General features: G+C 47.6%; 3 protein-coding genes and 1 non-coding gene across 16 annotated transcripts; 3 read left to right on the plus strand and 1 right to left on the minus strand.

Moving 5' to 3' along the window:
• Positions 1-37,330: 37,330 nt before the first annotated feature.
• Positions 37,331-594,140, plus strand: myo3a (myosin IIIA). 13 transcript variants are annotated; one of them, XR_005460772.1, is made up of 38 exons: positions 39,547-39,684; positions 57,111-57,294; positions 70,230-70,364; positions 197,623-197,727; positions 197,940-198,039; positions 253,248-253,324; positions 257,315-257,460; positions 264,283-264,348; positions 290,727-290,882; positions 310,854-310,956; positions 311,901-312,017; positions 332,929-333,033; positions 335,116-335,199; positions 338,167-338,369; positions 338,546-338,644; positions 340,389-340,503; positions 343,812-343,938; positions 349,521-349,731; positions 362,970-363,129; positions 372,224-372,377; positions 372,616-372,704; positions 384,743-384,872; positions 399,962-400,041; positions 416,447-416,488; positions 430,931-431,032; positions 433,509-433,586; positions 446,559-446,764; positions 449,449-449,560; positions 451,536-451,698; positions 466,764-466,838; positions 467,219-467,342; positions 471,198-471,783; positions 480,566-480,710; positions 500,433-500,539; positions 527,721-527,761; positions 537,129-537,272; positions 591,924-592,100; positions 593,684-594,140. XR_005460772.1 is itself a non-coding variant. In XM_038798143.1 (37 exons), exons 2-37 carry the CDS (start codon positions 57,127-57,129, stop codon positions 593,787-593,789), a joined length of 4,761 nt encoding a protein of 1,586 aa, XP_038654071.1. In that variant the 5' UTR covers positions 37,331-37,400; positions 57,111-57,126; the 3' UTR covers positions 593,790-594,140. The 13 variants fall into 13 exon arrangements, 12 of the variants coding, with proteins under 12 accessions (XP_038654071.1, XP_038654070.1, XP_038654072.1 ...); XM_038798143.1 differs by lacking the exons at positions 39,547-39,684; positions 591,924-592,100 and adding an exon at positions 37,331-37,400; XM_038798142.1 differs by lacking the exon at positions 591,924-592,100.
• Positions 38,347-38,454, plus strand: LOC119966733. The gene has a single exon (XR_005460827.1). It is a non-coding gene; the product is annotated as a U6 spliceosomal RNA (small nuclear RNA).
• Positions 594,141-598,315: 4,175 nt separating the features above from the next.
• gad2 (glutamate decarboxylase 2) lies at positions 598,316-786,305 on the plus strand. Its single transcript, XM_038798155.1, has 16 exons — positions 598,316-599,350; positions 600,332-600,391; positions 603,565-603,714; positions 669,481-669,714; positions 691,825-691,915; positions 709,502-709,614; positions 723,823-723,938; positions 728,059-728,138; positions 734,567-734,621; positions 738,665-738,781; positions 739,811-739,875; positions 742,690-742,768; positions 750,872-751,021; positions 766,719-766,826; positions 772,675-772,764; positions 783,437-786,305. Exons 1-16 carry the CDS (start codon positions 599,281-599,283, stop codon positions 783,608-783,610), a joined length of 1,752 nt encoding a protein of 583 aa, XP_038654083.1. The 5' UTR covers positions 598,316-599,280; the 3' UTR covers positions 783,611-786,305.
• A 121,564-nt stretch (positions 786,306-907,869) lies between these two features.
• Positions 907,870-950,360, minus strand: si:ch211-37e10.2. Its single transcript, XM_038798156.1, has 4 exons — positions 949,492-950,360; positions 918,335-918,873; positions 910,504-910,570; positions 907,870-909,948 (listed from the first exon to the last, which is right to left on the minus strand). The coding sequence occupies exons 1-4, from the start codon at positions 950,093-950,095 to the stop codon at positions 908,426-908,428; spliced, it is 2,733 nt and encodes a 910-aa protein (XP_038654084.1). The 5' UTR covers positions 950,096-950,360; the 3' UTR covers positions 907,870-908,425.
• Positions 950,361-984,133: the final 33,773 nt, after the last annotated feature.

Raw genomic sequence — 984,133 nt, forward strand, 5'->3', positions numbered from 1 at the left:
GGACATACAGTGCGCTAATCATCCTCTGTGACATGGCACATGTGCCCTTGTGGAGTCACTTGAGAGTTGAGGAGCGTGAGTTGCTCTCACAACTAACAAGGTTAATTCCTCATTTGAAATAGTCTTCAGCTTTGAAGCTAGAGGCTGCTCACAGTCAAAGGGAGGGAAATCAAATTTCAGGATAGAAGCCGCAGCAGGGCTCTGCCCTGGGAGTGTTTGGTAGGACAGACAGGCTTCAGGCCTGTTATGGGTCTCTACAATATTTAAAGATGGCTTGAAGGTTTCACAGATACAAAGCCCCTACCACCCCCCGCGCCCCCTCCCCCCCCCTCCCTAGCCCCCAGCCCAGGGGTTACTCCTGACCTGGAACACTTCAGCCTCCTGACCAAGTCCAACCCTCCCTGAAGGTCCCTCATCCTGAACACTGGGGCAACAGCTCTGGTGCTCTTGAACCGCATTCTGGAAAATGGAAATGGCTACTCACATCCTCCCTTCACCTCAGTATTGTGCCAACTTCACATTTTTGAGAAGGAGAACTAAACGATGCCCGCTGTGGAGTAAGGTAAGTCCTGGGAGGCCACTGCATTTGACTACAATATTGTTACCGAGTTTGAAATTAGTGCAAAAGAGGGTTAATGATAGTCTCATCAATTCTGGGTGTGATCCGGATCACTGGAGCAGGTAGGGTAAATCACAAAATGGTTTGCGCCTGGCGCGAATCTTGATTTTGCCCTCTCCCGCGAATTACCCGCACGCCCTCATCAACGCCGGGCACAACACGATAGCTGAATCGTGCTCCTTGTCTCACAGTGGACAGTAAACTGGAATGCTGCAAATTTCACCTACTCTAGCTTCGTAGTAATCAAACTCAAAAGAGATTCATGCCCATCGTCATCTGCACGGCCACTAGCACCTCATCCTGTTCTGAACAGGTAGCAAATTTTAGTGAAGACCTCCTTCGTAACATAGAGACAACTGACACACAGTTCACAGGTGGGAAAATTGCTCCCTGAACTCTCAAGGCAGATGTGGTATTCTATTGAGAGCCCATTTTCCTCCCTCCCCCCCACCATCTTCCAGCAGTTTGACCTGTTCTACTTCATCTCTTCCCGTCCTCCCTGTCATGCTGCAGTCCTAGGAGGATACAAACCATGCCAAGGAACAGAATGTCCCCTCTGCCAAACCACTTTCTGTAGCCTTGCAACTTTAAACAATTTTGTAAGCCAGCAAACCCTTCTGCAATGTGCAAGAGCCAGTGGAAATAAATTGGCATTGAACTGAAAAGTTTTTATTATTATTATTGTTAGTGTTTGTGTCGAGGGGGGGGGGGGTCCTTCCCATTGTTAAATGCATGTTCATCTGTGCAAGAGAGTGATGGCTGGAGTGTTAAGGTTCAAAATGGGACTGGAAGAATCAAGTTGGTTTTAGATGGTGATCACAATTCTCTATTGTGCATTCTTCTCGTGACATGAGTGCAAACACCTTCACTGAGAATATTTTCGGCATGACTTGTACTAGTAGTACTAGCAAGCACCACGTACGCCGCCGTGGAGACAAAATTTCATCATAAGCGTCAAAACACTGGACGCGACTGAGCAGAATTTTGCAGCCATTCATATTGTTTAACATCATGAAAGACCGGAACATTTTGCCATATTAGATTAATAAGTAAGAAAGCTACTCCTATTTATTTCTGTAAGATGTATGCGCTGAAATCTTAAAAATGATTGATGACCGAGGGAGCATTAAGTTCCTTGGAGCTATCAGCAGTCAAAAGATTAAGATTATTAGCAAGAATTGCCTGGTAATTATTCACTGTTATCATTGTATGCTAGACTGCCACTTACCACTTTTTCACATCCCAATTTACCATCAATGATGAATTAACCCAACTGATCAAATGTCTGATTTCAGAATGTCACCACTTGGAACTGAAGATAGATTAGCCTGTGAATAAAGTTCAAGAAACATTTTACTAAACCAGGAAAGCTTGTCACTGCCCCAGGGGTGGGTTGCACCTTATCATTTGACCAGAAGCCGGTGCCCCTCTTTAGAGGGTAATTGATTAAACAATTAATTCCATAGTTTAGTGGAACTTTCCAGTGAACTCCACTCCCATCCTACATCACCCTGTAACTGTTTCTCATCACATAGATATCTAATTGTCATTTGAAAGTTACCATTGACTCTGCTTCCACCCTCTTTCAGACAGTGCACTCCAGATCACAAAACAAAAAGATTTTTAAAATGTTGACCCATGGTTCTTTTATCAATCCGGAATCTCTGACCACTGGAAACATTTTCCCCTTGTTCACTCTCATCAAACTAATTTTCTGATTTCGACCATGTCTCTCAAATCGCCTTTTCGCCTTCATTGCTCTGAAGAGAACATTCACCATCTTGCTGAAGTACCTCATCCCTGGTACAATTCTCCTTAATCTTCACTGTACCCTGACTAAAGCCTTGTCATTCTTCCAAAAGCGTGGTCGCACAAATTGAATGCAGCACTCCACCTGAGGCCAGGGTTTTATGAAGATTGAGCATAGATTGCATGTTTTTGTACCCTGCCTCCATGGATGAAGCCAGGGATTCTTTTTTGCCTTTTTAACCAACTTCTCAATTTATCCTGTTGGCTTCAAAGATATAGACACCCCAAGTACCTGTTTCTGCACCCACTTCAACACTGGACAATTGAGTTCATATTATCTCTCCTCACTCTTCCTCCCAAAATGTATTACTTCACTCTTCATTAGATTTCATTGTCAAGGGTCTGCCCATTTTACGATCCAGACCATTCATTACTTCTTCTTCCTTTCTGCACCATGCCTTTTGTCTTGATCTCGTATAACTGATGATCTTTTAAATTTTAGAAAAGTAATTCCACTTTCATCTTCATTTCATCATTTCTGGCTAACATATTCAGTCTTTAATAATAGTTCATTCCCATTTTTCATCCTATTATGTTCCAGCAGAGTAAGACTATGGGAGCTAGCTGAAAGAGCATTTTTTTGACATTTTGTAACCCAGTACCATCAGACACTCCTCATTTAGGGAAAAGAGAGAGATCATCACAGCATCTACCCGAAATTGTGAAGGGACATTATAAACAGAAGTTTTATTAATGGCATCTTCAAAGCTTTTCTAACCTTGGAGCATCTGAAAACCAGCTTCTTGGGGGCTCTAGAAAATGAAGTGATTTTTAATCAAAAACAGAAAATTCTGGACATTCTCAGCAGGTCTGACAGCATTTGTGGAGATAGAAAGGAGCTAATGTTTCGAGTTTGGGTTACTCTTTGTCAAAGCCATCCAGAGTCAAGAACAAGAACAAAGAACAAAGAAAATTACAGCACAGGAACAGGCCCTTCGGCCCTCCAAGCCCGTGCCATCCATGCTGCCGTCTAAACTAAAATCTTCTACACTTCCTGGGTCCGTATCCCTCTATTCCCATCCTATTCATGTATTTGTCAAGATGCCCCTTAAATGTCATTATCGTCCCTGCTTCCACCACCTCCTCTGGCAGCGAGTTCCAGGCACCCACTATCCTCTGTGTAAAAAACTTGCCTCGTACATCTCCTCTAAACCTTGCCCCTCGCACCTTAAACCTATGCCCCCTAGTAATTGGCCCCTCTACCCTGGGGAAAAGCCTCTGACTATCCACTCTGTCTATGCCCCTCATAATTTTGTAGACCTCTATCAGGTCACCCCTCAACCTCCGTTGTTCCAGTGAGAACAAACCGAGTTTATTCAACCGTTCCTTCTCCACCTGTGTTGCCCCTTTCAGTGACCTGTGGACTTGTACACTTAGATCTCTCTGACTTTCAATACTCTTGAGGGTTCTACCATTCGCTGTATATTCCCTACCTGCGTTAGACTTTCCAAAATGCATTACCTCACATTTGTCCGGATTAAACTCTATCTGCCATCTCTCTGCCCAAGTCTCCAAACGATCTAAATCCTGCTGTGTCCTCTGACAGTCTTCATCGCTATCCGCAATTCCAACTTGTGGTGAACCACTGTGTGCACCTGTATTAGGGGATGTAAGGTTGGACCTGCAGTACAGGTTCGCTGGTAGCCCCTGCCAGCTAGCTCCGCCCACAAGGAGCCGTATAAATATGTGTGTCCTCCTTCTGATCAGCCATTTCACCAGCTGCAGTAGGAGGCCACGCATCTAGAACATAGAACATAGAACAGTACAGCACAGAACAGGCCCTTCGGCCCTCGATGTTGTGCCGAGCAATGATCACCCTACTCAAACCCACGTATCCACCCTATACCCGTAACCCAACAACCCCCCCCCCCCTTAACCTTACTTTTTAGGACACTACGGGCAATTTAGCATAGCCAATCCACCTAACCCGCACATCTTTGGACTGTGGGAGGAAACCGGAGCACCCGGAGGAAACCCACGCACACACGGGGAGGACGTGCAGACTCCGCACAGACAGTGACCCAGCCGGGAATCGAACCTGGGACCCTGGAGCTGTGAAGCATTTATGCTAACCACCATGCTACTGTGCTGCCCCTTAATCTGACTGTAATAAAGCCACAGTTGTACCAATCTGAGTCTTTCCTGCAATTGATCGTGCATTAATTTATTACAGTCAGATTTACAAAGAGATGGATATCAGAATAAAACCAGATCGCCTGCAGCTGGATCCGCACTCGCCCGACGCCAGAAAGGACTTTAATCACTGGCTAGCTTGTTTTGAGGCCTACATCAACGCTGTGAACCCCACGCCGATGGAAGCTCAGAAGATTCAGGTTTTATACTCCAGGCTGAGCTCCAACGTGTTCCCATTGCTCCAAGACACCCCGAGTTATGCGGAAGCGATGGCACTCCGAAAAGAGAACTACGCACCGAAAACAAATACGCTCTTCGCCAGGCACATACTCGCCACTCACGCTCAACTCCCTGGTGAGTCTATCGAAGACTTCTGGCGTGCTCTAATCCCACTCATACGGGACTGTGACTGTCAGGCCGTTACGGCCACTGATCATTCCAATCTCCTCAGGCGCGACGCATTCGTAACGGGGATTGCGTCGGACCCCATCCGACGACTTCTGCAAGGGGCCACGCTCAACCTAATGGAGACGAAAGCTTTAGCACTCTCCATGACGGTCGCATCTCGAAACATCCAGGCCTATTCCACTCGCCACGCGGCCCACCCGTCCTACCCCTCCTGGATCCCGCAAATGACCTCCCCGGGCTGGGGCCCTGCCGAATCACTATGTCTGCGCCGCCCACCAATCCGCGCACCCCGGGGGTCCCCGCTGCTACTTCTGTGGTCAGCAGAAGCACTCCCGCCAACGCTGCCCGGCCCGCGCTGCCACTTCCATGTCCTGCACTAAAAAGGGCCACTTTGCAGCTGTGTGCCAGGCCCACGCAGTCACCGCTATCGCGCCCGCAATCGCCCCCTCCCCCCTGCCGAACGCACAATGGGTGCTGCCATCTTCTCCTTCCGGAGCCACGTGTGACCAGTGGGTGCCGCCATCTTCTCCCCCCAGGTCCACGTGCGGCCAGTGGGCGCCGCCATCTTCTCCTCCCAGGGCCAGATGCAGCCAGTGGGCGCCACCATCCCCCCCCTCACTCCATGTGCGGCCCATGGGCGCCGCCATCGTGCCCCACCCCACAATGTGAGCTCCATGGGTGCCGCCATTTTGTTCCCTTCAGGAACCCCGGACGCCACCATTTTGTCTCCCCCATGGGGCTGGAACGCCAGATCTGGGTCGCCGATGCTCTACATCTGAAACCTCGGACGACCACCCGCAGCTCGCCTCAATGACACTGGACTAGTCTCGTCCGCACAACCTGGCCACCGCTTCGACGACGGTGAAAATTAACGGCCACGTGACTCTTGCCTGCTGGACTCCAGGAGCACCGAAAGCTTCATACACCCAGACAGGGTAAGGCGCTGCTCCCTCACTGTCCATCCCCCCAACCAACGGATCTCCCTGGCCTCCGGATCCCACGCTGTCTCGATCCGAGGGTTCTGCGTGGTCAATCTCACTGTCCTGGGCGTAGAATTCAGTGGTTTCCGCCTCTACATCCTCCCCAACCTCTGCGCTGCACTATTGCTGGGCCTAAATTTTCAGTGCAACCTCCAGAGCCTCACCCTCAAATTCAGCGGGCCCCTACCTTCACTCACCGTTTGCAGCCTCGCGACCCTCAAGGTTGACCCCCCCTCCCTCTTTGCCAATCTAACTGCGGATTGCAGGCCCGTCACCACCAGGGGAAGACGGTACAGCACCCAGGACAAGACCTTCATCAGGTCCGAAGTCCAGCGGCTGCTTCGGGAGGATATCATCGAGGCCAGCAACAGCCCCTGGAGAGCCCGAGTGGTAGTAGTAAAAACGGGGGAGAAACACAGAATGGTCGTGGACTACAGCCAGACCATCAATCGGTACACGTAGCTCGACGCGTGCCCCCTCCCACACATATCTGAGATGGTCAACCAGATTGCGCAGTACCGGGTCTTCTCAACAATTGACCTGAAATCCGCCTACCACCAGCTCCCCATTAGTAAATCGGACCATCCATACACTGCCTTCGAGGCGGACGGTCTGCTCTATCAATTCCTTAGGGTTCCCTTCGGCGTCACTCACGGGGTTTCGGTCTTCCAAAGGGAGATGGACCAAATGGTCGACCGGTACGGTTTGCGGGCCACGTTTCCATACCTAGACAATGTCACCATCTGTGGCCATGACCAGCACGACCACGACGCCAACCTCGCTAAATTCCTCCGCACCGCCACTCTCCTCAACCTTACGTACAACAAGGAGAAGTGTGTGTTCCGCACGACTCGCCGAGCCATCCTCGGCTATGTGGTCCAAAACGGACTTCTGGGGCCCGATCCCGACCGCATGCGCCCCCTCATAGAGCTTCCCCTCCCCCACTGCCCCAAGGCCCTCAAACGCTGCCTGTGATTCTTCTCCTACTAAGCCCAGTGGGTCCCAAACTAGGCAGAGAAGGCCCGCCCACTCATACCGTCCACTCAATTTCCCCTTGCGGCCGAGGCACAACACGCCTTTGCCCAGATCAGAGCAGACATAGCCAAGGCCGGGATGCATGCAGTAGACGAGGCACTCCCCTTTCAAGTTGAAAGTGATGCTTCAGACGTCGCCCTCGCCTCCACTCTAAACCAGGCAGGCAGACCCGTGGCATTCTTTTCCCGCACCCTTCATGCCTCAGAAATTTGGCACTCGTCCATCGAAAAAGAGGCCCAAGCTATCGTTGAAGCTTTGCGACATTGGAGGCATTACCTGGCCGGCGGGAGATTCACTCTCCTCACTGACCAATGGTCAGTAGCCTTCATGTTCAACAACACGCAGCGGGGCAAGATCAAAAATGATAATCTTTCGGTGGAGAATCGAGCTCTCCACCTATAATTACGAGATTTTGCCCTCCCCACTGTAAATTATTTGCAAAACTGTATATAGTTCCACGCCACCCCCACCAGACTCATGTTTAACAGGGGGTGACTGTGGTGAACCACTATGTGCACCTGTATTAGGGGATGTAAGGTAGGACCTGCACTACAGGTTCGCCGGTAGCCCCTGCCGGCTAGCTCCACCCACAAGGAGCCATATGAATATGTGTGTCCTTCTGATCAGCCATTTCGCCAGCTGCAGTAGGAGGCCATGCATCTGACTGCAATAAAGGCACAGTTGCACCAATCTGAGTCTTTCGTGCAATTGACCGTGCATCACACCTACCTTGAGTCGTGTGCAAATTTACTAATCAAAACATTAGCTCCCTCCTCTCTCTCCACAGATGTTGTCAGACCTGTTGAGATTGTCCAGTATTTTCTGTTTTTGTTTCAGATTCCAGCATCCACGGTAATTTGTTTTTATCAAGATATTTTTAATATTCCACTGCTGTCACTGGACAATGGACAGGTCTGATAGACAGGAAATGAGCAAGAATTTAGGGCTCAGCTGTGGTTGTAAATCGAGGTGCATGGGCCCAAAAATAATAGGTCAACCAGACATACCAATTTCCAGATGGCATTCCTGATGTTGGCCATTTTGTTTGAGACGAGTTTGGAGACAGCAGTGTTACCCACACCAGGAGGTGAACAGCCTATTAGAATTAGATGCATCAACAACTTTGTTAAAGGCAAGTTTGTCAATGTTGACTGGAATTTCTCCCTTCCTGATGCAATGCGGGTGACGATCAAAGTCTGGTGGTCAACACAAAGCAGCAGGCCAGGATTCCAGAACTCCAGGCAGACCTATAGGCTGCCCTGCAGTAGGATTCCACATTGCCGCAGGGCCACCCCCCCTCCTCCCCCCCCCCCCCCCCCCCCCCACCAGCCACAGTGGTAGCCTGGCCGCTTACAGTGCGTGTCGCTCTATTTTTAAAGAAGTGGCTGTGAGTGCACCTTTGTATCGAAGCACTCTCTTGGTTATCTTTAACTGAAGCTGGTTACTCCTATGATCTGCCTCCAGTTTTGAGACTCCACATATCATCCTGCACAGGGCTAAATCATTGGCTTTGAAAGCAGACCAAGACAGGCCAGCAGCATGGTTCAATTCCCGTACCAGCCTCTCTGAACAGGTGCCGGAATGTGGTGACTAGGGGATTTTCACAGTAACTTCATTTGAAGTCTACTTGTGACAATAAGTGATTTTCATTCATCATCCTTAATTAGACAGGGAATGGGCTTCCATGTCAATTGAGAGGGTGATATGCATGTCTTGTGGTGCAACAGGTCATGTCTCTGCCTCTCTGAGCCAGAAGCACTGGGTTCAAGTCCCATCCCAGGACTTGATGGCCAGGGAAGGTGTGCTCATAATGTTAACAAGCAGGTTGAATATAAACCTGCAAAGTCCTCCCAGAACATGTTAAAGGTAGTAAGAGCGGGGGGAGATTCCTGGTCAGCCTTGTAATGGGAATCTGCCATCACTTGCACCTGGAAGTGAACTGCAGCACACCACCATCATTGATACCAGACCAAAAAATCCCAAGGAAACAAAGGTATCAATTAAGGGAATACCCCTGTCAATACTCCAAAGTGTGACTGTTGCCTCCCAGGAGTGAGCTCAGGACCCAGAAACAGTCACAGAATCACCGAATAATACAGTGCAGGAAAGGCCCTTCGGCCCATCGAGTCTGCACTGCCGCATGAAAGGCACCCGATTTGCCAATCCTAATCTCATTTGCAGCACTCGGTGCACAGTCTTGAATGTTTAGGCATGTCAAGTACTCATCCAGGTACGTTTTAAAGGATGTGAGGCAACCTGCCTCAACCACCCTCCCAGGCAGTGCATTCCAGGCTGTCACCACCCTCGAGGTAAAAATGTTTTTCCTCAAATCCCCCCTGAACCTCCTGCCCCTCACCTTGAACTTGAGCCCCCTCATAACCGTCCCTTCAACTAAGGGGAACAACTGTTCCCTATCCACCCTGTCCATGTCCCTCATAATCTTGTACACCTCAATCAGGTCATCCCTCAGTCTTCTCTGCTCCAGAAAAAAACAACCCAAGTTTATCCAATCTCTCTTTATAATTTAAATATTCCATCCCAGGCAACATCCTGGTGAAACGTCTCTGCAACCCCTCCAGTGCAATCACATCCTTCCTATAATGTGGTGACCAGAATTGCACACAGTACTCCAGCTGTGGCCTCAGCCAAGTTCTATATAACTCCAACATGACTTCCTTGCTTTTGTAATCTATGTCACGATTAATAAAGGCAAGTGTCCCATATGCCTTTTTCACCACTCTACTAACCTGCCCTGCTGCCTTCAGAGATCAATTTACAAATACAACAAGGTCTCTTTGTTCCTCAGGACTTCCAATGTTGTGCCATTTATTGAATATTTCCTTGCCAAATTGCTCCTTCCAAAGTGTAACACCTCACACTATTCAGGATTAAATTCCAACTGCCACTTTTCTGCCCGTTTGACAATCCCGCCGATATCTTCCTGTAACCCAAGACTCTCAGCTTTACTGTTAACCACCCAGTCTATCTTTGTGTCCTCCGCAAACATACTGATCCTACCCCCACATAGTAATTTCAGTCATTTATATAAATGACGAACAATAGCGACCCAGCACAGATCCCTGTGGTACGCCACTGGACACTGGCTTCCAGTCACTAAAGCAGCCTTCTGTCATCACCCTCTGTTTCCTGCAGCTCAGCAGCTTTGAATCCACCTTATCAAGTTTTCCTGTTTCCCATGTGCATTGCCTTCTTTATAAATCTGCCATGTGGGACCTAGTCAAAGGCTTTGCTGAAATCCCAGCTCCTATTCACCTCCACCACACGAAAAAAGCTCAGCCCATTTTTTCTGCTGCTTGGGGAATGTGAGACTAGGGGACATTGCCCTAAAATTAGGGGCAAAACTTTTCATGAGTTAAGTTAGACAGCATGGTGGCGCAGTGGTTAAGCACTGCTGCCTCACGGCACCAAGGGCGCTGGTTCGATCCCAGCCCCGAATCACTGTCTGTGTGGTGTTTGCACATTCTCCCTATGTCTGCGTGAGTCTCACCACCACAACCCAAAGATTTGCAGGCTAGGTGGATTGGCCACGCTAAGTTGCCCCTTAACTGGATTTTTTTTAAAAAAATAACTGATTCGCCACTCCTGGATGCTGAATCAGTGAAGGAACTTCATTACAACGTTGCCTGACAAAGTTTTGCTTCAATTCCTTTTTCTCCAAATGAACAGCAGGAGTGAAGTATTTTTAAAAAATGTTAATTGAAGAAACAGCAGGCGGTGGTTAAATTTAGATGTTGCCCTGATGAACCACTGCAGTAATGTCCTGGAATCGAAGTGATTAGCTTGCAACAACCACAAATTTCTTCCTTTTGTCTGCTGTGCCTTCAAACACTGGAGGTTTTTCTCCTTGACCCTCACAAATCTTAGTTTTGTTCAGTCTTCTTGTTCTATGCTCAGTCAAGTACGGCACAGTTATTCCCAAGTCTCTTCTGGTATTCAGCACTTAGCTCCAGCACTGGATCAAATTAGTCATGAGCATGTTCCTTTACTTTGCATTATGCTAATGGCTATATCGAAGACATTTTAAACTTCTGAAGTTAGATTACAATGTTACAATAGGTTTAAAAGAGTGATTTGCGTGAATTCAGCTGGTCAAGTGATTGATTCCTGGCATGATATGATGAAATTTGAATAGTCTAAATAAGGAGAAATATTTTCCAGAACCAGGAGGTTTGGTATTCAGAGAACACTAATTTCAGACGATAGGCAAAAGAGCTGGAGGCAACCTGAGAGTTTTTTTTAATGCAGTGTGTCAGCCTATGGCTGCTGTTTTGTCAAGAGTAAAGATTTCTGCTCCTTTTCACAAACACCTTTATTTTCCTTCAACACACTCTGTACAAAACTCTATCACCACATTACCTGCTCCAAAGGCCAACTGAAGACTCTTTACATATCAGTGTCAATTATTCAACACGTAACATAAATGAGACATCTAATTAGAATGCCTCTTAACCCATTACTTAACAGTCTCCCCTTCCTTGGAGAAAAAAAATAATTTGGTGAAAACAAAATTACAAGAAACTCAAAAACACACGGAAAAGAAAAAAACAGTTACAGAAACAGGCGACCTTCATTAACAAGACCCAAAAGTTACTATGAACTAGCTCCTTTCGTAAAACAATTGGACAATTGATAGCCACTGTCAACCCATTTAATTTTTGATATCTCACCTCTGTCCAACATCTGCTTCAAACTTGCGATGTCTATCCTTAACCTTTTCTCATTGCCACTTTTTGTGGAGTGCACATTTTCCCACAGGGATTTATTGTCAATTTGACACTCAATGGGTATGTTACCCAAATCCCCTAATCCCAAAATGTGTGCCAATATCTGAGATATATAAAAGGCCATATTCACCGCCTCTACAAGGCTTAACGTCTCAATAGCCAAAGTGCTTTTGACCACTCTCCTTAGTTTCTTTGTTTCCCACACAAGAGGGCAACATTTACCATTGTTCCACAAAAGGAAAATTATAAAACCTCCGGCTCTTGAAACCCCATCACATAAATTTGCATAGGATGCATCACTATCACTATAAACTATGAATTTCAAGTGCCTGAAGTCACCTAAAACCGGGAACCTCAAAACACACTCCTGCATGTTTAGTTTGACCAACACTTTATTTGCTCTTATTGTGGCTTCCACTTTAGGTTCATTCATTTTTGTACTCAATTCTAAGACATCAAAACTAACATCTGGTTTAGTCTGTCTACCTTACCAATTCAGTTGCCCAATTAAACTTTACAGTTGCTCTTTTTCCATCTTTGAAACCACTGTGTCTTTTTGTGAAACCCGACCACAACTAATTGCTATTGGGCTGACGCTCTCCAAATAAGACTGCTGACGTAAAGTTGCCCCTAACTTAGTCTGTCCGATTTCTAGTCCAATATATTTAAATGCACTGGACGCCTGACTTCCAACCCTGAATTCTTTCCTCAAACCAAAGATTACAACAGCTTCGATATCACTAGTCCCACACCACAAAAAATCATCGACATGCTTTTTATCAGCTAAAGTCCCATTTCCAACTGCCAATAACACATCCTTAACAACTGCACCTGAAATATTATTTGTAAGTAATGGAGCACAACAGTGTCCCGAATGTGTAAATTGTAAGTCCACTGTCTTTCCAAAAACTGTGTCTTATCCTGTTCCATATCCAGTTTTGTGTGTGCTTTCTGCATCGACGGTCTGCTCAGAAGCAAAGGTATCTTACTTGATACAACATCCATGCTAATGAAATGATTCACTCTGGCAATATTGCAAGGGATCACCACTCTTTTCAGCGACTTCAGAGTATTATCATCCCCAAACCTGAAACTTGTGGAACTTTCAAATTCCTTAATCTTGTTATGATTTTCAGCATTCAAAGAGTTCAGGTAACATTTTAACCAGTCAATTCCACACACAGTAGATGTGCGGCCACTGTCCAATACAGCACAATTGAAGGATTCTACAACCAACACCCTTAGTATCGGAGTAAAACTGCTTGTTAATAGGACAATGCCTTCTTTCTGGTCACTATCTTTTTCCTCTTCCGACTCTTCCGCATCATGTGTAGCTTCAAACACTCTATTATAACGTGTTGGACAGTTGAAAGCATATTATTGAGAGTCACACCGAAAACATTGATTTATCATACCGCGGGCAATTCTGGGGTTCATTTTCCTATTTCCATTCTCCATGTCCCTCCTTCTATTATAGGTGTTAAATGGGATTCTGTCCTCATAATTTCCGGGTCACAATCTCCTTCCATACTCTTGCAACCTGTTCGTAGCCGTACAATTTTGCCATCCTGTCAGTAGTGTATCTTCCATATTCTGCTTTATTGCTGACTGACCCATTTGTGTCATAAGAGCCTTTGGAATTTAATGTTTCCCGAGAAACTTCTTTAAGGCCTCTACCATCTGATCGAATAAGGTATCAATATTCGCAAACTTAACTCCTGTCAAAACAAGGAGCCTATCCATGTTGCTCACTCTAGCACAGTCCAGCAATTTAAATGCCAACACAGAATGTGGAAATTCCAGGTGGTGTTTGTGCAGCCTTTTATATAGTCTGTTAAATTCCATTACATAGTCCTCAATAGAAATATTGTCTGTTTTCTAAAATCTATCAACTTCTGACCAGGCTTCATACGCACTTAACAAGCCATCCTTTTGAGAAATTTTATCCATATAATGTAATAGAGTCTCCAGACTTTCTTCTGAGTCCAATTGTTCCAATTCCAGGTCAGAAAATACTTTAATTTGGATTTTGCTCTCATAAGGTAGAGAAAGAGCCAATGCCATACCTTGTTTCCTCTTTCCCAAGGCAGTTATCTTAGTCCTGATAACAACTGCACTTCTCCATTGGTCGTACGATCCCCTTTCACTAAATAATGGTGGATAATCATATCCCGCCATCTTTATCCGAGGTTCAGCCATATATATTATATACATTTTTTCTCACTCACTCCTTGGTTAAGTCTGGAAAAGTTGTATCTTTCAACCCTTCACATTTGCACAGCAACCATCCTCAGCTACCAATCTTAGTCTCTGGCTGCTGTTGTGTAAAGAGTCAAGATTTCTCCTCCTTTTCACAAACACCTTTATTTTCCTTTACCACACTCTGTACAAAACTCTATCGCTACATCACCTGCTCCAAAGGCCACCTGAAGCCTCTTTACATATCAGTGTCAATTATTGGATACTTAACATAAATGACATCTAATTAGAATCCCTCTTAACCCATTCCTTAACACAGTGAGTTGTGCTCTGGAATGCGTTACGTGAAAGACTAGGCCAGTGACAATACCACTATTGCAAGGAGATTCAATAGTAACTTTCAAAAGGGAATTGGGCACAATGAAGAGCATTTTCTCCCTTGTATTGCAGAGGTGGCTGCCATTTGCCGTTGCAGGAAATTCCCACTGCTGTCAATGCGAAACTCACGGCAGGGGGTCGCCATTGGCTAAACCGGAATTTCCCACCGACGGAAAATCCTTGATGGGAAAGAAAAGTGAAGGCAGTGGTATAGTGGTATTGTCACTGGACTAGTAAACCAGAGGTCCAGAGTAATTCTCTCGGGATCCAGGTTCAAATCCCACCACTCCAGATTGTGACATTTGATTTCAATAAAAATCTGGACTTAAAAATCAAATAAGTTCATAAGTTCGTAAGATATAGGAGCAGTCTTAGGCCACTCAGCTCATCGTGTCCGCTCCGCCATTCTATCATGGCTGACATGTTCCTCATCTGCTACCTACAGTGCTCCAGACCAAGAGCTGGATTGCAAAATCAACCACAGCATCTCCTCCCCAGAACACATGGGCTGGGAACTGGAGGCATTTTTGCCTCCCGAGCCGAAATAGCTTCAATGTGATCATGGCTGATGCCATCCTGTCCTCAACTCTACTGTCCTGCCCGTTCTCCATGACCCTTCAACCCATTTACAATTAAAAATCTGTATAACTCCTCCTTAAAGTTACTCACTGTCCCAGCAGCCACCACACTCTGGGGTAGCAAATTCCACAGATTCCCAATCCTTTGGGAGAAGTAGTTTCTCCTCAAATCTGTTTTACATTTGCTACCTCTTATTCTAAGATGATGACCTCTCATTTTAGAATGCCCCACAAGAGGAAGCATTAGCTCGACGTCTACTTTATCCATATCTTTTAGCATTAGTTAGATCTCGCCTCATTCTTCTAAACTCTAGAGAGTATCGGCCTAAACTGTTCAATCTCTCCTCATATGACAAACGCCTCATCTCTGGAATCAATCTAGTGAATCTCCTCTGATCTGCCTCCAATGCCACTATGCGGGCAGTACGGTAGCATAGTGGTGAGCACTGTTGCTTCACAGCGCCAGGGTCCCAAGTTCGATTCCCGGCTTGGGCCACTGTCTGCGCAAAGTCTGCCTGTTCTCCTTGTGTCTGTGTGGGTTTCCTCTGGGTGCTCCGGTTTCCTCCCACAAGTCACAAAAGATGTGCTGTTAGGTAATTTGGACATTCAGAATTCTCCCTCTGTGTACCCGGACAGGCGCTGGAATGTAACGACTTGGGGCTTTTCACAGTAACTTCATTGCATTGTTAATGTAAGCCTACTTGTGACAATAACGATTATCATTATCTTTCCTCAAATAAGAGGACCAAAACTGTGCGGTCTTTTTATGATAATAATCTTTATTGTCACAAGTAGGCTTACATTAACACTGCAATGAAGTTACTGTGAAAAGTCCCTAGTTGTCATATTCTGGCGCCTGTTCGGGCACACGGTGGGAGAATTCAGAATGTCCAAATTACCTAACAGCATGTCTTTCGGGACTTGTGGGAAGAAACTGGAGCACCCGTAAGAAACCCACGCAGACACAGGGAGAACGTGCAGACTCCGCACAGACAGTGACCCAAGCCGGGAATCAAACCTGGGACCCTGGTGCTGTAAAGCAACAGTGCTAACCACTGTGCTATTGTGCTGCCCACAGTGTCCAAGGTGTTAATATCGATTGTAAATGGCTGGGTCAAGGGCAGCACGGTGGCACAGTGGGTTAGCCCTGCTGCCTCACGGCGCCGAGGTCCCAGTTTCGATCCCGGCTCTGGGTCACTGTTCGTGTGGAGTTTGCACATTCTCCCCGTGTTTGCGTGGGTTTCGCCCCCACAACCCAAAGATGTGCAGGATAGGTGGATTGAACACGTTAAATTGCCCCTTAATTGGAAAAAAAAATTAATTGGGTACACTAAATTTAAAAAGAAAAAAAAAAAGTAAATGGCTGGGTCCCAGGGACCGAACCCTTTGGCACCCCACTAATTACATCTTGCCATTCAGAAAAAGACCCATTTATCCCAGTTCTCTGTCCGTCAGCCAGTCTTCCATCCAAGCTAATACATTACCCTTAATCCCATGTGATGTCACATTATCAAACACCTTCCAGAAGTCCAGATGTACTACATCTACAGGATCACCATCCCCATTATCCACTTTGCTTGTTACATCATTGAAGAACTCATTGTTATTTTTGACTCCTTCAGCCACATGCAGCCAGTCTCCTATTTTGATATTTAAGGACTAACTCTCACTTCTGGCAGGAGCGTAGAACTGATGATTGTGTATCAGTTGTCCCTGTAAAGTCTGCCCAGTTTTCCTTTCCGTTGAAGCCAATGAATTGGACGATTGGTCCGGGTGTATAACTGACTATCAATCTATGACTGCCAATTTTACAAAGCCCTGCTCATCATGGAGATGGGTCTCCTATGGTCAAGGCTTTTTAATGGTATTAATATTGGCGTAACAGTGTCAACATTGTAAACCCGGAGATGCAAGCTATAAATTAAAAATTTCCCACCGTGCTTTCAAAAGCTTTCCGCAAAAGCCTTGACTTTGACTTCGCTTAATTAAAATTAAATTACTTATTAGATTAATTGGAATTTTAATCATTACAAGGAATTCATTAAGCACTATGTTTAACATATTATGGAAAATGGAACCAATTTACTACCAGAAGTAACCAATGAAAAAAAACAGTAAATTCAGGCTAATTATAAAATGATAACTAATTATAATTATTATTATCGTATTGAAAGCATTCAGTGTTAGTTTGGGATTGGCTAAACATGATACTTAAGCATGGATATCATGATGATTTGCATCACTTGTAATCACGTTTCTTATAAAAGTATGTTCTGTTTGGAGTATTGTAATAAACATAGTGACAAAATGAATATTAATTGAATTTAGTCTTGAGCACTGGGGAAAGAATGCCTACAGAGACCACAACTAAATTCAAGTACTTCTGGTATTGTGTTGCTGTACGTTTAAATTATGAAGGAAGAAGACCGAAACGGATCCTTTTGTGGAATCTTTCCAAATCGGAGAATAATACCAACCGTATGTGTGCTTTGTGAATTTTTAATAAAATATAAGTACAGCAGGTTTCGCCAAAGAACTTAGTGCATAAGCACACAGCACAATGTAATACTAAAATGCACAGCCAAGGAAGGTTCAAGGTTCAGCCCAAAAGTTCTGCTGTGGACATGGCAATTGTTTAGCCAGAAACAAAAGTTGTCTTGCCCACTATCCACTACGGCCTTGTTTGAAAGTTTACATGCATGGCTAGGCATGTGCTCAGCAATGATGTTTTCCGCAGTTGAATGGGTTACTTTAGCTCCCAAATAAAGGAAGTCGCTCAGTCAAGGTTTAATTTTGTTGGTCTGGGGCCTAGCGCGAGACATTGCCTTTGGCATAATTATACCTTTCGGGTGGAAGTTTGTTGCCAGTGACGAAGTCCTGACGCCAGAACACAAAATGGGTGGCATGGCTATGTGGTGGGTAACAGAAAATGAAGGGGAGTTTTATTGGGGTCATCTAGCTAGTGGCTGGTAGTCATAGGAACCAGCCAGTTGTGGGGATTGTGTGGGGAAATGTCCCAGCACTCGAGAATCAGGTGCCAAAGTTTAAGGGGGAGTCAGCAGTCTGTTGTAAGGGGGCACAAATGGAGAAGACTGAGAAAGGAGCCAGACAAGGGGAGGTGTGGCTCAATGGAAGCTGTTAGATGACAATAGATCCATTGTAACTGAGAACACATACCTTTAAGGCCTCTCACACCCCTTAATTTGTATACAGCTGTAACTTGAAGAGACCCTTCATTCTTTGGGCTACAGGTGAGTTTGCCAGTTTGTTTGCTCAGCCTTCAGTTTGTCATTCCTTTATTCACTCTAATCCTCATCATACGGCAACACTGTTGCACCTCATGGCTGCCAACTGCAGCCAACACTGACCTGCCACTGAGATACCGCCTTCCAGCCTCTTGCCTGGTTGCAAGCATATACCGGACATTCTGTTAACAGTGGAAATCTAAGGGGAGAAAAATCTCAAAAGAGACATAAAAACATTTACTGCCCTGACAACATAATTTAGGGCATCACGGTAGCATTGTGGATAGCACAATCGCTTCACAGCTCCAGGGTCCCAGGTTCGATTCCGGCTTGGGTCACTGTCTGTGCGGAGTCTGCACATCCTCCCCGTGTGTGCGTGGGTTTCCTCCGGGTGCTCCAGTTTCCTCCCACAGTCCAAAGATGTGCAGGTTAGGTGGATTGGCCATGATAAAATTGCCCTTAGTGTCCAAAATTGCCCTTGGTGTTGGGTGGGGTTACTGGGTTATGGGGATAGGGTGCAGGTGTTAACCTTGGGTAGGGTGCTCTTTCCAAGAGCCGGTGCAGACTCGGTGGGCCGAATGGCCTCCTTCTGCACTGTAAATTCTATGATTCCATGTAGCTGCTGAGGTCCAGGAACTGCATTCTTCATATCTGCCTCTGAATAGTTCTGACAATCTCAGAAGATACGTTATAATTCCCGTACTGGCCTTGCCGAACAGGCAATGTGGCGACTAGTGGCTTTTCACAGTAACTTTATTGAAGCCTACTTGTGACAATAAGTGATTGTTATTATTATTATTAATCGGCTCCTTAACTGGTTCAATTACCTGCCCACTCCCAATAAGCGGGATCTCTACATGGCAGCCATCCAGGAAAAAACAAGCAGCAAGAACATATCGGACCTCTGTCCTGGCGTGTACTCTCTACCATTTTGTCGGACCACCTGCCTTTCAGCCTCTTGCCAGGTTGCAAGCATATTCCGGACATTCTGTTAACAGTGGAAATCTAAGGGGAGAAAAATCTCAAAGGAGACATAAAAGCATTTACTGCCCTGACAACATAATTCAGGTGGCTTATCACAGCCAGCCAGCTGCGCCTGCGCAACACTTATTTTTAACTAATATGCGATTCATGCTCAATCACAAGGTATTTTGCCATCCTGTTTCTCACACACTCACCAGCAGCAGCAACCTAAACCTTTCATTAATTGACAAGCAAAGTTGAAGAGCCAAGATCTGAAGTGCAGGACAGTATGAAAGCTGACGAAGAATAAAAGTTCAATGGACAGATTCTGCCAGGAGCAGCGAGGGTGTCAGTGGCAGGACAGGAAGTCAGCGCGGGATGCAGGATGTCTCACTACGCGCAATCACATAGCATCCAATCAATTAGCAATGCATGTTTGAGGAAGGCAGGGAATCAAGCTGTGGGAGTGGGCAGGACATCAACGCCTCCACCATTGCCTCACACGGTTGAAGATCCGGATGCCATATTTAAAGGGCATTCAGAAAGGAAGTCATTCCCTGCACGCAAGGAACCAGCCTCCCCGGACAGGCGCCGGAATGTGGCGACTAGGGGCTTTTCACAGTAACTTCATTGAAGCCTACTCGTGACAATAAGCGATTTTCATTTCATTTCATTTCACATAGTTCTCGCTGTCTAAGGAGCTTTTGGGAACTGCAACTGCCATCACCTATCCACCTGCTAGTCACAGTTCTGATCTCACTTTGAGGGAATATGCTAATTATTAAGTAGCCAAGATGTAAACCATGTAACCAGCAGTCATTGTCCTGAGTAACTTTGAGTTTGTCTAGCATTCCCTTTTTGTGAAGGATTTGCAGCAATACTTTTGTTAACAGTTGCTGTTGAATCTTTATAGTCAATCTGTTCGCTGAGAAATCCAGCACTCCAATTTCAAATAAACTACATCTATGTTTAGTTTACCAATCCTGTGTGAGATTGTAAATTGGTTTGAAGAAAGCATAGAGATTTGGATGGATTGGTTTATTGTCACGGGTACCGAGGTACAGTAAAAAATATTTTTCTGCGAGCAGCTCAACAGGTCATTAAGTACATGAAAAGAAAAGGAAATGAAATTAAATAATAGGGCAACACAAGGTACACTATGTAACTACATAAACACCAGCATCGGATGAAGTATACAGGGGTGTAGTGTTAATGAGGTCAGTCGGTAAGATGGTCATTTAGGAGTCTGGTAACAGCAGGGAAGAAGCTGTTTTTGATTCTGTTCTTGCGAGTTCTCAGACTTTTGTATCTCCTGCCCGATGGAAGACGTTGGAAGAGAGAGTAAGGAGGGGTCTTTCATTATGCTGCCCGCTTTCCCCAGGCAGTGGGAGATGTAGGTGGAGTTAATGGATGGGAGGCAGGTTCGTGTGATGGACTGAGCTGTGTTCACGATTCTCTGAAGTTTCTTGTGGTCCTGGGCCGAGCAGTTGCCATACCAGGCTGTGATGCAGCCCAATAGGATGCTTTCTATGGTGCATCTGTAAAAGTTGGTAAGGGTTAATGTGGACATGATGAATTTCCTTAGTTTCCTGAGGACGTATAAGCGCTGTTGTGCTTTCTTGGTGGTAGGTCAGATTTTGGAGATGTGCACCCCTAGGAATTTGAAACTGATAACCATCTGCACCTCAGCCCAGTTGATGCTGACAGGGGTGTGTGCAGTACTTTGCTTCATGAAGTTAATGACCAGCTCTTTAGTTTTGCAGGCATTGAGGAATAGATTGTTGTTGCTGCATCACTCCACTAGGTTCTCTATCTCCCTCCTGTATTCTGATTCATCGTTATTCGAGATCCGGCCCACTATGGTCATATCGTCAGCAAACTTGTCGATGGAGTTGGAACCAAATTTTGCCGTGCAGTCGTGTGTGTACAGGGAGTAGAGTATGCAGCTTTATGGGTCCCCGGTATTGAGGACTATTGTGGAGGAGGTGTTGTTGTTTATTCTTACTGATTGTGGCTGTGGGTCAGAAAGTCGAGAGTCCAGTTGCAGAGTGAGGAACCAAATCCAAGGTTTTGGAGTTTGGATATGAGCTTGGCTGGGATTATGGTGTCGAAGGCGGAGCTATAATCAATAAATAGGAGTCTGATGTAGGAGTCCTTGATGTCGAGATGCTCCTGGGATGAGTGTAGGGCCAGGGAGATAGCGTCTGCTGTGGACTGGTTGCGGCGATATGCGAATTGCAGTGGAACAAGGAGTTCTGGGAGTATGCAGGTGATCTAACATGCCGAGGCCCAGTGGTTCTTCTTTAACTAAATAATAAAGATTTGAATATCAGAGTTAAAGCCACAGACACGATATTCCCTGTACGAAGGTGATGGAACCATCAATTCACGAGACACGTGTTTTAAGATATGAACAGTGGTTTTAATCTACTTACTACAGAGCCAGCCTGTTACCCATTGAACTCTCGATGAACTGCAGGCTGGCCCTGGACACGGTTATTTATACAGCAGTCAAGGGGGAGGAGTCATGGGCGGAGCCAAGGGTGGAGCCCTGTACAAACTCCTGAGCATTCCCAGAGCTACTCTCCCTAGTGGTCGGATAACGCTACTGCGCTTACAATGGTATTGGTAAATACAGTGTGAATTACTACGTTACATTCACCACATTCACCCCCTGCAAAAAAAATCAAGTCCGGCGGGGGTGGTGGTCTACAAAGTAAGTCTGTCCGGTGGTCGAACTGTCCGCTGTGATCTGCGGAGCACCAGGGTTTCAGCCTCTTGCGGTGGCTGGATGGGTGTTGTGAGCTGGGGTACAATGGCAGACTCCAGGGAGGGATGTGTCCGAGCTTCATACTCTTCTGGTTCGACCGGGGACTGAGGGCGCTGGGGGCTGGCCGGCACGGGTGCACGGAACTGGTGGAGCAAGCTCGTGGGCTCGGGAGCGCGAGGGGGCGGCAGCATGGGGTGTAGGGTGAGGGGTCCTTCTGTGGGGGTAGAGGGGGCGCTGGATCCAGAGGGTGCCAGATCCCAGAGGGATACTGTGTCCTGGTGGTCATCAGGGAACTCGGCGAAGGCGTACTGGGGGTTGGAGTGGAGCAGGCGCACCTTCTCAACAAGGGGGTCGGTTTTGTGTGCCCTGACGTGTTTCCTCAGGAGTACCAGGCCCGGTGTCCTCAGCCATGCCAGAAGTGAGACCCCCGTGGTAGTGCCCCTGGAAAAAATGAAGAGCCTCTTGTGAGGGGTCTGATTGGCCGCTGTGCATAAGAGGGACCTAATAGCGTGGAGCACGTCTGGGAGGACTTCCTGTCACTGGGAGACTTGGAGCTTTCTAGACCGGAGGGTCAGTAGGAAGGTCTTCCAGACCGTCGAGTTCTCCCTCTCCACCTGCCCGTTCCCCCTGGGGTTGTAGCTGGTAGTCCTGCTCGAGGCGATGCCCTTGTCGAGCAGGTACTGACGCAGCTCGTCGCTCATGAAGGACGAACCCCGGTCGCTGTGCACGTAGCTGGGGAAACCAAACAGGGTGAAGATGCTATGCAGGGCCCTAATGACTGTGTGGGAGGTCATGTCGGGGCACGGGATAGCAAATGGGAAAAGGGAGAACTCGTCTACGACGTTTAGAAAGTAAACGTTCTTGTTAGTTGAGGGGAGTGGCCCTTTGAAATCAATCGCGAGGCTTTCAAAGGGCATAGAAGCCTTGACCAGGTGGGCCCTGTCTAGTCTATAGAAGTGCGGTTTGCACTCCGCACAGATCGGGCAGTCCCAGGTGACCGCTTTTACCTCCTCGTTGGAGAAAGGCAGGTTTCGGGCTCTGATATAGTGGGCGAGCCGGGTGACCCCCGGGTGGCAGAGGTCGTTGTGGATGACTTTCAGTCTGTCAATCTGCGCGCTGAAGCATGTCCCATGGGATAGGGCATCCGGAGGCTCGTTGAGCTTCCCCGGTCGATACTTAATATCATAGCTGTAGGTGGAGAGTTCGATCCTCCACCGAAGAATTTTATCATTTTTTATTTTGCCCCTTTGCGAGTTATCAAACATTAAGGCGACCGATCTTTGGTCGGTGATGAGGGTGAACCTCCTACCTGCGAGATAGTGCCTCCAGTAACGAATAGCCTCCACAATGGCTTGTGCTTCTTTCTCGACTGAGGAGTGTCGGAGTTCTGAAGCGGAGAGGGTACGGGAGAAAAATGCGACTGGTCTCCCTGCCTGATTTAGTGTGGCTGCTAGAGCTACCTCTGAGGCGTCGCTCTCAACCTGGAATGGAGTGGATTCATCCACCGCCCGCATGGCCGCTTTGGCGATGTCCTCCTTGATGCAGTTGAAGGCCTGGCGTGCCTCGGCTGACAGGGGAAATTGTGTGGCCTTAAAGAGTGGGCGGGCTTTGTCCGCATATTGAGGGACCCACTGGGCGTAGCAGGAGAAGAAGCCCAAGCACCGTTTGAGGGCCTTGGGGCAATGGGGGAGGGGGAGTTCTAAGGGGGAGCATACGGTCCGGGTCTGGGCCCAGGACTCCGTTTTCCACGACGTAGCCGAGGATGGCCAGTCTGTTTGTGCGGAAAACGCATTTCTCTTTGTTGTAGGTGATGTTTAATTTCTGTGCTGTCTGGAAAAAACGGTGGAGGTTGGCGTCGTGGTCCTGCCGGTCATAGCCGCAGATGGTGACATTGTCCAAGTACGGAAAAGTGGCCCGCAGCCCGTACTGGTCCACCATTCGGTCCATTGCTCGTTGGAACACCGAGACCCCATTAGTGACGCCGAAGGGGACCCGGAGGAAATGGAAGAGGCGGCCATCGGCCTCGAATGCCGTGTAGTGCCGGTCCTCCGGGCGGATTGGGAGCTGGTGGTATGCAGACTTCAGATCCACTGTGGAAAAGAGCCGATACTGTGCGATCGGATTTATCATTTCTGCAATCCTGGGGAGGGGATACGCGTCGAGGAGCGTAAATCTATTTATGGTCTGACTATAGTCGACAACCATGCGGAATTTTCCCCGGTCTTAACGACCACCACCTGAGTCTCCAGGGACTATTGCTGGCCTCTATAAACCCCTCACTGAGAAGCCTTCGGACCTCTGATCTGATAAATACCCTATCCTTCAGGCTGTATCGCCTGCTACGAGTGGCTACGGTTTACAGTCCTTTGTGAGATTTGCGAAGAGAGGAGGGGGGGAGATTCGCAGTGTAGCAAGGCTGCAGATAGTGAGTGGGGGCAGGGGCCCGCCGAAGCTGAGGGTGAGGCTCTTAAGGTAGCACTGAAAATCTAGGCCTAATAAGAGTGGCGCACAGAGGTCGGGCAAAACGTAGAGCTGAAATTTTGAGTAGCTAGCGCTTTCGATTGTGAGTGTCGCGGTGGTGCGCCCCTGGATCTGTACAGAATGGGAGCCTGAAGCGAGCGAGATAGTTTGCCGCACGGGGAAAACGGGGAGCGAAGAGCGTCTTACCAGGTCTGGGTGTATGAAGCTCTCAGTGCTCCCGGAGTCAAAAAGGCATGAAAGGTGTTGTACCCGTTGATCTGGACCTCTGCCATCGAATTTCGCAGATGCTTCGGGCGTGATTGATCCAGGGTGACTGCGCCGAGTTGCGGGCCGCGAGACGAGCGCCCGGGGAGATTGTACTCTTCCGATGAGTTGTCCGAGCGTGGAGATGCAGGTCGGGCCCGTGGATCCCACGTGGCAGGCGGCGAGGAAGATGGCGTCCAAGATGGCGGCCCCCATGAGTCGCACGTGGCCGACCGCATGGTGGAGGTTTGCCAAGATGGCAGCCCCCATGGATTGCACGTGGCGGGAGGGGGCGGGGTCGGGGCATAGGCCGCAGCGTTTCAGGCCCCGCGGGCCTGCGGGTGTGGGGAGCGATTACTTCGTGCCACTGGGGAGTTGGAAGCTGGGGCCCTTTTTGCGAGGCACACTCTCGCGTAGTGGCCTTTCCACCCGCAGCTGCTGCAGGTCGCGTTGCAGGCCGGGCAGTGCTGCCGCGGGTGCTGATTCTGGCCGCAGAAATGGCAGGCTGGAGCAGCATGGTGGCTGGGCAGCCGCGTGGCACAGGCCTGGGGGAGTCGCTGGTCAGGGGCCCATGATTGGGTCGCAGGGTCCACGGGGAACGAGGTGAGGCTGCGGAAAGAGACCTCCATCGTGGTAGCAATTTCCACAGTTGTTTCTAAGTCTTGGGCCCCCTTTTCCAGCAGTCGTTGGTGCACATAATTAGACCTGAGGCCCGTTACAAAAACATCGCGTACAGCAAGTTCTCTGTGTTCAGCCGCGGTAACCGCTTGATAGTTACAGTCATTAGATTATTGAGCTCTCTTAAAAATTCGGCGAGTGATTCTGTAGGCCGCTAGATGCGAGTCGTGAATACATGGCGTGCGTAAACTTCGTTAATGGGCCTTACATACATCTTATCGAGTATTGCTAGCGCTGCAGTATATGAACCAGCCGAGTTTAGTTGCGTAGAGATTCTGTGGCTCACCCTCACGTGCAGTAGACTTAACTTCTGTTCCTCTGTTGTTTCGGCTGTGCTCGCTTCTGCCAGGTAGGCCTTAAAGCACCGCAGCCAGTGGGAGAAGATTTATTTTGCCCTGCATCCTGTGGGTCGAGTCCAGGCGTCCAGGCTTGAGGGCTGATTCCATGATCGATCCTGACTGTTCTTAAGTAGATTAAATTGATGGAACCATCAATTCACGAGATACGTGTTTTAAGATATGAACAGTGGTTTTAATCTACTTACTACAGAGCCAGCCTGTTACCCGTTGAATTCTCGATGAACTGCAGTCTGGCCCTGGTCACGGTTATTTATACAGCAGTCAAGGGGGAGGAGTCGTGGGCGGAGCCCAGGGTGGAGACCTGTACAAACTCCTGAGCATTCCCAGAGCTACTCCCCCTAGTGGTCGGATAACGCTACTGCGCTTACAATGGTATTGGTAAATACAGTGTGAATTACTACATTACATTCACCACAGAAGGTTATAGGCACGATCTAACCAAAATGAAACAGTGTCTGTTCTGGACGGGATTAGCGGGGTCATACCCGGCACTTAGAGCACCGAGAACGACCCCGCTATCTAACGGCAGGCACTCTGTCTTCTTTTCATGCCCCAACAGGGAATGCCCCCCGAGGCCACACTCAGGGTCATTTCCTGAACTGAAGAACCCCAACGAGCAACCCCTGCACTCCCCCATTGGCCCAGCTCACCTGCTGGGGTCCACGGGTCCCACCGCACCCTACAACAAACTGGCAGGGCATGCTTGGCCCAATCCCCGGCAACAGCACAATGCCACCTTGGCACTATCAGCCTGGCACCCTGGCAATGCCAAGCAGGCACCCAGCTGGTGCTGCAAGGTTGACAAGATGGCACTGCCAGGGTGCCAGGAAGGCGGTGCCAAGGTGCTCGGGTTGCACCAGAAGCGCCAGGGTGCCACACTGCCCAGAGGATGATCACCCTGGGGCCTCTGATTGCTTGGGAGAGCCCCCCAGGTACCGTTCCACCTGGACCACATTTAGAGGGAGCAGTACTGAACAGCACCTGGCTGTGGTCTCCTCAGCAAGGCCGATAAGTGCCTGGTGGCCGATCAAACCAGCTTCAGCATGGGTAAGTAACTTCCTAATCTCACTTAACCATGCGAGACTTGGCCCTGCCCAGATCCCACGAGGCACAACGGCCGGCAGTAATCCAGGTGGAGGCCTCTCCCAGGATTAACTGTCCGTGCCCCAGCCCGATTCTGGCAGGACGCAGCCAGTAGATTGTGCCCTGAATATGCATCAAAGATCATGTGAGGTAGATCCCCTCCACAGGCAGTGACAGTGAGTTCCTGATTGGTGGACTTGCCAGATCATTGGTGAATCAGGCAATCCATTTTAAATCAGGAAGTGTTGATTCTTCAACGTGAATTGAAAGGTCACGCAATCCAAATTTAGGCTTTTTAAACAAAGGACGGAAAAATGCTTTTTAGTTGCATCCATGACAGAGCTGGGTAAATAAACATTGAAAATAAAGATAGCCATTGGAAACAAGGGATTGTGAAGAGACAGCGCAATGACCCTGTCTGAGGAGGATCAGAAGGATCCTGCCAAACTGCGGAACATGCTGGAGGATCAGCTTCATGCAAAGGTGAACTTTAGAATACACCATTTAGAGCTGACGGCCTGGAGCCAACATCCACAAGAATGAATTGATCATTTCATTAGCTGTTGCCAGGATAAGGGCAAGGATTGTAATTTCTCAGAAGCTGACCTGTGCAAACTAATAATGGAGCTGGTTATAGCTTCAACGCAAATTGAAGCTTTCCAAAAAGATCTTTTGAAGAAAAAGAATGGCCACAACATTGTCACACTGCTAAAATGTGACAGAAAATATGAAGCCTTTGTAGTTGAATAACAATGAGGGCAGCACGGGGGCACAGTGGTTAGCACTGCTGCGTCACAGTGCCAGGAACCCAGGCTTGATTCCAGCCTCAGGTGACTGTGTGGAGTTTGCACGTTCTCTACGTGTCTGCGTGGGTTTTCGCCGGGTGCCCCGGTTTTCTCCTACAGTCGAAAGATGTGCAGGTTAGCTGGATTGGCTATCCTAAATTGCCCCTTAGTGTCCAAAGATGTGCAGTTTAGGTGGGGTAATGGGGTAATGGGGTGTGGGACTAGGTATCATGATCTTTAAGAAGGTCAGTGCAAATGGGCCGAATGGCCTTCTGCACTGCACGGATTCTATGGACTTCTATGAACACGTGAAAGCATTTATACTGCCATGCCAGTCAGAATGCAAGCACATTGTGTGGGACATATAGTCTGCTGCACCCATTGTAAAACTGTCCTTTGTTCCAAGATTTTTGGGCTTGCCTGTGCAAGAAATCTGGTTCTGGAGGTGCAACCGGAAGTAAGGTGCAATCAAACAAAAATTGTGACATACTGGTGACAAAAACAGGGAAAGCAACGGGTCCTAACGGAGTCCCTGGTTGTGCACTCAGATCCTGCACGGACAAACTGGTGGGTGTGTTCGCGGACATCTTCAACCTCTCCCTACTCCGTTCTGACTTTGCCACCTTCTTCAAGAAAACCACCATCATACCAGTGCCAAAAAAGAATCAGGCAACGTGCCTCAATGGCTACCATCCAGTGTCCTTGACATCTATCATTATGAAGTGCTTCGAGAGGTTGGTCAACTCCATACTCCCAGAATGCCTTGATCCACTACAATTTGCATATCACCACAATTGATCGACAACAGACACTATCTTCCTGGCCCTATACTCATCCCTGGAGCATCTTGACAACAAGGACTCCTACATCAAATTTTTATTCATTGACTACAGTTCTGCCTTCAACACCATAATCCCAGCCAAGCTCATAGCCAAACTCCAATACCTCAGACTTGGCACCTCCCTCTGCAACTGGATCCTCGACTTCCTGACCCACCGACCACAGTCAGTAAGAATAAACAATGACACCTCTTCCACAATAATCCCCAATACTGGAGCCCTGCAAGGCTGTGGAATTAGCTCCCTACCATACACCCTGTACACACACACCTGTGTGGCAACATTCGTCGCTAACTCCATCTACAAGTTTGCTGATGGCACAACCGTAGTGGCTGGGATTTCAAACAATGATGAGTCAGAGTACAGGAGGGAGATAGAGAACCTACTGGTAGGGTGCAGTGACAAGGACTTCTCCCTCAATGTCAGCAAAACTAAGGAACTCATTATTGACTTCAGGAAGCAAAGTAATGCACACACCCCTGTCTGTGTCAATGGTGCTGAGGTAGAGATGGTTGATAGTTTCAAATTCTGAGGTGTGCACATCACCATCAATCTGTCCTGATCCAACCACGTCGATGCTATGACCAAGAAAACACAACTGTGCACATTGTCCACATTGACTCTTACCAAAAATAAGCTATACCCGATGTCAATGTCTATATATTTACACTATGCATTTATCGTATGTCCTATGTTTTCCATGCATGGATTGATCTATCTGCACTGTACGCAGAAAAATACTTTTCACTGTACCTCTGTACACGTGACAATAAATCTAAAGCTAATATAAACCTACAACACAGGACTACTTGCATACCAAACAGCATAAGCAGCGAATGATGGACAGAACAAAGTGATTTGAAAATGGATCAGATCATAGAATTTACAGTACAAAAGGAGACCACTTGGCCCATCGAGTCTGCACCGGCTCTTGGAAAGAGCACCCTACCCGAGGTCAACACCTCCACCCTATCACCCGGGGCAGCACGGTAGCATTGTGGATAGCACAATCGCTTCACAGCTCCAGGGTCCCAGGTTCGATTCCGGCTTGGGTCACTGTCTGTGCGGAGTCTGCACATCCTCCCCGTGTGTGCGTGGGTTTCCTCCGGGTGCTCCGGTTTCCTCCCACAGTCCAAAGATGTGCAGGTTAGGTGGATTGGCCATGATAAATTGCCCTTAGTGTCCAACATTGCCCTTAGTGTTGGGTGGGGTTACTGGGTTATGGGGATAGGGTGGAGGTGTTGACCTTGGGTAGGGTGCTCTTTCCAGGAGCCGGTGCAGACTCGATGGGCCGAATGGCCTCCTTCTGCACTGTAAAATTCTAAATTCTATGTCTATCCGTAGCCCAGTAACCCCACCCAACACTGACGGCAATTTTGGACCTGTGGTCCTGCCACATCCAGCTGTGAATGATGGTGGAAACTGAAACAACTCGCTGGAGGAGGAGGCTCCACAAATATCTCAATGATGGAGGAACCCAGCACACTAGTGTAAAATATAAGGCTGAGGCATTCGTAACAATCTCATCCAGAAGTGCCGAGAGGATAATCCATCTCGGTCTCCTCCGGAGGCCCCCAGCACCCGAGATGCCAATCTTCAGCCAATCCGATTCACTCCATGTGATATCAAGGAATGGCTGAAGGCACTGGATGCTCCAAAGGCTATTGGCCCTGACAATATTCCGGCAATAGTACTGAAGACCTGTGCTACAGAACTTGTCATGCTGCTGGCCAAGTTGTTTCAGTGCACCTACAACACTGGCATTGACCTTGCAATGTGGAAAATTGCTTAGGTATGTCCTGTACACAAAGAGCAAGACAAATCCAACCCAGCCAATTCAGTCTATTCTCAATCACCAGAAAAGTAATGGAAGAGGTCATCAACAACACCGTCAAGCGGCACTTACTCAGCAATAACCTGCTCACTGACACACAGTCTTGGTTCCACCAGGGTCCCACAGCTCTTGACCTCATTGCAGCTTTGGTTCAAACATGGACAAAAATGCTGAACCCCAGAGGTGAGGTGAGAGTGACTGCCCTTGATATCAAGACTTCATTTGTTTGAGTATGGAATCAAGGAGCCCTAGCAAAATTGGAGTCGATGGGAATCGGGGGGAAAACTCTCCACTAGTTGGACTCATACCTAGTATAAAGAAGGATGGTTGTGGTTGCTGGAGGTCAATCATCTCAATTTCAGGACATCACTGCAAGAGTTCCACCGGGGTCTCTCCTGAACCTCAATGCTTCAGCTGTTTCATCAATGACCATCCTTCCATCATAATATCATGATGGGGATGTTTGGTGATTATTGCACAATGTTCAGCTCCATTCGCGACTCCTCAGATATTGAAACAGTCCATGTCCAAATGCAGCAATACCTGAACAATAACCAAACTTGGACTAGCAACTAAGTAACATTTGTGACAGAATTGCCAGACAATGGTCCTCTCTAACAAGAGAATCTAATCACTGATGCACAGATGCACATATACAAGATGCACATGTACCAACATCATATGAATTGCAGCAGTTCAATAAGGCAGCTCACCACCACCTTCTCAATGACAATTAGGGATGGGCAGTGAATGCTTGCCGAGCCAGCGAACCCCACATCCCTTGAATGAATTTCAAAAAACAAGAAGGATATACAAGATCGGCAATGAGGTTACGCTGAGCTTCACTGCTCGAGCAGGGTAGTGGAAGAAAACATTGGCCTTGAAACTCAACTCTACAGGCCATGGATGTCTGAATTTGATTCGCTTTTTCCAAACTGCTTATTGTTCTGATATTGGAAGTGATCAGGACACTGCTGTTCCCAAAGCTCCCTTCATAATTCAGTTCTATTAATTTAATACTTGTGACATGTATATTTTTCAAGCCTGTATAAAATGTTCCATTTATCAGTGTTAAATTGCATTTGCTGTTTTGACAGTTGCTGAGCTGGTCTCAATCCTATTGCAAACCCTTTTCCGCGCCCTTTGTTTCTGTGTTGTCCTCTCTGGTTTAGTGCTCTCAGTAAATGTGACAAATGACATTTAGTTTCAACAATCTTCAAAAGTGAGTTATTAAATTGACTGAATTAGACATATTAATTTGTATTTTCCAAGGTCAGGAAATGAGTACTAATACACGTTTCTATATACACAAAGTAAAATAGCCTCTCCACAGACTGGGCAGAAACATATTTTTTACAATGGTTCTCAGAGGGCCTGGCATGTACAAGGATCCCTTTTGTGCACTATCATGTGTTGTCTGTGCAGAGGGACATCAAGTGATGGCATCTGAAAGCAATGCTAAATGCCTCTAAGTGCTGTTCTTAATGTGTTTTTTCGAAATTGTCTCCGATTCAAAGATGGAAAAGACAGGTTGCCATGGAAATGCATCAGTATTCCAAGAGTTGGTATGCTCATTCTCAACAGAGGTCAGAAAATAGCACTCCTGGACACGGTGACAATTTGTAGCAATGAACAGGGGGATTTTTTTTGTTTCCTGGAATAACAAACCTGTTTCTGTGCGTGTGTGGATGTGGTAAACAAAGGTCACTATTATAGATATAGGGCGCAATTCAACCATCATGTTGTGTCCGGTGGAGATCTGGCGAGCCGGTTAAATAGCAGGAAAGGGCAAAATCAAGATTTGCGTCGGGCGTGAACCAGTTTGCGATTCACCCGGCCCACTCCCGATGGCAAGTTCCGCATCACACCCAAAAATGGCGAGAATATCATCAGCCGTAATTTGCATTCATTTCAAATTAATGCCATTAACGAGATTGAACTTAAATCCAGCGGTTTCCCAGGAATTACCCGACACCCCCCCCCAGCGAGAAATCATGCCAGCGCCGTTTTGTTCTTCTTTTTAAAAAGGTGAAGCTGGCACAATGGCTGCTATGGGGAAGTGAGGAAGGGAGAAATTCAATTTCACCCCTCTCACCGTGAGCAGCCTCCAGCTGTACAACAAAAGGCTACTGCAAATGAGAAATTAGCCTTGTTTCTTGTAAAAGCACTTCGTACTACTCAACTCTCAAGTGCCTACTCCACTACGGCATGCCTCAGAGGATGATGAGTGCACAGCATCTCAAGAAAAAACTTTGAAGCCTGAACAGTGTGCATGAACTCTGGAAGCGTCAGCACCATGGAAGCAGCTCCAATCAATCAAACACTAAAGAGCTGGGCTTCCACATCTCTGGATCATCTCGTGAGCAAAGAGTAAGTGTGCGGATCAGCGGAGGGCACCTGAACACGGCCTCCCTAATGTAGTCGTCTGGGGTCTTGGGGATCCTGCGGGGCCTGGGGTGGGTGTGCAGAGCAAGGTTTGTCAGCACAACTGGCTCTCTGGACGGCACTCTGAAAAAAGTAGAGTCATTGTGGTAGTATGACTAGAGGTACTACAGTACCTGGGAGTGTGAGCTACTATTGGTGGAGAAGGCTCGCTGCTCATTGGCCCAAGTGTTGCTTTCTCATTGGTCATGACAAAAGTAGCTCCGCCCAATGAGGCGGGGTATAAGAACCCGTGTTTCCCAGCAGCCATCGTTCTTTCTGTACTCAAACTGCTAGGGAAACATCTTGTAGTTTAAAGCCTTCAATTCGGACTACTCCTTCATTTCAGTGGTTATTGATCGCGCATCAGTCAAGGTAAGGGGGGAGAAGGATGCTTGTAGGATTTTATGGTCCCGGGATGGAAGCCCAAACAGATTGTCACTCTCGCCCCTTCTCCAATTCCTTCGGATTAAATAAGTTTGCCAGTGTGGATCCCGCAGATGTTGCCCTCACGTTGCTGGTGGCTGCTGAGACAGGCGGACGCTGGAGAAGGCTGCAGCAATGACAACGCAAGCTGGATACAGCATCCCATATGCAGGAGGCCACCACGCACCCTGAAGACCCAGCTGCCCATCAGGTTGAGGAGGAACCCGGTGGGGGAGGCCAGAAGTGGCCCAAAGTGTACAGGAATCGCAAGTCTTTTGATGAGATGATGCATGCCAGGGTACACGGGTGGCACCGCCTGGCCAACAGGAGCACTGCCACGGTGGCAGGCATGCAGTGCCAAGGTGCCTGGGTGCCAGGGATCGGGCCCAAGGATGCCTTGCCCTTAAGAGCTGAGAGCTGGGGTGAAGGGGGGCTCGAAGACCTCTTGAGAGCTATGTTGGGTGCAGTGGGGGCGGAGAGGTTCGGAGATCACGGTGGGGTTGCTGATGGTGCCATATACAAATACTCAAATACAAGCTCAGCTCATCAGTGCAGCAAATGACATAAGTGAAGCCTGGGCAGGACATCCCCCGCCAAGGCCAAAGGAAATGGCAAAGTGCCGCTAAATGCATCCAAAACAGGACTCTGTCCCATTAAATCACGCCCCAAGGTTAATCCAAGACCAATATTTTATAAGAAATGTTTCATCTGTGTCTTCATGGTCATTACTACAACTGATAAAAATGATCCAATGCAGTTTTAATTACTTTGTTTTAATAGTGTTGTTTCACTGGGAATAATTAAAATAATCAATGTGTAGGACATTCTATAGTTCAGAATAGGCTCTAGTTATTATCACCAATGGTGCTGTGAATTAACAGCTAACATCAATTGTCAATGAACCATGGAATATAATGGAAAAACTATGGGCTCGATTCTCAGGTCGCTGACCCCGAAATCGCATTTGGCGACGGGCCGGAGAATCCAAATTCCTGACAGAATTGGGGGCGGCCTTGATTTCATGACACTCCGCCCCCTCCAAAGCGGCGTACTCAGAATATGGCGGCCTGGGTCTCTCATGGTCTCACCCATCGGGAACTCGGCATGGCGGCTGCGGACTCAGTCCAGAGCCGCTACAGTCGGGGGAGGGCTGATCCGCAGGCAGGGGGGACAGTTTTCGGGGCTGGGTCACTGTGGGGGGGTGGTCCAGGGCACGCAAGCCGGCCAAAGGGGGGTGATGCGACCATCAATTCACTCAAGACAAGAGTAGAAGTAAACCGTGTCTTTAATCAACTAGAACAGTGTCTGCCTGCGACTGATCCAATACTGAGAACCGCCTACAGGTCGACTGCTCTTTATCCCTCCCTTCAAGGGGAGGAGCCGTGGGCAGAGCCCATACATGCCCCAACATGTTCCCCTATGGATAATGCCATACAATGGCCCATATGAGGAGCCCACAAGGGCAACAAAATAGCACAGATACAAATACAATGGTGGATTATTGTCATAATACATTCACCACAGGGGGGTGCTATTTTGCGGACCAGGTCTGCGAGCATCATCCGCTATGAAGCACAGCGTGGCCGCAGCATGCCATTGCCATGCGCATGTGCGGCCATGAACCCGGCAGTCTCCGGGCTGTATCAGCAGCTAGAGCTGGGTGCTCTATGCTGCCAAACTGCTAGCTCATGGCAAAACAGGGAATCGGGCGCCGTTTCCCGCCAGTTTTCCAGGCGTAAAACGCCACTGTTCCCACGACAGCGTGGGGACATCGTCTCCAAATCGGAGAATCCAGCCCCATGCTGATCAGAGGACTGGGGCGGTGCCCAGCCACCGACCGCCATTCCAGCGGCCATTTTCTGACCACCCACCGCGGCCCCTGGCGCTACTCAGTGACACCGGATGTGTGGGTGTGCCCTCGCTGCCCCCGAACAGCGCACCCAACCAGCAGCTACCCACCGGGGGGACCACCCAAGGCCACACCAACGGCAGCTCTGAGTGAGGGCAGTGCCAGCCAACGGTACCTGTGGCAGCAAGGATGGACGTCGGAGCGGGGGCACCAATGGGACCTGAGTACGGGGGTGTGGGGACATATGTGGGCGGGGCCCGCAGTGCCAACTGGGGCCACCATGTAGCCCATAGTACCTGCTTGGGCATGGGAGTATGCGTCATGCTAACATGTTGGCCTTTCACCCCCTGCAGACAATGGCATTCGGACATCAACCCATGATACTGGCTGCTGTGGCGATGGCTGCAGATCTGAATGATTCCCTGTGGCAGTGTGAGCGGAGGTCGCCCAGAGAGCATACACAAACAGAAAGGGCTTCCTTTCGATACCACCAGATGCGCATTATGCACATCTGCGCCCAACACCCAGGCAGTGTACACAACGCATTCATACTGGCACGCTCGGTGATCCGCGACATGTTTGAGAGGCACCCCCCCCCCCACCGCCCGGCTGCGGTGCTGGTTGCTGGGTGACAAGGGTTACCCACTGCGGTCGTGGCTAATGACGCCTATCCGGAGGCCACAGACCAGTGCAGAGACCCACTACAATGATGCCCTTACAACGACCAGGGGTGAGGTCAAGGGGTGCTTCAGGACCCTGAAGATGCGCTTGAGGTGCCTGGACCGCTCTGGAGGGCCCTCCAGTACGAGGCTAGGAGGGTCGCCCGCACGGTGGCGCAGTGGGATAGCCCTGCAGCCCCACGGTGCCAAGGTCCGAGGTTCGATCCCGGGTCTGGGTTACCGTCCGTGTGGAGTTTGCACATTCTCCCCGTGTTTGCGCGGGTTTCGCCCCCACAACACAAAGGTGTGCAGGGTAGGTGGAATGGCCACTCTAAATTGCCCCTTAATTGGAAAAAATGAATTGGGTACTCTAAATTTATTTTTTTTAAAGTTACTGGATGGGATTCTCTGTCCCACCAGACCCATTTTCTGGCACGGCACACTCCCACTGGCAGAGGGATCCTCTGCCCCTGCAGCCGGCCAATGGGGTTTCCCATTCTGCCCACCCTCACAGCATCTGGAAATCCACGGGCGTGAGTGCGCTGCCGGCAGAGCGGAGGATCTGGCCGACGGAGAATCTCGCTGACTGATGCAGATCGAAAATCTGGCCATCAGTACTCATGAGTGGGGATCATGTAATCTTGTGGGATAATCACCCAGGTAAAACCCATTTAGAAAACCATTGTACTGAAGATATTATAAGTGCAAGTCGTTTCTCGTTGGACCTCAAGAAAACATTATGCTTCTAGTCAACACTCCAATTGCTTATTCTTTTCTTACACCCTTTAATACAGGGGTGGGCAAACTACGGCCTGCGGGCCGCATGCGGCCCGACAAAGGTTTTTATGCGGCCCGCCAATGAGGTGTCCGGAATCATAACCGGCATTTTTGAAAAGCCGCCGGGGAAAAGCCGCTGAAGTAAATGCGCTTATTCAATAAGTGCATTTACTTCAGCGGCTTTTCCCCGGCGGCTTTTCAAAAATGCCGGTTATGATTCCGGGCACCTCATTGGCGGCCGCATAAAAACGCGCGTAGTGGGGTGGATGAGTGGGGCTGTCTCATTGGTCGGTTTAGTTGGGTGTGCGACCAATAGGAGTCCAGGTTACAAACAATAATAAGGCTTATTGTTTGTAACCTGGACTCCTATTGGTCGCACACCCAACTAAACCGACCAATAAGACAGCCCCACTCATCCACCCCACTACAGTAGTCCCCCGTTATACCGCGCTCCGCAATACCACGGTTCGCGATATACCGCGGGGGGGCTTATGGACCCCAACTGTCAGTTGTGTCAATTTCAGCGGCCGGCTCACTTTGATCCGGAGAGGGAAGCTGCTCTCTCACTGAAACAATCAGCCGGCCGCTGAAATTGACACTGCCGGCTGCTCTCTCCCTCCAATCAGAAACATTAAAACTTAAAAGTTGGATTGGAGGGAGAGAGCAGCGGGCAGTGTCAATTTCAGCGGCCGGTTGATTGTTTCAGTGAGAGAGCAGCTTCCCTCTCCGGATCAAAGTGAGCCGGCCGCTGAAATTGACACTGTTTTAATTAGATCCACGATGGGGGTTTTAAATTTATTTTAAAATCTATGCTAGCGCTTCCCATTGTGAGTCTACGGGGGTCTGACCTCTCCCCCCGCCCCCCGTAGACTCTCAATGGGAAGCGCTAGCATAGATTTTTAAATAAATTTAAAACCTCCATCGTGGATATCCGCGGCTCGGATGCAACGCGGGTGGCTGTCTTGGACCCCAACACCCGCGTTATAAAGGGGGACTACTGTACGCGCGTTTTTATCGTTGACTCGGCTAGGCTGTGCTTCTGTTGGCTTCCCGCGCGAAATGAGTTGCTCGAGGTTATCGAGGTTACCTGATTTTAACAAGCTGGTAAATGACTGCAGTCAGATGCATCATTCCCATTGACATTGTTCTGTTACTTACTGAGTTACTTTGTTTTTCAAATAAATGTGCTTTTTTTTCTTTAAAGACCTTTTATTTTGGCTATTTAAAATATTAATTATTTTACTTAATATACTATGCGGCCCTTTAAAATTGTGAATTTCTGAATGTGGCCCTTGCACGGAAAAGTTTGCCCACCCCTGCTTTAATACCTTCTGCCGATATAATGCATCAGTTGTGTTTTCGAACCCTCTATTTCTGAGCACTTTTATGAATGTTCTTCTCTTAGCTTCTCATTCTTTAAAGGTGATGATCTTACCCATGCTTCACAGCTTGGGTAAAAGCACTTTTATACAATACTGAGGGTACATTCCACTTTGACATGAACGAGGATAAGAAGCACTCACATCAATGTGCTCAATAAGCTCCTTAGCATTGCTCAAAACACTTTGTGGAGTGGATTAGGATATGCACATTGCTTCTGACATCAATGCCAGAAGGGTACGATTGGTGCTAATTCTGTGACAATATTAGCTTGCATTTGTACAGCACTTTTGACGTTCCACGATTAGTTTTGGGTTATTAACATATGTCTTTTGGGGCTGTATTTTAGATTATTCCTTACTTCTGCTCAGTGCTTTTAGTCCCATAGCAGTTTTAAGACCCATAACACGTGTATCTTAAGACTTTTATAATAGCTAAACATGACTGAGTTACCCAAGTGAATTTGGCTCTCCTCCTAATAATTGACTAATTGACCCTCTGGTAATAAAACAATTGCTGTAATACACATACATTGGTTAATGTTAACATACATTAGTAAATTATATCATTTTTAAAGCCATCCGAATGAACCTTGTCGCACAAACTGTAGCTTTCATCTTTGCACTAATTTAGTGACAAAATGATAGCAATTAAAAATCTTAATTCAATCCCACTTCAACCCCCTCAGTGCATATACTAAAACTGGAATGATACAGAGAAGATTAGCACGGCCCTGTGCAAGGATGACATCAAAATACGTGAAGCGTTTCATATTGTACACTTTCAAAATATTTCACCTTCCGCAAAATATCCACACAGATGACAGATGGTCGAGGGTTAATAGTACGGTATGGGAGGGTGAGGAGGGGTTAAAAAGTAAAATTCATGGAATTCAACCCCAAGCTGGTGTCTCTGTGGCCGCTGCTATTTTTACAACATTGATATTGAAGCATCCGAGAGTGTTATCATGAATGGTAAGTCATTTATTAAGAGAAAACGATAACATATATAAATGGGCTCCGACAGTGCAATCAAACTTCCAATCTGAAGCTAACTGCTGCTCCCTTCCCTCTTCCTTTGTCTTGTGTCCTTTTAGGATAAACCCAGGGAAATAGCCACTGCAGGCACGATGGGCCGAATGGCCTCCTTCTGCACTGTAAATTCTATGAAATAAGGGAGGGCGTGCTAGCATGGTAGTGTTGTTACTGGACTAGTAGTTCAGAGACCAAGGGTACAGTTGAGTGAGAACCAAGGTTCAAATCCCACCATGGCAGCTGATGGAATTCAAATTCAATAAAAGTCTGGAATTAAAATTCTTTTAAAAAAATTTAAAGTACCCAATTCCTTTTTTTTCAATTAAGGGACAATTTAGTGTGGCCGATCCACCTACCCTGCACATCTTTGGGTTGTGGGGGTGAGACCCACGCAGGCACGGGGAGAATGTGACAGTGACCCAGGGTCAGTATCGAACCCGGGTTCACGTGCCGTGAGGCAGCAGTGCTAACCACTGCGCCGCCGTGACGCCCTCTGGAATAAAATTTCTAATGATGACCATGAAACCATTGTTGATTGCCATAAAAATATTTTCTATCTACGAAACCATTTGATCTTGATTTTCCAATTATCTCATCACTTGTAGCCCACTCATTTTCACAGGGTTACCACTCGCATTATAATTTAGACCTAAATCTGAAATCCTGCAGTGAATTTCGCACATCATTTATAGCTGAACCAAATGGTTTGTGTCTTTGGAGATCAGAATCATATTAGGAAGGGATCTGTTTGAAGTCCTCATTAATACCCACTAATCCTCGACACAGTTCCATGTGTTCAGATCTCAGTGCTGCTGCCAGCGTGCTTTGGACATTAGGGATTAGTTAATAGCTCCTCCCCCCCAGAAGCTCATCGGGATTCTTGTACATTAGCTGGTCAATGAACCAGAAAAAGCTGGACAATTTCCTGGGGCTTTGTGTAATTGTTTAGGAAACAGATTTAGCATCCATAATATGTAAGTGATTTCTTCTATTTCTAAAAGTCTGAAAGAAATATATAATTTGCTGTTCTGGAGTAACCATTTGCTAGTCTAAATGTATTGTAAATTATACGTTTACATTGGTATTGAGGTTAATTTTTTATGTGGACAGTCGTAACCACAGGCTTATTCTTGTTATATTTTATGATGGTGCATTCTTTTACTAAAAGTCATCTTAATAAGTAAATAATAATAATTTTTGGCCACAGTTGCAGTTGGAGAAACTTAATACTTTCTTCTGATACATTTCAAATGATATGGCACTCATGTTTTAGCAGTTACAGGTTATTGACTAGCTTTGTATCAATACAGTGCAATGCCATCTCATCAAGATATGTGTATCCATGAAACTGTGTAGAATTTGCAGCACAGAAGCAGGCCACTCAACCCAACTGGCCTAAAGCAGTGTTCAAACTTCTCACAAGCCTCCTCCGATCCTGTCCTATACCCCACTCTGCCCTTCTCCCTCATGTTTCCACCAAGCCCTGTCATCGCCATTGTCGTCAACTACCCCTCGATTCGAGGGTGATGTCTGCTCAGGGTCACAGATTTCTGCCATGGGTTTTCATGTGACCGAGCAGGCCAAGGCTCGACCTGCAGGTGTTTGTGAACGTGAGCAGGGTGTCCCATGGGGTCGTGGTATCCGGGGTGTAGGATTTGCTTCTTTTTCTTTCCTTCTCCGCTCCCACCCTGTCTCATCATTTAGATGTTTGGCCTCAAGGAACGAGGCAGCTTCTTTGCCAACACTTTGAATGATTGGTATGAAGGTTCTTCCAGTCATTAATTTTAATTTTGCTGTACATCTAGAAGAGGTTCAGGCTGTGTCTTCTTTCACCTCACCGGAATACTGGCCATTTTGAGATTTGAAAACACTGGATCTGGTGTGGGAGGTGTTTTCGACCGTTTGAACAATGTCCAGCCCATTATACATTCGTACATGTTAACAAAGGGGGCTGGATTCTCTGATTTTGCGGCTAAGTGCCGACGGCAGCATGGGAACTGTGGTGTTTTACGGTGCCAAAATCGGCGTCAAACCCTCACTGATTCTGGGACCGGTGAAGGGCTAGTAGCCGCACCGAGTGAAACCCCTGGCTCCCGCGCCAAAACTAGACGGAGAATGGCTGGGTCCGTGGTCACGCATGCGCACGGCAGAGACCTGCAGCAGAGTTCCAGGAAGTACTATTTGAAGTGTAGTCATAAAAGAATGTAAGAACATAAGGGCTGAGAGCACGGGTAGGAATTTAGTCCCTCGAGCCCATTCTGCAATTCAATCCACGTGCCTTTTCCTCGAAAGAGATCAGCTGGGACCCGTGATTCATCCCCGCGGATCCCTGCGAACAATTCATAACTTTCTGGCAGTGGGCTGTGATTGACACCTGCGATTGCAATGCATTGAACCCTCTTGATGTGGTCAATGTTTGTAAATGTTGGGGTTTCACCACTTAGCGACACTGAACCATGAAAGGAGATGAATGAATCCAGGCTGCAGCTATATGTGAAAGCTGTCAATCATAGCCCGCGAGTAGAAAGTTATGAATGACTTGCAGCTGTTGGATCTGCGGGGTTGAAACACGGGTCCCAGCTGTTCTCCTTCGAGGACACATGGAGCCTCCAGATAAGTGTTACAGTGATCATTTTTTTTCACTGCTCCTGTCTGGTCTGTTCTCTAGCTTCCAGGCAGGGATCTCTCTTCTGTGTGGGGGAAAGGTCAGTGGAGGTGGTGGGGGCTGTGGGAGGAACCCTTTGGCCAGCGGGTCCCTGTGGGGGGTCCCGTTAGTTAGGTGGCCTTGAGGTGTTCCTGCAGTTAGGGAGATCCGAGGGGTACCTTTAGTTAGGGGATATCTGTGGGTGTGGGTGGTGGGCAAGGTGGCTGCAGTTAGGGGGTCCCTGTTAGGGGTCCCTCTCATTAGGGGTCCCTGTGGGAGTTCCTTCAGTTAGAGAGTCCTGGGGTTCTCCCTATTCATGATGTCCCTGGGGGGAGGTCTCCCTATTCAGGGGCTCCCTGGGGGAGGGGTGGGGGTCCTCCTATTCATGGGATCCTTGGGGCAGTCTCCCTATAACAGGGGTCTCTGGGGGGAGTCTTCCTATTAAAGTGGTCCATGGGGGGGGTCTCCCTCATTAAGGGGTCCCTGAGGTGGGGCAGTTCAGGCTCCCCCATACTTGAGGGGACACACACTCAGGCAATCCAGTGGTGGGGGAGTGCTTCGCGGTGTGGGGGAGGAGTGGCCGGCTGCGGGATTTTGCTATCGGGTCGCCTGCTCAAGGGGCATGCAGGAATTTGAATGACAAGGGATATGGAATTGCATCCCGCTTTGTTCTCCCGGGGTGACGGAAAATGAGTGCAATTCTCCTCCAGTGGGAGAACATCTCACCAAAAAGAGAACCCAGCCTCTCATCTCTGGAATCAATCCCGTGAACTTCCTCTGAACTGTCTCTAATGTAACTACATCCTTCCTCAACTAAGGGGAACAAAACTGTCCACAATATTCCAGGTGCAGTCGCACCAATGCCTTCTACAGTTGCAGCAACACTTCACTACTTTTATACTCTATTACTTTAGCCAAAAATGCCAAAACTTTATTTGCCTTTCTTATTACCTACTGTCCCAACATGCTAGTTTTATGCGATTCATGCATGAGGACCTCCAGATCCCTCTGCACTGAAGCACTCTGAAGTAACTCTCCATTTGAAATGAAATGAAAATCGCTTATTGTCACGAATAGGCTTCAATGAAGTTACTGTGAAAAGCCCCTAGTCGCCACATTCCAGCACCTGTTCGGGGAGGCTGGTACGGGAATTGAACCGTGCTGCTGGCCTGCCTTGGTCTGCTTTAAAAGCCAGTGATTTAGCCCAGTGTGCTAAACCAGCCCCTAAACATCATTTAGATGATGTGTGTCATTATTCCAAAAAGTTTCACAGTGTGGTAGGAAGCAGAAACTGCTGCGAGATTCCCGGTGCTCAGCCTGGCGAGATCATCACCGCAATACAACATTAACTGGTCCAGTTAAGGAGGCCTTACCAGCTTCATGCCACAGATAATAAGAATAATCTTTATTGTCACAAGTCGGCTTACATTAACACTGCAATGTAAGCCCCAGAGACCCCAGAGCACGCCCCCCAGAGGACGACCTCCAGAGGACACCCACCAGGGGCATCAAAGGCCATAGAACATGGTAAACAGCAGGCTGCCTCCACCTCTGATTGCATCCTGGGGACATGACTAGCGGTAGAGCTAGCAAGGTGAAGCACTTTAAAGATCACTGAGGACACTGGGGGAGTGGCAGTAGGTAGGGGTTGTCATAATATCCACTCGTGTATATAATGAGATGCAGACAGGCAGTGATTGATACATAGGATGGCCAGTAAGCATACAACACAGTACAGCCAATCACCAGACAGGACACTACCACTATTAAGCCAGAGGGCACTAGGTTTCCCGCTCTCTCGGGACCCAGCTACTGAGACAGTCAGAGTCCACGAGCTAGCAAGTGCAAACACCATGCGTTAGCTAGTAAGTCTGGTCAGGCTACTACAAGGTCACCAGTCAGATCAGTATAGTGTCGACTCACAGCTGAATATGTATCGCAGTTCTATAGTTGAATAAAACAGTGTTGGATGTTCTCCAGTGTCAGACGTCTGTTTCTAACTTCCCTGCATCGAGTGCAGTCCACATTGAACCAACCTGCCTAACACATCAGGGGTAAGGCAGGGGTGAAGGGATGGTGGGGAGAGTGATGTTACACAATTGGGAGAGTGGTGCATCATTGGATATTTGTAAAACATTAAAAACCCTTCAGCACAACCAGAATGATGTTTCTGTCACTTTCTTCCACAATGCGGACTGACCTCCGAACCTTGGGCCATCTCTCCAGACATCCCCCCCACCCCCTCATGCAGGTAATGGGTGTGAGTGAGCAGTCAGCAGACAGGCAGGGGTCATACTATGGCACAGATTGGGGAGCACCAGTGCCCTCTGTGGGTAAGGGTGACACAGTAGCACACTGTTTAGCACTATTGCTTCATGGCACCAGGGTCTCTGGTTTGATTCTGTCTTGGGTCACTGTCTGTGCAAAGTCTGCACATTCTCCCGTGTTTACATGGGTTTCCTCCGGCTGCTCTCATTTCTTCCCAAAAGTCCCAGAAGGTGAATGGACATTCCGAATTCTCTCTCAGTTTACCCGAACAGGCACCGTAGTTTGGCGACTCAGGGATTTTCACAGTAACTTTATTGCAGTGTTAATATAAGCCTACTTATGACATGAATAAAGATTATTATTATCATCCCCCCCCCCCACCGAATTCGACAGTGACCCGCTCACAGTGCCAACAGTCCCATCACACTGGATTGATGTAACACAGACTCTCGGAGGCTGGGAAATGGGGGTAGGAGGGTGGGAGGGTTACAATTGATGGACCAGGCCACGTCCTATGGGAAGCGGACAAGTATGAAGGCCTCCCTGGCCCTTTGAACTTGTCGAGCCTTCGGAACTGCTCCCTGTCCTGTAGCCTCTGACTGGACCTCCAGTTCCTCCCGGGATCGTCCTCCAGGCCATGCTGTTCTGACGCCTCCTCATTATCCTTGTCCTCTTTCTCCTCGGACGTGGCCACATGTTCCTCATACCCCACCTCCAGTACGCCGCCCTGCTGCTGTACCAGGTTGTAGAGGGCACAGCAGACCACCAGAAAGTGGGCGACTCTCCAGGGGGCGGGAGGTATACTGCAGGGGACTGGAGCGGTCAAGACATTGGAACCGCATTTTGAGTAGTCCGATGCACCGCTCAACAGCGGCCCGCGTGGCCACATGGGCCTCATTGTATCAGGTATCCGCATCTATAGTCACAAGTAGACTTACATTAACACTGCAATGAAGTTACTGTGAAAATCCCCCAGTCGCCACATTCCGGCGGCTGTTGAGGTACACAGAGGACTTGTGGGAGGAAACCGGAGCACCCGAAGGAAACCCACGCAGACTTGGGGAGAACATGCAGACACCTCACAGACAGTGACCCAAGCGGGAATCGAGCCTGGAACTCTGGCGCTGTAAAGCAATAGTGAAAACCACTGTGCTACCATGCTGCCCAAAAGGTATGCAGGCATGGCTGAGAACTGTCTCCAGCCTCCATATTGGAGTCATTTGCCAGGTCCGCAGCGGGTACCCCTTATTCCCAAAGAACCAGCCGCCCATCCAGGGGTGGTCCTCGAAGAGGCCCAGCATGTCTGACTACCCCAGTAGGTAACTGTCGTGCACACTCCCTGGGAAGTATGCACACATCATCATGAGCTTCATGTGGTGGCCGCACACAGGCTGGTTATTCAGGGAGTGAAACCTCTTCCTGTTAATGTAAGGCACTCCCAGATGGCCCGGTCAGTGTAAGGCAACGTGTGTGCAGTCTAATAGTCCCTGGACCTGGGGCATCCCGGTGATGGCAGAGGGTCCTGCTGGCCGGGCATCTTGTTGGGCTTGGTCCATGCCAAAATTTATAGAGTTTTCTGCTGGGGCAAACAGGGCAACTGTGAAATGTCGGATTCACCTATGAGCGGTGGCCTGCACACACGTTGCCTTACACTGACCGGGCCATCTGGGAGTGCCTTACATTAACAGGAAGAGGTTTCACTCCCTGAATAACCAGCCTGTGTGCGGCCACCACATGAAGCTCATGATGATGTGTGCATACTTCCCAGGGAGTGTGCACGACAGTTACCTACTGGGGTAGTCAGACATGCCGGGCCTCTTCGAGGACCACCCCTGGATGGGCGGCTGGTTCTTTGGGAATAAGGGGTACCCGCTGCGGACCTGGCAAATGATTCCACACAAATGCCTTCCTTCGAGCCTTGGAAGGATCCCGAGGCGTAGAAGTTCAGGACTGCGGTGACGGCCACAGAGAGCAGGTATTCTCCTCCTCCTCCACATTGTGCCAAGTCTGCAAGGACATGGTACAGGTGACACACTGCCTCCTTGTTGAGACGGACCAGCCTGCGACACACACTGTCCATCATCTGCTCGAACGACCATTGATGCTTGAACACCTTGGGCCGTGACGGGCTTCCCCCTCTGGGTCACACCTTGGCCTGATGGGCGGCGGGTCCTTAGGCTGTGGGGTGGGGTCCTGCATGGACTGCCTCCTTGAGCCTCTGTAGACGCGTCTGGCTGCCCGGCCTACTAGCGGCACCACTAGGGCCTATTCTGCTGGATTGAAAATATCGTCCATACCGTTCAATATCTGTGAGGAATTGGGAGAGGGTGATAACCAGCTGTGGCTCCCACCTCCGGAGCCTCCATCCCCCCATTGATCTCCCCCCTCCCCCATGCTTGGAACACATTGCCTATGCACTACCCGCCCCAGTGCCCCACTCCCCCCTCCACACCCCGCTCACCAGACCCCAGACCCTGTACCCCTAAAACCTGCACATAATGTTACGTTAACCGGGCGCTGCTCCCCTCCCCATTGCTCTCACCCACCCTCTGGCCATGGACATGTCCAGAGCTGGGGCACATCCCCTGTGTGTCCGGATCTCGGTCGCCGTATATATGGTGTTGCCACCCGAAGTGTTCAGACACAGTGTCCATGCATCATGGTCGGATTGGGATGCTAGGCAATGACTCCCTCGTGCTACATGACCTGTCCACCCACAGGAATTTGCTTTGGATGTGTGAAATGCTCACTCAACTACGATTGCCAATTCAGCCTGCCTTTCAGGTGTTATTCAACAGACTTCTTAGGCGATTTTAATCAAAGAAAACAAGCTTTATTCTAAGAATTTAGTTAACATTTATATAAACACACACAGTAAGGATTTTTTCATCAACTACAAACAGAAAGGACCCCACACAGCTACAGTAATCTATGCACAACCCTTAATGAATTCCCCCTTAATTGTTCCAATTCAATAACAAAATCCAAGTAAAACCAGAAACCCCTTTTCAAAGGCATGGCCCAGAGCACGGCGTTCTCACTTTCCTGGTTATTGATACTCTGGTCCCCTTTTCAGACAGCAGGTTTGAATTCATTCCAGAAAGCAATTATCTCTTTTAAGTTACCAAGTAGTCTGGAAACAGCTTTTAAAATGAAGATAGAGCGGCAGGCCAAAAAAGCTTCTGTTCTCTGTCTGAGTCCACAGCAGGCAAATGTGAAAGCAAAACCAAAAAAACAGCCCAACTCCGTCCACACAATGATATCACTGAAGCCATGTGATAAGACAGAAACCTTTCTTAAAGGGGCATTTGCATGACACTGGCTACTCACCTCCTTGGCTCCCCGCAGATGTACTTCCACCAGGTTCATCTTTTTAAAAAGGAGTACTAATGAGCTCCAATGTGACCACTTGCTGGGCAGGGGATCATGGGAGACCATTGCATATGGGATGGCTCCTGTTATTCACTCGCCTTGAAACGCTCTCGCACGAGCGCAACGAGGCATGAATAGTGCCCTATAAGTTATCTTTCCATTTTTCCGACCAAAATGGATAACTTCACACTTATCCACGTTAAACTCATTCTGCCAAATTTTGGTCCACTCAACTAACCTAGATCTATATCCACTTGTAAGGTTCTTGTTTCCCATCGCAACTTACTATCTCACCTATGTTTGTGTCATCTGCAAATTTGGCTATCGAACCTTCTATCCCTGTATCCAAGTCAATAAATATTATAAATAGTTGGAGCCTGAAGACCAAAACCTGTAACATCCCACTTGTTACACCTTGCCAACCAGAAAAATATTAATTTATCCCGACACTCTGACTTCTGTCGGTCAGCCAGTCTTCAATCCAAGTGAATAAATTACCCCGAATCTGATGTGATCTTATCTTGTGTATTAACATTCTGTGCGGCACCTTATCAAATGCTATCTGGAAATCCAGATATACTAAATCTACAGGATCCCCCTTATCCACTGGGCTTGTTATATCTTTGAAGAACTCTAGCAAATTCGGCAAACATGATTTGCCCTTCATTAAATAATGCTGACTCTGCCGGATTGCGTTTTAACTTTCCAAATGTCCTGTTATTACTTCCTTAATAATGGATTCTAACAATTTCCCAAAATCGGATATTAAACTAACTGGTCTGTAGTTTCCTACTCTCTACCTCCCTCTCCCTCCCTTTTTGAATCAGCAGTTTTCCAATCCATTCAAATCTTTCCCGCATCCAGGGATTTTTGGCATATTATAACCAATGGATCCACTGGGCGCAATTCTCCGCACTCACGACGGTGCGGAGAATAGCGCGTGGCGTAAATTTTTCCGGCCACGCTGGTCTGATGCCCTCCCGCTATTCTCCCCCCCCCCCCCATGCCTGCCTCCTGACACGAATCGCTGCCCGCCGTTTTTTTTACGGCAAGCAGCAATTCTCAGCTGGCCGATGGGCCGAATTCCAAGGCCTTTACGACCGTTTTTAGGAACGTCAAACACACCTGGTCTGACCGTTTGTAAAAACGGCCGTAAAGCCCCGATCTGGGGAACCATGGCACCGATTGGCACGGCAGTACCACGGCCGTGCCAAGGGTGCCATGGGCCCGCGATCAGTGGGCACCGATCGCGGGCAGCGGGTACTTACCCCGTGCACTCTTTATCCTTCCGCCGCCCCACTGTATCCATTTGCAAGGCGGCTGAGGGGCATACCGGCCCGCGCATGTGCGGGTTTCACGCAAATGCGCGATGACGTCATCCGCGCATACGCGAGTTGGAGTCATCCAATCTGCGCATGCGCGGCTGCCGTCATCTGACGCGTCAGCCGTCGCAAACTCTGGTTAGTGGATGCCGGAGTTCACGGCCGCGGGTGCTAGCCCCGACCGGGGACCAGAATCGGTTCCCGGTCGGGGGGGCGGAGGCTGGCGTCAAACCCGCCCATTTTTGACGCCAGCCTCACGATTTCTCCCGGGTGCGGAGAATCACGCCCACTATCTCTCTACCACTTCCTTTAACACCCTAGGATGTAGACCATCAGGCCCTGGGAATTTGGCTGCCTTCAATCCCAAAAGTCTGTTCAGTATTTTTTCCCAATGATGATGATTGTTCTAAGTTCCTCCCTTTCTCTTCCCTCTGAATTACCTGTTCGTATAGTGATGGTACTAGTGTCAACCACCATGAAAACTGAAGAAAAATATTAATTTAACTTGTCCGCCGTTTTTGCTTCTCCCCATCTGATCCTGTAACATTCACTTCAGCGACTTTGTTGCCTTTTATGTACTTATGGAAGCTTTTGCTATCCTTTTTTATATTTTGCGCTGGTTTTCTTTCATAATTTATCTTTGCTGTTTTTATAACTTTTTTAGTAACGCTTTGATGATCTTTTAAAAGTTTCCCAATCTCCCAGTCTGCCATCGGCCTTTGCAATCTGATATGCCTTAGTTTTTGTCTTAATGTTAACCTTAAAATCTTTGCTTAGCCATGGATGTTTTTAACCCTCTTAGAATCTTTCTTCCTCTCTGAAATATACTTTAGTTGCGAGGAATTAAATATCTCCTTAAACAACTGCCACGGCCCATCAGCTGTCCTACCTTTTAGTCTTCTGCCCAGCCCACTAGGGCAGAATCTGTCCTCTTGCCTACAAAATTACCTTTGTTTAACTCCAGAAAATGAGTGTCGGACTCCAGTTTCTTGCCCTCACTGTTGTATTGATGACAATGGTTCTCAAACTGGGGTCCATGCAAGATCCATCAGGACTTTTCAAAGAGTCCATGAAATAATCTCCCTAGCAAGTGTGAAAAAGAGAGAAAAACAGAAGGAAAAGAAAAAGAAAGAAGGAATAAAAGAAAAATCAGCCGCTTCATACAAATTAATAGTAGTGTTGGGATGAAGAAGCATCTGACAAAATGTCCACCCAAAGCTTCCAAATACTTGACTTCTTCACAGTGATGGCCAACTTGCCTGCCATGGTTTTCAATAGGAGTTTTGTTTTGGGGTGGGGGAGGAGGGGTGCGGGTACGTTGGAAGGTCAGCTCTAAGGTACATTCAATTTGGACTCATGCAGTGAACAAGGGCTATGGGGGGGGGGGGGGGCGGGCGGGGGCAGCACGGTAGCATAGTGGTTATCACTATGGCTCCACAGTGCCAGGGTCCCAGGCTCGATTCCCAGCTTGGGTCATTGTCTGTGTGGAGTCTGCCCCGTGTTTGCGTGGGTTTTCTCCGGGTGCTCCGGTTTCCTCCCACAAGTCATGAAAGATGTGTTATTGGGTAATTTGGATATTCTGAATTCTCCCTCCATGTACCTGACCAGGCGTCGGAGTGTGGCGAGAAGGGGCTTTTCAGAGTAACTTCATTGCAGTGTTCATGTAAGCCTACTTGTGACAATAAAAGATTATTATTATTATAACACTGCCTGAACTCTTGAGTATTTCTGGCTATTTCTGTTTGCATTATTTGAATCTTGTAGTCATGGAAAAGCCATTAGTTTTCCCGACAGGTCTGAAAAATAGTTCAGAGAATGTCACGTTCCAGTGAATACTCTGCAAAGGAATTGGAGGCAAAAAATGTGTATTTTTATGGGAAGTTCCAAAAAAATTAAATTAGTAACCTGTTTTGATCCTGGTAGACATCTAAATAATGCTGTTAATAATAATTTGATCATGGTTTTTTTCGATATGATGGATGGACATTGGATATGATCTGTGATCTGATTAGATACCTATGGCATTAACAGCCAATCTTTAACCATATTTGAAGCTGTTTAGTAAGCGAGCGCAAGAATGTAATTCGAGACACACATATCCTTAATCTCTGGTTTGCTTTGTCTGTCTCATTACTGCCTATATCAGTGAAATGGATCTCAAATTGTAACTTTAAGTAATTACCTGTTTTGTTAAGAGCATTATTACAATACTTTTTACTTGCAGCATTTTTGTATTTTGGGTACTCTACAGTGTTATAAATTAGATGGGGGTTGTGTCTGAAAAGGTGCCTTCAGCCAATAATATTTAACTACTGATGTATGAAACGCGACAACCAATTAGCGCACAGCAGTATCCCATAAACAACACTGTAGTAGTGTTTTTAGTGATATTGGTTGAGAAGTTAAAAGTTGATAAGGACAATGGGGAGAAATCCCCAGTTTTCCTTCAAAAAATGCAATGTAATTTTTTCTATCAATTTAAAATCTTATCTGCAAGCGGCCAACAGAGCAGCTAAATGGCCCTGGCGGAACCCAAACTGAGCGTCAGTGAGCTGTTTATTGTTGAGTAAGTGCCACATGATAATACAGTCAATGGCACTCTCCATCACTTTGCTAATTGTGGAGAATAGATTAATGGGGTGGTAATTGGCCGGGTTGAATTTGTCCTGCTTTTTGTGAACAGGACCTGGGAAACTTTTCACATTGCCGGGTCGATGCCAGTGTTACAGCTGTACTGGAAAAGTCTGACTTGGGGGCAGCAAGTTCTGGAGCACAATTCCTCATTACTATTGTCAGAATGCTGCAGGGCCCATAACCTTTGCAGCATCCAGTGTCTTCAGCCATTTCTTGATATCACGTGGAGAGAATCGAATGGAGTGAAGATTGTGATGTTGGGGAACTCAGGAGGAGGCTGAGATGGATCATCCAGTTGGTATCTTTGGCTGAAGATTGTTGCACATGTTTCAGCCTTGTCTTTTGCACTGATGTGCTGGACTACGGATATTTGTGGATCCTCCTCCTCTAATTAGTTGTCCAATTATCCACCACCAATTGAGCATATAACCAGTGAATTACCTCTAGAAAACATGCACTATTCTTAGAATCATAGAATCATAGAACTCACAGTGCAGAAGGAGGCCATTCGGCCCATCAAGTCTGCACTTGCCCTTGGAAAGAGCACCCCACTTAAGCCCACCCTATCCCCATAACCCAGTAACCCCACCTAACCTCTTTTGGACACTAAGGACAATTTAGTATGGCCAATCTACCAACCCTGCACATCTTTGGACTGTGGGAGGAAGCCAGAGGACCCGGAGAAAACCCACGCAGACACGGAGAGAACCTGCAGACTCCGCACAGGCAGTGACCCAAGCCGGGAATCAAACCTGGGACCCCGGAACTGTGAAGCAACAGTGCTAACTACTGTGCTACCGTGCTGCCCTCTCGTTTTTTTTCTTACAGCTTTTCTCCTCGGTTTAGCTAAAAGCAAAAGCTTCTACAGAAGCATTGGGGAAACTATATGTTGTCGCGACACGTTGAAGAAAGGTCTTGCACAAAGCCCTTTTTTTGAAATTGTTTTTTGAAGAATAAAGGGATTAAGGGTTATGGTGTTCGGGCCGCAAAGTGGAGCTGAGTCCACAAAAGATCAGCCATGATCTCATTGAATGGTGGAGCAGGCTCGAGGGGCCAGATGGTCTACTCCTGCTCCTAGTTCTTATATTCTTATGTTCTTAAAGCCAATCCAGTTCCACTCACCGGTGAAACCTAAGGCCAAAGTTTTCTGGCCTTCCTGTCAGGGAAATCTCCGGTCCCACCAATGGCAACCCCCATGGGCGTTCCCCGACAGCAGAGGGTAAGGGGCACATAAAACCCCGTAGACATCTACTCTGGCCATTGGTCCTGCCGCCGGCCATTGGTGAGTCACCTGGGGGATGGAGCAGGGGAGGGGGGGAGTTGCGGGGGGGGGGGGGGGGGGGGGCGTGAAACCCTCCCCTAAGATACAAAACAAAGAATGGAAAAAACGCTGCTGGCCGGCATTCTCCAATCCCGCGGCCAAGTTCTGACACAGGCCCAGTATTCACCCCTTCCCAGGGGGCTAGTATGGCACTGGAGTAGTGTTTGCTGCTCCAAACAGCGCCCCTCGGCCGGCGTGGGACCACGCATGTGCGCCACGGCCGGCGCGAGTTCGAGCATGCATGCCACGGTTGGCACGGGTTCACGCATGCGCATAGGGTCCCGTCTTCGCGCCGGCCCCCGGGTAATATGGTGGAGCCCTACGACCTGGTGGGGCATCGGAGAATCCCGGCCGCTGTTTCCCAAGATGAATCGTGGGCCTTGGAGAACATGCTATCATTATAGGGCGTGCACAATTTTAATTTTGACAATTTCCTGACGAGGAGGTAAATTTCCATTCACAATACTACAAACAACAATTCAGCACTTGCACTGCAAATCTCAGAAATTAGTTGTGATATATTTAAAAATCAATAACAAACAGAATTTTCTATCTGAACAAATTTGATTTGCCAGTTCAGCAGAGATTCTAGAGTGTGATTATTTAGGGAACCTTCAGAAATGTAGAAGAACTGCCAAATTTAAAGTCAGCGAAATACGCAAATATATTGAAATGAGATAAATGACAATCTACTTAGCACAACACTATTAATCTACACAGGAAGAGACGCACCTGAATGCTGTACCCCCAGCCCACCTCAAACATATAGAGTTATAGACCTTCATTTCATTGGTAATTTGGGGACATGTTCTTCCTGCACAATTTCCCACCATTTTGCCTTTTAGAATGTCAGAACTAAATCATAGCAACATGAAGCGATGTCAGGGTTGCTAGGTAGCAGTAGGTTTACACAGGCTCATGGAATGGACACAGTGCATTTCAGCCAATCTGTATTTTCTTCTCCATAAAAATATACACAAGACATATATCAGTGGAATGGGCAGCTTACTTTGTTTTCAATTCTGGGAAGAGATCCGAACAACATTATTCACATAAAACACTGCTTTATTAATGTCGATGAAAGATTGTTTCATCCCCGTGTTCTGAAAATGATCAACCTCAGAAATCCATTTTAAGAAGGATATTTTCACAGTTTATGTGCTGATATTATGTGTGTTCTTAGTTATTTACTGCAATGGGATGAGACCTGCAACTCAGCACCTCAGAGAATACATAAAACGGCACAGCACAGTGGGTGACCATTCGTCCCATCATGTCTGTGCCAACTCTTTTCAAGTGAATCCTCAGCTGGATTCTCCATTCCTGAGACTAAGGGCGGGATTCTCCGTTGCCCAACACCGATACCGTAATCGGCGATCGGGCGGAGAATCCACTCCGATGCCCAAATCAGGATCAGCGCTGGATTGACGCGGCCAGCCATACTCCATCCCCTTCAAAATGCCGTAGTCACGTTGCATGCCACACGTCACAGCAACAGCGTTGGCGTGCCATCGGGAAGCCCTCCATTGTTGCTCCACTCCGGATGGACCAAGTCCCCGACCGCACGGGGCACGTGTGGTCTGAGCGGTCGGGAACGCGGCGTGGTTGCTGCAGACTTGTCCATGCTCTGAAACGGAGAATCCAGCCTGAAGTGTTGACTCCGGGGCAGGATTCGTAGAGTTCTGCAACAGCAATACTGGCACCATACCTGGTCCAATTCACTGACCACTGAGGGCTAGCACCGGCACCACGTGGAACCCAATTGATTCCAATGGAAAGTGGTGTCGGATTCGCTGGATTCGGGATTGGCACTCGAGAGGTTGACAAGCTGCAACCACATATTAGTACCCCACTCCTCACACACACTCATTCCAGCCACAAGATGGCACTGGTTGTCCTGGAACGCACCCAACCTGTTGGATCAGCTGGAGTCAGAGGGTACCTAGGAGGGGTGGCCGATGGGAGCACCCAGACGACCTATGCCGCTAGGCCCACAGTGGACAGTCAGCGGCGTGCACAGCCATACGGCTGCCTGGCAGGCTGCGGCAATGGTGTTCCGTGAACATTCATCCTGACCCCATAGCTCACCTCCTGGCCACCCCCTGCTACTCTCCACATTTCACCTCCTTGGCAGGCAGATGCCCCCTGGTCAGTGGCACAACTGTCAGCACACTATGGAGATGTTGGACACTTTCCTTCCCCCCTCCCTCCCCTCATCAGCCACAGCACCTGTTTCACGATTTTTGAAAGCACAAATGAACCTCACCGTCAGGAATTCCCCCCGGTGGAGGCGGAGAATTGGTTCAGGTCCGGCGTTTAATGTACGTGCAGAGTGGAAATAATTGACGCCACTGTCGAGGCACCAGAGAATTGTGATTAGGCATAAACCTGCCGCCTGTCACGATTTTGGCATTAAAACCGATTCTTTGCCCAATAGCGTTTCACGATAATGATGTCAGCTGACGGAGAATCCTGCCCCCTGTCCTTTTCCCTATATCTCTGAAGATTTTCTTTTCAAAGCATTTCTGTAAAATATAGCGCACATCCTGTCATGTTATCACTGAGAGCCCTTGGGCGGGGTCCTCCGATCCTGTGGCTAAGTGTTGACGCTGTCAAGAGGCCCCTCGGATCAGCGATCTTGCGACGCACAGGGGGCCAGCATGGAACTGGAGCGACTGACGCAGCTCCAGCTGCCAATGCGGGCATCAGGACGGGCACCACGATTCCTTGCATGCGCGCCACGGCTGACGTGAGTTCGCGCATGTGTGTGGATTGCCGTCTCCGCACCGGCCCCGACGCAACATGGCGGAGGGCTACAGGGGCCTGGCGCGGAGGAACATACGCCCCCACTAGGACAAGGCCGCACGCCGATCGGTAGGTCCCAATCACGGGCCAGGCCACGGTGGAGGGACACCCTGGAGTCAGATCCCCCCTCCCCCCCGACAAGGCCACCCCCCCGCAGGATGAACACCGAGGTCCCGCCGGGTAGGACCAGACGAGAACGACGCCAGCAGGACTCGGTCCAACTCAGCGCTCACTAGGCCCATCGTGCGGGGGGATTCGTCAGGGGGACCATGTTGAGCGGCCCCCAACCGGTGCCGTGCCGACCCGGCGCGGGGTCAGAGAATCTCGCCCCCTATCTGGATCGCTAATGTATCTTACTATCTTTCCTTGTTCCTGTCTATTATTACATCGATAAATAAACCTGGATTAATCTAAAAAATGCTTTAAGATGTCAGGAAGTTGTGAATGGCACTATCTATTTGGGCATGGTAGCACAGTGATTAGTCACTGTTGCATCGCAGCTCCAGGGTCCCAGGTTTGATTCCCGGCTTGGGTTACTGTCTCTGCAGAGTCTGCACATTCTCCCCGTGTCTGCGTGGGTTTCCTCCGGGTGCTCCGGTTTCCTCCCACAGTCCAAAAATGTGCAGGTTAGTGGATTGGCTATGCTAAATTGCCCTTAGTGTCCAAAAAGGTTGGGTGGGGTTACTGGGTTACAGGGATAGGGTGGAGGTGTGGGCTTAAGTAGGTGCGCTTTACAAGGGCCAGTGTAGACTCGATGGGCCGAATAGCCTCCTTCTGCACTGTAAATTCTATGATTCAATGATTCTATGATTCTAAACGCAAGTCTTTTATGTCTACCTTTCAAAGGGGACAGAAGAATGTGATGGTCACCCCATGTGATTTCTGGTGTGTGTATACCATAACCAAGATGTTAGGAATTCATAACTAATTAGACTCGTATGAATTTATTAATTGTATTGATAAAAGGGACTAATAAAACTAATATGAATTTTGGACCCCAGCGTAGCACAGTGGTTAGCACAGTTGCATCACAGTGCCAGGGTCCCAGGTTCGATTCCAGGCTTGGGTCACTGTCTATGTGGAGTCTGCACCCCGTGTCTGCGTGGGTTTCCTCCGGGTGCTCCGCTTTCCTCCCACAAGTCCCGAAAGATGTGTTGATAGGTAATTTGGACATTCTGAATTCTCCCTCTGTGTAGCCGAACAGGGTGCCAGAATGTGGTGTCTCGGGGATTTTCACAGTAACTTCATTGCAGTGTTAATGTCAGCCTACTTGTGATAATAAAGATTTTTTTAAAAAATTAAAATAAATTGGGTTAAACCAATATTTATTCACTTGGTGTAAAAGAGGCCACTACCTGCATGGTTATGTAGCACTCAGCTTTCTGCCCTTGAACCTTCACTACACAACAGGTCTTCGCAGTACTGCATTTCTCAGATGAGTCTTGTACCCTTGCAGACCTGAGTTAGCAAAACATTCCTCTGGAAGACCTTGGCTGTTTATCGTAGAAGGAACAGACATTGAGACCGAGATTAGGTGCAACGTCTGGGAGGAATCATGAAGGATAGATAGTGCCTAAACTAAGAGACACCCTGCCTGTGAACCATGTAATCTAAACAATGTTCTTTGTACGTGGCTGACAGTGTTTGAAGGGTGCTTACAATTCTGTAGACTGGCAGAGTGTTGCTCCAGAGGTCCCTCTAATGTAGTTCTCTCCCATCATATGGTGGAAGAATAAACGATTATGCTGTACTATAGTCTTCTGAGATCATTTCATGCAAACTTTGCAACACAGGGATTCCTATCAATTCCATTTCATGATATCCCACTCTCTACACAGATGAGGACATAGTTATCTTATAATAGGAATCTTTGGTGACTGATGATGCTTTAGCCATAAGCAGAAAAATGTTTGGAATATGCCTGGGCTGTAACAAACACTTCTGTAAATTCTGACTGGAAGAGAATAGAATGCTCTGAATGTCAACAAGTGCTCAATGTATTTTATTTATTGTTTCTTTTCCATTGTTTATCAGGGGATCACTGTTAGGGATGTACCCGTTATCCGGAAGAACGATCACCTTTGACAGCTTCCCTGATCCCTCAGATACATGGGAGATTATTGAAACCATTGGTAAAGGAACCTATGGCAAAGTCTTCAAAGTATTAAACAAAAAAAATGACAGTAAGGCTGCAGTTAAGATTCTGGACCCAATCCACGTGAGTAAATGTGCTGATGTTTGCAATGCTCTGTTTCCTTTACATTTCACCCAGGCCTTTCCAAATGTAATTGGGTGAAGCATTATGAGTTGAGTTCATGTGTAATGACCGATCCAACATATTTAAAGTAGCTATAACAAGAAAGGAAGAGCAGAGAGCTGATGATAGCCTGAAAATAAATACCTGTCTCTTGGATTTACAGCCTGCGCTGTGTTTGGCTCTTCACAAGAGAACAAAACCTTCCGATCAACATGTTCACAGGCAGATATCACATCATTACTATTCATTCTATTTCTCTAAAGCCTGTCTTGATTGATGCCATTTTAGCACTTATTTTCATTTGTTTCAGTTATTCTGAAAAATAATGATTTGACATTGATTTATTGTCAATACTGCCTGAAATGAGGCAATAAAAGTCGGGTTCAATGCAATGACTGTAAATGTGTTGGGTTCCTGAATCACCGACAACAAGGACTCATAACAAAGAATAGTTTTTTCACCAGCTCAGCAGCTACTGCGACACTTGAGCTCTGCCCTCGCCCCCGGAGATAACTCCCACACTCACGACACGTGACTTCTTTTGTAGCCATGTCATCATGTTATCATGTGACCACTCGATCTACATCCTCCCTGTTTAGTTCCCGGTGGTATGAGATGTAACAGTATGCGTAATCATACATACAGAACATAGTGTAACATACAAATTAAACTATCTAACAATGCAGAACAATGTACATGCACAGCGAGACAGGGACTAAACTGTTGCAGGTGGTGCATAGCCCATCGCGTCTCCTTTTCCCGCACCACTTTTCATTGTAGAAAAATGAGATTTGGAAGTCAGTTCTAGGCTAGATGGTAATAAAGTTTTGGAACCTCATGTTCAGCTTGCTCAGGCACCCTGAACATATGGTTATGTCAGTTGGTGATGTAGTCTTACTCTGGCCGGTGCCCTTACTGTGGCCAGCCTAAAACATTCCGTCACCTTGTTCTGTAGGTGCAAGGTTCACTGCATGAGTCTTTGAAATAATCTGCATGTCCACTGGTGTGGGGGACATGTACCATAGGCCAGATGACTGAAATGCTGTTTCAGCTGTTGATGGTCGTTCTGATATCTGTAGGAGGAGAAGACAATTGCACCACCGGGTACCATCCGAGGCTGACATATAAGTGTTTACTTGGGGGGAACTGGTTGTGTACCACTGCTAACTGATCATGGCCATATGCAGTCTGGATCTTGACCATTTGACCAGGTATTCGACCGCCATGTCTATGAGCGATTTGCTTCTCAATCTGTGTTGCATGAGGACATCATTCATATTGTTTTCAAGTTTGGGCTGCAGTAGATACTTAGCAGTATGAATTGTGGTTCTAATATATCTCCAAAGAGTCACTGTGCTGGCAAGGGCAGGCCCTGTTGTGACTGAGTGCAGCATAGTAGTCTGTATGATCCCGTGCACATTTTTCTAGTAGATGATTGGCTGAGTGCTGTGAAGCAACAGTGCAACCAATTGCATATATAGCAGGCACCATCTGAGGCTATAATCTTTCCCTCTATTATCATTCCCCCTGCAATCTTTGGTTCCGTAACTCCAAGAGCGAAATCTAACCTCTTCTTGAAAACATGTTTTGACCTCAACTGCTTTCTGTGATAATGAATTCCACAGGCTCACTACTCTCTTGGGTGAAGAAATTTCTCCTCATCTCAGTACTAAATGGTTTATCCCATATCCTTAGACCGAGAACGAGTCCAAAACCTAGTTTTGGACTCCCCTGCCATTGGGCACATCCTTCCTACATCTACCTTGTCCAGTCCTGTTAGAACTTATAGGTTTCAATGAGATCCTCCCTCATTCTTCTGAACTCCAGAGAATATAATTCTAAATGACTCAATCTCTCCTCATACATCAGTCTCACCATCCCAGGAATCAGTCTGGTAAACCTGCACTGCACTCCCTCTATGTCAAGAACATCTTTTTCAGATAAGGAAACCAAAACTGCACACAATATTCCAGGTGTGGCCTCATTAAGGCCCTGTATAATTTCAGCAAGACATTCCTGCTCCTTTACTCGAATCCTCACCCTAGGAAGGCCAACATACCACTTGCCGTCTTTATCACCTGCTGTGCCTGAATGCTTACTTTCAGCGACTGATGTACAAGGGCACCTACATTTAGTTGCACATTACCTTCTCTCAATCTATTACCATTCAGATAATAATCTGTGTTCATGTTTTGCGAGCAAAGTGGATAACTTCTCATTTATCCACATTATACTGCTTCTGCCATTCATTTGCTCTGTCACGCAACTTGTCCAAATCTCACTGAAGCATCTCTTCATCCTCTGTACAGATTACCGTCCTACTCATCTTGGTGTCATCTGCAAATTTGGAGATATTACATTTAGTTCCCTCATCTAAATCTAAATTTTCTGCATCGGGCTTTACACTATTGTTTGTGAGTAAGTGGCCCATTTGAGGGAACCTGGTTGAGTCTGACTGCACCTGGAAGGATTAAACTTCAGCTGTATGGTCCTGATTCTGTAAAGGATAGGGCAAAGATATGAATCATGTTCTTGTAGAGTATGATCAAAACTAGGATGCCATCGACAATGATTTCTCAAGGTTGGCCTGCAAAGAGTTGCTCCATTCACTACTCGAAGACCCTACTGCAAGTGGAGATCCCATAGGGCATACAAAGTAAACGGAGACATGAATGTGGTTAGCTATGAGGATTCTTCATCTAGCGGGATCTGCCAGAACTGACATTTCACATCGAGGATGCCGGGCGCCTTCGCATTTGGCATGTCGACTATCACCTGTTCCACTGCTTTATAGGGTGATGAGGTCCAAACTGTGTCTTGTTCAAGTGCACTGTGTTAATGCATACCCTGGCTGTGCCATCTTTCTTTACTGCAGCCACCATTAGACCTAACATTGGCCTAATATTCTGTTCAACTGTATGAAACTTGAAACTGCGCTGTGCTTAATGGATAGTTTGTCCACCTGAAGCCATGAGGTTTGCCTGGATGCTAGGGTTTTGTGCTTGATATGGGTTTAGTCCCCATAACATTCAGCTGGACGCTTTGCTCCAGTATCAATCTTTACCTTCAGTCGTGCATGACTGCAAATTATGTTGAGGGTGGTGAAGATCACACTCTTTCCTGTGATGGTGTCAACACTCTCACAATAGACCATTGTTGGAGGCTCTGTAGCTTCGCTGCTTTAGCTGAACTCCAGTACATTCACCTTACAGACGATCCTATTCGTGGAGCATCGACCAGCTGTCAAGTTGCTGATAGCAGAGGAGGGCAGCTGTGATATTGATCTGCAGAATCGAGCAAAGTGATTCCATTTCCCACATTTGTTGCACCTTTTACCACATGCAAAACAAGCTGTTCTGTTCTGAGGGCGCTGCCCTCTGTAGTTGAAAAAAGGAAAATCGCTTATTGTCACAAGTCAGCTTCAAATGAAGTTACTGTGAAAAGCCCCTAGTTGCCACATTCCAGCAGCTGTTCGGGGAGGCTGGTACAGGAATTGAACCGTGCTGCTGGCCTGCCTTGGTCTGCTTTAAAAGCCAGCTCTTTAGCCTTGTGCTAAACCAGCCCCTAGTTGGAGCCGTACATTCGCACCCTCTGTACTGCAAATACTTTTGCTTCCCGCCTAAAATCTCTGCTTCTCGTTTCTGATTGCCTGGTTAACATGCAGAAACTAATAGCTGTTTATAACATAGATCTTTCTCTCACAGTAATTACTTGCAGACTAAATTTCTGTTAATTCCACAAACTATTTGATCCCTGATTGGTTCATCAGTGAGAGTTCACATTCACATTTCTTTTTCAGTTTCATCCTATATTAAACTTAGCTTTGCATCAGACACAGGTAACATGTCTGTGACAAATGTGGCATGTGCTTCCACATTGAATACTACTTCTGATGCTTTCTCATCATTGTAGCTCGTAGCTCTTGACAATACATCTGCTACAACTAGTTCTTTGCCCGGGTAAAGGCGAACGTGAAGTTGTATGGTACGTAGTTTCATCATCATACACTGAAGTCTCAGTGACATGTCATTGGGATCTTCCTTCCTTATGTTGACCAGAGAACAATTATCTGTTTCCACAATGAAGTGCGGTAGGCCATATACATAGTAATGAAACTTGTTTATGCCCATTAACAGTCCTGGGCATTCTTTCTCTATCTGTGCATATCTCTGCTCCGTCAGAGTCATAGCACGAGATGCATACACAACTGGTTTCCATAGATTATTTTCTGCTTTCTGTAACAAAACTGCACCAATGCCATTCTGACTGGCATCCGTTGATATTTTTGTTTCCTTCGTGGAACCACTCAGCTGCATCCTGAGGTGTCCACAGAAATTCAGCCTTCTTTTTAATCAGGTTTCTTAAAGCTGTTGTTCTGCTGGACGGATTGGGTATAAACTTGCCCAAAACATTAACCACACCCAGCATCTGTAGAATTGCCTTCTTATCCATCGGTATTGGCATCTGACTAATGACATGAATCTTACCATGATCTGGTCGTACACCTTCTTTTGATATGACATCTCCAAGAAATGTTAGTTTCTGGATGCCAAATTGGCACTTTTCTCTGCTCAGCTTTAAACCATAGGGATTAACTCTTGTGAGGACTTTTAGAAGCCTTTCACAGTGTTCTTCCGGAGTGTTGGACCATATGATCACATCATCTGCATACACACGAACACCTGGTATTCGTTCAATGATAGTTTCCAACGCATGGCGGAAGATCTCGAAAGCTGATATTAGGGTAATCAGTTGAAACAATAGCGACCAAAAGGAGTGTTAAAGGTACACAATTTTCTGCTTCTACTATCCAGACGTTGTTGCCAGAATCCCTTGGAATCGACCAATTTTGTGAAATACTTGGCATGCGCCATTTCTGCTGTTATCTCTTCTCTTTTAGGTTTCGGATAGTGTTCTCTCCTTATGTTATCGTATAAATCTTTCGGGTCAATACATACTTTTAAGTCCCCATTTGGTTTACGCGCACACATCGTAGAGCTTACTCAGTCTGTCGGCTCAGTCACCTTCAATATGCATTGTTGCATTCTATCAAACTCATCCTTGAGACGGTCTCTTAATAGCATGGGCACTCTTCTGGGCGCATACAATCATTGGCCCAGCATCATTTTTGAGTTTAATGTTGTATCCACTAAAGGCATGCTTGAAGTTGCCCAATATTTCCTCAATTCTATCATCGAGTGAGCCATTAAAATTCCTGGCTGTGTGTTTTCTTTGTATCAGATTAAATTTTATGCATGCATCTACTCCAATTAGTGATGAATTTGTGTCATCCACAATTTCAAGTTCCAATGGCATACAGATGTCACTATTCTGTACCGTGAGGCAGCAGGAACCTTTTGTCACTATTGCGTTCCCGTTGTAGTCTGTCAACCTACAGTTTGATTTTTTAATTATTGGGATCTTGTTCACTTGTTTTAGATCTGCCTCTGTGATTAAATTTGCATGTGCATCCGTATCCAGCTTGAATGGAACATCAGGGTTATTTATATCAAGTGTTACAGCCAAATCTTTAATTAAATCGGAGAGTTGAAATACTGTTCTATTATTTGAAGTTGACATTTCTTCTTTGTGTCCTTCAGTTTGTATACTCTGCACCTTTATACATCGATGCAACAATTTTTTTTAGAGTTGTTTGCCGGTATCGCTGAAGTAAAACAGCATTGTGAGGCAAAATACTTGAACTTGCTGTATCGCGAGCATTTTTTACCTTTCGCAGGACAATTTTTTCTACAGTGGGCGTGCACATCATCACGCTGGTGATGTCACTTTCTAAATGGCCACCATCAGTGGTACGCTGCCTCCTGAACTGCGCCACAGAGTTAATGGCTTCAGCCAAGTACCCCGAGTTCGCGCCTTTATCTTTAGCCCTGAACTCTGCATATTCGTTTGTAGCTTGCTCACTGGCCTTGCAAAGTTCAATGGCTTCTTCTAACGGCAAAATTGGTCTTTCTCGCAATCGTTCGTCATATATACCAAACACTATTTGATCCCATAAAATTGAATCCGCAATGGAGGAAAAATTACAGAACTGCGCTCTCAGTCTTAAATCAGTTATAAACAAATCTATCGATTCTCCTTTTAACTGCAGCCATTTTCTAAACATATTGTGCTTGTTTGTTTCATTCACGTGCTCTTTGCAATGAACATCAAATTTGTCCATGACCCGTTCAAATTTTTTCTTCCTCACTGTCTGTGAATTCAAAGGAATTAAACAATTTGAATGCCTGCGGTCCAGCCAAATTGAAGAGGAGTGTGATTTTTCGATGATCAGGAGCTAATTCTAACGTGGAGGCAGATAAAAAACTTCAAATTGCTGTCTGAAATTTTTCAAGTTTAGACTTAGTTTACTGGTCATACTGAATTGTTCTGGCATTTTCAGGCATTCCATCTTACGATCAGTAGCTTGGTGCTGTCTCCGAGATCTTCTTTTCTTCTTCAAAGCTAAACTCACTTTATAAACTCACTGCTTACTTTTTAGGAACACTCCCCTGGTACCATGTAGTGTTATTTATGATTCTGCTATCAGGATGGATGCCGGAGTGTTAACAAAGACTACAGAAGGTAAGTTCATTAACAAAGCTAACTTTTATTTACACTACTTATTAAAACTCGACCACTTACTCCTATAGTAAACAATAATCTAGTAATCTACATTCTACTAACACTAGTCTCTACACTCTATATTTGTACTCTACACCCTCTAGACCTCTCCTCTGCACTCTCGCCAGCCCTCTCCAAACTTCTCCAGCCTTTTCCCAGAAGCCTGTGATACAGTGCTTTATATAGTTCTAAATCTAATTCCATCTAGTGGTTCACATAATGTCACAGCGGGCGGGATTCTCCGATCCTACGACAGAGTCCCCGCACCGTCGTGAACACCGTTGAGTTTCACGATGGCGTGAAACGGCGCCGATCGCGATCGATTCAGGCCCCGGAATTGGGCTAGGAGCGGGGCCTCGAGGAACACGGGGGGTGGGGGCGTGGCATGAAAGCAGCACCATCAGCGCGCGACGCCCGAATGACGCCGCGCAGCGTCTTAAAGGGCTCGATCGGCGCACGGAAGATCCCAGGAGGAGACGAAGGAGGAGAGATGGCTGAGCCCCGAAGAGCTGCCCTGAGGTTCCGGGACACGGACATGGACACCCTCCTCGATGAGGTGGAACTACGAAGGGCCATCCCCTGCCCAAGACGTGGGCATCACCAGCCGTCCAGCACAGTGAGGTGCGGCTGGCGTGAGGTTGGCACCGCTGCCAGGGTAAGTGCCACGAGGGTGCCCCCGGTTCACAACCAACCCCCCGCCATGTCCCTCATCAAACCCCACCCCCCCCCCCAACCGGGCACAAGGGGGAGGGGAGCGAGGGGGAGGGGAGGGGGGTGAACAATGTTGCACTCGACCCACATGAGCACCGCGACCCCCTGGAGAGATGCCATGGTGTGGCTCCAACTGTCCCCCCACCCAGCATTAATGTAGCCTATATCTGAACGCCCTGATGATCCCTGCCTAATTGTGATGCTCTATCACCCCCCCCCCCCGCCCCCCCAAACAGGACAAGACAGCAAGTGAGACGACCCTGCATGTCCTCCCCCACTCTGGCCACTGCACCCCCGATCCCCTCCCCCCTCACACCCTGGCCACTGTACCCCAGATCCCCTCCCCCTCACACTCTTCTCACTGCACCCCTGATCCCCACCCCCCTCACACCCTGGCCACTGTATGCCCGATCCCCTCCCCCCTAACACTCTGGCCACTGCACCCCCCCATCCCCTCTCCCCTCACACTCTGTCCCCACCATCACCGTACACCCAACCCGTGTCTAATGAATCTGATATCATTGTGTTCCCCAGGGCCAGCCGCCGAACGTCCAGGGTCGTCTCGGCCAAAACACAGCCGACCATCTGCAACCTCAACTGCACCCAGGGACGCACGCCAGAGGGTGGCATGAGGTCGGCCAGGAGGGCCATCCTCTCATTCCGGGACTCTGAAGAGGGACGCACAGAGGATGGACAGAGACAATACTGAGGGCCAAAGGACGGACAGTGACGATAGTGATGGCTGTGCATTGCCCAAAGGTAGGGCCATGAGCCACGACAGTGACGGGGACAAGGCGGGGACAGTGGACGTTGACGCACAGAGGACGGCCACACAGTGGACGGAGTCACCCAGAGCGGAACATGACATGGGCTGCGTGCGCCCTGCGCCGGGCCATGAGTAGGACCAGGACACACCGGACTTCTTTACAGACGATGACCTAGAGCTTGCGGCACTGCTGTCTCCCACACCATCTACCATCGCAGAGAAACTCACCTCGGTTGGGCAAATAAGTGATGAGGCTCCCTCGGCCAAATCTGATTAACGTGCTGAAAGCTGGATTCTCCATTCCCCCATTATACTCCACCCTCGCAACCATTCAACATTAAGAGTCACGCGGGTGTGATTTGGTACAAGTATTTACAAGCAAGGCCCGGACACCATGGCCGTTGAGGGGAGCAGGGAGGAAAGCAAACTATTGAAGTTCCTTCGTTTCCTGGAACCTAGCCTCCAGAACGGACAATCCAGGCGAATATTTGGGAAATGAAAATGGGATTAAGGTGGAAGCTGAAACATCGCATTTGTTTTTTAATTAAAAATTTACAGCATTTTTATTATAATAGAAACATTTGGAGTAATATTATATATCTCTATATCTTAGGTTCCAAGGCCAGAGTGGTTGTTTAACTGTAATTATGAACTAGTGAGGCATTCAAAAACTCAGTTACATCCCATTCAACAAGGTGTAACATTTGCCAGTGGTTTTAAAGTGATATTAATTTAAATGATTTCTGAAAAGTGAAGCCTAAAATTTGGAGGAGGAGGGAGTCACTGACAACACCTTCTGGATATTCACATTTAGCTGCGCATGTAGAGTTCCCAAAATTTGCTGTCAGTTTCAATTTGTATTTATGGCAAATGTTGACAGTTGTCATTTTAACTGCAAAATCCAGGCCTTTATTGACACCATTGTTGTGGTTTAGAATCTATTGCCTGCAAGGGTGGTAGAAGCAAATTCAGTTGTAACTTTCAAAAGGAAATAATTGAGAGGGAAATGATTGCAGTTTATGGTGAAAGAACGGGGGTGTGGGGGTGGTACTAATAGGATAGCTGACCAAAAGAGCTGGATGATAGTGACCTCCAGTTCTTCCTATTCCTCCTCTCCTGAAACTGCATCATCTCAAAGGCAGCGGGCAGAACAGGGTGGCACAGTGACGACAGTGGCGGCAGCAAATAGGAGAATATCGCCTATTATTATAGTATCCAACATTAGATGGGAAAGTGGTGGTGTAGCGGTATTATCACTGGAGAACTAATTCAGATGACCTGGGTTCGAATCCCACCATGGCAAATGGTGAAATTTGAATTCAATAGAATTCTGGAGTTAATTGTCTAATGCTGATCATGAAACCATTGTTGATTGCCGTAAAAGCCCCAATGTTCTTTCGGGAAACAAATCTGCCATCCTTACCTTGTCTGGCCTTCAGGTGATTCCATAACCCACAGCACTGTGGTTGACTGACTGTCTTCAGGGATGGGCAATAAATGCTAGCCCAGCCAGCGACGCTCACATCCAATGAACTAAAAAAAAATGTGATTCTGAAATTAGACAGCACTTACTGAACATTCCCAAGTGTGCAAAAAATTACACTAACACTATCAATCAAGCCCACAGGCCGGGATTGCCCGTGCCTCTGCGCCAAAATCATGCTCGGTGCAGGACGGAGAATGGGGCATCAGACCCACGATCGGGTCCTGCGCTGGGACACGAATCTCCGGCGACCGGGGAATCACCGCCAGTCGGGCACGCGCGGTCGACCCGGTGTCAGTCGGGGGCCATTTAAAGAGGCCACCGCGGCGATTCTCCGCAGTCAACCGGCCGAGTTCCCGCCGGTGTAGTTCACGTATGGTTCCACTCGGTGTCGCGGCTGCGGTGACCTTCCTGGTAAGGGGATCAGTCTCTGGGAGAGGCCTCCACGACAGTCAGGCCTGTGATCGGGGGCCACCGGAAATGCGCGATCTTGGGGGGCTTACCTTCTTCCGCGCCGGCCCGCTGTGTGGGTGCGCCATGGCGGAAGCGGATGCCGTGCACATGCGCGGATCCATGGCCAGAGCTGCGTGGAGCACTCCGGCGTCGTGCTGGTCCCCTGTGGGCCACGGAATCGCTGGGCCAAGAGGCCCATTGATGCCGGTGTAAAACACTCCGGTGTTTGCGCCAGCTCAACACTTAGCCGCCGTTTTGAAGAATTCCGGCCACAATGTGGCTCAGTTGCATTTGCTGGAAGCTACATAAGACTCAGGATGCTTCACCTTTGTCGCCTGGCATTTTCCCAGTGCCGTTGTGCACTACATATTTGGCACTGGAGTACCAGGATGCCAAATGCAACTTTGTATTTGTGGATTTCCATAAGACCGGAACTGACTTTCTGAACTATGTGAACCAATCAGTTTAGAGTGTAGCAACATATTGGAGTCAAGGAAACAGATGGAGAGGTACAGGTGGGTGCTGTTGCTGTACAGGTGAAGGCTAATTTTTGCTGCCAAGTGATATGTGAGAAACGGCATATAAATCATGAAGAAAACTTGGAACAGCAGCTGTTATTCATAGATTCTTGGAATTTACAGTGCAGAAGGAGGCCATTTGGCCCATCGAGTCTGCACTGGCCTTTGGAAAGAGCACCCTACCTAAACCCACATCTCTACCCTATCCCGTAACCCCACCCAACCTTTTGGACACTAAGGGCATTTTAGCACGGCCAATCCACCTAACCTGCACATATGGGAGTAAACCGGAGCACCCAGAGGAAACCTACGCAGACACTGGGATAAAGTACAAACTCCACACAGTCACCCGAGGCCAGAATTGAACCTGGGTCGCTGGAGCTGTGAGGCAGCAGTGCTAACTACTGTGCCACCATGCCGTCCCTTGGAGGTGATGTTGAGTGAGACTTACCAGCTGTTCCCACCGGCGAGAAACTCTGACCCATGCAAGTACATGGGTTTCCTGGCAACAAGGGGTGCAGTCAATGGTTGACAACGACGGGACTGGTAGGTCTCGCTGGTGAGCCATCACCCCTGCCGAAAAACACCTGGCGAGGTGGTCGGTAAATCCCGCCCATTATGTTTTTGTTGGGTCGGGTATGAGTGGAACAAGAGACAGCAGGGCTGGAATTCTGGCATCTCAGTTGGCTGTACTCCTGATTTGTGATGCGGAGCAACGCCAACAGCATGGATTCAATTCCTGTACCAGCGGAGGTTATTCATGAAGGCCCCACCTTCTCAATCTTGCCTCTCGCCTCAGCTGTGGTGACCCTCAGGTTAAATCATCACCAGTCAGCTCTCAAAGGGGAAGCAGCCTATGGGACCATGGCAACAGGTTTTTGTTTTTTGCTTTCAATTTTCTTGTCTCTCCTGTGCTGTTGCTCACCCTCCAATCACAGATTCCCTCCCTTCCACTCTTGCTGCACCACCAATCATAGGTTCTTCTCTTAAGGAGCTACAGGAGCAGGAGAGTGGAAACATATGATTGGAGGTGCAAACCTTCACCGATTCTGTCTCTCCCATACTCGATGCTCCTCTAATTAAATCATGTTTTCCAACTCTCAAAAGGATGACTTAGCCTTTGGCTGGGCCTGTAATTGTTCAGACCCAGGCCACGGGGAAGTCATTATGCAAAATAACATTGTACAGGGTGGGTGATGACCTTTTAAATTTTCACCCTGCCTTTGCTTTTTTGTGGGTTTCTTGTATCATATTGAGGACAAATTTGCTCTGCTGCTCCTTTGCACTTTGAACCCAGCCGCGGAACCATGGATGCCAAAAAGACATGTTGGACAAGGATGGAAAGGTCAACAGTCTAAAAGTAATGGAGAGGTCAAGAAGGATGAAGAGCAGCGACAATAAGCCCTGATCAGGGTAGCATAAGATATCATATGTAGTGTAAACAGAACAGTCTCTGGGGGTGAGACAAAGTTTGTAAGATGTTAATCAGGGAAAGATAGGAGAGGTGAAAGTGCAGCTGTGAGTCAACAACTGTGAGTCAGTAATGAGAGGGAAGGTTCAAGGTGAAGAAAGAATCACCCTTCTTGAGCTCAAAGATTTGACATGGGGCTTGAATCCTCAATTTTCTGGTGCAGATGGAAACTAGTGACCACTGTGTCACTGGATTGAAGAGAAAGTAAAACTGAAGATCATTTCTGAAGAGGGGAAGGTAAGAGCATTTGTGATGGTGCCAGATGATGGAAATGTGTTAATAATGTTGGCAAGCAAGGGACTTACAAGAAGGAAGTTTGGGGTCAGCAATTGGGAATGGGAATAAATGTTGCATTTACTCACAAGATAAGTGAGCTCAGAGCTAAGAAAGAGTTGAAGTAGAAAAACTGCAGAGTCTTGGGTAGTTAAAGAATAGCTGAGGAGGCATGCAGGAGGAAGGTCAAGAGCAGGACCAGGAGGAGAACAATTTTGTTAATGGCCTTAACTGTGGACAAAAGTAGTCTATGACATTAAAAAAATCTACCATCGAGGTTTACACATGAAGAATATGAATATAAAGCCGGTACTGTGTAGCTCTAACAACCACAAAATCATTCCTCAGTCAGTTATTTCAACAGGCAAATACAGTGGTTCAAGAAATGTAGTGGGTGTTAAATGCCACAGATTGAATGCACGACTATGAATCTTTTATATATAGTGCACTATCACTTTGAATATGCAAAACTGCCACAACAATTGGATGTATCAGACAAATGCAAAATGAAATCAGACGCTGGAAAATATTATTGTAATTGGCACACCCGACACTGAAGATTTCCAGTTTTACACTAATTTTGTATACTTTTGATGTTAGGACATTGATGAAGAAATCGAGGCTGAGTATAACATCCTTCAAGCTCTCTCTGATCATGAAAATGTGGTCAAGTTCTATGGAATGTACTACAAGAAGGATGCAAAGAATGGAGATCAGCTTTGGCTTGTACTTGAGGTATGAACTTCTTACTCTGCAAACGCTCCTGTCTATTATTGTTTCTCATCTGTAACCCAAGGTTTTATTGTGATAATTATATTTCCACACGATGAGATCATTGTATATTTTTAAATAGGTTAAGATATGAAATGTTGAATTATATACAAGACACATAATAGATGGAGTGACCTTGTAACCCACAAGGCTTTGTCATTCCTGAAGGAAGGTTTAATTACTTTTAGAATGCTGTTACAACAAGAATGACTTATATTTAATGTGTGCCTTTAACATAGTAAAATGTTCTAAGGCTCTTCAAGGAACACTAAAATACAAAGCTGAACATTAGGGCGGAACGGTGGCACAGTGGTTAGCACTGCTGCCAGGGACCTCGCCCCAATTCCGGCCTGGGTGACTGTGTGGAATTTGCATGTTATTCCTGTTTCTGCGCAGATTTCCTCTGGGTACTCCAGTTTCCTCCCACAGTCCAAAGGTGTTCAGGTTGGGAGAATTTGCCATGCTAAAATTGCCCCTTAGTGTTCAAAGCTGTGTTGGTTAGGTGGGGTTACAGGGATAGGAGTGGGCCTAGGTGGGGTGTTCTTTCAGCGGATTGGTGCAGAGTCGATGGGCCGATTGGCCTCCTTCTGCACTGTAGGGATTCTGTGGTTCTATGAGCCACGTATAGAATCATAGAGGGAGGAAAGGTGGCTAAAGGCTTGGTAGATTTTAAGGAATGTCTTAAAGGAAGCAAGAGAGGTAGAGATGCAGAGAGGGTTAGGTAGAGAATTCTAGAATTTAAAGCCTCCAATGGTGAAATGATTAAAATCAGAAATGATGAAGCAGCCAGAACTGGAGGAACACAGATTGGGCCCCGTATCTAAGGAAGGATGTGCTGGCTTTGGAAAGGGTCAAGAGGAGTTCACAAGAATGATCCCTGGAATAAAGAGCTCGTCATATGAGGAACGGTTGAGGACTTTGGATCTGTACTCGTTGGAGTTCAGAAGGATGAGAGGGGGATCCTATTGAAACTTACAGGATACTGCAAGTCCGGATAGAGTGGACGTGGACAGGATGTTTCCACTAGTAAGAAAAACTAGAACCAGAGGGCACAATCTCAGATTAAAGGGACGATCCTTTAAAACAGAGATGAGGAGGAATTTCTTCAGCCAGAGTGTGGTCAATCTGTGGAGCTCTTAGCCGCAGAAGGCTGTGGAGGCCAAATCACTGAGTGTCTTTAAGACAGAGATAGATAGGTTCTTGATTAATAAGGGGATCAGGGGTTTATGGGGAGTAGGCAGGAGAATGGGGATGAGAAAAATATCAGCCATGATTGAATGGCGGAGCAGACTCGATGGGCCGAGTGGCCTAATTCAGCTCCTATGTCTTTCCGTCTTATATCTTGCGACGGGTGTGGGGCTGAGTCTGGGGATAGAGATTACAGAGATAGGGAGGAACAAGACCATGGAGGGATTTGAAAACAAGGACATGAATGCTGAAGTCTATGCATTGCTGAGCTGGGAGCCAATATAGGCTAACAATGGTCCTGCAGGGAACTAAGGGATGTGGGAAGTAGGCAGGGGAGTGGAGTGGAGGCAGAATCGTATTGAATGGCACAGCAGGGTCAGGGGTCCAAATGATCCATTCCTGCTTCTATTTTTTGTGTTCTAATGTTAGGGCATGAGCATCAGAGTTTGAATGACCACGAGTTTACAGTGGATATAAATTGGGAAGCTAGCCAAGAGTGTTTTGGCATAGTCAAGTCTCGAGATAACTAATGTATGGGAGAGGATGGCCGTGGCTGAGCTGAGACAGGGATACAGACAGACAATGTAACAGAAATGGAAACAGATGACTATAGTTATGGCATGGCTATTTGTTTGTAAACCCATCTCGATGTCACCAAGGTTTTGAACATTCCAATTCAGCAGCAGAAAGGTGTCAGGCAAAGAGGGGTAGAGTCTATAGATAGTGAGGTGAATGGCCATTCACTCAGTACTGGATGTCGGAAAAGCAATCTGACAATCTAGAGACATTGGAGAGTCGAAAGAGTTGGTGCTGAAGTAGAGCTGGATGTCAACAGAGTACATGTGGTAACTGATATTATGTCTTTGGATGATGTCTCTCAGGGGGTGCATGATAGATACTTGAGGGACACCAAAGATAATAATGCAGAAGGAAGAAGAATAGTCATTACAGGTAATACGCTGGCTACGACTGAATAGATAAAAATGTAGAATCATAGAATCCCTAAAGTGCAGAATGAGGCCATTTGAACCATCGAGTCAGTACCGACCCTCCAAAAGAGCACCCGACCAGATTTTATGGTATTTGAGTCTTTGCCCCCAAACCATGTACCTGGGTCTCTGGAATACTAGTCCAGTGATATTACCACTCTGTCACTCCCTCCGTTCAACTATACCAACTTCATCCTGTACCTCTCCACTGTCATCCAGGTTGGACTGCACATTTCTGGGATGAACAGAGTCAATGAGCAGCAATGGGAGGCAGTGGCGTTGTGGTATTGTCACTGGACTAGTAAACCAGAGACTCAGACTAATGCTGTGTGGGCCCAGGTTCAAATCCCGCCACTGCAGATGGTGAAATTTGAATTCAATAAAACTCTGGAATTAAAATTCTCATGATGACCATGAAACCATTGTCGATTGTCATAAAAACCCATCTGGTTCGCTTCTGCCCTTTAGGGAAGGAAATCTGTCATCCTTACCTGGTCTGGCCTACATCCAGACCCACAGCAATGTGGTTGACTCTTAAATATCCCCTCAAGAGCAGTTAGGGATGGGCAATAAATGCTTGCACAGCCTGCGATGCCCACATTGCATGAACGAATATAAAAAATGAGTTCATCACATTTGTGACAGAGTCATAGGGTCATACAGCACAGAAAGGCCCTTTGGGCATTCCAGAATTACATTCCAGTAATTCAGTTTTCCAGCACTTGGCCCTGATGCACGATCAATTGTACAAAGACTAAGGTTGGATACAACTGTGGCTTTATTGCAGTAAGATGTGTGGCCTCCCACAGCAGCTGGCGAAATTCATAGAATTTACAGTGCAGAAGGAGGCCATTCGGCCCATTGAGTCTGCACCGGCACTTGGAAAGAGCACCATACCCAAGGTCAACACCTCCACCCTATCCCATAAACCAGTAACCCCACCCAACACTAAGGGCAATTTTAGACACTACGGGCAATTTATCATGGCCAATCCACCTAACCTGCACCTCTTTGGACTGTGGGAGGAAACCGGAGCACCTGGACGAAACCCACGTACACACAGGGAGGATGTGCAGACTCCACACAGACAGTGACCCAAGCCGGAATCGAACCTTGGACCCTGGAACTGTGAAGCTATTGTGCTATGCATAATGCTGTCGTGCTGCCCTAAATAGCTGCTGAATAGAGGTCACGCTCCTCCTACTGGGCCGAGCCAGCAGGTAGGGGCTACCGGCGAACCAGTAGTACAGGTCCTACCTTACATCACCTAATACAGGTGTAACAGTGGTTTACCACATTCACCCCCTGTTAAAAATGAGTCAGGCGGGTGTGGTAGAGAACTATATACAGTAGTGAATTTATGTACAGTGTTTTATCAGGGAAAAGAAAAAAATGTCCTTTGAAAGTCCGGTGCCAGTTAGAGATTCAACCGGTCTGGTGCCTTGATGTTCCGCTAGGAGCGACGTAGCGGTGGCGGTGATGTCGATGCTGGCGATGTCGATGCTGGCCTGATGTTGGATGACACCTGGAGTGTGTCGAAATCCTCTTCATCCTCTGGCGTGGGCAGGGGAAGGAGGGATGGACCTGGTGGGCTTAATGTTGGGAGCGCCAGGGGAAGGGAGTGTGGCGCCGGGCCGGAGAAGTTTGTATGGGTGGAACCTGCTGGTGCCAGGACCCTGAGGGAGACAGTATCTTGGCGGCCGTTGAGGTACGCCACATTGGTATATTGGGGGTTGGCATGGAGCAAGTGCACCCTATCCACCAATGGGTCCTCCTTGTGGAGTCGGACGTGCCTCCGGAGCAGGACCGGTCCAGGAGCTGCGAGCCAAGTGGGGAGTGACACCCCGGATGTGGACTTCCTGGGGAAGGCAAAGAGACGTTCATGGGGTGTGTTATTTGTGGCGGTGCACAGTAGTGACCAGATGGAGTGTAGTGCATCAGGGAGGACCTCCTGCCAGCGAGAGGCTGGGAGGTTCCTGGACCGTAGGGCCAGTTGGACGGCCCTCCATACTGTCATGTTCTCCCTCTCTACCTGTCCGTTTCCTCGGGGATTATAGCTGGTCGTCCTGCTGGAGGCAATACCTTTGCTGAGCAGAAACTGATGCAGCTCATCACTCATGAATGAGGATCCCCTGTCACTGTGGATGTTGGCGGGGAAACCGAACAGAGCGAAGATTGTGTTTAGGGCTTTGATGAAGGAGGCAGACGTCATGTCGGGGCATGGGATGGCGAAGGGGAATCTGGAGTAGTCATCGATCACACTGAGAATATATATGTTTCGGTTGGTGGAGGGGAGGGGCCCTTTGAACTCCACGCTGAGGCGCACTCGGTCCGGCCGGTAAAAGTGCGGCTTGCACTCCACACAGACCTGGTGACTGTCCGTACTTCCTCGACGGAGTAGAGCAGATTGCGAGCCTTGACAAGATGGTACAATCGTGTGATCCCCGGGTGACAAAGGATGTGGTGTAGGGCCCGGAGTCGGTCTACTTGTGCGCTGGCACATGCACCTCGGGGTAGGGCGTCTGGGGGCTCGTTGAGCTTACCGGGGCGATACAAAATCTCGTAATTATAGGTGGAGAGCTCGATTCTCCACCGTAACATTTTATCGTTTTTGATCTTGCGTGTTGTTAAACATGAAGGCTACCGACCGTTGGTTAGTGAGGAGAGTGAATCTCCTGCCGGCCAGGTAATGCCTCCAATGCTGCACAGCTTCAACGATAGCTTGGGCCTCTTTTTCGACGGACGAGTGATGAATTTCTGAGGCATGAAGGGTGCAGGAAAAGAATGCCACGGGTCTGTTTGCCGGATTGAGGGTGGCGGCAAGTGCGACGTCTGATGTGTCGCTTTCTACTTGGAAGGGCAGTGTCTCGTCTACTGCGTGCATCCCGGCCTTGGCTATATCAGCTCTGATATGGTCGAAGGACTGTTGTGCCTCGGCCGTAAAGGTAAAGTGGATGGATTGAATGAGTGGGCGGGCCTTGTCCGCATAGTTTGGGACCCACTGGGCGTAGGAGGAGAAGAACCCCAGGCAGTGTTTGAAGGCCTTGGGGCAGTGGGGGAGGGGAAGCTCCATGAGGGGACGCATGCAGTTGGGATCGGGCCCCAGAACTCCGTTCTGGACCACATAGCCGAGGATGGCCAAGCGGGTTGTGCTGAACACGCACTTCTCCTTGTTGTAGGTGAGGTTGAGGAGAGTGGCGGTTTGGAGGACTTTGGCAAGGTTGGCATCGTGGTCTGCTGATCGTGGCCACAGATGGTGACATTGTCCAGGTATGGGAAGGTGACCCACAAACCGTACCGGTCGACCATTTGGTCCATCTCCCTTTGGAAGACTGAGACCCCGTTAGTGACGCCGAAGGGAACCCTGAGGAAGTGATAGAGATGACCGTCCGCCTCGAAAGCAGTGTATGGACGGTCCGATTTATGAATGGAGAGCTGGTGGTAGGCAGATTTGATGTCTACCGTTGAGAAGATCCGGTGCTGCGCAATCTAATTGACCATATCAGATATGCGTGGGAGGGGGTACGCGTCGAGCTGCGTGTACCGATTAATGGTCTGGGCTGTAGTCCACGACCATTCTGTGTTTCTCCCCAGTTTTAACGACTACCACTTGGGCTCTCCAGGGGATGTTTCTAGCCTCGATGGTGCCTTCCCGAAGCAGCCGCTGGACCTCGGACCTGGTGAAGGTCTTGACCTGGGTGCTGTACCGTCTGCTCCTGGTGGCAACGGGTTTGCAATCCGGAGTTAGATTGGCAAAGAGGGAGGGTGGGTCGACCTTTGGGGTCGCGAGGCCGCACACAGATCAGGACGGAATGGGATCCGGAGGCCAGGGAGATTCTTTGGTTGACGGGGTGGACCGTGAGGGAGCAGCGCCTTACCGTATCCGGGTGGATCATGCTTTCGGTGCTCCCGGAGTCCAGCAGACAAGAGGTCATGTGACTGTTGATTCTCACACTGGTCGAAGCGGTGGCCAGGTTGTGCGGACGAGACTGGTCGATCGTCACAGAGGCGAGCTGCGGTTGGTCATCGCTGGCGTCAGAAGATTGAGAGCGTGGGGGGCCCAGGTTGTGGAATGCTGTCGGCGTCCATGCCCTGTGGGGAAGACAGGATGGCCATGCCTGAAGATCCTGCGGGGAACAAAATGGCGGCGCACATGGGCCGCACATTGCGGGAGCTGGACAAGATGTCGGTGCCCATGGGCCGCACGTTGCGGGGGCTGGACAAGATGGCGGTGCCCATGGGCCGCACGTGGACTGAGGCGGGGAAGATGGCGGCGCCCACTGGCCGCGCGTGGTCCGGGATGAGGATGGCGGCGGCCATTGTGTGTAGGTCAGGGGGGAGGGGGCGATAGCGGCGACTGCATGGGTCTGGCACACCGCGGCAAAGTGCCCCTTTTTGCCGCAAGCCTTGCAAATGGCAGTGCGGGCCGGGCAGCGTTGTCGGGGCTGCTTCTGCTGGCCACAGCAGAAATGGCTGCTGAATAGAGGACACGCTCCTCCTACTGGGCGGAACCAGCAGGCAGGGGCTACCAGCGAAACTGTAGTACAGGTCCTACCTTACATCACCTAATACAAGTGGAACAGTGGTTTACCACAGGCCCATAGTCTTGTATAACCTGAGATCTCAAGTTCACATCTAAATACTTCTTAAATGTTATGAGGGTCTCTGCCTCCACCACCCATTCAGGCGGTGAGTTCCAGACTCCCACCACTCTCTTGGTAAGTTATTTTTCCTCAAAACCCCTCTGAACCTCCTGCCCCTTACCTTAAATCTATGGTCCCTGGTCATTGATCCCTCCACCAAGAGGAAAGGTTTATTTCTGTCGACCCGATCTATGCCCCTCATAATTTGATACATTTCAGTCATATCCCCCCTCAGTGTACTCTGCTCCAAAGAAAACAATCCAAGTCAATCCAATCTCTCTTCATAACTAAAACTCTCCAGCACAGGCCACCTCCTGGTAAATCTCCTCTGCACTCTTTCCAATGCTATCACCCCCCCTCCAATAATGTGGATTCCAGAATTGCACACAATAGTCTAGCTGTGGCCGATGTAATATTTTATACAGTTCCAGCATAACCTCCCTACTCTTAACCTCTATGCCTCGGCTAAAAAAAGGCAAGTAATCACCTGCCTTGCTACCTTAAGGGACCGGTACACATGCACTCCAAGATCGCTGTGATCCTTGGCGCTTCCCAGGGTCCTGCCAATTATCATGTATTCATAAAACATACATCACACAGTGCAGAAGGAGGCTATTCAGCCCATCGAGCCTGCACCGACCCACTTAGGCCCTCACTTCCACTCTATCCTCGTAACCCAATAACCCCTCCTAACCTTTGTCGACACTAAAGGCAATTTAGCATGGCCGATCCACCTAACCTGCACGTCTTTGGACTGTGGGAAGAAACCGGAGCACCCGTAATAAACCCAAGCAGACATGGGGAGAATGTGCAGACTCCGCACAGACAGTAACCCAGGAGGGAATTGAACCTGGGACCCTGGCGCTGTGAAACTACAGTGCTATCCCTTGCTTTGATTGTCCTGTTCAAGTGGATCACCTCACACTTATCTGGATTGAATTCCATTTGCCACTGATCAGCCCATCTGACCAGCCTGTCTATATCCTCCTGCAATCGAAGGTTATCCTCCTCACTATTTACCACCCCAACAATTTTCATATCATCTGGAAAATTACTGATCAACCCCCCCTAGATTCATGTCCAAATAATTTATATAAACCATAGACATCATGGGCCACAACAATGATCCCTGCGGGACCCCACTGGACACAGGCTTCCAGTCAGAATTGTTGGAGGAAAGGCAGTACGGTGGCGCAGTGATTAGCGCCGGGACTGTGGCACTGAGGACCCGGGTTCGAATCCCGGCCCTGGGTCACTGTCCGTGTGGAGTTTGCACATTCTCCTCATGTCTGTTTCACCCCCACAACCCAAAAGATGTGCAGACTAGGTGGATTGGCCAAGTTAAATTGCCCCTTAATTGGGAGAAAAAATAATTGGGTACTCTAAAGTTTAAAAAAAAAATTTAAAAAAAAGAATTGTTGGAGGTGAGGAGGGAGGTGACAGAGAAGGAACAGAGAGGGTGGCTTGCAGGAGAGAAAATGTGCCAAGGGTTATTGTTACATTCCAAGACAATTCTAGAATAGTCTTTTAACAGCTGAGAGGAGGACCCAAGAGTGTTTTATGTAGTCCTGCAGGAACTGATGGTAAGTGGCTAAACAAGTTGTCATTCAGATCCTTTCAGGATCTCCTTTCCTTGAAGTTAAGGCAGTGGAGTTGAGAGCCAGACCAGAGGAAATAGCCAGGTGTACTGGTTTTCATGAAGGTGAGGGAATTATAGGTGCAGGTTGTGGTGAATGAGATTCACACGGCATTATAGTTACCAATGTCACTCTGTTCCAAGTAGATACATGTATCAATATTGTAAGTGCAGTTGCACTACCTGACCACCAGGGGGAGTAGCTCTGGGAGTACTCGCGAGTTTGTACTGGGCTCCTCCCTTGGCTCCGCCCCCTGGAACTGCTGTATAAAGATCCGTGCCACAGAGTCAGCCAGCCAGTTCACCGAAAGTTCAACGGCAACAGGCTGGCTCTGTTGTAAGTATATTAAAACCGCTATTCTAATCCTACCAGCACGTGTCCATAGAATGGTTGGTTCCAACACAGGTAAGGGTATGGTTGAGGGAATAGCTATCTGCAAAAATACCTTGGTAAATAAAGGGCCAAACGATAGACAATTAGGATTTTGAAAGTACCGTTGAAAATAATTGAATTGGGAGAATTTATTCTGGGCTGGATATGAAAGAAAGTAAGGATGGAAGGGTTAGAGAGGATGTGGATGGAGAGAAATACCTTTTTTTGCATTCTTTCATGCCATGTGGGCATCATTGGCAATGTCAACATTTGTTGCCTATCCATAATTTTCCTTGAACTGAGTGGTTTCCAAGGTTAATTCAGAGAACAGTTAAGCCACATTGATGTGGGTCCGGAATCACATGTAGGCCAAACTAGGTAAAGACAACAGATTTCCTGAAAAACATTTGTGAACCAAATGCAGTTTTACAACAATCAATCATAGTTTCATGGTCATCATTACTGAGGCTCGCTCTATAATTCCAGAGTTATTAATTGAATTTAAATGTCACCAACTGCCATGGTGGGGTTCCAACCCATGTTCGCAGAGCTTGTCCCTCTGGATTACAAGTGCAGTAGCACCACAACTACGCCACAATGTTGCTACCACTGATCAATTAATGACTCCTTAAGGGACTCATTCTGCGTCTGACAATTGGGAAGTGTGGCATTTTGATTGTGCAGGCTGCTGTCGGGCAGGAAGGGGTGGTAGCACTTTTGGGGTATCCCCTGTGGCCAAAGAGGTGCCCGACAAGATCGCAACCCCTCCCTTTAACCCACCCTCCTGTCTCACAACCCCCTGACTGGGGTCTGCCAGCCAGGCCCATCCAAAACACCAGACTTAACTTTAAGTTTTGCCGCCAAAGCTTTTCTCCCTGAGGGTTTGCCGATATTCCCAACAGTGGCCACCACGCAATTCTGGCACTGCTGGGGCTAGAGAGCTGCCAGTCAATCAGCTCTCTAGGGCTGAACTTGCTCCCAGACAGGGGTGAAAATCTCACTCTGAAACTACTAAGGTTACTCCAAGCGTAATACCGCTACGGGGAAGCTGGTTGTGGGATTGGTGGGCTGGCAACTGACTTTTCAATCAGGGGTTGGGGGGTGGGGGGAAGGGAATATGATGCCTGGCAAAATCCAATCCATCAGCCTGAGCCTGGATGGTGCCCAGGCCTTTCTAGATAAATGAATGTCTCAAAAACCCTTGTGGTAGAGAAAATGTTCTGAAAGTTGGAACTGCTGATGGCTGAAATTCATCATTTGGAGATAAACTGGGAGCGAAGAGGACTGGGGAAATAGTGAAGGGAAGCTGACACCTTCCTGCAACCATTGTATATTAACAATGGTGGGATCCTTATTGGTTCAGCTGCCCATCAAGCGGCTTAGTGAAATACTGATCTGCCAGACTAAGGGTCACTTCCACACACCCCCCCCCCCCCCCCCCCCCCCCCATTGGCAGTTTACCAACATTGGAAAAGTCCGCTGCCACACGGGGAATTTAACAGGTAAATCCTGGTCAACTCCCAGCAGGGTTGCTCTTCCTCATGGGTTATGGAGGGGCCTCACGATGCCAATAGCCACCACTTGAAGGTGGTCTACCTGCCTTGCCATGGGTCTTTGAAATTAATTTTTCCTCATCTTCGAGGCTGCTTTGTTGTGGGTGTACCCTCTTCCTCGTTTCTGAGTTGGATGATCAGCCATGATCAAAATGAATGGTGGAGCAGGCTTGAAGGACTGAATGGCCTCCCCCTGCTCCTATTTTCTATGTGTGTATGTTCCTCATTCAAGGATTTTTAGGCAAACAATACTTTATGACTCATAGACTCAGTGGTGAGCATTGATTACTATCTGTCACTCTTCGCTCTCTCAACATTTTATTGCTTTTTCGCAAATTCTTCCATTCTGCCCTGTGCAATTTAGTAAAGTATTTTTTATTTTCATAACTGCATTAGGAACTAAAATACCCACTGTAGTTACTGTTGGTGTAAATTGACCTCAGCCAGTGTTGCAGCAGCTAAAAATCCTCCAGCATAAAACAAGTGACGCACCTATTCATTTGTATAGAAGAGGCTTTGTAACACCTACATTCTTACTTAATTGTGGCACAGCAGGAGCGTACTTTGTATTTTCTTTTATTTGAATTATATTTTAACTTTTAAATGGATTAACACCTCCAGTTGAAATGAAAATGAAAATCGCTTATTGTCACAAGTAGGCTTCAAATGAAGTTACTGTGAAAAGCCCCTAGTCGCCACATTCCAGCGCCTGTTTGGGGAGGCTGGTACGGGAATTGAACTGTGCTGCTGGCCTGCCTTGATCTGCTTCAAAAGCCAGCGATTTTTCCTGTGCTAAACCAGCCTTTGAACCAGCTGGGCTGCTAAATGTCAGGAACATTGGGCGGGATTCTCCGATCCCGCGGCAGAGTGTCCACACCATCGTAAACGTCGTCGTGTTTTACAACGGCATGAATGGGTCGCTCCCATGTCTAATTCTGGCCCCTCCAGGGGACCAGCACGGAGCTGGTGCAGTTCGCGCCGCTTCAGCTGCAGATTCCGGCGCGAACAGTGTGCCGTGGGATTCCTGCATGCGCAGTTGCGTCTGTGCCAACGAGGACATGTGCAGTGGTGCTGACGCCAACATGCACATGCGCAGTGACCTCCTTCAACGTGTCGACGCAACATGGCGCAGGGCTACAGGGGCCGGCGCATAGGAAAGGAGGCCCCCAGCCACAGAGGCCGTCCCGCCAATCGATGGGCCCCGATCGTGGACCAGGCCCCATTAGAGGCCCTCCCCTGGGGTTGGAGGCTCCTTCCCCCCCCCACAGGCCACCCCCCGACCCTACGCGCAGAGTTTCCCACACCTGGTTGCAGCCGGCGGGACTCTGCCCTTCTAGAGCAGGCGCTCGGCCCAACCGGGCCGGAGAATCGGCGGGCCCGGCCGCGTAGAATCATAGAATCATAGAATTTACAGTGCAGAAGGAGGCCATTCGGCCCATCGAGTCTGCACCGGCTCTTGGAAAGAGCACCCTACCCAACGTCAACACCTCCACCCTATCCCCATAACCAGTAACCCCACCCAACACTAAGGGCAATTTTGGACACTGAGGGCAATTTATCATGGCCAATCCACCTAACCCGCACATCTTTGGACTGTGGGAGGAAACCGGAGCACCCGGAGGAAACCCACGCACACACGGGGAGGATGTGCAGACTCCGCACAGACAGTGACCCAAGCCGGAATCGAACCTGGGACCCTGGAGCTGTGAAGCATTTGTGCTATCCACAATGCTACCGTGCTGCCCTCAGCAGCCCGCGACCGGTGCCGCGCCAAACGCTCCGCAGAGAATCGTGTGCCGGCATCGGGGCGCCATGGTGCAGTTGCGGGGATTCTCCGACCTGGCACAGGGCTGGGAGAATCCCGCCCTTTAACTCTGGGACAGCAGTTTATAAAAGACAGCTCAGGAAGCTTTGAAAGTTAACAGGAGACAAAAGGGTTTTCGTACAACCACAGTAAGCACTTTGCGTGATATTGTCACACAGAATAGTGTCAAGGCCTACTTTTGTTTTGCAGTTATTCAAGTTTGAGTTGACTGTGTTTATCCAGAGCAACCGTTTCTGTAATCGTAGCCACTTATATGGAACTCCAATGGAAAGCATAGATTTATTTCTATACAGATGGTAAATTGTTTGCATTTATTTTGAATCACTCAGTATTAATTCTTGACCGGCTGCTTTTTAGACATATCCCATAGGCAATTAAATGAATTTTCAGTTAATCATTTCTCTGAGTGAGAATTTATGCTGAATTATGGGCAGTTCTGTTTGGGGCGGGGAGGGCGTTTGCTTATTAGAATCCAGTTCGAGGTTTGGCTAAATTACTGGACCTTTGCATCCAACATTGCCTTAACATGGCTCTGAAGAAACATCACATGGACCCGAACTCTGTTCCGCTCTCCACAGATGCTGCCAGACCCGCTGAGCCTTTCCAGCATTTCCTGTTTCTATTTCAGATTTCCAGCATTCGTAGTTATTGCTTTTATTATTTCCTTCACACGGGATAGATTCAGGTTCAGGTGTTGGAAGGTCCGAACTCATGTGGACCCGTGCCAGTGTCTGATTTGTGGGCCACCTTTTCAGAAGTGATTGATTAGGTCCTTGATTTCTGTTGATCTTCACATATTGTTGTTAATGCTTCATGACATTGTCATAATTGTATTGAATCTGTTGCTGATTTCAGTTATTTATCTTAGTCATTCAGGTGAAATTGGCCTTGGGCAGTAGTACCCTATCTGATTTTCTTTAGCATTTTCACAGCGTTTAAATGGGTGGGCAACATGCCCATTATTTCCCTGTGTGAAAATTCCTGTGGGAAACCTTTTTAAATGAATATTATGCCGGTTATGCACATTCACAAAACACCATTGTTGACTTAAATTTCCCACAACGATATCATCGTTTGTTTAAACTTTCCATAATAAAACAAAAAGCTCTGTAACATTTACTTTATAATCCTCAAAAAAAATTCACATTTTTTTAGCGACAATATTCATTTCTCACCTGTCCCATCTTTTTCCACTTGCAAAGAAAATTGATCATGTAAGAGATGCATAAAAGGACTAAATCGTGAACTTCGAACATTTTTCTTCCCATGTTCCAATGTTCAGACGCAACTCCTCATACAAAATTAAAGGGCGTGATGCAGCAGCCCTATTACACCCGGCTGGGAGCCTGGGACATCGGGCAAAGTGCAGGCGCACCCCAAATCAGGCTCCGCACTGGGCGACCTCGCTGGGCTAACGGCTCATTTAAATACCTGGAAGCTGGATTCACCCGGTGCCTGGTGTGGTGCCTGTGAATAGTATTGTATAGAGTCAGCAATGCAACCTCCAACCAGCTGGTGGCATCGGACATCGGTCACGTGATGTGGGCACTCGCTAGTTGGTAGTAAGGCACACAACAGGACAATTGCACATAAGGTAGTTCCAGGAGATTTCACGGAACTCAAGTAGTAGCCTAGTCTGTATAGTATTCTGTGTGTTATCCTTCCACGTGTTCATCAATAAAGCACCATTCTAGTTAAGTCGCCGGCAGTTCTGTGTGTATCATTGCAATGGCAAGGTCACAGAACACAACATCTGGGACTCAACTACCGCACCTGGGAGACCTCGCCAGAGTGGTGTTTAGTACCGGTCCACACAAACATGGACCACGGCACCCGGGGAGGGCGGGGGGGTTGTCTCCTATGCCATTAGAGACTCCAGGGTGATCAAGGACAGGACAGCGTAGTACTGGCACTTCCAGACTGTCACCCTGAAAGAGGGGGGATAAATCAGGGCTGCCGATCAAAATGGCTGTGGAGGTCGCCCAGCACGGGACCTCAGCTCACCAGCAGGAAATCACTCCAAGAGCTGTCTTGGCAGAGAGAAACTCCCTGAGGCCAAAGAAAATGGCAAAGTGCCATTGGATAGTGGGGTGCTTCTCGGCGTTGCAGCAGACTCTGTTTGAAGACCGCTGAATCGTGCCCAAAATCTTAATTTAAGTTTAACACTTGAAATTATAACAGAACAGGAAGTAAGAAAGGAAACTTGTTAGTCAGGGAAGCTCACTCATGCTTGGCACATTGTGAGGAAAGGTATATATTTAGGCTACAGGTGGCAGAGGTTGAGAGAAAGCATCAAAGTTTCAGAGTACTGAAGGGGTCATTGTCCATAATGTTGTTTCTAGGCTCACTATTCTCCATGACAGATATCCGATGCTACAGGACAGAAGGCCATTCAGTCTGCACAGGTGTGTGCCAGGAATGCAAAACTGAAAAAAATGATCCCTTAAGTTGTTGTTGTTTCTTCGCACTCTTCCCTTGGTTGAGAGTATGAAGTAATATAAGGATTCAAAGACTGATCCTCATTGTGACCTGTGTTCCGACCAGGTGGTAAGGGATGAACTGATTCTCCTCCAGTCAATCTCTTTGGTTGAATACACACGTGCATACATGCACGCATTAACATGCACATGTGCACACACCCACTCCACATCCCATGCTACAGACACACACATACACACACACACCACCCCAAAGATAAAGGGAATTAGAGTCCAATTAAAAATGAGACATTAATATGTACTTAAATGTCCTTAGCTTGTCCTTGAAGTGGGGATTTTAAAATCTGTGGCTGATTTAGATTAGCTGGTTCCTTGAATGCTATTAGGTGTAGAATGTGTTGCAATTATTACGAGATCTCAGTTCGCTAGTAGGTTTCTGTCAGAGTTAGATTCTTGAACCAGGTGACACCTGGTGAGGGGCATGGACAGGATGGATAGGGAACAGCTGTTCCCCTTAGTTGAAGGGTCAGTTACGAGAGGACGCAAGTTCAAGGTGAGGGGCGGAAGGTTCAGGGGGATTTGAGGAAATTGGGCGCGATTCTCCGACCCCCCATCTGGCCGGAGAATCGGTGGGGGGCCGTGCGAATCGCGCCACGCCGCCCCAAAGCCAGGACGCCATTCTCCCACCCGTGAAAAATCGGGCGGGTGCGCATGGTGCCAGACTGCACGGAGAATCGCCGCAAACGGTCGTAGCGGTGATCCTCTGGCGGTGCTGCGATTCTCTGGCCCAAATGGGCCAAGCGGTTGTCCGAAAAAATCTGAATTCGGCCAGCACCGTTCTAACTTGTTCTGGGCCAGCGGGACCTCGTGGTTGATGGGTCCGGGGGCGGCCTGTGGGGGGTAGGGTGTCCAACCCCAGGGAGGGCCGCCGTAGTGACCTGGTCCGCAATCGGGGCTCACCGATCGGCGAGCCGGCCTCTCTGTTGGGGGCCTCCTTTTGTTCGCGCCTGCTCCTGGATCCCTGCGCCATTTGGCGTCGGGGCCAGCGTGGGGAAGAAGGCCACTGCACATGCGCTAGTTGGCGCCGGTCCAACTGTGCATGCATGGACCCCGCGGCGCCGGGTCCAGCGCCATGCTGGCCCCCCCCAGGTCCCGAGAATTGGGTCTCGGAACCGGCGCCGGAGTAAAGTACTCGTGTTTTGGCGCCGGCACTCTGGCGCCGTACCAGAGAACCGCGGCCAATATTTTAACCCAGAGGGTGGTGACAAACTGGAATGCACTGCCTGGGAGGGTGGTAAAGACTGTTTGCCTCACATCCTTTAAAAAGGGCGTGGATGAGCACTTGTCACATCTTAACATTCAAGGCTATGGGCCAAAATTTGGGAAATGGGATTAGGATTGACAGATCAGGTGCTTTTGATGTGGATGTGCAGACTTGATGGGCCGAAGGGCCTTTTCTGCACTGTATTTTTCTGTCATTCTGTGACACATTTATTCCAAAAGAGACAAAGGAAGAAAGAGAGAGCAGCCTTCGGCCTGTCTGCTCTGTTGAATACTTTCTTGATACCCACCTGTATCACTTGCAATCTCTTTCCTGGCTGGGCAGCCTTGCTTTGAAATACTTCAGCCATTTTAAATTTCCAAGAGGTTTTGTGTGTTTCTGTCGATCACAACTTTGGGTTTTTTAATATCTCTTCCTCAGACAACTACAAGTTTTGATGGGTGCCTGGAGTATAGGAAATGCCTCTCTCTTTACATTGTCCTGAGGGTGATTTTTTTTTTGTTTCTCACCTTCACCTTAGAATGTGGCCTTGCATTTTTAAGCTGTTTGCTCTGTCTCAGTTCAACTTGCAAAAGTTCCAGTCAATTGAAAGTCAAAAAACCTTGGGCTGGATTCTCCGATTGTGAGGCTATGTCCTCATGTTGGCGTAGAAAGGGTGGCCTTTTACGCCCGAACATTCGGCGCAAAACGGCCACCAATCCTCCGTGTAGCTGAGGGCTAGCATACCAGCAGCGCAGAGCACCCAGCTATAGCTGTCGATACGGCTGGAGATGCCGGGTCCGTAGCCACACATGCGCACGGCAGTGGCCGGGCCGTGCAACATGGCGCCAGCCGCTCGTGGCCCCGGCCTGCGAAATAGTGTCCCCCGCTTTTGGTCGGTTCGTGTGCCCCGGGCCACACCCCACAGTGCCCCCAGCCCCTGGCAAAGTCCCCCCTGCCGGCAGATCGGCCCTCCCCCGACTGCGGCGGTGCTGCACTGAGTCCGCAGCCAGCACACCGAGTTCCCGACGGGTGAGACCATGAGACCCCCATGCTGCCGGGAACCCGGTTAGTCGAGGGTGGAGCATCGAGAGGCGGGCCTTCGGCAACGTCCTGAGGCTGTTCATACGTCGCACGGTGTACTCTCCGAGTAGGCCGCTTTGGAGGGGGCGGAGCGTCGCAAAAGTGGCACCACCCCCGATTTGTTCATGAATGGGGATTTTCTGGCTGATCGCCGAACGTGATTTCAGTGTCGGCGACCGGAGAATTCTGCCCCTAATTTTCAAACATGAAGGTTCAGAGCTTTGTGACACCTGTCAGATTGCTAATGCACCTTCCACAGTCTTAAACACGTTCATTCCAAGATGGTCAGTCCAATATGGTGGAAGAGTTTTAATGAGTTCCTCCATCTCTTATAGTGGGCTGTCATCTATATCCACGGGACGTGAATATCCCACTGCATCTCAATCCGGATTTCAGAGTCAGACCTCTGGGGTGGGATTCTCCGCAAACCAGCGGGGCTGGCCACACCGGCGCCGAGGGGTGGCATGAACCACTCCGGCGTTGGGCCGCCCTGAAGGTGCGGAATCCTCTGCACCTTCCGGGGCTAGGCCGGTGACGGAGTGGTTTGCGCCACGCTGGCTGGCGCAGAAGGGGCTTGGCGTCACACTAACCGGTGCTGAAGGGCCTCTGCCGGCCGGCGCATGTTGGTGCATGCGCGGGAGCCTCAGCGTGTGCGCAGGGTGTGTTCCTCTCCGCGCCGGCCATCGCACGACTGTTACAGCGGCTGGCACGGAGGAATAGAGTGCCCCCATGGCACAGGCTTGCCCATGGATCGGTGGGCCCCAATCACGTGCCAGGCCACCATGGGGCACCTCCCAGGCCAGAGCCCCCCGCGCCCCCCCGAGGACCCCGGAGGCCGTCCTCAGAGCCAGGTCCCGCCGGTAAGTACCTGTTGTAATTTACCCCTGTGGAACAGGCCGAAAACTAGCGGCCACTTGGCCGATCGCGGGCCGGTGAATCGCCGGGGGGGGGCGCTGCCACCAGCCGCCGGCCGGCACCGCACGATTCCTGCCTCCGCCAAATCCCCGGCGCCAGAGAATTCGGCAGCCGGTGGGGGCGGGATTCACACCGCCCCCGGTGATTCTCCGACCCGGCAAGGGGTTCGGAGAATCCCGCCCCTGATTTCACTCTTTAGGACTATGGCATACGGTTCGAATCTTGGTCTTTTTGATTACAAAATGGGAATACTGCCATTAAGTCAAAGGCTTACTTACTCTTTATGTGTATTAAAATCATAAAACCTTAGAATCACGCAACACAAAAGGTCATCATTCCATGCTGGCACTTTGAAAGTGCTCTTCAATTCATCCCACACCACTACTGTTTTCTAATAGCCTTGTATATTTTTCCTATTCAAGTGTATAGGTCTTTGAGGAGGAAGTTTGAGGATGAAGTTATGAAGTTGAAGGGCAGCACAGTAGCACAAGTGGATAGCACTGTGGCTTCACAGCGCCAGGGTCACTGTTTGCTTGGAGTCTGCACATTCTCACCGTGTCTGCGTGGGTCTCCTCTGGGTGCTCCGGTTTCCTCCCACAGTCCAAAGATGTGCAGGTTAGGTGGATTGGCCATGATAAATTGCCCTTAGTGTCCAAAAAAGGTTAGGAGGGAGTATTGGGTTATGGGGATAGGGTGGAAGTGAGGGCTTAAGTGGATTGGTGCAGACTCGATGGGCCGAATGGCCTCCTTCTGCACTGTATGTTCCATGTTCTATTTCACGAGGCCTAGTATACAGAACATGCCTTCTACATGGGCACAGTGTAAGAATACCACCAGCAGTATTTACTGAAAAGAAGATTTGTATTTCTATCAGGCCTCACAACATTCCAAAGTACTTTACATCCTGATGTGGTAGGCGGGTTGGTTCAATGTGGACTGCACTCGATGCAGGGAAGTTAGAAACAGACGTCTAACACTGGAGAAGATCCAACACTGTTTTATTCAACTATAGAACTGCTGTACATATTCAGCTGTGGGTCAACACTATACTGATCTGACTGGTAACCTTGTAGTAGCCTGACCAGACTTACTAGCTACCGCATAGTGTTTGCACTTGCTAGCTCATGGACTCTGACTGTCTCAGTAGCTGGGTCCCGAGAGAGCAGGAAACCTAGTGCCCTCTGGCTTTATAGTGGTAGTGTCCTGTCTGGTGACTGGCTGTACTGTGTTGTATGCTTACTGGTCATCCTATGTGTCAATCACTGCCTGTCTGCATCTCATTATTTACATGAGTGGATATTATGACATCTCCCCCTTTTTTTTAGTTAAATAAATACTGAGGTATGTATACGTATATGTTTCTGGAACCTACCTCTTCATTCACCTAAGGATTGGATTTGTTTATTGTCACGTGTACCGAGGTACAGTGAAAAGTATTTTTCTGCAAGCAGCTCAACAGATCATTCAGTGCATGGAAGAAAAGGGAATTAAACAAAATTCAAGAAAATACATGAGAATACATGATAGGGCAACACAATATATACAATGTAACTACATAAGCATTGGCATCGGTTGAAGCAGACAGGGTGTAGTGTTAATGAGGTCAGTCAATAAGAGGGTCATTTAGGAGTCTGGTGACAGTGGGGAAGAAGCTGTTTTTGAGTCTGTTCGTGCGTGTTCTCAGACTTCTGAATCTCCTGCCCGATGGAAGAAGTTGGAAAAGTGAGTAAGCCGGGTGGGAGGGATCCTTGATTATGCTGCCCGCTTTCCCCAGGCAACGTGAGGTGTAGATGGAGTCCATGGATGGGAGGCAGGTTCGTGTGATGGACTGGGCAGTATTCATGACTCTCTGAAGTTCCTTGCGGTCCTGGGCCGAGCAGTTGCCATACCAGGCTGTGATGCAGCCCGATAGGATGCTTTCTGTAGTGCAACTGTAAAAGTTGGTAAGGGTTAATGTGGACATGCCGAATTTCCTTAGTTTCCTGAGGAAGTATAGGCGCTGTTGTTCTTTCTTGGTCACAATCTCGTGCTGTTGCAGTGTTTCCTTGGATTGAGCCGATTGAAACTTCTGACAGGTGGGGCAGTTGAGGACCGTGTTGGCAATGTCCTGGTTAATGCCCGGCCAATAAACCGCCTCCCGAGCTCTGCGTCGACATTTCTCGACTCCAAGGTGACCCTCATGGAGTTGACCCAGCACCACAGCCTGCATGCTCTGAGGAATAACGATCCTGTTGAGTTTCAGAAGGATTCCCTCCACAACCGTCAGCTCGTCTTTCACGTTAAAGAATTGGGGACATTGTCCCTTCTGCCAGCCATGGGTAAGGTGCTGCATCCCATGCTGCAGTAGAGGATCCTTGGCCATTTCCTCACAAATTTGGACCACCCGTTCGTCAGAGGCTGGGAGGTTGGTGGCATGCAACTGCACTTGCGCCTCTATGTGGCAGATGAAGTCACCTTGTTCACATGGTGTGGTGATGGACCGGGATAAGGCATCTGCAATGATCAGCTCTTTGCCTGGCATGTAGACAAGTTCAAAGTCATAGCGGCTGAGTCGAAGAAGAATTCGCTGTAACCGAGGTGTCATGTCATTTAAATCCTTCTGGATTATGTGGACTAGAGGCCTGCGGTCCTTTTCTACCGTGAATTTCGGCAGGTCGTAAACGTAGTCATGAAACGCGACTATTCCTGTCAGGAGACCCAGACACTCCTTTTCGATCTGGGCATACCGTTACTCAGTGGATGTCATGGCCCTGGAGGCATATGCCACTGGAGCCCAGGATGAGGAGTCATCTCGCTGGAGGAGCACCGCCCCAATGCCGCCCTGGCTTGCATCAGTTGATACCTTGGTTTTCTTGGTTGGGTCGAAGAATGCTAGAACTGGGGCTGTGGTGAGCTTTGCTTTCAGCTCACGCCATTCCGCTTCATGTGTGGTCAGCCACTGGAATTCCGTTGACTTCTTGACGAGATGGCGGAGGGCCGTGGTATGGGATGCCATATTGGGAATGAATTTCCTGAGAAAGTTGACCATCCCGAGGAAGCGGAGGACCGCCTTCTTGTCCTCTGGCGTCTTCATGACGTTGATCACCAAGACTTTGTCAGCGTCTAGTCGCACATCCTGCTGCGAGATGTGGTCACCTAGAAACTTAATATCCAATTGACCAAATGAGCACTTGGCCCTGTTGAGCTGGAGATCATGTTCATGAATTCGCTGGAAGACCTGCTTGAGGCGAGCGATGTGTTCCTGGGGCATTGTGGACCAGAGAATCATGTCGTCGACGTATACTCGCACCCCCTCGATGCCCTCCATCATCTGCTCCATGATGCGGTGAAACACTGCGGAGGCAGATATGATGCCGAAAGGCATGCGGTTGTAGCAGTAGCGACCGAACGGGGTGTTGAACGTGCACAGCTTCCGACTGGACGCGTCCAGCTGTATTTGTCAAACGCCCCAGGAGGTGTCCGGCTTAGTGAAGAATTTGGCATGAGCCATCTCACTGGTCAACTCTTCACGTTTCGGGATCGGGTAGTGCTCCCGCATGATGTTGCGGTTTAGGTCCTCAGGATCAATGCAAATAGAACATAGAACATAGAACAGTACAGCACAGAACAGGCCCTTCGGCCCTCGATGTTGTGCCGAGCAATGATCACCCCACTTAAACCCACATACCCCTAACCCAACAATCCCCCCATTAACCTTTACACTACGGGCAATTTAGCATGGCCAATCCACCTAACCCGCACATCTTTGGACTGTGGGAGGAAACTGGAGCACCCGGAGGAAACCCACGCACACACGGGGAGGACGTGCAGACTCCACACAGACAGTGACCCAGCCGGGAATCGAACCTGGGACCCTGGAGCTGTGAAGCATTGATGCTAACCACCATGCTACCGTGAGGCCCCAAATGCGGAGCTCCCCTGATGGCTTCTTTACGCAGACCATGGAGTTGACCCAGTCCGTTGGCTCTGTAACCTTCGATATGATGCTCTGGTCTTGGAGGTCCTGTAGTTGCTTTTTCAGACGATCCTTGAGGGGCGCCGGCACCCGGCGTGGTGCATGAATTACAGGGGTGGCATTCGGCTTGAGCAGGATTTTATATCGGTATGGGAGCGTGCCCATTCCATCGAATATTCTGTGGTACTGCGTGATAATGTCGTCTATGTCGGCTTGCAAATTTCAAATCGGGCGAGGCCGTCGCCGGTGACGATGACATGGTGTGGACTCGCTGAACCAGGTTCAGGAGCTTGCAGGCGCGAGCACCGAGCAGGGACGCCCTGTCAGGCCTGATGATTTCAAACTGTAATGTTGCCTTGATCGCCTTGTTAGATACCCCTAGTTGACATGAGCCACTGGCAGCTATGGCATTGCCATTGTAGTCAAGGAGCTGGCAGGCCGGTGGAAGAATGCTTGCTCGGGCCTGGATGGTGTTGAGGTCGGATTGTGAGATGAGGTTCGCAGACGTGTCGGTGTCCAGTTTAAATCGGATGTGAGCCGTGTTAACTGTAAGGACAGCACACCACTCATTGTCTGGATCCACACTGAGGATCAAGAGGCGTTGCGCAGGTGTGGTGGAGGCCAGCTCATGTGTGGTTATGATGCCCACCCGTAATGGAGACTTGAGGCAGTCAGCATCAGGGTCCGTTGGGCTGTTGGGATCAGAATCTGGCATGCCTTGCTGTATTGAGCGGACACTGGCTGCTGAGCAGTGGAGCAGATCTGCAAAGGGCTGCGTAGTGGCCAAGCTTGCCCCACTGGAGAGATCGGCGTCCTTTTGCCGGACATTGCCGCTTTAAGTGGGCGGAGCCACAATTCAGACACGTCATGACTCTGACGTCAGTGCGTTCCGTGCGCCATCGCGCATGCGCAATGCGCACCTGCGCAGTCGGGTTGTCAGTCTCGTCGTCCACTCGGTTGTGGCGGCATGCGCAGGGATCCGGGAAAGCGTGCAAAACGGCCACTCTCCTCGATGCTCAGGCCCTGCATCTGTGTGATGGCCTACACCCTTTCTGCCTCGTGGGAGGCCAGATTTGCAGTTTCTGCCGCCCTGCTGTGGGAGTAACGACTCTTGGCATGCTCATGGACAACGCACGTCTCAATAGCGACAGAGAGGGTCAACTGTGATTTTAAGGAGCTGCTGCTGCAGGGAGTCGGAGTTGACCCCGAAAACGATCTGATCCCAGATCATGGAATCAGCCATTGAGTCATAGTTACATGACTGCGCTAGGATGCGGAGATGGGTCAAGAAAGAGTGAAAAGGTTCAACAGATGTACCATTCAATTCTCTTATTCACCTTAATTTCGCAGTGGCTGTCGAACTTCAGCAGGACTGTTTTGAATTTTGTTTTGTCTTCGCTGTCGGCGAACGTAAGGGAGTTGTAGATATGGGTGGCGTGATCCCCGGCAGTGGAGAGAAATAGCGCAATCTTCCTGGCATCTGATGCTGCCTCGAGGTCAGAGGCCTCGATGTACAAGAGGAACTTTTGCTTGAAGATTTTCCAGTTGGCGCCGAGGTTGCCGGAGATGCGGAGTTGCGGAGCAGGCTGGATGTTTTCCATTTCGCTGGATGGCTGCTTGCTGGTCAATGCTGATTCACTTGAGGTAGGTCCGTCAAGATCAGTACCACTCTGGTACCAGTGTTAGGCTGTGTTGTATGCTGACTGGTCATCCTATGTGTCAATCACTGCCGGTCTGCATCTCATGATATACATGAGTGGATATTATGACACATCCGATGAAGTACTTTTGAAATGTCTTCATTATTATAATGTAGGAAATGCAGCAGCTGATTTGCACAGTAAATTTTAACCACCAGCAACCCAATAATGACCAGAATCTGTTTTAGTGATGTTGGTTGAGGGATAAACACTGGCCAGTGTATCTGGGATAACTCCCCTGCGGCGCAGTGACACAGTGGTAGCACTGCTGGTTCCCAGCGGCAGGGCCCCGCGTTCAATTCCGACTTTGGGTGACTGTCTGTATGGAGTTTGTACGTTTTTCTCGTGTCTGTGTGCATTTCGTCCGGGTGCTCCATTTCCTCTCACAGTGCAAAGATGTGCAGGTTAGGTGGATTGGCCATGCTAAATTGCCCCTTAGTGTCCAGGGCTGTACAGGTTAGGTTGCGGGGTTATGGGGATAGGCAGGGTGGGTTGGGGGAGTGGACCTAGGCAGAGTGTTCTTTCGGAGGGTCAGTGCAGACTCGATGTGCAAAATGGCTTCCTTCTGAACTGTAGGGATTCTATGATTCTTCTTCAGAATAGTGCCATGGCAGTTCCCATGCCCACCGGAGAGGACAGAGGCTTCTGTTAATGTCTCATCCAAAAGGTAGTACATCTTACTGCATTGTACTTCCTCAGTGCTGCCCTGATCATATCAGCCCAGATTTTTGTACTGAAGTCGCTGGAATGAGACTTACCTACAACATTCTAAATCAGAGGGAAGAGTGCTACCGACTGAGCCATGGCTGACATAAAAGAGCCAATTCATTTGACAACAACGGCATTAATAAAGGGAACTGTGTGGAATTGTTGGAATAAGTAAATGATACAGTGGAAATTTCTTTATTAGAGTCATTATGAATCCTCAGGCATGATTCATAAATTCATAGGAGCAGAATTAGGCCATCCGGCCCATCGAGTCTGCTCCACCATTCTATCATGTTTGGGGGAAGGTGTGGGGGTTGGAAATGGAGGGAGGGGTGGGTTAAAGCATGCGGGTGGTGGTGGGGGGGGGGGGGGGGGATTTGGGACGCCTGCCAAAACAGCACTCTGATCTGCAATGATCCTTTCCTGCTGGGCTGACCAACTGGAACGACCGCCTAAGCGGGAGTAACTGTCCAAGGGCACAGTGCTGTTAAATAGCAGGGTATGTCTCGGCATTGCTGTCACTTAGAAACACCCCACTAAATGTGCCCAGAATCAGACATATATAGGCGTGGTGTAACTGGAAAATATCTATGTCCAGATTTGGATGTGTTTACCAGGGTGTTTCTTGATGGCTGCAGCAGCACTAAACATCTTGCTATTTTACAGCACTTTGCTGTTTTTATTGGTCTCTGGTAGTTTCTCTCCATCGAGGCCTCACTTCTGGGCGGCGAGACCAGCAGGACAGGCTCATCGCAGATTGGGGCACCACTTTGTCTGGCTGCCCCTATCTTCACCACCCCTACGCCTTTCACTGCCCTCCCCCCCCCCCCCCCCACCGCTTTTGACCACCCCCATTCACCCCAAATTGGGGATGTCACCGGGACCACCCCCTCACCTCCCATACACCTGGAAAGGCCCCCACACCTGATCCAGAGGAACATGGCAGTGCCACCTAGACACCCTGACAGTTCCCCTTCCAGCCTGGCAATGCTACCCAGACACCCTCTCCAGACGCCCCTCGGGAGATTCAACAACATCATCTCGCCACCAAGTCGGGTGCAACGAGTCCGGTAAATTGTGCCCCTTATTTTTGGTCTTCTCTGAGGTTGTTAGGACTCCAAGGATATGAGTTGTGCCGACAACTAAGAACATAAAATGCCGAATTCCCAATTTGCTCTCAGAACAATTCTATCAGCCAGCCATCCATCTGTAGTGTAAACGGAGAGAGGCAACGAGCCAACTCAACCAGGTCACAATTGCAGGGGCTGAAGCCAGCCCAACAACACCAAGGCAATGTGGTGGATGTTGCAGGAGATGAATAGGACTGAGAAGGAGTGAGGAAGCGGAGATCCAAACTTTCTGCGACTCCTGGTCAATAAAAGATAGTTTTGAATTACTTTGTAAGGCATCCTTTTCTTGAATAATCTTTATTGCCACAAGTAGGCTTACATTAACACTGCAATGAAGTTACTGTGAAAAGTCCTTCGTCGCCACATTCCGTCGCCTGTTCGGATACACAGAGGGAGAATTCAAAATGTCCAAATGACCTAACAGCATGTCTTTCGGGACTCGTGGGAGGAAACCGGAGCACCCAGAGGAAACCCACGCAGACATTGGGAGAATGTGCAGGCTCTGCACAGACAATGACCCAAGCCAGGAATCGAACCTGTGATACGACCATCAATTCACGTGAAACAGAGTGTAGATGTAAACTGTGGCTTTAATCGACTAGAACAGTCCCTGCCTGCGACTGCTCTTCTAGTGAGAGCTGCCTACAGGGCTACTGCTCTTTATACCTCCCCTCAAGGGGTGGAGCCAGGGGCGGAGCCCACAAAGGGACCAATATGATACATCAAAGGTAATACCTTACAATGGTCCATAGGTGGAGCCCTCATGGGCAACAGCGTGGTACAGTTACATACATGGTGAATGGTTACTGCAATACGTTCACCACATTCACCCCCTGTTAAAAAAATGAAGTCCGGCGGGGGTGAAGGGTTCACAAGTTCAGCCTGTCCGACGACCGGATCATGCACTGTGATCGCCGAAGCTCAGGTATCGCAGCTGGCCCGGGTGTCGAACTCGTCCGTGCGGGTATGGGTCGTGAAGTTGCCGGTGCGGGTCCAGACGCGGACTCCGGGAGCGTGTCTTCTGGAGCTTTGTTCCTGTGGGTCAGTGAAGGTGGAATGGGGGCGTGAGGGGGTGCGGGCGCCATGTAGGGACGGGGGCGCTGCTCATCGTAGGTTGGGCGGGGTAAGTTGGGGTGGCGGTGGTAGTGAAACCTGCGGGCGCTAGGTCCCAGAGGGTAACCGTATCCTGTCGGCCGTTGGGGTGTTCTACGTATGCGTACTGGGAGTCGGTGTAAAGGAGCTGGACCCTCTCGACCAGGGGGTTGGACTTATGGCTCCTGACGTGTTTGCGGAGTAGGACGGGCCCCGGTGTCTTCAGCCAGGATGCAAGTGAGGCCCTGGAGGTGGATTCCCTGGGGGAAACAAACAGGCAGTCATGAGGGGTCTCGTTTGTGGCCGTGCAAAAGAGGGACCTAATAGAGTGGAGTGCGTCGGGGAGGACCTCCTGCCAGTGGGAGGTCGGGAGCTTCCTAGACCATAGGGCCAGGAGGACGGCCTTCCAGACCGTCGCGTTCTCCCTCTCCACCTGCCCGTTTCCCTGGGGGTTATAACTGGTAGTCCTGCTCGAGGCGATGCCCTTACCGAGCAGGTACTGACGCAGTTCGTCACTCATGAATGATGAGCCCCGGTCACTGTAAACGTACGTGGGGAAACCAAACAGGGTGAAGACACTATGTAGGGCTTTAATGACGGTGGCCGCAGTCATGTCGGGGCAGGGAATTGCAAAGGGGAAGCGGGAGAACTCGTCAATGATGTTGAAGAAATACGTGTTCCGGTTGTTTGGAGAGGAGGGGCCCTTTGAAATCGATACTGAGGCGCTCAAAGGGCCGGGATGCCTTTACCAGGTGGGCCTTATCTGGTCGATAGAAGTGCGGCTTGCACTCCGCGCAGATCGGGCAGTCCCTGGTCATGGCTCTGACCTCCTCAGTGGAGTAGGGCAGGTTGCGGGCCTTGATGTAGTGGAGAAGCCGGGTGACCCCCTGGTGGCAGAGGTCATCGTGGATAGCCTGGAGTCAGTCATCTTGTGCGCTGGCGCACGTGCCACGGGACAGGGCATCTGGGGCTTCCCAGGACGATATACTATATCGTAATTATAGGTGGAGAGTTCTATCCTCCACCTCAAGATCTTATCATTCTTGATTTTGCCCCGCTGTGTATTATCGAACATGAAGGCTACCAATCGTTGTTCAGTGACGAGGGTAAACCTCCTACCAGCGAGGTAGTGCCTCCAGTGCCGTACGGCTTCCACGATGGCTTGGGATTCTTTTTCGACCGAGGAGTGTCAAATTTCAGAGGGGGTGAGGGTGCGTGAAAAAAATGCTACTGGCCTGCCAGCCTGATTGAGGGTAGCGGCAAGGGCAACCTCTGACGCGTCGCTCTCTACCTGGAAGGGGACGGACTCATCCACCACATGCATTGCGGCTTTGGCGATGTCCGCCTTGATGCAGCTGAAGGCCTGGCGGGCCTTGGCCGCCAGTGGGAAGGTGGTGGCCTTGATTGGTGGGCGAGCTTTGTCCGGGGGTGGAGCTGGCAGGCAAGCTGCTACACTGTGGGATCTGCAGGCCTGTGAGTCTGAGGGTCAGGCCTGCGATTTTGAGTGTTTGGACCTGGCCAGGCAAACCTTAGCAAAATGTCCTTTTTTTCCGCAGTCGCTGCAGTTCGCGTTCCGGGCCTGGCAGCACTGCCTGGGGTGCTGATGCTGACCGCAGAAATAGCAGGGTAGCCCCCCCGTGTTGGGCGGGCAGCCGCGCGGCACAGGCCTGGGGTACACTTTGGTCAGGGGTCCACGAGGGGGGTCACGTGATCCGACGGGAACGCATTGAGGTTTTGGAACGCTACTTCTAGGGAGGAGGCTAGCTTTATGGTCTCTTACAGGTTCAGGGCACGCTTCTCGAGGAGGCGCTGTCTCACGTAGTTGGACCTGACTCCAGCCACGTAGGCGTCCCGAACTGTGAGGTCCATATGCTGAGTGGCCGTAGCGGCCTGGTAGTTGTAACTTCGCACGAGGACTTTGAGGTCGCATCGGTACTCCTCCAGCAATTCCCTGGGGCGTAGGAGGCGAGTTGTGAGGAGATGTCGCGCATACACCTCATTCACGGGTCTTACGTATAGGCGCTTCAGCATTGTGAGGGCGTCTGCGTAAGTGGAGGCTTCCTCGTGTTGTACAGAGATTCGATGGCTCACCCGGGCGTGGAGGGGGCTCAGCTTTTGATCGTCGGAGACGGAAGGCGAGGAGGAGGCGGCGAGGTAGGCCTCGAAACAGCGGAGCCTGCGCGAAAGAATCCCTTTGGCCTCCGCGGCCTTTGGGTCAAGTTCCAGTCGGTCAGGTCTGAGGACAAATTCCATAGTGGTGTTGTAGTCGATTAAATTGATGCGACCATCAATTCACTCTAAACAGAGAGTAGATGTAAACTGTGGGTTTAATCGATTAGAACAGTGCCTGCCTGCGACTGCTCTGCTACTGAGAGCCGCCTACAGGGCAGCTGCTCTTTATACCTCCCCTCAAGGGGAGGAGCCAGGACAGAACCCACAAAGGCACCAATAGGATACATCACAGGTAGTACCTTACATTGGTCCATAGGTGGAGCCCTCATGGGCAACAGCGTGGTACAGTTACATATATGGTGAATGGTTACTGCAATACGTTCACCACAACCTGGAATCCTGGCACTGTGAAGCAACCATGCTAACCACTCTGCTGCCTACCATGCTTGTAAGTCAGCTTTTAGCAATTGGGGCACCTGTCAGAGACCATTAAAATACGATAAGGGTCCTCATTGACATGGACCCAGAGTTGCACAAAATCACGAGAGATCCTTTGCTGCCAGGGTGAGATTGATCGACTCCAATGCGCCCGGCATGGATCTGGGCATAACAGGTGATTGCGTGTGAGCCTCAATTCGGGCTCTGCACCAGGTGCGAAATTGGCATGAGTCAACTGACTCGACCTCACTGGGCGAGATCCAGGATTTAATATTTAAAGTAGCCTTACTGCTTCACCCGGATTCACCCGGTGCCCGTGACTCACCGGCTGCGCCTGGGAGACCTTGCCATGGTGCTGTTTAGTATTACACAAACATGGACCAGGCGTAAAGGCACCTGGGAGGTCTCCCAGGCCATCAAAGACCTCCAGATGGTCGGGGACAAGGCAGGGTGACACCCTGGCATTCCCCGGGACCTGGGCACCTTGGCACTGCCAGCCTGGGACCAGTGCTGCCTTGGCAGAGAAAATCCCCCTGAGGGCAAAAAAATGGCAAAGTGCTGTTGGATAGTGTGGTGTTTCTTGGCGTTGCAGCTGCTGAGAATCACGTCACCAAACACACTGTTCAGCGGACTTTTCCGTGAGTCCAATCAATCACGCCTGTAGGGTTAAAATGTCAGGATGTAGGATTTAAGCATCTTTAGTGGTGTGCATAACCTTTTCCTACCAGCAGAGTGTTTTAAAATTATCCCAGAATGTCAAATTCCATTTTTGCTTTATAACGTCAAATTCTGCTTTATAACGTACTTGATTAACCTTCCCATTGTCAGTCAGTCTGCTGCTTGCTGTTTCCTGCCTCAACTGAAATTGACATTTACCGGCATTGTACCATAAACCTTTGATGGACTGGATTATGTTGTTTATTGTTCACAAAATATAAACCAGAATGGTACTCACTGAGGCAGGAGACATGCAGTGGAAAATTCTACCACATCAGTGACCCACAGTGTGTGTTTAATGTGACTTTCTTTGCAATATGGCTCACAGGGTGGAAATTACATCATTGCAATGAAGGCCATCGATGTGACTGTCATTGTAGCAAAGAAAGTCCTTCATCTCCGCAGATTGCTTGGCACTGTTTGAAATTATGGACCCAAATTGTCAATCTGTGCTTATCACAGTGTCACAGACTCACTGACTCACAGTATTTTTGTTAAGTAGGTCAATTCAGACATATGAATATATGAGAAATGCAGTCAAAGTTCATTCAGATCATAAACAATTGTGATTCCAATAATTTTGCACGGACCAGAATCTTTATATTGTTGAAGTACAAAATCAAGTTTTAATTACTATGAAAGAATAAGAATTGATGGAAGATGTTAGGGTCCTCAGTTTATCCCAGTCAGGCAATTTGCAGGAGATATTCAAGTGGAGGGAAGACTTATTTATCCTGGTCATCACTTTCAATGGGCAAAGATGAATTGTTTTGTTTGGGAATGGCATTTCTTAGGAATAGAGAACAAAATAGCTGAAAGAATATGCAATAGCAAATAAAGGTATGCAGCATTTAACTCCAATTCTTCGCTTAAATGATGATAATCCTTGCTGTCACATGTAGGCTTACATTAGCACGGCAATGAAGTTACTGTGAAAAGCCCCCAGTCACCGCACTCCGGCACCTGCTTGGGTACACAGAGGGAGAATTCAGAATGTCCAAATTACCTAACAGCACGTCTTTCGGTACTTGTGGGAGGAAAACGGAGCACCCGGAGGAAACCTACAGAGGAAACCCATTAAATGCCCAAATGGCTGAGAGTAAACATCCTTTGAAATTCCCCAAAATGACCGCAGGGAATGCAAAACTGGATTAAGGGGTGCCTGTTGCATCTGATGCAAACAGAACACCAACCACATGCTGTCTCCTATTTTACAGGATTGCAGTGTGTCGGCGACATTAACCGTATATCTCAGTGATAGACCCAAAATCATGAGATAATATGAGGAATCGTAGAATCATAGAATCTATGGCAAGGAGACAGGTCCTTCGGCCCAAACTGGTCCGTGCCAACCAAAAGGCCCATCTAAGCTAACCCCATTTGCCTGAATTTGGCCCATGACATTACTGACTTGGTGGTAGATAGTGGATCGGCTTTGGGGAATCAAGAGAGGAGTTCCTTACAACAGAAGTCTTCTTCCTATTTCATAGTAAATAAACCTGATTTTGTACTTCAACAATATAAAGATTCTGGTCAGTGCAAATTTATTGGAACCACAATTGTTTATGATCTGAATGAATTTTGACTGTATTTCTCAAATGTTCTGTTCCTATGTCTGAATTGGATCACAGAGGTCCAAGCATCTGTCCCGCTCTTGTACCCAAGGTATTTCTGTAACAGATGGGAACAGACTGAGCACAATCTGTCTACATTTGTGAATTATGGATTTCATCATGAGATTCATCCATTCAACTAGGTCATTAGATCTAGGGTAATGAGAAGAAGTATTGTGCTCAATATTCTACTTCTCATACACATCCTGAAATGGCTTACCAATAAATTGCATAGCGTTGTCTGTAATGATTTCACCAGGCACATCAAATAAACTGGAAATAGTACTTTGAGTGTGTGCGATAGTCATGCTAGATATTGCCCATTTGTTACATAACGGGGAATTTTGTAAAGTAGTTGATGGTGACGTTTGTGCCATAGACATGAAAGAAGTCAGATGCAATTTTGGACCAAGGATGGGTAGGAACATCATGTAGAATCGATGTGCTGACTGGCATATGCTCTTAAAATGCCTTGCACTTCTTGACAACAATCTCAATGTCACTGCTTATTCCTGGCCAAGTGACTGTCTCTCCAGCGAGTCTTCACATCCAATTTATGCCCATGTGTGAGTGATGAAATTGCTGTGACCTGAAGGAGAAGAATATTCCCATGGTCGGTGGATAGTACGGGGACTGCAGAATTCCCACTGCCACCAACCCCAAAGCAGGCCCAGAGTTCAGGTAAGTAAGTGGTGGGGATCATCAGAGCTGATCAGGCCCTGATGAAGGGGAGGGGTATTGCTTGCAAAACCATATTGTGGTTCTTCTCATGGGAGTAGACATGTTGCTTGCGGCCCCCTGAGGTAAAATGTCAGCAGAGGTGGGAAGGTGGCAAGCATAGCACCCCAAGGCATCCCACCAAATTTTAACAGTCTCCCAATCCCAAAATTCTCCAACCCTCCCATCCTGCCTCCCCCCCCCCCCCCCCCCCCCCCCCTCCCTCAGCCAGGGAGGGCCTAAAATGGGTCAGATTTGCAAACTCGAATAACCTTTCAGAAAATATAACCAGGACATTTGTTTTGATGTGGAAGCATTGTGAGTGAGTAAAGATGAGTTCATTTAAGTAGGACAAATGAATATTTCCAGTTGATGGTGAGGGATTTAAAAAGAACCTCTCAAAATATGACAGAATGAAGGTTCTGAAATACAGCCCCAAAGAAAATTGAGAGGCAATAAGAAATTTTGTAAAACTTCAACATTCACAGTTCCCCTTTGGAAGATTACTTACGCAGGCATCATCAATTCCTGGCAAAATATTATTATTTAATGGGGGAGGTGGCAGTGATCTCTAAATTGAACTTCAGCTAACATCCCCCCTGCCCCCCCCCCCCCACCCCCACCTCCCCCAATCCTACCAGACCCCCACTCCCACTGGCCCACTGCTAATCAATGAAGAGCTGCAGTTTTCCTGTTACACTGCTCAATATTCCTCCGTCAATCAACACCATCAGAAACAGATTAATTGTTTGTTCACTTCACTATTGCTGTGGGCCATTACTGTGCACAAAATGACTGGTGTGCTCACATATATTCACTACACTGAAAGCAGTTCATGTGGAGTACTTAGAGGCAATGCTGAGATGTAATAAGGTGCTTTAACACAGAATCTTTACTGGCATGGGAGGCGGTCAATCTGCCCAATGGGAGCAATTTACCGAGTGCCACTCCCCCACCTTCTCCTCTTAGCCCAGCACCTTCTTCCTTTTCAGGTCCCTCTAGAATGCCTCGATGAAATCTGCCTCCACCACATTCTCAGACAATGTATTCCAGATGCAAATTACTCAAAAAGGTTATTCCTCATAATGCCAATTGTTCCTTTTTGCCAATTATCTTCAATCTGTGTTCTCTGGTGCTCAATCCTTCCACCTTTGGGAAAAAAATTCCCCCTATCTACTCTCTCCAGATCCTTCATGATTTGGAATCCTCTTAACCCTCTTCCACAGGGAAAACAGACCCAACGTCTGCAATCTATGCATGTAGCTGAAATTCCTCATACCTGGAACCATTCTGGTGAATCTTTTCTGCGGTGTGGTAGTCACCACTGTTGTATCGTATTAACCGCATATGAGGTGTAATATGGTAAGGCTGCTGTACTGCAGGTACAGGGGTAGATCCCTGCCTGCTGGCTCCGCCCAGTAGGCGGAGTATAAATGTGTGGGCTCTCCGAGCTGCAGCCATTTCGGCAGCAGCTGTGGGAGGCTCCACATCTCTGCTTAATAAAGCCTCAATTACACTCTACTCTCGTCTTGTCGTAATTGATAGTGCATCATGCGATCTATCTAATGCCTTCACATTCTTACTAAAGTGTGATGCCAAATCAGTGTTTTACACAAGTTTTACTTCACTTTCTTGGTTTGATATTCTGCACCCTATGCTTTATTATGTTGTATACTTTATTAACTGTGCCCCGGATCTGTTCTGTCATCCTCAATGATCAATGTCCATATACACCCAGGGCTCTCTGTTCTGCTCCTGGCCTTTAGAGCTCTACTCTTTATTTTGTACCATCTCTGTATGCCCTTCCGACCTTCATCAATGGAATTCCTTTATTTCTTCAATTCTTACAACGAACGAAATACCGAATGATTATAATGAACCAGCAACACACAGGCTGTCATCTCAATTTTAGCAGAAATGTTCTTCGAGGCCTATAGGGGAATCTGTCAACCTACCACAGCCCTGATTGAGGCCTGAGATCCCACCCATCCATCCCCCACTCGCCCCACAACCCAGCCCAGATCACAGCTTGTTTTAGTCTCCCTAGAACTCCCTCCCAATTGTGGATCTGATCGGTTTGTTCCCTTATCATCTCAGCCCCGATTACTGCCGAGATCTATCAGGTTCTCTTACCATCCCCATGGAGCCTCGACTGCGACCTTCTGATCTTTTAACTGCATTCCCACTCAAGCTGCTGGCTGTCGGTCTAAACTCTGCAGTAGCTTATTTAACCAAGGTGATTAGTTAGGCCCACACATCCCTGATCTTTCCAGGTGTTCCCTATGCCACCATATTTACCCACATTCTCCCAGGCATGTCATGAATATCAAAGCCCTTTGTGTTATTAGATGCAGGGCGCTATTTACCATGTAGAAAACAGAGTCCTGTTTAGGGTGGATGTAGAAGGGTCTTGGCGCCTGAAGCACTGAGAACGACCCCACTATCAAACGAGACTCTGTTGTTTCTTTTGTTTCTTACTCAGTGCAAGAGATTTGTATAATTTTTAAGTGCCGCCCCAATCTCGCGACCCCCCTCCCCCCCCAGACACCCCACCCCAGTCTCCAGACCTAAGAGAACGTATCTCTTAGGGAGTCCTCGAGCCTCCCGTCACCGCAGCTTTAAAGGGCAACCTGGCACCCAGACACATTGGAATTGCTAGCATGGCATCCTGACCGTGCCCCTGCCAGCCGAGCAGTGCCACCTGAGCAACCTGGCAGTGCCAAAGAGTGGCGCTGTCAGGGTGCCCAGGCGGCAGTGCCAAAGAGCGTGCAAAGCCAGTGGGAGTGCCAGGGCTCCACGCTGCCCTGTCCCTGACCAACCAGGTACTTCCGATGGCCTGGGAGACCCCTCAGGTAACTTTACACCTGGTCCATGTTTGTGTGGACCAGTGCTAAATGGCACCATGGCGAGGTCTCCCAGGTGCAGTCGTTAATTCCCGTACCTCAGGAGAATTGGGCGCATTGGTCATAATGGCTCATTTAAATATGTTAGCCTGGATCACACCCAGCGAGGGTGAGATCCAGAGCACAACGTCTCACGAGATCTCGTTAGATTTCGCAAGGCGTTCCGAGCGTTGCAAATCTCGTGAGAGGCCTCACGCGAAATTTAAAGATCCCATCGCATCACCAAGTCGGCATGATGAGCTGTTTGATCATGCCCATAGTCTGCTGATATTTTAATTTCACGACTAATGCTATGATAGTATACCAATTAAATTAGACAGTAATTAAACAAACTAGTTTAGGGTTGTACAGACTCTTTACTCAGCTGCTAGCCCCCAGCCATCATCTTGCAACACTATAATAGTTTACGCCTGATAGAAAATAACGATAAATGACAACAGGAACTTAATTTCTGTTTCAGGATCCCTCGGAAACCCATGGATCACACACTACATTGCAGACTCAGTGTCACAATTTCTCTAATTGAGTTATTAGCACAGGTTAATATGCAGTCAGCCTCTTCCCAAAGGATTGCATGCAAATGATTCCATGGGAAGCACACAATGGTCTGGGACAAAGAATTTGTTCTTTTTAAACAAAAGGGACAAATAGGGAAAAATGTATTTGAATTCTTCAGAAATTTTGTGACAAAATACTGCCACTCTAAAACTGAAAGCTGTGAATCAAAAGACGAAAATAAAAACAGCCTAACACTCTCCAGTTAATTGCAGAATTCCACAAGTTGGAACTATGCTTCCACCAAAGTTTCTGCCAGTTCTTCCTTACCTTTTCTTCTGAGTATCCAGCTTCCTCCTAATCCTCCCGCTTCCTCCTAATGAATCCCTTTCCCGCTCTCAGGGCCTCAGACCTCTCCATATTGAACTCAATTTGTCAGTTTTATTCACTTACTTCATACTCCATGTCCATTCACAACTTTCTGCCATCTACTCTGCATTCTGTGCCACCTAACTTCGCACCATCAGCAAACTTGGATATCTAGTCCTCTGTTCAATCATTACATCATTTGCAACTATAGGGAAAGCTGAGTACACTGTACAGATCCCTAAGGAACACCGTGGGCAGGATTTTTCCCCCAGGGGTGGGAAACAGAGTTCAGGACTACCTGCCTCAGAAGGGGATAAAGTCCCTCATTGGGATTTTCATGGGGGGAAACCCCTTTAATTGGCCCAAAGACAGGTTCACTGTGACAGCCTGTTGAAGCTGGATGCCTTCCATCTTGAAAGGAGCAGCAGGCTGCAATGGTAGCTAAGTGAGAGGGGATGCTTCAAGATCTTCTCCCCAACATTTTAAAATCTTAAATTAAAAGATGGCTTTTCCAGCCAGGCAATCCCTGTGGTGATTGTGTGGTGGTGATCCTCTACAAGATGGTCTGTGGCGGCATCTGCACCTATACCGTCAAGGTGGGCCTCTTGGCCTGCCTAGAGAGATGGACTCTAGCATTCTGCTGGGAGAACACCTCCAGGCACCTAAACCTGCCCCATGTGAGAATCTGGAGGCTGATTGGAAAATTCCTGTCAACATCCTTTAATTAATCTCAAGTGGCTCTCGATGAACCCAGTCAGCTACTCGTCATCATTCTGCCACCTTCCGTAATCTGGCCTGCACAAAAATGGCCCCGATGTGGCATGCTGACTAGGAAGCTATTTTAAGATCACAGCCACCTCCTATCCCAGCCTTGACCTGGTCAGAAAATGCATCCCCATTTGTCAGCGACTGCAGGTTAGAACTGAAACATGGGCGGCACGTTAGTACAGTGCCAGGGTCCCAGGTTCGATTCCCAGCTTGGGTCACTGTCTGTGCTGAGTCTGCATGTTCTTTCTGCGTGGGTTTCCTCCGGGTGCTCCGATTTCCTTCCACAGGTCCCAAAGACATGCTTGTTAGGTGAATTAAACATTCTGAATTCTCCCTCTGTGTACTCGAACAGGTGCAGAAGTGTAAAATTCCATGATTTTATATATTCAAGGAAGTTAAGTCACTGAGAAGGCTGTGAAATAGTAAAGTTGCAAGTTGTAATCACTTCTTTTCCATGCAGTACTTTAGCACACATGAGGGGCGGGCCATGCCGTGGAAAGACTCGGGGCTTTTCACAGTGACTTCATTGCAGTGTTAATGTAAGCCTACATGTGACAATAAAGATTATTATTATTAATGCAAATCCATATAAGAACTAGGAGCAGAAGTAATCTATAAGATTATGGCTGATCTTTTCGTGGTCTCAGAACCACTTACCCGCATTCTCGCCATATCCCGTAATTCCTTTATTTTTCAATAAAACATCTACCCTATCTTTAAATATATTCAATGAAGTAGCTTCTACTACTCCTTTCGGTAGGGAATCCATACTTTAACCACCCTCTGAGTGAAGAAGTTCCTCCTTGATTCAGTCCTAAATCTGCTCCCCCTAATCTTGAGGCTATGCCCTCTTGTCCTACTTTCACCTACCAGTGGAAACATCCTTTCTACTTCTATCTTATCAATTCCCTTCAAAATTTTATATGTTTCTATTAGATCCCCCCTCAACCATCTGAATTCCAGTGAATATAATCCCAATCTACGCAGCCTCTCCTTATACGATAACCCCCTCAACTCCGGAATCAGCCTAGTGAATCTCCTCTGCACCCCCTCTAATGCTAGCACATCCTTTCTCAAGTGTGGAGACCAAAACTGCACACAGTACTCCAGGTGTGGCCTCACCAGCACCTTGTACAACTGCAACATTACCTCTCTGCTTTTAAACTCAATCCCCTTCGCAATGAAGGACAAAATTCCATTTGCCTTCCTAATTACTTGTTGCACCTGCAGACCAACCTTCTGTGACTCATGCACAAGTACACCCAGGTCCCTCTGCATAGCAGCATGCTGCAGCTTTTTACCATTTAAGTAATAATCCGTTCTATTGTTACTCCTACCAAAATGCATGACTTCACACTTATTGACATTATACTCCATCTGCCAGACCTTTGCCCACTCACTCAATGTGTTAATGTTCCTCTGTAAGGTTTTACAGTCCTCAGTAGACTTTGCTCCACCACACACCTTCGTGTCATCTGCAAACTTGGATATCTTACACGTAGTTCCCAACTCCAAATCGTCTATATAAATTGTAAATAATTGTGGTCCCAACACCGATCCCTGAGGCACACCACCCGTCACTGATTGCCAGCCAGAATAGCACTCATTTATTCCCACTCTTTGTTTCCTGTTAGACAACCAATCCTCTATCCATGCTAGTATCGGTCTTCACCATTTCATCATATCCCATGCATCCTTATCTTATGCAGCAGCCTCTTATGCGGTACCTTGTCAAAGGCCTTTTGGAAATCCAGGTACACCACATCCACTGGGTCCCCTTTGTCTACCTTGCTCGAAATGTCTTCATAGAATTCCAAGAGATTCGTCAAGCATGACCTGCCCTTCATGAATCCATGCTGCGTCCGTTCAATGGGACAATTTCTATAGAGGTGCCCTCCTATCTCTTCCTTGATAATAGACTCAAGCATCTTCCCCATGGCAGAGGTTAAGCTAACTGGTCTATAATTCCCCATCTTTTGTCTACTTCCCTTTTTAAACAGTGGCGTCACATTTGCTGTTTTCCAATCCTCTGGGACTGCCCCAGTGTTCAGCGAATTTTGGGAAATTACCGCCAGTGCATCTGCTATTATTCCAGTCATCTCTTTCAGTACCCTGGGATGTATTCCATCAGGGCCAGGAGACTTATCTATCCTGAGCTCCATTAGCTTGCCCAACACTTGCTCTTTCGTGATAGTAATGATTTCCAGGTCCTCACCTACCTCCTTCTCTCGGTCAATTGCTGGCATGTTATTAGTGTCCTCCACTGTGAAGACCGATACAAAATATTTGTTCAATGCCTCCGCCATTTCATCATATCCCATAACTAAATGACCACTCTCATCCTCTAACAGACCAATGTTTACTTTAGCCACTCTTTTTAGTTTTATATAATTATAAAAACTTTTGCTATCTGTCCTTATATTCTGTGCCAGTTGTTTTTCGTGTTCTATCTTACTTTTCTTTATGGCTCTTTTCGTGGCTTTCTGCTGACCTTTAAAGTTTTCCCAATCTTCTAGTTTCCCGCTGATCTTGGCCACTTTGTAAGCCTTCTCTTTCAATTTGACAGCCTCATGTATCTCCTTAGACACCCATGGTAGATTACCTCTTTTCTTACAATTCTTCCTTCTCACTGGAATATACTTTTGTTGAGCACTATGAAAGATTTCTTTGAAAGTACTCCACTGTTCCTCAACTGTCCGACCATAAAATATTTGTTTCCAGTCTACTTTAGCGAGGTCCTTCCTCATTCTATCGTAGTCCCCTTTGTTCAAGCATAGGACCCTGGTATTGGATTCGATCATCACACTCGCCATCTGTATACTAAATTAAACCATGCTGTGATCACTCCTCCCAAGAGGATCCCTAACGATGAGGTCATTAATTATTCCTGCCTCATTACACAGGACCAGATCCAGGATAGCTTGCCCTCTCGTCGGTTCCATTACATATTGTTCCAGAAAACTATCCCGGATACATTCCACGAACTCCTCTTCAAGGCTACCCTGACCGAGCTGATTTGACCAATCTATATGCAGATTAAAATCTCCCATGATAACTGCTGTACCCTTTTCACAGGCATTAGTTATCTCTTCATTTACTGCCCATCCCAGTGTGATGCTATTATTTGGTGGCCTATAGACTACGCCTATCAGTGTCTTTTTCTTCTTAGAATTTCTAATTTCTACCCAAATGGATTCAACCTCATTCTCCATAGAACCTATATCATCCCTCAATGCCACCCTGATGTCGTCCTTGATTATTAGTGCTACTCCACCTCCCTTACATACCTGTCTATCCCTCCGAAACGTCTGGTACCCGTGGATATTTAACTCCCAGTCGTGACCATCCTGCAACCATGTCTCCGTAATGGCTATCAAGTCATATTCATTCGTGATGATTTGTGCCGTTAATCCATCAACTTTGTTACGAATGCTACGAGCATTCAGGTAAAGTGCCTTAATGCTGACTTTCTTATCATTATTAGAGAAATTGGACATCATGAGATGTCCTAAGTTATCCTTCCTTTTTGCTTCATTCCTAGTCTGCCTTGAACTTAAACCCACCTACACACATGCTAACCTGCTGCTTATCCTTCCATTTAACTCCCTACTCCCTGTCGCTTTCCCTTTCCCTTCCCCCCCGACTCAGAAGTTTAAAGTCCTACTGACCACCCTATTTATCCTTTTCGCTAGAACACTGGTTCCAGATCGGTTCAGGTGGAGACCGTCCCAACGGTACAGATCCCCCCGGTTCCAAAACTGGTGCCAATGCCCCATGAAATGGAATCCCTCTTTCCCACACCAATCCCTTAGCCACGTGTTTACTTCCCTAACTTTCTTATCCCTATGCCAATTAGCACACAATATCCACACAATCTGCCTCCTCCTCCCTCATAATCAATTCTAACCTCCAATTCCATACGCTTAAACTTTTGAAAAGGGCTTCTTGCACAGGACCTTAATGAATGCCTCTTGGATATAAAAGCATACATCATACATAGGCATTCTGTTATCTATCAAGTTAATGACAGCACCAATGATTCTTTCTAATCAGTTCATGTTTGTCCTGGTGCTCAGTTGCTCAATCATCTGTGAGAAATTCTGGTACCTTCCCAACAACATACATTATACCAATAGATCTTTAATTTCAGATCATTTTTCTTTGCTGCTGTCATTTCCATTATTGTGTAAAACAGTCCTGCTGTATTCACTTTTTTATATTTATCATGGGATACAACGTCACTGGCAAGGCCAGAATTTACTGTCCATTCCAGCTGCCCTGGAGAAGGTGGTTGTGAGCCACCCTCTGGAGTATTAACTGAGCACATTGCTAGGCCATTTCAGAGCCAAATCCGCTACTTTGTTGTGGGTCTGTAGCCACATGTAGGCCACACTAGGTGAGAACAGCAGATTGCCTTCCCAAAGAACATCAGTGAACCAGATGGGCTTTTCAGACAATCTGGCAGTTTCATAGTCATCACTGCTGATGTTTGTTTTTTTTACCCAAATTTACTTAAATATATTTTGCAACTTAGGTTTGACCTCCTCTAACCAAAAAAAAAAGTTCTCTCCGTTGGATTGCTAAACTAACAAGTTTTTTATTTTTATTTTTCAGTAGTTGGGAAGTTAGTTCAGTGGGAATGGAGGCTAGGGCAGTTGAATGTTCCTCCTGCAGAATGTGGGAGGAAAGGGTCACCTCTAGTGTCCCTGCTGACTACATCTGCGGGAAGTGCACCCAACTCCAGCTCCTCGAGAGCCGCGTTAGGGACCTGGAGCTGGAGCTGGATGAACTTCGGATCATTCAGGAGGTGGAGGAGTTTATTGAGAGGAGTTATAGGGAGGTAGTCACACCTCAGGTAAAAGAAGAAGGTAGATGGGTTACCGTCAGGGGAGGGAGAGGGAACCGGCAGGCAGTGCAGGGATCCCCTGTGGTCGTTCCCCTCTCAAACAAGTATACAGTTTTGGATACTGTTACGGGGGACGACTTACCAGGGGTAAGCAATAGGGCACAGGTCTTTGGCACAGAGTCTGTCCCTGTTGCTCAGAAGGGAAGGGAGAAGAGGAACAGAGCACTTGTCATTGGGGACTCCATAGTTAGAGGAACAGACAGGAGGTTCTGTGGGAACAAAAGAGACTCACGGTTGGTGTGTTGCCTCCCAGGTGCCAGGGTTCATGATGTCTCTGATCGTGTTTTTGAGATCCTTAAGGGGGAGGGGGAGCAGCCCCAAGTCGTGGTCCACATAGGTACCAACTACATAGGTAGGAAGAGAGATGGGGATTTGAGACAGAAATTCAGGGAGCTAGGGTGGAAGCTGAGAGCTAGAACAAACAGAGTTGTTATCTCTGGGTTGTTACCCGTGCCACGTGCTAGCGAAGTGAGAAATAAGGAGAGAGAGGAGTTGAACACGTGGCTACAGGGATGGTGCAGGAGGGAGGGTTTTGGTTTCCTGGATAATTGGGGCTCATTCTGGGGTAGGTGGGACCTCTACAAACAGGATGGTCTTCACCTGAACCAGAGGGGTACCAATATCCTGGGGGGGGAGATTTGCTAGTGCTCTTCGGAGGGGTTTAAACTAATTCAGCAGGGGGATAGGAACCTAAATTGTAGTCCCAGTGTACAGGATGTTGAGAGTAGTGAGGTCAGGGATAGGGTTAAAAGTTCGAAAGAGGGCACCGGCAAGCAAGACGCTGGTTTGAGTGTGTCTACTTCAATGCCAGGAGCATCCGGAATAAGGTGGGTGAGCTTGCAGCATGGGTTGGTACCTGGGATCTCGATGTTGTGCCGATTGTGCCGAGACATGGGTAGAGCAGGGACAGGAATGGTTGTTGCAGGTTCCAGGATTTAGATGTTTCTGTAAGAACAGAGAAGATGGTAAAAGAGGGGGGGGGTGTGGCATTGTTAATCAAGGAAAGTATTACGGCGGTAGAAAGGACGTTTGAGGACTCGTCTACTGAGGTAGTATGGGCCGAGGTTAGGAACAGGAGAGGAGAGGTCACCCTGTTGGGAGTTGTCTATAGACCTCCGAATAGTTCCAGAGATGTAGAGGAAAGGATTGCAAAGATGATTCTCGACAGGAGCGAGAGTAACAGGGTAGTTGTTATGGGGGACTTTAACTTTCCAAATATTGACTGGAAATACTATAGTTCGAGTACTATAGATGGGTCAGTTTTTGTACAGTGTGTGCAGGAGGGTTTTCTGACACAGTATGTAGACAGGCCAACAAGGGGCGAGGCCACATTGGATTTGGTACTGGGTAATGAACCCGGCCAGGTGTTAGATTTAGATGTAGGTGAGCACTTTGGTGATAGTGATCACAACTCGGTTATGTTTACTTTAGCAATGGGCAGGGATAGGTATATACCGCAAGGCAAGAATTATAGCTGGGGGAAAGGCAATTATGATGCTATTCAGCAAGATTTAGGATGTATAGGATGGGGAAGGAAACTGCAGGGGATGGGTACAATCGAAATGTGGAGCTTTTTCAAGGAACAGCTACTGCGTGTCCTTGATAAGTCAGGCAGGGAGGAAGTTGTCGAGCAAGGGAACCGTGGTTTACTAAGGAAGTTGAAGCACTTGTCAAGAGGAAGAAGAAGGCTTATGTTAGGATGAGACATGAAGGCTCAGTTAAGGCACTTGAGAGTTACAAGTTAGCCAGGAAGGACCTAAAGGGAGAGTTAAGAAGAGCGAGGAGAGGACACGAAAAGTCGTTGGCGGATAGGATCAAGGAAAACCCTAAGGCTTTCTATAGGTATATCAGGAACAAAAGAATGACTAGAGTAAGATTAGGGCCAATCAAGGATAGTAGTGGAAAGTTGTGTGTGGAATCAGAGGAGATAGGGGAAGCGTTAAATGGATATTTTTCGTCAGTGTTTACACTGGAGAAAGACAATGTTGTCGAGGAGAACACTCAGGTTCAGTCGAACAGGCTAGATGGAATTGAGGTTCAAAAGGAGGACGTGTTAGCAATTTTGGATAATGTCAAAATAGATAAGTCCCCTGGGCCAGATGGGATTTATCCTAGGATTCTCTGGGAAGCCAGGGAGGAGATTGCAGAGCCTTTGTCCTTGATCTTTATGTCGTCTTTGTCGACAGGAATAGTGCCGGAAGACTGGAGGATAGCAAATGTTGTCCCCTTGTTCAAGAAGGGGAGTAGAGACAACCCTGGTAATTATAGACCTGTGAGCCTTACTTCGGTTGTGGGTAAAATGTTGGAAAAGGTTATAAGAGATATGGTTTATAATCATCTTGAAAAGAACAAGTTGATTAGCGATAGTCAACACGGTTTTGTGAAGGGTAGGTCATGCCTCACAAACCTTATTGAGTTTTTTGAGAAGGTGACCAAATGGGTGGATGAGGGTAAAGTGGTTGATGTGGTGTATATGGATTTCAGTAAGGCGTTTGATAAGGTTCCCCACGGTAGGCTATTGCAGAAAATAAGGAAGTATGGGATTGAAGGTTATTTAGCGGTTTGGATCAGTAATTGGCTAGCTGAAAGAAGACAGAGGGTGGTGGTTGATGGCAAATGTTCATCCTGGAGTTCAGTTACTAGTGGTGTACCGCAAGGATCTGTTTTGGGGCCACTGCTGTTTGTCATTTTTATAAATGACCTGGAAGAGGGTGTAGAAGGATGGGTTAGTAAATTTGCAGATGACACGAAGGTCGGTGGAGTTGTGGATAGTGCTGAAGGATGTTATAGGATACAGAGGGACATAGATAAGCTGCAGAGCTGGGCTGAGAGGTGGCAGATGGAGTTTAATGCGGAAAAGTGTGAGGTGGTTCACTTTGGAAGGAGTAACAGGAATGCAGAGTACTGGGCTAATGGCAAGATTCTTGGTAGTGTAGATGAACAGAGAGATCTCGGCATCCAGGTACATAAATCCCTGAAAGTTGCCACCCAGGTTAATAGGGCTGTTAAGAAGGCATATGGTGTGCTAGCCTTTATCAGCAGGGGGATTGAGTTTCGGAGCCACAAGTTCATGCGGCAGCTGTACATAACTCTGGTGCGGCCGCACCTGGAGTACTGCGTGCAGTTCTGGTCACCACATTATAGGAAGGATGTGGAAGCTTTGGAAAGGGTTCAGAGGAGATTTACTAGGATGTTGCCTGGTATGGAGGGAAGGTCTTACGAGGAAAGGCTCAGGGACTTGAGGTTGTTTTCATTAGAGAGGAGAAGGCTGAGAGGTGACTTAATAGAGACATATAAGATAGTCAGAGGGTTAGATAGGGTGGACAGTGAGAGTCTTTTTCCTCGGATGGTGATGACCAACACGAGGGGACATAGCTTTAAATTGAGGGGTGATAGATATAGGACAGATGGCAGAGGCAGTTTCTTTACTCAGAGAGTAGTAGGGGTGTGGAACGCCCTGCCTGCAACAGTAGTAGACTCGCCAACTTTAAGGGCATTTAAGTGGTCACTGGATAGACATATGGATGAAAATGGAATAGTGTAGGTCAGATAGGCTTCAGATGGTTTCACAGGTCGGCGCAACATCGAGGGCCGAAGGGCCCGTAATGCGCTGTAGTGTTCTATGTTCTATGTTCTATGGATCATTGCTCCAGGCGTACTTGTTCAATGCCCATTGCACTACCCTCTCCAGTTGTATAACACAAGCTGCACTGAGAGCAGTCCATTTAATGGGATGCACTTTGAGACAGTTCTGAGAGGTGCAATAAGTGGCTTTGTTCTTGGAAATTCCTTTGTTCTTCACTTTGAACAAGTTAATACCCAATGACAATGATAAACTGAGCGATTCACTGACTTGGGGAAAGTCCATGTGTTATAAGATCCTCTTGGTGGACATTAAGTTATTTTCAAGGCTAATGAAATGAGAGGACAATTAGCGGATCAGACAGAAACCAAGAAGCCTATTTTATTGTTGGACAGCACCTTTACGCAGCCACTAGACCCCCAGCCATCATTCTCCAACATTATAATGGTTAATGTCTGATGGAGGATAAAGATAAATGACAACAGGAATTTAATTCCTTCAAAATATACTAAGAATACACTGAAACATTCCATCCTGCTATATTTTATAAACATTGTATTTTTAATCTGTCATATGCATGCTTGATTTCAATCTGTCTACACTTTCATTCTATTCATTTGGCTTCACAGGCACATTAATAATTCTGAGACTATTACACACTTGCTCACTTCACTTCTTTTGTGCTTTTGCAGCTATAAACCTACATGTAGGTTTAAACAAAGCATGACTAAAACAGCATCAATTTATCTTTCCACGGCATGACCCGCCCCTCATGTGTGCTAAAGTACTGCGTGGAAAAGAAGTGATTACAACTTGTGACTTTACTATTTCACAGCCTTCTCAGTCACTTAACTTCCTTGAATATATAAAATCATAGAATTTACAGTGCAGAAGGAGGCCGTTCAGCCCATCGGGTCTACACCGGCCCTTGGAAAGAGCACCCTGCCTAAGCCCAGATTTCCACCCTAACCCAGTAACCCCACCTAACATTTGGACACTAAGGGGCAATTTAGAATGGCCAATCCACCTAACCCGCACATATTTGGACTGTGGGAGGAAACCGGAGCACGCGGAGGAAACCCACGCAGACACGGGGAGAACGTGCAGACTCCGCATAGACAGTCACCCGAGGCCGGAATTGAAACCGGGTCCCTGGAGCTGTGAGGTAGCAGTGCTAACTGAAGTGTTGGGTATGCTGGGTCTGCGAGGACTCCGTTTACCAAAGCAGTGAGAGAGACAGGCTTCCAACACTCTGAGAAATGCAACTCTATTTTATTGAACTCTTCACTATTAAACATACTTTAACTGTGGGTTGACACTATGCTGAGCTGACTGGAGACCTGAGGCTAACCTGACCAGACTATCTTATTACCACATGGTGGATGTTCGAGTTGTTGCTCACAGGCTCTGGCTGTCTCAGAGGCTGCATCCCAAGAGAGAGGGAAAACTAGTGCCCTCTGGCTTTATAGTGGCCTTGTCCTGTCTGGTGATTGGCTGCTGTGTTCTGTGTGTTCATTGAAATGAAAAATGAAAATTGCTTATTGTCACGAGTAGGCTTCAATGAAGTTACTGTGAAAAGCCCCTAGTCGCCACATTCCGGCGCGGCTGGTTCGGGAATCGAACCGTGCTGCTCGCCTGCTTGAAAAGCCAGCGATTTAGCTCAGTGAGCTAAACCAGCCCCTGGTCATCCTGTGTGTCAATCAATGTCTGTCTGTACACCATCATATACTTGTGTGTATATTATGACACTAACCACTATGCCACCATGCCGCTCAGAGGTTCTCAACAAAAATCTTTTCAAATCATGAGAAGTAAAACTCCACATCCAAGGAAATTGTGTCAGGTGACCAAGGTTTACAGTAGGTGACATTTCATCTCTGAATCTGTGGCGGCACCGCCCCTTTAGGGGAGTCCTCACAGTCCATGTGACCAGCTTGGGGCTTATCATGCAAGAGCATGTGAACTCCGACCCTTGGGAAAAATGTGGGGCCCTGGGAGCGGGTCTTGATTAGAGTGAACCCTGGAGCCAGAGTGTGAAGATCTGTATAAAGACTCTGTACCTGTGTGTAAGTTACCCTTGCTAGTAGTCAATAAACCTTTGTTCCTTTATGTTGGAAGTCCCCTGATATTGCCTTGAGCCACCACAGAATCTATTTTAACATTCAGAGTCAGAATTCCACAGCTCAGAAGGAAACCTTATTGTACCTGTGAGGCTTCTCTGAATTCTCATTCTCTTAACCGTTCTCCCATGTACAGTTGCATTTTTTTCTTTCTCAAATATTTCTCACTTCTTTTAAAAGCTCTTTTCACTGAAGTTTCCCCAAGTATTCCCCATCCACGCCCCCGCCCCCATCACCCTGTTTTCTCCTGATGGCTCATCCTTCCTCCTGCCTGAGTGACCTCCGCCTGATCCACCCTCCACTCTTCGTCCCTTCGCTCATCCCCAGAATTCACTCTTGTCCAAATTGATCTTCCTGGCCGAGAATTTTCATCTTTGGGCTGGCTAACTTTGTTGGGAAAATTCCAGGCTGGACCCATTCGCCTCAGGCGAAAGTGTTCCCAAAACCGGAATCTTCCTTGCCGGGGTGGGGGGGGGGAGGGGGGGGAGAGAGAGATGGAGATGGGCACAGGCTGGAGTAGTGCCAGCCAATCTGGAAAGAGGTTGGGGAGAGCCACAGAGGCTGCCAGCTGCAGAGGTGTGCTGTTTAAAAGGTCCACCTTGGTCCTGTGGGACTTCATTCCACTTAAAATAAAAATGCAAAGGCCCTCCAGCCCTCACCCCCTCACTCCCATACTCTCCCCATTCCCCATTCATACCACCTCATTTCTCTGATGCACCCTCCGATAGCCCCTCATGCCCCGAATGTCAAACTATGCCCCTCCATCTACCTCTATGCCCCCCATGTCTGCAATGCCAAACTATGCCCGTCCTTCCATTCCCATGGCCCCTCATGCCCCTCATGCTAAACAATGGCAATCCATGCCCATTTACTCACTGTACTCAGTATATAACCAATTAACCCTGTAATGTCAGTACGATGTGCAAATAACGTTATTCATTCTTTACTTTCCGTCATGTTAAAAAAAATTATTTCACTACAAGTCAACAACTGTGTCAATCATCCAGACCCTTTAAAGTATCAATAGCAGAAACCATTAACTAGTTTAGCACAGTGGGCTAAACAGCTGGCTTGTAATGCAGAACAATGCCAGCAGCGCGGGTTCAATTCCCGTACCAGCCTCCCCGATCAGGTGCCGGAATGTGGCGATTCGGGTCCTATTACAGCAACTTCATTGAAGCCTACTTGTAACAATAAGCGATTATTATTATTATTATTATTATTGAAACCTTTTAACTTTGTTGAAATTAACATTGTGAAGTTGACCACAGAGATCATAGAGCCAGAGGTTTCAAGTGGATAGCACAATTGCTTCACAGCTCCAGGGTCCCAGGTTCGATTCCGGATTGGGTCATTGTCTGTGCGGAGTCTGCACATCCTCCCCGTGTGTGCGTGGGTTTCCTCCGGGTGCTCCAGTTTCCTCCCACAGTCTAAATATGTGCAGGTTAGGTGGATTGGCCATGATAAATTGCCCTTAGTGTCCAAAATTTCCCTTAGTGTTGGGTGGGGTTACTGGGTTATGGGGATAGGGTGGAGGTGTTGACCTTGGGTAGGGTGCTCTTTCCAAGAGCCGGTGCAGACTCGATGGGCCGAATGGCCTCCTTCTGCACTGTAAATTCGATATCACCACTCAGCCATCATCACCCCTATACCATTACTCATGTTGAAACAGACGCTACTTTAAAGAGATTGAATGATTGACACTTGTGGCAAAATTATTATTTTTAAAAAGTGGAAAGTAAGAAATGATTTTTTTTAACACATCCTACTCTCAATACAGGTTTTATTGATTCTGTACCATGTTAAGTGGGGTAGCACGGTGGCACAGTGGTTAGCACTGCTGCCTCACAGCTCCAGGGACCCAGGTTCAATTCCTGACTTGGGTCACTGTCTGTGTGGAGTTTGCACTTTCTCCCCGTGTTTGCATGGGTTTCCTCCAGGTGCTCCAGTTTCCACCTACAGTCCAAATATGTGCAGGTTAGGTGCATTGACCATGCTAAATTTCCCTTCAGTGTACAAAAGGTTAGGTGGGGTTACGGGGATAGGGTAGATGTATGGGCTTAAGTAGGATGCTCTTTTCAAGGGCAGACTCAATGGGCCGAATGGCCTCCTTCTGCATTGTAAATTCTGTGATTCTATGAATGGACATGAGAGGCTATGGGCGATTTATGGAGGGATGTAGCTTGTCATAGGGGAACGAGGGGAAAAGGGTACAAGGGCATTGCTTTGCATAAGGGACAGGGGAGCCATGGAGGTGGGTGGGGGGCATTGTTTTGCATTGGGAACATCAGGGGACATAGGAAGGGGATGGGTGGTGGGAGCCTTCCCTTGGCATGGGTGAATGAGGAGGACCTTTTGACCTTTGAAGCATGCAGACGACAATTCACTACTCTTTTTGAGGGAACCTGCACCATGGTCCAACTCCATGGAAATTGTGGATGAGTCGGCCATGCTTATGTCTACAATGGATCTGGCCAGGTTGGGAAACCCAAACTGACCCACACCCTTTAAACACACTCCTCGAAACCATCCAGCCTTTGAATGGGTTCAGCAATCTTGAATTCAGGACCTGCCAGCCATTTTTAAAGAGACACCAAATTATCCTGATTGAGTGAACACGTCCGTTTTAACCACTCACAATATCTTTCACTGTGTCTTTATAACTTTCTGCTGTATCCTTTCATTTAAATAATTACTAAATTCAGGGAAAGGCTGGGTAGCATGGTGATACAATGGTTCACAGCACATTGGATCCAGGTTCGATTCTGGCCTGGGGTCTGCCCATGCGGAGTTTGCACATTCTCCCCGTGTCTGTGTGGATTTTCATCAGGTGCTCCGGTTTCCTCCCTCATCCCAAAGATGCGTAGGTTAGGTGGATTGACAACGTTAAGTTACTCTTTAGTTTGCCTATGTGTGTGGTTATGCTTGTTGTGGTGTAATGCCCGTTAAGCTATAAACTCCTGGCGACAGACTAGCGATCTGTTCCAGAATAATTAATTAGTGACAAAAACAGACGGACGTCTGAGCTACAGAGAGAGAAAGCTGCAGTACTGATCCCTGGGGGACACCTGTAGTCACATACTGTCAATAAGTGTCGTAAATTCAGCGGCAAGTATTTAATTCAGGCGTCATTGGTCACACCACTGGCTGGAGAGCCGGCAAGAACTCTGCCATACTTCCTTTGTAAGAAGTCTGACAACACCAGGTTAAAGTCCACCAGGTTTGTTTCGAATCACTAGCTTTCGGAGCACTGCTCCTTCCTCAGGTGAATGAAGAGGTGGGATCCAGAAACATATATATAGATAAAGTCAAAGATCCAAGACCATACATTGAATGCGAGTCTTTGCAGGTAATTAAGTTTTTACAGGTCCAGACAGAGCAACTGGAGAGAGGGATAATCACAGGTCAAAAAGGTGTGAATTGTCTCAAGCCAGGACAGTTGGTAGGATTTCGCAAGCCCAGGCCAGATGGTGAGGGTGAATGTAATGCAACATGAATCCAAGATCCCGGTTGAGGCTGTACTCATATATGCGGGACTTGGCTGTAAGTTTCTGCTTGCCGATTCTGCATTGTCGCGTGTCCTGAAGGCCGCCTTGGAGACTGCTTACCGGAAGATCAGAGGCTGAATGCCCTTGACTGCTGAAGTGTTCCCCGACTGGAAGGGAACATTCCTGCCTGGCGATTGTCGTGCGATGTCCGTTCATTCGCTGTCGCAGCGTCTGCATGGTCTCACTAATGTACCATGCTTCAGGACATCCTTTCCTGCAGTGTATGAAGTAGAAAATGTTGGCCAAGTCGCACGAGTATGTACCACGTACCTGGTGGGTGGTGTTTTCACGTGGTATGGTGGTCCCCATGTCAATGATCTGGCACGTCTTGCAGAGATTGCCATGGCAGGGTTGTGTGGTGTTGTGGTTGATGTTCTGTAGGCTGGGTAGTTTGCTGCAAACAATGGTTTGTTTAAGGTTGCGCGGTTGTTTGAAGGCAATTAGTGGCGGTGTGGGGATGATCTTGGCAAGATGGTCGTCTTCATCGATGATATGTTGAAGGCTGCGAAGAAGATGTCGTAGTTTCTCCGCTCCGGGAAAGTACTGGACGACGAAGGGTACTCTGTCGGTTGTGTCCTGTGTTTGTCTTCTGAAGAGGTTGGTGCGTTTTTTTGCTGTGGCGCGTTGGAACTTTCGATCGATGAGTCGAGTCCCATATCCCATTCATACGAGGGCATCTTTCTAGCATCTGTAGATGTCTGTTATGCTCCTCCTCGTCTGAGCATATCCTGTGTACAGGGGATGGCTTCTTTAATGTGTTTAGGGTGGAAGCTGGAGAAGTGGAGCATCGTGAGCTTTTCCGTGGGCTTGCGGTAAAGCGAAGTGCTAAGGTGACCGTCCTTGATGGAGATGAGTGTGTCCAAGAATGCAACTGATTTTGGAGAGTAGTCCATGGTGAGTCTGATGGTGGGATGGAACTTATTGATGTCACCGTGTAGTCGTTTCAGTGATTCTTCGCCGTGGGACCAAAGGAAAAAAATGTCATTGAGGTATCTGGTGTATAACATCGGTCCTGTGCGGTGAGGAGGTCCCGTCTGGACATGTAACAACTTAATTACCTGCAAAAATTCACATTCAAAGTATAGACTTGCATCTTGACTTTGTCTATATATATGTTTCTGGATCCCACCTCTTCATTCACCTAAGGTTGGAGAACTGCTCTGAAAGCTCGTGATTCGAAACAAACCTGTTGGACTTTAACCTGCTGTTGTAAGACTTCTTACTGTGCTCTCCCCAGTCCAATGCCGGCATCTCCACATCATTACTTCCTTTGGGAAGAAATGCCAATTAAGTGGCCAGCAATGGGCCTTCCCCAGGAAGGACCCAGTTGACAGAATTTCTGATCCCTGAGAGCTTCCAGCCAATCATTGACCTGCAGCTGTCCAATGCAGGCAACATCAGCAATCTCGATGGCAGTTGCCGAACGTTCGCTCCACCCAGGATCAGTGAGGTAGTCAGACCATAGGTGGGTGAGGCGGGATGGAGGTCAGGAGGAGGGATGGGTGGTGAGCGGGATTGGCAGCAAGTCAGAGGCTGGCTCTCAGCGCCCACCCCTCCCCCATCCCATTCCCGATGCCAAGGCCTCAATAAGGCACTGTGCCTTTAAACGAGAGACCTCACCCCCGACCCCAGGAGCCCACAAACAAACACGCCTAGCTTTGCTTTTTGGGTTTCCAGCACGGCGATTCTCCACCTGCTGCTACTTGGATATGAGCAGCAACCAATGGGCTGCGGCTTATAAGAGAGCATTATCAAACCTCTTAAATGTCTCAATTAGAGGAATAGCATGGCCACCCACAAGCTTTCCCAGCCCAAGATTAATTGAGGCAGAGAGGTGAAGGTGGGGTCCCACGCAGACGTCCCACCAGCCCTCTCCTGCCCAATTAAATGCCATCCCCCGCCTCCACATTTGTCTTGGGAAGGGCATTAAATTCTGCCCATGACCCTATCTACCTCCTTCCTGATAAGCTATTGAGGTCCCTGTCAATGCACTTTCATTTTTATGAAGAGTCTCATTAAAAACATTTCCCACTCCCGTATCTACCTCAGTGGCCTGATCAAACATTTCAACTCAGTTTGTTAGACATGGCTGAGCCTTCACAAATCCATGCCAGCTCCTTCTGATCAGTTCACATTTTTACAAATGTAAGCGTGGTTTCCATTTTTCCAAGGCCATGACCTTGAGGGGGAAAGCAAAACCCCAACAGCCAGCTTGCCAATTGTTGGCACCAGCCCGTGCACCCAACCAACCATTTTCCTAGAGGCAAGCTTGGAGTCAGCACAGCTGCCCACTCTCAGGCAGCAAGTATCCCATTAAGGGGTCTTAATGGTCTATTAAGGTCCTTGTCGCCAGGGGCGTATAGAGACCAAATGGAATTTTCCACTCAGCATTGGGGCTTCTGTGGCACTGGTGACTACACCTGCTGACTGGACACAACCTTCAAGCAACAAACCGGGAGGTCAGCTTTGAGGTCTTTCCCACCTGCCTGGCCACAGCTGCAGGCTGCCCTGTGGAGGGCCACCAATTCCCCAATGATGGCCAGTTGCTCACGGCCATTTTATTTAAAATTTGAAAGATTAAAAAGCTGGAGAGATATGGAGATGCTCTCTCTCTTTCTTTCTGTTATCTGAACTGCAGTCTTCATTAACAACCAAAGTGATGGGCCAGACATTGGTCCTCCAGCTTCAAGAGCCGTCGCTATACTCAATTGAATGGTGTGGTCAATTTCTGGTCATTAATTTGACAATCTGGGGAAATTAAATGGAGGACACTGTTCCTCCACATTTTTGAGGATTGCGGCCTTGAATTAATTCTAATGTCAGGATCCCGACCCAAGGCAACATCCTGCCCTATGTATTTAGTTCCTCTATCCTGAATATTAAATTCTAATAACTTTCCTACAACAGCTATGAAATTAAACAGTCTATAATTTTCTGGTTTTGGTCCAACACTCACCTTAAATATTGCATTTGTAACTCTGGGATGCCATTTCCCGAAAATCACTCCGCCTAATAGCTTCTTAAAATTTTCCAACTTGAGGCTCCAAAGTGCAACTTCATTTTTCTTTTCAGAAAGATGAGGCAAGGAAAATATAGAGCAAAAGGAATCTTTGGAAGACCTCAGTTCCTGCAGTTCCCCATTGAAAGATTTGTTGTCGTCTATACTGCTTCAACTGATGAAGCGGACAAATCAGTCGTAATTTGGATAAGAATCATTCTAAACCTTTATTTAACTCACAAAGACTTCAGCAATGTGCTTATTTGAATAGTTACATAAGTTTCAAGACTCACTACTTGAATTCAATATGCAAACCGTTAGAGAGAACTGCCCAAACCGACTTTGGAGGGTGTGCACTGCCCAGAGTTTCCAAGCTCAGTGGACGCGGTTCTCCGCCCCGCAGCACCGGATTTCTAGTTCAGCTGAATTCCAGCTGAATTCTCTGCCGTCGGGATTCTCCGTCTCACCGGCTAGTCAATGGGGTTTCCCATTGTGAGGCAGCCCCACACCATCGGGAAACCCCCGGGCTGCCGGCAAAACGGAGAATCCCAATGGCGGAGAATTCAGCCCAGGGTCTCTTCTCTGCAAATTTTGATTCCCAGTATTATCATTCTTGAAATATCTGGAGCTGGGTTCTCCAATTTTGCGACTATGTCCGGAGGTAGCATGGACTTACGACCCAAATGTCAGCGTCGCCCCCGCACTAATGCTCTGCCAGGTGGGGGGGCTGGTTTAGCTCACTCGGCTAAATCGCTGGCTTTTAAAGCAGACCAGCAGGACAGCAGCACAGTTTGATTCCCATACCAGCCTCCCCGGACAGGTGCCGGAATGTGGCGACTGGGGCTTTTCACAGTAAATTCATTGAAGCCTTCTCGTGACAATAAGCGATTTTCTTTCTTTTCTTTTCCTCTCCCTGACTGTGGCGCCACTGGACACAGTCCACAGCTGCCATGCCAGGTTCACGAATGTTCAGAGGACACAGGACCGATGCCATCGGGAAGTCGGCCCATTAGGGGCGGAGTTCGGGGGAGGGCCTTAGGTGACGTCTTTTTTTGAGGGGGGTGGAGCCTCCAGTTTCGGCGTAAAACGGATTCTCTGGCCGATCACCAAACACGATTTTGGCATCGGCAATCAGAGATTCCCGCCCCAGAAGCTTTAGTTCTTTCTTATAAACAATCCGTTACCGCGTAGACATCAATGGCGCTTAGAGGGTCTTGTTTTCACTGTTTCAACACAAAATGTTATGAGTGAAGATCCCAAGATGTACAAGTTGTTGTTTTACTTTTCCACAAAACTCATTTTTCTGAGCTGCAGCTTTTCACACAAAAATCTGTTCGCCTCTTGTACCATCATGCCTTATTGTTAACCTCTTTAACCATCATGCCTCATTGTTAGTCACTTGTACCATCGTGACTCGCTGTTACCCTCTTGTACCATCATGTCTCACTGTTAACCGCTTTAATCACCATGCCTCACTGTTAACCTCTTTAACCATCATGCCTCACTGTTAGCCTCTTTTACCATCATACCTCGTGGCACAATGTTAGCCATTTCTCTACCTCAGCAGTTGTTTGTGCAGACATCATCATATCCTTGTAAAGGCACTTCTATTTAATGGGGGGCAGTGGCTGTGCTCTCTACATTTAATTAAACTTGAGATGGTCCCCTCACCCACCACCCACCAGCCCGCCGATCCTTACTGTTGTTTACAAAAAGCTGCAGTCCTGTTATTCTGCTCAACCGTCCTCCATCAATCAACACCGTCAGAAACAAATTAATTGTTCATTCAGTTTACTGTCGTTGCGGGCCATTACTGTGCACAATACAGCTGCTGTATTCACTTATATAACAATGACTCCAATTAAAGCAGCTCACCTTGTGTGAAGTACGTTGGCATAATTCTGAGAGTTTAATAAGGTGTTTTATTAATGGAATTTCTTCTTTTCTTCACATATAACATATCGATTTATTGCCAGTTCAGCTCACACCCATGCATCATTTTAAAAAGGTTTTACACCATAAGAAATAGGAACAGGCATCGGGGTGTTTGGCCCCTCGAGCCTGCTCCATTATTGAATAGGATCATGGCTAATCTGACAGTCAACTCGTGCATTTTCCTGCCCTTTCCCCGTAACCCTTGACTCCCTTACTGATCAAGAATCCATCTATTACAACCTTAAATATACACGAGGACTCTACCCACATAGCTCTCTCTGGCAAGGAGTTCCAAAGACTCACAACCCTCTGAGAGAAGAAATTCCTCCTCATCTCAGTCTTAAATTCCTTTACTCTGAGATTATACCCTCTGGTCCTGGACTCTCCCATGAGGGGAAACATCCTCTCACATTTACCCTGTCAAGCCCTTTAAAAACCCTGTATGTTTCAATGAGATCACCTCTCATTCTTCTAAATTCTAATGCGTAGAGCCCCAACCTTTTTAACCTTTGCTCATAAGATAATCCCTCCAACTTCTCCTGCCAGAGCAGAATTGTTCCTGGTCAGTGCTGGCACTAAGAGCGGTGCCCAGGAGTGATTCACTCTCCCTTCCTGTGCTAATCTATGCATGGCGGGGAGCTAGAGGGATTCTGCTTGTCAGACCGCTATCGGGCTGTCATTTTGAAAGGGCAGCCTGATACCGAGATCTGGGCCGGGATTCTCCCGGTGGGACGGGGGGTCTTGGCGAAGCAGAGTGGCGCCAACCACTCCGGTGCGGGCCTCCCCAAAGGTGCGGAATTCTCAGCACCTTTAGGGGCTTGGCCCGCGCCGGAGTGGTTGTTGCCACGCCGACTGGCGCAAAAACCGGCACCAATGGCTTTTGGCGCCCGCCGTCTGGCGTCGGGGCTGGCCGAAAGGCCTTCGCCAGTTCATGCATGTGCCGGTGCGTCAGCGGCCGCTGACGTCACGACCAGCGCATGCGCGGTAGGGGGGATCTCTTCTGCCTCCGCCATGGTGGAGGCCGTGGCGGCGGCGGAAGAAAAAGAGTGCCCCCACAGCACTGGCCCGCCCGCCGATCGGTGGGCCCTGATTGCGGGCCAGGCCACCGTGGGGGCATCCCTTGGGGTCCAATTGCCCTTCGCCCCACCCAGGACCCTGGGGGCCCGCTTGCGCCGCCAATCCCGTCGGCACCAGAGGTGCCCCAATTCCCGCCGGCTGGAGAGGCCTGTCAGCGGTGGGACTTCGGCCCATCGCGGGCCAGAGAATCGCCGCGGGGGTCACGCCGATCAGTGTAGGCGTGATTCCCGCTCCCGCCGTTTCCCGGGTGGCGGAGAATTTCGGCCACGGCGGGGGGCGGGATTTACGCCGGTCCTGGGCGATTCCCCGACCCTGTGGGGGGTCGGAGAATTCCGCCCCTGGCAGCTGACCCCACTCCCCCCCCACAATGAAAATCCTACCCCCTCACTCTCTGACATATTTGCATCCTCCTGCTGGAGTAGGGCTTGTGGCTCGTTGCTGCAGGCGGGGGACTGGAGCATCAAGCGCTGATCCCACTTTTAGACTTACACTTGATTCTCCGCCACATCGGGAACCGCATTACCAGTGGCAGGGGCGGAGAATCCAGCCCAATATCTTTCCTTAAATAAGGGGATCAAAGCTGCTCACAATACACCAGGTGTGATCTCATCAGTACCTTGTACAGTTGCAGCAAGATTTCCCTACTCTTATACTCCAAACTCCTTGATATAAGGGTCAACATTCCATTAGCATTCCTGATTACCTGCTGTATCTGACTGCCAAAATCCCTTTGTGTTGCAGTTTTCTCCATTTCAATAATTGTTCTTTTTTTTATTTTGTAACTTCTTTTGTTCTCCCTTCCAAAATGAGCAACTTCTCATTTTCCCACAGTATACAACAATAGCCAGTTTTTTCACTTAGTCTATCAATTTTTCTTTGCAAACTATTTGTATCCCTCTTGCAACTTGCCTTTCCACCTATTGTTGTTTCCCTCGATCCACTCTGTTTGAGACTTTCTCAGCCACGATTTCCCTCCAATGAATGACTCTGCTTGATTAGATTAAGATTTTCCAATTATGCTGCTATTACTTCCTTAATAATTCATTCCAACATTTTACCAACATCATATGTTAGGCTAATCGGCCTATAGTTACCCACTTTTTTGCCTCCCTCCCTTTTTGAATAGGGGCCACATGGGCAGTTTTCAAACCTCTGGTGCCTCTCCAGAATCCAAGCATTTTTGGAAAATTACAACCAGTGCATCCACTATCTTTGTAGCTACTTCCTTTAGGATCTTAGGATGCAAACAATCAAAGCCAGGGGACTTATCTGCCTTGAATTCGATTACTTTGTCTAATACTACTTCTCTAGTGATGGTGATAGTATTTAATTCCTCCCCTGCATTCTTTAGTATTAATGGAATGTTTGAAGTATCTTCACCATAAAGACTCATTCAAAATATCTACTTAACTCCTCTGCGATTTCCTTGATCACCATTACTATCTCTCCAGATTAATTTTCTAAGGGGACTGTATTCACTTTGACCTTTCTCTTCCTTTTCATATATTTAAAGAAGCTCTTATTGTCAGTTTATATATTCCTCACTAGCAGATATTTTCTCTCTCTTAGTCCTTTGCTGATTCTGAATTTACCCTAGGCTTTGGGGCTACCTTTGACTTTTGCCTCCCTATCTGCTTTTTCTTTCAACTTAATACCCTCCTTAACTTCCTTGGTTAGCCATGGTTAGTTTATCCCTCTCTTAGCATCGTTCCTCCTTACTGGGATATATTTTTGATGAGAGTCATGAAGTACCTCCTTAAAGGTTTGCCACTGCTTGTTTACTGGGTTAATCTATCTGCCCAGTCCACTTTAGCTAACTCTATTATCATTTAATTTTACTTCTCTTTATTTCAGTAAAAACCCATTGTTTCAACCCAAGTTTCTCACTCTCAAACTGAATATCAAATGTTATCATATATTCACTACTTCCTCGGTGATCTTTTCCTCTGAGGTGATTTATTAAACATGCCGCATTACCCAATACCAGATGCAATATAGTCTGTTCTCTGGTTGGCTGCATGACATATTACCCTAGGAACCTTTCTCTAATACACTGCATGAATTTATTGTTGTAACTACTCATTCCAATTTGATTAACCCAATCAACACGAAGATGAAAGTCATTCATAATTATTGCTCTATTCTGCTTATATGTTTCTATTATTTGTTGATTTATACCCTTTCCGACAGTGTCACTACTGTTTGGGGGTCTATACACTACTCCTGCCAATGTCTTCCTTCCCTTTCAGTTTTTGACTCCACGCAAATGGATTCTATATCATCTGAGTCTCGATCGTCTCTCACAACTGTCCTCATTTCATCTCTTATTAACAGTGCTACCCCACCACATTCTCTTTCCATCTGTCTTTCTGAAGGGTGAAATATCCCTGGATATAAGCTCCCAGTTTGATCTCCTTGTAAACATGTCTCCATATTGGCTATGAGGTCATATCTATTCAGCTCAATTTATGTTGTCAGTTTGTCTACCTTATTCCAAATGCTTTGTGCATTAAGATACAAAGCCTTTAGAATCATAGAATCCCTACAGTACAGAAGGAGGCCAGTTGTCCTATTGAGTATACACCAAACCTCTGAAAGAGCACCCTACCTAGGCCTATCCTCCACCAGATCCCTGAAACCCCACCTAGGGACAATTTTATCATATCCAATCCACTTAACCTGCACATCTTTCGAATGTGGGAGGAAACTGGAGCTCCCGGAGGAAACCCACGCAGACACGGGGAGAACATACAAACTCCACACAGACAGTCATCCAAGGTTGGAATCGAACCCAGGTCTCTGGCACTGTGAGGCAGCAGTGTTTCAGGCTTGCCTTTTTGCCATTTTTAATTATCCTACCTTTTCTTTGTACTGTAGTCCTATTTGCCTCTTGTCCTTGATTATCCTGTCTACTGTTTTTGCATCTTACTGTTCTTTCTTTTATTACTGTCCTTGTTTCTATTTCCCTTGTCACCCGGCTTAGGTTCCTGTCCCCTTGTCATTCGAGTTTAAACCCTCCGCAACGATATTGGCAAACACTTGCCCTGGGACATCAGTCCCGGTCCAGCCCAGGTGTAAACCATCCAGTTTGTACTGGTCCCACCTTCCCCAGAACCGGTCACAATGTCCCAGGAATCTGAAATCCACCCGCTCGCACCATCTCTTAAGCCACAATTACAACCAGTATATCTGCTATTTCTACTGTGACTATAGACAATTCTGGAGTCTCATTTGCCGTCACAGAAATGCCTATCTATTCCCTTACAATTGTGTCCCCTATAACTGTTGGATTCTAATAATTTCTACTCTGTAGAAACAGAATCACCTATGGTGCAATGAAATTGGCTGTTGCTGCTTTTCCTCTGAGGCCATTCCCCTCAACAGAATCCAAGGCAGTATATCTGTTTTGCAAGGGAATAGTCACAGAAGGTTTTTGCACTGCTTGTCTAGTCCCCTTGCTCTGTCTGGTGGTCACCCATTCCTTTCATTCCTTTGTCTCTCAGCCTGTGGTGTGATCAGCTCTCTATACATGCTGTCTACGATACTCTCTGTCTTGAAGTTGCTTAACTGTGTCCCCAGCTGCCTCTCCAGCTCCAAATCCCAGGCTTCCAGGAGCTGCAGCTGGAGACACTTCCTGCACACATGGTGACCCCAGGCATTGGAAATGTTTCCGGCTTCCCACATGGAGCATAAGGAGCCACTACGACTTGGAGCTCTCCTGTCATGGCCTACCCCTTTAAATTAAACCTTTGGAAGATGCTTAATAACAGGTTCTCTCAGGCTTTTTGTCACTTATCTTTGCTCCCTATTGCTCTTTCATTTTATTTAAATTTATTAAAATTTGTTAAGATGTGGTTCCCACATGTTTTGGGTGGGTATTTCATCACGCCATGGATGAAATTGGAAAAAGAGATCCTACCAATCAGAATCCCGTTTTCCAATTCTCGTGAGAGTTTGGGCCCAAGTTACCCTTTTTGACGATGCTCAAAATCACCCCCTGTGTCTTTCTTTGAGCTTTTGCTGATTATTTTTAATTGGTAGCCACCAAGTTACAGACTCATTGACCAATGGAAATAATTCTTTCTGGATTGTCCCATCAGAAACTCTTCAGAATGTTTTTTTTTATAAATTTAGAGTACCCAATTCATTTTTTCCAATTAAGGGGAAAGTTACCATGTTCAATCCACCTACCCTGCACATCTTTGGGTTGTGGGGGCGAAACCCACGCAAACACGGGGAGATTGTGCAAACTCCACACAGACAGTGACCCAGAGCCGGGATCGAACCTGGGCCCCCGGTGCCGTGAGACTGCAGTGCTAACCACTGTGCCACCGTGCTGCCTCAGAATGTTGACAACATCAGTTAGAGCTCCTTTTCTAATCTAACAAAAAAAAACAGCTTTTCTGTTATGGCCTCGTAACCAACTCCCCTTACTACACTATCCTTTTAAGAAAGCCCTCCTGTGCCCATTCCATTGCCTCGTTATCTTTCTTAAGTACAGTATCCACAACTGCACACCAATAGTTTCCGCGTTCCTCTGCTTCTGATAGAGAATGATGTGTGCAGCTATGGAAATTTATTGAAGTATATCATATGATTTACAACCCGGTAAAACTAATGAATGGAAAACCATGTGCTCGGGTCCCTGTAATTTCCTTGATACTTGTGCCATTTGAGTTCCAGTTTCCCGTGGAAGTCTGGGATTGGCCCCTCTATTTTAACTATGATCTAACCATCCATTCACAAAGTTTTGCCATTACCCCTGTGCCTTTGTTGTCCTTGGCTGGATTTTCTGAGGATGCACTGGCAGCAAGTGCACTTTGTAGGGCAGCACGGTGGCAAAGTGGTTAGCACTGCTGCCTCATGGCGCCAAGGACCCCGGGTTCACTTTCTATGTGGAGTTTGCTCATTCTCCCCATGTCTGCATGGATCTCAGCAAAGATGGGCAGGGTAGGTGGATTGGCCATGCTAAATTGCCCCTTAATTGGAAAAGAAAATTAGGTACTCTAAATTTATTTTTAAAGAAGCGCACGTTGTAAAATTGTCGGTGCAGTAATCATGCTTCAATCTGCACTGGTGTTGGTGAAATTGTTTACCATCACTGTGTACTTAGAAATGTTAAGCTTTTGCCACTATTTGTGAAATCTAAGATCCCCCTACAATTTTGATACCAAGCATGGTCACAAATCGCATCTCACAGAGAAGTCCGAGGAGCGTATTACATATTGTGCCCCATTTGGACAATTCTGTTTTCAACAACTTCCTTTCGGGCCATCTCTTAGCCAGGATATCTTTCAGGCCCACATGGACAGCATTACATGCACCTGTCCCAGGGTGCAGCTGTATGGCAGGTGACATAGTCATTGTGGGCAAAACAAAGCAACAACATGGCCATAGTCTTCACTTATTGATTTAAATGGTACACAATGAAGGATTGATGTTCAGCAGTTGGTACACAATGAAGGATTGATGTTCAGCAGTCTGAAATATAACATCAACATGCAGCAGATCCATTTCATCAGCTCTATTTCATCCAGTTCTGACATGTGTCCCAGTCCAAGTGAAATAAAGGATATTATATTGAGGCCGATGTTTCAAGATAAGGACGATCTTCAAAGAAGTCAAGGTCTCTTTCATTCCTTGTCCCCATACATTCCCAGTGTCATACAGAAATCTTCATTACTAGGGGAATTGTTGAGAAATAATGTACCTTTCCTGTGGCACGGAATACCGACACCTCTTCAAAACATTGAATCAGGCATTATCAGAAGCATCGACATTGCAATTTTACATATCGACATACGAAATAGGAAGTAGGCCATTCGGCCCTCAAGTCTGCTCTGCCATTCAATAAGATGACCGTTGATCTGCTTGCATTTCGGGTTCTACATTCCCATCAAACTCTGATAACCTTTGATTCTCTTGCCTGTCAATAATTCATCAGCCTCTGTCTGAAAAACATTCAATGACTCAGTTTCAACCACATTCTGAGGCAGAGTTCCAGAGTAAAATTGTAGGTGCAATAATCATGCTTCAACATGCACTAGTGTTGGTGAAATTGTTTTACCATCAATATGTACTTGGAAAGGTTAAGCTTTTGCCACTATTTGTATTTTGTACAGCTCCATCAAATTGCCTGCTCATAAATGGGAAACTTGTGCATGTTACCTCTTATCCTTTGAGACCAAAAGGAACCTGAATAGAGTTTGGCATTCATTGACAGAATGACAGAAGATCTAGTATTTTGCAAAAAAAAATAAAAATATTTTGCATTTATATAAGGCATCTTGATACTGAAACAGTACAAAACACCTTGCACAATTCATTTTATCACATGATTCATCATCTTGGAGTGCAGTGACTCTCATTATATAAGCAAAATAAATAAAATCAGTGCGATTGTCAGCTCTTGACCACACCAGAAGAAATTGGAGGTGTTATGGATTGTGACTAGATCAACATTTTCTTTTTAAATTACAAAGTATCTCCTCAAATGTTTTTTCCACCTCTAAGAGGTGAGTGGTTGTGCCATCAATTTGTGTAGCATCATCATTGGAGAAATATGTTTCCAGCTATTTGCAATTTGAATGCAGTCTGTGCAGGTTACAGCAGAACACAATTTAACACAAGTTCGTATCGAACTGTCAATCTCACTCGAGGCTGCTGTGGGAAATAAAAGTGTTATACTTATGCAGGAGGGAATATTTTAAATCATATTGTTGGCAGCTTTCGCATGTGCAGAAGCTGTGTTCTATTTGCCCTGAGCGCCATTGATATTGACACATGTGGGGGAAAAAATGTTTTTGTTTTCCTCTCAGCATCTTTCACTTCACTGAGAGTGAAAAGGTTGACCAAAATTACAAAAATAAATGTTTTGACAAAGAATGGGTGAACTTGATACACTAGAAGTTTTTTAAAAAGGCACAATAACACTTGAGGGGACGCTGGACCATGTTTTTACTTTCCTTGAGAACTTTTCAAGAAGCCAGAGAACCATTTCATGTCGGTGATGGATCACAGTTGGCATTTTGTCCAAAGCAAGCTTTCTATCAATGAGGACCTCTGGCAGTATTTGTGTGTCGGCCTTTCTGATGAATGTGACTTTCTGCAGCTATTTTTATCCCAAGATAGCATGTTGCACTTCCCCTTTCTGTCCCCGGGAGTAACCCAGCAATCCTTCTATTCCACCTCAAGTACTTGCGCTGTGACGAAGTGCAAACACCACCTCCCCCCCCCACCCACCCCCAGAGAAAACAAAAACACTCTGGCTCAATTAACTGGATAACCCAAGTTACAATCAAGTGGGATATTTTTAATGCGTTTGAACATATCTGGTCAATTCAGTTAAACTATTAACGGATTTCTGGGAGGTACAATCAACAAATGTTCAGGTATTTTAGATAGTATGATTTATGCAATTAGAATGTCATGTAAAATACAAGCTCAGAGGAAAGAACAATAGCCAAAGGCAGCAGTACCATCCCTAAAGGTCCGAGTTTAAGTTCATCTCCTGGTTGCTGGGGTTTGAAGAGATGCTCAGGGCTAAAAGAAAATTAAGCTTTCCTTTGGTAGTTGTTATGCAGCAATTATAGCTTGAGGTGTCCTTGGAGAACAGTAAAGAGCAAATAGGTTGTCCAGAACCTTTTTTTTCAGTGTATGAGTCAACCATAACTTTCAACTGATTATTAGGAAAATTGCTAAAAACAAGAAGCATCAAGCAGCTGAATGGAATTAATAAATATCCATCTATATTTAGATTGTTTAAGTGGTGGTGATAGCTGTTGCATGATACTGTTTAATAATGAAGTGCATTTTCAACTCTTTATGATAATTAAAGATAATTATCACAAACAGACCCGAAAGGATCCACCAAATAATGTCCTTGCATATAACCACTCAATTTTGCATGAATACACGTTGTGACAATTCAGAATTATAATTGTACTACTTGATTTTTAAAAGCACTCTGTTGGTTTGCAAATACAATCATTTAGATGCCAGCATTTGCCATCAGTTATAATTTTAACATGGCTGCAATGTCAGTGAAATGGATTATATTGAAGACAGTTGAGAACAGCCTCAGTGTAGTACGTTACAAGTTTGTGAAGTGGGCACCAAGGTGACTTGATAACGTGCATTGTTAGATTGGAACTAAAATAAAGTGAAATTTTGATATTTACAATACTGTATACAGAGCTGTTCGGTGCCTGGAAATATGAGCTGCTCCCACTTTTCATAAACAGACGGGGGACTGGATTCTCCGCACCCTGACGCTGAAATCGTGTCCGGCGCCAGGGCGGAAAATCCGTTTCCCCGATTCTCCGGGCCCAGGAAAGCTGCGCCGCGCATCCCCTACCTGTGGCCATTGCTGGAGGCCTGCCTCGCTATTCTCCACCTCCTCCCAGCCGAACTCCTGGCGGCGTGGATCTAATGTGGTCCTGCGGACTCAGTCCACGGCTGCCATGGTCAGGGACGGACGAACCGGAGGGCAGAGGGGCCTCATACGGGACCAGGCTATTTTTGGGTGGGCGGTCTGCGTCGGGGCCGCTGCCGATCGGGAGCACTATTTAGGAGGTCCAGCTCCGCGGTCTGAATCCGCCATGGAGCACAACGTGGCTGCTGGAGGCCGTTGCGCGCATGAGCGGCCTCTGACCCGGAAGTGTGGGGACCCGTATCTGAAGCTAAAGCTGCTAGAGTCACGACGGGTCCCTGCTGGCCCCTTGCAGGGCTATGAATATGGGGCCTTTTGACACAAGTTTTTATGACGACGTGGGGACATAGTCCCAAAAACGAAGAATCCAGCCTGGGTAATTAGCTTTACTTAAAGCATGCAGCCATAAAATCAAAAATTATGGCTGGGATACTCCGTTCATCGTTGCTAAGATTGGGATTCCCAATTGAGTGGAGAATCCCACGTCAGGCCAAAGATGGGGGGGGGGGGGTAGGCCGCCGGCCGTCGCTGAAATCGGGAAATGTGATTGGGCGGAGAATAGCTTCCGACGCCAAATCACGGCAGGTGCCAGTTTTACGGCAAATTACGATTCTCCGACATCCCAAATATAGCGTAAACGTTGAAACACCGTTTGCATGTCATTAGTGGGCCCACTCGCGATTCTCCGGCTGCGATGGCCCGAGTTCCTGTCGGCGCGGTCCACGGGTGTTCTCACAGATCGTGACCTTGGCGTGCTGGCTGCTGAGAGAGAGAGATGAGGTAGGATACGGAGAGGAGCGACTGTGGGCTGCCGGCCCGGACACTTGCTGTGCTGGCTGGGGTGGGGGGGAACAGGCCGGGTGGCCGGGGTGACCCCCCCCAACAGGACAGGGGCGGAGCCCAGGCACCGACTGTCTGTATGGCGGCCATCTTGCGATGCACCCACTGACCACCCACCTCGGCCGTGGTTCGACACAGTGACACAGGCCGTATGGATGCCCCCACCCCCGCAACCCCCCCTCACACTGTCGCTGCCCCCGCCCAAAACTCTTCGCCCAACTCTTCGCCACCCACCGGCAGACCTCCAGGGGAACACCCATGGCAGCCCACAGCAAGGGCACTGCCAGCCAATGGTACCCCTGGCATCTGGGATGGGCGCCAGGGCCAGAGGCCCTCATGGTGCCGGCCACTGATGGGGCACCTGGTTGGGCACGGGTGTATGCACCATACTAAATTGTTGGCCTTTCACCCCCTGCAGACAATGGCTTTCGGAGTTCAACCAGCAATGGTGGCCGCCCAGCTCGGCCGTATAGGTGGGAGCTGGTTGAAGAGGAGGTGGAAGCTGCAGCAGCGGGGCAGGTGACAGACCCCCAGCCTGGAGAATGGCCACCCAACAGGCTGAGGTGGGGGAGGTGCCAAGGAGGCACTGCATGAGGTCTCCTGTGCACCGGCACCGCCTATCATTCGAGGACCTGCCGGACCAGGCATGCCGTTGAAAACTTCGGCTGAGCAAGGGGACAGTGTGACATGTCATTGTGTGACATTGGGGCCTCATGGTAGCATGGTGGTTAGCATCAATGCTTCACAGCTCCAGGGTCCCAGGTTCGATTCCCGGCTGGGTCACTGTCTGTGTGGAGTCTGCACGTCCTCCCCGTGTGTGTGTGGGTTTCCTCCGGGTGCTCCGGTTTCCTCCCACAGTCCAAAGATGTGCGAGTTAGGTGGATTGGCCATGCTAAATTGCCCGTAGTGTAAGGTTAATGGGGGGATTGTTGGGTTACGGGTATACGGGTTACGTGGGTTTAAGTAGGGTGAACATTGCTCGGCACAACATCGAGGGCCGAAGGGCCTGTTCTGTGCTGTACTGTTCTATGTTCTATGTTCTATGTCTGCCAGATGATGGCACACTTGGCACCGTGGGATATGGGGGAGGACATCCATTCCCGGTGACTGTCAAGGTGAAGGTCGCCTTGAACGTTTATGCCAAGGGGACCCTCCTGGAGCCGAGTGGGGACCTGTCCAGGATCTCACAGATGCACAGGTGCATTCGCCATCATGGAGGTCCTATATGCCCAGGCGGATCAATACATCCATTTCGATGTGGACCGAGCCCACCAGGATGCCGAGCAGCGGGGTTCACTGCCATCGCAGGAATCCAGGAGACAATAAGTGGGATGCATGTCACCCTACGGGCATCTGCGGACAACAGGTCGCTCTACACTAACCAAAAGAGGTACTATTCAATGAACGTTCAGCTGGTCTGTAACCATCAGCTGCACATCATGCACGTCTGCGTCTGATACCCGGGCAGTGTGCACAACGCCTTCGTCCTCGCACACTCGACGATTCCTCACATGTTCGAGGGGCACACCCTCCTTCCCCGGCTGAGGGGTTGGCTCCTGGGTGTGAAAGGGGTTACCGGCTGCGGCCGTGGCTGATGACAGCTATCCGGAGGCCACAGACGGATGCGTGAGACCCACTACAGCGACGCCCATACAGCGATCAGCAGTGTGATCAAGCGTTCCTTCGGCCTCCTGAAGATGCGCTTCAGGTGCCTGGGACGCTCCCCAGTCCGACGCTGGGAATGTCGCCTGCATAGTGGGGGCCTGCTGTATCCGTCACATAATTGCACAGCAGAGGGGCGATGTGCTGGAGGATGAGGAGGAAGGACAGGCTTGTTTGACAAGGAGGATGTGTGGGAGTGGGGGGGGGGATAGGCAGGGCATGGGTCCCGGGCAGGCACAGGAGGCCGCACGACGTGTGCGCCAAGGCCAAAGGGCACAACACTCTCATCACTTCAGGTTCACCGACTGGGGGGGGGGGGGGGGGGGGGGGGGGGGGTGGGGGGGGGGAGGAATCACTCTTGGCAAAGTGGTCTCAGGAAACCCTCTGTTGAAAAAAAAATACGCACAACTGATTGGAGCAGAAGAAAATAAGTTAGCATTCACTACAACATGTGACCCAGATTGGGACGTTTGAACATACATGAGTCATGTATACCTTGATCCGCAATGTTAAAACACAGTTTTGAACTGTTGTTGTTACAAAATGTCTACTTTATAAGAATCAAATCCAAGATTTGCAGCTGCAAAACTCTTCTCAAAACTCTGATGCTAAGCATGGTCACGAGCCATAGCTCACAGAGAAGTATCCAGGAGTATATTACATAATGTGCCCCATTTTGGACAATACTGTTTTCACCAACTTCCTTTCATGCTATCCCTTAGCAAGGATATCTTTCAGGTCCACAGCATTTCATGCAGTACGCTTTTTGGGGCCCTCAGAATCAGGGATCCGGCACCGGTCACAATTCCGTGCGGGGAAATGGATTCTCTGCCCCGGTGCCGGCTGCAATTTCAGCGTTCCGGGTGGAGAGAATCCAGCCCAGGATATTATATTGAGGCCAATGTCTCAAGATAAGGACGATATTCAAAGAAGTCTTGGTCTCTTTCATTCCTTGTCCCCATACATTCCCAGTGTCATACAGAAATTGTCATTGCTAAGGGAATTGTTGAGAAGGGATGTACATTTCCCCTGGCGCGAACTGCCGATAGCTCTTCAAAGCACTGAAACAGTCATTATCAGAAACATCGACATAAAAAATAGGAGCAGAAGTAGGCCATTCGGCCCCTCGAGCCTGCTCCACCATTCAAGAAGATCATCGTTTATCTGTTTGCGTTTCGGGTCCTACAATCCCATCAAGTCCTGATAGCCTTTGATTCCCTTGCATGTCAATAATCTGTCGACCTCTGTCTTAAAAATATTCAATGACTCTGCTTCAACCACCTCCTGAGGCAGAGGGTTCCAAAGTTGCACAACCCTCTGAGAGAACAAAATTCTCCTCACCTCTGTCCTCTTAAGGTGACCCCGAATTTTGAAACAGTGCCGCCTTGTTCTGGACTCATCCACAAAGAATCTCTGACTTACAGAAACACAGCAGATTGTGTGCGACCAGATTTTGAAGCTCGAGTGCATTAACTGGACAGGAACAGGGAAGTCCCCTTTGCAGTTGGGGTCAGCAGGCCCTCCAGGCAAGCACTTTGAACAGAATAGGAATAGATAACCACAAAGGTGTTGCCTCAAGGACTTGGTTGTAGTGTCACAAAAGGTGTAATGACCCACACAAGAGTGCTCAAAGTCATTGAACTCATCTTCAAATGCCTTGGCCTTGAATCATTAGGCACACAGATTGTTCAATTCGTCACAGTTTCTCTCACTGACCTTCCACCTTTCACTCGAACAAACAGCTCATGCTTAAAGTCAAAGTTTCACCTCACCCTGACTCCGCACTGCTGCAAGGCTCACACCCACATTTCACAGGCTGCACACACTGCCAGTTATTCATGACAGCTATGTCACCCCAAATCGTTCACCACACTCACTGGCGCACTTCCTTCTCACCTGCACATCAAGGTGGCACAAAATTGTGGAAAACAACAGCCAACCAGCAGGAGACAAGTGCCACTTTATGTCTTCAACTCCTTACAGGAGATGGTCATGTTGGACCAACTGTCACCGAGGTTATGCCCAGCAATGAGGTTGAGACCACAGAAGATGACTATGTTCCCAACTAATCCACCTTGTCACACCCTACTCCCTCCTTACCCCATGGTTTACAACCTGAAGATTGTGTAAACGTGCACCTCATACTTTCCTCCTTCCTCATCACCTCCTCCCCTCATCACAAACCTATCCTTATGCTCTGATCCTTTTCAATTCGTAACAACTGCCTCCTTGCCAGTCGGTAATGTGGGAACATGAAGCCCAAGGTAAGCAGGAGACTGGCAATGAAGAAACACCATCACTTAATATCACACTTGAAGCCACCAGCTCAGATAGTGGCACAATGCATACTTTAGAGGGAGGCATAGAGGCAGGAACTGCTTGTGGTGAGTCACTGGTCATGGCTGTGCAACAGATAGCGTGGATGCAAGGCAAAGAGGCACACAAATTCTACTGCAGACGAATGAGAGGAGGACTTGCTTTTGTGGGCTAGACATAGGCTAATGGTTCAGTAATGCCAACCTCACCACCTTATAAATCAGGAGATACATTCTTAAACTTCAAAAGATTTGGGATAAAAATTGTGAATTGATACTTTTTCATCAAAAATAAGAAGATGCATACTGACAGTTGATTTATAAATCTCATTTGTGGTTTATTTAATCTCTGACAAGTCATATAAAGCTACAATTAGTTCTGCAGTTTATCTCTGGTTAGAAGAGAAGGCCGAAAGTACTCAAAGATCCTCGAGTTCACACAGCCCTTATCTCACCCTGTCAATTAATTTGTGGACTCACATTCTATTGCTGGGATGCTGCCGGAGAGTTTAGATTGTTAACCAAAGGAAGCCAAAATACAGATGCCACTCTCTTATCACAAGACCTGCAAAACTACCAAATATAAAAGTTCATTTAGTCGTAACGAGAAACTGAGGGCAGTATTTTTTCTTTAGGAGTCAGGACTCCGACCCAAGGTAAAATCCCCACCCTGCATCATGTCGGACATAGTCATGATTTTCCCCGAATTGGCCAGTTAATGGCCAGAGGGCACACTCCCTGTTCAATTAAGCACGACAGATGGCTCACAACATTGGCGAGCCCATAGGAGGCCATCCAGCCTGACACAGCTGTAGTCAGCTGCTGCAGGTAAGAGAGAAAGAGGGTACCTCAAAATGGAAGCACCGTCTGAGCATTTGAAAAAGTTTAGAAATAACTGGTTCATCGGCCCGCCTGTTTCTGAAGCGCTGATCTCTGTGTCTGCCACCGGGAGGCATGTCACTGACCATATTTCGGGCATCACAGGGTACCTGCCGATCAAATGGAAATTTTCAGTCGGCATATGAGCCATTTAATTTATTTTGATAACTATACGCTGCTTGCAAGTGGGAAGCCATTTTGCAGCTGACTTGCTTGAAAATGGCCAGAGGTAGGAAGGTGTCGACAACCGGCATATTGCTCTCCCATTGGTTATTATTCTGCTGCCCACTTGCTTCTGGGCATGTTGCTTTGGGTGTTTTGTGTCAGGCATACAAATGACATGTCCTGCCCAGCAGAGCTGGTTTGGAGTGACCAATGCTTCGATACAGGGCATTGTAGACTTGGGGGAAGTTGTTATTGTTGGACTGGGGGGTTTCCTCCCATAGTCCAACGATGTGCATGTTAGGTGGATTGGCAATGCTAAATTGCCCTTAGTGTCCAAAAAAAAAGTTTGGGTGGGGCTACTGGCTTACGGGGATAGGGCGGAGGTGTTGGCTTAGATAAGATGCGCTTTCCAAGGACGGGTGAAGACTCGATGGGGCAAATGGCCTTCTTCTGCACTATAAATTCTATGATTCTTTGATTCTATGACAACTTTTCTTGTCGCCGGATTTGAAGGATCTTGCAAAGATACGACTGGTGGTACTTGTCTGTTTTCTTGAGGTGTCTGTTATAGATTAGAGAGTCATAGAGGCATCATATTTTGAAAGCATGGAAAGAGGCCCAGCGTGTCTGCACCAGCTATCTTGCACCTATCTATTGTAATCTCATTTTCCAGCACTTGGTCCGTAGCCTTGTATACTATGGCATTTCAAGTGCTCATCTAAATACATTTTAAATGTTGTGAGGGTAGTAAGCTTCAGATTCCCACCACCCTCGAGGTGAAAAAGTTCTTCCTCACATCCCCTCTAAACCTTCTGCCCCTTACCGTAAATCTATGCTCCCTGGTTATTGACCCCTCCGCTAAGGGAAAAAAGTTCCTCTTATCCTCGCTATCTATGCCACTTATAATTTTATTTACCTCAATCATCTCCCCCCCCCCCCCCCCCCCCCCCCCCCCCCCCCCCCCGCCCTCAGCCTGCTCTGCTCCTAAGAAAACAACCCCAGATTGCCCCAAGAATTCAAAGCATATAGGAACAAGATGATCACTTCTGTTGGTAAACCATCTTTAGTCACGGGTTTGAGATCCCAGACCTCAAATACTGTAATCTGATGGTTGAGCTGGAACATTGGAGGTGACGATGGATTTTGTCATCTATGTCTGACGGCAAGATATGGAAAATGGTGCTCATTTTCCAGAATCTCAGTGTTGACCTAAATCAAAGGGAGTAGATATTTTGCTGTGGGAGCTGGATGGAAGAGGTCCTTAGTTTTCTGGTGTAATGTGAAAGACCCATCTTCTCATATGCTTCAGAGAAATGTTTGTCAATGACCTGGAGCTCAGTTTCTGAGAGAGCACACACGAGTGTCGCCTGCATACTGAATTTCAGTGACTGGTGTTCGAGTGATTCTGGTTTTGTTCTGAAGACAGCATAAGTTGGATCAGCTTTTCTTCCATTCTGTCACCAATTTCTCCGATTGTGAGTCAGTAACCCAGTCTCAACCCAACTTTCTGAGCATCGAAAGCAAATGCTGGAATGTGTGAAGTAATAGCTCCAAGTTTCCTTTCATCTCAGTTCAAACCTGGTCTAAGTGTGCAGAGATTGCACTGGAGCTAAACACGATTAGCTTAGATCAAGGATTAAACAACTGGTGACAGCTTTAACGTTTACCCACATTTTTAATTTCAAATTGTGCCTGCAGGTATGAGAGATAAATATTCTCCAAGAGGTTTCCTTTCCTTTAATATAAATTTAAAGTGCCCAATTCTTTTTTTCCAATTAAGGGATAATTTAACGTGGCCAATCCGCCAACCCTGCACATCTTTGGGTTGTGGGAGTGAGACCCACGCAGACATGGGGGGAATGTGCAAACTCCACACGGATCGAACCCGGGTCCTCAGTGCCGTGAGGCAGCAGTGCTAACCACTGTGCCACCGTGCCGCCCTCTCCAAGAAGTTTTCTACTTGAAAGTTGTTATTTATCTTTATCAAGTGGAGAACGTGTTCTCCAAGTATGAAAATTCCCAAGATTTCAGAGTCCTCTCTCGAGCCCGCAAGAGTCTTAATTTTACCGAGGAAATTGTGTCTTACGCAAAACAATCTTAAGAGTTGACATGTCTGTTGACAGGCACACTGAAATGCTTGGTACATTGGCAGGTCTTCCCTAGACTCTCCAAGGAGCAGAGAGCTCCCTTATTGGCACAGGATGCTGGATAGAAAATGGGACTATTACTTTCCAGCTTTGAAGTGGTGGTCATCTCCACGAGAACACTTAGAATCATAGAATTATAGAATCCCTATAGTGCAGAAGGAGGACATTCGGCTCATCGGGTCAGCACCAACCCTTCGAATGAACATTCTCTACCCATGCCCACTCTCCCTTATCCCCGGAACCCGTAACCTGACCTGCCCACCCCTGGACACGAAGGGGCAATTTCGTATGGCCAATCCATCTGACTGCAGGAGGAAACCGGAGCACCTGGAGGCAACCCACGCAGACACAAGAAGAATGTAGAAACTCCATTCAGATAGTGACTCAAGGCCAAAATTGAACCCAGGTCCCAGGCCCAGTGATGCAGCAGTGCAAACTATTGTGCCATCCCTAGGTCTTTTAGAGCTCGAACAGTCCCTTATGCCTTGTTTGCAAATGTTGAGGCCAAACTAAGCCAGCTCGAAGGCCTTGGGATCATTACACCAATGCGTTTCACTGACTGGGTGGCGCCGGTAGTCCTGGTGCTCAAACCAGATAAGACGGTCAGGGTGTGTGGGGACTACAAGTTGACGGTCAACAGGATTTACCGCTGGATTGTTACCCAATGCCCTGCATCAAGGATCTATATGCAAAACTGGCCGGTGGACAGTCATTTATGAAGCTCGATATGAGCCATGCATACTTGCAGTTAGACTTGGACCCTGCCTCATGTAAATATGTCACTGTAAACATCCATAGAGGCCTATAGGATAACACCAGACTGCCCTTTGGAGTGTTGTCGGTTTGTGCAATTTTCCAAAGAGTAATGGAAAATATACAGAGAGGATTGGCAGGAGTGGGAGTGTATCTATGACCTGGTAGTCACAGGGGTAACTCAACAGGTACAACGAAGTAACTTGGACGAGGTTCTCCGTCGTTTATCGGAGGCGGACATTCGCCTGCAGAGAGAAAAATGTGCGCTGGGGAGAAAGTACCTGCAATTCAACACGCTCCGACAGCTGAAAACACCACAGAGTTGCGGTCTTTCTTGGGATTGGTGAACTATTACGCAAAGTTCATCCCAGGTCCAGCGACCATGTTAGCTCCCCTACACTTCCTCTTAAAAAAGAACCAGGAATGGCCCTGAGAAAAGCAACAGAAAGAAGCTTTCACACAAGTGAAATAACAATTGACTTCTTCAGGATTGTTAACACATTATTGTCCCGCTGAACAACTAATCATCGCATTTGATGCATCACCGTACGGCAATGCCACCATTTTATCACACCGCCTGGAAGATGGCAGAGTGTGGTCGATCGCTGTCACCTCTCAGACACTGGCTGCGGCCGAGCGCAATTATGTGCAAATTACAAAAGAGGGTCTGGCAATTGTCTTCACTATGAAGAAATTCCACCAATATGTGTACGGTTGATAGTTCACTATCATCACGGACCACACGCCGCTGCTGGGTCTTTCAAAACAGACAAAGCGATTCCGCCCATTGCCTCCGCCAAGATACAGCATTGGGCCCTCCTGCTGGCTGCATACGTATACTCGCTTGAGCATCGTCCAGATATCCAAATCGCGAACACGGATACCTTAAGCCCACTACCTTTGCCATCGCGCCCTCCTTCTCCTCCCAGGACTGATGAGGTAGTGGCCACGCTCAATTTCATGGACTCATTGCCTGTTACAGTGTCCCAAATCCATGAGTGGACACAAACCAACCTGGCCCTTTCAAAAGCACAGGGCTAAATCGCTGGCTTTGAAAGCAGACCAAGGCAGGCCAGCAGCACGGTTCAATTCCCGTACCAGCCTCCCCGAACAGGCGCCGGAATGTGGCGACTAGGGGCTTTTCACAATAACTTCATTGAAGCCTACTCGTGACAATAAGCAATTTTCATTTTCATTTTCATTTCATTTCATTTCATTCATTACATAGTCCTATATGGGGGGGTCAACATAGAAGACTAGCCAACGAGGTACAGGCATTGTGAACAAAAATGTTCAAGCTAAGCATGGAAGACGGCATCCTTATGTGAGGGACGTGCGTTATCATCCCTTAAGGGCCAAGTCTTGCTTTCCCTAATATTGGTGGGAAAGTGCGTCACAGCCAAGAGCAGCAAGGCATTGCCTTGGCAGACGAAAGCCGACCAGACTGTTTATACCAGGTGACACAGTCAATGTTTGCAACTTTGCAGTCGGTGCCCAGTGGATCCCAGGTACAATCGTCTGCCAGACAGGGTCATATCAAGTTCAGGCACAGGGTAGCATCATGAAAAGACACGTCTATCACATAAGATCAGTCTGAGGAATAGATCCTTGGCAGAGGAAAATTACAGTCAAACTGAATCCGATGCCAGTGGAAGCTAGAGCATCAGCCCAAGTGGGTCAAGATACCGAAATGAGAGAGGTCATAGTTATGGATTCCGACCTGGAGACCCAGACGTCGTAACTTTCCGATGGGGAGCAAGCAGCACAGCAGATTCAAACGGTGCATCCACCACGGCGTTCCAAATGGAAGCAGTGTTTGCTGTCCAGATACACATCGCCTGATCCAGCCCCACAAGTGCAGAATGCACAGCTCCAGGCGAAGAGTCCAGCACTCTCCCACTCTGCAGTCAACAGAAGAGTCTTCGGACTTTAGGGGGGAGGGATGTTATGACCCGCATGAGACCGACAGGGTTGGAGCAATCAGTTTCCTGTAAGTCACACATGCTAAGGACATTCGTGATTGAGTCGGGTAGGTATGGAACTGACAGAGCAGACCCGGCTGGAATCTGGGCCAGGATTCTCCGACCCCCCGCAGGGTCGGAGAATCCCCGGGGGAAGGCGCAAATCCCGCCACACCACCCCGACGCCGGCGGCCGCATTCTCCGCTGCCATTTTTCGGGTGTGGGGGGGGGGGGGACTCTCGCCATGCCGGTCGGGGGCCATTGGCAGCACCGCCCCGGCAATTCTCCAGGCCCCGATGGGCCGGCGGCCGGCCGCTTTTGGCCAGTCCCACCAGCGTGGGTTACGCATGGTCCCACACGGCGGGATCTGGCAGGTAGGTCAGCAGGGGCGGTCCTCGGGGGGGGGGGGGGCGCGGGGAGATCCGACCCTGGGGGGTGGGAGCCCCTACGGTGGCCTGGCCCATGATCAGGGCCCATTGATCTGCGGACTGGCTTGTGCCGTGGGGCACTCCTTCCTTCCGTGCTGGCCCCTGTAGGGCTCCGACATGGCCGGCGTGGAGAAGCGAACCCCCCGTGAATGCACCAAAATACACTAGCGATTCCGCGCATCCGCGAGATCACGCTGGCCCTTTGGCGAATGCGCGAACGCGCGCAGTCGCTTCGGCGCTGGCGGGAGCGGCGCCAACCCCTCCGCCGTCCTCCTTGCCCCCCGAGACAGGTGAGAATTCGTCACGTTGGGGGCCCGTTGACGCCGGAGTCGTTGGCGCCGGTTTTCCCACCGGCGTGGGGACTTAGCCCCCGGAAAGGAGAATCCCGCCTCTAATGTTCTTTCACCTACTCGATTCGGACTCATCTGTGGCCTACTGAAGTTACTGTGGAGTCTTTAGGCACCATGCCCTGGGGATGAATCTGATATTGGGGTTTCAGTCATGATGCACGATCAATTGAGCAAAGACTTGAGTTGGATACAACTGAGGCTTTATTGCTCTAAAATGTGTGGCCTCCCACAGCAGCTGGCGAAATGGATGCTGCACGGAGGACAAACATATTTATACTCCGCCTACAGGGCAGAGCCAGCAGGCAGGGACTACCGTCGTACCTGTAGTACAGATCCTACCATACATCACCTAATATAGGTGCAACACTGGTTTACCACATTCAACCCCTGTTAAAATTGAGTCCGGCGGGGGTGGTGGAGAAATATATACAACTGAATTTTACATATACAATTTCTGTGAGAAATAAATTTCTTTTCAAGTCCAGTGGACCAGTTAGAGATTTAACCGGTCCGGGGCCTTGATGTGCCGCTGGGAGCGACGCAGTGGTGGCAGCGATGCCAATGCTGGTCTGGTCTTCGGTGACTCCGGGGGCGTGTCAAAATCCTCTTCATCCTCGGGCGTGGGTAGGACGGATGGTCCAGGGGGGGTTGCTGCTGGGAGCACCGGGGGAGGGGAGGGTGGCGCCGGGCCAGAGGGGTGTCTGTGTGGGGAACCTGCTGGTGCCAGGTCCCTGAGGGAGACAGTATCCTGGCGGCCGTCAGGGTACGCCACATAGGCATACTGGGGGTTTGCATGGAGCAACTGCACCCTCTCCACCAACGGGTCCGCCTTGTGGAGTTGGACATGCCTACGGAGCAGGACGGGTCCTGGAGCTGCAAGCCACGTCGGGATAGACACCCCAGATGTGGACTTTCTGGGGAAGGCAAAGAGATGTTCATGGGGTGCGTTGTTAGCGGCGGTGCACAGTAGTGACCGGATGGAGTGTAGTGCATCAGGGAGGACCCCCTGTCAGCGGGAGGCTGGGAAGTTCCTGGACCGTAGGGCCAGTTGGACAGCCCACCATACCGTCCTGTTCTCCCTCTCTACCTGTCCGTTTCCGCGGGGGTTATAGCTGGTCGTCCTGCTGGAGGCGAAATCCCTGCTGAGCAGGAACTGATGCAGCTCATCACTCATCCTGTCACTGTGGATGTCGGCAGGGAAACCAAACAGAGTGAAGATTGTGTTGAGGGCTTTGATGCTGGTTGCAGACGTCATGTCGGGGCATGGGATGGCGAAGGGGAATCGGGAGTACTCATCGACCACACTGAGAAAATATGTGTTATGGTCAGTGGAGGGGAGGGGCCCTTTGAAATCCACGCTGAGGCACTCAAAGGGGCAGGAGGCCTTCACCAGGCGCGCACGGTCCGGCCGGTAGAAGTGCGGCTTGCACTCCGCACAGACCTGGCAGTCCCTGGTGATTGTCCGTACTTCCTCGACGGAGTAGGGCAGATTGTGGGCCTTTATAAAATGGTACAACCGTGTGACTTCTGGGTGACAAAGGCTGTCGTGCAAGGCCCGGAATCGGTCTACTTGTGCGCTGGCACATGTACCTAGGGATAGGGCATCTGGGGGCTCGATGAGCTTGCCGGGGCGATACAAATTCTCGTAATTGTAGGTGGAGAGCACGATCCTCCACCTCAAGATCTTATCATTCTTGATCTTGCCCCGCTGTGTGTTATTGAACATGAAGGCTACCGACCATTGGTCAGTGAGGAGAGTGAATCTCCTGCCGGCCAGGTAATGCCTCCAATACCGCACAGCTTCAACGATAGCTTGGGCCTCTTTATCAACGGACGAGTGCCGAATTTCTTAGGCATGAAGGGTGTGGGAAAAGAATGCCACGGGTCTGCCTGCCTGATTTAGGGTGGCGGATCGGGCGACGTCTGATGCTGTCGCTTTCCACTTGAAAGGGCAGCGTCTCATCTACTGTGTGCATCCCGGCCTTGGCGACATCGGTTCTGATATTGGCGAAGGCCTATTGAGCCTCAGCCATCAGGGGAAAATAGGTGGACTGTATGAGTGGGCGGGCCTTGTCCGCATTGTTTGGGACCCACTGGGCATAGTATGAAAAGAACCCCAGACAGCATTCGAGGGCCTTGGGGCAGTGGGGGAGGGGGAGCTCCATGAGGGGGCACATGCGGTCGGGATCGGGCACCAATACTCCGTTCTGGACCACATAGCAGAGGATGGCTCAGCGGTTCATGCTGAACACATACTTCTCCATGTTGTAGGTGAGGTTTAGGAGAGTGGCGGTGTGGAGAAATTTGGAAGGTTGACATTGTGGTCCTGCTGACCATGGCCGCAGATGGGGACGTTGTCTAGGTACAGAAAAGTGGCCCGCAAACCGTACCGGCTGACCATTCGGTCCATCTCCCTTTGGAAGACCGAGACCCCGTTGGTGACGCCGAAGGGAACCTTGAGGAAGTGATAGAGGCGACCGTCTGCCTCAAAGGCCGTGTATGGACGGTCCGCTTTACGGATGGGGAGCTGATGGTAGGCGGATTGGAGGTCTACCGTTGAGAAGACCCGGTACTGTGCAATCTGAGTGACCATATCAGATATGCGTGGGAGGGGGTACGCGTCGAGCTGCGTGTACCGATTGATGGTCTGGCTGTAGTCCATGACCATTCTGTGTTTCTCCCCAGTTTTAACTACTACCACTTGGGCTCTCCAGAGGCTGTTGCTGGCCTCGATGATGCCTTCCCGAAGCAGCCGCTGGACCTCGGACCTGATGTACGTCCTGTCCTGGGTGCTATACCGTCTGCTCCTGGTGGTGATGGGTTTGCAATTCGGTGTTAGATTTGCGAAGAGGGGAGGTGGATCGACCTTTAGGGTCACGAGGCCGCACACAGTAAGGGGTGGTAGGGGCCCGCCGAATTTCAGGGTTAGGCTCTGGAGGTTACACTGGAAGTCCAGGCCAAGTAATAGGGCAGCGCAGAGATTAGGGAGGACGTAGAGTCGGAAGCCGCTGAATTCTACGCCCTAGACCGTGAGTGTGACTGTACAGTACCCGCGGATCACCATGGAATGGGATCCGGAGGCCAAGGAGATTCTTTGATTGGCGGGGTGTACGGCGTGGGAGCAGCACCTTACCGTATCCGGGTGGATGAAGCTTTTGGTGCTCCCGGAGTCCAGCAGGCGAGAGGTCACGTGTCTGTCGATCTTAACGCTGGTCGATGCAGTGGTCAAGTTGTGCGGACGAGACTGGTCGATGGTCACTGAGGCGAGTCGTGGTTGGTTGTTGCTGGTGTTGGATGATGGGGTGCCCGGGTGGGCACGGATCCTGGAACGCTGGTGGTGCCCATATGCCGTGGGGGAGACAAGATGGCGGCGCCTGAAAACATGAAAATCTTGGGGAGGACAAAATGGCGGCGCTGATGGGCCGCACGTGGCGGGGGTTGAAAAAGATGGCAGCACCCATGGGCCGCATGTTTTGTGTGGCTGGGAAGATGGCGGCGCCTACTGGCCACGCTTGGTCTGAGGGGGAGAAGATGGCGGCGCCCACTGGCCGCATGTGGTCCGGTGAGGTGAAGATGGCGGTGCCCATTGTCTGTAAACGAGGGGGGTGGGGGAATAGCGCCGACTGCGCGGGCCTGGCACACCGCGGTGAAGTGCCCCTTCTTACCGCAAGCCTTACAAAGGGCAGTGCGGGCCAGGCAGCGTTGGCGGGGGTGTTTCTGCTAGCCGCAAAAGTAACATCAGGGACCCCCGGGGTTCGCTGGCTGGCTAGTGGCGCTGGCATATTGGCTGTGTAAGGCCCCCGCTGGGGCGGCCGTCTGTGGGGTCCACGATGCGTAGGAGAGGTGGGCCGCGCGGCTGGGGGTGTAGGCCTGAACATTGCGCGAGACGACCATCATAGATAGCGCTAGCTTCTTTGTATCTGCGAGATCGAGCGTGGCCCCTTCTAAAAGTTGCTGATGTATGAGGTCCGACCCAATCCCCGTAACAAAAGCGTCCCGCATAAGGAGGTTAGAATGTTCCGTGGCCGTAACGGCCTGACAGTCACAGTCCCGGGCTAGTGGGATCAGTGCCCCCCAGAAGTCTTCTATGGACTCACCAGAAAGTTGAGAGCGGGTGGCGAACAAGTGCCTGGCGAAGAGCATGTTCGTCTTCTGGACGTAATTGTCTTTAAGTAGCGTCACGGCTTTGGCATAGTTTGGCGCGTCCTGGATCAGCAGAAAGACTTTGGAGCTCAACCTCAAGTACAGTATCTGTATTGTCTGAGCCTCTGGGACAGGGATTGGCGGCGAGTTGATGTACACCACGAAACAAGCTAGCTAGTGCTGAAAGTCCTTTTTGGCGTCGCTTGATTGCGGATCCAGCTGCAGGCGATCCGGTTTGATACGGAGGTCGATCTTCTGAAAATCTTAGAGCAATAAATTGATGCACGGTCAATTGCACAAAGACGAGAGTTGAATACAACTGAGGCTTTATTGCTCTAAGATGTGTGGCCTCCCACAGCAGCTGCCGAAATGGCTGCTGCACAGAGGACTCACATATTTATACTCAGCCCACTGGGTGGAGCCAGCAGGCAGTGACTACCGTAGTACAGGTCCTACCATACATCACCTAATATAGATGCAACAGTGGTTTACCACAAGTCACCAATTCTGGAAAGAGCATTCTGCAGGTCCCAGTGCTGTCTAATCCCTAATCCTGTGGTCAATGGCATGAGGGCTGGTTTGATGGAGGGGAGGTTGGAGGACTGTGGAAAAGTGCAGTCTCAATCTTGGTCAAAAAGCAGTGTTGTAAAGGCCCTTATCTTCTTCCTGAAGCTGTCCTTGTCTCTCTTCAGCTGCCAGATTTTGTGAGGTTAAAGCAAATTAAATCAGAAAGTTGTCCTCCTCATCAAAGTATTTAAATTGCGAATCCACCCCTTGGGAATAGATTGGCCGCTACTTCTTGTCCGAGTTGTGTTGAACAAGAGTTGTGAGCTGGCTGAAGCTTGGTTCGCGTGGAGTTTGAGATTTTAAAATGCTATCGTCTGACCCATCCTCAGCTCAGCCATTTTGGGGGGTTCAAAATTCATCCCAGGATCTTTATTCAAAAGTACAGAATAAAATAAGCACTAAATTCAATGCTCATATTGACTTTATCAGATCAATATCAAAATATCATTCAGCGATATACGTCCTGCACGTTTACAAGTTGAGATGTGTTTGAAATCATGTAAAGTGACTCTGGTACTAAAGGTAGTGTTACACAAACCATATAGATTGTCAATGAAGATATCAGTCAAGTAGCAGTTAGTAGCCTATAATGCTGCCTTCCCCTGGGAAATCTAGATGCTCTCTGCAGCATCATTTTGAAGTGGAACTACGTGAATGAATCTTTAACCCCAGGTTCCTAAATCTACTCCATTTTAAATGTCAACTCTTTTCTGCAATTCAAATTAATAATTTCTCACATCACAAAACAATGTTAACAAATTAGAACAAAAGCTCAAACAAATCAGTCTTGTCTGACAGTAAAGTAGCTTTGTGTCCCGAGATACTCTTCAACTTAGGTGAGAATGAAGGAATCAGTGAATGCTCCTGACAATAGCTGTCACCACTGAATTATGTGTAAAGGTTCTCTCCCACACCCTCTGCCTTGCAGCCTAGCACTCCATATCAGACTATTCATGGTCTAACTTCGTATTTCTGATCTTAATCTTCTTATATTTAGGTTTGTTGTCCACCTCACTTTTCCTTTTGCCCGTTAGCAGATGCTCAAAAGTGAACATCTGTCCTAGTTAGACTTTATTATTTTAAAATTCCTATTTTTTGCCACAAATGCCATTGGTTATGCTGGTATGTTTATTGCCTCTGCCAACCTGTTCACTAATATTTCCACATAACATGTCCAAGGGCAGCATGGCAGCATAGTGGTTAGCACTGTTGCTTCACAGCGCCAGGGTCCCAGGTTCGATTCCCGGCTTGGGTCACTGTCTGTGCGGAGTCTGCACATCCTCCCCGTGTCTGCGTGGGTTCCCTCCGGGTGCTCCGGTTTCCTCCCACAGTCCAAAGATGTGCAGGTTAGGTGGATTGGCCATGATAAATTGCCCTTAGTGTTGAAAAAAATGGTGGGGGTGGGCTTGGGTAGGGTGCTCTTTCCAGGGGCCGGTGCATAGATTCTATGAAATAAGTGATTTTAGAAAAATTACATTTGGTATTCGCAGACTCTGAATAAAGGTGTGGACTAGAAGTTCCTAAAGTTTAACAGTGGGATTAATCAACACATATTTAGAATTGCAAATTAAATAAATTGCAGAGACAGAACTTGATCAAACTTTTATTCTTTCAGCTCATCCATTTGGCTTCATCATAGAATCACAGAATTGTTACAGCACAAAAGGAGGCCATTCGGTCCATCATATCTGCACTGGCTGTCCAAATGAGCAGCTCACTTTGTGCCATTCTCCCACTTTCTCCCCATAACCACGCACATTGGGTGGGATTCTCCGGTCTGCGACGCCGAAATCACTTTCGGTGACCGGCCAGAGAATCTCCGTTTACGCCGAAATCGAGGGCGACGCTGCTTTTCCGATGCTCCGCCCCCTCCAAATTGGCGTACTCTAGGTGTACACCGCACCCCATCGGGACGGCCTCAGGATGTTACCTGAGGCCCCCCCCCCCCAATGCTTTGCCCCCGATGGGCCTTGTTCCCAACGGTGTCGTTCACGTGTGGCATTTATTTTCGTACTAAGTCCAGTGCCACCACAGTCGAGGGAGGAGCCGGTCCGCGGGCAGGGGGGGCTTGCGTGGGAGCCGGGGGCACTGGTAGAGGGTGGTCCGTGGGTGGCGAGCCTCGCCAAAGGGGGTCACTATTTGGCAGTCCGGGTCTGCGCGCAGCCGGCACAATGGTGCACGGCGCAGCCGCTGCAGATCACCGCCGTGCGCACGCGCGGCCATGGACCCGGTAGTTATCCGGCCGAATCCATAGCTGGAGCCGGGTGCTCTATGCTGCGTGCCTGCCAGCTCCCCACCAGACGGAGGATAGGTGGAAGTCTTGCACCGTTTCTTTTGGTTGTAAAACGCCACTGTTCCCACGGCGGTATCAGCAATTAGGGCGCGATTCTCCACACTCACGACGGGTCGGAGAATCGCGAGCGGCGCAAATTTTCACGGCGACGCTGGTCCGACGCCCTCCCGCTATTCTCCGAATCCCGCACAAACTCCAAGTCGCGATTCCCGTCAAACGCCTCGAACGCGCCCCCGACACGACCAGAATCGCTAGTTTTTGGTCCCCCGCTATTCTCCGGCCCAGGTGGGCCGAAGTCCCGACGTCATCACGCACTGTTTACACGGCGTCCAACACACCTGCTTTTCAAGTTCGTCAACCAGTCGTGCTGGCCGACGACAGCTTCGAGGAGGTGAGCGCACCGCTCAGCGCACCGCTCAGCGCACTGCTGGAGTCGGCCACAACGGGGAAGGCATCCCCGAGAACGGGAGGGGGGTCCAGAGCGGGGGGGAGTGGGGGAGACGGAGGGGGGAGTGGGGGAGACGGAGGGGGGGAGTGGGGGAGACGGAGGGGGGGAGTGGGGGAGACGGAGGGGGGAGTGGGGGAGACGGAGGGGGGAGTGGGGGAGTCGGAGGGGGGAGTGGGGGAGACGGAGGGGGGAGTGGGGGAGATGGAGGGGGGAGTGGGGGAGATGGAGGGGGGAGATGGAGGGGGGAGTGGGAGTGGGGGGGGGTGTTAGGGAGAGAGTGAGCGAGTGACCCGTCCAACCCCGGTTACAAAATGTCTGCCAGCGTGCCATGGTGTGCCGGTCACAAGGACAAGGCCGCTGTTTGCCCTGTGGCTTATGGCCACAGGCCACTGACGCACCCGTGAGGAGGACATAGTTAACTGCCCGTTGGATGCAGAAAGTGACCAGGGGTTAGGCTGACCGCGTGTCAGCAGCGCGACCAGGCCACCGGGACACACAGGTATCCCGTGGCAGGCGGCTGCCGAGGTGTCGACTAACCTCCGTCTAACATGTCCCGTTTCTCTGCCCCCCACCACCCTTCTGTAGGTTAGCACAATGTCTGTGAACAGAACGGCTATGTTCTGCGCAGTGGTTGGGGCCGCTGCACTGCATTTGGAGATGGAGCAGCATCCACACCCACAACCCGCAGTGGATGCAGGGTCAGCTGCAGCAGCAGAGGGAAGGGCCGAGGAGTTGCCAGTCGTCGAGCAGCATGGGGGGGAGGAGGAGGAGGGGGAGGAGGAGAGAGTGAGGGTGCAGCCACGGCGCCAGAGGTGACGACCAAGGCCGAGGGTGTACCGTGTCCGGGTCTCTTTCCTAACAATGATGGACATCACCTGCAAGAGGAGACTCTGGCTGAGTAGGGGGACGGTGATACATATCTGTCACCTCGTGGCGCACCTCGCCCCACGTGGAACGGGGGGAGGACACGCGATCCCAGTTGCCATCAAGGTGACGGTCGCTCTTAACTTCTATGCGACCGGCTCCTTCCAGTCTCCAAGCGGGGACCTCTCCGGGATCTCCCAGTCATCGGTGCACAGGTGCATCCGGGATGTGACCGACGCCCTCTATGCCATCGCGGACCTCTACATCACCTTTCCCGAGGACCGGTCAACTCAAGACTCACGAGCTCGTGGATTTGCCAGAGTGGCCAGGATACCGATGGTGCAGGGGGCAATCGATTGTGTTCACGTCCCCATGCGCCCGCCTGCAGGGGACAGGGACGTGTTCACAAACAGGAGGGGGACATACTCCATGAATATCCAGGTGGTATGCGACCCCCACATGAGGATCATGAATGTCTGTGCAAGGTTCCCAGGGAGTGTGCATGACTCCTACATACTGGCGCAGTCGTTCATCCCTGCGATGTTTGAGGGACGTCCCCCCCGGCTGAGGGGCTGGTTGCTAGGCGACAGGGGTTATCCGCTGAGGTCTTGGCTGATGACGCCTATACGGAGGCCACAGACCAATGCGGAAACCCGATACAACGTGGCCCATGCAGCAACCAGGGGTGTGGTGGAGCGCTGCCTTGGCCTCCTGAAGATGAGATTCAGGTGCCTGGACCGCTCCGGAGGGGCCCTGCAGTACCAGGCCGACAGGGTCACTCGCATTGTTGTGGTCTGCTGTGCGCTGCACAACATCGCGATGCAGAGGGGAGATGACCTGCTGCAGGAGGCGGAGAGAGAAGCCAGTGGCAGTGGTGCCAGCACAGAGGAGGAGGAGGAGGAGGAGAGGGAGGAGGAGGAGGAGGAGGAGAGGGAGGAGGAGCAGGAGGAGGAGGAGGAGGAGGAGGCTGGCGGAGGGGCGGGCGCAGCACGCAGACACGACACAGGTGCTGGTGATGTCCAGGAGGCGGCACGACGGACCCGGCGAGGACGGCGGGCACGCAACGCCTTGGTGGCAGCACGGTTCACGCGTCGCATGTGACGACCCCGCTGAACACCAGACCACCACCTGCATCGCTAGTCGTGCAGAGGGTCAACACACAACTGCCACCACCACAACCCCCCCCACCCCCTCTCAGTGTACCCTGCTCCACTTCGATATCACCCTTACTACTGGGTCCAGACGGTATGGCACAACATTGATGGCTGTGTCAGCGGGTGTGATCAGTGCCATGTGGAATGATGACAGCCCGCTCTGCGAAGAGCTGTGAGCTCAGAAATGTGAGAGAGAGTCTGACCCATGGCAATAGCTGAACCATCCACCTTGGTGGCCGCTGAGATCGTCACGGACACTCCATCACGTGCCCGCGTGGGCTAGCTGTGGGAGGGGGTGGGGGGGAAGGGACTGCACACCCGGCACCGAAGTTTCACCGCTCGTCAACCCCAGCGACACTCGGTCACCATCACGATTCCTGTGGCTGTGGAACAGTCACACGGTATTACAAGTAAGGTGGAACAGTGCGTTTAATGTTAACAATAATTTACAGGTGCCCTAGCCCCTATAACTAAACTGTGCCCTTCACCCGTGCCAACTTACTCAGTGTCTCTCTTTGTTGCCTTACGGGCCCCACCACTACGTCTACGTGACTCCCCAGATGATACAGCAGGAGTGGAGGAGGATTGCTGCGAATCGCCCCCTTCGACTCGTTTCTCCTTGGCCAAGCGTTTCCTGGGGCGACCCGGCCTTGATGGGCCAGGCTGCTCTGCGGGCGTCTCGGGTGACGTTGTGCCACCCTGCTCTGCCTGCTGCCCACCCGATGCACCAGGGATGGGACGGGGGGAGGCCGAGAATTCCGGGACGTCCCGTGATGGACTTAATGGGACGGGCCCCGAAACCTCCTCCTCCCTCGGGGAGCCCGGTGGCCCCCGGGCCTCACTTTGGGACAGAGGTGCGAGCGGGGAGGTGCCCCGTCGCGCCACCGACACCTGGCGCTGCCAGTCCTGGAGGCCTGCGACGGTATTCACCAGGATTCACCAACGCCTTGCATAACCTGACCCATTGCCTCCACCGCGGATGCCATCCATGCGGTGTCGGACTGGGCCGCTGCCATGAGCGGCACCACTCCCTGTTCGTGGACGCGGTTTGACTCCTCTAACAGCGACTGCAGAGCCAAGAAGACAGCCCTCAACCCGTCATTGTTTCCCTGGGTTTCTTGAGGCATCGGCTGTGCGGGTGGGTTGAGAAACTCCAGGAACTCAGAAAACGTCAGGGAGCCAGCTGCATGCTGGGCCTGGCCTGGCCTCCGCCAGTCTGGGCCCTCGTCTGCTCCGACCTCCACCTGCTGTTTCTGCTCAGCTGTGATGTGTGAACCAGACTGTGACCCAGGAGACTCATCACTAAATAGGCCCACCGGGGTGAGTGTCTCTGGGATGGTGGATGGTGTGGGAGAAGCAGTGCCGCAAGCTCGAGGTCGTCTTGGGTGGACGCCTCCTCTGTGTCATCGTCCAGGTGAGAGGCCGCAGGGCGTTGGCGGGCCATTTCTGTTTCCTGCTGTGTTGCCGCCCTCTGGGCGTCCTGCTCCACAGATTCAGTTGGGGAGGATGGGACTCCCCGCTGATCGGGCACCGAATGATGTGCAGCCCTGGGTGAGGTGGGGCCAGATGCGTGTCTTCGCCTGGAGGCAGACGGCCTTGGTCGTTCGGCATCACGTCCTAGGGAAGAGAATGAAACGGCTTATTTAGTTTCGCTCGGCCGGGCGCTGGACGGTCCCAGTGGGCAGGGTGTGAAGGGACAGAGGATGGGGGAGGTGTCCAAGTGGAAAGGGTGTGTGAAGGGACAGAGGATGGGGAAGGTGTCCAAGTGGGCAGGGTGTGTGAAGGGACAGAGGATGGGGGAGGTGTCCAAGTGGAAAGGGTGTGTGAAGGGACAGAGGATGGGGTAGGTGTCCAAGTGGGCAGGGTGTGTGAAGGGACAGAGGATGTGAGGGGGGGGGTGTTTGTCATGGAGTGTTGTCGTGTTGTCTCACTTGTTGCAGCTCCGCCAACCTCGCATAGCGCGACCTCCCGGGTGCCAGACCCTCAACAAGGTCCAGTGCCCTCTGCTCAAACGTGGTGAGGGGGTGCAGGTTGGGCGAACCCCCTCCAGTCTGGTGCTGCTCACGGGTGTTGTGAGCAGTCTTGGCCTGTTGGGGGAGGGGACATAGTTAGATCATTACAATACGGCAGGTATCAGCAGTCCGTTCAGATACTGGCACAGTTTGGGGGTCAAGTTGTCATAAGACCATTGCAGCTCTCCACGGGGGCCAGAGCGCTGGGTCTGTGACAACTTTGTGAACCACCCTCAACTAACTCTGCCCCAATCCCCCTCCACCCCCCGTGCCGGGGGGGAGGTGGGTGATTAGGTTAAGGGGGCAGGGATGGTTGTGACCAGGGGGCACCCTCTTGGCACTTACCCTGGCAGCCCTGGTGAGTTCGTGCATCTTTTTTCTGCATTGCTCTGCTGAGCGAGGGGTCTGCCCCACAGCACTAACGGCAGCAGCCACCTCACGCCAGGCCTGGCGCACAGCGCTGGCAGGTTGGCGATGCCCTCTACGTGGGCAGGTGATGCCCCTCCTCTGCTCGACGGCATCGAGCAGCGTCTCGACATCGGCCTCAACAAACCGAGGGGCAGCTCTCCTGAGCTCCGACATCATGGCCGACAGATTCTGTGCTCGCCCGAGCCTTTTACGGCGTCGGGCGGCGTCACGTGGGCGTGGTCGTATCGTCGTCACGTTCCGTCGTCATCGCGCACGTGATTGACGCGGCCGCGTTCCTAGCCCATTTCCCGGACGTGAATACGTCGGGAAATGGACCCTTCCCGACCGTCGTAACAGCCAACTTTGCGATTTTTCACGGGTGCGGAGAATCGTGCCCTTAGTCTCAGAATCGGAGAATCCAGCCCATTCTCCGTTTTCAGATAGCTGTCTAATTCCATCTTCAATGATTTGGTGAACCTGCCTCCACTACACTCTCAGGCAGTACATTTCAGATGTTAACCACTCTCTCCACCATTGAATCTTTCTGCATATTGCTTTTGCTTTTTTGACCAATTACGTAAAATTTGTGCCTTATCATTCTCAATCCTTTCACAAGCAAGAATCATTTCTCCCTGTCTATTTTGTCCAGACCCCTCAAGATTTTGAATCCCTCTCTCAGGTCTCCTCTCAACCTTCGTTTCTCCAAGGAAAACTGTCCCAACTTCTCCAATAAGAATAATATAATAATAATCTTTATTGTCACAAGTACAGGGCGGGGGGGAGGCGGGGGGGCGGGGGGAGGAGGCGGGGCAGGGCGGGGCGGGGGGAGGCGGCGGGGGAGGCGGCGGGGGGCGGGGGGAGACGAGGGGGGAGGCGGCGGGGGGGGGCGGAGGCGGGGGAGGAGGCGGAGGCGGGGGGGCGGGGGGGCGGAGGCGGGGGGGCGGAGGCGGGGTGGGGCGGAGGCGGCGGGGCGGAGGCGGAGGCGGGGGGGGTGGAGGCGCGGGGGGGCGGAGGCGGGGGGGGCAGAGGCGGGGGTGGGGGGGGGGGCGGGGGTGGGGGGGGCGGAGGCGGGGCGGAGGCGGGAGGGGGGCGGGGGGGGGCGGAGGCGGGGGGGGGCGGAGGGGGCCGCCCTGGGGGACGGCGGCCACCGCGCATGCGCTGGTTGGCACCGGCCCAACTGCGCATGCGCGGGGCCCGAGTCCCTGGCGCCCCCTAGCACATGGCGCCCCGGGGGACTGCCCGAGTTGCCGGTACCTTGGGCCAGCCCTGACCAGAGCACCCGGAGGAAACCCACGCAGATAAGGGGAGAACATGCAGACTCTGCACAGACAGTGATCCAAGCTGGGAATGGAACCTGGGACCCTGGAGCTGTGAAGCAACAGTGCTACCCACTGTGCTACCATCTCCACACCTGACATTCCTCATCCCGGAACCATTCTCGTGAATCTTTTCTAAACGCCCTCTAATGTCTTCAAGTCCTTCCCAAATTGCGATGTACAGAACTGGATGCAATACTTCAGCTGAGGTCAAACCAGTGTCCTATACAAGTCCAACATAATCTCTTTGTTCTTGAACTCTGGGTGCATTCAACTGGAAGAAAACAGAGTCCGCGTTTGGGCGTGTTGAGCAGAGTGTTTCTTGGTGCCTGCAGTGCCGAGAAAGACCCCGCTATTCAACGGCACTTTTCTTTGGCCTCGGCGGTAAACGTCCCATCAAGACCATACTTACATCAATTCCTGCACTTGCCAAGCTCTGCTTAACAGCGCAGGAAGAAGTCTCACGGATCAGGACACCATTTTTAAAGGTAACTCTGATCTTTTCACCCCCCTCAGTGACGACAGCTGCCTCGGGATCCCCTCACTGCACCCAACCTACCTCTTCCCGGGTCCTTGAGCCTCCTCCTCACCCCACCTCTTATGGGGAAGGCACCCAGGCCTGACCCCTGGCATGGGCAACCTGGCACCCAGACATCTTGGTGCTGCCAGTCTGGTACCCTGGCAGTGACCCTGCCAGCATGAGCGTGCCAGGGTGGAAGTCCAGGGAACCTGGGTGGCAGTGCCAAGGTGCCAGGCTAACAGTGCCAAGGTGCCCAGATGCCAGTGGGAGTGGCAGGATGCCACCCTGCCTACTGTCTGACCAACCAGGTGCCGTTATGACTGGTCCACGTTTGTGTGGACCAGTACGAAACCTCACCCTGGCGAGGTCTCCCAGGCGCAACCATTAGGTTCTGGGCATCAGGAGAATTTGGTGCAGATATATTTAATTGAGCTTAATGATTCAGTTAAATATGCATTTCTTGCATATTTAACATGCATGTCCTGCCCAGTGATGGCGAGATCCAGATCGCGAGATTCAATGGAATCTCGTGAGACATTTCGAGTGTTGCGAATTGTGCGAGATTCAACAGCCTCGTCTACGTCACCAGGTCGGACACGATGAGGCCAGTAAATTGCGCCCTAAGTCACTGTTACTACAGCACAGGATAGAGTGTGCATTATAAACCATTCTCTCAACCTGTCCTGCCAGCTTCAATGACTTATGCCCATATACACCCTGGTCTCTCTGATCCTGCACCCTCTTAAAATTATGCCCTTTATTTTATCTTATCTCTCCACGTTCTTTGTGGAGATGAATCACTTCACATTTCTCCACATTGCACTTCTCGCCCTGTCTGCCCATTGCAGCAACTTGTCTATGTTGTGCACTATCATCCTTACAGTTCACAATACTTTTATGTTTTGTATCATCTGCAAACTTTGAAATTGTGCCCTGTACACCAAGGTGTAGGTGATTTATATCAGGAACAGCAAGGGTCTCAACGCTGACCCCTTGGTACCTCCACTACAAACCTTCCTCCAGCCTGAAATATATCCACTAACCATTTCCCTGAAGAAATCCACATCAGCTTTCATTAACTAACCCACATTTGTTCATGTCATGGAATCAGAGAGCTTTACAGCACAGGATGATGCTCTTCGGCCTGTTGTGGCTACTCCGGCCATCAAACACCTCGCGATTTTAATCCTATTTTCCAGCACTTGCTTCGTAGCCTTGTATGCTGTGGCATTTCAAGTGCTCATCTAAATGCTTCTTAAATGTTGTGAGGGTTCCTGTTTCTACCACCCTTTCAGGCAGTCAGTTCCAAATCCACACTCTGGGTGAAAAAGTTTATCCAAAAATCCTCTTACCTTAAATCCCTGTGATCATTAATTTTGTTCCTAGAGATGTTCTCACCGCTGAAGTTAAACTGACTGGCCTGTAGTCGATGGGTTTATCATAGAATCCCTACAGTGCAGAAGGAAGCCATTCAGCCCATCGAGCCTGCACAGGGCCTTCAAAAGAGCACCCTACCCAAGCCTATGCCTCCACCCTACCCCGTAACCCAGTAACCCCACCTAACCATTTGGACACTAAAGGGCAATTTACAATGTCCATCCACCTAACCTACATATCTTTGGACTGTGGGAGGAAACCGGAGCACCCAGAGGAAACCCACGTAGGCACGGGGAGAATGTTCAAACTCCACACAGACAGTTGCCCAAGGTTGGAATTGAAGCCGGGTCCCTGGAGCTGTGAGGCAGCAGTGGTAACCACTGTGCCAACATGCCGCAAGAGTTTAACATTAGAATTCTCCAATCAGTTATTAAAATTAAATTGGGAATGAAATAGTGGCAATGTTAGATTTCAAACCAGATTAAGTTGGTTGCATTTGGTGTCACTGTGTAGTAAAATGTAAAGCTCCCCCTAAAAAGGAAGACTTGCATCGACATAGCACTTTTCCTGACCACCAGATGTCTCAAACGTGCTTTGGAGACAATGAAGTACTTTTGTGTTGAAGTGTAGTCACTGTAATTAGTCACTAATGCAGGAAACACAGCAGTTCATTTGCGCTCACCAAAGAGATGTGTGATAATGACTGAATAATATGCTTTTTGTGATGTTAATTGAGGAATAAGTATTGGCCAGGACACCAGGGATAACTACCCTGTTCTTCTTATGTGCCATGGAATCTTTTCCATCCGCCCACTCAGGCAGCTGGGGCCTCAATTTAACATCTCATCCACAAGACAGCACCTCCAACTGCACAATGCTTTTGCAGTTCTACACTGGAGACTTGATTGTGTGCACAAGCCCTGGAATGGCACTTAAACCCACAACTTCCTGACCCAGAGGTAAAAGTGTTGTGAACTAAGCCACGGCTAATTCACTACCTTGTGCATGGGCAACCTCCTTCCCTGTGTGCACCAAAGTAATGCATTAAAATTAGTAATAGATTTAATGCGGCAATGCATTTAAAGCAGCATCCACAAGTAGAAGCAGTGGGCACTGGACAGGAAAATTGGAGAAGACCCCAAATAAAGGGCAACTCTCAAAAAGTTCCATAAGTAACAAAGGCCTCAAGGAAGAGGCAACACCAGACCTCAGAAGAGGTAGTGAGGACCTCAGGGCGGAGGGAACGGAAGACCCCAGAATGAGGGCAATTAAAGCCACCTGAAGGAGGGCACCTATAGGCCCCAGAAGGGAGAAACTGAAAGACCACAGAAGGGGAGGCACTGAAAGACCCTAAAATAGGGGCACAGAACATAGAACATAGAACGATACAGCGCAGTACAGGCCCTTCGGCCCTCGATGATGCACCGACATGGAAAAAAACTAAAGGCCATCTAACCTACACTATGCCCTTATCATCCATATGCTTATCCAATAAAATTTTAAATGCCCTCAATGTTGGCGAGTTCACTACTGCTGCAGGTAGGGCATTCCAGGGCCTCACCACTCTTTGCGTAAAAAACCCACCTCTGACCTCTGTCCTATATCTATTACCCCTCAATTTAAGGCTATGTCCCCTCGTGCTAGCCACCTCCATCCGCGGGAGAAGGCTCTCACTGTCCACCCTATCTAACCCTCTGATCATTTTGTATGCCTCTATTAAGTCACCTCTTAACCTTCTTCTCTCTAACGAAAACAACCTCAAGTCCATCAGCCTTTCCTCATAAGATTTTCCCGCCATACCAGGCAACATCCTGGTAAATCTCCTCTGCACCCGTTCCAAAGCTTCCACGTCCTTCCTATAATGAGGCGACCAGAACTGTACGCAATACTCCAAATGTGGCCGTACTAGAGTTTTGTACAACTGCAACATGACCTCATGGCTCCGGAACTCAATCCCTCTACCAATAAAGGCCAACACACCATAGGCCTTCTTCACAACCCTATCAACCTGGGTGGCAACTTTCAGGGATCTATGTACATGGACACCGAGATCCCTCTGCTCATCCACACTACCAAGAATTTTACCATTAGCCAAATATTCCGCATTTCTGTTATTCTTTCCAAAGTGAATCACCTCACACTTCTCCACATTAAACTCCATTTGCCACCTCTCAGCCCAGCTCTGCAGCTTATCTATGTCCCTCTGTAACCTGCAACATCCTTCCGCACTGTCTACAACTCCACCGACTTTAGTGTCGTCTGCAAATTTACTCACCCATCCTTCTGCGCCCTCCTCTAGGTCATTTATAAAAATGACAAACAGCAACGGCCCCAGAACAGATCCTTGTGGTACGCCACTCGTAACTGAACTCCATTCTGAACATTTCCCATCAACTACCACTCTCTGTCTTCTTTCAACTAGCCAATTTCTGATCCACATCTCTAAATCACCCTCAATCCCCAGCCTCCGTATTTTCTGCAATAGCCGACCGTGGGGAACCTTATCAAACGCTTTACTGAAATCCATATACACCACATCAACTGCTCTACCCTCGTCTACCTGTTCAGTCACCTTCTCAAAGAACTCGATAAGGTTTGTGAGGCATGACCTACCCTTCACAAAACCATGCTGACTATCCCTAATCATATTATTCCTATCTAGATGATTATAAATTGTATCTTTTATAATCCTCTCCAAGACTTTACCCACCACAGACGTTAGGCTCACCGGCCTATAGTTACCGGGGTTATCTCTAATTCCCTTCTTGAACAAAGGGACCACATTTGCTATCCTCCAGTCCTCTGGCACTATTCCTGTAGCCAATGATGACCTAAAAATCAAAGCCAAAGGCTCAGCAATCTCTTCCCTGGCTTCCCAGAGAATCCTAGGATAAATCCCATCAGGCCCCGGGGACTTATCTATTTTCACCTTGTCCAGAATTGCCAACACTTCTTCCCTACGCACCTCAATGCCATTTATTCTAATATCCTGGGTCTCAGCATTCTCCTCCACAATATTATCTTTTTCTTGAGTGAATACTGACGAAAAGTATTCATTTAGTATCTCGCTTATCTCCTCAGCCTCCACACACAACTTCCCACCACTGTCCTTGACTGGCCCTACTCTTACCCTAGTCATTCTTTTATTTCTGACATACCTATAGAAAGCTTTTGGGTTTTCCTTGATCCTACCTGCCAAAGACTTCTCATGTCCCCTCCTTGCTCGTCTCAGCTCTCTCTTTAGATCCTTCCTCGCTTCCTTGTAACTATCAAGCGCCCCAACTGAAACTTCACGCCTCATCTTCACATAGGCCTCCTTCTTCCTCTTAACAAGAGATTCCACTTCTTTGGTAAACCACGGTTTCCCTCGCTCGACCCTTTCCTCCCTGCCTGACTGGTACGTACTTATCAAGAACATGCAATAGCTGTTCCTTGAACAAGCTCCACATATCCAGTGTGCCCAACCCTTGCAGCCTACTTCTCCAACCTACACATCCTAAGTCATGTCTAATGGCATCATAATTGCCCTTCCCCCAGCTATAACTCTTGCCCTGCGGGGTATACTTCTCCCTTTCCATCACTAACGTAAAGGTCACTGAATTGTGGTCACTGTTTCCAAAGTGCTCACCTACCTCCAGATCTAACACCTGGCCTGGTTCATTACCCAAAACCAAATCCAATGTGGCCTCGCCTCTTGTTGGCCTGTCAACATATTGTGTCAGGAAACCCTCCTGCACACATTGTACAAAGAACGACCCATCTAATGTACTCGAACTATATCTTTTCCAGTCAATATTTGGAAAGTTAAAGTCTCCCATCACAACTACCCTGTTACTTTCGCTCTTTTCCAGAATCATCTTCGCCATCCTTTCCTCTACATCCCTAGAACTGTTAGGTGGCCTATAGAAAACTCCCAACAGGGTGACCTCTCCTTTTCTGTTTCTAACCTCAGCCCATACTATCTCGGAAGAAGAGTCCCCATCTAGCATCCTTTCCGCCACCGTAATACTGTCCTTGACTAGCAGCGCCACACCTCCCCCTCTTTTGCCCCCTTCTCTGACCTTACTAAAACACCTAAACCCCGGAACCTGCAACAACCATTCCTGTCCCTGCTCTATCCATGTCTCTGAAATGGCCACAACATCGAAGTCCCAGGTACCAACCCATGCTGCCAGTTCCCCTACCTTATTTCGTATACTCCTGGCATTGAAGTAGACACACTTCAAACCACCTACCTGAACACTGGCACCCTCCTGCGAAGTCAAATTTGTGCTCCTGACCTCTATACTCTCAATCTCCCGTACCCCAAAATTACAATCCAGGTTCCCATGCCCCTGCTGAATTAGTTTAAACCCCCCCAAAGAGCACTAACAAATCTCCCCCCCAGGATATTGGTGCCCCTCAGGTTCAGATGTAGACCATCCTGTCTATAGAGGTCCCACCTTCCCCAGAAGGAGCCCCAGTTATCCAGAAATCTGAATCCCTCCCGCCTGCACCATCCCTGTAGCCACGTGTTTAATTGCTCTCTCTCCCTATTCCTCATCTCACTATCACGTGGCACGGGCAACAACCCAGAGATAACAACTCTGTTTGTTCTCGCTCTGAGCTTCCATCCTAGCTCCCTAAAGGCCTGCCTGACATCCTTGTCCCCTTTCCTACCTATGTCGTTAGTGCCAATGTGGACTACGACTTGGGGGTGCTCCCCCTCCCCCTTAAGGACCCGGAAAACACGATCCGAGACATCACGTACCCTTGCACCTGGGAGGCAACATACCAAACGTGAGTCTCTCTCGCTCCCACAAAATCTCCTATCTGTGCCCCTGACTATTGAGTCCCCAATTACTAATGTTCTACTCCTTTCCCCCCTTCCCTTCTGAGCAACAGGGACAGACTCCGTGCCAGAGACCCGTACCCCATGGCTTACCCCTGGTAAGTCGTCCCCCCCACAAGTATCCAAAACGGTATACTTGTTACTCAGGGGAACAACCGCAGGGGGTCCCTGCACTGACTGCTTCTTCCCAGTCCCTCTTACAGTTACCCATCTATCTCCAGTCTTTGGTGTAACTACTTCCCTGAAGCTCCTATCTATGACCCCCTCTGCCTCCCGAATGATCCGAAGTTCATCCAGCTCAAGCTCCAGGTCCCTAACACGGTTTTTGAGGAGCTGGAGTTGGGTGCACTTCCCACAGATGAAATTGGCAGGGACACTGACGGCGTCCCTCACCTCAAACATTCTGCAGGAGGAGCATTGCACTGCCTTCCCTGACATCACCTCTAGATTTAAAAAAACACAAGAAAAAGAAAAAGGAAGAGCTTACCTGATATTACCACAAACCCTGCTCCCGCTGAAAGGTAAGCAAATTTAAAGGCACTCACTCACCTTCACGACAGGACCCTGCTCCCGCTTCCCAACCACCGTGGGGTGGGGGGGTTGGTTAGAGGAGGAGGTAGGGTGGGAAACACTCACAAAGTGTTTCGGGTTTAACTATCTCTTGACAACAGCCCCTCCACAAACCACCTTCAACTTAGGCTGACCGCACTGCACGTATGCAAATTTCCCCAGAACAGCTGATCAGGAGCTCTGCTCTGCTGCCCTCTGCTGGATGCTTGACTTCACTCAAACTCCTTGGGTCTTCTTCGCAGGTTCACCTTCAACTTAGGCTGACCGCACTGCACGTATGCAAATTTCCCCAGAACAGCTGATCAGGAGCTCTGCTCTGCTGCCCTCTGCTGGATGCTTGACTTCACTCAAACTCCTTGGGTCTTCTTCGCAGGTTCACCTTCAACTTAGGCTGACCGCACTGCACGTATGCAAATTTCCCCAGAACAGCTGATCAGGAGCTGATCAGACCCCAAAAGGAGAGCAACTATGAAAGACCCCAGAAGGAGGGCAATGAAATACACTAAATAATCAAATGAAGAGTGAGAGAATTGCAAAATGGGAACAAGACAACATGTCATCGGAGACAGACCTGACCAACAATGAAGCCAGAAAGGCTTTAGCTGAGTTAAGACAAGTAAAAATGTCGGTTGCAGTTGTGAAATGTATATGTTCAATAAGAACATGATGGATTTCTCGCGGAGGAAACACAGAAATTAAAGACTTCAAAAGAAACTAGGACCATTGAACATAAAGAGGAATCAGCAAAAAGGATTAAAGGTTCCTGAGAATGCTTTAAAACAACAAGACAAAATGACTGACAGCAAACTTGGAAAAGCAGTTGCAAAAATTGACAAAATGAATTTAAGAAGAAGGAGAACTCATTGCGAAAATGTAGAATAAGCTGAACTCCATGAAAAAGCAACTAGAAAATAAGCACAAGTCCAGTGAAGAATTGAATCAGGAGAGTAGGAACTTGAAGGAGGGAAACACGACAATGAGAAATTAACTGAAGAGGTAAAAACATTGATATTGACAGCAGAATCAGCAATTCAGACAGAGAAAGGAACTGAGATTGTGTGCCAGAACGGGATTGCTGAAATGGCCATGCAAATGGAAAAGCAGCAAGCTTCTATGGAAGAGTTGAATGCAAGACTATATTTGGAACTGTACTAGTTAAAACTAACCGATAAAAGTGTTTATGTTTAGATGCAAGTGCCTCAAGATCTCATCAATGAGCCATCAAGAAATATTTTTGAAGCTGTAAGCACTGTAAGTACCTCATCGACCTGTATTAGACATAACTGATGTCTCTGTGGAAGCAAGTAGTAATGAACTGCCTTTGCCAGAAGAGGTAACAGTTTCTGTTCATGTTGATCTTGTGGAAGCATCTCAGTCTACAGAATTATGCTGTTCTACAAGACAGAGAAAATCTCCCCAATGGCTCGATTTATAATTGTCCAACTCAACTGTATCATGTGTAATTAGGATTTGGGCGAAGTAACTTGGTTATTGAAGATTGTATAACAGTTAAAGGGGAAGGGATGTCGTGATTGTCCCTTGAGGATGGCACAGTAGAAGAGGGTCATCTGGCTTGAGGTGAAATTGGGACTGAGAGTGGGTAATCAGCCCAGGGGGTGGAGTCCTACCTTAGGTGGAAGACAGCCAGAAGATGTATAGAAGACAAGTTGAGATCTGCTGGCCTCTGAACAGTTTTTCCTTATTTATTAATAATCTTTTGGGCTTCTGATGAAGTCTGATAGCGTACAATCATTACACTCTACTGGAATTTGTGATGGTTGAAAATTTGTGCATCAACCTCCACAAACTCGTCATAGTTTTGTTGGCATTCATGGTGGCGATAATGTACTCTGAAACTCTTTATTCTTCCCCAGTGCACCAGGTTCCCTCAATTAGCAAAACGAGCAACCTTCCTTTGCTTTCAGAACAGTAGGTGCGCATGAACATATGAATAAGGAGCAGGAGTAGGCCATTCAGCCCCTTGAGCCTGCTCCGCCATTCAATACAACCATGGCTTACCTGATAGTAACTTCAAATCAGCTTCCCGCCTACCCTCTTGCTTACCAAGAATCTATCCACCTCTGTCTTAAAAATATTCAAAGTCTCAGCTTTGACTGCCGTTTCAGGAAGGGAACTTCAAAGGCTAACAGCCCTCTGAAAGTAAAGATTTAGCTTCTCTGGGATTTTCTGGTCACACAGATGGGTTGCCAAAGGCTGGCGGTGGGGATCTCCTGGTCTTGCCAAAGGCAGTGCCATTTGTGTTGGTGGCCGGCAGTGCTGCCAGAGAACTCGCCAGCCAATGATGGCCCACTCCCGCCACCAGTAAAGCCACTGCAGGACGGGTTTTGGGGGGTGGGGGGCGCTGGTGTGAAATCTCTGCCTTCATCTTCGCTTTGAATGGGCGACCCTTTTTTTAAAAGCAGTGACCCCCTTAGTTCTAGATTGGCCCAAAAAAGGGAACATCCTCTCCACATCGACCCTGTCAGTACCGCTCAGGATCTTATATGTTTGAATCAAAACTCCTCTTATTGTTCTAAACTCCAGCAGATACAAGCCGAGCCTGTCCAACCTTTCTGCTGCTCTGTATCTGCAGACTGCGTCGTGTTCCCTTGACGTGGCTCAAATACGGCTTGACTTTAATTGTGCAGCAACTTAACGTACACACAAATAAATGATAACTATTCAAATTGCTGCAACTGTGTAAGTAATCCTTGATTAGCAATGAGAAATAATGAGCATACATGATTGGCACTAAAATATCGTGATGATGCATGATGATGGTTGAGAAAAATAACAAAAAGTAATTAGCATATCCTGACACAGGATTCAATAATAGAATTTCAGAGCACATGGGAGATGGAGTGCTCTGTATAACAAGATAGCACAGTTAAACCCCTGATTAATTAAGCACATTCAAAAACGTGTAAATCTATGAGTACTTTCCAACATTACTGAAAGACAAAATTGAATTTTCTGTATCAATTATAGAAATCGGCCATACAGACCAGGATTTGATCTGTGATCTCTGATACGTTCATTGTGCTAAACTGCATTAGTGATGCAGGTGATGCAATTGACCTCCGTGTCTTTGGGCTAAGGAGGAGACAAATTAGAAATTCAGCTTTTACTGTGTTTAGCCTCTCTCAGTGTCAACTAATGCTCAGCTGATCGTGTTCTCACCTCTGAGCACAGGCTGGTGGCTTTACATTTCTCTCCAGGACTTGAGCACAAAGGTTGCTGCTAAATGGGAATAAGGGTGGGCCAAGTGGACCAAGTGTCAGTCAGTAGGGGAACGATTAGGGGCCACTGATCATAAGGTTTAGGTTGGCTTTGGAAAGGACCAATCCAGAGTAAGAATAATTAACTGGAAGTAAGCTAACTTTGATTAAAGATTGGCAGGCAAAACAGTAACTAAACGTTGTAACTGCCTTTAATAAAGAGATTGTTCAGGAACAGTCATGAGGAAAGACATGGCAACCAGATCCGAAGCTCCCTGTATGGTGGAACATAGAATATACAGTGCGGAAGGAGGCCATTCGGCCCATCGAGCCTGGACCGGCACTTGGAAAGAGCACCCCACTTAAGCCCACAACTCCGTCCCATACCCGTAACCCAGTAACCCCATGCAACCCCTTTAGACACTAAGGGCAATTTAGCATGGCCAATCCACCTAACCTGCACGTCTTTGGACTGTGGGAGGAAACCGGAGCTCCCAGAGGAAACCCACGCAGACACGAGGCGAACGTGCAGACTCCGCACAGACAGTGACCCAAGCCAGGAATTGAACTGGGACCCTGGCGCTGTGAAGCGACAATGCTAACCACTGTGCTATCGTGCCGCCCTAAAGGGAAGGCTGATATAAAAAAGGGCAATTGAAAAAGCAAATAGCAGAAGCAAAGAGAGTGTATGAGAAGAGATTGACAGCTAACATCAAAAAGAATCCCAAAGTCTGCTATAGGTAAATAAATAGTAAAAGGGTGGTAATGGGGAAAGTGGCGTCAATTCAGGAGCAAAAAATGGGATTTACACGTGGAGGTGGAGACATGGCTGTTGTTACGATCCCCTCGGGGGCCACAGATTATACTCAATCAGATTCCCCACACTTACCTCTGAGTATAAACTCCTCCGGTAATTGGGGGCGGAGTTTCCCCTTAACAAGGGGGAACCTCTTAGTATATAATCCCCGAACTGGCTGCAGATCAGAGAAGGTGGCCCTTCTGGGAGAGGAGTTGTTTGCTTAGTAATTTTGTGGATACCGAAATAAATCTTAGTTCATTTCTATCCTACAATGCTTGTGTCTCTACCGTTGGCTTCTACACTGGTGATGAGGGTGAAGTGGAGCTGCCGCAGCCATTGTGGATTTCATAGAATTTCATAGAATTTACAGTGCAGAAGGAGGCCATTCGGCCCATCGAGTCTGCACCGGCTCTTGGAAAGAGCACCCTACCCAAGGTCAACACCTCCACCCTATCCCCATAACCCAGTAACCCCACCCAACACTAAGGGCAATTTTGGACACTAAGGGCAATTTTACATGGCCAATCTACCTAACCTGCACATCTTTGGACTGTGGGAGGAAACCGGAGCACCCGGAGGAAACCCACGCACACACGGGGAGTATGTGCAGACTCCGCACAGACAGTGACCCAAGCCGGAATCGAACCTGGGGCCCTGGAGCTGTGAAGCAATTGTGCTATCCACAATGCTACCATGCTGCCACCAACCCACTTTGTCCAGGCCCAGAGAGGCCTCCACCCTGACCGGAGAGATGTCGCACATTGGAAAATGTGAACATTTTGATGCAGGTACCAATGACTGGATCCAGTACATCGAGCGAGTACAGTATTTTTTTTCGGTCTAACATCATTCTAGGGGATGAGCGCCGAACCATTATACTATGGACTGCAGTCAGGGGACCGATCTTTGCACTAATCAAAATTCTCACCCACCTGGACAGGTCGGACTCCAAGTCCTTTGCCTCGTTGGTAGCCCTGGCCGTGGCACATTGAACCCGTAGGCCCCAATAATGGTTTTCTAGGTCCGTTTCCACAGGGCCTCGCAGGACCAAGAAGAATCCAATGGCGACTTGTAAGCATGATGTATCGGGGCCAGTCGGCACGCTTGCCTTTGGTGGTAGACCATGAAGGAGGACCCAGTTTATTATGCCGCGACTGGCTACGCCATTTAAAGTTTGAATTGCAACGTGATTGCCATTTGTGCTCGGAAAGAGGGCTTGCGAACTTTCCAGAAGTTTTTGCTGAAGCCCTCAAAACCATAAAAGGCCCAGTGGCAAAACCAATGCCGGGGATTTGGTGGGGGCAGGAATCGCGCCGCGCCGGTCAGGGGCCGTTGGCAGCGGCCCCCCGGCAATTCTCCGGCCTGCGACAGGCCGAGCGTCCGCCCATTTTCCGCCGGTCCTGCCGGTGTAAATTAGAGTAGGTACTTACCGGCGGGATCTGGCTCTGCGGGCGGCATCCGGGGTCCTCGGGGCGGGTACAGGACAATCTGGCCCCGGAAGATGCCCCCACAATGGTTGGGGCCCACCGATCCGCAGGCGGACCGGTGCCGTGAGGGCACTCTATTCCTCCACACCGGCGGCTGTACCAGTCCGCCATTGCCGGTGCAGAGACGAACCCCTCTGCTCATGCGCCGGGATGATGCCAGCACACGCTGGTGCTTCCGCGCATGCGCCAACTCACACCGGCAGGCGGACGCCCTTCAGCGCCGGTTGGCGTGGCGCCAAGCCCCTTCTGTCCCGGTCAGCGCGGCGGAAATGACTCCGGCACCGGCCTGGCCCCTGAAGGTGCGGAGGATTCTGCACCTTTGGGACGGCCCGACGCTGGAGTGGTTCCCGCCACTGCTTCGCGCCGTTGTTGCCCTCCCCAGAATCCGGTTTCCGCAGAATCCTGCCCAAGGTGTGGGCCATCCGACAGGCTCTCTTCCCTCAATGTCAGACCAAGCTCCCCTCTTTTTTAGGGCTCATCAGTTACTATGGAAAATTCATCCCCAAATTAGCCATGCTGTTCAGCCCGCTCCACCAATTGTTGAAGAAAGGGCACCAGTGGGAATGGGACCACCCGCACCAGAAGGTGTTCCACGAGGCCAAGTGGTAGTTATCCTCCAAGATGCTGCTCACGCACTTCGACCTTGCAATACCACTTCTCCTCACATGCAACGCTTACCTTATGGCATGGAGACCGTTCTCTTACACCGGATGCTTTCACATCTCTCACATTTGCCGACGCCAAGTGTAACTATGCTCTGATCGAGAAGGAGGGCCTGGCTGTCAAGGGCAACTGGGGATGGGCAATAAATGCTGGCCCTCATTCTGTAAATGAATTTAACAAATGCTAAACATTTTCATGCAGCGAGGGGTTAAAATCCGGAGTGCACTGCCTGAGACTGTGGTGGAAGCAGCTTCAACTGAGGTATTCAAGAGGGAATTGAATTCTTCTCTGAAAAGGAAGAATGTGAAAGGTTACGAGAAGAAGGCAGGTGAATGGCACCAAGAGAATAGCTCCTTTAGAGAGCTAGCACAGACACGTTGGGTCGAATGGTTTACTTCAGTGCTGCAACAATTCTGTGATTGTGTGATCTAGGCTGACAGTCTAGTGCAGTATTGAGGGAGTGCTGCATTGTTAGAAGTGCTGGCTTTCAGGTGAGATGTTAAAATTAGGCTCTGTCTGATATCTCGGATACTTCATAAGATCCCATGGCAGGATTTCAACAGGAGTAAAGGAGTCATCTGGTGTACTGACCAATGTTTACCCTTCATTTTACATCACAAAAAATAAATCTCTAGTCATGATCACCTTGCTGTTGTGCACAAATTGGCTTCAATGTTTCCTAAATTGCTGGAGTGACGACACTTCAACAGTGTTTTTTTGGCTGCAAAGCACTTTGCAAAGCTGTGAAAGATGCTATATAAATGCAAGTCCTTGTGTGGGATTCTACCCTACCCGGCGGGGCGGGCTGTACCGGCGTCGAGGAGTGACCTCCGCACCTTCAGGGGCTAGACAGGTGGCGGCGGGGTTGGCACCGTGCCAGCTGACGTCAAAGGGCTTGGCGCCGTGCCAACTGGCACTGAAGGGCCTCCGCCGGCTGGCGCGAGATGGCGCATTTGCGTGAGCGCCAGCGTGTGCTAGCGTTGTCCCAGCGCATGAGCAGGGGGGTTCTTCTCTGCGCCGGCCATGGCAGACTGTTACACTGGATGGCGCGGAGGGAAAGAGTGCCCCCATGGCACAGGCCCGCCCACAGATCGGTGGGCCCAATTCGCGGGCCAGGTCACCTTGGGGGCCCCCCTTGGGGCCAGATCTCCCTACACCCCCCCCTCCCCCCCCCCCCCCCCCCGAGGACTCCGCAGGCCGCCCACAGAGCCAGGTCCCGCCAGTACGGACCAGGTGTATTTTACACTGGCGGGAGCCGCTGAAAACGGGCGGCCACTCAGTCCATCGTGGGCCAGAGAATCACCGGGGGGGGGGGGGCGCTGCCAACAGCCCCCGACTGGCACGGCGCGATTCCCACCCCCGCCGAAGAACCGCCGCCGGAGAATCCAGCAGCCGACATCGGGGCATCGGGGTGGGATTCACGCCGCCTCCCCCCCCCTTGCTGATTCTCCGGCCTGGCAGGGGGGTCGGAGAATCCCACCCCTTCTTTCTCAGCAGTGGCATAAAACAAGCATTGAAGTAGCAAGCCAATTATGAGGAAATTCAGGGCCAGATTTCTCCGGACGTTGGGATTCTCTTTTCCCGCTGGCAGCGCAACCCCGCCCGTGGGTTTCCCGGAGGTATGGGGTGACTTGAATGGGAAGTCTCATTGACAAGCAGCGGGAAAATAGAATCCGACCGCCAGCGACCGGTGCACCGCTGAGAAGCACGCAGCTGGGGACCGGAGAATCCAGCCCCAGATGCGTTGCCAATCCACTACTGCTACCCATGTGCCGTCCCAACTCCCTTCTGCCCGGGTTGCTCTCCTACTGGAAATGGCAACTATCTATGAATGAGTGCTGGGGCCTTAATCAGATTGGCTGTGAGATGCAGGGGATTGAATAGCTTGGTGACAGTCAGTCTTTAGTCTCACTAATGATGACTGATTGGCTGAGTGAGATGCCTGAGGACAGCCAGTGGCAGATTTGTGTAAGCGTGTCCAGATCTCTACTATACACTGGTCCCCATGGAACTATATCACAGCAATAAGAGAAACAGAAAAAGTTGGAAGAAAAGAAAAGTTAATTGGCTTCCCTACTAGCAGTAAGTGGACCAGAAAGATATTGATGATATATTATCTGTGTTCATTCACTGAAGTGATAGAGTCATAAAAATCATGAGTGGAATATGAATGATGACTCTCAGAAGTATCAGAATGAGTGAAATTACTCGATAGGTTACTTCAAGAAAGCAAAAGTCCGAAAATAAATCTTTCACTGTGCAGTTCAGTAAACATTCTAAAGGGCTGTATTTTCTTTCCAGTTTTCCGAAGTTGCTTTTGATTCAGAATGCGGCTTCAGGGCTGTTAGTCGCTTATCCGAGTGCCCATTCTTCAGCTGTGAACTTGGATCTGACCATTTTTACAGCAGGGGTGAGGGGTGAGGATTCACTGGACATGATCAGCCATGAAACGGTACAATATTTTCCTCCAGTGATCAAGGCTACTAAGGCTAATTAAACCATTGCTGCTGCAACCCCATCTGATGCCAGCTAACTGCCACAATTGCCTGCAAATCTAAAGGTCCTATCGCTGATAGGAAGAAAGAGATAACAAAAAAACAAAATAAAACCCAACAACTGGAATACCATAAAAATAAACAAATAACCTTCCAAGGAGAATTTAATGAAGCAGAAAAATAATTATTGGAACATTAGCTTAGATATTCATGGTCACCCTTCAGAATTTAAACAATATACTAGGGCAGCTTCAGTGTGATTTGCCGAAGTAAAATTGTTTAAAAGTATCAATTACAGCCATTCTCCACCCAGTTGCAAGATCCAGGAAGGATTACATTAAAAGTAATAGGCCAACTATCCAGTTGTGGGCCTCACGGTAGCATGGTGGTTAGCATCAATGCTTCACAGCTCCAGGGTCCCAGGTTCGATTCCCGGCTGGGTCACTGTCTGTGTGGAGTCTGCACGTCCTCCCCGTGTGTGCGTGGGTTTCCTCCGGGTGCTCCGGTTTCCTCCCACAGTCCAAAGACGTGCGGGTTAGGTGGATTGGCCATGCTAAAATTGCCCGTAGTGTAAGGTTAATGGGGGGATTGTTGGGTTACGGGTATACGGGTTACGTGGGTTTAAGTGGGGTGATCATTGCTCGGCACAACATCGAGGGCCGAAGGGCCTGTTCTGTGCTGTACTGTTCTATGTTCTATGTTCTATTGTTCAAACAGCTCTTTATCAGCTCCATTCAACTGAGGATACCTGAGCAAATTAGTCACAGCCATGAAATTATGGGCGGGATTCTCCGCGAACCGGCGGGGTGGGCAACTCCGGCGAGAAGGAGTGATGTGAACCACTCCGGCGTCGGGACGCCCCAAAGGTGCGGAACCTTCCGCACCTTCAGGGGCTAGGCCGGCGCCGGAGTGGTTTGCGCTTGCGCCGGTCGGCACAGAAGGGGCTTGGTGCCACGCCAACCAGCGCCGAAAACCCTCCGCTGGCCACCACGAGTTGGCGGGCGCGGGAGCACCAGCGTGTGCTGGTGTCATCCCAGCATATGCGCAGGGGGTTCATCTCCGCGTCGGCCATTGCGGAGGAATACAGTGCCCCCACGGCACAAGCCTGCCCGCGCATCGGTGGGCTCCAATCGTGGGACAGGTCACCGTGGGGGCACCTCCCGGAGCCAGATTCCCCCGCGTCCCCCCGAGGACCCCGGAGGCCACCCACAGAGCCGGGTCCAGCCGGTAATGACCTATTGGAATTTACGCCAGTAGAACCGGCCGTAAACGGGCGGCCACTCGGCCCATCGCGGGCCGGAGAATCGCCAGGGGGGCCGCTGTCAACGGCCCCCGGCTGGCAGCCTGTGGGGGCGGGATCCACGCGGCACCCCCCGCCGATTCTCGACCCGACGGGGGGTCGGAGAATTCCATCCCTGCTTTTTGTAGGACATTGAGGACAGCCCTTACATGACAATCATGTTCTTCCCTCAATGAACCATGTATGAGAACGTAATCCACATGGCATGTTACATTTCCATGTCTTCCGGTGTCTGACTCATCGGCCGGGATTCTCCGTTGCTGGTCTGCCACACTACACCTGCTAGCAAGGACGGAGAATTTGGCACTCGGCTGAATCTCCCATTCACTGCAGCGGAACCGGAGAATCCCACTGTCATGAACGGATATGGAATCCCGCTGCCATGAACGGATATAGAATCCCGCTGCCATGAACGGATGGAGAATCCCGCTGCCATGAACGGATACAGAATCCCGCTGCCATGAACGGATGGAGAATCCCGCTGCCATGAACGGATATAGAATCCCGCTGCCATGAACGGATGGAGAAACCCGCTGCCATGAACGGATGGAGAATCCCGCTGCCATGAACGGATATAGAATCCCGCTGCCATGAATGGATAGAGAATCCCGCTCCCATGAACGGATATAGAATCCCGCTGCCATGAACGGATGGAGAATCCCGCTGCCATGAACGGATGGAGAATCCCGCTGCCATGAACGGATGGAGAATCCCGCTGCCATGAACGGATATAGAATCCCGCTGCCATGAACGGATGGAGAATCCCGCTGCCATGAACGGATATAGAATCCCGCTGCCATGAACGGATATAGAATCCCGCTGCCATGAACGGATATAGAATCCCGCTGCCATGAACGGATATAGAATCCCGCTGCCATGAACGGATGGAGAATCCCGCTGCCATGAACGGATATAGAATCCCGCTGTCATGAACGGATATAGAATCCCGCTGCCATGAACGGATGGAGAATCCCGCTGCCATGAACGGATGGAGAATCCCGCTGCCATGAACGGATATAGAATCCCGCTGTCATGAACGGATATAGAATCCCGCTGCCATGAACGGATGGAGAATCCCGCTGCCATGAACGGATATAGAATCCCGCTGCCGTGAACGGATGGAGAATCCCGCTGCCATGAACGGATATAGAATCCCGCTGCCATGAATGGATGGAGAATCCCGCTGCCATGAACGGATGGAGAATCCCGCTGCCATGAACGGATATAGAATCCCGCTGCCATGAACGGATGGAGAATCCCGCTGCCATGAATGGATGGAGAATCCCGCTGCCGTGAACGGATATAGAATCCCGCTGCCATGAACGGATGGAGAATCCCGCTGCCGTGAACGGATGGAGAATCCCGCTGCCATGAACGGATATAGAATCCCGCTGCCGTGAACGGATGGAGAATCCCGCTGCCATGAACGGATGGAGAATCCCGCTGCCATGAACGGATATAGAATCCCGCTGCCATGAACGGATATAGAATCCCGCTGCCGTGAACGGATGGAGAATCCCGCTGCCATGAACGGATATAGAATCCCGCTGCCATGAACGGATGGAGAATCCAGCTGCCATGAACGGATATAGAATCCCGCTGTCATGAACGGATGGAGAATCCCGCTGCCATGAACGGATATAGAATCCCGCTGTCATGAACGGATATAGAATCCCGCTGCCATGAACGGATATAGAATCCCGCTGCCATGAACGGATGGAGAATCCCGCTGCCATGAACGGATGGAGAATCCCGCTGCCGTGAACGGATATAGAATCCCGCTGCCGTGAACGGATATAGAATCCCGCTGCCGTGAACGGATATAGAATCCCGCTGCCATTAACGGATGGAGAATCCCGCTGCCAAGAACGGATGGAGAATCCCGCTGCCATGAACGGATGGAGAATCCCGCTGCCGTGAACGGATATAGAATCCCACTGCCGTGAACGGATATAGAATCCCGCTGCCGTGAACGGATATAGAATCCCGCTGCCATGAACGGATGGAGAATCCCGCTGCGGTTAACGGATGGAGAATCCCGCTGCCATGAACGGATATAGAATCCCGCTGCCATGAACGGATGGAGAATCCCGCTGCCATGAACGGATATAGAATCCCGCTGCCATGAACGGATGGTGAATCCCGCTGCGGTGAACGGATGGAGAATCTCGCTGCCATGAACGGATATAGAATCCCGCTGCCATGAACGGATGGAGAATCCCGCTGCCATGAACGGATGGAGAATCCCGCTGCCATGAAGGGATGGAGAATCCCGCTGCCATGAACGGATATAGAATCCCGCTGCCATGAACGGATATAGAATCCCGCTGCCATGAACGGATGGCGAATCCCGCTGCCATGAACGGATATAGAATCCCGCTGCCATGAACGGATGGAGAATCCCGCTGCCGTGAACGGATATAGAATCCCGCTGCCATGAACGGATGGAGAATCCCGCTGCCGTGAACGGATATGGAATCCCGCTGCCATGAACGGATGGAGAATCCCGCTGCCATGAACGGATATAGAATCCCGCTGCCGTGAACGGATATGGAATCCCGCTGCCATGAACGGATGGAGAATCCCGCTGCCATGAACGGATATAGAATCCCCGCTGCCATGAACGGATGGCGAACCCTGACCGTTGTAATTTGAAGTATCTCAGGTGAAGAAGCAATTCTGAAAGCTAATCTTCTAAAACAGTAACCATCAAACAAGGTGGTAAATGTGGTTATCAATCCAGATTTTTTGTCCATATGCAACTGACTAAAGCAGCTTTTGTGTGAAGAGGGTGTATTTTTGCTAATTTGTCAAACGTTCATCCACTGATGCTATCAGATGGATCTCATGCTCAACTGACTTGTAGGAGTCGAGTCCACACAGATTCTATGAAACCATTAGACAATGGTGCTGTAATCATTCCAGAAGTCCACTTAGTAGGTATGGTAACTTGAGCGATGACCCTTTGTTATAGAATGTGTTCAGTCTCACTCTTGATTTTGTCTAAGAGTGGGTGAGGAACATTCCTCACCTTACTTCCCACCAGATCTCCGGACTGGATTCTCCGACTCTCAGGCTATGTCCTGACGCTGGCGTGGGAACTGAGGCGTTTTACAACCAAACATCCGGCGCAAAACGGCCACCGATCCACCGTTTGGTGGGGGGCTCACAGGCAGACAGCGTAGAGCACCCAGCTCTAGCTGCCAATATGGCCAGAGAATTGCCGGGTTCATGGCATACCCGGCTGCCAAATAGTGTCCCACCCTTTGGACAGGCTCGCCACACCCAGACCACCCCCCACCAGTGCCCCCAGCCCCTGCCAAAGTCCCCCATGCCTGCGGATCGGACAGGACTGAGTCCGAAGCCGCCCTGCCGAGTTCCTGAAAAATAATAGTGCAAGAGACCCACGTCATCGGGAACACAGCCGTTCGGGGGCGGAGCAACGGGGGGAGGGCCTCAGGTAACGTCCTGAAGCCGTCAATACGGCGTGCGGCATACTCTTCGACCAAGAGTAGGCTACTTTGGAGGGGTAGAGCATCGCAAAAGCAGCGCCAGCGGCGCCACACCCGATTCCGTCGCAAACGAGGATTCTCTGGCCGATTGCCAAACACAGTTTCAGCAACAGAGACCGGAGAATCCCACCCTCAATCTCTGTCAGGTGATGTTACTTCACAATTACGTCAGTAATTACAGCAAGATCCGGTGCTCCTGATGTTAACCTTTTCCTCCACAGTTATCAATTAGAAGGTTAGAGGTAGCCGGAAGTAATTTCATGAAGGTGAAGTGTATGTTAACAACAAGAAAACCTGAGTTTGTAACAAGGAAAAAACTCAAAAGATGCTATATCATAGAATTTACAGTGCAGAAGGAGAACATTCATCCCATCGAGTCCGCACCTAGCCTTGGAAAGAGCACCCTACTTAAGCCCATGCCTCAACCCTATCGGCATAACCCAGTAACCCCACCTAACCTTTTGGACACTAAGGGGCAATTTAGCATGGCCAATCCGCCTAACCTGCAAATCTTTGGACTCTGGGAGGAAACCGAAGTACCCGGAGGAAACCCGTGCAGACACGAGGGAAAGTGCAAATTCCAGTCAGTCTCCCGAGGGTGGAATTGAACCCGGGTTCCTCAAGCTGTGAGGCAGCAGTGCTAACCACTGTGCCACCGTGCCGCCCGTATGTCTCAGAAACCTAGACAATAAGTGGAGATCTGTACAAGGAAATAGTGGCCTTTGAAATGTGAGTGCTAAGACGTATGATCAACATTCAATATCCGGATCGTAAGACAAATGAAGAGGTGCTTGAAATTGCAAGAACTTGATATCCAGAGATGACTCCAACTTTTCGCCCCAGCATCAGAAATCCTCTTCCCTCCAAAAAATCCAATAACACCCGACCATTGTGCGCCAGAGTAAAGATATTGCTGTAAAAAGAGAATACAGTTGAAGCCTTTCATTTTGCACTCATCAGGTCAGATTCACAAGAATCTGCTAATTGGTTGGCAAGTTAACTCTGACTGGTAGAGGTGTTGAATGGAGCATGCACCAGGGAACAGTTAACTGTCAAGCTTTTGTTTGAATTCAAATTAGGCAGGTTGACTCTGATTAGGCTACAGCTGTCCACCAAGCTTCTGTCCAGTTAAAAAAGTCATAATGCATGGAGATGTTCTTTGTTGGCAAAAGACAGGGCCTTGTGCGTGAACGCTTCGAGTGTGTGTAAATGTGCCACACTGTGAGCTCAAATAATATTCTTAAATTGGTGGTTCATTTAATTTTTAGCACAGTCAGGATTGTTTACTAAGTGTTACCCAATCATACAGTCACATCTAAGATTGGACATAATGTTTTGATTTTTGCATGCATGGGCCGGTTGAGCACAATTAGGATTATTGCCTGTTGCGATGAGCCGAAGTGATGTGCTGCTTGACACAATACCAAAGTCCTTGGGATATACGGCCTACCTACCTGGCATCACACCAACACTGAAAATCATATACCACGTCACTTATTTGTGTAATAGGCAGAATGTCTTTTTAGCTTGACGACAGCATCCTGTTAATGGCGAATACCACTTGTATTCTGCATAGTAATAGTGTGAAAAGGCTAGCTTCACCTGTTGCTTAACTTTAAGACAGATTACCCTCACAGGGTAGTCTGGGGTAGACTGGGAACTTTACAGGGCCAAAAGTGGTAGCCTTAGGCCCATTGCTGAGTTTTTACGATATACGGCAATCAACCCAGAAAGAATAAACAGTAAAACGGGAAAATAATAATACTGGTCCGAACTGTTTTTTCCTTCTGGGAATGATCTGATCGGGGTAGCCATTGTCCCACAGGATTACTTTGTTGCATCAAGCTTTGAAGGTGAGCAAATGGCTTGAGCCCTAATTACAAGGTTTCCGTACAGCCAATTTTAAAGCATGTGGAACTGTAGGAATCCCAACGTGTATATTGACCAGGTGGATGTAAGAATGCAAAATACAGAAACGGTCACCAGCAAGATAAGTACAACTGGGGAAACTGGAGCATTCCTTCTGACTCACAGGGAAACTTCATAAAACTTTAAAAGAAAGAACACTGAACCATGTCTCCTGAGGGCTCGATATTCCTGCTGCCAACTTGGAGAGGAGATCATTTGGATCTTAGCTTAGCCCATAGTTAAAATTGTGTATGCCAACCCAGTGACATCACTGGGACATATGATTGCCATTTAAACTAAGCCACTGCAACCCTGGGGAATGCCGCATTTCCCTGTTTTGATTTAGGCAAGTGAAAAGCATGGGGGCAGGAATGAGGCATGGAAACCTTTGCTATTTTAGCCCCCCAACAACCCCTTACTGCCCCAATCACCCCTCCTATCTGTTTTGTTCCTGTCAGGTTAGGGTAGTGTTAAAATTAGACTTTTACATTGTACAAAATACCAAATATTGATTTTCTCTTTAATAGTTTAATCTAACCGCACTTGCATTTTCAGGTAATTGAGCATTTGTGCTCTTATGGTCTCTGTTTAATTGCATTCTTTAGTGTCCTTTCAGAGAGTGCATGCTTCCATTTGTTGCTTTGTTCTTATAAAATGGATTACCTCACACTACTCCATCCTTAATTGCATCAATGCACCATTTTCCACCAAATCTCTCCCTGTCTTCCTGAGGTCTTTTAAAATCCTCTTCCTTCCTTGCCAAAGCCCTGATTTTGGGAGGCGTAGCAACATTTTGAGACTGTTTTCCCTACATTTGAGTCCAAATCATCAAAGAACAAAACTGGATGCAGCACTGACCCTTGAAGGTCAACATACAAAATGCAGATAAATAAATTTGGAGCAGGAGACCCCTTGAGCCAGCTCCGCCTTTCAATAAGATCTTGGCTGATTTGATTGTAACCTCCTGTCTACTCCAAGTAAATTTTCACCCACTTACTTATCAATAATCTATCTACCTCTGCCTTGAAAGACTCTGGGCTGGATTTTTCGATTTTGAGGCGGAGCATGTGTCTGGTCTTACGACCAAAATGTCGGCGGCGCCCCCGCACCAATGCCCCTGCCTGGTGGGGGGCTCGCAGCCGTGCCACGTAAAGCCACCTGCAGATACGGACGGAGAATTTCCGGGCCCGTGGCCGTGCATGCGCATGCCGGCAACCTGCAGTAGCTGTGCCGTACAACATGGCGCCAGCCGCACGCGGACCCGGCCTGCCAGTAGTGCACCCCTGTAAACTCCCTCGCCACCCCCGGACTACCCCTCACCTGTCTCCCTAGCTCCTCTGTCCCCCGCTGAAGCCCCCGGGCCAGCGGAACAGCTCCCCCCCGACAGTTGCAGCCGCCGCGCGAGGTCCCCGGAAACTGTGATCACACATGCCTCAAGCCGTCGGGAAGTCGGCCCATCGGGGCGGAGCATTGGCCGATGGCCTCAGGTGACGTCCTGAGGCCGTCCCAATGCCATGCGTCGAACACCGCGATGATGCCATTTTTGAGGGGGCGGAGCATCCAATTTTGGTGTAAAAACGGATTCTCCGGCCAATCGCCGAACGCGATTTCGCCGTCGGCAATCGGAGAAGCCAGCCCAGTTTCCACTGTCTTTTGAGGAACAAAGTTCCAAAGACTCACAACCATCTGAGAGAAAATATTTCTCCTCGTTCCTTCTTAAATGAGTGGCCCCTTATTTTTAAACAATGATCCTTATTTCTAGCGATCCGCCGTCGATACATAGCGCGGTGTACTTGGAGAATACGCCGCTTTGGAGGGGGCGGAACATCGCGATAGCGGCGCTGCCCCCGATGTGCTCCACTGTCAGCCCTTGTGCTCAACAGTGCCACGGGGGAGGCTATGGCTGCTGCCAGAAGAACTGGCACGGAGTTAGAGGATTGCAGAGTGACCCAGACCACAGATAGGTACTGTGGGGGAGGGAGGGGATGGTGTTTTGTGAGTGGGAGCCGTGGAGAGAGGGATGTTGGTGCCTGGCAGAAAGGACAGGGGAGTAATTGTCAGTGGGACCACTTTCCTGATGTCCAGCATCTCAATGAGGCTCCGAATACCTTTCATTGAGAAAACCTCCACGCAATGGAAGGTGACAACAAGCTCACTGCAGCATTAACTGCCATGCATGCTGCAAAGCGAGAGGCTGTCTTGTTGTTAATACCAGTGGCAGTCGGGTGAGACTCTTAAATGGTCATTAATTGGCCACTGAAGGGCCTCAATAGGCAACAGCGTGGGAAAGTGGACCATGGGCCTTCTCACCCAGAACAGAATTCTGGTAGAGATGGGAAGGTTGTAGAGTTCTGGTATGTCACCATCCCACGTTTGATCCCGCTGGATCAAAACCTGGAACTTCTTCCCCAAAGGCACAGTGGGTGGACCTACACCGCATGGACTTTTCAAGAAGCCAGCTCAACACCAACTTCTCAAGGGCAATTAGGGTTGAGCAACAATTGCTGGCCTGGCCAACGATGCCTCACACCAAAAGGACAAATTTGAAAATTCTGCTGCTTATTTAGTTTACTGTATCGGCATTTGCAGCTTTTTAAAGTCTATTTATTTGTATTTGACATTTTTCATAAGCCGTGCACACACATCTGAAGGCAAAGCAAAATTCTTTCCTTTATCATTGTCTTTTGTTTATTGTGTTTATAGACTCTCTCACAGGATAGAAGGGGTGTCTGAGACTCCATCCAAAGATAATTGGTGTAAATCTCAGGGCTGCTTCATTTCTCTGTAGCTGGGAAGTAAAATTAGTAAACATCGTAAAATTTATGGGTTAGCTATAATGGACTGGTAATGTGAAAGTTGCCATAGTCCCAAGGGACATTAACTTTTACAATTTATATAAATGACTTGGATGAAAGGACTGAAGGTATGGTTTCTAAATTTGCTGACAACACAAATCTAAGTAGGAAAGTAAATTGTGAAGTGGACGTAAGAAGGCTACAAAGGGACATAGTTACATTGAGGGAATGGGCAAAAAATCTGCCAAATGGAGTATAATGTGGGCAAATGTGAGATGTCCATTTGGCAGGAAGAATAAAAAAGAAACTTATTATCTAAATGGTGAGAGATTGCAGAGATCTGAGTTGCAGAGTAATTTGAATATTCTAGTGCATAAATCACAAAAGGCTCGTATATAGGTACAGCAAGTAAAACAAATAGAATGTTATCATTTATTGTGTGGGAAATTAATTACAAAAGTGGGCAGGTTATTCTTCAGTTGTACAGGGGATTGGTGTAGGGAAGGCATAGTGGCACAGTGGTCAACACTGCTGCCTCATAGCGCAAGGGACCCAGGTTCAATTCCAGCCTTGGTGTTTGTCTGAGTGGCGGTTGCATGTTCTCCTCGTGTCTGCGGGATTTCCTCCGGGTGCTCTGAATTCCTTCCACAGTCCAAAGATGTGCTCAATTGCCCCTTAGTGTCCAAAGATGTGTATGTTAGGTGGGATTATGGGATTGTAGGGATAGGGTAGGGGAGGTAGGGTGCTCTCTTAGAGGGTTGGTTGAAACTTGATGGGCTAAATGGCCTCCTTCTGCACTATCAGTATTCTATGGTGAGACAACATCTGGTGTATTGTGTACAGTATTGGTTTTCTTATTTAAGAGAAGATGTTAGAAGCAGTTCAGAGAAGGTTCATTGGACCAGGGACGGATGTGTTGCCTCATGACAAAAGATTGAAGAGGTTTGGTTTGTATCTACGAGACTTCAGAAGAGTAAGAGGCGACATGATTGAAACCTTTAGGACCTTCACAGGGTCGATGTGGAGAGCATGATTCCTCTTGTGGGAGAATTCTCCTGACTGTGTCAGCAGCTAAAACCGGGTGCTCTATGCTGCCGGCATGCTAGCCCCTGGCCAAACAGAGGATTGGTGGTCGTTTTACGCCATTTCTTCTGTGGTAAAACGCCACCGTTCCCACGCCAGCATGGGGACATAACCTGAAAACCGGAGTATCTAGCCCCACATGTTTAAAAGGTGCTGGCGAAGGAAGCTTTATGAATTGCAACGGTGTATCCTGTAGACAGTATACACTGCTACCATTGTGCATTGTTGGTGGAGAGTATTAATGTTTGAGGTGGTGACCAAACTTACAGCTTTGTCCTGGATGGCGTTATCTGTCTTGATTGTTGTTGGAGCTGTACTTATCCAGGTGACTGGAGAGTATTCTGCCACTCCTGACTTGTGCACTTAGATGGTAGACAGGCTTTGGGGAATCAGGAGATAAGATACACACCACAGATTTCCAAGCTTCTGATGTACTCTTGAAACCACAATAGTTATATGGTTGGCCCAGTTCAGTTTCTGGTCAATGGTAACCCCAGGATGTTGATAGTGGGGGATTCACTGATGATAATGTCCTTGAAAGTCACGTGGAGATGGTTAGATTTTCTCTTGTTGAAGATGGTCATCACCTAGAACTTTTGTGCTGCGAATGTTACTTGTCACTTATCAACCCAAGCCTGAATGTAGTCCAAGTCTGTCTGTATGCAGGTACAGGATGCGTCAGTATATGAGCAGCTGTTAATGGTACTGAACAATCTGCAATCATCAGCAAGCATCCCCACTTCTGAGCTTATGTTGGAGGGAAGATCATTGATGAAGCAGCTGAAGATGGTTGGGCCTAGGATTGTTACGATACCCTGTGCGAGTCCACGCTCAATTCCAGCCCCGCAGACCCTGAAGTCCCAACATAAGTGAATTAACCAATAATTCATGTATTTTCCTGACTTCATTGTCCCTTGATTTCTCCAATGAGTTACAGGCACCGATCTGTAAGTAAAACATTAAAAAAACCTGCTTATTTATAACAAGGAAAAAGATGAATAATAAGAATGGAACCATAGTCTGCTAATCTAACCTTCCCCAAACCCCATCCCACCCTCCACTCAAATACACAAAAGGCAAACATATGATGGGGGTAGGGAAATTATTGAAAATAACAGGGACTAAAAGGGCGTGTGATGGTTGTTGGCAGCTGAGGTAGCGGTCTTTGCAGCCGACAATCTTCCACTGACGGGAAGCGTTGCAATCATCGGTTGCTTAGGGCCTTCAAATGTTTGGCTTCAATTAGAACCGGAAGGCTGGAGAATTCTCTCTGAGGAGTCACTTCCACTTGATAGACCTCAGTCTCAGACTGACGGTTCCTTTCAGGTCTGTGCAATTCTAGCATCACCGATTTGAAACTACAGTCCTCAGCGCGAGGATTTTAAATGAACTTTTAAACAGCCTCCCTCTTTGTTCTGAATCCTCAGGAAGAAGCCAACAGGAGAGAGAGAATTTGGAGCACTCACTTCACAGATCTTAATCAGGATAGAAATATTTACTTGCCCACATGCCAAATCATAGGTCACTTTCATAGGCTAGCTAGAAGCATTTCAATCACCAGGCCTTTCAAACAGAGTTTTGCACTTACGCTGACCTGGCTGGAGACATTTGAAGCAGAAGTTATTTTCTCAGGTTGGCTGGAAGCGTTCGCATCGCCAGGCTGAAAGCTGACAGAGAGAGTCTTGCTCTGTGCTGCTTTCCAGGTCTGTACAGAACTGAGAGCCTGGTTGTTTCAGAATCTTCCAGAAAACAATCTCGACCAACCCCAAATGAGAACAGAAGATATCCCACAATTTTCGAGTATCAAGGGGAGTCCGGGGATAGTACAATAGACCAGAGGTCTTTTCAGTTTGAACAGTTTAAAACAAAATCTGCAATGTTGCAGAGCGGAAATTTTAAAAAATATACACGGAACAGACAAGATTTAACAAGTTCCTGACAGGATACTACCCTGAGGAACTCCTGCACTGTTGTCCTGGGGTTGTGATGATTGGCATCCAACATCCACAGCTATAATGCTTTGTGCTAGATATCATAGAATTATACAGTAGAGAAGGGGTCCATCAAGCCTGCACCACCAGAAGAAAACTACTCTAATCTACACTAATCCCCCTTCCAAGCACTTGGCCTATAGCCTTCAATGTTATGACATTTCAAGTGCTCATCCAAGTACTTTTTAAAGATGGAAAGGTTTCCAGCCTCAACTACCCTCCCAGTGCATCCCAGATTCCTACCACCCTCTGGGTGAAAAATGTTTTTCCTCAAATCCCCTCTAAACCTCCTGCCTTTCAACTTAAAACTATGCCCCCTTGTTATTGACCCTCCAACTAAAGGGAACAGCTGCTTTCTACCCACCCTGTCCATGCCCCGCATAATATTATATACCTCAATCAGGTCTCCTTTCAGCCTTCTCTGATACAAAGAAAGCAACCTGAGCCTATCCAACCTCTTTTCAGAGCTAAAATCATCCAATATCCGAGTGAATCCCATTTGCAACCTCTCTAGTACAATCACATCCTTCCTATAGAGTGTGGTGACCAGGGGCAAAATTCTCCAACCCCCAGCAGGGTCGGAGAATTGCCTGGAGCCGCTGAAAATCCCACCCCCGCCGTGGCAGATTCTCCGCCACCCAGGAAGTGGCGGCGGCAGGAATCTCGCCACTCCGATCGGAGAGACCCTCTTCCTGGTCTCAATTCCACTTCTCTACCTGTACTCCATAACTAAATAGGGTGGTCAATAGGACTTTAAACTAGAGATTGGGGGGGGAGGGAAAGTCAGGGAACCAAGAGGTGAAGGAATCAGTGGGAAGCGTAGCTGCTTAGGATTACAAAAAAATCACGAAAAGACAGAGCTCAGGAGAGGTTACGATAGTCCCCATCTCACAAAATATGACACAGTGTATGGAAAGGCTCAGTAAACCAAGGTCCACCACACTAAGAAAACAAAAAGGGACAGTCAATAGGGAATTAAAGGTGCTATATTTAAATGCCCGCAGTGTACGGAACAAGGTAGATGAGCTTGTGGCCCAGATTGTGACTGGAAGGTATGATGTGGTAGGCATCACAGAGACATGGTTGCAGGGGGTTCAGGACTGGCAGTTAAACATCCAGGGATTTACAACCTATCGAAAAGACAGAGAGGTGGGTAGAGGGGGCGGGGTTGCCTTGTTAATTAGAAATGAAATTAAATCAATAGCACTAAACGACATAGGGTCAGACGATGTGGAGTCTGTGTGGGTAGAGTTGAGGAACCACAAAGGCAAAAAAAACCATAATGGGAGTTATGTACAGGCCTCCTGACAGTGGTCAGGACCAGGGGCACAAAATGCACCACGAAATAGAAAGGGCATGTCAGAAAGGCAAGGTCACAGTGATCATGGGGGACTTCAATATGCAGGTGGACTGGGTAAATAATGTTGCCAGTGGACCCAAAGAAAGGGAATTCATTGAATGTTTACAGGATGGCTTTTTGGAACAGCTTGTGATGGAGCCCACGAGGGAACAGGCTATTCTGGACTTAGTGTTATGTAATGAGCCAGAATTGATAAAAGATCTTAAAGTAAGGGAACACTTAGGAAGCAGTGATCATAATAAGGTAGAATTCAGTCTGCAATTTGAAAGAAGGAAGGTAGAATCAGATGTAAAGGTTTTACAGTTAAATAAAGGTAATTACAGGCGCATGAGGGAGGAACTGACGAAAATCGACTGGAAACAGAGCCTAGTGGGAAAGACAGTAGAACAGCAATGGCAGGAGTTTCTGGGAGTAATTGAGGACACAGTGCAGAGGTTCATCCCAAAGAAAAGAAAGGTTATCAGAGGGAGGATTAGGCAGCCATGGCTGACAAAGGAAGTCAGGGAATGCATCAAGGCAAAAGAGAGAGCCTATAATGTGGCAAAGAGTAGTGGGAAGTCAGAAGATTGGGAAGGCTACAAAACCAAACAGAGGATAACAAAGAGAGAAATAAGGAAGGAGAGGATCAAATATGAAGGTAGGCTAGCCAGTAACATTAGGAATGATAGTAAAAGTTTCTTTAAATACATTAAAAACAAACGGGAGGCAAAAGTAGACATTGGGCCGCTCCAAAATGAAGCTGGTAATCTAGTGATGGGAGACAAGGAAATAGCTGAGGAACTTAATAAGTACTTTGCGTCAGTCTTCACAGTAGAAGACATGAGTAATATCCCAACAATTCAGGAAAGTCAGGGGGCAGAGTTGAATATGGTTGCCATCACAAAGGAGAAGGTGCTAGAGAAACTAAAAGGTCTGAAAATTGATAAATCTCCGGGCCCAGATGGGCTACATCCTAGAGTTCTAAAGGAGATAGCTGAAGAAATAGTGGAGGCGTTAGTTATGATCTTTCAAAAGTCACTGGAATCAGGGAAAGTCCCAGAGGATTGGAAAATCGCTGTTGTAACCCCCCTGTTCAAGAAGGGAACAAGAAAAAAGATGGAAAATTATAGGCCAATTAGCCTAACCTCGGTTGTTGGCAAAATTCTAGAATCCATCGTTAAGGATGAGATTTCTAAATTCTTGGAAGTGCAGGGTCGGATTAGGACAAGTCAGCATGGATTTAGTAACGGGAGGTCGTGCCTGACAAACCTGTTAGAGTTCTTTGAAGAGATAACAAATAGGTTAGACCAAGGAGAGCCAATGGATGTTATCTATCTTGACTTCCAAAAGGCCTTTGACAAGGTGCCTCACGGGAGACTGCTGAGTAAAATAAGGGCCCATGGTATTCGAGGCAAGGTACTAACATGGATTGACGATTGGCTGTCAGACAGAAGGCAGAGAGTTGGGATAAAAGGTTCTTTTTCGGAATGGCAACAGGTGACAAGTGGTGTCCCGCAGGGTTCAGTGTTGGGGCCACAGCTGTTCTCTTTATATATTAACGATCTAGATGACGGGACTGGGGGCATTCTGGCCAAGTTTGCCGATGATACAAAGATAGGTGGAGGGGCAGGTAGTATTGAGGAGGTGGGGAGGCTGCAGAAAGATATAGACAGTTTAGGAGAATGGTCCAAGAAGTGGCTGATGAAATTCAACGTGGGCAAGTGCGAGGTCTTGCACTTTGGAAAAAAGAATAGAGGCATGGACTATTTTCTAAACGGTGACAAAATTCATAATGCTAAAGTGCAAAGGGACTTGGGAGTCCTAGTCCAGGATTCTCTAAAGGTAAACTTGCAGGTTGAGTCCGTAATTAAGAAAGCAAATGTAATGTTGTCATTTATCTCAAGAGGCTTGGAATATAAAAGCAAGGATGTACTTCTGAGGCTTTATAAAGCACTAGTTAGGCCCCATTTAGAATACTGTGAGCAATTTTGGGCCCCATACCTCAGGAAGGACATACTGGCACTGGAGCGGGTCCAGCGGAGATTCACACGGATGATCCCAGGAATGGTAGGCTTAACATACGATGAACGTCTGAGGATCGTGGGATTATATTCATTGGAGTTCAGGAGGTTGCGGGGAGATCTAATAGAAACTTACAAGATAATGAATGGCTTGGATAGGATTGACGTAGGGAAGTTGTTTCCATTAGCAGGGGAGACTAGGACGCGGGGGCACAGCCTTAGAATAAAAGGGAGTCATTTTAGAACAGAGATGAGGAGAAATTTCTTCAGCCAGAGAGTGGTAGGTCTGTGGAATTCATTGCCACAGAGGGCGGTGGAGGCCGGGATATTGAGTGTCTTTAAGACAGAAATTGATAAATTCTTGATTTCTCGAGGAATTAAGGGCTATGGGGAGAGAGCGGGTAAATGGAGTTGAAATCAACCATGATTGAATGGTGGAGTGGACTCGATGGGCCGAATGGCCTTACTTCCGCTCCTATGTCTTATGGTCTTATGGTCTTATAACCCTTTAACCCATTTTGCACTCAGAAATATATCTCTCTCCTTCTTGAAACCATTTAATGATTCAGACTTCACCGCAGTATGGGGAAGCGAATCCTGCACGTTCACCATCCTCTGTGAGAAGTAGTTCCTCCTCATCTCAGTTTTAAATCTACCGCCTCTCAACCTATATCCATGACCTCTCATTCTAGATTGCCCCACAAAGGGGAACATTTGGTCTACTTTTACTTTATCAATCCATTTTAGTAGTTTATGTACCTCAATCAGATCCCCTCTCATTTTTCGAAACTCCAGTGAGTATAAGCCAAAACTGTTTAATCTCTCTTCATACGTCAACCCTTTCATCCCTGGAATCAATCTGGTGAACCTCCTCTGAACTGCCTCCAATGTCACCACATCCTTCCACAAATAAGGAGACCTAAACTGGTCACAATACTCCAGATGTGGTCTCACCAACATCTTTTACAATTGTAACAACACTTCTCTACTTTTATACACCAGTCCTTTTGCAATAACGCTAAAATTACATTTGCTTGCTTTATTATATGTTGTACATGCATCCCAACTTTCTGCGATTCAGAGAAAAGACACCCAGATCTCTCTGCCCAGATACATTTTGAATTTGCTTTCCATTTAGATAATAATTTGCCTTTCTATTTTTTCAGGCAAAATGGACAACCTCACACTTATCCACATTAAACTCTGTCTGCGAAATTTTGGCCCAATCTTTAGCCTATCTATATGTAAACTCTTTCAGCGGGATTCTCCCTTCTGGGGACTATGTCCACACACCAGCGGGAGAACCGGCGGCAACCACTCCGGTGTCAACAGTCCCCGAAAGTGCGGAATTCTCCACACTTCCGGGGGCCAGGTGGACGGTGGAGGGATTGGTGCTGCTCCAACCAGCAGCGAAGAGACTGCGTGAATTCACGCATGCGCCGAAGGGACTGCGCAAGTTCACGCATGCGTCGAAGGGCCGGCGTGATCTCGCAGATGCGCAGACCGGCTGGTGTGTTTTGGCGCATGCGCGGGGGGTTCTCCTCTCCGCGCCGGCCATGGCGGAGCCCTACAGGGGCCAGCGCAGAAAGCAGGAGTAGCCCCATGGCATAAGCCCGCCCACAGATCAGTGGGCCCCAATCGTGGGCTAGGCCACCGTGCCCCCCCCCCCACCCTGGTTCTGGATCCCCCTGCACCCCCCCCCCCCCCGGAGGACCACCCCAGCCGACTTACTTGCCAGGTCCCGCCATGTGGGACCATGCCAAACCCACGCCGGCGGGACTGGCCAATAACGAACGGCCGTTCAGCCCATCAGGGTCCGGAGGATTGCCGGGGAGGCCGCTGCCAATGGCCCCCGACTGGCATGGCATAAACCCCGCCACTGCCCGAAACCGGTGCTGGAGAATACGGCAGCCGCCGGCGGTGGCAGGATTCGCGCCGCCCCCCAGGGATTCTCCGACCCAGTCGATCTTCCCTGCCTGCTTTCCCACATGTGGCACCCCACTAGTTACAGTTCACCAACCAGAGAAGGACCCATTTATATTATACTGACACTCTGCTTTCTGTCAGCCAGCCAATCCTAAATCCAATCTAGTACTCTATCCCAATGCCCTGCAATCTAACCTCCTGGATCAGTCTTTTATGTGGCACCTTGTCAAACGCCTTCTGGAAGTCTAATTGAACCACATCCACAGGAGTTTCCCATTATCCACTCTGCTGGTTACATCCTCAAAGAACTGAAGCAAGGTTGTCAAGCATGATGTACCCTTCATAAAACCATGCTGACAATAGTGAATTGAGTGTCTTTCCAATTGTTCAGTCATCGCCTCCTTAATGATTGATTCCAGTAATGTCCCCACCCCAGAGGTCAACCTAACCGGTCTATAATTTCCTATTTTTGCCTTTCTTCCTTTTTGAATAGGGGCATCACATTAGCGTGTTTCCAATCCACTGGAACCCTTCCAGAATCCAGGGAATTTGTAAATTTCATAACGAATGCATCTACTATCTCTGCTGCCACCTCTTTTAGTACCCTAGGGTGCAGGCCACCAGTCCCGGAGATTATCTGTCTTTAATCCCATTAGTTTATTCAATACCGCCTCCCCGCTGATGGTTTTTTCAACAAGTTCCTCTGCGTTAACTGCAGTTTTTGGAAAAAAATGTATTATTCTCTACCATGAAGACAGGGCCAAAATATTGGTTCAGTGCCTCTGCCATCTCTGTGTTCCCCATTATTACGTCACCAGTTGGCCAAAGGGCCAACATTTACTTTAGCTATTCTCTCCTGCTTTATATATTTATAGAAGCTTTTGGTATCAGTGTTTATATATTGTTCTAGTTTCCTTTCGTAGTTCACGTTAGCTCTTTTTATTTTAGTTTTAGTCGTCTTTTGCTGAATCTTAAAGTTCTCCCAATCCTCAAGCCTACCACTAGCTTTTGCAGTATGGTAAGCCCTATTATTTGCCTTCATGTCCTATTTGACGTCCTTGTTTAGCCATGGAATGTTTTTCTGATTTTTATGATTCCTCTTCCTCTCAGGAATATACTTTAATTGAGAGGTACTTAATTTATCCCTGAACATTCGCATTGTTCCTCAACTTGGGGCAGCAGGGTAGCATGGTGGTTAGCATAAATGCTTCACAGCTCCAGGGTCCCAGGTTCAATTCCCGGCTGGGTCACTGTCTGTGTGGAGTCTGCACGTCCTCCCCCTGTGTGCGTGGGTTTCCTCCGGGTGCTCCGGTTTCCTCCCACAGTCCAAAGATGTGCGGGTTAGGTAGATTGGCCATGCTAAATTGCCCGTAGTGTCCTTAAAAGTAAGGTTAAGGGGGGAGGGGTTGTTGGGTTACGGGTATAGGGTGGATATGTGGGTTTGAGTAGGGTGATCATGGCTCGGCACAACATTGAGGGCCGAAGGGCCTGTTCTGTGCTGTACTGTTCTATGTTCTAACTGTCCTACCGTCAATTATTTGTGCCCAGTCTACTTGGGCCAACTATTTCCTCAGGCCTGTATAATTATCTCTGCCCAATGCTAAAACTCTAGAATGCCACTCTGTCTTCCCTCACTCAATCTGAGTTTGATGTTCTAGCATGCTGTGATCACTCCTTCCAAGAGGATCCAAGGGGACACGGGGAGAAAGTGGAAACTCCACACGCAGTCACCCAAGGCCGGAATTGAACCCCAGTCCCGTACCAGCCTCCCCGGACAGGCGCCGGAATGTGGCGACTAGGGGCTTTTCACAGTAACTTCATTGAATCCTGCTCATGACAATAAGTGATTTTCATTTCATTTTCATTTCAAGTCCCAGGTGCTGTGAGGCAGCAGTACTAACCATTGTGTCACCATTGTTACGGATGCCCGATCGGTTCTCAACAGTGGTTAAGAGACTGGACCAGATGCTAGAAAGTCTTTTTAAGTTTTAAAGCAATGTGGAAAGATTGATGCGATCCAGGAATGATAACATAAGAAATAGGGCTTGGTTATTGAATAAACAAACTTTATTACAACAAAAGAAAATAAAACAATACGAAAATTTTTACTTCAGTTCGAACACCAAAGATTACATGCATTTTTTAAAATCTTAACGCACTCGATCCCTGCCACTTTCACAGACAAATAAAGGCAAAATTTGTATTTACAAAGCAATTATTCTTCTGGTAGGGACATTTGTTCTGATCCTTTTCCAAAGTCTGCCTCGGTGGCAACTTTCATGACTTCTCTGGTGGCCTTCCACAGCCTTCTGCCTGTAACTGTTCAGAACAGCACTTTCTTTCTCTCTCTCTCTCTCTCCAAGCTCCACCCAACCCATCAAAACAAAGGTTCACTCGAGTTTGCCTGCTACATCTTGGACCCATTTCTGGACCAAAGTTCCAAATATCTCCCTGCCATGACCCCGTGCCGCCATTCCTTTTAAAAAATCGTTCTTGTTTTCAAAACCTCCGATGGTTTCAACCCTCCCTATTTCAGTAGCTTCCTCTAGCCCGACAACCCTCCAAGATACCTGGGGCTAGATTCTGGGTGGCACGCCATTCGCTGATGGCGGGAATCTCTGTTCACATCGCTGTCAATGGGATTTCCCATTGAAGACACCCCACACCGCCGGGAAATCCATGGGTGGGGGTGCGCTGAAAGCAGGAACAAAGAATCCCAACAGCCAGAGAATTGTGGCCCCGGTCTCCACCAATTCTGGCCTCTTGCGCATCTCATACTTTCATCTCTTCACCATTGGAGGCCATGCCATCAGATCCCTTGCTAAACTTCACAGTCTCTCAAATAGATCTGGAATTCTCAGTGATGGTGACCATGACAACTACTGTCGATTGTTGTAAAATTCATCTGCTTCACTTTGGGGAAGGAAATCTGCCGGCCATGCCTGGCCTGACCTACATGTGACATGCCCATCAATGTGTTTGATTCCTACCTGCTCAGTTCAAGGTTAATGAGGTATGGACAACAATTGCTGGCCTTACCAGTGACACCTTCAACTTATAAAAGAATAAACAAAACAAGACGTCAGCCTCATCCCATCAGATGCTTTTTAAAACCTACATCTTTTGTCTAAGCTTTTGATCAGCTACCCCTAATATCTCCTTACGAATTGCATGAATTTTGCTCCTTTGAAGCATTTTGCCTCGTTTTACAACATTAAACGTGCTCTATGAATTCAAGTTGTTGTTAATACCAAGCTCTCTGACGAATCTGTCGAACATTTCCTCCTTTGGTTCAGCATCCAGTATTCCTTACATCTCCGTGAAGACCTTTGGAATGTTACTCTCCACACTTATGTAAGCTGAAGGCATTGCTGTTGACACCAATCACTCTCTGATCTTTCAGTTATGCAATGGAGGCTCTGTGACCGATCTTGCCAAAGGGTTATTAAAACGAGGTGAAAGAATGAGCGAATCAGTCATCGCCTACATCCTGCAGGAAGCCCTGATGGTAAGATTTCTTTCTTTTGTGTTTTAACATTTAGGTTCCTTCAGTTCAAAATGAAGCATTGCACAGATTTTCAGCCCCAGTTGCAGTCACATGTGAATGCCGCGGAGGTGGCCAGTTAGCCTTAAAAACAGCTCACTTCATTATGTTTATTAGGCATCCAGGTTTCACTTGCTTCAAGAATAATATAACTGTCACCGTTGATTTTTCCTCAGGGCCTAAAACACTTACACAATAACAAGACGATTCATCGTGACATCAAGGGCAATAACATCCTATTAACAACAGAGGGAGGCATCAAACTTGTGGATTTTGGTACGTAGCAATTTGCATGCCGCCGACGGAAGCAGTTATTCTCCTCAGCAGTTTTGCAGAAGCACATCAGGCAGACTGAACAGGAGGTAGTTTAAGCAGAATCGTGCAGCCAGAAGCTGTAAGGATTCAGTCCGTGAAGCAAATTCGTTTGTCAGAATTCATTTGCGCCCAGTGTGTGTGTGTGTGTGCAGCTGTCTGTGTGGAGGCTGAGAGGAACGAGTCATAAGAAATGCAGGAATTAGGAATGTTTGGCAAGCCCCTAATATGCTCCAGGTTTGTCACAGCTGGACAACCTATTCCTGCTTTCTCCCCAATCATATGTTGAATTCATAGCTAATACTGACGCCATATCATTGTAAAATAAACATACGTGGTGGTGAAAGGAAACATGGAGCCAGGAAATTAGATCCTTACATGCAGACATGCTTCAATGATAAAAGGCAGCGTGACCAAATTTTATGGGGCAGCATTGCACAGGGAAGGGGGAGGGAACATCTGTATGGGAGTGATTTGAACTCTGGCGGACCGGCAGAAACCACCTTTAGACCTGAGCCATCAACATGCCTCACTAATCCCGCAAACTACCATTTTAACCTCAAACAGGTAAGAAGGACGCCCACAGGCAACCCACAGCTGATTCTTTAAATGTGCAGATCCAGGTCAGAGGTTGGCTGCCGATTTAACTGGGCAGGAAGTTGTTGTGACTTGGCTTTGGAACAACCCAGCGAGAAGTCATGGTCAGAATGCAAGATGCTGCTTTCTTTATAAATCTTTGAGAATTTGCTAGGCCCTCGAGAAACCACTGAGTGGCAGTGGGTGTTTCTTGCAGCACTACCTGCCAGCCAGCTGCTACTGTCACTGCCCATTGGTTTAGGGCAGGCAACTGACTTGAAGCTCCTGGATTTTACCAGCCTTCTAGAGCACGGGCTAGGAGATGATGGTTGGGGTTAGGGATGGGGAGGCGGCGTGGTGTTGTGTGGGAGTGCCCTGAAGTGGTGAGGGAAGCCCAGGAGTGATGTGTCTTTCTCCCACCATGGCATTTTAACAGACACGGGTAGGCCCTCCACCCCATGGCGAGATATCACTTCTCTGCAGGCTCTCCAAATCAGTCACCCTGTGGCCTATGTATGCTTCTCTTGGCCACCCCATGGCAAAACCATTCCTGCATTGCCAAGCACCCTCACCTCTTCCTTGAGGCCTAAATTTCCCTGAAGTATCCACTTTTCTTGGCAGTGCTGCTGAGGCTGAAGAGCTGCTGGCCCACTGCAGCTCCTGGAGATGATCTCCCATCCTTTAAAGGGACAGGAACCCCCTGCAATCATTAGTTCCCAGATGAGCCTAAAATGCAGCTGGGTGTCCCATAAACAGCCGATGCAGAGTTTCCCCTGGCATTTTGGGCCTGTTGTTGAGGTGCCCAAACTCAATTGAATGCCAAATAAGCCACAGGTTTAAAATGCTTCATGCTTCTGCGGTCAGGTTTTTCCACCTCCTTCAGAGATCACCTGGCTTTGAAGCAAATCCTTCATTTGTGCGCATATTTGGTAGGCGTTGCACAGAGGGATTATCATTAATGTTTCCTCCCCAGTTACCCTGAAGTAATTGAGTACTCTTAAGCTAAAGAAATGATCAGGTCCTGAAGCAGCAGATACGGCTCTCCAGTTTGCCTAAACACTCAAGTCTAAACAGGGAAAAGTCAAATTTAGGAACTATTTTAATAGCATCTGCTTTGACCACTGCCCTATGGTAAGGTGGGCTTTGAACCTGTCTGCAGAAGGACTGTGAGATACCCTCAATTACAACTCGAAAGAGATGATTGGTAATACAAAGGCTTTAATTAGCAGAGAAGCAGACAGCTACCGAGAAGTGTGCTCACTGCACACAGCCCACTGAACATTACCTTATATATGGCTCTCTGAGGGGGTGGAGCTGGAAGCGGAGTCCCTTAGGGTTCCAAACCCGGTCTTAAAGGGATCATTACATTTTGACCACTGCCCTACGGTAAGGTGGGCTTTGAACCTGTCTGCAGAAGGACTGTTACATTCGAGTCAGCTGATATGTGTTGCGTTCTTTAAGCTAAAAGAGGAAAGATGGCCATTTCAGCAAGATACAGTACTAGCAAGGCCACCAGTGCCTGTGGATCAGAGGCAGCACCTTCAACCGAAGGACATTTCTATCCTGTTACTGCCACTGGGCTCTCAGAGGATGCTAATATTATGCTGTCATTACTGACCAACTTGCTCACTGACCTGTTGCCTCACCACGCTGATTGTTTCATTTTTTAGATTTCAGAGCCAACATTGTAATACATTTCTCGCAAATTAATGCTGCAAATTTATTATTTTTATCTACCTTGAGCATTTGGACTTTCTCCCCACCTCTCCCAGTCATTTTTCCATTCACCAACTAATGCCCTTTCCTTGATATGTCCCTAATGACTTTTATAATGAGCATAACATTGATCAGTGACTTCTTCAAAGCACTAATTAATGACAAGTTTAAAAGCTAGTATATTATGTTAGGGGAAAGTAAATTAATGTACCTCTATTAATATCTGTTTTAAACATAAATGTAATGAAGCATCATATTATTGAAAAAAGATGTTTTACTCATTTTTTAAAAAAGGCAACAACTTGATTGTTAATACCAAGAAGGAGATACACATCAGGAAACAACTGGATTCAACATTCATCTCGGCATTAATATGCAGTTTCACCCGGTGGATAAATACCATTTTTTAATGGATCTCCACATGATTTCTTTTCCCAGAATAATAAATGTAACCATGTCTATAAGCAGCTAGTAGCTTAGGGAAAAAAGAATTAAAAGAGAAGCAGACTTGCAGGAACATCATAAAGGCAGGCAGGGCACATTTCCCGTTTGTTATTTGCAGCAAAACCAGAATTGCAAGCTTAAAGAATGCACTTCTACTTTGTTTGCAAATGCTACATGAATGAAATTGTCCCTTTGACATCCTCCCAAAATAGTTAAACGAAGAACAAATTGGTTTTGTCAATACCATGGCTGATGATGAAAGAGCAGTTCCAATTGGTCGGTGCACCAATGGTGGTGTAGCTGTGAATGAGGAGAATGATCACTGTGTTGCTCGGGATTCTCTCCAAAGTATCAGTGAGGAGATGATATTGACTTTACACATGGACTGTGCCCTGTTATGTCCGTAGGATTGTGTTTCAAGTACACATACCTTTGGTCATCTTCACTGCAGTTAAGGACACGATTGAACGGCCTCGTCACTCCCAACTGGGTGACACGACGAGGCCATTAAATCTCGCGAGAGGCCGCTCGCACAATTTACGAAGCTCGAAATGCCTCGCAAGGTCTCATCAGGTCTCGCAAGACGTCACAATCTGGATCTCATTCTTGCTAGGCGAGATCCAGATTTATTTAGTTTCATGTAAATATATCTGTGCCGAATTCTTCTGAGGCCCGGGAACTAACAGCCTCACCTGGCACCGTTTAGCATAGGTCCACACAAACATGGACTAGGTGTAATGTCACTTGTGGGGGGCGGCTCCAAGGCCATCAAAAGCCCCTGGGTGATTGGGCTATGGGCAGGTTGGTACCCTGGCACTTCCACTGGCACCTGGGTACCTTTGCACTGCCAGCTTGACACCCTGGCAATGTAAGGGTGCCAGATTGCCTGTGCCAGGGAGCAGGCCCAGAGGTGACCTGCCCTTAAGAGGGAGGGTGAGGACCCCCTAAGAGGTGAGTTGCGTGCAGCGGGAGGGGATCCTGAGGCTGCGGTCGGGTAGCTAAGGGGGGGTCGAAAGATTGGGGCGGCGTTTAAAAATGGCGCCCCACTCCACGCGTTGTCTTCTTGCATTGGTAAGCTGAGCTAAGTGAGGTAAGTGTGGCCTTGGTGGGGCAATCCTCACTGAGGCCAAAAGAAAGGTAAATTCCCATTAAATAACAGTGTCGTTTTTGGCTCTGAATGCACTGAGAAACACCCCACTAAACACACCCAAAACAGGACTCTTTTTTTGTCCCATTAAATTGCCTCCCAAATCTTTTGTGCTTATGGGTCTAGGTTTGGTTTGAATTCAAAATTGTCCAAGGGACAGCCAATGAAGAGTTCCTAATTGTGGCAGACTTCACTCTGGCAGAGCCATCCAATTAGAAATGGTGGGTGGACTCCATAAACGGGTAAGACAGCCACATTTACCGATGATGTGGGCTGGCAGCAGCATTACCATGAGTACATACTGTCAATATCGGAAGGAGATCTTAATGGTGCTTTAGATGGTGGCAGCCAATGACTGAAGACTTAAAAGAAAAAGTGCGGCCTCACCTGCCAGGGAATCATCGCTCAGCGCAACTCATGGCTCTGGGGGCCCATCCGCCCTCCAAAGCCACCTCTGCTCAGATGATAAAATTCCTTCTTTCCGGTTGTTTTATTTTCACTGTTGATTTTTCTTTGTCCCTTTGCATAATGACTTTAAACCTAATTATAATGGACTGTAGTTTGTGGTAATAACATAATGCCGAGGCTTTCAACACTCACTGCTATTAAAATGTAAGTCAAACAGCAATTTCCAGCAACTACATTTGCAGAAGGTGTGAAGTTGCAATGCTTAGCCACTAGATAACCACTGAACATGGCAGAAAGACTGAGGGCTTCTCTGCTGAAGTGTAAGTGAAATTCTAACAATGTTTTAATAAGTTTTAGTAAGAGTTAAGACTCCATAACATTCTCGGTGCTCCCTTTCTACCATTTGGAAATTCTGACCTCAGTAAGGATTCTTCAGTTTGATTGGTTGAGACACTCAGTTGCTTGCCCTGTTAACACATGTTGCCCGGGATTCTCCATTGCGAGTCCTCCCCGCTACCGCAGTTAGCGAGGATGGGGAATTTGGCACTCAACCAAGTCTCTCATTAACTGCAGCAGAACCAGAGAATCCTGCTGTCATGAACAGACAGAGAATCCTCCCCATTAGATCCTCTGTAGTGGGCACCACACAGTTTTGGGTTTTTATACACTTCAATTCTAGTTGAAAAGCCCATCTCTGGACAAGGTAATAAACAGGTAGTATTGTTCATTTGGTTCCACCGGCAAAATCTGGGCCATTAATAATCAGGATCTGGGATGCACTGGCTGTAAGTGTAGTGTCGGCAGCTTCAATTGAGGCATTGAGGAGGGCATTAGATAATTACTTGAATAGAAACAATGTGCAGGGGTACAGGGAAAAGACACAGAAATGGAAATGAGCCATGATGCTCATTTGGAGAATCGGTGCAGTCACGATGGACCAAATGGCCTTATTTTGCACTGTAACAATTCTGATTTCATTCTGATTCTGTTCACAGATTTGTTTTCCCACTGAAATGCATTCCTTTTTCCCCAATTCATGCCCGAGAATTAGGTGAAGCACTGCTTTCTTCCCTGTTGGGCTAGGAACATACTGATTCAGGAAGCACCGAATTACACAATTTTTGGAATTGACACTATTTTCTCCCCCAGGCTATGATAGGTAATTGATATCCCCCATAGGCGCTGCTCTATTTTTAAAATATTTAGCTGAAATTTGACGACGTATTTTCTCCCGTCTTCTCACGAACCCATCCTCCAACCAATATGTATGATGCAGGGCCAAAGTGTGAACCAGATTTATGCAAGTATCTGTAGAAACCTTTGGCATCCACTGATTTGTTGCTCTAACTAGTTTGGAGGCAAAGTTTGTCTCTCAGCGGCCATGTCTCTTTGCTAATGTCTCTCACACGTGGACTCAGCTTAGGTAGTTAATAGTTTGTGAATGTGGGATGGGGTGATGGACTCAAATGTTTAGAACATCAGGGTGGTTGTCAAAATGCAATTTTCTCTTTGTAGGTCTTTCCACTGGCCTGAAGGTAAATTTTAGTTTTGTTACTGGCCACAAAACTCTGAGTCTTGGGGTGACGGTTGTGGGGAAGCACCACCTGTCATGTAGAGGGCTAGGTGACTACCATAAGAAGCAGGCAGCTGATGGTGAATCTCTGCCCTTCCATTTGGTGAAATCACCATTTAATAGAGTCACAGATACAGGTTGAGAGGCGGTAGATTTAGAACTGAGATGAGGAGGAACTACTTCTCGCAGAGGGTGGTGAATTTGTGGAACTTGTTGCACCATAGCCCAGTGGAGTCTGAGTCATTAAATGGTTTTAAGAAAGAGATAGGTATATTTAGGATTAAAAAATAACAGGTTAAAGAGATATGGGCCACAGATGAGAGGTGGATTTGAGACCAGAAAGAGATCAGCCATGATCTGATTGAATGGCGGAGTAGGCTCAAACGGTTAAATTGCCTACTTCTGCTCCTAATTCCTATGTTCCTATATTCCGATGTGTTTCCGTACAAATGTTAGGATGACAGTGGAAATGCATTGAGATAAATTGTGCTGCTCACCCTATTGCTTGTAAGGATTTGCTGGCACCAGCTGTACACCCAGCAAGGGCTAAATTCTTTAATTATCAGTTGTCTTTTGACCCAGCTAATGTCCTTCAAGGCAGAGTGAGATGGCAACAACACCAGCTTGAATTTATGTTGTGCCTTCAGTGAAATGAAGTGTTGCACAGGAGGATGAGCAAACATTTTAGGAAAAATGAGCAAAAGCTTGGTCATTGAGGTAGGTTTTAAGAAGCATCATAGAGAAGATGGGTGAGAAGGGGATGCTTAGGGAGGGGATTCCAGAGCATAGGACCTTGACAGCTGAAGGCATTCCCATCAGTGGTGGAGTGATTTAAGTTGAGGTTGTCAAGGGACCAGAATTCGAGGTGAACAGATATCTTGGAGGGCTGTTAGGCTGGACAAGATTACAGAGATAAGGAGGGGACAAGGCCAGAACAGGATTTGAAAACCAGGATGAGAATTACAAAATAGAGGGATCGCTCGACCAGTTGTCGATGATAGGTCAAAGGGCATTGGCTTGATAGGGGAACAAGACCTACTGCAAGTTAAGACGCAGGCCGCAGAGTTTCAAATGCCCTCAAGTTTACAATAGACAGAACAAAGGAAGCCAGCTAGGAGTGAATTGAAATAGTCAAGTATAGAGACAAAAAGACCATGAAATTGACTCTTAAGTGCCCTCTGACATTGCCTAGTAAGTCACTTAGTTGGACTAAATTGCTACAGAATGGACTACAGTGGTTGAAGAAGGTGGCTCACCTCAACAAGGGCAATTATGTTTGGGCAATAAATGTTGCCGTGCCAGCATCACTCAAATCTTCGAAAGAATAATAAAAACAAAATGGATCAGGGTTTCAGCAGCTGATGAGGGCTGAGGTGGGGCACAGATGATTGACATTACGGATGTGGAAAATGGCAGATGCATCATCAGAGGCTCAAATTGTGCCAAGTATGACACCAAGGTCATGAACAGTCTCTTCCAGCATCAGACAGTTTCCAGGGAGTGTGATGCTGTCAGTGGCTAGGGAACAGAATTTGGAGTAGGGACAAAAGCTTGATCTTCTCAACGTTTAGTGTAAGGAATTTCTGTTTATCCTGTGCGGGATGTTGGACAAGCAATACGACAATTTGGAGACCATGAAGGGCAGTGGTGGGATGGAGTTGTGTGTCTTCAGTATGGAAACAGATGCTTATGGCTTTCCAATGAGTGGCATTAATATGAGAAATAGGAAGGGGATAAGGATAGATCTTTGGGAGACACCAGAAATAAAGGCATGGGAGTGGGAGGAGAAACCATTGCAAGTGATTCATTGACAGTGACTGACTAAACAAGAATGGAACCGGCTGAGTGCAGTCCCACCCAACTGGATGAGAGAGGTAATGGAGGAAGATGTTGTGGTCAACTGTGTCAAAGGCTGAAGATTGATCAAAAACGATGACAAGTGAAGGTTTACCTTTGTCCCAATCAAAATGGTTGTCAGTTGTGCCTTTGATAAGAACCATTTCAGGACTTTGACAGAAGTAGAAACCTGACCTGTGGAGCATAAGAACACAAGAATTTGTCTTCAGCTGACCTTGGTCAATAGCCTTTGACTCTTTCAACCTATACTGAAGCTCACTGAATAAGATGTATCGATATGGAGAGAGCGAGGGTCCTTGAGATTTCCTCAAGTTAAAAACTGTACAATTAGATGTAGCCTTCCTTCATAGTTTGGTTTGAAGACCCTTAAACATAGTAATAAGTTTCCATATCTGTCTGGTAAGGACTGATTTTTTTTTAAAAGGCTCGTGAATTAAATAAAATAACTGAGTGAACAATTGTACATGTAGTCAGTGATGGCCAAAATATAATCATTTTGGGTTGAATGTCCTTGGAGCTTCTACTGTTCCATTGCCACAACAATTGGCAGAAACTCCATTTATGTAGCACATTGATTTTAAATACCTCATCCCTCTGTCAACAAGTGAAGAGAGTTGCAAGGAGAGGTTTCAATTGAGAAAATGGCAGCATATTATAATGCTGCGTTTTTACAGCAATACATTTCAAGCTGACTGAATGTCCTGCCATGGAAAGGTAGAGTATTTTATTAACATATTTAAATTGGCTCTGACAAAGCAAATGGGAGCCCAACTTATGCCTTATAATTGTATGTGTTTCTCAAGGCTTGGAAAACCTGACAATGAATTGCAGGCAGTAGCTGTTAGCTCCACAGGGCTAATATCTTTTACAGCACTCCTTGTGGTCCAGGAAAAACAGGACTGCTGCCTCTGCACCCTCACTGAAGGCCTTGATCTCACCCACTATTCACAGCCTTTGTCTCCCCACTATGATTGATGGATTCTGCACCTTCCATCCTGCAAGCCCAGATGCTTTTTCTCTGCCCAACTGATTTCACCACCCCTACACTCCTGTGACATACTGCAGCACCCCGCAAACTCTCAATGACCTCACCCTCTTCATCCAGCCAATTTAACCCCCCCATATTCCAATGCTTTTCTTCCCATGTTCTGACCTGGCTCCTGTTGCTGGCCTCACACCTGTCAGACAACCAAGTTGTCCATTTGGCTGGCTGACAGGAGGAGGAAACACAAATTAAAATTGTTTAGGAGATACTGCTGGTACATTTGGCAGGACCCCCTAGTCCCTGGATATATTGGGTTATTTGGATGTTTCCATCCTCCACCAATCCCTTGCCACCCCCCTGTAAATGTGAGGGTCAGGGTTTCTGCAAACGCTCTGCCAGAGTCAAGACAGCCATTGTTTCTACCAACTACTTTCATACTCCATGAAGATAAATCACATGACAGCATCATCATTTCAAGTCTTATTTCCATTGAAAATCTGTTCAATTAACAATAAGCATTGTAAAATTACATCATGCAGCAGCCCTCAGTACTCACAGCTTCTCCAACCACACATAAAGAACAGCAACAATTATGGCAGAGTTCCAAATCCATCCTTTCAATTATCTGAACATCACCAGGTCGGTTAAATACATGACAAGGGGATAAGGTATTGAAATGGAAAATGACAATGACGCTGGCATCCATTTCTTAACAATGTGCTGGTCCTTACGTGGTCTATTTGCATATTCAGACATTACTAGCTCATTTATATTTACAGTTTGCAACCTTTCAAGTAAGCATTACACTAGGAATATAAACATTGAAGACAGTGTGTACCATCAAGATAGATGATTTGAACACAAGCTTCCAAAAGTAATAATGCCTATTACTGAGCGACTGAAATATTCTCAGCGGCCTTTGTATAGATCAGTGAAGCAATTTACTGATATTCCTCAGCTACTGGGTAGTACCAGGCAGTGGCGGACTGGCCAGGGTGTCAGCTTGCCTGATGGCAAGTGGGCCCCTGATGAAGTGGGTCCCCTATATCAAATATAAATGCAATAAAGAAACAAACACAGGCAACTGTTTTAGTAATAAAAAGGAATAAGAAAAAAAAGAGAACAGGACACAAATAAGCAGTGCATGAAAAGGAACAAAGCAGGGGAGGTAGTGGAAGGATGTGGAATAGGGGGGCCTGGGTCGGGCATAATTAAGGAAATTCCATGTTTTCAGCAAGAGTGTGTGAATTTAAAGATAAAGTTACAATTCGCGATTTGAGATGGTCGGCAACTTCAAAGGATATCAAGCAGTAGTCTTGGTTCAGCCGGTACATCGGTCAGGGCTCGTGAATCTCTGAAGGGCCCTTAAAAATTATAATGAATTAGATAAATAAATCTCCAACTTCTTTCCTGAGATTTGTATTCTAACTTAATAAAATATAATTGTTTTTAAAAAGAGCAATACCAAATAAAAATGCAATAAAGAAACAACCAAATAATCACTCAGTGTATGAAGGAACGAAGCAGTGTTAAACAGATGTGAAAGGGAGTGGAGGGGTGGGAGGGGGGCTGGTTCACCCGGGTCGGACATAGTTGGAAATCCACGTTTTCAGCAAGAGTGTGTGAATTTAAAGATAAAGTTATAGTTCGTGATTTGAGATGGTCGGCAACTTGAAAGGATATCAAGCAGTACATAGGGTCGTGAGGTCACCGAAAAGGAGAAGCGGTACCTTTGACCGTGAATCATGAGGTCAAAGATATTGAAGTGATAAGCCATGATCGGTAAACTCAAAGGGTTGCGACTTGTAACACTGCACTGGTATCAAACTGGACATGTTAACTTTGGTCGTGGGACCATTCTTAATGTCTTTCTATAGTCAGACCAAACTTCTAAGTTTCAACAGTTGTCTCAGTTGCTTGCTGGTGTGAACACTGGACAGTGGATTGTCTCCTCTTCTGAAGCTGCATAGGCCACAGTAGTATTGACTAATGAACATAGCCTATTGAAGTGTAAGTAAGTTATTTTATATTTTTTATCAAGTAGGGGTTTATCTGGCATTCCTTCAAGTTATTCTTGCAATCATTAATATTCATTTTTCCCAATGTGGGCTATTTTTAATTAAGTTTTTATTTCAGGAATATTATTCCTACCAGCATGGAAAAGAAAAAGCATAAATCTGGGTCACTAAAACGCAAAGAACAAAAATAAGCAGAAAGGAAGGAATCAGCCAAGTGATGCAGGCCTATTACAGAGTTTATAATACCACAACCATAATCCACATCAATATCCAGTTCTGCAACAAATAATCAAGAAGCAAGAAACAATGCTCATGGTGATGATGCAATGACATGCGAGTTACAAGAACAGAGAAGAGCTACTTTGAATGTAGAGACAAATACAAGTGCACCCATTACTAATCAACCCAGGCCCAATATTTCTTCTGGCTTCCTTGTTCCGGTATCTGTACTGTCTGTAGTTGCAACATCTGAACACATAGCTTCAACTAGTGACAGGGAATAAGATATTCCTTCAAGCATAAATGACTTGGTTTCTGAAGCACATCCTGTAAATGAACCTACGCAAGAAAATGAAAGATCAATTACTGGAATCTTCCAATATCCATCACGAGCAAAGCTAAAACAGTTTTTTGCTGAACATCCACTTCAGCCACTTGATGATCTGCCATTTGATGCTCGTTTGTATGAGAGGAAGATTATGAATGACTCAGTCCCAAGAAAATGGCTAACATATAACTAAGAAAATAGCTGCTTATATTGTTCATACTGCTTAGCCTTTGAGTTTCCCAACACTTGTAATGCATCACCCTTTGTACGTGGCTTTAGTGACTACAGGCGTATTAGCCAGAGCTTGACTTTACATGAATCGACAACACATGTCAGAAATGCTCAGCAATATATCAGTGTGGTTAATGATGGCACCTTAGATAAATTTTTTGCAGCATCACTAATTAAAAGGAAAGAAAAAGTATTGAAGGAGAGAAGTATTGTCATGAGGATTATAGACATCATAAAGATGTTAGGCAAGCAAGCACTTCCTTTTCGAGGTCACAGAAATGAATCGGCCTACTCTCTAGATAATGAGGTTCTGAATCATGGCAATTTTTTAGCTACTGTGCAGTTGATGGCAAGTAATGATGGTACAGGACAGGGACTTTTTGATCTATTGATTGAAACATTACAGCATCTTAAAATTGACCCCCAAAAATGTTTATCTGATAGCACAGATGGCGCTGCAAGCTACCATGGCCAGTATAATGGTTTACAAAGTAAAATTGCTGATGTGGCTGATCAACATGTTCATATATGGTGCTATGCCCATGTCTTGAATTTGGTGATAACTGAAACAACAAAATGTTGTGTGCCTGCAGTTTCTTTTTTCAATTTGCTCCAGAATATAGCAACTTTTGTGAAAGCATCATACAAGAGAATGGCTGTATGGATAGAAGTTGTTGGAAAACATCTAGGACAAGAAAAAATGTATCGATTGGTGAGACCAGATGGTCAGGAAAATCCAATGCAGCAACAACTATATTTGGACGTTTTGATGATGCCGCCGCCACTACTTTCGTAAATCTATTGACATGCTTATCAATGATACAAGATTCAGAAAGGTTTGATGCAAAAACAAAACATGAAGCAAATGTTTTACTTCAAAGTCTTCTAAAGTTTGAAACCATATTGACAGCATTTACTTGTATATATTTGAAACTACAACCCATTACCAAGTTATCTACAGACAAGTGGTTTAGATATGTTTACCGCATGGAGTTTAGTAGATTCAGCTACAACAAAGTTGAAGGAACAGACAAGAACATTTGATAACGTTCACAGCAAGGCTTTGGAATTTGTAAATAAATGTAATGACAGGATTTCACAGATAAATATGGATGAAAATCAAACATTGGAAATTGATGCGTTGGAAACAGCATTGTCAGTTAAGAGGCAGAGGAAGAAGAAAAGAATGGCAGATGAGCTTATTGATGATGAAAGAAATTCCTCAGATTCTCTAGCTGATTTTCGAGTAAATGTTTTTAACCTAATAATGGATCGCATTGTCCAGTCACTAGAATCACGCTTTGTACAACACAAACAGTTGTATAAAGATTTGTCCTGCTTGGACCCAGCAAAGTTTAAAACTATTGCAGAGAAGGGCCTTGAAGATGAAGCATTGGAAGGTATTATTAAGCTGTTTCCACAAATCAGCAAAATCAAGTAATATTGGAATTGTTTTCTTTTGCTTCAAACTTTGATGTATTAAAGCTATTGCTTAATGATGGTGAGAATATGGATTCCAGTTGCAACAATTGTAAAATTTGCAGCACTTGCCCATCGTGTGTACTAAAAATTCTGGCATCCAACAGACTTCATGACAAGGCATATGATAACCTTTATGAACTTTATAAAGTCATCTGCACACTATCAGTTACTCAAGTCCAATGTGAGAGGACATTTTCAAAGCTAAAGATGATAAAGACAAGGTTAAGAAATTCGCTGTCTGAGGAGAATTTGGAATCATACATGTTGCTATCCGTTGAAAAGGAATTGTTAGATGAATTGGATGCAGAAGCAATTATTGGCAGATTCGCACAATCATCTAGCGAACACAAACGATTGCTCTTAATATAGTGGACTGCATGCAATGCTCTATTGTGCTTTTGAACTATCTGTTAATGTGTAAATTGTGAAGTAAACTATTTAAAAATATCAACCAATTACTTAAAATAAAAAATAAAAAATAATTCAATTATAACATTCTGTATTTACATTTGGTGTCTATTGCCAGTTATGTGTACAGTACATGTACACTGTATTTACTAAGAAATACACATTTTTTGCACAAAAATTTTAATTGTACCCTTTTTTCCATATGTATTTTTTGAAAATGTTATTTATTCGTTATGAAAGTTAAATGATAGCATTGTAGTTGTGGGTGGGCCCCCTTTGTCTCCTGGCAACCAATATTTTTAGACCCAGCCTGCCACTGGTACCAGGGTCCAGCGACAGGCCCCCCTCCTCTCCACAACACAGATCCTGACCTCGCCACTCCACTCCCTCCCTCCCCCTCACAAGGAGGGCACTCCCGGCAAACTCATCAAGGAGGGGCATTCTCTCCCCATCACGGGAATAATCGGTCACACCCCCACACCACGCACACTTGATGGATGGACTGAGGGCCGCCCTGCCCCCTGACACCTCCATAAACTACCCTATTAGCCACCCGCATAATACACTCCTTCAGCCACCCCCCATCAGCCCTGCCCCCTGGCATTGCCAATACTGCACTGCCCCCCAGCACCATGACAGCTGCACTCTGGCAGTGACACCAGTACCCGGCTGAATGCTTTCACTCCCTCTTTTCTGACAGCAGAAAGGATTTAGCTGCTTTGATGTGGTGAGGAGCTGTCAATAAAAGCAAGGGTGTTTATAAACATTGTGATTAGCATCAAAGCAAAGTACTTGAGATGCATTCAAGCATGAAGGAAAATAAGAAATAAGCAATCCCCAAAAACATCTGTGCCTGACCCATTAAACTGTCAATCAAAGGTTTGTGAAATATATTGCTCTGCGAAATTGAATGAATGTTTTGCAATTCAAAGGGTGTCAGGGGATTTGAAGTATTTCCAAGTGGTGTGGGCTTTCTAGGAAACGCCTGACACTGGTAACAGCTACTGTTGTAACGGCAGTAGCCTGAGGGAGTAGATATTAGGAAAGGGTAAGTTTTCCTCCATTCATTCTTCTCTGGGCTGCCTGGACTGCTCTTCAGTTGTCAGGCAGAGAAGTTCAGGTTAAGGAGGTCTGATTTAGCCTGCCTGCTTACCACTGGCTGGGGACTAATGGCAATCCCACAATCCTTTGGGAGTATGAGCTTCCCCAATGAGGGCGGCGAAGAAATCATTAGCAGATTCCCTACATGAATAAAGCTGGCCAGTTTGGAACCAGCTACAGAGGAGTTAGCAGCAAGGGAGTTGCTGTTGCTGCTGCTGCTGCTGCTGATGATGATATATATGTTATTGTAAATAAATATTATTTATTTCTATCCTTCAACTCGTGCTGGATTCTTTGTGGCCCTCACAAAACTGGTGACGAGGGTTAAAGTTGATAGCTGTCTATGCTGCTGAAGCCGCCTCCCTGGATTTTTGTTGGACACAGGTTGGAAGTTGTTTTCTGTTACACCATGCCTCTGTATGGACGTTTGGATGTTTTTGATGCTGCGCTGGAAAGCTGGAACCAGTACGCACAATGGGTGCATTACTATTTCCAGGCAAACAACATCACCAAAAACGAGTGCCAACCGGTCAGTTTGCTCACCGCCTGCGGCCTGCATACGTTTGGGGTGATTACGTACCCAGCTGCGCCGGACACCAAGGCGTTTGAAGTACTTGTGAACTTAGTGAGGTAACATTTTTACCCAACCCCATCCACGATAGTCCAATGTTACCGGTTTAATACTGCTGAGAGGACCCCAGGAGAATCCCTTGCCGACTTTCTATCCAGGCTATGCAGGATTGCGGAGTACTGTGACTATGGTGAGACCTTGTCAGAAATGTTATGCGACCATTTGGTTTACGTATTAACAATGCGGCCACCCAGAGAAAGTTGGTAGCTGAGCCAACATTGACTTTTCAACAGGCCATTCAAATAGTATTGTCCCAGGAGAGCACAAAACGGGGAGTGCAGGGGCTACACGGAATGGAGATGCATGCCTTGGGGGGCAGCCCCTTCCATCCAAAAGCGTCTCCCCGCACCCCTGCGGTACCTTGGTTGATGCTACGTCCAGATCGACGCGAGTGGCCATCGGACGTTCCTCCCCGAAGGAGGCTTCTCTAGAACCAATGGTTGAGGAGCAATATCCGTGTCAGACTTGTGGCCGCCGACCCCATCGCGGATGCCAGTCCTGGGGCTGTACCGTCATTCCGACAGAAACTGGGGCCAGCCCAGGGGCTATACCTTCCATTTGGGTGAACCTGCAGCGACTACTCCCAAGGACGTGGAGATGGAGGACGACTGCCTGCAGCTGCATTGTGTGGAAGCTCCCCATGTGGGCCCCATTAAGGTGACAGTACAGGTCAATGGTCATCTGCTTAAGATGGAGTTGGACACTGGCGCAGCGGTCTCCGTGATCGCCCAGAGGACATTCAACCTCATCAAGTAGGGTATACAGACCTTTACATTAACCAACACACAGGCCAGGTTGGCCACCTATACATGGGAACCATTGGACATTGCAGGGACTACAATGTCCCCTATTGTTTATGGACGCCAAGAGGGGTGTTTCCCACTTATCATGGTGCGTGGCCACGGGTCCAGCCTATTGGGTCGGGACTGGTTGTGCCATTTGCGGCTGCAGTGGCAGCATATCGTCCAAACAGGTTCTAGAGGGTTAACTGAGGTGCTAGGACGGTATCCAGATGTATTCCAGCCTGGTTTGGGAAAAATAAAAGCCCGTATCCATGGTGAACCAGGAGTCATGCCGCGCTATTTCCAGGTGTGCCTGGTTCTTTACGCCTTGCTCGAGAAGGTAGAAGAGGAGCTCACTCGTTTGGAGACCTTGGGTATTATCAGGCCCATCCGTTTCGCTGACTGGGCAGCACCAATTGTACCTGTAATTAAGCCAGATGCCACAATTCCCTTGTGCGGCAACTATAAACTTACAGTGAATACGGCTTCCCGGCTCGACCGATATCCAATGCCTCGCATAGAAGATCTCCACTTGCAGGCGGACTCTCATTCACGATATTAGATATGAGTCACGCCTACCTACAGTTGGAGCTGGACCCTGCCTCCCGGCCATATGTAACTATAAATACACACCGGGGCCTGTATAAATATACTCGGTTGCCCTTTGGAGTATCCTCTGCCTGCGTTATTTTTCAATGTGTCATGGAGGGCATCTTGAGAGGTTTACCGCGTGTCGCTGTCTACTTAGACGATTTTTGATTCCAGGGACGTCGGAGTAGGAACATTTGGTAAATTTGGAGGCTGTCCTTAGACGCTTTTCAGAGGCTGGAGTCCATTTACGTTGCACATCTTTCAGGCAAAGGAAGTAGTCTACCTGGGTTACCGGGTGGACCGCAAAGGTTTGCATTTGCACCCCGTTGTAGAGAAGATGCGCGCAATTCAACAGGCCCCCGCCCCGACTGACACTTCGCATCTTTGTTCTTTACTCGGCCTCGTAAACTATTACAGGAAGTTCCTCCCCAATCTGGCAACTACGCTGGCCCCGTTGCACCTTCGGCGAAAGAAGAGTCACACCTGGGTTTGCGGGTCATCTGCAAGAATGGTGGGTAAAACAACAATTGTCGTTGTCTGGGTTACTAACCCACTATGATCCTGGAAAGCCTTTGCTCATCATGTGTGATGCATCCCCGTATGGTATTGGGGCCGTCCTGTCCCACAAGATGGAGAACGGGGCCAAGTGGCTGATAGCTTTCCGCCTCCCACACGTTGACTGCAGCGGGAAAAAAAGTACACGCAGAGCGAGAAGGAGGGCCTGGCGGTGGTCTTTGCGATGAAACGTTTCCACCAATATATGTATGGTCGCCACTTCACTATCGTGACTGATCATAAGCCTCTGCTGGGACTTTTCCGAGACGATAAGCCAATACCGCCCATTGCTTCCGCACGGATCCAGCGCTGGGCTTTGTTGCTCGCTGCATACGAGTATTCTCTGGAGCACAAACAGGAACCCAGATAGTGAATGCCGATGCACTGAGCCGATTGCCCTTATCGACTGGCCCCATGTTGACCCCCACGACCGGTGAGGTGGTTGCAACGTAAATTTTATGGACTCCTTGCCTGTCACGGTATCACAGATCTGTGAAGGGACCCAGACGGAGCCAGTCCTGTCAAAGGTTTGGCACATAGTCCTCTATGGTGGGCAGCATAGACAGCTCCCAGGTGAGTTGTGGGCATTTTTCCTCCAAGCTGTCGGAATTTAGCGTGGAAGACGCTAGTGATTGTTCCGGAAAAAGGACAGGAGCTGATACTAAGGGACTTGCACAATGGGCATCCGGGTGTGACCAAAATTAAAATGTTGGCCCAGAGTTATGTCTGGTGGCCAGACCTCGATACCGACATTGGAGAAGGTGGCCCAAAACTGCTCCATTTGCCAGGAGCACCAGAGGTTTCTGCAGGCCGCGTCCCTACATCACTGGGAATGGCCAGAGCGGACTTGGGCACACTTGCATGCGGATTTCGCCGGCCCATTTCAAGAATCCATGTTCCTTCTATTAATCAATGGCCAGTCTAAATGGTTAAGGTCCATAAGATGGTCGGCACAATGTCCTGTGCAACAATCGAGAAGATGCTTTATCTTTCAGTACGCACGTGCCTCCCCGAGGTGCTGGTCACGGACAACGGCACTCCGTTCACAAGTGAGGAGTTTTGCAAAGGTGAACGGCAGATTCCATATCCACACTGCCCCATACCACGCTGCTTCCATGGGTTGGTAGAGCGCGCAGTGCAGGCGTTCAAACGAGCCCTAAAGAAGTAGTCTTCCGGGTCGATGGACATGAGACTGGCTTGTTTTTGTTTTCAAATAGGACCCTCCACATGCGGTGACTTGGGTAGGCTTCCGCGAAACTCCTAATGGGCTGGAGACTTCGCACCCGCCTTAGCATGGTTTTTTACGGACATTGGCCGCAAAAGTACCCGGGGAGGAGGGGACATTGGAAACACAAACGAGATGGGGAAACATTTCCTCTGCCTAAGAGTGCAAAACAGCGGTGACAGCAAAGCAGCCACCAATTTGCTCTTGCCCCTGATTTTCATTTAATTAAAAGCAATAGATTTAAAATTTTAGAGATATATAAACAGGAGGCTGATTAACTATCAGCAAACTAACATCCTACGAGGTCAAGGCTGCATTTTAGTATCAGAGTCCTGATCCTCATGTTGGGCCGAACTCTGGGTTAGGAGCCAGGAAATGGACATGGCTGGACCATGGAGGAGAACTTTGAGGAGTGGGGCAATTAAGAGGCTGCCTCTGGAAACCTGTCCAATTAAGAAGGGTGGGTGCATGCGAGAGATGGACGCTGCCAGTGTAGAGGTGGGGGACCATGAGGGCACGTCAAGATGAAGCAAAGCATACTGTGGGCATAACAGCCAGGCCATCATAGTGGAGGGGAAACCTATCCACTGGTGATCCTGCAGTCTCAGTCATCGCAGCCCAGCGCGTACATGGTGGGCTACTTCTCAGGGTACATCTCTGTCCCCCACCGCCATCACTAGCTGGGCTGTCACCACCACACACAGGTCTCTCGTCCCAGCAGGGATTCAGTTGGAGTGGTTCACGCCACTCTTTGGCGCCGGTACGGCCTGCCCGCTGGATACCGAACAATCCCGGCCATTATTCCTAATATATGTACTTTCCTGGTTTGAACTGTCATTCACATGATTTCAAATTCAGTTTCTAGAAAAAAAATTTTGTATTCGTATTTTTTTCTGGGATGTGGGCGTCACTGGCCAAGCCAGCAATTATTCCCCATCTCAGAGGGCATTCTGGGTCTGGAATCACATGAAGGCCAAACCAAGTAAGGACGGCAGATTTCCTTCCCTAAATGACATTAGTGAACGAGGTGGGTTTTACGACAATCGACAATGGTTTCATGGTCGGCATTTGACTTTAAATTTCAGATTTTGTATTGAATTCAAATTCCACCATCTGCCCTGGCGAGATTCGAACTCAGGTCCCCAGATTATCCTGGATCTCTGGATTACTAGTCCAGCATCAGCACCACAAAGCCACTGCCTTCCCTGAATTAGTTTTATCAGAACCTAATCATTTATTCAACACTTCCAAACATAGAATTTACAGTGCGGAAGGAGACAATTCAGCCCATTGAGTCTGCACCGGCCTTTACAAAGAGCACCCTTCTCAAGCCCACATATCTACCCTATCCCCGTAACCCAGTGACCCCCACTTAACCTTTTTGGACACTTAAGGGCAATTTAGCATGGCCAATCACCTAACCCACACATCTTTGGGCTGGGGAGGAAACCGGAGCACCGGCAGGAAACCCACGCAGACACGTGGAGAACGTGCAGACTCCGCAGAGACAATGACCCAGCCGGAATCGAACCTGGGATCCTGGAGTTGTGAAACAACTATGCTAACCACTATGCTACCCGTGCTGCCCAATACAGTTGTCTTAACTAATTTTTTATTTAATATTGAAGAAATAAATATTAGAAGTTAGCAATATAGATTCACATATTCACAGGGGTTTAGAACACAGAAGGAGACCATTCGGCCCATCATGTTCACGCCGGTCAACAAAGATCTAATCCCATTTTCCAGTGTTTGGCCCCCAGCCCTGGAGTTTATGGCAGCACAAGTGATATCTAAATACTTCTTAATGTTACGAGAGTTTCTGATTCAACCAACCTTTCCACACTCCAACCATCATATGGTGAAAACCGTTCTTCCGTAAGGCAACAGAGTCAGTTGAGTGAAATAAAGTACTGGTTTATTCACAACAGAAATGTATATACACACCACACAGGACCCGATTAGGCTTCATCGCTCCTTTCTCGCTGCAGACGTTATATACAAGATTCACTGCCCTGAAGTTAACGGGGGAGTGCATACTCCTCGAGCCACATGGGGACTAGAATCAACCCTGTCCCGTGCGCTTTGTGCGTGATATTACACTTTCTCCTACACTTTCCCTAGTTATTCTGTTGTTCATGATACATACTTTTAAAATCCTTTGGTTTTCCTTATTCTACCCATCAAAGCTTTTTCCATGCTCTCTCTTAGCTTTCCTAACTTCTTTTTAAGCTCCACTCTGCAGTTTTGATCCTCCTTTCGGAACTCGGTCATATTGAGCCGTTGTATCTTCCATAACGCTTCTATATTTCTCTTATATCCTGACCTTTATGTCCCCTATCTCCTCATGAAGGCCTCCCACTGTTTTGACACAATTTTTCTGCAAGTACTTTTCACAGAAAATTTGGGGGCCAATCTTATCTTAATAAAATTAGCCTTTCCCCGAACTTTTATTCCCGCCCATTCTTCTCTTCTTCCATAACTATCCTAAATTTAATTGAATTATTGTCACTCTCTCCAAATACAAACCTACAGAGATATACCTTCCACCTGCCCGGGCTCATTTCCAATAGTAGGTCCAGAAATGCCCCCACCCCTTGTAGGGCTCCTCTACATAATGGTTAAAAAGGTTTTCCAGGATGCAATTTAAGAATAGGCAGCATGGTAGCACAGTGGTTAGCACTGTTGCTTCACAGCTCCAGGGTCCCAGTTCCATTCCCGCTTGGGTCACTGTCTGTGTGGAGTCTGCATGTTCTCCCCGTGTCTGTTTGGGTTTCCTCCGGTGCTCCGGTTTCCTCCCACAGGTCCAGAAAGACGTGCTGTTAGGTACTTTGGACATTTGAATTCTCTCTCAGTGTACCCGAGCAGGTGCCGGAATGTGGTGACTAGGGGCTTTTCACAGAACATCAATGCAGTATTAATGCAAGCCTACTTATGACAATAAAGATTATTATTAGAATGTTTCTCCCTTCCTACCTTGTACACTAAAACACCCAGCTAATATGGTGGCACATGACACAGTGGTTAGCAATTCTGCCTCACAGCTCCAGGGATCCAGGTTCAATTCCAGCCTCAGGTGGCTGTGTGGAGTTGCACTTTCTCCCCGTGTCTACGTGTGTTTCCTCTGGGGTGCTCCGGTTCCTCCCATAGTCAAGGATGTGCAGGTTAGGTGAATGGCTAATTGTCTTTGGTGTCCAAAATAAAAGGTAAGTGGGGGTTACTGGGTTACAGAGATAGGTTGGAGGTGTGGGCTTAAGTAGGGTGCCCCTTCTGCACTGTAAATTCTATGAATATTTGAGTAGTTCAAATCACCGACTATTATTGCCTTATTATTCCTGTACATTTATGAAATTTGATTACATATTTGATCCTCTATCTCTTGCTGACTATCGGGGGCCTATAGTACCCACCAAACAGCGTGTTTGGCCCTTTTTATGTTTCTGCTTCTATCCAGATGGCCTCATTTTATGATCCTTCCAGAATGTCAACAGAAAATAAGTTCTTACAATTTTTATTGCCTCTGCCTGGGCTCTTTCTTCTATTAAATCCTGTTATTTTGGCTTCTTTCTTCTTCCTCAAATGTCATTTGTTGCAACTTTTTAAACTAGCGTCATAAGAACATGAAGATGAGTGCACTGAAGCATTGGATTATAAATAGCACGTCACCCTTCTTGATGAAAGCACTAAATGACAGCCTTTCAGTGCATGATTATCTGAATCACGAAGACGCCAACATCTAGTGATTCCACAGCACTGTACAGAGAGATAAAAAACCCCTGCACTGACTCATCACTAAGACAAATTCCTATCACACGCTGTCAATTTCTGGACAATATTCTATTTAATTAAAACCTGAAATGTGTTGTTTAAGCGTTATTGAACATACCCTGAGGTATACGTTGCAACAAATAGGCATCAAAGATTTATCGATAGCAGGGAGTGTAGGGTGAAGCCGACTATTTTATACTAATATTGACCTTTGACTTCCAGTTTTTGGTAATAAAATGTAACCTGACTGTTTGATGTCATTCTTTTACTTTTCTACTTCTGTTCAGGCAGGTATTTAAATATGCCGGAGCTACCTGGATAAAATTCCAAAATGGTTGAGGTTTTTCTTTCAAGAAATCAGGTTGGAAATTATTACCAGCAGCAATTTCCAACAAACACATTATTGCCTTTTTCCATGATTAATATCACCAACAGCAAATTTCAGGCTCTTGGCATTAGAATTCTGTGCCAGTATGTGCTTTGAGCCTGTAATAAAAGTAATAACATCCAAGAGTGCCAGCCACAGGGGTGAAACTTAGTAAAGGGATTTAATTCCATATCTTGCAGATCTGCTTCCAATTGGAGTGTTCTGTAATCTCTGCTGGGTTTGCCCACTGCCCACTGCCTGTCCTGGAATTTTCTGGATTTGGCCAGAGGTAAAGGATAGTCGGCGGCATTAATCTGAGATGCTGCAGACATTTGAATCACCGCCAGTATAACAATCCCTTGTGTCAAGAAGTATTCCTTCCTTGAGGATGGGTGGATAAAAGTGAGATGACAGTGTTGGCTCTGGGTTCATAAATGGGTTTACGAGCCCCAACCTTGACCTTCTGGGCTCTCCCACAGTGAGTACATCAGTTGTTGTCAGTAGCGGTGGTGGTAGTTTGTTGGCTCAAGCAGCCATCCTCCCTTCCTGTCTCCCCATCATCCTTCTCCCTCAGTGACTGCTCTTTGTTGACTGACAGGTCTTGATCCCGTTTTGGATGATGATTACCATTTTGGCCATGATCAACCATCAGGGCAGCACGGTTGTGGCAGTGGTTAGCACTACAGCTTCATGGCGCCGAGGGTCCCAAGTTCGATTCCACCCTGGGTCACTGTCCATGTGGAGTTTGCACATTCTCCCTGTGTTTGCGTGGGTTTCGCCCCCACAACCCAAAGATGTGCAGGGTAGGTGGATTGGCCAGGCTAAATTGTCCCTTAATTGGAAAAAATTAATTGGGTACTCTAAATTTAAAAAGAAAAAAAAATGATTGACCATCAGCTTTCAATGTAATAATAATAATCTTTATTAGTGTCAGACGTAGGCTTACATTAACACTGTAATGAAGTTACTGTGAAAATCCCCCAGTCGCCACACTCCGGTGCCTGTTCGGGTACACAGAGGGAGGATTCAGAATGTCCAATTCACCTAACAAGCACTTCTTTTGGGGCTTGTGGGAGGAAACCGGACCACCCAGAGGAAAACCACACAGACGGGGAGAACGTGCAGACTCCGCACAGACAGCGACCCAAGCGGGAATCGATCCCGGGTCCCTGGCGCTGTGAACTAACAGTGCCAATCATTGTGCTACCGTGCTGCCAAATGTGTTTACCATAATAGAACAGCCTTTCCTGGAGGCTTTGTGATTATCTTTTCGTCTCCCCCTCTGAGCAGACTACCTGAGTCCAGCACCGATTTGGACAATATTAGCTTGGCCTGTCTGAATCCATGTCAGATGATGTGGGACCATCATGCTTCTGTACTTGGCAAGCCTGCATTCTGGGATGGCGCCCTTGTTTGTGCTTTTGTCCTCCGACAAGATTCTTCTACGACAGCATAAATAATGTTGTATTGGGCCCTATGTGACATATACAATTTGTCCAAGTTTCAGCACTGTAGAGAAGTTTAGGAATGAGAAGGGATCGTCCAATAGCCTTTGAACTTGGTGTTGGACCTGATACCATGATTTTCAAAAGCTCAAGCACGTGATTGACCATGAACTAAGCCAGCACATCGGACTGGATTGTGTACCTCTTCATTGATGTCAGCTTTTTTGGGATAAATAGCTTCCAAGATATTGGAATTGGGCAAATTTTCCAAGATTTCATCAGGAATTTCAACTGGAAGGGTTGAATTTGGCGGGGCTAGTAGAGAACTTTGGTCTTCTTGGCGTTCAGGGAAAGTCCCATGCTCTCAAAGGCTTTGGTGAATGCATCAAGCACCACAGATTGTGGCATATGTTACCCGAGTATATGGCATTCCCATTTGTTCAGTGCCAAAATGGAAGTTTAGGCCTATACCCACTTTATAAGTCAGCCTTGGGAGTTGGGTCTCAAGTAATAATTTCAGAGATCCACATTTGGAGTTTTATTCACCTTCAGAGTTAGCGCATGAGATTGAGCAGACAATATGGGTTGTGTCACCAAGAAAATGCGTGGGGCTTTCAGACACGCCCAAACAGCACAGAAAGTGCATGTGTCATGAATCCAAGGTCCTGGTTGAGGCCGTTCTCATGTTTGCGGAACTTGGCCATAAGTTTCTGCTCGGCGATTCTGTGTTGCCGCGCGTCCTGAAGGCCGCCTTGGAGAACACTTACCGGAAGATCAGAGGCTGAATTCCCTTGACTGCTGAAGTGTTCCACGATTGGAAAAGAACATTTCTGCCTGGCGATTGTTGCGTAATGTCGGTTTATCCGTTGTCGCAGCATCTGCATGATCTCGCCAATGTACCACGCTTCAGGCCATCCTTTCCTGCAGCGTATGAGGTAGACAATGCTGGCCACATCATGGCTATCTTTAATTGAAAGTTGTTATTATCATAACATCTCAATGGTCATTTTGACAGAGCTTCACAACTCGGGCATGTATCCAAGGGATCATTGTTGCCTCCCTATTTCAGTACTTTCTGCGGAGACATTGTCAGGATCAAAAGCTTAGTTACCTTTCAACTATCAGTTATTCAGAGTTGGGTGATAGTTGGGTCACTTCTAGCTACATGTTCTGGGACTTTCTGCAGCATGTGGAGAAGGGGAGGCAGTGGTGTAGTGGTATTGTTACTGGTCTCAGAACCCAGAGACCCAAGGTAATGTTTGGGACTTGGGTTCGAATCCTACCAGGGCAGATGGTGAAATTTGAATTCAATAAAATCTGGAATTAAAAGACTTGAAACCATTGTCGATTGTTGTAAAAAAAAAACCCATCTGGTTCCTAATGTCCTTTCGGGAAGGAAATCTGTCAACCTGATCTGGCCTACATGTGACTCCAGATCCACAGCATGTGGTTGATTCTTAGATGCCCTCAGGGATGGGCAACAAAGCTGACCCGGCCAGCGGCGCCCACTTCCCATGAACAACTAAAAGAAAAATGTGGCATGTCCATGCTGGGACTTCTAATTAGTAGGTCTGGAAAGTGCCTGTCCACTGGTGTTGATGTTGGCTGCGTCTTTGACGGTCAGAGAAGGTACAGGAAACTCAATTCCTTCCTGGCACACAATCCTTTTTCATGGCAACTAAAGAGATTTAAGGACCCTCAACACATGAACCAACGTGGGCAGCATGGTGGCGCAGTGGTTAGCGCTGCAGTCTCACGGCGCTGAGGTCCCAGGTTCGATTCCGCCTCGGGTCACTGTCCGTGTGGAGTTTGCACATTCTCCTAGTGTTTGCGCGGGTTTCGCCCCCACAACACAAAGATGTGCAGGCTAGGTGGATTGCCAATCAATTGGAAAAAAATGAATTGTGTGCTCTAAATTTAAAAGAAAAACACCTGAACCCAACACAACTAATTTCTAAAGATGACAAGACTCTCCTCAAACAATGATCAATATCACCATCAATGCCTGACCAATGGCGGGTAGAGATGGTGACCTTCAGCTCTTGTTTATTTGAGCACATTTCGGAAATAGTTAATTGGTTGTAAAGTGGTTTCAATTGTCCTGGGGTGTGACAGAACAATATAAATTCAAAAATATGCAAATACTTTGGATGCTGGTATCTGAAATAAGAACAAAGGAAGCTGAAAAAACTCAGCAGGGTCTTCCAGTATCTATCAAAAGAGAAACAGCATTAACAGTTTGAGTCCATAAACTTTTTGTCAGAACTGAAAGGAAGGACGATATAGAAACTGCAACAAAAAGTAGTAACTTTAAGAACAAAAGAGAGATGACCTGCCGTGAGAGGAGGATAAGGGATGTATGGAATATTAAAAAAAGAAAGAGAAAGATGAAGGAGAAAGGTCAAAATCTAAGTTGTCAACTCAACGTTGAGTCCTGAGAGTTGCAATGTGCCCAACTGGAAGACGAGGTGCTGCTCCTCCAGCTTCACTGGAGCATTGCAGCAGGCCGAGGATGAATATGTGGGCATAGGAAAAAGGTACGGAGTTAAAATAACATGCAACAGAAAGGTTGGGGGTCATGCTTGTAGAATGAGTCGAAGGTGTTCTGCAAAGCGGTCACCCAGTCTGCATTTAATCTCTCCAATGTAGAGGAGACATATTGGGAGCAGCAAATACAATAAACCAAATTGAAGTAAGTGTGAGTGAAATCTGAAAGGAGTGTTTTGGGCCTTAAACAGTGAGGAGGTAAATGGGCACCTTCTGCAATTGTAAGAGAAGGTGCCATGGGAAGGTAATGGGGAGTTGGGCATGATGGAGGAATGGACTAGGGTGTCGTGGAGGGAGTGGTCCTTGTGCAATATTCCCGTACCAGCCTCCCTGAACAGGCGCCGGAATGTGGCGACTAGGGGCTTTTCACAGGAACTTCATTGAAGCCTACTCTTGCCAATAAGCGATTTTCATTTTTTTTTCCCATTTCATGTTCATATTAACAGGAGGGGGGTGAGGGGATAATGTGTTCAGTGGTGGCATTATGCTGGAGTTGGCATATATGGTAGAGGTTGAGCCTTTGAATGTGGAGGCTAGTGAGAGGAATAGTGAGGGCAAGGGGGACCCAATGCTGGTTCTGGGAGGGAGAGGAAGGGGTAAGGCCAGAAGTGTGGGAGATGTGTCGAAACCTGTGCAGTGACCTGTCAGCCACATGAGGGGGGATGCCAGAAACACTATTTTAGAAGGTGACATCATCAGCACAGATATGAGTGAAGAGGAGAAACTGGGAGTCCTTACAGGGTGTGGGATGTGAGGAGTTGTAATTGAGGTAGCTTTGGGAATCGGTGGGTTTGTAATGAACATTGGTGGTCAGTCTATCACGGGAAATGGAGACAGAGAATTCAAGGAAGGGGCAGCATGGTGGCACAATGGTTACACTGCTGCCTCACAGCTCCGGGGACCCGGGTTCAATTCTAGCCTCGTGTGACTGTGTGCAGTTTTCACTTTCTCCCTGTATCTGCATGGGTTTCTTCCGGATGCTCTGGTTTCCTCCCACAGTCCAAAAATGTGCAGGTTAGGTAGTTTGGCCAAGCTAAAATTGGCCCTTAATGTTCAAAAGATTAGGTGGGGTTACTGGGATGGGGTGGAGGCCAGTGAAGACCCGATGGGCCGAATGGCCTCCTTCTAGACTGTAAATTCTATGAAGTGCCAGAGAAGGACCCTGTGAAGGTAAGAGAGGGGTGGAAATTGGAAACTAAATTGATACATTTTTCTTAGTCCAGAGGAGAGCATGAAGGGGCACTGATATGGTCATCAATGCAATGGAAAAAGAGTTGCGGGAGGAGGCCTGAGTAGGATTGGAACAAACACTATTCCACATAACCCACAAAAAGATAGGCATAACTGGGGCCCATGCCTTTTATTTGCAGGAAGTGAGACAAGTTAAAGGAGAAATTATTTAGTGACAGAACAAGTTCTTCCAGACGGAAGAGAGTGATGGTGGACAGGAATTGTTCAGGCCTCTGTTCATAGAAGAAGTGGAGAGCCCTCAGACCATCCTGATGGAGAATGGAGGGGTAGAGGTTGCAGTGTAAATAGTAGAATTAAAATTAACAATTATCTTGTCAATGTAAATTTATATTACAGATTGCTGCTTTTGTAGCTGTTGTGTATCATGTCCTCAGATTATATCTCTTGGTTGACATCAAGGGAAATGCTTTTTCATAGATATCATAGAATTTGCAGTGCAGAAGGAAGCCATTCGGCCCATCGAGTCTGCACCAGCTCTTGGAAAGAGCACCCTACCCAAGGTCAACACCTCCACCTTATCCCCATAACCCAGTAACCCCACCCAACACTAAGGGCAATTTTGGACACCAAGGGCAATTCAGCATGGCCAATCCACCTAACCTGCACATCTTTGGACTGTGGGAGGAAACCGGAGCACCCGGAGGAAACCCACGCACACACGGGGAGGATGTGCAGACTCCACACAGACAGTGACCCAAGATGTAGATAGAGCTGCATTGTCATGACTGAGTATTGATACTAAAACTGCCAGAATTCTGTTGTTGTTCTTCAAATCTACATTTAAAATAATAAATGAGTACATCTCTGACACCAAGTACTGAAATCCATGTGTAAAATAGAACTATTGGCATTAGGTTCAAAGCACCATAAAGCACCGTTCTGATTTGTATTATAAGGGACAATACAACTGCAACAGGATGAGAAAAAGTAATCAACGATGGATAATCAAATTGTTACAAAATAAGCTCTGAACTTGACAAATGTTTGCTCGTGCTTGACTGATGAAATGCATTACATGCCTGAAGGGACTGATTCCATGATAACATTCAGAGACATCATTTTGCTGTATGATAGGAATTCAGTCAGAACCCACGGAAATGCCAGTTAATGGTCCAGAATTTACGCTCGATAATCACAGACCACATTTAAACAGTTGCTCACAGATAGACCCCTGCATGGTTTCCACAGAATATTTTAAATGTCACTCTGTCTTTCGGCATACATTTATATTTGCTGTTAACACCGTGATATGAGAACGAGTACATTTTATGCGCTTTTATTGTGATATTTGACTAACAACCATCTTCAGATTCTGTCTGCTTTGCCTTTACTCATTTTTTCATGCAGGCAGTATCTCTGCTCCGAGGGTCTGATGACGCACAGATGACACGAGTGTCAGTACATTTATATTCCATTTCTGGGATATACAATTGGACTAAGCCAAATATGGAACTGCTGCGTACTTAAGTTACATGCTGTAGAAAATGTGTATTCATATTAACTATAACACATGTCAGTGGTTTCTCATGTCTCGGTTTCAGCTATCAGTTTTCTGAATTTGGTTCTAAATTTTGGATGTACTGTTAAAAAGAAATTTAGATCAGTCCATTGTTTAGTTAATTTATTTTCTTTTTCCTTACAAGAAATAGGCCGTGAATTGATCAAACTAATCCGAACTGAACATTGAAGAATGTACTGTTCACCACCTCTTAGTCAATAATTTCTGTTTCTTACATTGTTTAAAATCAAACCCTTCAGTCTCCTCCTGAAGGAAGCTGACACGTAGAGCAAATGTTCCATTAGTTAATGATGAGTGAGAGATACTAACTAAAGTAGAATCATCCTGACAGTCACCGTAACATCAATTTCAAGTCAAGGATTTATTTATTTTGAAATCAACTTCTATCGTAGCCAAAGGCCAAACTGAGGCAATCTTTAAAATTAAACCCTACAAAATATAAAGTATGAGAGAAAGGACAGAGTCAAATACCATACTGATTGTCAGATTAAGGATTTTATGTCGGTAGGGTTTGAAGCTTATCAGTCATTAGAGTTTGTTCATTATGTGGATGAGATATGGCATTTGACTATTCTTAAAGCTTGTTGTTTTTCATCATAATTCAGTGAATTGTTTTGAATTCCAAAGCTGGTGTGCAGGGTGAGCTCTGCCCACAGGCAACGAGTACAGTTCAGCAGCAATCTGGTGAAAGGACAGCAGAATTGATCATAGAACATAAAACATTACAGCGCAGTACAGGCCCTTCGGCCCTCGATGTTGCGTCGACCTGTGAAACCCCTCTAAAGCCCATCTACACTTATCGTCCATGTGTCTATCCAATGACCATTTGAATGCGTTTAGTGTTGGCGAGTCCACTACTGTTGCAGGCAGGGCATTCCACGCCCTTACTACTCTCTGAGTAAAGAACCTACCTCTGACATCTGTCCTATATCTATCTGGCCTACATGCGATACCAGATCCACAGCAATGTGGGTGACTGTTAAATACCCTCAGGGATGGGCAATAAATGCTGGCCCAGCCAGCGATGGCCAGAACCCATGAATGAATTTTTAAAAAATGATGTGGAAATAATCATGAAATCTTTAACTTGAGCGGGAATGGTATGTAAGCTTTTGAAGCATCGACAGGTGGTTGTTAGCTTGTTTTAGCAGTAGAACTGACATGTGCATCGGATAAATATACCCAACAGCTTGACGGTGTTATGATGTTGGATTAAATGACAAATCGGGAGGGGCCAGTTTGTTTTGAATGAAGCAGATGGGTGGCATGGTAGCACATATGCGGCACGGTAGCACAATGGTTAGCACTGTTGCTTCACAGTGCCAGGATCCCAGGTTTGATTCCTGCTTGGGTCACTACCTGTGTGGAGTTTGCACGTTCTCCCCGTATCTGTGTGGGTTTCCTCAGGGTCCTCCGGTTTCCATCCACAAGTCCGAAAAGACATGCTTGTCAGGTGAATTGGACATTCTGAATTCTCGCTCAGTGTACCTGAACAGGTGCCAGAATGTGGCGACTCGGGGATTTTCACAGTAACTTTATTATTGCAGTGTTAATATAAGCCGATTTGTGACACAAAGATTATTATTATTATGTAAACAATCATTCCCTTTTTAGGGTTAAGGTGAATTCCATTCTACACAGATCAATTGTAAAGCTGTTCAAGAACACTAAAACTAAAGTAATACTTCATTTGGATGAGGACATATTTTCCAGGGCAATCATGACGTACCCATGCACTCGATCACTTTAATTATATTGTGCATATTTTCGGTGCCTGCCACTAAACTCCATTTCCTGGCCAGCAACGTCGTCCCTCTCACTGGCCACCGTCTTGAGACCAAAACAAACCTTGGCATCCTATTTGACCTTTGAACTGAGCTTCTGAACACATATCCCTAATCTCACAAAGCCGTCCTACTTCTACTTCTGTTCTGCAACATCACCCATCTCCATCCCAGCTCAACTGCTGCCCTTATCCATGCCTTTATCACCTCTAAATTCAACTATTCCCGTGCTCTCCTGGCTGGTCTCCTACTTTTCACCCTTTGTAAACTTTTGCATATTTCAATACTCTGCTGCCTTTATCTTAACACAAACCAATTCACCCATCACTTCTGTGCTCATAGACTTACATTGACTCCCAGTCCAGCAATGCTTCAATTTTAAAATTCTCTTCTTTCTTTTCAAATTCCTCTATGACCTTAACCCTCACACTAACTTCAACCTGCGCCCGCCCAACAAATCTTCACAGTTTCTTTGTTCGTCCAATCCTGGTTTCATGTGTACTCTGAATTTTAATCGCTTCACCATTGGCGCCCATGCCTTCAGCTTCTTCGACCCTAAATTCTGGGATTTCCTTCTAAACCTAACTACTTTTCTAGCTCCTTTCTCGCTTTTAAGATGCTCAAAACCTATCTCTTTAATGATGCTTTTCATGAACTATTTCTACCCTGAGCTGATATTTTGTTCAGTGTCAAATTTTGTTTGAAAACATTGCGGACGAATTAAAGGTTGAAAACTGCACTGGGGTGAATTCTTCGCTCCCCGCCGCATGTTTCTCGGCAGCGCACCATCGCTGGCAGCGGGATTCACCATTCCTACCACTGGCCTGTGGGATTTCTCATTATAGGCACCCCTACGCCACTGAGATACCTGCGGATGGGGGTGTGCTGCCGACGAGATGGAGAATCCTGCCGGTGGTGAATTCATCCCACTATATTGAAGTTATGTTGTTGTTGATGTATATCTGCTTATCTTTAGCTCTTAGGGCAGGATTTACCAGCCTCGTCCCGCCTGCCTTGGTGACGTGACGAGGCCGTTGAATCTTGTGAGATTCGCAATGCTTGAGACGTCTCAGGAGATTCACCGAACCTTGTAAGACATCGCAATCTGGATCTCACCCTCACTGCACATGATCCAGATATACATATTTAACTGAGCCATTAGACTCATTTAGGCCTCCCCAGCAAGGCCTCAACTGGGCACCGTTTAGTACAGGTCCATGCAAACGTGGACGAGTCATAACGCCACCTCGTAGAGTCCCCCATGTCATTAGAGACCCCTGGTTGGTTGGGCTTTGGGCAGGGTCCAGGATGGCACTGTCAGGGTGCCCAGGTGGCAGTGCCCGACTGCCAGGGGCACTGCCAGTGAAGGTGCCCGGGTGCCAGGTTGCCCATGCCCGGGGTCGGGCCCGGGGTTCCTTTACCTTCAATGGCGGAAGAGTTAAGTTGGGTGCAGTGTGGGGTCGGGAGGCTGGGCTGGGGATGCTGTGGGGGGCAGCTCGAAGGATCGGGGCTTCCTTTAAAAATGGTGCCATGATCCACAAGTTGTCTTTCTGCACTGGCCAGCTGAGCTCATCAGTGCAGGAAATTATATAAGTGCGACTTTGATGGGCCGTTTTTCACTGAGGCCGTGCTGCAGCCACCACTCAGCTAAACACGTCCAATGCAGACTCTGATTTATTTCCCATTAAATCGTGCCCTTATTTTCTGAAGAATTCTAGATGTTCTGTTGGATAATCCATGATCACACCCCCCTGTTTTCCACACCTGTTTTCCCCCCCCCCCCCCCCCCCCCCCCACCCCATGGCGTGCCCGCCATCAGCCAACTGTTGGAAACTCTTGGTCTGCCACTTTCAATGGGTTTTACCATTGGAACAACCCCATTGCTGTTGGGAAGATCCCGCTGGAGATAATGGCTGGAAAATCTTTCCCATTGTCTTTTATAATGAATATTAATTTATGTTTAAACCCATCGCAAAAACAGAAATGCATTGAGGAAAATTATAAACATTAACCTTTTTTTTTTTTTTTTATCTTTTTTTTAAATAATTTTTATTGAAAGAGTTTTTCCATACAAACATTTACCCCTACTAATTTTTAAATTATTTACAACACAATCCCTCTAGGCAAATGTCCCTCCCTCGCCCGCCCTCTCGCGCGCACCAGTCCTCCCCCCCCCCCCCCCCCCCCCCAGGCAACCTTAACAAACAAGGCAGCCTACAGTTTCAGACATGAGCAGCGAGCAGACCTGCCCGCGTTACAGTCGTGCATGTCCCCCCACGGCCCTTGCTGCCCCCCCCTCCCCTCCCCTCCCCTCCCCTCCCTCCCCCCCCCCCCCCCCCCCCCCCCGGGTTGCTGCTGCCACGACCCCGAACGTCTATCTCTGATCTAAAAAGTCAAGGAAAGGTTGCCACCGCCTGGCGAATCCCTGTACCGACCCTCTCAGGGCAAATTTGATCCTTTCTAGCTGAATATAGCTAGCCATATCATTAATCCAAGTTTCAACGCTTGGAGGCCTCGCGTCCTTCCATTGAATTAATATCCTTCGTCGAGCCACTAGGGACGCAAAGGCCAGTATTCCGGCCTCCCTAGCCTCCTGTACCCCCGGTTCTACCCCGACCCCAAAGATCGCAAGCCCCCATCCTGGTTTGACCCTGGACCCCACCACCTTCGACACCGTCCTTGCCACCCCCTTCCAGAACCCTTCCAGCACTGGACATGCCCAGAACATATGCACATGGTTCGCTGGGCTTCCCAGACATCTGACACACCTGTCCTCACCCCCAAAGAACCGGCTCATCCTTGTCCCCGTCATGTGAGCTCTATGCAGCACCTTAAATTGAATGAGGCTCAGTCTCGCACACGAGGAGGAAGAGTTGACCTTCTCCAGTGCATCCGCCCACGTCCCGTCTTCTATCTGCTCTCCCAGCTCCCCTTCCCACTTGGCTTTCAGTTCCTCCCCTGATGCTGCTTCCGCCTCCTGCATTATCTTGTAGATGTCTGATATCTTCCCCCCTCCGACCCAGACCCCCGAGAGCACCCTATCACTCGCCCCCTTACTGGGGAGCAGGGGAAACCCCTCCACCTGCCGCCTAGCAAATGCCTTCACTTGTAGATATCTGAACATGTTTCCCGGGGGGAGCTCAAACTTCTCCTCCAGCCCTCCCAGGCTCGCAAACCTCCCCTCTATAAACAGGTCCTTCAGCTGCCGTATGCCCACCCTGTACCAGCTCTGAAATCCCCCGTCGATGTTCCCCGGGATGAATCTATGGTTCCCTCTTATTGGCGCCGCCAACAGACCTCCCATTTCCCCCCTATGTCGCCTCCACTGCCCCCATATCTTGAGGGTGGCCGCCACCACCGGGCTCGTGGTGTACCTCGTGGGGGGGAGCGGCCATGGTGCCGTTACTAGGGCCCCCAGGCTTGTGTTGCCACAGGACGCCCTCTCCAATCGTTTCCAAGCTGCCCCCTCCCCTTCCATCATCCACTTGCGCACCATTGACACATTTGCCGCCCAGTAGTACCCCGAGAGATTGGGCAGTGCCAGCCCTCCACTGTCCCTACTCCGCTCCAAAAAGACCCTCCTCACCCTTGGGGTGCCATGCGCCCACACGTAGCTCATGATGCTACTCGTCACCTTTTTGAAGAAGGCCCTAGGGAGGAAGATGGGCAAGCACTGAAATAAAAACAAGAACCTTGGGAGGACCGTCATTTTGATTGACTGCACCCTCCCCGCCAGCGACAACGGTACCATGTCCCACCTCTTAAATTCCTCCTCCATCTGTTCCACCAGCCTGGAAAAGTTCAACTTGTGGAGGGTCCCCCAGTTCCTTGCCACCTGCACCCCTAAGTACCTAAAGCTCTTTCCTGCTCGCTTGAAGGGGAGTCTCCCAATACCCTCTCCCTGGTCCCCCGGGTGTATCACAAAAACCTCGCTTTTGCCCAAATTTAGTTTGTACCCCGAGAAGTCCCCAAACTCTGCTAATAGTTCCATTATCTCCGGCATTCCCCCTTCTGGGTCTGCCACGTACAGCAGTAGATCATCCGCATACAGCGATACTCGATGTTCCTCCCCTCCCCTAGTCAGTCCTCTCCACCCCCCTGAACCCCTCAGTGCCATCGCCAATGGTTCAATCGCCAGTGCGAAAAGTAGGGGGGATAGGGGACATCCCTGCCTGGTCCCTCGGTGGAGCCCGAAATACTCCGACCTCCTCCCGTTTGTCACTACACTCGCCGTCGGGGCCGAGTAGAGCAACTTCACCCACTTAATAAACCCTTCCCCAAACCCAAACCGTTCCAACGTCTCCCACAGGTACTCCCACTCCACCCTATCGAATGCCTTCTCCGCGTCCAGCGCTACCACTATCTCAGCCTCCCCCTCCACTGCCGGCATCATAATTACATTCAGCAATCTCCGCACGTTCGTGTTGAGCTGCCGCCCCTTCACGAACCCCGTCTGGTCCTCATGGATTACCCCTGGCACACAATCCTCTATTCTAGCTGCCAGGATCTTTGCCAGCAACTTGGCATCCACGTTCAGAAGCGAGATAGGCCTGTAGGACCCGCACTGCACGGGGTCTTTATCCCGCTTCAATATCAGGGAGATCAGAGCCTGCGACATTGTCGGGGGCAGAACCCCCCCCTCTCGCGCCTCATTAAAGGCTCGTACCAGTACCGGTCCCACCAAGTCCACATTTTTCTTATAGAATTCCACTGGGAACCCATCTGGCCCCGGCGCCTTCCCCGCTTGCATCTGACCTATTCCCTTGACTAGCTCCTCTAGCCCTATTGGCGCCCCCAGCCCTTCTACCAGCCCCTCCTGGACCCTTGGGAACCTCAATTTGTTTAGGAAGTCCTCCATTCCCCCTCTCCTCGTCGGCGGCTCAGACCGATACAACTCCTTGTAAAAATCCCTGAAGACCCCGTTCACTTCTTGCCCCTTCTGCACTACCTTCCCGCCCCTCTCCTTCACTCCCCCAATCTCCCTAGCCGCATCTCGTTTGCGAAGCTGGTGTGCCAGCATCCTGCTCGCCTTTTCCCCATACTCATAGACCGCGCCCTGTGCCCTTCTCCACTGCGTCTCTGCCTTCCTGGTGGTCAGCAGGTCGAACTTGACCTGCAGGCTGCGTCGTTCTCCCAGCAGCCCCTCCTCTGGTGCCTCCGCATATCTCCTATCCACTTCCAATAGCTCCCCCACCAGCCTCTCCCTCTCCTGCCTCTCCTTTCTTTCTCTGTGCGCCCTTATGGAGATCAGCTCTCCCCTGATCACTGCCTTCAGGGCCTCCCAGACCATCCCCACCTGCACCTCACCCGTGTCATTCAAGTCCAGATAGCTTTCAATGCTCTTCCGGACCCTTTTACACACCTCGTCGTCCGCTAACAGCCCCACATCCAGCCGCCACAGCGGGCGCTGGTCCCGCGCCTCCCCCATTTCCACATCCACCCAATGCGGTGCATGATCAGAGATCGCAATGGCCGAGTACTCAGCTTCCCGTACCCTCGGGATCAGCCCCCTGCTCAACACGAAGAAATCGATTCTGGAGTACACTCTATGGACGTGGGAGAAAAAGGAATACCCCCTCGCCCTCGGCCTACCAAACCTCCATGGGTCTACTCCTCCCATCTGCTCCATGTACCCCCTCAGCACTTCTGCCGCTGCCGGCCTCCTATTGGTCCTTGAGCTCGATCTGTCTAGCCCGGGGTCCAGCACTGTGTTAAAGTCCCCCCCCATGATCAAGCCCCCTGCCTCCAGTCCCGGAATGAGGCCCAATAGGCGCCTCATAAAACCCGCGTCATCCCAGTTCGGGGCATATACGTTGACCATCACCACTTTCTCCCCCTGCAGCTTACCCTTCACCATCACATACCTACCCTCCTTATCCGCCACCACCTCCTCCGCCACGAACGACACCCTCTTTCCCACCAGAATCGCCACCCCCCGGTTCTTTGCGTCCAATCCAGAGTGGAACACCTGTCCCACCCACCCCCTTCTCAGGCGAACCTGGTCCACTACCTTCAAATGGGTCTCCTGTAACATTGCTACATCAGCCTTCAGTCCCTTCAGGTGTGAGAATACCCTTGATCTCTTGACCGGCCCATTCAACCCCCTCACGTTCCAAGTGATCAGCCGGGTCGCGGGACGACCCGCCCCCTTCCCCTGCCGATTAGCCATGTCCTGTTCCCTGCTCGCCCCGGGTCGACCCTTCCCTTCTGACCCGCTCCCCATGGCGATGTCCCCCTCCCCCCACCTCTCCAGCCCTCCACTTCCCGTTTCTGGTCTTTTCAGCAGCAACCCGGTATCCCTCCCTAACCCCCCTCCCCCCCCACCCCCAGGCTAGGACCCCTCCTAGCCGCGATGTACCCTCCATCGTACTCCCGTAAGTCAGCTGGTTCACGCTGACCCGGCTGCTCCTGCCACACTCCGACTCCCCCCGGCTCGGGGGGGGGGGGCCTCCCCCCCCTTGCCACTCCTCCCTGGCCCCGCTCCAGCGCGGGAAAGGTCGCCATTGCTAGCCACGCCCCGCACTCCTCCCCTCCCCCCTCCTCTGCCCCGCGCGCGGGAAAACAGAGGAAAGCCCGCGCTTTCGCCCTGCCACACCCCACCCCGCCATCTTCAGTTCCACCCCCGTCCCCGTCCATGCCTGTAAAAGAACCCCCCCTAGGAACCCATATCCCCGATCTGCTCTCCCCCCCGTCCCACCTCCCCAACTTAACATTATAAATAACAGATAAATAACAAATAACAATGTACTTAACAGTCGCCCTCTACCAAACAGCATAAATAACCATAAATAACCATGAATAATCACAATAACCATAACTAAGGGAAATTGGCAAAGGGGGAAAAAACATCAGAAGAAAAACCACAGCAAGAGTTCAAAATCCAAACAAAGAATTCAGCAGAAAGTACCCGAGCGGCTACGGCCGCCAAGTATCCCCTGGGTCTAATTCGAGTCCAGTTTCTCTTCCTGTACAAAGGCCCAAGCCTCCTCTGGGGACTCAAAATAGTGGTGTTGGTTCCTGTAGGTGACCCACAAGCGCGCTGGCTGCAGCATTCCGAACCTGATCCGTTTTGCATGTAGCACCGCCTTCGTCCGGTTGTACCGGGCCCGCCGCTTTGCCACCTCCGCACTCCAGTCCTGGTAGACCCTCACCGTCGAATTCTCCCACTTGCTGCTCCTTTCCCTCTTGGCCCACTCCAGCACTCTCTCACGGTCGCTGAGTCGCTGGAACCGCACCAGCACCGCCCTCGGGGGCTCATTTGCTCTTGGCCTCCTAGCCATGACCCTGTAGGCCTCTTCCAGCTCCAGGGGCGAAGGGACGGCCCCTGCCCCCATCAGGGAGCTCAGCATTTCTGCTACATATCCCGGGAGGTCTGACCCCTCCAGGCCTTCTGCCAGGCCCAAGATCCTCAGGTTCTTCCGCCTCATTCGGGTATCCAGCTCCTCAAAACGGCTCTGCCATTTCAGGTGGAGTGCCTCGTGCACCTCTACCTTTCCCACGAGGACCGTAGCCTCCTCCTCCCTCACAGTCATCTCCTGTTGCAGCTCCCGAATCGACGCCTCTTGGGTCGCCTGGGCTCCCATCAGCCTGGTGGTCGTCGCATTCATTGACTCCAAGAGCTCCATTTTCAGCTCCGTAAAGAAGCGCAGGAGAGCGGCCTGCTGCTCCTCCGCCCATTTCCTCCATTCCTCGGGTGCGCCACCGGCCGCCATTTTGGTCTTCTTCCCCCGCTTTTTTTGGGAGCTGCTGTTGCTTTCTTTACCACCCCACTCCGGGTACCGACCATAAAGTTGGTCTGGTTCTCTTCAGGGAGCCTTCCCCCACCGGGATTTGTCCTTACAGCGCCGTTGGGGCCCTCCAATCGGCCCGAAAACACCTTTGTAGCAGGAGCAGCCAAACGTGCGACTTAGCTGGTCATAGCCGCAACCGGAAACCAACATTAACCTTTACATCAGTAACTCAGCAAATGATTAAATTTTATATTGGTCATCTCCTCCAAGCCATAGTTCCCAGCGTGCATATTTTCTCTTACTCACGCCCTCTGTTCCACCATCAGAGTCTGTTCTTTCAATCATTGCATTTCAAGCCTTTGCAAATATTTCCCTTCCTTCTCTTTCTTTAGTGATGTTTTTACTTACATCCCATCTCTGTATTTTTCTTTACTGCTCAGTTTTCATTTTGTTCATTCCGTCCTCTGGAATGTTATTCTACTCACGAGGAGCACCAGGAAATGTGTGCAACTTTGTTATTAACTGCTTTAATTGTTGTACCTATTTTGCATGAGGTCCACATTTTGCTGTTGCGTTGTCAGCAAAAACTGTCAACATTCGCTGTCATTATCCTATGAAACTTCTTCTGGCATCTGCACATGCTCAATTAAATCTCGAGGAGATCACTGTCAGTGATTACCTACTCCTCCAGAGAGCACGTTATTAAAATCACAGCAGACAACAGTCTTTAGAATCATTGAACTGATGGGAACATTCCCTTTTAGACTAGAATATTGTTGTAAAATAACCCCGCTAAAGTTTTGCCTTGTTAATGACGTGTAACTGGAGATTTTGTAGGGTACCAAATCATAACCATTGTTGAACAACCTGCCTGTAAGCACATTATATGATTGCAAAATGTCAAATTCTTCCATTGTTTTAAATTTCCATTTTTAAAAAATACAATTATACTTCTATCATCAAATTATTTCCTCAAAGGTTTTTTTGTACGCTCTCAATTTCTGATGCGCATGTCCCAATCTTTATTTAGCTCTCGGTAAAAGGAGGATAACTAATACATTTTACATTTGAGTTTGCTGTGGGTGAAAATTCTGCATTGTGATTGCCTCATTTTTTTAAATGATTTTGTGGTATATGGGTATCACTGGCAAGGTCAGCATTTGTTGCTCATCCTTGCCTATGAGAAGGTAAAACACCTTCTTAGACCTATTGTGGTCCATGTGATGTGGGTACACCCACAGTGCTGTTAGGAAGAGAGCTCTGGGATATTGACCCAGCGACAGTGAAGGAACGGGGATAAAGTTCCAAGTCAGGTGCTTGTGCTCCCATTTATCTGCTGCTCTTGTCCTCCTAGGTGGTCGAGGTGTGGGTTTGGGAGGTGCTGTCAAGGAATCCTTGGTGAGTTGCTGCAGTGCATCTTGTAGCGCCATTATCCAGCTCAATGTCATCATTGTTGTTGGATGCCTGGACATTCCCGTGGTTTGCCACCACATTCAAATTAATGCTGGGAAAGGTGATCCTTGGCACAGAGATCACCAGGGCTGGAATTCTGTGGCCGTTTGCTGGCGGCAGGATTCTTGGGTCCCACCGGCAGCGCACCCCTATCCGTGGGTCCCCACCCCCCATTCCCCAGACAGTCAAAACAACGTGGGTGTGAAGATAGACTAAAAAATGTTTTCTGTGGTTTCTGGCTTTGTGTTCCCCATCTAACTTTCTCTTTCTTATTCACCAGGATGACCACAATGTTCTGGTATAAACATTAGGGATGAAGTATCGAGCTCTTAATTAACAATTTCTCACCCCAATCAGTTATGAAATCCAACTGAAAAAACCCAAATATTTTGGAAATTTCAGGTGTTCTTAGTCGAGGTCCAGCTGGTTGAACGACTCTGATTCAAAGCAGATCAGGTTACCTGCCACATCTACGTAATCGCATAGATGTAGTTGGGAAAGAAAGACTTTGCTGGACGTTAATGTTAGTATGGTTGTGATTACCAGGGATGAAGAAATTTGTTGCCTGGTTCAGGAGAGTGGAGCAAGTGATTTATTCTTTAATGAAAATGAACTGCTTTCTGAAGCTGCTTAACTGAAAGATTGAGAGACCAATGATTTTTGACTTATAGGGCCAGATTTTCACTTACCATTGGTGGCAGTAAAAGGTTCAGGCACAATTTAATAATTGCATTTAGGAAGGGCCTCTGAAATATGATATAATTTTCAACAGGAGGGAATGAAGGGGGGGTGTCTAAACCCACCATGACATAATTCACTGTTGAGATGGTTGTGGAGCCAATTAAAAGATCGCATTGAGTCAGATACAAATTTTAAATTGGCAGACATGGGACATGGAGTGCCTCGGGCTCATCAAAGTGATCTTGGCATGCACACAGCAGGGAGTCATCAGGGTTAATAGAGGCACCAGGAAACTCATATAAGGGATGGATAGTCATGCTCATTGGCACAGAACTCCCATTGTTGGTGTTGAGAGACATATTTTGTTCACTGCGATAATTTGGATTCCTGAGAGCGTCAGCAGGATGCATGCTTCACCAGGGCATCAGAGCCAGCTGGCAAAGGAAGGCCTGCTGAACAAACTCCTGGTAGCTTAGTGATTGGGCACTGCTTACTATGGCATTGGCCAGGGCAGCGGGAAGGAGCATGAGCAGAGGGGCCTCCTGGTCAGGAAGAGGCTTAAGGACCCACAACATTGGGTCTATCGTCCGCTTGGCAGCTACTCCATGACTGACAGAGTACCACTGCCAGAGGAGACAGGTGATGTTGGAGATCTGCTCTATGCTTAACAATTACCTGATGCCTCATGGACCCCGATGGAAGTCACCTACCCCAAACCGTCAAGGTTACTGTCACTCTGCACTTCTACGATCATTCCAGGGGTCAGCTGTAGACATGGGCGCCGTTTTGCAGTCAGCAGTTCATTATGCTATTAGGTGGGCCACAGATTCTGGGTTCAAATGGTGAGAGAAAGATCCAATTTGCCACAAACAGGCTTGCACAGGCACAGAGGGCATTGAGCTTTGATCTCATTAATCGATTCCAGCAGGTCCAGAGCATTATTTTTGTTCTCACTTGATGGACCTGACAGCCGGATTGCTCAACAGAAATGGGTTCCACTCACTGAATATGCAGCTGTTCTGCAACCACCAAGAAGCACAAACTGCAGATCTGCAATCTGTTTCTGGACAGTTGTCATGACTCCTTTATCCTCCAAGTGTCCCATGTGCTATAACTCTTCAGGCCAGATTCCAGGACTGAGGCATAGAGATGGAGAGGCACCATAACCAAAGCTGAGTCTGCATTGAACAGACCAGTGGCATGTTGAAGATGCACTCCTACTGCCTTGACTGGTCGGGTGGTGCTCCCTGCACAAGCCAGCTAGCGTGTCCTGCATTTTTGGCATGTGTTGTCTGCTCCATAATTTGTCTATTCAAAGAAGGTTGGATCTTGACCAGGAGGAGGGAATGACAAACCACACTTCCTCAGAGGCTAATGGGGACACGTGAGTGGAAGGCAGCCTCTCCATTCTGAGGGAGACCATTGACACTGTTGCTGGCCTCATGACAATTAGCACGTTGGCATGGCCACACAGGCCACGCTGATTGGTTAATGCTTCACCTGACTGGGTCCCAGGCATATGGCATGCAATAATAATCTTTATTGTCACAAGTAGGCTTACATTAACACTGCATTGAAGATCCTGTGAAAATCCTCCAGTCGCCATATTCCGATGCCTGTTCGGGTACACTGAGCCCGTGTCTGCGTGGGTTTCCTCCGGGTGCTGCAGTTGTCTTGTTATGCTCTTGGCGTAGCATAAGCTGCTTCCTTGATGTTCACTCTGACAAGGAAGGTTCAGACGTGGAGATAACTTCAACACGTTTATTAAACTATTTACAATTCTCCTACTCGGATTCGCCTCTACTGTTAATCCTTCTATAGCCACTCAGACTGACGAACCAGTCTGCTACAATCCACGTGGTGGGTGTGATGTTGAATCAACCCTGTGTCTGTACTCACTGAGTGTCTCCACTGGAAAGAGGAAGACCGTGTGTGCTGTGTCCTTTATGTATCGGTTGGTGTAATGCCCCCCTGTGGTAGTGTCACCTCTGTGTGTATCGTGAATGCCCATTGGTCGTGTCCTATCTTACTGTCCTATTGGTTGAGTGTCTGTGTGTCATGTCTCTGGTGCTCCCTCTAGTGTCTAGCTAGTCTGCGTGTACTTACATTAACCCATTGTGTATCTACAGTGATGCATATCACCACACCAGTTTCCTCCCACAAGTCCCAAAAGACGTGCTGTTAGGTAATTTGGACATTCTGAATAATAACTTAGGAGAGATAAGTCACCATTGTAACATCGCTCTTGTATTAAACATTGCTTTATTCACCCATATAGATCCTCCATGCTGCCATTTCATGGTGCCATGCTCCACAATCCCCTTACACACACTCAGGGCTTCATCCCTGTGCAGTGTGAGAATGGCAGCACTATGTCTCTCATATCTCCCACACTGATGATGCAGTAAAGATGCACCTCTACTGGTATGGGACCACCAGCCCCCCACAATGCATCCCCCACCCCCTAAAACATCAATGCTCGGACCTCTCATGTCTGCCACTCTTGTGTGATCAGGATGCCAGGGGCTGACAATGTGTTGAGAGCCTGCCCACCTTGTACGTAAGGACTCCTGACTTCAGAGCTGTCCCTAGCTCTGCTGAACATGTCAGCCCTGGCCATTGCCCAAGGTCCTTCCTCTTCTATGTGTTGATCCTGACCGCCCTCCTCGATCTCCTCCTCAGCCGAGGACATGTGGCGCTCCTCCATCTCCTCCTGGTCCAGCTGCTCTTCCCGCTGCTGTGTCAGGGCGTGCAAAGGACAACAGACCCCGATGATGCGGTACACCCTCTGGGGTATCAATTGGATGGTACTCCCTGACTGGCTGATGCACCGGATGCACATCTTGAGCAAGTCAATCAGCTGCTCGACCAGTGCACGAGTTGACACATTGTAGCAAGTCTCAGTAGGTATTTGTGGTCTCCGCACTGAGGCACCTTCTGAGTGAGTATCCTTTGTCCCCAAGGAGACATCTCTCCAGCCGCTGCTCTCCCTCAAAAGTGGCTGGGATCTGGGAATGCCCCAGGATGTAACTATCATGGATTCTCCCTGGGAAACGGACACACATCTGCATGATGCACATCGCGTGGTCACAGACAATCTGAACATTGAGGGATTGGTATCCCTTGCGGTTCATAAATGGCACCCCATGCTGCCATGGAGACCACTGAGCCACTTGGGTGCAGTCAGTGACATTCTGCAACTTGGGCATGCATGCTATAAATGAAAATGAAAATCGCTTATTGTCACGAGTAGGCTTCAATGAAGTTACTGTGAAAAGCCCCTAGTCGCCACATTCCGGCGCCTGTCCGGGGAGGCTGGTACGGGAATCGAACCGTGCTGCTGGCCTGCTTGGTCTGCTTTAAAAGCCAGCGATTTAGCTGAGTGAGCTAAACCAGTACTTGTGAAGACAATGGCCATGGCGTCCTTGCTCGCCAGGGCCGGGATTCTCACTGAATCAGCGATGCATCCCGTACCGGCGCCAGAGAGCGGCGTGAACCAGTCCAGCGCGGGCCACCCGAAAGTTGTGGAATCCTCCGCACTAGGCCGGCGCTGGAGGAGTTGGCGCCGCTACAACCGGCGCAGAAGGGCCTCCGCCGGCCGGCGCGAGTTGGTGCATGCACAGGACTTCCAGCATGTTCTGCCACGGGCGCAGAACCGCTGGCATGTTTCCTGCGCATGCACAGGGGGTTTCTTCTCCGCGCCTGCCATGGCGGAGCCTTACACAGGCCGATGTGGGGGGAAAGAGTGCCCCCACGGCACAGGCCCGCCCACAGATCGGTGTGCCCCGATCGTGGGCCAGGCCACCGTGGGGGTCCTCCTCCCACCCACCGGGCCGGATTCCCCCACGTCCCCCTGAGGGCTCCACTAGCTGCCCTCCAAGCCAGGTCCCGCCAGTATGAACCATGTCTAATCCACGCCGGCGGAACTGGCCAAAAACAGACGGTCGCTCGGCCCATCGTGGCCTGGAGAATTGCCGGGGGGGCCGCTGCCAACTGCCCCCAACAGGTATGGCGCAATCCCCACCCCGTCCGAAAACCGGCCGCGGAGTATTCAGCAGCCGGCGTCAGATCGGGGGGGACGGGATTCTCGGCCCTTGCAAATAGCGCATCTTTGAGCTCCCTAATGCACTTGTGCGCGGCAGACTGGGGTATGTTGTACTGATCACCATGCAGCCCTGAAACGAGCTGCTGACATTGAAATTCAGAGCGGCAGTGACTTTTAAGGGCCACAGGCAATGGGTGACCTCGCGGTCCATGTGGTGCCAACGCCTGTATCACCTGGCACAGGTGGTACACTGTCTCCTGGGACAGACACAATCTTCTTCAGCATTGTAGCTCTGACATCTGGAGCTCGGAGGCTCAACGTTGGAATACCCTTGTACGGTAATGTCACCCCCAAAGCTCCACCATCTGAGGCCCTCCTCCTGGAAGATTAATGGGCCCAGCTGTCCCTCCTCTGCAGGGTGGGCTCTGGTCCTGGCCGCGTGCAGTGGCACGTCGATGTCTCTGCTGCTGGTCAATTGTAATCAATAGAATTGCAATCTCGACTGGCTCCAGAATCAAAACCTGAAAGAAAGAGAATATCAAAGTGAACGACGAGGAGTCCTGAAATTGCCATGACCCTGAGCCCTCTCAGCCTCTGGGACCCATGAGCTTCCCCCGAGGTGAGAGCCTTTCCACTGAGCCTCACTCCCTCCCAGTCACACAATAGCCACTTCCCCACAGTTATCTCTCTAAACTCCAGCTAAATGAAGCTCTTCAACCATTGAGAGTGTCAGGGGTCCAAGTGCCTCCCCACCCCTGCAAGCATGATATGTGAGGGCAGTTGACTGCATTCAATGTACCTCATGGAGGACCTGGACAATGACCACCATTGTTGCCTTAAATGAGCTGAGTGCGGTTTCTGTGGCAGGCGAGGCACACCAGATTTGTGTGAAGCCTGCAATTAGTACTTCAACTCCACCCTGAGAGTTCTGCCAGCAAACCAGCCACCAGACCGCTTTACACCAAGAGGCTCACAGACTTGAAGGGCCCAAAAGGCCTTCGGGAAACTCTAGCCCCTGAGATGCCGATACTGCACCCACCCTAGTTGAATCTATCTGGGTCCTGCGCATCCTCTCCGGTGCCCCCTCTGCAACTGGCACCCTGGATGGTGATGGTGACCTGAGCGCTCACCTCCAATTTCCCGTTCGGAGGGGAGGTCACCAGGTTCTAATTTTTATTCAGCTGTTGTAAATCGCGGCGGTGTGACGTCACGCCAGTGCTCATGAATATTCAGTGAATAGGGAAGTCCCAGAGGGAGGGCTTGCTAATGATTTTGTAATTTATCAAAATGGGGTTCCCGGTCTTCTGCGGCAGGTTCCTCATCCCGCTGCCAACGAGGAGCCTGGAAAATCAGAAATCGTGATCTCGCCAGAGAGAATCACGTTTTCGGATTCTCGCCGAATTCGCCGCAGGCATCACCATTCTCACTGATAGTTCACGCAGGCTCAAACCGCCTCTGATGTTTCTGGAGACCATTCTTGCTCTGAATACATTATGACTGAATAGAAATAGTTACCACTAAAACATTTATATTATCCAAAGAACTCAAGTGAATTTTAATATCCTTCTGTTTTTATCTTATGTTGTGTTGATTGTTTTGAATATCTTTGCTAAAGCAACTTGGGACAATTAGTGAGGAATAGCTACTAAGCCAGCTAATGTAAAGGAATCAATTGCCACAAATTTCAAACAGTAATATCACAGGTGAGATCTGCTGGATTACTGTAAACAGCTATACAAAAAGGTATCAGTGTTTGAATAGCTTCAGTTTTGTAAATATCCTATTAATATTGATGAATCGCCAAATGTACTTGCATTTCATTAAGAACCTTGGCCAAATACATCAAAAGATTTCTGACTTTTATTTAAAATCTGTTACTATAAAAATCATAATTTTCTGGATAATCTGCCTTGTACTTTGGAATGTAATTTTTTTTTCTGGTAAGCTTGTGTTTAATTTTGCCCAGCTTCCACACATTGTACAATGAACTTAGCTCTGCAGGGAATCCATCTGCTATCTGTTTCCCCCATGAGAACTCTGCACTTCTTGCTTGTTCCCTGTTTTGGAAAATCACCACCACCGTGCCGTTACAGCAGTCAGCTGATTATTTGCTTTAAGGAACATGTTGTGGCATAATCTAATGCAGTTTTGCTTTAAGACGTCGTATCGCACTTTAAGACGTATGCATATGCTCAGTACGACTGGGCGGGCATCCAGACTGAGGTTGGAAGCCATTTTACGTTAATCTGCTTTGGATGTTACCGAAGGAAATGGAAACTCTTGCGGCTATACCTTGTTCGTTATGTTATTGAACTTCTCAGATGATAAGGGTGCTCGCTGAAGGAGACATGTTTGCAGGTAGGCAGGAAAATTCCAAGCGGGAAGCATTCCCGATGGGGAAACTTTGAGGAACGTGGAAAGGATCTCCTCTTTCTTATTTTGCAATTGCAGGGAATCCATCTACTTTGTAAATTTGGCCCAAAAGCCATTTCTAATGTCTTAAATTACATCTTTATAGCATTTTTCCATCACATAATATTGGAAAGCATGCGTGAGGAAAAAGATGTCAAAGCTCAACAGTGTTTCACAGCAGATACAATTCAATGTATAAACTGTACAATTGTTTTTGTGAGAATTTGTTTGGCAAACTCTGCTTTGCTTGGGGAGTGAAGAATGGGAGGAGTAAGAAAATGTCTGTTGTTCATCAGAGTGGTATGCTGTATCATGTGTGGGTGACGTGATAGTATGTTTCCAAAGGACTTACCTTAATCCATTGCACACTTGATTAACCTTTCAGCTTGTTTACAAACACTTTTCTTTGCAGAGGCAGTATCTGTCTCACAAAGGCTAGTCACCTGAGAGTTAAAATCCACCCACTGCCGACAAAGTCTTAAGCAACATGCAATTTGATGGAGGGGTAGGTTGTGCAGGTTCAGATGCGTTATCAACATTAAACAAAAATTTGACACTCAAGTGGAAAGGGAATGTTAAGCTAACTCCTCAAAATAGTTCATGATATCCTGATACGATGTTTACTGATGGCATTAACTCTTAAAAGACAAACAATTATTTTCAGTCCTCTAAAGGTTTTATTAATTTATGAGCATCACTGGCATGGCTGACCTTTAATATCCATCCCTTGCTGTCCAGAAGGTGGGGGTGTGGCACCTATATAATATGGCTGGGTGACCTGTTGCACTTTAGAGTACAATTATGGATCAACCACATTGATGGGCGACTGAAGTCATATACAGGGCAAAATAAGGATGGCAGATTACCGTCTCGAAAAGGACTTCAGCGAACCAGTTGGGTTCTTGCAACAATCCAACAGCTTCTTGCTCCTGATTTCTTCAACGGAATTCAAATTCACAAACTTGAAATTTGGGTTTGATTACTCCCAAGATTACAGGTCCAATCTCATAACACCCATGTCATCTGTGGGCACCATCCTTTGACATACCCTCTGAACTGTGTGCAACCTCCTCTTGTAGCCAACTGTAACCTCACCTTTACCCTTCACTCCAAAAACTGTTGCCTTCATACAATGGATCCTTATGCGAAACCAATATGTCATCAAGCTACCAAATATTTTCTGTTTATGCAGTCACTATGAAATGTGCCTTATTATAGATTTTGTATTCAGCTTGAAGCAACGTTTTGGGTGTGATCAAATGGTCTTGTCGCGCCCGACTCGGTGACACAACAAAGCTGTGAAATCGGGCGAGAGGCCTCTCATGAGATTTACGATGCACGGAACGAAATTTAGCGAGACGTCGCAATCTGGATCGCACCCTTGCTGGAAGAGATCCAGATTAGCATATTGAAATGAGCCATTAGACTGGATTCTCCTGAGGCCTGGGAACTAAGGGCCTCGCCCGGCAGACCTCGCCATGGTGGCGTTTCGCACAGGTCCACACAAACATGGATCAGGCGTAATAGCACCTGGGGTGGCCTCCCAGGCCATCTGAGGCCCTCAGTTGGTTGGGCTGCTTGTGGCACTGCCAGGGTGCCAGGTTGCCCATGCCAGGGATCGGGCTGGGGTGTGCCCAGCCCTTAAGAGGTGGAGTGAGGTGGGCTTAAGGACCCCGAAGAGGTAAATTGGGGCAGTGGGGGTGTGGTGGGGCATCCAAGGTGGTCACGGAATTGGGGCAACATTTTAAAATGGTGCCCCGATCTCTTCTTGCACTGTCGAGCTAGGTTCGTCAGTGCAGGGAGTGACGTAAATGCGGCTTCAGGGGGCAGCTCTTTGATGTAAATGGTGCAAAACAAATTACTACAGCTGTATAGTAATTAGCATGTCAAAAATGATTTGCTGTTCTTCATTCTTGGCAGGACCTTAATGTTAGTTGAAAGGAATTGAGGACCGGCTTGTTCCTGTGAGGAAGAAGGATAAATATGGCAAATTTTGGGAACCTTGGATAACAAGAGATATTGTGGGTCTCGTCAAAAAGAAAAAGGAGACATTTGTCAGGACTAGAAGGCTGGGAACAGGCAAAGCCTGTGTGGAATAGAACATAGAACATAGAACATAGAACACTACAGCGCAGTACGGGCCCTTCGGCCCTCGATGTTGCGCCGACCTGTGAAACCATCTGAAGCCTATCTGACCTACACTATTCCATTTTCATCCATATGTCTATCCAGTGACCACTTAAATGCCCTTAAAGTTGGCGAGTCTACTACTGTTGCAGGCAGGGCATTCCACACCCCTACTACTCTCTGAGTAAAGAAACTGCCTCTGACATCTGTCCTATATCTCTCACCCCTCAATTTAAAGCTATGTCCCCTCGTGTTGGTCATCACCATCCGAGGAAAAAGACTCTCACTGTCCACCCTATCTAATCCTCTGACTATCTTATATGTCTCTATTAAGTCACCTCTCAGCCTTCTCCTCTCTAACGAAAACAACCTCAATTCCCTGAGCCTTTCCTCGTAAGACCTTCCCTCCATACCAGGCAACATCCTAGTAAATCTCCTCTGAACCCTTTCCAAAGCTTCCACATCCTTCCTATAATGTGGTGACCAGAACTGCACGCAGTACTCCAGGTGTGGCCGCACCAGAGTTATGTACAGCTGCAGCATGACCCTGTGGTTCCGAAACTCAATCCCCCTGCTTATAAAGGCTAGCACACCATATGCCTTCTTAACAGCCCTATTAACCTGGGTGGCAACTTTCAAGGATTTTGTAAGGAAAGTAGGAAGGAACTTAAGAATGGAGTGAGGAGGACTAAAAGGGGTCACAAAAAGTAATTGGCAAATAGGGTTAAGAAAAATCCCAAGGCTTTTTACACGTACATAAAAAGTAAGAGGGTAGCCAGGGAAAGAGTTCGCCCTCAGAAAGACAGGGGAGGGAATCTATGTGTGAAGCCAGAGGAAATGGGTGAGGTACTAAATGAATACTTTGCATCTGTATTCACCAAAAAGAAGGAATTGGTGGATTTTGAGTCTGGAGAAGGGTGTGTAGATAGCCTGGGTCACATTGAGATCCAAAAAGACAAGGTTTCATAGAATTTACAGTGCAGAAGGAGGCCATTCGGCCCATCGAGTCTGCACCGACTCTTGGAAAGAGCACCCTACCCAAGCCCATACTTCCACCCTATCCCCATAACCCAGTAACCCCACCTAACACCAAGAGCAATTTGGACCCTAAGGGCAATTTATCATGGCCAATCCACCTAATCTGCACATCTTTGGACTGTGGGAGGAAACCGGAGCACCCGGAGGAAACCCACGCACAAACAGGGAGAACGTGCAGACTCCACACAGACAGTGACTCAAGCCGGGATTCGAACCTGGGACCCTGGAGCTGTGAAGCATTTGTGCTATCCACAATGCCACAATGCTACCGTGCTGCCATTGGGCGTCTTGAAAAATATTAAAGTAGATAAGTCCCCAGGGCCTGATTGGATCTATCCAAGAATACTGAAGGAGGCTAGAGAGGAAATTGCTGAGGCCTTAACAGAAATCTTTTGATCCTCACTTATCTTCAGGTGATGCCCCAGAGGACTGGAGAATAGCCAATATTGTTCGTTTTTTAAGAAGAGTAGTAAGGATAATCCAGGGAACTACAGGCCAGTGAGCTTTACGTCAGTGATAGGGAAATTACTGGAGAAAATTCTTTGAGACAGGATCTACTCCCATTTGGAAGCAAGTGGATGTATTAGCGAGAGGCAGCACGGTTTTGTTCAGGGGAGGACGTGGCTCACTAACTTGATAGAGTTTTTCGAGGAGGTCACAGAGATGATTGATGCAGGTTGGGCAGTGGATGTTGTCTGTATGGACTTCAGTAAGGCCTTTGACAAGTCCCTCATGGCAGGCTGGTACAAAAGGTGAAGTTACATGGGATCGGGGTGAGCTGGCAAGATGGATACAGAACTGGCTAGGTCATAGAAGGCAGAGAGTAGCAATGGAAGGGTGCTTTTGTGATTGGAGGGCTGTGACTAGTTCCTCAGGGATCAGTGCTGGGACATTTGCTATTTGTAGTATATATAAATGATTTGGCGTAAAATGTAACTGGCCTGATTAGTAAGTTTGCGGATGACACAAAGGTTGGTGGAATTGCAGACAGCGATGAGGACTGTCAGAGGATACAGCAAGATTTAGATTATTTGGAGACTTGGGCGGAGAGATGGCAGATGGAGTTTAATCCGGACAAATGTGAGGTAATGCATTTTGGAAGGTCTAATACAGGTAGGGAATATACAGTGAATGATAGAACCCTCAAGAGTATTGACAGTCAGAGAGATCTAGGTGTACAGGTCCACAGGTCATTGAAAGGGGCAACACAGGTGGAGAAGGTAGTCAAGAAGGCATACAGCATGCTTGCCTTCATTGGCCAGGGCATTGAGTATAAGAATTGGCAAGTCATGTTGCAGCTGTATAGAACCTTAGTTAGGCCACATTTGGAGTATAGTGTTCAATTCTGGTCACCACACTACCAGAAGGATGTGGAGTCTTTCAAGAGGGTGCAGAAGAGATTTACCAGGATGTTGCCTGGTATGGAGGGCATTAGCTATGAGGAGAGGTTGAATAAATTGGGTTTGTTCTCACCGGAACAAAGGAGGTTGTGGAGCGACCTGATAGAGGTCCATAAAATTATGAGGGGCATAGACAGAGTGGATAGTCAGAGGCTTTTCCCCAGGGTAGAGTGGTCAATTACTAGAGGGCATAGGTTTAAGGTGCAAGGGGCAAGGTTTAGAGGAGATGTACGAGGCAAGTTTTATACACAGAGGGTAGTGGGTGCCTGGAATTCGCTGCCGGAGGAGGTGGTGGAAGCAGGGATGATTGTGATGTTTAAGGGGCATCTTGACAAATACATGAATAGGGTGGAAATATAGGGATACAGACCCCGGAAGTGTGGAAGATTTTAGTTTAGACGGGCAGCATGGTTGGCGCCGGCTTGGAGGGCTGAAAGGCCTGTTTCTGTGCTGTACTTTTCTTTGTTCTTTGTTCTTTGTTAATACTTGATCATGTGCAATTGAATGTTTCGGAAAGAAAAAAGAATGATTTAAAAAATAATAAAACGTTCAGAATAAATATCACCAGTTTTTAAGAAATATACCGAGAGGAACATGATTGAAGTAGATTTGTTGCTGCCACACTGTGAGTTATGGATGGAGAAGGTAAATGTAGTGCGATTGTGCACACTCTTCAAGCTTGACTTTTGCTATGTGCCAAAAGCGGAAGACAAACCAAATAATGTCGTCATTCAAGCTGTACTTTAAAAACAAAAATAGCTTCAGATAGAATGCATGACTTTAGATGTTATTCATGAGCGCCCACCTTCTCAACCTTTCCCCTTGCCTGAGATGTGGTGATCCTCAGGTTAAACCACCACCCGTCAGCTCTCCCCCTCAAAGAGGAAAGAAGCCGATGGTCATCTGGAACTATGGTCACTTTACATTTCGAATATTTTACCAACTGTTACAAATGGTCTTTGTTGCTCTATTTATTTATCTTGGTGAACCACAAGCCTTTCCCCTGTATCGATAAAATGACCACACAACCAGTTAGTTAGTTCAAAAGATAGTTTATTTATATACACAAGAGTTATCTCAACATGCAAACACAATATCCACTATGAGTTAAACTACACCTATCAGCTCTAATAACTTATACTTAACTTCAGGACGACCGGCACTGTGCAAATGGATAAAGGCCTATATCTGGATTTCACTTGGTTGGTTTGAAGAAAGTGGGTCTGTCTCTGCTGGGCTCATCCAGGTAGCGATCGTTGGTCTTGAACTTGGCTGGCTGTTTCTGCTGCAATTGGGTGGCACAGGCCGGATCCAAGAGAGACAGAACATTTTGCGCTCTTTGGGTCGATCCTTAACCTTGGACCCAATAGTTCGACAGGGCTCTGATCACTCTCTTCGATTTCGGCCCATAAAGGGGCGGGTGCCTTGGTAGCTGGGCGGGTCCTTAGTGGTCATTGACTTTGGCAGTTGTGCTTTCTGAGTAACGGAGTGGCGCCGATCAGTCTGTGGCTGTACCGATTGCTTGATTGGAGTTCTATTGTCCTGGGAAAATGGGCCATTAAAATGTAAATGAGCAGGGGTTTCAGTCAGGTCTGGTTGCCTATGTTTTAGATACACATAGGCTGTGTATCTGTCTGAGTCCTGGGTTGGCCATAATTCCCATGGTCCTTTGCAGGTGCCCATTTTAAATGGCTACATCTTGGTGTTAGGTGGATTAGGTCTGATAAAAATCAAGCTGTCAGCATCACCTTTTAGCTTTCATTGGAAGGAATCTGTTGTTGCTGTGGACAATGCCCATCTGAGCATGATTGGTCACAGTGTTTAACCTTGGGGAAGAGGTATGGGGCTGGATTCTCAGTTCACCGACACCGAAATCGAGTTTGCCGATCGGCCAGAGAATCAAAGTTCCCGACCAAATCGGGGCGGCGCCGCTTTCACGATGCTCCACCCCTTCCAAAGCGGCATATTCGGAGAGTATGGCATGCCACGTATCGCCGGCCTCAGGACATTGCCTGAGGCCCGCCCCCGATTATTCGCCCCCGACCGGTCGAGTTCCCGATGGCTCGGGACACGTGTGGTCTCATCCGTCGGGAACCTGGCGTGGCGGCTGCGGACTTGGTCCAGCACTGCCACAGTCGTGGGAGGGCCCACCTGCGGGCCGGGGGGGACGTCATCATGGGCTGGGGCTACTGTGGGGGTATGATCCGCGGTGCGCGAGCTGGCTGAAAGCGGGGACTATTTTGCGGGCCGGGTCTGCAAGCGGCCACCACCATGTTGCACGGGCCGTATCGACAGCTGGAGCTGAGTGCTCTACGCTGCCTTCCTGCTTGTCCCCAGCAAAATGGGGAATTGGTGACCGTTTTTCGCTGGCGTGGGGACATAGCCCCAGAATCGGAGAATCCAGCCCATGATGTTCAGAGGCGGAAGGAAACGGCAGCGATTTTGTTTCCACAGTCGCTGATGTTGCAACTTTTTTCTACAGACTTAACACTAGTGGGGAAAAAACTCCATGGCAGTGCATTTTATTTTAAATCCTGATCCGACCATACTTGTACTCAAACATTTGGCCAACTGGTTGATGTAAATGGTGCAAATTAATTACTACGGCTGTATATGAAGTAGTAGGTCAAATTTGATCTGCTGTCCTTCATTCTTGACAGGCATCTTGATGTTAATACTTGATCATGTGCAAAACCTGAAAGTGTCAGAAAGTAAAAAGGACAACGATAAAATAATAAGTTCAGAATTCCCACCATCCGATATTAAGTTACAGTCCGAAAGGAACATGCAATCCATGGAATGTTTCCTTCGATTTAAATTAAAACAAAATTATTTTTTCTCTATTCCCTAATGGTATCAAAATGTAGTCGGCCTGAATATAAAATATGGGAATTCATTTTAGGCTCACAATTAACGACTCTGCTAATATTACAAAATGGAGAAAACTCTGCCTGCATCTCTACTGATGACAGTTCAGTTCCCTCATATGTTGGTCTTATTGCTATAGAACTGTACAGCACAGAGGAGGCCATGCCTCCTAACCTACCTGTACTGACACTGAGGTCGTGCAACCCCCAAATAATTTCCCCTTGATGCAAATTCCCCCCAATAATATCCCCAACGCCCGAGAGAACCAGACAGGACAATGGAAGGAAGTTAAAATTCATCCAAATTTTTCTTTCACTTTTAGATTTTCTTTTTAATAGTTTGCTGAAACTGTTTCTTAAAACAGTGAGTACAATGTGCAGTTGGTCAGAGGAATGTTTGTCATGCTGTTGGGCTATATGCTAGCTTCATTTCATGATGATTTGGTCTAATTCCTGTACTAGGTGTTTCAGCCCAGTTAACTAGCACTCGACTTCGCTGCAACACATCTGTTGGAACCCCATTCTGGATGGCCCCAGAGGTAAGTAAGAAAACCCAAAAGGCAGCCCCCATGTGCATCAATACCCAACCCTTGAGTGCCGGTTTCCTTGTATTTTCATTGCCCTTTATTACTGCATTCCTGCATTTGTTTTTCACAGTTGTAAACACCTTTATGAGTGCACCAGTTACTTCATTTTTATATTTCAATGTTGAAAAAAATGTGTCAACTGGCAATCTGAAGTGGAGAGAATGATGTATTTCCTCACTAGCGTGAATCAATGTAGGAATTGGACGTGTAGTCAAAGTGTAATCCAAGAGCCCCTTCAGCTCACAAACAGATTTACACAGTCTGACTTTGTGCTGCTATAACCCCTTCTCCCTTCAGTATTGACTTTGGATAGAGTGCTAAAGATTTGTGAGTTAAATAAAAGCACTTTGCTCAGGCACAAAATATCAGGTGAACACACGTTGTCAGCCAGGACACATTTGTAACCATCTGTTGTCAGGGTTTACTTCATCACAAAGAACAAAGAGAATTACAGCACAGGAACAAGCCCTTCGGCCCTCAAAGCCTGCACCGACCATGCTGCCCGTCTGAACTAAAACCCCCTATCTTTCTGGGGACCATATCCCTTTATTCCCATCCTATTCATGTATTTGTCAAGGCGCTCCTTAAAAGTCACTATCGTATCTGCTTCCGCTACCTCCCCCAGCAGCAAGTTCCAGTCTCCCACCACCTCTGTGTAAAAAAAAAATTGCCTCATGCATCTCCTTTAAATCTTGCCCCTTGCATCTTAAACCTTTGCTACCTAGTAATTGACTCTTCCACCCGAGGAAAAAGTTTCTGACGATCTACCCTATCCATGCCCCTCACAATCTTGTAGACTTGTCATTCCAGGGAAAGCAAACCAAGTTTCTCCAACTCTCCTCATAGCTAATGCCCTCCGTACCAGGCAACATCCTTGTAAATCTTTTCTGTACCCTCTATGTCCTCTGGTGGTGTGGCGACCAGAATTAAATACTATATACCAAGTACAGCCGAACATGACTTGCCAATTTTTAAACTCAATGACCTGGCCGATGAAGGCAAACATGCCGTATCCCTTTGCGACTATCTTCTGCACCTGCGTTTCGCGTTCTTGTCTCAGGGTGGAGATGAATTAACTTTACTTCAGTCTGAGTTACATAACGTGAACAGCTATTGCTGGTCCAAACGTACAGCAAATTACTTCACCTACAGTTATTGATGGTTGGCAACATTACATCACAAGTAGTAAATATTAGCACACTGCCTTTGATTTGAGGTGATTTCTATTTTAAATGCTTTGCAAATTGCCTCTCTCTACCTCCTGCACTCAGCATACTGACATTCTGTCACAGCTTAACCATCAATTTGGTTCATTGGCTCAAAATTAAAGACCTGAGTATCAGGAACAAATGAATCATAAAAGAGAGTGGCAAACAAATTCAATGGTTTGATACTCCATTGTGTAATACAATGCAAAGCATATCTTGTATTATACATTTGAGGCCGGCATGCGATGCAGTGGTTAGCATTGGGACTGCAGCGCTGAGGACCCGGGTTTGAATCACGGCCCTGGGTCACTGTCCGTGTGGAGTTTGCACATTCTCCCCATGTCTGCATGGGCTTCACCCCCACCACCCAAAGATGTGCTGGTTAGGTGGATTGGCCATGTTAAATTGGCCCTTAATTGGAAAAGAAAAATAATTGGCTACTCTAATTTTTTTTTAAAAAATAAATACGTCTGAGAATGTAAGAGTGTAAATCTGTCCTTTCAGTATGCCCTTTTTTTACCGACAGAGATAGTCTGGGGATAGTTACACATTTTTTTACCAGAGCAGACATTGGATTGCAGTCCATGGGAGCAATTTTCCAGTTGCACCCACCTTTAAATGGCCCATCAAATTTTCCGTCCCACCCGCGACAATTTCCACCGCGGGTGGAACCAGTCTCACAGTGAGCCCCAGCAGAGTAAAACTATATCCTGGAAAAGTCAAGCACCATAACTGAAAACAAATATTTTCTCCTTAAGCCAATAGTTAATTGATACTCATCCCACCTGCCCCTGTCGCCTCAAGAAAATACATTTGCATTATTCAGTACAATGCTTAACGCTCAAACAAAGAGCACATTTCAGAACTTAGAATTCACCTTTTCTCTGAATCTACGTGAATTCGAACAGAACAGAGAGAATTTGCAGGGCCTCATCCAAGCACCCTTAACATTTTGACCTCCTACACTTCTCATAACGGCTTCATCTATGGGCGTAGCAGTGTCCACCATATGCATCATAAAGTCACAGAGGAAAATGCCTTCTGCATTCCAGACATCTCCAAATCAGGTTGTTGCAGTGTGCCATTCCTCTGTTTAGCATGTTCCAAAAGAGTAATTTGGAATCCATTCACGTGTGCTCTTCCCAAAGGCAGGCCCCGTCTGCTGATGCATCATCTTGAACTATTTTCTTGGCAGTTTATTTTTCAGTGGAGATTTAACATTAGAATAGAATAGAATAGAGAAATACAGCACAGAACAGGCCCTTCGGCCCACGATGTTGCGCCGAACTTTTGTCCTAGGTTAATCATAGAATTTTGGACAATTTATCATGGCCAATCCACCCAACCTGCACATCTTTGGACATTGTTCCCTAATCTCAGGGACAGGGCAAGAAGGCAGCTCCCGTGCCTTCCTGAGCTGAAATCCAATTCAAACCTGTTGGTGTTATTCTGAGCCATACGCTAACCATCTAACCAATTTTCTGTACCCTCTCCAAAGCCTCCACATCCTTCTGGTGGTGTGGCGACCAGAATTAAACACTATATACCAATTAAGCAAACCGCAACTGGCACCCCCCCCCCCCCCCCCCCCCCCCGGGGGGAAAGGGGGGAAAAAAATCAAATGTGTTAAAGTAATTGAATGAAATTCCTCCTTAGTGAATTTAGTAAAAATATTATCCTATTTAAAACTTGAAAATGTTGTTGAAAGTTTATTAAAACACACTAACATGCTGATTATTAATATTACACAGCATAATTTCAACCAGAATCAATTTGACTAGCCTATTTCTATAAGAGTTTACTATGGATGCCGATCCTCTTCGTCCTCTCATTTGGTTACACATTGCCCTATTATGGAAGCAATGTAAAAGTGAGCTTAGAAAGAATATTGCATTCATTGTTTATCATAACCAAATTTAGAGGGCAGCACGGTGGTGCAGTGGTTTGTGCTGCTGCCTCACGGTGCCGAGATCCCAGGTTCGATCGCAGCTCTGGGTCACTGTCCGTGTGGAGTTTGCACATTGTCCCATTGTCCCCGTGTTTGCGTCGGTTTTGCTCCCACAACCCAAAAGATGTGCAGGGTAGATGAATTGGCCAGGCTAAATTGCCCCTTAATTGGAAAAAATGAATTGGGTACTCAAATTTTTTTTTAAAAACTCATAACCAAATTTACGAATGAAATAAAAACAAATTACTGCGGAAGCTGGAATCTGAAACCAAAAGAGAAAATGCTGGAAAATCTCAGCATGTCTGGCAATATCTGTAGGGGGACTAACTAGGGTATTTTGTATGAGTCAATTTTAAACTAACCAGTAACCATCCAAAAGCTTAAGATATAACTCATATTTCGGAGTTATTGCCCCATGAGGTACAATTCAACTGAAGTTACTGAGACCAGAAATCTTCCAGGAGGTTCCTACTCAGCAATCTAGCCCTTAATGACACTCAAAAAGAAGGAAGTCAGGAATTTGCACAGCGAAGTTAATTTAGAGGAACTGAAGTCATACAATTTACAGAAAAGCAAGTCTATAAAACATTGATTAGCTAGCACAATTCAACTTGTTTTGACCATGTATGCTGTAACTCTTGCAAATTTGAGATTTTCTGAAGGTGAACTGTAATAATATAAATATTAAAGATGTACACCATGAATTTAGCATTCCTTTCCTAGCGGTAATGTGCATTACTATCAATACTTGTTAACAGGATGCATGTTTGATTTCCTGGTGTTCAGGTAATAGCATGTGAACAGCAGCTGGATTCCAGTTACGATGTAAGATGTGATGTCTGGTCCTTGGGTATAACAGCCATTGAACTTGCAGACGGTAACCCTCCACTAACAGATCTACATCCAATGAGGGCACTCTTCAAGATACCCAGGTAATTCAGTTGTGTGTGTGATGAGGTTGGCTAAACCTCATAAATTGATTCTCCTGAGAAATAGAAGAATTCTCGGTGCAAGTAGGTGATTCCTCCTTTTGAATTTGAGGTGAAGCATTATCAGGGTCAGAAGCATTCACTCTGATTCTGTTACACATTGTTATTACAATTATACATACACTGTTGCTTATGATAGTAACATTGTATTCCTCACATTTTTGACGTTCATTGACAATTGACTCAATCCCAGACTGTTTAAAATAGTTTCTTCTTCCTTTCACTCCGCCTTTGCTATATATTAAAAGGACTTACTGAAATTTCTACAATCGCTGATGAGTGCTAATTGGATATCTCGCTCAGCAGGAGAATTAGGATTGTTTGCCTGAGAAATGGGTGAATTCTCACAAGTGCAGTTGGTAATTCCTTTCCTGTCTTTGAAAGCATTATTGGATCAAGCCTCAGAAACATTCACTCTGATCAAGTTACACCTGGCTTATAAATGCTCAAAGCACAAAAGTGTTTTTCCCTTCACTGACTATCCCTCATTTTCAATACGAATTGCCTCATCTTTTTAAGTGTGAACATTCAAGCCAGTGTTATGTGACTTAACTTGACATATGGTCTGATGGTGAATTCTGGAGAAAGGGACTACAGTGTGCCTCCTGTTGCTTTACTTAATTCCAATGCTTCAAAGCACAATGAAATCCCCAGTAAATTTGGAATTGCAATAGATACAATGGTGGAAACTATCCAGCAATGTGGAAAATTGCCCAGGTATGTCCTATCCTCAAAAAAGCGGGATAAATCCAACCCATCCAATTACCATTCCATCTGCTCTAAGTCATCACCAAAAAGATGGAAGGTGCCGTCGACAATGCCATCAAGCGGCACTTACTGAACAATAACTTGTAACATGTTTACTGATACTCAGTTTGGTTTTCATCAGAGCCACTCAGCTCCCAGCCTCATTACATTGACACCAAGGCAGCATTTGATCAAGTGTGACATCGATGAGCCCTAACAAAGCTGAGGTCAATGAGAATCGGAGGAAAACTTTCCACTGGGTGGAGTCATAACTTAGCACAATATAAGCTTGTTGTGGTTGTTGGAGGACAATCACGTCTGTCCCAGGCCATCACTTTGGGAGTTCCTCCTTGACCCAACCATCTTCATCAAGGAGCTTTCCACCATCATAAGGTCAGAAGCGAGGATGTTCACTAACACCATCCAAGACAAAGCAATCCACTTAATTGCTCCCACTTCCACAAACATTCAAACCCTCCACAACCAAGGAACAGTGGCAGTCATGTGTATTATCTACAAGATGCACTGCAGTAACTCACCAAGTTCGTCAGACAACAACATCCAAACCCATGACCACCACGATCTAGAAGGACAAGAGCAGATGCCTGGGAACCCCACCACCCTAATCAGGGATGTCAACATCCTGTAAATGATTTTTTTTTTAAATTGCATAATGTTCAGCACCATTCATAACTCTTCAGATACTGAAGCAGTCCATGCCCAGGTGCCACAAGACCTGGACAACATTCAGTCTTGGGCTAATAAGTGGCAAGTAACATTCGCACCACACTTGACCATCTCCAACATTGGAGAATCCAACAAACTCCCATTGCTTTCAGTGGAATTACCATCATTGAATTTCCCATTATCTAAATCCTGTGGGTTACCATTGACCAGAAGCTGAACTGGACTAGCCATGTTAATACTGTGGCTTCAGGAGCAGCTCTGAAACTGGGAATTCTGCAGTGAACAACTCACCTCCTGACTCCCCAAAGCCTGTTCACAATCTACAAGGCACAGGTGTGAAGTGTTAGAAGTGTAATGGAGTACTCTCCCCTTGCCTGGATGGCTGCAGCTCCAACAGCATTCAAGAAGTTGGACATAGTCCAAGACAACCCAGCATGCTTGATTGGCATCCCATTCACCACCTTCAACATTCACTCACTCCACCACTGGCACACAGTGGCAGCAGTATGTGCCCTCTGCAGCAACTCACCAAGGCTCCATTGACAACACCTTCCAAAACCAAGACCTCACAGTCACTAGGTCAGGAACGTCCTCCCGAATAGAACTGCGGGTATACCTACATAACATGGACTACAACAATTCAAGAAGGCAGCTCACCACAACCTTCTCAATGTTACTTAAGGATGAACTATAAAAATGCTGGCCTAGCCAGTGACGTCCACATCCTGTGATAAAGATTTTTTTTAAAACAGAAAATTCCTGTTGGCATCCTGATATGTAACAATTGCACTGCGAGCTTTTCCCGCAGGGGGTCAGTAGCTTGTCTTGTTCCATTTTCACATTATTGTATTCAATGCTTTTCACCCTTTCTGCCAAATATATTCTATGAAGTTCAGTTTTCCAGGCTGTATCCAACACTATGCAAAATCTGGAACTGAAATTTGTACAGTTAAACGGACACGACAGGTGAAGTCTATTTTTGTTAACAATAAAATAAAATTAAGCAAAGGACACATTTTATGCTAGAGATTCTTCATCAAAATGCATGGAAGACATTCATTACAATCCCGACAGAGACTGATAAAAGACAAGAGAAATAGGATCAGGTGTGAGCTATTTGGCCTATTGAGCCAGCTTGGCCATTCAGTAAGATAATGCCTGATCTGAATGTGGCTTTAACATCACTTTCCTGCCTACCGCCATAACCCTTCATTCCCTTGTTGATCAAAAATCTGTCTAATTCAGCGTTGAATATATTCAATAACCCAGCCTTCATTGCTCGCTGTGGGAGAGAATTCCAAAGACCCTCTAAGAGAACAGAGAAAATATAACCATCTGATAAAGCTGAGCATTTTGAACCTATTGAATAGTCCAGTGTTAAGGTGTAAAATAAATGCAAAATAATGGGCTTAGTGTGAATTACCACGCAAATAGGTCACAGAAAATAGATTGAAATGATACTCAATGAATCAGGCATTTTGCAGTTTATAATAATATTGGAGTCACAATGAACTGTACTGTGTAACAGCTCCACTTATTACATTTTTACAACTACCATTGCCAATGTTTGTTATTTAGAAGAACACCCTAGGATTAATTTTGTGATGTTATCACGATGTGATTTCAGAAATGTAAGAGGCACTGTTCTCAAACAGTGCACAGATTAACACATTTTAAGAAGGAAAAGAGGCAAAGATTGATGAATTATTTTTATTAAAATGTTGCACCTGAGCGAGTATTCATCTGTGTTTTGTTGATGCTTCCTATGGAATAAAAATGAGAAATGTTTGTTTTTTTGATCAGTCAGGGAATCTGCAGTAGATTGGTGGGAAGACTGTTAAAGGGAGAGCGCATGTGATCTTCAGTTATGATATTAAACACCTTGCAATCTTCAGCAGATTCCATGCGTCACCAGACCTAATCATAATTGGAGAATTTTGATTCAATTAATGCAATAAATCCAGAATAAAATCGAGGGGGCGATTGTCCAGTCTCATTGTGCACAGCACAAATCCTGCTATGTTGAAAGAATTGCAGGAGAGGTTGAGTAGACTGGGACTGAACTCGTTGGAATTTAGAAGGATGTGGTGGGATCTTATAGAAACGTATAAAATGATGAAGGGAATAGATAGGATCGATGCGGGCAGGTTGTTTCCACTGGCGGGTGAAAGCAGAACTAGGGCGCATAGCCTCAAAATAAGGGGAAGTAGATTTAGGATTGAGTTTAGGAGGAACTTCTTCACCCAAAGGGATGTGAATCTATGGAATTCCTTGCCCAGTGAAGCAGATGAGGCTCCTTCATTAAATGTTTTTAAGATAAAGATAGATAATTGTTTGAAGAATAAAGGGATTAAGGGGTATAGTGTTCGGGCCGGAAAGTGGAGCTGAGTCCAAAAAAAGGTCAGCCATGATCTCATTGAATGGCGGAGCAGGCTCGAGGGGCCAGATGGCCTACTCCTGCTCCTAGTTCTTATGTTCTTATATAAAACAGGATCTGTGCTGGGTATAAGCCTCTTGGAGTGACACGGTGGTGCAGTAGTTAGAATTGTTGCCTCATGGCGCCGAGGACCTGGGTTCAATCCCGGCCCCGGATCACTGACCGTGTGGAGTTTGGCACATTCTTCCCGTGTCTGCGTGGGTCTCATCCCCACAACCCTAAGATGTGCAGGGTAGGTGGATCGGTCTCGCTAAATTGCCCTATAATTTGAAACAAAATAATTGGGTTGATGATGATTTATGAATATCCTTTCGGGAAATAAATATGTCGTCCTTACCCGGTTTGGTTTAGGTGCGACTCCAGGCCCTCAACAATGCGGAGGACTCTTTCTCAAGCGCCCTCTGAAATAGCCTAGCAATCCACTCATTTGTTGCTCCCACCTTCGCAAGGATAATTAGGGAAAGGTATTACATGCTTCATGTATAAAATTAATTCAATTAATTGAACATTTCAAAACTGAGATTGCTAAGATTGTTGTTGGCTAAGGTTGAGGGAAGGTTTAGGCTAGATGGAGTTAAGATACAAATCAGTCATGAGCTAATTGAATTGTGGAACAGGCTTGAGAGATTCAATGACCTATTTCTGTGTTCCTCTGGTCAAACCACACACTGAGTATTACATCTAGTTGCTGAGCCACAAGGGAGACCTTCACATTCTGCAGTCTCAGAGGTTCTGTCTTAAGAGGAAAGACTGAAGAAATTTGGACCTTTTGGTCTTGAAAGGTGGCCCCTGAGAACTGATCAAATGAAAGGATATGATTGTAAATATTGAAAGTTAAACCTGGAAGTTAAAGTAAATGATAAACAGGTCAGGTTTAAAGCACTGTTGTGAAAGTTTAGTGCTGACGTCAGGAATGTCTCTTTCACACAAAGAATCGGCAGTGTACTTCTGATATAACAATGGAATTGGAAACGCTAGAATCATTTAAGAGCCAATTTGATTATGTAATGAGAGGACTATGGGGTTTTCTGGGTACATGAACAAAATAAGCTGAACGGCCTCTTCCACAATTAGATAATGATCTTGCGATGGTAGCATGACAACTAATAGCCCTAGCTTCTTTCCAATCACTCACTATCCCTTCAGCCTTTGCCTCAGTTTCCCCCAATCTACAGCTTTTTCTAAAATTACGAACACGCAAATACCAGGACATCAACTAAGAATTATTCGGGGTAAACGTACTCAGAAGTGTACCTCAAAGGATTTTTGCACAATTGTGTGTTTAACAGTCCTCATAAAATGTTCGAGCTTCCTAATCAGATTTTGATATCCTTGGAATTCTGTAATTGCTTAGTATCTGTTATTTTACATTTTTTATGGACGACAGAACAATTCTTTTAACCCCAAATGTTGTGCTATTTGAATGTAATGATCTCACGGTTTTGAAGGGCATTGTCTTCGTGGAAAAGTATATATTTCCAATGAAGGAAATCATGTTGACTCATTGTCACGCCACATTTCCTGATGTCATGATGACACAAAATTAATGAAGTCTCTTCTGCCTTCTTCTTCTCTAAAGAAATGAAGTATTTGACAAACTCTTTTCCATAACATCACTGCCACAATAAAGTTGTGCGCAATGGGTTAGCGTGTTCGGCTGTGAACCGAATGGTTGGCGGTTTGATCCCACCCAGGGACGCAGTGACTTTTGGGGCAGCACGGGAGAACAGTGGATAGCATTGTTGCTTCACAACTCCAGGGTCCCAGGTTCGATTCCCTGCTTGGGTCACTGTCTGTGTGGAGTCTGCACGTTCTCCCTGTGTCGGCATCGGTTTCCTCTGGGTGCCCCGGTTTCCTCCCACAAGTCCTGAAAGACATGCTGTTAGGTAATTTGGACATTCTGAATTCTCCTTCTGTGTACCCGAACAGGCGCTGAATTGTGGCGACTAGGGGCTTTTCACAGTAACTTCATTGCAGTGTTAATGCAAGCCTACGTGTGACAATAAAGATTAGTATATTATTATATGTTAGGTTGAAATACACTGAAGGATTGGCTCAGGCTGCAGTTTAGCAAAACAGACGTTTGCAGCACCACTGAATGCAGTTTCACAGTTCAATATAAAATCCAAAAGACTAGTAAAAGGGTCATTTTATTTTAAATTTTTACTTAATAATAATAATAATAATAATAATAATAATAATAATAATCGCTTATTGTCACAAGTAGGCTTCAATTAAGTTACTGTGAAAAGCCCCAAGTCGCCACATTCCTTAATTCTTAAAGCTACAATGCCAATGTGCAGAGTAGACAGGGCAAGTCCTTAATCCATCTCATTGCTTGCTCCAAAAACCAATTCAAATTGAATCCAATTCATGGTCTCCACAAGTATCAGAGCAGTAGCAGTAAATCATTGAAGATTAATACCATTACTCACCACCTTAATACCCTATTAAATAGAACAGTTACTGTTGCAATGTCAAATGTCTTTGTATAGTTAAAATGACATCAGAACTACTTAAAATAAAGTAATTCTATGGTAAGAACACATCATTTATTTGTGCTTTCAGAAAACCACTTAACCTGCAGATATAGTTGATTGGAGATTAATAGACCATCAACTGCAGCTACATTTGAAAGACATGCATGAGCAATGGCGGAGGCGCAGAACTATATTTGGCACTCAGTGATTGTGTATCCCTCGGCTTATATATCTGTGTGGGTGGCAAAAAGAATAAGACATAAATGAGGTATAATGGCACTAACGGCTAAGTCCTTCAAGCTGAGGAGTCAATTACTTTGCAATGATCATTTGTAGACATATCCTTCATTATTGCAGTATTCTGGAATTTACCACTTCGAAAACTCTAATATTTCTTTGTTCTTCTTTCCTCAGAAATCCACCTCCAAAACTGCATCAGCCAGAACTATGGTCAGAATTGTTTAATGATTTTATTACCATGTAAGTGATATCATTAGATCTCTGGAATTCTCTTAGGTTAAAGGCTGGTGCCATCAAAATGGTGTTATGGTCCATACAAGACACTGTACATGAGCAAAGTGCAGCAAAAGTGTGTTTCATACCCTCATCTCTGAGATATTACATTATTTGCACTAAGAAAAGACCAAAAACAGCCTTAGATTCATAAAACATTGACAGCCAATCCTAGGCTTCCCTTATGAGATACAATCAATTCACTGTGAGACTGTGAGAACAAGTGAACATAAGGCTTTATTATCCAGGAACTCGCCTGCCAGTGTCTGCTGTACAAATGAGTGCCACCCACAGGTTGCCGGTCTATATATCGCCCTGGGGAGGGCGGAGCCAGAGGTGGAGCCCACCAGGGTTCCAGTACAGTACCTGGAAGTAGACAGTATTATCATTTACTGGTCATAGGTCACAGCACTATACAGACAGTTCATACTTAGGTGAATACATTCAGGGGCTGGTTTGAAATGAAATGAAAATCGCTTATTGTCACGAGTAGGCTTCAATGAAGTTACTATGAAAAGCCCCTAGTCGCCACATTCCGGCGCCTGTCCGGGGAGGCTGGTACGGGTATGGTTTAGCACACTGGGCTAAATCACTGGCTTTGAAAGCAGACCAAGGCAGGCCAGCAGCACGGTCGAATTCCCGTACCAACCTCCCCAAATAGGTGCCGGAATGTGGCGACTAGGGGCTTTTCACAGTAACTTCATTTGAAGCCTACTTGTGACAATAAGCGATTTTGATTTCATTTCACCTTAATAAAGTGCTGGAAAATCTCAGCAGGTCTGGCAGCTCCCAAAGAAGAGACATTTTGGATGCAAAACATTTAACTCTGTTTCCAGCACAGCTGTTGCCAGACCCCTGGGTTTAGTCAACACTTTCTATTTTTAATTTCAGATCTCCAGAATCTGCAGTTTTATGCCTTTATCCAAGGCTGCCTTTAGGTCTCACTTTCTCAGCAATCATACTCTCTACTTCTGTAGCCTTAATAAGCCTGTTTTATACAGATTTACACAAATACTGATTTATACAAGTAGTTCAGGCTCAAACTCATGTATCCGTAAGTTGCTGAAAATTGTGTTCTCATGGTATATGACATCAGCTGTGCTTTTTAACCGTGTTGCATGGTGTTGAGCTTCTTGAGTGTTGTTGGAGCTGCACTCATCCAGGCAAGTGAAGAATATTCCATCAGACTCCTCCTGACTTGTGCCTTGTAGGTGGTGGACAGGCATTGGGGATTCGGGAGATAAGTTACTTACATTAGAATTTCCAGCCTCTGACCTGCTCTTAAACCCACAGTATTTATGAAGCTGGGACAGTTCAGTTTCTAGTCAAAGGTGACTCTCAGGATGTTGATGGAGGGGGATTAAGCAATGGTTCTATCTCTTTTGTTGGAGATGCTCATTGCCTGGCACTTGAGTGGCGTGAACGTTATTGCCATTTATTAGGCCAACCCTGAAGGTTGTCCAAGTCTTGCTGCATGTGGACATGGGCTGCTTCAGTGGCTGACAAGTTCTGAGCATTACTGAGATTGTAATAATCAGCGAACATCCCAACTTCTGAGCTTAATGATGGTGGGAAGGTCATTGATGAAACAATTGAAGATGGTTGGGCCTAGCTCATTGTCCTAAGGAACTCATGCAGTAGTGTGCAGCGGCTCAGAAGATTGGCTCCAACAACTACAAATGTAATAACATCAGGGGCGCGATTTTCCGCTCCAACAGCAGAGTGTCGGCGCCGGAGCCAAAATGTGAGTGTGGCCCTCCGCGGTGGGCACCGGTTCCGGGACCCCATTCTGCGCCGTACAAGGGGGCCAGCAGGGGTGCAGCGGAAAGTGCGTGGGCACGGCCTCAGAACAGCAATGGAGACACGGCGCCACGCACATAAGGCGACGCGAGCGCACAGGCTGCCGATGGAGCAACATGGCGCTACGCTGAGCAGCGCCACAGTTCACAGACCACGACCTGGAGACGCTCCTGGACGCTCTCGAGGAGAGGAGAGGGTGTCTATACCCTGGACCCGGCCAACGTGGCCCGGCATCTGCGGAGGGAGGTGGGCGCGGCCGTCAGTGCCATCGCGTTGACACCCAAGACTGGCGAGCAGTGCCGCAAAAAGCTCAACGACCCACTGAGGGCAGCCAGGGTGAGTACCCAGCAGTGTGCCCATGGCACTAACCGCCCTACCCCTCACATGTGCAACACCCACCTCCTCCCCAGGCGGACGGTACAACCACAGCCATGACCCGCATGGCTGCAGCCACCTATGCGAGCCGCGTTGGCCGTGTGCCCTGTGCACCCATGCCAACATGGATCCAACTACATGCATCTGACCGCCTAACAATGCTGTCATTTCCCCCCCCCCCCCCCGGAGAAGAGCGTCCATAACCAGCCCGAACGAACCTGACTTGCGGCCCCTCTCCGTGCACGAGCAGAGGGCACTGGACATAGCTGGTGCACCCGAGGACCAGGAGATTGCCCATGCCGTGATCGGGGGCCGCCACCAAGTGAGATCCCCCCCCCGCCTGGCCCCTTTCCCCTCAGCACTCTCCCCTCAGCACTCCCCCCTCAGCACTCCCCCCTCACCCCATATCGCTACCCACACCCCCCCACTACCTGCCGAACCATGATGGCGTATTGTGTGTTGCAGGGCCACGCGGTGGCCGACCCGGAGCACCTGGCGGACATCGCCCGCATCCAGCGCCTGGACGGCCAGCCGACGCAGATCAACCGGGCGCATCAGGCTTACACCGCCCCCGGCCACTGCCTGGGGGGCCAGCCAGCAGGGACTCTAGCAGCGATGGGGAGGGCGGCTCCAACAACAGCCCCCGGCCCAGTCCAGTGATGACATGACGACCCAGGACACCAGCACACAGGGGACAGACAGGCACGACACGACGACACAGGACACAAGCACACAGGGCACAGACAGACACGCCACAGGACACAAGCACACAAGGCACAGACAGACACGCCACAGGACACAAGCACACAGAGCACAGACAGGCACGGCACGGTGACACAGGACACAAGCACACAGGGGACAGACAGACATGAAAGAACACAACACGACACAACCATGGAGGGGACGAACATACGGGACATGGCACCCCAGAGTAGCCCTGACCGCAGGTCTGATGAAGACACCGAGGTTGCGTCACAGTGTCCCCTGCACACTCTGCCATAGTTGGCCATGTTAGTTATGAGGCTTCTGGGACATTAACTGGTGCGCACCACACAGCCGATCCGGTACAGTAGGTGGAGGTAGGAGCAGCCGAGGGGCCGGACAGTCGGTGGGCAGCCCAGCCCCGGCAAACACCTGTCGCTCAGATGGGTCCCGGGTTCCTGGAGTTCCCCCGCCCACACATATACCCGATGTATTCAGGGACCCAGGGGCGTGACAGTGTGACAGCCGGTTTGCAGCACCTGCCAACGCAAGTGCAGGAGTGCATCCATGTCCAGGAGCAGGAAATGGTGCCGGTCATGAGTGCCACACAGGCCAACACCGCACGGGTGGCATCCGTGGTGGAGACGGCATGGGACTGAGTTTGCAGGGCCTGGGGCTATCTGTGCATGCGTCCTCCACGGCCCAGGACAGGGCTGCCGTCTTACAGGTAGCCATGAGCCAGGGCCAGCTGACCCACCTGGTACGGTCTCAGCAGTCCATGGCCCAGTCCCAGTAGGCTATCGCTGAGAGCATCAGCACCATTGCCCGGGTGATGGACGGCGTTGTACAGAGCCAGACAGGGGTGACGGCCTCCCTGAGCTCCATGGCTGCGAATGTTCAGACCCTGTTCGATACCAGCACTGGCCTCCAGGACTGGCAGTGCCAGGTGATGGTGGTGCCCTGGGTGCTGGATCCGCTCGCACCCCCATCCCATGGAGAGCCCCGGGGGCCATCGGGCACGCCAAGGGGAGGTGCTGGGGCCCATTCTGGCTCCCCTTGCGGGGGGGGGGGGGGGGGTGCCAGAACTCCGCGCCACCTCTTACTCCTCCCGTACTGTCCCTGGTGCATCTAGTGGGCAGCGGGCAGAACAGGATAGCACCACACGATCCCAATTGCCCGAGGTGCAGCCTGGCCCATACAGGCTGAGCTGCACCAGGAAACGGCCGCCAAAGGGGACCGTAGTCACAGGGCAGGAATCACAGGAGTCCACCTCCAGTTCTGCTGTACGGTCTGGGGGAACACCAAGACATAGTCATAGGGCCCGGAAGGCCAGAAAGGAAGACACTGATGAATATGTTGGCATGGGTGCAGGGCACAGAATAGTTAGATGGGCAGGGGCACATGTACAGGACGTCTGTTATTAAACGAATTCCACACCTATGTCAGCTGCCTCTGTACTCTGTCTGATGTGGGCGGGGACTGTGTGCCAGTGTGTGTGAGGGGCGCTGGGATAGAAGTTGAGCTCTGGTGCGTGTGACCTGAGGCCCCCCCCCCCCCCCCCCCCCCCAATCCCCTCGGTTCTCCCACGCCAACCCGCCCCCAGCCATACGCCAGGGCCATGGGATGCAGTGTCTGGGCCGTGTGCTGCTCCACCCAGCTGGAGGGTCTTGATGTGCCCATGAGTCAGACATTGTCGAACGATGTATGGCTCAGAGCCCATCGCACGGCGGTCTGTCATCATCTTCCATACCTTGTACCAGACCCGCTTACACCATCAACCGTTTGCCCCCATCCCGTTGTGCCGCAGGTGAATATGTCATGGAGGGGTCGTATGCATGTGGGTGATGTGGTGATGTGGGAGGTGAGGGTGGTCGGTGGTGTGGGGGGTGAGGGTGGTCAGTGGTGTGGGAGGTGAGGGTGGTCGGTGGTGTGGGAGGTGAGGGTGGTCGGTGGTGTGGGAGGTGAGGGTGGTCAGTGGTGGGGAGGTGAGGGTGGTCAGTGGTGTGGGAGGTGAGGGTGGTCGGTGGTGTGGGAGGTGAGGGTGATCGGTGGTGGGGGAGGTGAGGGTGGTCAGTGGTGTGGGAGGTGAGGGTGGTCGGTGGTGGGGGAGGTGAGGGTGGTCGGTGGTGTGGGAGGTGAGGGTGGTCGGTGGTGGGGGAGGTGAGGGTGATCGGTGGTGGGGGAGGTGTGGGAGGTGAGGGTGGTCGGTGGTGTGGGAGGTGAGGGTGGTCGGCGGTGTGGGAGGTGAGGGTGGACGGTGGTGGGGGAGGTGAGGGTGGTCGGTGGTGGGGGAGGTGAGGGTGGTCGGTGGTGGGGGAGGTGAGGGTGGTCGGTGGTGGGGGAGGTGAGGGTGGTCGGTGGTGGGGGAGGTGAGGGTGGTCGGTGGTGTGGGGGGTGAGGGTGGTCGGTGGTGGGGGAGGTGAGGGTGGTCGGTGGTGGGGGAGGTGAGGGTGGTCGGTGGTGTGGGAGGTGAGGGTGGTCCGTGGTGTGGGAGGTGAGGGTGGTCGGTGGTGGGGGAGGTGAGGGTGGTCGGTGGTGGGGGAGGTGAGGGTGGTCGGTGGAGGGGGAGGAGAGGGTGGTCGGTGGTGGGGGAGGTGAGGGTGGTCGGTGGTGGGGAGGTGAGGTTGGTCGGTGGTGGGGGAGGTGAGGGTGGTCGGTGGCGGGGGAGGTGAGGGTGGTCGGTGGTGGGGGAGGTGAGGGTGGTCGGTGGTGGGGGAGGTGAGGGTGGTCGGTGGCGGGGGAGGTGAGGGTGGTCGGTGGTGTGGGAGGTGAGGGTGGTCGGTGGTGGGGGAGGTGAGGGTGGTCGGTGGCGGGGGAGGTGAGGGTGGTCGGTGATGGGGGAGGTGAGGGGGTTGGTGTGGGGGGTGAGGGTGGTCGGTGGTGGGGGAGGTGAGGGTGGTCGGTGGTGGGGGAGGTGAGGGTGGTCGGTGGTGTGGGAGGTGAGGGTGGTCGGTGGTGGGGGAGGTGAAGGTGGTCGGTGATGGGGGAGATGCCGAACGCTGCTGTCTGTGCCCATGCCCATCACTGTTGACCCCCATCGTGGTCGCCAGAACGTACAGCTACCAGCGACACCCGTGCCTGCTGGCCCAGCTGGCGGCACTGGGCAGCCTCCTGTTGCCGTCCATCCCCCATGTCCCGTGCATCTGCTTCCCCATTGCCATCCCCCTCATCTGAAGAAGAGTTCCCCTCACCCTGACCATCCTCCTCCTCCGCCTCCAGCACATCACCCCTCTGCTGGGCTATGTTGTGCAGGATGCAGCAGACCACGACGATGTGGCCGACGGGTACTGGAGGGCTCCCCCAGAGTAGCTTGGGCACCTGAAGCGCATCTTCAGCAGCCCAAAGCACCTCTCGACCGCACTCCTGGTCACTGCATGGGCATCATTGTAGCGGCGCTCCGCGTCGGACTGTGGCCTCCGGATAGGCATCATCAGCCACGACCACAACGGGTAACCCCTGTCACCTAGCAACCAGCCCTACAGGTGGGAGAGGGGGTGTCCCTCAGACATGGCGGGGATGAACGATTGGAAGAGTATAAAAGAGTCATGCACACTGCCAGGGTACCTTGACCCTTTCCTCCGACGTGGGCTGCCTGGCCATGTGCACTCCATCGATCAGCCCCTGCACCATGGGTATCTGGGGAATAATGCCGAAACCCACTGCGCGGGCGTCCTGGTGGGCGCGGTCCACAGGAAACTATATGAAATGAAATGAAAATGAAATAAAAATGAAAATCGCTTATTGTCACGAGTAGGCTTCAATGAAGTTACTGTGAAAAGCCCCTAGTCGCCACATTCCGGCAGCAGTCTGGGGAGGCTGGTACGGGAATTGAACCATGCTGCTGGCCCGCTTGGTCTGCTTTAAAAGCCAGCAATTTAGTCAAGTGAGCTAAACCAGCCAGCGCGACTGGCTGACGCTGCTTTATACCATGTTAGAACTGCGCCGGTGTAACATCCGGTCATGCCGGGCGGGATTTCGACCCATCCAGCCCAGAGAATCCCTGCTCCAGCGGAGAATCGCCGCTGCGACTGTTTTCGGCGATTCTCCAAGTGGCCGGTCGCCATGCGCGGGTGCCCGTTTTGCCACGCATCGGAGAATGGCGTGCCGGTGAGAGGTCGGAGAATTCTGTTCTGGTATTGCATCTTATTCACATTCATTATGGGGCAGCACAGTAGCACAATGGTTAGCACTGTGGCTTCACTGCATCGGGGTCTCGGGTTCGATTCCACGCTGGATCACTGTCTGTGCGGAGTCTGCACGTTCTCCCCGTGTCTGCCTGGGTTTCCTCCGGGTGCTCCGGTTTCCTAGCACAGTCCAAAGATGTGCAGGTGAGGTGGATTGGCCATGATAAATTGCCCTTAGTGACCAAAAAGTTTTGGAGGGGTTATTGGGTTACGGGGATAGGGTGGAAGTGAGTGGGTTGGTGCAGACTTGATGGGCCGAATGGCCTCTTTCTGCACTGTATGTTCTATGTTCTATTATTGAGTGTATGCATTTGTGCCTCTACATTCTCATTCTAGATGAAGGGAGGGGGTCTCCATGTGGCCCCGATGTTGGGATTCCCAGAATTGCCATCTATTTCCGGCCCTGCCCCGGGAACGTGACCACGCGGGCCCGCCTGCAGATTTTTTTCCGCACAGAGTGCTGGATTATGTGCTGAGAAAAGGTGGCTGTGCAAGGCCAGCTGCACACTGGTTTTCTCACCTCAGCCAGCTCTCTGTACAGAGAATGGAAAATTCGGCCCACCCTGTCTGCTTTTAATGCAGCCCGACCAGCATAAATAGAGTAACACTGACACTTATGTTTTGTACAGGGACACTGATTGTACTTTTGAGGTACCAAGGGAAGGTCTTCCCTGGAAGTCTTTTAAATAATATTTTGTTTAAATCAATTCAACCTATTTTTCTTTAATTTTTGATATCTGCAAGCGTCTTTCACAGTTTCATTCCCAGCTTCAAGAAATTTATTTTTGTTCATCCATAAACGTATAAGATTTTAACATCATTTATTTGTGTATTATAAAGTGACACTCATGTACCGGCCAGTTATCCTGGGACTCATTCGGAAAGCCAGCCCCAGATCCTTTTGTTGTTTTAATTATTGTGCAACTGACTCCAGAAGAACACCGTGGGCTGCTGCCACACCTGGCTCACCATCAAACCCAATTCACCACTACACCCCACCCCCAACCTTGCAACTAATCTCCCCACCCTGTCATTCTGGATAACTGCCGGCTAAATTTGCTCCACTGATGTAATTCACCAGGCAGCCACCAAAGATCAAGATTCACCCCTTGGGCAGCACAGTGGCCTAGTGGTTAGCACAGCTGCCTCACGGCACTGAGGTCCCAGGTTCGATCTCGGCTCTGGGTCACTGTCCGTGCGGAGTTTGCACATTCCCCCCGTGTTTGCGTGCGTTTCGCCCCCACAACCCAAAAAATGTGCAGAGTAGGTGGATTGGCCACGCTAAAATTGCCCCTTAATTGGAAAAAATAATTGGGTAATCTAAATTTTTAAAAAAAGATTCACCCCTTAATATCTTCGGCTCACCTTCATCACTAAAATTGCCCAGAGGTAATATTTTCACCCTGATTTGTTTGTCTATTTGTCTGCCAATCATATTTCAAAAATTAATGGACAGATTTCAGTGGAAAAACATGGCAATCACATAGTTAGGGCTCAATGAAGAACTTATTAGTTTTTGGTGAAGATCTGGATCTGGATCTTCAAACTTTCTAAAGGATCCAATAACATTGGTCAATAAGATGAATTTACCTTTTAGAATGTAGTGGATTGCTTTATTTAGAATGTTGTTGATTATTTTAGGAGGCTGTGAATTGTCTCAGCTGCTGTGGCGGAATTTGTCACAGCTGTCAGAATGTGAGTAGAGTTTTCAGAGCAAGTTGTTGCACATAGAATGGCTTGAAGCCTCCTCAGTGAGATGGAAGCTCTTCATAAAACGATTTATTTTTCCAGTTGTAATTACTGAGCATCAACCACGGGGGGAATAGCCTCAACAAAGAGCTACATAATGTTAATAACATTGAGTTAACACAGCATGGCGGCAGTATGTGGTCTAGTGATTTTCTCATCTCTTCACGTCTGTACACCTCTAGAAAACAGGGACATTTGCAGTAACTAAAATGATGTCAATTCTAACAACAAGTTAATGTGCGATGGTGAAATTCATAATGCAACTTGTGCTAGTTGCCCTGACTGCGCATCCAAGACATTGATTTTTACCAGTTCAGAACTTACTAAGATTCACAGCTGAAGAGTTGGTTTCCTCCCACAAGTCCCGAGTCCCAAAAGGCGAGCGTGTTAGAGAATGTGGACAATCTGAATTCTCCCTCCGTGTACCCAAACAGATGCCGGTGTGTCGCGATTCGGGGGTTTTCACAGTAACTTTATTGCAGTGTTAATGTAAGCCTACTTGTGACAATAAAAAGATTATTATTATTATATTATTATTCTCTCAGTGTGATTGCTATTACTACTGCTGCCTTTCGTTTTTGAGCTGGTATCACATTCTGGGGGTTCAGTATTGGTTGTATATTGCTGGCAGCAGAGGCACCATTCACATTATATTGGGTTCCTTTTCCAATTAATAATGGCCACTTGAGTGAAGTTCCAAGGAAGATCAGCCAGTTGGGCACCAGATCCAGGAGCTTGCGCCCCAGTGTTTGAATGCTCGTCATGTTCTCTCACCTTATCAGCCTTTGAGTTGGATTGAACAGCACGCTTTCATTTCTCTTCTGGCTTTTTGGCAATACAAACAGGGATCAGCTCTGCAGCCTATTCTATGAAGTAGACTGTTATCTCTTCAAGGAATTCAATGAAGTTGTCAAGCAGGACTTTCACTTTGACTGTCGGCTGCTTGCTATGGATTATTTCTCACCGACTCAAATTACTCACTAGTTTCAACATAACGTGGCTGAGGATCCTTGGAGCCATTGAAATTACCTGTACCACTTGGGACACCTAGTCGAGGAAGACATTTCAAGCACATATCTCCCAAAATTATAGGAATGCTGATTCATGTAATTGCATCCTTGTATTTTGATCTCTATTCTGCGGGATCTACTTACACCGTGTGGAAGATTTATACATCAGATTCATCCTGGAGTCCTGATTGCTGGGCGGTAGCACGATCAGGGCCATGGAAATGTCTGGTGCAGGAAACCGATCTCTCGCCCTATTCACTTTATTATTAAGTGTGTATTTAAGTGTGGGATGGAAAGAAGTTGCCACACTGGGAATTTTGGATTTGGATTTATTGTCACATGTATCGAGGTACAGTGAAAAGTACTGTTCTGCATACAGTTCAGGAAGATCATTCCATACATAAAAAAACATAAGACATACAATAAATAAACAATGTAAATACATAGACATCGGGTGAAGCATTCAGAGTTTACTGCTACTCAGTAGAGAAGATGTGTCGAGAGATCAGTTCAGTCCATAAGAGTGTCAGCAGGGAAGAAGCTGTTTTTGAATCTGTTAGTGCGTGTTCTCGGACTTTTGTATCTCCTACCCAAAGGAAGAGACTGGAAGAGATAATATCCCGGGTGGGAGGGGTCTTTGATTATGCTGCCCACTTTCCCAAGGCAGCGGGAAGTGTGGACAGAGTTAATGGATGCGAAGCGGGTTTGCGTGATGGAATGGGCTGCGTTCACAACTCTCTGTAGTTTCTTGTGGTCTTGAGCTAAGCAGTTGCCACATCAGGCTGTGATGCAGCCTGGGATAGGGTGCTTTCTATGGTGCATCTGTAAAAATTGGTAAGAGTTAATGTGGATATGCTTAATTTCCTGAGAAAGTATAGGCGCTGTTGTGCTTTCTTTGTCGTAGTGATGTGCACATCTGGGAATTTGAAGCTGTCAACATCTCCACCTTGGCAACTTTGATGCAGACAGCGGTGTGTCCGCTGCTTCGCTTCCTGAAGTCAATGACCAACTCCTTAGTTTTACTGACATTGAGGGAGAGATTGTTGTTGTTACACCACACCACTAGGTTCTCTATCTCCCTCCTATACTCTGACTCATTGTTTGAGATCCAACCCACTACAGTCGTGTCATCAGGAAACTTGTAGATGGAGTTGGAGCCACATTTTGCCACACAGTCGTATATGTATAGGGAGTATAGTAGGGGGCCACGAATGCAGTTTTGCGGGGCCCCAGTATTGAGGACTACTGCACACGAGGTGTTATTGTTTATCCTTACTGATTGTGGTCTGTGGGTCAGGAAGTCGAGGATCCTGTTGCAGAGGGAGGTGCCGAAACCTAGCGTTTGGAGTGTTGATAAGAGCTTGGCTGGGATTATGATGTGGAAGGCGAAGCTGTAGTCAATAAATAGGAGTCTGATGTAGGAGTCCTTGTTATCGAGATGTTCCAAGGATGAATGTAGGGCCAGGGGACTGGTGTCTGCTGTGGATCGGTTGTGGCGGTATGCAAATTGGAGTGGATCAAGACATTCTGGGAGTATGGAGCTGATGTGTCCCATGACCAACCTCTCGAACCACTTCATAATGATTGATGTCAAGGCCCAGTGGATGGTAGCCATTGAGGTACGTTGCCTGGTCCTTCGTTGGCACTGGTTTCATGGTGGTCTTCTTGAAGCAGGTGGAAACATTGGAACGGAGTAGGGAGAAGTTGAAGATGTCCACAAACACACCCACCAGTTGTTCCATGTAGGATATGAGTGCACAACCTGTTGCTTTCCGAGGGTTCGCTTTCAAGAAGACCAATCTGACTTTGGAAGTTATGACGGATGGTATGGATGTGTATGAGGCTGCTGGGGCAGTTGACAATGGTTTGCTGGTTTCCTGCTCAAAACGAGCATAGAATGCATTGGTTCATCGGGGCTATTGCTGGAGATTCTACTCAGCTTTGCATTGTAGCCCGTTGTGTTATTTAAGCCTTGCCACAAGCGATGAGAGTCCGTGCCGTTAGTCTGTGACACTAGCTTAGTCTGGTATTGTCTTCCTGATGGCTTTGTGGATCTTTTACCTAGATTCCTTGTATAAGTAAGGGTCTTGAACGCCTCAGACCTGGCCTTCAGTAGGGCGTGAATCTCCCGGTTAAACCATGATTTCCGGTTGGGGAACACAGCTACTACCTTCTTTAGCACGCAATCTTCTACACTTTACGAATTAAGTCTGTGACGGTGGTGGCATACTCGTTTAGGTTGACCACTGAGTTCTTGAATATGGACCAGTCCAATCAGTCACGTAGGATCTCTTCTTTTGCCTTGGACCAGCATTGGAAGACCTCCTTAATTGGATTCTCCTCCTTAAGTTTCTTCTTGTATGCCTTGTGAAGGAGCAACGTCTTGTGGTCTGATTTTCCGAAGTGCGTTCGGGGGATATCTCGGGAGACACCCTTGATGTTTGTGTAGCAGTGATCAAGTATGTTGCCACCCCTGTTGGGATAGGAGATGTTTTGGCGGAGGTTTGGCAGCATATTTTTGAACTTGGCCACAATGAACAAGGCCTCTGGCTGTTCTGTTTCATTGTTATTTATAACGCTTTCTTCACTTCCACCTGGCGTGGGATATAGACTGCCGTGATAATGGCAGAAGTGAACTCACGTGGGAAGTAGTATGTGCGGCACTTCACACTCGGGTATTCCAAATCCGGGGAGCAGTAGTTTGCCAGGATCGCCACATCTGAGCACCAGGAGGAGTTGATGAGGAGGCAAATCCCTCCACCCTTCGCTTTGTCCGATGATGCCGTGCGACCCATTTAGTGTATTGAGAAGCCCTCAAGTTGTATGGCGAGGCAGGGGTGAGCCATGTCTCCGTAAAACAGAGAACACAGCAATCTCTTACTTCCCTCTGAGAGGTATGTCTAGCGTTACGCTTGTTCAGCTTGTTTTTGATTGTTTGACAGTGGGGCACTCCGCTAGCCGGAACTTTCCAGTGTAGCGAGAGATCGGGACGCCATTTCTAAATGTGCTTTTTGCAAGGCTGCCAGCATATTGGTGGCTTCCCCTCACGGAGACTGAACATGTCAGTCATGTCTGTATCTCGTAGGGAATGAGGTCTCCCACAATGTAGAGGGCTAGCATCACTCATTCCAGTCACTGTCCATACGTGCTCTCTGCACTTTCTGAAGTACAAGCCCTCTATCCCATATGTCTCAGCCTCCGGTGATACCGAACCTCAAGGGTACAGCTCATGAGGATGCCATAAGATCAGGAGGTCGAACTTTCCCCACTGCATCGCCATGATATGACAATAATCATTGAGAGCAATCGAGCTGCCATCAGCCAGAGAGGAGTCAGATATTCACAGAAGCCCTTTGAGGCTCTATGCACTGTCCCCACTGCAAGTCATCATCATTCTCCTGCAATGTAGAGACTATGGGCTCCTTCCACATGACAGGAGTCTTACCACAGAGGGTGTAGGCTGCCTTCCGTCAGATGGCAGGTAAATGCTCAGAGAAGCTGTGTGAAGATAATGAGATATCCTCATTGGATCTCTTCATCACCCTTCATGAATCTTGCAGCAATGAGCACGTCACAAGCTCATCTGCTTTGCTTGGACATCACCATTGCCTCATGCTCGATATTGTCTCCCTTGAAGATTTCCTCAGGTTGTGCATGGCGTAACCCCGAGTCAAAGCTGGTCGTCTCCAGCCAGAGCCTGGTCACCCCAAAATAAAGTGCTGGTCACCTCCAGTCAGAGCCTGTATCCCAATGTCAGCCCCATCAATAGGTGGAGCCACTCTGCGAGTGCCGATGTGTCTCCAAAGTTCCCCATAGAGGATGCTTGCCAGGTTCCCACCGTTTACATCACGCAGCTATGGATGGATTTTCTTGATGGGGATGTGTATTGGCCCGATAATGTGATGCAAAGACATTGAATCATGGGAAACACGACCTGCCACTGAAGGGTTAAGGGGACGATCGCAGCAAGCTTTCACGCCGACGGAAACCCGACTTTGGCCTTATATCATGATATTTATTGCTCCTGTCACTGAACCTGCACAATGCTAGCAGGAGTGGAAAATCCTAACCAACATAACCTTAGATTTGACTTCCGGCAAAACCATGCATGACCGGGTTAAGTTGTATTCATTGTGTATTTGGAATTTAATGAAGAAAATGGATGCAATTCAACGTGTAAATAATTAACAAAGACAATTTGTAAGAACGTTTGTTTGATTAGGCTGGACTTTTGAAGAGATGCCACCATTCAGCAATTCTTTATGATATGTTTAATTATTTGTTGTAAATGCAATAGGAATTTACACTGCTTTTGGAGGTGAAACTCAGATATTCTTTCAGGCTTTGCTGGTGTGATTCTGCTCAACTTGTGACAATATTGAGTTTGGCAAATTCTTCTCCGAGTGAATTTCCTTCAGCGTTTTGTGGACTGACCCTTGCACAATTCTAATGCAAAGTGTCATCTGACAGTATGGGAAATTCAGCCAAGCAGCATGCCTTTGATCACCAAATAGCTTCTTGTCTCTGGCGTTGAATCTAAATGTCGACATAGTAATCACCACAACAGTAAATCTGCAAACATATATAATTAAATAGCTGTTCTCAGTGGATCCTCATTCGAAACCCAGTTGTAATAAACCTCTAATAAAAACAATTTGGTTTCCAGGCCTAGACTGAAGTTTCGTTACAGTCAGGACTGAACATCAATAAAATAAGCCTCAAAACAAAAACACTCAAGAGTTTGCAATGGATAAACACAGACTGAACAATTCCTATGCACTTCAAATTAGAATTCTTAACTAGTTTGGTTCTGTATTTTATTTTGTCCTTTTCAATCGAACAATTTGTGGCTCATAGGACACATTGCTCCACTAACCTGGAACTGAACCATGGAGACAAGTTTCCAGTTTTGACCTATTCTGAGCTGGCTAATTTTATTCAGGGAAGTAATAAGCTCCCCTCAACTAGCCCAGACATGCCTAAAATGGAACAGGAATGTAAACAGTCAACATCAGCAGCAGGATTCTCCCTTCTGGGGACTAAGTCCCCACACCAGCGGGAGATCGTCGCCAACCACCGACCAAAATTCCCTGCACTTCTGGGGGCAAGGTGGATGCCGGAGGGGTTGGCGTCACTTCAGCCGGCGGCGAAGGGACAGTGCGAGTTCGCGCATTCCCCAAAGGGCCGGCGTGATCTTGTGCATGCGCAGAACCACTGGCGTGGTTCCGTGCATGCGCAGACCGGCCGGTGTATTCTGGCGCATGGGCGGGGGGTTCTCTTCTCCGCGCAGTCAAGTCCCAATGTGTGGGACCATGCTTAATCCACGCCGGGAGACTGGCCAAAAACGGACGGCCGCTTGGCCCATCGGGGCCTGGTGAATTGCCGGGGGGGCTGCTGCCAACGGCCCCCACCGGCGTGGCGTGAACCCCGCCCCAGCCCGAAAACGGCGCCAGAGAATACGGCAGCCGGCGTCGGGTGGAGCGGGGTGGGATTCGGTCCGCACTCCAGGGATTCTCTGACCTGGCGGGGGGTCAGAGAATCCCGGCCCAGATGTCTGTATATAGTGACTCTTCGCAGATGACGTCCAAATGGTGAAGTCTAACAGCACACACAGAAAGTGGCCACAGATCCCATTGAACTACTCGCCGGTAGGAGTGGCACTTTGAAGAGGGAAACAGAGGCCAGGATTCTCTGCCTCCCATTTTTGGTCGGCGGGAACGTCAGTGGGGTCAGAGAATCCAAAGGGAGTCACCAAACGGCTTTTATGCAGGTGAGAATTTCCATTGATTGTTCCCGTGTCCCCCCACCCTCACCGTCAATGAGGTCATTGCCATACATTATCGTTTCATTAGTGGGCTTCCCCGCAGTATTATCCCCCCACATTAGGAGCCCCCATTTCCACCACCGATGTCACATCGGCGAGGTTTATGACAGGTCCTGATGAAGAGAATCCGTTGTACCTTGGAAGTGCCCACTGGCAGTGTTCTCGCACTGTACCTGTACCAGGAGCACTGCCAGGAGGCACTGCTGGGGGGGGGCATGTTTGATCATTAAAGCATGCCCCGATCAACACTGCTGCCAAACGGCCCCCAGCCTCCACCACGGAGGAATCATTGGCTCCCCCCACTCAACAATCCTTTACGACATTCCGTGTCCATCTCCACCATACTCTCCACCCCCACACCCAGTGATGGCATTGAACCTTCCCACCAACACTGTAGAAGAAATAGTCAATGCTCCCCCTGCACCACATGTCAATCCACCCCCCCCCCCCCCCCCCCCCACCGCCCATGGGGCTACCACAAGGGCCTGCCCCTGGCACAGCCCCCTGGTACAGAGTGTTACTGCCAGGGTGGCATAATGCAAACCTGGCTGTTCCAGCCTGGCAGTGCCAATCTGTACCATGACATGTTCCTCTACCTCCCCCCCCCCCCCCCTCCCCAACACCCAGGGGGTATAAATACCTCTGCATTGTCAACCTCGCTGACATGGTGTTATGTTGGAGAGGTATAAATATTTAGTGAAGGGAGATCATGTGGTTGGGGAGCAGCTAATAATATTTCAATCGATGCAAACATATTAAAATAAGGTGGGGCCTGAATCTTGTGATGTCGCCGCTGAGAGGGTGGGGAAAATTGGGAAACAGGATCTCTCTGGTGAGAAGCACGTTTCCCGATTCTCGAGGGGTTTTCCGCCTTCGCTACCTATCTTGCAGGCGGCGAATGTAGGCCCAAAATCACCCCCTGTGTTTGACACTCTGAACGCGATTCTCCGGCCTCGTTACGCTCCCGCTCAAGCGTAGCAAGGTCGGTGAATAGCGGGACAGGCAGAAAACGAGAACCGTGCCAGGCGCAAAACAGTTTGCGATACAACCGGCCCACTCCCATAGGCAAAACCGGGATCGTGGCGAGAAACCAATTATCACCACTTAAGCCCCATTTCCATCCAATTAAGAAGAGCGACCTCATATCCTACGGCATCCTGTCATTCATCGACCTCCCCAACAAGGGTTCAGAGGAATTTACTAGGATGTTGCCTGGTATGGAGGGAAGGTCTTACGAGGAAAGGCTCAGGGACTTGAGGTAGTTTTCGTTAGAGAGGAGAAGGCTGAGAGGTGACTTAATAGAGACATATAAGATAGTCAGAGGGTTAGATAGGGTGGACAGTGAGAGTCTCTTTCCTCGGATGGTGATGACCAACACGAGGGGACATAGCTTTAAATTGAGGGGTGGTAGATATAGGACAGATGTCAGAGGCAGTTTCTTTACTCAGAGAGTAGTAGGGGTGTGGAACGCCCTGCCTGCAACAGTAGTAGACTCGCCAACTTTAAGGGCATTTAAGTGGTCACTGGATAGACATATGGATGAAAATGGAATAGTGTAGGTCAGATAGGCTTCAGATGGTTTCACAGGTCGGCGCAACATCGAGGGCCGAAGGGCCCGTACTGCGCTGTAATGTTCTAATGTTCTATGTTCTATGGTTATACTGGTGCCAATTAGTGCTCCTTTTGAAAAACGTGAACCTGACGGAAGGGCTTCTGTGGGGAGCCAAGGATGTGAGTAGCCATTTGTCCTCACAGGCAAAGAGCCTGAGGGTGCTGGGCTTGCTACCTCAGTGCTCAACAGGGAGTGGGAGACCCTCGGCTGGGGATGGAGGACCCTTAGCTGGGGATAGAGCACCCTTGGCTGGGGATAGTGGACCCTCAGCTGGGGATAGAGCACCCTTGGCTGGGAATAGTGGACCCTCGGCTGGGGATGGAGGACCCTCGGCTGGGGATGGAGGACCCTCGGCTGGGGATGGAGGACCCTCGGCTGGGGATAGTGGACCCTCGGCTGGGGATAATGGACCCTCGGCTGGGGATAGAGCAGCCTCGGCTGGGGATGGAGGACCCTCGGCTGGGGGTGGAGGACCCTCGGCTGGGGATGGAGGACCCTCGGTTGGGGGTGGGGGACCTTCCACAGGGGTGGGCAGCCATGGGAATGGGGGAAGTCTTTTGTGGGGGAAACTGGGGCGGGGGGGGGGGGAGCAACTGCGCGTGGCACCACCATCCAATTCCTGGATCGTGTTTCCCTGTCCTGGGGCAGCCCTTGTCCCTGCCCTTCGGGCCTCCGACCACCAATAACCCCCATTGACTGCCGAGGTCATTGGCCATGCTGCTGAAGGCTATTGCTAATAGGGAATTGCCAATCATGGTTAAGTGAGCACATCAAACAATCCAAGTGGTTTCCCATGGGTGGACAGGCCATGTAGCATGTGGGAGTCATTGCCTAACATCCCAATCACACTTTGAGTGCACCCGCTCCCGGTGGTCGTCAAGGTCACTGCAGCCCTAAATATTTATGCCTCAGGATCATTCAAGGGCTCGAAGGGGACCAGTGTGGTATCTCACAGGCCACTGCCCAGAGGTGCATCTGACAGGTCACAGATGCCCTGTTTCCCCCGATGTAAAACTACATCATCATTGACATGGACCAAAACCAGCAAGATGCCCGGCTGCAGGTTCTCCGCCATCGCCAGGATGTCCTAGGTCCAGGGGGTGATCCTTGCCCTCTTCGAGGAGCACCCCAGGATGGACGGCTGGGTCCATCTGAGGACCTGGCTAATGGTGCCAGTATGGAGGCTGGTGACCGTAGCGGTGCCCAGCTACAATGAGGCCCATGCAGCCACGTGGACTGTGATTGAGTGGTGTATCGGACTCCTCAATTCGAACAATTCCGATGCCTTGACCGCTCTGGTGGTGCACTCCAGTACATCGCCCGGAGGACCACCCGTTTTGTGGTCGCCCTCCACGACCTTGCACAGCAGCACGGCGACGAGCTGGAGATTGGTGATGATGAACATTTGCTCACCTCGGAGGACGATGGAGGATGATTAGGTGGCACTGGAACAGCAGGGGCTAGAGGACGGGGCAGGGAGGAACCTGAGGACCAGCCGGAGGCTGCAGGGCAGACGGGAGTGGCGAAGGTTCAGCAAGCCCGGAGGGCCAGGGAGGCCCTCATACTCGTCCGGTTCACTTAGGATGTGGCCTGGCCTGTCACCCCCCGACTCCCATTTCCCATCCTCCCACTGCCTCCCTGTCACATAACTCCAGGGTGCTGGGACTGTGTCGGCACCATCAGCGGGTCACTGTCAAGGGCAGGGGGAGTGATGTTAAACCGCAGGGAGTGAGAGCCAGTGCTCCTCAATCTACGCCATAGTCTGACCCTTGCCTGTCTGCTGAGTGCTCGTTTACACCCATCACCTGCACGCAGTGTGCCTGGGGAGAGCTGGGGGGAGATGTCGGGAGAGATAGGCCAAGGGTTCGAAGGTCGGCCCGTATTGCGGACGAAAGTGACGGAGACATCTTACTGGTTGTGCACAAGGGTGTTTATTGTCAAATACAATTCCCCACTCTTCCCATGACGACTATTATGGTGGTCTCCTCAGAGCTCTCCTCCGATATGCACTCCTGGGAGACTGAAAAGAGGGCCACCCGGGATGGGTCGGCGCCATCGGTTGGAGGACCTGCGGGAGAATGGACACGTGGTCAGTGGGAGGGATGGGTCATTCAGTGAGGCAATAACAACTCACATTTGACAGGTCCTCCGGTTGGAGCCTGGTGATTCCTCACATCCGCGACGTCCAGCAGCCTTAACGTTGGTGACGGCCCTATCCTCAGAATCCTCACCTCCAGGGCCCGCTCCTCAAAGGAGGTGAGGATTCTGCGGCGGGATTCTCCTGCAATTGGCGGGATGGCCCAACGCCAGCGGCAAGAACGGCGCGAACCACTCCGGCGTCGGGCCAACCGGAAATTGTGGAATCCTCCGCACTTCCGGGGGCTAGGCCGGCGCTGGAGGGATTGGCGCAGCGCCAACCGGCGTCAAAGGGCCAGCGCTAGTTGGCGCATGCGCAGACCAGCCGGCATGTTCTGCACATGCGCAGGTGGGTATTTCTCCACGCCGGCCATGGCGGAGCCCTACAGAGGCCGGCACGGAAGGAAGACGTGCTCCCACGGTACAGGCCCGCCCGCAGATCGGTGCACCCCGATCGCGGGTTAGGTCACCGTGGGGGCCACACCCGGGACCGGATACCCCTTCCCTCCCCCCCGAGGTCTCCACTGGACGGCCTACCAGCCAGGTCCTGCTGTGTGGGACCATGTCCATTTCACGCCGGCGGCACTGGCCAGGAACTGACGGCCGCTCGGCCCATCAGGCCCGGAGAATTGCCGTCCCCCGGGTATTGTCCGACTTGGCAGTGGGTCGGAGAATCCCGCCCCTGATGTTTGGCAACGCTCCGCCAGTCTGGCCCTCTCCAGGCAATTGTGGGTTAGCTTTTCCTCAGGAGACACAGAGAGGGCATCATTATCCACACGTGTGGTTCACATTGTGGGGGAGGGGTTGAAGAGAAGGCTGGGAGGGTTTGAAGGGGAAGGGAAGTGGAGGGAGGTTGGGGGTCACATGGAGAGTTGGGGAGGATGCTCCCGTGGGGGTGGAAAGGTCTTGGGGGTGCGAGGGGGCGGTGTTTTGGGGGGGGGCCTTGGTACCTACTGACTCGTGCTATCCAGTGTAAGGTCATTGACCTTCTTCCTGCACTGGAGGCCAGTTATCCAGATGACATTCCCTGAGCTCAATGCCGCCGCCACCGCGTTCCAGGCAGTACTGGCTGCCCTATTGCTGACCCTCCTGGACCCTCAGGGGAACAGGACATCCCTCCAGGCCTCCACACCATCTAGCAACCCTGCCAGGTCAGCGTCCCCGCATTTTGTGGCTGGTCTCCTGGGCGCCATTGTTGCGAGCTGGCTGGGGTTGGCTGAGCAAGTGCAGCTTAAGCGCTGCTCGACTTTGTTAGAGGAGGGCTGGCGAGCGCGGTGCCGATGAATCAGCTGGCGAGCCTCCATGTGCGGCGAGAAGCCCGTGAGGCCTCGTTAAGTGGACCAATTAACATTGAATAGCATTGCAGAGACAGTGCACAGTTTTACTCATTGAGAACACAGGTCATGATTTTGGACAAACAACTGACATGAGACCATAAGACATAGGAGCAGAATTAGGCCATTCGGCCCATCGGGTCTTCTCCGCCATTTAATCATGGCTGAAATGTTTCTCATCCCCATTCTCTTGCCTTCTCCCCTGTGATGAACGGTATTAATAACTGCTGTAAACGGTACCTGACCTTTAATACCTTGCCCCTTTAAGATGCTTGGCACCCTGGGGGACTCCGCCTCTGGCTACGCCCCCAGGAAACGGTATATAGGATAAGGCTCCATGTGGTGAGCACACTTCTCTCGGATGCTGTTCAGTTCTCTGTAGATTAAAGCCTTTTGATTACCGACCTCGCTCTCGCGTCGTAATTGAGGGTGCCTCAATTTAATCTCCAGACACATCAAGGTGGACAGCGCTCTAAAACCGGAGAAACTCAACCTGGACGCCAGGTCGCCGGAAGCCCCGGAAATGTTTAAATATTGGCTCGGGTGTTTCGAGGACTATCTGGACTCCTCAACAACTGATGTCGACAGCACTCGCAAGCTGCATTTACTACATGGCCGGGTGGGCCACCGACTCTCCGCCATGATCGAGAACGCTACGACCTATGATGCGGCGGTCGAAATACTGAAGAAACGCTTCATAAAACCTACTAACGAGGTACATGCCAGACATTTGCTCTCAACCTGCAGCCAGCGTTCCGGGGAAACGCTGGACGAGTTCGTAGAAAGACTCACTGCGCTCGCGAGGAACTGCAACCACAAAGCAGTGACGGCAGAAGACCACAGGAACTTGTATATTCGCGAGGCCCTTGTGTCCGGTATCAGGTCCTCGTACATCCGGCAGCGGCTCCTGGAAGATGGGGCAAAGGATCTCCAGGGCACGGTAACGCTCGCCTCTTCTCTCGAAATGGCCCACCGTAACCTCCGTATATACTCCGCGGACCTTGCGAACCCCTCTCGATCCCCTCCAGACTCGGCCACGCTACAGGCCTGTGCCGCGCGGCAATACGTTCACTCCGGAGGTTCCCCATGCTATTTCTGTGGGCAAGGCCAGCACCCACGTCAGCGTTGCCCGGCCCGCTCCGCGATCTGCAAAGACTGCGGGAAGAAAGGGCACTTCGCTAAAGTCTGCCTGGCTGGGCCCAAAGGCCACAAACGAAACCCTCACCAGGCCCAGAAATCAAGCTCCCAGTCTCACAGGCCCCGCAACACGGCCGCGCTGCAGCCGGGCACGCCCACTTCCGACGCACCATCGACCTCGTGCGAGTCATGGGAGCGGCCATCTTGGCGGCGGCCATCTTCGAAACCTGACACGTTCGACCGGTGGCGGCGGCCATCTTGTGACTCCGGGCGGCCATTTTGTGAGTTAGACTCTGACGGCCCGCAACTAAGTGCGATCACACTCGATCAATCGCGGCCAAAGCACCTGCGGAACTCGATGATGCGGGTTTAAGTCAACGGCCACGACACTCCCTGCCTATTCGACTCCGGGAGCACGGAGAGCTTTATCCATCCAGACATGGTAAGGCGCTGCTCCCTGCACACCCACCCCAACTCCCAAACTATCGCCCTCGCTTCGGGGTCCCACTTGGTACAAATCACGGGGTATTGTGTCGCTGACCTCGCAATTCAAGGCACTGAATACACCCGATTTAAACTCTTCATCCTCCCTCGTCTCTGCACCCCCCTGCTGCTCGGTCTGGACTTTCAGTGCAGCCACCGGAGCCTGACACTGAAGTTCGGCAGGCCCCTGCCCCCACTCACGGTCTGCAGCCTTGCGACACTCAAAGTTGCGCCACCCTCCCTCTTCGCGAACCCCACTCCTGACTGTAAGCCCGTCGCCACCAGGAGTCGCCGGTACAGTACCCAAGACAAGACCTTCATCAAGTCAGAGGTTCAGCAGCTAGAGGCCAGCAACAGCCCTTGGAGGGCTCAAGTATTGGTAGTCCGCTCCGGGGAAAAGCAGTGAATGGTCGTGGATTATAGCCAGACCATAAACCGCTTTACGCAACTCGATGCGTATCCACTTCCCCGCATAGCAGAAATGGTGACCCAAATCGCCCAGTATCGTGTATTCTCCACGGTCGACCTTAAATCGGCCAATCATCAACTCCCTATCCGCCCACAGGACCGCCCCTACACGGCTTCCGAAGCAGCGGTCGGCTTTTTCACTTCCTCAGGGTCCCTTTTTGTGTCACAAATGGAGTCTATGTTTTCCAGAGGGCAATGGATGATATGGTGGACCAGTACGGCTTACGGGCCACCTTCCCGTACTTGGACAACGTCACCATCTGCGGCCATGATCAGCAGGACCACGACGCAAACCTGAGGAAGTTCCTCCAGACCGCCCAGGCCCTCAATCTCACGTACAACAAAGAGAAATGCGTGTTCCACACAACCCGGCTAGCCATCCTCGGCTACGTCATGGACATTGGGGTCCCAGGCCCAGACCCCGACCGCATGCGTCCCCTAAGGAACTTCCCCTTCCCCGTAGCCTCAAGGCACTCTAACGGTGCTTGGGGCTTTTCTCCTATTACGCCCTGTGGGTCCCCAGATATGCGAACAAAGCCCGACCACTCATTAAGACCATGTTTTTTCCCCTGACGGCTGAGGCCCAGTCGGCTTTCAGCCGTATCAAGGCCGGCATCATCAAGGCCGCCATGCACGTGGTGGCCGAAGCCATCCCCTTCCAAGTAGAAAGCGACGCATCAGACGTCGCCCTGGCTGCTACCCTCAACCAGGCAGGCAGGCCAGTAGCGTTCCTCTCCCGAACCCTCAACGCCTCGGAAATCCGGCACTCTGCAGTCGAGAAGGAGGCACAAGCCATAGTGGAGGCCGTGCGACACTGGAGGCACTACCTAGCCGGTAGGAGGTTCACCCTCGTCACCGACCAACGGTCGGACGCCTTTATGTTCGATAACGCACAACGGGGCAAAATAAAGAATGACAAAATTCTGAGGTGGAGAATAGAGCTCTCCACTTATACGTACGATATTAAATATCGCCCGGGGAAGCTCAACGAGTCCCCAGATACCCTGTCCCGCAACACGTGAGCCAACGCGCAATTGCACCGCCTGAGATCCATCCATGATGATCTCTGCCACCCGGGGGTCACCCGGCTTGCCCACTTCATCAAGTCCCGCAACCTACCCTACTCCACAGGGGAGGTCAAGGCCATGACTAAGGCATGCCAGATCTGTGCGGAATGCAAACCGCAATTCTATCGACCAGACAAGGCCCGCCTGATAAAGGCCTCTGGGCCCTTTGAGCGACTATGTGTGGACTTCAAAGGGCCCTTCCTGTCCACCAACCGCAACATCTATTTCCTCACCGTCATCGATGAGTTCTCCCGCTTCCCTATTGCTGTCCCCTGCCCCGATATGACCTTGGCCTCCGTGATCAAGGCACTGCGCAGCATCTTCACACTGTTTGGTTTCCCCGCTTATATCCACAGCGACCGGGGTACATCGTTCATGAGCGATGAGCTGCGTCGGTAGCTGCTCAACAAGGGCATCGTCTCGAGCAGAACGACGAGCTATAACCCGCAGGGAAACGGGCAAGTGGAGAGGGAGAACGCGACAGTTTGGAAGGCTGTCCTCCTAGCCCTACGGTCAAGGAGTCTACCGCTGGCAGGAGGTCCTACTCGATGCCCTGCACTCCATTAGGTCGCTCTGTACGGCCACGAATGAGACCCCTCACAATCGTTTGTTTGTCTTTCCCAGGAAGTCCATCTCTGGGGTCTCGCTTCCACCCTGGCTGACGACTCCGGGTCCAGTCCTACTCCGGAGACACGTGAGGAGCCATAAAACGGATCCAATAGTCGAGAGGGTCCACCTGCTGCACGCAAACCCTCAATATGCCTACGTCGAGCACCCCGACGGCAGGCAGGATACTGTCTCTCTGCGAGACCTGGCACCCGCTGGCTCTCCCACCGACCCCGATGTTTCCCCCCCCCCATAGCGCCCCCTGCCACCCAGCCGGCAACAGCACCGATCACCCTAATCACCCCTGATACACCCCCCCCCTCCAAAGCGGGCAAAGGCTCAGTGAACCGTGTATATAGGATAAGGCTCCATGTGGTGAGCACACTTCTCTCGGATTCTGTTCAGTTCTCTGTAGATTAAAGCCTTTTGATTACCGACCTTGCTCTCGCGTCATAATTGAGGGTGCCTCATCCTCATAACCCCTGATCCCCATGAATAACAATCAGAAGTGGTATGGGCTGCACCAGTGTCCGGTTTTTTGACATACCCTCCCCGAATACAAAGCTGTGCACTAGCTGAAAGCTCTGATATGATATTTTGCCTTGTGATAAATTCCCATTGCACAGTTCCTTCTGGCTCTGGAAATTCCTACATTTCTGCATGCTAAAATCATAATGGCGAAAAGACATAGGAACTGGGGCGGGATTTACTGGCCTCCCAACCGTGTGTTTCTTGGAGGTGGCTCGCCATTCCTTGGTAGCAGGATTCTCTGCTTCCGCCACTGTCAATGGAAATTCCCATTGAAGTCACCCCATGCCACCAGGAAACCTGCTGAAGGTAGGACCAAAGAATCCCGCTGCCAGCGAATGACTGAGAAACCAGACGGCCATTTGAGCTTGCTCCCGCATTCAGTACGATCATGGTTGATTTTTGGCTTCAACTCCATTTTTCCAGCTGCCCCCCATACCCATTGACCCTTTGAGACACCAAAAATCTGTCTATCTCAGATATAGGTATATTGATCCTGTTCTGTACAGTTGCAAACAAACACTTAATAATAATAATCTTTATTAGTGTCACCAGTAGGCTTACATTAACACCGCAATGAAGTTAAAATCACCACACTCCGGTGTCTGTTCAGGTACACAGGGGAAGAATTCAAAATGTCCAATTCGAGACTTGTGGGAGGAAACCGGAGCACCCGGAGGAAACCCACGCAGACACTGGGAGGACATGCAGACTCTGCACAAACAGTGACCCAAGTGGGAATCGACTCCGGGACCCTGCCGCTGTAAAGCAACAGTGCTAACCACTGTGCTACCGTGCCACCCATATATTCAAGTTTTTAAACACCCTTGTATAATTTGCCTTCATCAGCTGTGTAAGCAGGTTAAGGAGGAGGGCTGCTGTGTAGAGTGACATTATAAACATACTCAAAAAGAGCATTGCAACATCTTCACCACCAACAGGAAAACACAGTTCAGACAGCATTCTTTTTTCCCAGTTTTTACCATTTTTTTTCCTCTTTCCCATTTGAACAGCAGACCAAGGAATGTAAAACAAACATCCATAACACTTGCATCAATATTTATGCACCATGGTTTTAGCCTTATGTTAATCAACAGTTTGTTGTATTAATTTGTGCTGTCCGAAATTAGCTTGCAACACCAAGTTTGGTTTTTGAAATCTGACCAACAGTATGAAACATTTGAAGTGTTCATGTAGAACCACCACGAAGAAGCTGGACACACTTAATAAAAACAAACACTTGTGAAATCACCCATTTGCTTTCCACAAAATGTTAAGTTGGCTGAAGGGACCATTTTTAACTCTCATCTTGCTGTCCCCGTTATTACAGATGTCTCATTAAAGACTTTGAACATCGCCCAACTGTCTCTAACCTCCTGGAGCATCCCTTTATCAGACAGATTCAAGGAAAAGAGAAGGCCCTGCAGAAACAACTAATGGAGCTCATAGACCTCCATCAACAAATGGGTTCCATTGAAAAGACACGGTATTTTTTCACATTTACAACTTCAAAGAGAAATGATTTTGCTGGTAAAGTTTGATTCAGTATTCTGCTTTATTCATTGAAGGATGTCATTTGTTTTGTCGGCTGGATTAGATGATTGTTTGTGAAGAAAAAGAAAATGGGCCTGTCATTGAGCAGGGTGACTAATCTGATTTGGCTGAGATGAGATTTTTTAAGGCTCTGAATTCCAGCAGAGAGACAGACAAGAAGCCTAAACATTCATGGGGTTGAGATTTTACTCCTGTCACACGTCCACTGGAAGAACCTCGCGTAAAATGGTGGAGACTGACTTCGCTGGATCTCCACCATTTCTGGCTGTTCCCTAAAGCCCTCCTAAGGGGCAGAATCAAAAGCTTCCCTATATAAGGCAAATGCAATCACAATGGTGGAGGGTCCGAGTGATCCTGGAACCAGGAGTTGCGTATCCCTCATCTCCACGTCCACACCTATGGTTTCCAACACGGTTTCATGTGCTGAGTCACTTGAGATGTACCCACTTCCACTGGTGGATTGTGGGTACGGCTGTGGCTTGTATTTGAAAGAAAGTTGACGGGCTGGATTTTCTTCCTAATCGCAGTTAGCGGGAGCCAGGAAATTTCGCCAGTTGATCAATGTTTGTTTACACAAGGTAGAGCTGGTCCAACTCCACAAAAACTGCAGAGGGCTCAGTGATGCCTATCCCCACATTTGAGATTGCCAGTTCAAGAGTTCTGGGTACGGACTTGTGACCTGCAGCAGTCTGCACACCTATCCTGCACTGCACAAAATGTGGGGTGTTGGGAATGAGGCCTGGAATCGAGGAATTGGATCCTGGCTGTCATTTTCATGGGCCCGAATTCCAGCCCAGCGTGTTTTGTTGAAACACATTTTAAATTGGCCATGAAGGACATGGGAATCTGAGAAAATTCTCCTGCACCATGGTAGGCAGGTCCCATGTTCTGGCTACAGAAACAAGTGGGTGCTGGTGAGGTACCTGGACTGGCACAGTGTCCACGTGTACCCAATGCGATTAACAAACTGGTGGGCACCATCTCAGTATAATTGCTGTGGCCACACCCTGATGACCTTCGCAGCTAAATGGTCCTGGAAAGCCTATTTTACAAGATAGGGATACTCACCATTCTTACTCTCCAGTGCATCTCCTTGACTATCTCCCTGGATCCCGCCAATGAATCTAATCTCCTGCTGTGTCCTGCCTCGACTGATTTACTGAATTCCCTCTTATCTCCTCCTGAGACAACGACCAGAATTCTCCCAGCCTGGGACTAAGACCTGTGGTGGGCAGGAATGTGGAGTCCTGCCACTACTGTGGTGTTTCAGAGTCCTGGGTTGCCATCGACCTCCATCCTGAACTCATAGCAGCCCCAGGCATTGTTCGGGGGAGTCCAGACACCTGTTTCGCACCGATATGTTTTCCCCCTGACGTCATGGCGAATCAGACGTGGGCGTTTGGGCCCTTCATCTTCGCCCTATTAGCAGATAATGAGTTTATCACCAACCTCTAGTGGGTATCCTGTTCTGCCATGGGCGGCACCAGCAGAAGATCCTGCACAACCTTTGGACCTCTTGCCAAATATAACCCCCCCATTTCAAAGGAACCAGGGACATGGGAGAATTCATTCCAATGTTTTGACAATGAGGATGAGAAATGATTATTTATAAGCCACAAGGGTGTACTCATACTCGGAACCATTGTCTATCCTCCTACTCTTATGCTGAAATGTGAAATCATCATTAATCTGGTGAGGGTTATGTGTTTTGGACTCTAAAAGACTCTGGCACACATCTCTTTGATATTGGTAACGAATCTGTGAAACATCTCTGCATGCTATTTTAAGAAAGTATGTTAATATGTTTAATTGGGATAACAATTTGGTTCAAGCAGCAAGCAGTAGAGTTTCAAATGTATTTAAATTGAAAATCACAGAAATTTTACACAGATTAGTGAATTCTCCTTTCTAATATCACACAACATTAGCTCGGCTCTTTAGCGCATGCTGAGAGTATTGTCTGCATAAATGTGCCGATTTTAACTTCTAAGTGGTTGCCATCTGACCAAGTAGGCCAGTTGGTTTGATCAGAAGGATCAAAGGTTATGAGGGGCATAGACAGAGTGGATCGTCAGAGACTTTTTTCCAGGGTAGAGGAGTCAATTACTAGGGGGCGTAGGTTTAAGGTGCGAGGGGTAAGGTTTAGAGGAGATGCACAGAGGGTAGTGGATGCCTGGAACTCACTGCCGGAGGAGGTGGTGGAAGCAGGGACGATAGTGACGTTTAAGGGGCATCTTGACAAATACATGAATAGGATGGGAATAGAGGAATACGCACCCCGGAAGCGTAGAAGATTGTAGAAGTGTAGAAGGCTTGGAGGGCCGAAGGGCCTGTTCATGTTCTGTACTTTTCTTTGATGTGGAGATGCCGGCGCTGGACAGGGGTGAGCACAGTAAGAAGTCTTACAACACCAGGTTAAAGTCCAACATGTTTGTTTCAAACACTAGCTTTCAGAGCATTGCTCATTTCACCTGAGGAAGGAGCAGTGCTCTGAAAGCTAGTGTTTGAAACAAACACGTTGTACTTTTCTTTGTTCTTTGTTCTTTGTATCCCGTGGACCAGCTCCACAAAATATCATCAAAAATGTTTCCTAGCTTCTTTTTCGGAGCAGTCAGCAGCAATCCCTTTAAGGACCACTGGTCAGATCACCCAACACAAGGCTCATGGGACAGGGAGTTCTGAGGATCATTCCACACTCTCCCCTGAAATTGCAGCTCAGCATCCAAATTGCCCCATAGGAATGATGGGCGGCATGGTGGCACAGTGGTCAGCACTGCTATATCACAGCTCCAAGGACCGGGGTTCAATTCCGGCCTCGGGTGATTGTGTGGAGTTTGCACTTTCTCCCCATGTCTGCATGGGTTTCCTCCGGATGCTCTGGTTTCCTCCCATAGTCCAAAGATGTGCATGTTAGGTGGATTGGCCTTGCTAAATTGCCCTTTAGCTATCAAAAGATTAGGTGTGTACTGGGTTATGGGGATAGGGTGGAGGTGTGGGCCTAAGTAGGGTGCTCTTTCCAAGGGCTAGTGCAAACTCGATGGGCCAAATGGCCTCCTTTTGCACTGTAAATTCTATGAATAGGTGGATGAACTGGTTCAATTAAATTTGTTGGTTGTAAAAATTTTGCGACTCATCTTGTTTATAATTTTCATGAGTCATTTGCTTCCATTTGGAGGGGTCGAAGGTACATTGCCGGTCACGTAATTGAGGTTATGATAATACATTGTTCCTCTTAGGACACTGATTGAAATAAGTGCCGAGGCTGGCACCTCTCTTGCTCCCTGGTAATGAGCTTTCAAAAGGTTCAGAACCCAGCTGTCTCTACCTAAACATACTTCAATTTATTTTTAATTGGCATCACTAACAGATTGGCTTCTTTGAAATTAAAAGTCAGGAAATAAAATAATTGTAGATACACTGCACCAAACGGGAGCTCAGTTCTTAAATCTGCTTGCTTGTTTTGCCAGTAAGTGGTTAATCATTTTAATAATTGTATTTTAAAGCAGGCCTCACTTTTGAAGTGTTTATTGAGTGGAGCCAGGGAATATTAAATGTGCGAGCGCTGTGGGCGCAAACAAATTAAAATCATAAAGCAAAAAAAAAACAGGAAAGGCTGAGAATGTAGATCTGATTGTTGTCGAGTGAGAAGACAGGTTAATATTTTGAATATATCTGCTTTCACCAGAACTGAAAGGTAAATATAATCCAGCAGGTGGAAGGGTAAAAACAAAAGGAGAGTAAACACGTACTGCAATCACCAAGACGAAGACAATTGGCTGTTTGACTAGTAAACTGTTTAAGGAACCTGATAAATGATACAAAAGACCATCACAGTAAGTTGTTGGGTTGCGTAGTGGTTAGCACTGTGTCTGTGTGGATCTCACACCCGCAACCCAAAGATGTGCAGGGTAGGTGGATTAGCCACGCTAAATTGCCCCTTAATTTAATAAAAACAATCATAATAAGGTGGTGAAAAGACATTAGGAGAACAAAAGAAGGTACTTACATGGTGGAACATCGAAGCAGGTGTAGGCCACGTAGCTCTTCAAAACTGTTCTGCTATTGAATTAGATCTTGGCTGCAGGGTATCCCCATCCATTTGCCAGTCCTGGTTCCATATCCTTGAAAACCATTGTGAAACCAAAATCTAATACTCTCAGTTATCAACCAAATTTGGGGGGGGGGGGGGGGGGGTTGGGGAGGGGGAGGGGGAGGGGGGACAGGGGCGGTGGAGGAGTTCCAGATTCCCCAATGTCTGAAGAAGTGTTTGCTTACATCACCGCTGCACAGCCAAGCTCAAATTTTATGGTTGACTACTGTCCACCACAGAGAATGGATGTTCTGCCGTGGGCAGCAGAGTAGCACAAGTAGCTAGCACTGTGACTTCACAGCGCCAGGGTCCCTAGGTTCGATTCCCCGCTGGGTCACTGTCTGTGCGGAGTCTGCACTTCTCTCCGTGTGTGCGTGGGTTACCTCCAAGTGCTCCGGTTTCCTCCCTCAGTCCAAAGACGTGCAGGTTAGGTGGATTGGCCATGATAAATTGCCCTTAGTGACCAAAAGGTTAGGAGGGATTACGGGGATAGGGAGGAGATGTGAGCTAAGTAGGGTGCTGTTTCCAGTGAGGGCTTAAGTGCATCGGTGCAGACTCGATGGGCTGAATGGCCTCCTTCTGCACTGTATGTTCTATGTTAAACATTTCAATCAGATCACCTCTTAACCTTCTATACTTGGATGAGTAAAAGCTACAACACCCTGGAGTAGTGTGCGGTTAATTCCAGCCACACCTGACCTGGAGTCAGCAACACAGTTCAATTGACCAATAATTCTTAAAAATACCCAAAGTCTTTGGCCCTTGGCTGTCCAATAATTACTGTCACTAGGTTTGTAAGTTTAAATAATTACTGTTCATTTATAACAAGAACTATAATGAAACATGTAGCAATGAAACATGCAGGTTAACCATGATCTAATTCCAATTCCCTACTTTAACTTGCCCTCCCAACCCCTACACACACACACGATAGACAAACACAGATCCAAAGAAAAGGGTAAAAAAATAAGTAAAAGAGTCTTTGTTTCAGATGGGTATCTCTAGCACCCTCCAAATCATGCTTTTAGTTTGAGGTTTTTGCTGTACCTTTTTCCAGGACTGTATAGTTTTAGGAATATAGCACTCACAACCTTTCTGGAAAGAGAGAGTCCTGGGTCAGAATTCTCCGACTATTGCGATTCACCTTTACCGCCGGCAGTGCAACCCCATCCGTGGGTTTCCCAGCGGCATGGAGTGGCTTAATGTGAAATCCCATTGACAAGCGGTGGGCGTATAGAATCCCACCATCAATAAACAGTGCGCAACCAAGAAACCTGCAGCTGGTGGACTGGAGAATCCCACCCTAGTCTTTGCCTGCAGCCTGTAATGGTTTTCCTGTAGATTCATTCATCAGGTTCTCTGCAGTATCAGGAGTACTGCATTCGCAGCCTTTCTAGAGAGGGAGAAAAAAAATAGCAGGTTGTTTCTGTGTCTAATAGTCAAACTGAAACTTCTTGGGACTCTGGAAGCTATTCCACTGGGACAGGATCCAATCACCACCTGCTACTGGGCAGAATATGGCCTTTTGGACCAATTCATTGGCCCCAGCCAATCAATGAAGCCGAGTCCCAGCCCATCCTTCTGATGCCAGCAAGTCTGAAACTCCTCTCTCCTGTAACTTCTCATTTCCTCATTCTCTCTGCTGTTTGACTTAAAGATGTATGTCCATTAATCAGCCATGGATCAAAAATGATAACTGCAAAATAAAAGAAAGGGGAAAGAAGGGAATAAACAGGAAGGACCCTGACACCCGTCTATACATCCAGTCCTCATAATTTTGAACTTTTCTACCCAGTAGCATCCTGGTTAATTCTAAGATAGGACTATTCTCACCCACACCAAGAACTGAATGAATACTCCAGATGCAGACTAAAGCATGACATTTAACATTTTACCTTTGTATTCCAGCCTCCTTTAGATGACGGCGAACACTTAATTATCTTTTTAAAATTATATTTTGTACCTGACCACTAGATGCATGGACCCTAAGTCTCCCTGGAAACCATGGAATCCTTCTTAAGTTCTCTGTCCAAAGGCAGGTCTGATCCACAGCACCACTATCCCCACCAAGGGAGCAAGGAGGCTGCTCCCAAATCCACCCCAGATGGAAAAGGGATTGGCACAAAACCAATCCACACTAGCCACCTCTGATGTTTAATGGTTTCTGTTGGAACTCTACCAGGGTTACAGCAAGATACCCTGCGGAGCTTTGGGGCCTGAATAGTTAACTTCATAATTTCAGAGTCTAGGATGAAAGCACAAGCTGACTGCAGCAACCTGAGATGTAAACATTTCTCCTTTCACAGCCAGCCTCGGGTGACTTGCATGATTGTTAGTCCCTTGACTGCTTTGCCACTAACACTGTTTGTCATTTGAAAATGACACGACTGTCTTGTGATTCACGTTAAAAAATCTAATGCGCAGCATCGCTACATGAAACCTAAACTAGAAAAATAATTACTGGTCTTTGATTCCATTCTCTATTTCACAGCACTCACTCACATTGTGTCAGCATCAGATTTCCTCAGAGGAATTTTAAGTTTCTAATGCTGAGATCTAAAGGTAGGGCAGAATCTTCGCCCGGGTAGTGGGCAGGATTGGAGGTGGGCAGGTGAGCAATTTGTGCTTCCGGACAGCTTGCCAATTTTCCCGCACCATCCCACCACCGAGTCAGTTCCCTGAGGCAGGATCAGGGATAGAAAGTCTACCCACTTGGCAGTGAAGGGTGGCCAATTAAGGTCAATTAAAAGCCAATTAAGACTTCTGTGGTCACAGAAGAGTCAGGTATGAGACTATAATGAAAATGATTTATTGTTGAAGCAAACTGTTTGCAGGTCACAATCCCCAGGTCCCAGCCATGACTTCTCTGCCTCGGCTCCTATCTGGGCCGGCTTTTATGTCCAAAACCAATTATCCCCACCCTTCATCAGGGGATCTTGTGCTCCACAAGGCTTACAGGGATGCTATTTGGTCACATGAGGATTATAACAAAGACCAAATGCCAGAGGCTCTCTGGAACTTTCTGGCCGGCAGACACCCATCGGGTGGAAAGGGTCCAGCTTCCCTGGTGTCAGCCTGTCTCCTAAACGTCAGTCTAGCCATATGGTATTTTTGTGACCAGGTGTTGGGTGCGGGATGGAGCTGTGGCTGTGACCTCCCAAGGTAGGCCTGAGGCAGCAATGGAGGCTCAGAAGTTCCATACCATTTACAGGGACATTGGCCTAGTTCAATTCATGTATGTTAGACATAGAAATATAAAAGATAGGAGCAGGAGGAGGCCATTCGACCATTTGAGCCTGCTCCGGCAATCATTGTGATCATCGTGATCATCCAATTCAAAAGCTCTGACCCTCCCTTCCCCCCCATATTCTTTGATCCCCTTGGGCCTAAGTGTTATATCTAACTGAAAACAAAAAATGTTTTGGCCTCAACTACTTTCTGTGGTAATGAATTCCACAGGCTCACCACTCTCTGGCTGAAGAAATTTCTCCTCATCTCAGTCCTAACTGGTCTATCCTGCATCCTCAATCTGTGACCCTAGTTCGGGACACCCACCATCGGGATCATCCTTCTTGCATCTACCCTGTCCAGTCCTGTTGGAATTTAATAAGACTCTACGAGATCCCCCCCTCATTCTTCTGAACTCCAGCATTTACATTCCTAACCGATTCAATCTCTCCTCATACGTCAGTCCTGCCATCCCAGGAATCAGTCTGGTAAACCTTCACTGCACTCCCTCTATAGCAAGAATTTATTTCCTCAGATAATGAGACCAAAATTGCACATAATATTCCAAGTGTGGCCTCACTAAGGCCCTGTATAATTTCAGCAAAATATCCCTGTCCTTGTACTCGAATGCTCTCACTATGAAGACCAGCATTTACCTTCTTTACCGCCTGCTGCACCTGCATACTTACCTTCAGCAACTGGTGTACGAGGACACCCAGATCTCATTGCATATTCGCTTCTCCTAATTTATGGCTATTCAAATAATAATCGGTCTTGCAGTCTTTGCTACCAAAGTGGATAACCTCACATTTATCCAAATTATACTGCATCTGCCATTTATTTGATCAATCACTCAACTTGTCCAAATCACACTAAAGGATGGATCTCTGCGTCCTCCTCACAGCTCACCCTTCCATCCTGCTTCGTGTCATCTACAAATTTGGTGATATTATATTTTGTTCCCTCATCTAAATCATTAATATATTGTGAATAGCTGAGGTCCCAGCATTGACCCCTGCGAGTATGCCACTAGTCACTGCCTGTCACTTGAAAAAATACCCATTCCTTCCACTTTTTTGTTTCCTGTCTAACAACCAGTTTTCTATCCATCTCAATACACTACCCAAATTCAATGCTTTTAATTTCAAATGCTAATCTCTTATGTGAGACTTTATCGAAAGCCTTCTGAAAGTCCAAATGAACCATGTCCAGTGGTTCCCCTTCATTAACTCTACTAGTTACATCCTCAAAGAATTCCAGTAGATTTGTCAAGCATGATTACCTCTTTATTAATCGATGCTGATTCTATCTAATCCTGCCACTGTTTTCCAAGTGCTCTGCTATGGGGCTGGATTCTCCCCTACCCGGCGTGATGGAGGGTCCCGGAGTAGGGGAGTGGCACCAACCACTTAGGGGTCGGGCCTCCCCAAAGGTGGGGAATTCTCCTCACCTTTGGGGGCCAGCCCCGCGCCGGAGCGGTTGGCACCAGAAGACTGGCGCAACAAAACCGGCGCCCCCGGCAGCGGGGCTGGCCGAAAGGCTTTCGCCGGTCAGCGCATGCGCCGGCAGTGACGTCAGCGGCCAGCTGCCGCTGACGTCACCACCGGCGCATGCGCGATGTGGGTTTCTCTTCCGCTTCCGCAATGGCGGAGGCCGAGGCGGCCGCGGAAGGAGGAAGAGTGCACCCAGGGCACTGGCCCGGAGTCTGAGCTGGGGGCCCCGATCGCGAGCCAGGCCACCGTGGGGGCACCCCCGGTGTTCGATCGCCCCCCACCCCCCCAGGACCCTGGGGCCCGGTCGCGCCGCTGATCCCGCCGTTACAGAGGTGGTTCAAACCTCGGCGGCGGGAGAGGCCTCCCAGCGGCGGGACTTCGGCCCATCCGGGCCGGAGAATCACCACAGGGGCCTCGCCGATCGGAGTGGCGAGATTCCCGCCACCGCCACTTCCCGGGTGGCGGAGAATCTCTGCCACGGCGGGGGCGGGATTTTCGGCGGCCCCAGGCGATTCTCCGACCCTGCTGGGGGTCGGAGAATTTCGCCCATGATCTCTGATAATGAATTCTAGAATTTTCTCCAATACCGATGTCAGGTTTACTGGTCTATAATTCGCTGTTTTCTCCCTATCTCCTTTTTTAAGTAATAGGATTACATTAGTTACCCTCCAAGCTGTAGGAACTGTTCCAGAGTCTAGAAAATCTTGGAAGATGACCACCAACACATCAATTAGTTCTCAGCCCACTTACTGAGGCACTCTGGGATGTAGATTATCAGGCCCTGGGGATTTATCGGCTTTCAATCCCATAAATTTCCCAATATCATTTTTCTACTAATATTGATTTCCTTCAGTTCCTCCCTCTCACTAAACAGTGTATTCCTCAGTATTTCTGTTATGTTATTTGTGTCCTCAATTGTGAAGACAGAACAGAAGTACGGATTTAGTTTGTCAGCCATTTCTTTTTTCCCCATTATAAATTTCCCTCTTTCTGCCTGTAATTTGTCTTCACCAACCTTTTCCTCTTCATGTACCTATAGAAGCTTTTATAGTCAGCTTTTATGTTCCCTGCAAGCTTACTCTCGTACTCTATTTTACCCTTCTTAATTAATTCCTTGGCCCTCCTTTGCTGAATTATAAACAGCTTCCTGACCTCAGGTTTGTTACTTTTCTTGTCCAACTTGTATGCTTCTTTCTTGGATCAAAAACTATCTCTAATTTGCCTTTGGCCACTTTTCCATTTTACTTTTGTGCCAGACAGGAAAAGAAATTGTTGCAGTTCACCCACGTGCTCCATGAATGTTTGCCATTGCCTATCCACTGTTGCCCCTTTAAGTAACATTTTCCAAACCATCATTGCCAACTCATGCCTCATATCATCATAGTTTCCTTTATTTAAATTCAAGACACAAGTCTCAGAATTAACTACGTCATCCTCCATCTTGAAAACTTCTATCACTCTAGCCCTCACATCTCACCCCCTATCCCAACCACCATCCGTGACCTCATATAACTCCCATGTTCCTTCCATGCACCCCATGCACCCTGAATTCATCCCTGCATCCTCTGCACCCACTCACCCAGCATCGTCGATGAATACAGAACCATATGAACCACATAATAATGAATAGCTCATGAAATAATAATAAGTAAAAGGTAATAAAACTGCAAATAAAGTTAGCAGTACCCTTTGTAAATGTATAAATAGACCCCAGCCAGGCTGAGTCCATTAGTAAATTGGTCAATCTTGGAGCCAAACATTCATAATGAGGCCACCTGGCAGAACAGATGCCTGACCATCTGTTAAGTCAGCTTCTCTTGAAACAGTTACCAGCTAGCCTCCTGAAAATGCTTGTGCCAAATTTTCATCTGGATGGAGAAGTGTATTATGGTTTGCAAAGTCCAAATTTAGAATTTTACTCAGAGGAGATCGGATTTTCCTCTGCCTTCCCAAACCCTGCTCCATTTTTGCCGGCATTATCCACCTCCTGTGTGAAATGCATTTGCGTCCCCACTGATGTTGAGTTCCCCAGTATAGAAGGGGAAGGAAAAGTGTATTTCCTGGATCCTGCCAATTCCATTGGGAGCGAATAAATGTGCGTCTCCTCTGTCGAGTTGTGAAGAAATTTGCTAGGCTGGAAAGAAATTGTGAATAAAGTGGGACAACTTTTCTCAGTGTTTTTCTGCAACTTTTATACCACCAAATGCTGCCTGCAAGTGAGTTGCATGTTTAGAGACAGGGGAGTGCAAGGAAGATTTCCTTAAAGCCACAAGCAATACAGCTGAACACTAACACAAAGGAACCCTTTGTCTTCAACCTCAGCCTCCTGAGTATTAAGGGAAGCCTTTTAAAAATCTACCATCTACAATGGGAGCACATGTGGTACATAGAAGCACAGTTGGAGCAGGAGCAACAGCAATAGCCTAAAATGCTTCACTCACCATGTGCACCGCTCCAATGCAGGAAGGCACTCTGAATCCCAGTACCTACAAGAAGGCATAGAATGCTGAGGAACTACCCACCTATAGGCATACAGGAACAGGGTAGGGAGCCTTGTTATCACTGAAAGTCAATGTAGAATGAGGCTGCATCTGCCCCAAGAGATGGTGGCTGAGCTTTGCAACTTCTTGTGAGAAGACCTCCCGCCAAGGGGAAACTAGAGACACGAAGTACCAGTGATCCTGAAGGTGACTGTGACCCTCAATTTCATCATGATCAACTCTTTCCAAAACTCCTCTGTGGGAACTCACAGTCCACAGCACACGGGTGCACCCATCGGGTAACCTGTGCTCTTTTTGCCAAGGTTGGTTATAAATGCTCAGGAGACCTGAGAAGGTGAGTCAAAACAGCAGTTTATTTTCAGCCAAAAGAAAAGGCCGCAACATGGCATGCAGCACATTGGTCCCAACCAAAACTACTGAACATGCCTGTCCCAATCCCTGCTGACTTTTAAGGGATGATTCTGAGTCTCAACTAATGGGTCTCCGGCCATTAGTGGGGAAGCTCATGTTCCATGACTCCCATGGGGAGACCAGTTGGGTCATTCCCATGAATCTCATGAGAGTTATTCCATCCCTCCCCTGCCGCCAAAGTTCGTAGGTCCCTCTGTCGCTGGATGCAGAGGAGGTCTCCTTCACCGCTTTGCCCATGGTTGTGCTTCCAACAGCTGGGCTGGGCCGGGGAGTGTGTACCACGCCAGGGATGATTGTTTTTGCACCAACCGGTGAGGAGTCCTGTGGGAATTCTTTCTCTGACTAAACTGCCCTCTGAAAGTATTGAGGATTGCGTATCCATATCTGATGCTGATTCCTCCATCTCATGCTGACCTGGGCCCTGGTCTCTGTTGAGTTGTGCTCCCTGGTTAATGGATGGCAAGCAAGGGGGATGAGGGATCGATTCAACTGGCGGGGTTACCTCTGGTGCGGGCTCCATGCCTTTGAGATGGTCCACATGCTTACGTACAGTCCATTCTCTAGTTTTAACCATACATGAAACTGGGGCGGAATTCTCTGACCCCCCGCCAGCGTAAATCCCGCCACCGCCATGGCCGGAATTCTCCACCACCCGGGAATCGGAGCAGACGGGAATCGTGCCACGCCGGTCGGTGGACCCCCCCGCGCCGGTCGGTGTGCTCCCCGCGGCGATTTTCCCGCCCGCGATGGGCCGAAGTCCCGCCGCTGTCAGGCCTCTCCCGCCGACGTGGTTTAAACCACCTCTGGTGCCGGCAGGAGCAGGCGGCGCGAGCGGGCCCCGGGGTCCTGGGGGGGGGGGGGGGCGCGGGACGATCTGACCCCGGAGGGTGCCCCCACGGTGGCCTGGCCCGCGATCAGGGCCCACCGATCGGCGGGCGGGCCTGTGCCTTGGGGGCACTCTTTTTCTTCCGCCGCCGCCACGGCCTCCACCATGGCAGAGGCGAAAGAGACCCCTTCCACCGCGCATGTGCCGGGTTGACGTCAGCGGCAGCTGACACTCCGGCACATGCGCGGACTCACGCCGACTGGCAAAATCCGTTCGGCCAGCCGTGGCGCCGATCGGCGTGGCGCCAAAGGCCATTCCCGTCAGTCGGCAGAGCAGGAGCCACTCCGGCGCGGGCCTAGCCCCGAAAGGTGCGGAGAATTCCGCACCTTTGGGAAGGCCCGACACCGGAGTGCTTCTCGCCACTCCGGTACGCCGGGACCCCGCGCCCCACCAGGTAGGGGAGAATCCCGGCCCTGGTCCTCTTTTCTCGTATACACTGGGCACCATACCCAAGATTCCAGATGTATCCTATGTCCCCTGGTTTGAAATTAATACTTTCACACAGGAGGTGGAAATACTAAATGAATACTTTGCATCAGTATTCACCAAAGAGAAGAAATTTGTGGATGTTGAGTCTGGAGAAGGGTGTGCAGATAGCCTGAGTCACATTGAGATCCAAAAAGACGAGGTGTTGGGCGTCTTGAAAAATATTAAGGTAGATAAGTCCCCAGGGCCTGATGGGATCTATCCCAGAATACTGAAGGAGGCTAGAGAGGAAATTGCTGAGGCCTTGACAGAAATCTTTAGATCCTCACTGTCTTCAGGTGATGTCCTAGAGGTCTGAAGAATAGCCAATGTTGTACCTTTGTTTAAGAAGGGTAGCAAGGGTAATCCAGGGAACTACAGGCCGGTGAGCCTTACGTCAGTGGTAGAGAAATTACTGGAGAGAATTCTTCGAGACAGGATCTATTCCCATTTGGAAGCAAGTGGACGTATTAGTGAGAGGCAGCACGGTTTTGTGAAGGGGAGGTTGTGTCTCACTACAATGATAGAGTTTTTCAAGGTGGTCACAAAGATGATTGATGCAGATAGGGTAGTGGATGTTGTCTATATGGACTTCAGTAAGGCCTTTGACAAGGTCCTTCATGGCAGACTGGTACAAAAGGTGAAGTCACACGTGATCATCGGTGAGCTGGCAAGATGGATACAGAACTGGCTCGGTCATAGAAGGCAGAGAGTAGCAATGGAAGGGTGCTTTCCTGATTGGAGGGCTGCGACCAGTGGTGTTCCGCAGGGTTCAGTGCTGGGACCTTTGCTGTTCGTAGTACATATAAATGATTTGGAGGAAAATGTAACCAGTCTGATTAGTAAGTTTGCAGACAACACAAAGGTTGGTGGAATTGCGGATAGCGATGAGGACTGTCAGAGGATACAGCAGGATTTAGATCGTTTGGAGACTTGGGCGGAGAGATGGCTGATGGAGTTTAATGTGAGGTAAAGCATTTTGGAAGGTCTAATGCAGGTAAGGAATATACAGTGAATGGTAGAACCCTCAAGAGTATTGACAGTCAGAGAGATCTAGGTGTACAGGTCCACAGGTCACTGAAAGGGGCAACACAGGTGGAGAAGGTAGTCAAGAAGGCATACGGCATGCTTGCCTTCATTGGCTGGGGCATTGAGTATAAAAATTGGCAAGTCATGTTGCAGCTGTATAGAACCTTAGTTAGGCCACACAATAGTGTTCAATTCTGGTCGCCACACTACCAGAAGGATGTGGAGGCTTTCGAGAGGTTGCAGAAGAGATTTACCAGGATGTTGCCTGGTCTGGAGGGCATTAGCTAGGAGGAGAGGTTGAATCAACTCGGTTTGTTCTCACTGGAGGTTGAGAGGCGATCTGATAGAGGTCTACAAAATTATGAGGGGCATAGATAGAGTGGATAGTCGGAGGCTTTTCCGCAGGGTAGAGGGGTCAATTACTAGGGGGTATAGGTTTAAGGTGCGAGGGGCAAGGTTTAAAGGAGATGTACGAGGCAAGTTTTTTTACACAGAGGGTAGTGGGTGCCTGGAACTCACTGCCGGAGGAGGTTGTGGAAGCATGGACAATAGTGACGTTTAAGGGGCATCTTGACAAATACATGAATAGAATGGGAATAAAGGGATACGGATCCCAGAAGTGCAGAAGATTTTAGTTCAGACGGGCAGCATGGCTGGCACAGGCTTGGAGGGCTGAAGGGCCTGTTCCTGTGCTGTACTTTTCTTTGTTCTTTGAACCCTCTGTCTTGCTTCCCGTGGTCATGATACCTCATCTGGAGGGCTTGTTTGTTTTCCACCTTCCCACCAAGGTTGGGAAATGTCATGCTTAAGAGGGCCCTGAGTCATCAGATCTGTCAGTGGCTCTGCTGTTTGTAACATGCGCCGTGGTCTGATAATTAAATAAGAAACGTGCCAGTTTTGTTTCAACTGACCCCCATAGTTGTTTTTTTTCAAGCCCCTCTTAAAGCTGCACTGCCTGCTCAGCTAAGCCATTCGAAGAAGGGTGACATGGGGCAGCTTGAATGTGCTTCACCCCATTTGTTTGCATAAACACCTGAAATTCCTCACTTGTGAAAGGGGTATCTTTACTGGTGACGACCACCTCTGGGATACCGTGAAAGCTGAATGATTGGCATAGCTTAGCTTAGCATAGCTTAGGGGGCAGCACGGTAGCATGGTGGTTAGCATAAATGCTTCACAGCTCCAGGGCCCCAGGTTCGATTCCCGGCTGGGTCACTGTCTGTGCGGAGTCTGCACGTCCTCCCCGTGTGTGCGTGGGTTTCCTCCGGGTGCTCCGGTTTCCTCCCACAGTCCAAAGACGTGCGGGTTAGGTGGATTGGCCATGCTAAATTGCCCGTAGTGTCCTAAAAAAAAAGGTAAGGTTGGGGGGGGGGGGTGTTGTGTTATGGGTATAGGGTGGATACGTGGGTTTGAGTAGGGTGATCATTGCTCGGCACAACATCGAGGGCCGAAGGGCCTGTTCTGTGCTGTACTGTTCTAAGTTCTAAGTCTAAGCTTCTCTATGGTCGCTCACAAAGTGGCAGAAGTCATCAGATATACCTCCATCCACTCTGAGTGGACATCGGTCAACAGCAAAATTATTGATCCTCGGAAGATCCCAGCAAAGTCAGCACGCAAATGCACCCATTCCCATAGTTGGAACTTTTGATGTTCTTGGCACTCTGCACACTGTTGCACCAACCTTTCAATATCGCCATCAAGCCCTCGCCACCAAACGTAGCTCAGCAGGACCTGGCTCCTGCAAAAATTGATGGAAACTGTGGGTGAAATTAGACCATGTTCACAGGTGCAGCTGGTGAATTGGGAATTGGCCAAACTTACGTTTTGGGTCCAAATGGAGAAAATTCAGGCCCTTAAGTATAAAAGCCAGGAAGCTGTGCTAAACCTACATAAAACAGTAGTTCAGCCAAAGGTGGAGTTTTGTGTCCAAATATGAGCACAACGGTTTAGGACACACTTGAAGGCTTTGGAGAAGGTACTCGAGAGAGTTATTAGAATGGTTCCAGGGATGTGAGATTCCAGTTACATGGTTAGGCTGATGAAGCTGGGATTATTCTCCTTAAAACAGAGAAGGCTAAGAGAAGATATGATAAAAGCATTTACAATCATAACAGGTTTACAGAGAGTAAATAAAGAAAAATTGTTTCCAATGGTGGAAGGACCAATAACGAAAGGGCACATGGATTTAAGGTAAATAATAAAAGAATCAGAGTCGACATGAGGAAAATTTTGATTTGTAAATAAATGTTTAGGATTTTGAATGCTCTACCTGATAGGGTGATGCACACAGACACAGTAGTAATCTTCACAATGGAATTGAATAAATACTTGAAGGAGAATAAGTTGCATGAATATGGGGAAAAAACAGGATAACTGGATTAATTGGGCAGTCTTTTTTTTTCAGTTTAGTGTATCCAATTTATTTTTTCCAATTAAAGGGCAATTTAGCGTGTCCAATCCAACTTGCTTGCACATCTTTGGGTTGTGAGGGCAAAACTCACGCAAACATGGGGAGAATGTGCAAACTCCACACGGATAATGACCAAGAGCTAGGAACGGACCTGGGACCTCGGCGCCGTGAAGCAGCAGGTGATGCCCACTTAATCGGGCAGTCTAATGCCTGATTCTGTGATGTTCTGTTCTATGATTTTCCGATTCAGCCACAATGATCTTCCATACTAGAATTCTCTTCTTCTTAAGAACTTCCACTTTGTTATATCTCTCCTCAGCTTCAAGTATGTCCCCAAAACTTAGGTTCCAAACACAGCTTTGGAAATCTTCATCAGCTCAGAAAATTACAAATGCTTCAATAAAATATTTTCTTAAAAAAAATCTTCATCAACTCAGTTCTCCTTTCCTGATATCCCCCTCACTCCAATTTCTATGTTAAAGTAACAAATGAGTACAAGATTTTCTTTTGTTTCAGCAGCATTGGATAGGATTTTGATTTTTTTTTCCAGCAAAGTTATAAGTGAATGTTGGGCAATGATTTTGGTCAATTGGATTCTCCGACCCCGCCGCCGGGTTGGAGAATCGCCGGGGGGGCGGAGCGAATCCCGCTCTGCCTCCCTGACGCGGCTGCCGTATTCTCCGGCGCCGCTTTTCGGGCGGGGGCGGGATTCACACCACGCCGGTTGGGGGCTGTTGATAGAGGGCCCCCTCGGCGATTCCCGAGCCCTGATGGGCCGAGCGGCCGTCCATTTTTGGCCAGTCCCGCTGGTGTGAATCACTCAACACATGTACTGATGGGACCTGGCAGGTAAGTCGGCGGGGGCGGTCCTCGGGTGGGGGGGGGGGGGGGGGGGGGGGGGGGGGTGCAGGGCGATCCGATCCCGGGGGGGTGCCCATGGTGGCCTGGCCCCCGATCGGGACCCACCGATCTGCAGGTGGGCTTGATCCGTGGGGGCACTCCTTTCTTCCGCATCAGCCCTGAGTAATCTCGCGCATGCGCCAAAATACGCCGGCCGGTCTGCGCATGTGCAGAACCATGCCGGCGGTTCCGTGCATGCGCAAGATCACGCCGGCCCTTTGGTGCATGCGCGAACTCGCCTCGTCCCTTCGGTGCCTGCCAACCCTGCCGGCATCCACCTAGCCCCCGAAAATGCGGAGAATTCCGCACTTTCAGAGGCTGTTGACTCCGGAGTGGTTGGCGTCGGTTCTCCCGCCGGCATTGGGAAATCGTCCCCAGAAGGCAGAATCCCTTTTGCTCTAGATTGCAGTGGATCTGCCCCATTGCACCAGTGGAGAGGGGACAAAATGGTACTTGTTCCCTTTTGTTTTAACAGCATCTTTTGGCTAAGTTCTGCCTTACTTTGTGCAATAAAATCTTTTCCTCCTTTACCATGCCCTGACACCTTTGAGAGCAGAGAGATATTGTACTCCTAAATCTAACAATATCTGCCTGTCTGGCTGAGTCATGTCAAGGTATGATTTCCCCACTATTTCTCTGGAGCAATGCAATAACCTATGCTCTAGAGCAGGAGTTCTCAACCTTTTTTAACCCATGACCCCTTTTCCTCTTAATTTATTTTGTGGACCCCCATAGCCATTCCACAGAAAAAAAAGCTTTTTATATGCGTGGTAAACGAATCCTTATATTTTGTCCGATGACTAAAGTCCATCTACCTTACCATGAGGGTTGGAAACGGATTAGCGGTATTTTCGTACGTTGCCAAACTTATTCTAATATGAAAAGTAATGAAAAAAACTTTTTACTAAATTGAATTAAATTACTCTAAAAATAACCAATTCATATCAAATATACACAGTTTCTAGTGATTACTGTGTTAAATCATTCATTAAACTTGTCAAGGAGAAACGATGGGTGATTTTCACCTCTGTTTGTTCTAAGTAACTTTAAATTTACGACACTGTCAAATGTAAATTTTTTTTCTTCTACTTGATTGCCATAAACAATTCATAGCTACATGAATATTTCTACTTTTAGTATTTTAATATGGCGTAGATTACTGTAAAAATTAAATTCTCAGTAATAACAATTGTTCTGAAGTAGAATTGCTCTATGGACCACTAAAATATCACCGTGGACCCCCAATTCGGTATTTTTTTTGTGTGGATCCCCAGTAATGTTACATGGACCCCCAGGGGTCCATGTGGACCCCGGTTGAGAACCACTGCTCTAGAGGGAAATAAGTCAAACAATAACTCAAACCTGCAGAGCTTCTCATCTTAACCCACCCCCACTGTGTCATAGGAAAAGACCCAAGTCCATCAAATCAGCCTTATATTAGCCTATGGTCACATGATACAACAAAAACAGAGTTGTTGTCTGATCGTAGCAATCAATCTTAATCAGTATCATAGAATCATCGGATTTACAGTGCAGAAGGAGGCCCATCGAGTCTGCACCGGCTCTTGGAAAGAGCACCCTACCAAAGCCCACAACTCCACCCTATCCCCATAACCCAGTTACCCCACTCAACACTAAGAGCAATTTTGGACACTAAGGACATTTAGCATGGCCAATCCACCTAACCTGCACATCTTTGGACTGTGGGAGGAAACCGGAGCACCCGGAGGAAACCCACACATACACGGGGAGAACGTGCAGACTCCGCACAGACAGTGACCCAAGCCGGAATCGAACCTGGGACCCTGGAGCTGTGAAGCAATTGTGCTAACCACTATGCTGCCATGCTACCCTGTATAGCCTGCAACAGATTCAGATGTGACCAAGGAGTACTGAGCTTATAGGTCGAAAGCAACCTTTTGTCTCCAGCATTCTACACATACCACATGGCAACAGCAGGTCAGGTCAAAGGCTGGGAATTCTGCGGCAAGTAACTCACTTCCAGACTCCCCAGTGCCTGTCCATGTTCTACATGGCACAAGCCAATAGTGTGATGGAATATTCTGCACTTGCCTGGCTGGGTGCGGCTCCAAAAAACCTCAAGAACCTCGACACCACTGGGTCAAACTAGCCCACTTGATTGGCACTTATCTTATCCATTCACTCCCTCAGCCCACAGTGCCAGCAGTGTGTATCAGAAACAAGATGCACTGCAGCAACTCACAAGTCTCCTTTGGCAACACCTTCCAATGGACAAGGGCAGCAGGTGCGTGGCAACATGACCACCTCAAGGCCTTGCCATTGGCACTCATATCCCAGGAAAGAATAAAATAAAGTGTTTCAACTTCTTATACTGTATCCCAAAGCAGGTCAGTTGCATACAATGCTCACACATTATCCCAAAATAAATCCTTTAGAATGAGAGGCATAGACTGATTGATGATATTCATCTAGATTTGACAAGACTAATATTTAACATCTTTTTTGTAGGCATGAACGTATTCATACAAAGAAGAGCCAACACATGAAAAGTAACACCACTTCCTTTATGGATAATCGAGATGATCTTGCTACACTCGAAGTGCTTGATGAAGTAAGAGAATGGAAATGAATTTATTGCTGTTTGTTCCAACATGCTAAAACTTCATTTAAAAGTAATTGATTCCAAGTAGTATGGCTTCAGAGATTTCTTGGAATAATGAAGTGCAAAATAAATCAAAATGAAGAAGATACTTTTCATTATACCTTGTTTCATTGACTGACTTTTACAGGCTAATATTAATTCCAAAACAGATGGATTTTATTTAGATGGGAAATTGAAATATAAAAAATCCCAAGCCCAAAACCATCCTCCTCAAACCAGCCCACATTCTGAGGTGAGGCAGGCAGCTCCCTGGAGACATGGTGCACATTTAAATACATTAATGAGACTGTGAATCCCATGTTTATCCCTCTTGCTGCTTCAATGCTGGCAGGCCAGGTTTCCCAGACCCCAGATACCCTGCCAACGAAATGGAGGCAAGGTCAACTGTGCCAAACAGATATATGCTTTCCAACATTTCTTGTGGACCAACTGGAGAAAGAATGCTTTCCCATCCCAAAATCACTAACAGCCCTATCGCCATAACAATCCTCAATGATCACCCACCCTCCCAAATCACCCCACAATTACCAACACTCCCATGATCGCTGGTTCACTGATTCCCCCTCTCTTAGTCCAATCTCACCCCAAACCTCCTGCGATATTCCTTGACCCATTGTACACATGCCCTTCTCACAATTTCTACCACAAACAGCAAAGAACCTACCTGTCCCTGGGCAGCAGCCTCATCTGCAGTCTTCCCCATCAGAAAGGGAGCAAAGTCAATTAATCATACTGGTCTCGGGGCAAGGAACCTATTAAGGAAAAACATGCTCACTGTAGAGTTAAAAACTTCACAGCATTCTTCAGATCATGAAAACCCCACCCCAGTAAATATCAACTCCTTAATTTCATAGCCTAATGATATATTATTATTATTTGTTGTCTCTTGATAGAATACAGTCAACGAGCAGCTGCAAAAGCGATACAATGAGGACCAGATATATACCTACGTCGGAGACATCCTTATTGCTGTTAATCCATTCCAGAAACTGGATATCTATTCCTCAGAGGTTAGCCACTAATTATAGTAACAGCTCATTTTATCAACTCCCTTTGATTATAATTCGGAACAGAACCAAATCTTTAATTTTTCACAAGGATTTAATGTGAAAATATTTTTTGAAAAAGTAACTACTTATCAAAAGAAAAACTATTTTTGGAAGTCATTAATGGAAGTAAAATATTTATGCAGTTTGGAGTTGATTTTTTAAAACTATTTGGTTCATTTAAAAAGCTGTGAACTGCATGATTAAAACAGATGGCATCTTTCCCCTTGATATATATACTCAAAAAGAACAACAAATCTACATTCTGTTTCAGGGGTTTCAAACCCACAACAGAATGTGATGATTCACAGAATTTGACAGCAGCACAATTGATTGGTTTTACTTTATAAGTCAATAAAATATACAACATTGTCGGTGGAAGAGGCATATATGCAATCTCCTTCTGTATTTCCATATTTAAATTGCTGCCATTTGCTACTTGGATATTCCATTAATCATCATTGTGAACGTCTTTTTAAAAATTCGGCTTAATATTACGTTCAGCTCAACTTCTCAGAGTACTTACATTTTTGATTCATTTTACTTAGAATTGATGCAGATGCAAATCCGTTCATGTGTATTAGCTACAGATTTATACATTCCCTCTGTTGACAGGAGAAGTATTATACAGCCAACAAAAGCTGAATTTGGAACTGAGATTGAAAATGATCATGTATCACTTGTGACCAGGGCTAACGTTGCCCTGATAGATCTACCAGTGTACAAAATCATTGAATATTATACTTCTTTCTCAAACTTCAAGCTCTATTTATAAGCCTGACTGGAAAAGCAAAGATAAATTGACCTGGAACTGATGTGGGGTGGATAAGAGAGGAGTGCAATTGTCTGTACGCTACTGAAAAGGGAGTGTTGACAGAATTTGTGGAGATATCTGTCACTTGAGCATGCTGTTCCTCTGGAGATGTGATCAGACAATAATTGGGGGAAAAAGTGATGCTGTAATAAATAATGCCCCAACACCCATAAATATTCAGCTAACCATTTAGCTTACTATCGTCAACGGGCATCTGCAAAAGACATTGGTGAAGGACCAAAAGGAAAACGGCATTGTTTTGATTTTATGAGTTTCTGGTTTTGGTTCATGATGATGTAAAATTACCTTGGGCAGTAAAGAAACACTTGTTGCTTCAGAAACTGGGAACTCAGAACGGGCACAAGTAGCCCAATCATCAGATTCACAGAGTGCAGAATTTTACAAATGTTTTGATCATAATGAATAATTAGCAAATTACTTACAATATAGACAGGTGAAGAGGGCATGCAGTAGATCGCATACCTTGCCACGGTGTGTTAATTCAATGTTATTACACAGCACTTCCTTAAGGCATTCCCCTGCCTGGTTGATGCTCTGGAAATGCAAAGCTGAAAAAAATAAATACTTTTATTAAGAGTTTTCATCTCACTGACGAGTTTTCAGGCCACTGCACATGTAACAACCTGCTCTGAAACTCTGCTCAGATTTTGACAACTGTGACAAATTACACCACGGCAACCGAGACAATGTACAATAATCTAAAACAATTAACAACATTCTAAAGTAAATTATGCATGCCATTCTAAAATAAAGTAAATTTTCCCTATCTCCCGGTGATAATGTTCTTTAAAAAAAAGTGTGTGGCCATCTACAAGATGCACTACAGGAACTCATCAAGGCTCCTCAGACAACACTTTCCTAACACTTGACCCCTGCCATCTAGAAGGGCAAGGCATCACACGTGGGAACGCCACCACCTGGAAGTTCCCTTCCAAGCCACTCACCATCCTGACCTGGAAATATATCGGCGTTCTTCCACTGTCGCTGGGCCAAAATCCTGGAACTCCCTTCCGAGCAGCAACGTAGGTATACCCACACCACATGGACTGCAGTGATTCAAGAAGTCAGTTCACCATCATCTTCTCAAAGACAATTAGGGATGATGTGGAGATGCTGGCGTTGGACTGGGGTAAGCACAGCAAGAAGTCTTACAACACCAGGTTAAAGTCTAACATGTTTGTTTCAAACACGAGCTTTCGGAGCACTCCTCCTTCCTCAGGTGAATGAGGAAGGAGCAGTGCTCTGAAAACTAGTGTTTGAAACAAACATGTTGGACTTTAACCTGGTGTTGTAAGACTTCTCATAATTAGGGATGGGCTGGCCCAGCCAGAGATGCCCACATCCCATGAACGAATAAAAACAATTAGAGGATCTAGATCCAGATCTGAAACTTTGCCAAATTCCAAGCAGTTCTTCCATTGGCCGTCCCCTATCTGTGTACCAATCTTTATTGAAATAAGTCGATTAGTTTTGAGATATATTGTCCAAAGACAAACAGGCCAACAAACTGGGTGAAAACATTACCTTCCCCATTCTGGCCCAGCAGTCCATAACGGACTCATCCGACTGTGACACCAGTAAACACAACCTAACTTTCCATTCACCATCGGCTACACACCTTACCTTTCCTCTGTTGCTAACCATCACAGTGTCGTATTGGCCATAATGCAAAAATAAAAATTACCATTAAATAAACATTCTAAACTAAATTTTAAAATCAAACTATGCTATATTGCATGCAAGCATTAATCACCCTTAAGCATTCCCTTGGTGCTTGCTTTGTGATTTACCTGGCCTAGTTCTCCCACACAGTGCTATGCCAGTGGCTGCAACATCGCTTTGGAAAGCTGCTGACTTACAGCGTGGGAGACTACAGATGGCCTTGCAGCACAATTTTGAGTAGCTCTGGCTTAGAAGGTTTGACCTTGGACTCACTTCTCTGCATGGGTAAAGCAGCCTGGGGTGGTTATTTCACAGGCAACAGCAAGGGCATTGGAGACTGTCAGTTATGGGTGGACAAATGCTGTCAACCTGAAGTAGGACCTTGTGCCACTCCCCCAGGGTAGTGTCTCAGCAATGTTAGTAACATGCTGGAACATAGATTGCAGTGACACGCTGCAAGGCCTTTGAACATTGGTACCATCAGCCATGATGATAGCAGTCTGTATTTGCATGCCTTCAGTTGACCTTTTACTGTGGCAGCCAGACATTGGGTAGCTTCTGCTTGTGCTGCAATAGATGCTGAGATATCAGCCATCGGAAGCTGCATCATGGTAAAGTTGGCACAGTAAGAAGTCTTACAACACCAGGTTAAAGTCCAAGAGGTTTGTTTCAAATCACTAGCTTTCGGAGCGCAGCTCCTTCATCAGGTTCCATAACCACATATATTGACAAAGTCAATGATGCAAGATGATACTTTGAATGCGAGTCTTTGCAGGTAATTAAGTCTTTATGGGTCCAGACAGAGCGACTAGAGAGAGGGGTAATCACAGGTTAAAGAGGTGTGAATTGTCTCAAGTCAGGACAGTGGTAGGATTTCGCAAACCCAGGCCAGATGGTGGGAGGTGAATATAATGAGACATGAATCCAAGGTTGAGGCCCTACTCATGCGTGCGGAACTTGGCTGTCAGTTTCTGCTTGGTTTGAGTGAATCTATGATTAGGTATGAGCTGTGATTGATGGAGATTGGTGGCAGACACATGATGAGGGTGTGGAGCATTGATCGGTGTATGAAGCTACTGGTAAATGTCACGGACGGAATTTATGTGTATTATTATTTTCCATGATCGAATGTCTTCTTTGTGAGGTATGTGTGTTTTTAACTCCCAGAATGATTTGTCCCAATTTCAATAATTCCAGCAGCATGCTTTTTTGTGAGCTTAAAAATAAAATATGTTATTTATCATTGCCCCAGAGATTTAAATATATGGGGCTGGATTCTCCATTTGGGAGATTAAGTCCCCATGCCAGCGTGAAAATGGTGGTCTTTTACGCGAGGAAGACTGGCACAAAATGGCCACCGATTCCCTGTTATGCTGGGGGCGAGCAGGGAGGCAGCATACAGCTCGCATCTCTAGATGCCAATATGGCCCTGAGAATTTCTGGTTCCGTGGTCATATATGCGCACGGTGGCGGCCTGCAGCCGTGCTTCATGGCGGACTCAGCCTGCGGACCCGGACCCCAAATGTAGTGCCCCCCTTCAGCCGCTTGTGCACCCCAAACAGCCTGCCCACAGTGCCCCCAGACCTGAATAAAGCCCCCATGCCCTCCCCCGACTATGGCGGCGCTGGACTGATTGCGCAGCTGCCACGTGAGGTTCCTAAACGGTGTGAGCACACATAACCCACACCGCCGAGAACTCGGCCGGTCGGGGAAGGAACATCGCAGGTCAGGCCTCAGGCACTGGCTAGAGGCCATGGATACTTGGTGCAGCATACTCCTACAGTACGCTGCTTTTCAGGAGGCGGAGAATCCGAAAACCGGCACCGCCTCCGATATTGGCGCCAAAACAGATTCTCCGCCCCGTCGCCAAAACAGATTCTCCGCCCCGTCGCTGAACACGATTTCGGTGTCGGGGAGCGGAGAAACCAGCCCATGATTTTTCACTCACCCGATTCATATACACCAAATGGGTTCATGTGATTAGTTGAAGTAACGTCTTGTGAGCAGAGGTTTCTCAGCTTCCTGTAGTTGAATTGCTAGGGTTGGTTCTCAGGTAAACATGAAGTTGGAACAGGTTGGTTGTGAGAATCCTTCTCCCACTTTCAAGGTACTACTGTTTATTACCTTGGCTACGTAATCAACTTGCAGCTGCTTCAGTAACTTTCCGATGGTCTTTCTGTCTGCAGAGCTGCTTATTTCTGTTTAGAAACTGTGGTAGTATGACTAGATGTACTACGGTACCTGGGAGTGTGAGCTGCTATTTGTGGAGAAGGCTCGCTGCCCATTGGCCCAAGTGTTGTCTTCCCATTGGTCGAGATGAAGGTAGCTCCACCCACGAGGCGGAGTATAAGAACCCGTGTTTCCCAGCAGCCATCGTTCTTTCTGTACTCAAGCTGCTGGGCACACTTCTTGTAGATTAAAGCTTTCGATTCGGACCACTCCATCATTTCTGTGCTTATTGATCGCGCATCACTCACTATGTCATAGATATAGAGTCGTACAACACAGAAGGGCCCTTCAGCCCATCGAGTCTGGCCAAAAACAACCACCTAACTATTGTGATCCCATTTCCCAACATTTGGCCCATAGCCTTTTATGCCTTGGGATCGCAAATGCACATCTAAATACTTCTTAAATGTTAGGAAGCTTTCTGCCTCCACCACCCTTTCAGGTAGCAAGCTCCAAACTCCGTGTGGGTAAAAAAGGTATTTCCTCACATCCCCTCTAAACCTTCTGCCCCTTACCTTAAATCTATGCCCCTTGTTCATTGATCTCTCCACCAAGGAAAGAAAGTTTCTTCCTGTCTATTCTATCTATGCCCCTCATAATTTTACACAACTCAATCCTGTCGCCCCTAAGTCTCCTCTGCTCCAAGGAAAACAATCCAAATCTATCCAATCTCTCTTCATAACGAAAACTCTCCAGCCCTGGTAAATCTCCACTGCACCCTTTCCAGTGCTATCACATCCCTCCTATAATGTGGATTCCAGAACTGCACACAAAACTCTAGCTGTGGCCTAACCAACATTTTATAAAGTTCCAGCAAAGCCTCCCTGCTCTTAAACTCCATAATTCGACTAATAAAGGCAAGTATACCATATGCCTTCTTGACCACTGTATCCACCTGCTCTGCTACCTTAAGGGACCAGTGTGCATGGACACCAAGGTCCCTCTGATCCTCAGAGCTTCGCAGAGTCCTGGCATTTAATATGTATTCCCTTGACTTGTTTGTCCTGCCTAAGTGTATCACCTCACACTTGTCCGGATTGAATTCCATTTGTTACTGATCAGCCCATCTGATCAATCTTGTGAGAAGTTCAAAGTCCTTTTCCAAATAAGGTGGTGTGTTAGGTCAATAAACATTCGATGTTGTGACTTTTCACCCTTGAAAGTTGGGTCAGCCAAGGTCTTTCAATTTGGGCAGGGGGTGGTGGGGTGGCATCACAATACAATGAAAGGTGGATGGGATCCATTTCACATTTGTAAAACACCTATTGAGTTTTCATATCTTTTTTACCCATGATGTTGAAACAGACAAGTCAGCTGGTATATTACAGTTCTTTTTGTTGATGGTTCATGTAACATTCTGCATGGGACTTATGGGGTAGGCAGGATTATTTTCTCCATGGCTCACAGGAGTTTGACTCCCCCCACTGAGGGATGGGAGAACTCAGATTAGCATTGTATAATTGTATGGACGGTACAGTGGTTAGTACTGTTGCTTCACAGCACTAGGGTCCTAGGATCGATTCCTGGCTTGGGTCACTGTCTGTGCTGAGTCTGCACATTCTCCCTGTGTCTGCGTGGGTTTCCTCCGGGTGCTCTGGTTTCCTCCCACAAGTCCTGAAAGACGTGGGGCGCGATTCTCCCAAAACGGGAGAAATCGTAAGGCTGGCGTCAAACCCGGGCGGGTTTGACGCCAGCGCGCCCCTTCCCGACCGGGAACCGATTCTGGTCCCCGGTCGGGGCTAGCAGCCCGACGCCGCAAGCTCCGGCATCACGGGCTTAACGAATTTCGTTAAGCCCGCTTGCCGGAGTTAGCGCCGGCTGACGCGTCATATGACGTCAGCCGCGCATGCGCGGATTGGAAGACTCCAACCCGCGCATGCGCGGATGACGTCATTGCGTATTTGCGTGAAACCCGCGCATGTGCGGGCCGGGATGCCCCTCAGCCGCCCCGCGAATGGATACTGCGGGGCGGCGGAAGGACAAATAGTGCGCGGGCATCGGGCCGTGGTACTGCCGTGCCAATCGGTGCCATGGTTATAAAAAGCGAGTTGTTCCCGCCGTTTTTACGAACTGCCAGACCAGGTGTGTTTGCCGTTCGTAAAAACAGCGTAAAGGGCTGGGACTTCGGCCCATCGAACAGCTGTGAATCGCTGCCGGCCGTAAAAAAACGGCGGCAGCGATTCGTGTCGGGAGTTGGGCGGGGGGGGGGGGGGGGAGAATAGCGGGAGGGCGGGAAAAATGTCGGGAAGGCCCTCCCGCTATTCTCCGACCCGTCGTGGGGGTCGGAGAATTTCGCCCGTGATGTGAGGTGAATTGGACATTCCGAATTCTCCCTCTGTGTAACCGAACAGACGCCGGAAGTGGCGACTCGGGACTTTTCGCAGTAACATCATTGCAGTGTTAATGCAAGCCTACTTGTGACAATAAAAATTATTATTATTAAAAGATTGGCCAATAAGGCACTTACCAAAAAGAGACCCGGTAGGGATCCATTGGGAAGTGTACATACTATATTGTAAATAAATCTAAGTTCTTTATTTTACTCCCCGTGTCCTTATTATAGTTCAGACCTTAAACAAAATGATGTGTGAACTTTCACAAGTTGCTGTGAGGTTCTTTCAATTAGGTCCATATTTTATTAGATATTGGCCGCAGACTACTTTCGACAGTTCAAATGCAAAAAGTTACTTGAAATGCTGCAGCCATTGTAACAGCTTTTTTGTTTGAAGTTTTTTAATATCTTCATGTGTGTACTGGGCATGACATGAAGGTAGTGTAGCATTTGAAGATATATTCACTGACCTTGACCACTCATTAAACTTATTGTGGCATTGCACCCAGGCCCTTGGGGCTAGACTCCTAGCAGTGGCACAGCTATCTGCTCCTATTGTCTTCACACATTTTGTCTGGAGAACCTCCTGGACCACATGAACACTGCAATCATTTAAATTAGCAGGCCGCACAGAGTTTGGATAGTACTGCATCAGGGTGTTTGTAACCCTTTGGAGTCCCGGTCTGATGTTTCCAATTATGGAGACCAAAAATAGGGATTTCAAATGTAAGATTCGCACCAATAAACCTAGTAGGAAATTCAAGATTAAACATCTGTATCCAATGCATCGTTAGAATGTGGAACATAACTAGCATAAGGAGGAGCTGTGCCAACTAGAATAGATACATTTAAGGTGAAGTTTGGTAAAGACATGAAGGAGAAAAGAATAGAAGGATACATTGATGTGCTAAGATGATGTAGGATGGGGGCGATTCGTGTGGGCAAAAACACTGGCATGTTGGGCCAAATGGCCTGTTTGTGTGCTGTAAATATGATGCATTGTTTAATTGCAGCCAGAGCAGTTTGTACATTCCGATTAGCTTGAGACATTTGTGCAGCAATAGAACGTCAAACTTCTCTCACATCAGTGCTCTGGGCTGCAAATTTTTGTAAGGCGCTGCAGTCAATGAGAAAAGGTTTGTCAGATGAGTATGTCACTAAACCCAGCCTCAACCAGATAGTTTGCTCCCTTCATCATCTGCAGGCTACATTGAAAATTGTAGACAAAGTGCTCAGTGTCAAGTCAGACCTTTGTGACGATCAGTAGCTCATTACAGGGACAAAGTAGAACACACGAAAGCACAGACATCACTTGGCACGACTGATTGTTCCTTGTCTCAGTCTCCTAATTTACTGAGCATGCACTGAGTTAGTGAAAGATTAGCCCATGACACCTCGGTTGAAAAGAAATATTACAACATTACAACTTAAGTTATATTCATTTATCAATGAATTCACAGTGAAACAATCAGCTGGCTATAGGCATTCAAGACGCCTGAAATTAAACAAAATGCTGGCATGGGGACAAGACTGTGCATTTGAGATTTTGAAAGTCTGTTAGTATTTTCAGTCCTGCAGCTCTACACATGTTTTAGATGGAAGTTTGACCACCAGGGTTAACATTCACTTGTATGCTAATGTTACAGATGGGAGAGAGATGGTTGAACAGCTTTTCCCCTTGCTCCTCATCTTTCGAACAAGATGTGTGTTTTAGAGAGAGCAATTTAAGATCTTTTTAGTGTTCTGACTTTTAATAATAGATGCAGGACAAACTCTCTGGTAAGTTTATATCAGAAGCAAAGATAAACATTTATTCACACAACACCCTTCCATGTAAACAGAAGAAAACCATTCACTCATTCAAACAAACACACCGGAAATGATGAATTCCACACATGAATCAGGCACTTAGATTATTATGTTGCACCTTTTATCTAAATGACAGTCTGTGTTTAACCCGTATACGGTGGACAAATGATCGCACAAATTGTTTTGTACAATAATTGTTTATTAACGTACACACAGTTAATTACTTAATCAATGACACGTTCATGCACATTGAACTATAAACTAATACGCTTAAAAACTACCTTAACTTAACGTCCAGGTGACTGGCAAGAACAGAGCAGATATGGCCTTATCCGAGGTCTGGTAGTGAGGCAGCGCTGGACTTCTTGGTGCTGGTTGTCTGTGTCCTCTTCTAGTTCCTCCGTGGATGGTTCTCTTCTTGGCTGGTGATGGGTGTTGGAAGTCAAAGAAGCAGTCATGAGCTGCAGTCGAGAGAGAGCTTCTAAGGTGGTGCAGCGCCTTTTAAATTGCTTGGATTTTCATGCCCCTTTTGTGGGCGGTCTCTGGGTCATTGTCAATCAATTGATCATGGCACAATCACTCTGATTGATCACGTCTGAATAGGGGCTACCACTTCAATTTTAGAATGGGCACTCAGAGACCATGCCTGGCAGTGTTGGGGGCAGGGGCTTGGGTGCCGCTGTGTTTGGTAAACAATGTCATTGACAGAATAGTTTTATTGTTCCTGGGATGCCTGGAGATGATCTTTATCCTCTGTTAGTTTCTGCATAGGTCTGAGCTATAGCTTTGAATATTTGCAGGCTGCAGCCTGTCTGCGTTCAGGCTTGGCCAAATTTCCCATCACTCTTTGCAGGAGGCCATTTTAGATGGCACAATTAACAGAATAACAAGAAGCAAACACAAAGCGCGTGTTTGTATCAGTCCCTTTAAGCTACAGCGTTGCAGGCTTGGATGGGTTCCCTCTCATGGTTCTTTGGAGATGAATGAAAGTTAGGCATCTCTGGGTTTCTGGACAATGCTGTGGCCAAGTTGTATGGAGACAAATCCTTGCAGGTGAAGACAAATTAGCCTTTCTCACTATCTGTTGAGTGGTTGTATTTGGCAGGGTCGATTCTTCTTGAATGATCCCTCTTGTGTACTGTTGGTCTCCAGGCTGACTTGTCTCCGACAAGGTCTTGAACTAATAAGATTTGTTATCTGAAGTCAGTTTTGATTGTGTGACCGCATGATCAGTACTTCTATTGTCCATTCGAATGATTCAATATTAGAAGCCATTGTTCACAATGAACGATGTGTTGTTCACACATGCTTGTGGTAAACTAGTTTCTTAGTACATTGCTTTGTGAAGTTTTGAGCTCACAGACACTGAAGCCCAGATTTCTGCTCCAGGTTTGGGTGTGCAGAAACAGAGGAATTTTCAGTTGTGCCACCCTGACCAGCACTGCTTCCTCACAGCGCCAGGGGCCTGAGTTCGATTCTGACCTTAGGTAACTGTCTATATGGAGTTTGCACATACTCAACGTGTCTGCGTGTGATTCCTCCAAATGCTCCGGTTTCCTCTCACAGTCTAAAAAGATGCAGGTTGGGTACATTGACCATGATCAATGTGTAGGAATACAACAGGATAGTGGGCCTAGGTAAAGTGCTCCTTTGGAGGGTCAGTGCAGACTCGAAAGGCTGAATGTAATTAACTGTAATTAATTTGGCATTTCGGTAACTATCTTACAATCTTTCATCAGAGCCAGGCTTCTTTGTTATAGAACAACATGTGTAAAGGCTTCAGCTAAGTGTGATACGAACTTTCCATCATAATTTAGTACTCTTATAAATGACCTTAACTGAGTCACGTTCTGTGGTCGTGGATCCACGACCTCCGACATCTTCTTAGGTTCTTTGTGAAGACTATCTTGGTCGATGATGTGCTCAAGATAGTGAATAAAGATTTTTTTAAATTCGCACTTCTCTTCCTTGAACCTGAGATTATGTACTTACAGCCTTTGCAAGTGTAGCTTCGAGGTTCTTTACATGCTCTACATTGTTTGACCCTTTAATCAAAATGTCATCCAGGTAGCATTGCACATCGGATAGCCCACTCAAAATCTGATCATTGGAAGAGAGCCAGTGCTGGTGTTATCCTGAACAGAAATCTACAATACCAAAACAGACCCTTGTGTGTTACTATGATCAGTGATGGTTGAAACTCAATAGTTACATTCATTTACAGATAGGCTTGGAGAGATCAATTTTGCTAAATGTTTGGCTGACAGAGGCCTGAAAAAAGATCTTTGATAAGTGGTAAAGGGTATTGATCAACTCATAACACAGTGTTGATAGTCGTTTTGAAATCTCTGCATATTCGTACTTTAAGACTGAGATGATTGGGGTTGCCCATTCACTGGCGGTGACATGCTCAATGACCTCTGTCTTCAGTTACCTCTCAACTTCTTCTTCCACTTGAGGTTGAATAGCATAAGGTACGGTATGCTCTTTCAAACTCTTAGGCATACTATCTGCTTTTATTTTACGTTTCACTTTGACCCCAGTCATGGATCCAAGTGACTCCTCAAATACTTTTGCATACTTTCTCAAAAGTGGTTGAAGATCGTTCATATAATCAACAAGTTAGTTCACATTAGTTTAACTTAATCTTCCTTAACCAAGATCTCCCAAACAATGTTGGAAAGTTTCCTTGAACAATGTGAAGAGGCAACTTTCACTTTCTGCTCGTTAACTTCCACAGTCACTTCGGTGAAGCCCTTCAGCGACACAGCCTTCTCAGTATATGTCCTCAAGAATACATCAGAGGTTGCAACGGCAAATACATCAATTTCTGATAGTATATCAATTCAGGTATAAGTGATAATGCAGTGCCCATATCCACTTCCATCTCAATAGTGTTCCCATTTACTTTTGAATGGATCCAAAATCGTTACTGATCACCTTGTACTGTGAAAACGCCGAGTTTAAAATCCTTAAGTTGACTTAACATTTTGGTACTTGATGAGTCTTCAGTTGGATCACTTAACTAGTAAGCTTGCCTGTAAACTTTGCAGCATTTTTCTTGGTACACTTCTTTTGTGCCGATGGAACTAGAAGCAAGGACACAATCTCAGACTGAATCTCAGACTTTAAAACAGAGATGAGGAGGAATTTATTCAGCCAGTGGGTGGTGAATCCGTGGAACTCTTTGCCGCAGAAGCATGTGGAGGACAAATCACTGAATGTCTTTAAGACAGAGATAGATAGGTTATTGATTAATAAGGGGATCAGTTATGGTTATGGGAAGGAGAATGGGGATGAGAAAAATATCAGCCATGATTGAATGGCGGAGCAGACTTGATGGGCCGAGTGGCCAAATTCTGCTTCTCTACCTTATGGTCTTATGGTCAATGTGACCAATTTTACCACAATTTTTACATTTGTTCTCCTTGTTCCAATAGTCTCCAGCCATGTGTCCCACTTGGTTGCAGAAATGACATGTTTGTTCTTGGTGGATCTGCTTCTCACAGACTCCACATTACGGACTTTAGCTCAAACCCCAATCAATGAAGCTTCTCTTGCAGCAAGTTCCATTAACATTGCGATTTCTATCGCAGGTTTTAGGATTAATGCACCTTCAGTTAACAATTTTCATTGGATGTCTTCATTCCTGAGGCCACAAACTAATCAGGCACGAAGTGAATCGGATGTCATTGGTTAACACGTGACATTACACTAGCTAATGGTGTTACTCTGATACATAACGAACGACTACTTGTTTCGATTTTTGTGATTCATTCCTCTGTTTTGTTCGAATGCTATGTGCAATCAGCTACAGAGCCTTTGCTTTCGTCCTTTTCATCATTTTTGTAACCTCTAGCCTTATCTGTTGATTTATCATGGATCTGTAGCCTCTATCCCTCTTGTCATGATCTGTTTATCGTTTTCCATATTAATGTATTTCTCACTTGCCTTGTTGTTCTGTAAATTCTGCCTCTTCAGCGACACAGTAACACGGTGGTTTACATGTTGCTTCACAGCTCCAGGGACCCTGGTTCAATTCCTGGCTTGGGTCACTGTCTGTGTGGAGTCCGCTCATTCTCCCTGTGTTTACCTGGGTTTCCCCTGGATGCCCCAATTTCCTCCCATAAAGTTCTGAAAGATGTGCTCGTTAGGTAATTTGGACATTCTGAATTCTCCCTCTGTGTACTCGACCAGGCAGTGGAATGTAGCGACTAGGGGCTTTTCACAATAACTTCATTGCAGTGTTAATGTGACAGTAATAAAGATTAAATATTAAATTAAGACTGTTGCCTCTGCAATTTTTCAGTGTGGGTGGAAGGTGAAATAAGGTGAATAGCTCAGCAGCTTTCATTGCATGGGCTCCTGTCAGGCAGGAACTGGGGGGGGGGCGCTTTCAACGCCGTTGAGAATCGGCAGCCTGGTTTCAGTGCGGCGTGGCAGGGTTCACGTGCCCCCCCCCCCCCCCCCCCCCCCCCCGGTGATTCTCCGACCCAGCGAAGGCTTGGAGAATCCCGGTCTCTGTCTTCAGTTTAGTTAAATCAGTCACATACAGACGCATGTCCACGAACACAAAACCTGCTTCCCAAAATACCACAACATTCCTAATACCCAAAAATATTTAAAATAATATTTTCCTCACACCTACAGATTCATTCATCCTGTGATATTAGTGTGGAATTCCTTGTGTTTATCCAGTTTAGAGATTTCACAGACTTTGGATGATTTTGATTTGCAGGCACTAACAGAAAGAACAAGGGGGTCAGATCACTGTTTCACGGTTGAAATCATGCCCAATCTATGTACCTGCTGATGTTCCTGCCTGTTCGCGTGTCAGCTATCACTTTCAAAGGAAACTGGTTAAAGATCAAGAAGGGTGCATTAACCATGGAGATTTTGTGAAAGATGATTTTGCTGGCATTTCTGCCTACCTCCACGATATAATAGGACCTGCTACAGTTGCTGTACTGTATCAGATTTGACCGATGGCTCCTGTTTGTCTATGCACGTACACCACACCACATTCAGCATTCTGGAAATGGTTGCAATGACGATGATCTTGGCTGTGTGGCGTGCTCTTTCTCTGTACCTTTGAGAGAAATGAATGAACCTGCCAGCCTTGTAGAACTCTGCATTTGTCATCTGCAGAATGAAACTAGATATGGTGCCTTGATCAATATTAATATAATGTCCTTTTGATGCCTGAAAAGATCCTGTGGCCAAGCATTTATGACTGTTGTAATTATTGAATCGACAGGCATGATAGTTGGCATCTCTGAAACTGCTCTGAAGCCTGATGCTGGCACTTGGCATGGCTCTGAGATTACCACGGTGGCCACTCACCACCTCTGTAACAATTCATCCCCATACTACAAAACGTGGACCTCAAAAGCACCTCCCGCTAGAAGTGATTGTCACCCTCGCTATTCATATCTCCCACTTCTCTTACACATTCTGGGGGGGGGGGGGGGGGGGTGAGGTGAACAGGCAGCTGTCGTGGTGCACATAGGCACCAACAATGTAGGTAAAAAACGGGATGAAGTCCTACAAGCTGAATTCAGGAAGTAAGGTGTTAAACTAAAAAGTAGGACCTCAAAGGTAGAAATCTCAGGATTGCTACCAGTGCCACGAGCTAGTCAGAGTAGGAATGTCAGGATAGATAGGATGAATGCGTGGCTCGAGAGATGGTGCATGAGGGAGGGATTCAAATTCCTGGGGCATTGGAACCGGTTCTGGGGGAGGTGGGACCAGTACAAACTGGATGGTCTGAACCTGGGCAGGACTGGAACCGATATCCTCGGGGGTTGTTTTCTCGAGCTGTTGGGGAGGGTTTAAACTAATGAGGCAGGGAGATGGGATCCAATATAGGAAGTCGGTGGGAAGTAAAACGGGGCCAGAAACAAAAGGCAGTAAGGGAGAAAGTGTAAGGCAGAGAAGCCATAGTCAAAAATCAAAAAGGGCCTCAGTACAGGGTACAGTGACTGAGGTGAGCATGAAAAGGGAGGTGGCCAATACAGGATTGAGGGTGTTGTACCTAACTGCGCGCAGTATACGGAACAAGGTAAATGAGCTTGTTGCGCACATTGAAATTGGCCGGTACAATGTTGTGGGCATCACAGAGACATGGCTGCAGGGGGATCAGGGCTGGGATCTAAATATCCAAGGATAAATATCCTATCAAAAGGACAGGCAGATGGGTAAAGGGGGTGGGTTGCATTATTAGTAAGGAATGAAGTTAAATCAATAGCAAGGAGCAATATAGATCAGAAGACATAGAATCTCTGTGGGTAGATTGAGGAATCGCAAAGATAAAAAGACCCTGATGGGAGTTATGTACAGGCCCCCTAGCAGTGGTCAGGGTGTGGGGCAGAAAATAAATCAGGAGATAGAAAAGGCATATAAGGCAATATTACAATAATCATGGGGGACTTCAATATGCGCGTGGACTGGGAAAATCAGGTTGGTAGTGAATCCCAAGAAATGAAATGAAAAATCATTTGTTGTCACAAGTAGGCCTCAAATGAAGTTACTGTGAAAAGCCCCTAGTCGCCACATTCTGGCACCTGTTTAGGGAGGCAGGTACGGCAATTGAACTGTGCTGCTGGCCTGCCATAGTCCGCTTTTAAAGCCAGCGATTTAGCCCTGTGCTAAACCAGCCCCTGGAATGGAATTTGTGGAATGTCTAAGATTGTTTTTGGAGCAGCTTGTGACAGGGCCTACTAGGGAACAGGCAATTCTGGATTTGGTGGTGTGTAATGAGGCAGACGTGATTACTGAATTTAAGATGAAGGAGCCCTTCGGAAACAGTGACTACAATATGATAGAATTTACCCTGCAGTTTGAGAGGGAGAAGCTGCAATCAGATATAATGGTATTACAATTAAATAAGGGTAACTACAAAGACATGAGGGAGGAGCTGGCCAGAGTGATTGGAGAAGGAGCCTAGCAGGGAAGACAGTGGAATAGCAATGGCAGGAGTTTTGGGAGGTTATTCGGGAGGCACGACAGAAATTCATCCCAAGGAGGTGGAAACATGCTAAGGGGAGGACAAGGCATCCATGGCTGATGAGGGATGTCAAAGACAGCATAAAGGTTAAAGAAAAAGCATACAAAGTGACGAGGATTAGTGGGAAACCAGAGGATTGAGAAGCCTTTAAAAGCAAGCAGAGGACAACCAAAAAAGCATTAAGGGGGGAGAAGATGAAGTACGAGTGCAAGCTAGCTAGTAATGTAAAGGAAGATAGGAAGAGATTTTCTTCAATATATAATAGGTAAGAGAGAGAGGCAAAAATTGACATTGGACCACAGGAAAATGTGGCTGGAGAAGTAATAATAGGAAACAAAGAAATTGCAGACAACCTGAAGAGTTACTTTGCACCAGTCTTCACGGTGGAAGATACCAGTGGGATGCCAGAGCTCCAGGAGAACCAGGGGGCAGAGGTGAGTGCAGTGACCATTACTAACGAGAAAGCTCTGGGGAAACTGAAAGGTCTGAAGGTGGATAAGTCACCTCAACTGGATGGACTACACCCCAGGGTCCTAAAAGAGATTAGCTGAGGAAATTGTGGAGGCATTAGTGATGATCTTTCAGGAATCACAGGAGGCAGGAAGGGTCCCAGAGGACTAGAAGTGTAGTACCACTGTTTAAGAAGGGAGGGAGGCTGAAGACAGGAAATGATAGGCCGGTTAGCCTGACTTCGGTCATTGGTAAGATTTTGGAGTCTGTTATGAAAGATGAGATACCGAAGCACTTGGAACTGCATGGTAAAATAGGACTGAGTCAGCACGGCTTTGTCAAAGGGATGTCGTGTCTGACAAATCAGTTCTTTGAGGAGGTAACAAGCAAGTTAGTGATTTATTTAGATGTACCTCTGAGGCTGTATAAGGCTCTGGTCAGGCTCTATTTGGACTATTGTGAGCGGTTTTGGGCCCCATATCTAAGGAAGGATGTGCTGGCCTTGGAAAGAGTCCAGAGGAGTGATCCCTGGAATGAAGAACTTGTCATATGAGGAACGTTTGAGAACTCTGGGTCTGTACTCGTTGGAGTTTAGAAGGATGAGAAGGGGTCTTATTGAAACGTATAAGATACTGCGAGGCCTGGATAGAGTGGAAGTGGAGAGAATGTTTCCACTTGTAGGAAAAACTAGAACCAGAGGACACCATCTCAGATTAAAGGGACGATCCTTTAAAACAGTAATGAGGAGGAATTTCTTCAACCAGAGGGTGGTGAATCTGTGGAACTCTTTGCCGCAGAAGGCTGTGTCACTGAGTGTGTTTAAGGCAGAGATCGTTAGGTTCTTGATTAATAAGGGGATCAGGGATTAAAGGGAGAAGGCAGGAGAATGAGGATGAGAAAATATCAGCCATGATTGAATGGTGGAGCAGACTTGATGGGCCAAGTGGCCTAATTCTGCTCCCATGTCTTGGTCTTATGGTCTAAGATCAAAATACTGTGGATGCAGGACATCCTAAATAAAAACTGGAAATGCTGGGAACACCCAACAGGCCAGGCAGCATCTGTGGAGTGAGAAACAGGGTTAAAGTTCCTCTTACTGAGACAGAACACCAGCTGGTCTCACAATAAAAGATATTGTGGAAATAGCTCTCTACCCTCCCAAGGTTATTTTAACAGTGCTAATAAGACCTGATCAGAGTTATAATCACCAATGTCACTAAGAATGTGACAAAGGTGCATAGGCTACCATGGCTTAGTTTTAAAATCATTCATAGGATTTAGGAATCGCTGGCAAAGTCAGCATTTATTGCACATCCCTAATTCCCCTTGAGTAGATGGTGGTGATCTGCCTTCTTGAACTGCTATAGTCCACCTGCTTGTAGGTACACCCACAGTGCTGGTGGGAAGGGAGTTTTGCGATTTTCACCCAGCGACAGCAAATAAACAGCGATACATTTCCAAGTCAAGATGATATATGTCTTGGAGGGGAACTTGCAGCCAGTGGGGTTCCCATGCATCTCCTGCCCTTGTTCTTCTAGATGGTAAAAATGACAGGTTTTGGAAGGCGCTGTCAAAGGAAACTTTGTCTTGCTGCACAACATGTTGTAAGTAGTACACATTGCAGCCTGGTGTGTGAATGAATGGTTGAATGTACCATCCAACCAAGCAGCATTGTCCTGAACAGGGTTGAGCTTCTTGGAGTTGCACTCATCCAGGCCAGTGAAAGGAATTCTGTCACAGTCCTAATTGGTGTTTTGATTTAGTGCTGACAAGGTAATTTGTTGCCCACCCCTAATTGCCCTTGAACTGTGTGGCTTGCTAGGCAGTTCAGAATCAATGACATTGTTGGAGGTCTGGAGTCTCCTACAGGTAAGGGGCACTTCACCATGGGGAATGCTGACGATGCCTTGTGAGCTCGATGGTGGGATGGGGTTTTGGGGGAATGATTGAGCCTTGACGCACCCCCCCCCCCCCCCCCCCCCCCCCCCCCCCGAGTCTGTTACTGCCACCACCAGCTGAAACATTACCACCACCCAGACATCTGCTGGACAGCCTGGAACCCAGATTACCCAGCACTTTAGCCAAACAACTCTTGGAATGTGCCACTACACCATCATCTCCTCAACACAAGATAGTCAGCCTCTGATCACCTCTTGTAGACACAACATTGCTTCCATTAAGTTTTTGGTCAATGGTAACACCCAGGAAGTTAATGATGGCATGCTGTCATTGAATGTCAAGCTAAGGTTGATAGCTTCCCTCTTGTTGGAGATGGTCATTGCATGGCACTTGTTTAATGTGAATGGTATTTGCCACGTCTCAACCTTACCCAGAATGGACATGGCATGCTTCGTTATTTGACAAGTCTTGAATTGAACTGAACAGTGCAATCATCTAAATAGCATTGATGTGGAGATGCCGGTGTTGGACTGGGGTGAGCACAGTAAGAAGTCTTACAACTTACAACTTACAAACAGGAGCCATCCGTCAATCTGATACAGTACAGCAGCTGCAGCAGCCCCTATTATATCATTGAGGTAGGCAGTAATGCCAGCAAAATCATCTTTCACAAAATATCCATGGTTAATACACCCTTCTTCATCTTTCACCAGTTTCCTTTGAAAGCGATATCTGACAAGTAAACAGGTGAATCTGAGGAAGGAGCTGCACTCCAAAAGCCAGTGATTCAAAACAAACCTATTGGACTTTAACCTGGTGTTGTACAGCTTCTTATTATCTAAATGGTAGAGGAGAAGGATCACATGAGGGAAGATATAGTAAATAAAAGAATGGAAAAGGCAACAGAACAAGGTAACAATAAGGTTAATTACTACCAGTGTGGCAGGAAAGAACAGAGTGTACAAATATAAGAGTATGTCAGCAGATGAGGCGAGAGTTTGCAAAAATAGTAAAAAGTCAGAACTAAGGCCCTCTATCGGAATGTGCATAGCATTCGTAATAAAACAGATGAATTGGCATCACAAATAGAAATAAGTACATACGACAGAGATCAGGCTGGCTGCAAGGTGATCAAGGCTTGGAATTGAATATCGAAGAGTACTTGGCATTTCAGAAGGACGGAAGCAAGGAAAGGATAGTAGGGTAGCTCTGTTAATTAAGGATGGTATTGGTATAACAGTGAGAGGTGACCTCAGTTCTAAAGATCAAGATGTAAAATCAGTTTGGCTAGAGATAAGAAGTCGCTAATGTAAGAAGTCACTAGTAGGAGTAGTTTATAGGACCCCTAAAAGTAACTAAGCTGGAGGACAGAGTATACCGGAAGAAACAATGGGGGCTTGTAAGAATGGCGTGACAATAATCATGGGTGATTTTAACCTACATATAGATTGTACAAATCAAATTGGCAAAGATAGCCTGGAAGATAAATTTATAGTGTGTATTCAGGACAATTTCTTGCACATTCTAGGGCAAAGCAAGCATCAGGCTATTCTGGACCTGGTGGTGTACAATGAGAAGCAATCAATTAATTAGTAAAGCAGCCTATAGATAATAGTGATCATAATATGATTTCTTTCCTATAGGTTTCAGCCACGTCAGTTTCCCCATGACAACCAAATCACACAGGCTTGTCTCCAGGCAGAGTTTAGTACGATTTCACCATCCCCTATTCAAGCACATTGTGATTTATCTTAAATTAAAGAGACAGTTTAAAACATAATCACCTTATAAAGTGTTGCATTCAATACAATAAAATAAAAGTCCACAAGAGGACTTTACAAAATTAACAGAATTTAAACAGTTGGGTGTGCCTTTATCATCTCCAGAGCTGAGGTTGTTATACCTTGCTCTCATGGTTGATACGACTCAATAGCTTGCTAGGTCAGTCTTCAGAAACATTATAGGAAGTCCTTGATAGTCCACATTGCCCAAGAGTGGCTGCACTTGGACAGGAAAGCATCTAATAAGACCAAATGATGTGTTGGGAATGCGGTGCAACATCCCAGGTCCCTGTCACCTTAACCACACAACACACCCCCTACCCACATTGTGCCTCCTGGATGGTGAGTTTAAAATCAACTTTTCTGTGTTCATATTTCCTAATGAGCGAGTAATCCGATGTCCACGTTTACTAGAATTATGCGGTGATGTTAGCAGAGAGGAATGCCTCTGTATTCCTAGACATCATGAGATCAAGAAGCATGAGTCTGTCTTTCTTCAGTAATGGGAATAAAGAAGCTAGTCTTCAGAAACCACGCAGAACAAACACATTTGAATTATGTACTGAAGGGGTTGCTGGGTATTCACAAGCAGAAAGGAATAGAAAGTTCCGTTAGAAAGTTCAGCATATAAGTAGATCCGTTGAACCAAGTGGCCTCTTTCTTTGCTGTACATTTGATATATTTACTGAAGATATTGGCATCAGTTTTATTTTCAACATATTTGCATCAATACCTTAATTAATAGCCAAATAATCACCTAATCAACTGCATGTTGCAAAGATCATTCAATTTCTAGTATCAGCAGGGTAAACACATTACTAGCAATTATTCTGTCATTATGTCAAAGCTAATTTCTCTTTTGTTGTAAACAGCATTCCAAGCAGTACATTGGTGCGAAGCGTACTGCCAATCCACCCCACATCTTTGCTGTGGCAGACATTGCCTACCAGTCTATGGTCACATACAACTCAGATCAGGTACCTATGGTTCCACAACAAATGCCATGTTGGTGGGTAAGCTTTTAGAAACGAAAATTCAAGACAAAATTACTAATCACTTGGGCAAATGCAGGTTAACGAACGAAAGTCATCATAGATTTGTTATGGAGAAAACATATTTGACTAAGGTGCTTGAGCTTTTTGATGAGGTAACAGAGGGTTGATGACTAATCGGTGGGATAGCTCTCCTAATTTTGGCATAAGCCACCAGATGTTAGTAAGGAGGACTTTATAAGATTGACTGAGCTGGGTTTGCCATTATCATTTCCGGTGCCTGGGTCGATGCTGGGTAACTTGTCCAGTTTCATTCCTTTTGTAAACTTTGTAGTTGTTTGAATTTATTGCCCATCCCTATTTTTCCACGAGGGGGCAGTTAAGAGTCAACTACATTGCTGTCTGGTGTTACATGTAGGCCATATCTTGTGTGGACGGCAGAATTCCTTCTCAAAAGGACATTAGTGAACCAGATGAGTTTTTATGACAATTGACAATGGTTTCATGGCCATCATGAGACTTTTAATTCCTGATTTTTATTGAATTCAAATGTCACCATCTGCAGTGGTGGGATTTGAACCTGGATCACCAGAGCATTACTCTGGGTCGCTGGTTTGCTCATCCAATGACAATATCACTATACCACCACCTGCCCATGAATCTGATTTAACAGCTTGTTAGCCCATTTCAGAGGGTATTTAAGAGTCAACCATTTTGCTGTGTGCCTGGAGTCCATGGAGTCACATGCAGACCAGACCAGATAAGGACAGCAGATTTCCTTCCCTCAAGAGCATTTGTGAACCTGATGAGTTTTCGCCACATTCATTTCATGGTCACTATTGCTGAGATTTTTAACTAGCTTTTAATTCCAAATTTTTATTAATTACCCACTTCCCCAGAGCATTAGCCTGCGTCTCTGTATTACGAGTCTGGTAAGATTACCACTACCCCACCAACTCATTGATGTGCATAGTTTTTGAAGATGGTAGAACAGTTTGAAAGAATGACTCATAAAGCATAAAATATCCTGAGATTTATCAATAGGGGTACAAAAGCAAGGAAGTTATATTGAACCTGGCTCAATACTAGTTCAACCTCAACTGGAGTATTCTGTCCAGTTCTGAGCACCACACTTTAGAAAGTATGTGAAAGTATTCGGGAGAATGCAGAAAATATTGGTTCCAGGGATCGGGAACTTCAGTTGTGTAGAAAATGTGGAAAAGTTTGGGTGGCATGGTGGCACATTGGCACAGTGGTTAGATCTCCTGCCTCAAAGCACCAGGGACCTGGGTTCAATTCTAGCCTTGGGTGAATGTCTCTGAGGAGTTTGCATGTTCTTCCCTTGTCTGCGTGGGTTTCCTTTGGGTGCTCTGGTTTCCTTCCACAGTCCAAAGATGTGCAGGTTAGATAGATTAGCCATGAGCAATTGTCCCACATTGTCCAAACAGTTAGGTGGGGTTACTGGGTTATGGGGAAAGGTGGGGGTGTGGGCCTAGGTAGGGTGACCTTTAAGAGGGTTGGTGGAGAGTCGATGGGCTGAATGGGCTCTTTCTGCCCTGTAAATTTTATGACTCTAAGTTGGGACTGTTTACCTTGGAGAAAAGAAGAATGAGAGTAGGTTTCATAGAGGTATTCAAAATCATTAACAGAGTAAATAGGGAAAACTATTCACATTGATGGAAAGATTGAAAACCAATGGGCAGAAATTTAAGGCAAAAGAAGCGACGTTGAAATGGAGAAACACATGTTCACTCAGCAAGCGGTTAGGCGATCAAACATCTGACAGTGTGGTGGAGGCAGAATCAATGAAGATGTTCAACAGGAAATTGGATCATTATCTAAAAAGTAAACATTTGTAGGGCTTCGGAGAAATGCAGGGGAGTGGCATGAGGCGAATTGCTCCTTCGCAGGGCCAGCACAGACATAATGGGCCAAATGGCCTTCTTCTGAACTGAAATCATTCTATAAAGTAAACCTACACCATTTCACATTTTTAGTTTTCGTCCTGTAGTTTGTGCTGTCAATAGAAGGATATGGTGACTAATATGTGGTTCCTGTCTATGTCAGTGCATTGTGATCAGTGGAGAAAGTGGCGCTGGGAAGACTGAAAGCACCCACTTCTTAGTCGAGCAACTCACCGTCCTTGGAAAGGTACTGTATTCTGGCAACAATACAACAAGCGGATCACTTTAACCTAAGCCTCCCATTGGAGAACTAGTTGGATTGAATGAAAAGCAATGTTGAGGTGGCGCAAAAAGTAGCCATGGGTTTCCTGCCCAGTGAGTTGATTCAAGATAAACATATCTTATGTAAGAACAGAACTTCATCTTGCTCACTCTTCACGCAAATAATTCTTGATCAAGTCCATTGGTTGTGCAGAACTGGAATGTATTTTTATTGCATTCTGATTGTTGCCCGATTTAAGCACATTGATCCTAAACATGCATGGAAGTGCACCAGTCACTCCTGTTTGACAAAATACTTGATTTTAGTACACTTATGTGGAAGAGTAATATTTATTGGCAAGCAGTAATGCTCTTCGCAGGATTTGATGAACATACAGTAAAATTTTAACTATCAATATAAATCTTTAAAATCTTATTGATGACTGGACAGATCACACGATTTCTGTTTTAGTACAATCCCTTGCTGTTTGGCTGTGTTATACTTGGTCGACTCTGCCATGAACTGCTGGGTTGGGCAACAAATACTGTCCTAGCCAGCGATGCTCTCATCCCTTGATTGATTAAAAAAAGTCAAAGATTAAGGCAGATTCTATCACGTAGGACAATGCAGCCAAATCCAACTCTGTCCTTGTGCTAGTGCTCAACTTATTTACTTTCATGCTGAGGTCATTAGATAGCATTAAGATTGGGAGCCCAAATGACTTAAAGTTGCTATGGCTGAGATCAACAAAGTCAACTTGCAACCTTCTCATTGTTTCATGTTGACACTGAGGAATGCATGTCGCCATCAGTGACTTCCAATGTCATTTATTTTTATTGTACCTTTGCAAAACACCATTTAGGAATGAATGTGACTTCTTGTTTAATGTAAGTAGTAGCGACTCCAATTGTTACTTGAATTCCCATACACGCTGCTTTTAAAAGTCAGTTGGATGCCCCACAGAAATACTAAATCCTCTTGTGTAAAAGTCACATTTTTTTGACCAATGTTTTAAGCAAAAGGTTATGGCGTGATGTTTACACAGGCAATATATGTTTTGAGGCGCTTGCTTTCAATTAAAATACACCACCTGACCCATCTAACGTGGCTCTCAAATGAATCCACAAGAATTGGGGAAGTGTGGCCCACACCAGCTGCTTATTGTCTCTCTCATTCTCTGTTTTTATTACAGAGCTTCCCTCCACCATCACACCCCGGGAGAGGAAGGGGCGGTGGCAACTGGACATGTGGTTTGGATGCTCCAGGGGTGGGGGTGGGAGCAGGGGAAGGAAGGGCAGAGAGCCATGGCATTAGAAATGTTGTGCTGACAGCTCCCAGTCCTCAGCCTAGGTCTTGGTGTAGGGGCAACAGAGTGGCATTCGCATGGGCCCAATTGACAAGGCCTGAACTTCCCCTTCCTCGCCCTGGAATGCTGAGGCCACAAGGCCCGGGAGTTAATTCACTTTAAGTTTGCTCTGGAAGTTAAGGATCCTTCCTTCCTGTTTGCATATGTTTATTACTCTTCTCTGATTTATCAGTTTCTGTCTCCTTCAAAATAAAAATTGATCTATTGCTTCCTGACTGTATTTACAAGTAGGAGCTGGAGGAAGTACGGTAAGTGTAACTTTTTAAATGAATAACGAACTGAGGTTTTTGATGATGTTGTAGAGATTATACTTCGGATCTGAAATTTTGGGCTTGGATCCCTGAAAAAGTAGGGCCGACTGTGACATGAGGTTACATGGAAAACTATAGGGCTGGAATTTCCGATTTTGAGGCTATGTCCGGGATCAAGTGACTAGTTTTACGACAAAAAGGCTAGCGCCACTCCCACAATGATGCTACGCCCGGTGGGAGGCGAGCAGCCACGTCGCGTAAAGCCCCCAGAATTCCCGACAGAAACGGCTGGAGAATTGCTAGGTCCGTGGCCGCGCATGTGCATGGCGGCCGCATGCGTACCTGGCCTTCCAGATAGTAGCCCCCAGTAACCCCGCTCGCCACCCCCAGACCACCCCCCACCAGAACCCCAGCCCTCGCCGATGCCTCCCCAGCCAACGGAACTGCTCCCCTCCTCCGACTGTGGCAGCGCTGGACAGAGTCCGCACCCACCACGCGAGGTTGTCGAAACCTCAGACCACAAGTGTTCCACGCCATTGGGAAGTTGGCCTATCGGGGGTCGGGCATCGGGGGAGTGTCTTCACGTGACCTCCTGAGGCCATCCAAACGGCATGCTACGTACTCACCAATGATGCCGTTTTGGAGGGGGCTGAGCATTCGAAAACAGGCGCTGCCCCCGATTTTGGGGTCAAAAGGGATTCTCTGCCCAATCGCCAACTGCGATTTTGGAGTCGACAATCGGAGAATCCCGCCCATAGTTTTTAGTCCAAAAATCATGGGGTCCACTGCTTCATTGGATTGACCTTTTCACAAGTATATACGCATCTTTCCCGGAAGGAGCAATGAGCAGGAATATTTAGACCACCACCAGAATTGTGCCTCCTGTTAATTGAGATGGATCAACATTAATAGCGACTGCAGAATGCAGTTTTATTTATTTATTTATTTTTATAAATTTAGAGTACCCAATTCATTTTTCCAGTTAAGGGGCAATTTAGTGTGGCAATCCACCTAGCCGGCACATCTTTGGGTCGTGGGGGTGAAACACAAGCAAACACGGGGAGAATGTGCAAACTCCACACGGACAGTGACCCAGAGACGGGATTGAACCTGGGACCTCGGCGCCGTGAGGCTGCAGGGCTAACCAACTGCGCCACCACGCTGCCCTAGAAATGCTTATGTTTTAGACCATCCCACTTGAAGGAGGGTGGAGTGGAGTTTGAGGGTTTACAAAAGAGGACAAAAAATAGACGGAAGTTGAAGATAACTCTATTTATTTTCCAAGTCTACCCTCAAGGAACCTTTCCAGCAAGGTAATTCATTTTTATCTTACAGACTAACAACAGGATGCTGCAAGAAAAGATTCTCCAGGTAAACAACTTACTAGAAGCATTTGGAAATGCCTGCACAATAATCAACAACAACTCCAGTAGATTTGGCAAGTTCTTGGAAATGAGATTTACCAGTAGTGGGACAGTCATGGGAGCTCAGATCTCAGAGTACCTGCTTGAGAAGTCAAGAGTCATCCACCAGGCTCCGTAAGTAAAGAAGAAAACTTTTGTTGTGGTTATGAAGCAACTTTAAACATTGCAGACTTCATCCAATGGTATTCACAGAGTAATAAGAAGCAGTGGCAAGTTGTTGGATTCAGATGACAGGGCAAATAGCCATTTTGTTATTTTCACCGAAACTAAATCTTCTTGTTTTCTTACAGAGGAGAGAAAAACTTTCATATTTTCTACTATGTCTATGCTGGCCTGGCACAGATGAACAAGCTAGATCACTATAACTTGTCCAAAGGTCAACCTCCAAGGTAATTTTGCATATATAGAGGCTACAGCACAATAGAGTTTAGCATGAACTGGGTCACGATTAAATGGAAATAAAACAAGAGTCCCGTGTTGAGCACGTTTAGCCAGGAGTTTCCAGGTGATCACAGCCAAGAAAGACCCTGCTATCTAATGGGATTCTGTTTCATTTCGGGACCTCAGTGGGGAAAACCCCGCCGAGTCCACACTCAATCCCATTTCCTGCACTAAGGAGCTGCACTCGCCAGTGCAGGAAAAGATATGGTGCCCCAATCTTGAGACCACCATGCAAACCCCGGATCTCCCCAATGCCCCAACTCACTTATAAGTGGGTCATCGAGCCTCCCACACCCCATCTAATAATGGCAGGGCATCCCAGGGCCCGATACGCAGCATGGGAAAAATGCCACCGGGCATATTGACGCTGCCAGCCTTTCACTGCCTGCCATTTGTGGAGACCAGTATTAACCAGCACTCACATGGGGGGCAAAATTCTCCGACCCCCCGCAGGGTCGGAGAATCGCCCGGGACTGGCAAAAATCCCGCCCCCGCCGTGGCTGGAATTCACCGCCACCTGGGAATTGGCGGGGGTGGGAATCGCGCCGATCGGCGAGCCCCTTCGGCGATTCTCCGGCCCGCGATGGGCCGAAGTCCCGCCGCTGAGAGGCCCCTCCCGCCGCCACCAGAGGTGGTTGAAACCACGGCGGCGGGAGAGGTCTCTCAGCGGTGGGACTTCGGCCAAAGGGGCTCGCCGATCGGCGTTGAAACCACGGCGGCGGGATTGGCGGTGCGAGCGGGCCCCCGGGGTCCTGGGGGGGGGGGGGGGGATGCGAGGCGATAGGACCCCGGGGGTGCCCCCACGGTGGCCAGGCCCGCGATCGGGGCCCACCGATCGGCGGGCGTTCCAGTGCCGTGGGGACACTCTTTTTCTTCCGCTGCCGCCACGTTGGACCCCCCACCGTGCATGTGAGGGGCCTCTCACGGGATGTGCCAGGTGTGCCGCTCTCCGGTTTGGCCGTGGCATAGCCATTAGATTTTGCCCCTGGTCTTCTTGTCGTACTGGGCTCTGACTGACACTGGGAACTTGGTGCTGTTTTTTATTTGTATGATGGTTCTGATGTTTATGAGAGAAGTAAGGTGACTTAATAGAGGCATACAAAATGATCAGAGGGTTAGATAGGGTGGACAGCGAGAGCCTTCTCCCGCGGATGGAGGTGGGTAGCACCAGGGGACATAGCCTTAAATTGAAGGGTAATAGATATAGGACAGAGGTCAGAGGTGGGTTTTTTACGCAAAGAGTGGTGAGGCCGTGGAATGCCCTACCTGCAACAGTAGTGAACATGCCAACATTGAGGGCATTTAAAAATTTATTGGATAAGCATATGGATGATAAGGGCATAGTGTAGGTTAGATGGCCTTTAGATTTTTTCCATGTCGGTGCAACATCGAGGGCCGAAGGGCCTGTACTGCGCTGTATCGTTCTATGTTCTATGTTCTAAAGACCTTAGGATCTACACTAACTTTTCAGTAACTGACTAGCGAAGAAATAATTCAGCTAACTGTTCCAGTGGCGAATGAGAAATAGTTGAGTCACACCATGCTTATTACAAACATTGTGAGACCTAGAGCCATTCTGCAATGTATTTGCACTATTATGTGTGCAGTTTTAGTTTGGACATTTCTGTTTGTGTTCTCCATTGTCTAATTTAGTGTCAGTTTTGGTCATTATCATCTTTTGGAATTTTTTAGGTACCTTCAGGATGAGAAAATTCAAATGATGGAAGAGATTGTAACCAATACTTTCTACAAGGGTCAATTTGAAGCCCTCGAACAGTGCTTCAAAGTCATTGGTTTCACACTTGAGGTAAACCTGCATCACTTACCTTGAAAACATTCGGACACTATCACTGCATCTGCTGAATAAGCTCACACACATTCTAATCTCATTTGTTTACTTTTTTTAATTCATTCATGGGATGTGGGCATTGCTGGCCGGGCCAGCATTTATTGCTCACCTCTAATAACTCAGTGGCTTGCTAGGCCGTTCCAGAGGGCTTTTAAGAGTCAACCACATTGTTGCGGGTCTGGAATCACATGTAGGCCAAACCAGGTAAGGATGGCAGATTTCCTTCCCTAAAGGACATTAGTGAACCAGATGGGCTTTTATGACTATCAACACAGTCCTCACTTCACAGACCTTTAGTTCCAGATTTTTTACTTCAAATTTCACCAACTGCCGTGTTGGGATTTGAACCTGAGTCTGCAGTATTACTCTGGGCCTCTGGATTATTAGTCCAGTGACAATATCACTATGCAACCATCGGCTCTGATGACCAAATGGCTTGCACCCCCAGATAATGTGATAGCAGCAAAAACCCTTTGAGAAATAAATAGATGCCTTTCTGGATTGACAAGGTGAACTCATTGGCCTCCACATTTATCCTCAAATTCTAACCCTATTAAATGCTGCCTGTGGCTGTAGATAACGGCTATGCCTTTTAGCTATAAAATACGTTGCTGAATATTTCAGAATTTTTATTTTCTCGCTTGACATTCTTGTTGACTGTTACACATCATTTATATCCGACACTTCATAGAAATGAAGGATATTTTTATTAATTCTCATAATTTGGACATTGCTGGCAAGGCTGGTATTTATTTTCCATCCCTAGTTGCCCTCAGAAGGTGGTGGTGGTCCTTATTCTTGAATGCCGTGGGTCTGGCTTGCTTGCTAAGTATTGGTTTGAGATATGAAATGAGGATAAGCAGAGAGGGTCTGGCCACATGAAGAATTTTACCGCTGTAATGGAGTAGAAATTGGCCCTTGTTCCTCCCATTTTACAGTCTTGGAATGAACACAGAGGGTTAATTTTGTGCGCTAATGTCCTGTGCCCCATGAATGCCTGAAAAATGTACTATCTGATCAGGTGGCTTTTCAGACATCCAGGGTAGTTGCTCAGAACAGGGATATACTGTACTGCCTTCAATTTAAAAAAAGGTAGAGACTAACAGTTGTTTCAGAGCCCTCAGAGACATTGGGCTGAGGGGCCTGTTCAGCTCGGGCTTTCCAGCTGTATTTGCAGCATCACAAATGGTCGCCACCAAAAAGGGGGCAGGATCCACGAGTCATCATCGAGTCATCGCACCACACAACTCAGGTGGCACGGTAACACATTGGTGAGCACTTTTGCTTCACAGCTCCTGGGTCCCAGGTTCGATTCCCAGCTTGGGTCACTGTCTGTGCGGAGTCTGCACGTTCGCCCTGTGTCTGCGTGGGTTTCCTCCGGTGCTCCGGCTTCTTCCCACAGTTTGAAGTACTCTGTGTAGTCTAACAAGGTTCTTTATAGGTTTAACTGTATAGTAAAGTTGTATAACATCTCTGCTTTTCACGGGGAGACAGGGCGTAGTAATATTGTCACTGGACTATTAATTCAGAGACCATGGGCGGGATTCTCCGAGCCCCACGTCAGGCCGGAGAATCGCCGCAACCACGTCACGCTGCCTCGTCGCCAGAACGTGATTCTCCGAGGAGCGGAGAATCTGCGCCATTTGTGCCAGCGCATTTGTCGCGGCAGCGGTCGCAGGCCGCTGTCCGCGGCCGGGTCGCTGATTCTCTGGCCTTGATGGGCTGAGCGGCCGCGCGGAAACAGCAGAGTACCGCCAGCGCCGTCCACACCTGCTCGCAGCCGGCGGGAACTCTGTGCACAGGGTCAGGGGGCGGCCTGTGGAGCGGGGGCTCCTTCACTGGGGGGGGGGGGGGGGGGGGACGGACCTCCGATGGGGTCTGGCCCGCGATCGGGGCCCACTGATCGGTGGGCCGGCCTCTCCAGCCCCGGCCCTATTTTGTTCTGCGGCCGGCCCCTGAACATCGGCATGTTGCATCGGGGCTGGCGCGTTGAGGAAGTCCCCCGTTGGCGCGGCACCACTGCACTTGTGCGGGTTGGCACAGCACCACTGCGCATGCGCGGGCTGGCGCGATGCCATGTTGGCGCTGGGAAGGGAGGCTGGAGCGGCGTGAACCTGTGGGGGCCAGAATCGGTAGTGACGCACACGTTTCACGCCATCGTGAAACAAGACGCCGTTCACGACGGCGCTGACACTCTGCCTCAATTTCGGAGAATCCCGCCCCCAGGGTCTGGGGTCCTGGGTTCGAATCCCACCATGACAGGCGGGGAAATTTGAAATTGCTAAAAAAATAATCTGGAATTGAAAGTCTAATGATGACGATACCAATTGTTGTAAAAACCCATCTAGTTCACTAATGTCCTTGAGGGAAGGAAATCTTCTGCCCTTACACAGTCTGGCCTACATGTAACTCCAGACCCAGACACTGATGCAGTTGACTCTTAACTGCCCCCCACTGAATTGGTTTAGCAAGCTAGTCAGTTCAAGGGCAATTAGGGACGGGCAACAAATGCTGTCCCAGCTAGCGATGCCCTCTTCGCAGGAACAAATTTTTAAAATTCTATCCTTCTAGAAAAACAACAGTGTTTTTATTTATTTCCTGACCTGTGTTGTTACTTTTAGGAATTTATGTACGGTATCTGTACCTCCACATCCCTCTGCCCCATGTAGATACGCATTTTCCAAGAATATGTGGCCTCCTTATTCTTGCCACCTAAATATATCACCTCATGTTTAATATGGATTGAAATTCATTTCCCAATGACATGCCCATTCTGCAAGTTTATTCATGTATTTCTGTATTCTGTCACAGTCCTTCTCTGTATTAGTTACACCACCAATTTATCATCCCCAAATTTTAAAGTGGCGCTTCACTACCATTTCTTGAGTGCAATTATTTATGTAAATGGTGAACAACAGTGGTGTCAGCACCAATTCTTGTGGAAGAGCACTTCCTACATATTGCCAGCCTGATGTGTAACTACCTTTAACCACAACTCCATGTTTTAGAATTTGTAGCCATGCCATTCTCCATTCAGAGATCTGACTTCACAAGTCAGGACCTTACTCATAAGTCTACTATGTGGTACCTTATCAAATGCCTTCTGAAAATTAAACATGTAGTGGGTGACACACCTCTCCTGGTTTTATTTCCATTGTGTCTTATTTACCACTATTTGATTAGGAAACTAATTAATTTTAATCCAATATATACAAAGATATTGCTTGAATATATTTAAATTCTTTAAATTAATAATCTCCCTACAGGAACTGGGGAACATTTACAGCATTCTGGCAGCCATCTTGAATATTGGGAACATTGAGTTTACCTCAGTTGTAACAGAGCACCAGACTGACAAAAGTAATATTGTTAATCTTGCAATGCTTGAAAATGGTAAGTTATCAATAAAGAATTACATTTCTACCGTAGTCTTCACATGCATCACGTAATGTAAGTTACGCGGGTAAGCAGCAGAGTAAATTAATGTGGAGCCTCATCCAGTAGGAACAGGGGTCACCCACTAGGTGGGGGCAGAGAACAAAGAGTTGGGTGCAGAGGTTAGCATACCTGATTGTGGCCCTCCTGATTTCAGGTGGCTAAAATCAGGAGAACAATTTAAATTTGTCAGAGGGTTTCCATGCTGTAAATGTAGGCTTACTGAATTTACCTCAGCATTCTCTCGGTCTACATAATAGCAGTATATGTGTATCGACAATGGACTTTGAATATTTTCAGAACAATTTATGGCTCTGAATTTCGGGGGATTCTCATTAGTTTCTGTTGTAACTTTGGTAGAAGATCAGTGAAACAGTGTTTTGACCATTTGTGCTATACCTCAGGAGATTCTTCAGTCTGCCTTCAGAGATTCCAGTCTAACAGCTCTCCAACCCTCTACTCTAAATCTCTTAGGTTTAACTTTGTATCAGTGGTCACATTACACATCCATCTGGCAGGGAGATAGTTCAGACAAAATGCATAAGCAAGGTGTAGGCTTTGCTATAAGGAACTTGCTGATAGAACCCACTACGTATGGTTCAGCGTGTTGGCAGCGCGATGGCGCAGTGGTTAGCCCTGCTGTCTCACAGCGCCGAGGTCCCAGGTTCATTCATGGCTCTGGGTCACTGTCCATGTGGAGTTTTCACATTCTCCCCGTGTTTGATTGGGTTTCGCTTCAACAACCCAAAGATGTGCAGGGTAAGTGGATTGGCGATGCTAAATAGCCCCTTAATTGGAAAAAATTAATTGGGTAGTCTAAATTTTAACACGACAGACCATGAGCTTCCTATCTTGGATATCAAAGCCTGGGAAAGATAAAGAGGAATGAACAGGAATCACCTGAGCTTTGCTTCAACCATGTACTTTGTGTAAATAACACCTTCTTCCAGAACAAAGCATGCCCAAGGTGACATCCAGGTTGACACTAGATGAATCTGATCATCACCAGACGTGACTGTCGAAACAGCATTCTCAACATATGCACCCACTACAGCACTGACCGTAATACAGATCACTCGCTGGTGTGCACCATGGCTTAGGATGCAAACCCAAAATGTTTTCATTCAAAGCAGAAATATCACCTTCATTTCAATGTCAGTCATATAACCCACGCAAATAAAAACAGTTCTTCCTTGATTTCATTGAACAACACAATTCCGACACAGAGTGCAGAAGCAAAATTGAATATACTTCAAGGCACCATTGACAGTAATGCTTCTCAGCATTTAGGAAGCAAAGGTGAAAAATGTTGACTGGTTCGAGACTAATCTCACGGTGATGGAATCTATCACAGAAGACATGCCGTCTGCTCTCATTAATTACAGGATAGATCTGAGGGAGAAGACTCTGAATGCACCAAGAGTTGGAAGTCCAACAGACTGCTCGATTGTATTCAATGCCGATTGGTTACAGCTGTGCCAAAATATCCAGCTGTCTTTCGACACAGGGAATGCTAGGGACATGTCTGAAGCGATCAAAAAGGCTAAAGGTCCATCAGAAAAGAAAATGGTTCCATCGAACACAAAGGCTGGGGAAGTCATTACTGACTGCAATTAACAGTTGTAAAGATGAATTGAACACTACTTTGAGTTGTCCTCTTGGGAGAATACTTTCACCAAGGTCACCATAGAAAGCCTGTGTGTCATGGCAGAGCTGGATATCAAACCCACAATGGAGGGGTTTAGCAAAGATGTTGACTAGCTCACCATGAACAAGACTCCAGATAATAATAATAATAATCACTTATTGTCACAAGTAGGCTTCAATGAAGTTACTGTGAAAAGCCCCTAGTTGCCACATTCCGGTGGGAGCTGGTACGGGAATTGAACCCAAGCTGTTGGCATTGTTCTGCATTGCAAGTCAGCTGTTTAGCCCACTGTGCCAGATGTGGATGCCATAAAGCCTGAACTCATCAATGCTGGGAAACAGGCAACATCTGCAAAAACCTCTCTATCTCGTTTGGCAGGAGGAGGCAGTGCCCCAGGATATCCATGATACAAAGATTGTGACCTTGTGGAAGAGCAAGGGAGAACTCAGTGATTGCAACAACTATCAAGGCATCTCCCTGCTGAGCATAGTGGGGAAAACATTTGTCCATGTTACCCTTGTCAGACTACAGATCCTGGCTGAATGTGTCTATCCTGAATCAGAACTGGAAGATCTACAGTTGATAGAACATAGAACACTACAGCGCAGTACAGGCCCTTCGGCCCTCGATGTTGCGCCGACCTGTGAAATCCCTCTAAAGCCCATCTACACTATTCCCTTATCGTCCATATGTCTATCCAATGACCATTTGAATGCTCTTAGTGTTGGCGAGTCCACTACTGTTGCAGGCAGGGCATTCCACGCCCTTACTACTCTCTGAGTAAAGAACCTACCTCTGACATCTGTCCTATATCTATCTCCCCTCAATTTAAAGCTATGTTCCCTCGTGATTTGATATGATGATATGACATTCTCAGTCCAGCAGCTGCAAGAAAAATGTCACAAACAAAGCAGATCTCTATATATTGCTTTCATCAATCTCACCAAGGCATTTGACCGTGTGAGTAAAGGTAGTCTATTTCAGCTCTTGGAGAAATTTGGCTCACTGGAGCTGCTCAATGTGATTTCCTTTTGCTTTGACAATATGATGGGTAAGATTAGATATGACAGGGCTACATCCTTCGAGTCCTACCGGGGGGTTCAAACTGGGTTGTCTTCTTGCACTGACACTCTTTGGCATATTCTTCTCTTTGCTGCTGTCATATACCTCCAGGTCACCTGCAGAGGAAATTGGTTACATACCAGAACTGACAGCTCAGCCTTGTTCATCTGAGGTCCAAATCAAAGATGAGCAAAGTCCTCATCAGAGAGCTGCTGTACTTTGACGATGCCATACCTAGGATTCCATACTAAGGACCGCCTTCAACGGCAAATGGACAGACTCTCTCATGTCTTTAAAAAGTTTGGTTTGGCCATCAGAATCAGGAAGAGAAATGTCATGGTACAGATTGTTTCCCTGACACCAACTATCAGCAGTGACAGTGTGACGCTGGAAGTTGTTGATAGTGTCACTTATCTCATCTCCACAATCAATAGCAATCTGTCACTTGGTGCCAAAATCAGCAGATTCATAGCATAAGCTGCAACTGTTATGCCCAAGCTGTGTAAGAAGATGTGGAACAGCAACCTGACCGAGAACACCAAATTGTGAGTCGCCCAAGCCTACGTCCTCAAAGTGGGAGTAAGGGCTGAACCATTTCCATCTTTGGTAACTCAGATGCATCCTCATGATTTGTTAGCAGGACAAGGTCACCAACACAGATCATGCTAATTCCGTCAGCATGCACTCATTGCTGAGCCAATGACATCTCTGTTGCCTTGACCACATTGAATGGAAGGATAATGGCCCAAAACTGAAGGACACTATATACTGTGAACTGGTCACTGGGTTCCAACCTCCTGGGCGTCCATATCCGTTATAAGACCACCTGCAAGCGACTTATGAAAATGTCAGACTTTGACACTGACAATTGGGAGATAGTCATTGAATACTGTGATCTCTGGGGGCTGACAGTTTGGAAGGGCATTGGAAAAGGCGGGCAGAAAGAAAAAGTTCAGCTTGAGAAGATGACTCAGAGAGAACAGAGGCCAGTGGATTGTGTACCTTCTCAGCTCACTGTCTTCATCTGCAGCAAATGTGGCAGAGTCTGCCATGCCAGAGTGGGACTCCTAAACCATACCAGGCAATGGTGACTACAAAGTTAATCACCGTGGTGCACACCATCATCTTACAAGATGAAAGGCTGCCGCCAGTGACCCTTCATCCCAGACGCCTCAACCATTGGAAACTGACTTCTGCCCACAACACGACCCTACCATTTCTGACAAACACAGACAATAAAAGAACTTTGGATTCTTTTTTAAGTTATCTGTTCCTGCCAAATAACTGTCCAATATTGCTCCCTTATTTTGGTTCTGAGGGAAGGGGGTACTATCTGTCATTCGATGGAAACAGCTCAATAACTACAAAATATATAAAAATTCTTTTTGTAGTTTTGATTTCACATTAACTCACTTAAAAGTATGTAACATATGGTTGACGTTTCTCCCAGTAATTAACACTCAGATTAGATTATCACTCAGTACGTGAGCAGTGATTTCCATCACAACTGTAAATCTTTGAAGGTGGCATTTATGTCTCTGCTAAATGGGCTGTGTCCTCCATTATATCCACCGTTGACAAAATGAAAGCAAAATGGAAGGAAGCACTCAGTACAGACACTTCAGTATCTATTATGGAGACAAAAACAATAGCCATAAGGAAATTAATTCAACAGCGAGTCAGTTTTATAACTAAGGTTTGTTGACAAAGAGTATCATGGCACCAAATTCCTTTAGGCTTACGAACAATTAGCCTAAGCAAATATACTATTAGATTAAATAAAAGCAAAATTCTGTGGATGCTGGAAATCTGAAATTAAAACAGACAATGCTGGGTAAACTCAGCAGGCCTGGTAGCATCTATTGTGAGGGAAACAGAGTTTTGAGTCCATATGATCCTTCTAAAGAACTGTTCTGTAGAAGTGTCATATGGACTTGAGACATTAACTTTGCTTCTCTCTCGACAGATGCTAGCAGGCCTGCTGAGGTAATCAAGCATTTTCAGCTTGAGATGTTATTAGACTGTATTGTGAGGACAATACAATATGAGGCAAACAGCACAAGGAGTTATATAATCCCATCTGCCAGGCAAAAACCATAGAGAACAGTTAAAATTGCCTGAAAGACTCACCCACTAACATTCCACCTTGTTTTCCAAAGGCTGGGATTTTAATCTTCTCTTCTGATCACGTAAAAGGAACATCAGGGCCCTATTGTTATTTTAATCAAAGGCCTAAACTGAGAAGTCCTTGAGGCTTTCCCGTCTGGTCAACCTAGCACTGTGAGAAGCCCGAGCCAGAAGAGATCAAAACAGCCAAGTTTTCAAAACCTTTTTTTAGTTTGCTTGGGGAACCTCAAGGAGGAGAAATGCTTTTCGACTCTCCACAAGGAAAATGTAGACCACTTCTTCCTGGGCTCCTCCTCTCCGACCACGAGGCCCTCCCAAAACCCTCTTCTCGCGATTTAACTGAGTGCTGGTTGCTTTGTACGGGGAACCTCTGAAGACATTTAGTATGATTATAGCTATGCATGAGCTATTTTCCTTAGACAGACTGCAGTATTCCTGTTGTTTTAAATAAAACACAATTGAGAGAGATGTAAAATGAGTTGCTGATTCATTGTCATCTGTTTTACGCTTTTGCACAAAGTCAAGACCTGCGTCTATGCTTTGTTCTTATTTCCAGTGAGCCGGTTAGAAACCACTGTATTCTTCACAGGTTTGTCCTGATAGAATCTATTCAAAACAAACTTTGATGCAGTATATTTTGATTTTCTTTTTGTTCTGCGCCATTTTTCACTCTAATTTTCCAGTAAATTCTTTTAATTTGCAGCCTCTTCATTGCTCTCTATCCAAACTGATGAGCTCCAAGAAGCTCTCACCTCTCATTGTGTAGTGACTCGAGGAGAAACAATTGTGCGTCCCAATACAGTCGAGAAAGCAACGGATGTCAGAGATGCGACAGCCAAGGCTTTGTATGGCCGTCTATTCAGCTGGATAGTCAACCGCGTCAATACCTTACTAAAACCAGAGACGTTTCTGAGGTAATAACATCATCAATCATGTTTGCTCCGTTTAACTGACTTGCCATAAATGGTGAATCGATGAGTAATAATACCACTTTCTAGGAAGCTACCCAGACTTATTCATTTCTGAGGCATGTCCTTCATGGTTGCATGTTTAGGTTAAACCGTCTTTCAATCAAGGGAAGAAAAAAATATTCAGTTAGTCTTCCTCACTGTTTACATGCTCTTCCTGTGAGGGTCAAATATTAAATTATATAAACCATATTAGGCAGGCCAAATGTTGTACATTTAATATACAATTAGTTATAACATTTTTATTAAAAGCATACGCTGCACAATACAAGTATATTATAGGCAACAAACAAATCTGTATACAAATTGTAGCCTTGGTTTGCAATGTTGTAAAACTGAGATGATTTAAAAATAGATGCCATACTTCAGTGTTGGCATATAATGAATAAGATGGTATGCATTGGTATGATCAGGGGAGACGAGTTGAACTGGGCCCTCCTCCATTCAATCCACTCAGTTGATCACAACAAAGGTTTAAGTTCTGTTTTAGCATGAGGATATGTCTTTTCCAAATCAGAATTCACAGAATTTACAGTGCAGAAGGAGGCCATTCAGCCCATCGAGTCTGCACCGGCCCTTGGAGAGAGCACCCTACCTAAGCCCACATCTCCACCCTATTCCCACACTTCCACCCTATCCCTGTAACCCCACTTTACCTGACCTTTTTTGGACAGTAAGGGCAATTTAGCATAGCCAATCGACCTACCCCTGCACATCTTTGGACTGCCAATCAAACAAGGTTTCATGTGTGTCAAAGAAAGAGCAAATTTATTAACCACTAAACTCAAGATAAATAATTTTAAAACGTCAAGCATTCATAGGGCATACACAAACATATACACACATATCAGAAATAAAAGGAGTTGGAATCTGCTAACAGAAAGGTAAAAAAAACCATAAAGTTAAAGTGCCCTTTGATTGTCATTGAAATGTAGATTTTAAACATTATGGCTGATTTAAGTTAGCTGGTGTCTTGGTTGCGATCAGGTGCAGAAGATGTTGCAAGATGGCACGGTGGCACAGTAATTAGCACTGCTGCCTCACAGCTCCAGGGACCCGGGTTCAATTCCAGCCACTGTCTGTGTGAAGTTTGCACTTCCTCCTCATGCCTGTGTGGGTTTCCTCCGGGTGCTCCGGTTTCCTCCCACAGTATAAAGATGTGCAGGTTAAGTGGATTGACCATGCTAAATTGCCCTTTAGTGTGCAAATGGAATAGGGTGAAGGCATGGGCTTAAATAGGGTGCTCTTTCCAAGGGCCGATGCACTGTAAATTCTACGATTCCATGATTATTATGGTTCACTGATATGGGCCGGGATTCTCCGACCCCACGCAAGGTCGGAGAATCGGCGGGAAGCGGCGTTATTTCCGCTCCCGCAGGTTTTGTAATTCTCCCGCCGGTCAAAAACCGGTGTTGTGCAAATCCCGCCGGCAGCCTGTGAAAACAGCTGGCGCCGGCGGGATTTCATTTTTTTTTTAAATTACCTTAAATCTCAGGCCCGGATGGGCCGAAGTCCCGCCGCTGGGAGGCCTTCTCCCGCCGCCGAGGTTTAAACCACCTCTGGAACGGCGGGCTCAGCGGCGCGAGCGGGCCCCTGGGGTCCTGGGGGGGCGGGGGGCGAACGGACCCGGGGGGGTGCCCCCACGGAGGCCTGGCCCGCGATCGGGGCCCCCCGCTCACTCTGCGGGGCAGTGCCGTGGGGGCACTCTTTCTCCTTCCGCGCCGCCACGGCCTCCTCCATTGCGGACGCGGAGGAGAACCCCGCATCGCGCATGCGCCGGCAGTGACGTCAGCGGCCAGCTGCCGCTGACGTCACTGCCGGTGCATGCGCGACCGCCGAAAGCCTTTCGGCCAGCCCCGCTTCCGACGGCACCGGGTGTTTGCGCCAGTCTACCGGTGCAAACTGCTCCGGCGCGGGGCTGGCCCCCAAAGGTGGGGAGAATTCCCCACCTTTGGGGAGGCGCGACCCCTGAGTGGTTGGCGCCACTCCCCTACGCCGGCACCCTCCGTCACGCCGGGTAGGGGAGAATGCCGCCCCTGGTTCTGGTAGAATTGATTTCTTGAACTGAGTGACATGCTTTTTCCATAAAAGAGAGAGGGAGAGGGAGAGAAAGCCCTCAGCTTGCTTCCTCTGCTGAAGGCTTTCTTGACACCACCTGTGTCACCTGCAATCTCTCTCTAGTGGCTAACCGCCTTGCCTTGAAATAATTCACCCATGTGTATTTCCAAGAGGTTTTGGTGGGTCTGCCTGTGGCAGTCATTGTTTCAATGTCCCACACTTTGCATTTTAAATGTTTCTTCCATGGACAGCTATGAGTTTCAATAGGTGTCTGGATTATAGGAAATATTTCTCTCTTCACACTTCTGAGGGTGATTTGTTGGTCTCTCACCTACAACTTGCAATGTGAGCTTGCATTTTTAAGCAGTTTTCTCTGTTCCAGTCAATTGAAAATTGAGAAATTATGGTTGCGATTCTCCAAAATGGAGACAAGGGTCGGGATTCTCCCGTACCCGGCGGGGCGGGGGGATCTCGGTGGGACGGAGTGGCGTGAACCACTCCGGCGTCGGCCCGCCCCAAAGGTGTGGAATCCTCCACACCTTCAGGGGCTAGGCCGGCGCCGGAGTGGTTTGCGCCACGCTGGCTGGCGTGGAAGGCCTTTGGCGTCATGCCAGCCGGCGAGAGGCCGCGCATGCGCGGGAGTGTCAGCGGCTGCTGACTTCATCCCCGTGCATGCGCAGGGGGGGTTCACCTACGCGTAGGCCATTGCGGAGGCTGACACGGCAGACGCGTAGGAAAAGAGTGCCCCCACGGCACAGGCCCGCCCGCGGATTGGTGGGCCCTGATCGCGGGCCAGGCCACCGTGGTGCACCCCCGGGGACAGATCACCCCGGTTCCCCCCCCAGGACCCTGGAGCCCACCCACGCCGCCAGGTCCCGCCGGTAAGGGACCTAGTCTAAGCTACGCCGGAGGAACTGGCAAAGAACCAGCGGGACTTCGGTCCATCGCGGGCCGGAGAATCGCCGGGAGGGGCGCTGCAAGCGGCCGCCGTGGCACAATTCCTGCCCCCGCCGAATCTCTGGTGCCAGAGAATTCGGCGGACGGCGAGGCAGGATTTCCGCCGCCCCACCGGCAATTCTCCGACCCGGCGGGGGGTCGGAGAATCCCGCCCAAGGGGCGCGACTCTCCCAGCCCAGCGCCGAGCTGGAGAATCGGCGCAACCACATCACCCCGCCCCGACGCAGTGCGTGATTCTCCGAGGTGCGGAGAATCGCCACCATTTGCGCGTTTGGCGCGGCGCCGGTCGCAGGCCGCTGTCGGCAGTTGAGCAGCTAATTCTCCAGCCAGGCTGGGCCGGGCGGCCGCGCGGAAACGGCAGAGTCCGGCCGGCACCGTTTACCATTGCCATTGGGAACTCTGCGCGAAGGGTCGGGGGGCGGCCTGTGGGGGGAGGGAGGTGGACTCTGTGCCCGGGAGGGGGCCTCCGATGGGGTCTGGCCCGTGACCGGGGCCCACCGATTGGCGGGCCGTCCTCTCCCCTCCGGGCGTACTTTGTTGCACGGCCGGCCCCTGAACCCCCACGCCATGTTGCGTTGGGGCCGGCGCGCTGAATAAGTCCCCCGCCCATGCGCAGGTTGGCGAGGCCCAACTGCGCATGCATGGGTTGTCGCGGCACCCATTTAGCACCGGGAAGGGAGGTTAGAGCGCCGTTAACCACTCCAGGGCTGTGCTGGCCCCCTGTGGGGGCCAGAATCAGTTGTCCCCGGGCCCGTTTCGCGCCGTCGTGAAACGCAATGGCGTTCACGACGGCGCGAACACTTTGTCTCCGCACCTCGGAGAACCTCGGCGGTGTTAGGGCAGCGTGGCGCGGTTGCGCCAATTCTCCGCCCCGGCGCGGGGCTGAGAGAATCACGCCCCTTATTTTCAAAAGTGATGGGGCGTAACCTCATGACAGCATATCTGGGAGGGGCTATTTGGCATAGCATGGTTAAAAATCCTGAGAAGTGTCAAGCTTTAATTCCTATTCATTTAGTTAATGGGCGGGATTCTCCGATAATCGGCGAGATGGCCGGGACCCGGCGCCACAAACGGCACGGATCTCTCTGGCATTGGGCCCCCCGAACGCCGTGAAGTCTCCGGGCCTGAATGGGCTAGCAGCGGCGTGACGTCATTCGCGACGGTGTCACCCGCTGTGGACGCAGCGCGTCACTTAACGCCGGGTGGCGTAATCAACACCGCTCGCCGTCACAGCACAAAAGACGTCCTCCCCCCCCTTTCCGGAAGATCTGCAAACATGGCCGGCCACCGCGCAGCCCTGAGGTTCCAAGAGCGCGACATCGAGGTGCTCCTGGATGCAGTACAGGACTGGAGGGAGGACCTGTACCCCGGACATGACCGCAGGGTCGCCCCACACCTCAGCCGGCGCCTGTGGAGGGAGGTGGCAGAGGCCGTCAGTGCTGTGGCTGTGAGGACAGGCACACAGTGCCACAAGAAGGTCAACGACCTCGTCAGGGCAGCCAGGGTGAGTCGTGTACCCACCCCCCCCCCCTCCCCCCCACCGCCGATGAGCGGCACACTCCCAGGTGCAACCAGCCCTAATGCTAACCCAATCCTGGCCCTGACCCTAACCTTACCCTAACCATAACCCTGGCCCTCGCCTTGACCCTAACCCTACCCTAACCCTAATGTGCTGCGGCCTCTGCCAATATACGCACAACCGCTGTCATGCAGTCATATACCTGTCTAACACTGTTGCCCTTTACCCCTGCCACCCACCTGCCCGCCCCCCACAGGAGAAGCGTGCACACAACAACAGGGAGTGTCAGAGGACTGGAGGGGGCCCAGCTGATGAGAGACCACTCACTGTTCATGAGGAAAGGGCACTGTAACTGGCAGGCGGACCTGAAGACCAGGAGGTTGCCGCTGCAGAGGTCAGGAGCCCGCCAGCAAGTGAGCCACCCATGGCCCTTCCCCCTCCCCCATATCCCCCCTACCCCATATCCCCCGGGTGCGATTCTCCGCTCCCCACGCGGCGTGGGAGAATCGCGGGAGGGCCCACCGACAAAATTCACACCCCCCTCGCGCCTCTCCCCCCCCCCGGCTCGGAAGAATCGCGCTCGTCGTTTTAACGGCAAGCGCCGATTCTCCAATCCGGATGGGCCGAGCGGCCTGCCGTTCACGGCCGTTTCACGACGGCGGCAAACACACCTGGTTGCTGCCGTTGTGAAACGGGAGTGAGAAGCCCGTTTGGGACTTGTAGGTGGCCTAGAAAGGAAAGAGCACCACGACTGTGCTGGGAGGGGACAGGCCCGCGATCGGTGCCCACCAATCGTCGGGCCGGCGTCCAAATCGGCGTCCCTCAAAATCAAGCCGCCACGTCTTGCAGGGTAGCTGAGGGGAAAGACGGCCACCGCGCATGCGCGGGTTCATGCCGTCAGCGTCATGATGTCAGCCGCGCATGCGTATATTGGAGCCAGCCAACCTGCGCATGCGTGGCTGACGTTATTAGGCGCACCGGCCACGTCATTATCGGCATGACGCCCCCACAGCCGAGATTTACGGAGCGCCGCTCCTAGCCCCGCCGGGAGGGGAGAATAGGGGGCGAGGAGCGGCCTTCGAGGCCGTCGTGAAACTCGGCCGAGTTCACGACGGCCCTCCTGATTTTTCCCGGGAGTGGAGAATTCCTCCTCCCATATCCTCCGATTACTGTCTGCGTGTCTAACCATGCTGCTGTATTGGGTATTGCAGGACCAAACGTCGAGGCACCCGTCCCCGCGGATGCCGACCGCCCCCAGGATGCCCCAGGGCGGCCACGAGTGAGGGAGAGACCCGGCCCCTCTGGCCTGTGACGCCTGCAGGCCCCCCCAGGGCGGCCACGAGAGAGGGAGAGACCTGGAACACCACGGAGACGACGCCCCCATCTCGTGCGGGTGCGGCGACGCAGGCGTGTGACACCCAGCAACGAGGGGAGTAGCCATTGGCCCCTGTCGCAGCCAAGCCAGGACACCCCTACCCAGGACACTCCTACCCAGGAAACCCCTACCCAGGACACCCCCTACCCAGGGCACCCCTACCCAGGGCACCCCCTACCCAGGGCACCCCCTACCCAGGGCACCACCTACCCAGGACACCCCTAACCAGGGCACCCCCTACCCAGGACACCGCTACCCAGGACACCCCTACCCAGGGCACCCCCTACCCAGGACACCCCTACCCAGGACACCCCTACCCAGGACACCCCTAACCAGGGCACCCCCTACCCAGGACACCCCTACCCAGTACACCCCCTACCCAGGACAGCCCTACCCAGGACACCCTTACCCAGGACAGCCCTACCCAGGAAAGCCCTACCCAGGATAGCCCTACCCAGGACAGCCCTACCCAGGACACCCCTACCCAGGACACCCCTACCCAGGACACCCCTACCCAGGGCACCCCCTACCCAGGTCACCCCTCCCCAGGACAGCCCTACCCAGGACAGCCCTACCCAGGACACCCCTACCCAGGACACCCCTACCCAGGACAGCCCTACCCAGGACACCCTTACCCAGGACACCCCTACCCAGGATAGCCCTACCCAGGACACCCCTACCCAGGACAGCCCTACCCAGGACACCCCTACCCAGGACAGCCCTACCCAGGACACCCCTACCCAGGATAGCCCTACCCAGGACACCCCTACCCAGGATAGCCCTACCCAGGACACCCCTACCCAGGACAGCCCTACCCAGGACACCCCTACCCAGGATAGCCCTACCCAGGACACCCCTACCCAGGATAGCCCTACCCAGGACACCCCTACCCAGGACAGCCCTACCCAGGACACCCTTACCCAGGACACCCCTACCCAGGATAGCCCTACCCAGGATAGCCCTACCCAGGATAGCCCTACCCAGGACAGCCATACCCAGGACAGCCATACCCAGGACACTGCCACACATGAGACTGGATGACAGGACAGTGACACACAGCGGACGGGTGGAGACGAGGCGCCACCCCAGGGGACCATGGACTTGGAGTCTGACGATGCGCACGCCACAACGCCACTGCTTTCTCCAACACCCTCCACCATCGCAGAGACACTCACCTCGGTTGGGCACTTTGGTGATGAGGCGTCTGGGACACTCACTGGTGTGCACAACACAGCCGTAACGGTACAGCAGGTGGAGGTAGGAGCAGCAGAGAGGCCGCGTGGTTGGAGGGCATCCTGGCACAAGCGAACATCTGCCGCCCAGACGGGTCAAGGTTCCTGGAGTTACCACACCCACCCACAGACCCGATGCAGCCACCAAACCTGGGACGAAGGAAGAGGATGATGGCTGGCTTGCAGCGGCTACAGACGCAGGTGGAGGAGTCCACCTGCGTCCAGGAGCTGGGATTTGTGCCGGTCATGCGTGCCACCCAGGCTGAAACTGCACAGGTGGTGTCCGCGGTGGAGGCAATGGGTGCGTTCCGTGAAGGTGGCATGTGTGGCCCAGGACATGGCTGCCCTCTCACAGGAAGCCATGAGCCAGAGCCAGCTGCAGATGGCAGAGGCGCTCAACGCCGTGGCCCAGCCTCAGCAGGCCATGGCCCAGTCTCAGCAGGCCATGGTCCAGTCTCTGCAGGCCATGGCGCAGTCCCAGCAGGCCATGGCCCAGTCTCAGCAGGCTATGGCCCAGTCTCAGCAGGCCATGGCGCAGTCCCAGCAGGCAATGGCTGAGGGCATCGGCGCCATTGCCCAGGTGCTGGTCGGCGTCGCCCAGACACAGACAGGGCTGGCCAACTCCCTCAGCTCCATGGCTGCAAACCTGCAGACCCTTGTCAATACCAGCACAGGCCTCCAGGACTGGCAGCGCCAGGTGTCGTGGGGCGTCGGATGGCCGGGTCCGTTCGCACCCCCCGACCCATGTACAGGGCCGGGGGCCATTGGGCACCCCGAGGGAGGAGGAGGTGCTGGGGCCCGTCCCGGGTCCCCCTGCAGGGGAGGTCCCGGAACACCGCAGCACCTCGGATTCCCCCCCCTTCCGTCCCAGGTGCATCTGGTGGGCAGCGGGCAGGACAGGCTGGCAGCTCGCCATGCCAGTTGCCCGAGCCGCAGCCTGGCCCATCTAGGCCGGGCTGCCCCAGGAAACGGCCGCCAAAGGGATCCCGAGTCACAGGGCAGGAATCACAGGAGTCCACCTCCAGTTCTGCTGTACCGTCTGGGGAACCACATAGGCATAGTCAAAGGGCCAAACAATTAGACACTGAGTAAGTTGGCACGGGTGAAGGGCACAGACGAGTCTTAGGGGCTAGGGCACGTGTATGGACAGTTTGTTATTAAAATCACTTTCACACCTACAGAAGCTGCCTTTGTGCTCTGTCCGAAGCGTGCGGTGGCGTCATGTACGTTGAGCGCCAGTGTGTGTCTGTGAGGGGGGGACTGACGTCAGCCCCAGGTGAGTGTGCCCCCCCTCCATCTGGGCTGCCCTCTCCAGCCCCCGGGCAGAGGATGGGACCGTGCGCTGCAGTGTCACGGCCGCATGCAGGGATGGTCCGGGTGGAAGGTGGTACTGTGGCCATGGGTCAGACATTGTCCAACGATGTGGAGCCAGGAGCTCATCGCAGAGTGGGTCGTCATCATCCTCCATGGCCTACAATAGACACGCTTCCACCGGTGACCGGGTGAGCCCGGCCCGTCGTGCCGCAGGTGGATGTGCAATGGAGGGGTGGTGTGCATGCGGGTGGGATAGAGATGGTTGGTGGTGGTTGGGGGGTGTTTAGGGTGCTGGTGCTGGGTGGGTGAGGGGGGGTTAGGGTGTAGGTGCTGGGTGGGTGAGGGGGGTGAGGGTGTTGGTGCCGGGTGGGTGAGGGGGGGTGAGGGTGGTCGGATGTTGCCATGGTGTGCGGTATGTGGCCATACTCGGCGATCCCCACGCCCCCTAGTCAGTGAACCGGGCGGCTATCAGCCTGTCCTATGCCCGCTGGCCCAGTCGGTAACGGTGGGCAGCCACCCGCCCATGTCCAGCCTGTCTGTCCTGACCATTGCCCCCATCTCCCTCATCTGGGAAGGACTGCGCCTCTTCCTGCTGCTCCTCCACTCCCCCCTCCTCTGCCTGCGGCACATCGCCCCTCTGCTGGGCGATGTTGTGCAGGACACAGCACACCACAATGATGTGGCCGACCCTATCTGGCGGGTACTGGAGGTCCCCCCCCCAGAGAGGTCCAGGCACCTGAAATGCATCTTCAGCTGCCCAAAACACCTCTCTATCACACCCCTGGTCGCTGCATGGGCATCATTGTAGCTGCTCTCCCCGTCACTCTGTTCTCCACGTCACTCTGTGGCCTCCGTATAGGCGTCATCAGCCACGACCGCAACGGGTAACCCCTGTCGCCCAGCAACCAGCCCCTCAGCCGGGGGGTGGCGTCCCTCGAACATGCCGGGGATGTAAGACTGCGACAACACGTATAAGTCATGAACACTGCCCGGATACCAGGTGCAGACGTGCAGGATAATCATGCGGTGGTCGCAGACCACCTGGATGTTCATGGAATAGGTCCCCTTCCTATTGGTGAACACGGCCCTGTTATCTGCAGGTGGCCGCACGGCGACGTGCATCCCATCGATCGTGCCCTGGACCATGGGAAAACCAACCACGGCAGAGAAGCCCACGGCCCGGGCATCCTGGCTTGCCCCGGTCCACAGGGAATCCACATGTAGCGTTCCGCAATTGCATGAAGGGCGTCTGTCACTGCCCGAATGCACAGGTGCACAGACGCCTGCGAGATGCCAGACAGGTCCCCACTCGGTGCCTGGAATGACCCCGTGGCATAAAAGTTCAGGGCCACCGTAACCTTGACAGACACGGGGAGAGGGTGTCCTCCCCCAGTGCCACGCGGTGCCAGGTGTGCCAGCAGGTGGCAGATGTGTGCCACGTTTTCCCGGCTCATCCGGAACCTCCTCCTGCATTCCCGGTCCGTGAGGTCCTAGAACGATGAACGGGGCCGGTAGACACGGGACTTCCTCAGGACTCTGTGTCGCCGTGACGCCACAACATCCTCCACCCTCTCCCCATGCAACTCCTCTTTGTGCTCCCCCTCCTCCTCCTCCTGGTCCTGTTGGGCGGGTGGCTCTCCAGCCTGGACGCCTGCCCCTCTCCGTCGTGCTCCTCTGTGGCAGCCTGCACCACCTCTCTGCCACGCTCCTCCTCCAGGGCAACATGTAGAATAGCGGCTGCCGCCATGGCGGCCAACATCACTGGCTGATCAGAAAACATGATGGCCTGTGGTGGGGGGGGGGGACGACGACATGTCATCATTGCCCGTACGCCCCCCCCCCCCCCCCCCGGGCAGCCAGGTGCCATGGGCTGCATGGGCGCAACTGTGGGAGGATGGCACCTGGCCATGTGGACGACCTCCCTTTACCCCCCCCCGGCACTCTCCCCCCCTCCCCGCCACTCTTTCCCCCCCCCCTCCGGTACTCTCCGCCCCCCCCCTCCCCGGCACTCTCCCCCCCCCCTCTCCGGGACTCTCCCCCCCCCCCTCTCCGGCACTCTCCACCCCTCTCCGGCACTCTCCCCCCCCTCCGGCACGCACCCCCCCTCCTCGGCACTCCCCCCCCCCTCTCCGGCACGCACCCCCCCTCCCCTTTCCGGCACTCTCCCCCCCTCTCCGGCACCCCCCCCCCCCTCCGCACTCTCCCCCCCTCTCCGGCACTCTCCCCCCCTCCTCTCCCGCACGCACCCCCCCTCCTCGGCCCTCTCCCCCTCCTCTCTCCGGCACTCTCCCCCCTCTCCGGCACTCTCCCCCCCCTCTACGGCACTCTCTCCCCCCCCCCTCTCCGGCACTCTCCCCCCCCCCCTCTCCGGCACTCTCCCCCCCCTCTCCGGCACTCTCCACCCCCTCTCCGGCACTCTCCCCCCCTCTCCGGCACTCTCCCCCCCTCTCGAACACTCTCCCCCCCCTCTCCAGCACTCTCCCCCCTCTCCGGCCCTCTCCCCCCCCCCCCGGCACTCGCTCACACCACCCCTCCCAACGCCCCCCCCCCCGCAACTCACTCTCACCACCTCTCCCAACCCCCCCCCCCCCCCCCCACTCGGTCTCACTCTCACCACCTCCCCCAAACCCCACCCCCCTCCCCCCCCACCCAACCCCCCCCCCCCCCCCGCACTCGCTCTCACTCTCACCACCTCCCCCAAACCCCCACCCCCCTGCCCCCTCACCCCCCACCCACAGACTGCGGCCACGCCGTTTCTTCTTCTGCGGCCACCCCCCACGCCGGTGACCTACCTCCGCGCCGAACGGCGTCGACCATCAGCACTGGTTGACGCCGTTAAATAGGTGTTGTGATTTACGCCGACGTGACCTGTGGTGGTCACGTCGGCGGGACTTGGGCCCATCCGGCCGGGAGAATACGGGCAGCACCGGGACCCATAGCCTCCCGCCGGCCCCCGCCATTCTCTGAGGCCGGCAGCAGGATTGACGCTTCGCCGACTTTTTGCCGGTCATGAGTGCGGCCTCAACCGGGATCTTGGATTCATGTTGCATTTCCTTCACCCCCCACCATCTGGCCTGGACTTGCAAAATCCTACCAACTGTCCTGGTTTGAGACAATTCACATCTCTTTAACCTTGGATTATCCCCTATCTCTGGATCTGTAATGATTTGATTACCCGCAAATGCTCGCATTCCAAGCATTGTCTGGCATCTCTGACTTTGTCTATATAAATGTTTCTGGAACATACCTCTCCATTCACCTGAGGAAGGAGCAGTGCTCCGAAAGCTCGTGTTTGAAACAAACCTGTTGGACTTTAACTTGATCATTTAAGAGCATCAAAGCCCGAGACCAGTCTCACTGTGGTCTAATGTGAAGTTAGCTTATAACAAGTGTGTTACAATGCAGAATGATTATCATCACCATCTCTGGCAGAAGATCTATGTACATCAACAGAACATTTTAAAACTTGGCCTACTTTGTGTTCACAGCCAATGTTCAGAATTGCTTAAGCATTTGAATAAGGCATATGTATATATAATTAAATTAAAAGAAGTAAAGCTATTTGAAAATGTGCTAAATATCTGAGTTTGCTCGTCTGATGGGACAAACTTAAAGATAAGTACTTGTGATTGTTGAGGATTGTGTAAATCAGATAGGTTGCATATGGGTGTCTGTTGCCCTGCCTGGTCAGCGTCAGTCAGGGTACGATTTTCACACGTTTAACTGTTTTGTAAACAAATAAAACAAACTTTGGCAAGCAGCCTCTGATACAATACCATTCTAATGGCCTCATTGTGCCATATGTCTGGAGTCACAGGTTGATGAATTGTGGACCTGGGGCCATGTCATTAAGCACAACACTGAGTACAGATAAGCTGCCATGTAAAAAGGGCAAGCAGGAAGTCAGAGAGTGCAGCAAAATGTATTAAAGTGAAGTTCAGACTTCCAAGGTCCATTATGGCTAAATGCACCCATGGAAAAGGAGTGAAATCAAAAATGGTACATTGAATTATCAAGGGAATTTTAACTCGTCTTGCCCGCTGAGAGTGGATGAGGCACCTACTAAAAATAGTTTTAAATTTTACTAATTGACCTATCCCTGCATCTGTATTATTATTTATTATTTCTGTTGTCCAACATTTTAACTCTTCCATTAAGTGGCTAAAGTGCCTGTGGGAAGCAGATGGGAGCAGCATAAATTTGTATATCAAGTGCCATTACATCAATGGGAACTTGATTGCATTTTAACACAAGCCTGAGAGGAAGCTCCAAATATTCCTATAGGTCACAAAAGGAATGTTGTGACTTGGCTTGCCCCAGTTCACTGTTCCTTTCCCTCCAACCAGATCATTCCAAACCCCTTCCCAATGACCTGCTTCGGCTAAATACCTGAGTTTACCAGTCTGATGTGACTAACTTAAAGAAGTACTCCACTCTTTATTAAAACTCTGTTCCCACCTTCTGACCAGCTACCTGCTTCTCCCCATTTCAAGTGGACAGTTGCCTCGTGGTATGTAGATGAGGCCTGGCAGTAATTTAGGCCTGTGAGTGCTTTCCGCTCCTTCAGTGCCCTCTCTTCCCCATCCCAAACCACCACCCAACCGCATAATACCAGTGAGGGTTAAAATCAGTTCAAGTGTTTTGTTCTCTTTTCTCAGAAGACCAGCTAAGTGTATTAATCTGCAAGAACAAGTTAATAAGAAGCTAATTAATTGATGTTGCCTTCCAGTGATGCTGCTGATGGTGAGGACAAAGGAATCGATATTGGAATTCTTGATATATTTGGCTTTGAGAACTTTAAGAGAAATTCCTTTGAACAGCTATGTATTAACATTGCCAATGAACAGATTCAATTCTACTTCAATCAGCACATCTTTGCCTGGGAGCAGGTACAGTCAGTCTATTTACTCAGGTCTTTTGTCTAAAGACATTTTAAAGGTACAATCATTGAATTAAAACTTAGAATGAACATCGGTTCACAGGAATTGTGTGAATCAGAAGTCTCAATTAAAGGCAACATGATTCACGCCCTCCCGCTACTCTCCCGACCCACGCCACGAATCGCCGATTCTCCGAGGCCGATGAGCCGAGCGGCCAGACCTTCGCGCCCATTTCAACACGGCAGCAAACACACCTGCTTGCTGCCATCGTGGAACGGGCGCCAGATGCCCGTTTGGGGCATCTGGGGGCCCGATTGGCACGGCAGTACCACGGCCATGCCAAGGGGGGGCATAGGCCCGCCATCGATGCCCACCGATCGCGGGCCGTAATGGACGCACTCTTTTCCCTCCGCCGCCCCGCGAGATCAAGCCGCCACGTCTTGCGGGGCAGCTGAGGGAAAAGACGGCAACTGCGCATGCGTGGGTTGGCGTTGTCCAACCTGCGCATGCGCGGCTGATGTCATCGGCCGTTCAGCCGGCGCGACGCTTGGCGTGCGGCCTTGACGACCGGGGTCACGCTCCTAGCCCTGCCCAGGGGGGAGAATCGGCCCCGGAAGTGGACGTGAAGGCTGCCTTGGGTCACGACCTGTCCCACGGCAGCCTTCGCATTTGCGGAGAATCTCGCCCGATGTGCTTTTTAGGTGAATTGGACATTCTGGGCAGAATTCTCCCAACGGGAGCCTAAGTGCTGACGCAGGAGTAAAAACCGGAGTGTTTTACTCCGGCGTCGGCGGCCGTTCCCAGACCCCTATTCTTCCCCCTCCGTGAGGCGTCGCGCGATTTACAGGGGCGGGGCATCAGCGTGGCATCTGAGACCCAGCGCGGCGTAAAAGATGCGACACCTTGGGTCCCGTGCATGCGCAGTTGGTCCGGCGCCAACTAGCGGATGCGCGGTTACCTCGCGGAGCGCTCTGGCCCCTCACCAACATGCCGCCAGGGTTCTGGGGCCGGCTGCAGAAGGAAGTAGGCCCGGGGCGGGGAGAGGCCGGCCCGCCGATCGGTGAGCCCCGATCACGGGCCACGCCCCATCGGAGGCCACCCTCGGGACCGGAGCCCCCCCTCCCCCCCACACAGGCCGCTCCCCCCAAGCCTTCACGATGAGTACCTGCCGGCAGTGACCAGGTGTGGACGACGCTCGCGGGATTCGGCCGTTTACGCGCGGCCGCCCGGGCCCATGAGGGCTGGAGAATCGCCGCTCGCCGTTTGCAGCGATTCTCCGAGCGTCCCGGTGCGATTTGCGCTCTGCTGGTTTCGGGGGGGTGGGAAAATCACGTGCGGGTGTTGGGGCAGCGTGGCGCGATTCACGCGGCGCCCCAGCGATTCTCCCACCCGGTGGGGGGGGGGGAGAGGGGAGAATACCGCCCTCTGAATTCTCCCTCAGTGTACCTGAACAGGCGCCGGAGTGTGGCGACTAGAAAACTTTACCGTAACCCCATTGCAGTGTTAATGTAAGCCTACTTGTGACAATCAAGATTATTATTGTTATTATTAATATCTTTAATAATGCCTTCTAACATTTCCCTCTGACAGGTGTTCAGCTAACTCTCTTATAGTTTCTTCCATTGTGTCTCCCTCCCTTTTTGAATAAAGGAGTTACATTTGGACAGACAGTGCTGATTGAGTGCGGGGCTCCCTCTTTGCACCTAGAATTGACCTCCTTCCTGCCAAATGATCACTAATTGACTATTGGGTGCTTGATTGGACACACAGAGATGGCAGGGGCAAGAACGAGCAAACCCCTCAGTTTCCATTCCACATCCCTCACCCCGTCGAGAAAAATAAAATCCAACCCATTGAGTCTGGAGATTCTTCAACAATCTGATTGGAGTTGCTGGAAAATATTGCGATTTAATGACACATATAGAAATAAACTGTTCAGTTAATGCTTTTCATTTTTAAAATTATTTTCAACTTACCATAGAAGTTACAACATGAAAGTGGCCCAACCACTCCATATCAGCATTTATCCTCCACACAGGCAAACTGTTTAATTTATATTTATCCATCCTGTCCCCCTGTCCTGCCAAACCTTCTTCCCTCAGCCATCTATCCAATCTCATCTTTAGTGCTGCCATCGTTTCCATCTAAATCACGAAGCTTGGTATCAAATTCCACAGCTTCACACCTCTCTCTGCAAATACATTTCTCCAGCCTCAGCTGTAAATCCCTTCTGCGTAATCCTCATTTCTGACTCTTAATGACTGTCGGAAACAGCCTGCTTTTATCCATCATGCCGTATCCTTTCATAACTTTGAACACTTTATCCCTGGTGGGATAACCACAATGGGAATTTGGAGGATTTAACAAAATTCTTCGAGGTACTAAAGTACCTATGCTTTGCCCTTTGGAATCCAAACTGCAGAAGATCATGTTTACGCAATAGTCTGAGACCTGCAGCAACCATTTCACAGTGACGTTAATGATGGCATGTGACAGCACCCTTAGGAGAGATGACTGAAAGATTATTAGAGATAATTAGAGAAAGTTTAAGGAAACTTAAAGCAAGGAGAGAAGGAGGAATGGAACACAACTGAAATGGTGAAAGGCAAGTTCAGCTTGTTTTGAGGATGGTTTATTTTTGTTTTGTATAGTTATCATTATAATAATAATAATCGCTTTTTGTCACAAGTAGGCTTCAATGAAGTTACTGTGAAAAGCCCCGAGTCGCCACATTCCAGCCCCTGTTCGGGGAGGCTGGTACGGGAATTGAACCCGCGCTGTTCGCCCTGTTCTCCATTACAAACCAGCTGTTTAGCCCACTGTGCTAAATCAGCCCCTAATATTGCAACTTCTGGTACTTCGGTTCCTTTATAACTCAACTATTAAAAGTTAGTTTCAATTGCACAATGTATGTACTGAGAAGATGAGAAATTGGTTAGCCCAGGAAAGCGGTTATTTCCTGGCCATTAGTTGTCCTCAGTATTTTCACTGTCTGACTCACCTTTATGGTGAGTATTAAATCTGTTCACGCATGCTTACATAGATTGATCAATCCCTTCTTTTTCAACACATTAGACCCAACGGTCCAGTTTCACAACTCGTTATTAGTGATGGGTTAATGATTTTATTTTTTTTCCACTTTATTAAAGATGTTTTTCTCTGTGGTATGACGCATGGCTTTATGCGTTACACTGAGCAGCTTGGTAACGTGCCAATTACCTGTCATGTTGACAACAATTTAAATTCATATATATCACAGCAGAGTATCAGCATCAGGCTTACCTGATTCATCCGCTGAGTTTCAATAAATTGAGATGAACATTTTCACACTGAATCAGAAATATTTTCTTTTAATCCACTGTGGCCTTAAAAATGCCAATTTGTAGGATTCCAGGAATGGTTATAACAGAAGTACCTGATTCTATTTCTCCAAAGTATGGTTCTCCTCCTTGCAATGCTACCAATTTCATTAACATCTCTTATTTAGAGGATCAATTATCTGAAACAGTTAGCCATCATTACCTCAACAAGAGGGGAATCTGTTGGGGGAAATCAAAAATTGCAAGGCAGATTTCAGCAAGTATGCTGCATCACACCAGATACTGGGTTACAATCACAGAATTCATCAGGATATAAACCATCAAATCAATCAAGTGGACAAATTTCATAAGCATCAATACATCGGGTAGGAAAATCACATTGGTATGAATGCACCTTCTATAGGCGGAGGGGTCTGGACCAAAGGGCTCTAGGACGGGAGTAAAAGCACACATTTATAACACCATTGCTTTCCTTGCGCTTGTGTTGAGCTTCATTGGACAATATAGCAGGTCAAGGACAGAAATATCAGAGTGAAGGCAAGGTGCCGAATTAAAATAAGAGGCACGATTTTCCCACCGCGTTGCGCCCAGCGCCATTTGAGTGCGCCGGGAACATTGTGCGAAAGACCCAAATTAGGCTTCCCGCCAGGTGTAAACCACACGTGAGTCACCCAACCTGCGGCACCCAGGGGCAATCAGGATCACCCCCTCTCTAGGCGTGATCCAGATAATCATAATTGCGACCCCATAGCAGGGTGCGCTCACTTTGGGGGGTGTAATGCCCATGTCTGTGGGGGTGGCATTGCCTGTGGGTGTGGTTTGTGTGGGATCCTCAAGCTCACTTGGAGATAGGGACATCCTTTCAAAATGGCGCTACAATCTCTGAGGAGCCGGTTTCTCCGGCGAGCTCATCTCCCCACTGATGAAAAGTGTTGGCTAGACTGGGGAGAAACTCCTGAAGGCCCAAAAAAAAACTAACCATGGGTAATTCCAGGTCTGGATCTCAGCCAAAACCCCAGTGGGAAATACCCCACAAACTTGCCCAAAACGTCACTCAGGGCCGGATTCGCCATTTCGAGTCTGCCACGTTACTGCTGCCAGCGAGGATAGAGAATTTGGCACTCAGCCAAATCTCCATTCACTGCAGCGGGAACAGAGAATCCCGCTGGTATGAACAGACAGAGAATCCCACCCTCAGTCATTTTCTGGGAGAATCACACCCGAAAAACAACAGGAGGGGGGCGATTCTCCGAGCCCCGCGACGGGCCAGAGAATCGGCGCAACCGCGCCACGACACCCCGACACCGGCGCATGATTCTCCGAGGTGCAGAGAATTGGCGCCACTTGCGCAGCGCGGTTGGCGCGGCGCTGGCCGCAGGCTGCCGATTCTCCGGCCCGGATGGGTTGAGTGGCCGCGCAGATACGACAGAGTCCCGCCGGCGCCGTTCACCCCTGGTCGCTGCCGGCGGGAACTCTGCGGGAACGTTCAGGGGAGCGCCTGTGGGGTAGGGAGGGGGGGCTCTGTCCCGTGGGCCTCCGATGGGTTCTGGCCCGCGATCGGGGCCCACCGATCGGCAGGCCGGCCTCTCCCCCACCGGGCCTACTTTCCTGTGCGGCCGGCCCCTGAACACTGACGCCATGTTGAGTCGGGGCCGGCGCACGGAAGTAGTCCCCCGCGCATGCGCAGGTTCGCGCAGCCCAACTGCGCATGCGTGGGTTGGCGCGGCGCCCAGTGTTCACCACTCCAGCGCTGTGCTGGCCCCCTGTGGGGGACAGAATCGGTCGTAGACGGCGTTCACGACTGCGCGAACACTTGGGCACCATTTGGTGAATCGCACCCCATTCCAGCGTCATGTTTGCAGACTGATTAAGGTGTTCTGCAATACAGTCACCCATCTGCATTTGGTCTCGCCGGTGTAGAGGAGACCATCTTAATTCTGTATTCGTTTATAAAAGCAGCTTCCATCAGGATCAGCTTAAACTGGCATCAGTTAGAAGAGACCTATGAAGTGGACTGGTTAAAAGCCATGCACATCTGACACTTCGAAATATGTTTAACGGTAATCTAGGCAGAGCTGACTTAATACTGACTGTCATTCCAGAGTCTCCCTGAAGCCAGCAAAAAAATCAAATGTGAAGGAAGCAGTTTAGAAAATGATAAAGAAGCTAATGGAAAACTGGAGCAGTAATCATGCAGCTCCATCTGATGTTCACCTTCACAGATAGGATTAGAAACATTAACTGACCTATTTTAGGAGCTGCAGTTGTCCTTTTTATTGCAGATGGAATACAGATGATGTAAAGGCCATTTTTTTGTGGTGCTAATGTACTTGATTGAAGTTATCTGCTTTACAAGGTCTAAATGTCCCTGAGAGTTTGAAAGGCCATTTGTCCTATAAAATGTTACTCTATCAATTGTTTGCCACAAAGTTGATTTATTAAAAAGTCACCACAAAAATGCTTGGCAAGGTTGCATTCGTTTGTTTAAAAATACACGATACAATTATGCAAATCTTGTTCAAAGGCATTCTTGTCAGATTTGCAAGTAATGTTCCTGTGACAAACCGTGACATTCGGGGTCACTTTAACCATGAAAGCTGGTTGGTGTGGGTCGGGTCAGTTATAAAAAAATGTTAAATCTCAAATTCAACTTATGTTGACAAACCTCTGTTTTTAATAGAGGCTCAAGGGGGGGGGGGAGGGGGGGGGGGGGGGGCAGGGGGCGGGGGGGTTGTGGAGATGGTGTAGGCAACCAACCTTTTCCCAAGAGGCAGGTCGCTCATTTAAGTACTTTGCTGTGCCTTATCTCTCTTCCACTTTCGACACTGGCCACGCAGAGGCAGAGAGTGCTGCGTGGATGAGATGCATTCAAGTGTTTTTCCAGCACTCATTGTGGCCCAGGAGAAGCATTTTCCCCCAAGCAAACCTGCTTCCATAGAACATAGAACATTACAGCGCAGTACAGGCCCTTCGGCCCTCGATGTTGCGCCGACCTGTGAAACCACTCTAAAGCCCATCTACACTATTCCCTTATCATCCATATGTTTATCCAATGACCATTTACTTAATGTTGGCGAGTCCACTACTGTTGCAGGCAGGGCATTCCACGCCCTTACTACTCTCTGAGTAAAGAACCTACCTTTGACATCTGTCCTATATCTATCTCCCCTCAATTTAAAGCTATGCCCCCTCGTGCTAGCCATCACCATCCGAGGAAAAAGGCTCTTCCTGTCCACCCTATCTAATCCTCTGATCATCTTGTATGCCTCAATTAAGTCACCTCTTAACCTTCTTCTCTCTAACAAAAATAGCCTTAAGTCCCTCAGCCTATCCTCATAAGATATTCCCTCCATACCAGGCAACATCCTGGTAAATCTCCTCTGCACCCTTTCCAATGCTTCCACATCCTTCCTATAATGCGGCGACCAGAACTGCACACAATACTCCAAATGTGGCCGCACCAGTTTTGTACAGCTGCAACATGACCTCATGGCTCCGAAACACAATCCCTCTACCAATAAAAGCCAACACACCGTACGCCTTCTTAACAACCCTATCAACCCGGGTGACAACTTTCAGGGATCTATGTACATGGACACCGAGATCTCTCTGCTCATCCACACTACCAAGAATCTTACCAATAGCCGAGTACTCTGTCTTCCTGTTACTCCTTCCAAAATGAATCACCTCACACTTTTCTGCATTAAACTCCATTTGCCACCTCTCAGCCCAGCTTTGCAGCTTATCTATGTCCCTCTGTAACCTGCAACATCCTTCCGCACTGTCCACAACTCCACCGACTTTAGTGTCATCTGTAAATTTACTCACCCATCCTTCTACTCCCTCCTCCAGGTCATTTATAAAATGACAAACAGCAGTGGCCCCAAAACAGATCCTTGTGGTTCACCACTAGTAACTGAACGCCAGGCTGAATATTTCCCTTCAACCACCACCCTCTGTCTTCTTACAGCTAGCCAATTTCTGATCCAAACTGCTAAATCACCCTGAATCCCATGTCTCCGTATTTTCTGCAATAGCCTACCATGAGGAACCTTATTAACTGCTTTACTGAAATCCATGTACACCACGTCAATTGCTTTACCCTCGTCCACCTGTTTGGTCACCTTCTCAAAGAACTCAATAAGGTTTGTGAGGCACGACCTACCCTTCACAAAACCATGTTGACTATCCCTAATCAAATTATTCCTTTCCAGATGATTATACATCCTATCTCTTATAAACCTTTCCGAGACTTTGCCCACAACAGAAGGCTCACTGGTCTATAGTTACCGGGGTTGTCTCTACTCCCCTTCTTGAACAAGGGGACAACATTTGCTATCCTCCAGTCTTCTGGCACTATTCCTGTAGACAATGACAACATAAAGATCAAAGCCAAAGGCTCAGCAATCTCCTCCCTAGCTTGCCAGAGAATCCTAGGATAAATCCCATCCGGCCCAGGGGACTTATCTATTTTCACACTTTCCCTCCCTTTAATTGACCCTTCCCACAATTGCAACTCTGTGGCCCCAAAATCACATGCTCCACAAAAACTCCCGTAAACACTGAACCCCCATCTCTGAGCCTGATCTCTCTCTCTGATCCCCACAATCACCATGCATTCCTGACCCACTGAGCTACAGTTTACACACACCCACCCCTTGCAACCTCTACAAAATATCTACTCCTGAGCGTTGGCCTGCTCTGCAGAGTTCCCCACCTGACAGGAAGGCAAGACTGTCAATCAGGTTTGCTGGCAGCATGTACCAAGTTTAAAATCCACTTTAATTCCTCCCACTGCTTAGGAACAGTTGCGCATTGCAATTCCGCACTGATTCTGTTCCATCAGGTTATGCTCTATTCCCTCCACCACTGATGTCACTGTTGTCCACCTATTATCCGCCTTCCACAAATAGCCCCTCTTCTGATTCCGAGCTCTCCCTGCCTCCCGCTCACCAGTTGTTTCCGGAACTGTCGCTGCCCCTCGCACAAGACCTGGGCTTGTCACTGCTCTCCTACATTTACAGCACCGGTTGTACACAGAAGAAACTGCTCTGTACATTGTCCCATCCTACACTTCCCAGGAAAGATAAATCATGGATATAATAAAGAGTAAAGCAGTACACTGTTCATTAAAGGTGTCAAAATACCTGGCAGTCTCCCATTGGACAGAGAGGTCTGCTTTCTGAAGCGTTACATTTGCATCTTGTAACAGTTATCTCAGGAGCCGTCTCGGTCTCATACAATAATTATCTGACATACAATCTGTTTAAATGTTCCCATTTTTATTTTTGAAAGGCAGGCTTTTCTTTTTAAGAGAAGAGAATGTAGCATTGCTTGTAGATTCCAGCTCAAGATGTAATTCTTTCCCAGCTGAATTTGGTCAGTGCCATCTTTGATACAGGCAACTGAGATGCCACTATAAGTGAAATCACAGGGACTACAACTGTATTTTGTGGTGAATGCACGTTTTGCAGTTGCAACATTACCAAACCCAGTCTTGCAAAGAAAGACACACACTGTGGAGTCAAACCTCGGTGGCATTCAGGATATAGAACTCCAGGCCCAGCTTGGAAATTCATCCCAGTGGAGATCAGTGCCAATTGCTCCTCAGGTCCCTTCTCTCACAAACAAACAAACCTTGCCAAACTTTTTTTTAGTCCATTTGTTGCCCCTTTACTGACTTACGCTAGATTCACAGTGCAAGATTTTATTTGGAATGTCTGCGAGTGAGGAATAGGATGGGTTAGGATTGACATTTATTTGTTTCTTAAATGATACTCCAGAACGAATATCTGAATGAAAATGTGGACGCTCGATCAGTTGAATATGAAGACAATCGGCCACTATTGGACATGTTTCTGCAGAAGCCTGTGGGCCTTCTCTCTCTGCTGGATGAAGAGAGTCGCTTTCCTCAAGCCACTGACCAGACACTTGTAGGCAAGTTCTGAGAACAGTACATTGTAACATATTCTGCAGCTTTCCATAAATATAAAAAAATAACACAACCATATTTCATTTACAGGAGATACCATTCAGGTATCACACTCATGTTGGCATGTTACAAGGTTGTTGAATCACAGTGCCTCAGCCATGTCTCGTAGATTGTAGAAATGTTTTTATTCTCCAGTTACAAAGAATTAGACAACCGCAATAACAAAATGCACTTTGTCAACAGGCAAATTCGAAGACAATCTCAAGTCAAATTACTTCTGGAGGCCAAAAACGGTTGACTTAAGCTTTGGAATTAATCATTATGCAGGAAAGGTGAGTGGCAGTCAGTCATTAAAAAACATTTCAATGATTACTACCGAACACAGGGCTCAATCTCACAAACAGTTCAATTAATCATGCAGTCGTCATGAATGGTTGGCTGTACACAGCGCAGCATCTCACCATGGCACTGTCTCCTGCCAATTCCGACAGCTCTCTGCACGTTCTTCCATCCAAATCTTTTTGCAGAGCCTCAGGCCCACAAATTTTGGCGTAGCCATTTTTTTGAGTCCCTCCATGGTGAGGCCCAGGATTCACCTAGTCTGGGACCTCAAGCCTCATTGCCTCTTAGCCAGCAAGCTGTATAAAGTAGCTGGTAGATTACCAATGAAGCAGGATTAAAGATATTGTGATGGCAATAGTGTCCCTCTGTCAAATGATGAAGCAGAGCAGTGGGGAAGTGAGGCAATGAATACGACACAGGTAGCAATGGCAGTGTGGGGGTTGGGAAGGAAATGGTGCTTATCAGGAGGCAAGGTGGTGATAGTGATCGGGATTCGGGCAAGGGATGGGTTTGGGGAGAAGGTAGTTGTAGTAATGGTGAAGGGGGGGTGAGGGAGATTTGCGGTTGGGATACCATGCTGGCCAACTGAAATTTGAATTTGGGTTTAGGAGCGGGAGCACTCCTGCTCTTCCCAGCTTAACATTCAAGTAAGTCGATTCTAAAAGCTTACTTTGTTGGTTACAGTAGGATTGCCTATTAGGCCGCATTAGGTTTGGTTTTCTTATGTGTAGCCGGCCCCAACTGCCTCTGGGTAAACCAAACTTATAGTGGGGTCCTCAAAAAAGCATTAGGCCCCCTTTTGGGTATTCCCAAGGGGGCGGTATGTAAATGAGGAAGAGGCAAGGACCAAGGATGGATCACTGAAAAACTACCAAGGTGAGTTTGGGAAGGGAGTCAAGTGGTAAAGAAACTCTGCTATAATTGGATAGATAAGAACAGAACAAAGTGTAGGCAGCCTCAAGAATGCTAACTAATGGAGGAGAGGTGCTGGAAGAGGGTAATGCAGTCAATCGTGTGACAGACTGAAGACAGAGTTCAGGGGACATGATCAGTGATAATGCACAATCAGAATCACAGAGAATGTCATTCGTGATTTAGGTTAGGTTAGGATGGCTTTGATCTTGAGAGACAGGCAGAGTGAATTAACTAAGAGGTAGGTTTCCTTAAAAAATCAATTGATTGCTTGTAACATTGTCTGTTTAGTCTATGTACTTGTGCAGTATGTTTCAACAAGCTTTAGGTGTATGATGTTTCAAGGGCCTGGAAAGAGAGACAAATATAACAGTCACGGTTGGTGGATGTTTTCTTAGTGAGAACATTGTTTTTGGAAACAAATGCTCTTCTAACCTGGTTTTTCCATTTGTTTGATCGGTTACATCAATCTGAATGTACATTCCTATCTATCTAGATACGAAAAATTGAGCTTCAGATCCAGACACTGAAAATAACTGTGCAATTTTGAGTGCAGAGGGGCTAGGAAATGATTAAATGCCACAAAGCAACTTGCTTGCATGCACTTGTACGTTTTTTAATTTCTTCACGGGTTGTTAATGGCATCGCCCAGTTGAATGCATTTAAATAACATTACCGGGCTTCCCGCTGTAACGTAACTCCATGTAGAGATCTCCCCAAGGGATTTCCAACAGGTTTCTAAAAATGGGGGACTGGTGAACAGAAGTACCCACTGGGTAGGCACAGGGAAGGAGAGCCCCAGGGGGAAGAGGGTCATGTACTGCCCCCTGGCATTGCCCTGGCATAGCTCCCTGGCATTGTAGACAGATTTCTTTGGGGAGGTTTGAGGTGGGTGAGGTTGGATTTTGTGTTTGTGATGATGAAAGGGGATGTTCCCTTATGGGGGAGGGTTCTTTGGGGGGGGGGGGGGGGGGTTTGGGGGGGGGGGGAGGGGGTCAGTGTCCATGGCGCAGCTTTCACTGTAGAAGGGGGTTCCCTGGGTTGGGGGGGGGGGGGATCTCCGGGTTTGTGGGGGGGGGGGGGGGTCCCTGTCTATGGGGGTCATTCCTTTTATTTTTCATTGGGGAGTCCCGAATAAATCGCACATCTTGGGTCCCACCTCCTGGATTTTTTCTTTTAGAGTGTTCAAACATTTGGTGGAAAAAGTAGGCAGCGGGACAACGGGCTATACACTACTTTACCTGGCCATGATGACTGTTCGGAAAAAAAAAGAGAAAATTCCGTCCCTGGTTTGTATGTCAAGGAACCAAATAGAGAACATACTCTCCTAGATTTGGTATTGTGCAATGAGAAGGGGTTATTAATAATATTGTTAGGGCAGCACGGTGGCCTAGTGGTTAGCACAACCGCCTCACGGCGCTGAGGTCCCAGGTTCGATCCCGGCTCTGGGTCACTGTCCGTGTGGAGTTTGCACGTTCTCCCCGTGTCTGCGTGGGTTTCGCCCCCACAACCCAAAAATGTGCAGAGTAGGTGGATTGGCCACGCTAAATTGCCCCTTAATTGGAAAAAATAATTGGCTAATCTAAATTTAAAAAAAAAAAGAAAAAAAAAAAAAATTAATAATATTGTTACATGGGGTTCCTTTATGGAACTGTGGTCATAACATGACATAAATCTTCATTAGGATGGAAAGTGAAGTAGTCCAATCTGAAACTCAGGTCTGAAAATATAAACAACAGAGACTATGAAGGTATGGGGCATGAGTTGGCTAAGGTAGGCTGAGGAACTTAATTTAAAGCCAGGGGAGTGGATAGGCAATGTCTAAGATTTAAGGAATAAATGTATGCATTGCAACAGTTATACATTCCTTTCTGGTGCAAAGGAACAACAAGAAAAGCAACCGAACCATGGCCAACAAATTTAAATGAGGATAGTATTAGATCCAAAGAGAAGTCATATAAAGTTGCTTGATAAAGTAGCAAACCTAAGGATTGGGAGGAGTTTAGAATTCAACAAAGGACTGCCAAGAGTCTGATTAAGAGGAAAAGAAAGAGTATGAGAATAAACTTGCAAGGAACATAAAAGCAGACTGTAAAGACTATAAGTATGTATAAAAAAAAAGATTAGTGAAGCAAAATGGAGGCCTGTTACAGTCCAAAACAAAATAATTTATAAAAGAGAACAAGGACATGGCAAAGCATTTATACAATTACTTTAGTTCTGGCTTCACGGATGAAGACACAAATAACTTCCCACAAATGCTGGAAACCAACACTTTTGTGAGAAGGAGGAATTCTTTTCAGCAGAAAACACTTAGCTCCTTTTTATGTGGTGAGGAGCTGTTAATCATAGCAAGGGTGTTTATAGGCATTGTGGTTAGCATCAAGGCAGAGTAATTGAGATGCATTCAAGCATGAAGGGAAAGATAAATAAGCAAACTCCCCAAGCAGCTGGGTCTGGACTTCAGCTTTCAGGCAGGGGTGTCTGATGGGGGTCTCAGATGAGGTCTCAGTTGGGGTGGGTTCTAATGGGGGGTTCTGATGGGGGTGTTTGAAAAGGGGGTCGATAGTGGTGAGGTATTGAGTCACCCTCATGCATGCATGCTGTGGGCGAGTGATCCGTTATTCCCGTGATGGGGGGCAGGGTGATGCTCCTACTTGTCAGTGGGGGGGGGGATTGCATTGTGGATGGGAGTGGGACCCTCTGATGGACTTTGAGTGCGCACCTCAGTTATACTCTGACCCCCTTAACCCACCTCGCTGTCCACCGCATCAGAGCCACGCTTGGGCAAACTTGAACCAAAGCCCGCCGGAGGATTTCCCACTGTGGGGGTCGGAACATAATGGGAGGGATGGAGACTCGATAATCAAGCCCATTAATGGCATTAACATTTATTTCAATGCTTTCAAGCATCCTCCTGCTGGTGCAGGGCTGGTAGTATGCTGAGGCTGCCAGCGGGGAATCGGAGCATTGCAATAGGTGGCGCCAAACTCATCTTCCCTTGACATTCCATTCTCCACTGATCATTAATCGCAGACCGGGATTCTCCGAAATCCCAGTCAAATGTTGACGCCAGCGTAAACACCAGATTGGTGTACCCCGGTATCAACGGGCCTCTGGCCCAGTAGTTCTCCCGATTTCAGGGGGCTAGAACGGTGCCGGAGTGATGTGCGCTGCTCCGGCGCCGAAAGCCGGCCCTGAAAGGCCGGCGTGGGTCCACGCATGCGCCGACGGTCATCTCCGCGCCGGCGCCGCATGCGCGTGGATGCCGTCTCCTCGCCAGCCCCTGCGCATGTGAACCACGCCGGCGGGACTCGGAGGGCACTCGGCCCGTCGCGGGCGGAGAATCGCCGCGGGGGCCGTTGAAAGCGGCCCCCAACCTGCGCCGCGGCGACTACAATTGGCGCCAATTCTCCGGTCGCTGGAGAATCGGCGGCCTGCCGTCGGAGCGGCGTGGCGGGAATCTCGCGCCATCCCGGCGATTCTCCGACCCGCCGCGTGCTCAGACTATCCCAGCCCCGATCTTCACAGCATTGAAGGGAGAAACCCAGGCACGGACTCAGAATACATTTCGGACTTTGATGAGAAGAAACTTTGTAATCCAGACAATGGTGAACCTGTGGAATTGTCTACACAGAAAGCTATGGAGGTCAAGACATTGAATATATTTAACAAGGAAATAGATAGACTTCTAGACTCTGAAGATGTGAAGAGATATGGAGGGAGCATGGGAGAATGAGGTCGAGATAGTTGATTAGCCATGATCACATTAAATGGTGAAGCAGGCTCGATGGACCGTATTGCCTATTTCTGCTCCGATTTTTAATGTTTCTATGTTTTTGGTGAGGTGGAACACAAACAAGGCCGTGTGGCGAGCTCACAATCTTCCCACCCAGCCCCAGCGCCAAAATTGGTGGTCTACCCACAATATGTAACAAAATAATTTGAGGTATTGTTTGCTTGTTAGCAAGGATATTAGCCTGGAGAACATACTGCCCATGCCATAATGTGATGGGGTGAGCAGGTGGCTGGGACTGGGTAGGTGTTTTTTGTGACCTCCATGAAAAAAGACTTGAAGTAAGAATCATAGAATTTGTACAGTGCAGAAGGAGGCCATTTGGCCCATCGAGTCTGTACCATTCCTCTGAAAGAGCATTCTACTTAGGTCCACTCCCCACCCTATCCCCATGTCCCCAACTCGGGGCAATTTTAGCATGGCCAATCCACCTCCGCTGCACATCTTTGGATTGTTTGAGGAAAGCGGAGCACCCGGAGGAAACCCACGTAGACACAGGGAGAAAGTGCAAACTCCACACAGTCAACCAAAGCCGGAATCAAACCTGGGTCCCTGATGCTGAGAGGTAGCAGTGCTGACCACAGTGCTAACCAAGAGGGTTCACCTTATTCGGGGGATGTCCTCTGTGCATCAAGGGGAACCCCACAAGATGTCATCCCCTTTTCTCTGCACTGCCTGACCCCCAAATCCCAGCCACCCTACCCCCCCCCGACCCCCTTTCCCGTCATTGGCTCAATGACCCTTCCCTGCCCTGAAACCTGAAGACATATTTTTCAGGTGCAAGCATCCATCATCTTGTAGCTGTACAGCAACAGCCTGGCTCGGGACTTGACTAGTTCTGCAGCACAAGTCTTCAGTACTATTGCTGGAATGGTTGTTAGGGCCCATACCCAGTTAAAGTTTCATAAAAGAAAATCTCACACTGCTTTTCACATTAAACCAACAGGGGTCTTTAACGTTTCTTGTGTGCAACTTAGAAATCAAAATTTGAAGGAGAATTACAATATAGACTGCACAGTTGGGAGCATTTTCCATCTTGTGTAAAGTTAGAGGGTTAAGCATAGAAGTCCTGAAAAGCCTTTGAAGGGGTCTGAATGACCTTGACACTACCTTAACAAAACAAGTGTCCCCATTAAACATCCTGCGCAGTAAAGAATAAACAGAATGAATAAGGAAATAAACATGTTCAACAGTAGATGATGCTGATTTTCACAGCTATGGAATGACTCTCCGGAATCTTCCACTCTAGCCAGTATCGTGATCTTCCTGGTGGGCAGGAAGCCAAAAATCAGTTTCCCATTGGCGGGATGAACTTTACCAATTAAGTTCTTGGGACATTAAAGACGGACTGAGCTTCCAGATGATCAATGTCGGGGAGCTCATTAGCATGTCAAACATGCTTGTTAAACGTCATGGCATTGGAATTAAGTTTAGTTCCAAATTAAATTGCCCGCTAGTCAGAAATTAGAATGTTCACATTCACTACTATTTGCAAGTGGCAGGCTCCCGGTGAGCTTGACTTCTTCCACGACTTTGAGGTGAGTAGATGCTACTTTGGTCTTCTTGTGGATCATTGACAAATCTCAGCCCCTCGCCTTATGGCGGGTGCCAGTCAGATAAACTGCACGAAGGTTGGACACAGGTGGCAGGGTAATGGCAGAAGTGGGGCAGGGTGGAGTGGACACTGGGCACAGGAGGCAGGCTAAGCGGGAGAGAAGTGGGATAATGTGGCAGACTAGAGTGGACACTGGGCACAGGAGGCAGGCTAAGCGGGAGAGAAGTGGGATAATGTGGCAGACTAGAGTGGACACTGGGCACAGGAGGCAGGCTGGGGAGGTGGGAAGTGCGGGACGCTGTCTGGGGAAGGAAAAGAGAATGTATAGGGAGCTGAGGAGGCCAGCAAACAATGTGAGGTGCAGTGACATAGGATGGAGGAAAGAGTCTTGTTTGTTGAGTCTGCGAGTCCAGTGGTTGGATGTGGGAGGGGATTTACTGGTAAGGGTGCTGGTAGATAATAATCTTTATTGGTGTCAAGTAGGCTTACATTAATACTGCGATGAAGTTACTGTGAAAATCCCCTAGTCACCACTTTCTGATGCCTGTTCGGGTACACGGAGGGAGAATTCAGAATGTCCAATTTACCAAATAGCACGTCTTTGTGGGAGGAAACCTGAGCACCCGAAGGAAACCCACGCAGACACGGAGAGAACGTGCAGACTCCACACAGTCAGTGACCCAGCCGGGAATTGAACCTGGGACCCTGGAGCTGTGAAGCAACAGTACTAACCGCAGTGCTACTGTGAGAGATGGTCCTGGGGGTGGCTTCGGGGCTGTCTATGGTGGGGCGATGAGCAGAAATTGCTGGGTGGCAGGAGGAGGGTAAAAGGTGATGGAGTGAGTCTCAAATATCATGTGCACCATTTTGAGATTCTCAGCAATACAATGCTGTCACTCTGAAATTGCAATCTCCTGAAGTGGGAGGAGAGTCTTTTTGGATAACCATAAGATGTAGGAGCGGAAGAAGGCCATTTAGCCCATCGAGTCTGCTCCACCATTCAGTGAGATCATGACTGACCTGATATAATCCTCAACTCCATATTCCCGCCTTATCCCCAGAACTCTTGATTCCCTTACTGATTAAATATCTGTCTATCTCAGCCTTGAACATACCTAATAACTCAACATCAACAGCCCTCTTTCGGTAAAGAATTGCACAGATTCACTAGTCTCTAAGAGAATAAATTCCTCCTTATCTCTGTCTTAAATCAGGGTGGCATGTTGGCACAGTGGTTAGCACCGCTGCCTCATTGCACTGAGGACCCGGGTTTGATCCCAGCCCTGGGTCACTTTCCTTGTGGAGTTTGCACATTCTCCCCGTGTCTATCTGGATATCACCACCACAACCCAAAGATGTGCAGGTAGGTGGATTGGTGCACTAAATTGCCCCTTAATTGGAAAAAAATTATTAGGTACTCTAAATTTATAAAAAAACAAATGTCTGCCTTAAATGGATGACCCCTCACTCTGAGATTATGCCCTCTGGTCCTAGACTCTCCCACAAATGGAAACATCTTCTTAGTATCTACCCTGTCAAGCCCCCTGAGAATCTTATAAATCTCAATAACTTCAATTTTTATTCTTCAAAATGCGTACAGGGCTTCCCTATTTTTATATTCCATTTCCTTTAAAATAAAGGCCAATATTCCATTTGCTTTCCCAATTACCTGCTGAACTTGCATGCTAGCTTTTTGAGATTTATGCCTGATGATTCCCAAATCCCTCTGTGCTATAGTTTTCTGCAATCTTTCTCCATTTATATAATATTCAGCTTATTTATTCTTCCTGCCACAGTGCATCATTTCCCATTTTCCTTCATTACATTCCATCTGCCAAATTTTTGCCCATTCCATTCACATCCATATCCCTCTGAAAGCTCTCTGCACCATCCTTATCACTTGCCTTGCCACCTGGGTGGAGTTCAAGGTGAGCACAAGGAGAAGGTGGTGGTGTAGTGGTATTATCACTGACCCAGTACTAGGCTGATCTTGATGAGATTCTCAGAGCTTGTCCCAGTCGCAGGTGGGCAATACCAAAGCGCGGCAGGACATGTCCTAGTCACTGAAGAGCATTGCCGAGGGCATGGATACCATGTTGCAGACATCAGGGAGCACCAGGGCTGGAATGATGCAGGGGCAGCCGGGCTCGAACCAGCTGCCCCTCTGTCCCGAGTTGAACTCTGAGTCCTATGGGTGTCGAGAAGGAGGAGAGGGTGCTGGACCTGTCCCATGGAGTGGGGATGGTGGCCACCAGCTCCCCAGAGTTCCACCCCTCTCACTAGGCCGCGTCTCAAAGTCAGCACAAGGGACAGGGCTGTTTGGCTGTGTATGTATGTTCCGCCGACAAGTGCACTGGGGCCTTCTGGCCCCAGAACCCCCAGAGGATGCCCGCCAGGGGCATCAAAGGCCATGGGACATAGTAATCAATGGCTGACTCCATCTCCGATGTGCATCTTGGGGACACACCAAGACGTAGTGGTAGAGCATGGAATTCGAAGCACATTGGAGATCATTGAGGGCATTGGGGGAGGGGGCAGGATGGGTAGGTAGGCGATTGGGGGGGGGTGAGGAGGTGGTGGGGAGAGTGGGGCATTGTTGGACACCTGTGACACATTAAAAACACTTGACCACAACCAGTATGACACCTCTGATGCTTTCTTCCACAATACGGGCCGACCTCCGAGCCCTGGACCCATCTCTCCAGGCATTTCCGTCTCCGGGCACACCATATGCAGGTGATGGGTGTGACTGAGCACTTAGCAGACAGGCAGGGGTCAGACTATGGCATAGATTGAGGAGCAGCAGTGCTCAGCTCTCTGTGGGTTATCATCACCCATTGCCCAAGACAGTGACCCGATGACAGTGCCGACACAATCCCAGCACCCTGGATTGATGTTACACAGATCCTGGGGAGGTTGGGAAATGGGGGAGGTGGGGAAGTTAGCGATGGCAGATCAGGCCACGTCCTAAGTGAATCGGACAATGTGTGAGGGCCTCCCTGACCCTCTGGTCTTGCCAGACCCTCGCCATTCTGCAGCCTCTAGCTGGTCCCCCGGTTGACCCCGGGCTCATCCTCCAGCCCCTGCTGGTCTGGTGTCGGCTCATCATCCTCATCTTCCTCCTTGTCCTCCTCATTGGAGGTGGGAATATGTTCCTCATCCCCAACCTCCAGCATGATGCCCCACTGCTGTGCCAGGTTGTGTAGGACACCACAAAGCAGGCGACCCTCCGGTTGGCACCACCAGAACACTCGAGGCATCTGAACCGCATTTTGAGGAGTCTGACGCATTGCTCAATGACAGCCCGGATAGTTGCATGGGCCTCATCAAAAGGGTCTCCGCTTCGGTCTCCGGCCTCCGTACTAGCATCATTTCCCAGCTCCTCAGTGGGTATCCATATCCCTCAAGAGCCAGCCGCCCACCCTGGGCTGGTCCTCAATGAGGCTGGGAATGTCTGACTGCCCCAGGATGTAGTTGTCGTGCACATTCCCTGGGAAGCACGCACACACGTGCATGATCTTCATCTGGTGGTCATACACGAACTGTATGTTCAGGGAGTGGAACCTCTTCCTGTTAACATAGGGCACTTCCAGATGGCCTGGTGTGCGCAAGGTGACATGCGTGCAGTCCATCAGCCACTGGACCTGGGACATTCTGGTGACAGCAGAGAATTCTGCTGCCCAGCATCCTGCTGGGCCTGGTGCATGTCAAAGTTGATATAGTTTTCCGCCCGGGTCAAACAGGGTATCTGTGACCTATCGGATGTATCTGTGGCCTCGGGGTTGTGGCCTGCAAGATTCCACACAGGTTCCCGCTCGAGCTCTGGAAGGATCCCGAGGCGTAAAATATCAGAGTTGCAGTGACCTTGATTGCCACCGGGAGCTGGTGTCCTCCTCCTCCACGTGGTGCCAAGTCCACGAGGATACGGCATAGGTGCCACACCTTCTCCTTGTTGTGGTGGAGCCTCCTGCGGCATGTGCTGTCCGTCATCTGTTCAAATGACCAGCGACATCTGTGGGCCATCATGGGCCTCCCCCTCTAGGTCCCTCCCTGGCCTGATGGGCTGCCGCCTCGAGCATCTGCTGACGCCATCTCTGCCCGGCCTACCAGCAGCACCACTAGGGCAAGTTCTGCAGGGCCTAAAATACCGTCCATACCGTTCAATATCTGTGAGGAATTGGGAGAGGGTGTCATACTGACAAGCAGTGGAAGCTCCCACCCTGGGCCCCTCCATTCCCCCAACAATCCCCCCCCCCCCCAGCATCACCCCCTTTCCCCCTTCCCATTGCAGCCTCCTCTACGGAGGGTGCCCCCTCCAGCTGAGGGTCCCCCACCCCCCTGGAGCACTGTGGTGGCAAGCCCAGCATCCTCAGTCTCTTTGCCTGTGAGCAAAGATAGCTACTCACCTCCTTGGCTCCCCACATAAATCCTTCTGCCAGGTTCACATTTTTCAAAAGGGGTGCTAATCAGCACCGGCGTCAGTGACCACTTGCTGGGAATGACGGGAGGCTGTAGGGTAAGAGGTCACTTCCGTTAATTGTATGGAAATACTGGTGATAATTGGTTGCTCGCCACGCTCCGGCGGAGTCCCGATTTCGCAAACTGTTTGGCGCCTGGCACGATTCTTGTTTTCGGCCTCTCTCGCTATTCACCGGCCTCGTTTCGCTCGAGCTAAAGTGCAACGAGCCGGAGAATTGCGCCCGAAAGAAAACATTTCCAGGGAAATATCTAAAATTAGAAAATTTCCATTGATTATGCTATCATTGCCAGGGCTTAAGCATTCAATTTAAAGCCAAACACATTTTTTCTCCAATGGCATCCCTGCCTCTCACAACCTTGCTGTCATGAGGAATCTTAGAGGGAATAGTTGCTCAGAGAACTTTTAAACAATTGTATTGAAAGTGCAGGTTTGGTTGATTATACATATTTAAGGGACACAGGGAGCAGGAGGAAGCCATTCAACCCTGCAAGCCTGACCCACCATTTAATTAGATCACAGCTGACATGGCCTCAACTCCAGCTGTTAGGTTTTTAATGTAATAAAACAGCATTTCTGTTTATTTGTAAGAGGTTGGTCAATAAAGATCTTAAATTAGGTATGAAGTGTTACAGTGACAGCACTTTCTGCTGTGACAGTTCATTAATGTTGAGTTAGATCAATATTTCCAATCACTTTCTGCTAATAGTCCAATATTTTAACCCGAACCCAAATCTAATTGCAGTCCTAACCATAAATTTAAATTGAAGTCTAGCCCTAGCTCTCACTCTAAGATCACCATCACCAAATCATATTTGTATGATTATTGGGTCACTAATTCCAAAACTGAAAGAAGAGTACAATTGCAGTTTGGGCATTGCATCGTCCGTGTATGTTAGACGGTGCGTCCGACCAATCCTCAGGAACGTTACGATGCACTTACGCAGTTTCAGAATCAATGATCCCCTGATTATGCCATTGTCCCCGAAAGAAACACGTGTAATTATGTGCATTGTGGACGCTTACTTACAACAAGCATCACTGCTTCGTGAGCAGGTTCATCTATAATCTGGCAACAAATGATAGCTATTATCGGCTGGATGCCTTTATCCTCAAGTGAGTCATCATTCACAGAAAGGATGAAGTGTTAATGGTTCTTACAATGAAACTTCTTCAACCAGGTTTCTGAAAGTGCAAAGTTTTGTTAAATTCAAGCCTTCTCTATCAGATTTGTGTTGTTATTTCTGAGAATGATGATCAAATTGTTACTCTGCCTTTAATATTACAGGTTCTTTACAATGCCAGTGGGTTTCTAGCAAAGAATCGAGACACTTTGCCAGCAGATATTGTCCTGCTGTTGAGATCATCTGACAATAAAATCACGAAGCAGGTGGTGACACACCCACTTACAAAATCAGGTACGACTCAGCTTAAAATATGCCGAAGAACAAAATGGTTCCTCAGTAAAGCCTGGAAGTCTTTATGCAAGAGTCATTACAAATCTGCTACACGGAGTATTTTCAGTCAATTAATTTTTTTAAGTTCTTATGATTTTCAAATTCCAATTCCCCATACGACTAATATTTTGGCGAACTAAACTTTGCTCCATGGTTGTGTTCGGCACTATCATTACTCAGCAGCTTTTCCAGAATGGAGCCAGCTAAATTATGAAGAAGGGACCAGTACAAAATGTAGACTTGTATTTCCTCACTGCTGGTGCTAACTGATTCACTGTACTTCGAAAATCTTTGCTTAAATTTCAGTTATCAGGCAATTTTTATCCACGGTTATGTGTTTCCCTGGGGCAATTTGGTCAGTCACATAAGTCACTGACTCCTAACTTGTTTCTGTGTTTTAATAAATGTTTACAAAGAAAATTGTTTTGAATATAATATCACAATTTCATATGAGCGTTGCTTAAAAACAAATGATTTCCGAATTAGTTACTTTGAAATGAATGAAAATGAAAATCACTTATTGTCACGAGTAGGCTTCAAATGAAGTTACTGTGAAAAGCCCCTAGTCGCCACATTCTGCCGCCTGTTCGGGGAGACTGGTACGGGAATTGAACCGTGCTGCTGGCCTGCCTTGGTCTGCTTTCAAAGCCAGCAATTTAGCCCTGTGCTAAACCAGTCCCTTTGCTCCCACAGTCCAAAGATGTGCAGGTTAGATGGACTGGCCAAAAGGTTAGTGAGGGGGGTACTGGATTATGGGGATTAGGTGGGGCTGTGGGCCGAGGTAGGGCGCTCTTTCCAAGGGCCGGCGCAGACTACGATTCCAAAACTCTAAATGCTAGAAATCTGAAATTAAAAAATGGAAGTCATTAAAGATAGGTAGATGGTTATGAAGAGAAGAGAGAGTGATTAGCATGTTGGTGTAGACTCACCATCAGAACTGCAATGTAAATAACACAAGAGCACAACACTAGGAGCAGGCCATTTGGCCCATCGAGCATGCTCTCCTATTCGATAAAATCATGGCTACTCCGATTGCGTCCTCAACTCCACTTTCCTATTTGCTCCCTGTAAACCCTCGACTCACTTGTCTATCAAAAATCTGTCCAACTCAGCCTTGAATACATGTACATCAAATTATGAGTCAGAACAGGTCATTCAGCGCTCAATTCTGCTTTGTCATTCAGCGCTCAATTCTGCTTTGACAATTAATACGATCATGGCCGATTTGATTGTGAATCAATTACACTTTCTTGCCTACTCCCTATATTCTTTGGCTCCTTTGTTCGTCAAGAATCTATCTAACTGTGTCTTAAAAATATTCAATGGCCCTGCCTCCATCACTCTCTGGGGAAGAGAGTTCCAAAGGCTCACAACCTGCTGAGAGACTCAGGGTTGGATTCTCTGATTCTGAGGCTATGACCCCCACGCCGGCGTGGAAACGGTGGCATTTTACCTCAGAAAAAATGGCGTAAAACGGGCACTGATCCTCCATTTGGCTGGGGGCTAGCATGCCGGCAGTGTAGAGCACCCTTCCCTAGCTGCCGAAACGGCCCGGAGAATTGCAGGATCCATGGCCACACTTGTGCACAGCGCCGGCCTGCAGCGGCCTTGCCATGCTACATCGCGGATCTGGCCCACAAAATAATGCCCCCTCTTTCACCGGCTCGCGCGCCCCAGACCACACCCTCGCAGTGCTCCCAGCCCCTGATAAAGTCCTCCCCTGCCCGTGTATCGGCCCTTCCCCCGACCGTGGTGGCGCTGGACTGAGTCCACAGCCACCACGCCGAGTTCCCCGATGGGTGAGACCACACATGGCCGATGCCATCGGGAAATCAGGCCGGTCGGGGGTGGAGCATCTGGCTGCAGGCCTCAGGCAATGTCCTGAGGCCGTCGATACATCGCGCAGTGTACTCTCCGAGTACGCCGCTTTGGAGGGGGCGGAGCAACGCGATAGCGCCGCCGCCCCCGTATCGGGCGGGAACTTTGATTCTCCGGACAATCGCCGAACGCGATTTCGCAGTTGCCAACCGGACAATCCAGCCCCCAACCTTTCTGTTTAAGATAACCTTTTCATGGTAGCAATCAGTCGAGCAAACCTTCTCTGAACTGCTTCTTAAATAAGGTGACCAAAACTGTAAGCAGCACTCTAGGTTTGGTCTCAGCAATGCTGTGTCTAGCTAGAGCAAGACTTCCTTACATTATTATTTAATTCCCTTTGCAATAAACAACAATATTCCATTTCTCCTTCTAATCACTTACTGCACATGCATGCAAACTTTTTCTGATTTATGTACCAGGACATCCAGATTCCTCTCGACCTCAGAGTTGTGCATTGTGCAGTCTTTCTCCATTTAAGCAATATGCTGCTTTTCTGTTCTTCCTGCCAAGGTGGATAAGTTCACATTTTTCCACATTGTACTCCATCTGCTAAATTTTTGCCTGCTAACTTAATCTACAACATCTTCACAACATACCCTCCAATATAACTTTGTTTGAACCCCAAATTTAGCTACCATACATTAAATCCCTTCATCTAAATCATTGATATAGATTGTAAATGATTGAATTACCAGCACCGATCCCATTACATCTTGCCAACCTGAAAATGGCCCTTTTAGGTATACTTTCAGTTTTCGTTTAGCTAACCAAGCTAATATACAGTATTACCCGCCATCCATGAATTTCTATTCTGTGTAGTAACCTTTGATGTGACACCTTGTCAAATGCCTTCTGGAGATCCAAGTACACAACATCTGCAGGTTCCCCTTTATTTAGGTTCTTTGTCACTTCATCAAAGAACTCGAAAGAAAAAAAAGCAAACACTATTTCCTTTTTCATAAAATGATGTTAACACTGCCTGATTGCACTGAGATTTTGTTTGTGTTCTACTATAACCTCCTTTTCTAATAGATTCCATGATCTTCCCTAAGAGAGATGATAGGCCAACTGACCTATAGTTTCCTGGGGCGGGATTCTCCCCTACCCGGCCGGGCGGGGGGTCCCGGCGGGATAGAGTGGCTGCTGACGTCATCCCCACGCATGCACAGGGGGTGTCACCTCCGCGTCGGCCAATGCGGAGGCTGACACGGCCGACGTGGAGGGGAAGAGTGCCCCCACGGCACAGGCCCGCCCGCGGATCGGTGGGCCCCAATCACGGGCCAGGCCATCGTGGGGGCACCCCCCAGGGCCAGATCACCCCGCGACCCCCCCAGGACCCCGGAGCCCGCCCGCGCCGCCTACTCCCGCCGATAAGGGAGGTGGTTTGATTCACGCCGGCGGGACCGGCATTACAGCAGCGGGACTTCGGCCCATCGCGGGCTGGAGAATCGCCGGGGGGGCCCACCAACCGGCTCAGCGCGATTCCTGCCCCCGCCGAATCTCCGGTGCTGGAGAATTCGGCGGCCGGAGGGGGCAGGATTCACACTGCCCCCCCCCGCGATTCTCCGACCCGGCGGAGGGTCGGAGAATCCCGCCCCTGATTTCTGTTTCAGTTTTTTCTTGACTCGGGGAGTTAAATTTGCCTTTGTCCAATTTGGTGGTATCTTTACAGAATCGAGGGAATTTTTGCAAATTAAATCCAACTCATCTACTATCTCAACAGTCACTTCTTTTAAGATCTTATGATGAAGTCCATCAGGACTTGGGGACTTGTCAGTTTTTAGATCTAATAATTTTCTCAGAACCTTTGACTGTAAATTGTTTTAAGCTTCTCCCTCCACTTCACCTCTTGATTTATGATTATTTCTGGTATGATATTTGTGTTTTCTGCAGTGAAATAGACAGAAAGGGTGTGATCTACCCAAATGGGGACAGAGTCCCGTAGTGCGTGATTAGTCGGGTGTTTCTTGGTGCTCAGAAACTCCCCGCTATCTAACGCTCCTCTGGGTGGATCTGGGGCCTCAGTGGGGAACACGCGGCTGAAGCTGCACTTAGCTCCATTCCCTGTACTGAGGAGCTCCACTCGTTCGAACTCCTCAGTGCAGGCAGAGATTGGGACGCCATTTTTAAATGGCCTCCCGATCTCGTGTGCTCCCGACACGACCCCCCGAACCTCCCACCCCCAAGCCCAAGCTCACGATAAGGGGGTCCTCGGACCACCCCCCGCATGTCTTGCGCCCGCATGAGGCACTCCTGGTCCAATCCCTGCCATGACAAAAATGAGAGGTGGCTGGCAGTGCCAAGGTACCCAGGTGGCACCAACAGTGCCAGGGTGCCACATTCCCCAGCGGGCATGCTTGCGAGGGCCTCCGATACTGGAAGTCCTCCTGTTCCATCTGGTCCCTGTTTGTGGAGCCCAGCACTGAACGGCACACGCCTGAAGTCTCCAAGGCATGGGATCTAATCCCCTTAATGTTAGATCGCGGGAATGAATATTAGAGAGAGACTAGCTGTCTCACTTTAATACCCAGATTTGCCAAAAAGTGGCCCATTTGCCAAATGGACAGGATTCACATTGCGATGTCTCACAAGATTGCTCCGAGGTGTGGGGAGCGGGTGGTTCCTGGAAAGGGAATTTTCTGACATCTACCGGCCGAGCCATGCTGCTTTTCGGGTGCAACACAGCCGGTAGATCCCGCCAATATGTCTACTCAATTCTTCTGCCATTTCCTTTTTTTCTACTATTAATTCCCCAGTCCCACCCTCAAAAGGAACCAATATTCACTTTAGTTACTCATTTCCTATTTTAGTATCTATAGAAACTCTTGCTATCTGTTTTTATATTTCTAGCTAGATTTCTCTCATAGAGTAATTACTCCCTCCTGATAACATTTATAGACATTGTTTGCTGTTTTTGATATTCTGTCTAATCTTCCGATCTGCCACTAATTTATATGCACTTTTTCTTTCAACTTGATACCATCTGTAACTTGCTCAGTTCACCATGGATGATGTGTCCTTCTTATTCACCAGGATGGATCTTTGCTGAGTGTCACAAAATGTTTCATTAAAATGTCTGGCACTGTATCCCTACCTACCTAACCCTGAATCTAATTTATTTCTGTACTTTAGCTGGTTTTGTCTTCATGCCCTCATAATTGACCTCATTTAAGGTTAAAATACTGGTCTTAGATTCATTCTTCTCTCCTTCAAACTGCATGTGAAATTCAACCTTGTTCTGATCACTCCTACCCAGGGGTGCCTTTACGATGAGGTCATTAATTAATTCTGCCATGTTGCACATTATCATATCTCCAATAACCTCCTTTTCAGTGACTCTAAAACTTATTTCTCTAAGAGACTGCCCCGACATCTTCCAGGCTATCTTTGCCAATCTGATTCACACAATCTAAATGTAGATTGAACCACCCATGATTATAGTCTTAACTTTCTCACAAGCCCTCATTACTTCTTCCTGAATATGCCATCCTACAGGGTGGTTACTATTAGGAGACCTATCAACAACCCCCACAAATAACTTCTTACTTTTGCTATTTCTCTGCCCAAACTGATTCAACATCTTTGTTTTTAGAACTGGGGTCATCTCTCATGACTGTACTTTCATCCCTAATTAACAGAGCTACCCCACCACCTTTTCCTTTCTTCCAGTGTTTCTGAAACATCATGTACATTTGAATATTCATGTCCCAGCCTTTGCCATAGTGTAGCTATATCTCTGTCATTGGTATCAGGTTAACATTCAGTGACCCAGCTGACTACAATGTCTACACTGCCCGAGTGGTGGTCCCACTCTACTTGGGTCTCCCAACTCACATTTTTGCATTCTTTTGTGCACCCTTAGAAAGTTTCTGTGGACCCCAGTATCACATGCAAATGGCTGTGCTATATATTCTCTGTTACATTGACTGGTCAGAACCCAACACCAAGGAGACCACTTGTTACCACTTGTTGGTGAAGGTCCAAGCCACTCATAATTATCCAGAAATGAGAATTGAGAACATAGTAGTTAAACATAAATCCAGAAATGCATTATCCAATAAAAGAGAAAAGTTACCATTTCATTACAGGTCAATAAACTGTGGATCATTGATTCAAAATGTTATCATCATTTCTCTGTCCAGAAATCCTGCCTGATCTGCCGAGTCCGTCTGCTATTTTTGGTTTTTACAGAATTTACAGTGCAGAAGGAGGCCATTCGGCCCATCGAGTCTTGGAAAGAGCACCCTACCCAAGCCCACACCCGCACCCTACCCCCATAACCCAGTTACCCCACCCAACACTAAGGGCAATTTGGACACGAACGGCAATTTAGCATGGCCAGTCCACCTAACCTGCACATCTTTGGACTGTGGGAGGAAACCGGAGCACCCAGAGGAAACCCACGCACACACGGGGAGGATGTGAAGACTCCATACAGACAGTGACCCAAGCCAGGAATCGAACCTGGGACCCTGGAGCTGTGAAGCAATTGTGCTAACCACTATGCTACCATGCTGCCCCCAATGTTTCTATTTCAGTTTTCCAGCATCCAGAGTAATTTGCTTTTGGGATTATCAGACAACTATACTTGCAAACATTTGCAAGTACAGTCGGCTGCCTGCTAATACTGTGTACTACGCAAAAAATGGGGCAGATCGCACCACACCAACAACCCCCATTATATAACAGAGCTGTTATAGGGAGAAATCATTCCACTGGAGACATCTGTTGTGAAAGGAGAGTGCTGACAATGGTTGGATTAACATTTATAACTCAGGCTGTGTCATGGGCTATAAATCAATTTATACCAGAATTGCATACTTTGTGGTTTGTTGTGCTCTCTTCAACTTCTACGTATTCTGATACTATTCAAAATAGCTTTAAAGTTGTGGACTGTGAGACTATGGATTGCCTGCTTAATAGGCTAAATTCACACCTCATTAGCTGCTCTGCCTATGCAGGTGACTGGGGAAATAAGCAATTATCTCCAGAAACTAATGGGACAATCAATATCTACTCAAAGAGGTTTCTTCAAATGACCTCTTGATCATTTTGGAGCACTTGTTCTTCCTAATTTTTCTGAAGTATACCGCATTATTGTCTTGCTGATACTGTGTAACATTTATAACCCGGTTGATCTGTCACATGGAGCTGAAGTGTATCATTCTATTTGCTAAGGCAATCAATGTAAATTCATTTTCACTTGCTTAACCCTATGATTTGGCAGATTCAAGAATGTTTCCCTCTTCCAGAGCTGGAATTTACAAAAGAGGCAAAAGGGGTGTTTGTGGCCAAAAGCTTCGGCATCAGCCAATTAACTGACTGTCTCCAGGTCTGCTGTCCAAGCTGTCGGCCAATCAAGGAGCTCAGCAGCCAACAGCGGCATCATTGGTGGTGGCCATTGCTGGAATTGTATCTACAGTGATGGCTGTGCACTCTCAAAGTCACTTCACTGGGGTCTCAGGGCACCAGAGGTCAATCAAGCAGGCCTCAGCAATGTGGTGCCTGGGGTGTGGTGGGGGAATGTTTGTTGGGAAGGGCAGATAAGAACATAAGAACTAGGAGCAGGAGTAGGCCATCTGGCCCCTCGAGCCTGCTCCGCCATTCAATGAGATCATGGCTGATCTTTTGTGGACTCAGCTCCACATTCCGGCCTGAACACCATAACCCTTAATCCCTTTATTCTTCAAAAAACTATATCTTTATCTTAAACACATTTTATTAAGGAGCCTCAACTGCTTCACTGGGCAAGGAATTCCATAGATTCACAACTCACATAGATTCCTCCTAAACTCAGTCCTAAATCTACTTCCCTTTATTTTGAGGCTATGCCCCCTAGTTCTGCTTTCCCCCGCCAGTGGAAACAACCTGCCCGTATCTATCCTATCTATTCCCTTCATAATTTTATATGTTTCTATAAGATCCCCCCTCATCCTTCTAAATTCCAACGAGTGCTGTCCCAGTCTACTCAACCTCTCCTCGTAATCCAACCCCTTCAGCTCTGGGATTAATCTAGTGAATCTCCTCTGCACACCCTCCAGCGACAGTACGTCCTTTCTCAGGTAAGGAGACCAAAACTGAACACAATACTCCAGGTGTGGCCTCACTAACACCTTATACAATTGCAGCATAACCTCCCTGGTCTCAAACTCCATCCCTCTAGCAATGAAGGACAAAATTCCATTTGCCTTCTTAATCACCTGTTGCACCTGTAAACCAACTTTTTGCGACTCATGCACACCCAGGTCTCTCTGCACAGCAGCATGTTTTAATATTTTATTATTTAAATAATAATCCCTTTTGCTGTTATTCCTACCAAAATGGATAACCTCACATTTGTCAACATTGTATTCCATCTGCCAGACCCTAGCCCATTCACTTAACCCATCCAAATCCCTCTGCAGACTTCTGGTATCCTCTGCTCTTTTTGCGTACCACTCATATTAGTGTCATCTGCAAACTTGGACACATTGCCCTTGGTCCCCAACTCCAAATCATCTATGTAAATTGTGAACAATTGTGGGCCCAACACTGATCCCTGAGAGACACCAGTAGCTACTGATTGCCAACCAGAGAAACACCCATGAATCGCCACTCTTTGCTTTCTATTAATTAACCTATCCTCTCTCCATGCTACGACTTTACCATTAATGCCATGCATCTTTAGAACATAGAACATGCAGTGCAGAAGGAGGCAATTCAGCAGCAACCTTTTTTGTGGCACCTTGTCAAAGACTTTCTGGAAATCCAGATATACCACATCCATCGGCTCCCCGTTAGCTACCGCTCTGGTAATGTCCTCAAAAAATTCCACTAAATTAGTTAGGCATGACCTGCCCTTTAGGAACACATGCTGCGTCTGCCCAATGGGACAATTTCCATCCTCGCTATTTCTTCCTTGATGATAGATTCCAGCATCTTCCCTACTACTGAAATTAAGCTCACTGGCCTATAATTACCCGCTCTCTACCTACCTCCTTTTTTAAACAGCTGTGTCATGTTTGCTAATTTCCAATTCGCCGGGACCACCCCAGAGTCTAGTGAATTTTGGTAAATTATTTTGGTAGATTATCACCAGTGTATTTGCAATTTCCCTAGCCATCTCTTTTAGCACTCTGGGATGCATTCCATCAGGGTCAGGAGACTTGTCTACCTTTAGCCCCATTAGCTTGCCCATCACTACCTCCTTAGTGATAACAATCCTCTCAAGGTCCTCACCTGTCATAGCTCATTTCTATCAGTCCTGGCATGTTATTTGTGTCTTCCACTGTGAAGACCGACCCAAAAAACCTGTTCAGTTCTTCAGCCATTTCCTCATCTCCCATTATTAAATCTCCCTTCTCATCCTCTAAAGGACCAATACTTACCTTAGCCACTCTTTTTTGTTTTATATATTTGTAGAAACTTTTACTATCTGTTTTTATATTCTGAGCAAGTTTACTCTGATAATCTATCTTACTCTTCTTTATAGCTTTTTTAGTAGCTATCTGTTGCCCCCTAAAGATTTTGCAGTCCTCCAGTCTCCCATTAATCTTTGCCAATTTGTATGCTTTTTCCTTCAATTTGATACTCTCCCTTATTTCCTTAGATATCCACGGTCGATTTTCCCTCTTTCTACCGTCCTTCCTTTTTGTCGGTATAAACCTTTGCTGAGCACTGTGAAAAATCGCTTGGATGGTTCTCCACTGTTCCTCAACTGTTTCACCATAAAGTCTTTGCTCCCAGTCTACCTTAGCTAGCTCTTCTCTCATCCCATTGTAATCTCCTTTGTTTAAGCACAAAACACTAGTGTTTGAGTTCACGTTCTCGCCCTCCATCTGAATTTTAAATTCCACCATATTGTGATCGCTCCTTCCGAGAGGATCCCTAACTAGGGCAGCACGGTAGCATTGTGGATAGCACAATGGCTTCACAGCTCCAGGGTCCCAGGTTCGATTCCGGCTTGGGTCACTGTCTGTGCGGAGTCTGCACATCCTCCCCGTGTGTGCGTGGGTTTCCTCCGGGTGCTCCGGTTTCCTCCCACAGTCCAAAGATGTGCAGGTTAGGTGGATTGGCCATGCTAAATTGCCCTTAGTGTCCAAAATTGCCCTTAGTGTTGGGTGGGGTTACTGGGTTATGGGGATAGGGTGGAGGTGTTGACCTTGGGTAGGGTGCTCTTTCCAGGAGTCGGTGCAGACTCGATGGGCCGAATGGCCTCCTTCTGCACTGTAAATTCTATGATAATTCTATGATGAGATCATTAATCCTGTCTCATTACACAGGACCGCTTGTTCCGTTGTATGTTCCATTACATACTGTTCTAGGAAACTATCGCGGATACATTCTATGAACTCCTCCTCAAGGCTGCCTTGACAGACCTGGTTAAATCAATCGACATGTAGATTAAAATCCCCCATGATAGTTGCTGTACCATTTCTACATGCATCTGTTATTTCTTTGTTTATTGCCTGCCCCTGCATAATGTTACTATTTGGTGGCCTATATACTACTCCTATCAGTGGCTTTTTCGCCTTACTATTCCTGATTTCCACCCAAATGGATTCAACCTTATCCTCCATAGCTCCGGTGTCATCCCTTACTATTTCCTGGATTATATCCTTAAATAACAGAGCCACCTCTCTTACCATCCACTCTGACCTTCCGAATAGTTTGATACCCTCAGATATTTAACTCCCAGTCGTGACCATCCTTTAACCATGTTTCAGTAATGGCCACTAAATCATAGTCATTCACGATGATTTGCGCCATCAACTCATTAACCTTATTCTGAATACTGTGAGCATTCAGGAAAAGTAAACTTATGTTGGCTTTTATACCTCTGTTTTGAATCTTAACACCTCGATCAGTAACCTCTCCTAAGTTATATTTCCTCTTAACTTTTCTCCTAATTTTCCTTGTTGTTGAACCCATATCTTCATGTAACAACCTGCCGCGTCGCTTACCATTTATGTTTTTACTTCCCGTTTTATTCCTTTTAATATTACTGGGCCTATTCACTGAGCTCCCCTCAGTCACTCTACCTTGCACTGTCGCCCTTTTTGATTTTTGACTAGAGCTTCTCTGCCTTATACTTTCCCCCTTACTGCCTTTTGTTTCTGTCCCTGTTTTACTACCTTCCGACTTCCTGCATTGGTTCCCATCCCTCTGCCACATTAGTTTAAACCCTCTCCAACAGCTCTCGCAAATACCCCCAGGACATCGGTTCCAGTCCTGCCCAGATACAGATCGTCCGGTTTGTACTGATCCCATCTCCCCCAGAACCGATTCCAATGGCCCAGGAATTTGAATCTCTCCCTCTTGCACCATCTCTCGAGCCACGCATTCATCCTATCTATCCTGACATTCCTACTCTGACTAGCTCGTGACACTGGAAGCAATCCTGAGATTACTACTTTTGAGGTCCTACTTTTTAGTTTAACTCCTAACTCCCTGAATTCAGCTTGTAGGACCTCGTCCCGTTTTTTTGCCTATATCATTGGTGCCTATGTGCACCCCAGCAGCTGCCTGTTCACCCTCCTCGCCCCCACAATGTCCTGCAGCCGCTCCGAGACATCCTTGACCCTTGCACCAGGGAGGCAACATACCATCCTGGAGTCTTGATTGAGACTGCAGAACCGCCTATCTATTCCCCTTATGAGTGAGCCCCTATCACTATAGGCCTGCCATTTTTCTTCCTGCCCTGCTGCGCAGCAGAGCATGCCACGGTGCCATGAACCTTGCTGCTGCCTTCCCCTGGTGAGCCATCTCCCCCAACAGGCCACCATGATGTGGGAGACCCTCTTAGCGTTATACTGGAAGGTCCCTCAAGAGAGTTCAGGCACCTGAACTACATCTTCAGAATGCCGAAGCACCGCTCAATCACACCCCTGGTTGCTGCAAGGGTGCCATTATAGCAGGTCTCCTCGTCGGTCAGTGGCCTCCAGATAGGTGTCATCAACCATGACCACAGTGGATAACCCCTGTCGTCCAGGTTCCAACCCCTCCGGGGTGCACCTCGAAGGTGTCAGGAGCCGTCGAGTGTGCCGCGATGAAGGTGTCATGCACACTGCCCGGGTATCGGGCGCAGACGTGAATGATGTGAAGCCCATGGTCACACACCAGCTACACATTGATGAGTGGAACGTCTTTCAGTTTGTGAAGACTGGCCTGTAATGGGCTGGTGCTCGTAGGGCGTCATGCATCCTGTCGATCACCCGCTGTACCTGGGCATCCCGGTGAACCCCGCTGCCTGGGCTACACTGAATTTGTTGTATTCTGGTGACCGGGCACATAGAGCCTCAGTATTGCTTCTGTTTACTGAGGTCTGCGAGATCCCAGACAGGTCCACACTCGGCGGTTGGAAGGACCCCGTGGCGTAAAGGTTCAGGGCGACTGTCACCTTGACAGCCACCGGGAGCGGGTATTCTGCCCCATACTGCCCCAGTTCCTAGTGCGCCATGATCCTGCAGATATGCCGTACAGTCCCCCGGCTCAGCCGGAGTCTTCGCATGCATGCCCGGTTCGGCAAGTCCTTGAATGATAGGACGTTCGGTACACATGAGGCCTCTTGCAGTGCCTCCTTCCCACCTCCTCCTCGGCCCATTGGGTAACTGGTTCTCCATCCTCACCAGCTGACCCTGTTCCTCTGGGGCAGGGTCCTCCTCAAGCAGCTCCTGCTCATACAGCCTCATTGCATCCGCCTGGACTGTAGCTGCCAGGTTGAGGACCAGCATGCCTGATTGGATTCCAATAACCATTGCCTGTAATAGCCATTGAAAGGCAGACATGTTAGCATGGTGTGTCCGCCATTCCCAACTGGGTCCAACAAGCTACATGGTAGCCCCGGCCTGCATTGTAGCCCTGGCCCCCACGTACCCCTCCCACCCACGTATCCCTCCCCATCCCCATGCCAACCACCAGCCATTCTCCCTGGTTCTCTACCCTCTGCACCGCACCACTGACCCCATCAGTACCTGGCACCGCGGGGGCCTCTGGCCCAGCATCCATCCCTGCTGGCAACAGTATCGGCGCCTGGTGCTACTCATGCCTGTGCTAGGCTCCGTGGTCCCATCCGTGCCCTCCTGTAGGCTACTGTAGGCATTGGCCTTGGGTGGACCACCTGATGACCCCCTCCGCCAGGTGGAGCCGGTTGTGGGGGAGTTGCTGGGGCAGAAGGGCGAGGATGGTGTGCGGTGGTGGGGGGTTAGAGTGCAAGGGTGGTGGGATGCAGGGTAGGGGGTGGAGTGCGGGGGTGATAGGGTGCAGAGTGGGGGGTTAGAGTGCAAGGGTGGTGGGATGCAGGGTAGGGGGTGGAGTGCGGGGGTGATAGGGTGCAGGGTGTGGGGTGAAGTGCAGGGGTGATAGGGTGCAGGGTGGGGGTGGAGTGCGGGGGTGGTGGGATGCAGGGTAGGGGTGGAGTGCAGGGGTGATAGGGTGCAGGGTGTGGGGTGAAGTGCAGGGGTGAAGGGGTGATGGGTGTGGGGTGAAGTGCAATGGTGGTGGGATGCAGGGGTAGTGGGGTTCAGAAGGTGGGGTGGAGTGTAGGGATAGTGGGATGCAGGGTGGGGGGTGGAGAATGGGGGTGGTTGGATGCAGAGTAGGGGTAGGACTGCGGGGGTGGTGGATTTCAGGGTGGGGGTAGAGTGGGGGGGTTGGAGTGCAGGGGGGGAGGTGTGGACACCCATACGGCCGGTGTCACTCTGCAACCACAGGTCATGGTGGGTGGTCAGTGCGGTGCGCAGCAAGATGGCATCCTTGCAGGCTGGGGCAATGGTGGTCCGTGTCTGGACACCCAGGTCCCGGGGCTTCACCCCGACCCCAGGGTCGGCCCCCTGGTTACCCCCCCCCCCCCCCCCCCCCCCCGCTCCCTCCCGGCCCAGGCAGGCAGCTCCCAGCCAGCCCTGCCAGCAGCAGGTCTTGCAGCCCACAGTCGCGCCTCTGCATGCCCTACCTCCTCTCTCTCCCTCAGCTGTTACGGCGCCTGGTTTCCAAATTTTAAAATCACAAATGATACTTGCCTTTGATAATTCTTCCTGATGGAGACAGAACATTGCAGAGGCCCTGGAGAATACCGGGCTAGGCCCGCTAATAATATGCCAACGGCATTTACTTTACGTGTGGAGTAGAACGCACTGCGCCACTGTTGAGGCACCAGAGCATGGCATACTGTTGGGTGCCTGGCGCCGGCCATGACTTTCGCCTTGCGCGATTCTCCGCCCAATCGCATTTCGCCATTCCGACATCGCTGGACGTAGAATCCTGTCCCAGCTTTGCATAACTAACATAAATATAATTTTTTTAAATTAAGTAAATCTGAAAGTTTACTTCTGTTCACATTGTCATTCCTTTCATCTCCTCTGTTCTCTCTCTATTCTTCTCTCACTTCTATTTTGTTTGCCTAGATATTTGATTTGTTTGGTTGCACAATTTAGTCATTGCCCTTCAAAACAGTCATTGTAAATATATTTCTTTCCTGAGAGATGCAATGCAGCCTATAGTGCAAACATTCCTGCCATATATCTAAATTAATTTCAATTTTATTTCCTATCTGATATGCTCAGCTATATTGGAGGTCTACTTTATTTCATTAATTGATGAAATTGCACCTTATAGATGGTACACACTGCTGCTACTGTTCATCGGAGCTGGGAGAAATGAATGTTTATGGAAGGGGTGCCAATCAAATGGGTTGATTTGTCTTGAGTGTTGGAGCCTCACTCATCCAGGCAAGTGGAGAGTATTCACACACTCCTGACTTGTGCCTTGTGGATGGTGCCCAGCCTTTGGGGAGTCAGGAGGGGGGTTACTCACCGTGGATTCCTGGTCTCTGACCTGCTCTTGTATCTACAGTATGTATATGGTTGATCCATTTGAATTCCTGGTCAATGGTAACCCCCCCGGATGTTGATAGTAGTTGAAATCCAGAGAGGTCAGAGTGAGAGTGCGATGGGGAGAATCAAAATGACTCAGGGCCATGTCTGTGGACTGAACAGAGGGGCTCCGCAAAAGTCGCCACCCAATCTGCATTTGGTTTCCCCAGTGTAGAGAAGACTACGTCCTGAGCAGCTCCCTTTCAGGCTCACTCTTTCATCCTCCCACCACTCTGACCGATGAATTATTTCCAGCGTTTTCTGTTTTTGGCAAAGTTAAATATTATTTTATTATCTTCATGGTTACCCTTTATTTTACCCTAGGAAACCTGTCTCATTCCAGGGGCAAAGGAGCAACAGTTCCCCGAGTTCGAACTCCTCAACGTCCTATGAACCATGGAAAGGTAGACCCGCAGCTTAGCGTACTCTGTGAAATGCTGAATGTGCTTTTCTGCTTTACAGTAATTGTCATTGCCCACAGAGCTACCCACACATACATTTTCTGTTAAACAGTGAATGTCTTTTAAGTACAAATTAACTGTGGTAAACTCGGTTTGTCTGACTGAGGGTAGAAGTGGGGATGAAACGTGTGATTTCGCCAAGCTAGCAGGAAGGGAAACAGGTTTTAAATTCAGGAATGCCAGCATAATCGGTCCAAAGAGTGAGTCGGAAGCGGCATATGCCCACACGCTCACCTGGAGGCTAAGGACGAGTGACTGAGGTTCCTGGGGGATAATAGAAGGGGCCTTTAACGTCATGTTAGCAAACCTCAAATTAACTGGTGCTTCATAACCTCCCTCTGACCCCCTAATAATTCCATTACTGGCGATTATATAAGTGGATGATTTTCATGACAGGAATGGCATGCGGATCTTTTCATGTAGAATTGTTGCAGAAACAGCAATTTCAACCGTTTAGGCTTAACTTTGGTACTGACTTATTGCCATTGGATTTATACAATTTAATAATGTACAAACCCCCTGGTATTTCATCTAATTGCTCCTTCCATCCCACTAATGGTATGACAGAATTTTGGTGAGCTGGTTTGAGAGGTCAAGAAGAGTGTTAATCATTTTCAGAAGTCGTCTGTAAAATCTATTGATATTATGCCGCCTTTGCAGCCTATATACTGACCAATGCAATCATTACCATTACCTCTCAAGGGTGACAGTCTTAATAACATTTTCAGAATAAATAAAATCATTTACATAATGCTGATGGAGGAAGCTTTCCAACAATCACTATGGATCAGCTGTAATGAAACAGCCCTTCATATTTTTAGCATTATCGAGGGCCATTAGCTCAAGCTGCTTAATTGTGATTCTGATGTGCCGGGGCCAGTGCACACTGGATAGAAATGTACAATCCTGGTAATTTAAAGAAAATTGCTAACAAAACATTTTGTTACTCCCTGGTGTGCTGAGATTTACTTTAAGGAATATAGATTGAAAACTGTATTTAGCTGCTTGTATCTCACTGGTTCAATAATTTCTCAAGGGTGGTCAAGCCTTATCAGCAGAGTTATATTTAACAAATCAGTAAAGACTCCATTATTGGTCCCTAAAGGAACTCAAATGTTTATTTTTTGTATTCAGCCTGTAGGGGAGGTTGCCAGACAACAAGTCTCCCTGTGAAGGTTAGTCATGGGTGCAACACCTTCATCTGGTTATAAAGGCCGATAAAAGTCAAACTTAGTGTATGTTGGCATTGTGAAACAACCTTTTTTTTATTCATTTACGGGATGTGGGTATCACTGGTTAGGCCAGCATTTATTGCCCATCCCTTGTTGCCCTTCAGAAAATGGTGGTGAGTTGCCTTCTTGAACCGCTGCAGTCTTGAACTTGCTGGAACTCTACCATGCCAAGGCTTGCCAAGCCATGTCAATCATGGATTACTATTTCCCCACAGGGATGAGTTCCTATCTCAGAATGTTGTCACTGAAGGAACCAAGCAGTCCTTCAGCGTTTCCCCACAGTGACAAGGGGAAGTTGCCTCTTGCCTCCATCATGCATCTAGTTGGTACTTTCTTGCCCTCTCTCTTTAGAGAATATACAGAGGTCATATGTAGAAAATAAGAAAACTGCAAAGTAATTCATAATATTTTAATAAGTTTTCCTCCCCTGAACTATGACAAGAATTCCAATCATTTCTCAATAATACTGTCTGAGATATTACAGGCATAAATATTGAACTTAAATAGTATGCATTTCAGTGCTTTCCCGTTGGCTTTGACATTGGCAGGCCAGCAGCACAAATTGGGAGCAGGGAGGTTCGCTGTGACAGACAGGCTCCAGGCACACCCAATATTTGGCCTCAAAACTCATTTAAATGAGAATGGTGAATTGTGTCACCAGACAATTCACAAGCAGATCACATTGGATTTCAGTGCAGTAACCCTCACGGGAGTTGAATGGTGCAGGTAGAAGCAATCAGAAGGGAGGGGAAGTGAGATAGAAAAAGAGAAGGATGATGAGGAGGAGGAAGTGACTGGAAGGAATGCATAATCGTGAGAGAAGGCCACAATCTGGCGAGGATGGGGAGTGAATGGGAAGGAGCCAAGATGGAGCTGGGAACCATCATCGGCTCTGATCAAGCCCCGAAAAGAAGTCCTGTTCCTTCTGGTTCCATAAACAGGTAAGCGACTTTTAGCAAACTTAGATTATTGGTGACATCCCCCAGCAGCCCCATTTTGGCTATATGTAGACAACATTTTCCTTTTTAAAATTCATTTAAGGGATGTGGGCTTCACTGACATTTATTACCCATCTTAGTTGCCCATGAGAAGGTGTTGGTGAGCTGCCTTTTTGAACCGCTGCAGGTACACCCACAGTGCTGATAGGGAGGAAGTTCCAGGATTTTGACCCAGCGACAGTGAAGGAACAGCGATATATTTCCAAGTCAGGGTGGTGAGAGGCCTGAAGGGAACTTCCAGGTGGTGGTGTTCCCAGGTATCTGCTGTTCTTGTCCTTCTAGATGTTAGTGGTTGTGGGTATGGTAGGTGCTGCTTAAGAAACTTGGTGAGTTACTGCAGTGCATCTTGTAGATGGTACACACGGCTGCCACTGTACGTCAGTGGTGGAGGGGTTGAATGTTTGTGGAAAGGATAGGAATCAAGCAGGCTGCTTTGTCCTGGATGGTGTCAAGCTTCTTGAGTGTTGTTGGAGCTGCACTCATCCAGGCAAATGGAGAGTATTTCATCAGACTCCTGACTTCTGCCTTATAGATGGTGGACAGGCTTTTGGAGAGTCAGGAGGTTAGTTACTCACCACAGGATTCCTAGCCTCTGACCTGCTCTGGTAGCCACAGTGCTAATGTATCTTGTCCAGTTCAGTTTCTGGTCAATGGTAACCCCCAGAATGTTGATTGTGAGGTATTCCGCGATAGTAATGGCACTGGATGGCGAGGAGTGGTGGTTAGATCTTCTCTTGTAGGAGATGGTCATTGCCTGGCACTTGTGCGATGTGAATATAACTTGTCACTTGCCAGCCCAAGCCTGGATAATGTCCAGGTCTTGTGGCATTTGGACATGGACTGCTTCATTGTCTAAGGAGTCGCGAATGGTGCTGAACATTGTGCAATCATCTGCAAATATCCCCACTTCTGACCTTATGATGGGAGGGAGGTCATTGATGAAGCAGCAGAAGATGGTTGAGTCTAGGACACTACCCTGCGTAACTCCTGCAGTGATGTCCTGCAGCTGAGATGATTGACCTCCGACTACCACAGCAATCTTCGTTTGTGCCAGGAATGACGCAGATGGCAGTTTGAGGGCAGGCTAAATTTGCTGGAGGGTCCTCAAACTGCTATTAGGCTCTTTGCTTGCATAGGTCAGGGGCGAATGACCTTCTGCATCCAAGTTCTCAGGCTTCTTTCTCAACCTTCACCAATTTGAAGGGTACTTCCAATGTAAAATGTGAGAGGGTACGCCAACCACCATATTGAATACTTTGGTGTCTGTTCTGTGTATGTAAAATGGACCGGTATCTGTTGATTTCTAGAACAGCTTCTCTGCATTAAACGCCTTTGTCCACTATTTTAACAGAGCTGTAAACACATTTAGGTTAACACATCAGCAGAAGTGTTTGTAATGGCTTGCTCTCAGTCACTGTGAAATTAGCTGGGAGAAGCCCACGATGCAGGTCACTGTGGGAAGCATCTCACGCTCGTGCTGCCAGATTACTTCCTCCTGAGCACATAATCTAAAGAGGAGGCAGGGAACAAAAATATAAATGGCCTGGCAAATACAGCTTTCTGCTTGCCTGGAGGGCAACCTACATTTAGCCACAGCCAAATGGTATTTGCCTCCAGTGAAGCTAAATAGAGGTCAGAAAAGATCACTGCATGCGCAATGCGCCCAAGTGTTTATTTAGGGAAGCTGCCGTGAAAAATAGCTCCACATCAGACAGGTAGAATGAAATCCCATTAAAAATCTACACAGAGCTTTAAAGTTTGAAATTAGAAAGAATCTGATATGTTTGCAGCAGGATATTTTTGTTCCTCAGAACTTTTTTTTTTCTGTAAAGTTATCATGTGGAACGAACGGCAATGATTAAGTGTAGTGCTCTGGTGAAGCTCAAGATTGTAAAGGCTTTTGTTTCTTTTGAGCAACAGAGTTTTTTCTGACTAATATTCTTTGACTGCAAGCTTTTCCGAACATATGAGACAGGAGCAGGAGTCGGCCACTTGGCATTTCCAGCCTGCTCTGCCATTCAATAAGATCATGGCTAATCTGACTGTAACCTCCCGCCTAGCCACGATAACCTTTCACCCCCTTGTTTTTCAAGGCGCGATTCACCAGAAAGATTTCTAAACGTGCTTGCGAGTGTGAATTGCCGCGCGCTTCCCGGCGCTCGGCCCGGCAAGGTCGGCAATGCTATTTAACGTTAATTGGTCCACTTAACGAGGCATCACGGGCTTCACGCCGCAAATGAAGACTCACAGCCATGGTGCCGAGACAACTGGACCCAAGGTTTGGAGATGCAGGCCTGGGGAGGCTCCTCAATGTGGTGGAAGCCAGGAGGGATGTCCTGTTCCCCTGAGAGTCCCGGAGGGAGAGCCACAGAGTAGCCAGTGCCACCTGGGCAAAGTGGCAGCGGCTGTAAGCTCGGGCAGTGTGTCGAGGGCTGGGCTCCAGTGCTGCAAGAAGATCAACGACTTACACCGAGCAGCACGGATGAGTGGACACCACCCTGCCAGCCCCCGGAATCCTCCCACTCCCCAACGCAACCAGCTCCTCCCTCAATCCTCCATCTGCCTCACAACTCACCCTTCACACCCCTCCTCCCTACACCCCAGCCTTCCCATCACCCCAACCTTCCTTTCACAGATGCCCCTCTCCCCCATCAGCACTGTGACCCACCCATGTGGCTAACGGTGCCCTCTCCGTATCTCCGCAGAGGAATCTCTCCCACAATCGTCGGAAGAGGGTTCAGACCAGCGGAGGGGTGCCGGACATAAGAATCCTCATGACATTTGAGGAACGGGCTCTGGAGGGTGCGGGGGTAGCTGAGGACAGAGCGGTCACCAATGTGGAGCTCAGCACATGCCGCAGAGGTGAGGATACACTGGGCCCCACCCGGATGGACTGTCAGACGTGAATTTTTATTGCCACACACACGGACCCATTTCTCCCTCTGACCACATGATTATTCTCCTGCAGGTCCTCCAGCCAACGGTGCCAGCCTATCTGGGATGGCCCACTCCACTGTTTCCCATGAGACTACCTCGGAGGAGAGCTCCGAGGATGCCACACACAATGCATCACAGCTGTCATTCCCATCGATCCACCAGTGCGGATACATGCACTTTGGTGGCCAGGCTTCTGGGGCACAATCTGGCGAGCATCGCACAGTTTCTGATGGACATCAGGTGGAGGCAGGAACCCCCAGGTGAGACAGCAGTCGGAGGTCTGCTACTCCCAGGATCCAGCTGGGTCCGAGTCAGATGCTGAGCCTCTGGATCAGGTTTATCTGGAGCTGATGGGGATGTTAGGGAGTGGCCGGGACAGAGGGAGATGTCTGCAACACTCCTGCAGGTCCATAGCCGATTGGAGGAGTCCCAGAGTCTATGGGAGCAGGAGATAGTGCCAGCAATGCATAACAGCAAGTTTAACACTGCCACAGTGGAGAGCATTGTTTACGATATCGGCACCACGAGTGAAGGTATCCATGGCATCACGCAGTCGGTGACGGCCATGGCTGAGGGTCTCGGCAGAATGTACGACTCGCTTGGAGATGTCACCCAGTACCAGGCCAACCTTGATGAGGCACTGTGGGACATGTTCCGCTCTCAGATGGGAATGGCCGAGACGCTGTGGAGCTTGTCCCAGTTTCAAGTGGGTATTGCCGAGTCACTGCAGAGCATGGCCCAATCACTGAGGAGCATCGCCGAGGGTGTCGACACCATGGTGCAGACATCATTGAGCAGCCAGGGCTGGCAGGGACAGATGATGCAGAGACAACCGGGGCTTAAACCAGCTGCCCCTCCATCCCGAGGTGAACCCCAGGGCCCCAATGGGTACCGATCCTATGGTGAGCCTGCTGAATGATGGGAGGCCGTTGGATATGGGGTGGCTCCTATTAATTGTGTGCGAATAGGGCTTAAGTGGTGATAATTGGTTTCTCGCCTTGCTACGATTCCGGATATGGGAGTGGGCCAGTTGCATCATAAACAGTTTGGCACCTGGCGCAGTTCTCGTTTTCTACCACTCCCACTCCTCACCAGCCTCGTCTCGCTCGGGTTGGAGCACAGCGAGGCTGGAGAATCGCGCCCTCTGCTTCCATTGCTTTTTGATGAAGGGAGGAGTCAACATAGCATGAACTCACTCGCAAATGCAAGACAAATACAATTGAGAGAAGTCACTGAGTCTGAAAGCTTGTACACAGTCTTTCAGGGCATCAAACTGGATCATGAATTAATACTTTTGTCTTCCTCCATTAGCCTGCCCAGGAGGTTAGTTAAAGGGTGATCACATTTTCCAAGAAGCAACTCGCCATGATATCTTTCCTAATTTTATCTTTCAGCATGGACTTGATTCTCCTGCATCCCAGCTGCTGGTTGCCCGGTGGCGGGAGGCTGCACGGCATTCGCTGGCGGGGGGATTCTCTGTTTCCACCGTTATCAATGGAAATTCCCATTGAAGTCACCTCTCGCTGGTGGGAAACCCGTGGGCGGGGGAGTTCTCATGGCGGGACCAGAGAACGCTGCCACCAGCAATGGACGGAGAATTCTGGCCCATTTGTCCTGCCATCATGGCTTAGTTTGAGGCAGTGGTCTGGAGTTACCTTTTCGAGGTAACAATATCATGCACACCTGGATATAAGGTCCTCTCTCACACACCTCTTTTCAAGGCCACCGGGGTTTCTCTCCTCCTGCCTCTGAATTGATCTTCTGACACAAGGGACTCGACTCGTAATTCTCCTCTGCACCTCTTTGATGGTGCTAATCGTTCCTTTTAAATATGGTTCAATTGAACTGTGTAATTTAAAGGACATCAGAATGACAAAATAATTAATAAAAACAATTTTAATTGATTTCCTTGACTGAAAAAATATTCAATAACATCATTATTTTAATTGAATCCAATTGAATATTTACTGCAGAAGTATGAGATGATTTTGAAGTGAAGATTTGAGTTACTTGGGAAGTTTCTGAAACAAAATTGAATTTTACAAGAGATGTATGGCCCCCAACATCTTGTCAAAAAAAGTCAGTGCCAGGCTCGCCCTTGTTGACAATGGGACTTCTTCAGCAATTTTACCACAGGTGGCCCCCCTAATTGCCCATCTATGGACCCACTGTCCAATTAAGGACAGTGGTCAGGCTCCTGATGATGTATGTCCAATTATGGGTGGAACAGTAGCACAGTGGTTAGCACTGTTGCTTCACAGCACCAAGGTCCCAGGTTCGATTCCCCGCTTGGGTCACTGTCTGTGCGGAGTCTGCACGTTCTCCCCGTGTCTGCGTGGGTTTCCTCCGGGTGCTCCGGTTTCCTCCCACAAGTCCTGAAAGACGTGCTTGTCAGGTGAATTGGACGTTCTGAATTTTCCCTCAGTGTACCCGAACAGGCGACAGAATGTGGCATCTAGGGGATTTTCACAGCAACTTCATTGCAGTGTTAATGTAAGCCTACTTGTCACACGAATAAAGATTATTATTAGAAGACGGCCGCCCTCAAGCAACAGCAGGGCACCAGAATTGTTGGTCAAAGTTGAGCAACGCAGGAGACTTACGGGCTAATCCAGTTAATTATAGAAAGTAAAACAAGGGGCAGAGGTCCACAGACTTTTGAGAAATCAAATTCTACATTCTATCCTCTCTGTGAAAAAATACTACACAATTTCATTCTTAAATGGCACGGCAAATTTTAAGATTGTGCCCCCTTGTTTTTGAATTCTCGCTAAATAGAGAACATGGTCTGAAATTTCAAATGGCGAGCACTCAGCGGCCGTTATCCAGAGAGTTGGCGGGGAATGCAACCCTGCCGACTCCAATAGGGCTTGCTGACATTTCACACTCTACTGAACATTGATTGGCAGCAGGCAGGGCTTCTTTTCACTGAAAAGCAGACAGCTCTTCAGACCATCCAGGCACAGTGCTGCAGTGGCTGGAAGAGGTACTGCACACTGTGCCTGAGACTAAGTCCCGGGAGCCACAATGGTGGTAGATACCAGGGCTCCCGTGGAGGGTAGGGGATGCCCTGGCTCATTGTGAGTAGAATGATCTTACAGTTGGGGTCAGGGAGGTGGATGGGAGCGTCGGAAGTCTCTAGACCAGGAGGAGTGGGTGCCCCAAGTCTGAAGGGGCCTCAGATGGAGGAGTCCCCTTTTTCCCACCCGGGATTGAGGGTGAGAATTCTTTCTGTTACCAGCTGCACATCATGCACATCAGCGTCCAGTATCCAGGCAGTGTGCATGATGCATTCATCCTGGCGCACTCGATGGCGCTCGACACCTTTGAGGTGCCCCCTTGGGTGAGGGGTTGGCTCTTGGGTGAGAGAGGTTATCCGCTGCGGTTGTGGCTGATGACGCCTGTCCAGAGGTCCGGGATGGAGGGGGCGTGTGGTTATGGGGGCAGTGATTGGTCATTCACTGGGTACGCCCTACCACATGGCACCCCCACATCTTTGGTCCAGTCTCCAGCCGCCTCCGAGGGTCACTCCGGGGGGCCTTGACATGTGCCTTCCTCCACAACTCACAAACCCTTCCCACCCGGCACACCCACTGCACCCAGCCCATCCCATCCCTCACACCCTTCGGACAGAGAACTATGGCAGTTCTGTACATTGGTGAACAGGTGTTTATTTGTGACAGCGCTATGTATAAAAACTGTGCCTTAGCCCTTAATGCTGTCCTATGTGCTTCATCCATGCCAACTTAATAAGTGTCTATCTTTCTAATCTTACAAGTCCTAATGCGCCATCTGGGTGGGTCCACAGGCGGTACATCAGATGTGGAGGTGGCCTGCATATCCCGCCCTGTGACTTGGGTTACCATTGGCGGCCGTTCTCTAGGGCAACCTAGACGCCTGCAGCCAGGGCCTGTTGTGGCCTGGACATGCCCGGCAATCTTATGTGTGTCACAGGTGGTGTGGTATCACCCTGTTCTGCCCATTGCCCATCGGATGCGCCAGGCACAGGTGGAGAGGATTCAGAGGTGCTGCGGTGTTCCAGTACCTCCCCTGCAGGAGTCACCGGCAGGGGTCCCATCATCTCCTCATCCCTCCGGGTACCCAATAGCCTCCGAGCTACTCCTTGGGATGGGGGTGCAGCCTGAGCAAGCTCTGGGGCTCCTCCTTCAGCTGGCGCTGCCAGTCTGGAGGCCCGCTCTCGTGTCAACCAGTGTTCCAGTGTTTCTGTACTGCGGCCATGGAGCACAGGGACAGAGCTACAACCCTCAGGGACTGTACCAGGTCTCACTGTGACTGGCTCAGGACAGCCAGTGCTAAGCCAATTCTCTTGACGCCTGCAGCCAGGGCCTGTTGTGACTGGGCCACATTCTGGAGCGCCGCAGCAATATCCATCTGGCTCTGGTAAATATCTTCCCGTAACAGGGCTGCCATGTCCTGCACCTCAGCCACCATCCGCACAGTGTGCCCCAGACCTTGGACATCATGACCCATGACTGTGACCCTCACACACAAGGACGCCACCCTTGCGGTTTTGGCCTGGGTGGCATGCATTTCCGGCACCACCTCTTGCTCCTGCAGGTAGTTGGACCTCTCCCACTGCACCTGCAGGTGCTGGATGGTTGCTGACATCCTCCCATGTAATCCCCTGCTCTGTGCCTGCATCGCCAGCATTGATGGCACCACCCTTTCCAGAAACGCAAGACCCATCTGGACGGTAGCTAGTCCCTGGGGTCAGGTCTCCCTCTGACTATTGTGTGTGCAGGGCATTCGACCATGGTGTGGGGTATGGGTGTTGGCATGTGATGCAGGGTGGGGGTGCGGCGGGCTGCCAGTGGGTGGGTTCGATCAGCTCTGTATCTCCGAACTTCGCGTCCGCTCTCCATGGTGCCATCGACTTGGCTACAATAAGAGTGAGTGGGGAGTGGAATGCTAATATGCAGCTCCAGCTTGTCAGGCTCTCCGGTGCCAATCCTGATACCAGCAAATCCAACGCCAGCATCGGTTGAAATTGCACTAGTTCCACGTGGGATTGCGGGCCCGTTAGCATGTCCTGAATGGCTCCGTAAATGGCGCCCCCCCCCCCCCCCCCCCCCCCACTGCGACAAGGGAACACGCCCTATTCAGTCCCAGTGTCAGCATGTAGTCTCTCAAATAGAGAATTCTGCCCTTTAGCCTTTTTTTTGGGCCTTGGGGAGTCTCACCCCGGTCAAGCCCACATTTGGAAATTTTTCATCACTGGGGAGCTGAACTCACTGGCCAGACTGGCTGCTCAGAGATCAGGCCGCCATTTTGAAAGGGTGCCCTGAGCTCTATGTGAGCTTGAGGATACCCAACAACCCCCACCCATGGACAATGTCACTCCGCACACACATGGGTGTCCCCACATCCTCTGAGCGAGGACACCCAACTATGGGGTGGCTGATGGTCAACCGTTTTCAGGCCTCCCCACCTCTGCTTTCGGGCCACCCCTTTCAGGACTCTCACCCTTAACTCCCCAAACCTTTATGATGCCCCTTCATACCCACCCTTCTCCCACACACCCTTCATGACCCCCCTCACCCCCCTTTCAAGCAAATTCCCCCCTGAGACCCCAACCCTGGGCAGTGCCATTCTGGCACCTGGGTATCCTAGCATAATCACTCTAGCACCCTGTCAGTGCCCCATTCAGCCTGGAAGTGCCACCCAGACACCTTGACAGTGCCAAGGTGGCAGTGCCAAGGTGCCCAGGTGTCAGAGGGAGAGGCCGGCTGCCACCCTGCCCGCCCCCGACCACCCAGGGGTTTCCAATGGCCTGGGTGATCTCCCAAGTGCTGCTATGCCTGGTCCACGTTCGTATGGACCAGTACTAAACAGTACCCAGTTCAAGGCCTCACTGGGGAGGCCATTAGTTCCTGGGTGCCGGGAGAATCCAACGCATACTATTCTGGAACTCACCCAGCAAGGGCAAATTAGCTAGTGTGCTCTTCTTGCTGTCTCCAAACATATCATCTTGAAGATGTTCCTGAGCCATCCCTTAGATAAATAGCCATGATGTGGAGATGCCGGCGTTGGACTGGGGTGAGCACAGTAAGAAGTCTTACAACACCAGGTTAAAGTCCAACAGGTTTGTTTCAAACACGAGCTTTCGGAGCACGGCTCCTTCTTCAGGTGAAGGAGTGGGTATGAAGGGGCATTCACCTGAAGAAGGAGCCGTGCTCCGAAAGCTCGTGTTTGAAACAAACCTGTTGGACTTTAACCTGGTGTTGTAAGACTTCTTACTTAGATAAATAGGACTAAGAAGCATTTACAATGTATTGCTGAACAAAGACACATGCTGTCTTGCAGTCATCAGTGTCAATCATACAGTTAAGGTTATTAATATCATGTCAATTACATTTTTATAGTGAAGAGAAACAGGTGACGGTCCTAATTATCTTTCAGAACGCAGAAGTAGAGGTTAGCTGGGACAGTGTGAGTGTCGGAAAGAGTAGAAGAGGGGTACTGATTGTTTGGCAAGTAGGCTGTAATTGGTCAAAACATTGCCATGACAACTGCACAAAGGGAGCAATGTCCCCCATGCTTTTATTTATTCAAAAAAGGTTCGATGCCTGGACATATGCCAAGAAATCAGCACCCTTGTTCTCACGCAGTGTTAATGGTTGTTCCCTATGAAATTTGGCATTCTTACATCTGTCCTGGCGAGTGCAAGACAAAACTCTTTTTCAGTAGTACTCGCAAGTACTGCCAAGTGACTATTTATATTCCTGAGACAGATGTACAACAGAGACCAAATTTGGGATATCAACAACATAGTTAAACCTACAGGTAAATTAACAACAGGTAAATTAGCTACTGAATTGCTCTGAGAGTGGATTAAACCCAAATTTGAGCCAGTGTTCACTTCCTTGCATTTTGATAATGCAGAAATGAGAAACAATCCCACAAACGAGCAAACATTCATGGAGGATGAGATTGAACAAATTGGTTTTCAGATTATTAATCCATGCCACGCTCCATGGCTGCACTTGGTCTGAGTTGCACAAATTTCTTTCATTTTTTGATTTGTTTGTGCCAACATATTGCCTCAACAGATAATAATAATCTTTATTGTCACGTTAACACTACAATTAAGTTACTGTGAAAAGCCCCTAGTCCCCACATTCCAGCACCTGTTCAGGTACACAGAGGGAGAATTCAGAATGTCTAAATTACCTATCAGCACGACTTTTGGGACTTGTGTGAGGAAACTGGAGCACCCGGATGAATCCCACGCAGACACAGGGAGAACATGCAGACTCCACATAGACAGTGACCCAAGCCAGGAAACGAATCTTGGACCCTGGAGCTGTGAAGCAACTGTGCTACCTTGCTGCCCCTGGAAGCCCCTCAATATCCCTAGATGACCGTTAACTCACTCAAGTGGAAACGTTTTGGCAATTAATGACACAACCAAATGCATAGTGAATCTGTCTGATCATGCGCTCTCCGAAAGCAAGAAGTTTCTCCTGATCTGTGGCTTCAGTTTTGGTGTTCCCACATCCACGTCAAACGGGAAGAAGTGTTTGTGGAATTTGAAATCTTGTCTCCTGCCACAAACCAGTGACCAGTGAAAATGCTGACTCCTTGAAAGTGCGCCGAGCTGATCCAGCACATGCATACTGCAGGATGCCCAATAACCTATCGAGTCTAGTGGCAAAACGCAAGCGATTCTTAATGATGGATCCAATTCATATGCATTGGACCAGCTGCCAAACATGACCACAGAAATCTGCTTGACAGCAAGATTTATTAGACTGGCAAAAGAGTAATGAGATGAGCTGTCTTGTGGTATATGTGATAAGGTTCGTCTTTGTGTGCTTGTTCAACAGTAAGAGACTGTTCACTACTATTGCGCAGAAGGAAGGCATCGACATTTACACCATGTCACTATATCATGGCAATCTAGACACATCGCCATTTTCTGAATCTGTATTAATTGAACTAATAAACTTCAGTAATTCGCGCAGTTAGGTTCAGCTTTAATGGCACCATGTATGTCCAGAACGACGGTACTGCTATGGGATCCCCTCTCAGCCCAGCTTGCACCAACATTTTACTTTGTTTCTACAAGAAACATGTTTTTGCTGAAATGACCCCTAACCTTCAACCCCTTGCATGTTTCAATATGAAGAGGAAACATTTGCTATATTTGAATGTGCAGCTGCATGTTAGAATTCCCTTACACACCTTAATGGGCTCCATCCTGTTCAAATTCCCCTTTGAAGTGGAGCAGTTTAATGAGCTCCCTTTCCTCAACATGCTAGTTGACAAATCCACCAATGCATTCTGTATTACTACCCACCACAAGCCTACCTTAATTGGTCGATAGATACATTGGGATTCCTCTAGCTCCACAAACTATAGGATTTGCCTCATCAGCAATCTCGCAAATAGGGCTGGAACTATTGGCTCACAGTACAAGCTAGATGCCGACACAGGGCTCATCAAAGCTATCCCATGGGATAATGGCCATTCAGATCAGATTATTGCTCACTGTGTATTGCACAAACTCACAGATAGACCTGAAGCCGCCAATCTTAGACTCAAAAGTGACCAGTCTACCTCCAATTACCCAGGGAGTGTAAGTATCTCAAACATCTGAGCAACAGGTGAAGCTAGCTGTTTAATACTGCTACTATGCAGCTTTCCACTGACCTGATGCTGCTGTCAAGCCAAAAAAAATGTTCTGTCTGCCACACAAGTAAATAATGTGATAAAGAATTTCAAAGCTGGTGCGATGCCAGGTATGGCGACCATACATCCCAATGACTGGTGGACTGTATCAGGTAGGACTCCCCGCTGGCTGTTCGCCATAGGCAGAATACTGACCATACTCAACCAACCTGTGTTTGAAAAACTCAGCATAATGCCTAATGTTAGGCTTGATTCTGCAATCGGACAATATTTAATGAACAATCCCAAGTGTGCTAAGATTCTCACTCACGGAGCAGCACGTTGGAGCAGTGGCAGCACTGCAGTCTCACAGCGCCGAGGTCCCAGGTAGAATCCCGGCTCTGGGTCATTGTCCGTGTGGAATTTGCACATTCTCCCGGTGTTTGCGTGGGTTTTTCCTCCACAACCCAAAGGTGTGCAGGGTAGGTGGATTGAACACTCTAAATTGCCCCTTAATTGGAAAAAAATCACTTGGGTACTCTAAATTTTAAAAAAAAGATTCACACTGACAACCAATTTCAGATTATCAATCAGGCTCGCAATGTGGCTCACTTACACATGCTAGAAACCAAATATATTTATATGCAGGGAGTTATTCTCTTCAGGCAAAAGGCATGTCTGTTATTGCACCCTTTTTGAATGCCTAAACATATGGGGGAAATAATACCTCTGATGCATTCGCCATGGCCACGTCTCAACTAATCAGAGCTCACATGCCTACCAATCAGTAACCCATTTTTATGCAGTATAAATTGTTGTATCCTTTGAAATGCAGCGTTCTTGAATTTGTCCAGTTGAGTGCAAGCCAAAAAGCTTCAACAGCATGTCTCTTTCCTCAGTAATACTCATGTTTTCAACTACAAAATTATTATTTACAAAGTACTTGGCAGATCGAGAGCAAGAGTCTGTCCAGTTTCTCTTGCACACATTCAGAAAGAAAGTAACAGTGGTTGAATCCATTGAATTCCTTCTGGTGTGTGCAGACATTGGGGTGGTGAGTAAGTGAGTGAGCCGCTAAAGTGAGCACAGAGAGGGTGATAATTGTATTTTTGCTAGAGGTGGGATAGCTCTCCAATTTCTCCATCTTATTTTCTCTCCCTCTCTAATGGAGATAAATACCTTCCGCCCTTTGTGGACTCTGGCATATTACCAAAGGCATTAGAGAGGGAATGCAGAAAAGATTCACGAGAATGGTTACAGGGATTAGGAACTTGAGGCACATAGACATAGCTTGGAGATATCATAGAATAGAATTTGCAGTGCAGAAGGAGGCCATTCGGCCCATCGAGTCTGCACCAGCTCTGGGAAAGAGCACCCTACCCAAGGTCAACACCTCCACCTTATCCCCATAACCCAGTAACCCCACCCAACACTAAAGGCAATTTTGGACACTAAGGGCAATTTATCATGGCCAATCCACCTAACCTGCACATCTTTGGACTGTGGGGGGAAACCGGAGCACCCGGAGGAAACCCACACACACACGGGGAGGATGTGCAGACTCCACACAGACAGTGACCCAAGCTGGAATCAAACCTGGGACCCTGGAGCTGTGAAGCAATTGGAGAAGAGGAGAGGAGATTTGACTGAGGTATTCAAAATCATGAGGGGACTGGAGAGAGTAGAGTTTTCCCACTGGTGGTAAAACAAGAGAGCACAAATTTTTGGTTATGAGCAAAACAAAAACAATGGGGATGTGAGGATAAACCTTTTCACACAGCGAGTGGTTAGGATCTGGAATGCACTGCCAGAGAGTATGGGGGGTAGATTCAATCAAGGCATTCATACAGGATTTGGATTATTTAAGGAAAAAAAGAATGTGCCAAGTTAGGGGGATTGCTCATTTGGAGAGCAAGTGCAGACACTGACGGGCCAAATGGCCTCCCTGTTGTGCTGTAACATTTCTGGAATTCCAGCTCTCACATGTCAATTAACCTACTGTTCTCTTCAAAACTATTGAAGGGGCAGTAATCATGTGGCCCTCTCCTATGTTCTTTGGTTGGTCAGCCTAATGATGCAAGGAGTGAAGTATAGATAAACTTTACTCATGCACTTGTTCAGGCAGGCCATTGTCAAGCAATGGACAATCGTTACACAGTTATGTTGAAGCAGCTACTTTGACTATTATCCAGTTACAGGTCAGTGCTTTAATAGGCTAATTCAATATTGTGAGTGGAGAGACATGATTGCAGGAAACATTAGTTGGTGACTGAGAGTTAAAGGTTTGACTGCAGCTTGGGAGTCTCAGAGTGAGGAATTTGCTCCTATTTTACTTCAGTCATTGTGTGTGGGGAACAAAATACACAAAGTGGGTATAAAATAGAGCAACCCTGTAGTTTTCTGTTGGGGAGAATTTCTCCTGTTCCCCCACCATTTTTAGCTGATTACATCATTTCATCTGAGATTCTGCTGAAGTTATGGCCGTAGATCAGATTGACATGGATATTTCCCATGCCTGTCTTCATCATTTCCTGTTTTCTTTTCTTGTAGGTGGATGAATCTGTATTTCACAGCTATTATTGCCTTTGTGAGGTAAACTCCTCTTTCAATCCTTCTTCATCATTTACTTATTTCCGATTTCTAATTTTAAACGTATACATGTTAACATGGTTTGTGCACCTTTCCTTGGACATAAAAAGAGCTTGATGATGAAATAAAGCAGTTAGGAGCCAAATATTCCCATATTAATTAAGGGGACAATTCTAGAGATGGGGGGTGAGAGGAACAAAAGAGACAGGGCGTACATGCATAAATCTTCAAAGGAGGCAGGAAAAGCTGTTGAATAGCATACGGGCCATTGGCTTTATAAAAGGAGGCATGGGGTACAAAAGCAAGAAGTTATGCTAAACAATCATAAATCAGGTTAAATCCCAGCTGAAGTATTATGTATAATTTTGGACACCACACGTAGTAAGGCCTTAGAGAGCGTGCACAGGGGAATTTACCAGAATGGAACCAGGGACTAGTGAAACTGAGATTCCTCTCCTTAAAGTAGAAAAGGTTAAGGGGAAAATTTAGTGAGGTGTTCAATATCATGAAAGGCTTTGATGGAATAAGTATGGAGAAATGGTTTCGGCGGCAGAAGGGTAGGTATCCCGAGGGCACAGATTTAAGATAATTGGTGAAAAAGAACCAAGGTCAAACTGAGGAGAATTGTTATTCCTCTGAGATACAAACCTATCTGACATTGGGTTTGATCACTGACATTAGTCTGGAAAGTAGTGTTATATTTAGGAGAGCAGCAATAAAATAAACTCCAGATCAAATGGAAATCAAGCTATCTCTGAAAGAATCATAGAATCATCGAATTTACAATGCAGAAGGAGGCCATTCGGCCCATCGAGTCTGCCCGGCCCTTGGAAAGACCATAAGACATAGGAGTGGAAGTAAGGCCATTCGGCCCATCGAGTCCACTCCACAAAGAGCACCCTATCAAAGCCCATACCTCCACCCTACCCCAGTAAAGAGGCAATTTGGCGTGGCCAATCCACCTACCCTGCACATCTTTGGGTTGTGGGGGTGAGACTCACACAGATGCAGAGAGAATGTTCGAACTACATACAGACAGTGATTGGGGGCCGGGATCGACCCGGATCCTGGGTGCCATGAGGTAGCAATGCCAACCACTGCGCCACCGTGCCACCCAGCTAATGGAATTTAGAATTGTTATTTCTTAAATGTGCATCTTCCTCAGGGTTTGAAAATATTTCAAAAATCTTGATGGTTTGATAGGATGCAAACCATAAATCAGTAATTAGCACTACCGCTTCACAGCGCCAATGACCCTAGTTCAATTCCAGCCTTGGGTGACTGCGTGGAGTTTGCAAGTTCTCTCCGTGTCTGCGGGGGTTTTCTCCGGGTGCTCCGGTTTTCTCCCACAGTCCAAAGATGTGCAGCTTAAGTGGATTGGCCATGGTAAATTGTTCCTTAGTGTCCAAAAGGATAGGTGGGTTTACTGGGTTACTGGGATAGGATGGAGGTGTGGGCCTCAGTAGGGTGCTCTTTCAGAGGGTAGGTACAGACTTGATGGGCTGAATGGCCTCCTTCTGCACTGTAAAGATTCTGTGATTCTATGATCCATGTGAGGGAAGAAGTCAAGATTTAGGACTTGGAAGAGAAAGCCTTGGCTACATTCTAAATTCCACTGGAAGTAAGATACTCCTGCCCGAGCTATGGTTAGTCATGGAAATAATGGGTTAGCACAGGATGACACCATGAGGAAAATTTTGACTTTTGCTGCAAGTATAAATTGCTTGATATCAACTCAGTCGCTTGTTAAACTCCTCTCCTAATTTTAACTGGAATTGAAAGCAGCTAGATAAAGCCATAAAAATAGCTAATAATATTTGAGTCTTGTAAACAGGACATAATGTGGAAGATAAATGTGGGGCAGCACGGTAACATTGTGGATAGCACAATTGCTTCACAGCTCCAGGGTCCCAGGTTCGATTCCGGCTTGGGTCACTGTCTGTGCGGAGTCCGCACATCCTCCCCGTGTGTGCGTGGGTTTCTTCCAGGTGCTCCGGTTTCCTCCCACAGTCCAAAGATGTGCAGGTTAGATGGATTGGCCATGATAAATTGCCCTTAGTGTCCAAAATTTCCCTTAGTGTTGGGTGGGGTTAGTGGGTTATGGGGATAGGGTGGAGGTGTTGACCTTGGGTGGGGTGCTCTTTCCAAGAACCGGTGCAGACCTGATGGGCCGAATGGCCTCCTTCTGCACTGTAAATTCTATGATAAAATATAATGAGAATTTTTTGGAAGACATCAGTTAGACCACAGCTCAACTACTCTGCAGGGCCGGGGATATGTAACTGGAGCAGGGTATACCGAATTAAGTGATTAGCAGTCTAAAGTTGTTTTTTCTGTCTTGATGTTTTATTTCCTATTTCCGCATTTATAATGAACTGCTGCAATTACTCTCTCTCACCAGTAATAGTGCTATTGCACCTCTCAATGGGGCTGGGTTTCATCTACCACAAGTTTTCTTCAGCACTCTTAATAGTAAATGTTGACTTAGGATTTTACAATGGAAGCATGTGAGGTAAAACTTATGCTGGAATTGCCAAACAGGGCTATGAGAAATCATGGGCCCTGGTGCTTATACTGTTTCTGGGCCCTTCATTCCCCCCAACTCTCAGGCCCTTCCCCACCATCACTGATTCTGGGAAAATCTCTATCAAATGCAATAAAAATAATAATGGCATGAAAAACAAGGGAACTTATTTTGTGAAAACAAACCTTGCCCCAATACTTTATACTCAGACCAAGCCTTTCCTTCCTCCAATACTCAGGTATTTAATATGATCAGACAAACGCTGAAATACTGGGCGGGATTCTCTCAGCCTAGGCCGGGCCGGAGAATCGGCGGGCTGGGCATGAATCGCGCTACTCCGCCCCGGCAGAAGTGGAGAATCGGCGCCATTGACGCCGGCGCAGTCGGTGCAGCGCCGGTTGGGGCCGCTCTATGCAGCCGCCGCCCCCCCCCCGGCGATTCTCCGCCTGGGAAGGGCCAAGCGGCATAAAAACAATCCGAGTTCCGCTGGCGCCATCCACGTGTGCTCATTACCCGGCGGAACCTCAGCGTGCATCCATCCGGGGGCGGCCTGGTGAGGGGGTCCAACCCCTGGGGAGGCCTTCGCTATGGACTGGCCCACGATTGGGGCTTACCTATCGGCGGGCCGGCCTCTCAGGCTAGGGGCCTCTTTTGCTCTGCACCAGCCCCTGTAGCCCTACGCCATGTTGTGCCGGGGCTGGCGCGGAGAAGGGATTGCGTACACGCAATCGCGCCGGTCGCATTGCGCATGCGCAGGCCCGCGGCGCCCATCTGACACCGGTATCGGCAGCTGGAGCGGCGTGGGTCGCTCCAGTGCCGATTTGGCCCCCTGTAGGGGTCAGAATCGCTGCTCCTGAGGGCATGTTGATGCTGTTGTGAAACGCGACGGCGTTTACGACGGTGTCAACACTTAGATTCAGGATCAGAGAATCCTGCCTGCTGTCTTTCAATTATTTAAAATAAGGTGAGGTAAATAAACCTACAGGTTGCTGTTAAAGGGAGAAGCTCTCTGCATTTGATCCAGATGCATCCACCATATTAACTAACACCAGTTGATGGCACAGAGCCAGATTCAGATGCTCCTTTTCCCTTGCCCTCCAACGTCCCTGCATGCAGAGGCTGGGAAGTGGAGCACTTTAGGCTCGGATCAGTGACGAGCAGAAAGGTTTTCAGCAATGAAGGCTGGTGGTGCAGCTACCTCTGGGGGGAGGTGGAAGCTCACCTGCTCTTCACCTCCTATCACGACCTGACCCCAGCACATGCCAGGGATCGGGTCCAGGGTGCCTTCTCCATAAGAGCTGGGGGGCTCGAGGACCCCAGAGAAGGTACGTTGGGTGCAGTGTGGGTTGGTGGTGGGGGGGAGGGGGAGGGGGGGGGGGAGCAGGGTGTTCAGAGGCCATGGTGGAGTTGCTGAGGTGCGAGCGGGGATCGTCGAAAGGCTGAGAGATCTTTAAAAATGGCACCCTGATCCAGGGGTGCTCTTCCTCTACTGATGTAAATGCGGTAAATGGGGCTTTCCCCACCAAGGCCCAAAAAAAGTGTCGTTAAATAGCGAGACCTAAAAACACCCCGTTAAATGCGCCCAAACCAGGACTTTGATTTGTCCCGTTAAATCGGACCCAATGTATTTCTTATTATGTCCTGATTTACCGTAAGTACTAATTATAGGCTGTAACATTTTTTAATTGAGCTGGTAATAAATCATAGGAACAGGAAGAGGCCATTTAGACGCTTCATCCATTCTACCATTTGGTGAGATCATGGCACATCTATGACCTAACTCCATATGAGAGCCTTTTTCCCCACATCTCTTAATGTCTTCGATAAAAAAATCTATCAACCTCAATTTAAAATTTACTGTTGATCTAGCATTTTCACCATTTGCGGAAGAAAATTACAAATAACCACTGCCCTTCACTTGTAGCAGTAGTTTCTAATTTTCACCCTGAAAAGTCGACTTCAATTTTTAGACTATACACCCCAGTTCATGATTGGCTGACCAGTGGAAATAATTTCTCCCTAACTGTCCTGGCTGGTACCCGTAATCTCTTGATAGCTTTGTTCAAAAAACCCCTTAACCTTATAAATAAAACCTTAGTTTATGCAATCTCTTCTTGTAATTTAACTTTTTGTTTCAGGTTTCATTTTGATAAATCTGTGCTGCACTCCCTTCAAGTCCAGTATACTCTCCAAAGGTGTGATGCCCAGATGTGCCCTAACCAGGGCATTGTGTAACTGATACATGACTTTTACCCTCTTGTACTCTATTCCTCTAGCTGTAAAAACCAACATTGCATTAAACTTCATGGACTGCTGTACCTGTTCAAGACATTTTAATGATTTATGTAACGAAACTCCAAGTCTGTTTAGACCACTGCTGCTTTTAGCTTCACCCATTCAGAAGGTGCCCTGTTCTATTAACATAGAACATACAGTGCAGAAGGAGGCCATTTGGCCCATCGAGTCTGCACCGACCCACTTAAGCCCTCACTTCCACCCTATCCCCATAACCCAATAACCCCTCAAAACCTTTTTTGGTCACTAAGGGCAATTTATCATGGCCAATCCACCTAACCTGCACGTCTTTGGACTGTGGGGGGAAACCAGAGCACCCAGAGGAAACCCAAGCAGACACAGGGAGAAGGTGCAGACTCCGCACAGACAGTGACCCAGTGGGGAATCGAACCTTGGACCCTGGTGCTGTGAAGTCACAGTGCTATCCACTTGTGCTACTGTGCTGCCCTATTCTTTCCAGGTTCAAAGTGGATGACATCACATTTACCTCCGTTGAGATCTGTTTTGCCACAGTTTGGTCCATTTATTTAATCTGTCAATATTTCTTCATAATGTTATGCATCCATCTATATTACTTAAAGAGGGAGAGACACCGTGGTGGCACCATAAAATCCTGGCCTACTTCTCCTGCAGCTCAACCAATTTCCTCACCAGCCAATAATATGCCTTCAATTCCATGGGCTTCAACTTTGGCTGACAGACTCTGAGCAGATATTTCATCAAATGCCTTCTGGAAGCTCATAAAAATAGCATCTGTGGACATTCCCCTGTCTACTAGTTTTGTCATCTCTTCAGTCAAAATCTTCAGTACAGTTCAGCAGGCATGATTGCTGGTTGTCTTTCACGAGCTGAAGTTTTTCAAGGTGTTCAGTCCTCCTATCCTTAATTATGATGCGATCCCCGCTGAGACTGACAACTTTCAAAAAGATATTTGAATTCCCAGTTACCGACTGAAGTTCTAAGGCTTATACTGTAACTAACAAATTAAAAGCAAAATCAACTAAATTAAACATTACCTAGTAGGTAACGAATAATTACAGAAAAGATATCCCTTAAATAATGTTTTAACTCGACTGATAACCCCACACAGCATGCACAGACCATATACACTCTCCTCACATTTATAGTAAATAATCCACAGCCAATCCCAGATGCTTCCAGTGGTTTCATGTTTCCCCGTTTCATTGAGTTGTAACAGCGAGTGACTGTCAAAAGGCATTTCCCTCAGTTTTTGGAGAATTTTCAAACTATCTACCAGCAGTAACGCTTGCTCTTTCTGAGTCTACAGAGTGCAAAGTGTTAATTTCTTCAACCAGAGACCATCCTCCCTCTCACATTCTGCCTGACGCCTCACTTGCCGTCTTCTCTACTTGGCTGCCCATATCTACTGCAGCCTTGGGTCTCTTTAAGACTGCAGTGTCCTCTCACTTTCTGTCTAAAAACTCAGAGACTAAACGTTTGTCGACAGTTAGCCCCGCTACTCCAGCTGTGAACGTTTTGTACCCAGCTTCCAGTTAGTCGCAAACTGGTCTCCTGTGTCCCCATGGCAACCAAACCACCCAGGCTTGACCTCAGGCAGGATAAGCAGATCATGTGAACCTCCTCATTTCTCCATTTTACCTTAAAGGGACAGCAAAATCTTCTTATAAAACCCCACATTCACAAAAATTCTGGACTCTAGCAATTTCCTGACAGGAGATGTCAAGCTAACTGATCAATAGTTGCCTGGTTTAACTCCATCACCTTTCTTAAATAGTGGTGTTACATGCACAATTTTTCAATCTAGGGCTAGGGTTAGGAATCTAAAGGAACGGTTCCCAAACTGAGAGAAATTTGGAAGATTTGAGTTCAGACTTCTGCAATGTTTTCACCTACTTCCTTTGAAACAGTGGAGTGCTGGGTGTTGTCACACTTTTGTATCACTATTTTCTTCATTACTGTTATCCTGTTAATTTTGTTGAATTATGTTAGTTTTAGTCAGTCCTTCGGTATTTTCCTTGAGAATTCCAGCTTGCTGACCTCTTCCTTGACTGTAAATGCTCACACATTCATTATGTCTTTGTTATCCCTAGACTTGACTATTCCAACACACACCTGGCTCACCTCCCACATTCTATCCTCCATAAACTTGAGGTGATCCAAAGCTCTGTTGCCCTTTTCCTAACTCATACAACACCCCATTCGCCCATCACCTCTGTGCTCCTAGGTCCAGATTTTCCTCCCTGGGTCGGGTTTGCCTAATTGGGAAATTTCCCGGATTATCGAACCTGACCTTTAAAATTATCTGTCCACAGGTGGGATTATTGGTGGGGTTGGGGAATGGGAGGTGAGGGAGAGGAGGTGGGAGGTGTGGCGAACTGGCTGAAATAGGAGTCAGGGCAGTCAACCTCTGAATAAATCTGCTGGCTGCCAGGCAGGAAGACGAGCTGGGCACAAGACCCTGGCACTGTATTCAAATTTAAACAAATGAATATTTGTTTTCATTTAAACAAATCAAATTTGAATTAATTCTTTGAGGAGGTAACTAAGTGTGTAGATGAAGGTAGAGCAGTTGATGCCGTATACATGGATTTTAGTAAGGCGTTTGATAAGGTTCCCCATGGTCGGCTCATGAAGAAAGTAAGGAGGTGTGGGATAGAGGGAAATTTGGCCAATTGGATAAGTAACTGGCTATCACATAGAAGACAGAGGGTGGTGGTGGATGGAAAATTTTCAGGCTGGAGACAGTTACCTGAGGTGTATCACAGGGATCAGTGCTGGGTCCTCTGCTATTTGTGATTTTTATAAATGACTTGGAGGAGGGGGCTGAAGGGTGGGTCAGTAAATTTGCTGATGACACCAACATTGGTGGAGTAGTGGATGAGGTGGAGGGCTGTTGTAGGCTGCAAAGAGACATTGATAGGATGCACAGCTGGGCCGAAAAATGGCAGATGAAGTTTAACCTTGATAAGTGCGAAGTGATTTATTTTGGTAGGACAAATTTGAATACGGATTATAGGGTCAATGGCAGTGTTCTGAGGAATGTGGAGGAACAGAGAGATCTTGGGGTTCATTTCCACAGATCTCTGAAGGTTGCCACTCAAGTGGATGGAGCTGTGAAGAAGGCCTATAGTGTGTTAGCGTTTATTAACAGGGGGCTTGAGTTTAAGAGCTGTGGGGATATGCTGTACAGGACCCTGGTGAGACCACATTTGGACTATTGTGTGCAGTTCTGGTCACCTCATTATAGAAGGAATGTGGAAACATTGGAAAGGGTGCAAAGGAGATTTACCAGGATGATGCCTGGTTTGGAGGATAGGTCTTATGAGGAAAGATTGAGGGAGCTAGGGCTTTTCTCTTTGGAACGGAGGAGGATGAGAGGCGACTTGATAGAGGTTTATAAGATGATGAGGGGTATAGATAGAGTGGACGTTCAGAGACTATTTCCTCGGGTTGATGTAGCTGTTACAAGGGCACATAACTATAAGGTTCAGGGTGGGAGATATCGGAGGGATGTCCGAGGTAGGTTCTTTACTCAGAAAGTGGTTAGGGTGTGGAATGGACTGCCTGCTGTGATAGTGGAGTCGGACACTTTAGGAACTGTCAAGCGGTTATTGGATAGACACATGGAGCACACCAGAATGACAGGGAGTGGGATAGCATGATCTTGGTTTCGGGCAAAGCTCGGCACAACATTGAGGGCTGAAGGGCCTGTTCTGTGCTGTACTGTTCTATGTTCTATGAAACAAAGAACATCTCTCCAATCCTCACACCCAGCCTAAATACTCTCTGTGCTCCATCCATGTCAATCTATGCCAATGCATGACCCCACATCCCGTGCCCATAGTTACCCTCTACTTGAACCCCAAAGACATCTCACACCCCGATGCCACCTTAATGCCCCTCTACACACCCCCATTGCCCCTATGAATCGCACATGTGCAAACCCCAGCCCGACTCCAGTCCTGTCCTGCAAAGATGGGAAAAACGAGGGTCGGAAGCAGGACTTAGGATTTTCAACCATTCATGGGCTCTCTGTTGTGACAAAAATCCGGGATCTACATTCGCTCCTGGTAAGCAGTTCCTTGATTTCAAAATTCTCATTCCGGTTTTAAAATCCATCCATGGCCTTGCTGTCCCTCATCCCTTTAAACTCCATAAATATCAGAGATATCTGTACTTATGTAATTCTGTCCTCTTGAGCACCCCGTCTTAATGGCTCCAACATGGCTGACCATGCTTCAAATGCCCAGACTGCAAGTTCTGGCATTCCCTCCCTATGCATCTCCAAGTCTCTTACTTCCATTAAGGTGCTTTATCTCACGTTGATTTCCCCTGCACTGCACTCTCTAGGTCACATCAATCCAGTTCTGAACTGTACCTCTCTACAAGGTGTGATTGAAGCCTGGGGAAAAATATCTAAGAACTTTTCCCTCCCCTTTATGTATCACACTGTTCTTGATTCACTCTGCAGCTCAAGATACATACATAGAAGGTAGGAGCAGGAGGAGGCGTTTGGCCCTTCCAGCCTGCTCTGCAATTCATCACGATCATCGCTGATTATCCAACTCAATAGCCTAATCCTGCTTTCTCCCCATAGCTTTTGATCCTATTCTCCCCAAATGCTATATCCAGCCACCTCTTGAATATATTCAAAGTTTTAGAACCAACTACTTCCTGTGGTAATGAATTCCACAGGCTCCCCACTCTTTGTGTGAAGAAATGTCCCCTTATCTCTGTCTGAAATGATTTACCCTGAATCCTCAGGCTGTGAACCTGGTTCTGGACACACCCATCATTGGTAACATCTTCCCTGCATCTACCCTGTCTAGACCTGTTACAATTTTACAAGTCTCTATGAGATCCCCCTCATTCTTCTGAACTCCAGCGAGAACAATCCCAACCTAGACAATCTCTCCTCATATGACAGTCCCGCCATCCCTGGAATCAGTCTGGTAAACCTTCGCTGCACTCCCTCGAGAGCAAGAACATCCTTCCTCAGAGAAAGAGACCAAAACTGCACTCAATACTCCAAGTGTGACCTCACCAAGGCCCTGTACAATTGCAGCAACACATCCCTGCTTCTATACTCGAAACCTCTTGCAATAAAGGCCAACATACCATTAGCCTTCTTTACTGCCTGCTGCACCTGCATACTTACCTTCAGCGAATGGTGCACAAGGACACCCAGGTCCCACTGCACACTCCTCTCTCCCAATTTATAACCATTCAGGTCGTAATCTGCCTTCCTGTTTTTGCTTCCGAAATGAATAACCTGACACTTATCCAAATTATACTGCATCTGCCATTGGTTTGCCCACTCGCCCAACCTGTCCAGCTCTCGCTGTAGGATCCCTGCATCCTCGTCACAATTCACCCTCCCACCTAATTTGGTATCTTCTGCAACTTTGAGATGTTACATTTTGTTCCCTCATCTAAATCATTAATATATATTGTGAATTAGCTGGGGTCCCAGCACCGATCCCTGTGGTACCCACTGGTTACTGCCTGCCAATCTGAAAATCTAATCCCTACTCTTTGTTTCCTCCCTGCCAACCAGTTTTCTATCCACCTCAATACATTTCCCCCAATCCCATGCGCTTTAATTTTGTACAATAATCTCTTATGCGGGACATTGTCAAACGCCTTCTGAAAGTCCAAATATACCACATCGACTGGCTCCCCCTTGTCAACTGGACTGGTTACCTCTTCAAAAAATTCCGACAGATTTGTCAAGCATGATTTTCCCTTCATAAATCCATGCTGACTCTGACTGATGCTGCCACTGCTTTCTAAATGTTCCACTATAAAGTCCTTGATAATGGATTCAAGCATTTTCCCCACTACCGATGTTAGGCTTACTGGTCTATAATTCCCTGCCTTCTCTCTACCTCCCATTTTGAATATCAGAGTGACGTGAGCTACCCTCAAATCTGCAGGGACAGTTCCAGAGTCTATAGAATCCAGGAAGATGACCACCAATGCATCCACTATTTCCAGAGCCACCTCCTTAAGCATTCTGGGATGCAGATTCTCAGGCCCTGGGGATTATCCACCTTCAATCCCATCAGTTTTCCCAGCACCATTTCTCTACTAATGTTGATCTCCCTCAGTTCTTCTCTCTCACAAAACCTTTCATTCTCCAACATTTCTGGGATCTGATCTGTGTCTTCATTTGTGAAGACAGAATCAAAGTATGTATTCAATTGCTCAGCCATTTCTTTGTCCCTTATTAGGCATTCCCCTGCTTTTGTCTGTAGTGGCCCTACATTTCTCTTTACCAATCTCTTTCTCTTCACATATCTGCAGAAACTCTTAGTGTCAGTCTTTATGTTCCCTGCAAGCTTCTTTCGTACTGTACTTTCCCCTTCTTAATCAATCCCTTTGTCCTTCTTTGCATAATTCTAAACTGCTCCCAATCCTCAGACCTATTATTTTTCTTGGCCAATCTGTATGCTTCCTCCTTGTATTGGATACTATTTCTAATTTCCTTTGAAAGCCATGGATTGGCCCTCTAACCCCCTTTGCTTTTGTGCCAGACAGGAATGAACAGTTGCTGGAGTTCCTCCATGCATTCCTTGAATGTTTGCCATTGTCTATCCACTGTCATCCCTTTAAGTAACTCTCCTCACTCTCCTCACCTATCACATGCCTCATATCCTCATAGTTCCCTTCATTAAGATTCAGCACCCTAGTTTCCGAATCCACTAGTTCAATCTCCTTCTTGAAACAAAATTCCATCATGTTATGGTCGCTCATCCCCAAGGGGTCTTGTACAGCCAGATTGGCAATAATTCCCTTCTCATTACACAGTACCCAGTCTAAGATGGCCTGCTCTCTTGTTGGTTCCTCCACATATTGGTCAAGAAAACCATCCCGTATACACTCCAGGAATTCCTCGTCTACAGCATTGTGGTTACTTTGATTTGCCCAATCTAAGTGAAGATTAAAATCACCAATGATCACCAATATTCCTTTATTACATTCATCTCTAATTTCTTGTTTAACACCATTCCCAACCTCACCAGTGCAGTTTGGGGGTCTATATATGACACCCACTCATGTTTTTTGTCCCTTGGGTATTTCTGAACTCTACCCATACAGATTCCATATTGTCAGAGCTAATATCCTTTCTCACTATTGTGTTAATTTCTTCTTTAACCAGCAGCGCCACGCCACAACCTTTTCTTTTATACCTGTCCTTCCTAAATACTGAGAACCCTGGGACATTCAGTTCCCATCCCTGTTCACCCTGCAGCCATGTCTCCGGAATCCCAATTATATCATACCCATTTATATCTATCTGCGCGATTAGTTCATCCACTTTTTTGCAAATGCTCCACGTATTAAGGCACAGAGCCATTAAGTTGGTCTTTTTCACAATGCTTGTCTTGCTCCCAATATTTTTCTCTACTGCCCTGTTTGAATTTTGTCCTTGGTTTCTCCACCTATCACTTTTCTTATTCACTTTTCTACCTTTTGCTTTTGTCCTTGCTGCCTCTTTCTCTGATTCCTTGCATAGGGTTCCATCCCCCTGGCATATTAGTTTAAACCCTTCCCAACCACTCTAGCAAATAGGACATCAGTTCCAGTCCTGCCCAGGTGTAACCCGTCCAGTTTGTACAGGTCCCACCTCCCCTAGAACCGGTCCCAATGCCCCAGGAATCTGAAACCCTCCCCCTGACACCATCTCTTCAGCCACGTATTCATCCTGTATATACTGTAATTTCTACTCTGACTAGCACGTCACAATGGAGACATCTACTGCACGTGTTCATCCTGAACAGTCTCATTGCTTTCAAACACCAATATACAGCAGTCCAGGCTTGGCCGCATCTTGGTCTGCATTATTTATATCTGCATTTCATGTTTTGTCTTTTCTTTTTTTACAAAATAACGTACATTAAGTTCTAAGACACGGGACAAACAACACCAAAATTCTAATTTGCACCAAATTCTCAACTTTTGCATTCTCTTCTCCAATCATGCTGTACTACATTCGTTCTCTCCTGCAATCGCTTTGATCCACAGTCAATCTGTCCTGCAATCACTCTTTTCTGCAGTCTGTTGTCCAATAGCTCTTTTATGCACTCACTCTTCTTCAATCATTCTTTTCTGATCAGTCTGTTGAAAACTCTGTTCTCTGATCACTCTGTGCCAACCAATTCTGTGTCAGCCGATATCACCTACCTTTTTTGGACTCACACCCAGGTTACAATGTGAACTAAGCACCCATTAGCAGCTATCCCAGCAGCCAGTCGCAGCTGCCACAGGCAAGTGGTTTCGAAATGCTGACAAACTTGCAGCTTCTTTTACAGTTTTAAAGTTCCAAGTTAAATTTAAAAATTAAAGCTAAAACTAAACAGTTAAACTAACTTTCGAGTTAGACACTACCTGCATAACACTACTGACCAGAGACTTCCAGTGGAACGGAAGTCGAAACCTACGCATTGTGTTTATGGTGCATTGTGTTCTGTGATCACTCTGTGCCGACCACTCTCAAACCAAATTAAATCAAGCCACTGAAAAATGAAAGAAAAGAGAAGGCAAAGAAACTTACTCTGAGATGGAATGAATAAGCATCCTGAAGTCTGAACCATAGACTGATTTATAAACAAACTTTTCCTACACTTGTTGGAAATCTATATGGAAAAACTCCAGTGATACCATATTTCCTGGTGGAAGCTAATCATGGCAAGACCTCCATCCAATGAATCAAGCATATGAATTTGTGTCCAAACTTATCGCCTGGCCACAAAATTGTATCTTCATAAGTCAGTATCTGCCCATGATGTGGATGAAGCTTGAGGAATGAGGGAGTCCTGACACAACAGCCTCCTGTGGAGTTAGGAAGAAGGGCGTTATCAACTTTCAAATTAAAATAACTGCTGAATTTTGTAGTTCATCAAATATTAAGCCAAATACAGCGATACAAAAGCAACAGAGGTCCTGATGTGCTTGCAAGAATGTCCACCCTGCTTGCGATTGTGGGACATGCTCCCTTTAGCAAGTTGCCACAAGAATAAACAACGCCCCCAATACGGTGTGGATTCAAAGGAGAAAGAATTTGTCCAACTTGAAGGGAAGACTAAAGGTAAGACAGCCCAGGCACATAGATGGGCTGTGAGCACATATAATGAATGATTTCTCTCAACCTCTTGCACGTGTATGGTTTCTCTGTGCAAAGCATTTGGACAATCTAACAAATCTTTTAATGCATGATCATACAACTATAGGACACCAACTGTAAATTGTCACTCGTGCTGTTGTCACATTCATGTCTTAAAATTACACCAAAAAGCTTTGAAACACACTGGAATCAAGATGGTTACATGAGTGCCATAGTTCAACCTTTCTTTGGTTACAGGCCACAAAAGCTTACAACACTAGAGGATATATTGGCACAAGAGGAGAGTCCACTGGACCTCATTGGCTGCGGGTTCTTAGCGTGAATGGAGCAAGGTGAAACTGGAGCCTTTCCCATCTGAAGACTAATCCTGTGCGTCTTTTATTATGTTCTTTGCACCCTACTCACTTGCTCACTGTCAAGCACAATAGCATGCCATGCAGTACAAAACACCAGTTGAAGGGGCAGATTGCATGAAATAAGCTAACATTTCTTTCTCTTCCCCCTTCTATTTCTCTAGACATGTCACCAGGAAAAGCGACAGCTCCTAATGCCACTCAAGAAGTCAGCAACTCACAGCAACCTTCATCATTCATTCCACCAGTCACAAGCACCTGCGCAGGTACATCCACCCTTGGGGATTCAAACTGCAGGTTTAAGTAGGGCAAACTGTGAATAGAACTGAATGTCACTAAGGAGGAGCAAATTGACGTGGCAGTAAAAGAGCAGAGACCTGGTACTCGGAGACCCAGCTAGTGTCCTGCCTTAACAGGATACCAGAGGGCCTGGTTATAAAAGAAAGTTGCTATCTAAGTCAGGTGGTTTACTGGAATCATTTGCTCTGATCAACTTCAATACGGTGTGACTTCCAGACCTCACTTGCTCATTTCTCACTGGTAGATTCATGTGCCCCAGCATAATTTTTAAATTTATTTTTCAAAAGTCTCCACCAATACATCAAATTTGCATATGTTGAAGAAAAATACAATACAATTCAATATTCTTGTGTGATGCTTCTTCCATAATTATTTTATATACATCCACTTACATTTCTTTGGTGCTTGTTACACAGATTGTGATGTCCCAGCGATGTTACCTTCCTCAAGAGGACATCAAGCAGGAGAAATAAAGGGAAGAGGGTCAAGAGGGAGTAAAGGATGGTCAACAGAAAGGGCCTAAAAGAAGCATTTTAAAGCAGTGAGACGAGTGGCAAAGTGGAGTTCTGGGAGGGAGTTTCAGAAGGTGGGATAGTAAAGGTACAATGGATAAATGAACAGCTGTTCATAGGGTAATGTTGGAGGGATAAGGAACACTAAGTGTTGGAGGAGGAGGGTATGTACAGAGATATATTGGAAGAATTTGCAGAGGTGCAGAGGAGCAAGACTTTGGAGGAATTTGAAGATGAAGACAAGAATCTTCAAGTCAATTCTCTGGACATGAAAAGGAAGGAGAGGAGTAATGAACGTTAGGTGATCGGATTTATTGTGAGTACAGAACCTGTTTCATGGCACTTTGAATGGCTTCCACCTTATGGATCTTGGACGCAAGGATATTTGACCCATTGTTGTGTTTTGGGACTTTATATCTAGTTTTCAAGATTTGCTCAACCTACAATTGTTTTATTAAGCAGTTATTCCTATTCGTGGAAGGATATCTAAAGTCTTTGTTTTCTACATCATTTTGTTTAGTCGCCAGATAATTTCTTCTTGGCATGAAGGATATAAATTTGCATCCTTCATGGATAAGTTACAGTACTTTTTGCAGCTACATCTGTGGTGATGTCATGCTATTTAACCGTATTATCCAGTACACAGAATAACTTGCACAACTTCTCGGAAAAATATTGGTGAACCCCTGTTGAGACAATGGTATCACGGTTAAGGAGATTTCTTGCATTTTTTCTCTGCAAGATTCAGATCAATATGCAGGAGAATCATCATCCATGACTTAATTACATATATATTAATTCCTTGTAATCATCCACGTAGTCTGCTCTCTATCGCAAATACTTTAGTCAGAGCAGATTGAGAAACTACAAGAAATTCATGCCACAAGTGTAAGATTTGAACATTAAAAACTATCAGCATAATTATAGAGTAGATTCCTTCTTTTTAACCAAAGTAAACACAGACATATATATGTGCTCCATATGGAACTAACTACCTTGGAAAGTTATGAATGGCATGGAACTCTTGAGCAGCTCATGCTGTTCTGCTTTTTGGGACCCATCAGCTATTTCTAATATGATGGTATAAACTAGTAGAACCACAGAATCCAAAAAGCCACTAAGATAGAAGTTCACAATGGTGGCAAGCTACAAAGCTACAAGTAAAAGAATAAAAGACATAGGCCAGATCTGAATATTACTTTGTCTCTGTCTGATGAAGCAAAACTGTTTCAGATACTGCAGGTCTAAAAAGCCAAATAACAGGTGGATAGGGGCGTAGGCATATTATTGATGGACTAGATCTGGGTGATTGCACGAGAGATGTGAGTTCAAATCCCACCTTAGCTGCTGGAGGAATTTAAGTTCAATTAATAAAATGGCAGTATCACTAATAATGATCACAAAACTACTAAGTTGTTGCAAAAATAATCATTAATGTCCTTCAGGGAGGAGATCCAATATCCTAACCTGGACTCCATATGATTCCAGACCCACCAGTCTGTTTGACTCTCACCAGCCCAGTGAAATGGTCCAGCCAAACATCTCAACTTGTAGATGACTTTCTGCCACTTGCTCAATGGCAATAGAAGCTGATCTTGCCAACGTTGCTCACACCCCAGGAACAAATTTAAAATATGTTTGTTATTAATGTAATACTTTACCAGTTAGTGTTTGAAGTTGTGTATAAACCATGAGAAGAATGTTCTATCACCAAAATTTGCTTCTTTAGGTGTTACAGTTCACTCAAGGAGTCTTAGTTGCTGTGGCAACATGCAATTCTACATGCCTGTTGTTTTGTTCCACGAGTCATGCCCAAAAAATGTTTTAAAGATAAACTGTTAACTATAATGGAAATGAGTTACCAAAACCTTAATTCCTAAAAGATAACCATGAAACTAGTAAAGTACATCCTGTATTTTCCTTTTAATAGGTTGACAATGGAGATCCTGCACTTCAACCCAGAGAAACCACTAACATGAAGACACAGACCGTTGCCTCTTACTTCAGGGTATGGCACTACTTCACTACTCTTGACACTTTTGTAGGACCAAGCTCACCGTACACACTCTTCTTTGACTGGCTTTTTACCAGTGGTAAACTTGACCTGGGCATTCTCCAGTTTACTGCCGCTTCTCCAATTACACGGGATTATTAGCATCTTCTCCTGAAAAGATAGTCAGAGATACTACACATAGGGAAAGGTGGATACAAATGGTATAGCTTATCAATCCATGGAAAAACGCATGACTAAACCATTTCACAACATTACCAATACCACATTATCTTAAATGGTGTTCTTCTCTCTTCATTTTCCACCATATTTATTTTCATTCAGTGAGATTACTCGCCTGCCTCTTTCAATTATTCTGCTAAGCAGAATTCTATTATGCATTAAATCAGGATAGTTTTTCTTTTTCATTTCCATTGTGTTACAATAATTCCTAAACTCTGTTTCCTTTCATCCCCTGGTGAGAATGAATGTCTGTTGCAGAAATTCTGATGTAGGACGGATAAGTGCTCTTGAGCTATTTATTCACCCCAGTCCATATTGGTTTTCCTTGTTCTCTTCCTTTTGCATCCTCCCTATGCTGAGAGACAGACATTCTCAAAACTCCTCTCAAACCATTATGTGGTTCAAGGGAGTAGCAGGGGCTGGTTCTCTTTTATGTTTTTTCCCTGCCTCTCTCTTAAGAGAAAACCTTGAGGTGACCTGAGTATTAGGACAGCTGTGTGGAAATTTGCCTCGTGCCTGCTTACATCAGAAAACTGGGGGTGTTTTGGTGTCATTTTTTAAACATTGAAATCAATGGGCGTGAAATAGTGATCAAAGCACCATGATGCATGAATGGATGCCATTGACAGCTGTGAATTCCCATAAATATTTACATATATCGGGTTCTCATCAAAACCTGGTGTCTGTCCTACTAGAGATCAAAAAATTAGTTCCATAATTCTGTACTGTCTGATGGTTCCAGATAAACACTTGCCACATGGAAATAATAACCGCACTCAGCTATATTTCAGGTTATACAGAAATATCGGGGTTGATTTTGACCCCACGCTAGCTATCAGTGAGAACGGCGATGCAGGCACAAAATCCAGAGAGGGGCAGCACATGGCGCAGTGGTTAGCACTGCTGCTCATGGTGCCGAGGTTCCGGGTTCAATCTTGGCCCCGGGTCACTGCCTGTGTGGAATTTGCACATTCTCCCCGTGTTTGCAAGGGTCTCTCCCCACAACCCAAAAAGATGTGCAGGGTAGGTGGATTGGCCATATCTTCTTATTAAAACAGTAAAAAATATATACAAGGCCAAACGGTACAAACACTAATTTTGTGTTGGAGGAAAAGGGTCCCCTCCCCTCAGTATTTCCCCTTAGTTGGGAATTGGCTTTTCTATTCAAGGCAATTGAGGAACAGCAGAGACATCGATGTTCCACTGCACACAACCAAGACCAGTGCCCTGTAGAGGAGGGGAGGGGAGGCCCATTGCTCTTCCAGGAGCAACACCACAGATTGTGGAGCCTCGAAAGAGACATTACCAGCAAAAGGTATTCCAACGTTGTACATGCTACCTGCAGATTTCAGAGCATCAGTGCCGGAGAAGATTGGGTCTGTCCCGGGGAATGGTGGACCACCTTTGTCATGTCCTGCAACAGGTGGCACCACATGGAAAGGGAGGACACCCACTGCCCATGGCCCTTAAAGTTTCCGCTGCTCCAAAATTCAATATAAATGGCCCATCTAAGAGCAGCATGGGTGACCTGTCTGGCATTTCCTAGTCAGCCACACAATGTACAAGGGAGGTAACAGATACCCCTTTTGCAAAGGCACGCATGTATATATATCTGGTTACATACAGATGAGCCAGGACGCGAAGGCCATGAGCTATGGTCACTTAGCAGGCATTCCCGGTGCAGGGTGCGATCGACTACACCCACGTGGCTCTGCAGTCTCCGTGGCATCATGCTGAGTGATTCATAAACTAGAAGGGATACCACTCCCTCAATGTCCAACTCGTCAGCGACCACACAATGCGCTTAATACAGGCACGTGCCCGATTCCCGGGAAGCATCCATGGCAACTTTATCTTGGGCCGCTCTCTGATCCCAAATGTTTTTAAGGGAGAGCAGTGATTGGAGGGATGGTTTCCCAGGGACAGGGGGTACCCACTCAGGAGGTTGCAGTAGGGAAGATACAAAGGCCTGTGGAGACTTGCTATAACGAGGCTCATGATTCAACGCATGCACTAGTCGAGCTTGCGAGTGGACTGCCAGCTCCGATGTGGTTCCGATGCCTGGACTGGTCAGATGGTGCCCTCAAATACAGCCTCACAGAGGGTGTCCCTCAAAATTGTGGTCTGCTACGCTCTCCACAACTTGGCGCTGCAGGGGGGAAATCAGCTGGTCCCGGAGGAGATGGGGGAGTGACACATCTCCTCAGATGAGGAGGAGGTCAAGGATGGCTGCAAATGGCAAAACTCAGAGGAGGAGGATGAGGAAGCTTGGGAGATGGCCAGGGCCCATATGGGCCGAAGAGTTAGAGACATCCTCTTGGCCTTTCGGTTCAGGGACAGTTAGAACTCACCCACCATGGGGTCTCACATCAAACTGTTGTGGCACCCATGCTAAGTTCTCCTGATGGTGCCCTAGTACAAGGGAGTGGCACTAAAGCCTTCGAACATGCTCTGCAGGAGAATGGTGATGCCCTATATTGGAGACAGAGCAATTCTCCTCTCATCCTCAGCGATATGTCCGGCTCCTGCCTGACAGAGCTGAACGCTTCCTGCCAATGAATGGGCTGATCAAGTGGTTCAAAGATGCTGGATGATTTATCTCTGTTACTGCAACATCTTCCAAGGTCAGGGGTCCTGGTGTTTTTCTCCAACTTACATCCGAGGTTGGCAGCCTCTCAAGACTTTATCAGCCCATGGCCACCTCATCACTGGAGAAGTGTAGCAGCCCCAAAAGACCTGAGCATTGATGCTGGGATGGGCTGTCACCTTGCATGGATGGAAGCTTGGGGGAGTGAGTCCCTGTGTGGGGGGGCCAGTGGGGCGAATGGTTTTGCATCAGCATGTGTGGGAGGTGGGCGAGATATAGCGCTGCAATTCTCACATTCCACAGGGATGAAACGCCAAATTTGCGCAGGGTTTGTGGAGCATTCCGCGTGACCTCACTATCATTTTGAGCAGGTAGCCTGATAGGGAGGGGGACTCCCTTGGGAGTCTTCCTTAGGGCGGCAGGTGGCACAGTGGTTAGCACTGCTGACTCATAGCTCCAGACTTCAATTCCGGTCTTGGGAGACTGTCTGTGTGGAGTTTGCACTTTATCCCCGTGCCTGCGTGGGTTTCCTCCGAGTGCTCCGGTTTCCTCCCACAGTCCAAAGATGTGCAGGTTAGGTGGATTGGCCATAATAAATTGCCCCTTAGTGTCCAAAAGGTTAGGTCGGGTTATGGGGATAGGGTGGCGGCGTGGGCTTAGCGTGCTCTTTCCAAGGGCTGGTGCAGACTTGATGGGCTGAATGGCCTCCTTCTGCACTGTAAATTCGATACTTCTATGATCCCTTGCAATCCTCGGGATGCATAAATTTGCATGGCAAAGGATCGGGAACTGCTTCCTGACTTCAGTTGCAATTCAGCTTCGGCAGGAGAAGATAGTCGCCCAAACAGAAAATCTCACCCTGGAGGAGGCAGACGTACTCTGGACTGCTGCCCCGTCCTCTTCTGCAAGTGAGCTGGCATTGACGAAGGCTGCCACCGCCTCCCAGGCGGGGGTGGTGACCTTGCTGAAAGGATGTATGTGTGACCGTGGATACAGGACATCCCACCTCTGCTGCACACCATCCAAGATTTTGGTCAGGGCTCCCTTTGTGAATTGTGTTGCTGGTTTCCTAGCAGCCATTCCCCTCAAATGGAGCAGGAACAAGTGCTGGGGAGGGGTTTATATGAAGCTCCTTGCTGATTGCAGAGGTTAAGTTACCCAGGAGTGTGCAAATCAGCCGGAGACTGCCACGGGTTCTGCGTGATTCACGTGGTAAAAATTATCTGTGGGGTTCTCCTCGGCAGGATCCTCGGCTTCGCTGGCAGCACACGCACGCTCGTGGGTTTACCGATGGCAACAATGGGAAACCCCATTGGCCGGCTGCTGAAACGGTGGATCCCACTGCGTGCGGAGGCACGCCACACCTGAAAGCACAGCTGGCGGAGCAGAGAATCACGCCCAATGTTTTTAAAGAGGCTTAAATACCCATGCGATTTCCGGCCGCCAGCAGGATGCGCGGCAATTTTCTCACAGGAACCAACATTCCCAAATTCTGGTAAGATTTCGCCCACTGCTTTCACTCAGAAATATTAAATGGTGGAAATGCATTTCTCCACTTACACAACTACTTTGAGGATGGAAGCTAGCAAAGAGATTTTGGCAGTACAATCTTTCTCATCTTCTGTCTCAAAGATCTTACATCTAAAATATCTATTTCATTGCTGTAACTATTATTTTACACCCAGATGAAAAAAATTGATAGTTAAAGTGAAGTACAAATAGGGCTCAGCTCAACACTCCAGAATATATATATATACTTTTTTCTCTGTCTGGGGTTGTAAACCCAAGGTTCCTTTTGTAAAAACCTGCATCGTTCTGTTTGTCTGAGTTTCAGTTCATCGCCAATTATTCCTTTCAGAGTCACTAACTCTGTGCCTAATTGATGTTAATTGGTATAATCAGGCAGATGTACTGAGAGCTCCCAAACTACCCCACACGCCAGAGCATCTGGTGTTAGAGGGCTCACGATACTGTTCGCCAGACTGTTTGATTCCAACCAGAAACCCATACTCCTTTTCACTCAATGCGGTTGTTCAAAGGTCGGAAAACAACTTTAAAAGCCCAAATATATCAATGGTGAGAGCAGAGTCACAAAATTCAGCGTAGGTCTCAGAGGCCTTCAAACTACCCATATCTGCAACAACAACCTGTATTTATATAACACCTTTAAAGGTGAAGAAAGGAACACCGCCCCCCCCCCCCCTCCCATCCATCCCAAATGGAAATGGAATGAGGAATGGCTGCTCAGACATGGATGAGGAAGTGGAGAGTGAAAGACATGGGGTGGGATTCTCCGACCCCCCGCCGAATCTCTGGTGCCGGAGACTTCGGGAGACGGCGGGGGCGGAAATCGCGCCGCGCCTGACGGATGGCCCCACCCCCCGGCGATTCTCCGGCCCGCGATGGGCCGAAGTCCCGCCGCTGTCCCGCCGGCGTGAATCAAACCACCTACCTTACCGGCAGGACCAGGCGGCACAGGTGGGCTCCGGGGTCCTGGGGGGGGGGGGCGCGGGGCGATCTAGCCCCGGGGGTTGCCCTCACGGTGGCCTGGCCCGCGATCGGGGCCCACCGATTGGCGGGCGGTACTGTGCCGTGGACACACTCTGTTCCTTCCGCGTTGGCCATAGCCTTCACGATGGCGGACGCGGACGTGACCCCCCTCCCCTGCACATGCGCAGGGATGACGTCAGCAGCCGCTGATGCTCCGGCACATGCACGGACGTCCGCCGGCTGGAAAGTCCCTTCGGCCCCGGCTGGCGTGGCGCCAAAGGCCATTCCTTCCGGCCGGCGGGGCGCCAACCACTCCAGCGCGGGTCTAGCCCCTCAAGGTTAGGGCTTGGCCCCTAAAGGTGCGGAGACTTCCTTTGGGGCGGCCGATGCCGGAGTGGTTCACGCCACTCCGTCCCACCGGGACCCCCCGACCCGTCGGGTGGGGGAGAATCCTGCCCATGGTTTTTTAAAATTTGGATGAGAAGATTGGAGGAGGGAGGGATTTGGAGATCCAATGAGCAGGCGATGGTTCTGCCGAATTTACTGAGGAACCTACACTGCAAACGTTGTCTTTTAAAATTGCCATTCAGTTTTTCAAATCACGTATCAACTTGTCAGCATTTTGGACACAAAATGCAATTTTGTCACTGGCATTTTGTGTTGCCATCTCAGCCAATATGATTATAGCAGAAATATGATAGGGAACTAACGTTGCACCAGCTGAATTTGGGATAGGAACTAGCTGATATCAAATGAATGGGGCTGGAACCAAGCAGATGTTATCTCCTCCTATTTGTTGCACATGCACTTGAGGCAGAAAAAGAAGTAACAGCTCGTCTCAGCAGGTTTGTGTTTATTTAATGTTTCTTTCCAAAGGAGCTATGGCAACAAACGAGCTGCTTAAATGCAGCTTCTGAAAGCTTTCCGAAATTTTCTTTGCAAAGAAGTTTGCGAGGCATGCCACATTGTTGCCTTAGACGAACACTTGTTTCATTCCTTTTCATTTGCATTCTTCTTTTTGAGTTCTCTGCCTGACAACAGGTCTGACCCATAGTGCTATAATCTCCACCACAGGTAGGGCAATGAGGCAATTCCAAAGCCCATCCCAAGTGGAACAGGGAATCCTGCCCCATGCTGTTGGCATCAATCTGATCTTCATCAGCTGTCCAGCCAACTGAGCCAACCTGCCCCCACAGAACTCTCCGCTGCACCCTGCACCACCCACACCGCCCCGATCTGAGGGACTGCACGCAAAAATGTAATTTTCACGTGAGGGCCACGAAGAGTCCAACACGAGTTTTCGAGTCAAACAAAACTTAACTTTATTTACACTAATATTTACACAGAACCCGTAGCTCGCTACTGGTCTTCTCTCTAGCTGGTTCCAAACTGGCCGGCTCTATTTAGACAACAGAAAAGGTTAACGATTGCCCCGCCCCCTTATCGGGCTGCTCACATTCGCCAGCAATTGTCGATAGGATCTGTGCAGATTATAATAAGCGCCTTAAGTAATTAGTAAAGCATCGCTGCTGTTAACTATGCTTTGCCGTACTGCAGTTGAAGCAATACTGTATGCTGCAGCCAGGTTGTGCCTCACCCATGTCCCATTATCTCTCAATCTAAATTCTTGTTTTCACATACACTCAAATGAATTAAGGGCAGGTGTATGCCATTCGGCCCTTCTATTCTGCTCTGCCATTCAATGAAACCTTGGCAGATATTTACCTCAGCTCCACATTCCCACCTCCTCCCAATAACATCACACCGCCTTGCTTATCAAGAATCTACCCAGCTCTACCTTAAAAACATCCAACAGACTCTTCCTCCATCGTCAGTTGAGGAAGAGAATTCCAAAGACTGACCAACCACTGAAAGGGAAAGGTTCTCCTTCTCGCTGTCCTAAACAGGTACACCTTCCTTTTAAACAATGGCCCCGAGTACGAGATTCTCCCACTAGAGGAAACATCATCTCCGCATCATTCCTGTCAAGACCCCTTAGGCTCATATATGTTTCCATCAAGTCACCTCTGATTCTTCTAAATCCCAGTGGATACAAGTCTAGCCTGTCCAACCTTTCCTCATTAGATAACATGCCCATGTTAAGTATTAGTCCGGAAAACATTCTCTGATATGCCAGCAATGCATTTACATCCTTTTTAAAATAAAGTGATCAATATTGTACAATATTAATCTCACCAATTCCCTGGGCGGCAGGGTAGCACATTGGTTAGCACTGTTGCTTCACCGCACCAGGGACCAAAGTTCGATTCCCAGCTTTGGTCACTGTCTGTGCGGAGTCTGCACGTTCTCCCCGTATCCTTCCGGTTCTCCAGTTTCCTCCCACAAGTCCCGAAAATGTGCTTGTTCGGTGATGACCTGCCACCCATCTTTGCAGAATTATATACTGTTCTTTAAATTTGATACTATTGTTGTATGTTTAAAATCTCTGATATTTTCGACCAGTTTCCTGACTCAAAAGTTTTACCCAAATGCCCTGACTGGCGAGATGAACAAAGGACAAAACAGGTTCACAGTTTAACGCCATTTTATTCACAATTCTATTACTCAACAAGATATGACTCAAACTCACATCTGAACTTTGGATTTTACCCGCACTTAGTAAAGGAGGCGGACAGGCTTCGATCACTCGATGTGGATGCCATCTCTGGGCTCGAAACCCAGGGTCCTTTTTGCGATGGTTGTGCCTGGCCAACTCCTCGGTTGTCGCTCAAGATCTGTTTGATGCTCCTTTCTTTATACTGGTATGCTAGGATTGAGTCATAGGTATACGCCCACCACTGACCCGGTCCCAGCACCATTCCCAGAAGGTGTCTGGGGTCCGGACTCTGGTGCCCAGTGGATCCTGCTGCGGTCAGGGTGTATTTGTAGTGGATGGCACCCTGAAGGTTGGCAGAGGTTGTGGACATGGGGACATCTGGGGGATCCGAGAGTCCTGTGATGAGTCCTGTGATGAGTCACTCCAGGGTGATGGGCCTGTGTCAGCACTGTCAGCGGGGGTCATTAATCAAGGCAGGAGGGTGATGATAACCTTCTGTGAGCTGAGCGTTCGTGCTCCTCAATCTATGCCAGTCTGACTCCTGTCAGTGTGCTGAGTGCTCGCTCACACCATCACCTGCACGTGGTATGCCTTGGTTAGGGGGGGCAGGAACCGTGGCAGGGGTCCCGTAGCAGGGAGCCCAGGGGCTGGGTCTGGGGCCAGGGGAGGGAGGAGGAGAAACGGGAGTGGGGGGGGTGCGCAGACCTGTCTGCAGTGCGGAGTAATGTGATAGAGACTTCACATGTCTCAGGTGCAATGTATGTTTAATAGTGTAGAAGTACAATAGTGACCCCAACTGTCCCTAGCAATCGATGGTGCCGACCCCCTCACTCCAAGTACCCTCTGAATCATCCTCAATCACCCTTGCCCTTCGAGCTCTTCCTCCATATCTTGATGTTTCCCCAGGATGTACATCAGAGGTAGAGGCAGCTTGTTGCCCATCGCATCCTGTGGCCTTTGATGCCCCTGATGGGCGTCCATTGGAGGGCGTGGAGCCAAAGGGCCCCGACTGAGTTGCCGGTAGCATATGCCTTGCTGTGCCACCCTGTTCCGCCGCTGACCCGAGACGTGCCCTTGTCAGGGTGGGGTGGACTCATGAGGGCTGGTAATCGCAATTGTATATCTGTAGGGAGGTTCTGGGTCAACCTCCGGCACTCCATCCTCCCAATTGGTGCCCGTAGGGCCTTGGGGGTCACCTTGGGATGGAGGGACAGCTGGATTGGGCACTGGCTGTCTATGCGTCATATGACTCTGCCAGTCCTGGAGGCTCCCCAATGTCCGCACCGCGGTGTCAGTGCCCTCAGCGATGCTATTCTATCCGCGGGCAACACTCTGTAGCACCTCGCCAATGTCCACTGCGTCTGGGACACAGTCCTCAGTGATTCGGACACGCTCGGGAGCGCCTCAATGATGCCCACTTGAGACTGGGACATGTCCCCCAGCGAGACTCAGGCACGGTCGTCACTGACTGAGCTTCGCCTTGGACACTGCCACTCATGCTGCTGACGTCATGCACCAGGTTCTCTACTGTGGTCACCACCCATCAGTGTTGGCCTCTGTGCCACATATTGCTGGCACTATCTCCTGCACCCTTAATCTTTGGGACTCCTCCAATCAGCTGTGGAGTCACGGGAGTATCGCTGATGTCTATTTCTGAATCTCACGCCACACCATTATGACTGCATCTGTCCAGGATAGCCTGGTCTAGAGGCTCGACATCTGACTGGGACTCAGCTGGGTCCTGGGATCCACCAGACCTCTGACTGCTGCCTCCCCTGGATGTTTCTGCCTTCACCTGATGTGCATTTGCAACTGTGTGGCGCTCGCCGGATACTGCCCCAGAAGCCTGTCCACAAACTTCACCCACAACGAGTGTGTCTCTGCGCTGGTGGAGGATGGGGATGACGGCCATGATGCGATGATGGTGGTATCCTCGGATCTCTCCTCCGAGGTGTTCTCTTGTGATGCTGGCGGGGGGAACCCACCGCGGTTGGGTCGGCACCACCGGGTTGCAATCCTGCAGGAGAATGGACATGTGGCCAGTGGGAGGGAAGGATCATTGACAACTTACGTGTGACAGGTCATCTGGGTGGGGGCCGGTGGATCCTCGCCTCTGTGATGCAGGCCATCAGGATGCCCAGGAAACAGGATTCTCCACCACCACCGAGATGCCCTCGGACCAGGGGTAATAGATGACACGCATGTCACCTCACTCCTGAAAGGCAGTCCAGGAGTGCCCTTCATTAACAGGAAGGGGTTCCACTTCGTGAACATCCAACATATGTGACCACCACGTGAAGCTCATTCACTTACATGCTCTCTTCAATATTCAGGTCCCAGTCAATCTCATCCCGCAACTATGGGCACGATTCTTCAGCCTCATTGCATCTTGCTCAAGTGTAACGAGGCCGGTGAATAACGGGAGAGGCCAAACACAAGATCCGCGCCGGGCAACCGGCCCGCTCCCATAGACAAAATCAGGATCTCGCCGTAGTGTGGCGAGAAACCAATTATCACCACTTAAGCCCCATTTCCATAGAATTAACGAGAACAAACACATATCCAACGGCCTCCTATCATTCAGCGGCCTCCCCAGCAAGTACTGACACTGGCGCCAATTAGTACTCCTTTCGAAAAACGTGAACCTGGTAGAAGGGCCTCTGTGGGGAGCCGAGGAGGTCAGTAGCCATCTTTCCTCACAGGCAAAGAGACCGGCGGCACTGGGCTTGTCACCCCAGTGCTCACCTGAACCTTGTTGGGATCAGTGACCTTTTGAACTGCATAATTAGATAACGAGAAAGCTGATTGAATGAAATGATGGGAGCGAGGGATCATAATGTGGAAACAAAGAGTAAAGAAAACACAAGAATTAAAGGTATTCATGTGGGAAACGATAAACAGACGATGACAGGAAGAGACAGAATGTAAATCAGCACATAAGGCCAGATGTTACAAAAATGAAAAGGACAAACTATAGGCTCTGCATCTGAATCCATGTAGCGTTTGAAACAAAACAGTTGAACTAATTGCTCAAACAAAAATAAATAAGTATGATCTGATAGACAATACAGAGACACAGGACACGATTCTCCGGAAGGATTTCTCAGTATGGTAGTGAGCGGGAATTGCCGCGAGCTTCTCAGTGCTTGGCCCAGCAAGGCCGGCAATGCAATTCAATGTTAATTAGTTCACGTAACAAAGACTCATGGGCTTTGCACTGCAAATGAAGGCTCACCAGCTGATTCACCGGGACAGCGCGAGCCAGCCCCCCACGAACAAGATCGAGCAACACTTAAGCTGCACTTGCTCAACCAACCCCAGCCAGCTCCCAACAATGGTGGCGACGCGACCAGCCCCAAGATTCGAGGACACTGACCCTGTGAGGCATCTGGAAGTGGTGAAGGCCTGTAGCTATTAGTCAGGTGTCTCCTAGCGATCGGAGCGCCAAAACACACCATGCTATCAAACAGCCATTCGGGTAGATTGGGGACCAAAGCCACACTTTGTCCCGTTTTCTACACTGAGGACCTCCGATCGCCAGAACCCCTCAGTGCAGGGCGAGATCGGTACGCCATGTTTAAATGGCATCCCATTCTCTTGAGCTCCCCCACCCCATGCAGCCCCAACCCCCCAAAGCCCCAACTCATCGATAAGGGGGTCCTCGGGCCCCTTGCACTCCCTTCACCAACACAAGGCACCCCCGGGCCTGATCCTCAGTGTGGGAAAAATCCCAGCCTGGTATCCTGGCAGTGCCCCTACCAGCTGGCAATGCAAACTTGGCACCTGGGATAGTGCCAGGCTGGCACCCAGGTGGCACTGCCAGTGTGCCATGCTGTCTGAGTGTCAGAGTGCCTTGGTGGCACTGGCAGTGCCAGGGTGCCATTCTTCCCAGAGGGCAAGCAGCTAGGGGCCCCAAATCCCCTGGGAGACCCCCACGAGTGCTGTTCCACCTGGTCCCTATTTGTGGAGACCGGCATTGAATTACGCTCATCCGAGGTTCTCCAAGGCAAGTGGTTATAACCCACACCTTAGACAGATCATGAGAATGTATATTAGAGTGAGATTAGCTGGCTCACTCTAATATGCAGATTTGCCAAAAAGTGGTCCTGCCCACAATGGGCAGGATTCAAATCATGCCGTCTCGTAAGATCATGTTAGATCTCGCAAGGCGCGATGTGCCAGTTAGATCCTGTAAGAGGGATCACTCGACATCTACTGGTCACGTTGCGCTGCGCTGCCTTTCAGGCATAATGCTGCCAGTAGATCTCGCCCACTACATTTTAAACAAGATAGAATTTGCATTAACATTAAGTTTAATTAAAATAGCGAGAGAAAAAAGAAGACTCTCAAATTTGATGAAGTTTGATGAACAACTGGCAGCAGTCTTGCCTTTGAAATTTTGGATTCTTTCGATGAACATGAAAGCCCAAAGGCCTCCTTGTGTGCTGTGACAAAGCTATGATTCTATGAGCTGGATTTAGCGGTGGTAAGGGAATCATCGCCAGGGACAATAGCAGTACAAACCAGCTTTAAGAGTTCATGGGACCCAGGACTGCATCTTCAGTGGCAGCCCGTTGCCTGACCCCAATCAGAGAGCTGGCAGCTCAGCCCACTAGGTGTGGTGCCTATTGATGGGGCTGCACACGGATGAGGAGGGCACATCAATGGCCACCCTCCCTTGCAGCCAGATAGTGGGATCTGGTGATTCCAGGGCCAAACAATACCTGGCAAGGGTGGGAGAGGATTGCTGAAGGCTCCCATGCCAAGGGGCGGTCAGTGCACCTGGGAGACCCATCATGGGCGGTGGTAACGAGATGGGAAGGGGACTTTAATTGACCATTTAAGTGGCTCATTTGGCCTCCTGGCTTGAGGGCTGTTTGCCACTTTTCCCACTGCTAACAAGGTGGATTGGCACCAGAGAGAAACCATGGGCTGAATGGCTTCCTTCTGTAACATAATTACTCTATGACCATGTAACTCTAGCTTTGGGATTTTCTGGACCTGCCATGGTGGGATCTCAGTAAATCTCAGTAAAATCTACAATGAAATTTAAAATTTTAGCCTGCTGCTTTTGTAAACCTCTCATTGTGACTGCCGATTGTTTGACTTTCAGTATTCACTCATGGATCTCCTCTCCAAGATGGTGGGTGGTCTGCCTCATTTTGTTCGTTGCATAAAACCAAATAATGACCGCCAAGCCAAGAAATTTGATCAAGAAAAGGTGTTGGTACAGCTTCGTTACACGGGAGTTTTGGAGACAGCCCGCATCCGGAGACAAGGATATTCACACCGCATCCTCTTTGCAAATTTCATTCAAAGGTGAACGATGCAATTCACTTGTTACCTTGTGTTTTAAACTCTCGTCGCAGCTAGCCATTGTGATAATCCTGGCAGAAAGAAGCTGTTGTTTATCACAGGTATGACAGGGATGCCTGGTATATTCATCTGGGGTTCGTAATTTGCAAAGCTTCATTTATTCTCTATCCCTACTTTACATAAAATTCTAAGAGGCTGACTGGACGTTCAGTTGGTTTACTGTCAGGGATCTTGAGGCACAGTGGGTAGCATCCCTACATCTGAGCCGGAACCTCCAGGCTCGAGTCCCAGCCCAGCCCTTGATGGCCATAGAAGCTGTGTTCATGATTTGGCCAGGCAGGTTCATTGTCAACCTATCAATCCTTCTGATGGGTCAGAGTCTGGGAGTGTTTTCTGGTATGCCAAGACCGCATGGTATCTGCAGAGAGAGAGAGAGAGAGAGGGGGGGTGGGGGTGGGTTGATTTACCTAATCCGATTCCCAAAACGATCCAGGTGGAATGTTTGGCAGCTGCCTCAGCCTCACCACGTTCCCAGCCCAATTTTCTAGCTTGAGGATTATCGGGTATTCACAGTGGACTTTGTTTTTTAAAAAATTTTAAACTTACAATTAAGGGGCAATTTAGCGTGGCCAATCCACCTACTCTGCACATCTTTAGGTTGTGGCGGTGAAACCCACGCAGACACATAGAACATAGAACATAGAACATTACAGCGCAGTACAGGCCCTTCGGCCCACGATGTTGCACCGTCCTGTGAAACCCTTCTAAAGTCCCTCTACACTATTCCCTTATCGTCCATATACCTATCCAATGACCATTTGAATGCGTTTAGTGTTGGCGAGTCCACTACTGTTGCAGGCAGGGCATTCCACGCCCTTCCTACTCTCTGAGTAAAGAACCTACCTCTGACATCTGTCCTATATCTATCTCCCCTCAATTTAAAGCTATGTCCCCTCGTGCTGGACATCACCATCCGAGGAAAAAGACTCTCGATGTCCACCCTATCTAATCCTTTGATCATCTTGTATGCCTCAATTAAGTCCCCTCTTAACCTTCTTCTCTAACTAAAACAGCCTCAAGTCCTTCAGCCTTTCCTCATATGATCTTCCCTCCATACCAGGCAACAGGGGAGAATGTACAAACTCCACACGGACAGTGACCCAGGGCCGGGATTGAACCCGGATTCTCAGTGCCGTGAGGCAGCAGTGCTAATCACTGCGCCACCCTGCTGCCCAGAGTGGACCTCTGCTCGAATTCCAGCCACCAAACCCAAGACTGCCAATGGGCCCCCAAGGAAAACCAAAGTGGTGATTGTATCTGTACTGCTGTTACCTGTAGAGATGGCACCCACATGCACAAGATCTTCACAGGATTCCTGCAATTTTTTGATCAATGTCAAACAATTGCCATCACTCACAGGCCCTCTAACACCCCCTGCCCCCCACCCCACCCACCAAGAGTCCAAAGACAATCTTCTCAATATTCAGTTGGAGGAATTTTCTTCTCATCCAAGACTGGATGTCAGATATGCGCGGGTGCGATTCTCTGCAAATCCGGCGTGCCGTGAAGGCTGGCGTGAAACTGGCCGTGTTTCACGCCAGCCTCGGATCTCCGTTCCGGGACACGATTCTCCCCCCCCGGGTGGGGCTAGTATCGGGGCCCGGGGAATCACGGCGACGCGGAGTTAGCGAACGTCGCTAACTCCGCCCGCCAAGAGACACGGCGGCTGACGCGCACGGTGACGTCAGCCGCGCATGCGCGGGTTGGACGGCTCCAACCCGCGCATGCGCGGATGACGTCATCACGCAGACGCGTCAAACCCGCGCATGCGCGGGCCATCATGCCCCTCAGCTGCCCCGTGGACTGATCCTGCGGGGCGGCAGAAGAACAAATAGTGCGCGGGTATCGGACCCACTGCACGCGATCGGTGCCCACCGATCGCTGGCCCATGCCACCCTAGGCACGGCCGTGGTGCGGCCGTGCCATTCGGTGCCATGGTTGTCCGGGACGGGCACTTTGCAGCCTTTTTCACGAACGCTGAAAGCAGGTGTGATCGCGGCCGTGAAAACGGCCATAAACTCCGCGGTATTCGGCCCATCGGCCTGCGGAGAATCGCTGTTCGCCGTAAAGCAGCGATTCGTGTCGGGGGGCGGCCGGAGGGGGTGGGGGAGAATAGCGGGAGGCCGTGAAAATTGTCGGGAAGGCCCTCCCGCTATTCTCCGACCCGTTGTGGGCAGCGGAGAATCGCGCCTGCAGTGTGCTAAATCAGAGAGAGTGGAGGGGTTGAGTGATGGTGAGGTAAAGCTCAGTGTCATCAGAATACGAGTGAACTTGCTGGATTTTTGGATGGTATCACTGAGGGGCAGCATTTGGATGAGAAATAAGAGCGGTCCAAGAATTTATCCTTGATCCAAGAACGGATCATGAGTATCTCAAAGTGATTTCACACACCCATCCTCGGCACTTAAATGACTAGGTATGACAGATAATGTGCAGGAACAAGCAGCCTCACAGCAATTGTAGGAAAATCCTCAAATCCCACATGCTCCCTAAAATAATCCTTCCATTAATTTTCATGGATGGAAAGTTACTAAGAATGCCTATGATTTGGTGAAATTAGTCCTTAACTGGAATATGACATTCTACAAAGTGTGTTTCAGAACACTGATTATTTTGATTCTTTACAGATACTATATTCTTGCATTCAAGTCAACCGAGGAACCACCAGTGAATCCTGATATTTGTGCTGCCATTTTGGAAAAGGTTAAGCTCGAGAATTGGGTTTTGGGGAAGACCAAAGTAGGGTTATTCACTACATTTTTTACTTATCTGTTCATTCAGTTGCATGCTTAGCTTGTCATTAAAATTTTCTATTGTTAAATTATAGACCCAGGTATTTCTTTCATAACAGTCTCTTAAAAGTCTGTAAAGTATTGAACTTTTATCCAAATTTTATCAAAATGAATCATTTCTAAAATTAAATCAGTGACATTTTGTTTTAAAGTTTTGGAAGAAGTTATTCAAGACTTTGTGACATGAAAACACACAAAGATTAAAAGTTCAACCAAGGCAAATAATCTCTTCAGCCATAAAATGAAAAAAACATCCTGTAACATAAATTTAGCCAAATATACATATGCACAAAACCTCTGGTAGATATCTATTATTGAACAAGAAACAGTCAAACATTTGTTAATTGTTTTGTATTGATATCATAATCCTTTGGTGAGGAACTAAATTATTGAGTGCTTCCCAGTTGGGATTAGAGGAAAACTGCACCAAACCCACATGTTTTGGGTAAAATGCACCTTTGTCCTGGTGCTAAGACGTTAGTAATTCTCAAGGTACATGCATAATGTGGCTGAGGTTAGTGCAGGGTTGTACAAGAGCTCTAACAGCTGGCTGGCAAAGGATAGACACAAAGGCCCAAGAGAAATACAGCTTGATAGGTGTAATAAAGTTTGATCACTGAAATCTCTGCTGCTACATTTTCCTAGAAGGCACATTGTGGTCAAGTTCGAGACCTGTAACTCAATGGCTGACATTGATCTGTCAGGAACATATCTGTGCAAAATAAAGTAATTTTCCTCCTCAATTGGGCAGGTTCAGGAGATACCTTTCGGTAGGATCATAATTGTGGCAACAAACATTTAAAGAATACACTATATTGGGGTAATCTTTAATTTCACCAGCCAAAGCCTGGTGGAAAGGCTTACCTGCCTTTATAAAATCTGCTTGATTTTTACTCCCTTGATTTAATTTTACTACCAATTTTCTAGGCTCTATGACAGACAAATGATGTGTTACATGAGGTTACCACCCAGATCGCAAAGTTGAAAGTTGCCTGTATCACACTTAGACTGTTGGGGGTCAAGGAAATTCCAGCCAGGCCAATTTTAGGCACAGTCTGATATTTCCATAATCAAATTACTCAAATGGCAATTAAATTCCACACTTGAAGATCATTTGTCCACCAATTCACTTTCATTCAGGAAATAGTCTGTGATGTAAGACAACATATAAGAGAAATTTTTAAAAAAGGAATTAAAATTTAATGGAACTATTTGAATGGTTTCTAATCATTTCTATGAATCGTAGAATCATAGAATCTCTACAGCAGCAGAAGGAGGCTATTCGGCCCCTTGAACCTGCACCAAGCATCTGAAAGAACACCCTATCTAGGCCATTCCCTCGCCCTAACCCCAAAACTTTGCAACCCCACCGAACCTCTGGGCACTATGTGACAATTCAGCAGGGCCAATACATCTAACTGCACATTTGAACTGTGGGAGGATACCAGGGCACAGGGTGGAAACCCATGCAGACATGTGGAGACTGCAAGCTCCACACAGACAGTCACCCAAGGTGTCAACATGCCACCCAATGGAACCAATATTGCGGAACAGTTAACTGCCCAGCTTTTCTCCATGGCAATAGCCCCACCAATCAATTCCACTCTCCGACCAATCACATTCTCTTCTCAAACAGTAAATATTGTTGTTTTCCTCTGATACTGGTATTCTTGTGAAATATTCTGATGAATGCAAGATGAAAAACTTTGACAGCATATCTCTTTTTCAGCAATGATCAAGTTCTGTTCTGCCAAATGTAACCAATCTTAGTTTTAATTTGAGGAATCCATCCATTTGAGGAATATGTGTTGATGAAGCATTTCAATGTGAGGAGCAATTTTTAGGAATAAAATTATGTTAAAACCTCCTTTCCTCCTGATGTTATTTGACATTTTTGCCTCTGTCCTGCTCTTCACTTCCAGGTGTTTCTTAAATATTATCATGTGGAACAGCTAAACCTCATGAAGAAAGAAATAACAGATCGAATCATGCTGGTACAGGCCTATGTGAAAGGCTGGGTTGGAGCTAAAAAATACAGAAGGTTGCAAGAGAAGAGACAGCAGAGTGCAATCGCCATTCAGTCAGGTAAATCCTCAGCTTTTTGGCCATGCGGTAATCTTTTTAAAATACCATAAGCTTTCCTTGGTTGTGGGCGATCAGATATGCCAAGACTATTAACAGCCAAAACAATGATTATGTCTGTGTCATTGAGCGTGGTAGATTTGAACTTCAGATGTATGGCATCAGCTTGACAGTCATGCTTTTCAAATAGTTGTGCAGTACTTATCAGCTCTTTTTCTTGCACCCATGCATCACGGAAGGGGTCGACTAGTGGACAACCCACCTGTTTCAGGTGGTAGCCCTTTACATAGACAGATCAGCCTCCCATGATGTATTTTGGACCCTCATTGCTGTTTTCAGAGTTAACTGTATGGAGTGTACAGCATATAGGCTTTATCCCAGTTTAGGCATGAATATAGTTGCCCCCCCCCACCTCCCAGCATTGCAAATATCCTTCCATAATCTACCTTGCTGGTGATCAGGTAGTCCTCAGGCAACCTGACACTGCACTGATCTGATTTGGATTCGGCTTGTTTGGCACTCGCAGCTCTTTGGTCTTATGCCTCAAAATGACTCTGACCTCTTCACCACTGATTTCACCAGTCTACTGTAGTGATCTTTGTTGTGTTGACTTGAAGATGGAAAGTGTAGTGTTCACAAAGACACTTAAAGCTATGTTCATCAACAAAGCTAAATTTATTAACACTACTTTAATTAAAGTTTGACACTTATTCCTATAGTAAACAAATAAATTACATTAAACTACACTCACTAACACTATATCCTCTATAATAACTATAACTTTTTTCTATACTCTCTAGCTCTACTATGCACTTCACTCCTGTCTCCTCTCCTCTATTCCACTCTCTCCCAGAAACCTAAGAATCAGTGTCATTTATAGTACTGACCCTAGCTCCATCTAGTGGCTAACTGTAACATGACATTAACTCTTCACATGCTGTACATTTCTATAATGTCACATCTACCATATCTGGTGATATTTGGGGGCAGATCTGGTTTTTGGCATAGTATTAACTCCATTCTCAGTTTAAGAAGTTTCTCTTATTCAGCAAAGGCTCCCGAATTATTCTGTGCTTCCGGATGTTCAAAACTCATTGTATCACAGCATATTAAGCTCATCATAAACAAAGTTGAAACAAGTGTGTAAACTGCCATGTGCATGTTATAATTCAGGCATCATGGGTCTTGATCAAGTATTCAGTTCAAATTAGCAAGGTTGTTGTCAATTGAAGTTTCTCTTCAAATAAATACTCATGATACAAATAGTTCCATGAATTTAAATGTCACTGTTCATTTTTATGAACTTTAAAAATATTTCATAGAAATAACATTACGGTGGCACAGTGGTTAGCACTGCCTCACATCTTCAGGGGCCCTGGTTCAATTCCAGCCTCTGGTGACTGTGTGTGTGGAGTTTCCTCCGGGTGCTCCGGTTTTCTCCCACAGTCCAAAGAAACACAGGTTAGGTGGATTGGCCATGATAAATTGCCCCTTAGTGTCCAGGAAGTTAGGTGGGGTTACTAAGTTATGGGGATAGGGTCAATGCGTGGCCTTAAGTAGGGTTTCCAAGGTCTGGTGCAGACTGAATGGGCCGAATGGTCTCCTTCTGCACTGTAAATTCTATGACTCTATGTGTGGTGTAGGAACACAAGCAAAGGTTAATGCTGGAGAAGGATTCACAACTTGCCTAAAAGATCCATTAGTATTGATCTAAAGGCTGCAGACTGTTGAGTTCATGAAGTATTGATCAGAATAGGTTTTTCCAATTCACTTGAGTAAGATGAAATCCCTATTTAAAACAGTAATCTTTCTTATTATCAGTTCCAGCATGCAGACAATGATAGCTGTGTCTTTCTCCTCTACTAATGTTGAATTTTCAAAAATAACATTAATCCCTCAGATCAGATCCTGAGCTGTTGAAATTGAGGTCCATGACTAGCAATGTACTAATAGAGTCCACACCAACCGGGAGGTCGAAGGCTGTCCCAAAGTTAGTCCCTGTCCCTCATTTGGCCTAATTTGGTTCAGCTGCTGGTGCCTGTCGTGCCTTCAGAGTCGGCTCATCCCTTTTTTCAAAGATAAACATAGGGCCATGTGCCATGCAGCTTAAAGGTAAAGGGTTGGAATGGAGTGGCAATGATTAGGTGGGGATGCCAATCACAAGGATTAGGGAGTCGGAAGAGCACTCCTGCTCCTCCTCGTACCAAAGCAGTGACATCTGGTCAGTGATGGGCAACCTAGGCCAGTGAGTGGGCCGCATGAGTGGCCCTCCTTCATCTTAGTGGGCCGCAAGATTGAAATCAGGCTTGCTCATTAATCATGACCCATTGAATAAAATTAAATACATTTAATACACACCGAATATTTCATAACGAGTTATAAGAAATGCTTTGTCATTTATATATGAACAGAACTGTCATCAACTTCAAATAGTAAAAACAAAACAAATCTTTATACTTTCAATACAAATGGATGCAAGGGAGAGGGCCAGATTCTACCCCAACATATTTCATCTTTTGACGAAATTGTGAAAATCTCTCCCTGTTGTTAGAGTATCTTGACGCCGATTTGCTGTTTTATTTTTAACCCTTTGGGAAGTAATGGCTGAAGGGGTGGAAGGATTTCCGAGCTGATTATCAGCCCATTGAAGTGTGTCGAATGCTCCTTCTGTGGCCAACAAGTAGTGATGTTGTCAGCGCCGGCCCTAGGGTTGCTGGCGCCCCGGGCAAGCTGAACTTCAGCGCCCTTCGGGGGGGGGGGGGGGGGGGGGGCGAGGGGGAGGCGGGGCCGAGGGGGGGCGGGGCCGGGGGGGTGAGGGGGGGGCGGGGCCGGGGGGGGGGCCGAGGGGGGGGCATGGGCACGGGGGGGGGCACGGGCACGGGGGGGCACGGGCACGGGGGGGTCACGGGCACGGGGGGGGCGGGGGCACGGAGGGGGGACGGGGGGGGGCGGACGGAAGAGGGACGGGGGGGCGGACGGGGGGGGCGGACGGAGGGGAGGACGGAGGGGAGGGGGCGGCCGGAGGGGAGGCGGGAGGGGGGGCGGAGGGGGCCGCCCTGGGGGAGGGGGGCCACCGCGCATGCGCTGGTTGGCACCAGCCCAACTGCGCATGCGCGGGACCCGAGTCTCAGGCGCCCCCTAGCACATGGCGCCCCGGGCGACTGCCCGAGTTGCCGGTACCTTGGGCCGGCCCTGGTTGGACTGGAACCCAGAGCTTTTGATCCAGCAGCAGGGATGCCATCACTGTTCCACATGGTCTCCGATATCTCCCCCGACTGTGTATTTCCAAAAAACCTTTATGTTATTTAAACCCTGGTTTCCATTCCTTGATAACGTTTAGCTGCAAAGCGGAGTATAGAAAGAACAAACTTTTTTTAAAAATAAATTTAGAGTACCTATTATTTTTTTCCAATTAAGGGGCAATTTAGCGTGGCCAATCAACCTATCCTGCACATCTTTTGGGTTGTGGGGGTGAAACCCACGCAGACACGGGGAGAATGTGCAAACTCCTCACGGACAGTGACCCAGAGCCGGGATTCGAACCCGGGTCCTCAGCGCCGTAGGCAGCAATGCTAACCACTGTGCCACAGTGCCGCCGTTAGAAAGAACAAACTTGCTACCTTTCATCCTTTGAAAGTATGTCAAACCATTTCCCAGCCAACTAGTGAATGTTGCGGGTAGTCACTGTTGCTATTTAAGCAAATATCGCCGCCATTTTAAACGTAACAAAGTCCAACAAACAGCAAATGTTTTTAGAGATTTTCATTGAGAGATATCACTGCGTCATCTTATCTTCCTTCATTTCTTCACATAGTTTCCTAGGATCTTCTTTTACAACCAACAGGCAGATGATCAGTTTAACACCTTGTCTGAAATATTGCAACTCAAAATTCAGCATTTACATACATCCTCACTCCTACCTGGAGCGTCAATATAAGGAGCAGGCTTCAACTAACCTCTGAGGAAATGTAGCTGTACTTATTTTTACAATATGCTACCCTACTATTTATTGCATATTTCCATGTATTAAACTGCTGAAACCTCCTCCAATATATAACTGGCAGCCATTAAATAGTGTAGCCCTGAATTTCCATGAGGGGTGCCCCGATCTCCCATTGTAACTTCTGCGGAGCAGTATTCAAACTATTACAAAAAAACAAAGAATAATTAATGGTTGCTTTGTACCATGGAGCCATACTTCAGATTGAATTGCAGTCTGGAGACACAAAATTGAGAGAAATTGAGGGAAGAGAAGTATTGATGGTCAAACTATCACATCAAAGCAGTACAATAGCATCTTATTTAAACAAAGACCATAAAATGATGACATACAGGAGAAAAAACAGAAAAGTATGAAAAATACACATCAAAAGCAAAGTCAAATGAATAGCAATGAATGAGTGTACAATGGTTCCTTTAGATTACCTGTCGTCTGACTAACCTTATACTAACAGTGCATACGTGCATTTACTTGTGCCCCATTCATCTACAGAGAAGTATTGATTACACAAAACAAATGGCTCATTGCATGACAATGTTTACAAAAACACAAAACTCTAATTACATTTTTGTCAATGAAAGCTTCATTTCAAGCAAGATCTGGTTCTGTTTGTTTAATAGAAAACATGTTGCTTTTGTTGTTGTACCTCTGATTAGATTTCTATCTTCTTTTTCATTCTGTCTCCTGTAGGTTTAGTAATAACTGCAATTCGATTATTTGGTCCCCTGACAAGTTGTTTTAAAATTTACGTAAATCTTTCCAAATTCCAGCAGCTCACCACATATTTTGTATGCCCTTTTGAGCACTGTAGTCTGATTAGAGTACTATACTCAGATCGATACAAACTGGGGTGAAAAAATGGTCTTATTAGTTTTACGACTTCATTGAATACAGCCCAGGCTCATGGAATTAAAGGACACGATTCTCCGGAAAGATTTCAAAGTGTGGTAGTGAGCGGGAATTGCTGTGAGCTTCCCGGTGCGAGGCCCAGCGAGGCTGGCAACATTATTCAATGTTAATTGGTCCACTTGGTCTCACGGTATCTCGCTGCAAATGAAGGCTCACCAGCTGATTCGCCAGCACCGCGCTCGTCAGTCCCCCTCTAACAAGGTCGAGCAGCGCTTAAGCTGCACTTGCTCAGCCAACCCCAGCCAGCTCACAACAATGGCACCCAGGAGACCGGCCCCAAGATTCGGGGATTCAGACCTGGAAGGCTCCTAGACACGCCGGAGACCAGGAGGAATGTCCTGTTCTCCCAAGTGTCCCAGAGGGTGAGCCACAAGGCAGTCAGTGCTGCCTGGGACAAGGTGGCGGCAATGGTCAGCTCGGGCGATGTGACCAGGAAGACTATCCTCCAGTGCAGGAAAAAGGTCAATGATCTACACGGGCAGCACAAGTGAGTAGAGACCAATACCCCCATCCCCGCCCCCCCCGAGAACTTTCCACCTCCACACGAGCATCCACCTCCACCAACTTCCCATGCGACCCCTAAACCTCCCTTCACCTCACCTTTCCCTTTAATCCCCCAAACCTCCCGTCACCCTCCCTTCTTCCTTCACACCCCCCTCCCACCACTGTGAACCACGCGTGTGGCAAACGATGCCCCATCTGTGTCTCCTCAGGAAAAGCTCTCCCACAATCACCAAGAGATTAGCTGTGAGGTGCAAGACTTAAGAACTCTCACCTCCTTCAAGGAGTGGGCCCTGGAGGTAACTGGTGTGGCCGAGGACAGGACGATCACCCAAGCAGAGGCTGGCGGACGTCGCAGAGGTGAGGAACCACTGGGCTCCACATGGAGGACCTGTCAAATGTGAGTTGTTACTGCCTTTACTCACCCATTCCTCCCACTGACCACATGTCAATTCTCCCCATATCCTCCAGCCGACAGCAATGGCCCATCCCGGGTGACTCTAGCCTCCTAGGAGACTGAAGACACAATCGAGGCGTCACAGCTGTCATCCCCACCCTCCACCCGTACAGATACAAGAACCTCGGTGGCCAACATTAGTGGACAGGCTTCTGGGGCGCAATCTGGTGAGCACCACACTGCTGCTGATGTACATCATGTGGAGGCAGGAACCTCCAGTCGAGACAGCAGTCGGAGGTCTGCTGGATCCCAGGACCCAGCTGGGTCCCAGCCTGATGCTGAGTCTATGGTAGAAGAATTTCTGGAACTGATCGAGACGATAGGGAGAGGTCAGGACATTTAGAGAGAGATGTCAGCAACACTCCAGCAGATCGATAGCCGATTAGAGGAGTCCCAGACCCGACGTTATGGACCCAGGTGATGTCGCCATCAATGCCTGGCACCAAGGCCACCACTGCTAGGGTGGCGACCGCAGTGGAGAGCCTGGTGTTTGACGTCAGCAACATGAGTGAAGGTCTCAAAGGCGTTGCGCAGTCGGTGATGACCATGGCTGAGGGTCTCAGCAGAATGTCCGACTCGCTGGGGGATGTTAACCAGTACCAAGCTGACCTTGATGAGGTTCTGCGGGACATGTCTCACTCTCAGATGGTAATGGCCGAGGCGCCCTCATACCCACCCGATTCACTTAGCAAGTGGCCTGGTCCATCATCGCTACAAGGTGGGTAAGGTAGCGATGATGGACCAGGCCATGTGCTAAGTGAATCAGGTGGAAATGAGGGTCTCCCCTTCCGGGCTTGCTGTACCCTCGCCACTTCCGCCTGTCCTGAAGCCTCCGGTTGGTCTCCAGTTCCTCCATAGGTTCGTCCTCCAGCCCCTGCTGGATCGGAGCCACTTCAACATCCTCCTTCTCCTCCTCCGAGGTGGCCACATGCTCCCCGTCACCATGGGCACCTCATCACCCTCCTGCTGTGCCAGGTTGTAAGGACACAGCAGACCACCACAAAGTGGGCGACCCTCCAGGTGGTGTGCTGCAGGGCACTCCTAGAGTGTCAATATATTGTTTGAAAATAAAACTACCTCTTACTTTTACTTGGTTTGGACTCCCACTTCCTTATTAAACCAGCCCTGCCGACCCTGCAAAGTCCTCTTCATTTGGCTGGTGCCAAAATTGGGAAAGTTGTCCCACAGACTAGCCAACAGCCTGGCAAAGTCATACTCATGGAATCATACCTTATAGATTGTGATGATTGTCCCTTTAAGGGCAACACAGCATAGTGAGAGTCACGTGGCCTGGGTGACCACTCGGAACCCATAGTGGGGCATCACACCAGTAGGAGGAGTTCTCCTCTTGCAGATGTATTTTGGACTAGCTGCAAATATGCAGTCGCTGCTTTGTAAATAAATCCCTTCTTTTCCTACATCTCCAAAAGTGCATCATTACACAAATAATGTCATGGAACCACCAGCACCATACCTAGGTATGTCCTGTCCCACTGGCAGGACAGACCCAACAGAGGTGGTGGCACAGTGATATGCAGTTGTGAGAGAGTTGCCCTGGGAGTCCTCAACATTGGCTTTGGAACTCATGAAGTCTCATGGCAACAGGTCTAACATGGGCAAGGAAAGTATTTTGCTGATTACCACATACCGTCCACCGACAGCTGAGGAATCAGTACCATGTTGAACACCCACTTGGAAAAAGCACTGAGAGTGGCAAGGAGGCAGAATATTCTCTGGAAGGGGGACTTCAATGTCAATAATGGTTCGGCAGTACAACCACAGACTGAGGCAAAGTCCCATTTTCACATCAAGGATAAACTCCATCATGTTGTGTGGCACTACCAGCATCCATGAGGTGCTGTGGGCAATTAGCAGCAGCAAAATTATACTCAACCAAAATCTGTAACCTCATGGCCCAGAATATCTCCCACTGTAACATTATCACCAATCCAGGGGATCAACCCTGGTTCAATGAAAAGTGTAGGAGGGTATGTCAGGAGCAACATCAGGCATACCTAAAAATGAGGTGATAACCTGGTGTTGTATCTGTCCAATTCAGATATTTCAACCAGCTCCTTAATTAAAGTTTACACAGGTGTCTTAATTTATGAGTAGAGCAAAGTACAGACACAGATATAATGCAACACACTTTATTAAATATAGTTAACGCGTAAATTACCCCTACACATACAAGAAACACCCAGGATCTACACCTCCCGCTGCCTGAGAAAAGCGGGCAGCATAATCAAAGACCCCTCCTATCCGGCTTACTCACTCTTCCAACCTCTTCCATCGGGCACGAGATACAGTTTTGAGTCTGCGAACAGGCACGATCAGACTCAAAAACAGCTTCTTCCCCGGCTGTTACCTGACTCCTAAACGACTCTCTTATGGACTGACCTCATTAACATTACACCCCTGTATGCTTCACCCGATGCAGGTTTTTAAGCAGTTACATTGTGTATTTTGCGTTGCGCTATTATGTATTTTTTTAAATTTCCTTTTCTTTTCATGCACTTAATGATCTGTTGAGCTGCTGGCAGAAAATCACTTTTCACTGTACCTCGGAACACGTGACAATAAACAAAACAAAAATCCAAGGATTCGACTATACTACCCGCAAAGATGGTCTGGTTCCTCTTTGCAAAGGCGATTCTCGCTGGCTGTTTCTTCCTTGCTTCCTTCCTTCCTTCCTTCCTTCTGGTCAAGTCAAGGTCACCTCACACACAGAGGATGGGATTCTCCCACAATTGGCGGGATGGCCTGACGCCGGTGCCAAGAACGGGGCGAACCACTCTGGCACCGGGCCAACCGGAAGTTGTGAAATCCTCCGCACTTCCGGGGGCTAGGCCGGCGCTGGAGGGGCTGGCATCGCGCCAACTGCCACCGAAGGGACTACGTGGGTTTCTGTGAATGGGCAGACCGGCCAGCATGTTCCTGCGCATGCACAGGGGGGTTCTTCTCCGTGGCGGCCATGGCGGAGCCCGACAGAGGCCGGCGCGGAAGGAAGGAGTGCCCCCATGGCACAGGCCTGCCCACAGATCGGTGGGCCCCGATTGTGGGCCAGGCCACCGTGGGGCCTCCCTGGGCCAGATTCCGCCCACCCTCTCCCACCCCGAGGACTCCACTGGACGGCCTACCAGTCAGGTCCCGCCGTGTGGGACCATGTCCATTTCACGCTGGCAGGACTGGCCAGGAACTGACGGCCGCTCGGCCCATCAGGGCCTGAGATTTGCCGGAGGGGGCCGCTGCCAATGACCCCTGACCGGCGCAGCGTGATCCCCGCCCCTGCCCGAAAACCGGCGCCGGAGAATACGGCTTCTGGCATCGGAGCGGCGGGGCGGGATTCACGCCACCCCCCGGGGATTCTCCGACCAGGCGGGGTTCGAAGAATCCCGCCCAGAGTCTTTGCTTCGAGTCTTTGCTTCCAGTCTTACTTCCTAGATGTCTGGAATGCCTATTTGTATCCCGCTTTTGCTACCCACCTCCTATTTCACCTACCCTTGGCCTTTGGCCAATGGAGACGCAGGAGGCAGGGTCTCAGTGTCCAATTGTCTGGCTGATGACCTGTTGAAAGGGCACCTGAACCCGCCCTGGGAGGAGTGATGATTGCTTGATGGTTTATCCGGAACTGTGGATAATAGGCCAACGCATCTTAAGTAGGAGTGATAATTGCTTGATGGGGCATCAGGTACTGTGGACAATAGGCCAATGCATCTGAAGTAGGAGTGATAATTACTTGATGGGTTATCAGACATGCCCCTGACAGCAGGTCTGAGTTCTGTATATTTGGACTCTGCAGGCTTCAGCAGTCTGTGGTTTTTAAAGTGCCCAATTCTTTAATTTACGATATCCAATTTAATCGGTCTTAAAACTAGACCCTGATTATATTACAACACCTTAAGACTGGGTATCCATGAGGCACTGTGGGCCATTAGCAACAGCACAATTGTACTCAACCAAAATCTGTAACCCCATGCCCCAGAATATCTCCCACTGTACCATTACCACCAAGCCAGGAGATCAACCTTGGTTCAATGAAGAGTGCAGGACAATGTGCCAGGGGCAACATCAGGCATACCGAAAAATGTGGTGATAACCTGGTGAAGCTGCAACACAGGGCTATTTGTGTGCCAAACAGCACAAGCAGCAAGTGATGGACAGAGCTAAGCGAACCCACAACCAAAGTATCAGATCAAAGCTCTGCAATCCTATCACATCCAATCATGAATAGTGGTGGACAATTAAACAACTCACTGTAGCAGGAGGCTCCACAAATATCCTCATCCTCAATGGGAGAGGATCTCAGCACATCAGTGCAAAACAAATGGCTGAAGGCACTGAATACTGCAAAAGCTATGGGCCCTGACAATATTCCGGCAGTACTACTGAAGACTTGTTCTCCAGAACCTGTCCTCACCCCCGCCACCCCAGCCAAGCTGTTTAGTACAGCTACAACACCGGGGCGGGGACATCAACCCAGCAAGGTGGGATATTGACCAGTTATGACCTCTGCACAAAAAGAAGGACAGTAAGTCACTCACCATCCTGACTGGGAAATATATCACTGTTCCTTCATTGTCACTGTTTCAAAACCCTGGATCACCCCTTCAAACAGCACTGTGGGTGAACCAACACCACAGGAACTGCAGCAGTTCAAGGAAGTAGCTCACCACCACCTTCTCAAGTTCAATTAGGGATGGGGAAAGTGCTGGGCAAGACAGCAATGCCCAAACCCCATAAATGAACTATAAAAATCCAACCCCATACAAACCCTATCAGTCTGCTCTCAATCATCAGTAAGGCAATGGAGGGGTCATGAAGGCCGCCTTCTCAACCTCTCCCCCCTGAGGTGTGGTGATCCTCAGGTTAAATTACCACCAGTCAGCTCTCCCCCTCAAAGGCGAAAGCAGCCTATAGTTATCTGGTCCCATGGCGACTTTACCTGACCTTTACATCAACAGTACTACTAAGTGGCACTTACTCAGCAATAACCTGCTCACTGACATTCAGTTTGGGTTCCACCAGACTCACTCAGCTCCTGATCTCATTACAGTCTGAGATCAAACATGGACAAAGGAACTGAACTCCAGAGTTGAGGTGGGAGTCACTGCCCTTGACATCAAAGCAGCATTTGACTGAGTGTGGCATCACGGAGCTCTGACAAAATTGAAGTCAATGGGAATCAAGGTGAAAATTATCCACTCGTTGGATTGATTCCTGGTACAATGGAAGATGGTTGTGATGGTTGGAGGTCAATCATCTCAGCTCCAGAACATCACTGCAGGAGTTGCTCGGGGCAGTGTCCTCGGCCCAACCATTTTCAGCTGCTTCATCAATGACCTTCCTACCATCATAAGGTCAGAAGTGGGGAGGTTCTCTGATGATTTGCACAGTGTTCAACACCATTCCCGACTCCTCAGGCACTGAAGCTGTCCCTGTCCGAATGCAGTATGACCTCGACAATATCCAGGCTTGGGCTGACAAATTGCAAGTTACATTTGCGCCATACAAATGTTGGGCAATGACCATCTCCAACAAGAGAGGATCTAACCATTGCTCCTTGACATTCGATGGCATTGCTGATCCCTCACAATCAACATCCTGGAGGTTACCATTGACCAGAAACTGAACTGGATGAGCCACATTAATACTGTGGCTACCAGAGCAAGTCAAATGCCAGGAATGCTGTGATGAGTAAGTCACCACCTGACTCCCCAAAGCCTGTCCACCATCTACAAGGCACAAGTCAGGAGTGTGATGGAATTCTCCCCACTTGCCTGGATGAGTGCAGCTCCAATAACACTCAAAATGTTCGATACTATCCAGGACAAAACAGCCCGCTTGATTGGTATCCCTTCCACAAGCATTCACTCCCCCCACTATCGACAGTCATGTGTAACCTCTTTAAAATTCACGGCAGGAACATAGGCAGCACCTTCAAAACCCATAGAACATAGAACATACAGTGCAGAAGGAGGCCATTTGGCCCATCGAGTCTGCACCGACCAACATTAAGCCCTCACTTCCACCCTATCCCCGTAACCCAATAACCCCTCCTAACCTTTTTGGACACTAAATCCAATTTAGCATGGCCAACCTGCACTCTTTGGACTGTGGGAGGAAACCGGAGCACCCAAAGGAAACCCACGCACACACAGGGAGAACGTGCAGACTCCTCATAGACAATGACCCAGTGGGGAATCGAACCTGGGACCCTGGCACTGTGAAGCCACTGTGCTATCCACTTGTGCTACCATAGATAGATAGAGAAATACAGCACAGAACATGCCCTTCGGCCCACGTTGTTGTGTCGAACTTTTGTCCTAGGTTAATCATAGCTCATAGAATTTTGGACTCTAAGGGCAATTCATCATAGCCAATCCACCCAACCTCCACATCTTTGGACTGTGGGAGGAAACCGGAGTACCCGGAAGAAACCCATGCACACACGGGGAGGATGTGCAGACTCCACACAGATAGTGACCCAAGCCAAAATCGAACCTGGGACCCTGGAGCTGTGAAGCAATTATGCTATCCACAATGCTACCGTGCTGCCCTTAAGAACAAATTAATCTACACTCCATTATTCTACCCTAATCCATGTACCTATCCAATAGCCGCTTGAAGGTCCCTAATGTTTCCGACTCAACTACTTCCACAGGCAGTGCATTTCATGTCCCCACTACTCTCTGGGTAAAGAACCTACCTCTGACATCCCCCCTATATCTTCCACCATTTACCTTAAATTTATGTCCACTTGTAATGGTTTGTTCCACCCGGGGAAAAAGTCTCTGACTGTCTACTCTATCTATTCCCATGATCATCTTATAAACCTCTATCAAGTCACTCTTATCCTTCTCCGTTTCAATGAGAAAAGGCCTAGCACCCTCAACCTTTCCTCGTAAGACCTACTCTCCATTCCAGGCAACATCCTGGTAAATCTCCTTTGCACCTTTTCCAAAGCTTCCACATCCTAAAATGACGTGACCAGAACTGCACACAGTACTCCAAATGTGGCCTGACCAAGGTTTTGTACAGCAGCATCATCACCTCACAGCTCTTAAATTCAATCCCTCTGCTAATGAACGCTAGCACACCATAGGCCTTCTTCACAGCTCTATCCACTTGAGTGGCAACTTTCAAAGAACTATGAACATAGACCCCAAGATCTCTCTGCTCCTCTACATTGCCAAGAACTCTACCACTCTACCATTAACCCTGTATTCCGCATTCATATTTGTCCTTCCAAAATGGACAACCTCACACTTGTCAGGGTTAAACGCCATCTGCTACTTCTCAGCCCAGCTCTGCATCCTATCTATGTCTCTTTGCAGCCGACAACAGCCCTCCTCACTATCCACAACTCCACCAATCTTCGTATCATCTGCAAATTTACTGACCCACCCTTCAACTCCCTCATCCAAGTCGTTAATGAAAATCACAAACAGCAGAGGACCCAGAACTGATCCCTGCGGTACGCCACTGGTAACTGGGCTCCAGGCTGAATATTTGCCATCCACCACTACTCTCTGACTTCTATCGGTTAGCCAGTTCATTATCCAACCGGCCAAATTTCCCACTATCCCATGCCTCCTTACTTTCTGCATAAGCCTACCATGGGGAACCTTATCAAATGCCTTACTAAAATCCATGTACACTACATCCACTGTTTTACCTTCATCCACATGCTTGGTCACCTCCTCAAAGAAGTCAATAAGACTTATAATGCAAGACCTACCCCTCACAAATCTGTGCTGACTATCACTAATCAAGCAGTGTCTTTCCAGATGCTCAGAAATCCTATCCCTCAGTACCCTTTCCATTACTTTGCCAACCACCGAAGTAAGACTAACTGGCCTGTAATTCCCAGGGTTATCCCTATTCCCTTTTTTGAACAGGGGCACGACATTCGCCACTCTCCAATCCCCTGGTGCCACCCCTGTTGACAGCGAGGATGAAAAGATCATTGCCAACGGCTCTGCAATTTCATTCTTGCTTCCCATAGAATCCTTGGATATATCCCGTCAGGCCCGGGGGACTTGTCTATCCTCAAGTTTTTCAAAATGCCCAACACATCTTCTTTCCTAACAAGTATCTCCTCGAGCTTAACAGTCTGTTTCACACTGTCCTCTCCAACAATATGGCCCCTCTCGTTTGTTAATAGCGAACAGGTGCCGGAATGTGGCGACTAGGGGCTTTTCACAGTAACTTCATTGAAGCCTACTCGTGACAATAAGCAATTTTCATTTCATTTTTCATTTTCATAATACTGAAGAAAAGTACTTGTTCAAGACCTCTCCTATCTCTTCAGACTCAATACACAATCTCCCACTACTGTCCTTGATCGGACCTACCCTCGCTCTAGTCATTCTCATATTTCTCACATATGTGTAAAAGGCCTTGGGGTTTTCCTTTATCCTACCTGCCAAAGATTTTTCATGCCCTCTCTTAGCTCTCCTAATCCCTTTCTTAAGTTCCCTCCTGGATATCTTGTATCCCTCCAACACCCTGTCTGAACCTTGTTTCCTCAGCCTTACATAAGTCTCCTTCTTCCTCTTAACAAGACATTCAACCTCTCTTGCCAACCATGGTTCCCTCACTCGACCATCTCTTCCCTGCCTGACAGGGACATACATATCAAAGACACGCAGAACCTGTTCCTTGAACAAGTTCCACATTTCACTTGTGTCCTTCCCTGACAGCCTATGTTCCCAACTTATGCTCTTCAATTCTTGTCTGACAGCATTGTATTTACCCTTTCCTCAATTGTAAACCTTGCCCTGTTGCACGCACCTATCCCTCTCCATTACTAAAGTGAAACTAACCATGCTGCCCATTATAATCTAAATGAACAAGGCCGGCAGATAAATGCGAACACCACCACCTGGAAATTCTCCTCCGAATCACATCCCATCCTGACTTTGAAATATATTTACGTTCGTTCACTGTCACTGAGTCAAAATCCTGGAGTTCCTAACAACACTGTGGGTGTACATGTTGGCCTAACCAGCGGTGCCACAACCTGCGAAACATTTTTTTAAACTGTGCCTGTGCAAATGTCAAATGTTACTGTCAATATCTCAGAGAAATTATAGTGGAGGCTGACATTCCATCATCATCACAATCATTAGATTTATCCATTGCATTAACAATAACAAACCTGCAAATGAAAAGATAAACATGTTATCCTTCTTGTAGCTTATAGAGGGCACAAAGTGAGAAAGGACGTTGAAAATCAGAAACTAGAGCAGACAATTATCACACTCCAGGCAGGTAAGTATTTTTTACAGGACTTTTTAACATTTCCAATGTAATTGTAACCAGTGATTTTTTACGGTATAGTTAGTGATGGGCTGGATTCTCCATCGGCAGGATACTCCGGTTTGCCAGCAGCGCACTCACTCGCGCAGATTTCCTGATGGCATAGGGGTGCCCACAGTGGGGAAACCCCTTTGGCTGGCTGCCAGGACGGAGAATCCCGCTGCTGGCAGGGGCACGCCGCACCAGAAAACAGGTACGGCGAGATGGAGGATCCTACCCAAAATGTCTGGTGTAAAACATTTAACACAGCATAAAGTACAAATCAATGACGATGTGCCTTACTTTTATACTATAAGATGATAAAGTGAGCATTTACAATTTGCTTCTCTTAGTTGCAAGAGGATATCTGTGCAGGAAAGAATACAAAGAAATGTTGGAGGAAAAGCGATATGCCGCCATTAAAATCCAGGCTCACTACAGAGGCTATATGGACAGAAAACACCTCAATGTGAAATTGTAAGTCCGGTTATTAAATAGAACCAAAACAAGTCTGCAAGTCGTAGAACTTTGTTCCGTCGTGTTAAACTTTTGTATCTTGTTGAATCTCTCCTGATTGACATCACTGGCAATAATAATCAGGAGAGATGTAAAACACATCTTCCTGTCACCCCTTTTACACAATCCCACAAGGTCAAAATCTATCCCAGCGTGTGTGAGAAAGTTGAAAGAAGCATGTGAGAAGCATGGGGTGAATTCTCCATTTGGGAGACTATGGGACGGATTCTCTGGGACGACTGGATTGTGTTTCCCAATGGGACAAATAATTGGGTGTCGGGGCAAAATCGGGATCGACGCCGGGCGCCGACCCGAACAGGATGCTCCAGCGCCGGAATTCAGGCCCACGACTGCGGGAGCATGTAAATGAATGCAAATGATTCTTAATGACCTATTTGCATCCATTTAGTGGACCTGGCACCCTATGCTCCGGCCCACCGAAATTCTCCAGTCCCCATGGCCAGGAATCACGTGGGCATCGATCACTTGTGGTTCCTACCAGTGTCACCCTGGCACCATGGATCCCACGGTGGGGCAAACCTCCTTGGCCTATTAAGTGGCCTACACACCAGGGCCATGCTGGTAGAGGACATCCGACCCCAACTGAGGGCCACCCCCCCCCCCCCCCCCCCACAATACTTGCCTGCCCACCTCCCCCTGTACCAGACCCCAATCCCACCCCATCCCTCCGGGACTCCCGAAATAGGGGGACCTCCTCCAGAAACCCCTGCAATAGGGAGTTCCCTCCCCCCCCCCCCCCCCCCCCCCGCCCCCAGGGACCCGCTGACCAAAGGGACCCAAACCAGGGAGTCCTGTGATAGGGAGACCCCCAGGAACCCTCTGCCTAAAGGGCCTCCCCCTCCATGGAAACCTCCACATCCTCCCCCACCCCACACACACAGACCAGATGTTAGAACTCGTGAGACATTATAATCTGCATCTTATCCTCGCTGGGAGAGCTCCAGATTAACATATTTAATTCAAATGAGCCATGAGGCTCATTCAAATATGTCGGCGCCTGATTTTTCCGAGTACCGGGAACTAATGCCCACGCCTGGGTGACCTCACCATGGCGCCGTTCAGCACTGGTCTACACATATGTGGACCAGGCATAAATGCTTGGGGGTCTCCTAGGCTATCAGAAGTTCCGGATGGACAGGCATTTGGCAGGGTAGTTTCCTGGCACTCCCGTTGACACCCAGGCACCTTGGCACTTCCATCCTGGCACCTAGGCACTGCCACCTGGGCACCCAGTAATGCCATCCTGCCAGAGTGCTGGAGTGGCACTATCAGGCTGCCAAAATGCCAGTTTGATTTGATTTTGATTTGATTTATTGTCACATGTACCGAAGTACAGTGCCTTCCTGAGGCAGCGGGAGGTGTAGACAGAATCAATATGAGGGTGGCAAGCTTGTGTGATGCGCTTGGCTGAGTTCACCACACTCTGCAGTTTCTTACAGTGCCAAGGTGCCCAGGTGCCAGGTTTCCCTTGGCAGGGATCTGCATTAGAGATCTAGGTGCCAAACATGTGTTGGACGGTGTAGTTGTAGGCCGTGAGCAGCATTGCACCCTGGCAGAGGCACATGGGGGTATTGGTTTGCCCACTTTCAAAAGATCCAATAGCAGCTTGTGGTCGTTATTATGCTGAAGCGCCATCTGTAAACGTATTGGTGGAATGTTTAAGCACCATAGATGACAACTGCTGCCTCCTAACTCATTGTGGAACATGACCTCGTATCTCTGCAGGCCTTCTTGAAAAACGCTGTTTAAAATCTTAAAGATTTCCAGCCAGTTTAGTTTAATTCACTGTAACCAGTCCCTTCCCATCAGGCTTGGTCTGTGTATCTCTGTGACAATCAGGCTCTCTTTTCTTTGCAAGGTACTGGCAGGCTAGTGGTCCCAAGAATATTTAGGGTGTCCCGAGTTTGGTTCACAGCTTGGCCGTCGTGCTACCCAAACTTAGGGTCTGAGTCCTTTCTTGAATATAATCGAACATCTGCTCCCCCACAATCAGACCCGATGCACCAGCATCGACCTTCATTTTCAAAGGTTTTCCATTCACTTTTCAAATGATTTCAACTGGGGCTGTCTTATTTACTTTGACAACATTTAGAGGGTGTGTCTTGAGCTCCTTCTCAGAGCTCTTCGCCACATGGTTCAGTGGTGTCATGGATTGCTGGCGCTGCTGTTATTTTTGCATTGGTGGACTCTGCCTCACGTGGCAACAGGCCTGGATATGGCCTCTTCAGTTGGAAATGAAACAGACAAACTTAGACAATGACAGACTTCCAGCAGGTGATCTCCCCCACATCGATAGCAAAGGCTGACATCCCATTCTTCTCCTGGTTCTCTCACTTTGATCCGGTCCCGAGGACTCTGCCTAGTTCTGTGCCTGTGGATCTCGTGGCATGCCTCGTGGCCAAACCGCCCAACCACTGATTCACTTCCCCTTCCGACACGCTTTGAAGTTCAGATATGTTTTTTCCAGCGCACTCCATCACCTGAGCAACCTCAATCATCTTGTCCAGTGTGATTTTAGTTTCAGCTAGGAATGTTTTCTGGATGCTGTGGTTGTTAATTCGCACATTAGACAGTTGCGCAGCAGATTCATGAGTGCTACACCGAGCTTTTGGTATGCCTGGCTACAAAAGTGGAGATGGACTCTTCTGGGTCCTTAACAGCAGAGTTGAATTTGTACCTCTTCAGGGTGATCGAGGGCCTGGGGTTAAAGTGTTCCTTGACCAATGTGACCAATTAGTCAAATATTTTTCAGCCGGGAGCTTCCGGAGACGTAGGATATTTTAATCAGATTGTAGGTTTGAGGCCCGCCAGCCGTCAAAAGTATTACCTTCTACTTGTCTTGCCCTGCTATCTCATTTACTGTGAAGAAATAGTGGCGCCATTCAATGTACTGGCTCCAGTTTTCAGCCCCCTGGTTGAAAGGTTCTAACTTTCTAATTATTGACATTTTATCATTTTTTTGGTTCCCCAAGTTGATGGTTCACATTGCTCCTCTATTTTTGGACGTTTCTTCCTCCCCCCCCCTCAAATTTTGAACAGCTGAAGATTAACAATCGAACCGTTTACCTCGTCGCCAATATGGTGGCTCGCAACAATATGCTGGAGACTTCCAGTAACAATCAAGAGGGTTTATTAACAGTAGGCAAAGGCAATGACGTACATGCACAAAGCAATGTTGGAAAGGTTTTAACTCTCCAATTCCGGTGTCCACTGCTCCCAGGCTTCTGCTCCCAAGGCCTCATGCTTTCTTTCTATTGGTTGGGGTTCACAAGCTCCCATGCGATTGGTCCCAAGCCGGTAACATGGGTCTGGAATTTCCGCCGGTGGGATGCTCAGTTTTTCCGGCAGCCCGGGGGTTTCCCGATGGCGTGGGGCTGCCCCACAATGGGAAACCCCATTGACCAGCCGGCGTAATGGAGCATCCCGCCGGCGGGGTGAAGCAGAAATGTGGCGCGGCAGGGCGGAGACTCCAGCCCACAGACTGCCTGCCCCCTTATAGAGGACATGCTACCACAGCCTCAATCTTATTGAATGGCAGAGCAATCTTGAGGGCCAAATGGCCTCCTACTTGTTCTTTTTAAAATGTTTTTACATCCTTATAAAACTGAAGAATGTGTTGGGCCATCAATGTAATTCAGTGCTTTTCACGAATTCTCCTCTTAAGCAAGTACCGGTAGACGAGTCCATTACCTCTAATGTCAATTCTTTACTATGACATGACAAATGTGTTTGACAATTGTTTCAATAATTGCCCTTGAAAGACCCATGATAAGGCATACCTTTTTCTTTTTGCAGAGAATATGACATAAATGATCCTTATAAAAAACAAAGAAGTGGTGAAGAAGAGGTGCAAGAAGCAGGGGAAGTGGTGGAGGGTGACAGAAACAAGAAGAACCCCACATCCAACAGCAGCATTAAGGATGGTAAAACCAAGCAGCAAAAGCAAGAAGAGGAAAGGGGAAATGAGGAAGACGATACCAAAGCTGCCGTTGTTATTCAAAGTAATTATCGAGGTCACCGCGAGAGAAAGCAACTGCAAGAGAACAAGGTGCCTGTTAAAACCAAGGAAATAGAAGCTTCGAGGAAAGAATCTCACAAAGGAATTGTGGCTCGTGATGGTCCAAAGGAAGAACCAGCCGGAACAGTTATTCAGAGCAATGACAGAGGAAACAAAGAAAGGGCACAGCCAAAGGAAGAAAAGAAATTAGATGGAAAAGGAGAGGGGGCAACCCATGACAAATCTACAAAATCCAGTTCTCAGGAAGATGAAGACCTGGCAGCAGTGAAAATTCAAAGCAATTACAGAGGCTTTAAGGAACGAAAGCAGATTCAAGATAATGCTCAGAGAGAAGGAGAAATGTTTTCAACCTTTTCAAAGCAGGTAGGTGATATTCAGGATTTGTTCATTTTCATTTGTAGGACAGTAAGTTTCAAAGCCCAGCTTAGACAATGGGAGTATAATAATAATAATCGCTTACTGTCACAAGTAGGCTACAATGAAGTTACTGTGAAAAGCCCTTTGTCGCCACATTCCGGTGCCTGTTCGGGGAGGCCGGTACGGGAATTGAACCCATGCTGCTGGCATTGTTCTGCATTAGAAGCCAACTGTCTTTGCCCACTGTGCTAAACCCGCCCCAGATTGGTCTTACCTGTCTTAGCCCACTGTGCTAAACCAGCCCCAGTACAATACAGCATTGCTATCTGACCAATCAAGTTACAGGCCTTTGTTTTGTAAAAAGCACTATTGAGATCGCTACCCTACCCTGACAAAACACAACTTTAATCCCTTCCGTTTAATTCATTATCAAGGTGTTGCCTCAAGTGTATTCTCTACTGTTGGTCTCTGATTTAATTAGGGCTAAATACACATGCTTAACTGGGTGGCACAGTGGTTAGCACTGTTGCTTTATAGCACCAGGGTCTCTGGTTCGATTCCCGGTTTCGGTCACTGTCCATGCGGAGTCTGCACGTTCTTCCTGTGTCTGCGGGGGTTTCATCCAGACACTCCAAATTCTTCCCAGAAGTCCTGAAAGATGTGCTGTTAGGTAATTTGGACATTCTGAATTCTCCCACAGTATACCCGAACAGGCACCGGAGTGTGGCGACTAGGGGATTTTCACAGTAACTTCATTGCAGTGTTTTTTTTTAAAATAATTTTTATTGAAAACAACGAACCGCAATAAAATACCAACAATAACAATAATGATAGCAATCATAAACATTCGGCCATCCTCAATGAACAGGAGGTCCCCCCGGGTTGCTGCTGCTATTGACCAAGATACCTATCTTTGAGCCAGGAAGTCCAGAAAAGGCTGCCACCGTTTATAGAACCCTTGTATTGATCCTCTCAGGGCAAATTTAACCCTCTCCAATTTTATAAATCCCGCCATGTCACTGATCCAGATCGCCACACTTGGGGGCCTCGCATCTTTCCACTGCATCAAGATCCTCCGCCGGGCTACTAGGGACGCAAAGGCCAGGACACCGGCCTCTTTCACCTCCTGCACTCCCGGCTCCGCCGCAACTCCAAAAATCGCGAGTCCCCACCCTGGTTTGACCCTGGATCCAACCATCCTCGACACCGTCCCCGCCACCCCCTTCCAGAATTCTTCCAGTGCTGGACATGCCCAGAACATATGGGCATGATTCGCTGGACTCCCCGAACACCTGGTGCACCTGTCCTCACCCCCAAAGAACCTACTCATCCTAGTCCCGGACATGTGGGCCCGGTGCATCACCTTAAATTGGATGAGACTAAGCTTCGCACATGAAGAGAAAGAGTTGACTCTCTCCAAGGCATCCGCCCAAGTCCCGTCCTCTATCTGCTCCCCGAGTTCCTCCTCCCATTTAGCCTTCAGCTCCTCCACTGACGACTCCTCCACCTCCTGCATTACCTTATAAATGTCAGACACCTTCTCCTCTCCGACCCACACCCCCGAAAGCACTCTGTCCATCACCCCCCGCGAGGGCAGCAAAGGGAACTCCTCTACCCGTCGCCTAGCAAACGCCTTTACCTGCAAGCATCTGAATATGTTCCCTTGGGGGAGCCCAAATTTATCTTCCAGTTCCCCCAGGCCCGCAAACCTCCCGCCAATAAACAGGTCCCTCAGTTTACTGATGCCCACCCTATGCCACCCCCTGAATCCCCCATCAGTGTTCCCCGGGATGAACCGATGATTTCCACCTAATGGAGCCTCCATTGAGCCCCCTATTTCCCCCCGATGCCGTCTCTACTGTCCCCAGATTCTTAGGGTCGCCGCCACCACCGGGCTCGTGGTAAACCTCTCAGGAGAAAGCGGCAACGGCGCTGTTACCAAGGCACCCAGGCTCGTACCTCTGCAAGACGCCATCTCCATTCTTTTCCACGCTCCCCCCCCATCACCCATTTACGCACCATTGACATATTGGCCACCCAATAGTACCCCAAAAGGTTGGGCAGCGCCAGCCCGCCTCTATCCCTCCCTCGCTCCAGGAAAACCCTCTTCACTCTCGGAGTCCCATGTGCCCACACAAAGCTCAAAATACTGCTAGTCACCCTCCTAAAGAAGGCCCTGGGGATGAAGATGGGCAGGCACTGAAAGAGGAACAAGAACCTCGGAAGCACCGTCATTTTGACGGACTGCACCCTCCCCGCCAACGACAATGGCAGCATGTCCCACCTCTTGAACTCCTCCTCTATCTGATCCACAAGCCTGGTGAAATTATGCTTGAAAAGAGTCCCCCAGTCCCTGGCCACCTGCACCCCCAGGTACTTAAAACTCTCCCCTGCCCTCCTAAGCGGGAGCCTACCAATTCCTTCCTCCTGGTCCCCAGGGTGCACAACAAACACCTCGCTCTTGCCTAGATTTAGTTTATAGCCTGAAAAGGACCCAAACTCAGCTAGCAGCTCCATCACCCCCGGCATCCCTCCCACCGGGTCCGCCACATACAGTAGCAGATCATCGGCATACAACAACCTCCCCACCCCGCACCAAACCCCTCCACCTCCCTGAATCCCTCAACGCCATTGCCAACGGCTCGATTGCCAATGTAAACAACAAGGGGGACACGGGGCAACCCTGCCTGGTCCCTCGGTAAAGCCGGAAGTACACCGACCTCCTCCCATTCGTGGCCACACACGCCATCGGGGCCTCATATAGCAGCCTCACCCATCTAATAAACCCTTCACCAAATCCAAACCTCCCCAACACCTCCCATAAGCAGCCCCACTCCACTCTATCGAAGGCCTTCTCCGCATCCAGCGCCACGACTATCTCTGCCTCCCCCTCAATCGCTGGCATCATGATGACATTCAACAACCTCCGCACATTCGTGTTCAGCTGCCTTCCCTTAACAAAACCTGTCTGGTCCTCGTGTACAACCCCTGGCACACAGTCCTCTATCCTGGTGGCCAGGATTTTTGCCATCACCTTGACATCCACATTAAGGAGAGATATGGGCCTGTATGAACCACACTGCTGGGGGTCCTTGTCCCTCTTTCAGATTAAAGAAATCAGCGACCGCGACATCGTCGGGGGCAAAGTCCCCCCTTTCCACGCCTCATTAAGTGTCCACACCAGCAAGGGGCCCACTAGATCCACAAACTTTTTATAAAACTCCACCGGGAACCCATCCGGCCCCGGCGCCTTCCCTGACTGCATCTGCCCAATCCCCTTAACCAGCTCCTCCAGCTCAATCGGCGCCCCCAACCCCTCCACCTGCTCCTCCTGCACATTCGGGAAAGATAGCCCGTCGAGAAACCTCTCTATTCCCCTCCTCTCCACCGTTGGCTCCGACCGGTACAGTTCCCCGTAAAAGTCCTTGAAGACCTCATTCACCTCTACCCCCTTCCGCACCACATTCCCACTCTTGTCTCTCACTCCAGCAATTTCCCTAGCCGCATCCCGCTTACGGAGCTGATCAGCCAGCATCCTACTCGCCTTTTCACCATGTTCATACACTGCCCCTTGTGCCTTCCTCCACTGTGCCTCCGCCTTTCTAGTGGTCAGCAAATCAAATTTAGCCTGTAGGCTGCGCCTCTCCCCCAACAATCCCTCCTCTGGTGCCTCCGCGTACCTCCTATCTACCTCCAGCATCTTCCCCACCAGTCTATCCCTCTCACTCCTCTCGCTCCTCTCCCTGTGTGCCCAGATGGATATCAGCTCCCCACGAATCACTGCCTTCAGGGCTTCCCAGACCATCCCCACCTGGACCTCCCCCGTATCATTCACCTCAAGGTACCCCTCAATACTTGCCCGGACCCTCCTACACACCTCCTCCTCCGCCAACAACCCCATATCCAACCGCCACAATGGGCGCTGGTCCCACACCTCCCCCATCTCCAACTCCATCCAATGCGGAACGTGGTCAGAGATTGCAATGGCCAAATATTCGGCCTCCACCACTCTCGGAATCAGTCCCCTACTCACCACGAAGAAGTCTATCTGAGTATAAACCCTATGTACGTGGGAGAAGAAAGAGTACTCCCGTGTCCTCGGCCTCACAAACCTCCATGGGTCCACCCCTCCCATCTGGTCCGTAAACCCTCTCAGTACCTTGGCCGCCGCCGGCCTCCTACCCGTCCTTGAACTGGACCGATCCAGTGAAGGATCCAACACCGTATTGAAGTGCCCCCCCCCCAATAATCAGACCTCCCGCCTCTAGATCCGGGACCCGTCCCAGCATACGCCTCATAAAGCCCGCATCATCCCAATTTGGGGCATACACAACAGCAAGTACCACCTTCTCTCCCTGTAGCCTGCCCCTAACCATAACATACCTACCCCCCTTATCCGCCACCACCTAAGATGCCTCAAACAATACATTTTTCCCCACCAGAATCGCCACTCCCCGGTTCTTCACATCCAACCCAGAGTGGAAAACCTGCCCCACCCACCTCTTCCTCAGACGGACCTGGTCCGCCACCTTCAGGTGGGTCTCCTGAAGCATTGCCACATCTGCCTTTAGCCCCCTCAGATGAGCAAGTACCCTAGACCGCTTCACCGGCCCATTCAATCCTCTCGCATTCCAGGTGACCAACTGGATCAGAGGGCGTCCCGCCCCCTCCCCCGTCGACTAGCCATAGCCCGTCGACTGCCCGCCCCAGGCCAGCACCCCCCGCCCGACCCAGTCCCCACAGCGACAACACCTCACCTCTGTCCCCCCGGCCCCCACCAGCTCCTTCTTGACCCTACCAGCAGCAACCCGGCATTCCCCTTTCCCCCCCTCCCTTCCCCCCCAGGCTAGGAACCCTCCCAGCCGCGACCGGTCCTCCATTGTACTTCCGTGGGTCAGCTAACTTCTGCTGACCCCGGAAACTCCCGCCAATAACCCGACCCCTCCCAAAGTGGGATCATCCCCCAATCTATCCCTCTCCAGGCACCGCTCCAGCGCGGGGAAGATCCAGTTAAGGCCCCGCCTCCCCCGTCATCATCTCCACCCCCCAGCCCCGCAATGCGGGAAACCAGAGGAAAGCCCGCGCTTTTGCACTGCCCCACCACACCCTTCTGACGCAGCTCCCAAATACCAGCCCCACTCCATACCCCCAACCCGACATAGAATACAACAAACCCCCCCAACCCTCCCTGCAAGATACAAAACTCAAACAATGCCCCCCAACAAAAAACAGAACAACACCCCAATAAATAACCATAATCAAGTTACAAAAGTACAGAAAAAGAGAACACAGCAACAGCAGAAACCAGCAATAAAGTATTACAACCGACCCCGCAAACCCCAACCCCTAGTTCGAGTCCAGTTTCTCCATCCGCACGAAGGCCCACGCCTCCTCCAGGGAATCAAAATAATAGTGCCGATCCAAATAAGTTACCCACAGGCGCGCAGGCTGCAACATTACAAACTTTATCTTCTTCTTATAGAGCACCTCCTTCGTCCGATTAAACCCGGGCCGCCGCTTAGCCACCTCTGCACTCCAATCCTGGTAGATCCGTACTACCCCATTCTCCCAATTGCTGCTCTTCACTTTCTTGGCCCAGCGCAGCACACACTCCTGATCACTGAACCGGTGGAACCTCACCAGCACCGCACGCGGGGGTTCGTTCTCCTTAGGCCTCCTGGCCAGTACTCTGTGGGCTCCCTCCAGCTCCAGGGGCAGATGGAAAGATCCTGCCCCCACTAGCGAGTTCAGCACCATTGCCACGTAGGTTGTCAGATCCGACCCCTCCAGCCCCTCCGCAAGGCCCAAGATCCTCAGATTCTTCCGCCTCATGCGGTGATCAAGCTCCTCGAAGCGGTCTTGCCACTTCTTGTGGAGTGCCTCGTGCCCCTCCACCTTACTCACGAGGACCACGGCCTCCTCCTCTCGTTCAGTGGCCTGCGCCTGCAACGCCTGGATGGCAGCACCCTGGGTCGTCTGAATCTCCGAGAGCTTTTTATTCGTTTCCTGCAGAGAGCTCAGCACCTCAGCCTTAAAATCTGCAAAACAGCGCAGGAGAGCAACTTGCTGCTCCAGGGTCCACTGCTTCCACTACTCTGGAGCTCCGCCGGCCGCCATCTTGGATTCCTTCCCCCGTTTTTTCTGGGGAGCTGCTGCCATTTTTTCCCCCTTTCCACTCCGAGTTCGAGTCATGAAATGCAGAGAAAGTCGATCAACACACCTTCTCCCACCGGGAGACGTCGAAAAAAATTCCGTTTTGGGCTCTAAAAAGAGCCGAAAAGTCCGTTTGAATCGGGAGCTCCCAAATGTGCGGCTTCCTACGTCATCGCCGCCTCCGGAAGTCTCTTCATTGCAGTGTTAATGTAAGCCTACTTGTGACACTAATAAAGATTATTATTATTATACCGGCAGCACGTTAGCACAAGTGGCTAGCACTGTGACTTCACAGCGCCAGGGTCCCAAGTTCGATTCCCCGCTGGGTCACTGTCTGTGAGGAGTCTGCACGTTCTTCCTGTGTCTGCGTGGGTTTCCTCCGGGTGCTCCGGTTTCCTCCCACAGTCCAAAGACGTGCAGGTTAGGTAGATTGGCCATGCTAAATTGCCCTTAGTGTCCAAAACGATTAGATGGGGTTATTGGGTTACGGGGATAGGGTGGAAGTGAGGGCTTAAGTGCGTCAGTGCAGACTCGATGGGCTGAATGGCCTCCTTCTGCACTGTATGTTCTGTGTATTATAACTGTCATCTATCAATCAATTCAAAGTGTAGTAGCATTTACAAAGCCAACCTCCAATTAAGATTCACACAAGCTGTTTTGTAAATAAATTAACACCTTTCTGGTAAATCGGCAAATAAGAAGACTGACAATAAATTATTAACCATAAAATCATAAATAGCAACACTCAAATTGAAAAGTGAGATATGCGATATTATTAGGCGAAAGCCAATAACATAACGTATGGAATAAACAGACAATTCAGTGATGTCTCAGTAATTTAGTAATAACTGCTCATTATATCTTGATAGTTAGAATCATACAGAATTATACCATCCCTACAATGCAGAAGCGGCCATTCAGGATATTGAGTCTGTGCCGACCCTCTGAATGAGCACACTGTCCCCGTAATTCCACCTAAACTTTTGGACACTATTTAGCATGGCCAATCCAGCTAAACTGCATATCTTTGGACTGTGGGAGGAAACCGGAGCACACCAAGGAAATTCACACAGACACAGGGAGAATTTGCAAACTCCACACAGACAGTCACCCCAGGTCAGAATCAAACCCTGGTCCCTGGCGTTGCGAGGCAGCAGTCCTAACCACTGTGCCACCCTATTGTGGTTAAGATCAGAATCTACAATTGTTATAAATTGGTGAGGTTAAATTAGTTAAGACTTGTTAGAGAGTTACCATCATTAGTCTACACAATAAAGTCATAAGGCGCAATTCTCCGCACCCCACTCTGGGTGGGAGAATTGCGGGTGGGCCGGGCGAATCACGCCACGCCGCCCTGGCACCCCCCGCGATTCTCCCACTCCCCCCAAAATGGCATGTCGCGTTTTACGACAGGCCGCTCGGAGAATCGGCATTCGCCGTTTCTCACGGCGACCGGCGATTCTCCGGCCCGGATGGGCCGAGCGGCCTGCCGAACCCAACCGGTTCACGCCGGTGCCAACCACACCAGGTCGCTGCTGGCGTGAACAGCACGCGACCAGTGAGTGTGGGGCCTGTGGGGACCGGAGGGGAGGAGCGAGCACCACGGATATGCTCAGCAGATGTCTGGCCCGCGATCGGTGCCCACCGATCGTCGGGCCGGCGTCTCTAAAAGACGGACACTTTTCCCTCCACCGCCCCGCAAGATCAAGCCGCCATGTCTTGCGGGGCAGCGGAGGGGAAGACGGCAACCGCACATGCGTGGGTTGGCGCCGGCCATCTTGCGCATGTGCGGCTGATGTCACTTCGGCGGCGCCGGCCGCGTAATTCCCGGCGCGCCACTTTGACGCAAGCATCAAGGCCCGGCACGCGGAATTCATGCGCCGCCGCTCCTAGCCCCCCCCGGGGGAGAATAGGGGTCGAGGAGCGGTGTCCGATGCCGGAGTGTAACACTCCGAGTTTCACTCCGGCGTCGGCTGTTTGTCTCCCGTTGGGAGAATTCTGCCCATAATCATATGGGTCGAAATGTTTTCAGGCAGTTTGCAAGCTTGCCCTCAAGAGCTGATGTAGATGAACTGGTTGCCTCATTTTTGTCATGTTTTACCCTGGGAAGATTAAATTCCTATAATAAAGGTTCTTCGAAGAATCTAATATGTTACAAAAAGTGCTGGAAATTTACAGCAGGTCAGGCAGCATCTGTGGAGAGAAACAGAGTTAACATTTCGTGTCCTGTCATTAGAACTGGTTTCTTCCTGCTTTCTTCAAATTTCTGTCTGGTTTCCCCTCTGGATAAACCCACGTGAAACTCTAAAATATCTCTCAAAACTCACATCCTACATTACGCATCTTTCATTAGTGGCTATTTCGTGGTGTGATACTTTGATGTACTTAGCAGTTCGGGAACTGTGGCATTTTGTAAAGTTACTTCAGTTTGTTAATATCTGTAATTATTCTTCCAAACATTGGCGCTATTTGCAATCAATTAATTATCCAGTTCATTCTTTCATAGTGTAAGTGTTTTATATAATGGGTAAAGATGAAATGTTCACTTCAGGATGACTTGTTTTCCTTTCCAAATGGTACTCTTATTTACGTGGAATGATACACAACCGATAAATGATTCTGTTCTTATTGTTAGATAACAAAACGTTCTGATGAGTTCCTGATGGCCCAGAAGAAGCTGAATGATGTTTTTGCCTCAAAATATCAGCCAGTTAAGAGCCAGAAACCACAGCCTGAGAAAAAACAACCAACTGCGAGACCTTCACCACCGTGTCAACCAGGTTTGTCTGCTGCTGCAATTTACTTTAATGTTCTGCACTTCATGGAAAATCAGCACCAGAAGAAGCAGTGGGTCAAGATTCTCTCTACCAAGATGGGTAATTCGAGTTGGGCCTGCCAACCCCAGGTTTTAGGCGGCCAAGTGACAGGCAAATGCCAAGGCAGGCTAGTTAGAAGGCTCGTGTAGTTACCGGGACTTTGTCTCAGTTCTATTAGAAGCTATTAGGCCTTCACTTCTCACACACAACAGACCCCCTCAAAAAGGCCTACTCTGACGCCCTGCAGCTTTGCAGAGTGGCACACTCAACATGGAAATATACTCTCACCAATTTGAAAAAAAAATAACAGAAGGGAGGGCAGTTATAAGAAACGAATCCTGCAACAGGACAGCCTTTGGTCTTGCAGAGAGCTGGCTATGCCTAGACTCCTGGGCTGATTCTGGATGCCCAGCTCAGGCAGTTAAACCATCGCTACAGGAAACTGACTGGAATATTACAATCGGCTGCCTGTCATGGCTCTGAATGAGCCTTATTGAATAGGGTCAGGATGCTAGCCTGCAAGGCAGCACCAATATTTTCAGGACCCTTTTGCCTCCCATTTCCAAGCCTGGAAATTCTGCCCCAAGCATTTACTTGGCAAATCTTTGGAGGGATTGAGGAAGTACACCTTCTAATAAGATGAATATCCTAACCATGTCACAAGGGTGCATTATTTTGCCAGTTTGTTGCTGCTGTACTATTATCACGACTGGGCACTGTGCAGTTTTGATAGAAGACAGCTGGAAACTATGCCGTTGCAAACTAGTGAATACTTATTCACTATTCACACTATTTACAGAGATGGGCTTTAGCATGACTCCATTCTTCCCTCAGGTTCCAGTCACATGTGATCTAACATCATCTGACATCATTGACGATGCACTCTGGCTTTTAGCATAATAGCTATTAACCTTTCATACCAGTGCTGACACACATGGCTTACATTGTCATGCAAATAAATAAAAGGCAGGTGCATCAACTCCCACTGTACCTTTTAAAGATTTTTTGCTTGTTTTTTCTTCCTTCTCATCTCTCTATTAAACCTAAAGATAGCACAAAATAGGGGCCGACATCAGTTAAGCAATGCCCCAAAGATTAGTATAATCAAACAGTTCTGGTGTAACTTGCACTAATGCGCTGGCACTGAGGCATTCTGAAACAGATAGTTAAAGAGTTGCTATTTTAAGCAACAAAGAACAGAGAAAATGACACTCCATATGGAGCTAATGCACATGCAAGGCAGACTTTGATTTTTAGACAATGCTACCCTATCAACTGGAATAATTTATTGTTGCACATATGTAAAGTAAAAATATATAGCCAAGTATACAATAAGCTAATTCTGGGATAAAGCACCTCATGAATGAAGTGAGTAAAATGAGCAAAAGGATAAATAAGTCTGCATCAAAGCAATCAGGAAAATCTGTAAGATTGTCTATTACAAGTGTCATCTGGGCTTTCAAAGTGGCAGAAGTCGGGCTTTACAAACAAGGCATTAATCATAAGATGCCGGAGCCCAGTCTATCTTTCATCAATAATGTGGGTCACATGAAAATGCTTATAATTACCATTTTAGTCTTAACAATAGTTGTCAAAACAATGTCTTAACTCCCTCTGCGCTTTGTTCATTGAATGCAGTCTGTTGTTTCATTGCTGCCCAGATGATGATGGGGTTCTCCGTCCGTGTACTTCTCACAGTGAGCGTTTTAACTGGCTTCCATATGCCTCCAAGCATTGCATTGCTGCACATGTTGTGCTTTAGGCTTACTGGTCAAATGAACAACCTTTCGTAAGAAAACAGACCATTAATCTAATAGATGTAGTAAAATAATAGTTAAAACTCTTTCATTCAAACCTATAACCTAATTCTGTTTTTATTGCCGTAAATGCCTGGGACAGGATGGTGCAGATTTTGACAAGAGGAAACTAGTGGTGCACACAAATGACTGCAAATACTTGTGTCGATATTTATATAGTTCCATACGCAGCCAGAAAACCCAAGTAGTGCTATTGACGACACAACTTTGTGTATGGATTCTGCTCCTTGTCAGCTTTGAGAAGTGAATGGTAACATTGGCCTGTACAGCATCGTCAAATCTTCCAATGAATCACCAGGGCACTTAAACATTTTAATTTCAATGCAGAATAAAATCATCCGGCATTCAAAGTGAAATGCAATCAGTGAGAAAGCGCTTCATGAGGTGGTCTCACATAAGTGTACTTGGGAGATACTACTATTGACATGTATCAAAATATCGGTCGGTTTTATCAACGGCTAAAATGATAGGTGGATGTGCCTCTCAGGCTGAACTATGCTAATATGCACATTCAGTTGTCATTCCTCAATGTTGAATTCCAAAATAATAAATGTTGCATAAAACTACCTTCAAATGATCTTTTAATTTTCAATGTTCTCCTGTCATCCCCTGTAGGCTCTTGGTGAGAAGTGTGTTAGGAGCGACAACACGCAGATTTACATTGATTCACCTGAGTAGGCTAGATCACTCACAGTGCTATCTGTCTCTGGGGACTTGACCTCCTCCTCTGAATTTTACTGGAGTTGGTTCTCCAGGTTGCAGTACCTCATCCAACTGACTGATTTTAAAAAAAGTCAGACCAGGCAGGGTGTATTGGGAGACAATTTGATTGTGGCAGATATCATTGCTCCTCAATCTGTCCTTCCCCCACTCCTAACATCCATACACTTACATTAACCAGCATTGGACATTGGCTACTAATTGGCTTGAGAAACCCGGGCTGGGTGTTCCTGTCCATATAGATTTACATAGAATTTACAGTGCAGAAGGAGGCCACTCGGCCCATCGAGCCTGCACCGGCCCCTGGAAAGAGCACCCTACCCAAGGCCAACACCTCCACCCTATCCCACAACCCAGTAATCCCACCCAACACAAAGGGCAATTTTGGACACTAAGGGCAATTTATCATGGCCAATCCACCTAACCTGCACATCTTTGGACTGTGGGAGGAAACCGGAGCACCCGGAGGAAACCCACGCACACACGGGGAGGATGTGCAGACTCCGCACAGACAGTGACCCAAGCCGGAATCGAACCTGGGACCCTGGAGCTGTGAAGTGATTGTGCTATCCACAATGCTACCGTGCTGCCCCTAAGGGGTGCTGGACCAGCTTCAGCACAAATCCACTGCTGGCCCAGCTATGATTAGGCAACTGAGCATATTTAAGGAAAAATATTCTTGTATTGGAGGTAGTACAGGAAATATTCACTGGATTGGTCCCTGGAAAGGATTGTCCCATGTCCCATAAGGGGCTGGTTTAGCACACTGGGCTAAATCGCTGGCTTTGAAAGCAGACTAAGGCAGGCCAGCAGCACGGTTCAATTCCCGTACCAGCCTCCCCAAACAGGTGCCGGAATGTGGCGACTAGGGGCTTTTCACAGTAACTTATTTTGAAGCCTACTTGTGACAATAAGCGATTTTCATTTCATTTTTCATGTCAAAAGGCTGCGTACATTGATCCTTTATTCTCTGGAGTTTAGAAAAAAGAGAGATGATCTTATTGAAACAAGGGCCGAGATTCTCCGCTACCCGACGGGGTGGGCCGTACCGGCGCCGAGGAGTGGCGTAAACCACTCCGGCGTTGGGCCGCCTGGAATGTGTGGAATCCTCCACACCATCAGGGGCTAGGCCGCCTTCCGGCGCAAGTTGCCGCATGCGCGGGAGCGCCAGCACGTTCTGACGTGATCCCAGCGCATGCGCAGGGGGGTTCTTCTCCGCTCCGGCCACACAGGCCCGCCCGCAGATCGGTGGGCCCCAATCGCGGGCCAGGCCACCGTGGCCCCCCCCCCCCCCGGGGCCAGATCCACCTGCGCCCTCCCCACCCCGAGGATTCCGCAAGCCTCCCGCAGAGCCAGACCCGCCGGTAAGGACATTGTTTGATTTGCGTTGGTGGGACTGGCCAAAAACAGGCGGCCACTCGGCCCATCGCGGAGCAGAGGATTGCCTGGGGGGGGTCACTGCCAACAGCCCCCGACCAGCGTGACACGATTCCCGCTCATGCCGAAAAACTGCCGCCGGAGAATCTGGCAGCTGGCGGCGGGGCGGGATTCATGCCCCCCCCCCCCCCCCCCCCCCCCCCCGGCTGATTCGCTGGCCCAGCAGGGGGTCGGAGAAACCTGCCCAAGATTCTGCAGGGGCTCAAGAGGATAGACACTGAAAGATTGTTTCCCTTGTTCCCTTGGCTGGAGAATCTAGAATAAGTGGGCAGTCTCAGGATAAAGGGGCTGATCATTTAGGACTGAGATGTGGAGAAATCTCTTCACTCAAAGGATTTTTCGTCTTTGGTATTCTCTATCCCAGTCATATTTTGATGCTTCGTTGTTGAACATATTAAAAGACTGGGGTAGACAGATTTTTGCCGTCCCAGGAAATCAAGGATATGGGGAGCAGGTAAGTAAAGTGGAGTTAAATTCGAAGGTCACTATATGGGCCGGGATTCTCCAAGCTTCTACGCCGCGATCACGCCCGGCACGGGGTGGAGAATGGGGCGTCGGACCCGCGACGCCTTGAAATGAAAATCGTTTATTGTCACACGTAGGCTTCAAATGAAGTTACTGTGAAAAGCCCCGAAGCAGCTGGAGAATCACCGGCAGTCACATGCACGCAGTTGACACAGCACCAGTCAGGGGCCGTTGAAAGAGGCTCCCCCACGGCGATTCTGCGCTGGAAGGTGGCCGAGTTCCCGCTGGCGTGGTTCTAACATGGTTCCACCCAGTGGGAGCTTGGAGTCACTGCTGCAGTGGCCATCCGTCATGGGGGGGCATCCACGCCGGCCAGGCCTGTGATTGGCAGGCGCGGCGCGTTCTGGGGGGGGCCTACTTCTTTGGCACTGGCCCACGGTGTGAGTCCGCCATGTTGCACTGGGCCAGCTCGCGGTGTGGGTCCGCCATGTTGCACGGTCTGCCGAGCGCATGCGCATGCAGGAAGTGCAGGGCTCCCATCGGTAGCTGGAGCTGCATGGAGCACTCCGGGGCCTTGCAAGTCTCCTTGGAAACGGAGAATCACCCTGGACTTTCTAGAAAAAGTCCGGAGGGATTTGCGCCCCTTTTACTCGCAGGCTTGGGGACATAGCCCCATTATTGAAGAATCTTTTGAATGGCAGAGCAGGCTCAACAGGCCAAATGTCCTATTCCTGTTCCAATTTCTTATGTTTTATCGACTAGGGACTGACCTAAAAAAACTCAGTATGTAGGGTTCACTTCCACACAGTAATCTTACCAATAGTTCTTGGATGTGTAATTACGAATCATTTATGATATGGCACAGCGGCTAGCACTGCAGCCTCACAGCACCAGGGACCCGGGATCAATTCCGCCCTCGAGTGATAGTCTGTGTGGAGTTTGCACTTTCTCCCCGTGTCTGCCTGGGTTTCCCCCGGATGCTTTGGTTTCCTCCCACTGTCCAAAGATATGCAGGTGGATTGCCCATGATAAATCGCCCCTTTGTGTCCAAAAGGTTAGGAGAGGTTACTGAGTTACGAGCATATGGTGGGGCCGTGGTTTACGTAGGGTGCTCTTTCCCAGGGCCGGTGCAGAGCCGGTGTGCCAAATGGCTCCTTCTGCACAGCAAATTCTATGATTCAGTGATTTTTATATGTAAAGGGGTTACAAAATGAGCTTAATGCACAAAATATCAAAGCACAAAGTGATTCTTAAATAATAATGACTTCTCTAATTCTGGCCTCCTGTGCTTTACAGCATTTACCATGTGCTGCTTCAGCACAAGCTCTGTCATCCCAAACATTTCTCCCAAGCTACCTCCCTCTCCTTCAGGTGCTCCTTGAAACCTACCTTTTTGTCAAGTTTTTGATCACCTCTCCTAATTATCTCCTGTGCGACAATATCAAGTCTGATAATCATTCCTGTGAATCACTTTGGGATATTTGATTCTATGAAAGGTGCTACGTAACCACAAGTTATTGTTGTTGGGAAGCAGGGTAAGCCCAACGTTTCCTATGAAGAAATCAAACCTATCAGTGGAAAGGCTCTCCAGCCACCGTCATATACAAAGTACCACACTCCCCGAGGAGTTAAGCAAAAATTAAATTCCTTCTGAACCATCTGTTTTCCTTTACAATCTGGGCTTTCAGTGACATGACACAAACCGTTTTGCAAATTGCAGCAGTTTAAATGAACGTTTTGAAATATCCGAAGGTGTGAGATTCAGCATCAGATGCAGAGAGTGTATTAAATGCTGGTTGAAGTTTTTGCAACTTTTTAAAGTAATCACAGGAACACAAAACTTCATTCTGCAACCCCTGGAAGCATACACTAATTCAAAGTCCGCCCAATGAGTTATCTGTCATGAATGAATGGAAAGAACAGAAGGTAGAACCATAGAATCATAGAACAGTTACAGCACAGAGGCCTTTTGGCCCATCTTGTCCATGCCAGCCTGAGGGGAGCCAGGTTCCCTTTCTAACCACCTTCCTGCACCTGCCCCAGAGCCTTGCAGTTTGCAGCCTTTAAGGTGCAGATCCAGGTACATTTTAAAAGAGTTTAGGGTCTCTGCCTCCACCACCAACTTGGGCAGTGAATTTCAGACATCCACTATCTTCTGCATAAAAAAGTTCTTCCTCATGTCCCCTCTACACCCTCTGCCACTTACCTTGAATCTATGGGCGGAATTCTCCGCAACGGCCGACGCCGTCGTGAAACCCGGAGTGTTTCACGACGGCGTCGGAGGCCACTCCTCGCCCCCTATTCTCCCCGTCCCCCCACCCGGGAGCATGTGCGGTTGCCGTCTTCCCCTCTGCTGCCCTGCACGACGAGGCGGCTTGATCTTGCGGGGCGGCGGAGGGGAAAGAGTGCGTCTCTTGGAGACGCCGGCCCGACGATCGGTGGGCACCGATCGCGGGCCAGTCCCTTCCCGAGCACGGCCGTGGTGCTCGATCCCCTCTCCGCCCCCCACAGGCCCCAAACTCACCATTTGCGCTATGTTCACGCTGGCAGCGACCAGGTGTGGTTGCCGCCGGCGTGTACAGGTCGGTAACGGCAGGCTGCTCGGCCCATCAGGACCGGAGAATCGCGGGTCGCCGTGAAAAGCAGCGACCCGCGATTCTCCGAGCGGCGAGTCGCAAAACGCAACACGCCATTTTGGGGGGGTGGGAGAATCGCGAGGGGTGCCAGAGCGGCCCTCCCGCGATTCTCCCACCCGGCCTGGGCAGCGGAGATTTTATTCCAATCTCAAGTGACTGTCTGTGTGGTGATTAAACCCATGTCTGAGTGGATTTCCTCTGGGTGCTCCTGTTTCCTCCCACAGTCCAAAGATGTGCAGGCTTGGTGCACTGGCCATGCTAAATTGCCCCTAGGTGGGGTTATGAGGATAGGAGGTGCAGGATTGGGCTAGGTAGCGTGCTCTTTCAGAGGGCCAGTGCAGACACATTGGGCCAAATGGCCTCCTTCTGCACTGTAGAGATTCTATGATGGTTCTAGAATTCTCCACCAACGAAAACACTTTTATCCTGTCCAATCTATCTCTTTCCCTCATAATTTTGTACACCTCAATCAAGTCACCCCTCAGCCTTCTCTGTTCCAAGGGAAATAACCCCAACCTATCCAATCTCTCCTTGTTGTGCCACGTTTCTGGCCCTGGCAACATCCTTGTAAACCTCCTCTGCACTCTCTCCAGAGCAATTATGTCCTTCCTGTAATGTGGTGACCAGAACTGCACAATACTCCAGTTGAAGCCTCACTAGTATTCTATCCATTTCCAACATTATGGACAGGATCCTCTGTCACGCTGCACCCATTTTCTGGCACAGCACCCCCCCCCCCCCCCCCCCCCCCCTAGCACCGGGATCCTCCGTCCCGCCAGTCTGCCAATGGGGTTTCCCATTGAGGGCACCCCCACGCCGTTGGGAAATCCATGGACGTGAGTACACTGCCGGCGAAATGGAGGATCACATAGACAGAGAAACCAGCCCTATATTTTCACTTCTCTATTCTATATCTCTGCCAATGAAGGAGGGCATTCCACATGCCTTCTTTACAACCTTGTCTACTTGAACTGCTGCCTTTAAGAACCTGTATATTTGTACGTCAAGATCTCTCACTTCATCTACCTCTCTTAGTATATTCCCATTTATTGTGTACTCCCTAAATGCATGACCCCACATTTATCTATGTTAAAATTCATCTGCCACTTAACCGCTCGCTCCACCAATCCATCTATATAATTTTGGAAATTTTAGCTATCCACTACTCAGCCAATCTTTGCGTCAACTACAAATTTCCCAATCATGCCCTCCATGTTTACATGCTGGAGAGCAAAATTTCTGCATGAAGGTCTTCTGAGTGTGGTAAAAGTCAGGGAATCTGAGGAAGTGTTCCCAATGAAGCAGCGTTCTCAACAATGGGCACCAAGAATGTAACAAAAACAGAAAATGCTGGAAAACTCACAGGTCAGCAGTACCTCTGGGAGAAGCAGCGTTTTTCAGGTTGATGAGCTGTAGTGAAGAAAGAAATGTAATAGCTTTTGAACTAATTAAACAAAGGTGGGGGATGGTGGGAGCGGTATGGAAGAATAAAAGGAAAGGTATGTCATAGGGTGGATAGGAGAGAGTCAATGACCAAAGATTTAATGGTACAAAAGTCAAAGAGAGTGATATTGGAAAAAGTAAAGAAACAAAACGTGCCCAGAGGAAGTGTGAATGGCTGGATAGTAACTTCCAGATGCAAAGTGAAGGAATAAAGAAAAAAAAAGGAGAGCCAATCAGCAAAAAATGAGACACATGGAGACAGAGATTATGATCTAAGATTTTTCAACTCAATTTTGAATCCAGATGGCTGACAAATTCCCAGTCGATCAATGAGGTGCTGTTCCTTGAGCTTGCGTTGAATTTCATTTGATCAGTGCAACAGGTCAAGGACAGAGAGGTCAGAGTGAGAGCAAAGTGGATAATTGACATGATGGGCTGTAGGAAGTTCAGATTCATACTTGCTGATTGAATGGAAATATTGCATTTGGTCTTCGCAATGGAGAGGAGACACACCGTAAGAAACAAATAGAGCTTACTAAAGTGAAAGAATTAGAGGTAACTTGGAATGAATGTTTGACACCTTGTCTAGTGAGAAGGAAGGAGGTAAAAGGGCAGGTGTTGCATCTTCTGGCCTTGCCTGGAAAGTTGTTGTGGGAAAAGGAGGGATTATTGGGATGACAGAGGAGTGGATTGGAGTGCTGTGGTGGGAATGGTTTCTTTGATATGCTGAAAGGAGGGAGCTGAGGAAGATATGTTTGGTGTAGCATCATGCTGGGGGGAGCAGAAATGCCAGAGGGCAACAAATTCCACAGGCTCACCACTCTCTGGGTAAATAAATTTCTCCTCATCTCAGTCGTAAATGGTCTACCCCAAGTCGGGCAGCATGGTAGCACAGTGATTAGCACAGTTGCTTTACAGCTCCAGGCTCACAGGTTCGATTCCTGGCTTGGGTCACTGTCTGTACAGAGTCTGCACGTTCCCCCCCGTCTGCGTGGGATTCCTTCGGGTCCTCCGGTTTCCTCCCACAGTCCAAAGATGTGCAGGTTAGGCGGATTGGCCATGATAAATTGCCCTTAGTGTCCAAGAAAAGGTCAGGTGGGGTTACGGGGATAGGGTGGAGCTGTGGACTTAAGTAGGGTGCTCTTTCCAAGGGCACCGCAATTCTGATGGGCTGAATGGCCTTCTTCTGCACTGTAAATTCTATGAAATCCTCAGACTGTGATCCCTGGTTCTGGACACCCCCACCATCGGGAACATTCTCCTTGCATCTACCCAATCTAGTCCAGTTAGAATTTTATAAGTTTCTCTGAGACCCCCCCACCCCCACCCCCGATTCTTCGAAACTCCAAGGAATACAATCCTAACCGACTCAATCTCTCCTTATATGTCAGTCCCGCCGTCCCAGGAATCAGTCCTGTAAACCTTCGCTGCACTCCCTCTATGGCAAGAACATCCTTCCTCAGATAAGGAGACCAAAACTGCACATAATATTCCTGGTGTGGACTCACCAAGGCCCTGTATAATTGCAGCAAGACATCCCTGCTCTTGTACTCAAATCCTTATGCAATGAAGGCCAGCATACCACTTGCCTTCTTTACCACCTGCTGCAGCTGCATGCTTACCTTCAGCGGCTGGTGTACGAGGACACCCAGGTCTCATTGCACATTCCCCTCCTCCTAATTTATGGCCATTCGGATGATAGTCTGCCTTTTCATTTTTGCTACCAAAGTGGATAACCTCGTATTTATCCAAATGATCCTGCATCTGCCATTCATTTGTCCTTAGTGCCTGATTGAGGGAACAGTCATTGAGAAGGTTGATGCCCATTGAGAACTACCCCCATTGCCCTTGCATCTGCCCCCCTCCCCACCCTCATTCCACCCCCTCCCCTCAAACGATACCTCCCCACAACCAATTGAAAACTTGAATAACTCCGTCCCCTGAGCTGATTTATTTTCTGTGAAATGTAAAATGAATTGAATATCAACACTCTGGGACACCTCAGAAATCACATCAAAAAACCCAGATGATACATGAGTCACATGATCGATTTCAGCATTGAAATTTATAAGTAAGTCACATATAGTAAAACATAAAAATGTACGTTAACTAATGCAGAATTTTGCAGCTTTAAGGGATTTGGGATATTTTCATTGTCTGTTTCAGTGCAAAATCATTTAGGCCATCCAGAAATCTGCAGGTTGGATCATACATTCCCTAGGTAGCACAGACTTTGAGTATTGCTGAAAAGAGTGGGCTGTTGCTGAAGCTTTTCACCTTGCACTGATGGAGACAGATACAAGAATGCCAAATTTCAAACGCTCATTACAACTTTTACTTCAGGAGAAAATTGATTGGCCAGGGCTTTTCCATCAAGATTTCAATGGGGAAATAGGCTCCCAATCTCCTGGGTAATTTAACCAAGGCTTGAACATTCTCCTTGAGGTTAATTCTCCACTGGTGAGATTCTCCATTTCACCAGCAGCGCATCCCCACCAGCAGGTTTCCCGGTGGTGCAGGGTGGCTACAATGCCAAATCCCATTGGCCAGCCATGGGAATGGAGGATTGCGCTGCCAGCGATGGCGCACCGCTGAGGAACATGGGGCTAGGGATGTGGAGAATTCACCCACTTCAGTTTGCAGATAACGAGGGCGCGATTCTCCGCACTCACGAGAATAGCGGGCGGCGCAAATTTTTACGGTGATGCTGGTCCGGCGCCCTCCCACTATTCTCCCCCCTCCACGCCCGCCCTCCGACACGAATCGCTGCTCGCCGTTTTTTTACGGCAAGCAGCGATTCTCCCCTGGCCGATGGGCCGATTTCCAAGGCCCTTACGGCCGTTTTCACGATTTTTAATACACCTGCTGTACCAGTTCGTGAAAACGGCCGCAAAGTGCCGTTCTGCACAACCATGCCACCGATTGGCACGGCCGCACCACGGCCGTGCCAAGGGTGGCATGGGCCCGCGATCGGTGGGCAACGATCGCGGGCAGCGGGTCCAATTCCCGCGCACTCTTTCTCCCTCCGCCGCCCCGCAGCATAAGTCCGCGGGGCGGCTGAGGGGCATCACGGACCGCGCATGCGCGGGTCTGACGCATATGCGCGGATGACGTCATCCGCGCATGCGCGGGTTGGGATCGTCCAATCCGCGCATGCGCAGCTGACGTCATCATATGCGTCAGCCGTCGCTAACTTTGGCGCGCGGGCTTAGCGAAATTCGTTAAGCCCGCGATGCCGGAGTTTACGGGGCCGCGATGCTAGCCCCGTCCGGGGAGCAGAATCGGGTCCCAGGAGGGGGCGCGGAGGCTGCCTTGAAACACGGCCGGTTTCATGGCAGCCTTCACGACTCTCCGCCTTTGCGGAGAATCGCGCCCTGAGTGCCTGAGTAGGAATGTATGTCTCTTCTAGCAAACATAAATGAGCCACATTAATGGCTTGACTGGTGATCTTAAATTGGTTGTTAGTGTAGCTATTAGCGCACTCAGGATTGTTCAGCAAGTGCTGCCAATTGTAAAATCACACCTAACAGCAGATGTTTTGTTTTGGGCTTTGCAAGTCGAGGCTGGGTAAGTACGGTGTGTACTGTGCCCATTATGAACAAACCAAAGGAACATGTTGGATTCAGTTAGCCAATTGCTGGGACATACAACCTACCAGACATCACACCGACAACGAAATTCGTATCTGAATTTGTTCAATTGTGTGCTTGGCAGAATAACTATCTGGACTGACAGAAACATCCAGTTAGTGTAAAATGCCATTTTTATAGCCAGCTCAAAACAGCTGGCATAACCTGTGAGTTCCAGGAGCCCGATGCTACTGTCAATCCAAATAGATGTTTTATCCACCACACAATTGAGCAACGCTGTGCATGAATTTCAATGCTGGTACAAAGCTAAATATGTAGGCTGTACATCCCATTTATTGGCTACTCAAATCAAACATCGGTCCAAAACTTACATGGAGTAGCAATTCACTGTTGGATTAATACTCCGCTCCTTTTTACGGGACCTGCACATTTCTCACCTGATCTCAGCCTGGGCCTGGTGTGAAATGGGTAGTGCAGCAATGGGTGAAGGGTTAAGGTGGCTGGTGGGGATGTCAGAGGTGTGGGGGTAGTCTGGGAAATTGGGAGGTAGGCAGGAGATTGAGGGGGGTCAGTCAAGGGGTGGGGTATAATCAGGGACATGGGGAATAGTTGGGGAGTCCAGTTGGGAGGGGAATCAATACGATAGATACCCAAGAGTTAGAAGTGGTTTTAATCCTTCCACTTTTGTCAGGTAACACTTCTGCTAAGAGAGTCAGAACCATCTGAAGTCTCTATTTAAATCAGAATTTGGTTGGTTCCTGGTGCTGGATAATTGCCCATCTGAAGTTTAAACTTCCTGGGCAACTACATTGCAGTCCTTGTATGGGGACTTCCAAGCGTGTATATCGTCTGGGGTACTTCTGGGATATGAACCCCCGAAGGGAATGAAAGCTCTGGACAAAATGTTCATTTGCTCATTCACAGTAGGCAGAGTACAGACCCTACTCAAACAGCCCTTGCTTGCAAAACCTCAAATAACACATGTACTGTTAGTGTGATTCTGTGATTAGGCAGCACTTACTGAACAATCCTGAGTGTGTTAATAGTTACACGAACAAGCAAGTTAAGATAATTGGTTGATCTCAGAACGTGGCCCATTTATGCTTGCAAGAAGCAACATAGATTCATAACGCAAGGAAGCATTCTCTGTAAAATAAAAGGAACATGTTCAAACCTTGTGATTTTTTTGAATTAGCCAGGTGTTTGGAGAGCCTACTGTGGCCCGTTACTTTCTCATGGCAAGGCCTAGCCAATAAGAGTCAACTTGCCAACCAAACAGCAGCCTTTTCTCCTGTAGTGTAAATTGTTGTGATCATTTGAAATGTGGGCTTGAATTCTTCGGCTGTTCGCTGACGGGACGATTCACTGGTCCAGCCACGCCCGCGGTTTACCCGGCAGCATGGGGTGACTTTCATAGGAAATCCCACCGACAAGCGGCAGGAGTTGTGAACCGCGCCACCAGTGAATGGCGCGCAAAACATCTCCATCCTCGCTAGCAGTGATAGCGGGGCGAAACTGCAAAGGAGAATCCCAGACGTGATATTCTTGCATTTGTCTTGCTGAGTGCAAGATGAAAAGTTTTGGCAACATTTCTCTCTTTTCAGAAATGCTATACATTCTGTTTCCTTTCCACAGTACATAAAAAAGCAATACACGTGTTGTAATTATCCTATTGGAGACCAATAACGTGAAAGAACAGAACTTCCCAAACAATCCCAATGGAAAATCTGATGAATTTCACTTTTTAAAACCTTTACTGTAACAATCAAATCCAAAACCAACATATGTTAAACAGGAATTAACAGGCAAATTGTAATTGATTATAAACTATAATTTACACATAAGATGGCAGATGCAATTGAGATAAAGCTTCTGAATTTTCTCAGCAGTCCACTCAGCATGGGTGTCATTAATCTCAGTCCCAGAGTCCTTCAGCACTCTTTCACACAAAGAATTCCACATTCCCTTCTTCCAAGATTTCGCAATATCTTCAGCCAACAGCAGCGCAAAACCAACCTGAGTTCCATGGACATGGTCTTCACCAAACGTACCTCTTCAATTCTGCTTGCAGAACTATCAATTCTTGGTAGTGAGGATTTCACCAACACTTCCCAGAGTTTGGGTTTCCCATCTCAATTGCAGTCTTAGTTTCCCAGAAGGATTCGAGACCTGACCACTATGGCCTTCCCCTAGTAGGTCATCCCCCCCAACACCATCCAAAATGGTATACTTGTTTTGAAGGGGAACGGCCAAAGTTCATCCAGCTCCAGTTCCCTAATGTAGTCTCTGGGGAGCTGCAGTTGGGTGCACTTCCCACAGGTGTAGTCAGCAGGGACACCGGTGGTATCCCTCACCACCCACATCCTATGGGAGGAGCATGCAACTGCCCCAGCCTCCATCCCTTTTGATCTGAATTCACAAAGAGATTTAAATGGGAAAAAAATTAATATTTTGCTTCAGTGTTCACTAGAGAGAGGAACCTTGTTGCTCATGAGAACAGTGTGGACCAGGTTAATAGACTCGAACAGGTCAATATTAAGAAGGAGGATGTGCTGGAAATTTTGAAAAGCATCAGGATAGATAAGTCCCCTGGGCCTGACGTAATGTACCTAAGGTTACTACGGGAGCAAGGGAGGAGATTGCTGCGCCGTTGGCGATGATCTTTGCGTCCTCACTCTCCACTGGAGTAGTACCGGATGATTGGAGGGAGGCGAATGTTGTTCCCCTGTTCAAGAAAGTGAATAGGGAAATCCCTGGGAATTACAGACCCATCAGTCTTACATCTGTGGCGAGCAAAATATTGGAAAGGTTTCTGAGAGATAGGATTTAATGATTATTTAGAAAAATATAGTTTGATTAAAGATAGTCAGCATGGCTTTGTGAGGGGCAGGTCATGCCTCACAAGCCTCATTGAATTCTTTGAAGATGTGACGAGACACATTGATGAAGGTCGGGCAGTGGATGTGGTGTATATGGATTTCAGTAAGGCATTTGATAAGGTTCCCCATGGTGGGCTCATTCAAAAAGTTAGGGGGCATGGGATACAAGGAAATTTGGCTATCTGGATACAGAATTGGTTGGACAAAAGAAGACAGCAAGTGGTAGTGGATGGAAAGTATTCCACCTGGAGGTCGCTGACCAGTGGTGTCCTGCAAGGATCTGTTCTGGGACCTCTGTTCTTTCTGGTTTTTATAAATGACTTGGATGAGGAAGTGGAAGGATGGGTTAGTAAGTTTGCCAATGACACGAAGGTTGGGGGAGTTGTAGATAATGTTGAGGGTTGTTGCAGGTTACAACACGATATTGACAGGATGCAGAGCTGGGTTGAGAAGTGGCAGATGGAGTTCAACCTTGATAAATGTGAAGTGATTAATTTTGAAAGGTTGAATTTGAATGCTGAATACAAGGATAAAGGCAGGATTCTTGGAAGTGTGGAGGAACAGAGGGATCTTGGGGTCCACGTACATAGATCCCTCAAAGTTGCCACCCAGGTTGATAGGGTTGTTAAGAAGGGGTATGGTGTGTTGGCTTTCCTTAACAGGGGGATTGAGTTTAAGAGCTGCAGGTTTTGCTGCAGCTTTATAAAACCCTGGTTAGACCACACTTGGAATATTGTATCCAGTTCTGGTCGCCTCATTATAGGAAGGATGTGGATGCTTTGGAGAGGGTACACAGGAGATTTACCAGAATGCTGCCTGGACTGGAGGGCATGTCTTATGAAGAAACATTGAGGAAGCTAGGGCTTTTCTCGCTGAAGCGAAGAAGGCAGAGAGGTGACTTGATAGAGGTGTACAAGGTCATGAGAGGCATGGATAGAGTAGATAGCCAGAGACTTTTCCCCAGGGTTGAAATGGCTGTCACGAGGGGATATAATTTTAAGGTGATTAGAGGAAGGTATAGGGGAGATGTCAGAGGTAGGTTCTTTACACAGAGAGTGGTGGGTGTGTGGAATGCACTGCCAGCAGAGGTGGTGGAGTCAGAGTCATTAGGGACAATTAAGTGACTCTTCGACAGGCATATGGACAGCAGTAAATTGAAGGTTAGGTTGATCTTAGATTAGGATAAATGGTCGACACAGCATCGTGGGCTGAAGGGCCTGTACTGTGCTGTACTACTCTATGTTCTATGATTCGGTTTTCTTTTTCAGTTTCCCTTTTCAGTTAGGGTCTGTCTCAAAAAACTACAAGCTTTGGAGCCATGGATTATATCAGAATGTCCTGCCATAAGTTTGTAATGGAGGGGGAATTGAGAAAAAAATAAGACTAAATTTAAAATTTTGAAGATGTTTTTTGAATTTCAGGGTCGTTCTACCTTTTTGCTTCCCTTGAACCAAAACGACAAAACCTAGACATTTTAAAGGATGATTCTCCTTTCTCCCCTCCACAAAAATCTCTCCGTTGTTACCCATTATCTGAACAAGATTTCAATGAGGAAAATGACCAAAAGGAAAATTTTCCAGCTGTGCTTAAAAAAATTTGTAATGATTCAGCCTCCCACTTTTTATTAATATTAAACCTTTTTATTCAATGTAATTATACCCTGACTGTTCCACTCAATTAGAAATAATGTAGAAGAGCAATATGTTTTTCCCAATTGGAGATTTATATTTAATCGGATTTGTATGTTATTGCATTTTCCTACAACCCCTATGAAAGGCTGTTAGTTGGTGACAGGAAACCTGATGAAGAAATGTAATAATTTTCCAACAGTGTCGTTTAAATTACCATCATCTGTCATAGCGTTCTTATACCTGTTACAGCGGCAATTATTACAGAAGCAATGATATTTGAATACAGCTAATTTAGTTTGTGCAGACAACGAGTTAGCTCACAGGGAAGGAGGGAAATAGGTGAGTCGGAGTAGGTCTTAAAAATTGAATTAAAACCTGTAACTGGGCAAAATAACTGCAGTTTAAATTCTGCACAAATAATTTTTAAAGTTATCCGCATTCAAAGAATAAATGGGCATTGGCCGGAAATCTCCAGCCATTGGGACTTCCTGTTCCTGCCAGCAGGGCACCCCTGCCCCGTGGGAGGCGTCAACGGGAAATTCCATTCGCAAGCGCAGGAGTCATGAATCCCAGCGCCAGCAACCGGGTGACCGGCGAGGAACGTACGGCTGGAGGACCGGGGAATCCAGTACACTGTGGCAGTGATTCTCCCAATTGAAAACAAAGTCAGTGGGAAAACTGGCACTAGGAACGACATTGACAGACCATTCAATGGCACTTCAAAGTATATTTTCTCAGGATCGGGCTTAGCATTGGCCCAGAAGGGGCGGGGCCTAAACCTGCTGACTGGTCCCACTCCTCAGACATCAATGTGCCATTTTTAAAGGGCACCCCAATCTCAGAATACTGCCATCCCCCTGCCCCCCCCCCCCCCCCCCCCCCCCCCCACATCACTGACAAGGCCCCCTCCCAATGGCTAGCAAGGACACCCCCTCAGTCCCTCCCCACCCCCTCCTCATGCCCCCACCCTCAGACCCCCTCAGACATCCACTTCAGGCCAATCCCCCACACCCTTCAGGCCCTGTCCACGTTCTGGGAAAGACCCCCAAGCTAAGACCCTCCAGCTCAGCCAGAGTCCCCCAACCCTTACCTCCCATGAAGGCCCCCCACCCCTCTGCACCCTGGAGACAAGTAGAAGGAGGAAACCCACTCCCTTGACATACCCCCTTCCAGAGTGCAAGATGCCAGGTCTCCATTTCTCACGATTTGTCCTAATTCACACCAGCGGGAATCCAAGCTGGGGAGCTGGAGCATCCCATAGGTCAGGTGAATCGAATTCTGCCCAAAAATGATATTAAAATAAGGTTAAAATGCGGTGTCCATATGATCCCACTGTGTCTGGGTGGGAACCCCATCGGGGTTGACGGGGCAGGCCGGGTGACTCGCAACAGGATTGGTGCCCGTCGTGAAACCCGTATTTTGTCTCCCTCCAGATCATACAAGATCTGTCTTCAAACGCACTCCACAGGGTCAACATATTTTTAAACTTGTTTTTGTTATTTGTTCTCAACCAAAGGAACATAATAAATAGGAGCAAGAGTAGGTCATGTGACTGCTTGGGCCTGCTGCACCATTCAAAAAATATCATGGCTGATCTGATCCTGGCCTTAACTACATTTTCCTGTGTGTTCCACATAAACCTCATAAGGGGCTGATTTAGCACGGTGGGCTAAATAGCTGGCTTGTAATGCAGAACAAAGCCAGCAGCGTGGGTTCAATTCCCGAATTGGCCTCCCCGAACAAGCGCCGGAATGTAGCAATTCGTGACTTTTCACAGTAACGTCATTGAAGCCTACTTGTGACGATAAACGATTATTATTATTAAATCAAAACTCTGTCTAACTCAGCCTTTAACACATTCAAAGACTCAGGTGCCACTGCCCTCTGGGCTGAAGAATTTCAAAGGTTCACCACCCAGTGATCAAGAGAAGAAATTTCTCCTCATCTCCAACCCAAATGGGCAGCCCCTTGTTCTGAAACTATGTTCCTACTTCTAGGTAACCCCACCTCCAACAGGGGAAACATCCTTTCAGCCTCTACCCTGTCGAGCTCCCTCAGAACCACAGACTTTTCAATAAGATCATGGGTATGATTCAGCCGTGTGTTTCTTGGTAACGGGAGGCGGCACGCCGTTTGATGTTGGCGGGATTCTCTGCTCCCACCGCTGTCAATGGGGATTCCCATTGATGCCACCCCACGCGGACAGCAAACCCGTAGGCAGGGGTGCGCTGCCGGTGGGACCACGTAATCCCGCTGCCAGAGAATGATCAGAGAATTCCGGCCCACTTCTCATTCTTCTAAACTCCAAGAGGTCTGTGATTTCTGAGAGGCTATTTCTTCTGTTATTCATGTGATATGTCCGATAGTAGACAGCCACTTACCTCAAGGGTATAAACATTATGGAAAAACACAAATTTTCTCTGCAGGCCCTAGCAGGTGGCCACAGGATGGCATTGGCAAAATCCGGATGCAATTTGCCAAACCGTCCTCAGATTGGGACTTGATAAATAGCACAGGGAGAACACAGTGTGAAAATAAGAAATGAGTTATGAAGCTATTTATTAAACCTTTTATGATGAATTTCTTTATTTACTGGTAATCCATCATAAAACCAAAGGTGTGTGGGACCACACAACATTTATCTATCAGTTTTAGTATCTTTCCACTATATTTCAGGCAACGTCTATCATACTCAAATCACCATGATGGAACAATTTGAAAAACCAAGTAATATGGAGTCAACCGAATTATCTGTTTGCAAACACCTTTGGTTTCTTTCCCACATTCTCTGCACTTAGAGTGTGCTAAACTCAATCAATAAAAGAGCACTTAGCAAGACAAGACTGAGGTGGGGAATAGGAAGAGAACCAGTCTTTGGTGAGGAGAAAAATGAATGCTCTGCGAACAAGATAATATACAAAATCTAAGACTGATCATTAGTAGGATCATTTGCTACACTGGACTTTAAACGAGTGCTTTTATAAAAATACCTTCATCATCTCTGAAACGTATTGGGATACTTGAGGAGGAAAGTGACGTAGAAAAATTAACACTTTCCATTTCTTTAGGTCTCAATAAAGGAAATGATCAAAAACAGCAAAGAGCACCCAGACGAACCCAACAACCAAAGGCATTAAATACACCCGAGGACAGCACCTACTACAACCTCATTCACGTAAGTCTACAATCAGCTGATCTTGCTGTATTTATGTTATGGACAGGACAGAAGCAGGCAAACAGAACTTATTTCCTCTCACCACCTGCCTGTAAGTAGAAGGTGTTTTGAATGATTTTACGAATATGACGTGTTTCACCAAAACCTCGGTTTGTGTGATCCAAGTTTCGAATAACCCGCAGCTAACTTGTGTTATGATTGACTCAGAAAGTTAGTTTATTTCACATTCAAAACCTGGGACAGGAGTGTTCACAGCATTCTGCACCCTCACTACATACACACATGTGTGTGCACATACACACTAAAAGGGGGATAGAAAAAGGAGTTTTACAACAATGGATAGTAGCAGTGCAAGAACTACAGAAATTAAAACTAATTCACTTGATTTCGAGTTGAGATCAGCTGGTTGAAGGGTGAAGTTGCAGAAGTGAGTACATAGAGACTGGATCAGCTCTACAGGTGATGATAGGAAACCTTTCACAGAGGCAGATTTGAAGAGTAGGCTGTTGTTTTGCCTGGAAGAATTCTTGGTGGTTCACCACTTTGATATCAAACAGCAGTGTGCCTGTGTGGCTAATGTTAAAACTGTCCAAAAAGGCCAGAGGCTTGGGTCAATGTGATATGTCACTTTAATGGTTAACTGCACTTTAACAATAAGTGTCTGTGTTTCTGGCCAGAATTCCATCGTTCCTTGTCAGTAGAGAAACAGATATAATGCGGGGGGGTGGGGGGGGGGGGGGGGGGGGGTGGGTGGGGGGGATTCTGCATCGGATGACAAGAGAATCAGGGAATGCGATTGGGCGGGGAATCGCTTCTGACACTGGAATTGTGGCGGGACCCTGTTTCACACCAGATCACAATTCTCTGATGGCTCGACAGCGGCTTCAATGCATTCCAGAATGCACGTACTGTAAACACCCTTGGCATATCATGAGCCGGTCTGAACCGGTATTCTCTGGGGCCTCCGTGATTCTCCCCCACCGATGGGCCAAGTTCCTGATGGCGCACTTCACTTGTGCTTTTAAAAATCATGAAACTGGCACGGTGGCTGATGAGGGCGAGAGAGGAGATAGGTCACAGAAAAACATGACCGTGGGCTGTCATTCTTGACACTGGCCAGGCTGGCTGTGGTGGAGGCGGGGGCCTGCTGGGGCCAGTGGTGGGAGGGGTGACTGGGGTCGGGCTGTGAGGCTGGGGTGACCCCCCCCCCCCCCCACTGGAATGGGGAGGTGCCCAGGCATGGACCGTCATTGCTGAGGCCTGCAAGCCAGCATCTTGCTGCGCACCCCACTGACCACCCACCACAGCCCTGGTTCTGCAGAGTGGCTGTATGGGTGCCCCCATGCCCGCACTCTAGCGTCTACTCACCCAGCCCACTACTCGCACCGCAGCCCCAACCCTCCAACCCACTACCCCTGGACACCAGACCCATCCTCCACCCCACCAACCCAAGCAACCACCGGCGGGACATCACGCGGACCACCCAAGGGCAACAGCCACAGGAGCCCCTACAGGGGGCCCGCCGGACGGGGGCCATGGAGCATAGCGCTTGCAAAGGCAACTCCAGCCGACAGTAGCCATGACAGCAGGAACAAATGCCAATGGGGTCAGGGGTGTGGAGGGGAAGGGGTGAGGGAGACATGCGGGGTCAGAGTCTGCAGTGCTAACTGGACTCACCATGTAGCCCGGTGGACCTGGTTGGGCATAACGGTACACACCATGCTAACATGTCGGCCTTTCTCCCCCTGCAGACAATGGATATTGGAATTAAACCGGCAATGGTGGCCTTCCTCCTAGTTGCCATAGCCCAGGGAATGGATATGGAGATTATGAGGAGCATGGACAGGGTGGATAGAGAGCAGCTGTTTCCCTTAGTTGAAGGATCAGTTACGAGGGAACACAAGTTCAAAGTGAGAGATGGGAGGTTTCGGCGGGTTTAGAGTGGATTTGAGGAAAAACCTTTTTATCCAGAGAGGTCTGGAATGAATTGCCTGGGAGGGTGGGAGAGGTGGGATGCCTCACATTCTTTAAAAATTACCTGGATGTGTACTCGGCATGTCATAACATTCAAGGCTATGGCCGAAGTGCTGGCAAGTGGGATTAGGTGGACAGGTCAGGTGCCTTTCAAGCATCGGTCCAGACTCAATGGGTCGCAGGGCCTCTTCTGCACTGTAGTATTCCGTGATTCTGTGATTCTGGGATTCACTGAGGTTCAACAGGCCGAGGGAAAGGAGGAGGAGGTGGTGCAAAGGATGCACCGCATGAGGCCTCGTGTGTACCGGCAGCGCCTGTCCTTCGAGGACCTGACAAACCAGACATGCCATCGGAGACTCTGGCTGAGCAAGGGGGCCGTGCAACATATCTGCCTGATGATGGCATACCTGACATCGCAGGGGAATGAGAGAGGGCTCCGGGTGGCCGTAAAGGTGACGGTCGCCCTGAACCTTTGAGCATCTGAAGATGACAGGCTGCTCCACACAAACTGAAAGGGGTTCCACTCGATGAACGTGGAGCTGATAGTGACCATCAGATGCGGATCATGCACATCTGAGCCCAATGTCTGCCAATTCTACCCCTGCGCCCACTCTGCAGCCATCCCAGACCCATCGTAGGTGCTGATTTGTTCTGGCACCTCCCTGCGGGAGTCACCAGCATGGCCCCCATCACTTCCTCCTCCCTCGGGGTGCCCGATGGCCCCTGGGATACTCCATATGATGGGGATGTGAGCTGAGCTAACCCCTGAGGCTCCTCTGCCACCTAGCGCTGCCAGCCCTGGAGGCCTGTTCTCATGTCGACCAGGAAATTACAGGCAAATTAGCTCAACATCTGTCTTGGGAAAATGTTACAAGCAATTATTAAAGAAACTAAGAAGGGCATTTGGCTAAATTCAGGTTAATCAGGCAGAGTCAACATGGTTTTGTGATATAAAACCATGTTCGACCAATTTATTGGAGGTCTTTTGAGAAGTAGCATATGCTCTGGAGAAAGGGAACTGTTTGATGTACTGTACTGGATTTCCACAAGGCATTGGATAAGGGACCACTGAAAGGTTATTGAGGAAAATAAAAGCTTATGTTATAGGGAGCAACATATTTGCATGGTTAGAAGATTCACAAAATATCAAGAAACTGAAAGGAGGCATAAATGAGTTATTTTCTGCTTGGCAAGGTGTAACAAATGGTGTGCTGCAAGGATTAGTCCTGGGGCCACAAAGATGTGTAATTAATAAATTACTTGGATGAGGCGACCAAAGATATGGGGCTGGATTCTCCACTTCACAACTCTGCAATTGTGAATTGCGATTGGGCGGAGAATCGGGCGCCAGCCATAAATTGAGTTCAGCATCTGTGCCTGGCCAGCGGCATCACCGTGTTCCACACTCCGCGCCGACATCGACATGCAAAACCTGCATTTGCATGTGTTAACATAATATTACCAGGTATGGCCCTGAATTGTACGGGTCTCCAAGATCCTCCACCACCACCAAGAAAAAGTGACACCAGCGCAGTTCACTTGTGGTATATAAAAACGGGAATCAGGCGCCGTGGCTGCTGAGCGAGAGAGTGGAGGTAAGAAAAGTTCCCAAACTCGCAATAGAGTGCTGAAAATTGTGCCGCTGGCTGAGGAGTGTCTGCCAGGGCCGGGGTAGGAGTGGGGGGCAACTCGCAGATGGGCTGTGGGTTTGGGGGGTCCCCCTGGGATCGGGGTGGCTGGCCACAAACCGCCATGACTGCAGTGTGCAGGGCAGCCATCTGCCTGTGCACTACGTCAAATGCCCACTGTGGCCTGTAAATGTGCAGAGTGCCACGATCGTATGGGTGTCGTTCCCCCCCCCCCCCCCCCTCCCAGCCACCCCCATGGGAACCGTCAGACCCCAGCTGATCCATTGACAGACAGGCATGGCCATGTGCACCCTGTGGCCCACAAGGTGCTGCCACTGCTCAGTTCACTCATCAGAAGTGCTGCCCCAATGCAAGGCAAGCAGAGCAAGAGCAGAGCACAGCCAGACAGCAGACGCATGCACGATGGCCTATGGCACAATCCCTGGAACACACCCATCTCATGGCAAAAGCCCCACCAGTGACACTATCAGCTGGCCCACACTGCAGGATGTCTCCAAGTCCAGGCTGTCCACAGTGCCCCAGCTCCCATCCACCCTGAGCCCAGTCAGGGTGTCACAACCTGTGTGCCGCACACAGGACCCATAACACACTGCAGCTATGGTCCTAACAGGTGCACACCCCCACTCACCCAACCCCAACTGTGGGCCCTGCCCGCATGCATGCCACCAAGCATGGTGGTGGCTAGCGGAACACGGTGACCCCCCCCCCAACCCAAAGCCCTGTGTCACCCTACTAGTGGAGTATGATACAGCCCACCCAAGGAGGACACCCTCAGTGGACCCCACAGCAGCACAGGGGCCACTAAATGTATCACTGGCATGAGTAGCACCAGCCACTGGTATCCCTGTTGGCAGGGATGGGTGGGGGGGAGGGGTCAGAGGCTCCCCCAGTGCCAAGCACCAAAGGGTCCAAGTGGTGAAAATGAATATTCTGCTAAGGTTCTTGTTTATCTTTCAGGGTCTCACAATCTTTATACCAAAGGCCTTTTTTCGGAAAGTGGACACGATCATTTCTGACTTTGTATGGGTGGGGAAAGTGGCAAGGGTGGGGAGGACCCTGCTACAGAGGCAGAGGCAGCGGTGGGGGGGGGGGGGGGGGGGGGGGGGGGTTAGCATTGCCGAACTTGCTTCATTATTATTGGGCGGCGAATGTGGACCAGGTGCGGCGGTGGTGGGAAGGAGAAGGGGTAGAGTGGGTTAGGATGGAGGAGGAATCTTGTCAGGGGTCTAGTTTGAGGGCTATGGTGACGACAGCGTTGCCAATGGCTACGAGTAGGTATTGAGGGAACCCGGTGGTGCAGTCCACGGTGAAGATATGGAATCAGTTGAGGAGGCATTTTAGGGTGGAAGGGATATCGGTGCTAACGCAGCTGTGCGAGAATCATGGGTTTGAGCCGGGGCGGATGGATAGTGTATACAGGAGGTGGAGGGAAGTGGGGCTGGTCAAGGTGAGGGATCTGTATTTGTAGGAAGCAGTCACCAGTCTGGAGGAGCTAAGGGAAAGGGTAGAGCTGCCGAGGGGGAGTGAATTCAGGTATCTGCAGGTTAGGAACTTTGCACGAAAGGTCTGGAGGGGGTTCCCTAGGTTGCTGGGAAACACCCTGCTGGAGCGACTGCTGCTTCTGGATGTGGAAGGGGAGGGAAGAATTGGAGATACATACAAGTGGCTGGGGGAGCAGAGAGGCGAGCGGGTGGTGAAGATCCAGGAAAAATGGGAAGCGGAGTTGGGAAGGGAGATCAATTGTTGAGTATGGAGTGAGACACTGCGTAGGGTAAACGGGACCTCCTCTGTATCAGGATGAGCCTGATACAGTTTAAGGTGGTGCACAGGATGCATATGACTTGGGTGAGAATGAGTGGGTTCTTTCAGGGGGTAGCAGATGAGTGTGAGAGGTGTGGGCGGGGGCCATTGAATCACACACACATGTTTTGCAGTTGCAAAAAATTGGGAAGAGCCTGTCCCAGAGGAGCTGGGGCCAGCCGGTGAATCTGGAGGGCCAGCGGTCCAATGGGCCGAGTTGGAGGTGCGAAGTAGGCGATACATCAGGCCATGTGTATACCATCGCCACCTGTCCTTCGAGAACCTGTCGGACTGAGTGTGTTGCCCAAGACTATGGCTAACCGAAGAGACCGTGCGACATCTGTGCCAAATGATGGCGTATCTGGAACCGCAGGGGTATGTGAAGAGGATACCTGCTCCCGGTAGCTGGCAAGGTAACGGTCGCCCTGAATTTCTTCCCCACGGGCTCCTTCCAGGTGCCGAGCAGGGACCTTTCTGGTAAATCGCAGGCATCTATTCACCGATGCATCCGCACGGTCACGAATGCTCTATATTACTGGGCCGCAGGCTATATGAACTTCAGTGTGGAGTGAGCCCATCAGGTTGCCCAGGCAGTGCAATTTGCGACCATTGCTGGCATACCCCAGGTCCAGGGGGTGATCGATGGGACACATGTCCCCCTACAGGCACCGGCGCATGAGGGGATGCCCTTCATCAATCGGAAGGGCTTCCAATCCATGAATGTCGTAGAGTTTACAGTGCAGAAGGAGGCCATTCAGCCCATCGAGTCTGCACTGGCCCTTGGAAAGAGGATCCTACTTAAGCCCCATGCCTCCACCCTATCCCCGAAACCCAGTAACCCCACCTAAACTTTTTGGACACTAAGGGCAATTTAGAATGGCCAAACCACCTAAGCTGCACATCGTTTGGACTGTGGGAGGAAACCGGAGCACCCGGAGGACACCCACGCACACACGGGTAGAACGTGCAGACTCCACACAGACAGTGATCCAAGCTGGGAGTTTCTGGACCTTCTGGAGTGGCGGGGTTGAGGATGGGATTTGAGGTGGAAGGGGCGATGGTTATGGGGAGGTGAACGGTAATGGGACACTCACTACTAACTGAGTTGGCTATACCACATGACACCTCCACATCTCTGTCCCGTCCACTGCCAGCTCCGAGCGCCACCCCGGGGGAAACGTCGGACTGTCCGGGAGGCCCTGTCTCTTTCCTTCCTTTAACACCTCCACCACCGGCCTCCCGCAGCAGCCCCCACCCCCCCACCCCCACCCATCCGGCACACTCTGCACCCAGCCCATTCCTCATTCCCTTCAGATAGAGAAATGAGGCAATTCAGAATGTTGGTGAACAGGTGTTCATTTGTAACCAGTGCTCTGGACAATAATTGTGCCCTAGCCCCTAAGACTAGTGTGCTGCACCCCTGCCAATTTAACTGCTGCCTAACTTTCTAATCTTATGTGTCCTAATGCTCCTTCGAGGTGGTTTCTGAGGCGGTACATCAGATGTGGAGGCGGCCTGCTGCATATCCCACCCTGTGACCTGGGCCCCCTTTGGTTCCCGTCCTCTGGAGAGACGGAGCCTAGATGGACCCAGCCGATGTCTGGGTGTCACAGGTGACAAAGTGCCACCCTCTGCTGCCTGCTGCCCATCAGATGCATCAGTGACAAGTGGAGGAGATTCAGAGGTGCTGCTGTGTTCCAGCACCTCCCCTGAGGGAGCCACCAGCATGGGTTCCATCACCTCCTCCTCCCTCGGGTTCTTAATGGCTTCCAGGCTTCTCCTTGAGACTGGGGTGCAGCTGGAGTGAGTTCCGGGGGCTGCGCCCTCACCTGGTGTTGCCAGTCCTGGAGACCCGCTTTTGTCTCGACCAGGGTCTTGATGCTCACAGCCATGGAGCACAGAAACTGGGCCACGTCCCTCAGGGACTGTGCCACGACTGGGCTAGACTGTGGAGCGCCGCAGCAATGTCCGTGTGGCCCTTGGTACATGGCTGTCTGTGACAGGGCTGCCCCGGTCCTGCGCCTTCGCCATCACCCCAACAGAGTGCCTGAGGCCTTGGACATCCTGACCCATGGCCGTGATCCTCAAACCTAAGGCTTCTACCGTGGATGTCATCTGTTTGGTGTTGACCTGGGTAGCTCGCATTGTCAGCACAGCCGCCTGCTTCTGTAGGTGCTTAAACTCTTTCAACTGCACCTGCAGGCACTGCAAGGTTACTGACAATCCATTCAGTAGTCCTCGACTCTAAACCTGCATCTCCAGCATTAATGGGACCGCCCTTTCCAGTATTCACAGTGGACGACACCAGTGGGATGCCAGAGCTCCAGGAGAATCAGGGGGCAGAGGTGAGTGCAGTGACCATTACTAAGGAGAAGGTTCTGGGGAAACTGAAAGGTCTGAAGGTGGATAAATCACCTGGACCAGATGAACTACACCCCAAGGTTCTAAAATATTTAAAATGGAGGCAGGAAGGGTCCCAGAGGACTGAAAAGTGGCTACTGTATCACCACTGTTTAAGACGGCAGGGAGGCAGAAGATGGGCAATTATAGACCCGTTAGCCTGACTTCGGTCACTGGTAAGATTTTAGAGTCTGTTATTAAAGATGAGAATGCAGAGTACTTGGAAGTGCATGATAAAATAGGACTGAGTCAGCACGGCTTCATGAAGGGGAGGTCATGGCTGACAAATCTATTAGAGTTCTTTGAGGAATGAACAAGGAAGTTAGACAAAGGAGAACTCGTGGACGTGATTTATTTAGGTTGCCAGAAGGCCTTTGACAAGGTGCCGCATCGGAGACGGTTAAATAATTTAAGAGCCCATGGTGTTATGGTAAGAGCCTGGCATGGATAGATGATTGGCTGACTGGCAGAAGGCAGAGAGTGGGGATAAAGGGGTCTTTTTCAGGATGGCAGCTGGTGACTAGTGGTGTAACTCAGGGGTCGGCGTTGGGACCACAACTTATCACAATATACATTAATGATCTGGAGGAAGAACTGGAGGCATTGTTGCTAAGTTTGCAGATGATATAAATATTTGTAGAGGGGCAGGTAGTATTGAGGAAGCAGGTGGGCTGCAGAAGGATTTGGACAAGCTAGGAGAGTGGGCAAAGAAGTGGCAGATGGAATACAATGTGGAAAAGTGTGAGGTTATGCACTTTGGAAGGACAAGTGGAGACTTAGACTATTTTCAGAATGGGAAAATGCTTAAGAAATCAGAAGCACAAAGGGACTTGGGAGTCCTTGTTCATGATTCTCTTCAGGTTAACATGCAGGTTCAGTCGGCAGTTAGTTAGTAAAGCAAATACAATTCATGTCGAGAGGACTAGAATACAAGACCAGGGATGTACTTCTGAGGCTGTATAAGGCTCTGGTCAGACCCCATTTGGACTATGAGCAGTTTTGGGCCCCGGATCTAAGGAAGGATGTGCTATCCTTGGAAACAGTCCAGAGGAGGTTCACAAGAATGATCCCTGGAATGAAGAGCTTGTCGTATGAGGAACGATTGAGGACTCTGGGTCTGTACTCGTTGGAGTTTAGAAGGATGAGGGAGGATCTTATTGAAACTTACAGGATACTGCGTGGCCTGGATAGAGTGGACGTGGAGAGAATGTTTCCATTTGTAGGAAAACAAGAACCACAGGACACCATCTCAGACTAAAGGGACGATCCTTTAAGATAGAGATGAGAAGGAATTTCTTTAGCCAGAGGGTGGTGAATCTGTGGAACTCTTTGCTGCAGAAGGCTATGGAGGCCAAATCACTGAGTGTCTTTAAGACAGAAATAGATAGGTTTAAGATCAATAAGGGGATCAGGGGTTATGGGGAGAAGGCAGGAGAATGTGGATGAGAAAAATATCAGCCATGATTGAATGGCTGAGCAGACTCGATGGGCCCAGTGGCCTAATTCTGCTCCTATGTCTTATGGTCTTATGGTGCAGAGTGGGGTGAAAGGGGACTGCCAGCAGCTGCTGTTTGATTGCCCACTGGGAATGGGGGGGTGCGTGCGGGATGCAGGACGGGGCGAAGTCAGGAGATGGTGACTCACCCTAGCTGGCCTGGGACATTACCCATCCTCATGCAGCACTGCCAAACCCATTCACCTGGTGGGAGGCCGCATGGGAATGGAGATGTGGGATGAGGGGGTGGTGGGACCAGCGTGCCTGGGGGGATGCCTATCCTCAGACAACACTGCCTACCTGTCTGCCTGGTGGGCGATGCATGTACAGGGTGTGGGGCAGGTTAGTGGTGCGAGCTGTGAGACGAGGGTGGTACCAGGGGCACTCAGCCACCTTGAGGCGATCGTGCAGCTTCTTTTGGCATTGCTGGCCGGTCCTCACGGTGGAGCCATGGCGCTTACAGCCTGTGCCACCAACAGCCAGGCCGATTGACATTGACTGGTGGCAGCCTCCTTCCCACCCCAGGGAACAGAGTATCATGTCTCTCCGCCACGGTGTCCAGCATGGTCTTGAGTTCTGCATCTGCAAACCTCGGGGCTACTCTTGGTTGGAATGAGAGTGTGTGGGGAGTGTGGTGTCAAGGTCCACAGTGCCAATTCCGCCCCCGGCGAATCCCATGCTGGCGTCATTTGTAGTTTCATGTAGCGAGAATGCTGGCACATGAGCATGTCCTGAATGGCTCCGGCACCGGCGCCCCCATCAGGGCTGGGGAACACTCCCGATTCAGTCCCGGTGTCAATTGGCGATTTTGTAATTGCCGATCGGGCGGAGAATCTATTTTTACGATGGAATTGGGGCAGTGCCTGTTTTGCACAGGTTTTGCATACTCAGCCCACTCCAAAATGGTGTCATTGCGGCGCGCAATGCATGCCGTTGGGTCGGCCTCAGGACGTCACCTGAAGGCCCTGCCCTGATAGACCGCCCCTGATGGGCTGGGTTCACGATGGCACGGGGGACGTGTGGTCCCAGCTGTGCGGCAAACTGGTGTGCCTGTGTCCAGGGCCGCCACAGTGCGGCAAGAGCCATGCTGCTGGCCAGGGTGAGGGGGGGGGGAGGCCTTCCACAATGGCTGGGGGTGGGGGGGGGGGGGGACTGGTGGGTTGTAGCCAGGGGGTGGCGAGTCGGTGTCCAGGGGGCACTATCTGGCAGGTCGGGCCTGTGCCCGGCTGGCATCATGTTGTCCGGTGCGTCCGCTGCATGTCATCATCGTGTACATGCACGGCCATGGACCCGGCAATTCTCCATCCGTTTATTTTGTGGAGGCCAGGCATTTTACGTGGCGCGGCTTGTAACCCCTCACCCATCGCAGCATTGGTGAGGGGGCGTCGCCGATTTTGTTTTGCGTAAAACACCACGGATCCTCCGCACTTAACTTCAGAATTGTAGAATCTGGCCCTAGTCCCTCAAACAGAAAATCCACCCCATGGTTGTGAAGTTTGTTGAAGGAACAAATGTAGGTCGGGAAGTAAGATGTGAAGATGACCCAAGGCTACTAAACGATATTGATAAGTTTGGTGAATGCGAAAAGACCTCAAAAATGGGGCTGGATTCTTCGGCAGCGAAATGCTCTGTTTTGCCAGCAGCCTGAGGTTTCCCGACAGCGTGGGGCTGCCCCACAATGGGAAACCCCATTGACCAGCCGGTGAAACGTTGCAACCTGCCGGTGGGGTGAAACAGAAATGTGGCACGGAGAATACAGCCCATGGGATATAATGTGGGAAAATCTGATGTTACCCATTTCATCAGGAAGGATAAAAAGCAACATATTATTTAAATGGTGAGATATTGCAGAGCTCTTGAGGTGCAGAGGGATCTGGATGTCAAAGTGCATGAATCATAAAAGGTACGGCAAATAATTAGGAAACCTAATAATTAGGAAACCTAGGGCGGGATTCCCCCCCAATAATTAGGAAACCTAGGGCGGGATACCCCACCCCCCCCCGGGTCAGAGAATTGCCGGGGACCGGCGTCGATCCCGCCCCCACTCTGTCCCGAGTTCTCCGGCACCGGAGATTCGGAGGGGGCGGGAATCGCTCTGCGCCGGCGGTGGCGCCCCCCCCCCCCCCCCCCAGTGATTCTCTGGCCCGCGATGGGCTGAAGTCCCACCGTTATCAAGCCTCCCCCACCTGCGTGGATCAAACCACCTACCTTACCGGCGGGAGCAGGCGGCGCGGGCGGGGTCCGGGGTCCTGGGGGGGGGGGGGGGGTGCGGGGCGATCTGGCCCCGGGGGTGCCCCCACAGTGGCCTAGCCCGCGATTGGAGCCCACCGATCGGCGAGCGGGCCTGTGTCGTGGGGGCACTCGTTTCCTTCTGCCTTCGCCATAGTCTTCACCATGGTGGAGGCGCATGCGCGGGGATGACGTCAGCAGCCGCTGACACTCCGGCGCATGCATGGACATCTGCCAGCTGGCGAAGTCCCTTTGGCCCCAGTGGAACGCCAACCACTCCGGCGCGGGTCTAGCACCTCAATGTTAGGGCATGGCCCCTAAAGGTGCGGAGACTTGCCCACCTTTGGGACAGCCCGACTCCGGAGTGGTTCACACCACTCCATCACGCCGAGACCCCCCGTCCTGCCGGGTAGGGGAGAATCCAGGCCCTAATAACCTAGGGAAGAATGATCATAGCATGGTGGAATTTCAAATTCAGCTCGAGGGTGAGAAGTTGGAGTCACACATTAGTGTTCTGGAGTTCAACAAAGCTCAATAGATAGGCATGAGGACAGATTTGGCCCTCATGGACTGGGTAGGACAGGAAGATCCAAGCATAGGACAGTTGGTGAGTAGTGGCAGTTGTTTAAGCAGATATTCAATTCCTCCCAACTGAATATATTCCAGAGATGAAGAAAGATTGAAAGAGGGGTAAAAAAAATCCATGGCTAAGCAAGGAAGTTAAAGATAAAGACCAGATCGAACAATATTACAAAGACCAGGCAGGCTGAAATATTGGGAAACTGTTAAAAATTAGTAAAGGGTTACTAAAAAAAAGTAATAAAAAAGAGCAACAATAAATTACAAAAGAAAACTTGCGCAAAGGAGGGCAAAACACCTCTAAGTATATAAAAGGGAAGAGAGTAGCTAAAGTGAATGTTGGTCCCTTGGAGAATGAAACTGGGGAGTCAATGGTGGGGAACGCAGAAATGGAATGGCAGAGATGCTGAATTAATATTTTGCCTCAGTTTTCACAGTGGAGGACACTATTACCATCTCAATAGGTAATTCAGCGGTAATAGGAAGGGAGGAACTTAGAACAATCATCACCAATAGGGAAAATGTACTGAATAAACTATTGGTATTGAAGGCAGACAAGTCTCCAGGGCCTGATGGCCTACATCCTAGGATCTTAAAGGAAGTGGCAGCAGAGATAGTGGATCCATTGGTTATAATATTTCAAAATTCCCTGAATACGGGAAAGGTTCCAATGGATTGGGAAATTGCTAAAGTAATGCCCTTATTCTAAAAGGGAGGGAGGCAGAAAGCAGGAAACTATAGATCAGTTAGTTTAATATCGGTCATTGGGAAATTGTTAGAATCCATTATTAAGAAAGTAATAACAGTACTTTTGGAAATCAAAACATGATCCATCAGAGCCAGAATGGTATTATGAAGGGTAAATCATGATTGACAAATTTGCTGGAGCTCTTCGAAGATGTAACAAGCCAAGTGGATAATGGGGATCCTGTAGATCTAATATATCTGGACTTACAGAAGGCATTTGATAAGGTATCGCACAAAAGGTTAAACACAAGGTAAGATTACCTGAGATGAGGGTAATTTATTTGCTTGGATAGAAGACTGGCTAAACGATAGAAGGCAGAAATTCAGGAGAAATGTTTTTTTTCTGGTTGACAAGATGTAACTAGTGGGGTGCTACAGAGTTCAGCCTGCGGCCCCCAACTGTTAACAATATATATTGATGGCTTGGATGCAGAAATAGAAAGTAAATTTGCAGATGACACTAAAATAGATGGTGGAGGAAGTTGCAATGAGGAAAAAATACATTTATAAATGGATATAGGTAGGCTAGGTGAATGGGCCAAAATTTGGCAGATGATGATTAACATGGATAAGTATGAGGTTATCCATTTTGGTCGGAACAATGGAAAAGTAGCAGATTATCTAAATGGAGAGAAACATCAGAGTGCTTTGGTGCAGAGGGATCTGGGTGTTCTCTTGCATTAATCACAGAAAACCAGCATGAAGGTATAGTAGGTAATAAGGAAGGCAAATGCATTTTTGGCATCTGTAGCTAAAGGAATTGGGTGTAAAAGTGGGAAAGTGTTGCTGCAACTGTACAAGGCATTGGTGAGACCACACCTGGAGTACTGTGTACCGTGTTGGTCCCCATATTTAAGGAGGGATGTAGTTGCTTTAGAGGCAGTTCAGAAGAGGTTCACTAATTGATTCCAGAGATGAGGGGTTTGTCTTATGAACAGAGATTGAGCAGTTTAGGCCTATATTCTCTCAAGTTTGAAGAATGAGAGAGATCTAATTGAGTTACTGAAGATGATAAAAGGTGTTGATGAACAAATCAAAGAAAAGTACAGCACAGGAACAGGCCCTTCGGCCCTCCAAGCCTGCACCGACCTTGCTGACCGTCTAAACTAAAATCTTCCACACTTCCGGGGTCCGTATCCCTCTATTCCCATCCTATGGTCTATGTCTATGTTCTATGTCTATGTTCTATGTCTATTAAGTATTTGTCAAGATGCCCCCTAAAAGTCACTGTCGTCCCTGCTTCCACCACCTCCTCCGGCAGCGAGTTCCAGGCACCCACTACCCTCTGTGTAAAACACTTGCATCGTACACCTCCTCTAAACCTTGCCCCTCGTACCTTAATTCTATGCCCCCTATGTGAAGAAGTCGCAGAGTGGATGCTTCCTCTTGTGGGGCAATCTGGAACTAGAGGTCATTGTTTTAGGATAACAGATTTTAGGTTAGCAGATTTAAAACAGAGATGAGGAGAAATTACTTCTCAAAGGGTCGTGAATCTGTGGAATTCACTACCCCATAGTGCGGTGGATGCCAGGACATTGAGTAAATTTAAGGAGGAGATAGACAGGCATTTAATTAGTAAAGGGTTGAAGGATTATGGAGAATGGCCAGGAAATTGGAGTGAGGCCAAGATGAGATCGACCTTGGTTGCAACAACACTCAAGACGCTCAACACCATCCAATACAAAGTAGCCTGCTTGATTGGCACACCTTCCAGAAACATTCATTCCCTCTGCCACCAATGAGCAGTAGCAGCCGTGAGTATCTTCTGCAAGATGAACCCCAGGAACTCACCAGTGCTCCTTAATCAGCACCCTCCAAATTCACACCACTGCGCTCACTGGGCTAAATCGCTGGCTTTTAAAGCAGACCAAGCAGGTCAGCAGCACGGTTTGATTCCCGTACCAGCCTCCCCGGACAGGCGCCGGAATGTGGCGACTAGGGGCTTTTCACAGTAACTTCATTGAAGCCTACTCGTGACAATAAGCGATTTTCATTTTCATTTTCATTTTCATTTCATTTCATTTCATTTTCATTTGAATTGCGGAGTGGGCTCAAGGAGCTGAATTGCCCACTCCTGCCCCTATCTCTTATGTTCTTATGTTACGTTACTATATATTGCAAGGGGAATTGAATCCAAAACTAAGGAGGATATGCTTCAGTTATAAATGGTACTGATGAGACCACATCTGGAGTACTGTGTACAGAATCACAGAATCATAGAATAATACAGTGCAGAAGAGGCTCTTTGGCCCATCAAGTCTGCATCGACGCATGAAAAACACCTGCTGCGGGAATCTCCATCGACGGGATCCTCCACTTCACCGGCAGTGCACCCACACCCGTGGGTTTACCAATGCCATGGGGGTGGCCACAATGGGAAACCCCATTGGTCGGCTGCGGGAATGGAGAATCCCACTGCCGGTGGGGGCACGCTGAGTCGGAAAACGGGGCTGGCGGGACAGAGAATCCTGCCCTGACTAGTCTACCTAATCCCATTTGCCAGCACTTGGCCCATAACCTTGAATGTTATGTCATGCCAAGTGCTCATCCAGGTACTTTTTAAAGGATGTGAGGCAACCCGCCTCTACCTTAGACTATTGGTCTCCTTATTTATGGAAAGACGTAAATGCATTGGAAGCAGTTCAGAGAAGGTTTACTGGACTAACACCTGGAATGAGTGGGTTGCCTTATGAGGAAAGGTTGGAGAGGCTAGGCTTGTATTTGCTGAAGGTGAGAATAATAATAAATGATTTGATTGAAACATATCGGGCGAGATTCTCCATTTACCAACGCTGATTTCGTAATCAGCGATCGGGCGGAGAATCTCTTTTTGCCAATTTAGTGAGGGCCATGAAGAATCCAGCACGAGTTTTCAGGAGACAAAGAAATAACATTCATTTACAATAACATATATATACAACGGCAGCAGTAACTTCCCTTGCTGCTCACTCCTCTCTCCCCCTGGTTCCAAACTGGCCAGCTCTATTTATGCAGGGAGTCTGCTATTGATTTCTCCACCCCCCTCATTGGGGAAGATCATACTCCCACAGGATTGTGGGATTGTCATTAGTCCCCAGCCAATGGTAAGCAGGCAGGTTATAACAGCCACCAAATCGGGGGCGGCGCCTGTTTTTGGATGCTCCGCCCACTCCAAAATGGTATCATCGGGGAATACGCCGCACATCCTTGGGACGACCTCAGGACATTACCTGAAGGCCCGCCCCCATGCTCCGCCCACGATGGGCCAAATTCACGACGGCGCGGTTCACTAGTGCTATCGGTTTTCGTGAACCTCGTGTGGCGTCTGCGGACTGCGTCCAGCGCCACCACAGTTAGGGGGGGTGGAGCCATGCCACTGGCTGGGGGGGTGGCTTCGGCAACGGTTGGGGGGACTGTGGGGGATGGTCCGGGGGTGGCAAGGGGGGCTGCAAGAGGGCACTACCTGGCAGGTCGCGACTGCATGCGGCCGGCGCCATGTTGTACGGCGCGATCGCATGCGTGGCGGCCACGGGCCCGGCAATTCTCCGCCCATTTATTTCATGAAGGCCGTGTGTTTTACATGGCACAGTTGCTAGCCCCTCACTGGTCGAAGGATCAGTTTAGGGGTCGCACTGATTTTTCATCGTAAAACTAGACACATTCTCCAGTCATAGCCTCAAAATCGGAGAATCCAGCCCATAAGGTCCTGAGGGCTCTTGACAGGGTGGGTGTGGTGGATGTTTTCTCTTGTGAGCGAATCTGGAACCAGGGCTCACAGTTTACAAATGAGGGGTCGCTCATTTAAGACAGGGTTGAGGAGCATTTTGTTCTCACAGAGGATCGTGAGTCTTTGGAACTCTTCCTCAAAAAACAGAGGAAGCAGAGTCTTTGAATATTGTTAAGGCAGAGGTAGTTTGATTATTGATTAACAAGGGGATGAAAAGTTATTCGGGGCGGCAGGAATGTGGAGTTGACATTACATTCAGATCAACCATGATCCTATTGAATGGCGGGGCAGACTCGAGGGGCCGAGCGGCCTGCTCCTCCTCCTAATTTGTACATTAGCATGTCTCTTTCAGCATTGTATCATTGCATGATGCTGCAAAATTTTAACCCAGAGTCATCATTTCAGGACCTTTGCACATAAACATTCTTAAGTAAATCTCAAGTTTGGTGGTTACCAGAAATAGGATTTTCAATCTGGTCTGAGATTCTATGTTAACCTTCTGTAAGTATGAAATGAAAAAGGTTAAGTAAGCCTTTGACATCAATATTTATCATTTGCTGCCTCTCCAGTGCCCAGGGGATACTTTGCAGAACAATAAACTGTCACAGTGACAAAAGGATGCCTTTACTTTTATCCGTGTGTGTTTTCATTAAATGTAGGGAGAAGAACAATGTCAACCATCTAAACTCTGATAATGTTAGAAATGCAGCCAAGTTTTGACTATCTGAATGCCTGAAGGCTTTGCACAGTGTAATTTTCATTGGATAGAAAATAGATGCTCAAAATGTATAAAGTCAATGTAACTTATCTAAAGTTTACATTTAGACACTTCTAATGTTAGTGATTACAAGAAATCATAACAGAAGGACCTATGTGCTACAAAATATAAGGTGCAATTTAGCGGCCTTGTCATGCCCGACTTGGTGTTAATTCTCGTGAGAGGCCTCTTGTCGGATTTGTGACACTCGAAACGTCTCGGGAGATCGGATCTCAGCTTCATCCAGATCTACATATTGAAATAACCATTAGACTGATTTAAATATGCATTTGCAGGATTCCCATCGCCACGCCTGGGAGATGTTGCCAGGGCCTCGTTTAGTGCGGGTTTCCACAAGCGTGGACCAGTTGGCTCCTGGGCAGGGACAAAGGAAGGTGCCACTCTGACACTCCTTCTGGCACAACGGCACCTTGGCCCTGCCAGCCTGGCACCTTGGCTGGCAATGCCAGGGTGCTCAGGTGTCAGGTTGGCAATGCCAGGGAATGGGTCCAAGGGGCCTTGCCAGGTTGAGGAGCGGTAAGAGGATGTTCCCGGTGGCGTGGAGTTGGCTGAAAGGGGGGGCACGTGTAAAATCAGGGCATCCAGGTAAAATGGCACCCTGATCTGCAAGGAGCTTTTCCTGCTGGTCTCGCCACCAGGAAATGACTCAAGTTCAGCTTCGGTGGAGGGAAATTCCCCGAGGCCACAAAGAAATGGCAAAGTGCTGTTGAATAGTAGGGTATTCCTTGACTCTGCAGCAGCTGAGAAACACTCTGGTAAACTCACTCAAAACCAGGCATAGATTTCTTTCCATTAAATCACACTCAGAAAATCATTTTAATAGTGATGTCCATCCTAATCATCAAGCTCAAAGCAATGCAATATTAACGCCTTGTGCCAGACAAGAAGGCTACAAAATTTTAAACTGCTGCAATCTTGCTCTGTGATCTTTGTAATGAGGTGTATTAGCCGGAATTCTCCAGCCGTTGAGATACCTTGGCGGGATTTTGTGATCCTGAGGCTAAGTGTTGACGCCATCGGAACACGGCCTCAGGATCAGCAATTCAGGCCCCGACAGGGGGCCAGCACGGCACTGGAGCGGTTCACACTGCTCCAGCTGCTGATCCTGGTGTCAACTGGGCGCCGTGGGATCCACACATGCGCAGTGGCTCCCTTCAATGCGCCAGCCCCGACGCAACATGGTGCAGGGCTACAGGGGCTGACGCGGAAGAAAGGAGGCCCCCAGCTAGAGAGGCCTGCCCGCCGATCAGTGGGCTCCAATCGCGGGCCAGGCCACATCGGAGGCCCCCCCCAGGGTCGGCATCCCTCCCCCCCCCCCCCCCCCCCACCCCCCACTGGTTGCATCCCCCCCCCGACCCTTCCACGCCGAGTTCCCGCCGGCTGAGAGCAGGTGTGGACATTGCCGGCGGGACTCGTTTTTTCTCGACGGCTGCTCGGCCCATCGCGGGCCGAGAATCGGTGGGGGGGGCTGTCCCCAACTGGCGCCGCGCCAACCACACCGGCGCCAATGCCACTGAATCTCTGCTCTGTGGAGAATCGCGTGGCGGCGTGGCCTGATTCGCGCCGCTTGCGGGGATTCTCCGGCGCGGCCCCGGGCTTAGAGAATCCTGCCTGCTGTTCCTGCCAGTAGCATACTCCCAACTGGGGGTTTTCCGGCGGCGTGGGGTGGCTTCAATGGGAAATCCCATTGACAAATGTCAGGAGTGTCATAATATACATCCATGTATATGATGGAGTGCAGACAGGCAGTGATTGACACACAGGATAACCAGTAGCACACAGAACACAGCAGCCAATCACCAGACAGGACACGACCACTATAAAGCCAGAGGGCACCAGTTGTACTGGTCTCTCGGGATCCAGCCTCTGAGACAGTCAGAGCTCGTGAGCAGCAGCCAGTGCAAACACCATATGGTAGTCAGTTAGTCTGGTCAAGCTAGCCTCAGGTCTCCAGTCAAGTCAACATAGTGTCAACCCACAGTTAAGCATGTAATATAGTTAGATGTTAAATAAAATCGTGTTGCATCTCATCAAGTGTTGGAAACCTGTCTTTCTCTACACTGCATCAAACGCAGTCCACATAGACCCAGCTTACCCAACACATCATGGTACCAGGTCTGGATGTTGAGAATTGACGGACTCACCTTGAGGTAATTTGTGTTGACCAGCAATCAGCCATCCGGTAACATGGACAGCGTCCGCCCTCCTCCGTAGTTCCGCATCGCCGACAATCCCGGTGCAAACTGGAAGATTTTCAAACAGAAGTTCCAACTCTATCATGAAGCCACCGACCTCGAGGCCGCGTCAGATGCCAGGAAGTTCGCACTATTCCTTTCTACAGCCAGTGACCATGCTATCTACATCTATAACTCTCTTACATTAGCTGAAGGCGAAGACAAGATGAAATTTAAAACAGTCCTGCTGAAGTTTGACAGTCACTGCGACATTGAGGTGAATGAGAGCTTTGAATGGTCCATTTTCCAGCAGAAGCTTCAGGGTAAGGATGAACCTTTTCAGTCCTTTTTGACCCATCTCCGCATCCTCGCGCAGTCATGTAACTATGACTCGACAACTGATTCCATGATGTGGGATCAGATCATTTTTGGGGTCCACTCCGATTCCCTTCGCCAGCAGCTCCTGAAAGTCAAGCAGCTCACCCTCACCATCGCCATCAAAATGTGCGTTCTCCTCGAGCATGCTAACAACTGGTACTCCCACATCAGGGCGGCAGAAACGGCAAAGCTAAACCCCCATGAGGCAGAACGGCTGCAGGCCATCACACAAATGCAGGGCCCGAGTCTTGATGAGAGTGGGCATTTTTCGCGCTTTTCCCGGGCTCTAGCGCATGCGCGCCATGACCGAGGGGACGGCGAGACCAACGACCAGCCTGCGCAGGTGCATACGCCATTCGACCGCACTGCGCATGCGCGTTGGCGCACGGAACGAGCTGACGTCGGCGTCATGACATGTCCGAATTGTGGCTCCACCCATTTAAAGCGGCAATGTCCGGCAAAATTACGATGCTGTCTCCAGTGTGGCAAGCTTGGCCACTACGCAGCCCTTTGCAGATCTGCTCCACTGCCCAGCATCCAGCGATCCGAGCCACGGCGGAGAAGCGTCCGTTCTGTACAGCAGGCCGTGACAGACTCCGACCCCGACAGCCCTCCAGATCCTGATGCCGAGTGCCTCAAATCCCCATTCCAGGTGGGCATCATCACTACGCATGCGCTGCCTCTCTCAAAGATGGTGAAACACCTCCCAATCCTGAGCATTGATCCGGATGACGAGTGGTGTGCTACCCTTACAGTTAACAAGGCTCGCATCCGTTTCAAGCTGGACACCGGCGCTTCAGCAAACCTCATTTTGAAATCTGACCTCGACACCATCCGCGTCAGACCAAGCATTCTTCCACCGGCCAGCCAGCTCCTCGACTACAATGGCAATGCCATTGCTGCCAGTGGCTTATGCCAACTTGGGATATCCAATAGGTCATTGAAAGCGACGCTGCGATTTGAAATCGTAGGACCTGACAGAGCTTCCCTGCTAGCGCTTGCAAACTCCTGAACCTGGAGTCACACCATGTCATCCGCACAGGCCAGGGCCTCACCTGATGAAAGCTTCCAGGCTCAAATTGATGACCTCCTAGCGCAATACGATAGCGTGTTCGAAAGTATGGGGACACGCCCATACCAACACAAAATCTTGCTGAAGCCAAACGCCACCCCTGTGGTTCACGCACCGCGTCGGGTTCCGGCACCCCTCAAGGACCGCCTCAAGCAGAAGTTGCAACACCAGGGTGTCATATCAAAGGTCAAGGAACCCATGGACTGGGTTAGCTCCATGGTTTGCGTCAAGAAGCCATCAGCGGAGCTTCGAATCTGTATCGACCCCAAAGATTTAAACCGCAACATCTTGAGGGAACATTACCCAGTCCCAAAACGAGAAGAGTTAACCAGCGAGATGGCTCATGCCAAATTCTTCACGAAGCTGGACCCCTCCAAGGGGTTCTGGCAAATATAGCTGGACTCATCCAGTCACAAACTGCACATTCAATACCCCGTTCGGTTGCTACTGCTACAACCGAAAGCCCTTTGGCATCATCTCTGCCTCAGAGGTATTTCATCGCATAATGGAACAAATGATTGAGGGCATCGAGCGGGTACGAGTGTTCGTCGACGATGTCATAATCTGGTCCACAACTCCTCAAGAACACATCGATCGCCTCAAGCGGGTGTTCGGTCAATCAGAAATCAAATTCCTTGGCGACCACATCTCGCAGCAAGGTGTGCAGCCAGATGCTGACAAGGTTTCGACGATCAATGCCATGAAGACCCCAGAGGACAAGAAGGCGGTCCTCTGCTTTCTCGGGATGATCAACTTCCTTGAGAAGTTCATCCCCAACATGGCGTCACACACCACAGCCCTCTGCCACCTCGTCAGAAAATCGACGGATTTCCAGTGGCTACCCGCTCATGAGAAAGAATGGCGTGAGCTGAGGGCAAAACTCACCAGGTGCTGGCATTTTTCGACCCTGCCAAGGAGACAAATATATCCACTGACGTGAGCCAGGATGGTATTGTGGCAGTGTTCCTCCAACAGGATGACTCCTCTTCCTGGGCCCCAGTTGCATATGCCTCTAGAGCCATGACGCCCACTGAGCAATGATATGCTCAGATTGAGAAGGAATGCCTGGCCTCCTTACGGGAATTGACAAATTCCACGACTATGTGTATGGCCTCCCCAAATTCACGGTTGAGATGGACCAAAAAGACTTCAATGACATGACGCCACAGTTACAACGCATCCTTCTCAAGCTACGCTGCTACAATTTTGACCTGGTTAACACCCCAGGTAAAGAGTTCATTGCTGCAGATGCACTTTCCAGGTCTATCACCACACGTTGTGAGCAGACTGACGTCGTCTGTCAAATAGACGCGCAAGTGCAATTCTGTGTCTCCAACCTCCCGGCCTCTGATGAGAGGGTCATTCAAATTTGTGAGGAAACGGCCAGGGATCCTCTGCTTCAGCGGGCGATGCAGCACCTCACGAATGGCTGGCAGAAGGGGCAGTGTCCCCATTTTTCAATGTCAAGGACGATCTGACGGTGGTAGACAGCATCTTCACGAAGCTTGACAGAATTGTGACCCCTCAGAGCATGCGAGATATGGTGCTTGGCCAAATCCACGAGGGTCACCTGGGGGTTGAGAAATGTTGCCGTCGAGCTCGAGAGGCAGTTTACTGGCCGGGCATCAGCCAGGACGTCGCCAACACGGTCCTCAATTGCCCGACGTGTCAAAAATTCCAGCCGGCTCAGCCTAAAGAAACTCTACAGCAACATGAGATGGTGACCTCCCCATCGTCCAAAGTCGGTGTTGACCTGTTCCATGCCAAGGGGCGTGACTATGTCCTCCTAGCGGACTACTTTTCCAATTACTCCGAAGTGATCAGACTGTCTGATCACGTCAGCGGCAGTGATCAAGGCATGCATGGAAACTTTTGCCAGACATGGGATACCACTCACGGTGATGAGTGACAACGGCCCCTGTTTTTTCAGCCAGGAGTTGTCAGGTTTTGCCCGGCTATACAACTTTCAGCACGTCACATCCAGCCCCCACTACCCCCAGTCAAATGCGAAGACCGAAAAAGGGGTCCACATCGTCAAAATATTATTATGTAAGGCTGCTGACTCAGGCTCTGATTTCAACCTGGCGCTGTTGGCATACAGAGCGACCCCTCTGTCCACTGGGTTGTCTCCAGTGCAGCTTCTCATGAACCGCACACTGCGAATGACGGTTCCAGCCATCCACATTCCAGACCTTGACAACTTCCCGGTCAAACAGAATATGCAGCAGTCTCGGGCCCAATACAACTCAGCATACAACGCCCATGACACAGATCTCCCTGAGCTGGTCCCTGCTGATCGAGTTCATGGGGGTGAGGGTAGCGTGGTGTAGGGTGAGGGTGGTGTGGGGGTAAGGGTGGTATGGGGGAGCGTGGTGTGGGGTGACGGTGATGTAGGGGTAAGGATGGTGTGGGGGTAACGGTGGGGTGGTGTAGGAGGAGGGTGGGGTGGGGTAAGGGTGGGATGAGGGTGGTGGGGGTGAGGGTGGGGTGGTGTAGGGGATGGGTGGTGCGGGGGTGAATGTTGTGTGGCGGTAAGGGTGGGATGAGGGTGGTGTGGGGGTGAGGGTGTGGTGGTGTAGGGGGTGGGTGGTGCGGGGGTGAATGTGGTGTGGCGGTAAGGGTGGGATGAGGGTGGTGTGGGGGTGAGGGTGGGGTGGGGGTAAGGGTGGGATGAGGGTGGTGTGAGGGTGAGGGTGGGGTGGGGTAAGGGTGGGATGAGGGTGGTGTGGGGGTGAGGGTGGGGTGGTATAGGGGGAGCGTGGTGTGGGGGTGGTGTAGGGGTAAGGGTGCGTTGATGTAGGAGGAGGGTGGTGTGGGGGTGAATGTGGTGTGGCAGTAAGGGTGGGATGAGGGTGGTGTGGGGTGAGGGTGGTGTAGGGGAGGGTGGTGTGGGGGCGAGGGTGGTGTAGGGATAAGGGTGGGGTGGTATAGGGGAGCGTGGTGTGGGGGTGAGGGTGGTGTGGGGGTAAGGGTGGTGTGGGGGTAAGGGTGGAGTGGTGTAGGAGGAGGGTGGTGTGGGGGGTAAGGGTGGGGTGGTGTGGGGGTAAGGGTGGTGTGGGGGTGAGGGTGGGGTGGTGTAGGGGGAGGGTGGTGTGGGGGTGAGGGTGGGGTGGTGTAGGGGGAGGGTGGTGTGGGGGTGAGGGTAGTGTAGGGGTAAGGGTGGTGTGGGGGTAAGGGTGGGGTGGTATAGCGGGAGAGTGGTGTGGGGGTGAGGGTGATGTAGGGGTAAGGGTGGTGTGGGGGTAAGGGTGGAGTGGTGTAGGATGAGGGTGGTGTGGGGGTGAGGGTGGAGTGAGGGTGGTTGGCACACGTGGCATGGGGAACTGCAACTAAGTGCGATCTCACTTCCTCGCACCACAGGGGTTAGTGCCAGGGGTAGAGTGCTGCCTACTCATCCTGGCCATGCGGAGGAGGTCAAACAGTTTTTACTGCACTGCTGGCCGATCCGGACTACGTTGCCCACGGCACTGACCGCCTTTGCCACCTGCACCCAGGAATGACAAATGGTGACGACTAGCATTCTCCTTCCTGGCCGGTGTACTGGGTCATCCTCCTCTTCTCCACAAAGTCCAGGAGAGTCTCCAGCTCTGCGTCTGCGAAACGTGCAACAACGTGGGACGGCGCATCTTATTGCCATGCTGTTGGCTGGGATGGTGTGAATGGGGAGTGAAGTGTGTATATGCAGCTCCAGCTTGTCAGCCTCCTGAGTGTCAATTGCGAAACCGGCGAATCCTGCAGTGTTCCCATTGGAATCTACTGTATTCCATGTGGCACCGGTGCTAGCCCCTCAACAGTAACAGAATTGGACCAGGTGCGGCGCCAGTTTTGCTGTCGTAAAAGTCCACAAATTCTGCCAAAATAGTGCCCTCCTGCAACCCCTCTTGCCACCCCCGGATCACGCCCCACCAGTACCCCCCAGACCCCGCGGAAGCCCCCCCTTCACTGTCAGCGAAATGGCTCAACCCCCACTGTGGCGGCGTTGGACACAGTCCGTTGGATTCAATACTTACGGCAGGATTCTCCGCTCGCCTGCTGAAGTCGTATTCGGCGATCGGGCGGAGAATCCCTTTTGACTCTGAAATCGGGGGCGGTGCCGGTTTTCGAATGCTCCACCCTCTCCAAAACGGTGTCATCGGTGAGTACGCCGCATGCCATTTGGACGGTCTCAGGACGTCACCTGAAGGCCCTTCCCCGATGCTCCGCCCCCGATGGGCCGACTTCCCGATGATCCGGGACACGTGTACTCTGAGTTTTCAACCTCGTGTGGCGGCTGTAGACTGCGTCCAGCGGCGTCAGTCGGGGTGGGGGGTGGGGGGGGGGGGGGGGCAGCCGCCCCACTGGCCAGGGGGGCTTCGGAAAGGGCTGGGGGAACTGGTGGGGGATGGGGGTGGCGAGGGGGTACGGGGGGAACTATCTGTCAGGTCGGATCCGCGCACGGCCGGTGACATGTTATGCAGCACGACCGCTGCGGGTCGTTGCCATGTGTGGCCACGGACTCGGCAAATCTCCAGCCGTTTCTGTTTGGAACGCCGGGACTTTTACATAGAGTGGCCCCCCACTGGGCGGAGCATCGGTACGGTGACTTTTTCATCGTAAAACTAGACACTTCCTCCAGATATAGGATCTAGCCCTGAGTCTCAGGAACGGAGAATCCCGCCCCTTATCTATTATCTATTATCCATCACTAACATACTTAAGATGAATGGGTCAATTGCCAAATAGCTAAGTGCTCACACCAACAGATTGCTAATCAGAACATCTTCTCATAATATTTTGAATAATTAACTTCTGGGTGTACTCTCAACCAAAAACATTCCTTCTTGAATTTCCTGAAATAAGATTCTAAACCAAATTTAGAAGGAACTTTTCCTGGGCTTGAATGATGATAGAGTGGTATTGTCACAGGACCAGTGATCTAGAGACCCATGGAGATGACAGAGTTAGAATCTCACCATGGCATGAACGGACAGCCATGCTGTGCCTGAAACGCAGTGCGCCGCAGTGCAACATGGCCGATAGAAGCCGGGAGTCCCTGCTCCCCGAATCTACCCGTCTCAATGTGATTCTCGCCCACAGCTAGTCTCACTGTAATATGTAGTTTCCTGAGGAACCCCAGGCATTGGGATCTATCCCCTTCTCCTTGTAGACATGAGTGAGCTCCTTTTAGAACTGGTCTCCACAAATGGAGACCAGAAGTAATACACTCGTGGGGGTCTCACAGTGGATCGGAGGCCCCCCCGGTGTATGCCCTTTGGGCAGAGTGGTGCCCTATCACTGCTGGTGCCACCTGGGCACCCTGGCAGTGATACCTTGGTGTCAGCCTGGCATTGCCAAGGTGCCCAGGTGACACTTCCTCTCACTACAATGAAGAGTTCCTGCGAGCGGAGCTCCTCAGTACAGAAAACGGAGCTATGTGTGGCCTCAGCTGTGTGCTCCCTACTCAGCCCCCCCCCCCCCCCCTCCCCCCCCAGTGATGTTTAAAAGCATTGTGTTTCTCGGCACTATGTGCTGGGAAACATACGGCTAAACACGCTTGCTATGAGACTTTGTTCCCATTTAGTTAAATCGTGCCTGAAATTTGCTGTCTTTACCCAGTCTGGCCTACATGTGACTCCAGATCCAACGTGGTTGATTCTGAAAATGTCCTCTGAAATGGCCGAAAGCCACTCAGTTCAGTAAATACTGGCCCAGCCAATGACATCCACATTCAATGAATAAATAAAATCCATGAAGGAACCCACCCAAATAAATAGAGGGAAGATTTTGCAGGTTCCCCAACAGACATGCATTTTGACGCATTTGATTCCATGATAATGGCCAGCCCCAGGCATCCAGCGGACTGCAGTCAGGAATATCTTCTCTTATATCTCACAAAGTAGAATTCATTCGACAGAATAGGTTCGGGCAGATAAAAAGACTGACTGAGGAGCGTCTAATAATTCATTTTTGTAGGTGGAATTGTAAACACATTCTTTATACACACAGTTACAATTCCGGGAGTGATATCAGAGGACATGTCCCAACTAACATGAATACAGACTAAGGTAGAAACAAATTGGAAATTGGCAACAGCTTTGACGTTTTGCGTACTAACTTTGCGGAAATTATACTCAGGCAGTAAAGACAAAACTGGACCTCTATATATTTGCAGAGGTTCAATATTTCTGTAAATGATTCTTAATGGTTCTTTTTTTTAACAGAGATCCGTGCAAGATGGGAAACGGAGACCTCGGAAAGACAGGTATTCCACCAATCTAAGAACACTACACAATTAAACTACTTGGAAGACTGATTTTTATGGGGAATGTTTCTTGTTGGCTATCTGTAGTGAACTGTGGACCTGTTATTTATACATGTATTCAGAAATTTGGTGAAGTAGAAAATGCAGATCCTCAAAAGGTTTCCTTTGTAACATGGTACAGTAGTTTCTCACAAAAATGATATGCGTAACAAGAATACATTTTCTTAAAAGCACAGTGGCTTAGGGTCAGGGTCATACTCCTATAATTCTTCAGAAACAGAACTCATCAATATTGTTCGAGTTAAGCTGTGAAGAGGGCTATGTTTCCCTTTCAGGACAGTAAGAAGTCTTACAACACCAGGTTAAAGTCCAACAGGTTTGTTTCAAACACGAGCTTTCGGAGCACGGCTCCTTCTTCAGGTGAATGGAAAGGCTTGTTCCAGAAATGTTTATATAGACACAGTCAGAGATGCCCCGGAATGCGAGCACCTGCAGGCAATCAAATCATCAAAGATGCAGAGAGAGAGGTAACTCCAGGTTAAAGAGGTGTGAATTGTCCCAAGCCAGTTCAGTCGGTAGGCCTCTGCAAGTCCAGGCTTGTTGGTGGGGGCCGAATGTAATGCGACATGAATCCCAGATCCCGGTTGAGTCCGCATTCATGCGTGCGGAACTTAGCTATAAGTTTTTGCTCAGCAATTTTGCGTTGTCGCGTCTCCTGAAGGCCTCCTTGTAGAATGCTGACCCGGAGATCAGAGGCTGAATGTCCTTGACTGCTGAAGTGTTCCCCAACTGGAAGGGAACAGTCCTGCCTGTTGATAGTCGCACGATGCCCGTTTATTCGTTGTCGCAGTGTCTGCATGGTCTCGCCAATGTACCACGCTTCGGGACATCCTTTCCTGCAGCGTATGAGGTAGACTACATTGGTCGAGTCGCACGAGTATGCGCCGCGTACCTGGTGGGTGGTGTTTCCACGTGTAATGGTGGTGTCCATGTCGATGATCTGGCATGTCTTGCAGAGATTACCCTGGCAGGGTTTTGTGGTGTTGTGGTTGCTGTTCTGAAGGCTGGGTAATTTGCTGCAAACAATGGTTTGTTTGAGGTTGCGCGGTTGTTTGAAGGCCAGTAGTGGGGGTGTGGGGATGACCTTGGCAAGATGTCCATCCTCGCTGATGATGTGTTGGAGGCTGCGAAGAAGATGTCGTAGTTTCTCCGCCCCAGGAAAGTACTGGACGACGAAGGGTACTCTGTCAGTGGTGTCCCGTGTTTGTCTTCTGAGGAGGTCGGTGCGGTTTTTTGCCGTGGCGCGGTGGAACTGTCGATCAATGAGTCGAGCGCCACATCCCGTTCGTACGAGGGCATCTTTCAGCGTCTGTAGGTGTCTGTTGCGCTCCTCCTTGTCTGAGCAGATCCTGTGTATACGGAGGGCTTGTCCATAGGGGATGGCTTCTTTAATGTGTTTCGGGTGAAAGCTGGAGAAGTGGAGCATCGTGAGATTATCTGTGGGCTTGCGGTAAAGCGAGGTGCTGAGGTGACCGTCCTTGATGGAGACGAGTGTGTCCAAGAATGGAACTGAATTTGGAGAATAGTCCATGGTGAGTTTGATGGTGGGATGGAACTTATTGATGTCATCGTGTAGTCGTTTCAGTGATGTCTCGCCGTGGGTCCAAAGGAAAAAAATGTCATCGATGTATCTGGTGTATAGCATTGGTTGAAAGTCCTGTGTGGTGAGGAAGTCCTGTTCAAACTTGTGCATGAAGATGTTGGCATATTGAGGTGCAAATTTGGTCCCCATGGCTGTTCCGTGCGTCTGGATGAAGAATTTGTTGTCGAAGGTGAAGACGTTGTGGTCTAGAATGAAACGGATGAGTTGCAGAATTGCGTCTGGAGATTGGCAGTTGTCGGTGTTGAGGACTGAGGCTGTTGCAGCAATGCCGTCGTCATGGGGGATGCTGGTGTAGAGTGCCGAGACATCCATTGTGACGAGGAATGTTCCTGGTTCAACTGGTCCATGGGTGCTGAGTTTCTGTAGGAAGTCCGTCGTGTCGCGACAGAAGCTGGGTGTACCTTGTACGATGGGTTTCAAGATGCCCTCGATGTGGCCAGAGAGGTTCTCACACAGGGTCCCATTGCCTGAAACGATAGGACGGCCTGGTGTGTTGGCCTTGTGTATTTTCGGGAGGCAGTAGAGATCTCCAATGCGGGGATTACGTGGGATGAGAGCACGTAGGGTGTTCTGAAGGTCTGGATCTAAGGTCTTGATCAGTCTGCTGAGTTGGCGGATGTGTTCCTTGGTTGGATCTGCGGGTAACTGCCTGTAGTGTTCCTGGTTGTCGAGTTGTCGGTATACTTCTTCTTTCAGGAGGGAGAGAATCCTGGGATGATAGCCCCTCCAGGATTCCCCCACACATTTTCTTCCGGTATCAGCACAGCAAAATTAATTGGCGGGAGAGGAATTTATTTTTTGAAAATTCAGTGTGTCTGATGAGTGCGGTGAGTTCACTGAATGAGCCCATGTCGATAGTTCTTTAAGATCTCCAATTTGGATTTAAATTCTGTATTGGTAAAACAACAACATTTTGGAAGATTTTCCCCATTGAAAATACATATTTAACACTTTAAATGGTAAACTTTATATTTTGCAGTGATGTGTAATCATTTCCAAATTTTTTTTTAAATGCAGCCGTTAAAATTTACAACTTCCTCCCCAAAGTAAGAATGATAGATTCTGACTATTTTATTTCTCATTACATGCGTCTGTGCAGCTAATTATAGGTGTAAAATGTTAAACGGTATGTCAAACGCTGCATCTTAACAATAGATTCAAGGAAATAAATCAAGAAAAGGAATGGCAGACACCAAGCAGAAAACTAAATCGAATAGCTTACTCTCCCATCTGAACATCTTCCTGGATTTTAGTTAGTAAATGCTTCTAAAAGTATGATGCTGTTAAATTCGGCAGCTTCCATTTTTAGGCGTCTACCCTCATATTGCCAACAACTCGTACTCAAACAGGGAGATCGGAGGAGTCCGAAATTTTTGGTGCTGTACCTTGTCATTATGAGAAAGTCCTAGCAACAATCCCATGGGCTGGGTTTTATAGATGCCGCAGTCTCTACCCCAACTCTGCCAGAAAATCGGAGTGAGTCCATCCACAATCCTGACAGTAGCCCCACAGAAATTTAATGCTGAGAGGACATTAATTGCTTTAAAACGAGACTTTCGTCCATACCTCAGTCGGTCGGTTTGCCTGAGAGTACTGCTGGCCAATCCGATGAGCAACAGAGCTACAATCCCAGCAGTGCCACCGAGAGAGGTGGCTGCTGCTGGTACTGCAGGTAGGCTCACCACACTCAGCTGCTCAGCTCCATCTGGGCTCAGGAGTCTCACTGAGACCTGCCAACCTGTGGCAGCAATAGGGTGGAGGTGTTGGGTCAAGAGCTAAAAGGGGAGGATTCCAGGGGTAATCAGGGGTCTGAAGGTGGGGTGGGGGAGTAGAGAATGACATTGAGGTGGAGGTGCTCTCAATGGGCTTAGTGGGCTCACATTGGAGGTGCCCTGCTTTCCTGAAACCAGCTGCTCTGGACTTTCAGCATCGCATGGGTCTCCCCCAAGCATGGGTACAATACCAGCCATGGTAGGATAGGCCGTTTAAGTGGCCTCAAAAGGCCCAAGACTGGACAGGTATCGACTCTCTGTAAAGTTTCAGACAGGATTGGGGTGGCCAAGTAGGCAGCGAGAAGTCCACCTACTGGATTTTACATAACTCCCCCCCACCCTCAATCCAGCTGGTAGGGGACCACTAAGTTCAACTCTCTACCTGTATCGAATTGACTGATTTCAGTAAGGGTGACAATAAAGAGCTACAATTCACCTCAGCACACCCAGCTTTAAAAGAGTAAAACAGATCCACATCCCTGCCCCTGATCATAGTTGTAAATCCAAATGCAAATATATATGTATGGATTTCAGATGGAGACACAAGCAGATATGCAAGTGATGTCTCCAAGTGTCACATTACTGCAGACACTCAGTGCCAGATTCTTATCTTGAGATCATAATTGGGCAGCACGGTAGCACAATGGGTAGCACTGTTGCTGCACAGCTCCAGGGTCCCAAGTTTGATTCCCGGCATGGGTCACTGTCTGTGTGGAGTCTGTACGTTCTCCCCTTGTCTGCGTGAGTTTCCTCCGGATGCTCCGGTTTCCTCCCACAAGTCCCGAAAGATGTGCTGTTAGGCAATTTGGACATTCTGAATTCTCCCTCTGTATACCCGAACAGGCGCTTCAATATGGCGACTAGGGGCTTTTCACAGTAACTTCATTGTAACTCTTGAGGACAGACAGGAATCAGATCCACCACTGGAGACATGGCCAACATCTTTTCGCTGAGACATTGGTCCAGATTTAGGGATTAATGTGAGACCCCCTACCCTCAACCCCTTACCCCATCCCCGCCACACCCTCATGACACATAATCCCCATAATCCCCATGCATCACCTTCAACCCCCACTTCTCAGGTTATGATGGAGGAAAGGTCATTGGTGAAGCGGTTCGGTCTGGGGCAAACACTACCCTAAAGAACTCCTGCAGGGATGTCCCAGGACTGAGATGGCTGACCTCCAGCAACCACAAACACCTTCTGTCATGCTAAGTGTGACTCCAACCTGTGGAGAGTTTTCCCATGATTCCCACTAACTTCATTTTTCTTGAAGACTCTGTGATACCAAGCTCAGTCAGATGCTGCCTCGATGCCAAGAGCACTCATTCTCACCTCAACTCTTGAGTTCAGCTCTTTTGTCTAAGTTTGGACCAAGGCTGTAGTGAGATCAGGAGCTGAATGACCCTGGCGGAACCCAAAGTGAGCATCATTCAGCAGGTTATTGCTGAATAAGTGCAGCTCAATAAAACTGTCAACGCCCCCTTCCATCATTTTGGTGATGATGAACATTAGACTGATGGGGAGTAATTGGCCAGTTAAATTTGTCCTAATTTTTGTATACAGGACACAACTGGGCAATATTCATATTGCCGGGTAGATGCCAGTGTTGTAGCTGTACTGGAATAGCTTGGCTAGGGGCACAGCCAGTTTTGGAGCACAAGTATTGCCGGAATGTTGTCAGGGCCTTTGCAGTATTCAGTGCCTTCAGTATTTGTATCCCCCCGCCATTTAAAGCCCACTCGCACACCTTTTCCCATGTCTGTTGATATCTAATAAATTATCAACAATGTGCTAAGCATTCAAATATTGTCAAAATTATCAAAGAGCCCAAAGGGTCAATGCTGACAGATGAATGCCAGTTCAAATGCTTAAGATGAAATGAAATGAAATGAAAATCGCTTATTGTCACGAGTAGCCTTCAAATGAAGTTACTGTGAAAAGTCCCTAGTCGCCACATTCCGGCGCCTGTTCGGGGAGGCTGTTATGGGAATTGATCCGTTCTGCTGGCCTGCTTGGTCTGCTTTAAAAGCCAGCGATTTAGCCCTGTGCTAAACAGCCCCGTGTTCCTCTTAACAAAAGTTTCATTGAAAATTGAGTGCTCTCAGGCTGTTTGATTTAGTTTTTTATTTGTGTTCATCAAATTATGCAACACGAACGTTTTCAGGTCCCTAGGGCTAGATTTTGTCTGAGGAGGCAGGGTTCGGGAATCAGGGCGGGATTCCCCCATCGGGCGGCTAAGTGCCGACGCCAGAGAATAAACTGGAGTGTTTTACTCCGGCGTCGGCGCCCGTTCCGGGACACCATTCTGCGGCCCACAGGGGGCTAGGACAGTGCACCGGCTGCCGATCCCGGCCTGAAGCCGGCATCGCAGGGTCCGCGCATGTACAGTTGGGCCGGCGCCAACTAGCGCATGCGTAGGGCCTTCTTCCCCGCACCGGCCCCGACGCCAAATGGCGCAGGGCTACAGAACTGACGCGGAGGAAAGGAGGACAGGATGCAGAGAGGCCAACCTGCCGATTGATGGGCCCTGATCGCGGGCCAGGCCAGTACGGAGGCCCCCCCCCCAGTGTTGGAACCCCCCTCCCCTCCCCACAGGCCACCCCGGACCGTTCAACACCGAGGTCCCTCCGGCTCAGAAGATGTTAGAATGGCGCCAGCGGGGCTCAGCTTTTTAATGACAGCCGCTCGGCCCATCCGGGCCGAAGAATCGGCGCGCCGACCTGGGGGAGTCGCTGCATACCCCGCCCGGTGCCACGCCGACCATGCCGCCGCTGATGGCGCCGATACTCCGCACTGCGGAGAATTGCGTCCCGGTGTCAGGACGGCGTGGCGCAATTCTCACGGCGCTGCACCGATTCTCCGACCCGGCAGGGGGTCGGAGGATTCCGCCCCAGGTTTGTTTCCATGTCAGGAACCTGCTCCTGACAGGAAGTAGACAAAGCTGTGAATTTGGTGGAGGCGAAGGATTATTTGGTGAGGGAAAGGGAATGGTGTTCGATTAGTGATAGGGCAGAAGGATTGTAATAGACTCAGGGCACCAGTGGAGTGGGCATGTTCTTGCCTCACACTACATCATTTAAAAAAAGGAAAGCATCTGAGTCTTCAAATTGGTTGAGGTGCATGGAGAGGTCGAACCAAAGTTGGATAGCGTAATGTTGGTGTGACTAAAGTCTTATTACTGTGCGATAAATCTTCTTCAAAATCCGTACTTTTTTTCAAACAAATAATGTATTCCCAATGCTACCCATCTTGTTCCCAACAGAGAAGCTCTTCATGTTTACACCACTCCCAACAGCCACTTGTCCTGTGTAAATGTTGTGCTCTTAGAAGACATGTTCTTAAGGAATTCTTAATTATCTAAATGTACCCAATTAACAGTGCAGGAAGCTTCACTTTCCAGCCTTATTGCCATATGCTCTGTTCCCACCCTGGCGAAAATTGGCAAGGTCTGAAACTGAAGTTGGACATCATGCTACATAACATCAGTGCCATTTTATTTGGCCACCCACCTTTGCGGCAACCCGATTCAGCACATGAAAATCCGACCATCTCAGAAGAGCATCCTCTAGTGCACCAGCATGAAATAATTTCCATTTGTCACATTAATCATCCTGTGTGCCTTCTGAGTGAGGATGCTAAATTAGTGATGTGGAGATGAAATTCAACCTCAGCAGGGCAATAAAATGTCCAATTTAAAAACAGAAAATGCTGAAAATACTCGAGCAGCGGGTCTGGCAGCAGCTGTGGAGAGACCAACAGGGGGCTAAATTTTTGTCTCCCAAAGTTGAGCAAACTCACCCAGGGAAAGCAAAACAACAGGTGAGCAGGGCTTAAACTGGTCTTTCAATTCCAACCATCTGCCATTTTTGCCAGGTTGGAAAACATGGCGGTCCTGATCCGATACTGACTTAAAGTGATATTGGGTTTGCTATTTAACTGGCTACTGCAAATTCGAGTTTCCCCATCATTGCTATTTTCACAGAGATGAGTGAGATCCTCAAGGCTGTGGGAACCACACCAGGTAAGTCAGTTCATGAACCCTGGGGGAAGCCTGCTGTGAAGGTGGAGCCTCGCGACAGGAAGTTTAAAAGCTCTGGCCAACTGCAACTGTCAAAATGTATTGGATTATGATGGTTTAAGTATATTTTCAACATAGTTATTGACAATTGGGCTCTGTCCTTAAAATGTAAGCGAACATTAAATTGACTAGCACTGTGTAAGGGTTCATCAGTAGTCCTCTTCTGCATTCTATAGTCTGAAGAATTCGATATGAATAATTTGCACGGGGCGGCACAGTGGCGCAGTGGTTAGCCCTGCTGCCTCACGGCGCCAAGGACCCGGGTTCGATCCCAGCTGCAGGTCACTCTCCGTGTGGAGTTTGCACAATCTCCCCGTGTCTGCATGGGTCGCGCCCCCACAACCCAAAAATGTGTGGGGTAGCCGGATTGGCCACGCTAAATTACCCTTAATTGGAAAACAAAATTTAAAATTAATATTATGTCAGAGTTTCTGTGGTTTCATTTCCATATTGTTTTGATATCCTGGCATCTGCTGAACCTTTGATGCACTCTTCCAGCATCCACTAGGTGCAGAACCAATGAACCATGCAACAATAGAACATGAAAGAGGGAGTTGTTTTTCCCAAAGGGCATGCTGAATGCTTGATTGTTTCTTTTTATTTGAAGAACATTTTATGTCTTGACAGTCATGGATCTGAGTTCTGCATCTGGTGGGTATAGGATGAGTGGGCATGGAGAGCACAAGTACGTTATGAGGAAGCATTAGCATATGGAGGCACTGGGGGATGTGGGGTGAAGGATAGAAAGCCTAACAACCATAAATTGAACTGAGCCAATGTCCCAGTAAAAGAGAAATGGCTCATCCAAACTGTCAGCCTTGCCATGCACCTGCCTCGGGAGGTGGCGGCATCAACTCCAGCCTACACCAAAAACACCGAGACCAAAATACCAGGTAAATGGGCTGAAAGCAGGAGAACACTGTTGGTCAATAGCTAGACTTGCGGTGCCCAAACTGAAAACGAAACGGTCGTGGCCTTCGGCGTTCTGATGAAAGGTCATGACCTGAAACGGGGGGGGGGGATTTTCCAGCCAATCTCGGCAGCGGGATCTTCCAGTCCCACCGTCAGTGAACCCCCGCTGTAGGTTTCCTGGTGGCAGGGGGTGGATTCAATGGGAAATCCCATTGATAGCGGCGGGACTATAAGATCCCGCCACCGACCAACGGCAGGCCGCTTCCCGCCATGAGAAATACGCCGCGGGGTATGCAATATTACCAACATGTCAGCATTGCCCCCAAAACAAATCACAAGCAGCCTGATTCATGGCCACTGATTTTATGATCCCTACAAAGTTTATTTCACTCCCATAGACATTTATGATTCACATTTGGGCAGCACAGTAGCACAAGTGGATAGCACTGTGGCTTCACAGCGCCAAGGTCCCAGGTTCGATTCCCCACTGGGCCACTGTCTGTGTGGAGTCTGCACATTCTCCCCGTGTCTGCTTGGTTCCTCCGGGTGCTCCGCTTTCCTCACACAGTCCAAAGACGTGCGGGTTAGGTGGATTGGCCATGCAAAATAGCCATTAGTGTCCAAAAGGATTCGGAGGGGTTATTGGGTTGCAGGGATAGGGTGGAAGTTAGGGCTTAAGTTGGTCAGTGCTGACACGATGGGCCGAATGGCCTCCTTCTGCACTGTATGTTCTATGTATTTCTATGTATGACTAGCCTTGGGTAAAATCCTGAACTGTTAGTTAATTCTTACGGGGTCCAGTTTTAATCGGTTACTTCACTCACTCAAATATGTGCATTATCATTCCCCCAGAAAGTTGCAAGCTGTAAGGAATGAGTGAAACAAATTGAGTCAGGTGAAATAATTACAGTTAACATACTCATTATTTTTCTCTGTAGCCAAGTAAAGCTGCTGGATGCAGATGATCGTTACTACAGACAAATTACACCTAGTGATTCACTCTCTCAGGATAATCATGTTGCAGCTACAGAGAGAATGACATCTGCAAAACCCAGATCTGCAACACCCAAGAGCTCAAACAGGTAGATTTCCAGCCTAGTGGAATTTCTCACAAGTTTTAAAAATGGCCATTATTGAGAAAGCAAAACTCATGTCAACACCTCCTACCTTAACTCATTCTTCTCCAGATATCAAAACTATGGGCCTCTCGCCGGCTGGCGAAGTCCCTTCAGTCCTGGCTGGCGTGGCGCCAAAGGCCTTCCACGCCGGCCGGGAGGGCGCAAACCACTCCAGCGCTGGCCTAGCCCCTGAAGGTGCGGAGGATTCTGCACCTTTGGGGCGGGCCGACGCCGAAGTGGTTCACGCCACTCCGTCCCGCCGGGACCCCCCGCCCCGCCAGGTACGGGAGAATCCCGCCCCTTATTCCTATATGCAAATGTAAGTGGTGTGACAAACACAGGACCGCAGGGTAATTTAGGTGGCCAACTTTAAGGTGCGGCACAGTGATTAGCACTGCTGCCTCATAGCACCAGGGACCCCTTTGTTCTATTCTGGCCTTGGGGGACTGTCTGTGCGGAGTCTGCACATTCTCTCCATGTCTGCATGGGTTTCCTCTGGGTACTCCAGTTTCCTCCCACAGTCCAAAGATGTGCAGGTTAGGTGGATTGGCCATGCTAAATTTCCCCTTAGTGCCCAAAAGGTTAGGTGGGGTTACTGGCTTACAGGGATAAGGTCGGGGTTTGGGCCTAGGTCTGGTGCTCTTTCCAGACTCGATGGACCAAATGGCCTCCTTCTGTACTGTAGAGATTCTATGGTTCTAACTAGACAATGGTGGAGGAAGCCCCAAAAACCAAAGGAATTCATTGGACAGGATTTACCGACCAATCCGCCACGTGTTTTTCAGCGGTGGGGGCGGCTCACCAGCGGGATTACCCGGTGACTGTGCCGCTTGTCACCGGGAAACTTGTGGGACCGGAAAATCCCGCCGGCATGAACAGTCAGTAGATCGTGGCCATTATTTTAATGTTCCCAAGAAGGAGCAGAAGCACTCCATCAAACTTGGCAAGAATAAGCGCATCTACGGGTTCCTCCCCCTCTGCAATAAACTCCTCAATCCGCCACAGTACCTCCATCCAACCCCCACCACCACTCCTCGTCATTTTTGTCTGTCATCTGAGTTAGCCTCTTGGCCACCAGATGTTCCACCAGCCTAAAGTCAGCAAGCTGCAGCAGGATTCCCACTCAGGATGGACAGTTCACTGTCTGCATGGTAACGAACAAAAGCCCTTGAGGTGGACTGAACCTCATACCAGCAGGAGTGGCTCAGCATTCTGTCCATTGCCTGTCTCTTCATTGCTGGGAGTTAAAATCTACCCTCATTGTTGTCAACCAACCAATATTTCTTCAGTTATTTTGAGTAGGCGAACTTGGTCGGAAAAGAACAGCATTCTGTTTTGTTAAAAAATGTTTAGGATGAACTTCATTAACTCAACCATAAAAAACTACCATTATCAAGTTACCAAAGGTCAACGGTTCTGTTGAATGAATTCATTGTGAAATGTTACTTCTGAGTGATTTTAGTTCAACCTGAAAAATAGATTTTAAAACAATTGACAACTTTGATCATATTTTCACATGTCTGAGCGGCAAGAATTCTTAACATGATGTAGCATTAATTTTGCCTGATATATTTTATGTGACTATAATGGATTTATTTGAATTCATAGACTTGTAAAACTATTTGCTGTAGCAGTGTCAATAATTTATATGATGCCTGACAGTTTGAAATATTCGAAGGATATTCTGGCCAGTTTTGTGAAGATCTTACTGACCCAGACCCTGTTCAAATGACTTTTGCTTGCATCAGTTGACTACAAATTATCTTGCGAAATCATTTCTCTGTCAAGAGGCATTCTAAGACTGCGACACCCGTCTTCTTTAAAATGAGTGATCGAGAGCAACAATACCTTAAATTATGGAAGTTTGTGGTGGGGTCCTAGAATATTCTTACTTGTTTTTAGAATGTTTCCTGTTATTACTTTCTTAAAGATATATTCAGGAACCAAAGCAAATGCACTGGAGGTCATTTTAACTTTTATCATTGGGTGAGGTAGAAAATGAGCTTCTGACCTACTACTTTTTTCACCTGGACATAAAGGTTAAAATTATCCCCCATTGTAGTTTCCTTTTCTATTCTCTTTATCACCATTATAGTTTCATTTATTCGCCTTGACGTTTCTGTTCCCAATACGAGTGGGCAAATGCATAACATATTTTTATACCAGTCCCTGGTCTGCTATTTTAACACGGACATTAACCCATTTACTTGTCCTCACAGAATGTTACAGTGCAGAAAAAGGCCATTCAGCCCATTGAGTCTGCACTGGTTCTCTGAAAGAGCATTCTACTTCGTCCCACTCCCCTGCCTTATCCCTATAACCTTGCACATTCTTTCTTTTCAGGTAGCAATCCAGTTCCCTTTTGAATATCTCGATTGAACCTGTCTCCACCAGCCTCTCAGGAAGTTTGTTCCAGGCTCCAACACCCTCAGGGTGAAAATATATTCCTCACATCACTTTTACTCCTTTTGCCAATTAATTTGAAGCTGTACCCTCTGGTTTGTGATGCTCTCTTGAGTAGAAACAGTGTCTCGCTATTTACACTGTCCATACCCCTCAGGATCTTGAGTACCTCTATGATTCCTCTCAGCATTCTTTTAGAACCAGAGAAAAGTTGAGGCCATTCAGCCTATCATGTCTTTGCCAACAAAAAAAGAGAAATAAAGAAACTAGCCGTTTATTTTCATCCCACTTTCCAGCACGAGTCCATAATCTTTCAGATTACAGCACTTTAGGTACAGATCCAGGCACTTTTTTAATGATTTGAGCATTTCAGTCTCAGGCAGTGAATTCCAGACGCCCACCCTCTGGATGAAAAAGATTTTCCTCATGTTCCCTCTAATCCTTCTACCAATCATCTTCAATCTATGCCCCTGGTAATCGACCCCTCAGCTCAGGGAAACAGGTCTTTCCTGTCCACCCTATCTGGGCTTCATCAATTTGTACACCTCAAATTAGTCACCCCTCAGCCTCCTCTGTTCGAAGGGAAGAAATCCTAGTCCATCCAATCGATTCTCCAAGGAAAACAGTCCCAACCTCTCCAATCTAATCTCATAACTGCAGTTTATTATTCCTGGAGTCATTCTTGTAAATCTCCTCTTTATTCTCTCCAATGCCTTCACATCCTTCCTCAAGAGCCCAGAACTGGACGCAGTACTCCAAATGAGGGGTGCGGTACATTTCAGCGCCGCCGTTTCAGCGCAGCTGTTTCAGCGCAGCTGTTTCAGCGCAGCTGTTTCAGCGCTGCCGTTTCAGCGCCGCCGTTTCAGCGCCGCCGTTTCAGCGCAGCTGTTTCAGCGCTGCCGTTTCAGCGCCGCCGTTTCAGCGCCGCCGTTTCAGCGCAGCTGTTTCAGCGCTGCCGTTTCAGCGCCGCCGTTTCAGCGCAGCTGTTTCAGCGCTGCCGTTTCAGCGCCGCCGTTTCAGCGCAGCTGTTTCAGCGCAGCTGTTTCAGCGCTGCCGTTTCAGCGCAGCTGTTTCAGCGCAGCTGTTTCAGCGCAGCTGTTTCAGCGCTGCCGTTTCAGCGCAGCTGTTTCAGCGCCGCCGTTTCAGCGCAGCTGTTTCAGCGCTGCCGTTTCAGCGCAGCTGTTTCAGCGCTGCCGTTTCAGCGCAGCTGTTTCAGCGCTGCCGTTTCAGCGCCGCCGTTTCAGCGCTGCCGTTTCAGCGCTGCCGTTTCAGCGCAGCTGTTTCAGCGCTGCCGTTTCAGCGCTGCCGTTTCAGCGCCGCCGTTTCAGCGCAGCTGTTTCAGCGCTGCCGTTTCAGCGCCGCCGTTTCAGCGCTGCCGTTTCAGCGCTGCCGTTTCAGCGCCGCCGTTTCAGCGCCGCCGTTTCAGCGCTGCCGTTTCAGCGCTGCCGTTTCAGCGCCGCCGTTTCAGCGCCGCCGTTTCAGCGCCGCCGTTTCAGCGCCGCCGTTTCAGCGCAGCTGTTTCAGCGCCGCCGTTTCAGCGCCGCCGTTTCAGCGCTGCCGTTTCAGCGCTGCCGTTTCAGCGCAGCTGTTTCAGCGCTGCCGTTTCAGCGCTGCCGTTTCAGCGCTGCCGTTTCAGCGCAGCTGTTTCAGCGCTGCCGTTTCAGCGCCGCCGTTTCAGCGCTGCCGTTTCAGCGCAGCTGTTTCAGCGCTGCCGTTTCAGCGCCGCCGTTTCAGCGCAGCTGTTTCAGCGCTGCCGTTTCAGCGCAGCTGTTTCAGCGCTGCCGTTTCAGCGCAGCTGTTTCAGCGCCGCCGTTTCAGCGCAGCTGTTTCAGCGCTGCCGTTTCAGCGCAGCTGTTTCAGCGCTGCCGTTTCAGCGCAGCTGTTTCAGCGCTGCCGTTTCAGCGCCGCCGTTTCAGCGCTGCCGTTTCAGCGCTGCCGTTTCAGCGCTGCCGTTTCAGCGCTGCCGTTTCAGCGCAGCTGTTTCAGCGCTGCCGTTTCAGCGCTGCCGTTTCAGCGCCGCCGTTTCAGCGCAGCTGTTTCAGCGCTGCCGTTTCAGCGCTGCCGTTTCAGCGCCAGGAGTTTTCAGCGCCAGAAAAAAAAAATTCTCCAATGTTGTCATATAGTTATGACAGAATTTTTTTGGCACAAAGCAATTTACAAATCTGTAAGTTCATAAAATGAAATAAAACTCAAGTGTTAACTAAATGTTTTTATTGTAAAAGATCCACTTATAAAGATCCAAAAACAGTACATTAAAACAATTTACAAATCTGTAAGTTCATAAAATCAATCATTAAAAGTATAAAAACTTGTTAACAAAACTCTAACTTTATCTAAACAGTAATCATAATAAAACTCCAACAAAATCTAAAGACAGTTAGAACGATGAAACGACCAAATAACTAAGTGTAAAAGCTGGTATACCTGTGTCATACCTGTGACCATACTCAAGAATGATTTCTGAATGAATGAGCGCTGAAACGTCCTGGCGCTGAAATATTTGGCGCTGAAATATTTGGCGCTGAAACATCCTGGCGCTGAAATGGTGGCGCTGAAACGGCGGCGCTGAAACGTCGGCGCTGAACTGTCCCATTCCCCAAATGAGACCTAACACTTTTACCCCTTTTGTCAATTAATTTGAATCTGTGCCCTCTAGTTCTTGAGGCTCTCTTGAGGCTCTCTTGAGCAGGAATAGTTTCTCACTATTTACACTGTCCATATCCTTCAGGATATTGAATATCGCTATCAAGTCTCTCCTCAGCCTTCTTTTAGAACCATAGGACAATAGAACTAATTGAGGCCCATCAGCCCACCATGTCTGCGCTGATAAAAACAGAGAAAAAGGCCTGACTTATACAAGTTAAACATGACCTCCTTACTCTTGAACGCAATGCTTCCTTCTACTAATGAAGACTAAGATACTATATGTTTTATCAGATACTCTCTTAACGTGCCCTGCCATCTTTAATGACTTATCTACACCTAGAGGTCCCTCTTTTCCTGCACCTTCTTTAGAGTTTCTCCCTTCATTCTGTCCTGATTTCCCACATTCTTTCTGGCAAAATGAATCACTTCACACTTCTCTATGTTGAACTTCATTTGCCACTTATCTGGCCCATCCACCAACATGTCTGTGTCCCTTTGAAGTTCAGAACTATTCCCATCACTATTTACAATGCTTCCAATCTTCATATCATCTGCTAATTTTATAATCATGCCCTGACACCACAGTCTAGGTCATTAATATGTATCAGGAGGGTGGAGAGTCCCAAAACTGACCCCTGCGAAGTTCTACTACAAACCTTCCTCCAATCTGAAAATGACCATTTATTTTCCATTTATTATTACTCTCTGGCTGGAATTCTCCAGTTGTTGAGGTTCTCTGCTCCTGAAAGCCCCCCGCCCACGGGTTTCCCGGCAGTGTGGGGTGGCTTTGATGGGAAATCCCATTGACAAGCGGTGAAAGTAGAGAATCCTGCCACCGGCCAATAGCGTGCCTTTGAGAAACACGCAGCTGGAGCATCGGAGAATCCAGCCCTTCTTGACACTCAGGACAATTTCTTATCTCAGTGCCTATTTTCCTTTTTATTCCATGAGCTAGAATTTTGCTCACAAGTCTATTATGTGATGCTGTGTTAATTTTCTTTGTTTTGAAAATCTATATGGACATCAACAGCCTTTATCAACCTTTTCTGTTATCTCCTCAAAAATTTCCAGCAAGTTAATTAAACATGATTTTTCCTTCATGAATCCATGCAGGCTTTCCTTATTTAGCCTGCACTTGTCTAAGTGACTTTGATTTTGTCCTGAACTATAAGTTTCTGGACACTTCCCTGCTACTGAAGTCAAGCTGATTGGTCTGTAGATGCCGGCTTTATCCTTGCACCCCTTTTTTGAAGAAGGGTGTACCATTCACAATCGTCCAGTCCTCTGGCATCACTCCTGTGTCTAAGAAAGACTGGCAGATTATCACCCATGCCTCTGCAATTTCCACTCTGACTTCCCTCAGTACCGTTGAATGCATGTCTTCTGGTCCTCATCAGTTTTCAGCCTTTCTAACACCTCCCCCCTCTCGGTTATAAATTATTCTCTTGGACCAGTTACCTCCACTCTCAGGTCGGCCTGGATAGCATCCTTTTCCTTTGTAAAGACAGAATCAAAATATTTGTTTAATACCTCCGCAATTTCTCCAGCTTCCAAATGCAAATCTCTTTTTTTTAAATCCCCGTTCGGCCCGACTCTTTCTTTCACCGACCTTTACTATTTAATGTTTATCGGAGTCATTGGGATTCGCTATTCCTGAAAGAGTTAAGGGCTGTATTAAAACAGCAGACTAAGGAGTACTCTAAAAGCACACTCATTTGTCCACTATCATTGCTAACTATCATTTCTGGTTCTGGTGCCTCTGATTTATCTTTGTATCAGCCAGGTGGAAAAATGGGCTGTAACTTTCCGTTTGTTTCCTGAGTGTATGTTTTGTATATTTTGATTCAGAAAAATAATAAAGTGGTTTAATTCCTCGGGTAGAAAAACATGTACTCCACGAGATTCCCTTTCGTTATCAGTAAATTGTATCCTTAAAATCTGTACTGTTTTTGTTCTGTCTGTGGTACCCTGATAATGCTTACATTTTCTCTACTGTGTTTGATTATTTTCTCCATGGACAAGATGGGAATTTTAGAAAATCCAATCTATTTTATTATCGGGGATATAATACATTATTCTGTCCATCAGGGACGCATGTTCTGAGAGAATGTTGAGAACTTCCATTACGATTATCTTGATGTCAATTATAAGAAGTTGATAACCACATCAACACAGCTCAACAGAGGAGGGTCCATTACAGCGTGATATCTCCCTGTAAACATTTAATGCAGGTGTAATTGAACATGTGCCTATATAAATGATGAGCTCAGTCTCTTATCTGTTGTGGGTTTTTACCTGAGCCTGTAGACATAGAACTGTTGGTATCAATAATTGTGAGAGGTGCAGAAAAAAGTAACCTGTAAATGCTTGTGTTCATTTAAAGCATTCCTGTAGATGAGTCAACTGGATTTTTAGCCAAACAGTCGATTAGCAAGTTCCTAATTGCAAATGACCATAATCTCACACAGAAACAAGTTCACACATGACAGCAAAAGGTGCCACAGCTGCAGAAGTAAAGGAGTCACTGGGCTTATTTCTTATGGAGCTACAGTTCTGGAATCTTCTGCATTTTGTGTACTAATTTTCTTGTGCCGCTTCATATCTGAGCATCCCCAGATTTGATGTAAAAATATTAAATGAGCACCTGCCACAACACTCTGTGTGATTAGCCCAAGTTTTGCTCTTTTTGTTTAGCACCCATTTAAAATGGGGCTGGGGAAAGTCCTGTGGTTATTTTTCTTTTAAATTCTTTCATGGGATGTGGGTGACACTGGCAAGGCAAGCATTTATTGCCTGAGTGAACTGAGTGGCTTGCTAGGCCGTTTCAGGGGGCATTTGAGAGACAACCACATTGCTGTGGGCTAGGAGTCACATGTGGGCCAGACCAAGGCCGGAATTCTCCAGAATTCTTCCGCTGAAGTGAATGAAGTTTTGGCTAAACACCAAATTCTCCGTTCTCGCAGGCAGCGGTGGTGGGGCGAACTCAGATCGGAGAATCCCAGCCCAGGTGAGAAAGGAAAATTTATTTCCCTAAAGGACATTAGTGAGCCAGATGTGTTTATACAACAATCGACAATGGTTTCGTTCTGATCATCAGACGCTTAATTCCAAATTTTTCTTCATATCTAATTCAAATTTCATCATTTGCCATGGTGGGATTCAAACCCCATCACAGTGGATGGTGAAATTAGAATTCAGTACAAAAGAAAATCTGGAATTAAGCATCTGATGATCACCATGAAACCATTGTGTTGTTAAAAACCCATCTGGAGCAGCTCCAAAATTGGACCAGGCTTTGTAGCTTTGTTTTCAATCAGCTGTCACGTCCATATTTTTGACACAATTGACATTTTTTTAAAAGGAAATATTTGGTACCTTTTTTACTCCTTCAAAAACAAATATACCATAAAGTTATTTGAATAGTGTATTTCACTAAGATGGTACAAGATGAAAGAATGCATGCCATAGAGATCAGCTGACTCGAGACTTGCTGAGATTTTCCAGCATTTTCCCTTTCGACTCTATTTGCTTAGCTGGGCACAAATGCCAGCTAAAGACCAAGGGTAACTGCCCCAGTCTGCGTTCGGCTAGTTAGGAGTCACGTCGGCTTTTTGCCACTGTAGCGAGAGTGTCTAACGGCTAAAGTGCAACATAGAGACGGCGCTACCATCACTGTTATACTGGCAGCTTATTCACAGCAAGCACTTCAACATCAGCTAATACACTACTCAAATATATGTGAAATATATGACTGATATTAAGCAGAGTCAACATTTCTGTATTTTTTTTTCAACTGTTATAGCTTGATGTGGCTGTCAAAAGGGACTTCCAACATTTAAAGGCCATTGCATTAAACAAAATATAAGGGTTACTGATGTGATGATTACCTTATGCTCAACCTATCAGTACGTGATCAGTGGCTTTGTACTGAAGTCTTTGGAATGTGTGGTGGTTGCAACATCAATGTGTGCCCTGCTGAGGCATGTGTATGTATGAGGGACACTGAAAGAGCTGTAAGGATATGTACAGACATGATGCAGGTGAACAATGCATATGAAACAGGATGGCGGCCAATTGGGCAATATTTTGTGCAATGCACTCTTGAGTCATCTATCTAATTCCGTAAAATACATTGTCCTATCCTGCAACTGTTCCTTGGTGCTGAAGGTCCTTAATGTGGAGCTTGACTGGCACAGCTACCTTGTGGAGAAGATTTTCAGGAGGAAATACAGAGAAGCTCGTCTTCGACCACTTCTCCACAAAACACACTGGAATGGGGTGTTTTGCCCATAGATTCTGTTCCATGCTTTGGGATTGGTTTTCCTCTCTCAGCCTCAGCACCCAGTCGCTACTAATCCTTTGTCATTACAACCGCAATCTCAATTCATCACATTGCTTCTCCTCTAATTTTACTGTCCTCTTTTCCTCCCTTACTCTCACCCTTCATGTAACCCTCTCCCGACCAATCCATCAATCCGCTATCTTACATGACCGCACTACTCCCAATATAACAATCACAGAGCCAGCCATCTCCAAACGAAGAGAGTAAATAGTGGCGGGGGTGGATTTAAATGTGTAAGGCAGGGGAGTGGGTTGACTAATGGGCCTAGTTTAAGAAGTTCCAGTGAGGCAAAAGAAAGACGATGGGAAATAGGGAAAAGGAAGTGAGAGAAGGCTTGAATGTTGACAGTGAACAAAGAAATGATCGCCTTCCAAAGGGCAAGAAAGAGATAAGAGCACGATTCAAAACAGAGGTAAAAAAGCCAACGTACGTGTACTTTACCTGAATGCTCGTAGTATTCGGAATAAGGTAAATGAGTTAATGGCGCAAATCATCGTGAATGACTATGATTTAGTGGCGATTACTGAAACATGGTTAAAGACATGGTCACGACTGGGAGCTAAATATCCGAGGGTATCAAACTATTCGGAAGGACAGAGTGGATGGTAAGGGAGGAGGTGTAGCTCTGTTATTTAAGGATGACATCCGGGCAATAGTAAGGGATGACATCGGTGCTATGGAGGATAAGGTTGAATCCATTTGGGTGGAAATCAGGAATAGTCAGGTGAAAAAGTCACTGATAGGAGTAGTCTATAGGCCACCAAATAGTAACATTATGGTGGGGCAGGCAATAAACAAAGAAATAACTGATGCATGTAGAAATGGTACAGCAGTTATCATGGGGGATTTTAATCTACATGTCGATTGGTTTAACCAGGTCAGTCAAGGCAGCCTTGAGGAGGAGTTTATAGAATGTATCAGCGATAGTTTCCTCGAACAGTATGTAATGGAACCTATGAGGGAACAAGCGGTCCTAGATGTTGTCCTATGTAATGAAACAGGATTGATTCATGATCTCATAGTTAGGGATCCTCTCAGAAGGAGCGATCACAATATGGTGGAATTTAAAATACAGATGGAGGGTGAGAAGGTAAAATCAAATACTCGTGTTTTGTGCTTAAACAAAGGAGATTACAATGGGGTGAGAGAAGAACTAGCTAAGGTAGACTGGGAGCAAAAACTTTATGGTGGAACAGTTGAGGAACAGTGGAGAACCTTCCAAGCGATTTTTCACAGTGCTCAGCAAAGGTTTATACCAACAAAAAGGAAGGACGGTAGAAAGAGGGAAAATCGACCGTGGATATCTAAGGAAATAAGGGAGAGTATCAAATTGAAGGAAAAAGCGTACAAAGGGCCAAAGTGGGAGACTAGAGGACTGGGGAATATTTAGGGGGCAATAGAAAGCTACTAAAAAAGCTATAAAGAAGAGGAAGATAGAGTATGAGAGTAAACTTGCTCAGAATATTAGAACAGATAGTAAAAGTTTCTACAAATATATAAAACAAAAAAGAGTGGCTAAGGTAAATATTGGTCCTTTAGAGGATGAGAAGGGAGTTTTAATAATGGGAGATGAGGAAATGGCTGAGGAACTGAACAGGTTTTTTGGGTCGGTCTTCACAGTGTAAGACACAAATAACATGCCAGTGACTGATAGAAATGAGGCTATGACAGGTGAGGACCTTGAGATGATTGTTATCATTAAGGAGGTAGTGATGGGCAAGCTAATGGGGCTAAAGGTAGACAAGTCTCCTGGCCCTGATGGAATGCATCCCAGAGTGCTAAAAGAGATGGCTCTTGCAAATTGCAAATGCACTCGTGATAATTTACCAAAATTCACTAGACTCTGGAGTGGTCCCGGCGGATTGGAAATTAGCAAACGTGACACCACTGTTTAAAAAAGGAGGTAGGCAGAGAGCGGGTAATTATAGGCAAGTGAGCTTAACTTCAGTAGTAGGGAAGATGCTGGAATCTATCATCAAGGAAGAAATTGCGAGGCATCTGGATAGAAATTGTCCCATTGGGCAGAAGCAGCATGGGTTCGTAAAGGGCAGGTCGAGCCTAACTAATTTAGTGGAATTTTTTGAGGACATTACCAGTGAAGTAGATAACGGGGAGCCAATGGATGTGGTATATCTGGATTTCCAGAAAGCCTTTGACAAGGTGCCACACAAAAGGTTGCTGCATAAGATAAAGATGCATGGCATTAAGGGTAAAGTAATAGCATGGATAGAGGATTGGTTAATTAATAGAAAGCAAATAGTGGGGATTAATGGGTGTTTCACTGGTTGGCAATCAGTAACTAGTGGTGTCCATCAGGGATCAGTATTGGGACCGCAATTGTTCACAATTTACATCAATGATTTGGAGTTGGGGTCCAAGGGCAATGTGTCCACGTTTGCAGACGGCACTAAGGTGAGTGGTAAAGCAAAAAGTGCAGAGGATACTGGAAGTCTGCAGAGGGATTTGGATAGGTTCAGTGAGGTTTTCCATTTTGGTAGGAATAACAGCAGATTATTATTTAAATGATAAAATATTAAAACATGCTGCTGTGCTGAGAGACCTGGGTGTGCTAGTGCATGAGTCGCAAAAAGTCGCAACAGGTGATTAAGACGGCAAATGGAATTTTGTCCTTCATTGCTGGAGGGATGGAGTTTAATACGAGGGAGGTTATGCTGCAATTGTGTAAGGTGTTAGTGAGGCCACACCTGCAGTATTGTGTTCAGTTTTGGTCTCCTTACTTGAGAAAGGACATATTGGCACTGGAGGGTGTGCAGAGGAGATTCACTAGGTTAATCCCAGAGCTGAAGGGGTTGGATTATGAGGAGAGGTTGAGTAGACTGGGACTGTACTCATTGGAATTTAGAAGGATGAGGGGGGATCTTATAGAAACATATAAAATTATGAAGGAAATAGATAGGATAGATGCGGGCAGGTTGTTTCCACTGGCGGGTGAAAGCAGAACTAGAGGGCACTGACGCCAGCGACAAGGCCCCGCGGCCGAGATTTACGGCACGGCCCTCCTAGCCCCCCCTGGGGGGGGGGGAGAGAATAGGGGGCGAGGAGCGGCCTCCAACGCTGTTGTGAACCTCTCCGGGTTTCACGACAGCGTCGGGCCTTGCGGAGAATTCCGCCCATGGTTCAGGCCGGAAAGTGGAGCTGAGTCCACAAAAGATCAGCCATGATCTCATTGAATGGCGGAGCAGGCTCGAGGGACCAGATAGCCTACTCCTGCTCCTAGTTCTTATGTTAAATTGTATGTATGTAAATGCACGCAGTATAGTGAACAAAATTGGGGAACTGGAAGCAGGAATTGTTCTCGTGGCATATGACATCATAGTATTGATAGAAACATAGCTCAAGCCAGAACAGGACTGGATTCTTAACATTCCGCGAAATAAGGTTTCGAGTAGGAACAGCGTGGATAAAAAGTGAGAAGGCGTAGCAGTCTTGGTAAAAGATAGTATCATAGCTCTTGAACGACATGCAATTCCTGAATTAGAATCTATATGGTTGGAAATGAGAAACAGGAAGCGAGTGTGACTTTCCGGCCTGAACACCATAACCTTCAATCCCTTTTTTCTTCAAAAAACTATCTATCTTTATCTTAAAAACATTGAATGAAGGAGCCTCTACAAGGAATTCCTTAGACCTCCAAATAGTGGCGAGGAAGTGGAAGAGAGCATTTGTAGGCAGATTATGGAAACCTGCAGGGCAATTAGGGTTGTGTTATTTGGGATTTCAAGTATCCTAAGGTAGATTGGGAAACAGGTAGAGTGTGGGGCACGGAAGGGGAAAAATCTTTGCGGTGTGTGCAGGAAAACCTACTGGATCACTACATTTCCAGTTCTACCAGGGAGAAAGCTGTGGTGGATCTAGTCCTAGGAAATGAGGCAGGGCAGGTGGAGAATGTCAGAGTGAGGTAGCAGTTGGGAAATAGTAATCATAATATAATACGATTCAATATTAAGTTGGAAAAGGATAAAAATCAGTCATGGACTAAGATCCCAGACTGGAAAAGGGCAAATTTTAGGGGTCTAAAAGTTGAATTGGAGCAGGTTGATTGGAAAGGCATTTTGGTGGATTAAACAGTAGATGAAAAATGGAAGACTTTCAATGGAGAGATTAATAGGGTGCAAGCTACCATGAGAAATACATACGGGGTATCTTTGGATAACTAAGGATATTGATAATAAATTAAGCAAGAAAAAAGAGGCACAGGATGCATGTCGGAATAATAATAGCAAGAGGAATCAGGAAGAATATCTCAAATGCAGAAGAGAGGCTGAAGGCTGGAATAAGGCAGGCTAAGAGGATGCTTTAGGAAAATATTGCTAAAAATGTGCTAAAACAATATCAAAATGTTCTTCAAACATATTAATGGTAAAATATTAGTGAATGATAGAGTGGGGCCCATAAGGGACAAGCAGGGCAAACTGCTCACTGGAGAGGAGGGTATGACAGTGGTACAAATGAGTACTTTGCTTCTGTCTTTACCAAATTAGAAGACGGTGGCAATGGTCCAGTTTAAAATATGGGTGTTGAGCAATTGAACAATACAGTGGTAGATAAAGAAAAGGTGCTGAAAAGGCTGGCAGCACTCCAGGTAGAGAAGTCACCAGGCCCAGATGGGATGCATCCTAGATTGCTAAGAGAGGTAAGGGAGCATATTGCGGAGCCATTGGTGGAAATTCTCCAGGCCTCTCTGAACACAGGATTAGTCTGGGGGAACTGGAGGATTGCAAATGTGATGCCATTGTTTAACAAAGGGATAAAGGATAATCCGGGAAACTACAGACCTGTCAGCTTGATACCAATAGTGTGAAAACTGATGGAGGCCATAATATGGGATGAGATAAATATACACTTCAAGAAAAATAAGTTAATACTAGAGAGTCAGCATGGCCTTGTGAAGGGCAGGTCACAACAAACTTAATTGAGTTCTTTGACGAGGTGAATTAGGCAGTGGATGAAATTAGTGCTGTGGATGTTGTATATTTGGACACTCAGAAAGCATTTGATATAGTGCCTGCCACATAGCTGGTTAGGTAGCAAATTAAAAATGTTTTGGATTGATGGGTCCTTGGCAGCATGGATTACAAGTTGGCTAAGAGATAGGAAACGGAGGATAGGTATAGATGGGCATTTCTCAGACTGGAGACGAGTTAAAAGTCGTGTAACCCTCAGAGCTCAGTGTTGGGACCCTTGCTTTTTCTGATTTATATGAATGATTTGAAGTGTGTGTTGAGGGCAATATTTCTAAATTTGTAGATAATACTAAGCTAGGGAGAGTAGTGAATTGTGAGGATAACACTGAGCGGCTTCAGAGGGGCAATGACAAGTTGGCAAATGGGCAGACACCTGGCAGATGAACATCGATGCAGCAAAATGTGAGGTAATGCATTTTGGTAGAAGAAACATGGGGTGGCAATATAGACTCAATGGTGCAACTTTGAGGGGAGTAGAGGTGGAGAGGGGCCTCGGGGTTCAAGTTCCTAATTCTCTGAAGGTGGCCAGGCAAGTTGAAACAGTTGTTCAGATTTTTAATAGCATCCCTGGGTTTATAAAGAGAGGCATAGATTGGCCAGACCACATTTGGAGTGTTCTGTTCAGTTCTGGGCACCTTATTTAAGGAAGGATGTTAAAGCCCTGGAGGAAGTGCAGAGGAGATTTATTAGAATGATACCAGGAATGAGGAATTTTAGATACAAAGAAAGTCTGGAGAAATTGGGCTTGTCCTCCTTGGAGCAGAGAAGATTAAGAGGCGACCTTATTGAGGTGTTCAAAATTATGAACAATTTTGACAGGGTAAAGAAAGATATTGGGCGCGATTCTCCCAAAATGAAGTTACTGTGAAAAGCCCCTAGTCGCCACATTCCGGCGCCTGTCCGGGGAGGCTGGTACGGGAATCGAACCGTGCTGCTGGCCTGCTTGGTCTGCTTTAAAAGCCAGCGATTTAGCCCAGTGAGCTAAACAACACTACCTGGTAACCACTTTGTAAAAGCTGCAACAAATGTGGCAAATGGAACCATTCTCTGAAATGCTGCGGATTAAAGCCGCAGCAGCCTGCCTATACCACCAGACACATTGCAGCCGGTCACTTCTCCAGGGTTCGGAGCATGAACAGGGTAAATGAATTGGAACTCAATCAGAGTAACCAAGACACTGATCGTCCAAAAGTACTCTCCTGTCAGAGTGGCGAAACCATTAAGGATAAGGATAAGATTTTGACTGCTTTAAACATTGCCTGCAAAACTAAAAGTGTAGATTGACACTGGAGCAAAGCACAACGTCCTGCGCAGGCAGTTGTTGCGGGAAATCAACCCATATAGTGCACCAGATGGTGAACACTCAGCTGGACCTTGTGGTGTACGGCGGACTAACTATCTGCACAGAAGGTCTGGCCACTCTCCATTGAACACAGAGCAGCTTCAAGTTTCAGATTGTTTATAAAAATGTCAGGCCACTGTTGGATCTTCAGGACAGCATCACACTGGGCCTCAGATGCCTTGGTCCAAATGTGCACACTCAGCAACGTCAGGCCCAGAATTATAAATATCTATTCATCTGCGATGTCTTTGGGAAGCTACCTGTCAAATATCATATGAGGTTGAAGACTCAGTACCATCTGTGCTCTGTGCTCTGAGAAGGGTACTTCTAGCTATGAAGCAGAAAGTAGTCAATGGGCTGGACCGAATGGCAACACTGGGTTTCGTAATCCCCATGGACAAGGCCACAGAGTGGGTTTCAGCAATGTGGCTACAGTAAAGAAAGACAGTATGGTGAAAAACTGCATCGTCCCGGTTCACTTGAAAAAGCACTGCTGACCTCATCACCTTGTGGAGACAGTTGAACAGGTTATAGCAGATATGCCAAATACTAAGATTTTCAGCATCTTGGATGTGAAATGTGGGTTCCGGCAGATCACGCTGGATGAAGATTCCTCAACTCACTATATTCATATCTCCAGTAGGCAGATACTATGTTGTCCATATGCCCTATGGGATCTCCTCTGGCAGTGAGGTCTTCCAATGGTGTAAGGAGCAACTATTTTTAGGACAACCCAGCAAAATCATTGTCAATGACATCCTGGTCTGGGTTCGAACAACGCAAGAACATGATGCACATCTTTGTTTAGTCCTCAACAAAATCAGGATCATATAATTAAATATAATTAAAGCTCCACCCTGCTAATACAATAGGGTGGACCCTACATGGGTCACTTGCTCACAGCCAATGGTGTGAAGCCAGATCCAGACAAGGCAACGGCTATACAACAGATGTCCATTCTCGAAGACAAGCATGCCTTGCACCGTTTCCTTGTTATGACAAATTATCTTTCCAAATTCATACTTTGCTGTGGTAAGGTCACCTGACCTTTGCCAGCTCCTCCACCAAGGTGTTGAATTGTCTTGGCAGGCACACCATACTGTTGCATTCATTTAGCTCAAGCAGGCACACTCAGCCACTTTGGTGCTACAATATTTCGACATTTGAGCACTTGTACTAGTATCAGCAGATGCCTCCCAGCACAGACTTGGCACAGTCTGCATCCAGAATGGCAACCTTCGCTTCAAGAGCCCTCACTGACACTGAGACACTTTAAGTTCAAATTTAGATGGAATTCCTTGCCCTGGTACTCACTTGTCAGAAATTTCATAACTTCATTTACGGTTCTACCATAAGTGTTGAACCTGATCATCAGCTATTTATAACTATTCTTAAAAAGCCTCTTCATACTGGATGACTGTAGCACATGATGCTCAAGATGCGGTGCCACAACCTCAAGTGCTGGCTACAAATGTGGTAAAAGGTTGTGCCTTACTGATGCCCTCTTCAGAGCCTTCCTACCCACCACTGACCAGGCAGATTGTGAGGTGGACATAGACATCATGACCATACAAGTGCTTCCGTCTTGTTGAATCAAGGGATGTAAGGATCCCCACAAGCGGATCTCACATGCAGGTCCACAATGTCATTATGAAAGGGTAGCCTGAGTCCTCAAAAGAGCTTCCCCATGAACTCCGCACATTCTTCTCTGTGAAAGAAGAGTTAACCGTACAAGATGGACTTGTACTGTATGGCCAGCAACTTGTCATCCCCACCTCTCTGCAGAAGTACTATACCCAGCAATTCTGCCAAGGGCACCCATGGTTAGAAGCAACCAGATGTAGTGTAAAGGAATGCCTATACTGGCCCTGAATCTTTGCTGACATGGAGAGGGAAATATTCAAATGTGCGCCATGCAACGCACTCAAGCTGCATCAAGCCAATGAACTACTGCACCTTTACAAGGTCCTGGATTTCCCATGTTGTTCATGGTGGCTGATATCTGCAGATGGAACAGTAAACAGCAATTAGTCCTTGTTGACTCTTACTCTAGTTGGTTCAAAATTGACCACATGCCAAGTATGAAGAGCAACACGATCATAGGCAAGCTCAAGAGACTCTTCGCCATACATCTCTCAGAGGATTATGACGGACAACGCTCATCAGTTCATCTCCTGGGAGTTCAGGGACTTTGCACACACATGGGACTTTGAGAACATTGAGGAATTCTCTATACCCACAGTCCAATAGACTGGCACAACGGGTGCTACACTCAGCTAACCACTGATTTGAGAAATATGCTGGGATCACACAGATTACTATGCTGCACTCCTCAGCCTGCGCAATGTACCCTGTCAGGGTCTGTCGTGGTCAGCTTAGCGGATATTCTCCAGGTGTACCAGGACTATAATCCCTGCTGCCAATTTCCTCTTGCAAACATAAGTCACAAACAACCAAAGCCACACTCTCACGAAGCAGCGACAAAGGGGAAAGAGGTATTATAATCAAAATGCTCGCGCACGCTACCCTTTCGAACCTGATCAACCAGTCAGGATTCAGAGCACATGGCCATGACAAACTGGCGGTGGTACACAGTCGTGCCCCACAGCCAAACAGCAATGTGCGTTGCCTCAGATGGTGCTCATAACGTATGAAACCAGAATCACCTATTGCAGTTATCTGAACCAGCACCACGAACAACCACAATACTCCATGCTTCCGGCCTGCAATCCAGGCCCCCTGGAAATGGAAATGGAGGCTCCTCCAGAGACCAGCATATCAAGCCTTGCAGCCACTGGTTTCACTGGAAAGAACCCTGATGCCACCCACACTGAGGACATCAACCCAAGGGCATCTCAAGAACAACTAACTGGCACAATCACACATTTTGGGCGCATATGTAAACCAAATATAAGATTCAAGAACTGTGATGAACTAGTCTGCAAATGGACTTTGATTTTAAAAAGGGGGGAAGGAGATACGATGGGCTATGCACCAGCTGCAGCAGCCCAATCAATGTTTTGCACAATGTAAATAGCTATGTGTTGTTAGCCCTGCTCAACGTTGTATGTTACATATAGGTTTACGACTGTTCTCTTACACTGTTACATCTCAATACTATCGTTTGTCCCAACTTAAATGAAGACAATGTAGATCGGGTGGCCACGTGGAAGCTGGGATGATGCAGGTACAAAAGAGTTCACATGGCAGGACAGCGGGAGTTCTCCATGGGGCGTGGAACATAACATTCTATTTACTTTCTTAATTACTTGCTGTACCTGTATACCAGCCTTTTTCTATTCATGTACTAGGGCACCGAGGTTGCTTTGAATCTCAGAGCTCTGCAACCTCTCCCCACTTAGAAAATATACTTGTTTACTCTTGCTACCAAAATGGACAATTTCCCATTTTCCCATCAACCAGATGTTTGCTCACTCACTTAACCTATCTACACAACCATACTTTATGTCTGTACATCCAAGTTATTTACATAAATTGTAAATGATCCTTGTGGCACATCACTCATTACATCCTGCCAACCAGAAAAGGCCGTATTTATAGCTATCCTCTGTTTCCTGTTAGCTAGCCAATCTTCTATCCATGCCAATTTGTTATCCCTATGAGCAATCATTTTCTGCAATAACTTTTGATGTGACACCCTCTGGAAGTCTATGTGCAGTACATCCAATGGTTCGCCTTTATCCACAGCACTTGTGACTCTTCAAAGAATTCCAGTAAGTTGGATAAACAAAATCTGCCTGATTGCCTTGAATTTTTCCAAGTGCCCTGCCATAACATCTTTAAAAGCAGCTTCCAGCGTTTTCCTATTACAGATGTTATGCTAACTGGCCTGTAATTTCCTGTTTTTTGTCTTCCTCCCTTTTTAAATAAAGAAGTTATATTTGCTGTTTTCCAATCTTATAACACCTTCCCTGAATCCAAAGAATTTTAGAAAATTAAACCAACACCCCAACAATGGAACAAGCCATCTTGGACTGGGTGTTGTGCAATGAGAAAGGATTAGTTGGCAATCTAGTTGTGAAAGAATCCTTGGGGATGAGTGACCATTTGTGGTAGAATTTGTTATCAAGGTGAATAGTTCGGTAGTTGATTCTGAGACCAGAGCCCTGGACGTGAATAAAGGTAACTAAAGTGGTATGAGACATGAGTTGGCTCTGATGGACTGGGAAATGTTTCTGAAAGGAAGGACAGTGGACAGGCAATGGCAAACATTCAAGGAAAGAACTGGTAAACTCCAGAAGTTGTTTATTCCCATTTCATAGAATCATAGAGTTTCCAGTGCAGAAGGAGGCCATTTGGCCCATGGAGTTTGCACCAGCCCATGAAAAGAGCACCCTACTTAACCCCACAATTCCACCCCATCGAACAACCCAGTAACCCTAACCTTTTTGGACATTAAGGGCAATTTAGCATGGCCAATTCACCTAACCTGTGCAGCTTAGGACTGTGGGAGGAAACCGGATCACCTGGAGGAAACCCACGCAGACACGGGGAGAACGTGCAGACTCCGCACAGCAGTGACCCAATCACTATTTATTAAAGGAAAATCATGCTTGACAAATCTATGAAAATTCTTTGAAGATGTAACCAGCAGAATTGACCAGGAAGAACTGGTGTGTGTGGTTTACGTAGACTTTCAGATGGCTTTTGACAAGGTCTCATATCGCAGATTAATATGTAAAGTTAAAGTGCATGGGATTATGGGTAGTGTCTTAAGATGGATGAAAAGCTGGTTTGCAGTCAGGAAGCAAAAATTTGGAATTTTTGGACCTTTTTCTGATGGCAAGCAGCGACTAGTGGGGTACGGCAGGGATCTGTGCGAGGTTCCCAACTGTTCCCATTATATATTAATTCTTTGAACAAGGAAACTAAATGTATTTTCTCCAAATTTGCAGATGATAAAAGTTGGGAGGGAGGGTGAGCTGTGACGAGTATCCAGAGATGCTTCAGCGGGATTTGAACAGGCTGAGTTATTGGGCACATGCATGGCAGAAGCGGTATAATGTGGATAAATGTGAGGTTATCTGCTTCAGCAGCAAAAATAGGAAGGCTGATTATTATTTGAATTGAGGGAGGTGGATACTCAGCGAAACCTTAGTGTTCTCGTGCATCAGTCTCTGAAAGTAAGTGCACAGGTACAGCAGGCAGTAAAGGAAGCAAATGGTACGTTGGGTTTCATAGCGAGAGGATTGGAGTATTGAAATAGAGATGTTTTATTGGAATTGTATAGGGCATTGGTGAGACCACACCTGAAGTAATGTGCGCAGTTTTGGTGTCTTTATTTGAGGAAGAATATTCTTTCTATGGAGGGAGTGCAACAAAGGTTTGCCAGGCTGATCTCAGGACTGGCGGGACTGTCATATGAGGAGTGATTGGCTATTTACAGGGTTACTTTGTGTCAATAATTTTGTTGGGTGGGTGTGGGGGTCTTGTGATGGGTGACCATTGCACGTTGTTCTGACCTCAATCGACTGATGCAACGTAAATAAACCTTGACTTAATAAGGGAATGCCTGCCATCCCTGTCAGCAATGTGAGCAAATGATGCTGCATTTCCCTCAGCCCCTTCATCCTCCACATCTTTCTAATTCTTGTTTGTAGATGATGCACACTCTGCACCTTGTTCCTCCTGCTGATCCAACCTTCCTGCTTCGTAATGTGCAGAGTACAGCGTATCATAACCATTCTACTGTGTACTGAAGGGCATCACCAAGTCAGTCTAGGTACCAAAAACAATATACTCTCTGGTCCTAGACTGTCCCACAAGAGGAAACAACCTCTCAGTATCTACCCTGTCAAGCCCACTGAGAATCATCTATGTATTAATAAGATCACCTCTCATTCTTCTAAAGTCCAATGAGTACAGGCCCAATCTACTCAACCTCCCTTCATAAGAAAATCCCTCCATACTCGGGATCAACCTAGTGAACCTTCTCTGGACTGCCTCCAATGTCAATATATCTTTCCTTAGATAAGGGGACCAAAATTGTTCACAGCATTCCAAGTGTGGTCTAATTAGTGCCTTGTATAGTTTCAACAAACTTAATTATTGTTTATACGCATTTCCTTTGAAATAAAGGCCAAAATTCCATTCACCTTTCCAATTACCTGCTGAACTTGCATACCAGCTTTTTGTGATTTGGACATGAGGATCCCCAAATCCTGTGTGCTGCAGTTTTCTGCAGTCTTTCTCCATTTAATATTTAGCACTGTTATTCTTCCCACCAAAGTGCAAAACTTCACATTGTCCTACATCATATTCCATCTGCAATTTTTTTGCACTCACTTAACCCTCTGTAGACTTTCTGTCATTCTCACCACTTGCCTCCCAATCTATTTTTGTGTCATCCACAAATGTGGCAATAGAACATTCACTTGCCTTGTCCAAGTCATGAATACATATTGTGCATAGCTGTGGCCCCAACACTGATCCCTGTGGTATTCCATTAGTTACAGGTTGCCATCCTGAAAATGCCCCACTTATCCGAACTTAATTAGCCAATTCCCTATCCATGCTAACATACTACCCCCAACACCAGGGCTCTTATCTTATTAAGTAGACTTTTGTGATGTATCTTATTGAAAGCTTTTTGGAAATCCACGGTTTCCCTTTAACTACCTTGCTCTTTACCACCTCAAAGAATTCTAATAAATCTGTCAGGCATGATTTCCCCTTCATGAAACCATGCTGACTCTGCTTGATTATACTATGGATTTCTAAACATTGCTATTAAATCCTTTGTAATGGATGTTAAGCTAACTGGCAGATGTTAATCTAACTGGCCTATAGTTACCTGTTTTTAGTCTCCCTCCTTTTTTGAATAAGGGTAACTTGCGTTCGCAATTTTCCAATGCCCTGGGACTTCTCCAGGATGTCAGGATTCTTGGAAGATTGCTATCCTAAGATGCAACCCATCAGGTCCAGGGGTCTTTAGTCCCCTTAGTTTCCCTAATACCTTTTCCCTAGTGATAGTTATTATATTACCTTCCCCGCTTCTGCCCTTTGATTATTTAGTATTTTTGGAATGTTGTTAGTGTCTTCTGCCATGAAGACTGATGCAAAGTATTTATTTAACTCTTCTGTCACTTCCTTGTTCCCCATTCTTATTTCCCCAGTATCATTCTTCAAGGGGCCAATGTTTACTTTGGCCTCTCAATATATTTGAAGAAGCTCTTACTGTCTATTTGTATATTACTTACAAGTTTACCCTCACAGTTTATCTTCTCCTTCTTTACTATTTTTGGCAATTTTTGTTGTTTTTTAAAACGTTCCCAATCCTCTCGCTTGCCAATAATCTCAGCCACATTGTCTGTTTTTTCTTTCAGATTAATACTAGCCTTCTCTACATTCGATAACCATTATGGATATATCCCCTTCCTAGAATCCTTCTTCCTCACTGGGATATATTTGTGTTGTGAATCATGAATTATTTTCATAAACAGACTGTCTTTTCTGTTAAACCCCTTTCCCAGTCCACTCCAGCCAACGCTGCCCTTATTCCTTTGTATTTAACCTTATTTAAATTTAGCATGGTTATTTGTTTCTGACCCAAGTTTCTCACTCACAAATGGAATGCAAAGTTCTACCATGTTATGGTCACTATTCCCGAGAGGATATTTTACCCTGAGATTGTTTATTAAACCTGCCTCGTTACACATTACCAGATCCAAAATAGCTTGATCCCTGTTTGGATCAACAACATATTGTTCAGGGAAACTGTCCCAAATACACTCAATGAACTCTTCCTCATGGCTACCCATGCCACTTTGATTTTCCCAATCCACATGAAGATCAAAGTCACCAATGATTAATGTACTATCTTTTTTATTTCTCCTCATTATCTCCTGATTTATTCTATGTCCTACAGTATATGTCCCGCCTCTATTTTACATGTGACAGTAGATGACAGGGAAACTGCGGGTAGCCTAATAGCTTTCACTGTGTAGGTTACTGTCTAGCAAGAAGGGAGGCACCTCCTTTATTGACTCTCATGTGCCCATTAATGGCACCCTACCATCACCCCCTAAGATCAGACTATCCCTTCAACCCTCGTCCCTGGCGTCTCTAACCCAGCGCTCTCACCTATCCAGCACACCCTTGCTGGGTCCACCAAGTCAGGCCCGTCCAAAACATTGGGTTTAAACGCTGAGTCTAGGCTCCATGACTTTGCTTCCTCGGAGACTGGCTGCAGTCCCAGCAGTGGCCACCACTCAATTCTGGAATTGCTCGTATTACAGAGCTGCCAGCCAATCAGTTTGACCAGCAGTTCTCTAGGGCAGGACATTGTCCCAGATGGGGGCAGTCATTTCTATTCTGACTCAATTGAGGCTGCTTCCAGCGTAGAAGCCAGCTGACCTGCAACAAGCAGGCTCAAGACCAAGTTTTCCAACACTGGCGGGGGGGAGAGGAAACAGCATGACAGAATGCTGGCCTTTATGACTAGAGGAGTAGAAGGTAAAGGATAAATGACACACTTCACCTATACAAAGCTCTGGTTAGACCACACCTGAAGTATTAGGAGCAGTTCTGGGCATCAAACCTTTGAAGGATATCTTGGCCACGGAGCAAGATTTACCAGAATGATACCTAGGCTCCAAAGTTTAAATTATGAGGACAGATCACATAAACTGGAAATTTATCCCTGGAATCTGGAGGTATTAGGTGTGAGTTATCAAAGTTATTAAGTCATTAAGGGAAACAGACAGAGTAGGTGGGGATTCTAGGCTTCATGTTCTAAAAATTAGAGTCAAACTTTTCAGGAGTGAAATTAGGAAACAATTCTACATGCAAAGAGTGGTAGAAGTTTGAAACTATCTGTGCAAATGGGTAATTGATGCTAGGTCCACTGTTACGTTAAAATCTGAGATTGATAGATTTAAGTGATCTAAGGATATTAAAGAATATGGAGTAATGGAATAAGGTCAATGATCAGTCCTACTCTCAGGAGCTAAACAACTGACTCCTCTTCCTATACTTCTATCAAAGGTACAAAAATCCAAGTTGGATTGATAACTGGATTGACCATGCTGACTGGAACTATAATTGAAATACAACCAAAGTGGAACTCTTGGAATTTCAGGCCCTTAATATCTACAGTAAATATACCGAACACTAGTTTTATTGTTGCGATCTGTAAGGAAAACTGATTGTTCCTTATGTTATGGCAATAATCTAAATTTAAATCTCTTTCTTCTTAGATTATATCACGCTTGCCTCAGCATAATATAATTAGCCCATTTATTACACCTAGTATTTGGAGTACCAGCACATTTGTTTTAGGATCATTACATATATAGTAAACCTTTGGAAAGAAGAAAAAATAGATAACTGTATTAACTCTGGCATGACCCATATACACACACAGAACTCAGTTGCCAAAAACCTATTTGCTATCTCTCTTCCATCAAGAATGTAATCGAAATACTGTGTAGCTGGTCCCTGCAGATGTCCAGTTACAATTCTCGTTTATAATTGTAAACTGAAGATCCATGACCATAATGCAGATCACCACTATAGTTAAAATGAGTACAAAATAAAACGAGGCCAATCTGGATGCAATAATTAGATGACACAGAGCTTAGGCTTTAAAAGCCTGAGGTCTGTAGGAGGGAGGAAAAATTAAGGGAGGTAATGAAGCCTAATGAAAAAATTAGCTTTAATAGGAGTCGATGCAACATCCCTTGATTTCAGCACAATGTAGATCAGGAAAGAGCATTAAGATGGCTTATTGAAGTGTAGGAACAAGAGAATAATGCTTTTCCTTCCACCCTTTCCAATAATGTAAGAGAAGTTAAAGAGCCTACTCAACTATGGAATCATGTTTTAATTTTCACTGCTGGTTTTCGCCCCACCTACTGAAATCAACTTTCCATCCTCCAATGCCTCAACCAAATCGGCATTAAATATGTGTTAAACACAGGGAGGATAGAGCGCCATAGTGAAGTCCAGTCTTTTTCCTTACTTAGAAGCTACTTATCTACTGTTAGCTGGGGCTTGATTGCTATCAAGAGCCAGAAATTTGGCCGATTCTCCCCTCTCAAACCCAATAAAGCTGAGGCTACTTACAGCGTATTTACCATTGTTCCAACTGAAATCCGTTCTCTCAGTAGTGAAGCGTAGACCTTCCTGATTTGTACGTCTCAACTGCTTATTGTGGGGGCAAGATTAAAACAATAGCTCATTTTAATCTTCACAAAGCGTTCAAATTTGCTGAGGGCAATAATTGGGTTTTGCTCAAAGGAGGAAAGGGAGCTTCCTGGAGACGGTGGGTTCAAAATTCATCTCAACTTGTGACGTAAATTGAGCTGTACCATTAACTTCCTTTCTAGCCACAGATTCTTCCCTATCTGATAAGTATTTCCAGAATGTTTTTTGTTTTTATTTCCAGCATTAAAAGGTCAGACTTCTACTGAAATAATTCGAAGACTAAATTTATCATAAATTTAATAATAAGGGCTGGGATTCTCCGTCCCGCCAGTGCCGTGTTCCGGCACCAGGATTCTCCATTCCCGCAGCCGTCCAATGGGATTCCCCATTGTATGCCACCCCGCTAAGCAGGAAAATGTGCAGGTGTGGGTAAAGTGCCGGTGGGGTGGAGGATCCCACTGACAGAGAATCCCATAGAGCTTCAGAGAAAAGGCAAAGCACAGTTACTGCATCATTAGACTGTCATTTATTCCTGGTTTTATAGATTTCACAAATTAAATTTATCACATTCCACAGAAAGATGAGAAGCATCAACAGTAGCTCAGAAAATGGATCTCATGTATATGGAAATTGTATCTGAATTCCTTGGCTTGGACATTCAGTGGCATTACCATCGCTGAATCCCCCACTGGGGTTGCCATTGATAAGAAACTGAGCTGAACAAGCCACATTAATACTGTGGCTATCATGGCAGGTCAAAGGCTAGGAATCCTACGGCAAGTAACCCACCTTATGACCCCCCCAAAGCCTGTCCACCATCGACAAGGCACAAGTCAGCAGTGTGATGGAATACTCTCCACTTGCCTGGATGAGTGCGGCTCTAACAACACTCAAGAAGCTCAACACCATCCAGGACAAAGCAGCAAATAACTGGGTACCCCACCACCTGGAGATTCCCCTCCAAGTCACTCACCACCCTGACTTGCAAATAATCTGCTGTTCCTTCACTGTCACTGGGCTGGATTCACAACGGCACGGTTCACTCATGGTCTCAGCCATGCGGGAACCCAGCGTGGCGGCTGCAGAATGTTTCCAGCGCCATCACAATCGGGCGGGAACCATGCTGCTGGCTGGGGGGGCTTACGCGAGAGCTGGGGGGACTGGTGTGGGTGGTGAGGGGCTAGCAGGTCGGGTCTTCGCACAGCCAGCGCCATGTTTTATGGTGCGACCGCTGTCATCGCCGTGTGCATGCGCGGCCACTGACCCAGCCTTTCTCCAGCCATTTATTTTGTGGAGACCAGGGGCGGGATTCTCCGAACCCCCACCAGGTAGGGGAGAATACCGGCCCAGGTGTTTTACGTGGCGTGGCTGCTAGCCCCTCACTGGTCGCAGAAATCGGTGAGGGGTCATTTTTTCCTACGTAAAACGTGACAGATCCTCTGTACTTACCCTCAGAATCAGAGAATCTGGCCTGAGGAGTCTGGACAGAGTAGATCGGGAGAAACAGTGCCAGAGTGGTATCTTTATGAACCCTTCTTAAAATGTTTGCGAATGCTGTGGCACAATGCGTCCCCAGCATCTGCAGATCATTTTGAGGCAGGCTGCTTCTCTCCATGCCCCAGGGCCTTTGATGACCACAGGAGGTGTCCTCAGGGTGCCACAGGCCTGGATGGGATAAAACAATGGGGGTGTTTTTTGATAGCAACAACACTCAAGACGCTCAACACCATCCAATACAAAGTAGCCTGCTTGATTGGCACATCTTCCAGAAACATCCATTCCCTCTGCCACCAATGAGCAGTAGCAGCCGTGAGTATCTTCTGCAAGATGAACCCCAGGAACTCACCAGTGCTCCTTAATCAGCACCATCCAAAGTCACACCACTGCGCTCACTGGGCTAAATCGCTGGCTTTTAAAGTAGACCAAGCAGGTCAGCAGCACGGTTTGATTCCCGTACCAGCTTCCCCGGACAGGCGCCGGAATGTGGCGACTAGGGGCTTTTCACAGTAACTTCATTGAAGCCTACTCGTGACAATAAGTGATTTTCATTTCATTTTTCATCTATAAAGACAAGGGCAGCAGATATATGGGAACACCACCACCTGGAGGTCCCCTCCAAATCACTCACCACCCTGACTTAGAAGTATATCGACGTTCCTTCACTGTCACTGGGGCAACATCCTGGAACACCCTCCCTAACAGCACTGTAGGTGTACCTGCAGCTCAGGGACATCAGTTCAAGAAGACAGCTCACGACAACTAGGGATGTGCAATTAATGCTAGCCTAGCCAACAATGCCAGCATCCTGTAAATTATTTTTTTTTTAATTGAAGTTTTTCAGAAGGCAGCTCCTCATTCCCATCAGTTTAGGATGGCATCTCACTGCTTTCCAGCAAGGGAGGTGCTCCTGGAAGAATGTCCATTGCAACAGTGTTGTCATAGCACCAAAAGTGGTTTGCAAGTACACACTAACCGAGTGGTCCACTGTGTGGTCTCCTGGGTCTGACACTCTATGACAGATGCCACCTCTGCCATATCTCAGATGAAGGAGCACATTGCTTCCTCCATGCAGAGTTAATGCCTGGCTGGACTCATTAGTCACCTATGTATGCCTGCTCAAACTCAGGAAGCTTCAGCAAATTCTTCTTTCTCTGTCTCGGCACTTCCAGCAGCATGAGCATGATCTTCATTGGAGATCTGCTATCAGCTAGATGTAAAGCCTGCAATGGCCTCCAGTGGTCCTCGATCTGCTCAACAGTGAGATGCTCGCTAGATTGTGACGCGCTGACAATGTGCGCACGTCTAACCTACAGGGTGCTAGTGCTTCATGCAGAAGAATTATGTGACGATGCACATTCTAGGACTGGACCACTCTCCCCATTGGAGAAGAGAGAATAATGCTCACTTGCATTGTTACGACATCCTGGGCTGTTGCGCGGTCAATTTCAGCCCCAATTGCTCCGGAATCACAACACAAGTGAATGATAAAAATGATCAAAGTCTTTGGCCCTTGGCTGCCCAATGATTACAGTCACCAGCTGTGCAGATTGAACCGCAAGCCAAGTCAATCAAACTGAGTTCCAGGCAATCTTTCTCATTGGTGCAGGTCAGTCTACAACTCCAGTATGAACCAGTACAGACGAACACAATGCTCTCTCCTGCTACTAAAATCTTACACTTAAAATAAAGGCACAGGGAGTGGCGCCGATCAGTCTGTGGCTGCACCGGTTTCTTGATTGGAGTCCTATTGTTCTGGGGAATGGGCCATTAAAATGCAAACAAGCGGGGGTTTCGATCAGGTCTAGATACCTGTGTTTCAGATACACATAGGCTCTGTATCTGTCTGAGTCCTGGGTTGGCCATAATTCCCATGGTCCTTTGCAGGTGGCCATCTTAGATGGCTACAGTTACAAGGTAGCCAGGAAAGAACTCAAAAATGAGTTAGGAGAGCTAGAAGGGGGCATGAAAAAGCCCTGGCGGGAAGGATTAGGGAAAACCCCAAGGCATTCTACACTTTTGTGAGAAATAAGAGGATGATCAGAGTGAAAGTAGGGCCGATCAGGTATAGTGGAGCAAACTTGTGCCTAGAGTCTGAGGATGTAGGGGAGGCACTAAATGAATATTTTGCTTCAGTATTCACTAGAGAGAGGGACCTTGTTGCTCATGAGAACAGCGTAAACCAGGTTAATAAGCTCAAACAGGTTGATATTAAGAAGGAGGATATGCTGGAAACTTTGAAAAGCATCAGGATAGATAAGTCCCCTGGGCCAGATGGGATATACCCAAGGTTATTATGGGAAGCAAGGGAGGAGATTTCTGCACCGTTGCCGATGATCTTTGCGTCCTCACTCTCCACTGCAATAGTACCAGATGATTGGAGGGAGGCGAATGTTGTTCCTCTGTTCAAGAAAGGGAATAGGGAAATCGCTGGGAGTTACAGACAGTCTTACATCTGTGGTGAGAAAAATGCTGGAAAGGATTCTGAGAGATAGGATTAATGATTATTTTGAGAAACATAGTTTGATTAAAGATAGTTAGCATGGCTTTGTGAGGGACAGGCCATGCCTCACAAGCCTCATTGAATTCTTTGAGAATGTGATGAGACACATTGATGAAGGTCAGGCAGTGGATGTGGTGTATATGGATTTTAATAAGTCATTTGATAAGGTTTCCTATGGTCGGCTCATTCAGAATGTCAGGGGCATGGGATAGAGGGAAATTTGGCTGTCTGGATACCGAATTGGCTGGCTGAAAGAAGACAGCGAGTGGTGGTGGATGGAAAGTACTCCGCCTGGTGGTCGGTGACCAGTGGTGTCCTGCAGGGATCTGTCTGGGACCTCTGCTCTTTGTAGTTTTTATAAATGACTTGGATGAGGAAGTGGAAAGATGGGTTAGTAAGTTTGCTGATGACACAAAGGTTGGTGAAGTTGTTCATAGTGTCTCGGGCTGTTGCAAGTTGCAACAGGACATTGACAAGATGAAGAGCTGGGCTGAAAGTGGCAGATGGAGTTCAACCTAGATGAATGTGAAGTGATTTATTTTGGAAGGTTGAATTTGAATACTGAAAACAGGGTAAAAGGCAGGATTCTTGGAAGTGTGGAGGAACCGAGGAATCTTGGATCCACATACAGATATCCCTCAAAGTTGCCACCCAGGTTGATAGGGTTGTTAAGAAGGCGTATGGTGTATTGGCTTTCATTAACGGGGGATTGAGTTTAAGAGCCGTGAGGTTTTGCTGCAGCTTTATAAAACCCTAGTTAGACCACACTTGGAATATTGTGTCCAGTTCTGGTCGCCTCATTACAGGAAGGATGTGGATGCTTTGGAGAGGGTACAGAGGAGATTTACCAGGATGCTGCTTGGACTGGAGGGCATGTCTTATGAAGAAAGGTTGAGGGAGCTAGGGCTTTTCTCACTGGAGAGAAAAAGGAAGAGAGGTGACTTGATAGAGGTGTACAAGGTGATGAGAGGCATGGATAGAGTGCATAGCCAGAGACTTTTCCCCAGGGTGGAAATGGCTGTCATGAGGGGACATAATTTTAAGGTGATTGGAGGAGGATATATAGGGGAGATGTCAGAGGTAGGTTCTTTTCACAGAGAGTGGTGGGTGTGTGGAATGCACTGCCAGCAGAGGTGGTGGAGTCAGAGTCATTAGCGACATTTAAGCGATGCTTGGACAGGCACATGGACAGCAGTGAATTGAAGGGGTGCAGGATCGGTTGATCTTTGATTAGAATAATTAGTTGGCACAGCATCATGGGCCGAAGGGCCTGAACTGTGCTTTTATGTTTTATGTGACCCTTAAATGCATGAGAAAGCACCGCAATCACTTTACCCTTTCCAGCAACGTATACAATTTTAATATTGAACTGTTAACCCGAACCCTAACCCTAACCGTAATAAGCTCCAACAGAAAAATCTTGTGTTCCAGGTTTTAAACTTCTCTATAAATGCAAATGGATCATGCTCTGTGTAAATCAAGCTTTGATGATTGTCATACCGGACATTGAATTCAAAGTGCTGAAGGTCGAGCAGCAAGGCGAAGGCTTCCTTTTCAATAGTGGAATACTTTTCTTGGCACAGATTTAGTTTTTCTGAAAAATATCCCACTAGCCTATATTTTCGCATCATTGTCTTGTAGTAACAGGTCACTGGAATCTGTGGCCATTTTAAATGGCTGGAAAAGGTGCGAAGCAGACAGCACCGGTTTGTCCACTAACTTGTTCGTCACACTCTCAAACTCCATTTGGCTTTCTGTGGTCGACACCATTTTTGCTAGTCTCTGCAGCATGTTCAACATGCACTGTATTTCAGTCTCTAACTGAGCCAGTCTCTGTGGTTTTATTCAAGACGGATGTGGCTTGATTGGTTCAGAGTTTCTTATATATAAACCATGAGTAGCTGACATAGTGTCCCCTGGTGTTTTCTGTAAACTCTGTCTATACTCTTTCAGTACCTTTATTATGTCTGTTTCAATCTGTCTCTTATGAACGCAGTCAGTCTTTCCAGTGAGAGAGTTTGAGTAGCACGTGCCCCTTCAGATTGTTATGGGTTTGGCTTCATCTGTTGAGGAAAATAGGCAAAAACCCGGCAGATCTCTCATCTACTTCATTTCTCATACCTGCTCCCACAGCAGTATTTACCATAGGTCTAAGTCCAGTTAAAGTTACAGTCTGCCCTGTAGAATTCTCCACTTTTGTTCCCTTTTCAGAATCCTCCCAATGAACTCCCACAAGTCCCATGGTCTTTCCTTGCAACATCCGAATGCTGAACGATTGTGTCACACCTTGTTACAATGGAACACCTAGGCTTTTGAGTCTCACCTTCACCCTCAGTACCTTCCATCCTGGTCTTGAACAAAGAACAAAGAAAATTACAGCACAGGAACAGGCCCTTCGGCCCTCCCAGCCTGCGCCGATCCAGATCCTTTATCTACTTCCCTCTGTTCCCCGCCCGTTCAGATATCTGTCTAGATGCATCTTAAATTATGCTATCGTGCCCGCCTCTACCACCTCCGCTGACAATGCGTTCCAGGCACCCACCACCCTCTGCGTAAAAAACTTCCCACGTTCATCTCCCTTAAACTTTCCCCCTCTCACCTTGAAGGTCTAAGGTGGAGATGTCAGAGAATTCCCAGTTGCCATCAGCTACCTGCCTACCATTCACTCCCCAACTTCCTGCCCTTTTCAAAATTATGGCGGTGATAGGACAAAGGTTTAAATTTACAGATCAGCTCATAATCACACACTAACCCCGGTATCATCTTATTCACCCTACTAAAAAAAAGACTTGGGCATGAAAATCGGGAGCACCATCATCTTCACCATCTGAACCCTTCCAGCCAACAATAAAGGCAACACATCCCACTCCTAAACTTCTCCTTCATTCCCTCCACTAGCTTTACCAGATTCAACTTGTGCAGCTGGCCCAGCTCTATGCCACCTGTATCCCAATATACCAAAGGCCCACCCTTACCAACCTTCTTAAACTCCCTCCTATCCCCAGGTGTTGATCAGGAATATCTCACTTTTCCCCATATTGAACTTATACCCTGAAAAAAGACTGAACTCCCCCAAGATCCCCATAATCATAGAACATAGAACAGTACAGCACAGAACAGGCCCTTTGGCCCTCAATGTTGTGCCGAGCCATGATCACCCCACTCAAACCCACGTATCCACCCTATACCCGTAACCCAACAACCCCCCCCCCCTTAATCTTACTTTTATTAGGACACTACGGGCAATTTAGCATGGCCAATCCACCTAACCCGCACATCTTTGGACTGTGGGAGGAAACCGGAGCACCTGGAGGAAACCCATGCACACACGGGGAGGACGTGCAGACTCCGCACAGACAGTGACCCAGCCGGGAATCGAACCTGGGACCCTGGAGCTGTGAAGCATTTATGCTAACCACCATGCTACCCTGCTGCCCAAATCCTGTCAAAACTTTCAACTGGGTTCACAATATATATAACAAGAGGTCATCAGCATATAAAGAGACTTGGTGTTCCTCAGCCTCCCTCTCAATGCCTCGCCACTCCCCGGAAGTCCAATGTGCCATTGCTAATGGATCAATTGCTAGGGCAAAGAGCAAAGGGGAGAGTGGGCAACACTGCCTCATTCCTCTGGCGCAATCCAAATACTTTGAATTAATCCTATTGGTCTGCACACTGACCTTAGTAGCTCTGTACAACAATCTCACATAGTCGACAAAACCCTGCACAATCCCAAACTGCCCCAGCATCTTGAATAAGTGCGGCCACTCCACATGGTCAAACGCCTTCTCTGTATCCATAGACACAGCCACCTCAACCTCCCAGCCCATCGAGGGCATCGTTACCACATTCAGTAGCCTCTGAACATTGGTCGAAATCTGCCACCCCTTCACGAACCCCACCTGGTCCTCCCTATAACCCCCAGCGCACAATTCTTTATCTGCATCGCCAGCACCTTAGCCAATAGCTTTGCATCCACATTCAACAATGTCAGGTGGCACGACTCACGTTTCTCCGGGTCTTTGACTTTCTTTAAAATGAGCAGGATAGGTGCCTGACAGTGTGGGGGAAGCTCACCCATCCCCACCAACTCGTTGTAGATCTCCACTAACAGGGGCCGCAGCTCCGACCCAAACCTCTTATAAAACTCCATTGGGAACCCGTCTGGGCCCGGGGCCTTCTCTGACTGCATCAGCCCCACACAATCCATCACCTCCTCCAGTCCAATCGGGACCCCCCCCCCCCCCCCCCCCCCCACCGGCCCCTGTACCTTCACCTCATCCACGCTTGGGACTCCAGCCCATCCAGAAACCGCCTCATGCCCTCATTTCCCGACGGGGCTCCAAACTTTACAATTTCCAATAAAATGCCTCATACGCCCGGTTTTCTTCCTCGGCCCACTTACCAGCTTTCCCTCAACCCCTTATCCGCCCAATCTGCCTTGCCATTGCATGTCTCCTGAGCTGACGCACAAGCATCCTGATTGTCTTCTCCCCGTCCTCATACACTGCCCCTCTAGCCCTGTGCAGCTGTCCCTCCGCCTCCCCCGTTGACACTAGCCCAAACTCCATTTGGAGCTTCTACCTCTCCTTCAGCAGCGCCTCCTCAGGTGTCACAGCGTATCTCCAGTCACCACCAAAATGGCCTCCACCAGCCTCACCTCTCTGCCACCTCCGTCCTCACTTTATGTGCACTGATCAAAATAAACTCCAATTTAACTACTGCCTTCAACGCCTCCCACAGCATAGCTGCCGAAATCTCCCCCATCTTAATATGCTCCACATAGTTCCAGATTGCCCCATCTTCTCACAGACTTCTTTATTGGCCAGTAACCCTCCATCCAACTTAAACTGTGGCCTCTGGGAGCTTGCCCTCTCCACCCGGTGAGTGTACTTACCCAGTGTGTCACGTGGTCAGACACCACGATAGCTGAATACTCATTCCCAACCACCCCCGCCAACAATGCCTTATCCATGATATAAAAATCAATCCGGGAGTACCCCCTGTGGACATGCAATGCCCTGGGCCTCTCAAACCGTCACGGATCTGCCGCCTCCATTTGCTCCATAAATCCCAACAACTCCTTTGCCATTGCCAGCACCTTTTCATAGATCTGGGACATGATCTGTCCAGTCAAGGATCCAGCACCATATTAAAATTCACCCCTCCCTCGCCCATGATCAGCCCGTGTGTGTCCAGGTCCGGGATCTTTTCCAGGACTCGCCTCATAAACTCGACATCATCCCAATTTGGGGCATAAATGTTCAGCAGTACCATGGGTAATCAGCTCCAACCTCCAGCTCATCATCACAAATCTACACCCAGGGCCCACCGCTATGCTCCCCACTGCAAATGACACCCTCTTATTTACCATCACTGCAACCCCCTCATGTTCATATCCAGCCCCAAATTAAACACCTGTCCCACCCAGCACCCCCTCAACCTCTCCACCACCTTCAAATGAGTCTCTTCCAGAAACACAACGGCCGCCATTCTCCGACGCCCACGCCGGGTGGGGGAATCGCGGGAGTGCTGGGTGAATCACGCCACGCCGCCCTGGCACCCCCACGCGATTCTCCCACCCCCCCAAAATGGCGTGTCACGTTTTGCGACAGGCCGCTCGGAAAATTGCCGCTCGCCGTTTCTAACGGCGACCACCGATTCTCCGGCCCGAATGGGCCGAGCGGCCTGCCGAACCCGACCGGTTCACGCCGGCGCCAACCACACCTGGTCGCTGCCGGCGTGAACAGCGCGCGACCGCTGTGTGTGGGGCCTGTGGAGGGTGAAGAGAGGATCGAGCACCAGGGCCGTGTCAGGAGGGGTCTGGCCCGCGATCGGTGCCCACCGATCGTCGGGCCGGCGTCACTGAAAGACACACTCTTTTCCCTCCACCGCCCCGCAAGATCAAGCCGCCATGTCTTGCGGGGCAGCGGAGGGGAAGACGGCAACCGCGCATGCGCGGGTTGGTGCTGGCCAACCTCCGCATGCGCGGGTGACATCACTCAGGCGCCACTGGCCGCGTCATTCCCGGCACGCCGCTTTGACGTAAGCGTCAAGGCCCGGCGCTCGAAATCCACGCGCCGCCGCTCCTAGGGGGAGAAAAGGGAGCGAGGAGCGGCCTCTGACGCCGGAGTGAAATTTCGCTCAACATCCGCCTTCAAACACCTCAAATGTACGAACACGCGCAACCTCTTAACCGGCCCATTTAATCCCCGAACATTCCATGAAATCAGCCAGGTCAGAGGGATCCTAGACCCCCCCTCCCCTCCGGTCAGCCATACCAGCTCCCCCAGGTTCACGGTCTGTACCACACCAACTACGTCCACATCACCAACCCACCCCTCCCCCTACCCCCCATAATCCCTACCAGAGAAAAATAAAAGCCACCCCCCACCCGCTCCCCAAAAGAGATCTATCCCTCACTTCACTCCCGTTAACTAGCCAAATCCCTCACAACCGCTCCTCCACCCTCTCACTTATCACCACAACCCCATTAACCCACATAATATACAAGATGGTACAACATTCAACCCAGCCAAAAAACGCCAAAACTCCCCCACTGGTATCTCCATAGTCCAAAGTTCTGACAAATCTTACAAGCCCCCAAGTCTCTGGTCTCGCAAAAACCTGCTCAAGTCATCCGGCGTGCCCATGTAGAACTCCTGGTCCTGGTATATGACCCACAACCGGTCTTGGTACGGCACCCCAAACTTTACTCCTTCCCTGAACAGGACCACCTCGCCCCTGTTGAATCCAGCCTGGCGTTTAGCCAGCTCCACACTCAGATCCTGGTAGACCCGAATCACATTCCCTTCCCAGGTGCACTTCCACGTCTCCTTCGTTCACCGCAGAAGCTTCTCTTCATCTAGATATCTGTGTATTCATTCCACCATCACCCTCTGTTTCTCCCTCACCTTTAGTTTCCTCCTCAGTGACCTGTGTGTTCAGTTCACCCGTGGGTAGGATGGATTGAAGAATTCCTCCCCCACCAGCTTCCCAAGCATGATCCCTAAATACCTTGTGGCCGGCCTTCCCTCAATGCCTTCGGGCAACCCCACAATACTTGGGAGTGCATGATCAACTAGGACTGAGTCAGCATGGCTTCATCAAGGGGAGATCAGTCCTGACAAAACTGTTAGTATTCTTTGAGGAGGTAACAAGGAAGTTAGACAAAGGAGAACCAGTGGACATGATGTATTTAGAGTTCAAGAAGACCTTTGACAAGGTGCCATATAGGAGGCTGTTAAATAAGTTAAGAGACCCGGTGTTAAGGGTACAAAACTGGCATGGATAGAGGATTGTCCTAAGCCGAGAATGGGGAAAAAAGCGTCTTTTTCAGGATGGCAGTCGATGACTAGTGGTGTGCCTCAGGGGTCGATGTTGGAACCACAACTTTTCACAATATACATCAATGATCGGGAAGAAGGAACTGAAGGCACTGTTGCTAAATTTGCAAATGATAAGATATGCAGAGGGCAGGCAGCGCGGTGGTGCAGTAGTTAGCACTGCTGCCTATGGCACTGAGGACCCAGGTTCGATCCCATCCCCAGGTCATCGTTTGTGTGGAGTTTTGCATATTCTCCCCGTATCTGCGTGGGTTTCACGCCCACAATCCAAAATGTGCAGATTAGTTTGATTGGCTACGCTAAATTGTCCCTTAATTGGAAAAAAAATAATTGGGTACTCTAAATTCATTACAAAAAAAGCAAATCAATTAAATGTTGAAAACTGTCAAGCACAAACGTTGTGTGGCTTTAATAAAAAAAGATATGCAGAGGGACAGGTACTGAGGAAGAGGGGGACTGCAGAAAGACTAAGACAAGCTAGGAGAGTGGGAAAAGTGGCAGATGGAATAAATGTGGAGAAGTGTGAGGTTATGCACTTTGATAGGAAGAATGGAGGAATGGACTATTTGCTACATGGATAAAGGCTTAGGAAATCAAAAGCACAAAGGGACTTAGGAGTCCTGGTTTGAAATTCTCTTAAGGTTAACGTGCAGATTAATTTAACACTTAGGAAGGCAAATGCAATGTTCGCATTCATGTCGAGAGGGCTAGAATACAAGAGCAAGGATGTACATCTGAGGCTGTATTAGGCTCTGGTCAGACCCCATTTGGAGTATTGTGAGAAAATTTGGGCCCCATATCTAAGGAAGGATGTGTTGGCCTTGGAGGGGGTTCAGAGGAGGTTCACAAGAATGATCCCTGGAATGATGAGCTTGTCATATCAGGAGCGGTTGAGGACTTTGGTTCTTCACTCGTTGGAGTTTAAAAGGATGAGGGGGATCTTATTGAAACTTATAGGATTCTGAGAGGCCTAGATGGAGTGGTCGTGGAGAGACTGTTTCCACTAGTAGGAAAAGCTAGAACTCAAGGGCACAGCCTCAGACTGAAGGGATGATCTGTTGAAACAGAGATGAGGAGGAATCTGTGGAGCTCATTGCCACGGAAGGCTGTGGAGGCCAGATCAGTGAGTGTCTTTAGGATAGAGATAATGAAATGAAATGAAAATGAAATGAAAATCGCTTATTGTCACGAGTAGGCTTCAATGAAGTTACTGTGAAAAGCCCCTAGTTGCCACATTCCGGCGCCTCTCCGGGGAGGCTGGTACAGGATAGGTTCTTGATTAATAGGGGGATCAGGGTTACTGGGAGAAGACAAGAGAATGGGGGCGAGAAACAAATCAGCCATGATGAATAGTAGCGCAGACTAGATGGGCCAAATGGCCTAATTCTGCTCCTATGTCTTATGGTCTTATTGGGAGATTCTGACTCCTCGACCGATTCTCAAAATCATCCACTTTCTCCCTCACCTTTCTTTGGCCTTTAGCCACCAACATAATCTCTGCCTTCCAATGAGGCCAGCAGGTCCTCATGGTCCACCACCCACTCTTCCATTTTTTTGAGTGAAGCACTATGTGCCTCCGACCTCTGCTTCACTATCGCAATGGCTGCCCAAATCGGGTCAGCCACCTTGGAGGCCTCCTGCCTTTGCTACCGGAACCTGACTATCAAAAACTGCATCAACTGTTCCATGGAATCCACAGAGCTTTGCACCATCTTTCCTTCTATTGCACTCTGTGAAAGCTTCTGGTCTGACTGTTTCTTGTTACACATCTTGTTTGATAGGGTTGAAATATGCCCATCCGAAGGAGATCTGTCTGTTCCCGTACTTTGTACCAGAAAACACCCTCGTGAACGGTAACATAACCAAACAATTCCACCTCAAGTGAGAGCCACCAAATGTGCGACCACTCACTCCATGGCTGCCACCGGACGTTGCTTCTTTTTTATTTTTGCTGCATTTCCAATTACTTCCTTTGTAACTGGATTTTTGCTAATTCTATTGATTGTTGCCCTGACCCAGGTGGTCTTTCAAATTTAAATGTTGAGCGATTGCTTCAATTATCTTCACCTTCTGAGCTCTAGCTGGCACCTCTATTTTTAATTCAGCTACCAATTCAACTAGCTTGTTTTTTTCGAAGCTCTTTTAAATAAACCAGTGAGAAGTCGTCCACCTGCAAAAAACTCTTAGCAGCTTCCAGAGTCATTCTGTTATATCACTACAAACCTGGTGTCTTTTTCAATTTACACTGCAACCCAAACTCTGACATCTACCATTCCAAAGACCCCGGACGAGCCCCCAAACTATGTCACAAAACCCTGGGCCTGTACATGGTCAATTCCAGCCCCACATGCCCTGGAGTCACAACACAAGTGAATTCATCCATAATTCTTATAAAATAACTGAAATCTTTGGCCTTGGTTGCCCAAGAATTACAGTCACCAGGTTTGCAAGTTTAAACACAATAACTGTTTATTTATAACTACCATAAGATATACAGTACATATACCTGGTTAACGACAAGATAACTACCCACTTTAACTGTCCCACCCTCTACCAACACACACAAGGCAGGAAAACACAGATGGGTGAAACGGGTAAAACAATAAGGGTGAAGATGAAAAGATTTGTCTTTGCTTCAGATGGCGGTTCTTTAGCATACTTTCTTCACTGCAAGCGTGCAGATTAGAATCTCTGGGTTGCAGCTGGTCATGGTCTTCTTTGTACAGTCGTTCATTCTGGTCTTTGTAACTTAGACAAATGCAGTATTCAGAGGCTGCATGTTTTCTGGAGAGACACTTTATTTCTCATCAAAATGCACCATCAGCTCAAGTTCGCATTCAGGTCTCTATCTTTATTTCAGAGACTATTTCACATAAAACCTTGTTTTCAGCTGGTGTTTTGACTTCAGTCCTCTGCAGCCTCAAGAGAATGATGGCCAGACTTCCTAGAGGGAGTGTTAGCCCTCACCATGGACTTCTGGAGAGAATTAGCTGGTTCTTTTTGGAGAGAGTTAGTTAGACCACTTCACAAGGTTGCCAGAATCAAAACTGAAACAAAACTGGAACCCTTGGAGCTCTGCAAATATTTCAGTGGGATCAGATCCAATCACCACCTGTTACCAGGCAGAGCACAGCATTTTGGGCCAGATTATTGCCCCTCCACCCCCCAGCCAAGACTATCAAACTGAGTCCCAACCAATCTCTGTCATTAGTGCGGGTCAGTCTACAACCCCAGATTAGCACAGTGATCTCTCCTGCTGCTGAAATTCTCTGCTTGAATTCAAAGCATGGGCCACTTGCCTTAAAAACACATGTCCATTCATCATAAACGAGTCAAAAACGGCAAAAATAGAAGAAAGGGGAAATAAGGGAAGAAACAGGAAATACCCTTTGCAGCATGTTCATATGGCATATCATCTGCTGTCATTCCTGTCGAGAAAAGAATAATGCAATTAGGTCCTCATGTTATATACACTTTGAAATACCAACTGTGGGTGCATGCTGATCGTACTGTGCAGATGGTTCTCACTCTCCAAGCCAGATACTTCAATCCCTGAATCCGACACCAAACATCCTCCCTACTACACAGCCACCTGCAAGATCTCCTTTACTACAGGGCCGAGAACTGGGATGTCCACTCTGCCAGTTTGGCACTCTCTGCACTTGGGAACACTTTTGTACTACAAACATCAATGAACAGCAGGTCAGGCTCCAGGCAATGCTGAGAAAATGGCCTCAACATTGCACTTACTCCTACTCTGCTGATAGATGAGCAGGAATGCACATTTTTATCCCATGGCCTTTGCTCTCAGGTGCAGGCCATGAGGCAGAGAGGAAGAGGGGCTCACTTGAAATCCACATGCATCCAATAATTATGAGGCAGCTGCTGAAGATGCACAGGGTAAATTCAATGGCAGCACTGACTCCTAAGATATATAATGACCCAACTCTCATCCTCGTAGCCGCACCCCTGCCCCCCTCCCCCCAACAAAGCCACAATTTACTGGTATTTACTCAAACTGAGCAACGTGGTTCAGAGAAGGTAATTCGTCCTTTGCAATGGATGAATCTCATTATTGGGCCCGTTGGCTGCTGACATCCGCCGCCACCTGTGACCATACCTCCTTGGTCCTTTGAGAAGGCCTCTTGTGGCCATCTGCTGCAAAGTATATCTCCCTGTCCCCTGGGAGGAACAGCCTGGAAGAAATCCATCAGCAACGTGTTACTAAATTGTGTGGTAATCCTATGAGCCACTACAGGATCCCCTCTGGATTGAACTTTTAGTCATAATCAGGATTGTAGATTTGTGGCGTGGATTGTTTTCTCATTACGAGTAGCAAAGCTTTCAATATTTCCAAATTAATGAACCAGTTCCTCTCATATCCATAGGAGCACTCACTTTAACTGGAATTTTATACTGACTGATCGTCTGGCTGCCTTTCACAAATGGCACCAGCACTCGTTTCAGGTGCATTGTGGGTCTTCCATCCCTGACACATGATTGCACAGGCCCTCCGCGCCCTTTCTGTTAATTGGCCAGCCGATGCCTAATGATATCCTGCCAGCCACGGAGCACCCAGGCCAAATGGCCACCTCCCTCCCAATCGGGCCTTGGGAGTCACAAGACCACGATTAAATTCTGCTCAGCTTTCCAGCTCAATGATGACCCACCATTATCTTCTCTTAAATGAATTCAACCCACTTCAGAAGTTTAGTGAGTTAAGCATGGAAAAGGGAAGCAGCCAAATCTCTCATTCTGCTAATCCAACTGAGCCAGATCCTGTTCAAAAGGTAACTGAGACAGCACTGAAATAATCTTTGGAGATGTGCAGTGCAGGTGGTTTGGCCACATTAAATTGCCCCTTAATTGGAGAAAAAAAAATTGGGTACTTTAAATTTACATTAAAAAGCATTTTAAATGTCAGTAATCTTTGTGTAGAATTGAATCCTTCAGACAGCTTCTGCATGAGAACCCCCTTTTATCTCTATCTTTATCTCTTATCTAGGCACAGGGGGAGCAATGTGGGCAGATGGGTATAGCTGCATTTCATAGATGACATGAGTGTTCTATTGTCTCTGTTGTGTCAGGTGGATGTACCTTTAAGAAATGGGTGTTTATCAAATACCTGCACTGATCTCAGTGTGTGGGTGGGAGCTGGGCTATCTGTCTGTCTTTTACTTATGTTTTGAGCTGTAAAGCTGTTTTGTGGCTCTGTTTTTGGTTTTGTTTTCAGAGTTGGAGAGCTGTCTTCAAAGCAAGCAGATGTGGAATGATCTCTCTCTACAAGCTAAAGAATGTCTTCAGCTCACTTGATGATTTCAAAGTAATACCTGTTTCTGTAGAGAATTTAAACCTGTTGTCTTTGTTAAAACAGGATGTAATTTATGGATGGGAAAGGTATTAAGGGTTACCTATGGAGTATTGTATCTGTGGGGTTATGTGTGTTGATGGTTGATAAGATGTTTACTGTGTGTTCATAGAATAAACATTGTTTTGTTTTATAAATACTTAAGGTCTCTGTTGCATAACACCTGGAGAGTGGACCCTTGTACTCCCCACAACCAAAATCATTTAAAAGCCGTAGGTCAGGTGAACTCCATGATATACTTTGGGGTTTTCTAAACCCTGGCCCATAACAAATTGGAGGCTCATCCGGGATAAAATTCTATCTTTCGTGATTGAGTTGGTTCAGTGAACTTAACGACTGTGAGGGGTGAGCAGATTTGTGTTTTCTTTTGCAGGTGTGGTCTTCCAGTTTAAGTAGGGAGTGTGTTGTGGACAATGGCTCTTTCAGAGGCTCGGAAGGTTTTGGGGGTGGAGAAGGTCACACGCAGTATCTTATGAACAGAGACTTTTGATTTGGCAAAGACATTGCAGTTAATGTTACCTGACAGCATACGAAAGGACAAGGGGCAGGGTTCTCCGACCCCCTGCCGGGTCGGAGAATCGCCGGGGTGGGGTTGCAGCGTGAATCCCGCCCCGGCGCTCCGACGCTGGCTGTCGAATTCTCCACCGCCGGTTTTCAGGTGGGGATGGGGATCACTCCATGCGGTCAGTGGCCATTGGCAGCGGCACCCACGGACATTCTCCGGGCCACATGTTCAGCCAGTCCCACCACCGCGAAATGGACATGGTTCACCCCGGCGGGACCTGGCTGGAACGACGGCTAGCAGAGTCCTCGGGGGGGGCACGAGGGATCCGGCCCTGCGGGGGGGGGGGGGGGGGGCCCTGGCCCACGATTGGGGCCCACACTCTTTCCCTCCGCACTGGCCTCTGTAAGGCTCCGCCATAGCCGGCGCGGAGAAGAAACCTCCTGCGCATGCGCAGGAAACACGCCAGAAAAAGAGAGAGAAAGAGATAGAGAGGAAAAAGGAAAAGAGAGAGAAAGAGAGAGAGAGCCAGGGGAAAGTGATAGAGAGGAAAGGGAAAAAGAGAGTGTTTGAACTTCGGAAAATGGCCATGAAACATGACAGTCAGTTAAAATTGGCTGATGTAAAGGGAAACATACAGTTTGAGGATAGTGATGAGGATAATGAGCCTGAGCGTCATAGTTGAAGGCTTGGTGAGGATCTATTTAAATATGTCAACGCATTGACAAGGTTTGATGAGAAGGAGGTAGAAGCTTTTTCATTTCATTTGAGAAAGTAGCTGAACAAATCAAATGACCACAGGACATTTGGGTATTACTGATTCAAACAAAGTTGGTAGGTAGAGCTAGTGAAGTGTTTGCATCACTACCAGAGGAGGTATCTGTGACGTATGAGGTGGTGAAAAAATCCATCTTAGGTGCATATGAACTAGTGCCAGAAGCCTACAGACAAAGGCTTAGAAATTTAAGGAAAGAATTTGGTCAAACATACATGGAGTTTGAAAGGATCAAACAGAGTAATTTTGATAGGTGGATAAGGGCTTTGAAAATAGTCCAAACGTATGAAGCTCTCAGAGAAATTATACTTCTGGAGCAGTTTACAAATTCAATTCCTGATGTAGCAAGAACTCATGTGGAAGAGCAGAGGGTTAAAACTGCAAGGTTAGCAGCAGAAATGGCAGATGATGATGAATTAGTTCATGAATCAAAGCTTGGTTTCCGACATCAGTTTCAACTTGTGAGGGATAGAAACTAGGGAAAAGAGAAATATTCAAGTGGTAGAGGTCAAGGTGATCTGATGGAAAATAATAAGGAGGGTGTACCTCAGATTAAAAAAGAAATCCAGGAGGCTGGAAGCGATATGAAAAGTTTCAAATGTTTTCACTGTAATAAACTAGGCCATGTAAAGTTGGTGGTTGAAGAAAAGTACTGGGAAGGCTGATATGGTAAATCAGGATAAGACAGCGGGGTTTGTTAAAGTGGTAAAGGAAAGCCTAAGTGAAGCGAAGGAAGGGCAAAAGATTGTACAGCCTGATTAAGAGGTGATTGATAAGAAAGTGCCACATCTCTTTAAAGAATTTACTTGTGCAGGTAAAGTTTACTCGTGTGTATCAGGAGGAGCAGGTAAAGAAGTCACAATTTTTTTTTTTTATAAATTTAGAGTACCCAATTATTTTTTCTAATTAAGGGGCAATTTAGCGTGGCCAATCCACCTACTCTGCACATTTTTGGGTTGTGGGAGAAGTCACGATTTTAAGAGATACAAGAGCTAGTCAAGCTTTGATGGTAAGAGATGAGGAGTTATGTAGTTTGGGACGAATATTGCCTTAAAATGTGGCAATATGTGGAATTCAGGGTGAGAAGAATAGTGTTCCATTATATAAGGTAAGGTTAGAAAGTCCAGTGAAGAGTGGTGAAGTGGTAGTAGGAGTAATAGAGAAACTATCTTGTCCAGGAATACAGTTTATCTTGGGTAATGATATAGCTGGATCGCAAGTGAGAGTGATGTCTACTGTGGTTGATAAGCCAGTGGAAAATCAGACAACTGAAGTGTTGAAGGACAAATATCCTGGGATTTTTCCAGATTGTGTAGTAACAAGGTCACAAAGTCACAGGTTAAGACAAGAGGAGAAATCAGAGAGTGAAGATAAAGTTGAAGTGCAATTATCAGAAACGATTTTTGATCAGATGGTTGGAAAAGAACAGGTGGAGGATAAGGTGGATATTTTTAGTTCAGGAAAATTGGCGGAATTACAACAGAAAGATATAGAAATAAAATGGATGTATCAGAAAGTAAACACGGAAGAGGAATCTGAGTGTATACCAGAGTGGTATTACCGTAAAAATGGCGTCTTGATGAGGAAATGGAGATCTTTACATATGCAGGTGGATGAAAAGTGGGCAGAAGTTCATCAAGTAGTATTGCCGGTAGGGTACAGAAAGGAGGTGTTGCGAGTGGCACATGAGGTACCAGTGGGAGGTCATTTGGGAATAAGGAAAACTCAAGCTAAAATCCAAAATCATTTTTATTGGCCTGGACTACATAAAGATGCAGTTAGATTTTGTCGATCATGTCACACATGTCAAGTAATAGGGAAACCTCAAGCAGTGATAAAACCAGTGCCCTTAATACCCAGTCCAACTTTTGAGGAACCTTTTACAAGGGTCTTAATTGATTGCGTAGAACGGCTTCCTAAAATGAATCAATATCTTTTGACGATAATGAATGTGTCTACTAGGTTCCCAGAGGCTATTCCAGTGCCCAATATTACAGCTAAAAAGATTGTGGAGGAGTTACTTAAATTCTTTACTAGATATGGACTAACCACAGAAATACAATCGGATCAAGGATCAAATTTTACCTCAAGGTTATTCAAAGAAGTTATGGATAGCTTAGGAATAAAACAATTTAAATCAACTGCATACCATCCAGAATTGCAGGGAGCATTAGAAAGGTGGCATCAGGCATTAAAGACAATGGTGAGGGCGTATTGTCAAGATTATCCAGAGGATTGGGACAAAGGAATTCCATTCGTACTGTTTGCAATTAGGAAGCAAATAATGAGTCAACCAAATTCAGTCCTTTTGAACTAATTTTTGGTCATGAGGAAAGAGGACCACTTAAATTGATTAAGGAAAAATTGGTGAGTGAGCAGTCAGAACTTACATTATTGGATTATGTGTCAAATTTTAGGGAACAATTAAATAGAGCAGGGGAATTGGCTAGACAACATTTAAAGGTTGCACATGTGATGGTAAGTAGTTTTTTTTTCATTGTCTAATTTATTTATTTTTACTTTGAAATCGTAGTTGTATAAGTTTACCTAAGGTTTAAGACATGGCAGGAGATCCCAGACCCGTGTCATGCTCCTCGTGTGCGATGTGGGAGCTCAGGGACACGTCTACTGTCCCTGGCTCTTTCACGTGCAAGAAGTGTGTTCAGTTGCAGCTCCTGTTAGACCGCTTGACGGCACTGGAACTGCGGATGGACTCACTTTGGAGCATCCGCGATGCTGAGGAGGTCGTGGATAGCACGTTTAGCGAGTTGGTCACACCGCAGGTGAAAGTTAATGAGGGAGATAGAAAATGGGTGACCAAAAGAAAGAGCAAGAGTAGGAAGGCAGTGCAGGTGTCCCCTGCAGTCATCTCCCTGCAAAACAGATATACCGCTTTGGATACTGTTGAGGGAGATGGCTCACCAGGGGAAGGCAGCAGCAGCCAGGTTCATGGCACCGTGGCTGGCTCTGCTGCGCAGCAGGGCAGAAAGAAAAATGGCAGGGCTATAGTTTGGGGCAGCAGGGTAGCATGGTGGTTAGCATAAATGCTTCACAGCTCCAGGGTCCCAGGTTCGATTCCCGGCTGGGTCACTGTCTGTGTGGAGTCTGCACGTCCTCCCCCTGTGTGCGTGGGTTTCCTCCGGGTGCTCCGGTTTCCTCCCACAGTCCAAAGATGTGTGGGTTAGGTGGATTGGCCATGCTAAATTGCCCATAGTGTCCTAATAAAAGTAAGGTTAAGGGGGGGTTGTTGGGTTACAGGTGTAGGGTGCATACGTGGGTTTGAGTAGGGTGATCATGGCTCGGCACAACATTGAGGGCCGAAGGGCCTGTTCTGTGCTGTACTGTTCTATGTTCTATGTTCTATAGTGATAGGGGACTCGATCGTCAGGGGAATAGACAGGCGGTTCTGTGGACGCAATCGAGACTCCAGGATGGTATGTTGCCTCCCTGGTGCAAGGGTCAAGGATGTCTCGGAGCGGCTGCAGGACATTCTGGGGGGGGAGGATGAACTGCCAGCTGTCGTGGTGCACATAGGCACCAACGATATAGGTAAAAAACGGGATGAGGTCCTACAAGCTGAATTCAGGGAGTTCGGAGTTAAACTAAAAAGTAGGACCTCAAAGGTAGTAATCTCAGGATTGCTACCAGTGCCACAAGCTAGGCAGAGTAGGAATGTCAGGATAGATAGGATGAATGCGTGGCTCGAGAGATGGTGCAAGAGGGAGGGATTCAAATTCCTGGGGCATTGGGACCGGTTCTGGGGGAGGTGGGACCAGTACAAACCGGACGGTCTGCACCTGGGCAGGACTGGAACTGATGTCCTCGGGGGGGGGGGGGGGGGGGGGGGGGGGTGTTTGCTAGAGCTGTTGGGGAGGGTTGAAACTAATGTGGCAGGAGGATGGAAACCGATGCAGGAAGTTGGAAGGTAGTAAAACAGGGACAGAAGCAAAAGGAAGTAAGGGGGAAAGTGCAAGACAGAGAAGACATAGTCAAAAATCAAAAAGGGCGACAGTACAAGGTACAGTGACTGAGGGGAGCTCAGTGAATAGGCCCAGTAATACTAAAAGGAGTAAAACTGGAGATGTTAAGATTCAAAACAGAGGTAAAAAAACTAACATAAGTGTACTTTACCTGAATGCTCGTAGTATTCGGAATAAAGTAAATGAGTTGATGGCGCAAATCATCGTGAATGACTATGATATAGTGGCCATTACTGAAACATGTTTAAAGGATGGTCACGACTGGGAGTTAAATATCCGAGGGTATCAAACTACTCGGAAGGACAGAGTGGATGGTAAGGGAGGTGGTGTAGCTCTGTTATTTAAGGATGACATCCGGGCAATAGTTAGGGATGATATCGGTGCTATGGAGGATAAGGTTGAATCCATTTGGGTGGAAATCAGGAATAGTAAGGCAAAAAAGTCACTGATAGGAGCAGTCTATCGGCCACCAAATAGTAACGTTATGGTGGGGCAGGCAATAAACAAAGAGATAACTGATGCATGTAGAAATGGTACAGCAGTTATCATGGGGGATTTTAATCTACATATCGATTGGTTTAACCAGGTCAGTCAAGGCAACCTTGAGGAGGAGTTTATAGAATGTATCCGCGATAGTTTCCTAGAACAGTGTGTAATGGAACCTATGAGGGAACAAGCGGTCCTAGATCTTGTCCTGTGTAATGAAACAGGATTGATTCATGATCTCATAGTTAGGGATCCTCTCGGAAGGAGCGATCACAATATGGTGGAATTTAAAATACAGATGGAGGGTGAGAAAGTAAAATCAAATACTAGCGTTACGTGTTTAAACAAAGGAGATTACAATGGGATGAGAGAAGAACTAGCTAAGGTAGACTGGGAGCTAAGACTTTATGGTGGAACAGTTGAGGAACAGTGGAGAACCTTCCAAGCGATTTTTCACAGTGCTCAGCAAAGGTTTATACTCACAAAAAGGAAGGACGGTAGAAAGAGGGAAAATCGACCGTGGATATCTAAGGAAATAAGGGAGAGTATCAAATTGAAGGAAAGAGCATACAAAGTGGCAAAGATTGGTGGGAGGCTAGAGGACTGGGAAATATTTAAGGGGCAACAGAAAGCTACTAAAAAAGCTATAAAGAAGAGTAAGATAGAGTATGAGAGTAAACTTGCTCAGAATATAAAAACAGACAGCAAAAGTTTTTACAAATATATAAAGCAAAAAAGAGTGGCTAAGGTAAATATTGGTCCTTTAGAGGATGAGAAGGGAGTTTTAATAATGGGAGATGAGGAAATGGCTGAGGAACTGAACAGGTTTTTTGGGTCGGTCTTCACAGTAGAAGACACAAATAACATGCCACTGACTGATAGAAATTAGGTTATGACAGGTGATGACCTTGAGAGGATTGTTATCATTAAGGAGGTAGTGATGGGCAAGCTAATGGGGCTAAAGGTAGACAAGTCTCCTGGCCCTGATGGAATGCATCCCAGAGTGCTAAAAGAGATGGCTAGGGAAATTGCAGATGCACTAGTGATGATTTACCAAAATTCACTAGACTCTGGGGTGGTCCCGGTGGATTAGAAATTAGCAAACGTGACACCAATGTTTAAAAAAGGAGGTAGGCAGAGAGCAGGAAATTATAGGCCAGTGAGCTTAACGTCGGTAGTAGCGAAGATGCTGGAATCTATCATCAAGGAAGAAATAGCGAGGCATCTGGATAGAAATTGTCCCATTGGGCAGACGCAGCATGGGTTCATAAAGTGCAGGTCGTACCTAACTAATTTAGTGGAATTTTTTGAGGACATTACCAGTGCAGTAGATAACGGGGAGCCAATGGATGTGATACATCTGGATTTCCAGAAAGCTTTTGACAAGGTGCCACACAAAAGGCTTCTGCATAAGATAAAGATGCATGGCATTAAGGGTAAAGTAGTAGCATGGATAGAGGATTAGTTGACTAATAGAAAGCAAAGAGTGGGGATAAATGGGTGCTTCTCTGGTTGGCGATCAGTATCTAGTGGTGTCCCTCAGGGATCCGTGTTGGGCCCACAATTGTTCACAATCTACATAGATGATTTAGAGTTGGGGACCAAGGGCAATGTGTCCAAGTTTGCAGATGACACTAAGATGAGTGGTAAAGCGAAAAGTGCAGAGGATACTGGAAGTCTGCAGAGGGATTTGGATAGGTTAAGTGAATGGACTAGGGTCTGGGAAATGGAATACAATGTTGATAAATGTGAGGTTATCCATTTTGGTAGGAATAACAGCAAATGGGATTATTATTTAAACAATAAAATATTAAAGCATGCTGCTGTGCAGAGAGACCTGGGTGTGCTAGTGCATGAGTCACAGAAAGTTGGTTTACAGGTGCAACAGGTGATTAAGAAGGCAAATGGAATTTTGTCCTTCATTGCTTGAGGGATGTAGTTTAAGATTAGGGAGGTTATGCTGCAATTGTGTAAGGTGTTAGTGAGGCCACACCTGGAGTATTGTGTTCAGTTTTGGTCTCCTTACTTGAGAAAGGACGTACTGGCACTGGAGGGTGTGCAGAGGAGATTCACGAGGTTAATCACAGAGCTGAAGGGTTGGATTACGAGGAGAGGTTGAGTAGACTGGGACTGTACTCGTTGGAATTTAGAAGGATTAGGGGGGATCTTATAGAAACATTTAAAATTATGAAGGGAATAGATAGAATAGATGCGGGCAGGTTGTTTCCACTGGCGGGTGAAAGCAGAACTAGGGGGCATAACCTCAAAATAAGGGGAAGTATATTTAGGACTGAGTTTAGGAGGAACTTCTTCACCCAAAGGGTTGTGAATCTATGGAATTCCTTGCCCAGTGAAGCAGTTGAGGCTCCTTCATTAAATGTTTTTAAGGTAATGATAGATAGTTTTTTGAAGAAAAAGGGTTGAGGGTTATGGTGTTCGCGCCGGAAAGTGGAGCTGAGTCCACAAAAGATCAGCCATGATCTCATTGAATGGCGGAGCAGGCTCGAGGGCCCAGATGGCCTACTCCTGCTCCTAGTTCTTATGTTCTTATGTGATAAAACGGGGAGTGGACAAGAAAGCCAAAGTTTGCAGTTTTGCCAGTGGAGATAAAGTTTTAGCATTATTACCAGTGGTAGGTGAGCCTTTAAAAGTAAGATTTTGTGGAGCTTGTCAGATTGAGAGGAAATTAAGTAAGGTGAATTATGTGGTAAGAACGTCAGATAGAAGGAAAGCTCACTGAGTGTGTCATGTGAATATGCTTAAAAGGTACTTTGAAAGGGAAGGAGAGCAATAGGAGGAGGTTTTAATGATTCTAACTCAAAGTGAAGAACCAAATCCAGATGACTTTGAATTTGACATTCCTCAAATTAAATTGGAAAACGAGGATGTTCTTAAAAATTGGGATCAATTGTTGAGTTACCTTCCAGAGGAAAAAACAAACTGACCTGAAAGATTTATTGATATCAAATGGGCAAGTTTGTGGAAATAAGTTGGGAAGTACTAAAATGGCTATACATGATCTGGATGTGGGCAATACTGTTCCAATTAAATTATATCCATTTGGACTTTCCTCTTTAAAATTGGCACATGTTAACAACAAAATTGAAAGTATGCTTACAAAATGGCATAATTGAAGTGGGTTGCAGCCAATGGAGCTCCACCATAGTGACGGTACCAAAACCGGATGGTACCCAATGGCTGTGTGTGGACTATAGAAAGGTTAATGCAGTTACAAGAATGGACTCTTATCCTATCCCACGCTTGGAGGATTGCATTGAGAAAGTGGGACAATCAGATTTTATTTCCAAACTGGATTTACTTAAAGGTTACTGGCAAGTACCTTTATCCAAAAGGGCGAAGGAGATTTCAGCTTTTGTGACTCCAGATGGTATATATCAATTCAAAGTTATGCCATTTGGCATGAAAAATGCCCCAGCCACATTTCAACGGTTAACTAACAAAGTTGTTTCAGGATAACCCAATTGTGCGGCATACATCGATGATCTGGTCATTTTTAGCCAGACATGGAAAGAACATTTGAAGCATCTGATGGAGTTAGTGGATCAACTTCAGGTGGCAGGTTTAGTAGTAAACCTAGCCAAAAGTGAATTTGGAAAAGCCAAGGCACTTTCTTTGGCCATACAACGTTGAATGGTCCCACAGGATGTGAAAACAAAAGTTATTGGGAAGTTTCCAATACCCTTGGCACAAAGGGAAATAATGCGATTTCTTGGCATGAGTGAATTTTATCGAAAATTTGTGCCAAGTTTTAGCAGTGTGGTCACTCCACTGACGGACTTGCTAAAGAGGTGTCGCAAATTGCAGTGGACAGCAGAGTGTCAACAGGCCTTTGACGGCCTGATGGCTGTATTAACCACTTATCCTGTATTAGCCATCCCAAATTATACAAAACCGTTCAAAGTGGCTGTTGGTGCGAGTTATTTGGGCGTAGGTGGCCGTGCTTCTACAAGGCAATGACGAAGGACTAGAGCAGCCTATTGGTTATTTTTCTAAGAAATTAAATACGCACCAGAAGAAGTATTCAATGATTGAGAAGGAGACGTTCAGCTAGGTGCTGGCTTTGCAACATTATGTGAAAAGCAATCTGTCTGACACAATTATATATACTGATCATAATCCATTGACGTTTTTGGAACGATTCCGGAATAACAATGCCAGACTGTTTCAATGGAGTTTATTGTTACAGCCATTTCATTTAAAAATAATACATGTGGCAGGATGAGAAAACGTGTTAGCCGATGCTTTGTCACGAATGTGATGAAGAGAAGCAGGTTCGGTGGAGGAAAAAGAACTAAAATTGACTATGTTATTATACCTGTTTGCGTGTTTTGTTTTGTGATACAAAAAAGCATTTTACTGTCAGTATTTCTTAAAGGAAAGTGAAAAGGTGAAAAAGGAAACCATCTTGAAGTTGATGATTCTTTTTTTTTCTTGGGGGAAGGTGTCAGGTGGATGTACCTTTAAGAAATGGGTGTTCATCAAATACCTGCACTGATCTCAGTGTGTGGGTGGGACTGGGCTGTCTGTCTGTCTTTTACTTTCATTTTGAGCTGTAAAGCTGCTTTGTGGCTCTGTTTTTGGTTTCGTTTTCATAGTTGGAGAGTTGTATTCAAAGCAAACAGATGTGTAATTATCTCTCTTTACAAGCTAAAGAATGTCTTCCACTCACTTGATGATTTCAAAGTAATACCTGTTTCTGTAGAGAATGTAAACCTGCTGTCTTTGTTAAAAAAGGGATTAACTTATGGATGTTGCTCAGAAAGGTATTAAGGGTTACCTATAGAGTATTACATTTGTGGGGTTACGTGTGTTGATGGTTGATCAGATGTTTACTGTGTGTTTATAAAATGTTAACTGGGTACATAAAATGAACATTGTTTTGTTTTTAAAATACTTAAGGTCTCTGTTGCATAACACCTGGAGAGTGGACCCTTGTGCTGCTCATAACCAAAATCTATTAAAAGTCATGGATCAGGCGAACTCCATGATATACTTTGGAGTTTTCTAAGCCCTGGCCCTTAACAGTTGCCATGCACAAGATCAAAAGCAGTGAGAAGCAACTCTGGGTTTGTCTAAGCAGAATAGTTTAAGAACAAAATGGTGTGAAAACAAAGTAACGGTAAAACGTAGTTTTCCAACTGTTGAAACCGATAACAAAATTTTCCAGACTCAAACGCTTCATTCCCATCTGCCTCAACTAACCCAGGCAAGAGCTGCACATTATAATTGTCAGTCGACTGTATGCTAAATGCATTACAAGTGCAGAAGCAGGAAACTGATAACTGCACTCATTATGGCATGTGGAAATTGATGCTTTTTGAACTGAGCAAGCAAATCACTGGGAATGCCAAGAGGTACAAAGGAATGATAATTATAGCTGGCAAGACTTCTACCTGATTTCCTTCCACAAATACTAGTTGCCTAGAAATAAGCCAGAACCAATGAGATTTTGCCCCTGCCTATCTTCCTCTACTTTTATTTAACCCAGTGCATCATCCAGATTCAGACTGGTTATAATGTTAGCGATAGACTTCAGCTGTTGCTTTCCAGGCCATGCCACCAGGATACTTGCTCAGGTAGAATGATGGAACTAAATTGGTCCTGATGCTCACTTCTCCGTAGTGTGGTGAGTGATGGTTGTTGATAAAAATAGAAAATAACCCTTTTAAACATATTTTTAAAAATATCTCCATCTTTAAAAAAGACCTTTAAATTTTAAACCCTCTTTCAGCTCTTCAGCAACTCATTTGCAATGCCCGGCAATTTTTTTGAGGTTAATAACAGAAAACATGGCACACAATGTATTATCATAATTAACCCATCATCTGAATATGTCCACCCAAAGTAGGCGGATGTTTTCTGAGTCAGTCGCAGAAGAAATTCTTTGAGAACTCGAGTACTGCTATTTGCCTCCAAAGAAAATGGAACCAAAAAAAAGGAAATCTGGATCAGTCACTTTATGCCATAATTTAATAGATCAGTATATTTATTTTCTTTATTTGTAGTTGCTATCCTTGTATAGATTCAATTTTTAAGAAAAATATAATTTAGTAAATCAGGAATCTAATATCAGCAAATGTTGGTGCCCAGTTTTATGACTAGTGACTGGTGTGCCTTAATGTTTATCATCTAGAATAACCCAGGATGGTGACATGGTAACAAAATATTTGGTTCAGTTGGATGCTGATTCTCAAAAAAAACAGCCATTTAATTATCAACCCGATTATTCTTTCTCTGCCCTTTTTCTTTCAGGTGCTGACTAACACTGCAGTACAAATTTTTACTGACGTAAAGATTTCCAACTTTCACAGATGCCTTTTTGCCTATATTATCTCTGTCTGCCTATGGAGCCGTTGCTCCTGAAAGCAAATTCCCAGTGCAATCTTCATTTTCTGTCCTTTTGAGCCACAAACTCAGCCTTGTGAATAGGTACTGTTGACGTACCTTCTGTCATTTCTATACACTGCTACTACTCTGTGAGATTTGTGAAACAGAGTTGATAATTATATAGGCAAAAATGCCAGCCTGCAAAGTGGCTGATTAAAACTGCTGCTGTTTCCTAACTGAGTGCAGATTTCTAAATAACTTTTGAAATAATCCATGTGCTGAAAAATGCGATAGATTTGTCTGTCTTTGCCTTTGCCGGATCATATTGTTCCGTCTTTCCTTTTGTCCTACGTTTTTATGTATTGAATGTTCCAATTCATAGACACAAAAATTTCCCACAAGACAGACTCTCCGCTCATAACCCAATTTCAGATGGTGCGGAAACAACAACTGTGTACTTATTTGCCAAATTATATCAACTTTTCTTTTGATAGATGTCCTACAAAGGATAGCCTGAATTTCTCCTCCATCGGGCACGCTGACAGGGCAACACTGAAAACAGATGCAAAATGCACTTCCAGCATTTCACGCTGGTTGGCCAATAAACGGGCAGCCAGCATGAAATCCGTGCTGGGAAAGACTCAGCACTGCTGGGGAGGGCGGGCAACCTGAAAAAATAAATTGCGATCAGAAACTTATGCAAGAGTGTCTAGGGCAGCACATTCAAACAAACCTCAGTCCTCAGGCACCTTTAACAATTTTATTTCAGCCCAGACAGTTCATCCTGCCCTGCATTGAGGTTGAGGCTAAAATGTAAAGATGCCTGGCCAATCGGCCCACCTAACAACCAAATGTGTAGACAGGCCACATTAAATTTTGTTAAATTGGCCCCTTAATAGGTTAAATTTCCTGCATGATTCTTGTTGGGCATGCCTCCGGCTCTCATGTGCACCACTGACTGAAGTATGTGTGATTGCGATGGGTGGTAAGGTAGCACAGTAGTTAGCACTGTTGTTTCACAGCACCAGGAACCCAGGTTTGATTCCAGGCTTGGGTCACTGTCTGTGCAAAGTCTGCATGTTCTCCCCATGTCTGCGTGGCTTTGCTTCGGGTGCCCCGGTTTCCTCCCACATGCCCCGAAAGACGTGCTTATCAGGTGAATTGGACTTCTGAATTCAGTAATAATAATAATAGTAATAATAAAATCGCTTATTGTCACAAGTAGGCTTCAATGAAGTTACTGTGAAAAGCCCCTAGTGTATTCAGTGTACCCAAACAGGTGCTGTAGTGTGGTGACTAGGGGATTTTCACAGTAATGTCATTGCAGCGTTAATGTAAGCCTATTTTTGACACTAATAAAGATTATTTATTACGTGCATCTGACGTTTTTTCGCACAATTTCACATGCTTCTGGATAGGGTACATGCCAGTCTGAGCAAAATAAAATTCTGGCCTATCCTTCCAAAGATAACAGACATGCTAGCGAATCTTGGTCCAATTTGTACCATTTTTTCTCCATTATTGATAGACAGATGTTATTTAATTTCTACCATCTGGTTAATGAATAATGCTCTTACAGTTGAGTCACAGAGAATTGGACATGGGGATAAAACGCTTCCAATATGTGGGTATCCTATCCTGTAGTGAATGTATACCTAATTATTATATTTGACTTCAATTCGCAGCCCATCCATTCCAAAAGAAGAAAGTCAAGATGAAGATAATCCATATGACTATAGAAAATTGCTACGTAAAACATCCCAAAGGAATCGTCTTATCGAACAATGTTAATTTATAATCTTGCAGCTTCCTTGTTTATGTACTGTTTAAGTAAATTTCTGGAGCTGTCTCATACGTTTGCTGTTGTAAATAAGTTCATACTGTGCAGTAACAGCACTGCCACATGTATTCGACTTTTGCTTGGATGCAATCAAGACAAATAGTAAAGTACTCTGTGTTCAGTTATAATCTGTATCATTCCATGGTCAAAACTAATGTTCTTTATGAAAACATAAAGCCAAATCATTTTTCAAAATGGAGAATGAACTGAAATCAGCTGACTCAAATTCAGTATTTTAACTACAAAGAAATATGAAATGCTCAGGAAAGAAACAAATAAAATTGTAGATTTTTAACTAAAAAGCTGTTGTGCTCATGTTATACCTTATTAAATAAGATTATCTGTTATCTGATTCAACAGTAAAATATTGTGAGTGCTGGAAATCTGAATTAAAAACAGAAAATGCTGGAAATACTCAGCATGCCAGGCAGTATCTGGATGTTAATGGGTGGAATCTTACCAGCTTTGAAAATATCTACCATCATGGAAAATGCAATTTCCCACTCGCAAGATCAGTGAATCCTGCCTGCCTCACCATCTTCCCTGCGTGACCAATTAAGAGGCCATCTCTGGAAACTCCACCCAAATAAGGATGGTGGGTGAGCCTCACAGGCAGAGAATGAAGGGATGTGCCTGATGCACCCGATGGCCAGCTGCCCCATTGGGAAATGTGTGCACTGCCATTGTAGATGGGGGACTGGCAGTACAGTGGTTAGCACTGTTGCTTCACAGCTCCAGGGTCCCAGGTTCAATTCCCGGCTTGGGTCACTGTCAGTGTGGAGTCTGCACATTCTCCCCGTGTTCGCGTGGGTTTCCTCTGGGAGCTCCAATTTCCTCCCACAGTCCAAAAACGTGCATGTTAGGTGGATTGGCCATGCTAAATAGCCCTTAGTGTCCAAAGGGGTTGGGTGGGGTTGCTGGGTTACTAGTAATAATAATAATCGCTTATTGTCTCAAGTAGGCTTCAACGAAGTTACTGTGAAAAGCCCCTAGTCATCACCTTCCGGCGCCTGCTCGGGGATGCCGGTACGGGAATTGAACCCGCGTTGCTGGCCTTGTTCTGCATTACAAGCCAGCTGTTTAGCCAACTGTTCTAAAACAGCCCCTATGGGGCGGAGGTGTGGGCTTCAGTGGGGTGCTCTTTCCAAGGGCCTATGCAGACTCGATGTGCTGAATGGCCTCCTTCTGCACTGCAAATCCCATGTCTATTACTGCAACAGCACCTCAATGTGGAGGTGCCCTCTGAAAATGGCAAAAAAAGTTTTTTTAGTATGGCCATAGCCGTCAGTCCATCATTGTAGAAGGGGAAAGAGTGGGGAATGAGAGGAGGCCTCACCAGCCCACTGGTCTACCAGTAGAATGCTACCTGCTAGACTTCTGTCACGATAGGGGGCCTGCCTGCCACCAGTAAGATTCTGACAGCATTACCAAATTGCCTGTGCACCTAATTGCTGCTAATCTGTTACTTATATATGTCGGGCAGATTAATGCTGGTCTCACCTGCTCGTGGCAAGATTGCTCAGTTGTGGGAATGTGACAGAATGCCAATCAAACCTGTCTGATTTCCCTCCAGCACCTTTTTCCAACTACCTGCACATGTCTCTTAAGTTTCCATCCAAAGTTTCAGATTGATTACCTTTCATCAGATCTGTTCTAGAGCTGCACAGGAAAAGTGGTTCCATTTTCATCAAGTTGAAAGAAGGTTCATCAAGTTCTCAGCCATCTAACCAGGACACAATGGGAAAAAATGCAACTTCCAAGACTGTTTAATGACTTTGAGGACAAAATCATTTCACCTTTATGTTCTATGCCATTTCCAGCTTTAAAAAAAAATTCAGTTTCTACATGAATAGTTTTGACTTGTGCATAAAAATGTTTTACTTTGGTTTATTTGAGAGGAAATATCTATGCAAATGATGAAAGTTTGCACTTGCATTTTGTCTTTGCAATATGTTATAGACTGGTTCACTTTCTAATTTTGTAACTAGAACTGGGATTTTCAGCTTTACAGTAAAGTGTGAGGAGAGGATTCAAGGCTGTACCAGGAGGCTATTTCTAAAAGAATCAAAGAGGATGGGCTGAGTCTGTGATTGATCACAAATTGCATGAAGACCGCACCTGCTTCCCATTGTGATGGCTTCATTTGGTTATTTAAATATTGGTGGCATTTCTGGCACTTGGCACAATTACAAAGGGGGTGCTGTGGAATCAGCACGTTAGACTTCAATAGCTATTAAAGTCCCACTGTCTTCAAAAAGACCTCTGCTAGCAACATGAGACTAGATAGATGTTGGTTCAGTTTTAAGGAAGAAGTATGGCACAGGGAACAAAGCCACAAAAAATGAGACGCAGAACTAGACTACCTGTTCTACATGAAAAATCAAACAGCCAAAGGAAAAACTTTTGGCTTGATGCCCTTTGCCATACTTCGGCAAAGAGTCATCCTGACTCGAAACGTTTGATCAGTTCTCTCCACAGACTTGCTGAGATTGTCCAGCATTTTCTGTTTTTGTTTCAGATTCCAGCATCAGCAGTAATTTGCTTTTACCTGACAGATCTGCCATCAAACCTATATGGAACTGGTGTCTGGCCGGTACAGATAACTGATTAGCACCAATTAAAAGCACACTTACAGGCAATTTGGTAATGTTGTCAGAACCTTACAAGCTTAAACTAGTAAGCTAGAGGATGGAGTTTGGAAATACAGTACTTGTATTGGCAGTGACAAGAAGATTTTAAAAATTAAATAATATCAGAAAATGCTGAAAATACTCAAATGTGCCAAGAAGTATCTCTCGTGAGAGAGGTAGGATTTCCTTGGTCCCGGGATAGGAGGCGGATCTGGGGGAAGGAGGAAAGGTAGCAAGCAACTTTAGAGCGGCTCCCTTGGGTACACTAATATGTGGATTTGCTGTCTACTCAGTGGAGCCGGGCAGCCACTGAAGTAATTCAGGGTTCCAATTTGGGATAATGTTCTGGCCTAACCATCATATTGGCGGTGACAGAGAGGCCTACCGCCATGTGAGCAGGCCAGCTGCTAAATGGAGGTGGCCTGCCAACAGCAGTGGTGAGGTGGGGTAGGGTTGAGATTAACAGAGCCGGAAGTTCATTTTCCCGAAAGAGTGGGGAGTGGACTGGAAAAACCATCTGCACAGACTCCATGAGCAATCCAGATGGGGTTTCCCCTCTGATCACAAATACTTGCCTGTTTGTCAGCTCTGCATGTTGATTTTAACATCTGTTGGATGGCACCTGTGGAACCCTGACCTGACTCATCAATGCCTACCTTTGCCAGTATGTTTGCGGAAGCTGCAGAGCTGCCAGCCCTCTGCGTGGACAGCACTGGGAGCTTCCCGCCCTCCTTCATTGGACAGTCTGCTCAATGGTGGCCAATCAGGAGACCTCCTCCAGGAAAATGGTTCCCCCAGTCCAATTTCCGGCAATTGAGGGCTCGGAATCCCCACTTTTCAGAGCCCTGAGCTCCGGAGTGAAATTAAATGAAAATGAAAATCGCTTATTGTCACAAATAGGCTTCAAAGTTACTGTGAAAAGCCCCTAGTCGCTACATTCCAGCGCCTATTCGGGGAATTGAACCGTGCTGCTGGCCTGCCTTGGTCTGCCTTAAAAGCCAGCTATTTAGCCCTGTGCTAAACCAGTCCTCGTAAAGTTCCACCCGGCAATTTAGGTCCTTTTACCATCTTTTCCTTCTCTTTGCCACCTGTAAGATTTGAATATTGTGAGTATTCCACTTAGTTACAGATTCAGTGCTTGTGTACAAGAATGTCTCATATAAAAACATTAAGGCACCAACTCAGAGACAAGAATCGCATTTGGAGGAAATGCGGTTCATGCGGTTGGGCGGTTGTTGGATTTGGAATAATTGTTAGTTTTTTATTGCCAAAGTAAAACATGCCGGTTCCTTCCAAAATAAAACAATATTTAAGACTGCTACCCTAAATCACCCAATATACCTTTTGCCGTGCTGGGTCATAAACTGTAATTGGACTAGAAACCACCCACGATAAATAAAAAAATGAAATTCGAATTCAAAAGTGTTGAACTTGGTTTCGGAAAGATGAGTTCTTCGGGAGATCTGAATTACAAATGAGAGAGGAGGGTGGAGCCGTCCGATGGATTTTCTCTCTTTTTAAAAGGAACACCGATTTAAGCATGGATGAAGTCGTGTTTCTATTATCATGTTGGTCCGATGCATAACACCAGATCACGAGTAGGGAGTTCACATTTCCAGAAAGCTAGTAATTACTGACTGAGCAAGTCGCCCACTTGCAGCACGCAGAGTGTGGAAGGCGCTGGCTGTCACTGGGTGCTGGAGTACACGGGCTTTGTGTCTCTCCCTCTCTCCCCGGCAGGGAAAACGGTGACTGATGTGAGCTTGCACAGGAGGAGACAGACATACAGAAAGAGAGGGAGTGAAGCCTCGCCATGGTGTCCCGAGGGGTGGATGTCAGAGCTCGACAACCACGGCACACTCGTGACTCTTGCACACGCTGCATGCTCGGGCGGCCACGTCTCTTCACATTTACTGAAAGGCCGGCTTGACTGACTCATTCGGATTCGCAGCCCATCCTTTTCCCCAGATTACGTCAGAAGGCTGAGCAATCCCCCATCCGCCCCCAAAACCTTTTCAGTAAAATAAAGTTTGTGTTTCAGATCTGGATATATTTCTGAGGCGGTTGTCCCGCCTTTCTCTCCCTCTGCCCTTTTGCGCGCCAAAGTGACGCAGGTGCCAGGTTTCCATGCAAAATAGCTCAGATCGAGATCGACCAGCATTGGGAAAAGAAAAGGAAAACCTGGAGCCTTTTTGCGAGGAATTTCTCAGAGAGAGAGGCGTGTGAGCAAGGTTCCATCAGTGAGCATCAATCCCACCCTTGCCTTGTTAGCTTGTGACTCGGAGAAGGGCCACTATCCCGCGCTGTGTAAACGGGAGAGAATCAGCACCAGGTCCTGGACAGCTCCCTCTCTCCAGGAGCCGGCGTGAGTGGGAGAGGTTCAGCACCAGGTCCTGGACAGCTCCCTGCCTCCAGGAGCCGGTGGAGTGGGTGGGATTCAGCACTAGATCCTGGACAGCTCCTTCCCTCCGGGGAGCCGGGGAGAGTGGGAGAGGTTCAGTGCTCAGTCCTGAACAGCTCTATCCCTTCCCTAGTCAGTGTAAGGTTCATTTACAAGTCTTGGACAGCTCCTTTCTTCCAGGAATTGGTGTATGTGGGAGGAGTTCAGCATCAAGACCTGAATAGCTCCCTCTTCCCCAAAGCCGGTGTAATCCTGGATAGCTCCCTTTTTCCTGGAATCGGTGTGAGTGGGAGAGGTTCAACGCCAGGTCCCGGACAGCTCCCTCTCGCTTGGACGTGGCTCTGAGCTCCGGATGAGAAGCGCCGTCACGTCTCCAGAAGCTCTGTCCTCTCGTATCAACGCAGCGTGGAAATGGCATCTCTCGGCTTCTTCTCAAACGAGTCGGCACAGCAATCCGGCGCCGGAGACAATTCGAATGCAGGTAAATTAAAGGCAACACGTGTAAGAAGATGTTAAAAGAGGCGGGGAGGGAGAGAGGGGAGGGAGGAATGAGTTCAAGGAATGGGAAGTCACAAAGCTGCAATGGGTTTGAAAACTGTTCTCCCCTGGGACAAAGTAGACATTATCGTGAGAATTTGATTTCTCAGTAATTAAATGCATCGAATGTTGGATTTTATTAAGTATTTCTCGCTCTGAAATTGATCCGCTCTATGTTGACAGTTCAATGACCACAAACTTAATGGGTTCTGGTTGTTCAATGGAGAAGTTAGTTGATAGTCTGTGGATAAAATGACCTAAAGGTGAAGGGAGGAAACTGATATTTAGCCAATGAAATCTAAGGCTTCATTTGCATTGCAATAAGAAATTCCTTTCTTTAAATAAAACAGCATGTTTCCTTTTAATTTCCTCCCATTGCTGAACACGGGATATTCATTCCCCTTCTACTAAAACCTATCGCAGGTTTGTTTTAATTCAGCACTATCTCTGAAGATTGACTGAACTATTGACAGGTAATGCCTCATTAAATCCCGTCTGTCGCCATCAAACAATGAGATGTGATTAGGCACTCAGCATCTTTTAAAAAAAAATAACCTGTAGGGGCTGTTGTTTTGATTTATTGCTTTGATAAATGACTATTTTTCAAAGGTCGCCACGATTTCTGTTAATCATAAATCTCAGTTTAACGCGCTAAAAGAAAACATCCGAGACTCGTCCGTCTCGCTGACCACTCGATGAACTCCTGCTGTTGTTCACTAACAGGTTTCAATTTGCAGTGTTTTTTTTTAAAGAGCGATTATGCACACAGCAATGATGCATCTTGTTTATAACGGGCCCCTTCAGATCAGCTTTAGTCCAGGTGGTTCAGATCAAATTGAAGTAACAGGTCTCCTGCTCCGGAATCGAGGTCGAACCAACGCTAAAAGCGGGATTTAATATATTGCTAATACTTTGTGTTTTACAGCCCCTGCCTGGTGTCAGATAGCTCAGAAGTTCACAGGCGGTATTGGAACAAAGCTTTGTGGTGAGTGTCATCTCTGTTCTCGTCGCCTTACGAGAAGCTAGGATCAATTTACCAACCCTGACGTTGATTTTATTTAATGCATTTAATTTTGTTTTGAAAAAAGCATGACAGCGGCTGACATGCCGAAGATACTGGTTTGGCAGAGTTATGGGGGGACTGTCGTCAGAATGATCCGGATTAAAATGGACGGTTGAGGTGACCTGATGGCCGCACCCTCCCTTCCGTGTCTCCACCCCGACATTAATCTACCTATTCATTTAAAAGTCTCAAACTGTCTGTCCGCTGGCCTCTTCTAGTCCAAGGCTAAACTTCCAATTCAGAATATATCGTAGGAATCAGTTGGTATTCTGGTTCGTTGAATGCCAAGATTGTTTAAAGGTTGTAGTCCCCCAAGTGGAACAGATACCTGCATTTCTCCTGTGCTGGTTGCTCCGACGGTGCCTTGTCTTTTAAGACAGAACGGCTTGTGAGCACCGTGATTGCAGCGAATTGGCTGGTTTTACATCACACATTGTGAATGCTAAAGGCTGCTGGGTTGTAAAGTGGTGACTTAACACACAGACAGCTGGGTCCCAGGCAACAGGTAGGCACGTCCAAAAGACCAAAGTGCCATATTCAGTATAAATACCCAAGCAGCCGGGCAGGTTGTGCACTGAAACTAATTGGATTTCCTTGGACTACAGCGTACTATATTCAAATCTGAAAATTATTATATTTTTGAATTTTGTAGCAGTTTACTTATGAAACGTAAATAAAAGCAAATTACTGCGGATGCTGGAATCTGAAAAACCCCCCAGAAAATACTGGACAATTTCAGCAGGTCTGACAGCATCTGTGGAGGGAGAAGGGGGCTAACGTTTCGAGTCTGGGTGACTCTTTGTCAAAGTTGCTGAGACTGCCCAGTATTTGTTTGTTTTTGTTACTTCTGAAACGTTCCACGCCATTCCATTTTAAAGTGACCGCAAGTATCATGGAAGCATTGTCAAACTGGCTGCCCAAAAGCAGAAAACTGAATAAAGTATTGAGCATTTACTAAGTCTTGACTTTAATTGGTGGTTATTTTGTTAATAAAGCAGAACCAGGTTGTTTGTCCTTCTGTAGCAATGGGTTAAAGTGCTAGAAGTCTACTGCACATGTCACCAATATAAAAATAAAAGTTAAAGCGTTGTTACCGTTCCGGCCTCAAAATGTCAGATTCCAGTGGTTGTAAACCTATGAATAAAATTGATCCTGTCCCAACAATACTGGCAAAAATAATTAAAATCGGACTACTCCTTGTATTGTTTTGACATGCTTCATCAAAGAGAGTTATGCATTGGTTTACTTCCTCATTTTTTTTTGTATTCCTGAAAATATCAGTGATGTCTCAGACAGTTTAACTAGCAGTAGACAATTTTAGACGCTAACCATCTCTGTGAGATGTTTTGAGTGCAGTCCAGTGGAAAGCGATTCTGTTCAGCATTGCGATGTCAAGATATGTTGCTTCCAATCTTGATCTGCCTAGACAGGCAAACAATCATTGAGACAAACATTCTTACACTGCCACTGCCCTACCCAGACGCATCATTACACCTCTGCTAATGCATCCAGTCACATCTATATACAGGCACTTCCCTTCCAGACAGTTATACGACCGCACTATACTCAGATACAATGTTATACAATCACAGCTCTATGCATACGCATATCTGTGCACAACTCTTACCCCAGCAAGACACACTAATACACAACCATTACTCTACCCAAACGCATCATTATATTTTTAAATACCCAACAACACAATTTTAGGCAATCACTAACTTACACTCACTCACACTTACAGTATAGCCCAAACTCACACACCAGCATGTCACTACTGCCCAGTCCCAGTAAACAAGGATGCCACTAATATCCTACTCAGACATACCCAGTATACTATTATTCTATGCAATCGCACCACTACACAATCACTGCGATCTCAAGACACGCTTGGCGACCATGATTGACATACATAATCAAATCATTGTACAAGTACTACATCCAGACTGCGAGGTAGTTGAGGCAGACATTAGTATATTTTTTTATGGGGGAAATTAGCAAATATTTGATGCACGGGACTATGAAATTAACAAATGAAAATCGCTTATTGTCACCAGTAGGCTTCAACGAAGTTACTGTGAAAAGCCCCTAGTACATACCTTGGGGAAAAACAGTTAGAGACTGTTCTAGCAAAGCACCAAGCCAGACATAATGGGCGAATAACTTTCTCCTGAGCTTTATTTTTCTATGGTCTAACTCCAGTAATAAATACAAAGCAGTACATTTACAGTTCAGGCGTTCAGTTTGTTTGCAATATATCTTTGAAAAACAAGTCTAAGAAGAAAGCATGCTTGCATTCTTTGGTTGAGTTATAGCAAACTTGATGTCACAATGAACTGCAATGCTTGTTATTTATTCTTGATGTCGACAAATATCCATTGGGACCTCCTATGTTCACGTGCTTCGACTATGGTGTGTATCATTGTGTTTATAATTGTGATCAGCAATAGTATTATTTATTAGAATGTCAGATTTCAAACTCATCACAATCAATATTATGCATAATCATATCATTCGCTTAACAAACATTCACAATTCACTTTCTATCAGCTGTGCAACACTTTGTTTTATGCTGAAATGGGCTTTATTGATATTCTTATAAACTTTGCACCATAATCTGTTTTATTCCAAATATCAGTGGCTTATAAACAAAGATAAGTTAAAATATAGTTGTTCTAACAATTAGGACACTTCCTGGGCCAATTCTGGCTCTCAGCTGAGTTAATTGGCCTCAGCTAGGATGGTGATTGAACAACAGAGTAGCTCAGAGGAAGGAGGAAAAATTAGTCTGGCTCCCCCCTCCTGATTATTATCCAGTGACTCCCACCGGAAAGTGTGTGCATGCAAAGGTCAAGTGATGACAAGATTGAGCTTAACTGGGATGCCTTCCACCATGTCCTTCACTGACATAGTCTGGGCTCAGTCATGATGACTGGCTGAGACACTGTTGAGTTGGACCACAGTGACTCATGTCCCAATCTCATTTGCTGCCTTCAAGTGAAGGGCGAGGAAACTAGCAAAAATGAAGCAGTGGCATAAAATAAATAAACTGTGAATAAATTAATGGACATTCTCTTTTTTGCTATCAATACCAGCATTCTTGTATGGTGATGGACAGAGGCCTACGGAAAGTGCTGTCAAGGAGGAAGCATCATCCTTGGGGACCAATCTGGCCTGTACCTGCAGCAAAACACCATGTGCTTGCCAGAAAGTTCAAATCAACTTTTCCATTTTGCATGCAACCGGTAAGCTAATCTATGAAAATAATGAATTATCTTCCAGTTAAATTCTTTGGCCTTGTTCTTAATTGTACTGCTGGCTACATGGATACATTCACATCATTACAATGATAGATGGTGGCTGCAAATCTGAATTGGCGTAATGTAAAAGCAAGGTAGATCCTGAATTCTGTCAGATAAGGCAAGAAGAAAGAAATGGCTAATAAGAAAGAGGAGCAGGAGTAGGCCATTCCACCGATTGAGCCTGGTCTCCCATTTAATAAGTTGATTGCTGATCTGACTGTGACCTTAACTTCACTTTCATGTCTGTCCCCCATAACCATTGACTCCCTTGTCAATCAAAAATCTATATAACTCAGCCTTCGATAAATTTAATGAGCCAACCTCCACTGTTCTCTCTGGAAGAGAATCCCAAAGCATCTTAAATCGGAGACCCCTTATTTTTAAACCCGTGTTTTAGATTTCCCCACAATAGAAGAGATCCTCCCAGCATCTACCCTATCAAGCTCCCATGAAATTGTATATGTTACAGTAAGATCACCATTCATTCTTCTAAATCCATTGTGTGTAGGCCCAACCTTTCCATGTAAAGCAAAATCCCTCATCACAGATATCAGCTGAATGAACCTTCTCTGAACTATTTCCAATGCAACTATGCCCATCTTTAAGTAAAGAGACCAGAACTGCTCATAGTACTCTAGGTGTGGTTTCACCAATGCAACATGCAGTTGTAGCAAACTTCTCTACTTTCATACACTGCCCCCTTTACAATAAAGACCAACACTGCATTTGTCTTCCCAATTTCCTGCAGGCTAACCTTTTGTGATTCATGTACAAAGACACCCTGACCCTTCTGCGTTGCAGAATTCTGTAGTATTTCTTCATTCAACTAATATTTTGCTTTTTTATTCTTCCTGCCAAAATGGACACCCTCACATTTTCCCACATTATACTCCATCTGCCAAATCCTCTTTGCAGGCACTTTGTATTCTCCTCACAACCTGTTTTCCTACCTCTCATTGTAGCATCAGATAATTGGCTACAATACAATCTGTCTCTTCAACTAATTAATTAACATAGAACATAATAGTTGAAGTCCCAGCACTGTTATTTGATTTGATTTGCTTTATTTATTATCAGGTGTACAGAGGTACAGTGAAAGTATTGTTCTGCTTACAGTCCAGGCAGATTGTTCCACACATATTTTAATAACCGATATATAAAAGATGTAGGAAGAGGATCTGTAGGGGAGAGTTCACAGAGAATCGGCACTCTCCGGCACCATCTTGGAATGTTTTTTAAAAATCCAGCTGCAGGCTGTTGTTTTCCTTTTTTGTTTAATCTTCGTCCTGCATCACCACCTTTGGCTTCTCCTTTCTCTTGTTTCTGCTCTTCTGCTCCTCCAGCTGCTGTTGTTGGACAAATTCGGGGGGGTTTCTCCCTGTTCCTAGATCCTCCATTGCCCCTTGTCTGGCCCCCGTCTCTGTGGCCCTCCATTCCCCGTCTCTGTGGCTCTCCATTAGCTACAATTTGCTTAACTGAAAATTACTCATTTATTCCAATTCTCTGTTTCCTGTTAGAGTGACAATCTTCTGTCTATGTTAATACATCACACAACACCATGGATTTGTATTTTATGTAGTAATCTTTTTACGTGGCAACTTATCAAATGTCTTTTTGGAAATCCAAATACACTACATCTCCTGGTTACCTTTTATCCATGTGGCCTGTTATAAACTCAAAGAACTCTGACAAATTTAAATACATGGGCGTGATTCAGGGGACTGAATTAAAAGTCCGCTGAATGCCACATTTAGCGGGGTGTTTCTTGGTGGCTGCAGGGCCGAGAAGCATCCCACTATGCAACGGCACTTTGCCCTTTTTTGGCCACGGGGAGTTTCTCCCCGCCCAGGTTGCAGATCAGGGCACCATTTTGACTGACAACCTCAATCACACCCTCCACCACCACTTTCAGACCCCCCCCCGCTTTATTTATCCCCATCATCACCCAACCTGCGGAGGCCCCATGTAACCCCCCCATCCCCCTCTCTACTTGGCAAGGCCCCCCGATCCCCCAGGCCAGCCCTTGGAAGTGGCAACCTGGCACGGGAGTATCGCTGGCACGACCAGCCTGGCATCCTGGCAGTGCCCCTGGCACTCAGGCAGTTTCTATTGGCACTGCCAGGGGTACTGCCAGACTAACAGTGCCAGCTGAGAGTCAGAGTGCCACCCTGCCCTGCCCCCGACCACTCAGGGATCTCCGATGGCCTGGGAGACCCCCAGATGCTGTTACTCCTGGTCCTGAATGTAAGGCTCATTGCGATACAGTATTCAGATCTGGTCTCATCCAGCGAGGGCGAGATCCAGATTGCGGCAGGGGGAGCGGGTCAGGTAAGTCACGATCGGCACCAGCACAGAGTCCAATTTATGGCTCACGCGAGATTCACCCGTTGTGCCCAGATCCACTCCAGTGCAATGGGGTCACTGAATTGCATTCATGATTTCCCTTTCACAAAACCATGAAGACTCTGCCTGGTTGTATTATTATTTTCTATATGTCTTATCATTTACATACTTCATAATGGATTCTAAATCATTCCCAATGTATATATATTAGACTAACAGGCCTATGGTTTCCTGATTTGTGTCCTCTTTCTTAGATGAATAAAGGTGCTACATTTGCAGTTTTCCAAAATACTTGAAACTTACCAGAAACTAGAAAATGTAATATTACAACCATTATCTCTGCAGCAACTTCCAATAAGACTAATAATAATCAGGGGGCATAGATTTAAGGTAAGGGGCAAGAGATTTAGAAGGGATGTGGGGGACAAACCTTTTCATCCAGGGGGTGGCGGGGATCTGGAACTCACTTCCTGAAAGGCTGCTAGAGACAGGAACCCTCACAATATTTAAGAGGCATTTAGATGAACACTTGAAATGTCATAACATACAAGGCTACAGAGCAAGTGCTGGTAAATGGAATTAGAATAGATAGGTGCTTGATGGCTGATGCAGATACAATGGGCCAACGGGCCTCTTTCTGTGCTGTAAAACTCAATGACTCTATGATGAGTGATTGTTTCAAATTCCTCCCTTCTTTGTGCCTTTTGATTTTCTACCATACATGGAATGCTTTCAGTGTCTTCTACTTTAAAAAAATACAAAATACTTGTTCAAAGTCTCTATTATTTCCTTCTTTGCCATAATTAATTCCCCAGTCTCATTCTCTAAGTGACCAATGCTCACTTTAGCTATCTTGTCCCTTTTATATACTTTTAAGCTTTTATTCTCTGTTTTTATATTTCTTTCTGATTTTTCCTCATACTCCAATTTCTCCCCCATTACTATTCCTTTATCCTTTCCTGATTTATAAAATGTTTTCAATCTTCTGGCCCACCACTACTCTTCGAAGCATTATACATAGTTTCTTTCAATTTAATACCATCCTTAACTTCTTTAGTTAGTTATAGATGGTGTATTCTTCTCTTCGTGTCTTTCTTTCTGAATTGAATTACATTTTTTTGAGAGTTATGAAATATCTCTTTAAATGTCTGCCACTGCTTCTCTGCTTCTTGCCTTTAGACCTATTTTTTCCATTCGACATCAGCCAACTCAGTCTTTATACCCTTGAAATTGCCTTTATTTACGTTTAAGATCCAAATTTTAGATCCAAATTTCTCACCCTCAAACAGGCTGTGAAATTCTTTTTTTTTTTTTTTTAATAAATTTAGAGTACCCAATTATTTTTTCCAATTAAGGGGCAATTTAGTGTGGCCAATTCACCTAACCTGCACATCTTTTGGGTTGTGGGGGCGAAACCCACGCAGACACGGGGAGAATGTGCAAACTCCACACGAACAGTGACCCAGGGCCGGGATTCGAACCCGGGTCCTCAGCGCCGTAGGCAGCAATGCTAACCATTGTGCCACCGTGCTGCCCAGGCTGTGAAATTCTACCGTGTTATTGTCACTCTTACATGGACTCTTTGCATGTGGTTATCAATTCCTGTCACACCTTGGTTATCATTACCTGTATTACTACCCTGGACTTGCCTTTCTGTTTCCCTTTAACTTTCCAAATTTCTTCTCACATGAACCACCCCTCCTCCCCTACAATTTAGTTTAAAGCCATCCCTACAGCCCATGTTATGTGGATCGCTGAGACACTGGCCCTAGCATGGTTCAGTTGAAGAATATCCCAGTTCAAGGAAATTTGACTCCAAATTGATGAGCTAGAGTCAGAGCTTCAGACACTTGGAGACATCAGGGTCAGGGAAAGTTACCTGGATGCTTTGTTCCAGGAGAAAATCACATCCCTTAGATTGGCTGCTCCCTCCTTCCCCACAACAAAACCACTTCTGCAATGCTAGTCATTGAGCCATGCAATCAACTCTCTGATTTTAATTACCCTATGTCAATTTGATCATCGTTCAGATAATAATCCAGAGATTATTACCTTTATGGTTCTGCTTTTTAACTTAGTCCCTAGTTGCTCATACTGCTGCAGCAGAACATCTTTCTTAGTCTTACCTATGTCGTTGGTACCCACTTGTCAATGAAAACTGGATCCTTCCCACACACTCCAAGTTCCTTTTAGGCCAAGAAGTTGCCAGAACCATATCTGTTGGACAATTGCAAGAGCACAGGCTCCTCCATTGTCAATTCTCAGATCTGCCTTACTCATAGTGACATCCTTCTGTCCCTGACCATAGAACATATCTGAATCACCCAGCCTCAACTTGAAGCCATATTTCCTCGAACTGCAGACATGGTTGCCATGGTTCACATTGGCCTATGTGCTCACCGCCTAGCGGCATTAAGAACTCCACGTTTTAGAGCAATGACATACAATTTCTTTGCAACATTTTACAAACCATAACTCTATCGCTCGCCATACTCCGAACAGAACCTAACCCCAGCCCTAATGAATTTTAACCCTAATCCATAACTCTAATCCTAACCTTAACTCCAACCCTGATCCTAATCCCTAACCATAACCAGAATCCTAACTCTTACACCTAACCCTAACACCTAACCCTTGCACTAACCCCTAACCCAAATAGAACCCTAACCCTAATGAATCACACCCCTAATCCTAACCCCAACCCAAATGAGCCCTAACCCTAATCTGAACCCTAACCCTAACTCTAACCTGAACCCTAACCCGAATGAACTCTAAGCCATAACCCTAACTTTAACCCACTCTCTGGACCAGTAATTTGGAATTCCAAGTCTGAGGCCATGTTTGAAAGCTATCAGTTACTAGATTGAGACTAGCTGAATTCAATTTGTTCAGCAATATTAATTTTTTTTATAAATGTTTTTATTCAGTTTTCATATTTTATATTGAACAAATTACAAATTGTTAGGAGAGAAAAAAAAAACAAAAAAAACAAACAAACACGCAAAAATTAACATACATATTTACAGGTAAGCATCTTCGTAGTAGTAACTGCGCCCGCCCCCCCCCCCCCCCCCCCCTCAACATGTTTATTTAGTTTGGTTTTGGGCCTTAGCCAGCCATCGAACCCCCGTACCGAACCTGTAGCCCCCCCCCCCTCCCGCTACCTTCCCCCGACTATTCTTCCTCCCGTACATTGGCCACAAATAGGTCCCGGAACAGTTGCATGAATGGCTCCCACGTTCTGCGGAAGCCGTCGTCCGACCCTCGGATGGCAAATTTGATTTTCTCCATTTGGAGAGATTCCGAGAGGTCGGACAGCCAGTCCGCAGCTCTGGGCGGTGCTGCTGACCGCCAGCCAAACAGGATTCTACGGCGGGCGATCAGGGAGGCAAAGGCAAGGGCGTCCGCCCTCCTCCCCAGGAATAGGTCTGGCTGTTCTGAAACCCCGAAGACCGCCACTATCGGGCATGGCTCCACCCTCACTCCCACCACTTTGGACATAACCTCGAAGAAGGCTGTCCAGTACTCCACGAGTCTGGGGCAAGACCAGAACATGTGGGCGTGGTTGGCCGGGCCTCTTTGGCACCGTTCACATCTGTCTTCCACCTCCGGGAAGAACCTACTCATACGGGTTCTTGTTAAGTGGGCTCTATGTACCACTTTTAGTTGCGTCAGGCTGAGCCTTGCGCACGTGGAGGTGGAGTTGATTCAGCAATATTAATGACCATCGGCATCTTTCCATCTACATAAGATGATAGACGTGCAGCAAATACATATATGATGGAATAGTTTCATATGGTGAAGGCTGATGAGACCAGTCACTCAGAGACAGGCTCTGCCATGAGTAGCACATATAAAGTTGTTACGAGGTGTCATTGTGAGTTGTATTCGGCGTGGGCCCTTGTTTTCAAGGAATACGCTACAGACAATGGAGATGAAAGTTGTTCACCTTCCTTTCTTGACAGTTGTAAGTCGCCCATGCTTCACTGGTGTACAACAAGGTACAACAGGTCTCGTAAACCAACATCTTGATCCTAATATATTAGTCTATGCACGCTTCATGAGTCGGCCAAAATTGGTAGCTGCTTTCCTGTGTGTGAAATTTTAACAGGTGTTCTATTATCGGGATATTTGGCCGAGACATTTAAACATAGTTAATTAATAATTAAAATATCTGGAATAAAATGCTAATATTCATAATGGTGTCCATGAAACCAGTGGATTACCCTAAAAACTCATCTATTCCATTCATGTACCTTAGGGAAGGTAATCAACCCTTTTTGCTCGGTTTGGCCCATATGTGACTTCAGGTGCACAGCAATGTTGTTGTCTCTTAGCAGCCCATTGAAATGGCCTAGGAATGGATTTGGTTGTACCAAAACTGCGATGACAGACTATAGTGAGAATAAAACTGAGCAACTCACCTGGTATCAATCTAGGCACTGGATTCAATTACAACAAAAACATATACAGCTACAATGACCTTGTGTAGTCCTCCTCACTTGCATCTGGGACTTGTGTCAAAAGTTAAAGACTTGTCCCACAGACTAGCCAATAGGATAGTATCTGAGGCCCAACTATCTTCATCAATTACCTTCCTTCCATCACAGAGTCCAAAGTGGGGATGTTTGGAGATGACTGCACAATGTTCAGCAACATTTGCAACTCTTCATGTACTGAAGCAGTCCATGTCCAAATGCAGCAAGACCTGGACAATGTACAGGCTTGGGCTAAAAAGTGGCAAGTAACATTCGTGCCACACAAGTGCCAGGTAATCTGCAACAAGGGAGAATCTAACTATTGCCCATTAACATTCAATGGAATTACCATCACTGAATCCCCCACTATCACCATCCTGGGGGTTATCAATGACCAGAAACTGAACTGGACTAGACATATAAATACTATGACTAACAGAGCCGGTCAGAGGCTAGAAATCCTGCAGCAAGTAACTCTCCACCTGACCCCCCCCAAAGTCTGTTCACCATCTACAAGTCACAAGTCAGGAGTGTGATGGAATACTCTACACTTGCCTGGATGAGTGCAACTCCAACAACACTCAAGAAGCCCAACACCATCCAATGCAAAGTAGCCTGCTTGATTGTTATCTCTTCCACAAGCGTTCAATCCCTCTACCACCGATGAATAATGACAGCCGTGTGTACCATCTACAAGATGCACTACAGGAAATCATCAAGGTTCCTTATGCAGCACCTTCCAAACCCACAGCCATGAGCATTTAAAAGGACAAGGGCAGCAGATACCTGGAAAATGTCATTACTTGGAAGTTCCCCTCCAAGACACTCACCATCCTGACTTGGAGATATATCACTGTTCCTTAATTGTCACTGGGTTAAAATCCTGGAACTCCCTCCCTAACATCACATTGGGTGTACCTGCACCACAAGGACTGCAGTGGTTCACAAAGGCAGCTCACCAACACCTTCTTGAGTGCAACTAGGGAAGCACAATAAATGCTTGCCGAGCCAGTGATGTCCATATCCTGTAAATTAATTTTGAAAAAAAATCATGCCTTCGAGCCACTGTCCCAGCCTTTTCCATGGCCATCCCTGGATATGTCCTGTCCCTCTGGCAGGACTGATCAAACAGAGGTAGGAGCACAACAGTGTTCAGTTGGAAGAGAGTGGCCCTGGGTATCTTCAACATCGACCTCAGTATGAAGAAAGAACTTTCTCTCCAGAAGGCCTGTGAGATCATCAATACTGTCATGGACAGCGTCTATCACAGTTATTTTAGTGAGAATGAGGCCAAGTAGGTTTAGTCCTATGCTGGAAAGCTCATCACTTGTCACAGATCCCATCCCAGAGGCCTCAACCAGCTCAGTCAATATAGTATTACTCAGCTACACTTGGTAATGGACAATGAAGTCCCCCACTCAGTGGGCATTCTGTACCCTTGCCACTCTCAATGCTTCTTCCAACTGGTTTTCAGCATGGAGTTGCATTAGCTGAGGCTGCAGTGAGTAACATCTGCAACAATTTGCCAAGGTTATTCGACAGCACATCCGAAAACCATAATCGCAGAACGCAATGATTCAAGAAGGCAGCTCACTACCACCTTCTCAAGGCCAATTAGGGTTGAACAATAAATGCTGGGCTCACATCCCATGCCCTGGGCAGAATGTTCTTATATTTTCTCGTGGTGACAGGCCCTGACTGAAAACCGACGTGTAGCTCTCCGGCTGCACAGCCGTGTTTTCAGCCCAGATTTTCAGACACTGAGAAAAAAATGAGTGGGCAGAGTTTACTCCATCAGTCTGGCAGGGCAGGGCCTGATAGAGCCGGCAAAGCTGGCTCCACAGGGCACTATCTGTCCGGTGTGTCCATTATTCTGCAATGGGAGGTGGAATAATGTGGAGGAGGGAGGGCCTTTAAACAGATATGAATGTATTAAAATGTATTTAAATGCGGCTCCCATCGAAAGAGCGTTCCCACCGGAACCTCGTTACATCACCGACGAGGGGCTGGGAGGGGCGGAGAAAGCCATGGAATGCAATCTCGCTGATGATACACACAGGCACAAAATCACCCCCACTGTCTTAACCACCTTGTCACCCAGGATGCGGTGATCTATTCACCATTAGCACCACAGAGCACAGTGGGTAGCACCGTTGCTTCACAGCCCCAGGGTCCCAGGTTCAATTCCAGGCTTGTGGGGAGTCTGCATGTTCTCCCCGTGTCTGCTTGGGTTTCCTCCTGGTGCTCCGGTTTTCTCCCACAAGTCCCGAAAGACGTGTTGTTAGGTAATTTGGACATTCTGAATTCTCCCTCTGTGTACCCGAACAGGAGCCGGAATGTGGTGACTAGGGGCTTTTCCCAGTAACTTCATTGCAGTGTTGAAAGCCTACTTATGAAAATAAAGATTATTATTATCAGAAGTGAAAACAATTAGGAATAAGGTTATTATTTAATTTGCTGAAAATTAATGTTAATTTTGCTGACACACATTCAGTAATTCCAGAACTTTAAGTGAACCAGCTGGGTGTATAGAAAATGTTCAACCAGGAGGCAAAAATATATTTAAATAATATCCTGAAAGAGTCAATGAATAAAAGGGGGAAAAAATTATATTTTGACCCATTAAATGCTCTGTGGTGAAAGTATACCTAGAACAGTGGGAGAAAACAGCAAGTACCTTGAAAATCACTGAACCACTAATTAATTTAAGTCCCTATTTACAGCCCTTATTTAATTCTGAATGAGAATTAATGGACTCTCATAGCTAGTGAATAGCCTTGAGTGTTTCTTGTTTATAGAAGTTCACCACAAATCCTCATTACAATTCATTTATTGATTAATGTCAAGGCACTAACCTCTAACAATATGATTCTGTACTTTGTTTTGAAAATGGAGTGATACTGTCATTAGAGGGATCCCATTTCAATGAACAGATAAGGGAGTCATTGCAATATCAAAGATTTTTGTTTAGTCGACAACGACATAATTTGGTTCCCCCGTAAAATTCCGCAGATAGGCTCTCACCTGCCCCAAACTTTCCACAATTTCATGGGGAGGGAGGTGAGGTTTAGAGTGGCCTTGCCAGCCTTGCTCCTGTCAAGGTCCTTAAGTTGCCACTTGCTGGCAATTTAAGGGCTGTTTCCCACCGCCCGCAGTTTTGCGGGCAGAGGGAGTGGCTCGAGGATGGGGGAGATGCTCAGCAGTCTGACTCCGGCCTCAAGGGTTTTTAGGGGGGGGTGAGTTGGTTGACATGGAGAGGGGAATGAAGGCCAACACCACCATTAGCGTCCTCTCTCTGCTTGATGTTGCCATCGCAACCCCTCAATCCCCCTCCCCACATTATTTTCTCATTTATTAATTAATTTTTCCATTTTAAGCTGTACATTCACAGTGCACAATACAATCTTCATAACAGCTTCTGGAGGAAGGGGAAATTATTCAGTTCTTGAGTGAAGGAAGCACTGAAATTTTGTACCATGTATCATTCTTCAAAATTCAGATCAACAATTCTGTCTAAATATGTCCTCAGATGATGGTAGAAATCTGATTGAAAAATCCTGGGGATAGTGTCAGTAGCGTAAAAGGGGCAGATACAGGATATTTATGGTATTTTCTCGGTTGGCTTCAGAGCGGTCAGAATGATAAGTTGTATTAGCTACAGAGTTGAATTGCTTTGTAAAAGGAGTGCTTTCTTTGTAGTCACTTCCCTGACATCAGTTGATTGCTCTGATTAAGTATCCTGAGGGAATCAGCTTTGGGCTTCCAATTTCACTTATGTTGTCACATTGTCTGCTGTATGCAGTGTAATGAAAGAAAGATTAAACCTATATTTATACAGCACATTCATCATGGCTGAAATTCTCTCACCGTTCGATGTAGGCGGGATTCTCTGGTTCCACTGGCATCGCAGCCCTGCCTGTACGTTTCCCTATGTCGTAGGGTAGTTTCATTGACAAGTGACAGGAATAGAGAATCCTACTCTCAGTGAACAGGGCAGAAAATGTATCCGTCCTCGCAAGCAGTGGCAGCAGGGTGGAGCACGCAATGGAGAATCCAGCCCCATGCATCAAATCACTTTACAGCCAATTAAATACTTTTGAGTTGTAGGCATTGCTCAAATGGGTAGCAGGGTAGCATGGTGGTTAGCATAAATGCTTCACAGCTCCAGGGTCCCAGGTTCAATTCCCGGCTGGGTCACTGTCTGTGTGGAGTCTGCACGTCCTCCCCCTGTGTGCGTGGGTTTCCTCCGGGTGCTCCGGTTTCCTCCCACAGTCCAAAGATGTGCGGGTTAGGTGGATTGGCCGTGCTAAATTGCCCGTAGTGGCCTAATAAAAGTAAGGCTAAGGGGGGGTTGTTGGGTTACGGGTATAGGGTGGATACGTGGGTTTGAGTAGGGTGATCATGGCTCGGCACAACATTGAGGGCCGAAGGGCCTGTTCTGTGCTGTACTGTTCTATGTTCTATGTTCTATGTTCTAAATATAGGCAATGTTATCAAATGGTGGAGCAAACCCGAGAGGCTGGATGGCAGACTCCTGCTTCTAATATGCATGTTCATATGCATTATGGGTGGTTGAGAAGAGGTGGGCTAGATGGCTTTGTCATCCATCATTATCTTTGAACAGAGGGAATCGTGGCTGAAGTTTTGTTGATTTTGTTGTTTCTGAAAATTTACTGTGAACAGACTTTGGGATGAAAGTGCTAGAGCTCAAGTGCATAACCTGGTCATCCTGAATCAGAAAGATAGGTGGGATTCTCTGTTGTCAATCCGTCCTGTTACCGTTGCTAGCGAGGATGGAAAACCTGGCGAAGCGTTCGCTGGTGATGGGACTTTCTTCTCCAGCTGCTGACGATGGAAATTGCATTTGAAGCCACCCCACACCACTGGGAAACCCAGGGGCAGGGGTACATTCCCACGGGATCTGAAAATGCCGCTGCCAGCAAATGGCTAGAGAATTCCGGCCACGGTTCTCAAGAGGAATTTCCAATGACTTCAATGCTGTCCTTTAGTCTACCCAGCTATTATCCTACTGTATCTTGGTGCTTTTCTGTGCTTTTTTTAGGAATGAAATAGTATGGTAAAGTTGTGTTACATAGTAGATATTGAAAATATATTGTAGTGACAAGCAGCAAATAGCCTTCAGATCTGCTGATCAAGAAAACACAGTTAAAATTATGAACAATTCAGCCTTTTTCCTCTGGCCCCTTAAGAGTTGTGTTGCCGTGAGATACCAAAGTATTCCAACGGTTCTCACTGACATTGAAAACCTATATTCTTCAATCATTTCACTTTGGTGCTCAGGACTGATTTGATCTTTCTACCCTGAGATTTTTGATAAAGTAGAATACAATTAAACCCTTTCTGTGAAATAATTATGTTGAATAATATCATGCATCCAGGCAGGAAAAAGTTCTCTAATTCGTCTACAGATTTTGTGCAGTTTATCTGGATTGCAAGTATTTAAAAAAAAAATTTTTTATTGAAATTTTTGAAAAATGTATAACAACAGAACAATAATAATAACATTAATAAACACCCCCCAGACCCGTAACAACACATATAATGAACCCCGCCAAACCCAATAAACAACAAACCCCCCCCCCCCGGGTTGCTGCTGACCTAGTTCCCTCTCGTTGAGCCAGAAAGTCGAGGAAAGGCTGCCACCGCCGAAAGAACCCTTGTACCGACCCCCTCAGGGCGAATTTGACCTTCTCCAGCTTAATGAATCCTGCCATGTCATTGATCCAGGTCTCCACGCTTGGGGGTCTCGCATCTTTCCATTGCAACAAGATCCTCCGCCGGGCTACTAGGAACGCAAAGGCCAAAACACTGGCCTCTTTCACCTCCTGCACTCCTGGCTCCACCCCAACCCCAAATATCGCGAGTCCCCAGCCCGGCTTGACCCTGGACCCTACCACCCTCAACACCGTCCTCGCCACCCCTTGCCAGAATTCCCCCAGTGCCGGGCATGCCCAAAACATATGGGCATGGTTTGCTGGGCTCCGCGCGAACACCTAATGCACCTGTCCTCACCCCCAAAAAACCTGCTCATCCTCGTCCCGGACATATGGGCCCTGTGCAGTACCTTGAACTGGATGAGGCTAAGCCTCGCACATGAAGAGGAGGAGTTCACCCTCTCCAGGGCGTTAGCCCATGTCCCCTCCTCAATCTGCTCCCCCAGCTCCACTTCCCACTTAGCCTTCAGCTCCTCTACCGATGCCTCCTCCACCTCCTGCATTACCTGGTAGATGTCAGACACCTTCCCATCCCCGGCCCACACCCCCGAAAGCACCCTATCCCTTACCCCCCATGGGGGCAGCAAAGGGAACCCCTTCACCTGCCACCTAGCAAACGCCTTGACCTGAAGGTACCTAAACATATTCCCTGGGGGGAGCTCAAACTTCTCCTCCAGCTCACCCAGGCTCACAAACCTCCCGTCAATGAACAGGTCTCCCAACTTCCTTATGCCCGCCCTGTGCCACCCCAGGAACCCGCCATCAATGTTCCCTGAGACAAAGCAGTGGTTCCCCCGCAGCGGGGCCTCCACCGAGCCCCCCACTTCCCCCCTGTGTCGCCTCCACTGCCCCCAAATCTTGAGGGTAGCCGCCACCACCGGGCTCGTAGTGTACCTCGTTGGAGGGAGCGGCAACGGCGCCGTTACCAGTGCCTTCAGGCTCGTGCCTCCACAGGACGCCATCTCCATCCGTTTCCATGCTGCCCCCTCCCCATCCATTACCCACTTGCGTACCATCGAGACATTAGCCACCCAATAGTACCCAGAGAGGTTTGGCAGCGCCAGCCCCCCCTCTATCTCTGCCCCACTCCAAAAAGACCCTCCTCACCCTCAGATTCCGTGCGCCCAAACAAATCCCGTGATGCTGCTGTTCACTCTCCTAAAAAAGGCCCTCGGAATGAAAATGGGGAGGCACTGAAATAAAAGCAAAAACCTCGGGAGCACCGTCATTTTAATGGACTATACTCTACCCGCCAACGACAGCGGCAGCATGTCCCAAATTTTAAACTCCTCCTCCATCTGCTCCGCCAACCTAGTAAAATTAAGCTTATGCAAAGTCCCCCAACTCCTAGCCACCTGAACCCTCAGGTACCTAAAACTCCTCACTGCCCTTTTTAGTGGGAGCCTACCAATCCCCTCCTCCTGATCTCCCGGGTGTACAACAAACAGCTCGCTCTTGCCCAGGTTCAACTTGTAGCCCGAGAAACTCCCAAACTCAGCAAGAATCTCCATCACCTCCGGCATTCCCCCCACCGGGTCTGCTACATACAGCAGCAAGTCATCTGCGTACAGCGACACTCGGTGCTCCTCCCCACCCTGCACAAGACCCCTCCACCTCCCCGACTCCCTGAGCGCCATGGCCAGAGGCTCAATTGCCAACGCAAAAAGCAAGGGGGACAGGGGGCACCCCTGCCTCGTTCCACGGTGGAGCCTGAAGTACTCGGACCTCCTCCCATTTGTCGCTACACTCACCATCGGGGCCTCGTACAGCAACCTCACCCATTTAATAAACCCCACCCCAAACCCGAACCTCTCTAACACCTCCCACAAGTACCCCCACTCAACCCTATCAAAGGCCTTCTCCGCATCCAATGCCACCACAATCTCCGCCTCTCCTTCTGCCGCCGGCTTCATTATCACATTTAGCAGCCTTCGCACGTTAGTGTTCAGCTGCCTCCCCTTCACAAAACCCGTCTGATCTTCATGTATCACCCCCGGCACACAGTCTTCTATTCTAGTGGCTAAGATCTTCGCCAGCAACTTGGCGTCCACATTCAGCAGTGAAATTGGCCTATTTGATCCACACTGCAAGGGGTCCTTATCACGCTTCAGGATCAGGGAAATCAGCCCCCGTGACATCATCGGGGGCAAAACACCCCCCTCCCATGCCTCGTTAAAGGTCCGAACCAGCAGGGGGCCCAACAGGTCCACATATTTTTTATAAAATTCAACCGGAAACCCATCCGGTCCCGGCGCCTTCCCCAACTGCATGTGGCCAATCCCTCTAACCAGCTCCTCCAACTCGATCGGCGCCCCCAGTCCCTCCACCTGCTCTTCCTGCACCCTTGGAAAACGCAGCCTGTTCAAAAAGCTCTCCATTCCTCCCCCCCCCCACCCCCAGCCGCGTCCCGCTTGCGGAGCTGATGCGCCAGCATCCTGCTCGCCTTCTCTCCATATTCGTAGACCGCTCCCTGCGCCTCCCTCCACTGTGTCTCCGCCTTTCTGGTGGTCAATAAATCAAACTTGGCCTGCAGGCTACGCCGCTCCCCCAACAATCCATCCTCCGGGGCCTCCGCATACCTCCTATCTACACTCAGCAGCTCCCCCACCAGTCTCTCCCTCTCCCTCCTCTCCCCCCTCTCCCTATGGGCTCGGATGGAAATCAGCTCCCCCCTAATCACTGCCTTCAGAGCCTCCCACACCACCCCCACCCGGACCTCCCCAGTATCATTGGCCTCGAGGTACCTCTCAATACATCCCCGGACCCTCCTGCACACCTCCTCATCAGCCAACAACCCCACGTCCAGACGCCAAAGCGGGCTATTCGGTATCCTCCACCCTCGGGACCAGCCCCCTACTCAGGACAAAAAAATCAATAGGGGGATAAACCCTGTGCACGTGGGAGAAAAAAGAGTACTCCCAAGCCCTCGGCCTCCCAAACCTCCAGGGATCCACCCCTCCCATCTGGTCCATAAACCCTCTCAACACCTTGGCCGCCGCCGGCCTCCTGCCTGTCCTAGAACTAGACCAATCCAGTGGGGGTCCAGCACCGTATTGAAGTCCCCCCCCATGATCAGGCCCCCCGCCTCCAGGTCAGGAATGCGGCCCAACATACGCCTCATGAAACCAGCATCATCCCAATTTGGGGCATATATATTTAGCAACACCACCCTCTCCCCCTGCAGCTTACTGCTCACCATCACATATCTGCCGCCACTATCAGCCACCACCTCAGACGCCTCAAACGCCATCCTCTTCCCCACCAGGATCGCCACCCCACGGTTCTTCGCGTCGAGCCCTGAATGGAAAACCTGCCCCACCCACCCCTTCTGCAGACGAACCTGGTCCGCCACCTTCAGGTGAGTCTCCTGAAGCATGGCCACGTCCGCCTTCAGCCCCTTCAGATGCAAAAACACCCGGGCCTGCTTAACCGGCCCATTCAGCCCCCTCACGTTCCACGTGATCAGCTGGATCAGGGGGCACCCCGCCCCCCGCCGACTGGCCATAGCCCATCGACTGCTCACCCCTGGCCAGCAGCCCCCACTCGGCCTGTTTCCCATGGCGATAGAACCTCACCCCGACCCCCCCGACCCGCACCAGCTCCTCCCTGGCCAATCCAGCAGCAACCCGGTATCCCCCCCCCCCCCCCCACCCCAGGCTAGGACCCCCTCCTAGCCGCGACGCTCCCTCCATAGTACTCCCATGAGCCAGCTGACTTCTGCTGACCCCGGCAGCTCCCGCCCTAACTCCGACCCCTCCCGATATGGGGGTGTCCCCACCCCCCCCACCCCCCCACCCCCCCCACCCCACCCCACCCCCCCACCCCCCCCACCCCCCCCACCCCACCCCACCCCCACCCCCACAGCAGCTCCTTGGCACCGCTCCAGCGCAGGAAAACAAAACTGATATCCATGCCCCTTGCCTCCATCTCCACCCCCCTCATCCCGCAGCGCGGGAAACCAGAGGAAAGCCCGCGCTTTCCCACTGCCCCACCCCACCCCCTCAACGCAGCTCCCAAATAGCAGTCCCAACCCATCCACCAACCCCATACAATCAAAACAAAATAACCACAGACCCTAACATCCCCCTTAGAACACAAAACCATAACCAACACCATCCGAAAGCAGAAAAACAAAAAAACAGAATAACCAGCAACAGCATAAACAGTGATACAAAAAACTCCCACAGTCCCCAATCCCTAGTTCGAGTCCAACTTTTCAGCCTGCACAAAGGCCCACGCCTCCTCCGGGGACTCAAAATAATGATGCCGGTCCTTGTAGGTGACCCACAAGCGCGCAGGCGGCAGCATGCCGAATTTCACCTGCCTGCTGTGGAGCACTGCCTTCGTCCGGTTGAACCCGGCCCTCCGCTTGGCCACCTCCGCACTCCAGTCCTGGTAGATGCGCACTACCGAATTCTCCCACTTACTACTCCTCACCTTCTTGGCCCATCGCAGCACACACTCCCGGTCACTGAACCGATGGAACCGCACCAGCACCGCCCGCGGGGGTTCATTCGCCTTAGGCCTCCTGGCCAGTACTCTGTGGGCCCCCTCCAGCTCCAGGGACAGATGGAAAGATCCTGCCCCCACCAGCGAGTTAAGCACCACCGCCACATAGGCCGGCAGGTCCGACCCCTCCAGCCCCTCCGCGAGGCCCAGGATCTGCAAGTTCTTCCTCCTTGACCGAAACTCCATCTCCTCAAAACGATCTTGCCACTTTTTGTGGAGCGCCTCGTGCATCTTCACCTTCCCCACAAGGGCCGAGACCTCCTCTTCGCGCTCGGAGGCCTGCTGCTGCAACTCAAGGATCGCTGCACCCTGGGTTGTCTGGGTCTCCAGCAGCTTACTTGTCGTAACCTTCAGAGTCCAGCAACTCCACTTTCAGCTCCGTAAAGTAGCGCAGAAGGGCCGCCTGCTGCTCCTCCGCCCACTGCCTCCACTCCTCGGGGGCTCCACCGGCCGCCATTTTGTCCACCTTCCCCCGCTTTTCCAGGGGAGCTGCTGCCATTTTTTTCCTCGCCCCACTCCTGGTCCGCACCATAAATCCCGGTGGGTATTGCTCCAGACCCCTTTACACACCGGGAATCGTCGAATCAGCGCCGTGTGGGGCCCTTAAAAGAGCCCACAAGTCCTACGAAAGCGGGAGCTGCCAAACGTGTGGCTTAGCTCCGCATTGCCGCCACCGGAAGTCCTGGATTGCAAGTATTGAGGGTGTGATTCCCCCAATACATCACCAGGAGCGTCATCGTCTGGCCTCGTTACACTCGCGCTCGAGCGTAACGAAACGGGTGAAAAGAGGGAGAGGCCAAAAAGAGGAACCATGCCAGGCGGCAAACAGTTTGCAATGCAACTGGCCTGCTCCCATAGGCGAATTTGGAATCTCGCCAAAGCATGGCAAGAAACTGATTATCACCACTTAAGCCCTATTTGCATACAATTAACGAGAGCGACCCATCATCCAACGGCCTCCTGTCATTCACCGACCTCTCCAGCAATTGCTCACGCTGATGCCGATTTGTACTCCTTTTTAAAAACTGGAACCTAACGGAAGGGCTTCCATGGGGAGCCAAGGAGAGGAGTAGCAATCTTTGCTCACAGGCAAAGAGACTGGGAGCACTGGGCTTGCTACCCCAGTGCTCGGTGGGGGATGGGGGACCCTCCGCAGGGGTGGGCCACCATGGGAGAGTGGGCGGTGGGGAGGTGCTGGGGGAGCATTTACTCACGGCACCACCTTGATAAACCTTGGCTACCAACCACATTCCGGGGCAATCCCTGTCCCTGCCCGCCTGCCCCACCGACCACCCATAGTCCCCACCGACTGCTGAGGCCTCTGGCTGCGCGGCTGAAGGCAATCACTAATAGGGATTTGCAAATTGTGGTAAAGTGAGCACTTGACACATGCCCAGTGGGTTCTGTGGGTGGGAGGGCCATGTAGCATGTGGGAGTCATTGCCTAGCATTCCGATCGCACCTTGATGCTTGGACACTGTGTGTGGGAGTCAACACCACACATGCAGCAGATGACATCCGAACACCAAGGAGTTGGGACACACCTCCTCGGACATAACCATGGCCGGAGAGTGGGTGGGTGCCACGGGGAGGAGCAGTTGCCTGGAGAGGGTCCGGGGGTTAGCCCGCATTGCGGAAGAAAGTGACAGAGGCATCGTGATGTTTGTGCAAAAAGTTGTTTAATGTGCTGTACAATACCCCATTTCTGATAGTGCCACCCCCCAACTCCCCCGGCCTCCAATCCCACCCACTCGCCACCCCCGACCAATCCCTCCCCCTACCCCGGTGTCCTCAGTGATGATCAATGTGCCTGGACCTCCTGGCTCTACCATTACCTCTCGGTGTTCCCACAGAATACACACCTGGGGTGGAGGCAGACAGCTCCTTACCTCGTCCCTTGGCCTTCGATGCCCCTGGCAGGCATCCTCTGGGGGTTCTGGGGCCGGAGGGCTTCGACTCACTTATCAATGGCACATGCACAGCCATGCTGCCATGTGCTGACCACGAGATGCTGCCTCATCAGAGGGTGGAACGCGGGAGAGCTGGTGGTCATCCTCGCCACCCAATGCGACAGGCCCGGGTTGGCACTCATGCGCCCTCCTCCCAGTCGGTGCCCATACGGCCTTGGGGTTCACCTTGGGATGGAGGAGCAGCATATTTGGGCCCCGGTTGCTCCTGCAATATCTGACTCAGCCAGCCCTGGTGGTTCCCCATAGTCCGCACCATTGTGTCGACGTCATCGGCGATGCTTCTCAGTGACTGGGACACATCCCTCAGTGACCAGGACATGCTCTGCAGTGCCTCAGCCATGCCATCCTGCGACTTGGACACGTTCCGTAGCGTCTTGGTCATTCCCAACTGAGAGCAGGACATGTCCCACAGGACCTCATCAAGGTCAGCCTGGTATTCGGTGACATCCCCCAGTGAGGCAGACACACTGCTGGGACCCTCAGCCAGACGCAGCGCCTTAGACATTCATGGTGCCGACGTCGTGCACCAGGCTCTCCACTGCGGTCACCACCCTGGCAGTGTTGGCCTCAGTGCCACTCATTGCCCGTGCGTTGGGGGGTGGGACATTGGTGTCCACTCACCCGTGCTGCCCAGTGTATGTCATTGACCTTCTTCCGACACTGGAGGCCAGTCCACCTGGTCACACTGCTTGAGCTGACTGCTGCTGCCACCTCGTCCCAGGCAGCACTGGCTACCTTGTGGCTCACCCTCCGGGACCCTCGTGAGGAACAAAACATCGCTCCTGGCCTCCACCGCGTCAAGGAGCCTCCCTAGGTCAGCATCCCCAAATCTTGGAGCTGGTCTCCTCGGCACCATTGTTGTGAGCCGGCTGGGATTGGCTGAGCAAGTGCAGCCTAAGTGCAGTGTGACGTTGTCATCGGGGGCTGGTGAGCGCGGTCACGGCGAATCAGCTGGCGAGCCGGCATTCGGGACGAGAAGCCCATGAGACCTCGTTAAGGGGACCAATTAACGTTGAATAGTGTTGCCGACCTCGCTGGGCCTAGCACCGGGAAACTCGCAGCATTTCTCGCTCGCTACAGAACTTGGACATTTCTCCAGAGAATCACTCCCCAGGTGTCATTTTGGGCAAGTTTGGCAGTGCTTCCATCCTGCTTTTTCGGTGAGATCCAGACTGGCTGCGAGATTCTCCATCATCGGGATTGTAAGTTTTGCTGGCAGCGCACGCCGCCTGCGGATTTCCCGACAGCACAGGGGTGGCCACAATGGGAAGCCTCATTGGCCGGCTGTGGGAACGGATAATCCTGCTGCTGGCGGTGCACGCCCTACTGGAAAATGGTGCCAGTGGGATGGAGAATCCCTCCCCTGGATTCACTCACACTCAATCATTTTTTTGGGTCTTGGGGACTTTCTCACCGGTGAAGCCCACACTTAGAAACTTTTTCTGCAGTGGGCAACTAAGCCTGTCAGCCAGACCGGCTCCTCAGAAATCGAGTACCCTCAGAGGACAGCGGATCTGTGGAATTCTTTACCGCAGAGGGCTATAGAGGGTGGGCTGTTAAGTATGTTCAAGACTGAGATAGACAGATTTTTAGTCAGGAAAGGAATCAATGGTAATGGGGGTAAAGTGGGAAAGTGGAGTTGATGATTATCATATGAGATCAGTCATTTGGCCCATCGAGTCTGCTCTGCCATTCAATGAGATCAGTCATGATCCCATTGAATGGCAGAGCAGACTCGATGGGCCAAATGACCTACTTCTGATCCTGCATCTTGTGGTCTTACAGATTTTGCCAATCTTTTGTGCAATCTGCTAAAGTCCATTGTTATAACCCTCACCAGGACCACGGGACTTGCTGATTGATTTTCCCGTGGCCTTCGTGGAATGTGAGTTTCCACGTTGAGTGGGTGGAGAGGCCCACCCAATAGGGACTCACTGGCGGGGCCTTAAATATCGATTCCCAGACCCGGATCGGCAATTCCCAATAGTCCAGGGCTGGAACATTTGTTTTGTATGCCGTAGCTGTGGACTTATTTATGTTTGAGAATAAACCTGCTTTGCCTTTTACCTTGCGCCTCCTGGAATTATTACCTCCATGATATATTCTTTTTTGAAATGATCCACTATTTTCTCAAATTCTGCCTCTTGGGAATTGGGGAATCTTGCAGGTTTCACACAAGAACTAGTGGAGGATCCAAACCTTTATCAGTGTCCAATTGACTTGTATCCACCACACAAAATACTTGGGAAGCATTAATCATAGAATCATAGAATTTACAGTGCAGAAGGAGATAATTCGGCCCATCAAGTCTGCACCGGCCCTTGGAAAGAGCATACCTACTTAAGCCCACACCTCCACCCTATTCCCGTAACCCAGTAATCCCACCTAACCATTTGGGACATTAAGGGCAATTTAGCATGGCCAATCCACCTAACCTGCACATCTTTGGACTGTGGGATGAAACCGGAGGACCTGGAGGGAACCCATGCAGATACGGGGAGAACGTGCAGACTCCGCACGGACAATGACTTCAGCCGGGAATTGAACCCAGGTCACTTGTGCTGCGAAGCAACAGTGCTAACCACTGTGCTACCGTGCCGCCCTAATGCAAAGGCCATACCTTGGTTTCTCCTGGATAGGGACGTAAACCGTGCCCAAATGTCCACTTCACTCTTACACTGGTCATACAATTCAGACTCCCAACAGCAGAGAACCAAACATTTATACTTGCGTTATGCCATTTTTCACAATGGTCACGAGGATTCCAGTTAACTGTCTCAAAATGTTTGCCTTAGTTTTCAAACTTCACCTTTGGGCACCCATCCTCAGCGACCATGTTTACCTCCAGAAGGCCAGATGATGAAGGATATAGCTGGAGCCAATTTTCACACACATTGATAAATTCAATTTACAGATAAACACATTATAAATATGAACCTCCGAACACAGCAATCACAGTTTCAATCTGTTCCTATTTATAGGAACACAAGTGAATTCCCAATTAATGCCCAATGCACTGAAACCATTAATATACATTCAATAGAAAGGGCAACATCTCCTCACTAAACTTCTGAAATTCTTTGAGGAGTTAATTAAAGCGATGAACAAAATCAATCAAAGGCTATAATTGAATCATGACTTTTGAAAGGCATTTGATAAAAGACTGAGCCATATGGAATTAATTGTAAATTTAATTGAGACTGACAGCAGTATAAAGCAGAAAATGGTGACAAATTGAAAAAGCAGTTACTTGGCCAATAGCTGGGAAAATTCCAAACGGAACTGTTTTGGGTCCCCTACTATTGGCTAGGCTCATTAATTGTTGTTTAAAAATGCTGATAAGAGGTTGAGATAGTTAAGCTATTTGATCCTGCGATGTCTAGAAGAGAGATGGATGGCACTATAATGGGCCAGGAAATTAGCCTGGGATGATGGATGAAAGTTAATGTATTAAAAGGAATAGTATGCACAGTATCAGTTAACAACTTTCAGAAAGTGCTGGATAAGTATCCGATTAAGGATCATTTTGATGTCTAATAGGAACATAGAACATGAAATTTAGGATCAGAAGTAGACCATTCAGCCATCCGAGCCTGCTCCACCATCCAGTACGATCATGGCTGATGTGGTTGTGGTCAAATCAATTTTGCTGTCTGCTCCCATATAACCCTTGCCTCTCTTGTCTAACAAAAATCTGTCCAACTCTGCCTTGAACAAATTCAATGTCCCAGCCTCCACTGTTTTCAGGGGAAGAGAATTCCAAATACTAACTATCTTTGAAGAGAAAAATATTCTCCTCGTCTATCGCAAACCGCTGAAACTGTGACCCCTGGTTCTAGTCTCTCCCACCAGCGAAAACATCCTCCCAGTGTCTATCCTGTCAATCCCCCATTAGTATCTTATATGTTGCAATAAGATCATCTCTCATTCTCCTAAACCCCAGTGGGTAGAGGATGAACATGTTCAACTTTTCTTCATTGAATAAACCCTTCATTCCAGGAATGAGTCAAGTGAACTTGCTCTCAATGGCTTGTAAAGCAATTCTGGCTGGAATTCTCTGGCCGCTCACTGGCGACGGGATTCTCTGGTCCCGTAGGCAGCGGCCCCTGGCTGTGGGTTTCCCAACAGTGTGGGGTGGCTTCAAGGGAATTCCCATATGCAGCGGCGGGAGCAGAGGATCATGCTGTCGGCAAACGGCGCCCTGCCTCCTGCCACTAAGAAACATGCAGTTGGGAGGCCAGAGAATCCCACTTGTATCCTTTTTCAAATCTGTATAAAGCGTTCCAGATCTGGTCTCACCATGTCCTATACACCTGCAGTAGGATCATAGGATTTACAGTGCAGAAGGAGGCAATTCAGCCCATCGAGTCTGCACCGACCCTTGGAAAGCTCACAGCTCCACCCTACCCCGTAAATTCACCGAACCTTTTTGGACACTAAGGGCAATTTAGCATGGTCAATCTACCTAAACTGCACGGGCGGAATTCTCCGCTCCCGGGAAAAATCGGGAGGGCCGTCGTGAACTCGGCCGAGTTTCACGACGGCCTCGGAGGCTGCTCCTCGCCCCCTATTCTCCCCTCCCGGCAGGCCTCTGTAACTCTCGGCCGCCGGGCGGCGCGCCGAGAGTGACTTGATGGTGGCGCCTATATGGCATCAGCCGCGCATGCGCAGGTTGGCCGGCTCCAACCCGCGCATGCGCGGCTGACGTCACGACGGCTGACAGCTCGAACCCGTGCAAGCACAGTGGCCGTCTTTCCCCTCAGCCTCCCCGCAAGACGTGGCGGCTTGATCTTGCGGGGCGGCGGAGGGGAAATAGTATGTCCGATTGAGACGCCGGCCCGACGATCGGTGGGCACCGATCGCGGGCCTGTCCCCTCCCGAGCACAGTCGTGGTGCTCATTCCCCACCAGGCCCCCTACAAGCCCCAAAACCGGCATCTCACGGCGATTTCACGATGGCAGCGACCAGGTGTGGTTGCCACCATCGTGAAACGGTTGCGAACGGCAGGCCGCTCGGCCCATCTGGGTCGGAGAATCGTCGGTCGCCATGAAAAACGGCGAGCGGTGATTCTTCCAAGCGGGGGGTGGGAGAATCGCGGGGGGCGCCAGGGGGTTGTGAAATTAGTTGGGGGGCCCTCCCATGATTCTCCCACCCGGGGTGGGGTGCGGAGAATCGCGCCCCACATCTTTGGACTCTGGGAGGAAACCGGAGCACCCGGAGGAAATCCACGCAGACACGGGGAGAACGTGTAGACTCCGCACAGACTGTGACCCAAGCCGGGGATTGTACCCAGGTCCCTGGTGAAGTAAAACTCCCCTACCTTTATATTCCATTTCCCTTGCAATGAATGCAAGATTCAATCTTGCAAGTCTTCCTCATCATTTTCTGTACCAGCTTACATTTATTTTGAGGTTCGTATATCAGGACACCCAGATCCCTCTGTACCACCAAGTTCTGCAATCTCTCTCCATTTAAATAGTGCACTGCTTTTCTATTCTTCCTGTCAAAGTCGACAAGTTCACATTTTTCCACATTATACTCCATCTTCCAATTTATTTTTGCCCACTCGCTTAATCTATCTATATCCCTTTACAGGCTCTCTACCTCCTCTTGACACCTTACTTTCCTACCTAACTTGCTATCTGAATATCAACAGAAAATTTGGCTGCCATATATTCATGACCTTCTTCCATGTCATTGATGCAAATTATAAATAGCTGAGGTGCCAGCACCGATCCCTGTGACACTATTATTGTTACACCTTGTCAACCAAAAAAAAACCATTCATCCCTGCTTTTTGCTCCTTGTTACCTTACCAAATCTTCAGAGCATAGAACATACAGTGCAGAAGGAGGCCATTCAGCCTGCACCGACCCACTTAAGCCCTCAATTCCACCCTATCCCTGTAACCCAATAACCCTTCCTAAACTTTTTGGTCACTAAGGGCAATTTATCATGGCCAATCCACCTAATGTGCACGTCTTTGGACTGTGGGAGGAAACCGGAGCACCCGGAGGAAACCCACACAGACATGGGGAGAACGTGCAGACTCCGCACAGACAGTGACCCAGCGGGGAATCGAACCTGGACCCTGGCGCTGTGAAGCCACAGTGCTATCCACTTGTGCTACCTTACTGCCCATGCTAATCCATGCTAATATGTTACCCACTACACCATGTGGTCTTACCTTGTGTAGTACTTATTGATATGGTATCTTACCTGATGCTGCCTTCGGAAAATCCAAGGACACCACATCCACAGGTTCCCCCTTTATTCACCTTGCTTGCTATTTACTCAAAAAAACACAAATTAATTAAACACAATTTTCTTTTCACAAATCCGTACTGACTCTGCCTGATTAAAATGTAATTTTCTCCGTATTCTGCTGTAACCTCCTTAATGATGGATTCCAGCAATTTTCCTATGACAGATGTTCGGCTTTCTGTCCCCTTTCTTTCTTGAATACAGGTGTTACATTAGCTGTTTTCCAATCCTCTGGGACTCTTCCAGAATCTAAGGATTTTGGGGAGCTTATAACCAATGCATCTGCTATCTCTGTAGCTGCTTACCTTAAAATCTTAACATGCAGGCCATCTGGTACTGAGAACATGTCAACATTTAGGTTTAATAATTTTCCCGGTGCTTTTTTCCTAGTGATGGCGATAGTTTTAAGTTCCTCCCTCCCACTCACCTCTTGATTTTCAAGTGGATTTGGGACATTTTTTAAGGGAAGAATTTTATGTTGTTTGGATGGGCATGCACCCGACCCAGAAGCAGGTGAAATCGCTCAGGAAGACATTGGACATGCGTCCCAACGTCATAGTGCATACGTGCAATATTTCAGTCCGCAGACCCCCAAAAGAGTTGGAAGCGTGCCTGTCAATAATCAAGCGGACAATTTAACCCATTAAGAGGCCAATTGAATGCAATTTTACATGACCTGTCTGCTTTTACGATTGGCCTGTGGGCCGGTTGGCTAGGCTGCCTTTACATTTTATCTTCAACCTCGATCCAGGGCAGGATGGCTGAAATAAAATTATCAATGTGTCTGGGGACTAAGGTTTGTTTTTGAATGTGCTGCCTAGAGGATTGTTGCAGCATTTTCCCAACGCAATTTTTTTTTTTGAGGTCAGCAGCTCCCTGCACCAGCTCCTCGGTGGCCGTCCGCCTCAGGGAGTCCATTAGAAATACCAGCCCTCACGCTCCCTTTTCTCCATGCCCACCCTTCCTAGAGCACTGAGCCTCTGCCAGTGTGCATTTCATGCTGGCTGTCCATTATTTGGCCAGTCAGTGTGAAATCTCATTCTGGGCCATTTGCGGCTGAAAGCGCTTTTCGCGTCCGCTTCGAGTGCCTGTGCCTGACGGGGGGAAAACTCAGGTCTAAGTCGACTAGAGTGAAGACAGACACAAACAATACCTGTTCAATGCTCTGGCATATCCTTGTATTCCATTACCAATTTCCAGACAACCAACACTAGTTTTAGTTGCTCTTTTCTTATTTAAATGTTTGTAGAAACACTTACTACCTGTTCCAGTTAGCTTTCTCTTACACTCTTCTTTCACCCTCTTTATTGTTGCTTTAGTCACACTTTGCTGGTTCATTAAATTTGGTCAATCTTCTGACCTATCACTAATATTTGCAGATGTGTTTCTTTCAATTCGAAACTATCCGTAACTTGCTTGTTTAGCCATGGATGATTCATCCTTCTTGAAGAGTCGTTCTTCCTCACTGGGATAGATCTTTTCTGAGAGTTATTAGATATCTCCTTGAATGTCTGCCACTGCCTCGCTACTCCCTGACATTTTCACCCACTTTGCCAATTAACCGTGGCCAGATCTGCTTCCATGCCCTTATTCAGGTTTAAAACATTAGTTCTAGACTCAATTCTTCCCTTCAGTCTAAACATGAAATTCTAACATGTGATGCTCATCATCACTCAGAAGCTCCTTTCCCATGCAGTTATTGATTAATCCTGTTTCATTGTACACAACCAGGACTAGAATAACCTGCTCTCTGGTTGGCTCTCAAATGCGCCGTTCTAAATAATTGTCCGTAATTCACTCTGTGAACTCATGTTCCAGGCTACATTTGCCAATCTGATTCACCCAATTTACATGTAGATTAAAGTCATCTATGATTATTGTGGTACCTTTCTTACACACCCCTTTTATTTCTTCCTGTATGCCCAATCCTCTCTAATTGCAGTAAGAAGTCTTACAACACCAGGTTAAATTCCAACCGGTTTGTTTCGAATCACTAGCTTTCGGAGCACAGCTCCTTCCTCAGGAGTGCAGCTGCTTCACCTGAGGAAGGAGCTGCACTCCGAAAGCTAGTGATTTCTTCAGGTGAAGGAGCCACCTGTTCATACACCTGAGGAAGGAGCTGTGCTCCGAAAGCTAGTGATTCAAAACAAACCTGTTGGACTTTAACCTGGTCTTGTAAGACTTTTTACTGGACTTTAACCTGGTATTGCAAAACTTCTTACTGTGCCCACCGCAGTCCAACGCCGGCATCTCGACATCGTGGCTGCTATATATTTACTGTTTGGGGGGCCTATAAATTATTCCCACAAATGACCTCTTACCTTGGATATTTCTTATCTCTACTCAAACTCATACATTAATGTTGATTTTGTCCAATTATAACATGATATTCTAAGTGTCCTGTTCTCACCTCACGAATAGATTAATTCATTTTCCCACTATTGATATCAGTCTAATTGACCTACTGTTCCTTGTTTTCTCTCCTCCAATCTTAAATAGCTGTGTTTAAAGCAAATTACTGTGGATGCTGGAATCTGAAGCAAAAACAGAAAATACTGGACAGTCTCAGCAGGTCTGACATCATCTGTCGAGAGAAAAATGAGCTAATGCTTCAAGTCTGGATGACTCTGTCAAAGATAGAGAGAACTGGAAATGGAGTCAGATTTATACTGTAGCGGAGGGCCATGGAGTGGTGGGGCTGGATAGGGGGCCAGCGAAAGGTGGAGATAGACAACAATGTGGAGGACAGGAGACAAAAGGGGTTTAAATGGGGGTCATTAAGGCCCCCATCCAGCTGTGATTGCACTGGAGCAGGTACAGAGGAGATTCACCAGGATGTTGCATGGAATGGAACATGAAAGCAAAGTGGGTTGGGCTTGGCTTGTTTTCGCTGGAGCAAAGAATACTGAAGGGCGACCTGATCGGGATGTACAAGATTATGAGGGGCATGGACAGGTTGGATAGGGTACAACTGTTCCCTTAGTTGAAGAGTCAGTTACAAGGGGTCACAAGGTCAAGGTGAGGGCAGGAGGTTTAGGGGCGATTTGAGGAAAAACTTTGTTACCCAGAGGGTGGTGATGGTCTGGAATGCACTGGGAGGGTGGCAGAGGCGGGTTGCCTCACGTCCTTTAAAAAATACCTGGATGAGTACTTGGCACGTCATAACATTCAAGGCTATGGACCGAGTGCTAGTACATGGGATTAGATAGGCAGATCAGGAGTCTTTCATACGTTGGTGCACTGTATTATTCTGTGATTCTGTGATCTTGTTGGCGCCCTATAAACTACTACTCCTATCAATGTTTTCTGCCCCTTGTTTTCTCTTAGTTCCACTCAAATTGATTCTACATCTTGATTTTCTGAGCTAACAACCTTTCATCTCTACTTTTGCACATTTGATAGTATTGTGCTCCTCCAATGTCTTTCTGCAGTCATCCAGCTAGGTAATTCATAGAATCCCTACAGTGCAGAGGGAGGCCATTCGGCCTATCGAGTCTGCACCGACCCTCTGAAATGCACCCTGCTGATTAAAACCATTCAGTTACCTCAGCCTTAACCTCTGAAATACCCTCCTTATCCCTTCTCCACTTCTCTACCTTGCTTTGTTCCATTAAGACACTCGTTAAGATGCTGGCAATCAATAAAAACAGAAAATGCTAGAAAAACTCAGCAGACCTGACAGCATCTGTGGAGAGAGAAACAGAGTTAATGTTTCAAGTCTATACAAGTTCATCAGAGCTGAGAGCCCAAAGCTATTTATTTCTATCTGTACTATTAATTCATCTATTTTATTGTGAATGGTTCACAGGGACAATAATGTCAAATGACCTTTTTTCATTCCACATATTCCTATGCTCCTGGCCAAAAAGCATTTCAAAAATACCTTTATTTACGCACAAGATACAATGTCAAGTTTATACCATTTGTGTCATTATGACAAAAGAAATACATTCTGGCTCTTGCAATACAGATGTGATTCAAATATCCATTGGCAGTTTTAGCAACCTGTTTCGCATATTACTGAACTGAAAATGTACTGATAAATCCTGAGATCACTTGAATCTGCATATAAATTGAAAAGGGAAAATAAAAGCACGATGAGATTAAGACGTTAATTCGAAAGATCTGAGGCAACACACCAGTGATGTCCATGGATGAGAGGTGCAACCAGCCAAGTGTGGAAGATTTGTTAATAGACAAAAATGTTCGAGCCTGTGATATGCTACATGCAGAGGCTGCTTGATGTATTCCCAGTATGGACCGATTAAAGTTTTCAATTCAACCCAAATTCCCCCACATGGAGCAAATGAGCTTCAATTTTTTATTTACTAAATGAATCAGTTTTTTAAAGCACCATTGAATGTATAATGTAATGGAAGCTATTTTTAGCACCATCAATGTTATGTATTACAGAGCTCACAATCCTGTGTTGTGATGAAGTGATGAGGAGTGAATGAGAACTAAAGGGTAGTTACTGAAGAATCTCTTGTGTGGTTTCCAATGCTGGCATTCGATTTAGATTTAGATTTACCGAGGTGCAGTGAAAAGTATTGTTCTGCGTACACTCCTGGAGATTGGTCCATACATGAAAAACATTGGATATATGATAGATACACAATGTAAATACACAGACATGGACATCGGGTGAAGCATATGGAGTGACAAGATGCATGGAGAGATCAGTTCAGTCCATAAGCGGGTCATTCAGGAGTCTGGTAACAGCAGGGAAGAGCTGTTTTTCAATCTGTTAGTGCGTGTTCTCAGACTTTTGTATATTCTGCCCGATGGAAGAGGTTGGAAGAGAGAATACCCCGAATGGGAGGGGTCTTTGATTGTGCTGCCCGCTTTCCCAAGGCATCATTGTTTAACACAGAACACAGAACTGTACAGCACAGAACAGGCCCTTCGGCCCTCGATGTTGTGCCGAGCAATGATCACCCTACTTAAACCCACGTAACCCGTATACCCGTAACCCAACAATCCCCCCATTAACCTTACACTACGGGCAATTTATCATGGCCAATCCACCTAACCCGCACATCTTTGGACTGTGGGAGGAAACCGGAGCACCCGGGGGAAACCCACGCACACACGGGGAGGACGTGCAGACTCCACACAGACAGTGACCCAGCCGGGAATCGAACCAGGGACCCTGGAGCTGTGAAGCATTGATGCTAACCACCATGCTACCGTGAGGCCCTGTTCATTGGCACAATTATGGAATTTCCATGTATGTCGAACCAAAGTGCTTGATGTCAAACATGATTATTAAAACATATTTTATAAAGCAAATCGGCGATGGTAGAAGTGAAGAATATGGTTGAATTTGTCCTCAGCCTATCTGATACAAAGAAGCGGCCGGGCGATTGATCAGAAACTATGGTAATTCCAACATGTCAAAGGTTTTTGGTCCAAATTATGGGAAGTACTGATCCATTGACCTTTGCAGCAGCCAGGATTTTGAAAAATATTGCAAGGAAATGTTTTAAATGACTTTTGCTCCTTGGCAAGGTTGTGAAAGGTTTATCATATTGATCATATCATTGCAAATGTAACACAATTAGTGGATAAATATGTTTGGCATGCTGGTCTGGATTTTGCAATCAGCAGAAATCCCATCTGACTGAGAAAAGCTGTCTGTAAGAAACTAGCTGATATTATACAGAATTACATAGTTTTACAGCACAGACAAAGGCCAGCTGGCTTGTACTCATGTATATTCTTCACACAAGCCACTTGCTGCTCTACTTCAACTAACCCGAACAGCATATCCTTCTTTTCCTTTCTCCCTCATGCACTTCTTTAACTTCCAAAGCCATCTGTACTTTTCACCTCAACTAGTCTGTGTGGTAGTTAGTTCCATGTTCTGGACAATCATTGGTAAATAAATTATTCCTGAAGTCTTTACTGGATTTATTGGTGATTTATTGGATTTATTCAGACATCCTCGACTTAGATGGTCCCTCCTCAGGACAAATAGAATTTTTGGGCTGGATTTTAGCGACCTAAATGAGCAGCTTGAGTCTGAAAATTTCCCAACTTAGTAGGACCTAGCTTGGTACAAATTGCCCCGGTATACTAAACCTTTACTTTGGTGAGCAAGTGAAGGATGCAGTTCGACACGTCAACCCCAGAAGCAGAATGTCAGCAGCCATGAGGTTTGGAGAATGCCGAGATAGGATGGTTAGAAGGTTCTTGATTCTCTGCAGCGTTTGACTAGTTGTGATAGAAGATATTAAGCTGTCGAGCTCTCACCCCTAACACCTCCTCACAGACCTACCCATCCTCACGGCCTCTTAGACCTTCTATGCCAACTCATGTAAACTCAGTGCCAACTCATGATCCCAGCACTCCATGCCATACCCCACACCCATGGTCCCTTATGCTCTCCATGCCTACTCAGTGGAACTCAAACCCCAGCATGTCCATTCACCCAATGCACATAACTAATCAGCTATCCATTAACAATGGCAAATGTAGAATAGCTGTGAGAAAAAACACCTAGACCAATAAAAGCATTAGCTCAGTAGGGGAGCTGTTTTGACACCTGACGCAAATTGTTGACTTTGCTTTATGGGTATCTTCAACTAATTATAATAAGTGTTTCTTTCTGTGATTTCTTTTGTCAATGTCTCAATGTTTATTTGGACAAGATTAAGAGATGTGGAGTGTTTTAAGCCTTTGTTGTTGATCCTTGAATGGTCTGTCATTTCTAAAGGGTAGGAACAGCAGTTTTTTCAAATGAAGATTTGTGAATGGGTGTTTATTTTTTCTCTCAGTAGTTGCACACTTGCCATTGTTACCATATGGCTCATTGGCTATGTACATAGTGCATACTGGGAAATTGGTCATGGAAAGGGCATGAATTGATATTGAGTTGACATGGAGAGTGGAAGGGCCCGTGGGAGTGCGTACAAGGCATGGAGTTTGCACTGTGTTGGAATGAGTGGCATGGGGCATATGTAAAGGGCATTGGGGGAATGGGTAAGACCTTTTTAACTTACCCTTCAAAAGGTTTGCGAATCCAGAATATGGTTCACAATTGCTCTGCGGTGCTATAAACCAGGAGCTATGGAGAAGCTAGAGCCCACTCCACTAAAATTGTGGTGCTGCTAGGAGATGCCTAACCACCACAATAACTAAATATGACACAGCTGGGAAACCCTCATTCCAGGTCCATTGTTTGGGTGTTAATTGCTTCCTACACTAAATTGTCTGTCCATTGTCTAAAGTGATTAGATGAATTGGTTAGTGGAGCCCCTTCTCAGGTGGGTTACACTGTCCAGAGCGATGAGTTTAACTGATCAGTCCCCATCCACCTAAATAAACAGATTATGTCTAGTTGTCTGTAAGTAGTTAAGGGGACGGGCAATTCACACTAGTTTAAGGTGATTGCTCTGATGGTCCACTTATGGACAACATGTCTGGATTTTTGCAGCCCCTCATACCGGCGAGATACTCTGGTCCTGCTGAAGTGAATGGGGTTTTGAATGGCTCGCTGCATCTGCCGTGACAGAACCCATAAATCCCGACCCTAAAGCCTTGTAAATTGCAGAAAGAAATCGTGGAAATGTTTCGCTATTTTAAGAACCTCTGTTTAGGCCATGTAAATAATACTGTGGTCAGTCTTCTTGAAACCTATCTTGTGGTTTCAGTCCATTCAAGAAATAAAGTTGTATTGATACAAGCATGGTTTATATCCCCCCCCCCCCCCCCCCCCGAGGTATGCGGGCATTTCATTCCAATTCTTTCTTTCCGGAGAGGAAAAAAAATGGACACAAATTAATTCTCAAATATTCAATCGTGCACACATCAGACACAGTGGCTTTATTCTGTAATCTAGAAATGGTCTCCCACTGTTTCGGGATGATTTTGAGCTGATTTAAACCCTCGGCAGGGCAACGCTATCCCAGTATTTTGTCCTGAAATGTGCATAATCTTCAATCTAAATGTTTGAAATAGCAGGGTCCATTGAAATATCTTTGCATTGGGTGTTTTGAATTTCTCCATAAAAGCTGAAGGGTTGTGATCTATGCAAACTAAGGTTTCTCTGTATCCATTGCTAATTTATATTTCAAAATGTTTGAGGGTGATGAGTACCCCTAGACCTTTCTCATGGACAGTGGAGTATCTCTTTTGGTTTCTCAGTATTCTTCCAACAGATCTATTTTGGTGATGTAAATGGAGTTTCTTACTCTATCGATACTGCCAGCCAGGCGAGGATTGGGTATGAGTCAGCTGTGGTCACTGCTTGAGGTTTTCAGTAATCAGCGCAAAGCCCTGTTGGGCCTTCAGGCTTGGGTACTAGTACAACAGGAACACTTTGGCTGCTTGGCTGTGCAGCAGAGTGGTGCAGTGGAATTGTGCTGGGTCCACAACGCAAAGGTTGATGGATCAAAACCACCCTCTGCTATTTACATCCTGGCTTCCTCCTGTGGTAGAGGTCACTGAACTGGCAAACCACAAACCTGGGGCAATGCTCTAGGGTTCCAGGTTCAAATCTCACCATGGTGAATGGTTACATTTGAATTCTGAAATAAACCAACTGCTTCGCTGGCTCAATCAAGTGGTGCTCCAGTACTCGCTTCAATTTCTTCTTGAACCTTGACTGATTTCATGGGACTTGGGTGATTGGGTTATTTTATAGGAGGTGTCTTTCCTACATTTACATTATGTAGGGAAAGGGTGTTCCATAAGGCTTGTCCCTACTTATCTCTAAATGCTGTTAACAGCTTTAAGTCTCTCCTCAGCTCGGTGTCTAAATAAGAGAACATGTATCTAACTTCCTTAACATTTCAGTGTCGGCTAATGGGCAGCACGGAGCATAGTGGTTAGCACTGTGGCTTCACAGCTCCAGGGTCCCAGGTTCGATTCCCGGCTTGGGTCACTGTCTGTGTGGAGTTTGCACATTCTCCCCAAGTATGCGTGGGTTTCCTCCGGGTGCTCCGGTTTCCTCCCACAAGTCTCGAAAGACGTGCAGTTAGGTAACTTGGACATGCTGAATTCTCCCTCTGTGTACCCGAACAGGCGCTGGAATGTGGTGACATGGTGCTTTTCACAGTAACTTCATTGCAGTGCTAATGTATGCCTAATTGTGACAATAAAGATTATTATAATTATTGGTGGGGAGTTCAATTTGGGTATCGTACAGGGCTTCATGACCCAGTATGGTCATCTTTACCCTTCTCTTTGTTCACTACTTGGCATATCTGTGATTGTTCATCCCTTTCCTGGCTGCAATACTGCTTTAGTATGTTGATACAGCCTTTGTTTTTTCCTGCAATCTGACGTGTCAATGAAATAATTCATTTCACCGATCCTCTTTCCTGCTCTGTATGACCCACTGAACCTGCCTTTCAGTGGTTCACCTTGTATTGGCAACAATACTAAAACTTGAATGTTCGAGCCTTACAATGTTTGTCTTTACACAGTTTGCTGTGGATTTTTAGTTGGCTTGAGCCACAGCACAAGCTGTTCATTGATAGGGCAGAACATTCTGTTCTGGCACTAAATCCCATGGCTGAGGCTGGAACCGGGAAAATTTCCCACCATGGTGGCCAGTGGGAATTTGCACTACATCACGAGACACTGGCCTAATTAATTATAGAATTGGGATTTTTCCAAATGTTTTGCATGGCAAGGCAAGCTGGATGGCTTCATACTTAAAAGGGCATCAATTTACACATTGTTGAAGGAGAAGATTTATTTTTTAAATGCACTCAAAAGATGTGGATATCCTTGAGCCCATCTGGGAATCAGCCACATTGCCATGGGTCTGGTGTCTCATATAGGGCCAGATCAGTAAGGGTGGCAGATTTTCTTCTCTGAAGGACATTAGTGAACCAGATGGTTTTTAACGACAATGGTTTCATGGTCGTCACTAGACTTTTAATTCCAGATTTTTATTGAATTCAAATTCCACCAACTCCCATGGTTGGATTCGAACCTGGGTTCCCAGAGCATTACCCTGGGTCCCTGGATTACTAGTCCAGTGACAATACCACCACCTCCCCTGTAGCCATTTCCTTAAAGATCTTGAAGTTAGAAGATGCACAGTGTGGATACTCCACTGACCCACTACAACATGTGGTGTTCCAGAGTTCGGTCACTGGAGGCTTTCTTCTTTTGATCTCTGTGGGCTGCCCCAGACCTTAATGCAGGCAAACCCCACATTTGCTAGCCACATTGATCCAGATGTGTTTGGAGCACTGGGAAAATCCTCTGGCAGACGATGATTGGGAAGGAAGTAGACGATTTCGGCCAAGCCTTCATCTGCGCCCCATTAACTGGATGTAAAACGATTTCACCCCAGCCTCTGGCGGGAATGGTGACCCAGCATGATGGGTGGAGGAAGACCTTCCCACCACCAATATACCACACTCGAAAAATGACGTTTCAGCTCCCACTGCATTGTCCCTCCAATTTGTCATTAAATCTGCTGCACAGGGAACATCTGGAAAATTACACCCACAGTCTAACAAAGAAATGTCTTCCCTTAGTTTAAAGGACTTCTCACCTCGTATCCATAAATAATTCAAAGAGACTGAAATTGATGGATTCATTTGGTAATTTCCTCGCAGCAAAAGGAATTCCAACCCTTTATTTCCAGTCATGGGTGCATTCAGAGAGATATGCCCTGATCATTATCTTTCGTGACCAGACCCTGGTCGGGGCAAATCCTGCCCCGATGCCTCGACGGCGACTGCCCTATTCTCCTCCGCCATTTTTCGGGGGCCGGTGGGATTTCCGCCAAGCCAGTTGGGGGCAATTGACAGCGGCCCCAGTTCAGTTCTGGCCAGTCCCGCCGGCGTGAATTACTCACCTCACGCATGGCAGGACCTGGCAGATAGGTGTGCGGGGACGGTCCTGGAGGGGCGCGAGGGGATCCGACCCCGGGGGGGGGCCACACAGTGGCCTGGCCCACGATTGGGGCCTACTGATCCTGCAGGCGGGCTGTTTCTGTGGGGGCCTTCTTTCCTCCGTGCTGGGCCCCTGTCGGGCTCCGCCATATTGTCCGGGGGCCGGCCTGGAGAAGAGAACCTCCGCGCATGCGTGGAAATAGGCCGGTCGGTCTTCACATGCGCGGAAATAGGCCGGTCGGTCTTCGCATGCGCGGAAATAGGCTGGCTGGTCTGCGCATGCGCGGAAATAGGCCAGCTGGTCCGCGCATGCACGAACACGTGCCGGCCCTTCGGTGCCGGCTGCAGCAGCGGGGACGACGCCAGCAGCAACCTAGCCCCCTAGAAAGTTGAGAATTCCTCACCTTGGGGGACCGTTGATGCCAGAGTCATTGGCGCCGATTTTCCCATCGTCGTGGGGACATAGTGCCATTTTCAGAGAATCCCGCCCCACATGTTTGGTGGTAGCATTCCAAAGCCCCTTGTGATTGTGGGTGATAAGCTGTGGATTTTAGTTGGGTTATGTCAAGGTTAGTCATGACCTTTTTAAAAATACAAGGGACATAAAAAAGTGCCCTGATTCGATAGGATCCCAATAAACAGTCCAGATCATGTAATGAATTGATACAACTCGTCAACTACTACTTGGCTGAGATTTTTCTCAGGGAAATGGCTGCTGGGAATTGGGTAATCACATCCAGTATGGTCAGAAGGTATCGGTAACCACACAGTCCACCAACACGCTGCTGAATGATTCCACAAAAGCTGGTATGGGGATAAGCGGACCATGTTTTATTGCAGATTACGGACTCTCCATCCAAATTTCTGAAGAAAGCTTCAGGCAGCAGAGTCACCACTCTACAATACTGATTCAGCCACCTGAGACAGACTTTGTTTGGTCATGAACCAGGATATGACTCAATCCGGGAACTGCCAGGAGCTTTCTCCTGTAACTTTCCACCTCTCTATCCTCATTCGGAATCTCAAAGACAACTGAGGAACCTACCACCTTAGATCCTGCAAGGTCATTACCCAGGAGTAGGTAGATCCCCTTCACAGATAAACTATAGATAATTCTTTCTGTTAAAAACCTTGAAATAAGGTCACATTTCAGAGCCACCTGATATAAATGTGTGAGCATATATTTCTTTTGAATAGCTTTCACTAAAACCTTTGAATTCAGTGAGCTCTCGGATGGGAAGGTCATGCCTTTTCCCAGCAGGAGAGATTGGATGGCCCCTCTATCTCTAAATAGGACCCCACCTGTCTCTTTTGAGGGGTATCATAGATAAATCATAGAGAAATACAGCACAGAACAGGCCCTTCGGCCCACGATGTTGTGCTGAACTTTTGTCCTAAGGTAATCATAGATCATAGAATTTTGGACACGAAGGGCAATTTATCATGGCCAATCCACCCAACCTGCACATCTTTGGACTGTGGGAGGAAACCGGAGTACCCGGAAGAAACCCACGCACACACGGGGAGGATGTGCAGACTCCACACACACAGTGACCCAAGCCGAAATCGAACCTGGGACCCTGGAGCTGTGAAGCAATTGTGCTATCCACAATGCTACCGTACTGCCTTAAGAACAAATTCATCGACACTCCATTATTCTACCCTAATCCATGTACCTATCCAATAGCCGCTTGAAGGTCCCTAACGTTTCCGACTCAACTACTTCCACAGGCAGTGCATTCCATGCCCCCACTACTCTCTGGGTAAAGAACCTACCTCTGACATCCCCCCTATATCTTCCACCATTTATCTTAAATTTATGTCCCCTTGCAATGGTTTGTTCCACCCGGGGAAAAAGTCTCTGACTGTCTACTCTATCTATTTCCCTGATCATCTTATAAACCTCAATCAAGTCGCCCCTCATCCTTCTCCGTTCTAATGAGAAAAGGCCTAGCACCCTCAACCTTTCCTCATAAGACCTACTCTCCATTCCAGGCAACATCCTGGTAAATCTCCTTTGCACCTTTTCCAAAGCTTCCACATCCTTCCTAAAATGAGGCGACCAGAACTGCACACAGTACTCCAAATGTGGCCTGACCAAGGTTTTGTACAGCTGCATCATCACCTCACGGCTCTTAAATTCAATCCCTCTGCTAATGAACGCTAGCACACCATAGGCCTTCTTCACAGCTCTATCCACTTGAGTGGCAACTTTCAAAGATCTATGAACATAGACCCCAAGATCTCTCTGCTCCTCTACATTGCCAAGAACCCTACCGTTAACCCTGTATTCCGCATTCATATTTGTCCTTCCAAAATGGACAACCTCACACTTGTCAGGGTTAAACTCCATCTGCCACTTCTCAGCCCAGCTCTGCATCCTGTCTATGTCTCTTTGAAGCCGACAACAGCCCTCCTCACTATCCATAACTCCACCAATCTTCGTATCATCTGCAAATCTACTGACCCACCCTTCAACCCCCTCATCCAAGTCGTTAATGAAAATCACAAACAGCAGAGGACCCAGAACTGATCCCTGCGGTACGCCACTGGTAACTGTGCTCCAGGCTGAATATTTGCCATCCACCACCACTCTCTGTCTTCTATCGGTTAGCCAGTTGGTTATCCAACTGGCCAAATTTCTCACTATCCCATGCATCCTTACTTTCTGCATAAGCCTACCATGGGGAACCTTATCAAATGCCTTACTAAAATCCATGTACACTACATCCACTGCTTTATCTTCATCCACATGCTTGGTCACCTCCTCAAAGAAGTCAATAAGACTTGTAAGGCAAGGCCTACCCCTCACAAATCCGTGCTGACTATCCCTAATCAAGCAGTGTCTTTCCAGATGCTCAGAAATCCTATCCCTTTCCATTACTTTGCCTACCACTGAAGTAAGACTAACTGGCCTGTAATTCCCAGGGTTATCCCTATTCCCTTTTTTGAACAGGGGCACGACATTCGCCACTCTCCAATCCCCTGGTACCACCCATGTTGACAGCGAGGATGAAAAGATCATTGCCAACGGCTCTGCAATTTCATTTTTTGCTTCCCATAGAATCCTTGGATATATCCCGTCAGGCCCGGGGGACTTGTCTATTCTCAAGTTTTTCAAATCGCCCAACACATCTTCCTTCCTAACAAGTATCTCCTCAAGCTTACCAGTCTGTTTCACACTGTCCTCTCCAACAATATGGCCACTCTCGTTTGTAAATACTGAAGAAAAGTACTTGTTCAAGACCTCTCCTATCTCTTCAGACTCAATACACAATCTCCCGCTACTGTCCTTGATCGGACCTACCCTCGCTCTAGTCATTCTCATATTTCTCACATATGTGTAAAAGGCCTTGGGGTTTTCCTTGATCCTACCCGCCAAAGATTTTTCATGCCCTCTCTTAGCTCTCCTAATCCCTTTCTTCAGTTCCCTCCTGGCTATCTTGTATCCCTCCAGCGCCCTGTCTGAACCTTGTTTCCTCAGCCTTACATAAGTCTCCTTCTTCCTCTTAACAAGATATTCAACCTCTCTTGTCAACCATGGTTCCCTCACTCGACCATCTCTTCCCTGCCTGACAGGGACATACATATCAAAAACACGCAGTACCTGTTCCTTGAACAAGTTCCACATTTCACTTGTGTCCTTCCCTGACAGCCTATGTTCCCAACTTATACACTTCAATTCTTGTCTGACAGCATTGTATTTACCCATCCCCCAATTGTAAACCTTGCCCTGTTGCACGCACCTGTCCCTCTCCATTACTAAAGTGAAAGTCACAGAGTTGTCGTCACTACTTCCAAAATGCTCCCCCACTAACAAATCTATCACCTGCCCTGGTTCATTACCAAGTACCAATCCAATGTGGCCTCCCCTCTGGTCGGACAATCTACATACTGTGTCGGAAAAGCTTCCTGGACACACTGCACAAACACTACCCCATCCAAAATATTTGATCTAAAGAGTTTCCACTCAATATTTGGGAAGTTGAAGTCACCCATGACTACTACCCTGTGACTTCTGCACCTTTCCAAAATCTGTTTCCCAATCTGTTCCTCCACATCTCTGCTGCTATTGGGGGGCCTATAGAAAACTCCCAACCAGATGACTGCTCCTTTCCTATTTCTGACTTCAACCCATATTACCTCAGTAGGCAGATCCCCCTCGAACTGCCTTTCTGCAGCTGTTATACTATCTCTAATTAACAATGCCACACCCCCACCTCTTTTACCACCCTCCCTAATCTTGTTGAAACACCTATAACCAGGGACCTCCAACAACCATTTCTGCCCCTCTTCTGTCCAAGTTTCCGTGATGGCCACCACATCGTAGTCCCAAGTACCGATCCATGCCTTAAGTTCACCCACCTTATTCTAGATGCTTCTTGCGTTGAAGTATACACACTTCAACCCATCTCCGTGCCTGCAAGTACTCTCCTTTGTCAGTGTTACCTTCCCCACTGCCTCACTACATGCTTTGGCGTCCTGAATATCGGCTTCCTTAGTTGCTGGACTACAAATCCGGTTCCCATTCCCCTGCCAAATTAGTTTAAACCCTCCCGAAGAGTACTAGAAAACCTCCCTCCCAGGATATTGGTGCCCCTCTGGTTCAGATGCAACCCGTCCTGCTTGTACAGGTCCCACCTTCCCCAGAATGCGCTCCAAATACCTGAAACTCTCCCTCCTACACCATTCTTGCAGTCACGTGTTCAACTGCACTCTCTCCCTATTCCTAACCTTGCTATCACGTGGCACCGGCAACAAACCAGAGATGACAACTCTGTCTGTCCCAACCTTTAATGTCCAGTCTAACTCCCTAAACTTGTTTATTACCTCCACACCCCTTTTCCTACCTACGTCGATGGTACCAATGTGCACCACAACCTCTGGCTGCTCACCCTCCCCCTTCAGGATCCTGAAGACACGATCCGAGACATCCCTGGCCCTGGCACCCGGGAGGCAACATACCTTCCGGGAGTCTCGCTCGTGACCACAGAATCTCCTATCTATTCCCCTAACCATTGAATCTCCTATTACTATTGCTTTTCTATTCTCCCCCCTTCTCTTCTGAGCCCCAGAGCCAGACTCAGTGCCAGAGACCTGGCCGCTAGGGCCTTCCCCCGGTAGGTCATCCCCCCCAACAGCATCCAAAATGGTATACTTGTTTTGAAGGGGGACGGCCATGAGGGATCCCTGCACTGTCTGCCTGTTAGTTTTCTTCCCCTGACTGTAACCCATCTACTCTTGTCCAGTACCTTGGGTGTGGCTACCTCCCTGTAACTCTTCTCGATAACCCCCTCTGCCTCCCGGATGATCCAAAGTTCATCCAGCTCCAGCTCCAGTTCCCTAACACGGTCTCCGAGGAGCTGGAGATGGGTGTACTTCCCGCTGGTATAGTCAGCGGGGACACCAGTGGTATCCCTCACCACCCATATCCTACAGGAGGAGCATGCAACTGCCCTAGCCTCCACCCCCTCTTACTTTACAGAATTAGCTGCCCCATAGACCAACTGAACCTCCGCCCTCCGACTCTACTTCCAGTCAGCTGTACTCTCTGTAAACTCCTGGCTCCCTTCACGCTCTTTGAGGAAATGTAGGAAATGAAATGTAAGGAGCGCCTTACTCCCTCCTCACCTAACTCCCTCAGTCACCAAACTCTCACTGCAGCACTCAAAAGCACCAAGTTCAGCACTCAGAATCTGCACTGTAGCTGGATCCTTTTTATACTGTGAATCTAGCCTCTGAAAACTGGCGAAATACAATTAACTCATTAACAAGCTCCAGCTGCAAGTACCTACATGGGGTATGGGGTCACTTCCCCTTTAAACATATAATCATGGTAGCCCTCAATAATTCTGTTAGATTCTACCACACTCAGAGTGGTACATTTACGTTGGTTAATTGTCATAATTAGAGCTTGTTTGCTGTGCTTTCAGACAAGGGCTCTTGGCCTGCACTGGTCTAGTGTACCCCCAAAAAAGTTATCGGTTTACTCTTTAGTTTCCAGTGGCCACGTCTCAGGGGTGACCTACTATGGAAACAGAGGCTTTTGGGCATCATTCCTGTTCTCAACACCTTCCATTTTAGTCATGTGAGGGCTCCCTGTGTTTCCATTTTTACTTTCCTGCCCATTACTGCTTTTCTATCACTCTCCCATCTTCCATGCTTTCTGGAAGTTTGGAGGTGACTAGGGAAGGATTTTCCTTGGGAAAAGTGTCCTTACGCATAATTGCTGGAGGCTCGATGGTCTTCAACATAGGTTTACATGGAAAGATAAAGTGAGTTTTTAAATTCCTCAAGGAGACTAACATCCCTGAGGGTTTTGTATGTGGGTTCTATTTCCGGCACCCATAACCATTGGATGAAAGCAAATTGCTTAACTCTTTTGAACTCAATGAAAGTTTGAATGGGTCTTTTCTGAGAATGTTTAGAATACTTAACAATATACCACCGATACAAGTTCACACACACTCAAGATAGCATTTTTGCTCATCTTGTAGTCTGAAAAACATTCTTTGGACAATATGCAGTAAAATCCATGGGCTAATCCATTAATTTGCAGTGGAAATGTCCAAGCCTTCACTGGCCACTTCAACCATGTTGCAGGTTTTTCAAATGACATAACAAATACTTCAACATCCTCCTCATTAAGCTTTGGCATCAATTGTGAGTACTGTAAGAGCTCAAAGCTCAGTCCTGCGTTTGGGCCATTTACCCTGCTGCTGGTCTCTGCTGGTCTCTGCACTGTGACCAACATTGTTTCCCTACTCATGTCAAGCTGTCTAATTTGCCTGTCACTCCCTTTCTTTTTCCCTCTTAAACACCCTTTCTCTTTCACATTCCTGGAATTCACTTTCCTTTGCTTTTTCTTGAAATTCTAGCAGCAGCCTCCACTGCTCAAGCTGTATCCTTGCTAATGCTAACCTGCCAGTTTTGGATTCCATGACTGCCTCCTATTCTTCAGGCTAAGTTGAAAAGTAGGTTGCTGGTGCTTGGTCTGATAATCGCTTCTATGTGCCTCACTACAGTATATAACTTTTCAACAGATAAGGATTTTCAGATGTCACTCTGGTCCATGAAGATAGGGTGGCACTATAACACAGTGGTTGGGACTGTGCCAGGGACACTTGATTGATTCCCAGCTCGGGTTACTGTCTGTACAGAGTCTGCACTTTCTCCCTGTGTTTGGGGGGATTCCTCTAGATGCTCCGGTTTCCTGCTACAAGTCCTGAAAGACGTGCTGTTAGGTGAATTGGACATTCTGAATTCTCCCTTTGTGTACCCAGACAAGCTCCTTAGTGTGGTGACTAGGGAATTTTTGCAGTAACTTAATTGCAGTGTTAATGTCAGTCTAGTTGTGGCACTAATGAAGATTATTAGAATAAAGATTAGTAGCCTTGGGCGAAATTCTCCGACCCCCCGCAAGGTCGGAGAATCGCCCGGGGCCACCAAAAATCCCGCCCCCGCCGTGGCAGAAATTCTCCGCCACCCGGGAATTGGCGGGGGCGGGAAACACCACCCGCCGATCGGCGAGCCCCCTGCAGCGATTCTCCGGCCCGCGAATTTGCTTGTCAATTTAATGGGTGTTTAACTGTTTAAATCCTGTGACTGTAAAAGACACAGACAGGCACGTTTGCTTGTAAGCTCAAAAGGAAAAGCAAATATCTTTTTTTGTTCTTAATACCTGATAAATAAAAAATAATAAAAATGATCCAACTCACACACAAACGCACATACATGTACACGGAAGGAAAAGTAGTTTCAATTTTTAAAAAGTGTCCAAAATAAGGTCACACATATCCGGATCCTATACATTGATGTGTTGGTGTTAGGCCTTGTTTGGTGTTTTTTCCCAGATTCTGCACAGAAACAATTTAACGTCTTGACAGACGATCTCTATCTTTTTCTCTGAAGTCATCAGCTTTTTGATTTACATCGAAGAAGCTGTCTGTGGTGTTTGGCTGGTCATACACACACAGGACACATGCTTGCTGAACAGCCACTGTCTGTGACTGAATCACTCTGGAAGAGCAGTTTGTTCTTTACACAGAGGGCGAGTTTGCTACCACATGGCCTCTATTCACAATAGAACATAGAACATAGAACAGTACAGCACAGAACAGGCCCTTCGGCCCTCGATGTTGTGCCGAGCAATGATCACCCTACTTAAACCCACGTAACCCGTATACCCGTAACCCAACAATCCCCCCATTAACCTTACACTACGGGCAATTTAGCATGGCCAATCCACCTAACCCGCACATCTTTGGACTGTGGGAGGAAACCGGAGCACCCGGAGGAAACCCACGCACACACGGGGAGGACTTGCAGACTCCACACAGACAGTGACCCAGCCGGGAATCGAACCTGGGACCCTGGAGCTGTGAAGCATTGATGCTAACCACCATGCTACCGTGAGGCCCTCAGAAAGGATAGGGAAGGAAAGAAAATAATCTCGGTGTTGTGTTATGTAATTTGGAATAACACAAGCTGCCACTTGATGCAGTTTTGAGTAAAAGATGCTCCAGACTTTGAAGTGAGTTCAATGTGTTGTATTGAACTAATAGCACAGTTCTCATTGAGTTCGATTCTCTGCTGTTCTAAATGTAGTAACTCAGTCTAACTGAACCAGCCTTGCTCTAAGCCACGTGCTGGGGTGTGATGCTGAGGATACACCCTGTCTCACTCCGTAGATGTTGGTCTGTGGAAAGAGGCGGGGTGTGAGTGCCTCATCCCTTTTATAGTGAGATACCACCCCTGAGTGTCCTGACTGCTCATTGGTCGTGTCCTATTCTATGTGTTTATTAGCTGTATGTTTACATATCATGACATCGCCTCTGTTTTTTATGTTTTGTTGGTGCATGTGAATGTATTTACATGTGAATGAGTCTGTCTAACGTGACTGACAGAGTAACAACAGAACAGAGCAAACAAAACAAATGTTCACAAGTCCAGTCTCTGAGGCTTGCGTCTGATCCTGGTCGACCGCCGGAGAGGTGGCGGAGGGGATAACAGCGCCTTGACAGGCGGGATGGAAGCCTGACTGGTGGCCTCGTGGTGCGAGGTATCAGGAGGTGGCAATTCAACATATGGAAATAGAGGAGAAAGTGGTTGCGAGCAGGCAACATTGCACTGTGCCCGTCGATTCCTTTGCACGATGGAGCCATCAGCCATATGTACAACATAAGAGCGAGGCGCAGCCTGTCGAACAATGATACCCGGGCAGACCACCCACCATCTGGTATCTGGATCCTGACAGTGTCTGCCGGGGATAGCACAGACAGATCAGTGGCATGGGCATCATAGCCCTGCTTTTGACAGTCTCTGAGCTGCTGCATCTTCTGCAGCAGTGGGAGGTGATCCAGGTTGGGCAAGTGTATGGCTGGAAGTGTCATCCGCAGGTCCCTGGTCATCAGGAGTTGAGCCGGCGACATGCCAGTGGACAATGGAGTTGCCCTGTATGCGAGCAGTGCAAGGTGTATGTCGGAAGCAGAGTCCGCGGCCTTGCAGGTGAGCTGTTTCACAATGTGTACCCCTCTCTCGACTCTTCCATTGGACTGCGGAAAGTGCAGACTGGAGGTGACATGCTGGAAATTGCTGGCAAACGTGGACCATTCTCGACTGTTAAAGCACGGGCCATTGTCGCTCATGGTGGTGATTGGGATGCCATGCCTTGAGAACCTCTCCTTACAGGCTTTGATGATAGTCTGAGAGGTGAACTCCGGGAGCTTCAGCACCTCAGAGTAATTCAAGAAATAGTCGATGATCACTACATAGTTGCAACCATTCGCATGAAAGAGGTCGATGCCAACCTTGGACCATGGAGAGGTCACTGTCATGCTGTTGGAGCGTCTCCTTGCTCTGCGCTGGCTGGAACCACTGACAGGTAGCACAGTTCAGGACCATGCTTGTGATGTCCGGGATGATGCTGGGCCAGTGGACAGGTTGCCGGACTCTGCGTCTGCACTTTTCGACGCCCAGGTGTCCCTCATGAATCTGGTGCAGCACCAAGCTCTGGGGACTGAGTGGAATGACAATCCTGTCCAGCTTGAGGAGGATACCATCAATCTCTGTCAGATCATCCTTCACATTGTAAAATTGTGGGCACTGCCCTTTCTGCCAACCATTGGTGAGGTTGTGGACGACGTGCTGCAAAGGGGGTCTTTGGCTGTCTCATCACGGATGAGAACTACCTTCTCATCTGTCGCCGGAAGAGTGCTAGTACACAGCTGCACTTGCGATTCGATGTGCTGGATGATCTCAGGCGGCTCACTGGGCGAGGTGACAGAGCGGGACAATGTATCAGCGATGATGAGCTCCTTGCCAGGTGTGTACACCAAGTTGAAGTCATACCTCTTAAGTTTAAGCAGGATTCTCTGCAATCGAGGCATCATGTCACTCAGGTCCTTGTGGATGATGTGGACCAGAGGACTATGATCCGTCTCAACAGTGAATGTCGGCAGGCCGTAGACATAATCATGAAATTTTAGGATGCCGGCGAGAAGACCCAAGCACTCCTTCTCAATCTGTGCATATCTGGTTTCAGTGGGCGCCATCGCCCTTGAAATGAAATGAAATGAAAATCACTTATTGTCACAATGCATAGGCTACTGGTGCCCAGGATGATGTGTCAACTCGTTGAAGCAACACCGCACCGATGCCATCCTGACTCGCATCTGTGAATATCTTTGTCTCCCGGTCAGGGTCGAAGAATGCCAGGACTGGTGCAGTGGTGAGCTTGGCTTTTAGCTCGAGCCACACTGTCTGGTGTGCCACCTTCCACCCAAAGGCAGTTGACTTTTTCACTAGTTTGCATGGGGCCATGGTGTGTGTGGCCATGTTTGGAATGAACTTGCCCAGAAAATTGACCATACCCAAGAAGTCCAGCACCGCCTTTTTGTCCTCAGGAACTTTCATCGCCTTGATGGCCTTGATTTTGTCTGTGTCCGGGCGCACACCATGCTGTGAGATATGGTCGCCTAGGAACTTGAGCGTCGATGTGCCAAAACAACATTTGGACCTATTTAACTTTAGGCCGTTGGCATGTACACGGCGGAATACCTCCTGGAGACGGGACACATGTTCTTCAGGGGTCGTGGATCATATGATGATGTCGTCCACGTACACACAAACCCCTTCAATGCCTTCCATCATCTGCTCCATGATGCGATGGAATATCTCCGATGCCAAGATGATGCCCTATGGCATGCGATTGTAGCAGTATCTGCCACAAGGCATGTTGAAGGTGCAGAGCCTTCTGCTGGGCTCTTCCGGCTGGATTTGCCAAAATCCCTGTGATGCATCCAATTTCGTGAAGAAGCCTGTGTGTGCCATCTCACTCTTGAGTTCCTCCCGCTTCGGGATGGGGTAGTGTTCCCACACGATATTCTTATTGAGATCCTTGGGATCAATGCAGATGCGCAGGGTACCCAAAGGCTTCTTTACACACACCATCGAGCTGACCCAGTCAGTCGGTTCAGTGACCTTGGATACGATGCCTTTTTGCTGAAGATCCTTGAGCTGTGCCTTCAGACGCTCTCTCAGTGGAGCAGGGACTCATCGTGGTGCGTGGACCACTGGCTTGGCATCAGGCCGTAGCAGAATCTTGTATCGATACGGCAGCGTGCCCATCCTGTTGAACACATCTGGAGACTGGCCGAGGATGTCGTCGATGCCGGCCTGAAGATCCACATGGGAGGATGTTGTGGTGTAAACCCTTTGAATAAGGTTCAGCTACTTGCAGGCATGCGCACCTCGTAGGGATGCCCTGTCCGGTTTCACAATTTCAAAGCGTAACCATGCTTGTGTGTACAGTCGGTTGGATATGTGCAGATGGCAGGATCCCAGTGCCGTGATGGCATTCCCGTTGTAATCCAGGAGCTTTCAGGCAGCTGGAAGGACTGTGGGGTACTTCTTAATGCGTCTGAAGTCTGCCTGTGAGGGGAGGTTGGCAGAGGCACCTGTGTCCAGCTTGAACTGGCAGTGGTTGACCTTCATCACTGCTCACCATTCGTCCTCAGAATCCACAGCTAGGATCAATTGGACTTGCGATGTGTCTGGTGTGGCATAGTCACACATTGTAATAACACCCACACGGTAGGCATTGTCCAGGCATTCATCATCTGGATCCGTTGCACTGCCGGGATCAGAATCCTGTAGGCGTTGTTGCATACTCCGGATGCACCGTCATCGGAATTGGGAGCGCTGGCTCCTGACTGGTCATGCAGATCTGCAAAGGGCTGCATAGTGGCCTGGCTTCCTGCAGTTTAAACAGCGTCTGCCTCTTGCAGGGCAGTGCCACAGTTCGAACACATCATGACATCAGTGTCCTGACGCTCCGTGCGTCGTTGCACATACGCAGTGCGGTTCTCAGATGTCTGCACCTGCTCAGTGCGGGTTTTGGCTGCTTCGTTATCCTGTTTGCATTGCGCATGCGCCGGACCCCGGGAAGAGCACGCTTTCGTCAATATTGAGGCGCTGCATCCAGGAGATGGCCCGCACACTCTCCACCTCGCGGGAGGCTAGTTTATTATTTTCTGCTGTTTTGTACTGGGAATAGCGATTTTTAGCGTGCTCATGCAATGTGCATGTTTCAGTCGCGACTGGCAGGGTCATATGCTTGATCTTCAGTAACTGCCCTCTCAGAGAATCAGAGTGAACTCCAAAAACAATTTGTCTCTGATCATGGAGTCAGTGATATCACCGAAGTTGAAGGATTGAGCTAGCAGTCTAAGGTTAGTTAAATATGAGTTGAAGGATTACCTTGCAATATGTAGCGCTCGAAAATTTTGTTGGTGTCCACCTCACAGTGGCTGTCAAACCTGTCCAGGATGGTCTGAAACTTTGTCTTGTCCTGGGCTTCGGCGAAGTGAAAGGAGTTGAATATTTCCAAAGCGTGATCACCCGCTGTGGTGAGGAGAAGAACTATCTTCCGTGCATCAGACGCACCATTGAGGTCTGATGCTTCGATGTAAAGCTGAAATTTCTGTTTGAATGTCCGCCAGTTGACACTGAGATTGCCGGAGGTCCTGAGCTGGTGAGGAGCCTGAATCTTTTCCATTGTGCCGGTTTACATTTGCTGGTCGTCAAGAATCTTGCTGAGTTGAACTAACTAGGTTGAATAGACTCCTGGGGCGCGATTCTCCCAAAACGGGAGAAATCGTAAGGCTGGCGTCAAACCCGGGCGGGTTTGACGCCAGCGCCCCCCTTCCCGACCGGGAACCGATTCTGGTCCCCAGTCGGGGCTAGCAGCCCGACGCCGTAAGCTCCGGCATCGCGGGCTTAACGAATTTCGTTAAGCCCGCTTGCCGGAGTTAGCGCCGGCTGACGCGTCATATGACGTCAGCCGCGCATGCGCGGAGTGGAAGACTCCAACCCGCGCATGCGCGGATGACGTCATCGCGTATTTGCGCGAAACCCGCGCATGCGCGGGCCGGGATGCCCCTCAGCCGCCCCGCGAATGGATATTGCGGGGCGGCGGAAGGACAAATAGTGCACGGGCATCGGGCCCGCTGCCCGCGATCGGTGCCCACCGATCGCGGGCCCATGGCACCCTTGGCACAGCCGTGGTACTGCCGTGCCAATCGGTGCCATGGTTATAAAAAGCGAGTTTGTGACGCCGTTTTTACGAACGGCCAGACCAGGTCTGTTTGCCGTTCGTAAAAACAGCGTAAAGGGCTGGGACTTCGGCCCATCGAACAGCTGTGAATCGCTGCCGGCCGCAAAAAACCGGCGGCAGCGATTCGTGTCGGGAGTTGGGGGGGGGGGGGGGAGAATAGCGGGAGGGCGGGAAAAATGTCGGGAAGGCCCTCCCGCTATTCTCCGACCCGTCGTGGGGGTCGGAGAATTTCGCCCCGGTGTCATGTTGTGTTATGTGTTGTGTTAGCAGAGAGATCTTGGGGTCTATGTTCATAGATCTTTGAAAGTTGCCACTCAAGTGGATAGAGCTGTGAAGAAGGCCTATGGTGTGCTAGCGTTCATTACAGAGGGATTGAATTTAAGAGCCGTGAGGTGATGATGCAGCTGTACAAAACCTTGGTCAGGCCACATTTGGAGTACTGTGTGCAGGTCTGGCCGCCTCATTTTAGGAAGGATGTGGAAGCTTTGGAAAAGGTGCAAAGGAGATTTACCAGGATGTTGCCTGGAATGGAGAGTAGGTCTTACGAGGAAAGGTTGAGGGTGCTCGGCCTTTTCTCATTAGAACGGAGAAGGATGAGGGGCGACTTGACAGAGGTTTATAAGATGATCAGGGGAATAGATAGAGTAGATAGTCAGAGACCTTTTCCCCGGGTGGAACAAGCCATTACAAGGGGACATACATTTAAGGTGAATGGTGGAAGGTATAGGGGGGATGTCAGAGGTAGGTTCTTTACCCAGAGAGTAGTGGAGCAAAAAAGGTTTGGCACAACATTGTGGGCCGAAGGGCCTGTTCTGTGCTGTATTTTTCTGTGTTCTATGTTCTATGTAATTTGGAATAACACAAGCTGCCACTTGATGCAGTTTTGAGTAAAAGATGCTCCAGACTTTGAAATGAGTTCAATGTGTTGTATTGAACTATTAGCACAGTTCTCATTGAGTTCGACTCTCTGCTGATCTAAATGTAGTAACTCAGTTTAACTGAACCAGCCTTGCTCTGAGCCACGTGCTGGGGTGTGATGCTGAGGATACACCCTGTCTCACTCGGTAGATGTTGGTCTGTGGAAAGAGGTGGGGTGTGAGTGGCTGATCCCTTTTATAGTGAGATACCACTCCTGAGTGTCCTGACTGCTCCTTGGTTGCGTGCTATTCTATGTGTTTATTAGCTGCATGTTTGCATGTCATCACACTCAGCAGTTAGTAAATATGGTTACAACAAGCTGGGAACCCCTTATTTGTCTGAGTGACCTGGGATGGAAACACTCCTCATCCGGGGTCCAGATAAAATGGTCAGTGGAGCCCCCGCTCAGCTGCAGTCCATTGTCTGGTCAGTCTGCACATACCTGAATAAACAGTTTGACTGTGAGTATTTCAGGGAATGGACCATTCACACTTATTTGAGCTGATAGATTGTCCACTTCCAGGTAAGTTTCCTTTCCAATAGCTTTGTAATTTGCAGAAAGAAGCATGGAAATGCTTGGTGATTTTAAGAACTGCTATTTAGGCCACTTGTCGGTCTTTTAAATGTATCCTGTGGTTTCAGTCAACTGAATAAATAAAGTTATTTTGGATTGAAAAAAAACATGGAGCAGGATGCTCCATCGGCCGATGCCGAAATCGTGAAATGCGATTGGGTGGAGAATCGGTCGGTTTTGATGCCAAAATCATGGCCGCCGCCAGGTTCACAGCAAATCGCAATTCTCCGGTGCCCCGATAGCGGTGTCAATACGTTCCACTCCGCACGTACAGTAAACGGCATTGGAACATCATTAGCGGACCTGACCCGGTATTCGCCGGGGCCTCCGCGTTCCTCCACATCCACCAGGGGGAATTTCCAATGGCAAGGTAAACTTGTGCTTTCAAAAATCGTGAAACAGGCATCGCAGTTGATTAGGGGGAGAGTGGGGGTACGCAAAGTGTCCACATTGCCATAGTTGTGCCACTTGTCTTATGCCAGGACCAGCGGAAGTAGTTGGGGTGGGGGGGTGGGGGTGGGGGGAGGTGGCCAGGAGGTGGGCCATGGAGACAGGATGGATAGACACGAGACACCATTGCCGCATCCTGCCAGGCAGTCCTGAGGCTGCGCGCGCCACACTGACTGCCCACTGTGAACATAGCACCACAGGTAATATGGGTGCTTCTCCAGGCCACTCCTCCTAGGTACCCTCTGACCCCAGCGCAACCAGTGCCATCTTGTTGGCTGGGATGAGTGTATGTGGAGAGTCGAGGGCTAATATGTGGCTGCAGCCTGTCAGCCTCTCGAGTGTCAATCCCGACCTTGGCGATCGTGTTCCACATGGCGCCAGTACTAGCCCCTCAATAGTCACTGAATCGGTCCAGGAGCGGCGCCAGTTTTGCTGTCGTGAAATTGTACAAATCCTGCATGAGTGTCAACATTTAGGGCTGGGTTCTTCCACCCTGCCTCCCACAAGAACGCCACAGGTTAGATGCCGACAATGGAATAATCCATTGACCTCGGGCGGGATTCTCCGCTTGGTAGGCGGACGCACCGGAGAATCCCATCATTAGTCTCAAGAATGGAGAATCCGGCCGTGGTTTCATGAAACTGACTTAATCCTTAATGCCAAAGTCATCAAAACACTTCCTTCATAAACACAAAGGAAGATCAGTTAGTTCTCCCACTATTTGTGAGGAGAAGTCGAGGAGGAAGTGCAAGCACTGTGACTAGAGAGGAAAAGATGTTACTGTGCATGGGGTAGAGTGGAAGGAGTTTGGGGTAGACATAGGGCAAACAAGAAGGATGCAGGGTTAAACCTGATGAGAGAGTAAAGTTGAATTTGACATGCATTGGGCAAACAATTAGGTTAGATTAATTGAAAAGTATTATAAATTAGTAGAAGTTCACAGACCTATCATGCATATGACAAGTATTCAGCTAAAATGGCACAAAATCCTGGCTATAAATTACTGAATACCAGTCTTCCTCATTGATGCTCCAATCTTTTTAGCTTGAATATATATTGGAAGGTAATAAACTGCGCCATTTAAAGAGCCAGATGTGGATGCAAAATTCTCCATATGGTTCCCAGTAATTTGGTATTCAATGAAACATTTTATTAACATTAAAATTTTAAGATTGCATGTTGTATCAGGGTGGCAGGTTCTGTAAGCACCTATTGCATACAACAAACAAATGATTGTACTAAATTATTGCCTGAATTTCATTGCTGCCTTGATGCATATTTTTCATTAAAAATGTCCAGCCAAGTGCAACAATGAACGATCAACTCCTTTGGCAGTATCCAATTTAGCCAAAGGGCAAGTGGTTTGTCAATAAGCAATCTGTTCCATTTATCAATTTCATGGCTGAACATACTGTTGGAGCATAGGAGCACATATAGGCCATTAAGCTCCGCAAGCCTGTTCTGCCATTCTGTGAGATCAGGGCTGACTGCAACCTGCCTTTGCCCCATATCCCTAATATCATTGGTTCTCAAAATTCTATTAATTTCTGTTTTAAGGTTAACAATTGATCTAGCATCTGTTACCATTTGTGGAAGACAGCTCCAAACCTCTACCCACTTTGAATACAAAAGTGTTTCCTAATTTGACTCCCGAAAGATCTGGCTCTAATTTTTAGATTATGCCGCCTTGTTCTAGACGCACCAACCATTGGAAATATTGGTGAGAATTCTCCGGCCGTTGGGACTCTCTGTTTCCGCCAGCAGCGAACCCTTACCAGCGGGTTTCCAGGTGGTGTGGCTTCAATGGGAAATGCCATTGACATGTGGCAAGAGTAGAGAATCACTCCGTCTGCGAACGGTGTGCCACCGAGAAACACGCGGCTAGGGGAACAGAGAATCCTGTCCATTTTCTTTCTCTCTACCCTGTTTGTTCCCCTTAATATTTTGAAATTTTCAGTCAAATTACCCATTAACCTTCTATATTCCAATGGAGTCAACCGTAGTTTGGATGATCTTTCCTTGTAATTTAACCCCCGGGGAACAGGTAACTCAATGCTGCACTCCCCTCAAGGCCAGTATATTCTCCGAAGAGGTGCGCCCAGAAATACTTACAGTACAACAGCTATGGTCTAGCCAGGGCTTTGTGGAAGTCAAGCTTAATCTCTATCTTCTTGCATTATAGACCTCTAGATATCAACGCCAATGTTGCAATAGTCTTTTTGGAGTGTCTTTTGCACCTGTTCATGACATTTTAAATATCTGTGCACCAGGACCTCCAAATCTCTTTATTTCTAGATTTTCACTGTTTAAAAGTACCCTGGGTGGGATTCTCTGATCCTGAGGCTAAGTGTTGATGCCATCGGAAACGCCGTTGCGTTTCTCGACGGCGTCAACACGGCCTCAGGATCAGCAATTCTGGCCCCTACAGGGGGCCAGAACGGCACTGGGGCAGCCGACGCCATTCCAGCTGGTGATCCTGGCGTACAATGGGCACCGTGGGGTCCGCGCATGCACAGTGGAGCCGGCGCCAAGCCGCATATGCGCGGTATCTCCCTTCTCCGCGCTGGCCCCAACGCAACATGGCGCAGGGCTACAGGGGCCGGCGCAGAAGAAAGGAGCCCCCCAGCCAGAGAGGCCAGCCGGCCAATCGGTGGGCTCCGATCGCGGGCCAGGGCACATCAGAGGCACATCCCCCGGGGTTGGACACCCCCTCCCCACAGGCCGCCCCCCCCCGACCCTTCCACGCCGAGTTCCCGCCGGCTGAGAGCAGGTGTGAACGGCGCCGGTGGGACTCAGGTTTTTTGACACGGCCGTTCAGCCCATCACAGGCCGAGAATTATCGTGGGGGCCCCGTAGAGCACCCCCCCCGGCCAACGGCGCGCTGACCCGCCGGTACCAATGACACCGATTTTCCGTTCTGCATCTTGGCGTCGGGGCGGCATGGCGCGATTCGCGCCAGTCGCGGAGATTCTCCGGCCCGGGCTGAGAGAATCCCACCCCCTGTTCTGTGCAGTACATTTTCCCACATTGAAATCCACTCGCCATGGTTTTACCCATTCACTTAAATGTTATACTTCCATCTCCACTGCTTACAATGCCACGTATCTTTTTGTTACCAACAATTTGGATGCAAGGTTTCTATCTATCATTGAAATCATTAATAAATATGATGATTAATTGAGACTCCAGCATAGAGCTTTTTGAAACACCACTCATAACACTGTACCAATTAGTTATACCTCCTGGAACTCAGCAAATTTTCCAAGGAGTTCAATAATTTGTCTTCATTTCATGAACTTCAAGTTCAGCCAATAATCTCTTATGAGTGATCTAATGCCGTCTAGAAGTTCATATAAATAATATCCATAGACATTCCCCTGTCCTATACATTAATCATTCCTTCAAAAAATCCTTTACAAATCCATGCTGGCCCTCTGATGAGCTAAAAATATTATCATAGAGCCTACAGTGCAGAAGGAGGCCACTCGGCCCATTGGGTCTGCACTGACCTTTTGAGAAACCACCCTACCTAGGTCCAATTCCCGTCCAATTCCTGCAACCCCACCCTAAGGGACAATTTAGCATGGCCAATCCACCTGACCTGCACATCTTTGGTCTGTGGGAGGAAATTAAGGTGTTCAGCCACTCTAATCTTAATTATAAACTCTATTGATTTGCCAACAACATAACTTAGGCTAACTGGTCCCTGGTTATCTCTTCTCATCTTTTTTAAATAGCGGCGTAACATGCACAATTTTCCAATCTAAATGAATGTTTCCTTAACAAAGAGAACTTTGTAAGATTATATTTAGGACTTATCTACCTCCTCAAATCGCTGGGATCGAAACCGTTTGGTCTGCTTTTGTGCTTTATTTTCATTATTATTGTTAGATTGCTTACATTAATTGTGGCGACTCCCCAAACTTGATATAACACAGGCAGGACTCGGACTTATAACACAATACATTCCTGAAAACTGCATCGAAAGTCGAAAAGTCGTAAGTTGGAACTGATTTTCCCATTGGAACAATGGTACAAATGGAGTTTGGTTCTTGAACCCAGGCCATAAATCAGTCATGGGGCACGCGGCGGTGTTAAATACTCTTAACTCTTGTCCTTTCCAGTTGCTGAGGAGACTGTTGTCACAAGTTCCTCAGATGGTGAGGAATATAATGAAGCCATTGAACCCTGTCAGTTGCCTGTTTAGCCTTGCGAGTCTGAGTGCATATTAGGCGGTCCTACACCACAGGGACTACAAGAAGGTGGTTCACCACCATATTCCCAAGGGCAATTAGGAGTGGGCAATAGATGCTGGCCTAGCCAGCAATGCCCAAATCGCGTAAAATTATTCTTTTTTAAACTGCGTGCTGACACAATGATTATTCTCAAAAATACCTGACATTGGCTTACTGATGGATTCACAGTAAAGCATTTATTTCCAAACTCATGAAAACAGTTCAACCAAATAAAGACAGTCCAGGGGTTGACGTGCGAATGTCCAACTGCAGGAAGAAAGGATGTAATACTGAAGGAAATTAGCCCTTTTGTTGATTGATCGGTCTTATCCCATTGCTCAGTACACTCCCAGTACTTCTTGAGTAATACAGTACACTCTCAGTAAACCTTGAATAATACTCCACACTCTCAGTACACCTTCAATAATACAGTACACATTCAGTACGCCGTGAGTAATACAGTACACTCAGTAAACCTTGAATAATACAGTACACTCAGTACACCTTGAATAATACAGTACACTCAGTACACCTTGAATAATACAGTACACTCAGTACACCTTGAATAATACAGTACACTCAGTACACCTTGAATAATACAGTACACTCTCAGTACACCTTGAATAATACAGTACACTCAGTACACCTTGAATAATACAGTACACTCTCAGTACACCTTGAATAATACAGTACACTCTCAGTATACCTTGAATAATACAGTACACTCAGTACACCTTGAATAATACAGTACACTCAGTACACCTTGAATAATACAGTACACTCAGTACACCTTGAATAATACAGTACACTCTCAGTACACCTTGAATAATACAGTACACTCAGTACACCTTGAATAATACAGTACACTCTCAGTATACCTTGAATAATACAGTACACTCAGTACACCTTGAATAATACAGTACACTCAGTACACCTTGAATAATACAGTACACTCAGTACACCTTGAATAATACAGTACACTCTCAGTACACCTTGAATAATACAGTACACTCTCAGTACACCTTGAATAATACAGTACACTCAGTACACCTTGAATAATACAGTACACTCTCAGTACACCTTGAATAATACAGTACACTCAGTACACCTTGAATAATACAGTACACTCAGTACACCTTGAATAATACAGTACACTCTCAGTACACCTTGAATAATACAGTACACTCTCAGTACACCTTGAATAATACAGTACACTCAGTACACCTTGAATAATACAGTACACTCAGTACACCTTGAATAATACAGTACACTCTCAGTACACCTTGAATAATACAGTACACTCTCAGTACACCTTGAATAATACAGTACACTCAGTACACCTTGAATAATACAGTACACTCAGTACACCTTGAATAATACAGTACACTCTCAGTACACCTTGAATAATACAGTACACTCTCAGTACACCTTGAATAATACAGTACACTCTCAGTATACCTTGAATAATACAGTACACTCAGTACACCTTGAATAATTCAGTACACCTTGAATAATACAGTACACTCTCAGTACACCTTGAATAATACAGTACACTCTCAGTACACCTTGAATAATACAGTACACTCAGTACACCTTGAATAATACAGTACACTCTCAGTACACCTTGAATAATACAGTACACTCAGTACACCTTGAATAATACAGTACACTCAGTACACCTTGAATAATACAGTACACTCTCAGTACACCTTGAATAATACAGTACACTCTCAGTACACCTTGAATAATACAGTACACTCAGTACACCTTGAATAATACAGTACACTCTCACTATACCTTGAACAATACTCTACACTCTCAGTACACCTCAAATAGTACTCTACACTCTCAGTAAATATTGAATAATACGGTACACTCTCAGTGAAATGAATGAAATGAAAATCGCTTATTGTCACAAGTAGGCTTCAAATGAAGTTACTGTGAAAAGTCCCTAGTCGCCACATTCCGGCACCTGTTCGGGGAGGCTGGTACGGGAATCAAACCGTGCTGCTGACCTGCTTGGTCTGCTTTAAAAGCCAGCGATTTAGCCCAGCGTGCTAAACCAGCCCCTTGAATAATACAGTGCAGCAGTGCACCTTGAATAATATAGTACACTCTCAGTACACCTTGAATAATACAGTACACTCCCAGTACACCTTGAATAATACAGTACACTCCCAGTACACCTTAAAAAATACTCTAAACTCTCAGTACACCTTGAATAATACTCTACATTCTCTGTTAACGTTGAATATTATGGTACACTCTCAGTACATCTTGAATAATACAATAAGAAGTCATACAACAGCAGGTTAAAGTCCAACAGGTTTGTTTCGAATCACTAGCTTTCAGAGCACAGCTCCTTCCTCAGGTGAATGAAGAGGTATGTTCCAGAAACATATATTTAGACAAAATCAAAAATGGAACACAATACTTTGAATGTGAGTCTTTGCAGGTAATTATGTCTTAACAGGTCCAGATGGAGCAGGTTAAGGAGGTATGAATTGTCTCAAGCCAGGACAGTTGATAGGATTTCACATGCCCAGGCCTAGGGGGGGGGGGTGGGGGGGGGGGGGGGGGGGGGGGGGGGGGTGAATGTGTCTGCATGAAGAACACATGGAACAGCCATGGGGACCAGATTCGCACCTCAATATGCCAACATCTTCATGCACAAGTTTGAACAAGACCTCCTCACCGCACAGGACCTTCAACCGATGTTATACACTAGATACATCGATTACATTTTTTTCCTTTGGACCCACGGCGAAGAATCACTAAAACGACTACACGATGACATCAATAAGTTCCATCCCACCATCAGACTCACCATGGACTACTCTCCAGAATCGGTTGCATTCTTGGACACACTCATCTCCATCAAGGACAGTCACCTCAGCACTTCACTTTACCGCAAGCCCACGGATAACCTCACGATGCTCCACTTCTCCAGCTTCCACCCTAAATGCATTAAAGAAGCCATCCCCTATGGACAAGCCCTCCGTATACACAGGATCTTCTCAGACGAGAAGGAGTGTAACAGATATCTACAGACGTTGAAAGATGCCCTCGTACGAACAGGATATGGCGCTAGACTCATCGATCGACGGTTCCAACCCGCCACAGCAAAAAACCGCGCCGACCTCCTCAGAAAACAAACACAGGACACAAACGACAGAGTACCCTTTGTCATCCAGTACTTCCCCGGAGAGGAGAAACTATGACATCTTCTTCGCAGCCTTCAACATGTCATCGGTGAAGACAAACATCTTGCTAAAGTCATCCCCACACTCCCACTACTTGCCATTAAGCAACTGCGCAACCTCAAACAAATTATAGTTTGCAGCAAACTACCCAGCCTTCAGAACAGTGACCACAACACCACACAACCCTGTCATAGCAATCTCTGCAAGACATGCCAGATCATCGACTTGGGCACCGCCATTACACGTGTGAACAGCACCCTCCAGGTACGTGGTACATGCTTGTGCGACTCGGCCAACGTGTCTACCTCATATGCGGCCGAAAAGGATGTCCCGAAGCGTGGTACATTGGCGAGACCATGCAGACGTTGCGACAACAGATGAATGGACATCGCCAGGCAGGAATGTTCCCTTCCAGTCGGGGAACACATCAGCAGTCAAGGGCATTCAGCCTCTGATCTTCGGGTAAGCGTTCTCCAAAAGGCTGCCTTCAGGACGCGTGACAACGTAGAATCGCCAAGCAGAAACTTATAGCCAAGTTCCGTATACTTGAGTACGACCTCAACCAGGGCCTTGGATTCATGTTGCATTATATTCACCCCCCCCCCCCCCCCCGACCTCAACCAGGGCCTTGGATTCATGTTGCATTATATTCACCCCCCCCCCCCCCCCGACCTCAACCAGGGCCTTGGATTCATGTTGCATTATATCCCCCCCCCCCCCCCCCCCCCCCCCGACCTCAACCAGGGCCTTGGATTCATGTTGCATTATATTCACCCCCCCCCCCCCCCCCCCCCCCCCCCCCCCCCCCCCGGCCTGGCCTGGGCTTGCAAAATCCTACCAACTGTCCTGGCATGAGACAATTCACACCTCTTTAACCTGCTCCATCTGGATCTGTAAGGACTCAATTACCTGCAAAGACTCGCATTCAAAGTATTGTGTTGCATTTTTGACTTTGTCTAAATATATGTTTCGGGAATCGACCTCATCATTCACCTGAGGAAGGAGTAGTGCTCTGAAAGCTAGTGTTTCGAAACAAACCTGTTGGACTTTAACCTGGTGTTGTAAGACTTCTTACTGTGCTCACCCTAGTCCAACGCCGGCATCTCCACATCGTGAATAATACAGTACTCTCAGTAAACTTTGGCATGAATCTTTAAGGGGCTACAGAAAGCTACTAAAAAAGCTATAAAGAAGAGTAAGATAGAGTATGAGAGTAAACTTGCTCAGAATATAAAAACAGACAGTAAAAGTTTTTACAAATATATAAGACAAAAAGAGTGGCTAAGGTAAATATTGGTCCTTTAGAGGATGAGAAGGGAGTTTTAATAATGGGAAATGAGGAAATGGCTGAGGAACTGAACAGGTTTTTTGGGTCGGTCTTCACAGTGGAAGACACAAATAACATGCCAGCGACTGATAGAAATGAGGCTATGACAGGTGAGGACCTTGAGAGGATTGTTATCACTAAGGAGGGAGTGATGGGCAAGCTAATGGGGCTAAAGGTAGACAAGTCTCCTGGCCCTGATGGAATGCATCCCAGAGTGCTAAAAGAGATGGCTAGGGAAATTGCAGATGCACTAGTGATAATTTACCGAAATTCACTAGACTCTGGGGTGGTCCCGGTGGATTGGAAATTAGCAAACGTGACGCCACTGTTTAAAAAAGGAGGTAGGCAGAAAGCAGGAAATTATAGGCCAGTGAGCTTAACTTCTGTAGTAGGGAAGATGCTGGAATCTATCATCAAGGAAGAAATAGCGAGGCATCTGGATAGAAATTGTCCCATTGGGCAGACGCAGCATGGGTTCGTAAAGGGCAGGTCATGCCTAACTAATTTAGTGGAATTTTTTGAGAACATTACCAGTGCAGTAGATAACGGGGAGCCGATGGATGTGGTATATCTGGATTTCCAGAAAGCCTTTGACAAGGTGCCACACAAAAGGTTGCTGCATAAGATAAAGATGCATGGCATTAAGGGTAAAGTAGTAGCATGGATAGAGGATTGGTTAATTAATAGAAAGCAAAGAGTTGGGATAAATGGGTGTTTCTCTGGTTGGCAATCAGTAGCTAGTGGTGTCCCTCAGGGATCCGTGTTGGGCCCACAATTGTTCACAATTTACATAGATGATTTGGAGTTGGGGACCAAGGGCAATGTGTCCAAGTTTGCAGATGACACTAAGATGAGTGGTAAAGCAAAAAGTGCAGAGGATACTGGAAGTCTGCAGAGGGATTTGGATAGGTTAAGTGAATGGGCTAGGGTCTGGCAGATGGAATACAATGTTGACAAATGTGAGGTTATCCATTTTGGTAGGAATAACAGCAAACGGGATTATTATTTAAACGATAAAATATTAAAGCATGCCGCTGTTCAGATAGACTTGGGTGTGCTAGTGAATGAGTCACAGAAAGTTGGTTTACAGGTGCAACAGGTGATTAAGAAGGCAAATGGAATTTTGTCCTTCATTGCTAGAGGGATGGAGTTTAAGACTAGGGAGGTTATGTTGAAATTGTATAAGGTGTTAGTGCGGCCACACCTGGAGTATTGTGTTCAGTTTTGGTCTCCTTACTTGAGAAAGGACGTACTGGCGCTGGAGGGTGTGCAGAGGAGATTCACTAGGTTAATCCCAGAGCTGAAGGAGTTGGATTATGAGGAGAGGTTGAGTAGACTGGGACTGTACTCGTTGGAATTTAGAAGGATGAGGGGGGATCTTATAGAAACATTTAAAATTATGAAGGGAATAGATAGGATAGATGCGGGCAGGTTGTTTCCACTGGCGGGTGACAACAGAACTAGGGGACATAGCCTCAAAATAAGGGGAAGTAGATTTAGGACTGAGTTTAGGAGGAACTTCTTCACCCAAAGGGTTGTGAATCTATGGAATTCCTTGCCCAGTGAAGCAGTTGAGGCTCCTTCATTACATGTTTTTAAGGTAAAGATAGATAGTTTTTTGAAGAATAAAGGGATTAAGGATTATGGTGTTCGGGCCGGAAAGTGGAGCTGAGTCCACAAAAGATCAGCCATGATCTAATTGAATGGTGGAGCAGGCTCGAGGGGCCAGATGGCCTACTCCTGCTCCTAGTTATTATGTTCTTATGTTCTTATGAACAACTCATGTGTGACAGGTCATCTGGGCGGGGACCGGTGGATTCTCACCTCCACGGAGTAGGCCGATCTCGATGTCAGTGTCTGATCTGTCCTCAGCCACTCCCACAACCTCCAAGGTCCGATCCTCGAAGGGGATGGGAACACTGAGTTTCAACATTCCGCCCTCTCCCATCTGTTGTGTTCCAACTTCTCCTGCAGGGACAGAGAGAGGGCATCGTAAGCCACACACCTCCTGTATCATGGGTGGGTGGGGGCAAGTCGGGGGACAGACAGGTGCACCACTGCTGGGCATTGCGTTGGGGGAGATGGCACAGGTTCGGGGGGGGGCTAGGGTTTGGAGGCCCAAGTGGTGCCAGGAGGCGGATGCCAACTCACCAGTGCGGCTCGCTGGAGGTTGTTTAGTTTCTTGCGGCGCTGTTTGACAGTCCTCCTAGCCACTGCCACTGCCTCTCAGGCCTCACTTGCTGCCCTTTGGTTGACCCTCCGACCCTCTCGGGGAATAGGGTGCCCTGTCCCGACTCTGCCGCATCTATCAGCCTGACCAGGTCGGCATCTCCGAATAGTAGTGGCAGGGTGCGTGCTGATTGGGGTTTGCTCTGTGAGATTGGTTTAAGTGCTGCTCCCCTTTGTTAGCGGGGAGCTGCCAAGCGCGGTCCAACTAATCAGCTGGCAGGACAGTCATTTGTGGTGTGAAACCCATGGGGCCTCATTAAGTGGCCCAATCATCGTTAGATATCGATGCCGGCCTCGCTGCGTCGGCTGTCGGGACACTCCAGGCAATTCCCGCTCACCACTCCAAACAAATTTGCTTAGATCATGCCCCTGTTGTCACAGTGACGGGACAGCCAAGACGTTAAAATTTTTCTTTGTAGAGGGCTGTCATGGTGCGTGCCAAGTCAAGCCAACAATATCAAAGTTGGACAACCTTACTCCAGACTAGGACTTGTTAACATAGCTACTCAGGAACTCCTCCATATGTTGCATTTTTACCAATGATAAAATCATGCACTTAGCATGACTTTGCCATTGGGACAATGTAACATACTGAGAAATCACGACGCACTAACAGCTTGGTAATAATATTAGTCCATTTGATATTTTGTTGAGAGCTTAAATTTAAAATGATAACATATCAAAAAAAGAGTAAGATTAAAGACATTCTGACCACTGCTCCCAAAGTACCAGATAAGAAGGCAACAACTGACTCAGAATTAACAGGCGGGATTCTCCATCCGCGGATGTCTGGAACGCGTTCCCCGGTGGGACAGAGAATGGGTATCGGGAGAAAATCAAAGCGATGCTCCGACCCCCCTGCTGGTGCCGTGAACGAGGTCCACGATGCGCACTGGCGGGGGATGTAAATAAATGCAAATGGAAATAGGACTTGCTGACACATTTGCATCTATGAAAATCGCTTATTGCCACAAGTAGGCTTCAAATGAAATTACTGTGAAAAGTCCCTCGTCGCCACATTCCGGTGCCTGTTCGGGGAGGCTAGTATTTAACTGGTACTATTTAACAGGCCTGGCACCCTATCCTCCAGCCTCCCATGATCCTCCATTCCCTGCGGCCGGGAATCACGTGGGAGTGAATCACTTGTGATCTCAGCAATCGTGAATCTGATGTGGTGGTAGAGACCTTCTGAGCCCATCCGCGGCCAACCTCCCCCCCCACCCACCCACCCACCCCCCCCACCCCCCACCCCCCCAACATGCACTGCCTGACCATGTCTCCTCTAGAAGAGAGTCACCGACAAGATCCTCTGCAATAGGGGGACCCCCCCCAGGGACCTCCCCAGATACCGCTGTTATAGGGGGACCCCCCCTCCCCCCAGGGACCCCTGTCATTGGGCAATACCCCCCAGGGTTCCCTGCATCAAAATCAAAATCCCATTGAATATCATGTTAGGTTTTCATTGGGGCCATTGGGCAATGAAGTTATTTCTGGTGAGACCAGTTATGCCTCCCCAGAAGGAGCAGAAATGCGGCTCACCTAGGACTTCAGGCCAGGTCTCCAAATATCAAGGTGGAAGACGTTCCTCTGAAAGATTTAAAACAACTCTCTGACAGAAAGGTTGGCAGTCAGAATTTTGCTCCAGGAGACACAAGACTCCTGCACGGCAGCACGGTAGCATGGTGGTTAGCATAAATGCTTCACAGCTCCAGGGTCCCAGGGTCGATTCCCGGCTGGGTCACTGTCTGTGTGGAGTCTGCACGTCCTCCCCGTGTGCGCGTGGGTTTCCTCCGGGTGCTCCGGTTTCCTCCCACAGTCCAAAGATGTGCAGGTTAGGTGGATTGGCCATGCTAAATTGCCCGTAGTGTCCTAAAAAAGTAAGGTTAAGGGGGGAGGGGGGTTGTTGGGTTACGGGTATAGGTGGATACGTGGGTTTGATCATTGCTCGGCACAACATCGAGGGCCGAAGGGCCTGTTCTGTGCTGTACTGTTCTATAACAAAGACCTCCTTGACGGGAACTCCATTTGTTCCCTTCGTGGTGCAAGTATCTATCATTTTCAGGCAGATTAAAAAACCTCCTCTCATCCCAAAGAGATCCGCAGGAATCAATGGTTCTCAGTAGACAAAATACTAGTGTAAACGCTCAGCCTGCTAGCTCTGGGTTACCCGAGTCTCTATTTTGCTGGAATGCATGTCACATTCTAATGAGCAGCGTCGCACATTTTCATACAATTACCACAATTCTCAGCCAGGCAGCAAGCATTTGAGGCTGGCAAGGCTTTGATGCTGTATTTTGTCACCTTAGTTGTACTTCATCTATTTTCTGGCAATATACCCAAAGCTCTAATAAATTGTCTCTATGTTTCTTTCCACTGCATAATGTTTAGATTTTCAATGTAATAATGATTTGACAACATTAATAGGGCAATTTCCCTTTTCTGCTCTATTTGAAAATGCATTTAGAATTCAAATTCAATGGATTAATACCTGTGTTGTAATAGGAGGTAGTTAAGCACTTATCTGATAATATCAGCAACAAGTATTTCTAGGCGCAAATGGCATCTTCCGTTTATGTACATTTCTAATCCAATTTAATTTATTACATTGCATAAATAGTTATTTCAGGAACAGATGTGTGGTCTCTTTGTTGTTGAATATTGCTTTATATGATTGTTCAACTAAATGGATATTTGAATCCTAACTGGGTAGTTTTGAGGTTCGGCTTGAGATCTGTGCAGAATTCAACATCATCATTTGCCAGACCTCAACCAGACCTCCCCAGTTGAGGAATCCTGTTGATATAATGAGCTTCAGCCCAGTCAGATGTCATCTCCTGCTGACAGATAATGGATGGTCAGCGATACCAGTTGTGGAGGTGACTAACTGTTGTTTATTCCCCTGAGGAACAATGTTAGGAAGCAGTCCGAAAGGACATCCCCCAAAATATGGAAATATAGCCAATTTTAAAAATTTGTTCTTTGTCTTTTTCTATCTTTCCAGACCTCCTGCCAGCATGCAATGGGGAAGGAGTAACTATCACTTTCTTGGAGCAGGTTTTGGACATTCTACTTGAATATATTTTGAAAACATTTGATAGATCTACAAAAGTAATAGATTTCCACTACCCTGATGAGCTCCTTGAGGGATTTAACTGGATGCTGGATGAACAACCAAATACTTTGGAAGACCTTTTGGTGACTTGCAGGACAACACTAAAATATGCTGTGAAAACAGGTATGAAATTTCACGAGCCCAAAAAGTACATGGCTGGACCGGGCGGGGGCCTGTCCAGGTCTGGGTTAAATCGCATGAGACGTCGCGAGTGTCTCCCAACATCGATTGGCATATCCAATTTTTAGCAACATCGATCCGATTTGCATGCACGCCGCCAACAACCAAAGAGCCAATTAGGGCCATTAATTGTCCAATCGACAGGGATTTTATGCTGTCCATGTGATTTTTAGCTTGTCACGTGGACAACATGTTTTCCTTGAGTTTCCTAGTTGTTGTTCAACATTTGAAGTGTGGCTTTTAATATTTCAGGAAGGTGTTACTGATGATTGTAGGATAGTGTTCCATCATTTTCAAGGCACTATTCCTCAGTATCTGCTCCAATGGGGACAGTATACTCTGCTGAAGAGGCAGGGAGGAGCAGGAGGGGGCGGAGGACAGGTGAGAACAGGCAGCTTCTGAGGCAGAGACCTGTGAGAAGAGAGATACAGGCTCAGATGGTGCAGGAAGGCCAAGAAAGGAGGGGATGCCTAGGACGCAACTACCATGGGCCTGGAGTGTACAGGCAGTGCCCCAGCCATCTCCAAATGTCTGAGGCACAGTGCTGCAGGAGGCTATGCCTCTCCAGGGAGACAGTGGCATTCCTTTGTGACTTGATGGGTCCTTAAATTGCCTCCAACTGCATGGGGATGTCCACGTTATGCTGGTGGCATTGAAGACCACAGTTGGGCTCAACTTCTGCACCTTCAGTTCATTTCAGGGCTCAATGGGGAGATCTGTGCAGCATCTTGCAATCAGCTGCACACGGTTGTGCCAAGCTAGTGACTGATGCCATTTTCAGACATGTCCACACTTTCATCGTCTATCAGACAGACGAGGGCAACCAGGTGGAGAGAGCACGAGGCTTTGTGGAATTGGCAGGGCTCCTCCACATCCAAGGTGCTATGGATTGCACACATGCGGCCATCCAAGCACCAGCAGGACAGCCGAGAGATTTCATCAAAAGAAAGGATTCGACTCAATGAATGTGCATAGGGCACACATTCTCCACGTTTGTGTCCAAAATCCAGGGAGCTCACACGGTTATTACACACGTGCTTATCCATCAGAGCTGAGCAGTAAGATGCAAATGTGCCTCATGCTGGCGGATAAGCTGCCTGTCGTCTCTGGCGGCTCCCCTTAGAGTGGTCCGGACAGGGGTTGCGGCACTCTCAGGTACCAAGGCTGTTCGTGGCTCCTGCAAAGTTGGATGGGTGGCTCCCGAGTGACAAGGGTTAACCCTTGAAGAGGTAGCTTATGACGCCACTCTGTCACCCAAGACTGAGGTAGAGGAGAGTTACAACAGGAGCCTCCACAAGAGTAGTGATGGAAAGGACCAAATAATGTCACCCGTGACATGCCCCTCTTGTTCTTAGGGTGCCTCATGTCTGCCAGCGCTGCATCATGGTGTTGCCCCATCCCCTCACTGGCAGTGATGTTGGAGATAGCCTACTGACTTTCCTGTTGTGCTACCCGTGATGACCTTGGCACGTGTCCTCTGAGTTGGCTCCAGCTGGGAGGGAGCATCCAGCCCCATGATTGGGCTCTCCTGAGATCATCAGATGCATCATCCACTACCCTTGTCCGGATCACCCTAAGAGGAGAACACAAAGATGACAAACAGCTCATCCACCAGCAAGAGGCACATTTGCATCCCCCAGCTCAGCACTGATGGATGGGCACTGATCAGGAAGACTTGGAGCCTGAATCATTTCTCACAATGACAGTGACCTCCAAAGTCACAGCAGATATGCATGACCATTTGTACCCCTGAAGGTGTCCTTGCAGCTCCTCTCCGTGAGAGTTGACACTCTCTCAATGTGCGCTTCGTTCTCAGGGTCAACACAGCGCTCATCTTCCTCATGGACTCCTCAATGATGGACAGCATGGCTAACAGATCCACATGGATCTCTGCCAGAACTCCCTGTGCATCCCACTGGACATACACATGATGGACATCTCCAAAGGCTTATCATCCGCCTCAGTTTCACCATGGCCCTGGTCTCCAGCTGCTGGCACTTTGGGACCTCTCTCCCTCTGTCACCTCCTCATGTGAGGGTGATCTGCCATCACCACTGTGCCCTATCCATGGAGGCAGCAACCTTATGCCACTGATGTGCGAGTATTTGCACTTGTGCCTGGAACCAAAATACGGCGTAACACAGCTGCAAGAGTGATGTCTCCCTGGGTGTTTGATTGGGGGGAGGGGGAGACTGGAGGGGCACACTGGCTAGTGGCAATTGAACTCCAGAGCATCACTCTTGCTCCTAGTCAGGACCACCAGATTAGAGATTCCCCACCATTTCGGTGGTGCCCCCCCCCCCCCCCCCCCCCCCCATCGCTCCGTATAACTTACCTTACCGATCGCAGGACATCGTTGAACCTTTTGCAGCACTGCAGCCAGGGGTAGCCTCTGTCCAGGCCATCTTACTCAGATGGGGAGGCCTTCTCCTCCCATCCCTGGGCATCAGTATGTTGCGCCTGGCACTGACCTCCTGCACCAGCACAGGCAGGCACTCATCTATGAAACGGGGGGCACTTAGCCCACTCAATGTGCCCTCCCACTGTCCATGGCCTCATGGCACTGATGAAATTGCTGAACAGCAGTAAAGTGCTTGGCCTTCAGCCACACAGCGCCCTCAGCCTTCCCCAAAACCCGTGGCAGCCTTCAGGGAGCTGCCTCCTCTGATTTTAAACCTCCTTACCTGGTCCTCATTGGACCTGATGCTGGGCGTGTTCCTGCCCCAGTCTCCAGCCCAGACAAACTAACCAGCAGATGCGTTATACGTTGGGTGGTTCTTAATTGACCACAAAGCTGATAGTACTTTAGCGATGTGATCCCGGCCGGCAACGGGTTATAATAATAATCTTTATTATTGTCACAAGTAGGCCTACAGTAACACGACAATGAAGTTGCTGTCAAAATCCCCTAGTCGCCACACTCTGACGCCTGTTCGGGTACAAAGAGGGAGAATTCAGATTGTCCAAATTACCTATCAGCATGTCTTTTGGGACTTGTGGGAGGAAACCGGAGCACCCGGAGGAAACCCACACAGACACAGGGAGAACATGCAGACTCTGCACAGACAGTGACCCAGTGTGGAATCGAACCTGGGACCCTGGCACTGTGAAGCAACTGTGTAAACCACTGTGCTACCATGCCGCTCCCACCTGCGTTGACCTTGGGCACAGCCAAAGGTAGAATTTAGGTTGTGAACTCAGAACTCATGTTGTGTACCAGAGTAAAATGTACTTTTAGTGCAATTTTTGTCTAATTATTACCTGTACAGTTTGATTCACAGATAAATTATGTGTAATAATTATCACAAACATTTCACACTCGTTTCCTTTAGCCATAATAATGTTTAACTACCTTTGAAATGGACGTTACGTGATAAAAGCAAATAAGAACTATGTGACTGTGGCAATCCAGCGAGAAGTATAACTCATCCTGCAGGACTTTTGGATTGGTGTATCACTCATTGTTTGAACTCATGACCTGAATTCATGGTAGAGTGAAAATCATATTATCTACTCCAGCGAGAGGCTATTTATCAAGAGCATTCTCTCTGCAAGCCTGGTAGCATTATCTATAAAGTACCAGATTGTAATCTGTAGTGTTATGTGGTTGAATCCCAGTCTTGAGTGACATTCAGGCTTTTTTGTCCTGGTTGACTGAGTTTCGGCAATCCTTAAAGTTTTTAGTGCTACATATCATGGAGAAAGGAAAGAGCAGGAAGAACAAAAGAGTTCAAAAGACAAGAGGACCCAACCTACTGCTTCCCAGTGAATTACTATTTCCCAGGTTTTCAGAGATGCATTCCCCACTTCCGAAACAAAGCATTCAGCCCAGTTCACAGACATGTAACTCCCTTAACTAATTACACTGATCACAGATCTCACTATTCCTCAGCATGGTGGGAATGTACAGCAGGGAAAGAATGGAATTTATAAAATGTGAAATATGCAACAATGACTTTAAAGTTCCAAATGCCTTTTTTTAAATGCTTTTTGTTTTTTGCCTGTCCAAGTCTTATTAACTTTCCTCCTATTTTGGCGATGGATTGGATTGGATTTGTTTATTGTCATGTGTACTGAGGTACAGTGAAAAGTATCGTTCTGCGTGCAGCTTAGACAGATCATTTCTCACATGAAAAGAAAATACACAGGACAAACATAAAATGTACAATGTAAATCTATAGACACAGGCATCAGGTGAAGCATACAGGAGTACTACTTAGTAGAGAATATGTGTGAAGAGATCAGATCAGTCCATAGGAGTGTCGTTCAGGAGTCTGATAACAGTGGGGAAGAAGCTGTTTTTGAGTCTGTTCATGCCTGTTCTCAGACTTTTGTAGCTCCTGCCCGATGAAAGGAGTTGGAAGAGTGAGTAAGCCGGGTGAGAGGGGTCTGATTATGCTACCCGCTTTCCCCAGGCAGTGGGAGATATAGATAGTGTTATGGGCCAGGGTTTAGAGAACCCCAAAGTGTATTATGGAGTTCACCGCACCCACAATTTTTAATAGATTGTGGTATGGGGAGCACACGGCCCACTCTACAGGAGTGGTACAGCAGAAATGGAAAAGTATTTTTTAAAGCAAAACAATGTTTATTCTATGAACTCAAGTTAACCTTTTTAAAACATACAGTGAACATCTTAGTAGCCATTAATTCAAATACAACCCCCAAAGAATACAACACTAAGTAATCCTTTAAGCTTTCTTTTTAACATCTATAAGACTTAAAACACCTTTTACCAGAAGCACATCAGGTTAAAGTCACTACTGTTATTTGTTTTAAATCACCAGAATTGGTTTACAGGTTTTAGATTACAGAGAGAGACTCTAATACACCTTCTGGCTGTGACTGCAGCTATCCAGCTCTGAAACGAAACTAAAACACACCCTGCAGCAAACAGCCAAAAACGAAAGTAAAAAGCTGACAGGCAGCCCAGCTCCACCCACTCTCTGACATCACTGCAGTAATAAACACCCATTTTTTAAAGGTACTCTCACTACAGATACTTATATACACACCCACTTATAAACATCCATTTCTTAAAGCTACTCTCACATGACCCCTTCCCCCAAGAAAAAATAAATAAACCACCAACTTCAAGAAGGTTTCATTTTTCACCATTTCACTATCCTTTAAGAAATGCACACAGTAAATATACTTTATCGTTTCAAAAAGCAACACACGCAAACAGGTATAATAATATAGTCCATTTTTCTTTCTTCCTCCGACTGAAATCCTTCCTGATTGATAGTCTCTTTGAACAAGAAGGTCTCTGCATGATCCATCCATTTCTCTCTGCCTCGGCATTTCTCTTTAAAGTCAGATACTTTAGTTCAATCTGATCACAGAGTCCCTTGTAATTCTCCAACACATGAGCATTGGTTATCACAGCTGTCAGGTCATCAAATGCCTGTTGAAACTCCGCTGTCCACTGGAATTTGTGATGCTTGTTGAGCAAGTCCGTCAGTGGAGCAATCACGCTACAAAATCTTTTCATCAATGTTCGAAAAAATCCACTCATGCCAAGAAATCACATTATTTCCCTTTGTCTCGAGGGTTTTGAAAACTTCTCAATAACTGTAGGTTTCACATCCCTTGCGACCATTCGCCCCTGTCCGATTGTATGGCCAAGCAAAGTGACTTGGGCTTTTCCAAATTCACTTTAGGCTAGGTTTATCACCAAACCCGCCTCCTGAAGTCGATCGAATAACTCCATCAGATGTTTTAAATGTTCTTTCCATGTCTGGCTGAAAATTACCAGATCGTCGATGTATACGCACAATTGGGTAATCCTGAAATGACTTTGTTAGTTAACCGTTGAAATGTGGCTGGGGCATATTTTATGCCAAATGGCAGAACTTTGAATTGGTATATACCATCTGGAGTCACAAAAGCTGAAATCTCCTTCGCCCTTTCGGATAAAGGTACTTGCCAGTAACCTTTAAGTAAATCCAGTTTGGAAATAATAGCTGATTGTCCCACTTTCTCAATGCAACCCTCCAAACGTGGGATAGGATAAGAGTCGGTTCTTGTAACTGCATTATCCTTTCTATCATCCACATACAACTGTTGGGTACCATCTGGTTTTGGTACCATCACTACAGGTGAGCTCCATTGGCTGCAACCCACTTCAATTATGCCATTTTTAAGCATACTCTCAATCTCTGTGTTAACCTGTGCCAATTTTAACTGACTGTTATGTTTCATGGCCATTTTCTGAAGTTCAAACTCTCTCTCTTTATTTTTTCCCCTCATCTGTATCTCCTTTTCTCTTTCCTTTTGTTCTGCTAGGGCTATTCTTTCTTTTCTCCTTTCTTCTCACTCCTTTTATTTTTCCTCTCTCTCTCTCTCTCTTTTTCCTCTCTCTCTCTTTCTTTTTCCTCTCTATCACTTTCTCTCTCTCTCTCACTTTCTTTTCCTTCTTTCTCAAGCTGCTTTAATTCTTTCTCATGTTCCATTTGTTTTATTTGTAACTGAATTTTTGCCATTTCCAATGAGTCAAACTACATCTCAGGCAACTTTAAATGCTTTGCCACCACCATAATTACCTCATCTTTTCTCATTTTGTCAGGCAATGTTAACTGCAATGTTTTTGCCAAATCTAACAGTCTGTTTTTAGTCCCTGTCCATAAGGTACTGCATGTGACCGTCTCTACCACCAAAAACTTTAGAGCCTCTGAAAGAGCCATTGTCCACAACACACTCCCTACTTAAACTAGAATACCACACCTGAAAATCATCCACAACATGCTCACCCCTCACTGTCTTTCTGTTCACTTAGCCAATCCAGTAGATAGATTTTTATCCCAGACGAGCACCCAGTTTGCTATGGGCTAGGGTTTAGACAACCCCAAAGTGTAGCATGGAGTTCACCTGACCCACAACTTTTAATTGATTGTGGTATGGGGAGCACACGGCCCACTCTACATGTATGGTACAGCAGAAATGGAAAAGTGTTTTTAAAGCAAAACAATGTTTATTCTATGAACTCAAGTTAACCTTTTTAAAGCATACAGTGAACATCTTAGCAACCATTAATTCAAATACAATTCCCAAAGAATACAACACTAAGTAATATTTTAAGCTTTCCTTTTAACATCTATAAGGCTTAAAACACCATTTACCAGAAGCACATCAAGTTAAAGTCACTACTGTTATTAGTTTTAAATCACCAGGATCGAATTACAGTCTTTAGATTACAGAGAGAGATCCTAATACACTTTCTGGCTGTGACTTCAGTTATCCAGCTCTGAAAATGAAACTAAAACACACCCTGCAGCAAACAGCCTGAAATGAAAGTAAAAAGCTGACAGACAGCCCAGCTCCACCCATTCTCTGACAACACTGCAGTAATAAACACCCATTTCTTAAAGGTACTCTCACTACAGATATTTATACACACACCCGTTTGTAAACACCCATTTCTTAAAGGTACTCTCACATGATAATAGAGTCAATGGATGGGAGGCAGGTTCGTGTGATGGACTGGGTTGTGTTCACAACTCTCTGAAGTTTCTTGCGTCTTGGGCCGAGCAGTTGCCATACCAGGCTGTGATGCAGCCAGATAGGGAGCCTTCTATTGTGCATCTATAAAAATTGGTGAGATGGGGGAAAAGTGTCGTCGCACGAGTCCATGAGCGGAATTCTTCCAAAAGATTTCTGAGGGTGATCTCTGGTGGGAAAAGAGGTCTGATTCCCATTGGGTGGATCGACTCAATCCAGGTCGCAATCCACCCACATTTGGAAATTCCATTGCAGCCAGGGGTGCTGCTCGCCGTGGGACATGAGGAAGCTGGCAAGGGTGTGTCCTCAAGAGATTGGGTGCCTTGTCTGACCTTAGCATAACCTGACAGTGCCCCTCTTCTTTCCGGCAAGCCCCACCCCCAATCGATAGCAGAGACCTCCCAAATTCTTCAATTTCTGGCATCAGGCCACCCCTCCACACCTCGCCATGGGTTTGGTTAAGCCCCACTCCCCTCCTTCAGGCTTCCTCTTATTTCAGGGCCCATCCCCCTTTCAGGCACAGCCTATTGATAGTGCCAGGACACTATCCAGCCATGTCCCTGACCATCCAGGGCATATAAAGACCTCCGAGTCCCCCATAGTGGTCATCATGTCTATCCAGAAAATTCAACAGTGGCTGCGAGAGAGTCCTCATTGGGGAATCCTTGCACTTCAATGTTTGAATCATGCCAGCTGCTTCTATGGGGGAAAGGTACCACCAGTGCAGGAATGTTCCCCAGGCATCAAAGGTTGAAAAAGATTTAGTCCAAAAACTGCTGTCAGACTATGCACCTGCTCTTTCTAGGAAGCACTTCAGAGGTAATGGACTGTGACGGGCTAGTAAAACATGCAAAGTTGAGCCATCCTTTGAGATAGCCTTCAGCTGTCAATCATGAGGCTGGTAAATGTCAATGGGATGTGAAACTCAATGTAACCAGCCAAGTATAAACGGATAAAAGCAGGCATATATCAACAGTGAAATCGCAGAAGCCCGTAAAAATCTACAAGGCATGAAACTTAATGTAAACAAGAAAGTATAAAGGGAAAACTTCAAGGAGAGTAAAATGGAATGTAAACAAGCAAGTATGGAAATCTTCAAGGGAATGAAATGATCCTCCAAGAAACAAGATGCAGATTGTCTCTGTCCTGTGAGATGATTGCAGGACAGACAGGTGGCAGCAATTCTTTGCCTTGTTATGGGGTGTGAAACATAAAAGATCATGGGCTTCAAGGCTTCACAGACTCAAAGCGACCCCCATCTAAGGGGAGACCCCTGCCCTGGCCCCTCCAGCCTAGCCCAAGCTCCCAAAACACCAGCTTCCTTGAAGGACACTCCCATGGCATCTGGTCAACAGCTGCTGTGCCCTTGAGCTCCCTGGAGAGAGATACTCACGTCTTTGGTCAACCTCTAATTCTCCAAGTTTTCAGGGGCTAGTTTGACAGCGGAGTGGTTGGCGCTGCTCCAGCCAGTGGCGAAGGGCCGGCGTGAGTTCTCGCATGCGCGGAGCGGCCAACATGATCTCGCGCATCTGCGGACCGGCCGACGTATTTCCACGCATGCGCAGGATTTCTCTTCTCCGCGCTGGCCCCCGGGTAATACGGCGGAGCCCGAAAGGGGCCCGGCGCAGAGGAAAGAAGGACTCCACGGAAATAGCACGCCCGCAAGATCGATAGGACCCAACCGCTGGCCAGGCCACCGTGCCCCCCCCCCCCCCCCCAACAGAGTCGGACCTCCCCGTGCCCCCCCCTCCCTCCCCCAGGTTCGCCCCTGCACACTTATCTGCCAGTTCCCACCGTGCATGAGGTGAGTAATTCACGCCGGCGAGACTGGCCAAAACTGGACGGCCACTTGGCCCATCGGGGCCTGGAGAATCGCTGGGAGGAGGCCACTGTCAACATCCTCCGACCAGCGTGGCGGGAAGCCCGCCAGCCCCCAAAAAACTGCGCCGGAGAATAGGGCAGCCGGCATCGGGGTGGGATTCGCGCCTCCCCCCAGGGATTCTCCGACCCGGCGGGGGAGGGGGGGTCGGAGAATCCCGGCCCTTATTTTTATTATCAACAGATTCTCGGGTGAATGGATAGATACAGCGAGAAAAACTGATCAGGGAATCTGCAACATAGTGGGAGAACCTTAAAATTAGATCTAGCCGCCCCTGAATGGCCTTTCCTGATCCAAAGTGATGGCTGAAAGGAACACAATTGTTTTCCCCATTTATTAGTTTGCTTTTGAATCATTTAGAATAGTTATCTGTTTCCGGTTTCTGTGTTCATCAATGAGCAGAGAATGTATCTTTGCTCCGGTTTCCTCCCACAGTCCAAAGATGTGCAAGTTAGGTGGGTTGGACATGATAAATTGCCCTTAGTGTCCAAAATTGCCCTTAGTGTTGGGTGGAGTTACTGGATTATGGGGATAGGGTGGAGGTGTTAACCTTGTGTAGGGTGCTCTTTCCAGGAGCCGGTGCAGACTCGATGGGCCGAATGGCCTCCTTCTGCACTGTAAATTCTCTGAACTATGAACAAATGAACGGTAGTACGATTTGACTGTTGCATTCAAAGAAGCACTGTGAAGGGCTTTAGGGCTTCATGAGTAAATCTGACAGAGCCAATGACTCCAACCCAGATTTAACTTCCCCTCGTGATAATGTTCCGGTAACTCACACCAACTGCTTCAAACTGGCACAGCAAATAAAACTGGAATCTTGGAACAAGCTGTTCCTTTCCTCACACAATTAAAATAACAATAAAAGCCAATTACGTCGCTGCTCTTTCACACAGAGCCGAAGCTTGGTCACTTTACCATAGCTGTCCTTTCGCATGCAGTCAGATTGCAAGCAAATAAAAGGCCAAATGTGCACAGTGAATGTTAATTAACTTGCGTCACTATGGTTACTAAAAGCCAATACATTGTCAGTAACAACTCATTTGCAGTAGTTGTCCAACATAATGGCTCTCTTCACACAAAAATATCATTTTCAAATGTTGGACGGTACAATAGCTGCTTTTATTATGCTCTGATAAATTGAGATGTCTGTGGACTTATTCCAACTTTCTTATATCATTGACACTCTTTTAATCATTACGGGATATCGTATTAAACATTACGGACAAGGTTTTTCAAAATCCAGGACAAATTTCCAATCAAGGTCAGGATTGGCAATGGACCAGCATGAAATTTTGGCACCACCAGTTGTTGAGCCAGTTCCCTTCATTAATCCCAACCCCAAGTTACCCACAGAAAGGCCGGGATGGGGTCGGATTGGCTGCTCGCCAGCAAGCAGCAGGTGGCCAATTATCGGCATCGGCCTCTTTCTCAAGTCAACTGGGATTTCCAGTCAGCAATGCAGGCAGCCTACATTGACCTGCCCCTGCTAGATCTTGCCCAAGCAGTGGTGGCAGTTTTAAAAATCGAAAAGAAAAATTACCTGGCCTTTGCCCTCTCAGTCTCCATCTTCAGATCAGCAGGAATGGTGGCGTGGATGCCGGTCTGGGAGTGCTGGAGGGCCCTCCAGATTTGTGAGCATGCCTGCCAACAGGGCAAGCCCATGCCTTGGCTTTTAATTGGCTCTTCATTTCAAAATAGCAGTGGGCGTGTCTAGAATATGCCAGGCGGAGTCGGAATCCGGACCTAACCCCCAAGTTAGTTCCACCCCCAAATGAAAATTCGGCCTCCTGTGGCAGCACGTCATCCTTCCTGGCAGCTTTGAGTCTAGAGCGACATTGGCCCCAGTTTTACAAAGATTGAATAATAGGGATGTCAGAAAGTTGGAATAAGTTCCATTAGGCCTTGTGGAAAGAAATGGTAACAATTCCCTTTCACAGATGAATGCGTTGTGCCTGAAGTCACAAGCAAAGAGTTGTCGGCTGGATTCTCTGTTCACTGACGGAAAAATCGGGAAACTTGATTGGCCGGAGAATTGGTTCCGACGCCAAAATCACGGTGGGCACCGATTTGACACCAAATCGCAATTCTCCGTCACCTCGACAGGGGTGTCATTGCGGTTCAGAACGCATGTACTGTAAAAGCCGTTTGCATGCCATTAGCAGGCCTGACCCGGCATATTCTCCCGGCACTCCGCTATTCTCCGCTTCCGATGGGCCAGGTTACCGATGGCGCAGTGCACTTGTGCTTTTAAAAATTGTGAGACCAGCGTCGTGGCTGCTGAGGGAGAGAGAGGGGGTACAGAAAGGGTCTAACATTTCCATAGTTTACTGGCAATTGTGCCGCTGGCCGGGGGGCTTCTGCCAGGGACGAGGGAAGCATAATAATTTTTATTGTCACAAGTAGGCGACATTAACACTGCAATGAAGTTACTGTGAAAAGCCCCTAGTCGCCACACTCCGGCACCTGTACGGGTACACAGAGGGAGAATTCAGTCTGTCCAATTCACCTAAGAAGCACGGGTTGGATTTTCCGATCACCGACGCCGAAATCGTGTTTGGCGAACGGCCAGAGAATCCAAGTTTACGACCGAATCGAGGGCGGCACCATTTTCACGATGCTCCGCCCCTTCCGAAGAAGCGTACTCGGCCTCGGGACGTTGCCTGAGGCTCGCCCCCCCCCCCCCCCCCCCCCCCCCCCGATGCTCCGGCCCCAGCCGGTCGAGTTCCCAACGGCATGGGTCTCTCATGGTCTCATCCATCGGGAACTCAGCATGGCAGCTGCGGACTCAGTCCAGCGCCGCCACAGTCAGAGGATGGCAGGGAGGGGGACATTATTCGGGGCTGGGGGCACTGTGGTGGAGTGGTCTGGCACACGCGACCCGGCCAAAGGGGGGCACTATTTAGCGGGCCCAGTCCACGGGTTTTAAAAGCACAAGTGAACTGCGCCATCGGTAACCTGGCCCATCGGAAGCGGAGAATAGCGGAGTGCCCGGAGAATATGCCGGGTCAGGCATGCTAATGGCATGCAAACGGCGTTTACAGTACATGCGTTCTGAACCGCAATGACACCCCTGTCGAGGTGATGGAGAATTGCGATTTGGTGTCAAATCGGTGCCCACCGTGATTTTGGCGTCGGAACCAATTCTCCGGCCAATCAAGTTTCCCGATTTTTCCGTCAGTGAACAGAGAATCCAGCCGACAACTCTTTGCTTGTGACTTCAGGCACAACGCATTCATCTGTGAAAGGGAATTGTTACCATTTCTTTCCACAAGGCCTAATGGAACTTATTCCAACTTTCTGACATCCCTATTATTCAATCTTTGTAAAACTGGGGCCATTGTCGCTCTAGACTCAAAGCTGCCATGTAGCACAACGCAGCTGTTGCAGGCTACTGCCATATGCATGCGCGGACATGGACCCGGATGGGCCATGGGGTTGGGTGGACAGGCACCATTGCTGCAGCCGGAAAGACAGCCATGCACCTGCACACACCGCTGACAGTCCACTGTGAACTTAGGGCCACAGGTCATATAGGTTGTGGTGATATGCATCACTGTAAATACACAAGGGGTTAATGTAAATATACATAGACTAGCTAGACACTAGAGGGAGCACCAGAGACATGACATACAGACAGTCAACCAATAGGTCAGTAAGATAGGACACGACCAATGGGCATTCACGATACACACAGAGGTGACACTACCACAGGGGTGCATTACACCAACCCATATAAAAGGACACAGCACACATGATCTTCCTCTTTCCAGAGGAGGCATTCAGTGAGTACACAGGGTTAATTTGAAACACATCACACCCACCACGTGGATTGTAGCAGACTGGTTCGTCAGTCTGAGTAGCTATAGCAGGATTAACAGGAGAGTCGGATCCAAGTAAGAGAATTGTTAACCGTTTAATTAATGTGTTAAAGCTATCTCCAGTCTGAACCTTCCTTTGTCAGAGTGTACATCAAGGAAGCAGCTTATGCTATGTCAAGAGCATAACAAAACATAGGTGTCCTCCCAAGGCACCCTCCCGAGGTGCCTTCTGGCTCCAGCCAGCCCAGTTGTATGGACGCGCCCCCAGCGCAACCAGTGGCATCTTGTTGGCTGGGATGAGTGTGCATGGGGATTGTTGGCCTCCCAAGCGTCAATCACGGACCCAGCGAATCTGGCTCTGTTTTTCATTGGAATCGGTTATGTTCCACATGGCACCAGTGCTAGCCCCTCCACAGTCGCTGAATCAGACAAGGTTCGGCGCCAGTTTTGTTGTCGCGAAAGTCCATGAATCCTGCCCCGGTGTCAACACTGAAGGAACGGAGAATCCAGCCCATCATACTTGATTGTAGAACCACGCAAGGGAATTTGTTTAGTTCTCACTTGATCTTCTATTGATCTCAAATATGGGCAATGTTATCAGACTAAGAAATCAACTTGCAAAGGCTAAAATAACCAATGTATATTCAATCACACTTAAAGTAACTCATAAAGCAAAGGGAGAAACAGATCAGTTTTATCTTTTACAAATTCACAACTTTGTTCAGGGAAAACAACCCAGCAAACTAAATTGTTTAATTTTCTCCTCCTATGTGTCCAGTCTGGATCAGAAAAACATGGCAGAAAAATTTTCCATCCTAATAAATAACTTAACTATTCCCATCATTGAGCCCCACAGCTATCCACTAACGTGCACCAGACTGTTAGGGTTTGGTGAGTTGTGATTTGAAAATCACCTTCTGGCCCTCCCCGACCTATCAATAATTTCCTCAAGGCATTCAATCGTCTATTAATTGGAGATGATTAGATACGTAACATACCACACACCCCAGCCCCCCTCTCCCCACCCCCACCCATCCTCGCTTTGAAAATTCCAGCACATTGCAAAAGAATTGGGACATTGAATTAGGATCACTATTTTCAAAGTGTACTCATAGCAATCTTGCCTCGAAGGGCAATTGAATAATCCGAATTAAATGCCAGTTGAGGCTCAGTTGGTAGCAATCCTGCTGCTGAGTGAGAAGACTATACATTTAAGTTCCAGTACAAAGTCAGGAGTGCAGAAATCTAGGCTGACTTTCCAATGCAGTACCACTGGAAGGGTGGAATCCCTACTGTGCATAATGAGGACATTTGGTCCATCAAGTCTGCACTGACCTGTCGAAAGAGCACCCTGCCTGGGCACACTCCCCCCGCCCTATCCCTGTAATCGCACCTAATCTGCACATCTTTGGACTATGAGAAGAAACTGGAGCACACCCATGCAGACACGGGGAGAACGTACAAACCCCATATAGACAGTCACCCAAAGCTGGAATAGAACCCAGGTCCCTGGCGCTGTGAGGCAGCAATGCTAACCACTGTGCCAGTGGTCCACCCAATGTGCTGTCTTTCAGTTAAAACAGTAAACCCAGGCTCTGTCTGCTGTCTTGGGCAGGAATAAAAGATCCCATGGCACTATGGAAATCCTTCTATTTCCGTGCTGTAAAATGTCTCTATGAGTCGTTGACTATTTCAAAGAGAAGGAGGAGAATAACCCCCTTTGTTATCCTAGCCAATATTTATCCTTCAATCATCCTCACATAAGCTGATGATTTGGTCATTATCACACTGCTGTTTGGGGGGGTGTCTTGCCATGTGCAAATTGGCTGTTGTATTTTGTACATTGCATCCCTGTCTATTTCTTAGTCTGTAAAAAATAAATTATATCATGAAAGATGTAAGAGCAAGCTTTTAATTATGTTAGATGTTAGTGTACAATAATTAAAAGTCCAAATCGAATCATGCATTGGTCAAAAGAGAGCCATAATCTTGCAACAGAAATGCCTCTCCTTGACTGCCATTTAGTAAAGCAAGTGGAATCCATCTTACCTACGGTATTTAAAACTGATAAGACAAAAAAAAATCTGCCTGGCACAGTTACGGATATTTTGAAACACTTGACATTCCAGCATTGCTGCTAATGACAGCCTGAGGTTGATGGGAGTGCTGTCATATAAATGATGCAGTACTGCCATCGCTGGAGGTGACATTCTCCCGCTCCTTGGGAGTCAGTAGTTGTCACCGGACTTGTTTTGCTTTGCTAGTCTGCATGCTCCTTCCCCAACAGCCACAACTGCCCTTGTCAAGTTTGTGTACATGGAGTTGCATAAAAATGCAGAAACAATGAGAAAGGAACAGATTCCACAGAATCAGCAACTCTGAGAACTTACAGAAATCCTTTTACTTTTAAGCAGATTTATAATACAAATGGAATATTAAATGTCTAATTCGGAATTCGAATTATTTGATGGAATCTAATTATGGGTCTGGACTTTCATCCCTGAGGCGGGTAATTGGAGCTGAGAAAATTCTCACCGAGGGATAAAGTGCCTGAAAATGAGGGGCCGTTTTTGCCTGGGAGGTTGGGCAGGTATGGACTGACCTAGGAAAGAGGGAAGCAGCCACAGTGGTTGCTAGGTTGCGGGGTGGCCTTGTGGCTGTGGAACATTGTCCCGGTTAAAATAAGAACAGGCCTTCCAGCCCTCATCCCTCATACTCCACACACTCCCCATGCCCCATCCCCCATCCATGCAACCTATTGCCCCCCCCCCCCCCCCCGACACAGTCCCCATGACAGTTCATGCCCCTCTGCTCTGCTATGCCCCTCTATCCCCTCCATGTCCCTCATTCCCCCGATGCCAAGCAAGGTCACTTCCATGCCTATTGACACAGAATAGACTGCATAGAACCAATGAACTTTATCGTGCCGTTGGGCTGTATAAACAAAAAAGCTTAAAAAAAACAGTGGGGTGAATTCTCCACTTCCCCACTTCTTGGTGGGATTCTCCGTACCTGCAGCTGGCCAATGGGAATTCCCATTGTAGCCGCCCCGCGCCACCAGAAAACCCATGGGTGGGGTGCGCTGCTGGCGGAACGGAGAACCCCGCTGGCGGAGAATTCACCTCAGTAAGTCATTCGTTACTTCCCCAATTTAATAAAGTAATTGCACTGCAGCCCAATTATATTGTCAATCATCCAGACTCTTTAAATTATTAATAACAGGAGCTGCAAGCCTTTGAGACCTCTTAACCTTGTGTATAGAAACAATGTGAAATATGCAGCAGACATAAGGGAGCCAAAGTTGTGAATTAGCCAATGTTCCTTCTGGAACTTGGGTGTTTCAGTATTCTAGTGGATGTCCAGATTCTCAGCCAAGCATCATAATGAGGTTTGTCTGAGAGCCCAGAAATCCACTCACCTGTGAATAGCCTCTGATCACTGCTGTCAAATGTACTACGTTAATTTTCACAAGGTTAAGAGATTTCAAGGGTATGCAGTTTCAGTTATTGATATTTTAAGGGTCAGGAGGATTGATACATTTATTGTCCTGTAGTTAAAGGACATTTTTAACATCGTAGAAAGTAATGAAAAACTGACTTTTTCAAAGCTTATTCGCCTAATTATTGCATGAGCTGTCTGTATAATGATGTGACCCATGACCTGGAAGTGATGATATGGGCTACTTCCAGGTACTGTACTGGAACCATATATACTGGCCATATATAGACCGGCCACCTGTGGGGGCACTCATTTGTACAGCCGACTCTGGCAGGGGACTCTTACAGGTCCTATTGTCGATATTGGGTTCATTTGTTCTATGCAGTGAATAGTGGGTAAATGGGCATGGAAATGCCATAGTTTAGCACAGGGGCATGAAGGAAAATGGAGAGGGGGTTGGAAGAGGGGCACAGCTTAGCATAGGGGGCATGTGGGGCCATGGGGGGTTGGTGAAGGGGCATAGCTTAATATCGGGGCATGATGGGGTAATTGGGAGGATGAGGGTTTTACATTGGCATGGGGGCATGAGAAGATCCTTTTGAACTAATCTTTCACAAGGTCCTTTCATGCAGATTAAGGTTCACAACACCTCTGAGGTGCTGTGGTTCTCAATTCTTCAAAATTCTGGCCCAAATCCACTGCGGGGGAATAGGACATGCCAATCTCTGCAACGGAACTGGCCAATTTGGGAGTGTCAAGTGCAGATTGTGACTCAAACTGGCCCACACCCTTTAAAGGCACTCCCGGAAATGAGACAGACCAGAAATGGGAACAAAAATAGAAAATTCTGGAAAAGCCCAACAGGTGTTGCAGCATCAGTGGAGCAAGAAACAGAATTAACGTTTAGAGTCCATATGACTCTTCAGGGCTAAAGAAAGGGAGAAATGTGATAGATTTTATACTTTAAGAGGGGCTGGCCCAGAAATGGGGTTGGGAATCCCAAAATCAGGACCTAACCACCATTTTTAAAGAGACCCTTAGTCATCCCAACTTGATAATATTCAAGCCCAATGTACTTGTTATACCGTCAATTCACTGTGAGACCGTGAGAACATTAGGCTTTATTATCCATGAACTCCCCTGCCAGAGTCGGCTGTACAAATGAGTGCCCCCACAGGTGGCCGGTCTATATATGGCCAGTATATATGGTTCCAGTACAGTACCTGGAAGTAGCCCATATCATCACTTCCAGGTCATGGGTCACATCATTATACAGACAGCTCATGCAATAATTAGGCGAATACATTCACCACATTCACCCCCTGTTAAAAAATTCAAGTCCATCCGGGGGTGACGTGGGGTCATTAGATATTCAGTCTGTCTGGAGGCTGGATCGTTCTTTTAGACCTCCTCAGCTCTGGTGATGCGACGGGCATGGTTGTTGCAGATGGTGACTCTGAGGGCGCTGTGTCTGGAGCTTGAGCCTCAGTCCGGCATGTCGGAGACGGTTGGGGGTAGGCGGGGGATAGTGGGTGGTGGCAGTGCCGGTGCGGGACAATGCAGGAGACCCAGGGGGGTGTAAGGGGCGCTGGGGGTGGTGGTAGGCAATGGGGAGGGGGGCGCATTGGCAGGGTATCCAGCTGGCGCCAGGTCTCGTAGGGAGACCGTATCTTGCCGTCCGTCCAGGTGCGCGATGTAGATGTACTGGGTGTTGGCGTGCAGCAGCTGGACCCTCTCGACCAGGGGGTTGGTCTTATGGCTCCTCATATGCCTCCGGAGAAGGACAGGTCCCGGAGTTGTCAGCCAAGATGGAAGCGAGACCCCGGAGATGGACTTTCTAGGGAAGACAAACAAACGGTTGTGAGGGGTCTCGTTCATGGCTGTGCAGAGGAGTGATCTAATGGAGTGGTGAGCATCGGAGAGGACTTCCTGCCAGCGGGGGGTCGGGAGATTTCTAGACCGGAGGGCCAGAAGGACGGCCTTCCATACCGTCGTGTTCTTCCTCTCCACCTGCCCGTTTCCCTGCGGGTTATAGCTCGTAGTCCTGCTGGAGGTGATGCCTTTGCTGAACAGGTACTGACATAGCTCATCGCTCATGAACGATGTGCCCCGGTTGCTGTGGACGTAGGCAGGGAAACCGAACAGTGTGAAGATCCTGCGCAGTGCTTTTATCACAGTGGCCTAGGTCATGTTGGGGCAGGGGACAGCGAAGGGGAAGTGGGAGTACTCATCGACGACGGTTAGAAAGTATATATTACAGTTGGGGGAGGGGACGGGCCCTTTGAAGTCAATACTTAGCCGCTAAAAGGGCCGGGAGGCCTTTACCAAGAGGGCCTTGTATGGCCGGTAGAAATGCGGTTTGCACTCCACGCAGACCCGGCAGTCCCTGGTCATTGCCTTGACCTCCTCGGTGGAGAAGGGCAGATTGCGGGCCTCAATAAAGTGGGTAAACCAGGTGACCCCCAGGTAACGGAGGGCATCGTGGATAGCCCGAAGTTGGTCATCTTGCGCGCTTGTGCACGTGCCGCTTCCCAGGACGATACTTGATATCGTAATTGTAGTTGGAGAGTTTGATCCTCCACCTCAAGGTTTTGTCATTTTTTATTTTCCCCGTTGTGCGTTGTCAAACATGAAGGCGACTGACCGCAGGACGGTGATGAGGGTGAACCTCCTACTGGCTAGGTAGTGCCTCCAGTGCCGCACGGCTTCCACTATGGCTTGTGCTTCCTTCTCGACCGAGGAGTGTCGGATTTCGGAAGCGTGGAGGGTTTTAGAGAAGAATGCTACTGGCCTGCCCTCCTGGTTGAGTGTGGCAGCCAGTGCGACATCTGACGCATCGCTCTCTACCTGAAAGGGGACGGACTCGTCCACTGAGTGCATAACGGCCTTCGTCATGTCGGCCTTGATGCAGCTGAAGGCCGAGTGGGCCTCAGCCGTCAGGGAAAACTGGTGGTTTGAATAAGTGGGCGGGCTTTGTCCGCATAGTTGGGGAACCACTGGGTGTAGTAGGAAAACAGCCCCAGTCATCGTTTGAAGGCCTTGAGGCTGTGGGGAGGGGGGAATTACGTGAGAAGGCGCATACGGTCGGGGTCAGGCCCTAGAACTCCGTTCTCCACGACATAGCCGAGGATGGCCAGCCGGGTTGTGCGGAAAACGCACTTCTCTTTGTTATACGTGATGTTGAGGGATTGGGCGGCCAGGAGGAACCTCTGAAGGTTGGCGTCATGGTCCTGCTGACCATGGCCGCAGATGGTGACATTGTCCAAGTACGGGTATGTAGCCCTCAAACCGTACTGGTCCACCATTCGGTCCATTGTTCTCTGAAAGACCGAGACCCCATTAGTGACGCCGAAGGGGACTCTGAGGAAGTGGAAGAGTCGGCCAGCTTCTTCAAAGGCAGTGCAGTGGCGCTCTTCTGGGCAGATTGGGAGCTGGTGGTAGGCCGACTTCAGATCGACCATTGAGAACACACGGTACTGTGCGATCTGGTTGACCATCTCCGCTATGCAGGGGAGGGGGTACGCATCCAGTTGCGTGAACTGGTCAATGGTCTGGCTGTAGTCCACAACCATCCGATTCTTATCCCCGGTCCGGATGACCACCACTTGCGCTCTCCAGGGGCTGTTGCTGGCCTCAATAATCCCTTCACTCAACAGTTGCTGAACCTCCGACTTGATAAAAGCCATGTCTTGGGAACTGTACCGCCTGCTCCTGGTGGCGATGGGCTTACAGTCGGGAGTGAGGTTTGCAAAGAGCGAAGGGGGGAGACCTTGAGGGTCGCGTGGCTACATACCATGAGGGGGGGCAAGGGTCCACCGAACCCCACAAGTCACATGAGGCTGATGACACATCTGAAGGGGGCGTTCCGGGCAGGTACACAGCCACATTGCGGGGTCTGCGGGCCTGTGAGTCCATGGGTCAGGCCTGGTGAGTTTTCGACTTCTGGGTTTTAGGTCGGCCCCCGCAGACTCTGGCGAAGTGTCCCTTTTTCCCACAATCGCTGCATGTCGCTGTGTGGGCAGGACAACGCTGCCGGGGATGTTGACCCTGGCCGCAGAAGTAGCACTGCGAGTCCCCGGTCTAGACTGGCAGCCACGTGGCACAGGCCTGTGACGTAGTCGGGTCCGACGGCGGCCTCGACAATGGTTTCCACGAGGGGTTTGCCGGGTCCTCGGGGAACGCACTGAGGCTCTGGTAGGCCACCTCTAACGAGGTAGCTAGCTTTACCGTGTCCCGCAGGTCAGAGGTCCCGTTTTCCAGCAGGCGCTGCCTGATGTAGTTCGATCGGACCCCAGCCACGTAGGTGTCCCAGATCTGTAGGTTCATGTGTTCCTCCGCTGTCACATCCTGATAGCTGCAGTTCCTCGCGAATAGGGTCAGGGTTTCCAGGTACTCATCTCGCGATTCCCCAGCATGATGGCGGCGAGTAGTGAGAAGGTGTCGGGCATACACCTCGTTTACAGGCTTCACGAAATGCACCTTGAAGGTTGCAACCGCTGCCTCGTACGTGGCAGCTTTCTCTATCATCACGGAGATTCATTGGCTCACCCAAGCGTGGAGGGGTCGCAGCTTGAGGGTTTCAGTGGGAGGTGTTGTGGAGGAGTTGAGATAGGCCTCGAAGCTGCAAAGCCAATGTTCGAAGATCTCCTTTGCCTCTGACGCGTGTTCGTCGAGTTCGAGCTTATTTGGCTTCAGAGCGGCTTCCATGGTGCTGTCGATGGATAATAAATTGTCATACCATCAATTCACTGTGAGACCGTGAGAACAAGTAAACATTGGGCTTTATTATCAATGAACTTACCTGCCAGAGTCGGCTGTACAAATGAGTGCCACCCAAAGGTGGCCGGCCTATATATGGCCCCGGTGAGGGTGGAGCCAGAGGCGGAGCCCATCGGGGTTCCAGTACAGTACCTGGAAGTAGCCTGTATTATCACTTCCAGGTCATGGGTCACATCATTATGCAGACAGCTCATGCATTAGGTGAATACATTCACCACAGTACTCATTAAAGTCACAATGAAGTGTCATATCGTTTTGCCAGGGTTGAACCTCAATATTTATTTTCCAACGATCATGCATGAATCTTGTTGAATAGTCATGCTATTGGCGTTATAGTGAACTCTCTATGCAGCACTGTTTCAGGGCAGTTTCAAACAGTTAGACGTAAAAAAGTTGTGAATTGGGACTGTGCAAAATAGCTTATCGGTTGTTACTTCAGTGTCGCAGAATCTACACTGCAATATAAATGCAGCAGATTCAAAACTCAAGGACGTTATCGAACGGATATTTGGCGTGATTCTATTGTACAAAAATCTGTATTCTGCATTACGTTTTCTAAGAAAGAACCATTTTTAACTCAACATACTTGAGGCAAACATCCACAAATTGACACTAATATGTTGTTTGTTCATATAGGCCATCCTAGATATTTCAACCAGCTTTCAACAGGATTAGATATGGTTGGTCTTGCTGCTGATTGGCTTACCTCCACTGCTAATACTAACATGTAAGTGTGCTGTTGTCGCTGCATGGTGATTCGTATAAAGTGTCTTTGTTTTGTCTCAAGTGTCAGTGATTGATCTCCTTCGCCTGTGAGATAATTGAACTCATTTGCTCTGAGGCTCAGTTGCAGGCTGGAGGCAGGGTCACATTCTCCTCAGACAGGTTCGAGGCAGCTACAGAGTTGGGTGGATCTATTCATGATTGTTTGGTTCCCTAGCCCCCACCCAGATTCTAACTTCATGGGCGGGATTCTCCGATTACCGACACTGATATCGCGTTCGGCGATTGGCCGCAGAATCCATTTTAAAACCGAAATCGGGGGCGGCGCTATTTTTTCCGATGCTCTGCCCCTTCAAAAAGAGCGTCCTCGAGGGCAGCACGGTGGTGCAGTGGTTAGCATTCACGGCGCTGAGGCCCCAGGTTCGATCCCGGCCCTGGGTCACTGTCCGTGTGGAGTTTGCACATTCTACCCGTGTTTGCGTGGGTTTTGCCCCCACACCCCAAAGATATGCAGGGTAGGTGGATCGGCCATGCTAAATTGCCCCTTAATTGAAAAAAATGTACTCTAAATTTTTTTTTAAAAACGGGCATACTCGAGAGAACGGCGCAAGCCATGAGAACAGCCTCAGGGCGTCACCTGAGGCCCTTCCCCAATGCCCCACCCCCAATGGGCCGACTTCCCGACGGCGTCAGTCGTGTGTCCTCTCAATTTCCGTAAACCTGGCATGGCGGCTGCAGACTGTGTCCAGTGCTGCCACAGTCTGTGGGGGAGCCATTCCCTGGCAGTGGGCTGGGGGAACTGGGGGGGTGGGGTGGTCCAGGGTTGGCAAGGGGTGTTACAGGGGGCAGTTTCTGGCTGGCTGGGGCCGCATGCGACTAGCGACATGTTGTACGGCGCGGTCGCCGCCGAGCCCATGCGCAGCCACGGACCCGGCCATTCTGCATCCTCATCAGCAGGTAAAGCCGGGGGTTTAACATATCATGGCGCTAGCCCCCCACCGGACAGAGCTTCAGTGCAGGGGCAGCGCCGACATTTTAGTCGTAAGACCAGACGCATCCTCCGGATATAGCCGCAGAATCGGAGAATCCAGCCCCATGTCCCCATTCCCCATTCATCCTTATTCACCCAGTAACCACGAGTTACAGAACTCATGAGTCATATAGTAGTACTGGCAGGTCTGGCACGGTAGCATTGTGGATAGCACAAATGCTTCACAGCTCCAGGGTCCCAGGTTCGATTCCCGGCTTGGGTCACTGTCTGTGCGGAGTCTGCACATCCTCCCCGTGTGTGCGTGGGTTTCCTCCGGGTGCTCCGGTTTCCTCCCACAGTCCAAAGATGTGCGGGTTAGGTGGATTGGCCATGCTAAATTGCCCTTAGGGTCCAAATTGCCCTTAGTGTTGGGTTGGGTTGCTGGGGATAGGGTGGAGGTGTTAACCTTGGGTAGGGTGCTCTTTCCAAGAGCCGGTACAGACTCGATGGGCCGAATGGCCTCTTTCTGCACTGTAAATTCTATGATCTATGATCTATTTCATGAGCACTTCAGTCAGCCATTCAAAATTCCCTTTGAAAAGAATTGCCACTCTTATAAGTTCCTAAAACTGTCAGTCAAACATATTGATTAAAAAAAACTGGCCGTGATTCTGCCAATTGAAGATTAAGTGCTCCCGCAAATGGGAAAATTGGAGTCTTTCCCGCTGGTGCTGGGAGCAAACCTCACATTCCATTCAATGGCACTTAGAAAACATTTACCCAGGAGTGGGACTCTCATGCCACTCAGTCGCACAACTTTTTATAACGGGATGGGTGTTTTCACTGGATCTGAGAGCGTGAGACCTGATCCTTCTGACCGGAGTGCAAGCTGCCAGGTTCCCGTTTCTCAGGATTTGCATCAATTCACGTCAGCGGGACTCCCAATTGGGAGTGGGTGCTGGGGCATCCCAGAAGGCAGCTAAATCGGGTGTCCTGCCCATAAATTCGATTCAAATTAGTAATAAATGGCTATTTGCATGTTCCCATCGCCTCTGGGTGGAAACCTTGTTGAGGTCAGCAGGAACCTTGTCGGAGCTGGCAGGCTGGGCCTGGAGACTTGCAATAGGTTTGCCGATGGAGTAAATCCCATATGTTGCCCAACGCCTGACCCACCGGACCATCGGCTTCCCACCGTTGGCTGGCAATGTCAGAGAATCCCCACCTGCAATTCACTTAACATTGCCTACTTGTTTATTTGAACAATATTAGGAAATGAAAATGATTTTTAAAGAAAAATTAATGCATTACAAGCTCATAAAACTGTCAGGCAAACAAAGCCAGGAGCCCCTTTACCCTACCTGACAAAACAATTGTCTAGCCATTTTGTTGACCTACATGGTTGATATCGTTGTTGTATGAACTCATTCTGAATCTGTGGCTGACCTCCAAGACTCACAAATGAATTCAGCCCTGTAGTGGGTGGTTTACACGGCTGTGAAGAGGACTGATAATTTTGTTCGACAGTTTTATGATCTTGTAGTCAGTTTATTTTTCTTTCAGTTTTTTATAGAATGCCTGTTTGTTTGTTTGGATAATAGAAGGAATAGTGTGTAGATTAAAGGTTTTTCTAAAGTCTGTGTTTGACTGGCAGTTTCATGAGCTTGTAACAGAGCATCTTTTTCAAAGATGTGGAGATGCCGGTGTTGGACTGTAGTGAGCAGAGTAAGAAGTCTTACAACACCAGGTTAAAGTCCAACAGGTTTGTTTCAAACACGAGCTTTCGGAGCGCTGCTCCTTCCTCAGGTGAAATGATGTTCACCTGAGGAAGGAGCTGTGCTCCGAAAGCTCGTGTTTGAAACAAACCTGTTGGACTTTAACCTGGTGTTGTAAGATCTCTTTTTCAAAGGTAATTTTAAATGTCTGATTATCTTTTTAATTTCATGAGCATTTCAAAACTTGCCAATACCGTTAGATGGCTCATTACTTCTGTACTTAATGGACACTAGAAGAATGCTTCAAAGGTTCAACAGATATCAAGACATTAAATCAATGTGAAAACCAAACCACAGGGTCCCTAGTTATATTAGTATCTAATTATCCATATTGGACAATGTAGACGTAAAGAAGACTTTATCAACTGGATGAAGTATTCTCATGCATCTGAACCCTTACACAGTGCTGATCATTTTAATGTATGTTACCTATTAAGGATAGAGCCCAATGACCACTGTATTAATAACATATTTATCTTTTCAAATTGCATCAAATTATGTCAGTTGTAGTTGTCAAGAACTTTTAAACTTATCCATCAAAAGGTCCTGCAACACAACAGGCTTCCCCCAAGGTTCATGAATTGGTTTACTGGTTTGGTTCCCACAGCCTTCAGGAACTTGCCGACCTTCATGAAAATATCAACCTAAGGGAAATTTGTATTTGGATCAGGCACTTAAATAGTAAACCTGATGCTACATTTATTGGGTGTCAAGCCACAACTAACCAAGGGAAATGACAGGTGGTAAGAACAGGACGGTGGGTATGAAATGGTAGCCCTATGTGCTTCCCATTTTAGTCCTCACCAGACAAATTTACTTAGCATTGGGCGACATAAATTCATCCTTGAAAGTCCAAAAGTTAATACGGCACAGAAGAAGGCCATTCAACTCATTGAATGAATGCTGACTTTCAATCTAGTTAGTCCCATTCCCTACTCTACCCCGAGCTGAAAGTATTTCCCCCTCATTTGTCTGTCCAATTCATCTCCACTTCCACCACTCCCATTGATAGTGAGTTCCATGTTATCTCTTGTGTCAACAGTGTGTAATTCCTAACAACATAACTCTTGTCTTTTCTCAGTGCCCATGCGATTGCAATTAAAATGTCAAGTTCCCCAGTCGTGTACACAGGAGACATGATCAATCTTGTGGCAGGGGAAGCTTTACAAAGGCAAAGCATACTGTCTGCTGACTAAGCTGAAGCTAAGGGAGGGCTGTAAATTAGGCTTCTGATCAAATAGGGAGTCTCTGCCTTGTGACCACAAATTTCCTGCCCAATTCCATTGGCATGAACATTTGAGAGCCCAAAAGTGGCACAGGAATATTTCAAAATTAAATTCTACTTGTAAATATTTTGCATTACATTTGTTTCACTTCATTCACATGACCATCACCATTATGTTTTGGGACTAGCTTAATCAGGGAGCTAAATCTGCTGGCATACCTTGAGGTTAATAGTTACAGGGGAGTTAGGGACATTTCCTGTTATTGTGGAAGCAACCGTGTTGCATTTTGTTCCCTTTTAATAAATGCTTGTGTTAATGTTCAGTGTAGTGTTCTCTGGGACATGACTGAACTTGCAGACTCTCCACCATCAGCAAAGTGATGGAAGAAGTCATCAACAGTGCTATCAAACGGCACTTACTCAGCAACAACCTGCTCATGGACGCTCAGTTTGGGTTCTGCCAGGGTCACACAGCTCTTGACCTCATTACAGCTTTGATTCAAACATGGACAAAAGAACTGAATGCCAGAGGTACGGTGAGAGTGACTGCCTTTGACATCAAGGCAGCATTTGACCGAGTGTGGCATTAATGGGCCCTAGCTAAATGAGTCAATGGGAATCAGGGGGGAAACTCTCTGCTGGTTGGAGTCATACCTGGCACAAAGGAAGATGGTTGTGGTGGTTGGAGGTCAATCATCTCAGCTCCAGGACATCACCGCAGGTGTTCCTCAGGGTAGTATCCTCGGCCCAACCATCTTCAGCTGCTTCATCAATGACCTCCCTTCCATCATAAGGTCAAAAGTTGGGATGTTTACAGATGACTGCACCATGTTCAGCATCATTCATGGCTCCTCAGACAATGAAGCAGTCCATGTCCAAATGCAGCTAGACCTAGATAATATCCAGGCTTGGGCTGACAAGTGGCAAGTTACTTTCATGCCATGCAAGTGCCAGGGAATGACCATCTCCTACAAGAGAGGATATAACCATCACCACTTGACATTCAATGGCATTACCATTGCTGAATCCTCCACAATCAACATCCTCGGGTTACCATTAATCAGAAACCAAAATGGACTAGCCATATTAATACTGTGGCTACCAGGGCAGGTTAAAGGCTAGAAATCCTATGCCAAGTAACTCACCTCCTGATGCGCCCCCCCCCCCCCCCCCCCCCCCCCACTCCCCGCCAAAGCTTGTCCACCATCTACAAGGCTGCACCTCCAACAATGCTCAAGAAGCTCGGCACCATCCAGGACAAAGCAGCCGGCTTGATTGCTCCCCCTTCTGCAAACATTCAAACCCTCCACCACCAACGAGCAGTGGCAGCCATGTGTACCATCTACAAGCTGCACTGCAGTAACTCACCAAGGTTCCTTCGACAGCACCTTCCAAACCCACAACTATTACCATCTAGAAGGACAAGAGTAGCAGATACCTGGGAGCCCCACCACCTGGAGTTTCGCCTCCAAGTCACTCACCATCCTGACTTGGAAATATATCGCCGCTCCTTCACTGTCATTGGGGCAAAATCCTGGAACTTCCTCCCTAACAGCACAGTGGGTGTACCTACACCTCAGGGGCTGCCGTGGTTCAAGAAGCAACTCACCACCACCTTCTGAAGAGCAACTAGGGATGGGCAATAAATGCTGGCCTAATCAGTGATACCCACATTCCGTAAATGAATAAAAATAAGACTCAACTGCCTTTCCCGTCTATGCATTATAAAGGACATGTCCAATATCAATCTTGGCAGGGATAAGTGAAATGTTGTTGGTAAACTCAAAGCTCTGAAAGGATTCTGCCTGTCAACACAACGAGTGCTGGGACACACAGGGACACACCTTTGGACAGTACTCACACCACCTTCTAGGCCGTGACTAACATACCACCACTCTTCCTCTCCACCACAAACAGAACTCTATGCCTTCCTCCTTCACTCCTCCATGCCCTCATCCCCACTTTCTGCCTTCTCTGGATTCTTTTCCGCTCCTCCATGCCCGTGACAGAACTCCCAGGTTTCCTCCTCCCACCACTAACTCACCCTTGCCAGTCCTGAGCCACCCTGCAAGATGTCATTTTCCTGCACCCTACCCTTGTGCCAGAGATAAAGAAGGAAAACTGCTTATGTTCCACACAACTGGACGAAGCCAAAAGGTGCATGCCACCTTTAAACAAACATGAGCTATGTGCCAGAAGATTCCCGTGTGTTGCTAACTTTATCTTGAAGATAGGACATAGCTAAACGAAAGTTTGGTGCAAATAAGTATTCACGGCATGCAAATATATTGTAAGTATAAACCTGCTATAAACCGGCATGAGACCTGACACTCAGCAAACACGCCACTGACTTTATTGCTGCATCTCAACCATCAGGAAATTAAGATTTTGTCCAATTAAGTCACCCGTCACACCTCGGCTGGGATTTTCCTGCCCACTGGAAATCTCTTTCCGGCCTCTAGGGTCTGGAAATTTATCTTGGCTGCTGGTGTAAATAGGCTAAAGCTTGAGAAGGAGGCTTTGACTGCAGCTTTCTGAAATGTTGTGGTAGCAGGGTCCAGATACGACCTTGTGCCTCATAAAATCAGATAGCTATAATCCTGGAAAATGCAGGCATTTTAGTTTTACTTTAATACCTGGAAGCTTACATGGTGCAGAAATTCATCTCGAATGGGGATGTGAAAAGGGTGGGACTGCATCCAATGCTTGTCGTACACCTGAGACAATGCCATCCCTTCTCTTTACACTGCCAGTCAAGATAAATGTCCACATCCAAGAGGGTGGAAAGAGATTTATTTAGTGGCAAGTTGAAAGCATTTCTGAAAGAAAGGATCATCGTTAAACAACCCTTGAAGAAAAGATATTGACAAAAGGAAAGTCAAAGAGCGTTTTTACACAGCGAGGGCAATGTTATGGAGATGACAGGATTGAAATGTGGGCCGGGGTTTTCTGGCCCTGCTGAATGTCAGTGGACATTTGTCTGGCTTGCCGCATTCCCCGCAGCAGATTCACCTATATCTTATACTGTTATTCGCTCACTCTCTCCTGTAACCTTGCCTTTTTGGGCTCTTAGTTATTCTGACCCCAACTTAACTGTCTTATTACTACTAATGAAAAGCCTTTTCATTGCTTTTTATTTTATTTGTAAATGTTTTCATTCTTTTCCCTTTTGACTCGGTAATTTTATTTTTAGATTTTTCGGTTTGTTTTTGCTCAGACGTTCTTTTTATTTTGCTCATTGCCTTTGAATTCTGTCTAGCGCCGCTGTTCGCCTGCAAAATCCTAACTTCAAAACTCTCCTTTACTGCATACTCGCTTTATAGCTCCGATCACCCATTTAAATATCCCCTATTGCTGATTTACAATTCTCTTTGCCTGCCTTTCCTTCCACTCAATCTGGGCAAAGTCCCTACTCAACTTGCTATCATTTTCTTTTCTCTCTCCTTACACTGAACCTAATTATGTTCTGCTCACTGCTTCCCAGATGTTCCCCAGCTTTTAGAATGCTCATTTTCTCTACTTCATTACCCAGAACCATGTGTAGTAGTACTGTCCATGCTGGAGTAATGTTGTCTCTGGCTGTGTGGATCCCTATCTCCGTAGGTGATTTTGTTGCACGCATTGAAGGCAAAGGGTCATTGGCTGCAAAGATACGGGCTGAACACCCCATTTTATTCTGGTCATGGACGAGCTCTCGCAGCAGTTTCCACTTTACTGGAAAATCCAAACTTCCTATTACTATCAAGAGAGTACCATGCACAGAAAATCACTTTTAAAGATTTATAAGCATCATGCGATTGTTTCAGCACTGGTGTCAGTACTCTGAATTGCACACTGCCTTGAGAAGTAGAGTACCATGACCTTTACGGAAATGATTAGCAGTCACACAATTAAAAAAGGACATTGTTGGATTCTTATGGGCTGCAGACATATTGCATGTCGACAAAGATCTAATGCAAGTGAACACAGTTCACTAATTAGGAACTATCAGAATTATTAAACAGATCATTATATTAACCATGAGAGGCTTCAATGTGCATTTTCAGTCATTGTGTATCCCATTAATAGTTTACTTGGGCCATTGGACAGGATAATACAGTGTAGGCCTGGAAAACCCCTGTTGATACTTTTCTCTCAATTTCAAGCTGACACAGAACATGGATAAATTAGGACATTCCACATTTTCTTATAAACTGTCATTTATTAAAGCTACTTATGTCGTTTCACATTTTACAGCCCTACAGAGAAATAGTCTGTTAACATTGTTAAGTATTGATTTGAGAAATTAGAAGAAAGAATTATTCCCTTCGGTCATGAACACACTGCTGGGTTTTGGAGGGCAGTTCCAGAGATGGATTTCCCTCTAATTAATAATTCAACCAATGTGCATTCTTCATGTGTGGGCCCTAACAATGAATTCTTATAATTGTGGAAGCTTGGCAGTGTGCTTTCCTGGCAGAGTGCCTCGGCAGGAACCCGGGTTCAATTCCTGGCTTGGGTCTCGTGCTTGTTAGGTGAATTGGACATTCTGAATTCTCCCTCAGTGTACCCGAACAGGCGCTGGAATGTGGCGACTAGGGGGTTTTCACAGTAACTTCATTGCAGTGTTAATGTAAGTCTACTTGTGACACTAATAAAGATTATTATTATAAACTCTTTGGACTTGGGGAAGCAGAAAGTGACCCTAAGGGAAGATCCGAGATGAGGCAAACAAATATCTCCCTGTATGGATTTCTCAGTAACCTAGAACCATAGTAATGATATAGCACAGAAGAGGCCATTCAGCCCATCTTGTCCATGCCAATCTAAAGCCACACAGGTGCCCTTTATAATCCCAGATTACTACACATTACCCATAGCCCTGCAATTTACAGTACTAAAGGCTTCGGGGTGATCTTATAGAGGTCTATAGAATAATGAGGAGCATACATAAGGTAGATAGGCAACAACGTTTTCCAAAGGTAGAGGAGTCTAGGACTAGAGGGCAATAGGTTTTAGGTGAGGGGGGAGAGATACAAAAGAGACCAGAGGGGAAATGTTATCACAGAGGGTGATGAGCATCTGGAACGAGCTGCCAGAGGCAGTGGTAGAGGCGGGTATAATTTTTTCCTTTAAAAAATAGTTAGATAGTTACTTGGGCAGGTTGGGTATGAGGGATATGGGCCAAATGTGGGCAAGTGGGACTAGCTTAGTGATAGAAACTGGGTGGCATAGACAAGCTGGGCCGAAGGGCCTGTTTCCATGCTGTAAACATCTATGACTCTGTGTGGTACAGATCCGGGTACTTTTTTATAGAAGTAAGGTCTCTCCTTTCACCACCAACTCAGGCAGCGAATTGCATGCACCCACTACCTTCTGTGCAAAAAGGTTTCTCCTCACGGCCTCTCCAATCCTTCTGCCACTCAGCTTGAATAGTGACCCCTGGTTTTTGAACTCACTGCCAAGGGAAACAGGTTCCCCTTGCCTACTCTATCTTTGCCCCTTACAATTTTATATACATCAATCCTGTCACCTCTGAGCTTTCTCTGTTCCAAGGAAAACAACCTTGACGTCTCCAATCTCTCCTCGTAGCTACAATTCTCCAGCCTTGGAACATTTGAGTAAATTTTATCTGCATTCTCTCCAGATCAATTACTTCTTGGAAACATTTAAACCAGGTGACGGGTTTTCACTTGTCAGGCACATGAGTGTTCAAATGAAGTTATTTCAGTTGAAAGAATATCAAAACTTCTGAAACTGTCAGTCACTTGCTCACTCTCTTAAGTACTATTGCAGCATGTCTCTATTCAATAGAATTGTATGTTTTTCACCTGTGGTTTTTCTGTCTGAATTTATACAAATTGAATGTCAATTCCCCTGCATTATCTACTCAATAGAATTCAATTCCACATTTCTTTCATGCGTAATGACCTTGGAAAGACACATTGATCTCCCTTGTGGCTGGAATACCTATTCCAACGATGTTTTTTTCCAATATGTTTTACAACAATGAGATGTTCTAGATTGCTGAGTTGTCGAAATCCATCCTATCTGTGTTACTGTGTTGATGACGCACAAAATATTCTACATTACTGAAGGCCCGCCTCATCTGAACAGTTAGTCGCCCCAGTGTCGGTCCACTCCTGACCACAAACCTTCCATCCCCATCATCTTCCTCCCAATGTTGCTGAAAACAGCGGGTCTGGTGGCCTGAAGTGCATATGTTTTAATGCAAGAAGTATTACGGGTAAGGCAGATGAACTTAGAGCTTGGATTAGTACTTGGAACGATGATGTTGTTGCCATTACAGAGACCTGGTTGAGGGAAGGACAAGATTGGCAGCTAAACATTCCAGGATTTAGATGTTTCAGGCGGGATAGAGGGGGATGTAAAAGGGGTGGCGGAGTTGTGCTACTGGTTAGAGAGAATATCATACCTGTACTAAGGAAGCACACCTCAGAGGGCAGCGAGGTTGCATGGGTAGAGATCAGAAATAAGAAGGGTGCAGTCACAATGTTGGGGGTTTACTACAGGCCTCCCAACAGCCAGCGGGAGATAGAGGAGCAGATAGGTAGACAGATTTTGGAAACAAGTAAAAACAACAGGGTTGTTGTGATGGGAGACTTCAAATTCCCCAATATTGACTGGGACTCACTTAGTGCTAGGGGCTTAGACGGGGCAGAGTTTGTAAGGAGCATCCAGGAGGGCTTCTTAAAACAATATGTAGATAGTCCAACTAGGGAAGGTGCTGTACTGGACCTGGTATTGGGGAATGAGCCTGGCCAGGTGGTAGAAGTTTCAGTAGGGGAGCATTTCGGGAACAGAGACCACAACTCAGTAAGTTTTAAAGTGCTGGTGGACAAGGATAAAAGTGGTCCCAGGGTGAATGTACTAAATTGGGGGAAGGCTAATTATAACATTATTAGGCGGGAACTGAAGAACCTAGATTGGGGCGGATGTTTGAGGGTAAATCAACATCTGACATGTGGGAGGCTTTCAAATGTCAGTTGAAAGGAATTCAGGACCGGCAAATACAGCAAATTTTGGGAACCTTGGATAACGAGAGATATTGTAGGCCTCGTCAAAAAGAAAAAGGAGGCATTCGTCAGGGCTAGAAGGCTGGGAACAGACGAAGCCTATGTGGAATATGAGGAAAGTAGGAAGGAACTTAAGCAAGGAGTCAGGAAGGCTAGAAGGGGTCACGAAAAGTCATTGGCAGATAGGGTTAAGGAAAATCCCAAGGCTTTCTACACGTACATAAAAAGCAAGAGGGTAGCCAGTGAAAGGGTTGGCCCACTGAAGGACACGGGAGGGAATCTATGTGTGGAGCCAGAGGAAATGGGCAAGGTACTAAATGAATACTTTGCATCAGTATTCACCAAAGAGAAGGAATTGGTGGATGTTGAGTTTGGAGAAGGGTGTGTAGATAGTCTAGGTCACATTGAGATCCAAAAAGATGAGGTGTTGGGCGTCTTGAAAAATTTTAAGCTAGATAAGCCCCCAGGGCCTGATGTCAACTACCCCAGAATACTGAAGGAGGCGAGAGAGGAAATTGCTGAGGCCTTGACATAGATCTTTGGATCCTTACTGTCTTCAGGTGATGTCCCGGAGGACTGGAGAATATCCAATGTTGTTCCTTTGTTTAAGAAGGGGAGCAAAGATAATCCAGGGAACTACAGGCCAGTGAGCCTTACATCAGTGGTAGGGAAATTACTGGAGAGAATTCTTCGAGACAGGATCCACTCCCATTTGGAAGCAAATGGACATATTAGCGAGAGGCAGCATGGTTTTGTGAAGGGGAGGTCGTGTCTCACTAACTTGATAGAGTTTTTCGAAGAGGTCACAAAGATGATTGATGCAGGTAGGGCAGTGGATATTGTCTATAGGGACTTCAGTAAGGCCTTTGACAAGGTCCCTCATGGTAGACTGGTACAAAAGGTGAAGTCACACAGGATTGGGGTGAGCTGGAAAGCTGGATACAGAACTGGCTAAGTCATAGAAGGCAGAGAGTAGCAATGGAAGGGTGCTTTTCTAATTGGACGGCTGTGACTAGTGGTGTTCCGCAGGGATCAGTGCTGGGACCTTTGCTGTTCCTAGTATATATAAATGATTTGGAGGAAAATGTAACTGGTCTGATTAGTAAGTTTGCAGACGACAGAAAGGTTGGTGGAATTGCGGATAGCGATGAGGACTGTCAGAGGATACAACAGGACTTAGATCGTTTGGAGACTTGGACGGAGAGATGGCAGATGAAGTTTAATCCAGACAAATGTGAGGTAATGCATTTTGGAAGGTCTAATGCAGGTGGGAAATATACAGTGAATGGTAGAACCCTCAAGAGTATTGAAAGTCAGAGAGATCTATGTGTACAGGTCCACAGGTCACTGAAAGCGGGTAACACAGGTGGAGAAGGTAGTCAAGAAGGCATACGGCATGCTTGTCTTCATTGGCCGGGCATTGAGTATAAGAATTGGCAAGTCATGTTGCAGCTGTATAGAACCTTAGTTAGTCCACACTTGGAGTATAGTGTTCATTCTGGTCGCCACACTACCAGAAGGATGTGGAGGCTTTAGAGAGGGTGCAGAAGAAATTTACCAGGTTGTTGTCTGGTATGGAGGGCATTAGCTATGAGGAGCGGTTGAATAAACTCGGCTTGTTCTCACTGGAACGACGGATGTTGAGGGGTGACCTGATAGAGGACTACAGAATTATGGGTGGCATAGACAGAGTGTATAGTCAGAGGTTTTTCCCCAGGGTAGAGGGGTCAATTACTAGCGGGCATAGGTTTAAGGTGCGAGGGGCAAGATTTAGAGAAGATGTACGAGGCAGGTTTTTTACACAGAGGGTAGTGGGTGCCTGGAACTCGCTGCCGGAGGTGGTGGTGGAAGCAGGGATGATAGTGATGTTTACGGGGCATCTTGACAAATACATGAATAGGATGGGAATAGAGGGATACGAACCCAGGAGGTGTAGAACATTTTAATTTAGACGGGCAGCATGGTCAGCGCAGGCTTGGAGGGCCGAAGGGCCTGTTCCTGTGCTGTACTTTTGTTTGTTCTTTGTTCTTTGTTCAATCTTACTCCCCCCCCCGATTTCCGAAATTCATGAGCAGGATTCTCCAAGCCTCTCTGCCGAAATCGCGATCAGCGCGGGGCGGAGAATGGACGTTGACGCTAAAAACCGGCTTGACACCACTCCCACGATTCTCCAGTGCCCGAAGAATCACCCCGAATCGAGCGTGCGCTGTCTATGTGGTGCGGATAGGGGGTCATTGACAGAGGCCCCGCCCCCCCCGCACGATTCACCGAAGGATACTGGCGGAGTTCCCGACGCCGTGGTTCTAACCGCGTTTTTCCTGTCAGGAACGGTCGGCGGCGAGTCCGCAGCCGCCCTGGGGGTGTGTGGGGGGGGGGGATCCTTGACCGAGGGGGGGGGGGCATCAGGGACGGCCAGGCTAGTGATCGGGGTCCACCGATCCGTGGGCCCACGTGATCTCGGCGGGGGGGGCCTATATTGTTGGGACTGCTGTGCGTTGTGAGTCTGCCATGTCGCACGGGGTAGTCGTCGAAGGCCGCCGCAATGCGCATGCGCTGACTCCCGACCGGAAATGCAGGGCCCTGTATCGGCAGGCAGAGCTACATGGAGTACTCCGGGGCCCGGCTAGCCCCCTTCAGGTAGGAGAATCGCTCTGAAAGTCCAGAGTGAAATAGCCGTGTTTTGACGCTGGAGTGGGGACATGTTGGAGAATCCTGCCCAGGAATTTTCAGATGTATAATGGATAGCTGGTCTGATATGGTCTCTTTTACACTATTACCTAAAGTCATAAATATTCCCAATATCTGTTATTAAAGATTCACTTTGTCAGCTCTGTGCTGCCTCTTGTCACTTTAGGATCAGCTGCTTGTGAGATAGGATTGAACCAGCAGCCAGGAACATTTGTCTCCTGAAGAAATGCACTACAATGCTTTTAGCAATGTGAAATCAAATTCGACCTCCGTGATTTAAAAAAAAGTAGTAGCGACATTCACTGCACGTTTTTTTCACTTCGGCATTTATCACCTCGCTTCCTTACCTGAAGTTTCTTTATTAAAAGATAAGGGTGTATGGGAGATATCATAGATTGCAGCATCTAAATTGACCTTTAAAGCCTCAAAATCCTCCCAACCTAAATACTGAGTATAAAATGTGAACTGTCGGTGCAGGCGGTCCATATTTTGAAACAGGAAAGAAATAACACCGATAATTCAAATTAAATCAATGCGATACATTTTACTGAGTGAATAAACTCCACAAGGATACATTTAACCACAATGAAAACCTTTTAAAAGTGATAAAATTAAATTGTCTTCAGCATAAGACTTCATGGAATTCATTCAAAGTCACTTTAGTTATAGCAGCATCCCAAGGATCCCACTCTCGATCAGACTTGCTACTTTTGTTTTCAGAAACATCTCTCCACAACAAAATAATTTTCCTCTCCATCCATTGAATTGGATATTTTGCATTGTTGAATGATCTGATGAGTTTGTGCACTAACAGCATACCATGCCATGATAAGAAAACAAGATAAAACATCAAACGGGGCAGAATGCACAATCGAGTGAGGCTGGTGGATCCCGGGCAGGTACATCGTAAGTAGGTTTACGGCCTACTTCCGCGAGTGTATTTCGGTCCCGCCCATTTTAGGCGGATCTCCGACGTCTTGCGGTTCTCCAGTGAATCTCACGAGGCGCGGAGGCTGTCAGGAGGTTTGCTGCAGGCCTCCCCCGGGATTCTCTGGCTCGCTTAAGCACAACGTTGTCGGAGAATTGCACCCTTAGAATTATTTTCATCACTGGGAGCTGAACCCGCTGACTAGACCAGCTGCTCAGAGATCGGACCACTATTTTAAATGGGTGCCCTGATCTCGAAATGGGCTTGTGGGTCCCTCGCAAGTCCCACCCATGGGCAGTGTCACCACACACATGTGCATTAGTCCACGCCCCTCCCAAAATGATGACACCCTGCCATGAGGTCGCTGAGGACCCCCTTTTCCTGGTTCCCCTTCTTGCCCCCCATCCAGAGCCCTCACCCTTTATCCCTCCAATCCTCCAGAGGCCCCTTTATACCCGCCCTGCAACCCCACCCTTCATACCCCCTTCCACCCTCCTTTCATGGGCATGGCCCCCCTCAGCCTCTGAGCCTTGGTAGTGCCACCCTGGCACCGAGGCACCCTGGCCCTGGCACCCTAGCAGTGCTTCTTCCAGCTTGGCAATGCAAGGGTGACAGTGCCAAGGTGCCAGCATGGCAGTGCCAAGGTGCCCATGTGCCAGGTGGAGAGCCAGAGGGCCACCCTGCCCTGCCCTGACTACCAGAGGCCTCCAATGGCTGTGAACTCCCCTCCTCGCCCAGGTGCCTTTCTGCCTGGTCCATGATTGAGTGGACCAGTACTGAAAGGCGGCCGGCTGGGGTCCCCCGGGGAGGCCGGTAGATGCCAGGAACCCGATAGATCACGGGTCAGCACGCATAAGTGAATTTTAAACCTACTTAGGCACACGAGGCTTGGTCCCACCCATTGTGGGCAGGATCCTGATCGCGACACCTCGCGAGATCTGGGTAGTTTTCACAAGGTGCACCAACTGTCGGGAAGCCCATGGGAGGCCTCTCCTGGCAACAACCTGCTGTGCCCCGCTCCCATTTGGGCACCACACAGATGGTAGATCGTGCCCCCATATCTGCCAGTAACACAGATTGATCTCCTCCTGTTCCCTTGTAGTTCAGTTGAAAGATTTGTTCTGTTCCAATTAGTTTAGTATTTATTTAGTTTTGTTTATTTTCTTGCCTTTTTTCAACCAACAACCTGAACTCCAGTCAGCACCTTCAGAAAACAGGGGGTGTCAAAGTGGTAGAAGTTTTCAAAGATGGGTGGTGAGAACCCGCTGCTATGTCGATGCCCTGCTCACCATTTTCCTTCCCCCATCACTGCTGGGGGGGATTATGTTGAGCCAGCAGAACCTAGCCAGCTGTCTCCTTTCCTTGCCAGTGATTCATCCACTCCTGGGGATCACCCAAGAGGACTGTGGTGTTCCAGGGGCAACAGTAGCATCCCTCTGATTGGCATGGAAGATGTGGCCCTATAGTAGGTCCCCCATTCTACCTCAGGGTCATATCCTTTCAGGCTTCCTTGATTCTCAAACCTTTTCTGCAACCTTTAAGTGGTCCCACCTCTCCAGGGCAGTGATAGGCACGTGTTTTCTCATGGAAGTCTGCTGAGATGTGCAGGTTAGGTGGATTGGCCATGATAAATTGCCCTTAGTGTCCAAAATTGCCCTTAGTGTTGGGTGGGGTTACTGGGTTATGGGATTGGGTGGAGGTGTTGACCTTGGGTAGGGTGCTCTTTCCAAGAGCCGGTGCAGACTCGATGGGCCGAATGGCCTCCTTCTGCACTGTAAATTCTATGAAAGATCTATGAAAGAGAGCTTGTCCTACATGATTAGTGAAACATGACCCATTGTTTAATTCAGGTATTGGGAGAAGTTATTTCCTGACCCCCCCTCTGATGAGAAGAGGAAAATCCTAACCAAAGACTTGGATGAGCCAAAAACTCTTCCAATTAAATGATAACAAGACTGAGGCTGGAATTCTCCGGCAATTGGGGTTCTCTGTTCCCATTGGCAGCGCAATCCCGCCCAGGAATTTCCCGGCAGTTTGGGGTGTCTTCAATGGGAAATTCCATTGATAAGGAGTGGGAAGAGAGAATCCTGCCTCCAGTGAATTGCACTCTGCCAAGAAACTCACGGCTGGGGGAACGGAGTACCCCGATCTGAATCTATCCTGTTCAGTTCACAGCAGACATCCCAAACCATCAATCGAATTCCATCCCCCATCTGCTGGCTAGTCACAGAGTCTAAACTCAATGAAGTATTAAATCAGTGACTCCAACAACTTTGAACTGGGCTTCCCATCCAACATTGCACACATCACCCACACCATTCATTTCTAATTTCCAAGCATTGTCTGTCTCAATCATTACTTCATCTCCATGATCTATGAAACCTTCATTTATACCTTTCCACTTTCAGCTTCATTTTTCCAAACTCACCAAACCAGCCATTGGAACTGCACCTGCAGGATTTCCAGAGAATAACCAGGCAAACACACATTCCATAATGAATCCCTTTGGCAGATCAGGATCATTCTCAGCAATTGATAGTGCTCCCCATTCCCCAATACATTCAACATTCACATCCTCATTTACAAACGTGTCCATGGACCACCCAAACCCGACAAATTGCTGCTGCCCCACTTCGCATTGTCTGCTGTTCGGAATGTGGTTCTTAATATGTCCTCCTCCCGAGCCATTAGAACATTCTGTCCTGGACTTCTCCTTGTTTCTTGTATATTTCTCTCTCCACCTTCAAAAGTGTTGTCAAGAACAATCTCTTTGTCCATATCTTCAGTCACTCCCCCATAACTGTCTCCCATTGCCCACTCAGTGTCTGGTATATCCTCTTCTTCCAGCCCGCCCTCTATAAAGTGCCTTAGTACTTTGGTAAAGTACACTGGTATTAATCATGATTGTTCTTAAACTGTCTTTATTTATTGACTAGTAATTAATGTGCTCCATGCTAATATTTAATTTTATATATTATGAATCACCTTCAGGTTTACATTTGAGATCGCACCCGTATTTGTCCTGTTGGAATACATCACCCTGAAGAAAATGAGAGAAATGATTGGCTGGCCAGGAGGATGTGGAGACGGAATATTCTCACCTGGTAAATCATCCTTAAAGTTTTCTCTGGGACTCGAGTTCTTTGGTGGATTTGAATTAAGAATAATATCCAATTATTTGTATGTCACTCGCCATCATATTGAAAAGAGAAAAAGGGCTTTACATTTATACAACCAGTCCCTTCGCTACTATGGCACAAAATAAAATAGAAATCAAGATTAAAATGTTTCGAGTCGGTATTCTGAAGAAAAGTCAAATTGGTCTCGAAATGTTAACTCTGTTTCTTTCCCCACGGATATTGCCAGATCTACTGATCTATTTTAGATCTCCAGCATCCACAACATTTGGTGAAACATTTCTCATAACCAAATATTCAGGCCAAGAATTTCCTCGTAACTTTATTGACGTAAGGGCTATTGGAAATTCAATCATTTGTGTTGCTCCCAATTTTCTTTTTAATGCATGGGATAGGGGCGTCACTGGCAAAGTCAAGACTTACTGTTCATCCCTAATTGCCTCTGAAATGTGTAGCTTGCTAGGCCATTTCAGAGGGCAGGTTAAAGTCAACTGGGGATCTGTGTTCATGTGTAGGCCAGAGCACTAAGGATGGCAGATTCCTCCCCGAAAGGACATTTGATTTTCCAACAATCTGCAATGGTCACCATTCGGCCTTTAATTCCAGGTTTTTATTGATTTCAAATGTCACCACCTGCCGTGGTGGGATTCGAATCCTGGTAGCCAGAGCATTACCCAGGGTCTCTAGATTACCCGTCCAGTGACAATATGCTACCATCACCCCTTAAATTACATCTGCTCAAATGGAGTTGCATTCCTCATTAAGAGTAGCCATGGCCTCATGCAAAAAAACACAAAAAATTAATGAGTCTCATACATTTTGTAACTTCTCTATGGGGATAAATTTATGCCCAAAAGTTTAGATGCAGCATTACCCAATTATATTAAATTGTATTAAAACAATCTTTTTTTGGGGCCATGTAAAAAAAAATGTTCTTATTGACACGTCACGTATATTTTCAAGTATCATTGAAAATGTTTTGTAACACCAGAACTTGTTCAATTAGAAGGAAAAAGCATCCACACTGTCGTTTTCTTAAATATGCTGTATGTGCATTAATGCTGGTTTCATCACTTCAAACCTTAATTTTACTGAATAATATAAATATTCCCGATTGTCCCATCAAAATGCATAAACCAGCAAATTACTCATTAAAATAGCTAAACAAGTCTACAGAAAATTATATGTAATCATGTTCAATGACCCTTAACTGTTTTATGAAGAAACTTTTACAAATGATCCACTTGCTTTCACTGTTGGGCTCCATTACATTGAGAGTAATTTGAATCCAAATCACAAGTCATTCAAACCACCCCCAGGAACATGTTTGTCTCGATTTCAGTCTGGCTGTTGGATTCAACGATGATAGTGGACTGCTACATCTTGTTGGGAGGGGTGCCAAGAGAGGTCGTCTCGCATCTGTGTAATTGTACCTGATTTTAACTCTATGCGATGAATGGATTTTGAATGAGTTAAAATCTTTCTCATTTCCTCTGAACATATGAAAATACGAATTAGAAACATAGTAACAGAGAAAACAGGAGCAGAAGAAGGCTATTTGGCCCCTCCAGCGGGCTCCGCCATTCATTATGATCATGGCAGTCACCCAGCTCAGTCACCTGTTCATGCTTTCCCCACATATCCTTTGATCCCTTTATCCCCAAGAGCTATATCTAACTCCTTCAATGTTTTGATCTCAACTGCTTTATGTGGTAGTGAATTCTACAGGCTCATTACTCTCTGGTCAAGAAATCTCTCCTCAACTCAATCGTAAATGGTCTACCCCGTATCCTTAGACTATGACCCCTGGTTCTGGACTGACCAGCCATGGGGAATGTCATGATATGCAGACATGCAGATAATAATATAGACAGGCACAGACAGGCAGCTAATGAACACAGAGAACAAGACATGACCAATGAGCAGGCAGGACACTTTGGGTGGTATTTCACTATAAAAGGCACAAGGCACTCACACTCCACCTCTGTCCACTGATGAACATCTACAGAGTGAGTCAGGGTGTATTTACAGTATCACAGCTCCAGCACATGGCTAAGAGCTAGTCTGGTTCAGTCAGACAGAGTAACCACACTTAGGTTAGCAGAGAGTCGAACTCATAGAGAACTGTGCTACTGGTTCAATTAATCAGATTGAACTAACTTCAAGGTCTGGAGTATCTTTTGTTTAAAGCTGCATCCAGTTGCAGCCTGTGTTATCCCAAAGTATGTAACACGACAGGGAACATCCTTCCTGCATCTACCTTGTCTAGTCCTGTTAAAATTTTATGCGTTTCTATGAGATGAATTCTCCTTCTTCTGAACTCCAGCAAATATAATCCTATCCGACTCAATCCTTTCTCATATGTCAGTCCCACCATCCCAGAAGTCTGGTAAACCTTCGCTGCAGTCCCCCTCGAGTAAGAACATCCTTCCTCAGAAAAGGAGATGAAGGAACTCCGATGATGGGAACATGCTGAGTAGTCGCACATCAGGTGGCTCTCCTCCGTAAGACAGAAAAATAGGCACTTTTGACCGAATTTAGCCAGCAAAATTGGACCAAAACATCCCCTTGCCCTCAGCAACAAGATGTACAGTACAAATGGCAGGAAGCAGCAGCTCAAGAGGATGCAGGGATATCAAGAACTTCAGCAAGGGACCAGAGCGACGAACAAGCGAGTCAGCAGACCCACAAGGCGATGGGGTCCGCAGCCACCCCAAGAAACGGAGACTGGCGACCCAAAATACGAGCCCCCCCCCCCAACTGGATTGAAGACGTGCCTCACCAGGAAACTGAAGGAGATGACAGACGACATTAAGGCTGAAATAAAGTCGACAGTTAAGGTGGCTGTGGCAGAAGAGCTGGCCACCATGCAGATGACTCTCGATGGCATGGGAAAGAGACTGGAGGCCCAGGGGAGCACGATAAAGGAGCTGGAGAAAGCCTCGACAGACCAGAGCAGCCAAACTGTCGCCCTGGAGGCCAAAATCAGGAGGTTGGTTGTGACCCAGGGGAGTCTGAAAGTGAAGGTGGAGGACCAAGAAAATGAGTCAAGGGGGCAGAATATCAGAATTGTGTGCCTGCCAGAGGGAATTGAGAGCAGGGACCCAACCAACTACGTGGCCCAAATGCTGAGCAACCAAATGGGGAGGGACAGCTTCCCCAAGCCACTGGGGATCGACAGGGCCCACAGGTCGCTCCGGCTGAAACCCAAGGCAGGGGAGCAGCCGAGAGCGGTCATTGCCGAGCTGCACAGATACCAGGACCAGGAAAGGATCCTTCACTGGGCCAGACTGAGGAAGGCTTGCAGCTGGGAGGGACAAAAATCAGAATCTACCAGGACATTGGGGCAGACCAGGCAAAGCGCAGGACAGATTTAGTCAGGCATAATCGACCCCATACAAAAACTAAATTAAATCCAGGATGCTGTACCCAGCCAGACTCTGGGTAACATATCAGGGCAAAGAACGTTACTTTACTGCCCCTGCTGAGGCAGACGGGTTCATCCATAAGAACGGTTTGGACAGACAGCAAGGGAGACAATAAGGGCACAGAAGAGGCAGAGGAAACCAACCGACAATTTTGCACTGGACTGCATTGCCTCATTATGAACAGGGGAATCAGTTTACAGAAAGGAGGGGGTGAGTGCAGCAGAGCGTGGGAGAGGGTGAGGAAGAGACAGAGGGGACACCAGCAGAATGGGCATTGGATGGGGTCAGACCGACCCCAGGAGGAGGGCCACCGCACTAGCGAGAAAGCTAGTGCCAGGAGTGAGGTGGGGGGGGGGGGGGGGGGGGGGGGGGGGGGGCACGGCGCACCTCCCACCATGGGGAAGGGCATCTGGCAGGGGATGGGGGGCTCAACACGGGGGGGGGGGAGGGGGGGCAGGGAGCAGAGGGGTAAACAGAAGGGAGATGGGGGGCAGTGAGGGGGGGGGGTACAAAACCACAGGGGCAACAAAATGGCAAGGGGGCTGGAGAGCTCCAGATTGGCAGGTCACTCTTGGAGACTTGGAACAAGATGGCATCACAAACAGCCACGTTGGAGGGTCCCTGAAAAAAGGGAACCCCAGAGTGCAAGGGCTCACCCACGTGGCATACATATAGTTGACAGCCATGTTGGATGGCTCCTGGACATGGAGAAACCCTGGAGCACAGGGGCCCAGCCTCATGGTGAGAACGGTGACCATTTTGGATGGGCCCATAACCAGGGAAACCCCGGAGTGCAGGGGTGCGACCACCAGGTAAGTATGGTTGATCCCACAAGAAGTGGGAGTGACATAAACCCCATCCCCCCATCAGAATAGTCAACGGGAAAGTCAGGGGACTTAATGGCCCAACGAAAAGATTCAGAGTCTTTGCCCACCTGAAAGGTGACATAGTCTTCCTCCCAGAGATGCACCTGAGGGAGAAGGACCGACTGTGGTTAAGGAAGGGCTGGGTGGAACACATCTACCATTGCTGCTACGGGACGAGAGCCAGGGGGTAGCTATATTGATAAGTAAGAGGACGGTGTTTACTGCGACAAGGATGATTCTCGGACCAAGGAGAACAGTACGTCATGATCAGCGATGTCCTAGACGGCGGTCACCTGCGGAACTGGTGGGTCAGAGGAGGGGTTCCACAAACGTGGAAGCCATTCACCAATTTGTTCCAGGACCTGTTCGAGGCCAACAGCCAATAGAGTGAGGGGAGAGGGGGCACCGGGAGCCTATGAAACCTCTGGCAACAGACAGAGAAGGAAGGGAGGGGAGGCCAGAAAGAGTGGAGGTGGAGGCCGGAAAACAGCCAAAACAGGTATCAGGGGGCCTAGCGCAAGGCAACAAGAAACGGTACCCCGAACGAAACACCGAAAGTGAGATGGGGGTAGGAGGAGAAGGGAGTGGTCCAAATGTCAAAGTGGGGGAGGGGAAGGGGAAAACAATGCAGACATGGAAATAGAAGGTAACCACCACTGTAAAACAAGCAACCCAAGAAAAGATCCTGACACAACAAAGGAGGGGCCGAGTCGATACCAAGGGAAATATCTTGTATATTGTAGCCAATGCACATACCTTTGTTGGATGTACAGTGTATAAAATATAAAGCCTCAATAAAAACATTTATTAAACAAAGAAAAGGAGATCAAAACTATACACATTACTCCAGGTATGGCCTCACCAAGGTCCTGTACATTGCAGCAAGACATCCCTGCTCCTATACTCGAATCCTCTTACTATGAGGACCAACATATCATTGGCCTTCTTTATCGCCTGCTATACCTACATGCTTACTTTCAGGTCTCATTGCACATTTCCCTCTCTCAATCTATAGCTGTTCAGATAATAATCTGCCTTACTGTTTTTGCTATCAAAGTGGATAACGTCACATTTATCCACATTATACTGCAACTGCCATGCCTTTGCCCACTCAACTTGCCCAAATTACACTGAAGCATCTCTGCATCCTCCTCACAGCGCACCCTCCCATCCAACTTTATGCCCTCTACAAATTTGGAGATATTACATTTAGTTCCCCTACATATTTTAAATAGCTGGGTCCTAGCATCGATCCCTGAGGTACCCCATTGGTCACTGCCTGCCATTTGGAAAAAGAACTGTTTATTCCAACTTTTTGTTTCAGTGCACCAATCAATTTTCTATCCATCTCAACATGCTATTCTCTTATGTGGGACTTTGTCAAAAGCCTTCTGAAAGTTCAAATGCACCACATTCGCTGGCTCCCCCTTGTTCACTCTACTCTAAATGGGTTTCCTCTGGGTGCTCCTGTTTCCTCCCACAGTCCAAAGATGTGCGGGTTAGGTGGATAAATTGCCCTTCGTATCCAAGAAGGTTAGGTGATGTTACTGGTTTACCGGGATAGGGTGGAGATGTGGGCTTACGTAGGGTGCTCTTTCCTAGTGATGAGACCCGATGGGCCGAATGGCCTCCTTCTGCACTATATAGTCTATGATTCTATGAAATCATCAAAGAATTCCAGTAGATTTGTAAACCATGATTTTCCTTTCATAAATCCATGCTGACTCTGTCCAATCCTGCCACTGTTTTCCAAGTGCTCTTCTATAAAATCTTTTATAATAAACTCTTGCATTTTCCCCACGACTGATGTTAGGCTGACTGGTCCATAACTTCCTGTTTTCTCTCCACCTCCCTTTTTAAAGCAGCATGGTAGCACAGTGGGTAGCACTGTTGCTTCACAGCTCCAGGGTCCCAGGTTCGATTCCCGGTTTGGGTAACTGTCTGTGCAGAGTCTGCATGTTCTCCCTGTGTCTGCCTGGGTTTCCTCCGGGAGCTCCGGTTTCCTCCCACATGTGCGTAAAGACGTTCTGTTAGGTAATTTGGACATTCTGAATTGTCCCTCTGTGTACCCGAAGAGGCGCCGGAGTGTGGCAACTAGGGGCTTTTCACAGTAACTTCATTGCAATGTTAATGTAAGCCTACTTGTGACAATAAAGATTATTATTTTTAAAATTATGATAAATAGTGGGGCTACATTAGTTACCCTCCAATTTGGAGGAACTATTCCAGTGTCTATAGAATTTTGAAAGATGACCACCAATGGATACACTATTTCTAGGGCAATTTCCTTAAGCACTCTGGGATGCAGATTATTAGGTCCTGGAGGAGTAGTAGACCATCTGCCCCTTGAGTCTGCTCCTTCGTTCAATAATTTCATGGCTGATCTGATTTTAACCTCAACTTCACAATTCTGCCTACCCACGATAACATTTCACCCCCTTGCTTATCAAGAATCTATAAACTCTGCCTTAAAGATATTCAAGGAATGTGCCTCAAATTTTACCTCAAGCATATCTCCTACGAAGCATATTTGCCCGTCATTCATGTCTCGGACCAATTCAATTATTCATCACACCCAGTTGATGAAAGAATGGCAGGGCTCTGGTGGCTGGAGGAGGTGACAAAAGTGGCAATACAACAAGTGGTTAGTTAAGTTTTGGAAGGGAATCTTTCAGTTTCTCTATAGCTGCCCGGAATTTAGTTCAGAGGATTCTTCATAATTACAATCTGTACCCTAAAGGTATTGGCACTGTTATCGCCAATTATAAAGAACACAGAAGTTTTTTTTAGACTGATCCATCTGAAATCAGGTCAAGGAGAGTGAGATGACTAATGACATTGGACTGAATTTGATAAGAAGACAGCAGGTTTCTCTGGCACCAACTGAATGGTTGATTACGTGTCTTTCCGGTTACGAATATCTCAATGGAGGAAGCTTGAGAGATGGCAACACCCATGGCCTGAATAGACTCCTCAATCATATGTCCTTGAGTGTGTATTGCCTTTGGCAATTCTGCCTGATGTTCCCTTACCTAACGCTGCAGCTGCTGTGTTGCTCACAACTCTCGAGGCCCATCATCAGTCTGGGGTTTAGCATGAGCCTGGCCTCCCACAATCCTCCGAGTGTCAGTGGCCTCAGTTGTCACATCCTGGCAGTTGATTGGTTGTGGATGAATCAACGGACCAGAAGTGGGTCGAAAAGAAGGGAGCAGTTGGAGCAGGAGAGTCTTTGTCAGCCACAGGTCAAGATGGTGGAGGGTAAAGGGCCTGGCCTGCTCGCCCAAGTGGTCGACAGAGCAACTGTTGGACTTCTTGAATGAGAAGTTCTGCCAGCAGAGGAGGACAGCAGAGGAAGATCTAGCCATGGTGGTAGAGCTGCTGAAAGTGGGAATTGACCATGTGAAGCAAAGGCTGGAGTTCCAGGACCAGGCGATTTGGAGAGTGGAGGAGACGACGGGGGAGCACGAGGAGCGGCTCACCTCGTTGGTAGCTGAAATGAGTGTGATGTGGGAGACCTAGAAGCAGCTTATGGAGAAGGTGGAGGACCTGGATAATCGCATCAAGAGACATGACCTGCAAATTGTGGGGATTCCTGAAGGCATCGAGGGAGCGGACGCCGACACTTATGTGGCAAAGGTGCTGGAAATGTTGATGGGAGAGGGGATTTAACTGATCCCTGGAGGTTGACCGAGCGCACAAGGCGCTGATGAGGAAGCCGCAGGCGAGTGAGCCGTCGAGAGGGATGGTGGTGTGGCTGCACTGTTTCCCAGACAAGGAAAAGATTTTGAGATGGACAAGGTCGATGAGGAGGTGCACCTGCTGTGGCTGATGTGGCGCAGCAAGAAAGGGAACGGTGACTGTGGGCATCCAAGGGTGGGCCTGGATGATCACGTGACACGGGCCGGGGACTGGCCTAAAAAGGGATATGGTTGATCGGCAGCGGAGGGGGAGGCGGGGTGCTCCCCAACAGGCTGGTCACATGGAGTGTGAGAGGACTGAATGGGCCGGTCAAACGGTCACGTGTGTTCACGTACCTGAGGAGTTTGAAGACAAACATGGCTTTTTTACAAGAGACGCATTTAAAGATAGGCGATCAGACAAGGCTGAGGAAAGGATGGGTAGGGCAGATGTTTCAGTCAGAACTGGGCATGAAGACAAGAGCGGTGGCGGTGTTGGTAAACAAGTGGGTGGCATTTGAGGTGGGGAACATTGTGGCAGATTCAAGGGAAGGTTTGTGATGGTGAGTGGGAAGCTGGAGGGCATTTTGGTAAATGTTTATGCCTCAACCTGGGATGATGTGGAGTTTATGAGGCTGATGCTGGGATAGCTTCTGATCTGGACTCGCACCTGCTGATCATTGGGGGTGGGCGTCAGGGTCAGGGAGGGTCAGGGAGGGTGTTGGCAGTGGCGAAGGAGCTGAAAGGGTTTCTGGAGCACATGGCGGTGTGGACTCATGGAGCTTTGGGAGAACGAGAGCAAAGTAGTTTCCGTACTTCTGCCATGTGCATCGGGTGTGATTTCTTTGTGGTGGACAAGGCTTTATTGGCGGCGGTGGTCTCTGACCATGCACCGCATTGGGTGGATTTGCAAGTGGACCAGGGGGAGCCCAAAGCCCACAGTCGAGGCTGGATGTCAGGTTGTTAGAAGATGAGGAGGTGTGCGAGAGGGTGAAGACTGTCGCCCGGGCGAGGAGGTGTGCGAGAGGGTGAAGACTGTCGCCCGGGGGTATGTGGAATTTAACGATACTGGGGAAGTTACAGCCGCCACGCTGTGGGAGGACACCAGAGCACTAGGAAGAAACCCACACAACCACGGGGAAAACGTGCAAATGCCATATGGTCACCCAAGGTCGGAATCAAATACTGGTCCATGCTGCTGTGAAGTAGCAGTGCTAACCTCTGTGCCATCGTGCCACCTGGGAACTGTGCACACACCTGAAGGTTTCACTTTCCATGGTCACAGGGCAGTGGACAGTGAGGGAATGGAAGACATTTCTATTGGGGAAGCCTGCTAACTGGTCAGTATGACCCTTTATGACCATGTGCGTGCAATTAATGACACCTTGCACCTGGGGGATTCCAGCAATGTCTCCAAATCTGATGGATCTCTCCTAACTGTTGAAGTCAGTTCGGTGGAATATATAGTCATCAGTTATCTTGGATATGGCATTATCACCTTTGATGCACCGACGGGCTTCAGCCTGGGATATCCCACCCATGTCCCCGTTGTATCCCTAGAATGATCAGAGGCACAGAGGTTGAGAGCCACAATGACATTCAGAGCTGGCGGCACGGTAGCATAGTGGTTAGCATGGTTGCTTCACAGCACCAGTGTCCTAAATTGCCGGATTGGGTCACTGTCTGTGTGGAGTCTGCACATTCTCCCTGTGTCTGTGTGGGTTTCCTCCGGGTGCTCCAGTTTCCCCCCACAAGTCCCAATAGACGTGCTGCCAGGTAATTTGGACATTCTGAATTCTCCCTCTGTGCACCCGAACAGACACCAGAATGTGGTGACTAGGGGCTTTTCACAGTGACTTCATTGCAGTATTAATGTAAGCCTACTTGTGGCAATAAAGATTATTAATTTATTGTGTGTCCATGACCTACCGGGGTCCAGCTTGCCTTGCAGCACAAAAGCGATCAGTAATATGTCTCTTGGGAGACTCAGCCTGTGCTAACACTGCTGCGTGTACATCTGGTTGAGCTGTGTATGTAAGTCTCCCTCTGAGGAACAAGCAATTCTTCACACAGAGAGCAGATGGCGCACCCTTCTCCACAGTGCCACCCGGAGTTGCTGCTCCCCCTCATAGGTGGGGGTTGGGGGGTGGTTGTGGGGAGGGCTTTGGGGGGGTTGAGGGTGTGGTTGGGGGCAGTTGGGGGGGGTGATTAGGAAGGGGGCAGTTTGGCCACAATGACTTGGTGAATTAGACCTATGGCAAGTTGGCTCTCTTATAGTCCTCTGCGCTCTGTCCAGCCCACCTCCCACCCCCCACCTTCCTCCCACAGCTCTCTCTGGCCTGCTCCTTGGGAACAAGTGTCACTGTCCCTCTGTGCCACTTAAAACACACCCCCTCTCAGTCCTCAGTAATACCCTCTGATCATCACCCTGCCTTCCACTGTATGTTAGCTGTCCACACAGCTGGCTGGCAGAGGCAGAACTACATTTCTTGCTGTCTCCTTTAACAAAGCAGGGCTCTGAAGCCCCAAGGTACTCTTGTGCCACTGCTAAGCATAGAGAAATGTTGATAAATTTGGGTTAATTGGTATTTTAACTATTTTACTCAATGTTCCACTTTGTCGTTGTCAGGCGTCTACGTATCAAGATTTTCGTTGCTTGTGAAATTTGGAATCAAAGTCCCAACGTTGGACTTCCGACTAAACATTTCCCAACCACGTTTTACAGACCCCCGTCCTGATCTCAGTTGCTCGTAAACTCTGACCGTTGTTCATGATGTACTCCTTTGTATTCACAAAGTGGGTAAAATTCAGCTCTGACCAGAGTGCAAAACATGCGGTAAAAGATTGGCCACTTTTTATATATATTTTATTTCCATTGAACTTAATTCGGTGGGTGTTTGAAAGCAGCAGATCAGCAACCACTTCTTCAACCTCACCCAACCCAGCTATGGATTTTCATTGAATTGGGATGTCTCAGCTTTCCTTTAAAAATGGTGACCTGGATCCAATTCTGGGATTCAGGTCCCATTCCTTGGGTTTCCAATTTTCAAGAGTCTAAAACCCATTGTGGAGATTAGATTGTCATGGTCCTCCACACCTTTCATGGTGTCAGACAAGGTTTTCATTGAGTCGTGGTCCACAATGCTTCTGAGGTGTGGTGAACCATAGTCTACATGAGGGGACTTTTAAAAAAGTACACTCAAAAAGTCCTTCCCATGCACCCATGTCAAGATGTGCTCGCCAAAATATCCCTCATTGTCTCATGTCCCCAATGCCAAGCTATGTCACTTGCATGCCCATTCACCCATTACACACCAGAGAACCAATGAACCCTATACCCTATAGTGACAGTCGGGTAAGAAAAAGCTCTTATGTCATAATAAACATCATACAATTGACAGATAGCCAGAGCTGTCAATAAAGAAAAAGTTTTTCTGGGGCTCAGATATTTCAACCGGCTAATGGATTTCTGTGCTCTCAGCCAAGCCTCATTATGTGTCCTTGACTGAGAGAGTAAACATTCATTGGAGTACAAAAACTTCTGGACTGAATATGCTCAACTTCAGGCAGCCATTATTGAACAAACTTTATTTCTACCTCCTCAAAAGAAAGGACAACATAATAAAATGCTCAGATCTGCCTCCCCAGTGGTATATGTATGCAATTTCTCATATTAATCAGACTATATTAATATCAATGATACCTGAATTTTAACATGCTGAGTGGCATACTTGTTTTTACAGTACAGTCATCATAGTTAAAATGTATATTAGATCAAAATTACCAGAGCAATTTACATGTAAAAATTGATTTTCCTTAACACCAATATTCATTTAACAAAAATATCTTGGTTGATATGTTTCTCACTCACATTCTCCTTCCTTTTCCACTTGTTTGGCTCCACTCTCTCAACATCTCTGACTGTGTCAAACCTGAACTTTGACTACCAACTCTGCTTAATGATTGAGACTATGACTTTAATTAAATAATTTTAAATTAAGACCCTGGCTCACTTTGCTCTGCTGGAGGATTCTCCAATACTAGCAAACTTCTATGCCGGAACTTTCTGGCTGTTCAAGGGTTCTTCGAGTCCTGCCAATGGTGCATCCATCCACCCCCCCTCCAGACCCCCCCCCCCCCCCCCCCCCCCCCCCCCCACACACACAAACACACCCCGCCCTGCCACCATGGGTTTCAAAGCAACAACAGGTGCGTTAAACGAGAAACACCGTTGACAGTGGTGGAAACAGAAGATCCTGTGGTTGACCAATGGCAGGCTGCCACTGCCAGCATCGTGAAACATGCAGCAGATTGCACAGAAAATCCCATCCCTAGTTTCTTTGCGGCTTTCACTTGCTTTCTGACTTTCAATTAGGACTGTAGGAGGAATTTGAGGTTACCTCATGTACTCCCTTTGTCATATTTCCTCTTTCAAGCAAATGATCTGATGACACGGACAAAGCTTCTCTCCCATCTTCACTAGATAATCAAATGTCTCTTTCCAAAAGCTCCAATCACATACTTCTTATCACCTCAATGGTTTTTTACTTGACCTTCTAACCAGCACTGAACTCCCTAAGTTTCAATAAGTTTCAAGCCTCATCCTTCTAAACTCCATCAAGTACAGACCCAGAATCCTCAACCGCTCCTCATATGACAAGCATTCATTCACAGAATTAACTGTGGGTAAACTAGAAACAAAACAATTGATGAATAACTGTATTAACATACACAAGCAACCTCTCTTTCAAGCTCCCTCCAGCCAGTCTGAGGTCACCTGACTGTAACATTTACTTATATACTAGTGAGACTCCTAGTGGTCAGTCAGTGAATTACAACACGACCATAATATCACTGCAATCCCCATGTAAACAATCTGCCCTGCTCACCCCCACGATCTCCAGAAACCACCCACCACACACAGGTCTTGCTGCCAAACAAAGAGACCCAATATTGTCCAGCCTTGATCTGGTGAGCAGCCTTGAGCTTCCTGTTTGGTAAGTTGCAGCTTGCTGCCCAATGTAAGTGTAGTGATGGCCTCAAAATCATGGCTGCCTCTTCAGCAAAGGTAGGGACAATTGATTGGCACACTCAAGATAACAGCTGAGAGTAGGTATTGAGTTAGAACCTGACATTTTTGCTTTAAGTTGATGTTCCATTCAACATCCCTCATTCTCATTTTTTATACTGTATCAATATCAGTTTGTAGCTAAAAAAAAAGAAAATGGACAGTTACGTTTGGCATAACATGAGTTGTCAGTTGCCAGATCATAGAGTGAGACTGCGTATAAGGCAGAAAATAATAAGGAGTGGACACATTAAATCAACTGATGTAGAGAAAGGTATTCCTTTCTCGACCCATTTGTTTTCATCCCATTTCATTTTAACTGTCTTTTACCATTTCTTTCTTTCTTAATATATATTTAATTCCGCCCCCCCCCCCCAATCTTAGCTTTGACAGAGTCATCGGACGCGAAATGTTAGCTCTTTTCACTCCCTACAAATGCTGCCAGACCTGCTGAGATTTTCCAGCATTTTCTCTTTCGATGTAGAGAAAGGAATGATCCAAACACTAGTATAACTCATATTGTTATCCATAAAATAACCAGTGAAAAAATGATGCCAACAACAACACTGAACAGGACAAAGGGGCAGCATGGTAGCACAAGGGATTAGCACTGTGGCTTCACCGCATCAGGGTCCCAGGAACTATTCCCTGTTGGGTCACTGTCTGTGCGGAGTCTGCACATTCTACCTGTGCCTGTGTGGGTTTCCTCTGGGTGCTCCGGTTTCCTCCCACAGTCCACAGACGTGCAGGTTAAGTGGACTGGCCATGATAAATTGCCCTTAGTGACCAGAAAAGTGTTGGGAGGGGTTGTTGGGTTGCGGGGATGGGGTGGAAGTGAGGGCTTGAGTGGGTCGGTGCAGATTCGATGGGCCGAATGGCCTCCTTCTGCACTGTATGTTCTATGTTGATAACTCCAGAAAAAGTAAGCTTTTACCAAGGCAGCATTTGCCATTTAGGACACAGATTACAAAGAACAAAATGGTGGAAACAGAGTTCGTAGCAAATCCAAGGCAACTGTTGCTGCTATTTTCTGTAAAAGCAATAAATGAATCATCGTGTCAGTTTGTCAGGGAAGAATTGTTATTCTTTAACAAATTTATAATGAAAACTGATGAGTATGTCATATTCTATTTCAGGTGGAGCCATATCAAACATGTATGCCTTGCTAATTGCACGCTACAAGCTGTTTCCTGAAGTTAAAGAAAAAGGAATGACTGCCATTCCTAAACTGATTGCCTTCACATCGGAACATGTACGACTTTTACTGTTTCATATTCTTGTTGTCTTAATCGATAATCATAATATATACTGCAGTGGAGACGCTTATACCATCCCATCCATATCATAATCCATATCCATTTATTGCGGTTTGTGATTGAGCAATCACTGGTGAACATTTGGGAATTAGATTCTGCATGAACAGTTCCCTCAGCAGACTGGCATCTAGAATGGACAGTACCTTTCTGCTTCAGGTTGAACTGCAGCCTAAAACAATTCTGTTCCAATACCTGCATTTAAACATATCATATATTTAACAACGGAAGGCACGGTAGCGCAGTGGTTAGCACTGTGGCTTCACCGTGCCAGGGTCCCATGTTCGGTTCCCAACTTGGGTTGTTGTGCGGAATCTATAGGTTCTCACCGAGTCTGCGTGGGTTTCCTCCGGGCGCTCCAGTTTCCTCCCACAAGTCCCAAAAGACGTGTTGTTAGGTAGTTTGGACATTCTGAATTCTCCCTCTGTGTACCCAAACAGACGCCGGAGTGTGGCGACTAGGGGCTTTTCACAGTAACTTCATTGCTGTGTTAATGTAAGCCTACTTGTGACAATAAAGATTATTATTAAGTTACACTATTTAGCCCTATCACAATACATTAACCAATCAACATTAGAGTTAATATATTGGCTCCCTTTAATAGCAAAATATTAGCTTATTTAATAGCTGGGCAAGGTCCCAAGAAGCACTTAAGAATCAGACAGCAAGCAATCACTTTGCTCGCTTTTGTAAATTCAGAGAAATAGATACACACAGAACTACATTTCAACAGGACCTCTGCTCATCAATGCTGGAATTAATTAAACAATTACTGATCTGCTGAGAGCACCAGTGAACAGACTGTTCATGGACTCACTGGGGGTGAATCTTTAGTGGAAGATTACAGTTGGTGACAGTAGCTAGCACTCTCAGGCCTATAGTGCACCTGCTGGTTGGAGATAATGTACGTGGGGTCTTTGAGCTGCCATATCAGTTGTCCCAGCACCAACTGATACCAGTAGGGGAAGAAAGGGCATGAAGAAATTCAGAAAGAAAAATGCTGTCAAGCTGCATCATTCATTAAGCATGAAAATTCTTGCAGTTCATCAGGGGCATAGTTAATGAGAGTACAATCAATTCAGATTCACAGCTGAATTATGATAAGCAATAGTGACGATACGTTTCAACATTACTCTGGGGGAAAATACTTAAATGCAAGCAATATGCCGACTTGTCCCAGCAGTTGTATTATAATAATAATAATCTTTATTGTCACAAGAGGGTTTACATTAACACTGCAATGAAGTTACTGTGAAAAGCCCCTAGTCGCCACATTCCGGCGCCTGTTCGGGTACACGAAGGGAGAATTCAGAATGTCCAAATTGATCTAACAGCACATCTTTCGGGACTTGTGGGAGGAAACCGGGCACCCGGAGGAAACCCAAGCAGACACGGGGAGAACGTGCAGACTCCACACAGACAATGACCCAATCTGGGAATCAAACCTGGGACCCTGGCGCTGTAAAGCCATAGTGCTAACCACTGTGTTGCAGTGGTGCCCTTATGGACCAAGTCTGCTAGTTACTTCCTCTCATTGGTCCCACTGGTGTGTTCAGTGTCACCGGCAGGGGCCCTATTTTTCATGAATCCAGAAAGTTCCGACAACACTATGGATGCCTCTTGGGTACCTATCTGCCCTCCCATCCCAACTCCACTTCCCCACTCATGTGTGTCCTTCAGGATGCCAAAATGTTGCATCTCTTTCAGTCACCGGTGTTGCGCCAAGTCTTTCTCAGTCGGGGAAGCAAGAGGTTGTACTATGGCCAATCTTGCCCCAGCTCCAGCCTCCAGCTCCAAGTTGGGGTGGGCAGAGGGTCCGCCCCTAGCACAGCAAAACTGGGAATACCTGGGCTTGGAAAGGCCTCAGTATATCTGGGCCCATGCCTTCTTACCTTATGATCTTTTGGACTTGCACTATAACTACAACAGGATGCCAGTAGAACTGAGTAAAATTGGGGCCTAAATATCTAAATAATTACAACTCCTGGGGTGAATTTGAATGGGACTGTCCAAATCATCTGCTTATAACCTTGACAGAAGGTTTGACGAAGCACTGAAGAAATGAATTACATAATTTCTCCAGTGTTTATATGGATATATTCTGAAAAACAGATTTTCAGAAAAACTCTTTGGAAATTCCACACGCAAACCAAGCTTAATCAGAGAAGCAGGGTGACATCAAATCAGGAGCAAGCAATTGGCAATAAAACATATCAGTCAAAATTACTTAATTCTTATTTCTAAAATGCTAATCCAATCGCAAGGTCAGCTGCAAAACAAGACCAGTTGCAGTGCTTGACTTAATGGCCGGGATTCTCCGACCCCCCGCCGGGTCGAAGAATCCCCGGGGGGAAGTGCGAATCCCGCCCCGCCAACGGCAGCTGCCCTATTCTCCAGCGCCATTTTACGGGCGGCGGCAGAATTCCCGCCACGCCAGTCGGGGGTCGTTGACAGCGCCCCCCCCCCCAGTGATTCTCCGGGCCCCAATGAGCCAATTGGCCATCCAGTATTGGCCAGTCCCGCCGGCGTGAATTACTCACCTCATCCATGGCGGGACCTGGAAGGTGAGTATGTGGGGGCAGCCCTCGGGGGCCGCAGGAGGACCCGACCCCGGGGTGGAGCACCCACAGTGGCCTGGCCCGTGATCAGAGCCTACCGATCCTGCAGGCGGGCTGTTTCCATGGGGGCCTTCGTTCCTCCACGCCGGGCCCCTGTAGGGCTCCGCCATGTTGGCCGGGCCGGATCTTCGCGCTGGCCCTTCGTCGCCGGATGGAGCGGCGCCAGCCCCTCTGGAGCCACCTAGCCCCTGAAAATTCTGAGAATTTCTCACTTTCGGGGGCTGTTGGTGCCAGAGTGGTTGGAGCCGGTTTTCCCACTGGCGTGGATACGCAGTCCCCAGGAGGGAGAATCCCGCCCATTGTTTTTCACTTATTTCACTTGAACTTGCCATTGAAAAAGTTCATTACCATTTTATTCCTGCTTCATTCACATTTACATTTGAAAACACACTAAAATGCGGAAGAAACTATGAAAATGTGAAAGATAAAATTAGGGCAGCACAGTAGCACTGTTGCTTCACTGTGCCAGGGACTTGGGTTCGATTCCCGGCCTGATTCACTGTGCGGAGTCAGCATGTTCTCCCCGTGTCTGCGTGGGTTTCCTCCGGGTTCTCCGGTTTCCTCCCACAAGTCCTGAAAGACCCGCTGTTAGGTGAATTGGATATTCTGAATTCTCCCACGGTGTACCCGAACAGGCGCCAGAGTGTGGCGACGAGGGGATTTTCACAGTAACTTCATTGCAGTGTTAATGTAGCCTACTAGTGACACTAAAGATTATTATTATTATCTCGGTCAAAGATTTTGATCTACCAATGCCATTGTGTTCAGTAATGTGAATCTTACTAATCGTGGTGAGGTTTGTTGTGTATTCTTTAACTATTTGTTCATCCTACTCTTTTATGTGAGGCAGTTTATACAAGTTCAAGTCCCACCTCAGGACTTGTTGGCAATGAGAGGGGTCGTTATGACACAGTTCACCAGCTGAGCATGCAAAATGTTCCGACAATCCACACCTACTCCAAGGGGAAGGAAGAGTGTGTATATACACAATGCAAACATCTCGGGAAAGATAGGATGCCCCCTCATGTTGAATAGTCTGCTGACACTCAACATCTTGAGTTAACCCCGAAGAATGGTTGCTTGGGGAAGTACCAAAGGAGCTCCTTCAGTAACATATCCTTAGTGGGTGCCTGGAACTCGCTGCTGGAGGAGGTGGTGGAAGCAGAGACGATAGTGACATTTAAGGGGCATCTTGACAAATACGTGAATAGGATGGGAATCGAGGGATACGGACCCCGGAAGTGGTTGGTGCAGACTTGGCGGGCCGAAGGGCCTGTTCATGTGCTGTACTTTTCTTTGTTCCTTATTCTTTATTCTATCTTCAAGGGAAGAGAACAGAAAGGATAAAAGTCACACTTAGAAAGTGTACTATTAGCAGAATCTGTGACATATTTAGTAACTAGAATCCTATTGATGTTACTCTGTGTGTTGATGCTTACAGAGTCATTTTTCAATAAAGAAAGCAGCAGCAGCTTTGGGGATCGGGACAGATGGAGTGGTTCTGATCAAGTGTGATGTAAGGTAGGTCATGTTATACATTGCCTGCAGACTTTTCCACTCCTTAAACAGTGAGAGCCAGCTTTTGCTTTCAACCAAATTAGATGTCTCTGCCGATACACCATCTGCATGGATATTCGCTCAAAGCCCTGACTGTACAGTACATTCGCCATGACATTTTTGCAGTAACTGATCTGCACAGCCAGACCCAAATCTCCATTTTGATGCCCTAGACCTGGTAAAAAACCAATACTTTCTATCACCCCAGTACAGCTCTCATCTCCTCTCCTTTAACTTCAAGGGACCGAGGCTGGAACAAATTCGACAGATGGTTTAGCCATTTGTTGCCAGATCTGCCTGGGCCACATGAAACACCTGTTTGCATCTGCTAAAACTGCCTGCTATGCACAGATCCTCCGAGAATGCCAAATACAAGTATGAGGGTTCATGGACTTCAAGATCGAAGACTTCAAGATTCGTCCGATCAGCTGCCTCTGCCATTCCTTGCTGCCAGGCTAAACATCCTCTTAAGCTTCCCATGCACTAATGCGAAACATGCACCATTCACTATCTCTCCTCTCTCCCTTCATGTCCTCTTTGAGCTTACCTTGTACATGAGATCCAGCTGCCTATTCTCAATAACATGCTGACTAACCAACATCCCTTCCTGGCTTCCACATCAGCTGATATTGTTGACAGTTCTCTCTCTCCACAGGTATTCGCCTTCAATGGGCGGCACGGTGCCGCAGTTAGCACTGCTGCCTCACGGCGCCGAGGTCCCAGGTTCGATCCCGGCCCTGGGTCACTGTTTACCTGGGTTTCCCTCTCACAACCCAAAGATCTATGATCTATGATCTATGAATTGGCAACGCTAAATTCCCGCTTTATTGGAAAAAGTGAATTGGGTACTCTAAATTTATAAAAGAAAAACAAAATTCTCCTTCAAATATACCCCTCTCCTCAAATAAACAGTCCTGACTGTCCTGCAATTGCAAACTGCCACAGAGGGCTGGATTCTTCTGCCCTGCCAGCCTTAAGATCGTCATGGGCATGACGCAGACAATGGAAAAGTCCATTGACCTCGGGCGGGATTAGACATTCACCGGAGAATCCCGCCCAGAATCCCCAGCTTCCCTTGCTTCTTCTAAGCCCTTGAATGTGTGGTTACCTCCCAAATTCACAGCACCTTTCCTGGAATTCCTTGTTTGAATCCCTCCATTCAGGTTTCTGCCCCTGTCACTGTTCTGAAAAGGTTCTTATCGAACAGGATAAACCGAGGGTCCCATTTGCCTTCTCTTGTGCATGTGAAAGATCCCACGGTAGCATTTCAGCAGAAAGGAGAGTTCTTCCTGGTGTCTGAGCCAATATTTACCCCTCAACCAACATCATTGAAATAGTATCTGGCCATTGTCACCTTTATGGTCATGGGACCTTGTTCTGTACAAACCAGCTTCTGCATTTCTTTCATTACGTTTGGACCAACACTTCAAAAGTATTTAACTGGCTGGTTCAGTACAATCTATTATTTCTGTGAGCAGACCTCCTGGCCCAATGATTTGGAGTGTATCTTCAGTGTCTAATATCTAGTTCAATAATAGTATGACCCTAATGACATGACAGAGAGCCCTGTTCTGTATTCTGAAATGTTGCATAAGGTGTCACCTTTGTTTTCGGACTCAGTATCAAGGTGAGGAACAATTTCAAACCAAGAACTGATTTATTTTACATAAAATACATGAATGAACAGAGAACGGTTTTATAATGAGAGCAATAAATCCCCTACATGCCTTGGTTTTGATAAATGATAACAGCTTACTAATGCCATCAATGGAGGGCCATTTCTCTAACCTATTCAAAGTTGGTGGGTTCAGACTCTTGTAAAAATAAACTGTGGCATTTGCTATTTCTTGCTGGAGCACAGTTCGGCCTTGCCTGGAAGATACAGAGTCAGGGTTCTCTGTCCCCGGCTCAGACCTGAAAAAGGTTCGGCCCACTGAGCCGTCAATCAGAGATTTTACCCACATTCCACAGCATATGCCTTTCTCAAAGCACCATGCATATGAAGTAGAGCAGCATGAAAATGGCCAACAGAATTTGGGGTTTATAAATACAATATAGAATAAGAGAGCAGAGAGGTGAGAATGTCTGTGTGGTCAACTGGTTCTGCATATGGACCTTGGATGTCACAGGGGAGTGAGTCATCATCACGAAGTGGCTTAAAATGGTACATAATGACTCTACATTTGTTCACTAATTATTACTGCGAATCGCTATGGAAACCAATTTGATTTCAGGCTGCCGGCTTATTGTTGAGAAAAAAAAAGATGAAGTTAACCTTCCAGCAATGTTAAATTTAAAATCTTCATGTCAGGCTGCACAGGCAAAGCCTAATTTGCTATAGGATGAAGAAAAATAGGTTTTACATCTCTCACTCATCCGCATACAAGCATCCCAAATTTAAAAGGAAAGAACAAGTTAAACTGCAGGAGAAAAGGATGCTCATTGGTTGGCAAGTCAGCTCTGATTGGTTGAGGTGTTGCCATGGAGAATGCAACAATGAACCATTTCTTCCACTCGTCTGCTAAATTCAAAAAATACCCAATGCCTGGACATATTCCTTTTACCTGCACAGGACAACACAAACTCAAAATGGCCAGAAGTTGCAATCATGGAGTCCAGATGAGGTATTCATAAGATTCAGAAGGCCAGAGCAACTTGTAAGTGATAATGGAAGTCAATTTGCTTCAAAGGAGTTTGGGACGACACAGTAGTACAGTGGTTAGCACTGTTGCTTCACAGCGCCCAGGGCCTGGATTCGATTCCCAGCTTGGGTCACTGTCTGTGCAGAGTCTGCATGTTATCTCCTTGTCTGTGTGGGTTTCTTCGGTGCGCTCCAGTTTCCTCCCATAAGTCACGAAAAGATGTGCTTGTTAGGTAAATTGGGCATTCTGAACTCTCCCTCTGTGTACAGAACCAGCCGCCGGAGTGTGGCACCTAGGGGATTTTTGCAGTAACTTCAATAAAGATTATATTATCAGGTTAATGGAATTGGTATTCTACATATCAAATCTGCTCCATATCAACCTGCAACCAACGGGATGGCCAAAGGATTTATGCAATCACTCAAACACATAGTAAAGGCATTGAGAGGACAAGGCTCATTACCAAGACAGGTTAACAACTTTCTAATGCCATATAGAAAGTCCACACATGCAACAATGCAGAGCTCACCAGCGATGTCACGCTTCAAGAGGAAATTGAGAACACAATTCAGCCTCTTGATATCACCTGATACTTCAGAAATTGTCAGACGACAACAACAAGCTCAAATTGCTAGAAGAGAGCAAAACTCAAAGAGTAGAATCTTTGGGCGAAATTCTCCCCCCCCCACGACGGGTGGGAGAATAGGGGGAGGGCCTTCCCGACTTTTTTGACGCCCTCCCGCTATTCTCCCCCCCCCCCCCCCCCCCGCCGAAATCCCGACAAGAATCGCTGCCGCCGTTTTTTTACGGCCGGCAGCGATTCTCAGCTGTTAGAAGGGCCGAAGTCCCAGCCCTTTACGACCTTTTTACGAACGGCAAACACACCTGGTCCTGCCGTTCGTAAAAACGTCATGACAAACTCGCAAAAAATAACCATGGCACCGATTGGCACGGCAGTACCACGGCCGTGCCAAGGGTGCCATGGGCCCGCGATCGGTGGGCACCGATCGCGGGCAGCGGGCCCGATGCCCGCGCACTATTTGTCCTTCCGCCGCCCCGCAGTATCAATACGCGGGGCGGCTGAGGGGCAACCCGGCCCGCGCATGCGCGGGTTTTCGCGCAAAAACGCGATGACGTCACCCGCGCATGCGCGGGTGGAGTCTTCCCACCCGCGCATGCGCGGCTGACGTCATATGACGCGCCAGCCGGCGCTAACTCCGGCAAGCGGGCTTAACGATTTTCCTCCGACGTCGGGGCTAGCCCCGACGGGGGACCAGAATCGGTCCCCCGTCGGGAAGGGGCGCGCTGCCGTAAAACCCGCCCGGGTTTTACGGCAGTTTTACGATTTCTCCCGTTTTGGGAGAATTTTGCCCTTTAACTGTGGAGAACGAGTATTAGTTAGGAGATAACGAGTGAAAAATGGACACTAGCCATCATCCGGGCAAAGAACGGTCTGATATCTTACACCATCCAGACGGATGATGCAAGAGCTTGGTGATGTTATACTAGCCAACTAACTTTACGAAGTGAACGTACTGAGTCTTCACCAGAAGTATTCACATCGGAATGTATGGACAATGATATGTCAGAACCGAGTTCTATTACAGAAGAAATTATACAATCTGTCACTGCAGAATCTGAAGCACCAACAGAAACAGATAATAAGTTAGTTTCTCAAGAAATATGACCAACAAGTGAACAGGAAGATACTTCGCTGATCTCAAAGAGCCTACTTCCTGACTGTTGGATATTGCCGAAAAGAGACACATGCCCTCCAAAGCAATTGTCTTCCCTGAGAATAGACAATATAATAGAACATAGAACATACAGAGCAGAAGGAGGCCATTCGGCCCATTGGGTCTGCTCCAACCAACTTAAGCCCTCACTTACACCCTATCCCATAACCCAATAACCCCTCTGAACCTTTTTGGACACTAAGAGCAGTTTTAGAATGGCCAATCCACCTAACCTGCACGTCTTTGGACTGTGGGAGGAAACAGACCATGCAGTCACAAGGAGAACGTGCAGACTCCGCACAGACAGTGACCCAGCGGGGAATCGAACCTTGAACCCTGGCGCTGTGAAGCTGCAGTGCTAGCCACTGTGCTACCCAGCTGCCCAAATAATGGTGAAATGTAAGGAATATTTTGCAGGATCTGTTATTAAGGTATTTAAAGAAAAGGTCGGTTGCACTAAATGAGTAAATGGGGGGGTGTTCTATATTCAAGTAACACTGCCTGCCGATGAAATGTCACATAATCTGTGGTGACACAGCAGAGCATTTTGTATGGCTATGGTGTGTTTACCATCTTACTCTGTAGAGGCAACATCTATTAATAAACTCTGCACTATGTTCTTACAAACTTAGAGTGTGGCATCTCTACTTCTTTTCTCTTTGCGGCTAACAACAAAATGATATATAACAATAACTACACCTCAAAACAACTTCAATGTTTGCAAAGCTTTTTGTGGCATCCAATAGTTGTGAAGTGTGCTGTATAAATGCAAGTCTTTATTTTCTTTCTTTAACTGATTAACAGAAGTGGACAAGGTTAATAATAGCTGTGAGAGAATATTTTCCACAATTGTCATGTTCTGTCGACTGGCCGATATGAATGATGCACTACAGAACATCTCGTTTAAATAATTTATTATGCAACAACTGCGTGGTAAAGATAAATAGAATAAATAACTAACAAGCTAACTAACTATTATAGAGCTATTGCACAACGCATCTATCCAACAACACGACTTACTCCCAACTACCCTAGACACAGAGTCACGTGGTGGGTTTACACTGCCACCTGGTGGTCGGAGGTTGTGTACAATATTATGTACAGAATTGCTTTATGCCTATCATCACACCAGTGATAACTCAATCTGTTTGACCGGAATGTTGATGAGCTCTTCGCTAAAGATCACCTTTGCTTTCTTATAGAACCAGTTTCTTTTGGACACTGTCCAAAAATGAGAACAATTAGCTACCTGGCAGCAATATGATTTTCCTTTTAACCATCAATAGTCATAGTCAAAGACTAACTCTAGGTAGTAACACTAATGCTGACATCTCTCAGCAAGAAACCCTCCTCCTTCAACAAGACAACTTGCATTTATATAGTGCCTTTAATGTCACAAGCTGTCCGAAGACACTTAACAAATGTTATCACCAAATCAATTGACACTAAGTCACACAAAGAGGCATTAGGCCAGATGGTCAAATGTTTGATCAATGAGGTAAGTTTCAAATTGTTTTAAAGGAGGAAAGTGAGATAGAAAGGCAGAGGGATTTGTCGAGGAAATTCTAAAAATGAGAGCTTTGCCAGTTTAAGCCAATGCAGGAGTGATTAACATCGGGAATGCCGAAGAGGCCGGAACCGGCAGAGTACAGGGATCTCAGGGGGGCTATAAAGCTGAAGTAGATTGCAAAGATCTCCTTGAATGTGTTGAACAGCTGCTCATTTTTTCAATGTTTTTAGCACAGTTGTAATTACCACAATGAATTGGCAACAGTTGGAGAATCTCCCAACACATGCCCCTGTCACCCACACCATCTCACCAAACGAGCCAATGTGTAAAAAGTCCTGAATCGCTGAGGTTAGAAATTCACTGAATTACGGAAAGAGGTGAAGTGAAGTAGCACACACAGCGACATTGCATGTTTTAACTCGTTTTTACAAAAGATGCAAATATTTTAAGCCCCGTTTGCAGATGTGTAACACATTTTGAGAATGTACTTTTCTAAAATTGCAGAGGGAAAATCATCCCAGCAGACCTTGAGAGAAAGATACTTGAAGCTAAGCAAAAGGTCAGTTAATTTTGTTAATTAAATACAACCCCAATTAAAACTATTGCATGTCTCCTACTCTCAATTATGAATTAAGCATGAATTTCCTTTCGGCACAGTGCCAGTGTGGAACACTCAGCTGTCAGCTGTCAAATATGTTTCTATTTGCAGTCAGCCAACCATATAGTCAAGGAGCGGGTGGCAAATTTTGTGATTGGTTTAAGTATTCAACAGCCCAGCTGGCTCCTAAGGGTTTAGGTTGCATCAAATTACTTTTTGAGACCAGTTTACAATGTCATTTTGGCATTTCAATGTCTTTGATGTTGATTTTTGCAATGCAGCTGACCATTTGGATTGGATTTGTTGGATTTGTTTATTGTCACTTGTACCGAAGTACATTGAAAAGTATTTTTCTGCGTGCAGCTCATTTAGTACATGAAAAGAAAATACATAATAGGGCAACTCAAGGTGCACAATGTAAATACCTAAACACCGGCATCAGGTAGAGCATACAGGTGTGTAGTATTAATCAGGTCAGTCCACAACAGGGTTGTTTAGGAGTCTGGTAACAGCGGGGAAGAAGCTGTTTTGGAATCTGTTTGTGCGTGTTCTCAGACTTTTGTATCTCCTGCCTGATAGAAGAAGTTGGAAGAGTGAGTAAGCCGGGTGGGAGGGGCCTTTGGTTATGCTGCCTGCTTTCCCAAGGTAGTTGGAGGTGTAGATAGAGCCAATGGATGGGAAGCAGATTGTGTGATGGACTGGGTGGTGTTCACATCTCTCTGAAGTTTTTTGCAGTTTTCGGCCGAGCACTTGCCATACCAGGTTGTGATGCAGCCAGATAGGATGCTTTCTATAGTGCACCTGTAAAAGTTGGTAAGAGTCAGTAGTGAACATGCTAAATTTCCTTAGTTTCCAGAGGACGTATAGGTGCTGTTGTGCTTTCTTGGTGATAGCGTCGATGTGGGTGGACCAGGACAGATTTTTGGTGATGTGCACACCTAGGAATTTGAAGCTGTCAACCATCTTCACTGTGGCCATTTCTATCAAGGAGTCCTTTCATGCCAACTATCTTATTTTGGGAAACAATAAAATAGACATCAGTTAACAGGCAGAGAAAAGAAATCAGAATGAGCTGTGCTAAACAGTGAAGTTTGTAAGATTTTTATATTTTGGGACTGTCATTAATTTGGGTATAATGAATGAATTCTGGAGGATCATGTAACCCGTTCTAAATTATGCCTGACAACAAGCTTGGGTAGCTTTGTTGCTAAAGTTTAAAGCCAGTGTAGTGTCGGTTTATAGTGTTTTCTTAAGATATTCCTGAACAGATGTGTCTGCAATAATCTGATAGAGAGAGAGAGCAAGCGCTAGCCAATCTGTTCTTATTCACCACACAGAATGGGAGTGGGAGCTCATGCTTGGACTGACGAGACCAAATTCGTGAAGATTTGAATAAGGCAGGAAGATTCACCTAGCTTTGAATAGAGGGAGTAACCTCCAGGGCAACCTTCACAGTTTGAGGATTATATATTATCTGGCTGGAAAGGAAAGGAAACATGCCTTTGGGAGCTGAGAATAGCTATGCACTGGTTCCTGGAAAATGAAGTGTTCACTTAAAGGACATAGTTATGTATATCCATTGAGGGGGAATTTTGGTCATTTTCAAAGTTAAATGGGAAACATTTCTGTCAGTTAGAGTATATGAAATAGCATTTAGTCATTATTGTTGTAAGTTTGTTACAGTAAAAGTCTTAAAACTTGAATCTGTCATGTGATCCTTTCAGTTGGTCACTGGAAATTTGAATTTTGTTTTAAACGTTATCGGCTTCTACTGGGATGGTAACACCTGATACAATACTCCCACATCTCCTGGAATTGGTAAAACAACGAGGGCAGATTACTCAGCAGCTCTTTCAATTACGACTTAACAAAGGGCAAGCACCCAAGAAAAAGCCCCATAGACTCCACTCCTTTCACAGACCATTTATAATTTACATTATCAAATTCTCAGCCCTCCTTTTTCAAACTCCTGAGGAAACGTTTGTGTAATTTTTCCCCAATAATCAAAGTAGCCAAGCCATAATGTAAAATATTTTTCCATTGTTAAAGTTTTACTGTTCAATCTTGACCAGCTGCTGTCCACAACAAATACCCTTCCTGTACCCATAACAGCACAACACATTGTGTGATGAAAGGAACATTTGATTTTCTGAGGTATTCAGATCTATTTACATCTCGACACTCAGCAACTATATTTTGAAGGGGTCAATTAGTATATTAATTGTTCTTGCTGGGACTTTCATGGTATTGATATCAGTGTGACCTTTTTAGTCTCTTGTGGAGAATAAACATCAGCATGGGTCCAAATGCCAGATTTTGGTGCTATAAATTCCATGTAATTGCTAAAAAGAGAAATGTTGCTGAAGCTTTTCATCTTACACTCATTAGGACAGGTTCAGGAATACCAAATTTCAAATGATCTAAACAATTTATACTACAAGAGAAAAGGATGTTGATTGGTTGGCAGATCAACTCTGATTATCGAAGGTATTGCCATGGAGAAAGCAATGGGGAACAATAGGCTCCTCAAGCTCATGAGTAGTTCAAAAAAGGTGCAAGACTTGAACATATTCCTTTTGTTTGCATCAAATGGGTCATCACATATGAATTTGTGTCACTTTGAGCAAGTGTAAATGAGCCACACTACAAGCTCGACTGATTATCGTAAATTGGTTGTTTGTTCAGCAAGTGCTGCCCAATAGTGGGATCACATCTAACAGTAAACATTTTGTTTTGGTTTTGCAAGTGAGAGCGGGTTCAGTATGATCTGTATTACAAACAACTGAAGCCTTTGTACCTGACATTCTTCCTACAGTTGAGCAATATCATATATCAATTTCAGTGCTGGTGCAAGGCTATGTGCGTAGGCTGTTCACCCCAGCAATTGGCTGATCAAATCAAACAACATGTTTCTTTGATTGTTTGTAATGTTTATTCTCAGGAGTTGGGAGTGGGGGAGCATGGGGAAGCACAGGAAAAATGGGCAGAGACATTATCCAGGATCTTGTCCCTTTTATGTTTCCCGGAATTGTTGGGGTTTCCCATAGGAACAGAGTATGGGCTGCCAAAGAAATAAGGGGCTGGATTCTCTGCAACCTGACGCCGAAATTGTTTTTGGTAATGGGACGGAGAATCCCATTTCCCTAACGAAATCGGGACTGGTGCCGGTTCCGCGATTCTCTCGCTCCCCCCCCCCCCAAAAAAAGCGGCGTACTCAGGGAGTACGCTGCGCCGAGTATCCAACACCTTAGGCCATTGCCAGAGGCCCGCCTCGCTATTCTCCGTCCCTAACTTGCCGAATTCCCGACAGCATATTTCTAATGTAGTCCTGCCGTTTGGGAAACTCGCGAGGCAACTGCGAACTCAGTCCGTGGCCGCCACAGTCAGGGCAGGCCGATCGGAGGGCAGGAGGGTCCTCATTCGGGACTGGGGGCTATGTGTGTGGGTGGTCCGGGACGGTGAGTGGCCGATTGGAGGCACTATTTTGGCGGTCCAGATCCGCAGACTGAGTCCGCCATGGAGCACGGCCCAGCCTCTGGAGGCCACCGCTGTGCGCATGCGCAGCCTCTGACCCGTAAGGACGGGAGGCTGTATCGGCAGCTGGAGCTGCAACCTCCACAACAGCTGCCTGCTACCTCCCTGCAGGGCTCTGAATCTGTGGCCTTTTGACGCCAGTTTTCCTGGCATGAAAGACCACAGTTTTCACGATGGCGAGAGAACATAGTTCCAAAAACGGAAAAATCCAGTCCAAAGAACCACATAACATCCTGAGTCCTGTTATCTAATTTTCTTCCAATTAGAAATGCAACCTTTGGTTGGGGTCCTTTGAAGAATTTTATTCCCTGTGCCCTGCCCTACTCCAGTCCAATTACCTCAGCAAAGAACAGAAAAACGAACAGAACCTAACATTTCAAATCTGGGAGCTACATTAGAGCATTTTAATTCCTCATTTTAATAATACTTTATGCAATTATCTTTAATCAGTCTCGTTGTATTTTATACAGGGCTTTGTGCCGTTCTTTGTAAATGCTACAGCTGGCACTACAGTGTATGGTGCCTTCGATCCTCTCGTTGCTATCGCTGATATTTGTAACAAGTACAAGGTCTGGATGCATGTTGATGTAAGTGAATCCATTCACACAAACAACCCTCATTACATCTGCACATTCCAATATGATTGATTGGAGTTCTACACAGAGCTGTCTTGTTCATGTTTCTGATAACATTAAATAGTACAAGTTTAACAATTTAGTGTTCGCATCATCTTCACGCAGTGGGGAAGGTGTGAGAAACACAAGTGGTGTGTGTTTCCAATATATATTCCTGTCCCAAAAAGTGTTCAATCTTAAACCCTACCCAACTGTAGAGATTCATTGCAAAACTATGAAAATGGAAGGACTCCATACACTTGGATATACTTGGATATTTATGTGCAGTGATTGCAAATGTCACTCTTGCAATTAATTTGTATCACCACTGTATCTGTCTCAGGGTGGTCTCAAATTTTATATATTTCCCACTCTCTTTTCCATCATATTTTCTTCTCTTGCCCTTCTTCAAACATGTTTCTCTACCTCATTATAAGCCAATTTCCATTCACCTGCCCTTCCTCCATTTCTTTCCTAGTTTTCCCTGTTACATCCATAAGTCTTCCTCATACCTTATGGTAATACACAGACAACTGTATCAACTGCATCACCCCAATCCTCTTGACAATTCCTTCTTTGCGCATTGTAGAACACCAGAATTGTGGTTGTGCTTATTATTGGTGCAGAGCCAGGGCTGTCCTGTGAGTTTATTATTTAACGGAGTGGACCTTGCATAATTGTGCACAATCTCAAATCATTACTTTGTGCTGGCAGCCCAGCACAATTTCTGCTGGGGTTAAAAAATCAAGGGCCTGAGACCTTTTAAGCCCTCAGTCCAGCAATGGCAGGTTTTATTTTTTAATTCAAAGGCAAATTTAGCTAAGTTCAGGCCTCACTTCATTTATGTTGCCGGCAAACAAAGAAATGAGTGTCCTCTCTCCAAACTGAGTAGTGTTCCACCAGTATCACCTCAGGCCATTTCCAAACCATTTTTTTCTTGGTCTTAGATGTTGTGAAATGTTGAAATAACAATGGTTCACTTTGTGCCTTGTCTTCATTCAGGCAGCCTGGGGTGGTGGTTTGCTGATGTCTAGAAAGCATCGCTGGAAATTAAATGGAGCCGAGAGGTAAGGACCCACGTTATCACATTTTATAGATCTAGTGGACAGCTTTGACCTGCTAATTCTCAGGCAGTCTTGCCCTAATTGTTGCTCAGGTGAACTATAACTCGCACTGCAAACCTGGTGGGATATTGTTGAATTGTGGGATTCTGTGAAATCAGTTGAATTTCTGGTGGAAAACAGGTCAATTCCAACCCTTGGGGAAATGTAAAATCTTTTGGGGTTGATTTTGACTCCAAAGGACAGGAAGTGATGTCAGTGAGGCTCGGTTGATTTTAACAGCTTGACCCGGTTAATAAAGCTGCTTACTGATAGAAATCTTTGAGACCCCAGAGTCTCTGGCACAGGGTAAATGCTCAAAGTAGGAAGTCCCATTCAGGGAACGGGAGAACCTGGGAACCTGGGACAGGAAATGCAGTACTGTGGAGCCCAGCAGCATAGGCCTCATAAGGCCATGACTCATGTTCCTATTAGGTTTGAACTGTCGGAGAAGTCATCAGTGCCTCTCCTCTCTGGTTCAAATAATAGATCAGGCCGAATGACATTATCAACCCAAGTCTGCCCCTTCCACCCCTGCCCCAACTCCTGATCTCCATTTACAACTCTGTAATTCCCTTGTATCTGTAAAGTTGTTTGGAACAGAACATGCTTCTAATTAACCTTCACATTTTTCTCCCTTACTTTATGGTACCCTAAAACTTGCTGCATCAGCTGCGCTTTTGACGTGACCTCTTATTTCACTTTCTTCAAAATGATATAAGCATCGCTCACAAGGCCAGCATTTATTGCTCATCACTAGTTGCCCTTGTGGGAGGTATGCTTTGTCTTAAAGTAATTCTCTACTTTGTGAATCACCATGACGATATCAGTGGCAGCACGATGGCACAGTGGTTAGCACTGTTGCCTCACAGCACCAGGTACTCGGGTTTGATTCTGGCCTTGGGTGACTGTTGTGCGGAGTTCGCATGTTCTCTGTGTGTCTGCATGAATTTTCTCAGGGTGCTCCAGTTTCCTCCCACGTTTCAAAGATGTACAGGTTAGGTGGACTTCCTGTCCCTGGATGTGCAGGTTAGGTGGGGTTACGGGGTTAGGGCGGGGGAGAGAAGCGGTGCTATTTTTAAGGGTCGGTTCAGACTCGATCATCTGAATGGCCTCCGTCTGCACTATAGGTGTTGTATAAAAAGGAAATCAATAGTGGCTTGTTCCTTGTAGCCTGTTAGGGCCCTTTTGGCTCACCCAGAGTATAATCATAAAGATTTTGGGCACGATTCTCCGCTCCCCACGCCGGGTGGGAGAATAGCGGGAGGGCCTCCCGGCATTTTTCACGCCCTCCCGCTATTCTCCACCCCCCCCCCCCCCCCCGCCCGACCCACGCCACGAATTGGCGCTCGCCGTTTTTTACGGCGAGTGGCGATTCTCCGAGGCCAATGGGCCGATGGGCCGAGCGGCCGGCCCTTCATGCCCGTTTCACCACGGCAGCAAACACACCTACTCGCTGCCGTTGTGAAACGGGCGCCAGATGCCCGTTTGGGGCATCTAGAGGACCAATTGGCACGGGAGCACCACGACTGTGCTCAGGAGGGGACAGGCCCGTGATCGGTGCCCACTGATCGTCGGGCCAGCATCCAAAACAGACGCACTCTTTCCCCTCTGCCGCCTGGCAAGATCAAGCCGCCACGTCTTGCCGGGCGGCTGAGGAGAAAGACGCCAACTGCGCATGCGTGGGTTGGCGTTGTCCAACCTGCGCATGCGCGGCTGACGTCTTCGGCCACGTCAGCCACCATGACGCTTGACGTGTGGCCTTGACCGTCGTCAAGGCCGCGCCCGGGGGGGAGAATCAGCCCCGGAAGTGGGCGTGAAGGCTGCCGTGGGTCACAGCCTGTCCCACGGCAGCCTTTACAATTCTCCGCATTTGCGGAGAATCTCGGAGAATCTCGCCCATTGTCACTTCTTATGATGTTTATCATCAACCAATCCCTCAACCGAGTTGGTGAATTTAAGAGGGATACGGTGGATGCAAAGGCTTCATTTAGTTCACAGTATCTTGCATTGAATTTTCACAAATAAAAGCATTTTCCAGATCAGGGTCAAAAACCGTAAACTCCCTTTCTAATAATGCTGTGGGTGTATCGATACTGCATGGACTGCTCACTGCCGTCTTTTCAATGGAAACTGGGGTTGGATGACAAATCCTACCCTTGACAATGACGCTTGTATTCCGTGAAAGAATTAAATAAAGGTTGAGATAAATTAGACTTGAAGCATTAAAAATGCTGAAATGTCACAATTAAAGAGAAATTCAACTTGCGCCCAAAATAGATTTAAAATCCACGCGGCGTTCAATCTGAGCCCTAGTCTATGCTGATCTGGTGCCCAAATGTGGGGATGGGGCTCATTTAAGTGCCGCCAGCAAGCTGTGTGCATCAGACTGGCATCCTGCGCCAGCTCAAATCGTGGGGTGGTGGGGTTTTCCAAGCATTTCTTGAGAGGCTTCCAGTAATTCCTTCAAGCAACACTGATCGGTCCTCTCAGTTCCTGTTTGCTTCTGAATTGTGCCAAGGATCCTACAAGCAGGGTACGGGCCTGATTAGCTTTGGAGCAGTTTTATAATGTTTCAGATGGCCAAGCTGCTCAGGCCTGTTTAGTATCACATCAGCAAACCTCAGGTGTTTGAATATTCTTCTAGATATCACTTCCGCCCTTGATCCCTCCTCCTCCAACCAGCAGTTTCTGACTGCTGACTAGCGATGCAGAATCTGACATGTTTTCTCTCCTTTGGCTGTTTTTATGAATAAATGCAGTTGATATTTTTATTTTTAGAGGCAATTCTGTCACTTGGAATCCACACAAAATGATGGGCGTTCCGCTTCAGTGTTCTGCTTTACTCGTTAGGGAAGAGGTAAGGGCTATTTTTCTGGAACCGTAAAGCACTTTTAAATGTCACTTACATACGAATGATCTCTGTTGTGTTCGGACATTGATGATCTCGTCACAAGGCAATGATAGAAGCATTGCAATGGACCATAGCATTTCTAGTCTAATTTTGAGAAAATCAACCTGGACTCTCTATTCCTGCTTGTTATTCAGTGACCCACCTGGAAAATGAAAGTGAAAAATTAACAACGTTGGCTCAGTAGAGGATGATTACAAGTGTGACGTTCCTCCAAGTCAAATAGTTCATTGCCGCTCACCCTTAGTGCACTCACTTAGACAAAGCAGAATGACTGACAGCTGTCAATGCCTGTGTAATCATATGCCAGAAAAAGTCAGCAGTCCTGAAATTCCAGAGCTCCCAATTTCCTTTCATTGGAGTGGAAAACTTAGCTTCCTGATGGACAGGGTCACCGATCTGTGATAAATCAAATCAATCACTCAATCAAATCAATCTCCTCCTAAACCATGGGCCATGATATTCTAAAACATTTTTAATACATCAGAAACACTTGCCTAATTCCACCAATTGTTATGTTCTCTTTGATGTCAACATATCAATCATACAACAAGGATTGGTGAAATAATCATCGGGATTCTTTATTTCAAGATAAGGCTATATACAGATAATGTTAATGTGGCCATATAAAATGGCCGCCTGCAAAGTATAAAGGGAATTGGGGTCAAGTTGGGACACAGACAGTGCACAGCCCCTGTGCATTGTGCAAAGGAAAATCAGATCGAACTGAAACTTGCATCTGTTAAAGATCAATCACCGATTTCCCCAGGACAATAGACTGCATAAGATAAAGGTTCATGGTGTTGCGGGTGTTATGTTTCTTAAAAGAATGCTAGAAGTCGTTCAGCAGTTGAAGGATGGTTTATTGTGCTCCACAATAAATTACTTCGTTAGCTTTTACTTACAGAATGGCACTTGTAAAGATACTGCTTTTCTATGCTCTGCAACCAGGCCTAACCACTTGCAGCCCTGAGCTCAACTTCCATCCTGTCCTGCTCCCCTGCCTCTCCAGCCAAAGTGAGCGAGGACGGGCCTTCGGCGTCACTCTTATATGTCCCCGTGCTGCCCCCTGGTGGTACTTCCATTTCCCATTAGCCCCTTCTGTACACACTCAGGCGAGGATCACTACAGTGGGTAATGTATTAGCATGGATCGAGGATTGTTTAACTGACAGAAAGCAAAGAGTGGGGATAAATGGGTGTTTTTCAGATTGGCAATTGGTGGCTAGTGGTGTGCCCCAGGAATCAGTGTTGGGTCCGCAATTGTTTACAGTTTACATAGATGATCAGGAGTTGGAACCAAGTGTAATGTGTCAACATTTGCAGATGACACTAAGGTGAGTGGTAGAGCCAAGTGTGCAGAGGATATTGAAAGTCTGCAGAGGGATATAGATAGTTTAAGTCAGTGGGCAAGGATCTGGAAAATGTGAGGTCATCCATTTTGATAGGAACAACAGCAAAATGGACTATTATTTAAATGGTAAAAAATTGCAGGATGCTGCCTTACAGAGGGACCTGGGTGTCCTTGTGCATGAATCGCAAAAAGTTGGTTTGCAGTTGTAGCAGGTAATTAAGAAGGCAAATGGAATTTTGTCCTTCATTGAGGGATGAAGTTTAAAAGCAGGGAGGTTATGTTGCTGCTGTACAAGGTGCTGGTGAGGTCACACCTGTGGTACTGTGTACAGTTTTGGTCTCCTTACTCGCAAAAGGATGTACAGGCACTGGAGGGGTGGATAATCTATGGATTTCCCTGCCCTGTGAAGCAGTTTGTGACTTTAGAACGTAGAACGTAGAACGTAGAACAGTACAGCACAGAACAGGCCCTTCGGCCCTCGATGTTGTGCCGAGCAATGATCACCCTACTCAAACCCACGTATCCACCCTATACCCGTAACCCAACAACCCACCTCTAACCTTACTTTTTAGGACACTACGGGCAATTTAGCATGGCCAATCCACCTAACCCGCACATCTTTGGACTGTGGGAGGAAACCGGAGCACCCGGAGGAAACCCACGCACACAGGGGGAGAACGTGCAGACTCCGCACAGACAGTGACCCAGCCGGGAATCGAACCTGGGACCCTGGAGCTGTGAAGCATTTATGCTAACCACCATGCTACCCTGCTGCCCCCAACTTTAGTATTGCTTTAATAGCTAACAGCCATTTTGTGTCCTTTCTGATAATAACAAACATTGCGTCTACACTATCTATTTCTACAAATTGCCTCTTCTAAACAGGCATCTAAGCCAATGAGCACCTTTTGTCTCAGCAGAACTATTCAAAAGTAATATAGGAGCAAAAATGTAGTTACAGAGCCACCTATAATTTATATTATAGTCCAGTATCAGAAAATGTTCCCCAGCAGTCCCTTCTTTTGATCCTGGAAGAAGTTTACTGAATCCCAGATGACCACAATGATTCGATACGAGAGCTGCAGGGTGCGTTTAATACGGCCTTTGAGACATGTAATCACACAGATGTTCCATACGTACACCGTGCAATCTGATTCAAAGATCACCCCTTAAACGAAGCCATGTATGTCACATTTAATGTCTTGATATCAATCATTCCTGCCTCCCTGACTAACCCTGCTGTCTGTCATTAAATGGTGTTATTCATAGCAGTTTTCAAGTAAGCTCATCTAACGGTCCCACACTCTCTGCCACTAACTTTCACTCTGAAGTAGTTCCTCTGTGTGTGTGTCTTTGTGCCTTTTGTTTTTCAAAGCATGAATTTTTCGTTAACTGGTGGTAAAGCTTAACTGATTGACCGATCTTGAGTTTTCGTTCCCTCAGAGTTTCTGCAAGATGTGGGACCATCTTTGGCTCTTTATAATCCTAACTCAAATGATCCTTGCTAGGCCTATAGTGGTGGGCCTAAGGGGTGCAGCGATAGGAGGTTACGGTGGCAGAGACGCAGTATTTCCTTTTCTCCGTAAATTTAAAATTCATGAGGGCAGGTGTAATCTCCAAGACACAACCATGAGTTCTGATTAGTCCACATTCGTCCAACTCTCCCTGTCCCACCGGGTTGGGGCAACATGAGGGAGATCCCATATATTATCCCTGTGTATAGCAGAGGTCTCGATGAGATAGTACCTGAGGGAGGTGTTAGCCCGTACGATTCCAATGTCCTCCAGTTGGTTGTGAGGGTACGGCCCTGAGTCCGGTATGATGATAGGGATCATCAGGACCATCTCTACCCCCGTTATTTTGTCCATTTTGCAGTCGGGGATCGCTAAGTATACTCTGGTTATTCCCTTCAGAGTACGGTTGTCCAGCGATCCTTGTCATTTGGCTAGCTTAGCCAGTTGCGGACTGTCTATTCAATCAGGCATCTCCCCCCTTTAGATCAGATCAAGGTTGTGGCTTAGCTGCCCCTGTCAGAGACTTCCGGCTGTCTCCCTTTCTTGGTCGATGAGTTTGTTAATTATTGTTGATTGTCTTAGTGTGTGTCCCTAACACTGTTGTCCTATTCAATTGTATATCCAGGCCCTCCTTTCCAAAGCTGGCTAGACCTTTCTCTGCTTTCTCTAATAGTCTCTTCCTTATTCCTGTAAGTTGTTCCACCTTTGCATTTCACAAAACTGCATCATTGATTATGCCTCTTGTAACCCTGTGTAGGTTGTCATGCCCTCAAAATCTAGTGGCAGCCGTGTCATTGGCAGCCTGCTTCATAACAACCTTACTTAAAACACTATACATATTTATTTCATATTATAAATAATACCTGAACCCGCAAGAAGTACAGACACAATTTGTATACGCATCTTTCCCCAAATGTACCTGCAGCCACGCATTAAAATAAGCTCTATCATTGTTCCAGTCCTTGGCTGCTGGGATGCACATCTCGTCAATAAAATGATATAAAGCACCATAGTTCATATAGCTACGTTCATCCTGTGTCCATTGTGAAATCAGTGAGGTTCCTGCGCTCTTATGTGCTTGTAGTTGTTCTGAGATCTCAAGAGCCATCACGAGTCCCCACAGCTGCTGCTGCCGTTCCAGCCTTTTTTGAATGTTTAATCTAAAAATTTAAAGGAAAAGTGGAAAAGGGTCCTGGTCGTCACCAGGTGTTAGGTGTTGTCCGTATAAAGCTTTTCCTGTATGGGCTGAACATGTATGTTATTCAGGGGTTAGTAGTTCTCATATGTTACAACCTTTTCAGGGGCTGTTTAGCTCACAGGGCTAATCGCTGGCTTTGAAAGCAGACCAAAGCAAGCCAGCAGCACGGTTCGATTCCCGTAACAGCCTCCCCGAACAGGCGCCGGAATGTGGCGACTAGGGGCTTTTCACAGTAACTTCATTTGAAGCCTACTCGTGACAATAAGCGATTTTAATTTCATATCTATTTTCCTCGTGGTTACACGCCTGATTCTGTTGCGCTTGAACCCGACCCTGACGTGCTTGTGCTGTTTAGTTCGCCAGTTTACAATAACTCAACTATCTCAAATTCCTACTGCAAATATTGTTCCACTTGCAGTTACTTCTAAAGTAAAACACAAAAGATCCATCCTGCTTGGGACAGAGTGGGTTAACTAATCTCAATATATCTGATCATTCAAAACGTAAGATTTGTAAGTTCCAATTAAAAATACATCTTCAGCTTTTTTTTATTACTTCAGCAGAATTACAAAGCCAGAGCTCAGAGTGTGGACAGGGGCAAACCCCTAATCCAGCTCCTTGCCTGCTCCAAAAACCAATTCAACTGAATATTAATTCATAGTCCCTACAGGAGAGACGTACCAGACCCAGGCATTAACAAGCACGGGTCAATTCTCTGCAGGTCTGGAAAGGGGGTGGAGTAAGAGTTCTCTACCAGACGTCATTTTGTCACCACCCTTCTTTTGTTTAAACAAGAAACATGATCATGGACCTATTTTATTTACCCATCTGTCCTTTACAGTTAATTCTGCAATCGCAGAATTAATACATCTGTGTTGTGTCAGGGAAGTTTTAACCCGGGACTAATTCAACACTGGATTGGATATATGTATTTCAACGAACACCATAAAACTAATATTTTCTTATTCTTACATATGTGATTTTGTACCCTGATTAAAATTCCTTATGTATCAATATTACCCTGGAAATGTCAATGATAACCTTTGAAAAGAAAAATGTGTTAATTACATGCAAACTATGATCTTTAAATCACAATGTCAGATGACAAACAAATATCACCACACTCACAAAGGAAACTAGCACTTCAGTGCTTTAACCAAAATTAGTTAGGTAAAAATCCTTCTGGTTCCAAAGTTCCAAATTTTAAACTCAAGGTTACTTCTCAGAAGTTAAATCTTAGCAGAGATATATGAACATTCACAGACCAAACACACACATTTTCACAGTTTTGGTCTCTTTACTCAAGAAAGGATGTACTGGCACTGGAGGGGGTGCAGAGGAGATTCTCTAGGTTGATTCCGGAGTTGAGAAGATTAGCTTATGAGGACAGACTAGGTAGACTGGGACAAAACTGGAATTCAGAAGAATGAGGCAGAATCTTATAGAAACATATAAAATTATGAAGGGAATAGATAAGATAGAAGCTGGGAGGTTGTTTCCACTGGCAGGTGAAGTTAGAACTAGGGGGAACAGCCTCAAAATAAGGGGGGGTAGATTTAGAACTGAGCGGAGGAGAACCTTCACCCACAGGATTGTGAATCTATGGAATTCCTTGCCCTGTGAAGCAGTTGAAGCTACCTCGTTGAATGTTTTTAAGGCAAACACAGATAGATTTTTGAACAGTAAAGCAATTATGGGTTATGGTGAGTGGGTGGGTAGGTGGAGCTGAGTCCACAAAAAAAATCAGTAATGATCTTATTGAATAGAGGAGCAGACTCGAGGGGCCGGATGGGATATTCCTGCTCCTAGTTCTTATGCCCTAATGTTCTTATGTTAACTCTTTCTAAAATTAAAGAAAAAGATTTGTGCAATGTTTACTGCCATTTGTGAGGTATTTTCCTCGCTGTATAGTGTGTTGTCTCTCTATACAGTTTATGACTCAATGAACAATCTCTCCTCTGAAAAAATATTGAATCGTCATAGAGAAAGGCGGCAACACTCATTATGGATTAAATCACTCTGTGGTGAATAGGCATTTATACCACAACAAATGTTATTTCAGACTTATGCCAGGCTCGTTGTAAGCTGAACCACTGACTCATTACCTACCAATCTGTCCTATTGTTGAAGCCTCATTTTACCTCCATTATCTAAATATATTGGGAGGGACAGCCCTACTGACAGGAGCTAGTGCAGTGAGTGTCATCTGTGGTATTTCTCCCTGTTGGCCGTAATGAAAGTGACTTCCCACAAGATCTGGAATGACTCCCTCTCCTCAATATCAATGGCAAGATGGAACTGTCATGATATTGGGCAGGTTAGTTTCCAGTGCCAAGTGGAGTGCCAGGGTGCCATCCTGCCCTGACTCCGACCATTTGGGGGTTCCAATGACCTGGGAGACCCCCATGTCCCCCCTCACCCTGGTGCTGTTACGACTGGTCCAGGTTTGTGTGGGCCAGTACGAGAATGGCAGGGGCACCCAGGCATGGCCAGTAAGTCCCGGGCACCAGGTGAATCTGGCGTCCAGGTATTTAAATGAGCTGAATTTAAATATGTAAATCTGGATCACGCCCAGTGAGGGCGAGATCCAGCCTGCGTCGGGTAGAGCGAGTCCATGACTCGCGCAAAGCTTCGGACCGAGCGCAGAGCCTGATTTAGGGCTCGCGCGTGATTCACCCGCGCCGGGCACTGAATCATGCCCAGAATTGCTTAACCAGCTTTTGGTTATTTGTAAAATAGACATCAGTGGCTGACTAATAACATTGAGCAAAGAACTGCAAGTAGAAGGGTGACATTTTATATTTGTTACGTAAAATTATTTTTGTCACACATATAGAAAATCGATTTAAATTTGGAAGCCTCGGAGAAAAAAATAAAGAACAGGAAAGTTAATATAATGGCATTAAAAAAAAATGTGGAAACTGTGAAGCTGATGAGAAAACAGAAACAGGAGCCAGGGAATGATTCAACGTCAAATTCATTGATAGGAACATTTGTTTCAATCGGCAATAAAGTACACAGTACTTCTCATTCTGTGATTGCCTCTGCTGTTCAAACTGAATAAGTTAATTGAAATATAATTTCTTCTGATTTTCAATAAGATTCTGCTGATGAACAAATCAGGTAAATACAGCAGGATGTCAGTTCATAGGTGTTATTGAAATAAGAACGGAGAAGGGAGGGATTTTTTGTAATATGCTATTTTGTTTCCTATTCACAGGAAATTGTAAATGGCACAGTATCATGTGGATAATGCAGTGTCCTCATTCCAGTCATGTTCTCTCCCACCAGGGATATTATTCAAATAAAATTCAAATAATCTATTCAAATTTTACAACCAGCTGTCTATTTTTGTTCTATTTAGCTCAATTTTCTTCACATATGGCTATTTTTATACCCTCTCATGCTCTTTTTTCTCTCCTTTCTCTACTCCTCACCTCTCATAGATTCCTCAGATTTTCAGTGTAAAAGCATCTTTATCCTTGTCATTTTTAATTCTGTTTCATTGCTGTTATTGGCCCTCACCTCCAACATCCGGCATCCATTTCTCTTCAGCCGAACTTAAACCATTATTTCAGTGAGACTTGGCCTTCACACAATCTTAAACACAAATTGGGCAGGACTTTTAGTCTTAAAAACTAGCAAATGTTTTGCCCCCGATTGTACCATGATGGAGATGCTAGCAGCAGTGATGTTATTGACATGTCCCTTGGCTGGCATATTAAGTATAGCAGGACATTGTGGCTGGATGGGATTGGTTTTGTTTGAAAGACTGTTCAGGTCCATAATGTTCTGCCTCTCATGACAGTGGAGGAATAATTCTTGGTATGGTCGAGTTACTGCACACGTTACTATATACTGGGTTTAAACCCTTATTGTGTTTCCTTTGGGTTCTCAATCATTCTCATTCATATACATCCAGTGTACTTTGCTTTGATCTGTGACAATAGCACAATTTGTATTCATGCTTGTCTGATCCTTTTGCAGGGGCTGCTACAGAATTGTAATCAGATGAATGCCTGCTACCTCTTCCAACCTGACAAACAATATGATTTGTCCTATGACACTGGAGATAAGGCATTACAGTGTGGGCGACATGTGGATATTTTTAAATTGTGGCTGATGTGGAGAGCTAAGGTAGGCATTCCAATTAGGTATTTCTCATTAATTATATTTTCCTCAAGTGAATAAGGTAGCGGGGAAGGATTGTGACAATGTAATTGTGATGGATTTCTCATATTCACTTTATTGAAAGTTGTGCTTCGGTTTGGCATATCAGTGTATCAGAGTCAGAGTCACGCACAGCCAGTCTGGTTCTTTAATGAATGCTGCACAAGTCTGTGGCCCAATGAACCAACCTCACACGATGGAGGAAGGTCAGCTCGCATGGATACTTTAATCCCTATGAGTTGTTCAAGATTGAACTTGAACTGAATGGTTTGTTGGACCAATTCAGAGGACATTTAAGAGTCAACCACATGACTGGATGGTCAAGGGGGCAGATTTCTATTTCTAAGGGGCATTCGTGAACCAGATGGGTTTTCAGACCAATTGACAATGGCCATCAGTAGACATTTTGTTATTGATTTCAAATTCCGCAATCTGCCACAGTGGGATTTGAAGCTGGGTTGCCAGAGCATTACCCTGGATCTCTGAATTACTACTCAAATGACAGTACCACTACACGACTAACTCCGAGGTGCAGAAATCTTCATCCTTTGTCACTTTCAGACTGTACAAGAAGACTTCCATTCTCCATTATTCATAAACGTCAGCTCATCCAAAATTCTGTTGCCCATATCCTAGCCTGTTGTCAGCTGCCGCTCACCTAACACCCCCATCGTTCTCGCCCTACATTGCTCCCAGTCCCCTATAGCCTCAAATCAAAACTTTTCATCCTCATGTTTAAATCACTTCATAGCCTTGCCATGTCCCATCTCTAGAACTTATTCCAACCACACACACACCCTCCCTCCAAACTGTTCATTCTTGCACATAGGTCACTTCCCTTTGTCCCATCACTGGGATCCTTGCCTTCAACCACCGAGGCATCATGCTCCAGAAGTACCTCTCTAAATTACTCTACCTCTCCACTTCCATCTCCTCCTTTAGGACGATCCTTAAACCCACCTTGTTGGCCAAGATTTAATCACTCCACGTAACATCCTCTTCTTCAGCTGTGTACCTTTTTCTTCTGATTGCACCTCTGTAGATTTTGGAAGTTATTGTACATTGAAGGTGTGATGTGAATGCAATTTATCAATATTTCCCTAACTTAGAATGATGCTCAGAAGCATCTTTGAGCAGAAATAATTAGATTGAAGTGCATCTTCTGCCAGGCAGTTTACGAAATAGATTGATTTGGGCATGGGAGTAGATCTGCTTCGAGTTCTCCTAAATGGTGCGTGGGATGTTATGGTCTGTAAGATTGGCAGAGAAATTAGTTAAAAGAACAATGTAAGTGAATGTGTAGGCAGATAATCACGCAATCTCTATTTTCTGGTCATTGTTCTATCACTTGAAATGGTATAGCTTAGTGTAGTGGCATGGTGTAACAATGAATTGGAGCATCATGAAATGCTGGGACATGATCTAAAATTCAGCCCATTCCTAATGTTTTGTCATTATCCACTTTTAATGCGCAACTTCTAACTCCTCTAACCAACCCCCCCACCCACCCCACGGTGGTTGGGAAGCGGGAGCAGGGGCCTGTCGTGAAGGTGAGTGAGTGCCTTTAAATTTGCTTACCTTTCAGCGGGAGCCGGGTTTGAGGTAATATCAGGTAAGCTCTTCCTTTCTTTTTCTTTTTCTTTTTCTTGTTTTTTTTTAAATCTAGAGGTGATGTCAGGGAAGGCAGTACAATGCTCCTCCTGCAGAATGTTTGAGGTGAGGGACGCCGTCAGTGTCCCTGCTGATTTCATCTGTGGGAAGTGCACCCAACTCCAGCTCCTCAAAAACCGTGTTAGGGACCTGGAGCTTGAGCTGGATGAACTTCGGATCATTCGGGAGGCAGAGGGGGTCATAGATAGGAGCTTCAGGGAAGTAGTTACACCAAAGACTGGAGATAGATGGGTAACTGTAAGAGGGACTGGGAAGAAGCAGTCAGTGCAGGGACCCCCTACGGTCGTTCCCCTGAGTAGCAAGTATACCGTTTTGGATACTTGTGGGGGGGACGACTTACCAGGGGTAAGTCATGGGGTACGGGCCTCTGGCACGGAGTCTGTCCCTGTTGCTCAGAAGGGAAGGGGGGAAAGGAGTAGAACATTAGTAATTGGGGACTCAATAGTCAGGGGCACAGATAGGAGATTTTGTGGGAGCGAGAGAGACTCACGTTTGGTATGTTGCCTCCCAGGTGCAAGGGTACGTGATGTCTCGGATCGTGTTTTCCGGGTGCTTAAGGGGGAGGGGGAGCAGCCCCAAGTCATAGTCCACATTGGCACTAACGACATAGGTAGGAAAGGGGACAAGGATGTCAGGCAGGCCTTTAGGGAGCTAGGATGGAAGCTCAGAGCGAGAACAAACAGAGTTGTTATCTCTGGGTTGTTGCCCGTGCCACGTGATAGTGAGATGAGGAATAGGGAGAGAGAGCAATTAAACACGTGGCTACAGGGATGGTGCAGGCGGGAGGGATTCAGATTTCTGGATAACTGGGGCTCTTTCTGGGGAAGGTGGGACCTCTATAGACAGGATGGTCTACATCTGAACCTGAGGGGCACCAATATCCTGGGGGGGAGATTTGTTAGTGCTCTTTGGGGGGGTTTAAACTAATTCAGCAGGGGCATGGGAACCTGGATTGTAGTTTTAGGGTACGGGAGATTGAGAGTATAGAGGTCAGGAGCACAGATTTGACTTCGCAGGAGGGTGCCAGTGTTCAGGTAGGTGGTTTGAAGTGTGTCTACTTCAATGCCAGGAGTATACGAAATAAGGTAGGGGAACTGGCAGCATGGGTTGGTACCTGGGACTTCGATGTTGTGGCCATTTCAGAGACATGGATAGAGCAGGGACAGGAATGGTTGTTGCAGGTTCCGGGGTTTAGGTGTTTTAGTAAGCTCAGAGAAGGTGGCAAAAGAGGGGGAGGTGTGGCGCTGCTAGTCAAGAACAGTATTACGGTGGCGGAAAGGATGCTAGATGGGGACTCTTCTTCTGAGGTAGTATGGGCTGAGGTTAGAAACAGGAAAGGAGAGGTCACCCTGTTGGGAGTTTTCTATAGGCCACCTAATAGTTCTAGGGATGTAGAGGAAAGGATGGCGAAGATGATTCTGGAAAAGAGCGAAAGTAACAGGGTAGTTGTTATGGGAGACTTTAACTTTCCAAATATTGACTGGAAAAGATATAGTTCGAGTACATTAGATGGGTCATTCTTTGTACAATGTGTGCAGGAGGGTTTCCTGACACAATATGTTGACAGGCCAACAAGAGGCGAGGCCACATTGGATTTGGTTTTGGGTAATGAACCAGGCCAGGTGTTAGATCTGGAGGTAGGTGAGCACTTTGGAAACAGTGACCACAATTCGGTGACCTTTACGTTAGTGATGGAAAGGGATAAGTATACCCCGCAGGGCAAGAATTATAGCTGGGGGAAGGGCAATTATGATGCCATTAGACATGACTTAGGATGTGTTGGTTGGAGAAGTAGGCTGCAAGGATTGGGCACACTGGATATGTGGAGCTTGTTCAAGGAACAGCTATTGCATGTTCTTGATAAGTACGTACCAGTCAGGCAGGGAGGAAGGGGTCGAGCGAGGGAACCGTGGTTTACCAAAGAAGTGGAATCTCTTGTTAAGAGGAAGAAGGAGGCCTATGTGAAGATGAGGCGTGAAGTTTCAGTTGGGGCGCTTGATATTTACAAGGAAGCGAGGAAGGATCTAAAGAGAGAGCTGAGACGAGCAAGGAGGGGACATGAGAAGTCTTTGGCAGGTAGGATCAAGGAAAACCCAAAAGCTTTCTATAGGTATGTCAGGAATAAAAGAATGACTAGGGTAAGAGTAGGGCCAGTCAAGGACAGTGGTGGGAAGTTGTGTGTGGAGGCTGAGGAGATAAGCGAGATACTAAATGAATACTTTTTGTCAGTATTCACTCAAGAAAAAGATAATATTGTGGAGGAGAATGCTGAGACCCAGGCTATTAGAATAGATGGCATTGAGGTGCGTAGGGAAGAAGTGTTGGCAATTCTGGACAAGGTGAAAATAGATAAGTCCCCGGGGCCGGATGGGATTTATCCTAGGATTCTCTGGGAAGCCAGGGAAGAGATTGCTGAGCCTTTGGCTTTGATTTTTAGGTCATCATTGGCTACAGGAATAGTGCCAGAGGACTGGAGGATAGCAAATGTGGTCCCTTTGTTCAAGAAGGGGAGTAGAGATAACCCCGGTAACTATAGGCCGGTGAGCCTAACGTCTGTGGTGGGTAAAGTCTTGGAGAGGATTATAAAAGATACGATATATAATCATCTAGATAGGAATAATATGATTAGGGACAGTCAGCATGGTTTTGTGAAGGGTAGGTCATGCCTCACAAACCTTATCGAGTTCTTTGAGAAGGTGACTGAACAGGTAGACGAGGGTAGAGCAGTTGATGTGGTGTATATGGATTTCAGTAAAGCGTTTGATAAGGTTCCCCACGGTCGTCTATTGCAGAAAATACGGAGGCTGGGGATTGAGGGTGATTTAGAGATGTGGATCAGAAATTGGCTAGTTGAAAGAAGACAGAGAGTGGTAGTTGATGGGAAATGTTCAGAATGGAGTTCAGTTACGAGTGGCGTACCACAAGGATCTGTTCTGGGGCCGTTGCTGTTTGTCATTTTTATAAATGACCTAGAGGAGGGCGCAGAAGGATGGGTGAGTAAATTTGCAGACGACACTAAAGTCGGTGGAGTTGTAGACAGTACGGAAGGATGTTGCAGGTTACAGAGGGACATAGATAAGCTGCAGAGCTGGGCTGAGAGGTGGCAAATGGAGTTTAATGTGGAGAAGTGTGAGGTGATTCACTTTGGAAAGAATAACAGAAATGCGGAATATTTGGCTAATGGTAAAATTCTTGGTAGTGTGGATGAGCAGAGGGATCTCGGTGTCCATGTACATAGATCCCTGAAAGTTGCCACCCAGGTTGATAGGGTTGTGAAGAAGGCCTATGGTGTGTTGGCCTTTATTGGTAGAGGGATTGAGTTCCGGAGCCATGAGGTCATGTTGCAGTTGTACAAAACTCTAGTACGGCCGCATTTGGAGTATTGCGTACAGTTCTGGTCGCCTCATTATAGGAAGGACATGGAAGCTTTGGAACGGGTGCAGAGGAGATTTACCAGGATGTTGCCTGGTATGGAGGGAAAATCTTATGAGGAAAGGCTGATGGACTTGAGGTTGTTTTCGTTAGAGAGAAGAAGGTTAAGAGGTGACTTAATAGAGGCATACAAAATGATCAGAGGGTTAGATAGGGTGGACAGCGAGAGCCTTCTCCCGCGGATGGAGGTGGCTAGCACGAGGGGACATAGCCTTAGATTGAGGGGTAATAGATATAGGACAGAGGTCAGAGGTGGGTTTTTTACGCAGAGAGTGGTGAGGCCGTGGAATGCCCTACCTGCAACAGTAGTGAACACGCCAACATTGAGGGCATTTAAAAATTTATTGGATAAGCATATGGATGATAAGGGCATAGTGTAGGTTAGATGGCCTTTCGATTTTTTCCATGTCGGTGCAACATTGAGGGCCGAAGGGCCTGTACTGCGCTGTATCGTTCTATGTTCTATGTAACTTGAACTTCCTACGGCTCAAATCTTTACTTTGTGTAACAGGACAGAAAACTAGAATTGTTATGACACCGTGAGGCTCCAGCCGGGTGTTTGAGAAAGGTTTACCTTGCAGAGAGAGACAAAACCAAAACAACCTCCTTCAATTCTGAGTTCAAAACAAAACTAAATCTGGAAAGACAGTCTCACAGAGGAAGGATCATTCCAGGGGGAAAAACGGAGCAATCAGCACAATCCATTGCGGAAGCCCAGCAATCTGAAACAGTTCATTGGCCGACATCCAAGTCCATCAAGCCGTGTCATAGAACATAGAACGATACAGCGCAGTACAGGCCCTTCGGCCCACGATGTTGCACCGACATGGGAAGTCAAAAACTCATCATTGATGTCAAACGAAACGGCACATCCTGCTGGAGATCCTTTTTTTTTAATTAAAAGGTGAAGTCCCTCTTAAAGGCCATTAACCTCCCAGATACAAAAATTGAAATAGAATAACAGAAAATAAAAGGAAAAAATAAGGGGCAGACAGGGATTAACAGGCGGATCGTTATAGAATATAAAAACAAGCAGTAATGGTGTACTGTAAGACCATAAGACCATAAGACATAGGAGTGGAAGTAAGGCCATTCGGCCCATCGAGTCCACTCCACCATTCAATCATGGTTGATTTCAACTCCATTTACCCGCTCTCTCCCCATAGCCCTTAATTCCTCGAGAAATCAAGAATTTATCAATTTCTGTCTTAAAGACACTCAACGTCCCGGCCTCCACCGCCCTCTGTGGCAATGAATTCCACAGACCTACCACTCTCTGGCTGAAGGAATTTCTCCTCATCTCTGTTCTAAAGTGACTCCCTTTTATTCTAAGGCTGTGCCCCCGCGTCCTAGTCTCCCCTGCTAATGGAAACAACTTCCCTACGTCCATCTTATCCAAGCCATTCATTATCTTGTAAGTTTCTATTAGATCTCCCCTCAACCTCCTAAACTCCAATGAATATAATCCCACGATCCTCAGACGTTCATCGTATGTTAGGCTGAGGTGTGGGGCCCAAAATTGCTCACAGTATTCTAAATGGGGCCTAACTAGTGCTTTATAAAGCCTCAGAAGTACATCCCTGCTTTTATATTCCAAGCCTCTTGAGATAAATGACAACATTACATTTGCTTTCTTAATTACGGACTCAACCTGCAAGTTTACCTTTAGAGAATCCTGGACTAGGACTCCCAAGTCCCTTTGCACTTTAGCATTATGAATTTTGTCACCATTTAGAAAATAGTCCATGCCTCTATTCTTTTTTCCAAAGTGCAAGACCTCGCACTTGCCCACGTTGAATTTCATCAGCCACTTCTTGGACCATTCTCCTAAACTGTCTAAATCTTTCTGCAGCCTCCCCACCTCCTCAATACTACCTGCCCCTCCACCTATCTTTGTATCATCGGCAAACTTGGCCAGAATGCCCCCAGTCCCGTCATCTAGATCGTTAATATATAAAGAGAACAGCTGTGGCCCCAACACTGAACCCTGCGGGACACCACTTGTCACCGGTTGCCATTCCGAAAAAGAACCTTTTATCCCAACTCTCTGCCTTCTGTCTGACAGCCAATCGTCAATCCATGTTAGTACCTTGCCTCGAATACCATGGGCCCTTATTTTACTCAGCAGTCTTAGCAGGAAAAGAGTACCTAAAATAAGTGTTGGTCCTTAACAGGATGAGTCTGAGAAATTCATCATGGGAAACAAGGAATTGGAGAGAGTATGGACAAGGGCGGCACGGTGGCACAGTGGTTAGCATTACTGCCTCACAACGCCAGGGACCCGGGTTCAATTCTAGCCTCGGATGACTATCTGTGTGGAGTTTGAATGTTCTCCCTGTGTCTGCGAGGGTTTCCTCCGGGTGCTGCAGTTTTGTCCCACAGTCCACAAATGTGCAGGTTAGATGGATTGGCCATGATAAATTCCCCGTAGTGTCCAAAGGTTAGGTGGGGTTATGCGGTTACAAGGAGTGGGCCTAGTTGGGATGCTCCTTCAGAGGGTCGGTGTAGACTTAATGGGCCGAAAGGCCTCCTTCTACACTATAGGGATTCTATGATTTTGTACCCGTAGAAGACACATGCAAAAAGCATCTCAAGAATCACTGAAAAACAAGCAATAAAATGGAGGAACTTAAAATAATCAAGTTCACTAAAGAAAAAGAAACCAGGAAAATGAATAGGACTAAAGGTTGGCAAGGTCCCAAGGCTTCAGCAACAAGCCAGGTTGATAAAGGGGTACCAGCAGATGTTGGTCAGAATTTTCTGGCCTCTCCCATCAACAGGATCGTCAAATCTCTCTGAAAGTGAACAGACTTTTGGTTGGGCTGTCGAATCTCCCACGATGGATCCTGCCCCGAGGAGCTTGTAAAATCCCATCCATAATGTATTCGGATTTTCAAAAGGCATTTGATAAGGTGCCACATAAAAGGTTACTGTACATGATTAGAGCTCTCAGCATTGCGAGCAATCTGCTAACATGGATAGAGGATGGGCTAACTAACAGGAAACAAAGGCAGGGAGTTGGGATTAATGGTTCAATGAAGAGTGCTGGAAAGAATACCAAAAGAAACATCAGGCATACCTAAAACTGAGGTGTTAACCTGGTGAAGTTGTAACACAGGACCACTTACATGCAAAACAACAGAAGCAGCATGCAACTGACAGAGCTAAGTGATCCAACAGCCAAATGATCAGATCAAAGCCCTGTAGTACTGCCATATCCAATCGTGAATAGCGGTGGACAATTAAACAAACAACTACAGCAGGAGGCTCCACAAATATCCCCAGCCACAATGATGGGGAGCCCAGCATATCTGCGCAAAACACAAAGTTCAAACATTTGCAACCATCTTCATTCAGAAGCCCTAAGTGGATGATCCATCTCAACCTTCAGCCAATTTGATTCATTCCATGTGGTATCAACTGAGGCATTTGATACGGCAAAGACTGGTGACATTCCGACAGTAGTACTGAACACTTGTGCTCCAGAGCTAGGAACGCCTTAAGCCAAGTTGTTCCAGTACAGCTACAAGATTGGCTGCTACCCAACAATGCAGAAAATTGCCCAGGTATGCCCTGTCCACAAAAAGCAGGACAAAGCCAACCCAGCCAAATATTGCCCCATCAGGTACATCGATGATCAGTAAAGTGATGCAAGGGGTCATCGACAGTGCTATCAGGGTTTGAATTCCACTTAGTACAATGGGAGATGATTGTATTTGTTGTCGGTCAATCAAAGCAGTCCCAGGATATCACTGCAAGAGTATCTCTGGGTGGTGTCTGTGGTGTTCTTTGTGATTCAGTTGTCAGGATGGATGTTGTAGTGTTCACAAAGACCACAGAAGCTAAGTTCATTAACAAAGCTAACTTTAATTTACACTACTTCTCAAAGCTTGACCACTTACTCCTATAGTAAACAATAATCGAGTAATCTACAATCTACACTCTACTAACACCAGTCTCTACACTCTGTCTAAAACTGTGCTCAGCACTCTCTCACTGCTCCTCTCCAACCTTCTCCGAGAAGCCTGTGAGTCAGTGCTTTATATGGACGGCACGGTAGCACAGTTGATAGCACTATTGCTTCACATGGCCAGGGTCCCAGGTTCAATTCCCGGCTTGGGTCACTGTCTGTGCGGAGTCTGCATGTTCTCCCTGTGTCTTCATGGGTTCCCTCCGGATGCTCCGGTTTCTTCCCAAAAGTCATGCTGTTAGGTAATTTGGACATTCGGAATTCTCTCTCAGTGTACACGAACAGGTGCCAGAATGTGGCAACTAGGGGATTTTCACAGTAACTTCATTGTGCTTTCAAGTCTGACGACCCTGCCCTATATAAGAAATCCTGGTGCGACGTACGGAAAGCCATCAGGGATGCAAAAAGACAATACTGCATCAAGCTAGAGTCCCAGGCCAACGACACTAACCCACGACGACTATGGCAGGGCCTCCACAGGATCACAGGCTATAAAGCAAGGCCAGGTGGAATATCTGGGGCTGGAGCCTCATTATCCGATGATCTGAACAAGTTCTGTGCCCGCTTTGAGCAGTCAGCCAATGTATCAGTGCCACCCGCCCCAACAGCCCTGGACACACCCATACCCACTATTACAGCATCAGAGGTAAGAGCTGCTTTCTTGAAAGTGAATCCGCGGAAAGCGACGGGCCCCGACAGAGTCCCTGGGCGAATACTCAGTCCCTGCGCAGACCGGCTGGCGAGTTTCTTCAATACCTCACTCCTCCGTTCTGAGGTTCCCACGTCCTTCAAGAAGGCCACCATAATACCAGTACCAAAGAAGAACAAGGTAGCCTGCCTCAATGATTACCGACCGGTGGCCATGATGTCTGTTATCATGAAATGCTTCGAGCTGCTAGTCATGCGACGGATCACTGCCAGCCTCCCAGACGGTCTCGATCCACTGCAGTTTGCCTATCACCACAACCGGTCCACAGTAGATGCTCTCACCCTGGCTCTACAATCAATACTCGAACACCTCGACAACAAGGACAATTATGTAAGACTGCTGTTCATCAACTACAGCGCAGCCTTAAACACCATTATCCCAAAAAGACTATTAACCAAACTCTGCAATCTTGGACTTGACCACTCCCCTGTGCAGTTGGATTCTTGACTTCCTCATCAACAGACTACAATCTGTCAGGATAGTCAACAGCACCTCCTCCACAATAGTCCTCACACCGGGGCCCAACAAGGATGTGTGCTTGGTCCTGTACTGTACTCCCTATACACACATGACTGTGTGGTAAGATTTAACTCCAACTCAATCTATGAGTTTGCGGATGATATGACTGTGGTGGGCCGTATCTCAAACAATGATGAATCAGACTACAGAAGGGAGGTAAATCATTTGGTTGCATGGTGTACAGAAAACAACCTCTCAATAAATGTTGGAAAGACTAAGGAACTGATCATCGACTTCAGGAAGTGTAGCCCGACACACACTTCCCTCTGCATCAATGGCTCCAAAGTGGAGATGGTCAATGGCTTTAAGTTCCTGGTGGTCACCATCACCAACAGTCTGTCCTGGTCCACTCACGTTGATGCAACCATCAAGAAAGCCCAACAACGTCTTTACTTCCTACAGAAGCTAAAGAAATTTGGCATGTCTGCATTGACTCTCACAAACTTCTACAGATGTGCGATAGAGAGCATCCTATCCAGCTGCAACACAGTCTGGTATGGCAACTGCTCAGTCCAAGATCGCAAGAAACTGCAGTGTGGTTAACTCTGCCCAGCGCATCACACAAGCTGCCACCCCCACATTGATTCTGTATACACCTCTCGCTGCCTCAAGCAGGCAGACAGCATTATCAGAGACCTACAGCTACAAGACTCCTCAACGACTCTCCCTCAGACTGATCTGTTCTCTGTAAGAACACTATTCATGACACCCTATGCTGCTCTTGCTCATGTATTTGCTTTGCTTGGCCCTTTGTTCCACACAAGAACCAATCACTGTTTGTCGATGTACCATTTGTCAATGTTCTCTGTTGATTATTCTCTTTGTCTACTCTGTACATACTGTGTATGTTCCCTCGGCCGCAGAATTATACTTTTCACTGTACTTCGGTACATGTGACAATAAACCAAATCAAATCAATTGCAATGTTAATGTATGTCTACTTGTGACAATAAAGATTATTTTAAAAATCTAGCTCCAACTAGTGGTTAATTCTGATAATACATTAACCCTTTTGTAGTCTGAATATTTCACATAATGTCACAGTGTCCCAGGCCCAATCATCTTCAGCTGACACATCAATGACTTTCTCTCAATAATAAGGCCAGAAGTAAGGTTGTTTGCTGCCAATTGCGCAATATTCCGCACCATTTACAATTCCTCAGATACTGGTGCAGCAAGACTTGGATAACGTTCAGGCTTTAACTGATAAGTGGCAAGTCACGTTCATGCCACACATGTGTCAAACAAGTGTCATCTCCTGCAAGAGAGAATCTAACCATCTCCCTTTGATGTTCAACAGCATTACCATGGCTGATTCTCCAACTTCCTTGGAGGTAACATTAATCAGAAACTGAACTGGACCAGCCATATAAATATTGTGGCTATGAGAGCAGATCAGATGTTTGGAATTCTGTGATGAGTAACTCAGCTTCTGACTCCCCAAAGCCTATCCAATATCTACAAGGCACAAAATCAGGAGTGTAATGGAATACTCACCACTTGTCTGCATGAGTGTGGCTCCAACAGCAGAAACCCCTCCCTATCCAGGACAAAGCAAACCACTTGATTAACACCCCATCTACCACCTTAAACATTCACTCCCCTCCACCACCAATGCACAGTGACAGCAGTGAGCATCATTTACAAGGTAAACAGCAGGCGTCTTCAACACCACCTTCCACACCAGAAAGCTCTACCATCTGGAGGTACAATTGCAACAGACATATGGGAACACCTACCTGGAAGTTCCCCTCCAAGCCAGACAACATCCTGACTTAGAATTATATCACCACTCCTTCACTGTCACCGGGTCAAAATCCTGAAATGCCCTCCCTAACAGCACTGTGGCTGTACCTACAACACATGGACTGCAGCAGTTCAAATAGGTGGCTCACTTCACCCTATCAAGGGAATCTAAGGATGTATAATTGGCCCAGTGCTACAACAATCAGTACTGGGTCTCAATCCTTTATTATCTATACTAATTACTTAGATGTCGGAACTGATCGTATTGTCACTAAATTTGCTGACAATTCAAAAATAGATAGGAAAGCAAGTGTTGACGTGGATACAAGATTGCATAGGGATATAGATTAAATGGATTGGCAGAGGAACTAATACTTGGGAAATTGTGATGTCCATTTTGGTAGGAAGAAAAGAAAATGAGAATACTATTTAAATGGAACAAGACGACAGAATGCTGCTGTATAGATGGAGCTGGATGTGCTTGTAGATGAATCACAATATGTCAGCATGCCGCATTAAGACAGCAAATGAAATGTTAGCCTTTATTGCAAGGGGGATTGAGTATAAAAGTAAGAACGTCTTGCTGCAACAATGCATTGGTAAGACCACACCTACAGTACACCATAAAATATTGGTTCCTCCTTATTTAAGGATGGATACGTTTACATTGGAAACAGTTCAAAGAATGTTCATTTGGCTAATTACTAGGAGGAGGGGTTTGTTTTACAATAATAATAATCTTTATTAGTGTCACAAGTAGGCTTACATGAACATTGCAATGAATTAACTGTGAAAATCCCCGAGTCGCCACATTCCGGCACCTGTTCGGGTACACTGAGGGAGAATAAAAAATGTCCATTTCATCTAACAGCACGTCTTTTGGGACGTTTGGGAGGAAACCAGAGCACCCGGAGGAAGTCCACACAGTTTTGGGGAGAATGTGCAGACTCCACGCAGACAGTGACCCAAGCCGGGAATCAAACCCAACTACCGGGCACTGTGAAGCAACAGTGCTAACCATGCCACCCCGTAAGGAAAGTTTGAGCAGGGTTGGGCTTACACTCATCGTAGTTTAGAAGAACGGAAGGTGACCTTATTGAAACATCTTGGGCGGAATTCTCCGCTCCCGGGAAAAATCGGGAGGGCCGTCGTGAACTTGGTTCAGGTGCTCTTTCCTTTCTAGGCCACCCACAAGCCCCAAACGGGCTTCTCACTCCCATTTCACGACGGCAGTGACCAGGTGTGGTTGCCGCCGTCCTGAAACTGCCGCGAACGGCAGGCCGCTCGGCTAATCCGGGTCGGAGAATCGCTGTTCGCGTGAAAAACGGCGAGCGGCGATTCTTCCGCGCGGGGGGGGGGGGGGGGGGGGGGGGGGGGGGCGGAGAATCGCACCCATAATATTCTGAGGTCGCTTGAAGGGGTAGTTCCTGAAAAGATATTTTCCCTCATGCAGAATCTAGAATTAGGGATGTACAATTTTAAAATGAGAGGTCTCGCATTCAAGATAAATATGAGGCAGAATTGTTTCTCACAGAGGGTCATTAGTTTTTATGAATTCTCTTCCACAGGGCTAATACATTCAAGCCTGAATTAGACAGATCTTTGATCTAAAGGGGAGTCAAGGGTTATGGATGACGAGCAGGAGTCAAAACCACAATCTGATCAGCCATGAATGGTGGAGCGGGCTGGATTTCAGCTCCTATTTCTTATGATCTTATAGCTGTGACAGTAGACCATTGGACAAACAATGAGATATCTGTGGAAAATGTTGCAGGTTACTAATCTATTCTTCTGATCTAAAGCAGAGTCAGAGCAGGCAGCTCAAGTTAAAACCAATCATTCATCTTTATTGAAGGTCAAAAATTATATTGAAGCCAAATGATAAACTAGCAGATGAAATAATATTCTCTTTAAAGTTATTTTCTGAGGTCAACATTCAAGCTCTTACAGACTTTTATATTTCCAGAATTACTAACTGAGTATGTGTAGTATATACGGATTTATAGGACAATGGAGAGCAACACATCGCTGTAATGTTCCTAAAAAGCTTTATCTGTCAAGATCAGATATTTCCAGAGCTCTCTCATTTACTTCAACCTCCACTGTTTCTAATACTTCAGGGCTGTCAGTTTAAAAATCCGATTTCAAGTTGACTCTTGCACGTTCAAGTCAAAGCTCATTATGTTACAATGTGCTAGGGGTTTGTGATTCAGGAGGGTGTCCTGATAGAACAGCCATTACAGTCTGACTTGTATTCGCACACCGGGGTTGTTATTGGTGTCATTGATGGAGACGAGCATCATTTTCATTTTAATATTCAGGCCAAGGTGTCTGCGCGTTTGAGTCCCTTATAAAAAAGTTACCATTTGAGGGGACAAAGGGCCTGAAAATTCAATAACACCTGTACCAAATCTGAGACAGCAATTCCTTTTGATGCATAGTGGCATATCTGTGGGGAGAAGTGTGTGGGGAGTGGGTGTTGGGAGGGCTAGAGCATTGGAACAATACGTGAGAACCTCAATTAAATATACTTACCTTGAGTGTTTTCAACACTGCCTCCAGCAGTCCTTTTAAGGTTTGATAATTGGACTGCTTTATGTAAAACATAATTCGGCATGGACTTGCGCAGTGTATGCCACACCAGTTGGAACTCCATAATGGCATCAGGGGCTGGTTTAGCTCACCAAGCTAAATCGCTGGCTTTTAAAGCAGACCAAGCAGGCCAGCAGCACGGTTCGATTCCCGTACCAGCCTCCCCGGACAGGTGCCGGAATGTGGCGACTAGGGGCTTTTCACAGTAACTTCATTGAAGTCTACTCGTGACAATAAGCGATTTTCATTTCATTTCATTTCATCTCAAATAGCAGATCCTTATGAGGTGACTAGTTCCAGGCCTGGGTCAAAGTGGTATGTGGGAAGGATGTTGGCAGTCACATGGATCAAAGACAACACACGTGGTGAAATTCTAGATGATATTACCATGGGAAAGTGGTGAGAGAAAAGACCAGTCGCTATCTCACAGTAGCAGACAGTTACCCTGAATCACTGCTACGCACCTCTTATGTTCAGAATGGAACTTGTCCAGTTCCGAGAACTATTCACCCAGCCTCTACAGCCGCCTCCCCCCACCCTTACTCGATTCTGGATAGTCACTGTGGTGTTCTCAACTTTGCTTTACCTGGATGGCTTGGATGCGTAGAACACCAAGAATAAAGAACACCAACTTTTGTTAACAAACAAAACTAATTTAATAACACTACTAAGATTCGTATGCATTCCTAAAGTGCAAGGTTACTACATTAAACTATGCTACCTATAACTACAAAACTCTCAAATATATAACCGCTCCTATGCCTCACCACCTTCTCCTACCTTCTAACTCCCACAAGGCTTAGCATCAATGCCTCATATACTTGTAACTGTAGCTCCCTCTAGTGACTACTCTAGACATTTCATTAACTCTTGCAGTTCTTTATGAAAGTACCACAGTAACTGGTGCAGAAAGATCCATCCAGGAAAAGCAGGGAGCAGAGAACTTCCAAAGGTGCTCAACGTTTTGTTAAAATGCTTGCATCAGGACTGATCTAAGGCAATTTAAACTTTTACCTTTCTTGCAGGGGACCATGGGATTTGAGGCTCAGATTGACAAGTGTTTGGACCTTTCAGATTACTTATACAACAAAATAAGGAACAGAGAAGGATTCGAAATGGTCCTTGATGGGAAAGTATGTTTAAATTTGTTTTCAGTAACTAAGATGGAAGCACTAAAATCAAACTCCGTCAATGGCAGGCATACAAAATTCTATTTTACACTGAATATGAATATATTGAATATAGTTTACTCCAGTTCTATTCACATATGGAACCCATGAAATACTGGTGCTGTATTTTGATGACGTGGAGTAGATCTTCTTTCTAGTTGTGATAAACTGTATTATTTCTGCTGCTGAGCCAACTTCCGGTGTTCGGAGCTGCTGTCAACCCCAATGATCTGCCCTTGAGCTCAACAACCTGCCTTTTTCCTCTGAATTACCCCAAAACTGTTTCACAGCTTTCTGATCCTGAGTTGGGCTGCCTCCGAGAGATGGATATAGAGGGTTGTCACCATATCGCTAATTATTTTGGTATAAAACAGAGCCAAGTCACGCAACATCCCATGCATGGCAGCATTTATAAAAATGAGAAGCACTTGCCGATCATTGTTGGACTATACTTCAAACCTCGCTGTCTGATCTGAAAGTAACAGAACAATTGCAGCTCTGAGGTAAAAGATGCTACAAATGTTTCCACCTCAGACAATCGGGAACAGCCATTTAGAAAGACATGGATTGTGAGCTCACTAGATGTGAGCTGTATAGCTCACTCACATGGTGCAGAGTTTACCTCGCATGAGGCATCACGCCAGCAGTGCAGCCTTACAATCCCTGCTCCAAATATCGGGGCGGGGAGGGGGGAGCAGGTAGTCATAATTGCAAAGGTAAAAAGAGTGCCAGACTGATGAGACCATCAATTCACGCGACACGTGGTTTTAATCGTCTTACAACAGAGCCTGCCTGTGACGAGATGAACTCGAGATGAACTGGCAGCAGGCTCACAGCACTGATCTTTATACTTCCAGCTGGGGGAGGAGCCATGGGCAGAGCCATGGGCGGAGCCAGGGGTGGAGCCCAGTACAAACTCCTCATCTCCCCCTATGGGCAGGGCCGCATGATTACACACAATCCGGTACAGAGTACAGGCTCAATACATGTGGTACAATACAGTGTGAATTACTGAGGTTTATAATTCACCACATTCACCCCCTGTGAAAAAAATCAAGTCCAGCGGGGGTGATGGGTCTACAAATTGAGTCTGTCCGGTGGCCGAGTTGTCCTTTGTGATCAGCGGAGCACTGGAGTTGCAGCCTCTTCCAGTGGCTGGACGATAACGGTTGGTTGGGGTACGATGGCGGACTCCGGGGGTGATTCTGTCCGAGCTTCGTACCCGCCTGGTTCGACTGGTGACGGGGAGCGCCGGAAGCTTGTGGGCGCGGGTGCGTGGAACATGGGTAGTGAACCGGTACGTGCGGGGGCATGGGGCGTGGCGAGTTGGGTGGGGTGTAGTGTGAGGGGTACCTCGGCGGTGGTAGTGGTGGGATGAGATCCTGCAGGCGCTAGGTCCCGGAGGGATACGGTGTCCTGACAGCCGTCAGGGTACTCTCTGAAGGCGTATTGGGGGTTTGAGTGGAGTAGGAGCACTCTTTCTATGAGTGGGTCAGTTTTGGGTGCCCTGACGTGCTTCCGGAGGAGTACTGGGCCCGGTGTCGTCAACCATGCTGGGAGCGAAGCCCCCGTGGTAGTTCCCCTGTAAAAAATCAAAGAGCCGCTTGTGAGGGGTCTGGTTGGTGGCTGTACATAGGAGGGACCTAATAGCATGGAGCGCATCGGGGAGGACCTCCTGCCAATGGGAGGTCGGGAGCTTCCTGGACCGGAGGGTCAGTAGGACGGTCTTCCAGACCGTTGCATTCTCCCTCTCCACCTGCCCGTTCCCCCTGGGGTTATAGCTGGTAGTCCTGCTCGAGGCGATGCCCTTGTCGAGCAGGTACTGACACAGCTCGTCGCTCATAAAGGATGAACCCCTGTCGCTGTGTACGTAGCTGGGGAAAACAAACAGGGTGAAGACACTATGCAGGGCCCTAATGACTGTGTGGGAGGTCATATCGGGGCACGGGATAGCAAAGGGGAAGCGGGAGAACTCGTCGATGACATTCAGGAAGTACACATTCCGATCAGTCGAGGGGAGTGGTCCTTTGAAATCGATAGCGAGGCGTTCAAAGGACCGAGAAGCCTTGACCAGGTGGGCCCAGTCTGGTCTACAGAAGTGCGGTTTGCACTCCGCACAGATCGAGCAATCCCTGGTGATGGCTTTTACCTCCTCAGTGGAGAAAGGCAGATTTCGAGCTTTGACATAGTGGGCGAGCCGGGTGACCTCCGGGTGGCAGAGGTCATTGTGGATGGCTTTTAGGCGGTCGTTTTGCGCGCTGGCGCATGTACCGCGGGACAGGGCATCTGGGGGCTCGTTGAGCTTCCCCATCGATACATAATATCATATTTGTAGGTGGAGAGTTTGATCCTCTACCTCAGGATTTTATCATTTTTAATTTTGCCCCTTTGAGAGTTGTCAAACTTGAAGGCAACCGATCTTTGGTCGGTGCTGAGGGTGAACCTTCTACCTGCGAGGTACTGCCTCCAGTGTCATATAGCCTCCACAATGGCTTGTGCTTCCTTTTCGACCGAGGAGTGTCGAAGTTCCGAAGCGGAGAGGGTTCGGGAGAAAAATGCGACTGGTCTCCCTGCCTGATTTAGAGTGGCTGCGAGAGCGACCTCTGAGGCACCGCTCTCTACCTGAAAAGGGACGGATTCATCCACCGCCTGCATGGCCGCTTTGGCGATGTCCTCTTTGATCCGAGTGAAGGCCTGACGAGCCACATCCGATAGGGGGAAGAGTGTGGCCTTAAATAGTGGGCGGGCTTTGTCCGCATATTGAGGGACCCACTGGGCATAAGACGAGAAGAATCCCAGGCACCTCTTGAGGGCCCTGGGACAATGAGGGAGAGGGAGTTCTAAGAGGGGACGCATGTGGTCCGGGTCGGGGCCCAGGACTCCGTTTTCCACGACATAGCCGAGGATGGTTAGTCTGGTCGTGCGGAAAAAGCATTTCTCCGTGTTGTAAGTGAGGTTGAGTTTCTGGGCCCTCTGGAGAAATCGATGGAGGCTGGCATCGTGGCCCTGCTGGTCATAGCCGCCGATGGTGACGTTATCCAAGTACGGAAACGTGGCCCGCAGCCTGTACTGGTCCACCATTCGGTCCATTGCTCGTTGGAACACCGAGACCCCATTCGTGATGCCAAAGGGAACCCGGAGGAAATGGAAGAGGCGGCCATCGGCCTCGAACACCATGTAGTGGCGGTCCTCCGGGCAGATTAGGAGCTGGTGGTATGCAGTCTTCAGATCCATCGTGGAGAAAATACGATACTGGGCGATCTGATTCACCATGTCTGCAATCCTGGGGAGGGGGTACACATCGAGGAGCGTGAACCGATTAATGGTCTGACTATAGTCCACTACGATTCAGAATTTTTCCCCGGTCTTGACGACCACCACCTGAGCTCTCCAGGGGCTGTTACTGGCCTCTATGATCCCCTCACGTGGGAGCCTCCGGACCTTGGTTCTGATAAATACCCTGTCCTGCAGGCTGTATTGCCTGCTGCGGGTGGCTACGGGTTTACAGTCCGGAGTGAGATTGGCAAAGAGTGGAGGGGGGGAGATTCTTAGCGTCGCTAGACTGAAGATAGTGAGTGGGGGTAGGGGTCCGCCGAAGCTGAGTGTGAGACTTTTGAGATTACACTGGAAATCGAGTCCCAGTAAGAGTGGGGCGCAGAGTTCAGGCAGGACGTATAGCTGAAAATTCGAGCAGCTAGCGCCTTGGATCGTTAGAGTCGCGACGGTGCGCCCTTGGAGGTGAACAGAATGGGAGCCCGAAGCGAGGGAGATAGTTTGCCATGCAGGAAAAACAGGGAGCGAACAGCGTCTTACTAGATGTGGGTGTACAAAACTCTCGGTGCTTCCGGAGTCAAAGAGGCACGGTGTACTGTACCCGTTGATTTTAACGGACATCATCGAGTTGCGGGGGTGTTTCAGCGCGACTGGTCCAACGTGACCGCGTTGAGTTGTGGTTAGTCGACGGCTCGATCAGCTGTGCTGGAGTGGCCCCGTGATGAATGCCCGCTGAGGTTGCAGTCTTTGATTTGAGTTTCTGAGTTTGGAGAGGATGGAGCCCAAGATGGCCACCCCCGTGGATCACACATGGCAGGCGGCGAGGATGATGGCGTCCAAGATGGCGGCCCCCATGAGTCGCACGTGGCCGGCCACATGGTTGGGGGTTGCCAAGATGGCGGCCCCCATGGGTCGCACGTGGCGGTTGGGGGCGGAGTCGGAGTACAGGCCGCAGCGTTACAGGGCCTGCGGGCCTGCGAGTTCAGGGAGCGAGTGCTCTGGGCTGCGCGAGAGTTTGGGGCAGGAGTTTTCTTCGCCAGGCTTACCCGGGCATAGAGTCCTTTGCGACCGCAGCTGCTGCAGGTCTCGTTGCAGGCCGGGCAGTGCTGCCGCGCGTGCTGGTGCTGTCCACAAAAGTGGCACGTTGGTGCAGTATAGTGGCTGGATGGCCGCACGGCGCAGGCCTGGGGCAGTCGCTGGTCGGGGGCCCAAACGGGGTCGCGGGGTCCGCAGGGAACGAGGTGAGGCTGCAGAACGAGACCTCCATAGTAGTGGCAAGTTCTACAGTGTCTTCTAAGTTTTGGGTCCCCTTCTCAAGCAACCGCTGGCGCACATAGTTGGACCTGAGGCCTGCAACGAATATATCTCGGACAGCGAGTTCCCTGTGTTCGGCAGCAGTTACAGCTTGATAATTACAGTCCCGGGATAATGCTTTTAAATCGTGCAGGAATTCTTCTAGCGATTCTGTGGGGCAATGGCGGCGAGTCGTAAAAACGTGGCGCGTGTAGACCTCATTTACGGGCCTCACGTACATTCTGTCGAGCAGGGCCAGGGCCTCCGTATATGAGTTGGTACAATTAAGTTGAGTAGGGATACGATGGCTCACCCTTGCGTGCAGTAGACTGAGTTTCTGCTCCTCCATAGTTTCTGTAGTGCTTGCTTCAGCCAGATAGGCCTTGAAACATCTGAGCCAGTGTGAAAAGATTTCCTTCGCCTCTGCATCCTGTGGGTCGAGTTCCAGTCGATCAGGTTTGAGGGCTGATTCCATAGTCATTTCTTACTGTTAAGACGATTAAATTGATGAGACCATCAATTCACGCGACACTTGGTTAGAAGTGAAAAGTGGTTTTAATCGTCTTACAACAGAGCCTGCCTGTGATGAGATGAACTCAAGATGAACTGGCAGCAGGCTCTCAGCACTGATCTTTATACTTCTGGCTGGGGGAGGAGCCATGAGCGGAGCCATGGGCGGAGCCAAGGGTGGAGCCCAGTACAAACTCCTCATCTCCCCCTATGGGCAGGGCTGCGCGATTACACACAATCCGGTACAGAGTCCAGGCTCAATACATGTGGTACAATACAGTGTGAATTACTGAGGTTTATAATTCACCACACGGACAAGCATAAGAAACTGTGTAACAATTCAGGCAGGGGTCAGTGTAAAACGCAGTGTGAGATTCAGTATAACGAAAGGCATGAATTAAGGTAAAAGTCCACGGAAGACAGATACAATCACAAGAATCAAAGTTAATATCAGAGCATGATTCAGAATAATAACCAGAGTGGAAATCAGAGTAAGATTCAGCGGGACGATTTCCTCCACTTCATTGTTTGTAGTGGAATGAAACACAGAGGAAACCTCCTTTGACTGCATGTATGGTGTGTACAGGAAGCTGAATAATTCCATTCAATAGCATCAGGATTTAAATATCATTTAATGAAGTGTTAGATTAAATAATTTAAGTACCTGCTGTTCATTTTACACAAGTTCATATTCAGATGATTGAATGATCGTTCATGCCCTGTTTCTGTTGTTCAGCCACAACACACCAATGTCTGCTTCTGGTACCTGCCTCACAGTATTCGACACCTACCTGATAATGAAGAACGAAGGAGTTTGCTCCTGAAGGCAAGTCTGTTTTCATTTATAATGTGTGGAGACAATACAATTTAGGGTTTCCAGTCTATAGAAGAATAGGATGAGGCAATTACACTGAATTTACTTTGAATGGAGGTCAGTGGGGAGGGTTTGGCTCAGTGATCAGCAGTTGTCTGTTACAGTGTAGAAGAGGAACATCACCACTTTTAGATGCAAAGAGTAATAGAAGTTTGGGACTCTCTTCTGCAAATGTTAGTTGATGGTAAATCAATTGTTAATTTGGAATCTGAGATTGATAGATGTTCGTTAACAAGGTATCACATCAGCCTTCCCAGTGCTTTTCTTCAACCACCAACACTGTGACTTTTCGTGGCCTAGTTTATTACAGTGAAAACATTTGAAACTTTTCATTTCTCTTCCACCCTCCTGGATTTCTTTTTTAATCTGAGGTACACTCTCCTTATTATCTCCCATCAGATCTCCTTTACCTCTACCACTTGAATATTTCTCTTTTCCACAGTTTCTATCTCTCACAGGCTGAAACTGATGTCGGAAACCAAAGTTTGATTTATGAACTAATTCATCATCATCTGCCATTTCTGCTGCTAACCTCGCAGTTTTAACCCTCTGCTCTTCCACATGAGTTCTCATTACATCAGGAATTGAATTTTTAAACTCCTCCAAAAGTATAATTTCTCGGAGAGCTTCATACGTTTGGTCTATTTTCAAAGCCCTTATGCACCTTGCAAAATTACTCTGTTTGATCCTTTCAAACTCCATGTATATTTGACCAGGTTCTTTCCTTAAATTTTTAAACCTTTGCCTGTAGGCTTCAGGCACTAGTTCATATGCACCTGAGAAGTATTTGTTTCACCTCCTCATACGTCCTAGATACCTCCTCTGATAGTGATGGAAACACTTGACTAGCTCTACCTACCAACTTTGTTTGAATCAGTAATACCCACATGTCCTGTGGCCATTTTATTTGTTGAGCTACCCTCTCAAATGAAATGAAAAAGGTTTCCGCCTCCTTCTCATCAAATCTTGGCAATGCTTGGACATATTTAAATAGATCCCCACCAAGCCTTCGACTATGCCGCTCAAGCTCATTATCCTCATCACTCTCCTCAAACTGTATGTTTCCCTTTACATCCGCCAATTTTAACTGACTGTCATGTTTCATGGCCATTTTCTGAAGTTCAAACTCTCTCTCTTTTTCCCTTTCCTCTCTCTCCTTTTCTTTTTCTTCCCTATCTCTTTCTCTCTCTTTTTCTTGTTTTCTGATCTATGCCTCCCTTTCTCTTTCTTTCTGTTCTGCCAGGGCTATTCATTCTTTTTTCCTTTCTTCTCTCTCCTTTTCTCTCGTTTCATATTCAAGCTGCTTTAATTCTTTTTCATGTTCAAGTTGTTTGATTTGTAACTGAACTTTTGCCATTTCCCATGAGTCTGACTGTATCTCAGGCAATTTTAAATGCTCAGCTAGCGCCATAAGTACCTCATCTTTTCGTATTTTGTCAGGTATAACTGCAGTGTTTTTGCCAAATCTCAAAGCCTTTTTTAGTCTCTCTTCATAAGGTATTGCATGTGACCTTCTCCACCCCCAAAAACTTCAAAGCCTCTGAAAGGGCCATTGTCCACAACACACTTCCTACTTAAACTGGAATACCACACCTGAAAAGTAAACACAAATATGCTCACCCCTTATTGCCTCTAAGTTCACTAAGCCAACCAATCATGAATGACAGACTTTTATCCCACAAGCCCCAATGTGTTATGGGCCAGGGTTTGGAGAACACAAAAGTATATCATGGAGTTCACCTGACCCACAACTTTTAATAGAGTTTGGTTATGGGGAGCACAAGGGTTCACTTTACAGGTGTGATGCAACAGAGATCTAAAGTATTTTTAAAACAAACAATGTTTATTCTATGAATCTGGTTAACATTTTATAAACCCACAATAAACATCTTGCCAACTACCAACACTGATAACCCCCCAAAAAGATACAGCACTCTATAGGTAACCCTTAGTAACTTTCCTAACAGCATCCATAAGCCAAAACACTTTTCAACCAAAGACAGTATGTTTGAATTCTCTACAGAGAACAGTTATCACTTTTAAATTATCAAGTGATGTAAACACCTTGTTTAACATACAGAGAGAGAGACCAGTATACATCTGCTTGGTTTGAATGCAGCTCTCCAACTGAAAGCAAAACTAAAACACAGAGCCAAAAAGAGCTTCCAGCTCAAAACGAAAGTAAAAAGCAGAATCACATTTCAGCTCCACCCACAACAATGACATCACTGCAGCCATTTGATAAAACACACTTTTCTTAAAGGGACTCTCACGTGACACATTTAATCGGGCAGTAGGATGGAAGATAAGGACCACATTGCCTTTGTGCATCCACCCAAATTAAATTTATGGCAGGAATGCCGGGGGATGGTTATCCCACCCTATTGCCAATTGAAGCCCTTAAGTGGCCAACTAATGCCCATTTAAGGGCCTTAATCCAGCAGTGGGCAGGCGGCTCACCATGTGTGGAACATGACAAGAAAACCTTGTGAGGTTTGCTTGCAAGTTCCTTGGGAGGATTCTTTGTTCAACGCACCCAGTGGTCAATGGGCCTGGCAACTGGAAGTAGGGTGAGTTTACTGAGAGACACATCCCTTTGCCCTTGCTGCTGAACTCTTCCCTATGACGCCCTCTCTGTGATCAGTCTCCTGTCATCACTCCTTGTGGCCTGTGATCCAACAATGACCTTAGGTCTTGGGTAGGTGTCATAATAGCAGCAGCCATCACCTCCCTGGTGGTACTGCCATTCAATAGATCTGCCAGTTTCTGATTCACCAATAGTTCTTGGTGGATGGGACTCTGGGTCCTTGATCCTGGGCGAAGGCCCGCTACTGGCCTGTCAAGTGCCCGAGTGATGAATGATGCACTGAGCTTTACTGGAAAGCTGAACAATGTGGGTCTCTCACCAGCCTTCCAGCCAAGACTCCTGTTAGGTTCCGGCCTCTGTTTCTATGATCATGAGGTACAATGTAGCATATTAAATGTACATGTAATTCCTGTAAATTGCACTGATTTGCCTTGTTTGGGTCCCACATGAGAACTGAACTATTTACGATTTGTAAAACTGTGAGAAAAGGTGACTCCACCCCAAGAGTGATAACACTGACGAATAAGTATCTTTTATGTTACAACAAACTTTAATTTAAACAGAGATTTAACCACATTAACAACAAATAAATAGCTTTACAGTTAACAGTTCCTAAATCAAAGAACGAATTCTAACTTACTTCCTAAATCTGTCACTAAATATTCCAATTGAGCAAACCACTATAATTCAAATACCACTTAGAAATAAAGTTAACAGCCAATCAGATTTTGCTTGCTTTTCTCTGTGCAGAGACCTTGGAGAGAATCTTCCAGGAGCAAACTGAAAGACACTTCTTGTCAGACTAAAATCCTATGGCAAATTGCAATTACAGACAGAACTGTCTCCTCCCCTTTGTTCCATCAAATGTACCCAAAGCATATGGCATTATTATGTCTCCTTCCACAAGATATCCCATGACCTGTTTAACCAGGACCAAATACAATATCCCTCATAAATTATCTATACCGCAGGGACCTACAAACCAAAACGCTATTCTATTAGCCAGCTATCTGTAAACTAGTAAGTAGTTAAAATTAATGATTATCTGGCTTTTAATAATCCTTTAATCACAGCTTTTGTAGACATACTGGGCTGGATTCTCTGTCATACAAACTGTGGACTTTCACGCCAGAAAAACTGGCATGAAAGGGCCACATATTCCAAGCCCTGCAGGGGGCTAGCAGTGAATCAGCGTGAAACAGGGGCTGTTTAGCACAGGGCTAAATCGCTGGCTTTGAAAGCAGGCCAAGCAGGCCAGCAGCATGGTTCGATTCCCGTAACAGCCTCCCCGAACAGGCGCCGGAATGTGGCGACTAGGGGCTTTTCGCAGTAACTTCATTGAAGCCTACTCGTGACAATAAGCGATTTTCATTTTTTCAACTAGCAGCTTTTGCTGCAGATAAGGGGCCCCGCACTTCCAGAGACTGTGCATGCGCACAGTGGCGGCCTCCAGTGGCCGTGCCATGCTCCATGGCGGACTCAGACCGTGGAGCTGGACCCTGAACATAGTGCCTCCAATCAGTCACCCGCCCAAAAATTGCCCGGCCTCGTATAAGGCTCCCTCTGCCCTCCGATCGGCCTGCCCCCGACCAGGGCAGCTGCAGACTGAGTCCGCAGCCACCATGTTAGTATCCCGACCGGCAGGACCATGAGTGGTCCACGCCATCAGGACTTCGGCTGGTCGGGGGTGGAGAATGGCAGGACGGGCCTCCAGCAATGGCCGCAGGTAGGTGTAATGTGGCACTCTCTGAGTACGCTGCTTTTTGGGGCCCAGAGAATCGGGGAGCCGGCACCGGCCCCGATTCCATACGGGGAAATAGATTCTCCGCCCCGGCGCCGGCCATGATTTCGGCATCAGGGTGTGGAGAATCCAGTCCACTGTCTGTATGTATCTTCCCCAAGTTTTTCAAAATAACATTACTGCAACAAATATAAAATATAACAATTTCTGACATGCATCATACCCTTAATCTATGTGTTTCTTAAGTGTGAAAATAACTCTATCCTACATATCTACAGGTATATCCAAGTAACAATGCAATTCTTCTAGTACTATGGGTTTAGGATTACCTCATAAACCCCCTCCCGCCCTTACCCCACTTGACTTAATGATAACATTATTCTTCAGGGTGGAAGAAATGGGTAAAAATGAGTGTGCTGTGATGAATAAAAATGTAAATGTAGCCACAGTCCCAGAGGCTGCTCTCTACCTTTGAGAGAGCCGACTCGTGGTTTTTTAACCTGAGGGTCACCACATCTCAGGTGAAGGACAAAGTTGAGAAGGCGGGGCTTTTGTGAATAATCTCAGCCGGTACGGGAATCGAACCGATGCTTGTTGGCCGGCGCCGACCCCTCACAAACCAGCCTGTCCAGCCAACTGAGCTAACCAATCTGCTCCCCGAGTATTCTGCAAAACAGAGTTATTCTTTTGCACCATGGCTGAAACATTTGCAAGTTATATTAGCCGTACTGGAATTCACACAGATCATACAGGTCAAAAATGATTAGGCCATGAAACCCTAACTGATCATTCAATCCCAAGACAAATATAACAGTCACATTAAGCATATTGTCCAAAGATGTGCAGGTTGGGTGGATTGGCCATGATAAATTGCCCTTAGTGTCCAAAATTCTATGATCTATGATTAACCTAGGACAAAAGTTCGGCACAACATCGTGGGCCGAAGGGCCTGTTCTGTGCTGTATTTCTCTATCTATCTTCTCAATTTGAACAGGTTGAAAACAGAAGAATAAATCTGCGGATTTTTTGACATGCTTTAACCATATGTTAAGCAGCAAAATCAAGTTTCATTGGTACAGGTCAGGAAACCAAAACAAAATTTGTGGTTTGATTGATCTTCAGAAATGTTATCCTTCACGTCTTGAGAGGGAGTGCATTTTGGATGGACATTTAGAACTAGTGGAAAACACTTGAACTAGCAGAACGATATGCACAGATATGGATTCTAGGCAACACACCACAATTAACTGGATGAATTGCATCAGGCAAGGCAAAATTATAATCAAATCAGTCAACACTAATAACATGTTACTGCGACGACCGTGGAAAAGTGATCCATAACGTCAGTTGTCTGCTAATCAGAAAAATGTTATGATTGTGGGAAATACAATCACATCTTCTGGTACAGTTACTTGTTGGACCCATTTTATTTCTAATTTTGATAAGAGTACTTGAACCCTTGCAAGGAATATCAATTAAAAGAAACATCTTAAAACAGAAAGACAAGTTGTGATCACAATCCATCTTCAGAACAAGTAAACTGTGATGATTTATCTAATGTCCTTTAGGGTAGGAAACCTGCCACCCTTCCATGGTCTTGTCTGTAAGTGAGTGTAAACCCACGCCAGCATGATTTACTTTTAACACACCAGCTCAGATGTGCATCTCGATGCCAGGGACCTAGGTTCAATTCTGGCCTCGGGTGACTGTGTGGAGTTTGCACTTTCTCCCCTTGTCTGTGTGGGTTTCCTCCGGGTGCTTTGGTTTCCTCCCACAGTCCAAAGATTACCAGGTTAGATGGATTGGCCATGATAAATTTACCTTGGTGTCCAAGGATGTGCAGGTTAGGTAGATTGGCTATGGTCAATGCGGAGGGTTACAGGGTTGAGGGGGGAGAGGGGGAGGGGTGGAGTGGGCCTAGGTAGAGTGCTCTTTCGGAGGGTCATTGCTGACTCGATGTGCTGAATGACCTTCTTTTGCACAGTATAGATTCTATGGCCTAACGAACATTCAGTTATATCAAACCACCGAGGTCGCCCCAACTTTGCATGCTCTGGTTAAAATAATGGTGGGGATGGAATGAGTCCCTTAAGAAACCATTATTTGGCCACTTAAGTGCCCCAATATGTCCAAGAGACAGCTATATGCTCACTGTGAAATGGGAGATAGTGGGTGGGTGGGAAGGCTGCTCTCCATGTTATGAGGGCACCCCCTCCCACCTCACTGTAAAATACAGTTCAAAAAAAGATGAGATCATTAATTATGCAGGGGCAGCAAGGTGACACAGCGGTTAGCACTGCTGCCTCACAGCGCCGGAGACCCAAGTTCAATTCAGGCCTTAGGTGACTGTGTCTTTTCTCCCACAGTCCAAAGATGCGCAGGTTAGGTGGATTAGCCATGGTAAATTGCCACTTAATGTCCAAAGATATGCAGGTTAGGTGGGGTGATGGGGTTATGGGGTGAGGGTGGGTGTGCGAGTGAGTGAGCCCAGGTAGAGTGCTCCTTCACAGGGTCGTTACAGATTTGATCGGCTGAATAGCCTCCTTCTGCACTGTAGGAATTCTATGGTTCTATGGTTCTAACACTCTGTACCCTTGGATCTCAATTTAGCTACTATTTTGTTTCAAAGTTTGCATGTTAAACCTTCACAAGTGTACCTACTTGTTATTAAAAAAAATATGCATCAAGAGTTTCCTTTTTGATGGTTATGTCACCATAAGTGCAGTGAGATGCAAAATACGGCCCACTCCCACCATTGCCCTCCCGCTGGCCTCCAACTGTCACCCCGTTGGCAGTCAGCCAGTTGAAAGACTTTTGGCTGATGCCATAACCAGGACCACGGAGAAACCGTCATTAACCTTCCTGTGGGACAAGCTTACCAGGTAGGGGGCAGAGGCCACCCGCCGGGGGGTATTTATGTACTGATATAAAAGCTAACCCAATGCAGGGCCTAGACTAGTCCTTCCAGCAAGGATTGTACTAGGAGTGAGATGCTGCTTTCCACAGAACTTTGTATTTAGGTAAAATAAATTCATGTTCAATTTTCGACTACTTCCTCAAGTTATTAAAGCTGACTTCCCACAGGGCCTGTTTATGGGGAAGGCAAAAAGTCTTGGCTTCAGCAAGATTCTGACACCTGCAGCAGCTTAAAGGAGATGACCATGCTCCTTCAGGCCATCTGGACTCTGCTAGATCCAACAAAAGAGGCATGAATCAATCACCAGGCAATCAATCTTACTCCCTGGTGGAGGCCTCTTCGTTTATAGAAAGCCTCCATTGGCACCGGCCACAGGTGTTCATTATATCAAGTGTTGCTAATGCAGCAATAATGTAAAATACATGCCTTCACAAAACAGAGTTAATTCAGCCTTCCACAGCTAATCAATGTGTGGAAAACTGGCAGAATTGGAGATAATATCCCTGATTTTGTCTGCCGACCTGAAAAGCATGGGATGGATGTAACATATTCATTCAGGAGGAACAGAGGGGGAACAGTGATTGTATTATCTGTAATAATCGGCAAATGTTTCCCGCAAATGAAAATATACAAACATGGCAGTAATGGATACATGTGAAGCAGGGTCCAAATGCCACCCTTTCTAGGACAGCCCAACAACAGTCTTACACATCAGGCAGTGTCGGGGCTGGTTTAGCACTGCGGGCTAAATAGCTGGCTTTTAAAGCAGACCAAGGCAGGCCAGCAGCACGGTTCAATTCCCGTACCAGCGTCCCTGAACAGGCGCCGGAATGTGGCGACTAGGGGCTTTTCACAGTAACTTAATTTGAAGCCTACTTGTGACAATAAGCGATTTTCATTTCATTTTTCATTTGTTCCTGGCAGCCTAAGCAGACGCCTGGGGCTATGTTAGCTGTAATCTCCTGCTCATTTGCACCACTACATGGGTTTATTTCACCCGAGTTGATTTCAGGTAGAACCCCTACAACCAAAGGGGTGTGAGGATTCCCCATTAATCTAGATTTGATTCAAATCCAATTTCCAGAGATGAGAAGGTAGGACAGAATGTCAACTGCCAAAGGTGGGAGGGAGTTTGGGAAGTGCAGGTTTGAATGAGGGTGGGGCTGTTATTGACCCAACAGCTGATATGATCCTGGCCACTTCTGGACTTAACTCAGGTGGGTTGCTGCTGGGTATGTAGTTTCAAAACTTAAATCTCGAATTAGCTCAGGATTTAACCCATAATTCTGGCTTCAACAGCCTGCAGATAGGTTTCCGAGGTGTACGTAACTCACGAGGGTCATCCAGGTGAAAATACACTGGGGAGTGCTTGCTTAGTGAATCTGACAGGCTGGGCAGCCTTCAAAAGGTGGGGCTGAACAGCTGTGGCCTGGGTGAGAGGCTGGTGCACACTGTGTGCTTAACAGGTGATTCTAGTCACAATCTCAATTTGAGGATCTAGGTTTCAATGCAGTATTGAGGGAGTGCTATACGGTCAGAGAATTGGATCATTGCTGGAAGAGGAAAGGTTCGCAGGGCTGCAGGGGAATGGCATTAGGTGATTGCTGTTGCAAAGAGCCAGCACAGGCAGAATGAACCGAATGGCCATCTTCTGTGCTGTAACTATTCAAAGAGAAGTCCCACTGCAGCAACTGGCTCCACCTGGGCCTGCAGCGGGAACCTCTGTAGCATTTTACTGGCAGCAGCCGATAAGTGGCCAATGCTGGGACCATCATCCAATTGAGGACAGCAGCACATCTGCCGGTGCTGCTAGCCCATCTAGAGGGCGAGAAGCTCAGCAACCTCAGCTGCACCACCATTACTGATGGCCACACGGTGACCGCATGGCCAAATGCATACAGCATCTGATTTTGGTCATCGTAGTGACGAAATCAGAAGAAAAAAGACGGGCGGCATGGTGGCGCAGTGGTTAGCACTGCTGTCTCACGGCGCCGAGGACGTGAGTTTGATCCCAGCCCCGGGTCACTGTCCATGTGGAGTTTGCACATTCTCCCTGTGTCTGCATGGGTCTCACCCCCACAACCCAAAGATGTGCAGGTTAGGTGGATTGGCCACGCTAAATTGTCCTTTAATTGGAATTTTTCTTTCAATTTAAGAAAAATACAGATGGCCATTGTTGAGGATTCAAGGTGAAGTAGAACATGCTGCCATCAGGATTTAACTGGCAGTGGGCCCTCCTGTCTTTGGCAAATTGTCGGTGAAGGAGCAGAAGTAGCCTTCAATTGTGCAGTTAACTGACTCAAGTGGCCACCCGGTAGCCAGCCGAGCCGTTAAAGTCCCCAATACTGTTAAGATGTCCTGGTGGTGGAATGATGACGGGATTCTTCCCTGATCCCTTCCCCCCATCATATTGCCAGCCTTCCTGCCTCTCAGCCCATCTGTAGGGCTGTTAAAATTCAGCTTGCTGGTTTACAGATGAGACGTTTAACCAAAGTCCCATCTCTCCTCCCTGTTAGACTTCTGAAAGATTCCATGGCTTCATTGAAAGAAAACAGGTGAGTTCTTCCTGTATCTTGACCAAAATGTATCCCTTAACCAAGTGCATTCCGTCTGGTCGCCGTTTGTGGGGACCAGCACTGAATGGCATCGCTCAAGATCTCTGAGGCAAAGGGGTTAGATCCCAACGCTTAGGGTAGATTAGGGGAGGGCATATTAGAGTGAGATTGGCTGTCTCGCTCTAGTGTGCAGATTTGCCAAATTGTGATCCTGCCTATTATGGGCTGGATTCAGATTGCGACGTCTCATGAGATCACATTAGATCTCGAGAGGCGTGGCGAGCCGTGTAGATCCTGGACAAGGGATTTCCCAGCATCTACCTGCCACGCCGCCTTTTGGGTGCAACCCTGGCTGGTAGATAGCGCACTCTGTCAGTACAGCAAACCTGAAAGTTTTCATAATCTTCTTGCCGCATCTCTCACTCCTATTCATACACTTGCAGCATTGCAGTTTGTGCAAGTTACAACGTACATTTCTTCTCTCCTACAAAGTACACGTCACATTTGAAGTGGTGATTTTCAAGCATTTGTACTGGGGATCATCTGCAAATATTAACATGCTCCCAGGGTCCTCATGCTTGGACTTCTGGGCAACCAGGTACAATTTGTACTCCCGGGATACTTATTTGTGATAAATCTACAGATGGAGGCCTGATTTATAGTGTTTTGATGGCAACGGATGGATAGTAGCTTATTAGTGAACAGGTGAGAAATTCAGATTAGTCCCATATTAGTATTCCATTCCCAACCATGTGTTGAAATGGCAAAATGTGTGAAAGCTCCGAATAAAAGAACAGATCCTAACTTGCAGTTTGCTGTTTTAGGTGGCTCCACAGATTAAAACTAGGATGATGTCATTTGGGACCACCATGGTAAGTTATCAGCCACAAGGTGACAAAGTTAATTTCTTCCGCATGGTCATCTCAAACCCAGCAGCTACACAAGAAGACATTGATTTTCTCATTGAGGAAATAGAGCGACTTGGACAGGACCTGTGACTGCAAAGTTCAAGCCATCTGTCCTAATACAATGGAGGTGTTGCTATTGTGTGAATGTACTTCATTATTTATCTTTAAACTAGTCTCGTGTGACCTTAGCCCTTACTACAGGGCATAAGACTCTCAATGTGGAATTATGGATATTAGAAGTTATTTAATGCAATTATACATTTTTCGAAGTTAAACAAGGTACGAGCCAACCATCTGTCACACGTCAGACAAATTGTCCTGATGCATTAAGCGCTGAAATGTAATAACAGTAAACAGGGAAAGTTAGAACCCATTTAGATATTTTGTTATTGTCCTTTAGCAACCCTGGTGGATGTTACACACCAATAATTCACATCATTTCTGTTCTTACTTATAAAGGCCTCTGTTAACGAAGCTTTTAGGATCCTAAAAGTGCAGTTTTCTGATTTCAAAATCGGGGCTCCTTCTTTTGCTTTCTTCAACAAGAATCATTTAGAAGAACTGTGCTTCAGCTCTGTGAAACCTTCATTATTTAAACTCTGCGTTAAAGTGTCAAATTCCGATATTCCCTATTTGTTTTGATGGGGAAGGAAATACTTTTAGTTGCCGTACTTGAATTTGAGAGTTCAATGTTTGAAATCTTCAGACCAGGAGTTCACACGTGCAATGTATAGCTGTGATGTTGCTCTTCATGCTATAAAGAAATGGCAAATGACAACTCTGTTGGCAACTGGATAGTGTTCAGTGTCTGTGAAAGTGTTTCCTTTGTAGAACTTGGAGTAATGTCTAGTTCACCTCAGATTGAGGTTGTGCACTTTAGAATCAAACTGTACTGTGTTGAATGATAATGTTTTAATGTACTAGTATATTGTTACCATACGTGGTGTTCTTGGATTCGGAAATGGGAAGCTTTGAATTAAAACTCTGACTTGGTCTTCCACTCCCAGCAATGATCAAATTTGCATTAAATCTGATAAGCTAGTTATACCATTTAGCTTGTGGTAATGAAGAGTTATTGGCTATGCACTAACACAAAAACATACTGAGGCGAGAAATGTGAGAACACTGGCGAAGGGCCATTTGGGCTTCAAACATGCAACCGGTGTAAAGGCACAAACCCCCCAAAACAAATCACAGATCGGCCCATCTGGAAACTTAGGAACTCCGGCTGCTGGGATCTTTCAGCCCCACCAAAGTAAACGGCCATTTGAGTGGTTCACCGCATCCGCATGCAGAAAATGCCGGCCAATTAAAATTTGCAGAGGGTCAAATTAGGAGGGTAAGTGGAATTGGAAGAGCTTGGTCAGAAATTACAGAGTGACTTCAAATGCATGTAAATGGACGGAACGATGGGACATTAAACAGCTACAGAAAAACATAAAGTTCTATTCAAAAGAAGGGAATGTAATCTAAACACATGTTCTGCAACCTGTGTTGAATTTTCTGGCCCTCCCATAGTGGGGTTGTTGCAGGCCATTAGCCAACCGGCGGGGTCTTCCAGCTCCGTCAAAGTCTACTGGCGTTTGCATGGCTCGCTCGCCAGGGAGCTCGCTGTGTGGAGCGGTCAGCTTCAGTGGGATCAGAAGATGCTGCTAGCGAAAGGGCTGACAATACACACTGTGTATTGAGTTATGGTGCCTGCAAAGTAAGAGTGATTTTCCAACACTGAAGGCAGTCCAGAGGACTGTAGCAGACTTTAAATTGTCAAGAAAGGTTGGAGGAACTCAGTTTCAAAAGGAGGTGTCAGTGGTGCCTGTCGGAAGATATAAAGCTGGTTCAGAGTAAGGGCATTTAACCCAGAATATTGCTTTAAATTGTGACCGTAGAAGAAAGAGGCACAGGTTCAAACCAGTGAATCGTACTTGGAAGTCTGATGCCAGGAAAGAGTTCTTCATAGGTCAAACAAAGAGTGACCAACATGTGGTATAAATTATTGGATGGGGAGGCAAAATCCCTAGAATAACTTAAAAAACAATTTGATACACAACAGTAGGAGGTTAGGATGTCTGGATGGATGAATTATGATAATTTATATGCCTTGCATATTTGTAGTTATCTGGTGATCTTACACATGTTTAATTCTTCAAGCATTGCTGCTAACATTCAAAGCTCTGCTCTAAATGAGATGAATTCAGAATAATAGCATGAAACGCCACAATAGTCACAGTAAAGTACAGCACCGCTTTGACATACTGCTGCCTAACCTAGATCAAAGCTGACTCGATCGTTCACCACAAGATACTTGGAGCACTTTGCAAATATGATTGTACCTCTGTTGCACAAACACCTGTGAAATTCTACTTTGCTCACACTGTGATTTCATGCATTGCACTTTGCTGAAACATTACCAACCACTGATTCCATTTAAAGTTACAGCTTTAGCTTATTAAGACTGAATGTGAATTTGTATTTGTTGGGTTGGAGAAGACCATTGACTGAACAAACTGTGTAACTGTCTTAGTCATGTCCATTTAACAGGCTAGGATCTGCATTCCATGTATTTAGCAGGATCTACAGAGTCATAAAATGTGAAGTCAAAAAAAACTTATTGTGAAGTGACTTTCTTGCACCTGATGTATATTTTGCAGCATTCTTTCCAATATGGAACTGTGTTTTGGAATCTGAATAGTGAACACTGTCCTGTGTCTAAGCTGTTAAGATGCTTGTTGTATATCCAGCCAGCTACGGGTACAGTTTTACCTGTAATAAAGAACTTTAGTGTTTAGTGCTTTGTCTGACTTTTATTTTTCAGGAAATGAAGTTGGGAACATGCTGAGGTTGAAAGGTGTTTCAGTAGATTTATATACAAGACCTACAAAGTTGCAAGGCGCACACTGTGACACCCGAGCTTAGAACGTTAGATGCACCTTGGACCCAAAAACATCACTATTAAGACTTTAATCAAAATTTCAAGTGTTCTTGAAGAAGGCTGTCATCATGTCACTAAGGCGCAATCAAACTGTTGCTTGATTAAATTACTTTAGCTAAAATCAAACATACTAAGGTTTATCTCCTGCCAAGGAGCAGCATGCACAGCGAATACAGTTTGGAAAATCCTGATTTTCCAGCTAATAATTGAAATTAATATATTATTTAGAGGGCCCTTGGCTTCCTGACCCACACTCTATCTGAGCACTACTCCTGGAGCAACAAATCACGAAATCAGCTCTATTAATATCATATACAATGCGACAGATCTAAAGAATAAATTCACCAATCATGCACTCCCAGCAGTAGGACACATACGAAGGAAGTCTAAGACAAGATTAAAAGTACCGCACTATAGAACTGATTTTCTAACTCTTCTGACCTTATGTGGTGACTGAAGGATCTGTGAATTTACCCTAGAAATGAAATCTGAAACCACTTCCACTCTACCAACGTTATCCAGCCCAGAATATATTTTCAGTGTTTGATCTCGGGAGATGGATGCCGTTGGCATTTTTGCCCATCCTTAATTACATTGAATGAATTAAAATGAAAACCGCTTATTGTCACAAGTAGGCTTCAAAAATGAAGTTACTGTGAAAAGCCCCTAGTCGCCTGTTCGGGGAGGCTGGTACGGGAATTGAACCATGCTGCTGGCCTGCTTTCAAAGCCAGTGATTTAGCCCTGTGCTAAACCAACCCCTATTGAGAAGGCCTGTTTGATCTTCTCCTTAATTCATTCTAATCTTTGCTGTGAAAGTGGTGCTCCCACAATGGTGTTTGATAGGGAATTTCAGGATCTTGATCCAGCAATGATGAAAGAGCTGTACACCCAAGTCAGAATGGCATTTGAGTTAGAGGCAAAGGTGTTGCCCACAACATTGTTGTGCATGTCCACAGCAATAAAAGCCACAGTAAAGGGAGGTGTTGTGGAACCAATCATATTGTTGCAGCTATCCTGCAGATTATACATGCTGTAACCAAAGTATTCTGGTGTTGGAGGAAGCTGGTCTTAATCTTGGCGATATGGGTACCAATTCAGTGCACTGCTTTCTCCTGGATCATGTCAAGCTTCTCATGCTTAATTTGCAGAGATCCTAATGGAAATTAGAGTTTGTCTTTATAAAGATAGCACAGTGATCGCGTGTACCAGTGCGATCGTGTACAGATATGGTGAAGACTGTGACACCTAAGTTAGTAGTTCCTTGTGTTGGTTCCTCACCACCTGACAGGACCCAGTTTGACAGCGAGGGTCCTTCAGGACTCTGCAAGCTTAGTCAGTGGTGGTGTTACCAAGTCAATCTTGGTAGAGGACATTAACGTTCCCAACCCAGAGAATATTTACATGTTAAGTTTATTTGCTTACAGCAACTTACCTGACTGAATACCACATCTAACAAACTTGAATTTATGTTGCATCTTTCACAACCTCTGGATGTTCCAAGGCTCTTCACCATCAATTAATTAGTATTGAAATGTACTCAGTGTTGTACAGTGAAGTTGTGCAGCCAATTTGTGCTCTACAAGGTCCCAACATTGAGGCCTCAACCGGGACTTTGGATTCATGTCTCATTACATTCACCCCCACCATCTGGCCTGGGCTTGTGAAATCCGACTTGAGACAATTCACATCTCTTTAACCTGTGATTATCCCTCTCTCCAGTCACTCTGCCTGAACCTGTAAAGACATAATTACCTGCAAGGACTCGCATTCAAAGTATCATCTTGCACCATTGACTTTGTTTATATATGCGGTTGTGGAACCCATCTCTTCAGTCACCTGATGAAGGAATTGCACTCCGAAAGCTAGTGGTTCGAAACAAACCTGTTGTTGTAAGACAGTATCCCTTTAAGGAGCTGCCACATTTACTTTGTATCTGTATGTTTGATTTAATTTAATTGGTTTTATATAAAATAGTTGAAGAACATAAGAACTAGGAGCAGAAGTAGACCGTCCGGCCCTTCGAGCCTGCTCCGCCATTCTATAAGATCATGGCTGATCTATTTGTGGTCTCAGAACCACTTACCCGCATTCTCACCATATCCCGTAATTCCTTTATTTTTCAAAAAAACATCTACCCTATCTTTAAATATATTCAATGAAGTAACGTCTACTACTCCTTTCGGTAGGGAATTCCATACTTTAACCACCCTCTGAGTGAAGAAGTTCCTCCTTGATTCAGTCCTAAATCTGCTCCCCCTAATCTTGAGGCTGTGCCCTCTTGTCCCACTTTCACCTACCAGTGGAAACATCCTTTCTACTTCTATCTTATCCATTCCCAAAATTTTATATGTTTCTATTAGATCCCCCCTCAACCTACTGAATTCCAGTGAATATAATCCCAATCTACTCAGCCTCTCCTCATACGATAACCCCCTCAACTCTGGAATCAGCCTAGTGAACCTCCTCTGCACCCCCTCTAGTGCTAGCACATCCTTTCTCAAATGTGGAGACCAAAACTGCACACAGTACTCCAGGTGTGGCCCCACCAGCACCAGCACCTTGTACAACTGCAACATTACCTCTCTACTTTTAAACTCAATCCCCTTCGCAACGAAGGACAAAATTCCATTTGCCTTCCTAATTACTTGTTGCACCTGCAGACCAAGCTTCTGTGACTCATGCACAAGTACATCCAGGTCCCTCTGCATAGCAGCATGCTGCAGCTTTTTACCATTTAAGTAATAATCTGTTCTATTGTTACTCCTACCAAAATGCACGACTTCACACTTATTGACATTATACTCCATCTGCCAGACCTTTGCCCACTCACTCAATGTGTCAATGTTCCTCTGTAAGGTTTTACAGTCCTCAGTACACTTTGCTCTGCCACACACCTTCGTGTCATCTGCAAACTTTGATACCTTACATGTAGTTCCCAACTCCAAATCGTCTATATAAATTGTAAATAATTGTGGTCCCAACACCGATCCCTGAGGCACACCACTCGTCACTGATTGCCAGCCAGAATAGCACTCATTTATTCCCACTCTTTGTTTCCTGTTAGACAACCAATCCTCTATCCATGCTAGTACTCTACCCTTAACACCATGCATCCTTATCTTATGCAGCAGCCTCTTGTGCGGTACCTTGTCAAAGGCCTTTTGGAAATCTAGGTACACCACATCCCCTTTGTCTACCTTGCTCGAAATGTCTTCATAGAATTCCAAGAGATTCGTCAAGCATGACCTGCCCTTCATGAATCCATGCTGCGTCCGTCCAATGGGACAATTTCTATCGAGGTGCCCTCCTATCTCTTCCTTGATAATAGACTCAAGTATCTTCCCCACGACAGAGGTTAAGCTAACCGGTCTATAATTCCCCATCTTTTGTCTACTTCCCTTTTTAAACAGTGGCGTCACATTTGCTGTTTTCCAATCCTCTGGGACTGCACCAGTGTTCAGCGAATTTTGGAAAATTACTGCCAGTGCACCAGCTATTACTCCAGCCATCTCTTTCAGTACCCTGGGATGCATTCCATCAGGGCCAGGAGACTTATCTATCCTGAGCTCCATTAGCTTGCCCAACACATGCTCTTTCATGATAGTAATGGTTTCCAGGTCCTCACCTACCTTCTTCTCTCGGTCAATTACTGGCATGTTATTAGTGTCCTCCACTGTGAAGACCGATACAAAATATTTGTTCAATGCCTCCGCCATTTCATCATATCCCATAACTAAATGACCACTCTCATCCTCTAATGGACCAATATTTACTTTAGCCACTCTTTTTAGTTTTATATAATTATAAAAACTTGTGCTATCTGTCCTTATATTCTGTGCCAGTTTTTTTTCGTGTTCTATCTTACTTTTCTTTATGGCTCTTTTCGTGGCTTTCTGCTGACCTTTAAAGTTTTCCCAATCTTCTAGTTTCCCGCTGATCTTGGCCACTTTGTAAGCCTTCTCTTTCAATTTGACAGCCTCATGTATCTCCTTAGACACCCATGGTAGATTACCTCTTTTCTTACAATTCTTCCTTCTCACTGGAATATACTTTTGTTGAGCACTATGAAAGATTTCTGTGAAAGTACTCCACTGCTCCTCAACTGTCCTACCATAAAATATTTGTTTCCAGTCTACTTTAGCGAGGTCCTTCCTCATTCTATCGTAGTCCCCTTTGTTAACGCATTGGACCCTGGTATTGGATTCTATCATCACACTCTCCATCTGTATACTAAATTCAATCATGCTGTGATCACTCCTCCCAAGAGGATCCCTAACGATGAGGTCATTAATTATTCCTGCCTCATTACACAGGACCAGATCTAGGATAGCTTGCTCTCTCGTTGGTTCCATTACATATTGTTCCAGAAAACTATCCCGGATACATTCAACGAACTCCTCTTCAAGGCTACCCTGACCGAGCTGATTTGACCAATCTATATGCAGATTAAAATCTCCCATGATAACTGCTGTACCCTTTTCACAGGCCTTAGTTATCTCTTCATTTATTGCCCGTCCCAGTGTGATGCTATTATTTGGTGGCCTATAGACTACGCCTATCAGTGTCTTTTTCTTCTTAGAATTTCTAATTTCTACCCAAATGGATTCAACCTCATTCTCCATAGAACCTATATCACCCCTCAATGCCACCCTGATGTCGTCCTTGATTATTAGTACTACTCCACCTCCCTTACATACCTGTCTATCCCTCTGAAACGTCTGGTGCCCCTGGATATTTAACTCCCAGTCGTGACAATCCTGCAACCATGTCTCCGTAATGGCTATCAAGTCATATTCATTCGTGATGATTTGTGCCGTTAATTCAGCAACTTTGTTACGAATGCTACGAGCATTCAAGTAAAGTGCCTTAATGCTGACTTTCTTATCATTATTAGAGAAATTGGACATCATGAGATGTCCTAAGTTATCCTTCCTTTTTGCTTCATTCCTAGTTTGCCTTGAACTTAAACCCACCTGCACACATGCTAACCTGCTGCTTATCCTTCCATTTAACTCCCTACTCCCTGTCGCTTTCCCTTTCCCTTCCCCCCGACTCAGAAGTTTAAAGTCCTACTGACCACCCTATTTATCCTTTTCGCTAGAACACTGGTTCCAGATCGGTTCAGGTGGAGACCGTCCCAACGGTACAGATCCCCCCGGTTCCAAAACTGGTGCCAATGCCCCATGAAATGGAATCCCTCTTTCCCACACCAATCCCTTAGCCACATGTTTACTTCCCTAACTTTCTTATCCCTATGCCAATTAGCACGTGGCTCGGGCAGTAATCCGGAGATTATGACCCTCGAGGACCTGTTCTTCAATTTCCTTCCTAGTGCTTGATAATCCAGAGCAGAAACATTTTCTATTCTGCATTCCTGCTGTTCCCCCAAATTGTTGGTATCTGCCTTTCTTAAACCTGTGACCACAAAACTGGAACTGGTTCTGATGAGTCTGTTGCTAAAAGAAAGTTCATCCTTTGTTTTACTATCCTGTGTCAACAATGTGTTTGTAGAACTTTTGCAAAGGAGGGGAATTATTAGATTTGAAAAATCTATATCTAATTGAAGAAAAGCTTTCAATTGATACGTCATGCCCAGCATACAAAATGCTTATTATTTCCTAGTTTATGTGGCGTAGAACCTTCAGCAGTTTCTATCTGCTGGTTTCAATCGATCTGCAGAAGACCAAGGGAACATGTTTCACTGCTTAGCCACTGGAAGTAACAAATAACTCAACACACTGCTACCCCATTGCATAAATATTTATTTCCCGATAAGTGAAATAGTCATGAGTCATTAGAGCTGTAGGTGGTGCTATGGTTGCATATTACACATACTGTGCAATTCTGTCAGTGTTCCTGGCAGCACACACTTGCTTTCCTCAAGTACTGCCTACCTGGAAGGTCCCACCACTGAGGCTGATAGCAGGAGGCTAGCTTTGGTGAGCAGTAGGACCTGTCAGTTCAATCTCAGCAGCCTCCCCACTGTGGTCATTTTTAATTATTGTTTTAGGGGATATGGGTGTGACAGGCAAGGCCAGCATTTGTTGCCCATCCCCAGCTGCCGTTGAACTGTGCAGTTTGCCAGGTCACTTCAGCGAGCAAGAGTCAACCACGTCAGGCCAAATCACAAGTGAGGGTGGCACAGACTTCCTTCCCTAAAGGGGCATTAGTGAATCAAATAGGTTTTTATAACAATCAATGATAAATTCTTGGTCACCTTAACTGAGACAAATTCCAGAATTTATTCATTGAATTGAACTTCCACCAGCTGCCTTGATGGGATTTGAACCCATATCCCCAGAGCATCAGCCCGGGCCTCTGGATTACCCTTTATATATATTGTACATTACCACTGTACCACCATTTCCACATCTTGCTGATGCTGTAACACCAAAGAGAGGGCACTGTAATGACTGGGCACACTCAAAGCACCTAGGAGTTGAGACCTGGAAACCAGGCCATAACAATTGGGGAATATGGTAATGGTGAGTAGCGGGAGAGAGGCTCGTGATGTACCAGCAGCCCCAATGCTGCTGGGAGACACTAACCCTCCCACATCCCATCTTGTCTCAATGAGCCAGGAAACCTCAGATCCGATGATTTCTGCAAGAAATGTAAAATGAAAGAAAGATTTCAACCAATCTTCCTAAACCTAAGATTATTTTTCCATAATTTTCGGCATACTTCATTTGTAGTATTTTGCATATTGGCCCCGAAATTCCTGCACAACGGGTTACAGTGTGGCACAATTCTCCCCAGGCCCATGATTAGCACAGTGGGCTAAACAGCTGGCTTGTAATGCAGAACAAGGCCAGCAGCGCGGGTTCAATCCTGTACCGGCCTCCCTGAACAGGCACTGGAATGTGGCGACTAGGGGTTTTTCACAGTAACTTCATTGAAGCCTACTTGTGACAATAAGCGATTATTATTATTATGATTCCCAATTCTCTGCCTGAAGGCAGTCATCTGGAGGCCTGGATGTTGGGGTGAGGAACCTGGAGAATGCACCTCTGCCTGGACACCAATGAGGTGAACCTGATTTCTAACCCAACTTTACAATTGTCCTCGTGCTCCACATTGACATCAAGGAAGAGGAAGGATGCCCAATTTCCATTCGTTGCAAAAACAAGTGTGGTCAAAAATCTGGATGCATCATCCAACAATGAGGATTTAGCTGCTATCCATTTGACTGCACTTAGACTGACTCAAATGGTTATATTCCTACAGGGTGAAAGGTGAGGGAGATATATTACTTATTTTCCATGATATATTGAGACAGGGCATTTTACATTGAAAACACCGCCTGCATGGTGAAGTTCCTGCTCAATAGAACGATAGTTGCCATGCTTAGAACAGGAAAAGACAGGGCAGCACTGTGGCCTAGTGGTTAGCACAGCTGCCTCACGGCATTGAGGTCCCAGGTTCGATCCCGGCTCTGGGTCACTGTCCATGTGGAGTTTGCACATTCTACCCGTGTCTGCGTGGGTTTCGCCCCCACAACCTAAAAATGTGCAGAGCCGGTGGATCGGCCACACTAAATTGCCCCTTAATTGGAAAAAATAATTGGGTAATCTAAATTTATGAAAAAAAGAACAGTAAAAGACAGGGTAAATAAAGATAAACTGTTTCCACTGGTTGGTTCTAGAACAAAGAGCATAGTCTAAAAATTAGGGCCAGACCATTCAGAAGAGGTGTTAGGAAGCACTGCTACACACAAGGGCGGGAGATGTTTGGAACCCTCTTCCACAAATGGCCATTGATGCTGAATCAGTTGTTCATTTTAAATCTAAGCTAGATAAAGTTTTGTACAGCAAAGGTATTGAGGGATATGTGCCAAACTCAGGTATGTGGAGTTAGGCCTCAGATCAGCCATGATCTCATTAAATGGTGGAGCAGGCTTGAGGGGCTGAATGGCCTACTCCTGCTCCTGCATTCCTATGAACGGACTGAAAACATGCCAATTTGTATCAGGAAAATAAACAGGGGGATTTTGGCATGATCAAACTTAGTTAATTAATAAACTTACAATAAACGGAAATGAGTGAGATTGTAGTTGCTTGTGTTCTGTTGAATGTTACTGTGATACCCCAAGCAGATGAACAGAAACACATGAGACCATTTCTCCAGAACCTGCCCAAATTCGTTGACAGCTGTGGAAAAGAAGGTTTGGATATGTTTAACCTTTGTGTTCACATTGCAACCTCCAAAATTAGTAATTGTCTACACTAAAACATCAGCTTATGTGTTGTCTTCAAGAAAATACACACCATTGTCTTCATTTGATAAGCGTTCAGAGAACGGCACAGAAACTGATTATTCGGCCCATCCAGTCCATACCAATGGGTAAGTTTAAACCTCCACCCATTTTCCTCTCATCAAAATCTACCTTTATAACCATCTATGCCCTTCTCTTTCATATGCTTGTTGTAAGAGTAGATTGGTTCGTTTGGTGGGAGGGGAGGATGAATCGAGTGTCCCTGCATTAGAGTAGAGAGAAAATGCTAGTCAAGTGTTTATACCTCAGGACTCATGGTATGAGCCAGAAGGTTCATTTGCTTTTTGGAAGAACAGGCAGTTTTCTAGCTAGATTACGGTCGGGATTCTGGGTAAAGATTTGATGATAAATCTATGTAATCAAGATGTTAAATTTTAAACAATGTTCTGTACACTAACTAACTGTATAGTGGTCTGTAATCTGTGACTTGGGAGAGAAGTGGTTTTAGAATGCTCTCCCTATGATTGCTGTGTTAGAGAGCTGCGTTAGAGCTGTGTTAGAACTGTATCAGATGAGGGTGCTCCTCCAAAGGATTCTCTTGTGTACTTCCCTCCATGCTTGAATTATGAATAACCTATTGTAACCTGTTCCTGATTTTTGTATGAAGCTAAAAACAATGGCTCACACCTTCATTGAAATTAACCGTCTTAGTAAGCATCTGGAAAAGCATGGATGAGGGTTTCAGTTGAGTTAGGTGATAAATGTAAACCTTTTAAGTTATAACCAAGTGGATTTTTAGCATTACACTAAAAGCAATGATTCACACCTTCAATGAAGTAAAATCAGCAGATAGAAAAGAATGACTAGGGGGGGCAATTACATAGGTGTGAAATTTTGCTAACACCAGGTAAATTAAAGAAAACTGGAGACAACCTGTCTACAAGAACACAAATTAGACCCAAATAAAAGTCAAAATTATGAACTGGGGACACAATTCGATAATAAAACTATAGAAATGACAGGAACCAAACCAAAATTCACACCCCTATTGAAATCAAAGCATTTTGAACATCATAAAGGAAACAATGTAATCAGATATCTATGAGATGAGGTCAAGCTGAAAATGAATACTTAGTCGTGTTAGAAAATTTTAGATTAAAGGTACCTTTCACAATCCAAGTGAAATAAAAGTTACTTTACAATAAAGTCATAAAAACTTAAAACTGTCAGAAAAATATATAAACCCTGAGAAAGGGGAAGAGGTAGAGAAGCAGAGAAGGAATCAGAGCCAGCTTACAGTCTGCTCGGTCATAAGAAAGGGACAGAGCAAAGCAGCTGAGCTAAAACAGCGAATACATCTAAGGAAGACCAGAATTAAAGAGGAGGCAGAGTCAGCTCAGAGTTTGCTCAGAGACAGCCAGCAGAGCCAGCTCTCACAGCTCGGTACATGGGAAAGATAGAACATAGCAACCGAGCTAATCAGCGAATACATCTAAAGAAGACTAGATTTCAAAAAGAAGATTGATTGTCAAGTTGGGCCTGAAGGTACCTTCAACCAACCAGAAGGATCCAGAAACAAGATCTTTTTACTTTTCTGTAAAGACAGTGATTACATCTTTTAAATGAAAAAAAAATAATAACAAAATAACTTAAAAGTTTTAACCTGAAACAGTGGTTATTCCTAAATCTACTTTACTTACTTAGCAATGCGGGACCCAGGATTGATGCTACTAAGTGGTAAGTGGATGAAACCTTCTGTGAAGGTATGGGTTATACCGGGGGATAACTTGAAAATATAGTTTGACCTGAATAGCACCCACCGAAGCCTGCACAGGAGTCAGGGAGTGAGAATCCCTGTTCACCATTTAGAATGTCTGCCCTTTTTGGTATGGGGGACTTCTAAGAATAGTGGTGAGTTTTCAACAACAATCTCCACATCATAGATAAACATATAGTTATATATGTTTCTATTATGGTCATTTACCTCATGGGCTGGATTTTATGGGCACCATATTCGTGGCACCCAACATCCACCCCAACTAAAATGTACACAGGGAACCCCCGATTAAAAAGCCGACTGCCTTGAAGCCACTGTATGCCTGAAGCAGAATTAATTGCCTAAGATTGAGACTTCTGCCCCCATCTGGGAGGAAGTAACATCTTGGAGTTAGGTCTGCTGCTTTGTGGTCCCATAGTGCCAAGTTCGAGTAGTGGCCACTGTGGGGACTGCAGGCAGTTACTGAACAAGAGGAGGTTGTGGAGCCAGACTGCAAGGTAATCCAGGGTATTAGCAGGGTCTGTTTGACATACCCCAGCAAGAGTGAGAAGGGGTTGAGGAGCTGGGTTTGAGAAGCCAGAATGAGGGTTAAATGCGGGATATGCCTTTGGGGTGTGGGAGGGATAGTGGGGGTTTGCCTCCGATAGGCCAAGGGAATCCCCAAAGGAAGATCCCACTTGCTTGCCCGACATCAGCTAGCGCAGTAAAATCTGCCAAGCTACACAACCGGTGTGGACCTTCCCCTGCTGCGGGTAATAAAGCGGCAGACAGAGTAGCAGACACATAAATGGCCATTAATTAGCACAAGGGCGGACATGCAACCTGTGCCTCCCCAGCTCACCATAAAATGAAGGACAGGTCGGGTGGACAATAATGTGGTGAGCAGTCCACACTGATTTTTATAAGACCTACGGCCTTCAAACACATCCAGACTCATGTTTCAATTTGCCTTTAACATTGAAATTAAATAAAGAGAGCTTTGTCTTTAAAGCTTTTAAGGTCAAGAAAAATATCCCAGCTGACCAAACAACTACCTGTTTAATATGTATAGCCTGGTGTCTCAGATAATATACACTGCCGTTCTGTGTGCAGACAGACAAGTGTCTAGTCCTTGTGCAGCGCGCCAGCCACGAGTTTATAAAACACTTACGTTTAACATTTTGATCTTGAACACTTTAAAGTTCTTCTGCTAGATGATAAGAAAAGGCAGTTTCCTACCAGATGGGAATGATCAATTTTAAACCAGGTGTTCTGCAGATTTGCAGAACAAAGGATAATTTAATGAAAAATGAAAGTGCATATGAAACAAAGCATTGCAACAACACACATACATGCAGATGCAGAACCTCTGGTCAAAATATGGACAAGGTTGATGATGGAAAGTAAGCATCAAAGGCCAATCATTACAGCTGTTTAGTTTCTGTACTGCAGATTTTTTACATTTAGATTGCTCAATTCCTCAGTATTTTTGGCATATTCACAAGGAGATTTATAGTTCCACCACAGTCCTGGGTTTGCAGTGGAAAGGGTTTTGCCTCATATTACATCAACAACTTTGTGACCAATAAATCACTGAGCATGTTAAAGTGCATGTGTCAAAATATATCAAACGATAGTTATTCTTTGTTGTGATATGATTAATATGTACCTTTAAGAACATATCTGAGGGCAACACGGTGATGCAGTGATAGCCCTGCTGCCTCATGGCGACGAGGACCCAGGTTCAATCCTGGCCCCGGGTCACTGTCCATGTAAAATTTGCATACTCTCTCCGTGTCTGCGTGGGTCTCACCCCCACAACCAAAAGATGTGAAGGGTAAGTGGATTGGCCATGCTACATTGCCCTTTCATTGGAATTTTAAAAAAAGAACGGATATCTTACGCTTCTTTCAATCACTACCACCGATGTGATGTAGTAGTGCATGACTCTGAGCTCAGTATACAACAGCAGCACTTACAAGATAGATGTGCATACTCAGCCTCCAAGTTAACATTGTATGGCAGCGGGATTCTCTGGTCCACACTGCCACACAAATTAACACCCTTCAGTGTAAATTTTTAACACTATCTTCAAAGATTCATCATCACCGATTGACCGTTTAGTAATGGAATGGCCTAATATCGGATTGTTTCACCAGTAATAGTTAGTACATTTAATGGCAGTTCATCTTTTGTCTGTGAAATGAGTGCCTTTTCACATGCTTTTTGTACCATGTGGAGTTTCTTCCTTTATTCAGTTTCCCCATGGATTTATTTGACTCTTGCTTTTTGCAACTTTTGCCTGAAGCTTGTTTCTTTTTCCAGCAAGCACATGCACTGTGGCCTTTTCTGCCATAATTTCTGCACATAAAGGGAGGGATTCTCTAATAATGGGGCTATGTCCCCACGCCAGCGTAAAAACGCTGGCGAATCACTCTGGACATTCCTTAAGAAAATCCCTATCGATTCTCCTACCTGCAGGGGGCTGGCAGGGCTCTGGAGTGCTTCTCACAGCTCTAGCTGCAAATACGGGCCCCGTACTTCTGGCCGGGAGTCCGCGCGCAGCCTGGGGCGGCCGTCCCGCGGGACATGGTGGACTCAGACCGCAGAGCGGCAGCAGAAATGTAGGGCCCCCCCCCCCCCCCGCCTCCCGAGATCACGCGGGCCCGTGAGTCCGTGACGCCTGATCGTCCCCCAGAGCGTCCATGAGGCCCCCTCCAGTAATCGATACCCCCCCCCCCGTCAGGGCGGCCGTTCCTGACGGCCGATCCTGACGGCCGATATGTGGTTAGAACCAAGTCATCGGGAACTCGGCCAGTTTTCCTCTGAGAATCGCGGGGGTGTCTCTGACAATGGCCCACTACCCATGCCATGTAGTTCACGCGCGAGACTCCTGAGCGTTTCTCCAGGGACCGGAGAATCGTGGAAGCGGTGTTGGACCGGATTTCGGCGTAAAGCCCATTCTCCGCCCTCACGTCGATCACGATTTTGGCGCGGAGGCTTTGAGAATCCAGCCCAATGTCTCTGCGTCAGTAATCTGCTGCTGGGTACCCAGTTTTTGCACACCTGTAGCAAATGCAACTCTGTGTTTGCGTTTGACTTACAGCCGACACCTTGTGAATTCTTGTGCTTGAACTCAACCTTCTTTGGCTGCTACCTCCATGGATAAAGCAACTTTCAAAAAAACTTTATTTCAGGTCAGATTGCTCTTGGTTAACAACCGTTTTTGAATAGGTTTGCTCATTAAACCACAGACTAATCTATCTCTGATGATATCATTTAACACATCACCAAATTCGCAGTGTTCCATTAATATTTTCAGTATAACTGTATAATCAATTTATCTTCTTCTTGGTTGTGCTTCTGAAATCTAAACCTTTCAGCGATGACTAAAGGTTTTGGTGAATAGTGGCCCTGAAATATTTCCACTATTTCATCGTAGGTTTTCATGCCTGGCTTTTCCAGCTGTACCAGATTCTTCAAGGGTTAAATATTTTTCCTCCCATTATGCTTAGGAAAGTTAGGATTTTTATATCTGCTGCTATCTTATTCACTTACAAAAATAGTTGAATCTCTCTCTATATGATCTCCATCGCTCTGTATTGTCATCAAACAATCTCACTGCGCCACAAACACTCACCATTGTTCACTATGGAAGAATCTGAGTGTGCACAACGTGCTACGAATTTTTAGCACTATCCTGCTTCCTTTCTCCCCAAACAAGAAAAATCTAAGCTCAGCCTGTTTTCCTTTCATGTTTTACAACACCCCCAGCTCTAAACTTGTCACTGTGGGGTACTTGTGACTCACGGTGACCAGGCACTGTTACGGATCATTTTGGGCAGAGGACATTGGGAGATTCTTTCCAAAGTTCTTTTCATAGAATCACAGAATCCTTCGAATTTTTTTCAGATTCATTGATGATTTTTCAGCTGCTCCAGTGGCTGCAACCGTTGTTTGGCCATCAGTCACGAGCTTTCATGTAGCAGCATTTGCATTCGATAGACAAGGGAACAGGCAGAGGGAAAGCACAATTGAAGGATGAGGTATTTGGACATGCCGTTTGATTTCCCTGTTGTTTCACTATTTTACTCCTCAATTTGGAACATGAACATGGAGGAAAATCCAAATGTCAACACAATGAGGATCTGGGAAGAAGAGAAACATTCTGATGGTGCCTATTGCGATAGTGCCATACCAATAGAATAGATGTAAACTTAGTTAATGAAGGAGGAGCATTATATGAATTCAGTTTGTAAAATAAAAAATATTCAAAACTATGTGAATGGTAACATTAAAACATTGAAGTATTGACTGAACGGTAATGGTAGCTTTCACATTTACTGTTAGATAAAGGGCAATGTGGAAGCGTATTTAATTGCCCTTTAAAAGTATCCTTCATTCAACCTTTCCTGTTTGACATGATTGACTGTTCATTACTGCGTAATGACACCCTTTTGTTAATCAGTTTTCATCTATTGACTCAAATGCCATGGAGTTTCTAGCGGTGTATTATCCATTTAAATTCACACATACAAATTAAACCTTGGCAGAAATACACATTGAGTCCAACTATAATTTTCTAGTACACATAACAAAGAGACTTCTCATCAATACTTAGCTCCTGTGAGCAGCAGGTATCATAATTCGAAAGAACATATAGTATCGCTACAGTGCAAAAGGAGGCCATTTGACCTATCAAATCTGCACCAACTCTCTGAAAGAGCATCCTACCCAAGCCCACTTGCCCACCCTATCCCCCCAACCCCACCTAACCTGCCCATCCTTGGGCATCAAGGGGCAATTTTAGCATGACCAATCCACTTAACCTGCCCACCTTTGGACTTCTCTGAAATGAATGATCATGTCAATGGGCATACCGTCCTGCAAAAGCTAGTGATAAGCTGGAAGATTGGGAGAACTTTAGGAGTCAGCAAAAAGCGACTAAAAGTAGAATTTTAAAAATCTAAGGTGAACTACGAAAGGAAACTAGCAGAAAACATAAACACTGATACCAAGAACTTCTAAATGAATATAAAGAGGAAGAGAGTAGGCAAAGTAAATGTTGGCCCTTTAGAAGACAACATTGGTGAGGTATTAATGGGGAACACAGGGATGGCAGAGGCACTGAACCAATATGTTGCCTCTGTCTTCAGGGTAGACGATAATTAAAATTTTCCAAGAACTGCAATTAACACAGAGGAACTTGGTATAATAACCTCCACGAGGGAGAAGGCATTGAATTAACTCATGGGACTAATGGCAGATATGTCTCTGGGACCTGATGGCCTGCACTCTAGGGTATTAAAGGAGATCGCAGCAGAGATATTTAATGCATTGGTTATGATATTTCAAGGTTCCCTGGATTCTGGAAAGGTCCCAGGGGATTGCAAACATGCTAATGTCATGTCCCTATTCAAGAACGGAGAGAAGCAAAAATTAGGAAATTATAGACCAGTTAGCTTGACCTCTGTGCTGTGGACGTTGCAGGAATCAATCATTAAGGAGGGGTGACTGAACATTTGGAAAGACAAAGCTCAATCTAATATTGTCAGCATGGTTTTAATGAAAGGTAAGTCATGCTTGACAAACTCAAACTTGCTTGAGTTTTTAGAGGACATAACCAGCAAGGTGGATAATGGGTAACCTGTGGATGTGGTATAGCTAGACTTCCAGAATGCGATTACAGATGAATACAGATAGGCTATGAGATGGTGCCAAAATGTGGCAGATGGAGTTTAATGTAGGTAAGTGTGAGGTTATCCATTTTGGCTGAAAAAGCAGTCAACCAAATTATTATTCAAATGGAAAGCAGATTCAAAATGCATCTGGGCAGAGGGATCTGGATGAGTGGAATATAAAAGTAGAGAAGTATTCTTGCAATTCTGTAGGGTGTTGGTGAGACCATACCTGGAGTATTATGTCCAATTTTAGTCTCCTCATTTGAGGAAGGATGTGGTGGCACTGGAAGCAATTCAGAGGAGGTTCACCAGATAGATTCCTAGGATGAAGGGGTTGGCGTATGAGGCGAGATTAAACAGTTTGGGCTTATACTCACTGGAGTTTAGAAGATTGAGAGGGGATCTGATCGAGAGATCTAGAATACTAAAAGGGATTGATAAAGTAAATGTAGACCAAATGTTCCCCCTTGTGGGGCAATCTGGAACGAGAGATCACAGATACAGGTTGAGAGGCGGTAGATTTAAAATTGAGATGAGGAGGCACTACTTCTAGCAGAGGGTGGTGAATTTGTGGAACTTGCTGCCCCATAGTGCGGTGGAGTCTGAATCATTACATAATTTCAAGAGGGAAATTCATATATTTCTGATACTAAAAAGGGATCAAAATGAGATGGGGAACAGGTAGGGAGATGGATTTGACACCAGGAAGAGATAAGCCATGATCTAATTGAATGGTGGAGCCGGCTAGAGGGGCTGAATTGCCTAATTCTGCTCCTAATTCCTATGTTCCTATCTTAAATCAAAAACAGCCCAAAACATAACAATATTATAAACCTCATAAAAATACAGGAAATGCCAGATAAACCCAGTAGGACTGGCAGCCTCTATGGAGAGAAAAACAAAGTTAGAGGGCGGGGTTCTCCGATCCTGGAGCTAAGTGGTGACTCCACAGTAAACACCGGAGCGTTTTACGATGGCGCATCTGGCCCCTAGGAGCAGCGATCTGCGCCATACAGGGGGCCAGCACGGCACTGGAGTGCTTCACGCAGCTCCAGCTGCTGATATGGGCACCAGCATGGCGGGCGCGAGTTCACGCATGCACGTGGGTTGCCTTCTCCGCGCCGGACCCTGGGCAACATGGCGGAGCCCTGCATGGGCCCGGCATGGAGGAACATAGCCCCCCCCCCTCCCCCCGGGATAAGCCCGCCCATCGATCGGTAGGCCCCGATCACGGGCCTGGCCAACGTGGAGGCCCCCCTCGCCCCCTAGAGTTGGATCCCCCCTCTCCCACACTGCCGGCAGGACTCGGCAAAATTCGGTGGGCATGGCCCATCGAGCGCGGAGAATCGCCGGGGAGGGGGGCTGTGATGGGCAGCCCCCGACCGGCGCCCCACCGACCATGCTGACGCCATTGGTGCCGATTCTCCAGTCGCCGGAGAATTGGCGGACCGGCGTCGGAAGGCGTCATGTGATCCGTTCTCTCCTCCCTCCCCCCGGCAATTCTCCGACCCGGCGCGGGGTCGGAGAACCTGCCCAGCATTTCAAATCAATATGACCCTTCTACAGAATGTTAGAATTATTTTGTACAGAACAGTTCTGCAGAAGGGCTGCATGCACTAAGAATGTTTGCACTATTTCTCTCTCCATAGATGCTGCCAGACCTGTTGAGTTTATCCAGCATTTTCTGTTTTTATTTCAGACTTCCAGCATCTGAAGTATTTTGCTTTGAATTGTAACAGTTGTTGCTTTGAGGTGATATATCCTTGACACTGTGGAACCATGTAGATATCAGTCCCTAACGCATGAACCATTTGATTTGATCACAATGCTCTGGAAATGTTAGTACTACCAGCGATCAAATCAAACAGTGACTGATTGCCTGCAAATCTGGAACGTGAAGATAACAGCTTTTGTATTGTGTCAGTTGGGGAATTTTTTTCCCTGTAGTGTCTGCATTTCAGCGTGACTTTAGTTCTATTCTACACTAACATTTGACACAGATGTGTAAAAAGAATTCAAGAATAGAAGCCAACAAACCACACAAACTAACCCAATGAGAATAATTCACAAGATGTATCTATATTTAAGAGAAGTGGGTCCATTAGCACAAGCAGCAGGTGATGAATCAATGGTAGTTGCACCTGCAGGAATTAACACCATTAAAGAGAGACTGTCGGGCCTACTCAAAAGTAGATTTTGCCACCTTTGTTAGAAACTGAAGGGGAAAAAAATGGGTCTTTTTCAATTTTTGGTGCTTGTTATGAATTCCCATGAAGAATTTTTGCAGGCGATGACAGAGCGTCCAGTTGCTGCTTTTCAGAGTGAATTGCACTTTAAGATATCTGACCTTTTCTCTGAGGGGGGGGGGGGGGGGGGGGGGGGCAGTAGACGGTGATACAGAAGTGAAGGAGTGACAGGCTCCACTTTCAATCTCGCAGGTGTGTGTAGACTACAAAAGTGCCCAGCCAGTTTCCTACCTTGAATGCTTGGAGGGGTCGGGAGGGAACAGTAATGCTGAAAGGAAGTCTGGCCTATAAAGGAAACTGTTTACAAATATATGCTGTGTATAAAAAGAACAAAGTGGGGGGGGGGGGCACGGTGACCAAGGTTTGATCCCGACCCCAGGTCACTGTCCATGTGGAATTTGCCATTCTCCTCGTTTCTGCGTAGGTCTCACCCCCACAACCCAAAGATGTGCAGGGTAGGTGGATTGGTCACGCTCAATTGCCCCCTAATTGGAGAAAAGTGGAATGAAGAACTTGTCATATGAGGAATGGTTGAGGACTCTGGGTGTGTACTCCTTGGTGTTTAGAAGGATAAGGGGGGATCTTATTGAAACTTACAGGATACTGCGGGGCCTGGATAGAGTGGACGTTTCCACTTGTAGGAAAAACTAGAACCAGAGAACACAAACTCAGACTAAAGGGGCAACCCTTCAAAACAGAGATGAGGAGAAATTTCTTCAGCCAGAGGATGGTGAATCTGTGAAACTCTTTGCCGCAGAAGGCTGTGGAGGCCAAATCACTGAGTATCTTTAAGATAGAGATAGATAGATTCTAGATTAATAAGGGATCAGGGCTTATGGGCAGAAGGCAGAAGAATGGAGATGAGAAAATAGCAACCATGATTGAATGGCGGAGCAGACTCGATGGGCCGAGTGGCCTAATTCTGCTCCTATGTATTATGGTCTAATTGGGTACTTTAAATTTTCTAACAAAGGATCAAAATGATAGGGGGTGTGAAATAATAAGAAAAAAGGAAAGCAAACTATATTAACATTGGAAACAAATGAAACAAGTTTGCAGATTAGAAACGTATGTATTGAAAAAAATGCAGCAATAAATGTGAATAACAAAGGTCTCAGTTAAATCAGGATATTGAGTGAGACAATCAAATGCCACAGTTTAGAAATTATAGGAGGTGATCGGCATAAAAAAACAGAAGCTTGCCTTGCCTGGTGCTGCCACACTATGTATTATCCAGGATGATAAAGGAAAGAAAGTAATTGTTGGTTATGGGCATGAACTGAAGTTGAGACAAATAAGGAGGTGTTTTTTTGAAGATTAGCGAGAAAAAAAGAGCAATAATCTTGGGGAATTAGTGAGAGTAGGTTTTCCAGCTGCTGCTAATATAGAGCTTTGCCCACCAGGATTACAAATTGAAAATCCCCATGTGACTGCCCACAATTTTCCATCTGTTAGAATTCATGGATGGAGGCTTTAGGCTGTTCATACAGGATTTCCTGAGAAGCACTCCTGCTAGGCAAGGTTCCCCACTAAGAATGTGCAATCAGAACATCTTGCCTACGAAGAACAATTCTGAGAAGGTGCGGGAAGCCTGTACTATACAAAACAAATTGATAAATTGTATAGATATCATCATTCTTTGGTTAGGGACATAGAGTAAGATGTCTTCCTTTTACTGCTGCAATCGTGTGGACCCAGTAGTGACTACAATAGGGCAGACCGTCCTCTTACAAGTACTATTTAAACGTTAAAGCATACAAAATACATTGGCATACTGATGGCATTTTACTGTTGACAAAGAAGCCTAGGTCATCTCTTCCTGCTTGTTAATTTTGATTCAGGATTAGGATCTGATTTCAGAGCACACGGTTACCTCCAGAAGCTTCGATTTGATTTGATTTATTACTGTCACATGTATTAATATACAGTGAAAAGTATTGTTTCTTGCATGCTGTACAAAAAATGCATACCGTACATAGGGAAGGAAGGAGAGACTGCAGAATATAATGTTACAGTTATAGCAAGGAGTAGAGAAAAGATCAACTTAATACAAGGTAGGTCCATTCAAAAGTCTGATGGCAGCAAGAAGCTGTTCTTGAGTCGGTTGGTACGTGGCCTCAAACTTTGGTATCTTTTTCCTGACGGAAGAAGGTGGAAGAGAGTATGTCCGGGGTGTGTGGGATGCTTAATTATGCTGGCTGCCTTTCCGAGGCAGCGGGAATTGTAGACAGAGTCAATGGATGGGAGGCTGGTTTGCTTGATGGACTGGGCTACATTCACAACCTTTTGTAATTTCCAGAGGTTTTGGGCAGAACAGGATCCATACCAAACTGTGATACAACCAGAAAGAATGCTTTCTATGGTGCATCTGTAGAAGTTGGTGAGAGTCGTAGATGACATGCCAAATTTCCTTAGTCTCCTGAGAAAGTAGAGTCGTTGGTGGGCTTTCTTAACGTGTCGGCATGGGGGACCAGGACAGGTTGTTGGTGATCTGGACACCTAAAGACTTGAAGCTCTCAACCCTTTCTACTTCGTTCCCATTGATGTTGACGGGGCATATTCTCCACTACGCTTCCTGAAGTCGATGACAATCTCCTTCATTTTGTTGACATTGAGGGAGAGATTATTGTTGTCGCACCAGTTCACCAGATTCTCTATTTCATTCCTGTACTCTGTCTCGTCATTGTTTGAAATCCGACTCACTACGGTGGTGTCAGCAGAAAATTTAAAATCAAGTTGGAGGAGAATTTGGCCACACAGTAATAGGTGTATAAGGAGTACAGTAGGGGGCTGAGGACACAGCCTTGTGGGCACCGGTGTTGAGGATGATAATGGAGGAGGTGTTGTTCAGGATCCAGTCGCAGAGGGAGGAGCCGAGGCCAAGGCCACGGAGTTTGAAGATGAGTTTCGGAGGAATGATGGTGTTGAAGGCTGAACTGCAGTCGATAAATAGAAGTCTGACATAGGTGACTTTGTTATCTAGGTGTTCCAGGGTAGAGTGCAGGGCCATGGAGATGGCGTCTGCTGTGGATCTGTTGCAGCAGGAGGTGAACTGTAGTGGATCAAGGCAATCTGTGAGGCTGGACTTGATACGTGCCATGACTAACCTTTTGAAGCACTGGACGATAGTTATTAAGGCACGCTGCTTGGCTTTTTTTTGGTACAGGGATGATGGTCGTCATCTTGAAGCAGATAGGGACCTCAGATTGTTGTAAAGAGAGGTTGAAGATGTCTGCGAATATCCCCGCCAGCTGATCCGCGCAAGACCCGAGTGCCCGTCCGGATACCCCATCCGGGCCAGTGGCTTTCCGTGGGTTGACCTTCGAGAAGGCTGCTCTGACGTCTGCAGTGGTGATCTCAGATACAAGTTCATCAGTGGCTTCTGGGATGGAGGGTTCACTCTCGCTGACCTCTTGCTCAAAGCGGGCATAGAATGCATTGAGCTCATCGGGGGGGGTGCATTGGAGCTGATGATTTTACATGCCTTCATCTTGTAGCCCATTATGTCTTGCAGACCTTGCCATAATCGGCGGGGGTCCGTGTGGGACTCGAGCTTGGTCCAGAACTGTCTTTTGGCATCTTTGATACAGCCTTGTGGTCAGATTTGCCAAAGTGTGGGCGGGCTATAGAGCGGTAGGCATGTTTGATATTTGTGTAGCAGTGGCCCAGGATGTTTGGGCCTTTGGTGGAACAGGTGACCTGTTGATGGTAATTTAGCAGTACGCTCTTGAGCTTGGCCTGATTGAAGTCCCCAGTTACAATGAACAAGGCCTCGGGATGTTCCGTTTCAAGGCTATTTGTGGTGGTGAATATTTCGTCCAGTGCGATTTTCATGTTCATATGGGGTGAGATGTAAACTGCATCCAGATAACGGAGCTGAACTCCCGCGGAAGGTAGTAGGGGTGGCATTTGGAGAGTGTCCCATGAGTGTCCCGTGAAATAGCACACACCTGGACGGTGAGGTTGAGGGATGTGTGTTCTTTTCAGGCCTCCTGAGAGAATGCTTTACTTGAACATAATCAATGTCTGGAAGATTAATTAGAGGTTAAGATTTCTACAGTACTCGCAGGCCTTAGGAAAGACCTTGAGGGAGAGAAGGTTATCTGACATTCAATGTGCAGTGATGTTTCTGATGACCATAATGTACAGGCTGAATGGGACTACAGATAGACAGGTTTAGGAAAATCAAACACACGTTCACCTAGCTTGCCTTTAATCAAGCTGTGCAAGGGTAAAGATGAAGATTGGACCTTCAAACTACGATTGATACTGCAGTGTGTCTACCTACTCCCATGCAGTCTTGACTGGGTGCTGCTACAGGACAATGCAGCATCTAAACTCATATCTCTTAAGGATTTATTTATATCTTTAACTTAGATTTAAGTATTAATGTGAAATAATATGCTTCTTTGTGAATACCTCTAAGGCCTAAATCTTCCACTAGCTGGAGCAGTGAAATCTGGACTTATGTTGCTATTGTGCGTTAGGACACTGTGGAAGTCCTGGCTCACACAAATGCATTGTAATTGTCTGTGAAGTTTAATGTTCCAATGGGCTGATTTTCACTACCCTCAACGCCCCAAGTAAGTCTCTTACACTGATTTCAGTTCAAGAGCCTTGGGTTCGATACACAGGACTTACCTGATACCTACCCTAGAGAGGCTGTCCTGGTTATTACCTAGTGTAACTCAGAGATTAACCAGTGCAACTGAACTAAGTATCACTAATGGCACAGTCACACAATCACCTGCCCACTTGACCGACTACTCCCCCTGAACCGACTATCCTTCACCAATCCAATCTGACTACACTCCCAAACTGACTATCACCCACCCAACCCAGCTGGCCCTCTGACCTACCCCAAACAATGTCCTGACTTGTCAAATCCACCAAAGTGACCCAGGTCAACTACCTCCCATGACCAAACTGACCTGATTAGTCCCTCTTACCGGACCAGACTATCCACTCACTCACTCACTAACCCACTCACTCTCTCACTAACTCAATCACTCTTTAAAAGTCTTAAGACTTGAATACAGCAGTTGTGGTGATTGTCCCTTTGAGAGCAACACAGTAGAAGAGGGTCACCTGTCTTGAGGAACCAATTGGGATCGAGAGTGGGTAATTACCCCAGGGAGTGGAGTCCTCTCTTAGACAGAAGGCATCCAGAAGACATACAGTAGGCATGTAGGGACCAGGGCAGACTGGTGGACTGTGGACCTCTGTACAGTTTTTCTTATTAATAAATATCTTTTGTGTTTCTAATGAAGTCTGTCAACATAGCAGTTAATTTAATAAATACAGGCTGTTACTTCTCTTCATCAATCTTCTCTTATGCTTGTCAGTCTTACCTGGGAGAGGCTCATAGGTCTTTCCTTCAGATCAGAAGTCCTGACTAAAGGGCGGCACGTGGCACAGTGGTTAGCACTGCTGCCTCACAGCGCCAAGGTCCCGGGTTCGATCTTAGCCCCGGGTCACTGTCCGTGTGGAGTTTGTACATTCTTCCATTTCTGCGTGGGTTTCGCCCCTACAATTCATATGTGCAGGATCGATGGATAGGCCACGATAAATTGTCCCTTAATTGAAAAAAAAACAATTAGGTACTCTGAATTTATAAAAAAGAAAAAAAAGAAGTCCAGGCTAAAATTGTGCAGCATGGTCGAGGGGCAGAAAACTTTGCGGACAATGGAGATCCATCCTGCATTGCCACTGTCAGGAAGGTCCAGGCCACTTTTACCTGACTAATTACTAGGTGAATGATAGCTAGACCAAGAGATGAAACCTCTATGGATAGATATTACTGAAATGTGATAGAATCAGAGGATTGTGGAACGTTTGCAGCACAGGGGAAGGCCTTTTGAACCAATGAGTCGGCATTGGCTCTCTGCAAGAACATTTCAGCTGGTCCCACTCCCTCATAGTTTCCCCATAATCCAGTAAATTTTTAATCTTGAAATGCTTGTCCAATTTCTTTTTGTAGACCACAATTTAACCTTCCTTCATCATGCTCTCAAGCAGAGCATTCCAGATCATAATAATGATAATCTTTATTGTCACAAGTAGGTTTACATTAGCATTGCAATGAAGTTACTGTGAAAAGCCCCGAGTCGCCACATTCTGACACCTGTTGAGTTACACAGAGGGAGAATTCAGAATGTCCAATTCACCTAACAAACACATCTTTTGAGGACTTGTGGGAGGAAACAGAGCGCCTGGAGAGAACCCACGCATACATGGGGAGAATGTGCAGACTCCGCAAAGACAGCGACCCAAACCAGGAATCGAACCCGGGTCCCTGGCGCTGGGAAGCAACAGTGCTAAGAAAGAATGTTTTCTCGTGCTGCCTTTGGTTTTTATTTTACCAATCACTTTAAATCTGTGTTTTCTGATTGTGCACCCAATCATCATACTTTAGGAAGGATATAAAGATGTTAGGGAGAATGCAAAAAAATGTCTGAGAATGATTCCAGAGATGAGAGAATTCTGATCCATTGATGGATTGGAGAAGCTGGGGCTGTTTTCCTTTTTGAAGAGGAGGTTCAGAGAATATTTGATCGGATTGTTTGTAATCATGAGAGATCTCCGGTTCTCGACCCCTCCACTAAAGGGGAGGGTTTTTCTCTGGGCTGGATCTCCGTTTGTGAGACCATGGGCGCGATTCAACAGAAACATTTCGAAGTATGTCCAGGAGTGGGAATTGCCGCGAGCTTCCCAGAGCTCGGCCCAGCGAAGCTGGCAACGCAATTCAACGTTAATTGGTCCACTTAACGAGGCCTCACAGGCTTCGTACCCCGCTAATGAAGGCTCGCCAGCTGATTTTCCGGGACCACGCTCGCCAGCCCCCCCGTTACAAAGGTCGAGCAGCACTTAGGCTGCACTGGCTGAGCCAACCCCAGCCAGCTCTTAACAATGGTGCCATTTGGCCATCAAGACTGCATCAGCCCTTGGAATGAGCACCCTACTTAAGCCCACGACTCCACCCTATCCCTGTAACCGAGTAACCTCACCAAACCTATTGGACACTAAGGGGCAATTTATCTTGGCAAATCCACCTAACCTGCATATCTGTGGACTGTGGGAGGAAACCTACACAGGCACGAAGATAAAGTTCAAACTCCAGACAGTCACCCGAGGCCGGAATTGAACCCATGTCCCTGGAGCTGTGATGCAGTAGTGCTAACCACTGTGCCACCATACTATCCTCTGGCGCTGCCCCTATATCTAAAGCAAATTGGAAGATTATGGCCATTACCTCCTCAATTTCCACCCTTTTTCTCAGCATCCTCAGATGTATCCCATCAGGTCCTAGTGACAACAACTTTAAGTATAGTTAGCAATCGCATGCCACAACCTGATTCTCCTTGTATTCAATGGGTCGATCAAATCTGCTCTCCATCAAATTAAGTTTCAAATAATAAACCATCGGATGAATTAACATTGAACAAGCAGGTGGAACATACTCAGTGTAAAAGTATATTTATAGTAATTTACAATGTTTCTTATCCTTTGTGATCTATCAATTACAACAAGGACAGTTTTACGGGACTATTTTTCAATATAACTAGTATAAATGCTCAGGAGGACCAAGAAGGTAAATCCAAAAGAAATTTAATTTGACAACAAATTAAACCTGGGTCCTCAGCACCGTGAGGCAGCAGTGCTAACCATTGCGCCATCGTGCCGCCCCTTTATGAGGTGATTTTTACAAGCCCCAACTGATGGACCTCCGCCCGCTAGCAGGAGGGCTTGGGCAGAATTCTCCGCTCCCGGGAAAAATCTGAAAGGCCATCGTGAACTCGGCCGAGTTTCACGACGGCCTCGGAGGCCGCTCCTCTCACCGTATTCACCTCCACCCGGGAGGCGAGAGGCGGCGCTCCGTTATTCTCGGTGGCCGGGCGGCGCGCCGAGAATGACGCGACGGCGGCGCCTATGTGACGTCAGCCGCGCATGCGCAGGTTGGCCGGATCCAACCCGCGCATGCGCGGCTGACGTCTCGACGGCTGACGGCTCAAACCCGCGCATGCGCGGTGGCCGTCATCCCCTCCGCTGCCCCACAAGACGTGGCGGCTTGATCTTGCGGGGCGGCGGAGGGGAAAGAGTGCGTCGCTTTGAGATGCCGGCCCGACGATCGGTGGGCACCGATCGCGGGCCTGTCCCCTCCTGAGCACGGCCGTGGTGCTCACTCCCCTCTCCGCCCCCCACAAGCTTCAAACGGGCCTTTGGCACCCATGTTCACGACGGCAGCGACCAGGTCTGGTTGCCGCCGTCGTGAAACAGTCGGGAACGACAGGCCGCTTGGCCCATCCGGGTCGGAAAATCGCCGGAAGTCGTGAAAAACGGCGAGCGCCGATTCTTCCGAGCGGGGGGTGGGAGAATCGCAGGGGGCGCCAGGGGGGCGTGAAATGAGTCGCCCAGCCCTCCCGCGATTCTTCCACCCGGTGTGGGGAGCGGAGAATCGCGCCCCTCATATTCCACGGGCGAGATTAATCGTAAAGGCTGCCGTAGGACAGGCCGTGACCCACGGCAGCCTTCACACCCACTTCTGGGGCCGATTCTCTCCCCCCCCCCCCCCCCCCCGCGGGGCTAGGAACGCGGCCCTGTGCGTCACGGCGGTGCGGCCTTTACAACGGTCGTCAAGGCCGCATGTCAAGCGTCACGCCGGCCGACGCGACCGATGACGTCAGCCGCGCATGCGCAGTTGCCGTCTTTTCCCTCAGCCGCCCCGCAAGACATGGCGGCTTGATCTTGCGGGGCGGCGGAGGGAAAAGTGTGCGTCTGTTACGGACGCACGGCCCGCAATCGGTGGGCACCGATCGCGGGCCTATGCCCCCCTTGGCACGACCTTGATACTGCCATGCCAATCGGGCCCCCAGATGCCCCAAACGGGCATCTGGCGCCCGTTTCACGACGGCAGCGAGCAGGTGTGTTTGCTGCCGTGTTGAAACGGGCGTGAAGGCCCGGCCGCTCGGCCCACCGGCCTCGGAGAATCGCTGGTCGCCGTAAAAAGCGGCGAGCGGCGATTCGTGGCGTGGGTCGGGCGTGGGGGGGGGGGGGGAGAATAGCGGGAGGGCGTGAAAAATGCCGGGAGGCCCTCCCGCTATTCTCCCACCCGGCGTGGGGGGGCGGAGAATCACGCCCCACGTGTCCCACAGAGAGATCAATTGGGGTGTGCCCATGGGTCTCATGAGGGTTATTACAATTAGATCCCTGAAAATGCTTACAACTGCAGAAGTCAGACAATGTATACCCCACACTAATGTAGACTATTTATTTTTTGTATCTTAAACAACTCCAGATATATTCATATGCAGAATCCCTGGCCTGAAAATATTGCATCGAAGAACTGCAGCCAATCACTAACCTTGCCCCTTCCCCCAAGTTTCAAACCCAGGCTATCAATCAACGCCATTGCCCAAGGCTGCTTTAGCTCCTTGATCCCTGCCAGATAGCTTGTACTGGCTGTTCAAGAAGTCGTTAAGACCTGGGAACAAAAAGACAATTTTAAAATCTCTAACACGCTTAATAACATAGATTGGCTGAAATATGTGGCTGTCATAAACAGACATTACTTAAGGCATAGGCCTGAAATGTGTTTGATTCAGAAACTTTGAAATATCCATTTAAATTCAGTATTTAACCTTTATTCTCTCTCTGTTACCCAACAATAAACAAAGCTCAAACTCAACAGACTAAACGTGTATATTTATCTACTTTATAGAAGCAGCTCACAGTAACTAGAATTAACCCACAATAAAGAAAGCAACCTGCAAACTAAGGCAATTTGTCACAGTCGTGGAGCTGGGTGTGGTCAGAGTATTTACAGGGTTGTAGATCATGTTAGCAGGACACAACATGTTAGGCAAGGGAAGGCCCAAAATTTGAAATTTAGCACAATCTGGAGAAGACTGTCTGGACATGGCAAGATGCCATTTACAGGAAATGCACTGTCAGGAATTTGGGAAATGAACCTTGAAGAAGTGATGCACTGGTGGTGGTGGTGGTGGGGGAGGGGGGGGGGGGGGGGGCAATCACAAAGGAGAAGCTATAGAAGAGTTGTATAAATACTGGTCGGCGCACATCTGAAATAGTGGGTACATTCCGGTCACCCTAACCATCATAATATATCATGTGGATATCATGTGAAGGATACCTCATAGTGAACAACAGGGCAGCACGGTAGCATTGTGGATAGCACAGTGGCTTCACAGCTCCAGGGTCCCAGGTTCGATTCCTGGGTCACTGTCTGTGTGGAGTCTGCACATCCTCCCCGTGTGTGCGTGGGTTTCCTCCGGGTGCTCCGGTTTCCTCCCACAGTCCAAAGATGTGCAGGTTAGGTGGATTGGCCATGATAAATTGCCCTTAGTGTCCAAAATTGCCCTTAGTGTTGGGTGGGGTTACTGGGTTATGGGGATAGGGGGAGGTATTGACCTTGGGTAGGGTGCTCTTTCCAAGAGCCGGTGCAGACTCGATGGGTCGAATGGCCTCCTTCTGCACTGTAAATTCTATAATATCTATGATAACAGGGTTGAATGCAAGGGCTTGATTTAACGGCCTGAAAAGAGGGGAGGGTTTTTCTGCGACCCTAAAGCGAGTTGTCCTCACTTGGGGAGGTGTGGGGTAATGCCGATATGCATATGCAGTGGCATTGCCCATGGGGGTGGGGGGGGCTCTCAAGTTCACTTAGAGATTGGGACTCCTATTTAAAATGGCGGCCCGATCTCTGAGGAGCCGGTCTCACCAGTGGGTTTAAATCCCTACTGCTGAAAAAATGGGTGAGCTGGACAGAGGAGAAACTCCCCAAGTCCCAAAAAACTGACAATGGACGAGATCTACTGGCCACGTTGCATCCGAAAAGCAGCGAGACGTGGCCAGGAGACACCACTTCCAGGATCTACACCGTTCACCACGCCTCGTGAGTTCTAATATGATCTTGTGAGACGTTGTGATGTGAATCTCGCCCACAGCTCGTCTCAATCTAATATGTGTTCCTTGGAGACCTCGGGCGAGCACCGTTCAGTGCTGGTTTCCACAAACGGGGTCCAGATGGAACAGCAGTTGTGGGTGTCTCCCAGGGGATTGGAGACCCTCAGGTGCTTGCCCCTCTGGCGGGATGGCATCCTGGCACTGCTGGTGCAGTTTGGCACCCTTGCAGTGCCCCTCCCAGGTGGCATTTGCCAGGTCTGGCACCCTGGCAGTGTCATGTGGGTGCCAGCCTGGCACTGCCAAGCTGCCCAGGTGGCACTGCAAACTGGCAGGGGCACTGTTAGGGTGCCAGGCTGTCACTGCTAAGGTGTCAAGCTGGCATTTTGCACGCGGCAGGGGTCGGGCGAGGGGTGCATTGCGTGGCTGTGGCGCAGTGTGGGGGGGCTGAGGACATCCTTATAAGTCCGTTGGGACTTGGGAGGTGCTCGGGTGTCACGTCGGGGGTTTGAGAGATCAGGGGGCCATGTAAAAATGATGTCCCGATCTCTCGCTGCACTGAGGAATTCCGGCAAGCAGAGCTATCAGTGCAGCGAGCGGGGCTCAGTGCAGCCTCAGCCACAGTTCCTTGATGAGGCCCCGGATCTACACGGATGGGCTTTAAATAGTGGGCTGTTTCTCAGTGCTCTGAGCCCGGGAAGCACCCGGCTAATCGCGCTACGGAACTTTATCCCCGTTCGGGAAGATCGTGCCGTAAGTGTGGGAAAATAAAGGTGTGGATCTCACTGAAAAATCCAATGGGAAACACCCAGCCAAACCTGTCCGAAATGACAATTCGAAACCTTTGCGTTAAATCATGCCCCACGTCTCAGCAATTGCTTTCCAGTGTTACCAGGCAAGGCTGGAAAGGTGGATATGCCATGCTAAACATTGCCCCTTATAATCCAAAGATATACAGTAAGGTAGGGTTCCAGGGATGGGCCAAATGGCCTCCTTCTGCACTGTAGGAATTCTATGAAGGCACTGATACAGACATTATGGGTTCAAGGCACAATTAGATTTATTGCTGAAGTGGAAAGCATCTGAAAGATTTGGGGGTTGTTGGTGTTCATCAAAGACAAAGAGCCAAGCTTATGCCTGGTGGTAATTTCCTGTTCCTAGAGTATTGTATATTCTTTCTAGACATTTGTGTGTTTTCTCTCCCATGGCTACAGTTAGGTTGACTTTGAAATTTACTCTCTCAGGGGAGGGGAAATTGTTATGACTATGAACGAGCCCTAATTGCATTGACAATCAAGTGCTGCATACCATTTCTCTATTTCTATAACTTGACAGACAAACAAACAAAAGTACATGTGGCAGACATACTGAGCATGTTAGCATATCTCCTTTGGATGTGCCACTTTGTTCATGTCCTTATTGCAAATGTTCAGTCTGTTTCAAAGTCGCTTTAGGAACTAATGTCAAAGGGCAAATTGGTGGGAGGACTTTTAAGAAGCAGCCATAAAGCCACAAAGATGTACTTTCTGATTGAAAATCTTTCAGAAATGGCTTAATTGCAGGTAAGAAAAAAATGAAACCAATTATTTAACCAGCGTTTGGTCAATCATGGCAAAATAAATCCTAATTGTTTGTATTCCTGCTTCCCTTAGGTTATTCCACTTCTTAGCTTTTGGTTTTGGCTCTCTAGATTTTAAAAAATCTCCATTTTGTTTTCTACCTAAAAGCTCAGAGGCAAAGATTTTCCTGGAGAGACAGTTTTATTCCCTGTTGCTCATACAAACTGCGTAATAACGTGAATGAGGTCAGTGGGCAATGCCACAAATCCTATGACTCAAAGCTGGCAGTGCGCTCCTGCGCTGTATAGTTACAATCTGTGTGTTCCTCAAGCAACCTGAAAAATGGATTTAGTATGTGATTATAATCAGTCATCATCCTCCACCCCCATCACCTTTAAACCATTGTAAATAGAATCAATCTGGCAACAGTGGGCGAAATTCTCCCAAATCGGGAGAAATCGTCAAACTGCCGTAAAACCCGGGCGGGTTTTACGGCATCGCGCCCCTTCCCGACGGGGGACCGATTCTGGTCCCCCGTCGGGGCTAGCAGCCCGACGTCGGAGGCTCCGACAAGTCGGGCTTAACGAAAATCGTTAAGCCCGCTTGTCGGATTTAGCGCCGGCTGACGCGTCATATGACGTCAGCCGCGCATGCGCAGGTGGGAAGACTCCACCCGCGCATGCGCGGGTGACGTCATCGCGTTTTTGCGCGAAACCCGCGCATGCGCGGTCCGGGTTGCCCCTCAGCCGCCCCGCGTATTGATACTGCGGGGCGGCGGAAGGACAAATAGTGCGCGGGCATCGGGCCCGCTGCCCGCGATCGGTGGGCACCGATCGCGGGCCCATGGCACCCTTGGCACGGCCGTGGTACTGCCGTGCCAATCGGTGCCATGGTTATTTTTTTCCAGGTGGTCACGACGTTTTTACGAACGGCAGGACCAGGTGTGTTTGCCGTTCGTAAAAAGGTCGTAAAGGGCTGGGACTTCGGCCCTTCTAACAGCTGTGAATCGCTGCCGGCCGTAAAAAAACGGCGGCAGCGATTCGTGTCGGGATTTCGGCGGGGGGGGGGAGAATAGCGGGAGGGCGTCAAAAAAGTCGGGAAGGCCCTCCCGCTATTCTCCCACCCGTCGTGGGGGGGGGAGAATTTCGCCCAGTATTTCTCAACAATGTGTTCCATCAATATGTGGAATAAATTGGGAAATACGTCAAATGGCAGGAGAACCGAATAAATATGTTACAAATGTATTTATATTCATTGAGCAACACATCATGAGGCTGGTACACGATATCCCGGTGGAGTTTTATTCAGACTAAATCCAGGATGTGGTGATGTAAGCCAGGACTACACCCAAATTGGGAGTGATTCCATTATAGCACACGCTGTCAGTGACAGAAAATTACATTTCATGAGAAAAGTGCCACTGTATGGGCGTCACGGTGGCGCAGTGATTAGCACTGCTGCCTCACAGCGCCAAGGACCCGGATTCGATCCCGGCCCCGGGTCACAACCCGAGAGGAGTTTGCACATTCTCCCCGTGTCTGCGTGGGTCTCACCCCGCAACCCAAAATGACATGTAGGGTAGGTAGATTGGCCATGCTAAATTGCCCCTTGATTGGAAAAATAGAATTGGGTACTCTTAAATTTATATGAATTAAAAAAGAAACTACCAGTGAGCTCCAGGTCATGATCATGGTCCAAGAGGGAGCTCACCATTGCAGCCGGGGCGACCATATTTAATCAGATGGGATAACGACCGTATGTGAATCTGGGGGCAGGGAAGGACTAATGGTGGCCAGGAGTGGACCACTGTTTTAATGTGGAGCTGCGATGTCCACTTGTACTGATCCCACATTAAGTTAAGCCATGAACTTGAAACTTGTATTTTGGATGAGAACCCCCAGAGGCTCCTTTATGGTCCATAGGTGTGGCTAGCAAGAGCCTAAAAAGCTGACCACACCATGTTCATGGTTTACTACCATCAGTCAGAAAGCAATTTCAGAAAAGGGATTGAGATTGGAGATAGACTCCTGATTTGCATAACCAGTAGGCCTTATGCCAGTTTCAGGCAGGTTCCCCAGGCAATTACAGAGCTCCTTTACCAACATGGTGTGTTGTGCACTTACAGCACAGGATGAATGCATATATGGTGTGTATACCATATTGGGTTCAGATGCATCTGTTTTTCTCTTGGAAGAATGTGCAGCCTATTCAAATATCAGAATGGAAAGAGACTGCCAGCTAGCATAAAGGGAAATCTAGAAGACATCCACAAAGATATAGTGAGTAGAAAGGTAGTTCCCGAGCGATGAAGCTGATTAGGGACGAAACGAAGATCTCCATTTGGAGGCAGAGGCTTGGTTAAGGTACTAAATGAGCACTTCCGTCTGTCTTTACCAAGGGAAGTGCTGTCCAAGTCATAATGAAGGAAGAGTTAGTTGAGACACCGAATATAGGCTTTAAAAAAATAAAGAGGAAGTATCCTCTTAGGATACGACGACACAGTGACACAGTGGTTAGCACTGCTATCTCACAGCACCAGGGACCCGGGTTCAATTCCAGCCTCAGATGACTGTCTCCCTGTGTCTGTGTGGGTTTCCTCTGGTGCTCTGGTTTCCTTCCACAGTCCAAAGACTGGGAAGTGTAGGTTAGGTGGATTGGCCGTGCTTACCCGAACAGGCGCCGGAATGTGGCGACAAGGGGCTTTTCACAGTAACTTCATTCTTGTGACAATAAAAGGTTATTATTATTAAAACTGCCCTCGTGTCCAAAGATGTGTAGTTTAGGTTAATGTGTTATTGGAATAGGGCGGATGAGTGGGCTTAGATAGAGTGCTCTTTCAGAAGGTCGGTGCAAACTCAATGGGCCGAATGGCCTCCTTCTGCACTGTAGGAAATCAATGATATTCATAAAAACCATGGATTCTTTGGATCCTTTCTCTATTATTATTATAATAAGAAAGCATTAGAAAGGCTGACTATATTTAATGTTTATTAAGTCACCAAGATTGGATGGTTTGCATCAATTTGTGGAGGCACTGGCCATAATCTTCCAGTCCTCCGTAGGGTGTTGCTAGAGGACTGCAGAATGGCAAACATTACACCTTTGTTGAAAATAGATACAAGGATGAAGACAGCTACTGTCGGCCAGCCAGATTAACTTTGGTTATGGGAAAGCTTTGCAAGATGATAATTCAGGATAGAATTGACAATCAGTTGGACAAGTGGAGATTAAAGGCAAATCAGGTTTAACTAACTTGATTGAGATCTTTCATGAAATATCAGAGATGAGGGTGACTTAGTTGATATGGTACACATGGAATTTCAAAAGACATTTGATAAGGCGTCACATTATAGTGACAGATTTCATCCTAAGATTTTAACAGAAGTGGCGAGTGAGATAGTTGATGCATTAGTTTTAATTTTCCAAAATTCACCAGATTAGGGGAAGGTTCCATTTAATTGGAAAGCCCCTGGTCACCACATTCCGGTGCATGTCCGGGTACACGGAGGAAGGATTTAGAATGTCCAATCCACCTAACAGCCCGTCTTTCAGGACATGTGGGAGGAAACCGGAGCACCCGGAGGAAACCCACGCAGACACAGGGAGAACGTGCAGACTCTGCACAGACAGTGACCCAAGCTGGGAATAAAACCTGGGACCTTGGCGCTGTGAAACAACTGTGCTAACCACTGTGCTACTCGACTGTCTAAAAAGGGAGGGAGGCAGAAAACAGGAAATCTCTGGTCAGTTAGCTTAACCTCTGTCATAAGGAAAATAAACAATATAGCCCCGAAAGTCACCCAAGCACAACGCAACACCATCAACGCTCTCAAGGCCAACCGCAGCATTCTCATCAAACCAGCAGACAAAGGAGGGGCAACCATCATACTGAACAGAACGGACTACAGCAAAGAAGTGTACCGACAACTCAACAACCAGGAACACTATAGTCAATTACCCACAGATCCGACTAAGGAACACACCCACCAACTCAACAGACTGATCAAGACCTTGGATCCAGACCTTCAGAGTACCCTATGTGCTCTCATCTCTCGTACTCCCCTCATTGGAGATCTCTATTGCCTCCCAAAAATACACAAGGCCAACACAGCAGGCCATTCTATCGTATCAGGAAATGGGACCATGTGTGAGAACCTCTCTGACTACATCGACAGCATCTTGAAACCCATCGTACAAGGAACCCCAGCTTCTGTCATGACACGACGGACCTCTTACAGAAACTCAGCACCCATGGACCAGTTAAACCTGGAACATTCTTCGTCACAATGAACGGCTTGTCACTCTACACCAGCATCCTCTATGACAATGGCATTGCTGCAACAGCCTCAGTACTCAACACCGAAACTGCCAATCTCCAGAAGCAATTCTGCAACTCATCCGCTTCATCCTGGATCACAACATCTTCACCTTTGAAAACAGGTTCCTCATCCAGACGTACAGAACAGCCATGGGGACAAAACTTGCACCTCAATATGCCAACATCTTCATGCACAAGTTCGAAAAAGACCTCCTCACCACACAGGACCTTCAGCCGACACTGTACACCAGATACATGAATGAAACTTTTTTCCTTTGGACCAACGGCGAAGAATCACTGAAACAACTACACAATTACATAAATAAATTCCATCCCACCATCAGACTCACCATGGACTACTCTCTAGAATCGGTTGCATTCTTGGACACACTCATTTTCATCAAGGACGGTCACCTCAGCACTTCGCTTTACCACAAGCCCACGGATAACCTCACGATGCTCCACTTCTCCAGCTTCCACCCTAAACACATTAAAGAAGCCATCCCCTATGGACAAGCCCTCCGTATACACAGGATCTGCTCAGGCGAGGAGGAACATGACAGACACCTACAGATAATGAAAGACGCCCTTGTAAGAACGGATATGGTGCTCAACTCATCGATCAATAGTTCCAACGCGCCACAGCAAGAAACTGCACCGAGCTCCTCAGAAGACAAACACGGGACACAACCGACAGAGTACCCTTCATCGTCCAGTACTACCCTGGAGCGGAAAAACCACGACATCTTCTTCGCAGCCTTCAACATGTCATCGATTAAGACGAACATCTTCCCAAGGCCATCTACACACCCCATTACTTGCCTTCAAACAACTGCGCAACCTCAAATAAACCATTGTTTGCAGCCAACTTCACAGCCTTAAGGAAGACAATGACCACAACACCTCACAACCCTGCCATGGCAATCTCTGCAAGACGTGCCAGATCATTAACGAGGGTATCACCATTACATGTGAGAACACCACCCACCAGGTATGTGGTACATACTTGTGCAACTCGGCCAACGTTGTCTACCTCGCACGCTGCAGGAAGGGATGTGCCGAGGCGTGGTACATTGGCGAGACCATGCAGACACTGAAACAACAGATGAACAGACATCGCGTGACAATCGCCAGGCAGAACTGTTCCTTTCCAGTTGGGGAACACTTCAGCAGTCAAGGGCATTCAGAACATAGAACATAGAATTTACAATGCAGAAGGAGGTCATTCGGCCCATGAGTTTGCACCGGCCCATTGTCAGATCACCCTACCTAAGCTCACACCTCCACCCTATCCCCATAACCCAATAACCTCACCTAACATTTTTGGACTCTAAGGGATATTTAGCATGGCCAATCGACCTAACCTGTACATCTTTGGACTGTGGGAGGAAACCGGAGCACCCGGTGGAAACCAACGAAAACACAGGGAGAACTTGCAGTCTCCTCACAGACAGTGACCCAAGCCGGGAATCAAGCCTGGGACCCTGGAGCTGTGAAGCAATTGTGCTAACCACTGCTAACGTGCAACCCCAGCCTCTGATCTTCGGGTAAGCGTTCTCCAAAGCGGCCTTCAGGACACGTGACAATGCAGAATCACCAACCAGAAACTGATAGCCAAGTTCCGCACACGTGAGTGTGGCCTCAACTGGGACCTTGGATTCATGTCTCATTACATTCACCCCCACCATCTGGCCTGGGCTTGCAAAATCCTATCAATTGCCCTGGCTTGAAATAATTCACACCTCTTTAACCTGTGATTGTCCCTCTCTCTAGTCGCATATTCTGAACCTGTGAAGACAAAGACTTAATTACCTGCAAAGACTCGCATGCAAAGTGAAAAAATGAAATGAAAATCGCATATTGTCACAACTAGGCTTCAAATGAAGTTACTGTGAAAAGCCCCTAGTCGCCACATTCTGGCGCCTGTTCAGGGAGTCTGGTACGGGAAGTATCGTCTTGCGTCATTGACTTTGTCGATATATTTGTTCGTGGAACCCACCTTTTCACTCGCCTGATGAAGGAGCTGCGCTTCGAAAGCTAGTGATTCCAAACACACCTGTTGGGATTTAACCTGGTGTTGTAAGACTTCTTATTGTGCCCACCCCAGTCCACCGCTGGCATCTCCACATCATAGAGATGTATTGGAAGGGCTAATTCAAGGTGTTAATGGGGCACTTACATAAATTCAAAATAATCAGGCAGAATCAACATGGTTTTGTGAAAGGGAAATCATGTTCAATCAATTTATTGGAGTTCTATGAAGAGGTAACTGTTGCTGTGGATAAAGAGGAACCTGTATATTCTACTCAGACGCCATTTAGTAAGGTGCCACATCAAAGGTTATTATGGAATATAAAAAGCTCATGGTGTAGAGGGGGCAATTTATTAGCATGGATAGAAGATTGACTAGCTAACAGGAAACAGAGTAGTTAGTTCATTTTCTAGTTGGCAGGGTGAGCAAAGTAGTGTGGCACAGGGAGTAGCTGGAGCCTCATCTCCTTACAAACTATGTGAATGATTTAGACGAAGGGACCAGTGGTATGGTTGCTAAATTTGCTAATGACACAAAGATAGATGGGAAAGTAAGTTCTGAAGGTGATATAAGGAGTACACAAAATGATATGGATAGGATTGGTGAGTAGGCAAAGATCTGGGAAATGGAGCACAATGGGGGGTGGGGGGGAGAAATGTGAGGTTGTCCATTTTGGTAGGATAAATAAAAAATAAACATATTATCTAAATGATGAGAGATTGCAGAGCTCTGAGATGCAGAGGGATCTGGGTTTCCTAGTGCATGAATCGAAAAAGGGTACTCTGCAGTGCATAGAAAAGCTAATAGAATGTTATTGTTTATTGTGAGGGGGATTGAATATAAAAATAAAAAGTTAGGCTTCAGTTGTACAGGGAGCTGGTTTGACCACATCTAGAGTACTTTGTACATTGCTGGTCTCCTTATTTAAGGTAAAATGATCGCATTAGAAGTCATTCAGAGAAGGTTTTCCTAGATTAATGCCTCGAATGGGTGGGTTCGGTTATGAGGAAAGGTTGCACAGGTAGGCTTGTACCTGTTGTGGTTTAGAAGAGTAACAGGCAACTTGATTGAAACCTATGTGATCCTGAGAGTTCTTGACACGGTGGATGTGGAGATGTTTCCTCAAGTGGGAGAATCTCGAACTAGGGGCCACTATTGAAAAATAAGGGGTCGTCCATTTAAGGAGAAAAAATTCTCTCAGAGTGTTGTGAGAATTTGGAATTCTCTTCCTCAAAAGACAATTGAGGCAGAGTCTTTGAATATCTTTAAAGCAGTAGGGCAGAAGTGGGTGGATTCTTGATAAGCAAGGGGGTGAAAGGTTATTCGGGGTAGCCAGGAATGTGGAGCTAAGGTTAAACCTAAATCAGCCTTGATCTTGATAGGGGCTGTTTAGCACAGGGCTAAATCGCTGGCTTTGAAAGCAGACCAAGGCAGGCCAGCAGCACGGTTCAATTCCTGTACCAGCTTCCCCGAACAAGCGCCGGAATGTAGTGACTAGGGGCTTTTCACAGTAACTTCATTTGAAGCCTACTTGTGACAATAAGCGATTTTCATTTCATTTTTCATTTCATCTGTTGAATGGCGGAGCATTTCATCCTGCTCCTAATTCATATGTTCTTTGATATACTTGCCAGTAAAGTTGAAGCCCATGAAACTAAAGGGAAAGTAGCAGCATGGTACATAACTAGCCAAGTGATAGGAAACAGAGAGTAGGTTTGTTATTGTAATTCAGACTGGAAGAAAGAGAGATCCACAGGGGTCCATGTTAGAACCGCAGTTTCTCTTGTTCTATATTACATATTTTCTTGACATTGTATTGATGGCTTAGACTTGGATTTGGGGATAGATTTCAAAATATTCAGATGTCCCAAAACTTGGAAATATTGTGAACTTTGAGGACAGTGATGTCCGAGGAGATAAACAGGTCAGTAGAATTGGTGGGCATGTGACATATGAAACTTAATGGAGTGTAGTGTTAAGTAGGTCACTTTGGTAGGAAAAGCAAGGAGAAGCAATATAAAATAAAGAGCACTATTCAGAAAGGCACATGGGGCTTGGGCTTTATAGTTAGCGGCATGGTGTAGAAAGCAACAAAGCTATAATGAACCTTTATAAAACATTGGTTCGGCCTCAACTGGAGTACTGCACCCAGTTCTGGGAACTTCACTGCAGAAAGAATGTTATGGCTTGAGAAAATATTGACAAGAATGGATTGGGGCATTAGGAAGTTCTGTTGTGAGGAGTAAGGGGAGATGTTGCAAGTGCCCTCCTTGGGAAAGAGAAGGTAGAGAGAAGATTTAATAAGGGTACTCAAAATCATACATTTTCTGGCAGGGTGCACAGAGAGTAACTGTTATGATTGACAGAAGGGGTGAGACACAGAGAATGCTGATATAAGGTGATGAACAAGGGAACCATGCCAACATGAGGAAGAACCTTTTTACACGGAGAGCTGGTCACAAGACCAAAAGATCTGTGGCAGGATTCTCCGTTTCGGAGACTCGTGTTGACGCTGGAACTGATTCAGTGGTTTTCTCCAACAGCAAAATTGTCGCCATTCCCAGAGCAATTCATCAATCGTGAATGGGCTAGCACCGGCGCAACATGGAACACGACTCATTCCTATGAAAAACGGTGTCTGATTCGCCGGAGTCAGGAGTGACACTCAAGAGGCTGGCAAGCTGCAGCCGCATATTAGCAATCCGCTCCCCACACCCACACTTATTCCAGCCAACAAGATGGCAGCACAGCGAGCGGCACCCCGGTTTACCAACCCGGAACTGGAGACGCTGTTGGATGCAGAGGAGAAGAGGCGGTCCACCCTGTACCCTGGGGTGGGGAGGAGGTTGCCACCTGCCACCCCGCACCACGCCTGGACGCAGGTGGGAGTGGCCTTGAGCACTGAGGGCAACACCGCCAGGACCGGTCAGAAGTGCCGTATCATAGTATCATAGAATTTACAGTGCAGAAGGAGGCCATTCGGCCCATCGAGTCTGCACCGACTCTTGGAAAGAGCACCCTACCCAAGGTCAACGCCTCCACCCTATCCCCATAACCCAGTAACCCCACCCAACACTAAGGGCAATTTTGGACACTAAGGGCAATTTATCATGACCAATCCACCTAACCTACACATCTTTGGACTGTGGGAGGAAACCGGAACACCCGGAGGAAACCCACGCACACACGGGGAGGATGTGCAGACTCCGCACAGACAGTGACCCAGCGGGGACTCGAACCTGGGACCCTGGAGCTGTGAAGCAATTGCGCTATCCACAATGCTACCGTGCTGCCCAGTATGAAACTGGACAACCTCCTCAGAGCAGCCAGGATGAGTAGGCAGCACTGTGCCCTGGGCACTTATCCCTGACTCACACACCCGTAACCTCACCCCTTCCTCCACCACCCAGAGAGGAACCAAAGCCCCATCCTGCACCACCTGCCAGCACCCATACTGGCCGACATGAGTGGGTGCCTTGGCCATGAAGGCCACCAGCTACCCAACCCCTGTGCTGCATACATTCGACTACGTAACACTGCATTTTCTTCCCCCCACCCCCACCCCACAGGAGACGTCGGCCCACAACTGCTGTGAGTGGGAAAAGAGCAGGACCTGCTGCCCCCCACCGCATCAGAGCAGCGGGCACTGGGCCTGATCAGTGGGCCCGGTGAGAGGGCAGCCACCAAGGTGGAGGTCGGCATCGGACAAGAAAGTGAGACCCCGCTGAGTTGCAGTTCCACATGACACGTATGTCACCACCCACTCCCCATTCCCCCACACCCCCCGCCACACTGGCTCCTCCACCATCACCACCACCCCTGCAGCCCCCCTCCACCACCATGCCACACCCCCACCACCACCCCACATCCCCTCCACCACCACCATACCACACCCTCACCACCACCCCACATCCCCTCCACCACCACCTGCCACACCAACCCACGTCTTGTCTCGTGGCTTGCAGGATCTCCTGATGATGAGGCAGGCCCTTCTGGTGCCCCCCGCCCCCCAGATCAGTGAGGAGGAGGAGGATACAGACAGTGACAGTCACCCTCGATCCGCAGCCTGAGACACCCCGGAGCATCAGTCCAGGAACGACACTGACTTCTGATCAGAGCTGTCTCCAACACCCTCCACTATCCCAGAGACACCCACCTCACTTGGGCAATTTAGTGACGAGGCTCCTGAAGCATTATTTAGAGCACGTCACACACGTGCAGCGGTACTGCAGGTGGAGGTAGGAAACCCGAGGGCGGCCCAACCCCAGAGACTAGCTGCCGTTCAGACAGGTATCGGACTGCTGGAAAGGACCGTCCCTTTGATTGTGGAGATGCAGTCTCAGAGCCAGAGACCACATGAGGGGGTGTCGGCAACCATCCGGTGTCTACAGGTGCAGCTGGAGGAGTCTGACTGTGCGTGCCACCCAGGCCAACACCATACAAGTGGCATCCACGGTGGAGGCCTTGGGGATGAAGCTTTCAGCCCTGGGTCACGATGTCCAAGGCCCAGGACAGGGCTGCCCTATCAGGGGCAGCCATTACCAGTGCCACCTGCACATTGCAGTGGCGTTCCAGAGCATAGCCCAGTCATAGTGACCTGTGGCTGAGGGCATCGATGGCATTGCTTGGGCTCTGGCCCACATGGCACAGAACCAGAGAGAGGTAGCGCAGTCTATGGCTGATGAGGTACAGACCCGTGCTGAGCAGCACGGCAGCATAGTGGTTAGCACAGTTGCTTCACAGCTCCAGGGTCCCAGGTTCGATTCCCGGCTAGGGTCCACATTCTCACCATGTCTGCGTGGGTTTCCTCCGGGTGCTCCGGTTTCCTCCCACAGTCCAAAGATGTGTAGGTTAGGTGGATTGGCCATGCTAAATTGCCCTTAGTGTCCAAAAAGGTCAAGTGGGGTTACTGAGTTGCAGGGATAGGGTGGAGGTGTGGACTTTAGTAGGGTGCTCTTTCCAAGAGCCGGTGCAGACTTGATGGGCCGAATGGCCTCCTTCGGCACTGTAAATTCTATGATTCTATGAGAAGGTGGTGATACAGTCAGAACAGGATGTGGCATAGTCCCAGACGGAGGTGGTGCACTCCCTATGCTCCATGACCATGGGTGTAGAGACCCTGATTGGGATGGGAGCTCGCCACCTGGACTGGCAGCGCTTGGTGGAGGGGGAGCCTCAGGGGACAATCTTCGCTCGCACCCCCATCCACGGAATAGCTCGGGGTCCATCGGGCACCCCGAGGAAGGAGGGGTGATGGGGTCCATGCAGGTGACTTCCGCAGGGGAAGTGCTGGAACACCACAGCGTGTCGGACTCCCTCATCCACCTCTCCTGTTCCTGGCACATCTGATAGACAGCAGGCAGAACAACCCCACCTGAGACAACTGAGCAGCAGTCGGGCCTATCCAGGCCCGGTAGCCCCAGAAGATGGCCGCCAAAGGCCACCTCCACTACTGGGGATCACAACATCACAACCTACTTTGGTGTTCTGTCAGATGGGTGTGAGAGATGGGCTGGACTCAAAGGTAGTATTGGGAATGGGGAGGGGGATGGGCAGATGGACAGAGAGCTTGGGCCAGGACCCCAGTTCAGCCAGCGCACACCGCTCCAGTGTCCCACCCCCATCTCTCTCTCCCCCCACTGCCGCCCATATCTCGTGCCCATCTATACCACCCCACTCGTTCGGTGGGACTGTGTGATGGAATGGGCCAGCTCACTGCTGATCCAGAGCCCGCACCCCATAGTGAGGCAGGTAGGAATCATGGAGGGGGTTGCTGGGGGAGGGGAGGTGGTTGCGAAGCAAGGGTCTTCATGGGAGGGGCTGGTCACCACAGGGGGGGAGGTTAGGGGTGGGATGGAATGCCTGTGCTGCTGGCCATGCCCGCTGTAGTGATCTCTGTAAATGTAAATACATGATTGGTTAATGTACAGTCAGTACAGTCAGATGACCACTAGAGAGCAATACTAACAGGGACTATATAAGTAAGGCAGTTTTCCCGCTCTTATGCTTTTTCTTTCCGTGTGTGTTATAGCTGGAGGATAGGATGTAACCAGTTCAGAGTGTAGTGTATTGTATTCATTGTTAATTTTTCTTGCACAGTGTTTCATTTCTGTCCTACCTCCTTTCTTCCCCTCATCAGCCATTCTCTGCCCAATTGCATTTAGTAATTCCGGGGTCTGCCGTCGGAGAACTCCGCCCCTGCCTGTTGCCTTGCGACTCACAGACAATTATGTCAATTTATTCGGCTTTCTCTTCCAAGAACCCACAAAATGCTCAACATTGAAAACACGTTGAGGGTTCCTGAAGTTATCGACATAGTAATCATCTTAAAAATGAAGTTGCATGTATCTTTTAATTGTACAACATTGTTCATGTTCCTTTGGGGAGTCCGTCAAGGGCCACGTGGACCAGGCCACAGGCATCAAAACAGATGCCACCATTGTTGCCCCATATTCACAAACTGACAGTGCTTCTTCAATCAATTATAACTGGCTCAGAAAATTACAAATTAAGCAGTTAACAAAGCCAAGGGCAGAACTGAAACACTGTGCAAGAAAATACTAAGTGTTGGAATTGCTGATTGCTACTTTCCAACTGAGTAAGCATCATCTGTCACACCTGCCGAATCCTGCTGCTTTGCAGATTTCTGCACAATTGACTGCACAAAGGCTGCCCGCAAAAGCTGTTGGTAGCTGGTGCGAAACATGGTTGGCCTGCTGTGAAAGAATGTTGAGTTAATGAAGTCTGGCTCCTCTCTTTATGTGCAAAATACTCCATCCTTCCCCAGATTCTGTCCAACTGCCACCATTTGCAGTTGCTTTGTTACAAGTGTGAAATCCTCGCACAGCTTGCTGTAGAGTGTAAGTTCTGGACATTGGAACTCTTCGTAGAAGTGTATAATTTACAACACGAGAGACATTTTTTGCCCACTGCGCTTATCCCAGTCGTGGCTCTTCAAATAGATCTTCCGACTGTCATCCCATTTCTTGCCTTTGGGACTGTGATGTTTCCCTCTTCGTCACAAATCTTATCATCATCATCACCTTTGCTCTGCTGCAGGGTGATCACCTTCAAGGAGCGGAATGTTTCTCTGGTCACATGAAGAAATATTCCTATTAATGATTAAATATGGATTAATTGAATGTTTTTTTCAAGCAAAGTAACAAATGTGTGCACAAGACAATAATCATGTAATTTAAAATATCAAGGAAAGCTAGGAATGTATACACTTTGCAATGAGAGTATTTCTTCCGTTTTTGATTCTGGTAACTTGCAAGATCAATCCGTTTACAAGTAGACACAGGAGGTGATAAACATCATAGCTGTTCCTTATTGCTGCAATGGAACTGATAAGAAAACATGAATCCTGCGCTTCCTGTTATATTACGTGATTGTAATACGCCGTTACTCTTTTGCTTACTTCCAGAATGGTGTCTGATGGTTGGAGTTCAATTAAACTATCAGCCTTCAAATTAAGCAAATAACATTTAATGAAAAACTAATATAAATATCAATGAGTTTGTTCACTCTTCTACAACTATAACTGATGATTAAGTAAATAAGAAATATCAATAATGTGTAACTACACGTGCCAACTAAGCTATCTCTCGAATACTCTGCTACCTAGTCTCTCCTGATACGAAGAGGCGGGAAGAACCTCTGAGTACAGCTTATATATATGGATCTGGTGCTGCCATCTAGTGGTTGTCTAACACTATGATACAGGTGTTAACCCTTTACATATCAGCAGATATACAGATCACTACAATCCCATTATGCAAGGTACAAAGTACGGCAAGCCAGACAAAACATACACTACGCAACAAAACAGTTTCTGAATTGGGGAAAGAGGGTGGACTGCCTCAAAATAAAATGCACAGATTCAGCTGAACTATAACTCAGGTGCTCTGGAGGTCTTCTTTGCTGATGTCAAAACATAGAAACTAGAAGCAGGAGGAGGCTATTCGGCCCTTGGAGCCTGCTCCGCCATTCATTATGATCATGGCTGATCATCAAGTTCAATACCCTGGTCTCACCTTTCCCCCACAACCTTTGTTCCCTTTAGTCCCAAGAGATGTATCTAATTCCTTCTTGAAATTACACAATGTTTTGGCGTCAACTACTTTCTGTGGCAGTGAATTCCACAGATTCACCACTCTCTGGGTGAAGACATTTCTCCTCATCTCAGTCCTCAAAGGTTTATCCCTTATTCTCAAACTATGACCCCTAGCTCTGGACTTTCTGAATCTACCCTGTCTAATCCTTTTAGAATTTTGTAAGGTCCTCTGAAATCCCCTCTTGCTCTTCTAAACTCCAATGAATATAATCCTAACTGATTTAGTCTCTCCTCATATGACGGTCCCACCATCCCTGGAATCAGCTTAGTAAACCTTCGCTGCACTCCGTTCTCATCAAGAACATCTTTCCTCAGATAAAGACACCAAAACTGCACACAATACTCCAGGGGTGTCCTATACCATTGTAATCTATTCCTATTGCATCTCTATTCCTATATTCAAAGGCCAACATACTATTTACCTTCTTTACTGCCTGCTGTAACTGTGTGTTTACCTTCGCTGGCTGATGCATGAGGAGACCAAGGCCTTGCTGAGTAACCGCCTCTTTCAATTTACACCCATTCAAATAATAATCTGCCTTCCTATCTTTGCTACCAAAGCGGATAACCTCACATTTATCCACATTATACAGTATCTGCCATGCATATGCCCACTCACTCAGCCTGTCCAAATCCTGCTGAAGCATCTCTGCATTCTCCACACAGCTCACCCTCCCACCCAACTTTGCATTATCTGCAAATTTGGAGATAATATATTTAGTTCCCTTGTCCAAATCATTAATATATAATGTGAACAGTTGGGGTCCTCGCACAGATACCTCACTAGTCACTGCCTGCCAATCAGAAAAAGATCCATTTATTCCAACTTTTTGCTTCCTGTCTACTAATCAGCTTTCTATCCATCTCAAGACACTATCCGTAATCCCATGCTCTTTAACTGTACATATTAATCTGCTATTTGAGACCTTGTTGAAAGACTTCTGAAAGTTTAAATAAACCACATTCAATGGTTCTCCCTGGTCAACTTTGCCAGTTGCATCTTCAAAATATTCTAGTAGATTTGTCAAGCATGATTTTCCTTTCGTAATTCATGCTGACTTTGACTAATTATTCTTTTTTTAAATAAATTTAGAGTACCCAGTTATTTTTTTTCCCAATTAAGAGGCAATTTAGTGTGGCCAATCCACCTAACCTGCACATCTTTGGGTTGTGGAGGTGAAACCCACGCAGACATGGGGAGAATGTGCAAACTCCACACGGACAGTGACCCAGGGCTGGGATTCGAACCCAGGTCCTCAGCGCCGCAGCCCCAGTGCTATCCAATGCGCCACATGCCGCCTGATTTTGACTGATTATACCCCTGCTTTCTAAATGCTGTGCTATGAAATCCTTGATAATTGACTCCAGCAACTTCCCTATTATCGACGTTAGGCTCTCTGATCTATAGTTCCCTCTTTTCTCTCTGCCTCCGTTTTTGCATAGCAGGGTTACATTCGTTACCCTCCAATCTGTAAGAACCATTCCAGAGTCCAAAGAATTTGGGGAAATGACCGCCAATGGATCTAATTACCTGCAAAGACTCGCATTCAAAGTAAGGAGCTGAGGGAAATTTGTATTAGTAAAGAAATAGTGTTGAGGAAATTAATGGAATTGAAGGCAGACAAATCTCCATCACCTGATAATCTTCATCCCAGAGTGTTTAAGGAACTGGCCCTAAATTCCTCCTCTATTGTACTGTAACTAGTTTGTGTCACATTAAAGTCACCCATGATCACATATGTTCCTGTATCACATGCATCTCTGATTTCCTGTGGTGGACTTCTGGTGCTTGTGCAGAGTAAAGTTGGAGATTGATGACGATTTAGGACTTGGAGCCAAATCTGAGGTTGCATCTAATGCTGGCGAAGGTGAGATGACTTCAACTTCAGTTGATCTTCAGTTGAGGAGGTGAGACTGGAGTTGGCATTCCTTGATTTGGAGATGGCTCACTCGAAGTGGTGAAATTAGGCACTTCCATAAGAGGTGTATCCTTAGATGGTGCTTGACTTGGCAACAGTTGGTCAACATGTCTCCGCCAGTTGGACTCGCCAGTTGGACTCTGTATGAAATAGGCCCTGTCTGAGCAATCACGGTAGCAGGAACCCATTTAGCTCCAGTTGCATAATTATAAGCTAGAACCTCTTGTCCCAAAAAGAAAGGGCGCGATTCTCCGCAAATGCGGAGAGTCGTGAAGGCTGCCGTGAAACTGGCCGTGTTTCACTGCAGCCTCCGCGCCCCCTCCCGGGACCCGATTCTGCTCCCCGGTCAGGGCTAGCAGCGGGGCCCCGTGAACCTTGGCATCGCAGGCTTAGCGAACTTCACTAAGCCCGCGCGCCAAGGTTAACGGCGGCTGACGCAAACGATGACACCAGCCGCGCATGCGTGGATTGGACGGCTCCAATCCGCGCATGCACGGATGACGTCATCACGCATATGCGTGAAACCCGCGCATGCGCGGGCCGTTCTGCCCCTCAGCCGCCCCGCGGACTGATCCAGCGAGGCAGTGGAGGAACAAAGAGTGCGCGGGGTTTGGACCCGCTGCCCGCGATCGGTGCCCACCGATAGCGGGCCCATGCCACCCTTGGCACGGCCGTGCCAATCGGTGGCATGCTACTCCAGAACGGCACTTTGCGGCCGTTTTCACGAACTGTGAGAGCAGGTGTGTTGGAGTTCGTGAAAACGGCCATAAAGGCCTGGGAAATCGGCCCATCGGCTCGGCGAGCAGCGATACGTGTCGTGGGGCAGCCGTTGGGGGGGGAGAATAGCGGGAGGTCGGGAAAAATGTCAGGAAGGCCCTCCCGCTATTCTCCGACCCGTCGTGGGGGGCGGAGAATCGCGCCCTTGGTTTTTCATCTTTGGGCTCTTCTCTCCACTTGGTCATGCTGTTGATCTTTCACAACTTGTCATGTTTCTGTTTGTTTCAGCGGATCAATTATACAGCTGCCGTCCCAACAGTAGAAAAGTGGAAAATGCTTTAGTCATAGCATGTGGTGTGTTTGCGTATATCAGCAGAAATGTGTCCTGATGCATTTGAATAGAGTGATGTCCTTGTAATTACCTTAAAGCATGTTTCATGGTTTAATTAAATGTTTCTAATCCACAGGTGGGTAAGTGCAATGGTGCTGAGGTGGTGTGATGAATTTTGTTACGTCTTTAAAAATTCTCAAACTCCTGCGAGATAAATTGAGGTCCATTGTCTGTCACAGGCTGTTCTGATAACCCGTAACAACTGAACATTTTGCTTAGTCTTTGAATAGAATTCTCAACAGTAATAGAGGACATTACTAAAACATCTGGATATTTGGAATGAGCATCCATAACCGCCATGAACATTGTCCCTATAAATGGACCAGCAACATCAAGATGGATCTGCTGCCAAGGGTTTTCCGACCAATCCCATTGATGGAGGGTGCCAATTCAGGCATGTTTCTCACACTCTGACATGAAGAACAAGATCATTGATGAGGCCAGTCCATCAAATGTATTGGCATCCGTGCCTCAAAACCTCGAAGGATAACTTGAAACACTGCGTCTTAATGGTATTTATTTGTTTGGAGTAATGTGAGCAATAAACCCAGTGAGGAAGCAGTCCAATCATTGTGTAAACAATTAATAAAGAATGTTTATTAATCTAAAAGAAAAAAATACATGAGAAGAAAGACAAACATATACTATGACACATAAGTATATGAATAAATAAACACACCGTTTTATCTAAAGTTACCCAAAATACACCCATGTTCCCTGCATTGACTGAAACACTCTAACCCTTTTCCCAAGCAACATCTAACTTTAGTAACTCTATAGGTCAAATCCATTTAATAGCTACCACACAATATCGCTTTGGTGACAAAGTCTGGGAAAATGTCTCTTCCTGACTCAGCGAAGTTCTGAAACTATGTGATTTAGAGGAGAATATCAGCAATCTGGTATGGCTCTAAATGTTAGATGGAACAGGCCTCTGTAGCTCAGGTCATAGATGCATCTTGCGTGTCTGACTGTTGGATGGAGAACTCACGTCCTTCCCCAATGAGAGTATCTTACTCCCTTTGAGATTACCCTCTGTGAATTTGGCTGTCTACATCTCTCAAATACCTTGCCTTTAGAAGTTATCCCCACTGATTTCTGGTAAACAATGTTTCTTATGTGACATTCGCACCTCAATTCTCTAGATGCCTGCTAATCTTGTTATTGGGCAAATCACATCTCATTAATCCACTAGATGCCTCCTAGTCTTGTTACTTCTCTATTATTTTGTTTCCATCTCAAGTTCGAGGTTAACCTTGTTAATTTCCAAAATTCCTAAAAGTCAGTACCTCAGAATGTTTCAGCAGTGCTTTAGCCTTTTTGAACCAAGCATCATAGGCTTCTGTGTATTTTGAGGTTTTGTTATGCCATAGAAGTTTGTGCAGAGGTTTCAGCAGTATTGCCAGCTGTGGAATGAATTTCCTGTAATAATTCAGCAGCCTAAAGCATGAGCGAAGCTGATCTTTTGAGGATCTGGAGCATCCACAATAGCCTTGACTTGGAGGGTGCTTAGTTAAGCCCAGCAACATTAATGTTGAGTCCCAAATACTCCACAGAGGGCTGAAAAAACTCATATTTGTCTTTGTAAACTTATAGGCCATGCTCCTCTAGCCTTTGTAGAGTAGCATCCAAGTTTGTGATATGATCCTCATCAGTCTTGCCCATTACCAGGATGTCAGCGAGGTAGCACTGAACTCCAGGCAAACCGTTCAGGATCTGGTCCATGGCCCTCTGAAACTGAGCTGGAAATGACATTATTCAAAAGGCAAATGGCAATATCTGCGACGTGCCTTGTGTGTTGTGATGGTAACATATTCTTGCGATTCTCATCAACTTGCATTTGTAAATAGGCCTGCCATTTGTCTATATTGTTGTATTTCTGCCCATCAGCCAGGCAAGCAAAAAGGCCCTCAATCCAGGGAAGTGGATACTATCCAGCACATAACACAGGGTTAACAGTAACTGAAATCCCCAAGGCTGCACGCAGAGCAGTCTTTCTTGAGCACTGCAATAATGGGTATTGCCCAATTGCTAAGGGAGACAGGTACTAAGACTTCTATCTTAGGAGGCAGGCAGCAGGGCAGCAGGGTAGCAGGGGGCAGCAGGGTAGCATGGTGGTTAGCATAAATGCTTCACAGCTCCAGGGTCCCAGGTTCGATTCCCGGCTGGGTCACTGTCTGTGTGGAGTCTGCACGTCCTCCCCCTGTGTGCGTGGGTTTCCTCCGGGTGCTCCGGTTTCCTCCCACAGTCCAAAGATGTGCGGGTTAGGTGGATTGGCCATGCTAAATTGCCCGTAGTGTCCTAATAAAAGTAAGGTTAAGGGGTTGTTGGGTTACGGGTATAGGGTGGATACGTGGGTTTGAGTAGGGTGATCATGGCTCGGCACAACATTGAGGGCCGAAGGGCCTGTTCTGTGCTGTACTGTTCTATGTTCTATGATCTTGGCCAAGTGCTCCAGTCAGCTTCAAACTTTAATCTGATGGCACAAAGCTTGGTTCTGGACTTCAGAGATTTGGACTAAGAATGTTGAAAGTTTCCTTTTTTGTAGTTTGTGGAATCTGCAGCTGGTCCTTCAGCAAGAACACATTCAACTTAAAGGAAGACACTTAAGATCCCAAGAGAACAGACTGCAGAAAAGAGCCATTTGTAATGGACAATTTTCAGAAGTTGGCCAAACTCCCAGAATTCTATGGGACCTTGAAAACATGACCAAGACACAATGAGTGACTTGTTCAATACAATATTTAACAGAGAGCTCAAGAAACAATCAGACAGTGCAATGGGTGTGCATCTATCCAATTCAATGAATTGTCTCAACCATTGAACTCCTGCAGCCAAAACTATAGAACTGTAAATAATAGCTTCAGGCTAATGAGCTTTATGGAGCCACAGCATCTGAATGTGCCCCCACATTCCTCAGAAATGTTAACGCCCGAGAGAACCTTTTGATTAGAGTGAAAATCCAATATGGTAACCAGTATCGTCCCCATTGAAAACGAGTTTGTGCATTAACTAACTACTCTTCAGCCAGGCTACAAGTTTGTTACTATATTTAAGATGACACAGATTTGAGGAGGGTCCTGCAACAATTGTTTTCACGGGTGTTTTTTTTTGGCAATTTTAAGAAACATGGGCTGGATTCTCTGCCGGCGGGATGCTCCATTTTGCCGGCAGCCTGGAGGTTTCCCGATGGAGTAGGGCTGCCCCACAATGGGAAACCCCATTGACCGGCCGGCGCAACGGACCATTCCGCCAGCGTGGTGAGGCAGAAATGTGGTGCGGGAGGCTGAGAATCCAGCCCCATGTGTTTCGGAGTAAAGTAGTGGTAGCAGCAGATAGCAGTAACAGCAGAAACAGACAACAGTAAAAGCAACAGCAGGTAGCAGTGGCAGTACTGCACAGCATAAAGCTTCTCAGTAAATAAGTTTAATAAGGGGATTGGATAAACTGAAACGTGACAATTAAGCTGAAGGAACAGCCAGAACCAAAGCAGGGACAGGAACTCGGGTTCGATTCCGGCTTAAGTCACTGTCTGTGCAGAGTGTGCACCTTCTCCCTGTGTCTGCGTGGGTTTCCTCCGGCTGCTCCAGTTTCCTCCCACAAGTCCCGTTAGGTGAATTGGACATTCTGAATTCTCTCTCAGTATCCCGAACAGGCGCGGAGTGTTGCGACTAGGCGATTTTCACAGTAACTTAATTGCAGTGTTAATGTAAGCCTACTTGTTACACTAATAAAGATTATTATTCCTCGATGGCATGTAGTCCGCCATCGTGTCTGGGCGCTACATTGAAAAGGCGCCCAACATCACTGATCCACTACTGAAGAAAGAAGGTGGACTCCCTGAAAATGAAGATAGACCTCCATGAGCACTCGGAGCCCGGAAGACGAACCTCCTTAGAATGAGGGCAGATTTCCACAAACTATTTGAGGCTGTACAGTGGACCCCTCAAGGACACCGCATCAGGAAGTTCCACCCACAGAGGCACCCTTGACCCACTGCAGTGGTGTTTCAAGGTCCAGGGTTGCGGGTCACCTCCATCCCGAATTCTGAAACGCCCCCAGGTTTGTTCAGATGAGTACCGACATCTGCTTGCCACGCTGTTCCAAATGTGTTTCATGCCAACATATGTGCCCGCTGGCATCATGGTGAATTTTGCATGGGGAGGGAGGGTCCTGGGTGTCTCTGAGCAGGTACAAGGCATCCTAAAACGGGCGGGAAATCAGACAGAGGTCATTGTCCACATTGGCACGAATGAAATAGATAGAAAAAGTAACGAGGTGCTGCAACGACAATTTAGGGAGCTCGGTAGAAGATTAAAAAGCAGAACCTCTAGGGTAGTAATCTCAGGATTACACCCTGTGCCATGTGCTAGCGAGGCTAGGAACAGGGATATGGTGCAGTTGAACGCGAGGCTAAAGAACTGGTGCAGGAGGGAAGGCTTTAGTTTTTTGGATCATTGGGATGTCTTCTAGGGAAGGTGGGGCCTGTACAAGAAGGATGGGTTACACCTGAACTGGAGGGGCACCAATATCCTGGCTAGGAGGTTTGCTAGCATGGTTCGGGTGGGTTTAAACTAATTTAGCAGGAGGGTGGGAATCAGAACAGTAAGCCAGCAAGTGTAGAGACTGGGGATGAACATGGTACCAGGGTCAGGCTGGCTAACAGGAAGGGCAAGCTGGGGGAGGTCGGGCTCAGTGGGCCTGGAGTGTATCTGCTTCATTGCACGGAGTGTAACAGGTAAGACAGATTAACTTAGAGCCTTGATTCATGCACAGAACTTTGATGTGGTTGCAGTAATGGAGACTTGGTTAAAAAAGGGACAGGATTGGCAGCGAAATATTCCGGGAAAGAGGTGTTTTAGACGAGACCGGGAGGGAGGCAAAAGAGGTGGGGGAGTTGCAATACTGGTTAGAGAACATATTACAGCTGTACAGAGGGAGGACACCATGGAAGAATCAAGTAACGAGGCATAGTGGGTACAACTCAGAAACAGGAAGGGGGGCAGTCACTATGATGGGGGTGCACTACAGGCCCCCCAACAACCCACGGAAAGTTGAAGAACAAACATGTAAGCAGATTATGGATAGATGTAGAAATAATAGGGTTGTTGCAGTGGGAGTCTTTAATTTTCCTTATATTGACTGGAAATCCCATCGGGCTAGGGGTCTGGATGGTGAGGAATTTGTTAAGTGTGTCCAGGAAAGTATTTTGGAACAATATGTGGATAGACCGACTAGAAAGGGGGCTATATTGGACCTAGTATTAAGGAATGAGCCCAGCCAGGTCGTCAAGGTTGAGGTGGGGGAACATGTGGCGAAGTGACCACAATTCCATAAGCTTTCGGATACTCATGGAAAAGGACAAGTGTCCTCGGGTTAAGGTGCTAAATTGGGGTAAGGCTAACTACACCAGATTAGGCAGGATTTGGAGGCTGTTGTTTGGGAGAGGCTGTTTGAGGGTAAATCCACATTTGGCTTGTGGGAGTCTTTTAAGGAGCAGTTGATGGGAGTGCAGGACAGGCATGTGCCAATGAAAAGGATAGACAGGAAAGGCAGGATTTGGGAACCATGGATGACCAGGGAAATTGCTAGTCTAGTCAAAAAGAAAAAAGATGCATATGGGAGGTCGAGGCAACTAAAAACAGATGAAGCACTTGAAGAATACAAGAAAAGTAGAAAAGAGCTCAAGCAGGGAGTCAGGAGGGCAAAAAACGATAGCTAGGGAAAGAGTTGGTCTACTCAAGGACAAAGGAGGGAAATTATGCGTAGAACCAAAAGAAGTAGGAAGTAGGGGTATTTTGCATTGGTATTCACAAAGGAGAAGGACACGTTGTTTGGTGGTGTCTCAGAGAGATAGGCAAGTACTTTAGAACAGGTGGTTATTACGAGGGTGGAAATGTTAGGTGTGTTAAAAAGCATTAAGGTAGACAAGACCCCCAGGGCCAGATGGCATTTATCCTAGATTGGGCGGAGAAATGGCAGATGGAATATAATCCGGACAAATGTGAGGTGATGCATTTTGGTAGATCTGATCCAGGTGGGAGCTATAAAATAAACGGCAGAACCATCAGGCGCATAGTCACATCAAGAGATCTGGGCGTGCAGGTCCGCAGCTCCTTAAAAGTGGCAGCACAGGTGGAAATGGTAGTAAAGAAAGCATCAGACGGGGTATCGAGTATAAAAGCTCGCAAATTATGTTATAATTATATAGAACATTGGTTCGGCCACATTTGGAATACTGTGTCCAACTTTGGTCACCACATCACCAGAAGGATGCGGAGGCTTTGGCGAGAGTACAGAAAAGGTTTACCAGGATGTTGCCTGGTATGGAGGGTATTAGCTATGAGGAGAGATTGAATAAACTGGGATTGTTCTCCCCAGAGAGACGGAGGCTGAGGGCGACTTGATGGAAGTTTATAAAATCATGAGGGGTATAGATGGGGTGAACAGTTGGAGGCTTTTTTCCAGGGCGGAAATGTAAATTACAAGAACATAGAACATAGAACATTACAGCGCAGTACAGGCCCTTCAGCCCTCGATGTTGCGCCGACCTGTGAAACCCCTCTAAAGCCCATCTACACTATTCCCTTGTCGTCCATTTGGCTATCCAATGACCATTTGAATGCATTTAGTGTTGGAGAGTCCACTACTGTTGCAGGCAGGGCATTCCACGCCCTTACTACTCTCTGAGTAAAGAACCTACTTCTGACATCTGTCCTATATCTATCTCCCCTCAATTTAAAGCTATGTACCCTCGTGCTAGACATCACAATCGAAGGAAAAAGGCTCTCACTGTCCACCTTATCTAATCCTCTGATCATCTTGTATGCCTCAATTAAGTCACCTCTTAACCTTCTTCTCTCTAAAGAAAACAGCCTAAGTCCCGTAGCCTTTCCTCATAAGATCTTCCCTCTATACCAGGCAACATCCTTGTGAATCTCCTCTGCACCCTTTCCAATGCTTCCACATCCTTCCTATAATGCGGCAACCAGAACTGCACGTAATACTCCAAATGCAGCCGCACTAGAGTTTTGTACAACGGCTCATGGCTCCGAATTTCAATTCCTCTACCAATAAAAGCTAACACACCGTACGCCTTCTTAACAACCCTCTCAACCTGGGTGGCAATTTTCAGGGTTCTATGTACATGGGCACTGAGATCTCTCTGCTCATCCACACTATCAAGAATCTTACCATTAGCCCAGTACTCTGTCTTCCTGTATTCCTTCCAAAATGAATCACCTCATACTTTTCTGCATTAAACTCCATTTGCCACCTGTCAGCCCAGCTCTGCAGCTTATCTATGTCCCTCTGTAACTTGTAACATCCTCCTGCACTGTCCACAACTCCACCGACTTTAGTGTCATCTGCAAAAAGGGGCACAAGTTCAAGGTGAGGGGGGGATAGGCTCAGTGGAGATGTGCGGGGGACGTTATTTTACACAGAGGGTGGTGGTGGCCTAGACTGCACTGCCAAGTGAGGTGGTTGAGGCAGATACGTTGGCAACCTTCAAGACTTATCGAGATAGAGACATAAACAGACAGGGTATAGAAGGGTAGAGCGGTTGGTCCAGATAGGACACGTGATCGGCGCAAGCTTGGAGGGCCGAAAGGCCTGTTCCTGTGCTGTATTGTGCTTTGTTCTTTGTTCTTTGTTTCCAGCAGCTATTGACTGAAGTGTTGGACGGCATTCTCTAGCCTCCCAGCCACGTGTTTCTTGGCAGCGGAATGCGACAAGTCGTTCGCTGGCAGTGAGATTCGTTGTTTCCGCTGCTGTCAATGGGAATTCCTGTTGAAGATACCCCATGCCGCCGGGAAACCTAGGTGGGTTGGTGGGGGTGGGGGGCAGCATTGCTGCTAGAAGGACCAGGGAATCCCACTGTCAGCGAATGGCCGGAGAATTCTGGCCGTTGTATTTTTTCAAACTGGACGGATATTATTCCAGCCATTTGTTATTTGCCGAGACAGACTGCTGAGAATGGAAGATATGGGAGTGAATTCTCCATCTCCCCAGCTGCATGATCCTCAGTGGCCATCACTGGCAGAGGATTCTCCATTCCCGCCACTGACCAATGGTATTTCCCATTGTAGCCACCCCATGCCGCTGGGATACCCTTGGGCAGTGGTGTGCTATCGGTGGAACGGGGAATCCCACCAGCGGAGAATCCACCCCACAGTGTTATCACTCTAACCAATGAATGTCAGGCACTTTAAAACCACCAGGACTGTACACAAGAAGTTGAAATTGTGATCTATGAACTGAATTAAATTTGTATGAATTGATGTGCTAAACATCTAAAAGAAAATTTACCTGGAATTTGAACTGATTTATAAAAACAATACATTCTAGGTGGTTTCTATGAAGGTTAATAAATAAAGGATTTACAGTCAGCAACAACATTGGGCATGTTTTCTGTGGGGGAGCATGTACGATATGATGGGTGGCTATCCCGCAACACCCTACCTATCCTCACATATTTCCCATAATATGGTGAGTGGGTCAGGCCCTCACTAGGTTGCCTGCCCCTTGGCCGATTGATGCCATTAACTTCCAAATTAGGGGCAATTAAGGGCCTACGTCTCCCTCCAGTGCCATAACACTCTAGCACTCCGGTTGGCACCCGGGCACTTGCCACTGCCATCCAGGTAGCCTGGAGTGCCACCCTTGCACTGCCAGGCTGTCCAGATGGCACTGCCGGAGTGCCAGGTTGACAGTGCCAAGGTGCCTGCCCAGGTGCCAGGTTTCCCGTGACACAGATTGGGCCTGAAGGTGTCCTGCCCTTAAGAGGTAAGTTGGGGCACTGGGGGGATCAGGGGGCCGCAGTGGAGGAGCGCGGTGGGGGAGAGGGGGGGGGGGGTGGAAAGGTCAGTGCAGCATTTAAAATTGGCGCCCCAATCCACGAGTCATCTTCCTGAACTGACGAGCCGATGTGCAGTAAATGTGGTAAGTGCAGAGTGTTCCTTGCTGAGGCCGAAATAATGGCAGAAACCCGTTAGATGGCGGGGTGATTCTCGGGGCTGCAGCACCAAGAAACACCCCGCTATGCATGCCCAAAATGGTACTCAAATTGTGCCTTAAAGCTCCTACTTAAAACAACATATTAATGGCTTTTTTTAACCCAGCACCATGTGCAGTGCAGCTTTTATTTGAGCTTCACTACAGACATCCAAGAGCATTTACATGGTTTCAATTAATTAATACTTGAGGTTGTCTGTAAAATACGTGGAAGTTTTTTTTTGCATTGATCCTCACCCTACTGAACGAAAACAGAGCCCACAATTGTAGCTGTAAAAGTCAGAAACATCCTGGGCGGGATTCTCCGCCGGCTGGATGCTCCGTTTTGCCGGCAGCCCGGGGGTTTTCCCGATGGCATGGGGCTGCCCCACAATGGGAAACCACATTGACCGGCCGACGTAACAGAGCATCCCGCCGGCGTGGTGAGGCAGAAATGTGGCGCAAAGGGGCGGAGCATCCCACCCGCTGTGTGGCAGTATGTTGAGGCATAGTCTGATTCCATCAAACTTTTATTTGCCCCAGTCACAGAATCTTTGCAGTGCAGAAGAAGCCCATTTGGCCCATTGAGTCTGTACTAGCTCTCTGAAAGAGCATTCCACCTATTCTCACTCCTCTGCCTTATCCCCGTAACCTTGCACATTCGTTTGTTTCAATTCAACTAGCGGAATATGGGCAGGTTTTTTCACTTAAAGGGTGCACTAATTGGCTGGGATTGAGACTTCCGCCCACATCTATGATCTTGGGTTGTCATGGGACATCTTTGGGTTGTGGGGACAAAACCCATGCAAATACAGGGAAATGTGCAAACTCCACACGGACAGTGACCCAGAGCCAGGATCAAACCTGGGACCTCGACGCCCTGAGGCAGCAGTGCTAACTACTGTACCACCGTGCTGCCCTCCTGGGCGACCATCCTGATGCGGACCTCTCCCTTTTTAAAATTAATTCATAGGATGTGGGTGTCATTGGTTTAGTCAGCATTTATTGCCTATCCCCAAGTGCCCTCGAGAAGGTGGTGGTGAGCTGCCTTCTTGAACTGCTGCAGTTCATGTGGTGTAGGTACATCCACAGTGCTGGAGGGAATTCCAGGATTTTGATACAACGACAGTAAAGGAACGGTGATATAATTACAAGTCAGGATGGTGAGTTACTTAGGGGGAACTTCCAGGTGCTTGTATTCCCAGGTACCTGCTGGCCTTGTCCTTCTAGATGGTAGCAGTCTTGGGTTTGGGAGCTCTTGTCTAGTGAGCCTTGGTGAGTTCCTACCATGCATTTTGTAGATGGCACACACTGCTGCTACTGTGCATCAGTGGTGGATGGAGTGAATGTTTATGGGTGGGCTGCTAATCAAGCAGGTTGCTTTGTCCTGAATGCTGTCAAGTTTCTTGAGTGTTGTTGGAGGAAAGAGGAGAGTATGTAATTACACTCCCAACCTGTGCCTTGCAGATGGTGGACAGGTTTTTGAGAGTCAGGAGGATACTCGCTGCAGACTCTGACCTGCTCTGGTAGCCAAAGTATTTCTAAGGATAATGCAATTCAGTTTCTGGTTAATGGTAATCCCCAGGATATTTATAATGGGGATTCAGTGATCGTAATGCCCCTGAATGTCAAGGGTAAATGCTTACATTCTCTCTTGTAGTAGATGAATATCGCCCGGCACCTGTGTGGCGCAAATGTAACTTGCCACTTATCACCCCAAGCCTGGATATTGTCCAGGTCCTGCTGCATTTGCACATGAACTGCTTCATTACCTGAGCAATTGCAAATGGTGCTGAACATTGTGCAGTCATCAGTGAACATTCCCACTTCTAACCTTACAAAGGAAGGAAGGTCATTGATTAAGCAACGGAAGAGGTTGGGCCTAGAATACTACTCTGAGGAACTGTTGCAGTGATGCCCTGGAATTGAGATGATTTGACCTCCAACCACCACAACCATTTATCATTACAACCAGTATATCCATCAAGGGTGTACTACCAAAATTCCACCAGCACATCTCCTGTCCCACCAGAGGAGACAACACTCTTGACCACTGCTACTCAAAAATCAAGGGGGCCTTCCATCCCCCGACTGCACTTTGGAAAATCAGACCATAAGATGGTGCTCCTTCTCCCGGCATACAAGCAGAAACTCTAACGGGAGACTCCAGCTAAGAAGGTTGTGCAGTGCTGGTCCGAGGAGACAGTAATTGACCAGATTAGATTTGTCCTGGTTTTTAAGTACAGGACATACCTGGGCAATTTTCCACAGTCGCGGGTCGATGCCAGTGCTGTAGCTGTACGGGAACAGCTTGTCTTGGGGCATGGCAAGTTTTGGAGCACAAGTCTTCAGTACCATTGCTGAAATATTGTCAAGGTCCACAGCCTTTTCAGTATCCAGTGCCTTCAGCCGTTTCTTGGTATTATGAGGAGTGAATCGAATTCACTGAAGAGTGGAATCTGTGATGCTGGAGACCTCCAGAGGAGATTGAGAGAGATCATCCACTCGGCACTTCTGGCTGAATGTTGGTGCAAATGCTTCAGCCTTATCTTTTCCACTGATGTGCTGGGCTCTCCCATCATTGAGGATGGAGATATTTGTGGAGCTTCCTCCTTCAGTGAGTTGCTTTATTGTCCACCACACGGTGGAACTGTTTGGCTCTGTCTATTGCTTGCTGCTTATGCTATTTGTCACCCAGGTTGTCCTGCCCTGTAGCTGCACCAGATTGACACCCAAGTTTTTGGTATACCTGGTGCTGCTCCTGGCATGCCCTCCTGCACTCTTCATTGAACCAAGGTTGTTCCCCCGGCTTGATTGTCAGGGGAGAGTGGGAATATTGCCAGGCCATAAAGTTACAGATTGTGGTCGAGTATAAATCTGCTGCTGCTGATGGCCCACAGCGCCTCATGTCTTGAGTCTTGAGTTGCTGGATCTGTTCAAAATCTTTCCCACTTCGCACAGTGGTAGTGGCACACAACATGATGAAGGGCATCCTCAGTGTGAAGTCGGGACTTTGTCTCCACAAGGATTGTGCAATAGTCGCCCATACTAATATTGCCATGGACAGATGCATCTACCGCAAGTAATATCGAGGCAGGGCAAGCCTCAATAGGCCCAAGGGAGGACAGGTCACCCAACGCCACCACTGTCCCCCTGTAAATAGGAGGGTGGCCAGCTAGGCAGCAGGCAGATCATGGGCTGCATTTTATAATCACCCCTCCTTCCCCACCCCCACCTTCAAACCATTAGCAGAGCGCCATAAATTACTACCTGCGATTTGTCCTTGCATCAAGAGGTTGTGCTTAATGGAGTTCTCAGCTAGTTCAAGAGATCCTGCCAAGAATGTTCTTAGAATGCCTCTGCGGAATCAGTGAGGCCTTCTAAAATGTGTCAAACTTTCATCAGATGAGGACACATAATCCTGGGTTACCTACAACCTCCAGTGGGAGCTAAGGAAAATAAATACTTTCTGTTTTGCTCAGTTCTTCTTGGACCTGCTTTCTGTCCTCAGCACAGATGCTCCGCACAGGTGCTGGCTGCACCCATGGAGTTGACCCCCGCCCCAGGATTTGGAATGTAATCTGCCTCAGTTTGTCAGGGTCGCCGCCGCAATTCCACCCGGAGACAGAAACAACTCTTGCCTGTCTCAACACTTAATAACGTTGAGCTAAAACAAATACAAAATACACAATGGGGAAACTAAAGAATGCAAGAGAGAGTTACATATTAATAAAATGATTGGTGGATAACCCTTACAAAATGCTGATTCTAATCCTATTTGGCACTTCCTCCGATCTCACATGTAAATCCAGCATACAGCAGGAGAAAATTGTTCTGGCAGGAATGGCTCCCAGTTGACTATTTCATAATGGTAAACATCTAAAATCCATGAACGGTTTCCCTAAAGAGTGAAGTAAATGTTAACCAGATCAGTAAATGAATTATCAAGGTTTACATGACAAATGTGCCTGAGGAACTAATGGGATCTCCCGCTCCTGTCTTTTCAATCTTTCTCATTTGCATAATGATAAGAATTTAGAGGAATAATATCGAGTCATCTGTGGCAGGCTATCACTGTGGGTTGCTAATCTCTAGAATAACCTTCTAAAGGAAGAATGTTAACAGGATTACAACTTCCAAATAAGTTCTCTTTTTTGTGTGAACTCTGCGCTGCTTTTTCTCTCCCTCTGTTTCACTCCCCAGATCCCATCCAGTTCATTGCTCTTTAAGACCTGATTCATAGGAGGTAGCCTCAAAATATTGAACAGTCAATGAAACACTTTACAAGTGTAGTCGCTGTTGTAACATAGGAAATGCAGCAGCTAATTTGTGCACAGCAAGATCCCACAAAGAGCAATGTGATGAGGCCCAGATTGATTTTTTTTTTGCGATATCGATTGAAGGATAAATATTGTCCGGAACACCATGGAGATCTCCACTGCTCGCTTTCACACGGGGCAGATGTCGCCATAGTTTAATGTTTCATCCAAAAAGATAGACCCGCTGGCAGGGCAGCACTCCCACGTTGGGATGTCAGTGATGCACGATCAATCACTACTGAAGTGAGATTGTAGTCCCAATTGAAGGCTTTAATGAACAAGTAGTTACCCCAGCAGCTCCGGTACAGAATGACTGCTGTGTGTGAAACACAGACTATTATGCTCCGCCTGCTGGGCGGAACCAGTAGACAGGTTCTACCACTCATACTACAGTATAGGGTACATCCCACCTAGGTACCACGATACCCCTAATATAGCCTACCACAGTCAGTTTTGATCTTTGTATGCAAATCCTGGCGCTGAACTTGAACCTAGAACATTCTGACTCAGGGGAACATGCATTGCCAACTGAGCCACTGCTGACAGATATACATACTTATTCTGTTTTTGATGGCTTTAATTGAGGTCCAAATGGTGGGTCTAGACAATTTCTTGCTCCACAAATAGTGCTATGTGGTTCAACATTGTATTAGACAGCCTATAGACCGGGTTTCAGCGAACCACAGAAAACTACACAGCCTAATTGGTTTTCCTCTTTTTCTGCCAATTTTCCCCTTCCCCAAAGTTCTGAAGTGGGCAGCACGGTAGCATTGTGGATAGCACAATCGCTTCACAGCTCCAGGGTCCCAGGTTCGATTCCGGCTTGGGTCACTGTCTGTGCGGAGTCTGCACATCCTCCCCGTGTGTGCGGGGGTTTCCTCCGGGTACTCCGGTTTCCTCCCACAGTCCAAAGATGTGCAGGTTAGGTGGATTGGCCATGCTAAAATTGCCCTCAGTGTCCAAAATTTCCCTTAGTGTTGGGTGGGGTTACTGGGTTATGGGGATAGGGTGGAGGTGTTGACCTTGGATAGGATGCTCTTTCCAAGAGCCGGTGCAGACTCGATGGGCTGAATGGCCTCCTTCTGCACTGTAAATTCTATGTACAGTATCTAACAAGATTTCACGATAACACTAAAAGAAATATTCTGTGGATGCTGAAAATCTGGAATAAAAAACAGAGTATTGGCATTTTGTCAGTAGAGGGGGTGGGGAGAAATCGCTCACTGACCTTAGTAGCCCTTAATCGTTGTTGGTCTCTAGATCTCAAGAGGCCTGGCAGTTGGTGTGCAGATGCTGTTGCTTGGGTCTCAGCTGGGCTTGAGGCAATATTTCCGCTGAGGGGTTGCCCCTCCAAGACGGCAGCTGGGATTTGGTGGGAGTGGGTAAAATCACTGGGTGACCACAGGGGTGACAGTGAGGTCCCTTGTTTGGGGTCCTGTGAAATGCCAAAGTGCATGGGCAGAGTGGGGGGCTCTCACAAGGAGTTTTTACTAGTTACATGTACATGCAGCCTGAAGGTTTAAACTATCTGGAAGTGCAAAGCCACCAGTTATGGAAGCCAGGCTATCAGGGATGAAATTACGGGTGGTTGGCTGGCAATCCAAGTGGGAGGCTCATTTAATCCACAGGCCATGAGAGTTGGGGGAATAAGGGTGCCCTCAAAGGATGAGGCTGACTGCGAATTGCAGTCTTTATGTGAAACAGATGTGTCTCACCTGCTACGGGGGAAGCCAGTTGCCTAATCAGCCTCCCTGACCTTCCTCACAAGACAATAATGCCGAATCAGCCAGTCTTGCAATTCATGAGTGTGGCACCAAACGTTAACCATTTGGGAGCTGCGCCCCCAAGCATTGGTCTGCAAGACTTACACACACCTCTCCATAACAGAGAGGTGACACACATTTATTCCCGCAGAGCAAGGCGGGAGGGTAACTGCGCTCATCATTCACCCCATTCAAGACATTACGGGTGCCAGCGTCTCGTTCTCCTGTGAGGTTAGAACACAGTTCACAGATTGCACTAAATTGCCCTCAGTCCTCACCCTTGGGGGGTCATGCAGCCTGATGGGGCTCTCAATGGTCGAAGCACTTCTGTCAGGTGATGTTCTGAGGGGCAACTGTGGTGAAATGGCGATTATATAAGAGAGGAGGGAGCGAGGCTATTTGGAAAGAAGCTGACAAAGGCGAATGTGCATGGGTGAATGTCCTGAATCCTAAAAGGGCTGTGGATCAGGGCATAGTCTGGACTCCTCATTGCTCACATTTATGTTCTCTTCCATTCAGTTTTTGATTTGAGAGAATTGCTATTGAGAAGCAGTAGTGATGCCAAAGTGCGACTGCACGTGGCCAGAACCAGTGCCCTGCAGAGGAGGGGTAGGCAAGTCCCGCTGATCGACTGGTGCAGGACAACAGATGGAGAAGGCTTGGAGGAGACACTACCGGTCAAGGGTCTACCTGAGGAGAACATTGTACCACCAGATGTCAGGTGCACTTTCTGAAGATGAAGCCATCCGGGATGCTGGAAGCCTCCCGATTCTGTCACATCTCACAGTCAGAGCACTGCACCCCTCTAATTGACATTGTGTAAATCATCAGCCAAATTAAACAAAGCAAATGCCAAGATGGGGTTGATCAAGGGTGGAATGTTGGCGAAGACATCAGGAATACTTCATACTTTCTTTCATATTGTGATGTCACACTTTTTAATTTCCTCTCACAACATGGTACAGAAATTATTGCCCACCCTTACATTAATACCGGGGGCATTAAGAGTCAGCCCCGTCTTCTGTATCATGTGTAGGCTAGACTAAGTTAGGGTCTCATCACCCTTCCCTGAAAGACATGAATGAATCCACAGTATTCAGGGTCATTTATGCTGCTATCCAATAAATTATCAGAATTATAGAGTTGAAATTTGCAGCTTGCTGAGATTTGAATCATAAGTATGGTGGAATATGAACTTACTTGCAATTCTTTCATCTAGGAACTAAAGCCTGGGGGGGGGGGGGGGGGGCGGGGAGCATGAGTGTATCCCATTGTTGAGTGTGTTGAGTAATCCACCGTCCTATCTGGGAACTATATTGAAAAAGCACCCAATGTCAGTGACCTACTATTGAATAAAGAAGTAGGTATACCACCTGTGCCAGGTGATACAGGAGTTGGTGCCACATGGACTGGGAGGTCGCCCATTGCCTGCGACCCAAAAGTCGCAGCTGTGGTTTCTCTCCTTATGTGTTCAATGGTGTACAATGAAGATGCCTGGCAATAGGAGAGAAAGTCAGTAGACCATAGATCATAGAATTTACAGTGCAGAGGAGGCCATTCGGCCCATCGAGTCTGCACCGGCTCTTGGAAAGAGCACCCTACCCAAGGTCAACACCTCCACCCCATCCCAACAGCCCAGTAACCCCACCCAACACCAAGGGCAACCCTGTACACCAAGGGCAACTTATCATGGCCAATCTACCTAACCTGCACATCTTTGGACTGTGGGAGGAAACCGGAGCACCCGGAGGAAACCCACGCACACACGGGGAGGATGTGCAGACTCCGCACAGACAGTGACCCAAGCCGGAATCGAACCTGGGACCCTGGAGCTGTGAAGCCATTGTGCTATCCCCAATGCTACCGTGCTGCCCTAGAACCAGAACCAGAGACAGAAAACACCATCTGCGTCTTCACTTCGACTTATGAGATGTGCAACAATTCAGATATAGAGTGGAGAGGATCACTCACTCACTCTTTTAATTCAGTGATAGCACACTTGCCTTTTAGGTTTTTGAGTTGAAGTACCACTTAAGAGCACATCATCTAGGCTGACATTACAGTGCAGTCCCTGGGGAGTGACATAAATAGAATTCAAGATTGAGAGAGATATCACAGGCTATTGACCTGCCATCACATGGTTTACACTGTCACACAATATCAAGATCTATCCCTGGAGCTGATGGGAGAGGTGGACTTGAAGTTGAATGTCAACAAGGAAGGAGGGGGGGATTAAAGATGAGTTTTATTAAATGTTCAAGGGCAGATTTTATTTTTATTTTTTTAATGGATGGTAAGCGTACCTATATCGCATAAACTGCAAATTCATTCAGTACCCAAAAGGTTAATGTGTTTCACCAACTAGGAATGCTTCAGTCTTCAACCGTCTGAATTTCACATCAGGGATTTTTTTTGTAGAAATATGGCTCGCTTTGCTTTTGTAGTCCTTTGTTGATAAAGAATACTTCAGATGTTACAGATGGAATCCAATTAAAGAGCTGTCTGCAATGTGAGAGAAGTTGTGATTGATCTCAACTTAACAGAGGAGCAAGCAAGACAAGTAAGTTCCTCCCTTGTTCTTTGTGAGATTAAATGATTTCAATGTGCCAACAATAGAATGAGCACATGATGCAGATGCATTTCTGAGTTAATCGCTGACTCTTTGGTCACTGTATGTAGAGAATAATGGAACCTGGTAACAATTACAAAGGTATTCATTTAACTGAGAGCTCTGGGGACATTGTACTGCATGAAGCTCAGTTTACGTAAATGATTAGATTACCATCTCAAGGTATATTTGCAGCACATGCATGTTTGTTCATCACTAAATAACTGCAGCCTACCCTCTCCTTAACCCTGAACATCTCAATACCAGTTTCTCCCCCTCTTCCAAAATTTCCTTAAAAGTTACCTCCCTCACCAATATCTCATCATCTCCCTTCCCTCCCATTTGCTGCCCCGAAAAAAACTTAATGTAAAGGATTCCCTGTGTCATTCCTGTTATCACCTGCCTGCTTACCACTGGCTGGGGACTAATGGCAATCCCACAATCCTTTGGGAGTATGAGCTTCCCCAATGAAGGTGGGCAGAGAAATCATTAGCAGATTCCCTACATAAATAAAGCCGGACAGTTTGGAATCAGCTAGAGGTGAGTGAGCAGCAAGGGAAGTTGCTGCTGCTGTTTATATAAATGTATTTCTTTCTAGCCTTCAACTCGTGCTGGATTCTTTGTGGCCCTCACAAAATTGGCGATGAGGGTTAAAAGTGAATAGCTGTCGACACTGCTGAACTCCCTGGGTTTTTGTTGGATACAGGTTAGAAGTTGTTTTCTGTTACATCATGCCCCTGTATCGACGTTTGGATGTTTTTGACGCTGCGCTGGAAAGCTGGAACCAGTACACAGAACGGATGCGTTACTATTTCCGGGCAAACAACATCACTGAAAACGAGCGCCAGGTGGTCATATTGCTCACCGCCTGCGGCCCGCATACGTTTGGGGTGATTAGGAGCCTTACGAACCCAGCTGCGCCGGACACCAAAACTTTTGATGAACTTGTGAACTTAGTGAAGCAACATTTTAACCCAACCCCGTCCACGATAGTCCAACATTACTGGTTTAATACCACTGAGAGGACCCCAGGAGAATCCCTTGCCGAGTTCCTATCCAGGCTACGCAGGATTGCGGAGTACTGTGACTATGGTGAGACCTTGTCAGAAATGTTAAGCGACCGTTTGGTTTGCGGTATTAACAATGCGGCCACCCAGAGAAAGTTATTAGCTGAGTCAACATTGACTTTTCAACAGGCCATTCAAATAGCATTGTCCCGAGAGAATGGGGAGTGCAGGAGCTACAGGGAATGGAGGTGCATGCCTTTGGGCGCAACTCCTTCCATCCGAAAGCATCCCCCCGCACGCCTGCGGTACCTTGGGCGAGGCGACGTCCGGATGAGGAGCCATGTCCGTGTCAGACTTGTGGGTGCCGACTCCTTTGCAGACGCCGGTCCTGGGGGCGCCAGAGGCGCCATCGTTCCGACAGAAACTGGGGCCAGCCCAGGGGCCATACCTTCAATTTGGATGAAACTGCGGCAACTACTCCCGAGGGCATGGAGACGGAGGACGACTGCCTGCAGCTGCATTGTGTGGCAGCTCCCCGTGTGGCCCCCATTAAGGTGACAGTACGGGTTAATGGTCACCCGCTTGAAATGGAGTTGGGCACTGGCGCAGCAGTCTCCGTGATCGCCCAGAGGACATTCGACCGCATCAAGCAGGGTATACAGACCCTTACATTAACCGACACACAGGCCAGGTTGGCCACCTACATGGGGGAATCATTGAACATTGCAGGAACTACGATGACCCCTGTTGTTTATGGACGCCAGGAGGGGCGTTTCCCACTTATCGTGGTGCGTGGCCATGGGCCCAGTCTGTTGGGTCAGGACTGGTTGCGCCATTTGCTGCTGCAGTGGCAGCACATCCTCCAAACAGTTTCTGGAGGGTTGACTGAGGTGCTAGGACGATACCCAGATGTATTCCAGCACGGTTTGGGGGAAATAAAACGGGCCATAGCCTTTATCCAAGTCGAACCAGGAGCCACGCCACGCTATTTCCGGGCGCACCCGGTGCCTTACGCCTTGCTCGAGAAGGTAGAAGGGGAGCTCACTCATTTGGAGACTTTGGGTATTATCAGGCCCGTTTATTTCACTGATTGGGCAGCACCCATTGTACCTGTAATTAAGCCAGATGCCACAGTTCGCTTGTGCGGAGACTATAAACTTCAATGAATACGGCTTCCCGACTCGACCGATATCCAATGTCTCGCATACAGGATCTCTACGCGAAGCTTGCAGACGGACTCTCGTTCACGAAATTAGATATAAGTCACGCCTACCTACAGTTGGAGCTGGACCCTGCCTCCCGGCCATATGTAATGATTAATACACACCGGGGCCTGTATGAATATACACTTTTGCCCTTTGGAGTATCCTTTGCCTGCGCTATTTTTCAACGCGTCATGGAAGGCATTTCGAGAGATTTACCGCGTGTCGCTGTCTACTAAGATGACATTTAGATTACAGGGATATCGGAGCAGGAACATTTGGAAAATTTGGAGGCTGTCCTTAGATGCTTTTCGGAGGCAGGAGTCCGTTTACGTCGCACAAAGTGCGTCTTTCAGGTGAAGGAAGTAGTCTACCTGGGTTATCGGGTGGACCGCGAAGGTTTGCACCCCATCGCAGAGAAGGTGCGCGCGATTCAACAGGCCCCCATCCCAACTGACACTTCGCATCTTCGTTCTTTTCTCGGCCTCGTAAACTATTACGGAAAGTTCCTCCCCAATCTGGCAACTACGCTGGCCCCGTTGCACCTTCTGCTAAAGAAGAATCACACCTGGGTTTGGGGTCAGCCACAAGAAACCGCTTTCTGGCAGGTAAAACAAAATTGTTATCGTCTGGGTTACTAACCCGCTATGATCCTGGAAAGCCTTTGCTCATCACATGTGATGCATCCCCGTATGTTATTGGGGCCGTCCTGTCCCACAAGATGGAGAACGGGGCCGAACGGCCGATAGCTTTCGCCTCCCGCACATTGACTGCAGCGAAAAAAAGTATGCGCAAATCGAGAAGGAGGGCCTAGCGGTGGTCTTTGCGGTGAAACGCTCCCACCAGTATATGCATGGCCGGCACTTAACTATCATGACTGATCATAAGCCTCTGCTGGGACTTTTCCAAGAAGATAAGCCAATACCGCCCATTGCTTCCACACGGATCCAGTGCCGGCTTTGTTGCTCGCTGCCTACATGTATTCTCTGAAGCATAAACCAGGAACCCAGATAGGAAATGCCAACGCACTGAGCCGATTGCCTTTATCGACCGGCCCCATGTCGACCCCACGACTGGTGAGGTGGTTGCAACCCTAAATTTTATGGACACCTTGCCTGTCACGGCATCACAGATCCGTGAGTGAACCCAGACCAGTCAAAGCTTCGGCACATAGTCCTGTATGGTGGGCAGCATAGACAGCTCCCAGGCGAGTTGCGGGCATTTTCCTCCAAACTGTCAGAATTTAGCGTGGAAGACGGTATCCTCTTGTGGGGGACGCGGGTGATTGTCCCGGAAAAAGGGCTAAAAGACTTGCACAATGAGCATCCGGGTGTGACCAAAATGAAAATGTTGGCCCGGGGTTATGTCTGGTGGCCAGGCCTCAACACCAATATTGAGAAGGTGGCCCAAAACTGCTCCATTTGCCAGGAGCATTAGAAGGTTCCGCCGGCCCGCCCCGACATCACTGGGAATGGCCAGGGCGGCCTTGGACGCGCTTGCATGCGGATTTCGCCGGCCCTTTTCAAGGATCCATGTTCCTTCTATTAATCAATGGCCAGTCTAAATGGCTAGAGGTGCATAAGATGGGAGGCACAACGTCCTGCGCAACAATCGAGAAGATGCGTTTGTCTTTCAGTACGCATGGCCTCTCCGAGGTGCTGGTCACGGACAACGGCACTCCGTTCATAAGTGAGGAGTTTGCGAGGTTCATGAAGATGAACGGCATACGCCATATCCGCACCGCTCCATACCACTCGGCTTCAAATGGGTTGGCGGAGTGCGCAGGTGCAGACATTCAAACGAGGCCTAAAGAAACAGTTTTCCGGGTCGATGGACACGCGACTGGCCCGTTTTATTGTTTTCATATCGGACCACCCCCCCATGCGGTGACTGGGGTAGCTCCCGCAGAACTCCTAATGGGCCAGAGACTTCGCACCCGCCTTAGCATGGTTTTCCCGTACATTGGCGCAAAAGTACGCCGCACACAAGAGCGGCAGGGACATGGTTTTTCTCGGCATCGGCCGATTCGGCAGTTTGCGCCCGGTGACCCAGTGTTTGTTTGGAATTCGGCTGGTGGTGCCCAGTGGGTCCCTGGCATAATCTTTCGCCAAATGGGCCCTATCTCTTACCAGATGCAAGCCCAGGGTCGTCTCCTGCGCAAGCATGTAGACCACGTTCGGTCCAGAAGACCATCCCTTCCAAAGATTCCCCACCCCCAGAGCTCATTTCTACAGCCACAGAGACCAGACACAGTGGAAAGTGTTCCTCACAATCTTCCTCTGGTGCCGCACTCAAACCCTGCGCAGGTCGTTGCAGAACCGCGTGGAGATAGAGACGCCGAGATGACAGAGGCAGCAGACTCCGACTCCGAGATGGAGGCACAGGACGCCTCAATGGGGGACTCCTCAGGCCCATGGGCCGTGGATGTACAACTGTTACGCCGTTCATCACGGAAGCGCCATTCTCCGTCTTGTTACAGGCTGCCCAATCCTGCGCCTCGTACAAATGGTGTCCGTCCTGCGGCAAAGCAAGTCCGACGCCCTCCTTCACCAGGGTCTTTGGTGGATTCCTTGGACTTTGAGGGGGAGGGATGTTATAACCTGTCTGCTTACCACTGGCTGGGGACTATTGGCAAACCCACCTTTCTATCCTTTAAATCATGCTGGATTCTTTGTAGCCCTCACAAAAGTTCCGCAATGGAGCCCTTGGTTCACTGAACACACAGTATTGTTTGTCAGAGACTACACATGTATATTTTTTAAGAGATAGGAGGAACAATAGGAGAGGGCATTGCACATCTACCAGGTTTCCAAAAGTAACGGATATAACATTGATAATATTCATATTGTCATGAGGGCACTGTAACTTAGTTGCACCACATAGGATTTCACTCCTTCAATCAATATCCTGGTAGTCCTACACCACCGGAACCAGATAACAAAGTGACTGCCAAATAATCAACACACTTTCATCATGTGCCAGTTCGTGCCACAGACCTTGGAAAGAGTAGGTCAAATGCTGCTGGGGACCAGAAATACCATTTACTGCCCTGGATAATATCCAGAAACTACCACACCAGTGCTGAAAGAACATACAATGAAGTGCATGCAACCACCTTAATCTGATGCAACACACCACTGGGATGTTGATGTCAAGGAACATTAGCTGGGGTCCTACTCCACAGCCCCCTGTAATATATTCTGTACTCTGCCTCCCCTATACCAACATGATGATTCCTTACATGCTTACTAATAATGAAAGATCATTTTTTGCTACAGAACATCAACTATTCAACATCTATCTCTCTGAGGCAATGATTCTCGGGGCAACTTGGTAGAGTAGATGCTGAGAGGTTGTTTCACCATGTGGAAGATTCTCAGACCAGAGGGCATAATCTCAGAGTAAAGGGTCACCCATTTAAGACAGATGAGGAGGAATTTCTTTCTCTCTGAGGGTAGGGAATCTGTGGAATTCTTTACTGCAGATGGCCATAGATACTGTGTCGTGAGGTAAGTTCAAGGTTAAGTTGGACAGATTTTTAATCAGTAAAGGAATCAAGGGTTATGGAAACATGCCGGGGAAGTGGGATTGAGGATTGTCATTTCAGATCAGCTATGATCTTGTTGAATGGCGGAGCAGACTCGAGGGCCAAATGGCCTACTTCTGCTCTTAAGCCTTACAATCTCTATTCTGCATGTATTTTTGAATCAGTGTTTGAATGGTGCTTGCCTTTACTGATAAATGTAGGGTATATATAGAGCCGGAATTGTATTTGGCAGAAGAAAACTTGACTTGTGTACTTTGATGCCTTCCTAAATGCACACACGGCCTAAGTGTAACGCTGGCCATGATTTTTCTCTTTTCACACTGGGGTTGAGTTCACAGTGCATTTGCAAGCAACAATGAAGAGCATGAAGAGTATGGGTGCAGAGGCACGCCAGCTAGAAGGTCCATTTTGTTTCAGCAATATGATTGCCCAGCTCCAAATACCTTAACCTTACCCCTCACTCACCCGCTATCCTGCCCCATGCCCGCTGAAATCCCCATGCCACTTTAATGTCCCCATATATTCTCCTTAGCCATTCACCCTGTATCCATTCTGTACAATTATCATCATGGACCATACAATAGCAATGGGGATTATTTTAAAATCAGTGGGGGAAAAACAAACCTTGTACAAGTGAATAAAACTCCGAATTTAATCATTGATACTGGAAAGAAACTGCTCAAATGTAAGAAAAAATGTAATCCTTTAAGTGCCCATTAGATTTATAAATAAGCAAGAATCCAGATAAAAGGCATATTCTGCTATTACATCTTTTAAAAATGTCAATAATTCTTGGATCAATATTGCCTGCTAATCCAAAACCATTATTACGTTTTGAAACCCAGCCAAGCATTTATAATGGCTACAGCTGTCATAACAAACATTTTCAGCTTAACTGCCTAAAACTGACAGAACAGGATGGCATGGTGGCACAGTGGTCAGCACTGTTGCCTCACAGGATCAGAGGCCCAGGTTCAATTCCGGCCTTGGGTGACCGTCTGTGTGGGGTTTGCACCTTCTCCCGGTGGCCGTGTGGGTTTCCTCCCACAATCCAAAGATGTGCAGGTTAGGTGGATTGGCCATGGTAAAAATTGCCCCTCAATGTCCAAAGGTTAGGTGGGGTTACTGGGATAGGGCGGTGGAGTGAGCCTAGGTAGGGGACTCTTTCTGAGGGTCGGTGCAAACTTGATGTGCCGAATGATCTCCTTCAGCACTGTAGAGATTCAATGATTCTATCAGAATTATGTCCAGCTCCCATTTCAAAGTGGCAAATGCCCTGTTTCTGCTGGGTTATGACATGATTGCACCACAGCTACCTGTGTCTCAACAGCTGTGCCAGTTGATAGCTGCTGTAACCTACTTGCAAACTTCTGGAAGAGGGTGATTGGGAAGAGCAGATAGTTCCCACATCGTAGAAAGTGCCCTCATCTATGTTCCTCCAGTCAGGACTAAAGCACATGGAACCTCTCAAAGCACTCTCGAGCTAACTTGTTAGTTCCTGTGGACCAGAGTTGAGAGATTCATTTTTGGGTCCTCTTTAAAAGTGCAATCACACACAGATGTCAGAGACCCACTGCTGCGTGTCCTGTAACATTTGTTCAAGGAGATCTAAAGATTCTCTAAAGGACTGCACAAGGTAATTCTGATTATGTGCAGCACAATATATCTGAAATCATGGCCGGGATTCTCTGCTATCCGGCGGGGGGGGGTGTACCGGTGCCAAGGAGTGCCGTGAACCACTCCGGCGTCGGGACCTTCAGGGACTAGGCCGGCGCCAGTGGGATTGGCGCCGAAGGTCCTCCGCTGGCCGGAGCAAGTTGGTACAAGCACGAGAGTGCCAGCTTGTTCTGGCGTGATCCCAGCACATGCGCAGGGGGGGGTTCTTCTCCGCGCCGGCCATGGCGGACCGTTACAGCAGCCGGCGCGGAGGGAAAGAGTGCCCCCACGGCACAGGCCCGCCCGCAGATCAGTGGGCCCCGATTGCGGGCCATGCCACCGTGTCCCCCCCCCCCCCCCACCCCCGGGGCCAGATCCCCCCGTGCCCTCCTGAGGATTCCGCAGACCGCCCGCAGAGCCAGGTCCCGCCGGTAAGGACCTTGTTTGATTTCCGCCGGCGGGACTGACCGAAAACTGGCGGCCACTCGGCCCATCGCAGAGCAGAGAATCGCCGGGGGGGGGGGGGGGGGGGGGGGGGGGGGGGCACTACCAACGACCCAGCGGAGAATCCGGCAGCCGGTGACAGGGCGGCATTCACGCTGCCCCCCCCCCCCCCCCCCCCGACGATTCTCTTGTCCAGTGGGGGGGGTCGGAGAATCTCGCCACATGAGGCCAGCAGAGACTGCACACCTGAATTTAACTTTCCCTTCCTTTCCCTTTCTCCGGTTGCCATTCATATGTGATCACTTCCATTTTCTCCATCTTGCTGACACTCTATTTGAGGCTATCCCTTTGTCAAAAAGATTGCAGCTATTCTGCTGCTTCCTCGAAGAGAAGTCAGCTCCTTTGGCTGAAGTGAGCAGTTCAGGAAATGTTTCAACCACATAGTTCATTAAGTCAGCCTCAAAAATATAAATCTGCCTTCCTCTAAGAGTGCAGCAGCTCACGTCCTGATGTTCCACCTGACAGATGACTGAAAACATTCCGTACATAAGCAAACCGAGCAAGGAGATATCTGAACGAAGCTGGTTTGCAAGCTCCTGGGAATCTGGCATTGGTGGGTATCTCCTACATTACATAAGAAACACAAGGGGCGGGAATCTCCATCCTGCCACACCCGTTTTCTGGTACGGCATGCCTCAGCCGACAGTGGGATCCTCGGTCCCGGTAGCCGGCCAATAGGGTTTCCCATTGTGGGCACCCCCACGCTGGCAGGAAATCCGCAGGCGTCAGTGCGCTGCCGGCGAAGCGGAGGATGCCGCTGATGAAGAATCCAGCCCAAGAAATATGAGCAAGACTGCTCCCTACCTTCCAGACATGGGTTTATTTTCTGGGGGAGAGTGGGGGGAGCCTTTAGTCAGGGAATCAGGGGGTTCCTTCAATTAGGGGGACCCGGGGGGGGGGGGGGTGTCCCTATTAAGGGGGTTCCTAGGGTGGGTCTCCCTATGAAGGGGGTGTCTTGGGGGTTCTCCCATTGTAGGGGCCTCGGGGGGGGGAGTGAGGTGGCATCTGGTAGAGGAAGGGTAGTGCACTGTGGGGGGGGGGGGGTGGCGCTTGGATGGACTTTGGGGCAACTCCTTTCAGGAGTTATCCCCTTTGTCCACCAAGAGGGCCACCATGTCAGGCTCACATTTGGTGGGACCTGTAATAATTCCCACCCACGTGATTCCCAGCTCAGGGCACCAAGCAGATTCCAGAGGAAGTTTCAAAAGAGAGCTGGATATGTATTTGAAAATGATGAATTTAGAGGGCAACGGAGATAGGACGGGGAAATGGGATTAGCTAGGTAGATCTTTTGGGAGCTGGTGCAGAAACAATGGGCCGAATGGCCTCCTTCTGTGATGCAAAATTCTATGATTCGAAATGCACCCTTGTCAGTGTTATCCACATCTCAAGAGCAAATTAATATGACCCCTCTGTGTGGCTGCCATTTAGTAATGCGCATGACAATATTCAAAGGAAATAGGATTCATTCTAGTGATGTAATAAAAATTGAACAGGCATTAAGTGCTAACTTTAAAATTGTGTCTAATGGGCACTCTAAAATGCATTGGTGTTATTGAAACATTGATAGACAATTTTCACAAATATATCGGAATTGTCATAACTCCCACAAGAACCAAGGGTAAACCGTTGTCAATCTCCCCATGGGACTCGTGGAGTACAAGCTTCCCAGGTAGGGGACAGAGGCCACCCAGATGGAGCTCGTTAGACTTACATATACAGCTGGCCCAAGCAGGGCCCGGGGTTGCTGCTTGTCCCAACAGAGACTGGTTTGCGAAAGTTACTGCCGTGTTATTGTACAGAGTTCAAGAAATCCTTGTTCCTTGTTCCACCACCACTGACTGCCTCAGTTACTAAAGGAATCAAAGCTTTTTTTTGTTTGAGAGCCTTTGCCCACAACAACAGCTCATATTTCTGTAGTTTCTTTAACACAGTAAAGCATCACAAGGTGCTCACAGGTGCATTGTCGAACCAAGTACAACACAGAGTTACATAAGGAGATAATGATGATCGAAAGTTTGGTCAAAGAGGTAGATTTTAAGGAGTGTATTAAAAGGAGGAAAGTAAGGTAAGGAAGTGTAGGGAGGAAATCTTGAAGCCAGGCAGCTGAAGATATGGCATGAATAGTAACAAAGGGATGAATGAAGATTTCAGCCTTAGATGAGCTGAGACGGGGGTGAAATCGGATAATGTTACGGAGATGCAAAAAGCCAGTTTTAGTGATGGCACAATTATGAGGTTTGCCATCTGATCTCTGGATTAAATGCGACAGCAAGGTCATGACAGACTGACCTAATCTCAGACTGTTGCCCGGGAGAAGGATAGAGTCAGTTGCTAGGCAACAAAGTTTGAAGCAAGAACCAAAAGTAGCAGCTTCAGTCTTCCTCATTTTTAATTGGAGGTAATTTCTTCATTTTTAATTGGAGGCAATTTCTGCTTGTCTAATACTGATGTCGGGTAAGCAGTCTGATAATTTAACAACAATGGAGGAGTCGAGAGATGGTGGTGAGGTAGAACTAGGTGTGATCAGTGCCCACGTGAAAAATAACACTGCTTTCAGATGCTGTTGCCAAGGGGCGTCATGGAATTGAGAGATAGATGAAAGCCATGATCTTTTGGGGACACCAGAGGGTAACAGTGCGGGAGCAGGAAAGAATCCTTTCCAGTGATTCTCTGGTTACAATTAGATATATGCCAGGTGAAACCAGTCCCACCCAGCTGGACGACAGTGCAGAGATGTTGGAGGCTGTCATGGGCCAGGGTTTAGAGAACACCAAAGTATTTCATGGACTGAAAGGGAAAATGATGGAAAATCTCAGCAAGTCTGGCAGCATCTGTAGGGAGAGAAAAGAGCTAACGTTTCGACTCTTTGTCAAAGCTAACAGACAGAGAAAGTGGGAAATATTTATACTGTGGAGTGAGAATGAAAGATGAGTCATAGCCACAGAAACCCAGGGAAACCGGGTGCTAATGGCCACAGATACCAAGGGGAAAGAGTGTTAATGGCAGTCCCCAGAGAGGACAAAAGATGTGAAAGGTGAAAAGTATATCATGGAGTTCACCTGACCCATAACTTTTAATAGATTTTGGTTATGGGGAGCACAAGGGCCCACTTTAAAGGTGTGATGCAACAGAGATGTAAAGTATTTTTAAAATAAACAATGTTTATTCTATAAAATTCAGTTAACATTTTATAAACCTACAGCAAACATCTTACCAACTACTAGCACTGATAACCCCCCCCAAAAAAAGATACAATACTCTATAGGTAACCCTAACAACATCCATATGCTGAAACACTTTTTAACAAAGACAGTAGGTTTGAATTCTCTACGGAGAACAGTTATCACTTTTAAATTATCAAGTGATGTAAACACCTTGTTTAACATACAGAGAGAGAGACCAGTATACATATGCTTTGTTTGAATGCAGCTCTCCAACTGAAAGCGAAACTAAAACACAGAGCCAAAAAGAGCTTCCAGCTCAAAACGAAAGTAAAAAGCAGAATCACATTCCAGCTCCACCCACACAATTACATCACTGCAGCCATTTGATAAAACACACTTTTCTTAAAGGGACTCTCACATTGTGGAGGCAGGGACGGCATAGAGTTGGGCCTGTCACCAAAGGCATAGATGTGGGCCTGTCTGCCTTCCCCCCAGAACCCTTTACTCCCTTACCCGGGAGGAAGTAACCTCGAGATATTGTCGCTGAACAAGTAATCCAGAGACCCAAGGTACTGCTCAGGAGCCTTGGGTTTAAACCCCACCATGGATAATGGTGAAATTTGAATTCCGCAAAAATCCAGCATTAAATTCCAATGATGACCATGAAACCGTTGTTGATTGTCGTAAAAACTTATCTGGTTCACTATTTTCCTTCAGGAAAGAAATCTGTTGTCCAAACCTAGTCTGGCCTGTATGTGGCTCTAGGTTCACAAAAATGTGCTTAACTCTTAAATGTCCTCAGAGGGCATTTAGGGGGCGGCACGGTAGTACAGCGCCAGGGTCCCAGGTTCGATTCCCTCTTGGGTCAGTGTAGGTGCAGAGTTTGCACGATCCCCCTGTGTCTGAGTGGATTTCCTCCGGGTGCTCTAGTTTCCTTCCACAAATCCCGAAAGATGTGCTGTTAGGCGAATCGGAGATTCTGAATTCTCCCTCAGTATACCCAAACAGGCGCTTGAGTATGGTGACTAAGGGCTTTTCACAGTAACCTCATTGCATTGTTAAAGTAAGTCTACCTACTAGTGACAATAGTGAAGATTATTAGATGGACAGTAAATGCTGGTTCAGTCAGTGATGTCAAAATTAACAAATATACCCTTATGCCTCTCACACCCACAACAATCCCTCAGCCTCCCCCAACTCACACACCAAGTATCATTATAAAAAAAACTAACAAGCTCTTTCACAACATTTGCCAGTCTTTATTTTGACAGATTTATGAGCTTTTCAATGAAAGGTTTCTTGAATAGCCACTTTTTAAAATCCTCTTCAGAAGTTCATAAATCTGTCAAGAACAAGCGCACATCCTCCTGGACCACTGTGCAAACAAACACTGCTGAACAGAATCCATTAGAGATTCAGAACACAGCCAAGCAATCAAATTGACATTTTTTCTAAACAACTGTTGAAACAGACCATGCTGTAAAGAATCTATTTGAACCTTTGAAAACAGACAACAGCTCAGAAAGCTGTCAAAGCTAAAGAGCTGGTCATTGACTTCAGGAAGCAAAGTACTGTACACACCCCTGTCAGCATCAATGGGGCCGAGGTGCAGATGGTTGGCAATTTCAAATTCCTATGTGTACATATCTCCAAAAACCTGTCCTGGTCCACCCACGTTACGCTAAGACCAAGAAAGCACAACAGCGTCTATACGTACTCAGGAAACTAAGAAAATTCGGCATGTCCACATTAACAGTTACCAGCTTTTACAGATGCACCATAGAAAGCATCCTGTCTGGCTGCATCACAGCCTGGTATGGCAACTGCTCGGCCCAAGACCACAAGAAACGTCAGAGAGTCATGAACACAGCCCAGTACACCACACAAACCTGCCTCCCATCCAATTACTCCATCTACACCTCCTGCTGCCTGGGGAAAGCACAATAAAAGACCCCTCCCACCCGGCTTACTCACTCTTCCAACGGGCAGGAGATACAAAGTCTGAGAACACGCACAAACAGACTTACAAACAGCTTCTTCCTCGCTGTTACCAGACTCCTCTGATGGACTGTCCTCATAAACACTACACCCCTGTATGCTTCACCTGATGCTGGTGTTATGTAGTTACATTGTGTACCTTGTGTTGCCCTATTATGTATTTTCTTTTATTTCCTTTTCTTTTCATGTAGAGCTGCTCACAGACAAGTACTTTTCACTGTACCTCGGTACACGTGACAATAAACAAAATCCAATCCAATCCAATCCAAGCTTCGAAACAACCTTAAAGATGATTGAGCTGAACTTCAAGAGCTTTTAAACTGTACTAGCCTTTTGATGTTGTACAATGCACAATTCGACTTTATTCAGTGGATACGCTTCTCTAATGTAACTAAGGACTTTCACAATGATATAGTTTCCTTGACAGCTTAACAATTGTCAGATGTAACAACTCGGTAACCACATTGCTCAATGGTCACTTATCTTTTCAAATCAAAGTATTAACATCACACACTTCAGTAAAAATAGATACCATTTCAACAACATCTTTGAGATTACCATTGACCATAAACTGAACTGGACTAGTCATATAATACTGCGGCTACAAGAGTAGGTCAGACGCTAAGAATTCTGCGGCGAGGAACTCACCTCCTGACTCCCCAAATCGTGTCCACCACTTACTAGACACAATTCAGGAGTGTGATGGAATGTTCTCCACTTGCCTGGATGAGTGCTGCCCCAACAACACTCAAGAAGTGCAACACTGTTCGGAGTATATATATGAATGATTTGGAGGAAAATTTAACTGGTCTGATTAGTAAGTTTGTAGACGACACAAAGGTTGGTTGATTTACAGGTAGTGATGAGGAATGTCAGAGGATACAGCAGAATATAGATCGTTTGGAGACTTGGGCGGAGAAATGGCAGATGGAGTTTAGAACAAAGACCAAAGAACAAAGAAAAGTACAGCACAGGAACAGACCCTTCACCCCTCCAAGCCTGTGCCGACCATGCTGCCCGTCGAAACTAAAATCTTCTACACATCCTGGGTCCATATCCCTCTATTCCCATCCTATTCATGTATTTGTCAAGATGCCCCATAAATGTCACTATCGTCCGTGCTTCCACCATCTCCTCCGGCAGCGAGTTCCAGGCACTCACTACCCTCTGTGTAAAAAACTTGCCTCGTACATCTCCTCTAAACCTTGCCCCTCACACCTTAAACCTATGCCCCCTAGTAATTGACCCCTCTACCCTGGGAAAAAGCCTCTGACTATCCACTCTGTCTATCCCTCATAATTTTGTAGACCTCTATCAGGTCACCCCTCAACCTCCATCGTTCCAGTGAGAACAAACTGAGTTTATTCAACCGTTCCTTATAGCTAATGCCCTCCATACTAGGCAACATGCTGGTAAATCTCTTCTGCACCCTCTCTAAAGCCTCCACATTCTTCTGGTAGTGTGGCGACCAGAATTGAATACTATACTCCAAATGTGGCCTAACTAAGGTTCTGTACAGCTGCAACATGCCTTGCCAATTCTTATACTCAATGCCCCGGCCAATGAAGGCAAGCATGCCGTATGCCTTCTTGACTACCTTCTCCACCTGTGTTGCCCCTTTCAGTGAGCTGTGGACCTATACACCTAGATCTCTCTGACTGTCAATACCCTTGAGGGTTCTACCATTGACTGTTATATTCCCTACCTGCATTAGACCTTCCAAAATGCATTACCTCACATTTTTCCGGATTAAACTCCATCTGCCATCTCTCCGCCCAAGTTTCCAAACAATCTAAATCCTGCTGTATCCTCTGACAGTCCTCATTGCTATTCGCAATTCCAAAAACCTTTGTGTCATCCGCAAACTTACTAATCAGAACCAGTTACATTTTCCTCCAAATCATTTATACGACAAACAGCAAAAGTCCCAGCACTGATCCCTGCGGAACACCACTAGTCACAGCCCTCCAATCAAAAAAGTACCTTTCCAATGCTACTCTCGGCCTCCAAGACCTAGCCAGTTCTGTATCCATCTTGCCAGCCCATGAGGGACCTTGTCAAAGGGCTTACTGAAGTCCATATAGACACCATCCCCTACCCTATCTGCATCAATCATCTTTGTGCCCTCCTCGAAAAACTCTATCAAGTTAGTGAGACACAACCTCCCCTTCACAAAACCATGCTACCTCTCGCCAATACGTCCATTTGCTTCCAAATGGGAGTAGATCCTGTCTCAAAAAATTCTCTCCAGTAATTTCCCTACCACTGACGTAAGGCTCACCGGCCTGTAGTTCCCGATTATCCTTGCTACCCTTCTTAAACAAAGGAACAACATTGGCTATTCTCCAGTCCACCGGGGCATCACCTGAAGACAGTGAGGATCCAAAGATTTCTGTCAAGGCCTCAGCAATTTCCACGCTTGCGTCCTTCAGTATTCTAGGGTAGATCCCATCAGGCCCTGGAGACTGAACTACCGTAATATTTTTCAAGACGTCCAACACCCCGTCTTTTTGGATCTCAATGTGACCCAGGCTATCTACATAACCTTCTCCAGACTCAACATCCACCAATTCCTTCTCTTTGGTGAATACTGATGCAAAGTATTCATTTAGTACCTCACCCATTTCCTCTGGCTCCACACATAGATTCCCTTGCCTATCCTTCAGTGGGCCAACCTTTTCCCTGGCTACCCTCTTGCTTTTTATGTACGTGTAAAAAGCCTTGGGATTTTCCTTAACCCTATTTGCCAATTACTTTTCGTAACCCATTTTAGCCCTCCTGACTCCTTGCTTAAGTTCTTTCCTACTTTCCTTATATTCCACAAAGGCTTTGTCTGTTCCCAGCCTTCTAGCCCTGACAAATGCCTCCCTTATCTTTTTGACGAGGCCTACAATATCTCTCGTTATCCAAGGTTCCTGAAATTTGCCGTATTTATCCTTCTTCTGCACAGGAACATGCCAGTCCTGAATTCCTTTCAACTGACATTTGAAAGCCTCCCACATGTCAGATGTTGATTTACCTCAAACATCCGCCCCCAATCTAGGTTCTTCAGTTCCTGCCTAATATTGTTATAATTAGCCTTCCCCCAATTTACACATTCACCCGAGGACCACTCTTAATCTTGTCCACCAGCACTTTAAAACTTACTGAATTGTGGTCACTGTTCCCGAAATGCTCCCCTACAGAAACTTCTACCACCTGGCCGGGCTCATTCCCCAATACCAGGTCCAGTAAAGCCCCTTCCCTAGTTGGACTATCTACATATTGTTTTAAGAAGCCCTCCTGGATGCTCCTTACAAACTCTACCCCTAGCACTAAGTGAGTCCCAGTTAATATTGGGGAAGTTGAAGTCTCCCATCACAACAACCCTGTTGTTTTTACTCGTTTCCAAAATCTGTCTACCTATCTGCTCCTCTATCTCACGTTGGCTGTTGGGAGGCCTGTAGTAAACCCCCAACGTTGTGACTGCACCCTTCTTATTCCTGATCTCTACCCATATAGGCTCGCTGCCCTCTGAGGTGTCCTCCAGTAGTACAGCTGTGATATTCTCACTAACCAGTAGCGCAACTCCGCCACCCCTTTTACATCCCCCTCTATCCCGCCTGAAACATCTAAATCCTGGAACGTTTAGCTGCCAATCCTGTCCTTCCCTCAACCAGGTCTCTGTAATGGCAACAACATCATAGTTCCAAGTACTAATCCAAGCTCTAAGTTCGTCTGCCTTACCCGTAATACTTCTTGCATTAAAACATATGCACTTCAGGCCACCAGACCCGCTGTTTTCAGCAACATCTCCTCTCTGCTCTTCCTCACAGCCATAGTGGCCCTATTCCTTCGTTCTCCCTCAATGCTTTCATCTTCTGACCTATTGCTCCGGTACCCACCCCCACTGCCATACTAGGTTAAACCCTCCCAGACAAATGTGAGGTAATGGATTTTGCAAGGTCTAATGCAGATAGGGATTATACAGTGAATGGTAAAACCCTCAAGAGTATTGACAGTCAGAGAGATCTAGGTGTACAGGTCCATAGGTCACTGAAAGGGGCAGCACAGGTGGAGAAGGTAGTCAAGAAGGCATACGGCATGCTTACCTTCATTGGCCGAGGCATTGAGTGTAAGAATTGGCAAGTCATGTTGCCGCTGTATAGAACCTTAGTTAGGCCACATTTGGAGTATAGTGTTCAATTCTGGTCACCACACTACCAGAAGGATGTGGAGGCTTTAGAGAGGGCGCAGAAGAAATTTACCAGGATGTTGTCTGGTATGGAGGGCATTAGCTATGAGGAGCGGTTGAATAAACTCGGTTTGTTCTCATTGGAACAATGGAGGTTGAGGGGCGACCTGATAGAGGTCTACAAAATTATGAGGGGCATAGACAGAGTGAATAGTTAGAGGCTTTTTCCCATGGTAGAGAGGTCAATTACAAGGGGCATAGGTTTAAGGTGTGAGGGGCAAGGTATAGAGGAGATGTACGAGGCAAGTTTTTTTTTTACACAGAGGGTAGTGGGTGCCTGGAACTCACTGCCGGAGGAGGTGGTAGAAGTAGGGATGACAGTGACATTCATGGGGCATCTTGACAGATACATGAATAGGATGGGAATAGAGGGATACGGACCCAGAAAGTGTAGAAGATTTTTAGTTTAGATGGGCAGCATTGTCGGCACAGGCTTGGAGGGGTGAAGGGCCTGTTCCTGTACTGTACTTTTCTTTGTTCTTTATTCTTTTTTTTGGGTCAGAGAGGTTGTCTCCCAATGGGTCAGAATGGAGGAGAATTTGAATAGGGGGTCAGGATTGAAGGAGCTAGCGAAAGCGCCGCTCCCGACGGCTTGGGGAGATACTCAGAGAGTCTGGTAGCAATAGCTTTATTCAGAATTTGGAGGTAGTTTCAACAGCACTTCGGGTTGGGGGCAGGGTCAAGGGAAATGCCGATTTGGGGGAACCATAGATTTGAGCCAGGGAAGTGGGATGGAAATTCTCAGAGATGGGAGGAGAAAGGAATTAGGACACTAAAAGATTTGTTTCTTGGGGGTCATTTTGCGGGATTGAAGGAGCTGGGAGTGAAGTATGGGCTGGAGCACGGGGAAATATTTAGTTACATGCAGGTTGGAGACTTTGCCAGAAAGGAGATACAGAGCTTCCCAGTAGATCCGGCTTCTACATTGCTGGAGGATGTGTTGATGACAGGAGGATTGGAGAAGTGGGTAGTATTGGCGGCTTTTGGAGCTATTTTGGAGGAGGAAATGGCGCCACTGGAAGGGATCAAGGCAAAGTGGGAGGAAGAGTTGGGAGAGGGTATGGAGGAGGGGTTCTGGTGTGAGGTGCTCCGGAGGGTGAACACCTCCACCTCGTGTGCGAGGTTGGGGCTGATACAGCTGAAGGTGGTGTATAGAGTGCACCTTACAAGGGCGAGGATGAGCCGGCTCTTTGAGGGGGGTAGAAGATGTGTGTGAACATTGCAGGGAGGGGGGGTCACCGCAAACCATGTTCATATGTTTTGGTCCTGTCAAAAGCTGGAGGATTACTGGAAGGAGGTGTTTAGGGTAATCTCTAAAGTGGTGCATGTGAAACTGGACCCGGGCCCTCGGGAGGCCATATTCGGGGTGTCAGATCAGCCAAGGTTGGAAACAGGTGCGGAGGCAGATGCTGTCGCCTTCGCCTCGTTGATCGCCTGAAGGCGGATTCTGCTTGGGTGGTGATCAATCTCTCCACCCTGTGCCCTGGTGCGGTGGGGGGACCTGCTGGAATTCTTGATGCTTGAAAAGGTCAAATTTAAACTGAGGGGAAGGGTGGAGGGGTTCTACACTTCATGGGCGTTATTCATTATGCACTTTCGAGAATTGGATCACATCGAACATTGAGGGGGGTGCTCGGAGGGTTGGGAGGAGGGGGACTGTATGTATTATTGGTGACTATGGGTGATTCCTGATTCCTTTTTGTCATTTGTTTATGTTAACATGCGGGCTAATGTCTGGGGTTTGGTGGGGGGATGGGATCGTTGTTATTGATATGGGGATTGACATTACATTCGTTACTGATTATTGTTTATTGTTGGGTGTAAATTTGGGAGAAAATGTGAAAAAGAAGGATAATTTAAAAAAAAAAAATTTTTTTAATCTATACACTTGGCACCTTCTTGAAAAATTCAATCAAATTTGTAAGATTTGACAAAGCCATGTTGACTATATTCTCACAAAGGGAAAAGGTAGAGAACGTGAATCCAGTCTTCGCTAGATGGAAAAAGCGACGAACATTAAGATGAAGCAGAAAGAGCATTTATGACAGATGTCAGAGGTAGGTTCTTTACCCAGAGAGTAGTGGGGGCATGGAATGCACTGCCTGTGGAAGTAGTTGAGTTGGAAACATTAGGGACCTTCAAGCGGCTATTGCGTAGGTACATGGATGACAGTAGAATGAGGGGCTGTAGATTAATTTGTTCTTAATCTAGGACAACAGTTTGGCACAACATCATGGGCCTGTTCTGTGCTGTATTTTCTATGTCCTATCAGCCAGGACCAAGCAGCGCGCTTGCTTGGCATCCCATCCACAAACATTCACTCCCTCCACAACCAACACACAATAACAGCAGCGTGTAACAGATTGCACAGAAGAGGGAAAGATCCCAGACTGAAGGAGGGAGAGTCAGTATAGAGGACATGACTAAAAGCAAGGGGATGCCGTCAAGTTGGCAGGGGAGGACAGGGACCACCCCTGTAGGGAAGGCGAGATTGACTTCTCCCAGATAGCCAGTGCAGAAATGGCCTCCATGAGTTCATCACATCCTGACATCTTCAGTGAGTAACATACCATGTTGTATTCAGTCTGTTCATTAACTTTATCTATCTGCTCCCACTTACAGGCATCAGCAGGTCCACACACATCAGCAGAGCCAACAAAAGCACCAGCCCCAGATGACCTCAGAGGAGAACAGCCCCAGATTACCTCAGAGGAGAACAGCCCCAGATTACCTCAGAGGAGAATAGCCCCAGATTACCTCAGAGGAGAACAGCCCCAGATTACCTCAGAGGAGAACAGCCCCAGATTACCTCAGAGGAGAACATTTGAAGAAACCCATCATTGTATTCACTTGCAGTCTCAACCAGCTCAGAAACACATACTTTGGTGGATCATAGTTGTAGAGTAGGCTCAGGGGTACATTCTGGGGGACACCTCACAAACACATCTTCACAGCAGTCAGAGGCAGTGACAGCCCAGGTCTCTGGAACTCAGAAGACGTCTGGAGAACAGGCACCTGCTAAGATGTGCCTCTGGAAACAGTCGTGTTAAACATGCCCGAGATGCAATGACGGGCAGCGGAAAATCAGGTAGCATTGCGAGAGGCAGCCAGCAGACTGGAGTAAAGGATGGAGTACTCCATCCACATTCTGTCAGATGTTTGGCTCCGACATCTAAACACTCTGAGGTCACCAGGGGAAAGGTGGAGACTACTTTGGAGACCTTGGCCTATCAGACCACATCAGATTTGTGCTTTGACAATACTCCATTGCAATAGGCATTGATAGGATCCATCAGTGGCTAGGTGAGAAGGAGGCAGGGTACCTTGTCCTCCCTCCAGATGCTCATTCTCCTCAGGGGGTCAGTCAGGGAACCGAGGGCACCCACATGGACGAGCGCCAGTAGATAGAGAGCCCAGATTCCAGCTCACCAGGTGATTCCGAGAGTTTCCAGTGATCCCAATCCTCTCTGCCTGACACCCCATCTCCTCCAGTTGGACAGGCCGAGGAAGGTGCACCTGCCCCACAGCAGACCAGGGCTCACCAGCTCTCAAAGTAATCCACATCGGTCAGCAGGATGCCACCATCTCCGCTGTAGACGTGGGGGATAGACCAAGATGCTGCAGGAGGCTTAGGAAAATTAAGAAGCTTTGATTTCAATTCTGGGTCCTGGGTATTCAATCAATCATTGTAAATTTCATGCACTCTTGTAAATACATTTGTTGTTAATAAGAATGGTGTTCTCATTTGAAAGTGTCCTGCATATGTATCCATGTGACCTCTTATTGCGAGGGTGATTCCAGCTCCCACTCAGGGTTTGCCTTCCTTTGTGAGCCTCACATTGATGTGACATGTAGATGACTCGTGATACTTATTGCACCTTTTATGTTATGCCAGGGAAATGTTTGCAACTCTTTACTGAAGTGTCTGCACAATGCTCTTTACAAGACAGCACGGAGTTAGGCATCCTCACCACCTTGGAAGCCAGTGAGGAGAGAAACCCTACACCCTTACCAGGGAGGTGTCTCATTGGCTTTGCTGAGAACCTGGAGAGGTGCTGATGCAGGTAGGCTTTGAGTGTTGCACTCAGATCAAAATCAAGAATAAAGGGTGGGATTCTCCAATTCAGCGGCAGAGTGTAAACATATTAAACACCGTCGCGTTTTACGATGGCGTCAATGGGCCATTCCCACGACTAATTCTGGCCCCTCCAGGGGCACCGGCACCAATGCGCGCATGCGCAATGGCCTCCTTCAATGCACCGGCCCCGACGCAACATGGCGCAGGACTACAGGGGCCAGCGCTGTGGAAAGGAGGCCCACAGCCACGGAAGCCATCCCGCCCATTGGTGGGCCCCGATCGCGGGCCAGGCCACATCGGAGGCCCCCCCACGGTCGGAGATCCTCTGTGGAGAATCGCGTGCCGGCATTGGGGTGGCGTGGTGCGAATCACGCGGCCCACTGCCGATTCTCCGACCCGGCGCAGGGTCGTAGAATCCCGCCCAAAATGAGGGCCGAGGGTTTCATGTCGCTTACTTTTAAAGCGTTTCAAAGCTGTCTAACCTCCCACAGACTTGGCACTTGGATTTGGAGGAGCTACATGATTCTGGCGAGTGACATTTTGAAAGAAGATCCAAGGGGGATTCCTGCCATGTATCAGCAGGAGCCCCGCCCTGCCATCCACCTCCCATGAAAGTGTGGAAAATTCCAAACTTTTTTTCCCGCCATCAGTTTTACGATTTTTTGTCTCTCCAATGTTTCCAGCCCCATCTGCCACGGACCCACGGCAGGCTGGGGAAGAAAATTACTCCAGAGGTGAGGGGTTTAAGAAAACAATTCAGGAAGAAAACTTCAGATGAATCAAGACTTTCTAGCAGCAGCCATTCAGCTTTCTGTGCTTTATCAATTCTCTATCTTAATAGCCAGGTCTTGCAGTCTCACTAGCAGTGAACACTGAAACGCACCCAACATCCACCCCAGCAAACAATCCCCGCATCTCCCTTCCTAACACCAAAGTCTATTCTTCTCCCAGAGGTTTATATTCCTTGCTTCTCCTTCTCCCATTCCAATACTAATTTTGTGGTGTGTCACTTTTTTCCAATTGCTGTGGCGTACCTCTTCAAAATACCTCAGGTTACGATAGTTTATTCCTGGATTCAGGCATGGGGAATATTGCCCAGAGAAACCTCCAAATGAGCACTTTCCTCTTAGTATACAGCCCTCAGCTCTAATACAGCTCTCACAAGGAGAGAACTCTTAATGCAACTCTCTTTTCTGAGTTACATGCTCAAACAGTTAGTCAGTACACAGAACATTGTTTAAAATTCCGATCTTGTATTATCAAACCTTTCACTCTGAGCAAGGACCAGATTTCCCCTCCGAGCCAGAGACTGCTCGTTCTTCTAATAAGTAAACAGCCTTGCTGGCGAGTACTGCTGATCTTGGTTCCTTGGGGTGTGTAACAGTTAACTTGTGTGCAAAGAATTTAACTAGCATGTGCTCTTTACTCTTAGCTCAAACCTCCTTTTTTACTAAATCTTTTCATTTGCCTTAACAGCCATCTGTCTCTTTTTTTTTAAATGATCTGATTCAGACATTATTTTAATGTGAACCCATTGTAGAAAGAAAGAACCCACGTTTGTACAGTCCCTTCCACAGCCATAGACTGTCCCAAGGCGCTTCACAACCAGAGTGCAGTCACTGTTTTAAATTAGACAAGCATAATAGTCAATTTACACACTGCGAGGAGCTACAAACAGCAATGAGCTAAATGGCCAAATAAACTGGTTGAACAGTCCACCAATTGCTTTCAAATTTAATTCTGTTGATTGGAATAGGAGCATCTGTGGGCAGATATCTGGAGTGTAATATTCGTGACTGGAAAACGGGTTTGTTCTCTCAATTGCCATCGCGCTCATGTTTACGCCATGGTGGTCACCAATGTGCAGAAGGTAGAAGAATCTAGCATAAGAATCACAAAGCTATCTCACACATATTTCATTCATAAGATTTTCCAAATGCAGGGAACGGCACTCTATTGAGGCTCAGTGACGGAGTTCACCATATAAATAGTCTGTGCTTTGCAGTACCATAAAACATAGAACATAGAAAAATACAGCACAGAACAGGCCCTTCAGCTCACGATATTGTGCTGAGCTTTTGTCCTAGACTAAGAACAAATTAATCTACACCCCATCATTCTACCATAATCCATGTGCCTATCCAATAGCCGCTTGAAGGCCGCTAATGTTTGCGACTCAACTACTTCCACAGGCAGTGCATTCCATGCCCCCACTACTCTCTGGGTAAAGAACCTACCTCTGACATCCCCCCTATATCTTCCACCATTAACCTTAAAGTTATGTCCCCTTGTAATGGTTTGTTTTACCTGGGGAAAAAGTCTCTGGGCGGTATTCTCCGCCGGCTCCAAAAGTCGCAGAGGCCGTCGTGAACTCGGCCGAGGTTCACGACGGCCTCGGGGCCCGCTTCCCGCACCTCATTCACCCCCACCCGGGGAGCTAGGAGCGGGCCCCCGTCGTTCCCAGCCGCCGGAAATGACACCCGAACGGTGCTTTGCGGATGTCATCCGCGCATGTGCAGGAACCTGCGCATGCGCGGATGACATCAGCGCGCAGACGACACGATCCCGCGCATGTGCGGTGCCGTTTTTCTCCACCGCCGCCCGGCAAGACGTGGCGGATTGATCTTGCCGGGCGGCGGAGGGGAAAGAGAGCGTCCGGTTTGGACGCAAGCCCGACGATTGGTGGGCACCGATCGCGGGCCTGTCCCCTCCGGAGCACAGTCGCGGTGCTCCCGTCCCAATCGGGCCCTGGATGCCCCAAATGGGCATCCGGCACCCGTTTCACGAATGCAGCGACCAGGTGTGGTTGCTGCCGTGGTGAAACGGGCGTGAAGGGCCGGCCGCACGGCCCATCGGGCTCAGAGAATCGCCGTTCTCCGTGAAAAACGGCAAGCGCCGATTTTTCCGAGGTGGGGGGAGAATCGCGGGGGCACCAGGGGGGACGTAAAAAATGTCGGGAGGCCCTCCCACGATTCTCCCACGCCACGTGGGGAGCGGAGAATTCCGCCCTCTGACTGTCTACTCTATCTATTCCCCTGATCATCTTAGGTTTAGTCGCCCCTCATCCTGTTCCATTCTAATGACAAAAGGCATAGCACCCTCAACCTTTCCTCGTATGACCTACTCTCCATTCCAGGCAACATCCTGGTAAATCTCCTTCGCACCTTTCCCAAAGCTTCCACATCCTTCCTAAAATGAGGCGACCAGAACTGCACATAGTACTCCAAATGCGGCCTTACCAATGTTTTGTACAGCTGCATCATCACCTCACTGCTCTTAAATTCAGTCCCTCTGCTAATGAACGCTAGCACACCATAGGCCATCTTCACAGCTCTATCCACTTGAGTGGCAACTTTCAAAGATCTATGAACATAAAGCCCAAGATCTCTCTGCTCCTCCACATTGCCAAGAACCCGACCGTTAACCCATATTCCACATTCATATTTCTCCTTCTAAATGGTCAACCTCACACTTTTCAGCATTAAACACCATCTGCCACTTCTCAGCCCAGCTCTGCAACCTATGTCTCTTTGTAGCCGACAACAGCCCTCCTCACTATCCTCCACCAATCTTCATATTGTCTGCAAATTTACTGACCCACCCTTCAACTCACTCATCCAAGTCATTAATTAAAATCACAAACAACAGAGGACCCAGAACTGATCCCTGCGGTACGCCACTGGTAACTGGGCTCCAGGCTGAATATTTGCCATCCACCACCACTCTCTGACTTCTATCGGTTAGCCAGTTCGTTATCCAACTGGCCAAATTTCCCACTATCCCATGCCTCCTTACTTTCTGCATAAGCCTACTATGGGGAACCTTATCAAATGCCTTACTAAAATCCATGTACACCACATCCACTGCTTTACCTTCATCCACATGCTTGGTCACTTCCTCAAAGAATTCAATAAGACTTGTGAGGCAAGACCTACCCCTCACACATCCGTGCTGACTATCCCTAATCAAGTAGTGTCTTTCCAGATGCTCAGAAATTCTATCCCGCAGTACCCTTTTCATTACTTTGCCTACCACTGAAGTAAGACTAACTGGCTTGTAATTCCCAGGGTTATCCCTGTTCCCTTTTTTGAAAGCCACTCTCCAATCCCCTGGTACCACCCCTGTTGACAGTGAGGACGAAAAGATCATTGCCAACGGCTCTGCGATTTGATCTCTTGCTTCCCATAGAATCCTTGGATATATACCGTCAGGCCCGGGGGACTTGACGATCCTCAAGTTTTTCAAAATGCCCAACACATCTTCCTTCCTAACAAGTATCTCCTCGAGCTTACCAGTCTGTTTCACACTGTCCTTTCCAACAATATGGTCCCTCTCATTCGTAAATACTGAAGAAAAGCACTCGTTCAAGACCTCTCCTATCTCTTCAGACTCAATACACAATCTCCCGCTACTGTCCTTGATCAGACCTACCCTGGGTCTAGTCTTTCTCATATTTCTTATATATGTGTAAAAGGCCTTGGGGTTTTCCTTGATCCTACCCGCCAAAGATTTTTCATGCCCTCTCTTAGCTCTCCTAATCCCTTTCTTCAGTTCCCTCCTGGATATCTTGTATCCCTCCAGCGCCCTGTCTGAACCTTGTTTCCTCAGCCTTACATAAGTCTCCTTCTTCCTCTTAACAAGGCATTCAACCGCTCTTGTCAACCATGGTTCCCTCACTCGACCATCTCTTCCCTGCCTGACAAGGACATACATATCAAGGACACGTAGTATCTGTTCCTTGAACAAGTTCCACATTTCACTTGTGTCCTTCCCTGACAGCCTATGTTCCCAACTTATGCACTTCAGTTCTTGTCTGACAGCATTGTATTTACCCTTCCCCCAATTGTAAACCTTGCCCTGTTGCACGCACCTATCCCTCTCCATTACTAAAGTGAAAGTCACAGAATTGTGGTCACTATCTCCAAAATCCTCCCCCACTAACAAATCTATCACTTGCCCTGGTTTATTACCAAGTACCAAATCCAATATGGCCTCCCCTCTGGTCGGACAATCTACATACTGTGTCAGAAAAGCTCCTGGACACACTGCACAAACACCACCCCATCCAAGCTATTTGATCTAAAGAATTTCCAATCAATGTTTGGGAAGTTGAAGTCACCCATGACTACTACTCTGTGACTTCTGCACCTTTCCAAAAACTGTTACCCAATCTGTTCCTCCACATCTCTGCTGCTACTGGGGGGCCTATAGAAAACTCCCAACAAGGTGACTGCTCCTTTCCTATTTCTGACTTCAATCCATACGACCTCAGTAGGCAGATCCTCCTCGAACTGCCTTTCTGCAGCTGTTATACTATCTCTCATTAACAATGCCAACCCCCACCTCTTTTACCACCCTCCCTAATCTTATTGAAACATCTATAACCAGGAACCTCCAACAACCATTTCTACCCCTCTTCTCTGCAAGTTTCCGTGATGGCCACCACATCGTAGTCCCAAGTACCGATCCATGCCTTAAGTTCACCCACCTTATTCCTGATGCTTCTTGCATTGAAGTATACACACTTCAACCCATCTCCTTGCCTGCAAGTACTCTCCTTTGTTAGTGTTACCTTCCTCACTGCCTCACTACACGCTTTGGCGTCCTGAATACCGGCTACCTCAGTTGCTGGACTACAAATCAGGTTCCCATTCCCCTGCCAAATTAGTTTAAACTCTCCCGAAGAGTACTAGAAACCCCCCCCCCCCCCCAAGGATATTGGTGCCCGTCTGGTTCAGATGCAACCCGTCCTGCTTGTACAGGTCCCACCTTCCCCAGAATGCGCTCTAATTATCCAAATACCTGAAGCCCTCCCTCCTACACCATTCCTGCAGCCATGTGTTCAACTGCACTCTCTCCCTATTCCTAGCCTCGCTATCACGTAGCACCAGCAACAAACCAAAGATGTCAACTCTGTCTGTCCTGGCTTTTAACTTCCAGCCTAACTCCCTAAACTCGTTTATTACCTCCACACCCATTTTCCTACCTACGTCGTTGGTATCAATGTGCACCACGACTTCTGGCTGCTCACCTTCCCCCTTAAGGATCCTGAAGACACGATCCGAGACATCCCTGGCCCTGGCACCCGGGAGACAACATACCTTCCGGGAGTCTCACTCGCGACCACAGAATCTCCTATCTATTCCTCTAACCATTGAATCTCCTATTACTATTGCTTTTCTATTCTCCCCCCTTCTCTTCTGAGCCCCAGAGCCAGACTCAGTGCCAGAGACCTGGCCGCTAGGGCATTCCCCCGGTAGGTCACCCCCCCCCAACAGCATCCAAAACGGATACTTGTTTTGAAGGGGAACGGCCACGAGGGATCCCTGCACTGTCTGCCCGTTGGTTTTCTTTTCCCTGACTGTAACCCAGCTACTCTTGTCCTGTACCTTGGGTGTGGTTACCTCCCTGTAACTCTTCTCTATAACCCCCTCTGCCTCCTGGATGATCCAAAGTTCATCCAGCTCCAGTTCCCTAACATGGTCTCTGAGGAGCTGAAGTTGGGTGCACTTCCCACAGGTATAGTCAACGGGGACACCGGTGGTATCCCTCACCACCCACATCCTACAAGAGGAGCATGCAACTGCCCTAGCCTCCATCCGCTCTTACCTGACAGAATATAGCTGCCCTGTGGACCAACTGGAACTCCGCCCACCGACTCTGCTCCCAAGGAGCTGCACGCTCTGTAAAATCCTGGCTCCCTTCTCACTCTTTGAGGAAATGAAATGAAAGGAGAACCTTGCTCCCTCCTCACCGAACTCCCTCAGTCACCAAACTCTCACTATAGAATTCAAATGCAACCAAATTCAGCACTCAGTGCAAATAAAGCAGAATGCTCGAGCTGAACTTGTAAATCTGTGCAAGTAACAAGTTTTCTCCACTGCAAGGAAGAAGCCATTACTTTGCACCTGATCAGATCGTAACCAAGTTTCCAGAAGATGCTTTTACCATTATCTCTCCAGTCTGTGACAATCAATCCCATTGGAAGATACCATCAGCTCGAAGCAATTGCCTATTTTGTTGTCCCCATTGACCTCAGCTCTCAGAGCTGGAAATAGTTTTACATTTAGTATGACCATTACACTGCATCAATCATGTCGAGCTAAAATAATACACACAAAGTTTTGCTTTTCATCATCTCAGTCCAGTCCAATGAAGCAAGTGTACAAGTACATTTTGGTGTTTCAATTCATCTTCCGGAAACTCCAGAAAGGCTATATTCCTGGGGCTGCAGAGAACCTGAATGAGTGAATCGACAATTCTCTGAACAATTTTGTAAGATATATCTAATTTTTTTCTCATCTGATAGGGGATTCCCACTTCACTTCTCCACGTTAACCATTGCAAACTGTTTGGTTTGTTTACCAATCTATTGCAGTTAGCCTGACATATTTCTGGACTTCCCTCTTCTAATCTCCAAAAGCTCCTCTCACCTCTATCCCAGTGTTGAAATGAAAGCTTCAAATGTGTCATTAGTGATAAAAATGTGCTTGAGCTGTTCAAGGTTCACCAGCACCTGCAAGGGCTGACCTGGCCAGTTCTTCCTGTACTTTCCCATTGTGGGTCCATCCACTGTGGAGGCTGGGACACTGAAATGAAAATTGAAAACGCTAAAACACTCAACAGGACTGGCAGCATCTGTAAAGAGAGGAACAGAGTTAATATTTCAGCTTCATCAAGCTGAAATACTGGGCTGAATGTTAACTCCCAAAAATCGGTGTGTTGACGTCAGTTCAGACTTTAAAAATTCCAAAGTATGAAACAGGGATGGGCCTTGAATCTACCCACTTCTGATTTGAACTGTTACCACACCCTGGGTAGCACGGGGTCAATTCCAGCCCCACTTATGCCGGAGTCACAACACAATTGAATTGACCAATAATTCTTAGAAAAATACCCATGGTCTTTGGTCCTTGGATGTCCAATAATTACAGTCACCAGGTGATGTGTTGGGTGCTCTGGATCCGTGTAACACATACAGGCCACCAACACTTAAAATAGTACAACACTATTTTATTGAACTATAAACTGTTGAACATACTCTTACTGTGGGTTAACACGATGTTAGATTAACTAAAGACCTGTGCCTATCCTAACCAGTCTAATCACTCAGCACATGGTGAGGATCTGTGCTGTAAACTCTGTACTTCTGAAAGGCTGCATCCCGAATGAGTGGGAAAACTGATGCCCTCTGTCTTTATAGTGAGTGTGCTCTAACTGGTGATTGGCTGCGGTGTTATGCATGTTGATTGGTCCTACTGTATGTCCATCAGTGTGTGTGTCTGCACCATGATATACTGGTGTATATTATGACACCAGGTTTGTCAGTTTAAACACAATTACTGTTTATTTATAAAGAACTAAAATGAAATCTGCAGAAAATACAACTGGTTAACTATTATACAATTCCTAATTCCTCACATTAACTTGCCCCTCCAACCCACCCTCCACACACACAAGGCAGACACAAACTGAGGGGTAGAAAGAAGGACAGAATAAGTAAAATAGAAAAGGAGGCATTGTTTCAAATTAGTGTTTCCAGCACTTAACTTCAACTTCAACTTTACTTTCAGTTTGTGGTTTTATTGTCTCTGTAGTTCCAGAAATACAGCACCCACAGCCTTTCTGGAGAGAGAGAGTCTTGCCTTTCTTCAGCCATAATGGTTTTCTTGTTGATTCACTCATTCAGGTTCTCTGCAGCCCCGGGAATACAGCCTTTCTGGAGGAAAGAGAGTAAAATCATGTTTCTATGCTGCCAGGAGTCAAACTTAAACTCCTTAAGACTCTGAAAACAATTCCACTGGGATAGGATCCAATTACCGGAGAGAGTACGGCCTTTTGGTCCATTCATCCAACCAAACACAGTCCCACCCCATCTCTCTCTCTGATACCGACAAGTCTGGAGCCTCTTGTTCAAAACAGCAGGAACTCGCTTGTAATCTCTCTTGTAATTTCTGAGTTATGCTGCTTAATTTAAAGATACATGCCCATTAATCATCCATGGATCAAACATAATAACAGCAAAATAAAAGAAAGGAGAAATAGGGGAACAAACAGGAAGGACCCTTTTGGATCAAGTGAACAGTAAGATAAACATCTGGTGACCAAGTTGTTCATAGAAGGCAGGTTAATAGTTTAAATATGATGATGATGTTGCCCACCTTCAGTTTAACATGAATTTTATTTTCAACTCACAGGGTTTCCCAGGGCTTGGGAAACCCAACACATGACAGGAAGCTGACAGGGCTGAATCTATGAGACAAAGGCTTTTAACCAGGAGGAGCAAGAGATCTTCCTCCAGGCCCAACCAATAACCCAGTAATACCCCTCTGCCTGCTTGCTCCTCCAGAATAGCAGGCTGGCGAAAACCACCCGCTCCCCCCAATCACTACCAAACACCCCAACAAACCACCATTAGACAGGACCTCACAATTTTATCTACCCCCAACCTTCTTTGGTAGGGGATGGTTTAGCACAGTGAGCTAAACAGCTGACTTGTAATGCTGAACAAGACCAACAGCGTGGGTTCAATTCCCGTACCGGCCTCTCCGAACAGGCGACGGAATGTGGCGACTAGGGGCTTTTCACAGTAACTTCATTGAACCCTACTTGTGACAATAAGGAATTATTATTATTATTCTTTGGATGACCTCCACATGATCAGGTTTCCACTCCCCTAAAAACTCTATCTGCTCTCCTCAGCTCTGGCTTTGAGCAACAGCTTTCATCGCTTCAAGGGCTTCTAACCGATCAATCGACCTGACTGTGGGAAATATAAATTTCCTGTACATTTTAGCCCATTATATTCTGTTTCGCTCTCTACAGATAATTGGCAGATGAGCATTTTCGGTTTTATTCTCTTTACGTAGTTTGATAGATTTCTCCAGGTCCTCCTTCACAAAATGTTTAAAACTGTAGCTGGCATCTCAGAAAAAATGCTTGATTACTGGGAATTTGATTAAGTTGCCTTACTTCAAATGAATCTCCATGATCCCTTGCCCGCTGACTCGGAACTTGCTTTGTGTAAATTGGCTGCTCTGTTTCCTACATTACAACAGTGACCACATTCCAAAAGCAATTAATTTGCAGGAAAGCACTTTGGGATATCCTGAGGTGGTGATCTAATATCACAATCCTGTTAGATACCAATAACGTTTGAACAGAAATCCTAACACCCAGCAATAAACTGGAAGACCTCCGCCACAAGATGTCACAATTTCTAAACAAAAACATTTTAAAAAATAAACAAAGCAAGCACTAACAATGCTATAGTTTTAAAGACTTGCGGTAGAAAGTCAGCTCCAGGTATGAGCCCTCATGGTCCCAGTGACTCATGGGTCTCCTGGTCCGTTTTTGTGCCGGGTCCGGCTCCTCCACTTCAGCCTCCAACATAGGGGGGTATTGATGTGTTGGGTATGCTGAGTCTGCGAGGACTGTGTTTACCATAGCAGTGAGAGAGACAGGCTTCCAAAACTTGAAAAAATGCAACTCTATTTTATTGAACTCTTAACTATTAAACATGCTTTAACTGTGGGTTGACACTATGCTGAGTTGACTGGAGACCTGAGGCTAACCTGACCAGACTATCTTACTACCATATGGTGGATGTTCTAGTTGTTGCTCACAGGCTCTGACTGTCTCAGAGGCTGCATCCCCAGAGAGCGGGAAAACTAGTGCCCTCTGGCTTTATAGTGGCCGTGTCCTGTCTGGTGATTGGCTCCTGTGTTCTGTGTGTTCATTGGTCATCCTGTGTGTCAATCAAAGTCTGTATGAGCACCATCATATACTTGTGTGTATATTATGACAGGTATAACAGCTAGGCGCTCAACTTTCCCGATGTGAGCACCTGAGGGGCAGTTCGCCCCTTTCCTCCGGCGGCAAGGGTACAGCTGCGGCATCATCCATGGTGTCCATATCCGAGTCCGATATCCTCACCAGTGGTGTTAAAGGGGCATGAACAGTTTGTCGGGGAGGATTCTCCGCGGCACTTGGTATGCTGGTCTGAGTCAGCTCCGGAGGAGGAGACAAATCTGAGGCCCACACCTGGTCCAGGTGTTTCTTTATTACATTGTTTCCCACATGTATCTCATACAACACAGGTCCTGTTCTGACCTTGACTGTTCCTGCTACCCATGTGGGGCCATTCGCATAATTTCTGGCCCATACATTTTCACTCGTGTTGAACTGCCTTTCTCGCCGAGTGTTTTCGTGGCCCCTGCATTGGGCCTCTTGGTGTCGCTCTATTCTGCCACCTAAATTCGGGAAGAGTAGACTCAGCCGGGTTTGGAGTCGTCTGCCCATGAGTAGCTCCGCCAGTACTATTCCTGTTGTGGCTTGTGGGGTTGTTTTGTAGTCAAATAGCCAGCATGACAGTTTGGTGTCCAGTGATGCTGCTGACTGTTTCTTCAACCCGACTTTTAAGGTATGGACGGCTCTCTCTGCCAAACCATTCGATGCCTGGTGGCATGGTGCCGTCCTTATGTGCCGAATGCCATTCGACTTCATAAACTTTGTGAAGTCCTGGCTGGTAAAAACCAAATCATTATCCAAAACTAACCCCTCCGGGATACCATGAGTTGCGAACGAGGTGCGGAGTGTTTCAATGGTAGTTGTTGAATTTGCAGAGTTCATTTTGTCGACGTCCGACCATTTGGAATGGGCATCAACCATTATGAAAATCATTGAACCCATAAACGGGCCTGCAAAATCGACATGAATTCACGACCATGGTCTAACTGGCCATTCCCATGGGTGAAGCAGGGCTGCCACTGGCACCTTCTGCAATTGTTGGCATTCTTGGCACCGACCTACCAATGCCGCTATGTCTGTGTCCAGGCCCAGCCACCAGTCATGGCTTTTAGCCAGCATATTCATTTTTGAGACTCCAGGGTGCCCATGATGTAGTTCAGCCAGTATCGCTCGATGGCCTCGACTTGGAACTACTACTCGAGCCCCCCATAGCAGGATCCCATCTTCCACAGTGATCTGCTCTCTTCTGCTCCAGTAAGGGTGGAATTCTGCCTGTGTGTTTTATTTTTGATAAAACCGTGTCTCTTTGGGTCCATAAACAAATGTTTTGTGCGGCCACTGGAAGGGTGTCCAGGAAATGTAACATCATTACCGTTTCCTCTATTTTGGGTACTAATGGCAGGGTGTCCGGTAATGGCAGCCTGCTTAGTGCATCGCCGTTTGCCACGCGGGTTCCTGGCCGATGCTCCAGTTGATATTGGTACCCTGCCAGTAGTAGGGCCCAGCGTTGGATCTGGGCCAAAGCTATTGGTGGTATTGCTTTGTCTTCTTTCAACAAACCCAGCAATGACTGGTGTTCTGTAATTATAATGAATTTCCACCCGTACAAGTACTTGTGAAATTTCTTCACCACGAACATCACAGCCAGTCCTTCCTTTTCGATTTGGGCATGCTTTCATTCTGCTGCTGCCAGCGGCCTGGAAGCAAACGCTATAGGTCGTTCTTGTCCGTTTTGCCCTCTGTGTGCCAAAACTGAACCAACGCCATATGGAGACGCGTCGCACGTGAGCACCAACTCTTTCCTGAGGTCGTAGTGTGCCAAGATGTTCTCTGAGGAAAGCTGTGTGGTGAGCCACGTCTGGCTATTGTATATACTCGCTGTTGTTCTATTGTTGCTATTATCATTGACAGCCACTATTGTATATACTCGCTGTTGTTCTATTGTTACTATTATCATTGACAGCCACTATTGTATATACTCGCTGTTGTTCTATTGTTATTATTGTCATTGACAGCCACTATTGTATATACTCACTGTTGTTGCTGTTACTGTTGCTGTTGAATTGTTGTGTTGATGCTGCTGTTGGCTCCACCTGTGCCTCCGCCCCTCTGAGGAGGTATATAACCAGCCGATCTGAGACAGGCTTTCAGTGCGGGAGAAGCTACAGGTTGGCATACATCTAGTTGATTGAAGCCACTGTTCTTTGGTCCAAACTGTCTCGACTGAATTGATGGTCATCAATTTAATCAACTAGTTTTTGTTCACAATGAACGCCGCTCTGAAACCTGATGGTCTTGAACTCGACCCGCAGCAGCTGAAGCTATGGCTATCTTCGAGCATTGGCTCAGTTGCTTCGAGGCCTGCCTCGACTCCTCAGCCGCCGTGGTCTCCCCGGTACTCAAACGCCCGGGTGAGCCACAGGATTTTTCAGCTAATCAGGGATGCAGCCTCGTACAAGGAGGCAGTGAAGCTGCACAAAGGACAGTTTGTGAGGCCAGTGAACAAGGTACTCACTGGACACCTCCTGACCATGCGGCATCAGCGCCAGGGTGAGTCGCTGGCTGAATATCTCCGCGTACTGAGGGTACTCGTCAGGAGTTGTAACTGCCAGACGGTTACGGCAGTACAGCACGCAGAGCTGATGATCCGAGACACCTATGTGGCAGGAGTCAGGTCCAGCTACATCCGGCAATGGCTTCTCGAGAAAGGGTCCCTCGACCTCGAGGAGACGGTGAAACTAGCTACCTCGCTGGAAGTGGCCTTCCAGAGCACGGAGGCCTTTCTATCTGACCACACGCCGTTGGAGGCGCAGCCATCACCCGACCCGGGCGTGCCCCATACTTGCGCCGCGCTGCAGCCTGCCAGCTCCGGAGGGCCGTATTGTTACTTCTGCGAGCAGGGCCAGCAACCCATGCAGCGTTGCCAGGCTCAAAACGCGACCTGCAACGAGTGTGGCAAGAAAGGGCACTTTGCTAAGGTATGCCTGACCCGACCTAAAGTCCAAAAATCAAAAGCCTGCCGGGCCTGGCCTGAGGCTCACAGACCCGCAGCGTGGCATCGTGCCTGCTGGGCCTGGCCTGAGGCTCACAGACCCCGCAGCGTGGCATCGTGCCAGCCGGGCCTGGCCTGAGGCTCACAGACCCCGCAGCGTGGCATCGTGCCTGCTGGGCCTGGCCTGAGGCTCACAGACCCCGCAGCGTGGCATCGTGCCAGCCGGGCCTGGCCTGAGGCTCACAGACCCCGCAGCGTGGCATCGTGCCTGCCGGGCCTGGCCTGAGGCTCACAGACCCCGCAGCGTGGCATCGTGCCAGCCGGGCCTGGCCTGAGGCTCACAGACCCCGCAGCGTGGCATCGTGCCTGCCGGGCCTGGCCTGAGGCTCACAGACCCCGCAGCGTGGCATCGTGCCAGCCGGGCCCGGCCTGAGGCTCACAGACCCCGCAGCGTGGCATCGTGCCTGCCGGGCCTGGCCTGAGGCTCACAGATCCGCAGCGTGGCATCGTGCCTGCTGGGCCTGGCCTGAGGCTCACAGACCCCGCAGCGTGGCATCGTGCCAGCCGGGCCTGGCCTGAGGCTCACAGACCCCGCAGCGTGGCATCGTGCCTGCTGGGCCTGGCCTGAGGCTCACAGACCCCGCAGCGTGGCATCGTGCCAGCCGGGCCTGGCCTGAGGCTCACAGACCCCGCAGCGTGGCATCGTGCCTGCCGGGCCTGGCCTGAGGCTCACAGACCCCGCAGCGTGGCATCGTGCCAGCCGGGCCTGGCCTGAGGCTCACAGACCCCGCAGCGTGGCATCGTGCCTGCCGGGCCTGGCCTGAGGCTCACAGACCCCGCAGCGTGGCATCGTGCCAGCCGGGCCCGGCCTGAGGCTCACAGACCCCGCAGCGTGGCATCGTGCCTGCCGGGCCTGGCCTGAGGCTCACAGATCCGCAGCGTGGCATCGTGCCTGCTGGGCCTGGCCTGAGGCTCACAGACCCCGCAGCGTGGCATCGTGCCAGCCGGGCCTAGCCTGAGGCTCACAGACCCCGCAGCGTGGCATCGTGCCTGCTGGGCCTGGCCTGAGGCTCACAGACCCCGCAGCGTGGCATCGTGCCAGCCGGGCCTGGCCTGAGGCTCACAGACCCCGCAGCGTGGCATCGTGCCTGCCGGGCCTGGCCTGAGGCTCACAGACCCCGCAGCGTGGCATCGTGCCTGCCGGGCCTGGCCTGAGGCTCACAGATCCGCAGCGTGGCATCGTGCCTGCTGGGCCTGGCCTGAGGCTCACAGACCCCGCAGCGTGGCATCGTGCCAGCCGGGCCCGGCCTGAGGCTCACAGACCCCGCAGCATGGCATCGTGCCAGCCGGGCCCGGCCTGAGGCTCACAGATCCGCAGCGTGGCATCGTGCCTGCTGGGCCCGCCCTCTTCTGACGCGTCGTCCGCCGCGTGCGACCGGTGGGGGCCGTCATTTTGGCCGACATCCTCGACGCCGCCCGCCACGTGCGTCTCACCGGGGCCGCCATGTTGGGACTATCCCGCCACTGCCGCTACCAGTCGCCCGCAACTCGGCTCGATTCAGCTCGACCAGTCCCGGCCTTATCATCTTCAAAACTCCATGATGACGGTCCGACTCAATGGACAGGAGACGTCCTGCCTCTTCTACTCGGGGAGCACAGATAGCTTCGTACACCCGGATATGGTAAGGCGCTGCTCCTTCTCATCTCATAAACCATTTTCCTTGCTTCCGGATCACACTCCGTGCAGATCCGGGGATATTGCATCACTAACCTTGCGATACAGGGCGTCGCGTATGCCGATTTCAAGCTTTACATCCTCCCCCATCTCTGCGCCCCGCTGCTATTAGGTTTAGACTTTCAATGCAACCTCCGAAGCCTGACCTTAAAGTTCGGGGGAGCCCTGCCCCCTCTCACCGTCTGCAGCCTCACGACCCTGGAGGTCGCCCCTCCCTTGCTCTTTGCGAACCTCACCCCAGACTGTAAGCCTGTCGCCACCTGGAGCAGACAGTGCAGTGCTCAAGACAAGGCCTTTATCAGGTCAGAGGTCCAGTGGCTCCTGAAGGAAGGGATTATTGAGGCCAGTAACAGCCGCTGGAGAGCACAACTGGTGGTTGTCAGGACCGGGGAGAAAAACTGGATGGTAGTCGATTACAGTCAGACGATCAACTGGTACACGCAGCTCGATGCGTACCCTCTCCCCCGCAAATCTGACATAGTCATTCAGATTGCGCACTACCGAGTCTTTTCCACGGTAGACTTGAAGTCTGCGTACCACCAGCTCCCTATCCGCCCGGAGGACGGCCAATACACTGCCTTTGAGGCAGAGGGCCGCCTTTTCCATTTCCTCAGGGTTCCCATCGGCGTCACCAATGGGGTTTCGGTCTTCCAACAAACGATGGATCAAATGGCCGACCAGTACGGGCTGCGGGGCACGTTCCAGCACTTGGATAATGTCACCATCTGCAGCCTTGACCTGCAGGACCATGATGCCAATCTTAGAAAATTCCTCCGCACTGCCCAACTCCTTAACGTGACGTACAATAAGGAGAAATGCGTTTTCTGCACAACCCGGCTAGCCATGCCCAGCTATGTCGTGGATAACGGAGTCCGAGGGCCTGACCCCGACCGCAAGTGCCCCCTCCTGCAGCTCCCCCTTCCCCACTGCCCCTAGCCCCTGAAGAGATGCTTGGGGTTGTTTTCTTACTATGCCCAGTGGGTCCCAAATTACGCAGACAAGGCCCGCCCACTTATTAAGTCCACTACTTTTCCCCTGACGGCTGAGGCCCGCCTGGCCTTCAGCCGTGTCAGAACCAGCATTGCCAAGGCCACGATGCACGCTGTGGACAAATCCACCCCGTTCCAAGTGGAAACGGGATGTTCCTTGGGAAAGAGTGCCTGTCCATCCACTATATCCATGCCCTTCATAATCTTGTAGACCTCTTTCAGGTCACCCCTCAACCTCCGTCATTCTAGTGAAAACAGTCTGAGTCTATTCAGCCTTTCCGCATAGCTAACACCCTCCAGACCAGGCTACATCCTGGTAAACCTCCTCTGCACCCTCTCCAAAGCCTCCACATCCTTCTGATAGTGTCGCGACCAGAATTGGGTGCAATATTCCAAGTGCCGCCTCACCAATGTTCTACACAACTGTAGCATGACTTGGCAGTTTTTATACTCGATGCCCTGTCCAATGAAGGCAAGCATTCCATATGCTTTCATGACTACCTTGTCCACTTGTGTTGCCACTTTGAAAGATCTGTGGACCTGCACACCCAGATCTCTCTGACTTTCCTAAGAGTTTTGCCATTTACGGTATATTTTCCCTCTATGTTAGACCTACCAAAATGCATTACCTCACATTTTTCTGCGATCAACACAGGAATCTACAGGAAAGCCCATCGTTGTGTAAACTTTGCTCTGGACGAGGATAGCTATACTCAGAGACCCACGGGCTTCACAGCTAACCCTGGGTTCAATGAGATACAAGACACAATAGACTGCACCCATGTGGCTAAACGGGCTTCCTAATTTTCATCTCATCAACGTGCAGTTGGTTTGCAACCATCGATAGCCACATCCTGCGTGTGTGTGCGCAGTTCCCTAGGATTTTCCATGACTCTTATATATTCAGTCAGCCCCAGGTGCCTGGGATCTTCGAGGCCCCAAAATGTCGGCTGTGATAGTTGCTGGAGTATATGGGCTACCCACTTACACAGTAGTTTATGACTCCGGTGCGTCACCTGAGACTCCATCTGAGACAAGGTACAATGCTGCTCACACCACCACACGCTCTCTCACAGAGAAGACCAAAGGACTGCTGAGGATGCCACTCAGATGCCTGGGCCGCTCCGGTGACTCTCTGCAATATGCATCAGAGAAGGTTTGCCACATGATCCCAGTTTGCTATGCCCTTCACAATCTGTTTACGCAGAGAGGTGATTTCTTGCCAGAGTAGGAGGAGATTGCCTCGGAAGATAAAGGTGAGGAGGTGCAGGAAACTCAGTGGGCTGCTGAGGGACAACATTATCTTGCTGATGCCATGGAGGGAGACATGGGAGGTGTGTCCGTGATATCCTCACAGCTGACAGGTTCTAGGAGGGGTAAAACTAAATCAGGTTGTCAGCAGACCTTTCCTCTAGCTTTCCAAACCATTTCCTGACTTCTGAGGGAATAGCCGTACCATTGGTGAGAGGCCAGGTCCTGCTTTCACACTAGCGCCTTTAGAGATCAAGACAGACACACTTTGTTTACTCTTAGCTGTGGTCATCAGTGTCCTGCTAATACACTTGTCTGTCAATGAAAAGTCCATCAAGGAAGTACAGTGACATGAGTCAAGGCTAGATGCTTACTACACCATATAAGGGGGCAAACACTTCCATGAAGGAAATGCCGATCAGCTTAGGGCCTTCATCCTGAAGCGTATGTCTTGGTTTGGGATACTATCAGTTAGGATGCGACTCCACTGGCTGGTTTGCCAAGATCTCCTGGGACCTAAAAAATACAAAAGGACAGCTTTAGTTCAGAGTACAAAACACTCTGCGTGAATTGCAGGATTGGGTGAAGTGATGGAGATGAGATAGTTTGAGGTTGTTGGGGGGAGGCCAAGCTCTGCAATGCCACAGGAATGACCGCTGTCCTCGCCGGCAAGCTCTGCTACGGCCTCTTTGAACTCACTATGTGCGAGGATCTCTGCCAAACCTTTACCCAGTCTGGGCTCGCTCATGTTTGTTGTGTGCGAGCTTGGCCTGTATGGGAACAAAAGAAAGACATGTGATCAGAGAGGATGGAGCAGAGGTTGGGTGAAATGCATGTCCCCTGTGTGTGGTGTGCCCTATACAGAAGGGTAGGAGAATTGAGTGTGAGCAACAAGACAGCTGGGGTGGTAGTGTTGTGAAAGCCTTGTTGAGAAAGTGAATGTTGACATGTGTCCCCCGTGACTGAATGTGTGAGATCAGTGTAGAGAGTGAATCCTTTCGAGTACATGATGCTGTAATATTCTTGTCAGATGGCCTGAATAATTACAAGAACACTTGTAGCTGAAGTTATAAACGATTTATTAACATTAACATGGGTAAACTATGTACAAGACAACAGATAAAAAACAGTAAAATCATGCCAAGCAACCTCTCTCTTCAACCTCCACCAGCCAGTCTGAGGTCAGCTGACATTCACTTATATACTAGTGAGACTCCTCGTAGTCAGTTGGTAAATTACAACACAACCAAGATATCACTACAGATGCCATTCTGAGAGTTTGATAGTGGAGGGAGCTGAGGGAGAACTTACCCTAGCAGAGTGGATGAGGTTCCTACTGTGAGGCATTTCGTGAGCAGGGGACAGCCGCACTGATCTCCTGGACAATAGCCTCCCAGACCAGAGAGGTTAGGTTCATGTGCTTCTTTGAGCCATCCCTGAGATACAGCACATGCCTGTGCACCCAGACTCCTCGAATAAAGGCCTCGGTGATGAAAACAAGTGCTGCATTCTTCTTGAGGCTACTCGCCGTCTCCTTCTGGCTTCCTGACATGTTGGAGGATCTTCAGGAAGGACGGTGGCACAGTGGGTTAGCACAGCTGCCTCACGGCGCCGAGGTCCCAGGTTCGATCCCGGCTCTGGGTCACTGTCCGTGTGGAGTTTGCACATTCTTTCCGTGTTTACGTGGCTTTCGCCCCCACAACCCAAAGATGTGCAGGCTAGGTGGATTGGCCATGTTAAATTGCCTCTTAATTGGAAAATATGAATTGGGTACTCTAAATTTTTTTTAAATGTTGTTGGATCTTCAGAAGACAAGTGGGCTAGAGAGAGTGATATGAGTGTGCTGGGCTGGTGTTCAGAACAAAGAACAATAAAGCAGAGAAACAGGTCCTTCGGCCCTCCAAGCCTGTACTGGTCACGATACCAAGCTTGGCCCAAACTCTCAGCACTTAAATATGGCGCCAAGACCATTGAACCCGCCAGCTGATGGTGGGTGGACTAATTAGCTGCCAGCTCACCGGGTAATTCAGAGGGGAACTCTCCCTTGCACAATTAATGGACTTCCAAGTGCAGAATCTGGCAAGGGATCCTGTCAATCTGGTCAGCCAGAGAGGTGTTGCCACAGCTGCCCGTCACTGCACTCAATCTCATAAATGGAGAATTTCACCCAAAAGGTCAGGAGTTTTCCTGGTGTTCTAGCCAACGTTTCTCCCTCTACCACCACTGAAAAAACAGATTCATTCAACTCATCGCAGCTTTATAATTTCTGGCCATGCTTGTCCACATAAAATATTGGTTGGGAAGAGATGTCCTGAGGACAGACGAAGTATGATATAAATACAGACTCTATTTCTCTTTTCTTTCTGCGCTCACTGTATTATCGCCATCATTTCCACCCTTTATTCAATTTTATTAATTAACATCGCATGAAATATAAAGAATTAAGTTCTATAGCTTACAATGAATTCCCTGTTAACTTTTATCTCCTAGTTTATCAAAAGGATCCCTCAGTTCATATCTCCCCCTCTTTTGTCGTGAAAACAGATTTGTCTTCTTGGGTTTTCTGAAAGTAGTTTTGGCAGCACGTTAAGGAAACCCACGCCTCGGCCCATTGCTGGGAAATCAGGAATACCTTTCACTGACATAAGGGAAATATGATACTGCAATGTGGAAAGACGTGGCCATTATTAAATGTGTACATCATCACCAGATGAAACCACATTTGGAAATGATCTCATGTCATACAGTGTTATCAGAAGTTTAAATGCTGTATGGTCATGTGATACGATCAGCACGAGCATTGTGTGAGGTGGAATAGAGACCAGGAAACCTCTACCCACCTGCATCTGTTAGTGGAAACATAACAATCCCATCTGTGAGCTTCTCTCACCCTCACCCACCTGCCTCCATCATAAACATATAATGTACACAGACATGTGCACATGTAGTTTTGGGAGGCATGCATATCTCAATTCAGTTTCTACATTTTAAGTGGAAGAGAAAGGTCTACACAATCAGTGAACTACATCTGAGCAAGTAAAATGTAAAGATGTTGCACCTGTGCCCAATAAGGAACATCAGGTTCTCAGGCCAAAACAAAACGTGGGCAGCACGGTAGCATAGTGGTTAGCACAGTTGCTTCACAGCACCAGGGTCCCAGGTTCGATTCCCGGCCTGGGTCACTGTCTGTGCGGAGTCTGCACGTTCTCCCCATGTCTGCGTGGGTTTCCTCCGGGTGCTCCGGTTTCCTCCCACAGTCCAAAGATGTGCAGGTTAGGTGGATTGGCCATGATAAATTTCTCTTAGTGTCCAAAAAGGTTAGGTGGGGTCATTGGGTTGTGGGGATAGGGTAGAGGTGTGGACTTAGGTGGGGTGTTCTTTCCAGGGGCTGGTGCAAACTCGATGGACCAAATGGCCTCATTTTGCACTGTAAATTCAATGATTCTATGAAAATTCGTAACAGTAAAAATATATCAATAGAATTACTGTGGGTTTGTGGTCCATTTGCAATGAGGCATTCATTTGCGGCGAGAAGCCTGTGAGGCTTTGTTAAGTGGACTGAATAACGTTGAATAGCGTTGCCAGCCTTACTGGGCTGAGCGCCGGGGTGCTCGCGGCAGTTCCCACTCGCTACCACACTTAGAAATATTTCTGGAGAATCCCGCCCTGGGTTTCAGTAAGAAAATTGGTGAGTGACACTTCATCTCCAGATTCTCTGGTACTCCGTGCACAGAGAATCTGGGGGAATGGCTAAGCCGTCACTCTGGCTGGGCCTGCTAGAGCTGCCAACGCCAGCATCACAGTGATCGGAGCACCATCTTTAAATGGTCTCCCAATCAGCGTTAAAAATAAAATCCTCCCCACCTCCCCGTGGACACATTCCCCCCCCCCCCCCCCATAGGCATCAGGGTAACCCCCACCCTCCCAAACACAAGCATTGGGGAGATCCCTCTCCCCCCACACAATCATCGGCGTGATCCCTCTCTCCCTATGCAAAAATCGGGGAGATCTATCTCCCCCCGCACAAGCCTCGTGGTGATCCCCACCACCCCGCAAGCATCAGGGACCCCCCTCTCTCACCACCACCAAACAAGCATCAGAGCGAACCCCACCCACCATATTATAGATATCAAGGCCCACCCCATCCCATCCCATCCCCCATATAAGGGAAACCCCGCCCAATGTAAGAAAATAGCCCACTCGTCACAGCAAGTCAATTAGGTTCATTAATGAGCCAAATGACACCATTTATCGCTGAGAAATGAAGGGATTGATCAAAAATGAAATGGGAGTTGTTGTGTTCAGTGTTTGATGACTCGCAAGGAATCCACAGAACTGCTTGTGGCTTGTCCAAACCGGGGTCTTTATTAATACACACGTGGTAAGGTAGCGATAGATTCAGAGCAGGGTGGCCCTGTAGAACAGTGGTTAGCACAGTTGCTAATCAGCGGCAGCGTCCCAGGTTCGAATCCCGGCTTGGGTCACTGTCTGTGCGGAGTCTGCACATTCTCCCTGTGTCTGCGTGGGTTTCCTCCGGATGCTCCGGTTTCCTCCCGTAAGTACCTAAAGACGTGGGGCGCGATTCTCCGCTGCCCACAACGGGTCGGAGAATAGCGGGAGGGCCTTCCTGACAATTTTCACGGCCTCCCGCTATTCTCCCCCACCTCCGGCCGCCCCCCGACACGAATCGCTGCTCGCCGTAAAAAACGGCGAGCAGCGATTCTCCGCAGGCCGATGGGCCGAATACCGCAGAGTTTACAGCCGTTTTCACGGCCGCGATCACACCTGCTTTCAGCGTTCGTGAAAACGGCCACAAAGTGCCCGTCCCGGACAACCATGGCACCGATTGGCACAGCCGCACCACGGCCATGCCAAGGGTGGCATGGGCCTGCGATCGGTGGGCACCGATCGCGGGCAGCGGGTCCGATACCCACGCACTAGTTCTTCCGCCGCCCCGCAGGATCAGTCCGCGGGGCGGCTGAGGGGCATGACGGCCCCTCAGACATCACGTGTCTGCATGATGACGTCATCCGCGCATGCGTGGGTTGGAGCCGTCCAACCCGCGCATGCGCAGCTGACGTCATCATGCGCGTCAGCCGGCGTGACGCTTGCCGCGCAGACTTAGCGACGGTCGCTAAGCCCACGATGCCGTGCTTCACGGGGCTCCGCTGCTAGCCCCGCCCGGGGGGGGGAGAATCGGGTCCCGGGAGGGGCGCAGAGGCAGCCGTGAAACATGGCCAGTTTCACGGCAGCCTTTACGAATCGCCGCATTTGCGGAGAATCGCGCCCGTGCTGTTAGGTGATTTGAACATTCTGAATTCTCCCTCTGAGTACCCGAACAGGCGCCGGAGTGTGGCAACTAGGAGCTTTTCACAGTAACTTCATTGCAGTGTTAATGTAAGTTTACTGGTGAGAATAAAGATCATTATTAAGTTACCATCGAGTTTCTTTATACTCCCCTGGAACTACCCCTATGCACAATTGTCCTCATGTACGTCTTAGAACCTTCCCTGGATCACCGGATCTGCCCTGGCTTATATCTGAGTGCCTTGTCACACGACCCCTGTCTCGAGACTGCATAGTGGATCTGCACCCCCACATGCTGGTTGCAGGTCACACCACCAACCATCTCCAATATTGTTTACAGGCATATCACACAGGAGTCACATAGCTTTCCCATGCCTCTCAAAGACTGCCCATCAAACACTGTTGTATTTGCCAATGACAAATGAAAGGGGCCCCTCATAGTTAAGCACCCTATGTCCAATCGGCTGACCCAACACCATGAAGCCCTTGAAAACCACTCCCTGCCCTTGCCTCTAAGGCATCCTGATCAATTCCTCTGATCCCTCTCCAATGACCCCGCCCCCCCATCTCACTCTCACTCTCACTCACCTGAGTCCACGGATACAACAACAATTCTAGGAGCACTACCGGCAGCAGCCATCAGGGGCAGCAGGGTAGCATGGTGGTTAGCATAAATGCTTCACAGCTCCAGGGTCCCAGGTTCGATTCCCGGCTGGGTCACTGTCTGTGTGGAGTCTGCACGTCCTCCCCCTGTGTGCGTGGGTTTCCTCCGGGTGCTCCGGTTTCCTCCCACAGTCCAAAGATGTGCGGGTTAGGTGGATTGGCCATGCTAAATTGCCCGTAGTGTCCTTATAAAAAGTAAGGTTAAGGGGGGGGTTGTTGGGTTACGGGTATAGGGTGGATACGTGGGTTTGAGTAGGGTGATCATGGCTCGGCACAACATTGAGGGCCGAAGGGCCTGTTCTGTGCTGTACTGTTCTATGTTCTATCACTCCCAGTGGATCTGCCAGGAATGGAGAGCTTCCATTATCTGATTAGTCGGCAGCTCCTGGTAAGTAAGATTACTGCCACCAGGCCTAAGTGCCGAGGCAGATGTGACTCTGGCCAGTTAAGTGCATGGGAGGGATTTAATTTGATCGTAACACCTTCAACAGCAGCGACACAAGTTTCTCAATGGCCCTCCAACCGATCGGTGGGACCCATATCAGAAAAATCCTGTACTTCCTTTCTCTAAAACTCTTGATGCCTCCGAAAATAGGAATTTCCTGTGTACTGAATTTCAAATGTGACGTTTAGAGGAAGAAAAAGGTTATTTGATGGATCAAGTTGCTTGGCCTTAATGGCCAGGGTTGTTGAATGCCATCAGGAAGGACATGCGGTTGACTTTGGGTCTTAAACGGCACAGCTGGAACTCAGTATCACTCAGATGTGGGTTACAAATGGTTATCACTATTTCATTCCATTAGTGGGAACAAGTAAAAAGAGAAAATGTTGAAAACAGTCCAAAAATTATTTTTATTCCTTTTGAAATATTAGAACCTAATAGGAGGAGACCAAATAGGCCCATCGAGCCTGCTCTGCCATTCCATATTCCTTGATTTCGTGAGAGACCAAAAATCGGTCTTTCGCAACCTTAATAAATGTGTTCAATGCTGGAGTATCCAAAGCCTTCTACTTTAGAGAAGAAATCTTTCCTCCTCTCAGTCCTTCAGCCCAAAATGATTGGCACCTAAATCTGTGAACCCTTGTTCTAGACTCCCCAGCCACGGGAAACAACGGCCGGGAATTTCTAATCCAGCTCGCATTGGGCGGGATATCGCGTGAAGTGCAAGGTTAGTGTGGAAGTATGCCACGATCGTCCACTCCCCCATCAGTGGCGGGCCATTTTCCCAACTTTGAACATCAGGAACCTCATTATAATACAATTGCATCTCATTATCAGGCCCACAAACCATAATTGTACCCCTCCCCCCTCAAAACATCCATCGACGGATTCCTGATACCAGAACAGTGCGAATCATAACTGGTTTCAGAAGGCATGGACCTGCTGAGCACCCCTCCGAGGGGAGCCCAGAGGTGAACACAGTGGCTCCGTGTAATCAGGGGTACTGGGGTCTGACTCGGGGAACCGGCGTTGATTTGGGGATATTTGGTTTGACTCAGGGTTACCTGTATCCCGCCATCATATCAATAAATTGTCAAACTAGGCCGAGACAACAGAATAGGTGGGTGAATCATTTATTTAAAGGACATAGGCCACTGTTCTGTGGATAGAACAACAGTAAAATGAAACGGTTTCTCGACGGGCTGGACATACCAGCTGGGGGGAATGAAAAGAGACAGGGACTGGAAGCACCACTAGAACTGGGGGAAGTATCAACTCTATGCAGTCAGGGAAGGCACTGGTCCAGATGGATTCCCAGTAGACTTGCATTAAAAAATTGTGGCAGCACTGGCCCCGCACCGGCGGGAGATTTTCAATGATGGGCTATTGAGACTCTGCCACCCACCCTGGAACCAGCCTCAATATCACTGATCGCTAAAAAAGACAAAGACCCGACGAAGTGGGAGTTGTGTGGACCCAACTCACTCCTAAACACTGATGCCAAAGCCTGGTGAAAACCCCAGCGAGTTGCCGTTTAGTGCGGTGGTCGTGCCACACAACACGATGGAGGGAATCATCCATGTGAAGACAGGACTTTGTCTCCACAAGGACTGTATGGTGGTCACTTCTACTGATAATGTCATGGACAGATGCATCTGCAGCAGGCAGGTTGGTGAGGATGAGGTTTGTTTTTCCCTCTTGTTTGTTCCCTCACCAGCTGCTGCAGTCCCATTCCAGCAGACATGTCCTTAGGACCCGGCCAGCTCAGTCTATCGTGTCTGGTGGAAGAAGTAAAGATCAACCTGTAAAGGTGGGATTCACTCCCACTCTTCCGAGTGGGGACAGTGCAGACAATTAAGAGGAACGCACTGCCCAGGTTCCTCTTCCTATTCAGATCCCTCCCCATCTTCATCCCCAAAATAGTCAATCTAATAATGCTGTTTGTGTGTGGGAGGGTGGCGGAACCCAGAGATTTGCAAACGTGTACTACAAGAAGGAGAAAAATGGGGACCTGGTCCTTCCAAACCTCCTGGGTAGCTACCACAGAAATAGTATGGGGATGAATCACAGAGCCAGAGGCTGAATGGGTAAGAACATAGAACATACAGTGCAGAAGGAGGCCAATTGGTCCATCAAATCTGCACCGACCCACTTAAACCCTCATTTCCACCCTATCCCCGTAACCCAATAACCCCATCTAACCTTTTTAGGTCACTAAGGGCAATTTATCATGGCCAATCCACCTAACTTGCACATCTTTGGACTGTGGGAGGAAACCGGAGCACCCGGAGGAAACCCACGCAGACACGGGGAGGACGCACAGACTCCGCACAGGCAGTGACCCAGCGCGGAATCAAACCTGGGATTCTGGGGCTGTGAAGCCACAGTGCTATCCACTTGTGCTACCGTGCTGCCCAAAGCATGGAGGACAGCTCCTGTATGGGGACATCCCTCAGAGCACTGGCCAAGGTCCCAATCCCAGTCCCCCCCAGCCAAGTACTCAAGAAGCCTAGTGGTAGTGGCCATGCTGAGGACATGGAATCAACTCAGGCACCACTTCAGTCTAGTCGCAATGTCCACAATGGCCCCCATCTGCAAGAACCATAAATTCCCCCGTGACAATAGACACCTCCATCAAAGGTGGGGACGGGATGAAGGGGTACGGATGATAGGGGACCTATAAATGGACAGCAGAGTAGCCACCCTGGGGACAAGCTCCAGCTCCTGAGAGGGAACGAGCTCTGATATATGCAAATAAGGAACTTCCTCTGCAAGGAGACAGCAACATTCCCCTAGCTACCAGGACACTCCCTACTGGACAGAGTTATGACTGCAGGCGAATCAGGGGACGGTAACTGCGCTGACATGGACGGACGACTACTGGAGGAGGTACAGTCACCACTGGATGAGACAGGGGAGAAAGAGCTTGGCATCAAGATAGGGGGAGGACTCTGCATTGAAGCACTGCATAAGGTGAACTCCACCACTTCATGCACAGAGCTGAGCCTAACGCAGTTAAAGATAATGAACAGGGCACAGTTGACAAGACCACGCATGAGCTGGTTCTTCTCAAGAGGTGGAGGATAAATATGAATGGTGTCAGGGAGGCCCAGCTAACCACACCACATGTTCTGGTCCTGTCCCAGAATTGTCAGGTACTGGACTACCTTTTTTGGAGGCCATGTCCAAGGTTGTTTTAATAATCTTTATCATTGTCACACATAGACTTACATTAACACTGCAATGAAGTTACTGTGAATAGCCCCTGGTGCTCACACTCCGGCGCCTGTACATGGACACTGAGGGAGAATTCAGAATGTGCAAATTACCTAACAGCATATCTTTCGGAACTCATGGGAAGAACCCGGAGCACCAGGAGGAAACCCACGCAGGCACAGGGAGAACTTGCAGATTCCGCAGAGACAGTAATCCAAGCCAGGAATCAAACCTGGGACCCTGGCGCTGTGAAGCAACAATGCTAACCATGGGGCTACCGTGCCACCCCCAGGGGGGTTGAGAGTGGAGCCATGCCCACTAGCGGTGGTCTTTGGGGCAACTAAACAGGCAGAACGCTTTATGGGAAGAGGGGCAGACACCCTAGTCTTTGCCTACCTGATCACCCGCTAGAGACTCCTGCTCGGCTGGAGATCAGCAGCACTGCCCAAGGCTGCAGACTGGCTGTCCAGCCTGGCAGAATATCTGACATTGGAAAAAATAAAATACACCATTCGAGGTTCGGTGGAAGGCTTCCACAACACGCGGAAACTATTCACCAGCATTTTCCAAGACCTGTTCATGACCAGCAATCAAGGACGGGGAGGTGGATTGAAACGGATAACCAAATGAGAAATGAAAGAGTGAGGGGTGGATAGGGTGGAGATAGGAGGAGGGGAGGGGGGAGCACACCAGTCAGAACACAGGGTAAGCAGGGCAGAGGAATAAAAGGCACAAGGAGCAAGGAAACGCACTGAGACGGCCACAACTACAACACCAAGGTACACCCGGATGGCACCAAACAAGCCTCTGGTATGTTTTGGTACCAGGAAGCAACATATATATAATTAACACAATATGGTGTGGCAACCGATTATGAAATTAGGGCCCCCATATCTGTATATATGTTACTTTTTGTGTGCGCGCCTATTTATTTTTTCTTTTCTTTACCCATTTTATAGATTTTCCCTTCATTGTTCTGTGATATCCCATGCAATGTTGTTGTGAATAAATGGGAAACCAATGAAAATATTTTATTAAATAAAGGAAACTACGATGAAAATAAATCTTTCCCTGTAGGAACTTGGTTAAAATATTTTATTATAGCAAAGCATTACAAGTATTTGGAAACAATTAAATGTTTTAATCCTTCTGCTACAATATATTGTTTAAACTACAATGCTGATATTATAAATAGTACAAACAGGTTATACATGTGATTTAGTAACAGAGGTGCTGTTCTGACACACTATACTGCTAATGAACATGAAAACTGTGTCAAAATGTCATCAACATTCACTGTACATTTTTGGCAAAGGATTTGAAACAGAAACATGAATAAGATTCTTATTAGTTTTGATAGAAAACGTAATTGCAAATAATGTGGCCTTAACTAAAATACAAAACGGGTTCAATTCCCGAACTGGCGTCGGAATGTGGCGACTAGGGGCTTTTCACAGTAACTTAATTGAAGCCAACTTGTGACAATAAGCAATTATTATTATTACATTATTGAAATCACAGTCAATCAAAGATGGCAAACTGGATAAAAAGTTGGCTGAGTAACAGGAAATAAAGGGTAATGGTCGATGGATGCTCTTGCGAATGGCTCGGTGTTGAGACCCTTGCTGCTTGTGTTATATATTAACGATTTGGACATGAACATGGGGAGCACGACTGGTAAATTTACACCAGGACACAAAGATTGGCTGAGTAGTGGATATGTAGAGAATAGCAATAACCGCCAAAGCAATATAGATGGGTTGGTGAAATGGGCGATAAAGTGGCAGATGGATTTTAACACAGAGGTCATGCATTTAGGGAATACACAATAAATGGGAATATATTAAGTGGGATAGATGAAGTGAGAGATCTTGGTGTACAAGTACACAGGTCCCTAAAGGCAGTAGTTCAAGTCAACAAGGTTGTCAAGAAAACATATGAAATGCTCTCCCTCATTGGCAGAGATATAGAATATAAAAGTAAGTATATAATGTTGGAATTGTATAAAACACTGGTGAGGCCACAACTGGAGTATTGTGCAGTTCTGGTCACCACATTACAGGAAAGACATAATTACTCTGGAGAGAGTGCAGAGGAGGTTTACAAAAATGTTGCCAGGTCTACAAAAGTGTAGCTACGAGGAGAGATTAGATAGGATGGAGTTATTTTCCTTGGAACAAAGAAGGCTGACATGTGATTTGATTGAGGTGTACAAAATTATGAGGGGAGGAGATAGAGTGGACAGAATAAAATTGTTTCCCATTGCCGGAGAAATTTAGAGCTAGGGGACATAGATTCAAGGGAAGTAGCAGAAGGTGTAGAGGGCTAATGAGGAAGAACCTTTTTACGCAGAGTGGTGTCTGGAATTTACTGCCAGAGTTGGCGGTGGAGGGAGAGACCCTAAACTCTTTTAAAAGGTACCTGGATCAGCACCTCAAGGTCTGTAAACTACCGGGCTATGGGCCGGGTGTAGGAAGGTGGGATTAGAAAGCACTTGTGTGTCCTCAGGCTGGCATGGATAAGATGGGCCGAATGGTTACTTTCTGTGCTGTAACTTTTTCTATGGCCGAACATTTGCACCTTGTACATTCCAAAACTATTGAAATGGAGGAAATCTATCTGCAAAGCCTCACCAGGAGTATGAATGGGAGACATTTCCTATTGCATTAGCAATGGAATCCAGACAATCACTTCGGCTCTCAGTCTGGGTACACAATGGTTTGTGGAGACAAACCATTAGAAACAATTGGACAATGGGACTCTGTCTGTGAAAGGAATTTGGCCAGACATCATCGAATCATGTAAGATATGCACTTGGAGTCCACTATACCACAACGATATTTGGGGTAACTGGGCAGATGGAGATGGTCATGTGATAAGCCAGCTAATCCCGTGTATGTTTAAGCACCTGTTTTCTCTGCAGACCAGTACAAATAAATGAGTCTCTGAAGTAGCAAGATCCCGGTGTGGGTCTCTCACACTCTTTCCATAAAACTTTGCAAGTTTTTAAAAAAAATATTTGCTGTTGTATTCATTCTCCATATTCCGCCGAAATTTAAAAAATAACTCACCACAGCAGCTGCTATCTTCAAAATAAATCGTCTGTCTACATCATTAAACTGCTTCAACACCAATCTCAGAATGACCACCGAGTTCAGTCTGAAGCCGGTCAAGTCACCAATCTTCAAGAGGTGTTTTCTTTACATGACATTAAATTATAGATAGAACAGTACAGCACAGAACAGGCCCTTCGGCCCTCGATGTTGTGCCGAGCAATGATCACCCTACTCAAACCCACGTAACCCGTATACCCGTAACCCAACAATCCCCCCATTAACCTTACACTACGGGCAATTTAGCATGGCCAATCCACCTAACCCGCACATCTTTGGACTGTGGGAGGAAACCGGAGCACCCGGAGGAAACCCACGCACACACGGGGAGGACGTGCAGACTCCACACAGACAGTGACCCAGCCGGGAATCGAACCTGGGACCCTGGAGCTGTGAAGCATTTATGCTAACCACCATGCTACCGTGCGGCCCCAAATTACTGCACCTATCCTCCCATTCTGTAATATATTTGAGTGTGTGAGCTTTGAATGTGTGCGCGCGCGGGCAGGGTTAACTATAATTAATACCCTTTTGCTTTTTAAAAACTCAAGGAAACCGGTATGTTTATCTTTGGGTTTCTTTTCCCAATTGAGGGGCAATTCATGGCCGATCCATCTAACCTGCACATCTTTGGGTTACGGGCGTGAGACCCACGCAAACACGGGGAGAATGTGCAAACTCCACACGGACAGTGACCTGGGGCCAGGATCAAGCCCAGGTCCTCAGCGCCATGAGGCAGCAGTGCTAATCACCATGCCACCTTATTTGTCTCTTTTATAGTCACAGAATGTAAACAGTTAAACATTGACTGAATTGGCAAGCACATCCGTTGTTTTAAAGGCCAGTTTCAATAGTCAAATGAGGAGTGAGAAAAGAGTGGAGCCATTTGACCCATCATCACCAGTTCACAACAACATGGGCTGTGATTTTGCTCCCATTTTCGCTGACGGCAAAAAGTGACATGAGAGCAAAATAATGGCTGACTCGAGAAAAGGGGAATCTCAGCGGCTGTTTCTCTGGGTTTTGGCCTTGGGGTGTTTCTCTCTGCTGAGGCCACACTCAAGTCATTTCCTGCTGGGGAGCCCAGCAGAAAGGCTTCTCGCGGATCTGGCTGCCCCAATCTTTGCCCCTCCCTCCCCATTTTTGACCCCCCCACCTCCCTTCCAACCTCGGGGAGGGCCCTGGGGACACCACCTCACCCCCCCTCATCTGCTAAGGCCTCCTGGGCCTGATCCCTGACAGTGCCAATCTGGCCATACCGGTCATGCCAGAGTGGCACTGCCAGGCTGCCTGGGTGGCATTGCCAGGGTGCCAAGCCTCAAGTGCCAAGGTGCCTGGGTGCCAGAGGGAGTGCCAGGGTGCCAAACTGCCCTGTTCCCGACTAGCCAGGTGTCTCTAATAGCCTGGGAGACCCCTCCAGGTGCCATTATGTTTGTGGAAACCAGTACTAAACGGCACCGTGGTGAGGTCTCCCAGGTACAGCCATTAGGTTCTGGGTGCCGGGAGAATCCTGTGAAAGCATATCTGAATCAGCCGTTCAGATCTAGATTGCGCCCAGTGAGGCTTCTCGTGAGTTTCAACCGCCTTGTCCCGACAACAGTATGGGGCCCTTTATCTTTAGAAACCATCCCATTTGCCTACAGTTCCAGTTTCCACTGGCTTCTTGCATATGTAATGCACGGAGGGAAGAAACTCTGTGGCTTGCTACATGCAGCAACAGTAATTATGCCCAGGAAGAATGCATGTATAATTGTATTACACATCGCAACCGGAGCAATTTTACTCCCCCCTGCTAGTGATCAGGTGGCAATGCCAACTGAAATTAATTTTCATATTGAACAACTGGTGCAGTGCCAAGGGCCAAACAAAAAGCAATGTACATCACAATGCCAGGGGGGCACAAATTCCCCATGGAAGCACTGTAGATGTTTATTTGTGTTCTCAACAGAGCTTAAGGCAGAGGATGTGCTTCTGAGGCTGTTTAGGGTCTGGTCAGGCCCATTTGGAATACAGAAACATAGAAGCAGGAGGAGGCCATTCGGCCCTTTAAGCCTGCTCCCCCATTCATTATGATCATGGCTGATCATCAAATTTAACACCCTGATCTCGCCTTCCCACCCTTGATCCCTTTAGCCCTAAGAGCTATGTCTAATTCCTTCTTGAAATTACACAACGTTTTGGCACCATTGTTAGCAATTTATATCTAAGGAAGGATGTGCTGGCCTTGGAGGGGGTCCAGAGAAGGCTCACAAGAATGATCCCCGGAATGAAGGACTTGACATATGAGGAATGGTTGAGGATTCTGGGTCTGTATTTGATGGAGTTTAGAAGGATGATCTCCCTACAGAATACTGAGTGGCCCAGATAGAGTGGACGTGGAGATGATGTTTTGACTGACAGGAGAGACTGGAACCCGAGGGCACAGCCTCAGACTGCAGGGTCAATCCGTTAAAACTTAGATGAGGAGGAATTCCTTCAGCCAGAATCTGTGGAACTCATTGCAGCAGAAGGCTGTAGTGGCCAAGTCACTGAGTGTTTTTAAGACAGAGATAGATAGGTTCTTGAAAATAAGGAGATCAGGTGTTACGGGGAGAAGGCAAGAGAATGGGGATGAGAAACATTATTAGCCATGATCGAATGGCAGAGCAGACTCGATAGGCCAAATGGCCTAATTCTGCTCCTATATCGTATGGTCTTATAGAAGTTACAGTGCAGAAGGAGGTCATTTGGAAAGAGCAGCCTACCAAAGCCCACACCTCCACTCTATCCCCATAACCCAGTAACCCAACCCAACACTAAGGGCAATTTTGGACACTAAGGGCAATTTAGCATGGCCAATCCACCTAACCTGCACATCTTTGGACTGTGGGAGGAAACTGGAGCACCAGAGGAAACCCACGCACACACGGGGAGAATGTGCAGAATCCATACAGACAGTAACCCAAGCCGGGAATCGAACCTGGGACCCTGGAGCTGTGAAGCAATTGTGCCAACCACTATGCTACCGTACTGCCCCCTTATAAGATGAAACCTCCTCCATAATGCTGTAAACCAGGGGTGGGCAAACTTTTCCGTGCAAGGGCCACATTCAGAAATTCACAATTCACAAAGGGCCGCATAGTATATTAAGTAAAATAATTACTTCACCCGGTTATGATTCTGGGCGCCTCATATAGAACATAGAACTGCACAGAACAGGCCCTTTGGCCCTCGACGTTGTACCGAGCAATGATCACCCTACTCAAGTCAGCGTATTCACCCTATACCAGTAAGTAACCCAACAGCCCCCCTCCATTAACCTTTGATAAAAAAAAATATTTTTTTAAAAACATTTTTTAAAAAATAAATTTTTTTTTTTTTTTTTAATGACTTGGTGGGCCGCAGAAATACCTTTGGCGGGCCGCATGCGGCCCGCGGGCCGTAGTTTGCCCACCCCTGCTGTAAACTGTGAAAATGAAATGAAATGAAAATCGCTTATTGTCACGAGTAGGCTTCAATGTAGTTACTGTGAAAAGCCCCTAGTCGCCACATTCCGGCGCCTGTTCAGGGAGGCTGTTACGGGAATCGAACCGTGCTGCTGACCTGCTTGGTGTGCTTTCAAAGCCAGCGACTTAGTCCTGTGCTAAACAACCTGTAGTTAATTGCTCTTATTGCCACTTTTTGAAGAGGTAGAAACGAATATATCCTAGAAGCTGTGAACCCTAGCAATGCCCTAGAAGACACCTCCCACACTGAATGGAGGGGAATCAAGTGAGGTGCAGATCCCACCGCTTAAAACAGGTCTATTAACCAAAAAGCATAAATCATTATCCATTCACATTCAATATCGAAGTTGCCGATCATAACGTCTGAAGCATTCAGTTTATTTCTAGCAGCTGGGTTAGTTACAGTTGGTTAAGGTGCACTGAACGCAAGAGTAACATTGAATTTGTCTTCTTCATGTTCAATTATCTTTTGTATATTTAAGTTCTTCCAATAATTGGTGTTGATGGGGGGGGGGGGGGGGGGGGGGGGCAGGGGAGTTAGAATGGTGGTTAGAGTTTGTACTAAGCACGAACTGCAGTTTAAATAAAGCTGAGGAGCTAGAAATAACTGGGCAAATGATCACTTTCAGAACAGAAGTTACATTCTTGTCAAATAGTAATAGCACCATCACATTGCAACAATTCATGTTCATCAATAAGCGGTGAAACCTGTTTGCTGGGTCACAGTTTTGGATCCATGACACAATGCTCGGTCAAGCAGCAGTTGCAATGGCCATTAGACATCTTGCAGCACACACATTGTCAGTTTGGAATTTCTTTTGCCTTCCATTTATTTCTATTGGTCTGGCTGAATAGACAAATGTGGGCATGGGGAGGGGGATTTGGGGAGCTGCTCGGCATTTACATTGGCATCCAATGTTTTCAATTGTGGTTCCTCCCTGCTTTAATATCACAGTAAAGAACTACTTTCATCAGCTGCAATTGAAGTCCATTATCTAAAACCAGTTCTAACTTCAGTGATGCTTTATTCACTTAACGTAGCTTCCCTTCAGCACTGAAGATATTTCTCCATTCAACAGGATAATTCAGGATGAAACCCACATAATCGAGAGGCTAGTTTCGTGCCCATGTGCAATCTGATTAATCCGCCCTCGCACGCAGTCCAGGGAGATGGCTGCCATTGTGCCGTTCCAAACAGCAAACGAGGCACTTAGGCCGACACTTGTCCATTGACTGCCGACGGGCATCTGACCCCCAATTTGACGGGCGACAGCGGATGGTTGGGTGTCATCACTCTGTAACCGGTTCAGGGTAACTTTGATGATATCACAAGAGTGAATCAGTTTGATGTTCAACGCAAGGCTTGCCACCCCGCTGCGGTGGAACAGGACATATTTGTGTGCAAACTGTCCATACGTGACCAGCGCTATCTGGTTCTGTTCTGCCACTGGCGAAACCTCCTGGAAACTGAGGAATTTATTCTTCACAGCTCCTGTTGGTAACGCTGATCCCGAAACTGCGAGCAAAAGAGCCGAGGAAACTGCTGAAGGGATCCAAATCAGGCTGAAAACACTGAGCCCAGAGGTGTCCCCAAAGTAACGCACACTGCATTGTGCAGGAGAATGGATCTGAAAGCTGATCGTGTCTCCGCCATTCACCATGGCAGCTCCAGAGGCAGAAATTGAGGTGTCCCGATAGTTGACACCAGATTTATAAACTTGCATTAACTCTTCATTTGTCCCATTCCTGTTAATGTAGGAAAGCAACGTGAAGCCTTCGCGAATGCACGTGTGACCCATTGCATACAGTGCCTGGTGATACACGAACTTTACGACCCCTTGCTCTGTGAATCGCACAGCCCTGCCGTCATGGAACAAGGTGATCATGTAGGGATCAGAGATGGAAATGACCTTGAAGACAGGCCGATAGTTGGTCTGGTAATGGACCGAGCTTGCCATGTGCGCACTCATGGCCACCGCTCCTGTGTCATGCGACAGCCAAAAGAAGCTGAATGGGTTCTGGAGGGGGTAGAAGCTGAAGTCGTTGCTTTGGTTGCAGAACTGATTGGGACTTTTCATGAAGAGATGGAGTGTGTGGCTGGGTTCCACCTCAGCTGAGCCACTCACACTGCTGCTCTGGTAGTATTTCCCCTCGGGTTGTTCAACACGGACACTACTGAGGTCGCAACCCTCCTCCTCGTTCAGTCTCAATGAAAGCTGGAGAAAGTTTCTACAGTTGTGTCTGATGGCAAAGTTGTAATCGACCCAGATCAGCCCATGCTGCTTGAAGACCAACCTGCCATCTTCGTTGGTTGCCAGGTCAGACTGCAGCTTTCCCTGTAAAGGGAGATTCAAGCCCAGATGAATTGGGCTCTGTTCAAATTTTAGTGATGGGACTTCGGTGTTCGTTGACCATGATCCCGAGAGATGGTTTTCGGGTGCCTGGGTGCAAATTGAATCACTGTGTAGGGAACACTGGAGGGCCACTGTGCCTTCCTCACATAATGAGCAGGCCTGGCATTCCTGTATTTCCTTGTTGAAGAAGTAGTCACGCCCACAAAACCCTGAGGCAATGTCTCTTTCAGCAATGCCCAGGCACCTGAATCCACCTGTTCAAAAGAGCAGAAAGAGACACTGAGCATTACATACAAATATATGAATTCAGAGCAGTAGGCCATTCAGTCTCTTGAGCCTGCTCCGCCATTCAATAATATCAAGATTGACTTGATTGTGGCTTCAACTCCACATTCTCATCTCCCCCGATAACCTTTGACTCCCTTGTTAGTCAAGAATCTATCTACCTCTGCCTTAAAAATATTCAATGGCCCTGGCTCCACTGCACTCTGGGGAAGAGAGTTCCACAGGCTCAAGACCCTCTGAAAGAAACATTTCTCCTCATGATCCTCTTAAATGAGAGGTCCCTTACCTTTAAACTAGTTCTAGCCTCTCGCAGAAAGGAAAACATCCATTCAGCATCCATCTTATCAAGCCCCCTCAGGATCTTATATGTTTCAATAAGATTACCTCTCGATCTTCTAAACTTCAAGTGGATACAGGCCTAACCTGTCCAACCTTTCCTCATTAGATAACCCTCTCCCCCGCCCATCCCGGGCATGTCAAATTATTTCTCACTTTGCAATTAACAGAAATGATAAAGTACCCACCTGGAGTGTTAAGACATTTTATCCGATCACCACAAAGATTTACCAATTCCAGGCACTCGTCTTTGTCCTGGGTTTAAGACAAAATGTACAGAAATCCACTGTGACTGAAAGTAATTTAACAATGATCTTATCAGTGCTCTGAAATTCCATTATATAATAAGATGTTGTCTTGAATTCATGAAGATAAGACACCATGTGACATGCAGTAAATTATTCAAGAATGTGCCTGCTTTTTGACCAGCAGCGTCACTGGTGATACTTGAAGCTGGCTCTCACCCACCACTGCCATCCAAAGCACTCAAACAACCTTTGAAGTATGGCAAAATTTCAGACTGCAACTTACGGTAAACGATAGTCACAGCAAAATCTTAAAGGGGTTCATGTTTCCATGACGACCTTGCTGTGTAAAGCATGTTTATTTACTAACACTATACTGCCAATTTTACCAAAGGGAATGGTGTAGATAGCAGCAGGGGAAGGATTAAGATGGTGAGGAGATGTTTGCGCTGCTTTCTGACCCCTCACCATTTTAATTTGTCTGAATCCAGGTTTAGGAAAGCTGCCGGCCCCAGAGGAGTGGAGCTAATTTAAATGACAAAGTCGAATTCCAATGATATCATCAGTATGAGTACAACGTTTTAACCACAGGCCTGTACACTTTCCAACCTGTTAATGAAAACTGCAAACAGCAAAGGTCCAGGATTTCCACTAGGTGAGCACGTTCAAAAAAATAAATTTTTCCAATTAAGGGGCAATTTAGCATGGTCAATCCACCTAACCAGCACATCTTTTGTGGAGGTGAGACCCACGCAGACACGGGGGAATATGCAAATGCCACACGGACAGTGACCCAGGGCCAGGATCGAATCCGGGTCCTCGGTGACGTGAGGCAGCAGTGTTAACCACTGCGCCACCGTGCCGCCCCTGGTGAGCGCATTTTTAATTGTTAAAGGTTTCTTGTGGGCCTAGAAGAGCAAACATGCTCCATCTGCCCCTGCGAGAACACCATGTGACCTCCAAACCTGCATTTGTTTTTGTCAGATGTGTGCATTGCTGGCTAGGCCAGCATTTATTCCCCATCCCTAATTGTCCTTGAGAAGGTGGTGCTGCATTGCCTTCATGTACTGCTACAGTCCATGTGGTGCAGATACATCAACAGCAATGTTATAGAAAAGAGCTTCCAGGATTTTGAGCCAGAGAAGGTGAAGGAACGGCAATATAGTTCCAAATTAGGATGGTGTTTTGCTTGGAGGGGAACGTGAAGGGGAACGTGACAGATCTTGACCCCCCTATCCCTAGGTCATTATTTACCTTATTGGAGACTTTATCTGTGATTCCCGGGGGGTGACAGGCCCTGTCCTCCATCCCACCCCACCGACCGTTACTCCCTCCCGCTAGCAGGGGCATCACTCCTGAGTCACTCGGTGGGACGCAACTAAGTGGCATGCAAATAAAGCCTGGAATTAAAATCTCCCGAGCCTCATGCTCAAGAGTGGGCCAGATGGATTGCTGGCACTTTCGGTCCCCGCATCTCCCAGTCCCAAACACAAGTTAAAATTATCCTCCATGATGGACTTCAGAATGTCTCATTATACAAGCTCTTAGAATTTGTAACATCTCAAACTATTTCTTAACATGCAGCAAAAAATAAATCATAACAAAAAACACAGAGCCAAACTGGAGGAGGACCCAGAAACACCAATCGTTTGACTACTAATGAAAATGCAATACAGTACTGAGCATTATTGACTAGGACACTGACGGGGGGATGATGTCTTCGCAAGACTAATAACATCACCTTCTCGTTATCTTCTTCCCCCTACTTACTCATCCTTCCACACACATTAAGGCACACATCAACCGCAAATCATCAGCCACAGTATATATTGCAAAGCAAACACCACTAGAAGGGATGTCTCGTATCCAGCATCACTCCCACAGTCCAAAGATGTGCAGGTTAGGTGCATTGGCCATGATAAACTGCCCTTAGTGTCCAAAATTGGCCTTAGTGTTAGGTGGGGTTGCTGGGTTATGGGGATAGGGTGGAGGTGTTGACCTTGGGTAGGGTGCTCTTTCCAAGAGCCAGTGCTGACTCGATGGGCCGAATGGCCTCCTTCTGCACTGTAAATTCTATGTATATGTAAATAACACTTGTCCCCTCTTCTGTAGTCCTGGAAAAACAGCTTGTTGCAATTTAGGCCACTTCTTAATACTCTTTAATTCACAGTTCACTGCAAAAGTCAGCTTCTGACCAACTGAAACTTGATCCTATGCATAAAATGAAAATCGCTTATTGTCACGAGTAGGCTTCAATGAAGTTACTGTGAAAAGCCCCTAGTCGCGACATTCCAGCACCTGTTCGGGGAGGCTATTACGGGAATTGAACCATGCTGCTGGCTTGCCTTAGTCTGCTTTAAAAGCCAGCGATTTAGCCCTGTGAGCTAATGTACGTGTTAACAATCTGCCCTCCTACCTCTGGGTTGTAGATGGAAGTAACACAGGAAGCCACGACATGTGACCCTCTGCTTTCTAAAAGAAGGTTAAAAAAACACTCCCACCTCAGACTGCAGATTAGACTAAAGCCTCAATAAAATATACTGGAAGGCAGAAGTTCTTAAAGGATTGGCACCGATATTTTCTATACTGGTTTTGGGACAAACCAAAGCATTCTTGGAAATATTTGCTAATTTGAGAGATTTCATGTAGTTCCACCTTACAGCACTGATTTAGATATTGCCTGAACCAATGAACGAAAGCAAATTTTCAGGCAGCAGCTGTCCTACTTTCAGCCTCGGCCTTCAAAACCTTTTGATCAGGGCTGTTCATCAAGTCAAATCTCAAAGACACAGCAGCTGTCTCTCGAATACCTGATTTCTAGCAGATTCTTTCACCTCTAGGTCAAAGTAAGTCTGAGAGAGTTGGCAAACAACCAGGTAGAAGGTATGCTTTACGAATAATAGTCTTCTCTTTCTTTCAAAGAAAACTGACAGCATTGCCTGAAGAATTAATCAAACCAATTTTGATCGGTCGAGGGAGTATTTTCCACCAATGACACAGATAAAAATGGCTGCTGAATTTGATCACCGAGCACTCCAGGCAGGCAGGTGAGGATTTCATTAGTCTTCAAGACAAAGGAATTACATTACTCGTCAAATCCAAGGAATTCTTAATTGACACACTGACACCAATGACTTCAATTTTAAGTGTCTCCAGAGACTATGCCTAGATACTGATTCTGATAACAAGATATAGGAATGAAAGAAATATAAAAGCTTAAAAGACCTAATTTATCACAGTTTACTAACACACCCACTTGACCCTGAGCAAACCAATACATCACATCATTCGGCATCATTCACACCAACTACTGTAAAGCAGATGTCAAGCAATCCCAAGGGATGTAGACAATTGAATCATAGAATCCCCACAGGGGCTGGTTTAGCTCACTCGGCTAAATCGCTGGCTTTTAAAGCAGACCAAGCAGGCCAGCAGCATGGTTCGATTCCTGTACCAGCCTCCCCAGACAGGCACCGGAATGTGGCGACTAGGGGCTTTTCACAGTAACTTCACTGAAACCTACTTGTGACAATAAGCCATTTTCATTTTCATTTCATTCATTTCACAGTGCAGAAGTAGGCTAAATAGCCCATCGAGTCTGCACTGATACTCCAAAGAGCACCCGAACCTCAGCCCACTCCCCCACCCCATCCCTGTAACCCCACCTATCCTTTGGACACTATAATCATTATTGTCACAATAAGGCTTACATTGACACTGCAATGAAGTTACTGTGAAAAGCCCCTAGTTGCCACATTCCGGCATCTGTTCGGGTACACAGAGGCAGAATTCAGAATGTCCAAATTACCTAACAGCATGTCTTTCGGGACTTGTTGGAGGAAACCATTTAGCATGGCCAACCACTTAACCTGCACATCTTTGAACTGTGGGAGGAAACTGGAGCACCCGGAGTAAACCAAAGGAGACCATGGGGGGACACGTGCAAATTCCACACAGTCACCCAAAGTCGGAATTGAACCAGGTCCTGCCGCTGTGAGGCAGCAGTGCTAACCACTGTGCCACCGTGCTGCCCACCACATGCCGGTGGTGAGTCACAAGTGTGCGTGTGAGGAGGCCCAGTAATGGTGGCTAGAGAAGGTGCGGAAGCCGTAGGACGAGATTTTCCGGCCCTCCTGTCGGTGACATCTTCCAGTCCACCAAAGTCAATCTCCCTGCAAGGTGGGTTCCCAGGTGGCAAGGCGGCTGAGCCATGCAACAGCTTGTAGACTTTGGCGGGACCGAAAAATCCCACTGATGACCATGGGCTCGCCACATCCACCATGGGAATAAGCGGGTATCCCGCCCATAGCACTGGCCTCATTTCTGAACCGAGAGCCTGTCGAGGCAGTACTCCTTGGTAATTGTAAGGTAGCTATGCCTGGATCTATTAATGCCGTTGGTGGAAAAAGAGTAGACCTGACAGTGTAATGGTTTTGGTACTAAAGGAGCAACTCGGAAATTATAAATTCAAATCGGAGAGAACAAGTTATGAAGCTGAATTTTTAAAAAATTTTTAAATAATAAATTTAAAATATCCAATTCTTTTTTTTCCAATTAAGGGGTGATTTAGCATGGCCAATCCACCTACCATGCGCGTCTTTTGGTTATGAGGGTGAGACCCATGCAGACATGGGGAGAATGTGCAAACTCCACATGGACAGTGACCCGGGGCCGGGATCGAACCAGAGTTCTTGCTGCCGTGAGTGCTAACCACTGTGCCGCCGTGCCACCCTACGAAGCTGAATTTAACTTGTGGGATGACATTAAAAAAAAATAATCATGATAACTACTGGATTGCCATTAGCAGCTCAGCTAATACCCTGCAGAGTAAGAAGTCTTACAACACCAGGTTAAAGTCCAACAGGTTTGTTTCAAACTCTAGCTTTCGGAGCACTGCTCCTTCCTCAGGTGAATTCACCAGGAAGGAGCAGTGCTTTGAAAGCTAGTGTTTGTAACCAAAGATGTGCAGGTTAGGTGGTTTGGCCGTGCTAAGTTGCCCTCAGTGTCCAAAAAGGATAGGTGAAGCAACTGGCTTACGGAGATAGGGTGGGGGCATGGGCTTAGGTTGGCTGCTCTTTCTAACTGCCGGTGCAGACTCGTTGGGCCAAATGGCCTCTTTCTGCACTGTAAATTCTATGATTCTATGAAAGTGATGAAGGGGGTCATCAGGTGCTATCAAGTGGCACTTATTTAGCAATAACCTGCTCACAGACACTCAGTTTGGGTTCTGCCAGGATCGCACAGCTCCTGACTTCAATACTGCCATGGTTCCAAAATGGACAAAAGAGCTGAACTCCAGAAATTAGGTGAGACTGACTGCCCTTGGCATCAAGTCAGCATTTGATGGAGTATGGCATCAAGGAGCCCTAGCAAAACTGGAGTCAATGGAAATCGTGGGGAAATAATCTCCACTGGCTGGAGTCATACTTGGCACAAAGGAAGATGGTTGTGGTTTTTGGAGGTCAGTCATCTCAGTCTGGGGACACCACTGTAGGAGTTCCTCAGGGTAGTGTCTTAGGCCCAGCCATCTTCAGAAGCTTCAGCAATGATCTTCCAACATAATGGGAGACAGTGGCAGAGTGGCATTATCATTGGACTGGTTAACCAGAGACTCAGAGTGTTGCTCTGGGGATCCAGGTTCAAATCCAGGTTCCCGTACCAGCCTCCCCGGACAGGCGCCGGAATGTGGCGACTAGGGGCTTTTTACAGTAACTTCATTGAAGCCTACTCGTGACAATAAGCGATTTTCATTTTTTCATTTCAAATTCCACCACTGCAGATGATGAAATGTGAATTCAATAAAAATCTGGAATGTGGGCGGTACAGCGGCATAGTGGTTAGCACTGCTGCCTCACAGTGCCGTGGATCCGAGTTCAATCCCGTCCCCGGGTCACTGTCCCTGTGGAGTTTGCACGTTCACCCCGTGTCTGCATGGGTCTCTCCCCCCCCCCCCCCCCCGCCCCCCCCCCCCCCCCCCACACACAAACATGCAAAAGAATGTGCAGGGTAGGTGAATTGGCCATGCCAAATTGCCCCTTAATTGGAAAAAAGAATTGTGTACTCTAAATTTATAAACAAAAAAATCTGGAACTAAAAGTCTAATGATGACCGTGAAACCATTGCCAATTATCGTAAAAACCCATCTGGTTCACTAATGTCTTTTAAGGAAAGAAATCTGCCGTCCTTACCTGGTCTGGCCTACATGTGACTCCAGACCCACAGTAATGTGGTTGACTCTTAACTATTCCCTCAAGGGAAATTAGGATGACCAATAAATTCTGGCATAGCCTGCGTCGCCCACGTCCCATGAACAAATTTTTTAAAAAGGTCTAGATGTGGGGATATTCACATCTTTCAATTATCATAGTCGGCATGATACAAAAAGCTCAGGGCATCGACGGGAACTGGGATGAGTCACATTGGGAGTACATTTTTATTCATACTAAATTCAACTCCTTTCCGATCTAGGGAGTTTCAGGCCCCCTGCATACCCAAACTCTAGGTTCCAAGCCATAATTCAAGGAGTGGTATGGGTGGGGTGGAAACACTTGTATTATAGATTATTATAATTACATTCGGTATCAGTCGCAGGGAGGACCCAGGTAAGAATCGTACCTCTGACAACAGCTATACTCGGATCGTCTTACCCAGAATTGGCCAATACTGAAAAACTTGACTGCGGACCGGAAGGATCCCTGACATGGCATTTGGCCAACAAAGATATTGATTTTAAAAATAAATTTAGAGTACCCAGTTCTGTTTTTCCAATTAAGAGGCAATTTAGTGTGGCCAATCCACCTAACCTGCACATCTTTGGGTTGTGGGGGTGAGACCCACGCAGACATGTACAAACTCCACTCGGGCAGTGACCCGGGGCCGGGATCAAACCCGGGTCCTCAGTGCCGTGAGGCAGCAGTGCCAACCACTGGCCCATCGTGCCGCCCTGTCACTGAATATATTCAAAGCAGATAGTTATATTTAGCTAGGACAGTGGAATTTTAGCTAGGAGAGGTTATTCCACAATCTGATCAGTCATGATCTTACTGAGTGGCAGAGAAGGCTTGAGGGGCCAAATGGCCTACTCCTTCTCTTTCCTACGTTCTAACATTTGCTCTTACATTCTTTTTGCCATCACACCACATCACATGCAGGTGAGAAGCTGAATATAAGTCAACGACACTTCCAGTTGCACCAGCTGCAAAGATTTCTGCTCAATGGATAAATAGGTCTCCAGTAAGCCATGGAGGGCTATATGGTTTCCAACTTAATCCCAGCTCTCTGCTTTGATAGTCAAACTCAACTGGGCTGACAGCAGGATACTGGATTCCTTGGGTAAGAACGAGGGAGAAAATCAGGCACAGCCTCTGGATTCTTGAATATATGGATTTGTGGGGAATGGGCATTAGGGATAGGGAGCTAAACTGGATAAGAGGGGTTGGGGTACAGATCTAATAGAATGGCATAGCAAGCTCAAGGAAGTGATTGGATTTCTCCTATTCCAAGGCAAACAGGCTGACAGCAGATATAAAATAGCCAATGACGCACAAGAGGAATATCTGAGTGAGGTATTGATGGGCTCTTCACTTATAGAATTACCACTTCAGTGTATATCAGGGCAAGAGGGAAAGAGAAAAAAGTCCAGCACCAAAGGAAAAATAATTGAATATTTTACTCATATATCAAACTATAACCAGGGTAGCAATGCACAGACTGAAGGAATTAAGGAGGCGACTTAATACAGCATTTTCAGATTAACTGTCGAGAGCTACTTTACCTGACATATTCGGTCAGCAGTCGCCGAGCACTCAGAAACCTGGAAAAAGCCTGCTGGGCACATGGTACACCTCTCGCATTGGGGTGGGATCTTCTGGAAATCACAATATTCATCACTTTGGCACAAACCACACTCCAGCAGGTGGTCACCAACGCCAATCACCTTTGCATCCAATTCCACTTTGTGCACAGCGTACGTCTTTTGTAGTTGACTCTGTATCTGACCTTGCAGGCCCTGAAGGTGAGACTCCAACTGGCTCTGAACCTCAGCCTGCAGGTTTGTAAGCGACGTCTGCTTGATGGTATCGAACAGCATGGTGTACTGGACTTTCACCAGCTCCATCTGCTCAAACATCTTCCTCTGCTGCACCAGAATTTCTCTTTGCTGATTTATCAACATGGCTTGTTGCTCTGTGAGTCTCTGCTGTAAATCACCGATCGTTTTCTGCTGACTCTTCAGCATTTCCACAAATTTCTCTTGTCCCTTTGACAACTGGAGCTGCAAGATTAAGGCATCTTCAGACGGCACCTCATTGTCTCCTGGAATATTACAACGTTAGGCAGTTAGTATGCACAGAGAGCTACAATAGTTTGCTCAATTCCCCAACTCAAACACCAATCACTGACTTACACAGCCAACCGAATCACCTCAGTGTTTTGTTCATTTTTTAAAACCTTTCCATAGACACTTAACAGCAGCCAGTGGATGGAATGCACTGGAGGTCATAATACTTAATTGCAACTTGACATTATAAGTAAAGTAAGTGAAGTCACCACAGTCCCGGATGACCATAGGCTGCTTTCACCTTCGAGGGACAGAGCTCACTGGTGGTGATATAACCTGAGGATCAAAGGTTGAGAAGGCGAATGGGTAACCTCAGTCAGCTATTGAACTTGTGCTATTGGCCTTGCTCTGCATCACAAACTAGCTGTCTAGCCAACTGAGCTAAACCGGTCCCAGTTTAAGATAGGCTCAATGAACAGCAAGCTGGAAATGTAAAAGAGTTTAAGCCAGTAAAAGGGGAAAGGCGCAGAAAGAACAAAAGAGGTCAGGATGGAGAGCAGAAAAGGTTAACTAACCAAAGGATATGATGCAAAAGCAAAAGAGAGTGGGGTCCAGTAAGGTAAAAAAAAGGTGATGTCCAGATTGAGTGCACAGCTCTCAGTTAATGTTGTGTGCAATCAGCATGCACCTCACTTGTCCTTGATTTATGTGCTTTTCGCTTCAGTCATACTGGTTGTAAGGAAACTACATAGACGGAAACCAGTGGAATGTGGTTACCCTACGTGTGGGCAACGGTCAACAAAATGTCTCAAGAGGCTGCACTCAGAACACAGATGGCTTCCGGGCAATAGTTGCCCACCATTGCCTTAATTTAAAACAATCTCCAAAACAATTCAAAACAATCTCCACTTTGGAGAAGAAAATGATCGTCAAAGCAGTTTTGTTTTTGACATTTTAATTAAAACTCTGGACCATGTTCATTTGCACTATACTGTTACCATGATCGATCACCTTTCCATACTCCTTAACCTACATTTTTAAAGTACCCAATTCTTTTTTTCTCAATTAGAGGGCAATATAGCATGCCAAATCCACCTGACCTGCACATCTTCGGGCTGTGTGGGTGAGACCCACGCAGACACGGGTAGAATGTGCAAACTCCACATGGTCAGTGACCCGGGGCCGGGATCGAACCTGGGACCTCAGGGCCGTGAGGCAGCAGTGCTAACCACTGCACCACCGTATAGCCCCAGTCTACATTTTAAACTTCTTCTGCAAGTGGGGAAGGGAAGATCTGGATGGTTCATGCTTGTTTGTATTCCTGGTATATTTGGTAAAGAAACCTTGGTAGGTCATCTGGTCTTAAGGTTCATGTTAAATTGCTACATCTATATTATATACCCTAGGATGGCCTATTAAAGCTTGTGCCCTGTTCATCATTTCTTCAGGATTGCACAAGAAGTGCACACACTGGAGAGTTGCAACAGAATGAAGATATTTGCATAATTTATTAATGCATCTGAATATAGACCAGCTACAAATTCAAGCTAAATTAGCAAAACCAGGGAACATGAAGCATTCTGCCCTCAAATCCAGGATTTTTAAGATATCCGGTGAGAAGTGCGAAATCTTGGGATGATTAGACGTTTAATCCCCATCCTTAGTGTGGAAACAATTAACGTTGTATCAATATGTAAAGGTTTGGGCTGTGAAATGCTATAAGGCAACAATTGAATCACAATGTGTGATTAACCCTCACCTATTGTTTTAATTGGAGACAGTACATAATTTCGATTGGCATCATCCAGGCTTTTATCCAGGCTCCGATTGCTGTGCATTGAAGGTCGGACTGCCGTTGCTATAGCTACAGATGCCAGAGAGGCGAGGTGTCAAAGCAGTCAGTGATCTACTCTTTAGCACATTACTGAGGTGCCCAGGGAGTGGCTAACAGTGGAACATGAACCTGGTGCTCTCGCTCAAGACAGTAGCATTCATTTTGCACTAGTACCACTCTGCCAATGCCATTGCTGTTGTTTGAGCAGCCAGCCAGCCCAGACTGCTGCCACCCATGTTGAGCCTTCGAGAACCAAAATGGTTCAAGTTCATATTGTAAGACCATTTGCATTCATCCCCATTAAAAGCCATTCCATTCTAATCCACTGAGCAGCCCTTTGTAAGAATAGTAAAATAAAGTCGCCACAGTCCCAGACGACCATAGGCTGATCTTTTGAGCGGGAGAGCTGACTGGCGGTAATTAATCTGAGGATCACCCATGGTAGCACAGGGGCGGCATAGTAGCATGGTGGATTGCTGATGATAAATTGCCCTTAGTGTGCAAATAAAAAGGTGAGGTGGGTTACTGGGTTACAGGGTGGAGGTGTGGGCTTAAGTAGGGTGCTCTTTCCAAGATCCGGTGCAGACCTGATGGGCCAAATGGCCTCCTTCTGCACTGTAAATTCTATGATAATCTACGATAAACTATGATAATCATAACACCTCAGGTGAGGGGCAAGGGGTGAGAAGGCTCATGAATAAACTCAGCCGATATGGGAATTGAACCCGTGCTGTTAGCCTCGCTCTGCATCATGAACCAACTGTCCAGCCAACTGAGCTAAACTGGCCCCCGTAAGAGTAGCAAGACAGGCTTGCGGGGCCGAGTGGCCTACTCCTGCTCCAAATCTGTATAACAGACATGAGGATGCTGATGCTGAATGCGCGTCCAGCTGTGGAAAGTTAAGATAGGGCACCAGCTGGTATGTTGAATTCCAAAATTGCAGCACTGAAATGAAAAATGAAATGAAAATCGCTTATTGTCACGAGTAGGCTTCAATGAAGTTACTGTGAAAAGCCCCTAGTCGCCACATTCCGGCGTCTGTCCGGGGAGGCTAGTACGGGAATCGAACCGTGCTGCTGGCCTGCTTGGTCTGCTTTAAAAGCCAGCGACTTAGCCCAGTGAGCTAAACCAGCCCCTGGCATCAGATAAGAGCGAGAGTCAGATCGCGAGATGACACACGATTCCATTGAATTAGGCAAGATGTTTCGAGCATCGCGAATCTCAATGTAGGCCTCTCACAAGATTCAATGGCCTCATCCCGACACCAAGTTGGGCACGTCACGCCCATAGTGTCACAGAGGTCGACAAACAGAAAAAGCCCTTTGGCCCATCATGTTTGCATCAGTAAAAAACAACCATCTAAGTATTCCAATTCCATTTTCCAGCACTTGGCCCATATCCTTGTATTCCTTGGCATTGCAAGTGCACATCTAAATACTTCTTAAACGTTATGAGGGTTTATGAGTTTCAGGCAGTGAGTTCCAGACCCCTCTGGGTGCAAATGGTTTTCCTCACATCCCCTCTAAACCTCCTGCCCCTTACCTTAAATTGATGCCCCCCGATCACTGATCCCTCCACTAAGGGGAAAAGTTTCTTCTTCTCTATTCTATCTATGCCCCTCATAATTTTGTACATCTGAGTCATGTGTCCCTTCAGTCTCCTCTGCTCCAATGAAAACAACCATAGCCTATTCAACCTCTCTTCAGAGATAACTCTCCAGCCCATGAAACATCCTGGAAAATCTCCTCTGCACCTTTCCAATGCTATCACATCTCTCCTGTAACGTGGATTCCAGAACTGCACACAATACTCTAGCTGTGATCTAAGCAACATTTTATAAAGTTCCAGCATAACCCCCCTGCTTTTAAACTCTATGCCTCAGCTAGTCAAGGCAACTATACCATGTGCCTGGGGCTGGTTTAGCTCACAGGGCTAAAACGCTGGCTTTTAAAGCAGGCCAAGCAGGCCAGTAGCACGGTTCGATTCCCGTACCAGCCTCCTCGGACAGGCGCTGGATTGTGGCGACTAGGGGCTTTTCACAGTAACTTCATTGAAGCCTACTTGTGACGATAAGCAATTTTCATTTCATGCCTTCTTAACCACTGTATCAATCTGCCCTGCTACCTTAAGGGACCAGTGGATGTGCACACCAAGATCCTTCTGATCCTCAGTGCTTCCCAGGGTCCTGCTGTTTATCATGTATTCCCTTGCCTTGTTTGTCCTGTTCAATTGGATCACCTCACAGCTATCTGGATTGAATTCCATTTGCCACTGTTCAGCCCATCTGACCAACCCGTCTATATCCTCCTCCAATCGAAGGCTATCCTCCTCACTATTTACCACTCCACCAATTTTCATATCACCCACAAACTTACTGATCACCCTCCTACATTTGTATCTAAATCATTCAGATAAACCACAAACAGCAAGGGCCACAACACTGATCACTGCTGGACCCCACAGGACACAGGCTTTCAGTTAGAAAAACACCCATTGACCATCACCCTTTGCTTGCTGTCACTCAGCCTATTCTGGATCCAATTTGCCAAATTTCCTTGGATGCCATGGGCTCTTACCTTCACTGTCAGTCTCCCATGTGGGTGGGACCTTATCATAAGCCTTGCTGAAGTCCAAGTAGATTACACACCTGATCACCTCTTCAAAAAATTCAATCAGGTTGGTCAGACGTGACCGCCCCTTAACAAAACCATGCTGACTGTTCTTGATAAATCCCTGCCTCTCCACATGCAAATTAATTGTCTCTCAGAATTGCTCACAATAGTTTCCCCACCTGAGGTCAGACTGACTGGCCTATAGTTTTGTGGTTTATCCCTTCCTTCCTTTCTTCAATAATAGTGCCACATTGGCTTATCTCCAGTCCTCCAGCACCTCTCCTGTAGCCAGAGAGGAATTGAAAATTATGCCAGTGCCCCTACTACTTCATCCCTTCCGTCACTCAACAGCCTAGGAGACATTTAATCTGGCCCTGGAGATGTGATTACATTTAAAACTGCCAGACCACACATAATCTCCTCTCTGTCTATGTTAATCTCTTTAATTTTATTACAGTCCTTGTTCCTGATTTCTCTACCCACACTGTCCCTCTCAGAAGTGAACACTGACACAAAGTATTTGTTTAAACCCCTACCTACATCTGGTTTAGCTCACTCGGTTAAATCGTTGGCTTTTAAAGCAGACCAAGCAGGCCAGCAGCACGGTTTGATTCCTGTACCAACCTCCCTGGACAGGCACCGGAATGTGGCGACTAGGGGCTTTTCACAGTAACTTAATTGAAGCCTACTCGTGACAATAAGCGATTTTAATTTCATTTCATTACATCCTCCGCCTCTGCAAACAAATTATCACTGTGATACTAACAGGCCTACTCTTTCCCTAGTTATCCTTTTATTCCTTTTTTTTAATAAATAATTTTATTGAGGTAGTTTTTGGCTTTGTAAACAGTTACAGACATCAACAGAAAGAAAGCAAAAAAGGCAAAAATGTGCAAACATCCACGTACATTCAATACTTCAATCGTAACATACTGCACAAGCCCGCTCCTCTCCCACCGGTACTACCCGCCATTTTATCCCTCCTACTCTACTCTACTCTACCCCCCCCACCCCCCCACCCCCACCCCTGCTGACGCCCACTCTCCCGCAAAGAAGTCAATAAATGGTTGCCACCTCCGGGCGAACCCCTGTACAGATCCCCTCAAGGCGAACTTAATTTTTTCCATACCCAGGAAACTCGACATGTCCGCAAGCCACAACTCAGTCTTCAGGGGCTTTGAGTCCCTCCACGCCAATAGTATTCGTCGCCGGGCTATCAGGGAAGCAAAGGCCAGAACATCGGCCTCTTTCTCCCCCTGGACTCCCGGGTCTTCCGAAACTCCAAAAATTGCCACCCCTGGACCCATCGCCACCCTTGTTTTTAGCACCCGGGACATGACGCCCACAAATCCCTCCCAGTACCCCCTAAGCTTAGGGCATGCCCAAAACATGTGAACGTGGTTCGCTGGTCCTCCCGCGCGCCTAGCGCATTTGTCCTCTATCCCAAAGAATTTGCTCATCCGAGCCACCGTCATGTGGGCCCGGTGAACGACCTTAAATTGAATCAGCCCGAGCCTGGCACATGTCGCGGTCGACTTTACCCTACGTAGGGCCTCTGCCCACAGCCCATCCTCCATTTCCCCGCCTAGCTCCTCCTCCCATTTAAGTTTCAGTTCCTCCGTCTGGGACCCTTCTTCCCTCATGAGCACCTTATAAATATCAGAGACTCTACCCTCCCCTTCTTCCCCCCTAGAGACTATTCTGTCTTGGATCCCCATTGGCGGGAGGCATAGGAAAGATGGAACCTGTCTACAAACAAAGTCCCGCAACTGTAGGTACCTAAAATCATTTCCCCTTACCAGCCAAAATTTCTCCTCCAAGCTCCTCAAACTCACAAAGCTCCCTTCCAGGAACATATCGCCCACCCTTCCCACCCCCGCCCACCGCCATACTCGAAACCCCCCATCCATACTCCCGGGGGCAAACCGATGGTTGTCGCAGATTGGCACCCAACCCGACACCCCCGTCTCCCCTACATGCCTCCTCCACTGGACCCATATCCGCAGGGTCGCCACCACTACCGGGCTGGCGGAGTACCTGGCCGGCAGCAGCAGTAGAGGAGCCGTGACCAGGTCTGCCAAGCTGGAGCCCCTGCACGAATCCGCCTCCACCCGTTCCCAGATAGACCCCGTACCCACCATCCACTTCCTTATCATAGCGATGTTGGCCGCCCAGTAATAATTAATCAGACTCGGCAAAGCCAGCCCTCCCTCGCTAGGGTTCCTCTCCATCATCGCCTTCTTCACCCGCGGGGATTTTCCCGCCCAGACAAAGCTCATGATCATCCTGTTAACTCTTTTGAAGAAGGACTGTGGGACAAAGATCGAGAGGCACTGAAAAACAAACAGAAATCTAGGGAGGATTGTCTTCTTTACAGTCTGCACCCTCCCTGCCTCTCCCTTCATTTGCTCCACCACCCTGGCCAAATTTAACTTGTGCAGCCTGCCCCAGTCTCGTGCCACCTGGATTCCCAAATACCGGAAATTTTCCTCAACCAGCCTAAACGGTAGCCCTCTCAATCTGTTCTCCTGGCCCCTTTCCTGTACCACAAACATTTAACTCTTGGCCGTATTTAATTTGTATCCTGAAAACTGGCCGAACTTCCTCAACATTCCCAATATACTTCCCATCCCGGCCACTGGGTCCGACACGTGCAGGAGCAGGTCGTCTGCGTAAAGAGAGACCCTATGTTCTACCCCGCCCCTCACCATCCCCTTCCATTCCTCTGCGGCTCTCAGCGCAATCGCCAGAGGCTCTATGGCCAGCGCAAACAGCAGCGGGGAGAGCGGGCAGCCCTGGCTGGTCCCTCGGTACAGCCTAAAGTACTCCGACACTTCTCTGTTAGTCCTGACGCTGGCCTTCGGGGCCTGATATAGTAATTTGATCCAGTCCACCAGTCCCTCCCCGAACCCAAACCGTCCGAGCACCTCCCATAGATAGTCCCACTCCACCCGGTCAAAGGCCTTCTCGGCGTCCATCGCCACCACTACCTCCACCTCCCTGCCCGCCGGGGGCATCATCATCACATGAAGTAATCTTCCCAGGTTGGCCGCCAGCTGCCTACCTTTCACGAACCCAGTTTGGTCCTCCCCAATCACCTCCGGTACGCAGTCCTCCATTCTAATTGCCAGTACCTTTGCCAGGAGCTTGGCGTCAACATTAATCAGGGAGATTGGCCTGTAGGACCCGCACGCCTCCAGGTCTTTACCCCACTTCAATATCAGTCATATAGTGGCTTGCGACATTGTCGGCGGCAGGGTCCCTCTGTCCCTTGACTCATTGAAAACCCTCGCCAAGACCAGGTCCACCAGCTCAGAAAACTTCCTATAGAATTCTACTGGGTATCCATCCGGCCCCGGGGCTTTCCCTAACTGCATGGCCTTTAGGCCCCCCAATACCTCCTCCACTCTAATCGGGGCCCCCAGCTCATCCACACACAAACACCCCCCCCCCTCCCCCCCCACCTACTGTTGGGAATGTTAACCTGTCCAGAAACCTTTTCATCTCCTCCAGTTCTTCCGGCGGCTCCGAAGTGTACAGCTTGCGATAGAAGTCCCGGAATACCCTATTCAATCCTGCCGGGCCCTCCACTTTGTGCCCCTCCCCATCCCTCACTCTACCTATTTCCCTGGCCGCCTCCCTCCTCCTGAGTTGCTGCGCTAACAGTCTGCTAGCCTTTTCCCCATGCTCGTACACCACGCACCTCGCCTTCCTAAGCTGTTCCACGACCCTACTCGTGGATAGTGCCCCCAGTTCCGCCTGTAGTCTCTGCCTCTCCCTGAGCAAAACCTCCCCCGGGGACTCCGCGTGCTCTTCATCTATCCGACCCATTTCCCTGACCAATCTATCCATCTCTGCCCTGTATGCCTTGGCTCTGTGGGCCCCAATTGAAATCAGCTCCCCCCGCACTACTGCCTTTAGCGCCTCCCACAGGGTCGCCGCTGAGACCTCTCCCGTGTCATTCACCTGCAGGTAATTTTGCATACACCTCTGAAGCCTCTCGCAGATCCCCTCCTCCGACAGCAGTCCCACGTCTAGCCTCCATTGCGGGCGTTGGTAGTTCGCCCCGCCGATCTGCAGGTCTACCCAGTGCGGGGCATGGTCTGAGATAGTAATTGCCGAGTATTCCGTGTCCTTTACCTCCCCTATACAATCCCTGCTTAGTACAAAGAAATCTATCCCAGAATATACTTTATGGACGTGCGAGTAAAACGAGTAGCCCCTTCCTGTCGGCTGTCTGGCTCTCCAGGGGTCCACTGCCCCCCATTTACTCCATAAACCCTTTCAGCTCCCTTGTCATTGCTGAGAGTCTACCCGTTCTGGGACACGACCGATCCAAAGCCGGGTCAAGGACCATGTTAAAGTCCCCCCCCCCCCCCCCCACCCCCCATTATTAGCCTGCGAGAGTCCAGTTCCGGGATCTTCCCCAGTACTCTTTTAATGAAGTCCACGTCATCCCAGTTCGGGGCATATATGTTATCCTTTTATTCTTAATGTACTTGTAAAACAATTTAGGATTTTCCATCCCCTACCAATATCCTTTCATGGAGTGTTTTTCAAACTCTTTTTCGAGCGACCCACTTTTATAGAATAGCTGACTATCGCGACCCACACCACATTCTCAAAATGTTTTCCATAATTACTGTTAAAAAGTCACATGCATTGTTGGCACTTCTGTATCATTGAATGTAAATTTGTAAATTGAGCAGCTGTTTCAACTTAAACGAGAGCTCTACCCTGACACATTGCTGAAGGGTGTAACGCAGAATTATTTGACTATTTTATTTCTTCACACCCATTGCTCTCATTTGGAAAATTGCGTTCAATTGCTGGAAAGATTAATAGGCTCAGTATTGCACAGTTTTAACTACGTCATGTCCTGGCGTTCAACACGACCTCGGATGGGAAAGTATACTCAAAACGTGATGAAAAAAAGATGTGTCCTTTAAGGACAAGAGCCCTGGTGTGGAGAGACAATTCGGAAATGGAAGGGGTGGACATAGGGGCTTGTCAGGGTGGAGAAGGCTGTATGTCCAGCTTAACTGAGAGAATGATAAAATACACACGGGGTTTGTCAGCGACACACTGAAATCAAGAAATAATACAGATCCTCACGTTGAGCACAGTAGCAGGAAATGCCACCCGAAGAGAACTTTACAGGTCTATGACTGCAAAGTGCCCAACTACATATTGGTCCAGAGAGACAAGTCCACGGCACCGGCTTCCTAATCAGCGTCCCGCGGTCATACACTGTAACACAGTGAGAATTTACCCAGAGAGAAAACGGTAAACATGGTCAGACGGTATTTGAGATCATTTTGGTGACCTTTTGGCGGCCCATGTTAAACCATTCAGCGACCCATCTGCGGGTCGCGACACCCAGTTTGAAAATCACTGCTTTCATGTCCCTTTTTTGCTCTCCTAATTTCCTTTTTAAATTCCCTCTTGCACACACTGTACTTCTGTTGTTTTGTGCGCTCTATCTGCCATGAGCCTCCCTTTGTTTCCTGATCCAATGTTGCTTATCCCTTGATATCCAGGGTTCCCTGGATTTGTTGGTCCCACCCTTTTTCTTGATTGGAACAAGTTGGCCCTGAACTCTCCCTATTTCCTTCTCTAATGCATCCCACTGTTCTTTCACAGATTTACCTAAGTGTCCAGTCCCAGTCTCCTCTGGGCAAATCATATTTGATCTTATTAAAATCGGCCTTGCCCAATTTAGAACTTTGATCTCAGGTCCATCCTTGTCCTTTTCCATAATGATCTTGAATCTCATGGAGCTATGATCACTGTGAACAAAATGGTCCCCCACTGATACCTCAACCACTTGCCCAACTTTGTTTCCAAAACATAAGTCCAGGACCGCCCCCTCTCTTGTTAGACCTTCTACCTACTGGCTTAAAAAGTTCTCCTGGATGTAGAACATAGAACATAGAACAGTACAGCACAGAACAGGCCCTTCGGCCCTCGATGTTGTGCCGAACAATGATCACCCTACTTTAAACCCACATACCCGTAACCCAACAATCCCCCCATTAACCTTACACTACGGGCAATTTAGCATGGCCAATCCACCTAACCCGCACATCTTTGGACTGTGGGAGGAAACCGGAGCACCCGGAGGAAACCCACGCACACACAGGGAGGACGTGCAGACTCCACACAGACAGTGACCCAGCCGGGAATCGAACCTGGGACCCTGGAGCTGTGAAGCATTGATGCTAACCACCATGCTACCGTGAGGCCCATTTTAAGAATTCTGCTACCTCTAAACCTTTCACACTATGGGTATAACAGTTAATGTTGGGGAAGTTGAAATCCCCCATTATCACTAACCTCTTACTTTTGCATTTCTCTGAAATTTGCCTACATATCTGCTCTTCAATTTCTCTTGAACTGTTAGGGGGCCGATTGAACATTCCCACCAATGTGATTGCTCCTTTTTGGTTTAGAATTTTTACGCAAATGGCTTTGTTTGAAGAGCCTTCTAAAATGTCATCCCTCCTTACTGCTGTAATTAATACCCTGGTCAAAATTGTGACACCCCCTCCTCTTTTACCTCCTTCCCTATCTCGCCTGAAGATCGTAAATGCTGGAATATCAAGCTAATAATCATGTCCCTCTCACACCAATGTCTCAGTGACAGCAATGATATCATACCCCGTGTTTTATTTGTGCCCTCAACTCATCTGCCTTGTTCATCAGACTCCTCACATTAAAGTAAATACCATCCAAACCCCCTTAAGACTTATCTGATGTAGAAATACTCAGCCTTCCTGATTTGCTGGATGTCTCTTCTAATTTATGCTGTGCATCTCTCGTCGCTAAACAATCTCTCAGAAACCCAACCCCTGCTACGTTAGTTTAAACCCTCTCCAACAGTTCCAGCAAGCCTCCCTGCAAGGACGGGGTGGCACGGTGGCAAGCTGCTGACTCACAGCACCAGGGACCCAAGTTCGCACTTTCTCTTTGTGGCTGCATGGCTTTCCTCTGGGTGCTCTGGTTTCCTCCCACAGTCCAAAGAAATGCAGGCTAGTTGGGGTTACAGGGATAGGACAGGGAAGAGGGCATGGGTAGGGTGCACCTTCTACACTACAGCAATTCTATGATGCTAGTCCCATTTCGGTTCAGGTGCACCCGTCCGTCTTGTACAGGTCCCACTATACCCAAAAAACAGTCCCATTGCCCCAGAAATCTAAAGCCCTCCCTTCTGCACCAAGGGCGGGATTCTCTAATAATGGAGCTATGTCCCCACTCCGGCGTGAAAAGCGGCGCCAACCGCTCCGGCGTCAACGGTCCCCGATAATGGGAATGCTCCCCTTCCTCGGGGGCTAGGTCAGCGTCAGAGTGGTCCCCGCAGCTCCAGCCGGCGCGGAACGGCCCGCGTATTTCTGCGCATGCGCGGGGTTCCCTTCTCCGCCACGGCCCCCGGGCAATATGGTAGAGCCCTACAGGGCCCGGCACGGGGGACCATAGGCCCCAATGGAACCAGCCCACCCGCCTACCAGTAGACCCCGATCGTGGGCCAGGCCACCGTGGGGTGCGGGTTGGGGGGGGGGGGGTCGGATCCCCTTGCATCCCTCTCCAGGATGGCCCCCGCATACTCGCCTTCCAGGACCTCCCGTGTGGGACCTGAGTAACCCACGGCGGCCGGATTCAGCCGGACGTGTCGGCCACTCGGCCCATCAGGGCCCGGAGAATCACCGGAGGGGGGTGGTGGTCGCTTTAAATGGCCCATGGGTGCCCGGGAATCGGCGAGGGACAATCGGCAGGCCGCGTCAGGGCTGCGGGACGTGATTTTCCCCCCCCCCCCCCCACCGGACTCTCCGACCCAGCACGGGGTCGGATAATCCCGGACCATGGGCAAAATGGCCCGGGAACGGCGAAAATCCCGCCCCCGCCCTGGCTGGAATTCTCCACCACCCAGGAATTGGTGGGGGCGGGAAACGCGCCGTACCGATCAGCGAGCCCCCTGCGGCAATTCTCCGGCCCGCAATGGGCCGAAGCCCCGCTGCTAAGAGGCCTCTCCCACCGCTGTGCTTTCAACCACCTCTGGTGGTGGCGGGATCGGCGGTACGAGTGGGCCCCGGGGTCCTGAGGGGGGCGCGGGGCAATCGGACCTCGGGGGGTGCCCCCACGGTGGCCTGGCCCGCGATCGAGGCCCACCGATCGGCGGGTGGGCCAGTGCCGTGGGGACACTCTTTTTCTTCCTCCGCCGCCATGGCCTCCACCATGACGGAGGCGGAAGAGAATCCCCAAGCGCGCATGCGCCGGTGGTGACGTCAGCAGCAGCTGACGCACCGGCGCATGCGTGAACCGGCGAAGGCCTTTCGCCAGCCCTTGCACCAGCCGGCCGGTGTCAAAGGCCATTGGCGTCGGTTTTGGCGCCAGTTGGCATGGCGCCAACCACTCCGGCGTTGGCCTAGCCCCCAAAGGTGCGGAGAATTCCGCACCTTTGGGGAGGCCCGACGCCGGAGTGGTTGGCGCCACTCCGCTACGCCGGGACCCCCCACCCCGCCGGGTAGGGGAGAATCCCGGCCCATGTCTCCATTCATCTGGACTAACATTCTATTTCTATACTCACTAGCACATGGCACCGGAAGTAATCTAGAGATTACTACCTTCTGGGTCCTGATTTTTAATCTACTTCCCATGTTTCATTGTTTTTTTAATCTACTTCCTAGCTTCTTCTGCCTATGTCATTGGTAAGAATGTGCACCACAATATCTGTATGTTTGCCCTCCTTGAGTATGCTCTGCAGCCGTTCAGTGACATCCCTGACCCTGGCACCAGGGAGACAACATACAATCCTGGAGTCCCTATTGTGGCCCCAGAAATGCCAGTCTGTTCCCTTTACAATTGATCTATTAATATATAAATGATTAACTATTTTATAAAGCCCATTATGAAATACTCAGTGTGTATTAAATGTATTTTGTCTTATTCTTGGGATCATGGTTAGTGAAAAATACCGATTTCAATCTTGTGACCCACTGAGGACAAAGGAGGGCAACTCACACAGCTCATTCACTCGCCAAGGTTTCCAATCACTGTTTTACGGTGACATAGTGGGGAGCAGGACCACTCGTGATGGCAATGATACAGCATAGAACGTGGCACTAATGGGTTTTATTGATGGCAAGATCCACCAGGAGAGGTGGTTTTGAATTTCTGTTGCAAGCCGAAAAATCATCAATGCATGTGCTTGACTTCAATATTGTTGAGCAGCATTCTTTCCTGATTCCAGGCAGGTACATGCCCAACCAGGTGGGCTAACAATGTGACATGTGTGAACGTAACACAGGCCATAAAACCAATCTACAAGTCTGAGGTGTCCTTTCCGGTGCATTTTAGCTTCGGCAAAGTATCTCCTCCAAAACGGATGGGCAGCTGCACATCTTTCTCGCCAGCAAGTACATGAAAAGGCAACTGATTACCAACCAACATGTGCATCTGGGAAGAAAGTCTCGGAATGCAGCCCAGTGCTGAAAACAATTGTGCATAGTCACAATCAGATCAGGAGGGGTCAAATGGCTCTCGTCTTTTTCCTCTCCTGATTTGACCGTATTAGGGGTTTTTTTCCAAACGGATATACTTGCCAATTCCATGGGTGTTTAAAGGTTTATGTGCTGTTACCAAAAAAGTAACAATCAGGTAGATTTTGTCGAGTTTGTTTTTTAAAAGAGGCATTAAGAGGCACTTAACCCTGTTTAGATCTGTTCCTACCAGGTCCAATCTGCCAGGGTTAGGGGGAGGGTCCCTGTTTTTTGTGGGTGGGAAAGCCAGTGGGAGAGAGAAATCCAACAGGAGTCCTCAGATGTCTAATACCATACATTTACCTGTCATTAGTGAGCTTCTCTGCTGTATTATCCCCCTACATTAGGAATTCCCCCCGCACCAATGTGAAGTCAGGTTAGTGTGGTTTGCAACAGGTCCTGACAAATGGGGTCCTGGCAAAGAGAACCCGCTGGGGGCACAGAGGTGTGCAGACCCCAGGGGGGAGAGGGTCTGGGCAGTACCCTGGTGGTCTCTCGTACCCACCCATTCCCCTCCCACTTGTGAAAATTGTGGAGGCCAGGTTCAGGGTTGGGACATCGAAATGCGAGCCTCTATAAGTAATTTCCTTCAGATAGAGACCCTCTTCATCTGGATGAAAATTCCTGCTAGAGATAGACAGAGGGAAGCAGCTTACTCAAGTGCTTGTTCCTGCAGTGTCTCAGTTGCTTGTCCTTATTCTATAGAGAAAACATGCGCAAAAAGGACCCTCTCTCTCCAACTGCCCAGTGACTCAAATATAGTCACGGTTACCATGATTAGATCATGACTTGGAACTCCTCTCTTAGCCAGGGTCCCATTGTACAAGTACTTATGTTGAATGCCCACTTAAAACCTCAGTCAAAATTCTCCCAACGGGAGACAAAGTGCCGACGCCGGAGTGAAAACCGGAGTGTTTCACTCCGGCGTCGGAGGCCACTCCTCGCCCCCTATTCTCCCACCCCCAGGGGGCTAGGAACGGCGGCGCGTCAATTACACACGCAGGGCCTTGGCGCCGCGTCAAAGCGGCGCCGCGTAAATGACGTGGCCGGCGGCGCTTAAATGACGTTACCCGCGCATGAGCAGATCGGCCGGCGCCAACCCGTGCATGCGCGGTTGCCGTCCTCCCCGCGGGCAAGACATGGAGGATTGATCTTGCACGGTGGCGGAGGAAAAGAGTGCGTCCTTTAGAGACGCCGGCCCGCCGATCAGTGGGCACCGATCGCGGGCCAGACCCCTACTGAGCACCCCCCTGGTGCTCGATCCTCCCTTCCCCCCCCCCCCCCCCCCCCCACAGGCCGCACACACAGCGTTCACGCGCTGTTCACGCCAGCAGCGACCATCCGGGCAGGAGAATCGCCGCTCACCTGTTAGAAACGGCGAGCGGCGATTCTCCGAGCAGTCTGTCGTGAAACGCCGCACACCGTTATGGGGGAGAATCGCGTGCGGGTGCCAGGGTGGCGTGGCGGGAATCGCCCGGCACTCACGCGATTCTCCCACCCGGCGTGGGGGTCGGAGAATCGCGCCCCTCATGTTTGTTTCAGGCACATACCCTACATACCTTCAGAGAAGCTTTAACCAATCCAGCAGGTGGAGTGTTTCTACCATAAAATTAATGGCGCATGCCACCTACCACTTTGGCCCATATTATGCCTATAAAACAAGCACAACATTATCCAATTTTTAGACCCACAAGTAGATATTGGACAAGTTTTTTTTAATGTGACTGAGAAGCTATTGTCCATTATTCAAATAAAATGTCTGTTTTATAGACTGGCCCGTGAAAGGTGAGACTGTATTGCAAAGGGTTTCATGGAGACAAGCATCAGGAGAATATCGATTTACGAGTATGTCACAGACTTGACCTAATCATGGCAGATGGGGAGGCAAGGCACAGTTTAACAGATAGAATCGTCAAACTAATACATAGGAATATTGTATTGTCACGCTATTCCTCTTCTAAGAAGCATTTGTCAATTTAATGTGTTAAAGACCTGCAATGAAACCCAGTCAAAGGAACTGACTAGTTTGTTTGTATAACCCTTGCCGCAACTGGTTCTAAGCTGCTGTGTTAGTTGAACCTCTGTAACTCACTGTTTCTGTTTGCTTCTATAACGCTCCCCATAAATAAATCAATTTGGACTTTAGGACATTATGAAAGTGTCTATTGTGGCTGAATATTAATAATCATCGATTGTAGGGCAGCACGGTGGCCTCGTGGTTAGCACAACCGCCTCACGGCGCTGAGGTCCCAGGTTCGATCCCGGCTCTGGGTCACTGTCCGTGTGGAGTTTGCACATTCTCCCCGTGTCTGCGTGGGTTTCGCCCCCACAACCCAAAAATGTGCAGAGTAGGTGGATTGGCCATGCTAAATTGCCCCTAAATTGGAAAAAAAAATTTACTAATCTAAATTTATTTTTAAAAAATCATCGATAGTGATGTGGAGGCAAACTGGAAATCTTACTTGCAATCCAGGAACAACAAACAGGTTTATTATTTGCTCAGGGTATAGATTCTCAAATTACTTTGCCGGTAACATTTTGACTGAACTGACAGTAAGCGGGGACTTTTGCCGTTTGTTAGGGACCCAAGAGAAAAATATCCTTGAAGAGGCTTCAAAGGGAATTTAATCAAGGCAATTTTCATAGCACAGGGAGAAATGCCCATTGCAGAAATATTCCTTCTTCGGATACTGGTTCCAAGTTTAAAACAATTTGCCGGATTTTGCAGTGGGAGTAGGGCGAGGGTCACTGTCCGTGTGGAGTTTGCACATTCTCCCTGTGCCTGCGTGGGCCTCACCCCCAGAACCCAAAAATGTGCAGATTGGGTGTATTGGACACACTAAAATTTCCCCTTAATTGGAAAAAATTTTAAAAGAATATTTTAGCTGCTGCCTTTTCCCCGTGTGTATTTTCAATCTTTCCTTTTCTATATAAAAATATTTATTTAATTTAATGCTTTTTGTTTCCTGTCTTTGTGTCAGTGAAAATCTGTCCCTGTGATTGGCTGCTGATGAAATTCTGCCAACTTTATGCTGAGAATTTCTGAGTATAGAATGCTGGAATAGCGGTAGAGGTGAGATTCTCACCGGAGAGATTACTTGATGTTGACGAGACTTAATTAATGGTCACTGGTGAATGCCCTTTCATTGCCGCACACTGCAAACTCCAGGCAGTACTCTTTCATTTTTGTGTCACCCCTTTGGGGAATATTTGTTTTATTCATTCATAGGACGAGGGCGTGGCAGGCTCGGCCAGCATTTATTGCCCATCCCTAATCACTCTAGAAGGGAAATTAAGAGTCAAGCACATTGCTGTGGGTCTAGAGTCACATGTCGGCAAGACCAGGTAAGAATTACAGATTTCCTCAATTAAGGACTTCAGCGAACCAGATGGTTTTTTTTACGATACTCGACAATGGCTTCATGGTCATCATTAAACTTTGAATTTCATATTTTTATTGAATTCAAATTTCACCTCTGCAGTGGAAGGATTTGAACCTGGGTCTCTGCTTTTACTAGTCCACCATGCCACCCCCTTGCCTAGCCAAGTCTTCCCTCACCAAACTCCACATCAGTCTGTTGAAAAAGGCTATGGCTCTTGTCAGCATTGTATGTCACAATTCCGCTGTATAAAACAACAAGCTACAATAATGGCCAATCCAAAATGAATGTTCGCAATATATCTTTTGTCCCTATTCCTATTATGCCAAGCCACTATACAAGACACTCCAATGAATGACAAGAGTATCAAAACATATAAGCGTGGGCTGATCAACATGGAATAATTTCTTCCTGTCAGAGCTTAACAATACTGTAACTATTCAGTGTTATGTATCTGGGAATACATTCTTGCTGGTTCTGCGTCACATATTGTTAAGTGACGCAGCAGAGTGTTTGCGCAGGCTATGACCAGATCATCATCTGATTATAGGAACAACACCCTTCATAAACCTCTCATCATGTTTTACAAGAATCCAAAGCCTGGGCACCTCCATACATCTTTGCAGCAACAAAGGAATATGCACGGTAACACAGTGGTTAGCCCTGTTGCTTCTCAGCACCAGGGACCCAGGTTCAATTCCCGGCTTGGGTCACTGGCTGTGCGGAGTCTGCACGTTCTCCCCGTGTCTGCGTGGGTTTCCTCCGGGTGCTCCGGTTTCCTTCCCGGAGATGTGCTGTTAGGTGAATTGGACATTCTGAATTCTCCCTCAGTGTACCCGAACAGGCGCCGGAGTTTGGTGACCAGGGGATTTTCACAGTAACGTCACTGCAGTGTTAATGTAAGCCCACTTGTGACACTAATAAAGATTATTATTATTAATGGGAGAGAAAACTGCCGATGTGGATTGTGATTGAAAAATCGCTGGAAAGAATATTTTCATCGACCAATTGTGGGACTGCTCGGGGAGCAACGGATTGTTTCTCAGGATCGGACTCACACACATACAGACCTCCGGCGAAGCACTGCTGACAGTGTGAAGGTTTAGCAAAAGTTTTAGACAGCAACTGTGAGTAAGGAGACCGACAGTCGGGGAAGATTTGCTTGCACTGAAATCAGTGGGATCTGGGCTGCAAGGACCATGCACATGGCAAAGCTACATGGGCTGCAGGGAACGGGGATTTTGAAGTCTGCTGACTGCACGTGCCATGACGCGGGTGAAAATCGAAATATTCTCAGGGATAAAAGGGATTGTTTGTGCCATATTTTCCAATACAATCAGAAGGAAGGAAGAAGTGTTGACTCTCGGAGCCAGCATCCAAAGAAACGCATAAAAACAGGCACCATGGACCTTTTGATGAGGATTATGAAACATGGAATTCATATGAAGAAAGATTTCAATTATTTTCAATAACCAATCAGACATCAGAGGACCTAAATGTCGCAACATTTCTCAGCTCAGTTGGCCGTAAAATATTTATGCTGCTACAGAATCTTGCTCACCCAGCAAAGCCAGGAGGCAGGTCCGTCAGTGAATTATTGAAAATTTGAGAGGGATATTTCTTTCCTAAAACTTGTTTGATTGCAGAAAGGTTCTGATTCCACCGCCATAGTCAGGAAAGAGTGAAATGATTTTACAGTTTACAGTGTCTTTAAGGAGATTAGCTAGATATTGTGAATTTGGTATTACACTTGATGATACTCTCCGAGACAGGCTGGTTTGTGGGTTACGCAGTGAAGTAATTCAGAGGAAGCTGCTTGCTATAAATGATTGAATTCTGAAAGCTGTCACACCTATGGACCTTGCAATGAGAGAAGCTTCGCAGATAGGGACTAGAGTGAAGATCAACACAAGTGAAACCATGTCACTGTTATACACAGGTTAGACACTCAATGGGGGAATCTGGAGTAAAGTAAATATATACTCTGGCAAGAAGAGGCATATTGCCAAGGCGTGTTGGGCTCAAAATACCTCTACACCTAGAAAGTGCAAGGAGAACAATACAAATAAATCATCTAGTCATGTCTACAAATTAATGGGTGAAGCTCATGATCACTCAAGAGACAGCTAAACCGAGCTACTGCAACAGCTTAAGCCAGTAGAGGCGGCAGAAGAGGATTCTAGGAGAAATCAAATCAGTCACCTTGACTGTGCTGTGGGTAACCAAATAACCCCCCCCCCCAGTGACAAAAAGGAGGAAGTTCATCCAGTAGAGGTGGCAGAAGAGGATTCTGGGAGAAGCCAACTCAGTCACCTCGACTGTACTGTGGGTAGCTGAAGAACTCCTCCGGTGACAAACAGGAGGAAGATCATCATCCAGCAGATGCGGCAGAAGAGGATTCTGGAGAAGTGAACTCAGTCGCCTTGACTGTACTGTGGGTAGTCGAAGAACCCCTCCAGTGACAAATAGGAGGACGTAAATCCAATAGAGACGGCAGAAGAGGATTATAGGAGAAGGCACTTGTCAATCAGTTGAAGTCAGGAGGCTCCCATTGTCTGCAGCATGGTGTCGACGCCCTCAGCGATGCTCCTCAGTGACCAGCGAGCTTGCACCTGACCAGTCAGCCGGAGTGAGATTTCAGCCAGAGTGAGGGAATTGACAATTTGGCGCTGAGTGGGAAACTGTTGGTAAATGTTTCTCTTTAAAAATTCAGTAGTCTGGTATAAAGGGCAATAAGCAACTGACTCAATTAGATAAGAGGCAGTTTTCTGTCAATCAATTGAAGCCTGATTAGGGCCTCCATCGGGGTGATTACTTAGGAAGTTTAAACTGGTGTTTTAGTCATCCCAAATCAACACAGCTGTATATAAGGCAGCAGGTTAAGCAAGCACACAACCGTCAGCCAGAGTGAGATTTCAGCCAGGGTGAGATTTCAGCCGAAGTGAGATTTCAGCCGGGGTTAGATTTCAGCCAGAATGAGGGTATTGAGAATTTGGAGCTGAGGACAAATTTGTTGCTGAGGGGAAAGAGGTGCTCATCATCGGGACGAGTGGCGAGGTGGACCTACGAGGGAGACTCGAGGACAAGTGCGGGATAGAAAGAAATCGATCTGTGATATTAGAGCCAACAGATAAGTGATTGACTGGTAAGTAGTTTTTATTTTCTTTTTTCACTTTTTCTCTTGGCATTGTAGTTGTTGCTGTAAGTTAATTTAAGGGTTCAGTTATGGCAGGAGATCCCAGACCCATGTCATGCACCTCTTGTGCTCACATGATGAGGTCCTACAAGCTGAATTTAGCGAGTTAGGAGTTAAACTAAAAAGTAGGACCTCAAAAGCAGTAATCTCAGGATTGCTACCAGTGCCATGTGCTGGTCAGAGTAGGAATGTCAAGATAGATAAGATGAATATGTGGCTTGAGAGATGATGCAAGAGAGAGGGATTCAAATTCCTGGGACACTGGAACTGGTTCTGGGGGAGGTGGGACTAGTACAAACCGGACGGTCTGCGCCTGGGCAGTACGTAGGAATGTGAGGATAGATAAGGTGAATATGTGGCTTGAGAGATGATGCAAGAGGGAGGGATTCAAATTCCTGGGACACTGGAAGCGTTTCTGGGGGGATAGGACTATTACAAAACGGACAGTCTGCACCTGGGCAGTACTGGAACCCATGTCCCAGAGCGATTGTTTGCTAGTGCTGTTGGGGAGGATTTAAACTAATGTGGCAGGGGGATGGGAACCAGTGCAGGCAGTCAAAAGGAAGTAAAGTGGGGACAGAAACAAAAGGCAGTGGGGAAAAGTGAAAGGCAGAGACACCAAATTCGAAAATCAAATAGGGCCACATTACAGAGACTGTGGAGAACTCAGTGAATGGGACCAGTAAGGCTAACAGAAATAAAACACAGGGAGAATGTACAAAATATGACCGGACAGATGGTCTGAGAAAACAGGCCCGAGTGCAAGGGAAGTTGAGATTAAACTGTATTTATTTCAATGCAAGAGGCCTGATGGGCAAGGCAGGGCATGGATGGGTACATGGGACTGGGATATTATAGCTATTATTGAAACATGGCTAAGGGAGAGACAGGACTGGCAGCTCAATGTTCCAGGGTACAAATGCTCCAGGAAAGATAGTACAGGAGGTAAGAGAGGAGGGGAGTTGCGTCTTTGATTTGGGACAATACCAGGCAGTACTGAGAGGGGATATATCTGAGGGTTCACCCACTGAGTCTATATGGGTAGAACTGATAAATATGAAGGGTGAGATAACTTTGATAGGATTGTACTACAGGCCCCCAAATAGTCAGTGGGAAATTGAGGAGCAAATATGTAAAGAGATTACAGATAGCTGTTGGAAAAGTAGGGTTTTAATAATTGGAGACTTTAACTTTCCCAACATTGAATGGGACAGCCATAGCATTAGGAGCTTGGATGGAGAGAAATTTGTTGAGTGCCTTCAGGAGGAATTTCCCATTCAGTATATGGATGGCTCGACTAGAGAGGGGGCAAACTTGACCTCCTCTTGGGAAATAAGGAAGAGCAGATGACAGAAGTGTTAGTGAGGGATCACTTTGGGACCAGTAACCATAATTCCAATGGTTTAAGATAGCTATCTAGAATGACAGGTCTAGCCCAAAGGTTAAAATTCTTAACTGGGGCAAGGCCAGTTTTGATGGTATTAGACAGGAACTTTCAAAAGTTGATTGAGGGAAACTGTTGATTGGAAAAGATGACTGGTAAATGGGAGGCTTTCAAAGGTATGCTAACCAGAGTTCAGGGTAAGCACATTCCTTTTAGAGTGAACGGAAAGGTTGGTAGAAGTAGGGAAGCCTTGATGACGGGATATTTAGGCTCTGGTCAAAAAGAAGGAGGCATATGACATGCATAGGCAGCTGGGATCAAGTGGATCCCTTGAAGAGTATAGAGGTTGTTGGAGTAGAGGTAAGAGGGAAATCAGGAGGTCAAAATGGGAACATGAGATTCCTTTGGCAGTTAAGGTGAAGGAGAATCCCATGATCTTCTACAAATACATAAAATGGAAAAGATTAATAAGGGAGAGAGTAGAGCCTCTTGGAAGGATCTACAAATTTGTCTATGTGCGGATCCACAAGAGATGGGTGAGATCCTAAATGAATATTTCTCATCGGTATTTACTGTTGAGGAAGGTATGGATGTTAGAGAACTTGGGGAAATAAATAATGAGCCTTGAGTGTACATATTACAGAGAAGGAGGTTCTGGAATTCTTAAAGCGCATCAAGGTAGATAAATCTCTTGGCCCCTGATGAAATGTATCCCAGGACGTTGTGAGAGGTTAGGCAGGAAATTGCAGGTCCCCGAGCAGAGATATTTGAATCGTCAACAGCCACAGGTGAGGTGCCTGAAGATTGGAGGGTAGCAAATGTTGTGCCTTTGTTTAAAGGAAAAGGCCTGGGAACTACAGGCTGGTGAGCCTAACGTCTGTGGTGGGTAAGTTGTTGGTAGATATTCTGAGAGACAGGATGCACAGGTATTTGGAGAGGCAAGGACTGATTAGGGACAGTCAGCATGGCTTTGTGAGTGGAAAATCATGTCTCACTAATTTTATTGAGCCTTTTGAAGGGGTAACCAAGAAGGTAGATGAGGGCAGTGAAGTCGATGTTGTCTATATGGACTTTAGCATGGACTTTATCAAGGTACTGCATGGTAGGCTGTTGCATAAGGTTATATCACACGGGATCCAGGATGACCAAGCCAATTAGATACAAAATTGGCTTGACGACAGAAGACAAAGGGTGATCATAGAGGGGTGTTTTTCAAACTGCAGCCACTGTGAGGTGTGCTTCAGGGATCAGTGCTGGGTCCACTGTTATTTGTAATTTATATTAATGATTTGGATGAGAATTTAGGAGGCATGGTTAGCAAGTTTGCAGTTGACACCAAGATTGATGGCACAGTGGACACTGAAGAAGGTTATCTAGGATTGCAATGGGATCTTGATCAATTGGGCCAGTGGGCCGACGAATGGCAAATGGAATTTCATTTTAGATAAATGTGAGGTGATGCATTTTGGTAGATCGAATCAGGGCAGGACCTACTCAGTTAATGGTAGGGTGTTGGGGAGAGTTATAGAACAAAGAGATCTTGGAGTACAGGTTAATAGCTCCTTGAAATTGGAGTCACAGGTAGACAGGGTGGTGAACAAGGCAATCGATATGCTTGGTTTTATTGGTCAGAACATTGAATGCAGGAGTTGGAACGTCTTGTTGAAGTTGTACAAGGTATTAGTCAGGCCATACTTGGAATACTGTGTACAGTTCTGGTCTCCCTTTTATAGAAAGGATATTATTTAAACTAGAAAGAGTGCAGAAAATATTTACTAGGATGCTACCGAGACTTGATGGTTTGAGTTATAAGGAGAGACTGGATAGAGTGGGACATTTTTTCCTGGAGCGTAGGAGCTTAGGGATGATCTTATAGAGGTCTGTAAAATAATGAGGAGCATAGATGAAGTAGATAGTCAACAACTCTTCCCAAAGGTAGGAGAATCTAAAACTAGAGGGCATAGGTTTAATGTGAGAGGGGAGAGATACAAACAGGTCCAGAGAGGCAATTTTTTCACAGAGGGTGATGAGTGTCTGAAACGAGCTGCCAGAGGCAGTAGTGGAGGCGGGTACAATTTTTGTCTTTGAAAAAGCATTTAGGCAGTTATATGGGAAATATGGGCATAGAAAGATATGGGTCAAATGCGGGCAATTAGGACTAGCTTAGTGGTAAAAACTGGGCAGCATGGACAAGTTGGGCCGAAGGGCCTGTTCCATGCTGTAAACCTCTATGATTCTAGAACTCGGGTGTCTCGTCAATGAAGAAATCAACAACGATTTTGGGCATATCCAGAATTTGTAGGTCATGACATTAAAATGGGAAGTGTTTATGGGTGCAACAGTATCGCTTATACCCGAGACAGTTTTTCATTAAAAGCTGAAGAACCTGCCTTTAAAAGCATCAAATGTAATCCTAAAGACATACACTGAAGAGGCCATAGATTCAGTACAGTACAGATGGCGGCCAATCGGCCCATCGAGTCTGCACCGATCCTCCGAAAGAACACTCCATCTAGGCCCACCCCATCCCCGCAGCCCTGTAACCTATTCTGCACATCTTTGGACACAAAGGGCCAATTTACCATGGCCAATCCACCTAACCTGCACATCTTTGGACTGTGGGTGGAAATCGTAGCACCCAGAGCAAACCCATGCACACACGGGAGAATGTGTAAACTCGACACACTCAACCAAGGAGGCTGTCCATGGAAACTTTCCTGCTCTATTTGCAGAGCATTGTTGGATAAGCTTAGGCTTAACTGGGAAACAGTCAATTGGTCAATTTAAGGAGCAACTTGCAACAACATCTGAAGAAGTATGAGAAGGTGTTCAAAATTAACCAGGCTCTATGACTGGAATTGAGCTGCACATAAAAAAACAAACAGCACACCCAAATGGTTCAAAGCTAGTACCGTACCATGCACCATCAAGCCTAACTTTGAAGAAGAACTAGAAAGATTATTAAAAACAGAAGTAATCGAGCCTGTTGCTAGAAGTGATAGGGCGACATCAATCATTCCTCTATTAAAACAAGATGGCTCAGTGAGAATTTGTGGAGATTTAAAACTACTATTAGCCCAGTTTTGTGCACAGATTAAGTCTGAGAACACGCACGAACAGATTCAAAAACAGCTTCTTCCCTGCTGTTACCAGACTCCTAAACGACCCTCTTAAGGACTGGCCTGATTAATATTACACTACTGGAAGCTACCCTGAAGTGGTTACAGAGCCACAACCTGAAAGTTCAAAAGAAAAAGTGTGACTTATTCAAGTCATCTATAAATTACCTTAGTCATCAACAAAGACAGTTTACACAAAGAACCAAAGACAATGTCAGCAATCTTAGAAGCACAACATCCTCAAAATGTGACACAGTTAAGGTCATTTTTAGGATTGATCAATTATTATGTAGCAACGCGATTGATTGGAGTGGATTGGTTTATTGTCACGTGTACCAAGATACAGTGAAAAGTATTTTTGAAGTCTTTACATACTTTGCTATGTGTCAAAAAAGCATGGTACTGGTCTGAATAATGTGAAAATCCATACAATGAAGTGAAAAAAGCTTTGCTGAAGTCAGAGCTGTTCATTCATTATAATCCAAAAATGAAGTTACAATTAGCTTACAATGCCTTACCCTAAACCCGAAAAAAAATTAATTTTTCATTTTCATTTCCTATGGGGTTGGTCCTGTCGTCTCGCACATTATGCCTTTAGAAGGGGAACAAAAGTTTCATGCACTCTTACTAGCACAGAAATGAATTACACTTAACTAGAAAAATAAAGTTTGAGCATTATTTACCTCAATGGGCATCATTTTGCCCTTTTAATGAATCATCGGCCTTTGACTACGGCCGTATAAAGGTATACCTTTTTGTCAGCAAGCAGATTGCAAAGGTGTTCATTGATATTATTGGCACGCAACTACGATATCCAGTATCACAGGTCTGAGCGCATGCAAATGCTGATGCTTTATCACGATTGTCAGGACAATCAAGCATGGCCCAGAAGAAATTTTGTAAACATTTTGTGTTTCTTGCTCATGGATAGTTTACCTATGACTTCATCTCAAGTTCAAGAACCAATCCAGTGACGGGAAAAGCAATGGACTTGGTCCAAAAAGGAACGCTGTCAGACGTTCATCGGAAAAATACGGTACTCCATCCCTACATAACACAAAGACTTGAGTTGACAGTACAGAATGGAGTTCTATTATGGAGACTCTGATTGAGAGTCCTTGAGCAACTGCATGAGGGACATCCTGGTGTGATGATGAGGATGAAGGAACTGGCACGCAGTTATTTTTGGTGGCCAGGATTAGATGCTCAAATTGAAGAGAAAGTTGGGCAATGCCAATCTTGTGCAAAACTAAGTAACATTTTACAACCATTGCATCTATTGGAATGGCTGAATCAGCCATGGCAGAGAATACACATTGATTATGCAGGTCCACTTGAGGGACACGTGTTCTCACTGATTGTGGACATGTGCTCAAAATGGTCAGAAGTCACAATAATGAAGTTAACCGAACAGACCATTGAAAAGTCTGAAGAAATATTTGGAACTCCAGAGCAGATTGTCAGTGATAATGGTATGCTGTTTACTTCAAAGAAGTTTGAGAACTGCTTGAAAGCGAATGATATGCATATCATGTCAGCTCCATATCATCCAGCAGTGAATGAAGTGGTCGAACGTTTTGTGCAATCACTAAGGCATTCTATTAAAGCAGCAAAGAACTAGGGGACATTATCAAGAAGAGTAATCAAATTTCTAAAATCTTATAGGAATATTGTACGTGCTACCACCCAAAATTCACTGGCAATGCTATTGTTTGGGGGAAACTACGAACACAGTTTGATTTGTTAAGTCCACCTGATACTTCAGAAATTGTCAAATGATGACAAATACAAATTGCAAGGAGGGAGAAAATCTCTAAAAGATGAATATTTAACTAGGGAGAGCGCGTTCGTTACGAATTACACCCCCAATGAGAAATGGGTACCAGCTATAATCCTAGCAAAGACAGGTCCAATGGCATACATTTTCAGATGGATGATGAAAGAGTTTAGTGATTTCATGCTGATCAGTTACTTGCTGCATGAAGTGAGTTTACAGAAACTTCTCAAAAGATCTAGAGAGCTGTATTTTGGAATGGAGACCAAAGACAGTGTTGAGTTCAGATTCTGTTTGGGGACTTTTCAATGCCTATAATGACAGATACTGAAATAACTACTCAAGAAGTACCATCTACAGAAAGGGATGAGGACACTTCAGAAGTCTCAAGTAGACGAATTCAAGAACACCGAATTCTACCTCAAAGGAATAGACCTCCACCAGCGAGATTAGACGTTCACCACCGAGATTCTCTTATTGAATTGTATATATGTATAGCAACAACATATCAGGGGACCTGTTGTTTAAATGTTAATTGGTGATATTGCACTAATGAAGTAAAGAGGTAGAGGTGTAATGTATCTGAGAACACATTCTTGCTGGTTCTGTGTCATGGTGTCAGCAGCGTGTTTGCACGGGCTTTGAGCTGATCACCATCTTGATTGAATGAGCATTGCCCCTAATAAACCGTTCATTGTGTTTGCAAGCATCCAGAGTGCGGACACTTCCATACCTTTTCTCCTTGCGGCAACAAAATAATATAACTGTCAGTTTCCAAATAACAATTATGATAAATATCCCTCTTTATTTTCATGTGGAACTGAAGGCACCTATAATCAGATGAGCTAAGGATGATAGGTGGTACAATACCTGCTTGAGGTACAAGTCCTCCGTAAATGTAACTACCATTTACATTTAACTTGTGAGGAAACCTTTCATAAGGCACCAGAGATTAGGTTCTAGATAAGCCGTTGGTCAAGTACTGCAATTCATGATTTCTCTACAAATGATTTATATGTATCCCATTTTTAAATAAACAGTCATGTCGCCCAACTGATTCATTGTATTTTTAGTAATGATAATGTCAGTTGTTTTAATGTCAGTTTGTCTGATGTTGAAATAATCAGATTTTATTAACAAGTTTCATCATCTACAAAGTACCCCAACTGGACTGGTGCAGAAACTGTGACAGCACTGCGCTTGCAGAATATAGCCAAATGATAATTATGGGACATCACTTTAACATTAAAGCACCATGTCATTATTTATTAGGCTGGTCATGCTATGTTTTATAAACAAAAGAGAAAATGCTGGAAAATCTCAGCAGGTCTGGCAGCATCTGTAGGGAGAGAAAAGAGCTAACGTTTCGAGTCCGATGACTCTTTGTCAAAGCTGCAGCTTTGTCTAGCTTTGACAAAGAGTCATCGGTCTCTAAACATTAGCTCTTTTCTCTCCTTACAGATGCCGCCAGGCCTGCTGAGATTTTCCAGCATTTTCTCTTTCATTTCAGATTCCAGCATCCGCAGTAATTTGCTTTTATCCTATGTTTTATAAACACCCAGTTCTTAAAACTCCATTTGAACACTGGCTTATTTGTCCCTTTGGAGGAAGTCTAAAAGAGATATTGTTGTTAAATGGCTTCATTTTAAAAAGTATTTTAAAATTACAGCATGGTGCCACAGTGGTTAGCACTTCTGACTCACAGCGCCAGGAACCCGAGGTCAATTCGGACCTTGTGGAGTTTGCACATTCTCCCCATGTCTGCATGGGTTTCCTCTGACTGGTCCAGTTTCCTCCCACAATCCAAAGATGTGCAGGTTAGGTTGAGGGGTTATTGGGAAAGGGTGGGAGAGTGGGCTTGGATGGGGTGCTCTTTCAGAGGGTCGGTGCAGACCCGATGAGCCAAATGGCATCCTTAAGCACTGTATGGATTCTATGATTTAGTGCCATTCAGACTGGTAGAAGCGCCATTTCCCCATGCAACATCACCATCCCCCAACCGAAGGACACTGCATTGGAGAGTACATTAACTGAGTATCTCCCACAGAATCCGGTCTTATACCATAAAGGAAGATTTTGTCCTTGCACCCTCCACTCCCAGTCCCAGCCCATTTAACAAAATTGTCAATGGGTTCTGTTTAGATAGGCTTGCATAATGTAGTCCTCATGAGTCAAAGCTGGATCAAGTAGATGAGCATTACAGTGAAAATATCACCAGATATCTGGATTACTGTGGTTGTGCAGCTTAAACCCTTATTATTAATCTTTCTCGATATATATTCTTATTTAAACCACATTACTGGTACTGAAATAGTTCCATATGCTAACAAAACATCAAGATGTTAACAGGAAAGCAGCAGATGTCTCATTATTATTTGCATAGCAGCCAGATAATATAGGAATTGTAAATTGTATAAAAGCACAGCTAATCTAATTTTATTATATCTTTCTTAGCTATTGAAAATAACTATTTCAATAAAGTTTGCAACAAAAGGAACGCAAATAGTCAAATATAAATAAGTACAGAACTTTTATGAAGAGTATATTATGAAGTGGATTGTGTATTGCCTGTGGAAGGACTAGTTTGATGAAATTTCTCTCATTCCTTGCTTTACTGCGCTAACAATAAAATGAGATTGCAGATTTTTGCCAATGAATTACAAGGCACAGAATCTAATTGTGTTCCGGTCAAGCAATAAACCATGTGAGCAAATTCAGGTAGTTTATGTTTGAACACTGAAACTATGGTGGGGATCGAGTACAGTTTGGACTCTTTGATGCTGATATTTCTGCTACTTTTGGATTGCAGTGTTAGTGCCAGGAAAGTGGTGCCATAACTCCAGAGTTAGGTTCTGACCTGACTCCAGAATGCCCTGTAGCTTGGACCTGGCACCAAACAGAATGTGATCAAAAACTGGATTTGAAACGTGCTTAGGTTGTCTGCTGGGTACCCGAAAGTTAGCACTGAATTCTTGAAATGTGTCTTATGGGCTAGTATGTTAGTGTTATGGGATTTTTTTCTGCATTAAAGGCACTATATAAATGTATCTAACTGCACTTCCCTTTCAGTTAATGGTCTCACTATATCAGTCGCTCAAAATTTATACATCGTTTTCTAACACTGTTCATAATAGAGAATGAATAATGTATATTTTAATGATACTCGAAAAAGCTAACACGCTCATAATAGTGTCATGGACCATCACTCAAAGAGATTTTCTGGCCATTATTCTATTGCTGTTGTGGGTCTTTGCAGAGGATAAATTGACTGCTCGGTTTCCTACCCTACAGGACTTTAAAGATAATTATTTGGATGGAAGATGTGCTGACATGGTGAAAGGCATAGTACTGTATGATTAAGACTTTTTTTTATGAGGTAGCATAACGTGGCACGTGACTTTTTGGCAAATCCTCCTTTATTGACAAACATACAACTGCTTGTAATAAAAACAAAGTTCTGGATAAACTCAGCAGGTTTGACAGCAGCTGTGGAGAGAAACAGAGTTAACAGCTGCCGGAGGGGTGGTGAAACCTGCCAGTGGTTCCCGTGGGGAGATGGGCATTGAACAGGAACCCTGTTGGCAGCGACGAGGCCAGAGGGTACTGCCGCAGGCCAATGGAGGGCCACCACCGCCACGGCCCAATGTTTTGGATCTAAATGATCCTTCACAGAAGTTCTGGAAGGGATCATCTATTTCTCTCCACAGATGCTGCCTGACCTGCTGAGTTTATCCAGAATTTTCTGTTTTCATTTCAGATTTCCCGCAGCATTTGTTTCCACTTTGAGTATGTAACTGGTTGAATTTCTTCAGATTTACCTGGTTTTATGTCACATGTTAGCTGAACTCCCAGTGCTGCTCCTCCCAGCTCTGTTGTCGAGTAGCTGAGGTCAGGAATCTCGCCAATGAACTGAGCTGCTCGATCAGGCATGTGGACAGGGCTGGACTGCCCAAGCACCTCTGCCCCCAGTGCAACAGCCCCAGGAGGGCAGTGCTCTCCGGCACAGTGAGCTCGGGCTTTGGGCTTCAGGCGGCTCCTCAGGGGCAACCTGCACTCGATGCCTTTGCATTCTTTCGTGTCGTTTGAGTTGAGCCCCCCGTTGGCAGGGGCTGTTGCAACCCTGGCGTTTTCCTTCCTTCTCACGGCGTGGAGGATGGTGTTGGGATCGGCGGTGGACCTGGAAACCGCCCCTGCTCCTCCTCCGGTTCGCGGGTGGGCGCCAAAGGCCATGCTCGCCTTGTCCTGGCTGTTGCCCCGGGACGGCCTGCCCCGGCAGTGAGCTCCGGTGCACGGCCAGCCCCGCTCAGGGCTGGCCGCCGTGTAGCAGTAAACCCCCCGGCAGATCTCCGGAGTGGAGCCCGCGCTCAGCTTCAGCCTGAGGCACGGTAGTAGGAGCAGTAACGGCAATGCTGGAACCCTCATACTTTCTCTTGGCAAAGACTGCTGTGGTGGTCTGAGGGAAACCGATCAAAAATGAACCAGAGGCACAAGATGACTCCTAACCTATTGTGTGGCGGGTGTCTATTTATTCACATGGCTGGCCCGGCAACTTGTCCTCAAGGTTAAGAATGGAAACCCTGAGAGAAGTCTTACCTCAAGGAGTGGATGCGATTGTCAGCTCCCGAGTAACAGTTGTGAAAACCAAGTTTCTTCCCCAGTGTTTATCCACCCACCCCCTTCTGTAGCCCGGGAGTGAATGTTAAATGTGGCATTCCAGAAACTAATGAGGATTCTTTAACCCTTTAACCGCCACGTCGGAGCCCCTTGCAGGTATTGCTTTTCTCAAGTTTCAAATGAACACAATTGTATTTATCTTGCTCACCCCCCAACCCCCCCTCCCCTCCTCCTCCCTTCTGGAAGTAGAGACAGGGTTGGGAAAGAGTCAATAAATAAGTAAATTCCCAGACTGTTGGAATGATAAGTTAATTTGTTGAAAGGTTTTGTTTGAACCACCAATCTAGAGTTACTGGTGAGAGTGGTCTCGTCTTCAGTCAGGCAACCAGATGACACATTTTTACAGTCCTTTAATGCAAAATCCGTTTTAAATCTGTTTTCCCATCCTTTTGAACAGTGTTTGTATTTCCAGGGAGGTCCCCACCTCCACTCTTCCAATTAATTCATGTAACTCCTAATTTGTAAATTGTTTAAAGGACTAATGGTTCTCCCATGGCATGTCTTAGGTCGAATTGGCAAAGTTTGATGTGCTCAAGGTTAAGTCTATAAATCTAGCTTTAACCGTGACAACCAAGGCATAGCATGAAAGTAAGACAGAAATCACGTATTCATACAATTCCTCTATGGACTGATATTTTAAAAAACATTAGCATATTTCCCAAAAACAACTTTATTAGTAATAATCTTTAGTGTCACAAGTAGGCTTACATTAACACTGCAATGAAGTTACTGTGAAAATTCCCTAGTCGCTACATTCCGGCACCTGTTCGGAGACACAGAGGGAGAATTCAGAATGCCCAGTTCCCCTAATAGCACCTCTTTCGGGACTTGTGGGAGAAAACTGGAACGCGCGGAGGAAACCCACTCAGACTTGGGGAGAATGTGCAGACCCTGCACAGACAGTGACCCAAGTGAGAATCAAACACAGTCCCTGGTGCTGTGAAGCAACAGTGCTAATGCATGCCTAGGAATTTGACAATGGCCAACCAAAACTCAGGTAGAATTTTAAACTGGAAAATGGAACAACACTTATCATTTGATATATTGGATATGAAAAATCTGGAAGAGGATGGAACTCTGAAATGACTGGTATGTATCACATAATCAACAATGTGCGTATCAATCCATTCACTGATTTTGCAAAAGCCTGTAAAACTGCAATGCGATATCAAAATGGACAAGTATGCTTATGCAGCCATAATGCTTCATCTTCTCATTTAGAAGAGGAACAAGAATCCAGTTGGTCAATCAGACACACTCAAATGTCATCTGGAACTGGCACAGATGCACATATTCCAGAAGATAGCCATCATGCTTGCTGGAAAGAAGCACAATTAGATACACCAAGAAGGAGTAGCAGTGCTGGGGAATACTGAGGAGCCAGGGTACATGATGGAGTGCCTCTCCTGAATTCTAGGAAAGTGTATACCTCGGCAGAGCAGCAGCGTGTTGCAGAGTCAGTTGCCTCATTCACACACGTACCAGAAGCGAAGAAGCTCAATATTCAGTTCACTTCTACATGACTAAAATCATGCAGTGACAGTTATCTGCACCAAAATGTGTCATTGAGCAAATACAAATAGTAATGCTATTAATGGAATCCAGTACTCAGATCACAGGCACGGTAGGAGTTTCACTCAAGAATACCTCCACCATGACAATGGAAGATTTGGGGTCCAAACTCCAAATTGTCCATCCTAAATATGCTCAAATAACTGTTACGGACCATTACAGACCATGAGGGTGAGAGTATGAGAGCTCATTATTTACCACAGTTCTTGACTCTTCACTCAGATGTACACAGTGAGAAGATACTGTATAGCAGTAGCGTGAATAATAAAGGAGCAAGCAGTTAGTACTAATGTCAATAGCAGTTCCTTATAAAGGAATGACAGATTATTTTTTATACACAAGTTGTGGGCTTCGCTGGTAAGGTCAGCATATGTTGCCCACCCCTAATTGCCCTCAGAATGGGGCGCTAAGCCATCTTCATGCACTGTTGCAGCACGGTAGCATAATGGTTAGCACTGTGGCTTCACAGCGCCAGGGACCCGGTTCAATTCTCTGCTGGGTCACTGTCTATGTCGAGACTGCACGTTCTCCCCGTGTCTGTGTGGGTTTCCACAGGGTGTTCCGGTTTCCTCCCACAGTCCAATGATGTGCAGGTTAGGTCGATTGGCCATGATAAATTGTCCTTAGTGTCCAGAAAGGTTAGATGGGGTTATGGGGATAGGGTGGAAGTGAGGGCTTAAGCAGGTCGGTGCAGACTTGATGGGTCGAATGGCCTCCTTCTGCACTGTATGTTCTATGTGGTGTAGGAATACCCATAGTGTTGTTTGGCCGGAAGTTCCCCATCTTGACCCAGCGACAGTGAAGCAACAGCGCTATAGTTTCAAGTCAGTATGATGTGTGGTTTGCATGGAATGGTGTTTGAATGTTGTTATTGATAATATGGAAAGATGTATCATTTGAAACATGGAGGTCTGGCAATATCAGGTCTGATTTAAGAAACATGAGAGGATACAGGGAAAGATCCCACGAAGGGTCAACAGCAGCTGCAAAGAGCAGGATTATAAAACGCAGATTCTTTCTCCCAAACAAACACACAGGATTTTTGTATGAAGCTAAAAACAATGGTTCACACCTTCATTGAAATTAACTATCTTAGTAAGCATCTGGAAAAGCATGGATGAGGGTTTCAGTTGAGCTCGGTGATAAATGTTAGAACCAAGTGGATTTTTAGCATTACGCTAAAAGCAATGATTCACACCTTAATTGAAGTAAAATCAGCAGATAGAAAAGGATGACTGGGGGGGCAAATATATAGGTGTGAAATTTTGCTCACACCAGGTAAATTAAAAGAATATTGGAGACTATCAGTCTATGAGAAACATAATTTAAAGCCAAGATCAAAGTCAAAATTATGAGCTGGGGACACAATTGGATAATAAAACAATAGAAATGACAGGAGTTAAAAGTAACACCTTTTGAAACCAAAGCATTTTTGAATATCACAAAGGAACTTTGAACATCACAAAGGAAACAATGTAATCAGAGACCTGAGAGGTGAGGTCTTGTCAAAATGAATACTTAGTCATGTTAGAAAAATTTAGATTAAAGGTATCTTTTTCAATCCAAGTGAAATAAAAGTTACTTTACAGTAAAGTCATAAAAACTTAATAACTGTTAGAAAGAGAATATAAACCCAGAGACCAGAGCAGGAACTACCAGAATTAGAGGGAGAGAGAGGCAGAGAAGGAACAAGAGAAGCAAGCAGAGTCAGTTTACAGTCAGCTCGGACATGGGAAAGGGACAGAGCCAAGTAGCCGAGCTAAAACAGCTAATACATCTGAGGAAGAACAGAATTTAAAGAGGAGGCAGAGTCAGTTCAGACTCAACTCAGAGACAGTCAGCAGAGTCAGCTCTCATAGCTCGGTACATGGGATCGACAAGACACAGCAACCGAGCTAACCAGCGAATACATCTAAAGAGGACCAGACTTTAAAGAAGATTGATTGTCAAGGTGAGCCTGAAGGTCCCTTCAACCAACCAGAAGGATCCAGAAGCAAGATCTTTTTACTTTTCTGTAAAGACAGTGATTGCAGCTTTTAAAAGAAAAAATATAATAATAAAATAACTCAAAAGTTTTAACCTGAAACAGTGGTTATTCCTAAGTCTACTTTACTTACATAGCAATGCAGAACCCAGGATTGATGCAACTAAGTGGTAAGTAGATGAAATCTTCTGTGACGGTATGGGTTATACCGGGGGATAACTTGAAAATATAGTTTGACCTGAATAGCACCCACCGAAGCCGTGCAGTCGGGGAGTGAGAATCCCTGTTCACCATTCAGAATGTCGGCCCTTTTTGGTATAGGGGGAATTCTAAGAATAGTGGTGAGTTTTCAACAACAATGTATTTGCTGCTGTAGCCATGCTGGCCACGCAAAATGGACACAGAGCCAAACTAAAATGGAAGACAGCAGGGAAAGCCTGTTTAGTGAGAACAGACAGCCTGCTCTCAACTAATTAGCATTTTGCAAGCAGCAAACCAGTTTTCTGGCCAGGTGCAGATCTCCAAGCCAAAGGTGTTAATGGCAAAGCGCTTAACATTCTGATGAGGCAGCCCAGATCCAGGCACACACAATGGCAACATTTCCATCTCAATGTAGCACTTAATTGGTTGTGCAAACAGGATGGCACCAGAGTAACGAATATCGAAACCACCCCCCAACATCGAGGGAAGCCCCCGCATTGGAGGATTTCGAAGGTAGCCGTTTGGAAACGCTCCAATCGGTACCGAAAGGTAGAGCCCGCCTAGAAGGGGGCAAGGACATTAGAGAGGGGTATAAAAGCAAATTCCCCACAGAGCCCGGTCTGTTAAACTCGTGCTCCGGCTCTGACTGACATCTTGCATCCTGACTCCAGCCGTTGAGCACCAGCCGCCGAAACCGTAAGTTCAACGCTCGCTACGCGATCCAAGCCCACTAGACTCCCAAGTACCAGAACGCTTGCTGAAGGCTGCAGCACAAGACCAGGACGAAGGCCTCGTTCTCTGACCTTGCCTGTTCCTGTTAGATAAGTATTCTGTTCACTTAAGTTAAGTTATAGCTTAGTCTCTTAGTGTGTGCATGAGTATTTATTATAACTGTATAATAAATATTGATCGTTTGAACCTTACTAATCGGTGTATCGTCTTTATTACTTTGAACTTCACCTTGGAATACTTGTGACGTTGCCTATACGGCAACTGGCGACTCCAGAGCTAAATAATTACATACAACAGAGCCTAGTAGTGTTAAGCACACGTCGAACTCGGAGGCGTGTTAATACACTCCAATAAACGCGTTTTACAACCACAGTAAAACGTGCAACATTTAGTGGCGACCTCCTGACGGGACACGGTTGTAAGTGGAAACCCCACACCGTCCAGGACCCTGAAATTTGAATTAGAACTCCAAATTGCAGAGAAAGAAAGAGATCACAAGTATTCAAGGTGTTCAAAATAATAAGCGTAATTCGGAAGTGTGTTTAGTGCATGCGTACTAACAGGGCTGTAAGGTAAAACTGAAAGCTTTTTGTTGCGACAAACTTTCGGTAGTTTTGTTAACGGAACATAGCATAAGCCGTACCCGTTTCTCGAAACACAACCCCAACAACCCCCTGTTCCAAATTATAAAAAGAGAGTCAGAGGAAATGGCCATGCAGGCAATGGAACGTCTGATGGATCCAGCAAAGTTTGTGGTCGCAGCGACCAGCAGCAGTAGCAGAGTAGGCCAGTGTCCCACGTGGGAGCTGGAACTCCGCAAATATTTACAAGGAAAGGGATGGCCCCTTTGGAAAGAGTTTTGTGCAAATGAGGAGACAGGTCCCGGGAGTATAGGTCATACTTGGTGGGAGAACCTCTCTCAAATACACAAAAGGAACCTAGGTAAAGCACGCAAGCCGATGGCGATTGTGTCCTGCTTGGCACAGTTGCGAGGCGCAGAGGAGGTCATCAGGACGCTCCGGACAGATTTAGAAGAGAGGAATAGGATGAGTAAGGTCGATGTCAGGGACGTCGAGAAAGAAAACCTGGAATTAAAAGGGAAGTTGGCAGAGAAGGATAGAGAGGTGGATGATGCCAAGAGGGCTCACCAGTCTTGTCTAGCTCATCTGAACAGTTCCCAGACCCAGTATGAGAAAGCCTATCAGGACGTGCAACGTGCCGTTCTGATAAGACAGGAATCGGAAAAGCAGGTGGAGGCATTGCAGAGGCAATGTTCTGATCTCAAAGCAGCTTTGAGAGCACTCCATGCTGCAACGACCGAACAAAGACAAAGCACAGTTGACCACGCGAAATGCAGGAAACAGATTGCGGAATTGCAATCTCTGCTTTCGGTGCAGAATGGCTTCCAAAGCACCTTTGGAGCACAGTTAGATGGAGAAAACGCCCCAGATTGGCAGGAATTAAGCGAGACAGCGCAGCGTTATGTTCAGGGAACATGTGCGCCCGCAGCTCAGCAGAAACGACAGGCACCCCAACCCCCCACAGCTCAGACCACAACCGCACCCATGAATCCCGTAACCACGCAGAGAAAAGCCGAATCAGAAGGCGCCCCAGACATAACCTACACCACCCCTTTAACAGTAACCCAGCTAAGGGACGCGTGTGAAAAGATCACTCCGTTCCTCCCCACCGCAGACCCCCACCAGTTTTTCGCTAAAGTAAAGCAGCAGGCTACCATGTGCGGCCTGGATGAGAGAGAGCAGGTTAAGCTCACCGTGCTGAGTTTAGACCAAAGTGTAGTAGCAGCCCTCCCCGACCCACAGAACGTGGCAGGAGGCAGCCTAGAGGAGATGCACACCGCCATTTTAGATGCCATCGGGTACAATAGAGGTGACCCCGTAGAAGGATTGAATAAGTGCAGGCAGAAAAGATCCGAACACCCCACAGCATTCGCAGGAAGGCTGTGGATTCATTTCAGCGCAGTTTTCGGACAGTTAGATAGAGCGCATTTAACCCGTGAAAACATGGTTAAGTGGACGCGCACAATTATCTCACACGCAACAGAAGCAGGACAGAGCGCTTGCAATAGCTATGACCCCTCAGAAGAGGCCCATAACGAGAAATGGGTCCTGAAAAGATTGTCCCGCGCTTGGGAGCAATCGCTTCAGGGAAAAGGAAAAGTTAGATCCCCAGAAGAGGCTCAGGCTGCTGCAGATATCCAAGCAGTCAGAGAGCACCAGAAGCCCGCATGGGTAAATGAAGGCAAGAGCAGCCCTCAACAGAAAGGACAGGAATGCTATAACTGTGGACAGTTAGGGCATTGGGCAAAAGAGTGCAATGCACCCCAGCGATCTCAGAGAGGCCAGCAGACAGGCACTCTGAACCGCAATAAGTCAAAACCGATCCATAATGTGATAGTACAGTCAGGACCCACCGATGTGGACGAGACGAACTGACGGTGTTCGGGCTCCCCCACTTGGGTCTGTGACACACTATGGGACTCATCAGGGAGGCCCGTAGTCACAGCGAAAGTCAAAGGGAAGCCCATAGAGTTACTGTGGGACACAGGAGGATCCCGCACCACCATTAACTCCACAACCACGGCACACGCAGACACGTGGCCGACCACCTCCACCATTACACTTAGCGGGTTCACCGGACACTCGCAGCAGGGACATATCACAGCACCCGTAGCGATCCAGCTAGGGAACATTAGCACAAGGCACCCCGTAGTTCTAGTAAACCTTCCCAGGACAGCAGAACACATCCTAGGGATAGATTTTATGAACACACACAGCTTATCGTTCGACCCAGTGAACCAGTGTGTCTGGCGAATGGCTAGATCAGACAGAGCCCCAGCCACCCTCACAGTAGGAGACTACGCTAATCGGATTAGCGCAGTGGGAGAGTACTCATTCGACCTGACTACGCTCCACACCGACCGACAAATTAAGGCCCTACTGAACAAACACAGGACAGCATTTGCAAGTCACCGTCATGACTGTGGCAGAATGACTGGACAAGTTCATGTTACCGGACAGGACCCCCGACCGCAAAAGCAATACAGATTTCCCCTTGAGGCAGAGGTGGAAATAGAAAAGGTTATAGGTAGCTTGTTGGACCAAGGTGTACTGAGAACGGTAGCCTCCACCAACAATGCCCCTATTTGGCCAGTGAGGAAGCCCGATGGATCATGGCGTCTGACCATCGATTATCGGGAACTCAACAAAGTAACCCCCGCAGTAGCCCCAACGGTAGCTACTAGTCCCGAGACCATGCCCAAGCAGGGTCTCAACGCCAAGTACTTCACGGTATTGGACATCAGTAACGGATTCTGGTCCATACCATTGGCAAAAGCGTGCCAATACAAATTCGCATTCACTTTTAAAACTCAGCAGTATACGTGGACATGCCTCCCACAAGGATTCCACAATTCACCCTCCATTTTCCACCGACAGCTGGCAAGTGGATTAGAAAAATTTTCCCGACCCGAATGTCTGGTACAGTATGTAGACGACCTACTACTGCAGACAGACACAAAGGCAGAGCACATTTCGCTTCTGGCCGAACTCCTGGAACTCTTGACTGAAATTGGCTGTAAAGTTAACCCGAAAAAGGCCCAAATATTGGAAAGTAAAGTGATGTATTTGGGATCAGTCATCACGCACGGCAAACGCGAGATCGAATTCAAAAGAATTGATTCGATTGTCAAATTGCCCCTTCCCCAGAATGTTTCAGCCCTCCGGTCGTTTTTAGGACTGGTTGGCTATTGTCGGAACCACATAGACGGATTTGCGACAAAAGCCGCCCCACTTTCAGACCTCCTTAAGAAAGGAGCCCCCTGGGAATGGCTTCCGCAGCATACAGGCGCTGTGGAAGAGTTGAAACGAGCCCTTAGTGCAGCACCCGCGCTGCTAGTCCCCGACCAACTTTCCCCGTACGCAATCGAGGTAGCTAGCACAGATCTGACCCTCTCGGCCGTGTTGCTTCAGGAACGGCACGAGCAGCTAAGACCAGTGGCTTATGCCTCCCGACTGTTAGACCCGGTAGAACAAGGATTTTCAGCCTGTGAGAGGCACCTCCTTGCTGTCTTCTGGGCAGTACAGTACTTTTCATACATAACCGGACTAAACCCCATCACCATTCTAACCGAACACACACCCACACAGCTACTACTAGACGGTCGACTGAAGGACGGTTCAGTTAGCCAGATTAGGGCAGCTAGGTGGACCCTACTTTTACAAGGACGGGACATTACTGTAAAACGGACACGCACACACACATATTTAGCAGACAACCTCCAATACCCCGGACAGCCCCATGACTGTGAAATTGTAGCTCCCCTGCATAACACAGGACCCTTTTTAGCCAAAACACCCCCAGGAAGATAGGGAACCCAAAACAAAGCCCCCAGCCCACAGACACGTGTGGACCCTTGAGGATTTATGTAGACGGTTCCTCCACAGTTTTAAATGGTGAGCGTATCACAGGATGCGGCATCTATGTAGAGGACGCGCAGGGGCGCGCTCTCGAAGAGATAGCTCTGAAGTTACCTGGTCACTTAGGCGCGCAGGCAGCAGAGCTAGCAGCCATAGCGTATATAGTGGACCACCCCGATTCTTTCCCCAGCCCAGCAGACATATATTCAGACAGCTTATATGTCTGCAATAGCCTAACAGATTTTCTGCCCCTGTGGAGGACACGAGGTTTTGTATCCGCAGACGGAAAACCCCTTCCATCAGCCCCCTTACTCCAGCATATCCTAGAGAAAGCGAAGGACAGGACCTTCGGCATAATAAAAGTTCGCAGCCACCATAGGTCATCACCCCCTGGGAATGTAAAAGCCGACGCATTGGCTAAGGCAGGTTCCAGGAGAGGACACTTATGGACCCCCCCAGCTAGCGCACCAGCTAGCGCCCCTGTGAGTGCAGTACAAGTCTCACAAACAGAGGTTAAAGATCTCGTAGCAGCACAGAAACAGGACAGAGACCTCAGGGAGGTTTTCAAGGGAAACTTTGTGCCTGCGTACGAACACTTTAAACACACACTGACCACACATGAGGGTGTGATCATTAAGGACCAACTTTATGTGGTCCCGAAGCAGGACAGGAATCAGATGATTGCCTTGTTCCATGACGGACACGGGCATCAGGGAATTGATGCAACAACGAGGCACCTCAGGCAACTCTGTTGGTGGCCTAATCTCAGGACTGATGTCACACATTACATAGAGAATTGCCTTATTTGTGCACAGAATAACCCGGAGAGGTATTCTAAGAAAGCACAACTTCGGCATACTCGCCCAGTTAACGGCCCTTGGACAAACCTCCAGATCGATTTTATAGGTCCATTGCCCCCTTGTAGGAATGGCTATAAATACGTTCTGGTGGTCATCGACACCTTTACCAAATGGGTAGAGGCATTTCCCTCACGAACAAATACAGCAAAGACAGCTGCAAAGATCCTGACCCACCACATCTTCACGAGATGGGGTTTACCCCGAAGTATCGATTCGGACCAGGGATCTCACTTTACAGGACGGGTCATGAGGAACGTCCTGACAATATTCGGTATAAAACAAAACTTCCACATTGCGTATCATCCACAGTCCAGCGGGATTGTGGAGCGCATGAATCGGACCCTAAAAACGACCCTCAGGAAAATTGGTCAACAGAACAATTCCACATGGGATTCAGTGCTCCCATTTGCACTTATGTTCATAAGGAACACTGTCTCCACATCGACAGGATACACACCACACACACTCATGACCGGACGCCCTATGATAGGTACAGAATTCCTTTTAGGACTGGACATGACAAGCCCCAAAGTGACGGCCCTCACACATGAAAAGGCAGTTAAAGATCTAGTTGAGACTGTGAGGTCTGCACAGATCGCAGCCGCAGTCCAGCTAGGGAAACACCGACAGCAACGTACTGCCTGTTTCAATAAGACCGTCCACACCACAGAATTCCAGGTTGGGCAACAGGTAATGTTATCTGTTTATAACCCCAGCAGTTTTTTGGCTCCAAAATATTCCGGTCCCTACTCAATTTCGGACAAAATTAGCCCCTCCGTTTACAGGATAAAGTATCCTAATGGGAAGACCGCGTGGTTCCATATAAACCAGTTAAAGGCATATGGAACACAGGCCAACCATGCTCACCATGTCCTGCTGGATGCAGCAGAACACTTCACCCCGCCCACCAGAGACACTTTTCCACCATCCCCCTCACAGACCAGTTCATCCACGGACTCGCCCACGACTCCGCCCCCAGACCACAACAGACCACGCCCCGACACGCCCACAAGCTGCCACAGCAGAGACAGCAGGACTGACACTGACTCTGAAGACAGCGACAGCACACAGCCATACAGCCCACACTGCACCAACTACGACCCCGACTCCAGTGACCCCATGGAAGTCACTTACCTTAAAAACCCAGAACCACCACCCGACCCCGACTACCCCGACAACACACTCGACACTACACAATGGCACAGGGACAATTCCTACAGACTTGTCCGCAATGACGAGAGTGACCCCCGGTCACACAATTCCAAAGTTTCATGCCTGATCCACACAAGGGTGTGGGATCCGGGAGAGCAGGACGACGCAATGTCTGAATCCCGACACGGCAACTCCTTTGTGACCCTGTTCACAGAGGCAGAATCAAAGTGAGGTGTCCAGATGATGTAAGATAGGAATCGTTTGAGGGAAACGATGTCCTTTCTGATGGAACCTGCACGTATGTTTGTCTTCGTTTTATGTTTGTTTGTTTTAAGGATTGTACATTGTCCAGTTGGAGGATGGACATCTTCTTTTCAGCTGAAAAGATTGTGACCACCTCACATACACGTTAGTTTGTCTGCCGAAACGTTTGAGAACTTCGGTTTGATTGGAGATCTTTTTCCAAAGTTGTAAGGCCACACGCCAAATAGCTTGTCCGCAGATATCTCTGAGAACTTCAGTGATGTCCTCAGTTGGAGCATCTTGGCTCCCTTGGTTTTTTAGGTGCCCCTCTATTCGGCGAAATAGAGGCTGCAAGTCATGGTCAACACATTCGTACCCGTTTCTTTCCAGGTTACTCAGGCAGTGGACAAACGGCACTGAGGACCCGCCCTGTCTGAGAACCAACCCTTGGTCAGCCAAGCTCGGGTATGGCACAGCACGCCCTACCCGGGGATCCCATCCAACTCGTACCCGTCGCGGCCCATACGCAACTCATTCGGATGTTTGTTTCAAAGTTTGTTTTCATTTTACGTTAGGTAGCCCTTCGGCCACCATCCCACATGCTATTTACATCCGGGAACATTCGGATGGTAAATCAGCAAAGCCTGCGAGACGGCTCGCAGAAGGAAGGATTGTTAGGTGTATGCTGGTCTTTAAATTCGCTTTTTGAAAAAAAAAAATGAGGGGAGTCACAGGGTGTGACTTAGCCAGTCATTTTAAAGGGTCAATTGGGTTTTGAAAGACAGATGCACTAACAAGTAAAGGTCTTAAACTGTGTATTGACAGATACTGTGCTTGATCCCAAAGGTTTCAAAGGACGAGACAGAGGTCGAAGCCAGGATTGTCAATACCGGAGGAAGAAGGAAGAGAAAGAAGAAGAACAGCAAAATGATGGAAGCCCACTTATTACTGTTTAATGTCATATGTATATGTGTGGAAACAAGACACGTTTCCCCCACAACCCCCACCGTAAATGTTTCAATTACAGCAAACCCCCAGTGCTCAGCTCTGATCAGCGAGGTTCAGACCTGGTGCACTAAATTCATGACGTGGTACTCCATGTCCTATATAATCGAATCACTGTTGGTGATCGCGATCCTCATCATACTAGTGCAGACCCTCAGGTTGAGGAAATGGAAGAGGAGAGCCTCTCGTTCCAGCACCTCACCCATCTATAGAGTTCAATCCCCCATCTTCGGATTCCACCAAACCCCTCAACCCCTCACTGATTACAACACTCTGTAAATAAAAAATTCAGCCATGTATTATATTGTTCCATACTCGACTGCCGAGTTGGGAAGTGTGATGTTGTGGTGTGAATGGTTAAGATTTTAGAGTGATGAAATGTTAAGTTAAGGTTAAGGTTAATAGTGATAGGTAGAGGTTCCCAGTTGTAGTAATGCATGTCCCTTTGACATAGGGCCAAGTAGAGATGTTAGTTAAAAAAAATTTTCTTCTTCCCATAGTTTAAGATAGAGTAGAACAGGAACTGGCAAGAGGTCAGAACACAAGGAAGGCAAAGTACATAGGTGATCCTTCACAATAGTATGATTGTGAGGATCACAAGGAGGGAATGTAGCCATGCTGGCCACGCAAAATGGACACAGAGCCAAACTAAAATGGAAGACAGCAGGGAAAGCCTGTTTAGTGAGAACAGACAGCCTGCTCTCAACTAATTAGCATTTTGCAAGCAGCAAACCAGTTTTCTGGCCAGGTGCAGATCTCCAAGCCAAAGGTGTTAATGGCAAAGTGCTTAACATTCTGATGAGGCAGCCCAGATCCAGGCACACACAATGGCAACATTTCCATCTCAATGTAGCACTTAATTGGTTGTGCAAACAGGATGGCACCAGAGTAACGAATATCGAAACCACCCCCCAACATCGAGGGAAGCCCCCGCATTGGAGGATTTCCCAGGTAGCCGTTTGGAAACGCTCCAATCGGTACCGAAAGGTAGAGCCCGCCTAGAAGGGGGCAAGGACATTAGAGAGGGGTATAAAAGCAAATTCCCCACAGAGCCCGGTCTGTTAAACTCGTGCTCCGGCTCTGACTGACATCTTGCATCCTGACTCCAGCCGTTGAGCACCAGCCGCCGAAACCGTAAGTTCAACGCTCGCTACGCGATCCAAGCCCACTAGACTCCCAAGTACCAGAACGCTTGCTGAAGGCTGCAGCACAAGACCAGGACGAAGGCCTCGTTCTCTGACCTTGCCTGTTCCTGTCAGATAAGTATTCTGTTCACTTAAGTTTAGTTATAGCTTAGTCTCTTAGTGTGTGCATGAGTATTTATTATAACTGTATAATAAATATTGATCGTTTGAACCTTACTAATCGGTGTATCGTCTTTATTACTTTGAACTTGACCTTGGAATACTTGTGACGTTGCCTATACGGCAACTGGCGACTCCAGAGCTAAATAATTACATACAACAGAGCCTAGTAGTGTTAAGCACACGTCGAACTCGGAGGCGTGTTAATACACTCCAATAAACGCGTTTTACAACCACAGTAAAACGTGCAACACTGCCCTTGTCCTTCTGGGTGGGTAAAATAACATTATGTACTGCCCCAAAAACAACAAACCCACATTAACAGAAGAAGAAAATTCTACCACTTTTATAGGCCCGTCAGAGTGAAAGATATATTGAATCTAATCATTTGGGTGTATTGTCATCCACTAATAATATCTCTCAGAAGAACAAGCTTGGACAGTCAAGAAGTTTCTGACATACAAGAGGAAACACATTGAACAAGTTCTACATCACCATTGTTGTATCTCTTCCACACCAAGTGCTGCACAAAGCAGAGTTTCATCTGTTCCCGTAGCGAGGTTTTTCCTGGAACAGGTTGTTAGCCTGTCACCAGAGGTTTATAGTTTGAAGGACGCCACTCCACACCAAGCATAGCTGACCATGAGTCTCTCCAGCTCTTACTACCTGCCATTGGCGTATGAGTTTCTTCCTCAAATAGCTTTATCAGGTTTGTCTGGATTCTCCGATTTTGAGACTAAGTGTTGACGCCCGCATGAGAACAGTGGTGTTTTATGACAGGAAAAACAGCGCCACAGCTGCACCGATTCAGCACGTTGAATCGCCACGTGGAACACCACTGGTTCCATGCGAAACTGCGCTGGATTCGCCTGGTCGGTGATTGGCGCTCATGATGCTCGCACGCTTTAGCTGCACTTAAACAATCCATCCCCCCACACACACCGTCCCAGCAAACAAGATGGCTGGAAGGAGAGCAGGGCCACGGTTCAGGGATGCTGGACTGGACACCCTCCTGGATGCTGTGGAAGAGAGACGGATGACCCTGTACCCCGGCCTGGGAGGATGGCCGCCTGGCACCGCTCCCTGGAGGAAAGGAAGGTCACCGAGGTGGAGGTCGGCGGTAGGCAAGCAAGTGAGACCCTGTTTATTTGTGGATCCGCATGACACGTGTGCGGAGCCCCCACACCCCACTCACCTCTATTGTACCTTCTAAACCAGTGTGTCTTTAACCCTATACGATGGACAAATGTCCACACATGTGTACAATATAATAATAGTTTATTACACCCACAGAGTTAATATTAGTCAATCACACACACATACAGGTTGTACTCTAAACTAACACACAAGACAAACCAGCTTAACTTCTAGGTGACTGGTAAGTGCAGAGTCCAATGTATAGCAGTGCTGGATGTCTGTTGCCAATTGCCTTGCCTGTGTCCTAGGCTCTGGTCACTCTGTGGGTGGCGTGGATGGTCCTCTCCTTGGCTGGTGAAGGTATCGTCCACGGTGGAGGAATTGGGGGGCGACAGTTTTGTCTAAGGTTCAGCATGTCCAAGGCCTAGGGCATTCTGTGCAGGCAGTGCCCGTGGCCCAGGCCAGGACTGCCCTCTCACAGACAGCCATGTGCCAGAGCCACCTGGACATTGCAGCAGCGCTCCTCAGCATGGCTCAGTCACAGCAGGCCATGGCTGGGAACATCGGCGGCATTGCCCAGGCACTGGCTGGTGTTGCGCAGACACTGGGCAGGTGGCCCAGGCCCAGAGGGAGGTGGCCAATCACTGGTTGATGTGGCACAGACACTCAGAACGGTGGTACAGTCGCAGCGTGATGTGGTGCAGTCCCAGGCGGAGATTGTCCACTCACTGTGCTCCTTGGCCACGAGCGTGCAGACACTGGTCGAGACCAGGGCGGGCCTCCAGGACTGGCAGCACCACGTGGCGGGGGAGCCTCAGGGGATGGCTCCACTCGCACCTCCATCCCTGGGGGTCATCGGAGGTGATGGGCCCCGTGCCGGTGACACCCGCAGGGGAGGTGACGGAACACCACAGCGCATCGGATCCCTGTGGTGAATGTACAATGCATAATTCACACTGTGTATCACTGTGTCCCTGTGAGCTCCGTCTGCGAGCTGTTGCGTGGCTCTGCCCACAGGGGGAGATGAGGAGCTTGTACAGGGCTCCATCCTTGGCTCTTCCCATGGCTCCACCCATGGCCCCTCCCACTACCGGAAGTATAAAGTGCTGCGGTCTTTTGCGTCTGCCCTCAGTTCTTCTGGTCGCAGGCAGGCTCAGTTGTAAGTCGATTAAAGCCACAATTTACTTCCCTCGTGTCTTGAGTGAATTGATGGTCGTATCAATCCCCCCCCTCCTGTCCCTGGTGCATCTGGTGGGCAGCGGGCAGACCAGAGCAGCACCATGCCACCCAAGCAGCGGCCGGGCCCATCCAGGCCAGGTCGCCCCACGAGGCACGAGCCAAAAGGAACCATTGTCACAGCTCAGGAATCACAGCAGTCCACCTCCACTCCTGCTGTACCATCTGGGGAACCACCTAGGCGTGGTGTTAGGGCCCATAAGGCCAGAAAGGCATACACTAGTTACGTTGGCACAGTTGCAGGCCACAGTTTAGTTATAGGGGCTGGGGCACAGACTGTATACTTCCTCCAATTCCTCCACCATGGACGATACCTTCACCAGCCAAGGAGAGGACCATCCACGCCACTCACAGAGTGACCAGAGCCGAGGACACAGATAGACAATCAGCAACAGACATCCAGCGCTGCCATACATTGGACTCTGCACTTGCCAGTCACCTAGAGGTTAAGCTGGTCTGTCTTGTGTGTTAGTTTAGATTCCGACCTGTATGTGTGTGTGTGTGATTGACTATACACAAACACCTGTAACCACCGTTAAAACCTGCCTCGGTGCTCTGATGTGTGTGGGGGTGGCTAGCCGGGAGGTGAGGGACCAGTGAAGGTCCCGTGGATGGGTTGGGTCCTCCCCACACCCCTACCTATCCCCACCCCTCCCCCGTGGCCCAACTGTCCTCAGCAACCCCACATCAGCGATCCGACGGGACCGTGTGATGGACTGGCCAGCTCACATGCAAGGATCACCCAGGTGGATGGTGCTACTGTGGGCATGAGTCAGACGTTGCTATACGATGCGGAGCACCAGAGCTCATCGCAGAGCAGGCTGTCATCACCCTCCATCCCATGGATCAGACCCGCTGTCATTGTCTACCCAGTACCCCCAGCTTGTAGCGCCGCAGGTGTGTATAACGGAGGGGTGTGCATGCAGGCGGTTTGGCTGTGAGGGGGTGTTGGTCTGGAATGTGGTGTCCATGGCCCTGACCAGCAACCTCCCTCCACTCCCCTCCACCCTAGTCGGTGAATCTTGAGGCAACAAAGCATCTCGTGCGCGTTGGCCCAGGCAATGACATTATGCGGCCTCCCTGCCTGCCTAGGCCCCATGTCCTGCTCATCATCCACCTCTGCCACATCCTCCTCATCGGACGAGGCCTGCCTGTCTTCCTCATCCTCCTCCAGCACATCACCCCTCTGCTGCACGATGTTGTGCAGGATGCAGCAGGTCACCACGATGCAGAGGGCCCTCTCAGCATCATACTGGAGGGTCCCTCCAGAGCGGTTCGGGCACCTGAAGCACATCTTCAGGAGGCGGAAGCACCACTCGATCACGTCCTTGGTTGTTGTATGGGCGTCATTGAAGCGGGTCTCTGTGTCTGTCTGTGGCCTTCAGATAGGTGTCATCATCCACGGCCGCAGCGGGTAACCCCTGTCACCCAGAAACCAACCTCTCAGCCGGGGGTGGTGACCCTCAAACATGTCAGGAATCACCGAGTGTGCCAGGATGAAGGAGTCGTGCACACTGCCCGGGATTCGGGCACAGAGGTAAATGATGTGCAGCTGATGTTCACAGACCAGCTGGATGTTCATCGAGTGGTACACCTTTTGGTTCATGTACCTTTTGGTACTTTTGGCCTTTTGGCCTGTTAACTGCCGGTGCCCGTAGGGCGACATGCATCCCTGGACCTGGGGCATCCCGGCGATGATAGCGAACCCCACTGGGCATCTTGGAGGGCTCGGTCCACATGGAACTGGATGTATTGAGGCGTCTGGGCAAATAGAGCCTCCGTGACGGCACGGATGCACTTGGTGGAGTCTGTGAGATCCCGGACAGGTCCCCACTCGGCAATTGGAGGGGCCTCGTAGCTCAGAAGTTCAATGCGACCGTCGCCTTGACGGTCACCGGGAGCGGGTGTCCTCCCCCATACCCCTGCTGTGCCAGGTGTGCCATCATCTGGCAGTGTGTCGCACTGTCTCCCCGCTCATCCGCAGTCTCCGGCATGCCCAGTCCGGCAGGTCCTCGAATGACAGGCGACATCGATACACACGGGGCCTCATGCGGCACCTCCTCCTCCTCCTCCTCGACCTGGTGGGCACCCGGCCTTCCATCTTGTGCGTCCGCCACCAGCCCCTCCGCTGCCCGCTCTGCTGCTGCAGCTTCCCCCTTACCTGGCCGCAGGGCATCTCTCAGGGCTGTGGCCAGCATTGAAGGTTGATGTCCGTCCAAATGCCATTGTCTGCAAGGGGTGTAAGGCTAACATGTTAGCATGGCGTATACTCCCGTGCCCAAACAGGTTCCATGGGCAACACGGTGGCCCCGTTTGACACTGCGGACCCTGCACACACATGACTCTCCTCCACTCCCACACCCATAACCCGTCGGTATCCGGCCCCGTGGGTGACCCTGGTCTTGGCGCCCTCCCTGCTGCCAGGGGTACCGTTGGCTGGCACTGACCTCACTGGCGGCTGCCTTGGGTGTTGCACTGATGGTCGCCCGGTGGGTGGCTGCCGTTTGGGCGGGATGTTTGGGACCAGGTGGGTGGCCCATTGTGGCAGTGGGTGGGTGCCACTGTAGAATCAGGGGCTGGATTGGGTGGTCAACGGGTGCGTTGCAAGATGGCCACGTAATGGTGGTGCCCGGGCCCCGCCACAGTCCCGTGGGGGTGCACCCCGGCTGCTCGACCTGACCCTCCCCTCAGCCAGCCCTGGCAGGGGCGACCCCGGCCGCAGCCAGCATGGCCGGTGTCCGAGCCGGCAGTCCACAGTCGCTCCACGCCATTTGCTACCTCCTCTCTCTCTCGCTCAACAGCCACGACGCCAGGTTCACGATTTTTAAAATCACAAGTGAACGACGCCGTCGGGAACCCGGCCTATTGGAGGCAGTGAATCACGGAGGCACCGGAGAATAGGGTGTCAGGCCCGATAATGATATGCCAAATGAACATTCACCCCGCACGGCGAGCAACGCATTTACCCATTTGCTGGAGCATCCTGATTTTGGCGTCGGAGGCTATTGTCCGCCCAATCTTGTTTCGGATTTCGGCATCAGCAAGCGGAGAATCCCACCCAATATTCCTTGTGATCATCTTCAAGAAAGGAGACAAATCCGACTGTGGAAATTACAGAGGGATTTCCCTACTCTCTGCCACAGGAAAGGTTATTGTGGGAATATTCCTGAACCGCCTCCTCCCTGTGTCTCAGTGTGGCTTCCGCCCATCGAGAGGCTCAATGAACATGGTCTTCAGCGCACAACAAATCCAGGAAAAGTGCAGGGAGCAGCGGCAACCTCTGTACATCACCTCCTTCGATCTTGCAAAGGCCTTCAACTCTGTCAACCATGAAGGATGGTGGAGCATCCTCAAATTTGGCTGCCCGCAGAAATTTGTCACTATTCTCCAGCGGCCCCACGATGTCATGCAAGCCGTGATCCTCCCCAATGGAACCACCACAGACCCAATACATTTGCAAAACAGGGCTGTGTCCTACACAGGCAGCGCCTGTGTGTGCATGCATTCAGAGACCGAGCTACAGACCGTCGTCGACACATTCACCAAGGCATATGGTAAATGGGCCTCAGACTAAACATCTGGAAAACAAAGGTTCTCTACCAGCTTGCTCCTGCCAGACAAACCTCCCTTCCAACCATCAAAATCCACAGAATCATTTCCCAAACTCTCAGCGCAAACAGACATGACGACAAAATCCAACAACAACTCCAATGCGGCAGTACAGTCTTCAGAAGTCTGAGAGAGTATTCAAACCCAGCACTAAGCTCATAGTCTACAGGGCAGCCATGGTCCCTTCCCTCCTGCATGCTTCGGAAACATGGACAATGTGCAGCAGACACCTCAAATCCTTGGAGAAATATCACCAATGCTGCCTCCGCAAAATCCTGCAAATCCACTGACAGGATAGGCATAGCAACATAAGCGTCCTCTTCCAGGCCAATATCCCCAGTATCGAGGCACTGGTCAGGTTCGACCAACTGCGATGGGCGAGCCACATTGTCCACATGCCCGACACAAGACTCTGAAAACAAGTGCTCTACTCCAAGCTCTGCAATGGCAAGCGATCATTAGGAGGGCTGAGGAAATGCTACAGTGACACTCTGCAAACTTCCGTAAATGAATGCAACAACTTCACTGACACGTGGGAATCGTTTGCCTTAGAATGCACAAGCTGGAGAAAAACCATCCACGAAGGTGCCAATCACCTCAAGAGTCGTAGGGAGGAGCATACGGAGGCCAAACATACAGCAGAAGGAGAGCGCAGAATCCAGAGTGTCCCACCCACCCAGCTCTTCAGACACCAGCTGCCAAACCTGTGGCAGGGTCTGTGGACCCAGGATTGGACCTTTCAGCCAGTTCAGAACCCACTTCCCCGGAGTGAAAGCGAGTCACCTCGACGCTGAGGGACTGCCGACGAAGAAGAAGATTCCTTGATCAAATCCATTTATGTTTTGGCAATTTTCATCCAGTTTCCAGCAGTAGATCCTGACAATTTTTCCAGAAATTCAAGACCAACGTCTCTGCTTGAAGGATAAGATGACACATCTTATAATGTAAGAGATCTAACAAGAAGACACAAGCGTGGTAGTCCATCCCTGGGACTTGCATTGGACGCCAAGCAAACTCTTGGCCTTGGAGTCTCCTGGTCATATCCACCGCCTCTGCCACCCCCTCCGATTAACAATGACCCTGCCTGGAGGAAAAACAGATTCCACCCCAAACAAGGATCTGTGAAAAAAGACAGGGAGGGAAAGGGTCCAGCATATTCTGGCCCCTTGTACAGTATGACTGCTGGCAGTGATTCTATCCCAAGGATACGGTGAGGTGCTGGAGAGAGTATAATCTACAGTTTCAATGGGCTCCTGTAGGAAAGAAAGAAAATGTATTTTACATTGCTACCAAAAGGTGAACTGACATGACATAATATTGTGCTGTGTGCCCCTGTGGTGCACGACATAGCTGTGCATCCGAAATGAGCAAGTGGGTGAGTAGGAGAGGAAAAAATTAAAAGGATGATAAAACGCAACAACAGTAAACTCTCTTTAAATGAATCCTTCCCAAAGCACACAAGCCTAGTTAAGCAGCTGTGCATATTTTATTTTGTGAGAAGCACTCCAGGATAGTAAAAGTCTTGGAAGCTTTCAGCATGGAACCGTTCCTCTGTCTCAGACATCACACCTAATAAAATTCAACATGATGGAAATGGGGTGTGAAAGATTGGGTGCCTGTTTTTCTGACCTGCACCCATCACCAGTGGAGTCTCATTAAATCAGTGCTTTGAGACTATAAGATGCAGTCAGCCTTGAATTGTGGCATGGACTTTTTTCCTTTTTTTAAATTCTTAGCTTAGTGGTGTAAAGTATAATAAAAACAAAAAAGATGCCTACTGGTAAAAAAAAGTTTGATTAAATTAATTTTGGTTTCATTTTAAAGTAGTCATGCTTCACGCCAATGCTAAAGTTTTGGGGATATTTTAATCTAACCCGCTGGTTGGGAAACAGTTGGGATCGAAATGACCTTGTTTTACGCTCCACCCAATGAAAGCCACGGAAAGTAAAATCAGGTGCACTGTTGGTGTGGTATTTTTTCGAAGGATAGGCTTGCAGGCCACAAAGGTACAAACAAGCAAGAGCTTTATTAGAAATGTGTTTACTCAACAGGCTGTAAAAATAGAACGACTGTTCGCCTGACCAAACTATCAATGATGTCATTGGTACGTCAATTGATTGAACTCTTAATGTGACCTTATTCCAACTAGGAACAAACATGAATAAACAACAGCTGGACTCACAGCTTTTCATTGGGTGTAAAAAGCTGGATCGGCACCAGGCTCCGGTTCGCCGCCAGGAGCGGCAGCAAGCAACACACGGCACATCGATGGGAGGATCTAAATGGGTCTTTTGCATCTGATTAATGGACTGGACCCTGATTCTCCATGTCTCTGTGATGCACCAGCCCTCTCGGCTGAGATTCACACGGAATGGATTGGGGCAAGTATCTTCCAGCATGGCCTGACACAGTAGACCTCACGATGGACAAGGGGCTAAGTATTTAACATAGGTGCCCCCGAAGTCCAACAGAGGACCACCTCCCCACACAATGCAAAGGCTGCCCACCAAACTCCCCAGCCCCTATCTGAAGCCTCCCATCAGAACCCCCCATCAGAACCCCCCATCAGAGGCCCCCATCAGAATCCCCCATCAGACCCCATATCAGACACTCCCCACATCAGCAACCCGCCCATATCAGAGACCCCATATCACAGACATCCTATCAGAGACCTTCCATGGCAGATGACAAGTGAGATAAGTGCTTTCACTTCCTCTTTTTCTCAGCAGAAAGCACTTAATTGCTTTTGATGGGGTAAATCATAGCTAGATGTTTATAAATATGTTTTGGTTACAATAGGGTACTTGAGTTGCATTCAAGTGTGAAGGGAGATGAAAATAGATCATCCATTCACCTGACTTTCAGGAAGATATTACCCTGTCAATTATAGCCTACTAAAAGCTTTTCTTCTTTGAAAGTGAATACAAGCCTTGCAGATCAAAGAATCTGAGGGAGTTATTATAGTATTATAGCTGAATCGTTCCCTCAGGAAATTTGGATTCTTAGAGTTCTATGGTTCAGGTTAAGTTGCCAGTTAATATACCGCTCAACTGGATCACTCATCTTTAATCTTATTTTCACCATTGAAACAAGTCCAATTTTGTGAGTTTCGATTCATAATTTGGCACATTTAGTCAGGGAGTCACCGTCATCATTCTTCCCTAATGTACTTTTGAATAAGGAATATCAAACTTCAAATATCTCAATTGTACCATCAGGCAAAGCAGAATGGAAGACAAATATTTTCCCATGAAAATGGAGAGAGGACTGAATCTTCGCCACATAGGAGGGAAACAAGAGTGGGGTTTGTTTTGGGGTCAGAAATTCACCTCGGATGGGAAACGGATTGAAGGTCAGATTTTCACGAGTGCAAGGCCTTAATTGGTATGGAGATAAATCCTCTGTCCATGTGTCGTATATTCCTTTGACTCTGTGCTAGCAGGTTTTTCTTTTATCTCAGTCTGTTTAATCCCTAAATTGCCTAAAAAAGCCAGTCGTTTTGCAAATAATGTCTTCACAGGTTAAGCGGTTTATGGCTATGTGGTTAAGTCTCTGAGATTTTTTTTTCTGAAAAAGGTCAACTTATACAGCTTTTTGCATACGGACTGAAAATTAAATGCAAACAGTGTGTACAAGAATTCAAAAAAGGAAATAAATACATTAATTACTGCAAATACATACATATATTGATAAAAGAACATTGTCAAAAAAGTGTTAAGTTTGCACCATTTTTGTCAGAAAGAAGCATTTAGTTGACCCAATTTCCTAATATCCCTCGCGTAGCACCTCCCTTCCTGGAGAGAAGATGAACCATCAATATACACAGATAGCTTTCTGAACCCTTTTTAATTTTCAACATTTCTTAAGATGACATATACTTTACATTCTATGCACTATATATCTTCTTTTCGTTTTTAAACAAGCAAACATCACGTGAATATAGTCTGTTGTAGTCTTTTCCCATATCATAGTCATGACAGGGCATCAGCAATCATATTTCCTTTCGGACACTTTTGCATTAACGTCTGTCCAAGTAGTCCTGCTATTATCAGACCTAATAGTGATCTCGGTGACAGTCTCCATACTTTTACAAAACAAAACGTCATCAATAATTCAGTTAAATGCAGTTGTCTGGCTTTACCAGCAGAATTTTGCATTTGATTGTACGACAGATTGTTGATAGTTGTTGCAGAATTCATCATCAGTTTGTTACATTTATCAGTGGTTTAGGATCCTGCTTTTTTTGCTGTCTGTTTAGCATAGCCAAAAATAATTGGTAATATTTGGTGCATTCGGACAGTGTCAAACACCAGTGACTGCATGTTGAAAGGTCTGACTATTCTGGCTACATTGGTACCAGCTCTTCAGCCTCCAGATTCCGTATTCCACCAGGGATGATGCTCTCTGAGAAATGTTGAGACAAATTTAGTCCTTCATCTGTCCTTCCTGACCAGATCCTAGTGTCATCACTTCCTGTGTCACCATTACAATAGGAATTTTGCTGCTCTTGGAGCTCCATAGTTCCTGCAGTTTCTTTAATTACAACCTGCTGCCTTGTGAGCAGCTTTCTCCCATGTTGTGGTTCCTTTTATTCCTCTTCAATCTCAAGCAGATGATTGCTGGTATAGAACATAGAACATAGAACACTACAGCGCAGTACGGGCCCTTCGGCCCTCGATGTTGCGCCGACCTGTGAAACCATCTGAAGCCTATCTGACCTACACTATTCCATTTTCATCCATATGTCTATCCAGTGACCACTTAAATACCCTTAAAGTTGGCGAGTCTACTACTATTGCAGGCAGGGTGTTCCACACCCCTACTACTCTCTGAGTAAAGAAACTGCCTCTGACATCTGTCCTATATCTCTCACCCCTCAATTTAAAGCTATGTCTCCTCGTGTTGGTCATCACCATCCGAGGAAAAAGACTCTCACTGTCCACCCTATCTAACCCTCTGACTATCTTATATGTCTCTATTAAGTCACCTCTCAGCCTTCTCCTCTCTAACGAAAACAACCTCAATTCCCTGAGCCTTTCCTCGTAAGACCTTCCCTCCATACCAGGCAACATCCTAGTAAATCTCCTCTGAACCCTTTCCAAAGCTTCCACATCCTTCCTATAATGTGGTGACCAGAACTGCACGCAGTACTCCAGGTGTGGCCGCACTAGAGTTATGTACAGCTGCAGCATGACCTTGTGGTTCCGAAACTCAATCTCCCTGCTTATAAAGGCTAGCACACCATATGCCTTCTTAACAGCCCTATTAACCTGGGTGGCAACTTTCAGGGATTTATGTACCTGGATGCCGAGATCTCTCTGTTCATCTACACTACCAAGAATCTTGCCATCAGCCCAGTACTCTGCATTCCTGTTACTCCTTCCAAAGTGAACCACCTCACACTTTTCCGCATTAAACTCCATCTGCCACCTCTCAGCCCAGCTCTGCAGCTTATCTATGTCCCTCTGTATCCTATAACATCCTTCAGCACTATCCACAACTCCACCGACCTTCGTGTCATCTGCAAATTTACTAACCCATCCTTCTACACCCTCTTCCAGGTCATTTATAAAAATGACAAACAGCAGTGGCCCCAAAACAGATCCTTGCGGTACACCACTAGTAACTGAACTCCAGGATGAACATTTGCCATCAACCACCACCCTCTGTCTTCTTTCAGCTAGCCAATTACTGATCCAAACCGCTAAATCACCTTCAATTCCATACTTCCTTATTTTCTGCAATAGCCTACCGTGGGGAACCTTATCAAACGCCTTACTGAAATCCATATACACCACATCAACAGCTTTACCCTGATCCACCTGTTTGGTCACCTTCTCAAAAAACTCAATAAGGTATGCTGGAGTTCCTGTGCAATCTGATGCTTGATCTCAGTTTTCTTCTGAATCTGCCTTTCCAGACTACCTTTCATTTCCATTTAACCATCCCTGATGCCTCCTGCTGGATGAAGTTCCCATGCCAGCTGCTTCTTAGCATTCACTTCTCCATTCACTCTGTCAAGGAGTTCTATTTTTTGTCTACTTACATCAGCCATCTCCATTTGTCCTGTGCTGTTGGTAGCAGATTGAGCTTGCATGGATGTTGTTCAATGGGAACATCATTTCCGATAGCTGCATCTTGAGTAATTAATTTTGTACGTGCCAAGTTATCTCCCCACACAGCTCTATCTATGTCAGGCATTTTCAAAGTCGTGGGTCGCGGGCGGGTGTCAGGAGGGTCGCGGGCGGGTGTCAGGAGGGTCGCGGAGCAGTCCGTCGCGGTGCTCCCAATTGCGCAAATTCGCACGCAGCAGCCGGCTTTTAACAATGCCGGCTGCGAGCGGCCTTCAAAAAGGCCGCGACTAGATAACAAAAAAACGTGGCCGCACTGCGCTTGCGTGCCCACTCATTGGTCCACATGCGCAGATGTTTGCATTGTTAAAAGTCGGCTGCTGCGCGCAAATTTGCGCAATTGGGAGCGTGGCGACGGACAGAGAGGCTTAAAGGAAGTGAAAGAGAGAGAGAGATAGTTGAAAGTGAAAGAGGCAGAGTGGTTCAAGGAAGATTTTTCAGAGTTCAGGGCAATAGCAGCCGACAGTACAGCCGGCAATTGTGGAGCAAAGGAAATAATGCACAAGAGGCCAGAATTGGGAATCCAATAAAATAAGGTTAAAAGAACTGCTTCAGCTGTTGCCTGCAAATTTGCGCAATCGGAGACGCAGAAGATTATTTTTTTAAAATTCTATGTAATCTTCCTGCCTGAACGGAGGCAGAGAGCAGGTCACCCCCCCCCCCCCCCCCCCCCCCACCCCACCCCCCACCCGAACGTCGACATCACGTGCTTTGGGCGCGATTCCTCCATTTTGTCAGCAGCAAACAAAGAACAAAGAAAATTACAGCACAGGAACAGGCCCTTCGGCCCTCCCAGCCTGCGCCGATCCAGATCCTTTATCTAAACCTGTCTCCTATTTTTCAAGGTCTACTTCCCTCTGTTGCCGCCCGTTCATATACTTGTCTAGATGCCTCTTAAATGATGCTATCGTGCCCGCCTCTACCACCTCCGCTGGTAAAACGTTCCAGGCACCCACCACCCTCTGCGTAAAAAAATTTCCACGCACATCTCCCTTAAACTTTCCCCCTCTCACCTTGAAATCGTGACCCCTTGTAACTGACACCCCCACTCTTGGAAAAAGCTTGTTGCTATCCACCCTGTCCATACCTCTCATAATTTTGTATACCTCAATCAAGTCCCCCCTCAACCTCCGTCTTTCCAACGAAAACAATCCTAATCTACTCAACCTTTCTTCATAGCTAGCACCCTCCATACCAGGTAACATCCTGGTGAACCTCCTCTGCACCCTCTGCAAGGCATCCACATCCTTCTGGTAATGTGGCGACCAGAACTGCACGCAGTATTCCAAATGTGGCCTAACCAAAGTCCTATACAACTGCAACATGACCTGCCTACTCTTGTACTCAATACCCCGTCCGATGAAGGCAAGCATGCTGTATGCCTTCTTGACCACTCTATCAACCTGCGTTGCCACCTTCAGGGTGCAATGGACCTGAACTCCCAGATCTTTCTGTACATCAATTTTCCCCAGGACCCTTCCATTGACCATATAGTCCGCTCTTGAATTTGATCTTCCAAAATGCATCACCTTACATTTGCCTGGATTGAGCTCCATCTGCCATTTCTCTGTCCAACTCTCCAATCTATCTATATTTTGCTGTATTCTCTGACAGTCCTCCTCGCTATCTGCAACTCCACCAATCTTAGTATCATCTGCAAACTTGCTAATCAGACCACCTATACCTTCCTTCAGGTCATTTATGTAGATCACAAACAACAGTGGTCCGAGCACGGATCCCTGTGGAACACCACTAGTCACCCTTCTCCATTTTGAGACACTCCCTTCCACCACTACTCTCTGTCTCCTGTTGCCCAGCCAGTTCTTTATCCATCTAGCTAGTACACCCTGAACCCCATACGACTTCACTTTTGCCATCAAGGTAAGAAAAAATGGTGGGTCGCGAAGGTCGGCCAGTGTGGGTCGCGAAGGTCGGCCGGCGTGGATCGCGAAGGTCGGCCGGCATGGGTCGCTAAAGTCAGCTGGCGGGGTCCCGAAGTTTGGCTGGTTGGTAAAAATGGGTTCCTGGAAAAAAAAGTTTGAAAGACACTGATCTATGTGACTGTAATGACACTTTCAAGTCATTTTTATTTTCCTCCAAAAGGTAACTCAATAATTTATCCCATTTTTTGAACATTTCCTCATTGTCCAATTTAATTTGAGGAATGTCAAATTCAGAATTATCAGGATTTATCCCTTCTCCCTGAGTTACAACGACTAACACTGCTTCCTTCTTTCCTTCTCTATCAAAATAACCTTTTAGCATATTAATCTGACACACTCTGTGAGTCCTCCTTCTGCCTGGCGCACTGATCTGCAGGAAAGATATTAAAGGCACTGGTTTGATCACTGCCAGAGGTTTCCCTATTACCTGACATGTGTGACATGTACAGCAAAATTCAACTCTAACCCTATGCAGTCCAGGTCAATAAAACTGTATTTGTATTTTTGCTTGAGTCTTGCTCGTCTCTGAATGGCCCTCTACTGGAACCTCATCCGGCACCCACAAAACCTCCTTTTCTATACCCCACCAGTAGTACCACTTGATGAACTTCTGCTTGAGTATATAAAGCTTTCCATTTTCTCATTATTACGTTGGGTGGGATTCTCCGTAAGCCAACACCCAAATCGGGGAAAGCGATTGGGCAGAGAATGGAGCCCGAGGCGAAAATCGTTCAACTCCGCACGTGCAGTAAATGTCAGAGGCATATCATTAGCTGGCCTGACCTGGTATTCTCCGGTGGCGAGTTTCACTTCTGCTTTTAAAAATTGGGCAACAGGCACCAGAGCTGCTGAGAGAGAGGAGGTAGGACATGCAGAGGCCCGACCGTGCACTGCCAGTCCTGCCACATTCCACATTCCACCCCCCTCAAACTGGACACCACCCTCCGGTAGGGCATCACACGGCCCACCCAAGGGCAACTGCCATGATAGTTCCTACAGGAGGGTGCCGGACAGGGCAATGGAGTGTACCACTTTCATGGGTAAGGCCAGCCACTGGTACACCTGTCAGCTGGGACATGTGCCGGAGCGAGAGGCCTCCATAGTACCGAGCACCAACGGGGCCAGGGATTCGGTGTGGAGGGCAGAGTGCCAGGGGGACCCAACTGGGAGTAGGGATGGGGGAGGAGAGTGAGGAGGGGGACACGCAGGGGCAGGAGCTGCAGTGCAGGCCGCAACACCGTGCATCCCGGTGGACCTGTGTTGCACGTTTTACTGCGGTTGTAAAACGCGTTTATTGGAGTGTATTAACACGCCTCCGTATTCGACGTGTGCTTAACACTACTAGGCTCTGTTCTATGTATTTATTCAGCTCTGGAGTCGCCAGGTGCCGTATAGACACCGTCACAAGTATTCCAAGGTCAAGTTCAAAGTAATAAAGACGATACACCGATTAGTAAGGTTCAAACAATCAATATTTATTATACAGTTATAATAAATACTCATGCACACACTAAGAGACTAAGCTATAACTAAACTTAAGTGATCAGAATACTTATCTAACAGGAACAGGCAAGGTCAGGGAACGAGGCCTTCGTCCTGGTCTTGTACTGCAGCCTTCAGCAAGCGTTCTGGTACTGGGGGTCTAGTGGGCTTGGATCGCGTAGCGAGCGTTGAACTTACGGTTTCGGCGGCTGGTGCTCAACGGCTGGAGTCAGGATGCAAGATGTCAGTCAGAGCCGGAGCACGGGTTTAACAGACCGGGCTATGTGGGGAATTTGCCTTTATACCCCTCTCTAATGTCCTTGCCCCCCTTCTGGGCGGGCTCTACCTTTCGGTACCGATTGGAGCGTTTCCAAACGGTTACCTTCGAAATCCTCCAATGCGGGGGCTTCCCTCGGTGTTGGGGGGGTGGTTTCGATATTCGTTACTTTGGTGCCATCCTGTCTGCGCAACCAATTAAGTGTTACATTGAGATGGAAATGTTGCCATTGTTCGTGCCTGGATCTGGGCTGCCTCATCAGAATGCTAAGCGCTTTGCCATTAACACCTTTGGCTTGGAGATCTTGTACCTGGCCAGAAACTGGTTTGCTGCTTGCAAAATGCTAATTAGTTGAGAGCAGACTGTCTGCTCTCACTACACAGGCTTTTCCTTCTGTCTTCCATTTTACTTTGGCTCAGTGTCCATTTTGCGTGGCCAGCATGGCTACACCTGGTTGGGCAGGGGGGTACGCACCATGCTAACATGTCTGCCTTTCACCCTGTGCAGACAATGGCTATCGGAATCTACCCAGGAATGGTGGTCCTCATCCTGGCCGCAGCAGCTCTGGCGGATGCACTGAGGCTGTACATGCCGGAGCTGCTCGAAGAGGACCCTGCAGTGGTGGAACAAGAGCAAACTGGTGATGATGGAGAGCCGGTCGCTCAACAGGCCGAGGAGTTGGGAAGGAGGTGCCGCATTAGGCCTTGTGTGTACTGGCAGCGTCTGTCATTTGAGGACCTGCTGGAGCGGGCGTGTTGTTGAAGATTCCGGCTGAGCAAGGGGAATGCCAGGCATATCTTCCAGATCATTTGGGAGGACACCCGCTCCCAGTGGCTGTCAAGGTGACAGTCTCCCGGAAAGGGGTCCTTCCAGGCGTCGAGTGCCACCTGTCCGAAATCCCACAGACTTCATTTCACAAGTGCACCCAGCCCATATAGGGCCCTCACAGAGGCCCTATATGCCCAGTCAGCACAATATATCAACTTCAGCCCGGGCTGCGGGATTCACCATTATTGTCAAGATTCCCCAGGTACAGTGGATGATTGATGGGATGCATGTCCCCCAATGAGCACCAGCCCATGACAGGCCGGTCTTCACAAACCGAAAGGAGTTCCACTCAATAAACATGCAGCTGGTGTGTGACCATGAGCTGTGCATCAAACACGTCTGCACCGGATACCCGGCAGTGTACACATGCCTTTAGCCTGGCACACTTGACGGTTCCTGACATCTTTGAGGCGCATCCCCGGCTGAGGGGTTGGCTCTTGATCGACAGGGGTTATCTGCTGATGACGCCTTCCTGGAGGCCACAAACAAACTCGGAGACCTGTCACAAAAACGACCAAGCAGCGACCAGGCACTTGATCAACCGGTGCTTTGGTATCCTGAAGATGTGGTTCAGGTGCCTGGACCGCTCTGGTGGGGCCCTCCAGTATGATGCTGGGAGGATCTCCCACATCGTGGTGGCCTGCTGCATCCTCCACAACATCATGCAGCAGAGGGGCGATTTACTGGAGGAAGGAGGAGGAACGCCAGTGCTCATCTGGCAAGGATAGGGGGAGGGCGAGGATGGGCAGGACATGGGACACAGGAGGCTGCGCACATGTGCGCCTTGGCTGGGACGCACAGGACACTTTGATTAACACCAGGTTCACATGCTCGGGAGCTTGGCCAGTGGTACGAACACCGTCCACCCCACACCGACCCCCCCCCCAACCCCCACCCACCCCCCAGCCCATGTCCCCTCCCAAAATCGCCCTCCCTGCGCCACCTCCTGCCCCCCCCCCCCTTTTGCAACCCCCTCTGAGGTTCCTACCTGCCTCACTACGGGGTGCGGGGCCTGGGCTGGCAGTAACAGCGCTCAAATCCATAGGATTGTGGATGATGACCCGCCCTGCGCTGAACTCTGGTGCTCTGTATCGTTTGACATGGTAGCATCTTCCACCATCCACCTGGGTGATCCTTGCATGTGAGCTGGCCATTCCCCCACACAGTCCCATCGAACCCTTGGTGTGGTGGAAGTGAGATCAGTGGGGTGGGGGGTTTAGGGTAAAGAGGGATGGGGGTCGGGCGAGTACCGGGGCAGTGAGCGCTGGCTCCACTGCGGTACCTGGCCCGAGCCCACCTCCAATGTCTGCCCATCTGCCCCCCCCCGCCCCCAAGCGCCCTCACCGCAGCCAGCCCAGCCCATCCCTCACACCCTTCTGACAGAGCACCAAGCCAGGTTATAACATTGTGAACAGGTGTTTATTGTGAAACGGTGAACATATATTGTCATGTGAGAATACCTTTAAGAAATGGGTGTTTAAGAAATGGGTGTATATAAAAATAACTGCAGTGGATGTACCTTGAAGAAATGGGTGTTTATCAGTGATGCCAGAGTGTGGGTGAAGCTGGGCCGTCTGTCTGCTTTACTTCCGCTTTACAATGTTTGCTACAGGGTGTGTTTTATTTTTGTTTTGAGAGCTGGATAGCCCCAGGCACAACAAGGAGCTGTATAAGGATCTCTCTCTGCAAACTAAAGACTGTCTCCAGATCAATTAGGTGATTTCAAAGTGCTGACTGCGCTCAGTAGTGAATTTAAACCTGATGTCGGTGTTAAAAAGGGTCTTTTGTCGTATGGATGTTAATAAGGAAAGATTAAGGTTTACTTATAGAATATTGTATCTGGATTGGTGTTGATAGTTGTTAAGATGTTTTCTGTGGGTTTATAACGGGTTAATTGGTTTCATAAATAAACATTGTTTTAATTTAAAAGTACTGTCGATCTCTGGTGCATCACACCTGTAAGGTCGGCCCGTGTGCTCCCCATAACCACAATCTATTAAAAGTTATGGGTCAGGTGAACTCCATGACACACTTTGGGGTTCTCTCAATCCTGGCCCATAACAATATGGACAGGTTTGCGTACCTGCTCCAAAGCTCTACTGTGTGCTGCACCTGTACCAATTTAACTGGTGATTACCTTTCTGGCCTTATGGGCCCATCGCTATGTCTAGATGGATCCCCAGATGGTACATCAGGGGTGATGGTGGCCTGCTGCGGTTCCCGCCCGGTGACATTGTTGCTCAGTTTTGGTCCCACCAGAGTCGCCAATAATGTTTGTATTTCTATTTATCTTAGTGAACCACAAGCCTTCCCTTATACTGATCAAATTACCACATAACAAGTTAGTTAGTTCAAAAGATGGTTTATTTACATACACAAGAGTTATCTCAACATACAAACACAATATCTACTGCGAGTTAAACTACACCTATAATAACCTATACTTAACTTCAGGGTGACTGGCACTGTGCAAATGGATAAGGCCTTTATCTGGATTTCACTTGGCTGGTTCGAAGAAAGTGGCTCTGTCTCTGCTGGGCTTATCCTTCAGGTAGCGATCATTGGCCTTGAACTTAGATGGCTGTTCCTGCTGCAATTGGGTTAGGCACAGGCCGGATCCAAGAGAGATAGAACACATGGCTGCGTTCTCTTTTATCCCCCCGGGATTTTGCGCTCTTTGGGGCGGTCCTTAGCCTTGGACCCAATAGTTCAACAGAGCTCTGATCACTCTCTTCGATTTCGGCCAATAAAGGGACGGGCACCTTGGTAGCTGGGCGGGTCCTTTGCGGTCATTGACCTTGGCAGTTGTGCTTTCTGAGTAAGGGGAGTGGCACTAATCAGTCTGTGGCTGTACCGGTTTCTTGATTGGAGTTCTATTGTCCTGGGAAAATGGGCCATTAAAATGGAAACGAGCGGGGGTTTCGATCAGGTCTGGTTACCTGTATTTTAGAGATTCATAGGCTGTGTAACTGCCTAAGTCCTGGGTTGGCCATAATTCCCATAGTCCTTTGCAGGTGGCCACCTTAGATGGCTGCAACATGGGTCCCCTTTGGCGGCTGTCCTCTGGAGAGTCCGGGCCGCAGTCACTCGGGTGTCCCAGGTGGCATGAAGCCACCCTGTTCTCCCGCTGCCCATCAGATGCGGGCACAGGCTTGGAGGGCCGAAGGGCCTGTTCCTGTGCTGTACGTTTCTTTGTTATTTGAACAGGAAGAGGGGGAGGTCCGAAGCGCTGTGGTCTTCCAGCACCTCCCCTGCGGGAGTCATCAGCATGGTCCCCACTGCCTCGTACTCCCTCGGGACGCCAATGGCCCCCAGACTCTCCTTGGGATGGGGGTGTGACCAGAGCCAACCCTTGAGGCTCCACGCCACCTAATGCTGCCAGTCCTAGAAGCCCACCCCCGTCTCAACCAGAGTCCCAATGCTCACGGCCATGGAGCCTAGGGAATGTGTCACCTCCCACTGTGACTCATTCAGTTTGGCCAATGCTGCCGACATCTCAGCCATGACCCTCTGTGACTGGGCCAAGCTCTGGAGCACCACTGAAATGTCCACGTGGCTCTGGTACATGGCTGCCTGCCGGTTTCCGGCCGAATTCTATAAAATGTATGCGGACCTGTTGGGCCCCCTGTTGGTCCGGACCTTTAATGAGGC

The sequence above is a fragment of the Scyliorhinus canicula genome, chromosome 5 (assembly GCF_902713615.1).
Source record: "Scyliorhinus canicula chromosome 5, sScyCan1.1, whole genome shotgun sequence".
NCBI lineage: Eukaryota > Metazoa > Chordata > Chondrichthyes > Carcharhiniformes > Scyliorhinidae > Scyliorhinus > Scyliorhinus canicula.

Excerpts from the sequence above, each read along its gene's own strand:
- gad2 (XM_038798155.1), top strand. The coding sequence starts at position 599,281 with ATGGCATCTCTCGGCTTCTTCTCAAACGAGTCGGCACAGCAATCCGGC. Across the intron at positions 723,939-728,058 it reads TTGCCTTCACATCGGAACAT|AGTCATTTTTCAATAAAGAA; the intron begins GTACGACTTTTA and ends TGATGCTTACAG. Across the intron at positions 742,769-750,871 it reads CTTTACTCGTTAGGGAAGAG|GGGCTGCTACAGAATTGTAA; the intron begins GTAAGGGCTATT and ends ATCCTTTTGCAG.
- si:ch211-37e10.2 (XM_038798156.1), bottom strand. The coding sequence starts at position 950,095 with ATGAGGGTTCCAGCATTGCCGTTACTGCTCCTACTACCGTGCCTCAGG. Across the intron at positions 918,874-949,491 it reads AACATGTGACATAAAACCAG|GAGACAATGAGGTGCCGTCT; the intron begins GTAAATCTGAAG and ends GTAATATTCCAG. Across the intron at positions 910,571-918,334 it reads CTGCTGACCGAATATGTCAG|GACAAAGACGAGTGCCTGGA; the intron begins GTAAAGTAGCTC and ends TCTTAAACCCAG.
- myo3a (XM_038798142.1), top strand. Across the intron at positions 257,461-264,282 it reads GCACTCTTCAAGATACCCAG|AAATCCACCTCCAAAACTGC; the intron begins GTAATTCAGTTG and ends TTCTTTCCTCAG. Across the intron at positions 451,699-466,763 it reads TGCAATCGCCATTCAGTCAG|CTTATAGAGGGCACAAAGTG; the intron begins GTAAATCCTCAG and ends TCCTTCTTGTAG.